This window comes from Triturus cristatus, chromosome 1_2 (assembly GCF_964204655.1).
Source record: "Triturus cristatus chromosome 1_2, aTriCri1.1, whole genome shotgun sequence".
Lineage (NCBI taxonomy): Eukaryota > Metazoa > Chordata > Amphibia > Caudata > Salamandridae > Triturus > Triturus cristatus.
The window spans coordinates 296,243,477-297,396,909 of record NC_140580.1 but is presented as its reverse complement, the minus strand read 5'-3'; the positions used below and the strand labels follow the sequence as shown (position 1 = coordinate 297,396,909).

At 44.2% G+C, this 1,153,433-nt stretch overlaps 1 protein-coding gene and 1 long non-coding RNA gene across 3 annotated transcripts; one reads left to right on the top strand and one right to left on the bottom strand.

The window, feature by feature from the left end:
* Positions 1 to 194,754: 194,754 nt before the first annotated feature.
* On the bottom strand, positions 194,755 to 197,883 carry LOC146867208 (uncharacterized). Its single transcript, XR_014966074.1, has 3 exons — positions 197,745 to 197,883; positions 197,140 to 197,214; positions 194,755 to 196,753 (listed from the first exon to the last, which is right to left on the bottom strand). It is a non-coding gene; the product is annotated as an uncharacterized LOC146867208 (long non-coding RNA).
* An 84,933-nt stretch (positions 197,884 to 282,816) lies between these two features.
* Positions 282,817 to 978,699, top strand: MCU (mitochondrial calcium uniporter). 2 transcript variants are annotated; one of them, XM_085603822.1, is made up of 9 exons: positions 282,818 to 282,995; positions 449,274 to 449,312; positions 692,720 to 692,789; positions 729,776 to 729,946; positions 811,473 to 811,577; positions 917,161 to 917,321; positions 935,099 to 935,302; positions 956,163 to 956,279; positions 976,998 to 978,699. In XM_085603822.1, exons 1-9 carry the CDS (start codon positions 282,858 to 282,860, stop codon positions 977,073 to 977,075), a joined length of 1,083 nt encoding a protein of 360 aa, XP_085459948.1. In that variant the 5' UTR covers positions 282,818 to 282,857; the 3' UTR covers positions 977,076 to 978,699. The 2 variants fall into 2 exon arrangements, with proteins under 2 accessions (XP_085459949.1, XP_085459948.1); XM_085603823.1 differs by lacking the exon at positions 449,274 to 449,312 and having other exon boundaries at positions 282,817 to 282,995; positions 976,998 to 977,222.
* The last annotated feature ends 174,734 nt before the right edge of the window (positions 978,700 to 1,153,433 follow it).

Below are 1,153,433 nucleotides of genomic sequence, written 5' to 3'. Positions count from 1 at the left end.
GTTTGTTCCACTAGGCTGTAGTGTGTTCTATTGCGACTGTACCGGTGTGTCACGTATTAGCTGGGGTTAGCTCGTTCTCCCCGTTTCTATCTGTGAAGCTCTTCCCTTATGACATATGTAATCCTCTATTCCGTTTAACCAGTGCATCGGTTTTTGAACTGCCGATGGAATTAACTATGAACTGTGGGGAGGAGAGGAAAAGCGGTGAAAAAGGAAGGAAAAAAATAAAAAAGGGGGGGAGAGAAATTAATAAGAGGAACATGAGGGAGGGAGAAGATGTATGGTGGACAAGGTTAAGCTGTCCTGGTGGGCGGTGTATCGACTGAGTGCAGGTACGTTGAAGGTGTCCTGAGGTGATCTGGGGAGAGGGTGGGCCGCTGGACGGGCAAGCGATAAAGTCGGGGGGTTTCGCCCAACTCTTCTGGTTGATTCTTCTACTTGTCTATTGTATCGCTATCGTTATCATTGGGTCCTGAGTGGCGGGGGAAGCGGAGGGAGTGTGAGGTGCGGGCTGTGTCATTTCCTGTGGTTCCCCTTCTGCTCGCTCCTGTTTGAAGTGGATTAGGAGCTGTGCCCATTCCATGGATATTGGATGTTTACGGGTGCCCCTCACCTCTTCATCCCGTAGTGTCTCCTCCTCTGCTGCACCCCATTTGAGTAGTGCTCCCGCCCAAGCTGCCTCCGAGGGCCCTGCAGGAGCTCTCCAATGCATAGCTATATTCCTTTTCGCTAAGAGAATGGCCAGGGATGCGAACCTCCGTTGTACTTTTGCGGTTTTCTTTTTCTGGGATATCCCCAGAGCGCATCTGTTATCTCATATGCTGATGATATACAAGTGATTTTTTTCACTCTATAAGAACTCTTCAAAAAATTAATAAAAACAAATCTTGTCTATTTCCTTTACAGTACGGAAGTTAGTCAGGCCAAACATGCCTTAACATATTAGCTCTGGAATAGAGAGAATGTACTTATTTACCAAGAACAAGAAGATTTGTTGGATGCAGCATACTCCAGAGCTGTTAGAGGAATGAAGAGCCTGATAACCTTTTGTGAGAAGCTTTTGCTCTGATTGGCAGGGTTAGGTTGGCAATCTCCAAAATGGTACTGCAACCCAGATTGCTTTATTATTTCCTTCCATCTTTATTGCTAGCTCTTGCCAAAGGGAAAAGGTCAAGTGCGGAAATATCAAAAACCTCCATTTCATCTTATCTCTCAGTGAACCATGACAATACCCTCAGCAAATGCCTGCGTACTGGGAGAGGAAGGTGGGAATGCTCTTTACTGTTTTGCTTTGGAGCAGACACAATAAAACACGTACTCTGCTTTCCTTTAGGTTTTCAGCACAATTTAGAATCCTCTCTTTGCCCATGTAATAATATTTTTAAACAGTCCATGCTTCATTTTTCTTTCTTCTGTGGTTTTTATCAGAAATATGCAAAAATGTTCTCAATGCCTTTTATTAAGTCCAGAAATTTGATCCACTGTACATAGTCATTACTTTTTCTGAAACAACTGCGCGATGATCAAACATGTTTTTATGTAAACCTATTTTTTTAAGGGCTGCTGTACGCTCGAGACACTCAGTGCACCTTGACTAAGTTGCTGTTGTTTTTTTTTATTTATACGGCAGGTTTTTATTCTGTAAGGGTGAACATCAGATTAATGTACTGTCTTAGTGTCCTAAAGCACATAGCACTTTAAGTAGGCCTGCTTATATTTGCTATAAGTAAGTAACCTTTATAACTGTATATGTATGAGTAGTTTTATGTTTGGTCTCCTGTTTTACATTGTTTCATTGTTTTTATTTTGTACTTTCATAGCTGGACGCAGCCGAATAAAGCTGATCTGATTGATCGATTAATATTTCGTCAATATGCCTGTATCCCTCTCTGCTGCAGTCTTCAAAGAAATACACGTGGCCTCATCACCTAAAAGTGCTATGTTAAGGTCCTGTCTCCATCATAGCTTCTGGCTTACTAGTAGCTTGAATAGTTGAAGAGCTGGAACAGCTCTATTTTATCACTTTAGACAGTGGTAAATGGTTCCTTGTCACATGAACGTTCTAGGCAGGTGCTGCTTTTGACTGGATGTACAGAGGCATATGTTGACATATCTAAAGTAAGCAAAAGACTATAGCACAATACCGTACCCAGCACCAAATATTAATGCAATTTAAGCAAACCAAAATAGTTAAAACAGAATGCAACACAACAATCAAATTACAAGACAACACAATTGCATTGCAATAATGCAGCACAAAAACATAGGAGCACCAAACAATACAGCACACATTACTACAACACCGTTCCACACAGCAAATGTGCACGAACATATTTGGTACATATTACCACCACCAGAATCCTTTTTTCATAATGTATGAAATTGGGCTTTTAATTGAGAGTGGTAAAGACCCTTCTCAAGCAACAACCACAGTCCTTATGAGGGTGAACCACAAGCGTCTCTGAAAGTTTTTATAAATAAAATGATGCCAAAATGACATATATTCAATCAATATAACTGGAGATACGCAGTTGCAAATGTTTGGCTAAGTGTAGTGCCTAAAAGCACAAAGCATCACTTGCAGTTATCTGGTCGGGCTCTACTGGGGGAAAGTCATCAGTTCAGGCCAACCCCGATGGAGCACTGGCCGGAAACTGGGACCAGGTTAGTCTGCTGAAAGAGTTACCTCGTCAAAGCTCGGCACGAAGAATCCAGCTTGCCACAAGGAGCAGGGAGAGCGTCATGGATGTCCGTTGATTAAGCTTGACATGTAGGACAGGCATCTCTTACGGGTGTCACTGTAGCACGAAGATCTGGTCAGGCATTGCAGATGATCTTTGCTGGAGTTGCACGTTGGTGGTCAATGTGGGCTGTCGATGCTGTAGAGCGTAGTGTAGATCTCATGTTGCCAGTCATCACTGGCAGTCACTGTACCCTGAAGAGTCGGGTTCACTGAAGCTTCACGTTGGTGGTCGTCGCTTGCGGCAGAGTCTTGGCGTGAACGGGCCCTTTAGCAGTCACAAGGAGACCAAAACTTCAGGATTTCTCCTTGCTTTACAAAGGAGTGCACTCTGATGCTTACCAAGGACCCAGGACCTGGAGAGGCACCTCTTGGGGCTCAGGGACTTACTCTAGCAGAGGTCAGCAGGGCTCAAGCAAGTTGATTTGCAGGTTCAGGCAGGTCAGCTGGGCAGTTGCAAGGAGACATCTGGAGCTTGTTGTATCCCTGTAGATCTGTAGAGGAGGTCAGTCAACGGACCATTGGAGCCACTCAGGTCTTCCTGGGAACAAAGAGATGGTCCTCTCACCTCAAATAGCAAGGTAGGCCCTCAAGTAGCAGGACAGTCCTCTAAAGAACAAGGCAGGCCTCAAGCAGCAAGGCAAGGCTCTGTTAGCAGAAGGAGAGTTATGTGAGAAGCAAGGCAGGCCTCAAGCAGCAGGAGAGTGCTCTGTGTACAAAGCAGGGCTTCTAAATTCTTCCACAGGTCCAGGAGTCTACGGAAGAGCTGGTCTAAGGGTCCAGTATACCCTGTGCCAGCCTTTAAAGTGGGAGAAACTTCTAGGTTTTCCCCCCCTATTTGGTTCTGATTATGTTCTTCCTTCATGTGTCCAGGCTCCATGAGGTCTAAGGTGACAAAGATCCGGTGTCAAGTTCTTTGTGAGTGTGCTGGAGGCACCCTTTGAAATATAATTGAGGCATGAAACCGCTCTGAGCCACCCTTCCAGGCAGGATGAGCCATCCTGCAAATACCTAATACCCCTTTGTCTCCCTGTGTGAGGGGAATACACAAAGGCCACCTGCCAACTATTCACTGTCATGTGACACAAGCTGCTGCACTAAATAGTTCAGATGAAAAAAAGTGGCATTTTCAGAATTGTGACTTAAAATCCAGCTTTACCATTAAAGAAGACTTTAAATTACAATTATTTTGAGACCAAACATGATATTTCGACCTGTTCCCAATCAAACGTTAGCGCTTATTAAATGTTATAAGGTACCCCATTATTAATCTATAGCAGGGTTAGGCCTCACAGTAGTGAAAAATGAATTTAGGGGTTTTTCACTAGTGGTACATGTCAAACTTAACAAGCATTTGCAATGCAATGGGTCTCGCATTTGCGAGAGTTTAAGCTATTGGCGTTGTAAATAACAATGCCTTTTATTTATGTTTTTAAAATCAAAACATAAATAAAAGGCAATGTCATTTACAATGGCAATAGCTCAAACTCTCATAAATGCGAGACCTATTGCATTGCAAGTAGTAAGGCTGGTGGTACCGCTGGCATGACTGAGCGGAGGGGCATACGCAGGCTGCGCTACGCTTTCCAACGAGGCGGTTTCAGCCGGGACATTAACAAGTCGAGAATAAGCACCAATTACATTCCCAGAACAACGCATGCACATTTTTGTCTAGTCGTTATCACAGTCCTTTATCATACACTATTTACCCTAACTCTCTATTAAGCCAGACCTAAAAAGTAGTTTTAGGGCAACACCAAACAGCCCTCTTCTGAAAACATTTAAATATGCATTCATAAAAGCTCCCTATGTTTTGTATGTATAAAGCTAGCAGCACAAATAAAGCTCATTTCAGCCAGACCTAAAAATAGTGCGTGAGGAGCCCAGAGTGACATGTGTAGGACAGTAGTGGCTGCCACTCGCCAAGCCCTGCCGTCCGTGCCAGAATTTTATGTAATGCTGTGAGCGTGATATTCTCTATATTTTAACAGTTACGTAATCTGCAGTATGATGTGTTTATTCATTTGAATCCATGACCCTATAACTGAGTTATTATGTACGCGCTGCCAGGGAGCTGGCATCAGCGTGCTGGAAAGATCACAAGACACACGGGCGAGGCGCTGCTGCTGCTATGTTCGGTATTAAACCACCTTAGAGACATGGAAAGACAATATTTACCAAACTAGCAAACACGAGATGAAAGGATGGCACTAAAAACACACTCCGGGGCCGGGAGGACTTGAAAAGGTCCAGCTTTAGTGCAGTCACCAATCGGTTACGAGTTCCCAATCCACATTACGGTGGTCGGCAGGACCCACAAGAAGGAAGACAGACAAGGGCGGAACAGCTGCAAAAGATGCTCGATTCTGGCTTGTGGTTTGCCTGGTGAAGAGTGCTGGTTGTGTTAGAGCTGTTAGTCTCTCGCTGCAGTTCTTCCTTTACTTATTAAATCTCTCTGATCCACGTTACGTTATCAGATGCAGCCAGACGATGAGTGCCTTGGGTATTGGCAGCGGTGCAGGTGGGAGTCTGCTACGGCCCCCACACATCTGTTAAAGTCTCTAAATCCTTACAGAAGAAAAATTTTACCAGACAGTTTCGAAGGCGGCAAATAACGCCAGACCAGCTACCAAAACAACCTCAGGCACTTAGAAAAACCCACAAAAAAGCAATTTTATGAGTGAGCAGTTAACATTTCTGAGCTAGTTACTACGGGTGATTTGGGTTTTAACTAGACTTCTGTCACGGTTGATCTGTGAGCTGAAACAAAAGGCTGCGGACTCCATTCCCACTCTGCAACTAGTGGCGAATGATGCCAGGGGATTCGCCCTCCTTCTTTGGCAGAAAAAGATTAGACTTTCCGGAACAATCATACTGGGTTTGATTCACAAAAACAAGTCCGATATTTATTCCTGCAGATTTTCACCTACGTCTGGAGTACATTTTAGACTTTTTGAAAATTCACTAAGATTACAGCAGGGCTCCCGAGATCCCTCAACTGTGGCTGCTGTGAACTGCATATATGAATTGGGACTTGTAAATCATTCCCTTTACAGATTGATGTTAATGACTTCCTTAATATAGGGGGTTTCAACATTAGCTCCCTTGTAGATTCTGCGCCATCAATTGCTGATCAATCATGAAGCAGCTAGGTCACTTCTTACTGTTGGAAGAATTAATTTACATTATGCAAGGACACTAGTCAAGGCTTATGCCTTATTTGGGTCCAGTGTGTACAGTCCTGTGCAAATCAATTGAAAATAATCAACGGAGGCCTCCAACACATAACATGCACTATGCTTGTCATTATGATTGAATTTATTGCAGGTGTTCATCATTCACCAATCAGGATACCCTCTAAGCCGTTCAACAGGATGAATATAAACCAGTGGTGCGCGCGCACCACAGAGGAGCAAGGCCGGGAATCGAAAGTAGTGGTGCGCGCGCACCACAGAGGAGCGGGGGGAGGGAGCGCGGCAGTTAGGCAAACGCGCGCTGCTGCGCGTGCTGGCCACTGACGGGAATGGGCGTTGCAAAGGCGGGACATGTGTCCGCCTTTGCCCATTTGCGTGCCTTTAAAAAAAAAACGTGAAAGCCAATGGCGGGCGGCGAAAGCCTGATCACGCGCACGAGCAGCTTTCAGAACCCCCTTACAAGAGGTCTCGCGCTGCGCGAACAGGGCTACGCACTGCAACGCTAGGCGCGAGACCTAAGATCACATGTCCTATCTTTTAAATGCAATGCACCCTACCCGTGGGCTGTTTAGAGTCTGCCATGGGAGCGACGTATATGTATTAAAAATGAAGGTTTAGGCATGGCAAAAGATGTATTTTGCCAGGTCAAATTTACAGTTTAAAACTGCACACAGGCTGCAATGGCAGTCCTGAGACATGTTTTAAAGGGATATTTAAGTGTGTGGCGCCTTAAGTGCTGCAGACCCGCTTGAGGCATTTAATTCTCAGGCCTTGGGTAATGCAGTATCACTTTACTAGGGACCTACAAATAAATCAGTTGTGCAAGTTGGATGTAAGCCGATTTGACCATGTTAACAAGAGAGAGAACAAGTACTTTAGCATTGGTTAGCAAGTGGTAAAGTGCACAGAGCCCTAAGACTAACAAAAATACATTTCAGCAAACAATAGGGGAGAAGGCAAAACGTTTGGGGAGGGAACCACACAAAGTGTGCCGAGCAAGCATGCCTTAACTTACCACCAAGAACATGAAATAACACTTATCAAAAATATTTTCTGATCTAGTTCATGATATTTAATGATCTGATATTTGTGGGGTGGGGGAGTAAATGTAGACCAGCTTTACAAAAAAGTACAACTTTCTGTAACACAACAAGGGTTTAATGCACTAAATGTTGAGCTATGGGTTGCTGAGTGGTTGAAAATCAAACTCCATGCTTAATCTTGATATGTACACAAGGGGCTGATCTGACGGAACATTGAACCTGTCTTGTCCGGTGCAACAAAGGAGAATGATACAATCCCTAAAATGTTATATGCAGGGCTTTGAGTGTGATGAAAAAGGGGATGGAGCCCACATTTAGTGTGATTTGAGAAGCCTTCACAGGAGCATCTGCCAATGCAATGAATACATGTGAAATAGCATCATGTGTTTGACAGATTCATCTATTGTGGCTCACTGAACATAACATAACTAAAATCAGCATGAAAATGTATTTAACGATTAGTATAGCACTTATATCCAGGCCCAAAACCAATAAAAAACCGTTACAAGGTAAGTTTTATAGTAAGTGACAATACATTAGTTATTCAGTTGAAACAAAACAATGTTTTAGGCCCTGGAACACCAATGGTAAACAACAGTAAACACTTGCCATTTAGTCCCTGTGTCATAAAAGGGGCTTCTGGTGACATTGCATTACAGCGCTAGCATGTAACAGGCAGAACGATACCATTTTTGTTAATTCAGCCAGTGAATGATAGATACAGAGGACCACATAAAGCCGGGGTTCGTGTCACCGTTTTGGCTTTGCCAGATCATTTATATATGGTCTCTTTCTGTTACTCTAAATGCTCAAATATCAAAACATCTCAATTGAAAATGGGAATGTAATCCCAGCAGTACAATGACGAAAAAATAACACGAACAGTGCCGAGGTTTAGGACTCCATGTTGTTTATTATTAAAATGTATTTAGGGGAGTTTACTTTTCCCTTCCGCTTAATTGTGATTAATCTGTTACATGACTTATTTGTTGGATCTAGATGCTTTGGGATACTGTCTAATATGATTCCTTGTCAATGATTGTGAATTGGAGTATATATTATAGTGTGGTAGAACCAATGAAAGATATACAAAAAGAAGCGAGACCCATCAATGTAAACCTACTCAATAACAAACGATAGACCGGACTACATATTGAAGACCGAAGAAATGAGCATGGAGTGTTTCTTTTAGTTAAATGTATAAAGACCAATCTGAAGAAGGTGCTGGCTGTTTGGTAATGTGTATGTGTGTTCCACCGTGAAAGAGAATTTTGTATTGTTTATCTATGCTTCTTTTTTATGGGGATTGGAGAACATATTGTGTTCACTGTCCTTCGAGCAATTTGTGAGTATATCCATATTATACATTTTAGTTTCACAATCTTTTTTTTTTTTGGTTTAAATTTATTTATTGGGATTTTGCATATCATTGTATAATTGAACGTCATATCATTATAATATATTTACATACATCTATTGTCAGTTGAGAGATCACTGTAGAGAATAGAGCTCATAGCTTAATTGCATATTTGACATTTTAAACAAGGTACAGTAGAACATTCTGGGAGATACCCACTTGCCTAGCGTCCAATTCTGTACTAGTATACTTACTAGACCCTGGCTGGGTACAGTTCCCGAGGTCATGGGTTTGTTATGTGCTCCCCTCGTTTACCGTTTTTGCGTTCTCTAGTACGTTTAGTGAATGCGTTCCCATCTGAAATGGCATCGGTTTCAGAACAGCCGATGTAGAGGTACCACTACTAACCTTGGGGGTGAACTGGGGAAGCTATTGGGGAACTGCCAGAATGTACTAATTGTGGGAGTGGTTGTGGTTCCGTTGCACTGTGTGACCTCGTGTGTGTGGGGGAAGAGCCGTGACGGGTCGACCTGACATAGTGGGTGGGGATCGCCTGGTGGGGTCCTATTACATTTCCAGCTCTAGGCTCCTGGGTTTATTCTTGCATTAACTTCCGCTGGTCCCATGGGGGGTAGGGGTGGCGTCTGAGATTGGGAGGCTGTCGGTGATTCCGCTTACGTCGTTTCGTGGGTGAATTGGTGCAATAATTGTGCCCATTCTAGAGATATGGGATGTTTGCGAGTTCCCCTCACTTCCTCATCCCTTAACACCTCTTCCTCCGCCACACCCCACTTCTTCATGGCTTCTATCCAGGCTGCTTCGGGGGGGGTCCCGCCGGGGCCCACCTATGCATGGCTATATCCCTGTTTGCTAAGAGAAAGGCAAGGGAGGTGAAGCAGCACTGTACCTTTTCGGTCTTCCGCCTGCGGAAGATTCCGAGGGCACAGGCTTCCCATGACACTATGTTTGTAATTTTGGTCATCTCTCGAAGTGTTCGGTGTACTCTGTCCCAGTATTGTTGTTTAGTGTGGTAGTTCCAAAACATGTGTTTGAACTCCGCCTCAGGAGTCCAACAGCGGGGGCAGGCGATGTGTGTGTCGGGATAAAAACGGTGGAGGCGGTGGGGGGTTAGGTACGCTCTATGGAGGATAATAAATTGAATGTTCCTGAAGCGTGCATTCCTGGAGACCTTTTTGGGATATTCTAGGGCCTTTTCCCACTCTTTATCATTAAATGCCCATCCCACCTCATCTACCCATGTTTGTCGCAGCGAGTCAAAAGGATGGAGGATCAGTTCCCGAACGGCTTTGTATAGCTAGGTAACTAAATGTCTACCCGCTCCCATATGTAAAATGGTGTGTATCACCGGGTGTGTCGGAGGTTCCCTTTCGTTTAGGTCCCAGTATGGTCGACTGCTGTCTAATAGTTGCCTGTATATTAGGAACTGGCCCGGTGGAAGTTCGTTGCGGGCAGCCATTTGGGCATACGTCCTTAGTTGTCCATCTTCAAACAGGGATTCCACCTCTGTGACCGAATGTTCAGTCCACACCTGAAGGGCACGGGTAGTATAGTATTTATCCTTTCGAGGGAACCCTACCAATGGTAGTAGAGGTGAGTACAGAGGTTTCCCTCTGGACATACGATGAATTTTCAGCATGCACGTACGGGCAATGGACACTTGTAGGGGGTAAGTACGTAGCGGCTTGGTACCTGGCATTAGTAGTCTCCTGACTGCTGGTAGGGGTACCCGACCTTCACCTGTGATTGTTTCTCCTATGTGACGCTCTGCTGTCCAGTGTGACAACCACTGGAGTTGAGCCGCTAAGAATTATGCTTCGAAGGATGGAGCTCCCAGTCCTCCCTGATTCATGGGTAAGTACAGTGTGGTTAAGGCTACTCTATGTCTACGTCCTCCCCAGATCAGCGCGGTCAGTAGCATGTCCAGCTCTCGGAAAAAGGGGCGTGGGTTATCACGGGAAGATTGGTGAAATGATAGAGAAGTCTGGGGACCATGATCATTTTTGCCACAGCTACCCGTCCAATGGGGGCGAGAGGCAGTGTCTTCCAGAAACCCACTGCCGCACGTATCTCCGCAAGTACCTTACGGTGGTTCCCTTTGTACAGGTCTTCAGGTGAATGGAACAGCCTCACCCCTAGATATGTAGGTGCCGCAGTGCTCCAGGCGAGTGTGTGAGCTCTGACAGATATGTCGTGTGGGGCTAAATGAGGGCTTAGTGGGTAAATCGTGGATTTGTCCCAATTGACTTTGAGGCCGGAGACCTCTGCAAACTCTTGGTGTCGTCCAAATTGGGGTGAGGTCACTTGTGACATCTCAGACATATATCAGGAGATCGTTTGCGTACAATGAAATGCAATGCTCCATGTCTGCTATTGGAATACCCCAGGTCTCGCCCTCCTGATGCAACCGTATTGCCAGGGGTTCTATTGCAAGGGCGAAAAGGAGGGGGGACAAGGGACACCCCTGCCTGGTCCCTCGTTCTACCAGGAAGGAAGCGGAAATGTATCTACCTATTCGTACCCGCAAGGTAAGGCCTTTATTGAGGAGTTGTGTATATGCCATCAGGGTAGGCCCAACGTTTATTCTACGGAGGACAGCAAATAAGTACGGCCATAGCAAAGTGTCAAAGGCTTTTTCGAGGTCCAGGATCAGCCAAGCCGCGTTGGGGGAAGTGCGTTCTCGCTTTGTCCTGGACATGGAACAACCTGCGGAGGTTCTGCGAGGTGCTACGCCTCGGAACAAATCCACATTGGTCGGGGTGGATCAACGGCGTGAAAATTTGTGCGTATCGGTCCGCTAGGATTTTGCCGGGGAGTGTTGGGTCTCTGCGTGGTTTGGTAAATGTAACCAAAATAGATTCCCTGAGCGAGCCTGGGAGTTCACCTCTGTCTAGCATGTCGTCGAACAGTTGGGCTGAGAAGGTACTGTAATATTCGAGTGGGAATCCGTCCATGCCCGGAGCTTTGTTACGTGCCAGTGTTCTAATTGCATGGGTGACGTCTGGGGATTTGATCGTAGCTTCTAATACTTTTTTATCTGTTGATGGGATGCGGGATATAGGCAAAGGGTGGAGAAACTGGGTAATCACACGTTAATCTCCCCGTGCAAAATATCTATTTGCGAGTGTCTGAGTTCCGGTCTTATCGAGTATTTCCGTAATCGGTTTCACGTCAGTGTCTTGCTTGGCTATCCAAGCCAGGAGTGTACCCACTTTATTACCCTCTCTATGCATCCTAGAGGCATAAGCCTGGAAGTTGTATTTGCGTAAGTCCCTCATTGCTTCTGCATGTACCATTTTAGCCGCTGCTAGTTCGTCGGGGGTGGCTCCATCGGCATCTTTTTGTTTCGTTAAGGCCGCTAGCGTCACCTCCGCATTTTGCAGTGACCTGTCAAGTGTTCTACGTACCCCTACTATGTGTTGTATGCATTGCCCCCTGGCTGCGACTTTAAAGGTGTCCCATTCTATTAGTCTGGAAGACGCCGTGCCGGCATTAGATGTGAAATGTTCTTGGATGTGATCCCCGTGTTCGTGGTGGAACACCTGGTCTGTAAAGGCATTTCCACTGTAGTTTCCAGGTGGGCACTGGGGGGTGGGGAGGTTTCCATCTGAGGGTCATTATGTGTGCGTCATGGTCCGAGAGTACCCTACCCAGATAATCCGCATGTTGTACTCCCGGGAGCAGTGTTGTGTAGCAGAGAAATCTGTCAAGCCGCACTCGCAGGTTATGTGGGATGAAGTGGAAGGAGTATATTTTAGTGTCTGGGTTCCGCTTCTGCCATGCGTCCACCAATGCCCAGTGTTTCACCCCGTTTCGATATTGTTCCATCTGCTTATGTGCCGGTGAGTGCGCCGGTGGGGGGTGGGATCTGTCGAGTCAGATGTCCAAGACACAGTTGTAATCGCCTCCCAAGAGCCAAGGGACCGAGGTGTATTGGGTTAATAGTCCAGTAAGCCACCTCCAAAAGTGGTCTACGTTAGGAGCGTAAATGCTCCCTAACAATATTGACTGACCCTCTAATAACAATTCCAGTAGAGAATATCGTCCCTTTTTATCTATGACATGTGACTGTTCCCTGAAGGGGATCCCTGGCCGAATCCTGATTAGGGCACCCCATGCGAATGCTGAGTATTTGGTGGCACAGATAATACCCGCCACTTCTTACGCAAGCGATCCACCTCGACCGCCGACAGGTACGTCTCTTGTAGGAGAACTATCTGTGCCTGCTGTCTCTTATATGCATAGACGGCGTATCGCTTATTTGCTGTGTGCATGCCCCTGACGTTTATCATAATGAGTTTTATATCTGTGTTAGGGATCTTAGTGGTCATGTCGTTTGGTGTCTAAGGAACGGTTGTGTATGTGTAATACCCATCTGCATTCTCCTATCTCCCCTCACCCGAATGTCAATCGCCCACACACATCTCACAAGTCTGCTAGTTTGCTCCATTGAGGGTAATTGGGGAACTTGAGGAAGGGGAAAACTAAAACTAGACAACGGGAAACATTCCCAACTTAGAGGACCTATCGTTGGGGACGATATGTCCAAACTACACTTCATGTACTGTCTTTAGTTCGTTGTTTGAGGAGAGTGGTTGCACAGCTTCTCCAGCCGCTGGCGCCTCGGCCACCCGCTTGGTGATGATGAGTCTGAGATGCCCAAGGATTTGCCCTCATCACTTTCCACCCGTAACGTTCCAGTCTGGCATGTTGGGTTGTAATGTTCTGGAAATCTTCCCGTGTATTCGTAGCAGTGTTCGCTGTCCAGGAACTGATGTCTGAGAGGGGAGGGCACTCTATGGTCTCCCCGCAGTCGATCGAACATTAGATCAGCGTGTCCGCCGTTTGGGGAGTGACTATTGGAGGTGTGACTGAGCCATCTCGGGAGGTGTGTGCATCACTGACTTCCTCCTCGGAAGTGAATAGATGCGGGCCTTTCTTTTCATCTGAGCTGTCCCTCGTCAATCGCACTACCGCTGCCGCATGCAGTGCCTTTCTGTGCTCCACTAGTATTTGCTCCAGGTCTGGAGAGTGGGTCGTGAGGGAGTCAGAGCGCGGTCTTAGTTGTGAGTTGTGTGAGGGTGATTCTTTTGTGTTGCCGCCATTGGCGGCCAGCGGGCCGAAGACTTTGTGTGTTTTGGTGGTCGTCCAGGCCCGACAATCGCTGCTCCACCCAGTCACTTGCCTCCGTAGGGTTGGTAAAGAAGTGTGCAGTTTTATCATGCAGGATTTTGAGACGGGCAGAGAAAAGACGTTCTTTTGGCGCAGGGTTCGCTTGACTGCCAAAATGGTTGCTCTTTGTTGCTGGACAGCACTGGAGTAATTCGGGAATAGCATAACTTGTTTATCTTCCACTCGAAGCGGACCTTTCTGTCTAGCAGCCCGGAGAATAGTGTCTATGTGTTGGTAGTGGGGTAGTTTCAGTAGGAACGGCCGAGGCGATGATCCCGGCATTGGTCTGCGGGCCGGGACCCGGTGGGCCCTCTCTATGGAAAAGAACAGGGTCAGGTCTTTTGTCTGGGTGAATGTTTTGATCCACGTCTCGATGTATCGAAGAGAGTTGGATCCTTCAGCCCCCTCCGGCAGATTCAGGATACGGATATTACTGTGGCGAGAGCGCCCTTCCAGGTCATCCGTCTTGTTTTCCAGGGTCTTTACCCTGGCTTGCAGGTCTTTCATTGCATCCTGGTGCATCTGCACTTTTGGTTCTATGGTCTGGAGCATTCTCTCTCCCTGTTTGACTTTGTCTGCCAGCTTCCTGTGATCATCCCGGAGGAGGTTAAGGTCAGTGGCTAATTCGCCGAATCTGTTTTCCATGGTCACTCTGGAATGTTCGATTGCCGCGAGGACCTTATCCAATTTGTCGAACATGGACTCTGCACAGAGGGCTCCCCTTCCTACTGGGTGTTTCGTGAGGTCTGGGGAGGTATGCCTCAGGTTCGTCAGTGCTTGCGATGTCCCTGTTATGCGTTGGCGTCCCATGTTGTTTTTATATCTGGTTGTTGTCTGCAGGGAGGTTGCCTCGTGAGTAACTGGCGGTGTGATCTTATATGCCGGCCTTCCAAGGTTTGTTGATGTCTGTTCTTGTTGATTGGAGCTCACTTGTCATGGACGTTGTTGTTGGTAAAGGTCTCCTGTCGCGGACTCTTATATGCTCCCTGTCAGGGTTCGTTGATGTCCTGCCCCGTTTGTTGGGGTTCGGCTGTCACAGGTGATATCTCTGGCACCGGGCATCTACTGCCTGCTGTTTGCCGCCCTACTGAGTATTTTGGGCAGATTTGTATCTTCAGCGGCGTGGGGCCTTCAACTGCGTCGGATTCTCCGAAGAGAGGAGAGGGTAAGACATATGTCGCTGTGCAACCCCGGCGATTTAGCTCGGCAGATCCTCTCAGTCTTCAGGGTGATTGCAGCCCGTCCGTGACGTGTCGCGGTATGGTCCCGCTGCTGTGCTGTGTCTGGTTGTGTCGGTGTGGGCCCCGGGCTGCGCCCCGAACGTCACCGTCCACTTGGTTTGGCCGATTAAGATGCGGTCTTTCCGGCTTGTTCGTTAGGCTCCTCGCGGCCTGGCGCCATGCGGACTGGGCCTTCCTGGTGGGTCAGAGCAGCCTTCCGCGATCAGGACCGACCCAGCCCCTTGTGCCTTCCTGCCGCACGCCTCGAGTCATGGCGCCATGCGTGGGGGAGGCCGCACCTCGGTGCGATGAGAGATGGGAGGCGTCAGATGAGCAGGATTCCCGCCTTCACCGATCTACCATGCACCGTACAATCTAGCGCCGTGCGCTGAGAGGCTTAAGGGCCTGCGGAGGAGGGGGGTGGTTGTGGGGGTCAGCAAACTCCTTAGTGATGTTTTCCCCACTCCAGTAAGGGGTCTAGCGCATTCCCCCACAGGGTGTATCTGAGTGCTGGTCCTGAAGGGGTCCGGAGTTTTACCCTCTCCTGGGCTGTTCTCGGGCGTCGGTGCTTGGGGGTGGGGGGCTGTTGGAGGCAGAAGGTGGCATTCGGGCGATCCCTTCCTAGCCTAGAACGGCACGCCCTGGTTGCAGGTCCCCGCCAGTTATGGTGCTGTACCGACGATGGTCTAGACTTGCGCGGGGTAGCGTGAGTGGTGGATGCGGCCTGTCGCAACCGGGTGACTCTCAGTCTGTCTCGACCTCCCGCCGTGCGCCTCGGGTCCCAGCGCTGTGCGCGGGGGAGAGGCCGCGGTGTTTAGCTGCTTTGGGGCACTGGGAGAAGCAATGCTGGACCGGGCCGCACCTCGCAACGGGGGCAGGCAGCGAATCCTCCAGACCCAACCCACTACGTGGTGGTTTTTCCGTGCCCGGTCTGCCAGAGGTTACGGCCGCTTCTCAGGGTCTCGCCGCCTGCAAGCTACGCTCTCACCTGCATTGTGAGGAGTCTCGAGGACATCGGGGCGGTTCCGTTCTGATGTGATGGTTATGGCCGGGAATCTTCCGGCCCTCCCTCCTCTTGTGTCACGGAGAGCCGTTAGTGCCAGGTGGGTGCCGCCATGTTGGCCTCTTCGCGAGGCGACTGTTTGGGTCCCTTGCACTGGGGACTTTAAAATGATCGTCGGGGATCTGTGGTGGCTCTGATGCTGGTTTCAGCGGAGTTTGGGGGTGATTACAGCATAGATGATTGTCGATTATGTGGGCTGCTGAGCGAAGCACGTCTGCCACGCCCCCCCTTAGTTTCAACATCTTGATGCAGCTGGCACAAGGTATGCAGTGGAGGCACCGTCACTGGCACGTTAAGTGAGCAAACCAGAAACAGAGGCATCATTTACAGCCGATGGCAATAATCTACTGCAGTCTCAGAAACTGGACCAACTCGACCAACTTGTCCCAGAGCCTACTAGAGGGAACAGTTTGATTTTTATCTTCATGAAAGGAGAGCAATGAAAAGCCTTCCAAATCAGGTGACTCTACCACCAGCCTAATCTTATAGCAACCTGGGCTGGGTAATCTGTTCACTTAGATCCTTTGTGCAATTAACAGTGCAAAATGTTACTTCCAACTTATCATTTCAAAATGTCACCTTCAATGGCATGTGTGTGGTAATCACTAAGTTTCAGACAAGGATCTGACATCGCTTATGCAATTGTAAATTGTAAATATATTTATATAATGCTTATGACCCCTGAAGTATGTGAGATATAACATTCTTTATGATGACTTGCTTAGGAGACAAATCTTGAATATCGAACAATTGATTCTGACTATCTCTTCTAAGGTACAATAAGAATATACCTCCCAAACAATTGATTTGAAGATCTTGTGTAAAGATTGATGTTGGTTGAACCCGGCCCTCTCTGCAGGGTCACCCCAAACGTTTTTTCTTCCTCCTCCTATATTTACTGAATTTGTTTTTGTCTGCCTTAGGACTCTGTGCTCTTCACCACTGCTAACCAGTGCTAAAGTGCTTGTGCTCTCTCCCATAAAAATGGTAGAATTGGCTTATAACCAATTAGCATATCTAGTTTACATAGAAGTCCTTAGCAAAGTGGCAAAACATGTGCCCAGGTTCTGTAAATCAAATGATACTAGTGGGTCTGCAGCACTGATTGTGCCACCTACTTAAGTAGCCCTTTAAACATGTCTCAAGCCTGCCATTGCAGCCTGTGTGTGTGCAGTTTTAAACTGCTATGTCGCCCTAGCAATGTTAACCTTTTACCAGACCCAAACCTTCCTTTTATTTTTTTTTAAAACATATTTTATTGCATTTTCAGTGTACCTCGTCAGTAAGTATCCGACATAGATCAGTTGCGCATAAGAGAATAGCACATTACACAAATTGAGACATGTGCAAGGTACATTTGGTAAACAAAACATTTGTAACAACCGAAACTTCACACTGACTGTTCCCGTTCCCCAATATAGGCACACATCTTTGACAACCTGTACACAAAAATAAAAAGGCTGGACAAAATAGCCAAGGAGATGGCCAATGACACCCAGTATATGCATGTTTTTAAGGGGATTGCGAAGGAAGCAGCGGAAGATTTATACCCCGGTAAGTAGCCCATCTTGACCAAATTTTCCTGTGTTTTTGTGGGCAACCCCGTGCCTGAAAAACTGCCATTTCTGCCCCCATGTAAGTATTAAGCGTCCCTCGCCACTTTCCCATCGTCGGCGGGGAAGTTCCTTTCCAGAATTGGGCGAAACCACGCTTGGCAATCGTGAGCGCTAGAAAAAGTAAATGTTGCTTTTACCTGTTACCCCCTAAATCCTCTGTACTGTGTAGAAGAAACAATCGGGGGTCTAGTGGGAGGGCCCCCAACAATACTTCCTTAAGACAGGTGTGAACCCTATACCAAAAGCGATGTATAGCAGGGCAGCCCCACACCGTGTGGAAAAATGACCCCTCATCCCGGTCACAGCGGAGGCACTGTGCAAACCTTCCTTTTTAATGCATATAAGTCACGGCTAAAGTAGGCCCTGAATAGCCCCAAGGGCAGGGTGCACTGTATTTAAAAAGTTGGATATGTCATTTTAAGTTTTACATTTCCTGGTAGTGAAAAACTCTTGCATTCGTTTTTCACTACTGCAAGGCCTATCTCTCCCATAGGATGACATTGGAGTTGTCTTATTACATTTTCTAAGTGTAGTTTACAAATGAGAAAAGATAACCGATTCATGTTTGGTGTCTTTTGAATTGGGGTGAAAAACCCTATTTAGTGGTGGTCAGGTTTTTTTTAACACAATTTAGAAAATACCACTTTTTTAGACAATTGGCATTTTTTATTCCAATAGCCCTTTTGTGTCTATAGCCTGGGTCACATGACTCAGTGTAACTGAAAGTTAGACTTTGTGAATTCCTCCCAGATGGTTACACAATAAAGTGAATAGGTGTGCCTGAGTGGGTCAACTGCTGGCAGGATGGGGAGGGTGGAGCTGAGCACAGCCCCACTTACACCTGAATAGCCCGTGCTCTGCCTTCATACAAAGGGACTAACAACCCTGCATTGTCACTCCAACCAGCTTGGGGCCAGGGGAAGCAGGAAATTACATGCACTTCAAAGCCACTGTCTAGAAGCTTCTCCACCTTCCATAGTCCGAGCACGAGGGTGTAAAAGAAGGACCTCAGACACAAACTCTTTAGTATACTTCTGGACCTGTGGATACTCTGCCACGAAGGAGAACTGTTGTGCCGCAGAAAGGACTGCCACATTGCCGGACTGCTACTCTGAAGGAGCTGCTGCCCTCATGTGCTGACTTGCTGCCTGTTGCCCTCTTGCCTGAGGAGGAAGAACTGGACCAGCAACCCATACTGAACACAGAACCAGAGAGTGACTCAAAGGGCTAGTCTGATGGCCTCCTGATTTGAGCCTCAGGGACATAAAAGGCTCCCAATATCTCCTGGATCCATCTTTAAGGGGTTCCTGACCCCCCAAGTTGTGCCTCTCAGGTCCTGTACCCTTGGTGGAGTTCTCTAGCTCTTGAAAGAAAACTTTTGGACTCTTTCCGATCGCACAAGGGCCTAGTCGCTCCAGAACCACACTGCCCACAACGAAAGTTAGTATAAGGCACTGACAGCCTGTCTCTTCATACAGCAGCATCAACAGCCTGCGTGGGACTGCCAACACGAACCTCCAGCCCGTCCTTCTGCCGTGCCCGGCCTGATATTCGCACAACGCTGACTGCCACCCAGGGCGCACTCCTTGCTCGTTGCGATCATCTCTAACTTGAACGGGACTCTTGTTACCAAACTTGAGAAGGTAAAACTTCAGTGGCACTTATCTGTGACTGTATCTGACCCACGCTCCATCGCGGTTGGCCTGTCCTTTTGACTTTGACCCAGTCCAGCAGGATCGGATATTCCCAGTTGGCGCTTTCTGCTTTTAGGCACTATTTGTCCTTTTATTCTTTGAAAATTCATAACTGCGGTTCTACTGATTTTTGTTGTTTTGTTGTGAAATAAGTTATTATAATTTACTCTATTTTTCTAAATTGGTTTGGGATTTCTTTCTGTCATGTTTTCACTTAATTGCTATTTGTGTGCTGCATAAATACTTTACACATTGCCTCTAAGTTAAGCCTAACTGCTATTTTGTGCCAAGCTACCAAGGGTTAGGCACAGGTTAATTTAGTGTGGTTCACCCTGCAAGGGATTGTGGCTATTGCCTAACCAGGGCTCACACCCCAGTCAACCAACAACCCAATTTCTCACAGTTGATACTATAGAAATGAAGCTTGTGTTCTATTCCCAGCTGCCGAACATGATTTAAAAAACATGACTGATGATGAAAAAGCAACAGTGACTCATAATTCTGGGGCTGAAAATAAAGTGAAAATGATTGAGCCACAGAAAACAAAAGCTTTCCTGCCGTTTAAGCTACAGGGCCTTTTGTCGAATTTGGTGGATTGGATTACAGCCCATGGCACTTTTAATATGCACTTGTATTCCCAAAGGTGCCAAAGGTGAAACTCCAATGGGGGAATAGTGGAACAAGTTAAATATTGGATCTCTCTGAAAGAAGAAACAGATTATCGGACTAACACTAAAGTACATTCAGCTCATTCCTCACCTGATCCTACATGTGGGTGTCACATGGCTACGTCGGTAGGAGATGGCCCATAGTGTATAAAAGAAGAGGGAAAGATCCAGCCCTCTCACTAAACTGATGGTAGGTGACCTGATTTTTATCACATTGAAACAGATCACTCAAGAAGGAAAACATAAAATACTGGTTGTTTTTTCCATGTATGACAAATCATAACCACATTTAATATCCTTATGTGGCCACTTTCTCACAAGTTTGTGTTAGTGTGCATGAAGGGAGCTGAGTAATTGCAACAGGCAGAACACAAGGCAAGCTACCTGTTCGGAGACCGAAGGGAAGTGGCATTCTTTCAGAAGAAGAAGGATGATGGTGGTAAAGTAACTGATTACTGGTTGAGTGATGGGTTCTGCGGCTCTCTGAATGGCTACATGTTTATGTGTGTCAGAATATATGCTGGTACTATCCAGCACGTTAGTCAGTTGAAAGCTAGTCTCTAAGGCGACAGGAGCCCCATTCATGAGCACTGTTTATGGTGCAGTGCTGTGGGTTCAACACTTTTCTAAGCACAGCAAGGGTGGAAAGAGAGAGCCATCATCCCTTGCTGGAGGAATCTTGGCTGACAGCGATTCCCCAATCAGGAGGAAGGGTCGGATACAAGGGGACCCAAGAGCTAAACAGACAGGCACTAAGCATTATAGAGCCTCTGGTGGCCAGATTCCCAGAGGCTGTCTGAATCAGCTGCCTGTACTTCAGAGATGCCCAGAGGGTGGGGAGGAGTTGTTGGTTCCAGACCCATTGAGTCCTTGGGTAGAAAATAAATGGGTGACATGGACATGGCATAACTAAGATCAACCAATCCTCTGGGCGAGTTCGGACAGCGGGTGGAATCTGAATTCTCCACACAGAGGGAGTAGCATCTATAGCATAACAGTTGCTTGGTGTAAGAATAAGTTCTTTACTTCCCTAATCTGGGGATGCCTCGAGAATTATGTTGCATGAGAACCTTCTTTTAGATAGATAGATAGATTGATAGATTGATAGATTGATAGCTCTGTAATATGGACTTTAATTGCCATTGAAGGGTTCTGGTGCCTCTATAAATCATGAGGCCGAAAGCAAAGTGGTTTGGAACTGTCACTAAAACCACAGGATGGCAATATGGAAACGTATGATGCCTTAACAGTTTATATATTTTTTTTAATTACTTGTTAATCTTGCTGCAACTAAATGGGGAGAGGAGTTGGCCTAACGGCTAGGGCGGTCGACCTCGATTCTGGGGAACTTTGGTTCGAGTCTCGGCAATGACGCTGAAAATTCTGGGGAAATCACTTAATCTCCCCGTGTGTCTTCATGTAATGCAACTGGTGCTATGTAAAGAGCTCTGATACCCGATTCGGGTCAAGTTCGCGCTATATAAAACTCTGTAAAAAAAAAAAAAAATGATATTCTTCATAAAGGGGGATGTTTATGGACAACAGTAAGTGAAATGATGGATTATACTATTTGATTGTAGAAAAAGAAAAATTATGTCATTAAGAATGGGTTTTTTCGAGAAAACAGAACTTTCTGAATGCAGAAGTCAGAGCTGTTTGTAGCTACTACTAGGAAAGTATTGATAACAATGAGCCCCAAGTGTTTTCCCTGATTTGCAGTGCTGGCCCTACTTATGAACACTGGGATGTGGTTCAGATGCTATTTCCAATCAGTGAGAGCCGTATAGCGCATTAGAACATTGGAATATTAAGAGCTTTCTGGGCTTACAATTGCTGGCATAAGCCCAGGGCACAACCATTGAAATGTTTTTTTCTCATGGGGAGGGGGCGTGGATAGCGCCCGATGGGGTGGTCACGTAGAAGCAGAGCTCCGAACACGAACGGCTTTTAACTTCTAAACTATCTTCTTGAGGAATGCTCCATCCTACAAATTTGCAGTCTCACTAATGGAGTGTGCTGTCACTAAGATGGGGTTAAAATTAAAGCCCTTTTCAAGCATTTTAACACCTTTTGGACAGAGGAGACGAGAGTAGATAAGGGAAGCGTTCTGAACAACCAGGATGGTGCCTGAACTTGTCGTGCAATGTGCAGCATATCTCCTCAGTGTAAGCAGCTTCTGAATAGCTGTGCCGGCTTGATAATCCAGAAGTAGGAGAACACAGTACTACTCCCCTGGATAAACGTTATGCCCCCACCTCTTCTGTAGGCTTTGTTAAGCCCTGCTACTTCAATAATGATTTCCCCCACAACCTCTAAGATGGTGCCTGTTCTCTAAGACGCCATGACAGACGACCTACATTATTTTCATGGCACCGTTGGGTGACTTGTGAAGGAACTAACGGAGGCAATACAAGCATTTATTTAAAGCGGTGCAATGGTTCATCAAACCGCCTCTACATGCAATGACTTTTTGACAATTTTAGTTGTATAGAGGGAGGAGACTTTCTCTTCATTTTGCCTCAGACATGGTTTATAAAATGGAGTCTAGTCTCATAGTGGTATGATCTGCTGCTTTGCCAATAAAGAGAACATGTTATCATAGAGCTTTAACACACTGCTACAATTCTTTACTGTGCCAGTTTGTTGTCGTCTATCCCGCTGTTTTTTCAGTTCTATTTGCCTCGCAGCATACAAGTGCGGTGCGCCCTTCCTTTCAAATTAATCCAATCCACCATATGTTATTCCAGGTGAGGGCTCTCTTTGCAGGAGGTTTGTGACATGGAGTCCGAGACAAAAGAGACTGGTGAATTATCCAATGAGAGAAGATAACTAAGAGCAGACATTGTATAACTTTCATGTGGTATTATATTTGTTGATGCTGTTGTTAATGTGATCGTCTAGGGGTGGTGTTTGGAATTAAAAGACAGATGTACTCAAAGGAAAGCAGTGCGCTGAAACAACTCTAAACAACCTTAGGATATAAATTGTTCTACAAAATGGCGGACAGGAAAGAGAAGAAGCTCAGGGAGAACATAAAGTCTCTAGAGATCAAAGGGAACAGAAACCTGGTCAAAAAAGTACCAAACAAGACCCTTGATCACCAAACTCCCCAATTAAAGGGAAACAAGATCTCTCTAATAACATTGAAACCATTCTCTTGAAACTCAATTTACTAAGCCATCTGACGAGGTCAACCAAAGTCAATACAGAGAGTCTATAGATCGAAATGGTCGGTCTTAGGCAGGATGTTCGGGTTTTAGCAAATCAAAAGAAGGAGGATGAATCAAGGATTAGCAAAGTTGAAGGCAATCAGAATTGTTTGATGAAAACCTCAGACTTAATGTCATGAAAAGTGTAGTAGTTGGAAAGAGAAATTTGTGCCCTAGAGGACAGAAATAGGAGAGGTAATTTGTGAATTTATGGTTTGCTGGAGAACACGAAAAATAGTGACAAATCTTGTGTAGCCTTTCTTGAGTCATTTCTTACACGTGTCCTGGGATTATCATTTGAAAGTAGCTTCGAGATGGAAAGGGCTCCTAGGGTTCCAACACATATGAACTCTTCTTCAGCTAATCACTCAAGGGCACTCATATTCCGACCATTGCAATATCAACACACAGAAATGATTCTGGATCGCATGAGACATAATAAAGCCATTGATTGGATGGGTCATAAAGTGGATATTTCACGTGACAATTCCAAGCCTACGGTAGATCGAAGAAAAAAGTTCCTTGCACTATGTAATGAGCTCCAATCCTTAAACATCACTCTCTGTTTTATAGGTCAAACAAAGTTTAAGATCACTGATGAAGGACATTCATATGATGAACCTAAAGATCCAGAGGCCTTTGCGAAACATTTGTTAGATTCCAGTATATACCACTAATTTTTTCCTTCATGATTCAGGTTTGCAGTTTTGCTATGCTCTATTCTCCCATCACCACAAATTGGATAATATCCTTTTTCATGAATTTTTCTGCTCAGTTTCTTGGTTCAGATGAGAAGGTATACGATAACACTTCACACTCATTGGAAAATATCCTTTTTCATGCCTTTTGTTTGCTATCCTGGTACAGATACATTTGTATAAGGTATTTTCATCATACTTTGGATAATATCCATTTTTATTAACTTTGTTTGTTACCTTGGTTCAGATAAGAATGTACAAGATAATTTCACTACACATTGGATATTATTCTTTCTCATGATCTATACTCCTTATCCTGGCTCAGATACCGAATGTATAAGGTAATTTCACTTCACATTGGATGATATCCTTTTTCATGATTTTTACTTATGATTATTATGGCTCAGATAAGTATGTATTAGGTATTTTTACCTCATATTGGATAATATCCTTTTTCATGAATTTTACTTGTTAACTTGATTCAGATAAGTATGTATAACATATCTTTTACCACTTATTGGATAATATCCATATTCACAAATTTTACTTGTTATCTTGGTTTGGATGAAAATTAAAAAGGTAGTTTTTTGATAGTCTGTCTACCTTTTACAAGGTTATAATGCACTTGAGATATTTTGTATTTAAAGTATTTCATACCAGCTCATTCACCCATGTGCTTATGTTCAGATATTTCCTTTACCCTGTCTAACTACTGTATGTTCCTGATATATTTTTGCAATATATCGTACCTTTCCTAATTAGAGCTGACATGTTTGTAGGGTGCTTTATTGATATTGTCAATAATTCTCTAGTTGGTATTTGTATACCCATTGTCCTGCTCGAGTCTGAAGTTTTTCTTTGTCTGGACCATGTTCCTGTTTCGCGGCATACATGGCTCCTTTTTCTGCTTTGGGGGTGGGGCAGGATCACAGGATTGGTTGAGGGTAGGGGTGGGGTGGTATGGGGTTGAATTTGCAGTTTAGATTTCTCCTCTGAAATGTTGTGCAATGATAATATTTGTTATGGTTTCATTGTCCTTTCCTTCTCTTTGCCTCTCCTTTTCCCTCTTTTGTTCATATTTTTTCTCTCTTTTACTCTTCTATGGAGGTTCTTCCTCGGCGCATACCATGTTGCTTTGGATAAGATTGTTGCATGAGGGTTTCAAAATTGCTTAAAATAATACTCTTAACACTAAATTACTCAATCAAACAGAAGAAGGTTTTATTGTCGGAAATTGAAGAGTGATATACTTCTTCAGGAGACCAGAGCTGGGCTCGTACTATGCACAACACATGGATTTCTGACTGTGTGTGATCTCTGACACTTATTAAGAAGGATGGCGTGTTCACTCTCATTTAAAAACAAAACAGGTACTCATACTATTGTACATGATGATCAGGGCAGATGGTTCCTGTCCAAAATCAACAAGGATGGCTTTTTCTTTTTTATTGCAAACATCTATGCTGTGGCATCGTATGACCCCTCCTTCTGGTCTTCTCTGAATCAAAAATTACATTAAATTAATCTGGATAATAAACTTATTTTGGCAGGTGATTGTGATCTCCCATTTGATACTACTGTCGACACGCTTTCTCAATGTCCTTATAGACTTAATCGCTCCCATACACAGCTCCATACACTAGAGAAGGATAATGAACTAATTGACATTTGGAGACTACACAACCCGACAGGTAGTTATTTTTACTTTTTATTCACACACTCACAATACTCTGTCTAGAATTGACTACTTTTTCATTAGCAAAAACTTGGTCTATTCAGCCAGTGCCCACACCCATTCTCATATAAGACCATGCATGTATCAAACTAACCTTAAACTTAGCTTTGCAACAGTCTAAATCCTGTTCATGGAAAATGAATGACGACATTCTCATTGATCCGACTTCAAACAACCAAATTGCCTAATCTTCAATCAGCTTCTTTAAAGAGAATGTCACCTTGGATGTGGATATTGAAACAACATGGGATGCCATGAAAGCAATTATTAGGGTTGAGATTATATGTTCTATGGGTATTTGTAAAGCGCACGGCTACTCTTACAAGTGCCCCAGCGCTGGCTTAACCCTTTTGACAGAACAGTTTGGGGTGGCTCCAGGACCTCCGCTCTCATTGAAACAACCAGGTTTTTAATTTTCTTCTGAAACTGAGGAGAACTTGTTCCTGTCTCAAGAGAGGCGGCAGGTAATTCCACAACTTAGTGGCGGTCACCTGGAACGAGCGCCTGCCCAGCCGAGAGTGTGCGAACTTTGGCATGACCGACAACTTCTGAGTTGAGGATCGCAGGGTTCTAACAGGCGTATGGCTGAATTCTACTCCTAATGTAGGGTGCTCCAACATTATGAAGGGCTTTAAAGACTAATACCAAAGCCTTAAAAACATCCTTTTTCGCACCGGAAGCCAGAGCAGGGACATCAGGAGGGGTGACATATGCATTCTAAGATCAACCAGCAAGACGGCCCTAGCTGCCTCATTCTGTAGCACCTGCAAGCGGCCTAATAGGTAGTCGGGGAGGCTAAGATACAGAACATTGGTGTAGTCCAGCCTAGATGTTATCAGAGCTTGGAACACAGTTTTTCTGTGAGGAACTGAGAGGAGAGGGAGAAAGTTCCTCATCATTTTCAATAGCCCGAAACAGGTAGCGCGGCCACAGATTGCACTTGTGCCTTCATGGACATGTCCACTTCCATTTTTACCCCAAGGTTTTATACAGTGGTAACTTGACAGATGGGGGGACATGTCCTGAGGCCACCAATTGCGCCGTTCCACATCAGGACTGTGGCCAAAGCAGATAATTTCGGACTTGTCCGAGTTACATTACAGTTGGTTTAGCCTGAACCAGGAAAACAACTTGGACAGGCAGTTGTTGTATCATCTCCACTCAATGTCACATTTTTCTCATAGGTAAAAAGCAGCTGTGTATCATTGGCGTAAGATATAACTTTAGCCATGTGATGCTCAGCCAGGAGTGCCAGCGGAGCCATATATAGATTGAACAAAGTTGGGCTCAGGACCGAACCCTGTGGCACTCCGACCCTAATCGAAGGAATAGGGGTGGTGAAAGGGGGGACCTTATAGTTTGCTGGCGGCTTTCGAGAAAGGAGACAAACCACTTGAAACCGTGCCCCAGATACCACAGTCCTGAAGCCTGTGCAAGAGTTGATCGTGGGGCACGGTATCAAAAGCCACTGAAAGGTCCAGCAGTATCAATACCGCTTTCCCACCGCTATCCAAATTGGCTTTAATAGTGTCAGAGACTTCCAATAACGCCGTCTCTGTACTATAATTAGCTCTAAATCCCGATTGGCTGGCGTGCAGAGCATGGGTGGTCTCAATAAAATCAGTGAACATCATGTTCACATACTTTTCCAAGGTCTTGGGGAAGTATGGCAGCAGCGTTATGGGTCTGTAATTGCTGACTGTCAAGGGGCCTGCCGAAGGTTTTTTAAGAAGTGGCAAGATTTGCCCGTGTTTCCAACACTCAGGCACCAAGCCCTCGGATAGAGACAAATTCAGGACCAGATTAACAGCTGGATTTATCACGTCCGCAATAGAGGCTAGCACTCTGGCCAGACAAGGATCCATAGGGGAACCGGATTTCTGTGCTTGCATTATTTTAAGCGACGTAGTCATAGAAATGGGGGGGAACTCCCAAAGAGTCTCATTTAAATCGGAGTAGGTAGAGTCTGGTGCAGCTAAACTATCCTCACTAGCTCGGCATCCAGTTTTAAAGCCATCCTGAATATTTTTTATTTTATTATAAAAGTATTGTGCCATACGGTTTGTCCATTCCTCTGTAGGAGTAAAAGGGTAAAAGGGGACTTAATTACTTTCGGGGAGGAGAAAGCCTTAACAATTTTGAACATTTCCAGACTTCTGTTCTCAGCTTGTTCTGTTTTAGAGGCTAGAAAGCTTTTTTTTTCCCTCTCGCACTTTGGCGAAATGGGTCTTCAAGGCTAGTTTATAAGTGGTTTTCTTTCAGGGGGCCAAAATTCTTTCTCCATAATCTTTCCAGACATTTGCATGAACTCTAGCTTTTCCTAAGTTCTTCCGTGAACCAAGGGGCCGAGGCACGGCCTGTTTTAGCTACCAACGTTCTCTGTGGTGCCAATTGCGCAACCCACTTCAAAAGCCAGTCTTCAAGTATGCCGACATCCTCCTCTAATTGGTCACTAAAAGGAATGGGATGTTGCCTCAGTATAGTAGCTACCGCCTCCGGGGTAAACTCAGCGTACGATCTAAAACTACTAGCCCTCGGTTTACATTGGAAACAGGGACTCCCTGATTCTTTACCTATACGAAAGGTGAGCAGGATGTGATCGGACCAGATGATAGGGAGGGGTGGGTCTATTATAATCTTAATTGACGAAAAAATCTGGTCCAGTATATGGCCTTTTTTGTGGGTAGGTATCGCGACATATGGAGTAATGTTCAAAAGGCTGAGAGATTCACATAACTTCATGGACTCATTGTCTGCCACTTGATCCATGTGTATGTTAAAATCTCCCAGAACCACGCAATGGTTATATTTAGCTGCGATAGGGGACAGAGCGGGTCCAAGAGACTCCAAAAATTGACCAGCTGGTCCCTGTGGTCGGTAAATTACTGCGCCCGCCATCGATTGCTGAGCAGACACCGTCAGGCGAAAACCAAGGCTCTCCGCCACCTCAATCTCTGCCATAGGTAGAGGTACGCATGAGAGAGAGTTTTTTTAAATAATGGCCACGCCTCCTCCCCTCCCGCTAACCCTATCCTTCCTAATTATCAAGTGATCAGAGGGAATCGCAATGATTAGGCATAATGTCAAATAAGAACAACCAAGAAGTTAAATGCAAGGTGGAATCTTTTAGAGAATCAAATCAGGATATAAAACCTTGATCCCTTAACCACATCTAAAATTAAACATCTTAAATATGCATATAACAAAATCTTAAGTGTCTGGGCCAATATATGGTATTCTAAATCTAAAGCTAAAGAATCTTTTGGAACGCAACAAAGTGGGCAGGCTTCTTGCATTGACTCTTACGGACACATAAAAATCGATTAAAATTTCTGTAATCAAAGATACTAATGGTTGTTTACAAGCAGAACAAGCTAAAATAGTGGAAGCCTTTCAGAGCTTTTATTCTGAGTTATATAACCCTCTTCAGTCTGGGAATACGTCCAATTTAGAAGTGCGCAAAGCTTTCCTGGAACACCATCAGCTACCCACTCTTTCTGAAAAAGATGTAGAATCGGTTAGTAGACCAATCACACAAGACAAAATTACTAAAGCTATTCAGTTTCTTGAACTGAAAAAGGCTCCAGATCTGGATGGATTCCCCACCTCTTTTTATCACCGTTTTCAATATATCCTATTACTCCACCTATCAGTTCTTTTTAACATTTTTGATTCACAAGGTGAACTCGCAGGCTCCGCTTCAGAGGCTCAAAAAGGAAGGTAAAGATCCATTAGAAAGGAAGATTTTCCACCCTATTTCTTTACTTAATACCGATTATAAGGTGTATGCTAAGCTATTGGCTCTTAAATTAGAAAAGGTTCTTCCATCTTTAATTCACCCCTCACAAACTGGTTTTGTTAAGGGAAATTTGGTGGCTGATAATATCTGAACTTTCTGCCATGTAACTGACAACGCCAAACAGATCCCTTCTCCCACCATGGCTATGGCCTTAGATGCGGAAAAGGTCTTTGATAAGGTTTCTTGGACCTTTTTAAAATCAGCACTAGAAAAGTTTAATTTGGGCACCCGCTTTATATGAATGGCCATTGCGGATTATCAGAAACCTTTGGCACGAATGAAAAGTAATGGCCAACTAGCGGATAAGTTCTGTTTGTTGCAGGGTATAAGACAAGGATGTCCTTCGTCCCCTCTCCTTTTTCTACTTTCAATTGAACCATTCTTACATTCCATTCGGATTAAAGATACAATCACAGGTATCCCTTTTTATAGTGGTATCCATAAATTGGGTGCATCTGCTGATGATGTGCTGATCTTCTCTACTGCTGCAGATAAGCTGCTCCAGAAATGTTAGTGTTATTGCAACGTTCGCAAATGTTTCAGGACACTCTTTGAACAAGGCTCAAATTTTCCCTTTGAAAATACTTTGTCTTCATCAGATAGGGGCCAATTTGAATTTGAAATGGAGACAGATTATATTAAAATATTTGAGTCTTGAATGTGCAGGCTCCATCAACGACATCAATGTTCATAAGTAAGAAACACTAATTGCCAAAATTAGAAAATTAACAGATGCTTGTTCACCAAAATTTGTTATATGGTGGGCCCGGTTGAATCGGTTAAAGTGATGCTTGGGCCACAAATCAATTTTTTCCTAAGCATGTTTCCAGCCAGCCTTCCCAATTCCTTTCATAACTCAGTCAATGCAATATTAGCATCTTTGATATGGAGGGGTAAGAGTGCCAGAATATTGTTCCGAAAGCTACAGACAAATAAATCTCAGGCGGCTTTATTTTTCCTAATTTAAAAAATGATCATATAGCTTATCTCGTCAGACAATCGATTTAGTGGCTTCACCCAACAGCGACCAATTGTCCCACATAGGTTGATATTGCATCAGATTTGGTGTATCATCTTTCACTCATTAACTCTTTAGAAATTAAACAACTTAAAGTGTCTTATTTCTACCAGATTCTTAAGAACTAAATTTCAGCCATTAAATAATTGGATAGATGTTTTCCTCATTAAATTTTGGGCTCAGAGTTCATCTTCTTGTGGTTCAATATTGCTATTAAATTAGATTCTGTCTCATCCTTCTGGAAACAGTGATCATCTAAGAGTATTTTCTATATTAGAGATATTATCCAACCAGCCAACATCATATCTTTTGCTATGTTATGTGAAATATTTAACCTTCAACCTTTGGACTTAACAATAAAAGTCACCTTGAGTGGCATTAGAATGTCGCATAAGACTGACTGACTGTCTATTCTTTCTTCAGAAACGTTTGTCCAAGAGTCATACATCATCAATAATCTAAAACTTCCAAGCCAGAGACAGTTCAGATTCAACTGGCAGGTGAAAATTCTTGTTCTAAATATAATACTGAACCCATTTCTTTCACATCGTGGGACAAAATATGGAGTTCTTTCCTGTGTTATAAAATCATCCCCCATTATTACAATGTACATTTTGGACATCTTATAGATCATACTGGACCCCTGAACATTTACACAAACAAGGGCTCTTTCACTCAGCTGCTTGTTAGGATTGCGATCATCCTCTGAGTGATCTAGATAATTTACTGTTTTACTATATACGTTCTTTCTGGAAAGATATTGAAGTCGGGCTGTCTAATATTTTTAATGTTACATTCTCCCTCACTCATGTGTTAGTCTCTTTGAGAATACATGCTTGTTATGATACACACCTAATAAACTCTTTAACCATCTGGGATTGTTTTCTTATTGACATGTTGCCATCTATAGATATTAAAAGATATTAAACAAGTGCAGATAATACGCTACACAATGTTTCTTTCAAAAATTTGGTTTTTGTTTGCTATGCGCATTATGGGTGATAAAAGGCGCGCCAAAGGCAAGCCTGTCTGTGTCCACCGCGATAGTTTAAACCTGTCTACACTCCCACTGGGTATTTCTCACATTGCAATTGGCACTCTATGTTAGCGTTGGATGTTGGATCCTCCACACTTAACTTGAAAGAAAGTGGCATGGCCCAGGGAATCGCCGGTCTTAAGGTGATCTCCTGTGCCTTGATTAATGCTCAGTCCATGGTCAAGCACAGCATTCAAATCCATGAGCTGATTTTGTCCCAGGACTTAAACTGCCTGTTTATTACTGAGACCTGGGCGAGAGAGGGCTCCGGTCCTGATCTTGTAGCAGTCTTACCCCCAGATCACGCTATTGCTAGATTAGATAGACCCCTGTGCAGAGGGAGAGGGCTGGCCATGATTTTTTAAAGATACTTTTAATTGCACTTTAGAGCCTACATGCTTGGTTCCATCTGATATTTATGGCAATTGGTGAACTCACCTACTCACAAGGCAGATTATACCTTAGATGCTATTTTTGTCAATCATGGGGCTTTGGGAGTGAAAGATCTAACCCTCTCTGTTGGACTGACCTCTTTTTAAAATTGCAATACAGAAGGCCAGAGTCAGTTGCAGAGTAATATCACCATGTTTAGGAGGTGGAATAAAATCTCTGCTGAAAACGTAGAGGTGGCATTGTGTGAATCCTTACAAAGGAATGATATTCAACTGGAATATACCGCAGAGGACTTTCACTCGTGGTTTGAGATCGCCATCAATCAAATTGCTCTTCCTGCTTCTAAGAAAGAGACTAGAACCAGAGCATCTGCTCCCTGGTTCTCAAATGCTCTTAAAGGGCTTGGACGTTTATGCAGAAGGAAAGAACAGAGGTGCATGATAACTCTCTCTATTGAAGAAAAAGATAAGCACAAAGAACTGATGTATAGCTACAAACGTGCTAACACATTAGCTAAGTCCTCCTACTTCACTATGAAAATAAGGTTGGACACTAATGCTCCTAAAGAACTCTTTAAATGGTCAAAAATCTTTCCACCTTGCCTGTTAAGTAAGCCTTTGAAAGGCCCCAAGGTTTCTGTAATAACGTTGCAGCTTCCTTTAAGGACAAGATTCTGAAGAGGGTTGCCTGTTTTATTTGAATGAGGATTGCCCCACCTCAAAGAAAGAAGAGGAAGTGAATAATCTTGCCCACACTGCTACTCTTCCCGTCTTCCCCCATTTCACTTAAGAACGTTAAGCTACTTCTTCTAAACTTGAGATCCTGTTCTCCAGAACATCTGTGTGCTCCCAGAATCTTGCAGTTAGTACCAGATCAGATTGCCCTTTTTCTTGAAAAAGGTCTCCAATCAAATTCTGTTAACATTTATTCTTCCCGGAGAAGGAGGCTATAGTTGTCCCCTTTAAAAAGAAGCCCAACAACGACCCTGAAGATGTGAGTAATCATTGCCCCATTTCTCTTTTACCTGCGCCAACTAAGCTATTGGAAATATATCCTAATCAGGAACTGGTAGCGTTTTTGGCCTTCCTGGATCTTCTGGATCCTTCACTGGATGGTTTTCGGAGTGGCCACAGCACAGAATCTACTCTGCTGGCAGCAACTGATGCCATTCGCTGTAAGGTTGATCAGGGAGAATCTGCCATCTTGGTGCTGGTGGTCCTTCTAGCTGCTTTTTATAGTGTGTCCCCTCCCGCCTGTTTCATAGACTGCACCAGGCAAGGGAGAGGGACACTGTCTTGGCCTTGATGGAGTCCTATTCCAACAGATTTTATAGTGAGAGTTGCGGTCATTTTAGGGTGGGCTCTTTCCAGTTACCCAGTGGGATGCCATAGGGCTCTTCTCGCATCCTGACGCTGTTTAATCTATATTTGGCCAAGCTGATTATGTTTTTCAGCTTCTAAGTAGTTTCCTATGCGGATGATACACAAATTATTGTATCAATATCCAATTACATCCTGGCCGTGGCTGAAAGGTTCAAATGCTGTATGATTGGTATAAGCAACTGGATGAAAAATAATTGGCTGAATGCTGACAAGACAGAGATCCTGATTTTTGGAGAGCAAACGTCGGTATGGTCTGAACTGTGTTGGCAAGAGTTATGTGGCCATGACCTCTTCCAGTCAATGATGCCAAAAATGTTGGCGTGTTTTTTGACACCTCCCTTTCCTTTGATACTCGGGTGAAGAGGATTGTGAGCTCTAGCTTCTACGTTATCAAAACTTTAAATAAGGTGGGTATCACGAGGGACCGCGGAACGCTTGTTAGAAGAGTCATACACTCACACCGGGCCAACACCCATTCCAGCGATCCGACGCATGCTGCAGCCAGGACCTAAGCCCACGTCATCCTATCCATTGCAGGCGGCAGTGGCGTGCCCCTGCATGAAACGAATACACCGGATGTCACGGACAACCCCACTTTATTCCCCCTTTCCTGCTGCTAATCGGTCTTCCCAGAGATCACGACCATTACACAACACTCGCCCTAATATTTTACTAACTTCCAGAGGCGGGATCGCTGTTCACAGACAGGCACTTGCTCTCATTTGCAGAACTGACAACCGATACTGGCCTTACCAGATGTCAATTCCTCATGTGTGGGTGGTAGGTGGCTGATCGTCGCCGAGCCTGGCATATGACCGACAACGAACCAGCAACACACCTAGCGCTCCATACTATCCTGCAAATGGGCCCAGGATGCCACATAGTTACATGGCTGTATAAAGCGATCCGAGAACTGAATGCAGTGCCACTCGCCCCTCTTCGGGGAAAATGGGAGGTAGAGCACCAGATGCCCCTCCATGACAAAGAATGGGAACTAGCGTTAGAATACCCCCAAAAAAGTATCTTGAAACTACAGATTAAAAAATGTACAGGTTTTTATCCTGCATTGTGCATATCTGACACCAGAAGATCTTCAATAATACTATCCCAACACCTCATTCTTATGCCTGAGATGTCAAGAATCTAGCGCTACTTTCCTCCACATGTTTCGGAGCTGCCTAACACTCCATACCTACTGGAATATAATACACACCACACTGCGCAGAGTAACGGGGCTCACAGATACTGCAACATGGGAAGCCAGTGCATCAGGTATATTCAAACGTCGCAAACAAAACAAAGTCAAGATAAGGGTTACATCTCCAGCTCTCCTACTGGCCAAACGGAACATTGCCAAGCACTGGAGAACTCCAGCAGCGGGCTGTCTGGCAGCCTGGAAGAGAATAGTCGCAAAATGGGAAATATCAGAGGAAGATGCACTACGCCTTGAGGATGTCTGTGGCATCCATTAATACCACATCTCCGTGCAGTGGGCAGCGCTCTTGCACACTTTCAAACATATAACAGAGCATGACGAGTCCCCCCAATCACCGACAAATCCCCCACAGACTTCTCCAGAGGAGCCCAATCCAGAGCGCGATCAAGATGACCATCCCTGCGCGCACAATGCACAGGCTGCGAATACAGAGCATGTATAAGTACCAAAGCTCACACCCCCTGACGCACGTCCCCTTGATAACCTCTCACCGTCACCACAACGAGAGCTCTCAGCAATGCACACCCACATCTAATACTTTGCATTTTTTACATACACAGTGTAGTCCTGACCCGGTACAGCCCCCCCAGTTCAGTTACAGTTGTACTCCCCCCCCCCCCTCCCACTAAAATAGATTCTTACACTTACTAGGGACAGAGGATAAGCATAGCAGCAAGAAACAAATTGAATTGAACGTATATCCACCACCTGGGAGTATAACATTAAGACAGAACCCTAGGCTGCATAAATATCAACAGTTAATATAGTAATGCATCCAACTGCGAATGCCAACTGTTAGTAGAGCTGTCCTCTCTATGTATGCAATAAAAATCAAATAAAAAGAATTTACAAAAAAATCAAAAAACCCTAAGTAAGATTCTTCCTCTCATTCCAGCCTAGCTCAAAGTTGCAGTGGTCCTCGCGCTCATTACATCGCAACTTGACTACTGCAATGCTCTGTACTTAAATATTAATAAAACCACCCTTAATAGAGTTCAGACTACTCAGAATGCAGCTGCCCATCTTGCCCTGGACATCCCTAAATGTCTGTCAGTCAGAGAGGGCATTCGCTCCATGCACTGGGTGCCGGTCAGGAAGCCCTCTGTCTAGTTCACACTGCTCTACAACCCAGTATCCCCCAAAAGACCGCTGATGTGTGCCTGTCTTCGGAAGGTGGAGGTATCGAGATTTTGAAAAGCCAGGTGGGGCGGGAGCCCCAGTCCACTCAGGCTGTTGCTGATAAGCTATGGAACACTCTGCCCACTTACATTGCAAGTCTGTCCTCCCATGCAGCTTTAAGCAAGAATTTAAAAACCTGACATTTCCCCCTTCCATGATGGATAGCTCTGGTCACCTCTCCTGTAGTTGCTCTTAGTTTTTGCCAGCGCTTTGACACCCTTGGGTATAATGCGCTCAATAAAAGTTCAACAATACAAAGAAAATGCAAATAACAAATCCTCTCGACTTTTATGGTTCATATCAGATCTTTATTTGCAAAAGATCGACCCTCTTTGTGCTAGAAATGCACTGATTTCAACAGTTCCCAAAAGCTCGCCTCTTCCTCTCCTTCTTTTCTCTTCTTTTCTTCTTTCCTGACTTCTCTGTTTCTTTCCCTCTTTCTATTCCACACAAGCTTGTACAGATATTATTTTGTAATACTTTCAAATCTACGTATCCGGTATCTGACCTTGTCCATATTGTCATGCGGATAACTTATTGTGTCAGTCATTATCATTGTACTGTATAATAATGAATTCATTTATAAAATGAAAATATATTGAAATGCTAAAAAGGTTAGTTTTCATGTTTCTCCCTTTTTTAATTTAGAACATTCTACCCTCAGTAGCTGGAATGTTCTAGTAGCTTTATAGCTCTTCCGATTTGGGCTATAACGGTTGTGAAAGGCACTCTCCCTTGTTATAGGCCCTCGCCTGCAGCTCAGGCCTCTAGCTCAGGTCTGTAACTCGGATTCAGGGTCTTTAACAACAAGTATTGCTCTAAGCAGCGGATTACAAAGCTATAAATGGTTCTCTGAGAACTATTATAGCAGTTAGAAGGGATTATGACATACCAACGGGGCGAGTCCAATTCTATGGCCAGCTAACTTGTGCAGCCAGACTAACATGGAAACTAGGTGTAGTAGAAGATACAGTAGATAACAACTTAGAAGCTGTGTTATCTTTAGGTTCTGGTCTAAAAGCTGTTTCACACCTTAATAGGTCTTAATTGCGGGGACTATATCCCAACCTCTGACCACGCATAGCGACAAGAGGGGGATGCATGCTGGTAGAGAAAAAGACAAACATGAATGAATTAATATTTACATCCCACGCCCTGTAAAAACAAGTTTGCGTTACCCATTCCTGCATCTCTAACTATAAAGATTACAGAATGTTGATGATGTCAGGTGGGGTTTTGCGATGTATTGGGACATTATTCACTGGATGGCCTTTTTAAGATTAAGGCATAAGTGCAGATGCATCTAGACATCCAACTCTCTAAATGGTACAGTTTTACTACTTACATCAAACTTACTTAATTTCCATCTAAATGACATAATATTTATGTCTCAATCATGAGAACACGCCCAGGTGTTCTGCTGCAGATGCTGAATTTCTCTATATGGTCTGAGTCTGTCCTTTACTAACCTCATATTGGGAAGTTGTGAATGATGATAAAAAGGCAACAACATAATTATACGCTCCCTTGAAATCTCCAGAGAGACATGCTGATTTGGACTGTTCGACCACCTAGAGCAAAGCAGCTACAGACAGAGAAGTGCTAACTTTGTTTTTTGGTAGTGAAACGTACAATTGCAATGGGATGGGAAGTGACATATGCCCTAGTCGGGAAACCACCTTTACGTCACAGTCATTAGACCGTGATGCCTTTACAACGCAGTCGTTAAAATGACCCCGTTTTTACAACGCAACGCCATTACTACGCTACTCATTACATCGACTTGCAGTAGATGGTGCTCTAGCATAAGGTATAGTATAGTTTACTATTCCAAAACCTTCCCTACTGTTACGTAGGCTGGAGTTGGAATAGTAAATTATACATTCCTAATGTTACGGTGCCATCTACTACAAGTCGATGTAATGACTTGTGTAGTAATGGCATCGCGTTGTAACAACGCGGTCGTTGTAACTACCGCGTATAAAAAGCACGTTGTAACGTGCTATATTCGCCCTAATCAATACATAATTGGAAAACTGATGTTATCAAACAGGCAGCTGTCTTTTGTATTGTCTATTTCTTTAAAAGTGGTAATGAAAGATCGAGTTGATACACGTTTCGGCCGTGTGTGTTTTCACAGCTAACCTGATACAAACGTAAGGTGTCATGCTAGGCATGCCCCTTGAGGAGAAAAAACTACCATAGTTACATCAAATGCACCAGCACTTTAAGACACAAGCTGTGATGGCGGCTTGTTGTCTATGAAAAAGAGAGATACCAATCTGTCTTTCCTATCAAGGATGGAGTAGTGAATGAGAGGATTGTGAACCATTTAAAATTCAGCACATGATGTTACACGCATTAATAGCATAGAGAAAGGCAATCTATGCCGAAACGTGTCTGCTAATGCCTGAGGGATAAAATGAAAGTCACCCATAAGTTCTCCATTGCCCTGTTGAATTTTGGTGAATAATATATATATATATTATCTACTGGCGGTCGCCAGTAGATAGTTATAGTTAGGACCTATTTTCCATAGGAAATCCGCAACATTCTATTCCCAATAAGTCTGGCGCCGGTTGATGAATCCTCGCGAAATTTTCCAAACTTTTGGCCAGCTCCGCTCCACTCCTACCCTGAAAGTTTTGTGGTGATTCGTCAACCGGGGGCCGAGAAAAAAAGGGGGTCCCAAAACTCGTTTTCCCCATGCAATTTCCCATAGGATCTGTTGTCACAGCTACAGCCCGAACCGCTGAACGGAATGACACCAAATTTGGCAAAGAGGTAGTCCTCAGTTCAGACTCGTGCCTTTTGCATAAATGGTGTGAATCCGTTCAGTAGTTCCTGAGAAAATTAGAGTTAAAAGTACATAAATATCTATACCCGCACCGTAAGCGCACCCTGCCCGAGCCAAGCGCACACCTTCCCGATCGCGCGCTGAATGCTAATTGGCTGTCGAGTGTCTGTCTACATTCGAAACCAGGAACTGTTGGCGGCCATTTTCTGCCTCGGTAGAAGCGAGGCTGAAGAAGCAAGGGGAATAAGTGTGTAAAACATATAAAGGGGGCAGAGTGGAAATACTCTGACCCTCTAGAGGTGCTTAGGGGATTTCCAGAAGGACCCCTTAGGGCCTCCTTTTTTAATTAAAAAAAAAAACGGCGAAATGCGGGCACGGTGCGCGCATCTTATCGCGTTGGATGCACGGATTCTCTCGCGTTGGGTTCGCGGATCCAAGGAAAAAAAAAATGAAATTGTTGGGAGATAAAGATCAAGGTTAAGTGTTTTCTTCTTGAGTGGCTCTAAAAAGAGCCGTTGTGTTCATTTAGAGTTTTTGGTACTTATAAGTAAGTACCTATACATAGTCTAAAGTTGTTGAGGAAGACTCTGTTTCCTTCATCAGTAAAGTGTACTCCATCTCTCCTATACATCTCTTGCATATGAAAGCGCAGATTGTTATTGTAAACGGACCCCATTCTGTAGTCTCGGAGAAAAGCAGAAACGGATTTATTCACATGTTTCCTAGCTTTCTCAATCTGTGGACAAAAATGATCGGACCAGTTCCATTTCTGTCTTTGGCATATGTTAGAATACACAAAGGCAGTTTTAGGGAAAAGTGAAATCAGTTCTGCAAAGGTGTCCTTCATAAGCATTTCCAGACCTACCCCAGTCAAAGTGTGTAGTAATCAGGTCCACTCAGTTGAGATGATTCAAAGAGGTTTATATCATGTTGGTAAAAGATCACAGGTAGATTATAAGTAGATTGGATCAAGTCTAGTTCAAGACTATATCAAGACCCCACCAGGAGCAGCCAGCAGGCAGCTCAGCCCAGTCAACTGTCCCTTCTCTGACAGACTCCCCAACGTTCTGATAGCATCATCACCTTAACATTCCAATTGTGGTAGAATAACATTGGATTAACTTTAACAGGATATAACATATCTCCTTTTCTTATACGGGAAACAAATAAACTATAAGCATAAGAGAAAAACCTGTAAAGTGAAATCAGAGTGATAATAGAAAAGCGAAAGAAACAACAATAAAAAAACATCCATCAAAAGAAGCACCGTGTGAGAACAAGCATAGAAATAAAAGCAACCAAGAGAGAAATCCAGAAACAGAGAAGAAAGAAATCCAACATAGAAACCATCCTCCCTTCTTACACAACAGCGAAGAAAAAAACAACAGCATTAGAGAAAGACAAGAAACAGAGAAGAAAGAAATCAAACATAGAAACCATCCTCCCTTCTACACAACAGCGAAGAGTAAACAACAACATTAGAGAAAGACAAGGAAGATGAGGAAAAAACAAATAAGGATAATCCTCACCTACAAGAAACACCATCATCAATAAAAAATGTAAAATACAATCTAAAGACAACAGTGTATAATAAAATTCTTAACTAGATGTAAATGTTTGAAAAACCCGCATTAATGCAACAGGACTGTAACCTTTGAATGGGTACACCCTGTAGACGGGTACATTTGAAACCGTAGCGGTAGAAAACCCACAAAATGACTAATGCGGAAAAACCTACGCATAGACACACAATGTAGACCGCTACATTAGAAAACATACGAGTATGAACCCGCAAATTGATTAATGCGAAAGGACTGTAACCTTTGCATAGACGCACCCTGTAGACAGGTACATTAGATAGCGTACGGGTAAGAACCCGCAAATTGATTCATGCGAAAGGACTGCAACCTTTGCATAGACGCACCCTGTAGGCAGGTACATTAGATAGCGTACGGGTAAGAACCCGCAAATTGATTCATGCGAAACGACTGTAACCTTTGCATAGTCGCACCTTGTAGACAGGTACATTAGATAGCGTACGGGTAAGAACCCGCAAATTGATTCATAGACGCACCCTGTAGTCAGGTACATTAGAAAGAGTATGTATAAAAACCCGAAAATTGATTTATGCGAAAAGACTGTAACCTTCACATAATTGCCCTAAAACAACACAATATAACATAACAAAGGGCAAAAATACTAAGATAAAGCATCAACAGCAACATAGCAGAATGCATAAAATTAGAAATTGAATATTAGAAATATTGTAAATAGAGTCAAAACAGACATTGAAACAAAAAACTCGTGCAATAGAGAACAGAAAAACACTGGCATTACAGTAAAATACAGCCATAGAACTTTGGGAAAAAAAACAACTCTGAGCAAATACACATGGGAACCTCCGATGAGCGACTCCTCACCAGAAATATCAACCAGCTGCCAAATATGCTTTCAGAGGCAAAAAAAAACACAGTGCACTATTATGAGGTCAGGGTGTTGGATTTGCATGAAGGATTTCACCAATGGCATCAATTGGTGCCACTTCAACCCTCTCTGTCCAATCCATTTAATGTCTATATTTGGCAAACCTAGGTCTTTGTGAATGCCTTTGTTTTCTGCATACCTTTGGCTCCAGAAAATGTAGCTGTGTCCCACAATCCACACTCTAAGCATCTTGTAAGGAGGTCTGGATGCACTCAGATGGTCTCTGTAAATGAAATGGCAGTTTGGAAAGTAAGATGTTTCTAAAATGGTGGCTAAGATGCAATTTTGAAACAAGACAAGAAATCATTGGTTGTTTGACAACCTTCTACACTGAAAGGTAGGGTGTATATTTCTGTTTTTTAAACGCATGAATGTTATTGGTTAACAAAAACCTATTGTAAGGAACATTATATATGATGAGCTGATATGTTGAAAAGTCAAGCACACTTGCTGTCTTGATTAGCAACATTGTGTGTGCTGAACTTGTGACCTGTGTGCTCAGTACAGTGTTCCATGACCTGTTTCTATGGTAACAGGTAGAAGGCAGATTGGGGTCATTTGGAAACGGTTGAAATGTTTAACCAATAGAAATGTGTGTTTGCTTTTGAATTTATGGGGGAAGGAATGTGATTTGATGTTTACATGTATATGTGGGGAAAATGAGAGGGAAACTTTGCCATTCTTTGGTTCTGGTAACAGGTGCACAGCGCAGAGATTCTGTATAAGAAAATCTGGTGTGTGACTGATATCTGGTGTGTGACTGATATACTTCTTAATCTACAAAACAACTTGAAAGGTGAGTTATTTAATTGTGAGGGGATGTATGTAGACTATTTTGATTTTAATCAGACTAATGTATTTCTCCTGTTAAAGTGTAGGGAGTACTTTTTTCTCTACAATCTTATTGACAGTGGGTGTGCATGTAGAAACCATTCTGTGATAAGCATTTGTGTTTTTCATGTGTTTGTAGACCGATAACTGTGCAGTTTTTATATTTTGGTAGAATTAGAAACCAGTCATTGTTTATGAATTTGTGAAATGAGTTATGTTTCTGCACTAAAATGTAGTACTCCTTGTAGATGAAGAAATGTGTTTTGGTATAGTGCAAGGGATAGTGTTGTTTGTCTAGAATCACACAGTGAGTCTGTGTGCATTTGGGAACCACTGTGAGAGAAGCATTTGGCAACATCGTGTATTTGCTGACAGATAACTGTTTTAACCCCTTCCATGCTCATGACGGAACGGTTCCGTCATGAGCATCGGTTGAGCTGTGCTCATGACGGAACCGTTCCGTCATGGCCCCGCCCGCGCTCGAACCCTTCAGCACCGCGGGGGAATCCGCGCAGCGCTGAAGGGGTTAAAACCTGTCATGTTGTCAAGTTTTAGTAGCATTAGAAGCCAGTCTTTGCTTATGCTTTGATAAAATGAGTCATACTTTGACACTAAAGTGCAGTACTTAAATATGTAGATTGTGTGTAGTCTCCTTATCCCTTGCACAGTAGTGAATGAGTTTTGGTAAGCTGCTAGGGATATTGTTGTTTGTCTAGAATCACACTGTGAGTCTGTGTGCATTTGGGAACCACTGTGAGAGAAGGATTGGGTAACATTGTTTATTTTCTGACAGATAACTCTTTTAAAACCGGTCATGTTGTCAAGTTTTAGTAGCATTAGAAGCTAGTCTTTACTTATGCATTGATAAAATGAGTCCGGGTTTGACACTAAGGTGCAGTACCATGTACTATTCTCTTCACTGTGCCAGAACTGAAAATTTAAAAGTTTTACCCAGGCACTGTCCTAGAAGTAGTCTGATGATTTAGTCAGTTTCTAAGTACTTATGTTGTGAACCATTCATACCAAATAGACTGCTTCAAATGTCTATGCAGTATGCATGTAGTCTTCTAACATACTATACACTTGTCTTTTACACCTTCAATTCCCTAGTCAGTATCCATACACTTCCAGGAAACACCCTGTCACTCCCTTTGCAGTCCTCTAGTGACCCATTCATCACCATGTACTAATCCATTCACTGTGCCAAAACCCAAACACTTATACATTTACCAATACACTCTCTTTGCAGTACTCTAATCATTCAGTCAGTGCCTAAGTATTTATGCACTGAGCCAGGCCTTAGCACATGGACTGCTTGAAACCCCTATCCAGTATGCATGCAGTCTTCTAACCACCTACATACTTGTCTTTCACACCTTCAATTCCCAAGTCAGTATCCATACAGTCCAGCAAACATCCTGTCACTCCCTTTGCACTCCTCTAGTGACCCATTCAGTACCAAGTACTAATCCATTCCCTGTGCCAAAAGCCTACCACTTATAAATTCACCCAGGCACTCTCCTTGCTGTACTCTAATCATTTAGTCAGTACCCAAGTACTCATGCAGTGAGCCAGGCCTTAGCACATGGACTGCTTTAAATGCCTATCCAGTATGCATGCAGCTCTCTAATCACCTACACAGTTGTCATTCACACCTTCAATTCCCCAGTTAGTATTCATAAACTTCTAGCAAACACCCTGTTACTCACCCAGTGTGTCTCCTTATAGTGCTGTAATCATTTAGTCTGTTAGCATGTAGGGTTTTAGTGAGGTAGGGTTTAGGGCATGAACTGCTTCAAAGTAGTATGCACTATGCATGTAGTGTTTTAATCATCGTCACAATTGTGGTTCAGGGCTATAGTTTCTTAATCAGTTTTTATATAAAATGTGTTTGTACAGTAATGGAATAGTATAAATTTGAAAGTTATTAATATACTTTTATTTGTGATTCTTTTTTACAGATACTGTTTTTCAACGTTAAAATAGAGAAATCATGCCAGAAAAAAAAGAAAAAGAACAGAGACAGGAGGATTATTTGAAGAAACATCAACCACAAGTATTGAATGTATAAGATAATGTGGCTAAAAGGAAAAAATCTTTTGGTAAGATCACAAAGCAATTTATTAAAAATGTTTGTAGGAGCAAACAGAATGTAGATAATGCTGGAATTACTGAGAATTTTTCAAGTAAGAAAAAAATTCAAAATAAGAGGAAAAGTAAAAAAGCAAATGGTCAGTCAAAGGCGATAAAGTATGGTAAAAGAAGGCAAAATCAGTATATGGAATTACGCAAAAAAATATTTTACAAGAGAGTAGTACATAATTTGCTGAAAGATGTGAAGAAATATAAAAAGAGAGCTCTATTTTATAAAAAGAAGAAACATATTGAAAACATTGTGGAAAAGGCTTTTGAAGTAAAAAGGAAACTGTTTATTTTAGTGTTAAAACAGAATTCGATCACTAGATAAACCAATATATGTAATGAAGGCCAAAAGTAGGAGGAAAAGAGTTATTAATAACAAGCATTTGCAATGCAATAGGTCTCGCATTTGTTGCAGTTGGAGCTACTGGCATTGTAAATGGCAGTGTTTTGTATCAATTTTTTTGTATGCAGTGGAGTGATTATTTAAAAATTCCACACTATACCATATTATAAGCTATTCTAGCAACTGTTCAGTAAAGCTATGGCTATTTTAACGTAAAGGAGTGTGAATGGATGAATAAAATTACAAAAAACAGGATCTAAAAATTTACGATGGAATGTATAGCAGGGGACAGGGACTACCGATCACAACAAATGTACTTGAAGTGATTGGGGCATCATATGCAATAAAAAAATCGGTAGTACGTGGTGTCAGCGACGCTTGTGCAAATGTTGTTCAGCTGGTGAATTGGTCAGCTCTGTTTGCAGATGCAAAGTGGTGAAAGGTGAAGTATTCAGCTCTGTTTGCAGGCACAAAGGGATGAATGGTGAAGTGGTCACTCTCTTCAGCGGTGAACATGCTCTTTACTGCTCCTCATGGGCATCAAGAGACTCTGCCAGGTCTAAGGCATTCCAGAGACCTTATATGATGGCTGGGTTTTGTAAATGAACCTACATTAAACACCACTAAGAGATGAAGCGATTTCTGCAACATCACATGATTTTTCTCCAAAATTTGTTTTTTCAGTTTTACTTTTGGGATTCCTGGGATCTCTGGCATAAGATTCCCGGTTCCACCATGATTCATTGGGTACAGTAAATAAACACAATAACCAAAAATACTCTCAAACTGCAGTTTAACGGAGATGTGGTTATCTGTGTAACAGACAAACGCCTGACCATGGTCCCAGCAGGGGCACGTGCCACCTAATCTAGAGACACTTCTCTCACAGGAGCTGTGCCAACTCACCTGCAGCCAAAGCTATGGGTCACGGGAAAATGGGATGGAGAGTAAGGGGGGTACAGGGAGAGAGAGAAAGGGGGCACAGGGAGAGAGAAATGGGGGCATGGAGAGAAATGGCGGACCGAGAGAGAACGGGGGAAGAGAGGCTGGAAGGGTGAAAACGAAAGGGAGAGAGGGCACTAGTGAGGGGGGTACCGGAAGGGGAAGGAGGTGGACAGGTGATATACATTTGAAAAAGCAGGTCTTTGGCAGTAGGTGATGACTGCTGACAAGGACCAACACCCGGAAAGGAGGTTTGACATCCAAGCCCCCACTATTATAATGTGAAACTATCATGCAACTACAATATCACAAAAAGGTGCTAGTTTTCCAAAGACACATGACCCGCCTGATGTACACACTACAAGATTCTTATAAGTCCCAAGAATATAAAGACAAATTCATCTGGCACATTGGAAAAAAATTATACTTTTCAAATAGCCCTCCGTATTAAATTTGCTCCATTTCTACGCTCGCTTAACAGATATAACTACTACCCAATCAATGGTATTCAATTGATCCACCTCGGAAGAATGAAGGCTGAGGCAGACTTGCCGGGAGTGTAACCGCTGCCCCTTACAAGTGTACGTCTCACTGAGCCCTTCTGCCAGTATTGTGTTGGACAGCTGGTTACAATTCGATCAGTTGAGCCCCTTATGTGTAGCCTTTAAACAGAAACACAGCAAAGCCCGCTTTTGTATTCGCCAGATAACTAGAAAAACCAGCTATACACGAGGCGCGAGCAGCAACCGGAGTCACAGAGGTAGAGAGACCAGCCTTGGCTCCGCCGATTATGAATAACTTAATATCCACGTACCTACCAAACATGAATGTGTCCTTCCATAATGTATGTGGTATACATGTAAAGTGCTCCAATACCCACGGATTGAGTTTGCGCTAAATAAAAAAACCTAAAAAATAAATACAAACACCTAACAGATCTGTTCCAGGTCAGGCAGCGGAGTCATAGTTCGCCGGACCCTTGTGAAGACAGAGCAGCCGTCCCTGAAAATCAGCAGGGCAAGGGCGAGGATGTGGTCCGTCGGCTAAACTGCCGACTTTGGTGCTGGAAACCAGAGTTTGAGCCCCGAGGTCGCATCAACATCCTGTGATTCTGGGCAAATCACTTAATCTCCCTGTGCCTGAATGTGTAATGTAAATACGGTGCTCGTGTAAAGCGCTCCAATAAACTTCGGGTCGAGTTCGTGCTATATATATATGCAAAAAAAAACAAGTGCAAAGGCAAGTAACAGTACAAGGACATGTCACCAGCTAGTCACATGCACTCATAACCACACCTACAGGCGACGCAACAGCACAGTGAACCCATCCGCCCAACACCGGACATTTTGCAACTTGCTTTTATATGGTGTACGCATAATTATACATTTGCCACACTTGCCTCATACCATCATCTCCTGCATATTTTTCCTTTTCTCGCATAATTTAGCCAACCCTGCCAGTTATACTATAATAAAGTAAACAAACTAAACAGTTCACAGAACTTACCCCAGTAAAACAAGCGTCTTCAAATAGGTCGTGTCTCCAATGAATGTCGCTGATTCGCCTTCTTTGAAAATGTTCAGTGCTGCACGTTTAAATAGAGCATTGGATGCACAAAAGATATCACTAATAGCACTAAGTAAACAAAGTAGTTGCTAAAAATGTCCTAAAACATGCCGCCCTAATTATCGCTTGCCATGCAGCTTTTATGACTAATGAAGGCGTGGCGGTGGCGCCAGTAATACGCCTGCTCCCGATCATAACACAGAAAGTGAGAATTATCACAGCATGAGACCCCACAGTAATCATTAGCACAGCATGTCGACAGGCGCCCCAGGCTGCTGGAGCACTCAACTATAATTAATGCGCAGCACGTCTTCCGGAGACGAGCACTCAACTGGAATTAACGCGCACAAGCTGTTCCACTGTGAAGCGCGTTCACAGACCAGAATCGGCTCGTGCCCAGACCAGAATCGGCACAGCACGTCTTCCGGAGACGAGCACTCAACTGGAATTAACGCGCACAAGCTGTTCCACTGTGAAGCGCGTTCACAGACCAGAATCGGCTCGTGCCCAGACCGGAATCGGCTCATGCCCAGGTCTATCTCCCTTGGGAGTAAACACGGCAACAATAGTCTCGTTGGCGGCAGCGCTTCGCGCTGCAACGCCAGCGAGACCTAAAAAAACAATTTGGGATTTTTTTTGGGAGAATGGAAACAGTTCTAGTTCAGAGCCTTTTTTTTAATGAAGAGAGTTATTCACTGAGCGAAAAATTATTGTATGCAGTTGAGACCAGTGGTAGATGTTATGAGGTTAGTGACGGTTGTCCAATGGAGAAAGAGAAAATGGTTGAAAGAAATGCAGAAGAAGTGATAGCTGATGAAGTTTTAGGGAGACGTGCTAAAAACCCTGTGTACACTTGGGATTGCAGTAGTGTTTGCAGTGTACGACAGGAATCTATTGAAAAATTATGTAGTTTTTTACGAGCCCTATACTAAAAAAAGTGTAAAACAAAAGATTAACAGCCTCATGCATCAAGCCCAAATCCAGTCGGTAAAATACCGAATCGCTAAAAATACCCGTTAGCGAATTAAAAATACCTATTTCCAATGCATGAACCCAAAATGTGAGCAAATAACGAATCGCAAAAAATAATCCGGTAAAATACCTAATCGCATTTAACCAAAATGCAAATTTACCGAATCGCTAAATACCGAATTAGCAGATACCGAAATCACTATTAGCTCCCGGGAAGTGCCAGTGGCAAATAACGAATCGCACCCCAATGCAACAACAGTCGCTAATACCGAAAATCCCAAAATTCGATATTTTGCATGAGCTAAATAAGGGGAATCAAAACCTGGAGGTAAAGTTAAAAAAATAAACATGTGAATGAAAAAAAAAAAATTCTACATGTGCAACTGATTGTGGCAATCACAAAGCCCTTAAATGTGGCCCAGGAGACCCTGTTGGCTCCCACAAAATGGCTGCCCTCTACGTGCTTGCAAGGAGGATGCATATCAATGCGGCAGGACAGCGCAGGAGAAGGGTCCAGGAGAGAGTCTTCAGACTGCGCATCACCTTGCTCGGGCAGAATGAGGACGAGGTGTACGAGAAGTATCGACTCAATCGTGCCATGATCATGCGCCTCATTGCAGACCTGGAACGATTACTGCAGCACCAGACACACCGGACCAATGCAATCCCTGCGCACGTTCAGGTCCTATGCAGCCTGCACCTACTGGCCTCAGGGAGTTTCCAGGGGGTAATTGCGGTGGCTCAAGGCGTATCGCAAAGCGCACTGTCAGGCTTCTTCAAGAAATTCCTAGATGCCATGCTGACAATGCTACACACCCACATCAGCTTCCCCACAACCCCACAGCAGTTGGACCGCAACAAACAGGCATTCTACCAGGTGGCACAATTCCCCCATGTAATTGGATGCATCGACTGTACGCATATCCCCATATGTCCACCCGCAGCAAATGAGTACATATTCCGGAACCGCAAGTCATACCACTCAATCAACGTGCAGGTTGTGTGCGATGCCAATCACATCATAACGGACCTAGTGGCACAATTCCCGGGAAGCACACACGACTCCTACATATTCCGCCACAGTGGAATCCACAGGCGTCTAATCAACGGAGAATTTGGAGAGGGACTCCTGCTTGGTACGTACAAATTACGCTTCCCCACACCAACACCACACATGTATGAACATTACCAATGCTAAGTCTTTGCTTCTATCTTCTAGGTGACAGTGCTTACGCCCTGCGTGAATATATACTCACCCCATACATCAATCCAGCAACCCCACAGGAACATCGCTACAACACAGCACACATAAGCACTAGGAATGTCATAGAGAGGACATTTGGGATTCTGAAGAGTCGCTTTAGAATCCTACATAAGACTGGCGGCGCCTTGCTATACAAACCTGAAACATGCTGCCGGATTATTGCTGTATGTGCAATGCTGCACAACATTGCGACCAGAAGGGGGATACCCATAGAGGTTGACAGGTATGACGACCACCGGGGTGACCAACCACCCGCACAACACCGACAGGCACACGTCCCTAACACAGCAGAGGGCCATAGGAGGCGGACATACATCATGCAACATCATTTCTGAATCAGGTGAGAATGAAACATAACAAGATTGTTTGGGGTGCTACTGTTTAATGCACAATAGCACTGAGGTATGTGCAACATAACTAGCAATGGAAATAATGCTCCAAATGCATAATGGAAAATTAAATGTGCGTTAAACTCACGCCTGTGCATACTCAGAAAGGGGAGGTCCATGGTTGCCCCACCATGGTCCTGTGTGCATGTTCAACTCTCTAGTGGCGCTTGCCACGTACCCCAAGCCTCCGCTCAGGTGTCTCCAATGCCTCACCATGGCCTGTCCCCGTGGATGCCCGCGAACTGCGGCGCCTGGTGCTGGCCTCTGCCAGTGACACGCTGCTGACACTGGAGGCAGCCTCACTGGCGTCATCCCCACCCAAAGCAGCAGCACTGCATGTGCTGCTCTGTAGGTGTTCTACAGCAGTGGTCACTTGCCCTAGTGCCTTTGCAACATCCTCGCAGAAGTGCCCAAGGTCCACCTGCAAGGACACAGTGCAGCGTGCCAACACTGCGGTACTGTTGCTGTGACGCGTGATCGCCTTTGTAGCGGCGGCGGAACGCAACAATTGCTGTCGGTGCCTCCTCTTCTGGCACTCATGGCCCTCCCTCATGGCACGGGTGAGCTCATGGATATCTTCCCTGAGGTGAGCATTGCCCTCTGCCACCTCAGTGGTCATGTCCCTAACCGCCGTGCCCATGTCCGTAACCGCGGCAGTCATGGCTCGCATTTCACGAGCAAGGCGCACGATATTGGTGCTAATGGTTGCCATGTGTCGGCTCTGCAGGCGCTGTACACACAGCATCCTCTACTCGATGGCAGAAGTGCGTGGGAGATCCAGGTTGCCTGAGGAGACCGAACGTTGCCGAGCCCTGCGCCGCTGTGTAAGTCTTGCGCGTTCAGGTGGTGCATCAGGTGGTGTGATGGCGCGCTGGACGTGTCCCAATTGTGTGGTGGGAGTTTCCATCACCGGCAAGGGCGCAACTTGGGACCTGCGCCTCGGCGCTTTGGTGGCTGTCGTAGCTGTAGCTGGTGTGGCTGGTGTGGCTGGTGCTGGTGGCGCTGGTGGGGTGGCAGGTGGAGGTGATGTAAGCGCATCCTGCGCTGTCTCCAGGTCTGAATCAACATTTGTTTCGGAGATTATGAGCTGGCCGCTGTCATCCGAATCCCCAGGAGATGCATCTGTGTGTGAAACAGTGCATGGTTAGTGGGATAGTTACACCTACGTAGTGTTGTACACATACATGTCCCTCTGTGATCCACTAAATATACTGTCTATACCCAGCTTCTACTGATGTGGTGATTGGTATTTGCATTTACGCCTGTACATGCACACTGGGCTGACTAGACTACAACTCCCATGATGCACTAGTGTTAGGAGTAAAGCTGTGTGTTGCAAAGCTGCATTCACACTCAGATCCTGATGGGGGCCTGGATTTGGATTTACGCTATGCTGGGTATGGGCACAGGCATGCATCTTACCTTGGGCACTTGTGGCTGCGCCGGACGTGTCCATCTGGGTCACTACCACGACGGCTTCACGCTCGATTGTTCCTTCCACCAGCTCCTCCAGGGCAGTGTTTGCTTGGACCGTGGAAGGGCCGCCTCCCGTTCTGCTTGCCTCCTGGATCCTCTCTGCAATCCTCTCCTTCGCACGCTTCCGCAGGTCATACCACCTTTTCTTGAGGTCGTCGATGCTGCGGGGCGTCACACCTACAGCATTCACCCTCTCCCGGATGCGCAGCCATATGCGGCGCTTCTCCGCCTCAGGCACCTTGAGGGACAGCTTGCCGAACAGGCGATGGTGCTTGCTAGAGACTCCCTCTATTAGGTGCTCCAGCTTCCTGTCGGAGAACTTGCGCTTGCGCTTGCATGCAGCCTCAGCGCTGGATGGTGCTTCCTTCTCCATGGATGTTCTCTTTTTCCAGATGGCACAGTCTGTGTGGCTTCACTCTGCACAGGCAGTCTTCAGTCACAGCACCTGTTTGCTCCTCTGTCGAGTCTATGTGGGTGGGGCTGCAGTATTTCCTGGTTGGTGATGTCATCTGCACGTTCCCGGTGAGACGCGGTCATTTGCGATTTCGCTAATACCGAATTCGCTATTTGCTATTTCAGTTTTACCAAACTCGCTATTAGCTAATCGGAGTTTGCATGCCCCGCTATTGAATAATCGGTAAAAATTGCAATTTTTAAGGAATCGCTAATTTTTACCGAATCTGTTGATGCATCCCCAAAAGCGATTCCTTAATAACGATTCCTTATTTCTCGCTATTAAGGAATCGCTTTTGGTTTGCTTGATGCATGTGCACCTATGCTGTTGCAAGGACTAGACCCTTGCAGAGTGAGAAAACATACTGGTTTGCAAGGTCATTCTCTGGCTTGTCTTTCTAGGAAAGTTTGTCAAAGTGTTTTTCAGCATTTCAGAATGCTGGCAGTACATCATACTCAAATGCGGAAGTTCGTGAGAAGGTTGTATTATGCAAAAAGTCCAGCACTAAAGTTAAGTGAGTTGAACAGTGCTCTTTTGCGTGGGTCAGTATCAGATGTGAAGCAGGTCTGTGATGATATTGAGTTTTGTTACTTTGGGCCTCAGCAAGAGAGTGAAGAAACTGACACATTAGTAGAACAAAATGTTGAAGACAGTGTAGAACCCGTAATTACAGAAAAATTTGAGGATGAAATCACAAAGTTTAAGCTAATTTCAGGTGAAAGACCAAATGTTTCTTGTATTTGTTGTCGGCGAAGTCACTATAAAAATCAGACTAGGGGTGTCAATCTGTAATAAAAAGTGAAATAGAAGATAATGACAAGTGGATGGAATTTGCAACTTATTTGTTGGTAGAGGATTGTTTTGATTTGGGATGTGAGCAGCGTATTTGCAAATATTGTTATAACAAATTAGATGAGAATAAAATGCCTGCTGGAGCTGTTCATAATAATCTAGAGTTGGTTGCTATTCCTCCAGAGCTGATAGATTTAAATACGTATGAGTCTATTCTCATACAATGTGTTCACCCGTTTCAGGCTATTGTTCGTATGGAGCCCAAAACAAGTAAATTACCTCCATCAGAGTTGCAAAGAGGATTGAAAGGAAGAGTTGTGTATTTACCATTAGATTTAAGGAAAAATATTGAAACTATTGGTGTAGACCATGCAGAAAATGAGCCACTAGTCATTCTAGTTAATGGTGTTCCTACTAAGAATAAGAAAATCTGGCAAGAGTTAGTGGATGTTAGAAAAGTGCAAAAGGCGTCATTGTATCTGTTAAAAAATAATGATTACTATAGAAATGTGTTTGTGTCAAGAATTCCTGTCATGCGAGGGGAGGAAAACGGTAACCAGCGAAAACGGACTACATCTCCCAGGATGCTTAGCGGTTGAGAGGTTATGTAAACAGGAGAGCTGTTACATAACTCAAGGAAAACACGCCCTTATGTAAACAGGAGAGCTGTTACATAACTCAAGGAAAACACGCCCTATAAAGGGAGGAACCGGGAGGTACAACGCTGTCGGATATTGTGTTTACACCGACGTACCTGCTTAGTGAAGAGCAGTGTTCCGGAGTGGTGCTCCAGTAAGGCAAGAACGGAGGTAGGTCGAGTCGTTACTCCCTGGGCCGTGTCTTGCCCCATCGTCACTTGTGAAGGACCCGGAAGCTCTACCGGATAACCATTGAGCTTCGCTTTTTGACTCGGCTGAGTCAAAGCGCAGTGGCGCTTTTGCTGGTTGGAGTCGTAACTCCCAGCCGGACCAGAGATACAGGGACTGCCAGCTGTAACGCACACCAGGAGGTGTTTGCCGCGTTACAGACTCGGAAGTCCACAGGATCGATCGAGCGGCTGCTCTCGGTTCAGTCTTCTTTGCTTGTGATTGGGGTATCGGTGACGCATCACCAGGAGGTGACTCCGCGTCCCGGTGCAGTCTGAGGAAGAGGTTGAGCGGCTGCTCACTTCAGGTAGAGACCCCGGCTGGGTGTTTCCCTGACTCCTCGATTCTCCCCAACACTCTTCGTGCCCCTCACAGCCTACCGATTGGCATTGTCGGCCATTTCATTTCTGCCCTCTGTTGGCATACGCCGGGATCGGCGTATATGCAGAGGACGGCTAGGACCATCCGTGCTGTGGGCTGGTAACGTACTTAGCCTGGAGGATTCCAGTGACTATAACCTTTGTTTATTCCTTGTATTATTTTTGCCTTCATTAAAATAACTAAACCTTCACAAGTGGTTGCGTTCTCATTATCGTGTCTGTTAAACGATCCTGAGACGTTCAGGGCGTTACAAAATATTCGACCTTAATAACACTAACTGTCTCCCGGTCGATAACCGACATGGCAACACTTGATGATGTGCTGGCTGCTTTAGCGACCGTGCAAATTGAATTGGCTGCCTCCAGGCAAGAAACAGCCGATGTAAAAGCCAGACTGGATGCTATCCAATTGGACCCGCTCACGCCCAGCACCTCCCTCACGAACCAGACCCCTGCGGTAGTAGTGGAAATGCCGGTAGCCATCCCCTTGGCAACACCAGAGAGGTACAGTGGGGATCCTAACACAGTGCAGGTATTCCTCACACAAGTGGCGCTACATTTATCGTGCAAACCAAGGGCGTTCCCCACGAGTCAGGCTCGTGTGGCTTTCCTTATATCCTATTTGGCTGGAAACGCGGCACAATGGGCCGTACCTCTGGTGAGCAGGGACGACCCCATCTTATGTGATTGGGGTGCTTTTCGCGAGGAATTCCTGAAAGTCTTCGACAGAAGGGCTGACTCGTACACGGCGGACCGTGAAATGCTTGAGTTGAGACAGGGATCCAACGACCTGGTGCAGTATCTCAACGCGTTCCGAAGGCTGGTTGCGGAAACCAAGTGGCCTGTTGCTAAACAGACGGCGCTCTTCCATCACGGGCTGTGCGATGAGCTCAAGGACGCCGTGGCTCATATTGACCCACAACCCAAGACATGTGAGGGCCTTATCAACCTGGTATTACGGCTGGAACATAGGCTAAGTGAAAGAAAGGGGGATCATGGGAGAAAAGGAAACTCCCTTCCATCCTATGTGACAGTGGGAAGTCCTGAAACTTCCACCGCATCCAAGGGAGAACCCATGGACATCGGCGCAATACGAGCGAGCCTCACAGCCACGGAGAAAGAGTCACGCCGTAAACAAGGAGTGTGCCTATATTGTGGCAAAAAAGGCCACTACGTACGTGAATGCCCTGCCAAACCGAAGACGTCACGTTATCGGGCCAACCGGTCGGTAACAGCCGTGGTGGACGTACCGGCGGAAAACTAGAGGACTCCCAGACCAAAGAAGGGGCATCTCGGAGTCACTCATCCATCCCTTCACTTTCCAACTCGGTCACTAAGGGACAACGACACCTGTTTCTCACGGTGCACGTGGGAGTGCATGACCAGTGGATACCCGTTGTGGCCATGGTGGATTCAGGGGCCACTGGCATGTTTATGGACCACAACGAGGCATGCAGGCTAGGGCTAGTGCTTCTTCCCAAAGCTGTACCCGAAGACGTCTATGCTGTAGACGGAAGGCGATTGGTGACGGGGCCCATCGGGCAGCACACGGGGGTCCTTCCGATGAGATGTGGGAGGAACCATTTGGAACAAATCGATTTTAACATCATCCGAGCGCCCCAATATGGCGTCATATTGGGATTGCCGTGGCTACAGAAACACAACCCCTCTGTGGATTGGCCAACACATCGCATCGAACTGACGTCACCGTATTGCATCCTGCATTGTGGAATAAGAACGGAATCCCTTGACGCAGATGAGAGCGGGAGTCAGACGGTGGCTACAGCGGCAGAAAAAGATGTGGCTCTCCCCCAGGCTTATCACAGTTTTGAGGATGTATTTGATGAGGTGAAGGCGGAAGTGCTACCACCACATAGACAGTTTGACTGCCAGATCGACCTGGTGCCAGGGGCCAGCGTTCCCAGCGGCAGGCTGTATGCCCTGACGGAGCCTGAAAACGTGCATCTCCGGGGGTACCTGGATAAACTCCTCAAGCTAGGATTCATCCGCCCGTCTAAGTCTCCGGCCGCCTCGCCACTCTTCTTCATCCCGAAGGCTAATGGGGAGCTGAGAGCCTGTGTGGACTTTAGGGCATTGAATGCGATAACCGTAAAGAATCGGTACCCCTTGCCTCTCATCAGTGTACTTCTGGAACAGGTCAAGAAAGCTCGTATCTACACCAAGTTGGATTTGAAAGGGGCATACCATCTGGTGCGCATGAGGGATGGAGACGAGTGGAAGACCGCCTTTAAGACCAGGTTCGGCCTTTTTGAGTACCTCGTCATGCCGTTCGGTCTGTGCAACGCCCCGGCAGCCTTTCAGTACTTTTTGAATGAGGTATTCAGAGAGGAGTTGGATATCTACGTGGTCGTATATATCGACGACATCCTCATCTATTCGTCCAGTGTGGAGGAGCACGTACACCACGTCAAAGCTGTGCTCCAAAAGCTGAGGGAAAACATGCTGTTTTGTAAACTCAGCAAGTGTGACTTCCACGTCACATCCGTGGAATTCCTCGGAGTGATGCTGAGTCCAGAGGGACAGGAGATGGCAGAACGAAAGATCAAGGCGGTGAAAGAATGGCCGGTGCCCCAAAGCGTGAAGGACGTCCAAAGTTTCATTGGCTTCGCCAACTTTTACAGGCGGTTTATAGATGGATTTTCAGGATTGGTGGCCCCAATCACACAGCTACTGAGGAAGTCCAAGGAGTTTGTCTGGTCCCCTGAAGCGAACAAAGCCTTTGAGGCCCTGAAAAGCGCCTTTGGTAAGGCGCCGGTGTTGGCTCACCCCGATCCGGATCTCCCCTACGTGGTGGAAGCGGATGCATCGGATGTGGCGCTGGGGGCTATCTTGTCCCAACGCAACCACGACACAGGGGTGCTTCATCCCGTTGCGTACATGTCCCGCAAACTCAACGACGCCGAACGCAACTACCATATTGCGGAGAAGGAGCTTCTCACAATCAAGGACGCCTTCACCGAATGGAGGCATTGGTTGATGGGGGCAAGACATGTGGTATCGGTGTACACGGACCATCGGAACCTACAGTTCATGACGGCCACAAGACACCTTTCTCCCAGACAGCTGCGGTGGATGATCTTCTTTGCGGGGTTCAACTTCCGCATCACATATCGGCCGGGGACGGAAAACCGGAAGGCGGACGCCCTGTCCCGTCAATCTGCAGTTAAGGAACTATTGCCTGCGACCGAGCATTCCATCATTTCCCCGAGGATGGTATTGGGGGTTATCCAACCGGATACTTTCCTGAGGGGAATAAAGAGAGGGATCAGGTCATTCGCATGGCGGAGGTGGCTCCTCAGTCACAGAGAATGGCAGCTGAAGGACGGGATACCCCTGAAGGGCAGGTGCCTATTGATACCCACGCCTAGGCTAAGGAAACAAGCATTCATCTGGTGCCATGACTCTCCATGCGCAGGTCATTTGGGCTTTGAAAAAACGGTGGCTAGCATGGGACGGCATTTCTGGTGGCCAACCATGAGAGTGGATGTCAGGAAGTGGGGACAGGAGTGTCCTACGTGTGCTACCATGAAGGCCGACCATGGCCGAACCCAAGGGCTCTTACATCCACTTCCGACCCCGGATAGACCATGGGATAGCATATCACTGGACTTCGTGGTGGGCCTACCGGTAGACCAGGGGATGACGGCAATACTGGTGGTGGTGGATTACTTGACGAAAATGGGGCACTTCATCCCCTGCAAGAGAGTCCCTACGGCCGGGGAATTGGCGTCACTACTCCTAAAGAATGTGGTACGACTGCATGGATTACCTGGGGTGATTGTGTCGGACCGGGGGTCGCAGTTTACTGCGCAATTCTGGAAGACTTGGTGCACTGCGCTGCATGTTAAGACCGCCCTGTCCACCAGCTACCACCCTCAAACGGACGGCCAAACCGAGCGCCTGAACCAAACGCTCAAACAGTATCTGCGATGTTTTGTGGACCAGGGCAGGGAAGAATGGGTCGACTTGCTATGGGTTGCAGAGATAGCCTATAACAACGCCACTCACAGCTCCACACAGGCATCTCCGTTCTATAGCAACTATGGCCAACATCCCAGGTTCTTGCCGTTTCTACATCCGTTCAGAGAGGACAGGATTCCTGCCACAGCGGACAGGGTGGCACACATAAAAGACACGTTGATGCGCTCAAGGGCTGTCCTAATAGAGGCCAAGAGAAGATACAAGGCTGCGGCAGACAGGAAGAGAAGGCCCGGGCCACTGTACCGCACTGGAGACTATGTCTGGATATCCACAAGAAACATGAGGTTTCGAAAGAACAGTGTGTTCCATCCCAAGTACATGGGCCCCTATCGAATTACCAAGTGTATGGGTCCCGTGAACGTGAAGGTGTGCTTGCCCCAGTCATTGCGGATACACCCTGTCTTTCATGTATCATTGCTCAAACCAGCGCCCTCCAAGCCGTCTGGGACACCTAGGCCGGTATGCGTGGAGTCGGAGGTGGAGTATGAAGTGTCGGGCATACGGGCGTCCAAATGGCGCAGGGGGAAGCTGTGGTACCTGGTTGCATGGAAAGGCTATGGCCCGGAGGAGCAGTCATGGGAACCGGCTGAAGGGGTTCATGCTCCGCGCTTGGTCTCCTTGTTCCATCGGCGTTTTCCTGCCAGCGCTGGACCCGTGGGGAGCCGCTGAGAGGGAGGATGTACTGTCAAGAATTCCTGTCATGCGAGGGGAGGAAAACGGTAACCAGCGAAAACGGACTACATCTCCCAGGATGCTTAGCGGTTGAGAGGTTATGTAAACAGGAGAGCTGTTACATAACTCAAGGAAAACACGCCCTTATGTAAACAGGAGAGCTGTTACATAACTCAAGGAAAACACGCCCTTATGTAAACAGGAGAGCTGTTACATAACTCAAGGAAAACACGCCCTATAAAGGGAGGAACCGGGAGGTACAACGCTGTCGGATATTGTGTTTACACCGACGTACCTGCTTAGTGAAGAGCAGTGTTCCGGAGTGGTGCTCCAGTAAGGCAAGAACGGAGGTAGGTCGAGTTGTTACTCCCTGGGCCGTGTCTTGCCCCATCGTCACCTGTGAAGGACCCGGAAGCTCTACCGGATAACCATTGAGCTTCGCTTTTTGACTCGGCTGAGTCAAAGCGCAGTGGCGCTTTTGCTGGTTGGAGTCGTAACTCCCAGCCCGACCAGAGATACAGGGACTGCCAGCTGTAACGCACACCAGGAGGTGTTTGCCGCGTTACAGACTCGGAAGTCCACAGGATCGATCGAGCGGCTGCTCTCGGTTCAGTCTTCTTTGCTTGTGATTGGGGTATCGGTGACGCATCACCAGGAGGTGACTCTGCGTCCCGGTGCAGTCTGAGGAAGAGGTTGAGCGGCTGCTCCCTTCAGGTAGAGACCCCGGCTGGGTGTTTCCCTGACTCCTCGATTCTCCCCAACACTCTTCGTGCCCCTCACAGCCTACCGATTGGCATTGTCGGCCATTTCATTTCTGCCCTCTGTTGGCATACGCCGGGATCGGCGTATATGCAGAGGACGGCTAGGACCATCCGTGCTGTGGGCTGGTAACGTACTTAGCCTGGAGGATTCCAGTGACTATAACCTTTGTTTATTCCTTGTATTATTTTTGCCTTCATTAAAATAACTAAACCTTCACAAGTGGTTGCATCTCATTATCGTGTCTGTTAAACGATCCTGAGACGTTCAGGGCGTTACAGTTTGTTGGAGAAGAAGAAATAGATTTAGCAGAAGATACTGAAACATTAAGTGGACAATTGAAAAAGTGGACATGTCCAGATGTGAAGAGATCTATGAACATTACAGTGTACATCCACTTTATTCCAAAGAGGTGATGGGGAATGCGATTGAGTTGTTTCAAATGAAAAAGCAACAGGAAGTCCCATGAGTGTATGGGAAGAGACCTTGGAAGCTCGTTGTTTCCCGCAGTTGTTTCCAACAGGAAAAGGTGGATGATATGATGAACGTCCTGTGCAGATTCCTGCATCTGAATATCGGACAACAAGATTATATGCAGAAGATCCAAGATTTCGTCAATGTATCCCTTATATGTTTCATCTTCTGTTTGAAAGTGACTTGTCTGGACTTTCATATGCAGTAAATCACATTTTAAAAACTGGAATGCATCTTCAAAATGTAACTGCAAAGGATTTTATGGAGAAAGTGCATCAGAGAGATGATTATTTAGAATCTCAGTTGATTAATCTGATGGCATGTCAGCGTGGGACTAATGAATATTGGTACCGTCGACATGGAGAACTGAAATGTATGCTACGGAACTTGGGAACTCCTACATGGTTCATTACACTAAGATGTGCTAAGTATGCTTGGGATGATTTACTTGAATTTCTTCGAGAGGCAAATTCCGATATAAAAAATATTGAATACAAGACACCTGGAGAATTGTGCTCTTTGGATCCTGTCAATGTATGCAGATATTTCAATCATAGATTTGAAGCTATGATGTCTTTCATCCGCAATAAAAAGAATCCTCCTCTTGGAGAAGTTGTGGATTTCTTTTGGAGAAAGGAGTATCAAGCAAAAGGTGCTCCTCACATACATATGTTGTTATGGGTCAGTGACGCCCCCAAATTTGGAACAGATTCAGATGAAACTGTTTTGTCTTTCATTGAAGATTATGCTACATGTGCTCTTCCCAATAGCAGAGAAGACAAAAACTTAAAACAACAAGTCTTACGATTTCAAAGCCACAGGTGTGGAAAATACTGTTGACGAAAGTACAAGTCAAAGGATAAGTTCTATACCAAATGTCGTTTTGGATTTCCACGTCCTGTATTATCCAAAGGAAGAGTGAACAGTTTTATGTGAGCTATACGACATACCATCACAAGAAAATCTCAGAAAAACACCTACACTTAAGAAGAAGCGAAGAATCAAAATACATAAATGACTACAATCCAGTTATTTTATCCATGTGGAACGCTAACATGGATATTCAGTATGTTGCGGACAATTCCATTGCTGTTGCTCGATATGTAACGTCTTACATTACTAAATCAGAAAAGACTGAATTGAAAGAAATGTGGGAGGATATTTCTCACGAGAAGACTCTAAGTAAGAAATTATACAGTTTCAGTTTGAAGATGTTATTGCATCGTGAAATTGGATCATATGAATGTTCAGATCAGTTATCATCTGCAAGTCTATATTCCAAAAGTAGAAGAATCATTTGGGTGAGTCTAGGTCTTGCAGGAATGCGAAATCGGGTACTGAGATCTGTTCAAGAAATTTAATATTTAGCAGAAAATGACCCTGAAAGTACAGATATTTTGAAAACCAATATGTTGGACACATACTATCCAAATAGAAGTCATCATCTTGAGAACATGTGTCTCTATGAAGTACTGCAAAACTACACTTTTAAACTGAATACTACAGCGAACATCAACGATGGAAAATATGGAGTGATTGGTTCCAAAGGATGTCTGGTGAAACAAAGGAAAGGAAATTTAATTAATCACAGAAAACTGAGTTGCGACACTGCTGACAAAAGGGAATTTTACTATTTAGCCCTTTTGCAAATGTTCAAACCATGGCGTTCAGAACTGGAATTACTTGGAGATTTTCCCAGCTATGAAGATTCATTTAATGCTTGTAAAGATAGCATACAATGCAGTGCTTTCGCAAATTATGTAAAAATGTTGAATGATGAAATTGATCAGGAAGCTATAATTGCAGCTGAGATTGCTAGAGACAGTTCTCAAGACAGTCAAAGTTCTGCTGCACTGAGTCAAGATCCACTAGGACAACCAATTGTTGAAAATGAAGCAGCGATTGCAATGAATGAGGTGGAAACAGCAATGTATCAAGCACAAGAAGATGCAATACAGTTAGGAAACTTGGAAGAGCAACTAAATGTTGAACAGAAACAAATATATCAGCAAGTGAAAGAGCAGATTGACCATGGATTACTTCATGAAAAGAAAGGGTGCTCATGTACATCATTTCAACCTATCCGAATGTATGTGAGTGGTCAAGCTGGAACAGGAAAAAGTTTCTTAATTAAAGTAATTACAAGTTATCTGCAAAAAAACAACTGAGTCGCATTTGTCTTGTGTTGTCACTGCTCCAACTGGGTTGGCAGCACATAACATTAAAGGAATTACTTTACATCGTTTACTAATGCTACCAGTAGAGCATGAGAACAAATTGGAATACCACAAGCTATCTGGAGAAGCTTGTTGTGAAGTTTCAAGAGTCCTGAAGAAAATGAAACTTCTCATTATTGATAAGGTGAGCATGGTTTCAAACTTGATGCTTGCCTTTGTGCATTTAAGAATGCAGCAAATTCTTAAAACAGAGTTTGACGTGTTATTTGGGTGAAAACACGTCATAGTTTTTGGAGATCTACTGCAACTGACTCCGGTAAAAGGACAACCGGTATTTAAAACACTTGCCCATGCAGATACCAGAAAGTCTCTTGACAGTGTTGGTAATGTGAACATTTGGAGTAATTTTGAATACAAAGAACTGACAACAAATATGTGACAGGCAAATGATGCTGAATATGGAAGTATTCTTCAAGATATAAGAATTGGAATTCTTTCAAAACAAGGGAAAGAAGCTTTGGAGAGTCGATTACTTTGGAATGTCTTTCCAAATGAAAATGCAGTTCCTGCAAAAGTGTACGTGGAAGTTGCTAAAAATAAGTCAGTAATTTGCTTAATGCCAACACTGCGTGAGTGTTCAATATTCAACGAAGAACTGTTGAAACTGGAAAATGAAGAAATTGTAAAAATGGAAGCCATCAATAAAATACTGCATGAAGGAATCACTATTATTTTGACGGGAATGTTGAGATCAAAACTGGATTGTTTAGAAGAAAAAAATCTAAAACTGCTGGTTTAGAAAAGACCATTTGGCCTCAAGGAATGGTATATTTTTGAATTATGGACTTTTTGGTGGTCATTCATTCGGTGATTATTTTAATGCAGCAACATTTACAGTTTTTATACGTTAGTTATAAAATGTTGTAATCTGTAAGTATTTCATATATGTGTGATTTGTATTTTCTGATATTTTACTGAGAATAGTATGTTGTTGTTTTTTTAACAATCTTTCTGATTGTTTTTTTTTTTGCCCGCTGTTAAGTGATGAGTACGATTGAAATCACTATTTCTAGTGAAATTCAATATATTCTGAGAACAGCAAAAAAGGCAAACAAATTACTTTGTGGAAATTATGCTGTGTTGTAAAAAATGTATTATTACATGTTATAATTTTTTTTTCCTTTTGTTTCACAGATCCAAATTTTAAAACAAGTAATTTATATGAATTTAGATTGCAATGAAAATATGAAAAAAATGTATACCATTTTTTATTCCTATTATTGTGAAGGTAAGTTTAACTAAGTCTCAATATGCAGAATGACGAGGTCTGCAAGAAGCTACAAAGTTGAAACACGTTTCTAAAAACACTCTGTTTATACCTATGTAGTTTTGAAATCTGACCATAATCAGATATCATATGACCTGCAAAAAAAGAGATTTGAGGGGTTCATAATATTTCCCATTGTACCTATTGAAGGACCGCAATCATTTCAATCATTCTTCTTCGAGCATCTTTGCAGACAAAACTCTGTGCTTACCTTCTATCATTCGCAAGGAATTTTAAAACCGATAAAATGTCACTTTTTGTAACATAGTTATTGCGCAAGACAGTCTTTTATATTTACAAAGAGAGGAAAAGGCACTCTGTGTACTTTTTCTACTCCATGTAAATACAACCTCATTATGCACAACACTTTGCGTTGAAAGGGTGTTCTATAAGTGTTGTTGTGCATGATTGCACTGAATACTCATAGAACAAGACACATGTCTAGATTTATCAGAAATCATAAATCTCGATATGTATGTGAATGCTGCACCATTCTAAAATTGGTGTAGGAAAGTACAATAAGGAAAATTATTTTTATTTCTCCACATTTTTATATCTTCAATGCATGCTAAAATGTTCAGCATACATTGAAGGAGAAAAATGCATTTTCTCATTGCTTTTGTGTGAGGAAGGTGTGTCTTCCTGCAGAAAAACAAACAGCACATGACACAGATATCCTTACACTATGGTGCAAGGGTGCCTAATGTCACCACATGGCTGCAGTTTAAGCAGCCGTGCAGAGAGAAGCATAGATTTGCAACATATTTATGTACATATGTTGCAACCCTGTGCTTGGGAAGTACTACAGCACACTGTAGTTAAAGAGGTTACTGTGTGATGCTGCAGCACTTCCTCATAGTTCTGCACTTATACATTTACCATACGCTACTAATGCATTCATTCACTCAATTACGTACTACACATACATTCATCTAAACTTTCACACACTACAAAGAAATTTAGCTCTTTTTTTAAACCAGGAAAGTTAGTTCTTACAAGAACTTTTTTTTTCTTCTTTCTTCTTTTATATTTTTTTCTTTTTGGTTTTTCTAACAATTTTGTGATTTTTTTTTTTTGTGGTTTTTCTGGAAAAAAACAAAAAACAAAACAGGAGGAACCAAACAATGAACTTCAGGGAACAAAAAAAAAAAAACTAGCAAATGTGACTTTCTTGCCGGCGGCAGATCAGATCGATCGACTGCTCACCATAGCACAAAGTCGCATTGCACTTAGTGCAGAGCACTTTTAAATATTGAAATTGAGGACGGATGTCCAAGTTTTGGGTTGATGGATGCACTCTTGAAGTGCTCGGCTGCGATGAGGTGGAAGGCGCAGGAGCAGGAGGGTTTCTCATCCGTCGGCACTCTTCTCGTGCAAGATTGTTCGGATGAAGGGTCCTCGGGTGCTTCATCATACTTGCCGTGCCGCACGAGTATTTCTTGTTAGGATCCCCTCGCGACAGCACTCTTTTGCAAATCTTTCACGTGACCAAGGTGGCATTGGTCTTATTCTGCCCCTCGGGAAAAGTAAAAATTTCCACACCACTGAAGAAAAACGTTCTTTGGGTGGTGCCTCCTCCAAAAATTCATCTTCAGATGTATGAGGAGATGCAGGTGATGCCTGCAGCCCTGAAGCCATTTTTAGTTGAAAAAAGTTAGAGCTAAGTGTAAACTTAGTCTAAAAAATCTTCTTCTCTGCAAAGAGATGCTCCTCCAAAGAAGGTCAAAGAAGAATGATTGAATTGGGTGGGGTCTTTCAATAGTTAGAACAGGAAGTGTAATGGACCAATCAAATCTCTTTTTTTGCAGGTCACATGGGATCCGCGCACCCTGCGCTTACGCAGCACGCACCCAGCACACATCCGTGAAATTTAATTAAAAAAAATTATAGGATTAGAAGTAAAAATATATTAGTTTTAAGACTAGTTTTGTCTTCAATTAATATTCACATGAAATACATATATATGTTTTTTTAAATGTTAAATATTTCGCGGGATCCGCGCACCTACCTTGTCATAGACGCAGATGACGCATCGCGGAAGCGCGTAAACGCCGCGTTACGTACAACGAACGTGTCACGTATAGGCTGGGAGTCGCGTACCAGTCGCATTGGAATCGCGCACTAAACACGTACCCGACGCATACCATGCGCAGATGCTATCGCGTAGGAATCGAGAACGGTGCGCTTAGGGTGCGCGGATCCAAAAACATTGAAGAAAAATATATAAAATAAAGTTTTGAACATATAGTTAAAAAAATATTTTGAAAAATATAAAAAAATGTTTGAAAAACCCATTATATTCAAATAATATTTTTTAATTTTTAAAAGAATTAATTGAAAAAATAAGTTTAAAAAATGGTGATAAAAAAGTATTTAAAAAAAAACATAATTAATGAAATTGATACACTGAATTTGAAAAATATACAAATCCAATCAAAATCATTAAACATGATATCTTCAGAGATAAGTTAAAGATAGGAATTAGCATTTAAAAAACCTTTGAAATTCACTGAAAAAACCATAGATTTCATGCACATTATAGTTAGGAATTGGCATTTAAAAAATCTTTGGAATTCACTGAAAAAACCAAATGTTTCAGGGGCATTATAGTTAGGAATTGGCATTTAAAAACCTTAGAAATTCACTGAAAAAACCATAGGTTTCAGGGGCATTATAGTTAGCTGGACATTTCCCTCGTACAAAACCCTAGAAATTCCCCTGTTATAGTTAGTTCAGCTAACTATAACTTGCGCCCCCGCAATGCACTGCTGATGACGTCACATATTACATCACTCATGACATGGTCAGTGACATCACTAATGACATCTCAAATGACATCACTGATTACATCACTGATGACATCATCTATGTGATAAATTAGTGCATCTTCTCACACCCTAATTTAACCTTTGATACACCGACTCAAAATTTCAGACGGCCATTTTGAAAACCATAGATACTCCAATACCAATAACTACATACCCACTCATTAACTCTTAGGTCTACATACACCTACACTCACTCACCTGTACAGTCACTCATACTTACAGTCACTCCGTACAAGACTATCATATGCATTTATACACCTATATAGACACTCACACACTGCCAATCAGCCATTGAGGTACTGACACACCTAGTCAGTCGTGAAAGTAATTAAACACAGTCGAATTTACTCACCTATACAGTTTAAACACACTCAAGTTCACTTACTCATAAAAATAGTACCACATTATTACGCTCTTATACAATCACTGATAAAAGAACACACTCATCCATACAGCCACTCTCACAATCACACACTCTCACATATACCCACTTATATACTCTTACACACATATATACTGCCTTTCACATATGTAGTTAGTCACACATGTACCACTGAGATATACATTCAACCCCTAACACACCCATACATACACTCACCCAACCATACAGTTCATCACAGATGCACTCTTAAAATCATGCACCCATAGAATCACCCACTCACACATCTATGCATAGATTCACACACACCCTACCCACACAAACACTCGGGCACCCTTACAGATACTCAGACAACCAATCAATAACCCATATAGACACTCATATAGGTATTCACAAAACCATGCAGCAACTTATACACCTACACACAGACAAATACAGACATTCACACAGTTTAGTCACTAGTCTGCAGTAAGATACATTTACTGACTCACTTATAGAGTCAGTTACGCACCTACTAAATCATCGATTCACACACTTGTACACCCACTCATTCTTCCATAGGCCTTTCCCTATATATATTAAACATATTTAAACTTTACAGAAACACACAGTCACTGGATGACGTCATCAGTGATGTCATTTGAGATGTCATCAGTGATGTCACTGACCATGTCATGAGTGATGTAATATGTGACGTCATCAACAGTGCATTGCAGGGGCGTAAGTTATAGTTAGCTGAACTAACTATAACAGGGGAATTTCTAGGGTTTTGTACGAGGGAAATGTCCAGCTAGCTATAACGCCCCTGAAACCTATGGTTTTTTCAGTGAATATATATATATCATGTGATCAAGGCCTCTGGGGAGGCTGAAACGCGTCATGCAGGCGGTGCTGTGAATTCAAATAAAGAAAATCTACTCACTCGCTATCAGGGTCGGTTTCCGTTTGTTCCCGCTCTCCTTCAGGATAGTTGGTGTGCAGGAGTGTTCCAGGCGGATTCTCGTCATATATATGTATGTATATATATATATATATATATATATTCCAGTTCCACCAAGTGTATCACATACACGTATGCACTCCTTCCCCAAAGATACACAAACAGCGTCTTTTGAAAGTTCCAAGATTTAATTAAGTGCATGAAAGCCAAATAAATACCTAAGCACTATGTTTGCTGCCAAGAAACGGATTTTGGAACATATGAGGGCAATCCAGAACAAGGACAAGCTATCCCCCATTGCCAGACACTTCGAAGAGTTCCATAAGAGCAATCGGAACCTGTTAAGATTTTTTGTTATTGACAGAATCCTACCTTCTAAGAGAGGTGGTGATAGAATTCGTAAGTTGCGTCAACTTGAATCCAGGTACATTATGGAACTAAATACGAAGATTCCAGCAGGGTTAAACTCTGAAGAAGAACTGTCGTGGCATTTGGGGGACTAAATTTATTACTTAGCATGCTCATTGAGCTTATCTTAGCTAATCATGCTTTCTCTCAAACGATCTCTGTTTCCAGCTTCTTTGTTAATGCTCTGAATCTTACTGTCATGTCTTTATTCCTTTCCTCGTTTTGCCATACCTTTTTATTATGCTAAAGTTAAAAATAACCTCATATATTTATGAGGAATTTAAGACATAAGTGGTTGCACGTATGGGTTGGCTCTGTTCTTTTCTCTTTGGGTGGATTCTGTCACGATCCTTTATTAACATCGGTGCTATGCAGTTATGATGTGGAAGCATTTTTATGGATTGACAGCTGTGTCTGTTTTGCTATTTCTATTTTGTGATGTCCAGGTGGTCCAAGAAGAAGATCGATTGAGAATACCATTACTTTAATTGTGAATATAGAAGGAGGAAAGAGGCTACTATCAAGTATAATGAGTCATGAATAGAAGCAATGAAATTTATTTAGGCCCACTGGGGCGTAGTATTTTTCCGAGATTTTGTTTGTTTATCATACTAATTTATCCTTTTATCATGTTTGGGATTAGAAATGTTCCTCTTTCCATTAATTCAATTAATTTTTTCATCAATCGTTTGAAAATATTTTTCACCCACTGGGGTTCAATTCTAAGAAAAGAGATTTAGTGTAATTTAACATTACAGTAATTTTTTGACTATGATACCCAATTTTTTCTCACTTGAGATTTATTAATGTGGTACCTAAGTGTGAGAAGAAGACATTCAAATAATGAAGAAACGTTTGTTGCAAAACTTTATCAAAAGTAAAAAATCTTTATAATTAGTAATGATTGTTGAGGAGCTGTCACAGTACAGCAACATTGATTATGTTTTGAATTTATGTACGTGCTCGAATTTGTTAAGCAACAAGCGTTTTCTTTGCTCTGTATGCATTACTCTATCGCATAATCAGATCAGGGCACCATTATGTTTGGTCTTCATTTACTGTTCTAAGATGGCCGCCATGTAGCTGGATAGTGATAGATTTAAACTGCTATCCGCTTTCGCTGTTGATGTTTTGAACGTAGCACCGATGTGTGTTTGTTTCTTTTGTTATGTATTTAAACTGTTGAATGGTAAACAGTCGGTTACCCGTGACCAAGACGATACGGTCGTCGAAACGCGTTGGGCATTTATTTGGCTTTCATGCACTTAATTAAATCTTGGACCTTTCAACAAGACGCTGTTTGTGTATCTTTGAGGAAGGAGTGCATACGTGTATGTGATACACTTGGTGGAACTGGAATCTATACAGGACTCCCTCGGATCCTGCTTTGCACCACCGCTTTGTGTCCCGGTACCCGAGGATGTGAAAATTATATATATATATATATATATATATATATATATATATATATATATATCCCAACATCAGGTAGCACCAAAAAGGAAAGCCACAGGAAGCTCTGTTCAGTTCTTTATTTGAAAATCGGCAACTTGCCAGCAGTCACCTCACCATAAATCAGGCATCAGGAATCTGTAGCCAGACGCGTTTCAGGAGTCTTAAATCCTTTCTTCAGTGGCAAAATAAAAGGAATGAGCAATCGCGCTGAAAACGTGCAGTTTTATTCCAAACACCTGCCCATGTGGGCGTGGCGCTCCCACAGCCTCATGGTGTTTGTAGTCCGTTTTAAGTAGTCCCAAGTGGGTGCGCTTCCATTCCTGAATTATCAAAACAAAATAAAACCCATGTGGGTTGATGCACTGTACTTGGCGCTGTGGCTGCCCTGCTTTGTAGAAGTCGATACGAACTTCGTGTAGGCTGCAGCCCTGAATTGCAACCTGCACATCTTCCTTCCGATAATTCTGGCTCCAGCCTGGAACCAGAACGGACCCGCTCCACAGCAGTGGGCCTTCCTTAGCGGCTGTGCAAAGCCGTTTACATCCCAACATCAGGTAGCACCAAAAAGGAAAGCCACAGGAAGCTCTGTTCAGTTCTTTATTTGAAAATCGGCAACTTGCCAGCAGTCACCTCACCATAAATCAGGCATCAGGAATCTGTAGCCAGACGCGTTTCAGGAGTCTTAAATCCTTTCTTCAGTGGCAAAATAAAAGGAATGAGCAATCGCGCTGAAAACGTGCAGTTTTATTCCAAACACCTGCCCATGTGGGCGTGGCGCTCCCACAGCCTCATGGTGTTTGTAGTCCGTTTTAAGTAGTCCCAAGTGGGTGCGCTTCCATTCCTGAATTATCAAAACAAAATAAAACCCATGTGGGTTGATGCACTGTACTTGGCGCTGTGGCTGCCCTGCTTTGTAGAAGTCGATACGAACTTCGTGTAGGCTGCAGCCCTGAATTGCAACCTGCACATCTTCCTTCCGATAATTCTGGCTCCAGCCTGGAACCAGAACGGACCCGCTCCACAGCAGTGGGCCTTCCTTAGCGGCTGTGCAAAGCTGTTTACATCCCAACATCAGGTAGCACCAAAAAGGAAAGCCACAGGAAGCTCTGTTCAGTTCTTTATTTGAAAATCGGCAACTTGCCAGCAGTCACCTCACCATAAATCAGGCATCAGGAATCTGTAGCCAGATGCGTTTCAGGAGTCTTAAATCCTTTCTTCAGTGGCAAAATAAAAGGAATGAGCAATCGCGCTGAAAACGTGCAGTTTTATTCCAAACACCTGCCCATGTGGGCGTGGCGCTCCCACAGCCTCATGGTGTTTGTAGTCCGTTTTAAGTAGTCCCAAGTGGGTGCGCTTCCATTCCTGAATTATCAAAACAAAATAAAACCCATGTGGGTTGATGCACTGTACTTGGCGCTGTGGCTGCCCTGCTTTGTAGAAGTCGATACGAACTTCGTGTAGGCTGCAGCCCTGAATTGCAACCTGCACATCTTCCTTCCGATAATTCTGGCTCCAGCCTGGAACCAGAACGGACCCGCTCCACAGCAGTGGGCCTTCCTTAGCGGCTGTGCAAAGCCGTTTACATCCCAACATCAGGTAGCACCAAAAAGGAAAGCCACAGGAAGCTCTGTTCAGTTCTTTATTTGAAAATCGGCAACTTGCCAGCAGTCACCTCACCATAAATCAGGCATCAGGAATCTGTAGCCAGACGCGTTTCAGGAGTCTTAAATCCTTTCTTCAGTGGCAAAATAAAAGGAATGAGCAATCGCGCTGAAAACGTGCAGTTTTATTCCAAACACCTGCCCATGTGGGCGTGGCGCTCCCACAGCCTCATGGTGTTTGTAGTCCGTTTTAAGTAGTCCCAAGTGGGTGCGCTTCCATTCCTGAATTATCAAAACAAAATAAAACCCATGTGGGTTGATGCACTGTACTTGGCGCTGTGGCTGCCCTGCTTTGTAGAAGTCGATACGAACTTCGTGTAGGCTGCAGCCCTGAATTGCAACCTGCACATCTTCCTTCCGATAATTCTGGCTCCAGCCTGGAACCAGAACGGACCCGCTCCACAGCAGTGGGCCTTCCTTAGCGGCTGTGCAAAGCCGTTTACATCCCAACATCAGGTAGCACCAAAAAGGAAAGCCACAGGAAGCTCTGTTCAGTTCTTTATTTGAAAATCGGCAACTTGCCAGCAGTCACCTCACCATAAATCAGGCATCAGGAATCTGTAGCCAGACGCGTTTCAGGAGTCTTAAATCCTTTCTTCAGTGGCAAAATAAAAGGAATGAGCAATCGCGCTGAAAACGTGCAGTTTTATTCCAAACACCTGCCCATGTGGGCGTGGCGCTCCCACAGCCTCATGGTGTTTGTAGTCCGTTTTAAGTAGTCCCAAGTGGGTGCGCTTCCATTCCTGAATTATCAAAACAAAATAAAACCCATGTGGGTTGATGCACTGTACTTGGCGCTGTGGCTGCCCTGCTTTGTAGAAGTCGATACGAACTTCGTGTAGGCTGCAGCCCTGAATTGCAACCTGCACATCTTCCTTCCGATAATTCTGGCTCCAGCCTGGAACCAGAACGGACCCGCTCCACAGCAGTGGGCCTTCCTTAGCGGCTGTGCAAAGCCGTTTACATCCCAACATCAGGTAGCACCAAAAAGGAAAGCCACAGGAAGCTCTGTTCAGTTCTTTATTTGAAAATCGGCAACTTGCCAGCAGTCACCTCACCATAAATCAGGCATCAGGAATCTGTAGCCAGACGCGTTTCAGGAGTCTTAAATCCTTTCTTCAGTGGCAAAATAAAAGGAATGAGCAATCGCGCTGAAAACGTTTCAGCCTGATTTATGGTGAGGTGACTGCTGGCAAGTTGCCGATTTTCAAATAAAGAACTGAACAGAGCTTCCTGTGGCTTTCCTTTTTGGTGCTACCTGATGTTGGGATATATATATATATATATATATATATATATATATACACTTAAATATAAGTATATGGAGAGAGAACACTCTTCCTCAAGTTTCTGCTCATTGGTACAGGTATATGACATGGCATTGTTCACTGTAAGCATCTGACATAGAATAATCCAACTTAATCTGCTTCTTTACTAGGCCCAACAAATGTAATGGTCAGCAAATTTATATATAACATGCACAATTCTGAGTGTAAATAGGTTTAGATTGAAATAAAATTAAATATTTAGGAACTGTTAGAAATGTATCCTTTCTGTAGGGTCATCCCAATTTCTTTTGCCGTTTGACTGATCTCTATTTTTGCTGGCTATTGGACTCTGCTAACCTGAGGTAAAGTGTCTGCATTTCCTTTTAACATGGTAAAATTGATATACTCTTGATTTACAGTGAGTCTCTAAAATATGATACCAAGGAACCAGGGCTTTAAGTTAAATGTCACATGTCAATGTGGACTGCAGCTCCCACTGTGTCATAAACTACAGTGACTATGTAAACCTGAATGCAGGCCTGCCACCAGTAGCTTGGTTGTGCAGATTTTAACAGCAAATGCCACCTGTCAAAATATGTTGTATGACAGAGGCACGCATGACTGAACCACGCGTGCCTCTACAACGCAGTCCCAACCACAAATGTGTCTTAACCACGCATTTGTTTACCACGCATGCCTTTACCACACATGCGTTTACAACGATATTCGTTGTGAAGGCATGATTGCTAAAGGAATTTGTGTGGTAAAATCAAAACTAGACAATCCCAGCTACTCGCCCATCCAAGCAGTTTTGCTCGGAACCACCTGGAACACCCTCTAATCGCACCCCGAAAATATGCAAAACCGCTCCTTTCCATAGGCCCCAATACAGGCATTTTGCCATTCAAAAACTAGGCCCAAAACCACACTTCCCGTGGAACAATTTTCTCCCAAAACTTCACCAGCACAGTAGACATCCCTAGCCATCAGCTATGGAAGCCATTTTCGTCTGAAGCAACTGGAACCTCCCCAAAAGCATTTATAGATAGCCCCCAAAATGTCCACTTTGGATAACATTGTCACTTGCACCTTCACAAACGGAACGGAACCGAAGAAAAAGAGGTGAAAACTCACCTTTTTTCGAGGTACCATCATCGAGCCTGTCTTCAACACTATGGTCCAGGTCCTTGCTCTGCTGCTGCTATTTGACTATGATGCTCAGCCACCCCATTATCACCGGATTCTAAGGTAGGCTTTTGTGGTGGGTGTGCGTGTACAGTCAATGGTGTGCGTATGTTTTTGGTGTGCATTATTATATGTAACAACAATGGCCAGTACACATTACTTACATGTACATATTGATACATACACAACATATATGTGTATTGAGATGATAATTAGTTGTACTTACCTGTCCCCACGCCACAATTGCCCCACTCCATCAGGACTCTACCACCGGGATCTAAATCAAGCCCTAAGTGTTTCAAATAACTCTTTCTTTTAATTTTGTTCGGACATTCCCATTTAAATGGGCTTTTGTGAGGCACATGTGTCCCACTGGTCCATATCTGCAGCAGTGGCCACTTGTTTGTTCTATTCTGATCCCATTCTCTATTCTAGTCCCACCTTTCACAACGTTCACCTGGGAAGTCCTAGACCTGAATTTAGGCCGCTGCATGCCTACCTATAATCTCAGGTGACGTTACACAACAGTACTTGGTTAGTCCTGGAGGTGCTTGTCAAGGAGTTGTGTGTCCTTCAGAGACTACGCGCCTTTTTTAGAGATTGGCAGCAAGGCATTCCGTGGCAGATGTTCCGTCTGCCATACTACAAGTTCCATTGACTCTGAGACATTTGTTATAAGGAAGACAGGTCAATCGTCACGTTTGTAACCGGAGTGCCCTGTCCGTCAAACTCTAAATAAGGCCCTTGAAATGTAAACAAGTTTTTTTCACTGTGAGTCCTTTTCTCCTATTGCCGGAAACTAATTATCAAATTTCTTAAAACTTTATTTCCGCTTTTAAACAGGTTGCCCATGCTGTTGGAATACATAGCAGGTGGAACATATATAGAATTAGAGAGAATTTGTAATCAAGATACTGAATTTCTCTGAGGATATTACCATTAAAGTTGGCAACTGACCCAGTTAAATAAAGCAGTAGAGTACCCCAGGTGCTGTAAAGTATGGACAAGAAAAACCACAATTAATGTAGCAAAAGATAATGTACTGTAATCTCTGCTGATGCCCCCGTTTGATCTCCCCTGCCTTTCCCCTCTGCGATACAGTTGTTGGTGCAGCTCACATACAAAATTGAAACGTGGTGCAGATGTTTTGTTTCATCACCAGGACCACTCAAGATGGCCGCCGTGAGTCATCCTTGTTCAATGTGATAATGTTATCTTATGCCCTGAAGATCGCCCGACCCTTGCCTGCAATTACTATGCCTAACTGTTACGTCACAAGTAGGATGAATCGCCAAAGCACAGGTCACGGCTCACTGCTCTCTGATGAAATGCTTGCCCTCAACACCAGAATTGCACAGTACAAACACCTGCCTTGATGGTCACTCGTTTCGAAGGTGCTGTTTGGACGGATTTTGTAGGTGGAAGAATTGAAGAACTGAACATCTCATTCGAGGAAACTGCACAGTCGTCTTGTCAGTAGAGACGCTCTGTACAAGCCTATTACCAAATTCAGATTAAAAAGTTATTCCGGACAACAAGGTAGAAAAACCCGAACGAACAACTTGTAGCACTTAAATACTCAAGATGTAACTGTCCTTTATTTCCCATTGCTCAGACACGCCTGTGCTGAGTGGCCTCCGTTCCTCGTTTCAGTTTTTTTGTGTTATTGACCGCCGATTTGTCCCCCATTCATTCGTTGGAACTCATGCAGTCCTTGCTCATTGAATGGACACTACCTACCTTCCCAAACATTCAAAGGAAGGGTTTATTTTGTCAACCTGTTCGGAGTTCAAAGACGCCTAAGGTTCCTTGCCATGAATAATTCTGCTGGATACTTCTGGATAATGACTCCTTAAAGAACAAGACTAAGTCTCTTCTCCTTCCCCAACCACCACCCTCCAACCTACGCCAAAGATAAACATTCGAACTTGATATCACAACCAGGAGCCCACCTATCAATGGCACAGCAGATTTAGCGGCAAGAAGCCGATAGGTCTGATTATTCTTGTATTTTACTGCCCAAACAGGAGTCAAGGTCTCTTTTCCTTGCTTGCACTAGGGCACCACTGGTCATAACTAGAGGCCCCACCCAAGTAACCCCATGGTCTCTTACAAACAGTTGTTGCCCACCTCAGGACATTGGTTTTGAAGGTCATCTGAACTATAGATTTTTTGTTGTCTTTCAACGGAAACTTTCCAGTCATCACTTTCAGGCTTATGCTGATTGTTTCTAAATTTATTAGATTCTCTCACTGTATACTTACTAATGAGTGAATTTATTTATGGTATAGCTGTGGAAACTAATAAGAATAAACAGCTTGTGTCAGTACACCTTTCACTCAGGGGCCCATGGGAGTCTCTCCAGACTGGATTATTTCCTTATGCCCGCGGCCCAGGCTACTCGGATTCGAGAGGTCAAACACCTGGCCAGGGGTATTTCTGATCATTCCCCACTGTGGTTGCTTTTTGACACCGGGTCGCGGTCTGCTGGGCGGATCGCTCCTATTAACCCTTGGTACCTGCGAGACCCCAAGATCCGTGATGGCCTGATTAAGTCGATTGATCAATATTTTTCTGAGAATGAGGGGTCGGTGTTGTCCTCGGTGTCCCTGTGGGAAGCTTTCAAAGCAGTGCTCCGCGGGCATGCCCTGTCCCAGATAGTGGAGGCCAAGAGGGTTAAGAGAGAGGCGGTTGTGACGCTGGAGACTGAAATATCGGGGCTGGAGGCAGCCTTGGAGGCGGGTGTCACCCCGGATGGGCTGCATGCCCTCAGCCTGAAGCAGTTTGAATATAAGTCTCTCGTCACTGATGCTGCCAGGACTATGTATAGGGAGCAGCAGGGTAGGTTGTATGACGCCGGAGACAAGGCGGGTAAGCTGATTGCCTGGTTGGACAAGAAGGAGAGAGTGAATCGTGTGGTCCCGGAGCTTCGGGTGTCGGATGGAGTGTGTGTGACTGAGCCTGGTGAGATTGTTGAGTGTTTTGCTGACCACCTCCGTGCAGTGTACTCCCCGGTGTCTGATAGAGATGAGGACGACTCTCGTCTTCTGCTTCGGGATATTGCCCTGCCCGGCTTATCCGTCGAGGACCGCGAGCTGATGGATGCCCCTTTGTCTGTCGAAGAGATAGCTACTGCGATTCGCTCCCTCCGCTCGGGCAAGGCTATGGGCCCCAACGGTCTGCCGATTGAACTATATAAGTTGCGCCCGGATAAAATCGCGCCTTTCCTCCGTCATATGTTTCAGGAATCGCTCGAGAGGGGTTCCCTTCCTGACGACCAGCGTCTGGCTACTATAGTGGTGATTCCCAAGGAGGGTAAGCCACGTGACCGCTGTGCCTCCTATAGGCCTATTTCCCTGCTGAATGCCGAACCCAAAATCCTTGCTAAGGTCCTCGTCAATCGCTTGCTGAGCGTTATATGTGACTTGATACATCCGGATCAATGTGGCTTCATCCCACATCGTAATACCGCTCTCAACTTACGGCGTCTGCACGGCGTCCTCGCTAGGGCTGAGTACTTCGCTGAACCGGCCATATTGGTTTCCCACTAGACGCCACAATGGCCTTTGATACCATTGAATGGCCATTTCTTTGGGCCGTCTTGGCGAAGTTTGGTTTTGGGGAGGGGTTCCTTAGCTGGGTGAAGCTCCTTTATGCTGGACCAATGGCTCAGGTGGTTGTTAATGGGCGGGTTTCTCGGCCTTTCGCTCTCGGGAGGTGAACTAGGCAGGGGTGCCCGTTGTCCCCGCTGCTCTTTGCTCTCGCCCTGGAACCGCTCGCTGCCTGGCTCCGTAGGGAGCCCTCAATTAGAGGGCTCCGGTGGGCCCCGGGCTTCGAGGATCGGGTTTCATTGTACGCGGATGATATTCTCTTGTATCTCACCTCACCGCGGAAGTCGCTCAATGTTCTCTTTGATGTCCTTACTTCCTTCGGAAAAAACTCGGGTCTGATAATCAACTGGTCCAAATCTTGTGTGTATCCTATCTCTGGTGGTCTTCCTCTCTTGCCGCCTCGGCTTCCGCTCCAAATATCTCAGTCCGGCTTTAAATACCTAGGGGTGTACGTTTCATTGGATCCGGCGGTCCGCTATGAGCAGAATCTCCTGTCTCCACTCCGGCGTTTGAGGGCAGATACGGCTCGGTGGTGTAAGCTGCCCTTGTCTCCGCTTGGTCGCGCGGCGCTGTTTAAAATGATGTCCCTTCCCAGATTCCTTTATGCACTCCAGAACTCCTTCGATGTCATTCCTGCGGCCTACTTTAGGGAGGTGGAGAGTTTGCAGCGGAGACTGGTTTGGGACGGGCGATCGCGTATCGCTTTGGCCAAGCTGACTCTTTCCTGGTATGACGGGGGCATCGCGCTTCCTGATATTAGACGGTACTATTGGGCCTCCCAGCTGTCTGCCATTAATCATGCTACGTACGCTCCTGGTTCGAACCCGGCATATGATATGGATAAATTCCTGCTCCCCGGCGGTAGCTATAACAGAGCGCTTTACTCGCGGTCTGCTGGTAGGGCCCTTACGGGCCCTACCAGGATTGCGGTCCGTGTATGGAAGGCGGCTAACGTTGCGATGGGCTGGAGTGAGCGTTTAACGTGCGCCACTCCTCTATTCGACTCAGACCGCTTGGGAAGCCTCTGGACAACGAAAGGCTTCGAGCGCTGGGATACGATCGGCATCAGCAGAGTGGGGGACCTGTGGGTTAAAGGTGCGGTTAAATCCTTTGCGGCCCTTCAGCGCGAGTATGAGCTTAGTGACAGAGAGTTCTTCCGTTATGCACAGGTTCGGCACGCCCTGCTTTCGGTCTTTGGGGAGGGGACCACGGTCCCTTCTTCTTCGCCTCTCGAGGACCGCATACTCGATGGTCACGTCCCCGACAGTACTATCTCCCTGATTTACAAAAAACTGATAAACAATCGGGCTGACCTCTTGGTGCGTCTTCGGGAGGCATGGACGGGAGATGGGGTGGAGCTGGACGATGAGGACTGGCAGACTGCACTGTCATCCCCTAAGGAGGTGGCCATCCCGGCCCGTCTCCGCCTGGTCCAGCTTAAGATTCTCCATCGTGTATATGTGACGGGCCCCCGCCTGGTCTCGATGGGGTTTTCAGACGACGGACTCTGTAAGCGTGGCTGCGGGCTCAGTGCTACCTTTCTCCATATCCTATGGGAATGCCGCGAGGTGGCGGAATACTGGCGCCGGGTGCATGATATTATGAGACGAGTCACCGGGGTCGCTCTGCTGCCGGAGGTGCGTCGTTGTGTGCTGAATGTATGGGAGCCCAATGACTGCAATGCGGCTCAGGCTCGGTGGGCGGCCTTGGGGAACATGATTGCAAGGAGAGATATTGCACAGCTTTGGGGTTCCCAGCGGCCTCCCACCGTGTCTGTCTGGAAGGAGAACATGGACTGGTGCATGTTCAGGGAGAAAACGGTGTATGAGGCTCGTGGTAAACCGGGGGCTTGGGGTAAAATTTGGGGGCAGTGGAACGCGTATCGTGGGTCTATCTGTGCTCCCCCTTTGGTGGATACGTCCGGGGTTGCCTCGTCCCCCTGATCCTTGAGGGTTCCTTGTGCATCTCGTACTTTGGAGTACAGATTTGGTTCTCTCGTGGCCCCCCCCTCCCTCTCAGGTCTTCTTTTATTGACCACCCTCGGGTGGTTGGTGTGTTGACTCCCCCGGCTGGTGTTCGCCGCCCTTCATAAGTCGTTTCGCCTTGTTTGTTGTATTTTTGTATTTTTCTTTTTTGTTGTTATTTATACTAAAAGTGTGTATTCTGATTTCCCTTATGTGCAGTCTGATCTACTGTGATAGTGCCGAGCCCCTGTGGGCCAGTCATTGTTTTCTGATATGCTGGAACACTTCGACTACTAGCGGCCGGCCCTGGTGGTTGTAGGCCCGTGTTTGTAACCCTTTTTATGCACAATAAAATCTTTTCAAAAAAAAAAAAAAAAAAGAATAAACAGCTTGGAGTCAGTTCACAAAAGCATGTATGAGTTTCGGAAGCAGTCCTACAGACGTACTTTATGTGCACTCTTATATGACTTCCATTTTATTAGCATTTTACATGTTTTGGTGAGAATGAAAAATGTGTTATCTTGAAGGCAAGTTTCAATTCTATTAAGGACATGGAAGCAAAGATTATGCTTTACTTTCTGTATTGTTTTCTTAAAGCAGCCAATTAAAAATTACAACTTTCATGAATGCATTAACATGACATGTGAAACATATGCCTACAACAACCAATGGCAGTATCCATAGTAGTATATGATACCAAGCAGAAGGACCTGCTTTAATGCATTGCAGTCTTTATCATGCAAATGGTCTTGCACCGGGGATAATAAATGCCCTGTCTGCGTCAAACAAGTAGAATGATATTCCCAAGAGCTCTTTGCCTGCCCTGCTTACGCGAGCCCGCGGAAAGTTTGACTGGCCCAGCTCTGTAAGAATCTGGGCACACGATTATACAAAGAAGCCTTATGTATTCTACGCTCCGACTCTTCCCCCAGGTATGCAATCCCTATGGCCAAGTTTTTGAGGTGGATGTGGCAGATCCGTTCTAAATTAGCTAAGACTAGCAATTACCCTAATTGAAACCACCTATTATCCAGCACGAATATGGGGGTAAACTAGGCTACGTTGGGTTCATTGAAGCTCAACCAGGCATATGAGATCGATTTCAATCAATGTGTTATTTTTAGCCTTGTTTTATATGTAATTCTTGAAAAGATGGCACTACTTTTTTGCACAAATGTATTAACTTAGATTTTAACTTTGAACTTAACTTTTGTATTCTGGAGCTATTTTTTATCTATTTGTTTTTATCTGTATGTTCTTTTATGACTTGCTCAGTCGAATAAAGCTATCTTGATGATGATCGCAATAGGACTTGTTTTAAATATATTTTAGGAGAACGGATGAAGACACTGTTGTGGCGGTTCTCAAAAATCAGTTCATGTGTGACCCCAATACTAAAGAAGGTGGATGTCCTGAACACACAGCAGCAAATGGACTACAAGAGGATTTTTACCTGGCTTTAGTGCTTTCACCTATAACAACCAAGGAGAGAATGATGTTGGCACCTGTAGAGCAAGAATAGAGGTGGGTCACAGGAAACGGATAAAAAAGGCATCTCTTTTGAGAACTTTAATACATTTATATGACACCGTACATAGAAATATCTCGTATCCTGCAAAAAGATTTTACAAGCACGCTGCAATGCTTATTCAAGTTATCTGGTTTTTATCATTTCAACAGACAATAGATCAGAGTCCATTGCACATTACTAACATAATTTCATCTGTATCAACCATTGTGCCAACAAATGTGTCCCAAACAAGCCGTGATACAACATAGAGAGTGCATAAAACCGAAGTGAACAAATGTGTGTACATGTATTTGTCTTCCCGAATTTTAAAAATGCAAGGGCTTTGAATCTACACAAATTGGGATTCAGAGCAACCAGTCCACTGTTTGCAGAAAGGTCCACGTTGGGGTAGAAGTTCAACATTGTTTTAATGCCTCACTATAAATATTATATGGTTGAAGGATGGCCCTAGTTAAACCAGGGGGAGCCTTCAATATATAGGGTGTGTCCCCTTGGAAAGTTGTTCTGTTATCTTTTGATCGATTTCCCTTGCTTCTCTAGTTGTTGACGCATTTCAAACTCTTGACCTTTTGAGGTCTCATCAGGACATAGGCTGGTGTGGAAGCTCTTTGAGTACTATGGAGAATTGTTAGAAATCACTCAAGGTCTTTGAGGATTATTTGAGAAGGAGGGAGGCTTACTTGATTATGTTCAAAGAGGGCCTAAATTACAAAATAGAAATACTGAAAAAAGAAAAGAGTTAAATAGGTTGTAAATCACAGTCATGGGGTGGGTCTTCATCCAACCCAAGTTCTGTGAAAAGCAGATTTGGAAAAGCATATGATATAAGCGTGGGTAGGATGTTGGTCTTTTGGTCTAGCAAAATAAGGAAAGATAGCTCTTAGATTTAATCAAGAATGTATGAATATTCATGGAGTTGGAACACAATTCATACAAGACATGCACATGTGGGGCACATGGATAGCACACCATATTACAAAATTGAAGTAGTATAAAAGCCACTAGAAATCTCACGTCGATGATGGGGTCCTAATTAGAAGCTGAGGGAGAATATTTAGTGCTGTTATTTGTGTTTATCATTGTGCATTTTAATCTGGGTTGTTGTGTTGGGTAAGGGTAGTGCCTGTTTATGTGTCAATTAAAATGATTTAAACATGAAAATGTTTTTTCTCAATTTCGGGCACATCGGTATTAACTGCCCTTCTGTCCATACATTAAAACAAGCATCGGCAAAGTTAACAGGTCAGGTGTTGGCTGTCACTCTTTTGTCTTTGTTAATGCTAATTTTGCTTAGTCATGGTTTCTCCAAACCTTTCTCTGTGGGGTTCCGCTTGACATCAAGAAAACAATGAGAGTCAAGTTCAAGTTGTCTATGAAGTCACTCAGAACCCCAAGGAGACAAACATCCCTAAACTTAACTTTTTACCCTACTTTAATTTTGCTATGCATGACCCCAAAAGCATCTGACCCTGCTTTAAACTGCTACATGGTGCAGAGAAGTAATGGGTGAGCCACCCATAACATGGCCTCTCCTCCCTGTCCCAAATGTAAAAAAAAAAATACCTAATTTCCTGCCACCCACCCCACTACTTACTCTCTCTCCCTTCCATTCATTCACACTTCTCCAGAAGGTGCTATCCTTCCGGCACGCCAGCGCTACTCGGGCACACTCTCAGAGAGCTTAGGAAAAGCAGCCTGGAATTCCTTTATGATGTAGCAAAAGTGAGTTAAAAGTTCTGTTATTCACTGTTGTGTTGTCGCAGCAGTGAATTACTGGATTTAGAACCCAGTCATTCACACTAATAACTCTCTATGAGAGCCATGCATAGCATATAGAATTCTACATGGGTAAACAGTTAATTACAGGGATGTTTGTTAGTGAGGGGTTCTGAGTGACCACAAATAAACAACAAGAGCGAAGCTTGAGTTGTCTATGATGTAACTCAGAACCGTGAGGTAAAAACATATCTGTAATTCACTTTTTACCCATTTGTAATTTCATATAATATATGGCAATTAAAATTATCTTTCCCTGCTGTCAACTGCTACACAGGGGCAGAGTAGTAATTGGGGAGATGTACATAACATGGCCTCTCCCCCTCGGCCCAAATATTTAAAAAATAACTTGTCCAGCCTCCACAATCTTCCCTACCATCCTTTCCCTCCTGCAGCTGTGCTTTCTGCTTCCAGGGAAAGCAGACGAGAGAGCCCTGTCAGCCTATCCTGGAAGGCCTTTATGCAACAATCGGTAACATGTTTTGCTATGAACTATTACTACGTCATAGCAGTGAGTTAACAGATTTAGAACCTGGTATAAATGATAGAGGCTTCCAACAGAAGCCATGACTGGCAAATAGAATTATAGATGGGTAACAGTGAATTTCAGGGGATATCTTTCACTCAGGGATTCTGAGTGACATGAAATAGGCAACAAAAGTGAAGCTCAAGTTGTCTATGATGTCACTTAGAACTTTGAGGTGAAAAACATCCCCTTAATTTGTTTATGACCCATCTATAATTGTATGTTATGTGTGTCCCCATCCCTATCATCTGCACCTGTTTCAACTGCTATGCTGGGGGCAGAGGAGTCATGGGGGAGCCATGCTATCTGTCCAAAATTAAAAAACAAATACCTGACCTCCTGTCACACACCCTCACCACTCTATGGACCCTCCCTTTCCTTCAGAAGCTGTGCTGTCAGCATTCCAGCTCTGCTCTGGTGGCCCCCCACTGAGCCCTACTAGAGCAGCCTGAAATTCTTTTATGACACAGCAACAGGGAGTTAAGAGATCTGTAACCCATGTCACAGCAGTGAATAATCAGTTTTGGAATCTGACTTTCACACCAAAGGCTCACAGTGACAGCCATGCATAACATATAGAGTTATAGATGAATGACAGTGAATTACACGCATGTTGTTCACCAACAGGTTGTGAGTGACATCAAATAGACAACTTTGTCTGGACCCCCATCTAAGACACTGATTATGAGTTAAGCATAGTGGTAATTAATTCATGCCAGGGAACAAAAGTGCATGACTTTTTAATGAATCGTCTCATCACAAGTTAAAAAATCCATTAGATATTTTGCACATATGCTAAATATTGCATGTTTATGGTCCAAGTGTTATATTTAATGCATGTGCTGTGTAACACATATGATATTTACCACATGCAAAAAATAACGCAAGTGAAAAATAACACCATGTATGAGCAGTTAGTAAAAACCAGTGGAAATGCCACTTTAAAATACCCCCTGTCATAAGCAGGTGGTAAAATTTTCAGAAATTTTAAGGATGAAAGAAAAGCTGTACAACAATACAAAAAGCTAAGACCAACACAAACATGCATACAATCAGAGTACATGCACTGTTTGAGCTGAAAAAGTGAAATCTACACAAGAACTACAAAAATAGTCATGGACAAAGTGGGCATTTATGTTACAGCAGGAGTTCCTAACATTCTAAAGTCAATTGACTGCAATCATGTGCACCTGATGGCCTCATGTAGACAGGAAAAAGTGTGTGGAAACAATTAAATGAAGCACACTATTTATGTGCAAAAGCTGTGTGATGTGGATCTGTGTATACTGAACTGTTGTATTAAGTGCTCTGGACGAAACCACAATGTCATGATCCTGACGTGAAGCAACATAATCATACTGTGGTAAAACATTACCCTCAAGGTATTGGGCAGACAAATCCTTCATCATTAAGATTACAATACATGGGGGGGAGGAGCCTAGCGCGCAACCAAGATGGCCGCGTAGGTGCGAGGCTCCCGAGGACCTCCGCGACCTCCTGAATTAATCCTGGCGATATCCTGTCCTTGTTGAGGGGACTGTGTCGGGGAACCCGAGCTGAGGCGCCACCCGTTTTTTGGGCTCGAATCGGACCCCGAACACCGGTGGGAGCATCGATCGAAGGTTGCGGCCTTCTCCTCGCCGGCCCCCCGGATTGGAGTAGTGGGGCGATCCGGGGACAAAGTGAATAACAGCGGCGAGCGGGGCTGGGCGACTCGCGTGCCCCGCACTTTCGCTTTCGCTTTTGCGCCCTCCTTGCTCTCAAGCGGGGTTGGGCTGCGGAGCGGGGTGCGGTGGTGCGGCCTTGTCCGGGTGCCCGGCTGACCCGCCGGCGGTGGGTTGACCCGCGGCTCGGTGGTCGCCCCCGCCCCCCCCCCTGACACCCGTGATTTGGTGTAGCGGCCCGTTTGGAGATCTTGGCACGACGGTGGAAGGGCCAGCATGTCCACCAAGCAAGATGGCGACCGGGCGAAGGTGAAGACAACCCGCCGTGGCACGGCGCACCAGGCCAACAGTATGGACCGCTACACGCTCCAGAAGGGTTCTCCGGAGACATCGCGGTCTTCCCCGGTGGGCCCGACGGAGGCATCTGCCCATCCGGTGGATCTGACCCTCCGGGACGTCATGGGCGCCATCGCAGAGATGAAGGCCTCAGTGGACCAGCGTTTCGACACCTTGGCGGCAAAAATTGACTCGGTCCTGGTGGATGTGGGCCTGGTGAGGGCAGACTTGTCCAAAACAAACGACCGAGTCGACTCCCTGGCCCACACCACAACGAGCCTTACGACGGACGTGGTGGCCCTCCAGAAGGAGGTGCGCCGGCTTGGCCAGGCGAGCGCCCTGATGGACCGGCGACTGGAGGATTCCGAGGGTCGGGCCCGGAGGAATAATGTCCGTATTATTGGTGTGCCGGAGGGACGAGAGGCGGAGGCGGCGGATCTCTTCGTGGAAGAATTGATCCTGACCCATCTCCAGCCCCGGGGGCTGAGTAAGCTTTTTGCGGTGGAGCGTGCCCACCGGGTCCCCGGGGGCCGCCCTAAGACCGGTGCCCCGCCGCGGCCTCTTATTGCCCGGATTTTTAATTTTCGGGACAGAGATGCCATCCTCCAGACCTCCAGGCAACAGGGACCGGTCAAGCTGGACAACATGGATGTACACTTCTACCCAGACTTTACTCCGGCGGTCCAGAAGCAGCGACAGAGCTTTCTTGGTGTTAAACGTCGCCTAAGGGACCTAAACCTCAAGTACTCAATGCTCTTTCCGGCTAAGCTGAGGGTGGAGGTGGATGGTCGTACGCACTTCTTCGACCGGCCCGAGGCGGCTGGGGACTGGTTGGACACTTTGCCTGGGGGTCTGGGCCGGGGGGGCGGGGGGGGCGCGGCTGGCGGGGAGGGCCCGCCGGATCAGAATTGAGGGGTGACTGTATAGGCCTTGCTCTGGATGTTGTTCCTTCACCATATATTGATTGCGTATGTTCCCCTCCCGTGGAGGTCGTGCGGGGTCTGCTGGGGGCTTCCCTCCTCCTCTGGGGGACTAGTTAGTACTTAGTTATGGGGCGACAGGCACACTGCACTTTGGGGGGGCTGTCTGGGCTCATGCAGGGGTGCAGGGAGGGGGGAGTTCTGTTGGGACCGGGGGGTGGGGGGGGTGTGTTGTTTGTTAGCACCGCAAGGCAAACCCGCTACTGTGTTGTTGTTTTTAAGATGCTCGGTGGGGGACGACCGATTGTTTCGACGTATGGTGGGGGGTAGGGATTTGACTGTGTTGTCATGGAATGTTAACGGCCTGGGGGATAGGATTAAGCGTGGTGTGGTCCTGCAGTACCTAAAACGTATTTCACCGGATGTTGTCTTCCTGCAGGAGACGCACCTTATAGGTAACACCTTTCATGCAATGAATCGGCGGGGATATCGTTTGGCGGCCCATTCCGGCTTCACCTCGGGCTCGCGGGGGGTGGGTATTATGATCAAGAACTCGCTCCCGTTGGAGATTGACGAGGTGCGCCATGATGAGAGGGGACGCTACACTGTTCTGGTGGGACGAATGGAGGGTAGAGTGTTTATCTTTATATCAGTGTACGTCCCGCCTGGGTTACAAGCCACCACATTTGCGGACCTGGGGCGCCTCCTTCTGGACCTTCGGAGTGGCCTGCTGGTGGTTGGAGGGGACTTTAATGCGGTGGCCTCTGGGTCTATGGATCGCCATCCCCCTAGGGACCTCCCCCGGGCACAGGCATGGCTGCCCGGCCTTTTGGACACGCTGGGCCTGGTGGATTGCTGGCGATTAAAGCATCCCGTATTGCAACAGTACACCTTCCACTCGGGTGCCCATGGTAGCCTCTCGCGGCTTGATTACATCCTTGTCCCGGCGGCCCATGCAGAGAGGGTGGGGGAGGTGCGCCATCTGGCGCGGGGTATCTCAGACCACTCCCCATTGTTGTTGCATTTCGATGTCTTCCCGAGGGGGGATGGTAGGGTGGCCCCGATCAATGCATGGTATTTGCGCGACCCCACCATTCGTGCCGATTTGATCAAATCCTTACAGCGATATTTCGATGAGAATGTGGGGTCGGTCCCGTCGGCCATCTCCCTGTGGGAGGCTTTCAAGGTAGTTCTTCGAGGGGAGGCCCTCTCCTTTATTTCCCATGCCCGGCGGCGCGAGCGGGAGGAGGTGACCCGGGTTGAGGCCGAGATTGCAGAACTGGAGGGTGACCTGGGGAGCGGGGTAACAGACGCCAAGTTGCATGTTCTACACCTAAAGCAGGCGGCCTATCGGGCCCTCGTCACGGAGGCGGCCAGGGGCCTCAGTAGAGAGCAGCAGGGGCGATTGTATGATGTGGGTGACAAGGCTGGCAAATTGATTGCGTGGTTGGATAAGAGGGAGAGAGCGAGCCGCGTGGTGCCTTTGATTGAGAGTGTGGATGGTGCGTGTGTCACTGAGCCGGAAGCCATTGTCTCCTGCTTCGCGGATTATTTCCGCGAAGTCTACTCCCCGGTTTCTCCCTGCTCGGAGGAAGATTCCCATGCCTTGCTTCGGGACATCGCACTGCCCTCCCTTACGGTGGAGGACAGGGACTCGCTGGACGCCCCTCCCACCTCGGACGAAATTGCCTTGGCTATTCGCTCGGTTGCATCCGGCAAGGCCATGGGCCCCAACGGTATTCCCATTGAGCTATACAAGCTACGCCCGGATGTGTTGGCGCCCCACCTGCGCGCGATGTTCCTGGCGGCCCACTCGCGGGGTTCCCTCCCGCCGGACCAGCGTCTGGCCACAATTGTGGTGATCCACAAGGAGGGGAAGCCCCGTGAACGGGTCACATCCTATAGGCCGATTTCGCTTTTGAACGCGGAGCCCAAAATCCTCGCCAAGGTGTTGGCCAACCGGTTGGTTGGCGTGGTGGGCGATTTGGTCCACCAAGACCAATCGGGCTTTATACCACACCGCAACACGGCGCTCAATTTGCGGCGCTTACACGGGGTGCTCGCGCGTGTCCCATTTGTGCGGGAGCCGGCCATCTTGGCGTCCTTGGACGCCACCATGGCGTTTGATACGCTTGAATGGCCATACATCTGGGCGATGCTGGCGAAGTTTGGGTTTGGCCCGGGTTTCATTAGCTGGGTCAAATTGCTATATTCGGGCCCGTTGGCGCAGGTGGTGGTGAATGGGCGAGTCTCGGCCCCATTCGCGCTGGGGCGGGGCACGCGACAGGGTTGCCCCCTGTCGCCTCTCCTGTTTGCCCTGGCCCTGGAGCCCCTGGCGGAGTGGCTGCGGTGGCACCCTTCTATCCGTGGTCTCCGCTGGACCCCCGAGCATGAGGACCGGGTGTCCCTCTATGCTGACGATATCCTTCTGTATCTCGCCTCCCCGCGTAAATCACTGATCGTCCTGGTTGATGTTTTGCGCTCATTCGGTCGCAACTCCGGCCTCGTCATCAACTGGGCGAAATCCTGTGTCTATGTGCTTTCCGGGGAGGCTCCGGTCCTACCACGGGACTGTCCGATCCAGATTGCCTCCCAAGGTTTTCGGTACCTGGGTATATATATCACTCTTGACCCGGAGGCCCGCTATGTGCCGAATTTGCTGCCCCCCCTTCAGCGTTTGAGGGAGGACGTGGTTCGCTGGCGGCGTCTGCCGCTTTCGCCGCTCGGTCGAGCGGCCTTGTTTAAAATGATGGCCCTGCCGCGCTTCCTCTACGCCCTCCAGAATACTATGGACTTGGTTCCGGCACGCTACTTCCGTGAGGTGGAGGGCCTCCAGCGGCGCCTGTTCTGGGACGGGAGGCCGCGTATTGCTCTGGCTAAATTGACGCTCCCGTGGTACGATGGAGGGGTCGCCCTCCCGGACATTAAACGGTATTACTGGGCCTCCCAACTAGCTGCAATTAATCATGGCCTTTACGGGCCCGCCTTGAACCCGGCATTTGAGATGGACAAGATGCTCCTGCCCGGTGGCGATTATAATCGAACGCTCTACTCTGGCGCGCCCGACTCCCGTTTGACGGGACCGACGCGTGTCATGGTGCGTGTCTGGCACGCGGCTAATGCAGCTATGGGGTGGAAGGACCGTTTGACCCGGGCGTCACCGCTGTATGCGTCTGAGAGGTTGGGCTCCCTGTGGACGTCGAAGGGCATTCGAGAAGTGGGACACGATCGGAATCAGCACGGTGGGAGATCTCTGGACGAGGGGGGGATTCAAAACTTTTGAGACGCTGCAGGCGGAGTTTCAGCTGCAGGGCAGTGAGTACTTTCGGTACCTACAAGTCCGCCATGCGCTGGGCTCCGTCTTCCCGGATGTCGCATCCATTCCGGAGTCTTCCCCCCTGGAGGACAGAGTGCTAGATGGCCATGTCCCGGACAGCACGATCTCCCTCATATACAAAAAACTGATCAACGATAGATCGTGCCTGCTGACTAGACTCCGCGAGGCTTGGGTTGCCGACGGGCTGGAGCTGGACGACGAGGATTGGATTTCTGCGGTGGCCTCTCCGAAAGAGGTGGCCATCCCGGCTCGCCTTCGTTTCGTCCAGCTCAAGATCCTTCACCGGGTTTACGTGACGGGGCCAAGGCTTTTGCGTATGGGTTTTGCTGGTGACGGAATGTGTAAGCGTGGCTGTGGTGCATTGGCGACTTTCATGCATATACTGTGGGAGTGCCCGAAGGTGGAGCGATTCTGGCGTGGTGTGCATGAGGTCCTGCGTGTGGTTACGCGTGTCGCGCTGCTGCCTGAAGCGAGGAGATGCTTGCTGAATGTATGGGAACCGAATGACTATTCGGTCCCGCAGACGCGGTGGGTGACTCTGGGATACATGATAGCTAAGCGTGATATTGCTCAATTGTGGGGATCCCAGAGGCCCCCTGCGGTGTCGGCCTGGAAAGAGCATATGGATTGGTGTATGTTTCGTGAAAAGGTGGTGTATGTGGCGAGGGGTAAGCCTGGGGCGTGGGTGAAACTCTGGGGCCCCTGGAACGCCTACCGCGGGGGTATTTGTGAGCCGCCACTGCTACCGGCTGCCTCGCCTGCTCCGTCTCCCTAGACGGCCCCCCTCCCTCGGCCGCGGGCACGCGGTCCCCCAGTCCCTGATCTATTCCCATTCCCCTCTTCAGAGTTTTTGCTGCTGGTTTTGATCCCCCACTTATGGAGCACGTGTTGTCATTTTGGATTGCGGGTTGCCTTGCGGGTGTGGTTTTTTGGTGTTGTTTTGTTTTAAGAAAATGGAACCGTACTGTGGGCATGGAGCCGTGTGGCCTGCACCATTGATTACTCCTGTTTTCCTACTCTGCACTGCTGAGAGACTTTTACTGTATGTACGCAATATGCTTTTGATACTCTAGCGGCCGGCCGGGTGGTTGTAGGCCCATACCTGTAACTTTTGCAAACTGCAATAAACGGTTTCAAAAAAAAAAAAAACAAAAAAAAAAAAGATTACAATACATGTAAACAGCACCCTTAGAAAGTTGTTCGCCCCTTTGACACCACATTCATGGAAGAATGGGAATATGTGTAACAAATTGTATTGTTCACACTCCACAATGATGAAGATTGTCAGCAAGTCAACTTTTTAACAACCTTATGTACTTCCATTACAACACTTATGTCTCTTAGCTTTGATTCTTAGGAGCTTGAAACTTGCTTTCATGTCTTACACTGCAGATATGTTGAGGATGGTCATAATTTTTTCTTTCCACACCTTAAGGTAGAGCTAGTTGCCCTACTTTAGTGCTTGTGCTTGGCGACTCACTTAAGTAGTTTGGAGCCGGATTTAATGCTCTGCTCTCAAAATCAAGTTGATATTCAGTATTGATTTCATCCATTGTCTCCTTACACAGGCATATCTTTGTATGTTTTTGGTGGCAGTTTCACCATGAGATGGCACATTAGACAGTCACTGTGCCTTACTACTCCCTTGACAGAGACATTCAGCTTAGGATCCATATACTTGCATTTCCTTTCCCTGCTTGGGTCCATGATGGCGTAGTCTGACAGCTGTCTGCTTGTGATGACTGAGCGATATCAGAGGATGGCAGTAGGTTCCGATTGTCTTTTTTCAAGGTGCTTCATTCACACAATATGAATGCCTGCACACTCTCACACAGGCAGAAGTTGGTGGTGTACTTTCAGTGTGTCCTAAGGTATTTTTGAGTGTTGCTCTGGCTGCTTCTCTTCTCCAGGAATTAATTTTTTTTCACTCCAGGAACTTCCAATGCCTGAAAATAGCCACTTCCTAATGTATTGTGCATGTGCTATTTATCAGGTGCAGTGTGTACCACATGTGCCGAATAACAGATTTGGTATTTAACACATGCGCTAAATAATGATTTCATGGTAAAAAATCATTACCAGTGTTATTTAGCACGTGCTGTTTACCAAACCCTGTAGAACCGGAATGTACCCCATCTACAAGTTTGGTAGTTTTAACCACCCAACTCGTAATCAAGGCCTAAGCCTAATGTTACACATGACCCTAAAATTATCGCCCCCACTTTCAACTGCTAAACAGTGACAGAGGAGTAATGGGGGAGCCAAACATAACATGGCCTCTCCTTCTTGTCCCTAATGTAAAATATAAAAATATATCTGGCCTCTGAGCACCCACTCACACCATTCTCTTTCCTTTCCCTTTCCTCTGCTCCAGAAATTGTGCTTTCTGCCTTCCAGTATGACGTGCCAACATGGGTTTTGCTACCCACTGTTGCTACTCATAGAAGTGAATTACTGGATTTAGATTTAGTCTCTATGAGAGCCATGCATGACAACAGTATAATCTTCTTGGCACAAGGTCTTATATAAATCCCTTTCTAGCGCGATAATCTCATCTTTTCAGAACGCTAATTCATATAGATGATTCTACTTCCTCTCACCATTTCTTTCCATAATTTTTTGCTGTTGCTGTGGAAAAGTGAGCCATTAAGTGTGAATTATGGTTAGCAGTGCTAGCATCATTTGTGCAGATTTATGTTAATATATCTTAATCCCTACAGAAGCATTGCAGATATGAGATCGTAAATTTCAGAACTCTTCCTCTCAAAATCTTGCTTTGGAGTCAGCTGAAGCAGTTAGAAATGTATTGTGCATTTCTGCAAACATCCTGAACGCGCTGCAAAATCATCGTCTTTGACACTTTCTAACTCGTATGATCACAATAAACATGCAACGCACATGCATCAGTCACGTATGCACTCAAATTTCTTATCAATGTCTCATCTACTCTTCATATATTATATTATTAGGCAGCTCATTGGTGAAAACATCCTTGTCCCTTTGTGTATGCTAGTTTTATTTGCAGTTATAGTGTGCTCCGAATAAATATCTGAAATCAGTCAAACAGAGAAAGCACACTTATAGTGAAACTTACAGTAAACAGTAGCAGTGACCAAGATGTTTCAAGAGCTCAAGAGCTCCCCACACCCACTTCAACACTATCTGATGGAGAATATTATGCACTACAAGCACCAAAATGCTGGGGGCTAGCACATGTTGCAGTTAAAGGCGTAGCAATGTGTTGATGGGTTTGCTGACAACCTACAACGCTTAACTAGTAGAATTGTGTTCCCTGTTCCCTCTGGATGGGCAATTTGTGCCTGGTATTAAACCGTTTTGGCTTTGTAAGTGCTTGTTTCGTCATTTATATACAAAGAAGACCAGCACCCACTATATGATATGTTATGTAAATATGATCTATCTGGTCAAATCTGGATCATTAATTACGACACAGGTTAGAACACTATTCCGTTGGCCAAGTTTACTTCTGTTTTTTTCAAGTTCATGAAACTGGCTTCAGACGTGTGTTGAAAAGTTCTTTATTATTTGCATAAAAACAGAATCGGAACACGGTAGCCAACGCGTTTCGGCTCGTTTAGCGGCGAAACGTCTCTCAAGGCATGTACTTGTTTTAGAACGCTCAGGAAAATCCTTGATTATTAAAATTGAAAATGTATATTTGAAGATAGAACAGTACAGTGTCAGGAATATTTTTTAGTTTTTTAGCCCATGTTGGCATTTGAACCGCGACATTAGTATTCGTGCATACACACTACCTCCGGGTTTGTACCAGGAATAGTGTTCAAACGTGTGTCGTAATTAATGATCCAGATTTGACCAGATAGATCATATTTACAAAACATATTATATAGTGGGTGCCGGTTTTCTATATAAGTGTGTGGATTTTATCCATCTGTGGGGACCCAGGAGGATGCCTTTCCCTGACCTGTGCACCACCTTTTTGAATTGTACCTTACATGCTTGATGAGTGCGGTATTGAAAGTCTAGGCCTCCTCTTGTAAATCCTTTGCTTGTTTCGTCATTGTGTTAAAAAATGAATTATTAGGGAAGATGCTGGGTACAGATCAATCTAAAAGAGCAAAAATGTTTCAAAAAGCAAACATTGCCATAATAGTCCTTGACACTTCAGAGAACTACTTTGTGCGTGGATGTGTTCTTTGTGGAAGGGCAGAATGCTGTCACTAGCCAGTGCTGTCTTGGACTTTTATTCCACATGTGCATTTCCAGATAGGCGAGAGCCCTTGGAGGACGGATTTTAAAGCCCAGGGCTGAACCTGGTGCCTCTGACACTTTTCCCAGCTCTCTGAGGATAACTGCAGCGGGCAAGGAGAGGCTCCATGAGAGAGAGAAACAGATGGAGGGAGGGAGAAGGTTGGCATAAAGCTCTCAATGAAGGAGAAGAAAGAAGAAGGGTGAGGATTGATAGAAAGAGAGATTTGGTGAGGAGACGAAGGGAGTGGGGCTGTTTTGAGCATTTTGCTACAGCTGCTTTTGGTTCCCCAGTCTGACCCTGCCAATAACCTGTGCCTTATACTGAAGTAGCAGATGAAAACTAGAATGATACAATAGACCAATGGACCAATGGGTTAAAAGTCACTATTATTAAGTATACTATACATATGATTTTAGTAAAATCAGAACGTCGGGGCTAATGTCAGAGCCAAAAAAAAAAAGTTGTGGCAACTCTCGAAGAGAAAGAAGACTCAGACCTAACTTCTATTGTGCAATATAGTACCACACATTGGTCAATTCACCAGAATTGTCTCAATGACCCTTTTTCAGATGCTGTATTTACGTTACCACAATCAGGCTATGTAGTATTGTTATATATTGAGACCATTACATTTTCATATTGTTTATTAAATAACGATCAATCCAGAAAGGAGCATTACATAAAACGTCACCAGTAAGCAATATCAAATGCCTCACAAATGTTTCCTTCTGGACTATATATTGCAACTCTGTTATACTCCCAAAGATCCTAAATTGGCTTTCACATTAACTATAAAAAAGCAAGACTACCCCACTCCCTTCTAGGGAGTAAAAGAGTAAAAGAATAGCAGAGCCGCTAAAAGTAACTAAACACTGCCCCCACCCTTATCAGCAGATAAGTTCCCCGTTGGCCTATTACACTGAGGTTAAACCTACCGCCACATGGGCGCACTCCAAAGCCCTCTCTACACCTCCAATCTGGGATCTTCAAGTTCAAAGTCATGCCCTGGTTATCTTAGAGGGCCCTCGCTGAGTCAACGCGTGAGCGGAAGAAACTCTTCAATTGACGTTCAACTTGCAGTCTCTCCAGTTAATCCACCATGCTGATATTCCTCTATAGTTTATTTCCCGTGAAATGGACATCAACGGATTTTTCCTAGCCAATTTCTGAGGATCAGGAAACAGTAATCTTCTAGACTCCTCCCACTTCACCATCTCCTTTTGCACTATTTCCTGCAAACTTAGGACTCTGTCAGGCTATGTGTCCTGCTTACCCCGACACCGAAGAGGAAGAGTGGACGATACTGTATTTGCCAGAACCTCTGTTTCGTTTCCAGCCCTCATATCTGAACGAAGAGGTGTTCTATACCGGAGATGACGACCCTGCCTTCGCCTGCTATGGGCCCTTTAAGCCGCCACGTCTTGACTATGGGAAAAGGATGAACCACACCCCCCAGGGCAGAACAAGGAAGAGCGCGTCAGGTCAAGAAAGCAAGGAACACGTTGGGGCAGAGTCCTGACACCCCGAGTGGAAGAAGTGGTGAGGAGCGCTGGAGATCAGGAGGCTCGGACCTCTGTCTGAGAGGCCTGGAACCTGCCACAGAGATTCCGAACCAAGCGCCAGGAGGCCAACAACCCAACGAGCCACCCAGCCGCGATCCAGGTGTAGCGTGGCTTGCCCAGGTGCGTGCCCAGTTCCTGGGGAGTGGGAGGCGCTGAGAGGAGCGGACTCGGTCCTTAAAAAACTGAGGGGGCACCTTGACTAAGACATCTGTACACAACTAACGGCTCTCAAAGGCTGCATTCTTCTTTGTGTTCTTTTGGGTGGCAAAACACAGGTGGAGGATTATCTTTATCTTTTCCTTCTTTTTACCAGCGCTTTGCCTGTCTACATGTCGGGTGTGTTTTCCCTCCACTCCCTTCCCTGTATAGACACCGATAGTCACGTTCAACGCTGACGTTTTCCATATCTTTTCTTTTTTTGCGGTTTCCTGTCCCGGATATTTGGATTGGAGAGAACACCACCCAGAGGAGCTGAATTCCCAGAAGGAGGCCTAAAGAGGATCTTTATGTTGTACTTTATTACATTTAATAAATGTATTCCAAATAAGGAGAGCAAAAGACAAAAGACAAATCTTACTTACCGCACTTCATGACAATCTCTCAATTCAATTAAACATCACTGCGCCACGGATACTCTCTTTAGGATGATTCAACTCTGGGGGAATCCAAAAGTCTTTACCACAAAAACCCTACGATAAGACTGGGCCCACTTATTAAGTAACACTTTACTCTAAGGCCTTTTTGTGCAACTTGAGGAGTAAGGAGAAAAACATCTTAGTCCAATATCCAATTACAGTGTAACCAACATGGTTACTCAATAACTCAGTTCGAAACCAAGTCTCAAGTAAGTAAATTTTATTTCAGATTAAAATTCAAAAACAGATTAACGTAAACCAGTCCAAGCATAATGGTATAAAAGTACAATGCAAATAGGATGAAGCCAAATCATCAGAAGAGGTTCACTCTATATAACAAAAAGAAAACCATTAGTTCAATAATTGCAATATAAATAGTAAGGAAAAAGATTTTTGTATCAGATTGCAATTATTTGTTGTTAAAAATAAGCATAGAGTCCCTGTCTGTCCCTTCTCTACCCTACCCAAAGTGGCAACCTTAAACTAAAGAAAGATTTAGCTAAGAAGGAATAGGAAAAGAAAAAAAGTTGTGAGCTTTTAGAGCAGAGGTCTTCAAACTGGGAGGCGGGTCCTCCTGGGGAAGGGGGGCCTTAAGTGATCTCAGGGGGGGGCGACAGTCTCTGGCTAAGAGAAGCATCTTGCTTTGTTTTATGGGTAAAAAACATGAGCAGCAGTAAGCCACCTTGTAATGGGCCACCACTAACAACTTTTTGTCATTATATGCTGACAGGAAGTATGTGTGAAAAAAGGGTAACTGAGCTTAACTGCAATGTTTAAATATGTTTAGACGTATTTCAACATTGCCAATTTAGCAGAATAATTGTGAAACAATTGGGGGGGGCAAGGATTTTCTTTTTATAGAGGTGGCGCAGCATTAAGAAGTTTGAAGACCACTGCATTAGAGGCTTCTGTAAAAGAAGCTCCAACATGGATCAAGTAACATAAAGCCACAGATGTCAAAGAGGTCTGTACCTCAAGGCACCCTAGGCCAGAATGCTAGCTTTCTCTCACTAAGTTGCATCTTACCATCAATTGCATCCAAAGTACGTCCCACAAATCCATTTGGTAATTTTCTATTCCACCATTACATATATACGTTTCTTCACACCCCCTTAATATTCTCATGAATCATCCTGGCCGTCCTTGGTCCCGCCTCCTTTTCCCATGAGAACTCTCCTCCTATCTTGTTATCGCTCTCCTTGTACCAGTTACCCCTTCACATGCCTCACTATCTGATGAGAACAAAATACCTTCTTCTTTCTGCTAACGAAGCCTTATTCACCTGCAATAGGAACACCACTTACATGCAACATTTCTACTGCCAAACTTCGAATGTTAAACTTAAACGTGAGCATGAATCCAAACGCAACTCCAGCCACCAAGTTAGGCTAAGTTAACAAGTGAAAGGGTTACATTTATGTGCACTCCCTTACACCCAAATGAATCTAAATGTCTCTGCACGTACCTCTAAAGTTAATACAGTAATAACATGATTCTTTAATTAGGTTTCAAAGCACATGAATGCCATTCAGCAAACGCAACACTATTTCTCTTGTCTATAAACTTGGGTACAGACATTTGCACGAGGAATCACAATTCTGTTAGTTAGGGTTCTAAACACGCATATACATTGTATTAAATTGCAGAGATCTCTTTATATATGCTGTACTTCCATTTCTACTATTGACATTAGTCACACAGAATATATGCAGGTGCGGACTACATTGGTTATAATGCACCCCTAACACGTCTTTCGGGGTGGAGTCAATTTCACACTCCACCAATAGACCCAACAAACAGTCAATACTTGTGTGGCTCCCCTCTCAAGGTTTAGAATTATAAACACATAAACAGGGAATAACCTGCAAAAATACAGTTTCTGCAAGTTTCACTGCATTTTTTTAGGCTCTTTCCATGCTATGATGCAGTATTACTGTAGTTACCAATGTGATAATTACACAAATGTTTAAATCAATGTAATGCCAATTTTCTGCCCAACCTAAATTAGGCTATAATGCAACTTTGATGCATCAGATGGGATAGATGCCATGTTTTTGACTCAGTATCCCATCCGCCAAACTCTAATTTAGGCCTATTGTATTTTTAACGGATGTACTGCATTTCTACAATTTCCTATTAGGTTAGACAGACATCATTTTTATGGTGACAGAAACGAGCTTGTACTATCCACTTTACTTCATACTTCAATTTCTTCTTTTACATTTTTTTTTTGAGATTTTTTTTTGAGGTTGCTGTGCATGGTCACCCACTTAATGGAGAGGACTGTTTTTAACTTGAAAAGAACAGGGCGGTTGACAAAGAGAGTGTGAAGCTCAGTTAAGGATGTGTTGTAATCAATCTAGGTTGTAATCTATATGAGGAGCACTTTGTAGTGAATGGGGAAAAAAGAATGTTATTATTCTAAATGGTGGCCATTGCATTATGTCATTTAGGAAGGTCTTTATACTGTGGGATTGTGTTTAATAAATATGTGCTTACCTCAAGAATTTCCAGTATTGATAGAGCTTCATGTTTAACAATTTGGTGATGATCATCCTGTACACCCCAGTGGGCTGGTGGATTGTCACTCACCCCAGAGCTTCCTTATGAACGTAGGAGTAGAGCGACCCATTGGTGTCTCACTCAACAAGATATTACTGGATGCACATGGCTGCAGGTAAAGTGTTCTTTAGAGGGGTTATATAATCAGGATGTGGTCGCAGGTAATACATTTATTTGGGGCATAGCAGAATCACAGGTGTTGAAGTTTTACGTTAACTTTAATTTTGAGCAGTCTGTGTCCTGGTAACTGTGAATGTCAGAACGGCATTACCTCTACATCCCCCATCCATGACGTCACTTTTGAGGTGTTAACAGAGCTTCGAACAAGACAGGAAAAAATACAGGAAATGTATGTCTAACCACACCCACCCTTAGCTGGGAATTATAAAAGCCTTGATTCTTCTCAACACTTCCTGTTTTTTGTTACCTGTCTATGACAAGACGAGGGAATGCTGAGGAGCTAACCGGGACTGCGCCTCCACCATGGAGCAAGGCTTTCCCTCTGCAAAGCTTGCGGTGAAAACTTGCTTCCAACAGGTGAGCAAGGGAATTAATTGAAAGGATTCCTGGCTCAAGTTATTTCTAAGTCGTTATTTCCCCAAGAAGGCGGCAAATATACTGACTGTATTTGGCAAAAGACGTATGCTTTTGATCCATGCATGTCTCCCATGCTGTTCTGATCAGTGACGGAATAGGGCATATGGGCATTGGCTTTCTCACCTCTGGTCTGCAGAGTAGCAGTCGAATTCTTATGGCGGGAATTTGACTGGCGGAAGCAGTTTGCCATGCATGCATGAGGTTCCAATATTGGGTAAAGCAATTTAAGTACAGCAGTCGGTGAGGAAAGGTGTGAGTTTGTGGGCTTAGCATTGGAAAGTATTGCAGTTTTGTGGTTAGAATATTGTGACGTGAATTTTGATGGTTTGTTCTTCATCATGGAGAAACATTCATTAGAGAAGAGGCATGTCCTTCCTCTTCTCCATCATCATTGTCTCCAAGGGTTTCCAGATCTTGTTCTTTTTCACATAAGAGATATTTTTCACAAAAGAGATCTAAGAAGAAGAGGAAGAGAAGTCTAGAGAAAAGGGCACTCTGGAACAGACAGATAAGATAAAACTTTGCCATCAGACCCAAAACAGAAAAAGGAGAACGTGTGTTTCTTAAAAATATTTTTTGCAAGAAGAGTGATGATTGTTTCTTTCCTAAATCATACTACGACGTGTTGGTGTACCTGATGTCCTTGTCCTATGTGTGGGTGCCTTTGTCTGAGTGGGGCCGTGAGGGTGCGGACCCCCCCAAATCCTGAAGTGACCACCTGACAGCACAGACTGGCACCGTTGCTGACATCCTTTGGCTGAATCAACCAGATGAACTTACCTAGCAAAGACGGTTTTTGAATGTGCTCTAATGCCAATGAACTGATACTCTTAAAATGAAGAACAATGTCAAAATATATCGATTCAAAGCAGGAGGGCTGTGCACCTTTCACACAGAAGGATATTTTTCATTTAATCCAGAGAGTTACAGATTAAGATTTTGAGATTCCTTTATTTTAAGCAAAGTGTATAAGTTTGGCTGCTTCAATAGTAGAAGTTCCAGAATTAGCCATTTATAACACTAGGAGCAATAATGAGTTAACGTTTGATTCTATTTGTGTATTCATTTTGTGTATTCATCATACATTTATTTCTGTTGCTGAGTTATCAGATATGCATGAGTTATTTTAGATGAAGTAATATGTTGCATGCTTTTATAATTTCACTGTTTTAATATGTGCTTCATTTTATATTTGTGCTTTCACTTAAGAAGTTGATTTTGTGATATATATTTTATGGTAGACAAAGGTCATGGGGTGGAATGTAGTGCTAGAGTCAATCCCATGTATTGAAAAAACATGATGAATTTTGACTACCATTATTTTAATTGACTTTTGGTGTTTTACCTTATCCTAGCTTGTATGTACGACATCATGTTTCCTGCATGTGCCTCTTTTCCTTGAAAATTTCTTTTGTGTCTTCTTGTAGCTGCTGTGGGGGAGAGCTTTCACAGAGTAGAACAGCCTTGCCAGGAACAGAACGTGTGGGATGTGCATTTGAAAGCATGAGAGAGAGAGGTGTGGAATGTACTTGTTGGTCTCGAAATGCAGTGTTATAGTTATAAGCAGTGGTGCTCAAATGTGCATTATGTTGTACATTGGGAGATGAAGTGTGCATTAATATAGGCAGTAGTGCATAAATGTGAATTGTGTTGTACATTGGGAAGTATTATGAAGTTCTTACTGTTGGCTTTGACATGCCCTCCTGCAATCTTGAATTCGGACTCTGTCTAGCTTGAGCTTTTTGCGCACACAGGCAGGCCCCAGACTACTCAAGTTGTTTAGGTTATTCACTGTCCTGTTGTGGTGCAGGTACGGATCAGGGTTTAAGTCTGGTAAACCACAGAAAACGGACACACACACTCACTACTGCTTGTGTGGACACCGAAACCCGAGGTACGGGTTCCGGTGCCTTTTATCCACATCATTACCAGGGACGGCCACTCCCAGTTCCGGCCAGTACCACCAAACATAACAATTCACGTTCTAGGTTGTTTGTAGCTGTACTTTTGGAGATTGTTGACTGCACTGCTGGAGACGTTCGTAAGCTTGGTTAAGATAAAGCTGGAACACGTGAGAGAGTGCAGAAGTAATGTGAGAACCCTTTTGCCTTTGGAATGCTTGCATGGAGAATGGCCAACTCCAGTAAGTTTCCTTGGTGCAGAGGAGGGCCTCTCGGAACCTTTTAGTGTGTTTGAGATTATAAAGCTGGGGTTTATTGATTAGAGGCTGGGATTTGTTTGGAGTCTGAACGTGGACGGGCGCATCTACTTCAGCAGCAGCTCCGGGTTTTGCTGAGTCTCTTGACCCCGGCTGTGAATCCCCCAGTCTGGAGTGGGCCAAGATAAAGTTTGCAGCCGGTGAGGGTGTGTGGCTAAGACTTCAAGCATGGCAGACATGTGAGTTCGGAGCTCCGTCCCAGCCCACCAGTAATCCTGTCCCAACCAGCAGCGTCCTCGAAATTGAGGCGCACAAACTGACCCCCCCCCATGACACAACCCCGCAGGGGGCATAGAAGTGGTTTGAAATCGCCGGAAGAGAGCACCGGAGAGAGAAATTGGAGAGGAGGCCGACATTAAGGGGCGAACGGCTAGAGATCAGCCCGAGATTCATGGAGCGAGAGGAAGACGACCGCTGCCCAGGAGCGACCCTGGCTCCTTAGCCGCAGCCACAAGTAAGACCTATCAGCCCAAGCCCAAGGGAAGCAGTGAAGCCCGCTCACAGTGACGGGACACAGGGGCGAGGTCACTGGGCCTGCTGTGCGCAGTGACTGCCTGGAGATTCCAGGGCCGATTGCGTGGGCTGAGAGGAAGTAAAGAAAAGCGAAGGCAGCCGGCGAGAGGACCCCACTGCAGACAGAGCTCGGGGAACCGCCTGAGAATCAGAATGTAGTGGAAACAGATGCTGCACAATTTAGCAACGCCCTACCTTGCATTGCCGCATAGCCACCACACAGAATACAGCAGACTCGACACGAGTGGGACAGTGGCCGGAGACGTGGAGGGCGGCCCATGGGCAGGATGGCTGGGGTCTCAGAGGTAGCCGACTTGCCCCAAATCCTGCTCCCCGGGAGGCGCGCCGCACCTGGGCGATGCCGGGAAAGGGAGATAGATGCAGCCCCGGAAAGAAGTAGGCCGCCCATTGCTCAGGTCCGGCCCCGGCTGCCGACAAGAATCGAGATGGAGCGGGGCGCGGCCCACGCCAACAAAGATCACAGGGCCCACGAAGGATAGTCGAGGCCAAGCACAAGGCCTTGAGAAAAGCCTGAACCTTACACTGTGAGAAAAATAAGGAGCACAACCGGACACTAGCCTGAGCGGGGGGGCCAGATGACCCCTCCTACCCAGCCGACCATGTCAAGGCCTGGAGCCCCAGATCCTCAGCCATGACGGCACAGTGTGGACCCTGAGCAAGCAGTGAAGGTCCCTGAGATACTTGGCCAGCTCCAGGATCTGACCCAGTGGCCCTCGCAAGTGGGCCTAATGTGGTAAAGAGAAGGATGGGAACTGGGTAACGTGGAGATCAATACTTGGATCCGGGCCCTGGGTTGAAATGAGACCGTAGGAAGCCTTGTAATCCTGAGGACCCATAGGTGGGATCCAATACACCAGACAATTTGAACACGCGGTCACGAACCTGTGCACACTTGGAGGGCCCAACAGGGAAGAGGTAAAGAACCGAGATCGAACCCCTGAGATGACTCCTTCTTTCGCTTATATCTCTCCTTAATGGCCTATAAGTAACATAAGATACAGAGCACTGCATATACAGAGCAGGGTGACAAATAGCAGCAGTTGTGAGGAGAGGGTTCCAATAAGCTTAAGTAATTTGGGTGGTCATTCCACACACCACCTCAATATGGTATCACTCAAGCCCTTCCTAATAGTGGGTGCTTGTCACCACTGTAGGTCCAACCACTAATCATAGGCAGTGTGCACGTAGGTGCACGCCAAGAATCAATAGATACACTCCTTCAACTCTCACTTGGTACACCACATACAGATTGCGGGGAGGCCTGCAGAACTTGGACTGAGACAAGATACCTAAACAGAAGCCAGGGGGAACCCAGCCAACCACTAGAGAGACAACTCAGCGCCGCGAGAGGTGCTACAAGAGGCGGGAGGAGGGTAGAGCACTGGAGCGGACAACTCTCTACATTTGCACTTGGACAGAGTACTGGCGGTGTAGCAGTTCGCCAAATGAAGCCCAAGAGAGACTGGTTTGAATGCTTGAATGAGGTGTTTTATTTTGATAAGAGAAACCAATTGGGGTTGTAACTTCTTCTGTAAGCTCCGTATTCCTTCAGACATACTCGTCACCGTCTTCAGTGATACGAGACTCCTGGGCAACCCAAAGAAAAAGAAATAAGCACTATCGTTAGTGCAAGAGCTGAGGTCAGTAACGCGGGGAAGGAGTGAGGGACACAACACCACCTAAGGCACAGCCTGTGGAATGGGATATCCGTCACCAGGGAGGAATGGGAAGAATATATCACACACCCGACTACTATGATTCGTACCCTGTTTCATACTATATATACTATAGATAGGTACGGACAGAACTCGGGGAATACAATCAATTGGCACAAATCAGTAAAATACAGCCCAGGTATTTCGACCACGTGTCCCACCCTCCCCAGGGACCTCCAGATAGCCCATGGTGGGTTTACCTACCTGGGAATCTACCTTACCACTGATAGACCTTTGCTATCGGAAAAACATTTAGCGCATTCTCACGAACTTCGCAGACAATGCACAGCGCTGGAAAGCGCACCCACTCACCATACTAGGCCAGGCCGCTATGTTCAAAATGATCACTTTGCCCCGATTCCTATATGCACTACAGAACACGTACTTCCCCCTCCCGCGAGAAAAATTCCGGGAAATAGACGGTGAGCTAAGCTCACTCCTGTGGCTGGGGAAACAACCTAGAATTGCACTTTGTACCTTACAACAAAACCAGTACAATGGAGGGATATCGCTCCCTGACATAGAGGCCTACTACTGGGCGGAACAACTTGCCCCAGTAAATGAATGGCTATATGCATCGGGAGACCACCCCACCTACAGATTGGAGAGGGAAACCATGGCCGGACGCATCTGCCTACACTATCTCTATGGTGACAGAGGTAAAGGAAGACTTGCCCCGGCCACCGAAGCCACAATAGAGGCGTGGGGGAGGGCAACGAAGGCAATGGGGTGGGACCGGAAACTCACTAAACAAACACCTCTTTGGCATTGCCCTTGGATAACAGAAATACAGAAGTTACGAGGCTTTAAAGGTTGGGATGATATAGGTATCTCCACCATAGGGGATATTATGGTTAAGGGCGAACTTAAAAGTTTCGGTACCCTTCAACGGGAATTTGCACTACAAACCTCCCAGTTCCTCAGGTATGCTCAAATCAGGCACGCAAGGCAAGCAGAGAACATAGGTGATTCCCCGCTGACTATGCACCATTGGAGGGGAGAGTGCTCCAGGAGCACAATCCTACCAGGGCAGTGTCACTTACATACCGGACCCTCAAGAATCATGCCCCGAACAGATTGGGTGAGCTACGATCTACCTGGGAGGGGAACTTGGGCACACTTGAAACCATAGCCTAGGAGGCAGCCTGAATGCACCCTAGGGAGGTAGCAATTAAATCACGCCTTCGGCTCATTCAATACAAAATACTCCAAAGAGCTTATTATGACCGAGCCAGATTACATAAAATAGGACGAGCAAGTGACCCTACCTGTCAGAGATGTGGACATGGGGAGGGCGACTTTTACCACAACATTTGGGACTGCACTATAATACAGGTCTATTGGGGGAGGTTATTGCAGGAACTGAGTAAAGTACTTGAGGTTGATATACCTTCGGACCCTAAATTTGTACCGTTGGGAATCCCGGGCGACGTAGACCTGAGCCGGCTGCAAATACTCTTTACTGCATTAGCACTTGTGGTGGCAAAGAGGGAAGTGGCAAGAACGTGGGGGGCCGTCAGTGCACCACTACACTGAGAGTGGAGAGCCGGGACGGACATGTATATGGCAGCAGAAAGGGTCACCTATAAGGCAAGGGGATACCCGAAGAAATTTCACAGGATATGAGGTAAATGGAGGAAATACTATGGCTTTGATGTCACAGTGGGCGACGACTATCCGAGTCCCAGACAGATATTCCTCTCGGGCTAACCGACCAGTAATGGCCCCTAGGCGCCTAAAGGACAGGGAGACCCCATGGAACCACGATACAACAGTATAGGGTTGGCACTGATGCCTTTTCAAATGGCCCGCTGTGGCTATAAAAGTGTACAATCTGATGTATGCATTACTAATGTACGATGCTGCATGACTGTACCTGATTTTGTTATGGTTTGTTTTTCTGTGTTTTTCAAAAAAAGCATAATAAAATATATATTTTTTAAAAACACTATATGAGCCGCAAACAGAGCTGCCAAGCGAACACATCGACAGATCCCTCAACACACTATACTTGAATAAAGTAGACCCTGACACGCAAAAAAATCTGGGGAAAGCAGTAGGTGCCCACGAGATCCGAGCAGCTATTAAAGACCTGGCTTGGGGGAAGACCCCGGACCCAGATGGGCTTCCAGCAGAGTTTTATTCCACCTTTAGTTCTCTATTAGCCCCCAATTGGAGGAGTTGTATGCCGACTCATTACGATCCGGTCGCTTACCAGCCTCAACAAGAGAGGCTCTGGTGGTCCCACTTCCCCAAACTAAGTCTGGGAATCCCCATGTCTCCGATTTTCGGCCGCTGTCCATGCGTAACATGGACTTTAAAATTTTAAGTAAAATATTAGCCACAAGAATACTCCCACATATGCGTACATTAGTCCACACTGACCAATATGGATTCATTCCAATCAGGTCAACATCTGGGAACCTTAGAAGACTATATTATTTACTGTACCATCACGACATTGCTGTAATGGAAGTGGACCTAGAAAAAGCCTTTGATTCCCTGCAGTGGGACTTTCTGATGCACGTAATGCAAAAGATGGTAGAGGGGTGGATCAAATGGGTGAGGTAGCTCTATACCTGCACCACAGCCAGGGTCAGAACAGGTGGAATAGTCTCAGCACCATATAATATTCATAGAGGAACTAACATTGTCCCCCCTCCTGTTTGCCTTAGCCATTGAACTGCTGGCAGAACGATTTAGGTAGGAGCGAAGGATACACGGTCTGCTACTAGATGGGAGGGAGTTTATAATATCCCTATATGCGGACGGCATACTCTTATACCTGTGTGCGGCAGTATAAGGTCTATGTGCGCTGCAACCAAGGCTATGTGCACCAGTTACCAGACCGCGTGTGTGGGTGCAACGCCAAATATCACTCCAAACTTTTGCCTCAAAAAGTGAAAAGACGATGCATTTCCTCACATACAGATCCACGTGAGCGGTGTTAGGGCAGGTTTGAAACTGTACCAAATAGCAAGTTGAAACCTTGGCAGCTATGTTGCTGCATTTCTTTTCTTAATAGAGCTGGGCTGCGGGGGATTGTGTGCATTTGTTTAAGTTTTGATGTTATTTCAACTCATGACGGGCGTTGCAATTAACATGAAAACTTTAACAAATGCTCTCTTTTTGCAGTTTCAGGGCTGGGTTAGGGGAGGGCTGCATCAGGCTTTCAACTAACGCATTTTAATGCTAGTGTCCGCATCACCGCATTAAAATGCATTAGTCACGCATTGTAGCGCCCCTCTGACAATACTGCAATTGAGGACACTGCCAATGAGGCAGCACCAGCATGCTAAAATTGTCTAACATAAGTCATCCATATTGAGAATAATAACAGCAAGTTGCCTCAGGCACAAGTCATATAATTAACAATATGCATCTTAACACATCCAATGAAATAACTAAGGTATAAAAGAAAGACAGGTAACATTTCATGGGGGGACAAAAATTCTCAGAGATACAGATAAAATATTTAGTTTGTCACTACCAATTCTGCTAAGATATGTACTAAGTGGTAACCATAATAAGTGCACATTATGAACAGATGAGTTTTGTGTGGCAGTTTTGACTCAAGGAAAGGTGGCGCAGAAGGCTAATTTGTCTGCTGCAAAGAACATGTACCATCCAGATCACAAAGTGCACATAATGTAAATGGGTCAGTGGGTTACTGCTTTTGTTAGTGAGATCCTTTTGGTACTTGCAGTTTATAAGTAAAAATCCTGACATAGAACAGTGAGCTGTCATCTAAGAGCTGCATGTGTTTCCCCAGCCTGATTATCCTAATGTTGCGAAAAGGGTTCATTTGAATAGAAATCAATTCTGGTTATTAAAGTGAACCCCCAATCATGGTATTACGTTCTAAATTCAGAGTTTACGTTCTAAATTCAATGTGTTTCTCCAGACCAATCACTATTAAACAATACTGCCTACGAGTATGGATGTCATGTGACTCCTACACTTTGTAGTCCTTTTGTTTTGTGTATTATTTCCTATACAGAGATTTACACACATATGATTAATTGTCTCTGTGTAATGAGTGTGATGTAAAGTGCTTTGACACCCTACGCTGGTATCAGTGGTGCTGTAAATCAAGTTAAATTCATCTGAGCAAGAGTGGAGACTTGAGGGGCACTGTTAAAGGTTGGTAGTCAGGGAATCAGTGGCGGAGGGAGCCATTGGGGGGGCACCAACAAACATTGTCGCACAGGGCTCCACCTGCGCTAAAGCCAGCCCTGCATTTGAGGCCAGGCTGCCTCACCCATTGGTCCCTCTGTTGGCCTGGTTTCAGCAGTAGTAGCTGTAACTCACCAGGGATCGGCAATGCAGGATTTGCAAGCACACAAAACTAAGTTAACAAACTTCACCATCTCTCTGCTTCATGCACAAGCACTTTTAACAAGTGCTGCCTGCTTTGGGACCACTGGAATTATGCAGCAATGGAGGACAAAATTATGCAGCAGTGTTGACTAAATTATGCTGCCACAAAAAAGACTGCAGCGTAATCAGTTTTCTGATACATTATTATTTTTACATTTTTTCACATGCTAACAGTCTCTGGAAATTCTTTGCCTTATTAATACCAGTGTAACATACAAATCCAGCAGTGACAAAGGTGATCAGTCAACCTTTGCAAAGGGCCATCCACTTTGCAGAAGCACAAGTCACATTTTTTAGTAACATTTGATCCGTTTGAGCTACAAACAATTTATGAGTTAAAATCGTCAAATTATGCAGCAGATGATGCATTATACAGTAAATATTGCAGAACTAGGATTATATAGCTTGCTGCTTTCCTCAGGCTGCATTTCGCTCTCGGCTGACAGTGACTCAGTGACTGGGCAGGCTCTACTCAATCCGAGCTCGGCCTTTTAGGTTCTTGCACATAACACGTGGACGTGGTCTCTTAGCACACTACGAATTGAGCCCCCGACCCATGCACACGTGACTGAGCAGTTTGTTAACTTTCAGTCAGCAACATTAATATTGTGAGGGGTGTTATAAAAAATAACATTTACTGCAGTGCTTGAATGGCGACCTGAAGCAGTCACTGAGGCTGTGGGCAGCACCTTCATTTTTCTTTGCTGGGCCTGCTGCCTCAGCCCCCAGAGCAGACAAGGGGCACCTCTCGTCATTGCCAGACCCATCTGTGTCTGCTGGTCTGTGCCGTTGAGCAGGTTGTACTTTCACACCATGATGGGGTCAGTGCTGCTCTGTGCTGTTGAGCAGGTTGTACTTTCACACCATGATGGGGTCAGTGCTGCTCTGTGCTGTTGAGCAGATTGTACTTCACACCATGACGGGGGTCTCACAGGGCCGGACTGGGAACCAAAACTGGCCCTGGCAAAGTGCTTGGCGGGCCCCCCGGGCTTGGGGGAGCTGCCGAGCTCTTTGCCAGAGCCGGTTTTTGGCCGATTTTGTTACAGGGCCGATTTTGCAAAAACGGCCCCCAAGGGCCCGAATCCGGCCCCCACCCGTGCGGCGCACCGGGGGATTGCCCGGTGCCCGCTACGGCCAGTCCGACCCTGGGGTCTAACACCAGCCACAGGAAGAGAACATTATCAGAATTGCGCAGTGCTGAGTGGTTGTTGTGCTTGTGGGTTGAGTGGAGCAGGTGTGACACACGGTTTCCACTCTCTCTATTTCCTTTCGTCCGAGCATCCTAGACATATAGCCAGCATGCTCAGTGTTAATGTTGCTGACTAAAAGTCAGCAAGCTGCAGTCACGTGTGCATGGGTTGGGACCTGTACTTAGGTCACACTTAAAAGCACCACGAACAGCCGGCTTCCCATAGTTATTATCCATGATGCCATCCGATCTGTGACTGGGACAATGCCTCTGTGCAGGATTTCGAGTCAGCCGCACATAAAACTAAATCAAGTTTATAGCAGCATTCCCCCAGAGTACGTTATACCAGAAGGCAGCTCAGAGTTAGTATCTGTATGGCATCTACAAACTACAAATTCCACGTTTTCAACTACTCATCAGATGCCAACTTGTGCGCTAACTAACATGCAGCTAAAATCATCCCTGAATAGAACTACAACACTTCCATCACAGGTAGGATTTATGGCTGCAGTCTTAAATTCATCAGGGAGAGACGTAGCAGTGCCGGCCTAACCGGTTATTTAACCATGTTTCAGTTCAAATTACATGTCAGAGTAGTGTAATTTGAATGAATTGAACATTTTGCATGGCTGGGCCGTTCAGGCGGGATATATATGTTAGCATGCTTTTCTTTGCACATTTTAGAACACGGCCTCTTTAGGTGTTTCTGACCCCAGAGCACATTATTTTAACCGGGTAGTGTTTGCATGGCTACAGCAGCCATGCCCATCGCTTGAACCACAGAGCCAAGCTGTGCAGTCACCTTCTCAGAGGAGAGCACACACTGAAAACAGCCTGCATTGCTGCATTTCGGGGAGCACCATCTAAACCAAGTGCAATCCTGCAATCAACCTCGCACATTACCAATAGCCCAATGATCCGCAGATGGCCCCTCTTTAAAGATGCTCTCTGCTGGCTCAGGTTGACAGTCACTTGTTTGCACAGTTGACTATCACACAGGATTGCCAACTGAGTGCATGGGGTTCAGTATCTGAGTGTGGGGGGATATGGGCAAAGATGTGCCTGAAAAAAGTTCAAAATATTCTTATTCTTTCACAATTTTAGTTGGGCACTTACCTTCAGGTAATGCATGTAAAATAACTCTACACACACCTTAAAAGGAAAGCTACATGAATAATAAATGGGACATGCACTCTTACATTATGAAGCCTCATTTGTTAATGCTATCTGGGCAACAGATGTTGGTGTGTGAGTAGCACCAGTGGGAAGTAGAACTGAATCGTTGTTGGTGTGGTGGAATACTGACTTCCAAAATACTTTGTGTACCTTTGTTAATGTTTTCATGTTAATGGTAGCGCCCCGTCATGAGCTGCAATTGACATGGAAACTTTAAAAAAGGCACACAATCACCCTGCAGCCCAGGTCTATTAAGAGAAGAAATGCGACAAGTTAACAAACACAGCGTGTGCCTTTAGGTGGTTTTAAAATCACACGCTGTGTTTGGTGCTGCATTTCTTTTGTTTTGTAGAGTGCGGCTGCGGGCAGATTGTGTGCTTTTGTTTAAAGCATTTGTGTTAATTACAGCTCGTGACGGGCTCTACAATTAACACGAATACTTAAACAAAAGCGCACAATGAGCCTGGCAGCACTGTAGAAAATAAAAGAAATTTAGCAAGTGCTCTGAGCACTTGCTAAATGCCTCTTCACTTCAACTTTGAAATTAGTGTTTTTCTCGGCGCAATGGGTGCCACACACACAGCACTGCGCGCTCGGGGGCACCGAGGTGCGCAGGTGCGCATGCGCGTGCCTTCAAGGGAACACTGGCTCAAGAGTGCTTTGATCATACTGAAGGAATATGCCACCCTGATGGGTCAGCGGGTCAACACATCTAAAACACATGTTTTTCCACTCACTCCCTCAACCCCCCGCCCATCAAATTTCCCATCAGACACCAACTGGGCTCCTCGCTCATTTAAATACTTGGGAATACAGGTATACCATGAGCAACAAGACCTTCTTGAAGGCAACCTGGGGCAAGCAATGTGCTCCCTTAAATCAAACATTTCATTCTGGTGCTCCCTTAAGTTCCCACTATGTCCAGGGTGGCTCTATCCAAAATGGTGGTATTGCCGAGACTGTTATATTCTTTTGTAAATCTTCTGATAGTGATCCCAAAGAAATGGTTTAGGGACCTATACACATTGCTAAGAGAGTTAATTTGGGATGGGGGCCATCATAGGGTGCCATTGGCTACTATGCAGAGATTCCCAACAGGAGGAGGACTGAGAGTACCAGACTTCAAAGCTTATTACTTTGCAGCTCAACTCCAGTGGTTGGCCCAATGGTTAGATGGGATAGGATTAGAGACTTTGGATATCTCGACACATACTGACCAGAAGGGGAGACTACTCGCAAAACGTCTGTATCCCAAGGTACAGATCCAACCCCAGGGCACCCTTTTAAAAGTAGCACTAAAATGTTGGTAGAGAGATATTCAGCGGGCAACGGGGTGCCATTATACGCACCTGTACTTCCTTTGGTGGGCCTCCCGCGTGGTGACACTTTCTCCTTCTTTACTGAATCCCACTTGAGAGAATGGACTGTTGCAGGTATCCAGGCAACCAGTGACTGCTACAGGAGGGAGAATGGATCCCAGTAGCTAACCTAATCACTCATTAGACCTGCCACCAGGCCAAATTTTGAATTACCATGGTTGACGGAAAGCTTTTAGTACACTTTAGGGGGTAGGTAACCAAGAACCAGGCACACACACACTGTTGCAAGCGATGGTAACATTGGGCTCGGAAAGACATCTGGTAAAATGGTTATGCAGGGCTATCAGGGAGATGTCCGAACAGCCGCTGCTTGCACTACATAGGAAATGGGGGGGAATCTGCTAGGTAGAGAAATTAAAGAGACAGAATGGAATACAGCACTGAGTTTGCCAAAGAAGATCTCTAGAAACTCCAACTTTAAATACACCCAGTTCTCAACATAATGCTAGGAACCACAGACAAGCAATGCCCAAGATGCGTGACCCTAGATGCCTTAGGCCTTGGGAATGCCCGGACCTGCAAGGATATTTCGTCAGATCACTGTGATATTACATGATACTCAGACACGCATCCTTCCCCTTACAGCAGAGGTCTGTTTGCTAGGCCTATTCCCAAGGCCTAAGGCCAAAAAAGTGGGTACTAGATTTATAGACCTAGCCTTAATATTGGCAAAAAGGCGAATAACTTTACGGTGGCAGTCTTCAATAGGCCCAAAAATATCTTATGGGAAAAAGATGCCACAGCCCGGGCAAGGGCGGAAGAGCGGGCACTGATTGTCTTCCTATCAGCGGGCGCTGATAGGAAGACAACAGAGGCATGAGACGCCGCCCTATAGCAGACCTGTGGTCGAAGGTGTTGCGGAAGTGGGATACCAGGGGAGCGTGCGGGGAGAGGGCCCTTCCGACGTCATGTAAACCACATAACAAGGATACTTACCCACACCTACCCGCATACAAGAACAACATGAGGAGAGGAACGCTCTCTCTGAAAGTGTCTCATCTCCCCTGGCTTGACTCTAGTGATTGACAGACCCCCATCCATAGTATAGAACACCCGCTATTACAAAGTGTTTAGCAGCAGCTCGGGAAATCTTATAACGAACCCCTGCGTTCTCCTGTTACTCAAAAGTTCTACGTGTAATTGTTGTTTAAAATGTTTAATTATAACATATTGAAATATCGAATTGAGGATATCATACAAAACTCCCTTAGACATTTGGTAGCAATTGGGCTCCGATGATATAACCATATTAATAATGTGATCTATTAGAATGTAACCTGACAGGCTGCTCGAACGAGAATTTGTAACGTCTGCTGAACAGTATGCCTACTGATCACTTGACACTGTATCAAGCTTCCTAACTGTATATGCATTTTTTGTAACAGAAAATATTAGTAAAAAGATATTTAAAAAAAAGAACTGGTAACCCTCACTGACGCACTGAGGTGATGGTGATCATGCATAGGGTGCCCACTAATGTAATCTTGAATGATTCAATCACTATTATAACACTAATAGTAGTAGCTCGGGATGATTTCATTAAGCATACGTTTCTATTACAGAATGGGCGGGAGACCCCTGCTCTAAATAATGACATAATTACTTGCTCACTAAGCTTACCATTCTAGTGAATTTGTATTTGTCACTGACTCCCAGGAGAGTTGTCCTTTATTACACAAAGATCTTAGCTGAAACTTAGTAAATCTATGTTTAGAAAGGGTAGGAAGAGAAACCTCAGGAGCACTCAATGGAGTCTTTGGGAATATGGCGCAAATGTAGTCCTTGGGCCTATAATCTAAGTAAATTATCACCTTTGCTAGAATTCACAGACACCTCCAGGGTCACTTGTGGAAAACTGCAACGGTCGCAAATTTCTAGGAGGAACTGCAAATCTCTGTAAATTCGAAGTTATTCAGAGCAAAAAGCATTTTCACTGTAAATTTGCCAGATACGTGCAAGTGCTACTCCTGCTTTTTAAAATCTTTGTTGCTGTAACTCTTTTGCCTATACTACCCCATACTCTCCCAACTCTGGAACTGTTTCCACCACATTCTCACCCACAATAGGTATTGGCTTAATTTCCAGGAAGAGCATAAAGATGACTGCTACAAATTTGTAGATACATAAAAACTCACAGGTAAGTGGATCCTCACTGACATTTGCTGGCATCCCACCAGAGGAATGCCCATAACTCTCCCCAAGAAGCAGATTTTCTCATATGTGACATTATGCCATACTGGTGACGCAGTGCAATTTTTTCTTTTGCAAACGAAACACGTTTTAACAAAAGTCCAATCTATCACGTTAACAATTTAATTTGTAGCAGGTAACCACACTTAGCTATTATAATTAAATACTCAAGTCAACATATCAAAATTAAATGAGATAGCTTACTAGTAATGCCATTTTTAATGTCAACTAAGGCCAAGAGTCCTGCTTTCATATGTACACAGTTGTTTTGCACAAGATGTGTTTATTTTCTTCATACTGCAGATGCTGTATTTTTCCAGAAGCTTTCTTATGTTAGCCACTGAATAGTTATTTTAGACAACTGGTAGTGAGGTTCTCATTGGAAAGCAGAGGAAGGTGCCAGGAAGAGCTGTCTGAACCACAATATTCTGTCCAATGGAAAAACTCAAAGATGTAGTTATGTTTGCACCATTATCATAGCTGAGAAATATGGAAGTTTACCTGCTCCCAGAGCTTGGTAGAGAATGATTGGTTCACTGGAGTGGGAACCAACTGAAATGTTGCAACACATTTTTTGTTGAAATATATTATTGTGTGTTGCTTAGACTAGGGAGGGAAAATACTCAGTCTCTCATTCAAGGAGTCCCCCTGCTTACTGCATCTTGCACTCATTGTGCTCACTGATTTTGAATCAAAAAATCTTTCTCACCTCTGCAAATTTCCATGACTAAGGTGCAAAAGTTACATGTTATTCTCTCATCAGAAACCTTCTTTTGGTTTTCTGAAGCTAACACCTTTATTCTTTTTGCTTAAACTGGATGCTTTTCTCAACTCAACTTACCTTAATTTAGAAAAGGGATTTACTTTATGGAACACACCTGCTGTATATCCTTGGTGGTCTCGCATTTGGACTACGGGAACACTCTTTTCCTGGGATCACCAAAATAGGTGGTAAGCAGACTGCAGGTGGTACAAAACGCAGCAGGCAGGCTACTTAGAAGCATATCCATGCATGAATCAGCGAAAGGTGCACTGAGACTTCTTCCCCTGCTACCGATTCAGGCCAGGGTCAAATTTAAAGTGTTATGTATAGAACATAAAGCTATGAAGGGCAAAGGACCGGCTCCTCTCAGAGCGCTCATCACCCCATACACACCCGGAAAGAGCTCTGAGATCCTCCTCAGATCGTCTCATGAAGAACACAAGGATAAAGCGATCTAGATGGGGAGGAAGATCATTCTCGCACCTAGTGCCAAAGCTCTGGAACTCCATGCCAAAAGGACTAAGACTACTCACGGACGAGATAAGCTTCAGAAAAAAACTGGAGACCTGGCTGTTCCCTGGATAACTCAATGCTCCACCTGTTAGCATCTGCTCCTCAGTGCTGGGAACCCCCTGGGCAGCTATGCGCTATATATAAACCATAAACATGAACATTCTGCATCCTATTTGTAATTCGTACTAATGCTCTATTTTAGCATATTTTGAAATATTGATTACTTGATTATCTAAATCTGTAATATTGATGTGAAATTTCAATACTTAATGACTAATGATCTGATTTGTGTTACATTTGTTAGGAAATCCCTATTTGACTTTAAGAAAAAAAAAATTGCAGCCGGTGATGTGTTTTATTTCTGATTATTGACATTGTGATGTGAGAGTGTCTGTGTGCACATTCAAGTACTTTCCTGGTGGTGTTTTGTTTTTATCGCTTCGTCGTGTTTAAGCCTCTGTGTGGGAGGGCGGTATTTTCTATTATTTGGGAGGGCGAAGAAATACAGGCACTTTTTCCAATTAAAAAAAAATATATAAGCATTTAATACTTTTTGGCTATTTTCTTGGTTCTCTCTGGTAATTCATAACCCTGTGTATCTTTAGAATCCACATCATTTGTGAAAACTAACTTTAGAAACCTCATATTTAGGGAAAAAGCATGCAAAGCTTTTATAGTGAAGGTTACGCCGAAACTACCCCAAATAAAAAAAAAAAAGGTTCCGCACTGAGGGGGAAAAGCATTAGAATTTAGGGGTTAGTCCCCATTTGTAGAGATAAACTACAGAACAGCTATAGGAATCTAATGTTTTTTCAAGCTACACAAATCTAACTATGGGCTGTGGGGAGTAGGAGACAGCATGGGAAGAAAGGAATGAGAAATATCTAAAAACATATATATTATGGTGAGATTTATTGGATTTCTCATGAGGATTTGGGATGGAAAAGTCGAAGAATTCAGATAGTAGTTTGATATGCTTAATAATAATGACTCGAATCTGCATTTTACATACAGAATAAGCAAAAAAGGGGTGATTTATTAAACACATAGATTTATATATAAAACAGATAATTACAGACATTGTATATGAAAAAACAGCCCCAAATAGATCATTTCATGCACACAGTTTTACTCAAACACATATGAAGTGAGGTACACCTTATGGGGAATTACTCAGGATAAGAAGAAATTGCCCACAAGAACATGAATTTCCAAAGCAAAGTATACAATCCAAAAGGATATTCATTGGAAGTAAAAATGTGGTCCAATTTGAATGGATGATCCAGACTCAAAGCTAATACAGAGTTTGGAGGATGGGATAATGTCCGTTGGGATGGTGTAGAACATTACATTCGCCATTTAGAGGGTACTCCATTCACCATATTTAGAGATGACCGCCAGCCCAGCAGTCATGTCTGTACATTGAATAGAACCACAGTCAAGGTGGTTCCTTTCAGTGTTCTGAAAGTCTGGTGTCGGTTTGGTGTTGGTTTTTACAGCTGCACACAAAATGTTTGACTTTTTTTGGTTTATCCGGAAGGGGTAGTTTGTTTTTGAAAAGTAAAAAATCTAACCACCCCCACATCCTGGGAGTTTCTGCTCAGGTTATTAGGGTCATTATGGTTTTTTTTTCCTACCCCTGACTCCTAGGTTTTTCCGTGGTGGTGACGGACAGGAAAAAGGCATTACACTTTCATGACTAAATAGGGCTGATTGTGTAATGTGCTTCCTCTGACAGCCCCTACTCCGTCGAGCCATCAGAGGAAGTATTCTGTCGCCAGAGTCAACAGGGGCTTCGTCGACGGAATTCTGAAGGTCTTCCTGTCTCTAATTCAACAGGTGGACTGAGGCTTTGGCGAGCTAAGTACTCCGCCACGTTTACCATGGAGTACAGTGTCCAACGTCAAAATCAGGGCCTTCGAAATGATGGTTTGAAACCATCCCAAAATAGCAGAATATAGAGAAGTCATCAATTGAAGACCAATTAGTGAAAAGTCGTTTTCAGATTACCAAATTCAGGAGACATGGCTGATGGAAAAACATATGGATTTCAATATGTGTTTGCACTGCAAAGCATGTAAACCTGCAGTAAATATGAAATAATATAAAACAAAGGATGACAGGATACAAAAGATCAAAAAGGTAATTAGATGCAATAGTAGAATTTTTGGTTATATTGTTGAACATCCATGCAGACTAAAATACATTGGATGAATAAGGCATGATTAGCAAGGACACTTACAATTGCAGTAACAAAACATTGGGAATTATATCATGAAAGTAAGTGGAATATTCTAAAGTACTATGAAATTGATACATAAAATAGGATTAAAATGCTACATCCAAAGGGACTTAATCAGGATGAAGAGATTCCTGTACACTTTGAATAAGAACAACAATGAATGAAAGAAAAATAATCAAAATTAAAGGCACATGAATAGTTTCCAATTAATTTCAGACAAGCTCACAAATGAAGAGTCAAAAATGAGGGCACTCAAACGAGTAGGACATAATTTGTAAAGCAACATCCATAAATCTCACTAGAAGGGAAGAGTCTCTCGCCTGAAATTTAAAGCTCTGAAGCTCTTTGACTAGCCGGCTCGTCAGCCGCTTGGGAGCAATAATGATGCTCAACCCTTTTTTTCTGCAACCCTCCCTCCCCTGTCCTGCCCCCCTACACCTACCGATGGGTCTCCCTCATGCGGTACTCTGAAACATTGTGCAGGACTAGGGGATCTCAGGGATGCCCGCCACCTGCATCAACTCTGAATGCGCTGTGACATCTGTACATTTTTGCCTGTGACAGTGATCATATGTCATGTTATTTGTGCACAAGGGATGCCATTTTGAACAAGTGTTTTGTATTGTTTTATGGAAAACCTATAATAAACAAATCACTAGCAATAACAAAAAATGAGAACAGCTGTGTGATATTATTATAAAGGTGCCATGGAGTCATATTAAGGAATGGGAATCTATGGTGACCATTACCAACCAGAAACCACTAGAGAGTAGGACTGGGTAAACTAACTTAGCAAATGCCTCTCTTGATTGTAAAATCAATGCAAAGCATGCAAACAGATTTGTGCGAGGAATATGAAGGCAAAAAAGTGAAGGACCAATTAAATTGACATAAAACTAGATTTAACTATTTTTTTCAGACGTCTATTAGATTTGAGCACTGTGGATTGTGATTTTCGGATTTTATAATACATAGTAACAAGAGACTGAAAAGGTGATTGTGAACAAGCCCGCACGGGCGAAATGCATTGAACGTTTGACGTGCGCAGTGGAGCGTCACTGGAAAAAACACAGGCAAAATTCAGTTATGGTTACAAAAAAAACAATAAACAACTAGGTTAAGTTCAGTTAAACTAACCATAATTCACGCCATACCGATGTACTGTGCATGATCCCAAATATGGCATCCCTGATTACATCGTCCATGATCATTCTGCGGACATTAGTTTTGATCTATTCAATTATTTGGAAGCCGATTTAGTAATATATATGATCGTTTATATAATTATTTTATATTATGAGCTGTTTAGATTTTTTAGTTTTTTCCAATAGTATTTTTAAAATATTGTTTAATAGATTTTTATCGGTTATCCATGGTAATTTGCAAAATGTAAATATATGTATATTATGATATAATCGTGGGGCTCTTGTTTTCGAAATAGTTATTTACTATTTATTGGTTATATAGCCACCAATTGCATTGTATATCATTATATATTGAAGCAGTGTCCCATTTTTTGTGGCAGGATGGCAGTATATATGCTATTCTGTGTTAGATGATGATTAAGTGTATCATGCCATATTTATTAATGATTTTTGACGTTCTAATGGGTATGCTTTATTTTTGTGGTAGTATTTCGTAGTGCATACAAGGTAATATGATATTTGTGGTGTGGTTATATTATATGGTTGTATGTCCAGGTAGGATAATAATTGTTACAGCATTTGTGTGGTACATTCTGGTTTCATGGTGAGATGGCTATGGTGAGGCAGTGAGAAATTGGGTGTATTTTATGTTTTTATATAGTGGTTTATACCTCTTGCTCCATAACTTAATAATGTTGTATCTGTTTTAATACACACAATTTAATCATATGATCGTGGGGCATTATTGTATGAAAAATAATTATATTTATGAATTAGCACTTGCATTATTCATGTATTCATAGGCAAATTAAGTGATTTAACAGTTCTGTAATGAACGCATGATTCATTAATATATCGTTATATATTGCCCTGAGCCATAAATATGAATGCTGGATTCTCAGGGACTGATTGCGAATTTGGCTGAAAGGCACCGCTATTGCTTTTTCGGCGGTCTTCCCGCTCACTGACATGGCGGTATGACTGCCCATCTGCAAACATTTTGTAAACTCAGCTACAAGACCGCCACTGAGACTCCAGCCACCACGTTGGCGGTGGGAAAGCCAGAGGCGGGTCCTGGAGGTAGTCTCACCAAAGCAGTGCTTAGTTTGTATAATATTAAGTGCCAGGGCTCTGACCAGGAGGCCACTGCAGCTTGCACCACCCATCGCCCTTGTCATTGCTGCCAAAACAACTACTAACCCTCTCTCTCGCATGTAAATGCGACAGTTCAGATTATTCCAGGTCCCCATAGGTAAAGGAATGGCTGGGGAGGCAGGTATTAGCAATTTTTTAATGTATATTGTTTTCCTAAACAACTGTTATACTGCTAAGCTCTAAATTACACTAGCAGAGCCACCTTGTGGCAGACTGCCCTAAGTGTGGTGTTGACCGAGCACTGGAAACCAATTAAGTGCCAGTGCTCAGCACTGGAAAGCACCGGCTAGAATTAAGCACTGCACTAAAGTTGCCATCTGGATTATGATCTACCTTTCCATCAAATGTTTCTTGGTGGGTACACCACCATGAGCAAGTCGGCAGAGAGGTACAAAAAGAGGTGAAAAACCACCTTTTTTGGGGGTCCCACTTTGGAATCTATGTCGGACACCATTATACAGGTCCCTCCTCTGCTGCTGCCGCCACCAGATCATGACACCCTGCAACCCCGTTGTCACTGAATTCGAAGGTATGCTTCACTGTCACTTCTCCTATGTAATGAATGGTAACAAAACATACAGTACAAATGACCTACATATACATTATGACACATACACAACTTATATATGTGATTCAGATATACACACGCTGTACTTACCTATCTTTCCAGCAGCAAAATGTCACTCCATCAGGACTCCGCCGCCCAGCGAGCACCAGCCCATCAGGAACATCGTAATACGGCCAGCGGGAGAACGCAAACGCAGCAGTGTACTCGAGGCCGCTGCTGCGGCGATATGGCAGTAAGGCCACCTAACTCGTAATCAGGCCCACAATCTAGTTATTTACAGGTATGACATGGCAACAGATGAAACAAAAGTACTTTCCTACTGTTATCTCATCATAAAGGAATTTCAGGCCACTCTAACAGTGCTCTCACAGAGCCAGTCAGCAAGTGTAGGAAAGTAGGATCTGCTTCTTATGGTTACCCCCACTTTTTGCTTCATGTGATACTGTTTTTGACTAGTCTGATTGGGATCTTGCTAATCAGGACCCCAGTCTATCTGCTTTCTCCTTAAACGGTTATGTCATGTACTTAGGTACACTCCAAATTGGATACTGGGGTACCCTTGTCAGTCCCTAGTATATGGTACCCATGTACCCAGGGCATAGGTACCCCAGAGGCCTCCCATGGGCAGAACATGTATTATGCCACGCATGAGAGGTTGTGCAAAATGGAACTGCAGGCCTGCCATTGCAGCTTGTGCAAGATGGTGCATGCACCACTTATTTTAGATATAGGTTTACTATGTCTAAGGGTCACTACGCTTAAAACCTATAAGTCACCCTTATAGCAGGCCTTGACAATCCTGAAGGCAGGGTGATTGGTTCTAAGTGAGAGGTTACCACTGCATGAGCAGGACACCCCTGCAGCCTACGGAGTCCATTCTCCCGGGTTCTTAGTGCTGCAGCCATTTACGTCATATAGAGTGGTCTTATGCGACCGTGTGATGACCAACTCTAAAAAGGCCAAAAGTAACCCTATCGTGTTTGGTGTTAAACATGGTGGAATCATATCCCCACACACCGACAGCCTTCTAGTCCCGGGCAGCCCAAAATGGTTGCTGCCGACCAGAGACACATTTCTGCCCTCCTGCTGCTGAGCCAAGCACAAGCAGGGGAAGGCAGAATAGGCATCCTGTCGCAGAGAGGTGTGACCACCTCCCAGACAAGATTATAGTGTATTAAGCCTGGATGGGTACGCTTGCCAGCGACTGAAAGTCTGCATGAGGGGTACATTTGGTGTCCCTGTGTATAGTCCAGTTCAAACCAGTCCTGGAAACCGTTGGCTCCTGCTCTGGCACAAAACTGGACAAAGGACATGGGAGTAACCTCCCCACTGTCCAGACCCTCCCCTGGGAGGGTCCCCTGAATCTGTCCAACCCTCTCCTGTGGGTGCAAAAGGGCTCACCTGGCTGTGGGACCCTACATTCAACGTGGACAAGATTCTGAACCAGAAACCACTAAACTTCGACCGCCTGGACACTCTGGACTTGGCTGGACTTCGTTTGGGCTCGACTTCGTCTCCCTCTCAGTCTGAATCATCGTCTGTGCTCGTGCACCATACAGGCTCCGTGCAGGACCTGTGGAGCATCAAGGACAACTGAAGATATCTCCCTTGGAGTGAAGGAGTCACTCCCCTCAAACCGCAGGCACCACATCACGACTGACCGGTGTGCTCTTCCTGAGCTCCTACGGACTCTGAAGGCCCCAGCAACACAAGAGGTGGGTTTCTACATCCCTCGAGGTCCGAGCTGCCCTCTCACCAAGTTTGAGGTCAGAATCCCTCGTGGGTGCTGCAATACCCATACCCCTGTGCACCGCATTCATTTGCAAGTGCATTTGCTTGTTGGTGTTTCCCGAACAAGTGCACAGGGCTCCAAGTAGCCCCAACCTGTGGCAGCATTTCCTACAAAAAAAACTCCGGCCTCCTTTTACCAAGGGCTCCGGGGGCTGTTGCTTTGTGAAAATTCTCGAGGTCCCCTTGTTACCCCTGTTCCTCTGGCAATTTGGTCCCCTTGAGGGTCAACTTTGCTTTTCTTGGGCTCCGCTGGTTGCTCCAGGGTTGCCCCCACTCCCCTGTGTTTGGTGAGTCTCCTGGATCTTGCTGGTCTGAACCGTAACCTTCTTTGACCTTCTGCATGGATTACCGTTGCCAAGGCTTGTTGGTGCTCCGCCCGGACACCGACCCCTCAGTACTCGACATCCTTTGTGGGACAGCTTGTATCTGGCTCCTGGTTGTCCTCGACATCTCCTGGTCCGGGTGGCTGCAGAGTCAGGAACCCCCTCAATGCACCTGAAGCACCCGACATCGGTGGGCATTCGTCTACCGAGCCCCTGGTCACTCCTGAGTGACCCAGACTCTGTCCCCTCTGCTTTCAGGTACTCTTTAACAAGTATCCACCCTTGGATTCCGACAGACACTTTTCTTCCTTCCAGCAGCGGCTCTTCTTCAAAGTCCTCCATTGAGTTCGACGGCGGTTTCCGACGCCACTTCAGACCCGTGCACCCAGCTTCCCTGGCATAGGTAACTCTGGTACTACGGTATCCATGAATGGGGTGGCTCTCCAACCTCCTAAGTTCCACGGGACTTCTTCGATGTGCACTGAGAAGGGTCCTTAAACTTTAAAACTTCAACTGTGTCAGGGGCTGTCCGGGACTATGTCAGGAACACAGTCAGGGACTTGGGCAAGAACTGTGAATGGGGTAGAAAACGTACACAGAGAGGAGTACAGCGCTGCCCAGGATCACACAGGAAGTCAGAGGAGGAAAAGGGATCCAAAGGGGAAGCCTGTACAAGTGAACAAGATGGCATAAGACTCAGAAAGGAAGGGCACTCACAAGGCAATTTAGCATTCAGGCTACCTACACCTAGGACGGACGTGCAAGACATATATATAATACAACATTAACAATAAAGGGGAGTGTGGGGTAAAGCACTCGGGAGCTCCACACGGTAAGACTGAAGCTCAGTAAGTTTCTCACCCACAATTGCTGTTACAGATACTGACTGCAAATACCCACATATAGGATATGCATGCAAAGGCAGTGTCTGTGGAGCGTATACCTATGGTAATGTTATAAATGCAACTCCAAGACAATACTCACAGTGAACAAGAAACACCACCTAGGAAGTAATTTGTGCCCACGGATCCTGGTGATCAAACAGGAGCACGCAAGGCAGTAACAGCAAGGGGGTAGAACTAAACACAACACAGTAGACAAGGAGTTAGCAAGGAGGAGTGCTTAACAGGAAAGGAAGGAAATCACAGGGCACACTTGGCAGAAAGCAAGTAACAAACATTTAAGGTAATAGAAACAAGACAGCAGAATAGAAAGACAGCAAACTAGGAACTGGAACCAAGGAAATGGGAAGAAAGTCAGGGACTCGAAAAGGATATACAGAAGGGGAGGCTACAAGGGTATACTAGAATAGTGCAGGTTCAGGAATCAAGAAAACAAAGTAGCATAGAAGGCAGTGCTGGGGGCAAGAACAAGAATTGAGCTACGGTTCAGAAGTCAAGATAGCACTGCAGGCAGTGCTGGTTCAGGAACAGGGAATTACTAAAGCTTCAGGAGTCAAGGTAGCCCTGCAGGCAATGCTAGTTCAGGAAATGGGAATTACTAAGGCTTCAGGAGTCAAGCTAGCACTGCAGGCAGTACAGGTTCAAGGAAACAGGAAAGATCTAAAGCTCAGGAAACAAGGAGTCAAGAGAGCACTGCAAGCTTTGCAAATCATGAACAAGAACTAGCTGAAGCCCAGGAACAGGAATAAAGAACAACTATAGCTCAGGAACTCAGGAAACAAGGTAGCACTGCAGGCAGTGCTAATTCGGGCACAAGGAATAGCTATAGCTCAGGAAACAAGGATTAACTATAGCTCAGGAATCAAGGAATAGCAAAAGCTCAGGGAGCACTGGAAACAAGGATCGGGTTCACCGGTACACAGCTACAATGACCAACCTTGGCCTGAACGGAGCTGGGGCTTAAAAGAGCTCACAGTAATTACATGCATCAGGTGTGAGCAGGCTAGCAGCAGTCAGCCACAGGTGCGCTGAATTCCACCCATCCTTGGCCTGCAGGGGTGGAGACGAAGCAGTGAGCAGGGAATTTTAGGTAATGGAGTTTCAGGCATGAGCAGAATGGCTTCCACAAAACGCGACATGGATTGGGAATGGATGTCAATTCCCAAATAGTGTCCAGATGGCTGGAAGTAAGTAAACACAAGAAGGGGAGGGTCTGGAAGCTTATTAGAACACTGGAGAGTCCCACAGTTCACTTCCCTGGTGGTGGACACGAGAATGCAGGGAGCAAGTCGTGACGAACTGCGACTCTCCTTTAGAATTGTACGGAGCACTCGGTTGTGTTCCCACACTGCGCCCGTCCTCCATGGGGTCCCTACCTACTCACCTTGGGTGGTTCCTTGGGACCCCAGCAATTTTATATCCTCTAGACACTGTCTTGACTCGAGTTGTGGTTCTTATACCACTAGTTTAGTAAATGGTTTGGTCTCCCCCTGGAGCCCACTGTGGATTAGTGCTACTGACTATTGTTTCTGTGCTACAGTATTGTGTGCTTTGTGATGATCTTCGTGTGGAAGATACTTTATCATACTAGAGAGTGTTATAATAATAAACACATATATTTATAACTACTGTGTGGTTCTCATTTCATTTAACCAATACTATAAGGTGGTATTCTGGTAAAACAAGCTGCTTAACATTCCTTCAAGACTATGCCTGAAGGCTGCTCTCCACAGATACCACTTGGATAGCTTTCTAAGGTTATCTTTGACCTCTTAAATCACCATAAGGGTTGTTTGGACTGGTACAGGTGCCCATTTTAATTAGTGGACAGGAAATACCAGGCCAACTTCTTACAGCAAGACTCTGGTTTTCTGCTCTGATGAAGAACAGAAAGTACATCATTGTGTGTTTTGAGAGGAGTCAAAGGCACTGAAGTTGGTTGGAGGGTAGCAGGAGACCAGGAGGGAAGAAATAATTTTTAAACATTTAGGCAGGGATTGGTAGATTGAAGGGAGGTGTACTGTGGGTGTGCTACAATACCAATTTTGTTTTTCAATTTAGGTGGAGCCTGAAGGGCAATGCATGGGGTGGCAGATATGGGTCGAAGAGAGCCAGTTCCCATTTATTTTAAATGTGAAAGGATGGAACTGGAGACAGGTGGTGTGGGTGGTTGGCAAGACACAAGGTTTTTCATTTGAGAGGGAGGCGGAAGGTTAAACACAGAGGCTGGTGTGGCTTGGTGGCAGGACATCAGGTGTTGTTATTGTTTGGGAGGGGGAAATTAGGGTTGTGCAGAATTTGGAATTAGAATTCCGCACAACTTTGCGGAATAGACTCAAAGGCATGTCTCTTATTGAGTACCCCTACTCGCCAATAAGTCCCCCGCCATATGTTTCTGCCCTCAGGACCCCAGGCTCCCCCACTGAGGCTTCAACCCTGCGGTGCCGCTCCTTATGCGGAAGGCACACCCAGGGAAGTCCCTGATAAATACTCTCTACTGCTTGTAGTCCAGGCTCCTGGTCCAAGGACACGAAAACGATCTCTAGGCACCTAGGGCCACGGCAGGAAATGCCTCTGATATGGCCTTGGGGGAAGGGACGGATTCGGTGGTGTGGTGGGGGTGACACAGACTCTGGGGCAGCCCACATATACTCGGGCTTACTCGGGATACAAGATCATACATAAAGGATGCTTCACAATATAGTGGCTGAGTGCAGTCATCCACGAGTGCTGGCTGCATGTTTATTTATACCTTCTGGTATGCCCGGCCCAGAAGGTTGCAGGTGGATGCATTATCCGGTAGAGGCCAGGTGGCTCACTACAGCCCTCCAAACCAATCATCAAAACAAAATAAAACTAAAATAATAATACATTAATAGCTAAAAGATGTGCTACCTAGATAGCCAAGTGTTCAACACTTAAAGTATTTTATCCTTTGGCTCGGCTGTGGATTGTCTCTCAGTCTGTACTGGTGTCCCCGTTAAGACGCCTTTTTGTTCGCCCCCTTTGGCGTGTTCAAATTTTGGCTAGTCCCTTATTTTTCTCAGTCTCCTCCAGGTTCTCCACTCGACTCTTCTTCGACCATCCCTGGTTTCTCTTTTTCCAATTCATTACTCAAGGTATCCGGTGAACATCTGTGCTCTACTTCATCTCTTCTCTTCTCCTCTGGAGGTGTGATTTTCTTGAACCAGGACACGTTCCTCGATAGTCTCCTCTCTCCTCTTTTCACCGTGACCATGGTCCCTCACACCTCCACTACTTACCAGGGTTCTCTCTCGAATGGTGTTCGGAACTTCCACCCCGGATGTCTGTCTCACACCACCACTCTATCGCCTGTGCCAAAATGCGCCGTCTGAGCTCTCCTACTTTGGCTGGCTCGATCGCTGTTTTTTTTCTCTTTTTTTTCGCCTGGGCAGTTTCGCTATCCAGTTCATAGGGGGCCCAGTGTTCGCTCACTGGTTCAACATATCCAACTGCCCTTTTCATCATCAGTTCGCTTGACGAACATCCAGTCATGCTGTGGGGCATTTGTCTATACGCTCACAGGAATTGGTGTAGACACTGTTCTAGGTCTTCTTGTTGATCGACCTCAATCCTCAGTGCTTTGTTAGTTGTGCGCATAAATCTTTCTACCTCCCCATTGGCTTGAGGCCATTGGGGGGTGTCTCTCTTCTATGTCAGATGTTACAGTGGTGCAAGTATTCTCTGAACACCTGGCCGTGGAAGGGTACCCCATTGTCTGTTCGAATTTCCTCCGGTGTTCCCAGCAAGGCAAACTTTTTTTTCCATTACAGGCTTGACACACTCAAACGCTGTGGATCTCATGACCTCGACAACAGGAAACTTTGAATGACTGTCCATCATGACTAACGTGACCGCCCCTCAGGGAGCTCCTGAAGTCCATACTTATTGCTGTCCACGGCTTTGTACTGTTGCCTCCGGTATCACCGGATGAGCTGGCTATTCCCCTCCTGTGATGATGCATGCGTGGCAATTCTTCACCAGTTCTTCGACCATCTGGTCCATCCCGGGAAACCACAATTTGGCTCTTAGACGTGCTTTGGTCTTCGTGAGGCATTGATGACCTTGGTGATCAAGTTCCACTGTCCTCTTCCACAAGCTGACTTGCATGATGTTCCTTTAGAACCAGCCCCTCACTGCTTTCACGGCTGTCGTCTCGACACCGCCAAATTCCTGTTCGGGCTTCCTTTTCCTCCTCTGTCAAGTTACTCACATCATCTAAGAAGTGTTCCCATCAGCGTTCACGCAGCGCATCTTTGACAGCCGTTAGGCAGGCATCTTTTCTTGTGGCCTCCACGATATCTTCCAGGGACAATGCTCGTGGGCAGGCAGACTCAGTGATCAGTTTGATGAAGCTCTCAGCTCCTTTGTCCACCTCTTGCTGATGGCTGGGCCCACTGCCATGGGATGGCGCGACAGGTAGTCAGCTGGATTGTTAACACCTGGCCAATATACTACTTCGAAGTTATAGTGTTGGAGCTTCACCGCCCATCTCTCAATGCGAGGGGGTCCATTTCTTGCTGTTCCTCCAAACAGTGGCCCTAAAGGCTTGTGGTCTGTGATAACTTTGAACTTGTGTTCACGGAGGTAGACATTGAAATGCTAGCATGCCCATCTAATGTCCAAATAGTTGATGGAATGCACTCCCTATTTAATTAAATGTCTTAGTTCTTTTACAAATGTTTAACTTGCACATGAAGACTCGGCGCGTGCCTTGCCCCAATGGCACGCGTTAGAAAATACGTCAGATGTAGAGCGCTGTTACGCCCCAGTCTCAGTCACACAGCAAATTCCATGTGTATTCAAAATACTCCATCTCAATTTGATCATCCATGTTTAACCTTTTTATTCCATTTCATCCAGAATTGTTACATATCTTTCACCATCCACATGTAAGGTTGCTTGCTTTCCTTTGCATCAAATGCTAAAGATATGCCCACCCAGGCCTTTTTCTAAAGCACGTTTTTTGGGGAAATGTCTCATTCAACCAAGGCAGTTTGCATCCACCCAATGCCTTTCTGGCTCAAATAGCCCTTCTTCAGGGATAACTATAAATTTAAAGAAACCAGCATTGCTTATTTTCGACACAATTAACATGTAAAATACTTTCATCACGTTGTAAACAATCTCTGCACCATGTATTACAAAGTACTGCCCTTCGTTTACCAGCACTTTTTAGATTTTAGTTGAAGCCCACAACTACTTAATTATTACCGAAATTTCACGGCCATCCAATGGCCAGCGCCTCTCTTTCAATTTGAGTGTACCATGTCTCCACGGCTGTTGCCGCTTGCTTGCATATGCTATTGGCACCCATTCCTCCTGTGCATTCTGCTGAAGGAGTACTGCCCTGAAGCCAACCGGGCTCGCATCCACCACGAGCTCTGTGGGGTTTCCTGGTTTGAAGTATGACACTGATGCACCTTGCAATAGCACTCCTTTCACTTCCTGAAATGCCCTCGCTGCTTCGCTAGTCCACTGCCATTTGGTATCCTTCTGCGTGAGGGTCCTCATCAGCTCTGAGATGGTTTCAAGGTGGGGTATGAAATGGCTGCAATAGTTTGCCATGCCCAAGAAGCTTCGCATCTCTGTCTGGTTTTGTGGAACGGTTGCAGCACGGCTAGCATCAACCTTCGCAGGATCAACCTGTAGACCGTTCTTGGAAAACTTGTAACCAAAGAATTCTACTTCATCGGTGTAGAATGTGCACTTGTCCCGGTTCAGCCCTGGTCCACTAGCCTTTGCAGCATCACCCGTAGTCGCTCGTGATGTTCCTCCAGTGTGTGAGAGAAGATCAGTACGCAGTGCTTAATTTGTAAAAGTGCAGGTGCTGAAATTTTTCGTAGGAGGCCACCGCCCACTTTCCTTGCTCCACCCCCATCGGCTCCACCCACTTCCAATATTCGTTCCAATGATATGTACCCCATGATGTGGCCTAGATAATGACTGATGGAGCAACTTAGGCTAAAAAGGCGAATACGTCACAAAGGCAAGACAGATTTTTGTGCAACGTACATCCTGAACTCATGTTTTTTGAAGGCGCTCTAAAAGTGAAAATGAACAAATAGGCTAGTAGCTCAGTTGAATAAAGTATTTGCCAATAATCACACCATTTGATCAAGCATTAAAGCCAGGATTGACCCCAGATTCTCCACTTTCACACTCTGCAATTCACCAATTATAATCATATTTAGATCTGTAATTATTTCTGGCATCAAAGTTTAACCCTTTGTCCTTAATCCATGGGGCATAAGATTAGTCCTGGGGTGAGGAGCAGAATCCACATTTTTTTGTTGCTGTTTTACATGGTGCAAACCCTGACGTGGACAGACAGAGAAGTGAGCACAAGGCAAACACAGACTATGTTACACTTTTTTTCCAGGCACATCCAGATTTTCCGGAATTCAAAGGGTGCTGCTGAGCCCACGGATTTGAACCTGCTTCCCTATGTCTCTCCCTTGCATTTGCCTCCCGTGCAAGCTCCTCAGACTTTCATTAGCTCACTCACCTCCATCACAACTACACACACACACACACACACACACACAATAAGCAGCAAGGGCCAAGCACCGACAATGGTCTCTATATTTGCCTAAGATCACAAAATTTGATTTAGCAGGAAAGCTGGGATTCATCCCCCGGATAATAACTTTTTTTTGCAGTGTGCAATTCATAATGATTAGATAGGCATACCTTTCTGACTTCAAGGGTTAGTGCTATGTCCTCAATTCATGGGGGATGAGATTTGACATTTAAAAGTGTTTGAGGGGTGCCATGTTGGAAATCCTGAATTGATGAGCTGATGACCTCTATTTAAAAATATTTTGTGCCAGTAGAGATTTCTTGCGTATAGTAATTCACGCAGACCTCAGCTCTTACCCTGGTTGCGCGCTACTATTGATCATTCTATACATTAGCAGCAGCAGCACAAAAGGGCCATATAAGGAGACACTGGAGTCAGAGCAGAAAAGTGATTTAAACGATAATACTGACCTAAATATGCTATACAAACTATGGCGTATCATATAACAATTTCAGATCCAGTGCGCAAAATTATCTAACATCAGGGAGCAATCATCTCATTTCCGGAATCATTTTATAAAGGTCTTCAAGTTTAAATAACGTTATCTCCATTTTAAAAGTAAGCACTCTATATGGGACTTAGACGCTCACACTTCACATAATAAAGCATAAAGAAGAGAGCACATAATATTGCCCCTGATGCAGGGATGAATAGATACCAGTTTAAGTAATTAGAGTAATTAATCCGTTAACAGAAGGGAAGAAAGTTTGAAGAGAACCTAACCCACCGCAAACACCCCCATAGACATGGGCAACTCTTTTGCAACCTCGATTTAATCAACTAATTAAATGTTATAGTTCAGACTTGAATTCAATTACTATCTCAGGTGCAGATACAGACCCAGATGAAGACTTAGACACAATTTCAGAGGACGCAGGCATATATGATTCTAGCCTGACACAGCCCTTGCCATCAAAAACTCTAGTACTTTTAATAAAACAATGTGTCTACACCAAATGACACATAAATAAATAAATACCACTAACTAAAATATCGGACAAACCGATTGAACAATCTGTCATCAGTCAATCCAACAGCATTAGCAAAAGAAATTTCTCTGAGCACGCAGATACGAAAGAAAAGGAAATCTATAAAGACAGTTGCTCCCTGTCTCATGCATGCACATGGCAAAAAGGGCTCAGCGCCGCCAATGCTTTCCTCCGCTTACCTGCTCCTGGAGGGGTTGATTCATTTACTTGTGCAGACCGGTGTATGGTGCTGGTGCCTTGTGCGTTTTGCTCAGCTGACCCAACCCCGTAATGTTGTGCTTGCTAAACTCGTGCAGCGGTAACATAGCACTAGAAATTCAGGTGCTGGCAGTTAAGTGCAGTACTGTAAAGCCTGTGCAGCACTTCAAATACAAAGTGGTACCACAGGAGTCGCTATTGGGCAACGTGCACACCAACAAAGGGGAATTACAGCCAGTGAGGCGGGCAAACGTTGCATACATACTTTCAGCTTGCTCTTCATTTGCCGCACAGGCCTTACTGAAAACGTCATCTTTGCACCTGCGTTGTCCCAGTATGACACACCGTAGTTCAAGTCTTCATGACAGGATGCTGTGCTGACATCACTAACGTGATGATGCATCGTGATGATCGTGCCTGGACCTTGGTGGGCCAATTTGTGAAACCGCATCAGGAGCCACCCGAAGGACAGGTACATTCATTTTTTAAATAATTATCAGGTCCACTGCACAGGAAGAAAAATGTAATAGCTCCGTCCCTGTCAAATAAGTGCTGGTGCTGAGCATCGGAACAAATTAAGCACTGTCAGTACGTCATCACTGACATTGATCACTCCCATCAACTCCGAAAGGGACTCACAGATCGCATCCTGAAATACCTCCGTTGCTGATGTTACTTCAAAACTAAGCCGTTTAACTCTCCACAACCCCAAGAATGTTGAGAAAGTTGTAATATAACTACTCGCCTCATCAAGCAGCTGCTGGTATCCAGAATTGAGGTCTACCTTTGAGAACCACTTCGCCCCGTTGATGTCAGCGACTATCTCATCTATGGTTGGGGTGATGTGCCTTTCTCTCCTTATCGCCTTATTAGGCGGTCGCATGTCTACACATAGACATATCACTCCTGGCTGTTTGGGAGCAATAACTAGTGGAGACACCCATGGGGTGGGACCCGACAACTTCTTGCTTACTCTGGCCTTTTCAAGCTTCTCCAATTCTGCCTCCACGGGCGGTCGCAAGTGGAATGGCACTCTCCTGTGGCTACCTCCACCTCAATGACCTCCTGTAGTGGAATGTACGTTTCGCCCCATACGTGAAAATATTCGCTTTTGTGGCCATCAGTTTTGGTATAGGGTTTAACTTTCTATAGTGTTCCACATCCAGGATGTTAACCGACGCTCCTGTGTCTATGAGGGCAGTTACCTGGTCATCCCCGATTCGGATCTGGAACATCGGTGGGAGTCGTCTCTTTTGATTCGCCCGTCCTGTGTACGAAATGATGAATACATAGTCATCCTCTATCAACCTCATCTGCTGGTACAGATTATCCACGTCCTTCGCAGCCTCGGCCACTCTGACCATCTGCCTAGATTGTCCAAATCTTCTGGTCTTGCCACTCGACATGGACGCTTTCGCTGCACTCATACACACTTTTGCGAAGTGTCCCACTTGGCAGGTGATTTTCCAGCCCACAGTTTCCACTTCCTCGCCCAGCCGGGCACACGTTGGCGGACCCTCTTTCTATTCCTGACCACTTCCTAATGGTCTCCACTCTCTCTTCCTTAATTGTGACTCAGTGGGTCGGCAGGGGTACCGTCGCTCTCCTTGCTAGCGCCAATTCCATTTCTCCTGCTTCGTATCCACCAGCTCATGGGACATTCCCAGCAGCAGAATTTCATCCAGTATGATGCCCAGCTGGTGCAGAATCAGTTTTCTCCAACTGCTTGTCAATCCTGGTGCAGGAGCTCGCCAACTTTTGGAACTTTGTGAAGAACATATCGAATGACTCTTACTCATTCTGCTTTGCATGTCAATTTGAAGTGCTCCTAATTGAGGTTCGCTTGAAGGTCGAAATACCGGTCTAAGGCTCTTACTGCTTTATCACATTCATTTACATCACCGGTATCGGGCAAATCTTGGAACAATTTACATAACTCATCACCACCGATGTGCAACATCATGGATCGCTTGACCGCCCTATTGGTCTTGCACGTCACAGGGAAATAGTTTTATAGCCGTCCTACTCACTTCCGCCACCTTTGCGCCGCTGTGGCTGGGTCGGCAAACTGGCTGAATGGTGGCAATGCTGCTAGCGTGTGCCGAGCGCCTTGCTCCACTGCGCCTTCTCCTGCAACATCGGCCTGAACTGACATATTGTCTGCTTCCTGCGCTATCATGTTCCTTCCCGGGATCTCTCACTTGGCTCTACATACTCCCACATGCTGATTCAGTTTTTTCCCCACTGGTTTGATGGGGATTTCTTGCTCATGAGCACCTCCCTGGGGGTCTTGCCCTGTCCTTCTGGTGCTTATTCCTATCTCTCTCTATTATATGTGTTTTTTTTTCTTCTTTTTTTTTTGAATGTGCTTCCTTTTATGCCTTCACAGTTTTCTTTTCTTTTGCAGCTGTTTGCTTCCTCTGACTCTGTCCCAGTCACTCCTGCCGTGCACACAGCTTTCTGCTCTCTTCACTCCTAGGCCAGAAGCCACGTGGTGAGCCACATGCTGCTTCTTGCCATTCACGGCCTCTCGCGTGGTGCTGCAGACACTCCTGCACACCTCCTGCTGTGGTCGCTGGGCCCGGGGAGAGGGTACGTGTCTCACAATGCCCTGAGGGCTCCGCTGCTGCCCACGCGCACTTGTATGCACTCACCTCCTCCCATAACATCTTCAGGTGGCCGCGTCGACACAGCGGCCTGCCTCTTCAGGTCCAACACTTGCTCTACGCACCTCTTCACTTCGGCGGCCACGGGACAGCAGTGCGCCTCCGCCTTGCGATCTTCAGTATTGCAACGTCCTCTCACAGCAGGCACACGCTACCGCTACGCCTCAGCTCCTGGCAGTGCACACAATGTGCTCGATCCCACTCATCGCCAATTTGGAGGGGTGACATGGTCTCAGGGGCAGCCCACATGTACTGAGGCCTACTTGGGATACGCTTGAGATACGGGATCATACATAAATGATGCTACACAATATAGTGGGTGGGCGCAATCAGCCACAAGCGCCGGCTGCACATTTATTTATACCTTCTGGTCTGTGCCCGGCCCAGAAGGTTGCAGGTAGATACATTGTCTGGTAGCGGCTGGTTGGCGCACTACATCGGGAACCAGGTATTTCACAGGGCGGCACACCTGGCACCACTCTCGACAGAGCCGAAGGAGGTTCAACAGGCACCTTTCCTTGCAGAAGCAACAGTTAACACGGCCTTCCAGTGTTAGGTTCGCAGGCCACTGGTGCTATAGCAGCATCTCCTGGATGGAATGCAGTAGTACAGGTGCATGTGACGTAAGGTGCTGGCCTTTTCTCTATTGGCAGAATGTCGATGTTAGAGGTCACAGTAATCCCATCGACTCAAACAGGTGGCTCACACCACAGCTTACATTAAAAAGAATGAGAATCTCACTACAAACTTTGAAGTACCAGGTACACTTTATCTGCACCAATGTATGGCCTGGCTATTCATTTCATTCTTGGCAGGTAAACAAATATATTGTGCGCAGCTGTTAAAGCCTGCTGACATACAAAATATAACTGTGGCTTAATATCACAAAAACACGCACACTCTCACTGAAACAGTGCTGTTTATGAACACTGGTACATTTTGGATGTGCACTACACCTCCAGTTAAGATGCGATAGCTCAGAAATGCTTTGATTGTGGTCATTATGAATGCACGCACACACAACTCACTTACAATAAAGAAGTTATCTCTATGAATGGTGTGGATTTTAATGTCTGTTGCACCTTTAATTATAATCCAGCAATTCTTGAATAATAGAATTGCAGTGGAATTAATAATATCAGTGCTGATTAATTACACCGGCAGAGTGGCAGAATTTGTTAGTAATACCATGTTACATGAGTAACATGTAATTACTAAATTTCTCTGATTCCGCCCACCCCTAGGGGAAATTAGGGTTGTGCTGAGGGTGTGTGGTAGGTTATCAAGAAAACAGGTACCATATTTAAAATTTGGTAGGTGATAGGGAGTGTCAGCAAGAGGGCAGTAACAGGACACCAGGTTTAAAAACCTCTCCTATACCAAAGTCACACAACTCATTCTCTCCCTTACAAAAAAGATGCCCAGTATCCAGGATCAAGTCTAATGCACGCATGGCTGAAATCGCCCGCTGTATGAAGACCAGCTGTCAGAAGCTGAACAATGACAAGATCAAAATTGTGATCCTCAGGAAGAGCACATCACTGTGGGACTCCTTCTGGTGGCCAACATAGCTAAGACCGACATCCACTTCCATTACTCACGCCAAGAACCTCAGAATCATCATCGACAGAAAACTCAACATGACAGTCCAAGTCATTTACAATGACCACCACATGCTTCTATACCCTGAAAATGCTGAGGAAGATTTTCAAATGGCTATCAATCAGCACCCAGAAAATTTGACACACACACCCTGGTTACATGCACGCTGGACTATGGGAACACCCTATATGCAAGGATCAACAAAAGATATCACTAGAAGGCTGCACCCAATTCAAAACTCGCAAACCAAAATCACTCTCAATGGCACACTGACATCACACTACACTTGAAGGAGCTTCACTGGCCCACACTTTCAAGACACTACATAACACAGGCCCAGCATACCTCAACAATCACATCTGCTTTCACAAACCTTCCAGACATCTCCTCTTGTCCAAACTTGTACTTGCACAAATCCCACACATATGGAAAATCAGATCCGGTGGTCCAGCCTTCTCCTACATGGCTCCTAAAGCATGGAACAACCTCCTGCTACACATAAGAGCCTCCTTCTCACTTCATCATCATCAATAAACTTTATTTGGTCATCAGACCATAAAAATACAGCCCAATAAAATGTGTTCTTTTTACTAAACAAAATTCTTATAAAACCATCTTTATACATAATAAAATTAGAAGGAATACTTTTGACAACACAGATCTTCCAAACGGTTTAAAAATGTACAACATTTGGCTTAAAAAAAAAAAGTTATCAGCTAGTCAATTCATGGGACCTACTGCAGAGATGCACTAAAAATGATCAGGCTATGACACTAAAATGATGGACATGAGACTGTTTCAATGGTGCTTCTTCTGGTGCAAGAACACATAGATAAGTACTCGATTGACTGCACTCCCTACTGATCAGACTAAGTTCCCCCACCAGCAGAATGTGACAGGAATTTGCCATGCTGTCGGCTTATTAAAGAAGGTGGCAGGGTCGACCTCTTGGCCTCACTTCTTATTGCCCACATGTGCCCCAGGAACTTTGCATTTGTTTACACAAATAGCGATCTTGTATCTGATTTTAGTATGTGCAGCGCAGCCCCAAACTTGAGGATTCCAAGCTGTTAACAAACGGGGGTTAGACATTTTTTCCTAGGGCTCGGTATACAGGACAGCCAAAGAAGACATGACCAATTGATTGAGTAGGGGCAGGGCAGCAAGGGCAGCCTTTAGTCGCGGCGGCGTAGCCCGCCCAAGGGCTTGTTAATACGTTCAGAGGTAGAGCGCCGTGCCTAAATTGTGTGTAGAGCTTTCTGCCAGCAGGCACCTGGATAAGATCAAAATATCCTTCCAAGGTGCATGTCGGTTTGAAATTCATAAATTCTTCAGCTAATCTACCCCACCTGCTGTCCCTGGTTTCGTTCTGCGCTACCCACTCCCAGTACAGTGATTTAATTTGTTTTTCTGGTGGGAAGTTCTGGGCTGCTGGTACTACTCCCCTGTACCTCGATGTTGCTAACGTGATTTCTGATGTTTCTAATCCAGCCTATGTTTTTTAGATGTATCTAGTATGCAAACTTCTGCATAAACCTACTGAGACAATTCTGGAGTGGTTGCTATCCTCTGCCAAAATAGAAGCGGGCGGAGTTTTACTACATTTTTGAAAAATTAATTCCCATGTTTAGTATGAGTGGGCAAAGTGGTGAACTTGTTGGGAGGGACATCATGTTCCTGAGGAACTTGTTCTCGGTCACTGTCAAATCGCTCACTTTCTCGAAGCTCCACAACTCAGCCCCATAAAGGGCGCTGCTTCCAGCCTTGCTTTTGTATACTTTTAGGGCAGGTGCAACCGGCTTTGTGTAGGAGCAGCAATGTTCCTTACTTAGAGCCCCTGTTACCTATGTGAACTTGAGGTAGGTGTTATTTAGATGCTGTCCCCAGACCATGCCTTCGGACAATGTAATGGTATAAGTAACAAGGGAACCCGGTATAGGTAACTAAGGACCACGGGTACAAGCTTATTTTGTTAACAATAGTCCCTAGCTTATTTTGAGTTAGGAAGTCAAAATTCTACATAGACTTCAATGAGACCTATGTGATTTCCTCCTGTGTCCAGCCGGACAGAGGAGCATTTAATCTTGGATATTTGAGAAAATATAAGCAAAAATTGAAAGAGCTGATGAAACAAGGGCACAGTCCTGTACCGAGTTTTCAACAGAGAGAAGAAAGAGAAAGGCCAAGAAGTTAGAGGCAATTAAAAATTGATAACAGGCAAACACATTTTGGAGCGGTCATGGGGGCTTACAATACAATGAGTGACTTCAGATAAGCTCTAACCAATAGTATCCACAGTACATTTAAACAATTGCCATAATGTGGAACTATTAAAACAAGTCAAAACTCGGTACAGGACTGTGCCCTTGTTTCATCAGCTCTTTCAATTTTTGCTTATATTTTCTCAAATATCCAAGATTAAATGCTCCTCTGTCCGGCTGGACACAGGAGGAAATCACATAGGTCTCATTGAAGTCTATGTAGAATTTTGACTTCCTAACTCAAAATAAGCTAGGGACTATTGTTATTCGGACAATGTAATGGCCAGGTAATCAGAATAACTCACTCTTTCCAAAGGTGTACTATCTAGAAATAAACGCCCGCTGAAAGTTTTGTGTGGGTTCAACATTATCAATCTCATTTTGGAGGTGTTTATTTCAAGGGCTCTCTCGTCACAAGAGGTCTTAAATCAATTAAGTAGAGTTTGGAGCCCCATTGGTGTTTTGGAGACAAGGAGGGTGTCCTCTGCAAAAAGTAGGGTTGAAATGTCCTCTTTCCCTACGGTGGGCACGTCCATTGGTGTTGCAGCTAAGAATCAACCACATGGTTAATGTAGAGGGAGAATAGTGGTTGGGCCAAAACACAGCCTTGTTGAACTACCCTACTGATTTTGATAGGATCAGTGACTTGGGCCTGACCAACCAATCTCACCCTGGCATAATTATCTTCATGAAGGCGTTCAGGTAACAACATTTCTAGGGGCATTCCAATCGCATTCAGCACCTGCCAAAGCTTGTTTCTAGGCACCAGATCCAACACGAACTTCAGATTTATAAACACTAGGTATAAACTCCCCTTGCCTAGTGTAACCACCTTCCAGTAAAGGAGAATGAACCGGAAGACCTGGTTGATTGTTTCCTTTTTTTGGCGAAACCCTGCTTGAAACGGGGACAAGATATGGTCGTCGGCTATCCAGTCCTGTATCCTCACTAGAAGGGAGCGGCAGAATACTTTTTGGATGCAGTCAATCAAACTAATGGGCCGGTAATTAGATGGATTGCTCCTGTCACTCTTTTTAAAGATGGGGATCACCTCTGCTCCTTTCCAAGAATCTGGAATTTGGGTTCCCCTGGCGATGTTGTTAGAAAGCGCTGTTATGTATATTGACCATTTGTCCTTGTCGAAGCGAAAGAGCTCTCCTGGGATCCCATCTAGCCCGGCCGCCTTGGCAGGTACAATGGCCCAGGGTCAGATTGAGAGCGATCATCCCCAAGTTCCCTCCACTTCCTTTCGTCCCAGTCACACTTAGCCCTTGCTAGGTATGATTTGTATAGCTTCCTTTGTTCGCTCACCAGTGGCATGGTTCTAAGTCTAATGGCTATGGCCAGACGTCTCCTTAATGACCTGCATTCACACGTGAACCATGGGTTCGCCTTGTTTGTTTCTCTCCGCTTAGACCTAGTATAATGGGGATGGGTGGAAAAGTTTCGGGCAAGCTGGTTGAAGAATTTTACGTGCAAGGCACTGAAATTCACCATTGAGCTCAGCTCATCTGATGGAGTTTGAATCACAGCCAAGTGTTCTTCGAGTTTCCGTTTTATATTGTTAAGTTTGGATTCATCCCCCATAACCATTGGCCACTTAAGGCGATGCTTGTCGTTCAAGGGTGTTACTTCTTTTGTGACCAATTTGTTGATTACTGCGCTCTCGTGTTTGTCCCATGGGTGCACCAACCTCAAGCTTAGCCGGTTATGATCACTATCACACTTGTTAGCTATGGTCATGTCAATTACAGTAGGCCTAGCCTAAGGTCCACAAAAAGGTAGTCAATACGACTGGCGCTAGTTGGGCCAATGAAGATTAATTCCCCTCTTCTGTCTGCGCATGTTCTCCCATTAGTTGCCCTCCCCCCATATTCTAGGGTCGGTGCATTCATTTGTAGTACTGAATGTGACCACTGCTTTATTGGTGGGAGGTCGAGAGATGGAACTGACATTGACTTATCCCCATCATTGACATCGTGAATGTCCTCCTTATCAAGGGGCTCAAAAGTCAAGTTGAAATCGCAACCTATTACTAATGGATGCTCTGGCCATCTCGAATCCAACAGCTCATGAAGGACTTGTAGGGTGGGGGATTTTCCCCAGTCTGGTGCCCCTTACTTGGGCATTGATAATGTCTATATTCTTGCCTGATCTACCCTTAGCCTCACTGCTAGGATATCTGGGCTGTTAGTAGGAAGCTTGCTGATGGCACAGTTTAGTGCAATGCTGATCGGGATCACAAGCCCCCTGATGGTTGGCCTTGTTTGGATGCGATTGTGGGCCTATGCAATGTCTCAAAACCTGGCACAAATGTGGTTGTGAGGCTCCATGTTTCCTGCAGTGTGCAGATGTCATGCGAGTTGGTGAGCTTGATCCACTGGGGCAAGCATAGCTTACTCCTTATGCCAGCCACATTCCATGAGACCATTTTGAGCTGATAATCTACGGGCTGTGGCAAGTCAGGGTGAACATGGACATCCTGGGTCTGTTCTCCCTGGGGCAGTGTATGGTTATAGATATCGATGTCTATGGTATGGTTTACAGCTCCCTCTCCTGGGTGAGACTGTGGTGTGGTATGGTTTGAGGGTTCCGACCCAGCCCAAAGATCTGTTGTCCGTGTTATCTCAGCTGGTGATGGAGCACTTGGGTTTATGGCAGTGCCGTGGTCTCTAGATTTGTCATGTGTGGATGAGAGGCCTAGATGTAGTCAGTCATTTTCAGCCAAGGGAGATGTTAAGGACTGCTTTGTGGGAACCATGTTAGAGGTAGACCGAGAGTTGTTGCATACCATCTGCCGCTTAAACGGAATATTGGAAGTTGGTGGAGGGCATGTTAGATTATGCACCATGCTTTCATCAGCTAATGAGAGTTCTATAACACCTACTGGACTGTTGGTCAGAATGCATCTCCTAGCACTCAGGATATCGGCCCTTATCACGAACCTGCACCCCATTACGTGCCTAATCCAGTGGATGGATTTATTCTTAAGGGAGTCCTCGTTCTCATATTTTGTAAAGTTGACACTTTGGGGTACATTTGTCATATAGATTAACTGGGGACGGGATATAGGCAGTTTGGGTTGGGATCTTAGCTGATTAGGTGTCTCACCCCCCCACCCCTCCCAGGGTGGGTGATTGATGTCCAGATGCCCTCACAAGTGGTGCATTTGGGTTTCTTGGATCACGGACTCTCCTCCCCCAACTCTCAGGGTGTTGTCTGCCCTGTCTGCCTCGGTCACTGCCCTGTCCTCCTGTCCCCTGAGTTATTGCTGGTGTCCATTGGGTCCAATGGGTCTGAAAGGGGTAGGAATCTGTAACTGCATGGAAAGTCAGCTGTAGTCATTGACGCAACGCTACTTGCATGTTTTTGGGTGACATAGCAGTGACCTCCGGTAACTATTTCCAAATAGTTGCCCTTTTACACATTCTCGGAATGCGCCCCAATTTTGAGGGGCTAGCAGGTGCAGGTGCCTGTGAGGTGGTGGGGTTGGGATTGGGTACTGTGTCGGTGGCAGTGGGCTCAAGGAGCTCCTCACATTCCGTCAGAAGATCATCAATGCGGTCAAACACGCCAGGCCCCACTACCAGGCTCAAGCTTTGAGCTTTCTTTTTAATTTTCTTCTTTTTGTGGGCTGCTCAGGTTCCAGATACGCCTGTCCTGAGTTTTGACAGTATTTCTGAAAAGTTTGACAACTCTTGTGGGTTCTGTAAACTCTGACCAGCTCGCCCTCCCTGTAGGAGCTCTGATTTTAACATGGTCCCCTACCCTGTAACGGATCTCTTTCACTGCATGAGCTTTATCAAACCTTCTCTTCCTATCCGCCATGACCTTCCGCTCTCTGTCCCTCCATAGTGTCTCTCGGATGGGAGTTGTCCACCCCTTGTACCATTTCATCCAACCTGGTACCAACCTAGAATTGGGTTTTCTAGCTCTCAATAGCTCAAATGGTGTCATGCCCGTGGTTTGATGGGGAGTTAACCTGTAAGCTTCTAGACGTTTGACCACCTCGTCTTTCCAACACAACCCGCTTGCCTTAGCTAACTGAATGCACTCTTTAATGGTCTTGTTGAATCTCTCAACCATCCCGTTGTTCTCCAGATGGTAGAGAGCACCCAACCTGTGCTTGATCCCATTACACTCTAGGAATTCCCTCATTTCTCTAGAGCAGAGCTGCTCTCCATTATCCGTCAGGATACTACTAGGTAACCCTTCGCGGAGGAACGCCTCCAGGAGAAACTCAATGACAGACTTGGTAGTTATTTCAGACACAAACTTCAGCTCAGGCCACTTGGCCATAAGTACCAGGATGTACGGGGTGTGGGTCTCTCCTGATAATGGTCCCACTATGTCTAAAGCTACATCAGCCCACGGGCCTTCCGCCAGAGTCCTGCAGTGCATGGGGGGGTGTTGTTTGAGTACCTTGTCGCTGGCCGAGCAAGATACACACTCCCTTATCCTCCTCTCTATTTCCATATCGATATTTGGCCACCAATAGTCTAGGCGTAACCTCTGCTTCGTTTTGGTGATGCCCAGGTGACCCTCATGAGCCAAATTAACCAGAACTTCTCTCAAATTCCGTGGCAGAACCAACTGGGTACCATGGAAGAGACAATTATTCGCAACAGATAGCTCATCTCTGACAACCCAGAATGGTTTGAGAGACTCTTCCCTCTTGTCAAAGTCAGACCAACCCCCCTTGGTCTTGGCACATTCTTTTTGAAGAAGCACATCACCCTCCAACTCCACCTTCCAGTGTTCTTCATCCACCACCCCTTGAGTGATGGCACACACGATCTCATTCTCCATCTCATAGTCCTCCTCACCTAGCCTGTTCTCATCCTCGATCCCTCCTGGGGTTTCCCCCACCAGCTGCGAAAGACAGTCAGTGGCTAAATTCTTCACGCCTGGTAAGTATTTTACCCCCAAGGTGTATTCTTGCAAACTCACTACCCACCTCCTTATCCTGCTCGAGATGGTGCCCAACCCTTTCTTGGTAAAGACTTCGACCAGGGGCTTATGGTCAGTCCTTATGTCGAACCTCGTTCCCCACACAAAATCTCTAAATTTGTTGGTGGCCCAATGTACCGCAAGTGCCTCTTTCTCGATAACCGAGTAGTTGTACTATGCCTGACATAGGGATCGAGATGCGAACGCTATGGTCTCTTCCCCCTTTTCTCCTTCCTGGGTCAGAACCTCACCCAACCCTTTAGTGCTTGCGTCCGTGGTCAGGAAAGTCCTCCTACCGGGAACAAAAGCTCTGAGATTAGGTGCCTCGGCTAGTGCTTTCTTGGTGTCATCAAATTCTTTTTGGCATGCCTCACTCCAGTCAAATGTTACCCCCTTCCTGAGAAGATTACAAATCTGGTAGGTACGTCTGGCAAAGTTCTAGACAAACTTGCTATAAAACTCAATCATACCCATGAAGGATTTGATCTCCTCTTTGCTTCTAGGAGGGGTCAGGTTGAGGATGGTGTTTTGCAACTCTGTTTTGGGAAGTATACCTTCTTCAGTTACCTTATGTCCCAGAAACTCCATCTCTGATCATCCAATTCTAAATGATTTCCTCCTTAACCGTTGGGCCTTGCTCTAAGAATCTCCCTAGGACTTGTCTGAGCCTACGTTTATGCTGAGTGTTATCTTCTCCAAAGATCAGAACATCATCCTGGTAGCATAGAACTCCTGGAATCCCTTTTAGAAGGTTGCTCATGATCCTTTGGAAAATGGCTGCAGCCGAGACAAGTCCAAAGGGCATACGCTTAAACCTGTAGGCCCCCATGGGTGTAACAAAAGCCGTGAGATCTTGTGACTCTGGGTGCATCCTGACCTGATAATAGATAATTAGATCTAATGGGAAACCTTGAGGGCCTGGGCAAAATCAATGAACGGGCAAAAGATGCCTTCAAGGGATTTATTTATGATGTTTAATTATATTACTTTTAGTATATATTCAGATGCAAGAATTATTTATAAACTTGCCAATGAATGTCTTTTAAAAACCTTTTTAAATAAATATTTTTTGTTCCTTACACAAAATAGGAACCAGTGACCTAATCACCACGGAATAATATCCAGAAAACATACATAAAACACGGGTGCATGTAAAAATTGATTTTATCTTTTAAAGTTCATCAAGGGTACTACACAGTTAAACACACAATGTAACAAGAGAAAAGCAAATGCAATTATACAGTCCTTCAATGTCACTATTGTAAACACTTCTACTATCACAGATTCTTTTCAGAAAAGAGTGTAAAAAGTTGACGGTTCGGTCTCCTATGCATTCGTCCATGAGACCATCTTCAGGACTATCATGTATAGAAGAGTTGACCCCTATTGGAACATGGAATAAACAATGATTACCATATGAGAATAGACTACACATTTTAACATATCAATTGTTACACCCGTGTTTATAAATTCTCATTCTAAATTAATTTTAAAAAAATCACATCAATGCATATATAACCAAAGAATGCATATATTATATATCTTCCTTTGGACTTACAAAGAGTTGTTTATATCTCTAATATCTGAAACATTGGTGCTTGTATGTCTAACTCATCAAAACAGTGACATTCGTTTGTTCATTCACATTAGACATTTCCTATTAATGTATAACCAATCATTTATATATCATACACATACAGGTCCAAGATAGATTGTATATAAAGCGAACCCATTCTTCAGTTACAGCATAGCACATTATTTTCTTTAGTCTATCTTAATTGAGTTTGTGCAACTTCATGGTATATTTTTCACTTTGTTTAATATAGTGATGATCATATTTTCATCATTTTTTAAAACAAGGCAGTACAAGAGGGGGCACATCTCTGACTCCCATATATACATATGGCTTGTAACTGTTTTCGATCGCTACTAGTGCATACTAATAATGCACAACAATATATAGAATACTGATCTTAGAAAAGGATAATTTTCACTAAGTATTTTTTATCGTTGTTGTCTTGTTCGTTTGTTTTTATGCAATGACTAGACTATTATGCTAAGTCCACTATTATTTAGGGCAGAGTTTTAGTCCCAGAACTTGGCTCCCTGACATGTAGACATGATTATGATGCCAAGTTAAACTCTACGATGTTAATCTACCGTTTCTATTGTATTATGGATGACTTATTTTGAAAAAAGATATCAAATACCTGAAAAGTACTTCAAGCGGTTCAATAGGTCAAATACAGTTTTTTGGCGACTTCTGTATATAGGCAAGATCAGTTGTTGCTCTGTAGTTCTATTGGTAAAAAAACAGTAAATTTAATTCAGTCTGCTTCTCATGTTTGTTATGTATATTGATCATGTAATTGATCCTCATACCTACTTTATTTAAAATAAGCAATCACCACAGATTAGGGGTATTCAAATTCTGGCGCTTCGCGGACTGTGTGACTCAATTTACTGTCCACGGAAACTTCTCTGTCAAAAAGATTTAATCTCTGGAAAAAAATAAATTGTTTATGCACTGCATCAGTATCTGATTTTATTTATTTAATTAGAAAAAGATTTAAATGTAGTTTGCCCAGTCTTTTTGTAGATCGTACCTGTTGTATCGTCGTGTTCAGCGAAAGTCAGCAATCATTCGTCGGATATGCATCAACCCGACCAAGGGCTGATCTCGTATTTCTACTCCGTTTGGAGCTCGACAGAGGACTTAGTTGATGCGTCTCTATGACGGTCCGTTTTATTATGACGGCCATCTTGAACTACTGGTTTGTTACTTTCTATAACGGTCTGATTAGTGACCTTCATGAGTAAAATGTCCAATAAATGGACTATTTTGATATAGGGAAATGTCACACAAATTACTGTCTCCATACTTCTACCAGATATTTAGAGTTATATCATCACATTCAACTCTCCCTACTCTGACATGTAGTACTTATACATATATAACACTCATGTGAATATAGACGCAGCATGTCTATCATATATAGATTTACTTTACGAGATAACAAATTTAGCGATTTTTCAATTACAGCCACTTGTTTCGCTAATCGTATATATACAAAGTTCCATAATTTAAATAATACATTTATTCTGACAATTCCAAGATTCTGGCCAATTGTATGCCCACTTATATATATAAAAAAACGCTCTCGAGATCAACAAGTTCGATGAATGCTTGTACAGACTTATCAATGGTAATTGATACATTTAGCCTTTGCAATTTCAATATACAAGATATCAGTATCAGTATAGTAGTTGAAATATATTTTCATATAGCAATGTGTGTTTTACTAAAACGGTATTGTATACACCAAAACAGAATTTTTTAATTCAGCCTAGTCGTGTAACCACACGTACATATATATAGTTCCACAACTGAAACAATTCCTGAACTAAATCATGTAAGCCAAACTACAGATTGTTTTATCACAACCCTAGCTGTGATTGTTGATGTTATTATTTTCAAGGCTCAGCTTTTAGTCATCGGATTAGACGAGTTAGTACAGAGATAATACTTCGTCTCAGTATTACAGAAATATAACACACTAAAATTCATTACAGTACAGTATTTTTCAATCAACATTGCAGACATGATGTATCTTCTATTTGCTTCAGAATCAAAATATTTTGCATATCGGAACTTTGTGGTGTTCATGGGCAAGTTCTCAATACAAAGGAACATTATCCAGGAAGACAAGGACATTCCTTTTTTCTTTCTGATGCCTCACGTCTGGTCCTACATTGTCTAGTGAATGTATAGATTGAACTATATTTCACTTTAGACATGCTAATGCATGCCATTCCGAGGCGGAATTGAGGCCTCTATTGACCAAATCAGTGCGACAGATCCATCTGCCTTCCTTTATTGACAATGTTTGCTCAACATTGTTTTGTCTCCTTGTACGTTTAATTACTTCAATTACCCACCAAAGCATTTCTTTTTCTGTATGTCCAATTCTCCGATAATGTTCTACCAATGGGGCATTTTCAACTCCACATCTAATGCGTGATTGGTGTTGCAGAATCCGTTTATTGACTGCGTGGATTGTTTTGTCAATATAGTGCAAACCACATGGACATTGAATACAATAAATAACATTGGATGTGTTGCAGTTAGAGAACATCTTCAATGTGATCGAGATGTCATTGATCACACATGTTTTCACAGTTTGAGTGGTATTGCATGCCAGGCACACATTACATCTATGATGTCCTATTAGAGGTATCAATTATCTCATATTGTCTACTGTATTCACTTTGATCTCACTATAAGCATGAACTAAACAATCTTGTAAATGTGTACCTCTTTTAAAAGAGAACATTTGTTTTTGTTCAAGTCCTGAGACATCCTTTAATAAACTCCAATGTTTATTCACAATCTTTCTGATGGAATTAGTATGGGTGCCAAATGTTGATACACACACCAATTGAGATTCTTTTGGGCGGTCTTTAACAGTTAACAGTGCCTCACGGTCATTATACCACGCACGTTTTGTTGATATTTTTAATAATTTGGATGGGTAGCCTCGTGCTTTGAGTTTGTCCTTTAATTTCTTAGCCTCTACAAAGTAGTCATCTTTGAAGGTACAATTCCTGCGGAGACGCAGGAACTGTCCAAATGGCAGTCCGTCTTTTCGTGCCTGCGGATGATGACTTTTATAATTTAACAGAGTGTTTCTAGATGTTGGTTTTGTATATAGTGTGGTATATAAATGATTGGTCACATCATTGCTGATTGTGATATCTAGAACGTTCATTTTATCTGCATCAGATTCCAATGTAAGCTGCAGATGTGGGCTTCTTGCGTTTAGCCACAGATGGAAAGCCTGTAGTTGTTCTTCAGAACCTCGCCATATAAGAAAGACGTCATCTATATATCTTAGCCATTGTGTGATATTGGCTGAGTAATGGTTAGATGCATGGAGAATGTGTTCATTTTCAAAGGCTGTCACATAAATATTAGCAATATCAGGAGCGTAAACTGCACCCATAGCAACTCCTTTCTGTTGCTGATTGTCAATGTCTATAACCGCACAGAAGCAGAACGACGATAATTTCCAATGCCCTTATTAAAACATTCCTGCAAGGTTTGAGTTTATCCTTTACAGGTAAGTTCCAAGGGGGAAAAGGGAATGGGGACAGAGACTCCAAGTTCACTGTCAGTTCTGCTTCGTCTTCTTCTTCTGGTAAACTTCTGACAGTGCTGTTAATATTATTTATGTTTAATCACTATACCAAAATTCTTGTAGACTTACTCTTTTTTTTTTTATTTAACAAACTAAAATCGCTTGCCTTACCAGAGTATGTCTTGGAGCCTACTTCTCTTCTTACTTCTCAGATTATACCTTAATGTAGTGTGAGAAGATGCCACTCAGTTCTTTCTCATCTTTTCTTTTACAGGGTCGACCTGCGTTCATTCCTGCTTCTGGTAATACACAAGAAAACACATGGTAAGTATTGATTTTAATTTTCCTAGTTGTGTGTAAGTGTAATCGCCAACCCACCTATATCCCTTACTGCTACTCACTGTGAGAGGTACTATAGTGGATACTTGTTGGGGTTCCAAATGTCTGTATTTCGATGCTTCTTTTCTAAGCTTAACATTTTTATACACTGGGCTCAATTTGGAAAAGAATGTTTATATTTTATCTTCAGTTTAGGATTTAATTTATTGCCTGAGGTGACGCTGCCGGAGGACTGAAATTAAGCTTGATCCTCTAACATTAAGGTCGAGAAATGGTTTTAGAATAATAGGCGTTTAAAGTTTAATGCGCAAGGAGTGTTTATTTGCCGGGTACTTCAAATTAATGGAAGAGCGCATTTATCTCCTCATGAATTTTGCCTTGGGAAAGAATATTCTGTTCCGTTTAATAGGGGGAACTTTATTATGAGCAAGAGGAGTTTAACTGTTAAGCTTCCAAGGTTTCAGAACAGTGTTTGAATGGAAAGTGAAACCTGGAAACAGTTTTACATTAATGCGAGTTTTACAACAGGAATTTTCCGCACTAGAGAGAGAGATTTACACTAACCTCAACTCAGGAACCTTGAACCCCGACGGTAACTAACCGCAAATTAATTTATTAACGCAACTACCCTGGCTAAGCTTCCACGACGCCAGAACTGCTCCTTCTCAGCTGGAATCTTCGGTGAAGTGCGCCTTAGAATGTTGGAGCGCTTCACCAGGCAGAGATTTGACAAAGAGAACTAGACCGCTAAACAGCGGTGTGCTGAAGCATGTTGGCGGCCATATTAGAATTCCGGCGGTGCCAACAAGCTCGCCAACTCAAAGCGTGATTTGCTTGAATGTAAGTTTGATGGGTTAGAAAGGGGTAAACACTAGCCAGTGTCAGATAGGAGGGAAGAAACCGCCCGTGAGCTCTGACAATACCCCCTCTCAACGGGGTTTCCTCCAATCGTGGTTTTAAAGGGAATTTGGCATGGAAGGCTCGGATCAAACGAGGAGCATGGACATCTGAACTTTATTCCCATCAATGCTCATCCGGTCCATAGCACTTCCAGTCAATGAGATAGAAAAGTTTGTTACAAACCTTCTTTGAATCTAAAATGCGTTTCACCTCGTACTCCACCTCACCACCAATGATTAAAGGATCAGGAGGGGAGATGCTGCGCAGACCTGGTTGAATTGGTTTTAGAAGTGAAACATGAAAGACTGGATGAATTTTAGTTGTGTTAGGTAGGGATAGTCGATAAGTTACTGGATTAATGATTTTTGCAATAGGATAGGGACCCATGAAACGAGGTTGAAATTTACGGGGACCCTTGAGTTTGAGATTCTTTGTACATAGCCACACCAAATCTCCTACGAGAAGATCAGGTTCTTTTTATTACGCTTGCAGTCAGCAAAGTGTTTGTAACGATCTTTAGCGATCTACAAATTCTGGGCTACAGAGCAATGAATCTTGGTTAAGTGTCTGGCTATTTCTTGGACTGCTGGGACTTCCATATCATCAAAATTAACATGTGAATTAGGATGTCTGCCTGAATTGACAAAGAAGGGGGAGTATCCAGATACATTGAGGGCATTATTATGAGCATACTCCGCTGTCCATAAATGGTCAGGCCAGTCACCCTCGTCATTCAACAAATAAAGGCGTAGGTACTGTTCTAATTCTTGGTTAATACGTTCTGTCTGACCATCAGTTTCTGGATGAACGCTGGTTGAGTAACGATGAGCAACATTAAGACCCTTGATATAATCCTTCCAAAACCGTGATAGAAATTGGGAGCCCCGACTGAGATCAGAACTTTAGGAATACCGTGTAGGCGAATTATGTGTTGATTAAAAAGTTGGGACAATTGTTTAGCAGTAGGCGTGCCCTTGAAGGGTACAAAATGCGCCATCTTGCTAAATGTGTCTACACATACAAGGATGGTATCGTAACCATGGGATGAGGGCCGATCTACAATCAGGTCCAGGGAGACCGTGTGCCAAGGATACGGTGGAGTTGGCATGGGCTGTAGGAGACCTTTAGGAGCCTGTCTGTCCGATTTTCCCCATGCACAAAGTTCACATTCCAAGACATATTGACGGATATCTTTACACATGTGTGGCCACCAGAAACGACGCTTGAGTAAATCTTCAGTCTTCAATATGCCCTTGTGTCCGGCCAGAGGGTTGTCATGACATTCTTGTATAGCCTTCATCTGAAGTTCTTTTGCTAGGTAAATACAAGGTGGTTCCTTGATAAGGTAGACCGTGTCAGATGAAACGTTGTGGATCATCGGTAGCCCAGTTTTCCATATCGAGAGTTGTCATTGCATTCCGAACGTGATTCTCAAAGGTCTCCAAAGAGATTGCTCCAATTAATTTGTCTTCAGGGATGATTTGCTGATTCTCAATAACAGAAGTTTGATTTTCAGTGTTAAGTCTGGAGAGAACATCAGCTTTTCCATTCTTAGAACCTGGGCGAAAGGTAATTACAAAATCGAAGTCCGCGAAGTATAGGGACCAACGCAGCTGGCGGGGTGTGAGTGTACGAGCAGATCGTAGGAATTTTAGATTACGGTGATCGGTAAACAATGTTACCGTGTGTTTGGCCCCCATTAAGTAATGCCTCCAATCCTTGAAGGCATCTTTAATAGCCAGGAGTTCCTTCTCGGTTATCGTGTAATTACATTCCGCAGGATTGAGTGTGCGGGTGCGATAAGCCACCGGGTGTAACTGCCCTGTGTCCTTGTGCCTCTGTGAGAGTATTACCCCGATGGCCAGATCCAAAGCATCCGTTTCCAAATAAAAAGGTTCGGAGGGGTCAGCATGAAGTAGAACGGGAGCAGTGGTGAAACTTTCCTTCATTAAGTTAAAAGCCTCTTCAGTTTCTTCAGACCACTGGAATGTTACTCCTTTTTTCAGTAAACAATTAAGGGGAGGATTTTTGGGGAAAAAACATGAATGACTCGTCTGTAAAAGTTGGAGAATCCGAATAAACTTTGAACTTCTTTTATAGAGGTTGGAGATTTCAAATCGGGTATTGCTTTTACCTTCTGTTCATCCATCTTCACTCCTTCAGGTGATAATACAAATCCTAAAAATTCCACGGTGTCGGTGTTGAAATGTAAACCACAATTAAATTACTCTAATTGACCATCCAGTGGTCGGTGAAGGTGCACTATAATGGGAAGTTGTGAAGAATGTAGTGTGGGGATAGATATGTGACTTCACCGCGAGGTGAGCAAGGAAACAATTCCTTTTTGTTTAGTTACCCTCACACACCCTAGTGGTGTCATGCTTCATCATCGGGTCACCCCGACGCCTATAAGTCGGGGTGGGCTCGACCACAGTGTTGGGAGCTCTTTGGAGAAGTTAAAGACCAGGGTGGGCTGAAAGATTAAAACACCTCAGACAGATCCCCAGTTTCCCTTTATTTTTGGGTCTGCCTGGGTTATTAAAAATACTTAAACGGGCCTAGTGGGAGTATTATGGTCCTAAGACCCTAGTGCCAACATGTTTCAGTCCGTAAGCGGCCGTAAAGGTCCTGGACTTTCTTCAGGGCAAAGGTCGGCCTCCCTGGGGGGCAGAGAGAGGGAAATCCCTATCCTGTCCATGAATCAAGGGCAGAGTAGCTGCTCCTTGTGTGTGTGACAGATAATTAATCTATCATGCGTAGTACTCCATCTGTAAAGAGAACAAAGAACAACAACATACAAATGTATGAGCACATAGTGGTACTTCCAAAATGCTGTTTCCCATATACGTGCTTTGGAAAATGACCGAGACCACATGTACCCAGTGACTCTGTGACATAGTGGTGTTCTACTCTTTCCAAACATGTGCCACTCCTATCTGTATCTGTACATAATATTGCTACGTGACAGATATATCGTGTGGTGGCGATTTTGCTCGCATACTGACACTAGGTTCATGCCAGATGGTGCGTGTTACCAAAGTAAAAGTCTCTGCATCTCGCTCTCATTCATCACTCATTCCGTATCCATAGTGAAGATTTTATATATAGCCATGTGTGATTGCCGTCACAAACACTCTTTTTTTGTACATACAATGCACACAAACATATGATCTTACCCAAACTTCGGAGAGTCACTGTATCTCGGAACCGTGAGGCTTGTAGGGGTAGCTCTGTAGTCAGAACCTATAGCTAGTCCCCCGTGGGGAGAGAGGAAGTTTGAAAATCTAATGTAAGGGAAATGCTCTAAGAGACGCCTCCAGTAGCGACGCTCCATATGAGGGGGAAAAAAGATGACAACCCGCATCCCTACGTTCTTGCCCAACACTTACTTCATCAAGAGACCTGCCCTGCCTGTTAACCTGCTTGGTTTCGGTTCCCGGCTTGTGCAAGACTATGTCGGAGATCTGAGTATTTGTACTTCCGCATCGTGCTCGAAATTGTTTGTTGATTCTCCATGACGCCTAACGTGTGACGTCATCGCGTCGTAGATGCGAAACTCACGTTACACTTGGCTCATGGGAAATGTAGTTTGTGTGTGTCTATGCCCGTAAATAATGGTAGTTCCTTATTAGAATTGTGATGTAGATGCGCTTTAAAAATAGTAAATCGATGTCAAGCGGCACTCATACCAAGGATCCCCGCCTCAATTCATTAGCAATGAGAGAGTAATTTATAGGAAAAGTTTGAGTAAGAATGCTAAAAAACCATTCGTCATATCTTGGAAATGTTAAGGAATACAATGATGCAATTGGTAGTAATGCCCAGCGTGTGATGTCATCGCGTTGTTGAGACGTAGCGTGGGAACCTATGAGGTCATGGGAGATGTAGATAGTGGTACAAATCGTGACCAATGGTAATCCAGTGTTTGTGTTGAATAAGAGGTTGTATTAAACAGGCAACACACCGTTTAGGGACTATATCTAATGCATATTATTTTTGGCAAGCGTGTGTGCCACTGGTATATAGGTACACATATCGATTAGGGCATGTATCTATAACAAAACAAGAGGATGTATTCATTAGAGGTCATGATAAATTGCAGGTGTAGTGGCATTAGTTATATTCACTGTAAAAGTAAATTATATCATTATCCGCCGTACTAGGTCTAGTTGTCATGAAGAAGCCCGGATGATTGAAGAGAACGGTCAATAGATGGTTCACCTATTTAGTTGACTCCAAGGTATGCAGTCATTGAGACCCCTCTCATGGGTCTTCAAATGATATACCCAACGCTGCTCTCATTCAAGGAGTTTGTGCTGTAGGTTACCACTGCTTTTGACCTTCTCTATTACAGTCCATTTGATTTCTGTGTCCTTGTGCATTTTCTCTTTATAATGTGCGGTGAGCTTAGTCGCTGTCACCGCGCGTTGTATCGTGCTCCTATGTTCGCTGATGCGGACTTTCACTTTACGACTGGTCATTCCAATATACATCAGATTGCACGGGCATTTGATAAGGTAGACCACTGCTTCAGAATTGCAGTTGGTGTGTGATCTTTGTTCCCAAGGTGAGTGTAAGCCTAGTTCTAACATCTTGGTGTGTTCTGTAAATGGGCATGCTACACAAGACCCGCAGGGGTAATGTCCCGTGACAGATGGAGTATTCCAAAGTGTCAGTTGATTAGTGGTTCTGGGTGTCAATGTATCAGTATGTACAAGTGAATCTCTCAGACTTGTGTTTTTCTTGAATGAGAACATAGGTTTCTCGTAAGATAGTTTGTTAGATGTTAGTATGGACCATTTTTTATTGATTATCTTTTTTAGGTCATTAGAAGATGAATTGTATGTGGTGACGCATATCAATTGATCAGTTTGTGTTTTCACATGTGTTTCTAAAAGGGCCTCTCTTGGAGTGTTGCGTGTCCTTTTATTTGCTTTCTCCATGATCCTGGTAGGATATTTCTTTTGTTTTAGTTTGGTGGTGAGAATTGCCGCTTCTTTTTTGTACGTCTGTAGATCTGAGCAATTTCTACGCACCCTCAAGAATTGGCCTACTGGCAGGTTTTCTCTCAGAGAGCGTGGGTGTGCGCTATCAAATCTTGGTAGGCTGTTTTTATCTGTGGGTTTTGTGTACAGAGAGCTTTCAAGGGTGCCTCCTGTGGCTGTAAAAGTGACATCCAGGAAAGAGATTTTCTCTTTGTGCATAGTCATAGTAAAATGAAGATGGGGGTTCAGATTGTTGATCCACATTTTGAAGTCATTGAGACTAGTCATATCTCCTTTCCAAATCATGAGGATATCATCAATATATCTATACCATTTGCATATATTGATGGTGAATGGATTGGGTGTCCATATATGTTGGTCTTCAAAAAAACTCACATACAAGCAGGCTAAGCTAGGGGCGAATGTACTGCCCATTGAAGTGCCGTGCACCTGGAGATATAGTTGGTTTTCAAATTTAAAAAAGTTTTCTGTAAGAGCCTATTTCAGTTTTCTTCTTTCCTTTTCCTCCTTGGATAGCGGTCCTCTGATGACTCCAATCTGCATGGGTTCAACTCCTGAAGATCCTTCTGCAGTCCATGTGTTTTCAGATCTGGAACGATCAAAGCGAGGAACACTGAGCCTGAACTCTCTCTTTCGTTCTCCTTTCGTTCATTTTGCCGATAATCGATTTCCAGAACTAGATCCACTAGTGCCGAAATTTCAGTAGGACGATTAGGAATTTGGGACACGGCATCCTTTAATTCATCAAGCAACCCTCTGTAAAATACTGCCGCTCTTTTATTTTCAGGCCAATTTGTCTCTACCACTAGTTTGTTAAACGGGGCTAAGTAAGCCACCAGTTCTCTATTGCCTTGTTTTAATTCTAACAGTTCGTTGTCTGAGGCCTGTGAAGCTGTCCTCCTATCAAAGATTCTGAGAAATTCTTTTTTGAAGTCTTCTAGATTGTATAGGACAGGATCATCTTTGGTTACAAGTGGCATTGACCATGATACGGCGTCCCCACTGAGGTAGGACAAGATGAATGCTACACGAGCTTGAGCAGCAGGGAAAATCGTTGGACGGCACATAAAGTGCAGAGAGCATTGCGTTAAAAACAATTGAGCTTTCTGCGGGTCTCCATTGAATCGCTCTGGAGGTGTGAGTGGAATTACAGGGGATAATGAATGAATGACTTGTGTGGGGGCCAAGGGTGAGGGACTTGTATTCGTTCTCTAGTTTTCAAAATAAGAAGCTCCTTGACTAGTTTCCGAGACAGCCCTTTCTGATTTCTGATTTAAAACTAACTATCTCTTGTCTTAAAATGTTATTTTCCTCCCGAACTGCCTCAAGGTCTCTTTGTATATTACCCAATATGTCTCCTAAACTTTTTAGATCTAGTCCCTAGACTGCTCGGGTGCTTGTACCAACGTGGGCACTTCACTCTGTCAAGGTCTATAACCGCACAGAAGCAGAACGACGATAATTTCCAATGCCCCTATTAAAGCGTTCCTGCAAGGTTTGAGTTTATCCTTTACAGGTAAGTTTCAAGGGGGAGAAAGGGAATGGGGACAGAGAAGAGAAACTCCAAGTTCACTGTCAGTTCTGCTTCGTCTTCTTCTTCTGTTAAACTTCTGACAGTGCTGTTAACAATATTATTTATGTGTAATCACCAAATTACCAAAATTCTTGTAGACTTACTCTTTTTTTTTTTTATTAAAAAAACTAAAATCGCTTGCCTTACCAGAGTATGTCTTGGAACCTACTACTCTTCTTACTTCTCAGATTATACCTTAATGTAGTGTGAGAAGATGCCACTTAGTTCTTTCTCATCTTTTCTTTTACAGGGTCGACCTGTGTTCATTCCTGCTTCTGGTAATTCACAAGAAAACACATGGAAAGTATTGATTTTAATGTTCCTAGTTGTGTGTAAGTGTAATCGCCAACCCACCTATATCCCTTACTGCTACTCACTGTGAGAGGAACTATAGTGGATACTTGTTGGGGTTCCAAATGTCTGTATTTCGATGCTTCTTTTCTAAGCTTAACATTTTTATACACTGGGCTCAATTTGGAAAAGGATGTTTATATTTTATCTTCAGTTTAGGATTTAATTTATTGCCTGAGGTGACGCTGCCGGAGGACTGAAATTAAGCTTGACCCTCTAACATTAAGGTCGAGAAATGGTTTTAGAATAATAGGCGTTTAAAGTTTAATGCGCAAGGAGTGTTTATTTGCCGGGTACTTCAAATTAATGGAAGAGCACATTTATCTCCTCATGAATTTTGCCTTGGGAAAGAATATTTTGTTCCGTTTAATAGGAGGAAATACTTTATTATGAGCAAGGGGAGTTTAACTGTTAAGCTTCCAAGGTTTCAGAACAGTGTTTGAATGGAAAGTGAAACCTGGAAACAGTTTTACATCAATGCGAGTTTTTCAACAGGAATTTTCCACACTAGAGAGAGAGATTTACACTAACCTCAACTCAGGAACCTTGAACACCGACGGTAACTAACCGCAAATTAATTTATTAACGCAACTACCCTGAATAAGCTTCCACGACGCCAGAACTGCTCCTTCTCAGCTGGAATCTTCGGTGAAGTGCCCCTTTGAATGTTGGAGCGCGCTTCACCAGGCAGAGATTTGACAAAGAGAACTAGACCGCTAAACAGCGGTGTGCTGAAGCATGTTGGCGGCCATATTGGAATTCCGGCGGTGACAACAAGCTCGCCAACTCAAAGGGTGATTTGCTTGCATGTAAGTTTGATGGGTTAGAAAGGGGGAAACACTAGCCAGTGTCAGATAGGAGGGAGGAACCCGCCCGTGAGCTCTGTCACTGATAGAAATCGCTTTCAAACAGAAAGAAGTTTTCGCATAGAGAAAACCGTACACATTCCACAATAAAGTCACTCGGTACTCTATTTGGTCTAGGTCTTGTTTCTAAAAGAGTGTTAAGAATTAGAAGGACTACTTGTTGGGGGATGTTTGTGTACAGGCTTTCTATGTCCATGGAGACAAGTAATTCAATGGTTGGATCAAAGTCCTGACCTTCTATCCTGTTAATGACCGCCATGGTGTCTCTAATGTATGTAGGTTTGTTGATCGCAAATGGTCATATGAGGTAATCTGCATATTGTGCCAAGGGTTTAAGTATAGAGTTACATCCTGACACAATAGGCCGCCCCGGTGGTAGAATGGGATCCTTATGCATCTTTGGTAGCATATAGATCACCGGTACTATAGGTGCCTTGTTGATAAGAAAAGCTGCCTCTTTTTCATCAAGCCAGCCTCCATCAAACCTAGTTTACTCAAAGCAGCAATCTCCTTAGTAAGCCTGGCTGTGGGGTTGATTGGCAATCTTTTATAATGTGCAGTCACCAAAAGTTGTTTCAACATTTCGGGATTGTATTTTTCTTTTTCCCATAGAACAATACCACCACCCTTCTCTGCTGGTATATTAAAATGATCAATGAAACGTGCATGGTATAATGACCGTGAGGCACTGTTAAAGACCGCCCAAAAGAATCTCAATTGGTGTGTGTATCAACATTCGGCACCCATACTGATTCCATCAAAAAGAATGTGAATAAACATTGGAGTTTATTAAAGGGTGTCTCAGGACTTGAACAAAAACCAATGTTCTCTTTTAAAAGAGGTACAAATTTACAATATCGTTTAGTTCATGCCTATAGTGAGAACAAAGAGAATACAATAGACAATATGAGACAATTGATACCTCTAATAGGACATCATAGATGTAATATGTGCCTGGCGTGCAATACCACTCAAATTGTGAAAACATGTGTGATCAATGACATCACATTGAGGATGTTCTCTAACTGCAACACATCCAATGTTATTTATTGTATTCAATGTCCATGTGGTTTGCACTATATTGGCAAAACAATCCACGCAGTCAAAAAACGGATTCTGTAACAACAGTCAGGCATTAGATGTGGAGTTGAAAATTCCCAATTGGTAGAACATTATTGGAGAATTGGACATACAGAAAAAGAAATGCTTTAGTGGGTAATTTAAGTAATTAAACCTACAAGGAGACAAAACAATGTTGAGCAAACATTGGCAATAAAGTTAGGCAGATGGATCTGTCGCACTGATTTGGTCAATAGAGGCCTCAATTCCGCCTCAGAATGTCATGCATTAGCATGTTTAATGTGAAATATATTTCAATCTATACATTCACTAGACAATGTAGGACCAGACGTGAGGCATCAGAAAGAGAAAAGGAATGTCCTTGTCTTCCTGGATAATGTTCCTTTAAAAAACCGACATTATATCCCCCTTTCTGTGACAAATAATGTTTGTATTTCAATATATGTAACATATTGAGAACTTGCCTATGAACACCACAAAGTTCCGATATGCAAAATATTTTGGTTCTGAAATAGAAGCAAATAGAAGATACATCATGTCTGCAATGTTGATTGAAAAATACCGGACTGTAATTAATTTTAGTGTGTTATATTTCTGTAATATTGAGACGAAGTATTATCCCTGTACTAACTCATCTAATCTGATGACTAAAAGCTGAGCCTTGAAAAACATCAACAATCACAGTTGGGGTTGTGATGAAACAACCTGTAGTTTGGCTTACATGATTTAGTTCAGGAATTGTCTCAATTGTGGAACTATATATATGTACGTGCGGTTACAAGACTAGTCTGAATTAAAAAATTCTGCTTTGCTGTATACAATAAATTTTTAGTAAAACACACACTGTTATATGAAAATATATTTCAACTACATTGATATTGTGTATATTGAAATTGCAAAGGCTAAATGTATCAATTACCATTGATAACTCTTTACAAGCATTCATCGAACTTGTTGAACTGGAGAGCGTTTTTTTTTAATATATAAGTGGGCATACAATTGGCCAGAATCTTGGAATTGTCAGAATAAATGTATTATCTAAATTATAGAACTTTGTATATATATGATTAGCGAAACGAGTGGCTATAATTGAAAAATCGCTGAATTTGTTATCTCGTAAAGTAAATCTATATATGATAGACATGCTGCGTCTATGTTCACATGAGTGTTATATACGTATAAGTACTACATGTCAGAGTAGGGAGAGTTGAATGTGATGATATAACTCTAAATATCTGGTAGAAGTATGGAGACAGTAATTTGTGTGGCATTTCCCTATATCAAAATAGTCCATTTATTGGACATTTTACTCATGAAGGTCACTAATCAGACCGTTATAGAAAGTAACAAAGAAGTAGTTCAAGATGGCCGCCATAATAAAATGGGCTGTCATAGAGACGCATCAACTAAGTCCACTTTTGCGTTCCAAACGGGGTAGAAATACGAGATCAGCCCTTGATGCAAATCCGAAGAATGATTGCTAACATTCGCTGAACACGACGATACAACAGGTACGATCTAGAAAGACTGGGCAAACTAAATTTAAATCTTTTTCGAATTAAATAAATAAATCAGATACTGATGCAGCGCATACGCAATTTATTTTTTTCTATAGATTAAATCCTTTTGACAGAGAAGTTTCCGTGGACAGCAAATTGAGTCACGTGCCCATGACATCATAGCGTGCCAGGAAACCTGGGATACTTTTTCTAATTTTTGGCTAGACGGCTTTATTACCTTTGCTATCCCAGCTGTCCCTAGTATGTCTGGTAGGGCCAAGGGCGGTCTTATGTCCCTCTTTTCTCTGTATCTGAAAGGTACATTTAGGCAGGTTCAAAGTGGTTCATCAAACCTTTTAATTGTAGAATGGGCAGTTTCACCCGACTGCAACGTTCTCATAATTAATTTTTACAATTCCTGGGATAGAGATACGAAAACAGACCACTTAGATTGTTTGGACAATTTCCTCTCTATGTTCAGTCAAAGCAATCACACAAACTTTGAGCTGGTTCTATTAGGTGATTTTAATGTTCATCCATGTAGTGACCTGTGCGTGGTAGGAGATCAGGCGGATATGATGGCTATACAGACATCCCATTTCGAGCATTCTAAGGGGGGAGAAGCCCTTGAGGAGCTGCTCGCTAATTATAACTTGTATGAAGCCGACATTTCGGAGAGCGGGGCAAGAACCGCCACTTATAAAGGATCAATCCCCGGTTCCATACTTGACTATATCTTCCTGACCCCAGGCTTTTTATCCAGAGTTGTGTCCTATAACGCAATAGTTTCAATCCACAGTGACCACAATCCTGTTTTGCTTGTGGTCTTGTGGGGTGAACGGCCTTATGCCCTACAGATGAAGGGAGAAGGCTCAAATGGGCAAATGTGGTGCCCGAGAATTTTATGCAGGAATTACTCCCTAAAATAGAGGGGCTAATGGGGATCTGCCAGGAGGAGGGTGCCCCAGCACACGAAGTCAAGGGGGCGTTTGAAGGTATTTGTGCGCAAATTTCCGAAGCCCTAATGGTTAAATGCACCCGGGGGGTGGAAAAACAACATAGGTAGTTTGATGTAAAGTGCTCCAAAGCCCATAAGGCGTTAATGACGGCCCTGAAAAGCAATCCGAGAGATAGGACTGAGATCGTTAAAGCAAGAAAGGTGTATAAGGCCACCATTATGGGGAGAAAGCAAGTTATAAAACAAGCGGCGTGGGAGAAACTAATGTCAAGCGACGTTTTGCGTGACAGTTCTCAGTTTTGGGCCACCGTGAACCAATCCTTTTTCTCAGATGTGGATAATAAGGTAATGGTTTGTGTTATCCCGGATGAAAAATGGCTTAACCACTTTAGAATAGTTTATGGTGCTAGTGACTTGGGTACTCTTAATAATCGGTGGGAGCCCCTAGAGTGTGCACCGTTAGTTTTTACTCCAGCTGAGGTGGAGAGGGCAATTTTGGAGACATCCAAAAAGAAAGCCCCTGGGCCGGATGGGGTCCTGGGTGACTTTTAGATGTACTCCCCAAAACTCTGGGCAGGGGTCTTAAGCCGTGTTTTCACAGTTGCTAACAGTAATATCTTTCCTAGTAGCTGGGCCACATCAGTCATCGTGCCAATTTTTAAGAAGGGCCAGCGCGATGACCCGGGGTGTTACATGCCCATTTCCCTCCTAGACTCTGCTATTAAGATCCTAGGCAGAGTCTTACTCTACCAACTTAGAGAAAATATCGAGAGGAGGGGAGGACTGTCAAATGTACAGTATGGCTTTAGGGAAAAGAGAGGCACTGTGGACCAGGGCTTAAATCTCCATATGCTAATATCTAAATACACATTTGCCAAGGAGGGGTCCTTGTTCTTGGCGTTCATGGACCTCTCCTCGGCATTTGACTTAGTGAACAGGTCAAAACTGTGGGTTGCCCTATTAGAGCTGGGGGTTGATAAGTCACTTGTGAACTTCATGGCATCACTCCACCAGGAACTTTTTGCAAAAGTAAGGGTTACAAAAGAGGGAAGGTGCACTAGTCACTTCAAATCGGAGAGAGGAGTACGGCAGGGCTGCATCTTGGCCCCCCTCCTCTTTACCATCTATATAAACGGCCTTGGTAAACATCTTGAGGCCGTGGAGGGGTATGTGCCGTGTGTAGGAGAGATAAGAATACCTGCTTTCCTATACGCGGACGATGCAGTCCTGTTAGCACACACCGGGGTGGCCCTCCAGCATTTGTTGGATTCATTTGGGGCATTCGTGGACCAGTTAGATCTGAAAATTAATGCCAATAAGTCCCATACCATGGTGGTGGCCCGTCACAGTAAGAAGGGTAAAAATATTTCATTTTTTTGTAAGGGCGAGGTAGTGTCCAGGGTTACATCTTTTCCCTACCTGGGGGTAACATTCGATGAGAAGGGTACCTGGGGACCCCAGATCAAGATAAAGAACCTTTCAATGGTGAGAGCCACATCGGCCCTTATGGGGTTCGCAAGTAGGCTGGGGGCAAGGCCCATGGAGGCCCTCTTAAAAATATATAATGCTAAGTGCATCTCCATAGCCATATACGGTTCGACACTATGGGGGTATGTTACCCAGGAAACCTTACAACGAGCAGAAAACAAGTTTCTAAGACATCTCCTCTCCGTTCCCCAGTCTACCCCTACCTTCTCGATCCATGAGGAGGTGGGTCTAGACTATGTAACAGATAAGCGCAGATTGGCCCCCTTAACATGCTGGCTGAAGACATGGCTAAATAACGAATTATCCCTTAACCATGCCATCCTGCAGGATGTCATGTCTCTCGATCATATGAAGAGAATTCCCTGGTTGGAGTACGTGAGACACACTTTTGTACAGTTAGGACGCCCCAATTTATTTAATTTGCCGTCTTCTATTAGGAAAGAGGATATTAATTGGATTAAAACACACTTCATGGGGGGGAGGAGCCAAGATGGCGACCGGAGCAGACGCTTGAGCGCCCGGCTCCGTCGGTCCGTGGCCTCGGACTACTATCCTGATGCCCATCCTCGCCGATTCTCGAGGTGCACCGTGTGCGAAGACGCGCTGACCGCGCTGCTGTTTTCCCGGAGTCTCAACCCGCCCGGATGCCCGAGTTCTGGGTGCTTTTGTCCTCGGCACTGAAACCCTGCGCCCTTACGGCCCTTGCCGGCCTCCTGGAAGCTCCGCAGTTACCGGACCAGCTAGCGCTAACCTGAGCCCCGCGGCCCCGATCTCGCCTCGCACCATGGATCATTTCCGGATGAGCCCGGGGAGAGACGGCCGGACACCTTCTGCACCCTGTGCCTGACGGGCTGGAGCTGTGGGGTGGGCCCCGGTGCGGTGAGTCTCCTGCCCCGCTCTGAGGACCGGGCTGCGGGGGGCTGCTGCCCCCTTTTGCCCATTGCCTAGCCAGCGGCGAGGGGGACCGGCGAGAAGATAAGCGACTGTCGACCTTTCCTGTTGCGGCGTAGCCTTGAGGGGAATTGACCCCTTGCCACGACCCCCCCCCCCTGGCCATTGCACCGTATAGCGGCAAAACATGGCGTTGAGTGCCTGCTCGCGGCTGGGGGGTGATACTTCGGTCTCGCCCGCTGCCCACTTCGCCCTCCCTCTTCCGGACACCAGCTCTACAGTGCCGTCCCGGATTGCTGCCGATGTTGGGGCCCAGCTTCCGCTGACATGCGGCTCCGTTCTGGCTGTCCTGCGGGACTTTCAACTACAGATGTGCGCTGGCCTGCAGGCGCTGAGTGAGAGGTTTGACCCCATACTGTCGGCTGAGGGCCGTGAGCTCACTGTTTGTCATCCACAGGGCGTGGGTCTCCCGGTGCTCTTGTCCTCTTGCGGGGACGCAGCGGCGGGGTATGATTGTGCTACACTGGTGCCTTCACCTAGCGCTCCCGGCACCCAGGGTCCACCGCTCTCCACCTCAACTGCGGATACTTTGTCCCCCTGGTCATGGCTTCCTGCTTCATTGTCCCCTGCATCACCGCGTCCGCGAGGCTATCCTGCTGAGCGCTACCTAACAGCTTCGAGGGACCGTCCGCGGTGGCCCACTGCTGCCTGTTTGTGGAACTCCTGTACCTTACTTGCCAGGTTTGGATTTTATGTGGTGCAACGAGGGACTTCAATCGGTGGTCGGCGGCCATTTCGTGATCCCACTTCACCATCCTTTCACAAGCGGCCATCTTGTCTTTGTCTGCTCGGGACACGGGGCCTTCACGCAGGAGCTGGTTTAATCCCAAGCCCGCGATCGGGCCAGGGCTAGACTGACTTCTATCGTTATGGTTTATGGACGGGCTGGCCTGGGTCTGGGACTGTATGTATGTTTTGCGCGCACTCATCGCGACTTGTATCCCTTGCTTAAACTGTGGTGCCATGGTATCTTTGCATGCCGTTTTTTGGCGTAGAGGGCTCTCAGTGTGTGGGGGCCATAACGGGCTGATGGTTCGGGGCGCTCTGGTGTCCAGTGGGCTCCTCCCCACCTTCTTTTCTGTTTTCTTCCCTTCTTTACTCTGTTCCTACTTTCTCTCTTCTCTATATTTCGGGTTCATTGGGCGACAGGCACTATGCTGGGGGGGGGGTAGGCCGTAGCCTCCGCATTGGTGTAGGGTGGGGGGGTAATACTCTGTTTCCAATTAGTTCTATGGGCCTTTTTTCTTTTATGTCTCTGTGCTCTACTTTCTTCGATTCGGGGTCCGGGTGTGGGGTGGGTCTAGTGGGGGCGGCTCTGGAGGGGCGCATACTTGCTCATGTGACTATCCTGATATATCCTTGCACCGCCTCACTGATTGAGATTTTACTCCCAGTGTGGTTCTTACTGATGTTGCTGCTCGCCCGTGTGGTGAAGCTATCTTGCGGACTCGAATCTACTTTGCTCTTATCCTTCATTGACTTTTTTCTCCGATAAAATTATCAAAAACTTAAAATTAACCTTCACCTCTCCTTCCCCGGGTTTCAAAGTTATCTCCAGTATGTAACTCATAACCTGTTGTTAATCCTGACCGTTGATGCACGGGGGCTGTAATGTGTGTATCAGTGCTCTACTGTATCGTGGCCGGCCTGACGGTTGTAGGCCCGTATTTGTTCTTTTAAGATGCACGAATAAAGGTTTTTAAAAAAAAAAAAAAAAAAAAAAAAAACACACTTCATGGGAAAGGCGAGACTGGCTCGCGAGGAGCACGAACTGACAAAAACAACAGTCAGATCACATTATATGTTGATATCTTCCCCGTCCTAAGAGCCCTATCTTAGTCTTGTAACAAAGCCCTTCCACGGACATTTGTTAATTAAATTTAGATTTAATTTAATCCCACACATTCTAGGCTGTTATCAGTCTTGGAGCAAACCGGAAAGGGGCCCGCCGTGCAAATGCGACTAATTTTCCACTCAGGACACTATGCACTTTATGATGTTTTGCAGTTTATATAGGGTTTCCAGGAACAAATACCTGTTACCTATTTTAAAAGAAGCAGGGTTTGTCCAAGTAAGGCCAGCCCTAGTTTATTTACAGTCTCTCTGCAGTATTCGTATTATATACTCTGTGGCTAGTTTTTTAGTGGCAGCTCATAGAACTAAAACAAGGACTCTGCCCGCTACTGATGCGGTATAAACTGGGAAAACTGTGAAGTGTGACCACATAATTTTGTTTTGTATTGCCCACTTGCATTTTTGTATATAATGACTGTGCCTTGACCTGTAAATTTAAGAGTTATGTATTTTAAACTGTATATATTGCTGTTTTATGGCTTTTATGATTTTAAAAATCAAATAAAGTGTATTTTGATTGATTGATTGAGTCACACCGTCCGCGAAGCGCCAGAATTTGAATACCCCTACTCTGTGGCAATTGTTTATTTTAAATAAAGTAGGTATGAGGATCAATTACATGATCAATATACATAACGAACATGATAAGCAGACTGAATTACTTTTACTGTTTTTACCAATAGAACTACAGTGGAACAACTGATTTTGCCTATATACAGAAGTTGCCAAAAACCTGTATTTGACCTATTGAACTGCTTGAAGTACTTTTCAGGTATTTGATATATTTTTTCAAAATAAGTCATCCATAATACAATAGAAACGGTAGATGAACATCGTAGAGTTTAACTTGGCATCATAATCATGTCTGCATGTGAGGGAGCCGAGTTCTGGGACTAAAAATCTGCCCTAAATAATAGTGGACTTCGCAAAATAGTCTAGTCATTGCATAAAAACAAACGAACAAGACAACAACAATAAAAAATACTTAGTGAAAATTATCCTTTTCTAAGATCAGTATTCTATATATTTTTGTGCATGATTAGTATGCACTAGTAGCGATCGAAAAAAGTTACAAGCCATATATATATATATATATATATTCCCCCGTTATAGTTAGTGCAGGCAACTATAACTCACGCGACCGCAATCCTCTGCTGATGCTAATACTGCATTTAGACACTTATTTGCCCATGTCTTCTTCCATACATTTTTAGCTATAAATATATTACAAATATTTTTTTTTCATAAAGACACATATGTCATCAGCAGAAGATTGCGGTCGCGTGAGTTATAGTTGCCTGCACTAACTATAACGGGGGAATTTCATTGGTTTTTTATCAGTAAAATTTCCGCTAACTATAACATGTGTGAAACCTATGGTTTTTTCAGTGAATTTGCAAGGTTTTTTAAATGCTAATTCCTAACTATAACGTGTGTGAAACCTATGGTTTTTTCAGTGAATTTGTACGTTTTTTTAAATGCTAAGTTACTTTACGCCATTCGTGGCGTGCGCGCCCACTTAACGCAGTTCGTTCCGTGCGCGCACGGTGCGCTTCGCGCACCGTGCGCGCACAGTGAGCACGCGGTGCGCTTCGCGCACCGCGCGCCCACTTTACGCAGTTAGTGCCGTGCACGCACGGTGGGCACGCGGTGCGATGACAAAGCAAGAAAGCACGTCAACAAATCTGTTTCTGCTTTCCTCCGTGACTATGGTATGGGTGCCATTTACCACAACAACTTGCGTTATGACATGCAAGACATTTATAGAGGAGATGGTGTGCACTTCAATGATGAAGGGAACAGAGTCTTCCTCTTGAACCTTAGACTCTGCATCGGTACTTACTTGTAGGTACCACTAAAAAATCATTTCATAAACACAACGGCTCTTTTTAGAGCCCCCTAATATCTAAACACTTAAATCTGATTTTCATTTTTTTGTTTTTTTTTTCCTACCGTACGCTTACCGTAAGCTTACCGTACGCGTACCCCGTGATTTTTTTTAAAATCAATAAATGTTTTCTTTGTACTTTTCTGTCCTTCTTTGACCCCCTTACAAATGTTAGGGGGTCTGTAACTCTCCTCATTGCCCCCTTTCCTTGTTTTCACTCTTTTTTTTCAGAGTGAAATACACAAAATGGCGGCCGCCGCTTCCTGGTTTCGGCCGATTCGAATGTTTACTAAGATCTAAGAGCCAATCAGAATCGTGCTCGCGCACGCCACCGTACGCTTACCGTAAGCGTACGGTAAGCGTACCGTAAGCGGGCTCAGATATATATATTGATTTAAAGGTTATTTTCTCAGAATCTACTGAACAGATTTACACCAAACCTACAAAAGGCACTTCCTTGACCTAGGGACTACCTCTCTGCCAAATTTTGAGTAATTCTGTTCAGCCGTTCGGGCTGTAGCTCGTTCTAAAGGTCCTATGGAAAAATGCATGGGAAAAACGCGTTTTGGGACCCCCCTTTTATCTCAGCCCCCGCTTGACGGATCCCCCCGAGACTTTCAGGGTAGGAGCGGAGCGTAGCGCCCCACCTATTTTGAGAAATTCGCGAGGATTCGTCGACCGGCGCCAAAGTTATTCAAAATAGAATGTTGAGGATTTCCTATGGAAACGTGGTCCTAACTATAACTACCTACTGGCGACCGCCAGTAGGTAATATATATATATATATATATATATATATATATATATATATATAATAGTCCTTTCCGCTCTTCTCTCGGCGGAAATGTAGGCACGGACCTCTCGCCTCCCAAAATTAGTCAATCCACAAGCAAAAGGTGGGTGAAGCAAAAGAGTTTAATACCCAAAGTTTTTAAAACGAAGAAATATTCGGACCAGTGTCCTCCATGACGCGTTTCGCTCCACACAGGGAGCTTGATCACATGATGCGTCGCCGTGTAATGAGCTCATAAATAGAGAGACACTGTGCACCAATCAGAAAAAATAGAAGACAGACTGAAGAATGGAACCTTTGTATATAGTCGAATCCTAATGGGCATGATCAAAACAAATACTATGTCATGTGCAAATACGCACTTACTAGCAGCAGGGTTCAATATAAAATTACAAAACAGACAATAATTGACAACACTGTATAAATATTTATAAATATATATAAAAATACAAACATATAATCGGAAAGACGCCATATAGGGTGGTATTCAAATTAATGCATAGTGCATATGATCCACCTTAAAAGCAGCCTAAATAAATCTATATTGTCAAAAAAACGAGCTGTCAAATTTAAGAAAAATGATCAGTGTCAAGTAGACATGAACCCAGAAAATATAAAACAAAACTAAATGCGTACAGTGTAAGACAAAAATACGTATAAAATGATCAAAATAGCAGCATATATAGATAAAACCAGTCAAAAGAGACAAGATCTATAAATATACTATAAAAGCCATAAAAAGATTGTTAATATGTATCAAATTCATTTTATACAAAAAGATCAGTGGCCAAGGAAAGAACTAAAACTCCATAAAGGACAGCAGTCTGAAATAAAAAATATTATTAAAAAAATGCCAAAAAGACATTGTGCAAAAAGTGCAAGGACCTAATTAGCAAAAGAGTTAAGTAGAAGAGAACACACATAATTACCAAACATTGAATAAGGGCCTAACAATGCTTAAAATATAACAAAAAGACACAGCTAAGATGCAGAAAACAATTCATAGCAGCAGCAAGAAACAGGCAATCATAGAAAGTTATGAAGATCCTCATTAATATTCAGACCATTTGGGGCTCTAGTATCTAAGGCTAGAATAAAATGTGACTCTCTCTGTCTCAATAGTTTATCACGGTTGCCACCCCGTCCGGGGTTGGCAACTGATCCTATAACAGTGTACTCAAAGTCTTTTAACTTGTTGTCATGAATGGCTTTGAAGTGTCTTGCCACTGGATAATTAGAGTCAGAATTCACTATTGCCCTAATATGCTGCAGGACTCGTTTGTGAACAGGAAGTTTGGTACTTCCTATATACTCTAGATTACACGTGCAATGAATTTTGTAAATTGCATATTCAGTGCGGCACGTTAAATGTCCTAGAATTGCAATTTCTTTGCTGTTGAATGCTGTTCTATAATGTGTACTATTGGTGGCAAAGGTACACGACCGGCAAGAGTTACACTTAAAAAAAACCGTTTTATTAAGCCAAGTGCCTTTGATGTTGACTAGAGGCATAGTTCTCACAAGGGCATCCCTCATAGAAGGCGCTTTCCTAAAGGTAATAGAGGGTAATTTAGGAAGGATGGGGCCCAAAATATTGTCCGTTAAAACAATAGGCCATTCAGAGTAAATGATTTTACGAATAGCATTCTCCTGAGAACTAAACGTAGTTATTAGGCGAATGGACTTCAGGTCTGATTCAGGAGTTAACATGATATTCTTGCTGCTAGGTTGAAGAAGAATAACCCTGGATATAGCATTGGCTTTGTTGAGGGCATGTGTTAAAAGATCTTCTTTGTAACCCCTGTCAAGAAATCTTTTAAAGGCTGCCTTCTGACAATCAATTGAGACAGTATCAGAGCTACAGATACGTTGAATGCGAATGAATTCGCCGTAAGGTATACTATTGATCAGATGGCGTGGGTGCGCACTGTCTGCAAATAAAATCGAGTTACCTGCGGTTGTCTTCCTATGCAGTTTAGTGCAGAGTGTATTGCTATCAATGTATACCAGAACATCCAGAAACTCAACAGAGCAGTTGTCAATGGAAGCAGTGAACTTTAGGTTCAAATCATTAACGTTAATATCATCAACAAATCTACTAGCATCATCCTTTGAACCGTTCCAAATTAGAAATATATCATCTATATAGCGCCAGTAATGGACCACATGGCTCCACCAGTGCTGGTGGGTGGTCCTGAGGACATGCTCCTCCCACCAGCCCACATGCAAACATGAGTAGCTGGGGGAGAAGCATGCCCCCATCGCCACACCACGCACTTGATGGTAAATCACATTTTCAAACAGGAAAAAATTAGTGGATAAGCAAAGTTCAATCATCTCTAAGATCATGTTGTTGTGATCTTTCATATTAATGTCCCTGTTAGCTAAAAAATACTTGGTAGCAGTCAAACCATGAACATGTTTAATGCTAGTGTAAAGGGATTCTATGTCCATAACTACCAGCAGGTAGTTGGAACACCATGGAATGTCCTTAATCTTATTCAGGAAATCCGTAGTATCTTTAATGTAGGATGGCAATGAAGTCATGTGTGGCTGCAGAAAAAAATCAACATATTTTGATAGATTCTCATTCATGCTGTTCTGGGCAGAGATAATGGGACGCCCAGGTACTGGAGTTACTTTTTTGTGTACCTTTGGTAGGAAATATAAAATAGGTGTAACTGGATGTTCAATATTAAGAAAGTTCATTTCATCTTTAGTTAACAAACCAGTTTTCTTCCATAGGTAGATCTTTTAACGTGTTTTTTCCTCCGCGGATCTCATTTTGAATTTCGTTGTTTGTTTATAACAAGACCCATCAGACAAATGACGATCAGCCTCTGCCAGATAATCTATCCGAGACCACAGTACTGTATTACCTCCTTTATCTGATTTCCTGATAATAAGGTTAGGATTATTCTGCAATTTCAAAATTAAAGCATGGTATTGTTTGTTGCGATAATCCCTCTGTCATGATGCAAACGGAACTGTTCTATTGAGAGTCTTAAGTTCAGTAATTACTCGATCACTGAAAACATCCACCGCATCTTTCGGCATCAAAGGAAGAAAGGTGGAGGTAGGGCGGAAGGGGCTGAGAGCTGTCGTATTGGAGCAGCTAAATTGACTGGCCGAAGAAGGATCCCCATCTTCAGTCACATGTGCCAAGTCAAAAAGTAGCTGTAAATTAGAAATGTCCTTAACTTGCAAAGAGCTTCCAATATTAGTTGTATTAGTTGTATTCACAGGATTCTTGACAGGTGATGTATTAAGTTGAAAATATTTAATCAATTTAATTTTCCTTATGAATTTAAACACGTCAATCCTGGATTGGTTATAAGAAAAACGGTGCTTTGGACAAAAAGAGAGGCCCAGAGATAGTAATTGTGTCTCCGCTGTTGACAATAACGCGTCTGTCAAATTGATGACTGTGTTTTGTGTCATATTTATTGCTTTTTCCAAACCCTCCTTGCATTCCCTCTTGATGTATTTTTGGCGGTGCCTGAGCCTCCTCTCCCTCCTGCGTTGGTTGGCTGATCTCCTTGCACCGCTTGAGGATTGCGGGGGCGCAAGGCGTACCTCCGGTCCACGCTCACAAAATTTAGTTCCTCTACTAAAGAAAAACTCGGAGCAGCAGACGTTGAAGGTAAGGATATACCCGATCGGTCATCGTCGGAATCGTTAGAGGTGAGGGACACTATGTCAGAATCACCCTCGCTAATTTGAGCCTCATTATTCACAGGGATTTGTTTGCCACGTATAGTGCCCCCGGACAGTGCTTGTCTCTTGTAATTGTCGTACTTGCGTGCAAACGTAAAAATTCTACCAGTGGCATAATGATTCTGGTCGCGTGCAAATTTGAAAATCTTTCTCTCTTTGATCACATCCTCATATTTCTTTAAACGTATATCGATGTCGTGTTTCCCTTTGTTGATACTGTCACTTTGACCAGTAGCATCAAGTAGTCCATTTATACGTTCTATTTCCACCAAAAGAGCATTGCGGTCGATTTCTGCATACTTAATGAGAATATTGATCATATTCATTGAGGCTTGCAAGTTGTTTTCAGCCCACTCTTGTAACATTTGTGGATTTGGATTTTCAAAAGTAGGAGCAATAAGCACACGTAGTCCTCTGGGAACACGATTGGCATCTCTATATTTTTCGAGTGACTTTTTCTCCCACCACTTCGATAGTTCATTTTTCAATAATTTTTCTAAAGTCTTAAGCAGTGTCTTAACATCGTTGTTGGCTGTGTCATTCTTGGAACTACTAGGTTCCTCTCTTGCTGTAGGTATATTAAGGAATAGGGCATCCGCCGCTGACTCCCTATCACGGATGGCATCACTGGAAAACATATTGATTTTGATACTTCAATAGGTTTTGCTTCAACTAAGATGAAAATACTGGAGGAAATTCTGCAACCCGTTAGATACCCAATCGAGAAAACCACACCAGAACCGAGGAACTCCTTACCCGAAATGAAGAGTGCAGCTCTACCGGTCCTCCGACCGAGCGAACTCCGCAACCTCACGTTGTCGGGAGAAACACCGCGTTCAGTGGATCACTTCAAGGGTTAATCCGGGGGGCACAGCAACGGCGATTCTCTTCCGAGCAAAAACAGGAGATGCGCCGAAATGCAGATGGCTGTATAAACGCTGTGCCTCACAATGCAGAAGGGTCCGAGAAGCCGGAAACAGCCCGCTCCGGTAAGATTAGAGATAGAAATAGTCCTTTCCGCTCTTCTCTCGGCGGAAATGTAGGCACGGACCTCTCGCCTCCCAAAATTAGTCAATCCACAAGCAAAAGGTGGGTGAAGCAAAAGAGTTTAATACCCAAAGTTTTTAAAACGAAGAAATATTCGGACCAGTGTCCTCCATGACGCGTTTCGCTCCACACAGGGAGCTTGATCACATGATGCGTCGCCGTGTAATGAGCTCATAAATAGAGAGACACTGTGCACCAATCAGAAAAAATAGAAGACAGACTGAAGAATGGAACCTTTGTATATAGTCGAATCCTAATGGGCATGATCAAAACAAATACTATGTCATATATATATGGGAGTTATAGATGTGCCCCCCTTTTGTACTGCCTTGTTTTAAAATATGATGAAAATATGATCATCACTATATTAAGCAAAGACAAAAATATACTATGAAGTTGCATAAACTCAATTAAGATAGACTAAAGAAAATAATGTGCCATGCTGCAACTGAAGAATGTGTTCGCTTTATATACAATCTATCTTGGACCAGTATGTGTTTGATATATAAATGATTGGTTACACGTTATTAGGAAATGTCTAATGTGAATGAACAAACAAATGTCACTGTTTTGATGAGTTAGACATACAAGCACCAATGTTTCAGATATTAGAGATATAAACAACTCTTTGTAAGTCTAAAGGAAGATATATAATATATGCATTCTTTGGTTTTATATGCATTGATGTGAAAAATAATTATTAATTTAGAATGAGAATTTATAAACAAGGGGTGTAACAATTGATATGTTAAAATGTGTAATCTATTCACATATGGTAATCATTGTTTATTCCATGTTCCAATAGGGGTCAACTGTTTTATATATGATAGTCCTGAAGATGGTCTCATGGACGAATGCATAGAGACCGAAACGTCGACTTTTTACACTTTTTTCTGAAAAATAATCTGTGATAGAAGAAGTGTTTACAATAGTGACATTGAAGGACTGTATAATTGCATTTGCTTTCCTCTTGTTACATTGTGTGTTTAACTGTGTAGTACCCTTGATGAACTCTAAAAGATAAAATCCCTTTTTGCATACACCCGTGTTTTATGTATGTTTTCTGGATATTTTTCTGTCGTGATTAGGTCACTGGTTCCTATTTTGTGTAAGAAACAAAACAAAATGTATTTAAAAAGGTTTTTCAAAAGAAATTCATTGGCAAGTTTATAAGTATTTGTTGCATCTGAATATATACTATAAGTGATATAATTAAATATCATAAATAAATCCCTTGAAGGCATCTTTTACCCGTTCATTGACCTGATAATAGGCTGATGTGAGGTCCAGAGTGGAAAAGACCTTGGTACCACCAAGCCTGCTCATCATTTGGAAGATGATGGGGAGGGGGAACTTGTCCACTATCACTTCCTTGTTAAGCGCCCTTAGGTCTATACATAAGCGCACAGCTCCATCCCCTTTCCTCGCTGCTACAATGGGTGCTAGGCACTCCGTGGCCTCCACTGGTTCAATCACTCCCAAACAACACAGTTTCTCCAATTCTTCTCTCACAGGTTCTTGCATGGAAATTGGCAAATTTCTGACCTTGGCTGATACTGGTTTCGCATTCTCTTTTAGTCTGATCCTGTGCACATAGTTCTTAAGACAGCCCAACTTTTCTGAGAACACCCCTTTGAACTCATCTTCAATTCTGACACCTATTTTGTCCACCTCTTGTGTCACAATTTGCGGGTTCTTATTTGGATTAAGATAGATACCCAGGTCTTTTTGCACTTGCCACCCCAGTATGTTGTCCCCTTTACTTGATACATAGACCTTCGTTAGTGCAACTCTGCCCTTATAGCCAAGTGTTCCCTAAAAGAAACCTCTTATGTGTATTGGTTGACCACCATAGCCACCCGGCCTGACATCCATTCTTTGGAGTTTCATCTTGCTTTTTGACACCTTCTCAAAAGCCTCTGCAGAAACAATGGTCTGTTTTGAGCAGGAGTCGAACATGGCTTCAACCTCTGTCTCTTCAACAGTTATGTAGTCTTTCGGGTTACTCACAGCCCCACTCTCAACATGCAGTACAATTTCCTCACAGACTTGTGTTGTGTCCTTTCTACTGTTTCTTCTGTAGTTAGTACTGCTCTTGCAGCAGGTTCTAAAATGACCTCTCCTTCCGCACTTGTTGCAGGTTACTTTGAGCGCCGGGCACTCCCGACTGTTAGCCCAATGGCCTACTTTTCCACACCTGTAGCAATTCCCTTCAGAATTCCAAACACCTTTGTTTTCCTTCTGATCGCTTTTTGCACCTTTAACCACTAGAACGCTTTCATTCTCACTCATGACTTCATTAATCTTAGTCTTTCCTTCACAATCTTGCTTAATTTCACTGACGCACTTCATCATGTGCTCCACCTGTTTGGCAACTATTAACACCTCCCCCAAGGGTGGTTCATCTTTCAGACAGAGCTCTTCAGATATTCTTTCTATCTTGCACGTCAAAAGGAACTGATTTCTTATTCTTTCCTCACAAGCCCCCCCAAACTACAACTTGCAGCCAGTTTTCTTAGCTCTGACACAAATTCTTCCACTGTCTCTCCTTCTTTCTGTCCTCTTCTTCCAAAATGGTAGCGTTCCATGATGGTGCTAATCTTAGGCAAGAAATGTAGGTCTAATTTTTTCAAACTTATTTCATATTCATTTAAACCTCTGGCATCATTAGCACTCAAGTCAGGTAGGTGTTCTAGAATCTCTTGACCTTCAGCTCCTAAGTAGTGTAATAGTAATACTACCTTTCTTTCCACACCTAGATTAGGACCACAAACCACAGCATAATTCTGAAATACTTTTTTTCCACTTGTTCCATTACAGAGTAGGATCCCCTGGTGTGCCCCCAAAAAATGGGGGTGAAGTAACATTCTGCATGGTTTGCATGAAAGTAGGACTATCCTCCCTTTGAAACAAAATTAAAAACGTATTGTCCACTGTGTCCCCCCAACCCCCGGCCACCAGTGCCCTCACCCCCAGAAGAGAAACACAAAGAAGTTACAACTTTAAATCCCGAGCTGACCACAGGACTGTATCAAAGCAGTGAGATAGAATTTAAAAAATCCATCCACTAGATGGTGCAGTTTGCTCCTTTACTGCTTTAACAAAACGTAGCTAGGGTTCACAGACCTTAGGGGCCATGCCAGGACCCACAAACCCTGCCATAGGGTTATCAAACGCCGCAGAAAAGTTTTGATTTTTTTTAACGTATGGAAAGTCCCTTTGGATGCTCTATTTGGGCCTGTTTTTTTAAAAACAAATTGTGTCCATGCAGGGCTGTGAAACCTTCGCAGGCTAACAGTCTCTTTGTTTTTCAACCCTTTCATTTTCCTCATTCTAAAAGAAAACTACTGAATTACTCGAAACACTAAATCAACCAAAGATACTTTCTTGACTAAAGCTCTGCTTTCATGCCAGGTTTGGTGCATGCCTCCGTTCAGCTTTTTTCTATGTATCAGAGAGTAAATAATCCTATGGTGGTTAAATGTGAAATGTCATTTTTTTACACCTCCCTTTACTGACCACTGCTTGACAGTCCTTTATCAGATTTTGAGAAACCGAATACAAACTGGGATTACTTTATAGTAAAGTTCTTGCAAATTTGTAGAATGGCACCAAAGTTATTACTTAATCAAAAATATACCTTTCCAATGGAAACTCTGATCTAAACATAATTATGAAATGCCTATCTCAAGGATTCACAGTTAAGAGCGATGGAGGTCATAAAAATAGTTACTTTACAAATAATTTTGACACCATTTCATGAATCCCCGCAACATTTTGGAAACCTCTAGCATGTTTTGTTTTCTGGTGCTATGCCAAATGTTATATAGACTAATTAAAGGAGAGCAGATTTATTGAGAAAAGGAAGAGAGAAAATCTTCGATTTGCTAATGTGTTTGCTGCCTTAGCACAGATCTGCACAAAATGTGGCAGACCCTTAACAGGTTTACCCAGACACATATTGGTCTTACTTGTGACATATTGAATTTCAAGCATACCCTAAAAGGAGAAACAGAGGTAAATAGGAAGAAGGGTTAGAAATTAGACATGAATATCAATGACAACAGATATATAGACCTATCTATACTCACCATTGCAGGCAATCGTAGGGCTTCATCAACTAATTAGGATCCACAGGGGGAATTGTCGTGGGAGAGAATACAGCTAAATGAAAAAAATCAGTAAGGCCCAGTGGGCAACATCTAAGGAAAACAAAAAAGCTGAGACACAAGGAAGGCCTGTCACGATTTGCTCCCTGTGCTCTCATATTCACCACCAGGGAGCCTACCTGTGGGACTTTAAATATGCTTCTGGAGCTATACTCAAATACTGACCATATGCTTAATTCCAGTCTCTTGGACACTATTCTGAATTTCCTATTCATTCCAGATCCATGTCGGGTTTTGGTAAACTTTAACATTAGATCCCTTTTCTCCCCCAAACTCAAGGAATTCAAAAGAGCTTATAGAAGTGTAGAAAGGTATGGAGGAGCAGCTATGCCCTAGATGAAAGATACAAATTAAGGAAGCTTTTGGCAACTTATAAAACAGAAATAAAGTCTGAAATAATTAATATTTTTACCGAAAAGATTACATGAGCATGCAATTCCTCTAAAGAATCATTTAAAACAGGACAGCTGCTCTCTCATCCACCTAACAGTAATAATAATTTGGCAAACTTCTTCAAAAACAAAGTTGAAATAGAACATAAAGTTTTAAGGTAGGAATGGGATTTGCTCCCCAGTTAGTACCACGAGTTCTATTGGTAGGATTCCTCCTCTAAGTATTTTTCCATCTCTTACAATGGAGGAAGTGGCCCTGTCAATATTGAAGATCAAGTCTGGGCCCCCTGGAGACCCTTGTCCGGTTGACATTTTTCATGGGCTGACTCATATTGTGGCTTCCCCACTCACAACTGTGCTAATTGAGATCATGGAAACAGGGATTTTCCCTACCGAATGGAATAGAGCATCAACCCTTCTGCAACAAAAAAAAACACTCTAGATTCAACCATTTATTTATTTATTATTATTTTTGTTTTGTTTTACATAGCGTGAACTAGACACGAAGATATTAGGTATCAGAGCACTTTACATGAGCACCATCTTATCTTCAGAAGACTATTCAAGTGTTGGCTCTTACCTACATAACCATCATACTCAAACACTAATGTACAACATATCCCAGTGTTCGCAAACATTTATAATTTGATTATATGTATCTAGATATGTGTATTTCTTTGTACAAATGTGTTAGAAATGGGGATCTCTAGTAGGCAATGGTTTTAGAGAAGAATTACCGTCCTATCTCTAGTCTCCTATTGCCAACAAAAATCTTGAAGAGGCACTTGAATGTGATGCTCTCGAATTTTCTGGAGTTGAACAAAATCTTAGATGCTGCTCAGTTTGGTGTCAGAAAATGACACAGCACTGAATCTGCTCTGTTAGTGACAACTGAGGAGAACAGAGATATTTTGGACAATGGGTAAAAGGCTGCGGTGGTCCTTTTGTACCTTTCTGTGCCTTTGACACTGTGAGCTATCAGGTCTTAATTCAACGGTTAAGGGAGATTCGACTTAAAGGCTCTGCTCTTAACCTTCCATCTTATTTTTGTATGCTAGAACTCAGCCACTTACTGTTGGAGATTTTACTTCCAGCATGTTTGTCTTACCGCGTGGGGTCCTGCATGGGTCTTCTTTAAGCCCCACACTGTTTAATATTCACGTGGCTTCCCTTGCTGCTCTTATTAGATCTTATGGTTTTAGCACAATATGTTATGCTGACGACTCACAAATTGTCGTCTCTATCCATTCCAGTGTTGAAGGGGTTGCTAACAAATTTAACAGCTGTATGGCTGCCATAGGCAACTGGATGGACAGTCATTGTTTAAAATTAAACTCTGATGAGACGGAGGGGCTTTTTTTTGGATCGAATCTGTCTTGCTGGAATTCCTCTTGTTGGTCTTCTAGATTCGCCCGCTTCCATCATCGGTCCCCAAGGTAAAAAATCTTGGACTGATTTTTGATTCTAAGCTTATTTTCAAAGATTAAATAAATCACTTGACCTCATCTTATTTCTACTTTTGAAAACTTAAAAAACAATTGCCATTTATTCCCATTGATCTTCAAGTTTGTGCCTGGATTCCTGTAATGCCATCTATTTAGCCACCACAGAGCCAGCAAGCTTACCCAAGTCCATTGGTATGACAAAATATCTTGAACAACAGTATCATGAGGAACAGAATATTGTGTCAAAAATATTGTCAACAAAAAATATCAGGTGTATATACTTTGTATGTAATCTATTAAAGTACCATGTCTACCGTACCAAATATCGTGTTACAAACTATTACCCCCAAAAAGTAGGTATGTCGAAATTGTAATATATATATAGCAATAGAAGTAATTTATGTAAAATATTAAACAGTAAAATAATAATACAGTTGATACAAAGAGGTTTTAAGAAGTAATGTAAGTAAAATAAATACAAACATATGTATACTTACAAACTACAAAGTAATAATAAAACAATATTTACAATACATTAAATTAAATATATTAACAATAACCTGAAAATGAAATAACTAAGATGTACATAACGAAAACATACATGTAACCTAATTTAAAAAATAATTAAATTTAAAAAACAGCTTTAATTAAAACTGTGAACTAAAATATAGAAATAAATATCATTTAAAAAATAAAATGCAAATATTTAAACAATTTTACAAATTACATTTATAATATTCATAATAACTTCAGGAATCAAAATTAATAAAAAATATATTGCCAATCGCATATACCACAATTAATTAAAAAAAAAAAAATATTAAAAACGCAAAGCTTTTTTTAAAAACTTTAAAAAATATATATTATAAATATTTTAAAAAGCACAATATAAAAAAACAACACTAAGAAAAGAGTTGGACTTGAAAGGTGTCAGACTAAGTGCTTTGTTGATATATTTGCAGATGGGCTTTGGTTCCACCAGTGCGATGGAGTAAATTACTCCATCTCCCTGGTGGAGGGACTGCCTGTCAGATTCTTACTCACGTTTCCGCAGGAACGCCATGAAAAGATGGACGGTCCCAACTTCCCTTGGTCACTGGAGTACCCAAAAAAGTCAAAGCAACAACAGAAACCCTGGGTAAGAAGGGAAAACAGGGAAGGGAAAAAATATGTCCCACGACGACATAGCCTCAATCTCGTAATCAGGTTCATCATCAGTTATCACTGGGGCCAGGTGTGTAGGTACAATCGTCCCAGACACTACAGGTTTCAATAAGGAGACATGGAAGACAGGATATATCTTCATTGAAGGTGGGAGGTCTAGTTTCACTGCAACAGGATTGATGATTTTATAGATTTGGTAGGGACCAATGAAACGAGGTTTGAGTTTACAGGATCACTTCATGGCAATGTTTCTGGTAGATAACCATACCTCATCTCCCAATATATAAGTAGGTTCCACTCGTCGATGGAGATCCGACTTTTCCTAATATACTGCCTTAACTCTCTCTAAGTTCTCTGCAGCTACCTTCTTGAATGTTATGCAGACTCCTTACAAAGTCGAGAGCAGCAGGAGTAGAATGAGAGAGAGGAACAGGTGACAACAAGGACTGGGGGTGAAAACCATAGTTGCAATAGAAGGGAGAGTAATTTGTGGAGGAGTGACAACTGTTATTATAAGAAAACCCAGCTACCTATATGAATGTGTCCCAATCTGTTGTGGAATGCAGAAGTTGACATCGTAAATACTGTTCTAAACACTGATTTACTCTTTCAGTCTGACCATCAGTTTGTGGGTGATGACTAGGAGAGAACCTGACATCAATCTGTAATAAGGCAGCCATCCCTTTCAAAAAAGTTAAAAATAAATTGAGAACTCCGGTCTGACACCATAACAGAGGGGAGGCCATGTAACCGCACTATATGTTGTACAAGCAAGGAAGCAAGGAGTTTGGACATAGGGATCGCCTTCAATGGAATAAAATGGGACATTTTAGTCAATGGATCCACAACAATGAGGAGGGTCGTATTACCTCGTGAGGCCTTGGGTAGGTCAACAATGAAATCCATAGAAATTGTATGCCATGGGCTAGGGGGAGTGGGTAATAGATGCAGTAATCCTATAGGAGCCTGATGAGCGGGTTTCCCCTGTGGACACACAGACATACTTGGTGGTAAGGATACTCCGTAGTTTGTAACTTCCCATCCTATTTCTCAGCAAACTAAATGACCCATTACTGAATTATAAATTACCAATTAAATGCAAAACAAAATTGAAATCACACATTAAAAATTACAAGCTATACTCAATTTTTTTGAACCATTTACATTAATAATATTACCACTTATGTTTAATATAACTAGTATCTATTAAATGAAATAAAAATTAGTATTAAACACAACTATATTATAGTAAATTATATTATATAGAACACTATTATTAAATACAATAAACAATGATATTCTTACCTTCTATAATTTGTCACTCGATATGTTTGTAGTGACAATATTTTTGACACAATATTCTCCTTACAGACTTATACATTGACTCTTTCCAGACGTCTTGGACTAAAATCCTGACAATATGTTAACTTTTAACCCTTTCAAGCCCACCAACACATTTTAATGCTATTTTTTCAAAAAGATCTGACAAGCAGGGCAAAGGTCAAGGGATGGACAAAGATAAAGAGGCCATGCGCAGATAAGTTAAGTGCAGGGTTGTCCTTGTGGCCAGGCCCTTCGCTCAATACCTGTTTCTTACAGCTTTAGGCAATCCGAAGTGGGGTTTGGACTTGGGGACTGCCCTGTGGTCTGACCCTGCATATTTTACAGTTTTGTATGGGTTGGTGAACCCTGATTTAGGGCTCTGGCCCAAATTTCGTGCGATGGACTCAAAATTGATGACAAAAACTAAAATCTCCCTAGTCTAATAGGGAGGTGGAGAATTATATTTTTAAATATAGGATAAACATGCTATATTCGTACAAATTCGGCAAGCAGGCTAATGTTGTGTGGGCAAATCAAAACTACACCTTTCTACTTGTAAAGAGAGCTCTATTTTTGTAACCCTTTCATGCCCATCCCCCAAAAATTGTTTTAAACACTACAGGGCCCTAATTACGATGGTGGTTGATCGGACCACCAACCACCATCGGGCAGGTTACCACCCATCAATGAGTCAGTGGTCCCACCCGCCCTATGTCCACCAGTACGGCGGTCGGAAAGTGCTTTTTTTACTGCAGCTTGTGCTGCAGCCCAGGAAAATGGCAGCAGTAGAAAAACCACTTTGGGCACATCCATGCACTGTCTCCCATGTGGTGCCTGGAAAACGGTGCATGGATGTGTGGGGGGGGCACTACATGTGCCCCCATGGCCACTTAGCAGTGGCACACAGGGGCCCTGCTTGGGGCCTCCAAAGTCTGGCCCGTCTACCATTTCCTGGCGGTGAGATAGCTATTAAAAGGCAGTCGGAAAGGGACATCTTAACCATTACAATGGTGCCTGGGCAGGCACCGCCTCCATTGTAGGGGTAGGATTCCAACTGCCACCCCAACGGAATCTTGGATCCTGTTGGAGGCAGCAGTCTTTCCCTCCAACCTCTGCGCTCCGACCGCATGCATCAAAATGCCTGTCGGTGGTGGTCTGCCCGACATTGTAATGAGGCCCTATTTTCTAAAAAAAATCCTGAACTAATATACACCAAACCAAATAGAAGCCCTGAATCAAATTCTATTTTCATGCCACATTTGTTGTAATTATGTGCATTTGTTTTGTCTCATCTTTAGCTGTATGTAGGCAAAGCTTATTGTGAATCATACCAAAAACATATACCTGCCTATTGTTTACCGTCAATTCCCTTTATTATCAGTGTCACATGCTTGCTTCTTATCCGATGACTTGCCTTCACCTTCTAGTCTTTGACCAAACCCTGGAACGTAGTCCCTTTACCATCTTTTTGATTGGCAAACTTGTATTTTTCCACTGCTCTCATTTAGGGAACTCACTATTTCCTTTTTTATTAAGCACTACATGTGTTGCTTTCCCTCGCGTCTGCTGCTTACCACCTCGACACCTATACCAGCCTGTTGCTTTACCTGCCCTCACCCGCTCCTCCATTGTTACCCCACACCATCTCAGACCTTTGAAAAAAATGTTAAGGATGATATTTTTTCTTATTTACTGATCTAAATGGCACATGCACTTTTAGATAAGTAAATAAAAACAAATCTCCTTGTGTCCCAAGCCGTTTGACTACCTATTTTTATTAGTCTGTGAATTTTGGGGTTTATTCACATAAAATGCGATGTACCTTAGAATAGCAATGCTGTAGAAATATAACATATTGTTGGCAATTCTGAAAAGGGCAGGGATATATTCCTTTCATATTTCATAATTTCACAGGCATATTATTATCATTATTAGTCCTACTTCTGTGTATTGTCTGCCTAGGGCAAAATCTGGAATCTTACATTTAGCGAAAACCTACAATAAATATATTTTATTCTATGCTTAACATATATATAGGTCACAACATAGTTTTAATATAGGTTATTTGATCAAATGCTTATGGATCCCTGCTTTATCTATCACAATATGTTTATATTATCATAACTATTTTATCTACAAGTCCTTCACTATTAAAATATTGAGGAAAATATGAAATTGAAATTAAATTCAAAATAAATAGTTATAAAAATACACACAAATATTTGCTTCAAGTACAGCAACACTTGAAAGTCTGAGTTTATACAATACGATTTTAAATATCAATATATTATCTTCCTTATACATGTATACCCTTTGTATGGAGTTACGTATCTATATATTTATTACTTTACTCCTACTGAAGAAGAAAAAAAAACTATGACTCTCTCCAATGCACTACTCTATGTCTCACCTTATACCTCACTCAATATATCCTCTACATCCCCTCTCTGACTCATCCCAAACCTCATTCTACTAATATGATCTCCAAAATAACACTTCCAAGACTGCCCCCTCATGTGGGTCCCCTTGGCTCACCCCAAACCAAATGTTCCTACTGTGATCTCTCAAACTACCCTTTCAAATTTCTTCCTTCATAGATCCGTCCCTTGACTCGCCCCAAACCTCATTTTACTTCTATGACCTCCTGTATCCCTTTCTAGAGACTTTTCTCTACTCCATCTCTCCTTTTAATCATCCCAAACCTCATCTTACTACTATGATCCCCCAAATAATATATCTAGACTCTTCTCTCTTCTATCACCCCATTATCCTATTCAATTCAACTAACAGACTTCCATGCCCACCCCTCAAATTAACTCATATTTCCATATGTTAATTTACCACTGATCCTTTTTGAGTTCTGGAGTAGCATTACTTGCCGAAAAGTGCTTCAGTGCCTCTTCGGGGGTACCAAGTGCTATTCAAATACAATTACAATACTGGTGATGAGCACATGATGGTGCACATATGTGTGTATAAGTCATCATACATGCACGTGCCAATGCATGAGCTTGACCTCCGCCCCAGTGCTCTATCCTGCCATACCTCCTGCATTTAAAAGTCCCATACTCTATAATGCAATGACTTCCAGAACGGTTCTTAGAAGGCAGCCTTTTAATTATGTTGTTTATAGTTTTTATCTTGAAAAGGTTTAATTTGTTGGGGTATCTGCTTTTATCCTTTCTCTTTCCCTCTGGCACAAGTCCCTCGTCGGCCTGGTGTACTGGCCACTGATGTCAGGAATCGTCGAGTGGGCGCCTGCATAGAACTACACATCTCAGAAAGCCCGGTCCAGCGGAGAGAGGCGGAGCTACGCCCATAAAGCAGGACGGCACGCACTAGGGGGCGTGCATAATTTTGAACAGCGAACCCGTTACATCTGTGATACACGCTACTCTTCGTAGCGTCTTGTCTCGCCCCGTCCTATCGTTTCTGAGGACATCGGGCGTTTTCCCAGTCTTGGCGACCTCTCCGAAGGAAGTCTGGTTTCCGGCAGCCGTTGCTGCGCCTAAGGAGAAGACCGCGCCGGCTAACACACACCGGCGCTCGGAAAAGAGGAGCCGTGGTCGGCGGTTCAAAGTAGGGTTCCCGCCTTGACCTCTCCGTCGCCCTCCCTTCCCGAGGAGGTTCTGCAAAGACCGCGGAGCCGAATAGAGCTATTAATCCCCATCACAAGCGCTGAAGGTAAGCGCGTTGGCGAACTAGTCAAAAGACGAAGGAGCGCCATACTTCATTCAGGGTAGCTCCTTCCACAGGAGCGGATCGCATTGCTATTGCCCCTCGTAGACTTGGTACTTCTTTGGGGGGGGCCCAGGATCACATATTCACGGACACATTAGAGGAATCATGCTCGTTCCCACAGTCAGTGGATAGTGGGGCGTTTTTAGTTCCGTTCATTAAAAGACGGCCTGGAGATATACTTACGAGACTCTCACCGCCATGGAGTTGCTGCATCTAAGCAGGTCCTGAGAGGGTGAAAGAATAACTATTGGGTCCTACTATTGCATGGTCAAGCGGCCTGTTGCTTCTACTAGAAAAGTGTGTTTTGGGTATGAGGAAATACCAAGCGTATGCACATTAGGGGGGAAGCAGCCGGTGGTTGTTGGTGTGGCCAGATAGAAATAGGCTAGCGAGAATGCATTGAGTGTAGTAGAATATTGTTTATGTATTGTCTCCATTGCTCTGTATTTTGTGATACAGGTTCTATTCCCTGCTGTTCCCTTCCCCTTCCTTTCCCTTACTTGATCGCCCTAAAACTGTGCAATTATTGTAGGAGTTGAGGATGTCAAGGAGTGGAACCCCTATGGCGACGCACGAATCCTGAGGAGCATCCGTTTTCAAGTGGGATCGTGACAACTGAAGACTGTTTTCAATATTTGTAATTCCCAAGAAGATCAGACAAGGGTGGCCTTAATGCTATAGGAAATGTTATTATGTAGCACTGGCATATTTTTCTCTCCCTCACTTTTCACTTGGTTACACTCCTCTCTCTCTGCGGGCGACTAAGCAATCTGGAGAGATATGTAGGTCTGCTGATCGAGGGGACGTTAGGAGAGATAGTCACTCAATGAAAAATGTGTATGTTGTAACGCATTGTAATATGATCTGCAATAGTCTGAGTGGTTTACCCGCAACAAGACTGAAGCAAAAATGCAATGTATATTTGGAAACACTGCTCTTATTTAATTTCTGTTTTCTGACGCTCTGTTATGTTATGTACCATGAGCAAATGGGGACATTTTTTGAAAAGACCAATAAAGATATTTAAACAAAAAAATGCATGCACGTGCCAACAGAATGGTAGGTACAGCTTGCGGCAGTGGCTGCATCATTTTTGTTGCCTATGCTGCACACCATTGGTAGAAAACGTTGCCAAAATAAAGTTATTTTAAAGGATACTGACCCACCTATAGACTCATAGACAATGGTAAACCAAGAAGCATCATGAGCATATCATAAAACCTATGAATCATTTCGCCAATTACATGCTTTCAATAAATAGCAGTAGTACCCACACCAAAAACACTAAGACACCATTTCCAATTACATTCTTTTACCCCTCATCATGACTGAATAATTTAAAGTTTTACACACATCAACACACTCACTCAGTCTTGATTGCCATATGCTTGCCACTTTTGTAATAATGACAACAGGCTTTTGGATAGGGAGCACGCTGCATTTATTACTAGCTTCCGAACCGTCTCCACACTTTGTGGCCCATTACGATGTCAGGATGACTTACATCTGCCCAATACCATCTCAGAAACGGGACCGACCAACCTCCTGTCGGCGGTCCCGACCACCTCCTTATGATGCAACTAAACACTGGGCCTGATTTTGATGTTGGTGGGTCCGACACAGACGGCTCGTCTGTGTCGGATCTACCAACATCTGCCCCTGTGGTCCACCCGCCTCATTAAGATGTGGCAGGCAGAGGCATCTGGCAGCGGGACCATCCGCTATGCTTCCAACGGTCTTAAGGAGCCAACCTCCCAACTGCCAAACCAACCATCAACATTCTAAAGCAGCCTGTGAGGCGCCTGCATGCATAGAGGAGGTGGAGGGTAGGAAATGGGAAAGAGCACAAGGTAGTGAAACAATCAAACAATGTACCTATATATTATTTCAACAGTTCCACATATAACATCTTCTCCCTCTTTTGGAAAAAGACAGTCTAAAAAATAATCGCTGAGCTTGAATGGCATACCCATATTACGCAAAGTTACCTTCCCTCATCCCTTTTAGCCCTCAGAAGGAGTAATAGAAGAGTCACTCAAACCTTCGTGGGGCAAAGTCATACCATGTGTTGATGGAGTGGTTGTAACAGGATTTTAAATGTTGAAGATCCTATAGAATTACTTCTTATGGGCACCCAGGCAGTGACTCCTGTAGCTGGTGGGGAAGTCTTTTGATAGGGTTAAAGCCATACACTTGTGACATGTTTCATCAGCATCCATTATCAAGCATAAAGGCAGAATCAGAGATTTTGATAATCCGCATGGATTCCTGAATGAATGAATCATCTATATAGCACACAGCTCACTGAGAGACGTCCTGGTGCTACTTAGGCTGAAGAAAAGGAGGGGAAGAGAGCAATGCTACTTACTAGGACTGAAATAACCAGGTTTTCAGTTGTGGTTTTAAAAGGTCTGTTCATTGGTGGAGGCTCAAATTTTAAGTTGAAGGACCTTCCATAGTTTAGGGGCCAAAAGGAAAAGGTCGGCACCCCAAGCGAGCGCTTGTAGGCACCATCTTCAACACCTGACCAGAAGATCTGAGAGATTTTGCAGGGTGATATACTCGGATTTTGTCCCTCAAAAATACTGGGCCTCTGTTATGAATTGCCCTGATAAACATAAGAAAGCAATTAAATTGTATACGTTGTCACACCAGAAACCAATATAGGTTCCTCGGGTGGCTCTAGATAGATTCCGGTCTGGGGATGTACAATAGGAGCCTAGCATCAGCATTTTGAATCAGCTACAAGCAACCAAGTAGATAGTCTGGAAGATACAGAACGTGGGCATAGTCAAAACAAGAGGCAACCAGAGGATGTATAATGGTCTTCCTAGTAACTTCAGGATGTAACCAGAGAATATTTTACGGCTTTTTAGTATGTACTTGAGCGCAGAGGGCAGCTCCGTATTGAACTTGACTGCAAGATTCCTTATCTCCGCCACTTGAAGGGGGGAGAGTCAATTTCTGAAGGCCACAGTGCATTGGGCCAGATTGAAGGGGAGCAACAAAAGACCAGTGCTTTGATTTTGGTTCAATCTACTTTTAAACACCTGCTGTTCATCTAGACAGCCACTCTAACAAGGGAAGATTGAAAAAATTGCTGTCATCGGGGGGCGTGGCCAAGTAAGATGGCTGACTGGTAGTGCACCGAGTCAGCTCCGGCCCCACGGACTCCTGTGAGCGGCTAAACGGGGGCTCTGGACTGGCGCTCTTGGGGGAAAACACTCGCGGGACACCTGTGGAGGCGAATGGACCGGCGGCGAGGATGAGGCGGCTCCGGAGCGGCTAGGAAACGAGCACTGACCCGGGAGCGGTGATCAAGCAAAATGGCGGCGGAAGGCCACGATCGCTGGCCGAACGGCGGTTCCCCGGACTCAGGAGAGTGACCGGAGGCTGGTCGCTGTGACCGCGCAACGGGAGGGACCGCCGCGGCTGGAGAGAGGCTGAACCGGATTCTGCCGGCGCCGGTGAGCGGGACAACACAAGGGGACACCTCACCGTGGGACGCGCATGAGGAGGCGGAGATTGCGGCCATCACGGAGCCCATGAGGAAGGGCGGAGGGCCAACAGGAGATAAGTGGTCCGCCCGGACGGAGACCGAGACAGGCTGGAGGGAGCAGGGGCACAGGGGGCAATCACCGCGCGCCCGGGAGAGAGACGATGCCTGACTCCAAGATGGCGGCCAAGAAAGACACCTGCCGGCGCCGGGACCGGGGGAGCCTCCGCAGCACTGGTTCTCTGGCACGCTAGATGGGAAGGACGCTGTGGAATATAGGTGCAGGTTGGCGCTGGTGAGGACTCTCTGAGGCACAGCACGTGGGCTTGGCTGAGTACCTGAGGCGGCGAGCGGAGCCGAGTCGGTCCCTACTCTGATTTCCGGGGTCCCAGTGGCTGAGCGGTGGTGGTCGGACGCGACAAGACCATAGAACCGGTGGAGGCGACGTCGTGTGGCACGGAGGGGACGGTCTGATGGGGAGGTCGTCCCGTGCGCCCCCGACGAAAAAGGCGCCGAAGCCTCAGGAAAACCGCGTGGCGAAGTACTTCCAGGCGCTCTCCAGCACTGCGGACGAGGGAGGTCCAGGCGGAGGGGAAAGCATGGCCTTGACGAAGGATGACCTGGTGGCTACGCTCCGGGACTTCAAGAGGGATTTATGTGGTGAACTTAAAAGGGACCTCCACGCCAGCCTGGACCAATTGCGTGGGGACCTGACGGAGAAGCTTGGTGATCTGCGCAGTGATGTGGACGCCGTGGGGTCGCGAATCCTGGAGGTGGAGGAGAAGGTGCAATCCCTGGAGAGTACAGCTCAGGCTTCCCGTTCGGAGTGCGCGGAGCTTCGCGCTCAGCTGGCGCAATCTGCTCTGAAGCTGGAGGACTTGGAGGATCGTTCCCGGAGGGAGAATATACGGGTGAGAGACTTGGAAGAAGGCGCAGAGGGTCCGGACCTGGAGGCGTTTATTATAGGCCTCTTTGGAGAGGTGGTGAATAAGCCAGACCTAAAAATAAAAGTGGACCGGGTGCACAGGGTCGGACCACCGGTTCACGGCGAACGCCGGAGACCTAGGGATGTCCTAGCAAAGCTACACGCCTTCCCAGTCAAGGAGGCCATCCTGGAAGCGGCCAGGAAGAAGAAGGAAGTCTCGTTCCAGGGTCACAGTTGCTCTCTTTACCAGGACTTGTCGCAGGCCACCCTTGTTCGGAGGCAGCAGCTCTGCCCAGTGACCAGCAAACTCAGAGAGGACAATGTGCGCTATCGTTGGACCTACCCCTTTGGGCTCAGCTTCGAATGGCAAAATAAACGACACCACATCACAGACTTGGGAGATGGGCTGCGTATCCTGGGCCTCCCGACGGAACCGGAGGAAGGAGGCGGCCCGGGGCCATCCGGAACAGTGGCAGTCGGCTCTCAGGGGGAGCAGTGGCGCAGGGCGCAACGCCAGCGAGGAGGGCCTCACCGTGAGTAGTGGTCGCGAGCTGGAAGAACGGGATTCTCCGGGATGCAGTTCAAGAACGACCGCGGGTGGTCCTCCGGCCGGGAGGGACCCGGGAGCCCGAGCGGCGAAGCCAGGTGGCTGGCGATGAGTCTGTGAAGGCCCAGCGGAGGGATGCGGCAGTCTCCACAGAGACACTGAGGTTCCATGGACACTGAGGTTTTTGTTTTTCTCTATGAGCCCTTTGTCTGGCTCACATGTTGTTGATGCTCTGCCGGTTGCGGAGCAAGTTGATGAGGTTAGGAGTTCGATGGGGCGGGGTCTTGGTTACTTTCCCTGGAACTACCCCAGGCATGAGGGGTTCCATGGCTGGGTGCTTGTGGTGGGGGGGTGCGGGGGGGGGGGGGAGATGTGGGGGGGTCTGGGCGGGGGGGAGGGTGACAGGGGTAGGCTGCAACGAAGACATGGAGAGGGACCGGGGAGGGACAGCGAGATATTAGAAGGGGGACCCGGGAGGGGGAGGAGGACAGGCGCTGAGGTCTGGCATCGGCGGATCCCACAAAACGGGGCGGAGAGGGGGGTCTACACTCACTTAAGATGGTGACATGGGCTACATGGAACGTGAAGGGCCTGAACTCGCCCCAGAAGAGACAGCAGGTCCTGAAGTACATTGTGGATAGGCAGGTCAAGGTAGTTGCTCTGCAGGAAACACACCTTACAAGGGAGGATGTGGGTAGGCTCAAGCATAGGGCATTCCCGCAGATTTTTCACTCAGCGGCCACCACCAAACATAATGGAGTGGCGATATTGTTCCACAGCTCGATGCCCTTCCAAGTAGTGGATTCACAGAGAGACAAAGAGGGGAGGTGGCTCATGCTCAAGGGGCGGCTTCAGGGCCAACTATGCACCATTGCGGTCGTGTATGCTCCGAACACGGGCCAGGCGGTGTTCACAGCCCGCATGTTGGGGTCCCTGGGTGGATTCGCGGAGGGCCCCATCATTCTGCTGGGGGACTTTAACTGCCTGTGGGATGGTGTCCTGGACGGCTCTCACGTTGCGGGGGCCAGATCATCAGTGTTTTCCAAGCGAGTCAAGGACCGCTTCGATTCCCTTGGTCTGCGGGATGGGTGGCGGGCTCTCCACGAGACGGCAAAAGACTACACTTTCTATTCCCATGTTCACCGGACTTACACTCGAATAGATTACATCTTCATTAGTCAGGCATTAGTGGGGAAGGCGACAGGGGCGCAGATTCTCCCCATTTCGGTCTCAGACCACGGGATGGTCCTATTGGAGCTTCAGTGGGGGGCGCGGGGTCGTGGCAGATGGTACTTTCCGGGGGCCCTCCTGCGAGACCAAGTACGGAGGGTGGAGCTGACCGAGGCCATAGGGGAGTATTTCCAGGACAACCCGCCTGAAGACACCTCACATCAGAATACGTGGGACGCATTCAAGGCGGTGATGAGAGGCAAATGCATCCAACTACAGGCGTCGCTGCGGCGACAACAAGCATTGGAACGGGAGACACTGGAGGAGGAACTTAGGGGGTTAGAGGGCAGACATAAAGATAAACCCACTCGCGACCTGCAACGACAACTCACGGCGGTGAGGGGTAAATTGCGGGCGATTTATAGCGCCAGGGCGGAGTATACCTTGCTGAGGCTGCGCCGCGCGGGGTATGAACAGGGGGACAAGGTGGGTTCTCAGTTGGCTCGAAAGCTTCGCATTCAGCGGGCAAAATCCTATGTGGAAGGCATTCGGGTAGGGCCAGACCGAGTCACACACGAGGAGGCAGCGAAGACCAGAGCCTTTAGGGATTTCTATGGTGAGCTGTATGAGGGGAGCACGCTGGCGCACGATGCGCAAACGGCATATCTCGATGGGGTGGAGTGCCCCCAGCTATCAGCGCTGGACCGGGAACGGCTGGACGAACCTATTTCCGTGGAGGAAGTGCGGAATGCCATAAAGCGTCTCAAGCTCCACAAGGCACCTGGGCCCGACGGCTATACCGCCCACTTTTATAAACACTTTGTAGACGAGCTCGCCCCGCATCTGACGGCTCTGTTTCGGGCGGTGGCGAAGGAGGCGAGAGTGTCCAAGTCAATGGCAGAGGCGGTGATTACGGTCCTGCCCAAACTGGGCAAGGACCCGCTGGTGTGTGCATCATACCGCCCCATAGCACTTCTGAACCTAGATGCCAAGCTCTACTCCATGATCCTAGCTAGCCGCCTGGATGACCTGCTGCCTCGACTGATCCACCCAGACCAATCGGGCTTCATTAAAGGGCGCTAGACGCACGATAATATACGGCGTACCATCCACCTTATCGAGAAATCATCCAGATTTAAGATTCCAGCGGTGCTAGTCGGATTGGACGCTGAAAAAGCGTTCGACCACGTGGATTGGCCCTTCCTCTTCTTGACCTTGCAAAAATTTGGGTTCGGGGATGCCTTCATGGAGATGGTGCGAGCTAACTACAGCCATCCCTCCGCGAGAGTGGTGGTCAACGGGACACCTTCCGAGCCCTTCCAGCTGACTAGAGGTACTAGACAGGGGTGCCCGTTGTCCCCTCTGCTTTTCGCCCTCAGCATTGAGCCACTGGCCATTCGGGTGAGGGAGAATGCTTCCATTAAAGGGATCCGATTTGGAGGGGAAGACCACAAAATCTCCCTCTTCGCGGATGATATTCTGCTGACTCTGGGGGAGCCACATGTCTCACTGCCCGCGGTGCAGGGGGAATTGAGGGACTTTGAGAGAGTGGCAGGGTTCAAGGTCAACATGACCAAATCCTACATACTCAATCTCACACTCTCGAGAGCGGAGGTGGCCTTGCTCAAATCCCAGACGACGCTCTCATGGGCCCAACACTCGCTACAATATCTAGGGGTGCAGCTGACATCGACGGTTTCGGGACTGTATGGGGCCAACTACACCACAGTTTTGCCACACTTGCGGCAGGAGTTACGGCGGTGGACGCCCTTGTACATATCTTGGTTGGGGCGAATCAATGCGGTGAAGATGATGGTGCTGCCCCGGGTCCTTTACTTGTTTCAGGCCTTGCCGATCCCGCTGGAGAAGGCATTTCTGCCGCAGCTGAAGACGTTGATCACTCAGTTTATCTGGCAAGGAGGGAGGGCCCGGCTCCCCTTCACGGTGCTTCGGAAACACAGGGCGGATGGAAGGATGGGGCTGCCGGACTTTGAGCTATACTATCAAGCGGCCCAATTGCGGGTCGTGTTGGAATGGACGGTACGGGAATCAGAGAAGCATTGGCTTCATATGGACCGCGCGATAGCCGGCAGATCCATCTGGGATCTGCTGTGGAAGCCGAGGAGAGATAGACCGCCGAATGCATATCTTAGCACGCCAACGCGCATGACATTGGAGGTTTGGGATAGGGTCACGCGGAGGGAGGGGTGGACGACATTCCCTTCACCATACACCCCGATACACTTTAATCCGGCCTTCGCCCCAGCCAGAGAGGAGGGTCCCTTTGATGGGTGGCGAGAGGGAGGGTGTCTAAAGCTGGCGGACCTATTCAACAAGGGGGCGTTCCGCTCGTTTCAGAACTGTAAGAGTGAATTTGGGGTCCCCAACAGTGAGCAGTTCCATTATTTGCAGCTCAAACACTGGGCCACGGCGCCACCGTTCAGGGAGGCGGGCTGCCGGAGCCTTACGGATATGGAGAAACTGGTTTTGTCGCGGGCGGGCTCGATGAAGGGGGCAATCTCGTCTCTCTATGGGATGCTGCTGACTACACTACACACACCCAGGCCCAGGCATATGGAATTCTGGGAGCAACTCCTGGGGAGAGAGGTAACTGAAGCTGAGTGGAGGGGCTTGTGGCGGGACATTCCCAGGCATAACTTGTCGGTAGGTTTACGGGAGGCTCACTATAAGACCATCTTTGATTGGTACCTATACCCCACAAAATTGGCTAGGATCTTCCCGGGGACTTCTGCACTCTGCTGGCGGGGATGTGGTCTCCTCGGGGATTTCAAACATATCTGGTGGGACTGCCCTAGTATTCAACCTTTCTGGGCAGAAATTTTAGCGCAGATTAAAGAGATTTTGGGCTTTGAACCCCCCGGGGACCTTGCTCATGTCATCCTGGGTCTTCGGGGAGAGGACTAGGAGGGGGTGTCCAGAGGGGATAAAGCTATATGGTGGCTCTGCGTGGGGGCAGCTAAGCTCACGGTGGCAGCGGCGTGGAAGAAACAGGCTGCTCCCGCTATGTCACTGTGGCACGCCCGCCTGTGGCGCCTGCTCTCGATGGAGCGCTTGGCGATCTGCTTTAGGGATGATCCCACACCCTTTGAGGAGTCTTGGGGCTCGTTGCTGACCTACTTATCTAGGGGCCTCCCGGCAGCCGTCTTCCCGCCCGCGTGGAGGACGATGCGTATCTTCAGGACCTGGCACTCCACAGACTGAAACTGTTTCCCCTTTTTTTTTTTTTTTTTTCGGACGCTTTGCAGCTGCCTCTGGGGGGGGGTGGTGGGAGGGGGGTAGTGGGGGGGGGTGGGGGGGGGGTACCAGAGGAGTCTGAGAAGGGGTTCCCCTGGACCGCACATGGAGCATCTGAACCACCTATGGGGCATTCAGTGGATACCTATGGCCGGGGGACGCCCGGCAGTTACTTGTTATTGTATGACTACACATGTGCAATGATACTCTTGTTCTGAAAATCAATAAAAATGATTGCTATAAAAAAAAAATTGCTGTCATCCAATGTTAATCTCTGAAAAAGAAAACAGAAGCTGTGTATCATATTCACCGCCTTGAATTCAACTAGCTAGATGATCCCTGCAGGGAAGGCCATATAAGCGTTATACAACATAGGACTAAGGGTCAAACCCTGAGGGACTTTTTATTTCAATAGCTTAGGAGAGGATGTAAAAGGAGGCAAAGGGACAGTTGGTACTGGTCAGATAGAAAAGACCTTAGCCATAGTAGAGCCAGCCTGCAAATGCCACTCTTCGCTAAAGGATGTAACAATATCTGATGTAAGACAGGGTCAAAACCTGCAAAGAGATCTCATAATATCACTGTAGCTGCGTGGCCCTGATCAAGACAATAATGCTTAATTTTGCCTTGGTTTATTTTCACTTTATCACTCATGACTTCCTGATCACTACTCTGAGCCATAGCTTCAATGGAAACCATCTTTCCCCCCATTTTCAAACCAATAAGGCTGAAATTAAATGGATGTGAGTCTGCCCCTCAAACTTTCATATGGGACTCTGCCTGTCATGCCATGGGGTGTAGTTTGATACATCCAGAAGCGAGTTCTCAAGGCATTTCAGATAAGGAGTTTGCCCTTCAAGGCTAATTGTATGGTCGCTTTGATCAATTTGATCATAACTTTGAGGATGCTAAAAGGGTGCTTTATGGTGTGTAAATCCACAAGAACTAAGAAATTCAGACATTTCAGAGTAAAGGAACTGCGTGCCATTGTCACTTACTATTCCCAAAGGGCACCCTTGCAAAGAAAATATGTCTTTGAAGAGTCTGAGTATGTTACTATGAATCTAGGAAATCCAGATCTATCCACTTACTATAATAGTCAATCATGATCTTGGCGTAATGCAAAGAGGGTGATAACTTATTCATAGGTCCGATTAAATCCACACCCAATTTCTGCAAAGGACTCCCAGGAAGGGGAAAAGGTGAGAGGGGACTTGCACATACCTTCAATGTTTTGTCAGCATCTTCACACCACAGGCACTCTTGTTTATAAATGTAGATGTCACGGTCCATAGGTGACCATTAGCAGTTGATTCTTAGTTTCCCTTATGTACCAGTCATACCTAGATGCCCCACGTTTGCTAAAGCAATAAGATGAGGTCTTAAGAGAATGGGAACTACTAGCATGTCATTCCTCACAATGACCTCAACCTTGACCGTCAATTCATACCTTACTTTCTAGTATGATCTAAGGTTTATAGCCAATCCCCTCGTCTTTGGTCAAGCATTCACAAGAGCAGATACTTTAGAATACTTGGAATCTTCAGCAATTGCTGCCATCCACTTAGGTCTAATCAAGGAATGCTCACACAAGGAATCAACCAACAGATGTGCGACAGTCACATCCTCACTCTCATCATTGTTAGAAGAATCCATCTCATATGGGAAGCGAGATAAATAGTTAGCAGCAACATTGGTTTTACCTGGAATATGCTCAATGTTGAATACCTATTTTTGCAACTTACATACCGGACTTGTAATGCAGTGGGACACCCTTACTGAATATGCTCACTAATGGTATGTGATGAGTCCTGATGAGCAAAAGTCTGTTCCATATGAAACTTTTGAACTTACCCACAGGCCATGCACATGCCAACAGTTCATTTCCAATAGCAAAGTATTTTGTCTCAGAACACTTCAACTTCCACAAAGCAAAGGCAATAAGGTGATCCTCATCCTGGCTAAAAATAGCTCCCATACTCAGATGACTGGTGTCAACTGCCACCAGAGAAAGTAATGTCTCATCAAAGGATTTCAAGGATAGTGCTTTTTGTAGCTCTTCTTTCAATATAAGCATTCCTCGTTCTATGTGAAGTCAACATCATTTTTAGTCAATGTCTGCATAGGTTCTACCTTTTGTGTGTTTTCTGTATTTGAAGTAGAATGTGTATTATCCCACACAATTAGCACTGATGACATAACCCAAGTACTCCACCTTGTCTTACAGAAATGTACACTTTTCTTTTTTCAGGGTCAAGCCGCTTTCTTGGGTTTGCTTGAGACCTTCTCATAAATTTCTAGATGGCTTTTGTGGTTGTTGTAAAATACCAGTACATTATCCTGCATTGCCCAGATCCGTTTCATTCCATGGAACAGTTTGCTCATTATTTTCTGAAAGACAGAGGATGCAGAATTAAGACCAAAGCGAACACAACATAATCTGAATGCCCTGGTTAGTGTGATTAATGAAGTGAGATCACGGAAGTCCTCATGCAGTACAACTTGATGGTACGCGGCAATACAGTCCAGTGTGGAGAACACCTTTTCATTACCCAAATTAGCTACCATTTTATGTATGTTAGGTAGAGGATGATTTTCAACCATCACTTGTTGGTTCAATTGTTATAGATCTATACAAAGTCTAAATTCACATTTCTCTTTTTGACAGATACAACAAGTAATAGCCATAAGGACACTGAGATAGGTTCAATTACACCCTCTTTATGCCTATTATGTAATAGTTTTTCAACATACTTTTATGCAGAAAGTGGAATATTGGGTACTTTATGCTTAATTGGCACATCCTGTGCCTTTAATTTGATGACATGTTGGTACCTTTCTAGTTGACCTAAGCCTTTTACGAAAATAGCTCCATAGTTATTCAAAGGATCACTGAGATTGGCATCAGAAAAGCTGAAAACATAGTGCAGTATGCATAGATTAATCTGCAGGCGAAGACTCTATTGCTCAGACCACCACAAGATGTTGATACCCCGGTTAACCACATATATTTTTCCAGAAGTAGATTTCCTTCAAATGCTAGATCAGCTTCAAACACAAGTTTAATTCTGTGTCTCCTGTAAGCATCAGATGTGATATGGCTTGGTTGCAACATGTTCTCAGTTGGTAAATTGTTGCATTCTTCCTTGGATATAATCGTGATCCATAAACCAGTGTAGACCAATGATATGATGTTGTGGTGATTCACCTGTATAGTGCATTTGAGTTGATCGTTTGCATCCCAATTATCAAGGATTGCCACCGGGAGAACATGATCTTATCATTCCTCGATGTCTGTTACGTCATCGTCATCATGCTTGATTGCAAAGACCCTCTTAGGACAGGTAGCAGCAGGTCAAACCTTGGCAAAATAGTCTCTTTTTCCACATTTACAGCTTTCCTTTCTGAGTGCAGGACAGTGTTTATAAGGTGCCCTGCCTTTGGTAGAACTACAACGATAACTTTCACCACGATGAGATTAATCTGGTCTCTTCTTTGGTTTTGCTCTTTTGTGTTGCAGTTGTACATTGACTTGTTTAAGATTCACTTTTGTGATTTCTTAAGAATTTTCAAAGCTAATGCAGAATGCTCACTGTGCTTGATGGAGATGATAACCTTGTCGCGGCATAGGTTTTTGTGGTATAGTAACCTTTCCTTTCGCTTGGTACAAGTTGTGTGCATTACCACTTGGATACAAATCATTTTATCCACGTTGCCAATCACATAGGTTGATGCGAGAATGTGTAAAACAGCAGCATATGCTTCTATTGTTTTACCAGTGCCTTGGTATCTGTAATAAAAGCTATGTAGATTTTATTTCTGTAGTCTTTTCGACTTGTTCAATGCTCTTTTTAAGTATTTATTGATGGATTTTAATAATTGTATTGGGCACCAGATGTAATGTCTTGTTCTATGTTTGTGTCTTTTATGATCTTTCAAAATCGAATAAAGACTTATGATGATGGTAATAAAAGCTTTGATGTTCCATTATGATACTGATATTGGTATTAAAATGTTCTTCCATTCTTTTTTTGGGCTTTTATGTATGGGTCCCAATCTCTGTCCCCTTATGGTTTTTGCAACTGGTGCTATATTATCAAGCAGTTGCCTGCCTTTGGCACCTAGGCAGTTATAAAAATGAGCTTGTTTTCTCTGGGCACTATATTCTAGTCCATTAATAGCTTCGAAGTACATTTCGAAGCTCTTGGCACACCAGTTCCACTGTTTTCTGGGTTGCACACGTATTTGCAGAAAGGCTTGCCAGCATGGACACTGTATTCATTGAACCTGCAGCCATGTTGAGACAAAAGGCAAAGTTCTGTGGACAACTTGCACTGTTTCATTTGAATTATAATGATAGCCCATGCAAGCACAGTTCACCAGGGGTCTGTGTAAGGGATCAAGAGGGATAGTGAAATAGAATGCAATGTTCAAACTGGATTTCACCTGGCAAGTGTGAAAGAAGGAACTCCTCAGGATCCAAACGATGCTCAAATGGGACCACCGCTCGATACCCCCAATTCAAATATGTGAAGCAGAATATTAGGGTGATCAAGCGGGCGAAGGGATAGGAAGGGAACAGCTTGGAAGAGGAGAAACCTAAAAGAAGAGCGAGAGAAAGGATGGAAAAAACTACTCTCAGTAATTCTTGCTAGTAAGGGAACCCCACATACCTCAGCCAAGATTACGATGTTCTCTCACTTCTTTCACACCGCAATGCAAGTGCCCCAATACTACGTACTCTATCCCTGAAACCAGAAAACAAGAAGAGTCATTAGTCACCACACATATACTACCATAAACCATTTAAGCGTTTGAATCATACTTGGTTTCATGCATACCCCTCAAACAATAATCAAAGGAATCAAAAAAGATCTGCAGAGTCCTTCTTCAAACATAAAATGAGTAATCAAAACAAATGTGCATATAGCTGAGAAGGAGCAGCAAGGTTGTGATACGAGCCTTAAAGACAACCACTCCACAGTTACTTCTTTCCCCTAAGGAATAAAAGAACATCCACTGTCAATGTGTTCAAGTAGCAAGGAAACGTAAGTAAAGAGAAATGTCTCTAAATCCAAGTATTGCGCATAGCATCCTTTTGCCCAACCTCAATTCATACAACACTGTTCTTTGCCTCCTGAACACTGGGCTTGACCAAAAGGCAACTCGTATGCAGTTACTTCACCGCATTCGCAAGTCACCTCAGCCAGAGACAGCATAAAGGTTGCCTTCTCATGTCACTGCCGCTAAGAACAACAAGCTCAGACAATTTCCTCACCTCCTCCGAACTCTGATAGGCAGGCGCGGACAAGAAAGGAACGGAATCAGCTTCCTCAGCCCTCCGCAACCTGTCAACAAAACAATAGACATCCACGAGTAGAAGCTAGAACCAAAGTCTTTCGTGGAAGCAAAGTATCTCTTCAAAATTACGCAAGTCAACCGACGTGCCTCGTCCCTATTTAACGGCCTTGGATTGGTTGTCCTTAAAACTACAAAATCACCCATTGCCTCATGGGAGAAGTAGTTTTCCATGTCAATGTCTGAAACGGCCTGATTTGTGCATGATCGTATTTCACTATTGAACGGTCCCACTAACTTACTGCAGACCCCATGTGCCAGAGTCCTGACACGTACCTTGGAAGTGTAAATGGCAACTGGACATGGTATAAATCCATTAGTAAGGCCAGAGGCATTACTGGGTAAAAAGGCTCCACCAGGGGCATGGCTGAAACAATCCAGGAAGGAGCACTGGAAGTAGAAGAAGTGGGCCTCACAGGTGGGAGAGGCAATGTAGATGACACACGGGGTGGTCATAGAGATAAAGCAACGCTACGCTGAAGATGTGGGGAAAAGCCAAGGCAGCCTGGTGTAGATTGTAGACTAGCTGCAGGACCAGAGAAGTAGGATGGAGCTTACCACTCACCAGCATATGTGGGACAGGACTATCCTGTTACTTGTTGCCAAAAATGAACCTGTAATAGAAACAGCAGGCTAAGAGAAGGCAGCACAACAGGTTTATTACTAACCCCTGAGCTGTTTCCACATAGAATGCCCAACCGCTCCCCCAACCACTAAACCAGTGTTCAAAGGGCCCATGCGCACAGACACAAGAAGAGGTAATGGCTAGTAAATGGAAAAGACCACAAGAGAGTAAAAACAATCAAAGCCAAATATAAAATTAATGTAGCTATATATTGCTTCAACAGTTTCACATAACACAACCCGATTTAACACCTTTCAAATGAAAGCTGGGAAATAAAGTTAACATAATTCTTAAACTTGTGTAGTTTTGTCTTTTAAAGTTTTGTGCTGCAGGTACTGTTCACCAGCTTTGACCCTAACTAAACCGTATTATTTTCCAGTGAATATATAATATAATATATTAACTGAAGAAAATGTAGAGACCCAACATTCTAACTTACTTGGGGTTTACCCTGCTCCCTATTCAATTAATATATGGACTAAAATACACCTCTATACATGTGAAACAAATTGGTGACAACTGAATTATGTAAAAACTTAAGGTCTGTTGCACTTGTGTAGGTACTGGCCACCATATTTAGAAATGTCCTTCGAGTCAACTGACATTTCTAGCATTCACAGGAACCGCTTTAACAGTAGTTCCTGTGAATGCTAGAAATGCCTTTGAATGTTGCCCTACAGCTCTGTCAAGTCAAACATGACGGAAACGTATGGCAAACTTTCTAAAGTTATTTTTATTTTCAAAAGTTTGAAATTAAAAAACTAGATTGTGCCTACAAAGCGCATGCGCTGTCTCTGAAAGTCTTTTGCTTACATACAGTGAGCTGTAAACCCACCCATAACTTACTATTTGTTAGCTTCAGCGTCATTTGTTTCACTCCATGTGAGTGCTTGTGTTTTCAGTCCGTCTCCCCTATCCCCATCCATGTAGCTTCTAGATACCCTTCCATGTTGCTTCCTTTCCTACCTGCCCGACCCAGTACTCTATTCAACTGCTCTCTACGCCACTGCACTCTACTCTGTTCCACTATACTCTACACCACCGCACTCTAAGCCGCTGTACTCTGCACTCTATGCCACTCTACACCATTATTTTCTTCACTACTGCACTCTATGCCACTGCACTCTACACCACTGCACTCTGTACTGCACCACTCTACTGTACACCACTCTACTCTATTCTGCACACTTACTGTATGCCACTGCACTCTACACCACTCTATTCTTGACTGCACCACTCTACTCTATGCCACTCTACTTTGCAGCACTCTACGCCACCACAATTCATGCCACTCTACTCTACTCTGCAAGACTACTTTGTGACACTGCATTATGCACCACTGCACTCTACGCCACTATAATCTTCTGTGCACCACTCTACTCTACGTCACTGCACACTATGCCACTGTACTTTATGCCACTGCACTCTGACACTGCTCTCTATTTTACTCTACTCTGCGGTTCAGTAACAAAATATCGAAACCACATAGATGGTTGGACATAAATATTGTATCAAAAAGATCGAGCACAAAAATATTGTTATCCTATACTTATAATGTAAATAACGAAAACATCGAAAACAACTATCGTTATCCACTAATATTGAACACAAAAATATTGTTTTTTAATATAAACATAGTTAAATGTAATAAACATTAAGTATATTAACATTAAAAATTAATATAATGTAAATTAAATATATTTAAATAATTTAAAATTATATATAAATGTTATGCTTATTTTAAAAAAAAACTCATATATATGTGAAGCCCGATACCGCTTCAGAGACAGGAGCAGGAGCCTACAGGCCCCAGAATTGCTTGTGGCCGTCGCCGCCACATGTCATCCTTGTGTCCGGAGGCGCTTTATCTGCAGCTTGGGGCTCCCGCAGCATGGGACGTGCGCGGGCTCTTCCGGGCCAAGGGGCGGGCCTGTCTGTGCCCGTCCGTGGCCGACTGAGGCCGGGCCTTTTCTCTTGGCTGGTGTTGACCAGAGTTGGTGTTTTGGATGTGCCACACCATTTTTCATTGGGGTAAGGAATTTACATCACCATTGGAGGGTAGTGAAGACATTGCATCAACAACTGTCTCACAGTGAGTACTGTTTTCACAGCGCTCTGCTTGCCTTTGTATTAGTGGCTTGACTTTTTGTACTTTATGCATTTGGAGGATTCTCGCTAGCTGATCACCATGGGGAAAGGAAGGCAGCGCACACTGATAATATTCCCCATTGCAACAAGAAAGCCACTATTGACTCCTTCTTGTCGAAGGCGGTGGGGGCTATCTCAAAGGAGATAGACAGAGCGGAGAAGAGATTATCTTTGGGACCCGCTGGCCCCTCATTATCCCCTTCTGGTGAAACCTCAGTCATTGAAATCGTAAACTCTCAAACTTCAAACCTTCCGTGAAAATCAGGAATGGAATCTGTTGCAGGTGTTTTATTACCTTCATTAACTGCTGCAATAGTTGTGAGCCCTAGTACTCCCTCCTCCACCAGCCCTATTGGTAACGGGAGAAGTGCGACCATAGCCCCCAAACAAGGAGTGAACCCGCGGGGCTACCCAGCACCCAAGATGCTACGAAGAACCATGAAGCAAAATGAGCCCCAATGAGGAGGGGAGGAACCCGTAACAACAAATAACTGGACAGATATGGGGGAATTTGGGTACTTTTTAAAGCAAAAAATCATAGAGGTGCTGACGGGTCTGTGGTTCTAGTGGTGGGACAAATTGAATAAGGTACTATTGGACTCTCAAGATACACTTGTTAGAGTGGAAAGAATGTTGGACACTATTAATAAAGTCCCCCCACCCCTCCTCAGATCCCCTGGTACAGGCAGTATGATCTGGAACTCCCCCATTAACCAACCTAAAATCTATACCACTACCTAATAACCACTTGAGGGGGGAAGGAGTTTTAATACATGAAACGGACCTGGGGATAGCTCAATGTTCTTCTAACCCCCAGGCTAGCAGTGGGAATGGGGGCTATGGTAATAGGGGCTATGGTGACCATCGCCCATTGCTATGTGTGCCTGAGCCATCTGAAGAAATCAAATTTATTACAAATAGCCCTGGCTTACCAGTTATTGATCTCCTGCCAGCCTGCTGCCCCTAAACTGTGGTTTTGACTTGGGTACCATGTCTGGACACTCACAGTGACGAATCCACGGGCAAATTAATTAATAAAGTGACGCACTAGTTAGGCAAACATAATAGATTCAAGGTGGCAGATCATAGCCAAATATTGGTGGCCAGGAGGGTCTCTTGAATTTGCCGATCCAAGAAAACAATCGAGGGAGATAGTGTGTCTCATTCAGATTCCCAGAGCTTGCACGAAACATACTGAGACATTCCTTCCAGTCTCATTTTTATGCTTCTGACATTAAGCCACTCCCATTGGTTTTTTTTATAGACCTACTCCCAACTCTGTCAAAAACAGCCATGTTTCAGGTCTGGGTGGGAGAGTCTGTGTCTTGGGGGGAGTAGAGGCCACACCTAACCCCTTTGCCCCCCTGTCGTATCTTAATGACTTAGATTGACAAATTGAGGGTGACTGTAATAGTATAGCGCAGGGCACACCCGATGATCTACTAACACAGGAAAGTAAGCCTAGTGAGTCCGGGTCCGGCGTAAAACGAAGGGCATCATTCTAGCTGCCCTGATTCAATCAGCCCAATAGACTCCCATGCAGAACCCACAAAACAATATACATCCTTCAAGTTGAAATACGGGTAAGATTTAAATCTCATCTCCTGGAATGTGGCAGGCTTAACCTCCAAATTTGAAGACGTCAGGTGGATTCAATTTATAAGATCGTTTAATATTATCTGTATTCAGGAGACCTGGGAGGTGGTAAATAAATTCTTCATTGAAAGATATAAGACATTCTTTCTTCCAGCAGAGGGTTCCACTTCAGGCAGAGCGAGGGGAGGTTTAGTTATTTTTATAGCCCTTGCGCTTGGCGGTTTTGTGAAGCAGGTGAATTGGGACTCTAAAGTGGCACAAGGCCGTAAACTATTAGTAGGGAGAGCGCTGAGGCTAACATTCATGAATTTTTACAACGTCAAAAGAAAAAAGCAGGGCCGCTCTAGTCTGTCGGAGTTAAGCGGCCTCATGGAAACGCTACAGGGCGACGATCTCTCTAACGAGCATCTTATGTTACTAGGAGACTTTAATTGTAACTTATGCCCAAACATTGGTCAGTTCTCACGAGACCTTCCCATACGCAGGGTCATAGAGGATCTGCACATGGAGCATTCACCAGATGGCCATGAACTAAATGCACTTTTAAATACACATGGTCTAATATTCACGCTAGATAGGTTACCTAAACTCTCAAACTGTGACCAGCCACCAACTTATAAAGGGAGGGGATGTGCTACAACCATTGACTTTATTTTTATTTCTCCACCTGTGGGTCCTCTCATATCTCTTTTTAAAACTTTACATAGTCCCTTTAGTGACCACAATCCTCTGAATCTGGTACTTGCGATTGAGGCATCCTGATAGCGCCGGGCGGTAGGAATGTGGGCATACTATCAGCAACTGATCAGGGGAGGCGCTTACGGTGATCATAGGTGGATACAAATGTTTTTAATCACTCTCTTTCTGAATTTCAGCAACAGGAGAAAGTAACGCGTTTAGATATGTCATCCTCAGCAGAAGAAATAGTTAGCTCATTCACTGTTATGGGTCAGTCAGTTGCAAGTTTGCTAACCGCCCCTGTAGCTTTTACCTGCTCAGAAAACCCGAGATGGTTTGACAGTGAGTGCTCCAAGGGCACAGGAGCCTTAAATTGGCCATGAAACAGATTCCACGTAACAGATCCTGCATGGCTAGTTGTCGGAGTGATTATAAAAGGGCCATTAAGGAACGGAGGAGCCTGTTACAAAAACAGGCTTGGGATGATTTGCTACAAGCAAGCGATCTAAAAGATAGCACTCTTTTCTGGAAGGTCATTAACAGTCCCTGTTTTTCTGAACCAGACAAGCCGAATTTATGTCATCATATTACCTTTGACCAATGGAAGGCTCACTTCAAGGCTGTTTACAACTATGGTCATGAAGAGGGAGTCATTAATGATTTACAGCCCTTGCCCTGTGAGGTGCCTATTAACTTACTCCTTGATGAGGGAAGGATAGGAATTGAGGGACTGTCCTGGAACAAGGCCCCAGGACCCGATGGGATCCCTCCGGATTTGTTCCTGAACAATACTGAGGTGTGGGCCCAGGTTCTGACCCAGGTATTAAATGCTTCATCATCGGCAGCTATGCCACTTTCATGGTCCACTGCCACTATTGTCCTGATCTTCAAAAAGGGAGATAGTGATAATCCTTCAGGCTATCTCCCCATTTCCCTTATTAATTCCACGGTTAAGGTTCTGGGTCGGTTTTTATCAAACAGGCTTTCTGTGTGGGCAGATAATAACCAAATTATTTCAGAGGTGGAAAATGGCTTTCGTATAGGCAAATCTAAAGTGTACCAGTGCCTGAATCTTTTTCTTTTAATTTCCTAATATACGATCGCCAAAGAGGGATCCCTTCTCCTGGGTTTTATGGACCTTACTGCAGCATTCAATCGAGTAAATCATAACAAATTGTGGTTGATACTTGGTGAGTTAGGAGTTGGGCCTGCAATCATAAATGTTTTAATGACTCTCTACGCCCACACCCACAGCTGCAGTCAGGTTCACTAAAGAAGGAGGACTTACTGATAATTTTAATTGCTCTAGAGGGGTGCACCAAAGGTGTATTCTTGCCCCTTTTCTTTTTACGTTATATATCAACTGTTTAGAATCTGCTCTGACATCATTACAAACCGATACACCGAGAATAGGCAGGAGACCAGTGCCTGTCCTGTTGTACGCAGATGACGCTGTCATTATAGCGCGTATACCTTTGACGCTGCAAGTCCTAATAGATGGGTTTGTCTCTTATATATATGGGTTGGACCTGTCCCCTAATTTCACTAAATCATTTGTGATGGAGTTAGGTAGTGGAGGGACTAGACTAAAAACCTACAAGACAGGTACACATAGTCTAGCTAAGGTTCCAGCTTTTTCATACCTTGGCATTTTCTTCGATGCTAAATTAAATTGGAAAACCATGAAGGAGGGGAAGCTAAGGGATATGAAACAATCTATGGGTGCAAGTGCTAATTATGCACACAGAATAGGCACATGGTCCCCAGGGGTGATTTTAACATTATAGTAGTCTTTTTGGTCCTGTATGGCAGTGAGGTTTGGGGGTACATGGGAGCAGACAAATTACAGACGGCACAAAACTAATTTCTAAGACGGTTGCTGAAAGTCCCCAGGGTACACCTGCTTATTCTGTACATGAAGAACAAGGCATTAAGTACATAAAGGACCTAGTCGCTGTTCAGCCCTTGTTGTGCTGGGTGAATGTTTGGTCTAATGAGGAGGCATCTTTTAATCGAGCAGTAATGGTGGATTGCCTCTCACATGACCAAGCTTTTAAAATCCTGTGGCTAAGGTATATTAAGGAAACTTTCTTAGCCTTGGGAAGAGAAGACATTTTTACGAGATAATGACAAAGTGAGGCAACAGGACAAAAATTTGGTCAAAGACCTTTTTTTAAAAAATGCCATGGCAAATCGAGAGGGCATGGAATTTAGTAAACCCACGGCAAGAGGATTTGTCCTAGTTAAATCAGAACAGGGCATGGAGACTTATCTCTCCATGTTAACCAGTGCCCATGATAGATTTTTAATTACCCATTTAAGATTAAATATGTTTCACTATTTAGTGGCCTAGAGTAGAGCAATGCAGAGTAGAGTGGCTTAGAGTGCAGAGTAGAGTGCTGAAGACTGCAGGGGCCTGGAGTAGAGTGGCATAGAGTGCAGTGTCATAGAGTGCAGTACTCTAGGCCACGGCACTTTATGCCACTGTACTATAATTCACTTTAGAGTAAAGTGATTTAGAATACAGTGGCATAAAGTGCTGTGGCCTAGAGTGGAGCGATGTAGAGTAGAGTGCCATAGAGTGCAGTGGCATAGAGTAGAGTGGCATAGAGTGCAGTGTCATAGAGTGCAGAGGCATAAAGTACAGTGGCGTAGTGTGCAGTGACAGAGTAGAGTGGTGCAGAGCAGATTACAGTGACAGAGTGCAGTGGTGCAAGGTGCAATGGCATAAAGTAGAGTACTGTAGAGTAGAGTGGCAAAAAGTACAATGACTTAGATGGTGTAGGGTAGAGTGTCGTGGTGTAAAGTGGTGCAGAGAAGAGCAGAGTGGCATAGAGTGCAGTGGCAGAGAGTAAAATGTGCAGAATAGAGCTGAGTGGAGTAGAGTGGTGCAGAGCAGAGTGCAGTGGTGTAAAGTACAGTACCATAGAGTGCAGTGGCATAGACGAAATTGGTGTAGAGTAGAGTTGCGTAGAGTGCAGTGGTGTGGAGTGGTGCAGAGTAGAGTACAGTGGCATAAAGTGCAGTGGTATAGAATACAGTGGTGCAGAGTAGAGTGCAGTGGTGTGGAGTGCAGTGCAGTGGCAGAGTAGAGTGGTGCAGAAAAGAATGACGTAGAGTGCAGTGGTGCAGAGTAGAGTGGCATAAAGTGCAGTGGCGTAGAGTGGTGCTGGGTAGAGTGCAGTGTCGTAGAGTGCAGTTGCATAGAGTGCATTAGTAAAGAGGAGAGTGGTGCAGAGTAGAGTGGCGTAGAGTGATGTGGCGTAGAGTAGAGTGGAGTGACGTGCAGTGGCGTAGTGCGGAGGGGTTCAAAGTAGAGCATAGTGGCGTAGAGTGGTGCACAGTAGAGTGCAGTGGCATAGAGTGCTGTGGCATAGATTGTAGTGGCATAGAGTGCAGTGGCGTTAAGTAGTGTGGTGCAGATTAGAGTAAAGTGCATTGGAGTAGACTAGTGTTATAGAGTGGAGTGGTGCAAAGCAGTACTTAATTTGTAAAAAAAAAAAATACGGTCCATGGCTCCCGTGAGGCCACTGCAGCTTGCACCACACATTGCCCCTGCCACCTTTCCCATGATAGTAAAAACACAACTACTAACCATCACATTCCCACAAGTGTGACAATTGGGACTATTTCAGGCCTCCAAAGCTATAAGAATGACTTGGGCAGGAAGTAAAAATTATTTTTTTTAATTTATTTATTTATTACTCCACAGTATTAGAACAATATAATACACTGTGTTTCAAACATTCATATGCTCATAAAACGCCCCCCAAATAAAAATACCAGTCTTTCGTTTCCTTGAGCCTTTTGCTGAGTACAAACTAAATTCTAAATTGAATATATTATACATTTTGGCTCGCCACCTTTCAAAAGCGGGGGCCTCAGACTGAAGCCAAACAGCAGCAATACAGAGACGAGCAACAAACATAGCCATAAAAATTAAATAACGATATTTGAACATGGGTTTCCCACTTTTTAAATCCTGTCCGATACCTAATAACATCATGACTGCAGTAATTTTAATAGATGTTCCAGTAATCTCTGACAAAAACTTTTCGATATCCAAAATATAGCTGGATAGTTTACTACAAGAATAAAAAACATGTGCATTATCAGCATTGTCCCTCCCACACCGAAAAAATTTACCATCATGCCTCCCCCCCCCCCCCATTTCAGCTTCTTTGCAGGAGTATAATATAAATTGAAAGCAGTTTTAAAAAAATTGAGCCTTTAGGTTTGCCGATAGTAGGGTTTGACTAGACATTATAATGGCTTTCTCTAAGGATATCTCATGCTCTCCCAATGCATTAGCCCATTAAATATTATGTTTCTCCAGGTCTACCCTAGAGGATAAAAGAATTTTATATAGCACCCATATTTTCTCCTGACACGTTATACTTTCAATAAATTTGTGCGGTGCTTATACTAGCTTTTTCCTACCAAGAAAGTCCCGAATTTGGAGAAATTTTAAAAACTGTGTCTTGGGTAGATTGTATTGCCTTGCAAAGTCCAAGAAAGAAGGGAAAAGCCCCACAGTCTCATAAAAGTCTCCAATTTGCAAGATACCTTTATTTCTCCAACTTAGCGCAACATGATCCCAAAAAATGGGTGGGAGGATCTTTGAGGCATTTGTAGGTGTATAATATGTTAACCCTTCCAAAGAGAAAAGTTTCCGTATCCCTTTCCACACCTTGAAGGCAGCCTCTATGACTTTAAAGCGTGTTCTCTTATAGTAGCTATTTGTGGAACCACGCACACGTGCGTGGTTCCACAAATAGTTCTACTTTTTTCGCTAAACCATTACCACAGCACCCACATCAAAATGGCTTATCAGGATATCACGAACTTAACAGATAAACGCGCTGATACATTCGCCTATGGCGAGGATGAAGTACAAAGGATTTATTCACTCATAGGAGAGATTGAAACGACCACTTCTGGGACCGGCACTGCACAGAGTAACATTAAACAACTCCTCTATCTCACTAAACGTGAAATTAATCAAAGATTACACGCCAGCACTCTTATACAGTATCACCGTGCACAACGCATCCCCAGAGGGTTAAGAATTTCTTTGAAACCGTCATTCTACTTTCATAGAGAGGTGGTATGGCATATTGAACAAATGTTCATTGGACCTTATTCTTCTAATAATTGAGGAATTATCTAATATATTGGAGGAATTAAACAAAGAAATTGGTCAACTAAAACAAGAATTGTCCACCAAAATGTTGCCTGAAGAACTTACACAAACATTATCAGATATCAATGAACAACTCAAAAGACATACACAAGAAATCAATTAAAGAAAACTTCGCAAGTTTCGCAGGGACACCATAGACTACAAACTAGGTGAGGTCTATAATTGGGCTGAAGTTTATGCGCGCAGACGCCAAAGTAGACCCTTCGGGAAACCATCGGATACTGATACTTCACCAGCCAGCAGTGATTCAGACAACACCAGCAACAGACCTAAACCCAGCACTCAAATGGAGAAGACATCTACAGAAATGACACAAATGTCTGATCTACCATCCACCTCCACCTCCACTTCAATCTCAACAACCGCGGTTCCTTTTTTAGGGACAGGTCACCCAGACAACGCAGACCCAGGAGGGGCAAGAAACGGAAGAACGACCACAACTTCCATGGACAAGAGAGTGACAAGAAGTCAACGATAACAGACTCGGACAATCTAGTTATCAACATTTCTTCAGTTCCTTTAGATCAGTTACAAGTCAAACTTCTTCAAAAAGGTTCGTCTTTTGTCCCTACCTATTCCTCCAACCATTTGGAGGCTGAAGTTAGCTTTCACCGATTTATGCGATCTCTAAGACTCAGACACTTCTTTGATAATGTTTTGTCTGACCCTCAGCCACAACCTGAAAACACCCTGGCTGGCTTGAAATCCAAAAGCACCTACATGGCTCCAGTTAGCCATAAAGTTCTTGATACTTTTGAAACACTTGTAAAACGCGACTTACAGAGGATCTTTAAACAACATAAAATATCTCAACGGAACTTGACAATCAAAGATAAAGCACTTCTTAAAAAGCTGGCAGACAATCCAGATCTTGTGTTTCTTAATGCTGACAAAGGGGGTGCTCTAGTCATAATGGACTCTTCTCTTTACAAATTGAAATTGGAAGAACATGTGCAAGATCTTACAACCTATGCCTTACTCGACTCAGACCCTACATCTCAAATACAATTGACACTACACAACATCGTGGACAAAGCTGTCCGTTTGGGCACCATTGGAGAGAAAGAACAAAGATTCTTCACTCAAAATTTTCCGATCTGTCCTACTTTAAAAATGTTGCCGAAGATCCACAAAAATCTTACTGATCCACCCATGAGACCGATTGTTTCCACCCGGGGTTCTCTCCATGAGCCCGTAGGCAAATATCTCGATAGACACCTCCAACCATTGGTACAGAAAATGTCCACCTACGTCAGGGATACCACTCATTTTTTCAATATTATCCATGAATGCAACATCAAATGGGACATAGATATTCATTTCTGCACCATCGATGTGACATCATTGTATACCTCTATCCCACACAATCTCGGCATGGAAGCCATTGAGTTTTTTCTTTTACAGTCATCAACACCTGAGGATCACAAAATACTCTTACTTGAATTACTCCATTTTACTTTATATCACAGTTATTTTTGTTATGACAACCGGTTTTACTTGCAACTTAATGGTACATCTATGGGCAATTGTGCAGCTCCCAGCTACGCACAATTGTTCATGCACAAGTTTGAACTTGATCACATCATCAATATGGAGCATGGAAATCACACTTGCTGTTATTTTTACGTTACATTGATGATATCTTTTTGATTTGGAAAGGTCCTGAACAACTGTTAATTGAAGCAATCGATCTACTCAATAGAATTGATGAACCTCTGAAGTTTACCTTTAACATTCACAAAACTGAAATTAACTACTTGGATGTACTGTTGTATATCAAGGACGATCGGATTGAAACAACTCTATACAGGAAAAATACAGACAGAAACAATTTACTACATTTCTCTAGCTTCCATCAGCCATCTCTTAAAAATCACCTACTGTACTCACAATTCTTAAGAATCAAAAGAATCATTTCAGAACCTTCTCAATTGGCACAACAAGTTTCTATTATGGAGAACCGCTTCACTGACCGTGGATATCCTAAAGACATACTGGCAACCTCTATTAAACGAGTTACGGTCAAATCCAGATTACAATTGTTGAACTCCAGTACCAGCAGGAAATCAACATCCAGATCTGTTATGGTCACCAAATTCTCCACTGAAAGCTTTAGCATCAAGAAAGCTGTTTTGAGACACTGGCCCATGTTACAGGTTGAACCTGATTTTAAAGACACTTTTGTGGAAATACCACTTTTTGCATATGAAAGAAGTAAGAACTTAATGGAATTATTGAGGTTCACCCCTTCTTGCGATTCTGTTCTACCATACAAAGGTACTGTACCCTGCCACAATTGTGGAAATTGCAACAATATCATTAAAGGTAACTTTACTCAACATCCAACACATGGGTTCAAAATCAAGCTACATGTTACGGCCACCTGCGATTCTAAAAATTTGATATACATGCTCAAATGCCCGTGTGGCCTTGTCTATATTGGCAAAACTGAGAGAAAAATCAAGGTTCGTCTTACCGAACATAAGAGTAACATTCGTAACAAGAATCTGAAATCTACTGTAGCTGCTCATTTTCAAGCCAAAAATCATAACATCAGCCAATTGAGATTTTTGATATGCGAAATCGTACCAATAAAAGATGGCAGAGACAATCGGAAATTCTTACTCCAGAGAGAGACGGCATGGATTTACAAAATTAACTCATTGGTGCCAAACGGACTCAATGACGGCGTTGAACTCAGTTGCTTTCTGTAATTATTGTTCTTTGTGCCCTGTTCCTGTTTACTTTATTCTTATTTACATTCGATTTTCCAATTCTGAATATTCCTCTAACACTTTTCTTTGTTCTGACCTACATTACATCTCACTTATGGCTCTTACTTTTTCTCCAAACTCTCGTTTCGTTTCATCTTTCGTTTCGTTTCATTTCCCACAGTCTATCTCAACTTTAGGCTTAGCTTCTTCTTCATATCTTTATCCTCATTTTAACATTTTCGTTTCCTGATTTCTCAGTTTTTTGTATGTAATTACACACTCGTTGTATCCTCTATTTGTGATTTTTACACGATTGCTCACATTTGTTTGACTGTTTTGATTGTTTTGCACATTGCCATTATTTCCCCAGTCCAATATGGCCGCCGTATCAGTCTTCTATATCAGTAATTCCTTCTTTACTCTCAATTACCACAACCAATCACACCTTTCGAGGCTCGTTTCACGGAGACACGCTGATTGCTCCTGTTCGCGGGGAAACGCTGATCGTTTTCGTTAACTTTTCACTGAGGTATGCCGTATTACGGGGTGTCAACACAACGCTTTCATGTGTTATACGTAGATTTATTTCTAGTCACAGAGTATCTTTAATTCGCACTCTTTTTAAGTAATCTTGTGCATGTAAATCCCGGCACGTTAGATGTCGATTTATTTTTAACTCCGCACACCTTTCGATTAATCCTGTGCACGTTATCCTGGTACGTTCCCTATGGTTTACACATTTCTTTTGGAATATCGTTTTCAAACTCCTGGCATTCTATTTCACACTCTTTTCACTTGACTGCCCCACATCTTCGCGCCACCACGGGCTTCACGATTCTTCTGGTTACTGTTGCTAACACTCGTTGATTCTGTTTTCAGGTGTTTTAAGCACAGACACCTTCATCACTTGTGTTTGACTTTTATATTTAGTTGAACAGGTCAGTACATCTCTCCTTTCTATCATATCTTTACAGAACTCCTCCTGATGAAGGGTAAAACTATACCCAAAATGCATTGAAGATTATACCACACATCCTTGGTTCTAGTGAATTATCCTTTTTCTTGCAAATGGTGAATCTCATGATTAAAATGAAGATTGAAATACAGATGAATCATCAACAATAAACATTTGAGTTTAAAACGACGACTTTAATATTGATCACATTTTTGCAACTTTGTTGCCCACACTGGCTGTGCTACAAGGGGGACACCACTCAACGTTGATTGGTGCATCTGCTGCTCTTATAGTAGCTACCATCAACTTCTTTGAAGAGACAGTTTTTTACCTCCGCCACAATCAACAATTGAAAAATTGACGGAGCTTTCGCTATATTACTAACCTCTTCTCCAGTCAACATTACCCGCATTTTTAACAAAAAACATGCATAATAATAACATGTAAAGTCGGGTATTGACCAGCCCCCCTTTTCTCTTGGAAGAGTCATAAACCTTGTAGCTCGTCTGGGTTTACCCGGTGCCCATAAAAACTTAGCACATACAGATTGCAATTGTTGAAGTTGAGCCCGCGTCACTTCTAAAGGGATAGATCTAAATAAATATAAAACCCTAGGCAATATATTCATTTTTAAGATGTTACCTCTACCCACCAATGTAAAATGCAGCCTCCCCATCTTTCTAAAGATTCTTTAATCCTAGTCATTCTATCCAACCAGTTGACTTCAACCAATTCTTTCATAGATGCACAAATTTTAATACCTAAATACGTTACTTCTTTGACAATTCTTAAATCATTTAATATAATACTATTTGTACATAATATTTGCGTTTTTGTTGTATTGAGCTTATAGCCTGATATCTGTAATGCCTGCATAAACCGGTGTCCAAATCCTGCACGATACATGATGCCCCATAAATAGTCCCAGGCAATGCGATCAAATGCTTTTTCAACACCTAACAGTATTAACCCCAGGTCCCGCCCTTCGGCCTGAGCAATATCAAATAACGTCACAACCTTATTAACATGAGCCACCGTCCCTCTACCAGGTATAAACCCATGTTGATTCAGAGACACTAACGGGAAAATAACCTTTGCCAGCCGATTGCCCAATATTTTAGCATACATTTTTCTGTTGCAATTTACCAAAGAAATCGGTCGATAAAATCCAGGTATTTCTGATGGTTTCCCCTTCTTCTTAAAAACCACTATTGTGTCCTCATCCCACGATTTGGGTGCATGCCCATTTTGTGAAGCTCGAATAGTAGCTAATAGCTCATTCTTAATGTCATGAAAAAAGTCCCTATAAACCTCCCCTGGGAGTTTGTCCGTCCCACCAGCTTTCCCAATTGTCAAATTGTTGATAGCCATTTCTAATTCCTCCATTGTGATTGGACTGTCTAATACCTCTGCGTCTTCTGGATCTATCTGTAATATATCCCCTATAATAGATAAATTATTTTCTATATCCTGCTGAGTAAATAAATCGGTGTAGAACTGATGAAAAATAGCCAGTATCCCTTGAGGATCGTGAATAATTACCCCTAAGTTATCTCCAAGACCCACAATTCTCTGGGAAGCTTCCTTCATCCGTAATCGTAACACTTAACAGCGACCTACCGCCTCACCATACTCATGACATTGTCTTTCATTAATCAGATATTTTCTAGCATTTTCTTTGTTCCAAAGAGTATTGATATTTGCATGACATCTTGCAGCATTAATTTCAAGATCTATTACGTCTTTTCGTTGTGCAATTCCCTGTGTCAATTTTCACTCAGCTAATCTCAGAGTAGAATATAATTCATGCAACTCCAATTTAGCTTTCTTTTGATAGTGTATGCCAAAGCAAAGTACTTCACCTCTAAAGCAAGCTTTAAATGTGTCCAATACAACCTCTATATGAGCTGATTGTCTATTATAATAAAACAAATCCTTGATCCATCTACACAAATGTTCTTTAAAATTGTCATCAAGGCATAGCTTCCTATCAAATGAGAAAGTTCTTGGTATACAGCTAACAGAGAGTGCAGGTATTTTTAAGACTACGGGAGCAGGGTCAGAGGTGATCCTAGGAAATGTATGTACCAACGCCCCCGTAAGATATAAAACAATAATCAAGACGTACCAATTTCTGGTGAGGGAAGGAATAAAAAGTATAACCAGGCGCTTTTGGTTGAAGATTATCCCATGCATCCAATAAACCATGGTAATTTATCAGATTATATAAAGCTCCGAATACCCTGGGTTTCCGACTCGCGTAACCTTGTTCCCAAATTTGTAATTCTTTCTTTACTAAGTTAATATTAAAGTCTCTGCAGATTATTAAGGGGATCGGCCAAGATGCAAGTTCTATATTTAATTCTTAGAGGACTGCCGATTCATCAAAATTAGAACCATAAATAGTACAAAGTGTAAATGTACTACTACCCATAAGATATTACACAATAGCCCACCGTCCCAAATTATCCGCTAAAAAATGACCTGTAGTTTGTATAGCCGGTTTAGCAAGTATTGCAACCCCAGTGTCACTGACGATTGTTGTGAGGCAACAAGAAGTGAAAGCCCTAAATCTGTCAACATATTGCGTTTCCCCCAAGGAATATGTGTCTCTTTTTTTTTTTTTTTTTTGTGTTGAAATTTTTTATTGAATTTTATAAGACAAATACATTAGAGCATATGCAATAATAAATAAAAGAAAATAAATTCATGTTAGAAGGAATCATGGAATAAGATATTAATAAATACATACGTTTAAATATGCGTTTAAATAGATAAATACTAATTAATGCAACGATGAGATCAAAACCCAGAATGACATGTAATAAGAGTGAGCTATAGGGAAAAGAGAGAGGAGAAAGACATAGTAGAATAAAGAGTGCTGGAAATATAAAGAAATAAAACAAAGGAAAGGTAATTAAATAAAAGCAGAAGAATACCACAACGGAGGAAGCAAAGGATTGGGGGGGAACAAAGAGAAGAGAAAAAACAAAGGACAGAAAAGTGAAAGCTGATTAGTGTGTTTGAGTAGAAGTGGAGGCCGGAGAATCAGCAGCATTTGATTTAAGAAATGGAGACCATATTCGAAGAAAAGTGTCGGTTTGATCCTGAAGGTTATAGATTGTACGTTCATGGGAGGCAGTTTGCATCATTGCCACCAACCAGTCCTCCTGTGAGGGAGGCAAAGTTGATTTCCAATGACGCAGTATACATATTTTGGCAGTAGCAATTGAAGTATGAAAAAGACGGAGTTGTGGCTTCGTGAGCTTTGGGGAATGACGTAAGTCATGCAGGAGAATGTTAGTAGATGTAAGTGGCAATTTTAGGGGCATAGTTGATTTCAAGGTAACACCGATAAAAGTCCAATAGGATTGGATACTAGAACATTCACAAATGATATGAGTAATATCACAACCTGAATTGGAGCATCTCCAACAGTTAGAATGAGAGAGAAGACCAGCTTGGTGTAATTTGACAGGAGACCAGTGCCAATCATGCAGAATTTTAAAAAGACAAAATTTGAGCCTTGATTCACGGGCTCCCTTATTTAAATTCTCTAGAATCAAATCCCACTCAGTATCGGAAAAGGAAATTGAGAGACGAGATTGCCATTTACGCTGGAGATCATGTGAAAGAGATTTAGAAAAAAGATGAGATGAAAAATTTTTGTATATACCAGAAGTAACACCCTTAAGTTTCCCCCAAATGTGCAAATAGGATAATATAGGGGAATCTTGCAGGAGCCATGGTGATGTTCCCATATGGGTCTTCAAACATTGTTGGAGTTGAAGATATTTGGAAGAATGATGAAGGGGAAGATCAAATTCTACCCTGAGCTGAGAGAATGACTTAAAATCCCCATCATGCAGAAGTTGATCCGGATAGAGAATACCTGCAGCTCGCCATTCAGGCCAGGATAACATACGACCATTAATACGGATCCCCGAATTATTCCACAGGGGAGCCTTAGCATGGATTCTTGAGTTTGAGCCTAATAATCTATGACTTCTCTGCCAGGATTTATGCATGGCAGATAGTATCGGGTTTTTTGGGTCAAAACGACTAGAGCCAGTACCATACAGAGGAGAAAGGTTTGATTCTGAGGATAGGAGATGTCTTTCTATTTGAACCCATTGTGGTAAATCTTTGATGCCAGGTAAAAAATATGAGATTTGGGAAATATGTAACGCCAAAGAGTAGTGTTCAATAGATGGAAGGCCAATTCCGCCAGATAACTGGTGAGCCTTCAACTTAGTGATAGCAAGGCAAGGCTTCATAGTACCCCAGATGAAAGTTTTAATCTGGGCATCTACTGATCGAAGTAAAGATAAAGGGATCTGCAAAGGAAGCATACCTAGAATGTATATAAATCTCGGAAGGGTAACCATTTTAACCGCCTGAGTTCTGCCCCAAAGAGAAAGACCCAAAGCCTTCCATTTGTCAAAATCCCGTTGCATTTGGGATATAAGAGGAGATAAATTATCTGCAACCATGTCTTGCAATCCTTTATTAACGACGACACCCAAGTATTTAAGGCGTGAAGGCTGCCAATGAAAAGGGAATCCAAAAATGGCTGCTTTTGTGGCACCGTTAGAGATGGGTAAAGCCTCACTCTTGTCCCAATTAATCTTATAACCTGAAAAAGAGGAGAAATCATTAATAATGTGAAGAAGAGAAGGAATCGACCGGGGAAGACGAGTAAGGGTGAGTAGGATATCATCAGCATATAAGTATATTTTAGAATGTCCAATTGGAAGGGGGACACCAGAGACCTCATCAGATTGACGAATGGTGGCGGCCAAAGGCTCGGAATATGTGTCTCTTGAATGCATAATAAATGTGGTTGTATCATGCGTAGTTCTGCAGCCACCCTTTTTCTCTTGTTATAATTATTGAGGCCACATACATTTAAGGAACATATTTTAACCCCCTGCTAGCCATTAAGAGCAAATACAAAAAGAAAAACACGTCTCAAACCAGTCATTAATGCAGTTTTACAAAATGTACCATATCTTCGGTATCCAAACATTTTTTTCCAATTGATACTGTGGAGTTTTTTTTTGCTTTAACCCCAGTAATACACCCATATCACTACCTGTCCATCACCCATGCCTCCTCAACCACCCACACTCCCCCGGCCCTTCCCCAACCCCCCCCCTCTTTAGCAAGGCTTTAGGACCAATGGTCCTGTAGATGACAAGCTTTGAGTCATCCAATCCAGCTGCTCGAAAACCCCATCCCAGTCATGTAGAAAGGGAGTGATCTACCCTCTCATGGCTAGGCAGGGAACAAATAAACATGTAACATAATAAAGAGAAAATGGGAAAAAAGAGAAAGAAAAAAAAGACCAAAATGGACCAATAAATCAGCGTAACATTCAGGGCAAGGTGTGCCTGTTTAGTTGAAGAAAATCCTCCTTCGATTAATTAGTGTTAACCCATCCCGCCATCTATACTACAACTCGACAAAACAATACTACAAGGACTTTAAGTACTCTTTAGCAGAGGCTTCAGTGGAGAAAAATCGAGTACGGTCCTTAAAGATCACTTTGGGTTTAGCTGGGTTCATCAAAAATACTTGTGCCCCCTTAGCTTGAAACAGTGGGATAAGCTGACGTACTTGCCAGCGATTCTCTACAGTAAAATGACAAAAGTCTGGCCTTACAAAGAACTCAAAATCCTTCCCTGCTCTTTTTTTGACTGGCCTAGATAACTGAAAGACATCTTCCCTAGCTAAAAAGCTGTTGAAAGAGACTAAAAAAGCCCTAGGTCTGTTAGGCGATTGACCTACTTTCGTACGAATATTAAATGGGAAGCGATGTGCTCTTTCAATCTCTCTATTCCAATCCCATCTAGTAAGCTCGGGAAAAGCATCTGTACACAAGTCAACTATAAATTTACGAGAATCCTGCCCTTCCTGCCCCTCCGAAATCTGTAACACTCTGAGATTAGTTCTTCGTGCACGGTTTTCTAAATCGGCCAGCTTCCACTGTGTGTCCTCCTTAATAGTGCGCAGGGATTCAGTCAGGGCCTTTTGGGCCACAAGTTCATCTTCTAAATCTGAAATACGAGCCTCCGCTTCATTGAATCTTGAGGTAAAATCCGAACAGGATTTAGCGACTCGGCGTACTGAGTTTTGTAGTTTCCGGCAAAGATTTTGTACTCTCTGACTTTCCAATCTTGTTTCTTCCCGATTAGACATTGATGCAGCGTGGGATTTCAAATCCTCCCTTCGTCACAGACCAAATATCACACTAACGTTTCACTCAGTACATTCATTGGTGGGGCCCATAACACCAACACTTACACTTCATTGGTCTGCTCTTACGGGAGAGATAAGTGTTCCAAACGCTAATGTGAAAAGAATATCTTATAACCTAAAGGAATTTTATTTACATAAACATACACTAAATATCCTTAATCCAGCACATCTTAATCCTGAACCTTGAGATATTCCTTCCACTTAGTCGATGGATCAAATTAGTTGAGTTGGAAAAGTGATTTTAATCCTCTTTCATTTATATTCAAATCTTAATCTATTCCTTCTCAATAAATAACCCAATAATGTTAATGAATAATATGGTTTATCTAATTAGTGCAAATTTTAATAAAACATTAATCAAACCACAGAACACCATATTTACCTAATCTGGCTATTTGTCGTCCTCTAAGTCAATCAAGTTGTCATGCAGCACGCTACAGTCCCAAAATTGGGTCTGGACCATAAGCGTGTATGCATCAATCAATGCCCATCAGTTTGAGAGTCCTCAGTTCATCAGGAATATGGGCAGCAATTTAGTCTGTCAAAGATTCAGGGAAACAGCTGTCCTGCAGTGTCACCGTCCTCTCCGTCAGCATAACGTCAGGAAAAAGGAAAAGGTCCGTGCAACTCACTATTCTACCATCTTTTTATAATGAAAGTAACAACAAAATGTAACGAAAGTCAGTTTTGGGCACTTCTGATTGGTTGGTTAAGATCATCCGTTTCGGTCTCCCAAAGTCTATGATGTCACTCCGTCAGACATGATCCATCCGGTTGTCAAAAGTTGTCCATTGTTAAAGTTCTTGGCAAAAGTCAAGTCGTGACTTTGTTTGGGTACAGGCTGTGTAGGTCATCTTGAGGCCACTTGTTCAGGAGCCTGGGACATGCGCACTTGGTCTGAAGCCTCGTGGAATGGTAGCTGTCTCGTCGTGTACGTTGGTCGGCCATTTTGTCATGGGCCCAATCGGTCAACTTAAGTGAAACAAACACAAAAAGTAATTAAAACATGGAAATAACAAATAAAATGTTTAACCCTCACTAATTCCCCTATGTGTGTTTAATTATCTAGCATAATGGCGACATTTAAAGCGTTTATATTTACCCAATGATATCATCTGGTGCAACTTACAATTACGTCACAAAAGCAAAATATATCATGCAATATTCTATTTTTCTAGTATTAGTATGCGTTCGTATATTAGTTTACAAATTATTTTAGCCATGCAAAATACAAATCAAAACACATTAATATTATTACAATTAATAGATTATTCTAATTAGTATGAACATGCAGAAATGGGGGAGGCATACAAACTTTTGTACTACCCGCTCCATCAATCCCCCCTTTGGTGATTATATCACCACACCATCAAAATGTTGTACTTCTTTTATGGAGTTTCAAAGTGATTTCTTATTTTTATTCATAATTCAGTTTCCCCTGTCTCTTCTCTTTTCTCTGACTTATACATACTCTCCTTAACTTCCTCTAATTCTATTTCTTCAAATTCTCTCTCTTGTTTCTTACCTTTTCTCCTTAAATTTTCTCCTTTTAACTTTTTCTGACTTTTATTACCTTTACGACAGATACACCCTAATCTTATTATTAATACTATGAAAATTCACACAGGTTAATGGAAATAAGATTTTACCTAAAAAAGTACTACCTAAGTTTACTAAGAAATCTTTAATAGCTAATATTTTCTTTCCAATCTTTTCCCAAACCCCTTCAACCTCCAGTGGTGCAATTTTGTCATGCAGTTCAGTTATATTTTTAATATAAATTTTCAAATCTTTAATTTCGTCTGGAATGTAAGTACAACAATGTTGAACTTTCAGCATTCCACAGACTCCACCCTCCTTTGCCAATAATATATCAAGGGCAAGTCGATTTTGCATTACCATGGCACACATGGCAACCATTTCAGTGTTCACCAATAAAAATCCTCCAGAGGTGCTTGTTGACAAGCGATCCACTACTGTTGAAAGTCTTCTAATTTTGTTTGCATTCAGAGATATTCCCATTGCTGGTATCAATGCTCCTTTTCGCTGCTCATCAGTCTTGTTACGGGACGCCGCTTACGGAGACGGCTTCGGATAGCCTATTTGGATGTGGCTAATACCACCATTCAATCAGACTTCATACAGATATTGAACGATTATTCTTGGTTCATTGAGCCTCATTTTCATCATACTTTAGTTTGATAGATCTGATGTCCTTTTTGCTTGCTGCTCATTTTGTCAAAATGTATATCCTACACTCATAATAATTCTGCCCTGAAGAAGCCCATGTTTGGACTAAACGCGTTGGCTGGCTGTTTTTACGAAGTACAACAAGAATAATAAAAGACAGAAGATACAATACATCTTTATGCGATCTGTTTTGTGTTGTACCTGACTCATCTGTGTTATCATATTGCCTCTCATTCAATCCATTTCTAAATGCTCCAAAGATGTCACCCACAATTTCTGACCAAGATTCTCTCTTACTACGTGCTAAATAACTACCTATCTCCTCTATCCATATGAAAAATCTTCTGGAAAACCAGGCCTACATAACATGTGCCATACCAATGGTCAGGCAAACGATAATATGCCTTGCTCCCGCAAATGAAATATTATCCAGGAAAAACTGGATCTTTTCCACCTTTAAATCCCCATCCACCCATGATTCGGTATGTATCATGGCACTCACTATTACCTACAAAATAATTATCATATGCAGTTTGATTCCTTCTAATACACAATTTCCCTTTCTGAGGCCAATCTAAAGCCATAGTTGGCCTAGCTTCACCTTTCAAGTGTTTTCCCTTTCTACATCCCAGACTGTCTTCTCCACCTTTCCTTCAGATGCCTTTCTTTGCACTTTCAGTCTCCTTCCTTCAACCATATCTAAAAATGTATTTTCCTCATTCTTTAAACTGCAAGTCAAATTGTTTTTAATTATATATTCTAATGTTAGTTCTTTAGTCTGTAAGAAAAATGCACCTAATACTTTTGCAGGTTTTACCTTGTTTAGCTTGTTAATTTATGGTACTTGTGAAAATATGTTATCTACATCTGAAAAATAATACTCTAATTTCCCTGTTTGATAAAATAAACTAGCTATTGCACTACATGTTATTCCAAAAGTTACTGTAAGGTGATGATAAGTCACTCCCTCCGATACAGAGGCAGGTAACTGCATACAAACGTAGCAGTCCTTTACGTCCATTGTCTTTACATATTCATACAACAATTTCGAAAACACATTATTAAAAAAAACGGTTATAGACCTGTCTTTATGTAAATAGTTTTTATCTATTCTATTCGGAACTACCTTTTGAATATCTTCTATATTAGTTTTGTTTTCACTATATCCTTCTATTGTACCTATAGTAACCTTAAATGAGATCAGGAGAGCAAGTATGCTCCACAGAAGCATTAGTAATCCTGTACAACAACACATTTTACACCATCTTTGCAAAAATATACATCTACCATTTCTACTATCTGTGTTTGCCATTTTTGTTAAACTGGACAGTGTCTTTTCACTTAGCCTCTTCTATTTCACAACTAGTTTGTCTAACCCAAGGCTCTAAGCACCTACTTGGTTCTACCAGTTTTTGTCTTTTTCCGTATTTTGTTATCTTTCCATTAGCAGCTTTCTGGTCTCATTCAGTTTGGCATCTCATCATCTTTCGCCTTTTCCTCGTGATCTGAATACAGAATGTCCTGAACATACGCTTCTTCTCCAATATTGGACAAGATAACACTCAGTATTTCCGATTCTTCGTCCTCCTCAACCACTTATGGCACAATCACCTCTGAATTTCCTAGGCTTTCCGCCTCTTCTTTCACTTCAGGCAGGGCCACACACGTCCATTCTGGTGACTTGTACTTCTGGTTAGGTTTTCTTATTCTTTTGCTTTCTTTGATTACAATGGTTTCCTCGTCGTTTAATTTCTCCTGACTCGTCACTTCATTCACCTGTTCAGCCCTTGGTGAATTTGCTCGTGTCAGTCGATATCTCAGTCTTTTTATTTTATTCGGCCAAACGTCGTCTTTTACTGCTCTTTTCAATTTTCTTCCTTTATCATTCTTTTCAGTTCTCCAAGCTCTCTTTCTTAGAACTCGACCTTCAGGTACTTCATCTTCGCTTTCCTCTGACTCTGTTTCAACTTGCTTTTTACTCTCAACAGCTTCTTTTTCCACCACTTCTTTTGTTTTTCCTACTTCTGTCCCTCCTCGTATCTCCGGCACGCAATCTTCCTGCTGACTTCTTGTCCCTACTTCTGACTGAATGTTGGAGTTCCCTACACCTCCTCGGGGTTCTTCCACAGTAATCTTTCCCTCTCTCTCTGTATCTAGCACCTGACCATCTAAATGTATTATTTCAGGTGGAATCTCTCTCAATCTTTCCTCTGGAACTTCTCTTTCAGTAATTTCTTTTATTGTTTCTTCACTGTCTTTTTCTTTGTCTTTTTCTTGTCTTTTCTTAGAACATTGAGTTCCTTGTTCAGTCTCTGAGTCTGAGCTGGTATCAGAAATCTGTAACCTTCTTCTCAAGGAAATACTTCTGGGGACACATGTTAGACTTGGTTCTGATTCCCCCATTTCAGGGTTTTCTTTTGTTTTTGGCTCTCCGTCATCTGATTCAGTACTGGATTCTGATTTGTCAAAATAGTCCTTTTCTGTGCTATCCACTGGATTTGGAATTCTCAATGTATGACTTGCATGAATCAAATTTTTCAGTCCAGCACACTTCACAGCTGTTGTTGTGGTCAAGATGACTTGTCGTGGTTTTCCTCACCTTGGAACCAAACAGTTTCTTCTGTGTACTTTTATTCTCACCCAGTCTCCTGGGCTCAGATCATGGGCTTGCTTCTTTTCAATGGTGGTGGCATCCGCTCCAACCTGATGAAACACAGAATGAACTGCGTCAGCCAGGCTTTTACAGTAATCCAACACCATGTCATCAGTTATAGGCAACAGCTTGTTGACTGGTATGAACACATGCCGCATCGCTCTACCCATGATGATTTCATGGGGGCTCAATCCTGTGGTTCTGTCTGGAATTGATCTAATAGTCATGAGTACCAGAGGCAAGACATTAGGCCATTTCATACCAGTGGCTAAACACATTTTCCCTATTCTGTTTTTGATAGTACCATTCATTTGTTCCACCACACCAGAAGCCTCTGAGCGATAGGCACAATGTAGTTGTTGCTGTACATTCAATGCTTCACAAATCAATTTTATGATCTCATTATGGAAATGTCCTCCTCGGTCTGATTCAATTGTTACTGGGAATCCAAATCTAGGGATAAATTCCCTCAAAAGTAATTTTGCCACTGTCATTCCATCATTTCTTCTTGTTGGGAATGCTTCTACCCATCTAGAAAACAGACAGACCATTACTAGAACATACCTCAACCTGTTACAGGGAGGCATCTCAATGAAATCCACTTGCATTCTAGTAAGAGGCCCTCCTTCTCGACCTATTGTTCCTAGGCTCACTACTGTCTTTCTTCCAGGATTGTATTGCTGACATATTAGGCATCTCTGACAAAGGCTTTCTGCTACAAGTCTGAATTTTGCATTGTACCAGGTCTGCTTAAATGACCTGATCATAGCATCTCTCCCTATGTGTCCCTGACCATGATACATCTGTGCCATGGCAGACATCATGCTATCAGGCATAACTGGTCTTCCATCCAGTAGACCCACACATGATCCTTCTCTCTTGGTGCACATCCTGCTTTTACCCACTGCTTCATTTCCTCATCTCCTGCTTCTTCCTGTGTTTGTCCCACTTCTTCCCAGGTACCCACAATGTTAGTAAACATCAAAGAACAAGAAATCACTCTTTCTCCTTGGCCCTGTTAATGGAATTCTGATTACATGCACAGTATTGAGCTAATGTCGTTGGCATATTTATTGCCAGTGGCGATGTAATCACCACTTTGACTGTGGTCAGCACACTTCACAACAGCTAATTGCCTAGGCAGCTGTATCGCCTCAAGCAATTTTCCAACCACTTCAGCATTCTTAATGGGAGTTCCACTCGAAAAACCCTCTCTGCAGCCATATTTGACCGAGGTCATGTACGACTCCGAAGCCATACTGGCTGTCAGTTATCACATTTTCAAAACGGGGTACGGAGTTCCTCAGATACAGGAAGGAAGAGATGAGGACCAAGAAGGAGACCAGAATCAGTCACCAATTGGTTATAAGGAAGTATTGAGGGGAGGGCCAGGGAAGTGCCCTTTGCGGAACTAGAGCTCTCACACACACAGCAAGCTAGGTGTCATGCTTCATCATATGAGCACTGCCCCTCATTAAGTCGGCGCTGCAATCCTTGACGGGCTCCCGAAACCGGGGCTCTTTATCGGGGATCTTTTGTTCCTGCCGATATGTGCTTGGGGGTGATGGGCCTAGTGTAATGGATGTAGCAGGAAATGGAAGTTTAAAAAAGGTTAGTCAGTCCTAATAATGTTTTTATTCTGAAGGTAGACTACCCTATTAAAATTGGTGTAGAGTGGCAAAGTCATAGAATTAAGGTGTCTAGACGTGAAGCTCTACTCTAAAGGATCAACATGTTTCTTGCCAAAAATGTCTGGAGGATCAGGGCAATTCATCAGGATCAAAAGCTGTCTACATAAAAGTGGTAATGTGAACTCTACATACCACGTCCTAGGTTGCTGCCCTGTAAAGATAAAGTGACAACATGAAGAAATAAAAACATCATCTCTTTATCTAGTACATTATATGTCAGGAATGGCGTTATAAAAATCACCGTGCAAGACATGTATAAAACAAAGTAATAATAGCTGCACCTATTATTACTTTGTTTTATACACGTCTTGCACGGTGATTTTTATAACGCCATTCCTGACATATAATGTCCCTCCAAAAAGCCGCCCCAGAATCAGGGGTTACAATACCCGCGGAACGAAGAACGCCTGTTCCTCACCCTACCGGCCTTGCACTTCAGAAAAATGTTACTGGAGAAGATCCCGATGCGTTCTTGACCAATTTTGAAAGAGCAGCAAGGGCGTGTGGCTGGCCAGAATACAAATGGCCATTTCTCTTAGCACCCCTATTATCAACCAGAAGTTATACGTCCCAAACCAGGCAGAATGGACCTATCGTCTACACGAGGACCGCAATGTTACGAATGCGGCGAATGGGGACACATTGCCCGTCTTTGCCCCAGGAAAAGGACAGAGGAGCCAATGGAAGTTGGATATTTACCACAGACAGTACTATATTCCGCTGAATTGGGTACCTCCTACTACGTACGTGTAAGGATGAACGGGACAGTGGTAAAGGCCTTATTAGATTCAGGGTGCAGGCAATCAGTAGTGAGGAAAACCTTAGTACGGCCCCAACAGTACCTCGCAAACAAAACCGTTCACATTAGGTGTATACATGGGGACGTAAAGCCTTATCCCCTGGCCCTTGTCCCGATAACTCCCCTCAACAGACCCACACACGCTGTAAGACTAGGGGTAGTAGATACCTTACCAGAAGAAGTGATTCTAGGGGTAGATAACCCAGGCTTCTTGTCACTGTTTATGGACGAATTAAGGGAGAATAAGCAGGAGACCAACACACCAGCCTCAGCTCTGGTCAGTCCCGACCCATGGATCATAGACCGTAGCTTTCGGTTCGCCCAATCCAATGACCGTACGTTGTTTAACGCATGGGAACAGGCCCACCAGAACCAAAATAGAGTAGGAGAGGTATACCCCCGGTTCCTCATCAAAAACGAATTATTATATAGAGAGGGAGGCAAGGGGAAACCCCTACAGTTACTGGTCCCTCAACCCTTCAGAGATCAGGTCCTGTTTTTCTCCCACACACATTTGACTGCAGGGCATAGAGTAAAGGAGAAAACTACCAATAGCGTATTAAGGTGTTTTTATTGGCCAGGAATTTATCGCGACATAGAAAGGTATTGCCATACCTGTGAGACCTGCCAAAAGAAAAACGCCTACAGACCCCGTCCCGCCCCCCTAAAACCAATGCCTATAATAGGAATACCTTTTGAAAGAGTAGGCATGGACCTCATAGGGCCCCTTCCCCGTACCCGAAAAGGACACTTGCACGTCCTAGTAATAGTGGACTATGCCACCCGTTTTGTAGAGACCTTCCCGCTCCAAACCCCCACCACCAAGAATCTGGCGGAAAAACGGATAGAACTTTTTTCTCGAGTCGGATTTCCCAAGGAGGTGGTGTTCTGCTTGGGTTTTCGGATCAGATAGAACCCGCTCATCAGAGCCTCACTAACCCAGCCAGAACGTTACCCCCTCCCTAGGACCTATTTACAATAGTGCAACCACATATATCTACCACCTAAGGACAGGGAATTCCTACTATACATACCAAGACCTCTTATAATCGGCGGCCTGGCGATCCCATACGGATCCAGACCTCTCTGCCCATACGACAGTATCACAAGTGGCGGCCTCGCGATCCCATACGAATCCAGACCTCTCTACCCAGACGGCAGTCTCAGCACAATCGGCGGCCTCGCGATCCCATACGAATCCAGACCTCTCTGCCCATACGACAGTATCACAAGTGGTGGCCTCGCGATCCCATACGAATCCAGACCTCTCTGCCCATACGATAGTATCACAAGTGGCGGCCTCGCGATCCCATACGAATCCAGACCTCTCTACCCAGACGGCAGTCTCAGCACAATCGGCGGCCTCGCGATCCCATACGAATCCAGACCTCTCTGCCCCTACGACAGTATCACAAGTGGCGGCCTCGCGATCCCATACGAATCCAGACCTCTCTTCCCAGACGGCAGTCTCAGCACAATCGGCGGCCTCGCGATCCCATACGAATCCAGACCTCTCTGCCCATACGACAGTATCACAAGTGGCGGCCTCGCGATCCCATACGAATCCAGACCTCTCTACCCAGACGGCAGTCTCATACGACAGTTCATCCTATGATCACCATAACATACAAAAAGGGAATCAGTCTCACTATTCATCAGATCACACAAGGACTGCCAGTTCGAGCATAGCCTGTTCTCCGGTTCGAGGGGCTCCTCTTTCCCTTATTCAGTTACCACTTACCTGATCAGGGTTAACATCTGTTCATGTAGCCGCAGCTGACTAGAAGAATAGGCTACCCTCTCATACAAGAACACGCAGCACATGTTGGTTCACTACAAACTGGGTACTTTATTACTCATTACATACGCAATCACATAACATTACAATATAACACATAACCTGCAAAGAAAAGTGAAAGATTAAGTTGTACACTCTAATAAGAAAGGGTCGACATCACCTTAGTAGTATGTAGCCTGCACTCAGTGGTCATCTAGGTTCCCTTCTCGTCTGTGCCTCGGCTCGCCTGGAAGTCACACCTCCGCAGTCACGGATCACCCTTCTCTGAGTCACTGGGACCTCTTCCTTATCGGCTACTCTCTCCTCTCTGGCTATTCTGCTAGGAGAGTATCTGTCTCTCGGTTTTTCTCCGCCTTCAAGATGGCGTCTGTCTTCCCTGGAATAAGTAGTAGCTTTACTGCTAACGGCTAGATGCCGCCTACGGACTGAACATGTAACTGCCTCAGACTTTCACTAATATAGAGGTGCGTTTCCTCATGGAAAATTCCGGCCCGTAACCTGCCGCCCACCAAATTCTTGTACCTCCCCGTACCAAGGACACGTTCCCAGCCGGCCGGCCTGATGTAGTGTCTTCGGCATGAAGAAAAATACAATCCTTCGATAAGGGCCGGCCTGAACCGGTTCGCTCCAAGCGAATAACACCTCATAACTAAAACATTACATTTGACCTAGAAGCATCCCAAGCTGCCGGAGCAGAAAGAAAGATGGAGTCTCTCCCGTTTGAGGCCTACCAGGCCTGAATTCAGCACGGCTCCATGAAATACCCTCACTACAGGACAGGTTATCCCTAATACTAACAAATCTATCCCCTAGGCTATGTGTGCAAGCCCTGATCTATGGGGAAGAGCACAGAATCATATCGAAGTGCCTAGTAAATAGGCTCCATTCACTACTCTAACCCTTAGGCTTGAATGGTAAGAGACTGAAGTCACATTCAATCACTTTTTAACACAAGAAGGCCGGGAAAATCGAGCAGAACAGGTGGTAACGGACCAAGGTACTCCTTTTACCTCGCGCTTAATGAAAGAAGTCTGACGCACCCTGGACATCCAACAATTGCGCACATCAGTGTACCACCCCCAGACGGATGGACATGTTGAAAGGTACAATCGTACCCTAAAGAGCACGTTAAAAAAAATGCTGGCAGTCGAAGGAAGAGAGTGGGACCGATTGCTTATATGTACTGCGCTCCCCAGTCCAGAGCAGTTTAGGCTGCTCTGCGTTTGAGTTGTTGTATGGAAGACAGCCACGATCGCTGCTGGAGATGACTAAGGACGCATGGGAAACGGAAGAAAGACAGGACCACTGCGCCTTACTGGATTACACCAACCAATTGAAATCCAAGATAGGCAAGCTGAGGGTTCTGGCCTACTCGAATCTCGAAAGAAGCCAAGAAAAACAGAAGAAGTACTACGACAAAGGAATGAAATTAAGACGACTACAGGCGGGGGACTGGGCACTAGTCCTTCTTCCCTCCTCCAACAGCAAATTCAAGAGTGAGTGGCAGGGCCCGTATCAAGTGAGGGAAACGATAGGCGAGACAACCTATAGAATACAAATGTCTCCCACCAAAGTACAGTGCTATCATATCAATTTGTTAAAAAAATGGCTCGGTCCTCTACCCAAAACTGCACACTTTCTGGTCCCCACAGGTAACCAACCTGATTCCACGGTAGGAGAATTGGTTGTGAACCCAGAGCTCACGGAGACCCAGAGACAAGAATTAAATGAGACCCTGACGCCCTTCGCACAGCTGTTCTCAAATACACCAGGCAGGACTCATCTAATAGAACATGGGATACAGACGGTCCCAGGGAAGATTATCCGGCGAAAACCCTACAGGATCCCCGCTGCCAGGAGGGAGGCGATCCGAAGGGAAGTAGGAGAGATGTTACAACTAGGAGTGATACGACCCTCCTCGAGCGAATGGATGTCCCCCATCGTGATGATACCGAAGCCGGATGGGTCCACGCGCTTCTGTATGGACTTCAGGGCCTTGAACGAGATTTCCACGTTTGATGCGTACCCTATACCGAGGGTCGATGAACTCATAGAGAAAATAGGAGATGCCAGCTACATCACAATCTTCGACCTAACAAAAGGTTACTGGCAAGTACCCTTAAGAGAAGCCGACCGTAAGAAGACAGCCTTTTCCACGGATCAAGGATTATTCGAATTTACGGTATTGCCCTTCGGACTCCACGGGGCACCTACTACCTTTCAGCGTCTGATGAACACCATCCTACAGTCCTATCCCTCCTTTAGATCCGCATACCTAGACGACATCGTGGTATACAGTCCAACCTGGGCGGAACATCTAAAACACGTGACGATCATCCTAAGTGCCCTTCAACAAGAAGGACTGCATATTAATGCAAAGAAATCAAAAGCCGCCTTTCAAAGGGTAAAATACCTGGGGTATATACTGGGAGACGGCGTCATCGCACCCCAGACCGAAAAAATCAAGGCCATCGCAGTGACACCTTTCCCTACCACCAAAAGAGAGCTTAGGGTTTTTTTGGGACTAATCGGTATTACCGTAGGTTTATTCCTCAGTTTGCAGAGGTAGCCACCCCCTTAACAGACCTTCTACGAAAAGACAGCCCAAACCTTCAGTTAAGATTCCCCACCAAAGAGGCAGTACAGGCTTTCCAGAACCTGAAATCGGTGATCACCACCAAGCCAGTACTGATCTCTCCCGATTTTGACAAGCCCTTCCTAGTAGCCACCGATGCCTCAGAAACAGGGATAGGGGCGGTATTGTCTCAAGTAGGGGTGGACAGGCTAGAACATCCCATATTGTATGTGAGCCGAAAGTTATTTCCCAGAGAAATCAAATATCCCACCATAGAGAGGGAATGCCTGGCCATTAAGTGGGCAATTGAAAAGCTTAGGTACTACCTAGAAGGCAAGCCTTTTATACTCTACACTGACCATGCCCCCCTGACGTGGATGTACAAAAACAAAAGTCAGAATCCACGTGTTCTCCGATGGTTTTTGTCCCTACAGCCTTTTGCCTTTGAGGTGCAGCACAGGAAGGGGAGAGACAATGGCAATGCGGACTTTCTGTCACGGTCCTTTCCTCTCCCCGAACGGGAGAAGCCAGGGGGGGAGGTGTGTGACAGGACGAGCGGAGCAAAGAGAAATTAAGGACTGGTGGACACACGTACCGTCTCACCCCCTCTTGTCCCCCTACAGCAAGAAGAATGGCTTCCCTCGCCTGAGAGTACAGTGCGGAGCCAACAGGAAGGAGTGGAGCCCTTTAACTGGATAAACTACGTGTCTTCGGAAACACCCCTGTGTGACGTCACGGCGCAGGGGACGTTAAATGGAGGCGAGACCCGACAGTGGACGGACGGCGATTCCCGGAGGAGTGGAGGCGAAGAGTGGAGTGCAGGAGAAGAGTCGAGTGACGGAGCAGGAGGAGCGGCGAGGAACGAGTGCGAGGAGAAGCGAGGAGGCAGCGGAGAGACTGACACCGGACGGCCAGGAGGCCCGGGATCCCGCGAAGCGCCCCACCACATTCCCAGGGGAGGAGCGTGGCTAGGACAGGTATGGGACCGCGTAGTGGGCTGGATAGCGAGAGGGGAGAAGCCGACTCCTTAACACTAGTGCCTGTACTGTTGTTTCTGTTCCCTTGTTTCCCACCCCATATTGCACACTTCACAAATTACAGAGAATTCTTACGGGGTGAATCACTGCAGCACAATTAGGGTGTCTCCTCACTCCCGGTCCCGGTCTTAGGTTGAACCCTGAAGGAAATGTACCCTGACACTGTCCTTTGTTTGTTTTCTTTCTTCTGGGCCCATACGCTTCCCGGGGAGAACCATCCTGCACATCTCCCGTGGTCCAAGGAACGCGACGACCAAGAACCATTACAAACGAAAGACCCAACCCGATAGAAAACACGGATCCGGCCGTATGGGTGAGGGAAAGACGGACTAGTAGCTTAAGAAAACGATATATTTCAATAAAACCACGATTTCAAAGAACCAGTGTCCAGTCTGTCCCTGACCAACCGTCACAGACATATAACAACCATATGTGGATCTCCTCTCGGTTCAGACACTCATTAAACACCTTGACCACTCACAATGTGCCTGGAGGTTGATGTCCTGAAGGTACTGGCTTCTCAATCCCTTTCAACATCGCCTCTATGCCAGTTACCAGAAGTCCAAAGAGACCAGTTGACAAGACAGCAGCTGCAGCACCAGAAAGTACCATAAAACTATTCCGCCTGGCTGTTTTCACCACATCCCGCGTGTAATTAAGTATTCCCCACTGCTTGTTTTACAAGGTCACGACAAGCAGGGAATGATACTCATACAAATCATACAAAACCCCAGGGAGGCAATACAAATGTGAGTGCTACGGCGTTTTCATGCCTTATGTATCGTCTCGACCCCGGCAGCGCGTTAGTACCTGGGGCGCTGACACAGGACTCACACCATGCACATGTTACCTGCGCACAGCGAGGTAATCCAGCACGTCCTCCGCAGGTATTACTCTCATAGGGTCCTCGAGAGCACAGGGGTTGTAGTCGCATACCCCGAGGCGGGAAGGAAAGCGTCCGCCCTCAGAGCACCATAAACATGCCGAGGCGGGAAGGAAAGCGTCCGCCCTCAGAGCACCATAAACACTCCGAGGCGGGAAGGAAAGCGTCCGCCCTCAGAACTCCGTAGAGGCTACTTCCGCCTCTTCAGCGAAAAAGAGCGGATCCACGCTCGGCAGAAGCATCAGCCGACTCAGGGGTTTTCCCGTCTCTTTAGTGGGAAAGAAAGCATCCGCGCATCGCGGAAGCGTCAGGGAGTTTGGAGTTGCCCGCGAGAGCGGGACGGAAAGCGTCCGCTCGCGGCTCGTAACTTCAAATGATTGTCAAGCACCCTCCCATTGCGGAGGTGGTGCTTATGTAGGGATTGGTTCATCCGATAGCCATGTTGGTGTTGGCCAGGCCCCACTGCCTTATGGGAGTTGTAGTGCAGCCGGCTTCTTGACTGCCTACGCCAGCGCCCATGTATACAGGTGGACTTACGGGGGTGAGAGAGGCCCGGGGCATGCGTGATAGCTGAGAATCGTTACACTCTGCTACCTTTACTTGTGCCCACATATTCTTTTCTTTTAATTTTCCCTGTTTTGCTTCAATCTCATCACTGAAATATTTTGCATGCCTCAATACTTCGTCTATTTTCTTATTTTGCCAGTCTACAGTATGTTGTTTTATCATTTCACTAATCTCTGGACGTAGACCATATACAAATCTGTATACAAAATGACTTAAATCCTTTTCACTCAAATTTTCATCACCACTAAACTGTTTGAAGGCCAAAATCAGCCTTTCGTAATATGCATGTACTGACTCTTTGCTTTCCTGATGTGTTCTGTCAATTTTCACCCAATCTGTCTCTTTAGGAGGTACTTTGTTTTTCAGAAAGGCAATAACCTGTTCATATTTCTTCATTACCTTGGGATCAGGAGTTCCAGTTTTTGGATCTCTAGGGTATTCCTGAGTTGGCCAATTGATCATTAATTTGCACTCTGTCCATAAATCTGCTGGTACTATTATGTCAAATAGACTATTCAGATCAATCCATAGTACTTTGGACAACTTTACAAATCTGTCTTCTTGCCTATACCACTCGACAGGCTTTTCGCGTAGTTGAGGGAAATCATTTGTAAAAGACAAAATATCCTGTCTTGTCCATGGAACATGTACATATCCTCCTCCTGGAATTTCTCTCATGGAGAATTCTGTGACTACCCTTTCTTTTTCTCTTACAGAAAATGCTGCAAACGTTTTATCTAGGGCATCATTTTGTTTTCGGTACCACCTGCTTCTCAATTTATCCACATCTCCCCATTTTCTCAGCAAGATAATTATTTCCTTAATCTGACTCATCCGTCCTATGGTGTTCAAATTTCCAATATCTTTTTCAGTGAAATCTATTCGATATGGTTTTTGTAAGGCCTTTACCTTTTCAATATCTATACCCATTTCATTTGCTACTTCTTCTAGTCTTTCGTGCAGATTTTTCGCTCTCCATGTTACACTTTTGCACAAAAATAGTAATTCCTCATCTTGATAAGTTTTTAATTTCTCTGTGGGGATAGTTCCTACTATTAACTCTTCCAGTACCATTCGTAGTTTGGCCACATCTATTGATTGGGATTCTTTGTCTTTTCTCTGCAAGCTTCCCAAACATTCACTTAATTCTTCCGTAGATGGACCTACTGGTTTTTCTACATTACCTCGTTCTGAATTCATTTGTGTTTCTAATATTGATTCCACTGTCATTGCATGTCTTTCCGCTAAATTTTGGCCTATAAAAGGCTTAATCGAAACATTTGGTTCGATCATACTCATTGTCTGTCTCCATGGATTTTCATTCTAGCTCTGCTTTGGCTTCTCAGCCTGTTTATTGTTATTATAAGGAACTGTTAAACAATGTTCGCTATCTTTCTGTTTATCAAAAATAGGCATCACAGGGCCTATCGTCACTGGAACAGTCACAGCTTCTAGATTTTTAGTCAATTCTTGTATCTTTTCAGTTAATTCTAAGGTTGTTTTTGCTAATTCTGCAGAACTTTCACCTTTTACCCTACTCTCTGATTTTCTCTCTACCTCTCTATTGGAATTATTTTTCTCTCAATCTTGGGACACTGGTTCTGACTTAATGATTTGTAAAGTTTCTGTCATTGGGGCACTTGGTGTTAACATTTCTGATTCCGGTTGATACGGAGGTGGATTTTTATAAAACATGTCATCAAGAACATCATCCTCCGACTCATTCACTCCATACCCTCTTGATTCAACATTATGTCTTTTTTCTGTGCATTTTCTACCTCCAATTTCTTCAGCAGTTCTTACGGGAAACAGACCTTCAGTCATACTCGCATTCCGCCACCTTCGCATTCTCTCATCATGAGTGTCATGCCCATATCTACCAAACATATACTTATATCTTCCGCCACACCTCTGTTTCTCTCTGTCATGCATTTCATCTTCCCATTCGGTCAATGCTCCAAACTGTGTCGGTCTTGGTCTTGGTTCTAAATTCATCATCTTTTCTCTCAAATTTCTCAAAACTGCTAAATTAAATGAACCATGCTCTGGAAATGCCAAGACTCCGTCATCTCTAGTGTATTTTACCCAATTGTCTAACCAAATACAAGTATGATATCTGTATTTCGCAACCATAAAGGATGCAGGGGTTTTCGGTGGAGGAAGTAATTGTCCTTCCCTAGTCACAATCGATTTGTCTTTTTTGAACCACTTCTTAATTTTCCCAAACCAAGACTTTTTCTCCTTTTCTGGTGGATCGTAATACATGTTTTCTGTCTTCTGTGTATCGCTAGTCTCTCCTTATAACTGTACCGCTATTCTGACTATCCTAGCGCGACTCACACTAACGCACCAATCCGGAGCGTCTACGTCACCTTTGCAATTCTACACTCCTTGCGCGGCGTATACTAACACACCAATCAGGAGTGTCTACTTTTCTAACTGACTGGCCAATCCCAGCGCGGTCTTTCTGACGTCAGCAGCCGCTGCCGCAGCTCCTGCTCCTGTTGACCCCTCCTTTACAAAAATCTCTCGGTAAGCTTTTTACGTTTTTCAAATCTACAAAACTGTTAGTAACAACATGAAAACACCACCATTGTCCGCTTCGCTAACCAAAGAACAGCAAAAGACCTTTTTTCACAAGAATTCAGTTTTTCCCGAGAGCAGCGCTTACCTCTGCTCTACTACGGAATCGTTACTTCCATTGATAAAGTAGCACATCCCTCTACCTTACCCTTCTAACAAGCATCAGCTAACCGTTTCTCCAGGATTAAGACACCTTGTTGGAGACCCAATGCTCCTGAGAAATAAAACCAGAGTTTCACAATTAACCGGAATGCTACTTCATTCACGCACTTTCATACGGAAAAATGTAGTACATTCACACAGAATTCTGTCTTTCCCGAGAACAGCGAACAATCTGTCCTACTACAGAATTATGATATTCGTTAACAAAGTAGCACTTCCCTCTACTTTATCCTTCTAGCAAGCTTAGGGAACACCTATTACCTTTCCAGTGATAAGCGTTATCAGAGTACCTTCTGGACTCCTGGTACCTAAGGCCAAAATATCACAGGTGACCTTCGCTACCATACACTTCTTTCATACAGGAGATATTTCTAATGGCAACACACAACGATGTTACCGAACCCAGACAATGCGTCATGCAGCTTCAATCATTACACGTTTCCCTTGTGTACCTACAGGGCAACAACAATTCCGTCTTTCCCGAGAGCAGCGCTTACCTCTGCTCTACTACGGAACTGTTACAAACTTCCGACTTCCTACATCCCAGAAGCCGTGCCAACAACATAGAACTCAACGCGACTCAACATAGAGTGTTAATACATAACCCAATACTTTCCGATAATCAATAAGCTATTTACAGGCAATAATCACCAAACCAAAACAATAAAAACCATAACTCTGCTACCAGAAAAACTGATGCAGTGTGGGATTTCAAATCCTCCCTTCGTCACAGACCAAATATCACACTAACGTTTCACTCAGTACATTCATTGGTGGGGCCCATAACACCAACACTTACACTTCATTGGAATATCTTATAACCTTAAGGAATTTTATTTACATAAACATACGCTAAATATCCTTAATCCAGTAGATACTCCTGAAACGCCGCCGGTCCTCCGGGATGTCGGCTAAATGGCCGTGTAAGCGAAAACTGCACCTTTCCACTTCCCCCCCCCCCTGCAGATTAGGGGGGGTAACACATGGCTACGTGACTTTCTGCTGCACTGACCTGTATGTTTACTTTTTGCCAATAAAGGTTTTTGAAAACTAAAAAAAAAAATATCCTTAATCCAGCACATCTTAATCCTGAACCTCGAGATATTCCTTCCACTTAGTCGATGGATCAAATTAGTTGAGTTGGAAAAGTGATTTTAATCCTCTTTCATTTATATTCAAATCTTAATCTATTCCTTCTCAATAAATAACCTAACACATTTGCTTGTTAATCAATAATATTGTTTATCTAATTAATGCAAATTTTAATAGAGCATTAATCAAACCACAGATCACCATATTTACCTAATCTGGCTATTAGTCGTCCTCTAAGTCAATCAAGTCGTCATGCAGCACGCTACAGTCCCAAAATTTGGTCTGGACCATAAGCGTGTACGCATCAATCAATGCCCATCAGTTTGAGAGTCCTCAGTTCATCAGGAAAATGGGCAGCAATTTAGTCTGTCAAAGATTCAGGTAAACAGCTGTCCTGCAGTGTCACCGTCCTCTCCGTCAGCATAACATCAGGAAAAAGGAAAAGGTCCGTGCAACTCACTATTCTACCATCTTTTTATAATGAAAGTAACGACAAAATGTAACGAAAGTCAGTTTTAGGCACTTCTGATTGGTTGGTTAAGATCATCCATTTCGGTCTCCCAAAGTCTATGATGTAACTCCGTCAGACAAGATCCATCCGGTTGTCAAAAGTTGTCCATTGTTAAAGCTCTTGGCAAAAGTCCAGTCGTGACCTTGTTTGGGTACAGGCTGTGTAGGTCATTTTGAGGCCACTTGTTCAGGAGCCTGGGACATGCGCACTTGGTCTGAAACCTCGTGGAATGGTAGCTGTCTCGTCGTGTACGTTGGTCGGCCATTTTGACACAAAAAGTAATTAAAACATGGAAATAACGAATAAAATGTTTACCCCTCACTAATTCCCCTGTGTGTGTGTAATTATCTAGCATAATGGCGACATTTAAAGCGTTTATATTCACCCAATGATGTCATCAACATATATCATGCAATATTCTATTTTTCTAGTATTAGTATGCGTTCGTATATTGGTTTACAAATTATTTTAGCCATGCAAAATGCAAACCCCACGTGTAATTCATACATTAGTAAGGTTGGTTGGGTACCACTCAAAACACATTAATATTATTACAATTAATAGATTATTCTAATTAGTATGAACATGCAGAAATGGGGGAGGTATACAAAATATTGTACTACCCGCTCCATCAACATAATTGATTGATAAATTAAAGTCAGAGATATGTTTTCTGAAACTTGAGTTGTGTCCGTTTGTAGTCCACCCAGCTGCTTTTCAGACTCAGAAATGGCAGTTTTTTGCTACACTCTCTTACGAACAGTATGGGGGCTACCTTCCATGAATTCGCCAGAGTCTTCCCGATACACACTACTGCGGTCACTGCCACCGACCTCATTCACCTGTGTGGAAAACATTGCCGCCAAGTCCTCGCATGATGAAGTGGATTGATCAGACAAAAAGAAAAAGCACCGGATTCAGCATCTTGTACTTGTGTTTGGATATCGCCATTTTCATCTAAGTGTTAAGGTCCCTCATATTGCTTGGCGTTATAGATTTAGAGGTAGCATTGCGCTCAAAAATATCATCCATCTGTATCACACCTGGGGTACTGGGCGGAATATGAGAGCCCAAGTCGTCTTGCATAGAGCGCTGATCCTTGTCCTTATCCTTTTGACTCACAGGTATATCATCACTAAGGGAGGGAGTTAAAGAGAGACTGACTTAAAGGATAATAGCTACGTTTTCCCCCCAGCCTTGTGTCCTCATTAGGTTCCAAATTTTCAACCATACCATCTTCTTCCCTCATTTCATCTGATGCAGCGCAAGAACCCTAGCAACGGGAAACAACCCGTACTGGTATCCTCCCCGCGTCACAGACCCAAATAAAACTAAACTCATTCACACATGCAGTCATTGGTGGGGCCCATAACACCAACACTCACACGTCACTTCCACACCGGTCTGCACACACAGGAGGGATGAGTGGTTCAAGCGCCAGACATGTGAGGGGAACACCTTATAACCTATAGGGAAGGAAAAGTCATTTACAAATATACATTAACGCCCTTTCTCCTATAGATTCTCAATCCTAAAACATCAAGGCACTCCTCCCACTTCGGTCGATCGAACCAAATTAGTTGGATTGGTTGATGGTGATTTAGAACCAGCTAAAACACATTTTAAGACTTCAGAATCTATCTCTTAAATGAAACTCACAACTCATAATTTCTTGTTAATCAATAATTTGTTTATCTAAAATTGTCATTGAATTCGTATTTGTCTCATCAAAGTTTAAAAAGTTTATCAAAATTTTAGTAAATCGCAGAACGTCATATTTACCTAATTTGGCTATTTGGGGTCCTCTAATTCATTGGCTCTGCATAATCAAATTTGCAGTCAATCGTCCAAAAGCAGGCCAAATCTCAAAGTTCTCTGCTCAGCACGCTATAGTCCCAAAGATCAGCAAAGGACCAAAATCGTGCAAGCATCTATCACTTTTCATAGATTTAAGAAGGGTTTACAGTCATCAAATGGTCGAACAGCATCCGGACCCTCCAAGATACGGGAAAAGCAGCGGAGATCCCTCCCTATTCTGCCACGTATTTTTATAATAAAATGAAGCAAAGATGATACAAATTAAATATTTTAAGTCGGTCTGGATTGGCTGGTTTTGATCGTCCGATGTCAGATATTAGGATTTCAGTTCAGTTCGAGGGGTGAGGTCATGGGTTCGTGTAAAAGTCAGTCTGTTCTGGTTTTTTGTAAAGTCGATTGTTTTCTGTCTTGGCCGTCTTCCCACTGTGTCCTTGCTTGAGTACATGGCGACCACAGGTCATGTCGAGTTTTGGGAGAAATCTTTACGCAAGCGCAGTTCACTCCGCGCCTCGTGGGACAGTGGCCACTTCGTCATGTAGTGTCAGCGGCCATCTTTGTTTTAGGCCAAAACGCCAACCTAAGCGAAACAAACACAAAAGTGTAATTAATACATAGAAATAATACATCTAATGTTAACCCCTTACTAATCCCTCTATGTGCTTGTATTTATCGAGCATATAGCAACATTTAAAGCAATTATATTCACCGTTTTGGTCCTCTTCTCGGGCAACATTACAAGACATTACAAAAGCAACATATATCATGCAGTATTCTAATTACTACACATACTACTTGTTAGTATGCGTACGGATTTTAGTCATAAAGGTTATTTAGCCATGCAAAATGCAAATCCCACGTTTAATTCGAATAGTAATAATGTTGATTAATAAACATGCAAACTCATTTAATAATATTATAGTTAATGGATTATTTCATTAATAATTTTGATGCAGAATGGGGGAGGTATACAAAATGTTGTACTACCCGCTCCATCAATCCCCCCTTTGGTGATTTTATCACCACACCATTAAAATTTTGTATCAATTTGTGAAGAAAGCGAATTCTTTTAGATTAATTCAGAATTCTGTTTCCCCAATTTCTTCTCTTCTTGCTGTTCTATACATACTGTCTTTCATTTCTTCTAATTCTACCTCTTCAAACTCTCTCTCTTGTTTCTTATTCTGTCTTCTTTTCAAATTTTCTCTTTTTAACTTTTTCTGTATTTTCTTTCTTTTATGACATAAACATCCTAATCTTAAGATTAATACTATAAAAATCACACGTTAATGGAAATAGTATTCTACCTATAAATGTACCACCTAAGTTTAACAGGAAATCTTTAATAGAAGAAAGTTTCTTCCCAATCTTTTCCCAAACACTTTCAACCTCCAGTGGTGTAATTTCCTCATGCAATTCAGTTATATTTCTAATGTAGATTTTTAGATCTTTACTTTCGTCAGGAATGTAAGTACAACAATGTTGAACTTTCAGCATTCCACAGACTCCACCCTCTTTTGCCAATATTATATCAAGGGCAAGTCGAGTTTGCATTACCATGGCACGCATGGCAACCATTTCAGTATTTACCAATAAAAATCCTCCAGCGGGGCATGTTGACAAGCGATCCACTACTGTTGATAACTTTCTGATTTTGTGTGCATTCAGAGATATTCCCACTGCTGGTATCAATGCTCCAAAAATGTCTTCTACAATTTCTGACCAAGATTCTCTTTTTCTACATGTTAGTAGACTATCTAACTTATGTACACCATCTTCTCCTCTATCCATATGAAAAATCTTCGGGAAAACCAGACCTACATAACATGTGCCGTACCAATGGTCTGGCAATTGATAATATGCCCTGTTCCCGCAGATAAAATATAACCCAGGAAAAACTGGATCATTTCCTCCTTTAAATCCCCATCCACCCATGATTCGGTATGTATCATGGCACTCACTGTTACCTACAAAGTAATTATCATATGCAGTTTGATTCCTTCTAATGCACAACTTTCCTTTCTGAGGCCAATCTAAAGCCATAGTTGGACTAGCTTCTCCCTTCAAGTGTTTTTCCATTTCAACATCCCAGACTGTCTTTTCTTCTTTTCCCTCAGATGCGTTCTTTTGCATTTTCAATCTCCTTTCTTCAACCATATCCAAGAACGTCTTATCCTCTTTCTTTAAACTGCAAGTCAAATTATTTCTAATTATATATTCTAATGTTAATTCTTTAGTTTCTAAGAAAAATTCACCTAACACCCTTGCAGGCTTTACTTTCAATTTGTTAACTGCAGGTACTTGTGAAAATATTTTATCTACATCTGGAAAATAATATTCTAATTTCCCTATTTTATAAAACAAACTAGCTATTACACTACATGTTATTCCATAGGTTACTGGAAGGTGATGGTAGGTCACTCCCTCCGATACAGATACAGGTAGCTGCATGCAAACGTAGCAGTCTCTCACATCCATTGTCTTTACATAGTCATACAATAGTTTCGAAAACACATTGTTAGAGAAATCGTTTATTGTCCTGTATTTATGAAGATATTCCAGTCTATTTTAGTCGGATATACTTTTTGAATCTTTTCTATATTAGTTTTATTCTCATTATGTCCTTCTATTGTTTCTAGCGTAACTTTAAATGATATCATCAAAGCTAATACACTCCACAGAAGCGTTAGTAATCCTGTACAACAACAACACATTTTAAACCATCGCTTTAGAAATACACATTTAGCTTTTCTACTTTCTGTGTTTGCCATTTTCGCAAAATGATCAGTGTCTTTTGACTTAGCCTCTTCTACTTCACAACTAGTTTTGTCTAACCCAAGGCTCTAAGCACCTACTTGATTCTATCGGTTATGTCTTTTCCAGTATTCTATTTTCTTTCCATTAGCAGCATTTATGTCTTATTCAGTTTGGCATTTGATCGTCTTTTACTTTTCTCTCATAATCCTGATACAGAACTTCCTGAACATTAGTTTCTTCTTCAATATCGGACAAGATAACTCTCAGGATTTCCGATTCTTCGTCTTCCTCAACCACTTCCGGTACAGTCACCTCTGGATTTTCTTGGCTTTCCGCCTCTTCGTTTATTTCAGGCAGGGCCACCTACGACCATTCTGGCGACTTATACTTCTGATTAGGCTTTCTCGTTCTTTTGTTTTCCTCTGCTGTAGTTATTTTCTCATTATTCGATTTTTCTTGACTTGATACTTCAGTCACCTGCTCTGCTCTTGGTGAATTCACTTGTGTCAGTCGATATCTTAATCTCTTTATCTTGTTTGGCCAGATTTCATCTCTTGCTGGTCTTTTTGAATTATTTCCTTTATCATTCTTTTCCGCTCTCCATGCTCTTTTGCTCAAAACTCGACCTTCTGGTATTTCTTCATCACTTTCCTCTGATTCTGTTTCAACATGCTTTTTGCTTTCAGCTGTTCTTTCCACCACTTCTTTTATTTTCCCTACTTCTGTCCCTCCTCGTGGTTCTTGCACACAATCTTCCTGCTGACTAATTGTCCCTTCCTCTAACTGGATGTTCGAATTCCCTACAATTCCTCGGGGTTCTTCCGCGAGGATCTTTCCCTCTCTTTCTGTATCTTGCACCTGTTCATCTACTTTTGTTATTTCAGGTGGAATTTCTCTCAGCTTTCCATCAGGAACTTCCTTATCAACAATTTCTTTGATTGTCTCTACACTGCTTTTCTCTTTTCTCCAATGTACCTGTGCTTGTTCGGTCTCTGAATCTGAGCTGGTACCTGAAATCTGTAATTTTCTTCTCAAGGGAATATTTTCTGGAGCAACGATCAAACTTGGTTCCGACTCACCCCTTTCAGGATTTTCTCCTGTTCTTGTTTCTTCAGCATCCGATTCAGAACTAGTTTCTGACTCAAAATATCCCCTTCTTTGTTATCCACTGGATTTGGGATTCTCAGTGTGTGGCTAGCATGAATCCAGTTCTTGATCCCAGCACACTTCACAGCTGTTGTTGTAGTCAAAATCACTTGATGTGGTTTTCCCCAACGTGGGACCAGACAGTTCCTTCTTCTGTGTACTTTAATTCTCACCCAGTCTCCTGGGCTAAGATCATGAGCTTGCTGCTTTTCAAGGGTGGTGGCATCCGATCCAACCTGATGAAACACAGAATTAACTGCGTCAGCCAGCCACTTACAGTAATCAAACACCAAGTCATCAGTTATAGGCAACAGCTTGTTGACTAGTATGAATACATGATGCATTGCTCTTCCCATGATAATTTCATGAGGGCTCAAACCCGTGTTCCTATCTGGAATAGATCTAATAGTCATGAGTACCAGAGGCAAGACATCAGGCCATTTCAAACCTGTGGCTAAACACATTTTTCCCAAATGGTTTTTAATGGTGCCATTCATTTGTTCCACCACACCAGAAGCCTCTGGGCGATAGGCACAATGTAGTTTCTGTTGTACATTCAATGCTTCACAAATCAATTTCATGATCTCATTATGGAAATGCTTTCCTCTATCTGATTCAATTGTGACTGGGAACCCGAATCTAGGGATGAATTCCCTCAAAAGCAGTTTTGCTACTGTTATTCCATCCCTCCTTCTTGTGGGATATGCTTCTACCCATCTAGAAAACAAACAGACCATTACTAGAACATACCTCAACCAGTTACAGGGAGGCATTTCAATGAAATCAATCTGCATTCTGGTGAAAGGCACTCCTTCTCGACCTATCGTTCCTAGACTTACCACTGTTTTCCTTCCAGGATTGAACTGCTGACATATAGGGCATCTTTGACAAAGGCTCTCAGCTACAAGTCTGAATTTTGCATTGTACCAAGTTTGCTTAAAGGACCTAATCATCGCATCTCTCCCTATGTGTCCCTGTCCATGATACATCCGTGCCATGGCAGACACCATGCTATCAGGCATGACTGGTCTTCCATCTCGATAAACCCACACATGATCTGTTTCTCTTGGTGCTCATCCTGCTTTTACCCACTGTCTCATTTCTTCATCTCCTGCTTCTTCCTGCAATTGCCTCACTTCCTCCCAAGTACTCACAACGTTAGTAAACAGTAGGGGGCAAGAATTCATCTTGCTTTCTTTAGCCCTGTTGATTGAGTTTTGATTACGAGCACAATATTGAGCCATATCTTTGGCATATTTATTACCAACTGTGACATAATCTCCTGTCTGATATAGCAAACCCTAAGCGAAGGGTGTGTCCCCTGGGCACTGGCAAATAGCAATGATTTTCTGTGATTTTCAATAAAGTTACACTGTTTTCAATGAAGTTGAACGTTCGTTTATTTCATCACGACGTTTTAAAGTTCATCTTTTAAAGCGAAGATGCGGTGATTAACAAGTTCTACGTGTCTCACATATCCCAATGCATTTCGGCTTCAAGTGCAGCCTTCGTCAGGGGTTTATCTAGAAAGAATAAACAAAATGTGTTCCTGGTGCGATATGTACTATTGATCTAAAAAACATGGTAAACTAACAATCTATATACGCTTTCTCCTTGTCTAAATAATGTGTAAAGTACATGTGATGTTTAGTTGCTTATCATGATGCTAGATATGTCTATACCTCCTCCTATTATTGTCGATTCCTTACGTGTTCCGATGTTTTGAGATTGTGCACATTATTTAGACAAGGAGAAAGCGTATATAGATTGTTAGTTTACCATGTTTTTTAGATCAATAGTACATATCGCACCAGGAACACATTTTGTTTATTCTTTCTAGATGAACCCCTGACGAAGGCTGCACTTGAAGCCGAAATGCATTGGGATATGTGAGACACGTAGAACTTGTTAATCACCGCATCTTCGCTTTAAAAGATGAACTTTAAAACGTCGTGATGAAATAAACGAACGTTCAACTTCATTGAAAACAGTGTAACTTTATTGGAAATCACAGAAAATCATTGCTATTTGCCAGTGCCCAGGGGACACACCCTTCGCTTAGGGTTTGCTATATCAGGATTCAATTCGATGCACTCATATCAGAGGAGTGACGCCCTAGGAGCACGGAAAAAAAACGCTCAAAAATAAAATAACATCCACCCCTTAAACCTTTTCAGAAGAAGCAGTGCACGCGTCAAACAACCTTGTGATAATCTCCTGTCTGAACATGGGTAGCACACTTCACAACGGGCAATTGCTTAGGCAGCTGTATCGCCTCAAGCAACTTCCCAACCACTTCAGCATTTTTTATAGGAGTTCCACTTGAAGTCAGAAATCCTCTCTGCAGCCATATCTGGCCGAAATCATGCACAACACCAAAGCCATACTGACTATCAGTTATCACAGTCACTCTCACATTGTTTCCCAACTTGCATGCTCTAGTTAAGGCTATAAGTTCAGCAACCTGGGCTGATTTTACTCCCTTCGGGTAAGATGCTTCCATTACTGCTGCAACCGTACATACTGCATAAGCTGCACTTAGAATGCCTTCGTCTGTTCTCAAGCATGATCCGTTCACAAACATCACAAAGTCACTTTCTGACAATGGTACATCTTTTATATCAGGACGTGGTTTGGTACAGAAATCGAGTACATCCAAACAATCATGATCCACTTCGTCTCTGACTTCTACATTCTCAGCTTCAGGCAGTAACGTGGAAGGATTCACATTCAAACATCTCACAAGGCTCACATTTGTTGCACCTAATATGACCTTCTCATATTTAGTCAGCCGACTATATATCATGAACGGAGTACGGCTCCTTGTTAAAAGGATTGCCACATCATGAGGTACAAACACTCGCACAGGATATCCCATCACAATTCCTTCACTGTGTTCCAGACTCTTACAGGTAGCAGCTACTGCTTTCAAACAACCTGGCAACGCTACAGCTACAGGGTCTAATATAGCTGAAAAATATGCAATTGGTCTTCTCAATTTTCCATGTTTCTGTGTTAGTGCCGAGAGTGCACATCCATTCCTCTCACTTCAGTACAGCTCGGACTCTTTCTCATAATCAGGCATTCCTAATGCTGGCGCGTCACACAAACTGTCTCTCAACTTTTTGAAAGCTGCTAGTTCTTCCCTATTTAAGTCAATGGGGTCTTTTACATCACTTCTCGTCAGGCGTACCAAAGGTTCTGCAATCAGGGAAAAGTTACTTATCCACTGACGACAATATCCAACCATCCCAAGAAACATTCTCACCTCTCTTTGTGTCATTGGAACTCTCATTCCTTTTATTATCCTGATCCTGTCTGTAGTTATCTTTCTCAGTCCTTTCTCAATTTTGTGACCTAAATATTGTACTTCTTTCTGACAAAATTGCAATTTCGATGGGGATACTTTAAGTCCTCCATCTGCCAAATGATTTAGCAATGCTATGGTGTCCATTACACAAGCTTCTCGAGTCTTTGACGCCACAAGTAGGTCGTCAATATATTGGACTAATACTGAATTCTCAGGCATTTCTAGGTCTTCTAAGGACCTTTTCAATACCTGATTGAATATCGAGGGGCTCTCTGTATACCCCTGTGGGATTCGGCACCAAGCCAAAATACGTTCGCCAAAACAGAACGCAAAAATTTGCTGGCTATCATGGTGCAACGGAATAGAAAAGAAGGCATGGCATAGATCAATCACTGTATGCCATTCTGCATCATGTGGAATCTGATACAAAATCACAGATGGATTCGGTACAATAGGACAACATGACACAACAATTTTGTTTATCTGTCTCAAATCTTGCACTATTCTGAATTTTCCATTAGGCTTTTTCAGTCCCATAATTGGTGAATTGCACGGACTATTAATTATTTCTCTCAAAATACCTTGTTTAACCATTTTCTCCAATATAGGAGTAACTCCTTCAACTATCTCGGGTGTCAATTTATATTGAGGAACATTTGGATAGCTTATTCCTTCCTTCACTGTTATTTTTACAGGATCCACATTTTTCATTAATCCTACATCTTCTCCTGTGAAATCCCAGACTTCTGCTTTTACTGTCTGTTTCAATTCTATTGGTAGTTCGTCAGGGTTGAATACAGCAAAGGCTTCAGTTATCTCAGTTTCCATATTAGCCATAGTCATTTTATACAGTACGTCTTCATCTGGGATCTCAAATGCTATACCATCAGGGGTACAAAATATGGTGCAATTCATCTTGCACAGTAAGTCTCTACCTAACAAATTATAGGACTTGAATCACACACGACAAAGCGGTGCATTTCAGAAATTTTCCCAATATTGACTTTTACTGGTTCTGTGAGATACGTTTTAATCTGTCTGTTGGATACTCCAACCACTTGGATTGTTTCGTCCGAGAGAGGAAGATTCTTAACATCAGCTGACCTAACAGTTGATCGAGTAGCACCAGTATCTATTAGGAAAGTAATATTTTCATAATTTACCTTTCCATCCACAAAAGGGCCTGTCTGGTCTACTTCTAGATTTGCGCTAAGTACGCACTCTTCTTCCTCGGTTCAGCACCGTCAATAACCTTCTTCTGATTCACTTTCATCGCGTTGTAGCCAATACTGCGAAACAGTGCTAGCGCGTGGCAGCTTAGTTACCTGTTATTCATTGTAGAATCCTGTCTCATTACTGTATTTCTGTGAATTTATGCTCTGTGGAAAAGGCGGTTTTGGATCCTGATTCTGTTGGGTAGCAACCTGCTGCTGTCGCTGCGGTTGACCACTCACCTCTTTCTGCACCTGCGGATTCAATGATGCATTATCATTATTAGTATTAGGGGAAATTTACACTCGGATTTCCAGTGCCCTATTCTTCCGCAATTATGACATGACCACTGTTCCCACTAACGTGCGCGCGTGCACTTCTCTACCTTCGAGCGCGCAGTGCCATGTGTGCAGCGTGCACAGATGGCACTTCCCACGAGAGAATTCGCGCCGCCGCCTCTTTTAAAAGGCGCGCGGCGCGAAAAACGGGCATTTCCAGACTGAGGACGGCGGCGGAAGTGACCACTTTGCAGTCGGAAGCAGAGGTAAGCGTAATGCGGCCAATTCCTTTTGTTGGGGCTTCTGTATTGCCCTGATTGCTGTATTCTTTGATCAGTAGAGCGAGGCTGCGGGGGAGATTGTGTGCCCTTATTTAAGTATTTATGTTAATTGCAGCCCCTTCACGAGCTGCGATTAACATGAATACTTAAATAAAATCAACGCAATCTCCCCCGCAGCCTCGCTTTACTATTAGAACAATACAGCAAGTTTAAAACGACGGCGTGTGCTTTGTAGGGTAATCGGCCTTGTTTTCAAACTTCCTGTATTGTTTTGATAGTAAAGAGAGGCTGCGGGCAGCTTGAATGCTTTTGTTTAAGTGTCCATGTTAATTGCAGCTAGTGAAGGGGCTGAGATTAACATGGATACTTAAATAAAAGCATTCAATCTGCCCGCAGCCTCGCTTTACTATCAAAACAATACAGCAAGTCTGAAAACCATGCCGATTACCCCTACAAAGCACACGCCGTGGTTTTAAACTTGCTGTATTGTTTTGGAGCATAGGGTGACCAACCGTACGTAATTTCGGCCGTCTACCTGTTGTCCATGAAGGATTCTGTAACGGACGCCATTTGTCAGTAACCGTGCACCCCTCGCACCACCCTAAACCCGGCACAGCTTCCACCCACCTGAGAATCCTCTTCATGTTTAGGCACCATCACCTTTGCATTTCTTTGCGTGTGTTTGTGGTGGATGTCTGAGATAATGGCCCTGCTAACATTTGTACTTGCTCACTCGTCATTGCTTGCTTGTAAACACAATCTTAATCAGCATTTCGAGTGGGGATGGGGTGAAAAGAAAAATAGCAGATCCTTGTTGATTGTGCCTGGCAAACAAAATTGTACAATTATCTTGGAAGTGTGTTTAACTGAAAACCTTGTTCTGCCACCGCAGTGCTGTTAATGAATGGGCCCAGTGTTGGCATAATTGTAGTCTCTGTTCTCATTCCTAATTAGGCAATTATAAGGTCTACAGATACTTATGAATTCCTTTTTTCATAGCCTTGAATTGAATTGCAATTTTATGCAAATTATTTTAAAGGTGCAGTCCAGAAAGTTAGAAATGAAGCAGATAATTGATAAGTTGTATGGCTGGATTTTCTTTCATTGATAATACCAACCTGTTTGGGTGTACTGTGGAAATGCTAAATTGAGGAGACTGGTAATTTGCAAATCGTATTTGGTCTGAGTTTCACTGCCACTGGGGGCTTCTCATCCTGGCTCTTCCACATTTGCGTTTGCAGGCAATAAATCTGCAAGATTTAATTGGATTGATACATCAAAGTTAACCGAAGCCTTTCCTGCTTTAGCTTCTTAAAGTGTACTCTGCATTTTAGGTGTTTGTCCTGGATGGTGACACTAGGAAAAACAACCATAAAGCAAGCACAAGTCAACAGAAAACACATATCCTAACTACACTTACTGTGGTAGGAGAAACTTGATTGCTTGCTGGCGCTGGGACTTCATTCTGAACCGCAATGGGTCTCTGATCCTGTTCCCCCTCCTGTAATGGCTCCTGCACCCCCCCCCGGAATGGCTCCTGCCCCCCCCCCGTGGTGAATCCCGTCTCTGCCCTGGGTGGCTTCTGTCCCAGTCCTGGAATGGCTCCTGCAGCGAGGGTGAAGTTCTTGATGGGCATCTTCTCAAAAAGGCTCCGCTCGAAATTAATATGAAAAGTTGGGCGAGGAAGTAAGTGAAGGGATGGCTGGATGAATTAGTGAAAGGGTGAATGGATGAATGAAAGATTGAATAGATGGATAATGAGAGAGGATTGATGAGTGAGTGAAAGGATGGATAAGAGAAAAGGTAAATAGCTGAATGTATGGGTGGAAGAGTAGCTGGGTGGGTAAAAGGGTGGAGGGATGAGTGAAAGGATGGCTGAGTGAAAAGGTGGATGGTGAGTGGGTGGATGGATTGATGAATTGATAAGTGCAAGGGTGAATGGATGGACAGATGAGTGAAAGGGTGGATGTAAGGATGGATGAGTGAGTGAAAGGGAGGGTAGATGGACAAAAGGATGAATAGATGAGTGAACAAGTGAAAGGATAGATGGATGAGAGGATGGATGCGTGATAGGGTCAATGGATGGATGGATTCATGAGTGGGTGAGTGGATGGGTGGGTGGATGGATGGACGGAAGGATGGCTAAGTGAAAGGGTCGATGGAGAGAGAAAGGGAGGATGGATGGATGACTGAAAGGGTGGATGGGTGGAAGGATGAGTGACTGGATGGATGAGTAAGTGAAAGGATGGCTGGATGGGTGAAAGGTGAAATGGCTGGATGGATGAGTGAATGGATGGGTAGAAGAGTGGATGGATAGGGTGAAAGGGTGGATGGATGGATAATGGATCGATGAGTGAAAGAACGGATGAAGGGATGGATGAGTAAAATGATAGATGGAAGGATAGTTGATAGGTTTGCAAATGGTTGAATATGTTTGGATATGGCTGGGCTTACTTGTATACTATTGCACGACCTCCCCTGATGTGTCTGTAAAACTTACCTATTGTCCTGAAGTTTTGTCCTGAATTTTGACCTCCTGTCCTGAATTTGTGTCCTGAATTTTGACCCCTTGTCCTGAATTTTTACACTCACCGTCCTGAATTTGTCCCATTTGAGCAGGCAGCCTCGAACACTTACTGCTCCCGGGTGAAGGATGCATCCCGGCTCAGTGTTCCTTGTGCTTCGTGTCCTGCTCTCCCCAAGCGATGAGGAGTGGCTGAGAGCCTGTGACTACCAGGGCTGATTTAGGCTGCCAGTCTGGCCCTGCATAAGAGCTCCTCTGTGCCCACTTTTGATTCCCTGTAGGGTGACCAACCTTCCCTTAAGTTATTTTAGTATGATGTCTATAAGGCGTACGTAATTTGGGGTCCCCAATTACGGACGCCTTTCAGACGTCCTACTAAAATCAAATTAGGCTTATTCCACTGTTATTTGGTAGTGGCTGTAGTCGTGTTGACTAAATGTCCGCATTTGCCAATTCAGTGGCGCTGATTAGATCAGATGCGCCCCAAAGCACAGAGCTAGTGAAACAGCACTTTCGGATGAGCTTCAAGTTGTGTGAGAAATGAGCCAGCCCCCTTGGTGTGCGCGGATTTCGTTGATTCTGCACCTAAGACATTAAAGCCCCTGAATCACGCCTCCCACTCAGACATATGTGTGATCTTGATCCTACATCGCCAGCCCAGAGTCCTCAAATGACACGTTCATTTTTAAGGTAGCCTGGTGACATGAAACAGAATTGTAGATGCCGAAAGTACTGTTGTTCTGACAACCAGAGACGTACAACACAGAAACAGCCATTCTAGGATTCATATTTATAAATCCACCTGATGCTTGTGAGAACTCCCTTGGGCCTTATTACGCATAAGATGCAAATTTCCTGTTTGCACCAAGGTGCACCTTTAAATAGGTGTGCCATGAGCACACAGAGAACGTGCACCCTATTACAGTAAATGCACTGCTCTCAGGGCAGTCATGGACTAGGGCTGTTTCAAAGTTACTGTTTCACTGTGGCGGTGGCGCCCACCATCACTTTAGAGAAGGATTAGAGATACCTTTGCAGGAGGGTGCAGTGACTGACTGCACCCCCCTGCAAGCGGATGTCTGGGGAGTCCATGGGACCTTCTTTCCCCCCTCCAGACAGCTGCCATCAGGGGGGATACTGATAGTTCACCACTTTTTTGTGTTCCACTTTAGTCTGACTCCTGACAACTTCTTTAGCTTGGCGCCTGCGTCCATATTACAGCACGGCACAGAGGCTAAGAGATTCCCTCATTTCCACTGGCCTTGCCTTCATGAAAATGAGGGAATGCCCTCTTGAGAGAGAGCTGGTACTACATATGCGCAAGCGCTATTCGTATTACAGAAGGGTTTGCCCATGTAAACCGAAGGTACATTTCAGACCAAAGACAGATTGACAAGGCAGTGGATTTATATAGAATTCATGAAGTTTTAGATAGGATGGACTGTTCCCATGAGGAGCAGAGTCAAAATTAATTTGCATATGGTTGTGTCCAAACTGGTCTTTACATCTTGGTCTTATCTTGTCACATTTGCAGTGCATTCCAATGTCAAGCTCTTGCTTCAGAGGGGGTTTGGTGTTTACTTTTCTTTCTCTAACTTCAAAGTGAGAGAATGAATGCGGCAATCCTGCTGAGCATCCATGTAAGAGGAGAGGGTGTAGGATTTGTTTTGCACTTTGTGATCTGCATGGTTCACCTGCTTTGCATCAAGCATTTTGACCTCCTCCGCTACTTTATAATGAGTCAAAACTTCCACTAGACAAAAAACAGATCTCTCTGCAGCTGGTTCATCAATCTCCAGAATTATGCGGCCAAAGTGAAGCGGAGAAGCCAGTATTGATCCCAAGTTCTCTGGTACCACATTGTTCAGCCACTAAATGTACATACTACTCAAAGTCCACCGTAACCCCTCCCAAGTCCCTGACCACTACCCTGCATGAATCAGTGCGGCCCTCTGTGGCTGGATTGTATCAAGAGTAAATTGAGGAATAGACTGGAGCACAAGCATTTGGATATGCTGATGATGACAAAGGCCTACCTCCTGAATGGGAAAGTTGACCTTGATAGAGTTTACCAGCACTGGAAAAATGGCAAGGATCGCCGTGAGAAGCAACCCTGTCACCCATCTAGTGATGCCACTTGACATGTCTGAACAGCCCTCTCCCACAGTCCATGTTTGCCTGGATGTCAAAGTTTTACAAACTATCTCTGGTGGGATAGCCCAACATAGCTTTCACATCAAATTGTAAATATGTTATGTAATTTTGTAACTTATTGTGTATATGTGATATTGTATAGGCTCGCAACATTTACCCACCCAATGAACAGTGCTCCAGTTAAGAATATTTAGTAAAATCTTATGATGGTACCCCCGTTGGAATCTTGTGCTTTTCTAAACCTGAAGTGTACTTGCCTGTGTAACCAATTATGTCATGGCGTGTTTATCCAGTTTGCAAACCGGCCTTAAGACCCTTAACGTGGTGCTGTATGTGTGTAAATGCACCATCTTTTCACTTTTAAGTAAATGCTTGGATTGACATTTGGCACTGCACACGCGCACGGTCTGGTTCGTGGCGCACATAGCTATGGTTGCAGCACACAGAGACCCTCCACTGCCGCACACAGAGGAAAAAAATTAGAGGGAACATTGGACATGACCATTTCTTTTTGGCTTCTTCTATATTGAGGTGTCCCTTTCGTTTTCCAGCATTAAATTTAGATTTTGATCCTGCACTACTTGCTTGTTCAATCAACTGAGCTTCCTGTCTTTCTGCCACTTTTACTTGTGCCCACATAGCCTTTTCTTTTAATTTTCGCTGCTTGGCCTCAATTTCATCACTACAATATTTTGCATGTGTTAGTCTTCTTCTTCAATCCACTTTATTCGATTAATTAAAATCATAAAAGTACAATGCACAACAATACACAGACAAAACAGACATTTAAATATAATATACAAAAAACACTATTACTTATGAGGTCACCATGTGCAAATTTTCTAAATTTAAAATTTTCCATGAACCTAATTTAAGCAGAATTCATCATAAGGTTCCTGTTTTTCTTAAACCTCATAAAAGTACAATACACAACAATACACAGACAAAACAGACATTTAAATATAATATATAAAAACATTATCACTTAAGAGGTCATCCTGTGCAAATTTTCAAAATTTAAAATTTCCGTATGTCTAATCTAAACGGTATTCATCATAAGGTTCCTGCTTTTCTTAAGCCTCACGGCAGCAACTAAAAAACAACCAATATAAAATATATCCCCTGGGTTACTCAACAATTGTAAGTAAACTAACGATGTTCTAACCTGTAAAAAACCCTTACCTCTCAGAATGGGTAACAAAAATTTCATGCGGATGTCACTATAAAAAAGACAAAACATAATAAAATGTTGGGTATCCTGAGGTGAGAAGTTGTCACAATGGCAAGGTTCTGCATCCTCAGGCTTACACCACTCCGGAAAATCCCCCAGTGAAAAATGAATCAAATTAAAACGGAACCTAGTTAGGAGCCAGCGTTGGAAAGGCTTATTCACCGGTACCAAGTATGGTTCAATGTGAATAGTGTTTTTTGTCAAAAAATGAGTTCTAACCAAAGGTTTGCTTAGCTCCTGATCTTCCCGCTCCAACATCAATAAATTCTTTAAATTCAATTTCACCCACAGCACGTCTTCCTTCCGGATCTTATCTGGTGTTTCATATAGATCAGGCCGCCCTATTTTAGATAACATACATTTAACATAGGACAGCCACTTAATTTTATAAGACTTATCTAAATTGACACAATCCCTTAGGATCTGATGATTCAGGGATAAATCGGGATTTAGCCATGTTTTTAACCAGCAGAGCAACGGAGCTGTACTCAAAATATCAGAGACATAACCTAAACCCAATTCCTGATGTATAGCAAAAGTTGGGGTAGATTGTGGTAGGGACATGAGACATCGTAAATAATTTTTTTCAGCTATATGAATCCCAGTCTGCTCTTTAAATCCCCATATAGAGGCACAATAGGTTGCAATGGCCAAACATTTTGCTCTATAAATCTTTAAAATAGCCTCTATAGGTCTGGCCCCCAAACGCTTTACAAACCCCAATAGACCTAAGGAGGATCGGATAACTGCATTTATTTTAATTTTTCGTTGAGGTATCCAGGAGGACCTATCATCAAATAAAACCCCTAGGTAGGTAAAAGAGGACACCGAAGAGACTTCCAGTCTGTTACAATAAAACGATTTAACTTTTCTAGATCTAATACCTGTAGACATAACATGTGACTTTCCGATATTCACTACGAAGTCCAAAGACTGCATATAGGCTCCAAAAGCATCTAGCAGCCGCTGTAGCCCTATCGCGGTACGGGCTAAGAGGACAGCATCATCCGTGTATAGGAGAACCGGGATTGAGCAGTCTCCTACACGCGGAATATTCAAGGATGCCTCAAGTAAGGACTTATCCAGGTCATTAATGTAAAGGGTAAAGAGCAGGGGCGCCAGAATGCATCCCTGGCGAACACCTCTGCTTGATTTAAAAGGTCTTGTACAATTACCAGCCTGGGAAATCCTGACCGAGGCTTTAAGATCTTGATGAAGGTTGGACAGAAAATATACTAAACAGGGGTCAAGACCCTTATCCAGCAAAATATTCCATAGCTTGGACCTGTTAACCAGGTCAAACGCAGAGGATAGATCCATAAATGCCATCCTCAGACATCCTTCTTTAGCCATGGTATATTTGCTGATCAATAAATATAAATTAAGGCACTGATCCATGGTTCTACGACCCTGCCTAAACCCATACTGTAGGTTAGACAAGATCTTCCTCTCACTAGCCCAATCTGTGATTTTGGTTAGGATCACCTTGCCTAATATTTTTACAGAGGAGTCAATCAGGGATATGGGTCTGTAGCACCGCGGATCCCCTCTCTGGCCCTTTTTAAAAACAGGGATAATAATCGATCGGGACCAAGAAACAGGAAACCCTTGAGAGCCAGAAGCATTAAAAACATTGGCCAAAATTTTGGCCCAGTATTTGGGTTCACTTTTATAAAGATCGGCAGGAACACAATCTGGGCCTGGAGCCTTATTACTGGAGGTATCTCTAATGGCTTTCTCAACTTCCTCCTCATTAAAAACAAGCGGCGCTGTAATGAAAAAGTGAGGTCCTGGTAATACTGTCCAGTACCTCATTAGATTCATAGATAGCTACAAAATGAGACAACCACTGGGCCTCTGTGATATTGTTTCCCAAAATCTCATTATCCTCACCACGAAAAAAGGGGTGTTAATGATTGCCCAAAATCTTGAGCTATCCTTTAACACATCAGCGGATAGTAACGCATTCCACGCTTCTGCCTTGATCTCGGCTTTCCGGCATGCAATGCTATCTTGTACTGCTTCCGCAGTCTAGCAATTAAAGTCCTATCCCGAGGTAATTTTTTCAAGGCGAAGACTAAGGAGCGATGAGCTCGGGAACAATTATCATCAAACCATCTTAGACCATAAGTGATTCTTGATTTGGTCTTAACGGTTAAGTCACATGCTATCTATCTACAGATACCCTCAAAGGCTCTGAGAACCTGCATGTGTTAGTACTTCATCTATTTTCTTATTTTGCCAATCCACTGTATGCTGTTTTATCATCTCACTAATGTCAGGACGTAGACCATATACAAATCTGTATACAAAATGACTCAAATTTTCATCACCACTAAACTGTTTAAAGGCAAGGATTAACCTTTCGTAATACGCATGCACTGACTCCTTAGTTTCCTGATGAGTTCGGTCTATTTTTACCCAATCAGTGTCTTTAGGGGGTACCTTGTTTTTCAGGAAAACAATTACTTGTTCATATTTCTTCATAACCTCTGGGTCAGGGGCTCCCGTTTTTGGATCCCAAGGGTATTCCTGTGTAGGCCAATTTATCATCGGCTTACACTCTGTCCATAGATCTGCTGGTACTATTATGTCAAATAGACTATTTAGATCAATCCACAAAACTTTTGATAATTTTACAAACCTGTCCACTTGCCTATACCACTCGACTGGCTTTTCGCGTAGCCGAGGGAAATCATTTGTAAATGACAAAATATCTTGCCTAATCCAGGGAACATGTACATAGCCTCCTCCTGGAATTTCTCTCATGAGACATTCTGTCACTACCTTTTCCTTTTCTCTTACGGGGAAAGCTGCAAATGTTTTATCTGAGGCATCATCTCGTTTTCTAAACCACCTACTTTTCCATTGATTTACATCTCCCCGTTTTCTCAACAAAATGATTGTCTTTAATCTGAGTTATTCTTCCTGTGGTGTTCACATTTTCAATATCTTTTTCAGAAAAATCTACTCTGTAGGGCTTTTGTAAGGCTTTTACTCTTTCCATGTCTATCGCCATTTCATTTGCCACTTTTTCTAGTCTTTCATGTAGACTCTTTGCTCTCTATGTTATGCTTTTACATAGAAATAGTATTTCTTCATCCTGATCATTTTTTTGCTTTTCCGTGGGGATTGTCCCTACTATTAATTCTTCCAAAACCATCCTTAGCTTGGCCACATCTATAGATTTAGATTCTCTGTCTTTTCTCTGTAAACTTCTAAACCATTAGCTTAATTCGTCTGAAGTAGGACCTACTGGTTTCTCCTCCTTACCTCGTTTGGGCCTCTTGGAGTTTCTGATACAAAATCTGTAGTCATTATCAGTCTTTCCTCTAAACTTGAATTTACTGTCAAATTTTTAGGCGTACTCTGTTCTGATGTACTTACTGTTTGTCTCCATGGGTTCTCGTCTGAATTTATCCTTGGCCTCTCTGTCTGTTTAGTACTGTTATAAGGGACTGTCAGACAATGCTCATTATCCTTTTGTTTATCGAAAATAGGCATTACAGGACCTATAGTTACGGGAACAGTCACAGCTTCTAAGTTCTTAGTCAATTCCCTAATCTTTTCAATTAACTCTAAAGGGGTTTTTGCTAATTCTGTTGAATTTTCATTACTCATTTTACCATTCTGTTTCCTCTCTATCTCTCTAAAAGAATTATTTCTCCCTATATCTTGTGGTACTGGTTCAATCTTAATGTTTCGCAAAGTCTCTCTCATTGGGGCACTTGGTGTCAACATATCAGAATCTGGTTGATACGGGGGTGGATTTTTATAAAACATATCGTCAAGAATATCATCCTCCGATTCATGCACTCCATACCCTCCCGATACTATATTATGTCTCTTTTCTGTACATTTTCTCCCGCTAACTTCTTCAGCATGTCTCACAGGAAACAAACCATCAGTCATATTTGCACTTCGCCATCTCCTCATTCTGTCATCATGATTCTCCTGTCCATGTGATCTACCAAACATGTATCTATACCTTCCGCCACTCATCTGTCGTTCCCTGTCATGCATCTCATCTTCTCATTCAGTCAATGCTTCGAACTGTGTTGGTCTTGGTCTCGGTTCTAGATTCATCATTCTCTCTCTCAAATTTCTTAAAACCGCTAGATTAAATGAACTATGTTCTGGAAATGCCAAAACTCCATCATCTTTTGTAAACTTTGCCCAATTGTCCAACCAAATACGAGTATGATATCCGTATTTCGCAACCATAAAGGATGCAGGTGATTTCGGTGGAGGAAGCAACTGTCCCTCTCTAGTCTTAATCGGTGTGTCCTTTTTAAATAAACTCTTGATCTTTCCAAACCAGGACTTTTTCTCTTTTTCTGGTGGATCGTAATACATAATTTTATCTTCCGTGTATCGCTAGTTTTTCCCTACGACTATTCTGTTGCCATAACCAATCGTAGTGCGACCCACACTAACGCACCAATCCGGAGCGTCTATGTCACTTCTATGTTTCTCCAATCCCAGCGCGACTCACACTAACGCACCAATCAGCAGCGTTTACGTCACCCTGCAATTCTTCACTCCTAGCGAGGTATACACTAACGCACCAATCAGGAGCGTCTATGTTTCTTACTGACTAACCAATCCCAGCGCGGTCTTTCTGATGTCAGCTTTTTCTCGCTACTCCTGCTTCTGCTGACCCCTCCTTTACAAATAATTTCGGTAAGCTCTTTACATTCACCTTTTACAAAACTTCTGTTAGTAACGACATGAAAACGCCACCATTATCTGTTTCGCTAACAAAAGAATAGTTAATGACCTTTCTTACAAGAATTCCGTCTTTCCCGAGAGCTGGGCTTACCTCTGCCCTACTATGGAATCGTTACTTCCGTTGATGAAGTAGCACATCCCTCTACTTCACCCTTCTAGCAAGCAAGAGCTAACTGTTTCTCCAGAATTAAGACACCTAATTGGAGACGCAATGCTCCTGAGAAATAAAACCAGAGTTTCACAATTAACTTGAATGCTATTTCATTCACAAACTCTCATACGGAAAATGTAGTTCATTCACACAGAATTCTGTCTTTCCTGAGAACAGCGAACAGTCTGTCCTACTACAGAATTATGACACACGTTAATAAAGTAGCACTTCCCTCTACTTTATCCTTCTAGCAAGCTTAGGGAACACCTATTACCTTTCCAGTGATAAGTGTAATCAGAGTGCCTTTTGGACTCCTGGTACCTAAGACCAAAATTTCACAGGTGACCTTCGCTACCATACACTCCTCTTCATACAGAAAATGTCCCTAAATGGCAACACACGACGATGCTACTGAATCGAACCCAGACAATGCGTCGTGCAACTCCAATCGTCACACGTGTTCCCCGTGTACCTACAGGGCAACAACAACAATTCCGTCTTTCCCGAGAGCAGCGCTTACCTCTGCTCTACTATGGAACCGTTACAAACTTCCGACTTCCTACATCCCAGAAGCCGTCAAACAACATAGAACTCGACGCGACTCAACATAGAGTATTAATACATAAACCAATACTTATCCACAGTCAATAATCAATAAGCAATTTACAAGCAATAATCACCAAACCAAAACAATAAAAACCATAACTCTGCTACCAGAAAAACTGATGTAGCGCAAAAACCATAGCAACGGGAAACAACCCGTACTGGTATCTTCCCCGCGTCACAGACCCAAAATCAAACTAAACTCATTCACACATGTAGTCATGGGTGGGGCCATAACACCAACACTCACACGTCACTTCCACACCAGTCTGCACACACAGGAGGGATGAGTGGTTCAAGCACCAGACATATGCGGGGAACACCTTATAACCTATAGGGAAGGAAAAGTAATTTACAAATATACATTAAAGCCCTTTCCCCTACAGATTCTCAATCCTAAAACGTCAAGGCACTCCTCCCACTTCGGTCGATCGGACCAAATTAGTTGGATTGGTTGATGGTGATTTAGAACCAGCTAAAACACATTTTAAGACTTCAGAATCTATCTCTTAAATGAAACTCACAACTCATAATTATTCGTTAATCAATAATTTATTCATCTAAAATTTTCATTGAATTCGTATTTGTCTCATCAAAGTTTAAAAAGTTTATCAAAATTTTAGTAAATCGCAGAACGTCATATTTACCTAATCTGGCTATTTGGGGTCCTCTAATTCATTGGCTCTGCATAATCAAATTTGCAGTCAAAGTTCTCTGCTCAGCACGCTATAGTCCCAAAGATCAGCAAAGGACCAAAATCGTGAAAGCATCTATCATTGTTCATAGATTTAAGAAGGGTTTGCAGTCATCAAATGGTCGAACAGCATCCGGACCCTCCAAGATTCGGGAAAAGCAGCGGAGATCCCTCCCTATTCTACCACTTATTTTTATAATAAAATAAAGCAAAGATGATACAAATTAAATATTTTAAGTCGGTCGGGATTGGCTGGTTGAGATCATCCGATGTCAGATATTAGGATTTCAGTTCAGTTTGAGGGATGAGGTCATGGGTTCGTGTAAAAGTCAGTCTGTTCCGGTTTTTTGTAAAGTCGATTGTTTTCTGTCTTGGCCGTCTTCCCACTGTGTCATTGCTTGAGTACATGGCGTCCACAGGTCATGTCGAGTTTTTGGAGAAATCTTTGCGCAAGCGCAGTTCACTCCGCGCCCCGTGGGACAGTGGCCACTTCGTCGTGTAGCGTCAGCGGCCATCTTTGTTATAGGTCAAAACGCCAACTTCAGCGAAACAAACACAAAAGTGTAATTAATACATAGAAATAATACATCTAATGTTAATCCCTTACTAATCCCTCTATGTGCTTGTATTTATCTAGCATATAGCAACATTTAAGCAATTATATTCACCCTTTTGGTCCTCTTCTCGGGCAACATTACAAGACATTACAAAAGCAACATATATCATGCAGTATTCTAATTACTACATATACTACTTGTTAGTATGCATACAGATTTTAGTCATAAAGGTTATTTAGCCATGCAAAATGCAAATCCCACGTATAATTCGAATATTAATAATGCTGATTAATAAACATGCAAACTCATTTAATAATATTATAGTTAATGGATTATTTAATAAAAAAAATTCATGCAGAATGGGGGAGGTATACAAAATTTTGTACTACCCGCTCCATCACATCCATTCCCTCGGTTTGTGTATGGCCCATCTTTTTACTCTTTTTTTTATCTTTACTAACTGAGAAAAGTGCCGGAATAGTTTTAGTTGAGAGGATATCCTCTTTAGCCCCAGCAGTATTTATATCCGTTTTTGTGCTTTTAGAAAGATTACCTGTCGTTTTATTTACAGTACCAGCGTTTCCTTCAGTATACACATCTTCCTGTGGTCACAGTCTCCCAAGCGTTCCTTTAAGAGGCATTGCCGTAAGCTGTAAAGATTTCCCTCCGATGGTTCAAAATCGCCTCCAGGTAGAGTCAGTAGCCCAACAGCGGAGTCTGTACGATGTAACCGTCCAGCGGCTCCGGCGGAATCTACCCAGTCTTGCTACGAGCACCGCGGAAACAATCAGCATTACATCACATATTGCAGGTGAGGTCCAAGGTGAAGTCCAAATGAGCGTTTTTCTGGCATTACACCACGTCAGTGCTTTTTCCTCCACACGATCCTCAACAGTGTCCTCCAGGCTACCGATTCATCTATAGCGCGTTTGTTTCCCTTTTCCCCCGACTAGCGTTTTGCGAGCAGCAGTATCAGGAGCGGTCAGCTTACCCCTCTGCGCTCGCGGACGCCATCTTGCCTCTGTCCCAGTAAAAATAATTTCTAATATATATTAAATTAATCATTACTTGTTGTTGCGGTCATCTCTAAATGATCCAGACAGCGCCACCTTGTGGCAGACTGTCATAAGCGCCTGTGTTGTAAGTGCTGGTGAAGAGCACCCGAAACCACCAGGTTAAATTAAGCATTGGTGCAGAGTAGAGAAGAGCGGCGTAGAGTGCAGTGGTGTACAGAGCAGTAGCATTGAGTACAGTAGCATAGAGTAGAGTGGTGCAGAGTAGAGTGCAGTGTTGTAGAGTGCAGTTGCATAGAGTGCAGTGGCGCAGAGTATAGTACAGTGGCGTAGAGTAGAATTGTGCAGGTTAGAGTGGCATAGAGAGCAGAGGCAAAGAGTAGAATTGTGCAGAGTAGAGTGGCATGGAGTGCAGTCATGCAGAGTAGAGTGCAGTGGTGTGAAGTAGACTGATGCAGAGTAGAGTGCAGTGGTGTAGAGTAGAGGGTTGCAGAGTAGAGTAGATAAGCATAGAGTGCAGTGGTGTAGAGTGCAGTGGTGTAGAGTACAATGACTTAGAGAAGAGTGGTGCAGAGTAGAGTGCAGTGGTATAGCATATAGCGGTGCAAAGTAGATTAAAGTGGCATAGAATGCAGTGGTGTAAAGTGGTGTAGAGTAGAGGTGCGTAGAGTGCAGTGGCATAGAGTGCAATTGTGCAGAGTAGAGTGCTGTGATATAGGATGCAGTGCTGTAGAGTACAGTGGCATGGAGTATAGTGGTGCAGAGTAGAGAAGAGTGCATAGAGTGCACTGGCATAGAGTAAAGTGGTGTAGAGCACTCTATGCCACTGCACTCTACTTTGCTCCACTCTGCTCTACATCATTGCGCTCTATGCTACTGAACTGTACTCTGTACTACTCTACGCCACTCTACTCTACTCTGCACCAGTGGACTTTATGCCAAAGCACTCAATGCCACTTTACTCTACCCTGCACAACTCTACTATACGCCACTGCCCCCACACCACTCTACTCTGCTATGCACCACTCTATTATAAGCCACTGCATTCTATGCCACTCTACTCTGCGTCGCTGCTCTCTTCCCCACTGCACTCTAGTCTGCACCAGTCTACTCTGTGCCACTGCACTCTATGCCAATCTACTCTACTCTGTGCCCCTCTACACTATTGCACTGTACACCATTCATCTTATGACACTCAACTTAATTCTGTGCCACTCTACTCTACTCTGCACAACTCTACTGTGAGTCACTGCATTGTATGCCACTGTAATCTATGCTACTTATTCTAATCTGAGCCACTCCACTCTATGCCACTCCACTTAAATGTACGCCACTCCACTGTATGCCACTCTACTTTATGCAACGCCACTCCACACAGTGCCACTCTACACCATTCTACTCCACACACTGTCACTCTACTCTACGCCACTCGACGCTGCGCCACTCTAAGCCATTCTACTCCACTCTACGCCATTCTACTCCACTTCACTGTATGCCACTCCAATCCAAGGCACTCTAGTCCACCCCACTCTATTCTACTCACCTCTACACCTCTATTCTACTCTATATCTCTCAACTCTAGGCCACTACACTCTTCGCCACTCTATTCTCTGCCAGTCAACTCCACTCAACTCTACTTCACTCTGCACCTCTCCACACCGATCTACGCCATGCCACTCAACGTCACTCCACTCTAATCCACTCCACTCAATGCTGCTGTACAACATGGCTAAAAGACACTAGCATAGCCAATACCTCTCGCATAGGCAAAATCTATTGGCTTTGCCAATGCCTGTTTTTTTTAACTGCCCCTTACTGCCAGGGTTTGCCTGGCAGTGATGAGCAGTAACAAATGGCCATATGTCCAACCATCCTAATTGGGCATACAGACATACAAATTAAGCACTGCTCTGCACAACTCTACTCTAAGACACTGGTTTACTCCACTGTACTCTACTCTATTCTGCACCACACTACTTTACGCCACTGCACTCTACACCACTACAATCTATGCCACAGCACTCTATGCCACTGCACTCTACTGTGCACCACTCTACGCCACTGTCCTCTACTTTGCACCCCTTTGCTCTACGACACTGCACGTCTCTCCACTCTACTCTGTGCCTCATCACTCTACGCCACTCTACTCTGCACCATGCTATGCCACTGCACTTTATGCCACTCTACTCTACTCTGCACCACTGCACTTTACGCCATTCTATTCTGCACCACTCTACGCTATGCCATTGCTCTCCATACCACTGCACTCTACTCTGTACCGCTGTATTCTACACCACTGCACTCTATGCCACTGTACTCTACACCAGTTTTTGGTTCACCTCTGCACTCTATGGTACTGCCTTTACACCACTGCACTCTGCTCTGCAGCACTCTACTCAACTCAGCTCTATTCTACACACTTTACTTAATGCCACTGCACTCTACTCTTCTCTGCACCACCCTACACTACAACACTCTACTCTACACCATCTAATTCACTGCACTTTATGCCACTCTACTCTACAGCACTCTACTCTATGCCATTGCACCCTGCACCACTGCACTCTATGCCACTATAATCTACTCTGCACCACTCTACTCTACGTCACTGCACACTACGCCACTGTACTTTATGCCACTGCACTCTATGACCCTGCACTTCATGCCCCCCCCCCTTCTCTGCGCCACTCTACTCTAGGCCACGACACTTAATGCCACTGTACTCTATACCACTTTACTCTACACCACTTTCTTTACTCTTTGCCAGTGCACTCTATGCCACTGCACTCTACTTTGCACCACTCTGCTCTACGTCACTCTACACCACTGTACTCTACACCACTACAATCTACACTACTGCAATGTATGACACTGAACTGTACTCTGCACCACTCTGTGCCACTGCACTCTATGCCACTCTTCTCTGCATCATTAGACTCTATGTCACTGCATTCTACGCCTCTCAACTCTTCACCACTGCACCCTGCACCACTATACTCTATGCCACTGCACTCTACGCCACTCTACTCTATGCCACTACAGTCTACGCTACTGCACTCTACTGTGCAACATTCTATTCTATGGCACTGCACTCTACGCCATTCTACTCTACTCTGTACCACTCTACGCCATTGCATTGTACACCATATATCTTATGCCACTCTACTCTGTACCACTCTACTCTACGCCACTGCACGCTACGCTACTGCACTGTATGCCACTCTATGCTACTCTGCATCACTCTAATCCACTGCATGCTACTCCACTCGGCTCCACTGCACTATATGTCACTCTACTCTACTTTACACCACTCTACTCTACATCACTGCACTCTGCACTACTGCACTCTACTCTGCTCTGGACCACTTAACAGCACTCTAAACCACTGTACTATACCTGCGCCACTGCACTTTACATCACTGCAATCTACTCAACTGCACTTTACGACACTGAACTCTACTCTGTACTACTCTACGCTACTCTACTCAGCACCACTGCAATGTATGCCACTGCACTCTATGCCACTCTACTCTGCACAACAGCCCCCACGCCACTCTACTCTACTATGCACCACTCTATTATAAGCCACTGCACTCTATGCCACTCTACTCTGCACCACTGTTCTCTTCACCACTGCACTCTACACCACTCTACTCTGTGCCACTGCACTCTACTCTGTGCCACTCTACACTATTGCACTGTACACATGTATATTATGCTACTCTATTTTACTCTGTGCCACTCTACTTTTCGCCACTTCATGCTATGCCACTGTATTCTAAGACACTCTACTCTACTCTGCACAACTCTACTGTACGTCACTGAAATCTACGCCAGTTTACTCTAATCTGATCCACTTCACTCTATGCCACTCCACTAAATTGTACACCACTCCACTTTATGCCACTCTACTGTACCCCACTCTACTGTATGCCGCGCCACACAGTGCCACTCTACACCACTCTACCCCACTCCACATAATGCCATTCTATGCCGCTCTACTCTACGCCAATTCACTCTATGCCACACCACTCCAAGCCACTCTACTCCACTCTTTGCCATTCTACTCCACTCCACTCTATGCCACTCCAATCCAAGACACTCTAGTCTACAGCACTCCACTCTATGCCACTCTACTCTACTCTATCACTCGACTCTAGGCCACTGCACTCCTCACCACTCTACTCTATGCCAGTCAACTCCACTCCACTCCACTCTACTCTACTCCACGCCACTCTACTCGACTCTGCACCTCTCCACACCGATCTACACCATGCCACTCAACGTCACTCCACTCAAATCCGCTCCACTCCACACTGCTGCACAACATGCTAAAATACATTAGCATAGCCAATAGTCTCACATAGGCAAAATCTATTGCCTTTGCCAATGCCTGTTTTATTTAAATGTCCCTTACCGCCAAAGTTTGCCTGGCAGTGATGGGCAGCAAAAATGGCCATATTTCCACCCATCCTAATTGGGCGTACAGACATGTCGCCAATTCTTTGATGGCCATTAATCCGTCAAGCTGTCGGAGAAGTTTGGCCACGGCAGAGACGGAGAAGACGGAGTACTCTGCACTGTGGTCTAACTATGGTCCGTCTGCTTTTAAATGCACTAGTTGAACCATCATATTGGCGGTATCTGTTGCCTTTGCAATGGTGTATGCTTACAGCCAACATTTAAATCAGCCCTTGGTTTTCACTAGTAGGTTTCGCTTCTGGTGAAGAGTTGTCCTATAATTAGAAAATTAAATGAAGATTTTCATAGGATAAGTACACATATTTTTTATATGCATGATTTGAATCATTATAGGTCATTTAAGTGCAACTTCAGAGCATTATTATTATATTTATATTTAGGTTTGTAAAGCGCTCAGCTACCCGTAGGTTTCCCGGCGCTAAAAACCAAATGAGAGGGGGAGAGTCAGAAAGGAAGGCTGTTACATATTGAATAACCAATTTTTTACCTGTCTGCGAAACTTGAGGTAGTAGGGTTCAGTTCGCAACCGAAGAGGAAGGGAATTCCAGAGTGAGGGGGCCAGCCAGGTGAAGGAGCGGCCACCCATTCTGGATCTATTGATTCTGGGAACCGAGAACAAATGCTGATTAGATGATCGCAGAGTGCTGTGGGGACAGTAGTGCTGTACCAAGGATTTAAGATAGGGTGGGGCCAGGCCAGCATTTATTCTGTACATGAAGCAAAGGGCCTTAAATTTTGTACGGCTTTCAATGCGGAGCCAGTGCAGAGTGCATAGAGAGTTGGAGGTAGGGGATGTATTGGGGAGTTTACAGAGCAGTCGCGCTGCCATATTTTGGACTGTCTGTAATTTACGAATCACCTCTTTGCAAGCTCCCAGGAGAAGGATGTTCCCGTAGTCCAGTCTAGAGGTGATTAAGGCCTGGACCACGGTTTTCTGAGTATCCTGGGGGAGCATCCAGATGATCTTACGCAACCACTTAATGATAGTGATGCAAGTGGAGGAAGTCTTAACCACGTGGTTTTTCATAGATAACTGGTCGTCAAAAATGACGCCGAGGTTGCGTGCTGTTTTAGATGGAATAGGTAGAGTGCCCATTTGAGAGGGCCAGTGTTGGGGTCCCCATAAGGTGGTATTATGGCAAAACAGAAGAAGCTCTGTTTTCCCCCCGTTCAGTTTCAGTTTGTTATCATACATCCAAGCTGCGATGTTACTGAGTCCTGTGCAGAGGGAAGAGGGGGAGGAGTGAGAACCCGTAGAAAAAGAGCAGATGACCTGGGTATCATCGGCGTACGAGTAAATAGTGAGCCCAGCTTGCTCCGCAATAGTAGCCAAAGGTCTGACATACAAATTAAAGAGCAAGGGGCTCAAGATGGAACCTTGCGGAACACCGTACGCCGATTTATAGGTTTGGGAAGCTGATGAGGAAGAGAAGACTTGGAAGGTACGGTCTGATAAAAAACTAACAAACCAGTTGAGGGCTGAGCCGGTGATGCCAGATGATCTAAGGGCATTGATAAGAATGGGGTGGGAAACCGTGTCAAATGCGGCACTCAAATCAAGCAAAATGAGTGCCACGGTTTCCCCCCTATCCACTCGGCATCGTATGTTTTCAGAGACCCCCAATAGAGTAGATTCCGTTGAGAAACCTGACCTAAAACCTGATTGGGATGGATGTAAAATTCCCCTGGATTCAACATGGGAAGAGAGTTGAGAGTTGATGTGCTTTTCCATAAGTTTTGAGAAAACTGGGAGAAGTGAAATAGGACGGAAGTTAGATGGAATGCTAGGGTCAGCATTGGCCTTTTTTAGCAGAGGCACTATCATCGCATGTTTCCATGCAGAGGGTACTGTAGCTTCTCTAAGGGAGGAGTTAAGAAGATCCATAATGAGTTCAAGGGACGAATTGTCCAGCATTTTTAATATTTGAGGGGAAAAGGGTCCAATGGGGAGCCGGATTTGATTTTACTGATAATATCAGAGAGAGTATTGATGTTAAGAGGAGCCCATGTGTCGATCAACTGTGAAGCAGGAGGACAGGTATCCCGTGGGACCCCTGAATCACAGGAGGTCGTAAGGTTAGATACTGTGGGGGGGGGGATCTTCTGTGCGGGGGTAAGGGACCTATCCTCTAAAGTCACTCGATCAGAAGATGTGATTGGGGCTGGTAGGTGAGACAGAGAAGGAGGAGGGGCAAGTTTTTCAAAATCAGAATAAATGGTATCAATTTTGGCGATAAAAAATTCAGCCAGAGAGTTGCACTGTGCAGTATCTAGACAAGGTGGTTTGGGCTGACACCGTGCACCCGAGAGTTTTTGTACTACCTTAAAAAGTGCTTTAGGACGATTTTGTGCCTCAAGGATAGTTAGGTTGACATGTTCAACTTTTGCAGTTTTGCATAGAGAGTGATATTTAGTTAAGGCAGCTTTGTAAATTTGCTTGGAACACAGATCATATTTTATGCGCCATTTGCGCTCTAGGTTTTTGCAGATGGTTTTTTCGCTTCTGGTGAAGAATTGTCCTATAATTAGAAAATTAAATGAAGATTTTCATAGGATAAGTACACATATTTTTTATATGCATGATTTGAATCATTATAGGTCATTTAAGTGCAACTTCAGAGCATAGACAGAGGGAAAAACAAGTGTGCCCTTGATACAGTTAATCTTCCAATAATATATGCACACTCTCTTTGAATGGTTACAGTTATACAGTGCTAAACCCATAAATCTGTCTCTAGGTAGCAAATCAAAAGTAGTGGCAGGGTAAAAGCTGCTCAAAACAGTGTATTACAGTGTAAGTGTATTTGTGATGGTGCTCCAATGACCTGAAGGAGCCACAAAACCATTCCCACATTTGAGAGAACACCTTCAAAACTAGTCAAATTCCAGTTCTGAGCACTCAATATTAAATCAAATGTTGGTAGTCCACACGATATTGTCGTTATAGTAGTTCTTTCTTTTATTTGTTGCTGTTTTCAAAATCGCATGTCAATCAATCAATCAATCAAAGACATTTATAGAGCGCACTACATACCCGTAGGGTCTCAAGGCGCTGGGGGTGGGGGGGGTGCCGCTACTGCTCGAACAGCCAGGTCTTCAGCTTCTTCCTGAAGGAGAGGTGGTCTTGGGTCAGGCGCAGGTCGGTCGGGAGGGAGTTCCAGGTCTTGGCGGCCAGGTAGGAGAAGGACCTTCCTCCTGTAGTCGCTCTTCGGATGCGGGGGACGGCGGCGAGGGCGTGGTTGGCTGATCGGAGGTGGCGTTTGGGAGCGTAGAAGTTGATTCGGCTGTTGAGGTAGCTCGGGCCTTGGTCGTGTAGTGCTTTGTGTGCGTGGGTGAGGAGGCGGAAGGTGATTCTTTTGTTGACGGGGAGCCAGTGTAGGTCTCTCAGATGTCCGGAGATGTGGCTGGTTCGTGGGATGTCGAGGATGAGTCTGGCTGAGGCGTTCTGGATCCGCTGGAGTCTCTTCTGGAGCTTGGCGGTGGTACCGGCGTAGAGGGCGTTGCCGTAGTCCAGTCGACTGGTGACGAGGGCCTGGGTGACGGTCTTCCTGGTCTCGGTGGGGATCCACCAGAAGATCTTCCGTAGCATGCGTAGGATGTTGAAGCACGCCGAGGAGACGTTGTTGACTTGCCTGGTCATGGAGAGGGAGGAGTCCAGGATGAAGCCCAGGTTGCGTGCATGGTCTGTCGGTTTGGGTGCGGTGCCCAGGGCGGGAGGCCACCAGGAGTCGTCCCAGGCGGAGGGTGAAGAGCCCAGGATGAGGACCTCCGTCTTGTCTGAGTTCAGTTTCAGGCGGCTAGTCGTCATCCACTCGGCTACCTCTTTCATCCCTTCGTGCAGGTTGGCTCTGGCGGCGGCGGGGTCGTTGGTCAGGGAGAGGATCAGCTGGGTGTCGTCGGCGTAGGAGATTATGCTGAGGTTGTGTTGGCGTGCGATGGCCGCGAGGGGGCTCATGTAGACGTTGAAGAGAGTAGGGCTCAGCGAGGATCCTTGAGGGACGCCGCAGATGACTTCGGTGGCCTCTGACTTGTACGGAGGTAGGCGGACTCTCTGTGTTCTTCCGTCGAGGAAGGAGATGATCCATTCCAGCGCCTTGTCCTGGATTCCGATGTTGCTGAGGCGCTGTACTAGGGTGCGGTGGCAGACAGTGTCGAATGCCGCGGAGAGGTCTAGGAGGATGAGGGCCGCTGTTTCTCCGTTGTCCATCAGGGCTCGGATGTCATCGGTGGAGGCGATGAGGGCAGTCTCGGTGCTTTGGTTGGCTTGGAAGCCAGACTGTGAGGGGTCGAGGGATCCATTCGTCTCGAGGAAGGCGGCCATCTGCTTGTTGACGGTCTTTTCGATGACTTTGGCTGGAAACGGGAGGAGCGAGATGGGGCGGTAATTCTTGAGTTCGGTGGGGTCCGCTGTGGGTTTCTTGAGTAGAGCGCTGAGTTCGGCGTGCTTCCAGCTCTCAGGGAAGGTGGCGGTGTTGAAGGATGTGTTGATGATGTCTCGTAGGTGGGGTGCGATGACAGCGTCGGCCTTGTTGAAGACGTGGTGAGGGCAGGGGTCGGTCGGCGATCCGGAGTGGATGGAGTTCATCGTGCGGATGGTGTCTTCGGTGCTGATCGGGGTCCAGGCGTGGAGGGTGGTGGTGGGGGGTGGTTGTTCGGTCGTGGTGTGCGTTGGTTGGTTGTTGAAGCTGTTGTGTATGTCCGCGATCTTGTTGTGGAAGTATGAGGCGAGGGAGTTGCAGAGGTCTTGCGATGGGGTGATGTCGTTGTTTCCTGCGCTGGGGTTGGATAGCTCTTTCACGATGTTGAAGAGTTCCTTGAAGTTGTGTGCGTTGTTGTCCAGCCGGTCCTTGAATGCAGTTTTCTTGGCGGCGCGGATCAGCTGGTGGTGCTTCCGGGTGGCCAGCATGTAGCAGAAATCACAAACTTGGTGCTTTATTTACAATTCATATGTATCCAACGAAAGCTCACACTTGTGGCCAACACACGTTTCGTCATATAACAATTTCAAAAAGCTTTATTTCGACAGTTTGTCATAAAAGCACAACAATACAACACATGTCACACAAATAAATAACACATAATACAATATAGTTACAGGGTAAAAGATTATTAAATTCCATATACTTTCAAATGTCCAAAAACCTTTAAGAACAATTAAAAGAGAAGAGACAGCACGATAAGCAAATCATAATTAAAAAGTAATCTTAGGAGAAAATAACAGCAGTATTTTTGTTTAAAGTGCGAGTGCGTATAATCCAAAACCAGCCCAGGAATTTGGCAACTGCTATAGCTATGCTAGGCCTGCAGTCAGACCCTAAAATTCTCAGTGCAACAACACAACTCCGAACGCCCAACAGGCTACAGATCGGCCTCAGCCATCTCCGCCGTGGGGCCGCATATAGCGGACAGACAAAAAGGACATGGGGAATGATCTCTGCCGTTGTCAAACAGTAGTGGCATTTGTCATCAGTTCTAGAGGCCCATTTACAGGTATAGGTCTTGATAGGCAAGCTACCTATCCTGAACTGGAAATAGAGTTTTCGGTCAATGGGCCTCTCGATCAGATCCCAATAGGCCTCACACACTGGCCACGATTTATAAAATCCAAAAAGCGACCAGTTAGGCTAGTTGGAATGCTGGAGTGACCTACAGATACGTAAACCATTTCCCAGTATTTCTGCTTCAATTGCACCTTTGATGGAAAGACTGCCGTCTCGGGATTGTCCCAAAGTGTCTCTAAATCCAATTTAATGAGTAGGGACCTAATCTCTTTTAGCCAACCTATTCTATGGAAGCAGTCCCGCAAGATCACATCCTTAAGACCCAAAGCATATTGCACAACTTCAGGAGTGACCCATAGACGCCTCCAGTAGAGGAGTGGCCGGAGCTTTGCTAGGTCCGCTATATTTTTTCTCCCTAAATCTAAATGGAGCGGGATCGTAGGAGTGCTTTGGGGAACACTTGCAAGATTACGCAGCAACTTATTTTCTAATCTTGCTAGCTGTTTTATATCGTTAAGTCCCCAGAGCTCAGCTCCATAAAGGGCCGAGCTCACTGCTTTAGCATTATAGATTTCTAATGCAGGAGTGACTGGTTTGGTGAAAGAGGATTTAAATTTCTTAGTTAAGCACCCTATATGCTGATGTAATTTAAGAGCTGTAAGATTCAAGTGGTGGTTCCAGCCCATGTCCTTTTGAAGAGAAATACCCAGGTACGTAAACGCACTCACCTGTTCTAGGGGCTCATTATTTAATAAAATACTGCCTCTAAAAGATTTATGCTGATTAAAAGCCATAAACTTGGAGGAGCCTAGCGCTTGACCAAGATGGCCGCGTGAGCTTAGGGCTCCCGAGACCCTCGCGCCCTCCGTCGACTATCCTGTCTCTAATCCTGTCTGCATGCATGGCATCGTGTAGATGATTGGTCAGGGAGCCGATTGATGCTACCCGCGGTCGGATCGTCCACCGGGAACCGGACTTACACCTGGCGGAAGACTGCGGCCTATCTCCCGGGGAAGCCAGGGGCTAGAGTTGGCTGGATGCCCGACTCCTAGTTGAACAACAACGGCCAGGCGAGGTGTGAACTGCCGGATGGAGGTCCCCGCACTTTCACTTTCGATTTTGCTCCCTTTGTCAGCCCTGCTACTGGAGAGCTCTGGATGGCTTTATTACCCCGGGGACGCTCTGTAGGCTACTCTGGCGGTCCACGGTAGAACTGATCACTCCTTATTCCTCTCCTTGAGAGGGACCCGTCTTAACTGAACCGACCTGCTTGGAGTCAACCATGTCGGGCAAAGCAGAAGGGGATCGGCAGAAGCCTAAGTCTACCAGGCCGGGAACCTACACCCAAGTCAACAGCATGGACCGATATGCTCTGCAAAAGGGATCACCGAGTGGATCGAGCCAGGTGCCGGATGCCCAGAAGGAGGACTCGCCTGTGGCCCCGGAGCTCTCCCTGCAGGATGTCATGGGCGCGCTCGAGGGGATGCAGACTTCGATTGGGAGGCAGTTTGAGGCCCTGGCGCATAAGGTGGATGCCATTTTGGTGGATGTCAACCTGATCCGTGCGGACTTGGGCAAAACGAATGAACGGGTTAAGAACTTGGACCTCAAGACCGCGGGCCTCACTGATGATGTTACGGAACTGCAGACCGAGGTTCGTAAGCTGAGGTCCGAGAGTGATCTCGTCGCCGGCCGGCTGGAGGACTTTGAGAGCCGGGCCAGGCGCAACAATGTGCGCGTTATCGGGGTCCCGGAGTCCTCGGATGAGGCTTCGGTTGACCTGCTTGTTGAAGACCTGGTCCTCAACCATCTGAAGCCCAAGGGCCTTGGGAAGTTCTTTGCGGTGGAAAGGGCCCATAGAGTGCCGGGCGGGAGGCCTAAAGCGGGTGCCCCGCCGAGGCCGATCGTGGCCCGGCTCTTTCACTTTCGAGATCGGGACGCTATTCTGCAAGCATCGAGGGTGACGGGCCCGGTCCCCTTCCAGAACGCGTCGGTGAATTTCTATCCGGACTTCACCCAGCAGGTGCAGAGGCAGAGACAGGGCTTTCTGGGGGTGAAGCGGCGGCTCTGGGAAAGAGACCTGAAGTATGCCATGCTCTTCCCTGCCAGACTGCTGGTGGTGCACGACGATCGGACATTCTTTTTTGACTCTCCTGTTATGGCCGATGAATGGCTGGACGCTTTGCCCCGGCGACGGACGGGGGACGACACAGCCGAGGATGGAGACAGTGGCCGGGATGGGCAGGGCTGACATCTCGGGGCCGGTCTGACTTGATTTGACTATACTTGAAGACTTGCATAGAGTGCAGTAACTGTGGAGGGTTGCGGGAGGACGAGGGTTGCTCTTTTCCTCCCTTAGGGTACTTTTTGTAGACTTTTTGTTTTTGTAGGGCGACAGGCACACTGCAAGTTGGGGGGGCTTTGTAAGCTGCAGCAGGGGTGCAGGGTGGGGGGAGTTTTAGGGATTTTGGGGTTGTTGTTGGGGGGTTTCTTTCTGCAAGGCATGATGCTTATATCCAGGGCTGTTCCATGGTGGCTCCTCGGGTGTGGGGTGGGCCTCTTTTCGTTTGAGGATGGGGGGTAGGGGCTTAAGTGTTATAAGCTGGAATGTTAATGGGTTGGGGGATCGCATTAAGCGGGGGATTGTTTTGCAATTTTTGAAACGATCAATGCCGGATGTTGCCCTGCTGCAGGAGACGCATCTTATAGGAAATACGTGCTATGCCCTGAATAGGAAGGGGTATAAATTCATTGCACATTCAGGATTCTCATCTGGGTCCAGGGGTGTGGGCATCCTAGTTAGAGCTTCGTTGCCATTTGAGGTGGACTCCACCATTGTTGATGATAGGGGGAGGTTTGTGGCGGTGGCGGGGCGGTGGGAAGGACGGACTGTGGTTTTAGTTTCGGTTTATGTCCCGCCTGCCCTGCAGGCCTCCACTTTTGCAGATCTGGGTAGGGCCCTGCTGGATCTCCCGGGGGGAATGCTTGTGGTGGGAGGGGATTTCAACGCTGTTTGCTCCGGCCTGCTGGATAGACACCCGCCCAGAGACACAGGGGGGGCTCAGAAATGGCTTCCAGACTTCCTAGACACGCTTGGTTTGATAGACTGCTGGCGGCTCCGGCACCCCACACAGAGCCAGTACACGTTCCACTCCGGGGCACATGGTAGCCTCTCCAGGATTGATTACTTGCTCACTCTGGCCGCGCATGCCTCGTTGGTATCCGAGGCGAGGCACATGGCGCGCGGTATATCTGACCACTCGCCAGTGTGGATCCGGCTGGATCTAGGTCGGGAGGGAGGAGGAAGGGTGGCCCCTATTAACCCTTGGTATTTCCGAGACCCCAAGATGCGCAGCGCCCTGGTAAAGAAGGTAGAAAAATTTTTCAAGGACAATCAGGGAACCGTTGACTCGGCAGTGTCGCTGTGGGAAGCTTTTAAGACCGTGCTTCGGGGGGAGGCCCTCTCCCTAGTAGTGGCTGCAAAGAGGCGTAGAGATGGTGAGATTCTGCAGGTGGAGGAGGAGATCGCGGCTCTGGAGGGAGCGATGGAGGAGGAGGTTACAGAGTCCTCACTGCATGAGCTTTGTTTGAAGCAAACTGAGTATAAAGACCTGGTGACGAACGCCGCTAAGACCCTCAGTAGGGAACAGCAGGGCCGACTGTATGATGTTGGTGATAAGGCAGGGAAACTCCTGGCGTGGCTGGACAAAAAAGAACGGGTCAATAGAGTGGTGCCAGAGTTGACGGGAGAGAGGGGAGAGGCGATTGTGGAACCTGAGGGGATTGTAAAGAGCTTCTCGGACTATTTCTGTAAGGTTTATGCCTCTGCGTCGGATAGGCCAACCGAGGACTCGTGTGACCTCCTCCGTGATATCGAGTTGCCATGCCTCTCTGCTATAGATAGAGATGATCTGGATGGTGACATAACGGTCGATGAGGTGGCGGGGGCTATCCGCGCGTTAAACTCGGGTAAGGCTTCGGGACCGAACGGCTTGCCGATCGACCTGTACAAGCTGTTCCCGGATAGGGTCGCCCCTCACCTGCGCGCCATGTTTTTGGAGGCGCGGGGGGGTGGGGCCCTCCCGTTGGATCAGCGACTGGCGTCGATTGTGGTCATACACAAAGAGGGTAAACCCCGCGATAAGTGCGCCTCATATCGGCCTATTTCACTTCTTAACGCGGATCCGAAAATTCTGGCTAAACTCCTGGCGACCCGTTTGATTAGGGTACTTGGCGACTTAGTCCACCCGGATCAATCCGGCTTCATCCCGCACCGAAACACAGCGCTGAATCTTAGGCGTCTTCATGGCGTAATCGCCAGGGCGGGCACGTTGCGTGAACCGGCTATTGTAGCGTCTCTTGATGCCACGATGGCCTTTGACACGGTGGAGTGGGCATACTTGTGGGCCGTGCTGGCCAAGTTCGGTTTTGGCAGCGGTTTTGTGAGCTGGGTGAGGTTGCTGTACGAGGGGCCGCTAGCTAGTGTTGTGGTGAATGGTCGGGCGTCGACTCCATTTCAGCTCGGAAGGGGTACTCGGCAGGGTTGCCCCCTGTCGCCTCTGTTGTTCGCCCTCGCCCTTGAGCCGCTGGCTGCGTGGATACGTTGGCACCCGGATATACGGGGCCTTCGGTGGTCGCCTGAACACGAGGACCGTATTTCGCTCTATGCCGATGATATCCTGTTGTACCTTGCCTCACCCAAGAAGTCACTTATAGTGGTCTGTGACGTACTCACATCTTTTGGTAGGAACTCGGGTCTCGTCATCAATTGGAGCAAATCGTACTTGTATGTTCTTAGTGGCGAGGTTCCACCGATCCCTAGAACATGTTCGATACAGATCGCCCAGCAGGGTTTCGTGTACTTGGGGATCTTTATCTCCATGGACTCGGCTGTGCGCTATGAGAAGAATCTGCTCCCCCCCCTGGCACGCCTGAGGCGCGATGTTGAAGGTTGGCGGAGGCTGCCGCTCTCCCTCGTTGGGCGTGCGGCCCTGTTCAAAATGATGTCTCTCCCCCGCTTTCTCTACGCCTTACAGAATACCTTGGATTGGGTGCCGGCCAAATACTTTCGGGAGGTCGAAGGCCTCCAACGGACGTTGCTGTGGGATGGGCGGCCGCGAATTGCTATTGCAAAGCTGACGCTTCCATGGTACGACGGGGGCATTGCGCTCCCAGATATCCGTCGGTACTATTGGGCCACACAGCTGAGCGCGATCAATCATGGGCTTTATGGCCCTGCTCTCAGCCCTGGGTATGCCATGGACAGGTGGTTGCTGCGTGGTGGTAACTATTACAGGGCGTTGTACTCGCGATCCCTAGACTCGTCCCTCACGGGGCCCACCGCTGTGGCAGTGCGGGTGTGGAAGATGGCAACTGACTCGCTGGGCTGGAAGGATAAGCTCACCCTCGCTACCCCGTTGTTTGAATCGGAGAGATTGGGAAGGCTTTGGCATTCAAAAGGTTTTGATAAGTGGGACCTGATTGGCATCTCCAGGGTGGGTGATGTGCTGCATAAGGGGAGGGTGAAGTCCTTTGAGGAGTTGCAGACTGAGTATGAGCTGGGGCCCTCCGAGTATTTCAGATACATTCAGATGCGCCACGCCCTCCGATCAGTCCTCGTGGAGGGTGAGAAGGTGCCTGAGTCCTCTCCCTTGGAGGACCGGGTCCTTGATGGCCACATGCCCGAAAGCACGATCTCGCTCATATATAAGAAACTTATAAACGTCCGGGCGGACATGCTTCTGGGGCTGAGGGACCAGTGGACTAGTGATGGCCTCGAGTTAGATGATGAGGATTGGCAGTCAGCTGTTTCTTCCCCTAAGGAGGTCGCGATCCCGTCGCGCCTGAGGCTGGTGCAGCTTAAAATACTGCACCGAGTGTATGTGACGGGGCCAAGGCTGGTCCACATGGGGTTCTCGGAGGATGGCCTGTGCAGGAGGGGGTGTGGTATGGTGGGTACTTTCCTGCACATCATTTGGGAGTGCGGTGTCATTGTGGAATTCTGGAGGGGAGTCCATGCAGTAATGGGGGAGGTGACAGGCATTGCTCTGCAGCCGGAGGCGCGGTGCTGTCTCCTGAATATCTGGGGGCCCACTGACCTCGATGAAGCGCGGACCCAATGGGTGACACTGGGTAACATGGTCGCTAAGAGGGATATCGCGCGATTGTGGGGCTCCTCGGGGCCCCCCACACTGACTGCGTGGAAAGAGAACATGGACTGGAGCATGTTTAGGGAGAAGACAGTCTACTGCTCTAGAGGCCGCCCCCGGAAGTGGCACGCCATCTGGGGGCGGTGGAATCAATACAGGGGGGGAATATGTCTTGCCCCTGATCTGGAACCGCCCGAGGAACAGCTTTCCCCCTGAGCTTCTTTCCAGCACAGACTGATTTGTGAATTATTTGGGCCTCTGCTGTCCCCCCTCTTCCTCCTTACACTATCTTGTAACTGGTAGATGAGTGGGGTCTGGCCTCCCCTCGGGGCTCTCACCATGGTTTTTTAGTGTTCTTGCCTTGCTGGGGTTTGCTGTGCTTTTTATGTTTGTTTAAAATTGAACCTTTGCACTTCTCTTTGTACTTTACTGGGGACGCATCACTGTTTCTAATCATCGATGCTGCCGAACCTCCGGGTTGTCGGCTGAATAGCTGTGTCCTGATTTTTAAATAAAGGTTTTTCAACAAAAAAACAAAAAAAAAAAAAGCCATAAACTTGGTTTTTGAGGTATTTATTTCCAGCCCTCTTAAAGTACAAAATTCTACAAATGCATTAATGGCCTTTTGGAGACCGCTCGGAGTCCTGGAGATGAGCAAAGTATCGTCCGCAAACATGAGGACAGGGACATGGTTGCCAGCCAGAAGGGGAGCATCGGTGGGGGCCGCCGAGAGATACTCAACTACCCCGTTGATGTACAAGGAGAACAGGGTAGGAGCCAACACACACCCCTGTCGGACACCCCGCCCAACAGGGAAGGAGTCAGTAGCCTCCCCTTGTGCCCCCCACCTAACTTTTGCAAAATTGCCCTCATGTAAGCGGGCGAGAAGTGTTAACAGTTCCGGAGCCATCCCCAGGTCACCAAGCACACCCCACAATTTCCACCGAGGGACCAAATCAAACGCTGATTTAAGGTCTACAAAAACAGCATAGAGTGACCCCTCATTCAGGAGCACATTCCTCCAGTAAATAGTTATAAACCGAAAAATTTGGTCTATAGTACTGGTACAGGAGCGAAACCCCGCTTGGAATGGGGACAGAATGTTAGCATCCTCTACCCAGGTCTGTACTTTTCCTAGAACTAAACGACCCATAACCTTTTGTATTGAGTCGATAAGACTTATGGGCCTGTAATTACTGGGGAGGGATGTGTCTCCTTTCTTAAAAACAGGAATTATCTCAGCACCTTTCCAAGATGGAGGCACTGGAGCTCCGTTAGCCACTGCATTAGCAAGAAGGACTATATACTGACACCAAGTTGGCTTATCACTTAAAAATATGTCGGCCGGAATTCCATCCATACCTGGAGCTCTTCCCCTTGCCACACAGTCAAGTGCTATCTCAACATCCTTAATACAAAACACTGTACCAGAATAGAATTTTTCAAAATGTGGTGGTAAAACCTCTTCACTGGTTGCTCTACTAGCGTACTGAGGTCCAAAAAATTCAACCCATTGTGCCTGAGGAACATTATTCTGGGGGGGCTCCGGACGACCACCCCTGTCCCAGTTGACAATGCTCCAAAAAGTTCTCGAATCCTTTGCTGCACAGGCACTTCTTAAGTCCTGCCACCATGATTCGTCCCAGGATTTTTTAGCTTTTTTTTTTACCTCCCTATAATGATCCCTTGCACCCCTAACCCCCGATTGGTCTCTTGATCTTAGAGCTTCACTCAGCTTCTGGCGAGCCACTCTACATGAAGTATTAAACCAGCTAGCATCATTAGTTTTCAGAGCCTGTCTCCCTGGCTTAACATCCTTTAAGAAATAAGTTTTCAAGTTATCAAATAGACTAGTATGGGCTTCTAGCACAATTTGTGGGAAATCATCACTATTGACTCTTGACATAAGGAAGTTGGTACTCTTGACTACTTCAGCTTTAAGGGCTTCCAACTTTTCTGGATGATCAACTATTTTGTTCCATTTTACATGGCGTTTATAATTTGCGATCACTAAATCCGAGGTAATAGTTCCCTCAATTTGTGTCACTGTTCTCTTCCTGATAGTTGCCCACAAATCAATACATAGAGGGTTGTGATCACTTTCAAGCCGCCATGTTACCTTCATGTCATCAAGTCTATGCCATATCCTAAGATCAATCAATATATAGTCAATACGGCTAGTGGAACGCCCATTATCAAAAGTAATTTCTCCTTTCAAGTCTGATCTGGTACGCCCATTTGCAGCCCTAAGGCCTCTTTCAAGACACAGCGCTTTAAGTTGAATTGCAGCATTTGACCATCTTTTAACAGGGGGTAAGTCAAGCCTTTGGATTCCCCATCTAAGGTCTTGCTCTGATGATAGCTCCTGTACCTCATTACCCAATGGTTCAAATGTAGTGTTGAAATCCCCTGCTACAATAGGAATAATGTGAATGGGAAGGTTTTCTAATTGTGAGTCCAGAGATGTTATAGTCTCAGAGCTGAGTCCTCCCCTCTGACCCCTAGCATACACATTGAAGATGGCAAGGGTACTCTCATTAGCCCTACTGAGTTTCAACACTAGAATATCTTTATCAGGAGATTTCAACAATTCTACACTGTAGTCTAGGTTTTGCCGAACCCAGGGCACAAGGCCACCTGCAGGACGCCCTTTAGGGTTTTTTTTTTGCAGGAATATAAAAATTTAGATATCCATCCCCAAACACAGGATCGACAGCCCAAGACTCCTGAAATAGGCAAATATCATATTTGTCAATAAAGTTGCCCCAATCAGGAGACAACATTTTCTGTGCAATACCTGCTATGTTCCATGATATCATGGATATTTTGCAACCACTATTGGGAGTATTTTGTGGGGACCTACACCTTTCGCTTGCCAAGGAATTAATTACTATGTTGCCCGAAGGGATCACTTGTTCAAATGGGCTATTACAAACAGATACCACTATTTGGTGGTTATTCGTAAGGGTGTGCGTGACAGCTCGAGTGCCGGTACAGGCAGCTATTTCATCCAGAGTTTTGTCACTGATCAGCGTATTTACTTTGGGATGCGTTTGAGTAGGGTAGTTATCACTCCCCCTATGTCAATCGCATTCCTCCAGATCGGTCAAAGCATTAAATCTATTTTCTAGCCTAAGATCACTAGAAAAACTTAAAAGTGCCCTCCTACCAGTAGCTACGTTTGGGCCATTAAATAATATTGGCATCACATTGGGTCTTAGGGATCTGGGATTACCAATAAAAAAATCCAATGTGAGTGGAATTATATCGGAATCCCTTTTCTGAGGTGGCAATAGATTGACAAGAACATTGGGTAAAACATACATAGTGGCAAAATTTATAACAACACAGTCACCCCCAAATTTTTTCGCGTTGTTACCAAGCCATGGAACACGTCTGGCCATTATAATTTCTCTTGCCAGTTGTTGTTGGCCACCCACTCCTCCAAAGTTCATATTCCTACTAAGCCAATGTAAAGCTTTGTCCATCAGCGCAGTTGTTGTCTCTGCTTGGCCTGGTCTTAGATGGGGAACATTGGCAAGGACGAGAACCAGAGGGATGGCCTCTCTAACAAACGGGAGACCTTTTCCTGCATAGGATTTGTTCACATTCATAGTAGGGGTAGGGTCGATAGGAGGAGGTTTGTTGTTATAAGCATTATCAATCTGGGGGTTTTGGGTAGGCGTAGCTGATGTTGGAATCAGTCTGTAAGTGGAAGAGCCTCCCGCCGCTGGGGGGGGCAAATGGGCAGCATTTGTAGGAGCTTCATTCGTTAGCACAGGCACAGAGCACTGAACTTGGTCATGATTCCTTGCTTCCAACAACTCCAGGGTAGAATGTTGCGTGATTGTTGGCATGGCGCTAAGCTTCACTTCCAATGAAGAAAATCTGGCCTCAATTGATGTCAGTCTGTCAGTAATGGGGGCCAATATACCATCCAGTTTTTTCTTAATTGCTGCCCAGAGTTTATTAGGTAAAGCCTCCACTTGAGGCTGGGGACCCAAGCCTGTTTTAGCAGATCGGCCCACAGGCTGTTTCTTTAGGCGCCCAACTGGTGCCAGACCCCCCGCTCTAGTGCGTCTTGTCTGAATTGAGACCGGGGGGGAAGGGGAGACCTCTACAACTGGGGGCTCTTGAGTATGGGTTGAAGAGGTGGACACACAATGATCAATAGTGTATGGTGGAGACGGCATGTGTTCTAGCTGATCTGCTAGATCCCTGGGAATACCTGGTGATTGCTGCTGTGTGTTTAGGACTGGGGTGTCAGGGTTGTCGTGGATGATGGCTGATGTCTTATTCCCAACCCCCATCGACAAGCGCCTTTCCGTTCTTTCTATTTCCTCGGTCAAAACACTAGCAGCTCTGACCAGATATGAGTCCAGGGTTGCTCCTACTACCCCATTTGATTTGATTCCAGTGGACTTCTTTTTCACCATGATTATATCTAACAAAATGACACTAAACACAGTACCTTGTCTTGATGTCAATCGCAGATAGTATGCCCAGCCCGGCCTCTTCCGGCCCCGGACGGCCACAGACGGCCCGCCCTCTGCCCGGGCTCAGCCCGGCGACGCCCGCGCGCGTCCCGCGAAGCGGAGGAAGCTGTCGCCTTTCTAGCGCCTCCGGACGCGCTGGCGGCGGAAGTGACGTCGGAGGAGGAGCAGGGGCTGCTGGGATTCGTAGTCTCCTCTCGCGGCTGCAGGTGAGATGGACCGCCAGCGAGGGAAACACCCTGCAGGAATGCCCCAGTCAACTGCCCCCCCAGGAATAGCACCGCTGGTCTCCAAATCCTGGCACAGGCACGAGCGTTCAACTGTTCCCTCCGCTCCGCCGAGGAAGCTGTCGCCTTTCTAGCGCCTTTCGTCATATAGATATCCACTTACGATAGGCAATAATAGTATATATTTTTGCTCCACTGACTCTAGGTACTTAGGGTATACTACAAATTAACATAAAATAATTCTGTGAAAGCACATACTAATAAAAATATTGACTTTATTACAAAAATGAGATTAAAACGTTGTATGTTAATATCAACGCCTCGCCAGGGGTAGTAAGCGCTATACAAATATAATTACAAATACAATTATAATATCACACATGATCTCAAAGTAAATATGCTTCAAATAGTAAATATGCTTCAAAAAGGGAAATTACCATTTAACAATTTTCATTTATGTAGTTCGTACTTAACAATTTAAGAAATTGTCCTGCAATGTTTTTAATCATAAAGACTAATGTATTTTTCTCTTGCTTGGTGTCACTATTCCCCGTGCTGTAACGTGAGCAGCACCATGACGTGACTGTAACGCCGGTATTTTATTATGAATGACAGTGAAGGCTTCTGCTGCGTGTTATATAGTAGACGGGGACACCCTACCCTGACAGGCAGACAAGGGGCAGGGATGCCTTAGACATTGGGACCGGTACAGTCCTGCTGAGCACTGCAGAAAACTCAACCTTGGAAGCTCTCAGCTCCTCGGGCTTGAGCCTGCCCATAATATACTGTAACGGGCGTGACAAGCGAGCATACTGGAGAACAAGCACCTCCCTCTTGGGTTCCGCCCTTCCATCTTCCCATCGACCCAAGACGCCAACTCGACCACGCCTCTACAGCCCTCAGATTGGCCACCACATAGTTTGAGCGGCGTGTCCTGGCCACGCCCTCCCATTAACCCCGCTGCGCCGCGTTGCTTGACTGGGCGAGCGCTTCCAGTTGAGAGATGGCGGCTGCTGCAGGTAGATCGCGGCTCCTACTGCTCACCGGCAGGAGCCACACACATGGGGGCTGCGGCGGCGGGGCAGCGCTGGTGGCGGCCGGCTTTCCAGGGCTGGGCGTCAGGCAGCGGCAGCACAGGACGGTGAGTGAGGCCAAGAAAGCCTGCAGGCACAGGGTCTGCTGTGGGGAGGGAGTTGACAGAAACCCTGGCCCCACCCCTGGATGTTCAAGCGGTAAAAGCCTCCAGGTACTCACGAATCGCCGGGGTCTTAAGGTTGGACCTGCCTGAGGTCCACCGAGTGCTCCCTCCCTGCAAAGAAAAGAAGAATAAAAATCCCCCCAAGTTTATGTTATGTCAACAAATCTTTTTCACTGTCGTTTCGCTTGCGTTCTTAAAATACTGAATTTAATATTGTCGATCTGCATTGGTTTGTTATACAAAATGCCTTATAACTGAGTTCTATGATATTGACGTAATTGATTGTTTTTACAAGTTCAGAAAATTAAAAAAGGTTAGTTTTTTATCTTTTCCATACTGGGTTAAACGAATACCATTATTTAGAATTTCAGTAACACGTTGGCCGAGCTCAGTAGACAACAGATCACTGACGTGCTAGTTTATTGGTCTTAATGTTTATAATAGGCTTTTTTTTTTTTGCTTATGGCCTTTTGGGATTCCCACAGGAAATCTAAGTGGCCCAGAGACTGGCGAAGAAGTCAAGACTGCCACTCGCCTGCACCACAGGCCGGCAGGAGCTCCCAGGAGGGGTGTGTGGAGCGTGTCAGAGTCTTCCTGTAGGGGAGGGACAGAGGGGAGTGGTGATTCCAGTGTGTAAAGCGTACTACAAGGCCCCGCCCGTGTAATGTCAATAATTATAATTGTGAGCCTGCTTTCTGGGGCCGCCCCGATGAGGAAACCTGAGCCATTGACGGTTGACTGGTTGTTGATTAACATCTCAAACGGGAATGCTGTATAGAGCTTTGACCGAGAGTACGTGATTCCCTTCTCTGGTGAGCTCTAACGGGGCTGCCTTTTTTTTGGTTGACCTTGACTGGATGAAAGGGTGGGATGGTCGTGCCTGGATTTGAACCCGTGACATTCATATCATCACTATGAACGATTCTGGGTCTAGCCTAAAGAGTCAGTGCTTAGAATGTCAACGCAATGCGTGTAAAGCGACCGCCCTCATTTAAAATGTTGCCACAATCCTACCCTTAATTTTGCAACCCAGCCCTGTCGCACATTTCACTACATAACGAGTAACAGATGAGGTGCTGCCCGCTGTGGTTAAAAGTTCCTGCGTTAAGCTCCGGCGGCATGTGGTGATGCAGTCGGCCACTGCCGCACATTTCAAATACTGTTCCATTGGACTTGATGGTAAAACGCTCCTAGAGAACAGACTGCATTACTAGTCCTTTAGTAACCCGTAAGCAAGAGTTGATGGATCCTTTAGTAGGCTCAACATCCTGCGGTTTCGGGCAAATTACCTAATCTCCCAGTGCATACCAAAAATGAATGTATCCTTGTGCTCGTGTAAAGTGCTCCATTACCTTCGAGTCGAGTTCGCGCTATATACAACTGCAACAAAACAAAAAAACTCCAGCAGGAGCCTTCGTATACGACCAGACCTTTCCCAAGTGCCTCTCGTGGCTCCAAGCCTATCGTGTGTCTGACGGGAAGAGAGCGATGGGCGGGCGGGCGATCGCAGCGTTCTCTCCGCATGCCAGCCTCTTTCAAGGTGTCGTAAGGGTTAATGTTTCTATGGTGCATTTTTTTCAGAAAGGGATTCCACTCGGGGCAGGCGGGGTAGGCGATCCGTGTTTTCTTATTCAGCGTAAGAGGTGCGCGTGCACTCCCTGGCATTCCAAGCTCCATGTGTGCTGTCCCCGCAGTCCAGCATCTTAGAGAGGGTGGGGTTACATCCGAGTTTCTCTGGGGGCTTCACAGGGCGGTGTGAGACAGGGGCAAGCGTAGCATCCAGTATGTTAAAGGAGTACTACTGTGCACTGGCAGGGTAAGCGTGTGCAACCCCTAGCTCTAGTGAGAAACAGATGCAAACATAGATAGAAATGAGGAAGTCGCAGTACTATTTCTGTGCGGGTGGGAGCGCATAGGCAGTTTAAGAGAGATTACTAACTGGAAACTGATATGTATTGTAGCGATGGAGCAGTGCCTCTGTAACTCATAATAACCGGGGGCGTTTTCAGTTTATAGCAGCAGTCCGGGAAAATGGGAATTACCTTTTTCATGGTTGTTATTTTGACGCAGGATTTTACATTGTCAAGCAGTATTTCCACAACCAGTAGCAGTAATACTTTCGGATTTAATATTATTGAGTGGTTCCCAATAAAGGTGATTTTAGACCACATTTCTTACCTACTTTAATAAAAGATGTTAAGGAAGGTCTTTCAACTACCTTCACAGCTTGCATCGTTGTTGTTTCTTTTAGCCCAGTTATTGGTTTATTGTATTGACTCATTAACCTCGTTAGGTTTGTGTATAGTTTTTTAATTCTTTTTCCTTCCGCCGTGGCCAGGTTTTGAAATCTTCTACCGTGATATTCTTCTTTACAGTGAAACTGTAAAATTGAGCATCACACACATCGCCTATCTGCCACACACAGATCGCTAAATGTAGTCTTAATTGACTGTTCGATCTGAGCAAAACAACATAAATGAACATAGAAGCTATCGTTTGCAATTCAGCAACGTCCCCTAGCCGTAAGCTTGAGTATACATACTTTCATGAACTTGTAATCGCACTGTAAATTCTTGGTTCACCTCAGTTTTTCACTGTTGAACACCCAAAAGTGCAACTTCCTTTTTTGTGTGGTCCTGTTCCTTGAGACGTTAAGCTTGTTGATAAAGCATATTTTCTCCTAGAAACCATGGGGTAAAAAAACATACAGAGTAACGTACCCTGCACTCCAAGCTAGTTCCCATCATGGGATTACTCATTAACTTAAGTGCAGGGAATTCTCAGATAATGTCAACACTTAAGGATTGAGACAGATGTATATACTTCTGCCCCAAAGTCTTTCTATATACTTTACAATATATGGTCTGTTGTTGCCTCAGTCGGGGTCACATTTGAAATTTTGTATTGAAATCGGTAGCATACAGAAATCAGCAAGGGCCCAGTAATACAGTTGCAATACCATGTATTGTACGCTGGAAGTAAAATTTTGGAATGCGTGCTGTTGAAGCTGCTGCCTTAGTCTAACTGTCCATATAGAGTTTACATTTTAACAAGGGAGTCCCAAGGATCACTAGGGACCTGGGGTAATAACTATATAAAGAAAAATACACTGTTCCCTATTAACAGTACTTTAGATGCAAAGAACCAAATTGTGAATGCAATTTATTCTAAGGAGTTTATGAAAACAATTTCAAGATGCATAGCTGCACTGTGGTTATTGGTGCCCAATAAACGTGCTCGGTGATTTCTTTAGAGGTGATACACTCAAAAGATAAATAGTGCTCAACAAGTGTATCAAACACGAGCTGCACAGCCCTGTAGAGCAAATTCTCAGAAATCATATAGGGTACGTGGTTTTAAAGAGGACGGCGTTTCGATCTCAATAAAAATAAATGCATTTTATTTGCTATTTGATTCTTTGCCACTAAAGCATTGTTACTAGGGACCAGTGTCTTTTTTTTTTTTTGTACATATAGATTTAAAGGCAAAGGGTGGACCAATTTAGGGTTGATATATTTAATGCAGCACTTTTGCAATTAATAATTTGTCTCTAGGACACGGCCATTGTAGTTCACTGGTATTAAATATGTAATTCTTTAAGTTTCTGACAGTCACCAGAGGAAGAGACGACTAGTGATGCCTTAGTGTGATTCCTGGCATTATGCCTAGAGGGATTGAGGGGTCCTTGGCAGAAGTTGCGGTTCTGGCACAAGCAGGGATAAACGGGAGAGTTACCATATGTTCTCTCCCCAGCAATAGTCTTCCCCCCCCCCCCCCCCCCGGTGCTCTGAATAAGAAGGCAACCACAGTCACCTGACAGTCAGAGGGATGCGCCAAGACCTCACGGATTGGGATAATAGTTTACAAGATGAAGGCCAGTACCAATCAAGCTCAGTGGATTACCACAGTTCTCAGCCAAAATAAATTACACAAGTGGCATCAATACCACTAATTCCAAACAGTCTGTTGTGGTGCATGATCCTGCAGCCACCAACGTGCCAAAACGTATCAGCGCAGATCTCGCAGCATCATACAAAGCGCCACTAGTTGCAGTTATGGGCTGTATGTTTTATCAGTCTATTTCGGGATGCTAGTACAATCACATGTATCAGAAACACTAATCCCATAAACTGGTAAATAAACGTGAAGCTTAGTGTACACACTTTTCCACTTCTCACCTTCCAAAATTAGAAACGGAACTTCCGGATATACTGACAAGGGACTGATCTCATCTTGTGAGTTATTTTAAACACCAAGATGCTGCTAAACCCTGGTGTGGCGAGAAGACCTATTCTTAGCAGAAAATATTATCCATTTAACTATAGGAACAGCAAGCTTCGTATTTACAGAACAGTAGTGCATAAGGAGCAAGATTTAGTAATGTTGTATGCTTTCTGTTAGGTTATATTTGTAGAGTAACCATGTCTTCTAGAGCTGGTGTCAACTGCATCGCTCTTTGCTGAATGGCTAACACGTCTTCTGGCATTCTTACTTGCCAGCAAAGAGCCTAAATAGAACGGCAGCTGGTTCAGGCACCCCTCCATTCGGGTTAAGTGGCAGGGATCTAGAACAGCCAATTTGTAGAGGGTGGTTTGTATTTATCTAATGGAACGGAATGAACTGTGTAATGCCTTTCCTTAATGATGCAGTACCTCATGGTTGAATGTATCAAGAGATATTTCATGGGTTCGGCAAAACCGTGAGTCGGGCCTTCCCCCGAAATGGGCATTTGTTTTCAACACCTGTAAGGTTTGTATCTCATTTAACCTGAAGCTGCATTATTACAAGTGAAGTAAGTAGTTTTTGACAGCATGCTCTTGAAGTTGTGTTGATTATTTTTGAGGTTTGCAAACAGTTTATTCCTAGAGTTCTCTTCTCTGATAAAGGAGTGAAATTTGACCTTTTTGGGAGATGGGCTTTTTTCTTGGGTGAAAGAGGCGTTCAGGGTTTTCAGGTGGATGTTAGCTAAAGAAGCATCACTGTTCTATGTTTTCTGCCATGCATGCATTCTCAATAAGGGACAATGGTTTATGGGATAACCTTGTCAAAGGAAGATGATACAGTAATAGAAGATGTAATTGGATGACGCATGAATATTCAAAAATGAAATACGACCTGCTTATAGCTTTGAAGCGGAAGCCCAACACATTTTGACGAGGCGGGTGCTTGCTAGAGACACTCAACATGATATAGAACAGGGGTCTCCACAGTAACTCGTGAGCTACTTTAGCTCGCCATCCACCTCTTAGTAGATCACCTATGTGCAGCCCCGCTTATTAAATTAGAAAGCTTATGCTTGGTTGAATAATTATACATATAAAAAATTGAAATTATACAGCACTAATGATATTAGTAGCTGTCAATGCGTTTCATTGAACATAAGTAGCTCTCAGTACAGAAAAGGTTGGAAACCCCCTGACAACAGAAGGTGGTTCAGCAAGTTGAAGATGTTGTTGCCTACAGTTAAAGTATGAACCGTCTCAAGGCCAGATCAGCCTTTATTTTTGCCAGCTGATAAAGTATCTTTACATTTCATACAATACGCTTAAAGGAGTCCTGAAACAAAACTATTGCATGGGACACTGTATACAGTATTATGATTGATTTATTGTAAGCAAGAGATGCAGAAATTTAATTAATTTTGTTAATCGTAAGCTGAAAGAGTTTGCTAAGAGGTACCGAAGAATCCGGACAATTCCCCATAGAAGTGGTGGGTGCTATGAGCATGAAGGAAAAATCGGTTATGTTTCGAAGTGGGTTTTGTGGCTCCTCAGAACCCTGAGGAGATGTGATAGCCCCTCAAAGGAATAGCCGGAAAATGTTATTACTAAAAGAAACCAGAGTACCCAAATCATTTTCTTGCTGTTGGGTGTCTGTGTCAATAAAGATATTATTTTCTAGGTTGCTTAACTTATTTAGGCGAGCGTCCTAGACCAGCATTGAGAGAGAAGATTATTAAAATTTTGTGTTGGACTTCAACTATCAACACATCATTTTGAGCTTCTGTCACTAGTAATATCAATGAACCTGGACACCGGTAACATTTGTTTACCAGAACTCATAACATTTCTGATTAAATCGATCTAAAATGTAGCAGTCCATGTGGCTAGACAAAAGCAACTCCCACATTTACTCCCATTTTGAAGCTACACTAGTCCTCCATTGAAAGACCAGTATTAAGGAATTTGTGTTTATTCCACAATCAGATATTGACCCTTCTTTCCTACTTCAAAATGGAAGCTGTTGGTTCAGATAACATGCAAATGGGTTTTTTAACATAATATATCTCCATTCGTTCACCTTACAAGTTAGTCAGTTCGCTTTATTCAATACTTATATTATAAAATCATAAAAGTACAGATAAACACAATTAAAACCAAAACATCCGTACAAAAAAGTTATTTACAGAACCAGTTAAAAATGGTAAAAAGGTTTGTAGCATTCATAGTTAAGAAACAGTTAATAAAAACCCAGCTGATGGAAACAAAGGTTTGAAATTCATGCTTGGATATTATGCAATTACCTGATCTTTCGTGATTGAATTAAAAAGACGCCACAGAAAAACAAACCATGGGGTTAGGCAAAGATTGTAGAAAGTACATTGCTACACAACATTGTTTAAATAGGTATTTACACATCAGTGGCAATAAAAATCTTTTGCGGGGTTCCATACAAAATTTGCAAAACAGAAAAATGTGTAAATGTGATTGTACAGAAACACCATCACAAGGACAAAATGGTAATCATTTTAAGGAATAAATTCCAGCTGGATGGGCCAACACAAGGGATTAAATTCAGTCGAAATCTGATTAAAAAGAATCTATGACATGAGTTTGTCACAGTGAATAAGTATAAAGATGCCCCTTCCTGTGCCATTGGTCCCTCTAAATATAATTTGGCCGATACTTTTGTGGAGTTTGTCTTCAATCTTACATTGGCCCTTTGTTTAAGGAAGTGGGATTTTCTATCCCTTTCAAGATGTTGGAGCAGTCACTGGGGGAAACAAATAGACACTCTAGGACTAGATTTAATGTAAGAGATCCACAGGATCCTATGGGCATTTTCCAGAGATAGGCAATCTTCTACTAGCTTTTGGGTGGCATGAATCGATTCCCTTCTCCAGATAGTGCCACAAGATGATTGGAGCCAGGTTAATTGTATCGATAACATATGGGACATCTGATTCTGTATGGGCAATTAAATTGGAGCAGCTTACGGGAAGGCCTTCTAATGTTTTCCAAAAGGTGTCCTCTATGGTTTGGAGGGTTGAGGGGCTAGTAAAACCCCATATGACTACCCCTGTGGGTGGTTACAGTAGAAGAGTGTATTTATACAGAATATTATATTTTTGCCTTATTCATTCTTGCCTGTGAGAAACGCACACCTACACTGCTTTCTGCTCTACTTCCACCAGTAGCTATTATTGTCCCACTGAGCTCCATCTAAACCAATCCACCTCACGTGGAGAAGTTAAGTGTACCCTTGTGTCAACATTACAATTTAAGTTTACTTAAAACAGAACCTCACGTTTGTACCAAGTATGGAGTCAGGAGCCTTGATTTAAAGCCTGCAAAACAAATTGGCACACACAATTACATGAATATTTACAGTGAAAGCACAACAGTGTAATTTTGTTTCAGCTACAGCTTTCCATTTGCACTTACAATACTACAGCAACAGATTATGCTGGGCCACCGAACTAAAGTGGAAATTTCGAAAAGAAATCACTGGCAAGAATTAAGATAGTTAAATATCACCTGTTGTGTTGTATAGTTTTGTTCACTTCGCATGCTGCACCTTGCATAACATGTTGTTTGTGCACAACGTCTACCCCTGACCTAACCTACCAAGGTCTTTCTTACTTGACAGACACAATGGTTACTTTACTTTGTTTGAAATTATAGTTTACTCATTCATTCCAGTTGAAAATGATAACTGGGATTCAACAATCGCATTAGGTTTCCGACCAAGAATTCCCCGCCTTATCACAAATTTCTGTAAACAGCTTGGTACACTGTCTACTGGTGGCAACATGACAGGTGAAAATGCACTTGTCGAAAGTTCTTTTCTGGACTACCTGTTATCTTGGAGTTTTTTTCCCCTCAAATTGAGGTAGTCTGTGTTGTGACTGAACTGTGGCAAGCTTTGTTCTTTTTGCAATCAATGCGACCACCTGCCGGGTGTTGCACTCATTTTAAGCATTACAGTTCAAGAGTGGGGCTCGCTATTCATTTTTTTTAAGACTGGGTACGAGATAGGCAGATAAAGTAGGATTCTAAAAACAGTGCTTTTATTGTATAACAATCATAGGCATGGTTATTTTGTTCCCATTCTATATTTGTCTGAGAACGATGTAGATTTCCCACGAGCAAGGTCATTAAAATGTCTCCTTGCTAAATGTAGTTGGTGTTCCTTGCTAGTTTTCTGTGGAGGCACAGCTCTTGACTGCCCATTGTGTTCAAGCATAGAATGCACCGAGGGTGATTGCTGCAAACGCTTAGAATCCGCACGGGTAACTTTACGCAGTTTGTTTCGAAGTCTAAGTTGGAATCGAAAAGAACCAGTGATTAAATTGAGGCTGGATTAGAATAGAAAAACTTCATGAATGCTTAGCATGCAGTCTGTTGTTGGATTTCGGAAATCAAGCCTTGCATTATCACTAGAGCGTTTGGTTGGTTGGTTTAGCATGAGAAATTTGCCCTGTAGCAGGCCCATGAGACCTCTAATAGTGTAGTGTTGCCCAAAAACTCTGGTTAAAAAAATCTTTATTTAGACTTTAAAGAGTAGGTACACACGTATGTTAGGCCTCATCTTTTTAAACCCAGTTTTTTAACAACTGAGCCATTATAGGTGATTAAGGCATGTGCCTAAATATTAACCGTATATGCCGATACATTTAATAATCCTGACTTTGTAATGAATTAAATATGTCAAGCTTGCTTTTTTTACAACTATTAATTTTTATAAATCAGGGCATTTGTTTGGAAAAACTGCAATGGTGATGTAATTTGAAATCAAAAGGTGGACACCAACATTCGTTTTTTTGGAGCTGGTTTTGCATATATTAGTTGCGAACTATGCAGGAAAGTAATGTACAACATTTTTTTTAATTCACTTTTTTAAATGTATCACTTTCACGACTCTCATCAGATGTTCTTCCTTTTTACAGAATTGTCTTTTTGAATAAGGGGAGTAGTATTTCAAGAAAGTATTTGTCATTTTGCAGGGTCTTTCTAAAATCCTCCAAGGTCACCATAGACCAGGTGCTTTTGGGGCATTGGGTAACCTTCTTTGACAATCAAGATAGCAAAACGCAGCCCGGAAAGTGTACTGAATCTGCTGCCTAGCTACTTGCTTCACAGAAAGTTAGCAACGGGTACCTTTTTACACTTTCAGAGTACCTAGTTTCACAGGTTTTAACTTGTAGGACATGCAATGCACCATGTATTTTAAATATTGCCTTGAATTTATAAACATTATGAATCTTTCCCTTGAGATTCAATACCATTGACCATGGAGTGCTTCTTATCTTCCTGTAGCCATTGATTGAGGTGACGTTTAGGGTCTGGGTCTAGCTGAGTTAGTGTGTCCGTTAAGGCCACACCAAGTCAGAGCATGCCCTTCATTTCGCTGGACAAGTGGATTTATTGTGGAATAGCTTGAAATGAGTCACCACGATTTCACCCCCTCTTCAGTATCGATCTTGAACCAATACATTGCATCATTGTACACACTGTCAGGACTTCGACATGTATGCTAAAGACACCGTGTTGGTGGTCAGTCTGGTTAGCAAAGTACTGTGGTTGGGAATCGTTCACAAGACACCACTATTGCTTTTTCAAGCACCTCCAGAAATATGCAAATGAATCCACTTACTGACCTAAATGTGGAAATAGTTAATGTGCTATTTACTGACCCATTGCCATCCACTCAGTTGCTTTGCTGGGCATCCTCCTTATGTGCTGCTTATATTCTGAGAAAAGTCGTTTGTAACCCCGGTACGCTTGCAGCTTTGGTGACAGTTTTATTGTATAATGCTTTTTGATACTGCTTCTATTTCTGCAGACCTCCTTTTGAAACAGCCATGCGCCAAAATTTGAGGTATGATTGGGATTTCCTTTGCTTGTGGTAATTGTTTCTTAAGTTAGTTGTATTATTAGTATTGTACTAATTGAGTTCTGTAACTTCCCATTAAGCACTAGGGTTGTTAGACAACCCTAGAGTTGTCTAGTCAGTGGAGAATAAATTAGATATGTAAAGCTCTGGTGGAAGAAGCTTTTTAATTTTTTTTTTTTTTTAAAGGGATCTTCTCTTGGCTTGATGTTTCTCGACGCACGCCATCTGTTATGAACTACATTTTAGAGCTTGTGCTAAAACGGGAATATTCTTGTGGCACATAATTGCATTTTAAAGTTTGTAATGACCTGGGTGAATAATCTGTATGAACAACGGTTCATACTTAGAACATGTCTGGTAATCTTGTTCGAAAGGAGTTTGGTCAAACTTCATGAGTAGCTCCGTGAACAACTGTCAAGCTCTTGAGTGCTTTTTTTTGGTTGTTTTCTTTTTACGGTCAGTGATGGAAGTGGTGTGCTGATTGGCTGCAATTTGGTTTGAGAGTGCATGCTTGCACAGAGTTAATTTTGACACCACGTGTGGGTCTATAGATCAATATAAGATGGTGGAATCTGAAGCAATCCTTGGTTTCAGTGTAGCTCTTTATGTTCTTATTGTGTCTGGGTAACAAGTATTTTCTAAAAATTCCAGGTAGAGGTTCACTGCAAGCATACACAGGCTTTTGATGGTGAGAACTGGGTTCCGATGTCCCAGAGTATTTTTGTTTGGCTGTAGTAATACTTAATGTCTTTCTTAGTTCAGATTCTTGGATGTTTTTCTCTTCTGCAGTGCAAGAGCAGAAGAGGGCCCACAAAGACACACAACTTTCTATACCATTAGTGTTATATGGTTATTGTGAGGACACATTTGGGTTATAACTTTTATTGTACATACCTTGAAAATATAATAGTTGCCTAAATAATCTAAATGAAGCTTTTCACTTTATTGATTTATACATTGTTAAAATGCTTTGCACAAGTGGTATGTGAATCTGTCTCTTTTAAGATGCTACGTGTTAACTACCAAAAAATCTAAAAATAAATTATTAATGCAAAACACTTCTGTACACAAATATGACTCCTTATTTGTAGGTTTGTCTACACCAAATTTTCTGCTGATTGCAGCATCAAGTCTGTAGTTGAAAGTGTTTTTAATTTATTTCCAGTGAGATGAAAGCAGATTTGTTGTTTGTAGCAGCATTACATTGCAGAAATCTCTGTATCTGGTCCCACTACCTTCCTGATCAACCATGACTGCTGGTGTTGCAGGACATATCGGTTAGTCTTGTCGTCAATGAACACACAAATTGTAATTTCGTGACTTTTACTTAATTAAAATCTATCTTTTCATTAATGTACAACATCCTTAATGGTAATGTTCTAAAATGCAGATCCATGAATTACAAAAAAAGATGGTCATCTTCGGGCCCTGTGATCACACTGTAGAGTAACTAGTTGCACATTATTTTGAACATGTACAGTTAGTTCAGGGGGCTCGAACCTTTTCTCTAATAAGCGCTACTTTTGTTCAGTGAATAGAATTGTGAGCTTCTACTATTAGTTTTGTAATAGGGGCCACATCACACAAGATTACCATAATGGCCACCCTATGCAAGATTACCAGCAGTGATCATCACTGTGCATCAGGAGGGTTGTCAGCAGTAATGAAAAAAAAACGCTTTGTCAATTTAGAATGCCTTTACATGGGTAATGCATAACAGCCAAAGCTGCAATGCCAGATCATCACAATAATATTGTTAGTAGTAAGTTCCTGACTGCCACATGATTTCACTCAAATATCAGCTTTAAATATATTTTGCAAACTCATCTATTTTCCTCCAAATATCAACTTTTTTGTTCTGAAAATACATTTTCAACGCAAATACACACTTAAACTTTGGTTTCCAAATAATCAACCAAGCAAAATTTTTAAATTTAGCGGACGGGACTGCACTAAGGAGGGGTACATTAGGTTACCTGGAGTGCTACCAGTAGCTCACGAGCTACTCGTCGGAGAAGCCTGTTGCTTTAGAAGAGGCAGTTTTGTGCAGTGATGGAAGTATGGATTACGGCTGCCACAATTTACACTGCATGGAAATCCACCCTCTTCCAAAGACTTGGAGGCATCTTTTACTTTGCACATTGGTCGCCAAAAGATCTCATGGGGGATTTTTTTTCATTTTGAAGTTTTACATTTTAGGTCGAGCCTGGGCAGCGCATGTGCTGCTTTGCGAAGCATGCTGTATTATGGTATGGACTTGAAGCTCCGCCCATCTTTTCAGTTGGCTCCTGTTACTGTCCTTTCTAAGTGATTGCTTTTGATTCATTAATAGGCTTAGTAGTCCCTCCTTAGTACCCCATTGTACTCTTGTGAAACCTCCCATGAGTACTGTCCCTTTTACTTTAGTTGGTACTCAGTATGCTTTATTTAGTCTATGAGCACTATTTTCTTGAATGATTTCTCCTATTCCACCCACGGCATACTTTTCTGTAACGCAGCAAGGCGCCTGCTTTTATATATTTTGTTTTTAGTAATGGCGGACGCGTCACATTTACAAAACAATCTTGTTTAGTAATGGCGAACGTGTCCTATTTAAAAAAACTGCTTGCACCTTTTCATCGACATTTTAATTTTATGGCAGTGCAGTCTGCTTTAACTATCGAAGCTGCACTCTTTTCTCTCTTTGTGTTGCCAGCGCATTCTGCTTTGGCTATAGCAGCTGCACTCTTTTATTTATTTACATTGCCAGCGAGTTCTGCTTTAACTATAGCGGCCGCCATCTTTTCTTTTTATCGGAGTACTAGCCATTGGCGGCCGCACACCTGAGGTGGGGAGGCGCGCATCATGCTCATGAACGTGTTTTTCCGCCAGGTGTTTTGCCGTACTATACAGAGAAGTCATTGAGCCGTTTCATTGCACAAGGTAACATTCTTTTTTTAAATCCGCTTGCCCATAGCTCATCTCCCCAATCTCCCGTGCCCAGCACCATCTCACCCATTCCACTTGCCCCCCCACCACCCCTCCGAGGTCGAGACCTCTTTCCGCTGTATATTGATTTCCCACGCCTTTTTTCCCCCAGCTTTAATAAAAAGCGATCTCCACTGCTTTACATAAGCACTGGTTTCATTACACACCGTAACATTCTTTTTATTTTTTGTCAGCTTGCCCATAAAAATGGAAATACCGCTGTGCAAATTTCATCATAACAAACATTTGCAATGTAATAGGTCTCACATTTGTGAGAGTTTGAGCTATTTACATTGTAAATGACAATGTCTTTTATTTGTTAGCTTTCAAAGCAGATGAATAAAAGACATTGTCATTTACAATGCCAATAGCTTAAACTCTCGCAAATGCGAGACCTATTGCATTACAAATGCATGTTTTGTAATCATTCTGTGTACAGTCATTGAACACTCATTCATAAAGTGATGTATTACAGTTAGGTTGTTTAGGGTTGCGGGAAAAAACGAAGGGGAATTTGTACCATTCCACGGTTCCATGTAAAAAGAAAAGAACGGTAAAAAACTGACTGTATGCATCGCCTAGTACGAAAACCCTGATCTGTTTTCAATGTTTAAACACACCCTAACTTGTTCATGCTTATTGTATGACCGAGCTAATTTCTTATTTTAACTGGTCAGTGAAGGAGATGAAGGCACGAGAATAACTGTGAGGCTCAGGGAGTTAGTAAAGGAGGCCTTTATCAGAAGTCCTCGTGATGAGGCGGTAGTAGTAGAAACAGTTATGTATTTAACTTGAGAAACGCGAAACGTGGGCGTCTCCTAAAGCTCCAGTCAGGGTCTGGCAGGGAATAAGAAGGACCGCGCTGATGCAGTATGCAAGGGAATGGGAGGGGGAGAGAGGATTCAAGAAAGATTTTGGATGCAGCAGGCGGCTGCGCACAGCTCTTGCTTCCTTCTCGTTCAACCAATTATGGTCATGATTTTTGCCGAGCCTGAAACGTGATCGCTTGCCAATTCTGCACATCCGGTTTTGCATTGTGCGCTCTTGTCCGCAAATCCAGTGATTCTGTGAAAGCAAGGCATTCCCTCGCAGCAGTAGTGAAGGGAAGATTCTTTCAAGAAGTCCTAGGCCCAAGAATTCCATGCCCTGTCCTGTTTTTCCTTCTGCGTTTCAGTTAAGGTACCTGCAGTCCTACGTGAATCCTTCAATTGAAAATAGTAATAAAGGAGGGCCTTTGGTGTCCCCAACCACAATTCTACAGTGCTACCAGGCGCTAATTCTCCGGCATGTCTTGTTTATGTTGTACGGGGAGTTCTTTGCATTACTCGTTTGTTTAAAAAACAAACAGAAAAACTCTTCCACGAATTAAAGGAATTTTATTCATATAAATGCTTTGAAAGTGTTTTTGAGTTGCTGGGTAAAAGCTCCAACATCGTCAGTCTGTCCCATTCAAAAGTCACAATGTAGTTCCAAATGCAATCCCAATCTCCGAGGTAAAGGTCGATGTTCTGCCTGTGTACATTGTTCCCACCATCAGGAAGTTATTGGCATTCCTTCAACCGTATGTGGTTTCTGCCTGTACAACAGGGCGTAGTCTTAAATGTCCATTATCTTCTGTTGCCAGTCTTAGCATTTCACGTCTGCACCCAATGCAGTGATGACTTGCTTATTTAATTTTAAATCTATAGAAAGCATTGTAGCATGCCCCACCCTAACCATACACTGGATCTGTTTCCATGGCACTATACTGCATGTTAAATCCTGTGGAAAGCTGTCAGCAGCATGAAGTGTTGTGTGATTTTAGGAGGAGTCTTAAAATGGTTGTTGGAGACATTTTAACATGTTATAGCGCCATGTTTTGCTATATTTTCTTAAAGTGGAAACCATGTTCTGCCAGAAAGCGAATATTTTGGACTTTGGCAAGAACAGAGCAGTTCGCTGGCTTTGCACAAAGGAAATGCTGATAAGTAATTAAAAAAGATGTTACCTATGGGCTGCTACACGCAGTACTTAATGCTGAAGGCTGCTGCACACCATGTCCCTCAAGTGCGTCTGCAGCACAAGCAAAGGTGCGTGTCTGGCTGAAGGCTCCATGCGCTTAGCTGAATCGATTTGCTGATCTGCTCAGAGGGCTGGTTCTAGTTGTGGCGACCTAATTTGCTTACTGATCCCCCAACTTTCATTGTGCTTTTTCCTCAATTGGTTTGATGTCTATACTGTTTTCCAGACAAGGGAGTAGGTGCCCTAACACCCGCAACAGTAATTATAACCATATTCCTTTCTTAAGGATTCTTTTCTTTGGTTTTCATACTCGAGTACACCTCATTATTTAGAAGGGCCTATAAAGCTTTTACTTTAAAGATGACGCTCTTTAAATCATACAGCAAGAAAATTTGGATATGAATTTCCTCTAAAGCAAAGTGAACAGCAAGGACGAGATACAAATGGTTGAATCAAATGGGCAACATTGTCCCACGGTATAAATGATAAGGGGGGAATTCCTCCCTTCGGAACTAGGGCTCTCACACACCTAGCGAGCTGGATGTCATGCTTCATCATATGAGCCTGCCCCTCGTCAGGTCGGCGCTTCAATGCCCGACGGGAACCCAGTATGGGGCTCATTAACGGGGTTCTTTTGTTCCTGCCGTTGGGTGCAGTGGGGGTAAGGGGCCTAGTGTGTGTAGATGTGAGAAAAAGTGAATTAAAACAGGTCAGTCCTAGAAGTTATTTTATTCAAGTAGGTAAACTGCCTGATTAAAAATGGAGAGTGGCGGAGAACTAGAGGCTATGTATCTAGCTAAGTACGCCCTACTCGGTCCATCAACATGTTTCGTGCCATGGATGTCAGGACGATCAAGGCACTTCTCTAGGACCAGAAACACGCTATCTACACAACGTGGTAAGGGGAAAGCTACCTACCACGTGTTTAGGTAATAACCATAACTGTTGTGTAAGGTTTGCTTCAACAGTGTCCGGCGGTCGTAAAGGACACCAATTTGTGTCCAGCGCTAACTGAACGCTCCTCTTTTGACCTACCCTGCCGCCGGCTCTTTAAATCATCCCCTTCACAACCTTTCAAAGTATGTAAAGGCTACATCTGCGATTACTTGTGCCGTTTAATACATGTATTTAGGAAAGAGCCATTTGCATGCAGTTTCAGACATACATGACAGATAATCCCAGTTGCATCCTTTAAAGCTATTTTATTTTTTGTTAAACAATTTAGATCTTAAACAAGATTCTGATGCATGTTTCTACCATCCGATTCCTCACCTACAGATCTCTCTAGGTGACATACAGGATCCAGAAAATTTGAAATAGTTTTCCAGCCTGCAATGAGTGGCTCCACCTTGATGCTAGTATCTCCCAAGATGTAATGTCACAAAGCCCTATACGATGCTATTCTGACACTTGGATGTTTAATTTGTTTTTCATGCACTTCAACACCGAACTAGAGTCTTTATCAATTTGAATTCAGCTGAAAGCAATTTTTTGCTTCTCCTTTACAGCAGTGTCACTGAAGAAGAGGTAAGACTGCCATAAATGCTAATGTTCCTGTTCTTGAGGTCACATACGAGGACCCGTGATGATTTATAATTGGAGTTCAGGTTTTGCACAGGCCTGCTTCTGCTTCTGGTTATGGCTTATTGCTATTGACGTCTGTTGAGGACTGTCAGGGAACTTCTTTCAGTTCTGTTGGCCGAGATGAGTAGCAGAATCAATGCTATGTTGGGTATTTCTAATTTTTTTCGTCAAATGGCGCCATCAGGGCAGGATTTTCTGGCAATGCAAAATTACAACTTTTCTTTCTTTTTCTTTAAAGCACTCTGGAAATGTTTAATTTTCCCCTAATTTTTCCATGACTGGTAGTTACAATAGTAAATCACTCTTCCGGACTGAAAGTCACTCTTTAACCAAATATTCTAAGACTGGACTTACGATAGTAAATTTGCCTTCCCAACCATGAATTCCTCTCTTGCCCTGAGAGTGCAACTGAAGGCAAGAAACTCACAAATGTCCCTCTCTATTCTGGGAGAGCCTGCTTTGTTGCAGAGAGAAGTCTTCATGTTCAGGACCTGTTGAGATGAAAACTAGTCCTACGTTCAACATCACTCCCAGTCATGCAACATATCTTCTTGATTGGCAGGCATTTTCCCTGACCCAAACCTCTTCAGAACTGTTTTGATAGACATGAGTCTGACCAGTGCCCAGCTCCATTCTGGCTCCATGTCTGGCACTGCTGGATCTTCTTCTTGCTTTTCTATCCCCTGGCGCTGATCGACAGAAGTGGTGGCATTCATCCAAACCTTGCTGACTATGCTTTGGTGTCCTCTGGCTCCCTCTTTTGCGCCTTGTGCCCACAAGGCACACTGTGGGACTTACAACCATGACTCTATCTGTGGTCTTTCCTCTGGTGTTGGTCAATCATATGGACACTTTTGACACCCTTTTGATGGCAGCCCTTATTTTGCTATTAGAGGCTGTTTCTGAGACGATTCAACATCATCTATGACTCCTGCTCCTTTTTTTTTTTTTTGAAGTGCATGGAGACAGCTTTGGGCTCAGTGGAACAGACAGGAAAAGTCTATTGCGGGTCTCCTATGAGTCTTGCTCATTTAATGACTTACTTGTTCAAAATGTCTGTAGAGAGGACCCCTGCTTCATTGTTATTCAGACTGTCGAGGGCTCCTTTATATGTTTGCAAAGTCCCAGTGACGTCAGTGTTCCTTCTGAGGTGGTCCCTGATTATCCCTCGGCTGTCCATTTGGAGGGTTTTCTATCTTTTAAGACAGTCTTGGGCAATGCAGCAGAGGCCTTAGACTTGTCTTTGCCAGTTGCAGATATTAAGGTAAACCTTTTGACTGATACCCTTCCGAAGGGCTTTTCCATATCCGAGTGCATGTAGCCTTTTAATGAGGCAGTGTTGAACAGTTATTTCTGCGTGTGTTAGGCAGCGTCTGGGCAGACCATCCACTATCAAGTTGCCTGTTGTCATCACCCAGCTCAAGACAATCCAACATTTCAGTTCTCTTGTCCATCATTCGAGGGGCCTGGGCTGCAGGCAATGTAATAAGAAAAGTCTCATTGTCCGATTACAAGTGTCTTCCCATTGCTTACCATTGGTTGGCTTTAATGTTAGTGGAGATTTTCTTGCTTTTAAATTGTTAGCGTGTGAAGGCTTTCCTTCCTCTTCTTGTTTGTCCCTCCCCTGATATGCGACCTCCTTACTTATATTCTCCCACTGGCTTTTTTTCAAGCAATGCTTTTTTCCTTTTTGGTTATACACTTCATAAGAGTGCATGTGTTTTCTAGCTGTCTCCTTCATGTACTTCGGTTCCCCATCTCTGCTTTCTGTGCTGCTCTCTCACCTCCCTCTAAGTTGAGCTTGCCCTCGTGTGCTTCATCTCCAAACTCTACATTGCTCCCATTTGCTTCTATTCTCTCACTGTTGCTCTCTCTACGTATCGTCTTGCTTCCTTGAACTCACACACTCTATGCTTTTCGGCCTACTCACTCCGTCTGTTACTTCTGCACCCTACCCTACATGCTGCTTCCTGCCACTGCACTCAGCGTTGCTTCTACCTCCCATTAAAAAATAAAACGCTTTCTCACTGCCATTTCTTCTACTTACCGATCCAACTCGGATTGTTAGTTTAAAAAATAAAACATCTGCATCATTTTGTAGACGCACACATGGTGGTTCGTGCACACCCATAATATGAAGCAGCCGGCAGTATTTTAGCCTTTCTTGTTCTTTAACTCCTTAGCCATGTTACACAGCCTCTGGAATGCTGTAGAGCATCGTTGAAGACTATTGGCAAAGCCAATAGCTCCCCAAAGCGAGACCTGTTGACTTGTAGATGGCAACCACCTAGTAACAAATTGTAGTTTTCTAAATTGCTGTTTTGAAGTTTTATCTTCAACAAGGAAAACACTTCTATTAAACTAGTCCATGCCTGCTGTGGTCCCTGCCCACTCATTTTCGTTTGTAACTCTTAAGTAACAATCTTGAGCAGAGTGGTGTGGCCCATGTTTTTTAAAGTGTAAAATTACCCAAAAATTGCTTGGGAAAATTCAAAATGTAATTGCTATCATTACATGATAACACATTTCGTACAGCAAAGGAGTCGCAGGATGGTAGATGGGGCATTTAACAGCAGTCTGCTTCTTCATAATGCCACCAAGTGCAAAGATACTGAATTGTGCTGAGAAAGAAGCTCCACTCCACCCTTCTATCAGTTCCTTCAAACTAATATTATTTTGCCACCTATACTGGTTCGTTTCTGCTAGAACATTAGGCAAGAAGGCGAGTAGAGTAAAAAATATAAATAAACTATTGTACTTAATTTGTTAAACTCAGTCAAAAGTGTCAACAACCCGCACTGGGATTTAAAGAAGTACCCAATTAATTATATGCAGTTTTCTGCATTTACCCACTAAACAGTCTTATCAGCACAAATACAGTACACACATGAATACACTTTTATATTAACTCAGTAGTGGTGTTTAATATTTATTCTCTAAATATGGAACAGCTAGCAAGACTCTGTTTAGATTAATCGTTTTTTAAATTTTATTTTTAATTTTTTTACACAGTACCATATGTCACTAAATCACAACTGAAATGCGAACGTTTCCTAACTTTTTCATGGAAAATCCTATGCCTTCTTAGAAAGTCTTTGTTTCTTTCTTTTTTCTGCATGGTTCTCTAAATTTTGTAGGACTTATTCAGGTCAGCGCCTTTCTTGTAGTTCACACCCATTTAAAAATATATAGTAGAATTATTATTCCTTCAAGAACAATCACCAGCAGGGGGTGTTCATTTACCAACTATACTTCGTCTCTGTAGGGTACAGCACACGTCAAAGCCTATTTATCACAAACTCTTGTATGTGCAAATTAGAATATTGAATCCATTCAGTTTTCGCTACATTTATATTCTGTATGAATTTATCCGACCATTTCCCGGATATTCTCTCAAACTCTAAAAACTTGAGTGTTCAATCTTCTTAAAATAGTCCTGAATTCTTAAATATAATTTTTTTAAAAATGTGTTTGGGTAATGAGAACTCCTTTTGTAAATCACAGAAAGATTACATTGGTCAACCTCCAATTAAATGTCCCACTAGCACAGTGGTTCCCAAACTGTGTGCCATGGCTCCCTGGGGAGCCGCCAAACCTAGCCAGGGGAGCTGTGCACCAAGCACTTCAATGCATTTAATGTTGAAGGGTCTGTTGGCTTTAGGTAAACTAATTAGACTTAAACGCATGATGCCGATTATTTGTAAGTGACATGCCTAAAGCTGTAAACTTAGTGCTTAGTTGATAGCATGTCGAGGGAGAAGACCTCCATATTTCGCTGGATACCCACGTTCCAACACTCCCAAAGTAAGCTAAAGATGCCTGATTTATTTAGTTAGACTTGTTAATAGTTTCGTTTTTTCCCCAATGCATTTTACACCAATGCAAGTTATCAGGAAAGTACAGTTGTCCTGTCAATTAAACACACTAAGTATTATTGAGTATTGACATTTGTACTTGAATGATAGTTACTTCCCGTACACATTTCTTTCAGTACACACACATTTATAGACCGGCCTGGTCTCTCCTGGAGCACAGGGAAGTACAACACCATACATGGTATAATGACAACATTTGGAATCAAGAAAAAGGGAAGTTAAAAAAAAATAAGAGGAATTTACTTGCATTGATTTGGAGGCAATTTTAGGGAGGAGACAGCACAAATAAAGCTGTATGTGGTTTACAAAATCTTGAGCCACCCTGCTGAAACAGGTATGGTGGCACGTATGACATGGGTAGAAATGAAAGTGTATGCAAATATTCTTCAAGCGCAGAAACACTTTGGCAATGGGGCCTGCATGCATAGGGGTGCTATCCAGCACTGTAAGTGGTATAAAAAAGTTTGAGAGGGTACTCTAAAAAAGACATGGGCAAAGAAGTGTAACTAGTAATATTTTAGTAGAGGCGCCGCCTTAGTAATACGAAACGCCCTGCATATATGATTATATTACCTTCATCGGCTTCATCCCACTCATTTTCAGGGAGAAAAATGCAAGTACTCCAGAGGCCGGGCTTACCCCACCCCCCCCCCTCCAAAAAAAACCCCAAAACAGTGGGGAGCCATGGGCACTGGCCAATGAGCCGCGGGTCAAACGTCGAGAACCCCTGCACTAGCATAACGACATGCCAAGCCCATATATCGCAATAAGAATCTTAAAACATTCCAGGAAATGAATTCTCACATGTGTAAAATAATATGGGTGGATCTGATATTTGATTTTAAGAGCACTTTTTTTTATAGATTGTGCAGCTATGCAACCATCCATACTAGATTGTTTGCTGTAGTATTACTGCTCCTTACAAATCTATCTTAGGAAACTAACTTCATTTATAGCCTCAGTTTCAAATTCCTTCACATATACAATAATGCTTGAAAACATTTTCAATTTTACCTTTTGCTTTTTATTGTATATATACTTAACTTGTCTGCTAATATTAGATTTTCTAAACAACCGCAGACCCCCAGGGGCCTGTAGACCACAGATTTAGAACCACTGCTTTAACATGCAGTGTGAAGTCACATTGTAGACATTTCATACCCTTTCTCGTGTGTAGCCTGTTATGTCTTTGATGCAAACCTTTTGCTGGCTGCTAAGAGTGCTTTGCTATTTCTGGCGCAGTGATTCACGTCCCAGTATGCTGCAGATTTGTATTCCCGGTCCTGTCTATAGTAAAACTGTTGAAGGATTGTCGGGTATGATATCCAACACCATTTACAGACATTTTAATGAACAATTTCTCGCTATGTTTTAAGTAAACCAGTTTTTGAGTCCTTGATTATTAGCCAGGACACTTTGATTTTACTAACGTTATATTTATAATATACTTAATTATAATGCCTTTCAGCCAGTCGTCTTCCTCCATTGATCTTTTGTACTGTCATTCACATTTTGTTTCATCCACTACAGAGTTTGTTATACGGCAGTGTCAGTCCACGTACCCTTTGGGTAACAACTGTGAGTGGTGGAATCTGCCCTTGCAAAAGTGCACATCCTTACAAAAAGAAGTCCTCTTTACTGCCAGAGACGACAGAAGCAAAGCCATGTCCAATAGAAGGCCGTATTTGAATTGTTTCACACAAGTAAATACATTCAAAGATCGCCATCTATGTGTGAGCAGGCAAGCACACACATAGGTGCCCATATATAAATGTGTTTTGTAATACTTTATTACAAAAAGAATTTCAAGATGGCAGCCGATCTGCATGCCTGGGTGGCAATTTGTGTAATGGTTTTTGTAGTAAAGGTTCACAAAACCATTACCAAAGAAAACAAGGTCTTATTTAAAAGTAACCAACACCAGTCTCATTGAATTTGCCAATGCTTGTTATTTTCTGGTGCCAAAAAGCCCAAAATGTTGTGGTTTCAGACGTTTGAAGCAACAATTAAAATAACTGCGTATTCGGCTTAACATTTGAGTAGTTTAAAACGTATTTCATGCTTTTACCCCCAACATAGCAGCAGCAACGGGAGAAAGAAAAGGTGAATTTTTGGATGTAAATTGGCCTCCAGTTTCCATTGATGTCTTCCGTAATATGGAAACATGCTGAAAATAACTTCTAGTATTAAACTTGGTGACACAAGAGTTTGAAGGGTTTGTCGTAAGTACATATAAATAAAAGGCAGCCTAACCAAATTAGTAATTTTTCATCAGAGTTGAGCTAAGTCGAACTGTCTGTAATTAACTGATTGGGTTATTTTTAGGACGTGCCTGCAGTATGTTGGGGTTTAAGAGGGGGTGGCAATTGTTTTTAGGTCTTGCCTGAGCCAGCGCATGCGCTACTCTGCAAGACATTTAGTTAGTGGCTTTCAAAATGCTACCATAGGCTTTTGCTGGCCTCAAGCTTGCGGCTACGCACGCGTTTTCGAGCTCATCTGCCATCTGTCTTTCCTCCGCCATCTGTCTTTCCTCCGTCATGGCTCATAAAGCCTTACAGCGCTCTCCCAAATGCCTTGCTCTGTCCCTCCCTCACCACAGGGCACGCCCCTGCGATCACTTTCGTGGCCGCGCAGCCCGTTACTTTCACGGCCGCGCGGCCAATGCTTGTGAACTTGCAGCGCAAACGTGTTCCGGCCGCTGCAATCGCCGATCACTGCTGTGATGTGAAGCTGTAGCCAACACCAGGCGGATGACTCCAGTGGTCACATGTCTCTCCTGGCTCATGCCCATTAACGGCATTCGTACAGCATACTCTCCACCTAACAGCCTGGCTTTGTAGCCTGCCAGCTGTCTGGTGCCGCGTTATTCTCTCACTTCCCCCACCTTTCCCCATCTATCATATCTCGATGTCCTGTGTTCATATTCCCCATTCTGACATCCCATGATAATATTTCCCATGGCGTACAGTCCTCGCGTTTCCCATGTCGGCGACACACTGCCCATGTCTAGCGCGATCCATTTCCGCACTCACATCGTACATTGCCTCGCTTTACTCCCAATGCTCACAGCTCCCTCATGTCTCGTGCTTGTAACTTCCACTGAACTCTCACCCCACTCTACCGGCGGATCTCTGACTGAACTCCGCGCTTTACTCTTATACAGAGACAGAGACACTGTATAATCCCACATGATGAGCCACCTGAAGAGATAGGGTTAGAGCTATTTATAAACACATGTGTTAGCACAAGATGTAATGCTTCGGAAGAGAAAGGTAACTGAAATCAATGGACGTGGGCAATTTCTGTGGAGAGGGTTTGTAAGGAAAGTTAGTGATCCTACTAAAATCAACGGGAGTCGCCTTGCTACTTAAAAAGGTGAAGTCCTAGAAAGTCTAATACAATACAAATATGAGCCAATGCACGGCAACCAGATTATGTCCAGCCACACTGCTCCATGTCCAAGTCTCGTACCGGCATAGCTCTCCTTCCATATACCGCGTTCATCTCTACCCTCACACAAATCTTCCCCTATCTTGTAGATAGACATCCCCCTGGTTCACATTCATAATTCTCAGAACCCTTGCCCAGTGGCTCACCTTGCGGCGTACTGTCTATCCAGGCTGGCGCTCCTCTTCAGCAGCGGTGTTAACGGTTAGGAGGCTTAGGCTCCCTTCCCCTTCCGGCTTCCAGTACTAGCCTGTCTCCAGCTGTCACCTCCGCTGAAGTCAGCTTTCTATTTCCATGGCTCTAGCTGTGTTGCTCAACCAGGAATCCCAAACAAGCGCTAGCTCCCTCGCAAAGCAGCAGCAAACAAAAGCCCGTTCTACTAAAAGAAGCCCAAACAGAATCCGACCCACTCTTAATCTAAAACAAACACGCAGTGGCAAAGCCTAGAGATCTCGCCTTTATAATTGGAGTATAGTGTTTTTGCTTTACCAGTGTTTGTTTGAAAAGCATTGCTTGCTTTATATGGATATAGAGATATCAGCTTTATAATTGGGAGTGTCGGGTTGTTGCTTTACCAATGTTTGTTGTAAAACATTGTTTGCAAACAGTTAAAGAAACAAGCATTGGCTTAGCCAATAGGTCCCGCCTTTGGGACCGTAGAAGTGTTTAGCCATGCAACACTTGATGTTGCACCAAGGATATTGTGCTGGATAACTAAACACTTATAAGGTCCCAAAGGTGAGACCTATTGGCTATGCCAATGCTTGTTATGTCCTTGAAACAGATTGAAGCAGTCCATCTCACTAGGGACAATGAACACATTTGTAAAACTAGCATTCATTTACGGATATAGTGTTTTTATATTTTTACAAATAAATATTTTGTTCCTTCCGGAAATATAGTTTAAGAAGGATTTCCGTTCCACATCAACAAAAGCTAGTTACAAAGTTTTATTTTTAGGAACTTAAGGAAGAATTTATAGCGGCGATCTTATTGCGCAATGTGGTGGATAGACTTGAAGCTGTGCATCGATGTAAACTTTACAATAGCATTGATACAACCGAGGCAAAAGCATGGCAGGGTAAATCCTGGTTGACTAGTTGCATTAAAGACTTTGGGGCTAATTCATTGTGGTTTTAGGGCCAGTCCTTTTTAGTTTAAGCTAATTCAGACCTTGTCTCTTAAGAAGTGGAGTACTTTTAATTTGAGAGAACTGGCACTATTCGTAAGCAAGCAAGTACTCTAGTATAAGGTACCTGCATATTTCAAAGACTAGTCATGTGTAAATGCTGAATAATACCCTATATAAAAACTATGTAGTGGAACAAAACAGAGATGCTATCTTCCTTTTTTCTCAAAATACTCAATTGTTCCTATCCAAAGTCAGCTGTGTATTTAGATAGGTACATCTGTCAACTGATAGTGTGCTAACACAAAAAAAGCATAAGTCTGCTTAAAACGTCTAATATAGTTTTATTTCTATGATATCGGTTTCCTTTTTGGCATGAATTGTTGGCACTTGGAGGGCTGGAAATGCCTTTAGTGTGCAGTCTTTTCCTGGAACTGAATCTTTCGTCCCCTCCAAGGGAGGGGGAGCAAGTTAAGTGCTTGTTTCTACCCCTGTCTAGTGATTTTCAAGAACTTCAATTTATCCAGACGCAGGTTTCAAGACTTTATACTGCTTCGCACATCTACTATGACTCTGACTCGATATCTCGATAAGTTACTGTTATGCTTTCTTCAATTACAGATTGAGACGCTGATGGAAATTTTCCTATTCCAACTAAAACAAGCATTTGCAATGCAATAGGTCTCGCATTTGCTGGAGTTTAAGCTATTGGCATTGTAAATGACCATGCCGTTTATTTATCTGTCTTGTTAATTAACACATAAATAAATGGCGTTGTCACTTACAATGCCAGTAACTCAAACTCTTGTAAATGCGAGACCTATTCAAAGAAGCGTCAGCAATCGTCCCGGGCTGCTTGGAAACTTAAAATGCGCATGGCGCGCTGAAAGTTGCAGGAAAGCATGTTGTGCTTGCAGTAGGAGAAACTCATTAAAGAAAATAGTGCTTACAGACTTAAAAAGACGTACCGTGTAACAACCGAAGTAAAAGGGCGAGTCCTCATGGAAGGTTACAAATGAAGACAAGGCAGTACTAAAGAGGTACTAACAAGCCTTTTAATGAATCCGAAACCAGCATTTACGAAGGGCAATGACACCAGCCAATGACAAATATGAACGGAGAGTAAGTGGGGCTTTAATTCCATACTCAAATACTGCATGCCGCAGAGCAGTGCTTGCGCTGCCCAGGCTTGACCTAAAAACACAAGTAAAAAGTACAAAAGTCTATGGGCCTGATTTAGATCTTGGCGGTCTTACTGCTGTTCTGCTGTGGTGGCAGACTCAAGTATCCGTCAATTTGACGATGGCCTCCCAAAGAGCTCTTTGAAACTCTTCCCTCTTATCTCTGTTATCCTATTCATCCAACAGGCGCACATGGCCACTACTCCCAATAACAATTTACATTTTGCTTCTAATAATTCACTTCTAAACACAAGCTCCACCCCTACTCCCCAAGAAGAAATCCTCTCCACCCCCCTTTAATAAAAAAATAAAAAAATTAATCAACTAACTAAAAAAACTCGAACTTTGGGTTCCAACGTTATGTGCTACTCGCCGAAAATGGTTGTATGATGTTGCAACACATGTCTTTACCACGCATGTGTTACAACGAGAATGCCATTAGTACACATAACCTTTACCAGGCATGCTTTTACAACGTTTTGCGTTGTTAAACCATGCATGTTAATGGCATGTTCTTGCTAAAGGTGATCTCCGATCCCTTCCCCATTTCCATATACTGATCCGATTCCCATCCACTAACCCTTTTATGAAATACTCCTCCATTTAACCCTTATATTTTACCCCTTCTCTACACCACCCCCTCTTCCCCTTTTTTGTTTTTTTTAAATACTAATATCCCCCTTATCTCTCCAAGCTCTCCTCTCCAAGCCCTTCCGATGTCATGTCGCACGTTGTAAAGAGGAACCGGAAGTGTCTTTCCGGTTCCTCTAACGACACAGATTGCCTTCACATACCATCTTCAACTGGTGAGTTTTTGGGGGGGAAGAGACCCCCCCTCTAACCCCCCTTTTTTTTGCCCATTAAATTTTTTTGGGGGGGGGGGGGGGAGAGACCCTCCAAGCCCCCTTACCTTTACCACATATGCCTTGATTACGTATCTCGTAGTAAACGTGCTAAAGGCTATTCGTTGTAACCACGCATGCGTTGTAATGCATGCGTGGTTAATGTAATGCGTGGAAACGGCTGCGTTGTAGTGGCTGTTTCCCCCGAAAATCACTTCAACATCTTGTCAGTGGTAGTAAATGCTATACAAATACAAATTACAATAAGGTAAAGAAAAGTATTTTTCACCATCTTGCAGTTGGATTATTTAGGCCCACACAGTAAAAACTGGAGGTCTTCCTCGGAAGCCACCCCACCCCTTTAACCTCTCAGAAGGTTAATATGCCTGATGGAGAACCCATGATGTTGTAAATAGCAGTTCATTTGCTAGTATGCAATTAAGGTAGATAAAAGGGTTGATGATTTTTATTGCGTGGATCCCTGAATAATCTGCAGGTCAGACCTTTCAACCCTGATAAAAATAGGTTTGCAGGTTATACACCCACTGAAAACAGCATCATGAAACTTACGAAGGCAGATGTGCGAGTCTTTGTAAGTTTTAAATAGAATGTGCATCTTCGACCTGGGCATCAATTAGCACCAGTTCAGCGGCAAAAAAAGTTTTTATCTTCAGTATAGATAGTCATTTTTTTTGTTATGTTGTGTACCTTGCATACAGATCTTGAGATTTAAAATGCTTTATCTGCTTTATTTCTGGATCTGCTTTGAAGTGGCACGCATAGTATCCAATTGTTTCTCCTGAGGACCATCTGAGCATAATGCAAGGTGACGCAGCATCCAGCTGGGTTGCATTTGACTGTCAGCACCTGTCCCTACTTAAGACGTATCTCTGACATGATGAATCCAATAGGTACTTGGTGCATGGTCTGCTGGTGGTGGAAAATGAGCCTCTAACCACCTACACTCTTGAAGCACTGGGTGGCACAAGAAAACTAGAATGTTGGAGGATCAACTGATTCTTGACCCCATGCCCAAAAAGGCCATATCCCTCACATATAAAAAGCTAATAAATAATCGTCCGGACCCTTTGATGCGCCTACGACAAAGTTGGTAGGCGGACCTAGGGTGCTTCCCAGATTCCGACTGTATCGGAAAATTTACTTCTGTGCTGCAGACTTCATTACTATGGCAATACTGCTTTGTTTTTCTTTGCTTTTTCCTTTATCAATAAAAATGTTTAATAAAAAAAAAGAAAACTAGACTGTATGTGGACGATACTTCATGCATGCACAGGTGTCAGTACACTGCACCAAAGCACAGTCTAGATAATTCACTGGAATTGGTCTTGGACCATGCCTGGTATAAGAATAGCGAGCGGGTCCAGAACCCATTGATCTCATCCAGCACTGTACCCTTTGAAGCAGTAATGTGGAAACCTATATATTTCAGCCCACTAGAGTTCACATGGTGAATGGTATATTAAATACATCTGGAGCTTGCAAGTTGTAGAAGAGCCTGTGTAAACCAGTTTGACTCTGTGGGCACAGGCCAAAAAATGTAGCAGAACCATAGTCTGCCGAATCGAGGAGAAGTCTTGAAAGTGGCCAGAATTTAATGCTGTTTCTTGGTCTCCATTATAGGTCCTCCCAAGTGCCTCCAAGTTCATATTTTTCCCCAAGTTTTTTAAAAATGGTATGGGTGACACCATCTTCTCCACACCATCATCATACCTGAATAAGTGTGAGCTTGTTAAAAATCCCTCAGTTTCTTGAATTTAGTGTTACAAAGGTGTAACAAGCATTGCCCTACCATGTCCAACTATTTTCACTCATACCATACATATACAGGCTCCTGTAATTCTTAAGCCGTTAACTCCTTTTCTAGCCGCAACACCTTGAGCGACCTTAAAATTCTGGTTATTATACCACATGAGGGCCTTTTCTCAGAATTTCAGACATTTACACTTCGAAGGCTTATAAAAAGAAAGTTCAGATGGCCTGCTGCAACTCCAGTTACCTTAATGCACAGAGGATGGCTACACCTGCAATTTTACTGAACCTTTGACATATATATTCACTGTTGTTGTAATGAACCTTGCTGCTTCACTGTATCTTCTACTACATCTTTTCCTGTCTCCCCTCAAAGCCACATTCTTCAGTGTGGCAATCTGCGCCTCTGATGGTTCTCGATCCACCCACAGTCTGGACACCATAAGACTTGATTTGAAGTAGTTTGATAATGAACAAAATGGACACTCTTTGGCCGTCTGTGCACTTGGAATCTCAAACTTGTTCACATCACTAAATCATGCTGCAGTAAGTAGGTTTTTATTGTTTTCAGTTATTTAAAACCATAACTATTTACCAATCAATGTAAAAACAGTATAAAATGTCATATTTTCGCTATTTTATATCCGCATACATCATAAAATAGCCTGTTTAATAATATAAATGATTAATTTAAGCCTAATAAATTCCTGCATTGTTTTCTCGCATCAATATACTGGTATATTGATATATCCCTTTCCACCCAATTGTAGCTATATAAAGTGCTATTCCCCAACATTCACAAAGTGCATTGAATTCTAAGAACCTGATCAACATTCAAAATCAATTAGAGCCAACTGTGTAACTTGCAGTATGCATTAAAGAATAATATTCTTAAATTAACAATAAAAGTAAGAAAATTGCAACTTTTTCCAGGAATAGTACACTTTTTTAAAAAAAATGTATTTTTATTTTTTGTTTTATGCAGAAAATCAATAAAAAAAAGACATTGATGCACAACAGGCGCCAATGTCAGTGAATACATAAAATAGGCAAACAGAATATTTTGTATAATACGCAATACTGTCACTCGGGCACAGAGAACCCAAAAAAAACCACCTAGAGACTGGCCTGAACCAGGAATAGCACTCTTGTTAATGAACTTAAAGCTATTCTTCAAAGACTTCACAATCCTAGATGTTAACTGTACATTGTCCCCACTAAAGTATAGTTATTGCTAACCACGTGATCGGCCGACAGCGACAATTAGAGCCAGCTTGGTAAAGTGCAATATGCATTAAGTAAAAACATTATTAAAATACCGTTAAATACTAGATATTGCATCTTTACAACTGTACATTTTTATCGCTGTTTTACAATGCTTTATTTCTAATTGGAGAAATACTGGTTTTAGCAAGTGGTGTAGCAAGCACATTACATGCAACTACGATTCTTGCTTATAGTCAGTCTGCAATTAACAGCAGACCATTTTAGAAGCCCATATTTATAGGCTTTCAAAGATATTCGCCATCTCAACCTCATTAGTTCTTTTTTTCTGGTCAAAGCTCATATGGCTGGCTAAATATGAGGCCTTCCTAATGGATTGATAAAAGGCTGCACACAGATCCGTCCGTATATGCCTTCTGTGACGGTCGTCTTAGACCGATTTTAACTTTTGCATTTTTTACGAGATTTTTGTCACACAGTTTTGGTGGCAGGTTTAAGTCCAGTATATCCCGGGAACCTAAAAAGTCCATTGAGTCTTTAACATAGGACTCCCATCGGAACTTTTGGTCCTGCATGTTTAGGCATATCAATCCCCTAAAAGATCCAGTCAGGGCATCCTTGAGCTTGACATAGTAGCCTAGGAACTTTGCTTTTGACATGATCGATTGCCTGCATAATCCAAATTCAGGTCAGATTTGGGACGATGGAGTGTCTTCAGGCAACTGAAATAGTCCTCTGTAGCATCGGCATTGAGCTTTGTCCACCCAAGTAGCTAGGCTGTGCTTAGTGCGAGCCATGCTGATTAAAATGTATACCTGGATACTTCATACTTTGTACTTGCTCTAGTTTCACCTGATCCATATGGAATTTGACTTTGTTGGTAATTTTGTTTCCGCAGACCGTTATTTTTGATTTTGTGGAATTAAGATTTTATTTTTATAACAATAAATTGTCAGAGCGTCCAGGGATCGTTGTAAACCAACGGAGATGTGGTCCAATTTAATGGTGACGTCAGCAACTTGTGAACACTGGAAATGGGCGCCTGCGAAATTAGGCGGAATTGCTGTCTTAAGTCTTCTCTAACCCAGCTACTCCTCCAATCACTTGTTAACTGTATGCTTACTCGTGATCCAAAACCGTTATCTGCCTTTGGATTTGGCTTGCCTTTGACCGATACCTTATATGCCACATCAGGCAGCCGAACACCCTTGCAGTTTGAGTGATGGATCATTTGGTGTTCTAGGAGCTGTGCTTTTGAAACGGGTGCCTGCTTTGAAACGGGATCCTGCTTTGTATAATAATGATCCAGACACTATAAAGAAAGGTCCAGTCACTACAAGAACTTTCTTTATTAGTGCATACTTTATTGGAGGGGGTCACACTGCTTAGACTGCTGTAATATCTACAGGTGCGTGGATATGAATTAAGGTATGCATTTTCAGAGAGCATTTCGCTTCCCTGGCAGATGTTGATGTATTTAGTTCTCATTGTGTAAGTTCTTGCTCCGATTCTCCTTGCTTGATAGCATGTTTGCAACAGGTTGGCACGGTAAAGACTAAACCCTTAATAGGTGTTCCCTTTTGAGCATCGTCTTGGGTTGTTCTGCCTATTCCGTGAGCGTCTAAGTTGCCCTATAACTGTAATGCATAGTAATAATTGTAATGTTTTTAGAAATCTTGTAGCTTCCCCAAATGGGACAAGAATCGGCCCCGATTGTGTGTATATTCTGCACTGTAATTGCGCAGTGCAGCTTTGTCCATAATTACTTGAATATGCCAAGCAGCACGCATTTAAGAAGTCATTTTGTTTACACTGCGTTGCATACTGACCTGGGGACACAGCGCAGGGGACAGCAGTGCGCTCTGTCTGGGTTTCTTTTTCCGTCAGCATAAACTCACTTGTGCTTGTATGGAGGATGGATGACGAGAAGGAGTTGTTCTAGTATTTCCTGACCACGGATTTGCCCTTTGTGCACGTCATGTGGATAATGAACGTAGTTTTACACTCGTAAAAATGGAATATAGGTAAATGATTGTGGCACTCAGTTTGCTATTTTTGCTGCATTGTTCTCTTTGCCCGGTCACTGAGGAGCCTTTACCCGGTCACAGTGGAGCCCATCCTGTGTTCTAATTTACTACTTTGTAACTATAACCAGGCTGCTACTACTTTCTTGCTTCTAACGGGATTGAGTCTGAAGGACCGGTCGCCGCCTCTGTAGAAGGCTTACGCCACGCTGAGGGAATGTCATTATTACTTTAGTATGCCCAACACCATAACAATCTGTGCTGCTATCTCTGGTCCCTGGATACCCCAAAGCAGCCCCTTGAATCCTCTCTGCTGCTCTACTGTCGGACATATAGCAGGGAGAGAAGTTTCCCCTGATCTGTAACAACAAAGTTGTGATCAGTTTTCTTTCATCCCCTTTGTACCAGACCCGGAAATGCCCTCATTGATTTTCCATTTGGTGAACTCTTGTGAACACCATTGTTTGGAATCTAACGAACTGTACACTAGGATGCTTTCACCTGGATGGATAGGCTTAGTCCTCCATCTTGTGGAACCTATGCTTCTCCTTTGGTGTGGTTGTTCATCTGAGTCATTAACCCTTTATGCTTTTGGCATCTTTGCTTGCTAGCTGTGGAGGATGTTCTGCATAGCATTATGACATTGTGAGGTTTCTTTTAGTCACATTGAAGGGTTGCACCATGCAGATGCCAATGTACGCATCCTACAGTTATCTTTTTCCACGCTGTTTACTCGGATCCCTTTTCTATTAATGCTTTGCAGTCTTTAAGTCACACTTTATCCTTTTGGGTGAGAGATACTCTGACTTGGCAGGAGTATTCTTATACTCCTATTCAGGTGTGCATCAGCTCTTACTCCATTTTTAGGTCTCGCCTGACCCAGCGCATGCGCTGGTCAGGCGAGACTTATTGAGAGGGCTCCAAAAAGTGCTACCAGGCCAGCCTAGAGCTACAGTGCATGTGTGCGAGCGAGCGTGCCGCGCTTTACCGCAATTACTTTCACGGCCGCTTTGATGTTTGATCGTGATCGCGATCACTTTCGCGGCCGCACGACCGCACGACCGCTTTGCATAGCCAATAGGTCTCGCTTTTGGAACCTTGTAAGTATTTAGTTATGCAACTGTTGCATAGCTAAACACTTATAAGGTCCCAGAGGCGAAAGACCTATTGGCTATGCCAATGCTTGTTAATTTTGTTTTTAGGTCGAGCCTGGGCAGTGCATGCGATGTTCTGTGAGGCACCCTGTATAAGAGAATGGACTTGAAGCCCGCCCATTCTCTGCCCTTATTTGTCATTGGCTTGTGTAATTGTCCTTCCTAAATGCTGACTTCTGATTCGTTAATAGGCTTGTTAGTCCCTCTTTATTACGGCCTTTTCTTCATTTGTAACCTCCCATGAGGACTGGCCCTCTTACTTCTTATGTTACGTGGTATGTTTTATTTAGTCTGTAAGCACTATTTTTAATGAGCTTCTCCTACTGCAGTTACGGCATTCTTTCCTACAACATTCAGCGCGCCATGCGAGCTTTGACTTTCCAAACAACCCAGGACAATGGCGGCTACTTTTTTTAAATGCAATAGGTCTTGCATTTTCAAGAGTTTGAGGTATTGGCATTGTAAATGACAATGCCTTTTCTTGGTGTTAATTATCAAAACAGATAAATAAAACGCAATGTAATGTACAATGCCATTAGCTTAAACTTTCGCAAATGCGAGACCTGTTGCATTGTAAATGCTTGTTTTGTCTGATGGCCGGTACTTGTCTGGGAAGACTGCTTAATAGAAAAACTTGTTTTCTGCTCAACAGGTGTGATACCTGCAGTGCCATAGGCAGTGGTTGTTTCTCTGAAATGCTACTTTCATGCTGCCTTTTTATGGTTCAAAGTAAGCCACATTTTGTCTGGTAGATTCAAGATTACATGTAATTTCAGGAATTTAGTTTGAGTAGCTCTATCACTGGATACTTATGTTTTTTTGCAGGACATGTTAAAGTCTTAAAATGCTGATTTGCCACGTGATACTTTGACACAAACTGTAGTTTGTAAACGACCCCCCACAGTTTCTTGTGAAAAGTAGCAGTGTGACGTTTTTTACGCAAACAAATTATTGCATAGATTGCTTAATATAGCAATAGAGTCCAAAAACAAGGATTTTCTTTTCCTTTGTGCATGTTCTTTTCCGCAGCGGCAGGCTCACATCAAGTGGCTAAAGAGGCATTGCAATAGGATACCCAAATTTTTCAAGTAACTGGAATGTGTGGGTACTGTTGCTGTATTGCCTGTGTACAAGTTGTTCCAGTGCATCTTTCCTGGCCTGTCCAAAAGCTGCAGAACTTCAGGGCAGGCTTTTCAGTGTTATTAAAACAAATAAAGCTCCTGATCTAAGAGATGCTCCATTTCCTGTGTGTTTTTTTGCAGCTGCTAAAAAGCTTGAAGCAATTTTTGGGCTCTGTGAGCTAACCCAGTGCGCATCTGATCATCATGAAAGCAATAACTGTACTGTTCACCTTTTCATCTTTCTTGGATTCCCACTTGAGAGCTGAGATATCAGTTTTATTTTATTATAACTTTGCACTATTTATTGACTGTGCAAGTAGATCCGTCTGCTAGTTTTAAACTATGGGCATATTGTCACACCGGCATTGACTAAACAGCTCGTCCATAGTTCGAGTTTTTCCCCTCTCGTTCACTAGTGAAAATTCATAAGTTGCCTGTGACGGTGATATAAAATAAATAACTGAGGCTAATTTATCCTTTTGAAGAGGCTTTAATCTAGTAAACAGGGCTCACAGGAGTGGGACTTGATCTTTGAAGATCCAATTGCAACTGTCTCAATGGAGTTGCGTACTGATCTCCAACGGAGAGACTCGTCCGCACAAGCAAACAAATCAAATGCAAACATGTTTACTTATCGTTCTATGATGACGTGCACACGCCATCATAGAACGAGAGCACCTGTTACAAAGGGCCAATAAGAAATACATAGTACATAGAGGAAATGCATAGTACACTACAGTGCCCTAAAGGAGAAGTCTATCTCGCATGGAGGGAGCACAGAACCGGTATTCGCATGCATAAATATATATCTGTAATGGCAGCCCAAATGGCTGTCTAAGCAGAGAGCAAGCTTGGCTTTTGTGAATCGACCTTTCATCCTGACCCCTATGATTTATATTGATTGATATTTTAAAAAGCGTGCATTTATAGTTGCACACTCCGCAGTTTACTTAAGAAATAAACTTGAAGTATAGCTAAAAATACATGAAACATAAAATGAAAAATGGCACACCAATGAAGAAATTTGGGTGAAGGCATCTAAAGTTACCAAGAAAACAAAAGTCTCATAGGAAACTACATCTATCTACTCAAACGACAAGTGTGTCACACTATACCGTCTTTCTCCATACAGCAATCAGCTGAAGTGATGATACCACACTGTAGGACAACGTGATAATTAAAAGGCAAATTATCTAGACTAACAGTTAATATTGTGCAACGATTAATGAAAAATTAAAAGCTGAAATGACACACATTTAAAATGTTCAAACTGCAATAAACAGTCATAGCTATGTGTTTGGGCCATAACTAGAAGTGAACCTAATTTTGCTGAAAAGTACACAAATAGTATTTTTGCAAAAAGTTTCTTCTTTTTAGCATAGTTCATGGTGTACACATTGAAGCAAGTTAATTTAGAATGCCAGTCTACAATCAACGCTTATGGGAATGGAGGTTTAGGTTTCTAGAACTTAACTACATAAAAATGTCTGTAGCTAACTTGTGATAAGGCTTTGCAATCCATATGTATGTTGTGGGAAAGGAAGAGGAACAACCCTTCTACAATGTCTGCAGCATGTATTAATGTCTTTTAGATTATTGCGTGATCCTAGTTAATTTTTAATGCTGTTTCAACGCTCCTCTGGATGCTTCCCCTAACCTATATCTTTGTCCTAGGCTGACAGTTGTAGCTACTGCTGCTCCTATTCATCTAGTTAACTTTTGAAGCTTTATTTTTTACAGATTTGTTACTGCAACTGTAGGATCAATTTCTTGAATACTGAGACTCAGCAGAGTTTCATGAACTACTCTTTATGGGGAGTTCTGCTGCTTGAATATGACTTTAAGCTTCATGATCCTTAAATCTCACTCTCACTCTTTTTCTTTGATCTTGAACTCTTCATAATATTAACCGAGACTGAAAAAGCTGATTCGAACTTTAGAATAGGGTATATTCCTTTATGGAACGTGCTTGATGGATCATTTGTCTGATTCTAATCAAGCCTTTTTATGAGATTCTGTAACTTTAAAGATTTATTGACTAATAAGAAAAATTAAAGAATAAAAGAAAATTGCTTATCTGTCAATGAGCATAAAGCTTTTTGAAACTTATCCAAAACTCTCGTCATTGAATGAATTGGGAATCGCAATTGAAATTTGTTATTGCTTGCTGAAATATCTTTGAATCATAATCCGGTGACCAAGATCTGTCGCCTAGGAGAAGAGACGGGCGCAGGGACGGGGCTTAACCCTGTAAGGGAAGGTAATCGAAACGGTGAACCATATTGTTTCAATTTGGCCCCAATCCGCACTATCAATGAAAGGGGAACCCTTGCAGAGGGTGGGGGTTCCAGCTACTTACTTAGTGGACACTCTGCACAGTTGATATCCATGGTGGGGTTAGCAAACTACCCAGACTTCAGCAGCAGTCTCAAACTGTGTTCCCCCCCCCTGGCCTCAGAAAGGCAAGGAGACTCTCTCTGGCAGTACATAGCATGAGGTCATGCCCCCTAGCCATGGCTTGCCCCCTTTCCATGGCGCATCTCCTCCAAAGACCCAACATGACCAGTAAAACAGTAACCTGCTCAATGTCATACCATCTTTCTAGACCCTGTTTCTCAAAGGGCCCTCTACCACCTCTCACAGTTAGAATTTGGATTTCTTTCAATAGTGGCAGGTCTGGAAAAGGACAGCAGAATAGCATTGTCACCCTCCGTTTAATTGAAAAAAGTGAAAACATTGGTATTCTCCATGCAACAGTTTTTCCTCAGAGCTGAACGTTTTCCTTCAAGAACAGGCACCAAGCAGTACTGGATTGATTGAAAGCCCTTTCATATTCAGGGCTGGGTTCTGACTCCTGTCCGTGGTTTCCACTTGCAGTGGCTTTTTACAACTCTGCTTTAAAGTTTGCATGAAAATATCCTTCTCTAACTGTTGTACTAGAATTTGCCACAGCAGTTAACATCTTCCTTTGACCACAGGGCGTTCTATGCAAGCCAATTCCAGATGGAAATGTTATACAGAGGAAAGCAAGGGAAATACTCCATTTTAACTGTTACCTTGGAATTCTTTCAGTAATATTCTATGCAGACCACTGCAGAACATAAAATCCCATATGTTTATTAAACATTGTAACAACTTGCATTGCTGTTACTGATGTAACTTACTAGGGTAGTTGAAGGGTGGCCGGGGACATTACCTGGCAAAATTTGGGACCTGTTTCAACTCATTACATACCTTGTTGATAAGATGCCTGCCTCTAACCACACTCTGTCCCTTCACCTTTTTTTTGAAGATATTAAACTTCCCTGTCCTTGCTCCCCTTTACTCTGCAGTAGAGTTAGTGGCTGCTGTTCCAGCATCTTGTGGCGGTTAGGGCTATAGTGGGGGCCAAACAGTGTTCCCTCACCTAGGCAGCCTGCTCCTGCAATGGAGATCTTTGTAGGCGAGGTGGCTTTACAGAATCCAGTGCAGTGCTCTTTAATTATTGTGAAGTGAGTGATCCAATCATGGCACACCCATTCACCCTCTTCACCTTTTTAGTACAATTTTGTTAAACACTACAGAATCTATATTATTCTGACGTGCTTGATTGTGTCTGCAAAGTTATCTCATTAACTAATGCTTAACACTCATACTTTATGAACAAGATTTTAGCACATTGCTCAGGAGCAGTAATTGATGATCATGATTCACGATAAACCTTATTATTGAAACTCCAAAAACAGGATTGTGCCTAAGCGCCTAAAAGAAAGGTGCAATTATTAGCAAACTGAGTGGTTACGGACCAATTTTTTGACACCTGCAGAATGAAAGGCCGTAGGAGTACTTATTGAGCGTGTGCCTGTGACCTATTTGTATTTGAGTTGCAGTAAACTAGCTTTACTTTTCTCTTCAAATAGAAACATGTTTTACCTTGGGCGTGTTGGTATTGTTAGAACATTTAATTTGGTATCATTGTGATTTGAAAAGAAGTGAGAGATTTTATTTACCAATATCAGAGTAAAGGAATCCATTCTTGTTATCCCTCACTCTCTTTTCCAAACGGTTGGCCATTGCTAGAACTTGTAGACATAGCTGAATGCAAGCTCTTCAAAAGCGTAGTTGCTGCTGCTGGGCATTCTTGCCATTGTAATTTTACTCTTTTTGTAACTCGACTTTCAGTGATGACGGGCAGTTGATCCTCTGATATTGTCTTATGAATTAAGTTGTGTGTTTGGCTTTGTTGTGTTAGCGAGGAGCACAATGGCAATGAGTCGATTTGCAGCTCATTTGGCTAGTTTGGGGCCACAGTTAACTGTCAATTGCTGGATGCGCCATTGACAAAGTCTTGATACTGCCACTGTCAGAAGTTTTTCATAGATGGAAGATTTGAAGAGATAACTAACTATGCTTTGCTCTTGATGATTCTGTGAAGTTTCAGAATTGTTTGAGTTGGCAGCTCCTTGCACACTATTAATCTTTGGTATTTCCTTGTTGTCTGGGTCCTTGAGGTTGTGTAATTTCAGATAGTGGCTTGCACTTCTGCTAATTGGAAGTATTGTTGGACACACAATCTGTTTGGGAAATATAACCATTTTTTTAAGTGTAGATCTGTAGTATTCTGTGTCTCCCTATGTCTGAGCTGGTGTCTAGATTGCTGCAAGTGGATGATGTACTGAAATGTTGGTGTGCTGTAGAGCAGGGGCTACAAGATGGAGTCAGTTGAAGGGTGGACCAGAGCTACTTGCTATTGCTGTAATCTTTTGGCCTAACATGAAGTAAATAATTTACCTTCTACCTGAGTGGTGGGTCTTTGATGAAGACCCTACCATTTACTTTTTGGACCATAGCAGAGAATATGCCATAAAAATAGATGGACACCTACAATCAAAACAGGTGCAAAGAGACGCTGGGAAGCTGTTCTACGAGACAGTGAATGTGCTTTATGAGAGCTTGTGGGAATTAGTAAGAAAGGCAAGCCACTTTTGACAGTGCATTATTAAACTACATGCAGAGAATGGGTTTACTCTGCAATTTATATGTATATACTGATATGGTGCTATCTGAAAAAGACCTCTAGCCGCAGATTCCTTACCTTTGAATTTCCAGGTGTCGGGCTGGTTTCGGAAGATTCTTCTTAGCAGCACCCTTGCGCACCAGTCGGTGGTGTTAGTTGACTCTGCGTGCCAGCTTAGTGTTCATCGTCCTGATGAGCGCATCGTCAATACAATTGCCAATCCGGCCAGCGCCGATCTGTTGAAGAGTGCTACCCACTGTCAATCTTTGACAGATTTGTTTTTAACTTTTTGTCGACTTCTTTTGGTGTGTAGGGATGTCCAGCGGGAAGACCTTGGGGTTCAAGCCATATGGCTCCTGTCACCGCTCCATGTTGGTCATGGACCCCCACTTAGTGTGTCTCTGGTGCCTGGAGCGCGACCACGACTTGAAGTCGTACTCCAAATGCTGGGCCATGGCGCTGGTGGCTTTGAGGGAGCGGTCCCTAAAGCTGCTGGCGGCCTGACACCGTGGAGGTTGCCTTGTCGGTCTCGATCCCAGTCCAGGTCTTGGTTGAGAGGAAGGTCCGATCACCGCTCTGGTGAAGTGAAGTCCTCCTCGTCGAAGTTTGGTAAGAGACCTCAAAAACCACAAGAAGTCAAAGCGGAGGAACCTCTGAGTTCGAGGCCCTGCAGAGCGGGTGCCTGGGTCGGCTCCACGTTTCCCTGTCTTTCCGGATCCGGGAGCGACCCCTGTCCAGCTTAGGGACTTCTAAGAATCCATGTGCGCCATATTTGAGTGGTCTGACCCTGCCGGCGCACCTTTGGGCCCCACAGGCTTGGATGATGGAGGGGTCCCTGTGGGCCCGACACTTGCAGCTCTGGCCCTGGTGCCACAGCTGCCGATTAAACCCGTTCCCGAACCAGCGCTGCTCGCATCTCTGTAGAGACCTTCCCCCAGTGCTGGGCCCAGCGCCGAGATCCTCGCTGGCGCCGCCTTCCTGATCCTCATTCACGACGACACAGAGCTGGTCGGGAGTCGTCCGATGCCGAAACCGGCGCTGACTGAGCCGTACGGCTCCATGCAGCTCAAATTGCCCTATTCTGAGGGGTTAGGGCTGGATGAAGAGGATTGGCAGGGGGACCAGGATCCCTTAGAAATCCCTCACCCACAAGATATGGACTGGTATGAGGAACTGGGTGATGCCAGTGGTTTGGACACCTCCCCAGACTGGCATGCTGTCTCCACGTACCCTGGCGACAGAGGAGGGGGCATAATTTGCTATGGTGGTGCGTAGGGTTGCGAAGGTCCTGGACCTGCAGCTCCCTACGGTGGCAGTCGAGACTAACGTCTTGACCGAGATCCTGCAGCCTAGGTCTCCAACTTGTAACCCTTACTGCCTTTTAATGAGGCCTTAACGAACGTCCTTCCGGGCACTTGGTCGAAACCCAGCACAGGGGCTTCTGTGAATAGGAAGGTTTCCTGCTACCATCGCCCTGTACCGGGTGACCCAGTTTTCCTCACCATTCACCCCACAAAGCTTGGTGGTCCAGGCTTCCACCTCCTGCGGCGTGTTCCCTTCCACACCTCCAGACAGGGAATCCAGGAGACTGGAGAGTTTTGGAAAGAACGTTTTTTTTCTTCCACCAGTCTGAAATTGCGGTCGGTGAACACTGCATGCCTTTTGGGCTTTTATTTCCATTTGATATGGGACACTGTTACGCAAGTGCTGCCCAGGGTCTCGGAAGAGGACTGGGCCCTACTCTCCCAACCTATTTCAGACGGGAGAGATTCAGCAAAATTCGCCATCAAATAAGGCTTGAACATGACTCGCTGGGCAGAGCGATTTTTGGAACAGTGGCCGTACGTCGCCACGTCTGGCTGAGAACGTCTGATTTTTCAGGGGATGTTCAAGCTAACCTCAAGAACACGCCCTTTGATGGCTCCCATTTCTTCGGAGACAGAGCAGATGCTGCGCTTGAGCATTTCAAGGACTCGCGGGCCACAGCCAAGTCCTTGAGCCTCACCACAACTTCTTGGCTGGCGTCTGCTTTTTGCTCCTTTCGTGGCTACGGAAGGGGTTACCAACCGCGCCAACCCTATTCCAGCCAGGAGACGCTGCAAGCTCAGCAGCCTCTGTGGGGCCGTGAACATGGTTCACCCTGTCCCCATGGGTCGGGAGGCCAGAAATCGAGCCAAGCCACAATCCCCTCCTCCACCGCAAAATCTTTCTAGTCCGATTCCACAGGATCATTTGTGGCCAGTCTGTGGCAGAGTACGCTATCATCTTCACCACTGGCAGAACATCAGACAGGTGGGTGTTGCAAATAGTCCGAAGGGGCTACCCCCTCCCCTTCAAGACTACCCCTCCATCTATGCCTCCAGTGTACGATTGGCTGACTGCGGATCACCTTGCCCAGCTCCGCGAGCAAGTCAAGACTCTTTGCCAAGGGTGCTATATATCTCAACCAGATAAGCCGTTACCGAAGGTAAGAACTTTTCAATTTGAAACATATTTGCTGTGTCTTATTAAGATGCCTTTTCCTGGCTAGGCCTCAGTTGGGTCTTGACACCATCTTGTTCCAAATGCATGTCTCCTCCTCCTCCATGCTCACTGTTTATTATTACTGCAGCACACTCAAGTAGCATCATGATTGTTAAATTCCATTTATGTAGTTCTTGCTGTTCTCAAAGAGGAACTGTCAACATGTACACAGTAATATTGCAAATAACGAAGGCACTTCCGTTAGCTCACTGTAGTGCATTCATTCACAATAGTTCACTGTTGTGTTTCTGTAATTAATTTGTCCTGTCAATTCCAGAAGACATTATCTTTGAGTTGACAGAATCAACATTCATGTCTTGGGATAGTGCTTAGTTGGTAAGGCATTATGATGTTTAATAGAACCATGCTCTTGTATGCTAAATTTGGAGTTCTTCTGTTCACTTCATGATGATTTTGCAGAAGTTAATGCATTTCTATGATAGAAAACTGTCTTTATAAACCCTCGAGTTTGGCGGCATGCCAAAACTTTCCTGATGATTTCTTGATACTACTAGGGATGCTATCTGATTTCTTATTGATTTTGCTGCTCATTTGGAACTTAGATGTTTCCTGATTTTGCTCTTTATTCTGTATTGACCAGTCTCTGAACCTTCATGGCAGTGGCTTTATGCATTTGCAATGTCTGTACTGCACCTTTTGAATGTATGTATTTAATCTTAAATCTAATTCTGCCCTAGAACTCACTTATAGAGTCTGTCCTTGCTAAATTAACTGTGTTTTTGATATGCTGTTGGGTGCCTTATCTCTGGGACTCATTGCCTCATGAAATCGAGTTTTAACAGTCTCCTATTCTTCCACCGTTGGGCGTGTTGCTGAGTTGTTATTTTTGAGGTGTGCAATTTAGGGATTTCCAGCGCCCCCAACAGTTAGTATATTGTTGATCAATTCGTAGGGCAGCTTGTTAAAGTAACATTTGGCACCTTTCAAACCACTGCTGCTCTGACTAGAGAAACTTCAAAAAATATATATATATTTTTTAGAAAATCATCCTATCCTCCCCATTGCAGTCAATTGGGTTGCCAGGTAGGCAGCACAGGAACTGTTAGTTGACAGCGGACTTTGGTAGTTAGGGAGCTTTATTCAGTACAATTGCATGGGTACAAGCATGTATTTCACACCCCATCAGGAGTAGATGTTGGTAGCTCAGTCGAGCTTAAACTGCCCACAAGAGTCAATCTCCAACAAATAATCTTCTATGATGCTATTGGAAAGAACGGAAGCAGTTCACTACATGATCCACCACCCCACATGTGCTCAGTTTTTGGTGTGCCTCAGGATATATATATATATATATATATATATATATATATATATATATATATATATATATATATATATATATATATATATATATATATATATATATATATATATATATATTTATTTTACTTCATTTTTCTTGATAATTTGTTAGAAATCTTTCATAGCCCTGTTGTAAATCAACATGTAGTGAATAGTTTGTGCTTGCAATTTCAGGTGGTGAATAGTGGCACTCGTTTTTATGTACTGCCACCTATTTATTTCGATATCAGATCTCGACTCTGCATCTGAGAGAGGGAGGCCAAAATTGAAGACCGAAAAAGAAAGCAAAAGATAGGAAAACTGCGACAGAAGAAGAAAACTGGGATGGAAAAGAACCCACGAGAAAGAGTTAATGAGACTGGACGTTCTTGGGTGGTTGAAGTTAGAGGCTGGAGTCTAAATGAATTGGCTATTCGGCGGACTTGGTATTAGACTTCCCCAGCAGTCTGCACTTACTATTATTAGTTTAACACATTTTCAATGTGCAGTGTACGCATCCATATGTAGCAACTTGTGCACTTTTACTCTGATCAGATATTTCTTGTCCAATCAATTTTAAATGTATGAAACGGAGCGGTAGGTCCTATGAATATGGCAGTCTGTCACAGAGAACAGAGCTAAACCACCAAAGGTTCGCGAGAAACGCTTAAAATCTGACTGAGCTTTACTCTGTTTAACCAAAGGAAGACAATATTAAGACTCCATTTCTGTTACTGTTTTTAGCTGCAAGACCCATTGTCTGCAATTTCTTTTCAAATGTCATTGCTGCAAAGTAAAATAATGGTAAACCCATACAAATTGTGGTGGTGGTGGAGGGTCTAAGATGTTGACAGAGAAGTTAATTGGTGAGATACTTTGTGCCATAGGGGCATTGGTTGCACCGCTGCCAACATTTGTTGTGGAGCTTGCCTGAATGTACTTGTGTATCTAATTCAATATGTCACATCTTACTATGAAGGTCTTGGAAGGTGTATTAGAAAACAACTTAAATTAGACTTCCTGTGTGTAGCAATCTTCCTCTGGCTGCAAATGTGAATGGAAACTTAGCAGGAGATATTGTAGTGCATCGACATGCACTGGTGATGTCGGGAAACTGTAAGGAAGCCTTATCTAGTGACAAATTGTGATCTTGCAGTGTCGTATATTTGTCACTTGTGATGTTGAAATGTGAATTTGAAGGAGCGTTGCGAGTACAGTAAATACCCATTGAAGATGTGAGTTTGGAGAGATTTGTTTTCAAATTGGTAATTTCAGTAGACTATCTTTTGATACATTGTCGCTGTCCGCCTTCTTGTGCATTTCTATTTTCTCGCGCTAATCATATACTGAGCTGCAAATTGCGGTTTGGTGAAAAATCTCAATCCTTCACTTCCAGCAATGATATTGTCGCAGTTCATTGAAATATTGTTTATCAGGAACCAGTGAGAGCCCTATGTGTGTATGATGAATTAAAAGAAAAACCAAAAGATATTGGTGCCCGGTGACTTAGTTGAATCAAAGGACATAGAAAATCTGAATAAACCCAACCGATGACATCTGCAGTGCTACATATCCATGTTAGGTTTCAGTTTGGATGCGGTCGTGCAGTTGTGTAGAGTAATTATGCAAGAGGATGGTTTGCTCTGTGTCTATGCAGACGTTGTCCTTGAACAGGAGAATAGCTGCTGCTCTAGCCTGGCCGGGCATCACCTATATAAGCGTTCCGTGTATTTCATTGGTGTAATGGTCTTGTTATTGCTTTGCACATCAATTGACAGAGAAACTCTGGTTGCCAGGAGAACGGGCATTTTGGCTGATATGTGCAATACAGACATTTCATTTCGTAGCTTATTTTTGTGAGAAACTTTATTTAAGAGATTGATACATTATTTTCTTAAAAATGCATTGCATTTTAAACCATCATTATTTGCATTTTGAAACGAGCAGATCACAAGTTTACAGTGCTGACAGATAATGGCAGCTATTCAAACATAGCTGAGCATAACATGTTTTACTAATGTCAGGCCAGATTATAGTTTGTCATTGCTGATCTTGAGTTTGGTGTGTCGATGCAAGTAATGCTCATAAATTGAACTGAACCAAAAGCACATATAAATAAACGCCAATACAGGTAAGGGAATGCAGGAGTCCGGTAATGACAGTGAGGTGCGCAGTTACACGGTAAGCATAATGTGATGCACCTCCCAACTTGCAGGCTGTGGCGCACCTGGTAATAACTACAAGTTCGTTGTAACAATGAAGTAATAGTTGTATAAGACAGATATCTGATTAGCAGTGTCGAATACCCTGCATTGGGGTAAGGTTGAATACGCTACCCAACCCTCTCGCAAGGAGCCCCCTTTGTTGGAATTTTTGGCAGGCACATAAGATACGAAAATATTATTAGAGTTTGGGCACGGCAGCGGCTATATAAAAGCTGCTGGGACGGGTTCTGACTTAACTTTGCTTTTGAGACCAGGCTTCTCTTAGAGGATGTTGTAACTTATCCTCTGTGGCTGCCGTGTCCTATACTGTGGCCAGTTTTGATGTTAATGATTCAGAGTATGTCTAGTAAAATTCCATTAGGAATCAGTCCAGTCCTGCTGTTTTGCTTTGGGCCTGGCTGCTACTACTGACTTGTTGATTTCTTAAGCATCTATAGTTGCCTATATTTCATTTCTCAATCCGGAGGGTCAAGGTGTAGTTGTAGTTCAACCAGGAACTTCTTTAGTGCGGTGTCAGGGCTGGGGTTGATAGTGCTGAATAATATGTAATAGCACTTGTGAAAGACCACATAAATTTCGGATTGGGTGTGTACAGTGACATCTAGCGCTACCTAGAGAGAGGTGATTGGGGGTGTACTTGTTCCAGGTCAATGAGCCATGCCAGTAGTCTGCCCACTCTGTCACTTTCCACCTGTGCTGTAGCAAAATACGCACTTTAATCAAGGTGGTGAAGTCTCCCAAGTAGAGCTGAATGCTTCATATTTGCTGCCCTAAGCGTGTCCTTGCGGGTAGGAGCTAGCATCTTCTGGTCTAATTGGAGCAGGGAGTCCTCTATCTCTTGCAGCTCCTTATCAATAATTCCACAAGCTCCAGTTACACAATCAATGCACTTGCCTTGCTCACACCTTGAATGCTTTCTATTCAACTGCTAAAGAAGAGGCACTTCCTGTTGTTATTTAAGCAATTCGACATATTCTTCTTCTCAATCTTTATTTCGACTGCAGTCATAAAAGTACAGTATTCGACATATTCAATGCTACCTTAGTCCAGCCACATTTTGACGTTATTTGATCCAGTGTCCCTCAAAGGTTTTGGTACTTTTTTTCCTCTTCACCCCTCCCCTTCTATGTACTCTAGCCTGGATTTATGTCTTTGGGAAAAAATGGCAAAATGTACTAATGGTCTCTGTGGTTACTGAATGGCAGTTATTAAGGAAAGAGTCGATAGTGATAAATACTTCTGTGCTTTTTTTAAAGTCTGGCTTGGGAACGCTTCTCTTGACGTATTACCATTTCTTTAAAATTTAAATTGAGTAGACTTTGGCTCCACTAAGAGGTATGCCACTCTGTCACTAAATGATATTGGCCACTTGGGGCATCATTCTGCCATTTAGGAAGTGCTTCAATTCGAATGCGGAAGGGACTATTTTGCATTTGAAAAGTGCACTCAATCATGTGACTACAGTTTGTGTTGCACATTGTGTATGTTAGAAATATTCTATTTTGTACCCCCACTTCCTCGTCAGTTTCTTCCAACAGCTCTACTGAGCAACTTGCAATAAAAAGTGAAATTGGGATTATTTGGTACAAGTTGAATATCGCCGAGTTGAAAATAAGAACTACAAGTTTTAAAAAAAAGAATACCCCCTTGACATGTTAAAAATGAATGAATCATATTTTACTTATCTGGGGAAAGAGGCAGCTGTTCACACTAAGCCACCATCTTTTTGCCATCTGCAGAATCTGTCGCAAGTGTTGCGACCATGGCGGCATTGTGCCAGTGCCACAGACACTGTTCTGCTGCAGAAATGCTAAAGGAGGAGGCCACTGTATTTCTTATTATTTTTTTTTTTTAACACACTTAGTTTTTTTATTTTGTCGAGCCTTGTATAGTCATGAACACATTTAGTACATTGTTGTGTTAGAAGGCAGTTTATCATGCATTTATAAGTACCAATACTTTACAGCTGGTAATCTATACTGAGCTTGTATAGTTTTAGCTATGTATTAACACGTCCGAGATCATCTTTTAATACAATCAAAAATAAACCTTGAGGATTTATTCACCTTAAATTGATTATTTCAACAGTCACAATCGTGATCATGATTTCTAGGAACTCAAACAAACTCAAAATGGAAGAAAACTTTCAAAATGACCCAAGTTCATTTTTTATATTTTATCAGAAAATTATTTTGTATATTTCAATATTTTCATTTGGTAAAGTATGAAACAATCCACTTAACATTTCATGAATGGCAACCTAACACTACTGTCTCATTTCAAATCACATAAGCAGTAGTCAATGACACTTTTTACAAACAGATACGAGCCATATACATTTGGCCCTATGTTGAAATCAATCATTTCAAACAAATGTAATTTCTAACGGCATCAAATGCGCATTAGTTGTGTGAAAGAAGTGTCGTTGCGTCGACGTTTCGGTCTCACTATTGAGAGGTCAATCACCGAGACCATCCTCAGGACCAAAGTTGCACCATGAATTTCATCGTGAAGTCGAAACTTTAAGCCTGTTTTGTTTATTTATTTATTTTCGAGATTTTTATTGCGCAAACAAATACCCGAAGGTGTCTCGGCGCATGTGGCGGATAGAGAGACCGAGCAGCAGGCTTACTGGTTGAACAACCATGTCTTTAAGAGCCTACGAAAGCTCATCAGATTGGGGGCAGTTTTTATGGTGAGTGGCAGAAGGTTCCAAAGTTTGGGTGTGGCAACCAAGAAGCGCCTGTCTCCCCAGGTTGCCGTTCTCGTGCGAGGTACCGGAAGCAGGCAGGTGTTGGCGGATCTCAGCTGTCTCTTGGGGCTATACAACTGATTATTAGATTATAAGATTATTGGAACTGCATTAAATACTGGGAATAAACTCACTGTGGTAACAGGAAACAATGATAAATGGGGCAAAATCCTCAACCTTAAAGAAATTAATCAGAACTGAGCTACATGCCGAGTTCTTAATTGAATATCTAAAATCAGGGGTAATCCCGATTGGATTGCAGGTGAGGAATGAGCCTGGTCTATTTGTAGATAATAAAAGATTCCTTGAGGTTTGGACGCACATTGCCAATAGATGCAGCCGCGACTGGATCATTCTGATCATCGAGACTGCCCAGGAAATGATAATCATCGAGAAAAAAGAAATAGATGAATTAGAAAAACTCCTATTTGAAAACACGGCATTGGAAGACGCCAAAAAGAGACTTGATGAACTCAACTTAGATATAAATGGGTACAAGGATTACCTTATTAACAAAAAGACTATCAAATTGAAAAAAGATGTCAATAAATTTAGTCTAGAGTTGGTCTATCCTTATACCACCAAGGATTATTATTCACAAACGAAGGAACAAAGAGGATATAGACCATATGAAACAAGACCGATATACTCGAGGGGTGGCAAAAAAGCGGTCACTTTTTCGGATACCTCTGGGTCAAGCAGTGAGGAAGAATCTTCCTCCAATGCTGAACAAACTAACAATCATGTCTCTCACAGCAATTACAGTGATTTTTTTAGAGCATCGCCCGAGGAGGGGAGCAAGGAACAACCCGGGACAGGGGATGGGTCAATACCAACGGAATCCCCCCCAGGAATATCTCAAAACCCGCAACCAGCGATATTGGCGCTAAACAATGAAGTTAACAATAAATTTCCTATCATTAATTTGTCAGATAGGGCCCTAACTAACGAGGAGATAGAAGTCCTTAGCAGAGGCTTTACCTTTGCACCTACGTCTAATGTTAACAAATTTACTTTAGAAAAAGATCTCAGAGCATTTTTTAGAAAAATCAGACTCGCCAGATTTTTTGAAAACAGAGAATATGTTACGCCAACAAACATCTCGGGCCTTAAGGGTAGGTCTACGTTTACACCACCGATACACTCAGTAGACAAAAGTGTGGAAATATTTGAACATACCATTGACGCAAAAATTAAGGGCATACTCAAAAATGCCTACCCTGACAACAACAATATGGCCAAAAATCTGAGAACAGCCCTTAAAAATCTAAAGGCGGATTTAAACCTGACAATCAAACCGGCTGATAAGGGCGGGGGAGTAGTGGTCTTTAATACAAGAGACTATGACCAAAAAATGTTAACACTACTAGGAGTCCAGGACCACTATACCAAAGTTCCACATTCCAAACTGGTGGATTTGAACAAACGTGTTAGGGACATCTTGCAGGAAGCCGAATCAAATAACCTGATATGTGATGCTGAATTGAATTTCCTTAAGAATGAGAATGCTTTAACTCCCGCAATTTATGGACTTCCAAAGATTCATAAAAGTCAAACCAACCCCCCTATGCGACCAATTGTAAGTGGCATTGGTTCTCTTCTAGAACCTTTTAGCCAATACGCTGACTCATTTCTTAAACCCGTGGTAACTAAACAAAAATCCTATGTCAGAGACTCAGCACACATAATGTCGATGCTCGAGGGCACCAGTTTCCATGACGAGAAACAATTGCTGGTGACCCTCGACATCGAAGCCCTATACACTAATATCCCCCAGGGCGACACCATCAGGGTTGTCAGTCAACTGTTAACACCGGAAGCCACTAGGGGTGCTGATAAAGATTTTATAATTGAATGCATCACCTTGGTCTTCAAGAACAACATGTTTCTTTTTAAGGAAGACCTCTATCTCCAGCGCAAAGGTACCAGCATGGGGGCTACCTGTGCACCGAGCCTGGCTTGCCTTTATGTAGGCAGTTTTGAGGATAAACATATCTATAATGAGGCGGCGCCATTCTATGAAAACATCTTGATGTGGCGCCGCTTCATAGATGACATCTTCTTCATCTGGGAAGGTGAAGAGGCTGTCCTCCTAGATTTCCTCGAGTGGCTCAACCTGGGCGACGTCAATCTTAAATTCACGGCCCAATATGACAATAACTCTGTCAACTTCTTGGATATTACAATAAAAAACAACGAAGGTACTCTCAATGTTGAATTATTCACAAAGCCGACGCATAAAAACACATTGTTGCATTACAAGAGTTATCATCCCAAGGCGCAGAGAGACAACATACCCTTTGGTCAATTTCTCCGTCTACGGAGAAATTGCACATCCCTTGAGGATTTTTACAAACACTCTGAATCCCTGAAGAGCAAACTAATGGATCGTGGATATCCAAAAAAGTTGATTAAACAATCTTTTAAGCGAGCGAGATTTTTCAATCGGGAGAGTATATTTGAACAGAACTATCCAAAACAGAAACCAAAGGACCCTGACAAACGTTTGGTGTTTGTCACACAATTCTCCAATATCAGCAACAAACTAAAGAATGTGGTCAATTCGAATTGGCATATCCTGAATGAGGGTATGGAAATTGTGCTCCCCAAACCCCTTTTTGCATTTAAACGAAATGACAACATTCGTAAAGGTTTGGTCACTACATACAGGACTAACAAGCCCCAAGTACAATCTACACTTACAATGCAGAAAGTTATCGGTAGCTACCCTTGTGGCACATGTAGCATTTGCGAACATTGCCATACCGCGAAATCCGTCACCTATAACGGCTTCACAATGCTATCCAAAGACATGAGCAACTGCAGAAGCTGTAATGTAGTCTCTCTCTTATTGTGTCCTTGTGGTTTAGCATATGTAGGCGAAACCGGAAGAGAACTTAGATTACGACTACTGGAACACAGATCAGCACTTAAGACCAAGAAACAAAACGCGCCCCTTGTTGAACATTACGATCTCTTGAAACACAAACACACTGAGTTTAAGTGGTTTGTGTTAGAAAAAATCTCAGGAAACCCCAGAGGGGGTAACCTGGAAATGCAAAGAAAAAACAGAGAACAGTGGTATATTTCCATCCTTAATACCATCAATAAAGGGCTCAACACCAGGGAAGATTGGATGAAACTGATTATATAGAATATTCAGATTAATATTACATTCTGTCAAATCAATTGTGATCCAACGATGGCCATAGAATTTGTCTGTTATCTCAGTAGTTTTTCCTTGAGACAAAGTAACAAGAAACCCAGTTTGTCTTCCATTCTCTTAGTTCCATATGTCTCTTTAGTGCTTTCTTTATCTCCAACAGGGATCATGAATAGGATCGCATATATCACTCTGATGGGTTCTTTGGCCTTGAGGTGCCATGAGACTAGCCTACCTTGAATGCAACGATAAACACAGTACTGGCCATTTTGCCAAATATAGTGTCAATAAACTAGCCTACCTTGAATGCAACGATAAACACAGCACTGTGCATTTGGTCAAAAAGAGTTTTTATTTAGAAAAAAATCTTTTTTATATAGCTCCCAACAAACAGCCCACTGTATACATTTTACGAACATTCATCCGTACCTAGCGGATGTATGAATAAAGATGTAGGACACATTGGACAGAAGAAGGTAGACATGGCATAAATGCACAAGGGTATGCCGAGGTCTTTCAAACCACTCCAAAATGGAGCGTGTTGTAACACTGGGATCCTATCTCTTTTTTTTGAGGTCCCTTCTCACTTTCATTGCCCACTTCCGACATCATGTGATCGGATATGCAGTAGTTAAAGGAGGCTGGTATGAGCAGGTCTTGTCACAAGCGGTGAGAAGCCAGCGACGTTTGTTTTAACGCGCACATCGAGGAACGGAGGTAAGGACATACGGAGGCTTTTTCCTGGCCGTTTTTCGTTGGTGATTTCACCGTCCTCACCTTTTTCTATTAGATTACATACAGGTTTAGCTCGTTAGACCCACTTAGTACCTATCGGTTTTAGAACAGTTTACATCCATCAGTTAAAACTTAAAGTGCGCGTTAACCAGAGGTCGCCTTTCACCTGCGTAATCTTCGTTTATATATAGAACGTATCATTGATATCATCATACGGTGGATAAGCACCCATACTGGTGGCGCTTCAATGGATTGATGGAGTATAGAAAACTAGCCTAACCTTGTGCCTAATACGTAATATAGTTGGTGATCGGACCATCATCGACACTATAAACTCTAGAACAATGTAGGGTCATTTCTTCACCATTTTAGTAAGGGAGAATTATGTTCCGAATATACCCTAGAACGAACAGGGTCTGTACTAAGGACAATGCGGCTGTCTAACTACCCGCCGCGTATAATTTATTTAACTTTAGCATTCATTTGACTTTCATTTTTTAGCCGTACCCAGAATTCCGGGCGGATCAGAAAACTACGCTCTCGCCCCAATAGGACGGCCCACATAAAGGATGTATTGATACCTCAACAACTAACTTACTAAAGTATCCATATACAGGGTAAGTGTTACAGTCAATAGGCTAAGTATGAACCTGACTTTTGACTAACATGTATAAGGCAAATGGGTCTCATTAGATCTCGATTATCATCCATCCCTATAGATCGTACCATCTGAAGTGCTATCGAACACACTGGAGACACTCCTTTTTAATAAACGCCTTGGAATACCAAAACAATGAATATGACCTCGTAGATGAAGTGAGGCCCTATCTTACTGATCCAAGGTGAGACAATACAGCTAAAAAACACTCTGGTCACTTTTATTAACAATGAGTGAAAATAAGATTAACAATGAGTCTAATCTAGTTTCAAAAATGAAGCACGATATGATTTATTCCTTTTCCATCTCTTCTAGATCAAGTGATTCATCACTAGTAGGCTTCTCCGTATCCTTAAAGCCACTTGTCATCAATTTTTATTGGGACAGAAATGTAGGTATTCTTTTACCTCCCTATATATAATTAGATTAAGACAATTGATGGCATACCCACGTAATAATAATAAATTGGGTACCTGGACCAAGAAGTAATGTACGCCTATATGGGTGACACTCACAAAAAATTGTTCTCATTATAAAATGTGTTAAATTTGCCAAAGTAACTGGTGGTGTGAATGAGGAATGAAAGTTTTTTTCCCCCCTTGTTTTTGTGTAAAATGTGGTGCTCCCAGTGGGATGTTGGAAATTTTCAGGTCATAGTATATAGAATGATGTTGTTTATAGAATGTACACAGGGTACTGTTGACTATTCAATGAAATAAAGCATTCCCTGCTGAGTAAAGAAAAAAATGTATATGTATGTTAGATCGTGCACTTTTCCCTTTCCTAATCTCCGTATTATGTTTTATATCTAGGGATTATTGTTAGAGTTATGCTGTGGAGGATTTAATTTGTCAGTCCTGAGGTAGGTGGTTTTTATCACGGCATACCACCGAAACGCGTCGACGCATAGGTTGTGGGGTGGAATTTGTTACGGAACAGAACTCCAAGTAACAAGGGTGCACTGTCACCAGACTTTTTCTGTTTACTGTAATCACGAATTCACACATCCAAGACATAATTTTGTTGTCTGCTACTATTCCTCCTACCATACAAGTGTATATATGTTTTATTGTCTTTTTAATTTGTACCAAAAGTGATAATTCATTATTGTGTTGTGCCTTTAGATATAACGTACATACATTGTCTCTTTATTCTCATCTTTGAGGTTTGATTTTTAGCCACTTGTCTGTGACTATTTTATTGAATGTAATTTGAAAATGAGCTTTTTTTAACTTGTCAATAAATCTCAACAAATGTTTTTTACTAAATAGACTTTCTTTATCGATTTTCTCCAACATTACATTTGGGGGCGTTCGTTATTTTGTGTGAGAGTGCATAAGTGAGTGAACGTTATCAGATTTGTATACATGACATTATCCTCCATTCTAGCCCAAAGGGAAAAATTCTGTTAGCTATACAACTGGAACGCTTCAATCAGAAACTTTGGACCGACGCCATGCACTGCCTTATAGGCGATGCAGAGGGCCTTGAATTTAATACGGCCCTCTACTCTTAGCCAATGCAGGTGACGAATGGCTGGAGTGGTTGGCTGGCGGCGGGGGATGTCAAGAAGAATTCTTGCAGCCGCATTCTGTATGGACTGCAACTTAGATAGAACGAGTTTCTGAGTATTAAGGAAGAGGGCATTCCCGTAGTCGATTTTGGAAAACACTAGGGTGGAGACCAGGGTCTTCCCAGCTGAGGTGGGGAGGTAAGGCAGTATTTTCCTAATTTTCTTTAGAATAAAGAACGCAGATGTCACAACCTTGTTGACTTGAAGGTTAAATGACAGCTTGCAGTCAAAAAGGACTCCCAGGTTTCTAGCTTTTTCAACTGGGACAGGTGGAGAGCCCAGCTGGTTAGGCCACCACGTGGAAGACCAGTCCGGGGAGAGTTTACCAAAGGTCATGACCTCGGTTTTGTCTGAGTTAAGCCTCAGACAATTGGAGGACATCCAGGTACTGACAGCAAGCATGGCCCTTTGAAAATTAACTGCCACCGCTGGGCCGTCCTTGTGGATCGCCAGAACCAGTTGGGTGTCGTCTGCGTAAGATGTAAGTCGCACCCCATGGGCCTTTATTACCCTCGCTAAGTCTGCTACATAGATAGCGTTGGACTTAGCGAGGAACCCTGTGGGACTCCACAGGGGAGTGCGGAGACAGGAGAATAGAAGTTACCCAACTTCACTGTCTGGGTACGGTTGGCCAGAAAAGATGAAATAAGATCTCTAGCCGTACCGTTTATCCCCAGGGCTGTGACACGGTCGACCAGAATAGCATGGTCGACCGTGTCAAAGGCTGCGGACAAGTCCAGAAGGATCAGGACAGCCGCACCTCCCTGGTCCATAATGGCTCTGATCTCGTCTGAGGCCTTTATTAAAGCGGTCTCAGTTCCATGCCCTTTCCTAAAGCCAAACTGCGTTTCGTCGAGAAGTTGGTAAGTATCGACGAACTCTGAGAGTTGTTTGTTCATCAGAGATTCGCATATTTTGGCAGGAAAGGGGAGACACGCTATTGGTCTATAGCTGGCCAGAGCTGTGGGGTCCAAGGAGGGTTTCTTCAGAAGAGGTTTGATCACGGCCTTCTTCCAAGGATCTGGATAGCGACCAGTTTGGAATGCGGTGTTACAAATTTTCATGAGTGGATGAGAGATCACCTCGCTGAGGTTAGCCATCACTGAGGGAGAACAGGGGTCTAAGGGGGAGCCAGACTTGGTAGTAGAGATGAGTCTGCTGATTTGATCTTGCGTAATGGGAGCAAAGGAAGAGAAGGGATCATGGTCAGTGGCTGGTTCTTCACCACTGCAGACTCTAGATCTTGTCCCTACGTTCCCTGCAAAGGATGAGTATAAATCTGCCACCTTAGTAGTGAAAAAGCTGGACAGAGCATTACAAAGAGACTGAGAGGGTTCAACCCCAGGTCCCGTAGAGGGGGTGGACAGAGTAGTGACCACTGAAAACAATTCTCTAGCAGAGTTCCTGGCATTCTCGATTTGAGCCGAGAAAAATGCACTTTTTCGGGCAATGATAGCCTTTTTGTATATTGTCAGGGCGTCTTTGTAGGAATGCTTGGCTATGGGGCAGTAAAGTTTCCTCCAGCGCCTTTCTAAGTTCCTGCAGTGTTGTCGGTGGAGCCTAAGCTCTTCGGTATACCAAGCCGCCGATGGGGATATTCTGTTAGGTCGCATAAGCTTCTCCGGGGCCACCTGATCAGCAGCGTTCCGAATCCATTCTTGGAAGTCGGAGGCTGATAAAGCGGGATTGGCTATCCCCATAGGAGAGGATAGTGTCAGGATATCTACCATCTGATGGATATCCGCATTTTTCCAAGCACGGGTCCCTAACCTAATTCGTGGCCTGGAAGGGGGAGGATTAGCGTGCCGGGTATGGATCCCAAAGATAATGGCCCTGTGATCTGACCACGTAAGAGGAAGAATATCCAGTACAGAGATGTCTGAGTTGTTGGTGAACAGACCATCTAGAGTGTGCCCCGCCTGTTGTGTAGTTCCCTTCACCAATTGTTGAAGTCCTAAGGTTAGAAAATCAGCAGTGAGTTGAGTGGTTTCGTAGTTGCCCTGTTCTTCCAGAGGGAAGTTAAAATCTCCTATTATCATGTATTCCAGCGAACTTATGATGTGATCATTAAAATCAGAAAGTGTGGCAAGAAAAGAATTTCGGGGCCCGGGAGGTCGATATAGCAAAATTCCCTTGAGGGCTTGTTTATAATTAATATTAATAGCAAAGGTGGCTGCTTCACAGTTAGGGGACTGTATAGGATCGAGTGTAGTGCGGTACAGATTCTTATAAATAATGGCAAGTTCGCCACCTCTTCCTATATGTCTGTCATGCCTAGCGACACTATAGCCCTCAGGGGTTGCCAAGCAGAAGTCCGGTCCTGAACCAGCATCTCCCCAGGTTTCGGTGGCAAAAAGGAAGTCAAGATCATGGGCGAGAATAAATTCGCTGATCTGTAAGCTGTGACATGGAAGGGAGCGCGTATTAATGAGCGCTGCTCGACAACCATGGGGTTGAGTGATATGCAATTCATGAGAAAGTGTATTGCTAGGGGGGTCTGAGGCTGAAGAGCCAGGCAAACGAGGTTGCGGAAGTTGGTATTGACACCCAGGGCAAGGAATGGGGGTAACGCCCACTGCAGTGGAGAGAGGCCGAATGATACAATGTCGGTGTGAGTGGCTAGGGTTCAACTGTCTTAGTTGCAGGGAAGAATAACGCACTAAAGGGCCAGGGGTTATGGCCCTGGGCCCAGTCCGGTCGCGGACGGGCGCAGACGGGCTTGGCTTAGGCGCGGCTTCGGCGCGCATCCGGCGCGCCCGCTGCGCCAGCCCGCTGCGCCGTCTGGCCATGCTGCAGATTATATAGGGTGCGAGGAGGGTGGGAGGCCGGTGCGACTAGAGTGCACCCCCCAGCCACACCAAAGATGGCACCCACCGCTGCCTACACCGGATCAAACGACCGGCTGGGCGAGGCAGGGAAATGAGATAATAGCGTGTGGAGGGGTGTCAGTGTTCCTGATCAATATTCCCACTGAAATAAACAATTTAGAGCCCCCAAACAATAAAAATATTTTTCGATCTAAAAGCTCCTTAAAAACGCATTACACAGCGTGTTCTTGCCAGCAGGTGATAGTATCGGTCAGACTAGCTCGCAGCCCTAGTTACTCTCGCTAGGGAGAGCTCTAATTAGGGAATTAACAGCGTTCTTCAATAAGGGGAGCAAGATCAGGCGGCAAAACTCGTCTGCCCCTCTATACTCTGTGAAAAAATTTAATTAGTTCTGATTCTGGCAGCTTGACTTTCCCGTGCCTCACTCGGCTCGATCTATTTGGCGAGTGAGGCACGGGAAAGTCAAGCAGCCAGAATCAGAACTAATTACATTTTTTCATAGAGTATAGAGGGACAGATGAGTTTTTGGTAATAGGTCCTCCCCCTGCACCATGCTATAGCACCTTAACCTACCCTGGGAGGAGAGTGAATGGGATGTACCGGAACACTCCCTGCATAGAACGAAAAGTATTGGAGAAAGACTGCCAGAGTTGGGCAGAGATGCTCCCCTACCTGCTGTGTCCCAGTCTACAGCAGTCTTTTTCATGCAGACCCTGCTTTGAAGTTTTTGGTCCCAGGTTCTGCCTCCAGGAAGCTTATTGTGCCGTTGTAGAGCAGGAGAGTGGGAATGAGAACACCTCTATCTTAACCACTTTCCTTTTATTGACAGTGTGTGACAGAGCAGGGTCAATAAAAGGAGAGTCAAATAAGCATCAAAGTTTTTATTTTTTTACTTTTGCGGGCGCGTTTGTAAAAAAAACTTTTTTGCAAATCGTGAGATTGCACAATCCTGAAGGGGCTTCTCAGTGTCTGCATCATCATCTCCTGCTAGTTTTACACGAATTGTGTATGCCACTCTGCGTATTTAGAAGTGCTTTGTAATGGTCTCTAGACACAATGTCATTAGTATTCCTCAAAAGCTTTGTTCTGAAGACTTCTGTTGCACGTGGGGGTCGACTATAATTCACCATTGACCTCTTTTCAGTTAAACGCTAAAGCCAACATACAAGCAGAAAAGCTGGCAATGTTGGCAGCTTGTACGTCGGCTCTAGCTTTAAACACGGCGATCACCCGCCTTTCTTTCTTATTTACTTTTGTAGCATTCGAGCTGCGCTTTTATCTTCAAATGTTTAAAGCGTGGTGTGCCGCAAATGCCACAAAAGTAAATAAATAGTAATGAAAGGCAGCTGGCTGCCATGTTTAAAGCTAAGCCCTACATACAAGATGCAAAGCTCGCAATGATGTAGCACGCTTTGCTTTTTCTTTAAACATGTGAAGCTAAAGCATGGCGTACTGCGAGTGCTGCATAAGTAAATAAATAGAAAAGGAAGGCGGGCGGCTGCCATGTTTAAACCCAAAGCCAGCGTATAAGCTGCAAAGAGTGCACAAACCCAAAGGACAAACCATCAGAGAAAGGATACCATAATCCGCTAATACTGCAGGACATGAGAAGGTGGGTCGTATACCCACAAGAAACCAAGGAGAAGAAAGCTTTTTGGAAGGACACCCACTTTAACCAATCAGCAGCGAGGGCATGGCCAAAGCCCGTAGAAGTGGTTTCAGCATGCCTAGCAGAGCAGTCCATGTGCGCTGCTATACTCAACCTAAAAAACAAACATGACTTGCTTTGAATATATGTAGCGGAAATAATAAATAGTGAATGTGACACATTGAGACATTCATTTTAAACAAGATGGCATTGAGGCATAACTGAGGCCTAGTTAGCATAAGCCAAATTCCATAGCCTTAGGTCATTAGTAAAATCTTTTCAAAGGCAATAGCATCGTATATGTATACACATTTTAATTCAAGCGTAGATTACTACCCTGCATGTTGGTAATAATGCACAATTCTATTAATGCTCAAAAAAAAGTCAGGAATGATCAACGGGTGTATCCAATTGAGAGACCTTAGTTAACTGGTGACTACAGGGCCTTTATAGCATGAGGTACCAACCAAAGTAATTCGCTTCCTTTTAGTATTTTGAAAATACTGCTGAGTAAAAACATGACACGCGGTCTCGGTTCCACACTTGAGGGAGAGGCCGAAGGCCCTAAAATTACAGTCAAGCAGCACACGCGCTGTTATGCTTCATAGGAGAACTGGCAGAAAGCAAACCTTAATATTGCGGATTGTCCAAAATACTGGGTATTGTTGAATAACTGCCTTTTGAAACCACTTATTCCCGCCTACAAGACCGCTGTAGAGTGCTTTATTTTCACTCTACATATTTCTCCTGTTGAGTTAGTGGCGTTTTGCTGCAGAACCTCTTTATTTTGTTTTATTTTAGAAAAGCAGGAAGTTTCTTGCAGTCAGATTAAATAAATGTGGATGAAAGGAAATGAGTGCAGCACAAATGTGCTGCTGAGCATGGTCTTGCATGTGGCGGAAAGTTGATTTCTAGCTTACACAGTAAATATATGTAGCATAAATATAACATTACGTGTTAAGTACTCATCGTTGCTCAGTGCAAAAGTTTGTTTGTGGGCGCTTTCTCCCCCTCACTGGTACTCTTATCTTGTGGTCTGTATTTGAAAGACTGAGGCATCTATACAGCAATAAAGGAATTGGAACCTGTGCCCTGCAGAATACAGCAGCAGACAATTAAAACCCTGGCTTTACCCTTATGACTTATCCTATTTGCAGTCTTTTTTATGGATTTTCTGTTATCTGCTTCGAACCTAGGACAGAGAAACTTTATTTTAAATGTATTTTTAGTGGCATTTCAGTTTCATGAAACACATAATCATAGATTTTACAAAACGCACAATACAGACATTTCACCAGTAGTCCTGCTTTGGTGCTTGTGGAGTCGTAGCACAGTCTGACATAGCAGCTGCCGCAAGTGTTTGTATGTCACTGCCGGGTTGTGTATCACTTTGGAGTGTGACTGTCTAATTTTCTGGTGAGCCTTGGAATGAGTTTAGCACCGTGTATATGGTGTGACAGTCTGTAGTCCACGTCTTGCAAGCCATGTCGGTCTAAGATGGTTCTTTCTAACTGTAGGAGTCTTTTCCCTTCTGTGCAGCACAGATTTCTGCCTCCTTCCCATCTAATGAGATTTCCTGTCGGGAGCACTACCAGTGGTGCCATGTTGATGCTGTGGCTAGTTTGCTATCTCCCGGATCAAGCCTGCAAGTGTGCACTTGGACTTGACTGTTTTGTTTTTGGTTAGTCATCAGGTCTAGCACACGGGCAATGGTTATAGAGTGACTTCTTACCCATTAGACTTGGTTTCGTCCGAGTAATGCTTGTACACAATTGCAATATTGCTGTGCAATTCCAGAAAATATGAATCCTGTCCGAGTTCTCCGAGTGACTCCCGAGGCAAGCTTCTGGTACAGTTGGGAATATTTTGTGCAGCGAGTTGAATGTCTGGCAGGCGCAGTACAGTGTATTAAATTGGAGCTGTTTGCGTCTTCTGTATCTTGTCACCATTTGAGATATGTGGGCTAAAGTACCTCTGCCATACATTATAAGGCTATCGGAAGTTACAGAGGAGTTTCATGACTAACTAGAGGAACGAGACCAAAGGCAGAGCTCCTTTATAAGGCTATGGAACTCCTAGCTGACATTCAGTATCCTTATAATATGGTAGGGGGTACTTCATCCCATATATACCACATTCCTTATAATACATGGTCACACCGTAACCCTTCCTACAAATTCCTAAAATCCTTGGTGTGGCGCTCTTTCATAGGAAAGCGATAGGATGTTTGTGAACATGAAGATTACAATTAGACTAGTGCCAAATGAAAGAACTCAAAAAGCATTTGGATATTTATTGCAATAAGATATTAAAATCTATGGAAACATGCAGAGACAATTCAGTCTTTCTTATAATTACATAAAGTGTAGCAAAAATACATGTTACAATAGCTATCTCCTATCGTATCACTGTTCTAGAAATACAGAGCAGTAGGAGGTAAAGCCACGTTTCATTTTAGTTTTTATAGGTATGCTTTAATTACGCTTTTGACCTTACTACCCCTTCCTGACCCACATTCCATCCCTGGCTCCAGCAGCAGGCATTGCGACATTAGACCCCAACTAGAACAAGTTATTACAGTTGAACAGCTATGCTATTTCATTGTTTTAAGTGAGTTGGATCATCCCAAGTCACCGGTAATAAGGAAATTAGAGACTGGTCTTTTTACAAGGATTGCAAACTCCTGTGTATTAAAACCCATTATCGATCACCAGTCTAAGTCTGTCATGTTATTGGTCATTTTTCCTAGGTATTTTGTTGTCCATAGGGTTATAGCTGACATGTCCATCTGGGACGAGTGCCCTTGCGTTACCACTTTCCTACCCTCGTGCAGTTTCAGCATTGTGCCCAGGATAGTTTGTGTATGTGACGCAGTCATTCTTCATACCCATTTCTTTTGCACAGTCCTGATCAGGGTTTTAAAGGAGAATAATTGACCTGTCAGGACAAGGTGTGTTTTGTGCTTATTCTGAAGCATGTAGTACTTTCCTGTCAAATCAGTTCGACAGGGTAACCATTCCAGCCTTGGTTCCTTCACCGACTTTTGCTGCTTTCGCTAACTTGGCATAGGCAGGTGTACTCCACAACGGTAGTGCTGGGGCACAGCCTGCTGTGATAGCTGTTTTTATAAGATGCCTGTTCTGGTAGTACTTTGCTGCCACCACGGCAGGCAGGGATAAAATCACATGCCTTGACAGTAACGATGACCACAACTGCCTAGGTAAACCAGAAAACCTTCTAATCAAGGAAGGGCCTGCTGCTTTATCATATCACTTGAAACTATGGAAAGTCACTATCCTATCGGAGAACCCCTTGAAAAACATGGGGACCCCGCAATTCACAATGGAAAATGATAATTACAAGCATTTTGAAGATGTCAAATCTGGAACCCATCAGGCGTAAACGTGCAATTCACTCCCTCAGATGCAACCCACAAGCCATTGCTGGGTGTTGCCATTGCCCAAAACACAGGTACAAGTCACCAATATGGACACAAGATTCTAATCTATCCTCCATATGCATCAAGAGGAGCTTACAATATCCAAAACGGAGGAAATATCCTGTAGCTACTTGGAAGTCACGCATCTGTGGCACATTTAACCACTGCTGACATAGTCAAAAGTGTTCCTCCCGCTAAGAGGCACGCAACTAAAGAAACGAGCTCGAATTACAATATTTACGCCGAAACAACTGACTGAAGTGTGGTTTGAAAAGGACCATTTTGAGAGCTGGGGCATTACGTTAACAATATATGGGACTGAAGCGTATCCAGTACAGCTCTGCAGCTCAGTTAGGATAATCAAGCCATAGCAGAGGTTGCCCAAACGAAACCTTCTCTATCTTGAGTCATGCATCAGACAGTGGTAGCTAGTCTACAAAAACAACAATCAGGTTGGAAGGTATAGACTGTAGGGAAGACAGGCCATCCCAATTCAGCAATATGGAAACTGACTGGTTGTGGCTGCCAATGGCTTTAACTAACTGAAGTTGAAAATGATCTCCTGCCACACATACGTCCGGTCTTTCTGGTTCCTTGACCAGTCTAAAGATATGTCTTTGGAACATCAGAGGGTTGAGCAACCTGGTTGACGATGTAGAAGTGGTCCCGTACTGGCAAAAACATAATGTAATTATGCTGCAGGAAACTTGAAGCACTATCTGGGTATTTGGAGTTCTGCTCCCCGGCAACATAAACTAATGCCAAAGGCAGACCTAAAGGCAGCCTGACCATTTACGTTGTCTGAGATTTGGATGTGGATATAGAAGATATCACTCTACATGAACCGTGGATCATGGCTGTACTAGTTTACAACTGAGCAGGTGATGTCAAGGCAACTCTTATTTAAATATGTATATGTATATCTATTCACTCGCATCCACACTCGATACAAGAGAATATACCAAAGCCGGAGTCATTAATAACAGACCTGAGCCAAAAGTACGGTGGGGCGCACATGATCCTAACCCGCGATTTTAACTCCAATCTATTTAACAGCTCGGGATATGAAACCAGATTGCTACAAGATCTTTTCTGGCACATCCCGCGTCAAGTGCTACCATTGATTAAAAGACGTGACCATATTGGGGAGAATATTCTGGGTGTATGCTTGTAACTCTGTTTTAGAGCATCATTGAATGGAAGAGCAATAGAGGACCATCCTCTGACTGCAACGCACACTGCCCCGGAATCATGCAACGCACACTGCCCCGGAATCATGCAACGCACACTGCCCCGGAATCATGCAACGCACACTGCCCCGGAATCATGCAACGCACACTGCCCCGGAATCATGCAACGCACACTGCCCCGGAATCATGCAACGCACACTGCCCCGAAATCGTGCTACGCACACTGCCCCGAAATCGTGCTACGCACACTGCCCCGAAATCGTGCTACGCACACTGCCCCGAAATCATGCTACGCACACTGCCCCGAAATCATGCAACGCACACTGCCCCGAAATCATGCTCTATACTAGATTACACTCTCATGAGCATTTCTCTGTTAGGATATTTGGAGACTTTCAAGATAGATGTTAGCTTAGAAAGCAATCCTAATCCTCAAACTTTTCAACAAAGCAACAAATGCCCCCTACTTTCAAAAAGCCTAGTCTCTGCTCAGTATCACCAACTACTAGCTTAAAGAGACTAAAGTGGAAAGGTGCCACAGCAAATCCTTGCCATATTTATGCTTCGTGAACTTCAAAGCGGCTTTTGACTCAGTTCAACACCACATTTTATTTCGGAAGCTAGCAACAAAGAATATTCCGCCCCAGTTACTGAAAAACATTTGTCACCCTGTACTCAAGCACCTTGCTTCAAGTAAATGTAAATGTTGTAGACTTGTAAAGCGCACAGCTGCCCCAGCAACGGGGCGTCCCGGCGCTGTAGACTGCTGGGGAACCCGTCCTGGCTATCCCTGTGAGATGGTCCCTTTCTGGGTATCTCCAAGGTGAAACCAGGCATCCCTGGCGTCTGTGGGGGGCCGTTGTAGAGATGAGGCAAGCTTAATGCCCAGAGTTGCCGAGTGTGTTCCTGGTTAGAGTAGGTACCGAGGCGAGAATTATCGAGTCCGTTTTGACCCTGGTCCACGACCCTGCCGCGTCGGGAATTGAACCCTGGTCCCTGGCCGATTCTCTGCTTACGGGTCTGCCACCTCTAACCAGTGAGCCACACCTCTCCACGAGTAAAGCTGGGTGATGGCATATCTCAGACACAGAGAATACAGACATCAAACAAATCGGCGTGCTTGCTCCTCTGCTTTTGAACATATCCTTGGCGGATCTCTTGGCAGCACTGGTGGAAGTAAATGCACATGCCCCAAAGCTGGGAGGCAAATCCACCTGCTGCCTCCTTTATGCAGACAATGCTCTACATATATCCGGGCAGAGAGTGGGGCTGCAGTGGCCCTTAGACGTTCTATACTCTTACACAAAGCAAAACGGGCTTACCATCAACCCGGAGAAAGTAAGCATAATGATTGTGGGCAGAAAAAAATAAACCGGGCCTGTGGCTTTTGCATGGTCACACTGTTAATACTACTGTGATATATATGTACCAGGGCGTGATTATGAATAACCATGGAACTTTCCGATCTCAGAGGGAGGTCAAAAAGTCCAAAGCAGCCACCAGACTACATGCTTTTATAAAGCTTTCCAAAAAGCTTTGCAGACCCTCTTCCACCCCATTAATGAAGGTGATAAGTGCTAAGTTGCTGCCCACTCTAGCTTACGGATCAGAGGTCATGTATGGAAGCGCTTCCCACTTACTGGCTAGGATTTTTTGCTTTCCAAAACACACTTCCCCAGCACAAATCCGGCTAGAATTGGACCTTTACAATGAAGTTCCGGAAATACCAGCTGCCTTTTTAAAACCATATTTCAAGCTACACACCACAGGTGCTGACTCATTGGAAAACCAACTCTGGCTAGAGAAATCCAAAGCAGACAGCCACTCTGCGGCCAGGGCCTTTCTGGATCAATCTGTCCAGAATCTACAGGTAGCCGCTCTGTGGGAAACTCATAACACCTTCGTTGAATTCAAAATGATAGTAATCAAAGTGGCACACCAGATATCATGGCTAGCGGATAAACAAAAATTGGCTCCTACTTACACCGCTGGTCGGTCTTAAGCAACCACGTCTAACTGGGACCGCAACCAATCACAAAAGTTTGAATGTCAAAACATGTTGAGCACAAACGAATCCGATACAGACTAGAAGGTCTGCAGATTTAGGACAGCATTCCTGCAAATAGAAGGGAAAGCGTCTGCCAATTTTATAGGGAAACAATTATGCACATTGTCTGCATCTGCTCTGCTTTGTTGAAACAAAGGGCAGGCCAGAAGGCCACTGCATGCGCTGCCAGTGACAGAACCAACACAACTACTAACGATTGCACTCCTACATTGGTAACAGTTAAGGCAATTCCAGCCACCAAAAGCTGTAAGAATGGTTTGGGTGGCAGGTCTTAGTAATATTGAATGTGCATTCAGTTAATAAACCATTGTTGTTGTGCTCACCTGTAAGTTAGGTTGACAGCGCCATGTTGCAGACTGTCATGAGTGCTGGTGTTGACAAATAGGTGCCGTCGCCAAGCCCGGGAAACCATTGGCTCAAATTAATCTTAAAGGTAGAAACCTTGATAGCACTTTATTAATTTCTTGCACTTTCCCCTCCCCATTTTTTCCCCTTTTTAGTGAGGTACGTGGTTAGACTTACTTGTCTTGGTCTGAGATCAGCTTTTAACTTAAAGTAAGGGTAATATTAAATCGCAGTTTCTTGCAACGCAGCTGTGACCTGAGGTCTATCAACTGAGAGGCATGTTTTAACTGGATTGAGATCAGCTTTTTTGTCAACATGTGTACGGCAAGAATAAGAAAGTACGAACTAGAAGTATTCTGATAGCACTTTATATTTTCCACATTTCCTGCCCTACAACAGTTTGAAATGAGTTGCTAGTATCTTTGTGTATTTTTACCAATGTATTGAATGAATTATGAGGAAGTGTTAGAATGTTTTGTCATGCTGCTATTATCTATTCTTTGATGTAGCTTTTAAGCCTCATTCAGTGAATAATGTTGAAGTTGTAGAATACCCCGCCATTTTGCCTTTTGTTGGATGTGTAGAGTGCTAGTGTACTTTTATCTTGTTTGCATGTGAATATAGTGAAATTTTGTAATGGTTTTTATTAATCTCATAAAAAAACAGAAAACCTGGCCGTGGCCAAGGAGTAGTACCCTAGGGGAGAGAAAATTACTTTTGTTTTTAAAGGTGACACTGTAGATTGTGTCATTGGTAATTGACTTAAGTAATGCAGCTTTTTTTGCATTGTAAATAAGTGGTGACTTCATATCTCCCTGGAAATGCGGGATGCAGAGGTATGATGCAGCATGATTTAAACAATTATAACACACAACGCGTTTATTCACAGAAGACACGAAGTTGAACGTACACGTTGCATATGACACATGAAACCGAAACAGTAGTAGAAGCTCCGTAAAAGCGTGCTTTAAAACGCAAGATGAAAAAACCACAGATATAATAGTAATACTAATACATATAAACAAAGTTCACTAATAACTTTCTATTGCACATGTTGCTTATTAACGTATACTGATACATTTTGATCTGAAGTGCCTTAGTGTTTTTCATGCTCTTTCCTGAGAATGCACCAGTTAGAAAATGTGGTGCACAAATGTTTAGAAATGAAGTACAAGCTTGAAATTTCGCAGTTTAGTACTAGAGACTCTATAGTTTAGGAAACCACTAAAACACATTTTGTAGTAGGAAATTAGAAAAACATGCAACAATATGAATGTTGTGAACAAATTGTGGTAGTAGGGCATTTCCAATATTAGCTATTTTCATTTAGTAATGATTTGAGAAAGTTCTATTTACACTTTGGTTTAATTTCATTATATTTAAAGTGAGGTGAGAGCTCCTTTTCTTTAAACGTGTGATGCCAACTTTAGGGACTTTTTTAAATGCTTTTTCTCCAGTGCTGACTTTTCCCCTGATTTAATACAATGGGTCGTTCTCTACAAGTGAAATGTTGCTCATTTGTCCCGTACATGTCTACACCCTGACATTCCTGAATGTGCACCGTCAAATCTTCATGTGGGAATAGCATTTCCGCTATTTCTATGGACAGACTACGTTCTATCTTTTTATTTATTTTGATATTATGTAGTGTGGACTCAGTTTCCCATGCTAGTCATGAGAAATGAAAAAGTATCTCAATGTTTCAAGTGTCTTAGGTGACACTATGAGAGTCTCAGACGTGATATTATTTCGATGGTGGTGTGATGCCACCTCACTGGGACAATCTTAAAAATCTTTGACTGAATGCCATTCTGATTTTTAGGTCTGCTCTGCGAGCCATGCTGTATTGATTTATGAATTTGAAGCTCCGCCCATATTTTTGATCGGCTTGTGTCGTCGTCCTTTGTAAATGCTGGCTTCTGATTCCTTAATCGCCTTGATAGTTCCTCCTTAGTACCGCTTTGTCTTCATTTGAAATCTCCCAAGAGGAAGGGGCCTTTTACTTCTGTTGCTGCATGGTATGTTTTATTTCATCTGTAAGCACTATTTTCTTTAATGGCTTTTGCCATACTGCAGGCAGGATGTGCTTTCCTTACATTCAGCACGCCATGCGGGCTTTCACTTTTCTAGCAGCCCGGGACAATGGCGGCCGTTTCTTTGAAATGTAATAGGTCTTGTATTGTAAATGCCAACAGCTTAAACTCTTGCAAATGCAAAACCTGCTGCATTGCAAATATTTTTTGGAGTCTGCTGTTAGCCAGTTTGGATGAATTTCAGCAAACAAATCGCTTTGATTAAAGGAGTTGCAGGAAAGGCACTGTGACCTGCATTGCATTCCAGTTGCGGGGACGTCATTACATTTGTGTGCATCTTAACACAGACTTTTTTGCTTTTCCATCACTGGCTGTGGTTGTTTCTTCTCTTGCACATGAGAAGAGGAGTCTAGTGCTTATTATCGGTTGAGGACCCAGACATTTCAGTTTTTGTGCTCTCACTTGACCAAAATGGTGTGATCTTTGGCTCATCGTTTGTTTTCCTCAGTTCCATTAATGCACAAAATAAGTGCAAAAAACCAGAGATGTACAGCTGAATAATAATATTTTTTTTTTGAAAAAAACAATTCCCATTATCCCCCCATACCCTTCAAGTTGACGTCAATTATGTATTGAGGTTAGTGTGAACCTTTTTTCCACCATCAGAAATGACCCATTATGACGTTATAGACACAACTTGCCACTAGGAACCAGTTCTGCACATCTTTCAGCGGACCAGGAGTCCTCTGGTATTGGTGTGGCCAGAACTTCATACCGAGTAGTAGAACAGAAGATGAACTTGCCAGGGAATCTTCAAACTAAAGCTAACAAAAAGTACATGTTTTATCTGATAACCTGGACCTCCATCAGATAATATAGTATCTTGTGTTCCTCCTATGTACCGGTCCTGCCAGGCCCTAATTGCGGGAAGTCTTTTGACACTTCGTGGCAGAGCCGTTAATTATGCAATTACGATGTAAAAAGTGCAAGCCCAAAGAGCGTGCAACAAGTCCCAGGCCAAATGTCTGTTGTTCTTCCTAGTATGCATCAAGTTTACATCCTTCCCGCTCATGTCCCCATAATAAAGGACCCTCTGGGTACAAGCTGCCCAGACTAAATGCCTATCCGTATTCCTGGAACAGTCTGAATATCTTGATCCCCATCCGGCAGGGTTCTGCCCAGCACATTCTACTGATGCCATCATACTGTCTGTATTGGATACTCTTCTGATGGAGGCCGACAGGGGCTCCTGGCAGGCCCTAATATTGCTTGATCTCTCTGCTGCTTTTTAAAAAAAAATATTTTTTAACGTTTTTATGATCATTTTTCGTTAATTGGTACATATTACTGCATACTGAGATAGAGAAATACTGCATGGCATTACAATTGATCTTGTAGAAATTAAATACATCTACACATTCTTCAGCACAGTTTCCCCCTACGTTCACAGTATCATTGTGATGTGAATTAGTGAAGACAGCATAACACCCCCGGTCTGTAAAATTATTCGCTGACATCAGACACTGACTCAACTATAGGCGGGTCACAAATGTTGCCCCTGAATGCATTTCACTCTCCCCATACCTGTGTCCATTTCTTGGGGCACCCCCTATGCATATATACCACTTTCTCCGCGATCATTGCGCCATCCATGTCACAGCACCACTGATGGTATGTGGAAATGAGTCTCTCCCCCATTGTTGGGCTATGTTCCGTTTTGCTATCGTCATGCCTAACGTCACCCAATCTTGGGCCATTTGATTGAGGTCTGTCGGCTCCCAGATATTTAGAAGACCTCTCTTGGGTTCCGGTTCAACGGTAGCTCTGCCCACCCGCGAGATGATGCGCATGACTGCTTCCCAATATGGTTTGATCTCCGGGTAATCCCACAGTATACGATAAGTTACCCAGCCCCCCACATTGCCGCAGACAGAATGGTGTGTTAGCGTGTCCCATGAGGTGCATAGTAGTTTGTGTGTAGTAGTTTAGATGGAGAATTTTGAGTTGCACTAACTTTAATTTAGAGGGGATGGCTTCCTCTCGCGGGGACGCGCTTGCTTCCTGCTAGTCTGTCTCGTCCAGTTCCCCTATGTCGGTCTGCCATCTGTCCCTGAGGGTTTTTGTGGGGTCCGGTTGGTTATTTATAATTTTGCGGTATGTTTGAGAAATCGATTTTTTTCGTCATGTGGTTCGTCAGTAATCTATTCTCTTGTGGTGAGGCCTCTGGGAGCTCAGTTCCTGGTGGGGATGAGTTTTGTAAGCGTGTGGCTAATCTGCATCTAATGGAAAGTTTCAGTCGATGCCATCCCATATGTTTCCTGGAGCTGGGTGAATGGAATGATCTTACCCCTCTCCCACAAATCCCCAACCCGGGAGATATCAATTAGGTCCCATTGTTTAAATCCCTTGGTTTTTCGTAATTTGCCTAAACATCGGGTTTCCCAAAACGGTGTAGCTTGTGTCATTACTCCCTCCCAGGAAAGCTCGTGGAGTGCAGTGAACCATATTAGTATGGTGTGTGCTACTGGCCCTATGAGGTTAGGTCCCCAATGTTTATTGTAAAGCGCTCCCATGACGTCCCCCACACCGAGGACATACCTGTCCATACGGAATGCCGGTTCCTCTTGCGGAGCATGGAGCCATTGGTTTATCCCAGTGAGCTGTGATGCCCAATAGTATACTTTTATGTTTGGAAGGGCAATTCCTCCATCATACCAGCTCTTTACCAATTTATGCATTGCTATTCGGGGGGGGGGGGAGGTTGGGGGCTTCCCATCCCAAAGAAAATTGCTAACTTTGGTTTCAATGGCTTTAAAATAGTTGGGGGGCTCTCTGCTGCTTTTGACACGATCGACAATGGTATATTGGTCGGTCGTGTCGAGGATTCAGGGATTAGCCCTAGACTGGAGAAGTTCCTTCTTGGAAAACCGCTCTGTCGGTTCGCGTTGCTCAGCTCACTGCTCCAAAGATGAGGACTACGTGTGGAGTTTATCAGCGAGTGGATGAACTGCAATCACTTAAAACTCAACCCGGATAAAACGTAGCTAGTCCTAATCGGGGGCAGCTGCCATCCTGGGAGCCCACACTTTTGGCCAAGAGAATGGGGTCAATACCCCTCTCCATCTGCCTCAGCAAAAGTCTTGGAGTTACAATGAATTGTGATCTCACCATGAAGTCCCAAATAGGATCAGTGATCTCAACTTGCTTTTATCAGCTGAGGAAAATGAGAAAGATCAGGAGATTTCTCTCTCAGGAAGCCCTTATTCAGGTGGTTCTTGCCATGGTTATGTCCCATATTGATTGTCAATTCCCTATACTCTGCATCCCACTCTACTTGGTCAAACAACTGCAACTGGTTCAGAACCAGGCTGCAAGACTGATTTTTTTAGCAACCTAGGCAACATGTTACCCCCCTCATGAGGAAGCTGCACTGGCTCCCCATCACCGAGCGATGTGCCTTTAAGGTATGCTGCCTCATCTTAAACTCTCTGAACGGAAGGAGCCCTAAATTAGTCGATAGCCTTAGCCAAAAGCACTTACCCTTGCACAATTTGCGCTCAGCCCACAAGCACCTTTTGTCCACTCCCTCTTTAAACTGAAACGCCTGGGCGGCGCTAGGTTTGCCGTCTTAGCTCCAAGATATTGGAACTCTCTTCCCTTTTGAAATCCGATCCTGCACTGATCTCATGAGTTTCAGGAAGCTTCTTAAGACCTGGTTGTTTACTCAAGCCTACGATTAAATCCCCTGGGCTTCGGCACCCCTCAGAGTAGTGCCACAAAACCAATCCGGTGCACGTGTGCTTTATACATTTTAAATTTTTTTTTTTTTTTTTAAACATAACATGAACAAGCTTACCTGGCTACAGTTGCATGTCCCACTAAGCTGGAAAGGTGTGCACACCAACAGTTCAAAAGCCACTGATTCTGGGAAGCGGTGACCTGCACTAGTTAAGCTGCCTCGGAATGTTTTGAGGACTCCTCTCTCATATGGCAGTGCTGTTATCAAGTCCTTCCCTGGTCCTTGCCTGGAAAATACTTGAGTCTCCATTTCGGTCCTCCAATGATCTAATGATCTTGCTGAGCCTTTCTTGAATCTCCCTAATACTTATTGCCCAATCGCAGAGAATGGTTCAGTTCTTTCCTCCTCCATTTTCTAAGAGCAGTATAAAAAAACAAAAGTTTGCAGAAACGTTTTCCTTCTCCTGAAATCATAAATTGACTGTGCACTCTGCCACCCTAAGGCATGTGGCTCTCTGTCTCTTTGTATTGTATTGTAATTGCACTTATATAGCGCTTACTACCCCTGAAGAGGCATCAAATCGCTTTTTCGGCGCATGGCACTCTACTCCAGAACCCTTAGAGGAGTATTGGTGAATTTGTATGGTAAAATATGAAAGTGATGGATATGTTATTCTGTTACTTGGATTGAGAAGGATAGTGGAGGGATAGAAGAGGGGAAAAAGGTTTGCATTTCTATAGCGCTTGCTACCCTTGATGGGGTGTTGAGGTGCTTGTTCGAATTGTAGCATGCTACTCTGGAACCCATTCAGTGTTCGTGGTGAACTAGTATAGTGAAATATGAAAGCAATTTGAGTGGTGGATATGTTATTCTGTTATTTGAATTGAAAAGGATAGTGGAGGGATAGAAGAGGGAGGGATTTAGAATCTTTGTTTTGGAGGTCATAGCAGTAGGAGGAGGCTTGGGATGCGTTAAAGGGAGGTGTAGGGGGATGAATAAAAGGGAGGTGTAGGGGGAAGAGTCGCAGGGAGTGTTTAGAAATGCTTGATTTGGGGAATCTGAATAGTAAGAGGTATGAGATGATGCAAGGAGGAGTAGAGTAGGGAAGAGTCTAGAAAGTTATTTTGGGTATCATTGTAGTGGTATGGGGTTTGGTATGAATAGGAGAGTGGAGGTTGAGGATATATTGAAAGAGGTATATAGTGAAAAATAGGGTAGTGCATTGGAAAGAGTAGTCGAAAGAGGTTTGAGAAGAGTCAGAGTTTAGGTAGTGGATATATTGAGTGGTATAGGGTGAAAAATAGGGAAGTGCAGTGGATATACTGCATTAGAAGACAAGTAATAAATTAATATAAGTAATAAATATATAGATCCAAAATTAATACATATATAGATCCATAAGTACATGGAAGGTATGTAGGTACATAACGGAAGGTAGTATATGTATGGCTTTCAAGTGTTGCACTTTAAATTAATTTTATTTATACATATATATTTTTTTGTAGCTTAATAGTGAAGCAATTGTAGATAGTTATGATAAAAGGATTCTTATTTGTGCAGTCACCTATATACATGTTAAAAACAGAATAATGTAACTATCAGTAATATGTACATTAGTTAAGCAGAACTAATGGATATATATATATATATATATATTTTAAACCTAATTCTACACGTTTATACAAAGCAATACACATATAGGCATCTATCTATAGTACAAATAAATGCTTATATACAGAAATGCTGTATATTTCTATTTGTTTACATATGGTGGTTATGTGGGCAAGAGCCAATTCTTGAGTCCTTTTCTGAAGATAAGGTGGTGTTCCGTGGATCTTATGGGGGGTGGGGTAAAGAGTTCCATAGTTTGGCTGTTTGAACAGAGAATAATGTGCCACCCATTGTTTTTTTTTCTTGTATCTTGAGGCGTGGTGCCACTCTAGAGCAGAGGTTCCTTTTTGGAATGTGTTTGACGAAAAGCGGTCAAATTCCATGTATCGCTTTGTGGGTGATACAAAAGAGCTTGAACATGGATTTTCTGGCAACTGGTTACCAATGCAGGGCTTTCAAGGCAGGGGAGATGTGGTCTTGTGGCTTTATATGTAAAAGTAGGCTGGAAGTAGAGTTCTGAATCCGTTTTAGTCTTTTCATGGCCCTTAAAGGTGACCCGTGGTAGAGGCTATTGGTGTAATCGAGTTTGGACTAAGCAAGGGATATGGTAGCCTAGACCTTGTGTGTAAATCCCAAATGAGGGTAGATTAGTCGCAGAGTTTTTATAGTAACAAAGCTTGATCTTACTAGTTTGTCCACTTGGGAATTCATCGATAGCTTTGAGTCCATGGTCATTCCAAGGTTTGTTACTGCCTTAGATTGTTTTAGGCGGTGTTCCCAGATCATCAGGCCTTGTAGCAAGCGGGTCATCATGTTTCCAATTGCCACGCGTGAATAACTATGGCTCCAAGACATGGAAGCAGTGTTAGTCTCTGCTAACCAGTATTAGAATTTCTCTCCTGCATGACACCATTGAGGTGTTTATCATTGAATTGAAAACTTCCAGATTGTTTGGACTACTAAACACTGCGATTCCCACTTGTGCATTGCTCGAAATGCAGCGAACACCATTTGTTAAATACTACTTCAAACTGAGACGCTTCAGTTTTGTATTAAAGCTTTCAAATAATGTGCAGCGCATAAACATCAGTATTAGGATTTATAAAGAGCAAAGCTGCCAACAGGTGTCCTGCTTTCCCCCCCCAAGTCCCCCCCCAAGGAGTATTTCGGGCACAGGAGTCCATGCTTCAAAGTAAAGTCCAAGCATTTACTGCGGGGTCCTGGGAAGTCTGTGGAACCAAGTGCACCTCTAAGCTAGAGCAGGTAGAGTGTAATGTTCCTGCCACAGTGATTTTATGGCTATACAAAGTCCTGTATATGAAGATGCTTTTATTTTCCATTCTTGGCCGAATTTATCATGAGTGTCTGATAACATTAGCACTACCTAAGAAGTATTCCAAATTATTCTTGATCGCAAGAACAAATGTGATGACATGTCGAGGGTTTCTTGCTTCTATTAAGCAACACCATTTGAGTTTGTTTTCTTGTTGGACAATTGCAGGGGTGGTATGTAAGGAGTTAAAGGCTACATTTATTAAAGCCATTTTTAAACTCCATTGTTTTTGTATAGATCACTCATAGCCATTTCCTAGTGGCCATTTGTCTCCTTGTTAAGCGTTGTTTGGTCGGTCCTAGGCAGCGCATGCACTGCTCTGCGGGCCATGCTGTATTCAGGTATGGACTTGAAGCTCTGCCCATTTCTGCTAATCTTTTCAATTGACTCCTGTTATTGTCCTTTCAAAATCGATGCCTTTGATTAATTAATAGGCTTAGCAGTCCCTCCTTAGTACTGCCTTGTCTGCAATTGTAACCTCTCATGAAGACTAGAGTGTTTACTTGTTACACAGTCTGTTTTATCTAGTCTTCGCACTATTTTCTATAATGACTTTCTCCTATTCTACCTATGATGTGCTTTCCTGCAAGGGTGCCCGCTTTGCCTCCAGGCACCATGCTACGATTTCAGCACGGTGCCCGTTGTTACTTTTTTATTACAAATAAGGGCAACTTGCACCTTTTCATGTACGTTATTTTTTTATTTGGCAGTGCGGTCCGCTTTTACTATAGCATCCGCACAACTTTATTTTCTTTGGACTTGCCCCTTATTATATGCATTGTTATTTTGCAAGTGTGGTACGCTTTTAGTATTCGTGCAGTGAGCCTTTATTTTCCCCTCAACTTCCCCTTTTTAAGTCTCGCCTGAGATGCTCTGCGAGGCTTCTAGTAAGGACTTTCAACTTTGAGCACACGCTCGTGCTTTTTTTCTTTGCGTGCGTCTTTCTAAGAAAGACAGCACGCAATTGCCCAAATGCGGGTGTATGTTCTGCCTTCTCGCTCCCCTGGCCTAGGAAGCTCGGGAGCGAGCAGCAGCGTGGCCGGGTGCCAGCTGCATACCTCACATTCCTAGCGTGGCCGCGCTTGATTTGTAAACTTTGAAAGGGATGACGATCTAGATTCGCACTACTAGAGTGAGCTGCGACTTGGCGCTTAACCGGTGGCAGTGAACAGACGGGCTTATTTAGGTCTTACTAATAAAACTTTACTTTTTATGTAATGACTTTGTAGACTACTTTCTTGGAATCGTAATTTACCAGTAACTGGGATGGAGTTCCCATTCAGTTTGTTAACCCCAGTGTGGGATTAGGACCCACAAAACACTTCTGACGCCACAGAACGTGGTACGCCTTGTTGTCAGACTGGTTTACTGGAACACTCTAGACCGCTAACTGATAAGCTTTAAGCTCCGTGACAGAATGGAGTCTCAGAAGTGTAGGAGACCCGCATGTCCTCTCAGCTGCGGTCCCTCCCTTGCTAGGTCCTCTCCACGCCTCTAGCCCTTACACCCAGTTCTACGTCACTTCCGCCGTAAACCGACGTGTCTCTGCGTGGAACAGGGAGGGAGGTTGTTGTCGTCTAGTTTGGCGTTGTGATGGTGGCTTGAGGGATCAGCAGGTACTCTGTGGCCATGCACTTGGATGTGAGCGATGCGCGTGGATGTGAGTGATGCGCCGAGTTTATGACTCCGCTTGGTGTGATTTTTCAAGATCATTGGGCATGTCTGAGGCGGGGAGTATAACGCTCCTCTGGGCTAGCGGGGCAATATTGCTTTCCCTTCTCACATGGACTGATCACGGGTTGCCCTGTATGCTTTCCTTTGATACTCTGCAGGACATGGTTGCCTTTGAGTAACCGAATAAAGTTTAATTTGAATTTTCTACTCTGCAGGACATGCTACTCTTAAGAGAATATATCACTATTTTGGTGCAATGGAGGGAGGCAGGCTTCCAGCAGCTAGAACCCAGAGGTGATGAGCTCCGAAGGAATTTCAAAGGAGAATGTAAACTGAGAAAACCTTGCAGCATGATTTAATGTGATTATGAGTCAGACTAAAACTGTGTATTTTTCTGAATGAGCTGATCAGTACAACGTATTTTATGCTCCTCAGCCCTGTCAACCACTGCCTAAATGAACTTCTTAGCGTTCAAGCTAAGCCAACACTGGCGACTCCGCAACTGAAGGGAATTCATCAGATTAAATATATATATTATGACGGAAAACATGCACTAATCCGGTACCCCTAGAGATATTCTATTTGTCTGTGCTCGCTGGGCTTCTTCCAGGGATCGCAGCCCTCTCTGCCAGTGGTCACTTCGTTGATAACTTAATTTCATCACTTGTGTGCCTTCAGCAAACCGTTGTATTTTTTTCCCTCCGAGGGGTACCTCCTGAGAATACACCTCTGGTTTTCTAAGGATTTCCTCTTTATCATTCTTAGCGACAGCATCCTCCTCTTCTTGGATATCCTGCATTCTCTATTTATTTTCCAGTTGCTAGACTACGTATCTGGTTCTATATAAAGCGCTCTAATACCGATCAGTGTTGAATACATTTTCAGTTACACTCTCACCAATGACGCTCTTCTCTGTGATTTCATTAGAAAAGCCTTCTCCCTTAATTTTGTACCAAGGCATGTTCTGTTTTTGTGTTTTCCTTCTGGGATGCTGCCTTGTTCTGCACTTCTGTTCATGAATGCCTTATCCTGCAATTTCTTATGTCATATTTTACCCATGCTTACCTTCAGAGATGCTCTTTTCATACTCAACCCTTTGTGGAGGCCCACTTCTCCCTTCTATTTACATTATGGAGGCACACCTTTTCTTGCACTTTTCTTTTTAAATTCACTTTTATTTAATTTGCTCGAGACATACCCCCTTCAATAATCGTGATCCTTCATAGATGTTCGCTTCGTCTTGTTCCTGTTCTTGCAATTTGGAATTGTTTTCTCTGATTGTGTTTGCCTTTAAAGATTACCCCTTCGTAGCCTCTTATAAAGGTGCTCGTAAAACAGTTAAGCCTTACACGCATTTGATTAATATCAACAAAGAAACACTATAAGAAAAAAATCCCGGCGAAAAACACCAGCACTGTGGAGGTCACTGCTAATTTCTCTTTATTTTGGACAAAATTCTATTAACTCCTTCTCTTCTAGTCCTAACCCCCGTACTAATTCTTTTTTTGGGCTATTTGGGTTAGTTTGTGCTTAGGCCCCCATAACCTTTTGTCAACAAAGTATCCATGCCAAATTTGCGTCCTTTTTTCCAGCATCTTCCCAGCTTTCAGGAAAAGGCAGACTTTTGCCAGAAAACCAAATTTTCCTATACAGTTCCTGCATTTTACTTGGACATAGCCTATATTTCCTATTTTTTGTGCTTTCAATCTCCTTCCAGTTAGAGGTAGAAAGGGGTGTGAAACCAACAATGGATCTCGGAAAGCTATACATTTCTGAAAAGTAGATAACATTCTGAATTCAGCAAGGGGTCACTTGTGTAGGTCCTTCAACATTTTACTATAGAAAGTAACAGTTGAAATACAAATTCATATTGAGGTGAAAAAAACAGCCATTTGTGGCTACGTTTTCACCTGTAACTTCTAAGTATGGCAGATTTTTTTAAAGCAATATACTGTTAAGTTCGCGGGGCCCTTCTGGTTGCGGGGATATAAAGGACTTGTAGGTTCACCAAGAACCCGAGGTATCCAGAGCCGGTAACTGGGCTGCGCCTTGCAATGGTTTTTCATTGTGTAAATACATCAGTTCAATTGGTAAAATATAAAGAGTGAAATAGTTATCAAGGAAACCTATGTATTTCCAAAATGGCAACAACAAATGGAGTTTAGGAAGCGGTTGTTATTTGTACATCTCAAATTTGTGGGTACCCATGCTAGCATGTGAATTAAAGAGCATATTTCAAAATGACTTTTTTTTACACACTGTCTTACATTTGGAAGGCAGAAATGCAGAGAAAGTCAATTGGTAACACTGTTCTACTATTTTGTGTTCCCCTAAGTCTCCCGATAAAAATGGTACCTCACTTGTGTGGTTAGGCCTATTGCCCACGTTGGGAAACGGCTATAAACCCAACGTGGATACATCACATCTTTCCACTGAAAATGGACAATTTTTTTGCAATGTCCTAGTGGTGGATTTTGGACCCTAGCTCAGCCGGCACCTAGGGAAACCTAGCAAACCTGTACATTTTTTAAAACTAGACACCCAGGGGAATCCAGGATGGGGTGACTTGTGTGGCTCCCACCAGGTTCTGCTACTCTGAATCCCTTGCAAATTTCAAACTGTGTAAAAAAACACATTTTCCTCACATTTCTGTGATGGAAAGTTCTGGAAGCTGCAGGGAGCCACAAACTTCCACCCACCCAGCATTTCCCGATAAAAATGGTACCTCACTTATGTGGGTAGGCCTAGTGCTCCCAACAGTAAATGGCACAAAACGCAACATAGACACATCACATTTTTCCACCGAAAACGGACCCTTTTTAGGTCGAGCGTAGCGCGCATTCACTGCTCTATGGGAGGCTACTTGTAACTGCTCTAAACTACTCTGTGGGGGCCTGACTTCCCCCACGCATAGGATTGCCTTGTGCGTGTCTTTCAAGAATGAAAGCACGCAAATGGCTAAAGGCGGGTGCATGTCCTACCTCTTTTTGTAATGTTGACTCCCACAGCGTTTTGCTCTCGGGAGCGAGCAGCGGTGCGCAGGGCGTCAGCTGCTTTCCTGTGCCTGCCCCCACCACTTCTCTTGAGCTGCTTGTTTTCATTTGCAGCCTGCGCTCCATGTTTGCACCCCCTCCCACTCTTCTTTGTTTATTTGTAGCGCGGTCCTCTTTCACTTTGGGTATCGCGCTTGCTGAAAGTGAGATTTATTAAATTGCAGAAAAACCACCACGAATGCTAAAATTTAGGCAAGTCAATCCTAAATGTATTTTTCAATCAGACAGTGCATGCTGTGAGACCTTGTGACACCATCTGAAACTCAGTAACTCGTATGTGAGACAGTCACAAAGTATGAATCTGTAAATGCTTAGATGGTAGCAAAACCTTAAAAACATTACCAAAATCTCAGGCTAAACACTTATAAGGTCCCTAAGGCGAGACCTATTTGCTATGCCAATGCTTGTTTATATGTACTGTATTTATTTTACAAGAGGGGCTCTCTTTAACTGTAGCGGCTGCGCACGTTTTTGGTCCCCTTGGGAGAAGGCATCTCCGTGGCAACCAACCGCTGCGAACACTCGCGTTCGGAGTCAGATTTCACTTCTCTGGGTAAGCGCTCTCTCGCTATGTAACACATGGCAGCCGATTTGCATTATCCAAACTTTGACCTATTGCCATTGTAAATGACAGTGGCTTTTATTTATGTGCTCTTTGTACTTGTAGTCATTGCTTGCAGGTTTTCAAACCACATAATTTGAAGCCATTGACATTTACAATGCCAATAGCTCAAAATCTTGCAAATGCAAGGCCTATTGCATTGCAATTTTTTATTCTTACTTGAGACCTAGATTCTATGCAGACCTATTTTTGATAAACTCTTCTCTTACTTTGGATTGTTTGGTCGATGCTACAATGTGGTCGATGCTAGCTGATTTACTAAATCTTTTTACCGAACCATTTTCCGTTTCCCTGGTTTCTTTGTTCAAGCTAATGGACTCGCCCTTAACGGACTTTAATTCGGAATCCCTTTTTCCATCCTCTTAGGACCTTAGCTGTTAGACAATGGACTATCCTTCTGCCTTAATGGTGGTAGGACTCTGTATTTTGATTGATTTTATATAATTCCTGGTACGATGTGCAATTCCTGGTACGATGTGCAATTCCTGGTACGATGTGCAATTCCTGGTACGATGTGCAATTCCTGGTACGATGTGCAATTCCTGGTACGATGTGCAATTCCTGGTACGATGTGCAATTCCTGGTACGATGTGCAATTCCTGGTACGATGTGCAATTCCTGGTACGATGTGCAATTCCTGGTACGATGTGCAATTCCTGGTACGATGTGCAATTCCTGGTACGATGTGCAATTCCTGGTACGATGTGCAATTCCTGGTACGATGTGCAATTCCTGGTACGATGTGCAATTCCTGGTACGATGTGCAATTCCTGGTACGATGTGCAATTCCTGGTACGATGTGCAATTCCTGGTACGATGTGCAATTCCTGGTACGATGTGCAATTCCTGGTACGATGTGCAATTCCTGGTACGATGTGCAATTCCTGGTACGATGTGCAATTCCTGGTACGATGTGCAATTCCTGGTACGATGTGCAATTCCTGGTACGATGTGCAATTCCTGGTACGATGTGCAATTCCTGGTACGATGTGCAATTCCTGGTACGATGTGCAATTCCTGGTACGATGTGCAATTCCTGGTACGATGTGCAATTCCTGGTACGATGTGCAATTCCTGGTACGATGTGCAATTCCTGGTACGATGTGCAATTCCTGGTACGATGTGCAATTCCTGGTACGATGTGCAATTCCTGGTACGATGTGCAATTCCTGGTACGATGTGCAATTCCTGGTACGATGTGCAATTCCTGGTACGATGTGCAATTCCTGGTACGATGTGCAATTCCTGGTACGATGTGCAATTCCTGGTACGATGTGCAATTCCTGGTACGATGTGCAATTCCTGGTACGATGTGCAATTCCTGGTACGATGTGCAATTCCTGGTACGATGTGCAATTCCTGGTACGATGTGCAATTCCTGGTACGATGTGCAATTCCTGGTACGATGTGCAATTCCTGGTACGATGTGCAATTCCTGGTACGATGTGCAATTCCTGGTACGATGTGCAATTCCTGGTACGATGTGCAATTCCTGGTACGATGTGCAATTCCTGGTACGATGTGCAATTCCTGGTACGATGTGCAATTCCTGGTACGATGTGCAATTCCTGGTACGATGTGCAATTCCTGGTACGATGTGCAATTCCTGGTACGATGTGCAATTCCTGGTACGATGTGCAATTCCTGGTACGATGTGCAATTCCTGGTACGATGTGCAATTCCTGGTACGATGTGCAATTCCTGGTACGATGTGCAATTCCTGGTACGATGTGCAATTCCTGGTACGATGTGCAATTCCTGGTACGATGTGCAATTCCTGGTACGATGTGCAATTCCTGGTACGATGTGCAATTCCTGGTACGATGTGCAATTCCTGGTACGATGTGCAATTCCTGGTACGATGTGCAATTCCTGGTACGATGTGCAATTCCTGGTACGATGTGCAATTCCTGGTACGATGTGCAATTCCTGGTACGATGTGCAATTCCTGGTACGATGTGCAATTCCTGGTACGATGTGCAATTCCTGGTACGATGTGCAATTCCTGGTACGATGTGCAATTCCTGGTACGATGTGCAATTCCTGGTACGATGTGCAATTCCTGGTACGATGTGCAATTCCTGGTACGATGTGCAATTCCTGGTACGATGTGCAATTCCTGGTACGATGTGCAATTCCTGGTACGATGTGCAATTCCTGGTACGATGTGCAATTCCTGGTACGATGTGCAATTCCTGGTACGATGTGCAATTCCTGGTACGATGTGCAATTCCTGGTACGATGTGCAATTCCTGGTACGATGTGCAATTCCTGGTACGATGTGCAATTCCTGGTACGATGTGCAATTCCTGGTACGATGTGCAATTCCTGGTACGATGTGCAATTCCTGGTACGATGTGCAATTCCTGGTACGATGTGCAATTCCTGGTACGATGTGCAATTCCTGGTACGATGTGCAATTCCTGGTACGATGTGCAATTCCTGGTACGATGTGCAATTCCTGGTACGATGTGCAATTCCTGGTACGATGTGCAATTCCTGGTACGATGTGCAATTCCTGGTACGATGTGCAATTCCTGGTACGATGTGCAATTCCTGGTACGATGTGCAATTCCTGGTACGATGTGCAATTCCTGGTACGATGTGCAATTCCTGGTACGATGTGCAATTCCTGGTACGATGTGCAATTCCTGGTACGATGTGCAATTCCTGGTACGATGTGCAATTCCTGGTACGATGTGCAATTCCTGGTACGATGTGCAATTCCTGGTACGATGTGCAATTCCTGGTACGATGTGCAATTCCTGGTACGATGTGCAATTCCTGGTACGATGTGCAATTCCTGGTACGATGTGCAATTCCTGGTACGATGTGCAATTCCTGGTACGATGTGCAATTCCTGGTACGATGTGCAATTCCTGGTACGATGTGCAATTCCTGGTACGATGTGCAATTCCTGGTACGATGTGCAATTCCTGGTACGATGTGCAATTCCTGGTACGATGTGCAATTCCTGGTACGATGTGCAATTCCTGGTACGATGTGCAATTCCTGGTACGATGTGCAATTCCTGGTACGATGTGCAATTCCTGGTACGATGTGCAATTCCTGGTACGATGTGCAATTCCTGGTACGATGTGCAATTCCTGGTACGATGTGCAATTCCTGGTACGATGTGCAATTCCTGGTACGATGTGCAATTCCTGGTACGATGTGCAATTCCTGGTACGATGTGCAATTCCTGGTACGATGTGCAATTCCTGGTACGATGTGCAATTCCTGGTACGATGTGCAATTCCTGGTACGATGTGCAATTCCTGGTACGATGTGCAATTCCTGGTACGATGTGCAATTCCTGGTACGATGTGCAATTCCTGGTACGATGTGCAATTCCTGGTACGATGTGCAATTCCTGGTACGATGTGCAATTCCTGGTACGATGTGCAATTCCTGGTACGATGTGCAATTCCTGGTACGATGTGCAATTCCTGGTACGATGTGCAATTCCTGGTACGATGTGCAATTCCTGGTACGATGTGCAATTCCTGGTACGATGTGCAATTCCTGGTACGATGTGCAATTCCTGGTACGATGTGCAATTCCTGGTACGATGTGCAATTCCTGGTACGATGTGCAATTCCTGGTACGATGTGCAATTCCTGGTACGATGTGCAATTCCTGGTACGATGTGCAATTCCTGGTACGATGTGCAATTCCTGGTACGATGTGCAATTCCTGGTACGATGTGCAATTCCTGGTACGATGTGCAATTCCTGGTACGATGTGCAATTCCTGGTACGATGTGCAATTCCTGGTACGATGTGCAATTCCTGGTACGATGTGCAATTCCTGGTACGATGTGCAATTCCTGGTACGATGTGCAATTCCTGGTACGATGTGCAATTCCTGGTACGATGTGCAATTCCTGGTACGATGTGCAATTCCTGGTACGATGTGCAATTCCTGGTACGATGTGCAATTCCTGGTACGATGTGCAATTCCTGGTACGATGTGCAATTCCTGGTACGATGTGCAATTCCTGGTACGATGTGCAATTCCTGGTACGATGTGCAATTCCTGGTACGATGTGCAATTCCTGGTACGATGTGCAATTCCTGGTACGATGTGCAATTCCTGGTACGATGTGCAATTCCTGGTACGATGTGCAATTCCTGGTACGATGTGCAATTCCTGGTACGATGTGCAATTCCTGGTACGATGTGCAATTCCTGGTACGATGTGCAATTCCTGGTACGATGTGCAATTCCTGGTACGATGTGCAATTCCTGGTACGATGTGCAATTCCTGGTACGATGTGCAATTCCTGGTACGATGTGCAATTCCTGGTACGATGTGCAATTCCTGGTACGATGTGCAATTCCTGGTACGATGTGCAATTCCTGGTACGATGTGCAATTCCTGGTACGATGTGCAATTCCTGGTACGATGTGCAATTCCTGGTACGATGTGCAATTCCTGGTACGATGTGCAATTCCTGGTACGATGTGCAATTCCTGGTACGATGTGCAATTCCTGGTACGATGTGCAATTCCTGGTACGATGTGCAATTCCTGGTACGATGTGCAATTCCTGGTACGATGTGCAATTCCTGGTACGATGTGCAATTCCTGGTACGATGTGCAATTCCTGGTACGATGTGCAATTCCTGGTACGATGTGCAATTCCTGGTACGATGTGCAATTCCTGGTACGATGTGCAATTCCTGGTACGATGTGCAATTCCTGGTACGATGTGCAATTCCTGGTACGATGTGCAATTCCTGGTACGATGTGCAATTCCTGGTACGATGTGCAATTCCTGGTACGATGTGCAATTCCTGGTACGATGTGCAATTCCTGGTACGATGTGCAATTCCTGGTACGATGTGCAATTCCTGGTACGATGTGCAATTCCTGGTACGATGTGCAATTCCTGGTACGATGTGCAATTCCTGGTACGATGTGCAATTCCTGGTACGATGTGCAATTCCTGGTACGATGTGCAATTCCTGGTACGATGTGCAATTCCTGGTACGATGTGCAATTCCTGGTACGATGTGCAATTCCTGGTACGATGTGCAATTCCTGGTACGATGTGCAATTCCTGGTACGATGTGCAATTCCTGGTACGATGTGCAATTCCTGGTACGATGTGCAATTCCTGGTACGATGTGCAATTCCTGGTACGATGTGCAATTCCTGGTACGATGTGCAATTCCTGGTACGATGTGCAATTCCTGGTACGATGTGCAATTCCTGGTACGATGTGCAATTCCTGGTACGATGTGCAATTCCTGGTACGATGTGCAATTCCTGGTACGATGTGCAATTCCTGGTACGATGTGCAATTCCTGGTACGATGTGCAATTCCTGGTACGATGTGCAATTCCTGGTACGATGTGCAATTCCTGGTACGATGTGCAATTCCTGGTACGATGTGCAATTCCTGGTACGATGTGCAATTCCTGGTACGATGTGCAATTCCTGGTACGATGTGCAATTCCTGGTACGATGTGCAATTCCTGGTACGATGTGCAATTCCTGGTACGATGTGCAATTCCTGGTACGATGTGCAATTCCTGGTACGATGTGCAATTCCTGGTACGATGTGCAATTCCTGGTACGATGTGCAATTCCTGGTACGATGTGCAATTCCTGGTACGATGTGCAATTCCTGGTACGATGTGCAATTCCTGGTACGATGTGCAATTCCTGGTACGATGTGCAATTCCTGGTACGATGTGCAATTCCTGGTACGATGTGCAATTCCTGGTACGATGTGCAATTCCTGGTACGATGTGCAATTCCTGGTACGATGTGCAATTCCTGGTACGATGTGCAATTCCTGGTACGATGTGCAATTCCTGGTACGATGTGCAATTCCTGGTACGATGTGCAATTCCTGGTACGATGTGCAATTCCTGGTACGATGTGCAATTCCTGGTACGATGTGCAATTCCTGGTACGATGTGCAATTCCTGGTACGATGTGCAATTCCTGGTACGATGTGCAATTCCTGGTACGATGTGCAATTCCTGGTACGATGTGCAATTCCTGGTACGATGTGCAATTCCTGGTACGATGTGCAATTCCTGGTACGATGTGCAATTCCTGGTACGATGTGCAATTCCTGGTACGATGTGCAATTCCTGGTACGATGTGCAATTCCTGGTACGATGTGCAATTCCTGGTACGATGTGCAATTCCTGGTACGATGTGCAATTCCTGGTACGATGTGCAATTCCTGGTACGATGTGCAATTCCTGGTACGATGTGCAATTCCTGGTACGATGTGCAATTCCTGGTACGATGTGCAATTCCTGGTACGATGTGCAATTCCTGGTACGATGTGCAATTCCTGGTACGATGTGCAATTCCTGGTACGATGTGCAATTCCTGGTACGATGTGCAATTCCTGGTACGATGTGCAATTCCTGGTACGATGTGCAATTCCTGGTACGATGTGCAATTCCTGGTACGATGTGCAATTCCTGGTACGATGTGCAATTCCTGGTACGATGTGCAATTCCTGGTACGATGTGCAATTCCTGGTACGATGTGCAATTCCTGGTACGATGTGCAATTCCTGGTACGATGTGCAATTCCTGGTACGATGTGCAATTCCTGGTACGATGTGCAATTCCTGGTACGATGTGCAATTCCTGGTACGATGTGCAATTCCTGGTACGATGTGCAATTCCTGGTACGATGTGCAATTCCTGGTACGATGTGCAATTCCTGGTACGATGTGCAATTCCTGGTACGATGTGCAATTCCTGGTACGATGTGCAATTCCTGGTACGATGTGCAATTCCTGGTACGATGTGCAATTCCTGGTACGATGTGCAATTCCTGGTACGATGTGCAATTCCTGGTACGATGTGCAATTCCTGGTACGATGTGCAATTCCTGGTACGATGTGCAATTCCTGGTACGATGTGCAATTCCTGGTACGATGTGCAATTCCTGGTACGATGTGCAATTCCTGGTACGATGTGCAATTCCTGGTACGATGTGCAATTCCTGGTACGATGTGCAATTCCTGGTACGATGTGCAATTCCTGGTACGATGTGCAATTCCTGGTACGATGTGCAATTCCTGGTACGATGTGCAATTCCTGGTACGATGTGCAATTCCTGGTACGATGTGCAATTCCTGGTACGATGTGCAATTCCTGGTACGATGTGCAATTCCTGGTACGATGTGCAATTCCTGGTACGATGTGCAATTCCTGGTACGATGTGCAATTCCTGGTACGATGTGCAATTCCTGGTACGATGTGCAATTCCTGGTACGATGTGCAATTCCTGGTACGATGTGCAATTCCTGGTACGATGTGCGCTGTAGACAGACCCATAAAGCTTTGTTAACAGCTATTAAATCTAGGTTACCAGTAACCATTAGGAGTTGTAGAGTTGCATACAAAACTGCCCAAACAAAAGCAAAGAAAAACTGTAATGAAACTCGTTGGAGGGAGCTATACGAGGCGTGTGAGGGTAGAAATATGTGCCAATTTTGGCACCTCCTTAAATGGGGCAGGTACCCGCAGGATATGACCTCGGCTACTTATGTTGAACCCGAACAGTGGGTTAGCTTTTTTGAAAATCAGTTTAAGTCTAGGGACAGGTTAGAAGCAGTAACTTGGTCATTTAGTGGTGAAGAAGTTCTACAGTTTGCTCCCAGTGAGGTAAAGGCAATTTTGAAATCTCTTCCGAGTGGTAAAGCTCCGGGACCTGATTGTATTCCCGCAAATTTTATTTAAGCAGGAGCAGGACCTATGGGTCCCCTATTTAACCATCCTAGCTAATGCCCTGGCCAGTGGAGCATCGGTTCTGGATTCTTGGTTCGGGGCAGAGATATTGCCGATCTATAAGAAAGGTGATCGCTCTGCCCCGGCCAACTATCGCCCGATTAGGCTTATAGATGCAGTTCAAAAAATTATAGCTCGTTTGCTATTGGGTCGTATTCAGTGTTGGATGTCCGAAACTGATATACTAACGTTATTACAGGCGGGTTTTCGGACGCATGTCGGAACCCCCGACCAAGCGTTCAGGTTCATTCTCTTATATTTGAAGGAAGTATATCTTGGGGGTGGCATGCTTTTTGCAGCCTTTGTGGACCTAAGGTCTGCATTCGATTTTGTGCCAAGGCCCAAACTGTGGGAAGTCCTCCAGGAGATGGCTATGCCGCCAGAACTGTTGAGGCTGTTGATTAACCTGCATGAACATACATACGCCCAGGTTCGCTGGGGAAAACCAGGGGAGGTGACAACAAGATTTAAGGTGTCCAAAGGGGTAAGACAAGGGTGTGTACTGGCCCCCACCTTGTTTTCCTTGTTCATTAACGGGGTTATAAATTATTTTTTAAACTTCCCGACAGATGCACCCTCCATAGCTGGTATGAAAGTCCCCTTGCTCATGTTCGCGGATGACAATCTTTTAATTTCTAAGACGCGACAGGGGCTACAGTTAGCTCTGTCCCGTTTTGAGTTGTTTTGCCGCGAACATGAGCTTGAGGTAAATGTGGGGAAGACCAAGTTTATGGTCCTTCGTGGTGCTAGACCAGTAAAAGCAAGGGTTGAAATGGGAGGAGCCACTCTGGAACAGACATCTACTTTTACCTATCTGGGGGTCACCTTTAGTGACAATCTAAGCTGGAAGTCCCAGATTGACCTCTTCACCCTAAAGCATATACAACTAGGTGGAGCCTTGCTCAAAGAACATAGGCACTCCATAACTAAACCTATGGCCCCCCTGATTGAAATTTATGGGTCTAAAATTCTTCCAGCGGTAATGTATGGTGCTGAACTATGGGGGTTTAGCAATTTGGATTCCCTGAGGGTGGCACAAAACAAATTTCTCCGGTCTGCAGTAGGGTTACCACAATCATCCCCAAGCATACCTCTTATATGACCTAGGTTGTCAGCCTGTTGAGGACATGGTGCGGTATAGGCCGCTGGCGTTTTGGCGGCGCCTGTGGATTACCCCAGAACTGTCCCTGTATGCCAAGGCACTACTAGAAGTTAAAGCTCTAGGGGGCTCTCATAGGATCAGCTGGCTGTCTGAAATTAAAACTATCTTGATTGATATGGGGATGGGTGAGTTATGGACCAACCCCGAGACGGCTGTTTTCCCCTGAAAAAGATCTTTAGGGACACCTATTGGCAATGGATTAAAGTTAAGCGTCCTGCATCCCTGACTGGTAGTTCTTTGACTATAACATATCTGGCTGTCAAGGATGATTCCTTTCTTGAAGAGTATTGGGACATAATAACAAAGCTGCATGATCGAAAACTTTACCACCAGTTTAGACTCTGCTCCCTACCGCTACGTTGTTTTACAAAAAGCTGGAATACATCTGGTAGTGATAAATGTCCCCTATGTAAGGATAAGATCGAAACAGTCTATCATTTTCTCTTTGTCTGCCCAGAGTGTCTCCAACCAAGACGGTTGTGGTTACGCCCTGTATGCCGTGAACTGGGCGTTAGATCTGCGCAGGCAGCTAGCAGAATATTGAAGTCTGATACATCAAAATTTGTGGTTATTGGTGTGGCTAAATTTATTAGTTGGGCATGGCTCTTACGGTACCGGAGGATTAGTCCCTAATTATCTGGCCCCTAAATAATGCTGAGACAAATGTGGTATAGGCTTTACTTGATTTTAAGGTCAAGGCAGGAGGATTTCTACTATTTGTTTTATTATAACCAATTTTATCAACTGTCAAGTCGTTTGCAAAATTGTATATTTCATATTTTCTTATTACTGATTTTAGTATGTTACTTATTTATTGTGTTAATCTATATTCTTACTATTTTTAATTAATTGCATATTATGAAATGTTTGTGTGTCTTTTATGATGAAATATTCGCATTAAAGACTCTTTTGACTTGACTTGATTATAACCATCCAAGAAAGCCTGCTTAAATATTTGCCATTTTTATGCAAGCTGTGGTGATCTTAAAGGACCGTCTCAAACAACTGCTTATGGCAATGAATTTTGGATCTTTAATACAATGACCTAATTAATCAATACTCTGTCTGAATCCATTATTGAGCCCTGTTTGTTTCTTCCATTCAGACTGTGCTGTGTCCTGATAATTTAAATGTGTTGTAGGGAGAATCATCGAGCTCTGACAGAACACCAAATGTGCTTTTGTTTTGTTTTCCGTGGCAGTTGCAGAGATTTTGGTTTGCATAATCCTCACTCAACTTAACTTCTTTAGGAGGTTGGGTTTTCTTGTTGCTATCCTTTATTTCTACAGCATGGACTTGAATGGTGTACCTAAATCCTGATCTTCAATTTGCTAGTTGACTCTCAATTACTAGTCCTTATTGGACAGCTAACGTGGAGTATGGGCATGCTAACTTCCACACCTCCTATCGGTGAAGAAAGATTCATCAGAGGATTATTGCCTCTGTGGTAGATGAAAGCGTTGCTGTTGCCTAATCGTAAAAGATCCAGCATGCATGGTAAGAGGAGTACATGAGAGTAAGCACATAAGTTTACGCATGCTTCGCTCTGCGATAGGCCGTCCCCTGCATTTAAACCTTGAGGGGCCCCATTCTTCACAAATGAATATATGTTTGGTATCAGACTCTGGGGGAGGGGGGGGGGGCAGGACCTTAATGATATTCTTCAGGGGACTGTATCTTTTTGCGTTACACCTCTATCAGAATGTTATGTAGTTTAGAAAAATGGTCTTGCCACTTAGCTGCAAGAAGCTTTATTGTAGCAACTCAACCCAGTGTAAATACCTTTCTCATGAATAGAGTTCGCATAACTCATTCATGGTGCTGGGCATGATTTTAGATCTATGTAAAGACTGCACCCTTTTTTTTTTTTTAACCTACTTGGCACATGTGTGAAAGAATGCTCATGTTAAATAATAACTGATGTTCAACACTGGTTTGCGTGATATTGCAGCCTACATTTAGGAGCTTTTTATCCTATGTACATGCTGCTACAGCCAATATTCGTGAGCTGGCTTACTTTAATCTATACTCTGTATTGCTATTTCCTGTATTAATAATTAGTATATTTTATTCCGCTCATCAATAAAAATCTTATATTATCATACACTCCAATTCCACCCTCCTGTTTTTCATTTCTCTTCCTCTCCTTTTGTGGTGACCTTAGGGTGGATTTCGGTGCTGTACAAAAACTCAGCATAATGATTTTGGTAGAATAATCTTGCCCTTTCCACTCAAGCTTGAAACTTGGGGCAACCAGCGCTCCATCCTTCCCTTCTCCATAACGGTATACTAATGGTACCTTTCTTCTGTATGATATTGTGATTTTCAGAACCTACGTTTACATTCCTTTCCGGACTAGTCCAGTACTGATCAGGTTTTGGGGACCTCAAGCACAGGTTAAAATATGGTGACTTCACATTGCATCTCTTTCGTTCTGGTAGTTTGTGATCAAAGAGTTTGTCTGCATTGTGTTCCTCCTAGTCTCCTCAATGTGTCTGCATGACTGGTCTACTTACACATCTCAAGTGTATTTTCCTGTCTTTACCCTCTCACATTTTAAAGGTAAGGGTTGACCCCATGTGACATTGACATTATTGTGCCAGAAAGAAATGTAAGGCAGGCCTTTGTTATCTAAAATTGGGTACGTGCAGCTTGCCCAGTACTGGATTTAATTGTCTTTTTGGTACCTGCACTTTTCATAGTCTTACAAGGACAGGACTACAGACACCACACTACAAAAGGAGAAAATTGCCTAAGAACCGTGGCTACCGTGTTTTGTTAACTTAGAAAATATCAGCACTGGTAGATGGTGGCCTCAATTCTGCAGGACCATGTCCACTGGAATAGTTTTCTTGTGCATATTTTTAGACCAGGGCCAGGCCTCTTATCTCAGCCCAAAACAAAACCGATTAAATGTATATTGCCGGACCGACTTGTGATAAGATTGAGCAGTGTTTGCGCTCAGTGATTCAACCAATGTAAGTCGTGCACCTAACCATTTGGTTTTTCCCCCGGAGTTTTATATAGTTCGAACTTGACCCGAAGGTATCCGGTATCAAAGCGCTTTACATTCGCACTTGAACCTGGTTCCCCAGATTTGAGATCTCTTACTGTATTCCTTGCCTCATTTTGTTAGCTTTACCAAAATCTAAGTTTTGTGTAGTTGGCAAAAGAAAGTTTTTGCGGTGGTTGTCCTCTTTGTTGCTAATGCCACAACTGATTATGTATGCATTAGTTATAATTATTCTGTCGCTTGCTCTAGCTCCGAATCGCCATTCAATTTTATTTTGAAACATTCAGTGCTCATTCTCACCTATACGTGGGTATCTATGAGCACTGGAAATAAAAGCTGCAAATTTAAGCAACCGCTCTGATACTGTTAAGAATAGTTTCTTGGTAAAGGTCACTTCTGGGCTCACACAGAATATTGCCTTTTAAGATGTTGAAAGCTAGATCAGAGATTTTCCAGGAAGCCCTCTGGCTCTGATGCTTATTGAACTGCTTTCTTTCATAAAATATATTCTATTATCCTATTTTTTAAAGCTGGGGTTTGGCTTTGGGCCTTACATCTTAAAACTGATTTGAAAACATTCAGAGTAGAAATTCCTGTGGTCATTACGTCTGTTTTTTTTTTGTAGTCTAGTGTGGTCTTTTTGTGGTGGCAACCTTAAATGAACAGTTTAAGAACAAGCCTTTGTAAGACTTTTATAGTGCATAGAATAACTAAAAGTAGATGCAGCAAAAATATTGACTTTCAATCTTTGTGTACACCTGTCTAATTAAAATAAAATGCTTTTTTTCAATGCTTACATTAACAAAATATTGTCAACATATAATCCGCAGATAATAACCTAAACTATTTAAACCATGCTACCGCAACTAAAGCTACACATATAAAAATGTTTTTGAAAATTGCTTGTCATAGTTGACTGCTGTGGTTTGTTTTCCGGCAGTGGGTGATATTACATTGATGGAGTTTATGATTTCCTCTGCTGGCAGATCTGTTTATTCTAGGTTGAGCAACATTTCATATATTCTGGAGAACTTGTGTCAGACATGCTCATGGAGGAAACAGACATGTAAAAGTCTAGATTGGTGTATTTCATTTTGAACCTCGTATTCAGTTTGTTGTCTGCTTTGGGAATGGGATTGTTTCTTATAGGTAGGTAGGTAGAAGTGGCACTTATATTTTCAGTGCCCGATCTTTGTTTATTCTGATAATTGGTCAGAGATGTCCTGGCTAGGTCTTCATAGAGTCAAATTTATAGAACCAATGCCACAAGCTGTCATCTCAATAGAGCTGCGAGGAAGTCATGAGCTCTGTCCATGAGGTGACAAAGAGCACAATTAAAGTCCCAAACCAAAGTCACTGGCCACATCGCACTCGTGTGAAGATAGAATATGATGGTAAACTATGACGTGATAGGAAGGTAGAACTGTGCTCTTCTGAAGAATAACTTTTAACATTTGTGAGTTAGCTACACTGAAGCTCTTTACATGTCTACACAGGTACTCTGACACAATTTCTTGAATCTGCTTAATTCGTGCAGTCTGATAGCAGCGTTTCTTTTTATGTGCCATATTAATCTAAAAAGGCTGATATTATGCCTTTCCATTTTCCCTTGAATCCTATTGTGAATGGCAAACCATCTTTTTAAGTGAAGTAGAGTAAAATATTGGGAAAACCTATCATATGTGAAACACATAATTAATATCAAGATAAATTCTGTTAAAAACTTTTGGGAAATCCTTCTATCTTGTCCAATTGTTACAACAGGTGATGTATTTGTAGTATAATGCAGTACCAGAAGTGAGAAATCTGTTTTCTTGTGTTAAGAGCTTGAAAAGGTGATATTGCAGATGTTGAGTACTGGATTCTAGCGTTAATGAAGTCCATTACCTGTGGATTGTGTCAACATATTACATTTTTCTACATCGTAAGCACAAATGCAAAGTTTCATGTCTTTAATTCTCTTTACATATAAAGAAAGAGATGATAATGAAATCGGAGCTTCTTACCTTTTTAGGTTGAGCGTAGAATTCGCTTGCACTGTCAGGATGATCTGTTGTATGTACATAGTGGGATTTGACTCTTCCAATTGCTTTCGATTTGTATACTTGCTTGTCTTTTAAAATTCCTTGCTTGCCAGTGGGTCATTTGTCTTCCCTCCTTTTTGTAACTTGTTCACTCCCCTGGAAAATTGCTCCATGACTTGTCTGCTTCCACTTTTTCTATTGCTGTTTCTGGCTTAGGGCCTTTTTTTCCTTTACTTTGTGGGTTTCCCTTGATTAGCTCTGCACGCCATGCTTTATCCTTTGATCATGCGGCACGTGGTGCTTTATCTTTAAACATGGGGGCGACCCCCCCCCCCTTTCTTTTCTATTTATTTACTTTGAAAAACCTGTGCGGCACATGGCAGTGTTTTACTTTATGCGCATGTGTTTTGCTTGTGGTGGGTCAGGCTCTAGTTTTCTATGGGGGCATGCCCAACAAGTAGTTACAGCGTGGAAGACTTGAAGTCCGGTTCTTTACTTTCTGCACAATAAATAGTTTTAAAGTATTACACGGCTTTGCCAGGGCAGATAGGGCTATGTACAGTGTGTGCCATGGCAGATAGAGGTTAGTTCCTTCTGTCAAACAGTGGTTGTAATCAATAGTCCTTGTGGTGCTAGCCATGCACGTTCTGCAGTGCATAGATAGGCAGCAAAGCTAAGTACAGTGTCCGCAATTAATCAATCAGCACTTACATAGTATTTGGACGCTGTGAATGCCACGTCAGAATAAAGGTCAGAAAAGAGCAGGTAGAGGCAAAATACAGGTTAGAAACTAGGAGCAAGAGGCAGAATAAAGGTCCGAAATGAGCATGAAATGGCAAAATAAAGGCTGTAAGTGAGCGGAAAGGGGCAAAAAAAAGGTCGGAAAGAGGCAAAATACAGGTCGGATATGAGCAGAAAGAGGCAAAATAAAGGTCTGAAAGGCAGAATAAAGGGCAGAAAGAGGCAAAATAGAGGGCGGGAGTGGGCAGAGAAGAGGCAGAAAAATGAGCAAAGGAGATGCAAAATGTAAGGCAGCAGAGGGTAGTGGACTACGGGCGAACTGGACTGGACCGTTGCAGGGGAAGCTAGCATGAGGAGCTGCTAGGGAGAGTAAATGGAGGGAATGCAGAGTCGACTGTGACTGCGTCATGATGTTGTGTGCTCTAAAGACTATTCTTCAGCATTTCCCTATATTGGAGCATTGTTGAGACATGTTCACATTGTCTTTAGGGGCAAAAGTATGTTCTGCAGTGTAATTGAGGTCCACAGTGATGCCAGACAGGGTCAAGGGTTGGGGGGGGGGGGGGGGTGTTTGGGAATAAAACCATGCAGGAGAAAATGAGTTTTGAAACACGTTTTTGGCCTTTCATTACGTATCCGCTTGCTGTAGATTAGGTCCCTGGTCTCTAGTCATGGGGTTTATCCAGCCTTACTGTCCTAATTTCAGTCCCTTTCTTACCAGCTGCAGTTGGACTTCAATTTGAAATTAGAAGACAGAAGCGGACATCAGCCAAACAGTGGAGGGCGTCCTGTCTGCCTTATTAAGAGTGTATTGATGTCAGCAGCACTACTTTACATTCGTCCCTCGCCCTTCCTTCTATGGTCATCTCATTTTCCCCCTTCCAAATCGATTGCCAGTTGTTATGGGAGCTCATTCCTGGAGTGCTGCATGTTCGCTACTATTCATAGCCCTATGGGCTGGGCTAACTTCACACCCATTACCCACGGCAGTCGCTGTTCTTGTGTAAATGCAGCGCCTAGTGTTGGGGGGGCACACAAAGAGAAGCAGATCTTTTGCTGAACAAAAACATGTAAAGAAAACCGACTTTGACGAAGGGCTGCCGCTCGCCTTACTACAGCCAGTGCAATACCTTAAATGGACTGGATTACTGACTGGGTGCCCCAGCTCATTACACGTATCTGACGGAGAGTTGGACTGGTGAAGGAGGGCTAAAGCACTTTCACCCGTTTGTTGCTGTGCACCTGATTGACAGTACAGGGTCTGTCTAGAGCCCTGTCCTGTTAAACACAGCGTGACACAAGCCCCCACAAACCCCTGCAATTTTGGTACATTGAAATGGGCGCTACTTCACGGCTCGGGTACTTACAAGCTCCTCAGAAACAGAGTGGCATCTGCCCTGCGCTGGGGGAGAAACCTAACTTGCTGTGCCGTCGATCAGGGTACTGGTACTCTCTGGCTACAGAGAAGTGTCGGTACTGAAGACCAGAAAATGACAGTACTCCGTACCAGTAAGTACCGGCCCTTTAAAGCACTGGTGTGGAGCATCTGAAATATACTCCCCTCCATCAAACTCGAAATAAGGCAGAGGGTTTGAAATCTCAGTCTCCCTTTGTGACCAATTTGTGTGCTCTTGGGTGATCACTTTTTGAACATATTCCTTTTAGCCCCAAGGATTAGACATATTTAAGATTGGGTTAACCATTGCTAATAAGTATGTGGTAAAACAACTGTACTGGAACCCTTTGTTACTCCCGATAAAGTGCCCCAGTTAAAAATTGGGAGTGGTAGACCGGGTAACCATATCTGAAAACAAAAAACAGAGACACTGAATTGTTTACGGCATGAATCCGTAAACAATTTTAGATCTGATTTAAAGTTTGCTGTTAACTCCATTACACTCCTAAAACTAGAATGATTTGTGTTTATTTATTTTGAAAAGGAATTCCTCTCAATTATATGTAGAATATTTGGACGTACAAGTGAAATGTACTGGATCAATTTCGGGCCCGTTTTTCATAAGCGCAATTGTAGCTAGAGGGAATTTGGCAAGCTCCCCTCTGCCTCCTGAAATGCCAGTACGTGCTACTTTAAGCAGACATTGATAAATGCTGTATTAACAGGCTGGATTGTCCCATACTTCATAAAAATTGTGTTCTTGGGAGTGGGAAGCAGATCCAGTTCATGCCACTGCATCTTACAGGGATGGAGAATGTTTAGTCAGACGTCCGAGTCCCCCGCAGGCTTGCTCTGAGTCTTTTGCACTGTGGTCTTTTTGGATAACTTGTTGACCATGTGAGGGAGACACTCTAGTTCTAATGTAGTATGTGGCACTTGCTTACGAACAGCCGGGTTTAGAGCAAACCACTTTACCATCTTGTCTCAGAATATTAGCGGTTGTGAAGTGGTTGATTGGGTAAATAATTCAGAACAGACGCGTGCTTACAACTTTACAATGGCCCAGTTATATTTTACAGTCCATACCCACACCACCCTTCACTCGGGCAACATTGTGATTTATACAGGGTGTGGAGATAAGTGTTTTATTTCAAATACTAGAAATAATTAAAATATATATTTCTTGCTAGCTGCAGATTTGCTGGTTAAGCACCCAATTGCCAGACAAGACCGATAGGTCAGCCCCTCGGAGAACTAGAATCACAGCAGATCTATCCTTTCTGCACCATCCTCAAAAACACTTTGATGGGCAAATGTCTAAGCATTGCCATCATGCCCGTGTTCAACAGAAGTAAACAACCTAACAAACCACCTGCCTGGGACATCAGGGAATGACCTTTAGTGCTCCGGTCTCAACTCTCCAGTTGTGGACAAGGGTGATGGATGTCAGAGGTCTTGGAGGAGAAGGCAATTTGAAACCCATAGGTGGGGGAGCCCAGGTGCTCAAAGAGATGAGCCGATGTCTCTTTGATGGTTAAATATGATGCCAAGATGTACTTGGATAAATTGGAATGATCAAGGTTATCTTGGAACGATTTACTCTAGGTTTTAAAGATTCTGTTAAATGCCTTTCCTCATTAAATAGGTCAGAAATGTGACACACCAAGTTCTAGTCTTGTGGAAAGCCTCTGCTTCAGATACACAGCTCTGGTTCACAGAATTCTGGTTCTAGAATGATTACATTAGACTAAATGTTCTGATCTTAATCAAGACTGCTTTACCTCTGGATTTGTTCTCCAAAAGCATAAAATTGGAAGAGAACAGTTGGTAGGCTATTGGCATGCATGTGTTGAAGCATCCACTTCCAGATTATAAAGGGCAGCTTTGCTTTTCGAGCTACTTCCCCAAATAGCTATCTCCGTAGATCATTCTGCTAAGTGGAGAACATGTGATTTGATTTTCCTTAACCCTCGCTTTTTATTGTGGCTTAGAAACGGCTCTAGATCTCTGGCCAGCCTTGTGTAGTTAAAAACGTGTGTGTGTGTGTCAGTGTGTGTGTGTGTCTGAGTGTGTCAGTCAGTCACAAAATGTGGTTTGGGTCGGTACTCTTTATTCACTGGTCTGCTCAGTTGTCATTTACACTTTGCTTCAACCCTTGACGACACATTATAAATGTTCAGTCCACTTCAACCATTGACGCCTTGAGAGATGCACAACAGCTTAAAAAGAAGTGCACTAATGTGCAAGGGCTGGTGGGCTAATAATTTATATTGCCAGTGGTTTTTTTTGTTTCAATTTTTTATCCTATTTTTTATTTGTATTTTAGTCATTTTTTATGTTTGGACTAAGCCCTCAGGTTACAGTAATTCAAAGCTAGTAATTATTCATGCCAGTTACCAGCATATTTTCCGGTGATGTGCATTAAAGCTAAAAAAGTTTTTGGCATAGCTGCTCTAAGTACATACACATGCTATAAAGTACCCTTGATGTGCTATTATATACAATAGTAATTTACTTTACTTTTTAACACATTTTTATTGATTTTCCAAGGTACCAAATGGGCAAAGCCCAGCAAAGATAATACACATAATGTGCCTGGCATATAGTATGTTGGTACATCAAACAAAACCTGTATAGTCTGCAGAACAGCAGACCAAAAATACCTTAAATACCGAACACACCTAGAGATCATTACATGTACGGTATATACAAATTTCCAGCCACAGATAATCAAAGTCGATGGAATAAACAGGTGAAGTGCTAACCAAAAATCGTTCAATTGGGTCATGGGAGGCTGACTGCGACATTGGGGGCAGATCTATACCTCTGTGGGCGGCCCAGCAGATCCAGATCTTCCTGTGCTTCTGTGGGAACCCTCATGCCTGAAAGACCACAATTTTGGCAGTCATATATCTGTCAATTGCCTTTTTCCATCCAGTCACGCTGGGCGGGGACGAGGCCTTCCAGTGCTGTGGTATATCTCTCTTAGCTAGAGTGAGACCCAGAAATAAAAGATGCTGCTTGTAACGGTTCCCCCGATGTCGTCTGCTATGTAGAAGCACCAGTCTGGGGTCAAGTGGGACTGTCCACGCCAGGACCTGGCCCAGGCAGGACGTCACGCTGGTACAGAATGGTTGAAACACCATGCAACTCCACACCGTATGCAGAAAGGAACCATCATCAGCGCGGCAACGGAGGCACATAGAAGAATGGATAGCACCCATTTTCCACAACCTGTGGCGAGTGTAATACACCCAATAAAGGTACTTTAACTCGATGAGTCTGTATCTGGAGGACACCTCCGCCTACCGAGGGCTAGCCAAGGCGGAGGTCCAGTCATCGTCTGTGAGGGACGGCAGATCAGCTTCCCATGCCACTCTGGGTTTGTGAATGGTGGTCTTAGTGTGTGCATTAAGAAGTGTCTGATAGATTTGCCGGATTTTGTGATCCCCGATGTCCCCCATCAGTAAGTGACCTTCTAGCAGGTGGAACTCAGGCAATTGACGAATCTGGGGGTCTAATGCATGTCTAAGCTGCAAATAACGATGGAACTGAGATTTATGTTCATCATAGTCCAATTGCAGCAGTTGAAAAGATTTAAGGGTAGTGCCCTGCATGACATCCCCCAGCGAGGAAATCCCAATAAGGTCCCATTTACGGAACAAACGTAGCGCAGAAACAGGCCGTAGATAGGTGCCCTGCCAGGAGTGAAGCCGGTTAATCTGCCCCACCATCCTATGGACTGAACCGTACGCCTCCAGATCTGTATGACTGTCCGGCATGCCGGAGGAAGAGTGTATAGGGATGCATTGCTATATAGGAGGTGCAGCAAGGGGGTGCTGGCCATGGCCATCCGCTCGACCGCGTAGGCGGGGTCTGACTGGGACCTATACCACCATTCGTTAATCACCAAAAGGTGTGAGGCGGAGTAATACGCGTGGACATCCGCCGCTGCAATTCCCCCGCAGTATGTGGATTGTGTACATGTGGGAAGCGCAACCCGAATTGCACCCCCCTGCTACAGGAATCTATTCAGGAGCGTGTTGAGTTGTGTAAACCACGTTGGAGGGATAGGGTGTGGAAAGTTTTGAAGCCGATATAGTAGGCGCGGTAAGGACACCATATTAAAGATAGCGGACCGTCCATATAAGGACAGGGACAGCTGGGACCAAATCGTTGTCTCATCAGCCGGAAGCAGTCGGGCAATATTATGCATCAAGGAGACCGTGGGGCACGGCGATATAAACCCCCTCAGGTACTTAAAGCCAGTATCATCAATGAATAATTCTGAGGCCCAGGCCTGACTAATCTGCACCCTGTGAATAGGGAAAAGTGTGGATTTGGATGGATTGGTGCTCAACCCTGTGGTTTCGCCGAAGATTAGAAGGATTTGGAGAATGCGGGGCACTGAAAACCACGGGTCTGACATGAAGAAAAGAGCATCATCAGCATAGAGCGCGATTCTATCGGAGTATTCCTGTGTCCAGTCCAGCCCCCGAATCAGTGGTTCCCATGCACCCATGCCGCCAGGGGTTCTGTAGCCAAGGCAAACAGGAGGGGGTACAGGGGGCATCCCTGCCTCGTACCCCGACGGATGGGAAAGGGGGCCGATCGATAACTCGCCATGCAAACTGATGCATAGAGATCTGTATAGAGCAGCGGAGTATAAGCTATGAACCGAGGACCCAGGTTTATGGAACCCAGGAGCTTGAAGAGGCAAGTCCAGCTCAGGTAATCTAATGCCTTATCTATGTCCGCAAGTAAGACAGCCGCTGGGCGACCCAGGCTGTGCGCTCCCGCAATGGCATTGTGAACTCGCCGGCTATTGTGTCTGGTGGAGCGCTGTGGCATAAAGCCAGACTGTTCGGGGTGTATGAGATCTTGGATGCAAGAACGGAGGCGATCCGCCAGGACTCTCCCCGGGAGCTTGGGCTCAAAATTGAGCAATGAGATAAGACGATATGATGCTGGGTTCTCCGAAGGACAGCCAGACTTGAGGAACACCACCATCTCTGCATGTCGCCAATCCGTGGGCAGAATACGCTGCTCTAGAGCTTCGTCCAAGGTCTCCATATGTGGACGCATAAAGTCACTGGGAAAACCATTCGGGCCCGGGCCTTACCTGGATTAATGTTTGCTAACGCCGCCTGTAGGTAATCTATCGTTATGGGACTATCCAGCAGGTCCCGTACTTCATCGGAAAGCCTACCGGGGCAATATCCGAAAGAAATTTGTCAATTAGGGGCTCCGCTATCAACTCCCGTTCTCTGTAAAGATCGGAATCAAAGGATGCAAAAGCTTGGACCACTGCTTCGGGGGAGGTGCATAATGTGTCATCTGGGGCCCTCAGGAGAGTACCTGTACCGGGGTTGACTTAGCCTGGCATAGCCGATGAAGTATTTGGCTGGACTGATCGCCCCATTGGTAAATCCTGTGCTGGGTCGCCAGCCACGCCTCCTTGGCCTCATCGGTAAGGAGCTGCTGAATTTGCTGTTGGACATGTAAAAGATTGCGCTGAGAACTGGGGTCCGACCCTTCTAACATTTGTGACTCTAACTGGCTTTGGAGGTCTTCCAATTCCAACACCTGTGTTAGGCGCCTGCGTTTCTTGCCTGTACGGAAGCTTATGTTGGCCCCCCTAATTGTCGGCTTAAGAGCCTCCCATAGTGTTATATGCGATGGGGATGTATCTACATTAAACCTGAGAGATTCCGCAACGGCGAGTCGTAAAGTCTCCTGATATTTAGCGTCCCGAAGGCGTCAAGGGGGCATATGCCACCTGCAAGGGGTCTGTTGGACCTGTAGGTGCAGCCTAATTTGAACGTGTGAGTGGTCGGAGATGCCTCTGGGCAGTATGGAGGTACGCGCTAATCTGTGTACATAACTGTGCGGAAGAAATATGTAGTCTAGTCGCGAAAGTGTATGATGCACGGCTGATGTGTATGAAAACCCCAACTCCATGTCTGACCATCCTATTGTATGTGCAAGTACATTCGGCTTGGAAGTAGTGGGCGGTGCTGTGAGGCTGCACTGCGCGCCACCTATCTTGGGGAGCCATGGTATTGTTCCAGTCACCACCCAGGATTGTCAAACCACCAGGAAGGTCGCCCGAGAGCTGTGTAATTTTGTCCACGAAAGTTTGACCCGGCGGGGCGGTGGGGCGGTGGTGGTGGGGGGGGGAGGCATAAATACTCCCTATCGTCAATGTGCCCGAGACTATGGTGAAGCGCCCGCCAGGGTCCAGCCAGTGTTTAGAGACCTGGATCGGCACGCGGCAGTCAATGTGGATCGCCGTGCACCCCGTGTAAATTCGGAATGGTATATAGTGGCGTAGCCAAAACTATTAAGGCAGTGAGTTTTGTTGCCCAGGAGATGGGTCTCCTGCAGCAGAAGGACATCGCCGTTATAGTGCTTTGCCAAACGGAGTACTGCCCCTTGCTTGATTTTGTTCAGCAGCCCCCGTACATTCCATGATATTATGTTTAGTTCTCCCAATGGAGTGTTACCCGTATGTTGCGTCATCCAGCCGTGTCATAGTCCGTAAGCGTATCATCAGTGGCATGAGGTGACAGTGTGTTCGGTGCGAGAAACGTTCATAACAATAAGAAACCCGTAACACCCCGCCCACCTCTCCCCACCCCCATACATCCAGAAACAAGAAGTATCTGTCTTGGTGGAAACATAACTCAGGCCACAAACGTGAAGACCTAAGCAGTCCCTCCAAAAGAACCCACTCATCCCAACATTGCGTGACATAACCCAAAATGTCCAGGGGCGTGGACTGTCCGTCTATTACCTAGAGCCGGCATGTTTGACCCCAGTACGTTTATCTTCCAATTCCCAATTGTAAGGGCCAGCAGGCGCAGCATAAAACCATGGGACTGGCGGGGCCAAAATCACGCAGTGACTTCGAACTGATCGTGGGCTCTCAAGTTGGAGCGGGATCTATGCCGCTGTCTCGATGTGCCTCTGTTTTGTCGACTTTTGTGGGAGCCCTGTGAGGAGTCGGAATCCGGCAGTGGCGGCATATGTGGTTTAAGATGAGGCCTCTCGTCTGTCCAGGCAAATACCTCCTCGGGAGAGTAAAAAGAGCGTCTTGGCATTAAAAATTACCTTCATTCTGGCGGGGAACAACAGCGCAAAGGACAGATTTAGTTCCAGAAGTCTGCGTTTTGCCGCCACAAAGGATTGGTGCTGCTGCTGCACTAATCTGGTATAGTCGGTGAACACCATGATTGGGTGGGAGTAATAGAACATTTTTTTTTGGTGTTCGGACAAATCTAAGGATGGCGTCTCGGTCAGCATAATTGAGGAGCCTGGCAATCGCGGGCCTTGAGCGTTCTCCAGAAGGTGGCTTCTTGGCCAGGGTGCGGTGGGCCCTCTCGATCACAAAGCAAGGAGACATTGCGTCGGACGGCAGCAGGGATTTGGGCCAACCAGTTAGAAAGTTGTCCAAGGACGTGCCCTCGCATCCCTCCGGAAAACCCACCAGGCGGATGTTGATGCGCCTTCAGCGTCCTCGACTTTTGTTACGACTGTAAGTTTGTTAACCTTCTTCTGAAGAGTTGTCACTGTCCTCCACTGTGGAGACCCTGGTTTCCGCTGCTGTGATCCTGTCCACAGCCTTGCGGAGGTCTTGGCGGAGGAATAATAGCTCTGATCCGAACGCCCTGATCTAGGCTTTGAGCGCTGTCCGTGATTGATTAAGGACCGCGAGTTTGTCTGGGGACGAACCTCCGGCGCCCTCTTTTCCTGAACTTGTAGTGGTATAATGGTCCTTAGAGCTTTGTCTGGAGGCAGCCGCACCTTGTCTGTCCTTGCCCATTGTTGCAGGAGGAGGCAGTAATTTTACTTTTTAATGGAAAATTTCTAGTGCATGAATGTAATACAAATATATAAATATTACCACAGTATTTGAGTGATATACATCTTTTGTAGCATATTCTTCCAGAACAAAAATAACAATATTCCAAGGCCAGCATTGTTGTATTTGCTACTGCCTTTTTTAGTTACTTGCATTCTATGGGCTTTTTATGTGCATTTGCGCAGGCATTGTGGTTAAACTATTTTTTTTTTTTTTTTTTTACAAATATATATTTTTTTTACTATATAATTTCCTATTAAACCTGTTACAAGTTGGCATGCTAAGAACCTCAAGATTCAAAGAAAATGTAGCATAATCTTACGAAAGTCTTACAAAGGTGACGTACCAAAAGGTTGCATGAAGTTGGAATCCCTTTTCAACGGTGCATGCCAATGTGTCACATAACCGTATACATCTACTGGTGATAGCAATGCAGGCATAATCTGCTTATAAAACCAACGGCAGGATTCGGCTTTCGTGCAGACAGACATTTGGGAAGAATAAATATCGCCCCCCCCCCCCCCCCCCCTAATATATGGTTTCCTATTACTGACACCTTATTAAGTAAACTCGTAAAATGTTTTTTCCGATTCATAGCCAAAGTAAATGTCTTCACAGGTCAGTGACTGATTTGATAGAATTATGTGATTTATTTACTCAACCATGTTCCCAAACGACTGAAAACTAGCTAGCCATTTCCATAAATCAAACCAGCAGCCTTGGTCTTTCCTGAGCAGCAATTTCTAAGACCATAGACTTTTCTCTAGTAAATGCATGCTAAATGTGAGAGGTGGTGGTGTGATTAAAGAAATTAAATGAAAAATGTAACGAACAAGGGAAGGCAAAGCTGAAAATTTCAGAGCACTGGTAATGGTTTTTCTTGTATTAATGAGTTCAAATAATGTCATGACATTCCTTCCACCCCTTTGCATTAAAACATAATGGCTCATATCAAACATTGTACTTTTTTTTTCTTTTTCAAAAATCCTGCAGGTTATATTTTAAAACTCCTCTTCGTTTATTTCAAATGCTAATCAATGCATTTTTTATGAAGGAACATCATTATAAATAGTTCAGTGTTTGAAAACTGCCTATTAGGCAATTTCTTAAAAGGGCTACCAGCAAATGGCATATTGCACTGAGCGGGAGCCAGTGGCTCGAACAAGCTCGGAGACAGGGAATGGCGTTGCTTTTTTTCTGCTGAGTTATTGATTTTTCTTTTCTAGGACCAATCTTTTAAAAGCAAGACAGATAATAGAAGGGAGAAAGACTGTTTAAAGTACGCATCGAGTCTATACATTTAAGGGGTTAGTATTTGTACAGCTGATTGAATTGTAAAGGGTACTTTTCATGCTTTATGTTTAAATGCACTATAAAAAGGTCTTTTGTAGAACTGCAGGTGCTTCCACTAAACCTCTTCATCGTAATAGCTTATTCTATCATTAAAAACATTCATAAGAGAGCACAATAAATATATATGTACAATAAACCACAGACCATCCAACAGTGCAGGCTATCCCAATGTGTCATTCATTAATAAATGATATGTAAGCGCTTTCCTGTGACACAGGCAGATTTTAAAACTAAACAAACACTAAGCTACCTAAGGGGAGCAAAGTTTTTGAAGAAAAAATAAGGTGGGCTTTACGCTTAACAAGACCACCCCTCCAAGAAACCAGAATGAAGTCTTTTGTATGAACACAATTTGTACAAAAAAAGTAAAATGCAATAGGTTTTGTACAGAGTGTTCATTGCAATGGCATATCCTAATAGTTGACTGATCGAACTGACCCAGGAAAAAACAAATGACTTCTAATGGACTCAAACCTAAATCGGCCAGCTAAGATCCTATCCCTGGTATTAAACACCATACAAATATGGCTCCACACCCATGATTGTATATATCCTAAGGTAGTTGCTGTTTCTTGCCTTGGTTAATTCCACATCTTCCCTTTCCTGACACTTTCGGGCTATACAATTCGTTTTCAATCTCCCTTTCTCTTAAACATTTAATTCCCTGGGATTAGACATCCTCGAAAATCTACCTAGCATAGTACAGATCTGTTTAATATAGGAAAGCCATGAGGCTGACTTCCCCCAGTCAGAGGAAAAGCAGTCATCCGTAACCTCCCTGTTAAAGCTAGCCTGCGGGTTACACCAGATCGAACACCATAACAGAGGAGATAAATTGATGTAATCCTCAACAAACGCAAGACCCAACCACTCATGAATCGCGTAAGCAGATCTATTGGCTGGGAGGCCTAAAATACGGCTACAGATCTGGTTTTTCTTATGTAGTCCCCTGACATTCTTATAGCCCCACATTCATGTGCCATAGATTAGGACTGGTAGGCACTTTATTTTATATTTTTCTAAAAGTGGGCTAACTGGTTTCTTTCCAATTCAGAATGCCAAATTTAACTAAAACCCAGCAGCATTTGAGAATCTCTGTATACTATTTCTCAGACACAGTGCCCAACAGCCCTGTGAGTCAAGTGTTAAACCCAAATAGGGAAATGTATGAGCTTTAGCAATGGGATTGCCCTGAATGGCCAGGCAAGGTGACTTAATGTTTCTAGGCCCACAAGCTATAACGAAAGTTTAGGTTAAATTAGTTTCAAGGTTTAACTGGGCCCTACAATCAACCAGGTCATCTGACAAAAGTTTAAGTCCATTTGATTTTCTTGCCAACAACAGTAGCATCTGCTTATAATAATATGGGCACATCGGACGTTGCCCGGAAGTGTGTGCAACGTATCCACCGCATGGCACCGCGCTGCCCTCCATACACGCCATTACTACCGCTGGTCGGCTGACCCAGAAATGATGGTTTTTTCACACCCGCCATGCTTCGGGAGTGGACGGCGAGGGACATTGTCGAAGTGGAAATGCTATTTGACGAGGGACAACTCAAGCCATACCGACAGCTCATGGAGGAATACGATCTGCCCCCAGGCCAGTTCCTGCTTCACCGTCAACTCCTCAGCCACTTTCGACCATATTCTGACCTCACGCAAGGGGAGCCTCCCACACACCCAGTCCTTCACACACTCTTACAACTGGGACGGGGTCGACACCTTATTACATGGTTGACTAAATCAATTAGGGACCTAACACCCCCACTGCTGGTGCCTCTCCGAGCCCTATGGGAGGAGGAGACGGGACGACCATTTCACGACAGCGAATGGGACAGAGCGATAGAATTCCCCAAAAAAGTATCCAGGAATGCCCGTTTTAAAAATATACAATTTCACATACTCCATAGGGCCTATTTGACGCCAGCGCGCCTGCAACGTTTTTATCCCGACACTACATTTCTATGCCCTCGCTGTCAGGCGCAGGATGCTGCCTTCCTTCACATGTTCTGGACCTGTCCGGGCATTCAGCACTATTGGACTTCGATCCACTCAACACTCAGGGATCTCACTGGGCTGACCCATTTGACTACCTGGGAGGGATGCGCACTGGGTATCCTGGGGCGGAGAAAACGACACAAGGTTTCGATGCGCTTCGTCTTCCTGGCCCACCTACTGGCCAAACGCTGTATAGCAATGCACTGGCGATCCCCCACTGGTCCTCCACTGGCAGCTTGGGTGGGGGCTGTTCTTAAATGGGCTGCTGCGGAGGAAGATGCAATACGAGAGGAGGAAGCCAAAGGTACCCGTAAAACCCCTATCTCTTTAGAATGGGCGCTCCTACTACACCAATTCAGACAATCTCAGACCCCACCTGCACCGGTAGCTGACAGGAATACCCCCGACGCCGCACCGCCTAACGCGCTCCGGGTCTCCACGGCGAGGGATCCCCCCCCCCAATGTCCCCCCGCACCACCCCCGGGCCAGCGGAGTTCCCCCCCCCCCCCCCCTGCTCACCTGATGCACCCCATGGCTCCTCATCCCGGACTGTGCACACGCCCACCCCCCCCTAGATGGGAGGCAGGAATATAGCTGAATAGGCAATGGCAGATTTGGGACATAGCCTAGACCTCGTCCCTCAGAACTCCATGGCATCCCCCAGTTTGGTTCTCCTCCCCAGTTTTTTTTATACAGGCAATGATCTGCTACCATACAGACCACTTCCACCCAGACCTAGACATATACGCACTCTCTATATGGATGTTGGTCTATTTGTTCACTCTTGTAGCGTACCCATTTTCGCGAAAAATGATGTATGTATACTTCTATTCTTAAATGCCAATAAAAAGTATTTTCAAAAAAAAAAATAATAATAATATGGGCACATCCTTGTTCTTAATCAGCATATCCTTGCCCTTCTTAATTAATGCTGCTTCAACCCCATTAACGTACATTAGAAACCGCACTTGGGTGAGCAAGCAACACTTGCTAATCAGCCCCCACCAGTCCGTGTAAACAACTCTGTATATTCGCCATTCAACCCAAATCGAACTGATGCTTCAAGGTCATAGTGAAGCGACAGTAAGAAGGTAACAATGTCCTTATGTACCCTGAGATTTCCGCAACTTTGATCTCACAGCACTATTAAAGGCTTAGGAGAGATCCAAGAAGGCCAGGTAGATGGAACTATGCTTAGGGATCGTGAATCTCTTGAAAGTCGAAGTTGGCGAAGGTAACCACAATGGCTCCCTAATGTAGTAAAATAGCTCCCATACACATTGACTTCTACTGTGCATGATAACCAGGTACCAGCAAGGAAGATCAACAAAAGGGACAACAAACCAAAACTCCTGTTTTCAAAATTGATTTGGTATTAGTTTTATGTTGAGGATTAGAAATTTGCTAATGTTATAAGTGCATTTAGAGTCGGAGATAATAATTTGATTACAGTAATGTTACAAATGGAGCCGTTGAGTCGAACAAGTACTTCTAAACTGTTGTGATCTTTACACATCAGAGATGTATCCTGTCAGAGTCATCATTTAGGAGATTTTGTGACATAAAGGAATACAAAAGTGCTATGCTACCCCCAGATTGCACCAGTGAATTATATTGAAGTTGCAGATGTTGTAACCAAAAAACAAAACCCTACTCCTCCCCCTGCATTCCAATGGCTCTCAAGTCATTGTTTCACTAATCTCCTAGATTTTATCGATGAGTCACAAATTCTCTTCCCAAAAGCAACCACAGTTCTTAATCTGCCTAAGAACTGTTGCCTCAAGGTTGGATGCTGCCTTTCACCAACTAAGAGAACTCGAGCAATTCGGTTTCAGAGTCAGATTAGTGTCCAATACATACCACTTCACAAACATTACTTTTACTAGCTGAACGTGACTGTGCCATGATGTATGACACGGGTAAAGCCCTTGATCAGCTAGAGTGGCCAGTATAATTGTGTGTGCTATTAAGGCGATCTTGACTATAGTTTCACATCCTTGTTTAAAACATTATTTTTTGCTTGAAAAGCAACTAAATCCAAAAATGGATTGGCCTCACCTCTTTATTTTTATATCGGTGAGACATGTTTAATGTTTTCCCGTTGCTACTTACCTTTGTAAATGATTGGTGCAATGAATCTCATAAAAAAATATCAGATTAAAGTTGAAGGCCATGGTGACAGCCCACTCAGGTGACTTGATTTTCGTATTAGAGCTGGCCACATCAATTGTGAACTTTGGTCTTCCAGGCTATAAATTTAGCATTGGCCAGGCCAGATTCTTATTACCTCAGTCTTTTATGTTCACTAGAAGCTACATGTAATGTTTTGAATTATTTGCGGGGGGACTTTCCACTTTAAGAAATAATCGCACCCATTTTCAGGATGGCTCAAAGCCACTAATTTAACCTAAGCCCAACCCCCTGGTAGCTATGGTACAACGCAAACAGGCTTAACTTTGCGAAATGTGTAAAGTATTTATGAAGTACCAAAACCGTAATGAAGCCAAAAAGCAAAACATTGAAAACCTAACTCAAATTAGAAAAATAAAGTACATTTCAATAAACAAAATGACACCAAAATAGCCATAACTGGTGATATGATTTTTTAAAAGTTTTAAATAGGAATAGCATCAGAAGTACAAAGTACAAAAAAAGTGATGCGAGGCAACACACAAAATTAACAGGTTATAGTGTACAAAGTATAAAGTGTAGTCTTCAGGTGTTGATTGCAAGTCTTTTATTTTTCAAAGGTCCTTTTTGTACATATGGAGAATAGCCAACGTGTTTGACCCTTCAGAAGGGCTTCTTCAGGGCAACATATGGTAGCCAAAATCACAAATCCATATGTGGGTACCAGCAATGAATAAAGTCACAGGAGGTTCCTGTAGAAGGGTGTATAGTCCATAGTTGAGGCCTATGGTCTAGAGCCAGTGCCTTAAAGTCCTCGGTCCAGATAAAGGAGAAAAGGTAAAAAAAAAGGTAACTTAAAGTTCCTTTTCTTAATATTCGAATATCTGACTTCACCATTGAGTTGGATTTTTAATAACAAACCTAGTTTAAAATTATTTTTATAGCTTTTCCTTAGGTACAGTATTAGGATTTTCATCTGTACTACTACAGCTTTCTACATATGGCAGTTAGGCTTGACAGTGGAAAAACTCTTGGGTGCTAGTCATTGTCGGGAGACGTTAACCTTGAATATCCACATGTCCTCAGAACAAATCAAATCAGGTGTTTGTTAAGCGCGACTACTCACCCGTAAGGGTTTCAAGGCGCTGGGGGTGTTGGGGGGGGGGGGGGGGCTCGCAGGTTCCAGTCCATCAAGGAGGTGGTCTGTCGAAGAGCCAGGTTTTGAGGTTTCTTGCGAAGATGGGGAGCGATGTTATCTGTCGGAGGTGGAGCGGAAGGTCGTTCCATGCTATGGCCGTGAGGAAGGAGAATGAGCGGCCTCCCGATCTGGTCTTTTTGGTGCGGGTGACCACTGCGTAGGAGAGCTGGGCTGATCGTAGGGTCCTTTGGGGTGCATGGAATTTGAGTCGGCTGTTCAGGTATGCTGGTCCGGTGTCGTGGATGGCCTTGTGAGCATGGGTTAGCATCTTGAAGGTGACTCTAGCTTCGATGGGGAGTCAGTGGAGTGTTCGCAGGTGCTGGGAGATGTGGCAGTGTCTTGGCAGGTTTAAGGACCAGTCTTGCGGCGGCGTTTTGGATGTTCAGTAGCTTGCGGGTGAGGTTTTTTGTTTATTTCGGCATAGAGTGCATTGCCATAGTCGAACCTGCTGGTGACACCCTCACACCTGCCCAGCGTGGTCAACTTATTGCCTCTGCATCCTCCTCCCTGCCCTCAACCATCAGTCTGTGCTCCTGACCTCTGCTTCCCCACAGTACTCTAATGAACATAGATGCTAACAATCAATATCAAAAAAGTGTCCTGATGTAATCAAAACTGTAATACCTAAAGCATTTCCTTTAGAAATTATAACAATGTCTTATTCCCATAGAAATGATGGTTAGTGCTTTAATAAACTAAAATGAGGGCATATTTTCTGAGTTTACAAATAGCAACACTGCACTTTTACATTATTTGCGATCTTGATGTTTTTTTATCCAGTTGATCAATTGATTGTGTTCCAGTTAGGGGAGAGAAGGTGGCATTACGGCTAGAGCTGCAGGCTTTGCAGCTGGGGAACCAGGTTCGAGTTTTGACGTCAACTCGACATCCTGTGATTCTGGTCAAATCACTTAATCTCCCTATGCCTAAAACCAAAATGAATGCGTCTTTGTGTGATGTAACTGATGCTCATGTAAAGCACTCCAGTACCTTCGGCTCAAGTCAGGACTGTATAAAACTGCAAAACATAGAAAATGTTTTGCACACATCTGTGATTGGACTATACTTTGGCTACATTTGGCTGATATTTATGCTACATTTGGGCTCTTTTTTTTCTTTGGTGGCCATCTTGGGCTACTTACTTGTTATGAAGCTCCTTAATATTATCATTTACTGCAGTATCCTCAGTAGAAAATGCTGTCAGTTTTCCTCTTCAATTCCATCAAGATGGTGTTCAGATGTTCCACACTTCTGGCATACATTCAGAATGTTAGCACTCTAGTTTATCATTAGAACACTGTAGTAAAGCTGGTGATTACTAGCGAGTTAACTGGCAGTCCGCTGCTGGTGCTAAAAATGCATGTTTCAGTCTGCATGTCAAAAATTTCAATGAAAATAGGAGAGGAAGATATTTAAGAACTCACTTAATGTTGGCTAATTTTTCTTTCTACAGCACTAACCCTAATTTCTATGACAAAAGGAACCCACTCAATTTGTTCCTTCTAAATTAAATGTTTTAAGCTTTACCAATTTGATTCAATCAAGATGGCTTGAGGTGTGCCACACTTTTGTCATAAGTAAGTCTGTCAGCGCTCTTGTTCTTTAGAAAACTCTGTGAGGCTGCAGTGGAACACAAGGGAATCTACTGACATGTTGCTCCTGTTGGAATTACATGCTTTACGTCAGACTTCATTCTCATGGCGAGAGGAGTGTATGGATTTACAGAAAATATACTCCCATTTTAGCTTTTGGAGCACCTTCCATAACCTCTATGGGAAAATTATGAGAACTGTTTACTCTCAAACATAATTCATGAAATCCCAGCAGAAGGCTTTTTCACAGGGTAGAATCACCTTTGAATACTCCACAATTCCTAGATTTAGTATGGTACCATCAACAAATGATTTATATTGTGACTAAAATCTGTTATTGCCCTTTATGCGTTCTCCTCTTTGTGACCCTCAAAACCTGCCATTCACTACAGTGCATTTCCATGGGGACCATGCCTCAGTCCTGTTGTCCATGTGGGTTGAGAAGAAAAGCAGGGATCCATTTAGGACCCCCACATATGGCCTTTTGGGTCTGGATATGATCACCCTTCCCACTTGCATATTTCTTTTAAATCATTTTAAGGACACAGGTCTTGTAATAGCTGCCAAAGCACATTGTTCAGGTTGTCACCAACCAGTTGGGATCGACTAGGTTCCTTTAAATTGGCCAATCAGAGCATATATGAACACCAACTGTCTGGCTACAGATTTTTTTTTCCCTTTAATATCTAAAAAAAACTACTACTGTCCCAAAAACTACTGAACAGATTTATACCAAATAACAAAAATGGTTCTTTCTGGCCCAAGAAATAAATTCCTGCCAAATTTGATGTCATTTTGTCTTGCTGTTCGAGCTGCAGTCGTGTCAAAAATCTCTATGGGAATTAACATGGGAAACACACTCCCCTGCCCCCCCTTTTACCCCTGCCCCAGCTTGGTGTATCCCCCTGAAACTTTCCTTTCGAATAAGATCCATGGCACCCTTTTTTTGCCAAATTTCTTGAAGATTAGTCAATAGGCGCCAAAGATATAGGCAAGTCAGAAATGGTTTTACTAGGAAGGGGGGGGGGGGGGGAGAGGGAGAAAATATGAATATATATCAAACCAAATCCCGTAGCTCAGACAAAAGTCAAACCCGGGCACAGACTCCAATTTTACACAGTGCAGGGATAGAGGACTCTGTGAATTAGCTAAAATGTGCGTTTTATAGTTTCAACAATAGAGCCTTGTTCTTCCTAAATTTGCTAGAATGTGGATTGTTTTGTGGCCAGTGTTTTTTAAAATTCTACTTTGTTTTAGCTGAAGGAGCACCCTCAGAATATAGATTTTTTTAAATGTATTTTTTTATGTTCTATTCACTTGTAGAGCACGGCTATTCTCAGTGAGAGTATTCAGGCGCTGAGGCGCTCAGTGGCTTGCAGCTTACTTGCATGCAAGGGACGATCCGAGATGCTTCCTTTTTAGTCGGCGCATAGTGGGAAGCCAATAATTTCTATCTGACATTTGGCACGTGGGCTTCCACGTGGTTGGGTAAAATTAGACACATGCGTGGTTTTGAACTTGTTACAAATTGCACTTATATTTTGTGGGTAGTCGGATTAGCTGACCATTACAGTACTCTAGTCATGACATTGTGATGTCCTGAGAGAGTATTTTAGTAAGTGAAAGTTGGCTGACCTTAATAGCTCTTGGCATTTCTTGACATTTATTATGATTCTTTAATTTGGATATGGTGACTTCGTATCAGAGAGAGCCTGATATTGGTCGAATGTATTTCTCTTCTCATTGGTTATATAACCATTCTGCTGGTCTGTACCATTTCCATGACAATCTCAAAAGAGGATGATAACAAGCAATATTGCCCAAGAGTTAGTGCATGTTTGAAACGTGTTTAATGATGTTTGGACCTCCTCGATGCGTTACGGCACAGTAACAACCACAGTTAAAAAGGTAGCAATGTATCTTGCTGCTAGAAGAGCGTGTCAATTGCTCCTTTTTCAAAACTTTGTTTTCATTTAACCACACAAGCTTCCATAGAAACCAATGTGACCTGATTAAAAGTGTGCGTTTGGTTGCCTTGGAAATCGGGAACATTCATTTCTGTTAAAATGCGTTCGGGCTTAGGCAATGGACTATATTTGTTGAATATTCGACGACAGATTTTTTTTGTTGCAACTTGTCCGGAGAAATCCCAGTTGGCCATTAGAAAAGGGATTTTTGCTTGGCAAATAAAACAAAGTTGGTGCGATCTGTTAATGTATCATGCCTTTATGATTTACACCATCTTTAAATCCACCAAATACTGCGTTTTGAATGCCATTTTCTAAATCTTCTAGACCCAAAAATTCTTTAATTTCGTTTGGAACTCTGGTGAATTAATACATCGACAGTACCTACCTATTCTGGTATTTGTGCGGGGTCTTTTATTGTTCATATCTTATCTATGCAGTGCTCAAAGGTAACTTTTGGTCGACAGTGCTTAATATTCATGCAGAAACTATGCTAAATTCTTCTTCGTAGCCTGTGTACACTGGTTCATATGTCCGTCAGTTGTGGAACACCAAGCAGGTGGTACACGTCAGTACAAACCCAGGCTTTCGGAGCACAGTAAGACTTGTACTGGTTAATAGTTGGGCTGCTTACTGTAGACTTCTTCCACCTAGACATGGGCAGCGGTTTAGCAGCCTGCTTGTGATTTTCTAAGAATGATTTCGAGACCAAGAAGTTAATATCTATAAACAACAGTTTTGTTAATGTACATGTTAGATTTCATCTTGTTTTTGAATAATGTTTGCCATTAATTAATGTGCAACTCATACTTTGCCCTGCTCTGTGGGCGATTCATGTGCACCTCACTATGTGAAGCAAAAGAAATCTAGAGAAGGTGGTACTTGGATGATAACTATTTAGCAATCTCACTGTATGTGTGTAGCCTACATATAATGCTAAAATACATTGTATGCTGTCTTTGAAATATGAAGGAAAGAAGCGTTTACCACCTCCTTCCTTCACCTTTGTTATTTTATTCATCCTCTATTGCACCAAACGGGAATCTTACTTTACCTTAAAGGGTTTCTTGGGTGTTTTTGTCAGGGTCCCCTCAATGATACTGCCGTGAATCACACTACTAACCCCATATTTCATTTCATTTTCATCATGATCACAAATTGGCCTGGACACATGTTGGGTAAAGATTTGGAGCAGTGGGGTAGAATATAGTTATGGCTGTTGTATATGACCCTGCACTCCCAAACAGTTTATGTAGTGTCAATGAAGTGACGCGTTTCTGCTTTTAAGCTGGTTTATAAAGAAGAGAACCAATCTGGCATCCCAACCTAAAGGGTCTAACATGCCTATCGATCCTTGTCCAGCTCTGGAAGTGCTCCACTGGTTTCTAGTGGATGCAAGGGTCAGAGCCAATGCATTTGCAATCATCCACAATACTTCTGAGATACATACCCAACACACTTATAAAGCTGCCCCAACCCCCATTCTCTCCCCCCCCCCACCCCCCCCAAGGAACGTCTGATGAGCAACTTTACAGTTGATTCCTCAGTGCTGCTTCTACTTGCAAAAACACATATGGCGATGTTGCAGAACGTTGTGGCTAGAAATCAGTAATGCCTTGGATCCCCGACTTAGAATTGACTCAAAATATCTTACAATCTGGGTCCTGGGATTCCTGCAAAAGCCTTTCCCTATGAAAACACTAAGGGCCTGATTACGATGGCAGTCGGACATTGCCGCTGGAATGGAACTGCCAGACATGTAGTTTGCAGTTTTACCAGTCAAATTATGATGTGACCACCATGTAAGCGGTCAGAAAAGTTCCTTTTTCTATTGCAGTTTGTACTGCAATCTGGAAAAGGACCACAGCACAAGCCGCAATGGAGAAAGGCATTTTGCAAATATCCATGCACCGTGTGCCAGGCACCATGTGGTGTCTGGCACACCGTGCATGGATGTCTGGGGGGCACCACATGTGCCCCCCTTTCAGACCCCACCGCGGAGGCCCACAAGGGACCTGCAAGGGGCCCCCAAATTCCATTTCCGTCTGCTTTTACTTGGTCGGACTGCCATGTAAAGGCAGAGGGAAAGGGACATCGTAAGCCCTACGGCGGTGCCTCTGCATTCACTGCCCCATAGCAGGATTTTACGGTCCGACCAATGCCCTGACAGGCTCCCTAAGCGTGTCGAAGAGGCCAGTCAGTTCCTCCGACCGACTGCATCATAATGCGATGGTTGGAGCGCTAACTCATCTGTTGAGTGACCACCACCAACAAGTCAGATATCCTAATCGGGTCCTTAGTCCGTGATCAAATGTTTGATGTTCTAGTCTTTTTCTGATCCTATCACAGCAGCTAGATCACTACCTCTATTGTATCACATGTATATATTTTCCTTACTTTTCTGCAACAGCATTTCTAAGTTATTGCAACTAAAGCTTTCTAAAACACCAAAATATCCATTTGCTCATTAAACTGCCCTGATATAATTGCAGACAACTGCATTTCAGATAATAATGATCCTATTTACACTTACAGCTCTGGGTCTTGATACGATTGATTATTGAGCAATATATCATTAAATAAATCAAGCAGGAGGACTGCATGCATAGTATCATACAGAAAGTGTTTTAACCTGTGCACGCAGTGCTGCCTTATATTCTTACGCACACAGAGATTAGTGTAAAAGTATGCCACTTTGTCAACCAACAGCTGTTGGAGGTTTTTGGTATCCTACTCCTTTTTAGGTCTCGCTGAGCCCAGCGAATGCGCTGGCTCGGAGAGACATTTTGTATGTGCGATTTTCAAAGTGCTGCTGGCTGGCCTAATGCTTGCATTCACGCGATCGTGTACGCGCGCAGCCGGCCGCCAGCAGCACTTTGAAAACTCGTGCGTCATCGCGATCACTTTCGCTTTCAGAGCGATCGCGATCACGATAACGCACGCGCACACAACACCCGCTTCTCCCCCTCCCCCACCACATATTGCGTCTCCGGCCGCTCGCGCGCGGCCAACGCTTGTTCACATTTCACTTCAGGTTGTTTCTGTTTCAGAGGAATCAACCAGTGCTGTCTCGGACGCCGCTCGTGTGCCCCTTTAGTCATGCACTGCTCACCTGCTTTATCTTGGTACCTCGAGTACCCCCTCTCTGCCGAGAGTGTGTTGGCAGCAACACCATTTCAATGTAGTACAGCTTAAAAATAGGCCGAACTCTTCTGAGCACAGCAGGAAAGCTAATATTACCCGTTCATGTCGTCTCTGGTTAATTCACCCCCTGGCCCTGTCCCATACCACCCCCACTCATCAATTTCTGCTAGGCCCGAGTTTCCAAAGTAATGCAGTGTGATTCCCAACCCACTAAGTTAGGCTGAAATAACTATTCCTTGATCCATCCAGTGATGAAGTAAAAACAGATTTGCAAGACATTAAGGAATGTCTGGTACTCTACACACGAGAACCTAAACTCGCAGTTCCAGGGCAGAAAGGAACACCTTTTCACCACAGGGTTTGGGGAAATTCATGTGTAGTGCATTGTGGGTAGCACCTCTTACAACATGTGTTTGATTCATGAATCACGCTTCCTAGTATTAAAAATTGTCCGCTCCCTCTGCATCCTATTGTTTTGCACAAATTGTGCTTGTCACAAAACAAAATGCCTCAGTCACTTTCATGGTGAGGTTGAGTGCAAATCACCCATTCAGGGAGACATGGGTACCATTCACAAGACACACAGAGCCACAATCCTTGTTTCTTCAAACCTTACGTGCCACTTGTGGTCCACTCAGCACCCACCCCAGCCAAACACTAGATCCAAGGCCGGTACCAACGCTTGGAGCCCTGAAGGAGTGCTCTAAAAGCCCTCACTCCTGAACACCAACAGTCGCATCCTGCACCTCACAAGAACAGCTAGGCACCCTGCTTTACTCTATGAACGGCTAGCAATTCCTCCTAAACTCAATTGAGAGTTGTGTGTACAGAGGGAATATATTTTTATCCAATTGTGGAGCAATAGTCCAAAGCCTCCGAGACACCAGTGGCAAACAGCACCTACTATTTATTTGTTTTATTTAGCCTTTTTCTATCGTGCGAACTTGGCCTAAGGGCTTTAGACCACATTATGAACGAACCCACAAACAAACATGAATATTTAAGAAAAGCAAAGAAACAAGTCAATAAGTAAATGAATAGAGACGTCATATGTAAGGTCAAAATACAAGTAGGTTGCAATACAAGGTGAATAAAGACAAAAGTAAGATCGCGCCAACTAAAAAAGCAAACTACAGCTGTATATGGTAGCCTGAGAGGTTGGCAAATGGGAGCAGAGTGAAGTATCAGTCACCAACCACATCTCACAACAGGTGACCTCTGTCCATCTCAGGATCAAGTGAAAAAATCCTACATGTGGGTGATCACATGATTTTGCGGAATTTTAACTATGTGCATCTCGACTTCCTAATGGGACCCATAAAATGTTCTGACCCAACCAAATGATCCTAAGAAAGAAAAAAACGAAAATGTTTCCAACTTATTCACCTAACTTTGCAGATATAGCCAAGTTGTGTTTTAATCCTTGTGAGTAACTGAGTAATTGAAATAAGTTCTGCACACACAGGGCCAGATGTATGTAGGTAATCATTTTGGATTACCAAATAGCACATTTTTGCGACTTGCTATTTGGTAATCGCAAACTTTCATGTATGAATGTGTGGTTTACACATTTTTAAATTCCCAGCAAATAGTCTAACCTTATAAATATAAACACAGTAGGTCTCGGCTTGTGACCCATTGGAAATTGCAAACATCACCGAGATGGTGGCCTGCTGTGGTCAGCAGACCACTATGCCTGTGATTGCTTTTAAGTAAAGCAATCTTTTAACAAGCATTTGCAATGCAATAGGTCTCGCAGTTACACGAGTTTAAGCTATTGGCATTATAAATGACAATGCCTTTTATTTATGTTTTTAAAATGAAAACAAAATTAAAAGGCATTGTTATTTGCAATGTCAATAGCTCAAACTCGCGTAAATGCGAGACCTATTGCATTGCAAATGCTTGTTTCCAAATTGCTTGGATCTTTGGGCTACTCTTGTAATATGAGCTGCTGGGAATCATATTGGATTAAAGGGCTTACTATCTTGTGCCATTGAAGTGGTGGTTCATGCAGCGGGATTTTTTTGTTTAAACTCTATTGCAGAACTATGTTTGCGGAGTGCTATGTCAGTGTAAGGAATTGATAAATGGTACCTTTGGGGAATTCTACCCCCAATAATTAATTTTTGCATCCAATTATTTATTGTGCTTTTGACTCTAAGTTTTGTGAAAATGTATACATCAAATGGACCCAAGTTCTCCTGATATTCAACATAATCATGTGGGAGCAAAACAGTACCACAAAACTTAGACACCACAAAAATTGAACGCCGCTGACATTTTACCTCCTACTGTTATCCCACAGATTGAATTGGGCATCAAGGCATTTCTCCAAGCATCAATTACCAGTTTTCTCTTAAGTAATGGGGTCAAGACAACAATTGAGTTCTAGATAAATAAGTTAGTTTTATTGCAAAATTGAAAAATAAAGGGTGTCAATTGCCATGAATGCTCTTAGTTGCAGAGTTATACGGAGTATGTAAAAATCAAAAACAGCTTCTATGTCTCAAAGAGCAGCAAATTCATAAGAAAATTGGGCAGCACGGTATCGCTCAGGAACATCTCAAAATCGACCCCAAGGAATCAAGGGGTTCTTGTACACAATTCTAGCATAGCAAATTAGAAAAACTGCAAAATCATCATGGTGTGAGCAAATATGGTGACCAAGTGGCATGTGTGCAAATTCAGGACGGTAAGTGTTAACAGTCAGGACAAAGGGTCAAAATTCAGGACAAAACATGGGGACAAAAGGTAAGTTTTAAAGACACATAAGTGCCATTGTGAGATGTAAAGTGGCACGCATAGGATGTAGCTAATTAGGACCTGCAGTGCTGGACTCGAGTGCAGTCCTAAGAGTGGCCAGCCTTGTGTCAGATTGCTTCAAGCATTCCATTTCTGTTCAGCCGGTGATGACTTGCATAAGGGTTGGTACTGTACTGAGTAATGGATAATGTCCATAGTGGACAGGTTTGTGTGAGGTTAAGAGCATTAAGCAGGAAGAGGGAGTTATTAACCAGCCTGCATGAGCTATAATTGGCTGTAGACTGCCAAGTGTTATGGTATTATTGTGGGTCAGTCGTTAGGAGTTGACATTACTATATAATGACTTGGCTAGTGACAAGCCGTATATCAGCCCTCCTTATTTTACCTGTATAGTGGAAAAAATATACTGATTGGGCTGTTTGATTTCTGTGAGCTGTAAACTGCGAGTCTCATTGATGTACAGAAGTGTGCTACAGACTAGAAACTGTATACACTGTTAAGGCATCATTGTAGGGCCGAAGGAGGCACGGTCTTGTACATACAGAAAATGTTCTATTGAATGGAAGCAAAATGCCATCATTCAGTTTTACTGATAAAACTATATAGCGCACAAATACTTGTGTGGAAATGTGGTTTCGGCAAATATGTATCATTTGAACATCATCAAGTAAAGTGTCTTGATTGTTTTTATCCTATTAAAACTCTGTTTCCAGCACACTTCTGAATTACAAACAGGTGGTCCATTTGTGGTTTCCTAACTGCAGATCTGTTTCGAAACATTTGCACAGTTCATTTGCAGTTATTAAAAGTTGTGCATTACAAACAAACTCACAGCTTATCACCTTTGTTTTCCCAAGCCCAAGAAAATTTGGGAAAACATGGTGCATTCTACAACACATATGTCATTGTATATCAATTGTATTAGCTTCTAAAACATAGTAAGTGATTACTTTACTGTGCACCAGGATACGACTATCTTTGATGGGGCTCTTCAATGATTTCCTCACTAGCTCCAACAGTGCCGCACTCTTGCATGTATTTCATTTGTTTTATAGCACCTCTCATATCATTGTAGGGTGCCAGAGCACTTTACATCTCACACACACATACAGAGACAATAAATCATACATGTGTAAATCAGTGTATACATTTTTTTTACATAAGGCAACGGGGACTGCAAAGTGTAGGATGCAAGTCACCCATACTGGTAGGCATTTTGTCTGCATGCATTGTCTGAAGAAGCTCAAATTCAGGATGCAGAACATTACACAGTAGTTAGCATTGACTTTAATGACAAAAATGTATTACTACCTAAACAAACCTTTTTGAGCAACATCAGGATAATGAAAAACTGGAAGTAAACCTAACTTTCAAACCTGTACCATGCAGCTTGGATGCAGCTCTTTGATGGCAGTTCATAGCCCACTGTGCTTGATTACATATGTAACTTATGAACTGCACAGTAACAAAATAATCTCAGTGACAAAAGAAGTAACCAACTGATCTCTGCACATAAAATATTGTTCTTTGATAGGCATGCTACACATGCTTTGCATCAGGCATATTAACCCTCTGTGCTATCTTAGATCATTCAAAACTAAACAGACCTCCCATCTCTCTCTAGCAGGTACATTAGTCAGCAGAGTTATTGTGACACTTATATTGTTGCCTGAAAACTACTGGATATACAAGGAACTTTGCAGTGCCAGCCCCAGTAACAAAACCGCCCTCCGCCTACCCTTCCTGCCTCCCAGGGAAACGGGACGGTCAGTCCGGTCTTGCTTCCACCCTCCAATGGTGCCACTCTCTCATGCGTATTCAATTTTTTTTTATAGTGCTACTCATCCGAAGTATGTACTGCAGGTTGTCGGAGTGTGATACATCACACACCTATATAGACACAATGACTCATAAATGTGAAAGTCGATGTATAGGAAATGCTACTTAAGACATTGAGGGCTACCAGGTGTAAGAGTCAGATGTCATCCATGCTGGTAGGCAGTGGCATAGCTTGGGCAGGACCACAGGGGCGGTTGCCTCGGGTGCAATAGTCTCCCCAAAGGGCGTGTCCGATGTAATTAAGGGTGTGGCTTAAAACACGGTAGCTAAACACGGTAGCTAAAAATCTGTGCTTAGCATAATTGTATTGTATTGTATATGCTCTTATATAGCGCACTATCACCCTACGGGTATCCTGGCGCTTGACAAAACAGTTGATGAAATTAAGCTGAGAGGAATAGGCAACGACGTAGGCAATCAGGCTACTGGAAAGAGCCAGGTCTTAAGACTCTTTCTGAATTCCATTAAGGAGTCTAGCTGCCTGATCCTCGGAGGGAGCTCGTTCCATATCCGAGCACCAGCCACGCTAAATGCCCTCCCCCCCCCAGCCTGACACGTTTGAATCTGGGTTGTGACAGCAAATTAGCGTTGGAAGAACGCAGCTGTCTCGGGGGGAGATAGCGTGAGAATCTCTCCTGCAGGGGAATTGGACCCCTCCCATGTGCTGCTTTGTGAATCAGACAGAGAGATTTAAAAAGGATCCTTTCTCTGACTGGCAGCCAGTGGAGCTCGCGCAGCGCCTGAGTGGAAGAGGCGTCGCGTCTGCGATTTAGCGCCAACTTTGCTGCAGCCGACTGTACTCTCTGTAATCCCAGCAGAATATACTGGGGGGCATAATGTGCTGCCCAACTGGTATTCTGCTACTTCTGTTATTGCATCCATATATATAATACATTACAACTACAACAAACCAGGGCTATTGGCTTTGTCAATGGTTGTTAGTTGCATAAAATAAAAAAGCAGCAACTAGAGCTCTGTTGTATATAATATTGAAAATGCTTCAGTTCTAAAATGATGAGACTGAAAGAACTATAATCCCTTCTTTTTAACTTCTTTCGCTGGCTTCTTTTAATTGACTGGATTCTCTACATTTCCTCCATCTAGTGAGGTGCAACATTTTTCTTTGTGCTTTTAAAACCGAATGCGCTGCCCAAGACCAAGGTTTCATGAGGCCCACCACATGTTTTAACAGCCCAGAGTGACCTATTGTCATTCTGTATGTAACAATCAGCCGGAATACAGAATGACAATGAACAGGGGGGGTTGCTCTTGGGCTCAGAGGATGAGTGCGAAGCGGCCCATCAGGGGATTGAGGCTTCTCGCAGGGGAACAGTGCTGTTCCCCAGTGACCAAAATTACGGACATTTCTTTCACACCTCAAGGTATTAACTTACTTGTACGCCCACCTTCAGACTTAAACTTGGTTACACATTTTCCTCCATCTCTATGCACTTCCTAAATAATATTTATTCTGTTTATGCTTTATAACTCGCACTATTTGTATAGACCACGGTACAATTTTCTCACCATCCCTTAAGAATGGGATTTTCTTTAGAGTCCATAGACACATAACTTAAATACTATCTACCATAAATCTTTTTGTACAATGAAAAGGCATACATTGATCGTTTGTCCCACATTCTTACATGATCAGAAATGATCTTGTGGTTAATGTAATGTCTACATTCACAGACCTGTTTCCACATGTTTGCTAATAGTGTCCTAAATCTCTATTTATTGCCGACAGATTAAAATATTTTATATATTCACGTCTATTTCACCAGTGATCAATCAAAACTGCTTTTTGTCTTACTCAGTGGACTTTTTTTAACTAGATATACTTGAAGAATTACAACCAATTGCCCTTCATTGAAATTAGTTTGTCAAAACCTTATTTTAATGCTATTTTCAACATTGAATTCCATTCTTTACAAATTATTTATGCAATTTATTTCTAATATCATTTCTCAGTGCAATTATTCATTTTGATATGGTTGTTTATAACTTGCTCATCCATTTGCTAAATCATATTTCAATAGATTAACAACTTGCAATTTGCATCTCAAGCGTAATGTGTAATCTAACTTTTAACTTTAATGTGATGATCTTTGCTTTCTACTAAATCTCTTGATCCTTACATATCTGCCCAAATTCCATTAGCTAATCATTGCAGTTTTGTCCTAGTCAAAGTTTGCAATTTTCCTCTAAAGTTAACTGGTGCCATGTCAGTCTTCGTTATAAGTTGTGTGGATTCATTTTTAAACCGGAAGTATACAAAAAGCGATGGATGGAATTCTTGAATTCATCTCCGCCACTAGTAATTACTCAAGGTGGATCCCTGTCCACCCTACTAATAAGAGTGAAACTGATCTTTGGTTGCTTGTGTCCCCGTTCAAGAAGGACTTAGTCTGGAAGTTCAGGCAGGACTATTCTATTAGAGCATGTTCAAGACTGACTTGCGGATTGCTCGGTCCAAACTGAAGTGGCACGGTGTGCAAAATTACTATGAACTGGGATGCAGCACCAAGTAATTATCAGTGGCAGAGATTAATTTAAGCCTTCCATCGATCATCCTTGTTGTTGCAGTTGATGTCCTAAGTGTGATGCGTATACCCAGACGTGGGTCCCTTGCTCGCTGTGCCCCTGGTACCACTCTATACCCAACTGATGAGCCCTAGTAAGGCTGCATCGGTCGTGGATTGCTTATATTCTGGTTATGGAGGACCTTGCTGGCAGTTCAGGATGGAGTGTTCCATTGGAGCCCGGTCAACACTGATTTGCATATGGCTGTGTTCAAACTAAGGTGGCATTTAAGATTACAGAACCAGTTACATGATAATCTAGGGATAGTATTAGGCTACACAAGCTGCTTAATTCCTTTTTGTTTGTGCACAAAGAATTTCATACACCTCAGGACAAATATTAGAATAAAAAGACAAGATTCTAGGAGGTAAATTTATTTTTCTCTCTTGATTCTTCCAGTGATTGTTCCTGTAATTGGCATATGGACTTTGTCTATCTCAAGCCTGGAATTTTCATATTCTGACAAGTTTAAGTGTGCACATATCTGTTCCCTGCTACTTCAGACTCTGTCTGATCTTAGCCCTTAATGTCTACAGGTTATTACTTTCCATAATATCGTTTTGACTAACCATTTCCACTAATCGATTAAGAGAGAGGACAAGTAAGCTTGTATTCATATTTTGGAAAGTTCAGCAGCCACAGATATCACAGTGGTGCTTTATAGAAGGTAAGCTGTCAAATGAAATGGCATTCTGTTTTGTTATTCTAATACTCCAGAATTGACTATACGGGTCATTAAAGACCCCTCCTCATTAATGCTTTTTGCCAAAAGCGAGGACCAGGAACATGGTAACAGGACTGGATAACATAGTAACAGGACTTGAATGGTTGGTATATGCGGCTATTACCGCATTCTGGCCTATAGTAGCAGCACATCCTAATTTAAAAAAATCTCTCTGAGGACACTGGGTGAAAAAGAAGCAACTGGCTTGCAATCAATCAATTCTTTATTCGATCTGTTAAAAGAAGTTACAGATCATAAAAGTACAAGAATATAAAATGCAAATAAAAAACCCATATTACAAAGACAGTTATGTTCAGATACGTCTTAAAAACAGAGCAAATAAGAAACACAACTTTCTACCCTAATCCATGAGGCCCGTTTAATCCCATAAATAGCATTAAAAAACTTATAGAAGGGTATGAACGATAATTACAAAAATGGAGAATCAGCAGCATCAGTCACACATATACATACATACATACATACATACATGTTTGGAAAAACAAAATACAGTTTTTGGGACTAAAAGAGCTTCCTTTACTTTTTTCAAGAGCACTGATGACATTTCTTCTCCTTAAGCAAGGTAATAAAAAGGAGGCTATCGCAAAGCAAGTGAATGGATCATGAAGTTTCAAGTGGGTGACATTTCCTGATTTTAACTTTATTTACAATTGGGATTATAAATCTTGTTCGTTCTTTCACATAAGCACAAAAAAAGAATATATGAAGGTCAGACTGCTCCGATCTCTTGTCTCAGGGGCAAGGCGAAAGGTCAGTATTTCTATACCTCTTCGCAAGGAAACCTATCATCAGCGGAATTAAATTTAGTCGAAATCCCAGCAGAATATATCTATGTTGGCCATTTCCTACACTCTGTAAATAATAGTAGTCCCCCCTCTAGTATCGGTGGTGACAGTTGGTACAACATCACTGTTTTCTTTAAGCAATTTTCTCTCTGGCGCTCATAGTCCGCCTTTGAAAAGAAGATGGACTTCAGCTTATGCTTCGAGATTGATTTACGCATATTGGGGGTAATAAATAATTCCTCCAGCCCCAAAGCAGCCAGGTTTATCCTCGCATACTGGAGCCAGGGAATTTTCCGTGTTATTTCCATGGCTAGGCCGTTTTTAATAATAATCTGAGTTAGGTTTAATGTAGTCCTACGCCGTACAGAATGCCACAAGAGTAACTGGGCGATTTTAATAGTATCTGTTATATAAGGTAATCCTGATTCAAGATGGCAAATATAATTTGAGCACGATCTATGAATTGTGAGTACTTTCTTATAAAATCTGCCCTCCAAACTTTGTAATTGTGTTACCGAGACCATACCCCAGATGCCTGCCCCATAAGTTGCTATTGGAAGTGACTTTGCCTGCTATATTTTTTTTTAGTGGTAAGGGGTTTTAACCTTAACCTTTTAACAGAAACCATTATAGCTTCCATACTTCTCTCCATCATCAGTGCTCTATTATTCACTATACTTGCCCAGGTCTGTTTTTTTTCAAAATGGACCCCTAAGTACGAAAAAGAGTCTACCACCTCTAGTCTCTTTTGTCCTATCTCAAAATGTTGCACTCTCTTTACCACAGGCATCCCTCCTCTAAGGACAAAGGACTTATCTTCATTTACCATAGACACAGTGAAGACGTGAAGGAGGCATAGGCATTTATTAATCGTTGAAGGGCCACCCCTGTTCGTGCAACTAATACTGCTTCATCGGCATATGCCAGTATCTGTACAGTTAGAGATTAAAAAACCGGGACGTCTGTTACTCCAAGGAGTGCGATTTCAACACCATTAGTATATAAAGAGAACAAAAATGGAGCAAGCACACACACACCTGTCTGACACCCCTTTGGATCTTAAATATGCGAGTGCATTCCCCATTTTTCCCATATCTTACACTGGCTGTGGCATCAGAATAGAGTTGCTGAATAAAACGGATTATTGCAGGATCCACCACCATCTCCACCATTATATTCCAAAGTTAGGAGTGGATCACACAGTCAAATGCTGCGCTTAGATCCATAAAGGCCAAAACAATCTGATCTGTTTTGGCTCTGGTATATTTATCAATGATCATGGTTTAATTGAGGCACTGGTATATAGTGCCTCTACCACTCTGAAAACCATATTGCACCTTCTTCAAAATACTCTTCTTGTTTGCCCAATCTTCCAGCCTATTTAAAAGTTGCTCCCCCATTAACTTTGCCGTGGTATCCAGCAGTGAGATGGGTCTGTAATTCTGGGATTTTTCTTGATCACCCTTTTGTATATAGGAACGATAATACTAGTTTCCATGAGGCCAGTGGGGTAGATTTAACAATGTCATTAAAAACATTTAGTTAATAACGGGGCCCATAAACCTTGATTTTTCAATGGAAAAATCTATAGGGACCCCATCGGGGCCCGGTGTCTTTCCACTAGAGCACTTTTCCAATCCCCTACTAACCTCCTGGATTGAAAACATCATAGTTTCGCTTGGTGATGATTCTAAAATTGAGCGTTCAGTTCCAGAGGTTTTATTTGAATCAAAGATATGTTCAAAGTGGGCCACCCATTGGGCTTCACTAGCATGAGTGTCTAGAGAGGGGTCATTGTGCTTTTAAAGAAGGGAGCATTAATCACCTTCCAAAAATCTTTACAATTCTTGGAGGCTGCTGCTATCTTTAGGTTTGCCCATGCTTCTTCTCTTAAGGCCTTTTCCTATCCTTCCTAGCTACCACATACTTTGCGGAGCATTTTTTAATCTGGTCCCTATCTCTAGGTTGTTCTTTTAAAGTCCTATGCAAGTTCCATAAGGCTTCATAACAAGCTTGATCAAACCATCGTTTCACTGGGAGTTTTGATGGGACTTTCGGACACATCAAGGCCGCTTTCACTTCCTTGAGTAGACTCAAAAGAAGAAGTCAATAAATATTACCCTCAAATTCTAGGCATTTTAAGACCAGCCTCATATTCCCAGCTAGGAATTGTGACCAATTTCACCTGATCGATTTGGGATCATTTTGGCTGGTAGACAGTTTTTTCTAGCCAAGATGGGTTGCTCCATATTTTACACTAGTATAATCCTTTTTGTCTCTACCAATAATGCAGTTAAAAGAATAGCGTGGTCGCTAAAAGCTGTGATTTGTCGGTCTATTTGAGCAGTCTGTCCCTGAAAAGAGCCTGACATTATTAGATAATCAATAGTGGAATCATAGTTGTTTCTAGTGAATGTCTTGTGAAGTTCACCATTTCTTGTGACCACCTTATTTACAATTTCCAAAACTCTTGCATAGGGCAGTCTATTCTTACTATTTCCATATTCATGGTGTGTAAAATGCTGAACCGGCTAACCCTGTGTATCTACTAAACAACACATTTTGTTCAATTTATATTTGCACGGCTGAACGTTAAAAGCGCCCATCCAGACTGTCAATGGCTTTCTTTCCTTTTGCTTTGATAATTTTTCTTCACTTTCTAAGGAACCCACCACCGATTGTAGGTCTCTGAAATTATTCTTATAAAAATGTATTAATAACCAATCCCAGTAAAAAATGTAATTCTGAACTTGGTCGCAATTTTTTTAAATTTTGTTAGGCAGCGTATTCAACATTAATTTTAGGAGACCACCTCTTGCTGTACCTGCAAGAGATGGAACTGCCTTTGTTTGGTATGAGCGGAACCCATCTATATAAATGTTTTCAGGCGACCAAGTCTCCTGAAGGCATACAGTGTCTTGGTTTTCCCACACTGCTAGCCACAGGGGATTGTTCCATTTTGTACATATACCTGCCAGATTCCAAGAAGCTAATTTCAAGGTGGGGCTAGAAACCTCACCCCGGGGTGTAGGGTTATTAGCTCTTTCTTGCTTAGGTGACAGCGGTACCTTCAATAATTCCACGTATACAGTTTGGTTTAGACCTGTGGAAGGTAGTCAATCGCAGTCCTCAAGGTCTGTAAGCGGTGCAAATCTATTGCCCACCGTTACTCTTGGCCCACATAACTCAGCCATGTTTGTCAAATTTGTTAGACATGGGTTAACACAAGATCTTATAGTAGGGGCTCTAGCCGAAGGTTTCATATAGGGTGATATGTGATTATAGAAAAGCTCCAGAGAAGAAGCAAAGATCTGTGACCTTAGTGGTGACAATTCATTCAACTGAACCAACAGGTTCTGGGTACCGCTTTGTTGTTAAATACAACACAATCACCCGGATAACCTATATGTGAGGGACCCCCCCACCATAAAAATGTGATTGTACAGACCATCCGTATTTCTGTCATAATACCCAAGGTTGCTAGTTAGCCAATGGAGGGATTTTTCCATCAACTGTATGGTTGACTCCCATTTCCCCTCCCTTAAGACCCACTGTGTGATAACACATTTCATACCGCTAGGATGTGACTACAGCTTAAGTGGAAGGTCCGATCTTTGACCCATCTTAAACTGGTGTTGAAGAATGTCACTGCGCTGGTCCTTACGCACAGCCTGCTGATCTGGATGTGTCTCCAAGACTCCTTGCTCAGTAATCCCCTGATTTAGCTGAGCCCCCCCCTTGTCAAAGGTCCTTCTGAACTGGGCTCAAAACGATCATTATTCCTCCAAATAGATAGGCGCTCTTCAGTTTTATCTAATTTAAGCAGTATAGGCTGTAATAATCTAGCCAACATCTTCTCTAGTTTTTGCCAAACAGTGACCTTACAACTTATGCAAACAAATGTCAGGGCAGGTTTCCCTCAATGATTGTGGCAGTTCAGTGACTTTGACTGGTCCCCTTGTAACCTTTGTAGGTTTTTGCCTCAAATTTCTCCGTCCTGTTTTCCTTTTGGCCACAGTCTGAATACTTGAGGTAGGTGAGGGCGAGGAGGTAGATTCAATTAAAGTCACAGGTCGGCTACTTGTGGGAAAGGGGGGGGGGGCACTTTCTCGGACTCAACAAGTAATTCAGCAGTTGGACCAAGCAAGGATAGAGTATTTTCAGAGCGTTGTCTTTCTCCCTCCAAAGAGTCGCTGCTCAGTGAGTTCAATCTCCTCCGACAGCACGTTTGCCGCTCTTGGTAAGAAAGTGTCCAATGTGTTGATTCCTCCCCCCACAAACCCCCCCCCCCCCCCTCCTCCCCGGTTTGATCAATACCTGTTTTCCTCTTGCCCATCTTTCAGCTCCCACATGAATCCTCAGGGCGGGGGGGTGGGGGAAGAGAGGGGGGGGGGTTGTTTTTGAAGGACGCATTTTCAGTGATGGTATCAAAGCTATGCTATGAGCCTTCTGATTTGCTTACCTCATGTGGGGTTGGGTGTGTATCGTGGTCAAGAAGCGATTTGACTTGAGTATCAAAGAATTGTACAAATTCTTCTGCTTTCTTGAGTGGGTTGTCAAATTTGATGGTTGGGGGAGGTGGGGGTTGCTGGTGGTTTTGAATAGGTTAAAGTTTCTTTTGCTTGTTCTTAGCGGAATTAAGGAGGTATCTAAAGTGATTCGATTTTTCGCTAAAGATAGGTTTGTGGTAGCGTGATCTTGCAGTTCAGAGATGGAAAAGATTAATGACAGATGGTGACTATCTCCACTTTTCCTCCAGTATTCTTAGATCTGTCCTTTCTTCTTAGTGGGATATGTTGCACCATAGGACAGAAGGCGTGGGTCTTTTCTTTTTGCTTTGTAGAGGAGCAACATTGTCTAACAAGATACATAGACTAGTGAAGCAGCTAGTAGTCGGGTTGATGATGTCTGAGTTGGGGCTGATGTCATGTAGTACTACTTTTGTGCTGTAGCTGAGATTGTTGAAGTTTATGTTCTTGGTGGTGCAAAACCAGGTAGTTGCCCTTTTTGCTTGGCCTATGTTTGCCACATGACACAGGTGAAATGAGGGGATGAGGGAATGGTCAGACCAGTCTACTGGAATAGGATCAGCAACTGTGAGCAGGTCGTCTTTGGAAATAAGTTCCAGAGGGAGCCTCAGGAGTGTGTTGGTTTAGAGTTGTTGTGTGAGATCATTACCGGAGAGAAATATAGCAAGCTGGTTGGCAGCAGAGTCTTCCAAGGAAAACCAGTGAGGGTTAAAATCTCCCAGAAGAATCAGTTTATCACTTTGTGAAGATTGGTCACTTGCAAAGTCAAATAATTCCTCAGTAAAGATAGTTGTCACGAGGTCGGTGATGGATAATAAAAATAATCCACATTTGTAAAGCGCGAACTATCACCCGTATGGGTCTCTAGGCGTTGGGGTTGTCTGGAAGATTAAGCAAGCTATTGCCCAGAGTCACATGGTGCTGGGCTAATCTGCCGCCGGGGATCGAACCGTGATCCCCAGATTCCAGAGTCAGTCGCCCTGGCCGTGGCGCCACACCTCCTCCCGGATAGCATTAGTCCTGATGATGGAGAAGTTGTGCTGGACTTGGAGTTCCAAAGTCAGGCATTTGAATGTAGAAAAGGAGCTATTAGGAAGTGCCTTCCACTGAAGTGTGTTTCTGAAGATTGCGGCAACTCCTCTGACTCTACCTAGCCTATCCATCTTGATAGTGGAAAAATTAAGGGGGAGCGGAAGATTCAAAATTGTGTGAGAAATGTCATTGAACCAGGTCTCAGATTAGACCTGCAAAGAGAGGAAAAGAAAGTGGACTGTGACAGTCTAGTTGATGTCTGAACTTAGAAAATCACAAAAGAGTGGATTAAAGGTAAAATAACAATGGGAAAGGTGTTGCCATGCCTGACACCCACCCTCCATCACAGCAGAGAAAGGGGTCCCTCAACCAGCAAACTGCCCCATGAGATGCCTCTGACGGGTCCCACCAGGCTGAGATTGCTTTCTGCGCTTACACATCTGGCATCAGAGCTATAGAAGGCGTGGCGGTGCGGCAACTTTAATAAATGTAGACACACACTGTTAACTAGTAGTGACCTCTAAACTGACCATGCCCTTTTTGAAGGAGCTGTTTACTTCCATTCTGACGTTGGATTCAGATCAAGCCAACACTGTGCACGATTTCTGGGTAGTGTACCAACATCCCCCTCCCTCGGGCGTCCTACGTGGTGTTGTCTAGAACATTGCAACACTACAGGACCGTGATGGAAGAAACCCCTAGCTTCGACAGCCTCTCTGTTGTAATCCGAAGTGTGGAATTGATCCTGTGACCAGGAGGTCAACCGAGGCCCCCACAGTGGATGCATTAGTCCACTAATCCACCAGACCCAGTGTCATTCCACATGATTAGTGCTTTCTTTGAAGTTACCTGACCCACTGCACAGGGCTCCAGGCTTGCCCTCAATGCCTTGCAGATAATTTTTTTAAGGCCGTAAATTAGACTCCAGATCAGTAGGGCGAGCCACTGTTTCTTGGAAAGGTACGAGGTTTGGAGAGGTTCCACTGCCTCATGTGTTTTATTTAAGATTTAATTTTTGCTTGAAAGGTCCGTTGTGACCTTTAATCTCTGGCGGTGCAGATTTTGGGTGCTTCGAGATGGAGTTTAATTTCTTTTATGGTTTTCCTTTTGTAATAGAAGGGTTGTGTGAAGTAAATATGGCATGCCTGCTTGAGTTGAGATCTTTTATTTATTTAACACGTACGAACATAACAAGGCCGCGACCCGCCTTTCAGGTTTTGTTTAAGCGAGCTCTTAATTACCATTGTTTGTTCCGTGACTCTTTGAAAAGGAATTTGCCGTCAGAGCTTTGAAATACTTGATTTGCAGCAGCAGCCAGACAAACCAGTTCATTGGAGGCAGGCTTCGAAGTGCCACCGATTACTGTCTGAATATGCAGTTGCACGCACGGTTTGGGCTTGCACAATTTCGTTTTTTGTTACTTTGTGTAAAAAATTAGGAGCTACCTATAAGTTCTTAAGCGGACCTTGGGCAAGCCAGCTTTGTGTTGGTCGGACAATTTGGAATGTGTGATAAAACTGCTACGGGCTGCACAACGGGTTAATTAATATTTTGCATCACATAGTTTAAGGAGTTGTACACTACAGTTTGTGATCGTGATTGACAGCTCTGTTAATGGTCTTTGCACGAGAATGAAAGCTTGAAGCCAATGATGTATACCAGCACTTTGATCACCCTTATGCTGCGTGTAAAGTCTGGACGTCACCACTACTAAGGCCTGGTACCTCTGGCGCAGGGAAATCATTAAATCAACTTGCGGGGCATTTATTAACAATGACGCAACTCCTGCCCAAACTTGGTTTTGTTTGGGTAGTCCCATCGATAGCGTTTTGCTCTTTAGGCACCAGCTCCACATACAAAAACATATTTGTGTGCCCTTCAGTAAGTGATTAGACAGCTGTGCTAAATTAAGATTTTTCTGAATGGAGCATATTGCTGCTTGGTTTTGTTATATGCCGAGATTTTCCCAGGACTATCTGGGTTGCTGCTGTGAATATTCTGTAACCAAATGTGCTTTGATTGCCAAACTTGCTGTGTGGGTTCCATTAATAAAACGTTAGCTACCCTCTGAAAGTGAACACGTCTCATGTTCTCCAAGACTCAAAAGTTAGTTTAGGTTTTGTGTCTCAGACCGTGAAACATTTCTGCAGATAAATGAGATTATCATTTTGTTCTACTGCATCTCTTTGATACTTGTAAAATTTGTTGGCAAATCACGCCATCTTCCAGAAACATTCAAACAAATGCACTCCTTTCCTCCACATCTTAAATGTATGAAGTGTAAATTCTTGGATCGATCAATGCTCAGTTTTACCTTTTCGTTTTTTCACTCTTTGTGTGCAGTTTTACACCAATGTTGACAGAATTATTTCTCCGCGATTGAGTACAGTATTGTTACACTAATAACTTTTTTTGTATCATGGTCATGCCTAAAAAGACCAGTTACCTTGAAATGCAAAGTATTCCACCCGATTTGGTTACCAGGCCGAGACCTAACCGTCGACAGATTATTTTTGTCTTTAATTGTGTTCTCATGTTTCAAAGCCCTGCGGTGGGGCTGGCTTCTGGAGAAGACGACGATGAGTGTATTTACTGGGCTGGGTGTTGTAGCACTGGGCAGTCTTCTCTACCAGGAAGTCAGTTAAAATGTGGGACAATCGGATTTCTCAAGAAATTGGCTTCAGTAACATGCTAAATAGAGGTTAGCTGCAACGCAAACCTGATGATTACATTTGTGTTTGCCTAAAATAACTTTCAACTCTGCCACTCGTCTCTTTTGCCCTCCCTTCAGCATTTCTCCAGACAGGTACAGCAGGCCTTACCATAGATAATTGGTGGTGTATACTGCACATATGTTGATATTATCTTAAGTTACTTCCTTTATTAGGTGTTCTTTTTTTAAGGTGATCATGCAGAACTTTCTTTACCCTCAATTGGCTACATTAACCTTGTTGGACTAAATTGACTTGCACATTCAGTAGGTACAACTTCGCACAACTAGTGTTTAATTGTCTGGATCACAGACTTGTTAAACGTTTGTTAGAACGGTTAAAAAAGAGGGTATTAGCCTTTCATTTGAATTGTGTCCCAATCGCTGGATTTCCTTGTTTTTCACTTGAAGACTAGCTAATCAATTATTTTATTATAGTTTTGCATGTCTGTGAAGGTTCGGGTGCCTTTTTCCGCCCTTGCCAAACGTTGCCTTAGTGAAAACCCTGTTCACCACAGGCATAGGTGGGCATCAGTCAATCAATCGGGGGTTTATAGAGCATGGCTACTCACCCATGAGGGTCTCAAGGCACTGAGGGGGGGGGGGGAAGAGTGGCAGACTGCTGATCCGTCGGGGCGCTGGGGTCGAGTCGAAGAGCCAGGTCTTGAGATCCTTCCTGAATTGTGTTAGAGACTGGGATTGCCGTAGGTCGAGAGGCAGGGCGGTCCAGCATAGAGCCATACAGGAGGGGAAGGAGAGAGAAGGGAGTAAAGATGGAGAACAAAGGGACCTGAAACTCAGCAAAATGTTTGAAAGAGACTACATAAGTTTACAATGATTAGGATGGTTGTTGGTACCGTCATGGAGTAAGGACAGTTGTAGAAAATGCTTCCACCTAATCTCTGCTCCGAGCTAGGCTACTGCAATTCATGCTAGAGGGTGACTCCTATCCAGAGGTGGTACTGTGCATTTGCAGCAGTGGCACACATGCTGCAATTATCCTGCCTTCAGCATGCCAGCTGTGTCGGGATCCCCCCCCCCCCTCCGCCCCACCCCGGATCAGCTCAAATATACAGCTGAACTAGAGTGCAACCTCACCTTGATCAGAAATGAGTGCTTCACAGATCACTTCTGTATACTTCTGTCTTGCCACCTCTATTTATAAGATATAACTGTCAAACATGATGTATGTCGATTCACCGAAGCTAAAATGTACCACACCCTTAAATAGGTTATAAGCTGGGACGAATGTAAAAATAATTGTCTACATCTTAAATCAAAATGGAGGACTTTGCTTATGTGCCCCAGCAAAATGTTTGTGGTTTTTTCTCATATATACTTGGGGAATGTAAGGGAAGGCTTGAGAGCATGGCTGTTTGTAAAGAGGTTCCAGTTTTCTAAAGCAGGTCAATAAATGCCAAGTATGGCGTGTGATTCGTTTGTATGTTGCAGCAAAGATGGAATAATAATGTTTCACATTCCTGTAACCAGAGTTTGTTTCCCTGCAAGACTTTTGCATCCCCATGTCTCTTGGCCACTTGACACAGTGCTAAGGATCTCACCAACGGACAACTCCACATTTATACCCCATCATAGCTTGTGTTAATGTATATTCAACGTGTACTGAAGAAAATACATTTTCCTTTTTAGGCACTTAAAAACCCTTTATGGAAGATGAATGTTACAAATAAAGTAATGATGCTGTCTCGTCAGTGCTTCTCTTTAGGCATGACATAACCAAACAAGACAGGAGTACACTCCAGGAGATTATCACCAGGCGAACACATTGAACAGAGTCCGGTGGATTGCTTATGCGATCAAGATGTGGGATTTTGTATTCAGGAAGTTGTGTAACGAGTCATGCACGTGTGTTTTTCCTGTTTCATGTGAGAAGGTAATGAACGTGTTGGGATATAAAAGCAGAAGTGTTCGGTGCCAGTGTAACCTGCGCTGAGTGTGTTTTATCACAGAGAGAGCAGAACATACTTTTTACGTCCTCTTAATTAGAGTGGAACAGAGAAGTTGGCTGCGTTTTAACAATACTGTTGCTGCACTCACTCGTTTCTCAGAGTTTTAATGACTATAAATATTTGGACTTTCCATTACCGCATCTTTCCTCTATTTTAGTACGTGGTTCCATAGCAAAGGAGGAATTGGATGCTTTAATACTTTTATTTTAAAACCCTTTTACATAAGAATTATGATTTTTACACGACGTACTCGTGCGATTTTTCCCATCTCTTTCTCCGTGCACTGTTTATACCCTTTTATATTACATCACTTATAGGATACGAAATCATATTATTTATAACACTTAAAACGTCTCAATTCACATCATTTGTTAGAACACTGTGCGAGGTACAGTGGCAAGTTATAGTTGTGTTTAGCAAGCTGAAAACGGTGTGCATGGATGTGCTCTAATTATAATAATGTGAAGGTAGTGCATACATTATAAATTTAAGACAAAACTAGCTTTACAATTTATAATGTTTGTGTAGTTTGGTTAGTATACAAATAAAGAATAAAGTTATAGTGATTTAAAGGTGGTGAGTAAATTAAAATTTAAGGTGTATCTATAACTTTAGAATTTTTAATGTTTGTGTAGTTTGTTTGGTATAGAAAACATCAGTAGTTTCCCTAACTAGAACAAAGATTTTTTTTACCAGAAGTAAAAGTTTGCATGCCAGTTCTGAAATCTGTATCCTGAATATGAGACATGGTTGCAATTTTGTACCTTTGCCATATTGTAAACCCCCCCCCCCCCCCATATATGTGAGACACACTGTTAACCGAGAAAGCCATCCAAGCATCACCAAGTATCTTGACCACATACTGTTACTGTATGGTGTTAATGGGGCAAACAATCGTAGGACAGTCTCTTTAAGCAGGCCACCACACATGAAAAAACTCTAAACCACATCTGAGAAGCCAAAAAATACCATTCAACAGAGTTCTTTTGCACCCCAATTTATTGCTGTGATCAAAGGCATCCCTTACATAGATCATAGTTGCCCATTCTCCTGAAAATCATTATTTTCCTCCAAAATGACTGTCTGGTAGTGCCGGCCAGGTCCTTGGTGGTGGAGTGTGTGAAATACTGCTATATAATCCACATCAGACAAACCAAGGAGATTGGTATGCTGAAAGAATGTTTCTAGGCTTATGGAAATGTGTGTATTTTTCTTTAATTATTCAACAGATAAATGTATGTTCTAAACCCAAGCCGTGGAATATTTAAACAAAGATCAGAAGTAAAATGAAAGTTTGTACATCTTGGGGTGAATGTATCTACTTTACAAATTTCCAGCCACTGAAAACTTTCAAGCGTATGTCCAGTTGCAGCTACACTAGAGTATGCAGATCTGTGCCCATAATTCTTCTTAAGAATGGTATTCAAACTCCCATTGGGCAGCATGTCTGACCTTTCAGAGTCTATAAAAACAGCAAATTATTTATATTTTTAGTATGAGGTTTTTCCAAAATGGGCTGTGTGTAATAAGAACAATTACAATAGTGAGTGCAGTGTTTTTCTTACTAAAGTTGCTATTTTTCATATCGACCACTGAAAGTACAGATCCTGGAACTGGGCAAATTAGTGCCAACTGCAGCGCTTTCATTTGTCCATCTGTTTTTAAAGTCTAAAAAATAAAAAAGTCCATGGATGTTGTTGCCTCTTGATTTTGGGTTGCTTGTGTTCCTGTTACGAGAAGACCTGGATTGGCAGTTTGAGCTGGACTGCTCCACTAGAGCCAGTGCGTAATTTGAGCCTGTGGTTTCTGGTGCTCTGCACTGGGACTTATGACAGTCTGTCACATGGTGGTGCTGTTTGTCCATTTTAAAGTTGAGCACACTAACTGCTGTGTACTGCTTCAATATACATTGTAAATGACTAATACTTCCTCCCAAGCAATTTTTTTAGGTTTGGGGGCCTGGAATAGTCAGAATTGTCACACTTGTAGGAGTATGCAGGTTAGTAGTTGTGTTGATTTGGTCATTGGCAGGGGCACTGGGCGGTGCAACCAGCAGGAGTGGCCTCCTGATGAGGGCCCTGGTGTATGTGTATGTATGTGTGTGTGTGTGTGTGTGTGTGTGTGTGTGTGTGTATGTATATATGTATATGTGTGTGTGTGTGTGTATATATATGTGTATTATATATATATATATATATATATATATATATATATATATATATATATATATATATATATATATTCATCTGAGGTGGCATGGTAGGCAAAAAAAAAAAAGGAACTGGGATGCAGCCCCAGTAATTTATCAGTGGCTGAAATTAATTGATACATTCCATTCATCCCCTTTATATATTTTTCATTCGACGCCCCAAGTGTAGTTGTAATGACCAAACGTGGGATTTGCTTCTGATTGTGCCACTGGAGCCAAGCTGCACCTGACTGAGGCCGGAACTAGTCTTGGGTCGCTTGTTTTCCGATTTAGAGAGGACCTGGCTTGGCAGGTTGGGCTGGACTGTTCCCACTGGAGTAGGACCAAGGCGGATTTGCATAAGGCTGGATCATCTGGAGGTAGCATGGTAGGCAATAAAAACGATGTACTTGGATGCGAATTTAATAATTATCAGTGGCAGAGATTAATTCAGGCATTACACCCTTCACTTTTTGTATTTTTCGGAATTTTATGCATTACAGGAGCAACATAAATTAATGTTTTCAGATGGATTCAGCATTAATGTAGTTTCAGAAGCAGTTCCGAATTCCATGGCCATTCTAGTGTCCTAGGAATTCAACCAAATTATTTATGAAAAGAGAACAATCTGCTAAAAGGATACTTTGTCTCCTCTCTTTATTTGGAGATCTTTATTTGGAGATAGAGACCAGGGATACCTTGAAGTTGTTTCTGTGGTATTTTCAACGTAGAGCCTCTGCAGCCAATGGAAGACAGAAAGCGTTATATGTATGTATCAGTAGAAGAGGAATGGAATTCCAAGCAAACATACCTCTGCTTAACTGGATTCCATGAAACGCTATAGGTTTATCCATGATTCCCTATTTTCTTATGCATTCATTGTTGGTGCATACTTATCTGAGCTTTTCCAGCACTGTTATCATATCCCCGTTTCTTCAGATGGTTCACCCAACTTTGAAGAGGAATCTATTGTGCCAAATGCTTGGTTATAAGTGTGGCTGTCAGAGCTAGAACAAACAGTAATTTCATACTTCTGGCTGTGTTCTAGAGTAAAGTAAAAGCTTGGAGAAAGTTCTTCAAAGAGCACTATTAAGCAAGAAGTAAAAACAATGCTTTGTCAAACTATGGTGTACAGTTGTGAATAAACTGACTTGTCCACTTGCTGCTATCCATGATTGGATATGTCCAGTGAAACCTACCAGAAGAAAACATAATCTCTAACCCCCTGACTGTCTTCAAGCCCACAGGTAACAGTTTCCTAGTTGGCGTTAAACTTTGATCTAGATGCCAAAATCCATCACTTTTCTTTCATTGTGAACCACTTGAAGTTAAATAATCATGATTTACCGCCTTTGCTACTGCACCAACGTAACTTTTTGAAAGCCATACTAGACGATATAGATTACCATAAAGCAGTGTCCAATTTGAAAAAAATAAAACATTCAATGCATCCGAAATAAGGAGCTTACACTGTGTACATTGTTACCATGGAAACATGCTCGTTAGTGATTCAGTGCCACTAATGGTCACACCCTTGGCGTCTGAAAACTGCAAGAAATGTGTCACTGGTACCTTTAAGGAAACTCATTCAAGCAGTTAAAAATATTTAGACCCATTAAATAAGACTGTATTTGTACGAGAAAATGAGGGATAACCACAGGACAGGCTAAGTAAGAGAATGTTAGACTTCCACTGAGATCCGGGCATCATTTCGGAATCTGTTGTAACCATTTCAGAAGGAATCATTTTAAACTTGATTCTTTCTTTCAATTATGTATGCCGGTTTCCTATAGAAGGTTGCGCCATCAGTCCGAATAAGAACATCTGTTGTGGTGCTTCTGTTGCCAATTATCCAAGTTACTTGCACAGATCCTTGTTTAAAGCAGTGCGACGACCAGCGACGTAGACAATGGATCCAGAATGAAATACAAATATCTCTTAAAGGCACGGCACGAAACTAAAGTACACGAGGCTAGACGCCGTCTACCCACTATTTTCAGAGGGTGGACATATCAACCCTCTCTGCTACTTCTATTCAAAACTTGGGCATTTACATTTAGATAAAAGGGAGATCTTTCCAGCAAATGGTGTAACCTTCAGCAGTCTTTCTCGATTATTATACCCTGTCATTTTCTGAGCACATAAAGATCTCTACAGCAGGTGCCTTAATCCCATACAATATTTTAAAATGCTGACTTTGCAAACAATTGAGCAGAATAGATGTAATGCCATGTTTCTCATTGATGGCACATTTTTTTGCGGCAGAGTTTAAAAAAAAATTATAAGTTGAGGTCATGATTTTGCCTCTCAGTTGCATTACTTTTCTGACACAACCCTAACGCTAAATCGAATGTGTTAAATCTCGTAAAGCGCGCAAACATACTCATGATAGGACTGCTAAACGTATGGGTCTAGTCTTAAGATATGATGCCACTTTTTATGATGTCACTTTCTGTGACGTCATGGGTTGTGATGCCACTTACTGTGATGTCACATCCTGTAATGTCACATCCTGTGAAGCCATGTGCAGTGTCATGTCATTTGCACACTGCCTACCTTGGTTAGTCCCCCACTTTTTAGGTCTCGCCTGACCCAGCGCATGCGCTGGTCTGGCGAGACTTATTGAGAGGGCTCCAAAAAGTGCTACCAGGCCAGCCTAGAGCTACAGTGCATGTGCGCGGGCGCGAGCGAGCCCCGCTTGATCGCGATCCCTTTCGCGGCCGCAAGACCGCTTGGCATAGCCAATAGGTCTCGCTTTTGGGACCTTATAAGTATTTAGTTATGCAACTCTTGCATGGCTAAACACTTATAAGGTCCCAAAGGCGAAACCTATTGGCTATGCCAATGCTTGTTTTTAAAGCACTTGTACACTACCTAATGCCAAGCATGTGGACTTAATTTCTCAAGATAACAGGGCTTCATCCAGGCAGGTAGAAATAAAGATATGGTATTCTAGTGTGACATATACAACCACCCTAGGGAGAAACATCCGCTATCTGCTACGGATGGAATTATTTTATCCATGCATCTCTTGGTTATTCAGTACAACACATCCCTCCCTTCCCAAGCATATAAGATCAATGAAACTCTAAAAATATATTTTAAACTATATACAAGAGTGAAAAAATGCTTCATAAAAACAGCAACTTTGTGAGGTCATAACTACAAGAAATCAGAACAGCAATTAAACAATAGCTAAGAGCAATTCTTAATAAACAATTTCTGCTTAGGAGGCATGTGTGCCCCAGGACATCCTTATTCTATATAGTTCCTTAACTTTATGGCCAAAATCACTTGATGTGTACTTCGAGGAAAAAACAGATCTGAAATCAGTTACCTTATTCATCCTCTCTCGCTCCTTCTTCAGGTCTACATCGCCTCACTTCTTCATATTCCGTTTATTGTTTTACTCAATCCAACTGTATACTACCCAGCCTTCTGCACAGATCTAGGTAAAGATCATTTTCATTCACCCTTCTTTATTTCTGCAGCTAATCTCACTCCAACTTAATCACCAACCTTGAAATCATGATCCTTCCCCCAACTTATTAAAACGTCCCCATACTTCAGCTGATTTACATGTACATTTTTAACGCTGGCATGCTTTGTTTACAATTCGCACACTCTTCTGATTCTTCCATTCCGGAACAGAATCTTTCAGTAAAGCAAAAGTTGACTTCCGCTGTAGAGTGAGTAGTGGTTCTGTTATAATTTTCTTAATCTCTTCCCTCCAGTCATGGCCATTCTGCACTGGCATTTGTACGCTATCCCCAATACACTCCACTAAACCATTTTTGCTTGGATGATGCATTGCTGTTCTACAATGTTTCACTCCATGGTGCACTATCCTACATTTCACTTCACTTCGCTAAACTTACTTTAGGCAATTTTGAATAATAGTCTGTACAGAGTACAGCATATAAAAAGGACCACACACATCTGTCACCACTGTGGGCCTTCACGGTCGGGGAAGTCTATGGAACAACTGGAGTTTCCTTAACCACATGAGATTTATTGATGCAAACCACCACCCTTTCTCAAGCCTTTCCATTGCTCGATCCATTTCAGGACACTGAGAATCGGAGTGCCTTTCTCTTCGTGGAGGATATTTCCCCATTCCCTTCAATCTAGGTCTAATGGTACCAACAACCTGTCTCCACATCTCAAAATGCGGTCGAAATATGACCGTTCTGGCCATACAAATTTAAAATTATAGTTCTGTGATTTTATCAAAACCTGGTATCCATCGCTTTAGCAGTAAGTTGATACCCTTCAGCAACACTTCATCTCTAGCCAATACCGGACTACTTCTCCAACAATACTTGCTCATCCTATTTATGCCACCAACCAGTCACTTTCCTCTTCACCTCCCTGTTTATACACTAGGAACTGAGAAACGCGGTCTGCATTGACATTCTTTGCACCAGGAACATATTTGATAAATGTAATTTCCTATCACCTGTATAACAACTTCACAATCCGTGGCGTTGCCTTACCTGCACCTTTCATGATAAGCATATCAATTAGAGGCTTATGATCCGTCCCCAATTTAAATTATCCCACACAATTCCCCCAAGTGTTGAGTACCGCACCAGTAGGCTAATGTTTCCTTTTTATAGTGATATACCTTGCCTTTGCCCTTCTTAATATTCTGGAATTGAAAGTCACCCCTCTGTCCTCTACCGGATTGCATCAACACAGCATCTAGGCAATGCATCTAGGCAATGCATGCTGATATTAGTCACTATTGTGGAACAATCCTTCAAATCATATTGTTTCTGCTCAACAGTCTTTATTATGCACCCTTTAATTACCTTAAACTTACTTTGACACTTCAGTTCACTCATTTTTGATACTTTCTTATTAATATTGTCATAACTTGCACTCTGTCTGAAAAATGATTCACACATTTGGTGTGCTACTCTGCCAATCAAAGGAAAGCTTGCAGTTGATCTGTGTCCTGGGTACATCAAGCATTGGCAGTTGTGTCCATCAATTAGAATGTTGGCTTTGTTCTATCACTAGACAATGTATGCCATCGATATTCCACTTTCTCAACAGCAAATCTACATTTGTCAGTTTCCACTGAAAGTCCAGCCATTTTCAATATCTTAAGTGCCTTCCTCAATAATTCATCATCACTTTCTTTACCAGGATCCCAGAAACTAACATAATCTGATTGATACTTCTAACTGCAGATTCCTCACCTTGTGACTATTTCCCATACATAAGACCAGGTCTGGACACTCTAAAGCAGTTCTCATACTAGTCTGTAATTTGTGCATATGGCTCTGTGCAGACATTCCGCTCCATAAGTGATGAGTAGAGCCTCATACAGACGTGACCCATGAGCGCCGATTTTAGTCCCTTTCTTTGTCAATCCTTCAGATGTAGAACTGGAGTGCTCGCTCTAGTCATTGACGTGTCCTTTTTCCAATATATTTTTTTTATAATCTGTGTGCAGCGGTAATATCTCTTCTTAAAACAAATGGTTTAAATCTTGGAGGGACTATCGCAAACAATTGTCTGTATCAGACCACCATGATACAATATGCCCTTGGTGCCTGGTGTTCTCCAGGACTTTTAATGATTGCACCCAGATGAACCAAAGATTGGTGAACTCTGCACCGCGACTGGTCGAAATGGAAAGGAAGAGCCTGTTCTGCGATCGTCTTTGTAGTTGAAGTCTCTGGGTAAGTCTTAGAACAAGAAAAAGTTCATGGATGATTCAAATCGGTTTGCCACACTCGTACTCCAGAGAGGTCACAGAGGCATCAACGTGCCACTCTGTCTCGCTCCCTATTTCCATTCGAGATGATCCTGAGTCTGGTCCCGACGCACCACGTATTTCTGGGTCCATCGGTCGTTCGAGGCCTTCGGGAAGTCCAAGCTCCTCATTTTCAGTACTTTGCTTGTTCCCTCTGGTGCATCTTCAGCACCCAATGATCTGCAGGGACCTTCAATCAGGCTTCCACTGGGGGTGGTGCCCTCAGCACTATCTGTGCCCATTGAACCCCCTTCTGGTTCAGCACTGGGTCCGGTTCAGACTTCAGTTCCAGCACCAGGCTCTGCGTCTGTAGCCTTTGCATCGGCGCTGGAGGAGAATTTGCAGCATAATTTACTCTGACTCCAAATACACCACGACCTTCACCGAGACCATGTTCGACAACCACCGGTGCACAACCAACAGAATTCCTCCGATTCTGGCACCTTGCCCTTACCACTAGGTAAAGCCCACGCTTTGCTCACTCTTTTCTCACTGTCTCAGACAATAATAACTTTGACGAAGGGGATGATTGTTCTCAATATGATGAGGAAAACTGGTGTGAATAAGTACCAGATGCCAGCGGCCAGGATACTTCTGCAGATACTGTCCTTCTCTTGGAGGTGAAGGCTGTTGACGCTCTAATCAAGCGGGTCGTTAGATGGGAACTGGAGTATCTAAGTGTCTCATAGACATACTCCAAGACTAATAATAAAACTGCTCATGACCAATTTTCTTGTGGATTTATTCAAAGTTTAGTTTCATTACAGAAAGAAAAATTAAATTTACCAGCAGGCTGACAAAAGGTCGGTCTTCTAAAGAAAAGCTCAAAGAGCTCTATCTGTCCGCAATACAAGTGTTGTGTTTGGGTGCCACATCTGGATACAGCCTATGGGCTTCTCCGGGGATATCCAATCATCCCTAATGGACATGATATCCTTCCTTTTGGTGACGACGTTGTAGTGGCTTAAGAAAAGCAGAGCCACAGCATGTTTCTGGGTAATTTTGTCACTAGCTGACAGTTCCACTAACTATTTCGCCCTCTCCTTGGCCATAGTCAGGGTTTTCAGTTTTGACAGTGCCAGACCCTTCCATCAGCCCAGTAGGGCGTTCAGCCCTTTCGGGGCTGAGGCTGCAGTTCACAAAGACCATGCCTAGGACAGCAGAAACAACTTGCGGCTCAGCCCCCTGCCACTCTTGGGTCCGCAGTCACAAAACTGCTTTAGTGTGACCCTTGCTGCACACCACCACTCTTTTTGGAGGCAGGATTCAATATTTCCAAGCCATAACTTCAGACAAATGGCTCCTCCAAATTATAAATCAGGGCTATGCCTTCCTATTTGTCTCCAGTCCACTGCTCCTCCCACCAGCATCAGGTCGGCTGAATGAGGATCACCTGTCCATATTGTAGCATTAAGTTCAGTCCCTTTTGGCCATTGAGCGGGTTCTGACCTCTGAAGTAGAGACTAGGTGTTAGTCCTGCTAATTCCTTGTGCCAAAAAAGGGTGGAGGCCTTTGTCCTATTTTAGATATTCGTCCTCCCAATGCCCTACTGTGGAAGGTCAAATTCAAGATTCTCATGCGAACCTTGGCCCTTCTGCCATAGGTATCAGAGATTTGATGGTGGCATTGTATGTGCAGGATGCTTATTTCCATGTCCACACCCTGCAGTCCCACAGGTGCCACCTGCTATTCAGTGAACCAGGAGCATTTTCAGTTTCCACTGCTAATTTTAGGCCTCGCCTGTTCCTGTCTGGAACATCACACCTTCGTATGTCAAGGATACCACTCATCCCCTACCTCTAACTGACTACTGAAAGCAAGCTCACCCTAGGAAGTCTGCAACCACCTCCAGACAACTGCAAACCTCCTAACATACTTAAAGTGTACTATAAACGTGCTGAAGTCACATTCTTTACAGACGCTCCCGTACAATACCATTTTGTGCCTTTTCCCCCAGAGCAGAGAGTCTAGGATATTGGGGTTATTATCCCAGTTTTTCAGCCTCTGTCCTGTATCTCAGTGTAGATGATTCTGAGGCTGTTGAGACTGTAGGCCTCTTGCGTTGCGCTTGTCGAACATACCAGATGGCACATGCGGGCTCTGCAGTGGGAGTCTAGTCCCTGTGGGCGTAGTAACTGGGGAATGTGTTGGATTGTATCCAGTTTTGGAGGAGACTGCAAAAGATGTGCAGGGGTGGCTACAAGATTGCAGTTGACCCACCCAGATTTATGTGACAGTGATTATGGATTTGAAAGTGGTGATGGATGCATCATTCTGGGTTGGCAAGGCCATCTGGGAAAGGTGGAGATCAGAGGCCTCTAGTCTCTAGCGGAGTCTCAACTCCACATCAATTTATTCTAGTTGAAGCTGATTTGCTTGCATGCTAGTCCTTCCTGACCTTCATGAGAGGAAGGCTGGTGCAGGCACTCATGGACAACACCACCGCCATGTGGTACTGCAAAAATCAGGCCTGGGTGGGAGTCTTGGTTACTGTGTCATGAGGCTCTGTTCCTCTGGAAGTTGGTGGACTGCCAGGGAATTTCTCTAGTGGTGAAGCAGTTGGCGGGATCTGTAAATGCCAGGCTGGACAAATTCAGCTGATGCTTAACGGATCACAAATGGAAGTTGCATCTAGATGTGGCGCAGGGCATCTTCCGCCAAGAATGTGCAATTTAGCATCCTAGTGGGACCTGATTCAGACAGTGTGTGGTCACTGGAACTCTTGGGAATTCGCATTTGTCTCCCTTTCGAAGCGGCAGCTTATTCAGATCCTATGTCCCAGCAGCAGAGCAGGGTACTGGACCTGACCCTGAACATTTTGAATCTTCTTTCTTGGAGATTGAATGGCTGCAGTTGACCTCTTTCGAACCTGCCTCCTGAGGTCACTTATGTCATCTTAATGTCGAGGCATCCGTCCACAAATTTGATGTACTCCAGTCGTTAGGATAAATGTGTGGCTTGGTGTGGCACCTGACAAATTGACCCACTGCAAGCTAAGTTTTGTTGTTTGTTTGGTCCCTGGCCCAGCAACAACTAGCCTGATCAGTCTACCTTATTTAAATCACCTGTTGTGATATTTTTGAAAGATATGCCAACACCCTTTATGATGCACCATTGGGACTTGAACTTGGTCCTCACTTTTTTGATGTGCACCCCCTTTGACCCTCTGCACAGTTGCCCGTTAAGGCTCTTGACATTGAAAATGGGCTTTCTCAGGGCCCTGACTTCGGCAAGATTAGTGAGCGTGCTACAGGCTTTCTTTCTATCCACCATATACAGATTTCTTCCCAGATAAGTTATTGAAGCTTCCTTTCTGCCAAAAGGGGTCACTCCATTTCATGTCAAGCAGGCTATCATTCTTCCTGCATCATTCTTTGCCCCACGTCATCCCTCCAAGGAGGAAGAGAGACTTAATCGTTGGGATTCCAAGAGGGCACTAAGATTTTACATTGGCCGTAGCAAGGAACATTAGATGGACCATCAGCTCTTTTGGGGTATCTCTGGGGCAAAGAAGGGGAAACCCATGCAAAAGCTGACCTTCTCCCAATGGATTGTTTTCTGCATAACGATCTGCTACGTGCTGGAGAAGAAGCAGTCGCCAGAGAGCTTATGGCTCATATAACCAGATCTTTTTTTTAAAATACTTTTTATTGAACATATGCTCATCTGCACAGGAACAGCAGTTCATTTGAAAATGATCAACAGTAGGTACAGAACATTGGCATATCATTCTGCCATTTTTTTTTGGCAGCTACAACTTAGCCACAAAATGGATGGAAGAGGCACTCATTACTAATAGAAACTTCTGCGTTCTGAGTATTCGTATTTTTGAAAAAGCGTGCTGCAGAGAAGGCATAAAACAGTCAGAAATGCCAAACTTTACACAACATATTACAGGTCAATGGGACCCTATCTCTGCGCACAGTTGCTCAAGGGTAGGAGAATGTCCCTTCAATTTTCAAAACTCAATCTTATCTCAATTCAATAACTCTTGAACTTCAAATTCATAACTGATGTAGAATACAAAACGATATTCTGTTGATTGGTTCATCACAATTTTATTCATTGGATGTCCATAATGTTTGTTCTTATTATTTAAATGAAAGAACTCTTTTCTGATCAATGCATTTGTTAAGTTGCCCAATGCATTTCGAGCCCGCTCGGCTCTTCTTCAGGGGCTTGAATTTCTAAAGCATAAACAACAAATAATCAATCAACTTGTATCATGAAGATGCAATAAATAACGCGTCATATCTATCAAGGTCATGTCCTGAATTATACTAAAATGATGTACTCATCAATAAGTCATGCAGTAATATGATTGGATGTGCATCAGAAATACCTCCACCAAGAAATTGGAATGAGTGGTGAACAGAAAGTGAGTGACGACAGAAAAAACCGTACTAATTCCCAAGCGAAAAAGGAAACAGCTGCATACCTAATGCTGACCAGAAGAGAAAAATGGTGGGCTTTATCTGGAAAAGAAAATGTAAATAAGAAAATGTCTGGAGAATATTTTCGCGAAAAGAATCAAAGGTCACGATGACAGTGGACTTACAAAGAACGTACAGGAAGGCTTCAAATTCTTTCATCGGCAGTCGATCCGGGTGCATGGGAAAAGTTCTGGACGAAGATCTTCGTCGGACGGTAATGGCTCAAACGGAAAGGCAAGTTAAAACGCTTCCGGAGAGACAAACGAGAGCAAGAAAGCCTCGCGATATCAAAAAATGAAACCGTGAACTCCTGCGTAAAATGAGAAGGGAACTGAGCAGCCATCACTGAGTGGCTTCAACAGAGGGGAACGCATGAAAAGAACTCTACAAAAGATGGGACATGGAGGAAACTATCGGAAAAGGAGAAATGGACTCTTCAAAAAGATGTGAAGAAACGAGATCAATATACATGAGGGACGTGGAGGAAACTAACGGAAAAAATATCAAAGGAAGAATAAACTCAATAGAAGGGGGTGGGAAAATAAGGCGACCATCTTGGAGTGGCTGAGAGGAACGTGGGAAATGGTGAAAAAATGTACATAGGTGTAGGAAAGGAAGACAACCATGTGGTGTAAACTAAGTTGTGACAAGGAAACAAACTACAGCGTGCATGCGTAACTTTCCATAGTCAGATGCAAAAAAATACAATATTTATAAATAACAAGCAAAATCGATTTTATCATTCATTCCCTTATTAATTAAAGTATCGAGACGCTTGATCCAATATGTCTCTCGTTGGAGAAGGCTTCTGGTGAGATCAGTATCGAGATGTTGTACCACTGTTTCAAGTACGGAGAACTTAAGTTGGGCAATGTTGTGTTTCTCCTCATTCCAATGAGTGGCTAGGCTGCTGTTTTTGTTCTGTGTTCTTATTGTACTCTTGTGTTCAGAAATCCTTACTTTTATCTTTCGCTCTGTCTTTCCAACGTATAATTTACCACATGGACATTTGACATAATAAATGAGTTTAGATGAGTTACAATCACAATTGTGGTAAAGATTGATCTTTTCTCCTGTAAGTGGGTGATGTAAAATGTTCCCAACAATTACATTATTACATTGGACGCAGTTTAGGCATTTTGTCATTCCTTTATAGTTAGTGTGATGTTGCTTACTTGGTGTGTTGATTATTTCTTTGATATTTTTCGATCGTTGATATGAAAACATAGGTGGATCTTTGAAGATGTTGTTGAAATCTGGTTCGTTTTGTAACATTTCCCAACGTTTGTTGATTATTTTTTTCATTTTGCTCGAAGCGGTTGAAAATTTAGTAACAAAAACTTGTCTGGATGTCTGTTTGCGTGGCTGTGTTTTCAATAAACTTTCTCTAGTGTGTTTAGTTGAGCGTTGTTTCGCATGTTCGACCACTTCCTCAGGATATCCCCTTTTCAGGTACATCTCTTGTTGTTGTGCAGAATGTCTCTCCGTGTCTTCTGGCTTGGAACAGATCCTTTTAATCCTCAAAAATTGAGAGAGTGGTAGGTTTTGTTTTAAACTGTTGGGGTGAAAGCTTTGAAAATGTAACGCACTGTTGACATCTGTTTCTTTTTTGTACACTCCAGTTATAATCTTTCTTCCTTCTTTTGTGAGAGTCACATCAAGGTAAGACATCTTAGAGTAATTGATTAGATGTGTGAATTGGATGTGTTCATCTATCGGATTCAGATCTCTGATTTTTTTCTCCAGAAGATCCTGAGTATTTGTCCATAAGATGAATATATCATCTATAAACCTGCAATAAAGCAGTGAGTTGTAAGTCCATTCATTGTCATTGTAAATGTGATCTGATTCGAATTTAGCCATGTAAGTATTGGCGTACGCCGGAGCCCCGGCAAAGCCCATGGATGTTCCTTGTTGCTGCAAAAAGAAATTGTCATTCCAGAAAAAATAACTATGATATAAGCAGAAATGTAAGAGTTCTAGGATAAAAACTTTATCTGCTCTTAGTGAGGATTGGCGCAGCAGTGCCCATTCTACCGACTCCATGCCTGTTATATGTGGAATTGAAGTGTACAGTGATTTGACATCAATAGTACAAAACAACATTTCTTCTGTCGGAATTACCATCTCTAGTTTCTGTAAAAAATCTTTGGTATCTTTGATGTATGAGTGCCATCCTTGAACAAAAGGCTGCAAGAAAGGGTCAATGTAATGACCAAGGGGTTCATCCCGGGACATCCCGTCACGATCGGTCGCATTGGAGGGTTGGATAAATTCTTATGAATCTTCAGTAGCATATATAAAATAGGTTTCAATGCTGTCGAAGAACATGTGGCTGATACCCAAACATACTTGCGACTTGACAAAGATCCCATAAGTGATCTCAAAATTACTTTAGGAAGTATTTTAGAATATGCTTTAGAGATGGGATGGATCAGCATGGCTACTAAACAATTCCTCACAGTGGAATATCCTCGGAAACCTATTTGGCACCATTTTCGAACCCCTTGGTCATTATATTGACCATTTCTTGCAGCCTTTTGTTCAAGGATGGCACTCACACATCAAAGATACCAAAGATTTTTTACAGAAACTAGAGATGGTAATTCCGACAGAAGAAATGTTGTTTTGTACTATTGATGTCAAATCACTGTACACTTCAATTCCACATATAACAGGCATGGAGTCGGTAGAATGGGCACTGCTGCGCCAATCCTCACTAAGAGCAGATAAAGTTTTTATCCTAGAACTCTTACATTTCTGCTTATATCATAGTTATTTTTTCTGGAATGACAATTTCTTTTTGCAGCAACAAGGAACATCCATGGGCTTTGCCGGGGCTCCGGCGTACGCCAATACTTACATGGCTAAATTCGAATCAGATCACATTTACAATGACAATGAATGGACTTACAACTCACTGCTTTATTGCAGGTTTATAGATGATATATTCATCTTATGGACAAATACTCAGGATCTTCTGGAGAAAAAAATCAGAGATCTGAATCTGATAGATGAACACATCCAATTCACACATCTAATCAATTACTCTAAGATGTCTTACCTTGATGTGACTCTCACAAAAGAAGGAAGAAAGATTATAACTGAAGTGTACAAAAAAGAAACAGATGTCAACAGTGCGTTACATTTTCAAAGCTTTCACCCCAACAGTTTAAAACAAAACCTACCACTCTCTCAATTTTTGAGGATTAAAAGGATCTGTTCCAAGCCAGAAGACACGGAGAGACATTCTGCACAACAAGAGATGTACCTGAAAAGGGGATATCCTGAGGAAGTGGTCGAACATGCGAAACAACGCTCAACTAAACGCACTAGAGAAAGTTTATTGAAAACACAGCCACGCAAACAGACATCCAGACAAGTTTTTGTTACTAAATTTTCAACCGCTTCGAGCAAAATGAAAAAAATAATCAACAAACGTTGGGAAATGTTACAAAACGAACCAGATTTCAACAACATCTTCAAAGATCCACCTATGTTTTCATATCAACGATCGAAAAATATCAAAGAAATAATCAACACACCAAGTAAGCAACATCACACTAACTATAAAGGAATGACAAAATGCCTAAACTGCGTCCAATGTAATAATGTAATTGTTGGGAACATTTTACATCACCCACTTACAGGAGAAAAGATCAATCTTTACCACAATTGTGATTGTAACTCATCTAAACTCATTTATTATGTCAAATGTCCATGTGGTAAATTATACGTTGGAAAGACAGAGCGAAAGATAAAAGTAAGGATTTCTGAACACAAGAGTACAATAAGAACACAGAACAAAAACAGCAGCCTAGCCACTCATTGGAATGAGGAGAAACACAACATTGCCCAACTTAAGTTCTCCGTACTTGAAACAGTGGTACAACATCTCGATACTGATCTCACCAGAAGCCTTCTCCAACGAGAGACATATTGGATCAAGCGTCTCGATACTTTAATTAATAAGGGAATGAATGATAAAATCGATTTTGCTTGTTATTTATAAATATTGTATTTTTTTGCATCTGACTATGGAAAGTTACGCATGCACGCTGTAGTTTGTTTCCTTGTCACAACTTAGTTTACACCACATGGTTGTCTTCCTTTCCTACACCTATGTACATTTTTTCACCATTTCCCACGTTCCTCTCAGCCACTCCAAGATGGTCGCCTTATTTTCCCACCCCCTTCTATTGAGTTTATTCTTCCTTTGATATTTTTTCCGTTAGTTTCCTCCACGTCCCTCATGTATATTGATATTGTTTCTTCACATCTTTTTGAAGAGTCCATTTCTCCTTTTCCGATAGTTTCCTCCATGTCCCCTCTTTTGTAGAGTTCTTTTCATGCGTTCCCCTCTGTTGAAGCCACTCAGTGATGGCTGCTCAGTTCCCTTCTCATTTTACGCGGGAGTTCACGGTTTCATTTTTTGATATCGCGAGGCTTTCTTGCTCTCGTTTGTCTATCCGGAAGCGTTTTAACTTGCCTTTCCGTTTGAGCCATTACCGTCCGACGAAGATCTTCGTCCAGAACTTTTTCCATGCACCCGGATCGACTGCCGATGAAAGAATTTGAAGCCTTCCTGTACGTTCTTTGTAAGTCCACTGTCATCGTGACCTTTGATTCTTTTCGCGAAAATATTCTCCAGACATTTTCTTATTTACATTTTCTTTTCCAGATAAAGCCCACCATTTTTCTCTTCTGGTCAGCATTAGGTATGCAGCGGTTTCCTTTTTCGCTTGGGAATTAGTACGTTTTTTTCTGTCGTCACTCACTTTCTGTTCACCACTCATTCCAATTTCTTGGTGGAGGTATTTCTGATGCACATCCAATCATATTACTGTATGACTTATTGATGAGTACATCATTTTAGTATAATTCAGGACATGACCTTGATAGATATGACGCGTTATTTATTGCATCTTCATGATATAAGTTGATTGATTATTTGTTTATGCTTTAGAAATTCAAGCCCCTGAAGAAGAGCCGAGCGGGCTCGAAATGCATTGAGCAACTTAACAAATGCATTGATCAGAAAAGAGTTCTTTCATTTAAATAATAAGAACGAACATTATGGACATCCAATGAATAAAATTGTGATGAACCAATCAACAGAATATCGTTTTGTATTCTACATCAGTTATGAATTTGAAGTTCAAGAGTTATTGAATTGAGATAAGATTGAGTTTTGAAAATTGAAGGGACATTCTCATACCCTTGAGCAACTGTGCGCAGAGATAGGGTCCCATTGACCTGTAATATGTTAGCTACAACTTAGCCAACACGAGGAGTAACTGACATTTGCCAGGCGGTTCCATGTGCATTGGTACATATGTTAACAAAGCACTACTGCCTTCATAGTCAGGTCAGTCGAGAGGGTCATTTTGCCCGTTTGCTCCTGCAGGACCTTTCGGCTTTAGCCAGTTCACAGACCCACCACCTTGGGAGGTACTGCTCCATCTATTCTCAAGATGAGGAATCCACGGTTAGTAGTATCCATCAGAAGAACAAATTACTTTACCTTTGCTAACACTATTTCTCGTTGATACTCTAAGTGCAGATTACTCACTGGCACTCCTGCCTTCCAGTTCTGTGAAATGGCCTTTTCTTCCATCTAAAAAGTTCCTTATCTAGATACCTGCACATGGTCATGCCAATCTGCTGATACGCTCTGATTTTGAGGGCGTGGGAAACCTAAGAAAGCAACTGACTGTGGCATGTATGGGTGGCATCTGCATGTGGAAAGGTTGTCACTTCTGAAGTGGAATCCCTGCTTAATGTGTAAAAAAAGAAAGTGCCAGCACCCTAGTCAGGAGGCCACTGCAGCATGCAACACACATTGCCCCTGCCAACGCTGCTAAAGGCAGCACCAACTAAATTACTAATCCTAACACTCTTGCAAGTGTGACAATTCAGCCTACTCTAGGCTTCCAAAGCTATAAGAATGGCTTGGGTGGCAGTCAGTCATTTATAGCAGCCCCGCCATGTGGCAGACTGGTACAAGCCTCGGTGTTGACAATTAAGTGCCGGTGCTGAGCACCTGAAACCTCCGGCTCAAATGAAGCACGGAGTAGAATGATGTCTGCGCGGAGCCACATAAACGCCACCTACTAACACGCTGGAGTACTGCTTTAAAGTTTGCTGATCCTGTCTTATGCCAGGGTAATATTCACCAGGTGAGGAATATGAGGTTAGACAAATGAGAATAAATATTTGGAGTCAGGACGCAGCAATATTTCATGATAGACACTTATAAATCTATGGTTTAGTAGTACTGTCCTCCTGTTGCACAGGCCAACATCTCGTCTGTATTTGATAAATGATAGCGATCCACCCATATATTTCTATTGAGAGACCGAAGATCAGTGCACATCCTCATCTTACCAGTGGCCTTCCTTGCCATCTCTAACTATTGGACTTAACCATTCTGAAGATTCTGTTGGTCCAATTATATTACTCACACAACCTCACCAGCTCTTCCTTTAAAAGATTTATTCTATGAGTAAATTGTTTTAAACATTCAAGTTCTTTTCTAAATCACTTTGGTAATTCCTGTACCCATATCTCTGTTTCGCCTTGAACTGCTGCCAAACCTTGCTCCATGTTATTAATATCCAACGCAACTCACAGCGCATGTTACGGTCTCAAACCCAACAAGCTTTTTTCCTTTATCAATGACGTATATTCTTCCAGGGGCACACCTAGTCTTAAACGATAACATTGTTTGGAAGTATTTTTGTTCGTTCAATACATAATGATCCACCAACAAAATACTTATAAAATGTCGTCTTACTTATAATATTATACAGAATTAATAATTAAGATCTTTTAAACTACAAATTATTTAATCTTTCGCATAAAAACATTTGTGGAGTAGTATAGTGCATTCAAGAATTAAGAGGAAATCTCAATGCTTTGATTCTCAGGTACCAGGCAGCTTGCACAAATCTTAGAATAGCAAATACTACAAGGGTGCCAGTGTCATATTTTCAAATTCTTATAGCGTTCTGTTGATGTGTTATTCCTAGAAGCAAGCACGGATATTTAATCTGTTTTAATCTACATTTCTTGCAAATTCGACAAAATAGAAAATGCCCCTCTGTGTCTTCTGACTTTTGGAAACTAGAGCACATATTGCTTTCCGTTTCAGGAGCAACCCACTCACTTGTAAAGAGTGCAAGTGGAAGAGTCCCACAACCTAAACTTTATACCAGAGTTCTACTCTGAGGGAGTCTAGTGTTGACCAGGTATTCTTCAAAACTATAATTGACTAATTGCTTTTTAGATCTGAAATGCAATCTATCCATCGTCGTTGATTTAATGTCATTCTCTAGAGCACATACCGAAAACGTCTTTCACAATGCGATCGGCTTTTGGAACAATAGGCTTTGTATATAACCAATGTTTACCTATCCCATGATCAGATAGGGTCTTTTTGACATATTTCAGTCAGGGAATTTAAATAGCTTGCGACCTGCTTGTAAAAACAAGTAGGCTTTCTTTGTATGGTATCAGCTTTTTTGGCGACCTAATTCTAATCCCAGTGCAGGATGGACCTCAACTTGGGGATACTCCATTATTGGTTTAAAGCCAGATCTAAATGTAACATCAGAAGTGGTGTGCTCTGAAGGAGCCTTAGCAGCGAGTTAATAAAATTGTTCTCAAATTTACGAAGATGGTCACACCAGAGTGCCCTATACCCCTGTGCCATAGCGGACATAACGAAGTATCTGGGCTCTGTAAATCTTAAGTGCTGAGGATATGTGGTAAGTTGATGCCTGTTGTGCATATTTGACTATTGCTGAAGATCTATATTTGTTTTAATTTATTCATACCCAAATAGCGTCGCATAGAAGAATACATACCGATAGATCATGAAAAATAGAAACAGTTCTGATAACGTTGTGCAAGTATTTCAATAAAAGTGTGCTTTTTAAAATATGCTTTTGCCATAAACGGGAGTGCGATCTCCTCAGACCATGATAATCAAGCTTTGTCACCCCATCTAATGCATTATCTCCAAGTTTTATCTGCTAAAATGTTTTGGAGGACTGAATCTCATGAATTTCGTTTTTTCATCGTTAACTTCTCGTCCATGGTAAAGGAGTATCTGAAGCTCCTTCTGCATCTTGAAAAATAGAAGGATATCTGGGAAATTTGGTGCGGTCTTTCTGGGTAGCTAATACAGGCAAATCTTTCCTTTGTTAAGGATGATCTGCAACCAGTCCCTGACGACGGGATCTGTCCCAGACTGCTGGAAATTGGCAGTTGTCACCCCTCTGATAAAAAAACCGAATTTGAACCCTTCGGTGCCAGCTAACTTCAGGCCCATCTCTCTTTTGCCTTACCCGGTGAAAATACTTGAAAAAACTGTTAGCAAGACTCTGTCCCAGTTTTTGGAGGAGAACTCCTTGCTTGATAGGGACCAGTTCGGATTCCGTCCTGGCCACGGAACTGAAACAACTCTTACTACCATGCTGGACCACCTTCGTCTGCGAGCAGACAACGGGAATGCCATGATTTTAGTGCTTCTCGATATGTCGGCAGCTTTTGACACGGTGAGCCACCCGGTCCTGTTGGAAAGGCTGAGGCAAATAGGAGTTAAAGGTATAGTGCTGCAGTGGTTTCAATCCTACCTTGAAGGTAGGCAACAGGTAGTCACTATGGCGCCCTTCTCCTCCTGCAGGTCCCAAGTTGCGCACGGGGTGCCACAGGGATCTGCAATAAGCCCTATTCTTTTTAACATGTACCTGCGTCCCCTGTTCCCGTTAATTAAATCTTTCGGCGTCAGCTTGGTGAACTACGCTGACGACACACAGCTGGCCTTCTCTCTAGAAGGGGATGAAGCACTCCCCATGGACCATTTCCATCAATGCATGCGTCAGACTTCGGAGTGGCTTAGAAGGAACTCCCTCCAGTTTAACAGCGGTAAAACTGAGGTGGTCTTCTGTTCACCATTTAGGATTCTCAAACATCTGCCCTCCGAATTCTGCCTTGCACCGGAGGAAGCACCGATTGCACCGGTCAGGAAGGTTCGCAATCTTGGGGTGATTATCGATGATGACCTCCAGATGGTATCTCAGGCTAGTAAGACCGTCAATGTCTGCTTTGCCCTGTTGCGGCTGCTTCGTGGTATTCTACCTCTACTCCCTAGGGAGTCACGAGCTACAGTGGTACGCAACACGGTATTAAGCAGGCTTGACTACTGCAATTCCCTTTATCTGGGGGCCCCGCAGTATATCCTCCAAGGACTGCAGAGGATTCAGTCAGCCGCAGCCAAATTAGTGCTTGACAGGCGGCGATGTGCCTCGGCCACCAAAGCACTGCGGGATCTGCACTGGCTTCCAATGACGGAAAGGGTCGTCTTCAAGTCCCTTTGCATAACTTTCAGAGCAGTACACGGACTGGGACCTGTCCCCTTGCAGGATAAGTTTGTACGCCACCTACCAAGCAGGCAACTCTGCTCTTCAACAGCTGGTCTACTAATGGTTCCGAGATTCAGGCGCGCCAGGGTAGGAGGAAGAGCCTTCAGCATAGTAGTACCTGGCATGTGGAACAAGCTCCCTGCAAACTTGAGACACTGTAATTCCCTATTGGAATTTCGCAAGGGACTTAAGACATGGCTATATCCTACAGTTTGACCCAGGCTGGCCCCATGATTCTCTTCTGTCACCTTTTTATCGCTGATCTCTAGTCATAAGCGCCAGGATGCCCGTAGGGCGACAGCCGCGCTATACAAGTTTCACATCAATCACATCAATCAGTTGACCATTGGCACACCATTAATAAAAAGTATGTTAGGGCGGGCAATTTGATGCCACAGTATCCTTAGGGCTCAACCTCAGTTTACATCAAGTTCATCCCTCCAAATTTACCCCTATTACTTAATCAATCAGTGTGTAAGGTGAACACGAATCTGCCCACATCTCACTTCTCACACCACATGTCTCAAACATTTTTGCAGTCGATATGTTTTAAAAACGGCGTTTATCCATACTTGAGACGTTACCACATCATCACATACAATCAACACTTCAACATCCTTATCTGTATCAGATTATTTTCGGCATGCCATCCCCTTTCCAACAATCAAATCATACGTATTTACTGTAGTCTTTGAGATGGCACTTTCACACTTAGAGTGCCTTCATATTTTACATTTATAACCTCTTGCATTGGCAGCAGGACAATTATTGGATGTTAGTACATGTTTAATACTGACACACCTGTAACATGTTCTCTTGTCACCTCCGCAGTGACCTTCTCCTAGCCTCCTCCATTGACCTTCCACTTCTCAGATGCCTGCCCTATATGTTACAAGCCCACAATGTCTCTTGATCACTTTTAGTAATGCGATGATGCAGGTTAGTAGCATGAACGCACTCAACAGTGGTGCACATGTAGACCACAATAGCCACTCTTCCTGTGGACTTTACACGCAAGGATGCTTGTGTCCAACCCAAAAGCATGCAAGCGATACATGTATATGACCCGATGGTGCAGCCACTTACTCATTAAGCTGGAGATGAATATAGTTTCAAAATGTAGCGGGGCTATCGTTTTAAGGATACTCTCCCCTTTAACTTCCAACATATTGATGTACACTTGCAAGTGGATGTGATGTACAGTTTGCCTCATAAACAACGTTGATTGCCAATCAAGCAATTGTTTAGGACTGACTGACGGGTTCAATAACTCGTCGTCAATGTGGAGTTATCTTCCAATGATAACCGGGCTCCAGGCAAGTAGAAACAAAGATAATTTATTCCACAATGACCTGTATGACTAGCCCGGTTGGAGATATCCCCTAACTGCCACAGGTAGAATTAATTTCATTCCATGCACATTTTAACATTACAAGCCCCTAGTTATAAACCTCACTTGGTTCCTAGATGCAACAAATTCACTACATTGACAATCGGAATTGGTGCTGGAATCTTGAGTGGATAAGGTAAACAGAAGCATGCCACCTCAGAAACCCCATGCTTGTATTTTTGAGAAAATATATAAAATATATTTTTTTTGGGGGGGGGGGGGGAATCTCCATTTGTCCTATGTAATTAACTGCTTTTGTTTCGAAAAATCAATAAAGTATTTTAAAAATATGATACATCTAACGGTGCAAACTGAATTTCCTCTTGAAGTTAAGTTCACACACGTTCTAAAGGCACCCCACTTGTATTGAAATTTCCTTTCTTGTTAAATTTTTTTTAAAAAGGCTTCTTTTGAGGCTCTTACCTAATGTGCATGTTTTTTCACTTTAGATGTTGCTTCCTTCGTCGAGGAGAATCTGTGCTTCAGGCTCTCTGTTAATCACAATAAGTCTGTCCTTTGTTCACGAATTGATTGTTCCTATGAATATTTGGTAGATTCTTTCCTTTGGCATCAAACTGTGTCGGGTAATTTCCCACTGTCTGAACATTTTCCAGGCACTTCTTTCATGATGGCAAAGCTATAATCTTATCATCTTGCTGTACTTTGTGTAAACATTGCATTGATTCCAATCTGAGAGCCAAATTCGATTTTTGTTCTTTATTTTTTAAATATGTTTTGGACTGCTTACATGAACCCTGCCCCCTTGCCTTGGGCCTGCCTTTTTTGTTTGGTGCCTCTTGATATGGTCTGGCTTGAGAGAGCTGCTGTCGCCAGACAATTATGTTTGAATCACCAGATAGGGGCTTTGGTTCTGCCCATATGCTAGCAGCCAGGAGTACATGAGCAGAAGTTGAGTGCTTGAACAAAAATGTGCTTGCCCTCCACATACCTGTGATCATTTTGTTCAGCTGCCTGCATTTAAATTTTCAGGGCCACACACATGACATTGCAATGCTATTAAAGTGTCTTAGATAACTAGATCATTTCTGTAGTTTTTCTCTGGCAGCAGCACTGCAGTCATACACCTACATGGATTTTTCGGTTTGGCTTGACAGTGGCTCTGATCTCTAGACATTTTAACCTATTACAATATTACTATGCATGTTTTGCTTCCACACAGATACATATCCATTCCCCTGCTATTTACTTTTTTATGCTTCACATTACCATATAACATTTTATTAAAGACCGATCTATTGGCATTGCCAAAGCTTGATTTCTATTTTAGGCCAAGCTTGTCAAACCTGCTAAATCTTCACAGCCTGGTTTGAATGTATGTAAGTGGAAGTAGAAGGACTCATTACACCGCTAAGCTTAAATATTTGATTTGGCTCCTATAAGAACGTTGAGTGGCTGCCAACACCGTATTTGGTGCAGAGCGCAGTCTTTCCGGTAGCTGGTAAATCCATTAACGAGAAAAGGCAGGTACTTGAAAACTAAGACCATTCTACTGTCTTCCATGCGGATCCCCAAATTAAACTTGCCTCTAATGAAACGGTAATTTTCAGCTCCACAGTGTTCCTTAGTTTCAATAAACTATGAATATTCATTAAAACTAATAATTGTACGCATAGCAACAATGAGCAGAGTTAAAGCCACCAGAGCAGTGCAAACCAGGGATATACAGAGAAATCAGGATACATTGTGATACAACTGAAATCATAAAGAATCTTATCTTTTTGTGCTACCATATACATCCAGCATAGTTAAAAACGAGGCCATTCAGGTAAGTATTTGAACTTCTGGAGGGCAGTAAGTAAGCGGGTTCATGTAGGGGCAGTGTTTTGTGAACTTTAATGTTATATCAATATTAAGGGAACTTTCAGATTCAATTAAATTAACGTTCTCCCATTATCTTATCGCAGGAAGGATATAGTTGCATCACTGGATCTGGTTAACATGTTTGTATATTTTCGAGGAACTCTGAATGGAACTAATTTACAGAGTGTGTAGTTATCCTGAAATCCTTGCTGATTCTGCCTAGACATCCTCTTAGATTTGCATTGGACACCTGGGTTGTGTATTCATGTAATTGAAGCTGCTCATAATCTTCTTGGACTCGTAGAGGGATTGGTCGGTCATGCATTACAATAGTCGCCACTGTGTACATTTTGTTTGTGTTCCCGTTATGACATGATGAACTCAATGATTTCCTTCCACAGTTTTCATCCTTTTATACTTAGAATGAGCATTTGGAGATGTAAATAGTGTCTTTCACTTTGAAAAGTTCCCCTGTACATAAAGAATTCCTCTTTAGGAAATACAGTACAAATACCGGTAGTTAAATGAGTTGGTAGATATGCAGTATCTTGATTGCGCTTTTTGTCACTTTTTAAACTCCATTCATTAGGTCGAGCCTAGAACAGAGCATGTGCGCGTGAACTCGCGCAGGCGCCATATGTCTCCCTCACGGGTACTGTACTTCATGAAGGCGCTTTTGCTATAATCGGGCACCGGCGCTTTACTTTTAGTGTTAAAAATAAAGCGCCGGTGCCGCGATTATAGCAAAAGTAAAGTACATAAATAATATCCCTTCGGTTGCCCGATCTTATGCTTTTTATAAACCGATGAGTGAGTTTCCCTAGGAAATTCTCAAGTGGGTAGGAAAGGGAATATGATTTGGATGCGATTTCAGTGTCCATTTTCCTTTGTGAACGAATTGTAGTGGTTTGTACTCCCGATATTGCCATACTGATGAAATACATGATTTATCCAATTATTGTAAAGGTTGGACCCAACCAATTATTGTGCTTAAATCGGAGTAAAAAAAAAATACAAACATTCCAATGCTCTCTTCTCGTGCACGCATGTTTCTCAAAGCGTGTGTCCGGAGCAGATTACTGCTTGTTTTGTTCTTCTCTTCACATTTGCCACCCGATACCCCGGACCTCAAACACATTAAGAAAGTGTGACCAATGGTTGGAATTAGATGATTGAGAGCAACAGTAAAAGATCAAATGCGAGCACATCAGTGCGCCGGAATTTCACAAATAAATATTTACACATTGAGAAAAATTACAAAAGTGCAGAAAATGCTAAATTTGGGTAACGACATTAAATATCAATATCCAGTGTTTGGAAAAAAAAGTAATTTCAGTAAATAAATTGGGGGTGAATTTATAATGTATTTATTCTATTACCTGCAAAGCTGAAATGTTCAGATAGCAACTCAACTAAAAGTATATTTCGGAAGCTTCCCAAAAGTCATACTTTCAGTTGAGTTGTTATCTGAACATTTCAGCTTTGCAGAGTTCCCGGAATTCTAACTACTTTGAAGAGTTTAGCATTTCGCACCCTTTATTCGCAGTGACATGCCTTGGTGATTTATTTTTTTATATAATGCAGATTTATATAGCTTGAACTCCACCCGTAGGTATAGGAGCGGTTTACATGAGCACCGGTTACGTTACACAAGGACAGTTTCAGTGATTTACCCAGAATCACAGAATGTGGACGCAACCCCGAGGCTCGAACCCTGGTTTCCAGCACCAAAGTCGGCAGTCTAGCCACCAGACCACACCCTCTCCCACTCCTATCTTAAGGCCAGGTTTGTTTAGCATCGATGCGAGGTGGTTTATCCGAACGAAACGCATGGCCGGGGTGCAGTGGGTGACATCTTTGATACTTATTATTCAACTGTGTTTACTTGGGAAATATTCAAGCGCTTGTATTAGTGTACGTCATCACGCCGGATACCCTCTCAGAGTGTTTGCACATTTTTAGATTCGCGGTTTTGTCGGTGCCACTTGTCATCCATCAGTTACTATGCTACAGGCACGTTTTATCATCATACAAAAGAAAATTATTATGTATTTATAGTAAATATTTCACAATATAAAAGTTATAAAATGTCTAGACCACTTGCCCATGTGTTTTGCGTAAACAATGCGTCTTCAGGCAATAAAGAAACCAGTTACAAAATCTATACAATTTTTCCTTTCAAATCATCAATGCCACTTAGTTAGAAGACACCAACTTACACTTTTTATTTCATGTGCAATTGAGTAAATCATATATAAATCAGACCGCTCTAAAACACGTTTCACACCCTCCATTCAATTGTGTAAAACCACTCCATCCATTTACTGATTAATTAGACAAATCGCTTTTTTTGTTAAACCCCGCTTTAAGTACCTGAAAATTGTTGATGTCTTTTACGACACCATTTTAACAGGTATATGGGGCCTTTGTTCTAGCACAACAACATTCTGAGCAGTTAGGTCTCATGAAGTAAAACAAGTTTCTGTCTTGAATAGGCCCTACCCATAATGATAAATTAAGTGAGGTAAGACTCACTTAATATTATACAAGCACAGTCTCATTATTGGTGTCTGACTGACTCCTTTGCGTCCCAGTCTGAATGAGCAGGGACACTCACTACAAATGTTGATGTGTCTCCAGAGTTCTGATTTAATGGTGGCGCATCACAAACAAATGCTTGCTAAATACTGGTTCTAACCTATTGGCCTAACTGTTCGTTAATAGGCATAAAGTGTATTTGTAAAGTGTTCGTCTACCCAGAAGAGAATCTTGGTGCTAATTAACAGATGTTTATTGGTACCCAACACAATGGTACTCTTTTTATCATCCTCAAAAGGGTGAAATGCGGAGTAGACCCGCCAGGATTTGAGCCTGTGACCAGGAGGTCGAACATAGGGACCTACAGTGGAGATATTAGGTAACTAAGCCACCAGACCTGGCATAGAAATAATATGCTTTCATGATTGAATGACACTTTAAAACTGCCCAAAATGTGATCATGTTCATTAATTTGAATCACATAAAGTCAAAAACATGGGCATGCACTTAGTCACATTGAAGAGGGCAATATGCCTCGCTGTCACCTGCAATGTGTGACAGATTCATCATGATCATTACCAAACACTTGCTTTTGGCAATCACAACTTGTTGAACAAACCAGGAGGTTTCATAAATCCGGAGGCATTGTGAGCAAAGCAGCACACACTAAAGGCAATCCTAAACTCCTTCGGAAACTAGTGGAGAGCTTTCAAGGCAAATTTTATGAGGTTGTCCTTCTGCAGATTTATTGGCATCCTGACAGCATAGCTTTGAAATCTCTGCAAAATGTCTGTAAGCTTCTTAGGTAGCCTTTATAAATCACATGACAATAATCTAGGCACCACAAAACCAAGCACTTTCTCAGCTCCATTCACAGAGAGCAGGTCACACTAGCTGGCGTATTTTAAGTGGCACATAGCGGTGCACGTTGATAACCTTTGACGATTGCTTTGATTTGAGGCTCTTGTTGATTGACTTTGACCATAACATTGATTTAACAGGTAAGGTTTGTATCAGATATGAATCCCAGGGTCTTCACTTTTTAGGTCGAGCCTAGAACAGCGCTGTTACTCGAATTTTTGTAAGGGAATTTTCAAAGTGCTGCAGCCGCTGGCCTAAAGCCTGCGTGCATGTGCGCGTGAACGCGCGCACCCGCCATATGTCTCTGTCACGGGTACTGTACTTCATGAAGGCGATTTTGCTATAATCGGGCACCGGCGCTTTACTTTTAGTGTTAAAAGTAAAGCGCGGGTGCCGCGATTATAGCGAAAGTAAAGAAATAGATGCTTGTTTTTATTTCTTTACCTTTGGTATAATCGGACACCGGCGCTTTACTTTTAATGTTAAAAATAAAGCGCCGGTGCCGCGATTATAGCGAAAGTAAAGAAATAGATGCTTGTTTTTATTTCTTTACCTTTGGTATAATCGGGCACCGGCGCTTTACTTTTAATGTTAAAAATAAAGCGCCGGTGCCGAGATTATAGCGAAAGTAAAGAAATAGATGCTTGTTTCTATTTCTTTACTTTTGGTATAATCGCAGCTCCGGCGCTTTACTTTTAATGTTAAAAATAAATCGCCGGTGCCGCGATTATAGCAAAAGTAAAGAAATAGATGCTTGTTTCTATTTCTTTACCTTTGGTATAATCGCGGCACCGGCGCTTTACTTTTAATGTTAAAAATAAAGCGCTGGTGTCGCGATTATAGCAAAAGTAAAGAAATAAAAACAAGCATCTATTTCTTTACAAACAACAAGCATTGGCATAGCCAATAGGTCTCGCTTTTGGGACCTTATAAGCATTTATTTATGCAGCACAATTTCTTTGGTGCAACAACAACTGTTGCATGGCTAAACACTTACAAGGTCCAAAAGGCGAGACCTATTGGCTATGCCAATGCTTGTTTTTATTTTCTTACCTTGCATTTTTTGATGTCTAAACAGTGGCTATGCTTGCCTCCCTCTTTCAAACTCACTTTAAGCTGAGTGGTTCCGTTGTTAAACCAAAGGCCTGCAGTCTGTTACTGCTTCAGGTAGATTCCGGCTCCCATTTGAGAGGAGTTTGGACATGTCAAGCTGATGAGTTGCTCCTATTAAGTGGATGGTGGATCTCTTCCTGACATTGTAAATTTCGATTTAAGAGCTAATCTGAGAAGCCACTTGGGTGAGTTTTCCACTCTTCATTTAGGGTGGGGGCCTTAAACCTCATTATTTACACTGCACAATGGCGAGGCTGTCAACCTCCATCTACTTTCTAGCAGTGTTTAATCCGTTTCTACTAATTACAACTCTTTCTCCTTAGTCAATTCGGGTTAAACTGAAAGTCAGGAGCTTGAAGGTGCACATTACTCATCTTCTAAAATTATAACCACTAATTGTTTCTCATTTCCTGTTTTTTCCAGAACATTACACCGAAGAGAACAAATGCCATCCTGTCAGAGGTGAAGTTGGGGTTACTATGTAAAGAGGTGGTGTGGGGAGGAGGAGATATGGGAGGATGGAGGCTGCTGGTAAAATGGTGGGGTGTAAAATTATTTTACTGCATGAACCCCTGTACATTGCTTAGAAGGGCTTGGACCAATTTTCTTCCCACTCTCCTTATTTATCATTCATTCATTGTGATTGTCATAAAAATATTGGTGTACATGGGCAAATAAATTAGCAATAGTTTAAGATAAAAAGTAACATACATTATACTTGCCAGAACTTTCTTTACAAATATACTTGGACACGGGAATATTTATAGGTGGGGATTGTGATGAGATAATCTGGAAAGGTTTTAGGGGTAGCTGAGCGCAGTCAATATCTGAGGCATTGTGATCGTTTAAGCTTGACCCAATGTTAAGGTTTAAAATCGGATGTAAAGTCATAAATAACAGCAGAAAAAATCTCTGGTTATCAATATAGAAAAACTAACGTGAGTACTGTGCTTTATGCCTGTCATGACAAAATATTGCTTTCTATTTCTTGTTCAGCGCCTCAAATGGCTGATAGGCACTGTTTAACTATATGGTATACTCTGCTCCTCAACATTCCGATATATAGTATAAGAAGGTTGGACTTCCTTATGGAAGGCCAATATAATTTGCAACCTTCTTGATATAAAGTACACTAAAACAAAAAAAACAGTTGCGCTTCCTGCCCCTCACCACTTCAACAGTTTTTGGGCTCACGTTGTTTCTTCTAATGGTCCGGCTGTCTCTTCCTTTTGCCCTTTACCATCTTGCTATGTTCATCTTCATAACTTTGAAAATCTAATCTAGGGGTTCCTTTTTCAGAAAGCGCGCTAGACTGTTTACAGTTAAATAAATATTTCTCCTTTTTTGGTTAAGCGGATCTTCACTTGGCTTCCTCTATAATTTTAATTTTTTTTTATTTGTAGCTTTCTAAAGGAAGTGATTTTTGGTACTTCAGTGCTTCCTGGTAAATCATAACTAAACTGGGATCTTTTTTCTTAACTTTTTTGCATAATGTATTTATTCATTTCAACATTGAGATGATAGCAGTAACCATTACAAAGTGGAAGGCAATTAAGGATGAGATACAAGAAGCATCGCAAAGTTCTCACATATGAGGTACTCCAGTACAAAGACCAGTCTCGTCACCAACCCTACTGCCGTCAATAAAACGAGATTATAATGGTGGGAAGAAAAGGGAATGTTAGTTAAGGAAGAGAGGAGAAGAGTACATGATGACATAAAATCGGTAGATCATCAACAACCCAGTGTTCTCTGGCAAAACACAAAGTCAGTAAAATACCAGTTGGTCATTGTATCGTTGTGTAAGACCGGCTTGACTAAGTCGAATAAATTATTATTCTGTTAATCTAACAAGTGATTTTATCAATTTTCCTGAATGTCTATTCCTCCGCAATTAAACTTTATAGAGGATGTAGGACCCATTTAACATACATATTTCATCTCCCCTTTTTGACATATAGAACATATCTTTGTACATTAGCCCACAACCAACCCTTTAGTTGTAAATACTTGGGAAAGTTCCCCAGCAGTGAGATCGAAGTGTGTTCATATTTGGGATTTCCATCCAAGATATCTTCAAAATGGGAGATGCTGCAATTTTTGCAGCAGCTGACTTCCTTCTTCAATTTCTGTATTGATATTTGGATTCTCCCAAAAAGGAGTAAGCTCATGCAGAAAGGGTATGTTCAAAGTAATAGAAATGAACTTGAATGAGTAAACATATCCGATTTAAATCTGATTTGGCCGGCTGCGGTTTGGTAACCATGCTCTTTTCTTTCCCGCTATGCGTGTTTATGCAAGTTGTGGAGAAAGTAATACGGCTATGGACAATCTCATGTGTACAGAATTGTGATAATGGACATGAAGTTATCATCCGTTATTGCGAATAATGTTTGTACCTTATGTGTAAATTCTAATGAAGAAATAAAAAAAAAAAATGATTTAAACCTGATTTTATTTAAGAACTTGGGGTGCCCATATTTTAATAAGAACCCATTTAACCCTGCTGAGCCGGTCATCTCCTTCATGATACTGTTATGCATACTGTGTTAGGAACCAGCAATAGTTAAATGCTTTTAGGTACTCTAATGAGGCAACAATATAATTTCCCATAATGGGTAGTGCCCATCCCTCCTTCAGAATAGATTGACAAAACACTGTCAGTTTGTCGAACCAAATGTTTAGGTCACCAAAAATCTGCAGGTTAGTGTGTTTGGATATATATTGTAAGGCATCTAGGCGTACACTTGTGAAAACTCCATTGCCTGGTGGTGATCCCTACTAGGTGCAGATGAAAGCAGAATTCAGTGTGCATCTTAATACCATTAAATCACACCCTGGTACTTTTGTACATTAGAATTTGAAGGTTAAGAGCATTTCTTTTAATATTAGTACTAAGCCTCCTCCAGCTTTTCTATAGTGATTTTACATATGGATTCGAAATTATTATAGTATTGCTTTTTCAAGTATTAGTGATTAAAATTAGGTCCAGTTTTGTGTTGGTTATTAGATCTCAAAATATTAAGTATATTCTTTCTTATTGATCATGCGTGATGTGGCGCGAAGGGGAGACACGAAGGTGAAGGCAGCCCGACACATACTCCTGTTCCTTTGTCTACCCGGCCAGTTCACCTGACACTCGCTTGAGGCGAGGCTGAAGCCGGCGCGCTGGTGAGTCTGGGTGTGCTGCGCAGGGGCGCGGGCAATTGACTTTCTGCTGTGGATGGGTGTGAGTGGGCGTCAGTCCACCTGATTCCAGTTAGAGAGAAAAATCTCTGCTGTCCAATGGACCTTAACCTCCAGCTGCCCCACTATCTTTTTAGACTTTTTAGAAGATATTTAGGAACTTTTATAGAACTTAGAGCGGGTCGAGTACTACACGCCTCATACTGCCGCTTCAACCGCGGAGTAAACCAATTCAGGAGGCGCATACAACTGCACTGGGGCTCCTGTGGGTCGTGTGTGGGCTGACCGGTTGAGGCTGGGCTCTACCTTTCAGCTAGAGTGCCTATAGAGTACCTGTACAGTGAACAAGCACTCTGCAGGGTGAGTGACTCCATTTATTCTGACCTGGAGAGCTCAGTAGAGCTTGTGATTGACAAAGGACCTGTCAAGAAAAGACCCAGCCACCTGTGATGTCTCCTAAGCCCACCTCCATTGACAGAATGTTGCAAACAGCTACAGGTGTAGTGGCTATGGAAATGGAATTAAATGAAAGATTGCTGTCTCTGTCCTCTGATCTGCAAGGTGCCTCGATTGGTCTGCAGCATGTTTAAGCAGCAAGCCCCCACCTGTTTGCCCACAGGAGCCAACTAGTACAGGTCAAACTAGAATATCAAGAAGGCTCGAAGGAATCAAACTAGTGATTGTCCACAAACCGAGAAGCCTGCTAAACCTGTTGCCAAATCCACTGCAGCTGTTGGCAAATCTACTGCGGCTGTCAAACAGAAAACCTCCCAACGTCGCACTCTAAAGTCCAGCAAAGGCACCAACAACCATATCAACAGTACCCTTTGCATTACTTACGATATGACTTTAACTAATGTCATAATGATAGTGGGGAGGTTGTTCAACCTCCATGAGGTGTAAGTTTTATAAGCATTGTTCAAGAAGAATTGAGCCCACTTACTGCCCGTCTCAAAAATGTAAGCCTCTTGTGTGGGGAGATCAATAACAGGGTGCATGTGGGGCCAAATGGTAGGGTGGATGCACAATGCCAGATTGACCCGGCTGTACAGACTGTGCCAGACCAGCCCTTAAGGGCCAACATAGCCAACTATAATGAAAGGGACAAGAGTATCTCCGGCAAGGAGGCCTTTAAGGGGGAGGAGAAAGAGGCACGAGTCATAAGGGTTCTTTGTCAGCAGGCTGTGCAAATAAGGGGGGGGACAAGGGAGGGAGGGAGAGATCGGACAGAGGCCAATAAGGTAGATGATGCGTAATCTCCCACCATCAGTCTACCCCCCTCGTTGCCCCTATGTAGTAATCCTTGCAGGGGTTCCAGAGCTAAAACCCAACCAGAGAGAATCCCATTAGGATCCAACCAATAAATGCCTGCATTGGCTCTCCGGACACAGGCACTACCCTCACAACTGAGCAAATTAAATACTTCTAACATGGAGGGTTAACTGGATCGGGAAGGGCCCAAAAGATAAGACTGATATTGTCAGTAATTTTATAATCTTATATTAGGTGACTTATCAACACAGTATTGGAGATTTGCAGTTGAGATCCTTCCGCTTGGTTATATTTGCAAACCAGCCAGAGATGAACACAGACACCACCCACATCTTTTACACTAATTTAGTCTGCCACTTTTACCAGACACAAGGCCCACACTTTTATGCTATCCCAGTAGCTCATAGAAGTTTGGTCATTGAGGGTAGATTGACTTACTGGGCCCACTTAGACAACATTTCCAATGCCATCTGCCGGGGGGGGGGGGGGGGGGGGTCTGTCAGGCTGATGGGGCAAAGGAAAAAGGAAACTGTACCTCCCAAATTTTGACTCCTAAACAAAAAACGCCACGCTCTACCACGTTCCTTCCCTATGATGGCCTAGAGTTGGAAGGAACATCAGAGGGAGGTGGGTTGGCTTTACCAGATGGGAATTATAGGAACCATAACATTTACCAAGCAGACCCATTCCATCAACATCTACTGCAAGAACTTCTCCTTCTTGGCTGAAAGGGGGGGAGCTGAAACAAACAGGGAGGGGTGGGAACAGGGAGTAGTAGAAATTGGATGCACTGCAACAGGTTTGGTTCTAGGAAGGCAGGCACGTGATTACATACCAGAAGGTAACCCGATAAGATTCTACAGGGTGTCAGAAAAACCTCGAAAGTAATCAGGATGGCTTCCTGGAATACTGCAGGTCTGAAATGTAAGTTGGACTGCAGTGAATGGGGGCCTTTTTTTAGACCAGTATGATGTAATACTGTTCCAGGAAACTTCGATTAGGGAGGAAGCACGACGTCTGGGCTTTCCAGCATTTACTAACTTAGCCACCACAGGTGGGAGGGACAGACTATCCTGGGGGCTAACTCTATGGGTGACCATCTATTTGGAATGTATTATCAAGGAGGTTGCAACAGGGTCGGACTATATTTTGTACGTTGAGTTGATGTTTACCCCTGAAGTGGTTATAGCTTTGAATAATGTGTACTCAAGGCCTACGCCTACTGACCAGGAATCTTCTCTTCTGTCCTCTATTCCGGGGAGCTCTTTTAGAGTTGTTGGGGGAGACTTCAACTGTCGAATTGAATCCTTGGGCAATGTTGAAGACGTCACCCAAAGTGATGAAGATAGGTTGTGGTCTATCCCAGTTTTGACCATTCCCCCGCCGATCAAAAAATGGTCTTCATTGGCCCTCCAAATCAATGCTCTAGCATTGAATCACTCTATACGGGCCTGTAATGGGCAGACATTCAATCGGGTAGGGTCAGCGCCCCTAATAGATTACATTTTAATGGATTCAGAGCAGTGGTCTGCAGTTCCATATTTTGCTATTTTACCCAGGTTTGACAGTGACCACAATGTCCTGCCTTTCGACCTGGCTCTTTAAGACGAGAGCAATAGAGTAATGCGTTCTGACTCAATGATGACACTTTATCATCAGGACGCCGAATTCATTGGACCACCTTGCAGCAGTCTCTTGACTTAATTAGTGCTCTGTATGAGGCTGTATTGCCATGACGGATTTAAGTAATTCTCTCAAACCTGATGGGAAAAATCAGTTCCATAGACATTGTGGCCGAGTCTTGTGCAGCGTTAACAGATACCATTAAAGGATCTATTTTTTGCTGAAGTGCAGACAAGGGGCCTTAGGCGAAACGTTCCCACGTGGTATAATAGACAATGCAGGAATGTTAAAGCTGCTCTAATATTAGCAATCAAAGACCGGGCAGGGATCCAAAGTGCGAGAGCCTTACATCGGAATATTATCAAACTAGCCACAAAAGAATGGGACTAGGCCAAATCGGACCCGCTCCTTTAGCCCCAAAACAAAAGAATCCACAAGCCTTTTGGAATAAAGTCACCTTTGGGACTAAGGAGGTTTGATCTTGAGACCAACATTGCAGCCGAAGTGTGGAGCTGGCACTTCTGGTCCCTTAATGATGCTCAAGAGAGCCAGGAGGAAAGGGTGGGCACTACCCCGAATATTTCACTAAGTGTGATTCGAAGGACTTTCCTTCCTTAACTTTCACAAGTAAATAGCACCATTAGTAAAATAGAACCCCATAAGGTGTCTGGCATCGACAAAATACCCGGAGCTTTATACCTCTCCGAACCAGGTGTCAGTGGCTCCCACCTGTGAGGGATATTTAACGCTATAATGGGGAAAGCCCATTCCAAATTCCTGTGATGGAGCTGAAATAATTCATGTGTACAAAAAAAGCTCCCCTTTGCTACCAGAGAATTATAGACCCATCAGTTTGATGACTTGATGCAAAAAGTCTTCTGAAGGGTAGTATTGGAACGATTACAGGAGTGGATAACAGTGTACTTAGCCCACTATAAGCTGGCTTTCGGGAGCAAACATCTACTGTCGACCAGGTCTTCAGGCTCCAGCTCCTATCCTGGAAAACAGTCGTACTGGAGGGTTGTAGCCTATATTTAATATTTGTTTGCCTCAAGTCAGCCTTCGATCTAATTCAGAGAGCCAAACTTTGATGTGCAGTGACTGATATGGGGGTTCCCTCCTCTCTATGTCAAATGATCAATTACAGGAGAACATTTTTGCTCAAGTGCGCTGTGGGAAACGGGGGAGCTTTCAAAACCTTTCCCTGTGAGCAGGAGAGTATGCCAGGGTTGCGTGCTGGCTCTCACTTTATTCTGCTTATATATAAATTGCCTGGTGGAGTAACTTAATAGTGTCGGCAAGAACGATGTTTCTAAGATCATCACGACTAAAGCTCCAGCATTGATGTTTCCTGAAGACACCCTTCTCTAAATCTTCCATGGATATGCAAAGGATTTTAGACAGGTTCAGCTCATTTCGTAAGAGGATGGGGCTAGAAATAAATGTTGTCGAGACAAAATTTATGGTGTTCAGCCCATCTTACTTCTCATGGCCCAATCCTTGCCTGAATGGAATTTCCCTCGAGAGGGCTTCTACCTTTGACTACTTAGGGCTTACTCTCAATGGACATATGGACTGGTCTTTCCATATTGGCAAACAAAGGCTGAAACTTGACAAGATCACAGGTAGACTTGCTATGGTCCACAAGGGCTCCATTTTCAAGCCCATAAGCCCCTCTGTAGAGATCTATAAAACACAAATCTTAGGGGCCATTATCTATGGGGCGGAGCTTTGAAGCACAAACCTGTGAAAGAGTGTTGGCTAAAAATAAATGTATTGGGCAGCTAGTGAGACTTCCATCTATTACTCAATTAGTCCCACTTTGCCTTGATGTAGTAATTGGTCCCATTTCTGAGGGAATCTGCTTGAGTCTCATCCTCTTTTGGAGGAGAATCTGGGTCACCCTAGAGATAACACCATATAGACTTGCACTGGAAGAGATCTATTAGAACTACTTGGGCCCAAACAATTGCCATGGATTTCTTACATTAGGGACACTCTGACTAGAATTGGCCTTGCGAACCTATGGTCCGATCCTGCGTGGCCCCCTTGTCTGCTAAGATCTAGAAAGGATCTTGTGAATCGCTATAAAGGGTATAAGCTTTACTTCTTGTTGACGAATACTACTCTGCGCACCTTGACAGAAAGATTCATCGGTATCTAAGATGTCTGTAGTCCTGAAGCCTTTATAGATGAGATTCAGCTTGCATTGGCCAGAAAGCTGTACATACAATTCAGACATGGATTCTTCCCTTTACGCTCGTTTACCAACACCCGGAGAGAAGATTCAACTTTGAAGTGTCCGTCACGTGGTGCAGCTGAAGAAACTGAGGTTCATGCTCTTTAATTGCTCAGCCTGCAAAAAATATAGATCTAAATAGATAATGAAGATTTGTAGGAACCTAGGGACCTCTAGCGGTCACATGGCCATTAAAATCATAAAGTAGGCAACTAATCAGCGTATAGTTTTTGCTGTTTTAATGTATTTATTTGCCATCTGGTGCTCATGGGGAGGCTTACGTGAACCACTGTTTAAGATCCAGAGTGACTAGAGTTACCGGCTGGTTGCTCTCTCATATAGTGTTACAGGGTTGTTGTGCCTGGTACCTGGGTTGTAAGCCGCTTAGGTGCTGTGTCTGGCCCAATCCTTTCACCATGTTGCGAATTGTTACCTCCTGGTTTTTGGTCTACCTGTTTCAGCTCCATCAATATCGTGTCCCAGCATTGTGCAATGGGGTATTTGTGTAAGCCGGCTACCTCTTCCCTGTGCATAGCAGTACTTTCTGCATGCGCCCATACCACCAGTGAGCCTTTCCAGTTGTTGAGGGCGGGGGGGTGCCTGTTCTTCTGTTTGGTGATTAGTATTTTAGCAACAACGAGCCATAGATCTGTGAATCTAGTAGTGACTGTGTTTCTTGGGTCTGGGGAATAATCCCAGTATGCACTCTTTCCATGTATGTAAATGGAGTGCATCAGTGTAGATTGCCAGTGCCACTGTTGCATCCTGCCAGTATAGTTGTAGCATATGGCAAGACCAAATCATGTGCAGGAAGTCGGCGCCCACCTGTGTGCAACAAGGGCATACTGAGTTAGCTGAAAATATTTGTTCAGGTTGTCTGGAGACAGGTATGCCCTGTGTGTAATGTATGTCTGTATAACTTGAAATTTGGCGTTTCATAGTATCTGCGTGGGGCTGGCCAGAATTGTCTCATTCCCTGTCTGTCCATGGAGTTCCCCCGATCTCCCTCCCATTGCGTGCGCAGGGATGTCCGGGGCTGTAGTGTGTTAGTAAAGCTTCTGTCAGCCCAATGTATAATGTGGCTTCCATTGATTCCGTATATTAAATCAGCAGGTGCATTTCTGGTTCCGTGTTTACATCCCCCCATGCCGATGTAAGTGATCTTATGATTAAGTTATGTAGTAGGAATTAACCTGCCGGCAAGTCCTACTCGCAAGCCAGTCTATTGAAAGGTATCTGAGTACTGTCAGCGTATATGTATCTCGGCAGCATGCAAATGTGTGAGTGCATTATTTAGGGTGCCCTTTTTGCCTCTCGGAGTCCCCAAGAGGGGCAGCGCTGGGGCATATGGGATTGTGCTCCTTGTGAGGTGTAAGCTGCGTTTGTGACAACGATAAGCTAAGGCTAGGTTGCTCGGCGACAGGGTGGGGGATCGAGCCATTGGGTGAAACAAATGGTAAATCTGGGATTATGACCATGATTGTTGTGAGATAGCCGTGTCAGCTAGATTAAGTCCAACGAACCACTTCGTCATCCCCTGCAGCTGTACTGCCCAGTAATAGATATCCATGTTTGGGACAGCTAGCCTTCCCTTGTTTGAGAGTGCATACAGTTTCTGGAGTGCTAGTCTGTGGCCGCCTGAGTTTCCGATAAAGCCCTGAATCAGTTGTTCCAGCTCCCGAAATGTTTTGGTCGGGACATAGATGGGGAGGTTGGGAAAAATAGTACAGTAGCTTTGGCAATAATACCATTTTGCTCAAAGCAATTCTGCCCATCACACTTGGTGGTAGTGTTTTCCAGAATTTTACATGTGATCTGATGGAGGATATGGCTCTGGTCAGGTTACCTTCCAAAATGTCAGTGGGATTACAGTAGATAAAAATGCCAAGGTATCTGAAGGTGAAGGTCTGCCAGTTAAGTAGCGAGTTATTTATCAGAAGTGTCTCCCAACCCAAATCCGCGTAGTACTGCGAAGACATAAGGCCATTCGAGCGAGTTGAAGGCCTTCTCCAGATCCAGGACCATGCAGCCTGAGTTGGGCCAGATGCTTGTGGCATATTCCTGAATTCTGAAGAATCTACGTATGTTCAGTGAAGTGTTCCAGGTGGGGACAAAACCGTTTTGGTCAGGATGCGCAAAAATTTTCACCAAGGGTGCCAATCTCGCGGCAACAATGGATGCTAAGCTTTTATAGTCTATATTAAGTAGTGACAATGGTCTGTAGGATCCTTATAAAGCCGGATCTCTGCCTGGCTTGGGGAGAGAGACCAGCAATGCCTCCCTTTGTGTGTCCGTGAGCGTGAAATCTGCTAGTGCAGCATCAAATACTCTTTTGAGTTGAGGCTCTAGTATCTCGGCGTAAGCTTTGTAAAATTCAGATGGCAATCTATCTGAACCTGAGGTTTTCCCTGTAGCTAAGGAGCTCATACTTGCCAGGATTTCTTCCATGTTTATTGGGGCGTCAAACTCTAGCCTCTGCTCTGGGTTCTTTTTAGGGGGGGGGATTAATCAGAGATGTTTGTGGTATGCAGATCTGGTGGAGAGTGATCAAGCGTGGTGCGGCGACTGGTGGTCTTTGGCATATTGTTTGCTAAAAGCCTGGGCATCTGCGGGGGGGGGGGGAACTCTAAGAGCTGTGCCCTACCGTTAACCTCGACTAATGGTCGGGCCGGGTAGAGCAGCCATACTTCAGGCCCAGTTACTACAGGCCCAGTTTCCTGAGCATGGATTTGGTGTCCATGAGCTTGCACTGTCTCTCCTGTGCCGCTAATGTAAAGTCAGGTTAGAGGGAGAGCTTGGTTCCCTAGCACTGCACCTGCCCAGCCTCACACGCTAATCAAAGAGCAATGTTATGAATCTTAAAATGTAAGAGCCGAGCAATGATGGGGCGAGGTTAAGTGTTGGGCGAGTCAGTCGCAGGCCCAGCAAGCGGTAGGTGAGCTCCACTACAAAGGTAGAAGTGAAATGTTCACTGCCCGAAAAGTCAGTCAGGAGGCGTTTCACAAAAAGATTAATCTTACCAGTGTATGACTCCGCGACTCCCACTATACGCAGGTTAAATCAGCCCGATCTGGCTACTAAGTCCTCATTTTTATAGCAGCTGTTTTGGGGAGTTGTTCTAATTTGCCCAGTCGCTTCGAGGTCTTTGCCTCACCCTCCACCAAGCTTGTGAGATGTTCTTCAGCACCATCCAAGCTGACCTGATGTTGATGTAGGTGCTCACCCATGCCATTAAGCCTGCTAGTAAGGTTGTTAAATTAGGCGTCCATGGCACGAAAGCCAGAGCAGATCTCTGCCAGAAGGGCATCAGTGCTGCTCGATCTATCAGGGGCCCCAATTGCCCAATCAGCCATGTCCGTCGCTGTCTTGGATCTTTCCTGATCCCTGGTGTGTTTGAAAGGTAGCTTTCTTTGCTTTGGGTCACCGTGACCCATTCTGTGTTAGCCCAAGAGGTAGGCGCAGAGGGCCAAAAGTTGATGCATGAGGCCTAAGCCCTTTTGGAGGGCAGTTTTCCGGTGAGAGACGGCCACAGGCGTTTAGGTCACCAAAGTTACCATTTGGCAGTCTGTAGGGCACAGCAGTGCAGCGTGCCCGGATGTCAAACATGCAGGGGAGTCTGACTACAAACAGTTATGAAGAGCGGACAGCAGATGGCTGAAGCCAGCCCCTCGGAATCTCCCCCCAGTCGGCAGCCCGGCATGCAGCCTGAAATGACACCACCGCAGGGCAGTAGCCTCCCAGCTAAGGTATGCTGCAATGAGTGAAGAAAGGCTGAGATCCTAGGCCAGGCTGTAGGTGGGCTCCTGAATGCGCAGCTAGGCTTCTGCTATGACCCTGGCCTGAACAGTGGGGTCAGTGGGAGCAGGGAGGACGAGGATCTGTTGGAACTCTGGTGGCAGCAGTGAAGAAGTGTCAGCAGGGGCACTCAAGCGCAGTGAGTAGACTGCTTCTGGCCCAAGAGGTCACCACGCCTCCCGCCAACCCCAGATGGCCGCAGCCATGCACGGGAGCCACACAGGCAGCCCCGAGGCGGCGTGGACTGCTGTACAATCTGCTGGCAGTAAGTGCTGAACCACAGTGTTGGTCAGGGGACCTTCAGTTTAGATATCCTCACACAGATGCAATACAAGACGGTCCCAAGTGCACACAACATCTAGTGGTTTTAGGTAACTTATTTAAAACCATCTAATTTAAATATTTTTTTGTATGGTGGGAGAGCTGTTTTTGTAATTTCACAAACATCCTGTTCTTGAAGAGGACCAACGAAGCCCACAGCATGTGTTTTCTATTTGAAATGGTAGTGTGGCCTAGCAGTTCAATTTAGATCAGACATCTTGTAGGTTGGTTTAGGAGTAATGTAGGTAACATTGATCCCCCCTTCTTTAGTGGCACAGAGAACGTAAATTAATGTAAACATGCAGCCTTGTGCTATTTTCAGTGGTTTAGCAGCGTTACTTCAATGAGTTTAATTAGATTTGGTGTTTTTCTTGACTCCGTCAGTGATTTGGGTATTTTAAGACACACATTGTCTGCCCTACCTAGAAACTACAAATAAACGCCACTGGCTGTCCATTGAGATTGAAGTACATCTGGGTTTGTGCGTTTTGTTGTGGTGGGAGAATTTGACTGCTTCTTTAAAAGGAGTGTTGGTCTTATGTGTAACATTTCTTTCAGCAGTGACCCAGAAGTTAGGAAGTGACAGAAAAACCTCTCTGGGGATTCACAATCCTTTACCACGATTCTTTCAGGCTCATCATATTTTGTGTGATGTGACTAGTTGTCACCATGACTATCATACTGCGGCATGGTACATGATCAACCGAAACGTTGTACATGCAGGTAGCATTTACAGTATATTTTTGGATACAAGGTGGGGGTTGAAAAATGAAGACGTTGGCTTGGCATGTAGACAGTTTGACACACATTAGAAACTGGAGCAGGGAGAAAATCCAACAACCCTGGTGGACATTGGATAGTCTTCACTATCGGGCTATGGACGCTTTCCTTTGACACTATTGCCTATTATAGCAGCAGGATTACCTATCTCAGATCACTTCCTGTTGGAAACTCCTAGCTCTTTTGTTCGTCTGGCATGATCACACTGAGATGTCAGTTCCTTCTCATGGGTGCCTACCCTATGAATATATATTTTTAATTTCTATTGGAGCTTGAGAGTATGCCAGTGTAGTAGCAGCTCTACCACTTTCATGAATGGTGAAATAGATTTTGAAATTATCTGACGCACTCCCCGTGACCTATTAATGATCATTTTTAGGAAATCACACATTAAATAATATTTTTCAAGTGGCATTCTTAGTCATACTTAGGCTTTTTTAAAGATAGTCATTCATTTTCTGTTCAGGCCCTATATATCCGTAGCTGGGAACAATGACAAGTAGCAACATGACGAATTGCCGTTGCTGTGTAGAGCGTCCATTCTTTGAAAAATGTGATCATTTAATAATTTGCTGATTATTAAATTGGTATTAAAGTCTCCTTGACTGAGTCTGTGTAGGTTCTGGCATGCAGCAAAGGCAGCCATGGTATGTGGGAACCTTCATGCATCTGTTGTAATGCGGAGCTTTTCTGCCAAAATAGGTGCAGGTGAACAATGTTGAATTTTCACATTGTTTGGATACAAGCCATCTTGAAAACCTCAGTTTTTTTGCTAGTTAGCATGATAAGTTAATATAACACTGTTTCTACTGATAATTGAAAGGTTTGGCATTGTCTTGGCAGCTGCTGAAACTTTAGATGATATTCAAACTTAAACTGTCTGTCGTTTAGCTCATTACAAACCACAACATGGAGTGATTTGGAGAACACTTCCTGGTTGTGAGTCGCGCTTGTGCATAAGTAGGGTATCCACTAATCGCGGCGATTACGTTTCTATACATAGACCATGTAGCTGGCTTGCCTGTGGCGCAACCTCCTGGGTCCTCATGAGCCCATTAAACAATGGTTTAGATGTCATCAAAATGGATGCAACTCAAACGAAACTGGCAGCAATTATGAAAAAATGTCTTCCCGCACTTTCTTTACGCTCTGGATTGTGTGGTAAAGAATTCAGAGTGTAGCTAAAAGGAGGTGGTGTGCAGGTTGAGTCTAGGTATACTGTTCAACGCAGCTGTCACAATCGCAATAAAAAAAAAACTTAGGTTTATTTTATATGAAAAATATATATCGTAACAGTTTTCAAAAGATCAGAATAAATAACATCAAGGAAAGAAATGTGGTTGTCACATTAGGCATTTGCACAAAATGCGCTTTGTGTAGGATCAGTGATTGTTCGTGAATGCTGTTGTGATCATAAAACCAGAAAACCAGAAAATCACTGAGGATTGTTACCATTTCAGAAAACTACAGTACATGTTTCAACATTCAAAGTTTGTGAACCTTTGGTGAATAGTGAAAATCTTCAAGATCATAGATTGTAAATGGTGCATCCTATAATAAATAAATAAAATAAAAAAACCTCATTAAAACACAGTTGAATCAACAACCCGTGCACAGGTGGGAGATTGTAACTTAAAGATATTCTTGTCTCTGAGTTGAAGAGAGGCTATCATGACATGGGGTTCTATTGTCCACAGCACAATGGCTACAGTTTGGTAGGACGTCTCTTTGTACTTATGAGGAGTATATTTCCATCTGATCTAAAGAGCAACTGGTATGCCTGTCACAGGTAAAAGGTCAAAGACCACACAGACCCTCTTCAAGTTCTCTTTTTCTGAGTAGCACAGATGTCAACGTGGTGCCTTGCCTCTGCACTGCATGGTGAGGGCTGCATATCATGACTTGGGGACATGTCGTTTGGCTCCCATGAGTGTGACTTATTTGGGGCATGTGAAGGGAGAAGGGGGGGGTTAAAACCAAAACCGTCCTTAAGAAATGCTGGGGCCCTGGCTCCTACTTCTAAGGATGAGGTAAGGTAATTCCTAGGTATGGCAGAGTATTATGCATAATGTATTCCTAATTTTGCAGAAAAGGTGTATAACATTAGGCAGTTCCTCAAGAAACGTGAAATTGGAGTGTTATTTATCGACTGAAACCAGCAATAATGGCTTAGGGGACAGTGTTGACACAGATGGATCCTGAGGAAAATGAAAGCATCATTCTTTTTTTTTTTTTTTGTCCGCAGCTGAAGTGAGCTATCCTATAATAGAAAAGGAGGCACTTACTTGCGCATGGGCGTTGTAACATTTTTCGTGCTTTTGTAGGGGGTTGACCTACTCCCATTCGGTGCGATCACAAATCATTTGTTAAGTTATTGATCACGGAGGGGCGTTTTACAGCATCTGCCAGGATTACGAGGTTGTGGATGAGGATGAAGAATTACATTTACAACATTGTGTATGTTCCAAGGAAACACAATCTAGCAGCAGTTTGCTTGTCCAGAATGCCGGGTCCTTTAGAAGTGTCAGGTTGACCCTTGGAACGATTTTAAAGTTGCATTGGCACTTGATTCAGGGTCACCAGCTATCAAAATGAGGATTGGGAGGAAAAACAGAAGGATACAATTTTGCAAATGAATTTGAAGAACATGTCAAATGGTTGGCCAAAAAAAAGAGCATTTATCTGAAAGTTGTAGACTGTTTTGGGAGATCAGACCAGAGCTTTCTGTGGACAGGGAGTTTGTTTTTCAGGGGTGTAAGATTATTGCTCCACATGGGGTGCGAGGCACGATTTTGGATCTTTGTCATTTTGGTATAGTAAGGACCAAATCAGTAGTAAAAGATGTTTTGGTGGCCAGGAGTAGACAAAGCAGTGGAAAGGTTTATCCGGAAGTGTGGAATATTTTCATAATCGGACAAAACTTTGAGTACTTGAAGACCACCCATGAGCGAATGGTTGATCTCTAAACAACCTTGGGACGGTGTTTCAGTGGATTTGTTTCGTCTGGTTGTGGAGGCGCAGGAGTACCTAATTGTGTTGATAGATCTTTTCACTAAGTGGCCTGTGGTGGATATAGTGGAGAGAGTGGATGCTACTATAGTGTTAGTTTTTGGATTAGACTTTTGGGTTTAAAGGTGTTCCTGCTTTGCTTTTGCGCGATAACAGAGTGAAGTTTGTTTCAAATACAGCTAAAACGTATTTTGAGAGGGTAGGTGTGAAGGGTAGACCACTGCCCTCTATAATCCAAGTGGCAGTAGTACAGTGGAAAGATTCAACTGTGTTATCAAGGGTGCGTTTGGTAAGAGGAGTGATTGAAGAATTGCTGTTAAAGCTGTGTGGGCTTATAGGATGACTAAGAATGTTTCTACTGGTATGTCACTGTTTGTGATAAGAGGAAGGAACCCTAGGTGTAAGTTCACACCATAGTGGATGTGTGATAGTGCGGGTCAGCAATGGTCTCCAGAGTTGGTAAAACATGTGTTTGTAAGTGGAGCACTTAGAAGGTGAAAGGCAAGGGATTTCATGAGTGAATAAAAATTGTGTAGAGCCCACCTATTCACACTAGGTGACATGGGTGTGGGTCCAATGATGAAGCAGGCTACAAGTGGTACCTATGGGTTAGGACCCAACTAATGTAGCTAAGAATTGTGGCGAGAGCACTAACCTGGGTGCTTACAGCTCACTCGCTTGAGATATTGGAAAGGTCACACATACAACCCAGTACAAGAATGGGTTTAAGAGAGTTGGGCCAACCCTCCTCTTTGTATTTTCTAGTAAATGGCATAAACAGACTAACCTTTACTATCTTAATGCAAATCTTGAATTTACATACCTTGACACAATAGGCTGTATTTTATTTAAGTTTCTGCTTATTTTTATAGAGTAAGGTGCAGTTTTAGATAATGTGTGGGCCCAAAAGTATAGTCCTTTCATGCCCAAATCAGAAGTAACCTCTACAACACTCTTTATTTCAGTGTAGAGAAAAAACATAATTAAAGTGCAGCTACTTTACAACCTCAGAAAATTTGCAGTATGTCTTGCTTTTCATAAAATCCTAATTTGGTTTTGGATGGACTACTTTATTGTGAAATGGAATTCTTGTTACATGTCTGCTCCACATGCCATAGGTTCTTGACTGTATACTGAAGTATTCCTAGCATACAAATGGGAAGAAAAAGTTTTCTGATGGTGATTTCTTCCTGCAGATTGCTCCCCTTTTGATTATTCCCCAAGTGCATTACCTCTGCGCGCCATGCGACTGCGCACTGACACTGTTCTGCTCAAGGAAGTGACATGCAGGGCCTATATAGGCACCACCCCTGCACGTATACCTCAGTTTCTTTCTTTCTGTCTCCAGACACAGATCTTCTCTATTTTCGATTTTGTTTTTCATCAAATTTCTACAGTGTGCAAAAGATTTTGACTCGTAAGAGGAAAGGTTTTCAACTCTGTAAGGACTGTCTCACGCAGATGTTTTGGACAGACCCCCCCCCCCCCCCCCCCCAACCACCTTCCCCGAGGTATGTCTGAGGTTGAGCCACAACTCCAGGACCTATGGCGACTGCACGTAAATGAACCTAAATGCCATCCGGCAACCCGAGCGAAACTTTGTCGCCAAGCATAAAAAGGCGCAGAGCCAAAACTCCAAGTCTTGCTCCAAGTCTTGCTCCAAGTCTTGCTCCAAGTCTTGCTCCAAGTCTTGCTCCAAGTCTTGCTCCAAGTCTTGCTCCAAGTCTTGCTCCAAGTCTTGCTCCAAGTCTTGCTCCAAGTCTTGCTCCAAGTCTTGCTCCAAGTCTTGCTCCAAGTCTTGCTCCAAGTCTTGCTCCAAGTCTTGCTCCAAGTCTTGCTCCAAGTCTTGCTCCAAGTCTTGCTCCAAGTCTTGCTCCAAGTCTTGCTCCAATCCAAGTCTAAATCTCAATGACGTTTCCAGAGTTGACAGATCTGCTTTAGAGGCCGGTCTTCGTCCCCCTCCAAGTCCTCTGGTAAGCACAAAATGAAATAGAAATCGTACAGGAGTTCCGCTCCTACACACCAATCCCACTCACCTGATGAAGTGCGTCAGCGGCACCAACCCTCCAGTTCCCACACCTAAAGTTGCCTGACTTTGGAGCCGATTATGCAGCTGGTTCTGCCACCACCTCTGCTTCCTGGGGCATTAGCCACGCTGCGTCAGGGGTTCAGCATAGTTAAGCTCTAGCTATTTAGTTCTCTGCTGACTCCCTCGGGCACGCCTTCAGGGCCCCAAGGAGAGGAGAGGCTTCCCACCTGGTTTTCTGCCAGTAGATTCGCCTTCGGCACCAGCTTGTCCCTCTGCACCAATTCTGCATTTGGCTCCAGTCCAGACGCTCACTGCCATACCAGGCCCGGCTACATCTGCTCCTATGTCGATCTCACTGCCTGAAGAGGGTGACCCTCGATTGTTCGCTCTTAGACCCACATCGCAACCAAATCCAATAGAAGTTTCTGCAGAACTTGCATTACCACAAGGCAGGCAGCATTCTTTGCATTACCTTTTTGGGACGGACTCTGATAACAATTACGACCAGGGTGATGAGTTCACTCAGCCCTATGCTGAAGACAATTGGTATGACTACTTTCAAGAGGCTAGTGGGCTTGATACTTCCCCTAAGACAGTCCTTTTCTCTCCTGCTGGCCTGGCACGGAAGATTCTGCCTCCTACGTCATGGCTTTGCGTATGACGGCTGAAGTCCTTGATCGCCATCTTCCCACCATGGAGTTAAAGACAAACTTCTTTACCGCAGTCCTTCAGCCTGGCCAGACTGCTTGTGAGCCTCTCCTTCCTCAATGAAGCCTTGATATAAACTCTCCTAGGGGCTAGAGCTAAGCCTTGTTCCCGTCCTCCAGTTAACTGGCTGATTGGCAAGTGCCACTGTCCTGCTCCAGGTGACTTGGCCTTTTTGTCACAGCACTCCTTTCCGTAGGGACTTGTGGTGCAGGTTTCCGCAAGCCAAAGCAACCCCAACAATTTCTCTACCACTCCCCCTGAAAGGTAATCAAAGTGTGTGGACATTTTCAGGAAAAGCGTACTCTCCTCAGCCTCTTTGGCCCTGCGATCAGCAATGCCTCCGGTTTGTTGGACCGCTATTCTCATGCTCTTTGGGATCAATGGTACAAGTCCTTTCTGGTATTCTTAAAGACGTTCACCCTGTTCTTTCACAGCAATTGAGGACGGTCGTGATGCGGCTAAGTTCAGAATTTGTTGCGGCTTGGACACTACCAACTCAATCGAGCAAGCTATAGGCACCTGTGTTGCCATTTGTGGCTGTGATCAACTGTGATCTTGGGCGACCTTCAGTACTCCCTGATGGACATGCTGTTCAGTAGCACTTGCTTGTTTGGGGACAAGGCTGATTCTGCCCTTTAACGTTAGGAAAGTAGGGCTACTGCTCGCTCTCTGGGCCTCTCCACCCAGCTTTGCAAGCATCCATTCTAGAGTTGCTTTGATGGCTTTGGATGAGGCATTATCCACTTCCAGCCTTTATAACACCAGCACGGAAACCAGTTTTGCAGGAGCGGCAAAAGTGCTCACCGCCCCCGCAGCCTAGTTCAAACTGCCGCGAAGTCCCACCCCACCTACCATACCTCTTTAGAGTAGCCTTACAGAGTCAGTCATCCTGTGGGAGGCAGAATCTACCTACATCTGGGTTGGCAATCACATCAGACAAATGGGTTCTACAGATTGTCTGCTAGGGTTATACATTTTCCTTTCTTTCTTCCTTGCTGCACTTTTCACTGCCAACCCTGACGGATCACATCTCTATTTTCCAGCAGGAAGTGCAAACCCTTTCGGTCCTGGGGGCTGTGTAGAGGGTGCCAAGGCCAGAAATAGTGTGGTACTTATTCATTGTACTTTCTGGTGTCCAGGAAGGATGTAGGACTTTGGCCTATTCTAGATCTGCGTCCTCTCAATGCCCTCCACTGCAGAAAGTCCAAAGTGTTCACCCTGGCTTGGATCTTGTCTGTCCCGACCATGAGACTAGATGACCGCATTGGACCTGCAGGACTCCTGTTTCCATATTACTGACCTCCAGGCCCATCGGCACTACCTGCGGTTTGTGATCGGAGAGGTGCATTTTTAGTTTGCTATGCTTCTCAGTGCTCTCTCCAGTGCCCCTCAGCTGTTCAAAAAAGTGATGGCAGTGTTTCTTCAAAGGTCAGGGTTGCCAGTCTTCCCCTACCTCAACGACTTGCTGTTGAAGGCGGGCTTGTCCCCAGGCAGTCAGTTGTCTACCACCTCCAAATTATGGCACACCTCCTGCCATCTTTGGGGCTCACTATCAACAAACTAAAGTCACACCTTACTCCGTCTATGATGCTCACCTTCATCTGAGCCATTCTGGACATGGTTTGGTCCATGTCTTACCCCCTGGAAAGAAACCAGGACATTCAGGCTATGATCCTGATCTTGGATTTCAGTGAGTTTGGCTTTGAGGCTGCTGGAACTGATGTCCTCCTGAAACCTGATCTTCTAGCACACCAGGTGGGATATGCAGACTCTGCTGAAGAAAGACCTTAATTACGATACAACACACCTTTGGGATTAGGTACACGCTCTTGTGTATCGGTGCAGGAATGGGTCAATACTGACCATACATTGCTTGGGGAGCTGTCCGCTTAGTGCATGCCTGCCTTGAAACCTCTTAGGCTGAGGACAACTCGAGACTTACGAAATGAAGGCCTTTCTTTGCACTTTGAGGACCGTGATGTATCGACCTCGATCTTAATAGGGAGCCTAAGAAAATTACGTCTACAAATACAGAAATAGACTTGCATACATAGCGATACAGAAGAGAGATTTGATTTTATCTGTTGTCGTAAAGAAGAAAGGATACTCAGTGGAACAGATACATGGATTGAGGAGCCCTGAAGAAGTCCTTCAAAAGGAAGAAACGCGTTGGCTACTGCGAAGTATAATAAGAAAATAAGGATTGAAGGAATATACATCAGTGTGAATCATCATTGATTGAACGGACTGTTTTTCATGTGTGCGGACCACAAATATTTTTGTAATTGTCTGTTGTGGAAGGTTCTTTCACAACAAAGAGAATCAAAAGGGTCTGGTTCTCTGTTGGTCAACGCACTAAATGGGAGTATATTTCCCAGCAGCTAGATAAGTGCGGTTCTATATCCTAGATCCTTTTGTGTAAATCGAATGACCCACTGCCACCTGCAAAGCAGCATCTTGAAGCGTCAAAAGCAAATCCGTACCTTACAATTATGACAATTGCGAGTCCGTGCCTACATAGCATAACATGTTTATTAGTAAAGCGCACATTTATTAACCCCTGGGCATCTTGGCGCTGAATAACAGATGTTTATTGTTACCCAACTCAATGGTACTCATTTTAGTGACCTCAGAAGGATGAAAGGCTGAGTGGACCTTCTGGGATTTGAACCTCTGACCATGAGGTCAGACAGACCCCTACAGTGGACGCATTAGTCCACTAAGCCACCAGACATGACCTTACAAATCCGACATCACAGCACAAACTCATGATTTAAGATGTGTGCTCGTCGCATATCTCTCTCAAGTAACGTGCATGTAATTTTCTTGAAAAGACAAATGATCCTGCACAGTACTTTTGAAAACAAATGCCTGTAGTGTGGTAGAAATGCCTATATTACGGTGTCCACTGCAGTGTTGCTTGGAATTTAAGTGGCAGCACAGGGACATTAAAGGCAGCCTGCACTTGCAGATCCCTGTATTTTATGACCTCTGTAAAAATTAGATACTGCTAAAGACTAATTAATCCAAACAAAGTGATGAATTAATCATGTAAGAAGATTACCTCATCTATAGCAACAATCCTAGCAGAATCAGATCCACAAATAGGACAATATACTAGCGACCAATAACAAAAGCTACAAACTCGTGGGGGCAAGGCTTGTAGATTTGAATACTAATAACCAGCAAGTAGTTAGATTTCTGCCAGTAATTCCCCTTTATTTTAAGCTTGAAAGTGATTGCTTTTTGTTGGGGAAGCTTTCTGTTCAAGGTGGCTTGTGCATTCACCAAATACTCCATGCCAGCTTCTGCTACTGCTCCTGAAAACAATTTGCCTCTCACATTGTGATGGAAATACTCTGTAGGAGGAGGAATACTACACCAAATAGCTAATAGCATGATGAAGATGGTGGTAAGGGAGGAATACATATCTGAAACCTCTGTATATATGTAGGAAAGAGATGACAAAAGACAGGCAACACAACTAAAACTGACAGTAGCCAGACCTGAAAACAGTTGAGCAAAGCATCCTTTAATGCCAAATTTAAAAGTATGTTATAAAGTCGACGATACCTTTGTGAAAAAGTGCACCAGGGAAGACAAAAGCAGCATTTTTTCATTTGAAAAAATGCAAAATGATCCATTCACCAAGCAGTTCTAGTTCGCAAGTTCCAACCTCTTAAGTAGTGTTTGGGGGGGGGGGGGGCAGCTGCATCTGTTTCAACCTCTCAAAAACCACAGTTCGTTGGAGTCTGCCTAGGCCCCTGCTTGTTAAAGCATTTCATGTAGGGTGCAGAGGCAACCCTTCCTTTTTCTTGTGTTTCGTGACTGCCCTCAAAGAGCATGCCTACCTTCTAGTTTGCAGCATTGAGTAAAATATCTCCGGTGTTCTGGTCCTCTAGCTGGATAATCAGAGTTGAACACCATTTGGTGTGAGGGAAGATTATATAGATCCTTCTGTATACATTGTTTCTTTGCCTATTGAAAGGCCTAGGTGGTATCTGCTTATGTCTGTAGATGGTTTTTCCAACGTTTCTAGTAGACTTTCCCTTGCCTTGTTATCTTTCATAATTGCATTCATCTGTGGCTGCATGTCTAAGAAACGTATGTTTTTATATTAAGGTCTTCTCTTGTTTCATAGCTTTAGCATTATATTTTCAATGAAAGTGTTAGGCTTTTGAGAAAGATGCCCAATTTGGAAATATGCTGTTTGTGTTACTCAATTACTATTGAGTCCCCATTGAGAAGTTTTCATATCTCTCAGATTAGTAGTTAAAAAAGAAAACAAGGCTGCCCTGCCACTATTTCCCTCTTCATGACAGTCCATTCAGGTCCTAAAGCAGCTCGCAGACTACGTTGAAATGGCAGATTGGGCAGTCTGGCCCTGATCAGACCACATATAAAACTAGCTTTGTGCTTTCTCCAATCACTCCACACAGAACGGGGTAGCTTTCAAGATGCTATGTGTGATCCGCCAGTTGCACTTACCCTAAGGGCTCCCAGGTACATGGGCAAAGAGGTCCACCACAGCTCCCAATTCACAACAGGATTCTGATAATATTTTAAACAAAAAAGGCTGAGGTGGAAAAACCATATGGGCAATATAATCAAATACAAGACTGAAGTTAGCCTACGGGTTATAGGCAAAAAAGAGATAGTTGGAGAATACTACGTTGGGCGGCACTATCCTGCAAAGTGGTGACTGCAATGAGACTACACAATGTTTTGGAAGTATTTGATTGTTCCCTTGTTTTGTTACTATGCTCTACTGCCTCTTAACCCTTGTCTTGCTATGGTGGACCCTGAAGTGAATTGTGAATAGCATGCAATGTCTGAAATACATAGGCTGTCCTGTTTTGAGTGTTGGTCTTTTTTTTATTTCAGTGGTGTTTTTTTCAGTGGTTTCCAAACCTTCTGAAATCAGTGTTTATTCAGCTTCCTAAACCTCAAACTAGACAAACCAGTGTTTACAAAACATGCTATATTTTGCAGTGATTGTCATAAAGCACACGTTTAATTTAAAGGAGAAGCAACTCGGGGTATGTAGGGTCTTCAGTTTGTCAGTGTGTCCAATGGACATGTTAGACTGTTTCAAGTGTAGAAAGTCTGTATTGCACTTTCACTCACTCGCATCTCATTAAGCTTGTATATTGCATTACCGCTCACACTAGTAATGCCATCAGGACTCTTGTTTACAGTACAATTAATGTAATAAATTAATGGAAAAAGTAAGTTATATATTCAAATGTTTTAATAAAAAATTCCTGAACACATTTGTCTGCTCTTAGTAAATCTTATAACATAGAGGTGGTCAACCTTCTATATAGCATAGAACCTTGTGAAACTGTTAACATTTTCAATTACACAAGCTTAATTTGAAGCCCTGCATTTTAAGACACCTGAAACTTTGTGCTTTAAGCATGCTTGTCACTACATTTTTTCACTCTTTGCCTGGCTGCATTAAGGTGGTGCTGCTGTTGTGTGGACATTCATAACAGCTAAGTATCCCCATGGAAAATGTCTCACTTTGTCAGTCTTGAAATTTTAACCGATATCTCATTGTATTCTGGAACTTAAGATTGTGGTGTTAACATTGTAACCATGGGCTCAAAAACCCTAGCAGTAAAGTGCAGTTGCGTTAAAGATCCGGATTAGCTGAAAGCATTGCACATAATGGGTCACCTTGTAGCTATGAATTTCGTCGTTATGCTTGTTTACAGCACTCTTTTCACAGTAGCCTGTCCTTAAACCGTGCATTAAATGCTTAAATCCTGGAGCGTTTGGCTGTTCACCAGCTAACAATACTGATTTGATAGAAAAGGGTGCTGGTGTTTCAAAGGCCTCTACCCATTCTGTGCTTTTGTCTAAATGTGATATAACATATGAGCCAAGATTATTATGAGCCAGCCATTTCACCAGTCAGTGAAACAGTTATACACAGTTGAAAGATCAAATCTGATTCTCTACTGTGTATAAAATCATTAGACCAGCCCTAAAACTTGCTACTTAACCCTGTTCCTTTAATAAAAGCACACAAAACCTGCAGAAACAAAAGGAAGGGCCGTAGTAACACTGCTAGTTCGACTTTGCCATTTAATCTAATGGCAAAGCCCCTACTTCCCTTAGCAATATATGTAAGCCTCCCCTATAGGAAGGCCTATCAATCCCTAAGGCAGGGAGCTGTATATTAGTACATATTTTTTTTTATATGTCTTAACAGCAATACTTCCAAATTGTCCTATTGCTGTGGAAGGGCTAGTAGCCTAACTGGCTACCACAGGGTTACCAGCTGACCCCTCAGCCTGGATAACTTACGAATGGGACTACTTAGCTGGGTATTACAAGGTATCAAATTAATTGTGACATTTAACCCAACTTGATGCCCAGGTCAAATTTAATGTCACTATTAAAGAATTGCAACATTTAGCATGTTGCCTCTCTGTGAACTAGTTTGTCCATTGGCCTCTTAAGGTCACTGGCCAACAGACTGCATTCTGTCCACCTAGGGACTAGTGTAAACTACTCACAGGCTTACGAACTATAGCAGCCTGCTGTTGTGTGAGGTGTTACCTCCCCTTCACGTTAGTCCAAATGGCAAGCTTCAAAGGCAAAGCTGCCTTTTGTGGACAAATTGGATTCACACTCCTGAGGAGCTGCCCTTTGTGCAGGTAGACAGGCTGGAGACCGGAGCAAAGAAGGAAGACCAGTGTTTCAACCGATTTTCACTTGGGTGTGTAGCCCACAGGTAGTCACACGTCTAGAGTGGGCTACCAAGCTCCTGACATCCGTGTAGGGATCCTACCGACATCGTGAGAGGGGACAGAATAGTGAAGTCTGGGATTTCTAGATGCCACACATAGCTGGAAAGCCCATAGGCTAGTGAGCGCATCATACTCCCAGGGCATTTTCTGGCAATAAATGTGGCACCCTACAAGTCCGATCACGTCGGAACTGGAACAAAGACTGCAGAACTGCCCTGCTGCCCCCGGACTGCACAGGGGCTGCACCGTCTGCTGGAATGCACCTGATGCACCTTAGGCTAGCGAAGAGGGGACTGCGTCTGTGGCTCCTTGCTTGGGGAAATGTTGTGCTCCAGTTCCAGACCAAGGGAGTGACTCAGTGACAGTGGCCTGACCCCCTGGAACCTGCTCTAAGGTCAGCACAGCTAAAGTAGAACATATCGGCAAGTTGTTAGCCAAGCTAGAAGATTCACTACTAGCTGCTGCTTGGCTCCCCAAGAGACTCTTCCTCGATGGCCAAAAGTTGCACCCGGGGTCAGCCGGATCCAGGAGTGCCATCTGAGTCCAGATTGATTGCTCAAGAGGGACACCAATACCCACCAAAGAATCTCGCTGGGACTGCTTTGCAAGGAGACCGGTAATAAGTCGCAGCTGGCCTTCTATGGTCTCAAAGAGGACTTTGAGGGACATCGACCTTTGTGGTCAAAGTCACCCCACCTGACCCGTGGACTGAGGAATAACCACAAAGACACCCACAGCATCAGGACCACTCCATTGAAATCTATGGCAGTCATGCTGTCAAGTCTGGAACTGGACTGGAAAATGCTCCGGTGTCCATGTAACTGTCTAAATCTACCCCCATTGGCAGGGCCAGAGTAGCCAAACTACCTTTCACAAACTCTTCAAAAGCTTTCAAACTTTACAGTTGCCGATGCTTGTTTGCAGTTAGACTAAGAATTAAGATTTCTTTAAAAATCTGTATCTCTATAACCTTCAGGTGGATTTTGCTAATTTTGGACTCTAAAAATTAATTAAAATATAATCTACTTTTTTAAATTAGTGTTGCCTTTCTTTTGTTTTTTTGCATGGCTTATTTATTTCGTCGTTTGATGCTGTTAAATGCTTTACACTAGTTACTCTGTTCAAGTTATGCTGCACAAGCCAGGGTTGAGCTTGGTAAGGCAGGTATTTGGGCAATGGCCGAGGGGCCAATAACGGAGTTCCAGCTGTGGGCCGCTTATGGTGTGGCTTGTATGGTGAATTTTCCTCTTTGATGTAGTTAGGGTAATATGAAAAATTGCTGAAAACTAGAATAGCAGTAATTTGTCTGCCACTTATCTTTATAATAGTAATCATGAAGTGATTGGGGAGGTGGGTAAATGATGGCAGTGATGAGCATGTAACTAGAGTTCGAAATCTCTTCAAAAACCGTAGATAAGGCATTTGGCAAAACAAGAGCAGTTTGATTCAATTAAACATTACGGCTGGGGAACAGTTTCAGACCTGAGGTCTGATGACTGTCCAATTTGCAATCAGTATATGTGCTTCTTTTATACAAAACATGATGGGTTATAAAAGTTTCCGGCGTACCATATATGTATGGTGAGGAATGTTGGTTGCTGCCTTCGGAGATACAAATTAATTGTCTAAGGTACCCCAGATCGGTCTCGACCTCACGTGGACACAGTGTGGCCAGTGTATACCTTTTCTGGATGTCTGGCATAGGGAGCGCTTAATCACTGCATGTGCTTGGTTCTGATTGGCCAAACTTTTTTGGACCCCCCCAATGCTGTCTAATAGTCCTTTCTAATCTGATACAATTATTAGGGAGGGGGGAGGGGATGATGGTTGTCTTTATCATCCGAGAACTACTGGGGTTAGATTGCTGGAATTATAACCTATCTTCATTTTCTGGAGGGAGTGTCTATTTTGCTGTGAATTGTGGCTCTGTGGTTGCAAGGAGGTACTACCTCCCCACACTGTTATCCCTCCTTGCTGGAGTTGTAGCCCTGGTCCTTGTTGTCCAGGGTTCCCTATCTATGGTTGCTGCTGCCAAGTGCTCGCCTAATTATTTGATCCCTGCTGCGGTTGTGTGGCGAGCAGCGAACCTTCCTGCGACCGAGTGTATGATATGTCCTGGTTACTCAATGCATGGTACTGAGGAAGGAGATTAACCATATCCTGTGGCATGTGGTTTTGTGGTGGCTCGCCAGTATTCTCTAACCTCTGTTGTTTTTCCTGCCATGGTATACTTTCTAAGGCATCCCTCTACCAGGTGACCCAGCCTACGGCAATAGAAGCACTCTGTCTGGTTGCAGCAAGCCTCACTGGCCTCTACTACAGTAACCTGTTCCTGCACTACCTGTTTGGAACCCTCTAAAGTATTGCGGTGCAACCCCCATTGTGATTGGTGCCATCTGCATGGCTGTGACCATTGCTGCTCCCTCGAGGGAAGTCGTTCAACTTATGCTGCACTCATTTTGCTTGTCTTTGTGTCTGCTCCTCCCTATCCTTTGTTTGCTTTTTCTTATGGTAGTGGAGTATGAGCTTGTATTTCCTGACAGGGTTTGGTATCTAAACCAACTATGCTGTCCAGCTCGCTCTGTATCTCGTTGGGTGACCCTTTCTTCAAAATATTATAGTAAAATGTGACTTGTAGCCCCATACCTCACATTTGTCCAGTTTCCTGTCCCTTTCTTTGCCTCATTATATATAGGAAATCGTTAATGCTTTCCTCTGGCTTCATGGTCTCTGCCATTAGCCCTCCTACATCTATGCGGTCAGGGAATATTTCTCTGAGCGGTCCATATCTAGTGCCTCTGCATATTAAATGGGGTCCTGTCTTGCTGGGTATTTGTTAGCGTAATTACTGGAATGCAAACTTGGGTGAACATAGTGTTGGTATGCTCCCCAGTTTAGCCGCTTAGCAGGCTTAGTGTCACCTATCGCTAGGTCGATACCTGCAGTGTTTTTCTCGAAGCATGTAATCCATTTCCCTGCCCCATCCAGCAATAACGGTAACTTTGTTCTCAACTCCTCTTTGTTCATCTGGGCCCATGGCACATATACAATCCCTGCCGCGCCCTTCTGTAGTAACTGGTACATTCTCATTCTAGGTGATTCATCGGGTTTCTCCTCAAAATAGCGCTCCCATCTTGCAAGGCATTGATGCATGTAGAGGAAGTTCCAACTTGGGGTTTCCTTCTTCATGCCTGATGCAATCCTCCGCTTCTGCCATGTCTTCTGGCTCAAGCGATCCTTCCCTCGGCCAAGACCTGTCATATTTGTCCCTCTTCTCAGTCCAATGTGCTAATACAAACTTATTACCTTCCTTTTTGGCTATCCTCTCCTTTGGGGTTAGTTTTTTGGTCTTGCACCCATGCAGAGCAGTGCGTATCCTCGTTGCTGCTTCGTTTGTGTGGACGCACAGGTGCCATTTTGTTTTTCCTTTTCCAGGCTGCCATGTTCCCTTATTTCTTGGTCAGCCCCTCTCCTGTGTTAACCACATGGTTTGGCTCTAAGCCCTGCTAGTGGCCTTTCATCTACACCGACTCTTCCCAGCACTATTCGATGTACTCTGCTTCACTTCCCTCATGTAAAGAGCAGGCTGTCCTGTTCTCTAGCTCTAACTCCCTGTTCTGTGCCCTTTCTCTCGAGCATCCGCTCATGCCTTTCTTCCTTGCGCCGTCTTGCCTGTCTTTTTTTGCTGTGAGCTACACGCTGCTTTCATTTGCCTGGCTTTACCTTCAAATTCACTCTCCGTTCCCTCTTCTGCTACCTGGGCAGTCCCTCTAACCCCACCCTCGTCATCGGTTCCTTGGGGACTGGAACTTCCTTCGTATCCTGAGCTCTGTGTCGCTATTTAGAACCGCCCAGACCTTTCTGACACTCGTGTACACTCGCCTGAACCGGTGGGAGTGTGTTTTATTAGCCTTTGAGGTGTCATGTGTTGTGTGGTGGTTGGCGAAGTCAAGCTTTTGGTTACCTTCCCTAGGGATTTGGGCTGTGCTGGAGGCATCTGGGCTCGCTTGCTTTTGGTATTCCCAGGTTTCGGCCAAATTGTCCTTTTTTCGGTGGGGGGCCAGCCTGCTTCTACTGTTGTTGGTTTTGAATATCCTAATGCAGGGTGAGCTGGTGCGAGTACATTCATCCATGCATATGGTGGGTGAGTTGCTGACACCTTGCTCGCTATCAGCATTGTGGGACTATCTGTTTTAGCTTCTTCAAAGATCACCCATAATTCTAACAGACTTTTTTTTGTCCTGCATATTTAGTCTTTATATGTGTTTTAGTATGTTCAATTATATTTGTTAAATCTTCCCTCCTTAGGCCAGGGGAATGTTTGTGACTTTCTGTGTACATGCCACTCTTGGCAAAACTTATTAATTCTCTTTATCTGTTTGGGGAACCTATTTTCCTTATACTCCAATGGGGAACAAGTCACTTTTGGTAATTTGGATAAATACAACTCAAATGACGTTTAGTGTTTTAGGTTATCTAATCGTATGTGGTGCACTCTTACAAATTACGTTCCAGGAGCTCCGCTCTTTTACAGTATTTGCATCATTTTGACTGAACATTTCAATAAAAATAAGATAAAAATGCATATGTAGTATTACAACATGGATTGAATATACGATACGTTAGAATTTTCATGATCTTTTTTTTCACACAATTCAGTTTGCAGTCAAATCAATACAACATCACATACAGAGTACAGTTTAAAAATGGTTGACAGAAAAAATTACTGTAAAAAAATCAGTACGCTCTCAGCACGTTATCCTCTGAAAAGAGAAGGCTTGCGTGGAACACATTCCTAAGTAATCTGGATAGTCTGCCAATATTTGCTCCTAGACAATGGTGTTAATCATAGAAACCATATCGTAATAACTCTGCAATCACCAGACCCTTTTGGCTACACACGGGTTATGCACAGTTTCCTAGGTCCACTTTTATTTTCCCAATGCCCAGAATTCAACCCTGTTAAATGCCCAGGGTCTAAGCTAGATACTGGGAGTGTTAAGAAACCTCTTAGCACTGGGAAATCATTGACCTAATGGGCGAAGTCGAGACCGAGGTATCGACTTTGCCCATTCAGGACAGTTACAAAAATCAACATCCTGGGAGTTATCCAGGGCTATCCTCACCATAACTAGCGTACTAAGCTGACGAAAAAAGATGACTTCCTCAGGAACGCCTCAAGGCCGCCTTATATCTGATTCAGTTAAGACATATAACATACGTAATATGTCAGACCCTGTCAGTGGCATAAGCACTTAGGTTATCTTTTTATGCTTCTTCCTAGTTTACCATACGACAGGTGCATTAGACTATGTTTTAGGTTCAGATGTTTTCTGTATCCTCCGACTTCTGCTTCTGGTCGGAGCTCTGCCCCAGGGATTAAGCAGAGTTTCCAGTCAATTGTGGTGCCTGCCCACCTTTCTTGTTGCGCAATAATGAATTCGTCCAGGCAGGGTCTCCTTCCTTAGGCTGCAGTCTGGTATGAAGCCCAATCCCTCCTATGTGGCTCACCAAAATGCAACTTGAGTTCGAAATCCCTTAAAAACCAGAAGACAAGAGGTGTTTGGCATAACAGGAACAGTTTGTTTAATTAAACATTACTGCCTGTTTAATTAAACATTACGCTAGGAGAACCGTTACAGGCACAAAATTGAAGGACTGTCTCCGTTTACAATCAGTATGTGTCCTCCTTTTATACAAAACATGATAGGTTATAAATGTTTCTGGCGTACCATATATGGTGAGAAATGCTGGTTGCTTCCTTCGGAGTAATAAATGAATTGCCTACGGGTTACCAAGGGTGGGTCTTGACCTCGCGTGGCACAATATGTCCAGTGGATATCGTGTACAGATGTCCAGCTTGGGGATCGAATGATCACTGCTTGTGCTAGGTCCTGATTGGCTATGTGTTGCTAACTCATGTGGCATCTGAATTTTTATGGTGTTTTAGGAGCTCGCATGCCCCCTCCGGCCATGTGCGATTTATTGGGGCAATCTCGCTTGACCATTGTAATGTCGCTGCCCGTATCTGTAGGATTGATCAAGAGTTTCCTGATCAGCGTTTGCCTGCCATCTACGCACCCTCCGACCTATGACCTATCAATCAGCAATCCCGGGCCTGGGTCTCAGGGCCTACTTGACTACATATTTGTGAGTCGAGGTTGATGTGGAGTTCACAGCGGGCGATTACAAATATAAGGACGAGATTTGATTTTCATCGATGAATGCATTGATTTCCATAGTAACACGCAGAATAGTTAGTAAGGAAGAACTGTTGTATGTTGGCCTGGGTTGGCGATTGTACAGCCACGTTTATGTTCAGTACATATGAGTACCTCAGATTAAAGATGTTACTACACTTACTGTCTCTCTTTCAAATATTTGTGTAAATTGATACCATCACTGTCATTTATGATGCACCCTCCAAAATGGTGTATATGCAACAATGTTTCAATGTGACGTGTATTTAGAAAGTTATCAATGAATCCAGAGAATTTAAATTACAGAGTAATCGTAGCTAAGCGATCGATTCTGCAATTTAAGGTAACTGGATGTAGATATTTTCTTAAATATTTAGCAGTGAGATGTAATTTTCAGCAGATCAAAGAGAGCTATCCATGTGGTATGGCACATCTGGGAAATCACCTCTGGAAAACAATGGGGTATAATTCGCTCAGTTTGTGGTTAGGGCACTGAATACTCTATTTTTTTTTTTTTTTTTTTTTTATTTATTGAGCTTGATCTGTTTCATTCAAACAAACAATAAAAAGAATAGATTCTTAATACAGCAAAAAGTACACCAGATAAAAAGAACAAAATCATTACAGCACAATACGAATGCACAATTAATATAAAATGTAGAAGATACAAAGTAGATCTCTACATGTTTTACATCAACAGATCATATCAACCCTTCTCTTTACAGGGGGGAGATTATACATTGGAGTACCAATTGGAAATTGGGGCCCAGATCTGGGTACCCCGGACTCTAGTTTTCCTGCCTCTTGTGCTATATATAGCTGTCTCCTGCTTATATATGGCAAGAAATCGGCTAAGCCACATCTGATAGGTAGGTACATTGGGATCTTTCCAACAAGCAGCCAAAATGATACGAAAGACGGCCGTGCCCAGGAAGACAATCCTCTGTTCCTCCAAGCTGTACCCCAAGGATTCGTCATAACCTAAAAGAAATAGGGTAGCGGAGGATCTAAGAATCCGCCCGAATATTTGAGTCCAAAATCCTCCAATCAATGTTTGTAAATTATCCAATTTTGGACATTCGGCAAACATATGAATTAAATTTGCCTGTCCCTGTCTACATCTAGGGCAGCAGTCATCTACTCGCATTCCCCAGGTAAAAAGTTTAGCCGGGGTAAAATAAAGGTTGTAAATAGTTTTGAAATATTGTGCTTTGAGATTAGGTGCTAAAAATAATGTTGTGTAGAGAGTTAGGGAGTAGTCAATATCTACATCTGGGTTTCCAAGCTTTTGTGCCCAGGATCTCTCCACACGATCTAAATCATCTTTAGAGGATTGAGAGAATATATCATATAAAGTGCCTATCCTAGTGGCTCGTTTCTCAATAATAGAAAAAAAATGAAAGCTATCTAAATTGATATTGAGTTTAGATTTCCGAATATTAGTAAAGACTTGAAAATATTTTAAATAATCTGTTGATGGTACATCAAATCTCTGTTGTAATCCCTCAAAAGATGGAATAAAATTCTGTCCAAAAAGATGACCTAATGTATATATGCCTAAATTCTCCCATCTCCTAGAGACATTATCTATCAGAGATGATGGAATGATCTTGCTATGCCACAGAGATGTATATCTTGTTATTTTGGGTATACCTAATTGTTTTGAGGCAAGTTTCCAGGTTTTCCATGCGTCTCCAATCACCTTAAACTTAGTCTTTTTGTAATAGGACACTTCCAGTTGTCTCAAAAATAGCCCTTGACATTTATCACCCAATCCCAGTTCAAAAATAGAAGGAATATAGGAGTCTATGTTGGGTAGATTAGCCGGTTTAACTTTAAAGAGAGGGCCCATTTGTTGGAGTAATGTCGCCCAGAGATAAAATGTCAGGTTCGGGATGCCAAGGCCACCTCTATGTAAGGGGAGAGTTAATAATGGTAATGCTCTCCTTATTTTACCGTAGTTCCATATAAATTTAGATATCATGGAGTCAAAAATTTTAATAATACTACCGTCTGCAATCAATGGAATAGCCCGGAACAAATAAAGTATTCTGGGAAATATACTCATTTTGATATAATTCGCTCTCCCTATTATTGAGAGATGTAGGTTATCTACCCTCTTAAGATCGGTTTTTACTACCTTAATCAAAGGATCATAGTTAAGTCGATTAATTTCTTTTACCTCAGGAGAAATAATTACACCAAGATAAGTTGCGTTTTTAACTTTGTAAGGACTTTCATATATAATATTGTTTGTACATAACACCATGGTTTTGTCTCTATTAAGTAAGTAGCCAGAATATACTCCAAAAGCCTGAGTTATTTGTTCTATTTCTGCTACTGCCTCGTCTGGATTCCTTGTAAGCACGGCAATGTCATCGGCATATGCCAATATTTTAGTAGAATATGAGCCCACCATAACTGGTTGTATTTGGGGGGAGTTAAGAAGCTTTAAAATTAAAGGATTAATCACTAGGGCAAATAATATCGGGGAACAAGGACAGCCCTGCCTAGTGCCTCTTTTTACCTCTATAAACTCTGACTCAAAGCCATCAATAATTAGTTTAGCCCTAGGGCTGATATACAGAGCTTTTAAGGCTTTGATAAAGCCTGGGCCGAAGTTATTATATTCCATTATTTCCCATAAGAACCGCCAAGACACTCGATCAAATGCCTTTTCGGCATCGAGTAAGACCATTGACATCTCTCCCCCCATGACGCCCATGATGTCAAATAAAGCAATGACTCTACGGGTATGGTCAGTTGTTCCTCTCCCCGGGATAAAACCGTGTTGCCATGGGGATACAAGATGTTCAATGATCCCCCTCATTCGGTTTGCAAGTATCTTGGAATACAGCTTTGAGTCAGAGTTTATAAGTGAGATAGGTCGATATGAAGATGGAAGCTGGGGGGGTTTCCCCTTTTTTGGAAATATTGCTACGTTGGTATGTTTCCAAGACTCTGGCGTAGCTGAGTGATATTGTATTCCTAGAAACAGGTCAAGTAAATAGGGGAGTATCTGTTTGCCCAGCACCTTATATAACTCTAAAGGGATCTTGTCAGGACCAGCCGCTTTCCCATTGGCTAGATCCGACAAAGCAATTTCTAGCTCTACCATTGTGATTTCTTTCTCTAGTTCTTCTCTACCTCCTTGATCGAGTACTCTAGATAGCTCTGGTTCCGGCAACCACTCGCTAAGAAAGGTTTTCATGTCTCTTGTAGATAGATGCTCGTTATCATTTTGATATAGTTTTTGGTAGTATTTTCGAAAGACATCTACAATATCTTGAGGGGAGGTATACTGTTGGCCCTCATATTCTATATTCTTTATTCTGTTATATGTCTCTTTTTGTCTAGTTTTGAGAGCTAATTGCCTCCCTACTTTTTCCCCTGCTTCATAGATTCTGTTTCTATTGGCTTGATATATTTCCGCTGCTTTTTGCGTTAACGAGCTATTAATTTCAGTTTTTAAAATCAGTAATTTTTGCAGTATATCAGAAGTTGGTATTCCTTGCTGGATTTGTTTGGCATGTACTATTTCCAAGTTAATAAGTTCCTCCTTATGTTGCTTATTAATATTATCCTGAATTTTCTTACATTTAGCTACATACGATATAGTCTCTCCTCTGATTACTGCCTTAAAGCAGTCCCATACGCTGAATCTGGATGCACTATTTTGATTACAATCAAAAAAAGATTGAGTAACTGATATAATATAGTTGATATAATCTGGATTCAAAAAAAGCTTCCGGTCAAATGACCATTGAATATTAGATCTATTAAAACTATCCAATTCAAAAATTAATGTGAGTGCATTGTGGTCAGAAATAGTTTTGGGATCTTTAATTATATCAATTAGGGCAGTCCTATGTATTGATGTCATAATATAATCTAATCGAGCATACTTATTATGGGGGTAGGAATAATAGGTAAAGCCGTTATCGTTCTGCCTCAAAGTGTCCCAAGTATCCCTTAAATCATGACTATCCATCAGACAAGATATTGCCCTATAGACTTTAGGTTTCCGGCCACTGTAGTTCTGTGGGAGTCTGTTGTTTACTAATTTTCCTATATTTATGTTAAAATCACCACACAAGATAAGTGGACCGGCCCAAGAAGCCAGTTCTAATTCAAGTTCAATAAAGAGTTGTGGGTCATCCAGATTAGAGCCGTAAAGTGAGCAGATGGTTATATCCGATTCCAGTTGAACCACAACCCACCTACCATATTTGTCAACAAGTCGACGTCTAGGACTCCCCAAACCGGGTTTTGCCAAAATAGCAACCCCCCGTGTTTTAGATGTTTGAGATGTTGCTGCCATCAAGTTATATCCAGGAAATTTTAATAAATTTTTATCACATCCAGCTATGTGCGTCTCCTGTATACACAGAATATCAGCAGGGTCCTGACGTAACAGTTGAAACAGTTGGGCCCTCTTTCTCCCATCGTTGAGACCCGCTACATTCCAACATCGCAGTTTTACTCTCCCCATTCAAAACTATTCCACATTGGACCGATACCATCAATGCTAAATAATTTGCGCCACCACCAGCCGACTTTGCATTCGATATTTACTCCATTCTGATCGATCAAAATAGTTGATGTAAAACTCCAGTCACTTACAAAGATTAGAATAACAAAAAAGCCTTTGAAGGTTCCTACACTACAGATCAAGCTCTTTTCTGCATTTTTCCCCCCCAGTATCCCCTCCCCCTCCCCCTCCCTACAACCCCCTGCACCCGACCCTCCACCCTCCCCACCCATAATGTGAGGCAATTAGACTCTATAAGAGTCTTTAGTGATGGAGAGATGCTCCCAAGCCAAACTTTAAGCTAAAAAAAATAACATTGAAGACAAAACAAAAAAAAAAAGGGGGGGAAAAAAAACCCCAAAAATAATAAGGAAGATATAGAGAGGCATATAGAAGCATATAAAGACTAGTAAATCTAATGTATCTTTATATCATTCTATCATTCTACCTTTATAAACTCTTAATGATATCCAATACACTCTCTATTCTCCTCTCCCTTTTCATCAAGTCTTATTTCCAAAATTCTGTATATATCAGTATTTCAGTGTAACAGGTTTCTTCCCATTCTCAATTTCGCTAATAGACCATTAAGTGATACTATCTAAAAATTATTTGGCTTTTACTTCCGAAGTAAAAAATTTGGTCTGGCCATTGTATACAACTTTCAACTTAGCTGGGTTATTAAGATAAACTAGAGCTTTCTTCTCCATAAAGGGTTTATTAAGTTGTCGCAGACGCCATCTCCTCTCCACCGTCGTGTGGCAAAAATCCGGTCTTACAAAATAGGAAATGGAGTCCCTAGTCCGTCGAGCTTCTGGCCTGGCTCTATCCGAAATGGCTTGTCGAAGAAGAAAGTTCCCAAAAAACACAAGAACTGCTCGTGGATAATTTTCTTGCTTCCACGTGGGTCTCGTAGTGATTTGAGTTCTATGGGCCCGTTGCACCTCGTGCTCCCAATTCCATGAAGAAAGCTCAGGAAGTGTATCTTTGAAAAGTTGGATGATGAAGGCTCGAATATCAGTACCTTCAATATTTTCAGGTATTCCGAGAACGCATAGGTTGTTACGTCGTAAGCGATTCTCCATGTCCTCGAGCTTCCATCTTACATCACTCAATTCTGCTTCATGTAATCCCACTTGTTTCTGTGTGGCTGCAGCCTCTGCCTCATTAGTAACTATACGGTCTTCCATTTCTGTCATTCGGGTGTTAAAAGTAGTAACCGATCTTGATAGTTTACGCACTACGCCCTGAACCTTATGCAGAGCAAGTTGTGCTTTGCGTCCATCCCTTGATGTCTCTTCTCGATGAGAGGCGATAGCAAGGAGGACTGTATCCATCACCGTGGAGAGAGTAGCATCCTGTGGATTTGGAGAGCACCGCTGCGTCGGTTGGGAGCTGGTGGCATGTTCTTGAGACCCCAGTGCGATAGGAGGGGAATAATCCCAAGTTAGTCCCTGGGCCCTTTTCTTCTGTATGGTAGCTCTTTTATTTTCCCTGGATTCTGCTGTTCGCGCCTCTTGGTCACTCTCCGTCTCTGAGCCAGTGTTAGTTTCAATGCCCAATTCAGAGTCATCTGACCATCTCGCGTCTTCCATCCCTTCCGATATTGAATAAAAGTCTGAAGGATCCCTGTCGGTGTCCGTTGGATCGGGAGTTATCTCATCCCCGTCAGCTTTCTCCTCGCCGTCAGGAACCTCCAGTAAAACTCCCAAATTTTTTTTTGCAGTGGCGCCAAGATCTGCAATCTCATGATCATTCTCTGGCATATTGCAAATCGGTTGATGTTGCAATACTTGCTCTTCCTGCACAGCCATAGCCACAGTAATTGGGGTTATAGTGACCGTTGGAGTAATTTCCAGTACTGTTACTGGTGCAGGTGCTGACGTAAGTAAGCCTGCTGAGGTGGTCTGTATCAATGATGTTAAAGAGGCTAAAGCGACAGTAGACAAAGCAGGAGTATCACACAAGGAAAGATTCTCTGTATCTTGTATTCCAGCATTAGGGTCTATCCCAGCCTTTAGATCTTTCATTCCTGCCAATGCAACTGTAGGCTCCTTGTAAAGCATAGGGCGATCCACTCCTATACTTATAACAGCATTCACATTGGTATTCACTATTTCCTTGTCCTTGATTAAGCCGTTCTGAGTTTGTCCACAAGGTGCCGCTATAGACCCAGAAATACCTCTCGAGTCACCCGCGGTTAGAGAAGCAGTTGGTTTCTCTGATGGGAAAAGCTGAACCTGAGCCGAAGAAGACACTGGGGCGGGAGTCCTCCGGAGCAGCTCAATCACGGATGGCTCAGCTACGGCTACAGGCATACCCAGCTGCTGTCTTGGGGCCCCCGCTGATTTTCCAGCTCCCGCGCCGAGATCTGCAACGCCACCGCTGCCCTCCTGACGTGTGCCGCCTCGCTTCACCGCAAACTCTTTATCACGAAGAGCCTGCTTCGCTGCTCTAGTCTTGGCTGCAGCTGCGGCTATCGTAGCGGCGTTTTTCGGCGCCATGCCAGAGGATACACGGGAGAGACTCCGGAAAGGCAAAATGCAACTTGAGTTCGAAATCCCTTAAAAACCAGAAGACAAGAGGTGTTTGGCATAACAGGAACAGTTTGTTTAATTAAACATTACTGCCTGTTTAATTAAACATTACGCTAGGAGAACCGTTACAGGCACAAAATTGAAGGACTGTCTCCGTTTACAATCAGTATGTGTCCTCCTTTTATACAAAACATGATAGGTTATAAATGTTTCTGGCGTACCATATATGGTGAGAAATGCTGGTTGCTTCCTTCGGAGTAATAAATGAATTGCCTACGGGTTACCAAGGGTGGGTCTTGACCTCGCGTGGCACAATATGTCCAGTGGATATCGTGTACAGATGTCCAGCTTGGGGATCGAATGATCACTGCTTGTGCTAGGTCCTGATTGGCTATGTGTTGCTAACTCATGTGGCATCTGAATTTTTATGGTGTTTTAGGAGCTCGCATGCCCCCTCCGGCCATGTGCGATTTATTAGGGCAATCTCGCTTGACCATTGTAATGTCGCTGCCCGTATCTGTAGGATTGATCAAGAGTTTCCTGATCAGCGTTTGCCTGCCATCTACGCACCCTCCGACCTATGACCTATCAATCAGCAATCCCGGGCCTGGGTCTCAGGGCCTACTTGACTACATATTTGTGAGTCGAGGTTGATGTGGAGTTCACAGCGGGCGATTACAAATATAAGGTTGAGATTTGATTTTCATCGATGAATGCATTGATTTCCATATTAACACGCAGAATAGTTAGTAAGGAAGAACTGTTGCATGTTGGCCTGGGTTGGCGATTGTACAGCCACGTTTATGTTCAGTACATATGAGTACCTCAGATTAAAGATGTTACTACACTTACTGTCTCTCTTTCAAATATTTGTGTAAATTGATACCATCACTGTCATTTATGATGCACCCTCCAAAATGGTGTATATGCAACAATGTTTCAATGTGACGTGTATTTAGAAAGTTATCAATGAATCCAGAGAATTTAAATTACAGAGTAATCGTAGCTAAGCGATCGATTCTGCAATTTAAGGTAACTGGATGTAGATATTTTCTTAAATATTTAGCAGTGAGATGTAATTTTCAGCAGATCAAAGAGAGCTATCCATGTGGTATGGCACATCTGGGAAATCACCTCTGGAAAACAATGGGGTATAATTCGCTCAGTTTGTGGTTAGGGCACTGAATACTCTAAATGAATTGTTTTAATGTTTGAGAGAAACCACTACATGTTTGAAAACCATGGCTAGGCTGGCGATGTGTATTACTTGCTTGGCTATGTGGCCAAGGCAGTTATTTCAGATTTGATTGTAGACTCGAATGTTTTGAATGCTAGGTATGAAACGTCCCGTACCAAGGTAATCTTGAGAATGTACTTGCTAGGTAGCTAGGGGATAAAAAGTGGCAATATAGCTCCTAAGGGTTTTAAATTAAGGAATTCTGACAGTAATGCACTGATCGGTCTCCGCGTTGCATTTAGTAATGAAGCATCCATGTAGGCATACGCTGAGGAGATAAAAATATGAGGGCTGCAAGGGAGCCCATGTTACAAGTACTTTGCTAGAAGGATGTGATCATTTTTAGGTCTCGCCTAGGCAGCGCTTGGGCAGTGTCTTCAAGACGTGCTGTATTCAGGATATGGACATTAAGCTCCGCCCATGTTTTTTTATTGCCTCCTTTTAGTGTCTTTTAGAACTCTGTTGATTTCATTGGTTTATTTGTTTAGTAGTCCCTCCTTGTCCCTTTTCAGTACCTCCTTCTCTTCACTTGTAACCTCCTATATGGAGAACCCCTCTTGCATGTGTCCTTACTCTGTATGTTTCAATGACTGTTATTGAGCACTATTTAGTTAATTTATGTTTGTAGTTGCTTTAGGAGGCGCGGCATGCTCTCCCGCTTTTGCAACCCGCCCTGGTCTCACTGCATTGTGACTTCCCCCTTAGTGCGCAGCTCAGTAAGAGTGCCTGGAGTTAAACATTGTATATTTTATTTTTGCAGTGCGGTACACTGCGCTTCATCTTTAACATGGTGTGCGCATTTTTGGTTTTTTTGCACTGCTCGCCCAACTCAACTTTTTAAACCTTTTTGGTATGTTTTGTAGCACCAGGCTTGTTCATTTTTACCAGCGTACCATGCTGCGCTTTCACCTTGATAATAGCAGCCACATGCCTTGCTTCTGGGCACACTGCGCTTGATCTTTAAAATGGCAGTCATGTTTTTATTTTCGCCCAAATCAGCTTTTCCAAAATGTAATTTTTACTAGCACGCCATGCCATGATTTTACTTTCATAAGAGTGGCCATGCGCCTTGTTTTTGGGCACACCGCACTTGTTCTTTAAAATGGCTAGACACCCTACACAGTCCCTGAGCTACAAACCCTTGTTTCCTCAATCAGCTGTTCTCTATTCTACAAGCCTCTGACAGACTTCTTAAGGCGATACCCACGTGATCACTTCAGGTCCTCTAATTGCTTTCACGACTTGAGCTGGGCACTGTTATAATTTATATAGCAGCTTCTTTATAAGGAATATTTTAAGAAGACAAATCCTTAGTTGCAATGTTACCAGATTTTACCACGCATGACAAATGCCCTCCCTTTACAGAGACATGGAAAAGCTTTTTCTTTCTTCCAAAGTCTCTCTAAGTTAGTCTCTCGTGTGTTGTTTTTTGACATTGTGGTGATATTTAGAATATGTAATACAGTAGTCCCTTTTCACATTCTGAATTTAAAAAAAAACTTCTGCCTGAGTAATCAAGTGAGAAATTCTACTCCGCCCCTACAAGAAGAATAAAACATGAAAAACAAAAAATTATAATTTACAATGTCAATAGCTCTAGCTTTCAAAAGGCGAGACCGATTTCATTAAAAATGCTTGTTTTTTTAATCCTGTAATTAAGCAGCTACAATATTATATGTTGAAAGGGTCTATTGGAAATTGATTTAAAGGCTGTCGGAAAGTGCATTTTAAAGGATTGTGTACATATTAAACTGCATGTATGTGAGCTGAAACTAAACATTAGAGTATTGCATGTAAATACAGCCACTGTTGCATTCTACAATGAACAGTAAATACAATACACCACACAATTTCAGCTCAAGGACTTATCAGGATGTCAGGTTAAGTGGACATGATATTGTTCCATTACTCAAGTCTATGTAAACTATTCTCGGTGGTATTACTTTATCCATTTACACTTACATTTGTTACAAACCTGTGGCAGGACAGTGCCTCATTGTTTTGTTTTTTAATACCTACTGTAAGTTGCCAGCAGATATAATTTTCAGAATGATTTGCTGCCAAAAAGTGTGAAAACAGTAGTGCAGTGGGTACCCTGCACCAGAGCCTGCTCTTACGCGGACTAATCCTTGCATTCATTTTCTGCATAGTCTGGCTAAGATAGACCAGAACACATGAACACTATACTGCACTGGAAGAGTTACAACTGGATATTTGTCTTTGAGAATGCGTTATTCCATTCAGAATAATGTTTATTTTTTTTTTGCAATATAACATGCCGTTCAATCACCACACCGAAGTCGGCAAAATTTTGAGGGTGCCCCAGATACCTGCAATATTATGAACATGGCTCTTTGTTTGGTATCATGCATAATGTTGGTCTTTGGAACAGCCTTTTTTCCACAAAAGCATGGGCTACTCCTTTGTCAAATCACTCTTTCTCAAAATGGACAAGTGTTTTTTAAATTATCATCTTTACAAGTTTGTCTCCAACTGGACCAAAGGTAGTGATGTATAACATTCTGTGGATTTATGTTTTTTAGGCTTGAGTGTTATGTTTTTCTATAGCCAATTTGGGCCTTAGTTACAGCCTTTCTTGAGTAAAAATACTCTTTTGTTAAATGGCTCGTTCTCAAGATGGACACATTTTGTTTTATCTTTACAATGTTGTCTCCAGCTGGGCCAAAGGTAGTGACGCATACCATTCTGTGGGTTTATTTTTTGTGGCTGTAGTTTTATTAGGTTTTCCTATAGCCAAGAGTACGAATTTTTGAGGGTGCATTTCACCAATTTCCTGTGGTAGCCCCTTGTGGGAGTTTATTACTTAAAATATTTACCTCTCTGGTATTGTAATTTTCCCATGTTTAGTTTATCCAGATCTAGAGGCCATCCCACGTGTGCTCTAGGGTGATAACTGTAATATTGTAGCAGAGTGATCTGCTCTGTTGGCTTCCTATATCACATAGTGCCTAGCACACATTCAGAGGGTTTATGTTCAGATCAAGAACGCCTTGTCTTAACTGTGGTTGTGGAAAAGTGCAAGTCAGAATGTACCGAATTTAATCCATTTAAGGAAGTTTGAAAAATAAGTGTGCATTGCCTCCCGTATCGTGAATATATACTCTAAAAATTGTTTAAGTGAATGTCATAATGGACAGAGTTATTTCTAGGCCTGCGCGGGAAGTTCCGTTCGCGGAATTTTCGGTATTTGGGTAATTTCGCGTTCCGCGAAATTGCCCCAAATTCTGCGTTACGCGGCTTTGCGGAATTTTTTTGCTTGTTCGCGTTCTCAAAATGCATGTTCGAGATATTCCCCCCCCCCCCCCCCCAAGCACGCAAACCGCGTTCGCGAACAGTAAAAAGGCATCTCGAACAAGCAATTCCGCGTGTTCGCGGAATTTCTGCATGCTCGCTGAGATTTTTTTACCGTTTCAAGGAGCTTTGCGTAGCGCGACTACGCAAGTTCCGCCCACCCCTAGTTATTTCTAACACCGTAGATAATATCACGCTAAACGTTGTCTACATAAAACATAGCAAAATTTGGCGCAAAGCAAGCACCCATTGAAGTACCTATTTGCAAATAGTAAGTACTATCAAGCTCAAAACAATTCAAAGTAAGAAAATTATCCGATAACCGCATTATAACGTTGGTTAGCACTTTTGTGGAAGCTTAACGCTATTCAAAAGGCCCTCTGACACCCTGGTTACTTTTTCTGGAGGAATGTTGGTGTAGAAGGGCTCAGTGTACTAGCAAACCAAATAATCTAAATTGACTGTTTTCTTTGCGTATAATTTCTCATGTGTGGCACTTCATGCCTCTTTTTGATATAGTTTACTATCTCCAACAATACTTAAACATCCAGGTTATGTGTAAAGCATACTGCCATGCAACATTTTTCCTCTAAAACAACTATCTACACTTGTGACATTAAAACAATCAATTACATTTTTTCCGAAATTCTGATCTGAATACTCCCAATCCTGATGATGAACTATATATAGTGGGAGACTCATTGCCTAAAATTAGATTAATTGGATGTCCACAGTATCTTGTAAGCTGTCACTTTGTCTCTGATTGGTCTTGACTCCTTTATGCATATGCATATGCAAATGCTCTGTTACTTTTCTCATGGTATCACTGTTAGAGTATTCACACTTTCTTAACCATAATTATTTAATATCAAGACTGAGAAGGAATCCATGAGGGGGCGAATACCACTTTCACTAATGCAAGGTTTAAGCTACTTCAGTATAATGAGGTGCACCAGATCTATTTTGCCTAAGCTATGCTACATATCCAGCGCAGCCCTCCTTGTTCCCCCGCTGCATGAGACAGGGAGTAGACTTCGTCACATATTTTGGGTGTGTCCAAAGCTAGACGAATACCGAGAGGCGTTTTTACAGGCCCACAATGAGACCACTGGGTGGTCAATCGCCAGAGATGTAGGGCAGTGTCTGTTGGGACGAATCCAGATTTGAAGAAAAAATAGAAACTAATTTGGAAATTCCTCCTCCTGGGTCTCGTGCTAGCCTAGCGTAGAATAGCCATATGATGGTTGTCCCCATTTGCACCAAAGTTAATTTGGAGACATGCCCGAATGGGCGAACTCTGAAAGTGCCATATGTGCAACAAGTGTACGGAAAATAAACTCGCTGACTATCTACAGGCCTGGGCAGCGATGCTCACCGAACTGTTTGCTCCCCCAGAAACATTGCACTTAGATAAGTATGCTGCTGAAGGATGGTGGGTTTGCATTGACCGGTTGAAAACTGGTAGATATGCTCTATTAAATGTATCTGATTATATATTCAGTTTTCTACTTCTTATCTTTCACAGTGAGCCAAGATCGTTATACAAAGTGGTTTTGTTAGAAACTGAAAGGGAGCAGGAGGGAGGGGTTTCATTTGAATCTCTTCGATTTAACAACATTGTGTTCTGTTAATATGCAAGTATCGAACTGTTGATTATGAAAATGTTAATGAAAACGTATACATGAAATAGTTATTGAAGAAATTGCTGAGAATAACAGTAATTTACCTAATTATGAAAATCTATGCATGGATTAACATTTATTGCAAAAGACATGATTTAATGCCTAATTACGATTAAAGGGTAACATGATTTCTATGGATTAATTGACAACTTTCTATATTCATGCAACAGTGAACTATTGCTGCTTATACAAATGTGTGATTAATAAAACTCAGTATGCTGTCCTTCTTTGGAACCTATAACTGGGGCTGTTTTTTTTTTTTTAAAACATGTTTTTATTACATCTTTTCTTGACAATAAATCCAATATAGTAGTAGTACAAAATTGGAATCCCATTAAAATGTGTACATCAGAGTCCAATAGGAGCCATCAAAATATGATAATGATTACATTAAGCAAAAAAACAATACTAAGCATCTTGTGTGATCACATACGGCGATGCATCAGAAGTGATGACCATGAGGTAACTAGGCAGGACATAAAGATGCAAAAAAAAGAGTAGATGCACACGCTATTGAAATAAATGCATAGTTCAAAACAATCAAATGCAGCACAATGCTTCCGTTCTTCTCAATTTATTAGCGAAATTCTTCCACTCCCCAACGCGTTTCGTCGTTTTGAGGGAATTATCCCATACGACTTCCTCAGGGCTGGAAGTGATACAAATGACATATGTATAGAGAAATGGCAGCAGAAAAAAAGACACAAAACATTTTTTACAACACACAATAACTGAAATCTTTTGATTAACTACATTAGACTCACATGGGTTGGTGAGTAGTTTCTATTAGGATTTTTTCACTGACGCTTACTTTTATTTCGTGTTCTGTTAGGAGGTATTGTTTAGACAAGTGCTATATATCGTTACTTTAGAATATGTACTATTTCTGTCATATAACTTTGCCTGTCTTTTGAACCGTCTGTCTCTTTACTTTTTGTTTCAGTTATTGTGTGTTGTAAAAAATGTTTTGTGTCTTTTTTTCTGCTGCCATTTCTCTATACATATGTCATTTGTATCACTTCCAGCCCTTCCAGCCCTGAGGAAGTCGTATGGGATAATTCCCTCAAAACGACGAAACGCGTTGGGGAGTGGAAGAATTTCGCTAATAAATTGAGAAGAACGGAAGCATTGTGCTGCATTTGATTGTTTTGAACTATGCATTTATTTCAATAGCGTGTGCATCTACTCTTTTTTTTGCATCTTTATCAATCTTGTATTGAGCCTTGTGGGTTTTGGGTGTTGTTCCCACTGTTGTTTGCACCGCTGGGAATTTGATTTTCATATATTGGATTCTGTGCAATTTTTGTTGATAGCGCCATTTGCCTTTCACACCCTGCGAATTGTTTGTAGGCAGGACATAAAGCATGCAAACCAGCGCCAGCCGGGACAGTCATTAACATAAGTGTTTACAATCTAGGCCCGAGCATCATTGGCTGTACCCCATCTGACCGCCTAAACATTGGCACCCATTCGGAACAGATCCGATGCATAGCAAAAGGAAGGAATCCGGGAGGTGGCAGGAGGGACCGGCGTCTCCATCCCCCGCCTCCCCAAAACCCTCAACATGCACTAATGTATATGGATTCTCCAGCCCTCACCCCCCTGTGTCGTATGGAACCGGAGATTAACGTATTCGCTAATCAGTGACTTCAGGGTGTAATAGCAGATATGAGCGAAGAGGTTGCTATATATTCTTTGGCCTGGAGGCGTGCGACAGTAATGAAGCATAGGTGTCACTGGTTGTAGCACAATAATTGAGATCTTTCAGCCAAGCCTTTACCGTCGGAGTCATGGTGCCGCCCCAGGATCTAAATGCTTGTCTCTTCACCAGCAATAGCGCAATGGCCACGAAGCGTCATATTCCAACGTCGGTCTCCGTCATGGAAGTAAGGTAGCTGAATACTTCTGCCCCGTAGGTCTGAATCGTTGGACAGTGACATGCCAGAGTTCTAAAATCGATACCAAAGGTGATGATGGACGGAGCGTTTGAGCAAATCAAACACCCCCCCCCCCCCCCCCAGTCAACTGATCTGGGTTTAATCCATCATTCTTTAGCTCACTCCACCACCCCAGTTCAGACATGGCCATATGCAAATGAGTCTGACCCTGTGCCTCATGGGAACAGTCCAGCCCAAACTGCCAATCCATGCCTTCCCTGGACCGGAAACAAGCATCCTGGGACCGGTTTCGGGTTCATAACCCTCATCATCCAGGCTATCTTGAATCCAGTGGCAAAGTGAGCAAGGGACCCACGTCTGGGCCTACCCTGCCAACTTAGGACGAACAAAGCGATACTGTGCTTGAGCAACCATGTAATATAAATAGAAGTCCGGTACCCCGAATCCCCCTCATTGAAAGGGCATTATTCACGTCTGCCATCTTATCCGTGCCTGCTCGACGATCCATATTAGCCTGGTAACTAGGCTCTGCAATGTGTCAAAAAATATAACAGTGAGCGGAATTGGGACAGTGAGAAGAGATATAAAAAGCTAGGTAGTATCACCATTTTAACAATAGCCATCCTGCAACCATCGACAATGGCAGCTTTATCCATCTTTTGACTTGAGCAGACAGTCTGTCCACAGCTGGACCGTATTTCAGGTGGATGACCTCTGAGAGGGAGAGATGCTGCAAGACCCCCAGATATCGAGGGGTGTTGCACCGCCGAAGAGAGATGTCCAATTGCATTGGCAGGGTGGCCTCCGTCAAGAGGAATATTTCTGATTTGCCCCAGTTTATAACCAGTCCGGAAAAAACACCAAACCGAACCAACTCTCTCAAGAACGTAGGGAGATTTACACCCAGCTCCTGGACAAATAGTAACCTGTCGTCCGCGTATAATGCCTCCAGCAATGGGCCTCAGTGAAGACTGAGTCCCCTCTGTAGGTATCGCTCCTGTAGGTGTCGCACAAGAGTCCATTACGATAATAAACAGGAGTGGCAAGAGTGGACATCCTTGTCTGGTACCCCTCGACAGCGTGAATGGATCAGTAAGTGCTCCATTAATTTGGAGTTTGGCTCCTGGCTGGGTGTATAAGAGAAACACAAGATTCCGAAAAGATGAAAGCCCAGTTAGCTAAGTGTGGCATATAGGAAAGGCCATTCTTGAGAATTGAATGCCTTCTCAGCATCCAGTAGGATTGCAGCGCTGCGGGAGAGTTGGCTCTATTTGATTGAGACTGCAAAGATCGTGCGAAGTTTGACCGCTGTAGACCGATTAGGGACAAATCCTGTTTGAAAAGGAGATATGATCTGGTCAACCAGAAGAGAAATACGGGTAGCTAGTATTTTAGCTAATATTTTATAATCCTGATTAAGCACCGACAGCGGCCTCTATGATACACACCTGTTGGGCGGTTTGCCTGGTTTTAGAATCGGAGACATTGCAGCCTCCCGCATAGTAGAGGGCAATACCCGGCCTCCTGGGCCTCCGCGTATACCTCGAGGAGGTGAGGAATCCATTTTGCTTTATATGTTTCATAAAATATACCTGTGAGCCCGTCTGCGCCGTTCAGATCCTCAATAGCTTGCGCTGCTTCATCTGCAGATATGGGCTCAGTGGTGGATTGTCCATAGGGGCTTTGGAGCGGTGCCTCCCCATATTTTGTGAGCTGCATTTGGTGCACTGGAAGCTCAATAGGAGCCTGCCTGCAAAAGTGGTGCATAATATGGTCCTTGTATTGTCTTTTAAAAATCAAACTCACTGTGCGCCAGTAAGTGCTAAGCCTGTTGAACTGCAGGGAGAGCAGTGTCTTTAAATGCTTTCGCATTACGGAGTAAATAGACGTCACTCTGTCGATCTTCATTGGATTGTGCATGTGAGGGTGTAATTTAGAAATGTCCCTTCACATAGGCACAATCCATTTTCAATAGCAGACTGCACTGCGCATGCCTACAACAGCACACAACGTGCGCTACATAGGAATGTCAATGGCCGGGTGTAAAAAAAAAAAAAGCCCCTGTTACCAATTAAAATCAGTGTAGAAAGGGGGTGGGATGATCAGATCACTTCCTGCTAGTTATAGGAGTTAAACTTCCACCCTTTCCTTGTCAAAGAATGAGATGATGTCTGAGGCAGGCAGACCTCTTATTGTGTGGCAGGTCATTCATTCTCTTGAATACGTAGCATTAATGCTTTGATGCAGCATGGACGAAACGGAAGGGAGAAACAAAACAGGTGAGAGAGGGAGTAGGAGGCAGGGTGAGGGAGAGAAAAAGACGAGAGAAATAGGGTGCTAGAGAGCATAATAGGGTTAGATAGAGACATGGTGAGTGTGTGCATGAACGAGATGGAAATAGTTGACTATTGGCAGTGGAATAGATTTGTTACAGACACCTGACGGTCTCAAAAAACGCTTTTAAAAATACTGCTTTTTTTTAGGTCGAGCCTAGCGCAGCGCGCATGCGCTGCTCTATGGGAGGGTTCTTGTGAGCACTCTAAACTTCTCCGTGTGGGTCTGACTCCTCCCACGCATTGGATTGGCCTTTGCATGTGTCTTTCAAAAATAAAAGCAGGCAAATGGCCAGAGGCGGGTGCATGTCCCACCTCTTCTCCAAAGGTTCACTCCCACAGAGTTTTGCTCTTGGTAGTGAGCAGCCGCGCGTTGTGTGGCAGCTTCACGCAGTGTGGCAGCTGCATTCCTGGTGGGTCAGGTTACGCGCAACGCGACGTGCTTTCGCTTGTTTATAAAGTGCTAACTCGAACGTAAGGCATCAGAGCCCATTAAGTGAGCACCAGTTTCTTTATAAGCGGAACCATTCATTTTTAGGCACAGGGAGAAGCATGATTTACCCAGAATCTCAGGATGTTTGAGCATTGATGCCGAGACTCGAACTGGCTTTCCCAGCTTCGAAGTCCGACGCTCTAACCGATTTGCTGTGTTGCTGTAGGTACGTTAACCCTCTATGCGCCAAACTGTGACTGGACAAAATACAGAAAACTCCACTAACTGTATTAACCAGCAGTTATCTTACCACTATTCTAATCGCCTAAAAATTGCTGAGCAGACCAAGATCTCTGCAGCAGATATCTTAACCCCGATAAAATATTTTAAAATGCAACCTCTTTGTGCACATTTAAGTAAGATACACAAAATGTGCTGGTATACTTGTTGGCAATTTGTTTGCAGCGGATTTCTTTTTTTTAAATAAATGTAAAAGTTGACTGTCGCACTAAAGTCCTGCCCCCTTTCCTATGCCCTATTGTATCGGTCCCTGGAGTCAATGCTTGCTAAATAAGCATGGGTGGGGAGTAGTTGTGGGATGACTGAGGCCACGGGAACACAGTCCCTGTCACAATCTATTTTAACTTCTGCCGTCACCACGGCCCTTCACATTCAATTCTCCTTGGCACATCACACCCTCACTCTCACCAGTCAACAGGTGTTGGTGGTCGTGAACCTCTGCTGACTTCTGAGCACTCGCCCTCTCTCCACCTGTTGTCTTCAGAGGGGCCTGTCCTGAATCCGTGGCAGGAAGCGCCTGCACTGAGGCCGGGGTAGTAGGCGTTCAGCAGAAGGGTTCCTCGCAGATTCACAGACTCTACTGAAAGCATGATTCTAGCGAGCTGTGCATCTCTCGTCCGGTGTGCCCTGCAGGTGTTATACCACCATCTGATAACTGTCCAATCATATACTGCGGGCTGAAAAACTTGCAGCAGAATGCTCTAAGCCAGAGGAACAAGAGCGATGTTAATACAGCAGGCTGCGATGCCGATTCTAAAATGCTTTTGTGAAGAGTTATCTGCTACCACCTGCTGGCAAAGCTGAGAAATGCTCACCATAAAGCTAATGTCGTTTGCATTTTCTACTACTACTCTGTACTTTCAACTTCTGACTTTGCTTCAGCCCTCACAGCGAATTCACATTTCCTCCCTTCACCTTGTTCCCTTGCCATAAACGTTGCCACCTTCAACCCATCTCCAAATCAATGCACTAAAGTTACTAAACATCAACTCCTACCCTACCCTAAATTCAGTTTAATTACAGGATAACAATGATTTAAAATAAATTACCTTGTTATAACAATAAACCTAAACACGGCCTTAAGTGATATTCATTTAACAAATGTTTATTATAATAATGTAATGTGAACACCAACACCCAACTGTTATATATTATTGTAACCATCAACGCTGTGGTTGTTCCCCCCCATAACAAAAAAAAGCTATAGCAAACAAGCATTAGAACAGACAGGAAGAATTTTACAGCATTGCAAGAACAAAACAACTAGAAGACATTTGTTCTGTTAATTTTTTTTTAATAGGGTCGTTCAGTTCTACATAATATTTCTTGGTTTTATGTAAAATAAAAACAAATACAACGCTTTATTATAACTTTACAACATGCTGCACAGCAGCCACACTGCTCTACACCATATGTTAAAGACCTTGGCAAAGCCAATAGCTCTGGCTAAACACTTATAAGGTCCCAAAGGCGAGACCTATTGCTATGCCAATGCTTGTTCTGAACTTATGGTTTATTTGTGGCTACGCCCGGACCCTTATATCTGCTTGGAGTGAATGCTACGCTTACAGATATGTGAAGCAAAGTTAGTCGTAACACAGTAGGTATTAAAACACAGTTTGTTGTTTAATGAGCTGTCCCCTGAAAAAACGTTTGGTGTTACTTCAGTTTTTAAAGTTTTAAAAGATTAAATACAATGGCCATTGTTTTTGCTTTTTGCACCACTGTACGGATGCCTTTATTACGGTTTACATGAAGAAGCAAGTGAGAATATGATGTGACAGGGCTTTGGATGGACAATATTGTAATTTATGGTGATACTAAAGAATAAGCAGTACTTCATTTCTGTGCATATAGTCACAAAATGTTAGCACTAATTGGCCATTTTTTCACACTTATGATTTTCTTTGTGATGTAACTGACCATTTAACCTTTCAGTGAGGCATATGGACAACTAAAAACCCTATTTAACTCTCCCTTTGATATATTGGTACTCGAAAGTTCCCACAAAAAAATACAGATGAAATGCAAAGTTGGATAGTGAAGTGGTACACTGCCTTAGTATATGGTATTGCACCTGTAAGTTATTATTGCTGAGGAGACCTAGCAGATGATGGATGCAGTGACGGGAGCCAGGCTATTTAAAAAAAAGGTAGTGACAGGCACACAAACTCTATAGAGGGAAATCCTGTAAATGGTTAAAGAGCAAAACTATTCCATTCAGAGAAGGCGTGTGTTAGTGAGTGTGCAAAAACAGTCTACTGACAGAAACTGGACACATTGGAGCTTTTCCTGGCACATAACTGGGCATATAGAGTATATGGTCTGCCACAGCCAATCAGTATGCATGCAGTATGACCTGAACAGTGAAGGACTGCAACATACATTTGCAGGCTTAAAGTTAAAATCACTAATATTTAAAGAAACACCCTGTGACCAATAATGTGACACCTCTATGGTCTTAATTACACAGAACTGTCACCTATTAAGTTGGGTTACTTTTTCCATCTTGAAACATGCACTAAGGACTTGTACTAAAGATAATATCCCCCATTCTGCTTTAGCATTAATATGTGCTGACCCCTAGTTCATGCGCTATTGTAGAACCTATTGGCTTTTTCTGTGATAACTGTACTGGAAAATGCATGATTTTGCCTTATGTTTTTTAAAGAAGAAAAATTACCGATGGAAAACTGCCGTCACACCACTCTGGAGTATGTCGATGAAATTCAGGCCAGGTATCACGCCCAACCTTTTTCAGAGATCACCAGCCGCCACTGTATGGGTTCAGCTAAAAACTGGATATACCCCACCCCCCATTCACACCATTGCCACCTCCGCCAAGTAGTCGGTGAGGGCTGTATCAGTCGGGAGGAAACGGGTTGCGTATAAGTTGGAATAATAGGCCCCAACAGTAGCGACACCTAACAGGGGCTAGGTAATGACCTATTATGTTTTGTCACTTTTAAACGTCTGCTGCTTTCTCTCGTCTGAGATTTTTAAAATCTATGTATATGTTGTGCTGAAGGTATGAAATGTTTCGGTTTCGACTGCACCTCTCTATCTTAGCTATAGTCTAGAAGAGAGGGAGTCCTTTTGTTTCTCTTTGAGAAGCAGTGCTGTGCGTCAGTGTTCAGAAAATAAGCATCTCTACAGAAACAGGATTCATTTCCCTGTTTCTTTGACTGTGATCATTCCGGTTAGAATCCTGTTTGGCTTTCGAGCAGCAGTTGCATCCAACACACGGATGCCTAAATCAATGCAGTGTCGGTTTCCCGCCTGGCCGCGGTGACGGTTGACTTATCTGGTTTCATATACTGTGGTCGGGGTTGGATATTCACAGCTGTTCTCTTACACGTGAGTACCATATAGTCTTTCATAGACCGATTGACAGAAGGCAAGTGTGAAATGTTTGAAATGTTTCCACGCGGTATATTATTTTGGGTACGCACTCGTAACTCCAGAACAGCTGCTGTCTGTGTTTCAATACATGCAAGTAATGACAGTTTAATATAATATGTGCGGGCATATTGCACTCTAAGGCACCCATTGTGCGGCACAGGGTGCCACGAGGGAATCGTGGCCAGATGACCGACCCTTCAAAGCATCCGATTACAGCGAAATACGTGTGGCAAAATGGCATTTGCCTAGAGTGGCTAAAATCCCTACACTGCCCTCAATATTAGATATAATTTGTTTTGCATACTTTTACCTAGAACCCTGTTGCTGAAATACTTCACTACATGTATGTTTATATTGGCGTGCTGTGTTTTTGGGCTGTAGGCTTAAGCTCTCTCCTTTATGCATAGTCGAAGTGATTAGAATTATATTGTCACTAGTTTTTCTCCATAAACGACTTTGCCAACCATACTACTGAATTCGCAACTTGCTAAATAATGTTCTGATTTTATTTTTAAAAAGCACTGCAAATGGGGTGGAAAATGCACCGGACACTTAACATAAACCAACTAGCCACCATTCAGCTGTTGATAGTTCTATATAGATGGATTTATACATATATATGTGGTAATTTTACCTCGTCGTAGCTGTCCACCCCGATGGATAATTCACAGGTTTCCTATATGGCACTATCATGGTGCCTTTCGGCGCTGCAGAATTCTGAGAAAAATTGCGAGCGTCAGACTTTGCCAAACGAAGCAGTATTCAGACAAGTCAAAGCTAGCAGAGTAAGCATTGTGCCTTAAGTGATGTATTCCTGGAGATGCTGTTTTGCAACCGGTTTCAAGAACCCTTGCTTCAAAAACCCTTTCTCTGGTTTTATTACAGCAGACTGAATGGTGAATTATTTTTTGTGAAAACTTTTGTTGAGGGAGGGTAGAAAGCAACATGTCTTTTTAAAAAACATGTTTTAATTGATTATCTATTTCGTTTTTGTGGTGAGGTATTTGTTTATTTAACCTCTCTTGGAATGGTGTTTGTATGGGTGGAGGGCTTAGTTATGCACTTGACCTCCGTTCTACATATCACTTCACTTGTTCCCCCCGCCCCCCACCCCCTTATGTGATGGAGTCAACACAGCGTTTACTGCAGAAGTAATCCAGTTGAGGCATCCCCTCATCCCTTTTATGCGCAATTAATCATTTTTAAAAGGACACAGGTTGAGAATTATTGTGAGAAATGTAAGCTGTTTGACCATTAAGATTTATTTTAATAAGTGACTCATAGGGTTGTCTTAAATTAGAATACTGCTGACATGGAAAATGTGCCTCGCTGTTTTAGAAAGTTCCTCCCCTGATCCATTGCAAAGTCAGTCCAGCTCACCTGGGAATACAGTTAATATGCTGATGAGACAGTGCTACTGGAATGCACCCCGGTGAGACTGCAGCCCTTAATCGATACTGTGGATAGATATAACAAAGCAAATTATTTTTAGGCAAATCTCATAGTCAGACAATGGCCCACAGAACAATGAAAATGGTACCTTGTTGGAAATTAGATGCCAACCTCAAACAAAATCTTACCGTGTGAGGGGGACTTAGAAGCAGGGATCGGAGCCTAGGGAGTGGTCGGGACCTTGAAGCTATTGCCCCAGGGGCACAAACTGCTTAGGAGGGGGCGGGGCTTTGTGCATGCCGCTGTTCATGACCCACTGTGAACCTTGACCCCCCCCCAAGCCTCCAGTGATTCTGTTGCATTGTAATGTGGGGGGGAGGGGTTATTGGATACTGACCTCCTAGAATGAGCTTGGGATGGCAGCATTATGATTTTATAAGCTACGTGTTCAAGCCCTCACTTGACTGTTGAATGCCCAGTGCCTTGCTTGGGCCAGTGCATTTGCTTGAGCTGGTAGGCATTCAAGAACCTCACTTGGAAAGCTAAACGTCCACTGAGCTCACTTGTGCTGGCAGCTATCCAATGGAACTACTTGAAAGGCTGATGGCCAATAACCTCACTTTGGCTGGCGCGCGGATGTCTACGGTCCTCACTTTGTCCCCTGACGTCATCTAGAATGAAAGAACCATCATGGCAGTTTCCCTGTTGGTTTTCTTGTAGCCATGGGAAATCACCCACAGTGACCTGGATGTCTGACAGACAGGGCGGATGAGCATTCTTGAAAGCAGAATGGTTTCATGTTCGGATTTACAGTAATCCAAGTGACTCTTGCAGTGCATGCACTACGTGGAATGGAAAAAAGGGGGGGTGGGCTGAGTGCTACATTCATCTCAATTTACAATTAATTTCTAAGGAAGGTTTAATGCATTCCTAATACTTGAAACCCGATCAACAATTTACGCACATTTACAGAGGGGGTGGGGGCTGTGTGTGTCAATATCCAATTATTTTATCTCCGTGGTCGGCATGTTTAATTAGCTTGACTGCTGCACTGCCCCAGTGCGTGAAGCCTTGAAATCCAGGCTAGACCACTTTTGAGCACAACTGCCCATTCGCTGCTGTGTGAAAGCTTTGTCTCACCTTGTGTTTTCGCTGAATCTTACCACATGAAATTGTTCAGTCTTGAAATCGCACTCGTTCTCTCTGTTATCAGGTGAGGGAGTTTTAAGTTCTATTTTAAAACCATGAGGAGTGAGAACATGGACACTGTTACTTTTAATTTAGCTTTTACCAGTGCTTAATTTCTAGCATTCCGTCCATGAGGGAGAGCCACAGTAATTCCTTTATTTTTATTAATGTTTGTGGAAAGAGAAGAGGGCTGCCTATACAAAAAATGGTGAAGAATAACTGTTGGCTGTGCTATGTCAGTAAAGTACCTTGGATATGAAAAAAAACGTATCTTGTGTTCTGCTGCTGATCAGCGAATTAACGCAGCTGCACACCACGACAAAATGGAATATGGGAAAGAGTTTAGCTATCTAGTATTATGTGGCTGTGGTACGCACCAGCACCAAGTAAGTGCTTGGAATCTATTTTCCACAATATTGTTTTGCCTTTTGAGTCCTGCTGTGCTCCAAAGGAACACGCATGGAGTAAGAACATATTACATGTAACCCAACATTGGCCCTTAGTTGTCTTTTCTAATGTTTCTGTAAGGTTTACTCTATTTAGACCCCATCCCAATAACGTTTCGTTTTGTGGTATTGTACTTCTCTACGATTTCCCCAGATTAAACACACGTGTTCTTGCTGTACATGAAGAAAGATGTTTCCTCTTTCTCTACAGTGCATATTTTTGTCATTAATCTGGAGATATAATACACCCAATATTATCTGTATTATCTAGCTGTATTCTGATCAAGATCAGGATTGGCTGGGAGACGTAGGCATGTGAGTAATGCAAGCACTCTGTGCCTGGCTGCAGAATAGTCACAACATGGACGTTTGTGATGCCTCAAAGATTGGGTGGGAAGATTTCTGATTCGGAGTGGCCCGTGCCACAGGAGAGCGAGGGAAAGGATACACAACAACATTACCTTGTACCAAAGTTCTGGACACCATACTGAACCTGGCAGGTGGTTAGCAAAGAGTAAACTTTTACTGGAGGTGAAGGCCATGAGATAAAACTTTAAAACGCCGGGGAAGGGTCAAAATAATGAGCAATTGTATCCATTGAAACTATTTTTTTTTTTTTAGCTCGGAGAGGAATTCAGTTAAGGCATCTTGGTAAGGGAGGGTTGTGATACCTTTTGTTACACGCATAATTCACTTTTTCTCCAAGTGGTAAAGTATCCTCATCGATGGTTAGGTCTGGCTTGACACCACTGCTCTCATTGTCCTTATGTGACCGACAGAAAAGAGCTTTGAGAAGCACTATAGAGAAAGGGGCTTTAGCTCTGAACTCCTCCATGCAAACTTTGATGAGACCTTATGTGCTTCCACTAAACAAGAGTGCTTGTATTGAGTTGGGTTAAGGTGGCAAACTAGTGATTAGTGCTGGGGCCCGAGTGGTTAAAATGGGAACATATGTCACATCTAGGTAAGGTATAAGGGGTATTCAGTTCCTAGTAAAGTGTGTATGTCTGTTAAGGTCCATGTCGGTTCAACAGAATACGCTGCGAGTGTGACTCCGCAGGTACAAATGCCCTCACGCACCTGTCTGTGTCATGCTTCATCATTGGGCGTTTGCTACACGTCGGGAGATACAGTTTATTGTATGGAAGGCAGCTTGACCACCAGATACCTGCAACATTTATTGCACGGTGACCGTTATTGCCTCCAAGTTTTTTTTCACTCTACCGCTTTTGACACCTTGAATCACACAGCACTGACACAACATATTTCAACTCTTGTCTCTGAAGGCTGTGGCAGCTAAAACTGCGTAACTCTAGAATCCTTCACCAGTCAGTTTACGGGTGTCTTTTTTTTAGCTGTTGGATGCAAATCACAAGACTTTCTCATGGCCCTTGCGATGTTCGATCCAAGTCGGGGTAGCGATGTTCGATCCAAGTCGGGGTGCAAGAACTGAACTTCTCATAAACGCTATAACCGTGACAGTTGGAAATTATCAGTTTTATATAACATCTTTTCAATTTCTGATATCAAGACACTGCAAGTGACCCCCCCCCCCCCCCCCCCCCCGCATGTCACAGATCTCCTTGCTTTTGCTCCTGGCACATAAATGCAATGACTATGATGTTGAATGTACGAAAACCAATAAAATCTGTTTACAGAAAAAAAACTGCAAGAGCCTTTCAATTGAGGCAAAATCATTTAATTATAATTTGAAGCTTTTAAGACCGATTCACAACTTTGTGTCAGAGGACCGAAGAGCACTAACTCTGGGCTGTTTTGTGGGGCCAAAATTGACTGAGTTTTTCTTTCATCAACCCCCCAAATAATGGAGCGATAACCTTGTAAGCATTGAAAACACCAATTAATAGCAGTGTGCCCAGGATCAAAGTGCTTAGCTGCCCCAATTAGTTTCTAGCACTTTTGAAAAAGTTTGAATTGAAAAAATATTGATTTTCAGCTGAAGGTGATCCCATTCCTCCTAGTCTTCACTAGGTTTTACACGGTCTAGGATTAATTTGATAAATTAGTTTAATGGTAAATGAATATTTTCATGAAGCAGGCAATTAAAAAGTTTGTCTGCAGAATTCAGAGTTTCTCGTTTCAGAATGCTCAAGCAAAAGTTCTTTCTGCTATTCATTACAAATTTTACCGGACAATGTGGTAGCTAGGGGTCTTATTGTGTGATGTTTGTATTCTAGCTAGGTCACAGTTTATTGGAACAAGCTCGCTTTCTGACCTGGTAACTTGATTATGTTGCTTTTGTGACTCTTGTGGGTAGACTGATGGCTTTAAATAAGCTTTCACTTGTGTGGCTTACGCAGAGTATAAACGCACAAGGTTCATTCCTGATATGGCACAGCACTATCTTCCAGGAAGACTCCTTGATAAGTAGCTGATCTTATATCTTTTGCATATAGTAACGGCGTATAAGAGGGAATCTCCATCTTTGTCCCCTATTTGATAATCGGAGTTTAGCATTAAAGGAAGTGGAGCTCAAATCCATTATCGCCTCATCCCATGTAACCTTTTGTCACATCCACTCCCTGATACGTATGTTTGTTAAGCGAGGTGGGATAGGACATCCAATGTTGGTACATTTGTATTTGGAATGGCTCAGAGAGCTGATCAACCAGCTTATTGTCGCTCCACATCAACTTAAAGTATTGTGATAAGACATGTTTGGTACCTCTCATGGTCCAATGAGGTCTGGATGTACAGTCATTTCCTGGGGGTCAACTTTTCCAAAATTAAGTTTTTCCTTTCCTCCAGGTAAGACAGGCTCTGTTCAATTTTATTTGTGTTGCATTGTGGTGATAGCTTAATCATCATTGGGGTTCTTATTGAAAACAAAAGTTCCTCCTGCTCTTGATGTACAAATCTTTTTACATTGTGTTGCTCATTCTTCATCATATGTATCCTGTATTACACATTGAGAACACTTGCAGGGTGGCTCAACCTATTCTATTGTGTAGCTCTGGCAATGCTTTGCTTGCGGGTATTCTCAACCACGTTAATGTCACTGTAGGCTGTACTGCATCAGCAGCCAAGCTGGTGTTTGATCCCAGGAAATTTGACTCTCGTCACTTATGTCCCAACGCATTAAACAAATATATAAATATATGCGATTTAAAAAAAAAAAAAAAATCTCCCAGTAAGTTAAAATCTGTATGGGAAACCTAAAAAGATTTCTGGAAATGTATGTTAATGTTTAACAATAATTAAACAGACTACAGCAAGCTACACTCACCCACTGCTTACCTCCTGTTGTGATAAATTAGTAACTCAGTCAGTGCCAGCGGTGTTGGAAGTTTAGGGTGACGAGATTGTGAAAACTAAAAATATGAACATTGCACAAACATAGAAGTAGGACTACAATGTTGCAATAAGTGGGGCACACTTGGACTCAATTGGTGGTACTCATCAACATAGAAAATATTGGACATTGAGCACAGAGAAGAATTAAATGCAATGTTTTAACACAGTATCATGTGTGTTAACTCTGTTGCTTTATGCTAGTGGCTGCTAATTCGTTCTCCACTGGGCACGTGAAAACTTGTCTCGCTCTATAAATTGGCCCACTCTATAATCTGGCAAGTTCCTGAAATTTTCTTGGATAGATGGTGGAAAATCAGGACCTCTGGTCGCCCTATGAGAGCTTATTTTAACCTCTGTCTAATCGTTTTATTTTTATTTTTTTACTAATGCATTTTCTAGCTGCTTCGAAATTGTCATACATGTAAATAACTGCAGTTAGTTTCCAAAGCATGCGAAATCTTTAGAATATTTACGAAATGTTGCGAAAATATATGAAGTCTGTGAGAAATGCATTTTTTCCCCCCGAAAAATGTGCACAACGGATTTGGGCGTTTGCTACGTCGCAGAGTTGTATTGGGTGGAACCTGTGTCATGAATGCAGGCAGACTATATGCCCTGCCTAGCTGATATTTGCCCTTGGTTCTCCTACTGATAGGGCTACCTTACAACGATTTGTGCTACTGAGTTTACTATACATGTGAATGTGCTCAATTCATGCAATCTAAAAGGATTGTGTTCTGGCAACACATCCGGCTCTCTTTGTATGGTTGGGATTACCCTAACAACTTGGTGCTAGGGAAGGTTCAGGAAAGTATGGGCTCTTCTTCGTTTCTTGTATCATACTTGAATCATACTTGAAACGTTCATGTCCTTGAGGCTTTCAGGCATTCATATTATTGCAGCATTGGATTGTTTTTGCTTGTAAAGTGTCTTGATGGCCAGGGGCTTGGTTAGCTCGCTCTCTCTAGGCTGTAACATAATAGAACAATCTGACACTCGGGTAGCAAAAACACCTCAGCAGTTTGCCAGAAGCAGAAGCCTGTGTTTATAGGTCAAAAATAAATGGCCTACTCATATTTAAACTTTACTTGGTATGCATCGTCAGAACAGCTTTGAGTGTATGCTGTAGGCCAATAATATAGTCGCCATTAGATACTAAATTGTATTTCAAAGTGCCAAAACACTTAGGAATCAGTTCCTTCGTCTGCTGAATTTGGTTTGCAGCTATTTTTTCCTGTGGTCTTGTGGGATTCCAAGCATTTTTTTAAGGCGCTTTAATTTAAAAATAATAATAATTGAATCAAAGCTGCAAATATATGGTCACTTATGTACAGGTCTGAGTACTGTTTTATTGTTCCCGAATCGCATGACACATTGATAATTTTTACTGTTTCTGCATGCTGTGAATAATATGTTAACCGGGAAACCTGGCCATTATCAAGAAAAGCTTTTCAGAATACTTGGGACACTGTATGTAGGCATCTTTGTAGTAAACTACTAATGACACATTGGATTGAAATCAAATTATTCTTTTAGGTCTCGCCTCTTAAAGACATGCTTTATCTAGAATATGGCGGTACAAAAGAGGGTGGTGATGGACGGAGCATCAGAACCAATCAAACACTCACACCCAGTCAACAGATCTGGGTTTGATCCATCACCGTTCTTTAGCCCACTCTGCCACCCCAGTTCAGACATGGCCATACGCAAATCAGTCTGACCCTGTGCCTCATGGGAACAGTCCAGCCCGAACTGCCAAGCCATGCCTTCCCTGGACTGGAAACAAGCTTCCTAGGACCGGTTTCTGGCATTTCAGCTGTCTTCAGCCTGGCTTGCTTGAATCCAGTGGCAAAGTGAGCAAGGGACTCACGTCTGAGCATACCCTGCCAACTTATGGCGAACAAAGCGGTACAAAAGGTACAGGAAGGCATGGCTTGGCAGTTCGGGCTGGACTGTTCCCATGAGGCACAGGGTCAGACTGATTTGCATATGGCCATGTCTGAACTGGGTTGGCAGAGTGGGCTAAAGAACGGTGATGGATCAAACCCAGATCTGTTGACTGGGTGTGAGTGTTTGATTGGTTCTGATGCTCCGTCCATCACCACCCGCTTTTGTACCGCTTTGTTCGCCATAAGTTTGCAGGGTATGCTCAGACGTGAGTCCCTTGCTCACTTTGCCACTTGATTCAAGCAAGCCTGGCTGAAGACTGCTGAAATGCCAGAAACCGGTCCTAGGAAGCTTGTTTCCGGTCCAGGGAAGGCATGGCTTGGCAGTTCGGGCTGGACTGTTCCCATGAGGCACAGGGTCAGACTGATTTGCATATGGCCATGTCTGAACTGGGGTGGCAGAGTGGGCTAAAGAACGGTGATGGATCAAACCCAGATCTGTTGACTGGGTGTGAGTGTTTTATTGGTTCTGATGCTCTGTCCATCACCACCCCCTTTTGTACCGCTTTATCTAGAATATGGGCTTGAAGCACCGCCCATCTTTTTAATTGGTTCCTCTTTCTGTCCTTTGGAAATGCCAGCGTTTGTATGGTGAATACGCTTAATAGTCTCTCCTTTTAAACTGATGTATCCTCCCACGAGGACTGCCCCTGTTACATGGGCTCTTACATGTCCGGTTGTTTCAAGAGCTTTCAGAGCGCACTTTTTTTTTTTTACATGCCTCTGCTCGTTCAGTGCTTTGTTTACTTCCATCGGCAGCTTCATTTGCCCTGCCGTTATTTAATCTCCCTATACCATCTCCCTCACCTTCTCATCCCTCCCACAACACTGCTTGCCTGCCCACACCACCCCTCTGAGGTCGCTGCTCCTTTTACTTTAAGTTTATTTTACATTATTGCTTCTCACACTTAATCTCCCTATGCCGTCTCTCCCCGCCCACCCCCCCCCCCCCCTCCCACAACACTGATTGCCCGCCCCTACCAACCCTCTGAGAACGCTGCTTTTTAAAACCAAACCTTTGTAGACTTGTATAACACGGGCATGGGAGGAGTTGAGTGAATTGCCCATATTCACAGGCTATTGAGCCGAGGCTCGAACACGGGTGCCCAGCTTCCAAGTCGGTAACTCTGATGCACTTTGACCACTAAATAGGACTCTGTGCAGGGCACCGAGTCACAAGACTGGTAATATTTTTCTGGGTTCTATATTACCCCTTCTTATATATTTTATTGGAGGCTGTGTTTCTCTATGAAACTATTATTGCTTATTGAAATCCCGATCGATTCTACTATGTGGCTAGACTACAGTGAAGTTCTGACCTTCCTTATGGTGTATCTCTGCTGTTCCCACTGGAGGGTTTTGGCGCATTCCTCGAGGCACACACTCGGAGGAGGTTGGCTGCTGTCATGTTTATGGCTGGGAGGCATGCTCTATTTAATTCGCACATCTTCCCTAAACACCGCATTTTTCCCCAGAAACGCCGGCGCTTGTGGCTGTGTTGTTCTGGGTGGGCTTGCGCATGTTTCGTTTACAGTGTCTCTCCGGGGACCATTATTGTCAGATTTTTTGTGCATCTCCTTGGGAGTGGCTTCGCTGTTCAAACAGCTGATTGTATTTTGTGGTGTTCCGAGGAGGGGTGTGTGTGGATGCATCGTCATGTAGTCCTCACTATGGAGCATAGGAAGGACTCCTCCAACTGCCATCATTCTTCTGGGGTTCAGGATGCCGATGAAAAAAGGCACAGATGTGATGCTTCCCCTTCGGACTTTTCTGCTAGTGGGTTTCAGATCTCTGAAAGACAAATACAGTATTTGATTGTTCCCTCAACTCTCCCACAGCACTGTTTGCCCGCCCCCACCACCCCTCTGATAGCTCCCCCATTTTTCCATCTTGTTCCCTGCTATTTATATCAAAAGATGGCTCCACAAAAAAACAGAAGTAAAACACATTGTCGTTTACAACATCCATAACTAAGTTTCACAATTGCAAGACCGATTGCATTGCAAATGCTTGTTTATACTTGGAACCCGTATTTACATTTTGAAAAACATAATTGCACTCCATTCTCCTGACCACTTGACGAGAGTGAATGATGCCTATCCTCTGCTAACGAAAAGTGGCTTGACACTAGCTGGATTTTGGGTCAAAGATGTGATTCCTGCATAATAAAAAGATGAAATCTCTAGTTTTTATGTGCTGATGGTATGCCTTTGTGAAACAATTGGATTTCGCTTGAATTTCAGATGAGCTTAATATTGGATTTTTGCTTGCTTTGTTGGTAAAGCTGTAAATAGAATAAGACAACTCATTCTTTACAAATGTGTTTAAAGTAAGTGATTAAAACGCATCTTAGTTTGTCAAGGGGCAAACTTTGAATTCAGTGCCTATTAAATCAAAAAATAATGTACTCCTACTTGAGATACTCGTAGTAAATTTGTAATTAGCAGGTCATGGAAAATGCAACTGAATGATGATTCAGTGTTAAATATCTGGCCAATCTTCACTGAATAGGCCGCTAACAGAACAGAGAGCAACACCTTCGTGATTATTGAAGAGACAAGGTTCCTGCAAAGACAGTCTCATGAGAAGCAATAGGTTGAGATTGAAAAAAGGATATAGCTCTTATAATTTGTGGGAGGACATAACTCGTAGTGTTCCAGAAAAAATGGTAAATGGCATTGGATTCAATGGCTATATTGAGCGTCCCCTCTCCATGCGGTTCAGATGGCGAGAGATCATGTTAAAGGAAGCTGGTGCAGTGTCTAAAGTACGCACTTTGAATAGGTAAACAGATTAATCAATATTCCCTTTATTGTGTACGTTTTGTAGGACTCAGCACAAGGTGATAGAGGGTCACTGCCATGCGGCACGGAGAAGAAAAACCTAGTGATAGAATATGTTGAAACTGCATTTGCACACATATGGGAATATGGTGGCACTGTTGATAGTATCTGGCACTCTCAATGTAAGAATGCCCCCTAGTGAAAGGGGCACTTGGAGTAGAAAATGCCTGAAGCCCAACGGCGCATGATTATATACATTTCATTCACCCTAAGATGAACACACAGGGCAAACTTATAGTCCTATTACCCCAGCCTAACTTCATGTCTAAGTGTAAAGGGCACTTTTTAGCATGTCATATGTTGAGATATGAATGGGGTTAGAGCTACACTACTTTCAACAGTTCATTCAAACGTGGGTGACTGTTTGCTTCCAAAATATCTTGTATGAGCTGCTTAGCCTTATAATGTACATATAAGGATCATTTAGCTTCATCATAATCTTTGTGTAAATAGTTTAGATCAGTTTGGATGCGTTGACGAGGATTTCTTGTCTCTCTGTATCAGTGAACTATTAAAAACAGTGACGCAAAGATCTTTTGAAGTAAGATGGCAAAGAGAACAAGAGTTCAGTGGGGCCTATCCTACGCTCTGTTTTTTTGGGAGTGTTCTGCTGGGAGGGAAACAATCAATAGCTACTGTAGAAGGCAGATCATTCAAGTATACAAGATGGATGTTCTCAAAACCTCCCATAAAGTGTGGATTGCTTTCTGTATTGGAGATTGGGATTATCTAAATTCTTTTCGGGGAGAATAGAGAAGTGGGTAGTTGATAAAGGTCTACAACAAAATGGACTTTCTCAGTGGATTTTCAACAACAGATCATTGCATCACTGTAAATTAGATAACTGAAAACACGCTGTAATTAGCAGGCAGCACTTATATATTGCTTTCATTGATTTTCATGCAGTGCCCTTAACAGAACACAGAGAGAAGCTATAAGAAGCCGCTGTGGATGCAGCTCTCCTTAAGATAAGCTATCTATTATCGTCTTCCACTCATGTGATGGAGATAGGAAAACAGGTCATATGAACTAGTCTCATTTGGATTCCAGCACATAACCGATCAAAGCTTGAGCTGCATCCTGGCTTGCATGAGTATTATCTTCATTGTGTTGTCTTTGTCAGACCTGTTATGAGCAGCAGCATCTAATCCCCCTGAGGACTGGTTGTTAACCAGTTATTTTGTTGCAATATACAGACAATATTATAATTTGGGTTAAAATGCTAGTAGGTTTACAAAAAGACCTTGAGGACCACAGATTATCTAGTAAAGTTTGGGTTAGTTGTGCCAATACAGCTTCCTCGTTTTTGGCAAACATGAAGCAAATTGTACTTAGTTAATCAGCCATGGAGGAAGTTGCACCTTAAGTTTCACAAGCTGTGCCAATAAGCTACACTTGAACATCTTTAAGAGTTTTTCTAAAAAGCTTGTAGTACATGTTGAGAATTTGAGATTCAACACTCTACAAGGTGACTAACACGTCTCTTTTTGTTTCCCTTTGGTGCAATTGAAATCTAGGATACTAAAGGACTGTCATTTGTGGGTATGTGGTGATGGAGCCCTAAATAACTCTCTATTACTGTGCCCATTGTTTGTAAAGATTATGTTTAAGGTAAATGCGACCGTGTGTATTAAAAGAATATAATGATTTTAAAAAAAAGTTAAAGCCTTACAGTGCTTGAATGAGGAACATTTGGCTGTACTAGGAGTGGTGTTACGTTGTTTCTTTTTTAGAAGCCTATTATTGTGATGTGAAGACTAAGATTAATATTTAAATACTGATGAGGCCTGCAAGTTACTTTTTCTAGATTTGTACATAAAAATATGGATTTTTGTTTGTTTTGTAATTTTCTTGTTTGTGTATTACCGTAAAATGTCAGTGTAACCACCCCAATTCCTGACAATTCCTGAAGTCTCCGCTCCATCCTTTTCCATACTATTCCCTAAATCACTGCTCCTATCTAGCTTTCTTGCTCCCCCCTGCTAGCTCCATCCAGCTTCCTTACCCTCTCCACTGGAAATCGTTGTCCCTGATGCTGTATCCCAGTTTTCCCTCAACCTCATTTCTGCATTACCTACGGCAAAACGCCCATTGTGTAGAACAATTATTGCTTTGTTACAGGTAAGCGCTGTGTACATTACATACATGGTTTTCATTAACCAAACTAGTGAATGCTTTCAATTTGAATTATTCAGAATGTACAATAAAAATTCTAACCTTAATAAAATCAATATATTTCAGTCTCCTTAAAAGGAGTTAACCTGAAACCTAGATGATTTTGCTAATGAATTTGCTCACAATGATAATTTAATTGTTTCCAAATATTGACCAGCTACTACCTAGTCGTTATTTAAAATGGAGACTTGCACTGTTTTCTCTGAATACCTTGAAAAACAGAATACATAATTCGGTCAACTCAATATTATTACTTTGGCGGGTGTTGTGTATTGGCATTTTTTAGCATTTATGGATCAGCACAAACTCTTCAACACAAATCAACGGCATAATTTTAGGAGCAAATGTAACGTGTAGGCCTTTTTCCCATCTGTTGTATTGTGTTTTTATATAGTTCAAAATGTAACCAAACCAGAGTGCAGACTCTACGGCCTTGTGAAATGAAAAAAACATGTATGGGGCTAAAAGGAACACAGTTTTCTGAGTACTATTGTACGAGCAAAACCTGGTTTGCAACATGTGAACAGGTTGCATTACTTCCTAATAGGTTAATACATTTATTTGACTATCCCATTACATTTGCTTCAGATAACGAGCAAAATTGTTGTCGAAAAGAGGAGTGGGTGTGGCTTAATGGCCAGGGTGAACGACTTTGAAGCAGGTGAACCAATTTCTTGTCACACGGGAGGCTCAAACATTCTGCGATTCTGGGCAAATCACTTAATCTCCCTGTGCCTAAAAATGATTGTGCCCGTTTGTAATGCAACTGGTGCACATGTAAAGCGCTCTGATACCTTTGGGCCAAATTTGCAAAATATAAAACTCAGCAAATACAGAAAAAATAAATATATGTTAAATCAACATTGCCTTGACATGGGTCACTCTGAACACCTCAGATTAAGCCTAAATGTTAAGTTATTCATTCTCTAGCAAATGGCGACCACTCTTCTGAGTTTGATTGTTGCCGAAGTGGAGACTATATTAGTTTTCAGCCTCTATGTTGGTTACTAATGTGAGATATATATTCATTAATTACCTGGGGAAAACAAACCTGAAGGTTAAAGTAACGTTACAGTTAGGTGTGATTAAAAAAAAAAAAAATTGTTTTTGTCTGAGTGGAAAAAAAACTTTGAAAACTAAATGAAAAAAATTAAAGTTTGAAGTAACGTTATAGTTAGGTGAATATGTCTGTGACATTAACATTTTGAATAAAAAAACACAAATTCACTAGTTTTAGTTAGCAATTCTAACTATAACTTGCGCCTCCGCCTTTCACGGTTTATTACCTCTCACATTACATCACTCATGACATGTTCTATGACATTATTTATGACCTAAAAACTGACATTGCTTACTTCACTGATGCCATCATCCAAATTTCTTTTGCACACTTTGCTGTATAAACGTGTATGGCATTAGAGGCCTGAAAGTAAGTACAAAATAGCTCAGAATAATATGAAGCATCATTAATATCATCATAGATACAACTCCCTTTGGTGTAGCAAGCATGGGTTATGTGCAACACTGACCCTATACCTTATACCTCACAGGTAGACTAGTTCACATTAACAATCAATCACTGCTATATGGGAAACCCTGATTGCACACTGTGCTCTATCTGTATAGAACTGTTCTCAGAAAGCCAAGTTCCTCAAAATATTCAACATCTGTTCCAAAATGAATGCCCTACAATGGACATCTTTAATCTGTATCAAACTCCTCAGTCACTGAACCTACATTGAGAAATGAAGTTGCTATGAGTAGAAAACTGGGTTCTGTAAACAGTGTTTACTCTATGTAGTACTCTGTACTACACTGTTTGCGGACACAGAAACTCTCATAAGAAACACACCACAGGGTATTAAAAGAATCTACTAAGAATATTGAGGACACTATGCAATACTTGTCAATAAGGGCACTATTTGCTTAAAATAACCACGGTCTGAAAGTGCTAAAGATTATACTACATGCAGCCTTCATACTGTAGTGAAAACTTTACAGACAGCCCACCTTCTGAAGCAAAAGAAACCCATGTACATGGGTTATTACGTGGTGCACAGTCTTCTACTTTATGTAGAAATTGTTATACTAAGACAATTCTGTCTAATAACTCAAACCGGCTTACAGTACTTGGTATCTACTATGTAGAATCATTGGCCTGTTGGGAACTGTTTCTGCAGAACCAAAAAACTTGTATGGCACATACTAGACACAAGTGGTCATCTGTCATCGCCACACAGAGTTACTGATCAGTACAAAGAAAGGGTTCATTACTTATGCACACCTATGACGCATAGGCAGCAAATGCATTTTGTAAACACTCACACCCATCAGCTGGGCATAGGCGATACAAAATTAGGTAGTGAAGTAGTATGGTAGTTACCCTCCACTATATAAACTATAAAATAAACTAGCACGCTTATTGGAAAATGTCATCAGTGATATAAATGTAAATGTGGGTGTACTTGTAAAGCGCACTGTGACTCCATGGAGTATCCTGGCGCTGAAGACCGCTGGGGAACCCATCCTGGTTTTCCCTGTAAGATGGTCCCTTTCTGGGTATCTCCAAGGTGAAACCAGGCATCCCTGGCGTCTGTGGGGGGCCGTTGTAGAGATGAGGCAAGCTTAATGCCCAGAGTTGCCGAGTGTGTTCCTGATTAGAGTAGGTACCGAGGCGAGAATTATCGAGTCCGTTTTGACCCTGGTCCACAACCCTGCCGCGTCGGGAATTGAACCCTGGTCCCTGGCCGATTCTCTGCTTACGGGTCTGCCGCCTCTAACCAGTGAGCCACACCTCTCCACGTCATTAGCGATGTAATAAATGTGAACATAAGCAGTGCCTGGCGAGGACGCAAGTTATAGTTAGCTCAGCTACCTATAACTGGTGAATCGGTTTTGTTTTTTTGTTCAACACATTAAGTTGGTCACTGATATCTTCACCTCATGCAATATTCCAACTAATATCAGCATAGCATAGACCCCTGCCACTGGACTGCTTGTGCCCTGTGGGCTCTTAGCCTATAAATTCCACTAATACAGGACTTCAGTGGAGTTAAGGGGGATGAATTCGGTCAATCATTGCTGTCTAGCCTACTCAAGGGCTCAAATCTATTCGTAAGGGGGATCAACCTAAAGTGTTCGTCACCCTGCATTTCTGGCCATGCGCTCTGCAGAGCAGTGTTCAGCCTTCTATGATGCGAGAATTTTGGCGGGTAGAAGAAAGACAGGGGGACGAGCCTCATCTCTGTAAAAGATTTGTGACTGTGTTCTATTTTGCACTAAATCACTTGTAAACCTCGGATGCCTCAGGTTGATCACCACACAGCCCCCTTTGATACTTTTCTCTTTATACCCGACCCATCCCACTCTTATGGCCATAATTATGTGGGGGATATGGCATCACATTATCAGTCCAAAATTTGACTTTGCGCATTAACTTTGGGGTTGACTCAATCATGCTCTCCTTCAAGGGTGGAACTCCCATTAAAATGGCCACTTGATCTGAGACCTGACTGGCAGATTTGCGACATTCCAATTATGACCAATTTGCTAACTGCAAATTAACTGTATCGTTCCACTGCATATATTTTTTATTTTCATTCAGAACTCCATGGGAGTGCGTGCATTTTCTTGTTCTCTGCACCATGTGCTGCATGAACCACTTGCATCCTCTTCCCAGCTCATCCTCCCTTAGTCTACTCCTCATCCCTGTCATATATTGATTATAACTAGAGGATTAAAAGCTTATTTAAAATGCACATTATTAGAACTTAATTATATTGATGAATAGTTTTCCTCACATATTACACATGTGAAATCTTGCCATCTTAATGTGATGGTCAGTTAACGATGTTCTAAGAACCCCCAGGGTTTGGGAAATTTGCAATATCCATATCTGCTATTGAGCTTGTAGCGTGGTGCCTTCCGCTGATAGTGATCTAAGAATTTTATAAACCATTGCCAGAAAGACAGCAGACTAGTACTGAGCCATCCTTCTGCAATATATAGTCGTGCAGCCATAACTGTGATAAACTGTAGTGTAGAAGCTTCATTAAGCATGTTTGGTTCTGGCCCAAGGATGATGATTGTACTTGTAGGTGTAAGTTCTTAATGTATGATGAGGAGCCCTAATTACTGAAATATGCGAACTCAAGACTGATTTTTTCAGCAACAAACGTCATTAAACCTAAAAGGCCTGTTCAGTTAATGCCTTTCAAAGATGAGACCTGTTTGGCTTTGCTAATGCTTGTGTGTAAATTAGGAGCTCTTAAAGACCAATTGTTATGTGAATATGTGATTTTGTTCCATCGATTAAAACTTTCCACATGGTCTGGTGTCTGCTCTGGCATGATGCTGCACTTCCCTCGAAATTCAGGTCATACTCTCCTTACACTTAAAGTGAAAAAATTGTTCTGGACAACCAGTTTGATTACCTTAGTTAGGGTGCAGTTGATATAGCACATTTTCCGTTACCTCCAGCAATTTCACTGGTTGAGTTTTTTTTAAACAAGCACTACTACACTCACCCACCCGACAAAGGGGTAGGCTAGAAAGAAAACTCTGCAATTTCTCCCCCCTCTGTCAACAACCCATCCCTCCAGCAATCACCAGCCGCTCGAAACAAGTGACCCTACTAAAAATAGGCAAGCATTAGATATGCAATAGGTCTCGCATTTTTTTGAGTTTGAGCTAATGACGTTGTAAATGGCAATCTATTTTACGCTTGTTTTATAGAGTATATGTATGTGGTTTGAGTGGAATTAAGTGGGTTGGATTGAAATTGTTGCGTAATTGTGTGGTGTGGAGTGGATTTGTGTAGTGTAAATATGTGTCATGGTGTGCAGTGGAAATATATGTATAGTAATTATGTGATGTAGAGCGCAGTGGTGTAGAGTAAAGTTGTTTTTTGCATAGTGGCATAGAGTGGTGCTGCGTATATTGCAGTGGAATAGTGTGGAGTGACACAGATTGTAAAAGAGTGGCTTGGAGTGGTGTTAGAGTGTAGGGGTGTATAGTAGATTGGTTTAGAGTGAAGTGGTATAGAGTGAAGTGATAAAGAGCAGAGTGATAGAGTAGAGTGTAGTGCCCTAGAGTGCAGATTTACAAGGTAGAGTTGCATGGAGTGGCATAGAATGAGGTGGTGCAAAGTACAGTGTAGTGCAGGGGTGGTTCCTCTGCTATGATTGAGGAGTGTCACCCCACTGCTTTTAAGCAGTGAGAAACATAAAATGACAATAACTTAGAGTTATTGTCATTTGTTTCCTGTCCTGCTGCTTTGCGGCAGGCGGGTGGGGCTGCTCTGCTCTTCGAGCAGGGCACGGGTGGAGTGGTTTGCCCACCCCAAAGTGCACAATGACTGTTTGGCCAGCCCTCTCGGGCTGCCCAAACCAGTCATGCGCACTTCCCTGTTCTCCATGCAGGCTGCATTACAGCCTGCATGGAGAACATGCCCACCCCTCCAGCACCTGGTTGAGCGCTGTGTCATTATATTTTAGAGCTCACTCACATTCACTTGTAGACTTCACAACCTTGACTCCCTCCTCCAATTTGCAACCTCGACTCAAATATGTTCTCTCCTAAACAAGTGAAGGAAGACCTAAAGGATACCATGCTGTTTATTAGCTCACTTGCTGATTTCTGATGTCCAACGCTGTAAAATCCGCTTACTTACAGAAACTCTTAAACTTCCAAAACTTGCACTCAAAAGGGTTTGTGCAAACAGTAATATCTACTTGTTCCCAAGGACAACCATTCCTCTGTCCTAGTTATGGCCTCAACTTTGCCTCATAATTCTCCAATATCACTACCATTCACCCTCACCTTATTGCTTGCTGACCCACTCCCTTTTACCTTATCCATATTTAATTATTTCCTCTGTGATGCCCATGCTCATAACTACCAAGTGTTCTAATGTACCTTCTAGTGCCTCCCCCAGCAGTGATACTTTGACCTAACTCACATGAGTTGGCACAGGGTTAACCTTCACATTTATCTTCCCTGCTTCAAAACTTACCAAGTCAGCTCTTCTTCACGAGTCAAATTTGATTACCTTCTCTTGTCATAGCTCCTTATCCACTCTTCTCATCCTGGAAGACTTCTTTGATGTATTTGGTTCTGTTCATCAACCAACGCTGCGATAATCACGCTTGATGGAGCATCACTGCCATGGCTGTACCCTGATTAAGTACAGTATATGTGCTTGTTTGTAGCTGGTATTTCAAGTATGGAGATGGGCCCTCTGTTGGTATAAACCTATGTGTTTTACAAGGCGCCCTGTCTGTGTGAGAACAGAAGACTTTGCAGCCACATAGATAATGATATGTTGGGAGGCTCCCCTTCATGAATATCACTTATTCTCTTATAGGCAAGAGATTGTATGTGGATACGTTTTTTTTTTTTATATAGTCACCAAAACATGTATGCTTCAAATGTATGCTTTCTGTCTGTTCTTACCACTTAAAATACCCGTTAGCCAGAAAAGGAAGAACATTGGTTCACACAGCTTCTCTTGAGACATCGAATAATGTTCCTCTTTCTCAACGGTAACCAGTGTTTATTTCACAAGTAGTGAAGTGAAGGGACATGTATTACGACATTGTCAGCTGCCCATTTTTTTCCCTCCAGGATCAACATTAAACGCAGCCCCGTTCATCCCTTCCGTCATTTGAAAAAGAACCTCCGCCAAATCAAATCATTGCTTAACGTTCACATAGGTAAAGGATGGCCACAAAGTTGTCTGAAAATCGTGGATATTTTATTAAATTTGGTTGGGAATGAAATTTCCATGTCATCTCGTCTCTTGCGATTCCCTTCAATATTAGTTTAGTCCGAGGTTCCGTGTGAAATAAGTTGCTTGTAGGTTATCCACGGTGCCGGAGTACTGCAGACGTGCGCCCACTCCTCCCCTCCCCCTCTCTGCAGAGGAGCCTCACCATCTACTAGAGCCTCGTTATTTTACTTTACTATTCCTGCCGTGGGGAGCTCCCCTATATCAGGTCTGAGGCATTTCCTTGGCTGGCCCTCTCCACTCCTGGGAGTTGGCGGGAAGGAAAAAACGGCATCAAATAAGCCCCATTCATCTTAATCAGTGGCGCTTTATTGGAATTGAAATGCAGCGCGCGCAGAATCCTGCGGCGTCAGGAGAGTCGGGATTCCGGAGCCACGCGGAGGTTTTCCCGCGTTTAGCATGCAGGGAGCGTCTCATGATGCAGTCAGAGTAGCTTCCCTGACTCCCACATACATCAAAGCGCAGGGATGGCAGAGCCGGCCGGCCGGCGCTGCAGCTGCCTGCACAGCTCGTACAGTAGTAACCTTGCAGGCTCCCCTCCAAGGTTACCTGCAGGCGGCAGCTTCGTGTCCTGGAGCATGTTCGATCCAAGCTTTTCCTTCATTTTCATGAAAGCGTTTGTTATGTAGGCAAACAATTCAAAGTGTTTGGTGCAGTGAAGGAGAAATGCCGTGATTTCCTTGTGCCGGGTAGGTTGGTGCGGTTATAGTCTGCAGATCTGTAAAGTGCCCTTAGCTGTACATCTCTTGACGGTGAGGTATCTGCCCGAAAATATCCACCGTTTTTTAGGTCTCGGCTAGCGAAGGCTGCGCTTGCGCAGTCTCGCTCGCGAGAGATAATGACTTGGGAGAAGAGGGGCTTGAACCCGCCCCTCTTCTCCCCTGTTCTCCATTGGCTGGCCTCGTAAATGCTGGCCAGCCATTGGAGAAGAGGTCCTGTCACTCCAATCATGCCCGTCCTTTTCGGATCGGGGGGCGTGTTTTTTGCGAAAAGTCTCAGGGAGGAGACAACAGCAAAACACGCCCCCGAATCCGAAAACGACGCTCCCTTTCTCCGAGGCATTTCTGCTGCCTCGGAGAAAGGCGGTGGTGTGCCTTTTGCTCTGCCTTGTTGCTCCTGTAAGGCCAAGGAAGCCCTCTCTCGTGCAGTTAAGCATGTTCTGATATTAGGCTGCGCTCCAATTTATTTACCAAAATGATCTAGAGTTGTGTACTGTCAGTACATGTGGCTGTAAATGCTGCGCCAGCACGTGACACAAAGGACGCATCTACCAATTAAACAGTGGTATGGGCAGAGCAGTGCCTCGGGGCACAGTACAGTGACAGACAATATTGTCATTGTGTAAACTGGGGTCCGCTGGTCCATGGTTAAAACCCGATGCTTGGGACACCCAGAGCTTTCACTGGTTGCCCACGACGCACGCGGTGACCTCGCCTTACCCCGGGACATTGCCACTTTAAGTCGAACCCGTCCTGTTGACCTGTGGGCCCTTCTTCTGCCCGAGGAGCGCCCCAGAGATAAATCTCGGGTCCAAGCAACATCTGCCAGGCTAACATCTGCCACCGACAGCAGCGTTCCTGCCCTGCCGGACCTCCCATGAAGGGCTCCAGCGACTCTTTATCCAGCTGCCGCCCCTCTGGTGGGGTCTGCAGCTCCCACCCCGCGGACCCTCGAGGCCATCCCCTGCTTTACAGCCAGGGTGAAACCAAGGTGGGGCGGGAGGGGGGACAATACGAATGACCCGTTCAACACAACAGGAATGCTCTCGAGTGTGCCATGAAATTACAAAGAACAACATTGACTCTGCGCTGACCACACTGGACTGCTTGATATCGGCGCTAGGGACGCTACCACTTCACGCAGCATTGTCCCGCGCAGATAACGCAACGGTTTATCTCTCGAACAGAAAGGCCGTCTTGAGAGGCCTGTCAGCCAGCAAAGGGCACAATTGTCTCAAAGGCGAAATGTCTGGTCACCGCCTATTGTCCCGGAGGGGCTGCATAAGGCACTGTGACAAGAAGCAGCAAGGATAACGCGCCGAGTGTGGGGGCGCGTGCGTGCGTGTGTGTGGGGGGGGGCGGGCGGGAAGGGTGTGTGTGTGTGCCCCGTCTCGCTCCCACTTTTGTTGTGTGAAGAGTTTCTATCAAAACTGAAGGTACACCGCGAACTGCACACCGTGACTTAATGCACGTACATACGCTATAAAATATGCTGGCATTAATTTCTGGAGGGAAGAAACTCATTACCTGTACATTAAAAAAGAGGCACGTTTTTATCTCCTTGCTGTTCCCACCCATGCGGTGCCCCGGGACACTCGCTTCCCGCCGGTGTAGGCTGACACATTCAGCACGTACTTGCTACTGCAAGCTGATAGCATTGTAAATCAGGGCAACACAGTTGCTGCTGCAGCCCCAGCAGTGTGGGAACATTAGCCCCAAGACTGGTGTGGGAACCATTTCCATGTGCGCCTGGTTATGCTAAAATCCCTTGTTAATGCTCGGAGAAAAGTAAGAAAGAAAATAATCTAGCGCTTCGTACTGTATTTGTACGCCACAACTAAAACACGTGTTAAAAGGCTTAGTTTGAACTGCCATTTACCAACAGCAAGCCTTTAACTCACTGAGCCATGTCCGTGATGTCACTTTAAAACAGGAACCTCCAAAAGGTCGATCGCGAGCGACCCGTAGCTCCCAGACTGCCTCGGACTCGCTCCCCTGCTTTGTCAGGTTAGTTTACAATGTATAACTGCGGGCCTAGAAAGAGGACTTGAAAGTCCTGCCGCTTGAAAGAAGCCTTAAAAAAACAATTGCCTCACATCAGATCAAACCGCCTGAAAAAATATATGTATCCAATTGAGATGTATTTCCTTAAAGTCAATGGCAGTGATATATTTGGAAGAGAGATGCATTACATTTAATACTTAGTTTCTTTCACTTTCACAACGCTAACAACAAAAACTATTGTTTCCTGCTCCAGTTTGCACAGACTTGAACAACGTGGGTATTATTACCAATAGGCATGCTTCCTAAATCACTTTACCCGGCGGCCTGCAGTATGTAGCCACGGCATCCGCAAGGGGAGGCCGAGTGACTCGCAAACCCCTCAGCAGGCCAGTCTGTGGCTGCCACGAAAAGCGCCCATACGGCCCTTAAATGAACGTCTGCAGGACATGCCTGGGCATGTTATGGACTCGGCAACCTCGATTCAGGGGGTGTAGTGCTGAGAGAACTCCCGCGATCCGGAAAGGAGGCAGTGCCCAGCTGCCTACGGACACCACCATGAAAAGGCGGGCGGCGACAAAGGCGAGGTTGAGGTGAGCATTGGCCTGGGTCATGCGCAGAAGGTAACGGGGGAGCATAGGGTGCTAGTGTGATGTCGCTCCATAATGAGTTTTTTCCAACTCGCCTTCCTTCCCTTTTAACTATCTCCCGCCCTCCCTTTCTTGCATTTTATCCCCTGGCTGCCGTCCCTTTCTTACCGTTTATCCCTTGACCGCCCTCCCTTCCTTCTGTAATTGAGTGTACCCAGACCTACCAGCCTTTTATGGATAGCAATACATATTTTATTGAAGTGTGTGTATTTTTGGTCCAAATGCGGTCGCTTTCACTTTCGCGTGCTGTGCTTGTTTACATTTCTGTTGCTTTGCTCCCACCCCCACCCACTGTCTGTTCACAAAGCTCCCACCCCCCCTTCCGTTGGATGGAAGCTGCAGGCTAGTTGGGGGCTAAATGAGTGATTGTTGCACACGCGGGGGCAGGGGATCGTCTGTCGAGCTTGGAGCAGAAAGGCTGAGGCATTTGTAAAAGGCATTTCAATGTGATACATGTGCTTCGGTAAGGTAGATGGTTTAAGAGTGTGGTTATGGCGTCGGGGGTGGGGCGAGTTGCACTCGAGTTCATTAAAGTATATTATATTGTAATCGATGAGCCACACACACTCTCTCTATCTCACTACCTCACTCTTTCTATCTCACTAACTCACTTTCACTCTCTCTTTCACCACCTCTCTCTCTATCTCACTACATCACAACATCACTCTATGCTTATATATCACTACCTCACAACATCCCTCTCCCTCACTACCTCACTCTTTCACTACCTCACTCTCTCTATCTCACTACCTCACTCTCTATCTACCTCACTCTCTATCTCACTACCTCACTCTCTATCTGCCTCACTCTCTCTCACTACCTCACTCTCTATTTCAATACCTCACTCTCTCTCTATCTCACTACCTCACTCTCTCTCTGCTAATGCAATAGGTATCACATATGCAACAAAAAAGCTAATGCCAATAGAAATGACAATGCCATTTATTTAGGGATACAAACATGATAAAAAAATAATGAGCAATACCAATAGCTCTACCTATAATATTGCCGAGACCATTGCATTGTAAATGGAAAAAGGGCCAGATGCGCTTCTAGGAGGGGGTGGTGGTGGGGTGATTTCAAACCTGAGACAGACTCCTTTGGTCATGCTTCGTGTTTCATGCAGACTTTGTCTAGACGAGTGCAGAAAACAGGTTTGTCTCTCACACCACAGCCACATGTGCACACCGACCAGGCAAAACATTTTGTGTGGCTTCCTTCACAACTCAGGCAGCCAGTGAAACAGAAATCCGCAAAATAGGGTGCATCTTTAGTGGCAGCAACTACACTCCATTTTTGGTATCTCAGGCAGCCTTCTTTACTTGTGCTTATAGGACGTGGCTTAGATGTCAAGGTGTTAACTTAACCCAATGGTCGAAGTGGGGGGGAAAAAGTAGGGGAACTGTAGGCGGAGAATCAGAGGGCGGGAATAACCCAAGGATCGGATCAGTGGGCGGAGCAAGAGGTGTGGCCGGAATGCGCAAACATCCCAATTGTTTGTATTTGTTTGACATTTCACTGCCCAGTTTAATCAACCAATGGATACACATGATTATTTAAGGTTATAATGAGTTATTGACATTAAAATATACTCACAAAGTGGGATATGTTTCTAATCACAGAATGTTCAAAATACGATACAATGTGGAAGCACAAGCCAATTGTCTCTGAGTCATGGAGTTTCTGTCATCAGCACTTCTCCCTTTTTCCACAACAGCAGTTCAAACATGAATGGCAAAATATCCTACATTGCAAATGTTTTGTATGAGAGAGATTAAGCTATTGACATTGTAAATAACAATGCCGTTTCTCTAAATGTTTTAAAAACAAAAACATAAACAAAAATAATGTCATGAGCAATGCCAATAGCTCTAACTTTACCAATGCCGAGACCATTGCATTGTAAATGCTTGTTTTTTTATGAATTGGCTTCAGTTTTTGTTCAGTACCTTCATGTGTGTGTTACGCAGAAACCCGATACCCTCATCCTTCACACCCTGACGTGCTGCCACAAAGCCTTGGACATAGTGTAATATTTTGGATCCTCCATCCTGGTACTCTGCTAGTCTAATAAAATATAGATGTAATGGCCTAGCATGTCACATTTCAGCACCATGCAAGTCTGGGCTGCTCACTGGTCACATTTCTGTGAATGGGAAGTGTTTGGAGATCTCTTCCCTTCTTGAAAACTCATTTCCCACCTACGTTGAAACCATTTGTTTCCTTTTTGGGAAAAAAAAATGTTTAGCCCCTGCTGCACATCTTCCAAATGGTCCTGTGTCTTGTGTAATACAGTTAGCCGTTTTTTTGTATTTTTTTTAGATTTTTAAGTAAAAGTTATTTTTAAAGAACTTATAATTTTGATTTTAGCTTTGTATGTGTGGGCTGAAAAATCCCATTTTACAAAGCGTTGTTTACTAAAATACCTGGGCTTTACTGAAGATAGGTAGTCAGCTCCTTCAAGAAGGATGTTGCAGCAGTCAGGGGAAACGTCAGCATTAGAGAAAAGCATTTCGAAAAGGCCTTTAAGTTAGCATCACACCTTTTAAAGGAATTGAACTGTAAATCAATATCCCATATAGTGAAATTAATATCAATTTACGAAAGGATTATATAGAATGTTTACCTTTAATTATTAAATGAAAATAGTTAACATTAGAAATTAACTACTGCCACAATTTTTCTCCACATTCATATAAGTGCATATTTTTCTAAACTCTTATTACAAAAATAATTTTTATATTTTCATAAACTATAGAAGTTCTAATATACCCATGTGAAGTTTCAAGCTTGTACTTCATTTCTATACGTTTTTGCACCAACTTTTCTAACTGGTACATTCTCAGCCGAAAGCATTTGAAACATTAGGCCACTTGAAATCAAAATTCCATCAATCTAGATAAATGTGCATTAGAAATTTATTAGTGCGACTAGTTTAAGTTTTAATATGGTCTGGTATATATGTTTTCTTCCTCTTCACATTTTACAGCGCTTCTAATACATTTGTCTTATTTTAATGTGTCGCTGTCTCACATGTGCCAGGTGAAATCCTGTAGTACAAATATGTTGTGAATTATTATTTTTGTAAATCTTGCCCCATCAAGGGTCTCAAGATTTTCCTGTTAGGCATATTGAGCGGATCCCCCCCACACCTTAATTTCTGTACTTACTCTGGCATCTTTGCCGTTATGTAACATCTCCTGTGCCACAGCTCTAACTACAGTTGAACACTGCTCAATGTGCCCTGTCGCCCATGTTTTTGCAGTAAACAACCAAAATAAATTCAATTTGGAAAAAATGCCAGACATTAAGTCTAGTTGTTGATGAAATGTTAAGTCTCATAAAATATTTCTGAAGTGTGAAGGTAGGCCCTGTATAAAATATAAGAAAACACAAGTGATTTATTTGTTAAGGTCATTAATAAACCAAAAATACTTACCCATAACTTTCCGATTGATTGAAAAAACTGTTCTAAATGACGTGGCACTTGGCAGCTATATTACGCGAGACAGACAAGGAGACATGTTAGCTAGTAACGTCTGTGTAGGAGATACTTCAGATTTTGAGAAATTTACATTCCCCATAATTTCTTAACTCTCCCTCCTCATGCAGTCACTGAACAAGGAATTGAAAGCATATTTTGCAAAAAAAAGTCCTACACCAAACCTGATTGCCCTCATTGAGCAAGCCAGACTCTGCCACTACTGGTAGCACGCAGCAGGGAGGATTGTATATATGTGGTTTTCAGAACGAGTCAACGTGGGATTGGAAGGGTCGCAGAATTCTAAGAGAGAAATTGGACTTTTAATGTATCGTATTTCTTTTGTTCTTCAAAGAGATGTACAGGGTTGGGTCTTTGCTACCCTGAGACAAGAGCATAAAATGTGAACTTGACCCAGTTTCCAGAGCCATAGTAGGACTGGTCACAGGACATCCGTAATAAAGAACGCCCAACAGCTACTGCTGTGGGCCATTAACCCCTGTTTGCCCTGACAAGATTTGAACAAAAAAAAATACATGCTGCATATTGCGACTTCAGATATTAAAATTTACCACGCTCAAGGTTGGGGCCCTTATAAATTTTGGTGTATCTCACAATTATATTTTTGAAGGTGCTTGCCAGTTATTTGGCTGTAATAAATAAAGGGTGGCTTTCATATCTACCATTTTCATTCAGTTGGATAATTGTGTCATTGATTTTTCTGGCTTGGTAGGTAGAATAAAAGTCTTGAGATTTATTCTGGTACGCCCAGAAACCTGATATTTCTTAGAGATGTGCAAACTGCTGAGGTTTGCGAAAAAGGATTGTTCTTTTTCTCCTCCCTGACTAAAAGTTTGTCTTTTCAATAGACTTTGTGACTGAGACCCATTTTCTCAATCTTGATTAGACTCTTTCTCGAATTACTAGGCTGTCTTTATGATCCCACTTCTGTGGATAAAGGCATTTTTATTCAAGACCATGTTTCCAGATGTATAACAGGAGGTGAGATGGACGGGCTCATACTCTTCTGGGTGGCAAGGCCAGAATCTGATGGGTGGCAGCATGCTACAGGATTGAATAAGGACCTGTTTGGGAATTGCATGTGGTTTTGGTTTCCGACCTGTTTTAAATAACTTAATGTGACCTTCAGTAAAGGAACAGAAGGGGCACCTAACCTTACTTGGTAAGAAGTTTGCATTGTTGAAAATGCAATCAACAGTAGTTTAGTGCAAAATGATGGGGCCCGATCAGAATGTGATAAGGCCCGCGTCTTCCACATCTCACTGACATTTATTGGTCTTGGGCTGACAAGAGGCCTCATGCACAGCAGGGGCTGTGGGGGCTTTTGGGCCTGTGAATTAAAGTACTCTTTCCCTTTAGGGGTGACATTTCCTGGTGACCTATTGAGATTGTTTGAAAATTGCCAGACCAGTTGTCAATCTCTTCCCTGAAAAAAAACTGGGACACATACTACGAGTGCTTGCCATGAAATCAATATAATTAAATTGTAAGGTGACATATTGGCCTTGAGTTCTGCAGAGTTGGAATACCGCTGCAGCTCAGAAAAGCAGGTATTGATGATATGGAAGTACAGATTAGAAGGAGCTTATTGCCATTAAGTTTCATAGTTTCAACAATAGAGATTAATCTATGTATGGCGTATTTACTTCCCTGTGCCATGAAATTGACAATCGTAATTTGCATTGAGCATGCGAAGTCTTATTTACCCTCTAATAGCTAGAAATATCCAGCAAACAACCTGTTATTCTTTGTGGAACAATAGTAGGTAGTTATAGTTGGGACCGTGGTTTCATAGGACGAATCTTAATGAAATTTCCCCCCAAAAAGTTCCCCAGTGATTTTTGTTGTTCATGGAAAGTTTTGAAGCGATCCGTCAAGCTGGAACCGAGAAAGGGGGTGGGAGGGGCAAAATAAGTGTTTTTCCCATGTTAATTGTCACAGTGGCGGCTGGAAGGGAACGGGGGTGGGCGGGGTGGTGCGAGGTGTTGAGACAAAAAAAAACTATATAAAAAAACACTTACCTGCACAGAGTTGCTTCTCTTCCTGGCTAGTCCCAGAACGAGGAAGCACACAGGCTCCCCTAAGGCAATCACTGCACTGCCTGCAGCGATATTAGTCTGAGCATCATGGTCCGGCGCTCAGACTGGGATACAGAGCCTGTGCATGTTCCCCACCAGGCTGTGCATTACAGCTTGGTGGGGAGCATTTAAAGTGTGCATGACTGTTAGGCTGGCCCAAGACAGCCGGGCAAACCACTCCTCCCAGGCTTGGACACCAGCCCCGTCCCGCAGAAACCCAGCCACGAAAGATAACGATGCTATCATATTATTTTTGATTTTTTCACTGTTCTAAAAGCAGTGGGGCGACGCTCCTCTGCCGTAGCGAGGAGTCCCCCTGAATTCTGTGTAAATCTGTTTTAGTTTTTGAGATGGTTAAAAAAAAAAAAGTGTATACAGGGACGCAGATCCTCCAAGCATCTCAGTCCCTGTGCCGAAATCGGATTGGCTGCCAACACTTCAACCAGGAAGTGTTGGCAGCCGTCATGGGACTCCAAGAAAAAAGGAAACTAGCGTAGGCTCCTGCGCTTGTTTTTCATGAAGCCCCTGTGTGTGCCAGATTCTGGGGGCATTAATAAAAGAAAAGAGTGTGTAGATGCCCCCCTCCTAAGGTTCATAGAGCCTCAGGAAGCACCACCTTCGCTGGGCTTTAATAAAATAATGGAGGGGGGCCCTTGTGCCCCCCCTCCTCAGGTTCTATTCTGGGAAAGCAAACACTGTGAGGGGTGGGTGCGCAGACCCCCCTGGGGACCACCTCTCCAAGCTAAATAACACAGAAGCGGGGTCCGCTTATCCCCAGACCCCAGGGACCACCCAGGGGCAAAATATTGTGTTAAAAAATGGGAGAGGGGCCACGCTGTTGGCAGCAAAACTGTAGAAAGAGCTCCCATTTGATCTGAGAAAGATCAACTCTGAAGACCTTTTCAAAAAAGGATTGAAAACCTTTCTCTTCGGGTAGATGCTGGTTTAAAGCTGTAACCATTTGCTGGTTAGCACCAGGACACCTCTTCGGAAGGAGCTGTCGTGCTGAACAAATTGCAGTCAATTCAAATGAGGCAAGGACATCAGCATAGAGACAAACAAACCCACAACTGGCACAACTTTAACAGCTGCCGCAAGAGGAGCTACCAAAGCAGTAATACCTGCAGCCGCCACCATAGCAGAGACAACAATTGCAACATTAACTGTAGAGACAATGGCAGCAACTGCGGTTGTAAAAACAACAAAAAAATGAGGAGTAGATGCTTTAATTAATCTCAGCTGGTATGCTGTCTTTCTGCTGCGCACACAGTTGCACAAGACTTGTTGCTGGCTATAATGTTACACCGCAGTGCAAGAGAATATGGTCACGAGGGGGGCACCTCCCCACTCACAAAGAGCAGGGATAAGGGGTGGGAGGGCACCTCCCTTAGAGAAAAAAAAGGAGGGGCATGGAAGGGGTGGACATGCCGCCGCAAAAAGAAATGAAAAAATAAAGCAGACCACGTAAGCCCAATTTCACACCCGGGTCAATGTCCACCTTAAAAAAAAATATATAAATTAAAGAAGCTGCTCTTCTAGGGGGAACAGCGAAGGGGGCATTCCCCCAAAAATATATACCTAGAAATTGCCTGAAGCGAAGGAGTATTGTAGATCCGTGAGGAGGAACCCGAAAACACGGAACCGGTGATCGGAGGATCACGGGAATAAGGGAGCAAGGGAGACTGCTCACGGCGAACTCCGGTAAGCGAGGCAAACTGAGGGAAGTAACGGGAGTCGGGCTCGAGAGTGGCGATCTAATAAGTGGAAACTATTAGTTTATAAACGCCATAACTCCGGTGAGAGGGAGGACTTTGAAATTAAAATATGAGTGATGAAGAGTGTGCAGCGAGGCAACAGGAAGCCTTAAAACTCTTCGAGGAAGTATCTGTGCCAGTACTGCATGACAGAGGGGTAGCGACTCCTACGGGATTGAATGATTTGGGCAAGTTATTATATGAATATGAGAAGCTAAAAAAACGAGAGATCTCACGATGGTGGGAAGTGGCATCATTGCACTAGTACCTACAGGTGGGGAGAGTCCCACGAGGGCTACGTATAATGATTACCCCCACCTATGAGAATTCGAAATCTGAGATGCTATGTGAATGGGCAGAAAATAGTGCCACAAGTTCCACGAAGATGATTCATATTTTAGTACAATACGCAGAAGTGGAAAGACAGGAAGTAATATTAAGAATAAAGGAACTGGTTGCAATTTTTGAGAAAAGTGATGAGCAGGCTAAAGTGAACAAGTTTAAGAGCGAAATGAAAACCAGACTGAAGAAATACGAAAAACGTATTAAAGACAGAAAAGCTACTAAATTCTTACGCGACCGCCTTGACTATTAATCGGGGCGGATTTATACTTTTTGCTAAGAAATTTGACTCTTGTTAGAAGAGAGTAAATCCAGAGTGGTGTAATGGAACAACAAATAGTCTCACAAAGCGAACTGAGCTCAGATACAGGTTCAGAGCAAGAACAAGATGACCCAAGAGACAGAAGTAACAGGGATGTAAGACTTGGGGTGACAGACGAGTACCGTTTTATGCAACTAGAGCAACAAACCGATCATCGCACAAGGGGCAGGGGAAGAGGGAAAAGCCGAGGAAGAGGAAGCCGAGAAGAGGAGGAGAAGACTATAGAAGGAGCATCAGGATGGCAAGTAAACAGATCCATGCGCTCCCAAATAAAGAAGCCGGTAAAGAAATAAATGATGGAAAAACAGTTATTAACTTAAGTACAATGATCCTAACTAAAGATGAACAATCGGTGTTAGAATTAGGGCTAAGCTACTGTGATGAGAACAACTTTGACTATCCAAACAGTAGAATGGACCTATACCGATTTGTTAGGAAGTTAAAACTGTCAAAATTACATCTAAATCAAAATCTACGCAATCCATCTAAAACGACAACACGACCAAATATATCAAGTGACCCCAATGGCCTAGTTGTAAGTGATGCACCTGTCTTGGAAGATCTTTTGGCACTATCGAATATTGAAGTACGGAGTACTAATGAAGCATTAGGAGATGACGTTCCAATTGGACCTCAAACTGAGACTCTAGAAAAGGGAGATCATACCCAATTCCGACCACCTTCGAGATTTATACCACAAAGTGCACGTGATAATTTGGACATCTTTGGGGAGAATGTAACAAAGGAGAACTATATTATAAAACTATCCAAAAGAAGAAAAGTTTAATCCGGAAAAATCGATGTTGCACAAAACAGTGGCTAAAATACAGAAAGATGAAGGGGTAATAGTAAAACCATCGGAAAAAGGCGGAAACGTTGTATTGTGGGGACGTGAACTATACAAAAAGGAAGCACTCAGTCAATTGAACAATTGTGAATGTTACTCAGGGATCACCATGAGGGATTATGAAAAAATTAAATAACAATTCTTTTTGAGACTGGATGCCTGGAAAGAAGAGGAATTACTCAGTTGGTATGAATTTAAATTCATTAAACAAGAGAAACCGGTCTTACCAGTTTTTTATATGCTCCCTAAAGTGCATAAGAGCACCACAAATCCACCAGGAAGACCCATAATCTCCTCTTGTGGTAGTCTCTTTGAGAATGCTTCAAAATACATAGACTATTTTTTAAATCCCATTGTAAGGACATTAACATCATTTATTAAGGAATCCACAGACTTTTTAAAATGTATATATGATATACGTTGGAATGCTAATAACATGGTACTATTAACCCTCGATGTTGCTACTTTATACACCAGCATAAGGTATAGGGATGGCCTAAAAGCGACAATACTTTTTAAACAGAAGACCCATAAGATTTGTGAAACGGAATCTAATGATTTTGGAATTAATGGAGTGGTGCTTAACCAGAAATATATTTCTATTTGGTGATGAATTATTTCAGCAGGAACAAGGGACGGTGATGGGCACCTGCTTCGCCCCCAGTTATGCCAATTTACATCTAGGCTGGTGGGAGGTGCAGGTGCTCGGGGCCCCCCCCCCCCCTTGAACTTTGGTCAAACCATATATTATTATGGGTCAGATTTATAGACGACGTTTTTGTGCTGTGGCAGGGCACAGAAAGTGAAATAGAACTGTTTGTAAATGATCTGAACCATAATAACCTTAATTTGAAGTTCGAAGGATATCATAGTCTAACTACTATAGACTTCCTGGATGTTAGAGTAACATCGCAAGGGGATAAATTGGTGACCACAGTATTCAGAAAGCCTACAGCTGGTAACACTATTCTTCACGCGCATAGCTCACACCCCGCACCTTTAATTAGGAGTATACCGTTCGGGGAATTTTATAGAGCGAGAAGGGCTTGCATCGATGTAACTGAGTACTTAAAAATTGAGCAAGAAATGACAGAGAGATTCATTCAAAGGGGTTATGCACCACACATTATTGATGGGGAAGCAGCAAACGCAAGGAAGTTGGAAAGACAGAGGGTGTTATTCGAGCCATCTAAGACCCAGCTAAAAAAATGTGAGAAGGGATTGGACTGTCAGAGATTTATAACAACGTTCAATTCCAAACATAAGGAAATAAGATCAATCTTGAATAAACATTGGTATTTGGTAAGAAATGATCCGATCCTAGGCCCCAAAATAAAAAAGCATCCGGATATTACCTATAAGAAATCCAAATCATTGAAAGATCTGATGGTAAAAAGTGAATTAAAGGAAAGGAAGAACTATTACCTGGTTACAACAACAAAAAATGGGTTTTAAAAAATGCCTAAAGTGTAAGGCGTGCCAACATGGACTGAATCGCACTCACTTTACGACATTTTTTAATAAAACAGTGACTGTCAAAGGTTTCCTAACGTGTAGATCGAGTTTTGTAGTTTATATTCTGCAATGCCCATGCTCGAAAATGTATATAGGAAGTATACCTGTATACCAACGAATTATACAACATCGGAGAGCAATTATCAATAAGGATAGAACTTATCCTATTGCGAGACATTTTGAATCATATCATGAGAGCAACCCCTTGAGTCTACAGTACAGTTGTGTAGCAGAAATCCCAAAGCAAAAGAGAGGGGGAGACAGGGAGAGAGAACTCGGGAAGCTTGAAACTTATTTTATTCTAGAGTTCAATAGTAAGGAGCCTTATGAGTTAAATATTGATGAAGACCTTTACACCTTTCTGAAATGAATAATAAAATAAAACCGCAAGCTGAAGAGTAATGCTGCACACAAGGAGACCAAGATTTGTTATAAGACATTTCTGACATTTTTTTGATAGACACGGAATAATTAAGTTGGAGATGGAGGGTTGTTGAAATTTTAATTTGATGTTATAACAGTATAAAAATGTTGGTATAAAAACTATGGTGGTTATATTCGATAAATGGAACAAAAGTATATTAGTTGAAATTGACTGCATGTAATATAGCTAAAGCATTTGCACTTTTTTGGGTTGTAAACAAATTGACCTGAAGATTGAAAGCACTAGCACTTTTGTTTTAGATTTGTACTGTAAGAATGTGCACTTTGAATCAGGGCTGAAATTAAGTTAGGGATGAAAGCAAAAGCACTTTATTTTTTGATATCTCGTACTGTAATAAATATGCACTCGCACTTTTTTTGAATAACCAGTACTGTATACATTTCTACTCCAATTCAGTGAAGAAACTGAGTTTAAGATGAATGGAAACTTGCACTGGCACTTTCAATTTGAACGTCAAAAATTAATTTTCGGCATTTACCCTCCAATTAAATTGCATTGGACTATTTATGATTTCAATTGTAATAGAAATAAGGATATAAAGCTTTTATGAGTGTGATATTGGTTTTTGTTAATGGAATAATGACAGAAATGAGTAAGAAATTAATTTTTCTATTAAATGTTTCATTTTCCATGTGAAAAAGGCATAACAAACATACTCTTTCTATATATATTGAATGAATTTTTTGGTATACTGTTTATGAAAACTGGCCTGTTTAAATGTTCAAAGATGGCCACTAAATTCACAGTGAATATACCATGTCGTGAAATTTAGTCCATTGTTGAGGTCTACCATTTGGAATGTCTATCTTAATTGTAAGTGAATGGTGTTTCCACATCGTGAACAAGGCGGCGTTCAGCCGTCGAAACGCGTAGATGTAACATCACTAGAAATAAAATCAAAGAACCTTTACCTCTTGGAGTGCTGGAAATTTTCTGCTCAACGCGATTTTCTATGTGTGTATATATATGTATGTATATATATATATATATATATATATATATATATATATATATATATATATATATATATATATATATATATATATATATATATATATTGGTATGTGGGTAAATGAGGAAGTGAAGCAGAAAGGATAATTGAAGAGCAGATTTCGGTGCCGGCCATTCGCCAGCGGAGAGAGTGCGTCAGTGTGAATCCTGCGGCGAAATGTCACAATCATCTCAGCCACTGGTAATTACTCGAGGCCACATTCAAAACCAGGGTTTTATTTTGCCCAGTGTGCCAATACACACAGCAACCTACATTATTATCCTTGGTTCTGTTAAACTATGTTCCCATTGAATGTACAAACAACCCCAGATCAGTTTAGTTTGTTGGACCTCATCAATGAGATATAGCTCAAGTCCTATGGTACAGCGAGGACCAGACCCATGCCAGCGTGTATATATACCCTTTGCAATTAGGACATCTGAGAGAAATAAACAAGTATCATCAAAGACAATAGGCATGGCATTCAGCCGGTTACATTGTGACCAGGCATGAACAGTCTAAGTGGCTTTGCACATGTCTGTTTTCATGCATTAGCACATTAAAACAGACCAATTGACATCGACATTTAAATATTATTTAATCTTCTAGAGGCAAAACTCAAAGATAAAGTTTAAAGTACATTCACAGATAAGTAAAATGAAGTTGGTAAGCTTTAACCATTTGCCATCTAGCACATTGAGGGGAAAAAGAAAATTAGTAAATGTTAAAGGGACCATCTGTTTTGGAAGAAAAAAGGTTTTCACAGTCCAGTCCCTCATCTTTAACAATCAAATTTGCATTCTAGAATGTTTGTTTGATGTTAGCTGTAGTTTTGAGACCAATTGTATCATTCATCGGCTTCAAGCAGAGTCACAAGATGGCTTTCTCCCTAATTTGGTGTAATTCCCTTCAGTGGTTCGGGCTGTAGGCTAGTTCAAAAAATGAAAAATCCCCATGGGAAAATGTGTTTTGCTCCCCCCCCCCCACCACACTTATCTCGCCCCGCTTGACGGATCACCCCGATACTTTTTACACATCAGCTGAACCAAATAGGGGAAAGTTTTTGAACATTTTGTCAAGCGACACCAAACTTATTGACATTCATTTTTATTTATATATATATATATATATATATATATATATATATATATATATATATATATATATATATTATGTGTAAATAATCAAGATGAGTCTGAGGGTCGATTCTTGAGGGATCCTAATTCCTTAGATGGAGGAATAAAGGTGGGGTAGGGGGATAGATGCATGACCTGCGCAAAATCACTTAAAGATTTTAACTGTTATCTGGCCAGGCCAGCCACTCTGTACCCTCTTCAAGCATTCCAGCAAAATAGGGTGGGACATTGTCATATGCCACGAATAGATCTAACATGATTACCACTGATTTATTCCCCTGGTCTTAGTTTTTATGAACTCTGAGACCTCCAGTAAGGCAGCCTTAGTACTGAACCCTAGACAGCAGCCTGTTTGAGTTGCGTTATGTAATTTGCTATCCTCGATAATACGGGACAGCTGTTTGTTAACCAGTTTGTCCAACATTTTCATTATGGCTGGCAAAAATGTGAAAGGCCTATTACTGCTGGTAATCGAGGAGTCTGGTGTTATTGCTGCGATCATAGTGGTTGCTCTTTTTTGTGGATGTCATGGCGGTTGCTGTGGTCATTGCTTGGTACTTGCTGTGGTTGTTGCACTTGTGACATCTATGGTGACTGCTGTTGTGGCAGTTGGCTTGCACTGTTGTCTCAGCTGTTGTATTTGTTGTTCTAGCTGTGGTCTTTGTTGTCCCTGCTGTGGTAGGCAACCTTGCTGTTGTAGCAGTCCCCTCTGAAGTTACAGCTTTAATTGCTGCTGTCTGTGCTGTTGTGGCCGGTGTGGTCCCTGCTCTACTGATAACTGTTTTTGCTGTTATTATTCTGCTGTAGTTAATGCAGCTGTTGTCTCTGTGGTGATGACAGCTGCTGCAGTGCAGTTGGTACTGCTGTGATCCTTGATGTTGTCCGGGCTGTAGTTAGATGTGGTTGAAGCTGTGGTCACTTTTGTGATTCCTACTATGCTTTCTATTCCTACTTTGATGGTGGCAGTCGTCACAGCAGTTATCATTGAGTGCTCCTTGCTGTATCCGAAGCTGTTGTCACTGCTATTTTGTTACTGAAGGGCCAGCTCTCGTTTATGTATTTGTTCCTGTAGTGATTACAGGTGTGGTCAATTCAGGTCATTGCATGGTGGCATATGTAGTTCCTGCTGTTATCACTGCTGTGGTCTCTGCTATTCTTGTAGCTGTTTTTACTGCTATGACTGCTTTTGTTGCTGATGGTGGTGACTGGATTGGCAGCAGCTGTGACTACTTTGACAGCTCTTGCAGCTTGTGTGAGGATGGCTGGTGTGGCACCTTTTTATGCTGTTTCTACTGTATACCATGCTGTAGTCACAGCTGTTTGCTTCTGTTGTCTTTGTAATATGGGCAGATGTTGCTTCGATCGGTCAACACATGGTGGCAGCTATGGTCCCTACCGTTGCTAAAGCAAGGGTGCCTACTCTTGTCCCATCAGTGCTGGCAGCTGCTATTGTTTTGGGCCCTGCCAGGGTGGTACTGTGGTGATTGTTGTTGCAGAACTTTTGGTTGCTGCTATGGTCCCTGTTGTGGTGGTAGATGTGACTGTTGCTTTAGGCCCTACTGGCTGTGTGATGGCACCATCTCTGGGAGCTCTGGGTGACATATTTGTCAGAGAAGCTCTATAATATGATTAGGGAGAGGAGCTACTTTTTTTTTTAAAAACCCTGACCAATGGAAGAATACAGTTCAAAATGTTTAACTGCTGAACTCAACACTGAAAAGACCCTCTCTGTTGTCTTTTATTTTTTTGCTGCCACATACGTTCTAGTAGACCGCTAAAGCAGCCTCTAACTAGAACAAAAGAGGAGCTTTTTTTCTTGCTGAAGGAAACTTGAATAAAGTAGGGGTGTCCAAAATTAATGAAATTTGCTTTTGCGTAATTACGTGAAATCTCAGGAAAATTACATACAATTTTGTGTATTAACGCAAAATGTGACTGCCATTTAGCACTATAACATAGAGAAAAATGTGTCCTTGTGTTGATTTTTGATGCAAGGATGGATTTCAGGTAATAAAAAAAGAGATATATATATATATATTTTATGGCAAAAGACGCGGCACTCACGACTTGACTTTTTAACTTTTTAATGTCGCATTAACTGCTCAGACCAACGTGTTTCAGCCGACTCGGCTTTGTTCACGGTAAGTGAGACATCGTTTGTTTCTACTATTTTTCCCATTTTTTCCTCAATGTGGCATTATGGGAATTGTAGTGCAAAATTATACTTATAAAATAAAATAATGACTAATAATTGTATGTTTAACTATTTGCCACGTATTTACATCATTGTTAGCATATTGGCTTTAAACGTAGTGAATATTTCTTGCGTGATATTGTCCTTTTGAACAGTTCTGTGGTATAGTACCAATTATTCGCGCCTTTCTCTGCATTTTTCATGCATCCTCTATTTATGGTTCATTGATATAGTATCTGTTGAACTAAGCACAGAGGTTACTTGAATGCATGCATTAACTATGTTTAAAACATAATTCATTTCAATTAAAATATAGTAGAAACAAACGATGTCTCACTTACCGTGAACAAACCCGAGAGTCGGCTGAAACGCGTTGGTCTGAGCAGTCAATGCGACATTAAAAAGTCAAGTCTTGAGTGCCACGTCTTTTGCCATAAAATTGAAGAAAATTGGGCCAGGATCCGGCCCCTACGCTGAGCACCCGTTTTTTGAGCGCATGGAAGTGAAGGATCACATTGCTGCCATATATATATCTATATCTATATATCTATATATATATCTATATATATATATCTATATATATATATATATATATATATATATATATATATATATATATATATATATATATATATATATATATATATATATATATATATATATATATATATATATATATATATATCCATATCCTACTGGCGGTCGCCAGTAGGTAGTTATAGTTGGGACCTATTTTCCATAGGAAATCCGCAACATTCTATTCCCAATAACTTTGGCGCCGGTTGACTAATCTTCGCGAAATTTTCAAAACTCGTGGGGCGCTCCGGTCCGCTCCTTTCCTGAAAGTTTCACGGTGATTCGTCAAGCGGGGGCCGAGAAAATTGGGGTCCCAAAACGTGTTTTCCCCATGCAATTTCCCATAGGAGACTCTAGCTGCAGCTCGAACTGCTGAACGGAATAAGCCAAATTTGGCAAGAGGTAGCCCTTGGTTCAGAGTCGTGCCTTTTTGTTAAATGGTGTAAATCCGTTCAGAGGTGTGTGTGTGTGTGTGTGTGTGTGTGTGTGTGTGTGTGTGTGTGTGTGTGTGTGTGTGTGTGGAGGGGGGGGGTGGGGGTGTGTGGGATTGGAAAAACCACCAGCGGCACAAGCAACAGCTTGTTGCTTTCTGGCTGCTCGCTTTATTTATGGGTGCTTGTGGTAAAACTGTACCCCAGATGAGTAATTGCACGATGTGGAGTAATGTCTGGAATTTCGCGTAATGAAAAATTCCCCAAGTTACACCAGTGTAATATTACATTCTTCCAAAGTTAGTATAAAATGCGGGGCCGTCTGAGAGAAGGAGACCATTTTACTGTTGATGCGGATCACGAGGCAACTAGTAGTGATTAAGTTCTCGGTCACTCTGAACCACCAGAGACCACTTCTTAACACCAGTATCCGGGTTTTCTAGAGGCCAGCACTAAAATCTCTTTTTAGGAGAAAGATGCATGTTCCTTGTAGATAGTTGAGGAATTCCAAAGCTAAATGACGACTGATTTAGTGCCCTTTTTGCACTTCGTGATTGTTTTGAGATTATTTCTCTTTCTCTTCTATCCATTAAAAAGCTTTAGCTTTGGGAGTGGCTCTTTATATACGCTCACTTAGTAATTTTGATTTTCATTCATTCACGGTCATCTCTTTAATTACTTTGCTTTTTAGCCTAAGTATGTGTCCTCAGCCCTCACAACCTTCGAAACTTCTTCGTGATTGTGACAAATTGCGGACCCATCACTTTCATAGGCTAGAAGACTACTTACACAATTTTGCGGTAGAGGTGGACGTGGCAACAAATTAACAGGGAGAGCAGAGCTCTAAAAGTCTATGTATAAGCTGGCCATTACAATCTATTGCATGTAAATGGTGCAACAAACATTATGTAAAAATGAGTATCTTTCAGATTCAAAAAGTCATTTTGTTTTGTACATTTTTGTACATGCTGAAGCATTTCACCTTCATACATGAGAATATATCACTGCCCTGAGAAGCATTTATTTAAAGGAATAGTATTTAAACATGAACTTGGAAACATTCATTCCAACTTGCTCTCGGGTGAATTCCTGGCTTTACCAGCTTCACATTTATGGTTCTGATTCTCAGACATTTTGAGGACTTAATCGGTCATTAAAACATACGTTTCATCGACCTCACAAAGCACTCTTTGCTTACGCAGCTTCCTATGACGCTCAGGATACAATTCAAAAAGTGTGTAACATGCACAGAGCTCAGTGGAGTAGAGAACCATGGTACTTGCCAAACCTCCTGCAGCTCTCACCTGCCTGGACTGTGCAAATTCCCATATCAATCACCCTGCCAAAATTCTGAACTTCGAAGCACAGTTAGTAATTTGTAGTCCCTAAGTTCGCCAATGGCTCAAACCCAACGTTGATAGCAGACCCCGCGCCCCCCCTGAGCTTTAGGAATACCGTGAATACTGAACTTTATAGACAAGCCTTTGACGAAGGTCTGTTTTAGTAAAACTTGACTACTTCTATCCCTAAAATCAAGACCATAGCAGACTGACTGACTACCTCAGTCCAGAGAACGGCTGAACTAGGTGCATTGACTTACCAACTCTGGGTCCTACAAGACAAGAACGCCACTGCTGGAGAAATCTTACACAAGGTATGTTTGATTTCAGTGTTTGGTAGACATGAAAGAAGGCCTTCCCTGTTATTGAAATTGCAGTCTGCTGCCTGCAATGCACAACATAGAGCTTTCCTCCTCTTCGTCCCTGCTTAATTGCCCCTTGCTGCATTTACCCTGATGTTAAAGAAGCAGCTTTGTACATGAAGTATGCGCACTTATGACCCGGCCTAAACTACTAACAAGTTATTCCATTGTCAAGCAACGTGGTGGGTGTTTTGTGTGTGCGAAGAGGCAAGGCGGGTGACATGTAATTTCTCCAAATAGTCCTATGAATAAACACCTTTTACCTAGGTGAAGAATATTTTTCTGTTTTCTCATTGGCCATAATTAATTGTATATTCTTGCTATTCTAACAATTCATTGATGATGGTAGCGTTTGTGTTCAAGTAGTGTTAATGGTTCGTCTCCGAAGATGAACGAATATGAAAAATGGGTAATTGGTTTCAATCATTTAAAATGATTTTTCTGCCCTGAAGCTTAAATTAAGAGTGCTTCTAACTACTTCATAATATTCAATTGCATTTTTCTAATGGGATTACATTGCTTACTGAAATGGGTTTGCTTCTGGCAGGCAGCTCTAAGTAAATGATCAATCCTCCAGCCCCGGGGTCATGTCCGCTGCAAAGGCCATGAGTGGAAGGGGTCCCCAAGGTCACTCGCCAGCTCTGCACCGAGTAGGAGCCGGTCTTTACCTCCACTGTCCCTGCTCGATGAGCAAGATTGGTTTCTTCGAGGTGGAGGAGGATGGGTATAGTGAAACCTGAGAATTACAGCTGGAGCTTGTGTTAGCTGCAGACACTATTTGAAACAAAATTCCCACTAAAAGGTTGTAAATTCTCTTGATATGTGGACATCATGCTGTCTACTCCAATAGCTTTCACACACCTTACTATTTGTATTAACTCTTGGCACACTACAATCTCATGTCTTTTAGTATAAATCCTCACGCTGATGTGTAACCTTACTGAGCCTCCCCCTCCTGTAAACCTACCCCAGACCGTGGCATCATTCTGAATTTAAAATACAAGCTAACATTAAAGTTTAAACCCACCACTATGCCCAACACTTAACCGAAGACTCCCTCTAACCCTAAACCTACTCTATACCCTAATATTAAAAATAATTCTTCCTTTTCCCCCAGACACTAAAAACAACCTTTTCCATAAGACTACACCTAAGCCTATTCCAAGGCTAAAGGCTAAACTAAGCTCTGAATTTACCCTACTCTTAACAACAACCCTAACCATAATTGGAATCTTAACATTAACTTTTGCCTTCCTCGAACATTTCTATTACCTTGTAACGTGTTAATTTATTGGTTTGTTGATCTGTGGGTAGTCCGTATATTGGTATGAGACAGTGTAACACAGTTATAAATTAATGGACTGGTTTGCATGTACCCCTGTCAGTGTCTCCTATTTACGTTTGTTGCTTCCCCTTTCAAACAACGTTATTTAATCGTTTTGGCATGTTTTTTAGTTGGCCACTATTTGGGAGTTTATTCACAAAGCTCTGATATGTCAAATATCGGATTGTGTGAACCTTAAACCTGTATATTTACTCATGAAAATATTACGCAAACAGGGAAAAGGCACCATATTACCATGTATGCGCTGCCCCCGGGTGGCAAGAACTTGTGCTATCCTGGGGCAATGCATTCAAGAGAAATACAGAACAGCTGCTTCAAAACTGCACCATATTTCGTAGTGTGGGTGGCAACCCCCCTGCACTTTAAAGCGGGGACAGTGATCCCCTTCGAGGCTTGTGCAGTGAGTGACCACACCTGCCTGCAAGGGGTTATCTTGGGGTTTCATGGGACCCCAATGCCCTTTCTCTCCTCCAGAGGGCTGCCTTTAGGAGGTGCACTGAAAGTGCACAACCTTTTTGTGGTACACTTTCAGTGTGCCTTATAAAGGCAATTTTGCCTCAGCGCCCTCATCCATAATACGGCGTGGGTGCAGAGGCAGTGATTCTCTCATTTGCATGGGGCCATGCCCCCATCAAAATGAGGTAGTCCCCTCTAATGATAACGCTGTCGCTACATGTGACCAGCGCTATCATTATTACAGCAGGGACTGTGCAAAGTGTCTGTGGCCTCCTTCTGTAATACCAAAGTGTCTCTGGGGCACACAAAGCGGGCACTCGTGGCTGTTGAACCCCCCCCCCCCCCCCCCTCCGGACCACACGGTGTAATAGGGCCCCTTCTATTTTATTTTTAATCAGTTTTTCAACTTGCCCTACATCGGTCTTAGTGAATTATAAAACTTATTTTATGCTGACATGGACTGGTCTAGTGTGAAAATATCCTCTTCCTTGTCCATCGATCCTTTTTCTATTGTCCGATACAATTTTTGTTCACATCCTGATGATGTTTGAAACAACTCGCTCTGTAGATAGGACAGGTTTTCTGTACCGTAGTCACATGCAACGTATGGCCTCTTTTGGGAGCTTTAGGCATTAGCGCGGTGCTTACTGCTTTAGAAATGGCTGTGAGCTAATCCTGTGTCTCACCAGCCCATTGATTTCAAAAAGTCTTTCTAAAAGTGGTTCTTACCCACTTGACTTGTGTCCCCCACTAAATCCCTGCTGAAGTCAGGAACCCTGACCTAAACATTTTGTACGATTTCAACCTCAAAACAATGCACAAAAATACAGTAACAAGTATACAACCAACACATACATTATCAATTGTTATTTAATTCACAAAACCAAAAACTATTTAAAAATGTAAATTTTAATTTTAAGGACAGTTGGAGTTTTTCAAAATGTGGTTTTATTTATCGAATACACATGATATGCGAGCTTCCAACATACTACTTTGTCTTTTTTGCTCCTCATGAATGCTCTTTTTCAGTGTCAGTGTTTCAATTGATCGTCTATACTAGATTGTTTGCTGTACTTCTGCTCCTACGAGACGAGCAAAGGTTGCCAATTTTATTTTTAGCTTCAAATATCACATTTCTTTACATCCCACAAAACATTTTAAAATTTCAATTTTACTTTATTCTATATACAGTTTATGAATCTATTTATATTAATGAATTTTTTAAACAGTAGCACCCTCCTAATGATCAGCGGACTACAGGTTAAGAACTGTTGTCTTAATTGACCTTGGCAGTGTTGTGTGTCTACAATACTTCACAGTATTCATTCTATAACCACTATTAGGCATTTTTTCCCCACAATTTGAATTCTACTCCAGGTATAGAAAATATGATGGTGTTGTAGATGGCCACAGATAAACCACCTAATGTTTTTTTCCCCACAGTGGCTGCTATAAGTTTCCTGATGTAACTTGTGTGTAGTACACATTGTTTATTTTTCTGAGTGTGAATATTAATTGTGCTTGCATAAGACGAGCCCCAGTAATAACATTTGTATGTTTTTTTAATTTGCCCTGCATGTTTTGGTGGTTTGTTCCTGAACTGCTAGACTGACTAATATTTGTAAAAGCAGGCCTTACAGCAGAATAATGCATCTTAAATCACAGGTGCGATTGGAATGGTAAACCAGTTGCTGAAGGGCCAATGTTGGTTACTATGTTATACAGTTTCTGAAGTTGGCCAACTTTTCAGTGGGCAAACAGGATACGAATGTATTGGTTCCATTTCATCAAAAAAGTAGGTAGTAGACTAAACGTGTATAGAAAGGTTTTTACTGTTTCTTGATGAGCTCCTCATTTAGGAAGACTTAATCTGGTCTTCTTAAAAGAATGGGATTTGAGCAGAGATGCAGATTCTTGAGTTACTGCATTTTAGTGGGTGTAGTGATGAGCTACAAACACAACTAAGTTATTAACACTGTAGAATGAATAGCAGGAAAACTACTATAACCAAAGAGCGGTTTAATGAAAGTGTTAAGTTAAAGGAAATCTTGTTTTTGAAATTATCTAAATAGATGGTCATAAATATGAAATGTAGACTACTAATGTTCCAATTTATTTTTGAAAATGTTTCTCCATCTTGCTAATTTTATAAATATTCTGTTGCAAAGATCTTGTGCTGGATAATGTTTCATTTGTGCTCATCTGCCTTTTGTTTTGTTTACTTAACCCCTTGCATGCTTTGGACGGCCCCTGGCCGTCATACGTCACGGTGGGCGTGTGTGGAGAACGGCCGGAGGCCGTCCTATTCCCGCCCACTATTTAAATCGCCCGCACATCACGAAAATGCGCGCTCCATGCAAGGGTTTAATATTGGCGCAGAGTAAATAAAAACACTGTGCAGTTTATCTTGCCCAAGCCAGGCCTACACTGCCCTGGGCAAAAACTGTTTCACAGGGAAACCACTGAAGCCAAAGGCCTTCCGATGAAGTTTGCTCAGCTAAGTTAGGAGATGATTAACTCTTCTCCAAAATCTCAAAAGCTTCGACAAAGGGTGGTGTCTATCGCCATGGGAGGTTTTTTCCCTTAAATTCCTTGTAGGTGTTTTACTAGGACATTCTTAGAAAAAAACATTGTTGTTCCTCTTCTGATCTGTCTCATCGTGTAATTTGAAACTAAATTGCACATTCAACATAGTAGTAGATTTCTCTGCAAGAAGTTGCTTTGCTGGGTTGAGCAAGGTTGTAATAATTTCTGAAAAGTTTAAACTTAAACAAAGTGTGATTCATGGGCAGATTTTCTTCTTGATCGATGTACATGGGGCAGAAAGGTATGCAGAGGAAGTTTTTCCCTGAAACTCCTGAACTCTAATATACATGGAGAGCGTGGACCAATAGGAATGTTCTAGTCCATCAATGTGCACATTGAATATTATAGAAAGCTTTAGACTTTAGTGTGGATTTTTTGACATGCGTCTACCACTTGTTGTCCAGTTGTTGTACATGATGTCTTCATTGTCTTCGCAAGAATGAAGCACTTTTACAGTTGAGATCAGTAATGTCCAGTTTTGTTGTCGACACAATTCCACTGAGCAGCTGCAGCCTAGTAGTGTGCATTGTGTGGTGTTAATATCGGAGACTGCAGTTTCCCTTCTGTTACGGTGGTCTCTTACTGACCTGACACACTGGCAAATAAAACAAATGACTGAATAATACATCAGTTGGTTCGCCCAGTTACCTTGCCATCTCAGTAAAGCTTGCTTTTAAGAAGCCGATGAATTCATATTGATTTGTCTGCATTTAGGGCAGGCTGTGATGTTCATACCTCGATTGTACACAGAAGGGGTTGGTTGGCAAGCTTCTCAATTTTTTTTATTGACTATTTGCTGCAGTGGTCTCAAGGTTGGGCGAAGAATGCAGCTGATCCCCTTACTCTTGAGTATATGGCTTTCTACTGCAGTCAGCAGATCGCATGCTGGATGTGGAGCGCAGAAGCTTATTACCAGTTTCAGCTGCTCGAGGAACAGACTAGTTATAAATTAAGAATAAGTCTGAAGGTCCTGAGTGCTTTCACACACGCATCCTCCCACTGGAGGTCTCGAAGATGCGGGCGGGAAAGGCTGCAAATGGACTGCAGCAGAAGCTGTGCTGTATTGCTTTTTACTGCAGCACCATACATTAGCAGAAGACGCCAGATTGCATTCACATTATGCAGACCGTGTACATTCTAATGTAAAATGCTATATTTAAAGATCTGTATTAAAAAGCGATTTATTTGTTGATAAAACCCATATATTTCATGCACTTTGATTTGTAAAAGAATTAATGTAAAAAAAAAAAAATATATAAATGCACGTGACTTCATTCTGTGCTATTCTTGGAACATCATTCTTAATGTTACTGAACATTTAAAATGTATTCGTGTGATTCAGTTTTGTAGCCAGAGTCATGCAATATCTGCCTATATGTTCTCGAAGAGCATCTGCAGACAATGCTGGTGCATTGCTTAGCCTTGCTGCAGAGGAGGACTGCAAGGCGTAAGTGATATGATTAATTATGTACAACCAGCGAAGAGAATCAGACACTGCTGAAAACCTCCCAGACGGAAAGGATATGAAAATGTGTTGAATTTAAAGCCAAAGTGCTAACCAATATCCTGTCATATTAACAGGTTTCCCAAATCATTCACCAAACTTCAGCACTTTGAATATTTCTTGCATTCATTTACACTTGTACTTCTACACTCTGCCAAATAGAGTGCATCAATCAGTGTGTCTGCTTTGAGCTACTCCCTAACCTGACCAATGCTGCTTTCAAACCACCCACAGCCACACTTAACTACAGCATTCATTTAAGGACCTCACTTTTCGATCACATTGTTCTGCCTCAATTCTCATTCCACCGCACTTAAGTGAAAAGGAAGAATTATGACGTCTGAAAATGTATTTTATAGGCATGCATTTTAGGATATCGTTACTCCTTTTCCTAGCTTCTCAGTCGTCCTTCATTATTCTTCAGGGATCGAGTGATCACGACAAACAGATGTCCTAATCTGGATGCCATACTGTGTAGTTTAGGATATATACATTGACCCACCTGAAGGTGGGAGGGGTTATATCCTAAACTGGCTGATCTATTAAATTAGTTAATTAATTTTACTTTTTTGTACTAGACTTGCCCAATAAATTTTGCTGATGCTGCCTATTCTGGAAGTGCTTCCTATCATCACGTAGCCAAGCTGCAGAAAAGGACTTGGTTCAAATTTATAATAATGGTAGTCCGTGCCTGACTTCTGCCATTCAGATTGATGTCAGATAGTCGCACTTTACAGGCCACAATACCTATTGAAAATAATGGTGTCTCCCACTTCCTATGTCCCAAAACGTCCATGTACTTTCTCTTGGTTCTGCTCATCTGCATTACAAGCTCCCTACTTTTAAAATGGACTTTCTCTAATGCTCGGGTCTCAAAACTCCCTCAATATCTTCAAGGCATTCCTCTGATCTTAAATTCTCTTATTCGGGAGTGACTCCGGACTTCCTTCAGAACCGGGTTTAAAGACCTCAATAGAGATTTTGCTCAAGTTTTCACTTTCTAGCAGAAAGTTAATGCTTGTAGTTCCTTCACTATTACTGTACCAGAGACCACTGTTGTGTACTTGTTACTGCTGTGTACCTCTGTTTGGCTTGTGCTTGGAATCTATGGAACGTTTTTCTGGTAAATGGTGTTGCCAATACAAACCACATTATATCTTCTAGCGCTGTAAGTAACATGTTCTGTGGTCTTAATAGTTTTTATTTTATCAATATCAGAAAATCCAAAGGTCTGTCAGCACCTCCAAGATTTAGGTAGGTTTCTGCAGCAAATGCATTGAGAAATCTTTTAACATGTTACCCCTTAAAAACTGTGGGTTGGCTGGCAATCTGAAATTATCCGTTTTTATTGCTGCAGTGTCTTTTAATCATGTCCTTTTGATTGAACAGTGTAATAGGATTTCATGCAGTGTTTGATCCTCGTTACCACACTGGTGGAGGGCTGGACTGCTTGGAGCACAATGAATGCCTGTTAAACCACATCCTTTCTTAATGGGATGCTACTCCATATGTTCCAACAAGTATGTTCCAACTGTGAACTTTTGTTAAACACGCTATAAAATTGTGTTTTTTATGTTAAAGTTGTCCGTTTCAGACCGACATTGGTATTTGGAGCACTTTTTTTTTTTTTAAATAGGGAGGTTTGGCCCTGGTTTTATTTATTCAAAGTCCCTATAGTACATTTATGATTGTCCAATTTTTCCATTAGGTTTCAGAAATTATAGCAGTGGATTCCAGAATGCCGTAATGTACTACTTGGTTGCTTGCATGTCCAACTTACCCTATTGGATATTGCAGTTAGGAAAGTATCTATTAGGTTGATGTTGGAGTGGTAGTGAGAAGTAACATAGAATGTGCTGGTGCTTGGCGGGGTCCAGCATCATAGGTGATCCTTGTTTGCCTTGTGCAGTTGTCAAGTTAAATTCAATATTAAAAGTCTGAAATTGCACAGTCATTTCTGGAACTGTTGCTCATGTAAATGGGGAGCCCTGTATACTTAGCAACCTGGTCGTTGACACTCTTCTGAAAAAGGAACTAATTCACCCCAAAGTGCTAGGCCACAGCATTGTAAATCAGTGTGCTAGCACTCCACCCCAAAACAGCATTAATATAATCGAATGAAAAACATCTAGGCAGTTTCTGAAGACACTTTAATTGTAGTGCCACCCTATGGGTCATTAACCTGCACGTTAATTAATACTCTGATCTATACATTTGCATACAAATTATGTTAAATAAAACATGCCTCTGTTGTACTGTAGATTTTAAAATTATTCCAATCTAATCTGGGTAATTTGAGAAACTACCAAATAGGTGAACCAATATTGTGCCCAGTCTATATCTGTCTGTTTTTCGGTTTTCAGCTGTTACTTGTGTGATGAGATATGGCCATGTCTTAGAAGCGATCAAGGTTTCCCGCACTTGAAAGCAGGCTGGGAGTTACAGAATAAATGCCTGTGATCATGGTAACATGTCCATCGCTGCCTTTATCTGCTATTTTAGGTCCGGGTGATGCATGCGCTATGGTTAACAGCATTTTTTATTTCAAATGTGATCTTAGTTTGTGGTTGGGTTTGTTGTAGTGTTGACGTGTGTTAGAGATGAAGGTATTCAATGGGGCCAATAAATGAACCATGATCTTATTTGTGAGGTATCAGTTGTACCTTTTTTCCTGTGAACAATAAGTCTACTTGATGTGTTTATTTAGGATCGTCAACTCGACTTGGTTAGTCCTCTGCTTTCTGTGTACAATTCCAGTAAGATATATTTGTATAGCTGATTGGGCTGAGATGCGGCTATAATCCTGCCAAAGAAGAGTTAAAAACACCTCAGTGGCCATCCAACATGGTATCCCTTTTTAAAGGCGGTAATATGACTATCGGTGGGTTGAGTATTACAAAAAATCTATGGTTATAGATGTCGTTCCTTTTGTGATGCGAGCTATATAGCTATGAATATTTTCTGTGCAAGGCTGTCCTAATGCTCGATATATTTCCAGATGAACACAGGGAATGAATGAGGAGATCCATTTTGTAACCTATTCAGAACAAATCTTTTTGTGTTGCATTGCAGTTTCTACTGAATAGAGAACTCCGGCTGCTGGTTTCTCCACATTTTATTGAAGTCTTTAAAAGTGGTGATCTTAGGCTGATCTTCCGAATGAAAAAGATGAAAGTTTGACACACAAAGCCTCTTTTTTGAGGTGAGGGCCCTTTGCAGGGTAAAGAGGATATTTATTCTAATTGAAGCATGGCAATAATTATTTGCTATGCTTTGATGACTTGGGTGTGTGCAGATCTTAAAAAAAAAAATTAAAAAAAATTGTTAGGTGAATTCTTATTTCTTTTCTCGGTATCATGAGAGGCAAAGCACCCGCTGGACCAGGGCGAGATGTAACTCACTGTGTTGTGTTCAGCTGTGCCATTTTAAATGTTTTTTTTTTTTTCCTCAATCTGTGTATTGAATTTCAAAAATAGGAAGTACATGTACCAGCCATCCATATAACAGTGTTTACAGAGTCATTCGCATAAGGAGCTTTTGCAGATGGACCACAGTACAGCACAGTAGACGTAAACAAGCATTTGCATGCAGTAGGTCTCGCATTTACGAGAGTTTAAGCTATTGGGATTGTAAACAAGAATGCCGTTTGTTTATCTGTTTTGATAATTAACACATAAATAAAGGGCATTGTCATTTACAATGCCATTAGCTCAAACTCCTGTAAATGCAAGATCCATTTCAAAGAAGCGTCCGCCATTGTCCTGGCTGCTTGGAAAGTGAAAGCGCGCATGGCACGCGGAATGTTGCAGGAAAGCATGTCCTGACTGCAGTAGGAGAACCTCATTAAAGAAAATAGTGCTTACAGACTAAATAAGACATACCCTGTAACAACGGAAGTAAAAAGGACAGTCCTCATGGGAGGTCAAAAATAAAGACAACGCGGTACTAAGGAGGGACTAACAAGTCTATTATCAAATCAGGAGCCAGCATTTACAAAGGACAATGACACAAGCTAATTAAAAAAAATGAGTGGAGAGTGGGCAGAGCTTCAAGTCCATACTCCAATAAAGCATGCCTCGCAGCGCATGCGCTGCCCAGGCTCGACCTAAAAAGAGGGGCACAAAGGAAATGGCCATTACAAGAAGTCAAGGGCAAAGAGTCAATACAATCCAAACATGTCATTTAAGCGAAATCAGTTTAAACCATTGAAGTCTCATCATATATCAACATTAAAAAGGTGAAGCAGAACATGGTTTCCCCATGATGAGAACATCTGGAAGTAGAAACCTCTGTTTTAAAATATGTCTAGAAAGCAGTTCAGTGGTAAACTGAGTCATGTGTAAGTAACTGTGTCCATGTTGGTTCTGTGATAGTGCTCTAGATTGGTACTGTCCCAAAAATGAAGTTACTACAAATGCAACAAAGAACCGAGAAGGGGGGATACTCCGCTGTTGCTGAATCTAGGGAGAGGATCTCGCAGCCAGTTGTGCAAAAAATCAGAGGAAAAAGTAGGTACGGGGAGCAGGGACAAAAGTAAAGAGGGGCTATAATGTGGGGACATCAGGGACAGTGATGGAGGTCTCTGTCAATGTTAGGGCGGAAAGTAAGAGGTAGGAGCGACTACAGACCAGAGGATCAGTCAAAGATTTGAGGAGCGTGCAGCTTAGATGGTTGAAAGCAAAGGGGCTTTACTCATGAGACCTATTCAAGGAGGGGTTGCCCTTGTTGCATGAATTTCTTATCTGTGAAGGGGAGCCTATGCAATATTTGCTCCAGTGCCATCGTTTGCCCAAGTCTAGTGAACCAGGAAACAATAGGAGGGGGAACAGGGGACTGCCAGAGCAAGCAGTCGCTTGACTGCACCAGTCATATGATGGATTAGCACCTCAAGTGTGGGGTGTAGGCCCAATATAATCGTGCATTAGTCTGCCGGAATTTGAAACTCAAAGGTGTTTTTGATATTGCTTAAGACTTCTTTCCAGAAAGGAATGAGTTGTGTGCACGTCCACCAAATGTGTTTAAAGGTACCATATTGTGCTGTGCATCTCCAGCAAGTAGTAGAACTTGTGGGGAACATTGAATGCAGGACGACTGGAGTGTAATACCACTGGAACATTAGCTTGTAGGCGGATTCCTGGTGTTGGATGCTACAATACGTCTTGGGGATTTCCTTCCATAAAAGCTCCAACAGTTTCTGCATGATGTCTGTCACCCTCCAGCTCCCATCTCGTCTAATATGGGTACCTTGGCAGCAGGTGAGATTATTGGAGTACACTATAAGTCCTAGAAACCAGACCCCTAGAGCCCGCAAAGTGGCTGACTGGGTTCTTGCATGGCGCATCGCTTCCTCCATGTTAAGGCTATGAATTGCCCAATGGCAGAGTTGGTATTGATGCCTAAGTTTATCGGGTACATTTATATTAGAGTTGCATTGTTCAAATGATTTAATTTGTGGGCCCTGGAATAGATTCTGCAGTGTCCTACAGTTCGCATCCTCCAGGCAGGGTGGGATCCCGGGAACAACTCCAGCGTGAGCTCTGTGTTGCATGCAATGGGGGTGTTTGGAGAGGGAAACGAGATAAGGCAATAGGTAAGCACAGTTCTATCCCATATCTCCAGCACTGTTCTAGTCTGGGTTGCTAGGTAGGCGCTATGAGGGCGATGGAATTTTGCCAACCAAGTTAAGTTCCAAAGTGGCCAGCACACCACCGCACGATCCATATGTAGCCAGTGTTTTTCGCTTTCTCTAAACACCCATTTGGAAATAAACCTGATGTGTGCCACTCTGTATTAATCAAGAAAGTTGGGGCAAACTAGACCTCCGCGGTTTCTAGGTAACGTATGTTATTGGAAATGCAGGGATGTTTCCCATTCCAAACGAAGGCACAAACAACCTTCTGTAGCTAGCGGATATTTTCCACTGGAATAGAAGTCTGGAGGGCATGGAACAGATGGAGTATGCGAGGCAGAATATTCATTTTGACTACATCGATCCGTCCCAACTGCAAGATATATAACAGTTTACATCTGTGCAGGTCTTCTAAAATTGCCCTACGATAATTGGTCCAGTTAGAGCGGGTCCAGGTCTGCAGGGAGTTTGTGATGTTAAGCCCCAGGTAGCGAATAGACTCCATAGCCCATTGAAAAGGAACCAAGTCCTGTAGAGCCGGGAGGAGTTGTGGTGGTATAGCGAGATTCAGGGCCTGCGATTTGGACATGTTGATTTTTATATCCTGAGGCAAGATCAAACTTTTGCAGCTTCTGCACAACGGCAGGGAGGATCGACATAGGTTTAGTCAGAGTAAATAAAAGATCATCTGCATAGAGCAGACGTTTATGGTCCTGTGATGTCCGGAGTCTGGAAAAGGTGAATTGCCAGGGGTTCTGCAACCAGTGCAAAAAGAAGGGGGAACCAGGGGCAACCCTGGCGAGTACCGCACTGTATCTGGATGGAGGCAGTAAAATGGCCGTTCACTCGGATGGTAGCCATGATTTGCTAATGAGGACAACCCAGGAGGACAGCACATAAGTCCCAGCTGACCGTCAAAGGCCTTCTCTTCATCTAGGGACAGGAGAAGGGCAGGAATGTTATGCACATGGGCCTTTTCTATCAGGTGGGCAAGGCGCCTGCTGCTGTCAGGGCCTTGTCGGTGTTGTATAAAGCCCACCTGATTAGGGTCCATCAAACCTGGCAGAAGGGACTCCAAGCGATTGGCCAGTGTTTTGCTAAAGTGTTGAAAAGGTCTATAGGCCTGTAGGAGGAGCATTTAGCGGGGCCCTTGCCAGGCTTAAGACTGAGTGATATTTCGGTTGCCAACTTCGTAGGTGTAAGGCCAGTAGTGTGGGTGAATGTTAAAAAGTGCAAGCAGGTGTTTCTTCATAGATGGGAAGAAAATCCTAAAGGATACTGGCAGGCCGTCCGGGTCCTGGGTCTTCCCTACTGACAGTCCCCCAAAATCTTTTTTAAGAACGGACTTCGTGAAAGGTGTTTCGAAGTCTCAAGCGAGCTGGGAATCCAATAGCGTCCACGGGCACCCCTTTAGATAAGCTTGCACAGCCACTGGATTACCCGCCGGTATAGAGGGCACGATAATAGTCGCTCAAAGCCTCCTGCTTGGCAGGTTCTCTAACTGCGTAACCTGAGTGCGCTGTGTGAAGTTTAGCAATGCGAGAGCGCATATTGGTGTCGGAGGCGGTGGGCCAGTAGGGTACCAACCTTATCCCCCCCCCCCCATCATAATACTGTTGCTCAAGAGCTAAAAGGGAAAGTTCCACCTTATTAACTCTGTGCCCGTAGCTAGCTGTCTTCGTAACAGCTTGAGTTGCCCTTTAGTATGCCATGAAGGTGTCAACTTGTCTGTAACTTCCAGGGTTCTGATTTCATCCGTTAGCCTACTCTCGAAGAGGCGTGCCTCATGGGAGCGTGCTATTGCTATCGAGGTAATGATGCCCCGAATTGACACTTTAAACCCATCCCAGCATGTGAGGAGGGGTGCCGGGTAAAGCATTGAATTTGAAGTATTCTTTGATCGAGTTTTTGATAGTAACTATGTATACTGGATCGCACAGTATATGAGGTGGGAGTCTCTACCGAGGACATCCGAACCATTTCTAATTGGCAAAGGAGGGAACATTTGATAAATACATAGTTGATGCAAGTGTATGATTGATGTACATTCGGATTAAAATAGTAGTCCTGTTCGCCAGTGTGTAAGTAGCACCAAATATCTATGAAACAGGAGTCTGTGATTTCCCTCTTGATTTGAGCCGACGTGACCCCCATACCCTGGAAATGGGCAGAGCTCCTATTGAGTACAGGATCCCTTACCAATGTAAGAGATAAAGGATAAAGAGCAATTGAAATCACAATATAATTCTATCAAAATATTTTGACTTCACAGTCAAAAATACTACAACAAGTAGCACATGAAAGTCCGGCTCCGATGCTGCAGGCCCAGCAAAGGAAAAAAGGTAATAAAAGAAAACGTAATACAGTGCTCCGGGTGGCATGTACAGGTTTGATATGGCCTAGTTAGGCAACAGTCAGGTGTCTGGGCCTGCCTGTTTAAGATCCTGCTTTATATTCTGTAGGTGGGAGATGTCGTCTTTTGCCTCTCGTAGGGCCTTCGCCCAGACGATCTCTAACTCATGTGCGCAACGTATTCCAAGTCTGGCGCCATCTATCTCCATCCTCCGAGGGTGCAGATTGGGATCCCTGATCCAGTGATCCCTCCGGTAGGCCCAGTAGGTGCTTGGCTTCCATTAATGACCGAACTTGATGCGGTTTGCCATTCAACTGGAAGAGTAGACAAATAGCGTGGGTCCCCTGGTATTTGATGACAAATAGCGTGGGTCCTCTGGTATTTGATGCTCATCTCCCAGTGTTTCTCTGTTATCGGCCTGAAGTCCCTTTGTTTTTTAGGCGTTACTGGCCAGATGACTTGAAAGATCTGCAGAGTATGGCCTCTGAAGACCAAATCAACCTTGCTCCGTCGAGCCTCTCATGACTGCCTCCTTGTCTTGAAAAAAATGCACTCTTGTTAAGATGTCCGGGGTGGCATCAGGTCTGCTTGTCATGGCAGAGACGCAATGAGCTCGGTCTAGAATCAGTGGCCGGTCCCCTTCACCCCTTCGGATAGTGTGAAACAGGTCTCCCGTGAAGGCCATGATATCTTCCCCCACTGCACCCCTGGGGACACCCCAGAAACAAATATTTATATGGCTGCGATTATCCAGGTCTTCTTGTTTAGCTTGGAGCTTAATCTGTTGGTCTCCCTGGGCAATGACACGGCGTGTTGTAATTTCTTGGTCTTCCGTGCGAGAGTCCATCTTGCGCTCTAGATCGACCCATGTACCCACCTCCACTACATCCCTGCGAAGGTCTTGAAATCTGCATTTAAGTGACCAATTTCTTGCTTGATGTCCTTGAGGAATTGGACCATGTAGTCCTAAGTGATCAGTGCCGTTGCAGAGGACTTAGTGGTTTGGAAGGAGGTCGCCTTTGTTGGGCATGCTCATTGACAAAGACTTTGACCACAAGGAGGCTACGGAGCTGTCTCTAGAAGATTTACATCTTGGCATAATATTGTGAGGCCAGACGGATGATGATTGCCACATGAAGGCTCAAGAATCCGCTACTGAGCAAGTGACCACAGCCAAGGCAGGTCCAGAGGAGACTGCGTAGAGGGTTGTCTTAAGTGTTCGAGGAGACCTATAAAGTGTTGCAGTTCAACATCTGAGTCAGATAAGAGCACCACTGCGCCTTGAGGAAGAGGCCATGCCACAAGTGGGAGGATGGGATCTACGGCAATTCGAGGTATGGCGAGCGGAAGGCAGCGTGGGAGGATAGCCAGGCCCAGGGGCCTCGCTGGGTGTGCTCCCAGATCACAGCAGCTCAAGCAGCGCAGAGATGGTGCGGGGAGCAGTGGTCACCAGTAGTCCAGTACAAAACACACCATTCACACTGTTCAGATCAGAAGTATCTCTTCTAACCAGTCTCCTTCTCACATGCAGGCTGTTTCATTAGTCAGTCCGCAATGCAACACTCCGCTGGGCCCCAGGATCTCATCAAGACCTTTACGGTTAATGCAGGGAACCCATCACCATGGTGGGGAGCTGCCTGTATTTAAGGTGCCCCAGGGGTGGTAGACCAATGCCGAGTCACTCTATGGCGAGCTGAGGTAGGGGCCCTAATCCCCTATAACAGGGTATGCAACAGTAGAAATGCACACTCACTTGTGGGAGGTCAGCGCTGATCCCATAGGCCCGGCAGCGCAGGTAGTCATGACCTGATGCCCTGTGGTCCGTAGTTCAGTTTGTCAGGTTCAGACGAATGGTAGCAGGCTCAGAAGGGGCCACAGGGGCGCAGAGGCAGCACTGTCGGGCTGCGTCCTGGGGTATGGTGCTGGACATGCCGTTGGAGCAGTCACATCCAGTAGAGAAGAAGGCAGCATAGGAAGCCGCATCTCAGTCTGGAGATCGGGCCTGGTGCTTTCCCATTGATCGCACCGCTCCCCAGCCCGTGCGACACTGGAGACACCAGCCTCCAATGTGAATCAGGCTCTGATCCCGGAGCATGCCATAGAGTAGGGCTCGGCGCCTTTGCATTGCCCAGTGTAAGATGGCAGGCGATCCCCAGTTGCAGCAGCAAGGCCGATAATCTCCGCTTCAGTGTGAAAACCGGGTCCAGGGGTACCTTCAAGTGAGCATTAAGTATGGAATTGCCAAGGGGGTCGACCCGGGCAGATCGGGGCGAAGCTAGAGCCACAATGCAGGCGGATTGATGCTTAACGGCCTGCGGTAGCCCAGAGCGAGGACAAGCTATGTCCTACTACATTCCCTGCTAAGCCACGCCCCCTGCAAAACGTTTTCTAACCTACAATCATAATTTGTGTATTTTATTTTATAGCGCAGTTCCATATTTTTAAAACTTTTTGGTATTATCTGAATGGGTTTGTACATCTGTATTTAAATTGAGTGATTTGTGCTGAAGAGTTTTCTAACACGTTTTAGCTTCAGGTAACCTTATTTGTGCAAAACTGTATAACATTAACAAGCTTACATTTCTAAAATTATAAATGTACTTCAAAAGTTAGAAAATAAATGCTTATCATAGTTTGTATACAAAGCAAGATATCCACCATCGCATCACAAGTCTGCCTCCTCAATCTATTGGTCTCGGTCTGTTGCAGACATCAGGCCACCTATTAAATGTGGCCAACCTATTTACTGGTCTTATATTTTTATATTTTGCCAGCCATCATCCATGTAATATACTGGTAATGTTACTTTGGCCACCGTACCAGTGGGAAACTATCTGCTGAATCGTCATCTGGTAGGGCTATAGACCATGAAAACTAGGAGTATATTTTATGATTGGGCATATTAAATGGGCCAATCAAGATAGTTGGTCACAGAGTTCAACAACACGTCTTTACCACCTTGCGTATAAGGGAGTTGCACTTGGAGATAGACATGCAGTGATTGATAAGCAGGTGATTGCCTTTAAGTGGAGTGCATATGCAAAATAATTAATGCCCCACTCAAGAAGGGAACATGAGTTAGATCACTGAAGTTCTGAAACAACGTTGTCATTGCATGAGGCTTTAGCTCCCAATGATTGAGCTCAGTCTTTCTTCGTGGACAGTTGTCTGAGCCAAGGGCTGCACCGAGGAGACATCATGCTTTAAAGGTTCTTTAGCAAAAATCAAGAATCTGATGTGTCCACGTTGACTTTAGAATGTTATGGACTCTATAATGGGAAGTTATGGGAGAGGCTTACTATTAAATTTCTTCGTTTTTTGACTTGGCTTTCTAGTGTCCTAGCCTGCGATATAACGCAGACCCCAGGAAAAGAAATACTTAGGAGTACTAATGTTATTGTGTGATTAGCTCCCTACCTCTGCTTTTTGTTTTGTTTTTCCTGATTGACTTCCGAGTAGCAAAGCCATATGTGGTGAATTTGCAAAGGTCAGTTTAACAGGATCCTTTGTTTTTAACCATAAGTTTATTATCCTTCCCTTTCTTCTACCTCCACAGACTAAAAATGATTACATAAGTTTGTATAAACTTTCCTCATACTGGCTATAAATACTCTCAACAGGCCTGTTGCATCTTGTAGCACTGTGTTCTTCTCCGTCTCCTCCAACTCTATTTAGGTTTCTCAAATACCCCTTTAAATTGTGTTTGATCCTTTCCAGAAAATGTAATGAAGCAAAGCTTGTACTTAAAGATTTCTACTCCTGAGGGTATAGAGAGAGAGATTTAAGTTCCTCCTGCTTGGTTAGCAAAGTCATCTGTCGCTTGCTCCATACATTTTGTGTTTGGATTCTCGGAGGGCCATCTTTACATTTCACCTTTACAAAACCTATACATTGATTACCATCAAATGTAATAATAGTAAGATCGTTTAATTACAATACTACAAAACTGCATCCGGGAGCACTAAGTACGAATAAAAGCCATCAACGTGGTTGTGGTCTCCCTTGATACTCGACGAAGCATTAGAAAACGTCTTTTAATCTGAACCCAAAGGGTGTCATCAGTCAGGGGGTTCATCTTTTCGTATGACTGATACTACCACTGCCATTTTGCTAAAAAGACATCCATGACCAAAGTGTTTCTTTGTAGGAAGGAAGATGGCTTCGTGCCAAAGCCGCCTTTGCTTGGGTGTCACAGTACTTTACCCCTTCCTTTAGTATCATAGGTAAAGTGTGATGACAGTGACGAAGGATCACATCGCCCAGGGCATGCAGATCCTGCACTGTACACTGTAGTGTACTAACAAAGTACAGAATCTGGCACCAGGTTAGGTGCCCTTAATCGACAGTCTATGCACCCTAACAAATTATTGAGCCAAACGCAAAAGGGGCAGCCACGGAGCACATTCGGATAAAGTCAATCTAGACCAGGCATCTCCAATGAGTAGCTCCTGAGCTACTGGTAGCGCTCTAACTACCCGTAAGTAGCCCTCCTGTTTGCAGACCAGGATAATAAATTAGAAGCTTTTGTTCGGTTGAATTAGTGTATGTATACATTACCAAAATTGGCAATTCGATACGAAAATGTGTGCATTTTCAGAACTCATGATCTGATGTTTGGGGAGGCTTATTACGTTATCTTGGTGCCAAGGGCATTTCATGGTTATGTATTACCCATGTAGAGGCATTGATTGATTAATGTACTCCACAACTTTAAAATTCTTATTGCTGTTTATATTTAAAGCAAAATAACCCTCTTCTCAACACCGGTTTCATGTCACTCCCACCCTGAAATGAAATATTCACTCCTCGCTGTTAACTCTCATAACAATCTTCCTCTGTGTAAATCTTTTTATGAGTGTAAAATCATCTTTTGTGAATATCAAAAGTGATTTTTTTATCAAAAGGCGATTAGCCTCTAAGCAGAACTGAAAAATTCAAATCCGTTTGTGACTCGGGGCCCTGTGTGTTGTGAGTGGTAGAAATTGGAGACAACAAAGGCACATCTTCAGCCTGTGAGGCTCATCCTTGGGCGCACATGTACGCAGTCCACATTTCATGGTCCATATTAACATTCGAGTTAAAATATGTAAGGAATGCTGCGTGGGCAGTTAATGTAATTACAAATATATCGATCCTCCCTCGCCCCGAGGGGGCGGTTTTGAATGACATTTCAGTCACTTAATCACTGGCTGACACCCAGTGGCTGATGTGACACGCGCACGTTTGAGCGCAGTCATCAGTTCTTCCCCCTTCAGCCGTTGGAGCAGCTCTGAAGCAGTGGACGGAAATCAATCCCTTCTCTGCCATTGCCCGGGGGAGGTCAGCGGCAGGGCAGTCACCCCTTGGGGTCCTACCACGTGTTTATGGCTTTATCATGATGAGCACAGCTGTTGGTTAAGTTTTCTGACATATTTTAATTTGTTTGAGCTCTCATCCTGTAAAAACACAAGGTAAATAAATACTCTCTCATAAAAGGGTCGACATAAATGAAACTTTTGATTTATATATCTAGAAATACAATGTTTCAACAAAAGTTTCTTTATGCAAGAGAATGAAATATTGCGGATAGCAGGTACTTAAATGTTTTTGTCAATGCACAATAAATGTATACGTTTACGGCCGTTGGTAGTCCAGTAGTACATCCAGTATACTGGCAATTGATAAAATTGGAGCACTGTTTGTATCAGTGAACATAAACACATTTATTCATGAAGTTATTATATGAAGTTGATCCTTTTAATATTACATTTCGTTAACCGTTAGGATATACATTAGTGACCGACTGTAAATGATTTGCATATTTAGATACGCAAGTCCTGTTACTAAGCTTCAGACACATCTGTAATGCAATAATTCTTCTTGCGGTCCATGTCCAACTACTAGTCAACTCAAAAACTTTATTTCGGCACGATCAGTTTAGGCCAATAAAGTACATAAAGTAAGCCAGCAAAATGTCATTCAATAAATTCAACACACGGTTAAAAACAATCATTCCCAACCCCGTACTTTCTCTGTTATGGTAAATAAACAATAAGGCAACCCATTTGGAGGCAATTAATTAAAGGACGCCCCATATACATGCAAAGACATCAGACTTAGCGCATCCTCTTCCTGATACAAATTGCTGTGCAGATAAACGAGGCAACCCTGAAAAAAACAGCTGGGAATTTCATAGCGCACAAAAGGTGCTTTGCAGCTTTATGGTCCCAAAATTGTGTACAATAAATACAGGTGTTAAAAATTGCTTCTTAAATTAGCATAAAACAGACAGAAAAGCATAAAATATAAAGTGCGTTATTTGCAATTTCCATCACACGGGCACAGAGTAGCTGTTCAATCCCATTGCTTTATTTTAGGGAAAGAAACAAGATAGTGCACCGTACTCAGCCGTAGTCTAGTCAGGGCGTAACGGTGTTGATCATTTGTCACCCAGGATAAATAAGGTTGGAATCCTATAGGTAGGGTATGTCATGTATGTTCCTGTTTGTTTCTCTCTATTGAAAGAGGCTCTATTTCTTGCCCTTGCATCTAGCAAGCAAAAGACACACAATTGATGGACAGAATGCAGAACAAATCAAAACATTCACCCCCAGTCAAGAGATCTGGGTTAAATCCATCATTCTTTTGCTCACCATGCCAGCCCAGTTTAGACCTGGCCATATGCAAATCAGCCTTGACCCTGTGCCTCATGGGAACAGTCCAGCCCGAACTTCCAAGCCAGGTCCTCCCTGGACCGGAAACAAGCATCCTAGGACCGGTTTTAGGGTTTCACCCCTCTTCAGCCAGGATAGCTTGATTCCAGTGGCACAGTGAGCCCGGGACCCACGTCTGGGCATACCCAGCGCCCTTAGGACGAGATAGCAAAAAAACACACAATTGATGAATGGAATGCAGAATAAATCAAAACATTCACCACCAGTCAAGAGATCTGGGTTAAATCCATCATTCTTTTGCTCACCATGCCACCCCAGTTTAGACCTGGCCATTTGCAAATCAGTCTTGACCCTGTGCCTCATGGGAACAGTCCAGCCCGAACTGCCAAGCCAGATCCTCCCTGGACCAGAAACCCGCATCCTAGGACCGGTTTCGGGGTCACCCCTCTTCAACCAGGATAGCTTGATTCCAGTGGCACGGTGAGCCCAATTTATTCAGCATTCCGTCCATCATTTGTTTGCATAGCACTTTTCACCTTAAGTGGGATGGGTATGCCCAGACGTGGGTCCCTTGCTCACTATGCCACTGGATTCTTAGTCGGACATAATAGCTTTATTCGACAAGTTGTCATAAAAGTAAGAATACAATACAAAATTTATGACCAATATAATTAGAACTTTAAAAACTCCCATTAAGATAAAAGTCCTCAAAACGTTAAAGCAACGTGAAACTTTTAAACTCTTCTCGATGTTATATACATAAATACAAAACTGGATTCAAGCTAGACTGGCTGATGAAGAGTAATACCCAGAAACCGGTCCCCGGATGCCTGTTTCCAGTCCAGGAAGGACCTGGCTTGGCAGTTCGGTCTGGACTGTTCCCATGAGGCACAGGGTCAAGACTGATTTGCATATGGCTGTGTCTAAACTGAGGTGGCATGGTGATCCAAAGAACAATGGATTTCACCCAGATCTGTTGACTGGGGTGAATGTATGATTTATTTAGCATTCTGTTCATCATTTGTTTGCGTAGCACTTGCATCTAGCAAGGCAGCCTTCATTGCCGACTTCTCTAACATTACAATCTACTCTGGTTCTTAAAGTCCAGGGAAGCCAAATATAATTCTGAGAGTGTTATTAATAAAGGACAGCCACTGTATTTTAAAAGCAGGTTCCAAGGTTAGACAGTCCTGTATAATAGAATTCATAAGTTCATATAGAGTGCCACAAGGAGATTGGGTTAGATGACAAAATGTCATCCAGGTGGTTCAGCCCTACTTCCCTATGCATAATGGTGGATGGTGCCGAGATGGGGTGGCGGGTGCTCAGTAGACAACTTGAAAAGTTGTTTTCCTCTACTTGTAAAGAGTTACTAGTGGTGTAACCCCATACACCTCCTCCATAGGTTGCAGCAGATAAATCTTGGCTTTATAAATGATAACCTTCTTTTTAATGGGTCGGCTATCCAGGTTACTAGAAAATCTGAACACCCCCTCTCAAGCTCTTTTCATGTTGAGCCTCGTGTTACACATATGATCAGCCCACCTGCCATTTGCAGAGAACATCATGCTTAGATAAGTGAATGATTTAACCTTTACTATCTGACACCCTCAGTCCCTCCACTAATTGCTGCATCACGAGTGCACACTTTGAGGCGAGCAAGAGTGTGAGCAACGGATCAATGTATTTACTCTGTGTGTAGCTTTGTACATCACATCTAAGTTCCATGCGTATAAAATACACCACCACTCCTTTTCCGATGCAAAAACATTTCTAGCAAATAAAAGCTGCCATAAACAGAAACACTTCCACCCCATCTCCTTTCCCCTAACCCCTGCCCCTTCTCTTGATTCCCGTTGTTAATGTCTTCGTTCAGCTCTCGCTCAGTCTGTGTTGTTCCAGCTGTATACATATAGAGACATCCCCTTTGACCTCCTCCACACAGTGAGCCTTTGAGAGTTTACAAATGTCTACCCTTTACTGGGACAATCTTAATTTCCCTGCATCTCATACCTTATGACATCATATTCGTATCCTAGCACACATCCTACTTTCGAACTGTGTATTCTTAATCTTAGCTTGTAGTTCTTCCTTATACAATGCAGATGTATCCCTTTTCTCACTAACCACCGTAGATGTTTGTGATAGCTCAAAGAACAAGAAACTGGTGAATGAAAATACTTGAGCCAATGCTTCTCCGTTTAGAATTCCTTTGCTCGGTCTTGCATTCCATAGTTTTTTGTTTTTTTGCCTCTTAATTGTTTTAGGGGGAGACTAAACCAATGCAATCAGGCCATTGTTCTTCACACCTCCTAAATGGACAGCACGTACTGGTCCCTAGTACTGTGCTTCCCAAACTTTGTAGAACCATGCCCCACTTTTTAGAATAACAAACTTTTGCCACCCACCTTTTAAGGTCAGGGGGCAATCAGTTTTTTAATGCAACTAAAGCATTGTGTGGTATGCACTGTCATTTCACAGGCAGCACATTTTCAATTGAAATGAACAATAAATTTGCACAGACGTCCAGTATTACTAACTAAACTATATTGCACACAAATGATGATGTGTGGCAATCCGGTTTGGAGTGAATATTTTCCATTTGTGCATCATCAAGTAAGGTATCTTGATTTGTGTTGAGCCTAATAAAATCTTTGATTCCATCACGCTTAAAAATTGCAAACAATGTGCTTCATTTGGTCTGCTCTTCTAACTGCTGAATGTTCGTTTTAGGTGTTTTTGCACTACATTACATTTTGTTGCAAAAGACATCCCCCAGCCTTTCCTTTCACACTGGTGTACCCAGCAAGATTGTCAATTAGTTCACTTTGCTTTCTCTGACTGCAATGTGAGAAGAGTTTGTAAACGCCAATCACCATGTTAAAGAACACAGGCCATTTGTCAGAAGCCACAACCCGAAGTGACCTCTCTTTCAAGCACAGCAAATGTGACGAAATCAATACCGAATTTAAAGGCATCTTTATTATTTGACTTTCATAACCCACCAGTGGATCACGACCCACAGTTTGTGGAACAGTACCTCAAGTAGCATTGTATCTTTCTAAATTGTTTTCTCCAGATTAGGATCAACATTCTGGCAGACAGTCGGATGCTGCCAAAGAACTTACCACAGCTGTTCAGTGCCCTAACCAGCTGTGCTGTTCAGTGCCCTAACCAGCTGTGCTGTTCAGTGCCCTAACCAGCTGTGCTGTTCAGTGCCCTAACCAGCTGTGCTGTTCAGTGCCCTAACCAGCTGTGCTGTTCAGTGCCCTAACCAGCTGTGCTGTTCAGTACCTTAACCAGCTGTGCTGTTCAGTACCTTAACCAGCTGTGCTGTTCAGTGCCCTAACCAGCTGTGCTGTTCAGTGCCCTAACCAGCTGTGCTGTTCAGTGCCCTAACCAGCTGTGCTGTTCAGTGCCCTAACCAGCTGTGCTGTTCAGTGCCCTAACCAGCTGTGCTGTTCAGTGCCCTAACCAGCTGTTCTGTTCAGTGCCCTAACCAGCTGTGCTGTTCAGTGCCCTAACCAGCTGTGCTGTTCAGTGCCCTAACCAGCTTTACTGGTCAGTGACCTAGCCAGCTGTGCCGTGCCCTAGCCAGCTGTGCTGTTCATTTAATTTCAAGACATTTGGTTTGTCTGCTGTTCCTATAGTACATACCAATGCACTCTGGTGTTAGTAATCCGTTTTTTTTGCAGGTCGCCTGTAAACTAAATTGCCTACTATACTATACTCACGTTTACCCTGGTAGTGTGCTGTAATGTTTATGCAGCTTAATGCACAGTAGCTGCAGAAGCCCAATCCTAGGGATACGCTACCACCCGTCTGAGATACTGCTAATGACCTTAAAGTATCTCCTTATGTCCATGACCCACATGCTGTGTTCTTATGTAAATTTGATGAAACGAAAGCAAAAATAACTGAACTGTGAACGAAATGTGTTCAGTGCTTTTGTGACACCAGAGAAGAGATGATGTTACTTACCCATCAGGTGCTGCTTCACAGCGGTGTTTGGATTTCTGTGGGAGTTAACCATGATTTGTTCTCCAAAGTGCTATAATATTTGTTAACATTACCAAAAACAATGATGAGACTTGGGCATGCTATTGGATCACCCTTCTGTTCTTCTGCCTCACTTGTTTGATAGCAGCAATGTTTGTTTTGGTGCAGGAAGTAGAATGTATTCTGTGACGTCGGACTACGTTTGAGGTGTGGTTGTCCATAAATCCACTTTACATGTGCATACTCCTTTGTCTGAACTCTACGGCATAAGATTTGAACCTAGAGTGTATTTTTTCTTGGTCTCTTAAAAGCAGAGACTTGTGATTCGCTGGCAGAGCAGAATGGCTGAAGTTGCGCTGCGTCTTTCCCGTTGTAGCTTTTTTTTGCTGATGGACATCATCTTATTTCTTAAACAGACAGAATGGACTTCAATTACCATTTAATTGTGGCCTCTCTGACACGCACTAAAATTCACTTGCCTTGTCCAATTCTTTGGATGATGCTCTTGCATTACTGTGCCCATATGCAGCTGTGTTTAGGTTCTTTTCTAATGTATGGTCTCGGTGGTTTATGAGGTTTTACACATTCACAACTTGAGCTGTTTGCTGTCATAGAGCGATTATTAAAATATATGAAATGGGCTTTGAGTGTGCTCTTGATTGAATCGCTTTCCTGTGCAAGTCCGTGCCCATTCGTAGCCCTCTACCACTATGAATATTGCACTCAGTGCGTCCCTCCTAGTCTAACAAAACTGCATTACCATGAGACAGGCCTAGGTCATGGCCCACATGCATGATCCCTACGCGCCCATGACCAAAACAAAAGTACAAGGGATCCCGATATCGATGAAGTCGGGGACTCGGGGAAGGTGTGCATGTTGGTCACCATGTAGGGAACATTTTGTCCCAACAGTCGCTCAAATGTGTTCATGCCTTGTGAAGCACTAGCTCCATTTTGGTACTTTTTCAAACCATGGGAGCAAGTATTGGCAGAGCCAGTAGCTCTTGTTTCCTTTGTGAAGGAAAGACCTATTAGAATTGCCAAGGTTGTATGTGCTCTATGCAGAGGCGCAACTAGAGCCAAATTTCGGGGGGGGGGGGGGGGGCTGAACTTTAAGCAATAGGCAGAGTGGAGCTGCAGGGGCTCTTAGAAGGGGTGAAACAACAGCAAGGCCTCATTAACATGCAAATGGTCTTTTAAAGACCTGTAAAGTGCTCGGGTGCGGCTGCTTTTTTGCCCGGGAAGGTGTCTCATCCCGGGCTGCCACACACGACGGGGGGGTGGGGGGGGGACTGAAGCCCTTTGAGTCCAATGCGTTTTGCGCGCATGGCTCTATGCATTTTATAGTTTAGTACGGTGCTAAATTGTACAAGTCTCGAAACACATGAATTGCTCATGAGACTTTGATAGCATGGCTGAATTTGGAACCAAGACCAGGCATGGGAAAAAAGTATGCAAGTTCTAAATTGCAATATGCAAGATATGAGGTAATAGTATTATTGCTCGATCCATCATGAGCCAAACAAAATCAAAAGCTCAGAGCAAATAGTGCAGACTTTTCAAATATACATGGAAGTTCTTAAGAAGAACGAATTATCTTTCATTATTATTGCTCTTTCAAGTGATGTTGTGCCACAGAGATGTTGCACCGAACACACCGTGGCCCACTTAACTACATGGCAGCAGAAAATTTTGTTCCTGAACAATAATGCGTGTTTTGAATCCTGTGCCAGTAGGTCATGCCCACCTTGGCTCCTGTGCCACTTAATAGCCCAGCATGTGTGTGCCAGAAAATAAATAGGTCAGATTTGATATAAATACTTGGTAGGGCTCTTCTGAAGCATGAGTAAGCAGTCTCAAATGTTACTGGGAGATTACCATTATATTTCGGAATTGTGGTATGATAGTCTCTGGTTGGGCTAGTAATGGGGTGCTTAATGTGTTAACCTCCCAGGAGTACTCTTCAATTGTTATAGAACTGTACTCAAAAATTCAGTGCGTCAGTGATGATCACTAGTGCTCCAATTGACCAGGGCTGCACCTTTTTACTAAGAACCGACTTAGTTCCCAGGATGCTGGGGCTGACACTCTGTGTCTGTTAGTACTCATGCAAACTACCTGCCCTCAGCATGCTAATATTAGTATATGTAGCTAGTAAATCGTTTGTCAACATTCTGACAGAAATATTGCCCCATATCATTTAAAACATACAATGCCTTCCCTCTTCCTACCCATCAACTACATCATGAATGACATTATCCAAACTGAAAGGTATGTGAAGTTACGTTGACATGATCACCACCCCACGCAGTATATAAAGGACCAAAGCAGTGCGTGTTTGAGTTATCCTATTCCTTTTCCACTTCTCTTGCACTTTCTCCTTTCTCCCTTCTTCCCCTATGAAGAAGCCTACCAGACTGCACAGCTGACTGGTTGCAAAGATATATTGGGCACTTGCTGAAAGCTTCCCTAGGATTGCATTTCACCCCTTGCTTACCATTGGCTTTGTGTTTTGTAACTCCCATTTTCTTGCTATGTATTTGCTGGCTTTCTTTTTGGCTGTCCCACATGTCTTTGTCCCTCTCATGGAGCATGGCCTGTTAACACCTCTCTGACTTCCTGGTTCCTTGTATTCTCCCACAAGTTCTCACTTTCTCAGCCATTCCACAAGAGTACATGGGTTTTCAGTTGTCTCCCACGTATGCTTGTTTACTTCAGTAAACCTGCTGTATTTCTTTGAAAAGGTTTCCTGCCTCCTATTTTCCTGCTTGACTGAGCATACACTGTTATTTGTAATTCACATATCAACAAAACATAGTTTATTAGCATCAGCTGAAAACTGTACAGGGACACATTCAGAGGAGTTTTCACAAGTATCTAAAACTACACAGTTATATCATCAATAGTAATAAAGGAAGATTGTACACAGTAATAACAAACAACTGGTAGAAGAACGACTCAATATGCTCCTTTTATCAGCAACACATAGTGCAAGTTTCGACAAAGTGGGTGGGGGGGGGGGGGGTCTGTAAGAGTTTTAATAGTACTTGATACTTTAGTGAAGCCTATTACTAAGCATGCCTAATGTTTACAGATGAGAGACCCAAGGAATAAAGTGATTGTGAGGCCCAAGATTCTATGTCATTCAAATTCAATGAACAAGTTAACTTCCTTTGGACACTTGATACCCTAAAGGCTGTGAAAGCAAGCAGAAAGAAAGGCTAACCCTGGGGCAAGGTAAAGGGACAGCAAGTCAGATACAGCATAGCACAATATTGTCAAATCTGTGTCTCATCTAGAGACTCTGGCCATAATTTAGAGGGCAGTACGGGATGAAAAGCTTGGCAGTATGGAATCAAAAGCTCAAAGTAACTACATTACTGACAGTCCACATCATGTTCATCCTCCCCCCCCCCCCCCCCCACCCACCCACCTTACAGCCACTGGTCCCCTGACCCCTACCCTGCTAGCATCAAAGCCGCCCTCGTCCGCACCACAGACCATACTTTTTGACCCCTGGGAAAACATTTTGAGAGTACCCATGGTGTACAGCATCAGTAAAACCAGTGGCAAAGCCAGTAGGTCCCCAAGGCGAGACCAATTGGCTTTGTCAATGCTTGTTCTGCCTGGTGATGTGTGATCAGTAACAAGAAATGCGAAAAAAGCAGGTTATGGCAGAAGATTTTGAATACTTAAGTTATGAGTCCTTTACCTTTGCTTTCGCCTCCATTCCTGATTGTTAAATATTAAATCAGTTGCTACACCCTGCTCTTTACTCCAGACAAGCTCATTTAGGGCAGCAAAGGGACAGGGGGTGTTACTGTGGCATAAACTACATAGTGATAGTTTTGAATTATTTAAGCAACCTGCCTGGTTAGAGGCCTTGCTTTCTCTCCCCCAGTTTGCTCCAGCAACTTGTAATGCATGCAAATCACCCGCATAACTTTAGGCTCCGGGGAGATAATTCTTGGTTGTGTGTATGGCCCATCCAGCTGTGTGTGTGTGTGGTAGAGTAGCCTCTCTTATGAAAAAACAGACGTACCATTTCCGAGACCTATGTCTGAGTAATGGAATGATTAAGGTGTTTGGGAATTGCTGTTTCACCTGGATTGATTGATTGAATGGATGGATGAGTTTAAGACAGGGATTTGTATTGTAATACAATACAATTGTTCGAATCTTAAATGCCTTCTTCCAGCTCCAAGGAAGTAAGCCTATTCCATTGGCACCCAGTTGGTGGCAGGCAGTCCATAATATAAGACGGGTGGGTTTTGCAGATTGTCCGAAGGGGGTTACTCCCTCCCCTTCAAGACTACCCCATGGCAACCATCTCATGACCTCCTGATCTGTCCCTTCTCTGTGAGGAGTTAATTGCTCCCTTGGACAAGGGAACTATAAAGAGGGTTTTGGTGCCAGAAGTAGGCTGTGGTTGCTATTCCTGCTACTATCTGGTTCCCAAAAAGGGCAAAGGCCTTCATCCTATTCTAAATCTACGAGCCCTCAATCTCTTCCTCAAGAAGGAGAAAATCAATGCTTACGTTGATTCTGGTCTTGCCCTGGACCCCTGAGACCTATGTTCACATTCCCGTCCAACCTGCCCACCGGCGCGCTCAGTGATTTAAGTTAGGCTATCAGCACTTCCAGTTCACCGTGTTCCCCTTTGACCTTACCAATGCTCCTCTGATGTTCACCAAGGTGATGGATTGGTTGCAGCTCATCCGCGGAGATCAGAGGTGCCAGTCTTCCCCTATCTCGATGACTGGCTGCTGAACGTGGGCTCGCCCGAGGCTGTTGTCTCCCTCCTCCAGACTACGGCAAACCTCCTGCACTTACTGGGGTTCTCTATCACCATGCCGAAGTCACACCTGACTAACCTCTCAGATGCCCCCTTTCATCGGACTGTTCAGGACACAGTGCTGTTTTGGGTTTATCCTCATGAGCAGCGAGTCCAGAATATTCAGGCTAGGATGCACTGATGATTCAGCCTCTATCCTGGGTTTCGGTGAGGCTGACTGAGGCTCCTGGTACTCCTTGCCTCCCACATGATGCTGGTGACACCTGCACGATGACCTATGCGGGCTGCAGTGGGACCTCACGTTCCAGTGTACACAGCATCAGGGGAATCTCTTTAAAATGGTCCAAATCTCGGAGGGAACTGCGAAAGATCTGCAGTGGTAGTTAACCAACCGTGATTGGGTCAGCGACAGATCCCTTCCCCAATCAGTTCTCACAGTAGTGACAGATGCTTCGCTCCTGGGATGCGGTGGCCATTTGGGAGAGGTGGAGGTCAGAGGACTCTGATCTGAAGCATAATCCAGATTCCACATCAACCCGTTGAAGCTTGAGCGATCCAGTTGGCATTGAAAGCCTTTCTACTCTCCATCAGGGGACGGCTAGTGCAGGCATTCACGAACAACTCCACTACCATGTGGTAACTGCAACAAACAGGACAGTGTGGGGTCGTGGACGCTCTGTCAAGAGGCCCTGCGCCTCTTAACATGGTTTGAACAGTAGAGCATATCCCTGGTGCTTTAACACCTGGCAGGATCTCTGAATGTCAGGGCTGCTTGACTTAGCCGAAAATGCCCTAATGTACCAAGAATGGCATCTCCACCAGGAGGTGGCGCAAGGTCTCTTTCAGCAGTGGGGAGAGCCTTGGCTAGATCTGTTTGCCTCCGTCGAGAACATCAATGCTAGCAGTTTTGCGCGCTGGAGTTTCCAAGGCAGCTCTCGCTCGGAGAAGCTTTTCAACTCGAGTAGGGCTCCAGCATCCTTGTTTTCCCTTTCTGCCTATACCACTCCTTCCCAGAGTTTTCAAGATGATCAGGAACGACCGGGCCCAAGTCTTTCTTGTGGCTCCGGACTGGGCATGGAGAGTCTGGTATCCCGAGCTACTGAGCATGGCCATCGATTCTCCGATCAGGGTTTCCCTTCAGGAGGATCTACTTTCGGAGCAGCAGGGAGGGTTCTTCACCCAAACCTGTCCACTCTCCGCCTTCTTGCGTGGAGACTGAGTGGACCGCTTTTAACCTTCCTCCCGAAGTCTGTAACGTCATCTTGGCAGCAAGTGTCCCTCCACTATGACAGTGTGCTCCTGTCGTTGGGAAAATTAGTGGCTTAGTGTTCAGAAAAAAGTCCCTCTTTCAGAAGTCTTACTCTTCATTCTTTCCCTTGTCTAGCAGGGCTCTGCTCTGGGCACTCTTCAGGGCTATCTCACTGCCTTTTCTGCCTTCTTACGGCTGCCTGACAAACCTTTGTTGTTTGTCCCCTCAAAGGTCTTTCCCATACCTTCCCTCCTTCACCATTAATTATGCCTCAATGGGCCCTTAATTTGGTGACAACTTTTTTTAGGTGCGCTCCTTTTGAGCCTCTGCATAATTGTCCCCTCAGACTTCTGATACTGAAAACAGCCTTCCTTATGGCAATCACATTTACCCATAGAGTGAGTGAGCTGCAGGCCTGATTATCTAAGCTGTCTAACCTCTCCGTATATGTGGACAAACTGGTGCTTCACACAAGAGCCTAATTTCTGCCAAAAGTGGTCACACCCTTTTCATGTAGGACAATGGATCACCCTGCCTACTTTCTATGCATTGCACACCCCTCAAAAGAAGATGAGAGGCTCCACCGCCTGGACCCAAAACGATTGCTGTCATTCTACCTTGACCGCACACGAGTTCTGGATGGATGACCAACTCTTCATGGGGTATGTGGGTTCGAAGAAAGATCAGGCTGTGCAGAAGCGAACCATCTCTCATTGGGACATACTCTGCATCAAAGTCTGCTACGTACTGGTCAAGCAGCAATCTCCTGAAGGTTAGCGAGCTCATTTAACCAGAGCTAAAGTTGCAACCACTGCGTTAGCACATGGAGTTCTGGACCTGGACATCGTCAGGCAGCAACATGGGCTTCCCTGCACACTTTCTCCAAACATTACTGTGTGGACAGTGAAGGCTATAGGGATGGGCACTTACCCCATTTGGTTCTGAGGACTTGTTTGAAATTGGTTTTCACAGACCCTCCTCCTGGGATGGTATTGCTTAGGAATCTTTTCAAAGGTAAGGAATTTGCGGCTAGAAGTCTCTATCAAATGAACAAGTTACCCACCTTTAACGCCTTATCTGGTAGAGACTATCCAGCCATAGATTCCTCTCCGACTCGCCCATCATCCCTGCTCTGCAAATGGATTTCTATGGACGGGGAGGACCCTTTCAGGCCTCAGTTTTTGCACACCAGTGATCAGGGTCCTTCATGGCTTGGTGCTTCTGGCGTGGAAAGTCGTGAAAAGAAACTGACGCCTGCGCACCTATCGACGCGCAGGGGTAGTGCTCACTAAAAATCTTCCAGAACCTGTCTGGCACCTGTGGAAGTGCAAAAGCAAGGAATCTGTGGCTAGATATAGTCTCTACCAGAAAAGGCGTTACCGAAAGTAAGTAACTTGTTCATTAATGCTCCACTACACATCATGTTAAACTTGTGACAATTGGTTCAAAACAAAGTCTTCATTTTTGTCTGCTTTCATACACATTCTGACAAAGAATTTCTCACCATAAATTGTTGCATTGTATATTCTTGTATGACAATTAGTCTGAGAGCTTCTTTGCATTCCAATGGGAAACTCTGTGTCCAAAATATTATTTCTTAAAGAATACTTCAGTCATTAGGTTGAGTGTACTAGACAACTCATGCACTTTCTATTGTGAGACATAATGTGGGCTCACGAAAAACATACAGCGACTTGGAGCCCGTCCATTGCTTACCATTGGTTAACTTTCATGCACTCATTTGTCTGCTTCTTATTCAGGTCTCAGATTTCTCCATCTTGTTTGTCTCTCTCATGGATCACAGCCATGTAACTATCTCTTATGATTGTCTACTGTGCTTCAATTTCTTGCTTTTCAAGCTCAGTTTTTTTACTTCTGGGTTAAGCACCCCATGGGATTGCATGTGTTTTTCAGGTGTCTCCCTTGTGTACTTCTCTCCCCCTGCACTCCATTTTGCTGTTTGTCGCCCATATGCTGCTCCCTCCACCATCCATATTGTGCTCACCCTAGTTTACTTCCCACATTACTTTCATGCCCTTAGGTTTTCCCCCACCTACTTAATGCACCTTGTCCTCTTACCCGTTGCTTCTCCTTTCCACCCCCTCGATCCATGTTGCTCCCCCACCCACGCTGTCCTCTCACCTGTTGCTTCTTCTCCCCATCCTTCCTGTTGCTTCACACACCTACACCCTCCTTCTGTCTTGCCTGCTGTGTCTTCTCCCTACCCCTGCCCTACATGTTCCTTCTGTTTTGCTTCCCACAACCTGTGCCCTCCGTTTTGCCTCCTCAACGTGATTCTCTGTGTTGCTTCCTTCCACCCTGACCCCCTCTTTATTTGCTTCCCCCACCAGCACGAGTTTCATTTGTCTGAAAGGAACCGCAAGAGCTTCGATTATTCTTTATTATTAAGAACACAAGATGATTGCCTTTTTCTTAAGTAATTTTTTCATTTAGATAGCTTGGGCTATCTGTCCTCTCTTGCACGATCCAATATCTATGCCGATTCTGGGATTGTGTGGTTAAGTACTGTACTTTTTGAAATATGCGAATTACTTTCGGCTTGAAGTGGTAAACGCAGTGGTGTTCCAAAAGCAAAAAGGCTGGGGATTTTTCCTGTTTTGGAGAGCTTTATTTACATTTGATGTTAAAAAGGGCCTGGTCCTTAAGGCCCGGGACCTCTTCTAGAGTCACAATCTGATGGTTCTTTTTAGCAGCATGAAAAGCGTAGAGGGTAGAAAATGTAACCAAGAACGCGCCTGACAGTGGAACCCTCTATTCGACAGCACCTGAACTGCTATCCCTCTACTATTTTAACCCCTCTGTACTTACTGGGGTCTGTGTGCACACGGGATCGCACCCACTGTCACAATGCAAGCCCCGAGGGACCGAACAATTTAAAACATAAGCACAGGTGCACCACACATTAATATCAAGGAAGAGCAATTATAAAGTCTATTTCCAACACAAATGTTCTTCCAAATTTCCTTTTATTCCAAAATCAATGGCTTTTTAAAACAAAGTCATAAGCATCACTGTTCACAGGCACAGCCGACGCGTTTCGTCATTGAAGCGGACTTCTTCAGAGCGCTGAGTATTTAGAGAAAAAATCATTCTCATGAGAAAAGGAGCCAGTCGATAACCAGATCCGTGATGTATAAGTCGTTCCCCATCTAAAAAGGGGTTATTTCATATCAAGGATACACACCGGCTTCCTCTTAATGATGGGGAAGCAAGAAGATGTGAATTTGTAGGATATTAAGAAATAGTCCAATGAGGATTCTTCGCTCTCCGACTGTGACGTCCTGCATCTCGAGGATACTGTGCTAGCCTTATATCAGTTGCAGCTTTGAATTTGGGCATGTAACCTAAGAGACGTTGAAGGTATACGGATGGTTTGACCGTTAAAACCACAGTGACCCATGATACTGCCCTTTATATTATCCTATATGGCGAAAAACTTCTTTTGATGTAGAAGTACCACACTTTGTGACCTATTTAAGCCGTGGGATCTTCCATATATATTTCTATTGCCCTTCATGATAAGTAACCTGTACATCCCGGCTAATATCTAATTTATAATATGGATCATCCCGGACGAAAGTCTCTATATACATCCTTACAGCCAATTGTGAATCCTCATTGGACTATTTCTTAATACCCTACAAATTCACATCTTCTTGCTTCCCCATCATTAAGACGAAGCCGGTGTGTATCCTTGATATGAAATAACCCCTTTTTAGATGGGGAACGACTTATACATCACGGATCTGTTTATCGACTGGCTCCTTTTCTCACAAGTGATCTTTTTCTCTAAATACTCAGCGTCCTGAAGAAGTCCGCTTCAAGGACGAAACGCGTCGGCTGTGCCGTTGTGAACAGTGATGCTCATGACTTTGTTTTAAAAAGCCATTGATTTTGGAATAAAAGGAAATTTGGAAGAACATTAGTGTTGGAAATAGACTTCATAATTGCGCTTCCTTGATATTAATGTGTGGTGCACCTGTGCTTATGTTTTAAAAGGGTAGAAAATGTGTTATTATTGTCAATCAAATCATCGAGAAATCCTTTGGACACCTAATAACCACAAACATCTCTAAGGTTAGTTAATTTGCCACAATGCCAGAAACACCTGAATTTAAAGACACCGCAAAATGAGTGTATAGAAATACATTGGAATCCAATTGAGGCAATGCAACATAAACAAGACCATTAGCTCAAGAAACAGGATGCAGAGGATCAGAAAGCATGAGTCTAAATTCCCCTGCATAGAGGGTTGGTGAGTAAAAAGCATTAATCTGGTCCTACTCCAACGCTAACTGACATCCCTACTTCAGCATCTTTAGGAAGGAAAGTTAAAAGGTTTCAGTCTGTGGAATCTCCCTAAGAAGTCTCTCCACAGTTAATGGGTCATGTAGCATAAAGCTACTGAGACAGAGCTTGCTCTAAGATGCTCTCTCTCCGAAGGCAGAAAGAGAAGTAGGCACTTTCCCTATCAACTCAAGTTTACGATGTAACTTCTCTCCTTGCTTTACTAATAAATTAAAGACATAATTCTAGCTAACAAGGGCACTTCTTTCACTTGCAACACAAAATGTGAGAAATAACAAATTCCACTGCACAAATGAAATTTAGCTATAATTCTATAGCAAGAGTTTCCAGGAAAATGTATTTCAGGCCTACAAGATTCAGCTAACATAAGAAACCAGCGTTGGAGCTTTACGAATTTGCATAGGAATAAAATAAGGCCCATTTAAGTAACACACTTACCTACTTGTAAAACGTCACGATTAATAAACCATTTTAGTACATGAATAAATGTCATTATCAAAACACAAGCTCTTCACGTTAATGTTTTCTGCTAGTTACATTCACTTTCTACGATAATTCTCCATGTTAACTTTCCAATGACCTAAGCACATCACGTTTCGAGTTAAAACATTTTCAAATTCGAATACCTCATGTTAATCCGACAAAGGATTATGTGCCGCGTGCCCTACACGTGTGATTATAATGCACCCCTATGATAAAAACGCTTTTCCGCTACATCAACGTCCAGAGCGCATTAAAATATTACCTGCAGGCTTAAAACGGTTGGATTTCCCGATTTTCCTTTTGCCAAGGCAGCAATTTAGCAAGCATTGGCAAATCAAAATATTGGGTTAGTGCCAGATAGCAAAGCAGCGGTGGAGAGAGGGTCTGGGGCCGGACATCAAAGGCTCCATGCTGCACTGTGGAAATTATGGGAATTCCTAAGAACTGATAAAAATAAATTTACAATTACAAGAATTAAAGCTGATGCATGTGCTTATATCTGCGAAAGGCCATGGGCTGAAACAAACCCTGATGGACAATCCTGTTATGCAATCGCCCAAGCCAGTTAAACAATAGTAACCAATGACTGAAGGTTGATGTTCAAAAGCCCCTTTCAGCATCTGTATGTATGTTTTGTTACGATATGAGCTATCCCCAGACAGCTAAACCTGTGCTTTGGGGATACCGGAAAATGATGGTTACTTTATTTAAATTCTAATCATACATTAATAGTTTCCAAACATGGTAATTTTCTGGGGCAAACACTTGGGCATCTGCTCGGGCGTTTGGGTGACTTTTGGGCTTCCTGTATGAGATGAGACTCCTTATTTGTGTTTTTGATCTTTGTATTGTCAACAGGCTGTGTGCTATATATGACTGCCATAGCTGCATCAATCTGTCAGGCTGAAAAGCAGGAGGCCCATGTCAAACGGCTTCTTGGCTTGGGACTTGTGACTTCGTCAGTTACTATGGCTCGGTTATTTCTGCAGTTTTGTCACAAGCATGGATACAATTTGCAAATATTCCCTGAACACTGAAGAAATGCCGCAGTGATTGCATCATAGCAAAGCTCAGTGATCAAATGGTAAGTCTTTACCTTCTCGCTTCGCTCGTCACTTGAACAGAGATTTGGTCCTTTGTCACAATGCTCCACACGGTTCTCGTACACCACCGTGTATCAGGATTCATAGGAAAAACTGGAAACGCTGGGAGTAGGTTAGGTTTCCTGAGATTGGGGGAATGAGGTAGTATCACCAATCATGGTTTCCCCAGAACTCGTTCATCTTAATTTAAATGCATCCTACCCCTGTACATTTCTTAAAATCCACAGAAAATTATAAATTTCCACATTTAACTATTCAGTGGCGTGTTTTTTTACTTTACTTTCACATCAACAATAATCTTGGCCTTTCAGCACGGTTGTTATAGAGAAGCTCCTTGAGCTTTTCATCCAAACACGCTTCACTACAACCCCTGCCAAAGGTAATGTTATGATTACATCTCAATTCGCGTTGCATTATGCATGATCTGTTGTGTCTTAGTTTACCTCCTGGGACACAGGTGCCATTAACCAGATCAATCTCGCGACGTTCACGGTTTCTTTTATTTAAAATGGAGTGAAATTAGTTCCAACATAAATATGGAGCCGTGCATGCCTCCCTCGGGGTATTCACTTTTGACATACTACAGCTGCTAACGGGACCGTAAACTAAGCCACTGGTACAAAATGTAGTTCGATAACATTTTTGTTAAAGAACTGTTGGGTTTTGGATGTGGTATTATTTCAAACCGCCCTTAAATTTCCCCTGGACCTTTCCGTGGCCATCTCTAAATACACCATGCTGCTTAGCCAGTATCACAATGGTTAGGTGGTGCTGCACCTTTACATTTTTACATAACTTTTGGTGCTAAGTTTGTTTTACGTGTTCCTGCGCAATAGCTCACAGTCCATTAATGTGCTTGTGGGATCTGCTTTTCACGAGTTGGAAATCTGGTAAAGCCTACTTAGCACTCCATCTTTCGGAGGCCAGTAGATGGACTACCATTATCCTGAGTAGAAAAAAACATTATTATTCACTTTTCTTGGAGATGGTAAAAGTGCAACATGGAAGGCTAGATAAACAACAAATGTTGTTGAGCAGCATACAGTAGTGTATAGTTTCTCTCAACATAAGACTATTACATTGCTGCTTAGTTTGCTTTCCTTTCCATCTTTTTGCGGTGTCGCAACAGGCTTTTTTTCTGTCCATTGCAATCGGTATTGCATTGCTTTCTTTCCCATGTGCTCTAGGATCTTTTCATGGATAGCTTTCTTGTTGCTAGTCTGTTTTAATGTTCTGCTTTGAATTCATTGCTTCACTCCCTAGTATGTGTTTATCCCACCTCTGGAGCATAGTTCTCTCACTATGCTTTTTGTTTCGGTGTGATGCATCCCAACACAACCGACATCAGGGGACTATTTTATCCTCTTTGCACCTTCACAAATCATTTTTCTTTTAGCACTGTTTAGCATGGCTGCTGTCCTTTTCTTCTGACCCTTCTGACTTTTTTTTCCTCTTCCTTTATTTGTTCCGTATTCCTACTTGTTCTTTCATTTTCCCTTTTATGCCCATTGCTCCCGGTCCCTGCTTGCTCTGTTGTCTTGATATCTTTCTCCTCTTCTCCCCTCTATTGCACCATGTTTATAGCCAATATTACCCTTGTCAATGCTGAGGCTTTTGAATTCTGCTGCCATTGCACATTCAAAGGATAAAAAATATTGTTTTCTATACTTTCAAGATGGCCACTGTGTGATGCAGCCTGTGTTGCATCGGTATATTACATCAACCATAGTAATGACCACCTAGAACGAATAGAAAACAACTAGTTATACTTGAAACGTAGCGGCTTGGGCATTAACAAAGCCAATCACTCATGCTTGCTCCGCATTTGCAAAGTGATAACAATTGGCCAGCCATGCCAATGCTTGTTTTTTCTCTGCCTTTCAGACCATGAAAATAATGTATGCACTCCCATCTCTTGAGACATGTGGTTTCTTCACAGAAAAGGCCGAGCACGCAGTGACTTCCATCTTACCCTGTGTCTGTGATAAATCTGAGAGAAAGGTGTGCTGATTATGGCAAGCTCTAGACCGAACTGGCAGTAGAGGCTAATCCTCACCTTTTCCCAGAAGGACCAGGAAAATTTAATTTGGGATCAGAAACTCGTTCATTCTAAATGGCAATATATGGTGGGGTAGAACGAGAAAAGGAGATGTCTGGCTCATCACGATGACAGAATAATAATCTTTAGCTGGTTAGTGCTCTTCAGGACACGTATTCACAGGCCATTTTAGTCACGCATGAAGCTGAATTAAAAACTTAGAAACACGGGTTACAAATCTGGAACTTTACTCTAGATGGGAGCAGAATGTATAGCATGAGGATTTGTAATTAAACCGCTGCAAAAAGATGGCTAAAGAGAAGTTACATTTTTGACGTCATTAATTGTTGATGGGGTATTAAATTCTTCTCACTCTTAGTACTTTTCCCTCTCAAAGGCCTGAATTGGAAGAGAATGTTGTCTAACGACTAGGGCGGTCGATCTCAAATCTGAGGAACCGGGTTTGAGTCTCAACAATGACGCTCAGCATCCTGTGATTCTGGGCAAATCACTTAATCTTACCGTGGCTACCAAAAATGAATGTTTCCTTGTGTAACGCAACTGGTGCTAAGATAAAGCACTCTAATACCTTCGGGTCAAATTCGTTCTATACAAAACTACAGGAAAACAAATGCATGGACTACTTTTGGGGGGGAGAGGGGTTGTCAAAGATAGTGATTCGCCACCAACAAAACTGAGACGAAAGTGTGACATTGCCAAGTTAAACTAATTGTATATTAGAACACCTTACATACCTTATGCCATAAGGTCTTCAAACTGTGGGATGGGTTCCCAGGGGGGCGCAAAGGCCTCTGCAAGGACATGTAAATGAAGACGCCTGGAAGTGCAGCGATGTTTATTTGCTGCATTTCCAGGCTGTCTTCATTTACTCAGAAGCCCTCAGAGTGCCGTGGGGCCAGAGGTCAGTGGGTGTGCTGCTGGGGGCTCGGCTGGGCAGTGTCTGGAGTCTTATTAAGACTCCAGCATGCCCGAGTTTTTCACAGGTCTTTAAAGACGATTTGCATACCTTTGGAAACTGGTTACGGAGGCTTAGTTTTATACTTTTTCCAGTACCCCTGGGCCCCGACTCTGCCTATTCCTTACATTTATATTTTACATTTACTGCTGTAGTGTGAAAATGCATTTCATGAAAAGGAATATAAAAAAGGGTTGCCAATAGAAAAAATGCCAGCCATGGATGTTTGAAGAGCCTGCAAAGACCTTGCTTTGATACTAAATAGGGTCTTAAAAAAGGAAGTATGTATTCATTTGTAATTTGACTTTCTGTCTGTTCCTTTTATTTTCAGTCATGAAACATTCAGGCAGCCCTAGAACATATTTAAAAGTACTTTATACGCACAGCTAAGTTCTGAAAATAGGGCTTTAGGTGACTGTTTGTTTATTTTTGTACCGTCTGCAACATCAAAGTAATGAGCTGGCAACTCTAATCATAAGACTAGAAGTTTGTTGCAGGATCAGCACATTATTTATTTCCTTCACCCTCGATTTCCCGGATTAATTCCATAATAGCAATAGTTTAACTTGTATCTGAAACTCTATGCCCCGTCAATAACATGCTGATTAACTTGAAGTGTCTGGGAATTCACCCTGCATTCAGACAACTCACTCCTCATTCTCTCCCTTCACTTTCACGCTCACCCTACACTCACAGCGCATAGTTAGGGTTTTTCCGCATTTGCCACATAATCTATCGTCTGCTGCATAATTTGCAGATTAAAAAATGCAGCAACACATGTTACCTCACAGTGGAAGGCCCTTTCTAAAGGTTGACTGGTCACCTTTCTGTTGCTTATTGCTATATATTGGGTGTTAATGTGATACTTATGAGGGGCAATAAAGGCCAGGACAATGTTAACAAGTGTAAAAATAGCAAACTAGTGCAGTAATGCTATCACAAAATATGCAGCATAATTCGCCTTTGCTTGCTGCAGAATTTAGTCAACCATGCTGCATAATTTGGCCTTCTCCTGCCTCATGATTCCAATGGCCCTGTTTCTAGTGCTATGAGGTCCCAGCCTGTGGCAGAAAGCACTGTGAATATATCATTATTTTAAAACAGTATTTACATACTCTAAGCTAGGCCGCTGCAAAAGGATGCAGTGATTGAGATAAAACAAGTTCTTACAAAACATACTTTTTAGTAATAAGTAATCAAACTGTATCTAATGCAGACATTTTTGTAAGTGTCTCCACTAGTCCAGATCCCAGCTGATTACTCCATTACATTAAATCTTAAAAAGAATAGATCTTTGCCACCATAAATCTGTAAGCAGATCCACTGGAATTATTCAGCTGAAGAGGACAACATTATGCGGCAGGTTTGACTAAATTATGCAGCAAGAAAAGGTAAATTATGCGGCACAATGCGCCACTTTTTGTGGTTAGCATTACTTCATTATTTTGTCATTTTAACTCACGGTAACGCTGTCAGGGGAAATATTTCACCTCATTAGTACCAGTGTAGCACCCAAATACAGCAGTAAGCAACTACAAGATTACCAGTCAATCTTTGCAAAGGGCCTCCCACTGCTCCGGAACACTTTGTCACGCTTTAAGTAACTTTTGTTCCGTTTGAGCTAGAATCAAGATTTTTTTTGTTGAAATCTGCAGATTATGTAGCAAATGCAGTAAACTGATAATTATGTGGAAAACTCTGCTGCTGTTGCAGAAACTCATAATTCCATGGTTTCTTTTTTTAACTTTGTGCACTACCACCCACACTTCGATTTTAGGCAGAGGCATCTCAAAGTCAGTATTCTTATATATATATAGATTTTTTTTGGTTCTCATTTTTCGCCCTTGGTTACCATATAGAGGCGCAAGAAGCAAGACGTACTGTCGCAGAGAAACTGGTAGAGTCGCAAACCTGTTTGTAGGATATCGCGTCTCAGTATTGTCTCATTACTTCCATAGCACCTCCCCAAGACAACCAATGAGAAAGAAGGGGTTATATTGCTGCAGTCAAATACCCATTGCTATTATCGAGAACGCCCTGATGGCTATACAGCACATAGAGTTCCCGAAGCAGCTTAATCATTGGACCATGGGGGAAAGAAAAAAAAAAACACCGCCGGATGTACCAATTACGCCCAGCTCAACAGAAGCCAAAACTTCTCTTGTTGGGATTACCATCACTTATTAAATCAACTTTAGAGGTTTGTAGAACTGAAGTGCGCCAGTCCAGCAAGGTAGGTGGAGTCGGGTCCTTCCATTTTCTACAAATTTCTCTTCTAGCCAACAATATGCAGTAGAAGAGAAGATTTTTCGCCGGACCCCGAACCTCAGGTGAGACTCCAACAATTACGAGAGGAGAGGTTATCAGGACTTCAAAACCCAAAGCAGTTGAAAGTGATAAACTTATCGCATTTCAATAGGGGGACAGAAGGGAACACTCAAAGAACATATGTATATCTGAGGAAACTAACAGCCCACATTTAGGGCATGCCACTAACGAGTCCTTAGAAAATTTTGAAAGTCTCTGTGGCGAATAGTAGGCCCTATGTAGGGTAAAAAGATGGTTCCTACGAAGCCAAGCAGGTTTCACTATATCCCACATGATCTTAAAAAATGTAAACCACAGATTCTCGATGTTCTGGTCAGTAATGGTGGGAGCCCACAACAACTCTGGCAGTTGGAATTCGCCATCCATCTCTTCTAGTAGTAGTTCATACCATAGTGAAACCTCCTTTCTGGCTGGTGGCTTATCCAATAACTGCGTCACTAGATTACTATCTCCTCCTAACACGCATCTGCCCCTAGCGGAGATCTGTGAGTGTGCCCAACTTGCAATCTGAAGGAACTTAAACCAGGAGAATCACGGCCCTATTTTAGATAGCAGAGCCTCCCATGGAAGCAAACAACCTTCAACAAATAAATCCCCCCAGACCTCCAAACCTGCCTCTCTCAATGGTATTGCAAGACTATCCAAAAGCCAATCTGGGCTACCCGGTGAGTTCCACAGTGGTGACCTACTTGTAAAATAACCAATCTTTAAAGGACACCCAAGTTTACCCCATGTTCTTGCCATGTCTCGCAACACCTTCAATTTCACTTTTTTAAAAAATTTCGGATCTCCAAATTTAAACAAAAAACCCTGCTGGGTCACACCCTCTCCACTAAGTAATGCTGCAAACATAAATCCAATTCCAGAATTTGTGGGCATTTTTAGCAGCATCCTGATATGGGAGAGTTGAAATGCCCATGCATATAATTGTATATCGGGCGCCGCTAAGCCCCCCTTCTCTCTACGCCGCCTAAGTTTTTTCCAGGCAATCCTGGGTGTATGGTCATTCCAAATGAAAGAACTAATATCACTCTGAAGTTTAGTTATCAAAGAGGGTTCAAAAAAATAGGGGAATGGTGTTAAACAAAAAGATATTTTGGGCAAAATAGAAATTTTTATTAAGTTTACTCTGCCCAAAATTGATGTTGTCTTCGACATTCCTTGGCAACATTGGAAAAATTTGATAATACAATTTTATTTATATCCTTGACAATATTAAGGCCTAGATACCGCAAACTAGAGCTCAACTGAGCCCCTGCCACAGGTTCAGGATCATTCCAAACCATGATGTCAGTTTTGGAGGCATTAATCTCATAACCTGATACTTTACCAAAATCAAGAGCCAAAGCAATCACTGAGGGGAAAGCCGTATATAGCTCTGAGGAAAAGACGGGAATGTCATCCGCGTAGAGGGCTACCTTCTTTCCCCACCCCCCATAAGTGAAGGGCTTAATATTACGCTCATCTCTCAGCCGTTGAGCGAAGGGTTCAATATATAAATCGAATAGGAGAGGGGAAAGAGGGCAGCCCTGACGCGTACCACGCGAAATGTTAAATATGGCATGGACAACTCTCCGTTTACCAACAAAGAAGCTGAAGGATTCTGATATAGGAGTCTCACAGCTCGCCGGAATCTCTCCCCGATGTTAAACCTACCCAGGACCCTCGACTGGTACACCCAATTCACCCTATCGAAGGCCTTGGTGGCGTCCAATGTAAGTACAGCCCGTGGGAGAGACTCTATAGTTGCCATATCAATGGCTGCTATAAGATCATATGTCAACTCATGCAGCTGTTGGCCCCTCACAAAACCTTTCTGATCTGGATGTAAGACCCCCGTTACTACTGCTCCCAGCCTATCTGCCAAAACTGACGTAAAGATTTTATAGTCAGAATTTAAGATGGAAATCGGTCTATATGAACCGCAACAGGTAGCTGGCTTTCCTGGTTTCAATATGAGGGTTATGGAAGCTTTATTCCATGAAATAGGAGGAGACAAACCTTCCCGAAGAATCTTATTGAACAAAGCTGTAAGAAAAGGGAGGATTATTGTCTCCAGGGCAATATAGATTTCAGATGGCAAGCCATCTGGGCCGGTTGCCTTACCCTTCTTGCAGTTTAAGATAGCACGCCTAACTTCTTCCTGCGAAATCTCACGATCCAGAAAGATACTCTGTTCAGACGTCAGTTCAGGAAGGGATATATCCTTCAGCCAGTCTTCCACTTGCACTTCCTCAATAACTTTGTCTTCGTGATATATGTTGCTAAAGAAATCCCGAAATGCTCCTCTAATATCTTCATCGGAAGAGTATGTTACACCCCCAGAAGTAACTGAATCTATATTGTTTCTAACCTGGTCGGTTTTTGCTTCTCAAGCTAACAACTTCCCTGCCCCCTCTTCATATTGGAAGTGAGCTAACTTGCTCGCCTCCCACCTCTCAAGGACCCGTGAATTCAAGACTGAACCCAGTTCCCCCCTCAGGATAACTAACTTGTTCTGCCACTCCTGTAGAGTGTTAGCAGGGACGTCCGGGTGTAACACTATTTCTGCTTGCACTCTAACATCTCAGCTTCCAATGAGGCTACTAATTCTCTATAGATCTTTTCTTGTATGTGGCCTTGTTCGTTATCAGGCCCCTTAAGAACGCTTTAAATGCATCCCAAACCCACTCAGGGGAGGCTGAACCAATGTTGTTATCCATAAAATTCTGGACTTCAATTTTAAGAGTTAATAACCTCTAACGACACTACACTTGCCCTGATGCCCCCTTATCTTTCCCCATAATCATCAGTAGCTCGTCTGCTGCCAGTACCGATGTAATATTATGCATTTTATTTTTATACATAATTTTCAATGCAGCAGGAAAAACTAATTGGGCCACTGCACCATAGCCTCTGAAAGCTTCTAGCCTTCTTCCGAACTCCCATTGTTTATCTAGGTTGGTCCTGGAAAGATCAGACAGGATCTGAAAATTATATCCCTTCCCACTCACAGATTTCTGCTTAAGGGCCAGATTGAGAATAGCCTCCTTAAGAGAGTATGTATGAAAATTCACCAAGATCTTCCTTGGCTTGGTTCTTTGGGGATTTTTTTACCTCCAACGACGAAAGCAAAGAGCGATCAAAAGTCCAGCTTCTCGTGGGGCTTTTAAAAAAGCCCCCCAATTCTAAATAAACTGCCGCGTGGTCCGAAAGATGAAATGGGAGATAAGATAGTTTGCGTCGAGTTAACCAATTTTTGACTGATCAAGATATAGTCAATTCTCGACTGATGATGGTACTTATAGTTACGAAATGAAACAGCTCTTTGTTGCCCAAATTTTACCCTCCAGATGTCTACATAACCTAACTGTTTCATGTTATCAAGCAAAAAGGACCTGGTTTTAGACAAAGCTATAGCTCTACTGGTCGGGGACTTATCCAATATAGGATCTAAAACAATATTAAAGTCTCCTGCTATGATGGTTGGCTCTGGGAACAAAAGCAAGTGGGAAAAGATAGTTTTCAGGACTGAAGGGTCATCGCAATTAGGGCCATAATATCCTACTATAGTAATAGGAGATCCAGCTATAATTACAGATACGATAACCCATCTACCCCCTGAATCCACCATCTTAGAAACTAATCTCACGTTTACAGATTTCTTAAAAAGAATTGCTACACCCCGAATGTGTGCTGTTTGCGATGTCATTACACAGAGGTCGATCCATCTATTCTTTTTAACCACTGAGAGCAACTCACATTCCATTAGATGAGTCTCCTGGAGTATAATCACCTGTGCGTCAGTCGGAAGATATTGCATTATCTTATTTTTCCTGGGGCTAGTGCGCAGGCCATTAATATTCCAAGAGATAATCTTCAGCTTACTCATAACAAAGAAATCCTCCCACCATCACCATCAACATCACCATCCTCATACCAGATACCCAACAATCCAAAAGCAAAAACAAAACAGACCCAGTAGCTTTCTTAATTAGAAAATAGGAAGGTAACCCTTCAACACTACAACAATAGCAACTCTTCAGAACATAAACTAAAACGAGGACGAAAATGAGGAATTTTTTTGTTTTTACCCAATGCAACCCTTCCCTGTGCCCTACCCTACCCCTCAACCTCCCATGGGAAACCCTTACCCAATCTATCTGGAAATTCCAGAAGGTAGTACCCCCTCACTGAGTTCCCGTCCGTCAACCCACTATACAAAGTAGCCAACTGCTTATTGCGTACTACCAATAGTGCGCCCGTACATATATAACCATGTATTACTAAGTGTCTATTCTCGGAATAGTTTCTCATACATTCTCGGAATAGTTACAATGACACTACGCTTGCCCTGATGCCCCCTTGTCTTTCCCCATAATCATCAGTAGCTCGTCTGCTGCCAGTACCGATGTAATATTATGCATTTTATTTGTATACATAATTTTCAATGCAGCAGGAAAAACTAATTGGGCCACTGCACCATAGCCTCTGAAAGCTTCTAGCCTTCTTCCGAACTCCCATTGTTTATCTAGGGTGGTCCTGGAAAGATCAGACCGGATCTGAAAATTATATCCCTTCCCACTCACAGATTTCTGCTTAAGGGCCAGATTGAGAATAGCCTCCTTAAGAGTATGTATGAAAATTCACCAAGATCTTCCTTGGCTTGGTTCTTTGGGGATTTTTCCTAAAAGGATCTCTATGAATGCGTTGAATGTCTAAGGTTAGCTCTTCTACTGATTGATCTAATCTTAAAGACTCTTTCAGCAGTGAGATGATATATTCCTTAATATCTGAGCCTTCGCTATCTTCCGGGACATTCAGAATACGGAGGTTGTTGCGTCGAGCATGATTTTCTAATGTCTCCATCCTCTCGGCCAACATCAGATCCTCTTTTTTAAGCTTAACAATGTCTGCCTTAGCTTCATCTAAATACAGAGACAGTTCTGTTACAGTACTTTCCAATACTTCTGTTCTTGTAGACAGACCGCTGATTTTACTATCGAGGGACTCGCAGAAGCTTCTTATTTCAGACTGGTTCGCTGCTGATGTTTCGAACCCTTTTTTAATGTCTGCAGACAAAGATGTAAACATACCCTGTAGGGAGTTAATTAATGATGCACTATCATAACCCTCGGCTAGAGGGCCAGAGAGAGCAGACCTGCAATCTTGCAAAACTTCATGCTGTAATGCCCCACTACCAGATGACCCCAATAAGGAGTTAGGAGGAACCGCTAAAGGTGACGGTTCTAAATCTACAGCGGGAGGGGGAAGAGGATACAAAGGCTCTGGATTTTCTGGGGTGCAAGTAGGAGACACACATGCTTTTAAAACTCCATCTGCCCTTACGTCCCCCCCCCCCTCCTACCGTCTGACCTACTTCATCCAAAGTAACCCCATCTACGGTGACTGTGCTAGTTTCCAAAACCGCTAACATGCTGCCAGATATAATCACAGAATTCACGGGAGTCACCTTATTGGGGTCTAATGATGCCATGGAAATCAGCGCGTTTCCTGAATACTCTTTCCCAGGCTACTGCTCCGCAAGATGTAAAACCTGTGGAACTACTTTAAAATAGGATCGAAGGGACGGGGTTGTCTTTGACCCAGCGTTGTTAATGAGTTTAGGATTTTTAGAGGCTCTGCCTGTTTTGTTTGTATATGCTCTCTTAGCTTTAACCTGCCCAGTCAAAAAAGATGAAACTTTCTTTTTGTTCGATGGACATGTTGAGTTTAACTCAGGAAGAGATTGCTCGGGCTCTTTATTTAAATCTGAACCAGGGTCGTTCTTACTTTTTGCAGCTTCTCTATTTTTTTTCTTCCTAGTCCCCTTACAAGTTAGTCCACGTTTGCCCTTTACTTGCCCTGGGTCTTCCACTAGAGCTCCGTAACCCACAGGTTCGAGACAAGCCACAGCGGCTTTGTCAACTCCCCTGGAACGTCCTACCAGCGTAGTTGCCGCGCTAGTGATCTCTCTCACCCCGTTCGATGCACTAATGCGGGCGCTTGCAGCTACACCGCGGGAATCTCGGATGAGGCTGCGGGTCTTTCGCCCCCGTCGCAGCTCCAGGGCGGCTAGACTCCAGCACCGCAGGCTTGTGACAGCCCGCAGCGGCTCCGAAGAAAACGAAGAAGGCTGTGGGAGACACTGTGGGAGACGCGGCGAAGAAACTCGATCTGCCGTTTCAGAAGAACCGAGACACGCCCCGTCCACACACATGGGGCTCAGCACAGGAATACAAGGTAGACAAAAAAAGGGAAAAAATATCCACAATATCCGAAAATGCAAAACCTCAAGAAAAATACCTAAAACTTCCAAAAAAAGCGGGCCGACTTCAATTCAATTCATGCAGACGACTGTATTTAGCAGAAAAAGAACGCTGGACGGGAGCCCATGAGCGGAGCACCGCAGCAGCTCAGCTCACCACCGCCATGTTTCCCCGCGCATGGAAAACTCTCAGTCAGTATTAACCATTCAGGGGCAGTTTTTTTGTGTGAAAGCTGGGTCCATGGGGTGGCAGGTAGAAGGCCAGCAGGGTTGCATTCAGATGCATAGCCCTAATCTTCTCGATCCCTGGGGCCTCACAGTAATGATCTAGGAGACAGAGGAAAGGAGCGCGATTCATAAATATAAGAAAAGGCCAAGAATAGGGAGCACTGTATGCAGACTCATTTTTATGTTTACAAATTGTCAGAGACCCCTTCAGAGAGATACCCCAAAGAAGGGGACAATATAAGTGGTTTTTTTTTTTTTTTTTTAAAGGACAGTCATTAGTGAAGCTGGTACTGCTGCCAAGTGTATAAGTGGCCACTGCTGGTTATCATAAAGGAGCAGATGCAGCAGGACTAGGGCCCAGGACTTTGGGGGGCCCACTGCATCACAATTATGACTGTCTACCTTTAAAAAAAAAAAGGGGCATCAGAGCTTATTGTCCTTTCAAGCATTAGGACAGAGGTGTTCATCCATCCTGGAGGGGAAGTGGTAAGAAAGGCAAAGGAGATAGCCTGATACTCAGGATTGCAGTTATCATCAGTGCAGCAGGTATAGTTGCATTGGAGTCAGAGTGTGAGGGGCTAACAACACCCCAATTATGTGGAGCAGTTTGTTTAGGATATCAGTTTTTGTTTGATGCTTTTGCTGTTTTATAAGTCTCATATTTGGTGCAATTCATAAGCTATAGAAAAAATATTCCTGAAATCATCTCATAAGCCCTGCTCCTTGCACGCAGCCATGTCCCTCCCGCTCCCTCAATCCTTGTCATAAAGTTTTGGAGTGGGGCCCGACCTCAAAACATTTTGCTTAGGGGGGACCCAGAGTAAAAAAGTTTGAAGACCTCTGCCTTATGGTTTAGTGTCCATGAATCTAAGGTCTCTGCTTTTACATCAAATAAACGGCTTCTACTGGAATCTTCATGGCAGTTGATAGGTGGCATATCTAGTTCGGCTGGAGCATCCTAGAGTGGTTTGCTCTGAAGCTGTAAGACTTGTGGAATGTCTGACGCACTTGTTATGAGATAGTCCTGCAGCAGGTATTACCTAATGAGCCAGTCAGTAGATCGTTTACAACTCTTTATTATTGTGTAAATTCATTGTTCAGCTTTAGTGCCATAGCAAATTAAATTGCTTTAGTCATCACCCATGCTAAGAAGGAAATTAATCTACTTCAGCTACAATACATTCTTTTTCCCATTTCTTACTCCATCTTCCCGGACCATCGGTGTTCTATCAAAAAGGAGTAAAAGAGTTGAGGCCATATGTGGCTCCATATAGGCAGATGACCAAGAAGACGAATCATTTCATTTGAAGTATGAGTTCATTAAACAAATGGCACTAATTTAAAGAAGTGCATTAAAGTAATATGCATTTTTAGGTGGGGTCGATATTACCTTTAAAATTGCGAAAATATTTTCATATAAGAAATGACTGGTATAGTTGACCCCTGCATTTCATATGAGGTTATGATGCATGTGTACCGCAAAACAGAACATGGCTGCCTTGTGTAAGAAACTGTTTCTTCCAGTATGGTGTTTATGTACCAATGGATGAAACCATTTGTGTGGAAGGGAATTATGGAGTATTCTGAAGTGTGCAGATGCCCTCGGTGAAAAATAGAAAGGCAAGCGTAGACCTTTCAAAGCAAATCTGTTCTCAATTTCTACTCAGATTCAAAAGGCACACTTGTGACTACAGTGGACCACCTGGTACGTGCATTGTTCATCACATTTTTCATAAATGGCAAGATGTCCAACAAGTTCTGTTGACAAAGGCCCTTTTTTCTAGTAGCCTCCACGTAAAGCTTTCTAATGCACAGATGATAGTCTGCCCAACATTGTCAGATGTGCTTTCATGTCGCTAGGTTTGTTAGAACATGCCTGCACCAGAAATGAAGAGTTGCATTTAGACGCCCCCTTGAGAGCTTCCATTAATAAGCATTCTAGCCAGAGGTATTTTTTTGGAAACCCCCCCTAGTTGAACTTTGTTTTGGGATAATTGCTTTATTTGCTAATGTAACCAATCATCTATTAAAGAACTTGAGGAGTTTAGCACATAGAGAAAGACCCCTTCGAAATTTGTTTCTGTGACGACACCCAGCAAATAAGCAAGCTTGCTTATGATAGTGCCTAATTTGTTTCCAGTCCAGGGTTGTCTGATGATTCCTTTGCCAAAAAGCCTGTTTGAATTTCCTTGTTTATTTAAACTGTCTGAGCAAGGGTTAATTTGGGAGCAGTTGTATTATAAAGGAAGAGTCTAAGTCATTGGAATCTGTTTTTACTATCAAGATTTTATGAAAAACCACAACTCATTAACTTTCAGAAGCACCCCTAGAAGGTGATGAAATCATATTCAATTTCTTGGGCTTTCACTGTGCACTGGTTCCCATCGGTTAGTATGTTTTTAAAGATTTTTAACCTTTCAGGTCCCTTTTATTATTTCCATCGAATTTAAAAGGGGGATAACTTATCTTTTTAATTTGGGGATTTTTGCGAATATGTATAAATCGGTGTGGGGGTGAGCAGGCTTGAAGAAGTGGAAAATATTTTAATTGTGATTCAGTGGTTTCCCATAAATTTCCCCCAAAAAATAACTTCTCCTTTTTTAGGTTGAGTCTAGACAGCGATTATGCCGTCTCTTCGAGGCATGTTGCATATACTTTGTGGGCTTACTGCCCACCCATTGCTTTTCATTTGTTTCTTTCAGTGTCCTTTTAAAAATGCTTGCTTCCAAGTGGTTAATCTTTCCTATTTGTTACTCATTTTCGTCGGTTGTTGACTCCCACAGAGCAGCGCCCTATTACTTGTACCCTTCCACTTGCCTTTTAGCTACTGCCTCATGAACAATTTTTTTTAATTCGGAAAGAGCACTTCACACAAGCGCTTTCTGTTAACAGGGCTGATAATCTTGGTCTTATCTTGTCACATTTGCTGTTCATTTAAAGACCATGATCAAATGTGAGAGACGTTCCGTGAGTGCGCCTGTTTCCTTTTGACTATCTTTTGACCATCTGCCGTATGTTGGTAAAGGTTTTGCATCTTCTCACATATGGTGTTGTGCTGTATTAGCATTGGCAATTTTTCCCATGTTCCTGCTGTTTTTTTATGATCAAGATGTTACATGTTTTGAAAGTGCAACAACTGGTAAACTGCGCTTGCCTAAATGCACGACCATGCGTACTGCTAACAAGTTATTGGTAGTTTGTGTAGCTTCTGAAAATGATTTCAACATCATAGCAGTGTTTTGGTGCTCTGCTTGTTAATTATTGACGGCTCCATCTCCAATCCATTTAAAATCAAAAATGTGAAATCCTTCAGTTTTTTTTCCACTTAGTAGCATTTATGATAAATTATTTCAAGCGATGGCTATATAAAGACTCTCATCCAAATCAACTTCACACAGCTCCAGTAAAGGAAATGTGAAAACACTGATGCACACAAAACAGACATACAAGCAGCCAACACGTGTGCGTGCCCGCGCGCATGTAGACACACTGGGTACTGCTTTCGAAGAAAGGAGAGTGGGCAATATGATTCAAATGTTGATAATGCTCGCGTTCTGCAGGGTTTGCTTCCATGACATTTTATAGATTAATGCTCTGCTTAACCTATGATTTGCCTTTTTTCAAACTGTTGAACAAATTTCCATGTGAGCAGTTGACACAAGCACAAGTGTTTTCACTCGCTGTGAGCTCTTTTATAAACAGTCCTGTATTCTTGTTCTTATCTCGTCGCCTTTGCTGTTCTTTCAAAGACTGAGATTAAATGTCAGACGCTGTTTCCCTGAGGGCGCCTGTTTCCTTTGGACTATCTTTTGACCATCTGCCTCAGTGTAATTTCAGCATGTGATGTCAGGGGTTTTCATCGCACCAAACATTTTAAATGTAACATACATGGTTAAAGGTTTTGCATGATCTATCTAATGGTGTTTTGCTGCATTAGCATTGGCAATTTTTACCTTGTTTCTGTTCCCTTTTTAGGTCTTGCCTGACCCAGCGCATGCGCTGGTGTGGCGAGACTTTTTGTGAGGGCTCAAAAAAGTGCTACCACTGTAGCCTAAAGCTACAGTGCATGTGCGCAGGCGCGCGTGCCTCACTTTCGCGGCCCGCACGGCCGCTTTGATGTTTGATCGCGATTGCGATCACTTTCACTTTCGCGGCCACTTTGATGTTCTCCGTGAGCCCGTTTTTTTTTTCTCCTGTTTATTACTTCTATGTAGTAATGGTGGCACCCGTGCGCCATCATTACTACAGAGCAGTAATAAACAGAAACCTGCATTGGCATAGCCAATAGGTCTCGCTTTTGGGACCTTATAAATATTTAGTTATGCAACTGTTGCATGGCTAAACACTTATAAGGTCCCAAAAGCGAGACCTATTGGCTATGCCAATGCTTGTTTTTATTGTTAAAGATGTTACATGTTTTGAAAGTGTCAACTGGTCAGGTATGTGCTTGCCTAAATGCAAGCCTGTGGCATACTGTTAGCAGGTTACAGGTTGTATGCGTCACTTCTGAAAATGATTTTAACATTCTACCACTGGAATGAAAATGTATTGTTTTGGATATGTTCTATTAGGCGTGCACACTTATCATTAATTAATCCACCCTCCTGTTCACCAGCCCCCACGCGCCCTCCTGTTCACCAGCCCCCACGCGCCGTCCTGTTCACCAGCCCCCACGCGCCGTCCTGTTCACCAGCCCCCACGCGCCGTCCTGTTCACCAGCCCCCACGCGCCGTCCTGTTCACCAGCCCCCACGCGCCGTCCTGTTCACCAGCCCCCATGCGCCGTCCTGTTCACCAGCCCCCACGCGCCGTCCTGTTCACCAGCCCCCACGCGCCGTCCTGTTCACCAGCCCCCACGCGCCGTCCTGTTCACCAGCCCCACGTGCCCTCCTGTTCACCACCCCCCACACGCCCTCCTGTTCACCACCCCCCACGCGCCCTCCTGTTCACCACCCCCACGCGCCCTCCTGTTCACCACCCCCCACGCGCCCTCCTGTTCACCACCCCCACGCGCCGTCCTGTTCACCAGCCCCCACGCGCCCTCCTGTTCACCAGCCCCCACGCGCCCTCCTGTTCACCACCCCCCACGCGCCCTCCTGTTCACCACCCCCCACGCGCCCTCCTGTTCACCACCCCCCACGCGCCCTCCTGTTCACCACCCCCCACGCGCCCTCCTGTTCACCACCCCCCACGCGCCCACCCCCCACGCGCCCTCCTGTTCACCACCCCCCACGCGCCCTCCTGTTCACCACCCCCCACGCGCCCTCCTGTTCACCACCCCCCACGCGCCCTCCTGTTCATGCCCACACGATTGCCAAAGACAATAGCTCACCTACAGGTGAGACCTATTAACTTTGCCAGTGCTGATTTTGTATGCAGCATAGGTTTCAGCTCATGCAGCAACAGAGGCTTTCCACACTATTTTAGCAACCCTCCAATTTCAGTAAATATAACACACAAATACTATAGTTTAAGCTCATATTAATTTGTAATTTCCTGTTTTGCAGAAAGGGTATCTCGTGCTAATCTAGGCAGCAAACACTGTACCTTTTGAATAAGGATAGGTTGTCTGCCTTGGGTAACTTCAGTATGCCTGAAAATGCATCGCAGTTCTGCAGAATCGTGCTTTACATATTATTTATTTATTTGCTTTGGTGACTTGTAAGAAGCCACGTTCAGCTGTGAAAATAGTAGCAATTGGTTTACACGTAGCTGCTTCAACAGGTGCCTCCCTGGAAGGGCTCACTCAGTTTCAGTTCTCTGGCCGGTAAACCTGAGGCCACTGCCTCTAAAATGTTTTTGTAGTTGTAAAGTAACATTTTACTTGTTGTTTGGAGTGTAGCTGGTAACCGGTTTATGAGTAGCGGTTTATGAGTAGCTGGGGCTTATTGACAAGCTTTACTTATTTTTCAGATTACATTTAAATGCTTCTTTACTCTCTTGGTAGCCAATCCAGTATTTTTTATAATTTTGTTTCCTCCTTTAGTTGAGAGTTGTAGAGTGATGTAGTGTTGTGTTTGAGTTACGTTTACTCATTGTCTTCTTTAAAGACTTTGAGAACGATGTCGACAGTTTTGGCATAAAAGCCTTTCTAAAGGCTGTCTGGTTCGTAAGCACTAATGAGTAAAGAGGTCATTGTGATCTCTTATGTACCTAGATTTGCTTTTCTTTGTAGATAGACTGTTGGAAACTGAGTTATTCAGACCAGTGTTGGACTATGCATCTGCCTCATCAACTGGAGCAGCGAAAAAATGCTGGATGTAGGTGGTCACATCCTTCTGGAGTTAACCCTCTTTCATTATTTTCGTTTTAAATCTGTATGGTTGCTTCCAGTGCTCCGAAATAAACAAGGTGACGTGGTGCTGTATAAAACTCAAGCTGCAAAATTAATTTTGTCTCCGAAAAGGAGTCCATAACATTTCCACTTATGTTTTTTAATATAAATAGTAGGTAGATGCCCACATCTGTATTAAAAACACTGACCATATTTTTAGTCTGGTAGGGTGTGTGGCATTCATGTAATTTGCTGTTGCATAATTATGCAAAATGTTAGCTAAATTAAATGAAATAACCCACAATTCAGTTCAGTCACTTTGCACTATATTTTAGCGCGATATTTCTCCTTGCCTCTGTGTTTGGAGGATACATATCATGCAAAAACAATAGTGCAAACAAAAGTAGTGCGCACAACCCAGGTTTTATTGTTCCTAAGCTGTCACAGTACTGTTTACAGTGAATTGCGCATGATTATACAAAGTTGGGTAATTGCATAATTTCAGGAGTTAGACGTAACGAGGGTAAAAAACAATTTCTAAAATTACACGAATTAAGGTGCCGTACTATTTATTTCTCCCAGACCTACTTTAAAATAGAGACCAACATCTTCGTTAAAGCTGAATGCGGAACACCAGCCGTCTTAACTTCGCTTTATGAAGCAAGGAAAGCAACCATACCCTTTTGCATTTAAGTGTAAGCAGCCATGATTCCCCGTGTAGCTGAAAAAGCATATGCCTTTAAACCACAAGTAAAAGGGTTTTTAAACATTGAGACGTTGCTTTTATTTCAGGCTTCTGAAAATGATCTGCTTGATACATTTTTGGCAGTTTGAATACTTTTGAACAAAAGCATCTTTTATCCTGCTGCGTTTGTGAAAGCCATATCCATATAATTTACAAACCTAATTCACAAAGTGTGCTCCCGACACAAATGTTTGTGCCGTAATTACAATGCTTTTATCTCATTTCACTGGAGTTAGCCAAACCTGGTGCAATATTTTTTGGAGAATGAATATTTCACTGTTGATGCCACTTAATAGTTATAACAAGCCAAGCCATCCAACCAATAAAGAAAATATTGAAAATTCAAAAGGCCAGCTAAGGTCTTGGTGTGAGACATTCTTCCTGATGCGGAGCCAGTGCCTTATTTGATGGATAGGCCTGGAGAGGGAGATGTTTTCAAGGGGTATGTGGATAGTTATGAAGGCGATCCAGTTGAGGAGGACAACTGGTATGAGGAACTTGGTGAGGCCAGAAGGTTGGGACACCTCACCTGACAACGGCCTGGTTTCCCCTTCTGTTATGGCTACGGAGGAGAGAGCCTCTTTTGTAAAGGTGGTGCGCAGGGCGGCTGAAGTCCTGGACTTTAACCTGCCCTCAGTGGCAGTCAAGAATAATGTCTTGATGAAGGTGCATCAGCTGAGTCACCTGGTTAAAACCCCTACTCTCATTCATTAAAGCCCTTATGTATGTCCTTGGGGCCTGGTCCAAGCCCTGCAGAGAGGCTCCTGTGAATAGGACAATTGCCTGCCGCCATTGCCCTGGTCCTGGGTAGGAGGAAGGAGGGGGGTCCCAGTTTCACCCAGCACCCCACCCGGAGAGCTTGGTGGTCCAAGCCTCCTCATCCCGCATTAATTCTGGTGGATTTCCTACCACCTCTCCATATAGGGAATCCAACAGGCTGGACACCTTCGGCAAGAGAATGTTTTCTTCCAACAGCCTGGCACAGCGGTCACTGACACAGCATGTCTATTGGGCAATTATTCTCATACATTATGGTATTCAGTTGCGCAAGTGCTGCCTTTGGTCCCAGAAGAGGCCTGGGCCATGCTCTCTCAGGCTGTTGCAGACGGAAGAGATTGGCTAAGTTCTCCATCAGGTGTGAACTTGACATGACAAACTGGCTACGCAGATCAATTTTTATTGTTTATGGCCTTATGGCACCATGCCTGGCTGAGAACATGTTGTTTTTTTTCCAGAGGGGGTCCAGACTTTCCTTATGGACATGCCCTTTAATGACTCTCTGCTCATTGGAGACAAAGCCAATTCAGCGCTGGAGCACTTCAAGGATGGCTGGGCTATTTTGTGCCTATTGAAGGGTTCTCCAAAAGCGCCCTTACCCTCCCAGCCACCACGGCCAGCAAGTTTCCCACCCTTGTCACGGCTGAGGGTGTGGGACCCAGAAACCAGGCGGAACAGGCATCCAGTAAGGGAGGGAGGGGATGAATCCAAGCCTCTTTAGTCTGCCATAAGACCATCATGGCCAGGGTACGCCATTATCTTCCCCACTGGCAGTCAATAACTTCCGACCTTTAGGTACTACAGTAAGTCCAAAGGGCTACTCTCTTTCCTTTGTGACACGTCCTCCACCCATGCCATCCATTTACGATCGGCTGACGGAGGACCATCGATGTCAAGAAGTGTGAGCTCTCCTGTCCAGTTGAGCCATAGAGAGGGTGTCTGCATCAGAAGTATGTTGTACTTGCTATTCCCACTACGTTCTGGTGCCTAAGAAGCACGGAAGACTCTGTCCTATTCTAGATGTGTGCCTTCTTGAAGAAGGAGAAATTCAGAATTTTCATGCTCGCTCAAGTTTAGTCTACCCTGTATTCGGAAGACTGGATGGTAGCATTGGACTTGCAGGACGCTTATTTCCATATCCCCATCCTGCCGGCCCACACTCAATCTGCCGTTCACGGTGGGCCACAAGCACTTTCAGTTTGCTGTGATACCTTTCGGCCTTACTAGTGCCCCGTGGGTGTTAACCGAGGTTATGATGGTGGTTGCAGCTCCACTGCAGAGGTTGGGGATTTTAGTTTTCCCCTACCTCGACAACTGGTTGTTGAACGCAAACTTGCCTCAGTCAGTCATTGCGTACCTTCAGACTAAAGCGAACCGCCTGCAGTCGCTGGGGTTCACTATCAACATGCCAAAGTCACACCTGACTCCCTCCAAAGTGCCCTCTTTCTTCAAAGCTTTTATGGACCCAGTGAAGTTTCAGGCCTTTCCTCCGGAGTAGCGAGTCGATGATATTCAGGCTATGATTACGATGTTTTACCCTTTATCCTGGATTTTGATGAGACTGACTCAGAGGCTCTTGGGCCTCATATCCTGCTGGTGACGAATGCCTGCTGAACTGAATGCTGGCTCTGCAGTTGGACCTAAAGGGCTAGTGGACACAGCATCCGGGAAATCTCTCCGACATGGTCCAGATCATGGAGGCATCTGCAAAAGGCCTGCATTGTTGGCCAATGAACAGCGATTGGGTCAGCGGCATTGATGAAGGTGCATCAGCTGAGTCATCTGGTTAAAACCCCTGCTCTCATTCAATAAAGCCCTTATGGATGTCCTTGGGCCCTGGTCCAAGCCCTGCAGAGAGGTTCCTGTGAATAGAACAATTGCCTGCTGCTATCGCACGGGACCTGGGGGGGGGGGGTCCCAGTTTCACCCAGCACCCCAACCGGAGAGCTTGGTGGTCCAAGCCTCCTCATCCTGCATTAACTCTGGTGGATTTCCTACCACCCCTCCATATAGGGAAAGCCAGAGTTGACTGTAGTGACCGAGGCGTCACTTCTGGGCTGGGGTAGCTATCTTGGAAAGGTGAAGGTCAGAAGTCTCTTGTCTCCGATGGAGTCCAAGCCTCACATAAACCTGTTGGAGCTTTGGGCGATATTCTTGGCATTAAAAACCTTTCTTCCTTCGATTGAGTAAGGTGGTGCAGTTGTTGATCGACAACACCACCGCCATGTGGTGCTGCAACAGGCAGGGCGGATGAAATTTTGGACCTTGTGTCAAGAGGCTCTGCACTACTGGATATGGTTGGACGTCAGGGCATTTCTCAAGTTGTACAGCATCTGGCGGACTGTCTGCCAGAGTGGACAAACGTAACCGAAGATGTGTAGCGGATCATGAATGACCGCTGCACTCTGAGGTGGTGCAAGAGATCTTTCAGTGATGGAGAGAGCCTTGGTTAGATCTGTTGACCACCATCGAGAATGTGCAATGTTAGCAGTTATGTGCGCTAGAGTTTCCATGGCAAGTCTTTGCTCAGACGCTTTTAATCTAGAGTGAAGCCCTGGTCTCCTTAACGCCAATATCACTCCAGCCCACAGTTCTCAAGACTATCAGGAACGACCAGTCCCAAATGGTTGTTGTGGCTCCAGATTGGGCACGGAATGTCTGGTATCTCGAGCTGCTGAGCATTACCGTAGTTCCTCCACTCAAGCTGCCTTTTCAGGAGGATCTTTCGTCACAGCAACAGAGCAGGGTTCTGCACCCGAACCTGCATGCATGGAGATTGAGCGGCTACAGATGACAGTTTTCGACCTTCCTCCTGCAGTCTGATGTTATTCTGGCAGCCAGACGTCCCTGTTTGTGCAAAACAATCAACAAAGTGCAACTTGCCTGGTAGGAATCCTCTTATTATCCCAATGCTAAATATTAGTCATGTCTTACACTCCTAATGAGTACATTCAATCATTTACACAATGAATTATAAAAGCAGAAATCTATGATTTTTGCATATCAGCTTGGTTATCCATGGTAAGTAAGCGAGTAAGTAAATAATAATTTTATGTTCCATTAATACAAGACTTCTAGTATACCACATTCCAAGCTTAAAATCTCCTAGTAACAAAGTCATAAAATGCACTTTTAAACTGGTTCAAAGTTTAAAAAGAAGAGATAATTCCATTATTTACCCTGCCTGTATCTGTTTCGCCCACTTTCTTCATTAAGGATCTTAAAGTGCTGTGTGCCAATTTTATAAATATCACTAGAATTCTTTACATCAGAAAACTTAGAAAACCAAACGTTTTTTGCTCATGAATCCAACCACTCGAGTAAATATATGACCGAAAACCCTTACTATCTGTGAGTCTCGTTCCTTTCAATATGAGCGTGGGTAAATAGCATAATAGATATTGTAAATCATTATTATACGCATTTAGCTAGTTTACCCTCTGCAACCTCCATGAACTTTAAAAATATACCAGTAAATGGTAAATCTTCTCCCAGGAAGCCAACTATTACTGCTTGACAACATATGTGAATGGCATATTCTTTAAAACCCTCTCTTAGCAGGGTTCTGTTTTCTCCCGAGGAAGCTGGACAACTGCAAACTATGTGACAGACGTCTTCTCTGCAATAATTAGAGGCGAGATGACGTTGAATTGCCCAACCTTTTCCAAACTGGTAAATCTCTACGGAATTGAAAATTGCCTAACCGGAGTCTCATAAGCTTTAGCTTTGCTTTTAGACCGTTCACCTATTGTGGCTAGGTGCCTTAAAGGCCTGCAACAAATGTTTCAACCTACGCCCTTCAACATGCCTCAGTGGGACCTCAGCTGTGTCCTCTCCTTTCTCATGTGTGCACCATTCGAGCCAGTGCACAAATTCTGCCTTAGGCTATTGACCACCAAAACTTCCTTTTAAGTGGCCATAATATTGGCCAGGGTGGTCAGCGAACTGCAAGAGCGCTCTGAACACTCTCCTTATACCACTCTTTACCCATACAGGCTGGTTCTCTGGATGCGTACCTCCTGCTACCAAAGGTTTTGACTCCATTTCATGTAGGCCAGATCATTACCCTGCCTACATTGTTTGCTCAACTTCATTCCTCCAAAGAAGAGAAGAGACTCCACCATCTGGACCCAAAAAGAGCATTGTTGTTTTACCTTGACTGCACAAGAGTTCCAGGTGGATGATCAACTCTTCGTGGACTATGTAGGAGCAGAAAAAAAGGGAAAGATTTACATAAGAGCCATCTCATGATAAAGTGTCCTGTTTATTAAGATCTGCTACGCATTGTTAAGTAGAAATTACTGATGAACAAACGCACTAGAAATAAGATTTTTTTTCAGTTTAAAATTGATTGCTTTTGGATTGACATTCGTTCTGTAAATTCTAAAGTGGCCTGTGTACTAGTAGCAGTTTGCAAATGCATGATTTGTTCCAATTATTAAGGTATCGGTTCTATCCTGTGTACCAGCGCCAGGACACCTGTTGGTAATCGTGCGCTATATAAATTACGATAACATACCGACAAACCCTATTCAAATACAACTATATTGGATACTAGTACCAACTGTTTTGTTACAGGCTTTAGAAACGGAAAAACTGCAGTAAGGAGCGCTATATGGAAAAAAGGGTATAGTTATAGTGTTATTTGTATTGTACAGGGAAAACCTCTTGCTCAGAATGTTAAACAACCAGCTAGTTTGTAAGACTTCCTGCCTTGACCATTGGAAGCGCACGTCGTGTGATACATTTTACTTTTCTTTCATTTCTCTCACTGGGTGAGTGCCGTTGGGGGTGTCACGAGGGGTGTGGCCCAATTGTATGGGCTTGGTGCCACCTGCGCACAGAGAAAGGTGTCCGTATGTCACTAAACAGACCATGGGAATCTTAGTTTAGGAAAGTGTCACTGCAGGATAGTGAGGAGGCTGTATAGTTTTTAAGGAAATGTAGTTGAGAAAAAAAAAATTTTGTTTGGAAAAGTAGTTCCTTGAGGACGTTGATGCCCACTGGGAAAAACACGGGGGGTGAGGCTGTCAGATTTGTAGATCATTGGAATGTGTGGCTAAACTGGCAAATTCGATATTGCGCAGTTGTACTAGTTAAGTCCGTTATTAATGCGGTTGCACCTGAGAATGAGTAGTTTAGCTCTTTGTTTTGTAGATCTTCTATGATATCATCCAGAACCGTCCATTTAAGCTGGTTCTCAATGTGTGAGCGGTCCACCTAGTGTTTCACAAGGGGAGCTGTCATCTTTTCAGTTCTTATCCTGGGTTCCTAATGCTATTTGTTTATTCCATTGTCTGGTTGGGGGTTTCATGTAAAGTTTCTTGCTTGGGAATAGTATTCCGTAGCTGCATTTGTTTGTTTTGCAGTTTGAGAGCTTTTTGTGTGCAGTCTTCATGCGACCATAAAAACACGTGGTGTGCTGCATTTCCCAGGAATCGTCCTCCTTAAAACTGAGTCACAAGAGGGTATAAATCCTCTTTTAAATCCAGTCTGAAAATATTGATTTGTAGACCTCACTTTAAAGAAAAGTGGTATATAATCGAGTTTTTAAAACGATCGACGGTGCAGTTATTACATTTTGTGAAAAATAAGTGAGAAGCTAAACTGCCTTCTTGAGGAGAAATCTGAAATTAAGCCTGAGTACTTTCCGCGCGTCTAGAAAGTGGGGAGCGTTGTGTTAACAGTTAATGTTTTTGTAGGATGTGAAAATGAATGTACACATGTCTGTTATTTGAAACAGGTGCTTGTTAATGCTTATGTAAACAGGCCTACGTTTCGGGGAAATATTTCTGCCAAACAAAGGTAGTTTTGTGAGAGGTTGGAATAACCAGAAAAAATTGAATTCATCTGCTTTGAATGGATACATTATATGAATAGGTAAGGAGGATTCAGAAGTATAGAAGAGCAAAATGTGAATGGTTATTCTGCGTACATTTGCTAGACGTTGAAGCCATATAGCTGTTATTTCTATCAAGGTTGAAGTACACAAGGCCACAATGATGTCTTACTGCCCACAAAAGTTTGATTGGGGTCTTTAATCCCCCTTTTCATAAACAGTAAAACATTTTTGCACATACTATATACCGTCGTCCAACGAGAGCGTTTAGTGCTTGATACTGTTGTTGGATAAAATCACACTGTACAAAAGCTTCTTTTCGTTCATTCATTTATTCAAATAGTGCTTGCATGATCGAAGAGAATTCCTGCAGCGGGATTGGCCATTGCCTTAAATGACACTTAACCAGTGTTGTCCCCATATTAGTTTGCTACACTGCCTTTTAAGTATTGCTTACTTGAAGACGGTAGCGTAACAATAGCCCCCAAAGCCCCAGAAGGGGCCTCTGGCCTGGAAAGCTCCTGACTGGGTCTGGAGTATTGGGTGGCCCCCTCTGTGAACTTTGCAGGGGGTGGGGCCTCAAGTTTCCATACGCCACTGCTTCAAGAAAGATTATTTGTTGTATGCAAATATATTTGGTATCTAGATGTAGCGTAAACTTGGGTGAGGAACCACAGAGCATTAAACACGGAGGAGAGGAGACCCAGTGATAGGATGCAGGATATTTTATAAGGCGAGTGAAAAGTTGGTGCTTATTGTGTGAGGTGGTTTTGCGTTTTGAAGCAGAAATTTCTTTCTGAGGTTGATGTGTATGTGGTCCCAGATAATGTGTGTGTGTGTAGAGGAGGCTTGCCCTCTGGTTCTGTTCTTTTTTCTTTTCTCTGACCCAAGTCTCACGTTGTCATGAATCCTGGGTGGCGCTCTCCATCTTATCTTATTGGTTTCTTTTTCAGGTGTGGAAGGGCGTTGTTTTGGTTGGTCTTGTAGGGTAAGCAGCTTGGCTTGAGGATGATGTACGCCTTGTAGTGAACCAGTAAAGTTTAGGCGATATGAAAATGTCGTCAGACTTGCTCAGGCCCCTGATGCGATGCGATGTGCTGTGTTGTGCAGGATGCCTTCCATGGGTTCCATTATGGTGTTGGCTGGGCTGCCAAGCAAAATGTTGCCGCTATTTAGGTGTGAGACGGCCAGGGTATGCACGGTGGTGCTGGAGTCTTGGGGTAGGAAGTTTCACTTTATTCTAGGACTAGAGCGAGCCCCAGTTTGGGTATTGTGGATTGCAATTTTGTAGTGCTTATGGGTGTCATTGCTGTGTCCTATTCCGTTTTATAAAGAGTACATAATCTCTAGTGTAACAAATGGCATTTTGTTTCCTCAAGAACTTAAAGGCGGATTTGATTTAATGGGATCCCGAATGTTAGTGTGTTTATGCTCCTGAAATCATAAATGACAAATCTACTCAACTATTCAAGCTATCTGTTATTGGTGTAACCGTGGTATTAGAGAATTCACTAATTGCTTTTTTTTGTCCTGCTCTGACTAAAAACACACTTGATTATGTAAAAAAAAAAAGAAACATTCTAGAACTGCTTAGATATTCAAAAGTTGAGAAAAGACCATGCAGGGATATCATTGAAATGCTGGTGTATCCATGCCTGTTTGTGCTGTAAGATCTGCTCTCTACCAATTTGAGGAGGCCCAGCTGCAGCAGTCAATTGTTCGGGCGGTTTAGGAAGTTTCAATCAGAAAGAACCCACATGGAATAAGAAAAGGTTAGTTTGCCTAAATAAAGCATATTTGGTTCCTCAAAGGCGCGAGTCTTTGTCCTCTAACCTGGGATACGGAAAGTTGTGGGCATGTCATTGGAGATTCTTTTGTTTATACGTCTTTTTTGATTATGTGCAGCTTTTATTTAAACTCAGACGATGTTCTGCCTTCAGTTTATAAGGCCACACTAACTAACTGCTGTTTGTTTCTTGCTTTCATATTCAATTTGGTGCTGAACACGGATACATAATTTACACCTAGCTTAATCTCAGATCACCAATGACAGAGTGGAAAATTGATGCCCTATGCTGATAATGACCCTTAAGTGACCTGGCCACTGTGCTTACTAGTGCTACAAAAATGACTCCATGCGCGTGCATTAGAGAGACACACTGGCGCGCTGTGGAGTGAAATTAGCTTGTGCTCTCCTAGGCCTACGACTTGGGCTTGAATGATGAAAAGGGGGTCTTGTTTGTGATCCGTGTGCTAGCTTTGTTCCTGAGTTTACTTTGTCTTGCAGTTGACACGGTCCGTTGAATCCTATTTGGTGTGTGTATGCTCTGATATGATGGTTTGGGTCATTCTAGTACAGTACTGAAAGTTACCTTGAAACTTTTCTGGCACATCACAATGACTACAAGTCATAAACAAGCACTGGCAAACCAGTACTTCTGGGTATATTGTGGTAACACATGCAAGCACAGTGTAAATTTTAGAATCATGCAAGTCATTGAAAGCACCCTGCGTTCAATACAGTCCTGTGTTTTTCTGTGTCAAACGTTGGATGGTAGGAGAGCCTTCATTTGAGCTATCTTTTCCTTTGTATGGCAGAACGAAAGGGCTATAATGAACACTCCCTTGCCGCCTAACCTTCATTTGACACAGAACCAAAAAGACGACTGTATTGAAGGATCTGGAGCCTCCTATATGCACGGGCTGTAGTTTCTAAGAAAATAGAAAAGATATTCTCAGCCCTGGTGGCACAGGTGAAAAGCGTCTGGGAGCTTCATTAGGCATACAGGAGCAAGAGGCATTGAGTGGATGAAAGGAGTAGGAGTGGCGGGCATGAGGGATGAATGACATAAAAGTGAACTAAAATGGTGGACACTTGAGTGGGCAGTTGAAGGGGTGCAAATGAACATACAGGAGTAAACAGGGAGAGGCTGATAGATGTATAAAGTCCCTCGTGCTTTACAGTGCAAGCAGTTGAAATGAAGTGGAAGGATGCACCCAAAGGAACTGGGTGAAAGAGATGTACTCTAGTGAACTGAGCAAAGATATGATTGCCTATGTCTAAAGACAGTGGCTGATCCAAAAAAGCCAATGGTAGAAATGAGTTGACCCAAGCCCACTGTAAGCATGTTGCAAGCAATAGTTCAATATTAACAGCTGCAATTTAACACTTTGACCTTAAAAGAGCCATTATAAGAACAAAACGAGTGAACAATCCAGTGAATTTTTCATACTGGTGGTTAACGAAAGAAAATGTTTGTTAGTTTCAAGAAGACATGCTGCTTTATTCAGAGGAGATTATGAAAGAATGCATTTATTCTTCCAGCAGGTGCGAGTCCCTTTTAGTTCAGCCATGTCTCCCCAGATTGATGGTGGGAAAGTAAGACCCGCAAAATCTCTATCCCCGAAATATTTTGTGTGAAGTCACTGTAAAAATGTCATTGCTTGTAATATTTGCTCTTCCATCAGACGTTTTGATAGGCTTTCTGGTTTAGAGACCATTTTAGACAAAAGATTGTCCGGCATCACATAACCTGCCGTGCAGTACTTTCTCTGGAATGATTGTTTTTATTCACTACTGATTTTGCCTCGTTTCAGACATCCGAGAGGGATATCTGTGCCCTGGCTTGAATAGAAGCTAAATTCTGTGAAATAAAAGCATGTTAGTTGCAGGAAGATTGCGATATGAAATTCGTTTGATGGCCTACCAAATAACAGACAAAAAAGCCCAGCGATTCAAAACTTTTCAAGCAGTCTTTTCCATTGTATACATTTCATTCATCTGGGCGTTAAGAACACCAAAGCTACTAGCTATTAAATCTGTGTTTCAAGCACTTTAGCAATTTGGACTTGGCAGATCATGATATATGCAAGTGGAGCAAGAGTTTGGCCTTGTCCACTTATTATGGATGAATGTAGACTGCTAATGCATGATTTATTGTTGCCATCTGTGTTTTTGTGCAGTAAATATTAACGCTGTCATGTATTCAAATGATTTGGCAGCTCTGGAAACTGTATAGTAACTTGATGAGCTCTGGTTTTCACCAAAGATCATAAAGTCCTTTATAGGTCAGGCTAGAAAAAGATTTGCTGTTGGTCTTGGAGTCAATACAATCCATATTGGGGAGAAGAGGAAATTTAGAGGAACTCTGCATCCACTTCTCGGGTATTAGTGACTGCATGCTTCATTATTATATTGATAATCCCTCATTCAGATGCAATTGGTTGATATAAGTGTTATTTGTGATTTATAGAGTTTTTCTCTGTGCTACCCTACAAATGCGATCACCAAAGGAGTGCTTCCACTGCAGTACATGAATGATGAAGTGGTTGTTTGTTCCATTGGAAGGCATTGTTAGCCTCGTGTGCAAGAGTTGACTGGGACCAAAGCGGCTGCTCTGGGAGCAGGTCTAGTTTGAGATGAAGCCACTAGCCACTTGCCCTCTAAACAATGCAGAGCTTAAGCAAGCTGGCTGGACATGAAGAGGCAGTACCATGCAAAGCTGTGGGACTCAAGTGAGTTTGAGGTGAGCTCGCTGACCCTTTTACTGGTAAACATCATTCAACACATTATAGAAGAACTATTGCATAAAGGTGATTATCTCTTGTCTTATGGGGTACTGTACGAGATGCGTACTGGTAATATTGCACTCAAAATTCAGGAGTCCTATGAAACGCAATTAACGCTCAAATGGAATATTCAGTAAAAAAATAAACGTACGCTTTAAAAAGCAGCTTTGAATGCTCTGCCTAATCTATAGTTATGTAGGGTTCGAAAAGAAATAGTTAAGATCTGCAGCATTGTGCCATTGTTGCTGCATTCTGTGAGCAACGAAACTAATTGGCTTTGACAAAGCTTTATTGGATCCGAAGATCTTATAACTGAGTCTCTGTTCATGATCAAATCTTTACTCGTATACTGACTGTGAATGATGCATAATAACATATGGAAGGCATAAAATCTGCTACCCTAAAGTGGAGAGAGTGGTTAACTAAGTGGACCGGGCCCAAATTCCACAAGAATAACAACTTATCTGTAATTAGCAGTGTTTTGAAGTAAATTATTATTGTAATAGAATTATTTTACCAATGGATGCGTATATTTATAGCTCAGTGCATGTCCATAGGAGACCTTGGCAATGGTTAGTTGTGACTCGAATTACCACTAGATGGTTAGTTTTGGCTGACAAGCTGTAAAAGCACCCAGAGGAGAGAGGCACCTTTTCAGGACAGCCTTGTCTTTATCATGTTGGTTCAAAATCCAAAGTTCATCTCTATTGTGGTAGCAATTTACTTGTCTTTGGACAACTATTCTAGTGGCAGAGTCCCTTAATCAGCAGGCCTGCAAGCTTTTTTTTTTTTTTTTTAATTAAGCTAATAGACATTTGTTCAGAGAATGTTAAAATAGGTAATTATGCATTTGGTGCATATACGAAGATTAAAAGGCACTCCATGTCCAAAACTGTTTATAGGTAGTATTCCAATTGAGAATCTGACACTCCTTAGTTCCTAACTCCAAATCACTAGAAGCCTGAATGCTTATGTTGCTAAACGGACAGAAAATGTTCTTACTGAGGAAACAAAAAGCCTTTACTCTTCCCATCGACTTCATGACAATATTGGGAGCCTTGGTGACCTTATCCCTAAGGAATGACAAATCAATTATTGACTCCTTGAGTCCAATTTAGCCGAACTCCGTCATTCTTCACATGGTAGATTAACTCTTCTCAGGAGCTAAGAAATCAGATCACATCACCTCCATCTTGGAGCCAGAGTGGTCTTAAAATAGCTTGCATCACATGCATCTGTTAATCTTGGGCTACATGCCTAACAAAAGGTTAATCCACGACTAAGAGGAGGGAAATGAATCACCAGAGGCAACCAGACACTTCTGCTAGGAATCTCAATTGCAAAAAGACTATCGCATCTAATATCAAGTCTGTTAAATAGTGTAACTGAGCACACAAATCTACTCTTTTCAGAAAAAAATGAAGGACATTCTACTTCAAACTTGACCTCATATGATTCAAACTGACCTACTTCAAACTACCCAAAAGACGACATTGTTCTTCTTTTTTCTACAAGCTGAGAGTTCAATTGTTCTCCTACTTTACAATGTGTTTAACTTGGGCCATGGTCTATTGTAGTGAAACACCGATTATAGATAAATAACGTGTGATTTTCAAGGCCACCTCTATATTTATTACAACTTCCAAATGAAGAACTTCCATCTATAGGTGTTTATAAAGTGTACATCTGGAAAGAAATAAAAGTAGGGCAACTTTCAGGATTATGTATGAATAAATAAAAAAAAGAGCATTAATTTTCGCCTTGTGAAAATGGGAGGTTTTAGGTCCAGAATTATTGACTGGGGAAAGTGAACTATTAAGCCCTGATGGATGAGGTTCTAAACAACGACGTTAAGTTTGAGGTCTTCAAGGACAGGAGTCGGGAGGCATGTCTGATGTGAAATAGGGATACTTACCCCCAAAAATGTCTTAGCTGTATAAAAGCTTGTCCCTTGATTTTTCTTTTTCAGAGTTATACCCTGCATGGCATTGCCTTGTGTTGTGCTGCACAACTTTTCTAGCTCTGCACAGTTATTTAGTCTGTTAAGGCCTTGTAGGAGATACAGCAGCTTTTGAAGGTGATCTAGGCTTGCAGCAGAAATAATAATAGCTAGATCCCTCAGGTTGGGAATGATAGGGACATAAACAGTCTTTGAAATGAGAAGCAGCCTGCAAAACTGTCGAGAGTAGATATTGTTGATTCAGAGAGGTCTGTGAGTAGTGCATTGACACATGTAAGTGAAAGAGAACAGGGGTATGGAGAATAGTCCTGAAGTTTGATTCTGTGTTTGTGAATTTAGTCTTTGGTGGGAAGTGGTAGCTAATAAAATGGTGTGTGGGTATTCTTCGAGGTAGTTCATTTCGATGATGAATGCAAGAGAGGATACTTGTGAAGGATTTTTCTTCCTTGACCCTAACAGGACTAAACCATACTTGATGTATGGTATGCTTGTTGGCTTCCACCCTTTGTTGAAGTTGCAGGTCATAAACGCACAAAGTTACTTTGAGAAAAAGATGGAGGTATACGATGTCTTTGTCAAAACGGAGGTTGGAGTTCTCTTCTAACAGGCCTTTTTGGATGTCTCTTGGTAGGAGCCCCTGGTGGTTTTTGTAAATGTCCCAATTAGGATTCGTTTCTTAAAAGACCCACTTGCCCATGCCTTTCTACAGACCTCTCCATTAGAAAGTTGAATGTCGTGTGTGTGGTATATGTGCAATCTGTTCCAAGTTGTTCACAAGTGTATCCTTAAATATTAGTTGGTAAATCTTTAGTTACAGCTAGTTCCTCGTACAAATACATAGTCAAAATAATCTTTCCCCATTGATGAGTTATTTTCAGGTTATATACTGATAACCTTGACAATAGTTGCAACATAAAATGTGTCCTGTTTTGAAGCCTTTCATTTTCAGTATTTTACTAAAAGTTTACATTCTAGATTCAATTAGCTCTTGATGCCACTTGTGTGGAATGTATACCTTTACAAATTAGAGTAGTTGATTTTGGATTACATTTCCAATGTTCAAGAAATCTTGTCCTTTACTGGACTATTTGCCAGCTGCTGATTCCATACGTAGAATTCTAGTTTCAAAAGTCTTTTGTGCTTCTCTTCTGTTAGGCCCAGGGCTCATTCTTGCATTATGGTTGGGCAATAATTGTATGATATTCAAAGCAGCGTTTGGAAGGCACTATAAGTATAATTACGGGTTTAGTTCATATATTAGAATTAGTTTCCAATTTGGTCTGTGCATGCTCATACACTACATACGTTTTAAATGTTCATGCTAGTGTGCTATGTCTAGTACTCTACTATTCAAACGCCGGGATCCAGCACTAGTCAGTCAAAACAACTTTATTCGGAAAAATGCCATAGAAGTTGCATTAAAACACAATATTTCAGGTCCAAATACAATAGACGTGTGCATACAAAAATAGTTCATCCAATACTCATAGCTCAAGCAAAATATTTAAAATCCGGTCAACTCACATTTCAAGTCCGATGATATCTAGATAAATAAAATAAAAACTTCCAAATGTTAATCCTTGAACTAAGCAAACTCTGAAATAGACTGTTTGATCTAAGCGATCCAAGGGATCTTTAGTGAGTTATTCAGCTCAAGGCAATCTCTGAATAATAGTCTCGATAATGTTGCCTCTGGTCAGAGCCAAATTTTAATCCATAGTAGTAACGGTGGTATTGTATAGTATCTGATAATATAGTTTTACCCCTAATTCGGTGAGACAAATGTTGTTCACAGTGCTCGTAGGTACCAAAAGGAGTCTACGTATAAAAGCATTTTCTGCTCTTCGAAGAGCACCAGAATTAGCGTGACCCCATATAACTGAAACGTGTAGAGCTACTGGAATACATTTGCTACTATACAGCTGTAGCGTCATCCTCGTGGGTTTATGTCAGAGCTTATTTGCAGTGAAAGATCACCTTAGTCACCCTTGCAAATTGCTGCGATCTAATGTTTATCAGATTCCCCCACTGCAGCCAAGTGTCATGGATAATTCCCAAGTAATTAAATGTGGTGACTTTAGTGACCCCTGCCTCCCCAGTAAAATGGTGCTTGGTTATCGTATTTCTTGGTCGACTCGTCATAATAGAAGATTTGATCAAATGTATCTTTAATCCAGATCACTCACAAAAATCATTAAAAGCATTTCAAAATTCTGGAGGGCGACTAAATAGACCATTGCTTTATGTTCTGGTGAATCACTTCTATTGCATGTTGAGTTCAGATTATTTGTAATGATTCACTGTTTGAGTCATCTCATGAAGCTTTTTTCAATTTTCTTATTTAGTACACGTGTTTCTTTTGATTGTACTGCTTATAAAGTTTCTTTTATTATTTTTATTTAATGAACTGGCTTATGCCTCATTTGCCCCTTCTTCGAATAGTGCATTGCCTTTTCTTAAGCAGATTCTTGATGCTGTTACTCATGGAGCTTGTATCTTCGTTTGGGAGAACTGGCACTTGAAGAGCAGTAGCTCTGTGTCTATCAAAAGAAGAATATTACTCCAGGAATCATTATCAGTAAAAACAAGAAATGAAGTCAAAATTAAGAGGAGGCAATAGGTCTCCCTTTCCAGAAGATGCCCATTGATTGTATGGACTCTGTGTGCATTTCAGGTATTTTTGTGTAGTCCAAAGGCGACAATTTTATCAAAATGTTGGGTCTGTTTGGGTGTGCCTTAGCATCCATACAATGTATGCCTTTTTTACAAAGCTTTAGGGACTTGAAGAGAGGGGGGCACCTTGGCAATCGAAGCAGTTAAGGAAAGGGGATCAGCAATATGGGGAAGCAGGTTATCTGTGCTAAGTAGGAAGTGAGAAGTAGTGTGGGTGAAGAATGAATATGCAAGGGAGCAGTGAGTGTGAGTTAACTAGTCATTGGTTCAGAGTGATAAGAGCAAAACGAACTATTGATGGACAGAATATAGAACAATGTCATACATTCACCCCAGTACAGAGATGTGGGCCTAAATCCATCGTTTTTTTGCTCACCATGCCATTCCAGTTTGGACCCAGCCATATGCTAATCAGTCTTGACCCTGTGCCCTATGGGAACAGTCCAGCCCGAACTGCCAAGCCAGGTCCTCCCTGGACTGGAAACAAGCATCCTAGGACCGGTTTCGGGGTTTCACCCCTCTTCGGCCAGGATAGCTTGATTCCAGTGGCATGGAGAGTACGGGACTCACGTCTGAGCATACCCGTCCCACACGGGGTGACCAATGCAAAAAGAACTATCTGAAACCCAGATCTGTGACTGGGGGTGAATGTTTTGCCAATGTGCAACATTCCGTCCATCATCTTGTGTGTTTTGCTGTTCGCCCTATGTTGCAAGGGTATGCCCAGACGTGGGTCCCGTGCTCACTACGCCACTGGAGTCAAGCTATCCTGGCTGAAGAGGGGTGAAACCCCAAAACCGGTCCTAGGATGCTTGATTCTGGTCCAGGGAAGATGTGGCTTGGCAGTTTGGGCTGGACTGTTCCCATGAGGCACAGGGTCAAGACTGATTTGCATATGGCCATGTCTGAACTGTTGTGGCATGGTGAGCAAAATAACAATGGATTAAACCCAGATCTGTGACTGGGGGTGAAGGTTTTGCCAATGTGCAACATTCCGTCCATCATCTTGTGTGTTTTGCTGTCAGTGATAAGACCCATGAGGTGGATGATAGGAACAGAAGCAGCGAAAAAGCCTGACACAAGGGACTTTCTTGCTTGGCAGCACAAAGGGAGGACATACATGTTTTATTAGGGAAGGGGGATTGAACTCATACCGAAAGTTGTGAAAGTAGATTAAGGGGAAGCAGAAAGCTATTTCAGATGAGCATTTTTGGTTAGATGGGGGAAATCATTCATGCAGTAAGGCACCAAGGGAGAAAGGGTAACCTGGCTATACAAAAGGAGTGCTAAAGATCTAACAATGCACCGTTCTGGAACAAATATTCTAGAAAGAGACCCAGCTTTAGAAGTAAGAGTGAAGAGTAACAAAAGGTGCAAGAGCCAGAGCCTGGAGAGTTTCAAGGCGAATAAAGATCATGGCTGCTTAGATAGTGAATGCAAATTTGCGTTAGGGACCTGCGAGGATTAAAGCTTGGAAGAGTGAATGAGTATCTGGTGGATGTGCACTTAAACTCTATTTCCAGCATTGCAGTGCCACGTAAGCTGAATGCTGTGATCCAGCGTCTTAGTTGGAAGAGTGGAAGGCACAGTTTGACTGCTGTCCATTTCCCATTGATGGGAACAAATATGGCAGGGCCAGACCGTGTTGAGCTCGTCATTTCACACACAGTTTATTCCTAGTTTTTAGTAGATGATCAACGTGTATAAACCTTCCTAGAAAACTATTTAAACCCATTTTTGTCATTTGATATGAATGGAGGAGCCACAGAAGTGTGCATTATGGATGAGACTGGAGTCCATGTTCCTTGTGGAGTTTATATCATGATTTCCTCCTCCTGTTTAGGGACCAGTTGTCAGGAGGCATTTTGTCTAGGCAAAGATCTTCTGATTCTAATAGACTATTCTTGGCCCTAGTAACTCTAGTATTCTGATGTTTTGAATTTGGTTTTGGACTGGTTCCTCTTTTGTCGTTAGGGCTATACCAACTCTAATAAATGTGCACAGATCCTCTAGCCACCACTCCCAATCCATTGGTGAAGCTAGAGCTCTATCCTTTTACAATATAATTTATGCAGACTCCTACGTAATTCAGCATATCCCACTCCCTAAAGGGGGCTCTTAGTTGTAAGGGAAAGTAAGACATATGTTTAAGTTTCCATCTGTGCTACAAGCACAGTGACAGTTAAGTACATCCATGCCGCCATTCACTTTCACCCATTATTCCCAAAATTCCACACGGTAGCCAAAATTCTAAGATTTTATACCCCTTCCACCACTGAGCCTTTTTAGTGGAGGGCCCGTGTTTTTATTCTCTACTTTAACATGGCTAGAATTGGTCACTCTTCCTACAGCTATTCTGTCTCATCTCTGTGCATATATTGACAAATAGCCGCAAGGAGTGCACTTGAGGCAAGGCAATGTTTTACTGTGGCTTTTGTGCTCGCTACCCCCTCATTGTTCTTATTTTAGTGTTTACATACGGCTAATAAGATTGCTATACAGTAACAAGCATTTATTGCCATTTTTTTGGCTTTGGTGTCACAGAACTCCATGGCTCATGCCACAGCTGCCTAGGATTATTTAATAAAACCATTTGGAGTCGTTTTTTTTTTTCTTCAATTGCTGCTAGATGAGCTCAAATCTCTGCCTCAAAAGATCAAAGAAAACCGGTCACAGAGGCTGCCGTCACTGGGTCCCGCTGTCCAGCTTTGAGGTTTACTGTTGGTCACCAACGGAATATGTATATTGGGGGAAAGGTCTTGATGAGTGGCTTCGGATTAAAAAGAAAAAATGCCTATGTATAATCTTCTACTATAGTCTTCTCTTCTTACGCCACCACCCTCCCCCATCTGCAGCGGTTGTTCTTATAGCCTCAGTCTAGTATTTCCATGCTGTCGAACCATTGAGTGCAGTTAGGTACCTGTATTCAACACATTATACCAAATATAGTAGAAAAAGGCAAAGCTCTAAGATGTTTTCTGCCATAACAGGAGGAAGGATATCTTTGCTGCCTTCGTCATATTGACGTGTCACATTTTATCACATGATGTGTGTTCCTAGTACAGCAGCCATGCTACACTCTGGTAGACCCCAATGGGAAATGTGAATTCAGATTTAATTACTCTAGCAAACACTTGTCCCTCAACATGTACAGAGCTGTTTTCAGCCTTCCAGTAAGTGATGGCCAGTGATGTACAGAGTTTAAAGTGAGAAATGCAGTCCTCTTTTTAAATGTTGTTTATTTTCCATTTTTATATAGTGCAGCATAACCAAAGTGGTGCTAGCTTGCTTTACAGGTAACCCGACTGCTGAGATGGATATCTTATATAAAACAAGGGAATATAATTAGGAAGAAGAGCAGGCATGAACTCCGGAGCAACTATGTATATTCTTAGTGAAGAACGTAAAACGCGAAATTTGGAGAAGTGTAGAGTGTTGGGAGAAGATGGTTTAGGAAAATCAGGAGACTAGGTCAATGATTGACAAAAGGCAGCAATAGTCCGGAGATTCCCAGAGTTCTAGGAATCAGGGAGAAGTGTTAAAGACTTTAGAGAGGAAAATGAGAGGCACTGAGAACAGAGACGTTGAGTGAAAAATAGAAGAATTTATGCAGTATGATGGACTGAGTGAGCGAAGACATGAATCTTAGTAAGGGATAAGAGCATTTCGTTTCTTTAGAATCATTTTTATTTAGTTTAGTGGCAAAGAGGAGAAAGATTTGTATTCGGTAATAAACAATATAAACGAGAAGTGCAGCAGAAGATAAAGGATCCTGGGTGTAACTGGAAACGTGATTGGTTAACGAATGTGTTGTAAATGAGAGACTTAGGCCTTCACGTAGTGCTGAAATGGATGCATTTTTTTGTTCTTTTCGGAATTGAAAACAAGTCCAGTAGTACACTTTCTTCTGGTAGGGAATTCCAAAGGGTTGTGGCAGCACTGGAGAAAGACTGGTTAGCAGGATAATGATTTAAAACATGTTTTGATTCTAGTCCGAGTGTCTTTGCTCCTCGGACTTTTAGTGAGTTTTTTAAAAGTATTCTGGTTGTTTTTCATGAAGTGCTTTGAAAATAATGCAGTTAGTTGTTAACTTAATCCTCTCCACGAAGGAAAGTCAATGTAGGTATTTTAGGACTGGAGAGATGTGGTGAAATGTTTTTAAACCAGCATGGTTGTGGAGTTGGCTTTAGACACTACAGTCAGAGCTGAGTTTCCATAATCAATATGAGAAATCACAAGAGCATGCACAAGGAGCCTGCAGTCCTCCAGTGGTCAGAAATAAGGCTTTAACATGTTTAGGTACTGTAGCGCTGATCTTGGAGCTTGAACTGTGTGCCGCCACCACATGTTAAGGCATAGGAGGCTGGTTATCCAGCCAGATGTCAAAGGATTTTGCCACAGTGTCCGGTGCTGATGAGCGTGCACTTGAGTTCACTTGAGTCCATTAGTGAGTTTGGCTGCCGCTGAATGTCCTTAGATCCGTGCAAGAAAATAAATTAACCATTTTTCCAGGATTGAGTCTCAATACATTTGGGGCATCCATTCTTGTAGTGTTGATAGGCAGAACTTCAGAGTGCCGATATCTTGAAACAACTATTTTTTCTGTTACAATTGAGTGTCCTCTATATATTGATGAATTGTTATGTCATCCTATTTGAATAACATGGAGTGGTGGCAGGTAAGTTTGGGGGCTGAGATGGAACCTCGAGGGGGGCCCACATGTCGGATTATTGGCGGAGCTCAAGTTGCCAATTCTCGCTAGGCTTTTTCCGTTCGAGAGGTAATATGAGAACTTGGTTTGTATTGTGCAGGTTAGAATTAACCAGTTTGGTTTTTTAGATTTCTAGTGACATCAGCAGCTCTTTCTCCATCTGATGTTTTTTGCCTATAGCTGCGACTTACAATTAAACGCTTCACTTCTCTGAACGTTACAGGCAGAACAAACATTCTCTCAAATGTGAAAGCATCGAAGCATTCAGTTAAGTCTTCGATTTCTAAATCGTTGGCCATGGTGTAAAAAGAACATTAACTTTCTTTTATTGCTTGACAATCGGTTATAAAGTAATGCGTTTTTGGAGCTGTGCATCAGTATAAAGTGTAAACCACATGCGCGTCTGCCTCGTTAAACCGCGCCTACTGCAGATCTCAGAAAATGTGCCATAAATCATGCTGCGAAATTGCATATTCAAAACAGTAAAGCAAAATTGAATGACAGTAATGCAGCTAAACAGAAATGAGAAATGTGTACATTCTGATTCGAGGAGCAAAGCCCTGCCAAGACGTTAATGCTCCCTCTCTGCTGGCTACCACCTACAGTCATAAATTGAACGCTGTGCATAGTTTCGATGAAATTTCCGCACCGTTTATTTCCTTTCACTGCAAAATGAAAGGCTCCCCGTGCTTCCCAAGTTGTTGTTCACCGCCCGGCAGGAGAGCATTTCAGCTGTGGGTCTTACTTGCCAGCAAAGCATCGGTCACAGGAGATGACGTGGGCAGGGCATCGGGGTAGTAATGACACCATGAGCTAAATGTAATAAGATTCTCTCTGCACAGATATAGCCTCTTCTGCTGGGCATTAACGAGTACCGACTGCATCTGCACGTCAGCGAGGTGCAGTGCAGCTGTTTTGGTGCAAAGTGTGCACTAAATTCTGCCCTAATGGCGGAGTCGGACTGCAGTTACTGGGTGACACTTTTTAGTAATCCACACCTGTGTGAAAACATACATATTCAGTACTTCAAGAGATAAAAGGGACCTGCACATTAATTTACGAAAATGCCATTGGTAGGGCGAGTGACATCACTCACAGGTTGAACCCCAAAGTCTTCACAAAGTTGACTCTTTTCAACTCCCCTACTTTTCTACAGCCTTTTATTTTCTGTTGAGGAGTGGGGCTAGGGATGTGGAGTGCACATAAATACCATCCTGTAATAACGAGGTCTCCTTAGCACGAGATGTGTTGAAGGCATTTTTTGGGCAATAATCAGAAGTACAAGTGACGAAGACAGGGACCCAGGCTTAACAGACAAAACGCCCTAGAGCTTTTAGTATATCTACATTGTAGTGTGCTACATACCCAACCAACCCTGTCCCAAAGATATAGTGTCTGGTGATATCACACAGCATTAATATCACTGAACACAGCTTACCCTCTGTTCCTGCTGCAGCCCTATGACCAACCTCTGAGAGCAGGGGTAGCGAAGACATTGCAAATAGTACCAAAGACAAGATGAAAGCAGGAGTTGCAACCTCTAGTGACCCCCATTTGGCGTTTAGGACAATTATAAGCATGTGCAGTGAACTGTGCTCTTTCAGATGGTGGAGTATTGGGTTCATTTTTCCTGTGACTGTCGGGTAGGGTTGGATGCACAGAACTGTATTCCCAAGTTGATGTCCAAACATTTTGTTATAGAAAGTCTTTGACGTGACCTGAATATCATAAATACAATATTCACTAGAGAGAACAGTCATTCGTTCCAACGCCTAGGCAGAGGGAGCAGCCTTCCTCATTATCTACTGTATTTATTGTAGTGGTCTTCCTTCTGATCTTCACTTTTTGTATCTGTTTAGCTGTTTTATGTTTTAGGTGGTTATGGATTACAGCTGCACCGTGAATGAAAATATATCCTGGTTTTTCCAAACTTCCAGTTTTAATTTGAAAATTATGGGTGAAATGGGTTTATCCAAATGAAAATCTGTGCGTGTCAAGCATCTAAGCTTAGGCATAGAAGAAATGTCAGGATTCTTTCAGCAACTAAGTTAAGGTGCCGTGTGTTCGTGGTCTGATCAGAAAATGTGCCTCTTACTGCCAGTGTAGATATCACAGTGCTTGTGGTCATTGATAGTTTAGTCCTCTGCTAAGTACCTTGAAATGGATAACTTTCCTGTAGTTTGTAAAGTATTCTTTATATATATATATATATATATATATATATATATATATATATATATATATATATATATATATATATATATATATTACCTACTGGCGATAGCCAGTAGGTAGTTATAGTTAGGACCACGTTTCCATAGGAAAACCTCAACATTCTATTTTGAATAACTTTGGCGCCGGTCGACGAATCCTCGCGAATTTCTCAAAATAGGTGGGGCGCTACGCTCCGCTCCTACCCTGAAAGTCTCGGGGGGATTCGTCAAGCGGGGGCTGAGATAAAAGGGGGGGTCCCAAAACGCGTTTTTCCCATGCATTTTTCCATAGGACCTTTAGAACGAGCTACAGCCCGAATGGCTGAACAGAATTACTCAAAATTTGGCAGAGAGGTAGTCCCTAGGTCAAGGAAGTGCCTTTTGTAGGTTTGGTGTAAATCTGTTCAGTAGATTCTGAGAAAATAGCCTTTAAATCAATATATATATCTGAGCCAGCTTACGGTACGCTTACCGTACGCTTACGGTAAGCGTACGGTGGCGTGCGCGAGCGCGATTCTGATTGGCTCTTAGATCTTAGTAAACATTCGAATCGGCCGAAACCAGGAAGCGGCGGCCGCCATTTTGTCTCTCGCACTGAGAGAGATTTTTAAAATCGGAAGCCCAAAAACATGTAAAGGGGCTGTTTTGACAACTCCCTCCCACATAGTCATGTTGAGGGAGTCCCCAAACATCCCCCAAGTGCAAAAACGGTTTTATTTTTTTTTCGGCAATTTCGCGGGGTACGCTTACCGTACGCTTACGGTAAGCGTACGGTAAAAAAATAAAAATAAAAAAAACACTATCCACACTTACCCCACCCCCTGTGCTTTTGGTGGCCGAAGGCCACCAAATGTGCTGGGCTTATTACAATGGAAAAAAACACTATCCACACTTACCCCACCCCCTGTGCTTTTGGTGGCCGTAGGCCACCAAATGTACAGGGCTTATTATAAGGGAAAAAAACTTAGCATTTAAAAAACCGTACTAATTCACTGAAAAAACCATAGGTTTCACACACGTTATAGTTAGGAATTAGCATTTAAAAAACCTTGCAAATTCACTGAAAAAACCATAGGTTTCACACATGTTATAGTTAGTGGAAATTTTACTGATAAAAAACCAATGAAATTGCCCCTTTATAGTTAGCGCAGGCAACTATAACTCACGCGACCGCAATCCTCTGCTGATGACATATGTGTCTTTATGAAAAAAAAATATTTGTAATATATGTATAGCTAAAAATGTATGGAAGAAGGCATGGGCAAATAAGTGTCTAAATACAGTATTAGCATCAGCAGAGGATTGCGGTCGCGTGAGTTATAGTTGCCTGCGCTAACTATAACGGGGCAATTTCATTGGTTTTTTATCAGTAAAATTTCCACTAACTATAACATGTGTGAAACCTATGGTTTTTTCAGTGAATATATATATAGATATATATATATATATAAATATATATATATAGAGATATATATATATATATATATATATATATATATATATATATATATATATAATATTACCTACTGGCGATCGCCAGTAGTTAGTTAGTTATAGTTAGGACCTATTTTCCACAGGAAATCCGCAACATTCTATTTGGAATAACTTTGGCGCCTGTTGACGAATCTTCGCGAAATTTTCAAAACTTTTGGCCAGCTCCGGTCCACTCCTATCCTGAAAGTCTGGGGATGATTCATATAGCGGGGGATGAGAAAAAAGGGGGGTCCCAAAACATGTTTTCCCCATGCAATTTCCCATAGGACCTTTAGCCGCAGCTACAGCCCGAACTGCTGAACGGAATTACACCAAATTTGGCAGAAGGGTAGACCTTGGTTCAGAGTCGTGCCTTCTGCATAAATGGTGTAAATCCGTTCAGTAGTTCCTGAGAAAATCAAAATCGCATATATATCTGGGCGGAGCCTAACCACACAATTCATTGTGAGATCTGATTGGCTGTCAGTACTTCATCCAAGAAGTGTTGGCAGCCATCTTGGGACCAATATACACGATAGCACCTCATTAAAAAGCATTGCAGTTAATAGAAGGTTTTAAGACTTTAGTTACATTATAAATCATTTGTTGATGGTACCATACTCATTTTAGGAATTGTGGTGTGTTCTAAGGTGATTTTTCCATGTGAAAAAGCCTTCTGCTGTGATATCATGAATCATGTTTGAGAAAAAACTATTTTCTCATGCTTTTCCCACAGAGGTTTGGAAGGTGATCTATAAGCTAAACTGAGCGCATATTTTCTTTAAATTCACATTATCTTTCTCAGTCATGTGAGAATGAAATCTGACATTCTCAGTAAAACATGTACATTCAACAAGGGCAGAGACTGTCAGTTGATTCCTTTGTGTTCTACTGGAGCTTCCCAGAGTGTTCTAAAGAACAACTAGAGCGCTAACAGTCCTACTTATGACAAACCTATTGCACACCTGAAGCCATCTTGATTGGAATAAAGTGGTAAATCTTAAAACATTTAATTTAAAAAGGAACAAAATGAGGGGGTTCATTTTGCCATAGAAAGTATGATTAGTGCTGCAAAAAGAAAAATTGGGGCACATTTTGAGTGACTTCTCAAATCCTCTTCCATTTCATTAAAAAATTCTGACATGCAGACTGAAACATGCACTTTAAATACCAGCAGCAGACTTCCCTGGTGAGCAGTAGCTTTACTACAGTGATCTAATGAGCAACTAGAGTGCTAACATTCTGAATTTATCGCCAATGTGTGACACATCTGAATGCCTTCTTGATGGATTCAAAGTAAAAAACTGAAAGTATTTCCTACTGAGGAGACTGTAGTAAATGAGGAAATTAGGAAACTTCATAACAAATAAGTCTCCCAAGATGGCCACCAGAGACAAAAGAGCCCAAATATCACCCAGATGTAGCCCAAATATAGCCTAATGACAGAATGTCCCAGAGTGGTCTTAAGAACAACTAGAGCACTTACTGTCTTACTTATGACAAAAGTATGGCACACCTGAAGCCATCTTGATTGGAATAAACTGGTAACACTTAAAACATTTAATTTTAAAAGGAACACAATGAGGGGGTTCATTGTGCCATAGAAATTATGATTAGTGCTGAAGAAAGAAAAATGAGGGCACATTTTGAGTGACTTCTCAAATCCTCATCTATTTCATGAAAAAATTCTGACATGCAGACTGAAACATGCACTTTTAATACCAGCAGCAGACTTCCGTGGTGAGCAGTAGCTTAACTACAGTGATCTAATGAGCAACTAGAGTGCTAACATTCAGAATTTATGGCAAATGTGTGACATATCTGAATACCTTCTTGATGTAATGATAGTAAAAAACTGAAAGCATTTCCTACTGAGGCGACTGCAGGAAATGATGAAACTTCATAACAAATCTCCCAAGATGTCCACTAGAGACAAGAGCCCAAATGCAGCTCAAATATCACCCAGATGTAGCCCACATGTAGCCCAATGACAGAAGTGTGCAAAACACTTATTGTTTGTGTTTTTGCAGTTTTATATAGTGCAGACTTGTCAGGTATTGGAGTGTTTTACATGAGCATTGGCTACATCACACAAGATCAAATTCATTTTGGTTGTAGACATGGGGAGATTCAGTGATTTGACCAGAATCACAGAATGTTTAGCTGAAGCTCCAACCTAGTTCCCCAGTTGCAAAGTCTGCAGCTCTGGAAGTAACACCACATCCTCTCCCCTAAGTGCAACATTTAATCAAGTGGTCAACTCGATAAAAAAACAAAGATAACAAATAATTTAAAAGTGCTTTGTCGCTATTTGAAAACTCAGAAAATAATGTCCTCATTTTAGTTTTTTAGAGCACTAACCATAATTTTAATGCAAATAAGACCCTCTCATATATGTAATTTCTAAAGGAAATGCTCTAGGTATTACAGTTTTGTATACATCAAGATGACGTCAGGCGTTCCACACTTTTGTAATAAATATAGAAAGTTAGCAATCTTGTTGTTCATTAGGATACTGTTGAGAGGCAGAGGCCAGGGGCACAGACTCTAAAAATTAAAGGCAGGTAGGAGGGTGCAGAGGCAACAATTTGACCACACTGGGCAGGCAGGCAGGAAGGGCAGTGGCAGCACAACAGACTATGTAGGGCAGTGGAAAGGGTGCAGGGGTAACAAACCAACAATACAGGACTGGCAAGAGAGGCTGTGGCAATATAATAGACCATTGTGGGCAGAAGGAATAGGCAGTGGTAGTACAACCATACATGCCAACAGACCCGATTCAGCTAGGAAATGTCCAATGTTTTTAAGCTCAAATGGGCTTTAATTGATCTGTCTCCTGTCTACAATCTCCTCTTTTTCAATGTAACTCAAAGGGGAAAATCAATACCCCCGTTTTTTTTTCAAAATCTCCCTCTTACCAAGTTCAAAATGTTCGTAAGTATGGTACATTGCATCATGGAAGCAGGAGGCATTGGGGTAGGGACATGGACTTGGATAACAGAGGACAGGAGGGACATGGAGAGGTGCACCAAACTGACCCTACAGGGCAGGCATCCGGGTTCGCAGCAGCACAATACACCACACAGGGCATGCGGGACGGGAGTGCAGCACAACAATCCATAGAAAGCAACAGGAAGGGGACAAGACCATGCACATGGACAACAGAGAACAGAGGGGAAAGAGGCAATGGTAGCTAGCTGACCATAATGGACAGACAGGAGAGAAAGCTGCAGCATAACAGACCATTAAGGGCAGGAGGGATGGATCAGGGGCATTACAATGGAACAGACAAGCCGGGAGGGAATAGGGGTCTGCACATGGAAACAGAGGGCTGGGGGCAAGGGGGCAGGGCAGGAGCAGCAAGATGACCATGGAGGTCAGGCAGGATGGGCACTAGAAACAAGACACACCATGGAGAGCAACAGTGAGACTATGATGGCATACACACAGACCATGGAGGGAAGGTGGGAGGGGGTCAGGGGCAGCTAGCTGACCACACAGGGAAGGTGGGATGGCCGTGACAGCACAGAAGACCATGCATGGCAAGCGGGAGGGTTAGTGGCAGCACAATGGCTATGATGGGCAAGAAGGAGGGTGCAGGGGCATGCACAAAGGACCATGGAGGATAGAAGGGAGGGTCAGGACCTGGGCACAGACAAGAGAGTTCAGGGGAAGGGGGCCTCACAACAGACCGAGCGGGGCAGGCAGGAGGAGCAGTTGCAGCACAACAGACCAGGGAGGGCAGAAGGGTGTGGCAGTAAAATGGACCATGGAGGACAGGAGGAAGGGGATGGGGGCATGGCATGTGGACAGGCAGGGTGGAGGTGGCAGGGACAGGTTACAGTCATCTGACAATGCTAGGCAGGTGGGAGGGGAGTGGCAGCTCAACAGAACATTCAGAGTAGATAGGAGTGGCAGGTCCATGGAACATGGTGGGCAAAAAGGATGGAGCAGGGGCATGCACAAAGACATCGGAGGGCAGGGGGAAGGAGAATAGGGACAGCAAGCTAAGCACAGAGGCTAAGCAGGAGGTCAATTATGGGGCATAGAATTGGGCAGGAGGAGTGGACTGGTACATCATGCTATATGGAAAGTAGTTGCAGCACATCAGACCATGCATGGCAGGAGGGAGAAGGCTAGTACATGGATTCAGACAGAGGATAGGGAGGAGGTGGATGGGGCAGCAAACTAACTGTTCAGAGAAGGTGGGTATTAGGAACTTTGTTTTTAAAATGTGTGTCTGTGCAACATTGTTAAAATATGAACAAGTATGCAGTATAATCTCACTTTTATTCAGGAAGAAGAGGACGTTTGTGGCTGTGACTCCGGGCTCACTTGGCAGAAACACCCCCTGACCCTCCACCCCCCATCGCAAAATGTAATGCCCGTGAAAAGGGTAGGTGAATGCAGTGTTATATAGAACATAGTCCTGAGAGCACGATTGAAAATGAAAACTAGATATAGTGTATGGTATAAACTCTGCACCAAAAAGTGTGATATAAGATGGACCGGGGCGTGAAATATAATATGCAATACATTGTGCGCAATGACAGATTAATTGGAGAGCGCGAGATAGCACAGGCACTAGCGCTTGCTATGCGATATGCGCCTTGGAGTGTAATATGCACAGGGCAGTGTTGTGTAACCTAACTAGTCTCTAAAGTTGTAATATAAAATATGTGCTGGGGAGTGTAACGTTGCATATGCACTGTGACAAAGATATGGATCCCAGATTGTAATATGTATGGCATAGCGCTGTGCGTTATAACATAGGCATCGAGGAAGGCACATTAGATGGAGCAATATAACCCGTGCGAAGGCAAGTGTGGCATGACATATTCACGGGGTGGTGTTACAGTGCACATGGGCTAGAGAGTGTCATAGCATACGCACTAGCTGGTGGAATACCACACAGAGGTGCATGGCACTCGGCGGGCACTGGTGGGTGTAACACAGCATTGGGCTCAGCCAGGAGCGCGCTGTGACTCTCGTGAGGTTTGTCTCCTTTCCAGAGAGTAAAATAAAACGTATTACACATCCGGCAGTGGGTGTGTGTTTTATTAACCGTGAGGGGGGTTTCTTGCATAGTTTTTGTCGAATTTTTGTCGAATCCCCTTTGAATGGCTTGGTTTGCGTGTGTATTAAATGTGCCCGTCAATTGCTACCCATGTATGTATAAATAAATGACAAGGGTGTCTACTTGGAGAGTACCCACCGGCGGGGGCGCCGGGATTAGGCACGGTAGGGTGTCAGACACGTCAGAGCTTCACTAGCGGTGTAAATGCATTCGACGTGGATTCATTGTACGCATAGTCGCCTTTTAATGAATATCACGCAAATTGTCATGGTGATCGGTACGTACGGTTTGTCCAGCATGTCCTAGGTGTTTCTATAAATATATATTTTTTTTAAAATAATAAAAAACTAAGGCCGGCCCCGGGGGATGGGATCCCCGGGGCCATAAGTGGCCTGAGGAGGGGGGCAACACAGCCCCCCTCCTAAAGAATAAAAAAAAAAAGGCCATGCCCTGGGGGTTGGGGTCCCCGGGGCTGATTAAGGCCTTGGGATGGGGGCCACGTGGCTCCCTTCCAATTTTTTCTTTTTTCCCCCCCAAAAATTAGGGGGCAGGCCCTGGGTGATGGGGTCCCCAGGGCCAATAAATCAGAAAAAGAAGGGGGCCACAGAGCCCCCCTTCTTAAAAAAATTAAATAAATAAAAGACCGGCATCGTGCTGGAGGCCACGCCCCCTCCTTGCAGCACTCTGCAAACGCGCCCCCTGGCCAGTTCTAAGTTGGGGAATTAATCCCCCTTCAATACTGAGGGTCCCTGAGGGCCAACTAGCCCAACAGGTATCTCCAATATGCGCCAGGGAGCAGTGTTGCAGACAGGTGTTCTGAGGCCACGCCCCTTTTTACACCTCTCCGCAACGCAGCTCTGTGGCACTTACTGGAGGTACCTAGTGGGCTAGTTTGACCCTAGGGACCCTTAGGATTCAAGGGGACTTAATCTCAACTTAGAATGGCCACAGGGCGCGTTTACACAGTGGTGAAGGAAGGAGACGGGGGTCTGAGGTGACGAGTGCAAACACGCCCTGTGGCGCGTATTAAGTTAGGGAAATAATTCCCTTTCAATCCTGAGGAACCCTGGGGGCCAACTAGCCCACCAGGTGCTTCCAGTAAGCGCCACTGCTCTGCGTTGCAGAGAGGTGGTGCAGGCCGTACCCCTTTTTACACCTCTCTGCAATGGCGCTTACTGGATGTACCTAGTGGGCTATTTTGCCCCTAGGGACCCTCCGGATTCAAGGGGACTTAATCTCCCAACTTAAAACGGCCACAGGGCGTGTTTACACAGTTGGAAAGGGAGGGGACGGGGCCTGAACGGACGTGTGCAAACACGCCCTGTGGCGCGTTTTAAGAGGTAGTTTTAATCCCCCTGCCCTATTATATACTAAGGGCTTACAGAGGAGGTCATTCTAATCACAGGGGGATCGCAACGCATAGTGTTCCCTAGTGTATGTAGGTGTTTTCACTGTATTCTGAGTGTCTTTTAACATAGCACTGGCTCTAGGACTGGTTAGTCAGACTCAGTTACCACCAGTATCCGTCTGAAAAAGTTGAGGGTACAGGAAGATTTTGCAACAAGGCTTCTTTCTGCTCTTCTGTTTGTTCTTTCTGCACGGTATCCTGCTTCCTGCACTTTTCTTCGTCTTTGAGGACTTCTGTTGCTTCTTTCTACATTTCTTTTTTTTCTTTCTGTACATTTTTTCTTCTTTCTTTACATGTCCTATCTCTGTAGGCATAGTGAGAAATTAGCATTTAAAAAAACCTTTGAAATTCACTGAAAAAACCATAGGTTTCAGGCACGTTATAGTTAGGAAATAGCATTTAGAAAACCTTCGAAATTCACTGAAAAAACCATAGGTTTCAGGGGCGTTCTAGTTAGCTGGACATTTCACTCGTACAAAACCATTTAAATTCCACCGTTATAGTTAGTTCAGCTAACTATAACTCGCACACCCGCAATGCACTGCTGATGACGTCACATATTACTCATGACATGATCAGTGACATCACTCATGACATCACTGATGACATCATCCTTGTGATAGAGTGGCAGACCTCCTCTCACCGTAATATAATCTTTGATACACACATTCAAAAATAGAAACAAAAATGTTCAAAACAATGGACTTACCAATACCAGTTACAACAACCAATTCAGTAATTCTAAGATCCACATACACATCCACTCATTCACCAACAGTCCTATACAGTCACTCATACATGTACTCACTCATCATATGTACTCATACACCTATACATCCTGTTGCACAACGCCACTCATCCATAGTTACTCACACACATAGTCACTCATGCTAATAAAGAATCAAACATCAATTTACTTGCATATACAGTTATACACACACCACCACACTTACTTCTACAGAAACTTACACAATCACTTATAGAAACATACTTATTCATACAGGAACTCTTCCAATCTCTCACTCTCACATATACTCACTTATATACACCAATAGTCACATATACTAGTTTAAAACATATGTAGTTACTCATAAAGACACTATTGAGACAGTCATTCACTCACTAACACACCTATGCACACACTCATCCACCCATACAGTCCTGCACACATGCTGTCTTCAACACATACAAACAGGGAGTCACTCATTCATGCACCTATGCATTAAGTAATACCCCCCACCGAACCATACAGACACTCATACTTGTACTCAAAAAACCAACTAACAACCTATATAGACACTCATGTAGCTACTCACCAACCCATGCAGCCACTTATACACAAAGTGAGAGACTGATACAGATATTTACATATTTAAACATTACTCACTAAGCCATGTATTCACTAAGATGCACTTAATCAGTCAGTTATACAATCAATTTTTGAAAAACAAATCATCCATTTAGACACTTATATACCCATTTATTCTTCCATCGACCTTGAGATATACATATATGAAACATATTTAATTTTCAGAAAAACACACATTCACTGGATAATGTCATCAGTGATATCATTTGAGATGTCATCAGTGATGTCATGAGTGATGTCACTGACCATGTCATGAGTGATGTAATATGTGACGACATCAGCAGTGCATTGCGGGTGCGCGAGTTATAGTTAGCTGAACTAACTATAACGGGGGAATTTCAATGGTTTTGTACGAGTGAAAAGTCCAGCTAACTATAACGCCCCTGAAACCTATGGTTTTTTTCAGTGAATATATATATATATATATAGATAGATATAGATAGATAGATAGAGATATAGATAGATAGAGATATAGATAGATAGAGATATAGATAGAGATAGAGATAGATAGAGATAGATAGAGATATAGATAGATAGAGATAGATAGAGATATAGATAGATAGAGATATAGATGGATAGAGATATAGATAGAGATATAGATATAGAGATAGATAGATATAGATATATAGATAGATATAGATATAGAGATAGATAGATATAGATATAGAGATAGATAGATAGATAGAGATATAGATATAGATATATAGATATATATATTGTGTGTACTTTTGTTGGATAGGTGGGGTAGATGTTGACTTTTAAATAAGTATGACCAACAATTTCCATAAAAATAGTCCAATAGGGAAGGAATAGAACCTTGCACTCACTTCATAATCTTAGGAGTTCTCAACTTTCATCTCGGCTACCCCAAGGACACCAACTTCACGGACTTTCTCCAAAGTTTTCAAAATATCTGGCTCGTACAAGGCCCTACACGCATCGCCGGACCCCATCTTCTCCTCCAGTGACAAGGTTAAAGTCTGCCACATCACCCTACTCCATTGTCCACTTCCACATAACAGGGCCACCAACCACCGCTATGGAGTCTAGCAACACCCTAAGCTGCTGCTGGATGAAAGTAAAAAAAAAAATAGAATTGCTCAACTCTCCAACTACACCACCCAGACCCCACCAACAACCTCATTATTGACACAATCCACTTCAACAACTGGATCACCACCTGTACCAATACTCTAGCACCCCTGAAAAACACCAAATCCTAAAAATTTAAAAGACATGCTAACTGGTACAATGCTGACCTCAGAGGTTCCAAGAACGTTTGCTAACAACTCAAAGGAAAATAGAAAACCAACTGAGCGATCACCGCAAGAAACACCTACAAGTCTGCACTTGGCCACTTTCCCCATCAAGTGAAAGAGACCAGAAAAAGCCCCCCACTCTGAGAATCAAATCGAGCTCCAACAACTGCAAGGAACTTTTCGCCATCGTCGAGGAATTCTCCAACCCTTTGATGCAACCAACACCATAATCCCTGCATAAGAACTCTGCAAAAACTTTTCCAACTTCTTCCACTGAATCTCCAACATCTAGAGCAACTTTGAGCCCCAGCCACCCCCCTTCAACCTTTACAGCCTGCTAACCTCATCAACCAAAGACTACCAACAGACAGCATGAAACCCTCTAGACAGTCCACTTATGGGCGCCCACAGACCCCTGCTCCCATCCTATTTACAGCCTGGGAAGAGCCACAATCGGCACCATCATCAACAATTCCCAAAGACATGCATCTTCCCAGATAACTGGAAACACATTGCAGTCACTGCCCTCCTCAAAAAACCCTCCGCCGACCCAGAAGTACTCAGCAACTACCGACCTATCACACTGCTCTCCTTCCAGCCAAAGTCATCAAGACCATCAACAGACAACTCTCTGACCACCTAGATCGCTACATACCCTGGGATGACTTGCAGTAGTTCCACATCCTCTGCATGCTACATAAAATCTTCAAGCGGCTCCCACCGGACCCCAGACGTACCATCATGCAGGCCCTAATCACAAGCAGATTGGACTGAAGAAACGCAATCTATGCTGACATCCCAACCCATCTTCACCAAAGTCAAACCATCGGAAATGCAGTCAGACTCGTCCTCTAACTCCAATTCCGATCGCACACCACACCGCTCCTCAGAAAAGTCCACTGACTCCCTATCCAAAAGCACTGCCAGTTCAAACTTCCCACGCTCATTTAAGTCACTACACATGTGACCTGCATACCTTCATCACCGGCTGTACTTCCACCAACCCACCAGACAAATATGCTTAGCAACACACACCTACCTCGCATCCACAGTAGCATAACGGGAGGACGATTATTCTCCTACCAAGTTGCCAAATCCTGGAACGACCTACTCATCAGGGCCTCCTCCTCACTGCTTGAGGTCCGCAAGAAGCTGAAGACTTGGCCTTTTAACCCCTTCAGTGCCCATGACGAGATAGTCTCGTCATGGAGCACGGTTGCGCTGTGCCCATGACGAGACTATCTCGTCATGAACCCCACCCACTAGTGCAACGCCCGGCACAGGAGGGGGGAAAGGGCGTGGCACTGAAGGGGTTAATTACTCTTCTTATGGGACCATAGAAATGCCTGTACTTGGGCCCAGCCTCACCACACACCTACTCTCACCTACTCAGTGCCTGGATACCCTCATGGGTGACCAGCAGTGCTTTTTAGATCCACCTTACATTATATTACATTAACAGAGATTATTGTTAGTGTTAAACGCTAGTGTCATTTTAGACAGAAGAAATGTACATGTTTATTTGTTAAGTTGTTGTAGCATGCTTTCTGTCACCATTGATCAGTCGGGATACTGATTTGAACTGTAATGCAGAATTGAGTAATTTCTGGCTATTGCTACTTCCACAGAAGCCTCCAATTTCACCTTATTTCCTGATCAGATACCCAAGACCCTCTTCTATCATCCTGTATGTCGTTAGCCTGAGTACGAATGTTAAACGCTGTCCACCAAAGCCTTGCCATCCTAAAATGCAATAATGAGTGGTCTTATGGAATAGACAGAATTCATGCATCTGTATCTGGTCCATTTCCACACCAGATGCCTCTAAGAGTGTCTAGTGCTCCTGCATTCACTTCCAGTTGTTGCGCTGGTAGTATTTCAACAACATCATTAGACATCAACAGCTGTTGTCCTATGTAACACCTTTGAATCAGTAGGAATTCACCTATCATATTTAAGTACTGTTTACTCGGCAGCTACGCAACCCACTCATCTGAACTCCACTTTAGGTATCCCCGATTTTTATTTTTTTAAATCTTTTTTCTCAAACCATATTAACCACAGATGCATGGTCGTTTTCTGTTTGTTCTGACAGTCTAATAAATACATCCTGTTAGAAGGTTGTGATAACTGTAAGAATCATCACGTCTGTGTTATGAATGAATGTTCTTTCTTACTCTCCAGTAACTTCCCCAGTCCTCTGAGCACTGTCACTGGATTGTTTGGATGGTAACATCAACTGTGCCCTTGTCTTAGGATTCAGGAGGTTGTGTTTTGCATGTTCCCTCTTTAATCTCTCACACATCTTCCAAGACATCACATTGCATTCTGCCTGTTCAGGAATGCCCTAACTTTGCCATTGTTGCTTCTGCGTATTCCTTTCAGGTTTAAGGTCACATACATTTAATGAATTGACTTGCCAAGTGAAAGTTGTTGTTCTCTCCCTAATTGTAAATCGGGATCCGGGTGTTTCTCTTTTCTTTACCAGCTGTTATTGAAGCACTGGATCAAAGGTTTGAGAAGCATGTTATGGAAAGACAACTATTCAGCAGATCTTGCCATGTAGACACTGTATTTGTTAGTTTATTCATAGCTAATGCACCTCATCCTTTTGAATTGTTCGTGTACTCGTGTACAAAAATGACTTCCTTTTTTATGACCGTGTGACAGACGTTTTATTTAGCTTAGGCTTATATTAGTATTCATAGTGATTTAAGAACTAGCTAGACATAGCAGAAGAGAGACACGGCGTGATTTCTTTTCCACAATCTAAATCTGAGCTGTGAAACTGTAGCTAATTAAATTATCTGAAAGAAGTTTAGTTTGCATTTACAATACAGCACAGAAGATAATCTATTGGCTGTTATTACTTTTATTGCGGGTTACAGCTTCGCAACTTAAAAGTTAACAATTCTTTAGCAAGAGATTGTGTTGAGTTGCGCAGATTTAATATAGAAACAGAGCTTGGTCCTTGGGGTGTATGTACTAGTGATGGACCCTGGTACCGTCCTTCTCAGCTGTCCAGTTGACTGGGCGACCTTACCGCAATGACTGTTAACCACAGTAGATTTAACTGGACACTAGCCTGTATTTTTTCTTTCAAAAAACGACTTCCCTTTTTTAAGTTTGCAACCAAATATGCCCAAGGCGATAAAAACCAAAGGATACATGTTTTTCAAGCCACGCCTGGGGACTATACCTTTTTGATATCTTTAAACCAGCGTTGCTAGTGCACAAAAACATAATTAAACAGGGCTACAACTTTGCTTGCAGTTGTAAAAACATATGCTTGAACCCTATATGTTAATGTATTTCAAACATTTTCCTTTTAACCTGGCCCGGTGTTCACTGCTTTAGCCTGCTAGTTGCACATGTTGGAGAGGCTGCAGTGAGGGGCTGATTCTTATAGTGACCTCGGATAAGAGGTTGGGAGTGGAAGAGAGAAAGGAAGGACTTTCGGTTTTCTTGTTATTGTGTAGTGTATCTCTAGTTTAACCAAGCTTGAGAACCGGGGCTGCAATAATTTTGGTGTTGTGGTTTAGCACCAAAAGGGTATTTATGTTTGAGGAGTGACAGACAGGAAGCCGCAGTACATTCTTACATTTTCTGGCTCTGCTTAACGGTCCCTTCCTCTGCATCATTCTGCCGTCCGTATTCTATCTGTGGTGCACAGATATTGTTTAATTTCAATTTTAAATAGACTACAGATTCTCAAAAGGCTCCTAATATGGAGTGTGCCAGAGTTGAAATGCAGTCCACTTTCAATCTGCTGTCCCCTTAGGCTCTCTTGCCTCGGATTCGACAGACCAGCTGAATGTCCTTAATCATAATGGTGACCCACTTGGCATGAATGGCGTACAGACCGGTGTCTTCAAAGAGCCTGACCAGGTAGGCCTTGCTGGCCTCTTGAATGGCCATGACTGCAGAGCTCTGGAAACGCAGATCGGTCTTGAATTCCTGCGAGATCTCCCGCACCAAGTGCTGGAAGATCAGTTTGTGGATTAGCAGACCAGTGGATTTCTGGAAGCAGCAGATATTTCAGAGAGTCACGGTCCTGGGCCAGAAATGGCGAGGCTTCTTGACTGCGCTGGTTTCAGGAGCGCTCTTTCGGGGGTAGCTTTGGTAGCTGGCGGTTTGTGAGGCGATTTCCCTCTGGTGGACTTGGTTTCGGTCTGCTTGGTACAGGCTAGAGCGTGAGCTGTCTCTGTACAACATATAAGATAGAATCACTGATAAAATAGAATCGGAATCAGCAGCAGCAGTATGTAGCTTTTTTCTGGAGGTCCAAAAAAATCTAAATAAGCTTGTAGCATTATAAGCTTTCCACTGGTCAAGCAAAGGGGATCTTTCTTTCCCATACTTCACACTGCATTATTGGACCCTCCTGCATGCCTGATGATCAATTATTTATTTTGCAGTAAGGAGCTCAATCACCCTTCCTTTCATTGCTTGCAAGTGAAAGATGTAAGCTGTAGCAATTTAGTGCTCAAGAGGATAAATGGCTAAAGAAAGTGAAATTCAAAAGCCTGGGGACATATACTAGGACGTGAACAGATAGTTCTTGCTGCTGTGGTTCCCTGTGAATTAATCTGGTCTGCCCCGTATGGAAACAACTGGAATCTGTAAGTGACATTTTCAATGCCAAATGTGTGGGAAGTAGTGAATGTTCATCTGTCTCTCCAACTAGTAGTGAGTGGGGTGATGACATCTTTAAAGTGGTGAAATTTATCCCCCAGTGATTTTTTTTCAATATCTTAATCTACGGTATTTTGTTATTAAATTCAATGGACTTTTAAATATAAAAAAACAGGGTTCAGAAAGTTTGCTTAAAGTTCCCCTTGCGTTGCCTTGGATTCTCCATAGGTGGCCTGTAGATTGGTGCTCGTGAGAGGAACATGAATTAACTTCTGCTGCCATTCGAGTCTTCATTCAATCTCAACTACAAGTTTATTTGCTTCTAATTTGTGAGTGACAATAAGGCTTAAAGCAGCATCCAACTCAGTACTGCCCTGCCAGTGCCTAGGCTGAAGTACGAATCTGCATAGATTTAAAGGTGCAAACAAGTTTTTAGTCAAACATCATTTGAGTTTCAGAATGAAAACCGGTACATTGAGTGGTTTGTAATTAGGGCTCCCGGTTTTATGGTATTTATTTTTGGGGGATTTCCGTCTGTTTTTACCCATGTTTATTTTTTGCCAATGTTATTTGTATTTATCCATTTTTATTTGCGATTTTGTGAATAAATTACTTTGATGCTAGTATTTTTAGCATGTATGTAACTGATAAATGTGCATTCATTTTTGAACGTCAGATAGGTTCCAGTGATAGGAACACCCACAGATGATAAATCAATGCACTTATAAGAAAACATGAACATTTTAGTATCAAGGTTGTGCATATCTATTGGTGTTCAAGCCTCTTTACTAAAATTCTATTTTTTAACGCCTTACCTGTCAATCAGCACAGCTATTGGCCTAGCAGTCAAGACTGCCAGCATTTAGAATCTCAAACAAGCCAATTTCCGTTTTTACCCACATCTAAAAATAAATACAGACACGAAAATAAATGGTTTTCTGGTTTTCTGTGTGTAATTATCTGTAAAAATGAGTAAAAACAGGGAGCCTTATTTGTAATTAGCGTTGAGAAGGAGGAAAAAAGGGGCTTTACAAGTATCCTTTGCTGACAAAAACTCTTCTATAATGCCCCCTACCTTAAGCAAACCAGTCCGCTGCACATGGACCCCTGCCCCCCCACAAACGATTGCTACAGAACTACACATTGCCCTCCTTTTAAGTTTGCTGTTAATTGCACTCTCGTTTGTCACCGTGATTGGCTTTTATACTTTTTCTTTTGAACCCACCCATTTTCATCTTCTCTACCAAGAATAGAAGGGAAGATTGCTCTGCGTTTGTTGGATATGTTCTGTGTTAAGGAAGCTTGAAAGATTTCTTGCTTTAAAAGTGAAATGTGTTAGATTCGTCAATGTTTTTTTTTTTCTGTGCAGCAAGAGATAAGGGTAAAAAGTAAAAATTATGAGGTACTTTTTTAATGCGCCTATTTCTCTGCTGCCTTTTGACACGTTTCCTACGAGTTTCAAGGCCAAGTGAGAGTTGCATCGTTCCTGGTTGAAAAGTATAGATTTGGTGCCATCTTGCTCATTTGTTATTAATCATTCTACCTTACGAACAGTAGTTACCTGCTACCAGAAATCTTTAAAGCGTTAATCGTACTAGATTTTACTCGAAGAGCAAACCTTGTTTTCCAGATTGGTGCTGTTGGGACCAAGGGTTGTCTTCAGTTTATTATATGCTGTGATAGTGACAGATTTCAACTGCCTGGCTTAGTCTTTTCAAACTGTGAACGTTTCTTTTGGTGCATGTGGAAATGCAGAACAAATATATTATCAAGTAGACCGGGGTTGTTCAAAAGGTTTTACGCTTGAGAGCCATTAGTTCTGCTCACATTCCTTGTAAGATTGAGAATGCAGAACCGTATTTTCCAAGTCCATCGGCATCTCCGAGTTAAAGGTGTATATATATATGACCCTCCCTCTGCACTAGGAAGAAAGACATTACTGCTTCAGAGGGACGTGGTCTGACACAGATAAGGCAGACGCCATTGGGTGACATGACTTCATAGAGCCGGGGATATTGGAAAGTCAATAGTTAAGTTTGCACTACATGGAAGCAGTTGAGGGAAATGGGACAACAGCTAAAAGCCGAGCTGGCAGCTTGTTCCGGCAATCCCCTGCAATATTTTGGGTTACCTGGTTAAGTATAAAGCAGCCCAGCAGCTGCTTTGTGTTCACTTACCTCAAACCAAGCTACTGTACTGTTCTCAAAAGACTGGAAGCTGTTTAATGGGCAAGGCTTAGTCTCTAACTTCACACCTTCACTGGCTTTGTGATCGAGTTTAGCCTGACAGTGATGTTTGATTCCTGCTGTAGATTGGGGCCTTGTGACACCCGGGGGTTGAAATGTTGATCCGCTCTTAAAATGATCTGTTGTCTGTGCGCGTGCTCACGTGACACTCCTAGAAGAGGTAATATGGGGTTGTAGAGGAGCTTTCAAAGTGGGCATGGTACTAGGTGCGGCGAGGGGAGATGGCGGCATAGCCAGTTCAGCCTGCGGTTCTGATGTTGGACATAGGGTAGACAATCTTGCTGTAGTCACAGGCAGGGTTGCAGTTGACGTTACTCTATTCTTCACAAACGAATCAGTACATGGCAACTATGTTCGCTGTAATATGAAACCAGCATTGGCAAAGCCAAGAGGTTTCACCTATGTAAGAGCTATTTGCCTTTGCCAAAATGTTTTAGCCACGTTGTACACCAACGTGGCTGATATTCAACATGGCTAAAAGGTAGTGGCATAAAGTGGAGTGGAGCGGCGTTGAGCTGAGTGGAATAGTGTAGTGACGTACTGTTGTGGAGAGAGTAGAGTAAATTATAGTGGAAGGGTGTAGAGTGTCATAGAATTGAGTGGCGTAGAGTATCAGAGTGTTGTAGAGTGGCATGGAATTCCATAGAGTACAGTGCCATAGATGGTGTTGTGCGTAGTGGAGTAGAATGTTGTAGAATGGGGTGGTTAAGAGCGGGGTAGATTGTTGTAGAGCGGCACAGTGTGTCAGAGTGGAGTAGTGTGTCGTAAAACAGAGTGGAGTAAAGTGGTGTAGAGGGCGTTGCCTAGCGGGTTGTAGAGTTGAGTAGCATGGCCTAGAGTGAGGTGGTGTAAAGTACAGAGTAGATTGACATAGCGTATAGTTACATAGAGTTTTGAGTAAAGTGGTGTAGAGCACATTGGCGTGGAGTGGTGAGGTGCAGAGTGCAGTGGTATAGGGTGGAAATGAATAGCGTAGTTTGTTTCAATGTAGAGTGAAGTGGCGTAGAGTGGACTGGTGCAGAGTAGAGTGCAGTAGTGTGGTGTAGAGTGCAATGGTTATGAGTAAAGTGCAGTGGTGCAGTGTTGTGGTTTTGAGTAGAGTGGCGTAGAGTAGAATGGTGCATAGAATGCAGTGGTGCAGCGTGGGTAGAGTGATGTAGAATGGATTGTTTCAGAGTAGAATGAAATGGCGTGGAGTGGTGCAGAGTAGAGTGCAGTGCCGTAGAGTGTACAGGCATGGAGTGGTACAGAGTAGAGTGCAATGTCATCGAGTACAGTTTTGCAGAGTAAGTGTGGGTGACAATTTCCGTTCCGCTCGCGGAAATTGCGAAAAATCGTCATTTTCGCGTTCCGCGCGAAACGCGAACATGTTGAAACTTCCGCCAGGGAACGGAAATTGTCGCCTAGGCAGGTGTGCTTTCTCCCCATATCTACTACTTGCTGTCATCCTTGATGAAGCTCTGTGCATCCATGAGTTTCTGTGCATCCATGAGTTTCTCGAGCGAAATTCCCGTGTCGTTCCAGACACCAGGAGGTTCTGTCTCCTCATCTGCTGCTCTGATCCGTCTCTGGCCCTTTATAAACAAGAGGCATGTGAACTGCATGGAAGCTCCTCCTGTTTGGCCCCACACACCCCACCCCAGCGGTGTGCATCGTCTTCCCTCCCTTTCCCCCACTATGATGGACAGCTCACTCGAGGGACCCCGGCGCCCGTCGGCGCTGTGGCAACGTTACAGACCCACATGGTCGCTGTAGACAACTCTTCTGGCTATTTACGCAGCTGTAGTGTAGGAAAAGCACTATACATTTACCCAACGAGGTAGCACTTACTGATTAGCCAGTAGAATCCTTGATGGAGCTCTGTGCATCCATGAGTTTCTCGAGCGCAATCCCGGTGTAGTTCCTGACACCAGGAGGTTCTGTCTCCTCATCTGCTGCTCTGATCCGTCTCTGGCCCTTTATGAACAAGAGGCATGTGAACTGCATGGAAGCCCCTCCCGTTTGCCCCCCCCTCCACCTCAGTGGTGTGCATAGTCTTCCCGCCCTTTCCCCCACTATGATGGACAGCTCACTCGAGGGCCCCAGCGCCCGTCGGCGCTGTGGCAACGTTACATTACAGGTAGACTACTCTTCTGGCCCTTTACGCAGCTGTAGTGTAGGAAAAGCACTATACATTTACCCAACGAGGTAGCACTTACTAATTAGCCAGTAGAAAGTACTCCAGTAGAGTAGAGGTATTGCACAAAACGGTGGCATCTTCTTGGGTAAATATGCAGGACAGGATTCATTCTGGCACGAAGCTCCTGTCACAAAAAGGAATCCCCAACAGGAAGCACTTGTATTTGACATTCAACTCTGGCACCTGCTTTATTTATTTATATCTGTAAGTCTTACAGATATGAATAAAGCAGGTGCCAGAGTTAAAGGTCAAATTCAGTAACACATTAATCAGCACACAAAAATCTCCGCCATCACGCGAAATTTCGCCTGATCCCCGAGATTTTTTGCCGTTTCGCGATATTTTGCGAACGGCACTTTCGCAAATTCCACCCACCCTTATTGCAGAGTAGAATGACAGAGTGGATTGGCCTGCTCTGGAGGGAAGTAGAGTTCAGTCACGAAAGGTGCAGTGGTGCATAGTAGAGTGGGGTCAAGTGCATTGGCATAGTAGAGTGTCTTAGAGTTCAGTGGTATGCAGTACAGTGGTGCAGAGTAGAATAGAGTGGCATAGAGTACAATGGTGTAGAGTAGTGTTGCAGAGTAGAGTGCAATGGTGCAGAGTAGATTGGAGTAGATAGTGCAGTGGTTTAGAGTGCATTTGTTTTTAGTAAAGTGGTGTTGAGTGCATTGCGTGGTGCGCACTGGTGTAGAGTGTAGTGGTTAGAGTACAGTGACAGTCAAGTGGTGCAGAGTAGTCAAGTGGCGTAGAGTGGTGCAGCGTGCATTGCAGTGACGTTGAGTGGTGCAGAGCACATCGTTTCAGAGTAGAGTGAAGTGATGTGGAGTGATGCAGAGTGGAATGTATTGGCATAAAGTGAATGGTATTGAGTGGAGTTGTGGCATAGAGTGCACTAGCATGGAGTGGTACAGAGTAGAGTGCAGTGGCGCAGAGTGGATTGCGGTAAAGTGGATTATGCATGGTGTGGTAGCACAATGCCATTACAGAAAACACATCTTCAATGTCACCAATACATTTTCACAGACATACAGTTTAACTGATAAAAGTATACAGCACACAATAATGTGTGCCACTATCACCTATTGTTATTGTATTATTGTAACCCCAGTCACGAGCATGATTGTCACATAAATCCTCTCACTTGGAAATCAGAGAAAGAAAAGTAAACACCAAGCTCAGTCACAGAAGATGGAGCCTGACATTTGAACTTTCTTTCAAAGCATTGCAAATGTGACAAGATAAGGACAAGATTTAAAGGCAACTTTACAGAAATCGAGCATAGTGGAAGGATGCTGTAAATTGAATTTTGGGCTAGGTGATGGACTATCTCAAGCTGGACAACCTAAAACAAATAAAGCCAGCAAATGGAAGCCAAGCAATGTGTGTTGCAAACCATGGTGCCAAATGGTAAGCAATGGGCAGAATGTAATTTTCAGGGAAGCTTCCATCTCCAAGATGTTAGCAAACCAGGTAGCTGCGCTGTCTGGTAGGCTTCGACCTATTAAACATGGTTTCTAAGGAACTACCTACAGTAATGACCCAGTTTATGAGAAATACATTGTTTATATAAGATTCAAAGTGTGCGGTTACTGGTCCCTATATTTGCGTGAAAATATTGACTTTGCAATAATTAATGCCCCTAAAGGTTAACTTAAGGAGAAGTTTTCAACATATATTTGCTGTTTTTCATTAAAAAAACTGGAAAAAGATGAACTTGCAGGAAAATTGCATGTAATCTTTTTCATCTTGTCTCAGTTTGATTAAAATTATCTCGAGACCCATAGCGGCGCTTCGGCTGAAAACTGCGCAGAGATTGTGAAGTTTAAAACATTGGGAGCTTTCCTGGAGTGAGAAAGACACCTCTTTAAAATATACTTAATGGCTGCGCTCGTCCCAGTATTCTGAACATTACGGTTTATTTGGCGTCAATAGTTCTGTAACAGCGGCTTTGAATGGGTTGCGACGGTAGGTTAGAGATTGCTTTGTTGGCACACTCGGAAAAACCGATTATAGGCGAGCACCGTGGCTCTCCGACTCGCACTTTCAGACTCGCACTAACGCTGTAAGTCTCGAGTCTAGTCCGAGTGCCCGTCCCTGTCACAGGTGGAGCGTTTTAAGAGCATGCTCTCGCGCTTTGAATGGTGCGCGCTCCGTCAAAGCCCCATTCTTGGAGTTGCTTTCTTAAGATGTACTCCTCGCTCACCAATTCATAAATGCTTTTCTAATGTAGGAATCCGTTGAGCAGTGGACCCGGATGCTGTCAGAGGGCTAGACCTCTAGGGGTTTGCTTCGCATAAGATTAAGAAGTCTGTTGCTGGCTGATAACTGGAGAGCCAAGGACATCGAGGGCTCTGCCAAGGGAGGGGCTTGGGAGAATTATACAGAAGCACTAACTGGATAAAAGCCGCGCGCTCGCGGCCCCTGTGGCGGGAATATAGCAAGCATGCATGCAAGGGCTGCCGCGTTGCAATAAAGGCACGTGCGTCGCTGTGGCATTTATTTCTCGGGATTGTCACCAAGTACAGCCGAAGCCTGGAATAAGGAGCAATAATTCACCATCCATCTGTTTCACTCGGTTTAACTTCCTTTTTATGATCGTGTTGTGAAAGCTGCCTCTTGGGCCACCTGTCAACCCCTTACTCACATGCTCTGTGGATTTCTGGTATTGTCGTCATTTGAAATAATATCACGTTTCTGTCTTTTACTCCCTGGAAACGTGAAGCCTGGTACTGGCTCTGCAGTGCCTTTGTACTTGGTTGAATGTGCTGCAGTAGTAAATGCATACGGAGAAAATGGTAAATGTATTACGAAAAAAACATTTGTTTTCTGTTCCTTGCTTTGTTGGTTTCATACACGTGACTGTAACAAGATGGTAGACACCCAGATATCGTTGGTTTGGCAATAACATTTTTCTGCAATAAATATATGGCATGTGTGACACATGCATATATGATTTATTTGATCCACCTCATATGGGACTCTTCAGAACACACTCCTGCCCACTGACCCCACTAGGGCTGTGATTGCAATGTTGTCCCAAAACACATCCTGTCTGTAGAAGTGAGATACTGTTGACGGTGTTATTCTCAAGGTGCATCCAACAATGGGCATATCTTGTAATTAGAATGTGTAGGTTTTGGTTACCTTTCCAGAATAAAATGTTGCTACAACACTGGCCAGGGCCAGTAGACCTAAGCAGTACACCTGGTCTCTGGATATTTACCCTATCCCGTAAAGTTACCATTCTTGCAACACAATCTACAGAATAATTTGCATAACAGTGCAGAAACAAATGAAAAAACATAAAGAGGAACAACATGGAATATATAATGCCATGGCAGAAACCATATTTACAGATGAATAGACAATAATAGGCTGTTACCATTGTTGAGGGAGAGGAACAATATCCTGGCCCCAAAACGTTTCTCCTCTTGTGTCATGGCTCCTCCACACTCTCCACAATGGTAATAAATTGTATATCACACTCTGCACATCTGCCTATATTACTTATAAAATTTTATATATATATATTTTTAAACCACCACTTTTTTGTTAGATACCTGATATTTTAAGATTCACTCAAATAGCCAGCCAAGTATAAAAGCCCCAAAAATATTGATTGATTTCCTGGATGTCCTAAGACTATATTCCCAATGTCAATGGGATTCTGAAAATTCCTGATAAGCCTACCTCTTGAAAAAACATTTAATGAAGTAGTAAATATGAGTCCCAGACTCCACTTTCATCTCCATGCACTATGGCAATACCACATTCTGCTCCTGGCATTTTAAATTGCTTAGTTTCTGGTATCGAGATCTGTTGTGTGTTAAATGGTCCAGTGGCCTCTTATTAAAAATACCCAAATAAGTAAATTTAAGGGAATGATTCTAATCCTGAGATTTCATTATATGGGAAAATATATATATATATTCGACTCCTGGAACATTTTTCTAGACTATTCCAATTTTGTTAGTGGATGTACAAACTAAAAAAAGAATGTTGTGAGAAATGGCCAGTACTCAATGAAATGAACAGATGAGCCGGGACAAAAATATTGCTCTGCTTTGCTCAGTAGAGTCCTCGCATGCCATTACTCTCCACTGCAAGAGGAGACGGCGCTGCGCGTGCCGAGTCTGGAATGCTGCCGGCCTCAGCGAATTCAGTCACGCTGGAACATGAGACGCAACTGCTTTGGTAATGAAAGGGAATTCCGCCCAGTTAATGACGAACATTGGATAGAACTGGAAGAATGAATATTCATGCACTAGTTCACAGCGTGAACGTGGCAGGGCCTCTGACTTCCACCTAGTGCTTTGATTGTAATTGTACCTTTCAATATTTCATTTTGGCTAGGTGTAGATAAATGCATTTTAGTGGAATTCCGTGACTATGTCCTTCTTTTAGGTCATTGAATCGGGCCGTTTTCAGTTTTTTGCTAAGATACTTGCTGTTCAGCTTTGAATGTAGTTTGTACTGGATTTTCAGTGGAAACTCTGCTAAGCACCTAGTCGTTCTTTGTCTGTACATGTTTGACAGCGTGTTTGCAAGCAGTGGTTAAATCTCTGAATGGGGGCATTAAATGCTTTAGATAAAGTTTGACGTACTAAGTATGACAAGGGGATTAGAGATGTAGTGAGCTGAGCCGGAGAAGAGAAGTTGTGGTGATTGTGTGTTCTTCCTTGGGCTTTTAAAATGTCATTTTGTTTTAGGTTTCTAAAAAATGTTTTGATTGTCTACAAAAGGTATACTTACAAGGTTCGTACTTCGTGTGGGTCACATGAAAAACACGAACCTTGCAGTGGCACACTAAATTGGTCTCCGATTTACTATCGGACCTGATGTAAATTTGAGTTCTTTGCATCAGACCTACCAGGGCAATTTTTTCTCCTTTTCCTTTGTTTTCCTCCTTCCTTTTGCTCTGCATCTTTTCCTGCTTCTCTTTCCCTTCCTCCTCCAAACTACAGTCGGATGTCTGGCTTCAACTGACTTGCAATAAGCACTTGAGTTAGTACTAGATTTGTACAAACCTTTTTGCATAGCACATACACTGCTTCCTGTCTGAATCAGAATACTACAGGTTAACTCATGTAATGCAGTCCCTATCGGCAGAAGATAGCATGGTTATACACCCGCCAAAGAACGCCCCTCGTTTTCGCAATGAGGCCATCGAAGACTCCAATGCAGTAGTCCGTTCATCAGGTAACAACTGCAGGAACTAATGTACTCTGGTGAGTTAGTGCCTAAGACTGTTTTAGTCTTGTTTTTAGGTCGAGCCTTGCCAGCGCATGTGCTGCGAGGCATGCTGTATTTAGGTAGGGACTTGAAGCTTTGCCCACTCACCGCCCATATTTTTCATTGGCTTTTGTCATTGTCCACTGTAAACTGTGGCTGTTCATTGGTCAAAAGGCTTAGTATTCCCTACTTAGTACCGCCTTGTCTTATTTTGTAACTTCCCATGATGACACCCCCTGTTACATGTTACTCTATAGGCTTTAGTTACAGCATCGGAGCACTATTTAGTCATATAGCTTTGTCCTGCCTGCTGTTGCAGGCAGGACATGCTCTGTCCTAACACTTTTAATAACCCAAACGCATTTGCAATAGGTCTTGCATTTGCGAGAGTTCAAGCTATTGACATTGTAAATTACAATGCCTTTTATTTATCTGTTTTAAAAACAGCACATAAGTAAAAGGCATTGTCATTCACAATGCCAATTGCTCAAACTCTCATACATGCAAGATCTATTAAATTGCAAATGCTGGGTTAATTTAGGTGAAAAGCATCCTCCTCAAAAGCAACTCCCAGGTTATGTACGTTAGGTGAATGACCTGGGACTTTCAGACACTTGGGTGCAATAGTATTTTGAATTCAGTGCTGACTTGCATGAATAAGTCTATTGCCTGACATCGGTTCCTAGGATTGTCGGTAAGCTAGGTATTAAGAAGAATTTCGGCATGTATACGATACATATGTTGTGGTTTTCAAGAGCATGTGTGAGGCAGACCACATATTCCTTGAACAGGTGTTCAGGACCGTGTAGACTTTTTGAGGCACGATGTAGGAAAAAGGTGGTCTCCAAAGGTAGAGTCCCACTCCCACCTCCCTGTTGTACTGTGACAGAAAGGACTTGCAGTACTGTACTTTATATACTACAGATACTCTGAATGCACCAAGGGAGTATATTCTGAAGAGCAGTTTACAGTTCACACTGAAGATCAAAATCAAGGTTTTGCTATACGCCGAAGGCAAAATCCCGGCTGGAAATGGAGAACTAATTTCTGGTACACTAATGGTTTGATGAAGGCTCCTAAAGACAAATCACACAATCTTGTCTACAAGAGAAGTATGCCGATAGGTGGGTGGCTAACCTACTTGATTTTAAGGTATCCCTAGACATTGCAGTGGAGGCTTAACTTCAAGGTTTGTCTGCTGTTCAGCAGGCATAAACATTAAAACTTTTCTTAAAAGAGCACTCCTGGAGGAGTGACTTAGAAGATGTGTGTAAGAGACATAACTTGTGTAATTTAAAGGAGTCTAGGGATGTGGGCATATTCAGCCTTACCTGGGGGATATAAAAAGTGCTTGTAGAAGGAGGTGGGCCTTGAAGTTTAGGCTGGGGTAGGCACCAGCTTTCATACAATAAAAGCTGTCCAGACAGATAGGGTCACATATAGTTAAATGCCCTTTCTGCCAAAACGTATTATTAACCTTTTTGTACTTGCTCATAGCCTGCACTTGGTTTGATGTTAGCAGAAGAATTTGCTGTTGTTGGCCTTTAGAATGACACAGGTCCATCATACAAAGGATTTAATGCTACTAATTCTAAGATGTGATAATATATCATTGTGTTATGCGGTAGGGAAATACATTCTTGTCCGTTGTTTTCGATCAGTTAGTTGAGCAGAATGATCTACCGCATTAGCGATACAGCACGAGTGTACTAAGGTCATTTTGTGATAGTCTAACTCTTAATAATAGAATGGTTAGTATGTATGAAGTTAATACTTAACTTGCCTAATAGTACTAGGTGTAATAGTGAACGTATTTTGCACTACTGTCGTTCTGTTTTGCATGTAATAAATTGCATTTTGCATAATAATTACTTAAATTGTATGGATAAGCCTAATGCCAGTCTTGACTAAGTGTGTACGGTATAAATACAATAGTAGAATTATAATTGTATTTTGTACTACTGTCTCCTTATTTTAAAACAGAAATTGCTCTTTGCTCATTGTGAATTGTTTACTTGAGTCTATCTCGCTTAATTGATCATGGAATAAAAATAATTGTACCTATAATACTACTGCTGCACTTTGCACATAGGTAAATTGTATTTTGCACATTGGTAATGCTTACCCTGTTTAGAAATATGATTGATGATACTTGATAATGGATTTAATGCAGTATTCCCTATCACGGACATGAAGCAGGAGTGGTTTTAATGTTGTACAAATTGATTGAATAGTGAGAAACTAGTACTTGCCGATTTCTTTCTTTTTTTTTTTGTATGTTAGTTAATGTATGTGTTTTAAGATGACCAGCGTTTGTTTGTTTGGTAGTATGTCTGTATACAAATTGTTTGTATTGCCTTGTTGGCATGATGACAAACTGTAGAAAACTAGCCAAACTTTTCGTGTCTTATGTGAATAAGCATGTCATGTATTATTATATTTTAAATCGTACTGCATCAGTTTCCTTAGTTAACATTATTTTGTGCCAGTTAACTATCAAACTAAAAGAGAATACCATTGTACCTCGGTAAATGTATCATTAAAAATATTTCCCCTTGACATATCTAATCTATTATTCTTTTGAAAACTCTGTATCATCAACCACTGTAGACATTCAGACAGCCTACCTTCTGGTGGAGGTTATGATGACACTCAAGTGACAAACCATATGATGACTCTAGCCACCGAACCACACTAAGCTGAGATTATATACACACCAGACTGTGGACGTGTGTTTGAGAGTCTCTGAGACACTATGGTATTGTTACCTCTGTGGTTTCATCCCCCCCCCCTGTTTTGATTGATGACACATCACTTAGAAGCCGAATGAATCTCTGCTTCTGTCTCTCTCCATTTTTTTTTTAATTGAACTATTCTGTTTCTCAGACAAGCCTCAAAATAGATGTTTAGAGAGCAGAGATGTTGTATGATAATGATCTGACTACTGATTCTGAACTTCTTGGGATTTACTGTCAAAGATTTGGGTAAACCAGGCAGTATGCCGTCCCTCTATTGTTAAATTCACTCTTTTTGTGATTAGCTTAACAATTGTAAAGTTTCATCAAGACGTTTGGTACCTGCTTTAACTATATTTTTAACATTATTGACAAAATGTACTGTTGCAAAATAATTAGACCCCCCCCCCCCCCAATTTCTTAAGTACCAATTCCAAAGGTAGTCTGCTTATTGGCCGACCTATTGGCATAGCAGTACGCAGCGCAGATATTCCATAGCCAGTTGCAAATCGCAATGAATAAATATATAGAAGGTAAAGTCTACAAATGGCTGAGAAACGCCAGTTTTGTTTTGGAGACGTTATGTTGAAGGCTTATTTGGTAAAGTAAGGGTTAATTTACGGGTGATCCAAGAGTAGCCAGTGACGATAGGATTAAGCTGGCTGCCCGCCTCATTAGCCAATGACGACAAGGCATACACAATATCTGGTTCCCAACTTTTAGTGGTTTACCCCACATCTGGTCCCAATAGTGAAGGAAAATAACTCCTACCCAGAGGTGGAGCATTACCAAGCATGCCCCCAGTTGCTCAGGCTTACAACTGCCTGTGGGAATAATGAGACGCTGTTCTTTTTATTCCAGGGCCCTTCTGTAAGGACTATTGGGGTATTGGAATAAAGCCACCTTGGACTTTTCTTGTAGTTGTTTTATACACCATAGTCTTTTGGATCACTCTGTAACTGCCCCTGCAATGCAGAACAGAAGACAAATAAAAACAAGCTTTTGCAATGCAATCTGTCTCACCTTTGGGACCTTATATGTATTTAGCCATGCAGCACATTAGCCTGGGTGCTGAAACATCTATTAAAAAAAAAAAAATTGAGGGAAAGTAAGCACCAAACTGCGTGACACACTAGGTATGGGAACACATGGAGAGAAATATTGCCTTTCAGCGGGAAATGGTATAGTCCAAAGCTCTGTTTTTAATATAAAATCAGGGCCTTTGGTGGTCATATCACTGAAAATACAAGATTTGAAAAGAATATTGTCTACCGGTGCTCGTGGAAGACAATTTCAATGGACTGGAATCTAGAGAATGCTAAAGTGATTCTGGTATTTTACTGATCTCTGCTGGTCGTTTTCTATCAACAAAGTTAAATAGAGGCAGTTGCCAGACAAATAGAAAAAATTAAGTCTCTCAGCAGAAATACATTTTGGTATTTTACTGACCTCTGCTGGTCGTTTTCTACCAAGACAGTAAAATAGAGGCAGATGAACAGAAAAAAAAAATCCCTAAGCGGAAGCAGACAAATCCTAGGGCTGATCTCCAGAGCCCACCAAATACATGCACACAAGTATATACTAAAGTATATAAGTATATTCTAAAGTATATACAAGAGGTCTCGAATGCTCTACCTAATCACAACATTCGCATTAGTTAAGTGATCACAAACTTGTCAATAAGTGGTAGGGTGGGTTTTGCAGTACCGAATCGCCCTAAGACAACGACCCCTGGAGCTGTGCTCTATATAAAGGGGAACTCCTACCCCGAAAGGGACATATCTGCATGGATTTGGTCTTCCTCTCCTAATGTGACCTCCCCCCCCCCCCCCCCCCCAATACCCAGATACACCTCCCCCCCCCCCCCCCCATCCACTTTCCAACACCCCCAAGTCCGGATAAGGTGGATAGAAGGATGTGCAGTCTGGCATGGGAATGCTGCCTATCAAAATTCTCCCCCTTCATGCTACACAGAGAGCCACAGATTACTGGTGCTCACTAAAACTAAGAAAATTAAGATGCCAATGGACCTGGTTGCCAAATTGGCTCTGGTCCTGGCTGAAATGTTTGAACCACTTACATTTAGAGAGGAGACTCTCTGATTCTTATTAATCCTTTGATCAGGGTGAGTTACTATTTAGTTGCGGCATCACTGTTCATCTAATAAGAAAATAGCATTAGGGAGCTAATGGTAGAATGAGGAACGTGATCTCCAGATTGTTGGAATGTTGACTAGCTGTAAGGACGGATAATGTGAAAGCATAAAACAAACATGGACAATAGATTAAAAAGCCTCAGTCTCCATAATGGGAGCGTGAAGATTTGCAGAGCATCAACTATATGACAAGTAGAGTGTTAAGAGGTCACCCCCTACGCCTTTCATGGATCCATAATGTATTTCATAGAGGACAATACGTGAGACTACAATTGTATAATGAGCAATTCTGCAAATAGGAATAAGTCTGCGAGGAGCCATTATGCTAAAAGGAAAATTTGGGGTTGCTGCTGAATTCCAATGTGGCACTTTTTGATTGGGCGTATATTCCTATTTACCAATTGTCCATTAGTCACATGATGTAAGTATAGGGAATTTCTGCCACAATCACCAAACTTGTCTTAGTACACTTTTATTAGCATCAAAATATACTAGAATTTGGCAGTTTTCAGTTGAATACCTGCGTAATCCTGGTAAATTGCAAAACATTTAACATCTTGCAGCAGAGAAATGTAGTCCTGAAAAACTAAAGTAAAAGGACTCCTAGGAATTTAATAACTTCAATTCCTTGGAGTGGTTTTACCAAACAATTGCCCACAATTGTTGGCTCGTCACACTGCCCCACAGTGTTCGTTCCTCAGACTGCCACACCGTGCCAGCTCCTCACACTGAGAAAATTAAACCAGCATTGGCATAATATTAAATATTGTTTTATATATGAATTTACTTTTTAATCTCTATCATATGATCCTTACCCTTATTACTTGTATTTGAGTTTTCTTGTTTTTGTTTAATGATTCTGAAATGCTAATAAAAAATTTCAACAACAAAAAAAAACAAAAAAAAACAGCATTGGCAAAGTAAGTGGTCTCGCCTCTGGTATCTATGGCTTCTCGTGATGCTGTACATAACTGGGGGGGGGGGGGTGTAATGGTAGGGGGAGAAGGAATCAAAATGCTTTATCTCAATGCTGTGCAACATTGGTTAGAAGAGAATGGAAATAAAGGTGCAATGATGCAACCGTTAGTGTATTCTGAGTGCTGGCAGAAATGATGAAGGTACCTTTATTTACCTAACCAAAAGTACATCTCTACTCGGATTCGTGAATAAAAAATAAAAAAAGATTGTATGCAAATTCGAGATCAGCACGGGGAGACACACACAAGACAAAAACATGGTGTGCGGGGGGCATTTAAGGGAGCACATGAGGAAGACCAGGACCACTGGAAAACACATGCACTATAATAGATTGCTCATTAAAACAAGTGGAAGAGCATAAGTCAGTCAGATAAAGAGGATATCAAAGAGGCTATGCTAAAGGGGAGAAACATACACATGATGAAACAATATGGAACTAAATGGACAAAGCTTGCAATCGAATAGGAAGCGAGGAAATGAATGACAATAAAGCCAACCGATGGTAAGCAATTGCCAGTGTTTTAAGTCCGATATAAGTTCTTGGGCAGCCTGAAAAGTCTTTTTTCAACCAGACAGCTGCTGCTGTGTGGTAAACTCGACCTAAAAACTGATGAAAGGAATGTTTGGATTAATCGCTGTAGGCTGCATTCAACGCCTTAGTTTTGTGCTTGCTAGTTTGTTACAGATGGCACCCAGGCATATGCAGATCAACAGTCCAACCCAAAATTCTAGGCCTTGTCTCTTCTTAAAGAGAACACCAAACGCCCCCCGTGCCAAATGTGGTTTATAAATGAGACTTCTTCCATCCTAAATGTTAACCTAACCCGACGAATATATTTTAGTGGAAAGTATTCGACGAACCACACTTACTATAAACAAACAACTAAACTCCTCGCTAGTGGAAATTCCGATATTTTTACTGTGATAACCATGTAATTATTGGCTTTGTCGCGGTTTTGTTTTGTGCTATACTTTATTGATTCTCGAAGTCCCATTTCCTGTCTGATTTTCATTTTTTAATTTATTTTATTTTCCCTCTCTTGCGTCAGTTCACGCAACCCACCCAAGCTTCTTCCTGCTTTTCTATAATACCGTTTTTTAACTCACTATTTCAGAGTCCAGCCCTTGAGAGAACGCTCGGGTTCTATCTGATCAAACGGAGAGGAGCTCAGTTTCTCATAACCTTCCTCTGTCCCTGGTGATCTGCTGGCTTGGAATATATTCAGCACACATTCTGTCTGCAGAGCTCTGTCGGAATGCATGTCTGTCATTTGGCAGCAGGTCGAAAAAGCTGAAATGCCTCAAGATGAATGTCAGCTGGATGAATTCTCTTCCTGTGGGAGAAAGCGAGACTTCCTTGTGGTTTGTTCATGTATTAGTTCCTGTTGTGTTTGGCTTTGTACAATAAGTAAACGTGATACACATTTATATTTATCTCCCTTTATTAATCGGCGATCTTAAATGAGTTTATTTAAATTTCTTGCCGTCTAATGCACACTATTATGTTTCCTGACGTCCGCATGAGAAAACAATTAAAAAAAAAACACCGTTCACCTCAGACCGTTGAAAGTATTGAGCACTGTTCGTTTTTCAACGACCGTAGGACATTGTTTCGCGTGCAGTCATGGGAATAATTCTAATGCTTCCAAATAAGGCCACGCTCATACTGAATGGCGCAGTAATATGAAGACCGAAACAAATGTCATGTGTGAATGGATACGTGTTTCAAGCAAAACAAGTTAAAGCCTGATAAAAGCCATGAAGCTGCGTTTTGGGGGGCTTTAGGTCTCAGAAGCTTGTTGATTTGTTTGTAGTGCTGAAATGCGTTTCCCGGATGAGTAACTTGCATCACTCTGTGACTGCCAACTGTTCAATTCACCAAGCTCTGCACTACAGACGTTGTGTATTGTTGTCTGCGCCATCTACAATAGTCAAACGACTTTGTAAATGGAATAATTCCAGATACATATTGACACTACCTTGTAAGCTAAGGTTAGACGCCTGGCATTAGACATGTTATTTTAATTTCATTTTTAAAGATATTCTAAAGCGTGAAAAAGCTCCCAAAGGTTTTAAACGTGTTTTTTAAAAAGAAAATGAATCTCAAAAACATAGTTTCGTGCAAAATTACTTATTTTATTTGAAACAGCTAGCCATTACGTGTTCAAGCCAGAGACTGCCTTGATCACGTGTGTGTATATATATATATATATATATATATATATCAATAAATAATTATCTGTGGCTTGAAATGCCAGTTGTTTCAATGGAAATGTATTACATATACAAGCGTTACATATAGTGTTTAGATTTTATCCCTGTATTTTGCTAATGTATTGATTATCAGTATGAAATACCAATACAAGCAGTAAAAAGTAATCATTGCCATTTTGACAGGGTGCCTGAGATATTAAGATATCTGGGAATGGCTTTACTTCTTGAGGATGGAAGGACAGATTTCGCCTAGAACCAGAATCTGTTGGGGGCATGGCATATTTCTTGTGCTAGACCAGGCGTGAGATTGTACTGGCCTCCATTCTCCCTTTTCCAACAATGACAAGGCGTTTTATCCAAAGGGCCCATCCAAAAATCCAAAAGGCTCTTCATGATTTCCGTAGACTCTAAAAGTGTTCTTTTTGAACCCATGGCACGTTCCTCTTTGTGAGTTAACCATTCGCAAAATCTTGCTCGGTGAGGTCAGAGAAAGTATTGGGCTGCTACTTAAGGCCACTTTTACCCATCCAATATTTTTGTCTGGATCATACAATGAAAACTTCTTAATATTTGTCAGGAATCTGTAAAGGTTTTAAGATATGCAATGCTTTTCACTACCATCATAAACTGCAAAAGATTCCCAGTGGTTCAGATTTGGTTCATTTTAAATAGTGAATATCATTTAAACATTTATGAGGAGGCTGTTTCCCACTTTTTATATGTTGGCGCATCTTGGTCATTTAGTTCTGCATAGATTTGAACTAAGTAAAATGTTCATCCATCACAACTTAATCTGCAAGGTCTAATCTGTTTTCTTTAACAGGGTGCAAAAATTCATGACTTCCTTTGCAGGTCTCAAAGGAACATTCCCTTAAGAAAACACCAAGCTGTGACTTGGAAATGTAAATTATACCTAAGCTTGTGGAATGACGTTTTAAACCCATGTCTCATTGTGATTTAACTTGTTTATTCTGAAGAGTAGCCTCTTGCCTTTATTATTCTCTATACCGAACTCAGTGAAATGTATGTCATGTCCATCGACTAGCCATTTTCAGAGGCTCAAATTAAACTGGCACCACTTTTGCTCATGTTGACTAAATCCTGAGGCAAGCTTGACAAGATAGTGTATATCGAATAGTTTTTACTTTCAAAATATGTTTAAAATACCTTGGCTGGCATATCTTGAAACATGCTTTGCTAATCTAGGCCTCCAGAAAATGTTCAATGTTCCATCTGTAATTAATGACCTTGCAAAAGACTGCGAAATTGCATTTTCATGAATTTTGTCAACGAAAGATTATGTAAGATGTTGAATATGAAGACAGTGGAAGCTCATATACTGATTGTGTCAGTTAAAGGCCTTGAACCATATTTATGTTTGATTGATAACCCTTTCAATTGTTTGCTTGTAACACTTTTTAGACTTAATCTTATACATTTTAAAGTGGCTTTCTACACTCAATGTAACTGGAGCTTTGATCTGCCACCATGTCCTTGTAATCCAGTAACTAGACAATGCACATTTCACTTTATCCAGGTTTTGCCCCTGTATGCTTCAAGTCCTAGATCGCTTTTCTTAAAACCTTTACTTTGACAAGCTGGTTTTAAAAACTATTTGCCCACAATGGAATTTTCACAAAGGCTACATTCGGTCAAAATATGTATTGGCAATCTGAATTTTATTAAGGACCCCATGAAAATAAGAATCGGCTATGAACAGTGAAACTTTATAAAAGAGATAATTTTAGTTTCACAACCCGGACTCTATAGCCCCGATTTGAATGAGATGTAGTTTCAAATGATTTTGATATTTTAATGAATTTGTTTTGTTTGCCCGTATTTTATTAATATATACTTTTATGACTTTTCTAAATGTCAAAAAAAGATTTTTGATTGATTGACTAGCAAGTTATATGATAATAATTTTCCTCCTGTTGTAATTTCTGTTTACATTTTCCTTCTTCATCTCCTTTTAAGTAGCCTTTCTTATATGTCATAATAAAAGGAAAGTTGTCGCTCATTTTGTAGAATGGGTGCATCTTGGGGTCGATGCATCCCTTTAATTCCGGGAACATGCTACAGAAGCAGGTCTGTTGCTAAAAGCAGTATATCCAAGTTGCATAATTTTTCCTACAACTTGTGTTATCTAAATATCCTCTGCCTATTTGAGAATGCTCACATAGTTGGTTCTACAAAACATTGTCGAAATGAATTCAGTCGTGTACGGTATTCCTCTCGCTGAAATGTGACAACAACCTACTGTTAGGGTTCTGCTTTCAGTAAACACTGGTGCTTGGATACTAACACTAGAGTTGATGTTCAGGTTGGTTAATCTGCCCTGAAGAATCAATTAAGACAAAGGCTTATAGGTGTGTATACCTCCCCTGTTGAAAGTTCACTGATTGAATCTCTTGCCAAGACAGAAAAACTGATCTGTCATTATTGTGTAGTGCTGTTTTGCCCCAGCTTCAAAAGGAGCTTACTGGTTTTCCATTTATATCATTTGCAGCTCTATGTGGGCCTAAACAAAATTTGTGCAGACTATTTTTTAATCAAGATTAAAGTGTTGTAAGCTTTTCTAACACTGAATGATTTTCAAATTGTGTAGATCTATGAAAACTTCATGTGCTTGCAGAGTTGCTACAAATAAAGTAACTTTGGAAAATGTTTGCTAGATGATTCCTCTGCACTTCTTTGAATATACAAACTTGTCATCATAATTGTAGTGTCTTCATCAAGGGCATATGCCATACTGTGTTGTGTTGATTTGTATAGTGCACTAATTACCTGAAAGGGTATCCAGGTGGTTGGATAGATGTGTAGGTTTGTAGTCCCTAAGGTGCATATACGAAGAGCAACTTTTTTTATCTTCTTGTGGAACTCAAAAAATGAGGAAGGTGATCTGATGTGTTGATGGAGGGTGTTCCATGTCTTTGGTGCTGTGTAGAAGAATGAATGAACTCCAGTTTTGCTTTTGAGTGCTGTGTGCGCGAGTGAGTGTGGCAGAGCATCTGTTTGGTGGGTTGGTGAAAGTGTTTGCAGCTGTTCGGGTATTCTGGTCCTGTGCTGTTTAGGGTTTTTTTTAGTATGCGTGAGAAGTTTGAATTGACTGCATTTGTGAATGGGGAGCCAGTGAAGCTTCCTGAGGTGTGGTGCGGTTTGATGTGGGTGTAGTGTGGGAGGTCAAGCAGGAGTCTTGTGGTGGTGTTTTGAATGTTCCAGAGTCTGTGTAAAAGTTGTTTAAAGATTTCAGCATGGAGCGTGCTGCCGCATTCTCGCCTGCTTTTGAAAAGTGCTTGCGTGATGGTCTGTCTTGTCAGTCTGTCTTGTGTTCTGAGCAACCATTTGAAGATGTTTTTCAGCATTTGTAGGATGTGGAAGCAGAGTTGCTCACTGCGTTGACTTGAGCCATGATGTTGAGCTTATCCTCTAGGATGATCCCTAGATTTCTTGCTTGGTCTCTGGGTCTTGGCTACAACGGCCACAAGGTGGAGTCCCACGGCGAGGTCTTGTTCCCAAAGATCAGTACTTCAATCTTGTCGGAGTTGAGCTTCAGGCAGTTGGTTCGCATCCAGTCTGCTTCCATGGTCATGCAGTTGGTTCTGGTAGTTGTCTTGTCTGTGAGGGAGAGGATGAGTTGGGTGCCATCAGTGTAGGAGATGACTGATGTTTTGTGATTTGATGCTGGCGAGCTTAATCGTGGATATGTTAAAAAGGGTGGGCCTGAGGGATGATCCCTGTGGGACTCCACGTATCAGATTCTGGATCTCTGGTATAAAGGGTGGTAGCCTGACTGTTGGGTTATTACTGTAAGGAAGGAATAAATCCATTTGAGAGCGGATCCTTTAATGCCAATTTGTTGGAGTCTTCTGAGGAGAGTGCTGTGGCAGACCGTGTTGAAGGCCGTGTAGAGGTCGAGCAGGATGAGGGTCTCTGTTTCTGCTTGGCCCAGGCTGATTAGAATGTCGTTGAGGGTTGGGATGACTGCTGTTTCTATGCTGTCGGTATTTTTGAATCCCGATTGAGGGTTGTCTAGAAGGTGGTGAAGTTTGAGGTGGGTTGTGAGTTGCTTGTTGAAGGCATTCTCAATCACTAGCTGAATAGGAGAGCAGGGAGATGGATCAGAAGTTGCTCAGTTGATTCAGGTCGGCTGTAGGATTCTTGAGGTGTCTATTTCTGCATGTTTCCATTCATCTGGGAAAGCGGCGGACGTGATGGAGGTGTTGATGATGTGGGTTGGTGTTGTGCTGATTGATGATAATCACAGGTTGTAGAAGTGGTGGGGACATGGGTCCATTCAAGCCCCTGCGTGGATAGTCCGATTGCTGCTATGCCGTATCTAGTGACGTTTCTCCATTCGGTCAGGTGGCCATCTTGCTTGGTGGTGGGTAGGTTAACAATGAGTTCTCTGGGCTTGGGTTGGTATGCAATGTTGCTCTAGATGTTTGTGATTTTGGGGTCGACTAAGATGGATAGGCTGCCACAAAGTTGTTGGGCAGCAGCAATGTTTCTGGCAGTGGCTCAGGGCTTGGTGAAATCCTTGACGATCGAGAAGATTTCCTTGCAGCTGTTGGAGCTTCCTTCGATGCGGTCCACTAGGGCTTTTTTCTTGGTCTCTAATTTTCTAGCGATAACATCCGAGTGCAGCCTTGTAGGTATTTCTGTCTGTGGTGTTGAAGCTGGCTCTTCATTTACTTTCTAGCTGCTTATAGTGTCAGTTGGTGTCTCTGAGGTCTTCTGTGTACCAGCTGGCTTGTTTTGCTTGCTATGCTTGTTGGGTTTGATGGGTGCGAGGGAATCTGCCAGTTCTTGTTTCAGTTGTTGTTGTGATGTCTTTGTCGAGGTGGTCTATGGAGCTAGGTTGATCTGTGCTGAGGACGTTGAGCAGTCTTCTTCTGAGATTTTTCCCCAACTGCGGCTTGATATGCTGAACCTGGTAGGGGTCGTCATTTGAGGTGTGTTGATTTGGAACTGGATGATGGAGGGATCAGTCCATGTGAACGGTGTGCAGTGCTGTGGAACGCTGTAGAGCAAGGATCGTTTCTGTATTCCAGGTGAAAGTTGCGGTCAGGAGGCCATTGTAGGCCTTGGAGTCAATGGTGAGAGGAACGATGAAGAAGGAGATGAGGTGGCTCATGGTCCAGGTGGTTGGTAGGTGAGGGTTCCATTCAAGGTAAAGTTTACAAGGATTTGCTGCTTGAAGTGCAGGTGTTTGATGATTTGGGTAGCTTTCTCTGTGGAAGTTGTGCATTTGAAGGATTTTTGTAGATGGTAATAAGCCCTCCACCTGGCTCAAGGCAGTCCTGTGGAGCAATATTGTAGGCCGCTGGGATTGCCAGGGGGATATCGGGAGCCGATAAGGGGTAGAGCCAGGTCTCTGTGATAAAGAGGATGTCTGGTGCATCGCTGCTCAGCTGATCTCATATTTTGGTTGTGTTGAGAAGCATGCATGCAAGTGGGTGTTGACATGAGTTTGCTGTGGCATGAGGTCTACGTTGGGGGGTGCGTAGGTGTTGTTGATGCTTGTGTGGCTTGTGTTGGGAGCGGGTGTTGATGTTTGTGTGGGTGGGTGGCTGCTGGAGAACTGGTAGTGGATGCAGGTGAAAGCTCCTGCCATAGTGTGAGGTGCAGCAGCATTTTGGGGGGGGGGGGGGGGGACAGCGCCAGGGGTAGCGACCTACAGTTTGCTTATTTTTGTGAATTATGTTAATTTTGAGAGGTCAGTCGTTAAACAGTGAAAACGAGACCCGGTTATTGCTTTAAAGTTGTGTAAGATTCTAATTGTCCAGTAGTGATGAACATATGTGTAATATGCCAATAATTGCAGAAAATGTAATTCATCTGTGAATGTTGAGCACAATTTCTCATGACTGGAGGAAAGGTGGCTAATCCGAAGTTTAGTGCATGTCTATGCAATGGTCAAAGCAGGAGTCAGTCTCTTGGGAGTGTGTCACTGATATAGTGAGGAGGAGTAGCATTCAATTCGGGTTTGATAGTGAATGAATTGAACTTAGAACCAGTGAGTAGCTGATTAGCTGCATATTTTAAACATTTCAACTGAGACGCACCCTTACCAATTGTATCAACAAATCGGAGCACAATTCCTTTGAAATTGAAATGTCAGAGCTGCGAAGTGCATTGAGTTCATGTTGAGGAGTAACAAAGTGGTACCACAAATGGTAAAATAGCCTGAATGGTTGGCACTAATTGTAAATTAAAATTATATAGCGTGTACTACCCCTGACAGGCATTTAAGCGTTTTGTGGTGGATAGTACACTACTCTGGAACCCAAGATTAGAGTTAAATAGTAGATTAGTAATATGCGCTTCATTTTTTCTGTGTGGGTTAATTGTGGTAAGTTTGTGCTCTCGGGTTCCCATGCTTTTAGTAGTGTTTTAAGTAGGAATAGCATGATGGGAGTGGATTAGAAAAGAAAAGCTGTAAGTTATTATTGGGATGTTGGGAAGTTCACAGTAGTAGGCAGGGTTTGAGATGAGTCCGAGCGAGCAGGGGTAGGACAAGGATTGAAGGGAATATGTTTTTAAACAAATAACTGAATTTAACATATGCATGTGTACAAGCATTACCACACATCTAAATATGTAGTGATCTGCAAGCATACATATACAAATGACTCTTAAAAAAGTTTTAATAGGATGCATGAACCCAAATAGATCTATGTATGATGGGTATATACATACTCTATATACATTATTTGTCTCATTTTTTTTTTAATTCAAAGTATATTGTTATATACTAAGATTATTTTTCCCCATGGTCATATTTACATATTCTACTCGTTTGTCAGTGGAGGCCTATATGTAGACACTCTTACATATATATTTTCTATATACAATGAATGTAATGTAGTAGCATAAATGTCTTGTTATATATGGAGCACTTTAATTTTTTTTTTTACAAATATATTTTGACATAGAAAACGTACATACATTTAGATGCGTGTCCACATACAGATAAGTGTCATCCCTATACGAGGTATAGATACCTATATTTGCATATATGTAGAAACCCATAATCATATCTCTATATTTAAGTATCTGCATGTGAGTGCAAAGGTGTAAACATGTATGCATATTGCACACCCTTATATATACACAGAGAAACAAAATGTGCAAAGCTTCTTATAACTTACTTTATTATGTTTTTCTCTTGCAGTACCATTTTAAGTTATTCTTCCTCTGAAATACCGATAAACCAAACAAAAACAGGAAAGCATTAAGACGCGAAAACAACAATGCCTATTGTTCGCTTTTTTCCACAGTATTTTAGATGATTCCAACAGTGAGAGGGATCTACCCCAATCATACTGTTGCTTTATCTGTTTCCTTTGTGTAGTGCACACTTACACCTGTGTGTTGAAATCCTGCATATGATCTCCAGCAGAGTTTTGGAAGATGTTTTCCAGCTTTCTAATATACTTTGGCTGCAGCACAGCGATTCATTTCAAACCAAATAAGTTTTGTAGGTTTTCAAAAATGCGCTATTCTGCCACAAGATGTCTTCACCGGTGGCAAATAAAGCGACCCATCTATACAGAATTCCTCTCCGTAATCTCTCCTGTATGGAACATGATAAACTCATTCCATAATAATTGATGCTTGGCCACCACCCTGGTGATTTCTATCCATCCGTTTCCACAAAGACCCCATTCAATTCTAGAATTGAATCCGAGTTGATAACACTGTTGTCCGTTGTTACATTTGACGGCTTGATTCGTGAAGAGCAAGCACATGGATGTGGAAACTTTCTGGTGCAGAATTGATGTTATGCAAACAATGAACATTTATGCTCATCTGCCATAAATGTAGAATTAATCCGTGCACAACCAATTTATCCTGTATAATTAGATCCCTGTATCTGTAAAAGGGGCTTTTATTTCATATTTAACATTCTCCATGTCCACTAGATTCCAAATCCATGGCGACCAAACTGTGCGTGCTTAATTGGGACAATATTGCATGCACCCTCTAGAATGAATTTATGTAAAATTTAAAAGCACAAAACTAGCTACAGTGGAATGCAGCACTGTATTGAGGGGGAATGGAGGTGATAACTTGGGTTGTACAAATGCTACTGAAGTACGTGGGGCAAGGAGTCTAGTGACTGTATATGTAGTTAAATGTTACATGCCCAGTTTACAATAGCCAGTGGTGATGTGAATGAGCCCACATGATTGCTTAGTCTTGAACTTGATTGGTTCTGTGCTTTTTTAAAGCATGGTTGAAAAAAAAGCTGTAGTACCTATTTCTAAAGTGTTAAAAGGTTAGAAATAACAAGTGGCAGGTACGTAGGTTTTTTTCAATGGAGCCTCAATGTACTCTGGATAACAGAAGTAATTACTACCCATTTCTACAGTACTCCTTGTGTCAATCTTGGACGGATGAGATGCTGAGTGCAACCTCTGATTCAAACCTGTAATCTTCATACTACACAAAGCCCTTTGCTGTGAAGGTAGTATTTTAATGAGCCACTATATTAAGCTAAATGTAGACATCTGCTCAAGTAGTTTTTTTGCCTTCAGTTTTGACAGATTTTCATTTTTATTGAAAAGTAAATTTCCGATCAATACTCCCATCTGCAGATTTCTCACCTTAGAATACTCCCCAGGTGGCAGACTGAATCTGGAAACTTTTCTTCAGCAATGCTAGTGCTTGCAGCTACATGGCAGAGCAGCTGTGCATTGACTCTGTAAGCCCCAGAAATGACACATCGATGCCGCATATAAGCGCCACCACCCCTGTGCTCTGATTTGCCCCTCTATTTCTTCTCCCTTTAATGGGGATTCGGAGATCTGCTCCTAATCTTGTAAGTTTTCAACAGCTTCTAGAGCTAAATGTCCACAACCAAAATGGCAGGTTTCAAACCATACCACGATTACAAAAAACGGATGTCTGTCACAGACAAACATGAAGTGTATATCTGAGCTCAGGCCACAGCTTGAAGTTGTGTGATAAAGGTGCCATGCATCTGAAGGCTATCCAGGTCTGGGAGGTAAAGCTGTACGTGGCCAAGCACATAAAGTAGTTGTGTCTGATCCATCGAAAAGGGCCTAGCTGATAGAGCTCACCACAGATGAAACGGGCAAAATATACAGGCAAGAGGAAATAAATCAACACTATTACCAGTTCTATACTATCTTGTATGCCATACTGGAGGAGATAGAACAGCTTGGTGGTGACATCACTTTACCTGAAATACGAGAGGCGATTAAAGGTCTAGCCTGTGGCAAGACGCCAGAGACGGACAGACTCCCCTTCGAGTTCTATGCCACATATATGGATATCTTAGCCCCCAAACTAGTGGATCTGTTCAAAACAGAGCAGGACATGGGTCGCCTGCCAAGCATGGCGCATGAGGCACTGGTAGTATCTTTGTTTTAAGCCGAGTAGACGGCACATGACCACAAAACGAACTTCTTCCATCCTGAACCGGAAACAATCGCCCTGGGACCAGTTTCTGAGTATTACCCCTCATCAGCCAGGCTAGCTTGAATCCAGTGGCACCGCAAGCAAGGGATCCATGACTGGGCATATATGCTTGGCCACTCAGGACGAACATAGCAGACACAACAATATGATGGACAGAGTGCTGAAACATTTCAACCACTCTCTCCCAGTCAAAGATCTGGATTTAATCCATCGTTCTTTTGCTCACTACGCTGCCCCAGTTGACAGCGTATGCCCAGACGTGAGTCCCTTGCTCACTTTGCCACTGGATTCAAATTAGCCTGTCTTAGGGGTGTTACACAGAAACCGGTCTCAGGATGCTTGTTTCTGGTCCAGGGAAGACTAGGGCATGGCAGTTCGGGCTGGACTGTTCCCATTAGGAACAGTGTCAAGAATGATTTGCATATGGTTGGCTCTGAACTGAGGTGGCGAAGTGAGCTAAAGAACGATGATGTATTCAACCCAGATCTGTGACTGTGAGTGAGTGTTTGAAAAGTTTCAGCACTCCGTCCATCATCTCCTTGTGTTTCCACTGTATCAAATATGACAGTTGCACCCCCTTTTTTCGCTGGCTTGATCATAATAAAGTAGTATTGCACTTTCCAGTTCTGCTTTAGAGAGATTGAAAAAGGGGTGTAAAACCTGTGATTTTCGAGTATTAAAGTCCTTAAATACTGCCTTCTGAAAAGTCAGGACCTCTGGAGGTAAAATATTTGACAGTGGATTAAAAGAAGTCTTCTTTTTCAGGCCTGTATTCTCATCCATGAGTTTGCTAGAAACTGCCCCAGCAGCATGCGAGTTCTGTACGAATCATAAAGCAATCTTCCTTAAAGGTAGGGCCACACCCTAAACCTTTATTCAACAGGTTGTTTTCTTCTTGAGTGAGTTTCCTGCTACTGATATTGACTATAAGTTAATGTCATTGCTGATGCTTGGTTGTTCGTCTCTGGTCATGCTCGTCTATCGCAGTGACTTTGGAGGGTTCCAATGGACACGTGTTGTGGTTGCTGCCCACCTTTGGAGGTCAGGGATGCCAGTCTTCCCTTACCTCAGTGACTAGCTGTTGAAAGAGGGCTCGTCATAGTCAGTCGTAGGTCACTTCCAGACAGCGAACATGCTGTCAAACATTGGGGTTCATAATCAACGAGCCATAGTTGCACTTGACCCATTTGCAGAGCGTTCCATTCATTGGAGCTTCATGGACACTGTGTACTTCAGGGCCGTCTTTCTGTTGTCCAGTCATTTGGGCTGTGATATTTCAGCATCGATCCAGGTGGCACATGCGGACTCTTCAATGTAATTTGAGGTTCCAGCATCAAGGAAATCAGACAGAGGTCATTCAGATCCCAAAGGAGATTGCTTACAATCTGCAGTGATGGCTGCTTAAAAGTAATTGGTCAAGAGCAAGCCACTTTCCCTTCCCAATCCAAGAGCTGACTGTTGTGACAAATGTGCCCCTGCTAGGGACATATGAGGGAGTTGGAGATCGAAACATTCCGGTTTCCGACAGAAGCTTGACTCCGCAATAATCGTTCGGAGTTTCAGCCCAGTTGTTTGGCTTTGAAAACCTTCTTTCTGCCTGTCAATGAGGCTGGTGCAGGTTCCCACGTTTCACACCACCACCATATGTTATTGCATCAAGCAGGGCAGAGTGAGGTCCTGGGAGGTGTGCCAAGAGGGTCCGCGCCTCTGGGGTTGGTTAGAGTGCCAGGGGATTTCCCTGATCGCAAACCACATGGCAGAGTCCCTGAATGCCTGATTAAACAAGCGGAGCAGACTGCATCTGGCAGATAACAAGTGGCATCTCCATCCCGAGGTGGCATAGGGCATCTTCCAACAGTGGGGCGAAAACTGGCTAGATATTTTTGCCACTGTCAAGAACGTGCAATGTCGCAAGTTTGTGCGTTGGCATTTCAACCAGAACACTCATTAGGTGATGCATTCTCGATGGTATAGTATGCCTTCCTGCCCTTGCCTCTTCTGTTGCAAGTTCTGAAAAAGAAAAAGAACTACTGTGCTGAAGTCATCCCTGTGGCTGTAAATTGGACAAGGAGAATATATTGCCCAGAACGTTTGGGCATGAACATATGTCCTTCGATCAGGATACCACTTTTTGATGATCTTTTGTTGCAGCAACAGTACATGGTCCACCCAAATCTATGCAATTTATACTTGCATTCGTGAAGAATAAGTGACGGCAAATTACTGCATTTGACCTACCACCTGAGATGGTGGGTATCGTTCTTGTTGACAGGTGCCCGTCCAGACATCCATTGGCACTGGGACATATTAGTGGCTTTGTGTGGCACTCATATGAATGATTTCTTACAAGGAAAGCTTTGACATCCTTTTTTTTTTTTTTGGTCTAGCAAAACTGCAGTGAGCACTACTAAAGGTATTTTTATTGGCCCTTTCGACCTTTCTATGTTTACTGCACCAACCTTCCTTCTTTAAATCCCCTATTGTGATGAGATTTATTAAAGGTTTGACACACATTCCCTCCCAAGTCATTTGTGACGCCACAGTGGGATCTTAATTTGGTCTTGACATTTCTCATGTGTGCGCCCTTCGAGCTGAGAGATAGTTGTTGTATCGAAATTCTGCCAGTGCAGTGTATGTTGTGCTGCAAACGTCTGCGGCTTGCTTGTGCCAAGCATAGCCCAGAATAGATCTGTTGAGGAGGGCCATGATCAATCCCTGTGCTGACAGTCATCCCTTGTCTTAGAAAGTTTTCCCTTTCTACATAAAGGAAAATCACTGTTATAGTTGTTTGCCTCTCTATTTTGGATGTACATCAATATCCACCTTGAGAAAGTCAAGTAGACTAAACAAGTTTCGACTGCCTATGATCCTTTTTGTGTACCAGTTTACTTACATTGTGAGGATTGGATGGATGTCAGGAAGAATTCACTATTAAACAGTCTTGGATTATTTAATCAACACTGAACGTTCCTTGACTCTATTTGTAATGTTTGGACTATATTTTACTGAGTCCTTCGGTAAAAGCTATTACAAAACATGTAGCACTAGGATCTGGATTCAAGGATTATCACCTCACCCTTGGATGGCGGGGTGTATTTACCATGTGATCACCAACAAACGCAAAATATATTTCATGTATTACTAGACCCCTTTCTGTTAAGTTGATACAGATGTGTGAACGCAGGCCATAGCCACCATTCTCTATAGATCTGCTGCATACATTAGACAAAATGCAGTTGGGTAAAGAGATGGACATGGAGGGAACATTGCTCGGTGCGACAGTCAGACACAAGAGGTAAAACATGGCATGAAAGGGAGTGTATAACCTAGTGGATCAGGTGAGGACAGGGAGAAAGGCATGAGACTGAGTGGAATTGCAGTTGTTGGAGGTTTTCCTAGTACAAGGAAGATAAATTGAAAATTGTTGCAAATGTACCAAGAATAATTGATGCCATCAAAACAGATGGCCCTGGTCTTGCTACCACATAACATCCCAGATATTTAAAATGACTAACTTTGTTTTTGACAATCTTTACTCTCAAACCTGCACACCGATTGAAAACACAGCAGAAGCCATTCCAAAGTGCTGTTTTCGAGATACCTGTGCAATCAAAACAATTTGTGGTTATCCCGTGACCACACGCATTTTCTCGCCCCACCCCTTATTAGGTCATTGGATTAGCTCACCCTTCTCCAAGCTTTAAAATTAGGCCTAGGTGAAATTTAAATTTCGTCAGAATAATTTGTTTAATTTTGGCAATTTTGCATTACATTTGTTACGGGAAATTCCTTAAATTACTTCTCTTTGCATAATTAAATGCCATTTTACTGCAAAATGAGCCATTCACAGTTAATAAATGTGAATGGACAAAACAGAAAGCGATCCTTAAAGATTGACAAAACATTTCATACTAAAATATAGTGCAAAATGATAAATTTGAATTTTGCTGAAATTTTACATAATTACTCAAAAGCAAATGTTGAGCACTACCATTTAAAATGCTGTTGCCAGCACTGGAATTTGTTTTGTAATTTTATTAGGTAAAAAGTTTTTCAAACAGGTGCTAACAGCTTTCAGACATACTGTGCATGCATTGTCCTATTGGTGTGTATTTAAAATATTGCAGTGGAAGGGAGTGTGAACGACCGATGACAACGGTAAAGAGAAGGTTGGACGTGGCCATTAGTTTCCGGCAGTTTGTTTATTATAAAGGAAGTACATTTCTGGTTTAGCAAGCAGCTCGGAAACGAGGCTCAAGTACTCTTGCTTTCTGTTTTTTAAATATTGCTGACGTAAGGGTATCAGTCCACGTTTTTTGTGGCTAAAAATGATCCCTAAGAGCAAGATGGAATTTACAAGCATGCCGGGGTGGGATGGTGTGTCTGTGTGTACCCCTAGTTGGTGATGGTATTGGTTTAATTTATTCATTTTATTTTCTGGATTTGTTTTAACTACTCTGGCCTAGTGCTGTTTATTCATTGAAATTAATAAGGAGATTTAGAATTTTGGAGACACCGTTGTATACATAAGCCCTCTTCCAGTGTATATGTAAATATATCCACTTTGTAATCTTTTTCTTTGATTGCTTTTCTTTCATTTTCAGCTCCATCTATTATGTCTTTCGCACAAGTTGCACTTCCAGACCTGCGTACCTGTACATAAATATCACAGCGGGAGGAGGGGGCAGCTCCTTGGAAGGGGTGGGGCCTTGTGGTGAGACTTCCCTAAGAGGCATTTGCCTTTTACAAAGCCCCTCGCCCGCCCCCCAAAAAACAGGGCGCAAGCTTGTTCCCCATGTCATGGGCTGTTTTCGCATCCCATAATGGACATTGGCTGCTGATTGCCTCCAGAGACTAGCTGGAAAGCCATTGTGTGAAGTGGTTTCCAGCACGTCTTAACTGCCGCCATCTGGATCCAGCTCCTCCCCGGTTACCATGTGAAGGGAGCCAACATCGTGTCACATGGGGCGCCCTGTGTGTTGGCAGTTTGCACTTCTGTTAGTCATTGTAAAAAAAACAGAGGGAAAATGACCAGCCTTGAATTAGCAGTCTTATGCGTTCCATTAACCCAAACCTCAATCGTTGCAATCACCTTTGGTGGACATAAGCTTCGTTTTTATAATGTCCGCATCAACTGCCACAATGTACAGAGAAAGTTGCATCAACTGAGAATTTGTGGTTACACTGAGGTGGGTAGGGGTGATACAGAAATGGTGAATGGTCAGAGTTGTTACCAACTTTAGAAGTGAAGTTGGAAACCAGTGCTGCGTGGCATATCTGTGCTGCAAATACATTACCACTGGTAAGCTAGAAAAGCACTTCCGATGAACTTCATGCTCAGTGAATACGTGTTGGTAGTTGTGTTTTGTGTTTATAGGGTTTATAACATGTAAACAATGCATGAGCACAACTAGCTTCAAGGTGCCCAGGTTGGAGTTGTTTAGCTCTTGTTATCATTTGGTTGGCACTTGCATGGTTATTGGTAATGGGATAGAAAATACTTTTTACCCAGACCTTCAGTAGTGGAAGCCTGGCATAATCTTGAGCACATATATTATGATCCTCTGCATAGGCTTTTTCAGTTTAGATGCGTTATTGTATCACAACCTTTCCTTTGCCAGTCCACGTTTGCAGACATAACTGGTCTTGAATTTTAGTACTTGTCTGGAGTTGCCCTCTTCTGCCAAATCCATCACTGTTATGCCTGTCCTTTTCCGTGTGCAAGCCTTCTTCTCCCTTCAACATTCCCGCCCCACGCTGCCTGTTATCTGTAAAGCAGGCGTCAGGGAAGATCAGAGAAGATATTTATAGCAACCTCCTCCTTCAAGTTTTTCACAAGCTTCACGGTAGAGCACAGCTTCCAGGAAGGAGAACCTTATGACTTGTTCGTGCTGTCACAGCCTTTGAAAATGTGCAAACATTTTTCAAGAATGTAGTCGTCTCAAACAGAATATTCGTAGCCTATCCCAGTAATTTAAAATTCACTCCACATTAGTTTGATATATGGCATTTAAAGCGAATGTGGATACATATTTGTGTTCCAGCTTAATTTATGCTGGGGCATTTTGACCATCTTTGTTTTCTAGATCACATTTGACAACTGTGATGTATGTCACAAGAATATATTCTTCTAAAATTTGAGGAGTAGAAGCGTAACTGTTAAAGCTGGTGTTAAATGAATTTTCTGCCAAATTAGCTTTTTTTATTTTTTATTAAAGAATGGTATTCTTTACTATTCTGCCATCGTACTTTCAGGGTTTTTTATTATTCTCCAGTGCACACACAGCATTGTTAAAGAAATTATAAACCGGAAAAAGAAATGGTATATGTTGCATACTCTTATGAAAGTGATCCAGCGCATTCCGCTTTTACAGGTGCATTCGCGATCAGCCCATCCATTCCAGTTTCTAGATTTGTGTTCTGTTACTTGTAATCTTGTCTACGCCGTTTGACTTTTTAGAGTGGCAAGTATCAGAAAAAACCTTCACTGGATTTGCTACTAAAATATATAACCAGACGCACTTTAGGGCTGTTTAGGCCTTGTTACAAGGCATGCTCTGCCGTGTTGGTAAGATTCTTTTAGTTGTTAAAATAACTCCTGAATGCCATCAAAGCTGACAGAATTGTTATAGCTTAACTATTCACATCTGTATCCTCTTTACCATAGTATTTTTTTATATTAGGTGGAGGTTACAGGATGCTATGTATGTTTAAAAAAAGAATTAAGAGATGAATGCCAGATTCCGGAACAGTCAACTATTAGGTTATTCCAGATGCAAAGGTGAGGGATAAAAGATGATAATGCACTGAATTTGTGTCGGATGAGCTTGAGCAGTATCTTAAAGCCTATTATATTGACATAGTTGAGTGTATATATATTCACTGACTAAACCACAGTTAGTGATGTTATGGTTCATTTGAAAACATTTATAAAGTAACTGACAAACACCAGTTGTAGCACACTACGAGAACCATAACTTGCATCTGAGCTATTCACTGCCCATGACATCATATGACATCTCAAATTACTCCATTGATGACATTACCAATGATACCACGCATGTGAAACAAATGTCTCAAAATGTTCTATTCATAAGATGGTTGGTGCATGTCTGTATGTTGGCGGTTATCTGGCTATATGATGGTTTGTGTCTGATTGATGCTTGGTTGTGTGATGGTGGGTGCGTGGACATATGTTGGTATTGTGCTTGTGTAAGATATTGTGTATGTGATGATGACGTCCCATTAATTAGTATTTCTGTTGGTGTATGATGGTAGTGTGCGGGTGGCTGTGACCATTTGATTTGAATGTGTTTAACCATATAATGAGGTTGTTTAATCATTTAATGATGGGTGTATGTTTGACTATGGATGTATGGTAATGTTATGATGTATGTGTGAGGGCATGTTATTGGTTGTTTGTTCTTTAATATGATAGTGGGTTTGAGATTGTGATTGTGTGGCAGTGGATGTGATGCCATTTGACTGAGCATGCTGCTGCTTGTGTGGTCTTATAACGGTGTGCGTTGCTGTATGCCGGTTGTGTTTTTGTATAAGATGGGAAATATGTTGTGTGATTGTGTGTCTTTGGTTACGGCAGTGAATGTTAGATGTTTTTTTTCCCCATGGTGGTCGTGTGACCATATAATCACTGGTGTGGGGCCTTCTGATGGTGGATGTGTGATCATGTGTCAACTGATGGATCAGCAGATCTTGTTGCTGATATATGTATAGTATGCGGTGAGTGTGTGAAAATAGCTGTATGAATGTGTGTATGGTTATATGATGTATTTTGAGGGGTCATCAGTGATGTCATGTGCGACTTCATGAGCAGAGCATGATGAGGGTGCAACTTATGATCCTTGTAGCATTCCATAACTGATGCATTGCCAGGATTTTACAAGGTTTTGAAATTAACCAAGACGAACTGTGGTTTTGTCAGTGAATTTGTTTGGCTTTTGCCATACAATAAAAAGGGAATACACTACGCAAGCCATAACCAAATTTTAATAGTTTTGTTAAGTGAAATTTTTAAAAACATCGTAATTAGTTTATTTCATGTTGGCTGTTTGGATGCCTCATAATGGGTGTGTGGGCGCATAAGAGTGCATCTGGGGCTGCCTGCAGCACGCGCAGCCACCTTGACAGGCAGAGACCTAGTGCCACATCACCATGCGCCACAAGCCGCTGCCCTCCCCAAGACCATCTGGTTTTAGCGGGTTGCAGGCAGCAAGTTACCACTAGCACATCTCTGGGGTCAAGGTGGGCTCTTCCATGGCAGGCACATCTTACGGCTGTGTTTTTCCAAACTGAATGTCCCGACCCACTAGTAAGTCGGGAGCTGATGTTTTTTGGGTCGCCAAAGTCCAGACAATAAATAAAGATGCCTTGAAATTCTATATTTATCGTTGTCACATATGCTGTGTTTCAAAGACAGAGGCCAATTGTCAGACTACATCTTCTGCTGCATTTTGTTTTATACAGAGACTGGTGTTTACGAACTCCTCTCACGTTGCAATCAGAGAAAGTAAAATAAAGTGAATTATGTGACAATCCTACTATGGTAGATCAAGTGTAAAAAGAAAGCTGGACAAAATGTAAATACCTGTAAATTAACTATACACATTCAGCAGTTGGAAAGCAAAATTAAATAATTTTTTTTGTAATTCTGAAGTATGATGGAAACTAAGATTTAGTAGGATCAAAACAAATCAAGATACTTTACTTGGTATTGCACATTTAACTATTCACTGAAACTGTATGTCTGCAAGTTTAGTGACTATTTCAGTGGAAAATTAGCTTTTCTGCAAATAATAATACATACCACACCGAAAATCGCCCGTCTTATATCTATTAAAGCTTGGTGGGTTGCAAATTTTTGTTATACGAAAAAGTGGGTCATAGTTCCAAAACGTTTGGGAAGCACTGCCCAGGTGTTTGTGTGTACATGATCTGCCTTTCAACTTTATCAACCTATCACACGCTTTCTTGGGTTACAATGCTCGAGTACTGGTAAGATGGGGTTTTGCAAAGCAACAGGCCTTAAAGGGGCAGTGGGGCTTAGGCAACCCAGTTCTACAACATGCAAAGCCCAACAGTTAAAGCCCTAGAACTGGTTGATACAGTTACTGTACCATGTATACGCAAAAGAACCAAAGCAGTTGGCCTTATGTGAAAGAAGCTTAATGTAGTAGGTGTTCAATTGACATTTGACACATTCTCTGGCCCAGGTGAGCAGTGCCACCAACAATAGGCACATGGGTTCACAATCTTCCCTGGTGAATGAAAGGTGCAGATTCACTAGTCTGTTCAATCCACAGCGGGGGTCTCTAACTTTTTCTGTGATGAGAGCTATTTCAGCTAAAGGAAAATCATCTGCATCCACTAATACATTGTATCGATGTACAATATCGCCCACATGCCCTAACACTAAAGACATTACAACAGTAATAAGTCTATCCAGTGCAGTTTGAGTTACTATTCAGCTATTAGCTTTCAATATATTTGGAAATGCAACCGTTTTGTCTGTATCAGCATATCAGGTTGTGAAGATTAACACATTTCATTCAGATACCACTTCCATTCTGGCCCGCTATAAGGCGACACTGGTCCGACTCCAGCTCTTGGTCTGACAGAGCAAAGTTTTGTTGATACATTTGGTCATGCACGGCCATGTAGTGTTTGAGCCTTGTCATGAGGGCCTTTAATTGGTTCAGCTGGCTTCTACGCTAAGGGTCCCAATATGAACAATGCTGCCTTCTTTAATGTACATGAACCCTCTGACTAAGACAGGGCGGAGATTCAGTTTGGAGAGCAACTCCATGGGTGTTCACAAGCTACCAGTAGCCCACACATTACCCGTTTGAGACCTGTGATCTAGATACACATGCCCTTCATAAACTTGAGACCAGCGCGGGAATATGGGAAATGTAAAATATGCAGGTTCCATATTCTGTTGTTGCAATTAGTAAGATATGCTGCAGTATCAGAGCGCTACGTTGACAAGGCCACAATCGGGGGCGGGGGGGGGGAAGGGGGCTCACTTGGGGTCTACAGGATAAGGTCCCACACTAACAACTGCAGGATCAAGTTTCCGGTGCAGACCATCATCATGGAACAGCTTTCCTTTAAGGGGCCTGGTGTTTCCTTGGGCATAGTTCAGGGAAGGCTCAAATTCATTGCATACAGAGCAATTATTCCTCACTAATTTGCTCCCCAATTAATTATGTCTCAAGGAGTTTTCCATCAAATATATACCGCAGTGCGTACCAAGCAGAATAAGGGGCATAATCATAATCGCTCATGTTGCTTGCTGCGGTAGACACCTCACCCTTCATGTAGAATGATCAGTTAATGCACACTTGGCATCCATGAAAGGACATGACACAGCCTTAACCCTTGGGGACATGTTAACAAACAGCCAGGGATGGCGAGGGGTGGCGGTGCTAGACCTTCCACCCCTAGCCCAAGCAATGCAGTGGCACGATCTGGGATAATATTCCACGCTTCCCAAGTCACAAAAAGTCATTAACCTCCTCAAGGGGTCATATGTTATGCCGGTGCCATTCTCCCTTACAAACCGAAGTAAGTGGAAAAAGATAGTTAAATTGTGTTGACCTCAAACAATAACTTATTAACAAATATACTCATGACCTGGGAAGCGATCACCAAAATGCATCAAACTAGCGGGGAGTGGGTCCCCATTTCCACACTTTAGTAATTCGCCTGGGTGGTATGCTAGTGCGGCATATGGTTACCCGTGAACCCTGAACCTGGGGCCTGGTCAGTGTGGTGTAAACCAAGAGCATAGCAAACTCCTAATCAGAAAGGCACAGATTTGCACACAGTGCGCCATAGATCATATCACACAGAGTGTGAGTCATCGGTGACTCCTTTGTCTTAAGGGCGGCACAGCGAGCCAAGTAATGGAACTGGAGCCAGGGCTTTCTCCGCACCGCCATAACATGGATGGGTTTCCCAGGCATGCGCTGGGCAAACCTCATAACTAGACTGTGCCACGTACTAGCTAGGGCCCCCAGGGGCCCCAAGAGGCCCATAATCCACCTGTGAGGCAACAATGTGACCACAATGGGCATGCAACCCTTAGTACAGGCCATAAAGGAGGCATTGGTGAACAGTCGGCAAATGCATGGGGCTCTGCGAAATTGTGTGGTCTCAGATCATTCCACGTAGGTTCTGGAGGGGGGCACAATCTGGGGGCGGCTGTTGAGGCATCATGCAGATGGACCAACAGCTCCATCCGGAAGTTCACGGAACAAAGGAAATGGGGTTTCATAAGGCACAGTCTCCTCAGTGTGCAAACCAAAGGTTTCTTTGCAGAGGACAGAGTCCACCTTTTGAACACAGGCACAGATATGTTCTGTCTGGACTTGCGGGAAGTCCTGGAGAGAGCAGAATGCAGGTAGGTTGGCAAGGCAGCATTGGGGGGTGTGAGGGGGAGCAGGGTCGACTATAGCCTCCCTTGTGGGCTTGGCCTAGTTACGGGGGGATCCAAGGGTTTCTGGTGCAGAATGCAACCAAATAGGGGAGCACAGAGGGTGTGCTCCTGGCCAACTACCCTCAAGGCCTAATTGCAGGGCCCTGGAGAAAAATGCGACGGCACCCCGGTAGTCCCACGAGCTGTTGTAAACCTGAGCAATTGGGGGCTTGCCCGGTACCACTCCGCCACATGGCACGAGTTCAGTGTTGGGGGTCCCAGGGTGAGGATCCCAAGAGCTATAGCGCCCGTTGGTATGTAGTCTAGGCACAATTTGGCTAATCAGATGAGCAGCCTGTATAGGTTGCTCATCCACTGGCTGTCCTGGATGGTCTGTAAGCTAATCCAATTTCGTCTTGCCTTATGTTCAAAATTTAACAAGTTTCCTACAACAAAAATCTTGTGTCCTAGTCTTTTGTTTGGGTCGCTCATTTCATGTGTCAATTGCATGCAGGGGTGGAGGGGGCTATGGGGTATTGGCACTATGGTTTATGGTGGTTGTGAGTAAATTATTTGTTAGTATTTGGCTGTTTGAAGGTATGGTGTGTGGTTGTTTGATGGTGGCAAAAAACACAACATGCCCACACTAGGATTAACTTGGTAACTGCCTGCTCAGTTCATGCAGATTTATCAGCCCCCCCCCCCCCCTTTAAACTTAAAAGATCTGACAGAGTTTGTGAAGTATTTTCAAATGGTACGAAAATCATTATTTTGACTCCCTTTAAGTTGTACCCTTATCCTATCTTCATGCAACTCAGTATGCAAAAAGCAAGATAAACATGCTGACAAATGTCAGGCTGGCCCCTTAAACAATTCCAGTATTAATAGAAAATCCAATCATTTTTAACCCTCTCTTGTAACTGTTCTCCACATATTGGGTCTGCAGGAAAACTAGAAATACCCTCATTGGGTTTAACTCCATAACTGCCTGCCACATTCAGGCAGAGTCATGAAACAGCGCCAACGTTATTAGCATATATACATGTTATAAACTCTCCCTGGATGGATTGGCACAAAACTTGGTCGCAAATTGAATAAATGTCCATTTAAATTTTGCCATAGTTTGTGCTAAATCTGTCGAACAGCGCCAAAGTTAATAGCAAATGAACAATTTTGGACCTCCCTTTTAATCTGACCCCCCCCCCCCCCCCCCCCCAACCCCCATTAATTCATAGGCATAAATTTGAAATTTTTCAGAATATCCAAAATTTACTATCTATCAATCATATAACTTTATTCAGTAGGTAACGATATGACCAAAAAAGCACATAAAATAAAAATATGCCAATTGTGCAGGTTAAAAACCGATCAAACGTTAGTAAAAAGAAAAAGGCAATAAGATGCAGATAAATATTATTTAAAATTAAAATAATGGTCCTATAATACAAAAGAAAATAGAACCAAAGTAGGATGAGCTTAAGCTACACCTACGAATAGGGACTGCCACCAGTTATCGTATAAGGGGGGCAGATCTTTCTCCTTCCTTCCTCCTTATGTGCTCATTGGAAATGCTACCAAGTGATGAAAGATGGAAAAACTGAGTCTTGTCAGTAAAAACCTGTGATGTGAATTGGGAACCCATCCCAGGTAGTTCTGAAGCCCGTGGGGGTTAAGGTATGATATGTATAACGCAACTGTCGGTGGGATCTCCTCCACAGTTGTAGTAGCTTGCTGTAATCTTTCCTTGATCATTTGTTTCTGAGCATTTTTGGAGAATAGTATTATGTCCCCAGGGGTTCCCACACATTCAGATCCTATCCTATGATTAGGAGGGACTTTTTGATTTAAGAGAGAGTCACAGTATCGTGTATACTTGGTCTAACGACCTACAATCCCTAATGATATCCTGGGTTAGTTCAGCTACACCTTTCGACCAGATTGAATGCCAAAGCAATAGATGTCTCGCTGCTGCGGTCACCGCTATGGGCTGTAGGCAGAGTTTAAGATGGATGATGGTACTGGAAGTTGAATTTGGGACCGCTAACATCGTTCCTAGATAAAAACAGGAGGGCCAGAATTGTTAATTGCCATTAACCTGACCCTCCCGCCCCAATTAACTCGTTTGTATGAATTTGAAAATGTTCAGAATATGCTAACCTTACTATCCATCAAACAGAATGCATATTCATAAAATAGGAGAAAATGGCTTCTCAAGTATTCACTCTCACGCCCATTGGGGACCTTTTTTTTTTTTTTTTTATAAAACTCATCTTTTAAACTACTGAATGAGCATACCAAAACCGGAAAAGCATGGATTCTAAGTAAAAGTCTGCATTAATGCCAAGTTTAGTGTAAATCCTGTCAGGGTGTTTCCACTGTAAGCTTCTGATTCAAAAGCTCCTATTCCAACAAACTGACTTTAGGAGCGACTCACTTTTGTCTTTAATACAAAATGTCAGTTTTTCATTAGAAATCTGTTGTTAGAATGCAGTTGATTACTAGTGAGTTAGCTGAAAGGCTGCTTGTGGTGTTGGAAATACATATTGGACTTTGCATGTCAGGATGTTTTACTAACATTGAGGAAGGTATTTGAGAACTCCTAAAAAACAAAGTGTCCTCATGTTTGCTTTGTAGAGCATTAACCATAATTTCTATGACAAAAATAGACCCCTCGTTTTGTTCATTTCTCAAGGAATTCTTTGTTTTCAGCTTTGGCTTCATCAAAATGACTTCAGGAGTGCCACACTTTTTTCATGAATACAGATTTAGTGCTCTAGTTTTTCCCCCTCATTATGTTGATTTATAAAGGAAATGTTTAAGGTTTAACAGCTTTTATTACATCGAGTATTTCAGGGGTTCCATACTGTTCTCAAAAATGCAGATTGTTAGAACTCTAGTTATTCTTTAGAACACTGTGGGAAGCTGCAGAAGATCACTATGCAATCAAATGACAGACTAAGGATGGTGTTGCCAAGTACGTTTTACTCAGAATATCAGACTTAAGTCTCGCATGGCTGAGGAAGATAATGTGAGTTTATTGAAAAATAAATTGCTCCTTATAACTTCCCCTTACATAACCTATAAGAGAAAATCATCAGAGGAACCCTTTTCTCTCAAGCATGGCTCATCAAATCCCATCAGAGGATCAGCATTTTTTGCAGGGTAAAATCACCTTATTACACATCACAATTACTAAAATGAGTATGGTATCACCAATAAATAATTTATATTGTTCTTAAAATGCGTTTTTACTCCTTACATGTGCGCCTTTAGGTGAAGTCTTTCATTATATGCATTTCAATGGGGACCATGTCCCAGAGTCCAGTAATGGCTGCCACAACATGTTGCCAATGTTGTGTGCTAACCAATCACTGCAGGGTTGCTTTGCAACCTTCTCCTCTTGCCCCTTTGAGTCAGGGTGTGCTCTTCCTTTAACTTTATTCTTTATTAATTTAGAGGACATAGGGACGTTATCCTCGATCTATAATGGCTACCAACATATTTTTGTGGTGAGCAAATCGGGATTGGCAAGTCCCCTTAAACATGGCCAATCAGAGCATATCTAGATATAAACCATAAAAATATGCCTTTTTTAACAAATGTTCGAAAGGATTTACACCAAATCACAAAAAACACATTTTCCCAGTAAAGTTGGAACTTTTTGCCAAATGTGGTGTCATTCAAATCAGCCCTTTTTCTGTAGCTTCAACAGACGTTTCCTGTAGGAATTAACATGAGAAATTGTTTTGGAGCCCTCTTTTTGTTGGTCCTTGCTTGATTGATAACTGTAAATTTCCAGGAAGAAGCAAAGGTTGAGCTTTTTTGGGGGTAAAGTTTTGTGAAGATTAGTCAAGATGCCAAAAGTATTAATGAAACAAACACTCTTTTCAAATGGAAACTCTGGCCTAACTATAACTACAAAGTGGTGAGGGCCACTGTGTCAAGTGTGTGTCTGTGTGTATAAAAAAATATATATATATCTACTACGGGCGGTCGCCAGTAGGTATTTATAGTTGGGACCTATTTTTCATAGGAAATCCGCAACATTCTATTCCCAATAAGTCTGGCGCCGGCTGACGAATCTTCGCAAAATTTTCCAAACTTTTGGCCAGCTCCGGTCCGCTCCTATCCTGAAAGTCTCGGGGTGATTCGTCAAGCGGGGGCCGAGAAAAAAGGGGGTCCCAAAACGCGTTTTCCCCATGCATTTTCCCATAGGACCTTTAGCCGCAGCTACAGCCCGAACTGCTGAACTAAATTACACCGAATTTGGCAAAGAGGTAGTCCTCAGTTCAGACTCGTGCCTTTTGCTTCAATGGTGTTAATCTGTTGAGTAGTTTCTGAGAAAATTACAGTTAAATGTACATATATATCTATGGCCTCGGAAGATCCGTGCACCCTACGCGCACCCTCCCGATCACGCGCTGAATGCTAATTGGCTGTCAACATTCGAAACCAGGAACTGTGGGCAGCCATTTTGTGCCTCGGTAGAAGCGAGGCTGAAGAAGTAAGGGAAATAAGTGTGTAAAACATATAAAGGGGGCAGGGTAGAAATACTCTGACCCTCTACACTTGCTTAGGGGGTCCCAGAAGGACTCCCAGGACCCCTTTTTTTATTTTATAAAAAAGGCAAAATGCGCGCAGGGTGCGCGGATCCGACCGTAAAAAAAAAAACAAAAAAAAAAGCGCGGGCTTTCGCGGTTCCTTAATACTTATCAACCGGGGGTGGGCAAATCCCGGGGGCAAACACCGTAACATTTATTGGGGGGCCCAGGGGCCCCTCAGCCCTGGGGACTGCTACCCCCGGGGCTAGAAAATAAATGGGTGGGGGGGGCTGAATGGCCCCCCCAAGCCCCGGGGACCACCACCCCCCGGGGCTTTATTTTTTGAGTGAGGGGGGCTGTGTGGCCCCCCCCTCGAGCCCTCGAGGACCCAAGGGGACCGCCAACCCCCAGGGCCTGCTCCTGCAGTGTCCTGGGGTGCACACCCCCAGGACACTGTTGTGTGCTATGAGAGGCCGGGAGTCTCCCGCCCTCCCATAGCAAACTTTGTTTCAAAATCCAAACCATATTGCTTTTCTACACTGGGAGCTGCATGTCAGCAGCTCCCCATGTGGAAAAGCAATGCCGTCTCCCGAAGGACGCTGGGAGAAGGCTGGGACCGTGGGGGCGTTGGGGGCCCCTGCCCCACGGTCCCCAATGTTTTTTTATAAGCCCCGGGGGATGGGGTCCCCGGGGATAATAAAAATTTGTGATGGGGGGGCTATTTTTGTTTACGATAAAATTAGGAGTGGACGGCTCTCAGCGTGCCTCCCTGGTGTGCACGCGTTGGATTCGTGCACCCACCGCGTCAACCACGCACATCATGTTTCGCAGAAGCGCGCGGGCGTCACGTTGCGTAGTTCGTACGTGTCGCATATGTGCTTGGAGTCGTGTACCGGTCGCATGCAATCGTGCACGAAAATACGTACCCAACGCACACCGTACGCGGCTCCTACACTACAATCGTAAAATGGCGACTATGTTCCGTGCGGGGATTGAGAAAGGTACGCTCTGGTTGCGCGAATCCAAAAAATAATTGAAAAGAAAATAATAAAGTATTAAAAATATAGTTTCAAAAAGATACAAAAATTATAAAAAATAGTTTTAAAAAATTTACAATTTTTTTTAAAAAATTTCATTACAAAGAATATTAATTTTTTTAAGAAATAAGTGGAAAAAACCTTTAAAAAATGGTGAAAAACAATGTAAAAAACATAAATAAATGAATTGATACGCTGAAAAATAAAGATTTAGAAATCCTATGAAAATCATTAAAAATCATAGGTTAGAGATAAGTTATACCTAGGAATTAGCATTTAAAAAACCTTTGAAATTCACTGAAAAAACCATAGGTTTCAGGCACGTTATAGTTAGGAATTAGCATTTAAAAAACCTTTGAAATTCACTGAAAAAACCATGTCATTTGAGATGTCATCAGTGATGTCACTGACCATGTCATGAGTGATGTTATATGTGACGTCATCAGCAGTGCATTGCGGGGGCACGTGTTATAGTTAGCTGAACTAACTATAACAGGGGAATTTCAATGGTTTTGTACGAGGGAAATGTCCAGCTAACTATAACGCCCCTGAAACCTATGGTTTTTTCAGTGAAAATATATATATATATATATATAATCTACTGGCGGTCGCCAGTAGATAGTTATAGTTAGGACCGAGTTTCCATAGGAAATCTCAAAATTCTATTTTGAATAATTTTTGCGCCAATTGACGAATCTTCGCGAAATTTTCAAAACTAATGGGGCGCTCCGCTCCTACCCTGAAAGTCTCGGGGTGATTCGTCAAGCGGGGGCCGAGAAAAAGGGGGGGTCCCAAAACACGTTTTCCCCATGGATTTTTCCATAGGGACTTTAGTCGCAGCTACAGCCTGAACGGCTGAACAGAATTACGTGAAATTTGGCAGAGAGGTAGCCATAAGGTCCGTTTGGTGCCTTTTGCAGGTTTGGTGTAAATCTGTTCAGTATTTTCTGAGAAAATAGCATTTAAATTAATATATATATCTATACGCGCGCAGCGTGCGCGCAGGGTGCGCGCACTCGGCCGTCCGCGAGCGCACTTCTGATTGGTTGTTACATCTTAGTAAACATTCGAATCGGTCGAAACCAGGAAGTGTCGGCCGCCATTTTGTCTCTCGCACTGAGAGGGGGGTGAAACACAAAGGAGAAAAACATGTAAAGGGGGCACGCTGGACAGTTCCTGACCCCCTAGCAGGGGTCAAGGGGTCCCAGGAGGTCCCCCAAGGGCAATTATAAAAAAAAATAAAAATTCGGTAAATCGGCGAGTGCGCAAAGCGTGCGCGCACTATAGGAAAGGAAAAAATTCCGCGAGGTTCGCGCAGCGTGCACGCACGTTGTAAATGCTTTTAAAAAAAACTTCAATGTCAATCCCCCCGTGTGGGGACACTGCGCGCAGCGCAGTGTCCGTGCATGCCTTATAACAGAAGAACAGTGTATGCCTTAACCCTTAACAACAAAGCGTATCATGTGTCCTCCTTGTGCGGACGGTGCGCGAAGCGCACCGTGCGTACATGGCCCATTAAGCGTAACGTGGGCGCGCGGTGCGCGTAGCGCACTGCGTGCCCACCGTGCGTGCACGGTGCGCAAAGTGCACCGTGCGTGCACAGCACTAACTGCGTAAAGTGGGCGTGCGGTGCGCAAAGCGCACCGCGTGCTCACCGTGCGCACACGGAACGAACTGCATGAAGTGGGTGCGCAAAGCGCACCGCGTGCCCACCGTGCACGCACCGTGCGCAAAGCGCACCCTGCGCGCACGGCACGAACGGCGTAAAGTAACTTAGCATTTAAAAAACCGTACAAATTCACTGAAAAAACCATAGGTTTCACACACGTTATAGTTAGGAATTAGCATTTAAAAAACCTTGCAAATTCACTTAAAAAACCATAGGTTTCACACATGTTATAGTTAGCTGGGCATTTTCCTCGTGAAAAACCAATGAAATTCCCCCGTTATAGTTAGTGCAGGCAACTATAACTCACGCGACCGTAATCCGCTGCCGATGACGTCAGATATTACATCACTGATGACATATGTGTCTTTCTGAAAAAAATAAAATAAATATATGTATAGCTAAAAAAAAAAAGGAAGAAGACATGGGTATATAAATGTGTAAATACAGTGATGTAATATCTGACGTCATCAGCAGCGGATTACGGTCGCGTGAGTTATAGTTGCCTGCACTAACTATAACGGGGGAATTTCATTGGTTTTTCACGAGGAAAATGCCCAGCTAACTATAACATGTGTGAAACCTATGGTTTTTTAAGTGAATATATATATATATATATATATATATATATGTGTATATATATATGTGTATCTATTCATTACTCCGTCACCAAACTCCTTTCGAAAGACGAAGATAGACCCGGAAATCGGTGCACATTAGAAGTTTATTGTTAGAACGCCCTACACCACCGCCATTACGCGTTTCAGCCTTGCAGAGGCCTTGATCACATGATACGCCAATGGAGAGTTTTTCGACCTTTTTAAAGTGCTAGTGCTCCAAAATACGTGAAAAGACACTCCCACAAGAGTTCATAGACATAGAAAACACATTATCCTTAGAATGTAATGTATCTCAGTGCAAGTGCAAATCATAACGCAGTACAGTACAATGATGAGTATCACAGTGCAAATAGCGCTAAACCCAAGAAATATATAAATGAATATTTATGAGTACAAAATATAGCATTAATAAAATCTAATAAAAAATGCTAAAATCCAAAGCTAAAACCTTACAACATTAAAACCAGTAAAACTGATCAAATGGATTTAGAAGCATATTTGCATATCCAATTCTAACTGTCAGAATACACGGTGATGGTTGATGCATAGGTAGCTCTGTCATCTGCGGCTCAATACAGGCCACAATGCCGATTGATACTGCTAGCAGCCTGAAATATTGACCTAGTTGTTCCAATGCAAAAGGATATATGTCATAAAAATATATTCAGAGGATATATATATATATGTGTGTGTGTGTGTGTGTGTGTGTGTATATATTCACTAAAAAAAAAAGGTTAAAGTGATGTTCTAGTTTGTAGTTGTAGTAATAAATGGCTTTACATTTTACAAAATGCCATAGAAATTCACAGAAAAAACAGATTAAAGTGACTTTATAGGTAGTTGAATATGTCAGTCAAAAAAATCAATTTTAAGCTCACAAAAAATACTGAAATTCATGAGTTAATTATCTCAAGTACTAGAACATATGCTCGAAAGTAACTATAGCTCACTCCCCACCATGCACATTATCAGTTACATCATTTCAGATGTTATCAATGCAGTCATTGAACATGATATGAGTGATGTAATATCTGGGGGTATAAGCAGTGCATCTCTAGGACATGAGTTAGGTATTTTACTGAATGAGTTATAATTATTTGAGATAAATAACTAGTTAGCTTGTTGTCTTTTTAATTTCAAATGTATTTTTATCTGACATTTTAATCTAACTATAACTTTACTTAAACCGTTTTTTCCCTAGTACATTTTGTATGTTTTCTTTTTACAGAGAAGTAAGGTTTCCATTTCTTTGCTTGCCGTGGGGTTGCGCTCAAGCCCCCACAGGGGCCCATCTCCACTTTTTAATTTTTTTTAAAATTCAGGTACACGGGACATCCGCTACTTATTTTATTTTTGAGGACCACGACGCGAGTCCCATGGCCCGTGCGGCCCAGCTGGAACCCTGCATGCAGCACCTGTCTAATAGGAGAGGAGGGGGGCACGCGCACGAGGTCACGCGAGAGCCAGTATACTGTTAAATAATACATGTGGTTTGACCCAGGGACCTTGCTACCCTAGGAGGAATTATTTATTAAAAAAATATATATATTTTTTTTTTACGCCGCAACCCAGTGAAAGAACCGGGGCATTGCGGCAATATATTTTCTTTTTTCTTTTTTTTTTACTTTTAGTCTCATTGGGTGTCCCTCTAGGTAGGACCCCACCCCACAAAGTCTAGAGAGGTAGGGAATCCCTACCCCACTCACTTTTATTATTATTATGCCGCCGTATCATATCCTTTCTTGTTGCAGCCAGCCCATCCGAGAGCTCGTTCTGAAAAAGCCCGCTCACTCAATCAGAAGACCTATATTTTTAAATTCATCCCAAAGGGTTCCGGTATAGATACATGTTTAGTTAGAACCAAAACACAGAAGCACGGTTTCTGAGTAAAGATCTAGCATTTTGCCAAATTTGGTGTATTTCAGTTCAGCAATTTGGGCTGTAACTCTGTTTAAAATTCCTGTGGAAATTGCATGGTAAATTACGTTTTGAGACCACCCCTTTTCTTCTAGGCCCCTGCTTGATGAATCACCCTAAAACTTTTATAGAAGGAGCCTAGGTGGGCAAACTTCTTTTGGGGAAGTATTGTGACGATTCATCAAACTGTGTCAATGTTGATAGCAGAACAAAAAATGCCCTTTCTGTTGTAACTTGGTCCTAACTATAACTACTATTTACAATTGTTGAAGCGCACGCATCTTGCAATAAAGTAAAATACCGTAATGTATCAGAAAATAGAGCAATAATAAATTGGGCTTTTGTTTCTTCTTTTATCTCCAAATGTTAAATAATGCGTGGGAAATTTTTAGTATTGCTAGCTTTTTAATTGCTGCAGTCAGAATAAAGAAGAAAGTAGGGTATGATCATAACTTGCGCACACTGATAGTTGATGAGATTTCTTTTAACGTGTATATTGATGAATTGGATTGTATTTTATATTTCTTGGATATTTTTATTGTATATTGATAGTATGCTTTTATAGTTCTAACTAACCGAATAAAGTGAATTTGACTGACTGATATACACTATAATATATATATATATATATAAATATCAGACAAAAGCAAGAAGTCCAGGGGCTCATTGCTCATTGCTCGTCGCTTGAGTGAACTAATTAAGATGCGTTTAGCGAACCTGTCAGACATTTTGCAGCAAAGTTAGTGTATAGGGAAGTCAGGTGAAGAATTGGAAATACATTTTTTTAAGGAAGAAAGCTTTGTGTTCCTCCATTTTTTTCCCATACGTCTGCACTCCGTGTTTCATAATAACACGCTTTTAGATTAGCGTAGACAAGGAGATGTTTGTTATCTCCAGGTTCGATCCGATCTGTTTCAGAAAATGTCTGCTTCTATAAAAGCAGATATCAAAGAGCTGAATAAAGCAAAGGTTGATATGAGCTTGTATGAAGTCTATGCTAGTGTGTAGACTATTTCCCTTAAGCCCATCCCATAGGCCTAATTAAAAGACCTGTTCTCCATGCACATTTCGGTTCCATTCACCCTACCCTACACCACAAATGGCATTAATCCTTTGGATTTTTTTGTTTTTATCTTTTTTGTGTGTGCGTGCATTTGAGTGCAGCGTTTGTAATTTTTAGCTCCAGGACACTCTTCGGAGTAACTGCGCTATACAAATGGCCATTCATTCATTCCCTCATATTATCCTACAGACTGGATCAAGATTTGACTGTGAGATGGCATTTAAAATCAGGCAGTGCCCTGGTAGCTCAACAAATTAAATAGGTGCACTACTGAGGAGAAACCAGCACTGCAAAGGCAGATGATGAGCACAGCAGCAGACTGTTGACCCTTGTACTGACAGTAATCAGTTAATGACCTGGGGCTACATTACAATAGGCGTTTGCACCCGCTTTGCACGCCCCCGGTGCACTTTGGTATTACAGAAGGGGGTTCACCCTTCTGTGATAGCGCTGGCGAACTTAAAGCACCAGCGCTACCTTCAGGGGGCGTCCCCTCATTTGCATAGAGGCGTGCCCTGTGCAAATGAGGGAATTCCTTGGCCTCAGCGCCTGCGGCATATTACAAATGGGAGTGCAGAGGCAAAGATGCTCTCAGGTGACGCACTGTCAATGCGCTCCCTTAGAGCAGCCCTCTGGAGGGAAGAAAGGGGGTCCCATGGACCCTCCAGACAGCCCCTTGCAGGTGGGTGCATTCACGGACTGCACCTGCCTGCACAGGGACCTCTAATCCCCTTTGAAAGTGCAGGCGGGTTGCCGCCTGCACTGTGAAAACACAGAGCGGTTGCAAGCAGCTCGCTCTGCACTGCCCTGGGGGCAGCGTGAGTTGGGCCGGGTGTAAACAATGACAGCGCGTAATACAGCCCCACCTTGAACCCTACTGCCGTCTTCAGGCAACATGCCCCACACTTGCAGCTGAAGCAGAACACACGCACTGGGCCAGATTGGAGAACCAAAAGCCGCTGTAGCAAAGATACTCCAGCAATCCCACTCCTTTCGTCTCCTTGTGCTATATATGGTTTTCCATCCATCCGTTTACACTTTTTTCTTGCTCTCTTCTCCATCTGATTGTGTTCTCTCTACCTTCCTAATCCCTCCTTCTCCTTTGAAGCCTCACTGTGCCTGCTGCTGTTAACCTCGAGTCACTTGGAAAAGTGACAAAGGCACCAGAGGCGGCCCAGTGCTTTTAAAATCGGCATCCAAGATCCCTAGCCCACCTGGGAAATGCCCAGTGGAGTAAAAGGCCTGGCCAGCCCTGTACAAGCTCCGATGGTAGCGCTGCCAGTAATTCCTAGACTGTGTGTGATTTAAGCAGGACGGGTCCCACCGGGTCTTAAAACTCTACAGTAATTAACAAGCATTTGCAATGCAATAGGTCTCGCATTTATAAGAGTTTGAGCTATTGGCATTGTAAAATTACAATGACTTTTATTTATGTTTTGGTTTTATTACAAATAAAAGGCACTGTCATTTACAATGTCAGTAGCGTAAACTTGTGTAAAAGCAGTGTGCGGTGTGCAGCAGTGTACGGCGTGCAGCAGTGTGCGGCGTGCAGCAGTGTGCGGCATGCAGCAGTGTGTGGCATGCAGCAGTGTTTTGTGTAGCAGTGTGAGGCATGCAGCACTGTGTGGCGTGGAGCGGCGTGCAGCAGTGTGCGGCGTGTATCAGTGTGTGGCGTGCAGCAGTGTCGTGTCGCATGCAGCAGTGAGTAATGCAGTAGTGTGCAGCAGTGTGTGGCGTGCAGCAGTGTGTGGCGTGCAGCACTGTGTCCCGTGCAGCAGTGTGTCCCGTGCAGCAGTGTGTGGCGTGCAGCAGTGTGTGGCGTGCAGCAGTGTGTGGCGTGCAGCAGTGTGTGGCGTGCAGCAGTGTGTGGCGTGCAGCAGTGTGCGGCGTGCAGCAGTGTGTGGCGTGCAGCAGTGTTTCGTGTAGCAGTGTGAGGCATGCAGTACTGTGTGCCGTGCAGTGGCGTGCAGCAGTGTCCGGTGTGCAGCAGTGTGCGTCGTGCAGCAGTGTGCTGCGTGCATCAGTGTCGTGCAGCATGCAGCCGTGAGTAATGCAGCAGTGTGCAGCAGTGTGTGGCGTGTAGCAGTGTGCGGCGTACAGTAGTGTGTGGCGTGCAGCAGTGTGTGGCGTGCAGCAGTGTTTTGTGTAGCATTGTGCGGCGTGCACCAGTGTGCATGCCAAGCAATCACAGAGTGCTTCTAAGTCGCGTAAAGAGACATTTCTGCAAAATGTCGAAAATGTGTGTGTGGCACTTAGTCTTTAATGGAACCTGTTGGGCACTAATCCATTGTGTGAAATATGCCGTGAAATAAAATAAAAATACATCAGACCTCCATACTTTGGCCGTGCCATGCACATTCCAGTAATAACTTCACAGACATCCAACTCCAAAATCTTCACCTCAGGTAGGTGTGTGACAGCAAACAATCCTCTACCCAAATATAAGAGCGGAAGGCAACCAAGAGCAAAACAGTGCACGGCTCAGAGACAATCCCAAACATTTCACAGAACAAACAATGGCAGGAAAGGCTGTGTATCCCAAGCTCCTGAAAGACCCCCTTCCTGTCCGTTTGCAGCGGTCCGCTAAAAGCCAATCTGATTTCCTGGTCATTACAATGTACACCGCGAACAGAGCTAAAGGGGGACAAAAAAAATAAATATGTAAGGGGCTTAATACCCACAAAACTAGGAGGGGTAAATTGTCAGCCTAGTTACTTCAATGCCTGGGGTTTTCAATGAAAATCTACGGGCGTTGTCGAAATTGGTATCTTGCTGGAAGGAAAAACGTATATAAAATGCACTGTGCAACAAGACTACAACTATAAAACAACTAAAGACTGCTCTGAGTTATAATACAAATTAACAACTAAAGACTGCTCTGAGTTATAATCAAAATACAACTCCGATTTAAATTAATTTGAGCTGTTGGCATTGTAAAATTACAATGCCTTTTATTTATGTTTTGGTTTTAATACAAATAAAACGCATTGTCATTTACAATGTCAGTAGCGTAAACTACCACCCCACGAGCCTTCAATGTTTGTTTCACGTGCTTTCTACAGACACATAACTGCACGCAATTTTAAATGTCTTTGTGTCTTTGCATGGACACAGGAGGCTGTGCTGTTAATCAACTCGCTGATCCTTAATGTCACTCAGGAAAATGAACACATAGTGTGTAAAATATGGGATGGGCATATAAAACCTTGTATTAATAGTTCAATGAAGTGTTCCTTTTGTTACAAAAGTGCCTCCAATCCAAAGTGCTTTTGTATGGACTTTTTAAACGGCAAACAGTGAGCACTCTATGTAGTGCTCCATGAAAAATGTTCACTGCTCTAGTGATATATATTTTTAATTAAAGGCTTCAATCTGCCCACTGTATCCTGTGTTATAAGCAGAACAGGACACGGCTTAGCACCTACAAATCGTAAGGATGTGTGGCATTGTTTTCTCCTGGCGCCCGCGTTGTCTCTAATTGTAACACTTGCGAATGGGCCATTAACCAAGGCAGAAGGCTCTGTCTGGTTTCGATCTTAGGGGCGCCTGTTGTCTGTTGTCTGTTAGAACTTTTCCGTACTGTAAGGGAGGGTTAGGAGCGTGTGAGAGAGAGGGGGGAGGAAACACTGCCATGCGATGCCAGCTTTCGAACCCTAAACCAAACCTTACAAGTTTGCGCATCAAATGACTTCTGACGTTAAATGTATTTTTTAAACGGCAAACAGTGAGCACTCTATGTAGTGCTCCATGAAAAATGTTCACTCACCCCCCAACGACCCTGCTGGACGCCACCGCGTCTGACTCTAATCCATGCAACCAGAGAGCTTTCTACAGGATGTCCGTCCTGGGGGGCTGGTGGGTGCACTGGGGGCAAGAGGAGAGGTCGAGAGTACCGTGCAGTGGTAGAAGGGAAGTGAGAGAGGCTCAGAGAGCAGTGGCGCATAGGAAGAGAGAGTGCAAGGAGTGAACAGAGAAGTGCAGTGCACTGAGGAAGAGAGAACGCAGTGACAGAGAAAGGAGTGTGCAGTGAGTGAAAAGAGGAAGAGAGAGTGCACGTGGCACAGGGGTAGAGAGAGTGCAGTGAGTGAACAGAAGAAGGTAGAGTGCAGTGCACTGAGGAAGAGAGAATGCAGTGACAGAGAACGGAGCGTGCAGTGAGTGAAAAGAGGAATGGAGAGCGCAGTGATACAGGGGAAGGGAAAGAGCAGTGAAGCAGAGGAAGAGAGAGTGCAGCGAGTGAACAAATGAACAGAGGAAGAGAGAACGCAGTGCACAGATAAAGAAGCGTGCAGTGAGTGAAAACAGGAAGAGAGAGTGCAGTGCACAGACAAAGGAGCGTGCAGTGAGTGGAAACAGGAAGAGCGAGTGCAGTGATACAGGGGAAGGGAAAGGGCAGTGGCTCTAAAAATCGGCATGACTTCAATTAGGCTCCGGGAAGCGGGGTCCTGTTTACATTCTTTGGAACACTACAGAGTGTGATAAAAGAGAGGATAAGGGAGGGGGTAGGGGAGAGAGGCAATGCAGGCTGGCAAATGGTGAGCACTTTTCGCGGGCGGCCGTGCGGCCGCGAAAGTGAAAGAAAACGAATGCTTTCAGGCTGCCAAATGGTGCGCGCGCCCGGAGCACATGCACTGTAGTTGGCGGCCTGAAAGCACTCGTTTCCACTTCCAAAAGTGCCTACTATAAGTCTCGCCAGAACAGCGCTAAAGCGCTGTCTCAGGCGAGACCTAAAAACTGAGATTGTGACTTGTCCCTATCGGCCCTATAGTCATGTCCTTCATGCTACAGGCAAAAACACGGATTGATCTCTAAAGGCTAGTAACCTTTCCACAGACCTTAAGACCTTAGTAGTGTTTAATTCACTGCCTCATATTTTCAGAATTGTAACTTTATAAATTCTAATTAATCACAACTAAATCTGTTACTCATTTACCTGACCCTGCTAACAAGCAAAGGCAAAGGGTTTGACTATTTTAGGTACTTGTTCGTTACTGTGTGGTGTATATATATCTGAATGCAATAACGCAAAGCTCAGAGGCAACTATATGCGGGTCGGGTGGGAGCTATGGGAAGCACAAGTTCACATGATCCAATGCTCTATAAGCCATGCCTCTTGGAAAGAAACCCTAGTTATACTTCATAGAACGCACCCTTTTTGGGGAGACGGCTCCCCATGCACACTTTTTCCATCCTTCTTAAAACCCTGGTGACTTGTTTCGACGAAGAAGAGAACAAGTGTGACTCCTGTGTGACGTCCAAAGCGCAGTTTGAGCTGGACGCGAGGTTTCGCGTTGTCATTTTTGCTGCCCCCCTGGTTTTTGTGCAGGTCTTGTCTGATGCTTTGAGTGGAGTGCGCGTGGGAGTAGGACGAGGCTGAGCAGCGTTCAGCACTCTGCTTATTCAGACTCAGAGGCTGGCATGGCTCCATTACCTTGCTGCGGTCGGGTTCTGTTACCACCTACTTGTATACTTGACTAGCCGGTATGAGCAGGGCTCGAGTCGGGGTACACGCAGGTACATGTCGTCCCCCCACTTAACTTGAGTTGACAGCGTTAGTAAAATGTATCTCGTGGATGTCCAGTATAACTAGTTGCATCCTGGTTGTTGAAGCTTAATTGTGTTTAAGTACTTAGCAATCCACGTGCTATACCAATGTGGTGGCGGTTCTCTTGGGAGTAATTACTTATTTAACTTTTCGACTTTTATAGCAAGGTGTTGTGTATAATAGGTCACTGTTCAGTAGAGTGCTACAGTCACGATTTTGCCGTGGGCATTGTTAAAAGAAAAACGTGCAGCTGCCCGACAGTGGAGGCCCCTTGCATTTAAACGAGGCGGATGTCACTACCGCTACCCCGGCGGTGTTGCTGTTGTGCTAAACCCCAGTCCATTCGCAGTTAAGTGTGAATCAGGGCTGTTGCCCTGAAGCTTTACACAAATTCTCGTTGTCGCGTTGCCGCCGCTCTAGTGTAGACATGTATGCTTTAGGACGTTTATCCTCAGACGTTTGCATTATTTGTAAAAAAAGATGGAACACTGACATCAGATGAATGCGGAATATTTTCAGTGAGATTCAATCGTTTTGTAAAAACTTCACACAAAGCTGCGGGTGTTATATTTAATTATAGATCGAGGCTTCACCTTAAAGTGGGATGGGGAAAAGAGGGAGGGGGGTCTGAGAGGCACCTGTGTCCCTCTTGCTAAATATTCTAACTTTTTCTACTTCATTTTGTAGGTGCATCAGAGGCTTCCCGCATGGCACAGCCAGAGAGTGGTATTTTGTAGTACGGCGGTGCCCTCTGATGGTGAGTATTATATTGTTTCTTTTTCAAATTCTGCCTTGTGGTCTTATTTTTTTTTTTATCATCAATGTCACTGGACCGCAATGATTTCTACCCAGTATATTTAATTATTCGACCATGTTTGACTCCATAACCCTCTTCGAACCCCAGTAGCAATGTAACGTCCTCCTGCTGTATGTCGTAGGCCATGACACGAATAAGCACCAACACTAATCCTGTTTGGGTTCCGGAGTAGCGTGCTGCTCGCCGAAAAGCGTTTCGACGCCTCGCCAATGGTTGTAAGCGCTATATAAATACAATTGCAATACAACACAATGCAGTCTTAATTAGCGGAAGACACGGGTAGTCCAACTATCACAATAGAAATCAATTTCAATGTTTACGTTTATTTTTCTTCATTAACTCGTAACCACACACACATGCATTTTATGGGCAAGTCTAAATACCGAGATAGGTCAAGTTCTCAACTATAACAAACACTGGCAATGTCAATATTGGCTTGTCAATATGTTTTTAGCCATGTTGTACACCAGCGTAGCTGCTGTTTAAACATGGCTAATGTTAGTGGCGTAGAGTCGTGTGTGGTGGGTTGGGGTAGAATTGAGTGGGGTAGATTGGGTGCATAAGAGTGGGGTTGATTGGGTGCAATAGAGGGGTAGATTGGGGTGGAGTGAGGTGGGGTATAGTGGGGTAGATTGGATTGGGGTAGAGCAGAATGTGGTGGAGTAGAGTGGGGTGGAGTAGAGTGTGGTAGATTGGAGTAGGCTATTTTATTTAGTTATCTGGAAAGTTTTATAGAGCGCGAACAAGATCTGGCAGGGTATCGGAGCGCTGTACAACGAAGCCAGCTGGTTAACCTGGAACAGGAAAACATAATAGATAACTAAACTTATGCAGGAGAAGTACATTGGACATAAAAATAGACATATAAACAGTTAACAAGATGTAGATTGCATAGTAGATAGGGGATGGCAGGGTTGTAAGGTCATTTGCATTAGTTTGTAAGACTACAGTATTATTGTCGCTTATAACTATTCAAGAAGCAAACTTTTGATTTCTTTTTTAAATGCAGAGATCAAGGGGTTCATTCTGATTTTGGGTGGGAGAGCCTTACAAATTCCTGGAGAGAGACCGAGAAGGCACAGCTGTAGGTTTTCTTCTTTTTGGACTTTGGTGGTTTCAGCAGTAGTGTTTGAACTTCTTAGTGTGGGATTCCCACCCGAAAGTTACATTTTATTTGCCAGGTAAGTGGGTGTGTTCGGATGGAGCGCTTTGTGCGCCAAGCAGGGCATCTTATACCTGATCCTTGTATCGATGGAGAGCCAGTTGAGTTGGATTAGGTCTGGTGTGATGTGGTCACACTTTCTTGAGCCCTTGATGAGTCTGACGGCTGAGTTCAGAGTGGTCCTTAACCCCTTCGCTGCTGCGGACATTCCGCTGCAGCGCTGGGGGGGGCAGGGGGGCAGCGCGGTGGGCCTGTGCTCATGACGGAGCCGTTCCGTCATGAGCCACAGTTGAGCTGTGCTCATGACGGAACGGTTCCATCATGACTCCGCCCATTTGCGTTGTCGCCTCGCACAGGCGGGGAAACAGCGCCGCGCAGGCGGAGCAGCCGCCAACGGGAGTGTCATGACGGAACCGTTCCGTCATGAGCACACGGCAACCGTGGCTCATGACGGAACGGTTCCGTCATGAGCGGGGAAGGGGTTAAAGGGGCCAGTTTAGCTTTGGGTAGCCCTGCCAAGGTTCCAATTCTGTAGTCTAAATGGGAGATAACTAGGGATTGGACAGCTTATTTCATTCCAGTAGGCGATAGGAACGTTATGATTTTCCTTAATGTGCAGAGTTGGTGATTTGCTCCTCTTGATGCACTGATGTGATCTTGCATTTGTCCAGGATAAGGTCTAATGATGTAGTGGAGCTCATAACATGTGGGGTGCAATTGAGGGCTGTTAGTTGTTTGAGCCAGGCCTGAATGGATGCAGTATGATTGTGGGGGGCAAGCAAGAGGAATTCAGTTTTGAATGTATTTAGCATTAGATGAGATAACCACTGTTTAGTTATCAAAAGAGCATAGTTGAGAGTAGTGAAGTCGTCCTGGAAGAAATGTTCATGTGTGTCAACCGCGTACATGTGATATTGTATGTTAGCCCTTTTCAGAATTTCGGTGAGCGGTTCCAAGAAGTGGCTGAAAAGAGTGGGTGTGAGTACGGATCCTTGTGAAGCTCCAATTGAAGACCGGCTTACTGTTAGAAAGGTCATTGTTGACTTTGATTCTTTGAGTTCTATTTTAAAGGAACGAGGCAAACCAATTTAGGCCTGGACCTGATACCCCTTCCTTGTTTCTAAAAGGTCCATTCATATGTTGTGTTTGACCGTGTCAAACGCTGAGGAAAGATTAAGCAGTATAAGTAGGCAAGATTCGTTCTGTTCAAGTAGTCTTAAGGCATCGTCCACTTTGTATGTTAACGCGGTTTCGGTACTGTGTCCAGATCTGAAGCCAGATCGGTATTTGTCAAGTCGCTGAAAATGTTCAATATGATTGCCGAGTTGTGCATGAACGTATTTCTCAAGTAGTTTGGATAAAGTCATGATGTTAGAAATTGGTTGGAAGTTGTTGGGATCAGATAAGTCTGCCTTAGGTTTCTTTGGGATGGGGGTGACTTGTCCAGTCTTGAGGCAATCTGGAATCAAGCCTTGCATTAGAGATTCATGTACAATCTTCAACCAGAGAGGGAAAATGGACTAGATAAGCTATTTAAAGAATTTGGTGGGCTTTGGATCATTGAAGTGATTTGACTGTTTTAATGTAGCTATGATGTTAAGCAGCTCAGCATCACCCGGTAGTCTGAAGGTATTCCAAGACGCATACTTTTTTTTGGAGTTTAGGCAACAGATTCAAACAGAGGAGAGAGCTCGTCCAAGGTGGCCCTGAAGCAGGGGCGGAGTGTGCCTGATTCTGTGAGTCTGGTAAGGAAAGTTGCAAATCTAATTCGATCATTCTTGTTTTTTCAATGAAGTGGGCTGAAAATTCCTTGCTCCTTAAGATTGAGTCCTTGAGTGCCACAAGTTGGTTAGAGGAGTGGGTCACTTGTTGATTGATTTCAAGGAGATTTTTTTGTCTGTTTTTGTCCTTGTCAAGCTATGATCTTAAGTGATAAGATTTGGAGATGCGTATGTTTGTTATACCTATTTCTTATCTTTCTTAGTTGTTTGAGGTTATCTAGGGAGGAAGAATTTCTTCACGTTCTTTCATCAAGCCTACGTTTGACGTTCCTCATTAAGGGAGCCGTCGAACCAAAGTTTTGAACACTTTAGGGATTCTTTGAGTTGTAAAGGAGCAAGTGCGTCAAAAATATCAGTCATGAAGTGAGTGTAATAATCTGTGAGTTCCTCCAGATTTGTCATGTTTGGGGGTGGGGGGGAGCAAAAGATTACTGCTCATGATGGTAAGCTCATCTAAATTTCTGTTTCTCAGATTTCATGCCCATTGTTTATTTTTACGAGGTTGTCTATGTCTAATCAACACCTTTTCCATGATGCTAAAGGAGTTTAGGAGGTGATCTGACCAGTTGCAAGATAATGTCATCCATTTGTATGATATCATTGGCTATGATAAGATCTAGGAGTGTAGGCTTGTTGCAAGACTGGGTGAGGGTCATGTCAGCTAGGAAAGTCTTGAAGGTGCATACTAATGGATTATTTTCATTGGTCCAATGTAAGTTGAAATCCCCAAGAAAGATATTATTGTGGGATTGGTCAGCGTTAACTGATATGGTCTCCATTATTTGTTAGATGAACAGAGGATTATCTAAGGGGGTGGTAGATCACGTGGAGTGTCCAAATTGTCTTGTCATTGTTTGATTTCGAGTTCCAGGTGTTAAGAGAACATTGGTGTCGAGTGTATCCGGTTCACATAGAGATTAGATCGATGATGCAGGCAGTGGGGCGGGGTGGGTGGATTGAGGTGCAATGGGATGGGGTGGATTGGGGTGGGATGGAGTGGGGTGGGGTGGATTGGGGTGGGGTGGGGTGGAGTGGGGTGGGGTGGAGTGGGGTGGGGTGGATTGGGGTGTGGTGGGGTGGAGTTCATTGGGGTGGAGTTCATTGGGGTGGGGTGGGGTGGAGTTCATTGGGGTGGGTCAGGGTGGGGTGGAGTGGGTGGGATGGGGTAGAGTGGATTGCGCTGGATTGGAGTGGGGTGGAGTGGGGTACACTGGTATGTTGAAGTGTGGGTAGATTGAATTGGAGTAGTCTGGGTTAGGTTGGGGTAGGCTAGACAGGTGGATTGGGGTAGATTGAAGTGGGGTACACTGGAGTGGGGTAGATTGGAGTGGTACAGAGTGGAGTGGCATAGAATTGTAATTGTGTATATATATATATATATATATATATATATATATATATATATATATATATATATATATATATATATATATATATATATATATATATATATATATATATATATATATATATATATATATAGCGATTATGGAGTGCCATGCAATAGTGGTTTAGTGTGTATTTTGCATGGGGTGCTAGCACTCTTCCATTACAGACAACACATTTTCAATTAAAATGAGCGTTATATTTGCATTGACTTAAAGTTTTACTGCACCAAACTGTGTGGAAATGTCATCACCTAGTGTATTGATGTGTTTTGATCGTATTCAAATATTTGTTTCCATCACACCTCAGAAGGACAAAAATATGCTTCTTTTGTACTTACCTAAGTATGATCTATTCTGAAACATCAGCACAGTTCTTTTTTGTTGTGTGCTAGAAAAACATCCTGAAGCCTCTCCTCTCGCATGGTCACCCACCAGGCAGAATTGCAACATAAATTCTATCATTTTGAAGCCAGAGAAAGTAAAGTACAGGCCAAGTTCCCTTGGAAGCTAGAGACTGAGATTTTACCTCTTTCTTTGAGCGCACCTTAAGTGTGACAAGATAAGAACAAGATTTAAAGGCCTGTTAACAGAAACTGGGTACTCTGAAAGATACATTAAACAAGGGGTGCCCATGGGAGGAATGAGCTCAAGCTGGACAGCCTAAAACAATAAAGCCACCAAATAGAAAGCAAGCAACCGAGTAACAAACCACAAAGCCAATAGTAAGTAATGGACGAAATGCATTCCCAGGGAAGCTTTCAGAATGCCTACAAGAAGTCATCAGAAACCTAATCAAGCTGAGCTGTCTGGTAGGCTTCGACCTAAACACTTGTCAGCAACCCCTTCACAATTTAACAGCTCTCAGAGGTTTTGGTTTTAGAATTTGATCTTATTCAGCGCCTAGCCTACATTTAGTCTTGCTGTACACTTTTGTCAGTATTACTTTATAGGCTACCAGTAAACAAATGATTGCGATTTGGTGTCGTCAATGTTAGCACAGTTGTGCAAATATTTTTTTTTGCCTCCTACAACCTTTCGTTGATTAACCTACCCATGGCCATCGACTTCGCAAAATCATCCTACTTCCACCGCACAGCTGTCTCCCTATGTTCCCATCCTATAACTGTCGAAACCAGTGCCGGTAAGCAGGGAGAACCTGCAGGATTCTGGCAGCTACTCCCCCAGAAAATCATGACCCGGTCACTCCACTCCACACGGCCCCCGTGTGCCCAGATTCTGCTGCTGCTGCCTTCTTGGCCTCTGTTGCTGCCGCCTCTCCTTAAGGCCCCTGCTCTCCAGGCTTGCCCAGGCTTGCCCTCGCTCTCTCGCTCCGTCTTTCCGCTCTTTCCACCCCCCCCTTCCGCTCCCCGCCGCTGCTCTCCTGCGGCCCGCCCCCTTCTCTTGGCACCCGCTCCCCATTCGCCGCCCCGCTCCCGCCTCCCAGCTGCTCCTCCCTCCCACTTCGCCATATATGGCAGGGACCACGCGGCAGTGAGCAGTGACCCTTGACCCGGTCACTCCACTCCGCACGGCCCCCGTGTGCCCAGATTCTGCTGCTGCTGCCTTCTTGGCCTCTCTTGCTGCTGCCTCTCCTTAAGGCCCCTGCTCTCCAGGCTTGCCCTCGCTCTCCTGCTCTTTCCACCCCCCCTTCCGCTCCCCGCCGCTGCTCTCCTGCGGCCCCGCCCCCTTCTCTTGGCACCCACTCCCCATTCGCCGCCCCGCTCCCAGCTGCTCCTCCCTCCCACTTCGCCATATATGGCGGGGACCGCGCGTACGCGCAGCGGCCACACGCAGCGGGTGCGCCGATTGCGCGCCAAAGGCAAGCCCGTCTACGCCCGTCCATGCCTGGACCGCGCCCGGCGCCAGAACCCCTGGACCCCGCCGGAGCCAGCCAACCCGACAGATACGACACGGCCACCCTCCACGCACTCAACACCGGCCGACAGCCAGCCTGCTACCAAGCCAACCCGAAACGCACCCACGGAGTATTCAACTGCCACGCCTGCAACTTCACCTGCACCCGATCCTGCACCGCACCCACCAAGCCAGGCTCCAGCAACGACCACCTCAAGTGCATCTTGCTCAACACCCGCTCCATCCACAGGCACGCCGTCGAACTCTGGAACCTTCTCAACACAACATCACCAGACGTCGCCTTCCTCACAGAAACATGGATGAACGCCTCCTCAGCTCCCGACATCGCCATAGCCATCCCGGATGGCTACAAGATCGCCCGGAAGGACCGCGTCAACCAAGCCGGAGGAGGCATCGCTATCGCCCACAGAAACACCATCCGAATCACGACCAACTCCGACGACACCCTCACCGCCGCCGAACACCTTCACTTCCAGATACACACCGACCCCAAGACCACCCTCAGAGGCACCCTCGTCTACAGACCCCCGGGACCACGCACACAATTCAGCGAAGCCATCGCAGACTTTGTCAGCCCGCATGCCCTTACCTCCTCAGACTACATCCTCCTAGGAGACCTCAACTTCCACCTGGAGAACAATAATGACAGCAACACCGCCACCCTGCTGGACAACCTCGCCTACCTCGGACTCAAGCAACTGGTGAACACCCCCACCCACATCGCCGGCCACACGCTTGACCCCATCTTCTCCTCCAGCAAGCACATCTCCTTCAGCCACTCCACCGGACTGCACTGGACAGACCACAGCTGCGTCCACTTCAACTTCAGGAGAACCACGACCCACAACCACCCTCAACAGGTTCCCCGCAGAAGCTGGAGCAAGATCACCGCCGACCAGCTCACCACCTCCCTCAGCTAGAACCCCCCCACCAACACGACGGACCCCAACGAAGCAGCCCGCAACCTCACACAGTGGCTCACCAACTGCGCCGATGACCTCGCACCACTGAAGAACCCCCCCAGCAGACACGGCAGCAAGAAAGCCTCCTGGTTCACCAACGACCTCAAAAACTCCAAGAAAACCTGCCGCACCCTCGAGAAAGCCTGGCACCACGACCAGACTACAGAAAACATGACAGCCCTCAAGAACGCCACCCGCTAACACCACCAACTGCTCCGCACCACCAAAAGGACCACATTCAAAGAACGACTGGACAACAACAGCAAGGAACTCTTCAGCATCGTCAAACAGCTCTCCAGTCCCAGCGCCTGCAACGACGACATCACACCCTCGCAGGACCTCTGCGACTCACTCGCCTCGTTCTTTCACCGCAAGATTGCCGACATACACAACAGTTTCGGCGCACAGACCGTGCACCCTACCACTGATCCGGCGCCCCCCACCACCACCCTCCGCACCTGGACGACGGTCAGCACCGAAGATACCACCCACACGATGAACACCATCCACTCCGGCTCCCCAGCCGACTCCTGCCCACACCACATCTTCAACAAAGCCGACTCCATCATCGCACCCCAACTCCGGAACATCATCAACAGCTCCTTCGCATCCGCCACCTTCCCAGAGAGCTGGAAACACGCCGAGCTCAGCGCCCTCCTGAAGAAACCCACCGCGGACCCCACGGACCTCAAGAACTTCCGCCCCATCTTGCTCCTCCCCTTTCCGGCCAAAGTCATCGAGAAGATCGTCAACAAACAACTCTCCGCCTTCCTCGAGACCAACGGATCCCTCGACCCCTCGCAGTCCGGCTTCCGAGCAAACCACAGCACCGAGACCGCCCTCATCGCAGCCACCGACGACATCAGGTCCCTGCTCGACTACGGGGAAACAGCTGCCCTCATCCTCCTGGACCTCTCGGCAGCCTTCGACACCGTATGCCACCGCACCCTGATACAGCGCCTCAGCAACATCGGAATCCAAGGAAAGGCCTTGGAATGGATCATCTTGTTTCTCGCCGGCAGAACCCAGAGAGTCCGACTTCACCCGTTCCGGTCCGTGGCCACCGAAGTCATCTGCGGCGTCCCGCAAGGATCCTCGCTCAGCCCCCCCTCTTCAACTTCTACATGAGCCCCCTCGCAGCCATCGCACGCCAACACAACCTCAACATCATCTCCTACGCCGACGACACCCAGCTGATCCTCTCCCTCACCAACGACCCCGCCACAGCCAGAGCCAACCTCCAGGAAGGAATGAAAGACGTCGCGGAATGGATGAAGCTCAGCCGGCTGAAACTGAACTCAGATAAGACGGAAGTCCTCATCCTGGGAACATCCCCCTCCGTCTGGGACGACTCCTGGTGGCCCCCTGCCCTGGGCTCCGCTCCAAAGCCAACGGACCATGCTCGCAACCTGGGCTTCATCCTGGACTCCTCCCTCACGATGACCAAGCAAGTCAACGCCGTCTCGTCATCGTGCTTCAACACCCTGCGTATGCTCTGAAAGATCTTCCGGTGGATCCCCACCGAGACCAGGAAGACGGTCACCCAGGCCGACTGGACTACGGAAACACCCTCTACGCTGGAACCACAGCCAAACCACAGAAAAGACTCCAGCGCATACAGAACGCCTCTGCACGACTTATCCTGGACACCCCCTGCTTCAGCCACATCTCTCCCCAGCTGAGAGACCTGCACTGGCTCCCCATCAGCAAGAGGATCACGTTCAGACTCCTCACCCACGCACACAAGGCTCTACACGACATGAGACCCACATACCTCAACAACCGCCTCACATTCTACCCACCCACCCGCCACCTCCGCTCCGCCAGCCTCGCCCTCGCCACCGTCCCGCGCATCCGCAAGACCACCGCCGGAGGAAGATCCTTCTCCTACCTGGCGGCCAAGACATGGAACTCCCTCCCTCCCCACCCACCTACGACTGACCCAGAGCCATCACTCCTTCAGGAAACAGCTCAAAACCTGGCTCTTCGAGCAGTAGCGGATCCCCCTCCCCCCAGCGCCTTGAGACCCTACGGGTGAGTAGCGCGCTAAACAAATTCATTGATTGATTGATTGGTTGATTGATGCTGAATTTGTCCTGGTCTTATTTTCTGACACCAAAACATACTTCAGCAGCGCCCACACATTGTCTGCATTCAGTTCGGTGCAGAAAACGTGCTGGCAGGGAGGGGCGCTTTCTTGTTTTAACATCAAGCTGGGAGCAGAACAAAGGCAGTCGGCCCTCCTGCAGCATCATACTGGTTAGGAGCCATCTGGAGCTTAACACTACTGTAATGTAATGGAAGGAAACAAATGCACATAGCTTATCACATCGCAAGTATTTAAGACAAACTACTGGAGGCAGGTTTTCAACTTGTTTCAACTCCTGGGTAAGAGACGTGCTTGCACTCTAAGAATTCCTGATTTATCGGTCTGTATGCGTAATTACATTAAAACATATTTAAATTTCACCTACTTTTTTATTTTATTGAATCCTTGTTATAGCGCTACTCATCCCATTGTAGGGTGCCTGAGCCTTTACATCACACACAGGCACAATAAACTCTTCAAGTGTGTAAATCAATTTATAGGAAATGTTACATAGACCGGGTCAGAAGGCGTAGGCAGGGCTTTAAGAGGGCTGGGTCTCACCGGTGCTGAGCACCAGCAGTTTTTTTAAAGGGAGCCTCGAAACGGGTCTCTATCTGGCTCTGTTTTGTGCCCTGGCACAGATGGTCCGTTTTGTTTCGGGACTGCAGTGACGGCAGGCACATCGATGTGCACATGCTAACACTGCTCACCACTCAGAAGTGGAGAAGTTGCGGCATGACGTCATGCCAGGTGAGCGTTGTAGGGGAAGGGAAATCCTTTATAGAGTCATTTTCTCTCTGGATTTTCCTTCTCTTTTTGAAACTCAGGAGCAGCAACATTATCATGGTGTCACCATACACCATATACAAGCCATTGTTGCTGCTTATTTATATTCTGCAACTAACCACCATTGACAAAGCCAATCGTCCTGACTTGTTGTAGGTACTTGTTGTATCATATCTGGATGTAATGACATAAACAGCAAAATACAAGTTGGGCGGCACACTATGGTAAGATTTCTAGCTTATGTGTTCTTAAGCCACGCCCTTAATTACATTGGCCACGCCCCTTTGAGAGAATCCCCAGTTATTTCATCCCACTTAAAGCCCTGGGCGTAGGAATCATCAATACTTGTAGACATTATATGTTCAGAGTAAATGGTCCAGAGAAACACAAAATCAAGATATAAAACATAGTGTGTAGTGACTGTGGTTGTCTGTACTAACAACATTTACTATTTCCAAAAGGAATCCAGGATTAGAGTAACAACATATTGAGAAAAAACAATAAAGATCTAAACTCTGTCAAAAGCAGTAGCCCAATTATTTATCTAAATAAAATATAAATCTGTGATTTGCATGTTACAAGATGTGCTTTGCAGCAGGCAGCCCTCTGTCCTGCTTTGAGTCAAACTGTGAATGGACAAATCCCAGATCTCTCCTAGAACTGTGTTAACAACTAGAGTTACCTCAAAATTGCTGGGCACACAATGTCCTCTGCAGGTGTCTTAACCCTACAATATATTTTAAAATACAGCCTCTTTGTGACCAATTGAGTAATCTAGAATATGTTTACTGTAACCTGTGTCCTCCGTTGTCAATTTCTATCAGTAGATTTAAAAAAAGAACAAATGTATAAGTTGATTGTCAACTCTGTTTTCCGAGCTACACCCTTGTGACTCCATGTTTCCTCGGTGCATAGTATAAATAAGACTCGACACGGGGAATAGCCTGCACACAAGGAACTGCAATTTAATAGAAAAAGTCTTGCCTAGTATGCAACTACTCTGCACATACGTCACCTTCAGTATCGAGCCATCACTGTGCACTCTTTAGGTCTTGCCTAGCGTTGCAGCGCGAATGCCCTGCCATCGCTTTGCGAGGCATGCAGTATATACTGTAGTGTGGAAGCTCCGCCCACTCTCTGCCCATTGGCTGTTGTCTTAAATGCTGCCTTCCGATTGGTTTGAGGCTTGTTAGTCCCTTCTCTTTCATCATTTGTATCCTTCCACGGCTATTGGCCCCTTTACTTCTGACACTATTTTCTTTTAGGTCTCGCCTAGTGTTGCAGCGCGAATGCACTGCCATCGCTTTGCGAGGCATGCTGTATATACTGTAGTGTGGAAGCTTCGTGGAAGCTCCGCCCACTCTCTGCCCATTGGCTGTTGTCTTAAATGCTGCCTTCCGATTGGTTTGAGGCTTGTTAGTCCCTTCTCTTTCATCATTTGTATCCTTCCACGGCTATTGGCCCCTTTACTTCTGACACTATTTTCTTTTAGGTCTCGCCTAGTGTTGCAGCGCGAATGCACTGCCATCGCTTTGCGAGGCATGCTGTATATACTGTAGTGTGGAAGCTTCGTGGAAGCTCCGCCCACTCTCTGCCCATTGGCTGTTGTCTTAAATGCTGCCTTCCGATTGGTTTGAGGCTTGTTAGTCCCTCCTCATTCATCATTTGTATCCTTCCACGGCTATTGGCCCCTTTACTCCTAACCCTATTTTCCACTCTGTCTCCCCACCGCCCCCTCCCTCAGTATGTGACTTCTCACCCTCCCCACCCCACTCCCGTTTGTGTTTTGTTGCCTGCCGGCACATCCGTTTTCATCTTTATTATTGCCACCTTGAAGTATGCGAGTTCAAGATGCGTGTTGTACAAAAACTTATCGTGTTTAATGAACTAGATTTTAATTTTACTCTAAGTATAATAAGACTCTAGGCAACATTCGGGGTATGCATGACAACTGATGCCTCTTAGTTGACAAATGGCATTGTTGGGCGGGAAGAGTGGCAGTGTTTTAACTCCTGCTTAAAACAAGCACTTTTAATAACTTCCTCTCAATTCAGTGCTATGATCTTGTGTACTGAGGTGACGCACTAAAGAAATGCACTTTTTTGCATTCTGAAGAGACATTATCGCACATTTACATCATGTTTACTGTATGATTAACGTGCCAATCAATTTCACGGCTCGCCCACTGGCTCGTATACGCTTGGCTCATCTCGGGCTGGCTCTACCTGTTAATTAATATATTGGCTTGCGCACCTCTAACAAAGAGAGATGAATGGATACGTGCCAGTGAGCCCGGTAGATGGTAGAGAATAGAATGGTGCAGACAAACTGACAAAGTCAGTCTCCATTGCCTCACGTCAGAATCATCACTTTCAATAACCTGGAAATCATGCCCAAACCTCACCCCCCTCACCTATTCTTAGCAGAAGCGGCAGTTTCTGAGCTGTGCCCTTCTGGTGCAGAGGAGCACGGCAGAGTCTGTAGAAGCGCTGGGATCCCTAGCCTCTCTGGGCGGGCACCTAAGCCTTCCGGGTGCCTTCACACTCAGGATAAATGAATGCATTTTGTTCTGTGCTTTAGTCGCCCCTCTGTGAGCACCGACTGGTAGATGAAGCTCTGTGTTAATAAACACATTCAGAGAGGTGGTTGTGTACAAACAAAAATCCACAATACCGTACATTTTGAACGTGTAGTTAAATACGTGCTCATCGAGTACCTCTTTGGTGATCATTCCATGGCACTACCAAAATTACATTTGGATACATTTTCTCAACTGTAAAACACTCCCTTCTAAGGGTCATTTAACAACTCTGGGTTTTGGGGTTAGGTAACCTACTTTGGATGCTGTGTAAAAGAGTAAATACAAAGATTTATGCAATGAAACTAAGCAACCAGTACGGTCTAAAACACTGTGCAAACTGACACACATTCTGGCATTTTGTTTAGTTAATGTCGATTTTCCCATAGATGGGAGTAAAGTACTCTTAATATCTTAATGAAATCTGCACACTTTTAACTCCTAGCACCGGGCGACCTTTGCCAACTAGGCAATGAATACATTTTCATGTACCCCCGAAGCCCCTCTGCTCCACGCACCCTTGGCAAACTTCATTGCCTCCCAGTGTTTGGGGGATAACCAAGACGCAGGAGAGTGAGTCAAATAGTCTGGAAAGTGAAAGAGAAGCCGCGATTCGCTCCGATCGCGTTGGTTAGTCTGTAAGCACTACTTTTATTAATGAGTTTCGCATTAGTAAAGCACCATGGTGTGCGGCGACACTTCACCCATGAGGTACGTGCCAAGCAATTGTTGACACAATCCACACTTTGCGTCTTTTTAAATATATTTATTTGCGAAGTGCAGGACCTTTCCAAGGGATTTTGCACACTACATACATTCACTCCAAAAATAAAACGTGTAGGTAAAAAACATTGCCATTTACAATGTCAATAGCTCTAACTCAAAAATGCAAGACCTATTTGCATTGCAAATGCTTGTTTTTTTACTCTGAATATCTCATTACTCTGTACATTAGCAATTTTAATCCATCCTGCAACTTCATTGTATTGTATGTGCATTCATATCAATGCATTGTGGATCAGTCACAATTCTGCACACACAATTTCTTAAATCTATTTTGTAATGTTATTCTTAAGATTTCATTCTTTCATTGAACTGCAGAACTATTTTACATGTCGGCGTAATGTTGCTGTTAAATGATGCAAAGGTTTTAATTAACAGTGCAAATAAATGTAGTATTTTTTTATTTATTTGAAGGTTTTGTATAGTGAGAACAAGACCCTTGAGGGTATCAGAACGCTTTACATGTCAGATGTAGAACACGAGAATAGATATAGAAGAAACACAGTTATAGGTGATTCAGATATACAATACTCAAATAGATATAGAACTAGCGATTTAAAATACGAAGCTCAATAAAACAGACTGGTAATTAAAATACAGTAATGAGTCAGTAAGTTCATGTGAGTTTAGCCATGAGAATCGCTTTCACTTCTTTTTTGAAGGAGGCAGTGGAAGGATTCAGTCTTGTGTCTGTGGGCAAAGCGTTCCAGATCCTGGGAGCCATTCCAGAGAAGGATCATTTGTAGGTTTTTTTCTTGGCAAAACGTTGTGGTTTCAGTAGACGAATCTTGGCACTCCTGGAGGCTCTATTACCAGCAGAGAGTTGTGGTGTAAGGCCTTGTGCGTCATGCATGCGATTTTCAGATGAATGAAATTAATAAGTAAAACTTTCCTTCCACACCTTGACTGCCAATTTAGGGGTTCCTGGAGAAAATGTTTTCCAATTCCAGCACTTGTCAAAATACCACAATCTGTTCTTTAACCCTGCTTGTGTCACATAACTCAATCCCTTAGGACTTGATTTGTTCTTTGCTGTTAAAATCACTAACATCTGCACGTTCATGGCGTTCTATCAGTCCACTTACTTCTGCCATGCCCCTCTAACCCTCTGAGCACTCAAATGAGGAAGCCATTCTCCTTAGGCCACTTTACCACATTAATGCACTCTAGAGAAATCGCTACTTACCATTACTTTCCTGGAGTGATTTCAAACTGCCGGGAGCACACCCCATGTACAAACTTGTTCTTCCAAGCAGGGTGGAGCAATAGTAGGCCACTCCAGTAGTTAATGCTTCCAACTGGCAGGTGGAATAGTGAAGGGGTGAAGAAATATCACTCTTCAATAATGTTTCCTCTTAGAGTTCTTTTTGTCAGTTAGTTTACACATACCTTCCCACCGTTGTCTAAGTGTTAATTCGTCAGAAGGCAATTGTGTGCATAGCAGTTTTTATTAGCTATTTTCTGCTGGATAGCAGGTATTTGGCCAAATCACAAAATGATTTTGATTGAGTTGTGGGATTAGGGACCTGGAGTGAGGAATAGATTAGCCATGTGAAAACAGACTACAAAAATGTAGTTTGCAGAAAAAGAAAACTATTTTAAACCATGGACTTGCAGAATCTCCACCTTAAATAAACTGCAACCCACTAACGTATTGACCTGCAGATAAACCTACCACCAAGCCCTTGTTTAAAAATAGTCTAGGACTGGAGTTAGAATACTCTGACTGCACACCTAAAATGTGTGTAATGTGAGTTGAGCTAGATTTAGAAATTAAATTTGGGGCACATTTTTGCAAGGAGATAATTATGTAATGTCGAAATATGGACAATTTATTTTGGGAGACTATTTTTGCAATTGTGAACAGTATTAATATGCTTATTTTCTAGAGAAGCTAAAGAATCATGAACTGAAAAGACATTAGAAACCTGGATAGCAAATTAAACTGCAAATTTTAGCAAATTCCTGGACATCACAAACTGAGGAGTCACTTGATCTGTTAATCTAGGATCGATTTACAGATATATTTAAAAACAATCTAAACTTCGCAAAAACCAAAGGAAATGATGGACGGAGTGTTGAACATTGCAAGCACTCACCCCCAGTCAACTGATCTGGGTTTAATCCATCACCGTTCTTTAGCCCACTCTGCCACCCCAGTTCAGACATGGCCATATGCAAATCAGTCTGACCCTGTGCCTCATGGGAACAGTCCAGCCCGAACTGCCAAGCCATGTCTTCCCTGGACCGGACCGGACCGGTTGAGGCCCTTTGTCAACATGTGAGGGGCTGTTGTGACACCAGTGGGCTGGGAAAGAAGACTACGATTGCCCTCCCTATCTATAGCATAGCGGTACCCCACAAATGATACAATGACAGCCACCATTCTTGCATTAGATAATGCCCATATTCTCTGCCCGTATTTATTGCACTTCATAAACAAGACATCAAACTTAAGCAGTTGTCTTCATGTTGAAAGACCTTTTCATTATATACAAAATTGGTACAGTCTCTTGACGAATAGAAACAATCTCCTACCAACATATTCTCACATTCAAATAGGAGTCATGATTGACCACCCCTCCGTTCCTAGGGCATCGCTTAAATCAATTGACTTGGGCCCTGGTAATTTCTGGGTCCCTCAACAGATTTACAAGGTTTACTCTCTGCTCACTCAAGATAGAGGAAGCTAGGGTCAGCAAAGCAACTGGCCCCTCCAAAATAAACATGCCAGAGCAATCCAATAAAGGGAAAACTCCTGGCACCCAGTCAGGAGGGTGTGCCTGGGCAACCAATGCCATAACTTGGTCCTCTGGCGCAGCCATCATCTCCTCCTACATCCCAAGGAGCATATAAAGGAGTACCCATATAGAGTTATGGATAATTGCGGTATCTGATTTCCCCAGCCCTGCACTAGTGACTGTGGCACCCCTGCCCTGGGTTATTCTAAAAATAAAAAAAAATATGAAAAAGCAATTTTAGTAAAGAATTAGACTAACCAACCTGCTCTTGTAATACTCCCTAGCAAGTTATAAAAATTCCATTTTACAAGATCTAAAAATGGTTTTGCTGTGGGAGCTAGAGTTGTTTGACAACTTCAAGCTTCACCCGAGTAATTACATTACTCACAACTCCCATGAAATGTATCTTTCGATTTTCAGAAACCGGGTCCACTCTTTGGTATACAAGGAAACTGACTCAAAGTACAACTCCACCATGCCACATCCATACCATGGGAACTTCAGCGCCATTACTTTAGTCTGCATTTTGGGTTCATCGGCTTAGGAGATGTCAAGCAGCTGTGGAAATATAAATAATAGATTGCTAAATACCTCTGTTGCAATTCATGAAAAGAGAACAAAGCACATATATGTTGCTGCCCTGCCTTCCTTATCGGACGCGAAATGCTTGTAGCACCAGCACTATTAAAAATTGGCATAGGTACTTGCAAAGATGCACTTTAGAAGTGTTTTAACACTATGTAAGGCAGTTTGAAAAATAATTTTGTGAAATATTGGGTAGTTAGTATGAAAAGGCTAATATTTTATCAAATTTGATCAATTTGTTTTCTTTATTTACTATACGACTTTATATATTGTACACACTTAACTAACAAATTCCATTTGAAATATTAACTGTATAAGGTCTTTATCTAAACTAAAGCGATTAAACCGCACATTCCTTATACCCACATGCAATCTGCTTTGCTTGGATTTGTTTTGTGGTGAAATTTATATTCTCCAATTATTTCACCCAAAACCTGGACCAACTTTGCTGACTGTGTTGGCCACCTTCATCATTCGTTTTTTCAGTCTGCCTATTCCTTGTCTGTGTATGATAGCATTTGGTATTTCCACTCGACTCCTCACATTCCTGTGAAACCAAAGTATTGCATCCTGTCTATTTTAGAGCTTGTTAAATGGTGTTACATAGTTTGGATCCCCTGTGCTTCTACCATTTCCCTTTAAATGAGGACCGTCAACCACTTAGTGCCAAAATTGCAAGAGTGCATCCCCGTAATACTAATAAAACTGGCCGAAACCAGATAATGCAGGAAAGTACAATAGTGAGCGTACACGTAATGCCTAGATTCCAGTGGTGGTTATTATCTTACCATCTTTAAGGTTTTTCTATAGTTGTTGTATAGTTGGATTTATGTTCACCAAAATGCAAATAAGGCAGCTTTGCCGCCTCTCAGTCGGTCTCCATCATGCAAAAATGCTCTTAACAGTAATTAAGTTTGGTTGGCCAAGAGGAAGAATAACTATGGTGCAGAAAGACTGACTTTCAGCTCTAAGATGTACCCCATGCCCCAGTCTAGTCTCCTCAAGAAAAACATAGCAAAAAGAAAACAACTGAATTATTTAGTTTTTGTGTTAAAAACATTTTCTTAATATTTACTTGAATTATCTGTTTCTCTACAGTATTTGTACCATTTCTGAACCTCCGCGACGTCCGCTGCATTGCAGTACTCCTTTAGGCAATTGTGGACTTTCTTTCGGCTAGGTATGACTAGCCCACATGCCCGCTTTGTAAGTCAAGATTTTGCAGGACTTTGGCTTTCAAGAAATGTTATACTCTAAACAGACACTGCTTATATGATGACCCTAAAGGGGTAATGCCATGCTGTCTAGCAATTAGTTTCATTTTGTGAAGCAGAAATGTACTTTGCTTTAGCCTCAATGGCTTTTTCTTGCATTTTTGTTCTACATCCGTAGACCAACTCAGCTGTATAAAATACTTACATTTCTTTTGTGGACAGTTAGACTTATAGAATGTTTAATTTCAGAGCCAGTGATAAACTCCTCGAATTTATTTTAGAAATGAACATGAAATATGCCATAATAAATTTGACACTAAACAAACAACAAGTCAGAGTTTGACTATACCTATTTGTTTCTTTTTCTCATTACTTAGCAATTTAGTGTTTGCTATTCCTAGCTCCTGAATGAATGGTTTGGAGAGCCATTAACACTTATTCACCATTGTACCCGAAGAGACCTTTTGACATTCAAACACAATTGTGTACATGAGATTTCCAGCAAACTTGTTTTATGGGATAACACTCAGCTCAATAGCTGTGATTTCAGATTGCATTTGACTCTGACGTAGGTGGAATATAGACTAATCCACAATAGTTATGTGCGTCAAAATGTAATTTGAATATATATAACCTCTTTTGACATCTAATCAATCTCACTTTTCAAATGGCAAAAGTTTGCTCTCATCAAGAGAAAGGATGATCCAGCGTGAGTAGGCAACCATGAAAAATGGTGAATGATGAGGTGCCTTAATGATTTTCCTTAGCATGTTCTCAACTTTGAGCCAATAGGAAAACTATACCCAAGAGTCCCCAGAAAACATTGTTAAACCATTTTTTTTAATCGCGTACACTGAATCCAGCGGCTTCTGAATAGCTCTGACAGATGAACAGATTGGTGTTTTTGTTTGGAAATGTCTGCTTTACGATCTAAATATGTTATTTTTATTCTGTAGTTTGTACTAGGGTGTATGAATATATTGGTGATCACCTCTGTCAGTAACTCTGTTTCTAAATTCATATCAAAACAGAATTGCAAAGATGATGCAAATATATCCAAAAAAGTCTTCTAAGTGAATGAGTGAGTAAATTATCAAGTTAGTCATACACCCAAAAACTTGATGGTGCTAGGACTGAATGGGAAGACAACAATAGCTTTAGGCTTATGATGCTAATTAGGTGCAAGTGCTTTATGATAACGTCCATGATACGTGATAACAGCAGGGGTCTCCAACTTTTCCTGTAACACGAGCTACCCAAGTTCACTGAATGATCCCGAGCTACTAATACTAGTATTATTACTGTTCTAATAGTGAGCACCTCAGCAAGATTACATTAGTGGTCATCCTATGAAACATTACAAACAATGATCAACTCTGTACATCAAGAAGGCTTGCCAGTAGTAATGTAAAACAAGCCTTTACAATCTGGAATGCCTTTACGCAGGTTACATATGCAATTCCTATGGCACTAAAGTAATACTATTAGTAATAGGTTTCTCCAGTGCCACATGATTCATCATTCAAATATTAGCTTTACAAATACTTTGGAAATTCAAGTGTTTTTCTCCAAGCATCATTGTATGAGTTCTGACATACACCAATTTTTGTCTCAAATACACACTTTTCAATTTTGTTAAAAATCTATTCAGCTACGTAAAAGCATCTAATTAATTAGGATGGGCTACACACAGGAGAACTACTTAGTGGTATCTGGAGAGCTACCAGTAGCTCACGAACTACTGGTTTGAGAAGCCGGGCTTAGACAAACTAAGTGAAGCAGACTGTTCAAGTTGGAGCGACATGGACAGAAACAGCTAGCCACCACTCCTTGATCACTTAAGCCATGGAATCGTGAAGAGCGAGAGGGAGCTAGATCCAAGATGACAGAAATGTCGCAACCAAACAAGTACATTTAGGCCACTGGCCATAAAAGGCCTGCTAAATTAAGCATATGGCCTTACAAATGATAATTTATTCGCAGGTAGCCTGTGGAGGGAAAGTTGGGCGCCAGAAACATGGGCAAATTTGCAAAAATGTTAAACTAGTCCAGCCACCTTATTCTAAATTATCGGAATCCTCACTGTTGTCCCAAATGGAAGAGCCATATAATAATGCAGATTTGAATAGTCTAGCCTCAGTAGAATAGCAGTCCAAAAACAGGAGCACACTGTTGTGGAACAAAAAACAGGACCCTCACCACTAGTCTTGTGGTAAAAAAACAAGTCATACTATTAATTTGTTGCTTAAAGGACAGCAACTCTGCAAAGCAGAATCAACAATTCTTGACCTTGACACTTTAGAAATAGGGCAGCCTTTGTTAAGGGGCAACAAAGTGTGCGCTTACAGGCTGTCCTAGCTGATCAGTTTTGCGGATATTGAGCTTTAGCTTATTAATTTGCATTGGAGCCTGGGCGGCTGATAGGTAGGAATAAAGTGTGGGCTGAAGCTCCAATGGATGTTGCTTGAAGTGCAGGTCAAGATTGGTATCATCAGTGTAAGAAACTGAGCCCATGTCAAAATATCTAAATTGGCCACAATGGGAGCCTGTTCATTAAATAAAATGAGGGAGAGAGAAGTGCCTGATGGAACCCATGGAACAGCCGAAATGGCCTGAAGCCAAATGAGGGAAGAACCTGTACTAGGTTTCGGCCAAAGGAGGAGAGTCAGGTTAATGCCACCCTTGGAAGAGCTACCCAAGCCAATCAGTGGGTCAAGTTGGATTCATTGATCGTATCAAAAGTACTTGAAATATCTAAGAGAATGAGACCAGCTATGTGACAGTGGTCCAAATATGTTCTCAGGTCATCCAGAACTTCTGTCCAGGAGGTTTCTGTCCTCATTTCTTGGTATAAGACCAGCTGGATGAACTCTAGTATGTCTGCTCCCCCAGATGGTTAGTCAGCCATTTATTCTTTCACATATCTTGGATATTGCAGGGAGTAATCGAGTAGGTCAATAATTAGGTTCTAGACTCTACTTGAAACAAGGGCGCAACCACCACCTGCTTTGAACTATGTGGGATAACTGCAGCAGGGAAAGGTATCCAGAAAAAAGGAGGTAATGGCTGGAACCGCTGAGAGCCCACAGGATTGTAATACTGACACTGGGCATGCATAATCTGGTAAGCAGGACCTTATTGTGTATAGCAAGACCATCACTTGGATCTCAGACATAACTAGGAGGACTTCCTAGAATGGAATCTCAAAAGTATGAGAGCCCTCAACAGAGAATATTTCTAAGGAAAAGTTCCCAGTTTTCATGTTCTCATATATGCTTTGAAATTTATCATAGGAGTGGAAAGCCAATTTTTCACACAGCAGTTGTGAATGAAGGATGAGGTGGCCCAGATAAGTAGTAGTAAGGTCTTTCACCACTCTGAATAGTGTCCTAGTGATGTTAGAAGCTTGCCCTTTTACTTTTGTTTGCTTTACAAGGTCCATATTCAGGCATGTTATACTGTCTCTGTTGCTGATGGTGCTCATAATTTGATTCTTCTGAGTATGTGGATATGTAAGACTACATTAGCGTTTGACTCGCCTTTTAACTTGAAATTCCGAGAGTATTAATGATTGGAAGGAGTGGTGGAGAGTATTCCCTTCCAAGATAAATGTGTACTGTGTGAACAGACTCCCTGAGACAGTCGTTAGAAACCTGTGGCAAGTTCAGGAGAATACTAGCCGGTGCCGTCCAAAATTTGACACTGGCCTTATCCATACGCCTCTTATTAAGTGGCACTTCCAGGCATAATGTCAAAAGGAATCAGACCATGATCACCCAAATCTGGGGATCAATACAGTGTACATAATCAAAGTCCTAAGGGTCGACCATTAAATCTAAAATATGATCTGCAGAGTGAGCTGTCTTCCACCAACAAAGATAGTTGTAGAGACTGGCAAAACTGAGTAACCACTCCCCCTTCACCCAAAAGAGGAGACTTGTGTGGAAACACAAAAGGCAATAATTATAGAGAATGTGATGAGATTACCCAGAACCAACATGAGGTTATCTTACGAGGTGTGTGGAGTGGAAAGACCTAGGTATGCCAGAACGAAACCAGTGATATGAAAGTGGAATCCTACAGCAGTGCTGCTGTTGGCCAATGGACGATGCCTCCATTACCTCCCCATTGCATCCATCGGACATTGGCTGACACTGAGAAGGTCTTCAGAGGACCCTCTGGTGCTTGTTTATCTCCTATCTTCCTGCTAGACACACAAGAGCATGACGCTCTGCAGTGTTATGTTTTTTGGGGGGATGAGCTGGATCCAGAAAATTCCTACCACACAGCGGTCCTCCACTTGTCCTGATAAAAACATTGCCCCACTTACGTTGCTAGGCCTAGTGCCTGCAACAGGAACGGATCAAACTGGGGTCAATGGTAGTTCTTGCAGGGGACTCTCATTGACCTTGGTTTGATCTTAAGGTACAGGTCAGTTGTCGGCTCTGGGTACCATGGGTTCTTGGACAACTTACGAACTCTATACATCTCCTCAACCGGTAGGGTCTAGCGGATGTGATCGTGCATTACTTTTGTAAATCGGCCATTGTTACAGTTACAGATGAAAACGTTGTCACACGTGGCCATTTTTTCCTAATTTTTTATATTTTTTATATTTCAACAGTTAATTTATTTGGGAAAACCTTTAGAGATCTGCACAAATGACCACTTGCGGAACTCACCAAAAACTGCAAGTAGGATGAAGGCACAAAAATTAGAAAAAAAATGTGCCACCTGTTAGAAAAATGCCAACACTGTGGTAAAACATTGTTTTTTTTAAATTCAGCTCTGCAAGTTTATGAAAGCTGTGAAGATAGTGATTTTAGCATAGCAAACCTTATGTTGATGCCATTTTTAGAAAAAACTGATACTTTTTTTTGCAGAGCACTTTTTCCTATTCTTCCCCCAAAACTCAAAATGTAGATATATTTTGGCTATTTTCTCTGTCCCCCTCAAGGGGAATCCTCAAATCCTGGGTACCTTTTACTTCTCGAATGTTGCAAAAAAGGATGCAAATTTGCATTGATACATTATGCGCAAAAAAAAGGTGTTGAAGCCTAAGCATGAAGTACCCCAAATGCCCAAATAAAGAGCTGCACTGGGATGAAAAAGCCCCCACAGTTAACGAGTTAAACATTTTAAAAGAAAGCATCACCACCTTTTAGAGCGCAGTCCCTAGCCAACAATTGTTTTGCTGTTATTCAAGCAAGTTTAATTAATCTCCAGAATTGTGCTGAGTGGCATACCGGAATATATGAGACATCTCAAGCTTCACTGGTTACTGTTTGACACATTCTTCCCTGATGGGCTATATTTTGCTTGAGTTTCGTACACGAATTAGGTAGGTGAGAATAAAACAACGCAAAATGATTTCGCTGACAGAGAAGAGTGGCGCGCATACAACAATGTTAGCAGAATGCTGGTTTTGTGTTATGAGCTTGGAGGGGATCAGCAGCAAAAGTGAAATCAGTCAATACTATAATCTTTACTAGGGCATATTTAGTATAGTTAAGTAATGTCACGTTCTATAAGTAATTGTTGCAACTTGTATAACAGGCTTGAAATATGTAATTTTGTGGAAAATAGATTGCACCAACAAAAGCTTTCAGGCCAAATATTTTGCTAAGATTCACACAATTGATTGTGCTAGTCTGGGCCACAATCTAAGTTTGACCGGTTTGTACATTAGTGGATCCATGTGAACGCTCGCCTTTTCCTTAGGAGCGCTTCACTGTGGGTTTGAGCAATTTCTGAGGGGTTGTCCACAGATGGCCATATGTATTTGGCATAAGCAATTAAAATGTAAGATCAGCTTTGGGCAAACAATGTTGCACATTTTCCAATGTAGTGATGATCTATCTGTTCTTCTAGTCTTGCCCTCTGACATGACGCTTCTCCTTTTTAGGTCTCGCCTCGGCAGCGCTTGCGCTGTCTCTTCGAGACATGCTGTATCTCTGATATATAGAAAGCTACAGTGTCTCTGTGTGGGAGAACCAATTACATCGCTATTAAGGACAGTCCTTATTGAACATCTTATTGGGATTCTCTACGTGGTCAATATGCAAAAAAGTACCACAAATGGGATAAATCGCAGCGCGCAACAAAGCCAATTTAGGACCACAACAATATGGAGCAAGGACTCCCGCTTGCTTGCAAAGATTATTATTTCTGTGTTTTTGAATTTATATAAAACATTTCAGAAACACTTTTTTTCAAGGGCTGCCAAGGTGAGGTGCGTTTTTCAAGTGACAAGTGTATCAAAGTGACAATGGGTGCTCAGTGCTCGTAGTACAGTGCATATATACAGGAGTGAAGCTATGTACAGGAATATACAAATTAAAGGATGGTCAGAACAAACACGGAAACAATATCTCTTGTGGTTGCAAGACCACTCAATAGTATAAACAAGAGATTTTCTATGGCTGAGCCATATATTAGCGTTGGCGTTTCGACCCTGACAATGCGTTAGTGATCGGTCATACCGGGTCTTCTTCAGTACAAAAGGACAGCCTGAAATGGAGGAGAGAGAGTATCCGTGTGTGTTCCAGTATTGAGAGGAAAAGATGGGGTGGGCGTGGTGATTACCATTACTCCCCCAACGAGTGGGAATTATCCCTTGGCGTCTGTGTGTGGGGGCTGCCAGAATGATCTAAAAATTAGATCAAATAATTAGAACCAGGCACATTGACTGTGGGGGACAGAGGTAAGTGGGCACGCAGACAACACATCTTACCTGTACTTGTCAGGAAGACTCAGAGGTAGAATCTAAAATTAAATATGCATATGTCAGGTCAAAGTACTAATTAGGTAGCTGGTATAAAACGTGAAGGATTGCCAGATGCTTGGCTTACCTTGAATGAGAAGGCAGAGGGAATATTCATATTGGAACAACACCGTAGTGTTGAACAGACCAGGCGTGTGTCCTGGAAACAAAGCGCAAGGGGGTTAATGCGCAGTATAATAAAAAAACGAGAATAAATCACTATTAGAGAAACATGCGCTGTGTGCTTAGAATTATGTAAGCCACACACAAAAGTACAGCTGAAAGTAATCTTACCTGGAGCTAGTAGAATGATTCGTAGGTTATTTATGTATTCAAATATACGCATCCAGGCAAAAGTCCTGGAAAACAAAGTGCAGCAACGTTAGGCTGTCAGACTAACCATTGTAATGATGGATTTTTTCTTTTTTTAAAGATTTGAGCACGCGAGGGCGCTTACCTTGGATACGAGCGCATCTTTGGAATGCAGTCTTGAAACTTACTGCCGAGCCCGTTGTTTTAACAGAGTCGAGCCGAGTGTGCACGTTGAAGAGTAACGCGGGCAGCAGCTGGATGATGCTCAGCGGGTCACCAGTTGCGCAATACCGGTGCCGCTGACAGCAGCTAAATGCTGTGCCTAAAATTTTTTACTCAGGGCATTATGGCGGGAGTACTCCACCCTCACAACATTTCTTGTTTTTTTTTTTGTAGTTGTAGTGCAAACCCGACCAGACTGTATTGGAGCACTTTACATAAGCTCCTGTTCCAAAGTGGCAGCTCACCGCTTTAACATTTTCCAACGAGGACATTTGTATTATAATCTGCACAACTGCTCTGTGCACCAATATGAAGCAGTGTTTAATTTCACTTTGCAATTAGGCGTTCGTGCACAGTTGGGAGCGCTTCAGTGTCTACGCATACTAACCGAAGCATCGCTTTCCGGTTGTTATTTCTTTAGAGTTGTAGTGCAAACCCGAGCAGTAGCTATTAGAGCGCTTTACGTAAGCACCAGTTCTCCAGTTCCAAAGTGGCAGTTCACCGCGCTAACATTTTCCAGCGAGAATATTTGTATTATAATCAGCACGACTGCTCTTTGCACTAATATGAAGCATGTTTAATTTCACTTTGCAATTAGGCACACACAGTTGAGAGGGATTCGGTGTCTATGCACACCAATGGAGGTACAGTTTTCATGATATTTGTTTTGCAGCTGTAGCACGAACCCGACCGGAAGGTATTGGAACGCTTTATGTGAGCACCAGTTCTCCAGTTCCAAAATGGCAGCTCGCCACGCAACCATTTTCAACGACATCGGATGGCATTGGGTTTGCTCCTCTGCTCAATTGCTGAAAACCTTGACTTTAGCAAACTGATCTTACCCTCTGTCCTCCCCTTGATTTGTCCTCCTATGAAATTGATCCAAAAAAGAAAGAAACACTTTGACTGCAAATGTCGTCTTTTTCTATAATTTTTCTATTCCAAAGTGCCGCTTCGGAAACTGAGAGGAAAAAAAATGTTAAAAATACAAAAAGTGGCCAGATTGATTTTATTCACAACCAAACACGTTAGAGCCACTTTACAAAGTTTGCCAATGAATCGCTACTTCCATTTTCTCTTTTCTCTGAGCAAGTGTTCACTTCTCCTGCTCTGCTGCTGCGCTTCCCCCTCTCTCTTTATTCCTCTTCTTCTTATTTCATCTTTCTGTCTCTCTCCTCCTCACTTGCTGAAAACTAGGACTTCAACAAATGGCTCTTACCCTCATTCCTCTCCTTTCCTTTATTTGTTCTCCTGTGGAATGGATCCAAAAACACAAACTGCAAATGTCCTCTTTTTCAAACATTTTTCTATTCAAAAGTGCAGCCTTTGGACAGAGAGAGAAAAAAAGTTTAAAAATACGAAAAATAAAAAATAAACTCTAAATAAAGCAAGACAGTGTTGGCAAAGTGGCCAGATAGGTTTTATTCACAACCACACACATTAGCGCCACTTTACAGAGTTTGCCAGTGTAGAGCTACTTTCAATTTTGACGATTTCTTTGAACAACATTGTTTTCCCGGGTGGGGAAGTACACCATTCCTGGAGGTACTGCAATACCTGGTTGATGCGTAAAGTGGTAAATGTTTAATGTAATCCTTATCAGTGGTTTTCCTTGTTTGAGTTTATAAAATGTGTACTGTGGCTCTATATTCGGGGATGTGATCTTTTTAAACTGTATTAGTTACGTTTTATAAGAATATAAGCAATGGACATTGAAACGGGGCCCTTCCAGCCCTGTAGTCCTGTTCCTAACTTTTCAGGCAAAAACACTCCATGTTTTCTGAATAATAAATGTAAAAGCGTTAAGATAGCTATGTTTTTGCTGCTTACATTGTACATGCTTTATCTTGCATTCCCTTAAAGTGTTTGCTATTTCCAAAATGTTGTTACTTTTTTGTTTCCAGCCAGCATATTACTCTCGTCTCCCCTCCCTCATAACCCATTTCCTTTTTCTGGTTCTCCAGCCCTGCGAGGTAATACGAATGGCAGTAGCGCTATGCAAATATCACTCCACTGCATACAAAAAAAAAAGTAAAAAACATTGTCATTTTCAACGCCGAGAGCGAACTTTCACAAATGCAATACAGATTGCATTGCAAATGCTTTTTATTACATCTACTCCACTTCAAACCAAAACACATGGGTAAAAGACATTGTCATTTACAATGCCAGTAGCTCGAACTCTCGCGAATGCAAGACCTATTGAATTTCTAATGCTTGTTTACAATTGGAATTAGTACTGCATTCTTGTAGCAGGCACCTCAGTGTAAACCACCTCCTGAGACCGGTCCCTCCTTTTCATTCTATATATGTATTTTGCAGCATCCAGTTTGAGATTGTGCCTGTATTAATATCATGTTAACTTTTAACCTTATTATCTTACTATTAACAGAGCAGATTTTCTTTTAGTTTAACATTCTCTCAGCTAGGATGACTGTAAAGGTAGGTTCAAGGAGACTCTTTGAGTAGCCATAGTAGTGTTATACCAATGGAGAAACAGTACATCACTTGACAATTTGAATAGATTTTTTTTTTGGTCAAGTTTATTCGCATCAGTTTCCACATTTGAATCCCATTTCACAAGAAACCTTAAGCTCTTCATTTCTGTCTTTCTAGTGTAGCGCTGTATAGTAGTTAACATATTACCTTGTCAGGCATTCAAGTGCTGTGCTAGCTGAGAATCCCAGGGAACCTACATGTCAGCCATAACACTGAAAAAGATTGAGATTGACTGGGATAACAAGAAAGAAGAATTTAGTAGCCTAAAAGCCGTGCAAGATGCTCTTTCAGCTTATAAAAGACCTTGTTCACTAGTTTACCTTAAAGATTTCGACAAACAAGTCACCAATGTTTTGTACTCCAAACACGAGTGTTTAGCTATTTGCTTACTTTGAGTTTTTAATCTACGTTTCTTGCTGTCGGTAGATTCGTCCTCTAGAGCAGTGGTTGTAAACCTGTGGTCTGTGGACCCCTGGCGTCTGCAACTTCTACTCGGAGGGTCTGCAACTGTTTAGGAAATGTGAAAAATACGTTATTGTGAAGGAATTTAAAAATCTGATTGAGACATCTAGCCGCAGATTCCTTAACTTAGAATATCCTCAGGTGTCAGACTGGATCCGGAAAATTCTTTGCAGCAGCACCTCTGCGTGCCGGAGGACGGCGCCCCACTACCCCACCCTGACGTCGTCCACGTATATGACGTCAGTGAGGTCATATAAGTCCCTCCCGGCGTGCTGACATCAGTTTCTTTCATTTCCGCGTGCAACGCGGATCCGGAGTAAGCGGTTCCTCTGACCTATTTTCAGGCCCCTTTTGAAGCTTCGCGTCTGGAACAGTGTGCGATGCCTTCGGGCTTTAAAACGTGTACCTCCTGTTTGTGGCAAATGTCCGCGACGGATCCACATCTTATCTGTATGTGGTGTTTGAGCGAACATCACGACTCGACGGATTGCGACGCCTGCCAACACCTCAAGCCGAAGTCCCGGCGGGAGCGCTGGATGAAACTCCTTTCGGTTCGCCTGTCCCGGTCAGAGTCGTCTCGTCCTCCGGCCTCTTCATCGCCGGCAGGCCCCTCTGGTTTCCGGTTGCCGCGTCGGCCGCCCTCTGGGGCCCGGAGACGTCGTTCGCCCCTTATGGGTAAGTCGCGGCGCATGTCGCCAAGGTCCTCGACCTCACTTCCATCTGTTGTCGGGGGCACTAGTTCCCGGAGCCCTCCGGACGTGTGCCCCCGGGAGTCGCCCCTCCCCTATCCGGGCACGGGAGCGACTCGGACCCAAATGGAGGCCTATGCCGCGGCTCTGCAGGCCTCCCGTCCTCCCTTGGGTCCTCTCCTGTCCCTGGGGTGTCCTCGGGGCCTCCGCTACTTACAGGGTCCCCGACGAACTTGCCGGTGGGTTTGCCCCCAGCGCCAAATAAGCCCTTGCCCTCCAGGGACAAAGGAGATATGCTGTTGTCAGGGTGCAGCCCGGCTGGGGTCCCCCTCTACGACCCATAGCACCCCTGACGCGCCGCATAGTCCCGTGGGGCTCCCTGTGGCGTCGCAGGTGGTTGCTAGTGTTCCAAGCCTTGCTTCGAGCACACCTCGGCCTTCGCCGGGTTCGGTGCCGTTCCGGCGCCGTACACTCACCTCCCCGGCTCCGACTCCGCTTCTTACTTCGGAGTTGAAGCCTGATGTGGTTGAGGCTGAGCCGGCACGGCGCCGGAGGCTTGCCTCCCTGGCTCCGGCGCCATCCCCTTCTTCGGAAGCGGATCTTGTCATGGAACCGGCTCCCAATGGGGCTGACTCGGCGCCGGACGTAGCCGAGTCGGTGCTGGACGAGGCAGGGTCGGCGCCAACCGAAGTCATTTTGGCGCCGCATCGATGCCGGGTTGTTGACTCTTCTCCGGAAGCTTCTAGAGAGAGTTTGGCGTCGCCTTCACGTCTGGCGACGCCGGATCTATACTTGCTTGTGCCCCCCTTAGAATTTGTGTACCCAGCAGGATCCCCGACGCCTCAGGAGCCCCATCAAGACCCCCATTCGTCAATGGGGCTCCCTTCCTTTGGGCTTTGGTCACACCCTCAGTGTCTTGGATGACTTAGTTTACAGCCCTCACCTACAGATGAGTTGCTGTCCCCTCCTCGGAGGGCTACTGAGGCCGGTGCGGCGTTTCTTAGAGTAGTCTACTTAGCCACTCGTGTTCTAAATATGCAGCCCCCTTCGGTCCCCTTGCCTGTGGACCCTCTGCTTGATGTCCTTCACCATGGGTCGGGGAATGTGGAGCCGCTTCTGCCCTTTGAAGCTTCTCTTTATGACACCCTTTTGGGCTCCTGGGCTCGGCCAGCTTCCGGTGATCCGGTTGCTCGTTCTGTCTTGCACCACCACCGTCCTGCTCAACATGATCCAGTTTGATTATTTGTTCACCCAGACGTGCAGGGGTTTGTCTTGCAAACTGCCTTCCCTTCCTTGCCTCAGTTAATGCTTCCTCCCTCCCGGGAGTCCAGATGGCTTGTGTCGTTGGGTCGTAACATCTTTGCCTCCACTATTGCTGTCCTTCATTCACTGAATACAGTGTGTGTTTTGGCTCAGGCTACTCTGCCCTGTGGGACTCTGCAGAGTCTCTTCTTTTGGCCACCTCTGAAGGCGCTCGTGTTGACATCTTCTCCGGGAGGGCCGTGACTTTGCTGAATTCACGATCCGCTCGGCCTTGTATGCTGCCGATTCCTTAGGCCGCGTTATGGCTGCTTCAGTTGCCTTGCGGCACCATGCTTGGTTGCGGGACAGCGGCTTCCTGGAGAAATCTGAGAGCGACTTGTTGATGGGGTTCTATTGTTTGATGCTCACACTGAATCAGCTGTTCAGCGCCTCCTTGCGGGCTTGCGCCCTCCCCCTTAAGCCTATATTTCCCAGGTCTTCTTTTCGTATGTTCTGGGTTGGTTACCCTTTCATTTGGCATCCTTTCGATGCATTATGTGTTTTGCACTGGCAGTAAACCTACTGTGGTGGTGTTCCACAGATTGTTGTATCTGGCCCTCTGAGTGTGGTTTGCCCTAAGAGGTGTTCCCCAATATTTGGGGTGTCCATACTACAAGTGGGGTACTTGTATGCTATTATATAGCTCTGCTTTATGTTAAGTGGGCCTAGAGATCCTTTAGGCTCTATGCGTCCCCTGGTGCTCGTATCTTGCCGTTGTACGGTGTTCGATGTTGTGACTTGGTGCTATCTTCTATATGTCATGGGTCGTCATATATATATATATATATATATATATATATATATCTCCAAACAGTCCTGCTCCCAAAGAAGAAGACACGTACACGAAAGCTGCTGGAATAAGGCACTTTTATTATCCTGGGTCTCCCTCGACCCCGAGCTCAAGGAGACGCGTTTTGGCTTCGCAGAAACCTTTGTCAGTCCATATATATATATATACACACACACACACACACATGCCATGGGTACTCTTCTTCCTACTTCTCCACCTCTCTTCGCTGCTGCGAGGTCTGGTCCTATGTCGCCATGGGTCAGAGAGCTTTTCAGGGCTGCACTTGGGATTGCCCTTGGTCTACACGACAGGGTGTCTTTCAGTACACTTAGGTGCACTTTGTTGCTTTTACTGCATCTTCGGCAATAGGGTCCCTTTTGCTTCCCACTACCTGGGGTGGTTCCCAGGCTTTACACTGCTCTCTTCTTGGTGTTCAGATAATGAACGATATCTCTCTTTTTCTGGACGAGGGTTAATTTTTTCTCCCAGTCGGAGGATCTGGTCTAGAATTCTGAAATTCTTTCCTACATATATACACCTATTGGTACTATGGTGCCTCTGCTGCCACTCCCTTCGGATGTGCCACTTTCATTAGGTATCACCCTATACTATGTCGGCTGTGCCTGCGGGTCATCTCTTCTGATGTCAGTCGTCCTAGGATCTGCACCCTGCATATCTGTATTTAATGAGTTAGTTCTCACCTTAGTCTTCAAGCTGCCTCATTGGGCAGTCCTATGCTTCTTTTAGCTACGCCACCTTGTTGTCTCTGTGGCTGTCAGCTCTGTGCATGTCTCAGTGGTGCCCGCATCAGCATGCTTCAGATTGTTACTGTTCGCCCCTGTCCTCCCTTTGGTGCCTGGGTGTGCACTTGGCGTGTTTGTTGCAGCCTTTCCTTCTAGGACATTGCTCAGTTTCTACCTCTTGCCCTTTGGTTCCTGGCTGTAGCTTTGCCATCCTTCCTTCCGTGGGCTAGCCTGGTAGGCTCTGGTTGCATCCCTTCATGTTTTCCCCAACCTTTGGTTGGTGTGCTCATTGTGTGCCGAGAGTGGTCCTCCTTCGTTTGGGACTCTCTCTCTCTCTTTTCTGGTATATAGCTGGTGCCGTTTCTACATCTCATACTTATATGGGTATGGTGTAGCACCATTCTGGCATTTCTTTGGGATGCCTTGCCTCCCGTTATCTTTTGCTCTTCCAAGCTAATTGGGTTGCTGTCTGGCTATCCCACCACAGCCTTCCCCATTGTCTGTCACTCTGTTGCCGGTTCAGTGCTTGGGCACTTTCTGTTGTTCTGTCGCAGACCCACCACCCCCCTGGGGTATGGCTGTGGTATCTATTCTAAGTTAAGGAATCTGCGGCTAGATGTCTCTATCAGATGTACGAGTTACTTACCTTCGGTAACGATATATCTGGTAGAGACGTTGTCTAGCTGCAGATTCCTTAACGCCCACCCATCCTCCCTGTTCTGCGAGAACCTTGCCAGGTGGGCTTCTCCTCTTGCCTACTTTCAGTTGCCATTGGTTTTCTTTCAAGGGTGCTCACATAGCTGCGCCCCTTTCGGAATTGCCATGTGGGGCTGCCTCCCTCCAATGGGCTTTTTCCTGGAGATGGTGCCTTTTCATTCACTGTCATCAGGAGATTCTCCTTCTCCTCCGTCTCCTCCTCCTCCTCCTCCTCCTCCTCCTCCTCCTCCTCCTTCTCCTCTTCCTCCTCCTCCTCCTTCTCCTCCTCCTCTTTCCCCCTTCCTCTTTCCCCCTTCCCCTTTTCCCCTTTTCCCCTTTTCCCCTTCCTCCTTTCCTCCCTTCCCCTTTTCCCTTTCCTCCTTCCCCCTTCCCCTTCCTCCCTTCCCCTTTTCCCCTTCCCCTGCCCCCTTTCCCCTTCCTCCCTTCCCCTTTCCCTTTTCCCTTTCCCCCTTTTCCCCTTCCCCTTTTCCCCTTCCTCCCTTCCCCTGCCTCCCTTCCCCTGCCTCCCTTTTCCTTTTCCCCCTTCCCCTTCCTCCCTTCCCCTTTTCCCCTTCCCCTGCCCCCTTTCCCCTTCCTCCCTTCCCCTTTCCCTTTTCCCTTTCCCCCTTCCTCCCTTCCCCCTTTCCCCTTCCCCTTTTCCCCTTCCCCTTTTCCCCTTCCCCTTTTCCCCTTCCTCCCTTCCCCTGCCTCCCTTCCCCTGCCTCCCTTTTCCTTTTCCCCTTTCCCCCTTCCTCCCTTCCCCTTTTCCCCTTCCCTCCCTTCCTCTTTTACCCTTCCTTCCCTCCCTTCCTCCATTCCCCTTTTCCCCTTTTCCCCTTCCTCCCTTTCCCTTTCCCTTCCCCTTTTCCCCTTCCCCTTTTCCCCTTCCTCCCTTTCCCTTTCTCTTTACCCCTTCCTCCCTTTCCCTTTCTCTTTTCCCCTTCCTCCCTTTCCCTTTTCCCCTTCCTCCCTTTCCCTTCCCCTTTTCCCCTTCCTCCCTTTCCCTTCCCCTTTTCCCCTTCCTCCCTCCCCCCCCCCCCCTTCCCACCTTCCTCCCTTCCCGCCTTCTCCACGCTCTGTTTCACACTTCCATTATTATACGGGAAGTGCCAGTCTTTTCATACCTTCGTGAAGTAAATTGCTGTTCTTTCTGTGCTCCGTCCTTGTTGGACGATACGGTTCTACATGGTAATAAGTCTATTTTTGTCTGAGCTATTCTTCCCTTGTTGCTCGCACTTTGGGAAGGGTCTACGCTTCGCTTTGCGAGGTTCTTTCTCACAGCTTTGTTCCACTTTTGCTTTTTCACTTATATGTAGACAGTGTCTGATACTGTCTTTTATGAGGGTGTTTTACACCATCCGCATTCTTTGTTTTGTGGATTTTTCATCCTTCGCACACTGTTCCCATATTTTCACAGTTTTGTTGGTGGATCCGCTTTGTGCTGCGGAAAAGTTTAACTGAAGAAAACTGACGTCAGTGCGCCTGGAGGGACTTGTATGACCTCGCTGACGTCACCTACTTGGACGACGTCAGGGCGGGGTCGTGTGGCGCCGTCCCCGGCGCGCAGAGGTGCTGCTGCAAAGAATTTTCCAGATCCCGTCTGACGCCTGGGGATATTCTAAATTAAGGCATCTGCGGCTAGACAACGTCTCTACCAGATACATCGTTACCGAAGGAAAGTAACTCGTACATTAGAAGCTCAAAATAAAGTTGGTATCTTTTTAGCTTGATTCGTGGGAGCAGTGCAATCAAAACAATCATTATATAGTAAAGACGATGTACTGCCTCAACTGAAAGACTAAAAGAGAGCAAACATTTGAGAACAAAATTAGAATGACAAGCTAGAGTCTAGCATATCACTTCAACGTTTTAAATTAAGCTGTGAATTTAGAAAAGGTCCAACCTTCCCATCAAAATTTCAACTTTTCTGTACTGTTTATGAATTAAAATATTTAATCATTTGTGAATTTGTTTGAAGTATACTTGTTTTTGTATTTTTGTGCATTGTTTTGTGGTTCAAATCCTAGAATTTGTGTGGGCCCAGGTATCCTGGTTTTTAATGATTCAGTGGTGGTCCAAACAAGTCAAATGGTTAAGAACTGTTGCTTTAGCTCTCTCATTAATAGCTTAATCGTTGTAAATAAGTCAAGTAGGGCAACTTGTGTTTTCCATGCTTCATATTGATGGGATTTGTTGTGCCTTTATGTTCCTGGTGATTTCTGATAACAAAGCATATATAAGGCCATATGAGCTCCCTAGGTAGACAAGAGCACCCTTACCCTCCTGCACACCTCGCCAGACATAGCACAAAGGGAAGCTTGGCTTTTATAGGCACTGCCTTCAAAGTCTGTCGCACTGTATAGTATGGTGTAGTATCCTGGTTCTAATATGGTTCATGCTATGCCAGTGGAATTCTCTATGCCAGTGGAACTCTCCCTGACTGATGTAAGATAGAATGTTGTGAGTGAGAACCTACAGTTGGAGAAGGGCTGAGCAGCATGCTGGCTGCTCCTGGTGGGGCTGAACTACTGGAATTGTAACTGCTACAATAAATATTCCTGAAACATTACAATCTGTTTGGACCAAGTTACTACAATTTTATGGCAACGATTTTACTCAAGAACCTTAGTCTGCTACCTCTCAAGATCAAGTGGGAGTAGCTGGTAACCTACTATCAAAGAAGTAACGTCTGCATCTACAGCTGCATATCCACTTACTGGCACACCTGAGCCCCACCAGTGACCCCACATCGGTCGCCCTCTACGCATCAGTGCCAGCTCCTGTCTCAACTGCAGCTCTAGTCTATGCATGCTGTCCCTACAACGTCTCAAGAACTCAGTTCCTGCTGTCACTACAGCATCTCCACAAGCAAAGTAATTGGACTGCCTTGAGGTGTTCCTGTTTTCAGTGTCAAACACCACGGGCCAATTTTTGATTCGCACAGTAGCAGTTTGTGGTTGTTTTGACCAGTGCCACAAGAATGCCGACCCCGTGTTCAAGATACGGAAACACATGGACTTTATTTTATTGCAACAGTGTACAACGTTCCTACCTGCACATGAGGTGTGTTCCATGGGCTATCTTTCTTTTTCTACAGTGCGCAATATTTGTTGTTCCTTTTGTACAGTGCACAATATTTATGGTACCTATTGCTACAGTGCACAACTTTTGACCTTTCGAGGTGTCTCACTGTCTCTTATCTTCATTACATGGTGCACGTTTTACAGTGTGGGTGTTTCTTTATTGCATCAGTGCACAACATCTTACCTTCTCTCGAGCTTACCCCTGCACAAACAAGTTGTTACCCTTTTTGGGTGTATGGTTTGAGTTCCAGTCCCATTTCCATAGTGCATGGTCTACGTTACACTGGGTGTTTTTTTATTAGGTTTCATGTTTTGTCAACACTATAGCCCAGTGCTGTTCTCTATTTTATTCGGTCTTCTATATGTGATGGAGAAGAATGAGTACTCATTTGTATTTCTCTTCTTCTCTGTCTTCCTGTTTTTTCCTGCTGACTTGCCTCCTCGCATACCTTTCTGGCCAGTAGGTGTGCAGGTGGTAGTCATTGATGGTTTCTCCTTCCACTCTTTCTTTTCTTTGGTTATATAAAGAAGGGAGGATGGGTATTGGATTATGTTTATCTGTTTTCATATTTCCATTGTCTCTCACTGCTCTTCTCTGTCTGGTTCTCTTTTTCGTTCATCTAGCTTCTGCACCTTGTTTCTGCTTTTCTCTTTTTTCTGTTCATCTGTTACACTGTTCTTTTCTGTTTTCTTTTTGGAAGAAAGGAGGATATGTAGTATCCTGGTTCTAATATAGTTCATGCTATGCCAGTGGAATTCTCTATACCAGTGGAATTCTCCCTGAATGATGTAAGATAGAATGTTGTGAGTGAGAACCTACAGTTGGAGAAGGGCTGAGCAGCATGCTGGCTGCTCCTGGTGGGGCTGAACTACTGAAATTGTAACTACTACAATAAATATTCCTGAAACAGTACAATCTGTCTGGACCAAGTTACTACATATGGCTCATGTTTTTCTGCTGTTTTTTAATTGATGTACAAGTGCAAGCAAGTGTGAGCTTATCTAAATGAATTTTGTGTAGCCTCACTCAAGTCTGCTTTACAGGAGCGCATTCTTTGAGTGTTGTAGACATTTCTGTTCAGGTTTGTTACTTCTCTGCATCATTAAAGCATTGATTTGTTGCTTGATTTTATCGTTTTTTTTCATTGAAATAATTCATATTGCTTTTGTATGTGCTTTTAGATCACACTTTAATGTTTTCTAATTTCTAACTTTTTATAACGGACATAAATAATAATTCTACTAGTTAATCATATGTGATTGTTGTGATAGAGAAATACATTGCAAACGTATTCAGGCACTGTAACATTTCTAGTCTTGATCCTTACAATATAGAAATACTTATGCTCTGATTTATTGTGCAACAATATATTTTAAACCTGGGTTTACTGTTATTATTTTTTGTTTTTCTTCCTTTGCAGAAGTAACTGTGGTTTACCAAAATGGCCTACCTGTTATCTCTGTTAGCTTACCATCTCGACGGGAGCGATGCCAGTTTACACTAAAACCTATCTCAGACTCAGTAGGCGTATTTCTGCAACAGCTTCAAGCAGAAGACCGGGGAATTGACCGAGTTGCGATCTACTCATCAGGTACCTTTCTTTTGTTTTTTAAACTTATTTTTTAAACTTAAAAGCACTTTTTAGGTCTTGCCTACAGACAGCTGTAACTGTTAGTTGTAGACTTCGTTACCAGTACTCTACTACATATATGCAATATACACATACAGTGTAGAAAGAGTGGACTTCTGTTCATCCCTCTTCCACCATTGGCTGTCACTATTTTTTTTTAACCCCATCTAATCGAATCTTGTACCGCCAACTCATTTGGTGCCTACCCATGCGGACTGGGCAGATGAATGCCCAGAAACAGCCCGAGAGGTCGTCGGAACTGGCGGTGGGCTGGAGGGAGTATAGCGGACGCCGCCAGCTGAGGCCGATCGGGAGGAGTACTGCGGTAGCTCACCCTCTCCCTGCATACTGGTGTGATATACCACCTGCTCCACCATGTCCTCCTAGCGCAGCACTAAGAAAGACCCTTACTCAAAGGATTTCTTTGCCAAGAACTCGGCGAAGAAGGCAGAACAGGCGCCTGAGGTGATCGCGTTGGCATCACCCACTGAAGGTACTCGGGTGGACAAGACGACCTCTGGGGATGCCCCTATAATAAAAGCATTTCTGGAGCAGCTTTTTGGGACTCTTGGAAATGAATTTCTGGGCCCCCAACAGGACATTGCCACAGAGATTAAAGATGTCTGGTGTGATGTGGAGGAGCTGGGCCAGAGGGTGAACTTGCTAGAGCAGAGACAGTACTCCTGTGAGGAGGAGCTGGATGGCCACCATCGTGAACTATTGGAGCTGCAGGACCAGAACCAGGAGCTACACTATCAGCTTGAGGATCTTGAAGATAAGTCCCGGTGATAGAATATACAGATTAAGGGTGTTCTTTTGCAGGCAGTTTTTGGTAACCGCGTTGAATTTGAATTTGTCACCTGTCTCTTCAGAAAAGTAGCACCTTCACTTGACCACACTCACCGTGCTGGACGCCTGGCGAACGCACCAGGTCAGCCCCAGGACTCTACACTACTATCACCAGAAGGATGCCATTGTGACCGTAGCGTAAGAAAAGGAAGCTTATGAATTTGTGGGTCATAGGTTGTGGCTCTACCAAGACCTGTCTATGCTTACCTTACAACAGCAGTAGACCCTCCGACCTTTGACAAACCTTCTACGGGAGAAGAAAATCAGATACACATGGGGTCACCCTTTCCACCTTCAATTTGTTTGGCGGGACGAGGTTCGTATTGCACCACTCTTGAGGATGCCTGGGGCTTCCCAGATATGCCCACTTTTCGGTGTGATTCGTTCGCAGTCCTGTCACCAGGTAGCTGCTGATTCAGACTCTCTGCTCCACCTGTCGCAGGAAGAAACCTGTGAGCAAGCCCTCCGAGGTAGATAGTCACAGGGAACGTGCCCAGCTACTCAGCAACTGCAGTGTGGGGACATTGTCACAGAAGTGGACAATGATCATTGACTTTTACTAGGGCATGCACCTGTTTAACTCTCATTGGAAGAACCCTCCCACTTATTTGTGAGGCTTGCAATGACTTCCCCTTGTTCAAAGGCTACAATTTTTAACAGCAGAGCTCCACCACTCTATGGAGCAATAGATCGAACAGTGTTCTCTCCCACGACATGGACCATCATTTACTAGTTATTCTTGTCCCATACAGGAACACCTTTGATTTATTGTTTTTCACCTCTACTCTGTCTCCTCCCTCCTTTTTCTGTCTTAACCTCTATTCTGTCCAAGATACCTTTTACTGCATGTGTCACTCCATCTGGCTAAATTTTGTCTCATCAATAGTGATATCTATACTTAGCCTTAATATTAGAGGCCTTAATGCACCGATAAAACGCCTGGCCCTCCTCTCATTCCACAAAGACACCAAATGTGATATATGTCTGCTGCAGGAGACTCGCTTGCTTCAGGTGGATAAGTGTCGGACGCGCTCCCGCTGGTTTGACCGCCAGTATTTCTCATCTGGGATGATCAAGAAGGCTGGGGGTGCAATTCTTATAGCTGTGCATTTACCGGGACGGGTGGTACAGGTTTACACCGAGATACATGGCAGGTTTTTGGCCTTGCGTATAGACGTGAAAGGGATTGGGTTCACTTTGGCTGGGTCAGAGGTTAGCTATGTCGGATATGAATGTTATTGTGGGCGGAGATTTAATATAATATAATATAGTAATGAATGCACAGAGGGATAGGTCAACACCACGGATGGGTCACGTTGGAGGCCTTACATTGGCTGCTAGACAGTGGGTGAGGCAAGCCTGTCTCAGATATATAGAGGTGCACTCACCCTACGACCACTGAATACGCTTTCTTCTCCTCTGCACCCCAAACATATCAATTACTTACCTCTCCGTGTATAAGGCAGGAGTCTGTTTCTGTAGATATTGGTTTTGCGGTACTCTCTGATCACTCTCCCATAATACTAAGATATGCACCATGTAGAGATTCACAAGTCCCCAAGCTCTAGCGGCTCAACATGAAACTCCTCACCTATGACCACATACTCACAAACACCTCGACAGCCATACCTTCATTCTTAAAGACTAACAATACACTAGGAACATCTGTCTCGATCCTGTGGGAAACCGCAAAGGTGGTTATGCGTGGCAACTTTATTGCGATAGCCACGGGCTACAATAGGGACAGGTGCAATAAGCAGCTCCAGCTAGAAAACCAAGTCATGGAGTTCGAAATCTCACACACCCATTCCAGCTCATTAGCAGTTTGTCAGCTGACGGCTGTGAGGAAACGACTGGGAGCACTGGAAATGGGTAAGGCACAATACACACTCCTCGGGGTAAAACAGAAATATTATGCTGGGGGGGTAATATGGCAGGTTGTATGCTGGTGCACCGCCTCCGAGCAGAAGCAATGGACCAGAGTATCACTGAACTGTGGGGGCCTGACTGTTCCCCACGGTCTCGAGACGAGGACATTGTGCATAATTTTGAGACCTTCTACGCCACCCTATATGCGATGGACACCTTATCGGAGTCTGACACAGTAGCTTATCTGTCGAGAATGTCCCTTCCCACGATCCGGAGGGCCCTCCTTGATGGATATTACCACACAGGAGGTCCTGGTGGTTATCCAGCATTTGAAACCAGGTAAGGTTCTAGGGCAGATGGCTATGGTGCTGAATTTTATAAGGATTTTGGTACACAGTTAGCACCTCTATTAGCATGTCTCCTCAACACACTTAGCACCTGCGGGTCGCTGCCAGAATCGATGTGCCTAGCCGCTATCACTGTGATGCCCAAGGTGGCCAAGGACCCTAAGCACTGTGCATCGTATCGTCCGATTACACTCTTGAATGTTTACACAAACCTTTTTGCAAGCATTCTGGCACACAGACTGGCTCCTTGCTTTCAGGGGTTGGTAAATCCCGAACAAACTGGCTTTGTCCCAGAGCGTGATGTAGCTACCATACAAAACAGGTGTGTCACTTATTGGCTTAGGTGCAACGGTCACAGGTGCTTGCTCTCTTTTTGTCAATCGATGCCGAAAAGGCTTTTGACCAGGTTCTCTGGCCCTACTTTTATATGGTCCCACGATTGGTCATTGGGTCCATTGCTGCTACAATTCCCCTAGGGCTATGGTGCGGGTGAATGAGTTGCTGCCTGCACCCTTCGCCATCACTCGTGGAACTAAGCAGGGCAGTCCCCTTCTGCTGTTTGCTCTATATTTGGTGTCTTTTGCAAAACAGATCCACGGCACCACCCAGATTTCAGGCATTTGAAGGGGAGCTAGAGAGCATAAACGTAGGTTATATGCGGACGACATCCTTCACTGGGGGCAGTAATGGCTGAGCTAGAAGCATTTGGTGGAGTGTCTGTTTTTTGGTTTTAAAAACAATGTTTATTGGGTTTTATACAAAACAAACACGAGACTCCGTACTGCAATTTGACAATAGCAAGGACACACAGTATACAAAAAGTGTTACCACGAAGTGTCAAGCGAGAACTGATTTTGCCATGGTAATCATATTAACATTCCTCACTCCCCATTCCACCTACGTGCGACTCCACCCGGCACAGTCCTGACACTGTACAAGTATGTAGTGTATCGTCAGTATGCCCCCTTCTCTACACCCCAGCCTAGGGCGGGTTCTGGTCAGCTGCCTGCGCGACTCCTCCAGCATCAACCTCCCTTCCCCTCCCCCCACCGCCCACCCTAGTTGTAAGGTAAGTTTTGTACCGTTCCCAAAAGTTTTCGGTCTGCTCTGTGGCGGAAGAAGGTCACTAAAGGCTTCAGTTTGAGTGCTACAATATAACATGTCCCGGGACCACTGGGGTTATTGTGGGATGCGGACCTCTAGACCAGCTGATCGCTACCCTTAGTTTGGCCAGTAGCAAACCCATATCAACCAAACGTCTTACACCTCTAGGTATCTGTTTAGATTTCCCCAGCAGTGCAAGAGCAGTCTCAGAAGTTAGAGATCCCCAGGCAAGACCAGGCAAGGTGGAGGAAGTCAGCTGCCTGCGCCTTACACCAGTCACAAGTCATGTAGTCTCGCAATCCATACCTATGTAAGTGTTCTGGGGTATAGTAAACCCTATTGAGAAACTTAAAATGGATCAATCTGTGCCTCCCGTTCAAGGAGATGCGTTTCGTGCTAGTGCAGCACTATGACTACATTGCGTCGTCTATGTCCCGTAGCTGATCACGCTGCCGAGCTAATTGCGCTTTAGTATAGTGATTTTTCCTTTCAGACATAGAGAGCTGAGAGAGATTTTGGACACTATTCGGAAAGGCGACTTTGCTGTTATAACGTAGGACAAGGCTGGAAGGTCTGGGGGTTCTAGCAGTTCATCTCCCAGTATATTCAGTAGCGCGTGTCCAATTCTGTGGAATTGAAATTGTGTAAGGGTAGTAGGTATATCACCTCCTGACTCCATGTCACCCAAGCTCTTAGCAACTTACAAAGAGATCCCCTATCGTCTGCGCCCCCAGCATACCAAGTGCACGTGTGACCCCTTTGTCCCTACACGGGGGCAGCCAGCGACACCAGTCTAGCCGCGTAGAGGGTGAGTAAAGAATGGCGCCTGCCTGTAACTGCAGTAAATAGTGCTAAGCATGTGCTGTCGCTTTGATTGAGTCAAAGATCCCTGTCCGTCGGTCAGGGGGTGTGAACAGCAGAGCCATCAGTGAGAGTGGGGCTGCTACTACAGTTTCTATACGAAGGTGTTGGATGTCCGGGGAACCGTACAGCCAGTAGTATGCATGAGCGCACTGCACAGCTCTGTAATATGTCAAAGTCTGGTGCGCCTAGCCCACCCATAGAATACGGTAGTGTAAGAACCTGCCGTTTGACACTCGCCTGTTTGCCTGCCCAGGCTAATTTTACCATCAGCGATGTAAGGCGACAGAAGAGCCCCGAGGTAGAACTGTGGGGATATTGGAGAAGAGGAACAGGAGTCGGGGCAGTACCGCCATTTTCATAATGGAGACTCTGCCTAACAGAAATAAAGGCAATTTGATCCAATTGGCCACATGATCTTCTAACTTACTAATTGCTACTCCATAATTTTCTCAGAACACAACATCTGAATCAGTGTGCACCTTACTACCTAAATATCGCACCGCCACAGTGGACCACTGCAACGGGTAGTCTGGCTCAAACGCTTCCATGGCAGGTGTTACTGGAAGTATAATAGATTTCGGCCAGTTAACTCGCAGACCAGATACTGCCCCAAAATGTACCACTTCACGTAGAACCTGAGAGAGGTTACTTTCCGGATTTCTAACATACAGTAGTGTCATCTGCATAGGTAGAGACTATTAACTCCTAGCCCGGGAACCGAATGCCTTTGTGTCTTTGATATTCCCTAAGCGCACAGGCCAGGGGTTCAGCCACCAGAGCATATAAAATGGGAGACAGAGGGCAACCCTGTCTCGTACCTCTGGAGATGTGAATCGGGTCGGTCACCAAGTTGCCTATTTTGATCATGGCTGTGGGAGCATTGTATAGAACACCTACTAATTGGAGAAAGACCATTCTAGTGAGGACATGTCTCATAAAGGGCCATTCAACGGATTGTAAGTCGGGTTTCTGCCTGGCACAAACCCCACCTGCTCCGGCGCTACCAAGGTCGGCACTAGGGAAATCGAACGGTTAACCAGAATCTTCGCAAATATTTTCGTATCAACATTCAGCAGAGAGAGTGGGCGGTATGATGCGCATTCTTCCTAAGGCTTACCCGGTTTAAGAATAGTGACAATAATTGCTTCTCTCATTGAGTGTGGCATTGTGCCCAAAAAACACATCATCGAAAAGCACAGCTAGCTGTGGCATCAGTATATCTAGAAATGTCTTATAGAAGGCTACCATCAGTCCATCAGCCCAGGGTGCGCTCCCTGTTTTCATATTTGAGAGAGCTAGAAGTATTTCCTCCCTCTCAATGGGTCTCATGAGGAACTCACGATGTGTGTTGGTGAGCCATGGCAGTTTTATATGTGTGAGGTAGTCTAGAATTTGCTCCTCCGAACTTCCACTTTGAGTAGTATAGAGATCAGAGTAATATTGTCGGAACCTACATGCTACTTCCGCCTCTTCCATTAGGGCGTCTCCCTCAGCTGATCTAATCTCTGCCACAACAGTTTTAACCTAGCGCTTTTTGAGTAGTTGGGCTAATACTGCCCCCGGACGCTCACTCTCTCCGTATGCCCGTGCCGTGGCATACTTGCCGAGGTGTTTGACTTTGGTATCAACCGCCTCATGATACTCTTTCAGCGTGTGTTTGATCTCCTGTGTTACTATCTCATCTGGTCTAACCTGTTGGGTTTTTTCTAGGGCCACCAGCTTCTGTTCTAGATCCGAAAGGCGCTTGCAGATCGACCCAAGAACACCCGAATGCTTGGACATAGCGACGACACGTATATATACCTTAAACGTTTCCCAAACAACCTGGAAGCTCTCCACCGACCCCACATTAGTCTCGAAATACATTTCGATTGTTTCAGCTAGTTCTTCCTTAAAGGCCACATCGAGCAATGAATATGGTGGGAATCTCCAGGTGAAAGGTGGGATAGGTTTCCTGGGGGAGTCAAATCGCCAGTAGCAGCGGGGAGTGGTGAAAAAATGTGCGAGGGAAGCACCTTACATATACGTGTACTTTTATTTAACTGTCTAGCTGCCAGCCAATAATCTATTCGAGTGTGTAAATCATGGTAGGCTGAGTAGTGCGTAAACCCACCACTATTCGGGTATTTGTGGCACCACACATCGCATAGGTCAAACCGTACTATAGCGCCCTCCTCTGGCTGCAGCCGTAATGCTTCTCTCCGGGCCCCCCGACCTGTCCACTCTCGGGTCTCTGACTAGATTGAGATACCCACCACAAAGGAGCTGACCACCTGTTCGCAAGCTCACCTTGTCAGTCAGCGCTCTATAAAAGTCAGGGTTATCATAATTTGGGGCCATAGACGTTGACTTGAAGGAGGTCCATACCTTCCCCCCACACCTGGTAATAACAAATCTACCTTCTCTGTCTGTTTCTAAAGGTTCCAGTGTTCGTGCCAATCTAGGATTCACCCAGGTCAATACCCCGCATGCATGTGTGGTATACCCTGCTGCATGTATGTTACCATGTAGCCCTCTGTTGCGTAACATAGGGCTGTCAAGAGGAAGGTGCATCTCCTGCAGCAGTGCAACATCAATGTCGTGTCTCGTCATGTAATTCAGGATTTTACAAATTGTCCTGTGATCGTTGAGTCCTCTAACATTCCACGTGAGTGCACTTATTGTGTCTAATAGTATGTCCCGGCGAGACTTACTGGTATCTGTCATGGGGTGTGTCCTGTCTATTTCGCCGGGCTGACCGGTATATCGTATAGGGCGTATGGTGTCTGTGTGTCGTCACAAGATACATAAAAGAGAAAATAAAGCATTGCAAGTCTCACTTCCCTCCCTCCCTCCCCCCACCCACACCAGGCCATTCCCAACTGTGCCTCGACAATAATCTCCCTCATACCCCCCCACCCCCAACGTTCAAATTATGCAAGAATTCAAAACTGGGTAGCCAGAACTCAGGATCCCCTTCCTCGCCCCCCCCCCCTCCCCCATCCCCCCAAACAATACTCAGTGTGATTCACTCGTGGGCGGATGTTGCTTGCCAAGCATGATTATATGTGCTAACTAATCCCTCCATGTACTCCTCCCTGCCGCCTTCAGCAGAAGTGTGTCTGCTATTTAGAACAAATCTACCGGCTATATCTTAGAACCTGATTAACCATTGAGTACACATTCATACTCCCATCTCTGAGTATCGTTATCAATATGTAGACTGCATCACGGCCCCTTCATACAATGTAAGACATTCCCGCAACAGATTGTCCCATTGAACCAAGCCCCCAGGAGCATCTGCAAGACAGGACAGGCAGCGCCGGGTTTCCTGAAACTGAAATAGTGCAGGTATAAAATCAGTCCTGCTCGTCTAGTCGGCCTCCGACTGCTCCCTCTAAGGTACCATGCTCTGGGCTAGCTCGCTGCTCCTTGGCCCACTCCTTGAGGGCTTTCTGCAAGGTCTTAGGGTCTGTGAAGATGCGCAAATGGCCATTCCGGTTCACGCGTAGTCTGGCCGGATAGAGCATGGCGTAATGTATGTGTTGGTCCCTCAGCGGCGCAAACTGTCTGCGCACCTCCTGGACACGTGCCGTGAAATCCGGATACAGGAGTGGCACCGGGAACAGGGCGTGGTCCCAGGGACCAATGCGCCCTTTCCACCACAAACAGGGGAAAAAGTTTCACTGCCCAGGAGGGAGACCAAAAGCTTCTCAACAAACTTTTCCATGTTGCCTGTCGGAGTCGATTATGGAATGCATGTAATTCTCAAGTTATTGCGTCGAACGCGCTTCCAAATCCTCAGTTTTATCCTGCAACACCTGCAGCATTCTTCCCATCTGCTTATGGTCCGTATCCATTGATGTCTGCACTTCCTCTACCTATGTTACTCTGCGTTCTGCCATGTCGAGCCGTTCGGCATGTTTATCCAGTCTCTCAGACATCCTGCCCATTCGATACGAAAGCAAGTCAATTTTTGTGCCCAACACTGCGAGGCTACCCTGTAAGCCCTTTACCATAGCTACCAACATGGAGCAGATGTCACCCTCCACCTCTTCCAGCGGCGGGTCTGGCGTTGTTTCACCATCATCAGTTGCATTTTCTCGCCCCTCCGTTTTCCTGTGGTCGAACGTAAGTTTGGATTGGGTTTTGTCCACTCTGCCCATCTTGCTTGGACCACTTCCACGACCAGCCAGCGCAAACCAAACCCCGGATTAGTAATGTTCAGCAAGCACCCCTCCGGGCATCCGTCCCTTACGATCACCGCAACCACCTTCAGTTCGCAGGGTCCAACTGCGCCACCCCAGCAAGGCCAAGTCCTTCCACCAGGTTCTGTTCGGGGGGGTCCCTCTACTAAGCGATCCAGTGCCACTCCCTTTCGTTGTACAGCAGGGCTACTATAGTGATGACTGATCGATCGTCCCTTAGGCGCCGCTATGCAGGGGGTTATCCTGGTAGTAGTAGTAGTTCTTGATGAGCGCTACCCCATCTGGAGAGTGAGTGCAGCGAATAGTAGGCTGATATCCAAGCAGACAACTGGCATCAGTCCAAGCCAGAGGTCTGGAGGGAGAACCACCACGCTTTTAAGCTGAGAGAGGTCTTATAGTATCTTTATACGGCCGCCCCCCGGGCTTCACAGACTATCAACGGTCAAACACAGCTGCTGCAGCCGACAAAATGGCCGACACCCCAGTCACGAACTCCTCGCAACCATCCAGCTCCACAAGGTACTCGCTGCGCACCCGACGTCAATGTGGACCAGTCTTCGCGTTGGTGCGCTGCCTAGGGGTCGCTGCCCACCCTTGAGCGCCTGATTGTCCTCCAGAGGGAAATTGCCAGCCAGTCAGGGCTCCGGTTCAGCAATTTCGCTGGGCTCCCCGGCCGCGCGTCTGAGTCGTCGGCGCGGCTCTAGCACCCTGGTCTCAGCGGCAGGCTGATGCGCTCCCGTCGGACCGCGTCTGGTTCTGCGCAGTCAGTCCCCGCTTCGCCTCCGGTCGTCCGCTACCACAATCACGGCGAGGGGAATCGTCTGCAGTCACTCGGCCACAGAGCCGTGACCCGCCTCCTTTGTGTCACCCTAGTCCGGGGCTCCAGGCCTCAGCAGCTCGCCTCCAATTTTCCTGCACAGTGGGGGAGTGGGGAAGTCAGCGGCAGCTCTATTTGCTCCCAGTCCCTTCCGACAGTCTGACGGGTAATGTGGCAGTAGTACAGAGCACCTCCCCCCCCCCCCCCCCCCCCCCCCCCACCGAATGTCTGTTTTAGAACCAACTTACAGATATGCTACATTATTTTACCTGACCATCCCGGCTACAGTGCAGGCTCTTCTTGCCTCCCACTTTCCCCTTAGATGGTCAGACCAGTGACTATCATATCAAGGCTTGCAGAAATATTCCACATCTGAAAGCACTGCTCCTCCTGGCGACTGAGATCGGATCTGACTAGGTGGAAGTGCCCTGGCCTATCTTTGCTAAGATGTCTAGCGGCAGCCAATATTACACTTCTGCCCAAAATCCTTTATATAATGCAAATGCTTCCCCTACAACCCCCCCAACGAATATTGGATAAGTTACAATCCCTTATGTAAGACTTTATTTGGAAGAGCAACAGAGTTCGGATGTCCAAGGCACCCACGCATTTTCCACAATCTGCTGGTGGTCCCAAACCCTCCATGCTATTGTCAGGCTGCACAGCTTCAGTATATGGTGGAATGGTCCTGATCCTGCACTTAAAAATATTGGTGCTTCATTGACCAGGCTGTCGCTGGCATCCCCATTTGGAAGGTGCCCTGGCTGCCAAAGCCCCACAGACCAGTGGGAGTATATATCTCCCTAGTGTTGTGAGCCACAGTGGAGTTTGGGATAGGGTACAATTGAAACATGACTTTTATACCCCTCTGTCCCCACAAACACTGATAATAGACAATTCAGACTTCCCCCCGGCATAAAAGGTGAATGCAGTCACAGATTGAAGGAGCCCAACTAAGTGAGTGGGAGTCCTTTTTTGCTGTGGATGGTTTTATGGACTTTCCAATGCTCCATTCACCATTTGGTCTCCCCGCCATGGCTCATTGGCAATATATGGCAGTTTGTCACTGGATGATGCAGCCTTGGCTTCGTCCCCATCCTAGCCGTGTGCTTACGCCATTTCAGAAATGGCTTCCAACTTGCCTCTCTGATAAGAGGATTCTATCTGATAAATACACTTTTCTTCTCACTCCTCGACTCCATTGAACTTGTACTTTTACGGTCAAAGAGTGGAATGACACTTTGCACTGTGCCCGTACCTCTGCCCTTAACACCACCAGTAAGAAGAATTTTCTGAAGATTGCCCACAAACTGTATTTCCTCCAGCTAGGATCATCCTTTGGTATCCAAACAAGGATGGAAATTGCTGGTGCCAGTGTGGGCAGCAGGGCACCCTTACACACTTGTTATGGCAGTGTCCAAACTGCAAACCTTTTGGGATGGGGTACTAGAGGCAGTGAATACTATATTCAATACTGACATCCCTAAATTTCCCAGTTATGTGCGCCTGGGCCTCCTCAACCATCTAACGTATCCATTAAAATCGTGTGGAGTCAAGGTGATCACCTTGGCTCTGGGTGCCACGTAACAGGTTCTGCTTTCTAAATGGGGTACCGAGATCATACCAGTACCTTTAGATTGGCTACATAAATTATGGGAGATACTGGGAAAGTTAGCGGCAGTTGCCACGCACATCCTTCTGCTATTTGACCAGATGTGGCAACAATGTATTCAAGTCAAAAGAATATCACGAGATGTCTTGTCCGCTCTATCTGCGGAATTTCCCCTACCTTTCCCGAGTACACATTATTATTTCATCTGTCTCAGTTTTGCACTACCGTACTTTATTGATACACACGCATTATAGTTAAGTGATCACCACCAGCCAGTGAATTTAGGCGGGCTGTTGATGTATCTTATGTTTTTTCTGTAAAACACACGTCTGAAAGTTCCACACTCAAGACTTGGGGGAACTGAGATTTAAGGTAAGCCTTGGGAAAGATATTTCTGTGTGAGTAGGACTGAAGGAAACTACCATGTTTTGCAGAAAAAACGTTGAAAATATGACCTATCTTGTTCAGTGCACTTTTCCAGCCAGCCATTTTGGGTGAGGGTGGTCTTGCATCCAGTGGTAGAAACCTTATGATGCTTAGCTATAAAAAATACATGACATGTTTCCTTGCAGCCCAACGTTATCTGTGACCAAAAGGCAGGTAGGCTAAATCAGCACTTTGCTTTGTGTTGCTTCCCAAATTTGCTAAATGCACTGAATACAGTTTATCGCCTTTGGGCACCATGAACACATACAAAACCAATATTTGTATTGTACCCCAATACTCAGGAAGCCCTTAGGAAGAAAGCGGGGGGGGGGTCAAAACTTGGGAAGGATACATTTGTACAGGAGAGAGACTGGGAAGAACTAGTATACTTTGTAACAAAAATACTAAGAAAATCGACAATGTCCTATTCAGCGTTTCTCTAGTATTGGATCGTTCATAGATTTCCATGCTTGAATCATTCCCCGTCGTCTAAGTGGGAGTCACACAGTACCATAATAAAGCAGTATGTACCACTATAATAGGTTACAATGGTAATGAACAATCACTTACATAGCCTATCTGTCTTTTACAGAAAAGGGCCAAACTTCAAACCTTACCCAATCAGGCGATACCATCCTCTAGAACACACCCAAGAGAAGCAGATTCTCTCGTATTTTTACCGCACATTGTGTGTGAAGGGAGTTTCCCTGAGCTCTGCTCAATTTGTCCAGATTTTGGAAAGCTACTTCTCCTACAATGTCTGATACCGCGCAGAAAGCCCTTTTCAGACCATGTATGACCTGCAAAAAGAAACGGGTACACGTAGGTGACCCACGTAAAGACGGTCTCCACTCCCACCATAAAGTTTCCCTGAGCTCTGCTCAATTTTTCCAGATTTTGGAAAGCTACTTCTCCTACAATGTCTGATACCGCGCAGAAAGCCCTTTTCAGACCATGTAAGACCTGCAAAAAGAAACGGGTACACGTAGGTGACCCACGTAAAGACGGTCTCCACTCCCACCATAAGATAAAGGAATGTAAAATTTGTCTTCCTTTTTCCTCCAAAACCTTGAATATCAGAGGGGGGAGGCTTCTTCTGTGAGAAGTCAAAAATTCAGAGAAAATCTGAGGACAGTGATACCCAAGCAAGGTCTCAAAAAAATCCAGGTTTTAAGACCAAGGGACCGCTGAAGGAAAGCCGAAAGGCCCTTAAGTTGTCCCACCACAGAGAATCTTTGAAAAAGGAGAAGCACAAAACTAATCTCCTCAGAGGCAGCTTTATCTGGGCCCAGTACTCGCTCAGCAAGGGCTGTGGCTCGCCCACATAAATCCTCTTCTGAAACAGCGTCACACAAAACTTAGCTCAATGCCTCTTTGACAGTCTCCGTCAGCAATATCGTCCGGTACGACACGACGACCATCACTACCGTTTTGTCGTTGAGACCATCAACGGTGAAAACAACAGCGACCTCATCCATTGACGCACCGATCTCGTCAACAAGACTTTTACTTGTTGCGAAGACCTATCGTCGACATTGACACCGACACAATCGTTAATGACATAATTGACGACGACCCCGTCGACTTGAAGTGTATCGATGATGCCAAAAGCCGCTAAGTCAATCGGCGGCATTGCCCATGACCATTCCCCCGACAACGTATTTATCGATGACTATAAGAATTACAAGGATCATGAAAACGTCCTTGCGACTTGGTTACCTCCCCCAGCTAAGTTCCCCCCCCCCCCCCCCCCCTCTCCAAAAAAGTCATCTGTTGGACCTTTTGAACCATCTCATAGATCATCAGAGCTCCAGGTAAAATACCAGGATGAGGACATGGGAGAGCAACAATAGTAATATGAACATTATTATTCTCAGCTAAAGCAAAGGCATTATGAGCAGTATTATGCTGAACCACAGAGGGAAGTTCAAGTGCCTACATCACTTTTTCAAGATTTACAGGCCATGTTGCAGGACTATTGCAAGAGGTTTCTGGAACTTGCGCAGGAACAACCATCGGTTCCACCTTAACCTACTTCTGCAACCCCAAGGCTCCTTCCTTCACAAATCACGCCTAGCATGATGATCAAGAGGAAGGTGAAATTCCAGACCTTCAGCCTCCCTGTGATGAATGGGACGATTATCTAGCCTGCACTCATCACCTCCACCGCCACATCCAGTGGACTCTTCTCAGGACGACATTGGAGGCTTTCACAACTGGATCGCACTGCCACAAGATTTCCCCTAGCAGTCCGACTGCTTTCTGTATGATTTCAAAGAGCAAAAGAGAAAATCCGTCGGAGCCATCCCCAGCATAAATTTTATATGGGACCAAGGCATCATAATAATGAAATATAAGACTGCAGAGGATTCTCCCTCCTGCCTCAGGACATCCCAGACCAGGCTCAGTCATATCTCAGGCAGTGCAACACCGCTCTAAGAATCCTTCAATTCCTACATCTACACCACCAGATAAAGAGGGCAGGTGGTTAGACAACATAAGTAAGAGGTTCTCGTCCATGTCTGCCATCCCAGTTCGTGCGACCAGTTCGCTAGCAATCCTGTGCCGCTACGATAGGCAGATATGGTCCGACATGGGGTGCTTCATTGGCCTAGTGCCTGAAGATAGAAAGTCAGAGGCAAGGAAAATACTACAAAAGGGTGAGCTCACGTCAGCCGATATCATAGACTGAGAACTGGACGTATCATCCACTGGTTTTCGCCAACTCACCGGTGCAGCATTCTTAAGGTGACAGGGCCGGCTAAAAGCAACCATGTTTAGACCAGAGGTCCAGTCAAAAATACTTGATATGGCCTATTATGGAATAGTCGCTATTGGGAAGCACATAGATGATGCTATATTGGCCATCAAAATGGGCATAGACACTGCCAGGTCATTTGGTACACTGCAATTCAGGAAGATGCCCTTTCGAGGGGCACATGGAAGAGTTTTTTCAACCTACTGAGGAGGATACCTATACTCAACAGTATCCGCTCTTTCACTCTCAAGACAGAGCTCCTTGTCAAACGCAGCCATACTGCCCAGCACCCAAGACCGCATGTACAAAACAAGGACCTTGACGGAAGAACACCCCGAGAGTTGAGACACATGTCGTAAACGGTGACCTAAATCAGGGACCGGCTACTTCCTTTTAAAAAAAAAAAAAAAAATCTTTATTTAGACATCCAGCACATACATATACTTACAATAATAGTTACTCGATATACATTTCAAGCCGTGTGTACAGGGTGTCAATTATTTATCTAAGAACCCTCCCCACCTTCTTGACTGCACCCCCCCCCCCCCACACCCCCTGGTCAAATCCCCCCCCCACCCTCACCCCAAAACCAATGGAAAGCCATTTTAAATCAAACCTATATATGCTCTGACTTTGAAGTTTAATATATAACAAAACTCACTTTAGATACTGACTTACGTTTCTCAGCTTTAGCTTAACTTACATAAATTAAGTCAAGTCGTAGCCTCATTGGTCCAGTTAGTTATTGGAGACCATATTTCGACTCTCCTTTTCTTAGCTCTCGAACCTCTTGGCTAGCAGGTTCCCCAGCCAGTAGTGTACTGGGGCAGGTTCTTTGTCTAGCCAGACAGTAGCCAAACATAGCCTATATACTGCCTTAGTAGTGAAAAGCAGGATCCGATTTGAGTCAGTCATTGCTTGATTGCTTACTCCCAGCATAAATACTTGCGGCAAAAGATCCACCTCAAATCCCAGCATATGCTTGATATAATTACCCACCTCACCCACTAAAACTTAAAGTTGAGGGCAGGTTGCGAGCATATGTACACTGTTTGCGGCAAAACAACAGCAGTGAGAGCAGTGTATGCCTGTGGAGCCTCCCCATTTAGAGATCCGTGCAGGAGTGATATATAAATTCAACCAGGTTTTAAAATATTGAACTTTTATATTTGCGGAGAAAAATGCAGTCTGGCTTAATAGTAGAGAATCCTCGCATTCACCCACACCTGCTTGCACCAGGTCCTGTCAACGATCAGTGTTCTTAATAAGATCGTCCTCCATTGTGTTACTAAGTAATTTGCAAATTTTGGAAATTGGTGATTGAGCCCCTAGTGCTAACTCCAGTAAGGGGACTCTGTGGCCCTGGATTACTTTCTTAGATAGATAATCCCTCACTTGTAAAAATTTTAAGAAATGATTATTTCCAATCCCGAATTTCCTCTTAATTGTATCAAACGAGTGTATTGTGGTATACACCATAAGATCACCAATATGCCTAATGCCTTTATCTATCCAAATTTTCATATACCCATCTCGAAAACTTTCCGGCAATAATTCATTATCTTTCAGCGGGGTATATCTATGTAGCCTATTTATTTTGAGTTTATTCCTAATGGCTGTCCAAATCTTAAATGCTCCCAGCATGTTCTTAAACTTTACTCTTTTAAAATACGCGAAATCAATATGTTTCATTAGACAGCCATGGGCCTCTGCCCCTAGTACTAACCTATAAATTGAGATCTAGGATGCTTCCTCAGTAACTGCCATCTCTTTTCCAAGCAAAATGCTGCCCAATAATAAATCTGGAGATTGGGAACAGACCACCCTCCCCGATCTTAGGTAGGGTCATATATCTTAGTGCTCTACGGGGGCGTTTACCGGCCCACAGGAATTTCAAAATTAATTGATTAAAAGCAGAAAACCAGGCTTTGTTTATTTCTATTAGCGTAGCTCTAAAAAAGTATAAAATACTGGGCAAAAATAGCATTTTAATAACATTGCAACTTCCTAGGAGTCTGAGGTGTAAACAATTCAGTCTATTAAAATCAGCTTTTGTCTTGTGTAACAGCGGCTCAAAGTTTATTTGCACAATTTCATCCACATTGGCAGAGATCTCGACCCCTAAGTATCTGGCATTTCCAACAACCCGTGTGTCGTTCAGGCCTGTCCTAGAGGTTTGTAACACTCATAGTCTTATTCTCATTGAGAGAATATCCTGACATTTTGCCAAAAATGTTGGCCTCCCTTTCTGCCTCCCTAATAGCCTCCAGTGGGTTAGCTGTTGTTATAGCAAGGTCATCTGCGTATGCTAGTACCTTTGTATCTCCACCGATAGTTTGAATGGCTTGTATCTTACTATTCTCCGCAATTTTCCTGATTAGATGATCTATGTACAGTGCAAATAATAGCGGGGAGCAGGGGCACCCTTGCCGTGTACCACGAGTAACTTTAATTACATCAGATGTAGCACTCATCGATGCAATCCTAGCCACGGGTTCCTAGTACACCTAATAGCACCAATAATACCTTTACCCAGACCTTGCCGTTCCATAATCGCCCATAAAAAGGGCCAGGAGACCCTATTGAGCGCTTTTTCAGCGTGAAGTATTGCCGCCATAGGGTCTCCTGAAACCTTTGTATAGTCAAAAAGTGTGATTATACACCGGATATGCTCAGTCGTGCCCCTTCCAGGTACAAACCCATGTTGAAAAGGGGAAACTAGCTTCTTAATGACTGCAGCTAACCTGTTAGCCAGAATTTTAGAGTACATTTTAACGTTGCTGTTAACCAACATAATTGGCCGGTACGATCCCAATTCCATAACAGATTTGCCTTTTTTTTTTTTTTTTAGGAAAGACTATAATGTTGGCACTTTTCCAGGAGTCCGGGGCAGACAGATCTAGTTGTGCTCTTTTAAAAACCTCCAACATAAGTGCCGAAAGCTGAATCTTGAACTTTTTATAGAATTCTCCTGGAATTAGATCGGTTCCCACTGCTTTACCAGATGGAAGGGAGTCTATAGCTTCAGTTAGTTCGTCTATAGTAATTGGTTCATCTAATCTATCTCTCTCCTCATTCGATAACTGAGCCAAAGTTAACCCCATTAAATAATCCTCAATTTCGTGGTTCCCGACCTGGACATCTTCCGTATATAAACTTTGATAAAATTTTTTAAATACAATGAGGATCGCCTCTGTCTCTCTCGCTTACCATACCAACATTAGCATCCCTAATTTCCCTAATCCGAGTTTGTACCGTTTTCTCCCTTGTACGCACAGCTAGAAGGTGCCCCACTCTCTCACTGTTCTCTTATACCCTGCTCCTCCAGGCCAAATATTTACCAGCCGCCTTCTTGAGAGAGATTTCCGTAATGGCAGATCTGGCAATAGTAATCTTTAACTGGGCTGCCTCCGGGTCTGCCCCAGCGAACAATACCTCTCAGTTTGGCCTCAGCCTTACCCAAATCCTCATACAAGGATTGCAGCAGGGTTTTATCCTGTCTTTACGCCTCCCAACCATACCTGGTAGTTTCTCCTCTAATCCCTGCTTTTAATGTGTCCCACACTATACATAATTAGCACTCCCTAGATTCTCTTCAATAAACCTAGGGATCCATTCCTCCAGTTGCTGTATATACCCCTCTTCGCTTAATAGGGCACTATTAAATGTCCACCGTGTCTGAAAGGATGAATACCGAATATCAAACTCGATCACCAAAGGGTTGTGATCCGACATAACTTTGGGCAATTTGCTTATCATATTTCCTTGTAAAAGTTCATGCGACACGAGGAAATAGTCCAGTCTTGCATGAACTTGATGTGGTGCAGAAAAATACGTTAAACCAGGATCAAACTCCTTTTGTGCCGCCCACACATCCTCTAACCCTTGCAGTGATTTAAGTTGGGATAATGATTTTAAAACTTTAGGTTTACGGCCTTGGTACGAATCCTTATGGGTGGCAACTTGACAGCTCATACTAATATTCAAATCTCCACAGAAAATCAGAGGAAGAGACCACCCCACAAGCTCAACCTTTAACCAATCAAAAAGCGCAGGATCGCCCAACACTGAACCGTACACTGAGCAAAGAGTAAACATTTTGTTATCAAGACATACTTGCAAAATAACCCATCTTCCCATTTTATCTACAAGTGAGGAAAACTACCCATACCCTTTCAGGCCAGTATCGCCACCCCTCTTGTCTGAGTTTCTTGTGTTGTATTAGCAATAAGTTGGTACCCAGCCATCTCTAAAAGCCCTTTCCTACAGCCTTCAATATGAGCCTCTTGGAGGCATAAGATATCTGCCTTCAAAAATTGAACATCGAGGCTAATCCTCCTTCTTTTTTCGGGATCATTCAGCCAACATATATTAATGGATGCAATTCTAATTCTCCTCATTGCAAGAAAAAAAGGAAAAACAAAGGTTCCAAAGCATGTGACAACACAGACCAAAATATACCAAACTAAAATACCAGGTGTTCATCCCCGTGCAAACATTCTTCCCTGCCTTCCTATGGTTTCGGCCCTCCCTCCCCGCCCCCTTCAAAAAGGCAAAAAAGGTCCATGGACCCTTGTGATGCCTCCTGCATGTAGTTGTGCCCCTAGCCGCCTCCTACTTAAGGCCAAAAAGTGTAAAGAGAAAATAAAGAAGAAAAAAGAAAAAAGCCCATAAGAGAAGAAACAATCAGCTACTTATGTTTGCATTTCCATATCTCGAATCCTAGCTTATCACTTAGCTCCTGTAGGTACTCCTGAGCTTGAATCTCTGATGAGAATACCCTAGTTGTGCCCTTATATATAACTTTAAGTCTAGCAGGGTTCATTAAAAAAACTTCACAGCCCAACTTCTGAAATGGTGTAATTAGCAAGCGGAGTCTTCATCTGCTCTCCACTGTGGCATGACAAAAGTCAGGCCGAGCAAAGAAAGAATGCCCCGCTGCGGCCCTCCTTGCATCGGGCCTGGCCTTTTCAAATATGGATTGCGAAGGAGAAAGGTGCCAAAAAATATCAGGATAACTCTCGGTTTTTCATCTTGTCCTGGCCTTTTATTAAGCATCAGGGGGTATCGATGTACCCTTTGTACCTCGACTTCTCAGTTCCAATGAGCTAATTCGGGGAAAGCCTCCTTGAGGAGCCTCCGTACAAAGCCACAAATGTCATCACCCTCTGCTTTTTCTGCAATCCCAAGTAGGCGAAGATTGTTCCGTCGCTGTCTATTTTCAAAGTCCTCCAGTTTCCAAAAGACGTTGGTCATTCTGCTCTCGTTAGAGGTGGACTGCTTGTTCGAAGTTTCCACACTGGCCTCTAGCTGCACAATGCGCTCTTCCAGTGCATTAGTGCGTTCTGAGATTTCTGTGCAGGCCTTGTTAATTTTCCGCACCGCGCCCTGTAGTTTTTTTAGTTGCCAGATGGGCCCTCTTATGTTCTTGGCGAGCCTCTGTCTGCATTTGTTTGTGTTGCATATATTAGTTCCATTGAAGGTTGCGAATCCTGGGCCCCTGTGGTGTTGCAAATTCCAACCACAGCTTCTGAAGTTTCGGTTTGGGCTCGGAGTTTGTTCTCCATTCCTCCCTCAAACTGAGAAGCAGAGTAATCCCATTTAAGCTGGCTTGACTGGCTGTAGTCTGAAGTGAAGCCCTTATCCTTATCTGATCCCCTTGTACTCTTTTTCTTTGTGCGGATTGGGATGCATTTGAGTGTCCATTTTTGTGGGAGGGCTGCCACTGTCCTCCTCAGTAAGGTCTTCATCTGTTCTATCCTTGCCGCTGTTGTCAGATAAATCTGATTAGTCTGTCAATTAATAAAAAGGTTCCCAGTCTGATGTCACTACAGAACTACCATCTGCCTGGGTGAAAAATCTGTGTCTCCCTTTTGACGCAGGCGTACAAAGAGATTCAGTTGAAGCTAACAAAATGTTATTGATAACCCCTTGCTGTAAAATGCTCTCATCACGCGGCGCCTCTTCATCACAAACCTGTTGAATGCTTTCAGACTCCTTGTTAGAAATGATGGCAAGTTCGGCAGCTGATCTGTCTAAGTCTTCAGTCTCTGGGTGAGTCTCAGCTGTTCTAACAGGCATGTTACAGGACACCCTGCCCATCACAGTCTTAGTTTTAGAACTGTCCTTAATCGTTTTTAGAGTACCGTCGCTTTTACCTTTTGTTGTAATCTTCTCCCCCGAAGAGGTTGAGAATTTTTCTGGCGAACATCCCAGGTACAATTGGCGCTTTGGGTCTGGTAACCCTCTCTGCCCTTTGTTCTCCGGCTTCATTCTCCCCCAGTTTTTCCTTAGGCAAACCATCCTGGCTCAGGCCGGCCTGTTGAATGTCCAAACCGGGATTAAGGTATTTCCCCTCCATTGCAGCACGTCGATTCAGGGATGAACCTTTGGCTCCTCTGGTCATGCTGGTGTCTTTCCCCAGCGGTTTCGCTTTCGGCGGCTTGTCAGCAGCTGCAGCAACAGTGTAGCGCTTGCCCGCGGTCAGTACAATCAATCCTTTGGATACAATGTATCGGCGAGGCCCTCTCAGCTCCTGAAGCTCCTTGCGTTTGGCAGCGATCACCGGTGAGAGAAACGCTCTCAAAGCCCGTGTTGTCAAGGTAGCAACCTCCGTAAGCAGCCTCATCAGCCTCGCACCCCAAGCTGAAGATTTTAATTGGGTGAGATCCGTGACCCGTGCTCCGTAGATTACAGTATTCTTCCTCTTCTTAGACACTTACTATATTACAGTGGTAGGGAAAGGTGGATTCCCACAACGCTCACGCAGCCGCCATCTTGCCTCACCCTCTCTTGTCGCTGCTTGACAACTGAGATGCAGGGTCCGGCTACTTCCACTTCCTTTCATCCCGTGAGTGTGAATATTACCAACTACCTCCAACATTGGTGGCAAATCACATCAAACAGATGGGTATTGGACCTTGTCACCTATGGCTGACCCTGGAGTTAATCAAAAGACCACCCAACAATCCGCCAAGAAGAGCTCACCCAACTTGTCTTCCCTTACTCAAGAAAGAAGCCCTCATCGTGTTGTCCAAGGGAGCAATTGAAAAAGTTCCTTTCATCTAGAAAGGTATGGGTATAGGTTTTTTTTCCTGTTTTTTCTTAATAAAAAAATCGGGGGATTGGAGACCCATTCTAAACCTCAGCAAGGTGAACAAATTCTTCCAGAAACAATCATTCCGTATGGTCACTCTCTCCGACATTCTACATCTCCTAAACCATGGAGAGTATATGACAACTATGGACTTACTTACTGGATGCATACTTCTGTATTCCAATACATCGCAAATATCTGTTTTACTGTAGCCATCCAGTACCAGTTCAGAGTCCTCACATTCGGCCTGAAGTCACCTCCCCGCATTTTTACCAAATGCCTTGCTCCAGTAGCAGCCACACTCAGAAAGCAAGGCCATCAGGTATTTCCCTATCTGGACGACTGGCTGCTAAAAGCTCCACCACCATTGCAGGTGTCCACAGCCACAAAACTTTGACTCACACTTTCGAAAGCTGGGTCTCTGTCAACCATCAAAAGTCAACAACTACTCTGAAACATAGGATACTGTTTCTAGGCTCCAACATCAATTCAACCCAAAACAAAGCTTTTCTCTTGCAGAACAGACTAGCACATTTGGCAGTCACACTTTCCCGAAGAAAGTCAGTTTCAGCACGCTTGTACAAGTCGCTGATGGAAATGTTCTCCTCTGCAACAACTGGTCCCGCTTGCATGCCTGAAAATGAGACATTTACAAGAGGAACTTCAAACAGTGGATCCAGACAGAAGGGTCCTTCCACCTAATCAATATCACCCCAATGATGGTGGAGACATTAGCGTGGTGGTCTCAGAGCTCCAATCTCTCCAAGTGCCTTACGTTTTTGCTGCAGATACCCGACTCCATCATAACTATAGATGCCTCCATGGACGGCAGGAGCAGTCCTCTCCAAGACCTATAAATCCAAGGAAAGTTGTTGGCACTTCAGAAAACAATGCATATCAATTGCCTAAAACTGAAAGCCATCTTTCTCACCTTGCAAGCATTCCTACTACAAATAGCAGGGTCATCTGTGCTGGTACGCACAGACATTATGACCAGCATGCATTATATCAAGAAGCAAGGGGGCACAAGATCACTAGCTCTCTCCCGGAAAGCCCAGCAGATCTGGAGCTGTATGTCAACTCACAACATTTCTCGGGGAGCCGAGCATGCATCTGGCACAAGCAACACCTTGGCAGACACACTCAGCAGAGCCAAGGACGGATATCACAAGTGGGTATTGAATCAATCGGAACCAAACAAAATATTCTCATTATAGGGGCAGCCACCACTGGATCTCTTCGCTACCGAGAACACCAAATGCCAATTCTACACCAGTTTAGCAGTTCCCAGGGTCTTTGGGAATGCCCTTTTGATTAGATGGTCGGGGATCTATGCATATGCTTTACCCCCTTCCCACTCATACCGAAGGTTCTCAACAAAATGAAAGTGGAATGGTGTTGCCTCATCCTGATTGCTCCCACGTGGCCCAGACAACACTGGTTCACGGATCTGCTCCTGCTGTCTGAGTCCAATCCTATTCGACTACGGACAACGCCAGCTCTTTTGACAATGAACCAGGGCCAAGTTTTGCATCCGGACCCAGCCTCTCTCCACTTATGTGCATGGCTCCTGAATTCAATGTCAATTCACTATCCCTCAGGACTGCTGGGATATTCTAGCAAAAGCAAGAGCAGAAGCCACCATCCAAACTTAAATTTAAATAGAAACAGTTCTAGCTATAGTGTCATTAAGTCAATCTGCATCCTTTAGAGGCAGATTCTGCCTTATCTCCTTTCGCTTGCTCGATCAGGTTTGGTTCATGCCTCCACCAAGGTACATCTCGCGGCGATATCAAGATAAAGACTCTCTTACCACTCTATCTTTCTGCAAGACTCTTCAAACAATCCATGAAGAGATTCAGAGCTTTCCCTCCGGTACGAGCTTCTCCCCCAGAATGGCATCTCAATGTAGTACTCTTTCAGCTAATGAAACCTCCATTTAAACTTATTCACAGAGCGGATTTCAGATTTCTCACATGTAAGGTAGATTTGCTGTTGGTGCTCACTTAAGCTAGAAGAGTAATCGAAATACAGGCTTTCACAACACAGGATCCCTTCTTACGTTTCACTAATGACTGTTCTCTTCAGAACAAATCCAAAATTCATTTCCAAAGTTCCCTCTCAACAAACGTATTATACTAAAAGTTTTTTGCCAAATCCGACATCACCGGCAGAAAGATCTCCATATGCTTGACATTAAAAAATGCCTAAAGTTTTACTTGCATGGTACTAAACACCTTTGGAAAATTGACCAACTGTTAATATCTTATGGGCAAATTCAACAGGGCATTTCGGTGACAGTCATCCATCGCAAGGTGGATCTCTACCACCATCTACTTTTACCACTGCAAGGCTGGCACTCCACTCAAGGCAAAGGAAAACTCGACAAGGTCAGTGTCCACATCAGCTGCCCTGTTAGCAGCACGCCATATTTTCTTCAGCGAACGCCTGCAATGTGGAAGTCCACCCATACGCAGCAATACTCCTTAGAATCAGCACAGCACAGTGCTCGAGGATCGACTGCCTTGCCTGCACTTACTCGTAAGGTCAGCCACAGCCATGTCATTGAAGGCTGGCACCACTAAACTTTTAAACTGTACCGTTGTACCATATTTTTAGAGAACAAATTTTAAACTCCACCGTATGTTGAATTTGAATTTTGTTTTAAACCGTTAAAATCCTCACCTTTGCTATTATCACTTGCTGCTCAAACAGTTAAAAAAGTTTAAAAAGCGCCGCATATCCTGTCACAAATCTGCCAAAGATTATTGAAAATGAACAAAGTTGTAACTATTGGACACAGCTTAGGACAAAGCGCACTCACCAAAAGGGCAGGGAAACAGGAAACTGACACGCAGCTCCCAGCGCGAAAAACCGAAGTCACTGGGGGTAGCGCTGAGGGAGGAGCCACATCACTATACAAAAACGGGGCTGATGCGCAGACGCGCAGCAGATGCGCACAGCGGGCGCACCACTGGTGCGCCTAAGGCAAGCCCGTCCGCGCCCTACCGGGCCCAGGGGCCAGAACCCCTGGTCCAGTCACTCCAACAACATCAATACTCAAGAGATAGGCTCCTTGAGCTGGCAATAAAGGATATAACCATGTGCCATAATAAACTATCTCCAAATGTGATGGAGGGACCTCTCAATTGCCCTAAATACAAATGGGAATGTGGCGTTGTTCAGCCCACTATTAATAAAACAGTAACCCACCACAAACCTGATAACCAAGCCTTGAATTGTATCTATTTCAATTTCCGATCACTCCCAAAACACAGCATTGAAGTATGGGCAACTTTAAATGAGCTAAACCCAGATTTGGCATTCATCACAGAAACATGGCTTGATGACAACAACACTCCTGACATTGTCACTGCCCTACCACCCAATTACAAAATTTATAAACAGAATAGAGAGGGCAGGAAAGGCGGAGGTACAGCTTTCTTATATAAAAAACACCTCTCCTGCATCACCACCTCCATCCCTCAAGTAGATACGCTTGAAGCCCTAGATTTCTCAATATTTGAAAGAGAACACTTATTACTGGGAGGGGCAGTTATCTATAACCCCTCCGGTTTCTATCCTGCACTTAGCACAAACCTACTTTCCCAACTTCTCCCCCATAGCCTAAACCAGAATAATTTTCTAATTAGTGGAGATTTCAACCTCCATTATGAAACTATTTCAAACCCCGGGGTCAAACATCTGAATGACGACATGGCAATACTATAACTCGCCCAGTTAATCTCTGAACCTACTCACATAGCCGGACACACTCTGGACCTTATGTTCATTAACATAAGAGACACTAACATTCTTGAGATTAAACCATTGCCCTGGACAGATCACGCCTTGATCTCCTTCTCAATCAGCCTCCCAAGCAAGTACCCAAAAATTGAACCAACATACCAGACATCTAAAAGAGCCTGGAATTCAGTCACTCTGGAATCTTTCTCCAATCAGTTTACTCACTATGAAGACATACAGCACCATAAATCGGTCAACCCATCCGTACTGCACCTACAACAAGAAATAGAAAAATCACTAAATCATAGTGCCCCCAAACGTGCTAGCAACACAACAAATAAAACCCTTTCGGAAAAATGGTATACACCAGACTTAGTCACAAAAAAGTAAATGCAGATCTCTGGAACACAAATGGAGGCTTTCCAAAAACAGCGATGATAGACTAAACTACCTAGCGAATCTCAGAAATTACCATGCGGCACTGATAAAAGCAAAAACTAACTATTTCACAAAAAGAATCGAAGACAATTGCAGTTCCACTAAAGAGATATATGAGGTCGTTCGCGAACTTTGCAATCCCACCAACTTAACACAAACCATGGAACCCACGTTCGAGAACTGTGAATTGATCAACTTTTTTATCGATAAAGTGTCTAATATTTACACATCCTTCGACATTGCATCTGAAGATAGCGATATAGATGGGGAAAATCTAGCACCCAACCCCCTGACCCAAGCCCAACTAGGCACTTTGACCCCTTTCACGGAAGAAGAGGTAGCCAAAGCAATGTCGGAGGTCAGAGCAGGATCACCGCTGGACCCTGCCCACACTACACATTTTCAAAAATAGGATCGATCTTATGCCCTTATATCACCAGAATCCTTAACGAAAGCATAGAAACAGACAGTTTCCCAGACATATGGAAGAAAACAGTGGTTTCCCCATTATTAAAAAAAGCAGGCCTTAAAATTCATGACCCAGCGAACTACTGCCTCATATCCCAGTTGCCTTACCTTTCCAAGGTCTTGGAGCGCTTAGTAAACAAACAACTGACTACCTTCCTGGGAACTATTTGCTGGACCCCTCACAGACGGGTTTCAGGACTAACAACAGCACTGAGGCCACCTTGTTAGCCATATCAGACGACATCAGATCACTTGTTGATGCGGGAAAGCCGTAGCTCTGAGCCTATTGGACCTCAGTGCAGCTTTCGACACCGTCTCCCACTCTCATCTACTTAGAATTCTGCACAAAAAAGGGATCTGTCATAAAGCCCTAGCTTGGTTTGCATCATTCTTAAAAGACCGAACACAAACAATACAAATGGGACCTTGCTCTTCCAATCCAAAAGACGTTAAGTATGGGGTTCCCCAGGGAGCCACCCTCGGCCCCACCCTCTTTAATGCTTATGTCTCATCTCTGGCGGACATCAGCAGAAAATGGGGATTTGAAATCTGCTCATATGCTGACGACACCCAATTGGTGATTCCCCTAACAAATCGGCTGACAAACACCGATACTAAGAATAACCTCAAACTGTTTATCAGAACTTGCAGGTTGGATGTCCAAACACTGCCTAAAATTAAACGCTGATAAATCAGAGGTCTTGCTCTTCGGGGAGCCCGTACAATCTGGGATGATAGCTGGTGGCCCCAGGCCTTGGGCACCGCCCCTGTACCGAAGCAGTATGCAAGACATCTTGGCATCATCTTTGACGATGCCCTATCCATGCAAAAACAAGTCCATATGTTTTGCGGAAAAGGTTTTACCACCATAAAACTTTTAAGAAGACTTTTCCCATGGATTCCTCTAAAATACAAAAAACTAGTGACTCAAGCGCTGTTCTTGAACAGGCTGGACTACGGAAATGCTCTATATGTGGGCATGGCTGATCACTTGTTCACCCATCTTCAGATGGTCCAAAACGCCGCTGCTAAGCTAATTTGCAATAAAAAGAAATTCAGCTCAGCTACAAACTGCCTAAAAGAACTCCATTGGCTACCAGTAAGACAGTCAGCTTCAAGATCTTATCTTTTGCACATAAAACATTGCATAAAACAGGCCCCAAAATCCTACAAGATAGGCTAAAATTCCACGCTCCTTCACGGAACCTAAGATCCCACTGCAAAGCCTTCGCCTTAGTCAAATGCACATACAGGGTCAGAATGGATGACCAATCCTTCTCCAAAGTAGCAGCGATCCTATGGAACAACCCACCACTTGACTTGCGCCTCACAGAGGACCATTGACTCTTTAGAAAGAAACTGAAAAGCACTCTTTTCCCCAGATACTGAAGTTACCATAAAACATATTAAGAGTAAGCAATTTAGCACAGGCATTCTTTCCTAGCGCCGGGATGTCCCTCTGGATGATTGATGCGCTTTACAAGTACCATAAAATACAAAATACAAATACAGTGATGCAGCAGTGGGACAGGCAGTGTTATAACACCTGTTCGAATAAGGTGACCCTCTGTTCTTGTATGTACTTATATATATGTATATATATATATTTATGTGGACTTGTAAATGTCTCGTACAAACTGCCAGAAACCGGAAGTGCCAGCCCGTGAACAAGGAGCAAGCAGCTACGAAACGCGTAGGGCTTTTCTTACAAGCTTTGAAAATGAATGCTGGTTCGTAATTGAAATAAAGGGACTTTGTTACGAATGACGGGGTCCTGCTTTGGTCATTGAGTGCGTCTCCAAGCAAGGGGCAACTCTTTGTTTGATTATTAAAATGGCCAGCCCAGGTCGTGGAGTCCGCACCGCCATGGAAAACATATGGTCTGCTGCAAGATACTGGAATCTACGCAAATAGCGGAATGATGAGGTTCAGTAGTATTTGGAACCTGATTCCTTTTTGAAGACCCACTGGAGGGTAAAAACAATTGCTCACCAATTAACTGGGGATGGCAGAGCCCAACGAAGGGTGCAGGAGTATGGCGAGCACTACAAGTCCCAGGATGCCTGGTTATGATATTTATGTGGACTTGTAAATGTCACGTACAAACTGCCAGAAACCGGAAGTGCCAGCCCGTGAACAAGGAGCAAGCAGCTCCGAAACGCGTAGGGCTTTTCTTACAAGCTTTGAAAATGAATGCTGGTTCGTAATTGAAATGAAGGGACTTTGTTACAAATGACGGGGTCCTGCTTTGGTCATTGAGTGCGTCTCCAAGCAAGGGGCAACTCTTTGTTTGATTGATATATATATATATATATGTATACACACACGCGCACACACATACACATTCTAGTCTACAGCATGTTTATTTTATCATACATAGTGTTGATCTATTTATATGTTAAACTGTTACCCACCATCCTCAATGGGTATTTATCTTACAAAGGTTTACCTACAAAAATGTTAACTATTCTGAGTCAAGCATGTGAATTTATGAAAGACCCAATACTGGAGAAGAAAATGAGCTACCTGTAACTGCATGTCTCCAGTATTGGTATCTTTCCTAGATTCACATGCGACCCACCCTCCTCCCCTGAGAGGCTCCCCTTATAGCTCTGGATTATTTATTCCTACTTGTGTTTGAAAGTCTGAGAGAATCAGCCTCCCTTCGGAGTGTTCCTGAGGGTGCTATCACCTGATTGGTTAAGGTTTTAAGTTTGGTCCTTTTTAAAAAAAGGACTTAGGCTATCTAAGTGATTGTTCATTATCATTGTAGTGATACACACTGTTTTATTATGGTACCATGAGACACTTCGACGACTGGAAATGATTCAAGCATGTAAATCTCTGAAAGATACCAATACTGGAGAACTGCAGGTACAGGTAAGTAACTCATTTTCTTTCTACCTGCCAGCTAGTTGGGGCAAAGTAGGTCTGGCTTTCAGCAGTGGATTTTTTTAACGTATAGAATAAAAAAAAATGTAGTTATGTTTTTCATATAGTCCTTATTTTGATAACTGATTCTGCCACCTTTTTGTGATCAGCGGAAATTTGTCATAATTGAATGTGCACACTACATTCCATAGGAAAATTCACTCATTTGGTATTGTTGGACTCCAGATACATACAGCAGTTTTTCTGTGGTGCTTTGAGATTTGTCGTTTTGAGCAATGCAACAAAATACTGAGATAATTTGTTTAAAAAATGAAAATGCTTCCTCAGTTTTCATTATAGCCTAAGACTGCAATGAGATATTTATTCAGAGTTTGCACCACTACTTGACTGAGAATGTGCTGGAAAAGCGTTTGTAGGAGTGCACAGAGACCAAAGAGGTACACGTGCTTGAACATCCAACTGCCAATTTTGTTTTTAAAAAGCTCTGGTGCAGAGATGTATAAACACCCCGACAATAAAAGGCTTAAGAGTTGGTCATCAGTCTGTTGGCGTGTAATTAAAAGCCTTGGCAGTGCATGGACGTTACATGGCTTTGCCATTATATTTTGGATTCGATTTTGTGATTGGACTGGGCGTTATGTAGCCCCCTGTGGTAATCTCTCCTATGATTCCCCGCCCCTCCCTTTTTTCATCTGTGTCCCCCTCTCACCTTGCAGTGTGCATAACTGCCACCAATGTTTCTTGATTTACCTATCAGACACTGGCAAAGCCAAAACTGCTGTCCAGCCCACAAAAATTTCATATGACAACTGTGCATGTTAGTCACCTTGTGTTAACTTTTCATAGAGCATTTGAAAACGATTACAAAACAGCTGCTGTGCATGCATGTTCCATGCTCTGTCTCCATCAGGGTGGGAAAAGGAACCCCATGGCAAACGTAACGGGTTATTGTCAGGTATTTAAAGGCTTTGCCTATGCTGGTTTCATCAATGATGTGAAAGGTTCCACTCATTTTGCCTTGCATCACATATTGTTATAATACATATTTGCTTGCTTTTCATAAGTTGGCAATAAAATCTGGAGCCTTCCTAAGTAGTGCAGTTTGACCTTTTTCTTTTTTGTAACATTTAATAATTTTGTCTGTAAATCCTTTATGTCCTCTATCTATGCCATATTTCCCCCGAAACCATCGAGCACTTTTTTTTTCTGTTGTTCCTTTTATGCTGAACTTAGGAAAACTTGGCTGGCCCCTGTATGTCGTATTTTATCTTTTAATTGTCCACTGGAACCAATACGTATACTTAAATCAGATACTACAAGCTGGCTAGTATTTGCTGTCTCGAGGTTTTTAATGTTTGCATGGTGGAAAAGCCAAAATGAGCAAACATGTTCTTGTGCCATAACTTTAATTAGGTTAAGTGGTATTTCTCAGACGCATGTACATTGATTTAAAATAAACAAAAAACAAAAATCTAGTAGCCTGTTTTACTGTATTGTAAACATTTTTAATGGTTTTTATATTGATGCACATTTTATTATTGTTCTTAATGACAATGTACTGTATTTGAAATGTGAATGATCATATTTTTGATCAATTGAATAAATAATAATTTAATAATGCATCAGTAAAAATGTTTCATTTATTTTGGTAAAAGTAAATGTAGAAAGATAACTAGCTTTTCATCCCTAGTAAGAGGGCATCCATGTAAAAGCTTTAGATGGCGGTCCAAGGCAAAAGCATCCTGCATAGTCTCCTTTGTAAGGGAACCTAAAGAACTTCCAGGACCCTTTACTGTTTTTGTTTTTTTTTACAAACAAGCGAGAAATATTCTGCAGCATACATATCTTAATTCTTTCATTGAGGTTTACGGCAGCTGAAATCCCAGTCTGCTCTTCGAAACGTGGTGTGAAGGTCATGCGGAAAGAAATGTTGTGGCAGGCAATAGGCGAAATATAAATGAAAAGGAAAGGGATGGTTGGATACAGGTGGTCAAGAATCGCACATAGGATCACACAAAAATCGCACATAGCAGGCCTTCTGGTCATTTAGAGACCTCGTTGTTAGGTCTCACTGTGCTGTTATCATTATTTTGAGTTTTATATTGCGCTAGCTAGACCCAAAGTTATCAGAGCACTTTACATGTTATGTGATGACGTTTACAAGAGGCACATTAGGGGATTCTTAAGAGTTCTAGTCGAACAATAAAGCGTAAGTGGTTATAAAGTCCCACAAGTATAACACAAGGGCTCATTGAGGAATGGCATCGGGGACAGAATAGGAGACTGAAAGAGTCAATTGTACGTTTTGAAGGAACGAGTCTAAGAGGGAAACGTAGAACAGCTTGTGAGCATGTTGAAGTAGTTGTTGAGGAGTAGAAATTTAAGGTACTTTGGACATCGCCTGTTCAAAAGCAGCAAGAATATAACAGACCGGTATCTTCGCAGCATTCAGCAAGCGCATTCTGGCATGGACTAGGTTTACACTACAAACACTTTTTTAAACCAAAATGTTTTGCAAACATTTTGTCAGCCTTGAAGAACCTTCTTCCATGCCCAATCTCCCATTCTTACTCATAAGTGTCTTAGACTTTCTGAAACTGTCATGTCCTGTCAGTGTTTTGGAATCATCATGTGAAACTGTGCTAGGCGCGGGGCTCCTGTGGATCCATACTCTGCCACGGCTCTCGTGAGTCTTTGGCCCAAAGCAGGGTAAAGGAAGAGGTCACATGGCTTGAGATGAAGGTTTTTTCTGTCCGACCACCTTACATGGGACTTGCGGGGCTGGTGCATGGAAAAAGTCAGTTCAATATGCGTGTCACCATTCACCTTGTCGTCTTGGGAGCAGGTATTAAGGGTGGAACCTTCTTGAGCATCCCTGTTTGCTCCAGTGACCACAGGACCAGGAAGAACTGGGAAGGGTGCCTCCTCTGCTTGTACCCAAACCTTAAGAGATGGTGCAGTCATGTCATTGATTCGGTTCAGTTGGAGGAAGGGAGGGGATCCATAAAAGGCAACCTCCTGGACCTGCGCACCCAGACTTAGGGGAGCATGGACTCTGGCTGATATGATAAGGGAGTGGAGAGTAGTTAGTAGAAGGACGCTCTGTGTCCCACTGCAGAAAGGAGAGGACCCCATTTTGGAAAAGCCAGCATATAATGTTCTCCCCAGTGTGGAGCACACTTCCAACCACCAAACCGTCTCACTCTGAAAACCTCACAAGTTATCAAAACCTTTTTCCAAAAAGGACTATTTAGGTCAAATAGCTCAGATGCAAAGGAGATAATTGGACCATAACACAAGCAGATGATGTGCTTGGGAGTCATTTTCCAATCAAATGAGACCTTGAGTTATTTACCATCCCTTCCCAGAACTGAGGGTTTTATGTACATGAAGAGCAGTAGCCGAAACTGATTTGCAACCAAGAACCTTGTACCAACCGAGATTGCCTTGAACTATCCTGTCCTGTTAACACTGTGTTCCCAACCCCCTTAAACCCATTTTACTGCACATTCAAACCACACATCAGCCTAACTAAATCCTTATGAAAGCCTTGCCGTCCTAACACTGTCCCTTCAGATCCCTTCTGTTCAACACACACTTACAATAAAATACTCAGGAGCCTTGTCTGACTCCTACTGAACCGGAGCCTCTGCCAGTCTCATACTACCATCTCCCCAGCGTCAAGGAAAACAGCACAATTCACACAGTGTACAAATGCTACTCATCCCAAGCAGTGCAGACAACACAACCCCAAGAGTGCCAGGCTCTCCGATTCCACCTCTACGCTCTGTATGAAACTAATGGTCTGACCCGGATAGCCCCAATGTGGTGCTCTCCACCAAACTCTCGCCCATTCTTGAGCCAGTAAATGCCTGGAGTGGGATTGCTGACAGATGGGCATTGGAACTTGATGGTGTAACCAGCGGGAACTGCATATAGCTTCTTGTCCATGCGCTGCGACTGGCTCCAGAAGGTTTCCAAGTAAGAAGCAATTGTATCCTGTATCTAAGCTCAGCTGTTTATCCAAGCACTGTATCTTGCAGACTCTGGTAGACAGTGGAGAATTCCCGTGGACTTTTCACAGTCCCTGTTGCGAGTACTTTTGAGTTTTACTCCCATGTCTGTCTCATGTTCGGGACCAAGCAGGTAAGCAGTTCAGCTCACTACTCCCAGAGATGCCTAACCACACTTTTAAAAGGTTAAAACATATCCAGTTTTCTGAAACTGAGCAAAATTATTTTGACTACTGCTGAGACCCAATATCCACAGTGAAATGATATACAGCTTTGTATATTCAACCTTGTAAGCGGCTCCATCTTTAAAGTGCCGCCTTTAATACATTTCTCATTAACTACTAGTCTTGTGAGACTGACCTGCCCCACGAAATAAAACAGAATGATCACTTTAACATCAAGAAAACTACAGCTTCCTGGACTCGTATCTCAATGTTCTCCGAGACGATATTACGAAACAACCTTTGTTTATAGGTGCATAGAGCTCAACAATTTCCAAATTGGCTTTTAAAAGTTAGTTGAAATTGTTTAAGGTTCTGTGCAGCAGTGGGCCCTATTTAACACATGGCCCTTTTAAGAACACCTCTGTTTAAGTCATTACTGGTCTTTCGCTAAGAAAAGAGTTTATTTCTGCTGTCCTTTGAACATGGAGAAGAACAGACTCCACTTTTGGATTGAATAAAGATTTGCATGTTTAAGATCTTATACTGGAAAGCGAGCTAACAACTTGATACCTTAAACATTGTAGGGTTCTCTGTCTTCCACTTCCAAAGGATGAACAGAGTTATGTAAAAGTGTTTTCTGTCACAGTTTAGAAATGTTGCATATTTTCTTTTGTAGGAAATCTTCGCAATTCTTCTCCACCGGGAAGTGTATAAACTGCCAGTACTAGTTCACATTTACAGATCCCATTGAAGCAACACCTTCTGATTGTTCCAACACATATATTGAGCCTTTATTTCTTCTTTGGTATAATGATAGCCCCGGCTTCTTTCTAATATAGTATCTGTTTCAGCTTAATTCTACTTTGTGTTTAACGAATGTGGCTCATGCAGATTTGTTTTTACCTCGCTCCCTTTTTCTTTCACGAGCATATGTTTTTGGTGTCTGTTATTGTTCCCATGCAAGACATTAATCATTGAAGTTTGGCTGGCACTTGCTGCAATAAACTGACCATCAGTAAGCCCTAACTATCTAATTTCCACATCACAATTCTAGGGATGGTAATATTCTTACAGAAGGTAATAAATGTCTCTCAATGTTCCTTATTGTTTCATTACAGTGGTTCGGTCTTTATCAAAGATCAATGCTTTCAGTCATGCATCCTCCCCCTTGTCTTTTCACACTCTCTAGATTGCATTCTATTCTCTGTCCGCCCTTTTTTAGGGCTCGCGCCCTGCGTTGCACTGCACAGCAGTGCTCGCGCAGGCAAGAGTCCTTTGTCCGAGGTTCCGAAATGGACCCTGGAATTGTACACGCTCGTGCGTGTGTTTTTAGTGTTTTCTTCTTTTATTGAGCTTTGAGTGCGTGCGTTTTTTTAACAGAGCGGGCGCATTGCTCCGCCCACAGCCTATTGGTGTCTGTTACGCGCACCAAAGCCCATGTGGTTTCAATTATCGTAGAAAAACAATGGGAGAGGAAGGGTTTCTGTATTAGGGGTACTCCTAGTCCCCTAGAACAAATTTTAACAAACAATGGAAGGAGTACACCCTCAAAGGTAATTCAATACCTCAGACATATAGAGAGATGCACTGAAAGGAGAAATTATAACCTTTCTTATAGAAGACCCCTCACTCACCAACCTGGTTGGTGACATGCTTCATCATCGGGGTCCCACCCGGAGAGCCGAGTGCCATCCGGGTGTGCTACGACACCTGACTACAGTGGAGCTGGTATTTTTTTGTGTATGGTGCAAGTGTTATAAGTGGGTTAAAAATTGGTCAAATTTAACTCTCTATCAAAAAGATTTTTTAATCATTGAGCAATTGAACAATATTACAATGGATTGGGGATACCATATAGGGTTAAATTGACCTGCGGTATCGAAAAATATGTGAAGTGAAATGAAAAGTGAAGTAGGTCTACATGTTTCAACCTTAAGGGAAAAATCTCCAGGTTTTCTTCATGAACAGTGGTGCTAACCAGGGCGGTCTACACACGCTAAGGTGTATCCTACCCTTGGTTAGATTAAAAAAATCCCTTCCTGTGTTTACAGTGGGGATGTACCTGTGGAAGAAAAAAGAAAGGACAAACGATATATACACAACTTATTATGTAAGCAGCTGTCGATTCAGGCTCCTCTCAATCGTCAATCAATGATACTTATGGCGTGATTGTGAGTGACTAACTCAACAGTCATTCTACATAGCCAACTTGAGTGGATGTGCTTTGTTGTGAATTACAACACGCAAACAGAACGGGCTTCCATTCACCCGTTTATCACTCCATCTATCCACAAAGCAACAGACAGGTGATGAAGTGCACTCACAAGGAAGGTACCGGGGTGCATCTTTATAAGCGACGAGTGGTCATGTGACTAGCACGGTTGCCATTCGTCCCAAAAACACGCCTATGCCAATAATTAATTCGTACCGGCGTGTGCCTTTTTTAAATTACAACTAACTGAAATAAACAACAAAATGGCACTCTCAAATCAATCGTGCGTGAGCGAAAACTGCAGTGAAATAGAAAAAAACATAAGGACCAGCCTTACTATCAATGCGGGAAGAAGGTGCCTCGAGGATGCCGAGGTCACGTAATTGAGTTACACCACAATCTGTAAATAAACGAAATGTGGTGTGTAAATACATGAGGCGGCGTCAAAAACAAAAAGCTCTGTGGTGCCCATCCACACAGAAACGGCGTTAACTTACTTTGTGGAAACTTGGGATAAGCTCTTATGCCTACAACCGTGACCCGCAACCGCGTCTCGAAAGTGATCGAGATCGAATGAGTGCCGGTGCGGGAAACAAATATTTCCTGGTTGAAGGTGATAGGACAACGGTGAGCCAATCGGGATGCGAGTGCTCCCAGAGGGGAACCAATAGCGAACGATCACCCTGAAAGGAAAGGCATCTCGCGCATTAAAGGGAGCGTGATTGGTGTCTGGGGACGCTCAGGGTTGCAAAGCGAGAGGAGGAACGCCCATCTCGCGCTAAGTTTGTTAAGCAAATAGAATGCCCATCTCACAGTGGCGTGAGAGAAAAAATGGGGAGATAAAGGTGCGCGCATGGTAAACAGCCGGCCCAATAAAACGTGAGGTCCCAGTAATGAGGATCCGAAAGTCAAAGGGCCAACAGGTCCATAGAGGCACTGTAGGGTCAGCCCAATGGGAAGCTAGGGGGATCCCAATAGCAATGATAATTGCACAAATTATCCCAAACTGAGCCGGTATAATAATCGGAAAGGGATTTAAGACCAAAGGTCAGAACACGACAACATGATACTCGTACTGGGACACCAAAGCACACAGACAGTCAGACCAGTCATTCTCATGCCATGATAGAGGGAAAAAAAGGCAATATTTTAGTCAGCAATGCATCAGATAAGTGCTCATCTATTTGGGAAGGACAGAGTTCAATGGGATGTTATCATTCAGCCTGTTTTTGTGAGTGGAAAGTCTATACACCCAACGTTGTTCCTTTTCAAACAGTCGTTCTTGCATTTTCTCTCCTGCCTTGACTTGCTCAATGATAGTCCATTTCAAATCATTGGTAGTCTGGCCATTAGCTAGGAAATGTTCAGTGAGCTTAGTCATTGATTTTCTGCACCTGATGGTGCTGCGGTGCTCGCAGATTTGTTGTTTTATTTTTCTGCTTGTCATGCCCACATACTGAAGTTTGCAGGGGCAAATGATTCTGTAAACTACATTAGTAATGTTGCAGTTAGTATGTGTTCTTAAGGTCCATACTTTACCAGTTTCTAGTTCCAAAGTTTTTGTGTTTTCTGTCAGGTGACAGACACTGCCATTGCCACATTTGTAGTGTCCAGTAATGTCTGGAAGACCCCATGCGTTGAGGACAGTAGTTTGTTGTGCTTGAACTACTATTTTGGGACGTGTATTCACTAAAGTGTCTTTTAAGCTTCTAGATTTTTTATAAGAGAACAATGGTTTCAATTATCGTGCCCAGACACGGGTGCGATAATTGAAACCATATGGCTGGCTGTGGCGCGCGCACCTCTCGCCGGTGTTTTTTTTTTTTTTTACAACCGCGTTCGCGATCACTTTCAGTGACGCTTGTTTGTCTTACCAAGGATTTCCGAATGAACCCTTGCTTCATTGAGGAGGCAGGTGTGTGTCTGTGTCTTCTCCGTGGTTCCTTAGAGTGACCGCCACATGGGTTTAAAGCCTACTTACTGGTCTCCCCGGCATCAGCAATTCAGAGGGAAGGTGCACAAGAAGCACAAAAAGTGGCTTATGCTGCATCTAGAAGTCCTGAAAACGCAAAGCATCTTCTTTTAGCACCATTTCATGATTGCTAAGTTACTCCCATTTCTGCCATTGTTTTCCTCGCTGTTAGCCCTTACCTGAAGCCACCACCTCTGTGCTTGCAAGCCGTGGCACAAATATAATCAGAAGCATCTGGGATGCTATGCTGAATTCTTGAATCCACATGTTGTTTCCAGTTTGGGTGAAAGGGGAGTGGGAGGCACTGCACCAGCAAAGATAATTACTGGGGGGGGTGTAAAAGAGATGGCACACTGGCAACCAAAATGATGGATGTTTTTTAAACTGAGCATGCTACCAAAAGGAGGCTAAAAAAATCTATCCATTAAGCGGAAGAAAAGGCTGGCAAATGAACGAGGAATTCTTTAAGAGACCGGAATTAATTATTGTTAATAAATTGAGTGGATTGTGATGTGACATTGTTTACTCTGTACTCGTTTTGGTTTTATTATAACTTGCAAAGAGACTCTTAAAGACCATTATCTGTAGGAAATATTTCTTGGAAGAGAAATTCCTAATTTATAGGTTCTAATACATGATTGGTTGGAGAGTGAGTGATAAATAATTTAAGAAAATATTTTCTGAGAACTTTCTATGGCTAGTGGTGACACAACAACTGTTATCCTCTGAGTGCTTTACGATACCACTGCATGCTTGAGAGGTGCCTGTTTGTTAGTACCTCTGGATTGCTCTGTAGCATTTTGATACTATTGATCATGGGACCAGATCTGAACAGATTTAGGTAATGCAGTGTGGTGATAGGCCAGCTAAGATCTCTCACTCTTTAAAGGCAGTGCTACATACCCTAGCCAGGCTGATTGCCCGAGCTAGGAAGTATGGTTCCTTTTAACTTCTACTCTAGCGCTGGATTCACTCCTATTTGAAGCCAGGTTAAAGTTTAAAATGGTTAGTAGTGGCACGTAATGTGGTTTGTCCGAAAACTCCATCATGGTCAACAGATAAGGTAAAAATTTCAACAGGAGGTGGAGCACAAGTAGTGGTTGTTTTTCAGGACTGGAGATTTCGAGATTTAAATTATCTAAAACTAGTGGCCAGCTTCTGTGAGAAGAAATGTGCGATTTATGTGTTTTTGCCAATGGACGCATTCCCTGATCATTTCCCCAGCTGAAATGGAAACCACTTATCTTCTGTTTTTGTTGTTGTTGTAGTTTTCAAATTGTGGAGGGTCTAGCAACATTTTCGTTATATATATCTCGTTGGTATTCGTTTTTAGGCAACTTTTTTCTTGTGTTCCCCTTATTATTTGATTCTACAGCACAACAATGGCTTTACAGTGATATTCTGCTTTAAGCCGCGCAGCAGATGTAGTTGTTGCAAACAGTAGCTGAATGATCAACAACTTGATCCCACCTGAGTCAGCAAGAATAAATATGGAGACCAAATAGGATCTCTGTCGAGCAAAACAGGCAAAGAAAATCGACTTGTGGGTGATACTGAAGGTCCGTTTGTTGATCACATTCTATACTCGTTTCTACGTAACCATAATGTAAACACACATTCTGGCAAGTATATGCACAGTGAAGTCATGACATTGCCAAAAAAAACTAGTTATGTTCGTTTGTGGTAGATTATCACCTTCCCACAGCGGTTGCATGTTTTTATAAATAGCTTATTCGGTGACTCGGCAACAATGCTTATGCACCCTGGATTACCCAGAATATGAATTGGACATTGGCTAAGTGGCTCCTGTCTGGCAACTTTTTACAAACTATTAGGTCAACTAAGTAGGTTGAGTACCTGCCGGAGAAACTCAGTGTTGTGCCAGCGCCAGACTGGAATCCCGGCAAGGCCAGCTTTGCTTTTCTTCTGAGTACTGAGACCTAGATCTGTAAAACGCATTAACTACTCCTAAAGCCTTTTCCCACATTGGCATTCTGGAGAACCTTTCATAAGAACGCCTAGTTTAACAAATCAAATACATTAGCAATGTCCAGGGCATATATCACTAATAGTATCTCGCAGGCCACTGGAAGGTCAGTTGAGCCTAAATGAAGAGGAGTTGCTAATGCAGGCATTGCCGTGGCATGAAGTCTTTCTGAACCTCGAACAGTGTTGCCCACTCTTTTATGTGCAACACAGAAGAACCTGGGTTTCTAGTATTCTAATCCCCTGCTCTTAGGCAATCAACTGGGAAGCTATTTTGGTAGTGGTCAAAGAACCTGAATGTCTACGGTGAGCCCTTTCAGCCATTAAAGAAAACAAGTGAAGACGTTTTTGTCAGGTCTCCTGTCCACAGATGCAGCCAGTTGAGCAGCATTGTCCACCTTCTGTAGGGGGCACCCTGAATTAAGTGTCACGGGGATTGAATGTAACAAAACATTGTAGTGCTATGGAGCAAAATGGTCCTGTTGGCCCACCACATTCACTAGAGCATAACAAACAAGCATTTGCAATGCAATAGGTCTCGCATTATTAAAGTTTGAGCTATTGGTGTTGCATTATTTAGCAATGCCAATAGCTCAAACTTTAATAATGCGAGACCTATTGCATTGCAAATGCTTGTTTTATTTGAAGCTGCAATCAAAATTTTTAAAAAAAACACCTAGATAATGGTTTGTAAAGGGAAGGCTGTGAGAGTTGAAGACAGCACTATTATCCAATTGTGGTCTGAATGATAGACAGGTTGCCCATCTCCTAAATTTGCTGACCATAGTATCTCACTCCTCCAAAAGAAGTTGGTGATAGATTCTAATTTCAAGTTTCTCACTTACAAAACCTTTAACTTTTCACGAAGGATGGGGCAATGCTAGAATGCAGCAATACAAAGTAAGACCACCGGTACTAAAGTGCTGAATAGATTAAGAAAAACCTACCAGGTTTCTAAAGATATGTATCTCCTGTGCACCAAATGTATATTGCACCACATTTGTTCAAGTAAGGCTCCAAGGAGGAATGTAATTATTAAATATTTTGGTTCCATAACTTTATCAGACCATGTTCCAGTATGGTGCCGGTAAATGTGAGTCCAGTTCCAGTATGAGAAAAAACATACAAGAATACTATGGCTCCTCCGATTCTGGTGTGAAGGACAATCGCCTCCCAGATAATCAAAAAAAACTCTACATAAGCAAAGTGGCTAACTCCTCATGACAATCTTGAAGTGATTACCTACAGGGGTGCTCAAGGACGGGTTTCTAGCTCTCTGCTAATATGTCCCAAATGAAACAAATTCAGTAAGACCTACTTCAAAAGGGAGCGAAAACAGTTGGGAGCAAAACATAAATGTAGTGGTTTCCATACTACAGCAAGTAAGTTTTATTTGCAGATTAATTAAAATCATTACAAATGTGAGCCATACAGGACGATAAATGAGTTATTACTAAAAGAAACGTGGATTAAAGAGGAATTCATTAAAAGCATCATACAGTACAAAAACGATGATCTGAAACATTATGACCAATAATTCAGTAAAGTGCTCCGTGCCCAGGTATTTACAGTTGAATTTATACCAACTTCTGCTTGAGGAGCAGTTGCAAAAAACATGAATTAAAAGGAGTTCAATGTTGGAGCATCATGCTATGCCAACGGTGTGTCCTCGTACATTACAACCAGTAGTCCATAAAGTGGTCCATGCTCGGATGCTCCCATGAGGATTTTCTAATTTCTGCTTGGGGAACCTCCCAACGGTTTGCAAGCTAGGTGAAGGTAGATTTGTCCTGGCTGGGTTAGGCTTTGGGGCCTCCTAATTGGCTATATTTTAAGTGGTGATGGAATGTAAGCGCCCAGGTCAACTAACAAGTTCCAGTTACTTTGTCTAAAGTGTCCCTGCCCAGCGACAACCATTTTTTAACTAACATAACCGGCTTTACTATTAATCATTTGTTTGCTTGTAATAAGAACTTGACAGCCCTACAATAAAGCTTAATTGATTTGCTGTTCAATGATGTCCGCACTACACAACGGCATGATCTTAACTTAAGAGCCCGAAAGGCAGGGCAGAGTAGTTTCTGTCTTAATTGGATAACGGCTGGGCAAATACACAAGAAATGTAATAGGCTTTCATCAAATTGACCACATGTACGGCAAAGAGAGTTCAGCCATCTTTGTTTCCAGGGCAGAACCTGGTCCTTTGAAGGAAAGGATCCCATTTGTATTATCAAAAAGAAATGCTGGGTAGTTTGAGAGATGTGGCACGCGAGATATTATTGGGGCCCCCCGGGCAACTCACCTCCTTATCTCAGTTCACTGAAATATAATTCAGTGCTTACGTGACTACAGCAGTCCAATTCAATTCAAAGAATCTTTATTCGAATTATAACAATTCATAAAAGCACATCATATATTCACATCAAAGAAAAAACAAGTTCCCCAATAATACATGTGAGTTAAAATACATCATTATTTACATTTCCATAGTTCTGCGCGCATAGACAGCTGTTTTTAAAAAACTACAAACACGGAAGATTATTTCCTCGTTTCCAAGTGCTAACAATACCTCATAAGATTTGGTTAAACTAATTGGTCTAAGTTTTTTAAAATAAGGGATTAAGAACCGCTTTGTATACATTAAGTAAAAATTACAGAGAAAAAAGAAGTGCAAATCGCTTTGTTTACTTTGCCCATTACAGGGACAGCTCGTCATAAGTGCAGTTTCTTGGTACCCCAAAGGGAAATTTAAAAGATACCTAATAGTCCCAGCCCTCAGACGACATAGAAGACTTCTTTCCCAGTTTGTCAATTGTATAGTAAGATATAATGGGAAGGGATTTCTGGTGGCTGCTATTTCCAAATACCTTATGACTGTTGGTTTCTCTTTTTTCCTCCTAAGTCTTTTTTGGCAGAACAGTGCGCTTAGTGCCTCTTTTAATTCAGATTTTTTAATTTTACTGGCATGTGTAGGATTAATAAAAATATTATCCATGCCTATTTCTCGCAGGTTTGTGTTTATGTAAGATATCCACGGGATCTTCAGCCCCCTATCACAATTTAAACAATCAGTTATTATCTCTTGTGTGAGTAGCGCGGATTTGTTTGTCCAGACCGAGTGCCAAAATAGTACTGGTCGGGAGCTAACAAAATCTGAGATAAAATTTAAATCTAATTCATTATGTGTGATAAGATTGGATGTGAAAATTGGCACATTTAATAATCTCCTGCAAAACCGGTTCTCTACCCGCTGGATGGAGATGCTGTTCCCGATGCCCCAGACTTCAGCTCCATAAGTTGCCACTGGCGCACATTGGAGTTTGAAGATCTTAGCAATTGCCTTTGTTACTCCCGACTTCTTAGGTTTCGGGATGCTTAAAATTGAGTTTGCGGCCTTTGAGAATTTGCTCGTGGCCTGGGCCAAATGCCCAGACCACGAGCCATTCGCAGCAAAGGTCACACCCAAATACGGGAAAGTATTGGTTGCGATAAGTTTTTCTCCCCCGACTTGTATGGGGCTCAGTCGCCGTTTCCCTGGCCCACATGCCATTATGAAAGATTTTTTAAAATTGACTCTTAAGTCCAAATTATCCATAAATACAGTAAAATTAAGAACCAGAGAACGGAGCGAGTTCGGTGTGCGGCCCATTAACACCGCATCGTCTGCGTACAGAAGAGTAGGTATTACTTTGCCATTTATTAGGGGTACGTCTGGTTTGGACTTTGCAAGGTAGTTACTAAGCCTGTTTATGTAAATAATAAAAAGCAGGGGTGCTAAAACGCACCCCTGTCTAACTCCTCTTCCAATTTCAATGGGTCCAGACAATTCCCCGCCTGCGCCTATTCTCACTCTAGATTTTAGGTCCGTATGTAAAAAAGCTAAAAAGTGGACCAGGGACGTGTCCATCCCATACTCTAATAAAATAGTCCAGAGTTTAGACCGATTGACCAAATCAAAGGCGGATGACAAATCCATAAAAGCTAAATAAATAGGGACAGAGCGGGCAATATTATATTTGTCAATAATTAGTTTTAGGTTGAGGCATTGTTCCACTGTGCCAACCCTTGATCTAAATCCTAGTTGGCAGGGGGATAATATCCCAGTTTCCTCTGACCATGTAATCAATCTATTGTAGATGACACGACCTAATATCTTCAGTGTGTTATCTAACAATGAGATTGGTCTGTAGTTTACAGGATCCGACCTATCCCCTTTCTTATAAATTGGGACTATTATACTAGTACTCCATGTTTCATGCATTGGGGATTCAGGAAGACTGTTAAAAACATTCACTAGTATGGGTGCCCAAAGATCAGGTTGCCATTTAATAAGATCTATTGGGAGACCATCTGGGCCGGGGGCCTTGTTACCAAGGCTCTGTGCAATTGCCTCCTCTACTTCTCCTTTGGTTATTTTTAAATTAACAGATGTTTCAGGAATATTGATAAGTGGGTCTTTTCCCGGGGCAGCATAAATTTTTGCAAAGTGTAGTTCCCAGGAACTAGCAGAGATAGTACAGCTGATTGGTGTAAGTTGTTGGCCCATATTCCGGAGTTCTTTTACTGCTGGCCAAAATAGATTGCTCAATTTACTTCCTGCGGTCAGAGCCAGGGCTTCCCAGCGTTCGCCCAGGAGCATAGATTTCCTTTTCTCTAGGGCTAATTTATAAATCTTCCTTGCTTCACTAACTTTTGCCCTGACTCTAGGAATTTCTGTGAGGGTCTTACGTAGGTTCCTATTTGCAGTTGAGCAACTATGATCAAACCACCTGGGGTCTTTAGGGCTCTGAGGGGCCTGGACCATCAGCAAAGACCTGACTGAGGCACATATTTTGCTAAAATGTGTTATGATTAACTGGCCACCAGTTGTTTGGTCTAGGCAAAGATCTATGCTCTGCTGATTATCCCCTAACAAAGATGCCATAATTTTTGCTCTATCTATGCCTCTCCATTTTAGCCGCAATTTATCAGTGGATACGCTTAGATCCTTTGCTCCCTGCGTCGATCTATAAACCGGTTTGGGGGCTAATTTAAGTGTTACAGTTACGGGGTTGTGATCCCCAAAGTCAGTATCCACCGTGTCGGTTTCTACTATGCAATCAGCCATACCAGGGGAGACAAAAATAAAATCAATAGTGGAGGTACTAGCTAGTCCTCTATGTGTAGGTACCTGATCCTGCGTTAATTTTAATCCATGATCCTTTGTGTTGCTAAGAATGTGGTCATCTAGGAGAGCTCTCAATTCCCGACCCCTTTGATTAGCAAGATATCCATTTTGCTCTTCCACCGATGAAATTATTGGGAGCTGCGCATTAAAGTCCCCAGCCACGACAATTTCAGGCCCACCAATTTCTCCCTGTCTATCTACTAACTTGGAAATAAAATCAGACAGTGCTGTAAAATTCTTGTTTGGAACTGATAAAAAATCATTATTGTAAAAATTTATCAGAACAAAAGGATTTTTTTTTTGCTTATACTCAATAGCCTGTATATTGACATTATCAGTCTTAATGGCCCTGTGGTTTCCCCCGGCCATTATACTGAGGCCAACGAACAACCCACCAACAGCCCGACCATGTAGCGATTTATGCGCTGGGGTGTTATAACAATGAAACCCATCAATATGCAGATTATGTGGTGCCCAAGTTTCTTGGAACATAATTATGTCGTACCTTGTAATTAACTCCACCCAGTCATTATTTTTTAATCTGGGTTCAAGGCCTGCGACGTTCCAGCTGAGTATTTTTAGGTCATATACTTTATTCTGACCTAGTTTTGGGGGTTTTATAAGATTACTCTTAAAAGAGGGCAAGGCTGTAAGTGGTTTTTTAGTGGTCAATGGTTCGCTAAAGACCACCAACTGCTCTGGATTAACATTAGTCTTACCCTGGTTCCCAAAGGTATTTACAAAAAATGAGTTAGGGCTGACTGAGTTAGGGCTGACTGAGTTAGGGCTGACTGACTACAGCAGTCTGTTAAGATGCTGGCCCATTGTGTCCGTGCCAAGCTAAATAAATCATTTGTTGAGACATCTGAAAAGAATACAAGGACTATGCTGTACACGGACATCAAAAATGTAAAATATTCCAAAAAAGATCCTATAGGCTTGAGCTCTTGCGCTTGAAAAGCCTTTAAGTGTTCATCATTCTCCACTCATTTGATTTAAGTGTCCCATACTCTGTTCTGCCACTGCAACGGGAATCCGTACTATGACTATCCAGTAATGACTGATTATGTTTATTGTATGCCACATTCTTGCTCATGTGGAAAAGGCTGTGCTCTATAAATACCCAGGTATGTTTATGTGGTGACTGTTTGACAGAAACATCTTGCGTATTGTGAAAAAGTTAACTCTTCTACCTTCCCAAAAATAAATGGAGAGCCTGAAAAGGAGCAAGAACAACCTGCTTGTAAAGAGGCAGTTCTAAAAACTGTTGGCTGTCTCAAAACTAACAAGACACCAGGCCTAGATGAGCGAGAGGCATCTTTTTACAGCAGCTTGCCTGCAGACTTATCTTTGTCAAGGACGGATTTTTCTTGTAATGTGGTTGGTTACAGATTCTTTGTCAGTACTGATTTTCCCAGATCCTCAAGCCTTGGATGAATCCTAAACAGTGGGATTCATATTAGCACATGCCTCTCTGTAGCATTTTTTGTCTTCAAGTGTCTGGCCAACAGGTTCAACAAACCTTGTCCGCTGTGGTTATTTTGTGACCTGGACAAATGTAGTAAAGCTTGCATACTGTTCTGTCTGGAGCTGCTGAAAAGGTGTGTCATTCTTGCCAGAAAGCTCGTAATATGAGACTCTGTACCATCTATTTATGCTAATTAGATAACATTTTTACGGAATGTAGGAGGTAACGCAAGGTAGGGCTGATGTAATCTCAACCATCCTGTATCTGATTTTCTTTGTGCATTTTGAAGATTTTTTAAATAGTTGCCTGTTAAAGGTGCTAGACCATGCATCACTAATCAGTCAAATTAATACATTTGTGAAGGAGACTAAATATAATTTGAGAATGGACAGGGCTGGTCCCCAATATGAAATTTGATAGCAGTTTTCTATTTAAATTTAAAAAAATGCCATCTGAAGTTTGCAGGGAGCATCATGTCAGTAGCTGTGTCAATAAAGAGTTGACCGGTGCAGCGACTGGAACCAGAATTGAAGTTGGCACTGGAGTTTGACTGGAACTAGAGGCTGCTTCGAAGGGCTTAGACGGTGCAGCTGCTCTCCTTCAACTTGGAGCGGAAGTGGGTCTTACTCGATGTGCGTGACTTATTTCTATGTTCGGCGATATCAATTTTTGCTTCACAGGTCCTTTTCATATTTGGGTTCTCGACGGCGCACACTTTGCACAACTTGGAGTCCTGCACAGAGCCCAGACTACAAAGGCACGCGTACTACGGGTCTGCTACCGACATTTGTTTTCAGCAATTCTGGCATAGTTGGAACCCTGTAGTTTTAGGTGGCGACATTGTTCCCTTGCACATCAGATTCAATTTGAAAGCTTGTCAAACGAGAGTGGAGCTCTGCATTCAAAAGTGCAGAAAGAAAGGAACTTGTGTTGGCGTGCAGCGGTGACACTTGTATGTGGCTCTGTTCTGTCACTTTCAAGCCGGAGCAAAGCCAAAACTGAGCTGCATGGCGCCACTGAGCAGCGCGGGGAAGCACTGCTGAGGGAAATTTCCAGATCCAGTATGGCACCTGGGAGTATTATAAAGGTGAGGAATCTGCAATTAAATACAGGATCCATCATTCAGAAAGAGTGCTCACAAAGGTAATCACAATCGATTTGACAATTTAGAATTTTTGAAACGGATTTCATCTAGTAAGCAATGTCTCTCTTGTGTTTAAAAAGAAATGATGTAAAGCTTTACCTTGTGCAGTACTTTGCGTTGGCTTGCTCAGTGATGCAAGCCTGAGCTCTAGCTAATAGAAATTTGTGTTTAAATTGTGTTCTTGAATTTTTTGCGTCCCAATGCAGTCTCAACTGTCATATCCGAAATTATATGGCAATCTAACTCTGATTACTGTGAAGATTTGTTGTTAATATCCTTAGGCATGAACTGTTCTTTTATCCTGAAGTTAGCAAAATTGCCTGATATTTTTCAGCGACATTTTGAATCAGTCTGTATGGGGACTCGCATAATTGTAAGATCTTTGGAAAATTCAGGAAAGACGTACCTTTTAATCAGCTATCCATTCGAAGGAGCTGCACCTAGACCATTTTCTTGCTCAGAAATCCCAATGAAATTTAGATTAGAGCATTTTGATTGAACTTTCTGGTTCTTCTTGTGTCTTTTTTAGCTGTATTTTATTTTGCAGAGTTTCATATAGCGCGAACTTGACCAGAATCCAATCAGGTATCGGAGCGCTTTACATAGCACCAGTTACGTTACATTAGGACACACATTCATTCTTTGTTCGGCACGCGGAGATTAAGTGATTTGCCCAGAATCACAGGATGTTCAGCGTCATTACCGAGACTCAAACCCAGTTCCCCAGGTATGAGGTCGAGCGCCCTAGCCGTTAGGCCAACTTCTCTCCCCTAACTTCGTCAAGATGTATAGAGGGCTGGTGAAGCTTAAAGTTGAACTGGAGCAATATGCTTCAGATCTCGAGGATCAACAAATGGTTTATATTGTGCAAAAAAGTTTCTTCCAGTCTATCCGACTGGTCTTTTAATTATATAGCTGTCGCCAATATTTGTATGAGATTCACTTCTTTCATTTCCCTCAAAATAGTATTTAGCATCATTATGGTCTTCACCTGATTGGCTGGAGTTGCTTGAGTAAACTGGTCAGCACCTCTGTGCTTTTATTACCCAAGCCTGTATTGCAGATGTTAACTGATTGCTGGATATCTATTTTATCCTGGCATGCTTTATTTGTTGGGGGAGTTTGTAGGGCTTCTTTTAAAGCAGCTGAGACTACTGCCGATTAAATTTACTCTTAAATTATCCATACTTGTCTCGAAGTCAAAGTAACAACATTGGTGAGCATGGATGAAGAGGGCATCATGGTGGTTTAATTGAATTTATAGCTGATCCGCCATTAGATTCAGCTGTGATGGAGCACTTGCGGTTTTGAAATAATGGATGTGGCTCAAGAACAATCTGTCTTGGCTCTGTGATTGCGCTTAAAGGTGGACATTTCAATTATTTCGATAACAGGGTCATCCCTTAAAATACCTAACTCAGACCGAATTCGTATCCGAATCTTCTATTTAATTTGTTTATTTATAAAGTTTTATATAGCGCGAACAAGATCCCGAGGGATAATAGAGCGCTTTACAGTATGATGAAAGGAAGGACAAAAGCAATATCTATAACAATATCCATAAGAAGGGAGAGAAAGAAATACAGTGAAAAATACAACTAGGAGGGTTATACAATAAATAGGTGTAGGCGGGCTGCAAGGGTGAGACAGTGTTTAATGAGGGGGAGCTCTATCAAATGTAGGAACAAGGGCGGTAGGAGCAATGTCAACGGGCCCATGAGTCTAAACCTTTTAGGTTAGGAATTTGTTCATTAGGAATCTTTTTGCTTCCACTTTGAACGCCGTCGATGAGGAGATTCTGTGAACTTACGGTGGAAGAGAGTTCCAAATCTTAGGGGCCGCTCCGAAAAGGCTCGGTGACAACTTCTCTTTTTATTAAGAGTGAGTGGTTTCAGGAGGAGGGTAGAGGCGCTTCTTAAAGCTCTTACGCCACAGGATAGTTTACGTTTTTGCGCAAGGTATGTAGGGGTGTTAAGGTGAAAGACTTTGTGTGTAAGAACAGCAATCTTTGAATGAATTCGTGCTTCGAAGGGCAACCAATTGAGGGATTTTAGGACTGAGGATACATGATCTTTTCGCTTGGTATCTGTTACCAGTCTAGCATCCGCGTTAAGTGAAGCCCTTAGAGGAGCCAGGGCGTATTTGGGAAGGCCACAGAGGGTAGCACCACCGTAGTCTAACCTCAGCAAGACAAGCGCTTGGACCATTTGCTTGAAATCATTTATGGGAAGGAAAGGTTTGATATTTCTGAGTGATCTCATCAAGAGGTTAGCTCCTTTGCATACATTGCTGATATGACCTTTCATGTTCAAGTGCTGTTCCATGGTGATACTGAGAGACTTGGCTGCATCTACGATGAGAGGAGTACAGTTGAAAGCAGTGAGGTGACTCAGCCAGAGGTCTAGCTTGGGGATGAGGTTCGGAGGGGAGATGAGCAGGAATTCCGTTTTAGAAGTGTTGAGCAGGAGATGGTTCTCCGTTAACCAGTTTTGAGTAAACATTAGGATAGTATTGAGTGAGCTGATGTTTGAGCAGGAATTCCGTTTTAGAAGTGTTGAGCAGGAGATGGGTCTCCCGTTAACCAGTTTTGAGTAAACATTAGGGTAGTATTAAGTGAGCTGATGTTTTCCGAGGATGAGATTTTCAGATATAGTTGCGTGCCATCCGCATACATGTGGAAGAGAATGTCCATGGAATTTGGAGAATGTGCAAGAGGTTCCAAGAAAAGGTTGAAGAGGGTAGGAGATAAAGCGGATCCTTGGGGTTCCCCCATGAGTACGGGAGAGGGCTGGGAGAGAGAGTGGTTTGCCTCGACTCTTTGAGTTCTGTGATGAAGGATGAGAACCATTGTAACACCTGATCAGAAAAACCCTTTCTATTTTGTGGGATTGTTAAATGGTAGCGGCAGTTTCAGTTGGTAACCTTTCAAGTATTTGCCCGGCGGTAATCGCCTCTCATACCACTCGATAATTTACCAATAAAAGAGGCAGGCGCCGGAGACTGGAAGGCAGGAAACAAAGTTTTATTCCGTCGGAGCAGAACACATCAGATCAGACAGCAAGGTATCGTCACGAGGTGCTCTAACCGCATCTCTGAGACCTGGTCTCTTATACACCGGTTTATTGCTTTATTACATATAGTACATTCTTGAGATTCTCTTGATACCTGAAAGAACATCCCCTGAAGCCCCGGCTCAGATCCGATCCCACACATGGTTACAGTAGAGGTTCCCACCCTACCCGCAGTGGGAGATGGCTATCACGCAGCAGGGAATTCCGCTAATTCCCGGGGGTGTGTGCAACCGGCCGGGTCTCAGGGGGTAGGGGCTTTGATCTACTGTAATCCCTTTGATGCGGGGTGTTTCCCTTACAGTAGGGGCAATAAACTGCATCCGCAGGGCTAGGTGATGGCCTGGGACCAGTTCGGACAATGGGGCGCAGAGGAAGGGGGTTATCAAAGGAGAGGCATGACCATGTATGGGTTGTCGGTCGGAAGTGGTCCCGTAGCAGGGTCGCGCAGAAGGAGAGGGTTTATGGCCTGTATGAGAGAGCGGGGGTGGCCGGCGCGCGGGGGATGCTCGCAGCGCCGGGGGAAAGCGCTGGCGATCGAGAGTGAGCGGGGAGAGAGAGTGGGGTGCCTAAAATGGCGACCGTGCATTTGCTATGCGTGGCGCTGGGGAGAGGCAAGATGGCGCAGATAATGTTCAGTTTGCAAGCTAAATTTCCACAGTCCTCCCTTTTAACATATCTCGCCAGCTTGTCCGGCCAATATTCACCTTTGTTAGCCTTTCAGTTACAGTATCGTCAATGTTCGTCATACATTTAAAGATACAGAGTCTTTAGGGTAGGCAGGAGTAATCTGACACATTTGTACATTGTCTCATACAGTTTGATAAAGTAGGCGAGGAGGAAGTACATTCAAAGTTTCAGTATAGTCGTGTACATGGCTGGTGTTGTATGAATGTTACTATACAAAGTTACATTTTCTTAACTTCTCAGTGTACAGTCGGAAGTGATTGATGCAACATCATGAAGAAGATAGTTAATATAATAAGGTGGTTGGGAGAGGATTTTCAACTCTGACATGGGTCCTTCTTTCCAGTGTCCTTGTTTTATAAAGAGCTATCACTGGTAAGCTCTCATTGTTGTTCTTCTTTCGTTGGCACTGTTGAGCACCGGCGGTGGAGCTAAGGTCCAGCTCAAATCCGATTTCTCACGTGGCAGGGTGTGACCACTCACTGTTCTTCGATCACAGTCCTGTTCCTTAACACAGTTCACCACAGGTACTTTGAGACAGTGTGCCGGCCTTTTGTTCCTCGGTAGTAGGTCAAAGTCATAGTCCAAATGAAAGAGGAAGAGAGAATGGGGTGGCGTGGGATCGGATCAAAAATGCGGACCAAGAAGAGCAGAATCTTTCAGCACTGGGCCCATCAATCGGGCCCGACGGGTTGAGACTTCAGGCACGCTGGTCAGTGGGCAGGGGCCTCGATGTAGCCCTCCGCGCTTATCGTTCTGATAATGGTGTCTCGTCTCACACCCTTTTTGCTTCGTCGCTTCCCCCTTGGTCGATGTCATAGATGCTTTATGATCCGCAGCCAGACTGTGCGTCACGTCCGACCCCTCTCTTCCGATGGCTGCAGGTTATCCTTGAATAGGTTATAAGAAACGAAAGTCTTAGGGATTTTGGCAGGGAAGACATTTACATACTTCATTCTCTCTCCCAACCACTGAGTAGTTGCGGAAATGCTCTTATCTGTTACTATATGATTGGTGTCTATTAACTCTGGTGTTAAGGTGCGTGTTACTAATCTATTAATTACTGCTGTGGTGCAGGGTTCTGTGGGTGTCCCTGTCCATCGTCTGGCCTTCTAGGTGTCAGTTTCTGCGCCCTATAATACAAGGTTTGGTAATACCCGTAAGTGTGAGGTGCTACGGTCATGCGTTCACGAGTATCCTTTTCATACAGTAGGTGACCCTTTATCAGTTTAAAACAGGGCCATCAGCTGTTTCGTTCGGGATACTCTGAGACGGCTAGTATAGGGCTGGAGTTATCTTTGGGAGAACAGGGTGCTTTAGACATTCTATTTCGGGCTAATTGGTCAGGGGTAATTCTGGGCGGTGGAGATGGTGTCCCTTAAGAACAAAAACCACTGACATATAGTCCCCGTGTTGAGGGTCAGATTGGGAGACATCAGTCGTCTTACCTGTCCTTTCCTTCTCAGCCGATTAGGCTTAACGTTTGTAAAAAGGAGAGGTAGTAACGTGGTAAAGTATGGTCGTTTTTGTTTCTGTCAATTAGTTCGAACACCACTGTGTTCAGGCCAATTATACACTTACCAAAGAGGTGTATGTCGTTAATTTATTCAAGAAGAAAAGAGGGCAAGAAAGAGCCTTTTGCGAGGGAGAGAGAGAGAGAGAGAGAGAGAGAGAGAGAGAGAGAGACGTGTGCATCAAGTAGGCTATTTTGGCATACATACGACACAAAACGAGAGAGAGAGGGATGGGTAAGATAATAGGCCACTTGGTGCACACACAACATGGAGTAGCATGGGTCTGTTCCATGTAAGAAAACACAAGCGGGGAAAAGACATAAATTCGGTGATCACGTACACACAAATGCCAGATAGGGTGTGACAGTACATGCATCAAGACGGAGACTCAGGGCTGCGTCGAGCACGGGGACCTCTCCTTTCCTGTCCTCTATTCCTATGCATGCTGCGTACCTTTAGTATTTTGTAGTTTATCTTATGGGTTGTCTGACCCTTTATTCTCCTCCCTTTGATCGGTGTTCGCGCACTTCAATCATACAATGACGCTCTCTTCAAGTGACCCGAACATGAAATGCATACACATTCATATCGTATAATCGTAGTACACACGCACAATCATATCATACAGTTTTTCATGTTCCCAATGGTGGTCTGTAATTTTACGCACTATCTCACAACGTTTGTCTATGTTTTCCCTGATATTGAACTTGGTGCGGTCCATGTCCACTCCACTCTTCAGTCGGAACTTCGTCGTGACCTATAGAGGGGAAAATAAGAGGGGAGGGGAGGTGCAGTATTCAAAATACCCCAGCGCGCGCAGACACGAAAAGTTCTACCTACCATGTACCAGGCTAGCCGCAGGGGTGGGTAATACCACGGACCTATTATTCTTTAGTTCGAGGCAAAGATGTTCTAGTTCATTCTTCTCCTAAATTTGGGTTCCCTGGTCGTGCATGTATTTCTCAATTGGTCGTGTATTATGGTGCAGGATACCATACCTTGCGTGCGACATATACCTTAAGTTATAGTTCATTATTGATTTGACAATTCTTGGAAAAAGGGGGGCAGGCGTGATGGGTACAAATTCCGTTAAACAAAAATATTTTAGGCAAATTGAGTCCGTATTATCTGTATGCTTTCGCTTAGGAGTGACAATCTTTTATTTAAAAGAGAAACCTTCAACAACCCAGATGATTAGTCATGACACTGATTCCGTAATTCCCTTTTAAGAAGCCCTTTATTTAAAACAATGTCAGTGTAGAAGTACGGGCCTACAGCCGCTATAGGCCGGCCACGGTGCGAGAGGCGTCGAGCAACATGAGCAACACTGGATTAACATAAAAATCGGTTCCCCCCCCCCCCCTCTCCCCCACCATCATGTGTGAAAGCATCGCATACATATATTTATATATCTCTTTTTAACACAAATGTCACGTGGCTGGAACGCCACAAGGAGTTGTAGGCCACTCCTACATCAGCGCCATCTTGGGGCGGGGTCGGGCCAGTGCACAGTCTAAGTCTTTCCATGAATTAGCTGTTGAACCAGAATTCCTTTCGGTAGTTCGAGAACTTTCGTTAGCGTCAACTTTGCGTCGGCATGGCGTCACTGCAACCTTGTTGCAATGCCACGGTTTGTTCTTAGGGCGGGGCAGCAGGCGGGTTCTTCCGCCGACGCTCTACTGTCTCACTGCACCAAGCGGAGGCAAGGTGGCTGCCGCCCGGGGGCAAAAAGAGCAATGGTGGTGGTTTTGTCCTTACCGGAAGTCCGCAGGAGTCGAATGTCAAATGACTCCAACCAATTCTGCAAGGCTGAGGGGAGCGTTCTGTCAAGGGTGGGGCCCATGCCCTAGCAAACAAGCTTTCGAGTCCAGAATAGTCTCACGGTGGGCCAGGCCTGGAACCGGAGGGGTCAACCGCCGGAGTTCAAGGGCAGCAGTAGCAGCAGCTCTTCGGTACAGTCACCGGAGAGGAGCCAGCAGCAGTAACAGCGGCAGTTCGGATGGTACTGCCACCGGGGTGATTCCAGTAGCAGTGACGACAGCAGTTTGGATGGTATCACCACCGGAGTGGGTCCCCGATTACCTTGCTGCGGGGGCCCACTCCTCACGTCGGGTGCTAGCGGCAGTCCTGGTGAACCCGGTGCTTGGGTGGTTGCCTGGCGGCCGCGTGCAGGGGTGCCGGCTCAGCCGAACGGCGAATGAAGTGGCAGGGCGCAACTCAGCTGGCTGACGTGTGAAAGATGCGGTTGGGGTGCCCTCATCTGCTGGCGAGCCTCCACCTGGGGAGGTGGGGGAGGCCCGTCCGCGTCGCCTCCCCCCGCCAGGGCACCCTCCGTTATTGAAGGAAGAAGTGACTGGGAAGATCCGCACAGCGTGCCAGGGTGAAATTCAGCAGGCCGATGAAAAAGATGGCTGGGTGCAGCTTAGCTGGCCGGCGAGTCAAAGACGGTTGGGGTGCCCGGCGAGCCTCCACCTGGGGAGGTGGGGGAGGCCCGTCCGCGTCGCCTCCCCCCGCCAGGGCACCAGCCCTCATTAAAGAAAGAAGAAGAGAAAGCGGAAAGGCCCGCACAGCGTGGCGGGCTCCGCCTTGGTGTTGCCAGAACTTCGGCGCTTCGTATAGCCTCCGGCCTATTCGCACAATCGCCCGCCACTGATGTCAAGGGATTTTTGCATGGCTTTTATAGCCCAAAGTCAACTAAGAGGGACCGCCCAAAACAGGCCAATGTTGCAATTCTGAGGAAGGAGAGGCGAGGACGGTGTCACGTGGACGTTAAGGCTTTGGGATGGAGGTTGCAGCAGACTGTCATGTAAATAGTTGTTTTAAAACGTGTTTTAACCTGTTTACCCTGTTGGTGTGTTTGTTATATCCTATAAGTTATTAAAATGTTATAACTACATTACTTCGTTGGAGTGTTTGTACATATTTGTAGTCTGATGACGAGCACAAGGAGGTTACTGTGCAATCGGAAAAATAACATAGCCCAATTGTGCGCGATCTAGCCCTAGTTTGGTGACGTCGATGGTGGGTGTCAGCAGGCTTCCGTTTGTGCGGGATTTTGTCATGCTTATTGGGCGGGGTGGGCAGTAGGGCAGACATGTTTAGGTAGCGAGAGTAATGGAGTCGGGCTACCTCGCGGTCGTCTCGACCGTGAGCTTGACTCCTTCCCTTGGTTTCATATGTCCCACAAAGGGCTAACTCCTAGCGTTATTTTAGTTTTTGTAAGGTCAAAAAGGATCCTACCAGTGCCTTTACTATCTTGTCGATTCCTGTTCGTTCATCCTTAGTTAATCGATTCATTCTGGTGGACTCTTTCTTTCCTATCTCATGGTCGTCTAGCGTTGTAGTCGACGTTGGGTTCGGCACAAGAGGCTCAGCCGGCGTGGAGGCCGTGAGGGCCGAGGCCCCTGTACTGCTTTCGCTCGTGTTCGGGGGTTGTGGGTGTTGCACTATCGATTGGGAGGGTGCATACGGAGGGGGCATGTAAATGATCGGGGGACCTAACAGTAACTCGTCATTCGTTCGCTGCTTGGAGGACAACTCAGGGTAGAGCAAAGAAGGGGTCCTAACAGCGTACTGGCCTGAGGTTTCGGGCTCCTGTCTTAGTTTAGTTTCCCTTCTCTCCTTTATGTCTTCTTCTAATTTTCTAGCGGCAAGGTGAGCTGCCTTTCGTAATTCCTTTTCTGCTTTTACTTCTTCCCTCTTTTTCCGTTGCGTCGCTTCTTTGCGCCACATGCCGATACTGTCAAGCATAGTAGGCGTCGTCTTATTGCTACGCAGAGCTATTTCTAGCGCCTCTATCTTATGGTCGTCAAAGGATCCCATCAGTGGCCACTGACTCTCGGGGTCCTTCTTTGTATATTTATGCCATAGCTTGGTATAAGCTACGGCGACTAGTCCATATTTAGTGAACATGTCCTTATTAGGGGTGCCCTCCAGTGGAGCCGGATGGTTCACCTCTAATAAGCGGTCCGGGCAGAACCAACTACCAATCAGTGGGGAGAAGATAGGCATGACGGGTTTCAACGGGGACAAAAGTCAGCACTACCTATCTTTTCACTGCTTGCAAAGACTAGACAGAATATCTCTATTCTTCGTTATTTGCAAGCAGAGAATACCTCCAAAGAACCAATATCTAACAACTAGTGTTCGGACAATCAATCAATCAATGGGAGATAAAGATAGGCATGACGGGTTTCAACGGGGACAAAAGTCAGCATTACCTACCCTTCACTATTTGCAAAGACTAGACAGAATATTCCTATTCTACGTTATTTGCAAACAGAGAATATCTCAAAAAGCACTATTCTCCAAAACAATCAATGTTCGGACAATCAATCAATGGGGAGATAAAGATAGGCACGACGGGTTTCAACGGGGACAAAAGTCTGCGTTACCTACCCTTCTCTATCTGCAAAGGGAGAGAGAGAGAGTATTTCTACTCCTCCCCGTTTGTAGACAGCGAATATCTCAAAGAGAACAATCAATGAGCACAATCAATGAGCAATACTAGTATTTCCAAAGCATCAAACAATCAATCAATTATTTCTCAATTTGTCGTGTATCACGACCTTACCCGGACCGCGTGGACAGTTTCTCGTCTTCCGCCTCCAGCGCCCGATCGTCCTCTACTCTCCGTATTTGCCGCGGCACTCCTGATGGTTCCCAGTCAGGACCGTAGATCACTCGAGAGAGGTCTGCTCGGAACCAGTGAAGTTCGGATGATCGGCTGCCAGACGAGGGTCTATTGGGCAGGAGCTCTCCCGATCGTTGCAGTCGTTCACTCTGTCGTCGGGACCTCTCCCACTTGATCCACGTGTCGCTGATGGGCCCCACGTTTGGGACGCCAATTGTTAAATGGTAGCGGCAGTTTAAGTTGGTAACCTTTCAAGTATTTGCCCGGCGGTAATCGCCTCTCATACCACTCGATAATTTACCAATAAAAGAGGCAGGCGCCGGAGACTGGAAGGCAGGAAACAAAGTTTTATTCCGTCAGAGCAGAACACATCAGATCAGACAGCAAGGTATCGTCACGAGGTGCTCTAACCGCATCTCTGAGACCTGGTCTCTTATACACCGGTTTATTGCTTTATTACATATAGTACATTCTTGAGATTCTCTTGATACCTGAAAGAACATCCCCTGAAGCCCCGGCTCAGATCCGATCCCACACATGGTTACAGTAGAGGTTCCCACCCTACCCGCAGTGGGAGATGGCTATCACGCAGCAGGGAATTCCGCTAATTCCCGGGGGTGTGTGCAACCGGCCGGGTCTCAGGGGGTAGGGGCTTTGATCTACTGTAATCCCTTTGATGCGGGGTGTTTCCCTTACAGTAGGGGCAATAAACTGCATCCGCAGGGCTAGGTGATGGCCTGGGACCAGTTCGGACAATGGGGCGCAGAGGAAGGGGGTTATCAAAGGAGAGGCATGACCATGTATGGGTTGTCGGTCGGAAGTGGTCCCGTAGCAGGGTCGCGCAGAAGGAGAGGGTTTATGGCCTGTATGATAGAGCGGGGGTGGCCGGCGCGCGGGGGATGCTCGCAGCGCCGGGGGAAAGCGCTGGCGATCGAGAGTGAGCGGGGAGAGAGAGTGGGGTGCCTAAAATGGCGACCGTGCATTTGCTATGCGTGGCGCTGGGGAGAGGCAAGATTGCGCAGATAATGTTCAGTTTGCAAGCTAAATTTCCACAGGATGGATAGGAGGTTGTCATAATTAACCGTGTCTAATGCGGAGGAAAGGTCGAGGAGGATCAGGAGGCAGGATTCATTTTGGTCGAGCATTATTAAAATGTCATCAAAAACGTGAGTGAGTGCCGATTCGGTGCTGTGCCCCTTCCTAAAGCCCAATTGATGCTGGTCTAGGAGTTGGTAATTCTCTATGTGAGCACAGAGTTGGGATTGCACACATTTGTCTAGTAGTTTCGCTAATTTGGGGATGTTGGAAATGGGGCGGAAGTTATTGAGATCAGATTTGTCAGCGTTAGGTTTTTTAGTATGGGTGTTACCTGAGCTGCTGTTAGGCATTCTGGGATCATGCCTTGTGATAGGGAAGCATTTACAATCCTAGTCCATGTGGGGATCAATGCATTCTTGATTTCTTTGAAGATAGAAGGGGGCAGTGGGTAGCTGAAGTGGTTGAAGGGTTGATATTCTGAAGAATCTTGAAGATATATTCACTAAATGTGGTAAAGGTGTCCCATGATGCATTGTTCTTGGAGCTCGTGGGGGTCGATTTACGCATTACAGAGGAGTCAATGGGTGAGGCAGCAATGAAAGAAGGTAGTAGAGCCTTCTTAGAGGCGAGGTCAAAGGAAATTCTACTTGATTTCTCCTTGAAGAAGGCGGCAAGATCATCACAAGAGGGTGGGTTGCCACCAAGATCAGATTCGTTAGACCCAACGATTGATTATTGTTTGACCAATTCGAAGAGTTTCTTGGGGCGGTTTGCCACTTGAACCAGTTGGTGTCTGAAGTAGGTCGCCTTTGCCCTCTTGATTTGTTTGTTGTAGCGGCTCCTGGCATCCCTAAGGAGTTTTAGTTGGTCCGAGGAGGGATTGACTCGCCAGGAACGCTCAAATGCCCTACGGTTGCGTCGTTCTGAGTTTAAGTTTTCGTTATACCAAGGTTTGGATTTTTTTGTTGAAGCATTTTTTTGTTGGCGTGGAGCAATATTGTCCATGATGTTGGAGATGGTCGAATTGTAGGCGTCGGTGAGTAACTGCACCTCAACCATGTCAGCTTGGAAGGAGAGGGCAGAATTACAATGGGCAGCTAGTTCGTCAGAGTTTATTGCTCTTAGGTCCCTTTTCCAAATCTTAGATTTTAGTGGTTGAGCCTTCCTCATCAATACCTCCCTGCTGATGTAAAAGAGGATGCAGTGGTGGTCGGACCAGTCACAGGGGGTAATGGAATCTATGGAGATAGACTGCTCTTTAGAAATAATGAGGTCTAACGTTTCTCCTTTGATATGAGTTGGTTGGTCACAGCGATGAGTCAGTTCTAGATCAATTAAAAAAGATTTAAAGCAAGATACAGCGGGGTAATTGGGGTTAGACCAATGAAGGTTGAAATCACCAAGGAAGATTTGGGGCACTGCTGAGTCGACATTGCTAGAGATGATTTCCATTAGCTACTCAGTGAAAGGGAGATTGTCACTCGGGGGGGGGGGGGGGTGGGGGGGAGAGATGGAGGGGTGGTGGTGGTAAAAGGTGTGAAGTTTGCAAACCGGTAGGTTCGTACTTGAAATAGTGAGACAGAGGTATTCACAGGAGGTGGGCGTCGAGGAATCTGAGTGAGAAACAGTGTGTGTTTCTGTGAATACAAGCTAGTCACCCGCCCAGCTTCAAAACTCTGTCAAGCCTAATTATGTCACGAGTGGGGGGTACTAGGAGGTCTAAGATAGGAGTGGAAGCCGGATTTAGACAAGTTTCAGTGAGGATGATAATGTCTAAATCATTGTGTTGGATGAGGTCAAAGATATCGGCGGCGTGTTTACTGGCTGACCTGCAATTAAGTAGTGATGACACTAGAGCAGAAACTGTGTGCAGAGAGGTGCCAATTAATCCAGTTAAATTTAGAGCTGTTAGTCTTTAATTAGGTCACTATTTCCTAAGCAAAATGAGTCTGAGAGTATAATCTCGGTAGATATAGATTCCACTCTTGACCAGGTTGCATGCACACTATTCTGCCTTTTGTCTGTTTTTAAAGAGCAGATTTCTGAATTTAAATGTCATTGGTTCCATAGAGTTGTGATAATCTCCTTCAGTGTTTTGTTAAGTTACTAATTCTTTGTCGAGGTGGGATCCTTGCTTCATTGCCTCTCGGTCCGTATGGCTTCATAGGCTAGGATTGCCTCTGGGAACTCCAGGCGTCAACCAAAAATACTTTCTGGTTGATCTTGAGTCAGATTGAAACAGGTTAAACCAGCAAGGAAAAGTGAATGAGGTTAAGCACCCGCTAGTAACTGCAATCCTCACCTGGGAATTATCACACATCAAGTTGTCTGTCACTCGTTTTTTGGGACTATGTGAGTTTTGCTGCACTTTCCTAAGGTCCGCAGTTCACCTATTTTGCTTCGAGCATTACCCTAACTAGTTCCACTGTCTGGAGGTGTTTTGATTTCTAGTGAATATTACACCACTCCAAAGCCAAAAAGGTCTGTAAAGGCATCCGTGGGCCGCACTGAAGGGGAAGTGTACTGGAGGGTTAAACCACCAAGGGCAAAAGCAGTGCATTTTTTGGGTTCAGATAAGCCAGTATGTAGTCACTGCTGTACTGGATAGGTTGGAGAGCTGGAATCTGATAGAACAACAAGGCGTGGTATGATATTGAAGCAGATGGGGGTTGTTGACTTGAACTGGTGGAGGCTCGGGTGATGTGCAGTGAGCTGCATCATCTCGCCCAACAGAGTGAAGGAACACTTGATGGACATTGTCAGGCCTGTGAGGGAGAACTAGACTTGGGTGTCCACTCTTCCTACATCTTTGCAGGCACTGCTCTCTCCACCTCTTTGTATCTCATGTTATGTTACGCATCTACACCTATGGGTGTTTTACTTTTTTACAAAACATAGCTACACCATGGGTGTTTTAGCACCAGAATAAGAACTCTATTTACAGCAAGCAATTTGAACAGAATGGTTTTCAAACTTTTTCTGAGAAAGATGTAAGTTTGATGACAAACAGAGCCTTTCATGGCAGAACAGGCTGTTCTTCTGGCATCCAGCTTAAGAAAGGGAAGAATAGGCGTGATTTTGTGCTTTTGATAGGTCAGAAGGAAATTATACTAGAAGACTTGTAGCTTTTTGTTTAAGTGTCTAATTAAGCTCCTAAACGTTTTTAACGGAGCTGAATGCAGTGGGAAAATGACCCCACAAGCTGGCCAGATTCGAGGTAACCATAACAAAGGTTCTCCACCTTCTACCGGAATGTAATTTATTTTAGATTGATCTTGAGGCGGTTCAAGGTTATCCATTCTTTGATGTTGCAGAAAGACGCTGGGATGGAGGCACAGAAATAACCCTTTTTAAAGGACCTATTTTAAAGTGAATTACACAAAACCAAACCTTAATCTGATGTTACTAAAGGACAGGATGTTACTAAAGCTCTTTAGAAGTATAACCTTGAGTTAATATCTGCAGGCTATAAATGTGAAATGCAGATTGAAACTATCCTGTTCTGTGAGGATTTATGCATCATTTTTTTAAATGATGTTTATGAATTGTATGTGGCCCATTAAAATATCTAGCGCTTTCAAACTAATGCTCACTTCTCAGAAGGGAGGCCCGGTGCTGCATTTTCTTTTACTAAATGTGATATTTCATTCAAGTTTGGCTGTGTATCCTGAACAATTGGTCTAAGAAGTCCTTCAACACTCACTGTTGGGACTTGCACCAGTTATTGACTACCTCCTGTACATTTCAAATCAGCGAGCTGTCCAAATCCTCTAGATCACTGTCATTCTGAATTGGCCTTGTTGCCTAATAGGATTGATTGCTGTGCTGTGTGTTTGACCATCTTCAACATTGCTTGCATTAAGCAGCTTCCCAATAGAGGTGGTTGAACCACAAATACACTAAAGAAAAAACAATCTGTGGCATTTGGTGTGCCAGTGTTACTCAAAAGGTAGTGATAAAACTGGGAACCATGATGTGTCTGTATTGCGAAGCCAAAGAACTGGGTGTGCTTATTCCAAAAAGAAAAAGCTAGAAAGGGAGGAATGCTTTATAGGAGAACAAATTTCTCTACAGCAAGTTGAAAGTGACTTGAGCTCATTTTCTGCTTCTGGACGTATCGAGCAGGACTGGAGGAGCGAAGCAAGCTTGGCTCCTGGGGCATGTAAACTGTAGGGGGTGGCATAGCCCGCTCCTTTGTAATTTGCCACTCTCCATTGTCCGTTGCACTTATCACGGATGACGACCACGATTTCCACTGCTGCCCATCGAGGCGTCCTGGGATCCTCAGACGGTGAGCAGGAAGGCGTGAGGTGCTCTAGGAGCGGCGGTCGTGAGCAGTTAACGGAGGTGGCTGGCTTTAGGTCAGTGCAGCTTGTCTGCTGCGTGACTTGACTTCCCCCACCCCACTCGTGGACAATCCCCTGATCCAGCTGAGAGTGAAGGTATAACAGCCTGAGCACAAATTCCCTGTAATCCGGCCATTTTTTACCAAATTCTTAAGGAGATTGTGGCTACTATTGAGAACTTTTACAAAGCAGGGGCCCAATACAGGAGATCTCCAGGCTATAGGGGCATTGTGGGACAGCGCAAATCCCTACTTGTGCATGCTTGAGCCCACCTCCCAAATAGCTAACTAGCTAGCAATTCGAGGGACGGGTGAGGCGGCGCATTTTGAAATTTAATTCCAATTTGTCGAAAGGTCTGTGGAACTGTCTTTGTGACACCCAACACCCCCATACATGGGTCTGAGACGGAGATGACTTACCTTGGCTCTTGTGATAGGCAAGAGTCTTTTGGAAAACAGTCCCCAGGTGGCTGGGATGCGTTGGGCAGGTGCAGAAGCAGCCAATTATCTTGAGTGGCCTGCTCCTCTCCTACCATCCAGCTATCTCATAGTGCAACTGGCACCCCTATCAAGTGTGTATCTGCACCTACATATAGTACTGGGACTTGTTGTGACGAACAGAAAAGATACTTACAAGCACAGCTAGGATCACATCTAAGACATCGAACTACCCTGCAGAATTTTGACTATGCTATCCTGCAAGTCGAGGGGGGGGGGGGGGGGGGGGGTCTGTGGTGGCTCAAAGGAAGCAGAGGAAGAGGGTAGGCCATTTGGCGCTTCCAGCTGTAGTAGAGCAGATACTTCAGATTACTCCATCTACACCAATAACGGGTTGTCAGCCTGACTCAACATCATATACAAACATAACTTACAACTCTGAAGGAGTAGTAAACACTGCCTGTGCTTCCAACCAAAAAACACTTTCAAATTCAACTTTTTAAAGGCTGCTGGGGAAGTCATTTTTTTCCAGCAACACAGACTTTAAAGAGCTGCCCGTTCCGCTGAGCTCCACCATGATAATTTGAGAGGGGGCACTCCCGAGGTGACTCAACTGAAAGCAAACGCAGGAACTGATAGGGCCTACAGCAGTCCTACAGCCCCAAAGGACCTCTCCCTCAAAGAATGCGCCCATGTGGCTGCTGCTGCCTTAGGCAGGGAAAAGGAACAGTCTGTACTTGGTGCAAAATTCCTTCCCAACATTTGGTTTCAAGCTGATAAAGAGAACCCAGAGAAAATGCATGGGGATGCCTCTTTTAAAACACAGACGGAAAGGGGGGCTCAGTGCAGTCATCCTTTAACTCTTTACTGGAAGGGGAAGACTTGTCACATTTAATTACCGAGATAGAGTTGAAGAAACGGGCAGCTCCTGGGCATGAGGCACAACTTGCTTCAATAACCTTAATGACATCTGGACAATTACAGGGTGCCTCATCACCGCTGAACATTTTGCCCCCTAACGACTGCAAAAAGTCACAGGAAAATTAATCAAACCAACTGGTCGACACTGAGGAAGACACACAGCCCCTTGTAAAAGATGCATCTTATCTTCACTCCAAAGAGTGGAAAAACATGCTGACCTCGTATGGTAATTAAGCTCCTAAAAATTCAACCCCACCGGTGTTTGTAAAGAAGAATCTCTAGGGTCTCACAATTCACTTTGGACTAGTGCACTTTGCATCCTGCAGAGACTGTGGCGGCAATGTCCTTTCAAGCTAATAAAATGGACATACAGATTAGCCTCTTGAATACATTAGGAGTGTATGTGGCCAGATTGACGAACAAATGTCAAACCTAAAAAAAGAGCGTGGTGGAGGCAGACTAGTTCCGCCAGGGTTGCAACTGCCCCCCAATTCTTGACAAGCTACATACACTACCTTAGATGATGACAAAGTTAGTGGGAGACTTGAAGGATGCAATTAGTGAGAATTCCAAAAAGAACAAAGGTTGGGTGAAAAAGGAAGATGATGCAAAAACCGTAAATGGAAACCTGGCCAGTCAAAAAGGCAGCAAATACACAGCCACGCCAGTTGAGGATGGGATCTTATGACATGCAATCTCAAGACACAGCGTAAATGAAGGCAACAGTCTGAGCATACCAACTAAGGGCATTACTCCTGGGGACATAACTGCCTTCTTAGCTGAACCTAGCAATCCTATTAAGGAACACCTGACCGTAGTTGGTGCGCCAAAACACAAAAGATTTTAAAAAAAGGAAGGGCCGAAATAAAAATCTATCCACGATTTATAATATGATGCCCTATCCAATCTTTCATACTAGCAGGAGCTCAGCTCCTTCTGCCCAGGCTAAAGAACAAATCTAGCCCAAAGTTTTGGATGAGAGGGGTCTGAAACAGCTGACTCAAACTCCGAACCCATCCTGCATCATTAAAGACCAACACTACGGAATCTCCTGAAGCAATTTCCTTACAAGATGCTGCTGAATTAGACACGGCAGAGAAAAGAGATCCCCTCACTACATTTGTACCATCAACCACACCAGGCCTGTCCAACTTGGTAAGGGGTCCTAGTGTCTGGCTGAACAACCCGTACGGCAATAACAATGGGATGACCAAACAATAAAAGACCAATGTTGTGGACACTAACCCAGTACGTGTTATCCATAATGTTAACGTACCAGCCACGAAAAGCCCAGTGGAGGTTCAGACACTTTCCCAGTCCCTGAGTCCTGATCGTAATTCCCTTGTAGGGGCCTGCACTCATCTATCAGTGTGCCCTGAAACAAAAGCATGGCAACAGTCCCCTTCCGTGGTTTCAGGGTAAGATCCCACGATTCGTATGCCCCACTCGCCTCTGTCAAAACTAACCCTGTAGCTGTTGGCCATTCGGACAGGGTGGTAAGATCACCCACTAAACCACATGCTGCCAGCCTAGATTCTACGCAAGCTCAAACTACTATACTTGTATACCTGGAATATAAATCCAGAGGTTCATTTGACATTTTAAATTGTGGTAACATTCTCAAGCTACTTCAATCAATGGGCACCCTTGGAGTTGTTGCATCACAAGATATCACCTTAAGTGATTTTATTGCTCTAGGGTCCAGCCAGATTAATGAAACGACAAAAATAACCTGGAGATCTACCAAGTTGGACCTGAAAGTCTTGAGTCATACTCAACTCTTCAAACAGTGGGGGATTACCATCACACCATCAAAGGAACCAGGATATCCGTATGTCCTTGAAATTCTTCCCAAAGAGGCAAAAACATCTATCCAGCCCAGATTGGTCTATTCAGTTCTTGGATGTGCCATATGCAAAACTCCTACCCCTGAAATTGAGCAAATCAGTGGCTTCCATGAAAAACCAGAAGAACAAGATTACTACGTTGACAAAATAGCCCCCCCCCCCCCCCCCCCAACAGTTCCCTTGAATCAGGCACTCAGAATATGTTCCTGGAATACCAATGGATTTAAACTGGGGGACTTGGAAACCCTCTATATCTCTGTTCCTTTCGAATTGTTCTGCCACAAGAGACATGGGCTCAGAAGGCTTACTATCTGGATGGCTACATAAATCATTTTATACCCGCACTCAAACAACAAAGGCATGGGTGAAGCAGGGGCCGTCTGGCTATACATATCGACTAATAGTGCAATTGAGTCTTGGGAACATGACAGTAACAACGCAGGGTTACAAGTAGTAGATCTATCGCACAAAACTCCTAATGGCCAAACTAAAAGAATTACCCTGGTAAATGTTTACATCCACCCAAACTCCAGCTCAGGGACAGAGGTTTCAGATAAGTTGATCGACATTACTTAAGGCCTAAGATCGAGAATTTTAACATGTGGTCAATGAGTGAGCTACCTGCAAATGAGATCAGAGGCACAGGATGCAGACTGGGCAACACCAGCTCAAGATTCTCCCCTTCTCCTCCCCCCCTCCCCACCCCCCGGTGGCTTAACGATGACAAAAGAGGACGGACCCTACAAAGGAGTCTGGACATCTTGGATTTAGAGCCTTAAATGGCCGAATATTACCCTGATAAACCGCCAGGACTCTTATTTAACCAGCATTGGGGCGTCCTTAATTGACTATACTTTTGTCAGTCTTCCCTTACTGTATACCATCACCTCCTTTGGCTTCAGAGAAAAAATGGATAGTGATCACGAACCTCAAGAGATAACCCTCAATATCGCGTTGGACGCATATGATCATGCAGTAGACCTTGGTTCTGAAGGCCATACAGTCCATCTTAAGCGCATCAAGTACACTGCCCACTCTATATATAAAGCCTTGCCGTTAAAGCTACTAGCAGCCACTCGGAAGTTGGACGAAGACCCTTTGATTGGCTGGCTAAGGTGCAACGAAAAGCTTGCAAGCAAACATGCAAAGCCTTTCCCTGGGGAGAAAAAAAGAACTTTAATATCCAAACGCTGACCTCGTCACAAGGAGGGGAAAACATTTCCTGATGAGCGCCAAAAGAAGGATTAATCGACTGGAGAAGCTTCACAAGATCGCCAATGGACCCAATAATAATAATACACAAATTAAGGTTGGCAAGAAGAAACCTAGTAGTGGAAAAAAGAATAATCAAAGGGAGAAGTGGAACATCTTTTAGACAAAACTATTACATGATATTAGGTCAAACAACTCAGCGAACTATAAATGTAGTGGGCAGAACTTTCCTGCTTAATCACTTTAATCGCGGTAGAAGAACGATGGTTCTGGTGTGGCCAAAAAGGTCCAATTATAAAGTGATCCTAGGGAGAGCACTATGACTAAAGAAATGAAAAATAATTATCTTTAAAGGAGCAAAAACAATGTACATAGGGACATAAGGCAGTTCATGTGAAACATTTATTTCCACAATAATAGTATGCAGGTGCTCACACAATAAGTGAAAAAAGCGTGACGTGCAGAGTGACAGTGAAGTTTAAAATTACGGCATCGCATTGACAACAATTGTAGAAAACTCTTCAAAAAACTTTTAATACAATAGGAAGAGTTTATGTTGTAAGGGGTCAACTGCGTTTCGATCTCAATTGTTCGAGATCATCATCAGGACATATAAGGTGAGCAAGCTGAATTGGTACAGTAATCCGTGAGGCGAAAAGCTGGCATAAGAATTGTAGTAAAGGACTGTCGCACTCAACGCAGACAGCCAGAGCAGCGAGACGCGCTGAGCTCTTCGTCCCTGATTTTCTAAATAATGAACCGGGTCTGAACTTAACTATATTAACTCCGGCAGTGAGTCGTACGCCCAACTAATACAGCTGTCCCTGCTTTCAAAGCCTACTAATACGTGACCAGTCTCATGAGCGATTCCTTAACGCTTTAACCCGGGTGATTTTGTCTACCCTCAGCTGCTAATTGAAGCCCTTTACTACAATTCTTATGCCAGCTTTTCTCTTCACGGATTACTGTACCAATTCAGCTTGCTCACCTTATATGTCCTGATGATGATCTCGAACAATTGAGATCGAAACGCCGTTAACCCCTTACAACATAAACTCTTCCTATTGTATAAACAGTTTTTTGAAGAGTTTTCTACAATTGTTGTTAATGCGATGCCGTAATTTTAAACTTCACTATCACTCTGCACGTCACGCTTTTTTCACTTATTTTGTGAGCACCTGAATACTATTATTGTGAAAACAAATGTTTCACATGAACTGCCTTATGTCCCTATGTACATTGTTTTTGCTCCTTTAAAGATAATTATTTTTCATTTCTTTAGTCATATTGCTCTCCCTAGGATCACTTTATAATTGGACCTTTTTGGCCACACCAGAACCATTGTTCTTCTACCGCATTATTCGCCCCAGGTTCACATATTGGGGTACCATTGTTTTTTTCAAAACTAATCACTTTAATCAGCAGGCCCAATTGGCCTGACTCCCGGTACAGGGGAAGGGGCTGGAAGTCAGGCCAACTTAGGAATCCGTCACTAAGAGCAGCGATTTGGAAACATCTTGGTGCCCTATTACTGAAGCTTTAGTCCAGAAGAAAATTGGGAAGGGTTGCAGAGAGGGATCGCCAGGCCCTGGCAGAATACCTTCAGCCATCTACAAGGAAGATTCAACATTCTGGACTACTCAATTGTCCCAGCTCTTCCAGTCCATACTGCAGCAAAATTGTATCCCCCCCCCAATCATGGCGTGGCTCAACACTTGCTCAAATATTCAAGGGAATTAGCATTTGATTGCGCAAATTGACAGTGGTGCAAAATATTTTCCAGGTGTGGTACTGGATGCGCTGCAGTTGTGGTCCAAGACAAATAAATCATCCCGCCAAATCAAACTGGGTTTACCAAGTGCACAGGGACCTCTGTGAATCTATTATGCTCTCTGTTTTTAATTGACCAGGCTGAATCTAACAACCAACGCATTTTTTGTGACTTTATTGACTATAAATCCGCTTTTGCCAGAGTTGATGAGGGGAAGCTGTGGCAGAAATTCTTAACTCAACATCCCGGGTGGCCCGCTTAGGGTTTTGCAAATGTTGCACCAAGAGACATGGGTCAGATAAAAATTGGTGACTGGTCGCGCTTGTCTAGGCCAATTGACACATCACAAGGCCTCAAGCAGGGCTGTGTCCTTGCACCAACACTATTTAATCTGTTTTTATATTACCTGATCCCGGCTCTGAACTCAGTCAACTCTTATCTGCCCAAGCTGTCAAACCTGCTTTACGCTGATGATCTAGTTCTTACAAGTAAAACCAGGGTCTGCCTGCAATGCCTCCTGGATGCCACCGCAGCATTCTCATACAGGAGTGGCCTGATGATCAACCAAAACGAAACTAAGATGCTCGTCGTCGCAGACACAAATGTCAGTTTCTGGATCAAGCACAGCTAGATTCAACTAAGTGCTTCAAGTACCTCGGAGTTCACTTTAACAACAATGGGAGATACAGTGACCAGTTGAACGAAATCAGGAAGAAGGGCATTGCTCTATCCTCTGCCCTTAGAGCTCTTCACACAAAGCTAAATGACCCTACGTTTATGCCCTTTCTTCAGGTGGCCCAAGCAAAGATACTTCCAACTTTAGCTTATGGAAGCGAGCCCCTCAAAGGACAGGACTTTGCAATTTTGGATAGGATGCTCCTTCAGATATGCAGAAAAAGCTTTCAACTTCCTTCCTATATCTCACTACCTCAGGTTAGGCTGTAGAATAGAATCGCCTGCCAGGCTCTGGCACAGAAGGTAGTCTTCGCTGTCAGAACCTTAGATCAGTAAGTAAATACTCACTGGCCCGCTGCCTCTGGTTAGAATTAAAAACGAAGCCAAAGTCTCAAGCAAGGTCCTACCTGTCCCAGGTCGGAGCACATTTGGGTTATCGAATGCCTGGGATTCAAGCATCAGCCTTCAGGAATTAAAAAGGATGGCAATAATTAGCACCAAACAGCTCTCCCTTCTAGAGGACAAGGCCGGTCTCTGTGTAAACATTGCTGGTTGACTCTGCACTCCCACAAATTTGGGAACCCGCAGTTCTATCTAAGCAAACTTTACGGCGGCTAGCTAAAAGCACAGTTTGGGGGTTAATTCCGGTTCCAACATACTAACCAGCTTGGTCGAGAGGTGGGGAACAGGCATGGTGTCGACTATGGAACAAATTAAGGAAGACATAATTCATTTATTGTGCCTGTGCCCCTCCCTTATGAAAGATAGGAGAGCGCTGCTACGAAGAGGATAGATTGACTGGGCTCAGGGTCCTGCCAGGAGGCAGTGCTGGCCTGCTTTGATCCATTGAACACTAGACTAAATTGCGCACTGGTCACATTTTTCCATCGCTTCTCAAAAAAGGTGGAGGCCTTCGCTCTGGTAGCTGAAGGACGGCATGTGATTAGACAACTATCTTCCGAGTCCTGGTCCCCTTCATACATACCTCTTTGATCAATTTTAAGGCCCTCTCCTGCTAAAGTCAATCAGGTGCATGTAGACTAATTACCTGGCCACAACCTACAGACATTTAGATCCAGCATAAACTTTGGACCTAGTACCAAAAGTTAAGAGTTTAAAATATTTTAGTTAAATCACCTTTGCACCTACTGCTCTGATGTTGTTATCCTAAGTTTGTCCCAATTTCTTAGTGTAGCTCTGTTGTATGCTATTCTACTGCTTAGGTCCAGTAATTAGTTATGGCTCCAGTCGTCTGGACCTTCTGGTGTATGTATTTCAGTTTATTTCTTTTTTTCTGATCTGATTGGCTCACCCGTTTCTTAGGCTCCTTATAACTAGCTATCCTGATGAATGTGCAGTGCTTAGCGGTGGGAGGAGTTTAACAAGGAACATGGTCGTTCTCACTGACTGATTTTAACGTCTTTTAATATGAATTATTTTATACTCGATACTGTATTTAATAATGTGCTGCAATGGTTTTATAATTAAGCAATTAAGTACTTCGACTCCAAGAGAAGAAAAGTCAGGAATGTCAAATGGAAAATATATTGAAAGAGTTAAAAACATATTGAAGGAGAGATATTTTACTAATGATGGTGCAGCTCCATGAGGAAATGCAAGGCTGTTAAAGGTTAACATCCTTCAATGGAAGGATCTGCCCAATTCAAAGCACAGGGCAGTGTAGCGCAGTTGTCAGGAATGACTGCTGCATGGAGATGCACGTTAATTGCAAGATTTGAAAGAGAAAAGCTGAGATTTTAAAGAGGATGCGAGAGAAGAAAATGTAGACCTAGTCATTTAAAGGTTTCAGCAAAAGATCACAAAAGAGAACGTGGCAGGTATTAAATTAGAAAGTGTCTCTTAATGAAAGATTATGAGGAATGTTAAAAAAAAAAAGTTGAATTTCTTGAAAGGGAAAGGTTAGTATATTTGAAAAGATAAGATTGCAGGCATTTAATATTTAAGTGGGAGGTCATGAAAAAGATGAGTGCAGAGTTTGAAATACTGGCCTGTCTCGCTCAGGGTTTCTGTCAATTTTTAGACCGTTGGCATTGTGAGTAACCGGTTGGCTAAAAGAAGCCCCTTTGTGACTGGCCCTTTCGGGGGTTATGTATCCTTAAGGAGGGCGTGAGTTTAAGTTCAAATTTAAGTTGTCAGAGGAATCTAGTCTCTCCCAACCTTTGTTGCACCTTTTGATGCATTTCATTTTTTCCATGTTTCATTTGGTCCTGACTTGACAGCATCACTGTTTCAAAACGTGTACAACGTATTCAGAAATGTGCTTGGAGTTCATATGAAGTTCAGAATATTTGAATTCATACTGGAGCGGTTGAGTAACACAACAGAATTTTGGACGGTGTCCTTGACATTTAACAAGAGCATGGTATGACATTACAGAAGGATAAGGGCATGTTTCTCACAAATAGTCTGTAATACTTGGGTCATTTACTGACTGCTGAGGGAATTAAACCCAGGGTGGACCATGCAAAAGCAGTTCTCAATGCACCACAATCAAATGACATTGATCAACTTAAAACATTTCTGGGTTATGCGAGTTCTATTCACGGTTTGTGAATGGGATTCCAATCACTGAACCTCTAACAATACTTAGGAAGGGTGCTAAGTTTGAACAGACTGAGGATGAACAAAATGCATGTGAGATAACTAAGCGCATGATTGTTTAGGCCCCTGTATTATCACCATATGTAGAAGGACATTCGGGCATCATAACTGTGGACTCAAGTCCACAAGATTTTGGTGCTATGTTTAATAAAATGAATATGGACCTAGTCAGAATGGTACCTTTCACTTCTAGTTGCTGATGTAAGACTTAGAAGAATTACATTCTTATAGAGATGGAGGATGTGGCATGTGTATGGGAAGGTGAGCATCTTTGCACATACTTCCGGGACACAAAATTCAGATTGTGCATGGGTCAAAAACCATAGGTGTTTAATGGGTGAAAATGGGATGGGCAGAGCTTTACCTAGATCTGTCAAATTGCTGTCTGGAATGTATCAATTACATTTTGAGATCTAGAGTGTTGCAGCGAATGAAAATCTGAGAGCTCACTTTCTGTCCAGGTTTACTATAAATGACACTGATATGAGGAAAATAGGTTTCCAAAGTGGAATGTGCTGTGGATTTGAAAAATTTGTTTGAAGAACATGGTAAAGCAAACAGTCGGGAGGAACCGTCCAAAGAGTTTGATGACCTGGTTTTACAAGAAGTAAAATGTATTGTGCGAGGTTGGCCAACGGAAAGGTGTTATCATGGTGAATTACAGACCTTTTCCGAAGTCTAGGCTGTGTTAAGTATTGAATGATTTATTACAAAAAGTTAGCAGGTGGTTGTTCCTATTAATGTGCAGTTGTCCTATGAAAGACATGATGGGCTACAAATAGAAGGCTAAAACAACATTATTGGTGGACAGATTTGGAAACTGATATGGAATTGCATTTTAGTTTGTTAGTCGTGTCTTCACTCTAACAAAAACTTGACAACATTTAGCATATCTTTGATTCCTGTGGACGACCCTGAAAGAGGCATGGGAAAAAGTGGAAATTTATTTTATTGAACCCATAACTGAGTTGACGAATGGAATGTGCCCCATCATAGTGTTCGTCGATTACCATTCAAAGTGGAGTCACTATGATTCCATTTGTAATCCCAACATGGGTAGTGTGATTACATTTTTGGAGCATGTGTGCACGAACAAAGTTTACCCAAGACAAATTTTCGCAAACAGTGATATTCAGTTCACCGCTCAAGAGATGAAGGAATATATGAACAGTACAGGTATTGAGAATATCATAATAGCTGCATATTCTTCACAAGTAATGGTGTTGTTGAATGTGTTAATAGTGGTCAAAGAGACCATTGAACTTGGTTGATTTCTAGTTTGAATATTGAAAAGAGATTTTGGAGATATCACTCATACCTCATTTTACAACTGGAATAAGCCCTTTCCGGTTATTAAGACTGAAGAAACCTGTGGCAAAACTAGTACCAGATTACATTGGACATTCTGCACTTAACTCAGTCTATGTGGATTTGTCCAAGGTGAAGGAGAGGGTGATTACCTCACAAAATTAAAGTAGTAAGTGATACAATGCTGAACGTCATACTAAAGAGAAAACTTGTTTCGTTAGTTGAATGGGTCGGTATGCATAGGCCTAACCATGATTCAAAATGTGAGTCTACGTTTTTTTCAACCAGCACATAAAACACATCAGCAAAGGTTCGGTCAGGATCAAAGATGTTAGATGGTGGAACAAAAGCTAGATTGTTTAAACCAAGACATGGAGTGCTAGTCATGTAAGTGAGTTACAGTAATTTGTATTTGCAGAAGTCTAGTAGCGGCGTAAGAAATGTGTGTAATGCATCTGATCTTGTTTGGTCAAGATTTGAATGTTCAGGCGAGTGACCAGATTTGTGGAGGGAAATTCTGGTATGAAATGTCCCAGGACACTAATCTAGTCAGAAACAACCTGGGGCATGAAACTCTTTCTGATGTCTCATAGTGTGGCTGTTGCCCTTTGCCAGGTGGAGTTGGCTGTGACGGTCTCAGAGCTCAAAATGCAGGCAGTTGAAGCTTGGAGGCAGCTAGTGTTTGCTCGGCGCTCCTACTAATTTGTTAAATATTTCAAATCCGTATCTGCAGATCTCCTGCTCCCGTTATAACAGTAGTATTGCATTTTATTGTGTCTTGTCTTCGTCAATACAGAAGGTGGTCTGCCATATAATTCCTGCTACAGCCCCCAAACGGAAAGTGGAGCCGGAGTTCTTGGGTCACGACATGGAGAGACAGCACTGGAACATCAGGACTGTCTCAACACTTATCCATTTTAGGAAAGAGCTGAAAAGTGATTTAATAGATATTTATATAGCATAAACATAAATCTTGAAGCTTCATGGCACTGAAGAATTCCACAAGTCCTATAACCCAGTCAGTCTTCTCAACAGAAGAGATGGATTTTAAGATGTTTCCTAAAAACCATCCAGATTGTGCTTTGAATTAAGCAAGTTCAGCAGAGCATTCCACAACAGTGGATCTAAAACAGAGAATTCTGCACCTTCTATTCTTGCTTTTGAAATAAGTGGCACTGATGAAAAGAATCAATGCTCTGATCTCAGAGACATATTACATTATTTTGGGAGTAGTCTGACGGAGCTAAGAGTTCATGTGAAAGGTCTTGTAGCAGTAGCACACATCCTTGAACTTGATAGGTCTGTTGACCGAAAGTCAATGAAGGCATCCGTGGGTGTCGGAGACAAAATCAGATTTTGCAAGATTTAATAAAGCCTTTACTGCAAAGTTCTCCATAAACTAATGCTTGCTTAAAGCTCTTGTTAGGGAGATTTCAACAGCAAGCATTTGCATAGTTCAGCCGTGAATCCGCCAGCACTGCTGTTGAAAAAAGAACAATTGATGGACAGAATGCAGAACAATGTCATACTCACTTTGCCACTGGATTCAAGCTAGCCTGGCTGAAGAGGGCTGTTAGCCCGAAAAAGGTCCCAGGATGCTTGTTTCTGGTCCAGACATGGCTTGGCAGTTCGAGCTGGACTGTTCCCATGAGGCACAGGGTCAAGACTGATTTGCATATAGCTGTCTCTGAACTGGGGTGTCAAAGTGAGCTAAAGAATGATGATGGATTCAACCCAGATCTGTGACTGGGGGTGACTGTTTGAAACGTTTCAGCACTCAGTCCATCATCGCCTTGTGTTTGCTTAGCACTGCAGTCGAGTTCTTTGCAATGAAAAAACGTTTATTAACAAAACCTGTGGGTACTACTGTATTATTCTGATGGATAATGCAGAACTCCTTATCCAATGTAATCCCAAGTTCTTAACCTTTCGGTGACCGCAAGCGGCAATCCAAGCAATTAAGACCGCAAGGCGGAGATCCACTGATTATTTTTGATAATGGCAACCACCTGTCTTTCAACCATCCAATCTTTAAACAAAAAAAAACTACAGTTACCTAATTAAAGAGCACTGTCACAATGACTTAACAGTCCACCTCCACTGTCAGACTTTAGCTTCCTCTCAAATCACTCATTGACTGTATCTCTGCTTTTGATCCTGTACAGCACACCACAACCTATAAGCTAGGTCCCCACTACACAAACAGCACATAAATAAATTCACGTATGAGATGAGGTGTATTTGTGCCTGGGGGGTCCCCAACCGTTTCAGTAATAAGAGCCACTTAAGATCAATGAAAATCATCCGGTGCTACCAATAGTATTAATATTGTAATTAGGATCACATGAAACTAAGTTACATTAGCAGCCACACCATTCAGGATTATTAGCCATGATCATCTCCATGCATCAGGTAGAGTAGCCAGCAGTAACATTAAGAAGGCTTTGTCGTATTGGACAGGCTTTACATATGTAAGGCATAATATCTACAGCTTGAATGCATCAGACACCAAGTTAGTATTAGTAAGCTTTAAAATATTTTGGGAATTCAATCATTTTGCTATAACCATCAGCTTATGAGTTCTGAAAATACAAATTTTCTTCTTGAATATACATTATCAATGTTGGTATACATATATTCTGTAGGCTGGGCTTGACATAGGAGAGCTACTTACAGGTAGTTGTTGCTTAGAGGTAGATGGAGAACTACTTGGACCGCAAACTACTTGTCGAAGAGGCCGGATTTAATCATTGCTTGGCTTCATTGATCAGGTGAATTTGGAGCCCATATGACAGCAAGCAAGGGGCCTGTTCTCAACACAACCTTCCCACACCCGAATAGCCTGCTGTGTCACCGATATTTCTATGCTCTGCTGTGGATCCTATAGTCATTTTGCCAAGGGAGGGAGACCACCTCACAATGAAGCCACGAAAGGCTTATACTCCACTGAAGTTCTTTGTTAATCTTCCAATAAAACTTGGCCTAGTATTTCAGACTGAATTGCTTCTTCCAGGGTTCATGAAAAGAAGATTATATGTAATCGGTGCTCTCCTCCGACAACAAAGATGAAAAGAGGTAATTAAATTCTATCCTGACTTTCTAGAGGTTCATAATAATTTGTTTCCCATCCACTGCCTTGAATTTTCTTTTATTATAATCTAGAGCTATTTAATATTTAGCTGTTTTAATTTCTACCTATTATAGTCATGTCTCTCTTCCTTTTTAAATTATGTATTTTTTAGTCTAGCCTATAGATTGCTTTAGCAATATTGCAGCCTCACAAACTCAAAATTAATAAACGAAAATGGATATATTTGTATACGTTCATATGTACCTGAGCTTTAGGTCAGCCCTCTGCTTCTATTTGTCTGTTTATCTTTCACTCGCACTTTGCTTCTGCCCACCATAATATGGAGCATGTGGCAATGGTTCAGATCAATTCAACCATTGGCTCTCTTGCACTGTAAGAACTGTATGCATTGCGGTGTATTTCCTGTTCACATGTGCACATTAACTCTTAAAAAAAAAAAAAAAAATCATTTAAAAAAAAAGTGCATTTCCGTGACAGAGCTTGTCAGTCAATTCTTAAATTGCTAATTACTTTTTTCCATTCTTTCTTTTGTTTTAGTTGTCCTTTTGTGTTTAAGCTGTGTAATCACTTATAGTACTTCAAAGCCTATAATAATTTTTGTTTGTACCAATATGTTCACCTCCGTTACATGCAAAGGGTAATTTTAAAGTTAAATTGAGCATTTTTATTGTCAGCCTTTGGTTGCCACGTCTAGGCAGAGTAGTTTTTCTTTTTGGGGCTTACGCTTTCAATACAAATGAAAAAAATCGTACCAGCTTGTTTGTAATCAGATTACAGTTTGCCTAAAGGGAGTGCTTCATAAAGTCTAACATCTGAAAATCTGGTTTAAAGACAGAATAACGTAATTGACATACTTTGACCAATATTTGCTCCGCAGTTTTAGGAGTCTTGCGATACATGTGGACCTCCTAACGTCTTAGAATTCTCTAACCGTATTAATGAACAGGTAGATATGAAACAAGGGTTTTATGTCTGTCCAAAATATTTACATTTGCTTCCAGATCAAGAAAAGATTTCTAGAGCCTATTGTGTAAAGGTGTTGTAGTTTGAGAATCCCATTGAAAAAATTATCCATAGGTGGGTGGCTAGTCTCAAATCTCTGACATTTCCACAATCGTTGTTAGCTTATTACTAACACAAACAACACTTTTCTTTGCTTCGTTTCAAAATGTTTTTAGTGTACAACTATGATGTACCATATATTCCTATATTCTCTTCAGAACAAAAAGACCTCGAGCTAATTTATTACCACAGGTGAGCTCTGATTAAAAAAAAAAAAGAAAAAAGAAAGAAAAAAAATCCACATTCCAAAGGAAATATTTGTAATTAAAATAGTTCTTGCTGATGCCTCTGCTGCTTCGTCAGTGACTCGTGCCCATTACCTTTTATTCTCTTCAAAGTCCAGTTTTAAATCCTATTTGCTTCCTATAGCATATTTCACTACCTATATCAGGATATCGAAGTTGGGTTTAGCGTTTTGTTATTCTGCTACTTTTTGAAAAGGCATTTTTCCAATCATCTTAAAGAAACGTCTTCCTACGATAACTATGCAAACACGTCTGCTGAGATACTGCGTAGTTTCTCTTAACACTCATATGTCTAGTCAGATGTTACCTGCGGTCAGTAGAAATGTTGAAGCAATGAGGGTGTGTTTCCTTTGTACGTGATTATTAATGTTATGCTGCTAGTTTTTGCTACATAAAGTAAACGTTATAGGTTTCCACTTTTTGCAGTAGTTCATGTTTAAGCCGGTTTAGTTTTTCTAAGCACCTTGTCCTTCCTGTAATTTCCTAAATTTTCTGTGAAGCTTCTTCAACCTACTTTCTACACGTTTTTGCCACTTGTATGTCATCTGTATATACTTGTGTTGTACATTACTTTTTTGTTTTAATAATGTTTTTCTTGTTCTTGGAGACATGTACTTATTCGTGGAGATTTTTTGGCTTTATTGTTTTAATAAAATGAGTGCCTGAGGTGTTGATGGTTAGATATTTTTCGTCGATCTAGCTACCAAAAAGCACTTACAAACAGTTGTGATACTCACGGTTAGTTACCAAAATAAAGGTTATTCAGAAACCTAATGCAACAGTGAAGGCTTTCTTTTAATAAAGGGGATAAGGCACAGACTGCTGCCCTTTGAACGTATAATAAATCTACATAGCATCATGGTCCTGGTGCTCAACAATATAAATGCTCACATTTGAACTTGAGTGCCTTATGAAAGCATTGTTTAGAACTTGAGGTCAGAGTTTGTGGTTTTTATTTTTTTGCACAGGAATCTACCAGTGATACCCCATTTTGTCCAATAGATTGAGCCGTCTAATTTGACCTTGTTCATATATTTATAACTTGTGGAGCTAATTTTGCACTTCTCCGAAGGGCATTTCAATAGATTTTGCTATCTCACCAAAGTTTCAAGAAGTAAACTGTTTTCACTGAGAATTTGCTCCAGTTTTGATGGTACCCTATCATGACTCCTGACCAAAGGCCATTTAAGAGCAATCTTGTGTATTGGACCTGAATTGTGGCTAGCTATTACGACCTTTTCTCTTTAACCTTCTTGTTTTTACTGCTTTTGAGCATTCTACTTAATGGTAGTGAACATTCAATCAAGTAAATATATAAACTTTTGATTGACTAACCTTGTTTTCTGATATTTGAAATGTCTACCTACGTTTGAAACTTCTCTTTTCTCAAGCATCTTCTGCTTGTATAATTTGGTAATTCAGTTGGCAATTCGGTTATTGTGGGTGGATGGAACCGTCAAAGGCTAACTCTCACCAGCAGATCCCAAAACAAAATTGTCTCTAAGCACTCAAATGTATAACAGAAATGTCATACAATGCTTTTTGTAAATGGGAATAATGCCTTTCTGGCACATTGCTTTACTCGTTCATACAAATGTTTTTCACTTGTTTATTTGACCCTTGCTATATCCTGGTTGTATATTTGTTTGAGTACCTGTGTCTCGAACAGAAGAGGTAGTTTTGATGAAATGTATCTATTCAGGTCCTCCAATTTCCTAAAGTGACTAGGGAAAACCATGTAAGTGAATGGATTCAATGGTCCAAGCTAAAGCAGCATTAGGAGTCAAGGTGTTTTTGGTTTTCCAGCAATGTTTTAGGAGACCGCAACATTCAGAAACCTGCATTATTTTGGTCCAAAAACGTGTCTTCTGTTCCTCACCCATGCTCTGCACACACTCCTCCATGCACTTCACAGCTGTAGCCTTGTTGACACACCTTCTCCCTCACACCTAATATCCTCACCCATGATCTGTATAGTGGAGGGAGAACATTTCTGCACATAGATTGGTGGAGAAATTGAACACACCCCTTAAGTTTTGGGGAAAAAAACAGCCTCACGTAAGAAGGGGGAGTTCTTGTTTAAGGGAGCTGTAAAAGGAGATCACAAAGAGAATAAAACACTGAACCTCCTTTTTGACTCATGACAAATGTCTGTTGGCAGATGAAATCTCTAGCCTGCTTTAAATCACAATTACTCCCTTTGCAAACATTGTTCAAGGGAGGAACCACAAGATTTGATGGCCAACACACATCCACAAAAGCCATGTCATTATTGTCCGCAACTTCTTTCAACTTCAGGATCTGAAAAATGCAAGAGCATTGTGGAATGTCTGCAGAGACCCAGCAAAGAGCGCAACTAGAAATCAAGAAGCTGGGGCACCAGGACTTCTAATTTCCAACACTCACTACTAATAAGTAACAAACCACAGAAACCCCTAAATAACCACATGAGTGTAGATCATATGCTAGCTGGATGTGTGTTAAAGGAAGTTCCTTGGATCTAGAGGCGGGATCAGGAGGTTAGATTATACAGCTCCCTAGTGGTTAGATCAACTCTTATGGTGTTTGATCAGATGAGTGCATGGCTTGGGTTATCATTGTTTGTACCCTTCACATTACTATTGGGATAATCCAGACTTTTTACCAGGAATTGAGAGAAATTGAAGGGGTATGGGGTGAGGTGCCTCACAATAAAGGATGTGTTCACAGGAGGGATTGTGAAGACTTGCGAGCAAGCGAATAAATATTTCCATGTCCATAAAAACAATCAATTACGATATCTCCAGATCACAAGTTGTTTCTAAAACTTCTTTTAAAGGAAAGGGCTGCTAAGAAAGTCAACTTCTTCATAAAGCTGCCCCTAGAAAAGGATGATGAAAAGAATTTAGAACTCACACACAAAAAATGCTCACTTTACGGTCTGAATACTCGAGGTGTTTGTCAAAGTGTGGGTCAAAGAATTAGAAATAGTTTTGGTGAAGTTATGCATTGCTAAGAAGGACCAGTTTAAAAACCTGTATAGGTGGCACTGTATCTTCCAAAAATTGCACATAATTGAGATCAGGGTCAAAATAGATAATGAGACAACAGGTTGGGACAGGGAGATGTGACTGGAATAACAGTATAATCTGAAGGATAGTATGATGAATGGCTTTGTGGAAGGTAAAATGTGGATATGAGATTGAAGGTGTGTTGAAATGTTGTAAGACATGTTAATGTCTTGTATATGCTACTGAAAATGTAATAATATTGATATTCGAACAGTCATATGATTCTTTCAGGTACTTTACAGCTCTAACATGGTACTACATAGCACTTTACTAATGCTTGATCTGTGTTTTTGTAAAGTTCATTGTGCGCAAATTCACTTGAAATCATCCCCTCATTATTATTATTATTCAATTTTTCAGACGGAACACGGATAGCCTCCTCAACGGGTATCGACATCCTCCTACTAGATGACTTCAAATTATCCATTAATGACTCCACCTACCATGTGCGCCCACCAATGAGAGGTACATCTTACTGTTAGATGGATGACCAGTGTAACCTTGGTATTACATCTCAGTGACAGCTATCTTTACTGATACATCTGTTATTATAATGTATTGCAACAAAATAGAATTTATATTCTTTCTGGCACATAGTAAGCACAGGGATCAAAAAAAGCTTTAAGTGGCAATCCTTTAAAGCAATATGTTCATCACTATGCTGAAAGGATGATATGTGGAATAACATTGTGTTTATGTAATTTGTGCTATAAGTACAAACACATACTAAACTGGTGAATCAACGATTTTCATGTGAAACGAATTGGCATCAGTTGCTTAATTCTATAGTGAATATGAACATTTGAATCATGTTAAGAATGAGACCTTTGATTCTCAGTAAAAATATCATGGGTTTAAATAAAATCTGAAAGATACAAACTTTAACTTAACTGCTGTAGCCAGGAATGATCAGATTCATGAAAAACCCGCTTAAACATGGAAATTGCAATGACTTTTCGTTTGTTTTTATGTAACTTGTGAAAATAATAGTTTGATGTGCGGCTAAGCATGGAATTCCTTTTCCATACAGGAGAAAACAAATAAGTGAGTTAGGATGCTCAACAGTAGTTACTGACCAAACATTTCTACAGTAAAGAAACTGACATCAATTCAGCCCTTAATTACTGATTTTGGTATGTGCTCTTGTTCCCCTGTTTAGAAATATTTACATTTCGGAGTATTTCTTAGTGGGCCTTTTTGTTTCCGGTTCTCTTTTCCATTTGTATGCTTCTACTTCATTCTCTTTTGAATAAACTGAAATAGGACTTGTTTAGAGTGTAAGCTGCTGCAGGCTACTTGCAATCTCCTAGCAGGGTATTTATTTTTGTTTTTAAAGTGCTGTTTTTCTTAATTTGGTCTTTTTAGAAAGCTGAAAAGACTTGCAGATGAAAGGTCAACTTTGGTTGATGAAAAGAGTAGTTAGCCTTATTGGTGCAGTAGATACTAGTCTGTTTTCATCCATTACTCTTTAGACTCCTTAGACAAGTTTGAAAAGTGCTGTTTTTTTAAACCATGTGGTTTGATTCAACTCTCTTGTGTGGACTGAGGTAATTTCAAAGCCTGGGACCTTGAACTCGCATATCTGGCTCATTGAAACCTGTTTGAAGAATCTTTAAGAGATTAGGTAAGGTGTAGTTGACTAGGGATTCCTAGTTGGTGAACAATTGATGCCAATGTTTGTAAATGTTGCTGACCTTTCCTAAGGAGGTTTTTTGATTCTGATGGGACTTTAACGTTAATCCTTGCTTCTACCGGCAGCACATAAAAACAATTTCATGCTGGTTATTTTTCAAGACGGGTTCATAATTTGTAAATGGGCTTCAGTCAGAATCTATTCAAGTTTGTTTTGCCTACTTTCCCCACTGTATACACGCCAGAGTTCCTAGAGACTTAGTTTCCTAGAACTGATGTGCCTTCCTTACTTCGCAGGCAGTTCTGCTCACTTCTGAGTGGATCTACACTGACATGAGCTTAGACAAACTGAGCATTTGTCAATTTCATTAGTCTAGTACTGAAAGTTGATCATCAACCCTTTTTATTACTTCGTAAGGGAGTAGTGGCAGTTGAAGTAGTGCATGATTGAGTAAGAAGCATTTGAGTAATGTGCAATGAAGTCAGTTTTATAGGATAATAGAATCAGTGGTGTAGAATCCCACATTTCATCACTATCCATAGGCTTAATGGGGTCCTCCCTGCATAGCAGGGGTATGCGTTACGCCTCTGAATGGAAGAGCTAGTAAATGACCTTTCTGAGGATGCAGATTGCCTTTCTTGGCAATTTGATATTTCTTGCTTACTGTTGCTTTCCTTCCAACGCCCACGAATGTATTTTCCAAATTTCTTTACTCTTTCTGATGTGTGCAGCAGCCAAATTGGTCGATGTTCGTTTTTGGCATGCGTTATTGCCACGTTTCTTCTGCATTATATTCTTCAGGGTCTGTGATAATCTCAATTGAGCCATCTCATTTGCATGTTTCGGCAAAATGTATTTTTTTTGGCATTTTGGTCTCTGAAAAGCTTTATTTCATACATACACATTTCCAACAAGCATATGTATTTTTATCTGGCTTGCGTTTTTGTAATACAACTAACATGCGTTGGTTTAGCTAAGTATCAATTTGTATGACCGGTACACAATTTGTCCCCACATTTTTTTAGGTTGCGCAGTCATTTTCAATTTTAAGCACAAGCGCATGGTTAAGTCCCCTCTTTCAAGAGAAATGTCTGCATCAAGTCCTAGCCAGACAGCCAACACAACTTGAAGCCTGAGATTTTCGCTTAAATCCTTCATCCATCTCGGCTAAGCACTGCTTCTGCAGATCAGATAAGAACATCTCTCTGGTGTCTCAGGAATGGCACCAAAACCCTTCCTGCATAGGATCACAACTAAGAAAGACCACACACTATATCAATGTCCCCATCAGAGATAGTACTATGAGTGATAAAGCCATGCAGAGAAATTTTAAACACCTAAGGAATTTGAATTAATTCAATTGGTCCAAATATAGGATACGATGCCTTGCCCCAAACAATTTCATGAGGAAATGAAACAGCAGAAATCTTTACCTGGGAAAGGTCTCTTTTCACTTTGGGTAATGACGAATGGGGTGTTAAAAGCAAGCTCACCAGTTCAGGAGCAGTGTGTTCTGGAAGCTAGTTTCTGATTAGGATCAAGAAAGACTGGCACAAAACAAATCCAAATGAAGAGGAAAAGTAACAAAATTGTAATTCAAATATGTACCTGAAAAGAGATAAAGTATGTCTTTTTCAGCCAAATGTATAATTCACGCAGTCTACCTCAGGCGGTTTTGGGTCATATGAGTCTGAACTGAAATCATCATTGTTAATGAAGTAGCCATTAGCTGTTTGATTTAGATTTGACAACTCGTGAGGCTGTGTAGAACTGGGAGTAGTCCCAAATGGTGATTAGTTTCTGTAGATGCCATCTTTGTCTGTTTGCCGAATAGAAATCTATGTTTGTGTATTATGATTGTAAGTAGTTTGTTGATGTAACAGAAAGTAGTTGTTAGCTGTCCCCTGGAGGGGAGAGGAGGCTTCATAGTTGATCAAAGCTTCCATAGAGACTTCCTGTAGGGTAGTGAAAGGAGGCAGGTAACTCCCTAGGAGCCCTCTTTGCCTACTGTGTCGAACCAGTCACATAGTTTGGGTTGACAAGATCTGTTGATACAAGTTTCCAGCAAGGCGCGGTAGAAGTACAGCTCCTGTATCTTCAAAGGCTAGAATAGGTACAGGCGCTCTGCAAGATGGTCCGAATTCCTTCTTGTTCACAATCTTCTCCCAGACTAGTTTGCCAATCAGGTGTTGCTGGGGCTTCCTTCACTTCTCCAGTGGTGTAACAGTTCTCCTGGATGTTGCACTGAGCTACTCGAAAGTTGTTCAGATCCTGTAAAATATCCAAACATTCATTGATGCCAAATGGTGTTTCTGCCATCACTATACCGGGACTGTCTAAGTCTGGAACCCACATCATTACTCTAAACAGGACTTCATAGGTAGCTCGACCACCCAGGGATTTTTTAAGCAGATTGTTTAGGGCTCTCTGTACCCCATATAGGTGATGGACTCAACTGCAACCTGAACCCAATACCCTCTCTGTTTAAGACTACTTTAAGTCCCGGCTCTTCCTCTCCACTACGGCATTTCCCTCTTGATGATTGCAGAAGGAGTACCACACAGTCACGCCCAATTTTCCCATGGTGTCTCTGTAAGCCTTTGAGGCAAATGCCAGACCCTGGTCTGAATGGAATGTGGCTACTGTGTATGTCCCGATAAAGATGTGCCACTCTTTTATAACAGTTCGGGTGTCAGCGGATCGCTGTGGACAAACCCATAGTAATCGAGATCTGGAATCTACTGCTACCAAGATGTACTTGTAAGCCCTGTCTGATCGTAAAGGGCCGCAGTGGTCCAGGTAAACACAAGTCAGAGGCTTGTCTGAGATCAGTAGAGAATGTCTGTGGTGGTCGTGATATGGTGGAATCCTTCATCTGCTGGCAGATCTCACATTTATGGACAAAATACTTAGTCGGTTTGTATACACCCGGCCACCAGTAGTGTTGCTGCAATAATTAAATTATAGCTGCCACCCCTGCGAGAGCAGATGCTAGATCCTCATGTGCTGCTAGGATTAAACCTAACCTGTGATCTGAGTTAGTTCTCACTCGATCCCCCACCCTAGGAATTTGAGCAAATGGAATGTTTTGCCCACTTATCTGGTAGGAGTATTTTGCGGTAAAGCCTTTTGGCAGGTGGGTGCTGTTAAGCACAGTATTGATAGCCACCATAATGGCTCGATCTATCCTCGTACTTGAACAAGTAATTGCAGCGACTGCAGCAGTTTGCACTGTTGTCTTTGCTTCGTCGTCAGCCATGGATTCCCTGCAACGTGTATTCCCACATATTGATGACTCAGTATGTGTATTACATATGTGTATGGCAAGCACCCTTTGAGTTTTGGCACCTGTCCCCAAAGCATTTTGTGCTTTATAGTGTGCCCTTTGGAATCTCTGAATCCATTTTGGCTCCAGGATTTTTGGAAGTACTCTTTATAAGACTAAACACATTAATACGAATCACACACACTAAGTGTGGGGAACCTAGGATCCATATTCTCCAGTGCCAGAACTAGAGATTTTAGTTCTGCCAACTGTGATGTGCAATCACCTAGTGACTGCATGCAAGGCTTGTATAAATTAGATTTATTTGCAGTTGATACAGTGTTACCTTCATTGAATGCAACATAGTTGTTACCCTGATGCACTGGCAATTATATGAATCTCCAGGTTGGTGGTGTTTACGCGTATAAGTGTTTGGAAGCTAGCCCTTCTGCTTGTGCTGAACATAGTATTTGTGTGTTCATTTGTCCAATGTGTGCTTAAAAAGTCTGACATAGCAAGTCTTAGAATGGTTGTACCCACTCTGGAATGTATATTCTGCCAAAATTCAGGGCACCCAATATTGACTGGAGTTTCTTCAAGGTGTGTGGTATTTGTAGAAGCACACACGTTTCGAGGAAATGTGTCTCTAGGCTTTTACCTTCACTTGGCAACTTGTAAAAATAGGATCTTTAGGTATGCTATTTTTGATCTTTTGAGATTGAATTTATAGCCCATGTGAGCAAATCCCAACACTATTCAATCTACTCTGGCCAAATGAGCTGAAGGTCATCATCCATCAAGTATCTCATCAACATAGGACAATGCATGGTCATCATACTCTTGCAAAAATTCTGTAACATGGACTGAAAACAACCCTGGGCTGTTCTTATACTCCTGGGGTAATCAACAGAACTGCTTTTGAGACCCAAATTCCGTGAAGTACCTGCTTTCAGGCGCTATGTTTTGGCAGAAAAATCTATTCGAAATGTTCAAAGTGGTTTTGATTTTCCGCACTGTTATTCAGTAGTGCAACACTGTGCACGTTCCTTAGAGCAAATGTGCATGTAGCTGTGTTTAGATGTCTGTAATCTAATACTAGACAATATAAATGGTCAGGTTTGATTACTGAAAACAAAGGAATATTCATAGGGGAGGTGCAACTTTCAATTACACCTTGGTATTCAAGTTGAGTGAATATCTCTCTAACGTTTTTTTGGCCTAATTTTTAATAGGGTATTGTCTTTGAGGTTATGGGGTTGACCTCACTGGTATAACATTATAAGGGAAACAGTCATCCCACCCCTATATGGCTGCATTATTACACAGGAGCTAGCGCTGAAGCCTACTCCCTGGGACATGAATTTTTAAATGCATCTAGGACGAAGTCAGAAAAGCCAGGTAAAATTACCAATCCATCACAAATTATGGTGGCCAATTCTTTCTGGCTAAGAGAATATCGTAGCTGAATGACAAGTTCTCCCAAAAGTGAGCATTAATGTTTCTTTGTATGTCCCTCTCCAGTTGGAGTTGTATTTCATATAATCGATGCAGGGCATTCACTCTTGTGTCCGGTGTTTCCACCTGGACATGGTCACACAACGCTGCTGCTGCCAGACAATTCATCAGACTCCCTGTGAACTATTGTGACTTCTGATGTGCTGTCCAGTATGGTCAGAGCCCACTCCCCACTCAGAAGCAGTGTTTTCAACATCCGTGGCATGCTTTACTTTAATATCAGCCACCTACTTTTTGAATTGAGGCTTGGAATGTTTGTTTATCTTCCTTTTTTATTACGTACTCCACTAATCTGTGCTCTCCTCGTCCACCTCTCTCCAGTTGTTTTTCAGATGACTCCTGAATGGAACAAGATGAACGTGTATCAGTATTCTGATACCTGTCAGATGTTTTAATATTAGTTATGCAGATTATAGCACGTTTCTGTGGTGGTCTATTGAGGAGATCAACTCTGTCATTTAGTCTTTTCTTTGTTCATTTTGTCTGCACCGTTTTCATTTTGCATCTGTTTAAGCACCTCTGGCAAAACAGCTAATAAGGGTGCACCGTGTGTTCCGGTATATGCTGCAGCAAAGACTTTACCCCAAGTGGTGCAGTCTTCCACTGGGGGATGCCATCCCCATTGGCAGACATATGGTGATGCCCCATATAAGGAAATACTGCTTTAAGCTAGTTTATTTTTTGTGCAATTAAGAACAGAATTTCCTCTCATCTAATTGGAATTTTACCCATGACTGCATTGATGGTTTGTGGATTAATTCCAGGTGCAGCTAATTGTGGTTGTGCAGCTTGAGCAGCCATTGCAGGATGTATTGTCCTTGTTCGCATGACTAATTGCGTTAAACATCTATATATTTTACCCAGATCTGTATATAGCATACATAGCTCTGGAGCTGTCAGATTGTCTATTTCTAGATATGGTGTCTAACTGGCTAAGACTGGCCATGTTGCTCTGTCATTGTTATGGGGACCAAGTCTAGCATTATTTCTTGTATGTGGTAGGCGCTCTCAAACCAATTTTGATGTTCTTGGTAAGTTAGTGGTATTTCTAGTACTTCATAAGCTGTGTAGTTGTAAGGAACTGTATCTGCAGTGTATGTTTGAAATAGGTTTGTAGTTTTATTAGCTGCTGGGAATGTAATCCATGATTAGGATACCTCTATCGTGAATGCTTCATGGGCCTCTACCAGTAAGGTGACGTCTCAGCCTGTCTGGGGCAGACCACGTTGTAACTACATTTGTGTAATGGCATGTCTGTAGTTAGCTGTCATGTTTATTGCTAGTGCGTCCTCTGAATTCACATATTCAAATGTCTGAGAGGGTATCTCTATGGGGAGATCCTTTGAGAGGTTCAAGCTTGAACAACCTACAGCCAATACATAGGGTTTACCTACTCCGCTGAGGAGCAGATTCTCCTCAACACCAATGACGTCTCCTGTTTGTAGGTGAATAGGAGTCTTTGGGTGTACAAAAGAAAACTACTCAGGCAATTCTTTAAATAAGATCCCTAACTAGAATGTTGGTGGGGCCGTGTCATACGGCTTATACTTTCTCAAGTAAAACTGTGCGTTTGTTGGACAACATAACCATCAGAAATGTATGAGACTGATTCCCTGCATTCCTTCTGGATATGTTGGCCAAACTCCTATTAGCTCACAGTGCACCATCTGTACCCTTAACCTGACAGGGTAACAAATGGATTGTGCAACCTCAGAACATGACAACCCTGACTCCCAAAGGAAATCATATTTACCCATCTACAGCCCTGTTGCATAGTTACTTATGCAGCCCCAAAGGGGTACACAAGAAATACACAGTAAAGAATTTCAATATTTATTGAAGGATTGCGATTTCTTGAGTAAAATACTTGTGCCGGAATATATTCAATAGAAGAAAACAAAAATGTGATTAGCATTGCGAGAATGGTTAAAAATATGAAATGCTCAACCATTTTGCTTATTACAGAGAATACTTACTGGCATGCAAGTGCTGTAATATATTGTACTCCTACCTAGCGCATCCTAATTTATCATGTCCAGGGTGAGTGAATCAGCCAAATACTTGTGGGGTGATCTTGCGCCCGTTACCTGTGGGGTATGTGTCCTCGAGCTACTCATCTTGGTGTAGAGCTGGACAGACCCCCCCTCCCCCCCCCCCCAACCTGCCGATGTAAACTGGAATCAGTGGAGCTGATATTCCGGCATGGATCGACCGCTCCGTGCCAGCTAAACAAAGGCTTGAAAACACACACACGCACACCCCCACTGTGATAGCTCTGTCACAGAGCGGCTAAAACAAGTAACCTCTTGCATGATGAACTTGTACAGAATGTTTAAAGTGTTTTGATAGTGCCTACAAAGTGTTAATGTAGACAAAACCGAGTTTGAAGAATTTATCCTGCATATGCACGCACATTAATGTATGTCAAATGTCATCGTGTTTAGGGAAGGAAGGCAGCTTAAGAATGTGAAATGGTGTTTCTTAACTGGCTCTCGTGTACCCGCGTGACATCATGCCTAGCAGCTTTTTTTTAAAGCCATCTATATTGACATTTTAATTACCATATAAACAGTTCACATATGAAAGTGATCTAATAGTATACCGTTTACTTAGTAGGACTAACTGAAATAACAGTAAATCAGATATTGCATGCGTTGCTAGCAATATAGGCCTTTACCATAAAAGAGGGACATCGGATAATCTTAGCATGGGCTGGCTGCACAAGTCTGTCTGAACAGAGTTAGTCTCTGAATACTACAGTTCTACTCCAATTACAGCAACTGTATGTGGTATTATCTGAAAGAGACATGTTAGTGATAGATTCCTTACCTTAGAATACCCCCAGGCTTCAGACTGGATCCGGAAATTTTTCGTCAGCAGTACCCCTGCGCGTCGGTAGGCATAGTCGTGCGGCTCCACGTACGTCGCTGGCGTCGTAGCCGCCGAGATGACGTCGTCAGAGCTACTTAGAAGCACCCACATGCGCTGATGTCAGTTATTTATTTTTCCGCGCCAGCAAGCGCAGATCCGAGAGAGAGCGTTACCCCTAGTTAATATTTTAACTTGGTTTCTGAGAGCTCGTTTCTCTTATCTTGTCGAGTATTCGACTCCTGGTGCAGTAGGGATGCCCGGGTTTAAGTCCTGTAGGACCTGCCGTCGGAACATGTCGGTAGCGGACCCGCACGACGTCTCTCTTCTGCATGGGGCAAGCCCATGACCCCGAGGCGTGCCCTGATTGTCGGGCCATGGCGCCGAAAGCTTTGCGGGAGCATTCCCGAAAGTTATTGGAGGTCCGGCGATCGGTTCCATGCCGATCGAGGTCCCGCTCACGTGGGAGGTAGAAGGCCCGGTCGCGGAGCCGTCACCATCGCTCGTCGGACTCGTGGACAGGTAAGTCACGGCGCCATAAGAAGTCAAAGAAGCGATGTCGCTCTTGGTCTACCCCTCACCGGTCGCGGGACGCGGTGGAGGGGGTGGGCTGTCACTCCCCCATGGCTCCGATGGAGCCTCAGTTGTTGCCTGCGGCCTACCCACCCTTTCCAAGCCCGCACGTGTCTCCGGACGAAATACAGGCTTTCGTGTCGGCCATGAGCTGTTTTTGGCCCATCAGGTCCCTCTGGAGAGCCTTCGGGCCCCGCGGACCATTTGGGTGGTTCTGCCCCGTGCCGCCACTTTTGGCCCCGGCTACGCAGGCACAATACCCTACGGCGCCTCCGGCTCCAGCGCTGCCCCCGGGTGCAGCGCCGCCGCTGGCTCCGGGTGCAGCGCCGGATGCGTCGCCAGACGGCGCAGAACCGGGGTTGGTCCATTACCCCCCGGTTCCGTTTCTGGGTGGTTTATCCCATTCCCCCGGGCACCTCGTCCCTACTGGCCTCTTCAACAACCGGTGAACGAAGGGGAGTACTGGGAGGGGTCTGAAGACCCTCACGCAGCTCAATGCGAGGATGAGCCAGAATGGGAAGGTGAGACGGAAGGTCCTGTGGACCTGGATTTCTCTCCACATCCTGGTACACTGTCCCTCTCTTCAGTGGCTACACAGAAGGTTGGGACTTTTTCTGTAGTGTTGTGTAGGGCCGCTGAGGCTCTTCACCTCGAGCTCCCTTCTGTGCCTATCAAGACCAATCTCCTGACTGAAGTACTGCAGCCAGCGCCCTCCTCTGCGGAGCCGCTGCTGCCCTTCAACGACGCCCTTACTGACGTCCTGTTGAGCACCTGGAACAAACCCAACACAGGGGCTCCTGTGGATAAGGGTGTGGCGTGCCGGCGCCGGGCGACCCCAGCTTTCTCACACAACACCTGACGCCTCAGAGCCTGGTTGTCCAGGCCTCTGGTTCACCGAGCGCATTCCCATCTGCCCCTCCAGACAAGGAATCTAAGAAACTGGAGCAGTTTGGGATTTTTTTTTCCAATTCTGCCAGTTCAGGGTTGTGGGCGGTGAATACTGCGTGCCTGTTGGGCCGCTATTCACATTCTGTGTGGGACACGGTTTCACAGGTGCTGCCTCAGTGCCCTGTGGACGCTCGAGCGGTGCTCTCCTAGGCCATTACAGAGAGGAGAGATGCCGCTAAATTCACAATCCGTTGTGAACTTGACACGGCCGATTCACTCGGCAGGGCACTTTGCTCAATGGTGGCGCTCCGCCGTTACGCTTGGCTCAGAACTGGCTTCTCCGGGGATGTTCAGAACACTTTGTTGGACATGCCCTTTGATGGCACACGCCTCTTTGGTGACCAGGCGGATAGTACCCTGGAACGCTTTAAGGACTCCCGGGCTACGACCCAGTCCTTGGGTCTCGCCACCACGCACACTCCCTCGGGCCTGCTTTTCGCTCCTTTCGAGGTCAGGGTCGAGGTGCCCAATCGTGTTCCTTTCACTACCGCTCCTGCTGCTGCCGCCTCAAAACCTTCCTAGTCCAGTGTTTCAGACCCACCGGATGCCAGTGGGCGGCAGGATTCGCCATCACCTTCCCTACTGGCGCACCATCACTTCCCTACTGGCGCACCATCACTTCGGGCAGGTGGGTTCTGCAAATAGTCTGAAGGGACTACTTCCTCCTGTTCGAGTCTACACCTCCAGTCATGCCACCTCAGTACCACCACAGGTCAGGGGATCACCAGGCACTACTCCAGCAGGAAGTTGCGACCCTCTTGGCCAAGGGGGCCATTGAGCGCGTTCTGATGCCAGAAGTAGGTTGTGGTTGTTACTCCCACTACATCTTGGTTCCAAAGAAGGACAAAGCTCTGCGCCCTATCTTAGAACTCCGGAACGTCAATTGCTTCTTCCGGAAGGAGAAGTTCAAGATGCTCACGCTTGCTCAGGTCTTGTCTGCCCTAGACCTGCAAGACTGGCTGGTAGCGTTGGACTTGCAGGATGCTTATTTTCATATCCCCATCCTGCCAGCCCACTAGCATTACCTATGGTTCACGGTGGGCCACGAGCACTTTCAGTTCACCGTGCTCCCTTTAAGCCTTACAAGCGCTCCTCGGGTGTTCCCGAAAGTGATGGCGGTGGTCGCAGCTCATCTGCGAAGATCAGGGGATTCAGTCTTCCCCTATCTCGACGACTGGCTGTTGAAGGCAGGCTCGCCCCAGGCAGTCGCCTCCCACCTCCAGACTACGGCCGACCTCCTGCATTTGCTGGGGTTTTCCATCAAGGTGCCGAAGTCGCACCTGATTCCCTCTCAGAAGCTCCTCTTCATCAGAGCGGTTCTGGATACGGCGCAGTTTCGGGTTTATCCTCCCGAACAGCGAGCCTAGGACATTCAGGCTAAGATTCCGATCTTTCGGCCCTGGTCCTGGGTTTCGGTCAGGAAGACCCTGAGGCCGCTGGGCCTTATGACCTCCTGCATCCTGCTGATCTATCATGCTAGATGGCATATGCGGGCTCTGCAGTGGGACCTGAAGTTCCAGTGGACTCAGCATCGGGGAAACCTGTCTAACTACGTCCAGATCTCGGAAGGCACTGCACTGGACTTGCAGTGGTGGCTAACGAACCAGCGTTGGGTCAGCAGCAGATCCCTCTCCCTTCCCCAACCGGAGCACACAGTAGTGACGGACGCGTCCCTTCTGGGATGGGGTGGCCACATGGGAGAGGCGGATATCAGAGGATTCTGGTCTCCGGCGGAATCCAAGCTCCATATCAACCATTTGGCGCTCAGGGCGATCCTACTTGCACTAAAAGCATTCTTTTCCTCTGTCAAGGGGAGAGTAGTGCAGGAATTCACGGACAACAACACTGCCATGTGGTACTGCAACAAGCAGGGCGGGGTGGGGTCATGGACCCTTTGTCAGGAGGCTCTACGTCTCTGGACGTGGCTGGAACGTCAAGGCATTTCCATGGTGGTTCAACAACCAGGGCAGACTAACTCAGCCGCAGGTGCATGTTGGATCACGAATGGCGTCTTCACTCAGAGGTGGCACAAGGTCTCTTTCAGCACTGGGGAGAACCTTGGTTAGATCTATTCGCCACCAAAGAAAACGTGCAATGTCAGCAGTTCTGTGCGTTGGAATTTCCAAGGCGGCACTCGCTAGGCGACGCTTTTTGTTGAGAGTGGAGTTGCGGTCTGTTGTACGCCTTTCCGCCTATACCACTTCTACCCAGAGTGCTAAAGAAGATCAGACGCAACCGGGCCCAAGTCATTCTTGTGGCATCGGACTGGGCTCGAAGAGTTTGTTATCCCGAGCTACTCGGTATGAGCGTGGATCCCCCGATCAGACTGCCTCTTCGGGAGGATCTCCTGTCACAGCAGCAGGGGACGGTCCTCCACCCGAACCTGTCCAGCGTCCACCTTCTTGCGTGGAGATTGAGCGGTGACAGCTGATTCAATTTGACTTGCCTCCTGAGGTCTGTAAGGTGATTCTGGCTGCCAGGCGTCCCTCCACTAAAACGGTATACGCCTGTCGGTGGAAAAAATTTGTGGCATGGTGCACAGCGAAAGCGGTTGATCCTCTTTCTGCCCCTCTTTCTGAGGTCCTATTGTTCCTTCTGTCTCTTGCCCAGCAGGGCTCTGCTCTAGGCACTATCAAGGGCTACCTTTCTGCTCTTTCAGCCTTTCTTAGGCTGCCTGATCAGCCCTCTCTTTTCAAGTCCCCAGTTGTCAATAGATTTCTCAAAGGCATTACTCACCTTTTCCCTCTTATTCCTTTTGTGATGCCTCAATGTGACTTGAACCTGGTTTCCACATACTTCATGTGTGCTCCCTTTGAGCCTCTTCATAACTGTCCTTTGCGGTTATTAACTTTGAAAACTGTCTTCCTGGTGGCCATCACCTCCGCTCGGCGGGTGAGTGAGCTCCAGGCTCTTTCCTGTAAACCTCCTTTCCTGGCGATTCATCCGGACAAGCTTGTGCTTCGACCACGCCCCTCCTTTCTTCCAAAAGTAGTGTCTGCCTTTTATCTCGGGCAAACTGCCACTCTGCCCACTTTCTTTCCGCCTCCGCACCCTTCAAGAGAAGAGGAGAGGCTCCACCGTCTGGACCCAAAACGTGCGCTTTCGTTCTATCCCAACCGCACACAACAGTTCCGGGTGGATGATCAGCTCTTTGTTGGCTATTTGCGCGCCAAGAAAGGCTGGGCTGTACACAAGCGAACTATCTCCCCATGGGTTGTCTTGTGCATTAAAGCCTGTTACTCTGGCTAAAAAGGAACCTCCGGTTGGGCTGCGCGCCCATTCTACCAGGGCGACAGCAGCTACTACAGCATTGGAATGCGGTGTCCCCCTGCAAGACATCTGTCAGGCGGCCACTTGGGCTTCGTCGCATACTTTCACTAAGCATTATTCCCTTGACAGTCCGGTCCGGAGAGACGGCTTCTTTGGCCGTTCGGTTCTTCATGACTTTCTGGTGTAATGTCACTTTGCAGACCCACCACCTGGTTTGGGATTGCTTGGGTATGTATTTTAAGGTAAGGAATCTATCACTAACGTGTCTCTTTCAGATGCAAAAGTTACTTGTGTAACGATATATCTGTAAGAGACATTAGTGATAGATTCCTTACCGCCCGCCCATCCTCCCCGTTTTGCGAACTGTTCTCTAGGGTTCAGGTCATCCCTTTTAGGGCCCTAGCTCTATTGCACCAGTAGTCTGTCTCTGGCATGGCTCTGCGCTCCTGACGTGGAAAAGTTGTGTACAGAACTGACGTCAGCGCGCGACTAAGTAGCTCCGTCAACGTTATCTCGGGGGCTACGACGCCAGCGATGTACGCGGAGCCGCACGACGCCGCCTACCGACGCACAGGGGTACTGCTGACGAAAACTTTCCGGATCCAGTCTGACACCTGGGGATATTCTAAGGTAAGGAGTCTATCACTAACTAATGTCTCTTACAGATATATCGATACCAAAGTAAGTAATTTATGCATTAAAACCCACTAACGAAATCTGGGATGGAGCACGGAGATATCAAAAGCAGTGCAAGAATTAAGGCAACAGGGTGAAAACAAAGGCTGTGATTTTTCGGAATGGGGCGGTGTGTGGTGTCAGATACAGAAGCTTTGGCTTGAGCTTTCTTTTGTCAGGGCCCAGGACCAAGCACCTAAGAAAAGTCTATAGTGGAAGTGTTATATTTGAGTTATTCTGTTAGGCTCAAAAAGCCATCCCAATCTCTGGCAATTGTTTTTTCTGCAGGCCTCCAGCCTCTTTTCTATGCACTACCTTGTTTTCTGTCTCCGCTTACTTTAAGGTGGCTTGACACCACATGGGAGGAGCCACTGCTTTCCATTTTATAGCTCTTTTCTTGCTGATAGCCAAGAAGTCAGTCACTAAGAAGCACATTGTTACCATATTATTTTTGTATCACTTATATAATCCTAAGGCGTAAACCTTCTAAGAATTCAAGTTGAGTAGCCCAGCGATGTTGGTCAGTTGTCCCATTACTTCAGAAAAGTAGGCCACCAAAGACAGACCATACTACAATGTATAATGTGGAAATTAGCTTCCCTGCACCGGAGAAATTGGCGTCTGGGCCAATTTTGTGGATTTTTAAAGGTATATATTGGACCTGTGTTAAACTGTATGAATTTCAATTTAGCGTTACGTGAAAATGTGTGAATATGCTGCCTGCATAGCTCGCTCCTTATCAAGGACTGCCCTGATAATTAGGACTCCAAAGTGTCTTCAGGGGCTGCAACAAGGTGTGTGTGTGTGTGTGTGGTACTGAACAGCTTTGTACAATTGGCGCTTTTGTGTCAAGCATCACCCATCACAAACAAGATGTAAATGAGGAGTGAGCATTGGCTTCTGTATCAACACTAGACCATCTGGTCTGAATAATTTGAATCAGGAGTCCATGTATCAGATATTGTCCCATGTGCATGTCAAACTGGTTCTTTATCGAGTTGAAGAGCAGGTGCTTTCGTGCCGAAAAAGGTCTGTCTGGATCATACCTGTATCCTCCTAATGTTGTAGGTCGTAGGCAGTGAAGCTCTTCCGATGTTAGGCAAGCCAAGCAGGGGTGTGATGGGGGGCATACGGGATAGCATTGGTAGTGATAATTAAGCTTCTAGCATAGTAGCAAATCACTTTATTCACCAAACGAGCGTGGCCTTGTCTGAGCTTGGTTCCTGAAGCTAAACCTCATGTATTTCTTCACGGCACATGGGCCAACTTTCAGCGCAGGTCTCCTTCAGTGATAGGCCCGATTACCAGTGGCAAAGCCGTAGGAGTTGAGCCACCGAATAAGTTCAACCTTTGGGCCATCCAACTCCTGCTCAACCTAAAGATAGTTTGGCTAGTGTGACCCTGTGCTGGCTATTGTGCCATATGATCTCCCCCAGAATTTTGTCTCCCTCATGGAAGAAATTTCTTGTGAGAAAGATTGGGATATTGGTGAAATAGGAGAGGTGGTGGAATATCATTATTTGGGGTTAGCTGCACACTCCATAGCTGAGGGGGAAAAAACCTGTGCCTTAAGGGAAGTCATTGTTTTGGTGGTTTCAATCGGCATGGTATAGTCTGATGCCTGCTTAACCGAAAGAAGTACCCTTCCACTTAACGGAGTGCACCCTCCTTCCACTCCCCTCACAACTTCACGAAGGAAAGCCAAACAGGTCAAAGTTGTATTAAGCATACAGGGAACAAGCAAGACTTTGCCCAATTGATGTGCAACCCAGAAGTGGCGCTAAACTTTTTAAGGGTCTGAGGGACGCTAGTATCATCTTCTTCTAGGTTTTTAATATGAATCATGTCCGCGCACAGAGACACTGAGTCCGGTCAGTTAGGTGATGCCACGTATCCCTCCCATTTCAGTCTAATGTCCAATGGCCCCATGGCTAGCTCAAAGAATAGAGGGAGGAGGGGCACCCTTTCTGGGTTCCACAACCAATTGTAAAGGTGCTGAAATGTTTTTGCCTAATTGGACTGTAGCAATTGAGTATTTATAAAGCAACTTGATTAGGTGTAAGTTGCGCATCACAAAAAAGGATTGTGATGAGTCGCTGAAGAGGTGTTCCTACACCAGAGTATTAAATGCCTTTTCCAGGGCAAAGACCAGGCAAGAAGAACAGGGCCATGTTAGCGGGGCTGCTTCTCATTTTGTATAGCTTCCTTAAGTTCAGGGACGTTCCTCCCACAGATAAAACCATTGTGATCAGAGTGAATGAGCTTTGTGAGAACCCGGAGTATACGGCTTGCCCAGATTTTCCTAATGAGTTTATAATCGGAATGCAACACCACTATTGGGCTGTATGGGTTCCCTCTCTCGTACATGAGGTCCAATTTGGGGACTGAGACATCTGTGTAAGTTATATGAAGTTCCACTGGAAGCCCATCAGTGCCTGGTGTCTTTCTGGAAGATGAATCAGTATGGTCGCCTTAATGTTCTGTCCTGTAAAGGGGTGCCTCGCTCATCTCAAACTCAGGGGGCACCCAATGTAGGGACAGGTTGCTGAGGAAGTCACCTACTCTACTACTGTACTAGTCCTCGAAGGTCCATGCCCAAAAGACCTGCAGTCGAAATCATAAAAAGGCATGGGGATTTTTTTGGAAGTATACAAGGGTCCCTTGCACAGTTTGAACGAATGTAAAGGGTGAATGCATATTTTCCCGGTTAGCAATCTATACCAATAACCTGCTGCCCTGTCCTCTTCTGCGTTCGTTCGATCAGTATAAGGAGAATGGACTATGCTTCATAGCTTTTCCACTACACTGGCTTCCTCCTCACACCCCATACTAAGAGAGCCCTGAAAGGTCACGTTGCTTACTAATTGCCTTTCCGTTTGGATTCTTATGCGTGCCAACCACAGTGTGTATGCAGTGTCCACACGTGATCGCCTTGAAAACCTCATTTCATTGATGGAGAGGAGGCTTAACGAGCAATGTTATTTAAAAGAAAAATCCTGTTTCTCCCTGTGAGAGTATCACAGATAGCCGTATCCTCTAAGATGGAGCTTTGTAGGCAACACGGGGGGATGGGAGGGAGACCCTTGCCCCAGGTTAAGCTGAGCAGTAAAAGATGGTGATCAGATACTCTCTACCTAGATAATCGGAGGAAGGTATCAGTGGACATAGTGGGGCAGAACAGACAACCCAATCCAACTGCACATACAAGTCATATGGGAGAGTAAAATGGGTAGCCTAATGTCAGGATTTGCTGAGTCACCTAACTTCTGTGGAGGACTACTGCTTAAGTCAAAGCAACAACACCCTGGCTGCAATGGTGAAACAGATATGCCTGATGTTACACAGGTAAAGTCATCCCCTAGGATCAATGGGATATGTGCCCACCTCACTAACTGTTCCAAGAGCTGACTGAAGAAGGTCTGTGTTGTACTCTTCCTCCAATAGTCACTGGAGTCTTCTCTATTCAACACGCTCCAAGTTTATTGGCAGAAAGGAAAACATGTGTCCCATGAGCCAGACACCAACAGCTCGTTTGCCATGTCCCAACCAACCGCCTTGGAACATCCCTATGTCAAAAGGCCCCACACATTTGAACCCTCTTAAAAACACTGCAGACTTGAAAATAGTGCTCAACAGAACCTACATTGTATAAAAGTCTGTTGATCTGTGTTTGGAGCATAAATACTACCAATTACTACTGGGTTTCCACCCAGCTTGCCCTCAACCAGACCAATCTGTCTTCTCAGTCTATTTTTGTGTGTGTCTTAAACGGGACTCCTGCTCTTGCCCTGATTAGGAGCCCCTTGGCCTAGGCAGAGAAATTAGTGGCAAAGACCAGACCATGAAAGAAAACGGAACGCATGTGGAGATTTCTTAAGCCCGACACTTGGGCAAAACATATTGAACCCATGCTGAAAAAATGTTTCTTGCATCAATAATACACCAAGATATTGATGCGCACTATTTAGCCATTTTGAAGAAACAGTGTATGATTATACTTCCAAGAATACAACTGTTGGGTGGTTGATAGACTGATTTTAACCTGTCAATAATGGATGCCTCCCCACGCATGATTTAATCGCCAATGCAGAGTCCATGAACATTCTTTGACATATATAAATTGTCCCTACATCTGATTATATTATAGTGGAGACATGTCCCCTATACATTTTCAGTAGTTGTATACCTCTGAAAAACAGCATCAGGAGGAGAATACTTCCTGTGAAGATAGCCCACCTGTCTAAATCCTGAGAAAAGTGCTGGGAGAAATGTTTAGTAAAGCCTGAAGGAGGAGTTTGGACCTGTACATACCTCCGAAGCGCGTTGCTTCTTGGTCTACTTGCTAATCAAGTTTTTTCTGTAAATCATATGGATTTATTAGGCAAAATACAAAAAGGATAAAAAACAAGATTTGTTGATCTGTTGTCTAGAATTGTGCTTTTTTGTCTTTTATGTATTAACTTGCACTTTTTGTTACACATGAGATTTGATAAAGATTTTCATATTGAAGTTTTAGGCTACTGTGATATTGACCCAGTGATAGTGGCATGTGTTTTATGGTGTGATATTGTTATGGCATGCAACTAAACTATCCCAAAGGGAGTTTATTTTAGACCTAGTTCCATTTGGTGTCCTGTCACTTTGGTGAAGCGGGACCCCTCTCTCTTATTTAGAGAAAGACCAGACCATGCCAGGAGTTTAGCACCCTCAGTGAGCACGATATGGTACTTCTAGAGCCAGGCTATATGAACCCCCACCCCCTTACTCAGTGCTTAAGAAATTAATGGATTCTGTTTCATTTGTTCTAACTGTGTATCCCCCTGATGTTCCATGTTCAGAAATAGAAACTACTTGGAAGTACCATAGGTATGGTAATAAAGTGTGCCTAAACCCAGAGGAATGCAAAAACAAAAATTGATGGACAGAATGCAGAACAAGGTCATACATTCACCCCAGTACAGAGATCTGGGCCTAAATCCATAGTTTTTTTGCTCACCTTGCCATTCCAGTTTGAACCCAGCCATATGCAAATCAGTCTTGACCCTGTGCCCAATGAGAACAGTCCAGCCCGAACTGCCTGGCCAGGTCCTCCCTGGACTGGAAACAAGCATCCTAGGACCGGTATCGGGGTTTCACCCCTCTTCAGCCGAGATAGCTTGAATCCAGTGGCATGGAGAGCACAGGACCCACGTCTGGGCATACCCATCTCACTTGGGCTGACAAATGCAAAACAACAAATGATGGCCAGAATGCAGAAGAATGTCATACATTCACGCCAGTGCGGAGATCTGGGCCTAAATCCATCGTTTTTTTGCTCGCCATTCCAGTTTGAACCCAGCCATATGCAAATCAGTCTTGACCCTGTGCCCAATGGGAGCAGTCCAGCCCAAACTGCCAGGCCAGGTTCTCCCTGGACTGGAAACAAGCATCCTAGGACGGGATTCGGGTTTTCACCCCTCTTCAGCCAGGATAGCTTGACTCCAGTGGCATGGAGAGCACGGGACCCATGTCTGGGCATACCCGTCCCACTTGTGGTAACAATTGCAAAAACCGGTCACAGGATGCTTGTTTTCGGTCCAGGGAAGACCTGGCTTGGCAGTTCGGGCTGGACTGTTCCCATGAGGCACAGAGTCGAGACTGATTTGCATATAGCTGTCTGAACTGGGGTGGCAAAGTGAGCTAAAGAACGATGATGGATTCAACCCAGATCTGTGACTGGGGGTGAGTGTCTGAAAAGATCCAGCACTGCGTCCATCTCCTTGTGTTTGCTTTGTTTGCCCTAAGCTGGCAGGGTATGTCCAGACTTGGGTCCCTTGCTCACTTTGGCACTGGATTCAAGCTAGCCTGGCTGATGAGGGCTGTTAGCCTGAAACCGGTCCCAGAATGTTTTTTTCGGTCCAGGGAAGACATGGCTTGGCAGTTCGGGCTGGACTGTTCCCATGAGGTACAGGGTCCAGACTGATTTGCATATAGCTCTGTCTGAACTGGGGTGGCGAAGTGAGCTAAAGAACGATGATGGAGTCAACCCAGATCTGTGACTGGGGGTGAGTGTCTGAAAAGTTTCAGCACCCCGTCCATCATCTCCTTGTGTTTGCCCTAAACCCTGAGGAGCCATACCGTCAAAATAACACTATTTGCAGAAGTATGACTTCTTCCTGCCCAAGACATCCATGAAAACATTATTTAAATCTACACAGCCTCCAACCAAAGCTCTATAGCTTCCAGAATCGTGTGCAGGTTGTCTGGTTCTGGGAGGGTCTGTTGCTGGGGTGGTTGTGCCTATTTGACGGCTTGGTACCAAGTTTAGCTAGCTTTTGACTGCCTAAGATGCAAGAGACCATTATGGGTATCTTACAAGCTGGGACTTAAAGGGTGCAGCTCCTGACAGTCCGAGACCATTCCACAATATTGCCAAGTCACCAGGCCGCAAAGCTGCAGTCAGAGTGATCCGTGTCTGCCCTGCAACGATGTAAACTTGTCTCTAGACCGCAAAGGTGTGACCTTTGGTGCCCCAGTCCACTGCACCTTGAGTAGAACCTGGCCACAAGGTACTCTTAATGTCGATCTCTGCCCCAATTGAGCATCTGTCCAGTTTGCCCCCATTGTGGCTAATCCCTCTCTGCTAGAGTCTCACCACTGCTCATGTCCACACAAGCATCGGAGATGTAGACGACTAAGGGTGAGATGGTTTGCAGGAGACTTGGGCGCCTGATTAAAATGTTATCCGTGCCCTCACTCGTAGTTTAAACATATTGGTATTTATAGGGATGCCCAAAGTACAATTGTCTACATTTGCTTGTGCTCTCTGTCCTGTGGATGTTAGCACAATGAATTGAATTGAATTGAATTTTTATTGACTGTTCAAATAATTAAAATCATTACAGTAAAAGCAGACACTATAAAAAGAATCTTATTGTATTTAGTAAAAATGTCACCCTCCTTTCCCCGGCGACCTCCTGTTCAACTAGAACCTGAATTTATAATGATCATGTGCCCTTAAACAACTTTGTGCAGCCCCCCAATTTTCTGTAGCAGTCAACAAAAAAACAAAGCACAATCTTAAAAGGGCTGATAAAAAAAAAAAAAGGAGACGCACTCCTCAGTACTTATCGGGGACCAGTTTGCTTGCTTCCGCAGGGTTTGGCCTACCAGTCGGCAGAATTAGATTGCGTTAATTCGAGGCCTATAAGGCAACCCTGGTCAAATGCGTGAATTTCCCCAGTCTTGCTTAAATCATAGTTTTTGTTTTGGAAAAGCACAAGGCTGACGCTTCACTGCAGGTCTTTACTCCGTTAACAATACAAATCGGGCGCAGGAGTCACCAACGCTCATTGTGAAGGTTGGGGCAGCAGCATAGGAGGTGCAACCAGGATTCCCTTGTGTAGGAGCACAGCCTACATTTTGTGCTCTCCCCCTTGCGGGCCCATGCAGGATTAAAATCAGCGATACCTAATGTGATTAGTCTCATAACAAATATTTTGCTTGGGGTTTTAGGGCTTAGCTTAGGTAGGGTTGGGCTTTTTCTGGCGTGTAAGATTTATTCAATGGATCAAGATGAGAGCTTGAGCGGAGAGACTTAGTGTCTTGAGCAAAAGATATTTCACGCACTTGTCTATTTATCGCTTTTTTCCTAGCATCGAGTGGAATTTCCAGTGACTGTAGGCTTGCTTACTCTATCTTCAGAATATTGATGGCATTACCATGGCCGGTGTGCCAGACCGAACGGGTCCCCTCGAAAATGGATCTCAGTTGGTGTCTTAAGGAGTCGGCTGGAGCCCTCAAAATCCTTAGGTGTAACTTTGAGCTCCCTCATGCACGTTAGATCAGGCTCCGCGAGACCTAGCTCCAATCTCCGCCTTCATTTTCTAGCTGACCTTGGGATAAAAAGCACTGATTTATATGCTTTAGCTTGTGCTGAATTTAAGAAGGCATCCAGCGACCCTGGGAAGGCCAAGTGGCCGTAGCTGATGGCTGGAATCAGTTTCGCTTTTAGGACGGTCAGTATTGGTCCGGCAGAAGGAACATTATTGGCCTTGGAGGTCAAATGTTTCTGATGGATGTTCGCCTTGGCCCGTTCTGAGAACCAAACCCCCAGATACTTGTATGAAGCCACTGTGCTGATTTGCATATCTCCCAGTAATCACTGTGCTTTCCTTTTGAGATGGTAGCTCCCAAAGAGGATTACCTTGCTCTTCCCCTGGTTGACTGTCAGGATGTTATCATTGTTGAAGCGATTCAGTGCATTTAGGGCTCTTTGTAAGCCCACTTTAATGTGGTCCATTATACCTGTCATCAGCGTATTGTAGTACCGGCAGCCTCACACTTCCTATCCTGGGTGCCACTAAATTAGCAGCTTTCAGAGCATCCCTCAAGTCCGCAGTGTACAGATTAAAAAAGATGGGGGCCAGCACACAGCCCTGATTGAGCCCGTTATTCATTGCCATTTTTGAAGACACTGTGCCAGCTCCTGTTTTAACCCGCTCCAGGTGTCTTCATATAAGGATCTGATTGCCTTCAGAAGTGTAGATGGAATTTCACAGTTGTCTAATTTCCACCATAGCCTTCTGCGGCCCGCTTTATTGAATGCTGTGCTGTAATCGATGAAACAGCAGAACAGTGGGGGTTTCGAAAGCCAGCACATTGTCCAGGGTTGATGACTGTGACCTGAAGCCTGACTGATAAAAGGGAATAATACCTTTTTCTTCGGCCCAAGACTCCAGATCCTTCAAAAGGAGGCAAGCATAGGCCTTTGCTTCAAGATCAAGAAGGGCGATGAGTCTATAATTTGATGGCTTTGAACGATCACCTTTCTTAAAGATGGGAACCAATATAGAGCCCCTCCAAGAGTCTGGTGTCTTGGCTGTCTAGAGGATATAGTTCTAAAGAGGAGATAGAATTACTGCCCAAACATCTGGGGCAGTTTTGAAAATGGGTGCCGGTATCCCGTTAGGCCCTGGAGCGCCATCGTTTCTCATAGTCTTGAGGGTCTTGATGACCATAACAGGATTTATCAGGCCTGGCGACATACGATGCTCCTCTACCCGGGTGCTCTGTTCAGTAGGGGGGTTGCCAGGGGTGGCATTCACTTCTCCAGACTTTATTGTTTAGCTGGTTTTCTCCCTCCCCACAGGTGGTTTCTTCTGAGCAGCCTTTATTTGAAGGAGTGTGTGTATATAATTGCTTCACATAATTTAGCCAGTCTTGCTCCGCCTCTCCATTTTCTCTTGTTGCCCCTCGACTGCTCAGCTGATTGATATGCCTCCATAGTCCAGATAGGTTATTTTCCTTAAGCTGAGAGAAGACTTTAAACAATTCCCTCTCTGTGTGATCTGTTTTTGTGTTTCCACAATTTCTTTCTTAAGGCAGACCTCAGTGTTGCGACCGATGGTCCCTCCATTACTCTGCTCCCTCTCTTTTTTTTCTTTTTTGCTTGGCCTTTCGAATGGCACGTTTGCTTTAGAGTATGTCTTTCATTATGCATTTACTTCCTACTGTTAGTGGCGCTTTAGAGCTGGAGCATTGTGGCTGAGGGTTTTCCAGCTTCGATTGGAGGTCTTCTACAATATTCTCCCTGTCCTTTATAGATGATAGATGCATTGTTGGAGTACCTTCCTGTTTCTGATCCAACCAAATTTGCCACTTCTTGCCTATCTTTTCTGACCATTTAATCCTCCTCAAGACATTGTTTTTCTTCCCCTCTCGACTCTCCGATAGCTTGAAAGATGGTGGCTGTCAGTACTTCCAACTGAATCACCACTCTTAATGGCCTATGGTTGCTTTCCATTCTGTCTTCGACTTCAAAGTCTTTCAATCTGGCCGCGATTGCTTCGCTGACCATGATATAGTCAATTCTTGAGATATCCCAGAAGGTTGGTTGTGGCTGCCAGGATGTAATTCGTGCTTCTTTCAATGCATGAGTTGTGGACAACTTATGATTTTTGAGGAGAATATAGAGGGGTTCTACGCCTCCCGTCCCCCAAAGAAGGGGATTTAACTTTATCAAGATCCTTCAAGTTGAAGTCCACAACTAGGATTACCGGATAGAATTTATATTTATTTAAAAGATCTAGTTTCCGTGACAGTGCCTCCATTAAGTCTTTTATAATGGGCTGTGCTGGATTAATTTAACAATGTATTATCAGAAGGCGGAGTGGATGTGAGTGAAGATTCAGGCCTCTAATCTGTAGTGCTTGTAGCCCAGATGTGCATCCCTCAGCTACCACGAGCATACATCCTGTGACTCCTCTTTCCCGGAAGCTCCTGATCCAACCTCACCGCAGGATCCAGCACCCAAGGCATTGCCGCACCCAATTACGGCACTCTCGGCACGCATCTCCGCTCCTTTGTTTACCCACACGTCTACCCTCCACTATTGCTCGCAGAGGCCTCACTTCCAGCCCGTTCACCGGGCCCGGCGCGGATCGCCGTAATCCTTGCCCTGCATCTACGATCGCGCCAACCCGCTGCGGAGATCGGACCTTCCGCTCCTCTTTGTGCTTATACCGCCGCTCCTGTAGCTTCCTGGCCCTTCCTCATTTTTGCCAATAAGCTACTTCCCAGGCACCGCTACCATCGCCTTGTCCTGAAGAGATCCCACTATTCGTATGGGGATCGAAACGTCGTCGACCTTAGTCTCTAAACTCAATACTTTATTGTATATCTGTTGTTTGAGTATGATCTGACTTTTACGTACTTTCACTGTTTATTAAAAAGTCACCTTTTTAAGTCACCAGCCTGGGTTAAGGAAATCAGCTGATTTCCCTTCTAACCTCCTCACGGCTAGTTCACTCACTGAATTGTTTATTATGTCTTCCTAATTATTACTATAAATATTTTTCTTTCATAACTTGCATTGATCACTCTTTTGTACTCCAGTTTCTCATTGTAGTAATTGTGATAACTATTCTGACTACTCTTGAATGGGACCACTGTTCCTTAAAAATAATGTAGCCCAGATGTGAGCAGTTTGATATCTGAGGCCACAAGGCCACTGGCGTGTTTTATGAAAATTGATAGACCACCACAATGAAACTGCTGATACTGTTGAGTACGTAGTTGACTTTAGTGTTATTGACAATTGTGTATTTTATCAAACACTGGAGACAGTAGCTAAAATGATGTGGATGATAGAGTATTTTCTTGGCTACGAACCCTTTTGGCAGCTAGTTAACAACCCATTCTACTTTTCTATTGAGTCTTTTTTTTATTTGGGTCCCAAGGCCACCACATGTCCCTCTATTTTTTCAGTGCGTATGCTGTTGAGGCAGGGTGTCCAATCTTATAAAGTCTACTACTGTCATTTGTTTTTTATCAGAACATGTCCATTGATCAAACAGTCAGTGCTAAATGTGAACATCCCATTCCACAAGTTGTGGACCCCCCTAGCTGCACGATTTGCTAGGTTTATGTCCTATTCTGGCTTCAATATGTCATTTCATTTGATAATTGAAGAGCTGTAGGGTTAGCTACAATGAAACTGAGATGGCATGTGGATCTGTAAGAGTGAGGGAGATAGAAAGCACATATGTATTCATGTGTGTAGTCAAAAAAGGTCACGTACAGCTTTCGCTTCAGAAATGTGTTGCTATACTCACCAGTGGAATGCTTATTGCCAGTAAGCTGTTGCCAGAATGGATCATCCACCTAGCAGAATGTCATCTGCTCAAAGTAAAGTTTTTCCTCTATGACAAAGGACAACCAGGCCAAAGAATTGTTAAATGCTGCCCTGTGCTAAAACCTCTGGCCATACCAACTGTGTTGGGGTGTCACACCAAAAGAGTAATGTAGAAGAGTGGATGGCGAGTTAAATAACACAGCCAGTGGTAAAAAAATATAGCTTCTAATGCAAAAGAATTATTCTGCATTTATAGGTCCTTGTCCGAAACCATAAATAACATAGCGTGTTCTCATCTCGGCAGTTTAGTGCAGTAGAGGTTAGCCAATGGAGTGAGAGCTAAATTAGTGCACCTAACAGGAATGATTATCTGGGGATGACCATGATGCAACAGGAGTGTTGATCTTTGAAAATCGGCTAGATGCCCTTCTCACACAGGTGTATGCATATCTCCATCTTTTTTATTTTCCACTGCTAGAGGTGATACTCTGTTATTGTATTGGACCTTGAATTCTTGTATGGTGTTGCACTGCCCCTTAATGGTCAAGTAGCGGTCACTTCTGGTACTTGTTTTCATACGTAGAGTATTCTACGTAGAGTATTCAGCCTTCTTCCTCTATCTGTACGTAGGACCCTGATTCAAGCCTAGGTAATTAGTCGCCTCGACTATTGTAAAGCCCTTCTAGCAGCCGCAAATGAATCCTGGCTGAATAGGCTGCAGGTGGTCCAGAACACGGCAGCCCGTTTGGCTCTTAATATGCCCCCAGAACAGCCTCCCTTACTTTGTTGCGACATCTTCATTGGTTACCTATCCGCCAAAAAATAAAGTTCAAGATCTGCTGTTTTGTACATAAAGCACTTAATGGCAGGAGTCCAAGCTACCTTATTGTCACCACCCCACCCCCCCCAAACCTTTTTCCTACTTCGCTCCACGGTACTGCAACTCATTACCTGCACACCTTCGTAAGTGCTCGGATCGCCTCGTTTTCAGGAAACTACTGAAAACAGAACTCTATAGTAATTGATCTCCCTGGCCGTGCATTTCTTCTCCTCTACGCAGAGATACCCCTCTGGGGGTGTTACTGGCGCTTTACAAATTCAGTCGTTCATTCATTCTCTCCCAGGCCAGTTAAGTCACTTTAAAACAACAGTAAAATAGATCAACTCTCCTACTCTGCTGTCCCTCAGGGGAGGATATTGTGTCACCATCTCCTGATCTTCCAGTGGCCTCATAGGCGCCTCCTTGTGAAACCAGTTTGATATCTTAGACGGGCACTGTTGCTCATTTCAATCCAGATGCCATCCAAAACACATTAGTAAGACAAAAATACTTCAGATGCTGGATGACACTGTGAAATTATGAATAATTATACTTTTTTACTGATCTTGCCAGACTTTAGGCGGTTGACTTTCTCATGGACAAGGGCTGTTATTTAGAACAGTGCCTTGCGCAGTGCTTCATTTGAGCCGGTGGCTTCATATGCTCCGCACCAGCACTTAATTGTCAACACCGGCACTTAAGACAGTCTGCCACATGGTGGCGCTGTTTGTCTAAATTAGAGATGAACACAACAGTTGTTTCTTACTTAAAAATGACTACTACCTGCTTCCCGAGCCATTCCTATAGCTTTGGAGGCCTGGAATAATCCGACTTGTCACACATGTAGGGAATGATGGCCTGTAGTTGCGTTGGTAGTGTCACTGGCAGCCCTGGCAGGGGGGGTGCAAGCTGCAGTGGTATCCTGATAAGGGCCCTGTCACTTTTTTCCTTTTTACAAATTAAGCATTGCGTATATTGCACCACAATCATTGCACTTTACTTGAGGCACCTCTCTGATGGTTGAAAAGTCCATGTCCACAAGTAATACCTTATGCACGGTTCATCTCTATAAAGATATGTTTGCAAACTGAGGATTCACTTTGAAAAACCACAAGATCATTTCTACGCAGCAATGCTAATCTAGCATCTCAGACCCTGAAAGAGAGGGGTTTGTATATCAAAAAAATGGCAATAAATCCAGATTCATGCAGGAAAATATTGAGTGAGAATGTTTAAAAAAAAACTTATAAAAATGTTACCTATCATTTTCAAGCAATATACAATTTGACATTTAAGCCAGATAAGTGAGTGGAAATGTTACATTTACGAGGGGCTATGGAGGTATTAGAAGTTGTAGATTAGTGTAGGACCAACAAGACAACCAGTGCAAAGGTTTTTGGGACGTGCTGACTAGAAGCATTGAATACTAAAACTTGCTCGTCATTTAGAGTTGATGTAAATTAGCGTAGCTAGATCAAGAGCAGCCCTCTTTAAATTGAGGGGTCAAGGATTGGGGATGTGAACGTCCTTTAAAATTACCACTCTGAATAGCAGCGGATGAATGGTGGAGGGAGAGACATTGGTTAATGCCAGACGCAGGCACCAAGACATGCAACAATAAAGAAGACGAAACCGCAATCCGTTAAAAGTGTTTCTGGGAGATAGAAATGGCGTTTCGGTGCTGTGCACCTCAGACTAACCACCGTTGCGAGTGGTGGACCCTGCCTTTTGGCGTCAGTAACATCCCCTCTAAGTTAATGCTACAAGGAAACTGAGGGACCATTGGGTGGATGCATCACAGTGACGATAAGGAGTGGAGCAAAGGTCCAGAACATACTCAACAGCTATGGCTGTTTTTTAAACCATACCTAGCTAGCACTGGCTCACTGACCTGTATTGGGGCTGCAAATTGATGGGCAAGGGCGTCCCGACTAACAGAGCAGATCTGAATGAGGAGAGCAGAAGGCGAGGGAGTAATAGAGGCTTGATACGATAGTAGCCTTGGTAGTTACTGAAAAAAGCACACAACCCACTGGCTTAAATTGTGACGCAATGGGCAAGAGTCAACCCTCAGAGACTAACTGCAAATATGACTGCGAGTGTGGCCTTATTGACAGTATTTTCACCAACTTGGAATTTGCATGAGGCGAACGCCACTAATGGACCAGGGTCGTGCCTGGAAATTGGAGTGGGGTTGGATGGCCTAAATGCAGCAGAGGCAAGAGAATGGAGTAGGGCAAACGGCACAGGAGTCACATCGTGCGGCTATGAAAAAAGCACGGGAAAATAACTGATCTGATAGAGAATTCTAACCGCAGATTCCTTACCCTAAAATTATTCCCAGGTGTCAGATTGGATCTGGAAGTTTTTTCGTGAGCAGTACCCCTGTGTGCTGGTAGGTGGTGTCGGTCAGCTCTGCTTGGTATTGTTGGCTTCGTCTGCACCAGAAGTGACGTTCTCAGTGCTTATATAGGTCCACCTAGGCACTCTGTCAGTTCTTTTCATTCTGTGCCAGTCAGCACAGAACCGGGAAAAACTACCTCTAAGTCACTTTTTGACTAAGCTTTTTTCGATGTTTTGACACAGTATTTTCTTAGGTCAAACCTCCTGGTTTGGTAGAAATGTCATCAAAGGCAGGCAGGCTTCAAGCACAGCGGCGCCTGTCACTGACAGATGTTGGTGACGGACCCGCACCTTGTTTGCCTCTGGTGCCTCAAACAAGACCTTGACCCGAAGTCCTGTCCAGATTGCTGCGCCATGCATCAAAAGGCCTTACGGCAGTGATCCCTCAAGCTCCTGGCAGCTCGACGTGTGACACTCGAGGTCCTGGTCAAGTGGAAGGTACCGGGAGAAGTTGCGAAGTCCGAGGCCGGTGCCATTCAGGTGAGTCTCAGTCCCACAAAAATAAGTAGTCAAAGTGTGCTTTGACTTCACCTTGTCCGTCAGCAGACGAGGGTGTATCACTCGAGGCCTGGCTCCACGGTGGAGCTGTTGCCTTGGCTGACCCCGCGCTTCCAGGTACTGGAGCGACCCTCGCACAACTTGGAGGTTTATGAGGCCATGTGCCTCATATTTGAGCTGCCTGTTCCCTCTGGCATGCCTTTGGACCACACCAGTTCCGCAGGAGTCTCTACTGGTTTTACGCTGGCAGCTCTGGCACCAGTTAGTCCCCAGTGATTCCCAGATCGGCGCTGGTTGTGCTATGTTGGCCTTTCCAGGTGCCGGTCTCAAGGCCTTTGCGCGCAGTGCCTACCGACAGTGCCATCTCCATTTACATTCTGACTCTAAAACAGAGCTGGAGGGGCCGACGCCAACTGGAGCCATACCTTCCAGACCAGAGTCTGAGCCCTATTCCTATGGGCTAGGACTCTGGTCAATTGGAAGTGATCGCTGGACCCTGAAGAATAGTGTGAGGAAGTGAAGCCAGAGGACTAGGCACTTCTCAAGATACTGGTATACTTTCTTCCCCTACCATGGCTATGGTGAAGGGAGCCTCCTTCGCAAGGGTGTCGTAGGGGGCAGATGAGGTCCAGGAACTTAGTTTGCCTCAGTGGCAGTCAAGACTAATGTCTTTACAGAAGTGTTTCAATCTGTAGTGTCCACTTCCAAACTGCTTTTCCATTCTACAATGCACTTCTGCTTGGGACCTGGTCAAAGCCCAACCTGGGTTCCTGTGAACAGGATAATTGCCCGACGACACCGCCGTGCTCCTGGGGACCCAAAATTCCTCATGAAACCCCCTACCCCAGAGAGATTAGTAGTCCAATCCTCCACTTCACATGTATATCCTTTTCGCATTCCCAACCACTTCACATGATTGGGAATCCAAGAGCCTGAACAATTTAGGCACAAAAGTGTTTTCTTTAGTCAGCCTGGCAATGCTGTCAGTAATCACTGCTTGCCTTTTGGACCACTATTCCCACGCTCTGTGGGTTATGGTTGCGCCTGTACTGCTAATGGTCACTGAGGAGGCTCGGGCCGTGTTCTCCCAGGTTGTTGCAGATGGGTGGGATGCAGCGAAGTTCACCATTGGATGTAGACTGGATACCACCAACTCTTTAGTCAGAGCGGTTTCGTCGACAGTGGCCCTGTGACGCCACGCCTGGTTGAGGACTACTGCCTTTTCTGGGGATGTCCAGACATCATTCATGGACATGCCCTTTGATGGCTCCCATCCTCTGAGACGAGGCGGATTTGGCGCTGGAGCACTTTAAAGACAGCAGGGCTATGGTCCGGTTCTTGGGCCTTTCCTTTGTTCCTCGTCGCACACAATCTTCCTTTCGTTCCTTTTGTGGACACGAAAGGGGTATACAGCTGCATCCTCTCCCACCTAGCCACCACGGTACAAACATTTTCCAGTGTCTGTGTGGCCGTGAAGGTAATACCTTCTGGTCCCATGAGTCAGGTGGCCAGCGGTCGTTTCATTTCACTACCTCAGCAGCCGCAGCCTCCAAACCCTCCTAGTCTGCCTGGGTACCATCATGGGCACCCAGTGGGCGTCCGGAATCTCCATCACTTTTCCCACTGGCAGTCCATTACATTGGGTAGGTGGGTTTTGCAGATTGTCTGAAGGTGCCACTCACTCTCCTTCGTGACCACACGTCCCTTCTTGCCACCTACTAACGACAGGCTGACAGAAGACCACCTATCTCTACTCTGCCAGGAAGTGACTGCTCTTTTGGCCAATGGAGCTATAGAGAGTGAGTTGTGGTTGTTGTTCTCGCTACTTTCTGGTGCCAAGAAGGACAGAGGCCTTTGTCCTATCCTTAACCTGCGCTCTTAACTTCTTGCTTAAGTAGAAGCTCAATACTCACTCTTGCTCAGGTCATATCTACCCTGGTGTTAACCTGCAATTCACAGTGGGCCACAAGCACGTTCATTTCACGGTGCTCCCTTTTGGCCTTACCAGCGACCCTAGGGTGTTCACCAAGGTGATGGCGGTGGTCGCAGGTCCTTTGCAGAGATTAAGGGTACCAGGCTTCCCTATCTGGATGACTAGCTGTTAAAGGTGGGCTCACCTCAGGCTGTCCTCTCCCACCTCCAGACTACGGCTAACCTCCTGCATTCGCTGGGGTTCAGTATCAACGTGCCGAAGTCACACCTGACTCCCTCTCAGACGCTCCCTTTTAACTGAGCCTGTCTGGACACAGTGCAGTTTCGTGCCTATCCTCCCGAGCAGCGAGTCTAAGATATTCAGGCTCTGATACTGATGTTTCAGCCTCTATTCTTGATTTCTGTGAGACAGGCTCTGAGGCTGCTGGGCCTCATGGCCTCCTGTATCCTGCTAGTGACACATGCCAGATGGCATATGCGAGCTCTGCAGTTGGACCTGAAGTTCCAGTAGCACCACATCTGGAGAATCTATCCTGCATTATCCAGATCTCGGAGGGAACTGCACAAGACCTGCAGTGGTGGCTGACGAACCGCAATTGGGTCAGAAGCAGACCCCTCTCTCTTCCCGACCAGATCTCACAGTAGTGACATATGCATTACTTCTGGGATGGCCATCTGGGAGAGGTGAAATCAGAAGACTCTGGTCTTCGGTGGAATTCGGACTCCACATCAGCATGCTGGAGCTCCAAGCGATCTGATTGGCATTAAAAGCCTTTCTATCCTCAATCAAAGGAAGGCTAATTAAAGTGTTCACAGACAACACCACCGCCATGTGGTACTGCAACAAACTGGGCGGAGTGGGGTCGTGGTCTATTTGTCAAGAAGCTCTGTGTCTCTGGACATGGCTGGCAGGGTCCCTAAATGCTAGAGCAAACACTCAGCCGTCGATGCCTAGCGGATCACGAGTGGTGTCTCCATTTGGAGGGGGCACAGGATCTCTTTCAGCTTTGCGTAGAGCCTTAGTTAGATATGGTCGCCTCCACAGGGGACACGCAATGTCAGCAGTTTTGCGCACTGGAGTTTCCAAGGTGGGTCTTGCTCAGATACGCATTTTCGTCTTGAGCCGAGCTCAGGCCTCCTGTACGCTTTCCCGTCCATACTAGTCCTGCCCAGAGTTCTCAAGAAAATCAGGGAAGACCGGGCCCAAATCATCCTTGTGGCTCTGCACTGAACACGGAGAGTCTGGTTTACTAAGCTTCTAAAAATGAGCATCGATCCTCCGATCAGGCTGCCACTTCGGGGGGATCTTCTGAGGCAGCAGAGAGTTCTCCACCCGAACCTGTCAACTCTATGCCTTCTTGGGTGGAGATTGAGTGGTGGCAGTTGATGGCTTTCGACCTTCCTCCTGAAGTTTGTAATGTTATTCTGGCAGCCAGGTGTCCCTCCTCTAAAAAGGTATGCACCTGCCGGTGGAAGAAATTTGTAATATATTGTCAGAAGAAGTCTATCGACCATCTTTCTGCTTCCCTTTCCTCTTTTATTACTTTTTATTTTGACCCGTGCTCAGCAGGGCTCTGCTCTGGGCACCCAGAAAGGGTATTTGTCTGCTTTGTCTGCTTTCCTGAGGCTACCAGACCAACCCCCTTTATTTAAGCCACCCATTGTAGATAGATTCCAAAAAGGCCTTGTACATATGTTTCTACCTTCCCCCCCCCTTCATTATGCCTCAGGTGGGACCTTAATTTGGTTCTCACCTTTCTCATGTGTGCTACTTTTGAGCCCCTGCACAACTGCCCCCTCCGGCTGCCCGCTATGAAAACAGCCTTTTTAGTGGCAATCACATCTGCCAGGAGGGTGAGCAAGCTGCAGGCTCTATCGTCCAAGTCTCCTTTTTTGACACTGTTACCTAACAAGTGGTGCTTCGCATTAGAGCCTCTTTGCTCCCTAAAGTGGTAGCACCTTTCCATGTGAGACAATCTGTCACCTTGCCCACTTTCTACGCTCCTCCACATCCCTTTAAGTAAGAGGAGCGACTCCGTCTGGACCCAAAAAGAGCATTTTCCTTTTACCTTGACCACACAAAAGAGTTCTGGGTGGATAACCAACGCTTCTTGGGGTATGTTGGTGCGAAGAAAGGTCGGGCGGTGCAGAAAGGGACCATCTCACAATGGGTCGTTCCCTGCATCAAGATCTGCTACGCTTTGGCAAAGAAGCAGCCTCTTGGAGGCTTAAGAGCTCATTCCACCAGTGCTAAAGCTGCTACCACTGTGTTAGCACGTCGAGTCCCAGTCCAGAAAATCGGTCAGGCAGCAACGCGGTCCTCCCTGCACATATTTACCAAGCATTACTTCCTGGACAGTCTGGTCCGCAGGGACGGTCATTTTGCCTGTTCGGTCCTGCAGGACATTCTAGTCTGAAACATGTCTGCAGCCCCTCCTCTGGGGATGGTATTGCTTGGGTAACTGTACAAAGATAAGGAACCTATGGCTAGATGTCTTTCAGATGGAAGTGTCTTACCTTCAGTAACGCCTTATCTAATAGAGACAGTATTAGACTAACCCCCGATTCCTTAACCATCCTCCCCGCCCTGCAGACATGTTTCTGGGATCAAGGTTGTTCCCTTTTAGGGCCCTAGTTTTTAAACACACCAATGTGAGTACTCTTCATGGCTCCGTGTTTCTGGCATGTAAAGTCGTGAAAAGTAACTTACTTCAGCGCATCGAAGTGGTGCCTATTGCTTGGTGTAAAATCTTCCTTATCCAGTCTGACTCCTGGTAAATTCAAAGGTAAGGAATCTGCGGCTTCGTAATATCTCTACCAGATAAGGCGTTACTGAAGGTAAGTAACTTGTCCATTCAAGTAGGCCAATCCATCACTCTGCCTACTTTTTACACTTCGCCTCATCTCTTCTTTGGGAGAAGCGAATTCACCGTCTGGACCCAAAAAGAGTGTTGTCGTTCTACCATGATCGCACACGAGACTTCTGAATGAACAACCAACTCTTTGTACGGTATGTCCGAGTGAAGAAGGATCGGGTTGTACAGAAGAGGGCTGTCTCACAATGGGTCAGGCTCTGTATCAAAATCTGCTAAGCATCGTGTAAGAAGCATCCCCTGGAGGGGTTGTGTACTCATTGTACCAGAGCTAAAAAGCTGCAACCACTGTGTTAGCATGCGGAGTTCCGGTCCTAAACATCTGCCAGGCGGCAACGTGAGCTTCCTTGCACACGTTTACCAAACACTACTGCTTGGACAGTCAGGACTGTAGGGATACGTATCTTGCCTCTTCGGTCCTGCAGGACTTTCTCATGTGAAATTGGTCTGCAGACCCACCTCTAGGGAGCTTTTGCTTGGGTATCTAGTCTAAGGTAAGGTATCTGCAGCTAGAAGTCTCTATCTTCGGTAATGCCATATCTGGTAGAGACTCTAGCTGCAGATTCCTTTCCGACCTACCCATCCACCCTGCTCTGCAAATGGATTTCTAGGGACAGGGCCCTAGGTTTCCACACCAGTGGTCAGTGTACTGTGTGGCTCTGTGCTTCTGGTGTGAAAAGCCGAGATTAGTAACTGACGGCAGCACGCCAAGGTGGCGCCTATATAGGCACCACGGATTACACCATGCGAAGCCAAATAGCGCCACCTAACAGCGCAGAGGGTGTACTCACGAAAATAATTCTGAGTCCAGTCTGACTGTGGATAATTCTAAGGTAAAGAGTCTGAGGCTAGGTACTCTCAGAATGACGCGTTCCCGAAAGTATGTGACTTTCATCAATGTACACAGCCGACTGACGCTTACTGCAGGGCACAATGGTCAATAACTTATTGGAGGGTAGGTCAACAAATCATCCCACATATCCAAGCAGCATATTTGGCATATGCCTGCCAGTATACCCAAAGAGGTAAGATTTGTACATGTCTCCTCTAAAGGCTCAAAAACAATTTATTTTCTCTGAAGCATTAGCTGGATCGAGGAAGAAAAGCACAATGCAAGTGCCAGGTTTGTCTGAAGCTTCTGACATAACTATCAGTACGCTGATTGGCGAGCTAACCATGAACACAAGAAACACTTCTCGGGTACTGGGGAAGCAAGAGAACACTGCGCTAGCAGCTATAGAAATTAAACTTTTTCAAAAGAGGCTGTTTGCAACAGACTGAATCTGACAGAGGTAGAACAATAATTGGACCATTTTAATAATGGATCTGAGTGGGGTTAAGGACTTTGGCACCTTATTTAACAAGCATTTGCAATGCAGTAGGTCTCGCATTACTAAAAGTTTGAGTTATTGGTGTTGCATAATTATTTGCAAAGCCAATAGCTCAAACTTTCAGTAATGCGAGACTTATTGCATTGCAAATGCTTTACCTTTGGTATAATTGCGGCACCCGTGCTTAACTTTTAATGTTATAAGTATAGCGCGGGTGCCGCGATTATACCAAAAGTAAAGAAATAGATATTTTTTTCTATCCCTTTTCTTTTGGTATAATCGCGGCACCCGCGCTTTACTTATAACATTTAAAGGAAAGCGTGGGTTGTGAGACCTAAAAAGTGGTGAGGTTGGAAGGTAGAAATCGCTTTAACAATGTAGGCATTATTAGTGTTCATGATGGTATTGAAAAACGGTTTGTGCTTACATTATTGCCTATATTTTTGCTTTAATTCCTAAAATGTGATTTCTATCCTCTTGTGGATTTTCAGAGGGCACACAGGAACACAAACATCTGAAACCAAATACCAGAATACACCTAGGCCTATCATTGTCCGTTTGGTTCACTATCAACAGGCGCACGACAGTTGACTGGTCCAGCTAAACAACAAGGTTTCTCTTTCAAGTTTCAGGGACAGGGTATCTCAATTGCGGCGGATTTCTCAGCTGACAAGTCTGCAATATGCAGGAAATGTCTGCCCATCAGCCCAAACCTAACAAAATATAAAATATGGACTTCTAGAACCTTCTTTCATGTTATTCACTATTAATAGTCAAAACCGAGAATTTATGAAACCTAAAGATCTAGAGAAATTTTATAGAATCTTTGGAAGATTGTAACATGAAAGAAGTGACCACCAAGTCTAACTCTAGTGACAGACAATTCTAGAGTCAGTGGGTGGATGGAAAGGGATGCATTGAAAGCGAGATAAGATAAGGAAGAAAAGAAAACCTAACTCTTATATTTCTAGGTGATCTGTAGAGTACACCTTCACATAGCAATGGCCAAAACTTTGGTCATCCTTTCAATAAATGTAAATGGCATGACACATTACATAAAAAGGCATAAACAAAACGTAAACTTATCGAGCATTCAAAGTACCCCGAAATAGTACTGCTACAAGAAACACATCTATCCCTGTTGGAAGCAGCCAAACTTGGATAATATTGGGTTGGTGGAGTGATTGCTGCGTGGAATATTGGAGGCGGGTCTCTAGGGAAGAATGGAGGACGTCCTACAAAAAGAGTGGTGTAGAAGTACTTCTCCATAAAACTCTTTATCGTGTATTAAAAATGTGGAGGGATCAAGAAACAAGATGTTCATTGGTCAAATTTAACATTGAGAAATACATTTAAGAGTGGGGTCGCTGTATGTCCTAAATGGAAGCAAGACTATTTTCCTCTATAGGCTGTCTAGACAGAATGTGGCAGAATCAAGCTTATTCTTGGTGGGAACTCAAACCTCAGGGTAGATCTAGAGCACAATAGATCTCATAACCCAGACTATGGCTCAGGAGGAGGCAGAGGACAATTAACTGATGTGTTGTCCGACCCCTCGTTAGTGGATGTGTGGCTACTTTTACATTCTCGAGACAGACTATACCTTCATACATGGCGTTCATGGGACAAGCACATGCATTGCATAAATTATTTCTTTGTATCCTATAGCCTACTGAAAAGGTCCATACAAATTATATACTGCAAGTGGGAGTTTGGACCATGTACCTGTGCAGTTCTACTTTGATTTAGGATTGATTACCTCAACTTAAAAAAATTGGTATATGGTTACGAGTAGATACAAACTTCCTGTGGAAAAGAGACCACTACAAAACCTCCAGTCTGAATACATAACGAATAATAAGGATACAGTTGGTCCTGTTCAAGCGCTTTGGGCGGAGAGGTAAGGCTGTGGAAATGTGCCTAAAAGCGAGCACACTGGTGCAGGGTCACCCTCTTGTCCACGGGTCCATAGACCAACAAAATAAAGATCAGCACTGGAGTTGGAAGTTTATTAATCACTCACGAGTGGGACCACATCTATACAACACTCTCAAGTGCTGCATGAGGTAGTACACTGAATTCACAAACCGTGTCCCTTTTATACCGGTTTTCTGCAATGTTAGCCTGTGAACAGAAATAGGAAGAACAAGTTTTAGAAATAGTTATCAGCAAACAAGGGCAGATAAATAACTACATGGTCAGCAAAGTGGTAGGGGGAGCAGGAATGCCTGTGGCAGCAATAAATGGTCGACAGTTAACATCTGAGACCGGGTGCACTGGCAGCTACAAACCCTTAGCACGTACATTGCTTTTAGCTGAGTCAGGAAGTCAACTAAAATAGAAAACTCAAGCAGAGTGAAAAGATGAGCAGCAGAGGACGAGAAAATTATGAAGGAAACGAAATTGACACCACAGCCAAAATGGCTTGTCGATTATGCTAAGTAAAATATTACACATTTCCACAGGGGTACGATAAACATCATGTATATCAATTAGCAGCATATCGCTGACTTCTCGGTCTATTGCTAAACGGGCATTTACATTTTGGACATTCGTTTTAGATGGTAGATAAGTAGTACAAGTGGAAATACAGAGGGAACAAAGCATTGGCTACATAAACAACAAGAGAAGAGAATTGCAATAATTATGAACAAGGCCGATAATATTTTTAAACCCCATACAGAAAATACGCTCCAGAACCATCCAGCCCAAGTCCATGTTCCTGAATCTTGATGTATCTCAGTGGCTATTTTATGCATTTTGGAAATACACAACTACTACTACGGATAATGCAACATGCTCCACCACGATCAGCTAGAATTACGTCTAGCACCACCGGTTTTGTAAAGTCACAATTCTCGTAATTTGGAGCTCTTCCGTAATATTTCCGAGCGCCATTGCTGTTTGATTAGTTACAGCCTCTACTACAAGGGTTAAGAGTCTGGTTTTCCTGCAATTCAAAGCCGCACCAACAAAGAAAGAGTCCTAAATTAAAGTCAACATATTGCTGTAATGCAGTGTCAGTTTGATCCACTTCATCATTATTTATAGTCTTTTGAATCGGTTCAAGGAAATGTCATTAAACAGTTTTTGATCTTTATGATAAGATGCAGGTGCTAGGAACACAGGAGGAAGCAAGGAGGACACATAACATGTTCCAGACCATCCATTTTGTAGAAGATGGTAGCATTTACTCCCACAAATGAAAAGTGTTGTGCGAGGATAGAAAACTGCTATTGTTCGTTCCAGTAATGTTCAATACTGTGGTACAGTCACTTTTTCCCTCTGGGATACTACCAAAACTGCTCACACAAAGATTTGCTCGGGCTCTAGTAACAGCAATAACAAAAGGCCCGTTACCCTTGGCCGTTCGAGTGTTGGGGAAAACATAACGTGTAGAGGAATTTCCTTTTCGATACTCCTCCATTTCCCATACTGTTCCTTTGGGTGTGGGTCCCTTTCCTCATCGGGGTTACAAATGTATTAAGTTTTGCATTAAGTCCTCCTACATCAGCTAGAGTAATAATTCCAATTTCAGAGGCCCACAACAGTGCGAACCAGGCTCTACTGGAGCCATTATGCGAGAATGGCAAAGGAATGAAAGGCGTTCCTCCCTTCTTCTGATGAGCTAGCATCATTACACATACCCAGCAGTTGCTAATGTTCGTAGAATTAGGAGTATAATGCAACATTTGTATGAAAGTGTTGTTAAGATATGACATTCGGTGCTTCTTTTCATGATAGGGAAGAGTAAAATAATGTTCGGTGGGGACAGGAGTAGTAACAGTCAATAAGTTTCGAGCCGGAGCTACTTCCTCTACAACCCACATTATTACAGCAATGATGACAACAGTCAAAGTTAGTCCAATAGCGAGCATCATATTTTTACTACAGACTTTTGCAGTGTTCGATTTCTTCTCCTCTGGCATGTTCATTTTGTCTGTAAACAACAAGACAGATAGTGCCCTAAGGTCCTGGGCAGGCGTTGGTTTCTTCACTAACGTTGAAACGAGTAGTCACTAATAGGCTATCCCCCTTTGTAGTCCGTCTTTAACTACCCAGGACATCGGCTCAAACAGTCTCTTTCTGCGATAAAATGTCTTTCTTCCTGGATCGATGCATATATCTAGTTGTACCAGGGATCGTGTGATCCTGGAAGACTTCCTCAGGTCTTTCAGGTGACACTGCTCGTCCTTTCTCGGTGACCAGGATGTCGCGGTGATCTGTCAACGCAGCTGGGCTCACAAGGGCATGCAGGACTTTTTGACAAAGGGTGGCATGCACCCAATTCTTCCGGTTTGTCACTCGTACTGCAGTTCTGGTAGCCAGGAGGACTTGTTCCGGTCCGCACCAACCAGGTGCCAGGGAATTGGTCCGTTGAAACGTACAAAATCTCCAGGCCGCAGATCATGGCCATCACCCTGCGACCGGTCTGGAAGGGCTTCCCGTAGCTGCTGATAAATGAAAGACAAGCTGTCAGTTAACTGGGACAAATAGTCACTCCTCAACACATGCGGTACATCATGTATAGGGCGAGGCTTAGGGATTCCCCAAATATTCATGGGCCTGCCAAACACAACCTCATATGGCGTAAGGCCAGATCGTGTATGTGGTATTGATCTGATAGAAAGTAGTGCCAGGGGCAGGGCATCCGGCCATTTCAAAGACGTGGAAGCCTGTATTTTAGCCAATTTCTGGGTGGAGTTGTAACGCTCCACCAAGCCTGCTGATTGTGGGTGAAAAGCGGCATGACATTTCTGCTTCATCCCTAACCCTTTCATGACATATTCGACAACTTGCCCAATGAAATGAGGTCCGTTGTCACTCCATAAGACACGACAAATGCTGAATCGAGGAAAGAACTCCTTTAGGAGTACTTACGCTGTCGTGAGGGCTGTATTATCCTTCGTAGCATACGCCTCTACCCATTTACTGAAGGCACAAACCACTACTAGGACATATTTTAGGTTATTACAGTGCTCAAACTGAATGTATTCCATTTGCAGGACCTCAAAAGGTGCAGTTGGTGCAAACCCTCCTGTTGGAGTTCGCATTCCCTTTACAGGGTTATACTGGAGACAGACCATACAAGACTGGACTATCTTTTTAGCAGTGCCGGCACTATCCGGATGATCCCAAACTTGCATAACTTGTTTTGCCATTGAGGATGCACCAACATGTGCCGGCCCATGTGCCATGTGAATCATGGGGTATAAGTAAGCTGTGGGTAACTTCCATTTGGTCCTATCTTTATTCCTCCAGCAGCCCTCATCTAGTGTTCCCTCCTTATACCATTGGTCTAGTTCATCAGTGGAGGCAGATTGTTGCATGTCCAGCACCTCTTGCTTGGCATCATGCCAATGTTCAGCTTGTGACTTCACTACATACATAGATGGGGTACTTCCCTGTATTGTGGTTTCACGTGCAGTGAGATATGCAAAGGCATTACCTGCTCCTATTTTATCAGTCACTTTCTTGTGTGCACTACACTTAACAATTGCCACTTTCTTAGGATAGGTTAGGGCAGTAAGAAGATTATGCACTAATTCTCCATGCACTATCTGTGTCCCATGTGAGGTGAGAAATCCCCTTTCTTTCCACAAAGGACAAATTGTGTGCCACCCCGAAAGCGTACAGGCTGTAGGTAAAAATTTTAACAAATACGTTTGTACTAAGCTCACATGCTCTCGTCAGTGCAATCAGCCCGGCTGCTTGGGCCGACTTCTGTGGGATGCGAGCTGTTTCAACTACTGTCTGAAGTGTTGTAATCGCATAGGCAGCAAATGTAGTGCCATCAGGCAATTTTAGACACGGGCCGTCAACCTATAGCTCCCCAGCAACACTAGGGAGAGGTGTATCCTGCAGGTCAACGTGGCCTTTTGTTTGCTCTTCAGTAAGGAATATACAATCATGTAACTCTTGCGACTGAGACAGAGTAGCTGGAAATGGCAATAGTGTAGCTGGGTTTAGGGTCAGACATCTTTTCAGCGTAATACGAGGGGCCAAAAGTGTCCATTCATATCCTGTCAAGCGAGCACTAGTCAAATGCTGTGTTTTCGTTTGATTTAACAAAGCATCAACAGAATGGGGTACTAACACAAGCAGTTTATGTGACAAAACTATTCCTTCACTCTGACGTATTGATACAGCCATTGCCGCCACTGCTTGGAAACATTCAGGCAGCGCACGGATGTCTGCGTCAAGGACAGCTGAGAAATATACACAAGGACGTTGCTCATCACCGTGTGTCTGTGTTAAAACTGAGAGGGCACAACCTTCCCTTTCGTGGACATAGAGTGTGAAAGTCTTAGTGTAGTCTGGAGTTCCTAATACTGGTGCAGAGCAAAGAGCTTGGCGTAACTGTTTAAAGGCATTCTGGCATTCAGTAGTCCATGGGAGGGGCATCGGAGTGTCTTTAGTTAAAAGGGCCAACAAAGGTTTAATAATGTGTGAAAAACTAGGGATCCACTGCCTACAAAAAGAAGTGAGGCCAATCAGTGCACGGACATCCTTCTGGGTACGGGGCACGGGAGTATCTAGAATAGTCTGAATGCGGTGTGGTGTAAGTGCACGTCCCTCCTTAGACAAGAGGTGACCTAAATAGGTAACCTGCTGTCTACAAAATTGCAATTTCTTTCGCGAGACTTTGTGATTGTGATAGGCAAGAAAGGATAACAATAACAGTGTTCCTTCTTCACACTGCTCAGGGGTATCTGTAGCCAACTAGATGTCATTGACGTACTGGATAAGAGCCACCCCTGTTTGTACAGGAAAGGAATTAAGCTGTCTCTTTAATGCCTGACTGTAAATACTAGGACTTTCTGTATAGCCCTGTGGAGCTCTCCAGAACCGGAATGATCTATTTTTCAACGTAAATCCGAAAAGATAGCGGCTTTCAGGGTGAATGGGTATCGAGAAGAAAGCATTTTTCAAATCGATCACCGAAAATGTAGTGGCAGTAGGAGGGACCATAGTGAGAAGTGTAGTGATATCAGAAACTACCGGATTTTGGGGCACTACAATTTTATTAACTACTTGTACATCAATAATGAATCTGTAGATTTTAGTGTTGGTGTCTTTTTTTCAAAATAGGTAGGATAGGGCTATTGCAAGTGTTATAGGGGACTTCTTCCACTACCCATACTTTAATCAAATCCTGAACAATATGTGCTAATGCTTCTTCACCTTCTCTGGATATTTTGTATTGGGGCAGTCGAGGCAATGAAACACCCTCCTTTACTTGAATATGTATAGGTGGAATAACCATTTGACCCACATCAGTATCTGATTTGGCACACAAAGTACTGGATAAGGATGCCAGAGCGACATCCTCATTGATAAGAAAAGATCTCTCAACCATTGGATAATTGTCATTCAAAATAACATGCACACCTTCCGGAGAACAAAGTATTGTGGCACGAAAATATTAAAGCATATCGATACCCACAATGTTGTCCAGTGTGGTAGGGAATGCAAAAATGGACATGCTGCAGTGAATTTATCAAGTCTGCATTCAAGTGGCTGTGAAAGTGGGCTAGGTGTAGGTGTCCCATCGAATCCTATCGATGTTATCATTGTGCCGGACAGGGGAGCCCTAGGAACCAATATTTTAGACAGAGCACTACAGGTAGCCCCTGAATCAACCAGAAACCGATCAATAAATCCCAAGACGTTTGAGTCAACATAAGGACCCATTTGATCTATTTGCACCTTAACTGGTTCCTTACCCCATCCTAGGCATCGTTATGCATAATCCGAATCTGCAAGGGCATCAGCAGAATAATCAGACATTTGATAATGATTTTGTCTATCAAAAGTATTAGAGTAATTTGGTCCTTGCTCAACTGCTTCAAATCTGGGGTGAGCTCCTGTACCTCCCCTGTTTCCTGAATTCCCTGGGCGTCCTCTCATACTTCCCCCTTCCCCGCTGGTACTGCTGACCTCGCAAAAGAGGACACTCAGAATGCCAATGCCCTGTCTCTTTACAATAAGCACACTGATCAGGGGACACATTTTCTCGAGGGAGCGGGGGCACTCTAGGTGTATACAGTGCACGTCCGCCTCTTCCACCTCCCCTAAATGGTGGACCATATACTTTAGCCAACATAACTTTTGTCTTTAATTCTTTAACCTTCTTATCCTCCCTGCCTTTCGCTTCCTGTTCCTGCCGCTCATAATATTGGGCCTTAGTCAAAAGGGAAACTGGGGAAGACGTGGTCCAAGAACTCTCGCTGGCCTTTAAGCAACTAGCTATTTCCGATAACATATTAGCGACAAATTTATCGATAAACAAATGCTTACCCGTATCATCGGCCAATGACTGACAACTAAAATCATGGAATGTTTCCTCAAACCTTGGAAAAAATCAGAAACTGACTCATCCGTTTTCTGTTTACAGGACGCTAACGTAGTCCAATCTATTTTCTTAGGGGCTCTGAGAGTTTTTAACTTAGCCACAAAAGCTTTAGGAAGATCTAATATCTCCTTCGGAGGTTTCTGCGCAGGCTCCCTTTCCGCATCTATTTGTTCCAAATGTTCCCAGGTATCACCATATGCTACATTGTCATCTATTTTACGTATCGTTCTCCACAGATCAGGAGGCAAAATAAGCTAGAGGAACATATCAATATCTGGCAAGGTCATAGTGCGGGAGCTAATGGCTCCTTCCACCTCCTCATAGAAGGCGGCAGGATTTTTCCGGGGGTCGGGCAAAGCAGCTTTAAGAGCCATCACGTCAGCTCTATCCCAGGCAGTGTAAACCCAATTATATATCAAATATCCCTTTGCATCATCCGAAGTTTTATCATCATTGGTTCCTGCACCCTTCGGAGAAACATAAAGGGAAGCAGCTTCACACATAGTTTTTATAGCAACAGTAGTACTACTGGGTGCAACCTCTTCCACCGGAGCATCTACGTCCTGTGCTTGAGTTTGAACTGCTTCTATACCGCTCTGTTTTCTAGCTAATCCTTGCTCCTTTCGTAAACGTAATGTTGCGTCTCATATTTTAACCACTCGTCTAATCGTATCAGATAAGTCAGAAAAAGGGAAAGTCCCCTCTGTTAATAGTTTATAATCAGTTTTTATATCAGCTGGCTCTAGTTCCTGAGAACTTTGTCTATAATCAAATATTACCACCCAAGCACATTTTTTTACAAAATAAAATTGCTCCATATTGTGCTACTGTTGAACCATAGCTACGATGACAGATGCAGTGTGAGGCCGATAAGCCTCCTCTTTAACTGCAGTTTTTAATTGATCTTTTTCTGCTTTAGTCAGAGTTCCTGAATTTTAACTTAAAGGAAAACAAAATAACAGACTCAGCCGATTTGCGCTGAGAAAAAGAAAATCCTTACACTGCTGCTCCACCTGAAATAATGTCCTCTACCAGAACTGTTTACTCACAGAACGGTAGGCTTAATTCACTTTCTATCCTCAGAACACACTCTGCGCCCTGAAAACTGTAGCATTGAAGAAGGTGATTCCCTGCGCGCTGACGAGAAAATGCAAACTGCTGCCCAAGTCGTACTGAAGACTAGCAGCGCGCTGGACATAGGAAGCTCAGAAGTCTTTAATTGTTCAGTAAATAATACGCTGGGAAAGCGGGCGTTTAGCACTGGTCTGGACTTACTTCTGTGAGAGAGGATACTCCCACGCACTCGAACTCACCAGACCAGGACCTCATGAAGATTACGAGGCAGCTGCTCACCAGTCGGTAAGCACAGGAACAACTCCCACGACGCTTCACTGCGATGCCGAAGCGAAGAAGGAAGGAGATCAGCTGGAACAGCTATCCCTGACTATGAGAACTAAGATGAGGGAATGAGCGGAAAAGGAACGCTCCTTTCTCCTCAGAACTTCAGTTGAAGTGTGCCGTGCGATTAGCGCACGAGCGCGAACACCTGGTCCCTACTCTAACTCCCCAAAACACTAGACTGCCAAATCAGTAGGAAAAAAAAACACCCCACAACGGCCGCCATATTGGAGACACCGTGGAAGCCAGAAAACTGCTAGGAAGAGAATCGACAAAGCCGATTCCATGGATAATTCAAAATCTACCTGCACCTGAGACTTATCTGGGAGGGGAATGGGTAATAAAATCGGCCGATCCAGACACCAAGTATCCAATCTGGGATGTACCCAAGTACAGAACACAACAGTTTAGGGAGAAAGCAGATAGACTGGGGTCCTGATTAGAAGGATCCCAGTCAACTACACTGAGCACCATGCAAAAAGTGGGGGTAACCACAGAAGCAGATCCTACTTTACTACAGCCATGTTAGTGTTAGACTCTTTACACAGTTTGTGTTTTTATTCCCTTATCTGAGCTTTGCATCAGGTCAGCTGATCATATTTACTCAGGAGTCAAAGAACCAGATGGCTGTTTCAAACTTCAAATTAGTGTGTTTAGCTATATTTTCACTGGTAACGTCACTTCCCCAGGAGTTTATTTTAGAGGGTCTTTAGTTCATCATGTAGTAAAAGATTAAGTTTTGACAAAAAGAATGTGTGAAGCAATCTGTTTTAAATGGGGCCCCTCTCTGGACATTAGGTTAACAAAGGGAAATTCTTGATGGCAGGTTGGAGTTGATACAATGATATAGATCATGCAGTCTAAATAAAGTGCATGAGTTATTTCATTATTAAGTGCATTATTAATTTTGCCAAAGAAGCAAAATAAGATTCCGAATAGGAGACCCGTTAATGACTCTTGGCAGCATTCTGGGTCCGCAGAAACGATTATTAGCCAGAGGACTGCACAGAATTAAAGTTCACTAACACCAAAGAAGGATCTCAGAGTTATAATAGCTTACAGTTTTTGTATAAAAAGCCCATATAGTCAACGAGGCAAATAGCTCATGAAAAGCAGTGGATAGAGCTTGAATATATTTGTATCAAGAGATTCCATGATGGTTTAGGCCTTTAATAACAACTTAGTTGACTAAGATGCAGAAAACTAAGGGCAAAAGTGGACCAGCAGAACAGGTTTGTAGGGATCGCACAACAGTAATAAAACTTATGAAATGGCCTCTCCTCAAGCCAGTTGGCAAAATCCATGAAATTATTAAGAAAGAAAAAAATGCCGTTGACCAGGTTCAAATAGCCTACTCGCTGATTCTTTTAGCTCCTTCCATGCGTAGGACGGCTATGAACGGTGCTCGTTGGACTGCTCACGGCCGTCTGCTCACATGGCACTGGAAATCCCTCTGGTGCGGGCACCAGCGGAATTTCCCTTTTTCCAAAACAGCCTCAAAACCTCGGTAATCGCCTCCTCAGCTGTTTTTTCAGTGAAATGAGCCGATCGGCATATTTTACTTTCACCGCTCATATGCCCGTGGAGCTATCTCAAGCTCCCTCGCCCGAGCACATAGGCAGACGGGAGAGGTATCATTTGAAAGGGGAGAATCACTCTCCCTAGTGCATCCCTGCTTGGAGATTGCCACCAGAGGGCCATCCCCAAGCAGGGATCCACCACTAGTCAGTAGGGAGGGGGGAGCTGCCCCTTGGGCAAGGGCTTTTGCTCCCCTGTTATATTTTGTGCAAATTTAGTCTTTCTGCCCCCCCCCCCCCTCCCTTCCTGGGGGGGGGGGGGGGTGGCAGAAATCCCACTAGGCACCAGGAATTGTTTCCTATTTTATACATAGGGGTGGGGGCTTCCCAAAAGAGGCATGCCAATGCCTTCACCCCCCCCCAAAAACTGATTGGACTGTCTTTTTGGGCCCCTGGGGGGCAGATGTAGTCAATAGCCCCTGATCTCCAAACCACGCCCAACCCTCCAGAGGGAGAAGGGGCAGAAAGCCCACTAGGCAGCAGGGATTATGTATTTTTTTTTTATATATACTTAGTGGTTTGGGCACCCCAAAATGGACATGCCCATGCTCTCACCCCACCAGTCTTTCTGCCCCTCTTGGGGGCCAAATGAGGGTTATTACCCCTGATCTGCCCGACATGTGTTCAGGGAGGTGTGGCTTGACTGGATCCCCCAACATTTTCTTACCCAAAATCCCCTGCAAACCTCAAATTTAGCTTTAAAAAAATTCAATCTAATTTTCCTCACTTTTCTGTGTAAGATGTTGTGGGATCACCGGGCTGACACAAATTTCCTACCATCCAGCGTTCCCCCAGGTCTCCCAATAAAAGTGGTACCTCCCTCACTTGTGTGGGTAAGCCTCGTTCCCCAGACGGGAAATGGGCCAAAACGTATTGTAGAGACTTCAAAATTATCGATCACAAAACTACCTGGGTTTGTGAGCGAGTCACCTGTGCTTTTGGTCCCGGGCTCGCCGGCCATCTAGGAAAACCTACCAAACCCAGACAGTTCTGAAAACTAGATACCGGGGGAATCCAGGGAGGTGTGGCTTGTGTAGATCCTCCAATGTTTTCTTACCCAGAATCCCCAGCAAACCTCACATTTAGCTTTAAAAAAAAATCTAATTTTTCTCACATTTCTGTGTGGGATCACTGCACCGGCACAACTTTCCTACCACCCAGCGTTCCTTTTGGTTTCCCGAGTAAAATGATACCTCACTTGTGCGAGTGGGCCAAGAGCCTGCAACTGGGAAGAGCCAAAAACATAGAGATTGAGAGGGTAGCACAGCAAGCTCTAAGGGGTATATTTGAGATATATATATATTTATTTATACTTTTTAGGCTGACTTTGCATTGGACACCCACATAAGTGAGGTATCATTTTTATCAGGAGACCAATGGGAACGCTGGGTAGTAGGAAATTTGTGCCGGCAAATGTTTACTACCCTGTTAATCAATCTGCACTAACACTGGAATCATTAAGGGGGCGTGGCCAGCGGGCTAAGATGGTGGACACATTTGTTTGAAGCTCCGTATGCCTGACCTTTCATCCAGCATAAATCCTGGCCTGCAGGCAAACTAAGGCACCATCCTGCTGACCGAGCAACACCTCGACCACCCCAAAACCCCTTCTGAATGTCTGATGTCAGGGGTGGCGCGCAATTGCTCCCGCCAGGGCCTGAAAGCATCAGACCGGGGCCTGCGCTGCATAGGGGTGCCGTGGTACGGCAGATGACGGGGGAGTGCCCATTATTGTATATCGGCGGCAAGGATGGTCCACGGCCAGTGTATGCAGCGGCACTGTCAGGTCATGCAGGGACAGATGCAGATCTAGAAGCTCGAGCACTACTCAGCAAGAGTGCATGCAGTGTTGCTGAGGGGCCTGGAACTGGACATTGGGCCGCACATCAACCGGACATAGTAACAAACAAGCACTGACCTGGTGGTGCTGCACAGGAGGGATCGGCTGTCTACAAGCCGGTGCAAGCTACGAACAATAGGTGGGTAAATAAATATCCCCCTCCAACAACCTGTTACCGTCCGTACCCCAACCCCCCCCCCCCCCACCCCCCTGAGTGACTGCTGCTGCTAAGTGGACCCGGGGGCCGGATATCCGGCCCAGGGCACAAGGCACAGTGGCGGGGGAGCTAGGATAACCATCCGCCATCCTGAGGCTGCAAGGGGGGAGGGGGAGGGGGGGGGAGGCAGGAGGCCCAAAACCCAAGACCCTAGCGGAGCCAGATTTGATTGTGTCCTTACACTTGCCATCTAAAAGACCAACAGAGCGTCACAAAAGGTCTCTGCCTAGCACCATTTGTCGTTGCCAGCCTATTTGAACACTGGGGCCTTGGCCTTACTTTGCGGGCAAACGCTTGTGTTCTGGGTGCGCTGCAGCTCGACACAAAGGTGGAGCGGACTGACTCCAGCACTACGGTATTCCATGGCATCAGCAAGAAACATACAATACTGGCACGTGTGGGCTAAACTGAGCCTAAAGGAGGCCCAGTGAAGGGCCCACCCAGCGACATCCTGGTCCTGGAAGGGCAAACAGGGTAGAGACGCAGCACCTTTTCTCACCTTCCCATCACTGCAAACCCAGCGCTAGGCCGGGCCTAGACAGCGTTCGTAGACATGGAAACTGGGGTGTGTGCATCATCAATCTTGAAAAAAAACAGTGTACACACCAGGTGTCAAAGCGAACAGAAATAGCAGCTGGAAGTCAGACGCTGATGAGTAGTGAAGTGGCGGATGTGGAGGGATGGGGGGAAACGAAAGAGAGGTCATTTTGAACTGCTGCAACTGAAACCGCCACATTGAACTCTGCTTCAATGAAAATAAGTGTTCTATAGATCAGTCATTCCTGTGTGGAGGAGGCACAGACTGTTGGCTTTTGAGTGAAAAGATCAGAAGCAGCATTTGCAGCGGGGTGGAGCGGGTCATTGAAAACTAACTGGGGTGTGACAAACAGAAGTAAGCTATGTGAATTTATTTATCGCCCTTTTGGTCTCCCTTTAGCAGCCCTGTCCAACACCCTTCCCGCCCGCACCTCGTTGCCGAACACGAACACCAGGGAGACACTGAGGGTCAACTCCCCCCCCCTGGTGCGCATTGGTCAAATAGTGGAATGGGACTGGGGCGGGCGCCTTTGTGTAACTAGTGAAGGCACCTGCTGCCCGCCTCTGTCCAACACTGTCCTCCAGCCATGCCCCACTGTCAGACACAGGTACTGTGGAGACACATCGCGGATCAACTTTTCCCCCTGGGACACATTGGAGATGTAGTGGGGTGGGACTGGGAGTGGGCGTCCCCATGTAGCTGGGGAAAAATACTTACTGCCCGAAAAGCCTAGTATATAACCCCACTAAGACAGCAGACCAAGTAGTGGACACACCGTGCTGCATCAGAACCTCTGGCATCGGAACGCCGGACTCGGCCGCCTCGTATTGCATCGCGGACACGATCACTGAGAGGCCCCTATAGCTCGACAGATGCCCACAGCCCAACAACTAGTTATGGGATGCCTTCACTCTGATCTCCCACCCACTCCGACAAGGCCGGCCCTCTCGACGGGGAAGCATCCAGAGAGTGACACAGAGGCGGGAACAACGCACACTTACATGGCGCTAAATGACGAACTAGATAATGTCTTAATTGCAGTGGAGACAATGGGCGCAGCCCTAGAAAACATGAGGACATCGCTTGAAAGCAAAATAGACAAAATAACCATAGACTTTAATCAACTGCGCGCTGACAAGCGTAAACTCGCGGATAAACAGCGCACAACTAAACTACAGTTGGAAGAATTGCAGCCAGTCACTCAAGAAAATACTTCTATGTTGCAAAAGCTCCTGGGTAGCGTGTCAGCTTTACAAGACAGAGTGGAAGACGCAACAACGTATGTGTGATTTGACTGCCAGAGAGATGGAGGTACAAGGCGCTGTGACGTACACTGAGAACTGGCTTCGAGAGTGGATGCCTCAAACAGAGCTCACCCCAATTTGTGATTGTGCGTGCTCACCGGGTGCCATCAGGGAGGCCATCACCGGGGACCAAACCCAGACTGTTTCTGTTCTGACTACTTAACTATAGGGACCACGACACTGTACTCTGAGAAGCGCGTCGACGGCAGGAGATCAAAGTAAACACTGTATTAATGTTGTTTCCAGACTACACAATGACTGTTCAGAAACACCAACACTCCTTTCTGGCTGTTAAACAGCACCTATGTGAGTAGAACATATGTTAATCGCCGCTCTTCCCTGCATGCCTTAGAGTGGTGGACAATGGTAATACCGGTTTCTTTGATACCACAGAATCCGCATGGGATTGTATGGAATCAGTGGATCACGCGACAGCAGCTACGAGGCCCACCACAACTGAGAAAACTGGGCCATCGGTGGCAGTTCCCAACTTAGAACAAATGATATCAGGTCGGAGGAGTGCCCTACAGACAGCGGCGGTGCTGCACCCAGAGTCCCACGCCTCAGATCCAGATAATGATCCAGCAAAATCCACTAGCGAAGATGACTCCATAATTAGACGCTCATCCGAGTTGGACACGCCGACACCACCGGAGATGACACCGCTAACAGCCGACCTCATCATATAATCTGGTAAGACACCCTACCACATGTACTCCTTGGTCACAGATAACCCACATACCGTATAACACAGTTCCTGTCAGTAACAACTCCAGAGAACACCTCCACAGACCAAATGAACCATATGATAAACGTAAGGTGGCGTTGAGGTGGAAACTCACCTTAGAATTGAATCACTGCCTAAGAAAAATTGACACTTTAGGTGCCAAACATGTACAGAAAAATGCGCACAGGAAATTTGGAGATCTACCCCCTCATCCGCATAGGTTATGTAAACCAGGCCCACCACGTACGGGGGAATGCACTTGTTGCCAAAGATTGGCATACTAGTTTGGGGGGGATCCCTGTTCCATATCTGCTCTGTCATTGTTATGCAAGTTATGTTTAAATAGTTGTTGTTATAACCACTTTGTTAAAGAGCAATTCTATCCATCATTGCCCCCGATGTAAAGGGAGATGAGGCGGACTTCATTCATATGCTGTGGTCCTGTCCTCACAAGCTTTCTGGACTGGAATACGACATTCCCTTGAGGAATCCACACATGTTACAGTTCAGGATAATGTCTTAGACTGCCTCCTGGGTCTCCGTAAACGCACTAAAGCCTTAAAAGTACAACAGCGATTTTTGGATCTCGCTCTCATACTCGTGGTGCGATCCCCCACTAAAAGATGGAAATCCCCCAGATGCCCCACGCTAGCCGATTGGCAGGAAGATGTGATACACTGGGGGGGGATGCAGAGAGCGCGGCGCTCAGATGTGAAGAGGCGAGAGGGCTGCGCAAACAACCTATGTCGATGGAGTGGAACATTATGATGGAGGACCTTAAGCGTATAGATTTAGTACCCACACAGAGCAATATAGCACAATAGGCTAACACCACACCCGCATGATAAGAGCTCACACTGACAAGGACGTCAGCCGCCAGTCCTTGGGTCACAGACAGCATAGGACTAATAGGAACACATGAATAACCTTGATAGATAATAATGTAAACAGGTAAACGCAGGCCATTAGGGGGGGAGGCGAGAGGGGGGGTAAAGTTTGGACTGTTTTGTTTCCTTTTTTTCTCTCTTTTTCAAACTTGTTTGAACACCAACAGGCTTCATATTCCTGATGTTTGACATGTCCAAACATTCTGTGAATAGGACCCTACTGTTCTCGTAGACGAGATTACGCAATTTAAATGTATGCACTCCACTGTTTACGCAGATCGGAATGTAAATAATGTATATGCTTGAAAAACCGACAAATGAAAAATGACCGTATGTATACTCATTGACAATGTACGTTGCTAAACGGTTCTCAAAGTGTTAAAAAAAAAAAAAAGAGCAATTCTATCATACACTCTGCGCAGACTCCCCCACACACAATACATGTAAGGGTGCAAGTGACTATCGCACGGAAAGGCTAAATAGTGCAAGCCATACATTACTGCAACGACAATGGCCCACACAAACATAATAACATAGAATGTGAGGGGCATGCATAAGCCTACGCATCGCTATTCCATCTACTCCTTCCTAAAGCGTAGATCCACCCACATAGCTCTTCTACAGGAAACCCACTACCCCGGAAACCAACCACCCTCGCCGCCTTTGATGTGGGCAGGTCTTTGCTGCTGGTTAATCATCTTACGTGAAAGGGGTGCTGATTTGGGTGCGGGCAGGCACTTTTGTGGCAGAAGAGGTCAAAATGGACCCAAATGGGAGATTTTTGTTTATAAAAGCACAGCTGAATGGCTTGCAGTTGATATTGGGAATAATATTTGCTCCCAACGTGGAGTAGGCACCACTCCTTCGATCCCTCTCTCCTGTCTTAGCGGGATTGAGTGTACACCCATGGTTGATAGGTGGAGACTACAACGCTTTTATTGACTCAACACTACATTGCTCCTTCCCTCCATTGTCCAGCACACATTCCCTGACTAATTCCCGAACACTGAGGGACTGGCTGAGCCCACTGGTAGACCTGTGTCAGACACAGAACCCTAGTTCACGAACGTACTCCTACTACTCAGCACCAAACAGACTTCATGTACGCATCGACCGAATAGTGGGCACACCAACATTGCACTCAATGGTCGACCATATAGAATATCTCAGTCGAGCGCAGTCCGACCACAACCCACTGCTCCTACGACTGAAATGGGGGACACTTCACCCAGTGATAGCCACTTTGCGGCTCCAGCCATTGACCTTGGAGGACATATTTCGTGAGGCAGTGGGTTCTGTCACAGCCAAATATTTTGAACTTAATGAGAGGTCGGTAGGGAACAAATCCGCAGACATCTTGATGAGGCTGTGGGGAGGATGGAGAGTGAACTCATGCAATTATAGGCGAATTGGGTGGCCCATCCAGACGACGTGACGCTCCTAAAGGCGAAACGTGGCAAACTGGCAGACCTATTGGAATGCCTCAGATGTGTAAACTATGCAGCGCACTCTGCCAGAGTGCATGCACACACTGACCGTGTGGGCCGCCTCCTGGCATGGCTCATACGACAAAATCAGATGTCATACTCCATACTTGCCCTTAGAAATTAGGCTGGTCATCTGATATGCCTGCAAGCTGAAATACACACGAAATTGACTTGCTACTATAGGGCCCTGTATACATCAAAAACCACATACCGAGATGCACAGTTTGCCGCCCTTCTCTCCGAAAACATACTTCCGGTGCTGGAACAGGCTCAATAACTAGAACTGGAGGAACCCATCACCCTTGTTGAAATCAGGGCATCGATATGGGCCTTAGCCACAGGCCAAACTCCGGGTACGGTTGCCCTCCCCTCTGATTATTACAAAACATATGCACATACAGTAACACAGCACCTACAGCTGTTGTATAACGCAGCACTTGACACTGGCTCCTTTCCTGCTTCGATGTGGGAGTCACTGCTTATCTCCCTGCCTAAGCCTGACAAAGACCTGACCGAACCTGGATCATATCGCCCGTTGGCTCTACTAAACACAGATTACAAAATCCTAGCCAAGGTGTTAGCTGAACGCCTGGCCCTGCTGGTGCCAGCACTGGTGGGTCCAGATCAGAATGGCTTTGTCCCATCCCGCAACACGTCACTGAATCTCCGACGCTTCTTCAGGGCTTCCACTTCCTCCCCCCAGCAATGGCCACACTGTGGGTGCCTGGTCTTAGACTTGGAAAAGGCCTTCGATTCCTTTGAATGGGCCTACCTTTTTGCGGTTCTTATCAAATATGGAATTGCGAATCTATTCCTCCAGTTGGTCCAGCTATTATACACACAGCTGACAGCGAAGACGGGCTGTTATATCTCTTGAGTCCATACCGATCTGCCGAGGCACCCGGCAGGGGAGCCCACTATCCCCACGGCAGTTTGCACTAGCAGTGGAGCCACTAGCTGCAGTGCTCAGAGAACACAGCATAGAATAGGGGATCCCCCTGGTAGACTGTATACACGTAGTGTTCCTATAAGCTGACAATATTTTGGTATACCTTAAAGACATGCCCTCACTCCTGTCTACACTAACCCATACACTCACGGCATTTGCAGTCCTATCTGGGCTGCGAGTCTACTGGAGCAAATCCTGCCTATATCCCTTTGGCCATGGACACCCGGACCCGGCACTCCTGTATCGAGGAGCGCATTAACTGGCAACCTGACACCTTCCGCTACCTAGGAATCTGACTCTACCACCAACAAGAGGACCTTCTGGAGGGTAACTTAGAGAGAGTGACCACTGCCTTGCACTCACGAATGGACTTCGTACGCACACGCCCCTTGTCAGTTGCGGGCTGTATAGCCCTATTAAAGATGGTGGCACTCCCCAGGATACTGTATTTTACAAATCTTCCCATTTACATTGCGCCATCTCACTCCCAAAGATTTGAGCGTGCCCGAGGGAATGGGCCCGCACATTCCGAGATTTTAATAAGGCAGAGACAGTGGGTTAGGCTCAAGGGGTGTTTTTATTAATGCACTCAGTCCTTCTGGGTTTGCAACCAAAATAAGTGTTCCTTTCCCCGTTCGTCAGCTCGCCTCTGGCCGGGTCCGGGTTATGTCTTAGATCCCCTGGGTTTCACGGTCGTCTTTGTTCTTCTATCCGGGTTACAGCACTCGGGAGGACCAATGAGAAGGGGGGAGAGAAAAAAAGAGAATAAAAGTTCTTCATGCAACTGCCCCTTTACAAAAGAAATGGGGAAAGGGGTTTGTGTACCACCACCAGTGACCCTATCAGTGTGGTGCCTAAGTGAGGAATGTCAAGGTGCTGAGGTCTGTGCCGCCCCTAGTCCTGCCCACCAGCCCCTTAATGAAAACTGACGCGCAGTTCTCACTTGCCTGGATCCACGACCCTCCGGGGCCGTGGTATGGTGAGAACCCATCTCTCCTCAGGCTCACAGTAAACGGGAAGTCTTCTCTTCCGGGATTCTGGTTCGCTCCGCCTCGCTGTCTTCGTCCTCTGGGTCGCTCTGCCTTCTCGGCTCCATTTCTGGCCTCGATGGGCAAGGTCTCACCGCAGCGAGACATAGAGACTAGACTGCCCGTGCTGCTTCCGGTTGAGGGTAGTCCAGCGGCCATCTTGGAGTAGTCTGTGTCCCTTTGCTCGCAAACGGGTAGCTCCTCGGGGAGCCCATCACCCTGCCTTCCCTCAAGGAAATGGACTTGTGGGCCATTCGGTCACAGGGCACCTCGATAGGAAATCCACATTGGTCTGTATCTTTCCAGGAACGTGTATGGTGCTGAACGAGAAGGGCTGTAGGGCAAGAAACTACCGGAGAACCTTAGGGTTTGAATCCTTATAAAGAGACCACCATGTTAGAGGTGCATGGTCGGTGAGTAAGATAAAGTGGCGACCTAGGAGGTAATATTGAAGGGCTTCTACTGCCCATTTAATGGCTAAGCACTCCTTTTCTATGGTAGCGTAACCCATCTCTCTTGAAAACAATTTACGGCTGAGGTATAGGATGGGGTGTAGATCACCGAGGTCGTTGGGTTGGGAAAGGATGGCCCCTAGGCCCTGCCCGATGCGTCGGTTTGTAATATGAACGTGTTAAAGTTTGGGCAGGCAAGTTCCGGATCGTGGCAAAGGGATTCCCTGAGTGTACGGAAGCTCTGCTCGTGTGCCTCGGTCCACTGAAACCCAATACTGGATTGTGCCTTAATGAGGAGGTCAGTTAGGGGACTGGCTATGTCGGAACAACCAGGGGTAAATCGTCTGTAGTATCCCACCTGCCCCAGGAAGGAGCGAACCTCCTTTTGTTAGGTGAGTCTGGGTACCTGGGAGATGGCTTCTACCTTGCTCACTTGGGGCCTGATTTGTCCTGCCGTAATGTCATATCCTAAGTACTCTATGTGGTCGGCTCCAAATGTCGTTTTTTTGGGATTGATTGGGAGTCCTGTTTGCTGTAGTGTGTTTAGGATATTATCCAGGTGTATTAGATGGGTTTCCCAATTTGGGCTGTGTACCACAATGTCATCAAGGTATGCCATGGCGTAGGCTTGGTGGCAAGATAGGACTACGTCCCTGAGCCTTTGAAACGTAGCTGGGGCTCCGTGTAGACCAAAGGTGAGTACTTTAAATTGGAACAAACCAAAGGGTGTAGAGAAGGCGGTCTTATTCCTGATGTCGGGTTTCAGCGGTATCTACCAATACCCTTTTGTGAGGTCTATAGTGGACATTAATTTGGCGTCTCCGAGTTTTTCGATAAGTTCATCCAGCCATGGCATAGGATATGCATCGAATTTAGATACCGCATTCAATCTGCGGAAGTCGATGCAGAATCGTATGCTCCCATCAAGATTGGGAACTAGAACAATCTGGGATGACCAGGCACTGTGTGAGGGCTCTATTATGTCTGCCTCTAGCATTGCTTTTACCTCTTGTTCTATGGCTCTTCTTCAGGTAGCGGAGATATGGTAGGGATGTTGTTTGATCGGTTGGGACGTAGTGGGGATAATGTCATGCTCGACTAAGGTGGTCCTTCCGGGTACTCTGGACAAGACAGACGGGTAGGACACACACAGGGTCTTCATTTGGTTTTTCTGCTCTTCTGTGGTTTGGGAGCCCAGTTAGGGTGGGGTTGGTCTATCGTGTTTTGGGGAAACAGGGACACCTCTAGGGGTTTGTTTAGGGCGACGTGTTGTATGCGGGTATTCGTACACCAGGACACCGGGATGGGTCCCTCCCAAGCCTTCAATAAGTTGACATCATATATTTGGCTTGTCTTGTTTTTGTGTGGGATGGCTACGCGATGGGTGACCGGAGTAACCTTACTCAGAATAGGGAAGGGACCCTGCCAAGTGGCCAACAGCTTTTTGTCAGTGGTGGGCAGTAGGATTAGAACTTGGTCGCCTATTGCGAACTCCCTCAATTTGGTGTTTGTCGTACCAGCGTTTCTGTTGGCTTTGGGTTTTTTCTAGGTTTCTGTGTGCTTCATCCCAGAGGGACGTCAGGGTGTCCTTAAGGGAATTCGCTGTACCGTAGTAACGGTTTTTCCTCATCCTCGGTCCACTGTTCTACCGCCATGTCCAGGCGCGTACGCGGCCTTCGTCCAAACAGTGAAAACCCTGTAGACTTCTGTTCATGTGTCCTTATAGCAAAAAGGACCAGCGGTAATTGTCTGTCCCAGTCCCTACCAGCTCGGTCTATACTCTTCCTCAACATCATTTTTATGGTCTTGTTATATCTTTCGACAAAATCATCTGTTTGTGGATGATATACCGCTGTCCTTATTTGTTTGGTTTGTAACAGATCGCATACCCGTTTCATCAAACGGGACATAAAGGGGGTCCCTTGATCGGTCAGAAGTTCGTGTGGGAATTCGACACGTGAGAACAAAGTGATCATGGCTTGCGCTACAGCCTTTGTGGTGGCAGTCGTCCGGGTAAACTCTTCGGGATACCGGGTGATGTAATCCACAATTACGAGTATGTATCTGTGGCAGAAGGCACAAGGGGGCCTACCAAGTCCATCCCTACTCTTCAAAAGGGGACATCAATGATCGGAAGGGGCTGGAGGGGAGCACGTGGTAATAAGGGTATGTTAATTAACTGGAATCTCTTACATGAGGCACATAACCTTGCCACCTCCTGGTATACACCAGGCCAATAGAACTTTACCAGCAAATATTTGAGGGTGTTTTCCTTCTCATAATGACCTCCCCCAGTCTGGCTATAGGCTAGAGACGAAACCTGTTCGCGAAAAGCTTTTGTGGACTAACACTTGCTCCTTCCTACGGTTGTTTTCATGTGTGATTCTATATAGAAGAGCCTTTTTTACAGAAAAATAGGGACCTACCTTTCCTTTTTGTTCGCCTTGGGCTTGTCCCCAGGCATGTTGTAGGGTAGCATCGTCTCTCTGGGCCACCCGGAAGCTTCTAGTTGGTACTTGAGGTGTCTCTGAGGAAGTAAGGATAGAAATGGGTATACCATTCTTGGTCTGACTGTATAACGCCCTCTCTCCTCTCTTTTCTCTACGTTTTTGTGTTCTTTTGGTAACAGATGCCTGTATGTCATTGTTGGAGAAGGGGGCGCTTTCTAACCAATCCGCTAGCGGGGTTGGTGAACTCCAGGAATGTAGGTATTCGTGGAACCTGGGTAGGTCGGTTCCTAAGAGAGCCATCTCCGGTAATGAGGGAACAACCCCAACTTTCCTCAACTGGGGTTCTCCATTGATATCTAAGACTACCTCAGATATTGATTCTTTTCCCCATGAACGCATGTAACTTGGACATATTCTCCTGTCAATATTTGAGAGTCGGGTACAAGCTCTCCCGAAACTATGGTGTGGTGACAACCAGTGTCAATCAATCCAATCAAGCTTTATTCGATTAAAAGGATAATCATAAAAGCACATTCGAAATTCAGTACAGTCAAGGGCAAAAACACATATATCTAATGAATAAAAGAGGACTGACCTCGAAGTTATAAATTCATTTTTACAGTACAGTTTCTTACATAAAAATGGTCTTCCTACATTTAAAAACAGACTTTAGAAACAATGTGACTGATAACGTTATGAGCTCTTCCCCCAGAGATTGCATGACTAAAAAAGCTGGGCGACATTGTTTCAGACCTAATGTTCTGAGCACCGGGAATATCCACCGTTTCCTCTGGTAAATATAAAATTTACAGAAAAATAAGACGTGCATGGTAGATTGTGCGGACACACCATCGCAAGGGCAATTGGACAATTTCCTGGACCAGTCATTAATTGTAGGGAAGCTGAATAGCCTATGCACAATAGACATCCTAAAGCATGTTAATAGGAATCTATCAAAATCCAGGGGTACATATGTTAAATACGGCTGTATCTTGAAAGTAATGAGGATATCTTGGTGTGCCAGAACTGAGATTTTGTGGAGCTCTGTTTAGTCTTATATTTTCGAGATAGTGTAGACAACTAAGTTTCAGAGCTTTCCTGTTTAGTTTAGTGAAGCTACTGGGGTTATCAAAATATTCCTGGTGACCCAATTTGCGCGAAAAATCTTTAATATGCATAAGCCATCCTATATGGGAGACCCCGTCTAACGCGCAGCAATCTCTGATCACTTGGCGGTTTAAGCTGGTCTGCTCTGTGGTCCAGATATGATGCCAGAGGAGAAATGGTTGAATACCAATGACATCTTATATATGCGATAGGCCCAGTGGCGTCACTAGGGTTGGTGTCACCCGGTGCGGGTAACTCATGGTGTCACCCCCTCACGACTTACCGCATGGACCTCCTCCGCTCCGAGTCCGCCAGTGGACACAGTTGGCAAATAACGGGACCATACAAAATCCTTAGTAACGTTTGTAAATGTAGGTCCTATATTTACAAAGGCCATAGAAGAAAAATTGAATTCAACAAGGTCGGAGGTAAAATACTGTAATAAGTTAAGAACTAAGAACTACATAGAAAATATGTTACTTTTTCAACATTAAACTTTACATTTTACTGTTACAGGAGATAAGGTTGTAACCGTTCTGTATTGGGTTTGCACAATCAGCAACTGCCAGAATAGTATGCAACAGTACAAATTACAATGTCACATTAAATCTCGACTAATCAGAACTTTCCTTTCCTGGCCTTTAAAGCTGCAAACTTGTTAATTACTTCATCAAAATCCAACATCTTTCGCCAAATCACTTTCAATTGATAATATTGCAAGATCAGAAAGCCTGGACTGTCCCATAGTAGATCGCAAATAGTTCTTTATAAACTTTAGCTTTGAAAAACTCCTCTCACATGAAGCTACAGACACACAGATTGTAAGAAATAATTGTAGGCTCAATGAGAGATATGGGAGAGATTCTAGGAAGCCCCATTCAACTATGAATTTTAAAATGTCAAATACTGACCAGTCTTTGGCTTCTTCGACTTCAATCTCTGCTGCCTTCAGGTGCCTTCTCAGCCTTGGTATTTCTAATAAAAGCTCTCCCTCGGATAACTCATCATAGAAATTGGACAATTTTGGAATGGACACCAGTAACTGTTCTTCAGTGGCAGATATCAAACTCTTGGCTTGAACAGCCTCAAACATGGCTGCTACTTCCTTGATGGCTCTTGATCTGATCTGGAGTTCAGAATGGAAACGATCAATACACTCAAGCATCGCCCTCTTGTTTTCTTCTTGCAGAGTTAGTCCAGCATCTCTTGCCTTCTCACCCGTCATCCTCTTCTTGAACCTGGGTCTGCTCTCTACTGAAATTCCATATTGGTCTGATTTTAAAAGCGCCTGTTCAATTGCCTGCTCCACTAGATGATTGCGCTGCTCGTCGTACAGAAATAGTGTTAGCTTTGTCACCACCTTGTCAAGAGTTAAGCCCTTAGTCTGAAGGTACAGCTGTGTAAGATTAACTTCAAGTACATCACACCAAAAGTAGAGGTAGCACAGAAACGTGAAATTGCAGACAGCAGGCATAAGACCATGGGCTGTACCTCTTGTGTCTAAATTTTCATCTGGATCACATAGAGCTTCAATTGCCGCCACACATTCATCAAATTTTTCTTTCACTGCCTTTACTGCAGCATGATGAGCACTCCAGCGTGTTGTTGATAGTCTTTTCACTGAGACTCCAGTGTGCTCCATTAAAACATCCCATCGGTGAGTAGAAGCAGCAAAGAAGGAAAACATTGTCTCAAGAGTTCCAAAAAAAGTCACACATGAAGCATTTTCAGCAAAAGAGTGTTGGCCGCACAGGTTAAGCGAATGATCCACACATCCATTAAAAATAGCTTTCTTGTTCTTTCTTTTCAAAATGGCTTTTACACCCCCATGCATTCCAGCCATAGTGGCAGCATTATCGTAACCTTGAGCGCGGCACATCATAAAGTCGAGTCCATCACGTTTCAGATTTTGAAGAATATCAGAACTGAGGTCAACAGCTTTTTTCCCCTTTAAAGGGAAAAATCCCAGAAACACTTCTTTAACTTCAACTTTCCTAATTTGTATTTTCACATATCTGATCACTTCGGACATTTGGTCAGTGTGTGATGTGTCAGGTGTGCTATCGAACATGATCCCAAAATACCTGGCAGATTTTATATCCAAGACAAGCTTCTCCTTCACATGATTTGCTAGGACATGTATAAACTCATTCTGAGTTTTTGGTGCAAGATAAGATACTGATGCTTTGAGTTTACATGTGCTTCGCTTTAATCTCATTAGGTGCTCTTTCAGCACTGGGTCATATTTAGAAAGCATCTCAACCATTTCAAGAAAGTTTCCTTTATTCAAGGAAGATTCATCTTCCTTGAGGCCCCGGAATGCCAGATTCTGCTTGGCAAGAAATAATGTGATATCGAGCAACCTGTGCAAGATGTCTCTCCACTTTTTCTTCTCTATGTCCATCAAAGCAACACTTTCGGCGTCAATTGTTTTGTGCAGTCTAAGTCCTGCTGCCAATGTTTTCCACTTTTCAAGGCAATGTAAGTGCTCTTCGGATGTTTCAGGATTTTGCACTTTCGGGCTCAGTTTCCACCACTTCTGAAACCCAGTCACAAATTTGGATGTTGTGTCTGTAGCATGACTAGCGGCAAAGAGTCGGCAGCAAAAACAATATAATTTCTCACTGACGAGTGAGTAAACCATCCATGACCGCAAGACTTTCTCGCCATTTGGCATCACCTTGTAAAACCACTCTTTTGATAGCTGGCGAACATCTCCTTTTGCTTTTGGATCTTGCCTGGTGGCAATTCCGAAAGGGCCATCTTTGTTCTGGAAAGAAGCACTTCCTCTTTTGATGATTGCAACCCGCAAATGATCTGGAACAGGTATTTTCCAAAAAGAAGCATCATCTAAAATATTCAAATTTTCCCCAATAACCTCAGTCCTCATCTCATTTACAGTATCCTGGTTAGAGTCACTTTCAGAACTCTCTTCTGCTTCAAATTCATCCATTTGAATTTCCATTTCCTTTCCTTGTTTTTCTGCTTCATTTTCTTCTATTTCAACTCCTTCCTCTTCTGCAGTATGCATACTAGCATCAGGATCAGCGTTATCAATTGGTGGCCGAGGAACTGTGTCTTTTGATGAACCCATACCCTGGCCATCATCTGGTTTCTTGACATATTGAAGCATGGATCCACGTAGTGTTGAGAGTGATTCATTTTTTACCTTTTTTGCTTTTCTTTGCTGGCATCCACTTGGCCTCTTTGATGTATGTTTTCCATGTGGCATGATTGATATAATATATCCTTGAACTATTATATCCAAAAAATGCGACTTTAAAAACACCAACAACAGCAACGCGTGTTTTTAAGCACGTGTAGTGGGCGTGGCCTGTTGAAACGGCGGGTCCAGTCAAATGTAGGATGTCAGTGTCACCTCTAGTACAAGTGGCTTGTTACTGTACAAATAATTTGGGAGGTTTTCATCTTGGTTGTTTTGTCAGTCGCCCTGTGCCGCTGTTCATGTTTTTTGTTTTCATACTTGCCGCCTATTTTATCGATGGTAATAAGCCTGTAAAAGACAGAAGCCGGGATTGACTATCACTCGCTGGGCAAACATGCTCATTATTGCATTTTCTCAATAAGCATGATTAACAAACATGTTAAATTATACAGTAAAACGGTTTAATAATAAAGACAGGCACTGCAAATGAAAATATAGAATTCAGCAGAATGATTATTTCTGCTTTACTAACCACAGTGGGGAATCATGGCATTATTGTAAGCCTCTTGTAAAGTGGCCCTGCTGCATACCCTGTAGATTGTAGCAAAAATAAAATTCTGTCTTTAGGTGAAGCAAATCAAAAGTTAATAAATGTGTGAGAAGTGCTCCAGTGCTGTTTAAGGCCCTCCGTAGAGGTGGACTGGTCATCATTCAGTCCTACCCTATTATGACACATCACGTAATAACGCACTGTTCGACATAAAAAAATTACAGAGAATGCCCATTGCACAGGAACAACGCGAATGACAGAGCAAGCGGCTGTTTGAGGTGCTTGTGTTTTTTTTGTACTTTTTTAGCGCAAAATGCATTCTCACATTCGAAGCGGACACAAGTCTGAATTTCTTGCTAAAGTACAATGGGGTCATCACATCTTCATAGCCCCTTCTTACATTTATTCTTTAATTTCTGTTATGGTGCTACTCATCCCAAGTGGGGTGTCAGACCACACTACTTGACACACACATGTATGATGCTGAGACAATGATTTATACATGTGTAAATCAATGTATAGGAAATGTTGCATAAGACAATAAGAGATACGAGGTGTTGTAGTCACATGTAATCCGTACTGGTAGACTTTGTATGCTATGAATGCTGAGTGTGGAAAAAGACAAAATTCAGGTTTCACAACGTGACAAAGTGGTTGGGGTTGTGTATACTAATAAGACTGTATCACTACCCAAAAGAACAGTATTTAGTACCTTAGAATGAGAAAAGATTGAGGGGAAAAATAACTTTCTAAACTCACGCCTTGCAGTTTGCGTGCAGTGGTTCGTAACTCACTGTGTTCTATTCCAAGGATTGTAACTTAGGAACTGCTAGTTACCAAATGTTTCTCTATGACAAAACCCACTAACCTATCTACAAATAAATCCAAATCTGTGGTAGGCATGTTACACTTTGTGGTTTGCGGAAGGCACCTTAACTGACTATGCTACTTTATGATGAGTGAAAACTGTCACTAGACAAGGCTCGGTAATCTGCCCGGCTCCACACATCTCTCAGCTGGGTCGTTGGCATCCCTGCACTTCCTGCATGCAGCATTGTGGGTCGTTGGCGTCCCTGCTGTGCCTGCATGCAGCATTGTGGGTCGTTGGCATCCCTGCGGTGCCTGCTTGCAGCATTGTCAGTCGTTGGCGTTCCTGCAGTGCCGTTTCTTGGGAGCAGTGTGGTGCACTGTATGCTAGGTGAGAGTTCACGTGGGTTTGTCGGGATGCTGTGGTTCCCTCGACTGTGTCGCACAGGCCCCTTGGTAGGAGGGTGGTCTGCATTTGTCGGGTGTCATATAGTTTGCATTGAAAGCCACTACCATAACCACACAGGGGAAGAAACTGCAGGCGTGGAGGGGAGTACAGGCCCAAGAAGCATTCTGTGGTCCCTTAATGTCCTTGAAGCGCTCAAGACTTGACTCTGCCTTCTCGATAAAAACGCAAAAACCATCAAAGGGCATGTTCATCAAAGTACCCTGGACATCAACTCTGGTGCTGTTTGCCTGGCAAAGGGAATCTGTAGTATCCAGCCCACAGTGGATTATAAACTTTGTCACATTGAATGGATTGCATATGGGTGGGCAGTATATCATCCAACACAGCATGGAGCACCTGAACAATTGAGTGCCAAAGGGCTTGTGTGTAGCTCCACAACAGGTAGCTAGCATTAACTGAATGTAATGCCAAGCTGGTGGAAGACAACATGAGCTTACAAATGTTTCTAAATGCTTAGATTCTCTATCCAGCAGTGTGGTAGGGAAGGTATAGGGGTTTAGTCGGTTTGAGGATGCCTGTACGACAAAGCTTTCTGGTGTTGGGTGCTGCGTCAGGAAGGCTGGGTAGCCAATGGCTGGGCAATGGTTTTATGCTTTCTGCCTGCTGACTTTACTAAACAGCAGAAGAGGTTAAGCACTAGTTTGCCCTGGCTGAAGCATCTCAGTGAGGACATTTGTTTTCACCTCCATATTAAGCGACTGCTGGTCAGAACACTCAGCTGTCCTTCTCATCACCACTGCAACTGAGGCACTGTATGCTGAGGTAGTCCCAGATGGAGAAACAAGCTCAGTGTCTGGTGGAGTGTCCAGGCCACTGGCATCCTGTAAATCCTCATAAAATTTGCCATCATTACAGGGTTGTGCCAATTCATCCCCTGCATCAAAACATCTTTATCCAAGTCTGTGGCAAACAAATTATGAATGACTTGGGTCCTTCCATGAGGCAGGAGCAATGTATTGGAGTAGGAATGGTTGCTGAAGTGCTGTGGATCAGGGCGTGGCCTTGGTCAAGGTTGAAATGGTGCAGTGCAAACCCTCAAATTCCAACAGGCCAGGCTTCAACACAAGTACTTCCAGGCCCGATTATCCACTTTTCTACCATCCCACTCCTGTGCACCTTATCTCACAGCTGACTTTGGGTCCCAGCCCCATATCAGGCCACCATCCAGCTCCACTTTCATTATTCCCGTAAAAAACATTAGTAGTATCACCTTCAAACTTAAAACATTGACTGTCGCAGTAAATATAATTAGCGCACACTTTAAAATATGTTCCACAATTTCCCTAATTACCTGACTGCTAATTAAATAAAAACAGAAAGGCCATGACAGGGCCAGCTTTAGCACTAGTGCGAAAGTCTCTTTTGGTGCCCTACCACTGACCTCTTTCTCTGCAGATACCATTACTACCACCCACCAACAGTGCCCCTCATCACTCCGTAGCCTCTCCCCTCAGACTCCCTCACTACCACTCTCATCCATCCATAGCAACCCCAACCCATGACCTCCTCCTTGGATTCCCTCATTGCCACCCTCCACCAGCACCCCTCATCTCTCCGTAGCCACTTTCATATGCATTTCATTTGTTGTCTAGCGCTACTCAAATCAGTGTAGGGTGCCACAGTACTTTACATCACGCACATATTATACTGAGACAAGGAATCGTACAAGTATGTAAATCAGTCTATAGGGAATGTCAATAAGCCAATGAGGATTACAAAGTGTAGGAATTACCTCATCCATAAGGGTGGCCAGTATATTTTAACAGGGTTTGGGCTGGGGAAGCAGAAACTCAGGATTTAAAACATACCCCAGTGGGTAGTAGGGGTTGGCTTTACTAATAAAAATGTATATTGGCCCAAACTCTATTTAGCAAAATTAAAATAATGAAAGACTGGGAAAGTTCTAAATATATAACACAGAACAAAGTGAAGTTCTAACTATACCATTCATGTTTGTATGCAGCTCTATGATGACAGTTCATAGGTCACTGTCCTATGTTAGGAGCATAACTTCTGAACTGCAAGTAAGACAAGAATCTCTGTGACAACGGCAGTAACCCACTGAGCTATCCACATAAAATACAGTTTATCTGCATTTCAAAACTACCAAGAATAAGATTGATATCTAGCAGGATCATTATAATCACCAGTTACCTTGCCATTTTTATTGTTTTCTTGCATCCCTGATAAAAACGATTTAAATGAAGCATACCAAAGTATGTGCCTTGCTGGGCCTGTGCAGATTTTAAAAATAGAAAACGGGTAGTATACTTTAAAACGTCCCTCCGAACGGTGTGTTTCTTCCTGTTCTGGGAGTTACGGGATTGGGGATGGCTGTGAGAAAAAGCCCAGACCCAATCACGTAACTCCTTTGAGAAAGGTGGGCTTTGTACTGCAGGTACAATACGGGCATGGCAAGGGGAACAATTCTTTATTTGGCACAGAGTAACATTTGCCTACCGTCCTGCTGCTGTGAGGATATTTCCTTTTCTATTTCAACACTGGAGAACAGAAGTTTGTTTATTCTGTTTCACCTTTACTGACCCCTGAAGCTGCTAATCAGACTCTCCCCTCTTTTCCCCTCTGCGCCGGATCCAGTGAGGCTGAGACTGAGTGCAGGGTGCTGGTGAATGGTGGCCACTGTTTCCTGCTGCTCGCCAGAGGCACCTGCTTTCAGTTTCACCCTCGTCTGCGTCTCGGTTCACTGTTGTCAGCTGACACCGTCCTTACCGATGATCATGGAATCGCGAATAGGCAATTGTAGGCCTGGCCACTCACCTGCTGAGTTGCAGACAGGGGGGGGGACTACCTCGGTCGGCCTTCCTTGAAAATTAAATTATAGTGGCAGTGTGGGCTGGCGACGGGCCGACGGCGACCTGAGACCTCCTCACCTCCTCGTCGTGATGCCAAGTCACGCGCATGCGGGAACCCCTCTAGTGACGACGTGACGTCACTGCCAAGGCGCGCAGACACGGCGGAGGAGGAGACAGTGCGCGCTGCGCACAGGCACCTCCTGTGAATAGAAGAACAAGGTTAGGTTGCACTGGCGCGTCGTCGTTGCGTTTTCTTTGGACTGCTGGCATTGCATTGCATTGTGCACCCACGGTTGCAGTGCACGCACCACAGACAGTGACACATCACCGACCGGACCGGCCCTTTGGTGTCACCCCCCGTGAGGGTGTCACCCGTTGCGGTCCGCACCCCCCTAGTGACGCCACTGGATAGGCCCAACTCCATGTGACAATTAAAAGTAGAAACGCTTGCTGGAAAAGCAAGCAGATGTCTAAGAAATCTGTTTTCAGTCTTTTGTATAGAAGTCACATCTACGTATCCCCAGATACCCGCTCCATAGGTCGCTATTGATACACATTTTGCTTTGTAAATGTGGAGTAGTTCAATGGGGGTATGTCTGCCTAATTTTTTACTAAAATTGCTCAGAGCTGTCAGGTCCTTATGAAACAACATTCTTCGTAAATTTACAGCCTTTGACCATAAACCAGTGCGGTCGAAAGGAACCCCCAGATATGAAAAAGTATTAGCACAGGTTAAGCTATTCTCCTCAAGGAAGAAAGTGCGGCTCCTATTACTCCCCTGACCACATTTTAGTATAAATGTTTTAGATGAATCGACTGTGAGTCCCAAATTAGACATAAAATTTACAAAGCTATTTAAAACCGTCTGGAGACTATTTGGGGTGCGGGCCATGAGCACCGCATCGTCAGCATACATTGACAACCAGTGTCAAGCAGAGCTGTTACTGCCTTCCCGTTTACCTGGATCTTCACCTTGTATTGCATGGGGTTGTCTCCTGTGATCAATCCCCTCCCACGTTTGTACCCTACCTCCTTGGGTTCTGGGGTTGGGGTGCGTGTAGGGCAGTGTCTAGCTACATGTCCCCACTCCGCAGAGTGGAAGCTTTGTGGTCCTTGTGTCGGAACCGTGACGAGAGATGGTCTCAGGGGGGCCTTCGGGAAAAGGGACCCTTTGATTCTAACTGATGTGTGGGTGTCCTAGTCAGGGGTTTCGGGGAAGAGAGAGAGGGGCGGTTTGATGGAGGTCTGAAATCAGGCGAGTGGTGGTATGCACAAACCAAGTCTACCGCTTCGGTTACGGAGAGGTTGGGATACTGTTTGATCCACTCTCAGGTGTTACAGGAAAGGGAATCAAGGTATTGTTCTAGGTAGATCTTCTGTTATTTTATCTGGGTATGAAACTGTGGCTTGCAGCCAACGGTTTCCGAGATCCCGGATACGATAGTACAGTGCACGGGGGGTTATCCCCTATACTCCACTTCTCCTTTCTGAACCGGCTGCGATAGCACTCCTGGTCGCATCCCAGCCGCTCTCTTATGGCCTTCTTAATATCAAGCTAACTGGTCATTCCTGCAGGGTTGGCTGCCTGGTAGGCGCCTTGCAGTTACCCGGAAAGCAGGGGAGCTATGTATTGGCCGCATCTCTCTGGGGGGCATGAGGCTGTTGCAACCCGCTCAAAATTAACAAAAAAAAGTCTGGATCGTCACCGCTTTGGAATTTTTGTAGAACCGATCCAGGCACGTTGGGATGCACCCTCGCACTCTAGATGGCATCAGTGAGTCGCAGGATAGCAGTGTCCTTTACCTGCTGGTTGGTGGACATGAGAGAGGCTTGATCTTTGATTGCTGTGTGTAGTTCGTCCTGGTCTTTTTGGGCCTGTTTAGTCTGCTGTTCCATAACCAGTTGCAGGTGGCGCTGTCCTTCGGCCAGCTGGGTAATGATGGCCTCCATTGTGACAGGTTGGGTCATTGTATCATGACCAGTTATCCCACTTCTGACACCACTGTCGTAGCGTGCCCCGAGGGAATGGGCACCGCACACTCCGGGATTTGAATGAGGCAGAGACAGTGGGTTAGGCTCAAGGGGTGTTTTTATTAATGCACTCAGTCCTTCTGGGTTTGCAACCAAAATTAAGTGTTCCTTTCCCCGTTCGTCAGCTCACCTCTGGCCGGGTCATGTCTTAGATCCCCTGGGTTTCAAGGTCTTCTTTGCTCTTCTATCCGGGTTACAGCACTCAGGAGGACCAATGAGAAGTGGGGAGAGAAGAAAAGAAAAGTTCTTCAGGCAACTGCCTCTTTACAAAAGAAATGGGGAAAGGGGTTTGTGTACCACCACCAGTGACCCTATCGGTGTGTTGCCTAAGTGAGGGATGTCAAGGTGCTGAGGTCGGTGTGGCCCTTAGTCCTGCCCACCAGCCCCATAACGAAAACTGATGCGCAGTTGTCACTTTCCTGGATCCATGACCCTCCGGGGCCGTGGTATGGTGAGAACTCATCTCTCCTCAGAGGGCCGGTCAGGCTCACGGTAAACGGGAAGTCGTCTCCCGGGATCCTGGGTCGCTCCGCCTCGCTGTCTTCATCCTCTGGGTTGCTCTGCCTTCGCTCGCCTCCACCAGCCGCAACGTTATTCTCCCAGTCTTGCTCTGTCTCGCTGCTCTTCGTCTGGTCTCACTCTCTGGCTTCTGCGTTCCAGGCTCCTTTTCCGGCCTCGATGTGGCGTTGTCTCACCGCGGCTAGACGTAGAGACTAGACTGCCCGTGCTGCTTCCGGTTGAGGGTAGCCCAGCGGGCATCTTGGAGTGGTCTGTGTCCCTTTGCTTGCAAAGGGCTAGCTCCTCGGGGAGCCCATCACAGCGTGATGAGAGAATTCATCTGGAGTTAATCCCGATGTCACGTAGCCCTTAGAAAACTTTACCTCCCTACAAATAAGGGTGGCTTAGCGGTTCCTAACATAGAACAATACTACTGAGCATCGCAACTACAATGGGTAGCAAAGTGGATGGCAGGGCTGCAACTGTCTGACACCACCACAGATGGCCCGCCCTGGTCCCTGGCAGATGTCCTTTGAACATTCCACCCATGTGCCAGGAGCAAACAGCCTGAACAACTACTCCTTGAAGTAGCACACAAAGCTTACCATGGACGTCTGTATATTACGTGCACAGTACCCCCGTATGCACGGACATTGCCACTGCAGGGTATTCCTTGTAGAGGCGCCGCAGTGACTGCTACAGAGATGATGACCTGGCTGGCGGCTGGAGTGCAAACAATGGTAGACCTTTACCAGAAAGGGGCACTTTTACCATATGAAGTGTTAGTGGATCTTAACGACCTACCGCCTGGTCAGTTTTACAATATCACTCTCTCCTAGTGGTCCTTAGACACAAATTGGGCGAAATGACTACTGAACAGCCCACGTACCTAACCATACAATACCTGCACGTTATGGGCAGGGGTAGACACCTCACTAAATGGTTTGCTTACTCACTGCGCCTTCACACAGCGGTGTCACTGACATACATTAGACAGCGGTGGGAGGCTGACAGGGGGCACCCTTTCGAGGACAGGGAGTGGACAGAGAGACTGAACAGCCCTATATATGCCCTGCGAAACTCACGCTTTAGACTCATCCAACTTAACATAATCCAGAGGGCTTATCTCACAACAGCGAAAATTAATAAATTCTATATTAGGACAGACGTGACATTCCCCAGATGTCAGCAACTAGATGCCGACCTGCTACACTTGTGGGCCTGCCCATCATTGTGTACCTACTGGCACCAAGTTAGTACCGCCTTGGCAGTATCCACGGGCCGCAATCTGGAGTGTACATTGGAGGAATGCATAATGCACCTTTAGCCCAGAGGTAAGTACCTAAAGTTCACTTCCCGCTTCCTAGACTTAGGCAAGCTGACAGCTAAACAAATGATGACAAAAAGATGGAAGAAATCTGATCCCCCTGCGCTGCTGTTTCTTAGACGATTACTCCTAGTATGGGCCAGGGTGGAGGGGATAGCACTCCGAACTGAAGATATCTGGGGTCTCCACAAAGGTCACAACACACTGGGAGGCTATAATGCAAGAGTTTCAGGGGACAGAGACCGACAGCACATGGCCCCCTCTCCGTCCTCCCCTGGCGTACCTAATAGTTGAGGCGGGAAGTTGCGAACTGAGAAATTATACCACTTAAAGGGCAGCTTACTTGGCTAATTTTTCCTCTGCCCACCCTGCAGATGCATCTCACACTCTCCTGCTGCGGGGGAGCCACCGAACCTGCTCATGAACCGTAGAAGGCACTCATAACATGCTGAGTCCAGTATAAATTTGTGTAGTATAGATGTTGATTTGGCTGTCAGTTCTCAATCAAGCATAGTTATCATGCATTCCTCACCTCAAGCCACAGTTTTCTTGGAAGACTCCATCTTACTGATAAACATGCGCACCATGATGACGCATGCGGTGCCTACTCCGCTCGTATAACACTCCGTAACTCGGAAGCACACAATATAGATCTCCCATAATGTGTAAGGAAATGTGGAGTGAGATGGATAACTGAAAGGAAGCCATTACCAAGTGCTCAGAAGTAACTGTTTGTTAATAGCCGTTGTAACAGGCATCTGTTTAGTGGCTTAAATATGTGCAAACAACCAATTTCCTTTTAAATATAGGCAATGTCTGCTTACTGGTATACCAAAATATCAAGAATAATGAAGCAGTTGAAATAATGTTAGTCTACTATATCACTTTTGGAAAATGCACCCAATATTGATTGTAACCGTAACAAAAATCAACAATTAATAAACAGATGTGTCTAAAAATAAAATAAAAAAAACACTAGAATCATTGAAGGGCTCCACCCTTTCCCTAGTACACAAAAGAGAAGTGACTAAATTAGCCAATCAACTGCAGACATCTGGTTATGGAGGCAAAGTACTATTCATAATAATAATAGTTATAATTATTATTATTATTATTAAAGGACCTTCTAATTGGGGCTAATGAGGTGGATCACCTGCCTGTATACCAGACTGGCTTTATAAAAAATTGTCTAAAAACCACTTCTGAACTTTAGATCTCTCTGGAATCCCTACAACTCTGCTTCCATAATCCAGTAGTCTTGGCTTCAACTTTGATCAAAATCTCAATATGCCCGAACATATCTTTAAACTAAGTTAAACTGCCTCATTTCAGCTGCTGAGAAGTCTGAAACCTTACACATCGCCATGGGACATAAAGATAGCATTATAACCGGTCTCATCTAGACAGAGGAAATGCAGTATTTGTGGTTCTTAACAGACCATATCACCCCAAAAAATTCTCTACTTTTATGCTGGCCTCCTTTCTTCATCTAAAATATAGGTTAGAACATTTTCAAGAGGCCTGAAATGAGCAAAGAGTAAGACTTACTTAGTACAGGAAATTCTCTTCGCAATGAAAACTAAAACCGCAAAACAAGCATTTGCCGTATTGGCTATTAGAACGACGATACTGAAACATATCAGGCAGAACCCACCCTCCTGGCATTCAGATGGGATTTATCAACCAACTCTTTCAGACTCTGCTTCTTAGACGCCACTCCTCCAGATTCTTGACTCGTTCATGATTTCAGTTGTGCTGCTCCAGTGGTATCTGCTGTTACTTTCTTTTGTTAACCATGTAATTGTAGACTGCTCTGCTTCCCATGTGGCTAAGTTTGACTGTATGAGTAAAATTATGTAAATAATAAATACTAAGTTGTAACAAATCCAGATGGGGCTACTAGTGATTTGTAACTTCCTAAGCAGCTTGGCCGTATTCCCATGACTGCGTCATTAAATTTTTTAATTCAAGTACTCAATTGACTGGGCACTTTGGCCCAAAAGAGGGACCATACCCTTACTTCCAAACACAGTTTTGAATGTGATTGCTAGGTGAATTAACATTAATAGTAAGCAGTTCACTGAGATGATTTGGAGTCTCAGAGGGATAATCCTCTGCTTCGGGCCTCGTCACCCTTAATGTTACCCTTCCAGGTGCAGTTTATTCTTCTCTACATCCATGCTTACCTCAGAAATACGCTTCTTGCTGTGACAAGGAAGTGATGAGTGACACTGCTCTTTTCACTACTTCTACTCTTTGAATTGCCATTTCCTCAGTTTCCTTCATCTGACCAGATCTACTTTTCTCAGATAGTTATCTCAGATACTGGGTTGTGTTGCATCACTGTATATCTCAATTATGATAAAATATTGCCAGAGTAGTCCACTCCAATCACATGGCAGTATTTCACTCCTTGGACAACATTTATTCACTGGGTATCACAAAGCAACCCACTTTTTGAACCTGGCCTAGCTTTTACACAAAACTGTCTTACACAAAACATGCAATACATTGAGACATTTTTCCCCTTTTCATCTTTTACGTCTCATGCACACCTTTGTTCGCTTTCAAGATGCAAAATATTCAGAATCTTGGAAAACAACCATGTTTGTTGAAATACTTTGCAACCTCCCACGAAATCAGTTACCCTATGCCTGTCATTGACTGGTTCAAGTATTGACTTCTTCAATTATTGGCTCACTGAAGCCATCAATAACGTGCCACCACTCCCATTATGCTATTTTAACTTTATTGATCATTGCAAAGAGAGAATCTGTAATTTAGAAACAGTTTGGCTAGAATCCACTTTACTAAATTGGAAGTTCACCAAAGTTGACTAAACTTGCTAATCATCGCAATTAAAGAAATTCTACTATACAAAGATTCTTTTTAGAGCCAATAAAGAGAAGCTGTTGATGCTCAGGATGTGTTCAGAACCTCTGCTACTGTTTCTACGCTTGGAACTTCTTTTATGAACATGTGTGAGGAATTGTCCAATGAACTGGCACTGAGGTGATTTCTTTCACAGATAATGACCATGCCATCAATGACTGCTATCAAAACCCCCTTCAGCCGCTCAGTACTCCAGTGTTGGGTATAATACTTTTCTAGCTTGCGGCTCTTATTTGGGAATAATTCTGCATCACAATTGTTAAGGGCCACTTAGTGCCTCTCTTCTAGATCCCTGCATTGAAGGAACAGCTTAACGGATTAACACCCACTTAACCCATATAAGGGCACCCGTATTTCTTATTGTTCTCTTGCTCCCCTCAGGTCTTCTACCTACATCACTAAAATATATTTTGTCCCATCTTCTCAAGGAACATTTGCTCGATCTCTCTCCGGTCCACCTACATTCAATTCTCATTTACTCAAGCTGACATGCTGCCACAAAACAATTCTTAGTTCAAGGTTTCCTGGCATTCTTGACCCCTCTCACATGTGCGTACGTACAACTTTTTCTAGTTACTGCATCAGTCAGTCATTTTAGTCTAGCTGCATTTTTGATAGTGTACATCTTTAACTTTTTGCGTTGTCCACAATAGTGTATTGAGATGTTGCTTTACTGTAACATTTTCTATCCACCGACAATCATTTTCCCTTTCTCTTCGCAACTAAAATGTTGCTTTTGATTCTGTTTCTGCACCTTGTGTTTTACATTTTTCTTCTGTTTGTGACATGCATGTTACCACTACTATCAATGAATAAGGAACAACGGAAATTGCTAGTGACTTCCATTCACTTTTTTCTCATTTACTGTGTCTTAAATAAATATCAAAGGATTACCAGCAGCAGGCAAAAGCATGATCCCCTCGAAGGCTGGAGTTAGAATTTATGCCTTTGGTTGGGGGGATTTGGAATTGGCATGGCTGACTACTGATCCAGCATCACAGATCAAGATGGTGATGAGAACAGAATTCTTTTTTGCATGTGAATTACCTGGATCTGAAGTTATCCTCATGACATTCTCATACCAGTGAGATTCCCAAGGAGACCAGGTACAATGCGTCCTAAATTGCCAGTTACACAATGTAAGTTATACCTTGAAATGAGTGGGTCTCTACTTACATAGTGTGTATGATGAGAATTAGGGTCTCCCGACCTGCTCAGCAGTGCGTCTGAAATGCAAATCATGGGTGGTTGTCCAGTAGAGACTTCCCTCTCAGTTTCTTGATCTTTGGTTGATTCTTAAAAAGTCCTGATAACCAGGGGGTCATTTAAGGACCCCAGAAACTATGAAAGTAGTAGATCGGGTCAATGGGGGAGCTGAAATGGCAGATGGTGGCTAGGAAGTGGCATGCTTTATGCCAGCCAGAATGTCTGTTTTCTGTTTTTTCACTTGATAAAAATAATCCTGCGACCAAGGGTAATTTCAGTTCCTATGAGAAAGGGTATTGCTTCCCAAGATATAGTGGCAGTACCCTTGATCTGCACTCCTCTCAAATGGTGCTCCTCCAAAAAGTACTACAGAATTGTAACCAAATCGTAATCTAGGAGCAGGAATAGCTTTCAGGATGGTGTTTGTACCTATCACAGAGAGATTCATCCCAGCCATAGGGCACACTATAAATAAATATGTGATTCAGGTGGGAGAGCAATCTACTTTAGTCCATCACTGGTGTGGACACCAGTGAATTGTACCAGTCCTGATACATTTGCACTAGACATTCACCCTTTTGTGTCAGATCATTATTTAATAAGTCAAGTCTTGGTGGGCTATTTTGGGAGGAGGGCGTTGGTTTGGACCGGAGTGGTTTCTGTACAGAGACATAGAAACAGTGTAACAAGTTGCAACTTGCAACCATTTGAAGAAGTGCATAATATCCTAGTCTGGTAAAACACACAGTTTCCTATTAATTAACTGGGATATTTGTAAAGCACCAAGGTCAGCAAGCGCACTTTGGTTTAGGTAGAGGTGGGTGTACGAATGGTATGGCGATCGGTGGCTAGTTTAGTAGCAGGACATCGGCAGGCTCAGAAGGCTGCAGCACAGAAGGTTAGCGATTTATGATTAATTGAAAAGGTAAGGTTTTAGCAGTCTTCAAATCTAATGAAATTTGGCTATGAAAAATCCTGCCTTCAAATTTCAGTAAAGTCGAATGGGAAGTATATTGCAGTTTGATTATCTTCGACTTATGGACAGGAGAAAAGTGAGCAGCAGCTTGTATAAGTGGTCTGGTAATCCATTTGCAATGCTTTGTGAATGAAACAAAAGGATTGAACTTTATATATTTCCTTCTTTGGGAGCAAGTGGAGGAAGGGAGTGTAGCACTGGTCAGATGTGGTTGTACCGATTCACACCAAACAGAAGACAGGGAACATGTTTCTAGACCAGTTGGAGACTAGATATCGACTTATGGGGAGTCCGACATAGAGGCTGATGCAATAGTTAATGTGGGGAATATCACCACTTCAGAAATCGTCTGTTTTTTGGTGGTTTCAAGGAGTTGAAGGACATCTTGAAGGGGAATGCAATTGCTACCAGAGCGGGTACTTCTGTACAATGTTAAGTGAAGAACTGAGCTAGCGTATTGTGCTTTTGAATATCTAATTCCAGTAGACTTCTGCTCCTCTGGGAGGCTAGTCATGGTAAGGTGAGAGGTTGTCACTCCCCTCGCCCTCTTATCACATATGAGCTGACCAGGTGAGGTAAAGCTTGTGAACAATTGTGGTCCTGGGGGTAGGCGACCTGTTAGCTGTAGAAAGTTCTCCCCTAATCTTATCTGGTACTCCAGTGGTTGGAAGCAGCATAAAGCTTTCTTGGGATTCCTGTGAACTTCTGCATCTTTGCAGAAATGCAGCAGCAATAGACTCCAACATGATTAATTTATGTTGCCATACAAATGTTGTGTATCTGTAAGGGGTGGTCCTACTTGGGTAGCAGAAGTGCTTCCACTAAATAACCATTAGGGACCGTATCACCAGAAAGCTTCTACCCTGGTACCACGATGTGGGGACATGTTCTCAACTACAGAGGTATTGCTGATGACCTGATCTCTATGTCCTTTGTACTATGGGGTTTTACATTTACTTTTAATCAAGGCATTGGTTTAAATCTTTAAGAAGGAAAATGGATGGGGTTTTACATTTACTTTTAATGAAGGCATTGGTTTAATTCTTTAAGAAGGAAAATGGATTTCCATACTCCTTGATGCCTATGTAAAGTGGTAGATAAGAAGACCTCAAGCGACTGCCTCCAGGACCAGTTTATATCGAGCCTGCCTTGTACTGCCTCCAATCCCTATTCCTGATCAAAGGGGCTTACTAGGAGGGGTCTGAGGACCTTCTTGCAGCTCGCTGTGAGGATGATCTAAACTAGATTGACAATATGGAGAATCCCAGCAAGCTGGAATTCTCTCTACACCCTAATACACTGTCCCCCTCCTCTGTAGCTACAGAGGTGGTGGGTATATTATGTGATATGGCGTAGGGGAGGCTCCTAACCTCAAATTCCCTACAGTGCCTATCAGGACAATCTCCTCACTGCAGTGCTTCAGCAGCGGCCTCCTCTACAGAACCGCTGCTACTCTTCAATAACTCACTTTAAACGTAACACAGGGGCGCCTGTGCATACAAGGCATCCCCAGTTTCATCGCACAGCACCTACCGCCACAGTGTCTAGTGGTCCAGGGCTCTGCTTCTCCAAGGGACTTTTGGCCCTCTATTCCAACTGTGTGGGGGACACAGTGGCGCAGGTGCTGCCACAGTGTTTAGCGGAGGCTTGGTAGGTGCTCTCCCAAGCAATTGCCAAGGGCAAAGATGCAGTGGGATTACCTGCATCCTCCATAGGCAGAGCAATTTGCATAACAGCAGGGTGGGTCCCAGGGCTAGCGGGCAGATCAGTCCACCCCTACCACCGCTGCCTCAAGACCTTCCTAGTCTGCTGTTTCAGTCCACTGTTTCAGGCCCACCACACGCCAGTGGGCGGCAGGATTCGCCATCACCTCCCCCACTGGCGCCCCATCACGTTGGACTGGTGGGTTCTGCAAACAGGTCGAAGGGGCTACGCCTCCCCTTCAAGACTACTCATCCTGCTATGCCACGTCAGTACCACCGCTATCGGGGGATCACTTGACGCTTTGCAAACAGGAAGTTGAGGCACCCTTGGCGTAGGGGGCCATCAAGCGTGTTTTAGACATTCGGAACTTCAATCGTTTCCTAGACCCGAAAGGCTGAGCGTAGCGTTTCACTTGCAGGACGCCTACTTCCACGTCCTGCCAGCCCACCGGCGTTACCTGCGGTTCACGGTTACTCACTTCAATTTTCAGTTCACCGGGATCCCCCTTTGGGCCTTACCAGTGCCCCCGGGTGTTCACTAAAGTGATGGCGGTGGTCGCAGTTAGTCTGCGTAGATCAGGGGTATGTCTTTCCCTATCTCGATGACTGGTTGTTGAAGGCGGGCTCGTCCAAGGCAGTCGTCTCCCACCTCTAGATTACGGCCGACCTCCTGCATTTGCTGGGGCTCTCCGTCATCGTGCCGAAGTCGCATCTGGTTCCCTCTCATAAACTCCTCTTCATCAGAGCGGCTCTGGACAAGACGCAATTTTGGGTTTGTCCTCACAAACAGCGAGTCCGGCACATTCAGGCTATGATTCCGATCTTTCAGCCCTTGTCCTGGGTTTCGGTCAGGAAGACACTGAGGCTGCAGGGCCTCATGGCCTCCTGCATCCTGTTGATCAATCATGCCAGATGGCATATGCAAGCTCTTTCAGTGGGACCTGAAGTTCCAGTGGACTCCGCATCAGGGACACCTGTCCGACTACGTCCAGATCTCGTAGGGCACTGCACAAGACTTGCAGTGGTGGTTCACTGACCAGCGTTGGGTCAGCGGCAGATCCCTCTCCCTTCCTCAACCGGAGCACACAGTAGTGACGGACACATCCTTCCTGGGGATGGAGCGGCCACATGGGAGAGGCAGAGATCAGAGGTCTCTGGTCTGAGGTGGAGTCCAAGCTCCATATCAATCTTTTGCAGCTCAGGGCGATCCTACTGCCACTGAGTAGTGCAGGTGTTCACAGACAACACCACCGCAATGTGGTACTGCAACAAGCAAGGCGGGGTGGGGTCGTGGACCCTTGGTCAGGAGGCTCTGCACTTCTGGACATGGCTGGAACGCCAGGGCATTCTCCTGGTGGTTTAACACTTGGCAGGTTCTTTGAACGCCAGGGCGGACGCACTCAGCCGTCTGTGCATGATGGATCACGAATGGCGTCTTCACTCGGAGGTGGCGCAAGGTCTCTTTCAACAGTGGGGAGGACCTTGGTTAGATCTATTTGCCCGAGAAGAGACCGTGCAATACCGCAGTTCTGCACGTTGGAGTTTCCAAGGTGACACTCGCTCGGCGGAGTTGCAGTCTGTTGTACGCCTTTCAGCCTATACCACTTCTACACAGAGTGCTGACGAAGATCAGACACGTTTGGGCCCAAGGCATTCTTGTGGCACCGACCTGGGCTCGAGGAGTTTGGTATCCCGAGCTACTCCGAATGGGCGTAGGTTCCCCCGATACGGCTGCCTCTTCGGGAGGATCTTCTGTCGCAGCAGCAGGGGACGGTCCTCTACCCGAACCTGTCCAGCCTCCACCTCCTTGCGTGGAGATTGTGCAGCGACAGTTGATTCCATTTGACTTGCCTCCGGAAGTCTGTGATGTGCTTCTGGCAGCCAGGCATCCCTCAACTAAGACTGTATATGCCTGCAGACGGAACAAATTTGTGGCATGGTGCACAGCGAAAGCTGTAAATCCCCTTTCTGCCCCTCTTTTTGAGGTCCTATTGTTCCTTCTCTCTTTGGCCCAGCAGGGCTCTGCTCTAGGCACTATTCAGGGCTACCTTTCTGCTCTTTCAGCCTTTCTTCGGCTGCCTGATCAGCCCTCTCTTTTCAAGTCCCCTGTGGTCAATAGATTTCTCAAAGGCATTACTCACCTTTTCCCTCCTATTCCTTTTGTGATGCCTCAGTGGTGAACCTGGTTCTCACATACTTAATGTGCGCTCCCTTATTAACTTTGCACACTGTCTTCCTGGTGGCTATCTCCTCCGCTAGGCGTGGGAGTGAGCTCCAGGCTCTTTCATGTAAACCTCCTTTCCTGGGGTTCATCTGGACAAGGTTGTGCTTAGGACACGTCCCTCCTTTCTACCAAAAGTAGTCCCTGCCTTTCATCTAGGGCAGACTGTCACTATGCCCACTTTCCTTCTGCCTCCGCACCCTTTCAGAAAGGGAGAGGCTCCACCGTCTGGACCCTAAACGTGCGCTTTCATTCTACCTCAACCGCACACAACCGTTCCGGGTGGATGACCTGCTTTTTGTTGGCTACGTGGGCGCTAAGAAAGTCCGGGCTGTGCACAAGAGAACTATCTCCCGCTGGGTTGTCTTGTGTATTCCAGCCTGTTTCTCTTTGGCAAAAAAGGAGCCTCCGGTAGGGTTGCACACCCATCCGACCAGGGCGACGGCGGCTACTACAGCATTGGGACGCGGTGTCCCAATGCAAGACATCTGTCAGGCGGCCATGTAGGCCTCGCTGCACACGTTCACTAAGCACTATTGCCTTGACTGTCAAGTCCGGAGAGACGGCTTCTTTGGCCGTTCGGTTCTCCGTGACTTTCTAGTGTAATCTCACTTTGCAGACCCACCACCGGGGTTGGTATTGCTTGGGTATGTATTCTAAGGTAAGGAATCTATCACTAACCTGTCTCTTTCAGATGCACAAGTTACTTACTTGTGTAACGATATATCTGCAAGAGACATTAGTTAGTGATAGATTCCTTACCTACCGCCCGCCCATCCTCCCCGTTCTGCGAACTGTTCTCTAGGGTTCAGGTCATCCCTTTCAGGGCCCTAATTCTATTGCACCAGTAGTCGGTCTCTGGCATGGCTCTGCGTTCGTCTAAGTAGCTCTGACGGCGTCATCTCGGCGGCGACGATGTCAGCGACGCACTCTGGGCCGCATGACGACACCTACCGCCGCTTAGGGGTACTGCTGACGAAAACTTTCCGGATCCAGTCTGACGCCTGGGGTTATTCTAAGGTAAGGAATCTATCACTAACTAATGTCTCTTACAGATATATTGTTACACAAGTAAGTAACTTGTGCTTATGGAAGTTGAAATATGGCTTAGGTAGGTGAGGTGGATAGGGGGCAGGCGCCATTGTATTTGTTAATTTGTTTATGCGTACACCTCCTCTGTGTGCTCGATCCACGGATACACCAGCCTTGTTTAGCCCAAAAGGTATCCGTATGAATGACACATGGTGACCACAGTAACCTCTGTATTCCATAATCCCATGTGATCCATGTAGGAGCATTTGCATCTCACTAAAGCATAGACCAAACACCACTCTCACCCGTACAGGAACACAATCGTCACAGAAACGCATACACTCAAATATACATTTTGCACACACTTGCATGCAGTTTCCCACACGGACACACATGTAAAGATATATGATTACTCAGTTGTACATGTTGTTTTGATACATGTATCAAACAACTTGTACAGAGTTCAATGGTCTGAATAAATGAAGGATATTATAAATTAGGTAGCAATGTGTAATGCTGAGGGATATATTTGAATTATGTAAATCCTGAACTGCCTGTTGTGAGAGAGGAGTGTATTATGTTGAAATCAGTATAGATGTATAAAAGAACATTAGAATGGTGACAGCCTAAACATTTCGATTTGTGCCTCCTCTGACCACTGTTCTCTGATTAGCAGGATGTTGTTGGTCCTCACCGATTAACTGTGTTGCACTTCATCAAGTTAAAAACGGTCTGTTAATCAACATTGTAGCTATACAATCAACTAAAAACACATGCCTTCTTCCGACATGTTACTGGGAAATATTGCTATACTTGTCTTTACCTTTGTTTTTAAATCAACCGTTGAATATCCACTAATGGTTATGAGTAATTGGGACCTTTTTCCCTTATAGCTTTGATCTCTCTACAGGCCATACTGTCCCCCAATGGTCTTCTATTCCCTAGATTCTCTTCTTTCTCGGACTATCTTCTGATCCCCAAACACATTTTGTTCCTCTTTCCCACTGTGTCACCATAACCTATCTCTCCACTGTGCTCCTATTTCTCCCTACCTCTGAGCCTGTGTCCCTCCCTCAACTGAGTCTTGTTCCTTTAACTAGTCACTTTTCTTTCTCTGTCCCTCCTCTGTACCCCTCGCCCTTGTGCATCATCCCTCAACTGAGCCATTTTCCTCCCCTGCCCGTCCACAAACCTTCATTATAAATTCTATTTCTCACATCCAGTACCGTAACCCGTTCATTAACACCCATGACCCTAACCTTTGTCCTGTGCTCCTCTCGACTGACATTCCTGTTTCCTGAACCCTTCATATCTGGGTATTCACCTTTTGCTTGACCCAGAGTCTCTTGACCAGTACTCTGAGCTCTGTATTTTAAACACTAACATCTCACTCATCCTCTCAGCCCCAAATCCCTTCATCCTCTGAACTCTACATTCCATGATCTTAAATCTAGACCTTCACACACGCCTGCCCCCACATCAACTTCTTCATTCTCTCTTCCCCATCCATGTTCCCAGGTGCCACCGTCTCGGGGCTTTCAATCCCCCTAACCCCTTGCCTGCCAAGATCACCTCCAATTCCTCAAAATGTCTCCCCATAGTCTCCGTTCCCTAATTCCCTGTATTTCTCTCAACTGTTTACCTCATACCCCTTAAATTTTTGACTGAATGCTCACTTCCTCTTGACCGCCAGTGGCTAATGACCCAACTTCCTCCTGCCCCCCCTCACTTAACCCTTGACCTGCACTCTCCCTGTCTGACCTCAGATCTGATGTCCCTCTACTCTGACCCCTGATTGTCCCTCTCCCTGGCCTAACCTCTGATAGATTGTCTCCCCTTGCAGGACCGCTGATCGGACAGCCTCTTCCAATCTGACCTCTCATCATCCCTGGGCCCAGAGTCTGACATCTTATCACCAACTGGTATGACATTTATTCAAATCATTTGACACTTTCTCGATCATCTCCAGGCCCTACGACCCACTTTCACCTCCAGCCTAGTTTTCCCACAACTGTAGAGGCCACCTTTGTGCCCAAAATGCCCCCCTCCAAAAGATGTCCTTACATAAATCTTTCTCCTGTTTTGTACCGTATCCACTGACAGTCAATTCTGATCCCCTCTGAGGCTCTCTGCCCTGACTCCCCTCTGACTCCCCTGCCTCCTAATCCTCTCTGGCTCCCTTCGATCCACTGATTCTGCACCGGATAACTGACTCTGGTTCTATACTAGATCAGGAAACGTTGAAACAACTCTTGTGCCATTAGATTGTGCCACAGTGCCAACTAGATTTATGTGCCTCACCAGATGCCAAGTCACAAAGCCATATATGGCACCATCCCCTGTGCCCTCATATCCAACTCAGATCTGTAGTTCCTCTCTACCTTTCGGGAATGTCTCCTGCGGAAAAGATCAGGTTCTCAAAAACATCCTTCCTGTTTTTCTCACTGGTCCTTTGTGGACCACCCACCCCTATCCCATGACTGCCCTTAGAGCTTTGTTTCCAAGCAGGTCGTCCGCGTTCCTTATTTAAGAAGTTAGAGCAGGAGGACTGATGTTCTTCAGGATATGCTCATCGTGGTCACAGGACAGGTCGTCTAGTCAGCTCAACTGTTCCCCAGATGCCCTCATTGGAATCTCCACAGTTCTGCAAGGCATGTGCCCTGCCCTCTCTCTTTTCTGTCTATCTTGTGCAGTTGGAACTGTAGTACAACACAGTATCTTCTACACAAGGATACTCACAAAGCACACAATACTGTACCACAGAATCAATAGTAAATAGCAGTAATACACAGTGGGCCCCGGGGGGGGAACCAAACCATTGAGTAAAATAGTGGTTTAACCTCTTCGCTGGGGCTCAAATTCAACCTCAGCGTGCTGAACATTCCAATCGTGGGCGTGGTCATGACGGCTCCCGGCCGTCGTGCGCACACGCCCACCGTGACTCATGACGGCCGGGAGCCGTCATGAGCATGGAAGAGGATAAAAACCACGACTCGAGTCAAGACAGTGTCTAGAGTACGTAGAATCGCTGGGACCCCAAGGAACCACCCAAGGAGAGTATGTAGGGACCCCCACGGAGGACGGGTGCAGTGTGGGAACACGACCGCGTGCTCTGTACAATTCTATTGGGAAGTCGCAATTGAAGTTTTAACCCCTTCGCTGCTAGGCCTTTCCCCCCCCCCCCCCCCCCGCCCCCCACCCCCCCTGTGCTAAGCCTTTTTTGGGCTATTTGGGGTAGTGCGCGTTTAGGCCCCTGTAACTTTTTTACCACATAAGGTATCCACGCCAAATTTGTGTCCTTTTCTTCCAACATCATGGGGATTCTAAAGGTACCCAGGGTTTGTGGATTCCCCTGGAGGGGTCCCAGAAATTAGCCAAAATACAGAAAATGTTTTTTTTTTGTGAAAAATGGGAAAAACGGGCTGCAAATGAAAGCGTCTGGGTTTTTCTCTGCAAATGGTATCAAAAAAGGGTTTGTGGGGCTGAAATTACCAATTTCCCAACTTTTAGGGAATGACAGACTTTTGTCAGAAAACCAACATTTTTTACAGTTTTGCCATTTTTCTGGGACATAGCCTATTTTTGCTATTTTTTGTGCTTTCAACCTCCTTCCAGTTAATGGTAGAAATGGGTGTGAAAGCAATAATGGATCCTGGAAAGCTATACATTTTAGAAAAGTAGACAAAATTCTGAATTCAGCAAGGGGTCATTTGTGTAGGTCCATCAAGGTTTCTTTATAGAAACTACAGTTAAATATAGGAAAAATTGAAAATTAGTTGAAAAAAACAGCCTTTTGTGTCAACGTTTTCACCTGTAACTCCTTCTAATTATGACAGCTCTTTGAAAGCAATACACCGTTACATCCGCTGGACCTTACTGGTTGTGGGGATATATAGGACTTGTAGGTTCACCAAGAACCCGACGAACCCAGAGTGAAAAACTGAGCAGTAATTTGCAATGGTTTTTTATTATGTTTCGGGTAAATTATTGTGGGAAAATGTATACATGGAAAAATCGGTATGAAAGACAACTATGTATTTCTGAAATGGGAACAAATATTGGAGTTTAGAAACAGTACTTATTTGCACATTTTCGAAATTGGGAATACTCATACTAGCATGAGAATTATCGGTCATTTTTCAAAATGACTTTTTTTTTTACACAATGTCTTTCATTTGGAAGGCAGAAATGCATCAAAAGTCAAGTCAAAATTGCTTTATTTCGATAGCCAATATCTTAAAAGCATTTCCAAACTTACAACTTTCAATTTATATAAACCATAAAAATATTTTAATATGAGACAATTAAAAAAAAAGAAAGAAAATCAGATAAAACATTAAATCATTAAGTTCACCAATTTCTAATTGCCCTGAGAATTATAAAAGATGATTGTAGCAAAGTGAACTTGGGTAAATAATATATAAGAATTCGTTGCAAGCCCTTCTTCACATAAAACCCCTCCCCCCTCCACCCCCCCCAATTGGGTTGTTCTTAGTCCAGATATAGGAGAATAAAGTGTCAGTGCATGTGTAAACCATCAAGGCGAAAATATAGATGCATAGTCCATTAAAAAACTCCATGCAAAATTTTAAACCTTACAATCCAGGCACAACCAAGATATCTGGCTACACCACAAGCAAAGAGAGTCCGCGTGTCGGCCTTTAAAATACGTAAAGCAGTGCGATATTCCCGCGTGCTTGATTCTCTGCAAATGGGTTTAAGCAATCTGGTTCTTACGCTTTTGTAGGCAGGGCAGGCAAACATAAAATGGGCTATGGTCTCTACCGGTGTTTTACAACAGGGGCACCCTGATGGTGTCTGGTATGGGGTGCTCCATTTCGCAGTTAACTCTCTAACCGGCAATGAGCCTACCCTAAATGGAAATATAGAGTGCTCTGTCCCGTGGTATTTGGATGAAATCTAAATACGGTTCTAAAAATGTATATTGCTTGTGGAGATAAAACTCCTCCGTCAGTCTGCCTACTCCTGAATTATTGAGCTCTTGGGCATTAACCCAAGCCCAATAACACCTTTTGAGGTCGGCCTTACTAGGAGGGGTTTGTGTATCCCATGCTTCCTTTAGGCCTAATGCGACAAGAGATTTTTTTAAATTGTGTACCGAGCTAATTCTTTGGTTGACATCTAAAGCCATGACTTCTGTTAGCGCGACGGGATAGCTAGTTAATTCTGGGGTTAGACATAAGCGAGCCCAGAATAGCAAGGGTCGTAATCTAGCTATATCTTTAAAGGAATGCCTACCCATATCTTTCAGCAACGGTTTTAATGGCACACTGCATGGGAGCATCACTAAAATTCTTACATTTATTTTCGGACCTGCAAAGGCTTTCGGTATTCTCGAAACCCCACAGTTCAGCTCCATAAAGAGCTGAACTGACTGCTTTTGCTGCATAGATTGTAAGGGCGGGAGCCACAGGTCTGCTGTGCGAGGAGCAGTGTTCTTTAGTTAGAGTGCCTGTGACACGTTTGTGGTTTAAAAGCATTTTATCAATATGATGCCTCCATCGCATTTTATCATCTAGTCTTATTCCCAAATAATCGAACATTGAGACTTTTTCCAAGCGTATGCCATCTAGGTTAAAATTGTCTCTATATGGCTTGTAAGGGTTAAACGTCATAAGCTTAGTCTTAGAAGTATTCACAATCAAACCCCTAGACTCACAAAAAGTATTAAATCTGTCTAGGAGCTTTTGGAGCCCTGCTGGCGTTTTAGAGATAAGCAGCGTGTCATCTGCAAAAAGTAAAGTGGGGACCCTATCTCCTGCCAGGGCTGGTGCATCAGATGGAAACTCCTGCAGATAGCTCACCACACCGTTCATATATAAAGAGAACAGGGTGGGAGCCAAAAAACAGCCCTGGCGTACCCCTCTGTTTACTGGGATCCTGTTTGTTTTTTGTCCCTGGGACCCCCACCTCACTTGGGCATAATTGCCCTCATGTAGGCGAGTCAAGATGTTCAGTATTAGTGGTGGCATCCCCATTTCTTCCAATAGATGCCACAGCCGATCGCGAGGGACTAGGTCAAAGGCGGTCTTTAAATCAATAAATGCCAAATAAAGGCTACCTTTGCCAATCAGGACCACCTTCCAGTAGATTAAAAACAACCTAAATACTTGGTCCATCGTCCCTGTACATGCCCTAAATCCAGCTTGGTATTGGGAAAGGATGTTTTCTTCATCTATCCATTGGAGGATTCTCTGCAATACCACCCTGCCAACTACTTTCTGCATTGCATCAATCAAACTGATTGGTTGGTAGTTGGCAGGGTCCTCCCTTGATCCTCTTTTAAAAATGGGTACCACCTCAACCCCTTTCCATGATTCTGGTACTGCACTCCCTCTTGCAATTGAGTTAATTAAGAGCATAACATAGTTTGCCCAGTTGCTAGGGTCTGCAAGAAAAAGATCTCCGGGGAGGCCATCTGGTCCTGAGGCTTTAGCTGGAACTATTTTCTTTATGGCCATCTCAACTTCTCCAAGTGTGAAGAGATCTGTAGGATTTAGAATAATATGGGAATTAATTGCTCTTGTATCCCCCCTCGGTGGGAAGAGTCTAATGCAGAGTAGAGGTTCTCAAAATGATTATACCAGTCCTGACATGTAATATGATTTGAAATTACGTCAGAATCTTCATTACCAAACCGCCTAACCTTGTTCCAGAAAAGGTTAGGGTCTCTAGCTGTGCTAGCATTTTTTAAATCTTGCCAGAATGACTCGTCCCAGTCCAATTTCGCACGATAGATTGAGGTTTTATAGCTCTTTCTAGCTTCTCTAATTAGAAGGGGGTTTTTACTTTTTATTGCCAAGATTAGGACTTTCTTTTTTTGTCTGCAGTCCCCATTATACCATTTTTATAGCACTTTTTAACTCTTCCTGTTGGTTTTCCTGTGTTAACTACTATAAAATATGCTCCTATCTGGGCTGTCAAGTTGTCATACAAATCCGGGATTTTTAATAGTCCCCCTGGGACCTCTGATGCCTCTAGAAGTAGCTGAGTGTTTTCGCTCAAAGCATGGCTAATGCCAGATGTCCATGCTTCTTGGGCGAGAACTTTAGGCCATTTAAGGGTCCTTCTAGAGTTTGAAGGTACTAGCTCTTTGGTAATCATAAGGGGCTCTAAGATCTGATTACAGGGATGGGGAGGAGCCCAGGGACTATCTATGGTCCTGCTTAGTGTATTGTAGTCGCTATCAGAGGATTGGAGGACTTCCATGTCCAGTATCTTTTTCCATAACCTCACGTCAACTAATATGTAGTCAATTCGTGAGGGGCAGTTGGCTCTATTGAATGTGTTGGCTCCTGTAGCATCTGAAGAAGTTCTACCGTTAACGGCCCTTAACCCAAATTCTAGTGTAAGTGCCGTAATCTGGATTGCAATTTGAGACCATTTCTTAATGGGCGGTATATTTAATGTTGGAACACCCCATTTAGTATCTTCTGCTTCTAGCCCCATCAGGTCCTCAGAATCTAATGGCTCAAAAGTGCAATTAAAATCCCCTCCAATCATAGCACATGAGTTTGGTAGGCAGTTAGCTAGCTCCTGTTCTAAGGACAATACAATGTTTGACGGTTTGCCCCCAGGTGTACCTCTTATGTATACATTAAACAATTCCACAGTTTTGCCACATCTATGTCCCTTGATCGAAAGCCGCATAATGTCTGGATTCACAATGCTGTTCAATAATTTGGCAACCCATTTCGATCTTAATCCAGACAATGAGGCCTCCTGAAGGCCTTCCCCTCCCCTTAGAAACAGCAGATTTGAGAAAACAACTATAACCAGATTTGTATAGTGGGACTAGACTCAATGTTTCTTGGAACATGCAGATATGATGTTCCTCGATCAGGTTGTTCCAGTCAGGTAGCGACATTTTTCTGAAAAGACCTGCAATGTTCCATGAGAGAATCTTGAGCTGAGATGTTGAAGTTTGATTACAAATAAAGTTTTGGCTTGTCGATTGTAGTGGAACCGATAATTGGGCAAAGATGTTAGTTGAAATTACCATCCCTTGGTCTCTTGGTCAAATTATTACTATAGATGTTAGGTTCATGCAAGGTTGAGAAATTATCAAGAATGGCATTTACTCCAAAAATACGAGTGACGTTTAAAGTATTAGTAGTTATGGCAGATTGTGATTCCTGCCTAAGCTGTTTGGGCTGCTGTAGTCAATCCACAGCCTCAAGTGGAGACCCACTGGAGGTAGATGGTAACTGCACACCATCGTTGAACCTGGCCCTGGTAAATACGGGGAAACGCCTAACCTGAATAGATGAAAAATCAGGAGAACAAGTTCTATACTCCAATGCCAAGAGATTTTCTGCTAAGTCCGGATTGATCAAGGTAAGCTCGATACAATCCAACGATTGGCTATTAAAAGTACGTCTCTTCGCTCTGACTGTCTTCCCTGATCAACGAACGGCAACCCCTGACATGGCGCAGCCAGTGTAAGGACTTGTTTATCAGAGACAACGTTCTACTTTTTCGTGCCTATTTTGGGGACATTGACCATAAAAACTGTCTAAGTGTGGCTAGTAGAGCGGGGTGGTTCCGTGTGTTGTTGGGAAAATATGTTTCCACCCGAAGGGGGAGTAAATGGAACATTGACTGACCTTCTACAATTAGCGACTGCTTGTGAATAAAGTTGTTTTTGCAAAGTTAGGGAGGGGGGATTCCAGATAGGCCTAAAGACTTGATAGATTGAGCCTTAGCGAGTCGCTGTAAGGAAACAGCGGAGGCCAGCGGCGAAGCGCTGTCTTTTTGGTCTCCTAGTGTTGGTGTACAGTGCGAGTTATGTGAAACGCAGATGGCTGGAGTATGCGCTACATTATTAGAAACTAGGAGTTTAACAGTAGCCACTAACTCCTCAATTGTTGTTTTCAGGAACCCAACCTCCTCCCTAAGGAGTTTAACCGTGTGGAAAAGAGACTGTGGGGGTATAAAAACTGCATCGTCTCTCATTTTGGCTCTTCTTCGAAGTTATAATGGGGTGTAAAGGATGTGCTTCCTCGTGGGGATCAGCCAGAACTGCAAATCGGTTTGTACAAACAATTAAAGGATCTACATGGCATGCTATATCCTGGGCAGGAAGAATAGGCAGTTCAAGAGAGGAGTCAGGTATCTGAAGAACAGATCCTGACTGTATTGTCTCATGGCAATCAGCTATTTCCTTACGTTGTAATTTCTGGAACAATGGTGGGGTGTGAGGAAGTAGGGTCTTTTAGGGGTGTTGATTTGGCAGCATCGATGGGAACCGGAAGATCAACACACACTATCCCTTCACACTCTGTAATAAGATTATCAATTCTGTCCATGACACATCTGTTATTCTTGGCTACTTTCTTAGCAAGTTTCCTAGCCTTTTTCTCTTTCCCGCCCCACCAGAAGAACCACTTCCCCCCCCCCTCCCCCCCCCCATGCGCTCCATTGTTTTTCTTTTACCCATTAAAAGACCAAGGTAATTTGACGCTCTATATGTAAGAGAAGTAAATATATCGGTTAAAGTGCAGATATAGGGCAATAATAATGCAGTGGCCAAATCGAGTTCCCAAACATAAATACTTTACAGCAGGCCCTAATATACTGCTACTCTGTCCTTAGTCAATACAGTACAGTACCTTGAGCAGCTTCGAGAAATCAATAGGTAATAACAGTTGCTTTACAAATCTGAATTACCCCAAGTCTCCTGATAAAAATGGTACCTCACTTGTGTGGGTAGGCATAGTGCCCACGACAGGAAATGGCTCAATACCCAACGTGAACACACCACATTTTCACAATGAAAATGTACCCTTTTTTTGCGAAGTGTCTAGCTGTAGTTTTTTAACACTAGCTCTGCCGGCACCTAGGGAAACCTAGCAAACCTATACATTTTTTAAAACTAGACACCCCGGGGAATCCAGGATGGGGTGACTTGATTGCCTCCCACCAGGTTCTGTTACCCAGACTCCCTTGCAAACCTAAAAAATTGTCCAAAAAAACACATTTTCCCCACATTTCTGTGGTGGAAAGTTCTGGAATCTGCGTGGATCCACAAATTTCCACCCACCCCGCGTTCCTCAAAGTCTTCCGAGAAAAATGGTACCTCACTTATGTGGGTCGGCTTAGTGCCCGCGACAGGAAACGGTGCAAAACACAACAATGTCACACCTCAATTTCACAAGTGAGGCACCATTTTTATCTGGAGACCTGGGGGAACGCTGGGTGGTGGGAAATTTTAGTTACTTTCCGCCGTGTGAAAATATGGGCAAAATAATGCAAGGAAAATGTCACTGTCACATTTTGAGGTTTGCAGGACATTGTGGGTAAGATAACTTGTTGGGATCCACAGGAGACATCACCATGCACTCCCATGGGTGTTTAGTTTACGACAAAAACTACAGTTGTTAGGTTATTCTTAAATTAAATGTACAGCTTGGCAGAGAGACAAAACAGACAAGGATTACTGCACAGCCATCTATTCCTCAAGCACACACACATACTGGTTGGATTTGGCACGAGGGCGAGTGATGGTTCAGTATATAAAATTTTATTAACAAGAGATTTCACAAAAATGAAATGCACTGTCAATAATTGAAAGGACAAAAAACTGAACCAATGACTCTCAGCTCGTGAGCTGTAAAGCCACGTCAAGACACCAACCGCTTTACAGGCCAGTCGCACACCTTTCATACATGATACACACAAGACCGTTCACACCACCAGGCACAAAACCAACACATTACAATATTCACAAAAAGGGACACCGGACACCCTGCTTGACAAAAACAGAATAGAATTTTTTTTCTACACAACCATCTATTCCTGAAGCACACATACATACTGGTTGGATTTGGCAGAAGGGTGACCGATGGTGTATATATAGTTGTATTAACCAGAGATTTCACAAAAAAGAAATGCACTGTTAATAATTGAAAGTACGAGAAACTGAACCATTGACTCACAGCTCGTGAGCTGTAAAGCCACGACAAGGCACCAACCTCTTTACAGGCCATTCATACACCTTTCATACGTGTGACACATACAAAACCATTCACACCGCCAGCCGCGGGCCCAGCACATTACAACACTCACACCAGCAGACAGCGCCATTCAAGGGCCCATCACTTTCACACGCTCACATTCCTGACACAGCAACCACACCAGCTCATGGATTGCCTGGAGTGGCGTTTGGCTAGCAGTGTGTGTCGTGACCAGCAGCTATTCACTACTCGCACACTGCCAGCCAAGCGCCAGTCCACGCACACTGCCAGCCAAGCGCCAGTCCACGCACACTGCCAGCCAAGCGCCAGTCCACGCACACTGCCAGCCAAGCGCCAGTCCACGCACACTGCCAGCCAAGCGCCAGTCCACGCACACTGCCAGCCAAGCGCCAGTCCACGCACACTGCCAGCCAAGCGCCAGTCCACTCACCGCCAGCCAAGCGCCAGTCAACGCACTCCGCCAGCCAAGCACCAGTCCACGCACACCGCCAGCCTACCGCCAATCCACGCACACCGTCATAAATGTTTTTTAAACAAGAAAGAAAACACAAAGCAATTGGAACTAGATACCAAACTATAACTACAAAAACAACAGCAGAAACTAAAGACCTCATTCTATTGCCAAACGTGAAACTGAAAAACTATATGAAACCATACAGACCAGGCAGTACACTATTAGACTCGCGTTGCTCCCAAAAACTTTTTAGTGTGATACAATCTGAAACATGAGCGCGCACACAGCCCAGGATTAGAAGGACAATCGGCACAGTGCATACGACTCTCCTTCCGCACACCTCTTCGCAAGCAGACTCTACATCACTTACAGGGATTGATTTTTTTGGGCGTGGGAGGAATTTAATCAGGAAAATGGTGATCTTTCAAATTAGCCACATCCTCCACCACTCCAACTTTAGGAACACTTGCCTGTTCCACAACAACAAGGCTTCCTATCACAGACTGCTGAAACTGAACAAAAGTCAACTTTGACTCAGGAGAACACTCCTTGTACACAACAAAAGCATTGAAAGTTGCTAAATTGAAGAGAAGGATGGCCAACTTTTTGTACCAAATGTACGCCAAAAATACATCATCCATAAACAACTGAAAGAACTGTATAGGCAAAAAAAATCACAATCCACTCTACACCCTGCATCCACACTAAAGGCAGGCAACACCGGCTGCACCATGTTTGGATCAACCCAGAGTCCAGCACTTCCAGTAGGAAGCCTTGCAGCCTCAGGCTGCAATACCGATGTCTCTTGCTGCACCATCGGCACATCAGTGTCCCCCTTTAAAACAGGCACTTCATCCACACTGGGGGTACCTTCATCCGCACTGAGTATCTTCATCATCCGGTGATTCCATGTGGAGAGAAAACTCACTGCCTGAATCTTCCCCTCCCTCCCCTCCCTCCTCTCCCTCAGACGCACTGTCAGTCTCATAATCCTGCTCAGAGGAAGACTCAAGCAGCATGCCAACAACTTGCTGAGCAGTCACGGCTAGCCATAATCCTTACTAATAAAGGTAACTTGCCAAACAAGTCGACAACAAACACTTTGAAAAATAAGTAATGAACAAAATGCCTCTATCCGAAAGACCTATATACTCCAAAACGATACCACTCACTTGCCAGAAGCAGCTAGACTCGCCACCACCTACTCTGCACAGACACAGTAAGGATCAACAATATCGCACTAAAAAATAAAAATAAAATTACACATAAGACCATGCAAAACACATCGTAAAGAATTACATGCTCAAAACACTAACAAAATATGCTGCCAATATGAAATCACTTACAAAAAAATTCATTAATTCATGACGATAATACTCATTTGGAGTAAATGCAACAAAAAAATCTTTTCTTACCAAAAAAAGTCAACTACGCAAAACTGCAGAACAACCACTGCCGAAACCGCAAACAGGAATCAAAAGCTTTACACTGGAATAAAAAGGAGAAATAAAACATTACAATCACATATGCAAATAATGCACTAGTCCACAAACTAACCACCAGCCAAGCAAAGGAGGTAGGTGGGCCTAAAAGCATAAGGCCGATCTGCCCCCACAGGGAGCAGAAACAGCCCAAAAATTCACCCTCAAAGGGGGAGCAACCTTTGCCCAACATTTAAAAAGCCCTGGTGTCTACTGGCTTCTGCCCCCCGAGGGGACAGATGGGCCTGAAAACATATGGCCGATTGGCCCCGAAAGGGGAAGAAACAACCACAATAAATACCCCATAAAGGGGAGCGACCCTTGCTCCCAACAACAAAAAAACAAATACATTGTTTAATCTGCCCTTCCAGGGGGTCTGAAACGGCCCAAATAAATGCTCCCCCCAAGGACCGTTTTTTTTTTTAAATAACACGGATCTGCCCCCCCCCCCAGGGGGGCAGACCCAGCTACACAATTTTTCCCCCAAAGGGGAGCGACCCTTGCCCAAGGGGCCGCTCCCTGACACAAATTTGGGCCCCAGACGCGATCGTGCAGCAGGAATGCATTTTTCAAAAGACATCAGAGGAAAGGAAAACCCTTGGGAAACCAAGGGAAACCTCCAATGACATTAGTGCGCCTCGCGCGCTGACGTCATTGATGATGTGGAGGGGCGGCGGGGGAGGCAGGAGAAGGGCTTCCCCTGCCTTCCCTGGTGCAGGCATCAAGATCGATGTCCCACGGGGGAGCGCTAGCGCTTCCCCCGTGGGTGGTTGTCACGACGACTGGGAGCCATCATGAGCACACGCCCACTGTGTGCCATGACGGCTCCCAGCCATCGTGAGCACCAAAGGGGTTAAAGTTAAAGGACCCTTCCCAGTGGACTTCGAAGAAACCCCGTGGAAGTTAGGAGGTTGGAGAGCCACCTCACCCGTGGATACTGTAGTATCGGAGTTACCTATCCCAGGGGAGCCGGGTGCATATGTCTGAAGTGGCGTTGGAAACCGCCATCAAACCCAGTGGAGGACTTCGAAGAAAAGCCGCTGCTGGAAGGAAGAAAAGTGTCAGTTGAAATCCAAAGGTGGATTCTTGTTGAAGAGTACCTGAAAGCAAAGGGGACAAAGTCTGGGTCACTCAGGAGTGCGTTGAGGAAGTTCTTGACTCTGCAGCCACAGGGACCAGGAGACGTCGAGGACGACCAGGAGACGGATATGAGCTCTTCCAAGAAGGATGTCGAGTGCATAGGGGTTGGTGTCCGGCAGGAGCCCCAACAAGCCTTGGCAACGGCAACCCACGCTGAAGGTCAAAGAAGGTTACTGTTTGGACCATCAAGGTCCAGTATACTCACCAAACACAGGGAGTCAGGGCAAGCATGGAGCAACCAGGGGTGCCCAGGAAAAGCAAAGTTGACCCTCAAGTGGACTCACGGGCCGGAGGCACAGGAGTCGCGAGAGGACTTCGAGCGATTTTACCAAGCAGCATCCTACGGAGGACTCTGTGCGAGGAGGGCGGAGTTCTTGGTAGGAAATGGTGCCGGAAATGGTGGCTACTCAGAGCCCAATGCACTTGCTCGGGAAACGCCAACAAGCATATGCACTTGCAAGCTAACACGGTGCACAGGGGTACGGGTATTGCAGCCCCCACGAGGGATTCTGGCCTCAAACTTGGTAAGAGGGCAGCTCGGGCCTCGAGGGACATAGGAACCCACCTCCTGTGTTGCTGGAGCCTTCGGAGTTCGTAGGAGCTCAGGAGCAGCAGACTGGTCAATCTTGATGTGGTGCCTGCAAATCCAGGGGGGTGACTCCTTCACTCTAAGGGAGATATCTTCGGTTGACCTTCATGCTCCACAGGTCCTGCACGGACCCTGTATGGTGCACGGGCACAGATGCTTCAAACTGAGAGGGAGATGAAATCGGGCCCAAACGAAGTCCAGACAGTCAAAGGTCACTGGTTTCTTGTTCAGAATCTTGTCCACGTCGAATCTAGGGTCCTGCAGCCAGGTAAGCCCTTTCGTACCCACGGGAGAGGGTTGGACTGATTCATGGGGAGGGTCTGGAAAGTGGGGAGGTTATTCCCATGTCCTTTGTCCAGTTTCGGCCCAGAGCAGAAGCCAAGAGCTCCCAGGACTTGTTTGAACTGGAGTATGCACAGAGACACCAAATGTGCCCCTCATGCAGACTTTCGGTCGCTGGCCAGCGCACCCACCCACCCAGCCCTAATACACTTAATCCTGTCTGGGAAGTGGTCACACCTCCCTGTGACAGGATGCCTATTGTTCTGCCTTCCCCTGCTCGAGCTTGGCTCAGCAACAGGAGGGCAGAAATGTGTCTCTGGTCGGCAGCAATCATTTTGTGCTGTCCAAGACTAGAAGGCTGATACCGGGAACATCAGGGACCCAACGAAGCTCGCTTCTGAGGGGTGGAATCATACCTCCCACACTGGTTACCGGTGTGGGGTATGATTCCACAATGTTTGACACCAAACACGATAGGGTTACTTTCAGCCGTTTTAGAATTGGTCATCATGCGGTCGCATAATGCCACTATATGTCGTAAATGGCTGCTTCACTAAAATCCCGGGAGAATGGACTCCGTAGGCTGCAGGTGTGTCCTGCTCATGCAGTGGCACCCGCTCAATTACAACCAAGCACCCTGCCTTCAGGATTGTTATGGTCTGCTATAGGGTGACTTATAGGTTTTAAGTTTAGTGACCCTTAGATATAGTAAACATATATCTTAAGTAAGTGGTGCATGCACCAACTTACACAGGCTGCAATGGCAGACCTGTAGTTATTTTACGTTGTGGTTATAAAATTTATTGAGCGCATGAATACCTGGAGGTGTCTTGCATGGTCTCTCATGGGTGGCATAATACATGCTTCAGCTCATGGGAGGCCTCTGGAGAACCTATGCCCTGGGTTCATGGGTACCATATGTACTAGGGACTGACAAGGGTACCTCAGTATCCAATCTAGAGTGTACCTAAGTACATGACATAACAGTTTAGGGAGAAAGCAGATAGACTGGCGTCCTGATTAGCAGGATCCCAGTCAGACTAGTCAAAAACAGTATCCCATTTAGCAAAAAGTGGGGGTAACCATAAGAAGCAGATCCTACTTTCCTACAACCCACCTTCCACGTATGTACTGCATAGGTGTTGATTCTTTACATGTGGATTCCGCTAGTAGAAGTGTCCATCAGAAGAATAAGTTACTCGCCTTTGGTAACAAAGTTTTCAGTGGATACTCTACCTGCAAATTCCTCACGACCTCCCCCGCCTCCCCATTTTCAGGAGTATTCTTATTTGTTTAATAAGGCCCTAAATCAGTTTTCTGCTATCCATTCTTGACAATTTCATCATTCCTATCCCTGTCTCTAAGGGTATGGAAGAAAGGATGGAAACTGTCAGAGCTCGGGGGTTGAGCTTTATATGGCTCCATGTTTTTACATCTGGTGAGCCACCAGTCATGTTGAAGCTGTGGTGCCGCTGACCAGCCCAGTAAAGAAATTTCAAGTATGCCACTTCCAGGTTGGTGCCTTAGGCAGGTTCATGAGGTGAAGAATCTGCAGGTAGAAAGAGTATCCACCAGAAATGTTGGTACTGAACGTAAGTAAATATTCTTCTCCCCTAATGATTCACCCTCTGCCCCCCTCCTGGCTCACCCCTGCCCCCTCCTGGCTCACCCCTTCCTCATTCGTCTCTTTCACCTTTCATATTCCCTACTTTCACTTCCCAAATGCCTCCTGCCCTCTTATTTCTACTCATTCCCCTCCTGATCCTTCTGGGTCGCGATATGACTCTCTCTGTGCTGCTGATTCACCTCTACTGTGCTGCTGATCACAATCTACCCCCTTCCTGAATCCCTCCATGCCAATCTTGAAACCCTTTGCTGCCCCTTCTCCCTCCTCCGAGTCTCTTGACATTTTCACCTGTTTCCCCCTCCCCCCTGATTATCTCCTGACCCTATAAATCTTTCCCCTCACAGTATTCTTTCCCTACATATGTCAAGGCCACCACAGTGTGTAAGATGTCCTTCATCCAAAAGATCTCCTTCCATATACCTGTCTCCTACCCTGTATCACATTTTTTGACCTTCACTTATTTTCCTTCCTTATCACATCTGCCTTCTCAGACCTCTTCTGGCCCAGGTCCTCGTCGTTTTTTGCCCTTCACTTTGATCCCTTCTTATCTATCTCTTGATCCCCTCTGGTGTCCCCCAATCTTAAGCCGTTTGGACCAATTTTGTCCACACCCCTTCTGTTCCCTTCCCATGTCCATTGGACTCGCTATAGTTCCTTAAGCCCTCATTGCTTAAATTCTGACCCAATTGTCCCATTCACCTACATCCCACCGATGTATAATGGCCTCTGCTCCTTGATTCTACCTCTTCTTGATTTCACACTGTACCTCCTCTGGTTTCCATACTGACCCATCTGTTAAACTTACCCCACGCATTTTCCAACCACCATGTCCCCAGCCTCTATTTTGAATGTCTTCCATACCATTTACATGTCCTTTTACCACTATGTATGCTGGCCTCACATTCGCTACTCAATAGCCCCATCGCACTTACTCTGCATCACTCTTGAGTATTTACATAATACCTCACGTATTACCCGTGCTTTCTTACCACATTTTCCTAAACTTACTTGTCCCTCGACCCATCCTGCTGCCCCTTTCTCTTTCTACTGATTGCCCCTTTCCATGAATTCCTTAGTCTTGTTTCCCTGATTATGATTAGTTTTATTATTTTCCCTCATGCCGCCCAAGTATTTGTATTGCCTTTTCCAACCCTGTGCCCCCTGACTGTCCAAATTTGACAACCATGACACGTCTCTTGCACTATTACTCTCCTACATTTCACCTGACCCCCTCACCTTCCCTTGACCTTCTGTCCTTCGAACCTTTGACCCTTGCTAGGCATTCCACGTGTCTCCTTATCCGAGGTCCATTAACAGTGCAACCTGATCCCATTTCACCTACCTTACGTTTCTTGTTATCCTCACACTGCTGCATCCATAAACCTGCTGAAAGTTGACCCCATCCCCATAGATACCTTAAGTTACATTACCTGACTATACATATCCTAGCTAGGTATCAGGACCCGTTTGTCTTGGCTGCAGCTACCCTGATCACTCATTCTTTTATTGAGGCATACCCTGATGTCCCCTCTCATTGTGTTCCCCAAATCTCATAGCCTGAGCTCCATACCTTGACTGTGCTCTCTTGTGTTCCCATTTTATGTGCCACTACTCACAGTATGTCTACCTTCTCCTCCCCACATTACTTGGCGCGCCCATTTCCAAATATTTGTCTGTTGAAAACAGCTTACCAATTTACATTACTCTTCACAGACAGCTGGAAACCAGAGGCCTCTCTACTGTTGCTGCCAGTCAGGGCCCCTGGCACCGCTGAATTTCAGGTTGGTTGCTGTATCTGTCCACACCCTCCATTCTCTGACCCCCCCTTCCTCTCTCCAGCCCCTGAACATTTGTCTGGTGCATACATCTTAGCACTCTACGTCACTCCTCACAGGTCACTGGCCGACTTAGAACTTACCCCCTGAAAAGCCCTGCTTATGCATTTCTGCTAGGCAGACGCCCTAGCACAGCCGAGGTTCAGGCTGGATTGCCTGACCGCTAACAACAGATAGTGCTCCCTCACGAATCTACCCACGGGGGTCAAACATTCCTATATACCTGTCCTCGCAGCCATTTGTAATTCGAACGTACACGTTGCTTGCTAAGGGCCAAGAAACAATCTGCAAGGTAGATCACGAATTCCTAAAAGCAACCTGTCGCTAGTTCGCCTTGGCCTGTCTGAGGAAAGCACTGAAGGAAGTCTGAAGTCACGTTGCTAGCCACAGCTCTTTTTGCTCAGCTTGCCCATGTGCAATAGTGCTTATGCCTTTTATTCGTTCTCACTTCCCAACATGCCTTCCTAACACCTCTTGTTATGTTCCCCATGTGACCAGCTCAGAGGACTGAAACCTCCTCTGTACAAAGTTCTTTGCTGCCACTCTAATCTGCAACTTGTACCCTTATTTCCACACTTCCCCACAAATGGCTCTTACCCAATTTAAATCATTATACATACGAGATATAATGTCCAGTTTGGAGATTCTGTCAAGCCTGTCCCCACCCTAGGAACATCTTTTCCTTCACACCTATGCCAACCCTGTCACTACACATCACCCCTCGCAGCTCCCAGTATATCCGTGCTTCTCAGAGCCAGAAGCATCTACTGCCAGCAGATGAACTGCCAAATAAATCCATATTCTTCTTTCAGAGGACACTGCTGTGTTTTTTTTCTCTCCAGCACCTACACTCTTCTCCAGCCTCTAGAATATTGCTGCACGTTTCCCAGCAGTGTACCTCCGACATGCCTCTGCCCTTCTCTGTTAATGGTGCTATGTTTATTTTAATCGGTAATTGTGTTTAGAGTGCTCTGATGCAGAACAAAGTCAGAAGTGTGAATAATAAATACTTGGTGAGTGACTTGATCTACTTTATCGGTAGCTCGCTGCAGTTGTTGAGGGAAAGGTTAGGAATATTAAGCATTTATTTCACAAATCCTTTTAGAGGTAATGCGAAAACATTGAATTATGGAGTGGTGCGGGTAATAGCTGACTTTACAGCTGGTTGATCTGCCCATATGTTTCAAGAATGGAATCTTGCTTCATTACTACTTTCTCAGAGCAGCATTTGTTGTTCTCGTTGGTATGGTGCTGGTGGAAAAATGTAACTTTTGACAGTAACCATTCCAAGAAGTGACATTGGTTATCTACGGTTTTTAATGCCACTTCCCGGATGCTGATTTTGCAGGCTCTGGCAATTAGAAATAGTTTGTGGATGGATAGCCGTTAAAGTCGTAGTCGTTTCCATCAAATGGGTTCTAATACACATCAAATAGACAGTAGTTGTCTATGATGTCATTTGAGAGCTCCTGGGTGGGGCGGGGGGTGACAGCAGATGTGTGACGACCTATCCTAGCTACATTATTATATTGTGTGTGCCCACCGAATTCCCTTCCCATGTTTCTCTGATCCACTGAATTAGCAGTACAAGGTTAGAGGATTCATGCCCAATTTAACCTTACCTCCCACAGCCCCCTGTTTGTACGTTCAGTTAATGTATACCTGGATTCCTGCCGCCCATCCCTCCCTCCCTCCTTCCTTCATCACATTCCTCTTGCTCAGATATTTGCTCTCATGTGCTATTTACATGAATATTAATGCTGCTGCATACATTTCAGTACTCTACCATATCTCCAAAGTTGATCACAAACATGTCCACTACACTCCACTGACAGCAGCTGAATTGATTCACCTTCCTGAAAGGTCTCAAACTAGGAATAGAACCAGACGACCTCTACTCTACCACATCTGCTGTGGTGCACCTAGAAATGCTAGCTTAATCATGTGACTAAATTCATGAACAGCAGCTCCCAGGAATGGTAGGCCTTCGGCACCCACAGGCAGTCCAACATCAAGCCCTTAGCAAAAATAAATAAAGAAGTCCCTACAGACCCAAACAGCTGCTGCCATATTGCAGGCCACCCTTGAAACCCAAAAATATATATATGTATATCTTTTTTTTTTTCTTTTAAAGTGCCCCACCAACACCAATGACACATCACAAAGCATTCCCAAAATGCACCATTACAGGTTCAGACCCAAACACTGGACAGAAACAGTCTTATAGTGTTTGGGACAATGTATTTGAAGTTTGGCTAAGAGATCACGCATGGTGTGTATATGACTGTCATCGCTCAGCTGCATTCGACGCATGAGACCACAACATCCTGCTGCAGACTACAATTGGAAGCCAACATCTCTAATAATTTCTAGCAGGCGGTTAAAATAAATCGTTCCTTGAAGAAATTATCTTAACACATGAGAATGGGGAAAACAGTTTCCCGCCCATAAGGTCATACGCGAAGCTCCACAGGATACCATCTTTTAACAGCGACATAAACACACTGCTGGGCTTGATCTGTTTTCACCACCTACATGGGGGACATACAGAAATACCGTGAAGTCGCAGAATATTCCAATCAACTTGCAATTATAAGCAGTAGCCACAGAAACATCGAGATGGGATATCCATGGGGGACAACAACCACAAACTAAATGGCTCACCTTCAGAAATCTTAGCTTTGATCCCACCACACCACTTCGAAAATATTACTTGTACCCCACCTAGATTTGTGGTGATGTACCCATCTAAACTAAAGTTAGAAACCTAAGAGAATTGTAGAACTCAGCCCTCTGCCTGAGCTCACATGTGTAAGCCATAGTGAAATCTTTCTTCCACCAAATATAAATTCGAAGAAAGGCCCACCCACTAATCTGACTACCACCCCCGTCACTTCCCATGGTAAAGGGGCATTAGTTACCTAGACTATCGAAAATAGGAGCGCTTTGTACTAAGGGCGGTCAGCCTACTAAATGACGACTAAAAAATGTAACTGGTAGACATATTGTTGCCCTGAAAAAAGTATGAACCAGTAGCAGCTCACATCAAGTTTTCCATGGCTTCTTTAAAAGGCATGCGCACATTTAGTATTCTCTGTCTCACAAAGAAATGCATCGAATGCAGAGCCTGCGAACACCTTCAAAAATAAATTCTAATCTCCACCCCCATTCAATATATGTTCAGCACCAGAATGTCTCCAGAGCACCTCGGAATCAAACTCAAATACAGAGGTGTTGCTTCTTTGTCACTGTCTCCCCCCGCCCCCCTCCTCTGGCGCTACCTGCTCAGGCAAATCCAGTACTCCCAATATTCCTATGTCTCATGCAGTTCAAGTCACAGCACACTTCCTCCAACACCATGATTTAGTAGCATTTCAGCGTTGGCTGCATCCTTTATCATGCCCCGCTTGTATAGTATGGCTGCTTATGAAATCCAGTTATTGTACCTCTTGCCTGTCCAGCCATGGAACCCTTTATATATACCCTGACCTATGTAACCACTATTTACCCTATTTTACTATCTTTAAGCCAAATCTATGTAACCCAAGTTAATTATGCATATGTATTTTTATAATAAGCCCTAATCTGTGTAACCCCCTCTGACTCCCTCTTAACATGTGAATGTCTTTATTTCCTTTTCTATTCATTGCAGTGTATTCCATTTCAGCCTCTGTGCCTGGAGCAATTAAGTTATGCATTGTTTTTGTTAGCAAAGCCAAATAAACACAAGTATAACTTTTGTTTGCCACCAAGGGGTTCCATGTGACCTCAAATGAACGAGAATGGTGCTGAAGTTGTCTGTGAGATCCTCTGATACACCAAGTCGGTGACCACCACTTCAGTAAAAGCTGACATCTGCAGTTGTATGTTTGGCATCCCCAGTCCCTCCTCCAGCACAGCTGATACCATGAATGGGCTGCCCAGGGGTTGTGAAGTCACGGAGAAGACATGGACCACATCTCTCTGGCTAGATGTACCTTGCCAGTCCCCCACCTTTAAAAAAAACTCTAATACCTGGTGTTCTTCCGCCCTTCCTTATCTCCCTTTATACCTAATGTATCCAGTACCCTAAGTAATAGTTCTACGCTGTTAGTGCGAGAGCAGAGTGCCAGCACCAAGCCGACAGCAGGTCTGAAAGCCACCCCGCCATCATGGCGGCACCATGGACTCTTCTCCTGTCTGCCTTCGTGGTCTGTTCAGATTTGCGGACAACAGGAAAGATGGTGGTTGGTTATGCCTGGGCCTTCCTCAGGTCTGCATAGATCTGGGAGAGGTTGAAGAAGCCAAGTGAGCCGCAAGATTGTTCACATTTCACTGGTTCTCTTGGGTCTCTGGAGACGTAGGCAGATTGGGAGACGACTGGATAAGCACGGGCTTCCCCTACTGACATTACGTGAGTGAAAAACATCTTTTGTTTTTCATTGCTGTGACGTAATGAATAATTCCTGTGTTGTGGCAGACTGCTGAAACTGCTCTTTAAGGCCCACAGTTTTCGTCTAAATGACTGACACCCAAAGAAGTGTTGAAGCGTAAAAATGTTAAACAACATTATGAAGAGTATAGTTTTTATTTTATTTTGCAGCCATCTACCCATGCCTGCCTAGTGACACACATTATGTGCGGCACCTTCAGAAGATTATAGGGTTTTACTAAATATAAATTTGTATTTTGGAGTTTAAAGACTTTCTTTTACGATTAAAAGGGAAGATTTCAATTCGAGCATTCAAAATGCTGTTGACCACAAGCGCTGGGCTGGCTGAATTTGTAACACAACACATGGGCCACATAGAAGCGCTCCTCATATGGTGCATCACCTTGTGCCTTCCTAATGCATAAGAACACTGTGCCCCTGAACTGAACACGGTTTACCGTTCCCATGATGCACAACACTTTGTCCTCACCTCAGACACACCAGGATGTTCTCCCCTGAGGTGCAGCACCCTGTGCTCCGTGTGACCGGATAGTGCATACCACTTTGTGACCTGGTAATGTACTGTACCCTGTGCATTGCTAATGTGCCTGTGCCATCCAGCTGCACAGGGTTTAGATAGTTGTTGATCTGTGTTATTTGTTGTTGTTCTATGTTTGTGTGCATGGGTGCCTGCATGTATGTTGTGTGAGAATTAGTGTCCAAGTAGAGTCAGAATGCATTCACTCGTGCATCCATTGTCTGGGGAAAAAAGTCTGAGATGGATTGGTTCTTATGTAAAGTGATTAATCCAGGTCGTCAGTGCAGTGCAAATCGTTGTAACGTTTTTGTCTACATCCATACAACTATGAATTTAGTTCCGTACGTTTGTGCGCTTGGGTGCTTGTTTGGACTGTGTTAGAATGTGAATATGTACGCTTATGCAAGTTGTATACCTATAAGATTGTACATTGTGACGTAGCAATAATGCAGCCTTCTTTTATTTCAGACCTCTTGAGCCATGAAGATGCAACAACATTGAATGACTTGAAGACTCTTGTGCAGCAGTTGTATAGTACCCTGCGCATCGATGAGCACCAGCTGTGCAAGGAGAGGGAACTAATAGGGCGGCTAGAAGAGCTGAAGGGACAGCTTGAACCTCTAGAAAAGGTATTACAAGTGAGAACATGCTGTAAAGGCCTGAGAACTGAGTTTTTTTTTTTTTCAATGAATTTACCATAAAGGCAGTATGGACTAGAGGAAATCATTAGTCTTGTTAGTTTTTCCTTGCAGCCAATTTACCCCTTAAGCAGTACATCAGATGATTAAGAACTCTAGTGATTGGGTATAATAAAATTCGAGCTTTTGCTGCGTAAGAATTGTAGATAATTTACAACACTAAGCGACAGAGAACAACACAGGTACTGATTCCTGAGAACCGGAATCATCCATCCAGCGACAGGAGGGTAGTTTTGTATTTCTGGCTTGGGTAAAGTCAGAAAAAAGTATACAATCGGATGGTGCTGACAGAAATGCAGGGATGGTTTGGTCCTCCTGTCCACTGGTATCTATTTACAAAAAAATAAGACTGCTCCAGGAAAAAGACTAATGCTTCATGGGTGAACATTTGAATGTCAAGCTTCTGAGCCCTCTTTGTCTGGCAGGGTAAAGAGGTTAGCGATATATATCATGGCCTATTAAGGGGAATTGCTTTGTAGGTTAAACATTACTAGTTTGAACTTTATTTTAGCCTCTTTGGCAAGCATACATTGTTGAGAATGTTGCTAATATGATGGCATTTCCTGCTGAATTACTCTAAGTTGGTAGAAAGCAGGATATTGCGGCCCCATTAGAAGAGCATTTCGTAAGTCCAAACTTTACAATATTAGGGCATTGGCTGCCATATTAAGTCGAGTGGATGTATAAAGCAGTTTGATTTTTGGAGTGCTAGTATGAGAGTTTGACCTGCATTAGTGACTTTATAAGTGGAACTATTGAGAGAGAGAGGGGTCAAGACCAAATGCACAGTAGTGGATAGGGAAGACGAAATACACCAATTTTCAGTTCATTGAGCAGAGCTGGACCAAAATTATTTTTAGGCATTGGGTTAAGAAGTGAAAACGAAGTCTTTTGGGGGTAGAGTTTCAGGAAGTTCTCAATAATCCATAATTTGAGTTTGAGAAGAACTGATCATAGAATGGTCATGTCATAAAATGAGGAGGTAGCCATGTACGATTGTGGGCCATCAGCTTACAGATGGATTGCAGCACTGGTATCACAAACTGCGGTCAGTGCTTTGAGGTATAATTCCTAACCACCTATTTCAAAACCCTCTGTTATTGGTATTGGTCTCCTCTCAAATTATATAAGGCTCGTCTTGTTCCTAATGCGGCATGCTGGAGATGTGAAGATGTTCCGTTTGATTTGTACCATGTAATCTGATCATGTCCTGCACTGGATATTTATCAGCGTTGTATTTGAATGATGCTTCGCTCTACTAATTGTTTTTTTTTTTACTTTTGGAGAATCGGACAAGCTTGCTTTGTTGCATGATTTTGTTGCTTTGGATAGTACAACTTATCATTGGCGTAGATGGATGTCGACCGGTCTTTTAGTGGTTAAGATCTGTATATTACCGCATTGGTGTACAGCACAGGCGCCCACACATCAAGAATGGCTCGTTGAACTTTATAGATTAGCCACATATGAACGTAGGATTTAGAAGTTCAAGATCAAATCCAGGTATTCGATGATGTTTGGGGTCCATTTTTTGAACCTATGTAAATACTAATTATCTTTCTCGTGAATGGGGTATAATAGTCTTATCTGTGCAATTGTGATGGTGATTGGACCGTTTCCATCAATGATTTAAATCTGGGACGGAATGAGGCTGGTGACTTAAATCATTTGATCTGAAAGAAACATGTTAGTTAGATTCCTCACCTTAGAATATCCCCAGGCGTCAGACTGGATCCGGAAGATTTTTCGTCAGCAATACCCCTTGCGTGTCGCTAGGCGTCGTCTGCGGCTCCGCGTCCGTCGTCGGCGTCGTGCGCCGGAATGACGTCGTCGGAGTACTTAGACGCCGCCCTCGCGCGCTGACGTCTGTTCTTCTTTTTTCCGCGCCAGTAAGCGCAGATCCGGGAGAGCTACCCCTTTTAGACTTTTTTGACTACGTTTTTTTATCCTTTTTGATCTTGTCTCGACTCCGGTGCCGGTAGGATGCCTGGTTTCAAAGCCTGTGCTGACTGCAACCGCTTGATGTCGGTTACGGATCATCACCGCCGGTGCCTTTACTGTTTGGGCCTCGATCACGACGCGAAGTCGTGTTCGGACTGCAAGGCCCTGACCTCGAAGGCTAGACGGGAGCGGTCCCGTAAGCTCCTCGAGCTTCGCCACTCGGCTCCGCGTCCCTCTCGATCCCGGTCCAGGAGGAGGTCCAAGGATCGGTCGCGGAGCCGCAGCCGACGTCATCATCGCTCGTCTGGCTCCAAGTCTTCGGGTAAGTCGAAGCACTCCAAGAAGTCCAAGAGGCGACACCGCTCTTCGGACTCCCCTCGTGCGACTCGGCCGAGGGTCAGGGTGGTGCCACCCCCGCGGCTCCAGCGGAGCCGCAGCCGCCGCGCAAGTCCCCATACCCGCCGGTCCCTGGGACTGACGCGACGCCGGCGGAAGTCAGTGCCTTCCTCTCGGCCATGAGGAGCCTGGATCCGCCGTCGACGCCCGCTGACACGCCTTCGGGCCCCGCGGACCCGACTGGGCAACCTTGCATGCCGGCGGCGCCGGCTCTGGCCCCGGCGCCGCAGGTTCCCGAGGGACTCGTCCCCGCCGACGCCGGTCGACCTCGTCACGCCTCCTCCGCCGGCGTCGACACCGGTTCCACCTCCGACGCCGGCTCCGCTCGGCGTCGAGCCCCAGTTCAGCCCCGCTCCGTATCCGGCGCCATTACGGCGTCCATCCTTCCTCCTGTTTACCAGGAATCGGATGACGGGGGCAAATGGGAGGGGTCCGAGGATCCTATGGCCGTTCAGGCTCAGCTGTCACAGGACTGGGCGGATGAACTGGGGGAGGCCAGTGGTCTGGATACCTCACCAGACACTGGATTCATCTCTCCTCCGACTGTGGCTTCGGAGGAGAGTGCTGCTTTCTCTGTGGTGCTGCGCAAGGCGGCCGCAGCCCTTGGGCTCGAGCTGCCTGCCGTGGCTGTGAGGACTAACGTCCTCACTGAGGTGCTTCAGTCTGCAGCAAGCTCCACTGAGCCTCTGCTGCAATTCAATGAGGCCCTCATTGACGTTCTGCAGGGCACCTGGTCCAAGCCCTCCACAGTTCCTCCTGTGGACAGGAACGTCGCCAGGCGCCACCGCCCTGCTCCGGGCGACCCCAGTTTTCTGTCCCAACACCCCACCCCCGAGAGCCTGGTTATCCAGGCTTCTACCTCCCAATCCTCCTTCCCGACCGCTCCGCCGGACCGGGATTCCAAGAGACTGGAACAGTTTGGCAAAAAGCTGTTCTCCTCCCTTAGTTTGGGTCTGCGGTCCTTGAACACCGCCTGTCTTTTGGACCGTTATTCCCACTCTCTGTGGGATACGGTGGAGGACGTGCTGCCCCTGTGCCCGGAGGAGGCCCAGACACGACTTACCCAGGCTCTGGCCGATGGGAGGGATGCAGCACGACATGCAATCAGATGTGGGCTTGACACTACGGACTCGCTGGGTAGGGCGATTTCTACCACGGTGGCGCTTAGACGGCACGCCTGGCTACGGTCCACGTCCTTTTCGGGTGATGTCCAGAGCACTCTCATGGACATGCCCTTTGATGGCACTCGCCTTTTTGGTGAGAAAGCGGACAGTGCGCTGAATCGCTTTAAGGACTCCCGGGCTACGGCCAAGTCCTTGGGCCTCTCGGCCCCGTGGTCGCAAACTTCCGCCTTTCGCCCCTTTCGTGGCCAAGGAAGGGGTGCCTCCTCACGTCCGCCTAGCCACCAGCCGCAGAACCAACCTGCGCGCGGTTGCGGACGTGGTTTCCGCCGAGGCGGTTCTGGAGGCCGACGCGGTCAGCCCACATCCACCCCGGCAGCATCCGCCTCAAAGCCTTCCTAGTCCGAGCTTTCAGGCCCATTCCACGCCAGTGGGCGGCAGAGTTCGCCATCACCTGCTCCACTGGCGGTCCATCACATCGGACAGGTGGGTGCTGCAAATCGTCCGAAGGGGCTACTCCCTCCCCTTCGAGAAGACCCCTCCAGCCATGCCACCGCAGCACCACCGTATCTCGGGGGATCATTTGAATCTTCTCCACGAGGAAGTTTCGGCCCTCTTGGCCAAGGGGGCCGCCGAGCGCGTTCCGAGCCCAGAAGTAGGTCGTGGTTGTTATTCCAACTACTTTCTGGTTCCCAAGAAGGGCAAAGGGGGGCCTATGCCCTATCTTGGACCTCCGGAACGTCAATACCTTCCTCCGGAAGGAAAGGTTCAAAATGTTAACTTTGGCTCAGGTTCTAGCTGCCCTAGACCCTGGAGACTGGATGGTAGCGTTGGACTTGCAGGATGCATATTTCCACATCCCCGTCCTGCCGGCCCACCGGCGTTACCTGCTGTTCACGGTGGGTCAAGAGCACTTTCAGTTTACTGTGCTCCCCTTCGGCCTTACCAGTGCCCCTCGGGTGTTCACGAAAGTGATGGCGGTGGTCGCAGCTCATCTGCGCAGATCAGGGGTTCCAGTCTTTCCCTATCTCGACGACTGGTTGTTGAAAGCGGGCTCGCCCCAGGCAGTCGTCTCCCACCTCCAGACTACGGCGGATCTCCTGCATTTGCTGGGGTTTTCCATCAACGTGCCGAAGTCACACCTGAGTCCCTCTCAGAAGCTCCTCTTCATCGGAGCGGTTCTCGATTCGGCGCAGTTCCGGGTCTATCCGCCGGAACAGCGGGTCCGGGATATTCAGGCCCTGATTCCCATCTTTCGGCCTCTATCCTGGGTTTCGGTCAGGCTAGTGTTGCGGCTTCTGGGGCTGATGGCCTCCTGCATCCTCCTAGTGCATCACGCCAGGCGGCGCATGCGGGCTCTGCAGTGGGACCTGAAGTTTCAGTGGGCCCAGCATCACGGCAACCTGTCCGACCATGTCTTGATCTCGGAGGGCACTGCACAGTAGTTGCAGTGGTGGCTCACGAACCGCGATTGGGTCACGGGCAAGAGCCTCTCCCTTCCCCAACCGGAGCATGTCGTAGTGACGGATGCGTCCCTCCTGGGATGGGGTGGCCATATGGGAGAGGCGGAGATCAGAGGCCTCTGGTCTCCGGCGGAGTCTCGTCTCCACATCAACCTGTTGGAGTTGAGAGCGATCCGACTTGCACTGAAAGCCTTCCTTCCCTCTGTCAGGGGAAGTGTCGTGCAGGTGTTCACGGACAACACCACCGCCATGTGGTATTGCAACAAACAGGGCGGGGTGGGGTCGTGGACCCTTTGTCAGGAGGCTCTGCACCTCTGGACGTGGCTGGAACACCAGGGCGTCACCCTAGTGGTTCAACATCTGGCGGGCTCTCTGAACGCCAGAGCAGACTAACTCAGCCGCCGGTGCATGATGGATCACGAATGGCGTCTGAACTCCGAAGTGGCGCAAGGTCTCTTTCAGCAGTGGGGAGAGCCTTGGTTAGATCTATTCGCCACCGAAGAGAACGCGCAATGTCAGCAGTTCTGCGCGTTGGAATTTCCAAGGCGGCACTCGCTCGGCGACGCTTTTCGTCATGAGTGGAGTTGCGGTCTGTTGTACGCCTTTCCGCCTATACCACTTCTGCTCAGAGTGCTGAAGAAGATCAGGCACGACCGGGCCCAAGTCATCTTGGTGTCTCCGGATTGGGCACGAAGGTACTGGTATCCCGAGCTACTCAGTATGTTGACCGATCCTCCGATACGTCTGCCCCTTCGGGAGGATCTTCTGTCGCAGCAGCAGGGGACGGTCCTCCACCCGAACCTGTCCAGCCTCCACCTCCATGCGTGGAGATTGAGCGGCGGCAGTTGATGGCATTTGACTTGCCTCCTGAAGTCTGTGATATCATTCTGGCAGCCAGGCGTCCCTCCACAAAGACGGTATACGCCTGCCGGTGGAACAAATTTGTGGCATGGTGCACAGCAAAGGCTGTGGATCCCCTTTCCGCCCCTCTTTCTGAGGTTCTCCTCTTTCTTCTTTCTTTGGCCCGGCAGGGCTCTGCCCTGGGCACCTTGAAAGGTTATCTTGCTGCCATCTCTGCCTTCTTGCGACTTCCTGATCAGCATTCTCTTTTCAAGTCCCCTGTAGTTACACGCTTTCTAAAAGGCATTACTCACACGTTCCCTCCTGTCCCTTTTGTAATGCCTCAGTGGGACTTGAATCTCGTTCTCACATTTCTAATGTGTGCTCCCTTTGAGCCTCTTCATAATTGTCCTCTTCGTCTGCTGACGCTTAAGACTGCTTTTCTGGTAGCCATCACCTCGGCTAGACGGGTGAGTGAGCTCCAGGCTTTATCATCAAAGCCTCCTTTTCTCTCTGTTCATCCGGACAAGGTTGTCCTTCGGCCTCGTCCCTCCTTTCTTCCGAAAGTGGTGACCCCCTTTCATCTTGGGCAGTCTGTCACCTTGCCCACCTTCTTTCCGCCTCCACATCCTTCCAAAGAGGAAGAGAGGCTCCACCGTCTGGACCCAAAACGTGTGCTCTCCTTTTATCTGGACCGCACAAAGCAGTTCCGGGTGGACGACCAACCTTTCGTTGGATACGTGGGTGCTAAGAAGGGGAAAGCTGTGCACAAACGGACCATCTCTCGGTGGGTCGTTTTGTGCATCAAAATTTGTTATTCCTTGGCAAAACAGGACCCTCCTGTTGGGCTGCGAGCCCATTCTACTCGGGCCACGGCGGCTACTACTGCTTTGGGGCGGGGAGTCCCTTTGCAGGACATCTGTCAGGCGGCGACGTGGGCTTCACTACACACGTTTGCCAGGCATTATTGCCTTGACAGCCAAGTCCGGAGGGATGGCTTCTGTGGCCGTTCTGTCCTCCAGAACTTTCTGGTGTGATCTTGGTTCGCAGACCCACCACTGGGGATGGTATTGCTTGGGTATCTATTCTAAGGTGAGGAATCTAACTAACGTGTTTCTTTCAGATGAACAAGTTACTTACCTTCGGTAACGATGTATCTGTAAGAAACATTAGTTAGATTCCTCACCGACCCACCCATCCTCCCCGTTCTGCGAACTGACATCTAGGGTTAAGGTTATCCTTTTTAGGCCCCTAGATTTTATTTTTGGCACCAGTGTCGGTCTTTTGCATGGCTCTGCGTTCCTGGCGCGGAAAGCTATGTACAAGAATTGACGTCAGCGCGTGAGGGCGGCGTCTAAGTACTCCCGACGACTTCATCCCGACGCCGACTATGGACGCGGAGCCGCAGACGACGCCTAGCGACGCGCAAGGGGTATTGCTGACGAAAAATCTTCCGGATCCAGTCTGACGCCTGGGGATATTCTAAGGTGAGGAATCTAACTAACTAATGTTTCTTACAGATACATCGTTACCGAAGGTAAGTAACTTGTTCTTTATGGGGTGTGTCTTGTGTAGGCAAAGGTTACCTTAAGCATTGCTTAAACTGTATTGTTAAACAAGAAGGCTCCTTTGTCCCTTATTGGAATTTATTTTTCTATTTTCATTGATACTTTCTAAAGTTCTTTTGTCCCTTCTTGGGACCTCATTTAAAATTATATTTATGTTGAATTGCTGTACTATATGGTGTTCTCTGTAGTGTATTGCCTTACAATTTCCATGTATAATGAAAATTTCAAAAAAGAAATGTATAATAAAAAAAAAGGCTTCATGTAAGCCTGAAAAGCTTTCTAAATATAGAAATCTCCTATGTTTTTATTTTTTACAATTACGTGTATAGGAATAAATTCAAGGTGTTCGAGGGTCACTATGTGATCACAGCAGAGGAGAAATGCTCCAACTGAGTCATCACTGAACACTGAAGAAATACAATTGAAAAGCAAAACTCGAAGCCAACAAACAGCCCAGTTTCTGCCTCCTTTAAGAGAACTGTGTTAGCTGTATCTGCAGGAAGCCCACTGTACTGAGAGGAATTTGTATTGCACTTTGCACTACACAGTTGTATTATGTCAGACACCAACGGTTTGTTAAAATAAGCATAGAATATATGGCTCCCATTTCTGGATGTAGCAGTGGAAGAGGAAAGGCCCCATGCCATGCTTCAGGGCATGAAGAACAACCCATACCCATCAACTGTGAAGACTGATAAACTCCCTAAGGACATACTTTGTTAAGTACTCTAGATGGTCTTCGCACTTGAGGTTCCCCGATACAATCGAAGTGTACATAATCAACACCTCCTCTTCAGAAATTCTGAAACCAAAATTAGAGAGTGTACTTTGCATTTCCACGATCCTTCCACGTGTTAAAGATTGAGAGGTTTCCTTAGTTCCTAAATAGGGTATTAAAAACTACTTGGAAATGGTTGGCGTTTAGAATGGCTGCTTCACTTGCTCAGTGGCCGTAAGCAAACGATAATGTGTAATGCTTCTTATGAATTTTAAAGAAGGTCATTCAGATAGTGCAAAAGAAGGCTGTGAGGACTTAGTCCTTGAAATTGATGGGTTTTCAATGATGTTTAAACCAGATCTATTCTATCATCAACCTTTCAATATTCAGTGTTCCTTAGCACATTAACCCAGCCCCAGTCGTATTTTGAAATGACATTCAGCTAACACAAGACCTGATGAAAACATGTGTCTTGCACATTAGGGAATGACAAAAAGTAAATTAGGCAGGAAAAATTTGCAAAATTACCTACTGTCACTTTACATGCAATTTGCAGGAATTGTCAATTTTACATTCTGCAGTGGCATATAATCTTTACGTGTGGGAGAGAAGTTTGTGGGTAAAAAAGTGTTTCGGACAGACATTTTCTGCTAAAACCAATCTCATGTTGGTATCTTGTGCGACTTTCTTTTGAGTTTGGTATTCTCTTTCCTTAGAAGCTAAAAGAACAGAATGTTCGCCTGGTATGACAATCAGGAACCAGTAGCAGCAAAAAAAAACTCTGGTTCACTCTGAGCTTCCTCAAGTACTATTGCCAAGTCTATGTATGTTTGATCCATACAAAATAAGTTAATTACCGTATACTAGCTTCTGACCAATACTTCTGTGTAAGACACATATACTTAAATAAATTGAGACATATATTCAGTTAATGACTTAATGAGAACAGAGTGCTCAAAAAGTAAAAGGTAATTGTTAGAAATTGGGTTTCTGGTTGGCAGAGGTATGAACCACAATCCTAGTCAGGGTAAGTAACAATTCACCCTAAATTATCCTGTGCTCACCCTCTGGTCACTTAGCACAAAGCAGTCTAGCTTAACTTAAGAGGCAATGTGTAAAGTATTTGTGCAACACTTCAAACAGCAACATACTGAAAACACCACAAAAAGACTCCAAACCAGGTTAGGAAAATAAAGAATAATTGTATAAATAAAACCAGACCAAAACGACAAAACTCCAACAAGTAGAAGGTTCGATATGAATTTCTGAAGAATAAGCTTAAAATGGCACGTAGAACCAATATGCGCTTAAAGGAGATAACTGGTCGCACTGGACCGGGGCAATGTCAAAAGTTCAGGCTGACCGCAATGGAGCGCAGGCCTGCTGAACCAAGTTCCTTGATCTGGGTTGCAACAACGAAAATGCAGCGTGCAGCTGAGGCATTGCCTCTGTGTCGAGCCACGCAGTGGATGAGATGCATTGATTTTCTCCATGCTACTGCAGCAATGCGACAGTTCAAAGTATGAGGTGTTGGTTTCGAATGCGATGCACGGCTGCTTCTCCCACAGTAGGCGAAGGGTCAATTCTGAAGGCGATGCACCAGGTCTGCTCCACGCTACTACAAGGATGCACTGGTTCTGACTCACGTAAAGGTGAAGATGCACTGGTTCCAATAAGGAGGTGTCCGTTCTAGTTGCAGCAGCACTTTCAAGGGCCCAGGAATGAATTGGCACCACTTGGCAGGGCCAGACTTGCAGCAAGCAAAGTCCAGGTGCTGTAGCAGTAGGAGTTGAAGTCTTTGATGTCCCTGAGACGTAGAACAGGAGGCAAGCCCTTGGAGTCACTATGAGTTCAACTGATGCAGGTCCAGTCCTTCTCACCCAGGCAGGAGATCAGCAGGGCAGCTCAGCAAGGCAAGCACACAGCAGGGCAAAAGTCCAGCAAAGCAGCAGTTCAGCAGAGTGGCAGTCTTTCAGCAGCACAGTAGTTCTTCTTCCTGGCAGTCTTCACAGGTCCAGAAGTGTACTGAAGTAATGGTGTCAGAGGTCCAGTACTTGTACCCAGTTGTGCCTTTGAAGTGGGGGGAGACTTCAAAGAAAGTCATGAGGTCCCCCTTCCTACCCTGGCTCCAGACTTGCCATGTGGAGTGGGGGGTATGTAACCCTTTGTGTGTGGAAAGGACACAGCGGGAAACAGCCTTCACAACACAGTCGTTACATCGCGTTACCTTTACAATGCGGTCGTTACAACGACCGCGTTGTTACAACGCAATGCCTTTACATAGAAAGTCATTAGATCGACTTGCTCTAGATGGCACTCCTACCTAATGAATAGTATAATTTACTATTCCAACACCTTCCCTACTGTTGCGCAGGCTGGAGTTGAAAAAGTAAATTATACTATTCCTAAGGTTGGAGCGCCATCCAGAGCAAGTCGATCTAATGACTCGCGTTGTAAAGGTATCTTGTTCTAAAAACGCGGTCGTTGTAATGACCGAGTTGTAATGGAACGCGATGTAATAGCATGCGTTGTGACATGCTATATTCGACACAGCTTATGCAGGTGTGTGAGGCTGTGTCCAACTCCTCCCATCTTTGTGTGTGGCTGTCTAGAGGGAATACCCGAAGCCCAGCTGTCACTCACCCCAAATTGAACAGAGACAGGCAGCAGAGACCAAATGGCTAAAGCAAGCAAATGGTAATGTTACGTGGCATTTGGTAAACTGTAATTTAAAATCCAACTTTGTCATATGTAGTGATGTTAAATTGTGAGCCCAGTGACACCAAACTTGAAAAACCTATTTCTACACAATTGTGGAATTAAACTTAAAAGATGTAATAAGGTAATCCCAATGTTATCCTATGGGAGCGATAGGCCTTGAAGTAGTGTAAAATGAAATTGGGAGTTTTTCACTACCAAGACATCTAAAACTTAAAAGTACATGTCCTGCTTTTAAATACATTGCACCCTGCCCTGTGGGTCATACAGGCCTACTGTAGGGGTGACTTATATGTATAAAAGGGGAAGGTTTAGGCCTGGCCAGAGGTATAGCTTGCCAGGTCGAAGTGGCAGTGTAAACTGCACCTACAGGCTCTGCAATGGCAGGCCTGAGCCATGGCTAAAAGGCTAATACGGTCTACAGCCCTGTAATGTACAGGCACAAGGCGCACATAGTGCACTTTATTAGCGACTTGCAAGTAAAATAAATATGCAATTTGGGGCTAAGCCAATGTTACCTTCTTTAGGGGCGAGAGCACAAGCACTTTAGCACTGGTCAGCAGTGGTAAAGGGTGCAGAGTCCTAAAAACATCAAAAACATGGTCAGAAAATGGAGGGAGGCAGACAAGAAGTTGGGGGGGGGGGGGGGGAGATCACCCTAAGGCTGTCAGGTCGTACACTATTCACACAGTGTAATAATCACAAAGAAATGGCATTTTTGGATATAGGTGAGCATCTCACTCCTGACTCAACAAAGTGTGCAGGAAAACATGGTCAATGAGCCTAGATGTATTCAAGTAAATGGTGTTTTGACCTCTCACTTAAGGTAAAGGTCATCATCGGGACTAAACTCAGTTTAGAACACTCAGATTTATAAGACAAAAATAAAAGATGGTCAAGGAAGTGGGCAAGGCGTGAGGTGAGGTAATGAAATGAGTTAGAAAATAGTGACTTATAACATGTCAGCTGGTCCCAAGGACGGAAAACTGTAAGTAAGCCGGATGTGTCATCAGAAAGTATTTGCAGGGGAAAGATGGAAAAAGGGAAGTTTAGGCGGAAGGGGGACGGTATTGAATAAATGCAATAGATAAGCTGTACTGTGTGCAGCCGAATATTGGAAACTCAGTACCAATATAGGCAGGAGAAAGTCTGTAAGCATTATGAATTGGTGAATTTTTTTTTTGTTATTATTATAATCAATATAGTGAAAATGGTGGAATATAAGCCATTTGACACGCATGATTGCACACACTAACTGGTGGATCGTGTTCTAAAGTACAGTGAGATCAACACTCGTAAGAGGCACGTTCAACCTGTGATCAGCTGAGCATATAAGCTGCATTAAAGTTTACTCAGGTATGCGTGACTTAGATACCTAGTTGTAGTTGTCTTAAAGGGACTGCAAGTATAGACCCTCCAGTGTGCTGCATTTTCAGGTAGCAGACAGTGGTGCCAGTATATTGGATAGGAACAAATCCATGAAAGAGAGATCTGTTACCATGCTGTGTGCCAGTCAACAGTCAGGTAAAATACATCCAAGGTTGCATTGAAATAAAACAAAATGTGTGAGAGAAATTGGGTTGTTCGTTGATGGTGTTGTGAGCCCTTCTCAAGCAACAGCCACACTCCTGGTCAGGCTATTCACAAAAGTAAGTAAATTAACCTGTGCTTAACCCTCTGATAGCTTGGCACAAAAGCAGTCAGCCTTAACTTAGAGGCAATGTGTAAAGTATTCATGCAGCACACGAACAGCAATAAATTAAAAATCAAGAAAAATTCCATACCAATTAAAAAATAAATATACAATTTAATAAATTATTTTACACCAAAACGATACAAATCCAGTCAGAAGCAGAGATATGCAGTTTCAAAGATTAAAGGCAAGTATAACACCTAAAAGCACAAAGCACCACTCGTGGTTATCTTGCTGTAGGAAACCTGGGTGAAAATCACAAGTGCAGGCCGACTGTAATGGAGCGCGGGTCGAATACAGGGACCGAGTTAGTCCCACTGAAAAGGTTACCTTTTCAAAGTCCAGTGCGAAGAGTCCAGTTTGCTATGCCTCCCTGTCCTGTCTGCAGTCACAATAGGCTAGTATGAAGTTCTTTCTGTGTGAGCTGAGGCAGTGTATTTGAAGTACAGGTGCACAGCTCTGCGCCCCCCCCCCCCCCCCCCCATCCTGCCTTGAGTGGTCCATCCTGCCAACACCCACGTCCTCTCTTGTGTAGCAGTCTGGGAGAAATTCACAAATGCTTTTTACCAGCTACTCCTAGTCATGTAACACTGGAAACAGGCTGCAGGCACAAAATAGGACAAGAAAATGGCAACTATCAAATTGTGACTTAAAATCCGACTTTACCATTAAAGATGGTTGTAAATTACAATTCTTCAGACACCAAACATGACAGTCCTACCTAAACAAGTTATCATGAATTAAATGTAAAAATGTACCACAATGTTGTCCTGTCGGAGTGGTAGGGCTTGCAATAGTAAAAGAAAAAATACGGATTTGAGAGTTTTTCACTACCAGTACATGTACAACTTAAAAGCACATGTTCAACTTTTAAAGTACAACGCACCCTACCCTCTAGGCTGTTTAGGGCCTACCCTAGGGTGGTGATCTCTATGCAATACAAAGGAAGGCTTAAGCCTGGCAAAAGGTTCATTTTGCCTAGTTTAACTGGCAGTTTTAAACTCGCACACAGGCTGCAATGGCAGGCCTGAGACATGTCTTTAAATGGCTACCTAAGTGGGTGGCCCAATAAGTGCTGTACGTCCAGTAGTCTCATTTAGTATACTAGCCCTGGGTACATGTAGTACCACTTTTCTGGGACTAACAAGTAAATTAAATGTGCCACTTTTACCACTTTTGGAAGAGAGCAAAAGTTTTTGGGCACTGGCTAGCAGTGGTGAAGAGCATGGTCGTAAAGCCAACAGAACTGTATTCAGCAAAACAGGAGTGATGGCAAAAAAGTTTGGGGGTGACCCTGCAGAAGGCATGGTCCAACATCACCTTCCTCCAGCCAATCCAGGGTAGACTAATCAATACCTTGATGTGTTTCCCTGATTAGCCAATAAAACATGGACACTTGAAATCTACTGCAGAGGCCCTTGCCAGTTCTATGTCCCTCTGAACTCGGTTGGCCACCCCAATAGAGTACCCACCTGTGGGGGATATCTTAAACCACCTTGGGTGGTTTAAGATACCCCCCTGTGTTTGTCCTAACTGGCAACACTCAGAGCACCAAAGTTGGAAATGGAGAGCCCTGGGCAAACGCTCACCAGAACCTTTCCTTGTTTCTCAGAAGGGGCATAGAGTCCTATCTGTCTCTCCTGGGACCTCCCCATCACTCTGTTGTAGGTAGCCTGAACCACCCTTCTGGGGGTCAGGCACAGTTAGCTTCTTATGGACCCTGGTGCAGAGCCAGGGGGACACCTCCTTAGCAATCTCTCTGAGGCCAGTGAGCTTACCATCTACTAGATGCTGGCGCAGCTCTGGAAAACAATTGCTAAACATGTGCTCCTTGGCAATTAAATTGTACAGCCATTGGTAATGGTCACCCAACTATCTAGTGCCCCACAAAAGTAATCCACATAATTCAACAAGCACTGTTGGGGCAAATTATGGCTGCCCCTAAACATCTGCCAATTCATTTTCAGTAGTGAGACCATATTTTCTGGTAAGTGTGTCATTTGAGTAGATACTTAATCCTGTCCCCTTTCCTTAGGGCTAACAGTGCATCCCTCCCTTCAATGGGAATGTGCCTCCAGAGACACTCCCCCCAATCCTCCTCGTGGACCCTGTGTATATCTAGGGCAACCTCATGGGTTTCAAATAATTTATCTATATCATCCTCCACAGTAAAGGTGTGGGCTCCCCAGGACACAGCATGTGACCCGGCCCCAAGGGATGGCCTCCATCCATTTAAATTAGTTTTGTGGCCTGGGGGAATAGGCCGCCACTCAAAAAACACAGTGGGTCCCTGGGGCAGAATATAGCCCGAGGAATATTGGACTCCGGGAACACCATCCCCGGGGCCCTATTTATTAATATGGGGAGGAGGGTGTATGGCCCCTCTCCATGAGTTGGATTTGGCTCCTGGGAGCCCATAACCCGTGGCCAAAGTATTGATTAAGGGAATTGAGCCACAATCCTCTAAAATGTTCTAGGGACCCCATCCCCTACGGCATCAGTTTTACAAAAAAAAGGGGAAGGTGGCTGCGCAGCCATCCTACCTGAGCTTTTATTGGCCCCGGGGTCCTCAACCCCCCGAGCCAGCTCACTTGCTGTGTCCCGGAGAGCCCACCCTGGGACACAGTGGTTACCCTGCCCACACCGATGTGGGCAGGGAAACTGATGTTTTCTCCCACTTGGTGGGAGCATTTTTTAATCTACCACCATGCTGGATCAAACGCAAAGGCTAAAAAAAAATGCTCCCGCCGGCTGGGACCAGACTTGTATTGTGTTTACCTCCCGCACTGATGGGGGCAGGGAAACAGAACAAGATATTGCTTCCACCCGAATGGAGCAGCATAAATAGCTGGTCCCTCTGGCCAGTAGCAATGCCGGCTCCCGCAGCATGCGTAGAGTCTGTGGGAGATGCAGGGGTCCTAGGGCTCTCCCCACAGCCGCCAGTGTGTTTGTGGGTGCCCCAGGTAGGCACCTGGGCACCCCAGGTGGGCACCTGGGCACTCACGTATATTAAAGTGCAGCCTCCCTCCCCTTTAAAATATATACGCCCTTGGCAGATGGAGTCCAAAGCGCCTAATGAAGCTCAGGTACGGGAGGCATCTGGCCCCCTCACCTTTCAAATAAAAAAGACCATAGGGGCTGGGGTCCACAGGTCCTAAATAGGCTCTGGGACGGGCCACACTGCCGCCTTCCCATTTCAGATTTATACAGCCCTGAGGGATTGGATCCCCAGGGCATAAGGAACCTCGGGAGGGGGGGCAAAAAAATTGGAAATTCACTGAAAAAACAGGTTAAAGTAACCTTATAGTTAGGTGAATGTCAGTAACCGCATTAACGTTTAGAACTCAAGAAAACACAGAAATTCACTGGTTAACGTTAGCAGAGCTAACTATAACTTGGGCCCCCACAATGCACTGCTTGTGACCTCACATTACATCACTCATGACATGTTCTGTGACCTCATTTATGACATCACTAATGACGTCTCAAATGGCTTTCTGATTTTAGATGCATTGAAGGCAATGGAGCTGGAGTTTATTGAGACCAGGATAAACAGAATTACAGCAGTCTGCTCTTGCTCCCATTAGGGCTGTTTATATCAAAGACCAAATAAGTGTTTGAGTTGCCTCAGTCCTCTCTCCCTCTGAAAGGCAAAGATAGGGAGAGGAATGATAAATGATGGAGTTATGCTCCCGATCAAATGTGGAAAGATGTCTTTAAACATGGTGGTTACCCTCACCAAGTGGCATGCTTCATCATCGGGTACCTCCTTGCTACCAAAGATTTAGATAAGTAGCTGGCTCCCTAGGGAACACTTTGCTAGGTAGATGCTTTTTTATATTGTTTGTTTGTGAAGGAATAAAGGTACAAGAGCACATCACAAGGTATTACTTTATACACTTGGTGTGTGCTGTTGGTGATAGCAGCAAACACATTTGTTTTGTAGGTAGGGCCCAACACACAAAGTCCCCCTCTAAGTAGGTACAGTCCATCTCTGCACCCTCCTGCTGGTGGAAATCTGTCATCCTTTGTAAAGCAGGCAAAGTTGCTGCCTGCACTATGACAGACGGAGCAGCTGCTTCAAACAACCAGTGTGCCTTCCACTGATGCACAACCCCTGGGCAGACACAAATTCACAGCTGTCCAATCGGGACCGCACACTGTATCAGGACACACCTCCCTAGCAGTATATAGTAATATAAACAGAATATTAAAAAGCCTCCACTCATTGCTATCAAGAGAGCACGCCACTCACCTATATCATTGGCAGTAGTGAGGAGGTACCCCATAATAAATCATGCCACTGGAAGTGGGTAACCGTCCTTTTTAAAGAAATACCTTTCCATCAGGTTTGGACCAGAACTACGACCATAAGACTTGTCACCACCCACACACTTTGTTGGTTCCCTGAAGTCTTTGTTGTAATATATGAATAATGGAGGGCAGTATTAGATGATGCTCTCACGTTCCCCCTCTTTAAATAGTGTCAGGCCATTCTTCGCTGGGCGCAATGCCTCCATGGTAAGTAGATGTGGAAGCTGCAGGCATGTGCTGTCGCAGACACTTCTGCAGTACTGTCTAGTAGATCTACAAGGAGGTTGACCAAGGTCTGTGTCCCCGAAGTTGCGTGGACCACACTAGAGGACTTCTGACTCCTACCGCAAGTTCTGCCTTGTTTGAGCTGAGCTTACACCAACTGTGGTCCAGTGCCCTTGGAGTCCTTCTCCTGCTGACACCCTGAAGTTTTGAAATTTTGAAAGCGCAAGAGATCTAGACATTAGAGTAAGCAGTAGTTGTTCACCTAGATTGCCTTTGGTATTGGTCCAATGGACTCTGTTGTTAATACTCCTTGTGTATTCTGGCCGACTCTATCCTGGCCACATTCAGTCAGGCGATTGAATCTGAACAGACCTGCGAGTAGAACTAGAGATGTTGGCGACGAAGGACTAAGTCACTGAAGGATTCTTTGGTACAACTAACTGGCCACATTTGCCTTCTTTTCATACTGAATTAGTAAGCAATATCAAGCCGTTTATAGGATGGAGAGAGTTGCAGCAGTTCTAGTTCAGAAATAGGCTGGATAAATGGAGAGAACGGGGCAGAGCGAGAATGGAAACCTTCTTTGTAGAAGGCCTGGTGTATAGTACGCAGAATTATTGGTTTGAATATAGGTAATGTTGTTCATACTTTATGAAAGTATCTTGCTGTGAAGTGATTTGCTACTGTGACTGAGCATTGATTCTTTTGCAGGTAAAGGGAGACCTTGGCAGGAGAGCGGAGAAGCGCACTACATGGGTCCTTTGGGGTGGCCTGGCGTACATGGCGACCCAGTTCGGCATCCTGGCCCGTCTTACATGGTGGGAATACTCCTGGGATATTATGGAACCAGTTACCTACTTCATTACGTATGGCAGTGCCATGGCGATGTATGCCTACTTTGTACTAACACGTCAGGTAAGACGCACAAACTGCCGTGGGAAGGCAACATTTAGGGCACTTTTTTCTCACCGTCTGGAACCCAGACGGTGAGTGAATGACACAGCTCCCCTTCCTAGGACTCTGTAATGGTGCAAGCATTGGTAGTTCTCGTTTATCAAGTTTTCAGGTGCACTGTATTTGTCATACTGCGTAGCCCACTCTAAATTGTGGACCCTGCTGAATGTTCAAAGCTAAAATAAAGCTCCGATATTTGTTTCTGCCACGGGCATTCTCTCCCCCCCCCCCCCCCCCCCTGAAATTCAAAGTCAAAGATTGTTTATTTCACATACACTTTATTCTTACAAACGCATCGTGGATGTTTCATAATGAAAACTACTGCAGTAACCTCCCTTCACGTCCTAATAATAGTACAAACATCTTGTATTCCATATGCTTGTCCTGTATTAAATATAATTAGACCAGCCTTATTTCCTCCCGTAAAGCACGGAATATATGCGCCAATGTGGATTATTCAAGGTTGCCTTGAAGGATCTCTTGAGCGCACTGAACATTGTCCGAACTCTGAAGGATAATGAGAACGTAGTTAAACAGTCCTGAACAGTTGATATATATATATATATATATATATATATATATATATATATATATATATATATTTTTTTTTTTTTTTTAATACTTCACGCCTGTTTAAGGCCGAATAGATATAATATTTTGAAACCGAGTATAACTAAACTGCTATAAGGAAACTCATGGCTTTTGCATCTTCGAAAATACTGGAAAAAGTCACTATCTCCTGGCTTGCTTATTCAAAGGTCAAAACAAAAGAAAGGACATTTGTTTCCCTCATTACCGGGCACAAGCCAGTGACCACATTTCTACCTTACCCTCCTTGATTTCTTCTGTTCTGTGAATGACTTCTAAACTCGATTGTGGGAAGTGTTATTCTGTCTAGGTACAGTTTGCCTCCTCCCTCACCTGCTTACATTTTAGATCAGGTGTCTCCAACCAGTCGATCGTGAACTGCCAGTAGCTTCCAGATACCTTCAGAGTAACTCTCAGCCTTTAGTTCATTTTTAAATAAGCTCAAGGTCATGTTTTCCTTTGAAAGTTAAGGGAAGGCTGTGCTCATTTTACAATATCATCATTAGGCTGCAGATTATAGGGCCAAATAATGAGCAGTGCTCAGTGAGATTGATAAACATGGCTGGGTGGACATAGATGAACAACTGAAGCACTGCTGTATTTAACTCTTAATTAAAGGTTTGTGTCAACTCAATATTGGAGCTGTGAACAAAATGATGTTTCTGAAAGCTTTTAAACTGAAAAACATTGAAGTTGAATGTTACGTTAATGATTAAGTTAGATCTTCATTTCAATGTTCTCCCATTTTAAAGTGTTGCATTTACAAACAGCAGGCTCCTTACTCCCAGTGGCCAGTAGACACTGTTGCATAAGTATAACGGAGAAATACAGCAATTTGTTTTTAAAATTAGAGAAATTTTAAAGTGCACACAAATGTTCCATATTATGTACTTGTTTGCAGATTATTTTTCTGCACTTTAAATTTATCCCATTAAAAAAATATTTGTTTGTGTTATACAGGTAACGGTGCCACATATGGTGAAAGGTACTGTACTGCAAATACATACGTCACAGGCTCTCAGTCCCCCGTAGAAATATATCCCATTCAAATCAAATATAACTTTATTCGATTGTTAAAAACAACCATAAAAGCATACATTAAAAAATCATTGCGTTTAAAAAAGTCACAACAGTTCATTTAGCGATAACTCAATGGCTTAAACACCAGAATTAATACAAATCATTCAAGGACTTGATAAAGTGCATTATATTATACTTTTCCTAGTGCAAATCACTTTTTTTAAAAACAATGTAATTGTGGCAACACAAAAATGATTATCCAAATGTAGGATATCTAACATAGCCAAACGACATTGCCGATGACCCACCTCTCTCAAAAATGGCAGTAAAACTGTGTGCCTAATATAACTGTAAAATTTGCAATATAAAACAACATGGATAGTACTTTGATGGGAAACATCATCACAAGGACAGGGCAATAATTTGTGCGTCGTATCATTTGTTATAGGAAAACTAACCAATCTGTGGAAGATTCCAAATCTGAAACGTGATAGTAGGAATCTATCATAGTTACCAGGGACACACAGCAAATGGGGTTGAATATTAAAAGTTGTTAAAATTAATTGGTGTTGCAGGAAAGTAGGTTTTAGGCTTTCCACAGAAATTCTCGCAGAATCCACAAAAGCAAGGCCCTCCTTCTTCAAGTCCTTACGCAATATGGCTGAGATAGTAAGAGGATTTAAAAAATAATCCAGCTTTCCCATGTCAGCTAAAAATTTACGTACATATCTCAGCCATGGTATCCTCATCACTCCTTCCAATTCCAAGATATCTATCAGTATATCTCTATTAAACTTGGTTTCATCTTTAGTCCACTTCCTGTGCCATAGTAGCACTGGTTCAAGTTTAATAAGATCAGATATAAAAGGAAGACCCAATTCTGCATGACAATTATAGTTAGGGGAACTCTTGGGTACTGTGAGGATACATTTCAAGAAGGAGTTTTCAACTGCCTGAATGGGAGCAGAGTCAGCAAAGCCCCAAACCCCACTACCGTACATTGAACCAGACACGCATTTAGCTTTATAAATCTTAATTAATTCTACCGGCGGTCTGGTACCTAGTTTCATGGAGAAGGATTTAAGGGCCGCAGTCGAGCGAACCAATGCAAGTTTTTTCGCTGCCACTGCCGGACCCCAAGAGTCATTCTGGTTGAACAAGATACCCAAATAAGAAAATTGTTTAGTGGAATCAAGCTTCTGTCCTGCTATAAAAATGGCCTTTTTAATTTTGGGATTTCGACCATAGCGCATGATGAAAGTTTTCGAGATGTTCACTCTAAGTCCCAACTCGTTCATAAAGAGGGCAAAACTATCCACCACGCGCTGTAATCCCACTAGGGTACGGGACTTTAGCACAGCATCGTCCGCGTATATCAACGCCGGGATTGGACGACCAGCAGCGTATGGGGGGTCGAGTTTACTATTGCACAGGGCTTTCTCCAAACCATTTATATACAAATTAAAAAGGAATGGGGCGAGGACACAGCCCTGTCTGACACCACTCCTGATTGGGATTTTGCCCGTGCATTGCCCCCTAAGGCCATAGCGGACGCGAGCTGAAGCGTCACTATAAAATCGTTTAAGAAAAAAATAATATTGGATTCAACCCCAAGTTGTCCCAGCACAGTTCATAAAGTGGAATGGTCAACACAATCAAATGCGGCCGAGAGGTCCACAAAGGCCAGGAACAAACTCCCTTTCCTGGCCCTCGTGTACTTACCGGTCAGCATTAAAAGATTTAAGCTCTGTTCCACTGTTCCTAAGCCGGAGCGGAAACCATATTGTAAGTCCGATAAAATAGAATTATCCTCAGCCCAAAGCAAAAGGCGGTCCAAAATTATTCGACCCGCTATTTTAGTAAAGGAATCTAAAAGGGAAATGGGTCTGTAACAACCCGGGTCGTGTCTATCCCCTTTTTTATAGATGGGCACAATTATGGACTCCACCCAAGTGGGCAATAATTCTGTAATACAACTAGCGTTAAGCACCTGGACCAGAAGGGGACCCCACAAAGGAACAAGTGCCTTAAAAATATCTATAGGGACACCGTCCGGACCTAGTGCCTTCCCGCCCTGACTCACACGTAAGGCTAGTTCAACCTCTTCCAGGGTGAACATTAAGTTTCTTGAGATGGGATAAGCAGAGGGATTCAAAAGAGGGCTAGACTTACCTAGTCCTTCGTATACTTTAGTAAAATGATTAATCCAATCTGTTTCAGCAATTGCTATCTCTAGAGTTGGGCCAGTAGCATCGCTAAGGAAAGAAGTTCTAATGATCTTCCAGAAGCCCGCACTATCCTTCCTTACCGCAGCGTCGTGCAATGCTTCCCAAGATTCTAGTTTTAGCTCGTTCTTTCTATCATTTAGGGCGAGCTTATACTCAATCCTAAGTCTACTCACTTCCTTTGCACACCTAGGTGATTTATGCAGTTCTTTCTTTGAGAGAATAAGCTCCTGTGCACCTAGAATTAAACCAGCCTCTGTTTTGTTTGTTTTTAGTTTTACATTGCCTAATAAGGGAGGACCTGATTTCATTACAAATAGATAGGAAGGATGCAAGAATCTCTTCAGATGTAGACTCCTCCCTCAAACAAGTCACTACCTCAGACATACTTTTAACAATTACTGTTTTAAGTGTTTCTACTTGATCCACCTTATCCCATCTTAGCGTGTAGCCATTCATACTACCAGTGCTCAAATTTTCACGCAATCTGTCCGCATCTGTTATCTTTTGGGACAGAATTCCTTGGAATCAGAATGGTTACACAAAGAGGAAAGTGGTCACTTAACGCAATATCTGAGACCTTGAAAGAATATTTGCTACCAGCATGCTTAATAGTTACTAGAGCAAAATCAATTGTGGAAGTACAACCCCTCCCAGTAAATGTAGGAGGTAAGATGAAAGGGTTGCACAAACTTCATTTACAAATCCCAAATCAAGTTTGCCTATTAGTTCGTTAAATTGTTCACCCAAAAGGGAATGATTAAAATGTGACTGACACAAGCCATCTTCCTGGGTGATTCCGCACCTATTGTCTCCCCTCATGGTGCACAAAGTACAATTAAAATCATCGAGGAGAAGGGTTATCATATTATATCCACAAAATTTACCTTGTAGAAAGAGTGCATTAGCCAACTTTTTAAAAACATTAAGTACATCACCAGGGGGAATGTTATTATACAAATTAATCGGGGCAATCTGAGTGTCTGAGTCCAAAACGAGTAACAGAAATTGGAAATAAGTATCTTTGACAGGCTCCGTTATCTTTAAGATGTTTAACTTATTTGACAAATAAATCATCAGTCCACCCTTAGCTCTACCGTGGGTAACGTCCACGGCTGGTGTGTGAAAGGTCTTAAAACCATTTATATGGACCGGATCCCTACTTCATGTTTCTTGTAGACAAATCCGATCGCAAGTCTGAATAAAGGCCTGCCACAATGGGTTACCAATCTTAGATTTGATACCAGCAATGTTCCAAGAACAAACATTACATAAAGGAGGACCCAAAGGGGGGGGAGATGGAAGAGTCCACACTCAGACCGACGGGTAGAGATACAGAACCACACTCACTCCGCTTCTCTAACACACCAACCAGAGCCTCCGGCCCCCCTGTGAGACCCTCAGACGTTGAAGGACTAAGATCTAACCCCTTGCCTTCCTTGCTGTTTTCCCTTAAAGTAATAACAGGCATAAGATCCGTGACTATCTCTGGGGAGTTATGAAGGGAATAGAGTTGTGGTCAATCATTTGTGTCCAAACCGCTAAGGGTATCAAAGGGATTAAACGTCAGGATACCATATCTCCCTCCCATGGACCCCCCCTGACTTAATGTTTGGCAACGGGGACCTGAAAACCTATCCAGGCGTTTGGGAGAGTAGAAAAAGCCAAGGGGGGAGAATGTTAACAAAATCAGAACTAACTGACCCAGTACAACCCCTCTCAATTATACTCCGAACCAATGGTGGTGACCGAAATGTTAAAATTACACAATCACCACTCAGAGATTTAGTCGACGGGCCTAGCCAACTAACTCTTCTAACCATCTTGAACTCAGGAAACAAGGAACTATTAGGTCCAAGCTTGGTAGAAAGGAAATGAAGTGCTTTATTCCTGAGAGTCGACCAGTGTTCGTTAACATTGGGGGGGAGAGGAGGAACATTTGCTAACACCACTGTATATGGAATAGCCTCAAGGGGCAAATTAAGAGTTGGTAAAATTGATATCGAATCCGCCTCCCTAATATCTTCAACTCTTCTCATAACAGTCTTAGAGTTGTTAGTTAGCACTTGAGGGGGACCGGATATACCTGCTACGCAAGGTTCTAAACCCCTGGGTTTATTAAACTCCAAACGTCCCAATTCCACATTGGTTTTAAGTTGAACATGTTTTTCCAAGGCCCCCGTTGTTTTTTTGGGGTTGCTATTTGCTTCAGGCGGAGTCACTTGGGGTAAGATAAGGGGTAATTTAACCTGCGTAGACTGCAGATTTCCGGTAAGCTGTTTCTCCATATTAATTACCCTGGATTCTATATTCGATACTTTAATACGAATAGGTTCTAGGAGAGTTGATATCAATATCTCCATTTTCCCCCAAAAACATTCCCCAACTACTGGTTCACCTGTACTAATCAAGGGAAAGGCAATCTCTGTCTGCCTACTACCCTTATTACCTTTCGTTTCATTTATTATTGCAGTAGATTTACGTTGCTTATGGGTAATCTTCCCTTTGGCAGTCAATACATTTGGTCCTTCCTTATTAATATGATTTTGTTTAAGCTTTGCCTTCTGCCCTCTAGTTGTTACTCGAGGACTGTGACTATCTAAACTAACAATTGATGCCGAAACCAAGGGCGAACTTAAACACTAGTCAGACCCTCCTTTCTCTATTGAATCCATAGGCAAGGGTGTGATCTCAGAGGATACATTTGCTGGAGGAATTGTTGGTGTTAAAGATAACCTGGTAATAATAGGCATAGAGGGAGATGACAAGTTAGGCAAGATAGAAACAAAGTCCTGGGCAGAATGTGTCGATCGAACACCAGGGAGGCCAGCAAAAGAAGGCACTAATATCGAGTCCTGGGAGTTTATTGTAAGAATCGAAACATTTGTAGCAGGCAAGGGAGGAAGTGTGCCAACTGGAAGAGAGTCGCCTTTCTGTGCTTTCAATAGCAGAAGCAACTACCCCAATAGTTTGCTGCAGCAGTCGATCAATCGCTGTCAAGCTAGGGAGGGGAGTATTAGGAACTACTTTTTGCTTAGTAGCAGTACACGTCCCCCCCCCCCCCCCCCCCCCCCACCCGTTCAACACGACCTCGTGACCTGCACACCGAGCCAGCCGCAGGCCCGCAGCTGCTGCAACAACCACCGGTGTTAAGCGCGACTTGCAGCTGGGAGGGAGAATGTCCACAAATGTAGGACCACACACCGCCCACAGGCGGCACAGCAGTCCAAAATCGTAGCCCCTCCGCTAATGGCTGCTTCACGCCTCCACGATGAGAGGTCTTACCTCTCGGCACCGTCCAAGACCCGCACGGGACCTCCTCGCCTCAATGGATGCCTGGGCAGGGGGGGTTGGCTGCAGCTCCCCTACTCAAGCTGCCTCCTTCACCGTGAGTCGCATGGCAATTAGGGTGTAAGGTCGCTCTGTTCCTCCTTCCTCTCTGTATGCACACATGTTCATACATCCCCAAAGACCGCGCTCTTACCGACACACATGGCAGCCCTTTCGTAGTGCCTTCAGTCATATTATTTTGTTCAAACCATAGCATCTGGCTCTATGGACATTAATTTGGCTTAATGTCAATGAAGCTGAATGTGGGGATGTTTGGCAGCAATGCACAAGATGTTTAGCCTTCAGTAGCTCACAATGATTTTCCCTGATAAGAAGTAGTTCTCACTACAGAAATTGTTGGAGGCCCGTTTTAGATAGACCCCATAGATGTTCCCTGATTTGAAAGTTAGCCACCTCATCCGAGTCCCAAAATTGTACCTAAAACTCAGTTTTCTGCTTTAGAAGTGCAGTCCACTGCGTGCAAAAGGTGCAGAACCTTCAAACAATAGAAAAGGTCCTGAATGTGAAAACAACATGGAAGAATAGCTGCTCCGAATCTACTACTGAACTCCTGGGCTGAGCCTCAATACAATCAACAAAAGTGGAGGTTTGACCCTATTCAAGAAAATGGGGGGTACATTAAATGAGACTAATGAAAAAGTAACCTTCATCCACCATAAACTACTACAGTTACCGAAAAATTAATGGCATGCAGACCTTTTTCATCATGTCAAATCTGGTTTCTTTAATGAAAGTTCTTTGAGGCTTTTAAGTGTTTATGCCTATTTGTTTGTTCCCACTATACAGTTCATTCAAACCAAATATCTACCAACATAAATACAATACAAACATAAGCCATTTTACAAATTTGAGCACTTTTACCCAATTTTATTTAACACAAATGAACAAAGCACAAATTTCATTTAAATGGCTTCACATAGTTTTGAATTCTTAATTGTGCTTCCAAAGTTGGTTGCATCCCCATGGGCACTCCGGTATTCCTGATATCGGGACTTAAAGAAAGTTTCACAACAGGAAATTGATTTTTCACGTATTTCTTTATTTCTACTTACGTTCTCACTTCATTGAAATTCTCTTCATTTCAATTCATTTATGAAGCTCCCTAAATTTTTATTATTACATCTTTGTAGCTCCTATGCATTTCGGGCTACTCGCCCTTCTTCAGGGAGCATCACTACAAAAAATCATAGCACACATACTTTTCGTGAGATATTATGCATTCTGTTATTCCAGTTATATATACTTCAATCAGCAGCCATGATATAGTCACATTATATTTATATACACTGTTAAATTTAATCTAAATTCATAAACAATCTATTTCACAGTTACTCACCCCGTGGTATACCCGTGAATATTGCTTCTGTCGACCTATAGTGTAATATGGTGCATGTTACGTTATTGTGTTGATATGTGGATTTGTCAAGAGTATCCGCGTGTTCACTTGTTTCCAAATCCCATGAGCTTAAATGGTTTACTCACGATACTGAGTGTTCAACATGTTGCGCTGTCCTAAAATGGAAGTGACCGTGATTAGAATTCTGGGAGTAATCTAAACACGTTATACCAAGCTTATATAATCACCGAAAAATCAGCGTACTAGTTTTCTAGTCAGATACCGGCGTCTCCTTCGTAGCGTTCGCACGAAGTATTAGACCCCCGCATTTCCGTGTTTGGAGAACCCATACATCTGATTGGTTCTTATACCAAATCAGATATCTGCACGTCATTCGCGGTTGCCAAGGTTTCAGTGAAGCTTGGCAAATGTGAAAAACAAACTGTTCTAATTTCTACTCGCTGCTCGCGGTTCAACGAGTTCATGCAAGGTGTAATTACTATTGAAAACGGACTACTCTAGTGTGTAATGTCCTGACCTACTAGGCATAGATGATGGACTATTATATGGCGGCCATGTATACGTGTTCAAGTGTAGTAAAGCAATACTATTATCTCATGAAATCAAGCGGGACTGTTTTTAGATTGTTCAATCAACATATAAAGGTACCAGCAAACAGAACTCAGGAGGACATGAAATGTCCTTTCTACATTAAAGATAACATGCATATTCAATACGATCATTGAGCCCATATGGCTTGTATGATTGCAGCTTCATTATCCAGAAGTTTTCTAGTCGCAAAAGATATTTGTCTCTTCCTTCCATCTTTTGGACGGTTTCCAATATTAGGAATTTTAATTGCGATATATTGTGCTGTTGTTCCATGAAATGCGTAGCAACCACTGATTTCATGTTCTTTGTTCTTATGTTAGATTTATGTTCATTTATCCGCGTCTTTCCCACATAAACTTTGCCACATGGGCATTTTAAAAGGTATATGACGTTAGTTGTATCACATGTGGCAAGGGTGCGTAGTTTGATGTTGTATCCCTTCATCGGGTGTGGTATACTGGTTCCTTTTATGATGTTATTACAATTATTACAGTTCACATAGTTTTGACTATTGAAAACGTCAAAAATGTTTTCCAGTAAACCATCCCTGGTTTAAAACTATAGATCTCAACATCCCAAACAAATTACACGGTGTCAAAGAATGTCCAATTTATTATTTTAATTGTAACATGTCTCCCTGCATGTGTTCTTATTGGTGTCGTAAGGTTCACCAGTATCATTTCAGTTCTTTGTGTATGGCAACCTAGTACTCCACTGCAATGCCTACACATTTCGATCTCTGTGGGGGTAAATTACGAGATCCAAATACAAGAGAGCCCCTGTAAAATCAATAATAGGAGAAGACAACACCAGGAGAAAATAGCAATCAAAGCACCTAAAAATCAATGCTTCTCCACATACTTTCAGATGGGTATAACTCATTGAGTTATCTGAAAGTAAGTGGAGAAGCATTGATTTTTATGTGCCTTGATTGCTAAATTAGGAGATCTTCCTTGGGTGTAGAACAGTCTCTTAAAAGATGATAGGGTTGATAAGTTTCTCTATACTTTTGAAATTCTGCTGTTGGAAGAATGTCTTAGTTTTTTTGTGACAGTTTGTAAGTGTGGGTTCTCCAAAGGTCCCATGTCATTAATTGTGAAGTAACAGTAGTAATATATTGTGAATGAGGGTTACTTTTTCTTGTCTCAATACAAGGCATTGTTGGGATTGGTCCGGTTTAGAACCTATAATACCACGGTCTCAGAGATGCATGATGGTCTGTCCTCTGTATCCCAACTTGACCTGCACTGAAAGATTTCAGGTTGTGCACAGTAGACACAGTGGTTTTCGACTGTTTGAAGTGAGCAAGATGGGTGGGCTCAATGCACTTAGTCTATAGTAAAGCAAGTTAGGACCTGGCAGACAAATTTTAAATCCCTGACAATCCCTCGTTTTTAGTTTAAGTGCTCCGCATAAAAGTGTGTTGAGCCCACCCACTCATACTAGGTGCAGTGGATGAGGATTCGAAGATGAAGCATGCCACAGGTGGTACTTGTGGGAGAGGATTCTACAAATATCCAAGAGATGCCAGGATCACACTAATTTACCGGGGTGCGGATCCAACACTTTCTAGAGATAAGACCACACAACTGATCACTCTATCTGACGAGATCAAAGAAAGATAGGTCAACCCTCCATAGTGTAGTTGCGTTTAATAGTCTGGGAGGTTAAGGGTTTAACCTTGTCATACCTTCTCACTTACTCTTCTGGTGAAATACATTGACATTCCTGACCTTCAGGCACCAGACGGTGCTCAGGCTGAAGCAGCGGAAGACTAGCTTGTGGATGTCCTCTGCACTTTAGCTAAATCCACATAGTTGATTCCTAGTCTACACAAAAAGCACAAAGCAAAATAGAACTGAACTGGTGCTGTGAAGAGCTGACCCGCGTCCCCATTGCGTGGGAGTGGAAGATAGACTGCTGTGAGGAAGCTGCATGGATGAAGACTGATAAGGGCACACTGCGACAGCTTTGAGAACAATTGTGATGGTTCCCCTTTAGATGCAGCAGGAGTATTTTATTTCTGCTGAACCCTTTTATGGATATCCCAACGATCATGCACAAAACTCTGATCGGAAGATGACGTAACCAGTATCTCCTCATAACTTTCCTTCCCTCTCCAGATATTTTGTGTTATATTGTTTGGATCTGTCTTCAATAGGACAAAGGGCTGCAGAGCTAACCTGATTCTCTAGTGAGGTACTCCACATTTGGCAAAACAGAACTAAATTCACAGAGGTTGGTCAGCTTGCAAAGATATCCCCTGTCAAGGCAGGGAGCCAAGTGGCTGCAACCCAGAGACCTATGGATGCCCTGTTGTAGTGCCCTATGCAGGGGAAACAAAAAAAACCAAAAGAACCTTCATTACCAACTGTTGGTGATTTGATTCATGTGGAAAGGGCATGTGTGAGATTTTGGCATGGATGTTACTCCTTATGGTAAGCACCCACAAGCACTTCACCTGATAGTCACTGAGTAGTGTCCAGTGTTTAGTCTGGGTGCGGTGCAAGGACAAAGGAATTTGTTAAAGCAAGATTAACATATATCAATCAGTGACCTGCTTTGCATCTCTGGAGATACATCTAGTATAATGGGGTAACCCAGTGCCCCTCAGAACCTGGCTGTGAAGATATGGGGTAATGTTAGTTCTGTCAGGTACACAATTGCTTTTCTTACTTAATAAATGAAGAACATTTAGACAAGATGAACACTTATTCAAACATTTGTGTCATTACAGTTAAATGGCAAAAAGGAAAACAAAGGACCACACCAATCATGAGTAAATCAAAGGAATGTATTGAAACAGATTTTTTTTTCTCACTTTTTTATTTTTACATTTTGTGTGCAGATGACATTATGAGGCTGCCACAAGAAATTAACAAAACTGTGCAAGTGTTAAGGTGACTAGGTGCAAAAAAGTGCTGGTTGTGAAAAGGATATATACAGTGATTCATTGCTGGTTAAAAATTATCATTCAGATGACATCCATCCCAAGGTACATAAATCTCCGCTTGTGATTTGAGTTTCCTGTTGGCATGGAGCAGAGAGAATAGGGTCAGGATTATGGCAAGCGCGTCTGCCAAAATCTTCTGGCTCATCATATATACTGTAGGAGTGAAGGTGGAGGGTGGTTTGAAGCCAGTGGTAGTTTTTTGCTTGACAGTTGGGTCGTGGTTCCGGAAATAATGCTTCAGTCGAATCTTTCTGAAGATTTGTTGTAACTCCAGTTTCGTGTTGAAGGGATCAAGTGGTGTAGTCTGTATGAACGAGAGACCTTTCGTCAGAATTGAGCCTTCTGCAGGAGATTAAGTACGGCTCGAAATATTGATGATAGGGTTGGATTGATCAAAGTTAGATACAAGGCTGGTTGTGTTGTTGATGGGCAATTGTCCGGCATTTTGGTTGCCCACATTGTCATCTTGCAACCAGGTTTGGTTGTTTTAATCATTCTCAACCAAGCCTGCGATGTTGTTAATCGTGGTATGATTAAGTTCCTTTGGGCGATTTGTTTCCAGCATTTGGGCCTCAGCGGGTGAGTGTTCTAACACCTGTAGGTCTGTCTTCTTGTATGAATCAACCTGTGGCTCTCTTGAGGGTAGAAGTTGACCCTGTTGTTGCCCCCTCTGTTCCATCTCTTCGGTCTGTCCCGTCCAGTTTCTTGATTCCGGCCCCTGTTGGGTGACCATGGTCTGTTTTCTAAAAAAGAGTTGGAGGAAGCAGAAGAGAGACCACTGTATGTGTCCTCGTATCTCTGGCCCTGGTTGTATTGGTGGGGTCCTCCTCTGGAGGGCAAGCATCTAGAGACCACAGTCCCTTTTGAAACATGTAATGGATAAAGGTGAAGGCCGCCATTTGTTAGTGAAACCTATGTGCATTTCTTGCCAAATACATTGAAGAGTGGAAGTAGGACTTTAAAACAAAGTTGAAGGTGGTGAATAAAATTTGGGGCACCACTAACAAGATCTCAGCCTACTGGGAGATATAGTCCAGGCACATTAATTTTTTTTAAAGACTTGATGGGTTTGTTCTCTATAAGGCTACATAGAGCTGCAGCAGAATCAAAAAAAGGGACCGTCACCTGAAGAATTTAAGAACACAGCCAGAAGGTACAATGTTAGAATGAAAGAAAGGTGGCCAAAACCAATTTTTTGTGGAAGTTTTGCAGATAACGTTCGCACAAGTTCAAGGTGTTACAGAGGGAGATGAAGCCGGCATCAAGGAAGTCCATAGAACAGGTCAAAGAATAACAGAAAGAACTAGAGGTGAAGAGATGATCTTCCTGATAAGAAAGGTCTTTAAAAACATTAGATACCTTGAATAAGAGGGAAAAGGATATAGATAGACCTTTATCTCCCCACTAAAAGGTTTCAATGTCTTCAATCACTCTATATAGACAGAGGGAGGAAGATCCAAGACTCAACAGATCACTTAATCTACTGTACGGTTTACTACCAGAATATCAAGATATAAATACTGATCTGTTAAAATATTACCACTAAAATATCTACCAGAAGTTCGTCAAGATAAATACATATTCGTAAATATAGATTTTCTGGACTTGACTCCATATATACCTTCATGGTACATTAGTGTGAAGGTAAAAAGAGTAAATCTCTTTTTATGTATTCACGATAGTCTGGCAGTCGTCATTTTGACAAGTCCGTATTGTTGTCCTCAATATTCTGACACACAACTCCACTGGACTGCAAATGCAGACAAGAACAAACACAGTGATTAAAGTGTGGACCAGCATGTGGGTGCCAAGGAGACTGAATGCCAAGAGCCTTGAATTAACAATAAAATGTGTAAATTAGATATAATAGAAATGTGTTCTAATAAGCCATAGAGCATAAATAAGTTTTGTTTCCTACTGAGAAAAATGTAGTTTTACATTTGGAATGAAAATTCCCCAGCATAGGGAAGCCATGGGAATGCAAAATATTCATTCCTTTACATGGGTTTGATGTGCAGACAGAATCGGGACCTCTGTGACGAAATGTATTGTCCACAAGATAGGAATGGTGAGCAGGAAAGCTGTTACAGTATACAAGGAAAATCAGAGGAGGCATAAAAAGGAAATAATAGTGAGGGGAACCACAGTCTTTTAGATTTAAATATTTGCTTAGTCACAAGATTAAAACCGGTAAAGCCGTTGCATATTCTTCATCTTCAAACATACAGTGATATAGGGAGATTTCAGCACCTAAATTCACTTGTGGTGAAAAAGAGCTTGTAAATTTAGCATATTACTGGCATTTAAAAAAGCTAGACACACCACTCATCAAGAATATCTGCAGGAAGATTTGGGGGAGTTAAGAGAGTAAAAGAAAAGAGGTACTCAGTTTTCCAAACTACACTGCAACAGAACAATTATATAACCAACATCTGTGTATCAAAACAAATTAAGCATTTGTCTTGCACCCTCTGTGACCTACATGGGGAATATGACATCAGATAGGATCTTAGATTCCCTAGAAATTGTCTCAAAATGGGCAACCCCCAAAGTTGCCTCAATAACCAAGTGTGGCAGGTCCTGCCTATGCCCCAAAGTATCAAGGCGGAGCCCGGTCTGAGGAGGAAATGTGAATTCTAGTGCCATCCAACTTAATCTTCCCTCTCTTGGCTGCCATTCCGGTGACCAATTCATGCTGATCAGAATTCACTAGTTCAGCCAACATTCTCCCCACTTATGATCCCTTGCCTCTGTTCTCCTGGTAGGTAAACATGAATCTTTATCCACCAAGACTGTGTTTTTTTATCCCATCCGGGTGATCATGTCTCAGGAAAGGCTGTACACAATCATTTTTCATTCCACATAGTCTTTTAGCCAAGGGAAGCCAAGAATTTAAAGTTATCCAGCATTGAATCTTTCGTAGATTCACATGCATGAATCATTCCCTGTCTTCGAAGTGGGAGTTCCATGGTACCACAATAAAAGCAGTATGTATAACCATCTATAGGCTTTAATGGCATTAGGCCATCGGGTTTAATGACCAGGCTGGATTTTTTTTAAAAGAAGGACCATACTTGAACTATGAACAATCTGGTGCTAGTACCCTCTGGAACACTCCCAAGAGAGGCTTAGTTCCTCAGAATGTTCACTGCATGACGTGTGTGAAGGAATTCTCCTGAGCTCTGCTCATTTTTGTTCTTCAAGAAGGATATTGAAAGCTTTTTCTACTGCTACAATGTCTGACATTATTCGTCCCTGCAAGAGCTGTGGAAAAAAAATGTTACATGCACCCTTTTGCCAACCTTAGTTGATGGGCATTGCCCGGATTGACATTGCTTGTTGAAATCAAAGGAAACAGTTGGACTATTTAACTGAGGACATCAGAGGTTTATAGTCCTGCCACGTATTGATAAGTACAGGGCCTGTTTCACAAAGCAAGGCCCCTGCATAAGGCCACCATTTCAGAGCAGGGAGACAGGTCGCAAACAAAGACCGCAACCAGGTACCAGCTACACCACATGCGTTTCAACCCATAGGTGCAAATATCTTCAATTACCTCTATCATTAGGAAAGCATCACCTCCGACAGATGGGGTGTGGAGCTAGTCACCTATGGCCATACCCTGACGTTTACTGAAAGACCCCAAAATACTTCGCCAGGGGGAGCGCTCACCCCTCGTCTTCACTTATTATGAAGGAACCTCTCATAATGCTTGCCAAAGAAGCAATAGAGAAAGTTCTGGTTGCTCAAAAAGGAAGAAAGTTCTACTTCCTCGTATGCAGCAAATCATGGGAATGGAGACCCATCCCAGACCTCGAAAATGAACAAATCCCTTCCCAAGCAATCCTTTCAGATGATTATTCTCTCCGACATCCTTCACCTCCGGAACAGCAGAAACTAAATGACGTCTCTAGACCTGGAAGATGCATATTTTCATATCTCAATTCATCCCAAACACCGCAAATATCCTCGCTTCACTGTAGCTGGTATCCATTACCTATTCAGAGTACTCCCATTCAGCCTTATGTCAGCCCCCTCGCATATTCACCAAGTTATTGGCCCCAGTAGCAGCTGATCTCAGGAAACAATATCCGGTATTCCCCTACCTAGACAATTGGCTGCTAAAAGCTTCAACTCCAAGGCAGGCTGGCAGAGCTATGAAAGCCTGCCTGCCACTCTTTCTCAAGCTGGGTGTCACTGTGAATCAGCGAAAATCCTCAACTACTCCCAGTCAAACTGATGTTTCTAGGAGCTGACCTTGATACAACTCAACTAAGCCTTCCTCTCCCAGGAAAGACAAAGGAGGCTATTAGACTTGGCTCACAAAATATCAGGAAAAAAGTATTTTTCAGTGAGGCTGTTCAAGGCGCTACTGGGCATGATCCCTTTCGCAATCAACCTAGCCCTGTTGGCACTCCTCAAGATTAGACTATTGCAGGAAGAACTGCAGCGCCAATGGATTCAATCAGAAGGGTCCTTCGAGGTCTTGATGGCCATAATCCCAAGGATGATAGACACAATAAACGTGGTGGTCTCACAGATCCCATCTATCACAAGGCCTCACATTTCTGCCATTGGTACTCTATTTTTTCCATCACCATGGATGCTTTACTGGAAGGCTGGGGAAGCCACTTGCAGGACCTACAGATCCAAGCAAAGTGGTCTGCACGTCAAAACACTATGCACATCAACAGCATGGAACTGAAAGCCATCTTTCTCACCCTGCAGGCTTTTCTCCCAAGAATAACAAGATCCTCGATGCTGCTCTGAACGGACAATATGACCAGCATGTATTAACAACAAGCAAAGAGGTACCAAATCTCAAACCCTCTCTCACGAAGCCCAAGAGCTTTGGAGTTGGGGCACAGCCCACAAGATATCCTTGCAGGCCAAACACGTGTACAAAACACCCTAGCGGACACACTCAGCTGGGCCAAAGACAGTTGCCATGAGTGGGAACTGGACCAACTACAGCTGGATAAAACATTCTTACTGTGAGGGAAACCAGCACTGGATCTCTCTGCGACAAACGGCAACACCAAATGCCAGTTCTATGCCAGTCGATACCCCCTTCCAGGGTCGTGGGGGAATGTCCTTTCGATGTGATGGTACGGAATTTATACATACGCTTTTCCCATCTTCCCCCTAATTCACATGCAACCCACCCTCCTTCCCTGAGAGGCTCTACTTATGGCAAGAGATATTATTCCCACCTGTGATTGAAAATCTAAGGGACTCTGCTTCTCTTGGGAGTGTTCTAGAGGGTGCTAGCACCAGTTTGGTCCCTTTAAAAAAAAAAACATAGATAGATAGATAGATAGATAGATAGATAGATAGATAGATAGATAGATATTTTTACAAATCCCGGTTCAAGGTACGTAAAACAGGCGCTGACTCCGTGGGTATTATCGTCAAAGAAAATACTTTATTCCTTCATTGATGGCTAGACTCGTTTTGGCGGTCTTGGCGCCTTGGTCACTACAACAGGTACGCTGCCATGTTCGTTAAATTTAAACACACCTAAACAAATTATTGACTTTGTTGTCATGACAAATAATTGCTCCTCATAGACATAGACGAAATCCTGTTACGACAGTACATCTAAATGATTAAATCACAATTCCATGTATTCAAATTGTAACCGAAAACAAAACATGATAAATACATCTTTTTGTATATCCCAAGACCGTGAAGAGCATGATTATTTAAACACAGATTACAAATTTGCATTTGACTTCCTGGTGTTTTTACACACCCTGATCGGTATATTTTGTCAAGTGACTTTGTTGGTGTGTATGCAGAGCTAATTTAGTGAATTCCCAAGTGGGTATCGTTTAATATCTGCACGTTTTCTAATCTGTTTAACAAAATAATTATGTGAACTAGTCATGTTATCGTTTCGGTGAAGAACAAAAATAAAAAATAATAGAAATTATGTAGTAAACGTAGCCTGTTTCTGGAAAAGATAAAAAATTTGGGACAAGTAGCTGGTCATTGTAAGTGTACACTTAAGGCCTCATCAGCATTCATTCCATTGGGAATTTTGCTGTCCAGTAATATAATATGAGATATATATATATATATATATATATATATATATATATATATATATATATATATATATATATATATATATATATACACTCTATTAAACTGATGGCCTATTGCTATTCTAGCCTATGATGGTTATACTTTTGGTACCCTGGGACTGGGAATGATTCAAGCATGTGAATCTATTAAAACATGCCAATACTGGATAACAGCAGTTAAAGATAAGTAATTTTTTTTCGGGATCCTGCAAAAATTCAATTTTTGTCTCAAAAGTCACAATGGAAACAAACATAGGCTCTTAAATTTGAGTTTACTTCATTCTATTTCCCTCTGATGTTCCTAGTCTTTTCCACACTGTTCAGACATTATTTCAAGGAATCACTTCTCTTTCCACTAAACTAATGCATATCTTAATTTCCTCCATATTGCGCTATAGAGAGGCACTGGTCCTCCATCGATTCTTTGCTTGGTTCTCTGCAAGTATTTCAGGGTGGTTTCCTCTGTGGAAGGGTTACTCCCGAGAACTCAGCCAGTTCCATTTCATTATCCTAAAAGGCTCTACCATGATGGACCCTCAGCCTGATTTCCTTCTTTTTTTGATATATCACTGTTTATTTTCTTCAAGTGTCATTGCTCTCAGAAAATTATTCGCCATACCCAGTAGGAAGCCAGGCATTCATGGACTCGTGCACAAGAAATCTTTTTCTCTTTCTCTCTATGAACTCTGTGATGCCACATCACACCTTAGAGTCCCCACAGTATCTGTTTTGCCAGTAGGGTCTCAGTGCACTGCTGCAGCTTGTCTCAATCAGCTACACTTTTAAGCACTGATAGGTCCTGACTCTTGAAACTTCTCAATTCTTCTGATGCATTATTCTAACTTGAGTCCTCACTTTTTCAACTCACCCAGATACCAGGATGAATCAAATAACTTTTTCTAGCAATTGCTCCTGAGTGCTTATAGGTGGTGCCATCAGACTCGGAAGCAGCCTCATCCTGTTAAAGTTAGTTTGTGGATTTATATAGTGCGGCTTATCACCTGTGAGGGTACCCAGGCAATGTCCATGGGCATGGGGAGATTAAGTGATTTGCCCAGAATCACAGGATGTTGCGCTGAAGCTGAGACTCTAACCCGGATCCCCAGCTCCTGAGTCGGCAACTCTGGCTGCTGTGCCACATCCTCTCCTCACTGCACCCAGAAATGACAGCACAGAACTCAGTATATGCACCACTCCTACACATTGTCAGTTCCTTTTTTCTATACCCATCAACATGGATCTGGAGTTCCATTCCCAAACTTTGTTGGTTCTTCACTAATTTCAAAATGTTTTATTTGGTGAAAGTGTGCTAGGGATATCTCTCCCCAAAGACGTCATACTTCAAGCCATGCCACATCTGCAGGCAGCAAATGTCGCTCATGGACCCTTATGATGTCGGTTTTTGATGTCTTGGATACAATCATGATTTGAAGTTCCATGACATGCTCCCTGATGCACTTGACTACCATCAAGGAGTAAGAGGAAAAGGTGTTCATCCCCAAGACCAAGAATTGAGGCCAGTTGCACTCCAATGTGTGGATCTGGTTCCTGTCTCTGTCCTGGCCAGGTCTTTGTCCTTGGGTAAGTTCAAGTTGAAGTCTAAGAACACATTTAAGTTCAAATACAAGCAGTCCAGAAGGATGTCCTCTTCACTCCGGCTCCAGGGAGAGATTGTGCAACAGCTGCACCAGTTGTCTGACTTCGACCCCCATTCCACAATTAGTCAAGCCATCCTAAACTCCATATTGGGTCATTCAAGGAGGGTAATGCTGCAGCTTTTCTGAATAATTCCAGGTCACCTTTGAGCCTCTTTGGGCCCTGTGGATCTACCATCCTCAGTCGAATTTCTGCTGGTAGGGCTTCCCTGGTACCAACTTACCCCATTAAATCAAACAATGGGATGACCCTCTGTCCCTCAGAACCTGGGTATGTATGAAAGAAAAAACAATGGTTTTGTCGGGTATGCGTAGCTAATTTCTTGTACAAGTAATTCAATTATCTTATTTCTTATATATAATCCTCACATGTAACACTATAACAATTTTATCCGTAAGGAACACACGAAAGAGAACAGTTGGATGGGTAATGAGTTGTTTTATATAAATTGCATCATTTATAAGTTACCCATACTTGAATAAACGGCTGACAACAAGGTGAAGTTTAAAGGTGAAAAGTGATCAAGTCACATATCGTGCTCAGTGATAGTTGAGTGTGTGTTATGTACAAGGTGATTAAAATATGTACAAGGGAAGGCAAGGCCAGACTGAGGACAATGACTGCTGCTAATCCAATTTTAATTTTTCATGCAGAGCCTTGATCTGGACCGAGAAGTAGCGTTGATGTTTCAACTCAATCTAAGCACTATTGAGTGGTCATTGCAGGTCTTCATTAGGACAATGTGATGGGGCCATGACTACGCAGACCTGAGCCCAATTGTTCAACCACCCAGAATTCACTCTGGTTGCACTAGGCTGTCATCCCTCCCCTCCCCCCCTATTGTCCCTCGATATAATACATATTTTAATGGATTTACTTGAGTTTGAGTTGTAAATTGTTGGATACTAGCACACCATTAACATCAGCAGTAATCTGCTCAAAACCTTAAATGTTACTTCATTCTAATTTTACCGACGTTGCTTCATTGCAGGAGTACATCTATCCAGATGCAAGGGACAGACAGTACTTACTTTTCTTCCATAAAGGAGCCAAAAAGACCCGTTTTGACCTAGAAAAATACAATGAACTCAAGGATGCAATTGCTCAGGTAATAGAAAAGTGCAATATCATAAATTTGTTTTTCGTGTGCCTCATGTTGCTTTATAATAATTTCATAGGTCCTCTAACAGATATTAAACTGTGATCAAATATCACGAGTCTGAAGACTAGTAACACTTTGCAGCTTGAATTCTCATGACTACGCACTCTAAGTATTAGACACAGTTGTGGTGTGCAGTTCATAAGCGGTTGGCATTGAGAGTCTTTACTGTTGAATTGTGTGTTGGAAATTGGGTTGTAGAATCACTTCAACCAGTGGATATTTGGTTCTCCAGTATTGGGGTGTCTTTCATAGATTCACATGCTTGAATATTCCCCGTCGTCTAAGTCCCACGGTACATAACCTAGCAATGTAGTAATAACATAAGCCTAATAGGCATAAAAGAAAGTAAAACCATAGTTTTTATGGACAGACAACTTGTCACATCTATAACATATTACTCTCATTATGTTTTAGCCCAAAATCCAGCCAATCCAGCATCCGCACCCACTAGAACCTTCTCCCCAGAGGCTCAGGCCCTCAGATTTTCTACTGCACGTCGTGTGAAGGGAGTCTCCCTGAGCTTGCTCAGTTTTTCTTCTCATATCTCCTCAGAAGATTACCTCTATGATGTCTACTTCCAAGAAATCCCTCTTCAGACCTTGTGGAAGTTGTGGTAAACTGAGGCTTCATTCTGAAGACCCTCACAAAAAATTTATTTATTGCTTATATCCTGAACATCAGGTAAAAGATTGTAAAATTTGTAGGACCTTCTCTCAGAAGACTTTAAAAGACAGAGAAGGCCGTCCCCTTCTGTGGCTACAGAAGTTGAAGACTTCAGAGAATCCTCTTTCAGATGTGGAGAGTGTGTCTTCAATCAAAACTGCTCCCTCCTTGAAGAGAACAAGTGACTCTCAGAAGGTTTCTCCAAGACCTAAAGTGGTGAAGAAACATCATGTTGATAAGCCCACTACCCAACCTTCAACTTCAAAAGAGGTGATTTCCCCCCCCCCCGGAGCCTATCTGAATCCTTTACGCCCCCGAGATCTGATTCTCAGGCGTCAAAGACTCCATCTGCGCAGTTTTTACCTCAGAAACTGCCTCTCTCGTCGACGAGCTCATCAACGCTTCCCCCGTCGACGAGAGCTGCCGTCATCGCATCTACGTCGACGACTTCGACTTCTAGGTCTATGAAGCCGGCTATGATCCTGTCGTCGGCATCTTCACTGTTGACATTGGTATCTGTTAAGGTGAGACCCATTTCGTCTACAGTGCCTTTAACTTCGTCGACGATGGCAAGCAAACATAGAAAAAAGCATACGTCGTCGACGGTGGCTTCGTCGTCGACGGTGGCTTCGTCGTCGACGGTCGCTCAACGACTAATTTTATCGTCAGCAACAACGGCTACGACTCCATCTATAGATCTGATACCACTAAAGGCTTCAAGCTCTTTGCTTCAACGACGACATTCCTCTTTGGATATCCTAATGCCAATTAAAGCTCCTTCTCAGCCTCCAGAGGTGCTATTTACATCTGACGATGAGGAATCCGAGAATGACAGATTTCGGGCTGCTCGCAGTCCCTCTAAACTTCTAATAAAGTGTCAGGAATCTGATGATGATGACGACGACTTACAAGAGGACAATTTCTCTACTTGTGACACGCACCCGGCGCAAGAACTTCCTATGGCACAACTGCCTTTAAGTCTTATTTCCAACCTCCAATATATGTTGGATGATTACAACCGCCGTTTTCCACGTTCTGTGCAGACTTCTCCAATGCCGCAGGTACCTCCACAGCCTGTTTCAAATAAGGAATCAGTGGCCACACCTACGTCGGCGACAAGAGTTCAACATCTTGCAGTTCCTCAAATCATAGAGGAAGACTTTGTCGACGAGCAGGATGATGACAGTGACAAAGAAGGTGAGCTGGATGACGGATCCCTTCTTTCAGAATGGGACAACTATCAAATACAAACGCCATCTCCTGCTGATCCAGCTCCTTTGGATTCTCCACCGGTCGACATCGGTGGTTTTCATTTGCTCATGGAAAGAGCGGTGAAGAGATTCCACCTTACTATGACCACCAGGGAGGAAGTTTGTTTACTATATGATTTTAAGGATCAACCTCAAAAACAAGTCCGTTGTATTCCAATTATCGATTTTATCTGGCAAGAAGGCCTCAAGCTGATGCAAACTCCTAACTCCATTCCAGCTATCCTTCCTAGGATAGATAAAAAATACAAAGCCCCTCCAAATTCTCCTGCTTGTTTAATTTCGCAAACAAAGCCTGATTCCATCATTACTCAGGCAGCTCAGCGTCGATCCAGAAACCCATCGTCTCCATTGTCTGCACCGCCAGATCGAGAGGGTCGACGCCTGGATGGTATAGGAAATAAATTTTCCACTATGGCTGCAACTACAGTACGTGCGGCCAATTCTTTAGCGATCTTGGGCCGTTACGACCGACAAATGTGGTCAGACATTTCATCTCTTATAGACCTTATCCCTGAAGTGTCTAGGCCAGAGGCATTAAAGATTTTCCAAGAGGGAGAAAGAATTTCCTCGGAAATTATCAATTGCGCTGTTGATGTATCCTCCACTGGTTTGTCTTTTGGCTGGTGCAGCAGTCCTCAGGCGTCGGGACTGGTTACGGGTCACGTCTTTCCGTCAGGAGATACAGACAAAAATACTGGACATGCCTTACGACGGTGAATCATTGTTTGGCCAGCATATAGATGCCCTTCAAACAATTAAAAAGGACACTGACAAGGCTCGTGCTCTTGGGTCTTTACAGTTCAAAAAGCAGCCTTTTCGAGGCGCAAGAGGTAGTGGCTCCTCTTCTTCCTTTCGAGGAAATTCTGGTCAGTACAGACAAGGTCAAAACCGCTACTCCTCCCAGAATCAGCAGTCATATAGGCAACAGCATTCTTCCACCTACAGGAAAGGATTCCTCCAAGAAACAATGACTCTCACCACACGCCGTCGCAAAATCCTCCCGCTTTTTCAAAACTTGGAGGTCGAATCTCCCACTTCTACTCCAAATGGTCACAAATTACTACCGATCAATGGTTTCTGGATATTGTGCGCAGGGGACAAGCATTGGAATTCGTAAAGATTCTTCCCAATACTCCACCAAGAGGTCCCCCTCCTGCTCACCTAAAATAACTTTTGAATCAACTGAAAATGTTGTCAAGAAAGGGCGCGATCGAAGTGGTGCCAAAACTACAGAAGGGCAGGGGGTTCTATTCAAAGTTATTCCTCATACAGAAAAAGTTGGGAGAATGGTGCCCCATTTTGGATCTACGGGCCCTGAACAAATATATCAAAAAACAAACTTTTTGCATGTTGTCCCGTCAAGAAGTACTTCCTTTTCTATCCCAAGGAGAGTATACGACAACTTTGGATCATCAAGATGCTTATTTTCATCTTCCCATACTGCCGAGACACAGAAAATTTCTCAGATTCAGAGTGGCCGGGAAGGACCTCCAATTCAAGGTTCTTCCATTCGGCCTTCGTTCCGCTCCCCGAGTGTTTACAAAAGTACTTGCACTGGTGGCAGCTTACCTTAGTCTACAAGGAGTGCAAATTTTTCCATACTTAGACGACTGCCTACTAGAGGCAAAGTCGTTCGAACTGGCATCCAAACAAACTCTTTTCTGCAGGTCCCTCTTCCAATCTCTGGGCCTCACACTAAACATGGAAAAATCTCAGTTTCTCCCAGCTCAAAACAGACTGTTCTTGGGAGCCATTCTAGATACCAAGCAAGGGAAAGCTTTTGTGTCGCACGAAAGACGTCAACGTCTTCGCAATCTAGCGACTTCTATCCATCTAAAAGAGTCAGTTTCTGTCCGACAGTTGAAATCCGAGGATGTTGTCCTCGTGCATTCCTCTAGTCCCTCACTGCTGCCTGAAAATGAGACCTGTCCAGGAGGAATTGGACAAACAATGGGCTCAAGTCTCAGGGACTTTCAACGATTTAGTCAGTCACACATCGACTAAAGAGAGCTCTTTTATGGTGGACTCACGAAGGAAATATCTCCTCAGGGCGTCCGTTTTTGGCGGACACTCCACATTTCACCCTCACAACCGATGCATCTCTCGAGGGATGGAGCGCCCACTTACAAGGGCTGACTGTGAAAGGCAAGTGGACCGCTCAACAAAAAACAAGACACATCAACCTTTTAGAGTTACTGGCCATTTTTCTAGCTCTGAAAGCTTTCCGAACCATCATTCAAGGAAGCCCGGTATTGATCCGTACGGACAACACAACGTGCATATGCACTACATCAACAAACAGGAAGGCACAAGGTCTGTCTTGTTGTCCCTTCAGGCTCAAAAAATTTGGAATTGGGCGATTCAACATCACATCGTCCTCACAGCAGTTCATGTTCCGGGAGCGTCAAACAATCTTGCGGATTCCCTAAGCAGATCGTGCACGACCAATCACGAATGGGAATTGCACCAACCCATTCTAGACCACATATTTCAACTATGGGGTCCCCCAAATCTGGATCTGTTCGCAACATATCTGAACCTCAAATGCCTGTTCTACGCAAGTTGGCTTCCACAACCAAAGTCATGCGGGAATGCCTTTTTGATGAACTGGCCAAAATTCATGCTTGCGCTTTACCACCAATACCTCTAGTCCCCAAGGTTCTGCGGAAAATGAGGAAAGAACCCTGTCACATTATTCTTATAGCCCGCGGTGGCCTCGACAAATCTGGTTCATGGAACTCCTGCTCCTGTCTCAGTGCGACCCGATGATTCTTCGTCCTCTTCCAAATCTTCTGACCATGGAACACGGCCAAATTTGTCATCCCGATCCAGCATCTCTACGTTTAGCGGCTTGGAACCTGAGCACTAAGAATTTGTAAATTTGGTCATTCCTTTAGATTGTAGAGAGACTAGAGCACCTTCCACTGTGAAAACATATAAACTCAAATGGAAACTATTGTCTATGGTGCAATGAAGCTCAAGTACATCCTATACATTCCAGGCCAGAACAACTTTTGCCTTTCTTTTTGCACCTAGCAAAATCAGGCCTCTTGTACTCTACCCATAAGGTTTTCCTAGCAGCAATCTCATGATTCCGTCAAGATGGCTCTCACTCATTTCACTCGTCAAGAGTAATCCAACAATTTTTCAAGGGTCTTTTTCGAATGTTTCCTCCGATACGTCGGCCACCTCCGCATTGGCGTCTAAACATTGTATTGGCACAGCTCATGAAACCACCATTTTAGCCAATCCATAAGGTCAGTCTCAAACATGTTACTTGGAAGACTTCTCTACTCCTGGCTCTTACATCCTCACACCGGGTCAGTGACTTGCAGGTGTTTACCACTAAACCACCTTTTCTTCAATTTACTAAAGACTGTCCTGATCCGCAGCAATCCGGCTTTATCCCCAAGGTGCCATCAGATTTCCACCTCAATGAGCCAGTTTTAAAACATTTATTCCAAATCCTCAAACTCCTGCAGAGAAAACGCTTCATTCTTTTGATGTCAAGAGATGTCTCAAATTTTACCTTCAGAGAACAGCCACTATTCGTAAGAATGACCAACTCTTTGTGGCCTACGGACGGATGCGACAGGGTCACCCGGTCACCAAACAAACTATAGCACGCTGGATATCTTCTACTATTGCCTTTTGTCATCAACAAGCTGGAAAACCACTTGCATCTACCGTTCTTGCGCATTCCACCAGGAAGGTTTCTTCTTCTACTGCGCTATTTGCTGGGGTGCCTCTTCAATACATCTGCAGAGCTGCAACATGGTCCAGCAGACATACCTTTACTACTGTCTGGATGCTGCAGACAACATGGCCATGGCTGTGGGACAGGCAGTCCTTCGTAATCTTTTTAAATAAGGTGAGCCTCTGATGCTTCCCTCCTCCTGTATACAAGGTACATTTATTGTTTATTTATTTATACATTATATTTTATATGCCTATAGTCTTTTGCACTGGGTATTGCTATTGCTTTGATTCTTATGTACCTTGTATTATTCTGATATCACTGCCCACTACTCTTATTCAAGCATGTGAATCTATGAAAGACACCCCAATACTGGAGAAGAACAAAAGTTACTTACCTGTAAACTGTGGTTCTCCAGTATTGGTGTCTTTCATAAATTCACATGCGACCCACCCACCTCCCCTCAGAGGCTCCAATCATGTATTTGACTATTATGTCACTCCTGTGCTACGAAAATCTGAGGGCCTGAGCCACTGGGGAGAAGGTTATAGTGGGTGCAGGCCCCTGATTGGCTGGATTTTGGACTAAAACATAATGAGAGTAATATGTTATAGATGTGACAAGTTGTCTGTCCATAAAAACTCTATGGTTTTACTTTCTTTTATGCCTATTAGGCTTATGTTATTACTACATTGTTATGTTATGTACCGTGGGACTCCCACTTCAACAACGGGGAATATTCAAGCATGTGAATCGATGAAAGACACCAATACTGGAGAACCACAGTTTACAGGTAAGTAACTTTTGTTCTTACTGTGCTCCTGTCTGAGTTAACTCCAATGACAAACACCCTTTGACTGTTACAGGCCAGTTTCCAACCCAGATTTGTTCTGCCCAAGTTTTGTTGTGATGCACTGCACCAGTAAAGTTTGTTTGAAATGGAAATGGTCACAAATCTGTTAATATTTGTATTTTTGGTGATCCAGTATTGAATCTTCCCCATCGTCATGGTTGGAGTCCCACGGTAACATAAGAAAAGCAGTAATACAACATCACCATAGACCTCTATAGAACAGAAAACTCACTTAAGTAACTTTTCAGCCTCATTTTAAAACATCCAAACTTCAGCCAATCACAGCTGAGACCTCAGAGTTCCCTTGCCCACAGAGCCACCATACCTCAGATTTCTTACTGCATGTCGTGTCGTAGGGAGTCTCCCTGAGCTCTGCTCGGTTACAGTATTTTCTTCTCAACTTTTGACCTCCATTCTCAGGTTCAGCTACTTTCAAGTTATTTCTTGGACATTATATTTTTGACGTTCCTGCTTTCGAGATGACCGAGCCTAAAAAAGGGCTGTTTAGGCCCTGTAAGACCTGTGGGATGTGTTGACTATTCTCCTGAGACCCTCACAAACAGTGCCTATATTGCCTCTACCCTGACCACAAACCCAGGGAATGCAAGTATTGCCGCACTTTTTCAGCTAACACCCTCAAAGATAGGGAGGGTAGGCAGTTACTCTGGCTACAGAAGAGAGAGGCTGCTTCAGATTCAGAGTCTGAACCTGAGGAAACAGGCCCATTCTTCGTCCAAAGAAAAAAAAGGAGGGCAGTCCCTCTTCAAATCATTGGGGGTATAAGAGATCTAAGTCCCAGGATAAATCTGAGCTTAAACACCACAAGAAACCTCAGTCAGAGGTGTCAAAACCTCTTCAGCTCCTGAATCTGCTTCTGACTCCTCTCCGAGACCAATTTTCTCAACCATCGACGTCGTCCAGTATTTCACTCTCCTCAATAAAACGAGAGGTTCCTGTACCATCAACAGCTTTGGCGACGACAACTGTCAAGGCGTAGATGGCAGCAACGGCGACGGGAGCTTCGACGACGGTAACAACGTTGTCATCGACAAGGCCTTCACCTTTGACAAGCATTTCATGGTCGACCACTGGTTCGTCGACAGTTCCAGCGACGACGTCCCTACAGATGAAGACCGTCAACTGTACCACTGGTGATTACATCGGCGGTTGCACCATCATCGAGCCCATCGACGGAGGGGAAAAATCAATCTCCTTCAGCCCAGGCAAATTCAAGATTTCTCCAAAATATCTCCTTTACCTCCTACTCACTTTCTGGACATCCAAGAATCAGAGGATGAAGGTATGTTTGGCCCTGCATACAGTATATCACAGTTAAGGGTGAAGTGCCAAGATTCTGATGATGAGGACATTGAGGGCAATGATCCATCTTCTTATCTGCCCGGGGAATTTTCTTATGCGGAAAGAAACACATCTGCCATGCAGAGTCAGGATTCCTTCCAGGAACGGTATCCTTACAATGACAGAGAGGAGGAGCGTCAGTTCAGGGAACCATCAATGAACGTTCAAATGTCTCAGGTGTCTGATCTCCGTCACATGCTTAACAATTCTTACAAGCGTTTTCCGGATGCAAATGCTCCTCAGAGGCCTTTACCTCCCCAAGAGGTACCCACTATTCTTCCGGGCCAAAGTACTCCCAAATCCACAAGGGAGAAGACCCTTCCTCCTCCTCCTCCTCCTCCTCCTCCTCCTCCTCCTCCTCCTCCTCCTCCTCCTCCTCCTCCTCCTCCTCCTCCTCCTCCTCCTCCTCCTCCTCCTCCTCCTCCTCCTCCTATAGTCATCATGGAGGACACTCCGGATGCACAGATAGAAGAAGATGAGATACAAACATACACAGATGCCCATGATGAATGGGATGACCACATAGCCCCTGAAGAGGGGTGAAACCCCGAAACCGGTCCTAGGATGCTTGTTTCCGGTTCAGGGAAGACCTGGCTTGGCAGTTCGGGCTGGACTGTTCCATGAGGCACAGGATCAAGACTGATTTGCATATGGTCAGGTCTAAACTGGGGTGGCATTGTGAGCAAAAGAATGATGGATTTAACCCAGATCTCTTTACTGGGGGTGAATGTTTTGATTTGTTCTGCATTCCATCCTTCAATTGTGTGTCTTTTGCTTTCTCATCCTAAGTGCACCAGGTATGCCCAGACGTGGGTCCCGGGCTCACTGTGCCACTGGAATCAAGATATCCTGGCTGAAGAGGGGTGAAACCACGAAACCGGTCCTAGAATGCTTGTTTCCGGTCCAGGAGGACCTGGCTTGGCAGTTCTTGCTGGACTGTTCCCATGAGGCACAGGTTCAAGGCTGATTTGCATATGGCCAGGTCTAAACTGGGGTGGCATGGTGAATACAAGAATGATGGATGTTCGAGGCATATGAGCTGCAGATCACACACTGAGGATAAGATCGCCATCTGGTGTTGGGCTCGGATGATTGCAGGTTGTTGTTGTCTTCGGAGAAGTCTTTGGTCACGAGGTTGGTGACTCCTCCCCTGGACAACAGTGCGCATGGGCATCCACTCCATCGGCAGATTGTTTTTTTCCGCCATTGGGTTCGGATGAACTTTTTTCCGCTCCAGCAGAAAACTTCCAGCAATCAATTTAACTCTTTAATCTTCATTTCATCGACGTCGACATCAACTCGGACCGGTTCCGGAAGCGGCTGATGGACAGGACACCCTTCAAAAAATGCCCCCAGTGTGGAGCGAAGTTCCCCCACAGTGACCACCACGAGGTTTGCAACCTCTGTCTGTCGCCGGAACACAACGAGTCCACCTGTCCAGCTTGTTCCGCTTTCCGTTCGAAGAAGACCCTCCGGGACCGAAGAGCTCGACGCCATATTATGGCCAAACCAGCTCCAGAACCGGAGGACATCTTTGCTCAAGATGTTCCCGAAGACGACACCGAAAATCTCGAGATCGTGTCCGAAGCCGACGATTCCGATGACCTCATCACTCCAGGGCAGCGTGTGAGTACCACCCCCCCTGCCCCTGCCCCATCCAAAAAAGCATTGGTCAAGACTCCGCCAGTTGGGCCCAGTCGCGACCGGAAATCCTCTTCAGAAGCCCCGCCCTCGGGCCCGGCTCCGAAGACATCTAAGCCTGTGGGTGGCTCGGGCTCGAGCAAACCTCACCTAATTGTGCCTTTAACACCCTCGGCACCCAAACACCCATTGTCGGCACCGAAACAGGCTCCAAGACCGAAATCTCCTTCGGCACAGAAACGTTCCTCGGCACCGAAGTCTCCACCGGCACCGAAACGTTCTTCAACATCGATGCCTCAAAGTCCATCGGCACCGAAACCTCAGTCGGCACCGAAACCTCAGTCGGCACCGAAACCTCAGTCGGCACCGAAACCTCAGTCGGCACCGAAACCTCAGTCGGCACCGAAAAATCAGTCGGCACCGAAAAATCAGTCGGCACCGAAAAATCAGTCGGCACCGAAAAATCAGTCGGCACCGAAAAATCAGTCGGCACCGAAAAATCAGTCGGCACCGAAAAATCAGTCGGCACCGAAAAATCAGTCGGCACCGAAAAATCAGTCGGCACCGAAAAATCAGTCGGCACCGAAAAATCAGTCGGCACCGAAAAATCAGTCGGCACCGAAAAATCAGTCGGCACCGAAAAATCAGTCGGCACCGAAAAATCAGTCGGCACCGAAAAATCAGTCGGCACCGAAAAATCAGTCGGCACCGAAAAATCAGTCGGCACCGAAAAATCAGTCGGCACCGAAAAATCAGTCGGCACCGAAAAATCAGTCGGCACCGAAAAATCAGTCGGCACCGAAAAATCAGTCGGCACCGAAAAATCAGTCGACACCGAAAAATCAGTCGACACCGAAAAATCAGTCGACACCGAAAAATCAGTCGACACCGAAAAATCAGTCGACACCGAAAAATCAGTCGACACCGAAAAATCAGTCGACACCGAAAAATCAGTCGACACCGAAAAATCAGTCGACACCGAAAAATCAGTCGACACCGAAAAATCAGTCGACACCGGACCCGAAAAAATCATCGGAGCCGAAAACTGCGTCCCCGCCGAAACAAGCTCATAAAGACCCGAAGCGGACGTCACAGACACCACCTTCGGAGCCAGATGATCTTTTTCGACCAGATCCTACTCAGAAGCGGATCTATATCAATCCTAAAACGGGACATGTGACTGCCATCCCATATAAAAAGCGGAAGCTGGACACTACACCTCCCCCAGCTCCCATACGGAAAAAGGACTGTGCTACTTCACCACTTCGTCCTTCCTCTCCTGTTTTACCTCCTAACCCGTCCCCCCCTCCTCCTCCTGATTCTCCTTTACCTTTTCCTTTACCTTTACCATCTCCCTATCATTCACCTCCTCCACAGGATGATAATGATGACTTAGGGGGAGGGGCGGACCCTGATTTATTTGATGATCCTGTTGACCCAAACGACCCTTTTACGTTCCCAGACCCAGCACCCATGGATGACTGGTCTTATCCTATACCTGACATGCCTGACCCCACTACCTACCCTTCCAAGCCCTCCCCTCCTGATGACCACCTAGGGTACGGCCAACTTATAAATAGGGCAGCAACATTCCACGGCGTTACTATGCACACAGACGCCATTGAAGAGGACTTCCTCCTGGATACCTTTGAGCAGTCACAAAAGACTGTTCACATACTGCCCATGATCAAAGGGGTCATAAAGCATGCTACTGAAGTCTTTAAGGACCCTGTTCGAGCTAGGGTTCTCAACCCACGCATCGAAAAAAAGTACCGACCAGCCCCGCAAGACCCTGCATACATTAAGGCCCAGCTCCCTTTAGACTCCCTAGTCGTATCAAATGCCAGGAAGCGCGCTAACTCACAGACAACTGGAGAAACGCCTCCCCCAGACAAGGAGTCTAAGCTTTTAGAAGCCTCGGGCAAACGGGTCGCCGCGCAGGCGGCTAACCATTGGCGTATTGCGAATACCCAGGCCCTGTTAGCCAGGTATGATAGAGCGCATTATGACCAACTTGAGGACCTTATGCAACATCTGCCTGAACCTTTTAAGTCCCAGGCCTCTGACCTCATCCAAGAAGGCAAATTAATATCTAATGCCTCCATTAAATGCGCCTTAGATGCAGCAGACACTGCTTCTAGAGCGGTCAATACTGGCGTCTTACTCAGACGACATGCCTGGCTCCGTATTTCCGGTTTCAAACCGGAGGTTCAAACCGCAATTCTAGCTCAACCTTTCAACCAAGAGCAGCTATTTGGCCCTGCAGTGGATACTGCATTAGAAAAAATGAAAAAGGATAATGAAACTGCCAAGTCTATGGGAGCACTGCAGTCTCATCAAAACCGGGGTTCCTTTCGTCGCTCCTTTTATAGAGGAGGCTCCAAAAACACATCAACTGAGACCACGTCCACCTTTAAAAATTCTGGACAAACATCCCCTAACAGAGGTTACTTCCGGGGAGGTTATAGGGGAAACAATAACAAAGGTCGAGGACGGGGCAACAACAACAACACCCGCACCTCACCAGCCACCAAACAGTGACTTGCCACCACTCCCCCCAGACCATTCCACTCCGGTCGGGGGGCGACTCCAACAATTCCTGCCTGTCTGGACTTCCATCACCACAGACAGGTGGGTAAGACAAATTATCCAGTCTGGCTACTGCCTCGAACTCATACAATCCCCCCCAAACATACCGCCCAAACAACGTCCAATGTCCTCGCATCATCTCTCTCTCCTCAAACAAGAAGTTCAATCCCTGTTACAAAAACATGCGATAGAACCAGTCCCCCTTCAACATCAGGGAAAAGGGGTATATTCTCTATACTTCCTCATTCCCAAAAAGGACAAAACACTAAGGCCCATACTGGATCTCAGACTACTAAACCAGTATATACATTCGGATCATTTTCACATGACCACTCTCCAACAAGTCCTCCCACTTTTACAACAGGGAGACTTCCTCGCCACATTGGACCTCAAGGACGCATACTTTCACATCCCTATGCATCCCGCTCACAGAAAATATCTACGATTTGTGGTAGATGGGCAACACTATCAATTTACAGTTCTCCCATTCGGAGTAACAACAGCACCCAGAGTGTTCACCAAGTGCCTAGCAGTCGTGGCAGCGCATCTCAGAAGACAACAGATCCATGTCTTCCCCTATCTGGACGATTGGCTCATAAAAGCCAATACATACCAAAAATGCGTTCTCCACACTCATCGCACGATTCAAACTCTCCACGATTTGGGATTCACTATCAACTACCCCAAATCCCACCTACAACCTTCCCACTTACATCAGTATCTAGGAGCAACCATAGATACATCCAAAGCCATTGCCTATCCCAGCACAGCCAGGATAGCCAATATACAAAATCTCATCTCTCAATTTCAAACTCATCCATCTCTTCCAGCAAGAGTGTTCATGCAGCTCCTAGGCATGATGGCGTCGTGCATCTCCATAGTCCCACACGCACGACTTCAAATGCGTCCCTTACAAGAATGCTTAGCACAACAGTGGAACCAAGCTCACGGACAACTTACCGATCTGGTGTTGGTGGACAGTCGCTCACTTCGATCACTGAAATGGTGGAACACCATCAACCTGTCCAAAGGGAGACCGTTCTTAGAGCCTCTTCCACAAGTTGTGCTAACTACAGACGCATCTCTCACGGGGTGGGGAGCCCACCTCCTTCACCATACCACTCAGGGCAGATGGACCAGTCAACAAAAACTGCTCCACATCAACCACCTGGAACTCTTAGCAGTGTTCCTAGCACTAAAATCCTTTCAAATTCACCTAAAGAACAAAACTGTCCTCATACGCACAGACAACATGACGACAATGTATTATATACAGAAACAGGGAGGGACACACTCTCTCCAACTGTCCCAACTGGCACAGCAAATCTGGAGATGGGCAATTCCCCAAAACATCTACCTGTTAGCAGAACATCTCCCAGGGATCCACAATCAAGTGGCCGACCTCCTAAGTCGCCACACACAACAGATCCACGAATGGGAACTACACCCCAAGGTTCTACTCCCCTTCTTCCAAAAGTGGGGACAACCAGACATAGACCTGTTCGCCACTCCCGAAAACACAAAATGCCCAACCTTCGCCGCCAGGTTTCCACACCCACAGTCGAAGGGCAATGCCCTATGGATGAACTGGTCAGGCAGATTTGCGTACGCCTTTCCGCCTCTCCCACTAGTTCCATTTGTGGTACGCAAACTGAAACAACAGTCACTAACACTAATACTAGTGGCTCCCACTTGGGCACGTCAACCGTGGTTCACCACACTTCTGGAACTATCTTTAGTTCCACATCAAAAGCTACGCCTCTCCCCGGATCTGTTAACCCAGAACCATGGAGAAATCAGACACCCAGATCCTCAAACACTGAACCTAGCGATCTGGCTCCTGAGGTCTTAGAGTTCGGTTACCTCAATCTCCCTCCAGACTGTATGAATATCATAAAAGAAGCCAGACGCCCTACTACTAGAGCGTGTTATGCCGCTAAATGGAAACGATTTGCCATCTACTGCGCTAATAATGACATACATCCATTGGATGCTTCCATCCAAAACATCATTTGCTATCTACTACACTTGCAAAGATGCAATCTAGCGTATTCCTCTATACGATTACACCTAGCAGCCTTGGCAGCCTACTTGCAAAATAGGCAACACCTGTCCCTTTTTAAGGTACCAGCCATCAAAGCGTTTATGGAAGGTCTCAAAAGGATTCTTCCCCCAAGATTGCCACCTGCCCCAGTGTGGAATCTCAATGTGGTTCTAACAAGACTCATGGGCCCCCCATTTGAACCTATGCACAAATGTGAATTGCAATTCCTAACATGGAAGGTAGCCTTCCTTATCGCAATCACTTCCCTGCGCAGAGTAAGTGAAATACAAGCCCTTACACTTGAAGAACCTTTCTTACAACTACACCGTAACAAAGTGGTTCTTAGGACAAACCCTAAATTTCTTCCAAAAGTGATTTCCCCTTTCCACCTTAACCAATCAGTAGAACTACCGGTCTTTTTCCCAAATCCAGACTCGGTAGCTGAAAGGGCCCTACATACCCTAGATGTTAAAAGAGCATTGCTTTATTACATCAACAGAACAAAACCTTTTCGAAAGACAAAACAACTCTTTGTTGCTTTCGCGCCACCACACAAAGGCAACCCGATCTCCAAATCAGGAATAGCCAGGTGGATAGTTAAATGCATCCAAATATGCTACCTCAAGGCTAAACGTACACTCACAGTTCCCCCTAGGGCGCACTCCACGCGTAAAATAGGGGCTTCTATGGCCTTCTTAGGCAATATTCCCTTAGAAGACATTTGCAAGGCAGCCACATGGTCTACCACGCATACCTTCACTAAACACTATTGTGTTGACGTGCAGGCCAAACAACAGGCCTCCGTGGGCCAGGCTGTCCTAAAAACTTTATTTCAAACTGCTGCAACGGATACAGGCGACCACCGCTAAGGGGAGCACTGCTGTATAATCTATCCTCAGTGTGTGATCTGCAGCTCATATGCCTCGAACGGAATATGCTACTTACCAGTATGCATCTGTTCTTGGCATGTAGAGCTGCAGAGTCACACACGCCCGCCCGCCTCCCCGGGACCTGTATCTGTTCCAGCATCCGTCTTACTTAGACATTACACATGGACATCCTTTCTTTCTTTTCTATATACTCCATCTTTTCCCATCATGGCGAAAAACAATCTGCCGATGGAGTGGATGCCCATGCGCACTGTTGTCCAGGGGAGGAGTCACCAACCTCGTGACCAAAGACTTCTCCGAAGACAACAACAACCTGCAATCATCCGAGCCCAACACCAGATGGCGATCTTATCCTCAGTGTGTGACTCTGCAGCTCTACATGCCAAGAACAGATGCATACTGGTAAGTAGCATATTCCTTAACCCAGATCTCTTGACGGGGGTGAATGTTTTGATTTGTTCTGCATACCGTCCATCAATTGTGTCTTTTTTGCACATAGCCCCTATGCCACCATCTCCTAACCCTCCTGCTGCGGATTCCCCTCCGGCAGATATTGGGGATTTCATGAACTTCTAGAGCATGCTTCCAAACGTTTTGATTTGCCAATGCCAACCAAACAGACTGAGTGTTTTCTATATGATTTTAAACCAGGCACCCAATGTTCAGCGAGAGCAATTCCTATAATTGACTTTCTATGGCAAGAAGGGCTAAAGTTATTAAAAACACCTGTCTCCTTTCCAGCTGTTATTCCAAAACTGGACAAAAAATATAAGGCTTCTGATGACTCGCCTTCATGCCTCATTGGTCACTCAAGGCCGGACTCTGTGATCATGCAAGCAGCACGGAGAAGAGCCAAGAATCCAGCATCTCCCTGCACTGCCCCACCGGACAAGGAGGGTCGTCGCCTCGACAATATTCTCGGCTTTGGTGGCTACCTCCATTGGAGCCTCTAATGCCATGGCCATTTTGGGGAGATATGACTGGCAGATGTGGCCGGACATCTCTACTCTGTTGGAGTATCTCCCAGAGGATAAAAAGAAAGCGGCAAAAGATATTCTTTTAGAGGGAGAAAGAGCGTCTTCGGAGCTCATTGAGATAACTATGGACGTTTCATCCACTGCATTTCGACAGATCGCAGGAGTGGCGGCCCTGCGTCACCAGGGATGGCTAAAATCAACCACCTTTCGTCCAGAGGTCCAAGACAAGGTTTTAGATATGTCTTTGATGGGGAGTGCTTTTTTGGTAAGCCAATAGACTAGGAGCTACAAACTATCAAGAAGGATTCGGATACAGTCAAAGCCTTAGGCAATCTCCAGCAGCGCCGCTTTCAGTCCTTTCGGGCTAGAGGTCGGCAGCAATTCTTATCCTGTCTGCAATTTCAGCAGCGGTGCCAACCATATCTTATTTTTAAGATCCTTTGTCTGACCCATGAAGTCTTTTATGATTCTGGTCCAGAGTGTATAAAGTTGATTGTCTGTCATTATGCCCCCGCTAGGTCTCTTCGGTCTGTGGACAAAAACCTTCTTGTTGTGCCTAGGTTTAAGAAGGCTAAATGGGGCGGCAGAGCCTTTTCCTCCATGGCGCCCAAACTGTGGAATTCCCTGCCTTTGAACATCTCTGGGGAGACCTTGCGACCTTTATTCTGTAAGGCCCTAAAGACCTGGCTTTTTCGTAGTCTGTCAGTATGAGCATGTTCCATTTCTCTCGTCCTCTGATGGTTTGCATCTAGCGCCTTGACGCCCTTGGGCTAAGTTCGCGCTTTTATAAATTCAATTCCATTCATTCATATCCACAGACTACCTCCCAGCTTTACAACCGGTTCTTCCATTCCAACACCGCTCAGACTTATTCAAGACCGGCAGGACACAAGTGGCAGCAATCTTCTGGAAAGTCCCAAGACTCCAATAGGAGACCATCAGGCCCCTGCTACCATAGTCACACACCACGATCACATCTTCTCTGCATCCTTTCAGAAATGGAATTATTTTTCTTCAGACGGATGGATTCTAGACATCTTCCAACATGGCCACACCCTAGAATTCATTCAGCATCATCCAAATGTTCCGACACGCAAAGTTCTGCTCCGTCACCTTCCAGATCTCAAGAAGGAAATACATTTGCTTCTTCCTCATCAAAAAGAAAAATGGGAAATGGAGGCAGGTCATGGACCACGGAATGCTGAACAAGTTAATCAAGAGTCAATCTTTCAGGATGCTCTCTCTTTAGGAAATTCTTCTTCTAATGGAAGAAGAGGTTTTTCTGGCTTCTCTCATTCTCTTAGAAGCCTATTTTCATATTCCCGTTCACCCTCAACATCGAAAATTTCTCAGGTTCAAGGTGACAAAGCTCCATAACCAATTCAAAGTGCTCCCTTTTGGTTTAAAGTCCCCTCCCAGGGTGTTCACAAAGTGTATGGCACAGATAGCAGCCTTCTTAAGAGATTTAGGTCACAAGGTGTTCCCATACCTGGATGATTGGCTCATAAAGGCTCCGTCTTTTCAAGCGGCAGAAATTTTAACGAGAGCCTGTTGGATTCTCTTCCAGACTCTCTGTCTTTGCAACAATCTGGAAAATCGTCCATTATCCCAACCAAATCGTTCGTCTTTCTGGGTGCTCATCTCGACACAGAGCTGGGCAAAGCCTTTCCAATTCAGGAAAGAATAATGCAGATTTTGGATACGACAAACCTTCTTTCAACAAGAGGGTTCGTTTCTGCGAGGCAATACAAGTCCATGCTGTGGATGATGTCCTCTTGCTTCTCGTTCATTCCCAGTTGCCGACTTTGCATGCGACCGCTGCAGGAACAGCTTGATGCGCAGTGGGTTCAGTGTCAAGGCTCATTCAACGACAAAGTTCGCATTTCAGCATCAATGACGGCCGCTATGGCCTGGTGGATGGTCAAGGACAGCCTGTCGCAAGATCTCTCTCATTCACTCTGTACCCTAACTGGTGATGACCTTGGATGAACGGATGGGGGCTCACCTTCAAGAATTACAGGTTCACAGCAAGTGGTCCAAACAGGAATCGGCGTGTCATGTAAACATTTTGGAGCTCAAAGCAGTGTTTTTAGGTCTGAAGGCCTTCCTGCCTCGGACCAAAGGTGTCGGTGCTCTTCAGGATGGACAACACTACGACAATGTTTACCTCCAAAAGCAAGGCGTAACGAGATTTCAAGCACTTTCCCTTCTTGCTCAACAGAATGGCTCCTTGTCAGCCACATCTCCCTTGCGAGTGGAGGACGTGCCAGGGATTCACAACGAGAAGGCCGACTCTCTCAGCAGGGCCTACCAAACAGTGCCACGAATGGGAACTCAGCGACCACCTTTTGAAGGAGGTTTTTTAATCCTGGGGTTACCCAACATTAGATCTGTTCGCTACTTTCCTCAGCAAAGTGTCCTTTTTTTGCAAGCAGACAGCCTCATCAAAATTCATGGGGAGACACCTTGCAGTTTCCTTGGACGGGGATGTTCGCCTATGCTTTTCCCCCTGTTTCCACTCTTTCCTCGAGTACTTCAAAAAATGAAGTGAGACCCTTGTTTGATCATTCTCATTGCTCCAGGTTGGGCAAGACCGTTCCGGTACACCCAGCTGCATTGCCTATCAGAGTGTGTTTTGATTCTCTTCTTCCAAAGTAGGATCTTCCCTACATGAACCAGGGCCAAGTGGTTCATCCACAAATTCCCTCTCTTCATTTGTCGGTTTGGCTCCTAACCGCGCTGAATTTGGGGGATTTGAGGCTTTCCAAGGAGTGTACTAAGATACTATTGAAGTCTCGAGCCCTGTCTACGTTGAAATGTTATGCAGCTAAATGGAAGAGATTCTGTGCTTGGTGTATCTCGCAAGCTTTGCATCCGTTCTCCATCTATGGAGCAGGTGCCTCCTTATCTCTTGCACTCAAGCCAAATCAGGACTTTCTCTCTCTTCCATAAGAGTTTATCTTGCTTCAATTTCTAGGTATAGATAACGTTCAAATAACACTTATCTGTGGTCTAACCAACTCGTCAAAGAATTTATAAAGTGACTTTTTAGAGCTTTTCCACCTGTTAAGCCTCCTACAGTTTTGTGGCAATTAAACACCGTTCTGTCACAACTGATGCATTCTCCCTTTGAGCTAATACACAAATGCAAATTTAATTTTCTCTCCTGGAAAGTGGCTTTTCTCTTGGCCATTGCGTCACCCAGACGTATCTGTGAAATCCAAGCTCTCACTATAAAAGAACCGTATCTGCAGTTTTTGCCAGACAGGGTTATCCTAAGCACTAACCTTTTTTTTTTTTTTTTTTTATGCCTAAGATGCCTTCAACTTACCACCTCAGTGAGCTGATTGTTTTACCAACGTTCTTTCCTAATCCATCCTCAGCAGCGTAAAGGGCGTTGCATTCTCTAGACATTAAATGCTTAAAGTTTTATCTGCAAAGAATGGAGACCTTCCGTAAATCCTCTTAGATACTTATCTCTTTCTCGGCACCCAGGAAAGGACAGGCCTTGACACTGGCCAGCACACTCTTTGCTTAAGGTAGGCGGCTTTTAGACTTCCATATTCTTTATAAGCTGTTTGTAAATTTGTATGCTTATTATTCTGATGCTACAAGTTTACGTCATGGTGGGATGGTTCACCTGCCCACCACCTTTCTTTTCACTTATTTTGTTTTTTACTGCTTACTAGTTGGATTCAAGCATGTGAATCTATGATAGATTCAATACTGGAGAAAAAGCAAGTTACCTGTACACTGCTTCTCCAGTATTTATATATTTGACAGATTCACATGGGACCCTCCCTCCTCCCCGATTAGGCTCACCAATTACCTCAGAGTTTTTGTGTGCTCGAAATCTGAGGTATGGTGGCTCTGTGGAGAAGGAGACTCTGGGTCTCAGCTGTGATTGGCTGAAGATTGGAAGTTGTAAAATGAGGCTGAAAAGCTACTTAAGTGAGTTTTCTGTTCTATGGAGGTCTATGGTGATGTTGTAATACTGCTATTTCTTATGTTACTGGTGGACTCCCACCATGACGACGGGAAAATTCAAGCCTGTGAATCTATAAAAGATCTAGATATTAATAGAGAATCACAGTGTACAGGTAAGTAAGTAGTTTTTTTTCCCTAGTGCATAAAAACAAATACATTCAGTTTTTGCCTGTAGGCAGGCAATTTAGTTGAGTCACCGAAAACAAATATTTGCAGAAGATGGGGAAAATGTAATGAAAGAATAATTGTGAATCTCCAACACTGAGGTTTGTTTCCGTAAAGCCGTGCCCTTGGCTCTTTGCCTCGATCTAGAAATGTTTGCCATTTTATTTTGGGCGAAAGACACTAAAGGATGTTCTTGTGTGTACCATGTGAGCAGAACACTAATAGTAATGTCATAGGTTTTGTTAGGAACAAACCTTGGTTGCCATCACTGTGTGAAATTCAGAATGGGATCACAAATGTTTGAGAGAAACGTTTTATAGGAATATGTTTGGGTTGGGATTGCACAGCAGGCAATAGTTATAATAGGTCACCAAAGTTGAAATTTGCCACAGGCCTCGAAACCGACTCAGTGATTCCAGAACTTTATATTAATTAACACTTAGTAAAAATGTTTAAATGTGTAACAGTCTTGTGCGCTACTGATGTAGGCCGCTACTTACAAACATTTCATTTTCTTTTTCCATGCAGACGGAGTTAGATCTTAAAAGGCTGCGTGACCCTCTGCAGGTGAACCTCCCTATCCAGCAGATCAGCGATAAAGATTGATAAAAAGAGACCTACTGTATGACCCGGCAAAACCTGTGGAAAACTCTTGCCTTTGAATGAAACATTGCAGGTGGTGGCTGGGAGGTGGTTTGGGGTAGAATGTTTATTTTTAGCATTAATAAAATAAGAGAGGATTATAAAATGAACTAAAATCTGAAGAATGGGTTTACGAATTGAAAGTCTCTCAGTAAAGGGCTTGGGGAAAATTGTCTTAATACATGTCTTTTTTTTCCCTCTCTGGATGAAAATTCAGTGGGTTTTAAAATGTACGGTAGAGGGTTCAAAACTGAGTTAACTGTGCTATGTTCTTTTTTTTTTTTTTTTTTTTTTGGTTGAGGGTTGACTTGGCCTGCAAAACTGTAACATGCCTGCCTTTTGGTCAGGCTTGGTAGATCAGGCGTGGCAGTTGCATGCACAATAAAAGCCATTGGGAGTGGAACCTCAGACTGGGCCACATCCCTTACTACAGGTTGGATTCATGCCTGGCTGTGGCAGGAGATTGTTCTAAGAGAACATTTTGACAGTGGGCCATGGAAAGACCCTAAGATGTATTTTGTCTAGAATCATCTAACCATGCACAAACCCAAATGTCTTTACACTTTCCACCACCCCTCACTTATTGGCCTATTCTATTTGCATCAAAGATCACATTTCTCTTGACACCAAACAGACGTTTTGTGGAGAACGTCAGGTAAATGGCACGTTGTAATCTCCGAACACTTAAAGTTCCTCTCTTTCTTAGCACCTTTGACTTTCAGTCTGTGGGCTTAATGCATGATAGGTTTTATATGTATTATTTATCGCGTTGGAGGGAGGGCTTTCCCCCACCGCCCTTGACTAGAGCACAGCTAGTTTGGGCTAGTGAGTGAATAGTCATTTCTGAGGTTTTTCGCAGAACCAGGACTGAGACCTGCATGGAAGTGCAGTGTGTGCGCCAAAGTCTAAAGCAATGATAATTTGCATTTTTGTAATGAATATGCACAACATTGCACCAATCGTGATCTTCCTGGATGTATTTTTTGTTAACTAGCAAAGGCTGACTGTAGAGGATAGATGCTGAAATCTATCTGGGATTTATTGGAACTGTCCTAAAATTAAGTTGCCATACATCCAGTTGGTCTAGTTTCTGATGCTCTGTTCCTCCTTTTCTTGGATGTGAAAAGTACACTAGATGTACAATGGATACATTATTTTCTTTTCTACTCACCTCCAGGATGTCAAAAATGCAGTTTCTTCCCTCTAGCTGAAAACATTGTTGGACTATTGGGGCATGGCATGATGGGGGTAGGGCAGGGGGGTATATGTTTAACGTCGGGGAGGGCGTTTTTTAGTTCTCCCCACAGAAAGATTCAAGATATCAAAACTCTTACAGAGAAAAGGTAAAAACAGATGTCAGGTGCCTTTTGAAGTTGAAACAGATGTCAGATTGCCATCTCTTGAAAGGTATGGCAGATCTCTTGTGCAATCTGTTCCCAACACTACTTGTTGAGGTTTCAGCAGGCAGACCAAACAGTCGCTGCCACACCAGCCAGTGGCAAGGACAAATGAATGTGTGGTCGCCACCTCATCCTGCTAGGAATGATGGACGGAGTGGATGTTTACTTCCCTTCCAGCCCTTCTTTTTTCCCTCCTTAACATTTTCTTTTTTTATATATATATATATATAAATATATTATTGAATGGTCTGAGTTATTTTTTAATAGTTTTATCCTACGTGTGTGCAAAGTTTTAAAGAGAAGAAACAAAGAAACACTTAACACAAGGTCTGTCACCCAACTGTTGCTGGGCGTTTGTGTATGTGGGGTGGGCGGGGCATGAAGAAATGTCCTTTAAAAACTAGGCAAATTATTGAAGGTGTGTAAAATCATGTATCATTTATGAAATATGTATAAAAGAGAAATGTAATTCTGAAACAATAAATATACTTATTCAATTTTTGAAAGGAAGTGTCAAGCTCTTTCTTTGAAAAATGTTCTTCAAAGACTGTTTTGACTGTGTCCAAGTTAAACTGTTACAACTCAGCAATTCACAGTATAATCAATGGATGATCTAAAATGAAATTTCCTCTCCTCAAAATGTTGCCCTATTAAGAAGTCTTCAAATAATGTTAGCTAAAAACGCCTATTTAAGTTCACCATAGTTTAGTCTCTTGCCACTAAGTTTCTGTTTATTTTCCTAAACCATATTTTATTGTTTTCATAAACTTTAATAATAAAGTGGAATAAAAGGATTGTTGTGATACACAGTTCTTTAAATTTAGCATATTGTCGAGGGATACAAAAGTGCGCGACGATCATAATACATAACGAATGCCGTAATGCTCACACAACTTCCCCCAAATCATATTGTGCTTACGGGGACAGCCTCTCACCTTCTAGAAAGGTTCCTCTAATTTCACACTCCTATCCATCGCTCTCAGTCAGTACATGAATGGGGGCACTGTTGCGGACTGCGAATATCTGGTAATATCTCTTTTTGCTACAACACTGCCTCTGTCCTCCTGCATACACTCGGATGAGCCCTGACTCTTAAGGGTAAATGCAAGAAATTCCTCTTTAATGGTGCTTCATTGATTTCATTTTTAGAATTCAGGTAATTGAACACATTAATCCCATTAATCGAATCCAGGACATGAGTGAATGACGCATGTTCTTTATGATTTCTTCAGAACCAAGAAGAGTCCATATTAATTGCACCATTTTTGCTCCAGTGAGTTGCCTTAATTGTCCGACTAAATAAGTGCTATTTATATCTCCACCATTCGACACACCATACTTGGGTGTAATACATTTTTACCCATTTAGGCTGTTAGCAGGACACTTAATATTCCTGAGGAAGACCATGATGTTTCTCAATTAACGCATACATCCAGGATCGAAACGTCGACGCTTAGCAACATCACGTCCTAAGTCACTACACCCTTGCAATCATTGTTAAGGATAACACAGGGTGTAGATTGAACTATATGTGTAATGATCGGACCGCTTTTCCAAATAACTTTCTGTTGTCTCGATTTGTGTATTAGTTATTTGTTATAAATATATATTACTCTGCCACATTATATGCTGTATTATTCCGATCTGATTTTTGTCCTGTGATGTAACTGTACAACAGTACTAATAAACAAGAGAGGGAGTGAAGAGGTGAAAACAGAAGGTGGACTCGTCCTCCTCCTATACGTCATGAAAAACCAAAAAGAATCCACCTTGAACACAACAAATAATATCCTTTCAAAGTATATTTACCACTGTTCATGAAATGTGTGTTCCCTATCAATGTGTAGGGAAACACAATGTGTTGTTAAAATAGCCCTCACCCACCCAAAGGTCCCTTGCTGGCGTGCTTCATCATTGGGTTCTTTCTGCCCCTGCGGGACGGGGCGTGCTACAACCAACGAAGACGCGGGAGCACTTAGGAGTGAATATACTATGTGTAATGTAATAGTGGAAGGGTCAGAGTGAGAATAGTGAAGTTAAAAAATACTAATATTTGATACCCTTTCTAGCTGGTATTGTTAAAAAAGGTGAGTGGAGGTTGTTTGCTGTGATGGGCTACCACCTCTTTAGTCTACATGTTTCGAAGCCATCCCCTTGACTTCTCATCAGGACCAAAGGAATGATCCATACACCTCTAAGAATAAAACCATAATGTGTGCTATATCAATCAAGTAGGAATAATGCATACAAATAACATGCATTCAATACTGTACCCTGATAGGTATTGTTGATTAAATTAATCTGGAAGGATATAAAAAAAGATTGTTGAATGCAGTACATTAATAATTACGGGACCACATCACTGTATAAGTGGAAGGTTTTACAGGAGTGATATATTTTTCACTTAGTGCCCTCCAATTTCTATGTTTAGTGGGTGCTGTGCTGCCCATGAAATTGACATACAATCCAGTACTTAACATCACAACATAAAACACACACTCTATAAATTCGTATGTTGGTCCATATCCTAGATTCAGGCAACCACTGCCATGATCGTAAAATGGCGGTGAAATGCATTGTGATACCCTTACAATTAAAATGTAGAAAAACAAGTTTAACATACACTATTATTACTACTCTATAGCCCCATGAGCTATTGTCAAAGGAGGGAAAGAGCGCTTGTAGTCACACACTGCAGGAAATGGAAAAGTAGTTATTGCAATCTTTATTGTATCTGAAGAGGAAATATCTCGAGAAAAAAGCTTGTTGTCTAAGGGGGGCAGCTATGCCGTATTTACTACGTCAAAGCTGCTCGCTTGCGCTGGACATTACCTCTCCGTGGCTCAGATGAACAAGGAGTGAATGTTTGGAGCCGGTTTAAGTATCGCCTTGCTTCCGCGTGCAAAGGAAAAAAAGAGCTAGAATGTCAACATAACCCAAAATGGCCACCCGTGAAGGCACAACCTTCCTATGGAATCGGCTTCTTCCGTCTTATTGCAATGTGACTGCCCGTGCTTCTGCTAGAATGTAAACTTGCACAGAATGGCCACCGGTGATCGAAAACCAGAATCTCTGAAACGCGGAAGCTTCTGCGTCAAATATTTATTAATCATCATCGGTGTGTGAGTTTATCAATCGCATTGGACCCTCACTAAATTCAACGTTACATGTGATCACAAAATGGTGATGTTTTTGTGTGGAATAGAGCTGTTAAAAATTAGTTGCTCCACCGACCTGTAATAACGCAGACCTGAATGTATTAGTATCCCTAGGGAAAACGTCACAAAGTTTGTACACTGAAGGAGCACAAATAAATAACGCTTGCCCCAAGGTATGTAAATGTGGCATCTTAAATGCCAATCAGGGGTCCTAGTGTGGTGGCAGATATGTTTGTCAAAAGATGGTTATCCAAAAATGGCTTGCTGTGATTGCAAATAAAACCAGGTCTAGGACGGGATCCTACATGAGTTGTCCCCAGGGGATATCATCATTTAGTCCTCCGATATGCTTCCCAAACGGAACACCCAGCGTTGTTCCTTTTCAAAAAGTGCTTCCACGTTTTTCACCTGTTCGATGACTGTCCAATGTATGTCCTCAGTAGTGTGATTGACCTCTAAGAAATGGGATGCCATTATTTTTGTTGTTTTTTTGCATTTGATATTGCTCTTATGTTCACCTATGCGCGTTTTAACTGGGCGCGTTGTCATTCCAATGTACTGCATTTGGCATGGGCAAGTGATCATGTATATTACATTCTTACTATTACAGTTGGTAAAGCAGCATTGTTCCCACTCTGTGCAGTTGGTAAATTTGATATCTTTGCTTTTTTTGGTCAAATGGCATACACTGCAAAGACCGCAAGGGTGGTGACCCCTTACTGGCAGGAACATGGTGCTCGTAACCTCAGTTCGTGCGGGTTCACGTGGTCTCGTGTGGACTACCATGTCTCGGAAATTCTTTCCTCTCTTGTAGGAGAAAATTAGTTTGGGTAGGTTCAGATGGCCGCAGTTCAGTAAGCGCCAGTGTTTGACAATCTTGGTGACTTGATTGGAGCCAATGTTAAAAGTAGTGATGCATATTGATCTCTCTTCTTGTTGTTTCCTGGGTGCTGGTTCCAACAATGCGTCCCTGTTGTTGTTCCTTGCTCGTTTGAAGGCTTTTTCCACTATTTTAGGTGGATAGGTCCGTTTCTCTAGTTTCTTTCGTAGGTCTGCCGCTTGTTCCTTGAAGTCACTGACCTCGGTGCAGTTTCTCCTTGGGTGTAAGAATTGTCCATATGGGAGATTATCCCGCTGATGAAAGCTATCGTAGAGTAGAAGACAATTTTTTGAAGTGGTTTTAAAATGCGTTGTGGTTCTTAGTGTACCCTCATTAGGGAAAATGTTCTAGTCCAAAAACACCAGTTCTGTGTTTGAGATGGTGCTTGTAAACTTGAGGTAATCATTTTGACAGCTAAGCCAGGTCATGAATCTGTTGGCAGTTGCTGCGTCTCCCTTCCATATGACTAGCACGTCATCTATGTTCCATTTCCATACCTTGATGTGTTCTTGGAAAGGGTTGCTCGCATGTAGTATTTTGTGTGTTTCAAACAGCGAGCGGTAAGAACCCAATAATGAAGCATGCCACCAAGGGACCTTTGGTGGGTGAGGGTTATTTTAACAACACATTGTGTTTCCGTGCACATTGGTAGGGAACACACATTTCATGAACAGTGGTAAATATACTTTGGAAGGATATTATCATTTGTTGTGTTCAAGGTGGATTCTGTTTGGGTTTTCGTAAATGTACAACAGCCATTCAACAATTAATGGATATATAAATTCTAACATACTATGTTCTCTTGTCTGGTGTGTCCCAAACTGATATGGGGAATTTACAAGCTTTAAGTGATTAATCGTTATTATTTTCCTTGACACTAAACAATTGTTTGACCCAACAGAACACATTGTAGCAATTAGCATATGTACCCATGTTCTGAGGGACACTGGGTTGCCCCATTATATTTAACCTCATTATAAGTGGGTTGGATACATTTATTGAATGCAATACATAGGAGTTTTCCTGCTCATAGAGAGGAGCGCTTTCTGGTCTGAAAGTCTGCAATTTAAACCTGGTAGATTTCTAGGGGTATATTTTAAAATGCTTAGAGTAGTTTTGTCAAAATTAAAGAAGGCTACCCTACCCAGTACATTCAAGGATAGATTTGCCCAGCCATCCATATATTTCTTTGTGCTGGGTATCAGTGAAGTCAGGTTAAGACTGCGCTTGAGGTTAGAATCCAGAACTATATGCACTCCAAGAGATTTGAAACTTTGGGTACTAGCGTATAGCTGACACATATAGGACCAGGATTGACTTAGCCTGTTTCACTTTCAGGCTGGAGACCACGACATACAATTCAAGCATTTTTATTAACCTACGTAAAGTATCCTGGAGATGACATTTAAGGCATAAAGGGCAATGAGGTCTTCATTATTCCTACCCAGTAAAGTAGCTCTGTCGCCATAACAAAGAGCAGGGGAACCATGGGCACCTCTGCATGGTACAGTGATGAATCAGAAATGACGGCGACAGGACTCCAATTTCTTAGACCTATGCATTAGAACTGCCATATAGTGCTCTAATGTAAAACTAAAAACATGGCCCAAATCCCATCCGTGTTAACACCCAAAACAGAAAGGGCTCATACCAGTGTACTGAGTGAGTTCTCAAAATGTATCGGTATGAGCACACAGGGATTTCTACATGCATCTCTGCCAGGGCTACACGAACCCTACAAATAAAGTGTTGCATACTGCGGTTGTGGGTTAACCCACATTGCTCATGATGCACAAGAGAGAGGAAACCCCATCTACCAATCTCCGCTCCTTGCCAACAATCTTTTTTTTCCCCGCAGTTTTATATAACGCAAACTTGACCCGAAGGTATCCGGTATCAGAGCGCTTTACATAAGCACCAGTTGTGTTGCACATTCATTAGGTCGAGCTTAGAGTCCGCGCGCATTCGCTGCTCTGCGAGGCATGCCGTATTGGAGTGTGCATTTGAAGCCCCGCCCACTCCGCCCATATTTTCCATTGGTTTGTCATTGCCCTTCATAAATGCTGGCTTCTGATTCGTAAATAGGCTTGTTAGTCCCTCATGGAGACTGGCACGTTTACATCGCTTGTTACACGGTGTGCGTTATAAGTAGGTGAGCACCATTTAGTCTATTGCTGACTAATGGGGACAATGGCGGCTGCTTTTTGTTGTATTTGCAGAGCGCCCACACAGGACAATGGTGGCCGCTTTTGTATTGAGCGCTATACCGGTCTAACTTTAAAAGTGCCTGCCCCCTACCGCAACAGTTCAATGGCGACACTATATTTTTTAAGAACGTGGTGTCTGCTTCAGGGACACTGCGCTTTGTTTACTTTTTTTCTATTTTTTACTTTACTGTTGATTACGGCACCCGCTTCAGGGACACTGCGCTTCGCTTCCTTTTAAAAAAACAAACAAAAAAAAAACATTTTTAACTTTAAATGTGAGTGCGACGCCTGATTAACAGACACCGTACTCTGCAATACAATAGGTCTCACTTTTGGCGAAGTTTGACCTATTGGTATTGTAAATGACAATGCCTTTTAATATTATAAAAGGCATTGCCATTTACAATGCCAATTGCTCAAAATCTCTTAATTGGGAGATCTATTGCATTGTAAATGCTTGTTTTTGTTAGGCACGAGGAGAGGAAGTGATTTGTCCAGAATAGCAGGATGTTAAACGTCATTGTCGAGACTTGAACTCTGTTCCCCAGATTTGAGATAGACCGCCCTAGCCGCTAGGCCACATCCTCTCCCCCTTAGTCTCTGTATTTGCAAACCTCATGTGTGACACTATCACAAATAGTTCTAAAAGGAAAATGTGTACTGCACAAATAGCTGAAGGCCTGATTTGTATTATTTCAACTAACGTGTTTACGTAGCACTTCATACAGCAGGTTTGCGATTTGTGAGAGTTGCACGTAACAGGTGTTGATATTACTCAAGTCAATTTACCATCTAATTTACTGAAGGGTGGAAGGCTGATTTGGCTTTTGTGGGTTTCACACTTACACTCTTTAGATAGTTAATGATAGTGAGTGTTTCACTGATTTATTTGTCTAGATTGAGCCTTTTATAATCTTGGTGTTTAATGCACAATCTATCTGGAGCTACACGTTTCATTGTTATATACCTCAGTATCAAATCCACAGGATGTCTGTCTTTTGAGACTGTCTTGATTATATTGTAACAGTTAGGACTACATGTCCCAGAATTCAAAGAAAACACTGAAGGGGATGCGTTAGTCCTGGATGGAACTGTGATAGATTAGAGGGCCATTTCATATTCAGTAAATTTGCTATCAAAGTCATTGAATTAAGTGTGTTGGTTGATAAAACAAGCACTGGCAAAGCTAATAGGTCTCACCAATGCAAGAGTTTTTAGCTTTGCCAATATGTTTTAGCAATGTTGTACACCAGTGTAGCTGCTGTTCTGCATGGCTAAACGTTAGTGCGGTAAAGGAGAGTGATGTAGAGTGGAGTGTTATGGAGTGGCGTATAGTAGAGTTGAAAGGCATGGAGAGGAAGGGAGCATCATGGAGTAACGTACAGTGTTGTGGAGGAAGTAGAGTGTCTTCGAGTGGATTAGGTGTCAGAGTTGAGTAGAGTGTTGTGGAGTGGCATAGTGTCGTTTTGGGGTGTAGAGTTGAGTGGCATAGACTGTTGTAGAGTGGCATAGAGTAGAATAGATTGTGAGAGTAGAATACTTTGTCAGAATAAAGTGGAGTGGAGTAAAGTGGCATCGAGGGAGTTGCGTAGAGCATCATAGAGTGGAGTAGAATGGCATAAAGTGCAATGGAGTAGTGTTAGTGGATCAGAGTTTAATGAAGTAGAGCACCATAAAGTTGAGTGTCATAGAGGGAAGTGGCATAAAGTACAGTGGTGCAGAGTAGATTGGCGTAGAGTGCATTGGTTTTTAGTAAAGTGGTGTAAAGTGCAGTGACACAGTAGCGTAGAGCGTGGTGGCACAAAGTAGAGCGGTGCAGAGTAGATTGCAGTGGCGTAGAGTGTAATAGTAAAGAGTAGAGTGAAGTGGCATAGAGTGGAGTGTTGCAGGGTAGATTGGTGCAGTGGCATAGAATGCAGTCATAGAGTGTCAGTGCAGGGTCAGAGAGTGATGCAGAGAGCAGTGACATAGAGTACAATGGCGCAGAGTAGAATAGAGTGGTGTAGAGTGCAGAAGCATTGAGTAGAAAGTACTGGAGTTTAATGGTGTAAAGTGCAGTGGTGCACGTAGTTGTCATAGGTACTGTGGCATAGAGTGCTTTGGTTTTGAGTAACGTGGTGAAGAGTGCATTGGCGTAGAGTGCAGTGATTTAGAGTATGGTGGCATAGCATAGTGGGCAGAGGCATAGAGTGCAGTGGAGTAGAGCTGATTGTTTCGGAGTGGAGTGGTGCTAAAACGGAGTATAGTGTTAAAGGGTAGAGCACATTGGCATAGAGTTGAGTGTTGCAGCGTTGATTGCAGTGGAATAGAGTGGAGTGGCCTAGAGTACATGGTTTCAGAGTAGAGTGAAGTGGTGCAGAGTGGAGTGGTAAAGAGTAGTGGCATAGAGTGCAGTGTTGTGGCGTGGGTGTGGCCTAGACTGAAGTGGTGCCTAGTAGAGTGAGGTAGAGTGCACTGACATGGAGTAGAGTGGTGCAGAGTAGAGTCGTAGAGTGCAGTGCCAAAGTGAAGTGGCACACAATAGATTAGAGTGGCATAGAGTGATGCAGAGTAGATTGCTGTGGCATAGATTAAAGTGGTGCAGAGTAGAGTGGCAACGAGTTCAGTGCTGCAGAGTAGACTGCAGTGGTGTACAGTATAGTGGCGTACAGTGCAGTGGTGCAGAGTAGATTGGCATAGTGCAGTGGCATAGTGTATTGGGTTTGAGTAAAGTGGTGTAGAGAGCATTGGTCTAAAGTGCAGGGGCATGGAGTGCAGCTCTGTAGACGAGTGGCATAGAGTGGAGTAGCTCAGAGGAATTGAGTGGCTTAGACTATAGTGGCATGGAGTAGATTGTCTCAGAGTAGAGTGAAGTGGCGGAAAGCGCAGTGGTGCAGAGTAAAATACAGTGGCGTAGAGTGAAGCAATGCGGCATAGAGTGAAGCAATGCAGAGTAGAGGAGTGGTGCAGGGTAGAGTGCAGTGGCATAGAGTGGATTTGTGTAGAGTGTTGGCATAAAGTGCAGTGGCATAGTGATGCTGTGGCGTAGGGTGCAGTGGTGAGTAGTGCAGAGTAGAGGGGTGTAGAGAGCAGTGACGTAGAGTACAGTTGTGCAGAGTAGAATAGAGTGGCGTAGTTGGCAATGGTTTAGAATGACGTAGAGTGCAGTGGCTTAGAGTAGAATGTTGTAGAGTATAGTCACGTCAAGTGCAGTGGTGCAGGGTAGTCATAGGTACAGTTGCGTAGGGTACAATGGTTTGGAGTAAAGTGATGTAGAGTGCAGTGGCTTGGAGTAGAGTAAAGTGGTGTGGAGTAGAGTGGCATAGAGTGCAGTTGCGCAGAGTTGTTTCAGAGTAGACTATAGTGGTGCAGGGTAGAGTGTAGTGGCATAGAGTAGAGTGGCGCAAAGTGCAGTGGCATAGAGTAGTGGCACAAAGTTGCATAGAGTGGCGTAGACTGCAGTGGCACAGAGTAGATTGTTTCAGAGTAGAGTGAAGTAGCGTAGAGTGCAGTGGCATATAGTAGAATGTCGTAGAGTGCAGTAGTGCAGAGTAGATTACAGTGGAGCGATGCACAGTGCAGTGGTGAGTGATAGAGTTCAGTTGCAAAGGAGTGGCAGAGAGTGCTGTTACAGAGTAGAATAGAGTGGCATATAGTTCATTGGTTTTGAGTAAAGTGGTGTAGTGGTGGAGAGTAGAGTAGAGTAAAAAGTGACGCAAAAGTGGCGCAATGGGCTTGTAAATCTGCCCCTAAATTGTGAAATGGCCAGCGCTCAGATGGGCGTGGTGGAGCAACAGGGAATGCACAAGGCAAGATGTGGTTATTAAACCAACATTCCCTCCTAAGTATTTGCTCCAGAAGTGCCCCTCTCACTTGCTTTGCAGGACTGATCTTGAAAGTTGGTCGAAAACATGGAGAATGCTCCTTTTTGGGTCTCGCGTTTGACAGCGTTCACAGTGCGAGTCACGGAGACGTTTGCCTTGAAAGTATGAACTGTGCCCGCGTCCTATTCTAGTGATGGGCAATGACTGTGAGCAATCACATTTCTGGGGCACCTCATAGAGAGAATTCCAGCAAAGCATAAACTCTTTAGCTTTTCATCTTAACCAGTGCTTAGTTAGCGATTGTTTTTTTTTTTTTGGTGTGCTAGTGCCCCTGTGCGTATGTCTAAGTAATATGAAAAACTGGCACCACGCCAAAAGCAGAAATTAACATGGAGCTGTGCTGAACAGGACTGAACATTTGTTATGTCTAAGGTTGGCCTGTCTGTCTTATTTGTCGTACAGTTTACATAAATTCAAAATAAAAAGTCTGGTTGCGTGTATTCAGAAGCTTTAGAGATAAACAGGTACGGGTAATCCACAGTGCATGTTCCAACCACTGCCCAAAGCATCTTGGTTTGAAAGTGCAAGGGTGCTTTGAGAGTCCCGTTGAGTCACTCTCACTAGATCTAGTCAGCGACCTGGGTCGGTTCCAGTAAGTTTTAGAATAACTACAAGCTCGCCTTTTACCTTCTTGACTATTCTACTCTTTAGAGGTAAATGTCATGTAAAATTAATTGCAGCCGTAGTATATGCTCAGGGGCTAATTACCCCTTGTTGCATTGGCTCATAAATATATCCATAAAACTACTAATGAAGTCAATCTGATTTATATTGCAGCTGTAGGTCAGAATTTAGTCATGGCACTTCCATAGTACTGATCGACTGTCGGTCTCATTCCCAATGCCCATTTAGGCTGATTTAGAAACACACCACACAAATCGTTCCTGTTCAAAGGAGTTTCTTGGCTCATGAAAGGGTTGTTACAAGTTCCGTTAACTTCTTTAAAAGAGGCCAACATATTTGGGCACTGTCTGCAGGCAGGCTGTCAGTTCTTCAATTTTCCTGTATAAATTGCATTGTGGTAATTGACTCTGTTGCAGCAATAACAGTTGCTTTTGTTGAAGTGAAAAAGTCTTTGGACTTGGGGAAACCATTTCAGTAGATTCTAGGGGAGTGCCACCACTTTGATTGCAGCCTATGAGGAGGAACAATATGACATTCAATCCACGAAATGTGGAGAAAAAGAAAATCTCATGTGTCAAGAGGTTCGTCTGGCAAATCAGGAGGGACTGTTTCCGTGAAGAGAAGGGTCGGTACTGATTTGCATAATGTGGGTATTTGTCTGGAGTGGCGCAGTGGGTGAAAAACGATGGGTAGAAATGGCACCACAAGTAATTGCCATTGGTTAGACTTTGTTGAAAGCACACCTCCCATCACTTTTTGTGTGAATAATGTTATGTGCTAAGCTGTCAAGGGTATGCCCAGACGTGGGTCACTTGATCACTGTGCCATAAGATCGAAGATATGCCTCACTGACGTGGCCTTAAAAGGCGGGAAACAGTCTGGGGTTGCTTGTGCTCCCTTATGGAGGGGGCCTTATAATTTGAGCTGGACTGTTCTCCTGAGAAGCAGGATCAGTACTTATTTGTAGAGGGGGGTGACTTTGTCTCAGGTGGCATAGTGGATGAAAAACAATGGTTGTAATGCTACCCTGAGAGATTGCCAGTGGTTACACATTTTGCAAGCGTTCCTTCCATTACCTTTTGTTTGACTGATATTTAGTTGTGGCATTCCATGACTACTTAAGTTAAACAAGCATTAAAAATGCAACAGATCTCGCCTTTGATTAAGTTAAAGCCATTTGCTTTGCTATACAATACCATTAGCAAAGCAAATGGCTTTAACTTAATCAAAGGCGAGACCTGTTGCATTTTCAATGCTTGTTTGTTTACTCTAGTATATCGCGTGAGGCAGGCTGCAGCACACAGCAAGCCAAAGTTCACCTGGACTCCTTTTAAGTATCCCTGCAGCACCTCATCACACATTCATGAAGTTGGATGATCTGTGATGCATGACTAATGCGTTTTAGTGTGGAGATGCGGTCATCTGCACTAAAAATGCATTTGTCTAACCCATGATTCGTGGTACTTGGCATGGCTGTGTGCCTGTGAATGCACCAATCCTGTGTTGAGTGCAAAGTATGATTTCAGCTCAGTCTTTAAAAAACAGGTAAATTGGGCCTTCATAAAGAACCAAGCATTAGTTATATTGTTTCCCATCCATTCTACCCATTATATTAATGTTGCTGCCCTGATGGTCCGACATTACTTGCGTAATTGTCAGAGAGGCTAAATGTGTATTTTAAATGGCTACACCTCTGGAGCCCTGATACATCCTGCATGGGACACCTGTTCATATCCAACCCATCCTAATAAACATTTGGACCTAGGTAAATGAGTTGCCCACCCCCTGAATCCTCAGTTCAGGCAATTAAAGTTCCAGGGATGGTCAATTGTAGGTTGTGACATAACTTGCATAGTAAAACAAGTATGTACTGTAGTGTACCACTGCATGTAAGGACGTTATTCTTGAGTAACCCTATAGTAAAATAAACAGAACAATACAAATCCAATTACCTAACACACCCTCACACCATACTTCCTCAAATGAAGCATGTGTCACCCCAATTAACAGCATACAAAATGAGGTGCAACTGTAAGGTTGTTGAAGGTAACCCCATATTAAGGACTATATTTTGCCAACTACCTAGAAAATCTACAAAGATCTGCTGGTGACCCGTGTGTATTGTAGAAAACGGACTTCTTTTGAGGTTAGGTCTTATTAGCCCTCCTATCCAAGCTCACTCCCAGCCTGCCGCAAGATGGGAGGACAAGTCACCAAGGACACTATTTCCACCATACGATGTCACGAGTAATCCTCTTCAATGTCCGGACACACAAGTCTGCCACGTTCTCCAGTCCTTTCCAGATCATCTCTTTGTGGAACACTGCCTCCCAGCAGTTTCACCCCCGCCTGCCTTATGAACCGTATCCCACCTTGGTTGAGTAAGATGCTGTTTTAAGTATTTTTATTCTCTGCCATTCAATTCCAGTCTGCCTCCTGTGTGTCAAAGAAGATAGTCTGAGATTTATGAATAATCTGGAGTCCGGTGGGGAAGAGGAGCATGTACTTGATGTTCATTGTCCTCGGTTTGCGTTGATCTATGTCAAAGGGTTTTCTGTTTCTGCATTTGGCGGGTATAGTCGGAGAACACTAGTATCTTTGAGCATTGGAATGCCTAACATTTCAGTGCCACTGGCAGCCCTATAGATTGCTTTCTGGTCTCTGTAATTTAGGACTCGGGCAATGAGATGGTGGGAAGGAGCTCCCGGTGATGGTAGCTGTGACAGAGCTATGTGCACCCTTTCCAGGATAAAGAATGGTGAGAATCTGTCACTAGCATTCATCAGACAATTAATTGCTCTAGCAATTTCACGGGTTTAGACCTTCCATCTCCTCAGGGAATCCCATGAAGTGAAGATGGTTTCTTCTCAACCTGCCTGCTGTATCGTCTTCCAGGATCTTAGATTGCGCCGAGAGATTGGTTGCTTTGATGTTGAGATCTTTGTGTCCTCCACCTCTGCTATACGTCCCTCTGCCATCCTGTCAACCACATTGAGTAGGTCCTGTCGGAGCAGCACTACATTCACCCCAGCGTGCCTATCTTGGATTCTTCTGTACTATAGACCTGAAGGATAGCTTACGTTGAATAGACCTTTGGATCGCTGTATGGGTTGTCCTCTCAGCATCTTAGTTTGCACTACTTCACCATGCTGGTGAGCAGTTCGTGCAGAGGTTAATTGATGAGGGGGCCTTATGCTGCCTGTAGGCACTCTAACAGGGAGAAGGGAAGCCAGCTGCCACAATCTTGGGGTAGAAAAAACTTACAGACCATGCATTTGTTACAGGACGCCAGGGAGGACGCTTATATGCTTTGGAAGTTTCACTCAGGTTTGATCAAAAGAAAGGTGCATATTAATTGTGTTGTTCGAAAAATGAGTCTCGGCGGGGGCATGACCCTCCTCAGAACTAAGGCAGCACACGCAATGTAAAGACTACCCCACCTCTTTACAAGTGCCCAAGCCAAGCAGACAGGATGGCTAGGATAATACGAAGGCCAATAGTCCCAAGTTTTCCTCTGCCCTCGAGTGACTTCCCAAGACCAAATGTCAAAGACCCAGCTAGCTTAAGTCTCTTGAGGCTCTCTTGCACTGTGATATCTTCTCCTCACCTTGTGTCAGCTGGTCAACTTCTCCTGTCACGAAAGAGATTGCTCATGCTTACAGCAGGACTAGCAGCAGATGCCGCCAAGACCTGCCTTGGGCCTCAGACTCAAGGGAGCACTCCATTCCAGTAATTCATCTGCTAGATTCCAAGGGTCTTTCGCTCCCAGGTCAGTGGCCCGACACCCAGCAACTTCACCAGAAGGCTTGCGAGCCCTCTGCATCCTTGTTTACATGCACTCCATCCCTTATCCATTCCCATCAGGAAAGCACCACCTCAGACCCACTCTAGCAGCCAGCAGTAGGTAAGGCTTGCTGTCCCGGAAAACAGGTTGCATGCGGACCATCAGCGCTTCTAGATCCCACCCTGCCTAGGGCACCGGGGCCACAGCATCCTGCCCGAGGCGTACCCTATGCTCACTGGTCCCGTTCTCCAGCCGAACCCCCAGCTCCCATTTTGAAGTCATGCGGTGTGGCTGGGTTGGGCTGCTACAGATTTACCTAACAACGACCAAGCACTCAAAAAAGTCCCAAATTGAACACTGCCGTGGATGGGGTTGCACTGCTACAGTGGCACAGGATAAGTGCAGGTGGTACATCTAAAGGGGGCTGCTAAAATGCATCTGCCATGTTGGCCTTCCAATCCTCGCTCTCCAAGTTTCTTTAATTTAATAAAGGATGTCCTTTCTAGCATGTCAGTCATAAAAAAAAACACCAGAATTAGCAGCCTAACTCTCCCTACATGAGATATCTCCTCTCTCTCTGCTCTGGTTCCTGTTCCTTGTCTCCCTCTGTTTTCTGTGACCCATACGAGTACAGTGGGTGGGTGGCAGCCAAAATAGGCAAACTGTACCATACCTAACACAGCCAGCGCGGGCTGTCCTGTAACAACAAGTGATGCGAGTGCACGTTTTTATGTTATATGTAGGTGCTATGTTTTATGTTAAATGTCTTTTGTATGTGACAAAATAATAAAAATTCTATTGAAATTTAAAAAATGATTCCTGAAATGATTTTCCTGTGCAATAAAATCGTACATCATGGGACAGTGAGTTAAAATTCACCATCTGCTGTTATCTGCATGGCCATCTAAGCTTTCCATCATACTTAAAGTGAATGACATTAAATAGTGTTATTTTAGTTGTTATAAAGTGCAGAAATGTGCATCAAGCACCATGTAAACACAAGTAATTTATAAAAAGAATCCATATCTCCAAGATAAATGAAAGTGTTTAACGGCTTACTGTTTGTAGGGTCAGATCATGCTTGAGTGTAAATATATTACCAGATTCTGTGCTCAAGTACTGTATTACAGGTATAAATAGATTATTTTCTATCTAGTTATATTGGCCTAAAAAAGAGGGGCACATTGCAATGGCAAACATACAGATATGCACTTGGAAGACAGGCCATAGCCACCTTGCTTAATCTTACTTGTCAAAATCCTTACTAGTCGAGGGGAGTCCTTACAATAACTATAGGCAAGGTCATTGCGCCTAATGCAAGGCATCCTTTTCCCCTCCCATTTCAAAAGGAGATAGATTAACCTTCCCACAAATGTTCTTTCTTCCCGAGATCTTTTTCTTTTCATAAATTGGCCAAGTCTCTTCCCATACATATTTTTTTCTATCTTCATCCAGAGACGAGCTTCTCAGTAAGCAGAAGTTACAATAGTGTGGTTTATTTCTCTTGAAATGTATATTTTCAGATGGCTGCCTCTAACCGCAGATTACTTATAATTTGAATATTTGACAGACTTGAGACAGGATCCATACATTTTACAGCAGTGGCTTTGTGTGGCTCTGCGCTGACGGTTCTGCTCTGGAAGGGGCGCTCAGAACCACCTATTGGTACCACTGATATGTTGACATTAGATCATTTCTTTCCATGCCCCAGGATCCAGAGCTACCTCTTGTTCTTTTCACAAGACCCTTCTCTTATACAAGTTGCTTGAAAATACCAATGTTCAAGGAAAATGTCACCATCAAAGACTACAAGGTTTAAAAGTTGTAGGGACTGTTGTAAGCAGATGTCTATAACAGATCACTATCAAGTTTGCCTGTGCTGCCTGGGATCAAAACATAACTCTAAAGGCCTGCTGTGACTGCACCTTGATGAATTCCAGGCTATACAAGACTTTGAGGTGAAGCTCTGTTGACAAGCACCGACACATTCTACACCACGGCCAGTCTAAATCAAATGGAAGGTCCCGTTCCTTTGGTCTGTTATAGTTGCAGTCGAAGTCTTCATGTAAGTTGAGGAAAAAACAAATTGTCCATGTGGGTTTTGGGCCCCTTCCTGCCACTCTCCAATTCCAGAGAGGACATCAATGTGCCTCTCGGTCTCTCTCCCGAAGTTGTGTCGATTGAGACTCTTGTCACAAAGCAACCTCCGTTTCTAGAGCTGTCTGCAACACCGCAGCAAATCAGATTATTCCATGAAGCTAAGCTGCAGCTCTTTGGCACATTACTGTCTCCTTCTGGAGTGCTTTTGAGCCTTAAGGAATTGCATGGGCCTCCACCTGGGAATCTGCTGGCAAGTCGACACTCTGTTCCAGCTATGGGCTCTGCACTGGCTTCCTTGCTGACTGGTTCTGGCACTATGACCCATGCCAGACCATGGAGCATGAATGGCACCTGTAAATAAATGCACCCTATTGTGATTTCTGAGTCACCTAGGTGGCCACCTAGATCAAGGCAACGCCCTCATCACCTTGGGCCGCAGCCTGGGGGCAACCCATCAAACTCCGGTAATCTGCCCTTGCCTCAAGGAACGGCTCCAGCTCTACATAGTTATACAGTTGACAATTGGTATGAGGACGTTTAGGATGCTAGTGGCCTTCACACTTCACCACACAATGGGCTATTTTTCGCTTCCGGGCCCTGCCATGGAAGATAGTGCCTACTTTGCAATGGTTATGCAAAGTACGGCTGAGGTTCTCAATCACCAGTAGCCAACTATGGAGATGAAGACTAATGTCCTTATGGAGGTTCTTCAGCCTGGGCAAACAAATAGTGAACCATAGCTACCGTTAATGGTGCCCTCAAAGACACCCTTCATGGGCTTGGGTACAAATTCTGCTCTGGACAGACAGCGCTAGACAATCATCAAAGCCCTGGGTGATCCGGCCTTGCCGACTCTGCATCCCATGCCTGAGAGCCTAGTTGTGCAGGCCTAAAACAGCAGGGCCAACCCTAATTCTTTCCCTACCACTCCTCTGGATAGGGAGTCGGTGTGCATTGAAACCTTTGGGAAGTTCATATTTCCTTTCACATGATTGGGACTACGTTCTGTTAAAGGCAGCTGCCTCCTAGGGTTTTATGCTAATGCCCTTTGGGACTCCATTGCACAGGTCTAACCCAGTGCTCCTGACGACTTCGGTCCTGTCCTCACACAGCCTATCCAAGATGGCATGATGCAGCTAAATTTTCCATCCGCTGTGGAATGGACACCACAGATTGCCTAGGCAGGCAAATGCCACCAACGTAGCTACCAGACAGTACGCCCGGTTGAGATCCCTGAGCTTCTGAGTCGAAGTTTAGTCCAAGTTAATGGACAAACCTTTCGGTGACTCACCTTTTTGATGAGAATGCAGATTCCGCCCTTGAGCACTTTAAGGACAGCAGGGCATTAGTGCTTTCTTTCCTATCCATCCCGTATATCAGCTGCACCAACCGTTTCACTTCTTCCATGGCTATGGAGGAGCTTCCAAAATTGCCATCAAGTTCAGCTTGTCCAGCAAATCCAACACTCTTTTGGTGACCGAGGCTGCGGTATCCACAAACCACTTGACAACAGTGGCAGCCTGCAACACAATCCTCCTCCTGTGGCCCCAGCCTCAAAACCTCTTTAGCACATCTTTTGAGACATACAGCGACCATGTCGGAGGCAGGATATGTTATTTTCTGCCAGGCGATAACTTCGTATAAGAGGGTCCTCCGGGTTGACCGACTAAGTGACTCCCTACCATTTCTTTTCCCCGCTGCACCTTCCATCATCCACAGTCGCTGGTGGAGGTACATCTGTCACTCTTGCAGGAGGAAGTGCAGGTCCTTCTGGCCAAAGCGGCCACAGAGCGAGTGCTGGCACAAGACATGGGCTTTGATTGTCACTCCATCTACTTTCTGGTGCTGGAGGAGAACAGAGGCCGTTGCGTTATTGGAAACCCCATCCTCTCAATGCTTTCTTGCGGAAGGACCAATTAAAAATGCTCACCTTTGCCGAGTCTGGTCTGCCCTCGAGACTGAATTGTATCAGTCGAACTACAGGATGCTTATTTTCACATCTCTATCCTTCGGACCCACAGGTGCTATATATATGCTATATATATTGGTCATGTTGGGGCTGGGGCGTTTCCAGTTTGCTGTGCTTCTTTGTCCTCACCAATGCCACGTGGGAGTTAACAAAAGGGATGGCGGAGGTTATCGTACATCTTAGGAGATCACGGGATCCAGTCTCACGTTACCTCGATGACTGATTGTTGATAACTGGCTCACCCATGAGTCGTCGCCCACCTCCAGAATATGACGAACCTCATTTTGTTGAGATTCTCTGTAAATGTGTGTGAAGTCCTCCCTTTCATCGGAGCCATTCTGGCCACAGTGAAGTTTTGTGTCTTCCTCCCTCAGAACGGTAGTCCAAAACATTCAGGCCCTGATCCTGGTGTTTCAACCTCAATTCTAGATCTCGATGAGGATGTCTCTGATGACTGATGCTGCTGGGACTGATCCTCCTGCATCCTGTTGGTCAAGCACGCCAGATTGCATATGCGGGCTCTGAGTGTGATCGGAAGTCCCATTGGGCACAGCATCAGTGGGACCTCTCCCATTATGTCCAGATTTAAGAGAAGACTGCAAAATATCTGCAGTGGTGTTCACTGGTCTATGATTCGGTCAGCAGCAGACCCCTCATCTTACCCCACCCAGAGCTGACAGTGGTGACAGATGCATTGCTTCTGGGTTGGCTATATCATGGGAGAGGTGAAGATCAGAGGAATCTGATCTCCAGTGGAGTCCCAGCTCCACATCAACCTTTTGCAGCTGCAGGCTATCCACTTGGCCTGGAAGAGCTTCATATCGTCCATCAAAGGGAGGCTTGTTCAGGTGCTCACAGACAACACCACAGCCATGTGGTATGTTGAGGTATGTTATGTTATAACAATTTGTATAGCGCACTTCTTCCCATAGGTGTCTAGGTGCCTACGGTCTGCATACTGTGAGAGGGACCCTAGTTTTTAAAAAGCCATGTCTTAAGGTGATTCCTGAATTCAAGCAGGGATGTGATCTTCCTAAGAGAAAGTGGAAGAGTGTTCCATATCCTAATGGTACTATGTTTAAAACTCCTGCCCCCCCCAGTTCACTGTTTTAACTCTGGAGCTGAGCATTAGAAACGCATTGGCCGAACGTAATGATCTGCTAGGGGAGTACCAGCTAAAAACGTGGCAAAGAAATTGTGGGCCATCTCCGTAAAGTGCCTTATGTGCGATACAAAGTGCCTTGAATTTCACGCGCTGGCCGACTGGGAGCCAATGCAGATCTTGAATCCCAGCCCTAATGGACTGGTGTTTAGGGACATCCAGAACTAATCTAGCGGCGGCATTCTTTACCGATTGTAATCTGAGTTGATTAGACTGTAAGTTAATATACAAGGCATTACAGTAGTCCAGCTTAGATAAAACCAGGGAGGTTACAACTGTTTTTCTGGCTTTTCTAGGAATGTAAGGAAGGATTTTGTGCACAGTTCTAATAGTAAAAAATGCAGAAGACACCACCTTTGAAATCTGGGATTTAAAATGAAGCTTCTCGTCTTATGACCCCCACGTTTTTAGCTTTCACTACCGGTGTAGGTAGGGGACCTAAGATGCTTGACCACCAAGCTGGTGACCATAGAGGAGAAAGCTTTCCAAATAGCACCACCTCGGTTTTACTCGAATTTAACTTCAAGCAGTGCCTACTCATCCACTTATTTAAGGAGACCATACAATCATGAAGTTTAGAGGTGTAGTTAACATCCTTGTCTATGGCTGAAATAACCAATTTGGTGTTGTCGGCATACGAGGTCGGGATTAAATCAAAACTTCTAATCAAAGGTGCTAATTCGGACACGTAAATATTAAAAAGCGTAGGGCTCAAAGAAGAGCCCTCCAGTACCCCACAAGGCAGGATAAAAAGTGCCGATTTAAAATCGCCCAACTGCACTGTCTGTGTTCTATCTGCTAAAAAAGATGTTAAAAGCAGGAGGGCCTTTCCTCCCAGACCTATGGTCTTTAGACATTCTGTCAGCAAGGTATGGTCCACGGTATCAAATGCCGCGGACAGGTCGAGGAGGATGAGAGCCGCCGACCCTCCGCCTTCTAATGCGGTTCGGATTTCCTCTGTGGTCTTTATCAGAGCTGTCTCGGTTCTGTGACATGACCTAAAACCAAACTGACTGTGATCTAAAATGTTATTTTCTAAAACATGCTTGGAGAGTTTTATGTTTCCAATTTTCTACTGAATTTTTGCAGGAAGCGGGAGCCTCGCAATGGGTCGATAGTTTGCCGGATCAGTTATATCTAAATTGTTTTGTTTTTTTAACGACGGTAGGATGCAGGCCTGTTTCTACATTGTTGGAAATATTCCTTGTGATTGGTATTGCAACAAATAAAGTGGGGTGAGGTCTACACCTCTGGAAATGGCTGGAACTCCAGGGGATTTTCCTGGTGGTACACCACCTGGTGGGATATCTAAATGCCATTGTGGACAAACTCAGCCCCCCATGCCTAGAGAATCACGAATGGCAGTTACATCAGGAGGTGGTGCAAGATCTCTTCCTCAGATGGGGAGAAACTTGCCTTTATTTTTTTTTGCCGCTGCCGAGAGCACAAAATTTCAACGCGATTTCAGACTGGAGTTTCCAAGGAATCTCTCTACTGGAGATGTATTTCACTTAGAATGGAACTTGCCACTCCTGTATGTCTTCCCGCCGATAACTCAAATTCCTCATGCCCAAGTTCTGAAAAAGACCTGGAAAGAGCAGGCCAAAGTCCGCTTTCGCAGCCGCGGATGTGTCTCCCACAAGACTCATGGGACACATAGGAAGAGGTCTACAAAGTCCACCACAAATTCAGGGTGCTCACATTGGCTCATCCTATTCTGCCTGCCCACATGCGTTACCTGCTGTTCATGGTGAGCCACAAACATTTTCAGTTTGCTTTGCTCACCTTTGAGCTCACCAATGCCCCTCGGGTGTTCACCAGGTTGATGACGGTGGCCACAGTCCATTTGCAGAGGTCAGTGATTCCAGTCTTCCCCTACCTCCATGACTGGCTGTTTAAAGCGGGCTCGCCACAAAGTCGTCACCCACCTTCAGACTTTGACAAACCTCATGCATTAGCTGGGTTTCAATATCAGTGTGCCAAAGTCGCACCTGCCACCCTCTCAGATGCTCCCTTTCATCGGAGCCATTCTGGACAAAGAGCATGTTCCGACCTATCCACCGGAGCGGCGATTCCAGAATATTCAGGCAATGTTTCCAGTGTTTCAACCTCTGTCTTGGGTTTCGGTGAGACTGATTCTGAGACTGCTCGGCCTCATAGTCTACATCCTACTGGCATAACACATTGCCTATGGCATATGCCAGCTCTGCAGTGGCACCTGTGGTCCCAGTGTGTGCAGCATCATCTAAATTTCTCCAACCTGGTGCAGATATTGCAAATGATCTGCAGTGATGGCTGTCCAACCATGATTGAGTCAGTGGCAGACCCCTCTCCCACCCAGAACTGACTGGTGACAGATGCATCACTCCTGGGGTGAGGTGGCCATCTGGGAGAGGGGGAGATCAGAGCACTTTGGTTTCCGGCGGAGTGTCGGCTCCACATCAAGCTGTTGGAGTTGAGTGATTCGTCTGGCATTGAAAGTCTTTCTTCCTTCTGTCAAGGAAAGGCTGCTTCAGGTGTTCATGGACACACCATCGCCTTGTGGTATTGCAACAAACAGAGCAGAGTGGGGTCGTTGACACTGTGTCAAGAGGCCCACGTCTCTGGACATGGCTGGAACGTCAGGACATATTGGTGGGGAACACCTGTGGGTTCTATGAACATCAGAGCAGAATAACTCAGCCGTCTGTGCCTAGTGGATCTCGAATGGTGTCTCCATGCGGAGGTGGTGCCGGTCTCTTCAGCGATTGGTAAGAACCTTGGTTAGACCTATTTACCACTGCCGAGAACATGCAATGTCAACTCTGGGCTCTGGAGTTTCCAAGGCGACTCTCGCTCTGAGACGCTTTTCGTCTTGGTGGAGCTCAAACCTCCTGTACGCCTTTCAACTGATACCACTCCTGCCCCAGGTTCTCTAGAAGATCAGGAACAACTAGACCAAAGCCATTCTTGTGGCTCTGGATTGGGCAAGGAGAGTATGGTATCTGGAACTCCTGAGTATGAACATCTGTTCAGGGTGTCCCATCAGGAGGATCTACTGGCACAGCAACTGCGCAGAGTCCTGCATCCAAATCTGTGCATGCTTCACCTTCATGCATGGAGCTTGAGTGGCAGCAGTTGGCAGTTTTGACCTCTCTGCAGAAGTCTGTTATTCTATCAGCCAGACGTCTCTCAACATAATCGGTGTATGCCTGCCGTTGGGAATACTTAGTGGCTTGGTGTGCTACCAAAACAGTTGATCCCCTCTCTGCACCTTTGTCCGAGGTTTTGTTATTTGGTCTCTTGTTAGCCTGCTAAGGCTTTTGGCACTGTTAAAGGGTATCTTTTGGCCGTATTGGCATTCTTGTGGTCGCTGGATCAGTTTGTGGTCCATGTTTAGATTCATCTGTTGTGACTCGTTTTCTAAAAGAGCCACAACATATTTTCCCTCCACAACCATTTATCATGCCCCAAAGGGCCTTTTTTTTTTTTTTTTGTTATTGAAGTCCGAAAGCAAATTACCTTACACATCCGATACATTAAGAAATAAAGATATCAAACATGGTCAATAAATTCAAAACACATTGCATATACAAGAAGTAAAAGACATCCAGATCTAAGAAAGAATCACTAAAACCAGGGCTCAGCCACCAATAAAATCCCCCTTGTATATATGTCCATGTCCCTAAAACTGGATCCAATCCTACCTCCAAACTCACTGGACCTTGAGTCACCGATTTTATAAGGATAATAATAATGATGGATCCCAAAACATTTTAGTCAAAATAGGAAGACCATATTTTCGTGAATTTTTGAGACCCCTATTCTCATAGCGTATATGCGTTCGCGTCGCTTAACCGCCCACATCTTATTGACCCATTCCATTTGTAAGGGGACTAAATCTGTTTGTCATTTCTGTAATAAAAGGGATCTAGCTACTGCCATTGCGATGTATACGAGTTTGACCATCTGGTCTGGGAGTAGAAGGTCTGGGTCATAACCAATAAGAATCAGTTTATCATATCTTGAGCATTGTAAATCACATTCAATTGCAAGAAAACAAAAGACATCTTCCCAAAATGTTTGAATTTTTTAGCATTGTAACATAGTAGGAGTCCAGTTAGCCACCGGGTGACTTCTACATCTGAAACAATGAGCTGAATAATTAGGGTACATCTTCTGTAAAACAGAAGGTGTACGATATACTAGCCATTTACTGAAAAAAAGCATCCTGCGCCAATTTGCACCTCTAAGTGTGTTAAAATTTAGTCTATTAATCGTCATCCAAGCATTCATAGACATTTCCACATCCTCCTGATCAGACCATTTTTTGATTACTTTCTGTGCAAGATCCAAACTTTTAACCGAGGTTAAGCATTGTTTCCATTCACAGGTTTCCTGTCGGATGCTACTAATAGTAAATCATTAACTAACTGGCTTGACCTATTCAATTGGGAAATATCTAAATTTGAGAAGAATTTGTATAAAATGTTATAAGATCCCAATAGAATAAAATCATTCGGAGCTCGTTGTGACATTTCATGCTTAGATAACCATTGACCATTTTGCAAAAAATCACCTACTTGGCGGAATCCTATCATAGCCCATTTTAGCGTAAGTTCAGTAGAGGATGCAATCCCTACTAAAGAGAATATCCCAGCCAAAAGAATACCTGAATTAATGGCCGGGATAGAATATCTCTTAAACAGTGCTTGTCGTTTTTTGAATACCCAATGGAGGCACGTATACCTAACCAGTTTAGGGGATTTAAACATTACAAGCGGTGATTGGATCTGGTTTTCTTTGAGCATTAGATCCATAAAACTATTGATAAAAAAATGTACTTGTGGAGGGGGCTTAAATCTTGATAAATGCTGTGCAAAATATGCATAATAGTAATCCCTGAGATTTGGAAGCGCTAGTCCTCCTTGTTCCTCCTTCTCGTATAAAGTGCTTAGTGCAATGCGTGAAGATTTCTTTGCCCATAGAAAGGTGGTAAACATTGACTCTATTTTAGTCAAAAACAAACTTGATAAAGTACATGGAATAGTCGAAAATAGGAAATTAAAAAGAGGTAGGACTGACCTTTTAATAAGTGCAACTCTCCCTAAAATAGAAATGGGAAGAGAGCTCCAGCGCAACAGCAGAGCTTGAGTTTTCCGAATTAATGGCACATAATTCAGATGGTACAAGTCCTAGACTAAATTTGAAAAATACACCCGAGATATATTTTCAGGTTAGGATTAATACAGGATTGAATATCTATGTATAGCTCACTGGTCACCCCACCACATTGAATAATTTCGGTTTTATTTTTGTTAATACGATATCCCCCTAATGTCTCAAAGGCCTCAAACAATTGAAAAACTTTAGTTTGGGTTTCCATTTCTGGCTTAATCAAGAGCATTATGTCATCAGCATAAAGCTTAAGTTATGACATTGATGGAATTGGGGGACAAATTACTGGGCAGTTCCTTATTGCAGCCACCAAAGGCTCGATAAAAAATGCAAAAAGAACTGGCGACAAGGGACATCCCTGTCGCGTGCCACGTTTCACTTTAACCTGACCAGCAATTGAGGTGTTAATAATTATATTGGCTTCCGCATTACCATATAGTCGCCGGATCAGCGATGTGATTTTGCTGGGGATGCCGAAATGGTCTAAAATCATAAATAAAGTCTCCCATACCACTAAATCGAAAGCCTTTTTGGCATCTAATAACATCACCAAAGCAGGTATTTTATGTATCTCAAAATAATCAAGAGCCTCCGCAAGATAGTGCGTATTGGTGGCTAATTGTCTCCCTGTGGTGACTCTTTGGTGCTCCCCCTCCTGTCAGGACGCTACGCTGTTGAACGGGGGCAGGCTGCTGACACCTATTTCCACGGGACTGCGAGGACCACGGAGCACTGCGCTCCCTTGATTGTGCTTACCTGGCTCCTCTTCCCGCCTTGGTCTCCACCTCAAACGCTGCGCCTCGCGGCCCCCGCTGCGCGGGAGCCGCTCGCTGGCTTGAACCTTTAAAACCCGGCTGGTGCTCATCGTGTGTGTGACTCTTTGGTGCTCCCCCTCCTGTCAGGACGCTACGCTGTTGAACGGGGGCAGGCTGCTGACACCTATTTCCACGGGACTGCGAGAACCACGGAGCACTGCGCTCCCTTGATTGTGCTCACCTGGCTCCTCTTCCCGCCTTGGTCTCCACCTCAAACGCTGCGCCTCGTGGCCCCCGCTGCGCGGGAGCCGCTCGCTGGCTTGAACCTTTAAAACCCGGCTGGTGCTCATCGTGTGTGCGACTCTTTGGTGCTCCCCCTCCTGTCATGACGCTACGCTGTTGAACGGGGGCAGGCTGCTGACACCTATTTCCACGGGACTGCGAGGACCACGGAGCACTGCGCTCCCTTGATTGTGCTCACCTGGCTCCTCTTCCCGCCTTGGTCTCCACCTCAAACGCTGCGCCTCGCGGCCCCCGCTGCGCGGGAGCCGCTCGCTGGCTTGAACCTTTAAAACCCGGCTGGTGCGCATCGTGTGTGTGACTCTTTGGTGCTCCCCCTCCTGTCAGGACGCTACGCTGTTGAACGGGGGCAGGCTGCTGACACCTATTTCCACGGGACTGCGAGGACCACGGAGCACTGCGCTCCCTTGATTGTGCTCACCTGGCTCCTCTTCCCGCCTTGGTCTCCACCTCAAACGCTGCGCCTCGCGGCCCCCGCTGCGCGGGAGCCGCTCGCTGGCTTGAACCTTTAAAACCCGGCTGGTGCTCATCGTGTGTGTGACTCTTTGGTGCTCCCCCTCCTGTCAGGACGCTACGCTGTTGAACGGGGGCAGGCTGCTGACACCTATTTCCACGGGACTGCGAGGACCACGGAGCACTGCGCTCCCTTGATTGTGCTCACCTGGCTCCTCTTCCCGCTCACGCCCCTGTCTCCGCCCCTAGCTTATAACCACACTGGGTCCAGCGCGCTAGCGGTACGCGTGCGGTACGAGGCCCGGGGCGAAGACCGGGCTAAGAGCGGCCCGTTTGTGGCCGTTCGTGGACGGAAGTAGACGGGACGGGCCAGTACCCTTTATTGTGGCTCCTGTTCATATTCTTTACCATTTGAGTTCAATCCTAGTTTACCTGTTTCAGAACCAACACCCACTTTCCACCTGTTGTATACAGTGATGTCGTCCCTGAGGTCAGGTAGGAAGTTAGCACGGAGTAGCACTGGGGGTTGTGTCTCGGGGACCTTAGATAATTTTATCACTAGAGCTGCCCGGATTCTTGAACGTGAAATAGATATAACAGAAAAAAGACTGTCCCTTGATTTGTCTTCTAAAAGATCATCTTTGGGCAGCCTTATGACAGTCTCTTCTCCTGTCTCTAGGCCCCCACAACCCATCTCTGACCTTTCCGATCATAATGAGCTTGGTTCAGATACTTGCCCAGTAACAGGTTTATTGGTTAATCCTCCAGTTACAACATCTGGCTCTTCCCCCCCTTGGTTTGCCCTCTACTGCTCTAGATATTCATTTACAGCCCCTCACTGATTTGCCTGGTTCCACAATCTCGACATTGGGTGTCCTGTCACAGTCAACTCAGGGGACGAACACACGCAGGGAAGTGCATTTTAAGGGCAATCCTGTTAACAATATTAAAGTGCCCACAATCCCTAATCCCTGTCCTGCCTCTAACCCCCTGGCGCCACACGTTACCTCTGCCGCTGACGTGAGTCCCGTGCCTATTTCTCGTTCTGTACCCTTGTTCACTACATCCTCTTCGTCAGTCGACCACGCTGAGCTCATGGAGCAGTTGTTCAAGTCTTTCTTTACACCACTATATGAGAAAGTTAATCGACTCTCTCATTCTGTTGAAAAACTAGAGGCTATGATGTATGCCAACCTGGTAATAACTGAGAAGCTCTCAGCATCTCTACCGTCATCTGGGACCGTAACATCTTCTGATTTAACTGCTGTGGTCGAGGTCGCCCCCAATGATTGGAGCTCCCTCTGACCCCCCAGCCCCCAACGTCCTCCCCATAAACACTCCTCACCAGCCATCTTGTACCACTCCCCATCATGCTTCAGATAGTAACACAAACACTAATAGAAACCATCCTACCAATAGGCACTCTCTTGTCGAGGGTGCTTGTTTACTACCCGAACTTCCTCGTATTAACCTCCCGCCTGAGTCTCATCCTTATACTGCCATTCTGGTGGGCGTTCCAAGTCTTTCGCAGGATAAGGCTGAGTCCCACAGCGAGTTAAAAAATAAGGTTATCCACTGGTTAAATCGTAATAGGCCACTGCCCGCTTCATCTTGCGCAGAAATTTTGATTGTTCGCAGGGTGTGTTGGCTGGGCAGTGGGGTCAAGAGAGTAGAGGGGGATTGTGTGCTTGTTAATTTCCGAGACCCTAGGGTGGTGAGTTATCTATGTTCCCATCCTAACACCTCGGGTGCCTCTGGAATTTTTGTTACAGATTTGTCATATTTTTATCCCCCCCGCACTTTTTCCACAGCCGAATGCCGGGTCATTCGGTTGGGAGAGGGTTACTAGGGGTCCTCGTAGAGTGCAGGGCTTGGACTTCCACCTCCCTCTATTTAACCCATATGCCCCGCTGAGTAATTTGGAGGGGGTTGATTGGCCATTTTGTAACCGTAGCCCCGTGTCTCATAGGCCCAGCGGCCGGGGCATGCCTGGACGATTTTACACGGACCAGAGGCTCTCACTCCCTGGTTTTCCCCGTGTCTCCCAGCATGTTCACCTTTATAAGCCCCACGTTCCATCTGTAGATCTGGAGAGTTCCCATTTACCCCTGTCATGCGCTCCCAATTTCACCACCCTTATATGCACTGATGTGGTCTCTGATGTTGGTGGGTTGCTCCTAGTTCCTCCTCCTCCTGCACATACTGCTTCTTGTATTCCTGTGATCAAGACTATGGTTTCCGATAGTGCTGAATTCCCTCCTGTGTCTCCTATTTCACCATGCACTCCAATTCCCTTGGCTTCCCCCAGTTCCCCTGACCTCACTTTGGCTTCATGGAACATTGCGGGACTCCGTAGCAAAATAATTAACGAGGATTGGTCCGCCTGGGTCTCCACCCATGACATCCTGGCTTTCCAGGAAACATGGGCTGTTGACCCTATTTGTTATCCTGGGTACGTGAACTTTTTCAAGGGGGCAATTAGTAACCCTAGGGGTCGTCCCTCTGGTGGTCTCTGTTTCTGGGTTAGGCAAACCCTGAAGTGCAGCCTAACCGAACTGCCTATTGATAACCCTGACCTTTTGATCATTTCCTTACAGAGCACCGATGAACCCCTAACACTGTTAATAAATGTTTACAATCGGGGCCTTCCAGGAGGTCGTGGAACCAACACATTCCTACAATTGGATGAGTTCCTGGAGACAGTTGACCCTAGTACCAACGTTATAATTATAGGCGATCTCAACTGCTGTTTCGAGCCACTGTACTCCGAATGCGACTCTTTGACCACGGAAGTTGATATTATCTGGAATATACCTCTTCTCGCCCTCACTCCTATCAAACGATGGAGTGAATCCGCTGTTCAGTGGACGAGTTTATGCTTGGAACGCGGTTTCAGGGCAGCCAATGGACGAACCCCCTCGGATTCGTCTGGCAAAGTGACCTTCTCCGATGGTCGAGGCCGTAGTAGTCGAATCGATTATGCTCTAATAAAAGTGGAGTACTGGCACACCCTGGGTGACATGACGATCTGTGAGCGAATTGAGAGTGACCATAACCCCTTGGTTCTGACACTCCTGCTCAGTCCCCAGTTCAGAAACGCCCAATCTGAGATATCGACTGCTAATGCCCTTTTAACTAACAATCACCGTAGAGTGCGATGGGAAAAGGTTGCTCTTGATAGTGCTATACTCTCTGAGATTGGCGATAAAGTCTCCTCAGCGACGGCAGCTTTACAGTCCCTTAGGCCCGACAATGGTGACATTGTCGATGCTACAAATATACACATCAATCTGTTCTTGGACTTAAAATCCATCTTTTCAAAACCCTGCAAGGCCATGTCTTCTAAGATCCCTAAACAAAGCTCCTGGTCTAATAAGAACTGCCGAGATTCATATAATGCTTTGAAAGCAGCTATTGCTACTAAGGACCAGGCCACTATTAGAGCCGCGAGAAAATTCTACACTAGGGCCAAAGTTCAGGCGAAGCGTGACTGGGATAACGATCACTGGAGTGACCTACTGGCAGCCAGTAAACTAAGGAACTTAACTTTGTTCTGGCATACCTTGAAGTGGGGTAATACATCAAACTCACAGGTTCCCTCCAATAATGTCTCTCCGGACAACTGGGTATCCCATTATGAATCCCAGTTTTCTGATGTTGATATGGCTGTTATACCCTCTGAACCAACAAGCCGGGACTCGATTACACCCTCTAACCTTGAGTTTGATATCGAAGAGGTCAAGATGGCATTATCGAGGGTTCCTAGTGGTAAGGCTCCAGGTATTGATTGTGTCCCTGCGGACCTTTTTAAATCCGATCCTGGTAACTGGGCCCCTTACATCGCCCTTTTGGCCAACACACTAGTTAAGGGGGCCCCTATCCCCGACTCATGGAAGGGCGCAGAGATCTTGCCCATCTTTAAAAAAGGCGACCGCTCGTGCCCGGGCAATTATCGCCCTATTAGTCTCATTGACTCTGTCCAAAAAATTGTAGCAAGAATGATTTTGGTAAGGATCCAGCTTTGGGCTGAGCAGTACGACATCATCTCGCCCTTACAGGCAGGTTTCAGATCGTGCATTAGTACCATTGACCAGGCTTTGAAATTCCAACTTATTGTCTGGAAAACGGTTTATCTTTGCACTGGTACAATCTATGCAGCTTTTGTAGACCTTCGGTCTGCGTTTGATTTGGTCAACAGGACTAAACTTTGGGGCGAATTAGCGGAGCTTGGGCTGTCTCCGGACCTTTTAAACATCATAATCAGGTTACATGACAACAAGTTCGCTGGGGTAATCAAGGGCAGGTCACCGATAAATTAAATGTCCACAGAGGCGTCCAACAAGGGTGTGTCCTTGTACCTACATTATTTTTATTATTCATCAATAGAGTTGTCCAATATTTTTCCAACAAATCTACGGATGCCCCCATGTTAGGAGGGTCCAAAGTACCGCTGCTCATGTTTACGGACGACACCTTACTCCTCTCGCAAACTTTGTCCGGGCTGCAGTCGGCTCTGAATTTATTTTCCTCTTTCTGCTCTGACTGCGACCTGTCAGTTAACATTTCTAAAACCAAATATATGGTTTTTAACAAAGGGAAACCTGTGAGGGGTCTGGTGTCCATGGATAGCGGTGTTCTGGAACGTACAAATGTTATGACCTACTTGGGCGTAATGTTTGAAAATAAGTTGAACTGGGGACCTCAAATTGACGTTCTTTCTCTTAAATTTGCCCAACTATCGGGCTGTCTGATCAAGGAACAAAAACAATCCCAGTCAAAAATGATAGGTCCTCCTATCAAAATATTCGAAGCCAGGATCAACTCAGCAATTTTATATGGTGCTGAACTATGGGGTTATACAGATCTTTCTTCCCTGGTTAAAGCCCAAAGCAAATTTTTTAGAAAGTTAACGGGACTCCCCAGCTCAACTCAAGTGAAACCACTTTTATTGGACCTTGGATGTTACTCGTTTGATGATATTGCCAGGTTTAAACCTCTGGCTTACTGGAGGAGGCTATGGACAGTCTCTGAATTGGGCCCCTTTGCTAAAGCTTTTATGGATGTTCGCTGTATCTTGGGGGCGGGCGACCTCCCCTGGTGTAAACATGTTAGTTCCTTATTGGACTCTATGGGTTTAGGTACTCTGTGGTCTGACCCAGCTAACAACTCTTTCCCCCCGAAAAAAAGCTTTAAGACCCTTTATTGGTCTATGATTTCCCAAAAGCACATTTTATCTGCTTCCCCCGAGTCCCTGACTGGCAAGTTCTTTGGATTCAAACAAACCCCTGTTCTTGAAGAATATTGGGATACCATCACCAGGCCTAGTGATAGGAAACTATACCACCAATTCAGGGTAGGTTCCTTACCCACCAATTCATTCACCAAAAAATGGAAGGGTGGCTTTCGTGATACCTGTAGGTGGTGCTCGGATTGTGTCGATTCTGTCGGTCACATATTCTTTGCCTGCCCGGCATACGTTGCACCTCGGGCTAAATGGCTTAAACCTCTATGCCAAAATATGGGCACCCGGCAGGGCTTTGTAGCTCTTAACATTCTGCGTTTCGACACGAGTGAATGTGTTGTAATCGCTGTGACTAAATTCCTAGGATGGGTATGGATCATCCGTAACAGGACTTAATAGTTGACTGGTGTGATGTTGTGATTTCCCACTCCCTCTCCAGTGTTTTAAGTTTTATGTTTTTTCCTGTTTTTTTAGGATATTGTATTTTTAACTTTATGATTGTAAAATGTCTTTCCTGATGAAATTTTATCGAAATAAAGACTATATGAAATTAAATGAAACTATTTTGGTCACTATGTATCAAATTCGCTGCATGTTTATTAAATCAAAGTCACAAAAGCTTGGTCAAAATCTTGTAATCCGAGTTAAGTAATGTTTTTTTTTTTTTTTTTTTTTTTTTTTTTTTTTAAAAACCTTTATTCGTGCATCTTAAAAGAACAAATACGGGCCTACAACCGTCAGGCCGGCCACGATACAGTAAAGCACTGATACCCACATTACAGCCCCCGTGCATCAACGGTCAGGATTAACAACAGGTTATGAGTCACATACTGGAGATATCTTTGAAACCCGGGGAAGGAGAAGTGAAGGTTAATTTTAAGTTTTTTGATAATTTTATCAGAGAAAAAAGTCAATGAAGGATAAGAGCAAAGTAGATTCGAGTCCGCAAGATAGCTTCACCACACGGGCGAGCAGCAACATCAGTAAGAACAACAATGGGAGTAAAGTCTCAATCAGTGAGGCGGTGCAGAGATATATCAGGATAGTCACATGAGCAAGTACGCGCCCCTCCAGAGCCGCCCCCACTCGATCCACCCCACACCCGGACCCCGAATCGAAGAAAGTAGAGCACAGAGACATAAAAGAAGAAAGGCCCATAGAACTAATTGAGAACAGAGTATTACCCCCCCCACCCTACACCAATGCGGAGGCTACGGCCTACCCCCCCCCCCAGCATAGTGCCTGTCGCCCAAGGAACCCGAAATATAGAGAAGAGAGAAAGTAGGAACAGAGTAAAGAAGGGAAGAAAACAGAAAAGAAGGTGGGGAGGAGCCCACTGGACACCAGAGCGCCCCGAACCATCAGCCAGTTATGGCCCCCACACACTGAGAGCCCTCTACGCCAAAAAACGGCATGCAAAGATACCATGGCACCACAGTTTAAGCAAGGGATACAAGTCGCGACGAGTGCGCGCAAAACATACATACAGTCCCAGTCCCAGGCCAGCCCGTCCATAAACCATAGCGATAGAAGTCAGTCTAGCCCTGGCCCGATCGCGGGCTTGGGATTAAACCAGCTCCTGCGTGAAGGCCCCGTGTCCCGAGCAGACAAAGACAAGATGGCCGCTTGTGAGAGGATGGTGAAGTAGGATCACGAAATGGCCGCCGACCATCGATTGAGGTCCCTCGTTGCACCACATAAAATCCAAACCTGGCAAGTAAGGTACAGGAGTTCCACAAAAAGGCAGCAGTGGGCCACCGCGGACGGTCCCTCGAAGCCGTTAGGTATCGCTCAGCAGGATAGCCTCGCGGACGCGGTGAGGCAGGGAACAATGAAGCAGGCAGCCATGACCAGGGGGACAAAGTATCCGCAGTTGAGGTGGAGAGCGGTGGACCCTGGGCGCCGGGAGCGCTAGATGAAGGCACCAGTGTAGCACAATCATACACCGCCGCTGCGTCCCCGCAAGAGGACAAGAGCACCGGAGGACCCACGCCCTGTGGATGACAAACAGTGCGCTCACGGCCCGCAGCCGACAGTATGGGGTCAAACCTCTCACTCAGCGCCTGCAGGCCAGCGCACATCTGTAGTTGAAAGTCCCGCAGGACAGCCAGAACGGAGCCGCATGTCAGCGGAAGCTGGGCCCCAACATCGGCAGCAATCCGGGACGGCACTGTGGAGCTGGTGTCCGGAAGAGGGAGGGCGAAGTGGGCAGCGGGCGAGACCGGAGTATCACCCCCCAGCCGCGAGCAGGCACTCAACGCCATGTTTTGCCGCTATACGGTGCAATGGCCAGGGGGGGGGGTCGTGGCAAGGGGTCAATTCCCCTCAGGTCTACGCCGCAACAGGAAAGGCCGACAGTCGCTTATCTTCTCGCCGGTCCCCCTCGCCGCTGGCTAGGCAATAGGCAAAGGGGGCAGCAGCCCCCCACAGCTCGGTCCTCAGAGCGGGGCAGGAGACTCACCGCACCGGGGCCCACCCCACAGCTCCAGCCCGTCAGGCACAGGGTGCAGAAGGTGTCCGGCCGTCTCTCCCCGGGCTCATCCGGCAACGATCCATGGTGCGAGGCGAGATCGGGACCGCGGGGCTCAGGTTAGCGCTAGCTGGTCCGGTAACTGCGGAGCTTCCAGGAGGCCGGCAAAGGCCGTAAGGGCGCAGGGTTTCAGTGCCGAGGACAAAAGCACCCAGAACTCGGGCATCCGGGCGGGTTGAGACTCCGGGAAAGCAGCAGCGCGGTCAGCGCGTCTTCGCACACGGTGCACCTCGAGAATCGGCGAGGATGGGCATCAGGATAGTAGTCCGAGGCCACGGACCGACGGAGCCGGGCGCTCAAGCGTCTGCTCCGGTCGCCATCTTGGCTCCTCCCCCGAGTTAAGTAATGTTATTGGCCTATAGGAGTTTGGATCCTCAATATTTTTCCCTTTCTTTGGAAAACTCACTATATTCCCCTGACGGAAGGATTCTGGCACCTCGACACCTTCTAGCATAGAATTTAATAATTGAAGAAAAAAACTCTGCAAATGAACTTAAAAAAACCTTATAAAATTCGGATGGAAGTCCATCCGGGCCACAGGCCTTTCAATTTGGCAGATTTTTAATTACGCCTTCTAATTCTTCCATCGTAAAGGATCCTTCCATGCCGAGATTTTCAGTCTCAGGAAGTTTTGGTAGATCATTCTCAAGTAGATGGGCCTTGAACCTAATCACTACCTTCCTGATGTGCTCTCCCTTCAAGCTGATGCGTAATTGCTCTCTATGCCTTCTGACCATCAAACCTGCTTTTCTAGTAGCCATTACGACTGAGGAGGATTAGTGAACTGCAGGCACACTGTCAGGGCTCACGGGAGAAGGGTCCGAGGAACACTGACGACACGCGCGAGCGCAAACGAATGGACGGAAACTTCAATCCCCAGGAGCATTCGCGGGTGGCAGGTGGCAGTGACGTCATGACGCCAGGGGGTGGAAGCGGACATAGGGCTTCCGGGACGCCTTCACGGTGCCGATTACTCCATGCCGGGAGCTGAGCCGAGATCGACCAGGAGGCTGGTAAGGGTGCTGTAAGCACCGCGCTTCCTATTCAGCGGACCTATGCACAGCCCAGGTATCGTGGCCAGTCCCTCGTTGTTGCCCCGTTGCTTCGTTGGCAGTTTCCCAAACCGGGTTCCATGCGAAGCAACCCCGAGTCCCTCGTTGTTGCCCCGTTGCTTCGTTGGCGTTTTCCCAAACTGGGTTCCATGCGAAGCAACCCCGAGTCCCTCGTGGTTGCCCCGTTGCTTCGTTGGCGGAAGCCCACTTCGGGTTCCATGCGAAGCAACTTCAAGTAAACTCAGTGGGAACACTTTGTTCTTAACCCTCGAATACCAAACCTATCCGTTGTAAGGAATCAGATGGTTACGATTCCTCAGTCACGTTGGGCAGTGATCTCAATGCGCCTTTGTCCCGCGTTGGCGAACCGGTACTTCCACGGTTCATGCGGGGAGAGAAAGGGCGCGGTTTAAGTGGTAAGAGCGAGAACCACTCCATGTTCACAACCTGCTGATCACACCCCGGCAGTTGACCCTCCTTATAGCAGGAAACTTTGTGTTAGTTGTGCCCATACCGGAAAGGGCGTGTTCCATTGTCCTGCATCAAGGGAGGTTATCAGTTCTTGCAAGAAATGCTGTGGTTAATTATGAAATGCTGTCCTTTGAACGCTGGTTCTGTCTAGACATGTCCTCATGATGTAATGCTGATGTGTACTCTTATGAACCGTGTGTGATACCTGAGATTGTGGGTATTCTTCAGGCCAAGAGGCTTACTATTTTCTTTCTTATCATTCGCAGCAGGGGTTTTGTGAGTGAGCTGGAGGACCGCTCTTCTGCGCCCCTGTGTTACCTTAAGACTCTGAGTATATGGTATGTTCCTACCCCACTCCCATTAACAGAGTAGTGCACTTGAGGCGCAAGGGTGGTCGATTGCTCGTATAACGCTTCATATCTTTACTCTAGATCTCAGGAAGTGCTTCCCTACGTCTTGTAGGTTCCAGCCTGAGCAGCGCGTTATTTTCCTTTACAGGTAGGGCCTGGGCACTAGGAGTGGGAAGGGGCAGGGATTGAGCAGAATGGCAGCTAGGGTAGGGGTGTACTGATCTCTCTCTTTCTTTCTCGTTACAGGTCTCCCTCCCTGCTGTCCCCATCCTTTCCTTCTCCCCACTGGACCACCTCATTAAGTTTGTGAATATCTATTTCAGACCTTGAGGGTGTCGAGAGGTGGACCCCTATAGAGCAACGCACGATCCTGAAGATTCCTGGCCGCGACAGACCCTCCGTACAGAACTTTTTCCCCAGACAAACTGGTTCTGAGCACACATGCCTCTTTCCTGCCGAAAGTGGTGGCCCCTTTTCACGTAGGCCAGACCATGATACTGCCTATTTTGTTTGCTCAGCCTCACCCTTCCAAAGAGGAGGAGTGTCAAGAATTCCTGTCATGCGAGGGGAGGAAAACGGTAACCAGCGAAAACGGACTACATCTCCCAGGATGCTTAGCGGTTGAGAGGTTATGTAAACAGGAGAGCTGTTACATAACTCAAGGAAAACACGCCCTTATGTAAACAGGAGAGCTGTTACATAACTCAAGGAAAACACGCCCTTATGTAAACAGGAGAGCTGTTACATAACTCAAGGAAAACACGCCCTATAAAGGGAGGAACCGGGAGGTACAACGGTGTCGGATATTGTGTTTACACCGACGTACCTGCTTAGTGAAGAAGCAGTGTTCCGGAGTGGTGCTCCAGTAAGGCAAGAACGGAGGTAGGTCGAGTCGTTACTCCCTGGGCCGTGTCTTGCCCCATCGTCACCTGTGAAGGACCCGGAAGCTCTACCGGATAACCATTGAGCTTCGCTTTTTGACTCGGCTGAGTCAAAGCGCAGTGGCGCTTTTGCTGGTTGGAGTCGTAACTCCCAGCCCGACCAGAGATACAGGGACTGCCAGCTGTAACGCACACCAGGAGGTGTTTGCCGCGTTACAGACTCGGAAGTCCACAGGATCGATCGAGCGGCTGCTCTCGGTTCAGTCTTCTTTGCTTGTGATTGGGGTATCGGTGACGCATCACCAGGAGGTGACTCCGCGTCCCGGTGCAGTCTGAGGAAGAGGTTGAGCGGCTGCTCCCTTCAGGTAGAGACCCCGGCTGGGTGTTTCCCTGACTCCTCGATTCTCCCCAACACTCTTCGTGCCCCTCACAGCCTACCGATTGGCATTGTCGGCCATTTCATTTCTGCCCTCTGTTGGCATACGCTGGGATCGGCGTATATGCAGAGGACGGTTAGGACCATCCGTGCTGTGGGCTGGTAACGTACTTAGCCTGGAGGATTCCAGTGACTATAACCTTTGTTTATTCCTTGTATTATTTTTGCCTTCATTAAAATAACTAAACCTTCACAAGTGGTTGCGTTCTCATTATCGTGTCTGTTAAACGATCCTGAGACGTTCAGGGCGTTACAAAATATCCGACCTTAAAAACACTAACTGTCTCCCGGTCGATAACAGACATGGCAACACTTGATGATGTGCTGGCTGCTTTCGCGACCGTGCAAATTGAATTGGCTGCCTCCAGGCAAGAAACAGCCGATGTAAAAGCCAGACTGGATGCTATCCAATTGGACCCGCTCACGCCCAGCACCTCCCTCACGAACCAGACCCCTGCGGTAGTAGTGGAAATGCCGGTAGCCGTCCCCTTGGCAACACCAGAGAGGTACAGTGGGGATCCTAACACAGTGCAGGTATTCCTCACACAAGTGGCGCTACATTTATCATGCAAACCAAGGGCGTTCCCCACGAGTCAGGCTCGTGTGGCTTTCCTTATATCCTATTTGGCTGGAAACGCGGCACAATGGGCCGTACCTCTGGTGAGCAGGGACGACCCCATCTTATGTGATTGGGGTGCTTTTCGCGAGGAATTCCTGAAAGTCTTCGACAGAAGGGCTGACTCGTACACGGCGGACCGTGAAATGCTTGAGTTGAGACAGGGATCCAACGACCTGGTGCAGTATCTCAACGCGTTCCGAAGGCTGGTTGCGGAAACCAAGTGGCCTGTTGCTAAACAGACGGCGCTCTTCCATCACGGGCTGTGCGAGGAGCTCAAGGACGCGTGGCTCATATTGACCCACAACCCAAGACATGTGAGGGCCTTATCAACCTGGTATTACGGCTGGAACATAGGCTAAGTGAAAGAAAGGGGGATCATGGGAGAAAAGGAAAATCCCTTCCATCCTATGTGACAGTGGGAAGTCCTGAAACTTCCACCGCATCCAAGAGAGAACCCATGGACATCGGCGCAATACGAGCGAGCCTCACAGCCACGGAGAAAGAGTCACGCCGTAAACAAGGATTGTGCCTATATTGTGGCAAAAAAGGCCACTACGTACGTGAATGCCCTGCCAAACCGAAGACGTCACGTTATCGGGCCAACCGGTCGGTAACAGCCGTGGTGGACGTACCGGCGGAAAACTAGAGGACTCCCAGACCAAAGAAGGGGCATCTCGGAGTCACTCATCCATCCCTTCACTTTCCAACTCGGTCACTAAGGGACAACGACACCTGTTTCTCACGGTGCACGTGGGAGTGCATGACCAGTGGATACCCGTTGTGGCCATGGTGGATTCAGGGGCCACTGGCATGTTTATGGACCACAACGAGGCATGCAGGCTAGGGCTATTGCTTCTTCCCAAAGCTGTACCCGAAGACGTCTATGCTGTAGACGGAAGGCGATTGGTGACGGGGCCCATCGGGCAGCACACGGGGGTCCTTCCGATGAGATGTGGGAGGAACCATTTGGAACAAATCGATTTTAACATCATCCGAGCGCCCCAATATGGCGTCATATTGGGATTGCCGTGGCTACAGAAACACAACCCCTCTGTGGATTGGCCAACACATCGCATCGAACTGACGTCACCGTATTGCATCCTGCATTGTGGAATAAGAACGGAATCCCTTGACGCAGATGAGAGCGGGAGTCAGACGGTGGCTACAGCGGCAGAAAAAGATGTGGCTCTCCCCCAGGCTTGAGGATGTATTTGATGAGGTGAAGGCGGAAGTGCTACCACCACATAGACAGTTTGACTGCCAGATCGACCTGGTGCCAGGGGCCAGCGTTCCCAGCGGCAGGCTGTATGCCCTGACGGAGCCTGAAAACGTGCATCTCCGGGGGTACCTGGATAAACTCCTCAAGCTAGGATTCATCCGCCCGTCCAAGTCTCCGGCCGCCTCGCCACTCTTCTTCATCCCGAAGGCTAATGGGGAGCTGAGAGCCTGTGTGGACTTTAGGGCATTGAATGCGATAACCGTAAAGAATCGGTACCCCTTGCCTCTCATCAGTGTACTTCTGGAACAGGTCAAGAAAGCTCGTATCTACACCAAGTTGGATTTGAAAGGGGCATACCATCTGGTGCGCATGAGGAACGGAGACGAGTGGAAGACCGCCTTTAACCCCTTCCCCGCTCATGACGGAACCGTTCCGTCATGAGCCACGGTTGGCGTGTGCTCATGACGGAACGGTTCCGTCATGACAATCCTGTTGGCGGCCGCTCCGCCTGCGCGGCGCTGTTTCCCCGCCTGTGCGGGGCGACAACGCAAATGGGCGGAGTCATGACGGAACCGTTCCGTCATGAGCACAGCTCAACTGTGGCTCATGACGGAGCGGCTCCGTCATGAGCACAGGCCCACCGCGCTGCCCCCCTGCCCCCCCCAGCGCTGCAGCGGAATGTCCGCAGCAGCGAAGGGGTTAAGACCAGGTTCGGCCTTTTTGAGTACCTCGTCATGCCGTTCGGTCTGTGCAACGCCCCGGCAGCCTTTCAGTACTTTTTGAATGAGGTATTCAGAGAGGAGTTGGATATCTACGTGGTCGTATATATCGACGACATCCTCATCTATTCGTCCAGTGTGGAGGAGCACGTACACCACGTCAAAGCTGTGCTCCAAAAGCTGAGGGAAAACATGCTGTTTTGTAAACTCAGCAAGTGTGACTTCCACGTCACATCCGTGGAATTCCTCGGAGTGATGCTGAGTCCAGAGGGACAGGAGATGGCAGAACGAAAGATCAAGGCGGTGAAAGAATGGCCGGTGCCCCAAAGCGTGAAGGACGTCCAAAGTTTCATTGGCTTCGCCAACTTTTACAGGCGGTTTATAGATGGATTTTCAGGATTGGTGGCCCCAATCACACAGCTACTGAGGAAGTCCAAGGAGTTTGTCTGGTCCCCTGAAGCGAACAAAGCCTTTGAGGCCCTGAAAAGCGCCTTTGGTAAGGCGCCGGTGTTGGCTCACCCCGATCCGGATCTCCCCTACGTGGTGGAAGCGGACGCATCGGATGTGGCGCTGGGGGCTATCTTGTCCCAACGCAACCACGACACAGGGGTGCTTCATCCCGTTGCGTACATGTCCCGCAAACTCAACGACGCCGAACGCAACTACCATATTGCGGAGAAGGAGCTTCTCGCTATCAAGGACGCCTTCACCGAATGGAGGCATTGGTTGATGGGGGCAAGACATGTGGTATCGGTGTACACGGACCATCGGAACCTACAGTTCATGACGGCCACAAGACACCTTTCTCCCAGACAGCTGCGGTGGATGATCTTCTTTGCGGGGTTCAACTTCCGCATCACATATCGGCCGGGGACGGAAAACCGGAAGGCGGACGCCCTGTCCCGTCAATCTGCAGTTAAGGAACCATTGCCTGCGACCGAGCATTCCATCATTTCCCCGAGGATGGTATTGGGGGTTATCCAACCGGATACTTTTCTGAGGGGAATAAAGAGAGGGATCAGGTCATTCGCATGGCGGAGGTGGCTCCTCAGTCACAGAGAATGGCAGCTGAAGGACGGGATACCCCTGAAGGGCAGGTGCCTATTGATACCCACGCCTAGGCTAAGGAAACAAGCATTCATCTGGTGCCATGACTCTCCATGCGCAGGTCATTTGGGCTTTGAAAAAACGGTGGCTAGCATGGGACGGCATTTCTGGTGGCCAACCATGAGAGTGGATGTCAGGAGGTGGGGACAGGAGTGTCCTACGTGTGCTACCATGAAGGCCGACCATGGCCGAACCCAAGGGCTCTTACATCCACTTCCGACCCCGGATAGACCATGGGATAGCATATCACTGGACTTCGTGGTGGGCCTACCGGTAGACCAGGGGATGACGGCAATACTGGTGGTGGTGGATTACTTGACGAAAATGGGGCACTTCATCCCCTGCAAGAGAGTCCCTACGGCCGGGGAATTGGCGTCACTACTCCTAAAGAATGTGGTACGACTGCATGGATTACCTGGGGTGATCGTGTCGGACCGGGGGTCGCAGTTTACTGCGCAATTCTGGAAGACTTGGTGCACTGCGCTGCATGTTAAGACCGCCCTGTCCACCAGCTACCACCCTCAAACGGACGGCCAAACCGAGCGCCTGAACCAAACGCTCAAACAGTATCTGCGATGTTTTGTGGACCAGGGCAGGGAAGAATGGGTCGACTTGCTATGGGTTGCAGAGATAGCCTATAACAACGCCACTCACAGCTCCACACAGTCATCTCCGTTCTATAGCAACTATGGCCAACATCCCAGGTTCTTGCCATTTCTACATCCGTTCAGAGAGGACAGGATTCCCGCCACAGCGGACAGGGTGGCACACATAAAAGACACGTTGATGCGCTCAAGGGCTGTCCTAATAGAGGCCAAGAGAAGATACAAGGCTGCGGCAGACAGGAAGAGAAGGCCCGGGCCACTGTACCGCACTGGAGACTACGTCTGGATATCCACAAGAAACATGAGGTTTCGAAAGAACAGTGTGTTCCATCCCAAGTACATGGGCCCCTATCGAATTACCAAGTGTATGGGTCCCGTGAACGTGAAGGTGTGCTTGCCCCAGTCATTGCGGATACACCCTGTCTTTCATGTATCATTGCTCAAACCAGCACCCTCCAAGCCGTCTGGGACACCTAGGCCGGTATGCGTGGAGTCGGAGGTGGAGTATGAAGTGTCGGGCATACGGGCGTCCAAATGGCGCAGGGGGAAGCTGTGGTACCTGGTTGCGTGGAAAGGCTATGGCCCGGAGGAGCAGTCATGGGAACCGGCTGAAGGGGTTTATGCTCCGCGCTTGGTCTCCTTGTTCCATCGGCGTTTTCCTGCCAGCGCTGGACCCGTGGGGAGCCGCTGAGAGGGAGGATGTACTGTCTTGAATTCCTGTCATGCGAGGGGAGGAAAACGGTAACCAGCGAAAACGGACTACATCTCCCAGGATGCTTAGCGGTTGAGAGGTTATGTAAACAGGAGAGCTGTTACATAACTCAAGGAAAACACGCCCTTATGTAAACAGGAGAGCTGTTACATAACTCAAGGAAAACACGCCCTTATGTAAACAGGAGAGCTGTTACATAACTCAAGGAAAACACGCCCTTATGTAAACAGGAGAGCTGTTACATAACTCAAGGAAAACACGCCCTATAAAGGGAGGAACCGGGAGGTACAACGCTGTCGGATATTGTGTTTACACCGACGTACCTGCTTAGTGAAGAAGCAGTGTTCCGGAGTGGTGCTCCAGTAAGGCAAGAACGGAGGTAGGTCGAGTCGTTACTCCCTGGGCCGTGTCTTGCCCCATCGTCACCTGTGAAGGACCCGGAAGCTCTACCGGATAACCATTGAGCTTCGCTTTTTGACTCGGCTGAGTCAAAGCGCAGTGGCGCTTTTGCTGGTTGGCGTCGTAACTCCCAGCCCGACCAGAGATACAGGGACTGCCAGCTGTAACGCACACCAGGAGGTGTTTGCCGCGTTACAGACTCGGAAGTCCACAGGATCGATCGAGCGGCTGCTCTCGGTTCAGTCTTCTTTGCTTGTGATTGGGGTATCGGTGACGCATCACCAGGAGGTGACTCCGCGTCCCGGTGCAGTCTGAGGAAGAGGTTGAGCGGCTGCTCCCTTCAGGTAGAGACCCCGGCTGGGTGTTTCCCTGACTCCTCGATTCTCCCCAACACTCTTCGTGCCCATCACAGCCTACCGATTGGCATTGTCGGCCATTTCATTTCTGCCCTCTGTTGGCATACGCTGGGATCGGCGTATATGCAGAGGACGGTTAGGACCATCCGTGCTGTGGGCTGGTAACGTACTTAGCCTGGAGGATTCCAGTGACTATAACCTTTGTTTATTCCTTGTATTATTTTTGCCTTCATTAAAATAACTAAACCTTCACAAGTGGTTGCGTTCTCATTATCGTGTCTGTTAAACGATCCTGAGACGTTCAGGGCGTTACAAAATATCCGACCTTAATAACACTAACTGTCTCCCGGTCGATAACAGACATGGCAACACTTGATGATGTGCTGGCTGCTTTAGCGACCGTGCAAATTGAATTGGCTGCCTCCAGGCAAGAAACAGCCGATGTAAAAGCCAGACTGGATGCTATCCAATTGGACCCGCTCACGCCCAGCACCTCCCTCACGAACCAGACCCCTGCGGTAGTAGTGGAAATGCCGGTAGCCGTCCCCTTGGCAACACCAGAGAGGTACAGTGGGGATCCTAACACAGTGCAGGTATTCCTCACACAAGTGGCGCTACATTTATCATGCAAACCAAGGGCGTTCCCCACGAGTCAGGCTCGTGTGGCTTTCCTTATATCCTATTTGGCTGGAAACGCGGCACAATGGGCCGTACCTCTGGTGAGCAGGGACGACCCCATCTTATGTGATTGGGGTGCTTTTCGCGAGGCATTCCTGAAAGTCTTCGACAGAAGGGCTGACTCGTACACGGCGGACCGTGAAATGCTTGAGTTGAGACAGGGATCCAACGACCTGGTGCAGTATCTCAACGTGTTCTGAAGGCTGGTTGCGGAAACCAAGTGGCCTGTTGCTAAACAGACGGCGCTCTTCCATCACGGGCTGTGCGAGGAGCTCAAGGACGCCGTGGCTCATATTGACCCACAACCCAAGACATGTGGGTGTTTCCCTGACTCCTCGATTCTCCCCAACACTCTTCGTGCCCCTCACAGCCTACCGATTGGCATTGTCGGCCATTTCATTTCTGCCCTCTGCTGGCATACGCCGGGATCGGCGTATATGCAGAGGACGGTTAGGACCATCCGTGCTGTGGGCTGGTAACGTACTTAGCCTGGAGGATTCCAGTGACTATAACCTTTGTTTATTCCTTGTATTATTTTTGCCTTCATTAAAATAACTAAACCTTCACAAGTGGTTGCGTTCTCATTATCGTGTCTGTTAAACGATCCTGAGACGTTCAGGGCGTTACAAGGAGAGCATTCACTGCTTGGACCCAAAAAGAGAATTAACGCTCTACATTGATCATACCGAATAGTTCCGGCAAGACGATCAATGCTTCATTGGATTCATCAAGCAAAGTAAGGAAAAACTGTGCAGAAACAGCCACCTCAAGGAAGACTGTGCTCTGCATTAAAATCTGTTACACACTGCCCAAGAAGCAACCTCCTGAAGACTTGCGTGCTCATTCCAACTGAGCCAAAGCTGCAACTACTGCGTTAGCTTGCAGTCTCTTCCCTAGACAGCTGTCAGACTACCACGTGGCCATCTTTGCACATTTATCAAGCACTACTTTCTGGACTGTCGGGTCTGTCATGATGGGCACTTTGCCTGTTTTGTCCTCTAGGACTTCCTGGTCTAAATCTGTTCACATACCATTGTCCTGGGAGATATTGCTTGTATATCTATTCTAACCGCTTCGCCGCGGCGCACATTCCCCCGCTGTGCGGGCGAATTCCACGCGTGCGCAAATCAGATGGCCCCCGGCCATCCTACGCACACGCCCACTGTGACGTCGGACAGCCGGGGGCCATCCGATGCATGGAAGAGGCTAAAGCTAAGGAATTTGCAGCTAGAAGTCTCTATCAGATGAACAAGTTACTTGTCTTCGGTAACACTTTATCTAGTAAAGATTCTCCCATACTCCCCACTCTGCAAAGTTTTTCTCTACATAGGGTAACCCTTTGAGGTTCTTAGTGACTGGACCCTGGTCCATCAGCATTCTGCCATGGCTCTGCTTCTGGTGTGGAAATCTTACAGAAAGAAATTGATGTCCGAGCCCTCTTGTGGCGCCTGCATAGGCGCCGTGCACGTCAATTCCAATGTCGATGCTAAGTTGAACGACGACACCTACCGGAGTGCAAAGGTACGCTCAAAAATGTTGGGATCAGTCTTGCACCTTGGAAAAGTTGATAAGAAATCTGTGGCTAAGTAGAGTCTCTACCATAAAAAGCATTACCATAGGAAAGTAACTTGCTCTTCTAGCTGACATGCCATTTAAAAATCTCCATGGAGCAACTGCTTCAGTGGGAATTGTAGTCTCAAGCAGACTTCATTTTGGTAATGGCTGTGGCTTATGGATTCTGCTTTAAGACACCCATTAACCAACTTCCATCTTTAGTCCACAGTTCTTTGAGCCACAACTGGATTAACTACTAAAGCAGCCAGCACAAACATTCTCCATTCCATCATTTGTCCAACAGCTACATCACTATCCTTCTTGTTGCATCATCCACTGCATTCCCAACCCGCGTGTTGGCCAGTATGTTCTGGCTTTGCTCGCAAGCCACAGCCAACCGCATGCATCAATCAGTGCCCCCCTAAACCTTTGTAAGCCCCAGGAGGATCCTGTGAGAGGCTGCTTGCAATTGATGGACCACAGAAATCCAAGACCAGAGATCAGGGCAGATGTTTTGTGTGGAGTTCATTAAAACCTTTCTTTATTCAGACACTACCTTTCAAATTGGAAACACATGACACTCTCTAGAAGGGGTATTTGTTCTTTTGTAGAAAAGAGCAAATGTTCTGTTCATGAGCCACCACATCAGCAGGTCAAAGAGCAGTCTAATCAATGTTATTGGTATACAAACCTTCAGCAGGCTTCGAACCAGTACTACACTTTAAGAAAGAAAACAAATTTGTCTTATATCCACCCTTCAAAATGCCGGCTTCCCAAGCAGTAATTCCTATGTGCAAGCCAGGAGGTTTTTAACAAACACAATTTTGTTATTGTTTTTGTTATGCAGCAGTCAAGGGATCACTATACCCACTTAAGCTTCCCTGAGATGTCTGTAGCTTGTTGTGAGCCCAACATACTACACGTTCTCAGTGCCTATGTTCTGCATGCCTTTCTCCCCAACTATCTTCACAGAGATATTCGAAATGATGGTGATACTTCTTCAGGAGTAGAGGGAAAATTTATGTCTATATTTAGTTGTGGTTAAATTGTGCACATTGGTTTTTAAAACATCAGAAATACTTTGAGATGACCTGCAACACTCTTTAAGCATTGATATTCCCCATATATTTGGGAAAGTCCCCCCTGACTAATGACCAGAATCAGCTCTTAGTCGGGTCTTATCCAGATTCAGAGTACACCAGCAAGAAGTTGCCTTTGAGTTGACGGACTACTTACAGATCCAAGGGTGATTGGTCCACTATGTACATACTCTTAAGGCTCTGGTTGGTCATCTATTTACCTGGTGGGGACCAGTGAGTCAGTATTACAAGCCTGTGAATCCAGTTGCTCTATTGTCTTAGAATTAAGACCCAAGTCATTTAATTTCGAATTTTTTATGATTGTGTTCAACAGCATTATTTTCATAAACCTTAGACCTCTGGCACTTATCTGCCACACTCCATATCAGACCCAGAGGTGCGGGATTTAAGTTTGGAACTACAAAAGTAATACTCTGGGAAAGACTGAAACTCGGTTAATCAAAGAGGATTTCAAATATTCTTAACAAAATGTTTCTATTGGCAGCATGCAGTGAAATGCAAGCTTGTCTACAGGGTTGTCGAGAGTCAAAGATTAAGTGAATTCAATTAAAGGAATCCAAGCTTGGCTCGCCTTCTCATTTCCTCTTTAGCTCAATTTAGCTATCATCTGTGGACATCCATCTCTTCTATGGGTTTTGAGTCCTCTTCTGCGTCTCCCACTACCAGTAAAAAAAAAGTCTTAGCCCCTCCCTCATTATACCGCCCATAAGTATTTGGTCTATAAGAATTTTTCTTCTCGCTTGAACGTGGCTTTCCACATGTTTACTGGAATGGTGCTGCCTGTTACCACATCCCCCCTCTGTGAGATGTAAGCTCCATCTACACCTGATATTTAACCCTTGTTTCTTCTGCTGCCAGCAACCTGATCGCGCAGTCACCTACTAGTCATTGTATGACCCCTCGTACCAATGCCCAGCAACACTCTATTCTCTTGGCCAGTTTTGCAGTGTGTCATACAAAACTATTTTGCCCTTTACACAATCGCCAACACACTTCCTTCCTGTCCTTTTAACTTCTCCCGTCTTATTGCACCCACCAGCTCCACAGGAGTAAGCAAGTCAAGTACTAAGCACCTCAGTCAGAATAAAATATGAGCAATGTTTGTTGGGACGTCTGCTATTTCCTTTACAAAAGCCTTTTTAGACAATAACTTGTCGGACACTGAGAATCGTGTCATGAAATGTGAAACTATTGGGAATAAAAGTTGAAACCCCAACAGTGAGGTGTCTACTAGCAGATATTACGGAATTACAGGAACCCTAGGCAAAAAATGTTTTCTCTCCATGGCTTTACTTCTTACTGTTTGGTACACCACTAGAAACTTGAGTAAGTAATTTGGGCAAGCTTCATATATGTATAAGAGCAGATTGATCACCGTAGACAAGGTGGATTCCGGGTACCCAGCAATGCAAATCATCGATCTGAAATTGCCCAACAAATCCCTGTACACGTTTAACATCTATGCTCATAATCGAACCACCTCTGCCCTTTGCTGAAGTTTTGAATCTATTCCAAAGTTTCAGAACAAATATGAGAACCTAATGCACCTAAAAACGGGAGTTAAAGGGCAAATGGGCAGCCTGGAGTCAAGTAGATAATATGCATGGAAGTAAGGAGGACACTTGGGTGATGATGATGAATTTCACACAGAGTAGAGAGAAAAAAGTCAATAACTGATTGTCTTTATGCTTCAGTGAGGGTCTTGTCTCAGCTAGCCCCACTGTTGCACAAGATGGCAATAGGCAAACTCATTTCGTAATCTTAGACCACCATAAGGATAACCTGTTTATGGTGAAAATATGGCACCAGGTAACTAAACCGAAATTGGTATCTACTCCACTAAGACCTGTACCAGAACTTGCTTAATTTGAATTGGACACTGACTTCTTAACGAGTGGTTAGTGGAAAATAAGAATTTACTCAAAGGATAAAACCATTGTTGTTGCATTGTCCAGTCAACATGAGGAGGGTGATTACCTGATATAAGAAGTGGCCTTGAGAGTCATGAGCCACAGTGAACATTCAATGTACCTTGCCAGTTGCAGTAGAAACAAAAGGTCATCAAGGTGTACTAAACGAACAAAAGTCCTAAAGAACAGTTAGAATAAGACCAATATGATTTCCAGATTAAGTCTTCCAGGCTGGGTCTGGTCGCTTAGTTGACTATTGCTTCCACTGTAGAGGTATTAGGTTCGACCACATGGTCATAGGTTTAAACCTAGACCGGTCCACTCAGCCTTTCATCTTTCTGAGGTCGATAAAATGAGTACCATTGAGTTTGGAACAATAAACATCTTTTAATCTGAAAGAGACACGTCAGTGATAGATTCCTTACCTTAGAATATCCCCAGGCATCAGACTGGATCTGGAAAGTTTTCGTCAGCAGTACCCCTGCGCATCGGTAGGGGTCGTTGTGCGGCTCCGCATACGTCGCTGGCATCGTAGCTGCTGAGATGATGTCGTCGGAGCTACTTAGACGCGCCCTGATGTCAGTTCTTTCTTTATCCGCGCCAGCAAGCGCAGATCCGAGAGAGAGCGGTACTCCTAGGTATTACTTTAACTTTGTTTCTGAGAACTTGTTTCTCTTGTTTTGTCGAGAACTCGACTTCTGGTGCAGTAGGGATGCCTGGGTTTAAGTCCTGTAGGGCCTGGCGTCGGAACATGTCGGTGGCAGACCAGCACGAAGTGTGTCTCTTCAGCTTGGGGCACGCCCATGACCACTAGGCGTGCCCCGATTGTCGGGCCATGGCGCTGAAAGCTTTGCGGGAGCGGTCCCGAAAGTTGTTGGAGGCCCAGCAATTCGTTTCGTGCCGATCGAGGTCCCACTTCCGTGGGAGGTCGGGGACCGGTCGCGGAGCCGGCACAATCGCTCGTCGGACTCGGGGACAGGTTAGTTGGGGCGCAATAAAAAGTCGAAGAAGCAACGTCGCTCTTCGTCTACCCCTCACCGATCGCAGGACACTGTGGAGGGGGCGGGTGGTCACTCTCCCACGGCTCCGGTGGAGCCTCCGTCGTTTCCTGCGGCCTACCCACCTTTCCCGGGCCTGCACGCGATGCAGGAAGACATACATGTATTCCTGTCAGCCATGTGCCGTTTGTTACCCACGTCGGATCCCTCCGGAGCGCCTTCGGACAGCGTGTACCCGTGGGGTGGTTCTGCCCCCGTGCCACCACCTTTTGCCCCAGCTACGCTGGCACGATACCCTGCGGTGCCGCTGGCTCCAGCCTCGGCGTCAGAGATGGCACCGGATACAACGCCGGACTGCGTCGAACCTGGATTGGTCTATTAACCACCGATTCCAGGTGGGGAGTTTATCCCATTTCCCTGGGCACCTCATCCTTACCGGCCTCTTCAACAGCCTGTGGACGAAGGGCAGTACTGGGAGGGGTCTGAGGACCATCTCGCAGCTCAATGTGAGAATGAGCCGTAGTGGGAGGGTGATATGGAAGGTCCAGGCGATCTGGATTTCTCTCCACACCCTGATACACTGTCCCCTTCTTCCGTGGCTACGGAGGAGGTTGGGGCTGTGGTGTTGCATAGGGCGGCTGAAGCTCTTAACCTCGAGCTCCCTTCTGTGCCTATCAGGACCAATCTCCTGACTGAGGTGCTGCAGTCAGCGTCCTCCTCCGCGGAGCTGCTGCTGCCCTTCAACAACGCACTTACTGACATCCTGTTGAGCACCTGGAACAAACCTAACACAGGGGTTCCTGTGGATAAGGGTGTGGCACGCCGCCATCGCCCAGCGCCCCCAGCTTTCTCACACAACACCCAACGCCTCAGAGTCTGGTTGTTCAGGCCTCTGCCTCACCGAGTGCATTCCCATCTGCTCCTCCGGACAAGGAATCTAAGAAACTTGAGCAGTTTGGGAAAAAGATTTTCACTTCTGCCAGTTCTGGGTTGCGGGTGGTGAATACTGCGTGCCTGTTGGGCCGCTTTTCACATTCTGTGTGCGACACCATGCCACAGGTGCTTCCTCAGTGCCATGTGGAGGCTCGGGCGGTGTCTCCCAGGTCATTACCGAGGGGAGAGATGCTGCTAAATTCACTATCCGTTGTGGACTTGACACAGCCGATTCCCTCAGCAGGGCACTCTCCACAACGGTGGCGCTCCGCAGTTACGCGTGGCTCAGAACTACTGGCTTCTCCGGGTATGTCCAGAACACTTTGTTGGACATGCCCTTTGATGGCACACGCCTCTTTGGTAACAAGGCGGATAGCACCCTGGAACGCTTTAAGGACTCTCGGGCTATGGCCCAGTCCTTGGGACTCACCACCACGCGCTATCCCTCGGGGTCTGCTTTTCGCTCCTTTCGAGGTCAGGGTCGAGGCACCCAAGCACGTTCCTTTCAGAACCGTCGGCCAGCGCAGCCACAGTCTCAGCGCAGCCACGGTCATGGGGACGCCGTGGTGGGTCCCGGGGCCAGCGGGCGGGTCAATCTACTACCGCCCCTGCCACCTCCGCCTCAAAACCTTCCTAGTCTGGTGTCTCCGGCCCACCAGACGCCAGTGGGTGGCAGGATTCGCCATCACCTCCCCACTGGTGCAACATCACTAAGGACAGGTGGGTTCTACAGATAGTCCGAAGGGGCTACACCCTCCCCTTCGAGTCTATCACTCCAGCCATGCCACCTCAGTGCCACCGCATGTCGGGGATCACTTGGCACTTCTCCAGCAGGAAGTTGTGGCCCTCTTGGCCAAGAGGGCCATCGAGCGCGTTCCGAGGCCAGAAGTAGGTTGTGGTTGTTACTCCCACTACTTCTTGGTTCCAAAGAAGGACAAAGGCCTGCGTCCTATCTTAGACCTCCGAAACGTCAATCGCTTTCTCCGGAAGGAGAAGTTCAAGATGCTCACGCTTGCTCAGGTCTTGTCTGCCCTAGACCCGCAAGACTGGCTGGTAGTGTTGGACTTGCAGGATGCTTATTTTCATATCCCCATCCTGCCAGCCCACCGGCGTTACCTACGGTTCACGGTGGGCTACAAGCACTTTCAGTTCACCGTGCTCCCTTTCGGCCTTACCAGCGCCCCTCGGGTGTTCGCAAAAGTGATGGCGGTGGTCGCAGCTCATCTGCGCAGGTACAGGGTTTCAGTCTTCCCCTATCTCGACGACTGGCTGTTGAAGGCGGGCTCGCCCCCGGCAGTCGTCTCCCACCTCCAGACTACGTCCGTCGTCCTGCATTTGCTGGGGTTTCCCATCAACGTGCCAAAGTCGCACCTGATTCCCTCTCAGAAGCTCCTCTTCATCGGAGCAGTTCTGGATATGGCTCAGTTTCAGGTTTATCCTCCCGAACAGCGAGTCCAGGACATTCGGGCTATGATTCTGATCTTTCGGCCCTGGTCCTGGGTCTCGGTCAGGAAGACCCTGACGTTCCTGGACCTCATGGCCTCCTGCATCCTGCTGATCTATCATGCCAGATGGCATATGCGGGCTCTGCAGTGGGATCTGAATTTCCAGTGGATGAATCGGGGAAACCTGTCCGACTACGTCCAGATCTCAGAGGGCACTGCGCAGGACTTGCAGTGGTGGCTCATGGACCAGCGTTGGGTCAGTGGCAGATCCCTCTCCCTTTCCCAACCGGAGCACACAGTGGTGATGGATGCGTCCCTCCTGGGATAAGGCGGCAACATGGAAGAGGTGGAGATCAGAGGCCTCTGGTCTCCAGCGGAGTCCAAGCTCCATATCAACCTTTTGGAGCTCAGGGCGATCCTCCTTGCACTAAAAGCATTCCTTCCGTCTGTCAAGGGGAGAGTAGTGCAGGTGTACACGGACAACACCACCGCCATGTGGTACTGCAATAAGCAGGGCGGGTGGGGTCGTGGACCCTATGTCAGGAGGCTCTACGTCTCTGGACGTGGCTGGAACGTCAAGGCATTTCCTTGATGGTTCAACACCTGCCAGGTACCCTGAACGCCAGGGCGGACGAACTCAGCCGCAGATGCATGTTGGATCACGAATGGCATCTTCACTCAGAGGTGGCGCAAGGTCTCTTTCAGCAGTGGGGAGAACCTTGGTTAGATCTATTCGCCACCGAAGAGAACACGCAATGTCAGCAGTTCTGCGTGTTGGAGTTTCCAAGGTGGCACTCGCTCAGAGACGCTTTTCGTTGCGAGTGGAGTTGCGGTCTGTTGTACGCCTTTCCGCCTCTACCACTTCTACCCAGAGTGCTAAAGAAGATCAGACGCAACCGGGCCCAAGTCATTCTTGTGGCACCGGACTGGGCTCGAAGAGTTTGGTATCCCAAGCTACTCAGTATGAGCGTGGATCCCCCCCAATCAGACTGCCTCTTCGGGAGGATCTCCTGTCGCAGCAACAGGGGACGGTCCTCCATCCGAACCTGTCCAGCCTCCACCTCCTTGCGTGGAGATTGAGCGGCGACAGCTGATTCCATTCGACTTGCCTCCTGAAGTCTGTAATGCGATTCTGGCAGCCAGGCATCCCTCCACTAAAACTGTATACGCCTGTCGGTGGAAAAAACTTGTGGCATGGTGCACAGCGAAAGCTGTAGATCCTCTTTCTGCCCCTCTTTCTGAGGTCCTTTTGTTCCTTCTCTCTTTGGCCCAGCAGGGCTCTGCTCTGAGCACTATCAAGGGCTATCTTTCTGCTCTTTCAGCCTTTCTTAGGCTGCCTGGTCAGCCCTCTCTTTTCAAGTCCCCGGTTGTCAATAGATTTCTTAAAGGTATTACTCACCTTTTCACTCCTATTCCATTTGTGATGCCTCAATGGGACTTGAACCTGGTTCTCACATACTTGATGTGCGCACCCTTTGAGCCTCTTCATAACTGGCCTTTGCGGTTATTGACTTATAAAACTGTCTTTCTGGTGGCAATCACCTCCGCTCGGCGGGTGACTGAGCTCCACGCTCTTTCCTGTAAACCTCCTTTCCAGGTGATTCATCTGGACAAGGTTGTGCTTCGACCGCTTCCCTCCTTTCTACCAAAATTAGTCTCTGCCTTTCATCTCGGGCAAAGTGTCACTCTGCCCACTTTCTTTCCACCTCCGCACCCTTCAAGAGAAGAAGAGAGGCTCCACCGTCTGGACCCAAAACCTGCGCTTTCGTTCTATCTCAACCGCACACAACAATTCCGGGTGGATGACCAGCTCTTTGTTGGCTACGTTGGCGCCAAGAAAGGCCAGGCTGTGCACAAGCGGACTATCTCCCGTTGGGTTGTCCTGTGCATTAAAGCCTATTACTCTTTGGCTAAAAAGGAACCTCCGGTGGGACTGCACAACCATTCTACCAGGGCGACAGCAGCTACTACAGCATTGGGACGCGGTGTCCCCCTGCAAGACATCTGTCCGGCAGCTACGTGGGCCTCGCTGCATACTTTCACTAAGCACAATTGCCTTGACAGTCGGGTCCGGAGAGACGGCTTCTATCGCCGGTCGGTTCTCTGTGACTTTCTGGTGTGATTTCACTTCGCAGGCCCACCACCGGGGTTGGTATTGCTTGGGTATGTATTCTAAGGTAAGGAATCTATCACTAACGTGTCTCTTTCAGATGCACAAGTTACTTACTTGTGTAACAATATATCTGTAAGAGACTGTTAGTGATAGATTCCTCACTGCCCGCCCATCCTCCCGGTTCTGCTAACTGTCTATAGGGTTCAGGTTATTCCTTTCAGGGCCCTAGTTCTATTGCACCAGTACTCGGTCTCTGGCATGGCTCTGCTTTCCTGTCGCGGAAAAGTTGTGTACAGAATGACCGTCCGCACGCGTCTTAGTAGCTCCGACGTCATCTCGGCGGCTACGACGCCAGCGACGTACGCAGAGCCGCACGACGACTCCTACCGACGCGCAGGGGTACTGCTGACGAAAGCTTTCTGGATACAGCCTGACACCTGGGGATATTCTAAGATAAGCAATCTATCACTAACTAATGTCTCTTACAGATATATCGTTACACAAGTAAGTAACTTGTGCTTCAGCGCCAAGATACCCTCAGGTGAACATGCGCTTTACAAATACACGTTATGTTCCACTATGCAGATAGCTGGCAAACGGCATGGAAACATAGCTCAAAAACAACACGGAAAGAACTCCACCTGGCATCCAAGATAAAGGTACCAAAGCGTTCAGGAAAATGGTTACCAGAGGTGCATGAAGAAAGTAAGATGGGTATTGCCACACCTGGGCGGTCTGCTGCACTCATTAAGGATAAATGTTCAAAGTGGGTAGTCGAACATCTGACTCACAACTCAGCACCATAACAATCCCCAGGAGAAGAACAGCTCAGACTGTCTTCTCGCAACACTCAAGAACAAGTATATTGGTAGGAAGGAACATCCGCATCTTGAGAGTAGTTGATCTCCTTTCAAATAAGAAAGTACCAGGATCTGATGCATTTCTTAATGAAGTCTGTGAGCAGTTAAAGGAATGTTGGGTATGATCTCGACATACACGTTCTTTTCGATAGCATTACTCTTAAGTTCCCTAGGTTCCATTTAAACTCCATCATTGCCCCTTTCTATAAGAGCTAAAAGATCACATTTACAAGGCCGTACCGACCCATACATCTAATTGTTGTAGAAGCCAAATTCTTTATAAAGATCATCTTAGCCAGATCGCCGGGCTGTCTTGAAAACAAGAGGGTAATCTCACACTCTGGGTCAAGGAGTCTCCTATCGCGATCTACCTATCAATCACTAGGTTCACCTTCTAGGTCATCAACACACAAAGTCCAGGGCTAAGTTTGTTTCTTGAGTGGACTACTCCTCAGCCTTATTAATAATAGAGACAAAGTCTTGGCATAGCTAAAGGTCATCTCAATCAATCCTCACCTGGCCAAACTGATAAAACAAGGTCATTCTTGCACTAAAGCACAGGGCGATATATCCCCCAAGCTCAGGGTTAAAAGAAATATAATAACTGGTCATAAAGGACCGACCTGCCTTGTGATGCCTTTATAAAAATCTCTATTCTCAGGCTGAGAAAATTACAACTGAGGCCCTTATTTAGAGAAAACTGGAAAGTCTTTTTGCGCCCCCCCCCCCCCCCAGAACTTACAACCTCACACAATGTGAATCTTAACACCATTAACTGCTTACAAACATACACCACAAAAAATTAAGACAGGAATGCGCCCACTTGTGTAAAATACAGAAGGCGAACATAATCATGGGTCACTTTTCTTCATACTCTTTCCTGCTATGCTCCTACCTACCCCTTTCTCCTAAAATAAACGTGATTTTAATTAATAGACTTTTAAAGTTTGTTATATATTTTAATTTCTGTAAACAAAAGCCATAACCTGAATGCAATGGGGAAAAAACACAAATATTTTAATAGTGAAAACAAGGGCTGTGTAAACCTCTTACATAGAACTCGTTTTCGTATGCTCCTCGTAGTAAGTGTAAGCCATGCCTCGAGATTGCAGATGATTTTTTTTTTGATTTTTTTTTAGATTTTTTTTTACACAGCCTTTGACCCAACAAATGTCTGCAGATTAGTCATGGAAGAGGGAAAGCAAGTCTGGGGTGTTCCCTGGGTACAGGAGACGGCTTTCAAGTACTGTATACATATGGGCCACCAGTTCGCCCATCTATCCTTAACACATGATCTGCTCTCATGCAACTGCAGAACTAAATCAGATTCTCCCAGACACCATATTTTTTAGTTCGCATAAGAATATCATAGATTATATAATGGTAGATCTCCGTAGCTGGCATCTTATTCTTGATATATCATAGTGGAAAGCCCAGAAAGCTATCACCACCCTCTAGCTGTCCATCTGTTGTCGCAAGCAGTCATCTCATTCCCCCGAAGTCCTTAGCCGCAGTATTCATACTTATGTAACAAGCAACAGGAAAAATTAAATAGGGACCATTTTTAATTTTAATCTATTAAACTAATTAATGATTTGGGAGCTCAAGTCTTGGACATGACATACCTGCCATTGCTTGATCTTCCTGTAAGCATCAACCTGCAGATATCCATATTCAATAGTATATCCAATCAACTTACTAAACCCATTGTTAACCATTCTTTCATCACACATAGTCGGCATCCTTAGTTTTAAAAGGAAGAAGGTAGCATTACTCGCGCCCTTAAAATGCAGCCTAAAAGCTGAGATTAAAGACAGTAGAACATATTACCAGTCCCTGCTAAAAAGCAAAAGAAGGCAATAGGATTTCTCCAAATGCCAAGATCTTAGAAAGGCGGATTCACAAACGTTTTGGAAGATCATAGCACATGGTGACAAGTGCAAGTTGCCAAAACCCGAAGTACACATAACCGAAGATCACTGGTTCAGGCACTTTTTGACCTTGACCCCACTGATTTGGCAGAACATGTTCCAGACCCTCTTGATGCCACTGAGTGGTTAGCAAAAGTGGAGTCCTTCACACTAACTGAAATTCTTACATATTTTAACAAATACAAATTGGGGGACACTTGCCAAAGTCCCAGTCGCTCTGTACAAATTGGATCCCGTTCTTTAGGGGCGCTATGCCTATTTTATGTGTAATGTTATACTAAGTGGTGGCTCTATACCACACTCAAGGTATGGAGCAAAAATAGCACCAGTATATAAGAAGAAAGACTGATGTGAACCTACAAATTATCACCCTGTTAATCTCTCGCACTTTCTCCAATAAATTTCTCTTCTGTAATACTTTCCTGGCTTGAGGCCTATGTTATCCAATTCTGCCTATAAATCAGTCTTGGCTCAAGAAAAAGATAGGCACAGTAGACTAGGTCTTTCAGATTCCATATAATCTTGAAAATGTTTGTCAAGCTGAAAAAAGCTTTGTTGTATTTGTGTGCATTTGGTCTGCTTTCAATAAGTTCCATGGGCTTTATTGTGGAACTCTCTACATGAGATGGGTATCCCTTCAGATCTTTTAAAGATTGGGATCCGACTCCATGACAGGAACCTGGCTGACGTTAGATGGGATACTGCTGGAGAAACACAATCCTTCTTCGTGAACAGAGGTGTCCACCAGGCTGCTCTTTAGTTCCACTTCTGTTTTCACTGTATATAAACCAGGTGGTCAAGGAGGAAACCCACTGTACCAATGACATCACCTTTTTAGGAGGAAGAAAGAACACTATTATTTGCCTACAAAACTTTTGGTTTCCAAAAGTCCAACAGGTCTACGGCTTATATTAGACAAGTTTGCCTGTTTTTTTAGAAACCGGTCTTATCGTTAATGTACACAAACCAAATTTATGATGTTAAACCCACACAATGGCGTGATAATTTCTCCTTGGTTAACTCAAGCCTCGAGCAAGTGGAATAGTTGCATTATCTGGGCATCAGTTTGTCTTCTTTCATTTCTGGGAGGCCACACATTGCAAGAATGAAGAACGTCGTGGCACTGAGGACATATGCACATCTAAAACCAGAGAGTGGATGTGAGAGAAAAGGGCAAAAGACTACCCTCTCTTTGGCAGTTTTTCTCCCAAATACTGTTTGTATGTTTTTATTTTTGAATTTCTATTTTAATCTGTTTAGTAATTCACCATGAGTTGGTAGATGATATCCTGTACTTCTAATTTTTTAATGTAATATATGATTGATCGAATTGTTCACTTTTATGACATTAAGTTGTCGAATAAAGTATTTGATTGATTGATTGATTGACTACCCTCTCAGCTATAAAGCACAACCTAAACTCTTCTAGGTCCCAAAGCTACTGATAATGCAGTAGAAAGTATAAACTAAATTATTAATCATGTTAACACATTTATCATTGATTTCTCAAGAAAATATTCCAAACAATCTAATGCCTTATAATGCAAAAAAGTAATTTTAACAAATGTAATTCATTAGCAATGCAATAATATAATTGTGAAAAACGAATAATCCCAAGAAAAAGCCCACACAGAAACATTACAGGTTATGCTAAACCCATTTAGTCCATCTGAAGTTTAAAATCAGTCCTGTTGTATGCCACAAGTCCCAAAAAAAACTAAGAAATCAATCACATTTCCAATTCTTCTTTTCGGTCGGAAAACATTGAACGATTAAAAACGTTCATACTTGTTTCAGTGCATCATTGCTGATGCGTCTTCCATCGTCATCAGGACCAATAATTAACTAAATGGTAAAAAAACAGACATTTTGAATCCCCCAGAGAAAGGATGTGATGGCCAAAAGGATACCGCGAAAAACATCCAAAGGAACTCTGTTAAAGAGATCCAGTTACAATGCAGTCATAATCTCATAAGCAACATGTAAATCAAAAGCTTGTACAGAACAGCCACGGTGCATGATCATGCAGAAATGTTTTCACAGACTGGAAGAAAACTGACAGATTGCAAGTAGGGGCAGAGATATTACATTTTAGAGAACACCATGTGATACCTTCAAATGCTGTCTCACCATGAGAGAAGCCATGAAAAAAGGTATAACTGTATAATGGTTATCCTAGGGTATAGTTATTGCAGAATGTGACACAGCTCAGACGATAGAAAACCAGCTAATTGATAGTTCACTTCAATTACCACAGGGAGTCAAGGATCTACCTCCAGAAGGACTCGCAATGGATACGTGTGCGCCCGAGAAAGATGATCCTTGGTAACCACCTTCAATTCAAAGGCAATCCTCACATAGGATAACAAAGCTCTATCTCAAAACGTCTTCCCTTGGTGTGGCCAAAGGAGCCCTAACCAAACTACTGCTGTTTGGTGTATTTGTGGACATCCAGTCAGCTTTCGATAACCTTCCAAGGCATTTATTGTGGCGCTCTCTACATGAGATGGGGGAATCCTCTCAGATCTTCTAAACTGCTGGAGAAACAAACTATACAATCCTTCTCCAGGAGCAAAGGTGTCCGCCAGGACTGCTCTTTAGGGCCACTTCTGTTTTCACTGTATATAAACGTGGTGGTCAAGGAGGTTACCCACTGTACCAATGACGCCCACTGTTTAGGCGGAAGAAAGAACACATTTATTTGCTGACAACACTCTTGGTTTCCATGACTCCTAAGGGTCTACAGCTTCTATTGGAGAAATGTGCCTGATTTTTGTTAAGACACGGGTCTTCTCATATACGGATAAAGCCAAACGTTTGATTTTCAGCCTACATAATGGCGAGATAAATCATTTCACCTTGGTTAATTCGCATCTCAAGCAAGTGGAAGCATTGCCTCACCTGGCATCTGATTGTCTTCCTGCTTCTTCTGGAAGCCACACATTGAAGAATGACAAATGTCCTGGAACAGAGGGCATATGTGACAGCTCGCTTTGCCGTAGAAAATGAGGACATCTTGTGTCTCCAGCCTGGGAGGTATGCAAAGCCCAGAGCCCTTCTCTTTGGGGTGCTGAATTTGGGGGCATTCTGATTTCACCCATATGACAATCTGTGAAAGAGGGTTTTTATTATGACTGCTGAGACCGCTTTCTGGCCTCTGTATTTAAACTTTGTGATCACCAACATTAGCTCAAATAAAAAGCCCTTGAGCCCAGTGGGCGTTCTGCGCCTGACTCTGGGTGAATTTGATAGAGTTTTCAAATTGTGACATTGTATTGACTTTCTTCGCAGCCCCTCTCTTCAGTGCGTACCTTTTCTGTATTTTTCTCCAGGCCACGCGCGGCTTCTGTATGCTGAGAAGGTATCACTTGTTTGTACCTCAACAAGTAATCTCGTCACCAATTCCCGACAGGGTTATGTTATTCGTTTCCGGGAAGGGTCGGCTCACTCTGCCCCGGACATCTTATTTCCTGTTTTTGATTTGTATATGTCTTGCATACGTAAGCATGTAACTCCAGCAGCTTAGAAAGTTGTTTTTTTTCTAGTTAAATACCGTAAGGAAAGCGTGGAATAGTTTGAGTGCGTCAATGCGTTGTACTGACTGATCAAAAACAGTCATCTGATATAAACACAAAGATGTGCTGAAAGCGGGCGAGTGGAACTCAGTTTATTACATTAAAACCTAAGCATTACTACTAAGATGATTATCTTTTATTAGGTGCGTCAGTAACGTCTGGTTTGTCTGACAGGAGATATGGAGTTCCACTGAAGAGTGAGGAATCAGCTGGTGAATATTACAATTCCTCCAATAGTTTTCCACGATTCTTGGGCTGTGTTGAACAGCTGAGTGCTCTGGGGGAAGCCAGACAGGTCCGTGGTATTTCTGCTTACCTCATAATTCCAGGGTCCCGTTAACGTATGTTACTGAGCCCATCAGAATTAACGGGCTACTTGTAATTAGGGCCTAAATCGTAACTTTGGATTGGACTTTTATGATCCTCGTTTCATGTGTTGTAAAAATGTTTTGTCAGTCAAAATAGGAGCATCATGTAAAATACTCGGGGTCAAGCAGAAAAGTAATTTACGAAGAACACCAAAATACCTACGAACTGGTGTAACTTGACAATTCATTCAGGACTCAGACGAGGAAACACCTACAGAGGAGGAGCGCGATCAGAAATGTTTGTTTCATAATTCCTGTCCTGTCCTATTACTCGACTTGCCTTCACTGGGCGCTTTAAAAATATACTGGTGTGGAAGACGTGAACCTTTAACATTTATGCCAGAAGTACAGGCCTCAGTGAGAGGGGCCGCGCTGCTTCCACGTTTAGTCAGCGTGCACTCCTGAGTTACAAATCTAGAGACCCACGCTGGGTAAGGCACTCACAGACTCACACTGCTGTGTCCCGTCTATTCAGGTCTCTACTGCTCATGAGATGCCACAAGTTTATCTCTCCCTTTGGTCCTCACCACATTACCACTACTGATGAGGTGGCACAGACACTGCTCTGTCCACACTACTGGTATGTAGTTCACAAAGGAAGCTGCACACGAGTGCCTTGTCCTGGTACTGACAAAGCATGCACACAATTGAATATTCCTATGTTGAGGCCTCTGACCTCTGGATGAGATGTGTATTTGTGGAGTGCATATCACGTGATAGTGTGAAATGAGACTGGAGTAGCATAATTTAGTGCCCACCCCTTTTATATGCAACATATAAACATATGTGTTTCATTGAATTATTAGGAGTGTATTTTATGAATCAGTTGCTATATACTCCTTTTAATGAGCCGCTCGTATATTTAGCCGAATTATAAATGTAATCACTATAAAAGGAATGTATGCTTTCTTTAAAATTGTATTTGATATAATCACTTATGCTTGCTGTATTCATTTAGAACCTGTTTAAATCTAGTGTTGGCCTAATCTGTAACCAGGTCTCAGTGCACATGTTACATTTTCTAAAATGTTATGCAAGTATCTTGTTTTTGCCTTTCTTTGCAGATGTGTTATCTACTCCCTCGTTAGTTTGGAATAGGTTCATTGTATTGAGTTAGCAGACCACTGATCCTTTCATTAACTTTTGGCTTTAGATATGGAGACTGAGACAGTGGGAGATACCAGCCTGTTCCAGGCAGACCAGTCTCGTGTTACATCCAAGGTCGTACATAAGATTGCTTCTTTGATGGAAGCCGGAAAAGTTAGGGAGTCTCCCTGCTCCCTTAGAACACTGTCTTGTGATTGGTTTGTTCAGTAGATGATAAGGAGAAGCCTTCTGGAAACTTCTTTCATGCTTTAATTGTGTGTTCTTTTACAATAGTAGAGCAGACCCATTCCTGACTCTGCTGAAAGAAGACTTCTTCTTGACTGCTTATTTCACTTGCCCAGAGTGTTAAGCCTCATGCTTGAATACTCAACTCTTTTCATTAAACCTTAAATCTCATTCAACTGATGATGGCACCTTTCTCTTAGAATTTCCCCTCGCTGCTTTCGATCCTTAATTTAGACTACTGAAGTTCCTTTATGGAACCTGCTCGGTTCATATTTTGTCCGTTGTATGTTATTTTGTTTTGCATATTTGTTTTGATTATATATAAATTTAGACTGCTTGAACATTTGAATATGTATGTTCTTACTTAATTTTTCTATCAATTTTTCTGATTGATTTAATTTGTAACTTGAATTAAATTTGGTAATAAAATGGGTTTTAACACTTTTTTCGATATAGTGGTTCCTAGTGACATATCGGCTGAGTGCAAAGTGTCGATACAATGGCCAAATGTTGAACCTTAGAGAGTCGCTGGGAGGAATGCACCATTGCCTATGGTAATGCAGAAGTACAGACAAGTGATTAACTTCTTGAAAAGGAAAGTCCCAGAGAAGGAGACTGGTTGGAAATGAACTGAACTACTCAGGAGGCTAAGGAGTCAGTACATGCTTACTACAAGCGCTTGTTGCAGGTGTTCAGACAACATAGCAGTGTGGAGAACCCAGAAAGAGGTGACATGAGTAACTTCTTCTAGCAGTTTGTTTTTGGATTGTGCCCAGAGATTAGCCTGCATATTCAACAGAATGTGATTTGTTGGCACATTAAAACTTTGTATAAGATATGCAAAGTATTGCAGTGATGAACAAGAGTTAAAACAGAAAAGAGTTAAAGAGAAGTTCATGTTGGCCAAGAGTAAACTGGCGCAGATTTTTAGAATGGTCCATATGTGGGAAATGTTCTTAGAATGCAAGTTGCTAAAAAGTAAAGTGTAGGACAGATGATGCAGGGTGGAAGTGGGCTTCCGCAAAGTAGAGGTCGTGGAGTTCCAAATTGATCCGAGTTCAGGTTGGCAACATTGAAGCAGTCAATCAATCAGGGAATTGTAAGCGGAATACTCACCCGTGAGGGACTCAAGGCGCTGGGGGGGAGGGTTAGGTAGCTCTGCTCAGTCAAAGAGCCAGGTCTCGAGTGTCTACTTGAAGATGTTCAGGCAGGGGGCGCATCTGATGTAGATCTGAAGTTTGTTCCAGGTTTTGGCCGCGATGTGGGAGAAGGCTTTTCCACCTGTTCTGGCTCTTCGGATGCATGGGGTTTCGGCGAGGGAGAGGTCGGTGGATCGGAGGTTTCTTTGGGTGCGTGGAAGGAGATTCTCTCGTTGAGGTATTGAGGTCCGGTGTTGTGCAGGCATTTGTAGGCGTGGGTGAGTATCTTGAAAGTGACACTGTTGGGTGATGTGTTTGTGTCGAGGGATGTCGAGGACAAGTCTGGCTGCGGTGTTCTGTATGGTCTGGCGTCCGCAGAGCAGGGATTTGTTGATTCCTGCGTAGAGGGCATTTCCGTAGTCCAGTCTGATGGTTATGAGTGTGTGGCTGACCGTCTTCCTTGATTCGGGGGGCATCCATTTGAAGGTCTTTCGGAGGATGCAGAGGATGTTGAAGCAGCTGAAGGCGATGGCGTTGACATGTCAGGTCTTGGAGAGAGAGGAGTCGAGTAGGATGCTGAGGTTTCAGGCGTGGCCCATGGTGGTGGGGAGGCTGCGGGGGGCCACCAGGTGTGGTTCCCCCTTGATTTTTAGCTTTTTATCAGTTTCACTGTAAACGCTATGGGGCTTTTTAAGAGGGAGAAGCTCGATGTGGCTCAAAAGGTGTACTTGAAATAAAAGAAGGCAGAAAGAAAACAAATGCGTGTTGTTTTCTTTTCTTTCCTTTCCTTGGCGGGAGTCCAAGGCCCTTTTTAAGTGGAGGGGGGACAAAACTCTGGTTTACAACCCACTTCCTCGACCCGCTACCCGGCCTTCTCCCTTTTACCCAGTGTCATGTACCGCCTTATGCCGCAACTCTCCAGAGTTGCGGCGGCTCCTGCACTTCCTCCGGGGACCACCACTCTTTGGACCAAACGTCAGTAATCTCCCTGGCTTCAGCGTCTTTGGTGGGAGTGTCGTCCTCTGCAACATCTCTGCTGGTGGTTTCCTTCTTAGCCACCAAGTCTCCAATGGAAACCTCCTTAACGGCGTTCGCCTCCTTGTCAGCATCTCCTTCCTTGTCGGCGCTCTCAACGGCGTCCTCCTTCTTGCCAGCGTCCTCTTCCTGGTTGTCCCTCGTCTGTGTTTCCATCTCCTTTTCTCCCTCCTCGCTTGTGTCTGATTGGCCCTGTGTATCACACCTTTGCTGCGTGGTTGGTCCGACCGCTGAATTGCGGCATCTCCGCCCTGTGGGATTGAACAATAGTCTTTTTTATTGTCTGCTTCTTTTCCCAGCCCTCGTCATCTGGTTTCATAAAGCATGGAAACCACGGAAGCGGCGCTGGAGGTAAGTCAAGGGTTCCAGAGGAAGATTGGCTTGTTTTCTCACACTGAGGTACAATGTGAACCAGATTCTGAGAGTAAATCAGAATCCCTTCCCAAATCAAATTACCTTTAAAAAAAAATCACAGTTTTTGATGCTCTGATAGTTACGGTTTTGACCAATCACAATGATGGCACCTGGCGGGGGAGGATGATTGCATACTTGGTGCAGTCTAGGAGGTAGACCAGTGGCATTCAGGACGGAGGAGGAGTTTGGACTCGAAAGCGAAAGCCCGCGAAAAAAACTCGGAGCTCAGTGAACGGAGTACGGAGTATGGAGCTTGAGCTTGAGCTCGAGCAGGACTAGGCAATACTAACGTTGCTGCTTTGCTCGCTCGCTCCCGTTTGCCCACCAGCTCCCTTCCTTTCTCCTCAGCCGTGAAAAATCGGCGCGCTGCGGCTCAAGGCGGACTCCCAGGGACTTGGCGGCGGGACTCAGCGGGTCCCGGGGAGTGGACCGCAACCCAGCGAAGAGACTGCGACTGAGCCAGCGAGCAGCAGAGGAGGCATCACAGCAGCGGGTGCAGAACGGTGAGAAGCGGCGGGTGCGGGTACGTGGTGAGAGGGGCCCCTGATTCCTCCCCCGCAGCTCGCCTATGCGCCGCTAAGCATAATTTATTATTCCAACACTACTGTGGTAAAGTAACTTATTAGGACTGTAGGACAGTCGTCAGTTGAGGCACGCAGCTGAGCACGAGGCGCGAGGAGGCAAGGACACCGCACCGTTCCTCGCTGCTCCGCTCTGCTGCTGTACTAGCCGGCAGATTACCGGTACTGGTACCAGCACCATACCAGCACCATACCTTTACTCAACTCAGAAGGCGGCAGGAACCGCTCGAATTCTTCCAATCACTGAGCAGGAGTGGTGCGGGCTGGGCAGAGGGGAAGCACCCCTGAGTCACCATAACGCCATAACAGCCACTTAACAGTGCCCACCCTGCGATCTTGTAGCGAAGCTAACTCTGGCAGAGTTATTTACACTAAGGCACTTCCGGATATAAGAAAGGGGGTAGCAGATGGTGGTTTACACCAGCACCATCCAGCGGTAGCATCAGCGCCCACAGGGCATAAAGGTGGGAGGTGCCAGCACCAGCGGCCGAACTTGGCGCTACTTGGCGATATCCGCGTCTCTCCTGGCGCCGTAGGAGCAAGCGGCAATAACTGAAAAAAAAAAAAACAACTCTCTATAAGGACCCCCAATAAGTGCGTACCCATTTCCCTATCTCCATTTCCCTGTCTCCGGAGTGAGACTAGACCTTTCGGCCACATACCGCATTAGCATCTTGCTATTTTGCAATCTCCCTGACGGCAGTTGTTCCGATTGAGGACACAGACAAGCTTGGGAGGTGGAGTGGGAAGCAGAGGGGAAACAGTAAGGGAAAAATAAAAAAATAGGGAATGAGGTCGGGGAGAACACGAACAAACCCACCCAGGAATGCAAGGAGAAAAGCTAAAGCTAAGACCAAATCCCCCGCTAGCCCAGCTAAGGGAAGTTCATCTGCTCCATTAATCTCGCCGGTATATCCAATTTTCAGTAACATGAACCACACTGGTAGATATGCCTTTTTGAAAGACCCAGCAACGGCAGTATACGCAATGGAAAATACGCCAACAGGATTACAAAAACCAATGTCACCTAAAACAATTGAAGTAAGGCCAGCAGGATCAACCGCACCAAGAACTCCTCGGAGTGCCCAAAACATGAATGTCGATAGGGCAAACGGAACAGAGGAGACACATAAGCGCACGAATGCCACCCTTGTGAAAAACATTTTTCAATTTCAAGTCCAGGTGCACAAGGATAATAAAAAGGATTATAAAAAGTATGACATTACTCCAGGGCAAGGACAGGAGAAGTCATTAACAACTCTTACAGGACTTATTAAGACCACGGAATGCCAGTATGAAGGACACAAAATAAGCAGTTCCCCCAACAACAAAGAGAATAAAGGCGACAAAATTATATCAACACCAGTATTATCAACCAACGTCATACACCAAGAGCAAATAATAATGGGAAGCCATTCGGCCCAACCCAGCAACGAAGTCTCCTGCAATTCGAACACAAGCATGTACGAATCGGCACACAAGGTGCCTCCATATTCCCACTCAACCCCTAGACTGGACCAACGCATGAACCCAGTATTGGACAAATCTATAGAGAGGATGAAGACAAAAGGTTTAAACCCCTGTTGGGTGCCCCAAGTACCTAGCCATAATAAAGGAAGAGCCAAGACACAAGAAGTTCGTGCGGACAACCACACAATTGAAAGCTCTCAGGAGGGAGCGACAATCCGTATTAAATCAATCACCTCCGAAAATGAGGCCCAGGAAATAGCTGGAAGTAACTCAGAGGGACAAAAAAACCCTAACAAAGAAATCAATATCGAAAGGATGAATCAAGGAGCAACGGCAAACGGTTGGGGTTCAAAAACTTCTCCATCACATGAGTCGCTAAGCAAAAACATAGTTGATACATCCAGTGGAATGAACCAAGATGTGGATATTATTGAACTAACAGACTCACCACACGTGACTTACATTGGTGCTCAAACAGAACCCTCAATCATAGAGATCTCAAGTGTTTCAGCTGCCCCAGAAGTGGTATCAACAAAAAGTCTCGATACATGTCGTGAAATAAGACAAAAAACCAAAATGCAGCACGATGACTTAACATCCATAAAGCAAGCTCCACATGGACCCCAACCTGGCTGCAACGCAGGAGACCGACATCGGCAAAAAAGTGGAAATAACATCAGCGATAACTTGGAATCCATCATCACATTGCACAGTGCACTAGGGTGCATATTGGAAACCTCAATTAAAACCCTTAATATGCAGTCGGATAAACTTGATATTCAGATACACCTTATGACCACAATGGCGGAATATATCGCTAACATAAACAAAAAGCTAGACGACATGGCCAGTACTTTTGACATCATCAAGGATCAGACCCGACCGTGGGCTACATCCCAGTCTTGCACCTGCCACCCAATATTGGATAAATTAAAGAATTTACCGTCAATACTTAAAGATATATTGCAGGAATGCAAATACGTTAATTACAGTGACAACCACACCCCAACTAGATGCAATCTCATTTCTTTTGAGAATTGCAAGAGTATACAAAACGAACACGCAGACCAACAAAATGGATCAGTAAGGCAAATAACAGCGGGAAAAACCTCAGAGCACAATCTGTCAACGAAACCTGACGATATAATAGAGGAACCGAAAACAATTGGCGCAATATCCCTCATCGCACAAAACAACGGTCACAAACTACTAGGACTAGAATCACCTAGCCGAGACGGGGCAAAAAATCAAAATGACCAGAAACACCTAACCAAGAGGCAAAAAAAATGGGCAAGGAAAACCAGAAATCACCTGTCAAACTGCCCACCCGCCAATAAACAGACGCTGGCCGCTTATACTATTTTTAGTCAGGTAAAAACGAAACCAAAACTTGAATCCAATGTTACAGAGGGGAAACATATTCCATCACTTAAGATAGAAACGGAACACAAAAACTGGAAAGATCGAGAAGATAGTCAAACACGATTATGGATATGCCCAAGGGCCATACCACAAGTAAAAACATCAAAAAAGTCGTCACAAACAGCGGGGGTTGCCCCCGCAAAAAACTTAGAAGCAGGGAACTCTAATAATACTGAACCATTGAGTTCAACAACCGCCGCAAGCATTCCTGGCTGTAGCATGGACCAAGGGCTCAGCGTCATTATTCAACTAAACAAAACTTCAGATAACCTGCTGGATGAACCCCAAAAAACTGAGTCGGCCCCAAATCAAATAGGGCGCACACTTTTTGAAAATAAAAGCCACTGCATAAAGAGATCCGAGCAAATAAACAGCTATGAACTAAGCAATCTGAGACCCCATAGGGCCGTACTCAAAGACACGAATATAAATCAAAAAAAGGTCCCCGCAACTTGTGTTACACTACCAAGCACTAACGCAACCACAGGGAAAAGTGTCATCACATCGTCTGACCTTCAAAATACTCATAAGCAAATAAGAACAAAGGCAGATAGACATATGGATGATCAACTGCAATTCACGATATACACTGATACATATGGCATGCAAGCAACTAAAGAGAATACAAATGTTGAAAGGACAGGACTACCCCCAGGACCAGTGATTACAACAAGTGGGAACCACCGTGAACAGGCAGGACCCAACAGAATAGGCCGGGAGGTAAAAGCCACGACAACCACGCCTCCAGCACCAACTCCGAATGATGCGTATAATCAAATAGCGCAATATCTCCACCTCAAGGCAGAGGGTCATGATGGTCAGAAATCTGATAATAATGTAAATGCCCAGATCAGTAGCAAAACAACTTCTGAGATGCAAATAGCTACAGCAGGGAAGATACTTTTTATTCCCCACTACGAGCCTCAAGGCACTCAAGACTACCTAAACCAAGGGAACATTCTCCACCTCACATCAACCATCCCAAGCTTAAGCCACTAAACATCCGGGGACCTACTATCAATTGAATCTGTCACATTAGGAGACAATGTGCCCAGAGAAGGCACACTTGCCACCTGGAGGAATTTAAAAGTGGCAAAACGCATCCTCACAGAAGTGAATAAATTTGAAGAGTGGGGAATTTCTCTGAAAGAACAAACAAAAAAGGGATACCTGTCACCTCTGCTAAGAAGATGTAGGAAAAGAGAAGATCATACAACCCCGACCACTCGCTCAATATTACACGGTGCCAGGGGGGCCGAAACCACAATTAATAGTCACCAGAGACAGTTATTGGGCATTAATGGTAATTGAACCTAACGCGAGGCAGGCAAAATTGAAGAAAACTTAATAAAACTGCTCTCCTGGAACATCGCAGTAGCAAAACACATCCTAAACCACCATAGAAAGACAGAAGCCTGGGACCAATATGACATCATAGCGCTGCAGGAAACTTGGTCAATGGAGCCAATTGATATACCAGGAAGATTATGTTTCCATGAAAGCGCGATGCGCACCCGGCGCTATGGCCGCGCAAGGGGGAGTTTATCTATTTTCGTATCCACTGCATTAAAGATAAACGCCTCGCATATGCCTATATCAACACCGGATATGCAAATTATTAAGCTGGAGAGTATAATAAAACGCGTGGCAAGAACAATGGTCTTAATCAACATATACGCCCACCCGAAAAAACAGCAAAAAAAAGAACTATTCCAACGTGTCGTTAACGTTGTAACTTCCATCCGTCTTGACCACCCAAGTTGGGAGATAATTGCTACGGGTGACTTTAATTCCAACCTTCTACATCAATCGGAGGAAGAGGATAATATCTTTGTGGCAAATGAAATGTGGAACGTTGAATCCCAGGAGGTCATACCGGCCTTGAAGAGGGACAAACTGGGCATGCAATTGGTGTGGGACCTGGAACGACTCGGTTTACGGGTAATAAATGGAAGATGTATGCATGATAAACCCCCCGCTGCCACATATATAGGTCACAACGCAATCTCCATCCTGGATTACACATTAGTAACTTTGCCCCTGCTGAGTCTAGTCAAAAAATTCCAAATAATCAGCTCTCTGGACAGCGATCACTCAATGCAACACATTGAGATGAAACTAAGTTCCCCCAGGTATGCAAATGCTCCAGCCATACCAGGCCAACTCTCAACAATCAATTTGAAGCGGTTACAGTGGACAAGTATCACATTACCCCAAATAGCATTGGACGCTAAGAAATTATTACAAACAGTCACGGCAGAGAAGGATCTATGTTCAAAAACTTGGGCTAATTTCCTGGAAACATTACCAAGATCAAGCAGCAAGGCTAAGAGGCAGAGCAGTCCTACGACCAAAACTAAACTCTCAGTAACAACGCTAGCTATGAAGAAACATCTTCAACAGCTCACAAGACGGATACAAGGTTCAAGGACAAACCAAAGCGTCTGGCAAGAAGTTCGGTCGATAAGGAAACAATATAAAAAGCTAGTATGGATGGAAAAAAGGAATAAAACCAATGACTTTTGGGCCAAATTGGTATATAATACAAAAAAAGCAGACTCCAGGGCGTTCTGGGTACAAGTCAACTCCATCAATAGACCAGTACAACCCATAAGTATGACATGCATCCCTGAAAATGTTTGGGCCCAGCACATAGTCGATACATTTTCGGTAAAGCCAGTGGAGCACCAGGTCACGATGGCTACAACGGTATTCGAATCTCCAAGAAACATGGTACAGGAAAACAAGCCTGTTCTCAGCCATAATGACATGCCCAACTGCCAGGAGAGCCTGGATCAATCAATGTGGTCAGCTGACGTTCAACGAATATCATCTATAATTAAGAAAGGCAAGCAAGAGAGTGCACCAGGGCCAAATGGCATCCCGCAGGCGATCTATAAAGAAGACCCCAAGTTCTGGGCATGCAAATTCAACCTCCTGTTCCAGACAATCAGTAACTCAGGTCGGGTCCCGGAAAGTTGGAGAGGTGCCATCATTAATCCCATCTATAAAGGTGGAGATCGCAAAAATCCAACAAACTACCGCTTAATAGCCCTGATCGATGCAGAGGCAAAATACTATGCATCCCTGGTGCTAGCTGATTTAGCACAATGGTCGGACACGAACAGCAAGATCCCGCTAAATCAGACAGGGTTTCGTCGCGGAACCGGTACAATGGCTAATGCAATGGCACTGTGCTTGATTGGCGAAAACAGTCTGGATAATCATCGGCCTACCGGACTCAATCCTAATGCCAATTATCGACCTGTATAGTAACACCTGGATGCAGGTAAAAATCAACAATGGGCAAAGGCTAACTAGGAAGATCCACACCTTTGACGGATTAAAACAAGGCTGTGTGTTAGCTCCCCATCTTTTTAACTTGTTCATGACCGACCTAACAGCAAGCCTTGACCTTATCAACGCACCCCTCCCCGGCTGGGCACGCTTCGTATAACACACCTATCCTATGCCGACAATGTGGTCCTGCTAAGCCAGACAAGAATAGGCCTGCAACACCTTCTACAGGAGCTGACCCGCTACACAAAACAGAACATGCTAGAAATAAATAGCACGAAAACAAAAACAATGGTCATAACCCGACGCCACAAACCATCACTAAACTTCTTAATAGATAATGTCAAACTGGAAGCGGTTGGAAGTTACAAGTATCTTGGGATACTGTTGGACAAGCGTCTTAATTTCCAGGTACAATTCACTAGCATGGAAAAGAAGGGCATGGCCCTAATGCACGCCTTCATGAGTTTAGCAACTGAACACAAAGGTCCTTTGGTTTCGCCTCTGCTAACAATAATGAAAGCTAAATTAATTCCAACGATAGCTTATGGGAGCGTACTGAATCATGGCAAGAGTGCACAACTTTTGGACAAAGTGCAAATGAAAATCTATAAACATGTCTTTGGGCTACCAAGTAACGCATCACCGGCCCAAGTAAGACTGGAATTCGGCCTTAAATCCCAAGTGCTGCTGAGAAAGTACGAGACCATAAAATTCTGGTATTATGTCTGGATGAACCAAGAGATCATGCTCTATCGAGCTATGTGGGAAACTATCACCAAAAATCCAAACTTAAATCACGCCAAGTATTTCAAAACGTCAATAGAGTCAACAAATCTGGCTGGCCTCTGGGAATCTAAGCTCCCAGTACCTTCATTCAAACAGTCAAGGCAGCCATGAGACACTCATTGCTGGACGACAAAACAGCTTTTAGCCGCCGGTCACATGCCTGGATGACAATCCATTCCTACAAAAAACTAGTCCCGGCGCTCTTCTTGGACCTTGCATTTTCGCCTTTTATCAAACGCAAATACTTTAATATAAGGTTGGGTATTCTGCCAACTAATGCTGAGCATCCAAAGTGGAAGTCCCAAGAAAGTGAAGGGTGCGGGTTATGTGGCGCAGCAAGACAAGATTTCATCCACCTGATTTGTATATGCCCGGCTCTTATACAGGAACGTCGGAATTGGTTGAAAAACAAATTCAAGGAGTATGGAACACGTACATGTCGGTCCGCTGTCATACAAACCCTATGTACAGTAGACCCACAATTCATCTGCAGGACAATCAAATTCATTGAACACTTTGAGAAAAAGCAAAAAACATTAGCAAATTGCTGAACTTGGAAAATGTTACTTCTACAGTAGAAAGACATCTGTTTTTATCTTCTTGTTTTTAGCTTTTATCATATGCACGGTAGTGTAAATTCTTTGTGTTTTAACATATTGTCATATTTATATTTTGTAATGGTTTTTATTAACTATACAATAAAGCATTTACTTACTTAATATTTGCAGAAGGTTAGGTGAATGGCCACATAGTGTCCTTTTTGATAGTCACCAGTGTTGCCCATTCCAATGTGAGAACAGCGGATGTCACAAACATACCCCTCGTGGGGAAACAGATCCAAGTTGTAGGCAGGGTCAGACTGGCCATAGTGGGCACAGGGCGTTTCCCTGGTTGGCCGCTGAGGTGGGGGTTGGTTTTGGGCCCCTAGGAAGTGTTTTTTGTTACCCGGGGCTGGAAATATCGGCCCCCTGTAACAAAAACGGCCAAAACCGGCCCTAGCAAACAGCTCGGCCGCACCGCCCTGCCCCACAGGGGGTGCCAGCCGAGCGTTTTGCCAGGGCCGATTTTGGTTCCCAGTCCGGCCCTGGTTGTAGGGTTGCAAATAAACAGATTGTTAACCCTGTGTCAGAGAAAGTTCCAGGTAAGATATATTCCTTTGAAGAAAATCAGTAATTTGTGATATGCGATTCTAGTCCAGTCAATTTGTTAGGGTGCGATCTGCTGTGCAAGTTAAACTGCAACATATTTTGTAAACCGGATGGTGTTGAGTTTCAAACACGATTAGGATGTTGATTTTAAATAAACAAGTATCATCTGTTGTCTTCTTTCCTTTGATGACTGTGAAAGACTCGCCTGCTCGTCTTAAAGACACTGTGAATTTTTCTTGTAAAGATATTGGATTTATTAACAGTGTAGAACCTTTCCAAATTACTGTCAAAACTTACACTGAATATCCTTAGACACTACAGTATAACTTTACAACAGAAACAAAAGCTGGGATTGCCCAAGATATTGACTCCACGATAAAACAAGGAATATAAAAGGAAATCATGGGGAGCCCATGTAATTTACCTAGTATGTTTCTGCAGAAACTGAGCATTAAGTACCGCATTGTGCAGGACTGTTAGAAATGGGATTTTTGGCAGGCTAGGGCGTGGGCCAAAACCACCACTCTAGTCAGGATAAGGGAGTTACACTTCTAAAATAACCCCTGCTCACCCCCTTGGTAGCTTGGCACGAGCAGCCAGGCTTATCTTAGAGGCAGTGTGTAAAGCATTTGCACAAAACCAACAGTAATACAGTGTACACACTACAAAAGGACACCACACCAGTTTAGAAAAATATCCAATATTTTTATATAATTAAGACAAGACCAAAAATGATGAAAATCCACAATACTATACTTAAAAGTTCACTGTTCCAAAAATACACTGATTAAAAAGAGTTTCTTGTGTGAATAGCTCCGTCCGGGCTACCACGGTGTTGTGAACAACAAAACCCAACAGTTCTGGCTGGTCGCGGGCCAGCTACAGTGTCGGGAAGACCCGCAAAGCAGTACCTGTGAGAAATGCAGGGCGTGAACGCCCTTGAAGTCACTCACGTTGCAGGTCGAGCTCCTCTCTGGTGGAATCGGGAGCACTGGCACTGGTAGGCATCGGGTGCTGTGGTGTGAAGTGCAGCAGTGCGGTGCCCCCAGGTCGCGGTGCGAGACAGCGGCTTGGTGACAGCGTCAGTTGGCATCGTCGGTGAGACCAGGGTCGCGGTGCGAGATGAAGGCGGTGCTCGCCACAGTGGTAGCAGGTCACGGTGCAAGCAGCGGCATCGCCGTTGCTGAAGCGCTGTTAGCTGATGAACTGGAGTCGATGGTGCTGGCAGGCCAAGGCTGCGGTGCGGGATGAGGGCGGTGCATCGTGTGACTTATGAGCGGTGCCCTCGAACCACGGTGCAAGCAGCGGCATCTATTTCGGCAGGAATGGCGGCGTCAGGCAGGCCAAGATGCCCTCGTGAAGCAAGGTGGTGCGGAGTGCGGTGCCCACAGGTCGCGGTGCAAGCAGCGGCTCGGTGGCGGCATCAACAGGCGTCGTCAGTGAGACCAGGGTTGCGGTGCGGCATTGCGACGGTGCTCCTTGCGGTGCCAAAGCTTCGGCGTGAAGCGAGGCGGTGCGGAGTGCGGTGCCCATAGCTCGCGGTGCGAGCAGCGGCTCGGTGGAGGCGTCAACAGGCATCGTCGGTGAGACCAGGGTTGCGGTGCGAGATGAAGGCGGTGCTCGCCACAGTGGTAGCAGGTCACGGTGCAAGCAGCGGCATCGCCGTTGCTGAAGCGCTGTTAGCTGATGAACTGGAGTCGATGGTGCTGGCAGGCCAAGGCTGCGGTGCGGGATGAGGGCGGTGCATCGTGTGACTTATGAGCGGTGCCCTCGAACCACGGTGCAAGCAGCGGCATCTATTTCGGCGGGAATGGCGGCGTCCGGCAGGCCAAGATGCCCTCGTGAAGCAAGGTGGTGCGGAGTGCGGTGCCCACAGGTCGCGGTGCAAGCAGCGGCTCGGTGGCGGCATCAACAGGCGTCGTCAGTGAGACCAGGGTTGCGGTGCGGCATTGCGACGGTGCTCCTTGCGGTGCCAAAGCGAGGCGTGAAGCGAGGCGGTGCGGAGTGCGGTGCCCATAGGTCGCGGTGCGAGCAGCGGCTCGGTGGAGGCATCGTCGGTGAGACCAGGGTTGCGGTGCGGCGTTGTGGTGGTGCCCACTGCGGTGCCTTCAGGACACGGAGTCGGCAGTGGCGTCGTAGACGTCGTTAAAGTGGTGTTCTTTGGGTTGTAGCATAAAACAAACAGGCCCCAGTGCTGCGGGTCGAAGAACCTGAAGTCTTTGCTGTTCCTGAGACTTCGTGAACAGGGGGCAAGCTTTACCTCAAGCCCTTGGAGAGATTCATAAATTAGGTTGCAGAAAGTCCAGTCCAGGCCTTTCACTGCCCAAGACAGAAGCAACCACTGCATGTCAGACCAGCAAAGCACCCAGCAAAGCAGTCGTTCCTTTTCACAGCTTCTCCGGCTCTTCTTCTTGGCAGTCTTCTTGTTACAGATGAGTTCTAAAGTTCAGGGGTCTGGGACCCAGTATTTATGTCCAAAAATCCTTTGATCTTTCAGGCAGAGGGTGTCTGTGCCCGGCCAGAACCAGTTGTGCCTTCTCTGGTGTGAATTCCTGGCAGGAGGTGGAACGGCATTTGTCAGAGGCAGACCAGGCCCTTTGAAGTGCAAGAAATCCCCTCCCCCTTCCCCCATCGCAACCCAGGTCTATTCAGCCCTTTCCTGACCTACCTAAACTATCTGGAGCCCCTCCGGCCCCCCAGCCTTCTGTCATCCAAAACCCAGACAAGCAATCCACATTCCAGTAGAGGCACATGGGATGACTGAGTAAGAAAATACCCACTTTCTAAAAGTGGTATTTTTAAACGTAGAATGTAAAAATCACCTTCACTAAAAGATGCATCTTTAGATTTTGAGTTCAGGCATACTATATTTTATTTTCTTACCAAATTCCCTGGGCCAGTAATGTTTATAAGATGTTATAAACAAACCTCCTATTCTATCAGATGGGGAACTGGTAGCCTTGCAATAGTGAAAAGCGAAAATGGCTGTAATTCACTATTATGACATGCCACATACACCAGGGCATGTCCTACCTTTCACATACATTGCACCCTGCCCACAGGGGTACCTTGGGCCTACCTGAGGGATGTCTGACATGTAAGGGAAGGTTAGGGACCGGCCAGTGTGTGCACTGGCCTAGTCGACATGGCAGTTACAAACTGCGTGCAGACTGCAATGGCAGGTCTGAGTTACCGTTTTCAGGGCTACTCACGGGGGTGGCACAACCAGTGCTGCAGGCCCCCGGGTAGCATTTGATTCACTGGCCCTGGCACACGCAGTGCACTTTACTAGGGGCTAACAGGTAAATCAAATATCCAATCATGGAAACACCAATCCATAGCACAATTTACACAGAGAGCATATGCACTTTAGCACTGATTAGCAGTGGTAAAGTGCCCATAGTCTTAAAACCAACACAAACAGGTCAGGGAACAATAGGAGGAAAAAGCAAAATGTTTGGGGATAACCCTGCAAAAAGGGCCATTTCCAACAAGTGTCTACAAAAAAATATTAATATTGGTGTTCCATGTTGTCCTGTGGTACTGAATCCTGCTGTGATATTATTACAGGTACCCTGTGAAGCCAAGTGGTTCACAGTGATTGATTTGTGTAAAGCATTCTTTTCCATCCCACTGCTTTTCAGTTCCTAAATAGAATTTTGGCATGGTGCAGAGTTTGACTGGTGTATACGAAAAATCCTTCAATCTTTAACCACATCCTGAAAAGGAATTTGGAGGCCTTGAAGTTACCCTGTCATTCAGTCCTTGTTCAGTACATTGATAACCAATTGGTTGTGTCAATGTCGAAAGAGGCTTACAGACAAGACACCATTGCCCTATTAAATCGTTAGTTTGAGAATGGACACAAAGGGCCTGATTTAGATCTTGTTGCAAGGGTTACTCCATCACAATGGTAAAGAATATCCCGTCTGCCGAAATATAAATCCTATTATAACGTATTGGATTTATATTTTGGCGGACGGGATATCCGTCACTGTTGTGACAGAGAAACCCGTCCGCCAAGATCTTAATCGGCTCAAAAATGTCCCTGAGTAAACTACAGTACTGGCAGAAAGGAGCCCTGTACCTAAGATATCATATTGAAAAAGGAGCAAGGAGAGTATCGCAAGAGAGAATCTCTGCCATTTCAAAAATGAACACTCCAACTACACAGAGAGAAGTCAGGATGTTCCTGGGAATAGTGGGCTACTGTTGTCAGTGGATATCCAACTTTTTCCAAGTGGCATAAACTCTACAGAGGTTGACACACAAGGATGTGTCTGATCCAATACCATGGGACAATTATAGGATGATTGCCTTCCTAAAACTGAGAGAAAATCTCTGTTGCGCCCTGGCTCAGGAAATGCCAGATTACACTAAAGGGTTTATCTTATTTTGTAGTGAGAGTGAGGGCTGTGCTTTCTCAGTGCCTACTCAAATGCATGGATAGTCTCAAATACTTGTTGCAGATTTCTCTACTGTACTTCACTGTGTAGCCGCAGGTCTACATTGCTGCCTTAAAGAGGTAGCAGCTGTAGGTCTCACCATCAAACAGAGTGAGAACATAGTTATGGCTAACCTCTTATCGTGATGGCCCTTCACTCTGTAGAGATATTGCCTACTTGTACCAAAACCCAACACTTGACTAGCAGTAGACTCTCTAAGCATGAGCAGATTATTCTTGCTGCTGAGAACATTATATTAAAGTGCTGCAATAGCCTACATCCTGCTACACTGTTGCCCCCACTAAAGTCTGAGGTTGAGGGGGATGCTGAGCATGAGTGTCTCGATGCTGTGGAATTATGCACCAAACCAAGACCTGATATTAAAGACGAACCTTGCAGAGACTGATTATGTATTATTTGTTAATGGCTCCTGCTTAAGAGATGACGAGGGAACTTTAAGGACTGCTTATGCTTTCTGTACTGTTCAAGGCATGGTGAAAGCCTCCTGGCTCCGCTGTCTAATGTCTGCCCAAGTGGCTGCATTGGTCACTCTTACTAGAGCTTGCTATGTTTCAAACCAATTGCTTGCTACCATTTTTACTGGTAGTCAATATGACTTTGGTGTTGTCCATGACTTCGGAGAGTTGTGGTTACAAAGGGGATTCATGATGTCATCTGGAACTTCCATAAGAAATGGGGACTATGGCATGAGATTGCTTGAAGTGTTGCAGATGCCCTGAGAGATTGCATTGGTTAGATGCACAGCACACAGGAGTGGAAATGATTATGTGACTGCTGGTAACCAGTATGCCAATGAAGGTCCAGAGTACCACACTTATTGGTCCTGTGCATTTAACAGGGAATACGCAGATGAGTCTGAAAATGTGACTGACTTTAATCTTTTGTTGACTGTAGCTGATACTTAGGAGAAACTGAAGAGATTGCAGGTGGAAGACCAGAAACTGAACAGCAAGGCTGGCTTAGAGCAGGATTTATGAAGAATGAGGGTGAGATTTGGGTTTCAGGAGATGGAAGGCCTGTGTTGCCTGATAGTTTATCACTGTTTGCTAGACACTTTCATGATCCCGCACACACAGGGATGGACATAATGATGAGGTTGTTCAGAAAAAAATGGTATAACCCCCCCCCCCCCATAAATATAATGGCTGAAAATTTGTGTCATAGGTGCATTGTCTGTCAGCAGATAAATGTAGGGAGAAGAACTCTTGTCAACGTGAGTCATATTGGGATATCAGGAGGTCGCTTCAACTGGATGCAGTTGGATTCCATTGAAATGCCTGTGTGTAATGGGCTGAGATATGCCCTGGTTATAGTGTGCAATTCCTACCATTGGGTTAAAGCATATCCGACTAGGAAGAATGGTAGTCTCACTGTAGCCGAACGGTTGTTGGGTAAACTCTTACCCAGGTTTAGGTTCCTGATTTCTCTGGAGTTAGACCAAGGGACTCATTTTAACAATTAAGTCCTGAGAATGCTGTGTGTGGCTTTGTAGGTGAAACAGAGATTGCATTGCAGTTACTGAGCCAAAGCTTCTGGCATTGTGGAACAGATAATTGTGCTGTTGAAGTCCTGTTTGGCTAAAGTGTGTGCTTGCACCTCATTGAAGTGGACAGATGCTTTGTCTTTGGTGTTGGTGAGTCTCCGAACTGCTTTTCATTGGCCAACATGGCTGTCACCCTACAAGATTATCATGGAGAGGTGGGGAGGGCCATGAGATTGCCTGTTGTGCCTGCTAATGCACTTGTGAATATCACAGATGAAATGGTCCTCAACTACTGTAAAGGAATGCCTGATGTGGTGCATTCTGTCTCTTACCAGGTTGAAGCTACCACTGTACTTCTTCAGCAAGGACAATGCCACGACCACAGTCCGGAGACTGGGTCCTGGTCAAGAAATATATCCAGTAGTCATGTCTGGAGCCCAGTTGGAAGGACCCTTATCAGGTCATTTTCGTGTCCAACACAGCTGTTAAGTCTGTTGGACCTCCGAATTGGATACATGCCTCTCATACCCAGTGACTGGGAAACCCAGACGAAGAGGTGATAACAACAACTGCTGCTGAATTTCAAATCCCATATTGTGAATACACTGAAAGAGTGGTGGGGTTGAGTTGAACATCCAAGAACCTCAAAGTTAACCTGTGGTTCAAGTTCCAGTAATGCAAAGCCCAGTTGAGGCAAGTTCTGAGTCTGCGGTGTGTGAATCTGGAGTAACCACAGTGAGTCAGCCTCATGTGCAGGTGGTTGGTGATGCAGATCTTGGTGAACGGCTGAGCAATGAGATCAGAAGTGATAAACGGAGAGAAGAGTGGCCAAGGAATTGAGAGAGACTAAGATCGTGTCTATCTGTTGAACGCATTCTACAAGCTGTCATTGAAGAGACCGAGCGAAGTAGATTGAGTGACAGCGAGTACAAACAACCATTACTCAAGAGATTAAAAGAAGTGAGGGTGCCTTGCAAAAGGTACTTTGCCCCTGAGTGGACTTATCCCATTGACAGTGAACTTGATCCAATTACCTATGATCTGGGTGAGCAGAGAAATCTCCCAACTGAGCCTCCATGACGTGCCCACACAGCAACAGCATTTAATGTTTTTTTGGCTGATCTTCTTCATTGTAACAAATTGTGCCTATGAATTTGAATCCCATTGAACTTTGTTGAACTAAACTTTGATGAACTTTGCATTTATTGAATTACGAAGATCCCCTAGGGCCAAGGCTCCAGTAGAAGAGTAGGGTTATCATTTTAGAAGAATGTGGAGTAGGGCTAGGGAAGACTCTCTAAAACCTCTGTATATATAACTAATTTCATTGTGGAATTACACAAAGATTGGCCATTTGCACAAGTAGAAACTTTGCAGAATTCATATGCCTGCTTGATGCTATTCTACTCAAAGTTCTGACTGTAGAGAAAATATGGGTATCCTTATTAAAGATCAGCATAGGTTAGTTATAGCTGGAGTGTTAATAGCTGTTAATATATGGGTGTCTTATTAATAGTGTTAAGCTCTTCTGCTGATGATAGTCCTGTTAGGCTACACCTAAGGCTACTATGAATAGACATTCCATTGAAGATTAATATAATTTTGAAGGAGTTTTACACAAAGATGCTTCAGAATGAGACTATTCTACTAACGTCTTTCCTAGACTGCTGTATGAGTACATTTGCACCAGGGAAGCAAATGTTTGCTATGTATGCGTCCATTTGCAAGTTTCATTAGCAGAGGGAGTTGTATACCATTAGATTCCTATTTCTTTTCTTTTTTTTTTATAATAAATATTTTTATTGAAACTTTTTGTACTTAGCAAAACACATCAATTGCACATTTGGTACAGATATGATCAACAGGCAATACACATTTCTCAATCGGTGACAGAAAATACTCCTTTCCTGCAGCCTTGATATATTACTGCTTATGGACACGGGGTTGGATTTACACTGGGTCCTGCTCCTGTCTTCCCCATAGGTGACTGTTCGGTAAGGCCTCCCTTATCCCAGGTAGTTACTACGTTTTGTGAGCCCCCCCTGTGTGTCCTGAAGCTCAAGCCCATAATACCGGATCCAAGGACGTGAGATCTTGAAGAATTTCTGCGGATAGCCCCTCATTCTCTGTCACCTGCTCCGCCCCCAGGTACATGTCCATCCCAGATTTCCACTCTCTCAAGGTCGGGACCTCTGGCGCTCCCCATTTTTTGGCTATATCTCTTTTTGCCACTATCATCCCTAAATTACACAGGCTAAGACTCCGTCTGGGTAAGCCTATTTCGGAGGGTATGCCCAGCAACGCATATTTGGTATCCATTGGTAGCTGAGCCCCCAATATTTCACTTATTTCCCTCACTATTCTGGCCCAGTATCTTTGTATACGTGTGAACTCCTTTAAGGTGTGTTTAAATGTGCCTCTGTCTGTCTGGCAGCTGAGGCACCCGGGGGATTCTGCCCTTCCCATTTTGTGAAGACGGGACCTGGTTACGTATGTTCTATGTAATATTTTGAGTTCAATTAAACCCAGTCTCAGTCTGATTGCCACCTCCCTCGGGTACATAAGGGCCGCCTCCCAGTCTATGTCCTCCAGATCTCCCAGGGTATCCTCCCATTTCCCCCTCAGAGCCACTAGGTTATCTGGGACATTATTAAGGAGGGTCTTGTAGGTCCAGGATATGGCAATCTCCGGAATCTTACCCTGCAAGAGTCTACCCTCTAGCGGCGCCAATTCGGGGATGCCTGCCGCTTCAATTCCCTCTGCATCCCACTCGTGTTTCATTTGCATATATTTGTACCTTTGTCTATCCCCCATCTGGAATTCGTGCTGCAAGGCAGCAAACGAGATCAAAGAGCCTCCCTTTATTGGATCCCTAATCGTGGAGATTCCTTTCAAGTCCCAGTCCTTGAACCCCTTCAGTTTCCCTACTTCTGGAAGACGCCTTCCTTCCCATACTGGGGCCCGCCTCTTTACTTGCATATGCAAACCCATTTGTTTCTCAGCGCCCTTCCAGGCCTCCAGAGCCCTTTGAGTTGCCAGCAGCAAGTGTCTAACCCCTTTCCCCCCATATACATAGTGTAGGTGTGAGTGTACTTCAAATTGGTCACATTCCAGCGCATAAGTCGGGTGTGATCTCGGCATTTGTGTCCCCACTCATTTACTGCTATCAGATGTGCTGCCTTCTTTCTTATGGCATTACTTGTTGTATTTTGCTTAGTCTTTTACATAGACAGGTACGCTTTGAGTATTATTATTCAAATTATGATTCAATACGTTCTGTAGTTCCTCTTAATAAACAATTGACCTCACATTCAGAGGCAGAGGATGTAGATACAGTTTGGTATTTCTTTCAACTTCCTAATAATATTGACACTAATCGTGCCCCTGAATTTAATCTGACATACGCCATGACTCCTGTAGAGAAAGGGTTTATTCAAAAGTTATAAGCCAGAAGGGTTCAGATGTACCTTCGATCAATGGGAGGAGAGGATGTTTTAAAGAATGTGTGGAAAAAGAAGGAAGATGTATTTCAGGCGAAGAGATTTTATCCTAAATTGAAATTAGACTGGCTACATAAAGGGAAGTTGTGCATTTACAAATTGCCTAGTGAAGAAAGAAACAGATGCATACGGGTGAACACGTTTGAACATAAATATGAACCTTTAGGCGGCTCTGCTAAAATACTTACAGGGGAAGATAAAGTGATTCCTGGAGTTTATTTTGTGCAGGCACAGTGTACCTATTTTTAGTTACATAGAAATTGGGCACATACTTTGCTCTAGTGTTCCCAAAAATCAACCATGCAAAGAATCTAGACATGCCTATAAAGGGATCATTTAGTAGACATAAACATAGTGGTAGTAGTGTTTTACAGATAGTAGGTGACATTTTTGGAGCTATGATTCCTTTGGTAGGCGTGGTTAATGATTTGAAAATTAGAAAACTTTCTATGATTGTAGACAAACCTGCTACCAGTACAGCCCCATGCATTATTGGCTGTAGGTACAAAGCTAGTAGCTATAACGTCCATGGTTTTGCAAAACATACTTAGATTGGACATTTTTCTGGCAAAAGAGGGTGCAGTGTGTGAGATACTAAAGGTTCATCAATGTTGTGCCTTTATTCCTGATAACAGCAAGGTGATAAGAGGATTTGTGAAGAATATCATAGGGTTGAAAACCAACTTGAAGGAATTAGAAGCAAATTGTGCTTGGGAAGCAGTCAGAAAAGGATTTGCTGCTGTAGGTAGTTGGTTTAGTGATCTTGGTAATGGACTTTTTAGTACTATATTGAGGACTATTTAGCTTATTTGCATTTGCTGGGGATGTGCTGTAGTCCCAAATTGTCCGACTCGCCAATGCTGGTAATCTGCCAAAGTGCAGGGCCATTGATCTGTGTTTTATGTGCGCTGTTCAGCAGATGCCTAGATATGCCACTGGTTTCAGGGCGCCATAACTTTTAATCACCATCCAGGCACGAGATGGAGCACTGAGTTTATTTTTGTCTTTCAGGCTCGATTGCAGTTTTACAGCATTGTTTGTCACCCGTTTAAAAAATATTGCATGATGGATTCATGTCCCATAATTCAATCAAGTACAGCTGTTTGATGGAATTTTCGAAGTATTTACGATAGGCCGACTGGTCATTTAGCAGGGCCGCCCATAGTGCTCTGTTTAGTGGGGCATCTAGTGTTTGCTGTATCTTGAATCAGCATTTTATTGTGGTTGATCTTCTATCTAGGTCTTGCTTTTTGAGTCCAAACTCATGGTGGATTTGTGCCAGGGATGATGTCTGAGGCAGGGAGAATGCTCGCCTATTAGCACCAGTTGCGTTACATTAGGACACATTCATTTTTGTTAGGCACGGGGAGATTAAGTGATTGCAGTGATTACTGCTAAATGCGGCTGAAAGGAGGGGCCATCGAGTTTTATCGCTAACATACTGAAGGCGTGGGTTAGGGCATTCCCTTTCTTTGCCATATATTGTTTTTGGTGGAAAAAGTTGCCCTTTGAGTCCAAGTAATTGTAGCTGCCTACCACTTCCAAGGGAGTGTTTTCAGGAAGATCGTGGCAGCCTCCCTGGTTGGTTGGAGAAGGACATTGTTTTTGTTTTGTTTTACCTCTAGATGGTTGATATTGCCATATGTGGCCAATGCATTTACTAATCTTTGAAAAGCCCACTTTTGTCATGCTGAACGGCATAATGTCGTCTGCGTAAGACAGATAAGAGAGGCAGAGCAGACCCAGCTGGGACGGGTGAGAATTTACCTGATTCAGGTCTGAGAAGAGATCTGCTATGAATAGATTAAAATGATGAGGCACCAACACACATCCCTGCTTAAGTCGTTGGTTGGTATTTACCTGAATATTCTTAAGCCATCACCGATTTTCATTTGAATACAAGTTTCTGAAGAGAGCTGTTCTATTGCTCGATGCAAAAACAATTGATGGACAGAATGCAGAACGATGTCATACATTCACCCCAGTACAGAGATCTGGGCCTAAATCCATCGTTTTTTTGCTCACCATGCCATTCCAGTTTGAACCCAGCCATATGCAAATCAGTCTTGACCCTGCGCCTCATGGGAACAGTCCAGCCCGAACTGCCAAGCCAGGTCCTCCCTGGACTGGAAACAAGCATCCTAGGACCGGTTTCGGGGTTTCACCCCTCTTCAGCCAGGATAGCTTGATTCCAGTGGCATGGAGAGCACGGGACTCACGTCTGAGCATACCCGTCCCACTTGGGGTGACAAATGCAAAAACAATTGATGGACAGAATGCAGAACAATGTCATACATTCACCCCAGTACAGAGATCTGGGCCTAAATCCATCGTTTTTTTGCTCACCATGCCATTCCAGTTTGAACCCAGCCATATGCAAATCAGTCTTGACCCTGTGCCTCATGGGAACAGTCCAGCTTGAACTGCCAAGCCAGGTCCTCCCTGGACTGGAAACAAGCATCCTAGGACCGGTTTCGGGGTTTCACCCCTCTTCAGCCAGGATAGCTTGATTCCAGTGGCATGGAGAGCACGGGACTCACGTCTGAGCATACCCGTCCCACTCGGGGTGACAAATGCAAAAACAATTGATGGACAGAATGCAGAACAATGTCATACATTCACCCCAGTACAGAGATCTGGGCCTAAATCCATCGTTTTTTTGCTCACCATGCCATTCCAGTTTGAACCCAGCCATATGCAAATCAGTCTTGACCCTGTGCCTCATGGGAACAGTCCAGCTTGAACTGCCAAGCCAGGTCCTCCCTGGACTGGAAACAAGCATCCTAGGACCGGTTTCGGGGTTTCACCCCTCTTCAGCCAGGATAGCTTGATTCCAGTGGCATGGAGAGCACGGGACTCACGTCTGAGCATACCCGTCCCACTCGGGGTGACAAATGCAAAAACAATTGATGGACAGAATGCAGAACAATGTCATACATTCACCCCAGTACAGAGACCTGGGCCTAAATCCATCGTTTTTTTGCTCACCATGCCATTCCAGTTTGAACCCAGCCATATGCAAATCAGTCTTGACCCTGTGCCTCATGGGAACAGTCCAGCCCGAACTGCCAAGCCAGGTCCTCCCTGGACTGGAAACAAGCATCCTAGGACCGGTTTCGGGGTTTCACCCCTCTACAGCCAGGATAGCTTGATTCCAGTGGCATGGAGAGCACGGGACTCACGTCTGAGCATACCCGTCCCACTCGGGGTGACAAATGCAAAAACAATTGATGGACAGAATGCAGAACAATGTCATACATTCACCCCAGTACAGAGATCTGGGCCTAAATCCATCGTTTTTTTGCTCACCATGCCATTCCAGTTTGAATCCAGCCATATGCAAATCAGTCTTGACCCTGTGCCTCATGGGAACAGTCCAGCCCGAACTGCCAAGCCAGGTCCTCCCTGGACTGGAAACAAGCATCCTAGGACCGGTTTCGGGGTTTCACCCCTCTACAGCCAGGATAGCTTGATTCCAGTGGCATGGAGAGCACGGGACTCACGTCTGAGCATACCCGTCCCACTCGGGGTGACAAATGCAAAAACAATTGATGGACAGAATGCAGAACAATGTCATACATTCACCCCAGTACAGAGATCTGGGCCTAAATCCATCGTTTTTTTGCTCACCATGCCATTCCAGTTTGAATCCAGCCATATGCAAATCAGTCTTGACCCTGTGCCTCATGGGAACAGTCCAGCCCGAACTGCCAAGCCAGGTCCTCCCTGGACTGGAAACAAGCATCCTAGGACCGGTTTCGGGGTTTCACCCCTCTTCAGCTAGGATAGCTTGATTCCAGTGGCATGGAGAGCACGGGACTCACGTCTGAGCATACCCGTCCCACTCGGGGTGACAAATGCAAAAACAATTGATGGACAGAATGCAGAACAATGTCATACATTCACCCCAGTACAGAGATCTGGGCCTAAATCCATCGTTTTTTTGCTCACCATGCTATTCCAGTTTGAACCCAACCATATGCAAATCAGTCTTGACCCTGTGCCTCATGGGAACAGTCCAGCCCGAACTGCCAAGCCAGGTCCTCCCTGGACTGGAAACAAGCATCCTAGGACCGGTTTCGGGGTTTCACCCCTCTTCAGCCAGGATAGCTTGATTCCAGTGGCATGGAGAGCACGGGACTCGCGTCTGAGCATACCCGTCCCACTCGGGGTGACAAATGCAAAAACAATTGATGGACAGAATGCAGAACAATGTCATACATTCACCCCAGTACAGAGATCTGGGCCTAAATCCATCGTTTTTTTGCTCACCATGCCATTCCAGTTTGAACCCAGCCATATGCAAATCAGTCTTGACCCTGTGCCTCATGGGAACAGTCCAGCCCGAACTGCCAAGCCAGGTCCTCCCTGGACTGGAAACAAGCATCCTAGGACCGGTTTCGGGGTTTCACCCCTCTTCAGGCAGGATAGCTTGATTCCAGTGGCATGGAGAGCACGGGACTCACGTCTGAGCATACCCGTCCCACTCGGGGTGACAAATGCAAAAACAATTGATGGACAGAATGCAGAACAATGTCATACATTCACCCCAGTACAGAGATCTGGGCCTAAATCCATCGTTTTTTTGCTCACCATGCCATTCCAGTTTGAACCCAGCCATATGCAAATCAGTCTTGACCCTGTGCCTCATGGGAACAGTCCAGCTTGAACTGCCAAGCCAGGTCCTCCCTGGACTGGAAACAAGCATCCTAGGACCGGTTTCGGGGTTTCACCCCTCTTCACCCAGGATAGCTTGATTCCAGTGGCATGGAGAGCACGGGACTCACGTCTGAGCATACCCGTCCCACTCGGGGTGACAAATGCAAAAACAATTGATGGACAGAATGCAGAACAATGTCATACATTCACCCCCGTACAGAGACCTGGGCCTAAATCCATCGTTTTTTTGCTCACCATGCCATTCCAGTTTGAACCCAGCCATATGCAAATCAGTCTTGACCCTGTGCCTCATGGGAACAGTCCAGCCCGAACTGCCAAGCCAGGTCCTCCCTGGACTGGAAACAAGCATCCTAGGACCGGTTTCGGGGGTTTCACCCCTCTTCAGCCAGGATAGCTTGATTCCAGTGGCATGGAGAGCACGGGACTCACGTCTGAGCATACCCGTCCCACTCGGGGTGACAAATGCAAAAACAATTGATGGACAGAATGCAGAACAATGTCATACATTCACCCCAGTACAGAGATCTGGCCCTAAATCCATCGTTTTTTTGCTCACCATGCCATTCCAGTTTGAACCCAGCCATATGCAAATCAGTCTTGACCCTGTGCCTCATGGGAACAGTCCAGCCCGAACTGCCAAGCCAGGTCCTCCCTGGACTGGAAACAAGCATCCTAGGACCGGTTTCGGGGTTTCACCCCTCTACAGCCAGGATAGCTTGATTCCAGTGGCATGGAGAGCACGGGACTCACGTCTGAGCATACCCGTCCCACTCGGGGTGACAAATGCAAAAACAATTGATGGACAGAATGCAGAACAATGTCATACATTCACCCCAGTACAGAGATCTGGGCCTAAATCCATCGTTTTTTTGCTCACCATGCCATTCCAGTTTGAACCCAGCCATATGCAAATCAGTCTTGACCCTGTGCCTCATGGGAACAGTCCAGCCCGAACTGCCAAGCCAGGATCTCCCTGGACTGGAAACAAGCATCCTAGGACCGGTTTCGGGGTTTCACCCCGCTTCAGCTAGGATAGCTTCATTCCAGTGGCATGGAGAGCACGGGACTCAGGTCTGAGCATACCCGTCCCACTCGGGGTGACAAATGCAAAAACAATTGATGGACAGAATGCAGAACAATGTCATACATTCACCCCAGGACAGAGATCTGGGCCTAAATCCATCGTTTTTTTGCTCACCATGTGTAGGAGAGTAGGGTCTGCTATCCTATGGTCACCCCAAATTTTTGCTTTTTGCTTCACTGGTTTTTGACGTATTGAGGATGTGGGCCTGCTAATCAGACCCCCAGCCTGCTGTTCTCTCTGCTAAATTGACACTATGCACTTTAGGTGCATAACCCATTGGAACTGGATCACCCTGTGAGCCCCTGTAGTAGTGTACCCTAGGTACCCAGGGCATTGGTGTATCTGAGGCCTACCAGGGGCTGAAGCATGTATTGTGCCACCCCTGGCCTGGCCTAGCGATTTGACACAACTGGCTGATCACTCAGCTGGGGTAAGTTGGTGTATCCACCTCTTACTTAGGTGTAGTATGCCTATACCTAACCTTAAATGGGACACATGTTAACCTATAAGTCACTCCTATGGCAGGCCTTAACAATCCTGAAGGCAGAGTGCTTGGTTTCATGTGAGATGGTGCTCTGGCATGAGCTGAGCCTGTCTGCAGTTGTCGGAACAACTTCCTTCCACCATTTCCAGATATCAAGACTTCAAACCTAGACATTAGAGATGTTACTCTACACTTGTGCACCGGAGTGCCAGCTTTACCTCACCCACAGGAAGCGGGTGCATAGGGCTCGAAGTGCGCCGCCATACTATATACTCTTAAGTGCATTATGAACCTTGCGGTTAAATGCTATCTTTGGTTTGGCTTTATCAAAACATGTCGAGTAAGGTGTCATACAAATTGGAATACTAACCCCTCGCCAATTCTGGCGACGGGGTTAGCATTCTACCCTCCTAGAGGGACACGACATGTACAGAACCTGAAACCCGGGTACAATCAGACATAGCCTCAGCTCCACAAAATGGACGCTGCCACCACAGACACAAGTCTGCCCTCCTGCTGCTGGGAGTCCTTCCAGCTTGGGAGACGTGGACAAAGGGTTTCCTGCCAGGGGAGGTGCGAGCACCACCCCAGACAGGATTTTGTGTATTGGTCAGGTAGGGCTTGAAAAGAAACAGACATGCCTGAGGCTCACAAGGAGCCTCGGTGTATATGCCAGTTCAAACCAGTCCTGGGGCACACCAGCCCCAGACCTGGGTCGAGCTGGACAAAGGATTGGGGGTGTAACCACCGCCTGTCCTGGTCCCACCCTTAGGGAGGGACCTAGCAGGTAGTCCGGCCCCTAGAATCCGCTTAAAGGTAGGAGCTGTGTCCTAAGACTTTAGACATCCTGGAATCAACTTACAACTAAGAAGAAGACGGGAACTTCGACGTTCTGCTGCACAGAAGACTGAAGGAAATCTCCCCTATGGTCAGGGAGTGACCATCTTGCTAAAGCAAGCACCATCCAGCGAATCGACGTCTGCTTTGCCGCCACCTCCCGCCGGAGCCCGAGCCCAGAGACCGATAAGAACTGGACCTCCAGACCTCTCACCGCCCGATCCACAGTCCCTGCAAAGAAGGAACCCGTGGAGGCACCGAGACCCGTGGAGACAGCCATCTTGGAAGACACTCGACTAGCTGAAAGCGCGACAACAGAGGTTCCCTCCAAGTTGTGCTTTGGGTCCTGAGAAGCCCAACATCCAAGCAGCATCTGCATCAAAGGTGAGCCCTCCAGCATCTCCACGATCTGCGTGGGGCCCCTCTGCACTTCACGACTCGACGCGCCTAACCGGTTACTGGTCCGTTGACTAGTGGCCATCTTGGCGACCATCTTGAAAAACTACGATGCTGGTCTGGTTGCCCCAGACTGGCCCCTGCTTCCCTCCAAAGGAGCAGCCCCCCTGACCTTGCTGGTCAGAGCTAACAGCTTTCTTTGATTCCTGCGACTCCTGCTTTTGCCAAGGCTTGTTTGCTTCTTCTGAGTCGCCGACACCGCCGACAGCGAGAGCCTGCGTGGGACAGCTCGTGAACCGACTCCTGGACGTCGTCGACCTTCAGGGACCACGTGGCTGCAGAGACAAGCAACACCTCTTCACCTGTTTGCACCCGACATCGCCTGGTACCTACCTGGTGCCACGCCGGTCACTGGCTAGTGTCTGTGAACACTGTCCCCTCTGCTTACAGGTCTTCTACACTTCCGATCCATCCTTGGATCCACCGCATCTCTTCTGGACCGACCGCCTGCAGCATCTTTGTCATCAGGCTCCATTGAACAGATAGACGAAACCCGACGCACTTCGAGCCCTATGCACCCGCTTCCTGTGGGTGAGGTAAAGCTGGCACTCCGGTCCACAAGTGTAGAGTAACATCTCTAATGTCTAGGTTTGAAGTCTTGAATTCGTAGTCCAACCAGAAGACTCTTATAGCAGTAACTTTTGAACATTTACGCACCCATTGAAAACCTATGGGCGCCCGCGTGTAACTTTCCTCACTGCACACGCGACCTGTGGACCTCCTGGTCACTAACTAAAGTTAGCTCCTTGTAGGCCCAGCGATTCTAGAGGCCCTAGGCCTTCTCCCTTTCCTGTTCGTGGTACTTATACCACTATTTTAGTATATGGTTTGAGTGGCCACCAGGGCCTATCCATATAAAGTGCAACTTTCGTATATTGTGATACTTTCTTGTTTTACGATTTGTGCTCCTGTGCTCATAAAGAGTCTAGGGGATACTTTGAGTAATAAATACGTATATATTTTGAATATATATCTGTGTGGTGTCCTTTCATTGGTATAAAGGGGGGTTACATATGGTAAAACAGCTTGCTTAACACGCCTAAACGAGTTTAGCCTCAAAGACTGCTTAGCCTACGCTACCACTAGGGCAGCTGGTCCGAAAAGGTTGACTTACAACCACACCATAAGGGTTGCTTGGCATGGTACAGGGTGGTCACTTTAACTAGTGAGCATCATATACCAGGCCAACTTCTCACACCATGCCATTCCAGTTTGAACCCAGCCATATGCAAATCAGTCTTGACCCTGTGCCTCATGGGAACAGTCCAGCCCGAACTGCCAAGCCAGGTCCTCCCTGGACTGGAAACAAGCATCCTAGGACCGGTTTCGGGGTTTCACCCCTCTTCAGCCAGGATAGCTTGATTCCAGTGGCATGGAGAGCACGGGACTCACGTCTGAGCATACCCGTCCCACTCGGGGTGACAAATGCAAAAACAATTGATGGACAGAATGCAGAACAATGTCATACATTCACCCCAGTACAGAGATCTGGGCCTAAATCCATCGTTTTTTTGCTCACCATGCCATTCCAGTTTGAATCCAGCCATATGCAAATCAGTCTTGACCCTGTGCCTCATGGGAACAGTCCAGCCCGAACTGCCAAGCCAGGTCCTCCCTGGACTGGAAACAAGCATCCTAGGACCGGTTTCGGGGTTTCACCCCTCTTCAGCTAGGATAGCTTGATTCCAGTGGCATGGAGAGCACGGGACTCACGTCTGAGCATACCCGTCCCACTCGGGGTGACAAATGCAAAAACAATTGATGGACAGAATGCAGAACAATGTCATACATTCACCCCAGTACAGAGATCTGGGCCTAAATCCATCGTTTTTTTGCTCACCATGCTATTCCAGTTTGAACCCAACCATATGCAAATCAGTCTTGACCCTGTGCCTCATGGGAACAGTCCAGCCCGAACTGCCAAGCCAGGTCCTCCCTGGACTGGAAACAAGCATCCTAGGACCGGTTTCGGGGTTTCACCCCTCTTCAGCCAGGATAGCTTGATTCCAGTGGCATGGAGAGCACGGGACTCGCGTCTGAGCATACCCGTCCCACTCGGGGTGACAAATGCAAAAACAATTGATGGACAGAATGCAGAACAATGTCATACATTCACCCCAGTACAGAGATCTGGGCCTAAATCCATCGTTTTTTTGCTCACCATGCCATTCCAGTTTGAACCCAGCCATATGCAAATCAGTCTTGACCCTGTGCCTCATGGGAACAGTCCAGCCCGAACTGCCAAGCCAGGTCCTCCCTGGACTGGAAACAAGCATCCTAGGACCGGTTTCGGGGTTTCACCCCTCTTCAGGCAGGATAGCTTGATTCCAGTGGCATGGAGAGCACGGGACTCACGTCTGAGCATACCCGTCCCACTCGGGGTGACAAATGCAAAAACAATTGATGGACAGAACGCAGAACAATGTCATACATTCACCCCAGTACAGAGATCTGGGCCTAAATCCATCGTTTTTTTGCTCACCATGCCATTCCAGTTTGAACCCAGCCATATGCAAATCAGTCTTGACCCTGTGCCTCATGGGAACAGTCCAGCTTGAACTGCCAAGCCAGGTCCTCCCTGGACTGGAAACAAGCATCCTAGGACCGGTTTCGGGGTTTCACCCCTCTTCACCCAGGATAGCTTGATTCCAGTGGCATGGAGAGCACGGGACTCACGTCTGAGCATACCCGTCCCACTCGGGGTGACAAATGCAAAAACAATTGATGGACAGAATGCAGAACAATGTCATACATTCACCCCCGTACAGAGACCTGGGCCTAAATCCATCGTTTTTTTGCTCACCATGCCATTCCAGTTTGAACCCAGCCATATGCAAATCAGTCTTGACCCTGTGCCTCATGGGAACAGTCCAGCCCGAACTGCCAAGCCAGGTCCTCCCTGGACTGGAAACAAGCATCCTAGGACCGGTTTCGGGGGTTTCACCCCTCTTCAGCCAGGATAGCTTGATTCCAGTGGCATGGAGAGCACGGGACTCACGTCTGAGCATACCCGTCCCACTCGGGGTGACAAATGCAAAAACAATTGATGGACAGAATGCAGAACAATGTCATACATTCACCCCAGTACAGAGATCTGGCCCTAAATCCATCGTTTTTTTGCTCACCATGCCATTCCAGTTTGAACCCAGCCATATGCAAATCAGTCTTGACCCTGTGCCTCATGGGAACAGTCCAGCCCGAACTGCCAAGCCAGGTCCTCCCTCGACTGGAAACAAGCATCCTAGGACCGGTTTCGGGGTTTCACCCCTCTACAGCCAGGATAGCTTGATTCCAGTGGCATGGAGAGCACGGGACTCACGTCTGAGCATACCCGTCCCACTCGGGGTGACAAATGCAAAAACAATTGATGGACAGAATGCAGAACAATGTCATACATTCACCCCAGTACAGAGATCTGGGCCTAAATCCATCGTTTTTTTGCTCACCATGCCATTCCAGTTTGAACCCAGCCATATGCAAATCAGTCTTGACCCTGTGCCTCATGGGAACAGTCCAGCCCGAACTGCCAAGCCAGGATCTCCCTGGACTGGAAACAAGCATCCTAGGACCGGTTTCGGGGTTTCACCCCGCTTCAGCTAGGATAGCTTCATTCCAGTGGCATGGAGAGCACGGGACTCAGGTCTGAGCATACCCGTCCCACTCGGGGTGACAAATGCAAAAACAATTGATGGACAGAATGCAGAACAATGTCATACATTCACCCCAGGACAGAGATCTGGGCCTAAATCCATCGTTTTTTTGCTCACCATGTGTAGGAGAGTAGGGTCTGCTATCCTATGGTCACCCCAAATTTTTGCTTTTTGCTTCACTGGTTTTTGACGTATTGAGGATGTGGGCCTGCTAATCAGACCCCCAGCCTGCTGTTCTCTCTGCTAAATTGACACTATGCACTTTAGGTGCATAACCCATTGGAACTGGATCACCCTGTGAGCCCCTGTAGTAGTGTACCCTAGGTACCCAGGGCATTGGTGTATCTGAGGCCTACCAGGGGCTGAAGCATGTATTGTGCCACCCCTGGCCTGGCCTAGCGATTTGACACAACTGGCTGATCACTCAGCTGGGGTAAGTTGGTGTATCCACCTCTTACTTAGGTGTAGTATGCCTATACCTAACCTTAAATGGGACACATGTTAACCTATAAGTCACTCCTATGGCAGGCCTTAACAATCCTGAAGGCAGAGTGCTTGGTTTTATGTGAGATGGTGCTCTGGCATGAGCTGAGCCTGTCTGCAGTTGTCGGAACAACTTCCTTCCACCATTTCCAGATATCAAGACTTCAAACCTAGACATTAGAGATGTTACTCTACACTTGTGCACCGGAGTGCCAGCTTTACCTCACCCACAGGAAGCGGGTGCATAGGGCTCGAAGTGCGCCGCCATACTATATACTCTTAAGTGCATTATGAACCTTGCGGTTAAATGCTATCTTTGGTTTGGCTTTATCAAAACATGTCGAGTAAGGTGTCATACAAATTGGAATACTAACCCCTCGCCAATTCTGGCGACGGGGTTAGCATTCTACCCTCCTAGAGGGACACGACATGTACAGAACCTGAAACCCGGGTACAATCAGACATAGCCTCAGCTCCACAAAATGGACGCTGCCACCACAGACACAAGTCTGCCCTCCTGCTGCTGGGAGTCCTTCCAGCTTGGGAGACGTGGACAAAGGGTTTCCTGCCAGGGGAGGTGCGAGCACCACCCCAGACAGGATTTTGTGTATTGGTCAGGTAGGGCTTGAAAAGAAACAGACATGCCTGAGGCTCACAAGGAGCCTCGGTGTATATGCCAGTTCAAACCAGTCCTGGGGCACACCAGCCCCAGACCTGGGTCGAGCTGGACAAAGGATTGGGGGTGTAACCACCCCCCGTCCTGGTCCCACCCTTAGGGAGGGACCTAGCAGGTAGTCCGGCCCCTAGAATCCGCTTAAAGGTAGGAGCTGTGTCCTAAGACTTTAGACATCCTGGAATCAACTTACAACTAAGAAGAAGACGGGAACTTCGACGTTCTGCTGCACAGAAGACTGAAGGAAATCTCCCCTATGGTCAGGGAGTGACCATCTTGCTAACGCAAGCACCATCCAGCGAATCGACGTCTGCTTTGCCGCCACCTCCCGCCGGAGCCCGAGCCCAGAGACCGATAAGAACTGGACCTCCAGACCTCTCACCGCCCGATCCACAGTCCCTGCAAAGAAGGAACCCGTGGAGGCACCGAGACCCGTGGAGACAGCCATCTTGGAAGACACTCGACTAGCTGAAAGCGCGACAACAGAGGTTCCCTCCAAGTTGTGCTTTGGGTCCTGAGAAGCCCAACATCCAAGCAGCATCTGCATCAAAGGTGAGCCCTCCAGCATCTCCACGATCTGCGTGGGGCCCCTCTGCACTTCACGACTCGACGCGCCTAACCGGTTACTGGTCCGTTGACTAGTGGCCATCTTGGCGACCATCTTGAAAAACTACGATGCTGGTCTGGTTGCCCCAGACTGGCCCCTGCTTCCCTCCAAAGGAGCAGCCCCCCTGACCTTGCTGGTCAGAGCTAACAGCTTTCTTTGATTCCTGCGACTCCTGCTTTTGCCAAGGCTTGTTTGCTTCTTCTGAGTCGCCGACACCGCCGACAGCGAGAGCCTGCGTGGGACAGCTCGTGAACCGACTCCTGGACGTCGTCGACCTTCAGGGACCACGTGGCTGCAGTGACAAGCAACACCTCTTCACCTGTTTGCACCCGACATCGCCTGGTACCTACCTGGTGCCACGCCGGTCACTGGCTAGTGTCTGTGAACACTGTCCCCTCTGCTTACAGGTCTTCTACACTTCCGATCCATCCTTGGATCCACCGCATCTCTTCTGGACCGACCGCCTGCAGCATCTTTGTCATCAGGCTCCATTGAACAGATAGACGAAACCCGACGCACTTCGAGCCCTATGCACCCGCTTCCTGTGGGTGAGGTAAAGCTGGCACTCCGGTCCACAAGTGTAGAGTAACATCTCTAATGTCTAGGTTTGAAGTCTTGAATTCGTAGTCCAACCAGAAGACTCTTATAGCAGTAACTTTTGAACATTTACGCACCCATTGAAAACCTATGGGCGCCCGCGTGTAACTTTCCTCACTGCACACGCGACCTGTGGACCTCCTGGTCACTAACTAAAGTTAGCTCCTTGTAGGCCCAGCGATTCTAGAGGCCCTAGGCCTTCTCCCTTTCCTGTTCGTGGTACTTATACCACTATTTTAGTATATGGTTTGAGTGGCCACCAGGGCCTATCCATATAAAGTGCAACTTTCGTATATTGTGATACTTTCTTGTTTTACGATTTGTGCTCCTGTGCTCATAAAGAGTCTAGGGGATACTTTGAGTAATAAATACGTATATATTTTGAATATATATCTGTGTGGTGTCCTTTCATTGGTATAAAGGGGGGTTACATATGGTAAAACAGCTTGCTTAACACGCCTAAACGAGTTTAGCCTCAAAGACTGCTTAGCCTACGCTACCACTAGGGCAGCTGGTCCGAAAAGGTTGACTTACAACCACACCATAAGGGTTGCTTGGCATGGTACAGGGTGGTCACTTTAACTAGTGAGCATCATATACCAGGCCAACTTCTCACACCATGCCATTCCAGTTTGAACCCAGCCATATGCAAATCAGTCTTGACCCTGTGCCTCATGGGAACAGTCCAGCCCGAACTGCCAAGCCAGGTCCTCCCTGGACTGGAAACAAGCATCCTAGGACCGGTTTCGGGGTTTCACCCCTCTTCAGCCAGGATAGCTTGATTCCAGTGGCATGGAGAGCACGGGACTCACGTCTGAGCATACCCGTCCCACTCGGGGTGACAAATGGAAAAACAATTGATGGACAGAATGCAGAACAATGTCATACATTCACCCCAGTACAGAGATCTGGGCCTAAATCCATCGTTTTTTTGCTCACCATGTGTAGGAGAGTAGGGTCTGCTATCCTATGGTCACCCCAAATTTTTGCTTTTTGCTTCACTGGTTTTTGACGTATTGAGGCTGTGGGCCTGCTAATCAGACCCCCAGCCTGCTGTTCTCTCTGCTAAATTGACACTATGCACTTTAGGTGCATAACCCATTGGAACTAGATCACCCTGTGAGCCCCTGTAGTAGTGTACCCTAGGTACCCAGGGCATTGGTGTATCTGAGGCCTACCAGGGGCTGAAGCATGTATTGTGCCACCCCTGGCCTGGCCTAGCAATTTGACACAACTGGCTGATCACTCAGCTGGGGTAAGTTGGTGTATCCACCTCTTACTTAGGTGTAGTATGCCTATACCTAACCTTAAATGGGACACATGTTAACCTATAAGTCACTCCTATGGCAGGCCTTAACAATCCTGAAGGCAGAGTGCTTGGTTTCATGTGAGATGGTGCTCTGGCATGAGCTGAGCCTGTCTGCAGTTGTCGGAACAACTTCCTTCCACCATTGCCAGATATCGCCATACCATATACTCTTAAGTGCATTATGAACCTCGCGGTTATATGCTATCTTTGGTTTGGCTTTATCAAAACATGTCGAGTAAGGTGTCATACGAATTGGAATACTAACCCCTCGCCAATTCTGGCGACGGGGTTAGCATTCCACCCTCCTAGATGGACACTACATGTACAGAACCAGAAACCCGGGTACAATCAGACATAGCCTCAGCTCCACAAAATGGACGCTGCCACCACAGACACAAGTCTGCCCTCCTGCTGCTGGGAGTCCTTCCAGCTTGGGAGACGTGGACAAAGGGTTTCCTGCCAGGGGAGGTGCGAGCACCACCGTAGACAGGATTTTGTGTATTGGTCAGTTAGGGCTTGAAAAGAAACAGACATGCCTGAGGCTCACAAGGAGCCTCGGTGCATATGCCAGTTCAAACCAGTCCTGGGGCACACCAGCCCCAGACCTGGGGCGAGCTGGACAAAGGATTGGGGGTGTAACCACCCCCCGTCCTGGTCCCACCCTTAGGGAGGGACCTAGCAGGTAGTGCGGCCCCTAGAATCCGCTTAAAGGTAGGAGCTGTGTCCTAAGACTTTAGACATCCTGGAATCAACTTACAACTAAGAAGAAGACGGGAACTTCGACGTTCTGCTGCACAGAAGACTGAAGGAAATCTCCCCTATGGTCAGGGAGTGACCATCTTGCTAACGCAAGCACCATCCAGCGAATCGACGTCTGCTTTGCCGCCGCCTCCCGCCGGAGCCCGAGCCCAGAGATCGACAAGAACTGGACCTCCAGACCTCTCACCGCCCGATCCACAGTCCCTGCAAAGAAGGAACCCGTGGAGGCACCGAGACCCGTGGAGCCAGCCATCTTGGAAGACACTCGACTAGCTGAAAGCGCGACAACAGAGGTTCCCTCCAAGTTGTGCTTTGGGTCCTGAGAAGCCCAACATCCAAGCAGCATCTGCATCAAAGGTGAGCCCTCCAGCATCTCCACGATCTGCGTGGGGCCCCTCTGCACTTCACGACTCGACGCGCCTAACCGGTTACTGGTCCGTTGACTAGTGGCCATCTTGGCGACCATCTTGAAAAACTACGATGCTGGTCTGGTTGCCCCAGACTGGCCCCTGCTTCCCTCCAAAGGAGCAGCCCCCCTGACCTTGCTGGTCAGAGCTAACAGCTTTCTTTGATTCCTGCGACTCCTGCTTTTGCCGAGGCTTGTTTGCTTCTTCTGAGTCGCCGACACCGCCGACAGCGAGAGCCTGCGTGGGACAGCTCGTGAACCGACTCCTGGACGTCGTCGACCTTCAGGGACCACGTGGCTGTAGAGACAAGCTACACCTCTTCACCTGTTTGCACCCGACATCGCCTGGTACCTACCTGGTGCCACGCCGGTCACTGGCTAGTGTCTGTGAACACTGTCCCCTCTGCTTACAGGTCTTCTACATTTCCAATCCATCCTTGGATCCACCGCATCTCTTCTGGACCGACCGCCTGCAGCATCTTTGTCATCAGGCTCCATTGAACAGATAGACGAAACCCGACGCACTTCGAGCCCTATGCACCCGCTTCCTGTGGGTGAGGTAAAGCTGGCACTCCGGTGCACAAGTGTAGAGTAACATCTCTAATGTCTAGGTTTGAAGTCTTGAATTCGTAGTCCAACCAGAAGACCCTTCTAGCAGTAACTTTTGAACATTTACGCACCCATTGAAAACCTATGGACGCCCGCGTGTAACTTTCCTCACTGCACACGCGACCTGTGGACCTCCTGGTCACTAACTAAAGTTAGCTCCTTGTAGGCCCAGTGATTCTAGAGGCCCTAGGCCTTCTCCCTTTCCTGTTCGTGGTACTTATACCACTATTTTAGTATGTGGTTTGAGTGGCCACCAGGGCCTATCCATATAAAGTGCAACTTTCGTATATTGTGATACTTTCTTGTTTTACGATTTGTGCTCCTGTGCCCATAAAGACTCTAGGGGATACTTTGAGTAATAAATACATATATATTTTGAATATATATCTGTGTGGTGTCCTTTCATTGGTATAAAGGGGGGTTACATATGGTAAAACAGCTTGCTTAACACGCCTAAACGAGTTTAGCCTCAAAGACTGCTTAGCCTACGCTACCACTAGGGCAGCTGGTCCGAAAAGGTTGACTTACAACCACACCATAAGGGTTGCTTGGCATGGTACAGGGTGGTCACTTTAACTAGTGAGCATCATATACCAGGCCAACCTGTGTTAACCTATAAGTCACTCCTATGGCAGGCCTTAACAATCCTGAAGGCAGAGTGCTTGGTTTCATGTGAGATGGTGCTCTGGCATGAGCTGAGCCTGTCTGCAGTTGTCGGAACAACTTCCTTCCACCATTGCCAGATATCGCCATACCATATACTCTTAAGTGCATTATGAACCTCGCGGTTAAATGCTATCTTTGGTTTGGCTTTATCAAAACATGTCGAGTAAGGTGTCATACGAATTGGAATACTAACCCCTCGCCAATTCTGGCGACGGGGTTAGCATTCCACCCTCCTAGATGGACACTACATGTACAGAACCAGAAACCCGGGTACAATCAGACATAGCCTCAGCTCCACAAAATGGACGCTGCCACCACAGACACAAGTCTGCCCTCCTGCTGCTGGGAGTCCTTCCAGCTTGGGAGACGTGGACAAAGGGTTTCCTGCCAGGGGAGGTGCGAGCACCACCGTAGACAGGATTTTGTGGTGTCCTTTCATTGGTATAAAGGGGGGTTACATATGGTAAAACAGCTTGCTTAACACGCCTAAACGAGTTTAGCCTCAAAGACTGCTTAGCCTACGCTACCACTAGGGCAGCTGGTCCGAAAAGGTTGACTTACAACCACACCATAAGGGTTGCTTGGCATGGTACAGGGTGGTCACTTTAACTAGTGAGCATCATATACCAGGCCAACTTCTCACACCATGCCATTCCAGTTTGAACCCAGCCATATGCAAATCAGTCTTGACCCTGTGCCTCATGGGAACAGTCCAGCCCGAACTGCCAAGCCAGGTCCTCCCTGGACTGGAAACAAGCATCCTAGGACCGGTTTCGGGGTTTCACCCCTCTTCAGCCAGGATAGCTTGATTCCAGTGGCATGGAGAGCACGGGACTCACGTCTGAGCATACCCGTCCCACTCGGGGTGACAAATGCAAAAACAATTGATGGACAGAATGCAGAACAATGTCATACATTCACCCCAGTACAGAGATCTGGGCCTAAATCCATCGTTTTTTTGCTCACCATGCCATTCCAGTTTGAACCCAGCCATATGCAAATCAGTCTTGACCCTGTGCCGGATGGGAACAGTCCAGCCCGAACTGCCAAGCCAGGTCCTCCCTGGACTGGAAACAAGCATCCTAGGACCGTTTTCGGGGTTTCACCCCTCTTCAGCCAGGATAGCTTGATTCCAGTGGCATGGAGAGCACGGGACTCATGTCTGAGCATACCCGTTCCACTCGGGGTGACAAATGCAAAAACAATTGATGGACAGAATGCAGAACAATGTCATACATTCACCCCAGTACAGAGATCTGGGCCTAAATCCATCGTTTTTTTGCTCACCATGCCATTCCAGTTTGAACCCAGCCATATGCAAATCAGTCTTGACCCTGTGCCTCATGGGAACAGTCCAGCCCGAACTGCCAAGCCAGGTCCTCCCTGGACTGGAAACAAGCATCCTAGGACCGGTTTCAGGGTTTCACCCCTCTTCAGCCAGGATAGCTTGATTCCAGTGGCATGGAGAGCACAGTACTCACGTCTGAGCATACCCGTCCCACTCGGCATAATGTCGTCTGCGTAAGACAGACAAAGAGAGGCAGAGCAGACCCAGCTGGGACGGGTGAGAATTTACCTGATTCAGGTCTGAGAAGAGATCTGCTATGAATAGATTAAAATTATGAGGCACCAACACACATCCCTGCTTAAGTCGTTGGTTGGTATTTACCTGAATATTCTTAAGCCATCACCGATTTTCATTTGAATACAAGTTTCTGAAGAGAGCTGTTCTATTGCTCGAAGCAGCTTATGGGAATTCCCCATTTTCTTAATTTGTTCTTGAGTGACCCCCTACTGACACCGTTGAAAGCTGCTTTAAGATCAACAAAGCTGAGATGTAATTTCTTTTTTGATCTTTTTGCTTTGTTCAATTATGAAGGTAATTGCTAGGATATTTGTTATTGTACCTAAGCCTTTCATAAAACCTGATTGGTTTAACAGGATTATATTGACATTATATTATATTATTATTATATGGATTATTATAATATATTAGTACTTTGATTCAGAATACAGGAGTGCGATTAGCCTATAATTGGCAGGGTTAGCCCTGTTTCATCCATTAAAAAACAGACTTATGATGGAGCCGCACCAGCTCTCTTGTATGGCACCGCTTTTCTGAATTTCTTTATTTTGTTGAGATAACGCCCCTGACCAGTACTCAGGATCTTCTTTATAGATGAACTGTGGTATGCCATTTGGGCCTGACCATCACCGCGTCCGGCAAGTATATCTTTTTTAATCTTCAGCGGCTGAATGTTGTATACCATTGTCAGAGATCAAGTGACCTTCTTTCTTTTTGAATGGGACTTCTAAAATTGTAAGCATACTGATGGATGTTCTCTTGCGCCGCAGAGTGTTTGTCGAAAGACGAAAAAATTGACAAGATGAGAGACCCATTGTGGCCCTGGTATATTGGAGTTGCTTATCGCAGGTCTATGAAGGCCATTAATTGTTTCCCAGATGTCTTATTGGAAGCTCTCCCGACCTCTCAAAATAGTTTTTTGTACTGTTTCTATAGGACTTTTGCTTTTAACCTTAGGGAAAACTGCTGTACTCCTGTTCTCGGATGTCTGATTGTTGGTTTTCTGTAGGTCTTTTCCTAGAGTGGTGCACTTGGCCGAGAGAATAGCTGGCTGACGGTGCCCTGTGGGTAGATCAACTTTCCTGGGTTCAACTTGTGTTAATAATTCAACGCTAAACTTTGACCATGCATATATTTGGGTGTTGCTTGTGTTTATGCTATTACATAAGGCTTCTCAGCATGTTAGCAAGGTCTACTTTCGATTTACTGTTCCTTCTCTGACACTTTAGATTGGTCAAGTATAAAAGGCCTGATTCCGCTGCTGTGAATAGATGACTTTGAGGCAGTAGCCATAGCAATCGCGTCTGATATGAATGAGCACTTTCTGTGTAGGATAGGATTTTGTATTGCTGAATCAGTGGAATTATTGACAATAAAACAAATGTATAGTTGATGATTGATCTTGAATTTGGACCAAAATAATTATTATTGGGGCAGGTATCTTCAAGGAGCCTTCCATTTAGCACCCTCAGACCTCTGAATTCCAGGGTTGTCACACATTTTTCCCCAGTTAGGTCCTGTTGTTTGGTGACATGCTTTGTCTGTGCTGGAGCTTGCCAGAAACAGTTCTCTGCAACCAGCATGTCGTCTTCATCAGGAGAATAGATTATTGTGTTTTAGGTCCCCTGTTAGGATTATGTCCCATGTTAGGTTTGCTTGTTTGTAGTCAGCTATATTTGAGGATGTTATTTCCAGAAGCTCTTTCTTTCTTGCTGAATTGGTGTGAACATAAACATTGAATAACAGTAATGGTGGCCTGTTGTCTTTGGCTCATTTAGTAAACGTAATTATTTGTAGACCTGGATCTGCCGAGGGTAGTTCTTTGGTGCAGATGTCTAAACTGAGAGATATGTATGCTGTGAGTCCCACTTCAGGCCTACCATAGTGTTATGATTGGGTATCCAGAGTGTGATGATAGTGTGTGAAACCTACTGCTGGGCGGACTACAATTGACCATGTCTCTAGCAGGGCAATGATGTCGAAGTCTTTCCAATTTTCTGGCAGGGAGACATCTTGTAGTGAGATTTTGGCCCTGGCTGTATTCCATGGCATTAAGCACAGGACTGTGCTCCCTGATCTAGATTCTCCTAATTTGCTGGTTCATTGGCTCTTTGCTGTGTTTAGCACTGTGGGGATCCAGTCCCAATGTGCTGCAGTTGTGTCTCTTGTTCGCCCCTCTTGACTCTGCCCCTCTTGACTCTGTCCCTCTGCTCTATGGATCGAGTTGCTTCGTGCACCCAGCAAGACAGAGTGAAGAGGGACAATTTCTACAGAGGTTTGGGTTTTCTTTTTGTGTGACAAGGGGGATGGGCACCTGGGGGCGCTATGTCTCCTTACTGCTATTCTTCATTCTTCAAAAGAGTTGGCAAAGGCTAAAATTGATGTCGCTATTTCCCCTGTACTCCATGTTGCTAGTGTAAGTTCTGTTAACAGGGGGTTATTTGCCACAAATTCCTCTGATTATAAGTCTGGATAATGTCAGCTCTGGAATCTCTGCCAGTAACCGCAGTATATTTCCTCTGTTGAGGATGTCGTATGAACTTTGTGAGGTATATTCAGGTTCTAATTTAAGTTGGCTATTGCAGGACTCTTGTCGTAAACTGCCATTCGTATTGCTAAGAGATTCAGAGGAGGCAAATTCGTGTTGTACTGTTCTCGAGTGCAACGGCATTGTCTGAGGTTTGCTGAGGCTGATTTAATGCCGCTGTTTGGACGGAGTGGTTGATGTTCTTTTTAGTCGCTTGGTGTGTGTGTAGCATGATTCTCCGATCTTGGCTTTATTGCTGATAATCATAATTTGTGGCACCTCATGATCTGCTGGTTCAGGGTTCGTGTATGCTCTTGTTCGCGCTGGTACTTGCCTGCTGTGGTCTTGGGGAGAGAGGGTCTTGTTTGACGACGTTGTGCCCTGCTAAGGTACTGTGGTGATAGAGGCACTCTTGTGGTTTGAGACCCTGTGATGACCTTCGACTACCATCATTTTAACTGACTTTAGTGAGTTATTTTACCCTAGCCTTAATGTAGGACGATCCTGCATATGCCTGCTTCTCTTCTTTCTTGTAATCTTGCTGTCTTTCAGTGGGAGCAGTCACAGAGTAGAATAGTCTTGCCAAGAATAGAAGGTGTGGGATGTGCATTTTTAAGCGTGAGAGGGAGAGAGAGGTGTGGAGTGTACTTTTTGGTCTTGAAGTGCAGTGGTGTGAGCGGTGGTGCACACATGTCCTTGGTGTTGTATATTGAGAGATAAAGTATGTGATGCTGTAGGACATTGGGAGATAAATTATGTGATGATATAAGCAGTTGTGCAGAAATGTGCATTGTGTTGTACTTTGGTGAGAATTATGAAGGTCTTACTATTGGCTTTGACATGGCCTCATGTCATCTTATTTTCTGGCTTTGCCTTGCTTCATCTTTTCTGCGTGCACAACAGTGCTTGCAAGTTGTTTGGGTTATGGGAATTATGAAGTGTTTACTATTGGCTTTGACATGGCCTCCAGTCATCCTTTGTTCCTGGCTTTGCCTTGCTGCAGTTTTCTGCGTGCACAGCAGTGCTTGCAAGTTGTTTGGGTTATTCACATTCAAGGTCTTTCTGTTTTTCTGAGCGATTGCTTTTGTTTAATGTACTCTGGAAGGCCTTGTGGGAGCTTTGTCAAGATAGAGGCTGGAAGATGTGAGAATGTACAACTCTGTCTAGGAGGCAACATTTTCTAAACATGAAGTTAAAACAAAATGCAAGAAGGCTGTGTGTCTTTCACACAGAAGGACTGTTTGTTTAAAAGAAAAAGAACGACAAAAATGTGCTGCAATTGAAGAATTATTTTTGGGAGTTGGTGACAAAAAAAAGAAAACGTTGATGTTGCTTTTTATTTTTTAGCACAAAATATATGTTTGGCTGCTTCAACAGTAGAAGTTCCAGTATTAGCCATTAGAGACATTAGGAGCATTACCGAGTTCAAAAGCTTGATTCAGTCAGTCAGTCAGGCAGTAAATAAAACTTTATTCGTTTTTTTACAACCGTAAAAGTATACAATAAGCAGCATCTCATTCAATTAAATATAAACAAGTCAATATCATAAAATATGTAATGCATCTTCTGCAAGCCTATAAAACAAATTTTCTTTAAAATAGGAGATAAATATCGTCTTAAAATATGTTAAAACCAACTATTCCATTCTTAAGGCACATAAACCTTCAGGTATGTCTCGCCCAATACTTCTATCCTTTAATAACTCATTCTCCTGATAGCTTAAAAGATCTAGATTTCATCAGTACTCTTTACATTTGAGGAACACTTTAACTTTCTTTATATATTTCCCAATGGCACAGGCTATATCCAAGTTCATCATTCCCACTAAGAGATTTACAGCTTGCTTCCTGTTTTTAATATCGTATTTTTTAAAAATCGGATCTAAAATCTCTGTTCGTATATCTAAAATCTTCAAGCAATCTAAAAAATATGTAAAATATCACAGGAAGTCCCCAAAGTGCAAGTGCATTTTCCATTGCTATCTATCATTAAGTTTTTAACCCCTTTAGTCGCGTATCGGGTTTATCCCAATTCTCAATCTTAGCACTTCACGCCGTAACATACAATTAGGTAATCTGTCTATATAAGCGTAGTGTAAATCATTTTCCCACGCCGAGGCCATATGGGAAACTGAGTTTTTCCGTAAGAGATACGCCTGATCATGTGTTCGAGACACTTCCATTCCCAGTGGCCTAAGTTCTTTCTTATCTATCTTTAAATGGGGAGACTGAGGGCACAACTTTAGCTTTAACACACCATACGCTTCGTTTATTGAGGGTCTTGTCTCTTTTGCCCAGGTCAACTCACTGTTGGATATTTCCTTTTTACACCACTGTGAAATTTGTTGGTCCTCACCTGATCCTAAACGCTGCCAGAAGCGTAATAAAGCCATGCAAGCTGTTATAGCCCAAGAGGTGATTCCCAATTCTAGTCTTGCTGCTTGTACCATAGATGATCTAGGCAGCGAGAACAAACTTTTAAGGATATTTCCCTCCTCTTTGTCCCATCCATTTTTGCCACTTAAATAGAGGACCTCTGCACCATACAGGAATTGTGGAGGAACCATTGCTAGATAGGCCTTTAGAACCGGCCTATCGGACATTTCTCCATATGCATTATTAAATCTTTTTAGACCCTTCACGGAAGCCGATGCCCTTATTTTTAATGCATCAAGGTGAGTATACCATTGCAGGCTACTCTCAAACCACATCCCCAGATATCTATATTCTTTTACTTTTTCCAGCGTCTCTGTGCCCAGATACCAGGAGAACTTTGTTTTTCTTCTTCCAAAGCAAAGGATTTTGTTTTTCTCCATGTTCACAACTAATTTTTTAATTTGACAATATTCATTAAACAGGTTTAATTTTCTTTGTAGACCAATTTCCGTCTGGTCCATAATTACCAGATCATCTGCATATAATAAACAGGAGATATGGTTTCCTCCTAGTTTCGGGCTGTCCCCTCTAACCTTTCTTAATTTTGAGGGCAGGTCAGCTATAAACAGGGAAAAAAGCAAGGGGGCAAGTACGCACCCTTGTCTCAGCCCATTACCGATCTCGATCCTCCCAGACAATCCTCCATCCTCATCCAAGATTATCTGGGCCCAGTTTCCTGTATGCAGGGCTTGGATCAAGGCCAATAAATCGCCTTGGATATTATACCCTACCAAAGTTGACCACAGCTGCTCCCTGCTCACAAGATCGAATGCTGAGCGGAAGTCCACAAAGCAGCAGAACAGATTGCCCCTCTGCTCGATCGACTTCCGCGCGATGGACCAGAGAGCAAAACAGTGATCAACCGTTGAGTGTCCCTCTTTAAACCCTTCCTGTTCTGGGGGGACTATCTGTGTTCCATCTGTCCAATCCTTGAGTAATCCCAGAATTACTTTAGCAAATACTTTTCACCTATGTCCAAGAGATTTATTAAACGATAGTTTTTAGGGGAATTTACATCACCTTTTTTATGTATTGGTCTTACAATTGCCCCTTTCCAACTGTCTGGCATGACCCCTGTGTCAAGTATTCCCTGGAACATATTAAAAAAAACCTCTGACCACCACTCAGGATTCGTTTTTATAATAACAGCCGGCAAGTTATCTGGGCCAGCGGCTCGAGTTAAGTTTAGCCTGGCTATTATACTTCTAATGTGACTAGGGGAGAAGTGCTCTTTTACTTCTTCCCTTATGCCTGGCCATATGATGGTGTTTATTTCCACCATCCTTGGCCACTTCCCATAAATTTCCTCTAGATAATCGACCCACTTATCCTCTGGTACAGAGCACTGCAAGGACCCTACAACTTTACCAGTGCTTTCTTGTATTAGTTTCCAAAAGCCTTTCACATTTTGTTCTTCAATTGCCTCTAGTAACTTCACCCAGCATCTATATTTATAGGTTCTTTTTTTATCTCTAATGATTGTTTTATATTTTGACCTTAGTTCCTGAAGGTTAAGTAGCAATTCATCATTGTATCTCCCTCTCAGACTTCTTTCCTTTTGCTGAATGCTGGCTTTTGCTTTGCGACAATCCTCGTCAAACCATGGCTTATTATTACTTTGTAATTTTTCCTTACTTGCTAACTCAAGTTTACCACATTTAATTTTTATCCTGAGGCATTCGACCAATTGCCTTATCTCTTCATACCAGGTAATATCCTCCTCTGGTAATACATTTTTTAATGTGAATGTCAGCTGGAATGCACTTAGTTTTTTTTATATATTCTTCTGTAATACGAGTTGTAAATCGCTTTGGATAATCTACCTGTACTAGTAAGGCTCTTTGTCTCTGAGGAACCCTTTTTACATAAAGTTTCGTCAGCAATGGGTAGTGGTCACTACCTTCAACCCTTACTACTTCAAAATGTTTGATTAGATCAAAACTCCAAGCCTGTATAAACACATAATCTATCGGACACATTTGCTGCCCTATTGTAAAGGTGCGCTTTGCAGGCCGATCTGCATCCTTTCTTCCATTTACGCAGACCAGGCCCATAGAACCCAACAATTGTCCAAGCGCCACATCTTGGGGTGAGGTGTCACAGCTGGGGAACTTAGCAATCTCTATATTGTAGGCCCTTAACAAGTCTCTACACCATAAATCAATTTTTAAAGGGTTTAATCTATGATTGAAATCGCCCAATATCAATAGCACATCTCTGGGGTAGATATCACATAAGCCCTCCAGATCCTTTTTTAAGCATTCCAGGTCCACCTTATAGTCGTTTCCTTTTACTTTCTGAATATATACATTGGCAATACATATACCTTCATAACCTAAGTTGTTATTCAACGTCAACACTCTACTACCTAGCACCCAATTACATTTAAATTCAAGGGATTCTATATTCCTAGCAATCTTTGTGGAAACCAGCGTTAGTTGTCCACCTGATGGTCTGCCTAATATATTCTTTCTTGCTGGCTTTACATGATGGGTAAAGCTTGATTCATTAATTTTGTGTATCCATCAAACATTTATTCTTGCTGAATATCTAGATATGCTTGAGTTGTTTCTACATGCTTTGAAATGATTATTACATGCTTTTATGATTTCACAGTATTATACTTGTATTTTCAGTTCAGCACATGAGATTCTGCTTCAACATGTTCTTTAAACACGGTTGTGCTTTCAGTTAAGAAATGCAGTTTTCCAACCATAGTTGTGTCTTTGTTAAGAGGTTTAGTTTTTGATATGTGTACATGATGATAGTCAAAGGTCATGAGGTGGAATGTAGTGATAGATGTACTCTTGTAGTTTGAGACCCTGTGATGACCTTCGACCACCATCATTTAAACTGACTTTAGTGTGTTATTTTACCCTAGCCTTAATGTAGGACGGTCCTGCATATGCCTGCTTCTCTTCTTTCTTGTAATCTTGCTGTCTTTCAGTGGGAGCTGTCACGGAGTAGAATAGTCTTGCCAAGAATAGAAGATGTGGGATGTGCCTTTGAAAGCATGAGAGGGAGAGAGAGGTGTGGAATGTACTTTTTGGTCTCAAAGTGTAGTGTTGTGAGCGGTGGTGCACACATGTGCTTGGTTTTGTATATTGAGAGATAAAGTATGTGATGCTATAGGACATTTAGAGATAAAGTATGTGATGCTATAAGCAGTTGTGCAGAAATGTGCATTGTGTTATACATTGGTGAGAATTATGAAGGTCTTACTATTGACTTTGACATGGCCTTATGTCATCTTGTTTTCTGGCTTTGCCTTGCTTTAGCTTTCCTGTGTGCACAACAGTGCTTGCAAGTTGTTTGGGTTATGGGAATTATGAAGTGTTTACTATTGTATAGGCTTTGACATGGCCTCATGTCATCCTTTTTTCCTGGCTTTGCCTTTGCTGCAGCTTTTCTGCGTGCACAGCAGTGCTTGCAAGTTGTTTGGGTTATTCACATTCAAGGTCTTTCTGTTTTTCGGATCGATTGCTTTTGTTTAATGTACTCCGGAAGGCCTTGTGGGAGCTTCGTCAAGATAGGCGGGAAGATGTGAGAATGTACAACTCTGTCTCGGAGTCAAAATACGGGAGCTTGGCTAGCCTCCGTCTTGGCCTTGACGCAGACTAGTACAGCCAGCTAGGTTTTTTCTAATGAGAAGGGGGCAAGGTTTTCTAGAAGCTTCGCCTCACATTTAGTAATGGTATTTAAGCTGGGATCCTTCGGGGGCCAGATGGAAGTTCACTACAGAATAGACGTATTGCTGTGGAGGTGACGGAACTTGAGTCCTGATTGAACTCCTTCCTGGGCTGTTTAAGGGCTTCCCCAGATTGAGTTGGCAAGGATGATGCAAATTCAATTGGTGAGGTGTTCCTAACCATTTTGTATATTTTTTCTACTCTTTGCTACTTGTATATACTGCATTGTATTTAAATTGTACATTTTAGTCACTTGACATTTGGGAATCTGCATTTACTGATTTGGCCTACCGTTCTAAAATGTTGCATTAATAAACTTGTGTGTGTTATTTTAAATGCACCTGGATTTGTTTTCTTGCCTCGCCTAAAGGGAGTGCTGCAACTTTTCCTCGTCTTTACGGAGTGCTGCTCAAAGTGTATTGTTTAAAGGTGCAGTGGTATATTTGCCTCCAAAGTGGGAGTGCAGGGTTTGGGTGTGGCTTATTGGTGAGCAGTCACATTCATTACAGGTACAGCATTGAATTTGTGTGAATTGATAACCAGCTCGTGCGGGACGGCCTGATTTAAATTCCCTGCACTTTTATGGCTACTGATTGCGAGGCTTCTGATGGAAAGCGTTCTTTATTTTCAATGTTTTACAGCTATGATTGTCAATTTTCGCTGGTTTGTGGGGTTGCCTTTGATTCTCAGGACTTTTTTATTGCTTTATCCGACAATGGTGACTGGTATTGCAGAATCCATGGTTAACATTACGTCATTACAGGAGTCTAAAGTATTACTTATGGGGTGCCTTTAACTATAGTTTTGTTTTGTCTCAAATATTGGATGAATCCCCTTTGGTTCGGCCTCCCGATGTTTCTGTACCTTATTCCTTGCTTTTCTAGCACGTTTTTGTTGTCTTTTGGTGGGTTTAGCCGAGGGAGTATGTTCCTCTCTCGCTGGGGATGGTATCTCCAGTGGGAGATTTGTGGTTGCCCTTCTTCATGCTTCTTTTTGTTGATGGTGTTTGTACCATCCTCCTGACAGGTGCTTGAATGCGCGATTTCGAGGTAGCTTGTCCTGTCTTGGTCCTGTTCTTGCCAGTTTAAGACCCTTGAAAAGGTACCTGTGGGTTGCTTACTTGCATGAGTTCGTTGTTTTGTTTCCAGGAGGCTGTGTAGGACTTCTGGAAGGGTGGACAGTTTATATATTATCGGTCCACAGGAACACTTACTTTGAAACGGAGAGTAAACTACCTAAACCCTTGTTATTAGGCCTGTCAATTTTTCAGTTTTGGGTTTATTCCAGAAATGTGTGAGGCCACTAGATACATTAGATCGATCTGGACATCGAGTCTGTCTGACTGCAAGTTCAGGGCTTCTATTGAAAATTGTAACATCGTTAAGAGTGAATCCCATCAGTCCGGGATTTTGTCCGATTGTGTGCCCTGATTTTTTATGCCTCCTGTTATATGCGGGTCGTTTGGTCTTCTGTTGGAAAGTGTTTCACCATTACCTTCTGGTACCTAGGGAGTACTGAACTTTGAATTTATGATTTGATGCATTTCCTCAGGTGGTCCTCTGCTGATGTTTTTACTCCCGTATTTGCAATTGCGTTCGTTTTTTATGTTGCTTTTGGTGCTTGTTCTGGGATGACTCCACTGTCTTTTTTTCCCTCAACCATTCTTGCATTATGTTATTCCTTACTGTTGCTTCAGTTGTAAGGTACTCAAGATTGTCAGAGATTAATGTCCTGACTTCTAGTGCCTGGACTAAGTCTATATTGTTTTAGATGGAGATTGAATGTGACCAGGAGTTATTCTTTGCTTCTTCATCGACCTCGTCATCGACCGTGTCTTTGTGGTTGTTAATCCATGATTTAAGTTGATCCAGATGTTTTCCAATGTCTGTAGGTTGGGTGGAGTGTGGTTGGTCTGATACATGAACCTTAGCTTCCACCAACAGAAACAGGCTCCTGTGTAGAGGACTTTCCGACAATACACACAGGCTTTTGGTTGGGTTTTATAAAGTACTTTATTCAGTACTAAGACAATAAAAGTGCAGCAACAGTAATAAATACATACACATGATATGAATAAGTAGGTAACTAAAAACACAATCATGATAATATCGTCATAGATTAGATGGTACAAAACATTAATCCTGGTAAGTAGCTACAACGTAAAAAGATAAAATCAGTCACAAGTAGGACATAGCAGCAATATGGGAGCTTATAAAGGACACATAATTGGGTACTCAGAAGCAGCACAACATCAAATAAAAGGGCCCCCTTCCTGTACACAACAAAGAGTCAAAAAAGGGAGTGGCAGCTCAGATTTTAAGTTATTAGGGCCATCAGCCCATGTCATTGCTTAAAACAGTGGTTTTGATTCAGGGAAATCAGCATTGGTAACTAATGGGGAATTCGTGGAAATCACATCATTGCTTTGGCACTGATGCTCCAACACCAGTGAAGGGATTTGGTGACGGCACAGACAATAGATTCTTTAATCTCTACTTCCAAAATCCCCAGAGCCACCAGACATTGCCTAACCCCCAGCTGTCTACAAATTGGGAAAATCCAACTTGAGCCAGGACAAAAGAAGAAAACATTTTGTAGCTTCTCTTCGGATTACAGGCATACTGGACAAGCTATTTTTCGAGTCTGCTTTGGGTTTCCATTTAGCACAAAAGGACTGAAGACGTAATGTGCTGTGTCGAAACCTAACATACAGGAAAGAGTCTTGCAATAGGAACCAGAATGTAATCTAGAAAGGGTTCACGCACTCAGTAGGTTTTTAGGTCCAGAAAAGCTGTGGCAAGGGTTTCTTGTTTCCATTGCGCACCTCCAGGGCCCAAAAGGCTTCCTGGAGAGTATCCCTGGAGATACTTAGTAAACAAATGTGGTCTCTCCAGTGATCCTCAAGGCCAATCTGATGCAAAACGTGCTTGGTGGAGCGTACCCAATGTATCCTGCAATTCTTCAAGATCAACTATTTCTTTAAGAGACTTGTGATACTCTGCTGGGGCCGGCGTAAACTTCAGCCTCCGCCTGAACAGGACAGGTCTTAACTGTGATTTTTGGGTAATCGGTTTGGCACCCAGATCCCACCATAAAGGTAGCAAGGGTGTACTTTTCGGGAGGCTTATCATGGATCTTAGGAAGCTGTTTTCTGCTATGCCCAGACTAGACAGCCATGCGTAGCCCACAGCTCTGCTCAATAGAGGGTGCTAGCTTCAGCCTTGCTGCTGTATACCCAAGTGCTGATTAAATCTGCCTAGTTTTTGATGCCCAATACATTCTCTGTATCCCAGACGCCTGGTTAGATTAAATCATACTACTCTTCTTGACCAGGGACAACATAGTATATTACTGGTGAGCCGGATGCCAAGATGGTCAAATTCTGCTATTCTGTCTGTTTCTTCCTCCAAGGGTGATGAATCCCCTAAAAGACTTTATGAGGGTTGATGGTCATAAATTTAGTTTTTGCATGGTTTATAATCAGCCCTCTTTCTACACAGAAGGCCGCAAAATGATCAACCAAAGTCTGCAGGCCCATCGAAGTCTTAGACATCATCAAGGTGTTGTCTGCAAACTTGAGCAGGGCAATCTTCCTGCCCGCAATCCTTGGGGTGTCACCCTCACAGTCCTACAAGTAGGCCACCACATCATTGAGATACAGCGAAAATAAAGTTAGGGTGAATACACAACCCTGTTGCATCCCTTTATGTATCTCTATACGTCTTGTTAGATCACCCAGAGAGCCCCAGTGAACTTGTGCATTTGTATCTTCGTGTAAAGGCATCAAAACGCTCAATAGGTTAAGGGGAACCCTAATATGTTTAAAACCTCCCAGAGATTGTTGCAAGGGACCAAGTCAAAGGTAGATTTAAGGTTCACAAAGACGAAATATAAATGTGATTTCTGGAGGACTAACATTTTCTAGTAAATTGACATGAATCTGAAGACCTGCTGAATAGTACTAAGGTCTCTCTGGAAGCCTGCTGTAAGAATCGATAGGGCCTCATGCTCATCTATCCAATTGTTTAGCTTGTTTAGGATTTGTCTGCAGAAAACCTTCAGAATAACATCTATTAGACCTATTGGTCTGTAGGTTAGGGGTGAATCCCTGGAGCCCTTTTTGTAAACTGGGAGAATTTAAGCTGCCTTCCAGCTAGGTGGGATCTCTACGCCCTTAGTTAGTACATTCAACAGTTATTTAATATATGTGGCCCAGTTCTCTGGGTCTGAACGGAAGAGATCTCCCGGGACCCCATCCGGCCCACTGCTTATCCCAGCTCTGAAATACGAACTGGACATTGCCGAGATGTGTGCGACAACCAGAGGGACTTGATACGATGCAAGGGGACTGTATTGGAAGTAGGGATTATACCGAAATGTACTGTAAAGTTTTACTATGCATTGTATGTTTGATAAATAAAAAGATAAAAACAAAAAAAAAGATGGTGAGCTCGGATGACACCCAGGATCTACCAGGACACATCCCTCTGAAGCCAGACCCGGGGAAGAGTCAAATAGGTCCTAGAGATGCTTATGCCACAGCTCAGAGGAGATAGTTAGTCAGCTAGTCTCTAGTATTCTGGCCCCCTTTAGCTACCAGCCGCCAAGATCTCTTCATATCCCTAGATTTACTTGCCTCATTTAGCTCCTCCCAAATCCAGGAATCCCAACTACTACGTGCTTTTGCCCGAGTCTGTTTGTATTGCTTCCTAATTCATCTAATACACACAGCATTCCCATACTTCAAAGCTAGGCAAAGCTCGTGCTTTACATTCGTACAATCTTTGTCATACCATGTAGGGGCTACATTCCGGGGTTGTTTGGCCCCTGAGCACTCCTTTATGAAGCACTCCCCCTGTGTTTTAAAAACGTGCCATGAATTCTTGTGATGTCCTGAATTGGAGGCTGTGGAACTGGGAAACTATTTCCGGTCTCTGTGGTGTCTAGTAGGGCATTATTCATGGCCATTAAAACGTCTGGTCTGGTTATTATGTTGGCCCATTTGAGTCGGCGCCTATCATTTGATGAGATCAGGTCAGAGGGGTGTGTTAGTGGGATGTGCACTAGGTGGTTAATCAAATTGGTCAATGCGCATTGGACCGCATTGTTGTCACTATCATTCCTATCTATAATCTTGCTGTTCACTACAAAACTATAGCGCAAGAGAGAAAGCAGTATATAATTAATCCTGCTGGTATGATTAGTATGGTTAAAAGTATAATGTGCATCAGGTTTGGTACGCCCCTTGCATGCCCTTTGGCCATAAAAAAATGTAAATTAAAGCAATTGGTATGCCGTGTCAGTCCATTGCTTCACAGGAGCAATGTCTAGTGCTGGGAACCCCCCCCCTCACTCCCCATCTTCAAAGCAAGTGCCCAACATTTTCTAGAGGTTCAATGGTGGTGCTAAAGTCACCCGCAACATTTAAAAGGTAGTATGTATCAAATTGTTCCCTGTGCGCTCTAAGCTGTTTCAAAGTCGGAGTTTCTCCACCCCCTCTGACCCCGCGATTGCACACATAGTACAAATAAATAGCAGGGCTGTTCTCCTCAGTAATTGTAATGCCTTTGATGTTCTGGATGGAATAGATATAAGACTCAATGAGGCATTCAAAGAAGTGTCCAGACAAGAAGGGGCGGCCCTTCCCATTCGAAGTGGTATGAACAAAGAAATGTACATATCCTTATGTGTGGGTTCCAAGCTCCAGGTCTCTTGGAACAGACAAATATCAAATTGGTCCTCGTAGGAACCCCATGCAGGGTCTCCTTACTTGGAACACAAGCCTGCAACGTTCCATGAGAAAATATTTACATTAGCTTCTTAGTTTGGATAGCATTTGAAAACATAAATGACTCTTCCAGATGTATGTGGTGTGCTAGGGCTTTTAACCAAAGGCTCTTCCTCTCTTGTTGGTACGGATTGACACCTAACTTTGTGATTATTTACCTTTAATTTTATTTTGAACAAAAATCGCAGCAATTGTGCTTTTACAGAGGTTGTCGGTATGTGGTTGTCCATACTAGATAATACAATTACAATAGCAATGGAGCAGCAAAGAACAGTGGATTTGGTTGCAAGGGTAAAAACATGCCTTTCACTTTTCGCTTTTCACTCCCCCTCCCCTTCGGTCGTACTCCTGCTAGTGTCTGACTCATGTAGGTCACTCACATCCAGTTTTGAGTTCAAGACGGCATTACACAATTGACGCCATTCACTAAGATCCTCCTGCAGTTTGTTCATCTCTTTTGGTTGAGCAAATCCGGTGCTCACAGGAGGTTGCTGGCTGCTGGACTCAGGTCCTAGGTGGGACTGGCAGGTAGGGCTGTGGCCAAGGCAGTTGATTTCCTCTTCTCTTTTCTGGGTCAGAACTGCTCTTCGGTCCTTCTTCTTTCTTCCTCGAATCTGAGTAGGCAAGGTTCAGGGTTGCCTCAAAATGCTAAATGAATTGGTGTTAAAGGGGTGTGCAGGTTGGGACCAATGGTGCCCTTCCTTGGGGTGGGTACACCCCCTATTATGCCACCCTCCAGTGGGAGGGGGCATGAGCCTCTTCCTAATTGGTTGAGTCCCCTCATCTTCAAGATGGAGGGGACTGAGATGTGTGCTTTACCTCAGCTCCCCCACCTGAGGGGAGGGGTTGGCAAAGGTCGGCACACCTCTCTTCCTAGCTTGGATTTCCCACCAATTCTCCCGCGCAAAGTGGGAGTCCGAACTGGTGGGAGCCAATTGCTGTGGGAAGCAAAAAGCAGGGACAGCATCCAAAGGTGGCAGGCCTTTGAAGATTCCCCTTTTGTGGACCCAGCCCATCCTGGGGGACGAGGCATGACATCTCTGCCCAGGATGGGCTTTGTTTCTGGACCCGGAGAGCAGAGGCTGTCTACCCAGGGGTCCAGAAACCTGTCTGGTGGTGGCAAATGGCAGGCAGCCATTCAGGGACCACTCCAGGGCTGGTCGGTTTTCATGGGGCACTAAGATGCACTCTGAGTGCTGTTTGCATTAAATCACACCCTGGCATCAGTGTGGGTTTAATGTGCTGAGAAGTCTGCTACCAAACTTCCCAATCTTTAGTAAAGCCATTATGGAGCTTTGGAGTTCGTAATGACCAACTTCCAGACCATATACTTGTTATGGCTTTACTACACTTACAATGTCTAAGAATGGACTTAGACACTGTAAGGGTACAGGGCTCACACCCCTGTACCCTTGCCTTAGGGCTAGTGCATCCTGCTAGAGGAGTGAATTACCTAGGCCTTAGGCAGTGGATTGCAGGCATGGCACACAGGAATGTGTGCCATGTCGACTCTTCACTTTTCTCTGCACCAAAACACGCAGCCTGCAGTGCCAGTATGTGAGTGTTAAGGTGCAGGGCCCCTAAGGGTGGCACAATAGGTGCTGCAGCCCTTACAGGTCTTCCCTGGTCACAGTGCCCTTAGTACTCAAGGTGCTTACCTGTGGCCAGGGATGTGCCAATTGTGGATACTAAGGTACAGTCTTGGGAAAGAACACAGGCCAGTGGCGTAACAAAACCTGAGGGGCCCCCCTGCAAAGTACATGGAGGGGGCCCTCTATTCTCCGCGTCAGTCAAGATCTCTCAGGCCAGCGACCCGCCATACTGAAGGGGCTCACCGCAGCCATAAAAAAAGGATTCTGGTTCCTCCATTGGTCACATCCACCCTTTCATCGGGCGATTTACATACATCAGTAAATACTGCTGCTGCACCCGCCAGCAAAGTAACATAACACTGCCTCCAGCTGGCCCATCAAACACATCCTCCTACTTGATGACCCACCTTCAAGCGAAGCCCGCTCAGTTGACCACCTCCAACCACAGACCACTGCATTCGTGCCTGCTACTAACACATCCTCTACTCTCACCCCTACAAAACCCGCAGTTATGCTTTTCCGCCCACCTTTAAAACCACCCCTCGGGTGTCACTGTGAGCCCGTGACCGCTGCCCACTGCTCCCCTATCCACCACCGACAGAAAGACTGATGGATGGTCCCCATCTAACCACTGCCTACCAGTAAAGACAGAGCCTCTCAGCTTCTGCTCTCCCCAATGCCACTGTAGTAGTTTAAAACATGTTAAACACTCTCACTGACCACCCCAAAACAGTTCTGCCTGCTAGCCTCTATGGCATCAAAGCAGTTCCTTCTACTTTTCATCCTCTGCATGATGCCCATAATAATATTAAATGTACAAAGGGTCCGATTTTTGTTTCCTCACACCAACATTAATTTAAACTATGTGCCCCACTTAACCATACCTCCTGTCAAAGGCAATCCTGATCCCATGTGTAGCACCAGTCAGCAAGTACCCCAAGGACAAACACCGGAGAGAATGTGCTATTCATGTAATTAAAACTACAGGGACAACGTAGCATTTCCCAACCCACTGTCAGCCCAGCGATGTCTGCAACCGCACAGTAGCCTTCAATAACGGCAATGTTTAAAGCGCACTTCCACCTCCTTTTATTGGCAGCTCATGATACATATACCAATGCCTTCTGGGCAGCATCTACCACAGACCACAGCATTCTTTGTCTCCCTAAGACTAATCGAATACTGTCGGAGGTTACTTCTCCTCCCCCTTTCTTACTAATAACCAATGGAGGATGACGGGAAAAATATATAGTATTTTCTTATGCAAATAGCGTATCAAGCACTTGCTGCCCACAGTCCTCACCAGATCCACACGTATCAATATTCTGCTATTGCACCATTCTGTCAACCCTAATATTATCTGGAGATGTTTTTTTTTTATCCCTTCCGTGAACTGGGAAAAGCAATACCTTGCACTAAAACAAATTCCTTTAAAACCTTTGCTGCTTATACAGGCTCACAAAGCACTTATTTGTTTTACTAAATGTTGTTGTAAAGCAAACAGATAACAGTAATTCTAGGATTGGAATTACTACTTAGAAGTGTGGAACTAAATACTGAGATGTAGGATGATTTTTTGCTTGTCTGCCAGACACTCATTCTTCCCTGCATGCGTACACAATGCAACAATACAATTTAGCTTAACAAATTGTTCAGAAACGTACCGGAAGGTAAAGAACCAGCCCATATTATTTCTACAAAGAAAAATAGACAAACATCCATTTTATACCCCATGACATAAAAGCCTTAGCGTGCACAGCTTGTCCAAATCCACGCCACCTAATTCAGCCCTGCCAAGTACCACGCATCTAGCATTTCAGTGTGGTGATCCGCATCACCGCACTGAAATGCAAAATCACGCATAACAGGCATCGCGCCTTCTCGGGTACCCGTGCTGCTAATCAAAGCTGGTGTAGTATTATTTCCATGTGACCTCCGTCTGTTTTTTGGTGCTTCACCTGTCTCCTAAACACGATTCAGTAACTTTCGTTATTCAGTACAGCTGCCTTTGTGGTAGTCCTGTAATGAATTTCCCTTTTCTGTGCCCACAACATTTTGTTGTATTTCAAAAGTGTGTCCATAAAGTTAGGTATCGTGAGGAATTGTTTCAGACGCGCCCTCGCCATGCACCGGTAGCCCTACGATGTCAGCCGCTTCGAGTGCGACATCTGCAAGGACTGGTTCCTGATGGGAGCTAGGGGCTTGAGAAGGGCACCGGAGCTCTGGAGTGGGTGATGTGACCCGGGATAACCTCCGCCTCCCTGTGGGGAGCTTTGTGCAAAAATGGCCGCTCTGGAAGGAGGAGCCGGGATGTAAGATTCCTAACGATGAAACCAAGCGCTGAAGTGCCCAATTTCATTGCTGTTTTGTTGTTGGGGGATCGGAAATAACAATGAGTAAGTATTAAAGGAATAGCATGCAGGAGTCTGTTTCCAGGCTGATTCCTACTTGTTTTCTTCGAAACTTTCACATGCGGTAATAGCTACTTTCAGCAGCAGACATACCGGAATTAAAAACAAAAACGTTAATTGTGAAGGTCCCGTAACTCCTGTGACCTACGTGTATTGGTAACTCTTACCTGAGTTAGAGCATTGATTTCTTAAGATGCAAGTTAGATATATAGCTGCACTGATTAGGGGTGTTACATTGAGTAATTGCTAAATGCGTGACAATGGTTTCCGAAAGCATTACTGTACCCAGGTGACATTGTATTGATACCGCATATTACACTCTCGGAGTGCATAGACATAAACTCCCCTCCCCTTAATGCCATGAATTATTGCTCCTCAGAGGGTTAACGCCTCCAGTCATCTCTCGTAGTTCCACCTGTAACTGTGGTCAGCCACCTCTCAGCCATCCAACCCCTGTTGGCCGTCCCGCGGTCCTCAATGCTCCTCTATTGACTAGAGTCCATCAAGAGGCATGCTCTGATAATCTACTATATTGCCTCATCCAGCCTCTCAAGTTCGGGGCTTTGCCTGCTGGTCTGAGGCCCAATTTACACACACACAGAAGAGGCCTGAGGTCCCCCTCCGACCAGCAGGTGTTGTATTAATGCACCTACAGACCTTGCTCCGCAGACAAGCTGATTGCGCCGAGGGTCTAGGTGCCTACCGTGGCTCAGGGAGCTGTGGCCTAACTCTAGTCTGGGAGCATCAGAGGCACCACTGCACATACTGTTTAAGGCTCGGATCTCCCTTCCTCTCACACTCCTGGCTAAATGGACGAAACACTTCAGCCCAGGGCAGTCTAGACCACATGTTAGATCCCAGTTGCACCCTACCTCAGACAGAAGATCACTGAGGAGGCACTAGTGGGTAGGTCACTGGGTCTTACTGTGATTTTAGCATCCCATAAACGGACTGATTACTCATAGAGTAAAGCAGCTCTTTTCGGGAGGTTTAATCTGACCACAGATTAGCATTTAAAAAAAACCTTGCAGCATTTCTTCGCAGAGTGACCAGACATTATGGGAGGCCTGATTGGACCTTGAATGAACTGCCACTTTTAAAGTACTGGAGTAAGTGTAAACTGGCGCATGTAAACATCTGTTTCTGCAGAGAACATCCTATGTATTCATTTTGTGGAGTTACATTAACATGTAGCTGATGGAAAACTGCTTGGCGCTTGCAAATTTGCAAAGACACCTGGTAGGCTGGTCAACATGAGGGTGCAGAGGAATACACCTCAATTAGAGCACATTTTCACACTGTTTCACTCATAGATGCCAAGGTTTCAGATTGGTAAGTGTGACATTTTCATAATTTAACTGTAATACTGGGTGACATTCAGGCAGTCTGACTCTGCTCAGTTTTCAGTAGACTGCTATTAGTGCACTTTAGTTCAGTGACTATCTTAGAGTTTCTAGTTGCTCAAATAGGTGTAATTTCTGATATTTATATGTTTCCCTCCTCTTCATTGCTTGATTTTGCTCACTAGAAAGTGTCACTCATAGTTTTTGAAATGTCACTCATAATTACACTGAAATTATGAAAATGTCACACATAGCAATCTGAAACCTTGACAGCTATGCTCATTCTACCACACAGAGCACATTTGAACATCTCATAATTCCATGCCACACAATTCAACTATAAATAATTTAACCCTACAACATTCCATATCGCATAATTATAATCCAATTTGATTTCATTTATTTATTTATTGTTCAGTTAGTTAAAACCATAACAATATTACAAACACTAATTATAAAAAAGAGCAAATCGCATAAAAGTTACATGTCTCTAAAAACATTTTAAAATTTATGTATTTATAAAATACACTTCATGTTTTATCATTGCTCAGATTTAGATTTCAGTTCTTGTTTGTGAGTACGTAAAAATGTAATCAGTTTACAGTTCATTTGGGGGTCTGTAGAGTCCAGTCCTCTTATGAAAGCTGTTCTGCACGACTTTATGCCTCTGTCCAGAAATGCTCGCCGTAATATTGTGGTTCGTGCTGGTTGCAGTATCTTGCAGTGGCATACAAGATTAATCAGATCTTCCTTTTTATAGCCACAATGCCGGCAATTTTCATTTTCCTTATATTTCCAATGATGGGCATCCGCAAGAGTGGGGAACTGCCCAAACCTTAATGTTATTAATTTTCTCTTTACGTAAATGGAGTAAGTGGAGTCCAAATAGGCCGCTTGTTTCAGTGTTTTATAAGTGTTGATCACTGTCCATGAATGACTTCTTGCAGACAAAAGGTCTTTATCAACCAGCAGCGAATGGAACTTTGCAGGCTTGTTTAGTGTTAATTTGAATGTTTGGTACGACATTTGTTTATCCCACAGCTCACTTGTGCAGGTAACCTTTAATTCATGTTCCAAAAATGTGTATGCTGGCGAATGTTTATCTTGTTCCATTTCCTGCCATAAAGATTCATTAAGACTGTTTTTCTCTACGTTTTGTTTTATTTGGTACCATACTTTTATGTATGTGTAAAGCCTGCCCAGTGTTTCGTTCCTAAAAATTAAAAAACACATATTTCCACTTCACTCCATACCACACCACATAATTCCACATCACATAATAACATTCAACACAACTTAATACCACTCCAAACCACATAATTCCACTCCACACAACACAATTCAACTGCACATAATTCCACTTGAACCTATATAATTATACTTCACACAACATATTTACACTCCACTCCAAAACACATAATTACCCTCCACAAAATAGAACTCTGCAACATGTGGTGCATAATTCTACTTCGCACAATTATACACCACACCATGCCACATAATTCCACACGTCACACAATTCCACAATTCATCCCCACACAATTCATCACACACCATAATTACACCCCACATAATACCACTCAGCACCACATAATTTACCTCCACATAATTATGCTCTACTCCATATTGCATAAAAACACTCCACATAAATCCAGTCTATGCCACATAGCAAAATTCCACATAACTACACTTCACACCATGCCTCATAATACTACTTGACACAATTTTCACACAACAGCGCACACTTTCACGTCACACAAATTCAACTCTACACATTTCCATTCCACACCACATAATTCAACAACAAACTACATAATTCAAACCAACAACAAAATTACACAACACTTCACATACATCCAATCTACACCACAAAATTCCACATCATGCTACAATATTTAACAGCACACCATATAAGTAAACTCCAATACATAGCACTCCACAACACAAAATACCATTCCAGATAATCTCACTCCAAAACACACAATCCCACGCCATGACACACAATCCCACTCCACTTAATTCCAGCACACTCAATACCACACAATTACTATCCTTTCAAGGCATCGGTACAAGGCCACTTCCCCCTCCTGAGGCTGCTTCAGCAGACGCTACTCCCGGGGTGCCTATACTTATGAGGGGGGTGAAGCCCTCTACAACAGGGTCTGTAAATGCCGGCACCCCTTCCTCCTGCTCAGGGGAGTGCCGCCGTTAGGTTTTTGGACCAAGGGCAGGCCCGGGTTTGGCCCAGGCGCATCCTGCATTGCAGGATTGCAGGGTAACCTTTCAAAGCAACAATACTGGGCCCTGCCCCTCTTCAGCCTGCTTCAGCAGATGCATCTCCTGGTGCCTAGAATGATTGGGGGTGAAGTCCCCTACAACAAGGGAGGTCTATAGATGTGGTGCACCCCTATCTCCAGCTCAGGTGAGTCCAGCGCTGTAAAATTGCAGGGTAGCCTTTCATGGTGTCGGTACTAGGCCCACCCACTCCTGAGGCCGCTTCAGCAGCCTTTCCTCCTGGTGCCTTGAATGATAGGTAGGGAGGTCTGTAGATCCCGGGCACCCCTTCCCCCAGCTCAGGTGAGTCCTGTGCTGCGGGATGGCAGGGTAGCTTTTCAAGGAGTCAGTACTAGGCCCTGCCCCTTCTGAGGCTGCTTCATCAGACGTGCCTCCTGGCGCCTAGAATGATGGCGGCTGAAGTCCCCAACAACAAGGGATGTCCATAGATGCTGGGCATTCCTCCCTCCAACTCATTTGAGTTCCGCAGTTGGGTTTTTGTACTTGACTTAGATAAGAGGGCACTGTTTGGCTTACTTTCCATGTTGTGCCAATTGAGCCTCCTTCTAGCCTTTGGTCCTTGAAACTTTTATCCATTTTTTGTGGGGTTAGGGAGCATGGCAGGCCTGGTGTTTCCTCAGATGTTGTGTATGTAGCTGTGATGGCGTCTTTAAGAAACTTAAATTTATAGTTTAGGTTGGCTTTCCCCAAAAAAGTAATTAGTGGTGATGTTAGGAGAATGTGCTCTGAGGAAACTCCTACCTCAGAAGATTTGGTTATTTTATTCCTTGAAGATTTATTACCCTGCGTTGGATCCATCTGATTCAGGTGTTTCCTAGTTTGTGGCATGGTTTGCTGGGCTTCTCCTGACATCATTCTGCACCTTTAGAGCTCGTATCCCTGAACTGCATTTGAATTTAAGGCTCAATGAATGCTGTGATGATATGCTACTTGATGTAGTTTGATGTGGCTTCTGCTCCGCCTTCTCTCTGTCTATGGATGTACACCGAGATGTACAACCATGGATGGCCTAGGTGGGAATTCAAATCGAGTATTTAGAAGAAAACCTGCCCTTGGGTAATTGGATAGGATACAGCAAGAGTTTGTTATAATCCAATGTCTAGAAAAAATTCTTTTTTTCAAGAGGGCCCACACCCACCAGGGTTGCTTCTAGGTGGCATGCTTTATCATTGGGGTTCCTCTCAATCCTCTACGGATTGAGGCGTGCTGCGACTTGCGAATTACGTACGAGCAGTTTTCATTGTAGACTGTGTAGTGCAGTGATGTGGAGTGGAAAGGGAAAGAATATCTAAAAATACCTAACTAGTTGGCCACTCTCTCATTCCCGCCCCTAGTTAGTATGGTTAAAAATCAGGGGTCATTTACTGAGAAGAAACCTGACCTTAATGAGTCTGGTTGTCTCAGTAATGTGTTTTTGTCAACATGTTTCGAGCTGTTCCGCTAAAAGCTCTTCATCAAGACTCCACGGGGTCCATCCCCGTGTGTACCACTCCTAGTGAATCCTGTAATAAGGACACAAACCATGCACACCTAATGCGCACTGTATACATACAGTTCTTGAGATTAATCTGTGTCTGTAATTAGAAAGCAAAAAGATATATTAAAAACAGTGACCTGTCAGCAGTACTGGCACGTCGCATTAGCATGATTGTATATGCAACTATCAAAATATTGCACCCGTATATTGTGGGTGCTCATATGGACTATCCCATGTGTTCATATTGTGTGTCATGAACATGCCACACACTGTAATGGGCGACACCAACTGTAAAATAGCACTTGTGAAACAAGACAACACGTGACAGTACAACATAAAACATAGAAAAGATAATCCATGTGACATACTTCTGTAGATGCTATATTATTGCATCATAGTCAAAGCCAGTATTAGAGGGGGTTGTAGTCACACTCTAAAAAAGGGGGGAGGAGGAAAAAAACAAGTCTATATATCATGTACTCTTGTTGCTGCTTAACAGGTGGGTAGCGTACTCCATCTGTAGGAAAAAGGAGAAGCCCCCCACCTTTTCTAAAGCCCTTTCCTAACCTGTGGCGGGAAAAAAATGCACTGTCATTCTGCTTCGTAGTACTAGACTGCTTGTTTAGTTAAAAATGGCCACCGTTGCCCGAGTAGTGGCAGCGCCATGTTGGGAGAATTCCAATCCTGAAAAACATTGAGTTACTGGAAATTTATGAGGAAAGGAGTTGATATTAAAATGTTTCATGTAATGCAGAACGGAATTGAGCCATATGCAGACAAAAACATTGGGAAATACACAGGAATAGTATTTCGCTATTTCCCTGCCCAGACAAGTCCTTCCGAGAATATCGATCCGATAATGGGGCATCTCAGCAGTTGAAAAGAACCCAAGAAGCAGCCATTAGTGTAAATGTGTATAGTAAAATACTGACTGCTGTGTCCACGGGTACATGCATGCAGTAATAAGAATAAAACTATCATAAGTGGAAAGCATCCGCTCTACATTATAAGCGAGTAGCTTGGTTGAAGTAATATCACACTTGGGTAGTAGCATCTAACCACCTCGAGTAAGACTTGTCCTCCGGGCAGGAAAACGGCGCAATACTATTCCTGTGTGTATTTCCCAATGTTTTTGTCTGCATATCGCTCACTTCCGTTCTACATTACGCAAAACATTTTATTATCAACTCCTTTCCTCATACATTTCCAGTAACTTAATGGTTTTCAGGATTGGAATTCTCCCAACATGGCGCTGCATCTACTCCAGCAACGGTGGCCATTTTTAACTAACCGAGCGGTCTAGTGCTACGAAGCAGAATGACAGGGCATTTTTTTCCCGCCACAGGTTAGGAAAGGGCTTTATAAACGGCGGGGGGATTCTCCTTTTTCCTACAGATGGAGTACGCTACCCACCTGTTAAGCAGCAACAAGAGTACATGATATATAGACTTGTTTTTTTCCTCCTCCTCCCTTTTTTAGAGTGTGACTACAAGCCCCTCTAACACTGGCTTTGACCATGATGCAATAATATAGCATCTACAGAAGTTCGTCACATGGATTATCTTTTGTATGTTTTATGTTGTACTGTCACGTGGTGTCTTGTTTCACGAGTGCTATTTTACCAGTGGTGTCACCCATTACAGTGTGTGGCATGTTCATGACACACTGTATGAGCACATAGGATAGTGCGATATTTTGATAGTTGCATGCACAATCATACTAATGCGACCGGTCAGCACGGCTGACAGGTCACTGTTTTTAATATATCTATTTGCTTTCTTATTACAGACACAGATTAATCACTAGAACCGTATGTATACAGTGCGCATTAGGTGTGCATGGTTTGTGTCCTTATTACGGGATTCACTAGTAGTGGTACACACGGGGCTGGACCCTGTGGAGTATTGATAAAGAGCTATTAGGGGAACAGCTCGAAACATGTTGACAAAAACACATTACTGAGACAACCAGACTCATTAAGGTCCGGTTTCTTCTCAGTAAACGACCCCTGTCTTTTAACCATACCAACTAGGGGCAGGAATAAAAGAGTGGCCAACTAGTTAGGTATTTTTAGATTTTCTTTCCCTTTCCACTCCACATCACTGCACTGCACATAGTCTACAATAAAAAGTGCTCTTACGTAATTCGCAAGTCGCAGCACGCCTCAATCCGTAGAGGATTGAGAGGAACCCCAATGATGAAGCAAGCCACCTAGGGGCAACCCTGATGGATGAGGGGTCTCTTGAAAAAAAGTATTTTTTCTAGACAAGCGATTACAACAAATTTTTGCTGTATCCTATCCAATTCCCTACGGGCAGGTTTTCTTCGATATGCGCGATTTTTGTCTAACTATGTAACTGTCAGTAGGATAAACCTAGCCTTTACCTCTGCCCCCTCTCTACTTTAGTAACTAGGTGGGGATTCGCCTGGTTAGGGTTGAGAGGGCATGAGCACAGCTAGCTATCACCTCTTTCCAGGTTTCCTTGATCCTGTCTTAGTCCTTTTCCTCGTTGGCTTTTCGCTCTGAGAGGGAAAGCAGTGGGTGACTGGTGTTTTCAGGGGCTGGGCTTCACACTCCTTCACACACCTTAGGGCACCTGTGAAGTAAGAAGCCTGAGCGGGGTCAAATGGGGCACAACCCTACCGACCACTAAGTCGGCTGCTTCCACACCCCCAATGTCATACCACGTGGTAGCTCGTGTAAGGCAGCGGTCTTGCTCCTTTAGCCCGACTGCCCGGATACCTGCTTGCCTCAGAACTGCCTTCTCTCCTGCGAATTGGCTTCCCCCACTGTTGCTTTTCTCTGTCTATTGAATCTGTCCTTTCTGCAGGCCCTCTTTCCTCTTGCCCACTTTCGTCTTACCGGTTGTGGGCTAGCAGTTCAGGGGTTGCAGACACCCTTTCGTAGTTGGGGAGAAGGTGCAGGCTCACCAAACCATCATTCCCTCTATGCTGCTGGGATCCTGGTAGCAGTTGACTGCCGATTTACCACCCTCTCTTAAAGCACTAATGGGTCCTGGATCTGGTCACCCCCATCACTTCTTTGCTTCCTCCTCAACGCTGTGTAAATGCAGGGGGTGCAAGGAATGCGACTACTTGACAGTTGAATTGGTGCCCCACACTGCTCGACCAGAACCGTTGGCCCCTGCCTGCCAACCAGTTTGAATCACCTTGCACACTTCACCAAACTGGGCCGGTAGACAGGCCGGAGGGGAGTGAGCTGCTCAGGAGTACGCTGTGGGAGCTAAAAACGGAGCAGAGAACAGCGAGCTGGAAGCAAGATGGCTGCTCACGTCTTGCGGTAGATTTGATGATAGAAAAGATTTATGTGTTCATTGAATTAGGTTTGCAGAGCACTGATCCTTTAATTAACTTTGACCTCGGATATGGAGACTGAGACAGTGGGAGATAATCCTGTACCTGGCAGACTGGACCGATCTTACGTCCAAGGTCGTTCAAATGATTGCTTCGTTGATGGAAGCTGAGAATGTTAGGGAGTTTACCTGCTCCCCCGAGAACACTGTCTCTTGATTGGTTTGTTTGGTGGAAGATGATAAATAGAAGTCTTTGGGGCACTTCTTTCATGCTTTAAATGTGTGTAATTTTAGAACAGTGGATCAGAACCTATCCAGACGATAAGAGAAGACTTCTTCTTGACTCTGCTGATCTCCCTTGCCCAGAGTGTTAAGCTTCATGCTTGAATACTCAAATCTTTTCATTGAACCTTAAAACTGGTTCATGTGATGCTGGCTCCTTCCCCTTAGAATTTTCCCTTGCTATTTTCGATCCTTGGTTTAGAATAGGAAAGTTTCTTTACGGAACTGGCTTGAGGCATATTTTGTTTCCTGTATGTTATTTTGTTTTGCATACTCTTTTTGCTTATATATATAATTTAGAATGCATGAACATGTGAATATGTACATTCTTACTAAAATATTCTATCAATGTTTTTGATTGATTTAATTTGTAAATGGAATTAAACATGTTCATAAAGCCCTTGAGGTTTTGACAGCATCCTCTGTCGTTTCTGTGGAGACGTATTGGTTTCATTGTATTTGCAATGTATTTCTGATGTTAACTCGTTTATTACACTTCATGTCGACAATCAAAGGTCCATACGAACAGTGGGGGATTTTGTTATATGCTTCACTAAGAGGCTGAGATTTAAGAAACCCCGCTCTATCAACACCAACTGAGCAGTGACACAAAGGGCAGAAATAGTCTTGCAGCCAGGCCAATGGAGGCCACCTTCTCAGTCGTGTCAGACATTGAAGAATTGGTGCAGGGGCTTAGCTTTGGGTTTTTTGAGGGTGTCCTACCCCCTAATAAATTCATTTATTCATTCTCAATCTCATGTTTAAAGTCTGGTCATGCCCCCCCATTCGAGCTTGCCACTGGGAAGCGGATGTTATAGCAGACTTTGCCAAAGAAAGTGCAAGGTTGATCTCGGAAATCTTACATGACTGCAGGGGCAGCTCCTCCTGAATGGCGGAGGGGAGTCACCCCACCTGCTGCGAGCATAGCAGACAAACACTAATAAATAAAATGGCATAATAATGCCATTTTATCTTGCCACAGATTGTGCCAGCGCGAGCGTGAAGTAAGGTGGCGGGCTGAATCCTGCTATTGCAGGATTACTGCTGCCCCTTAAGTGCGCATGTCGAGGTGACGGCTGGCTACCTACGGCAAACCCGACATGCACACTGTACACCCAGCAATCCCCGGGCTGTGAAACAAATGGGGGAGTTCTGGCACAGGCCCGAGCCTCAAAATGAGCGTTGGGTTATCCTGCTCCCACCAATCCTGGAGCTGCTCTCATGCTGAGAGCAGCTCCAGGATTGGTCAGGATTCACATTTCACTGGGCAGGAAGGGAAGCCCTTCTCTTTCCTACTCGTGGACATCACCACCATCGCTGGGGGTACCACGCCTTGTGGGAGGATCATTTTGGTGAGTTTGGCGCATCACGCCCGATGTATTTTTATATCGCCAGCCGCCACTGCAGAAAGCTGACAAATCACTTAAATTAATTGGTAATTGAATCATTCAGATTCTTTATTTATTAAAATGATAGCATAGTAGCCTCTCTTCATTGGGTAATGGCATGACATATAACGTCATTCTCACGAGAGCAAAGTTGCATATCTCTGATTAAATGAACCATTTCATCTTCAGGGATCTCTTTGCTCTTCTGTATATTAAGGCGGTAAGGGCTGGCAAAGCAAATTATCACTTTAATTTCCTTAATCTTGGTCTATTCTCCTATATGAATGATGACTCGGGCCATACAGTGAGTCAAGCACAAGATTACGGGCAGGGAATAAAGCAGGAATTAGGGGCAGCCCTAAATCGGATTAAGTGGGAGAAAGCCCTAGCTGTAAAGAAAATCTGGTGTTTATGTGTGGGTGTGGGGTTGGGAGGGTCGTATGCTGGGCGACGGCAGGAGGTGTGAGGAAGATGGGAGGAGATTAGGAGGTTGATGGGATGCTGACAATTACATTGAGGTACATTAAGGGCTGATTACAAAGAGGTATATTTATGAAATTTGTGACGGAGGGCAGCGCAGCAAGTCACCTTGCTGCGTTGCCCTGCATCACAGGGAAAGGGCAGGAATGAGCCATATTTATCCAATACTGTGCATTTCTGCAATGCTTATTTTCAGCCGATGGTTTCTGGTGCTCAGCACCGTGCTTAATTGTCAACACCGGGGCCTTTGCCAGTCTGGCACTGTTAAAAATGACTAGTGACTGCCACCCAGGCATTTCTTATAGCTTTGGGATCAAAGAGTAGGCTGATTTGTCACACTTTTAAGAGTGTGATGATTAGTACTTGTGTTGATACTGCCATTGGTGGCGCTGGCTGGGACAATGTGTGGTACAAGATGCAGGGGCCTCCTAACCAGGGTACTGGCACTACTTTTTTTTTTTTTATACAAATTAATCACTGCATTTATTACCTTTCCCCTTGCACTGGCACCGTTTTGGCAGCCTAGTGCCAATGCATGTGCCCTTGCACCATGGTGCATGGGTGCCCGTGTCGTAGGCAGGATTATTTTTGTGCAGGAAGGGGCATCTTCCTGCACAAAAACAATCCTGAGAGGCTTTTTCCTCTTTCTATGTTTGCTGCAGGATGCAGCACAAATAGAAAGCGGACTAACGAGGAGAAATAAAGATATTTCTCCCCGCTACGCCTGTCCTAGTAACGCGTTTCTTATTGGCGCATTCCCAGATTTACCAGGTTTGGTAAATCTGGAAATGCATCAAAAACCATGGGAGTTGCGTAGGAACACCCACCGCAACGCCCATGGAACGCCTTCCTGGTGCAGAGTAATGCAACGCAGGGATTAGTGCTGCATTGCATTACTCCAGATTTATCAAGCCATTTAAAGCCATGCAAAGTGGCTTTGCGTAGCATCAAAAATCTGACTTAGAGGTTTTTCACGCATGTACCACGTTCCGTGGTGCAAGCATGGCTCAAACCTCTCATAAATATGTCCCAAAGTCTTTAACGGGACCCGATTGAGACCAAGTGGGATGGAGAACTGCTGTTTGCATGACATTAAGTCAGGCAGCTACCTGCTGCTCCTCCCTATATTTGGTGGCCCGGACCTGGCCCAGCTCACCCATGCCCAAGGCCGGCCCTGGCAGGAATGATGTTCACATGCACTGGGTCCTTTATTTCAGGCAGAATCGCATGTGGGCAGTGGTCCCCTTTATTGACCCCCATATGGTGCCGCAGAGAACTGCATGATGCACTAATCGAGAATAGCGTGGCCCCTCTTATGGCCCCAAACTATCTGCTCCTTTTCCGACACCCCTTCCTTGCCAGAAAGAACAATCAACAAGTGTGTGCCGTTTGTGTGGAGGGCAGGGCTTAGTTCCACAGTACTTCCGGTCGGGGAGGCGGGACTCGATACCCCTCCTCAAAAGACCACTGTGCACGCGAACGCGCACAGCGGGCGTGCCCAAGGCGCGCCAAAGGCAAGCCCGTCTGCACCCGTCCGTGCACCGGCAGCGCACAGCGCCAGAAATGCTGCCGGTTTATGCAAAGGGGTGCCAGACAACAATAGTTGTAGATACTCCAGGGAACAATTATATGAGATGGGCAAATGTGTAAGCGTGCTATGTAAACCGGCATTAGATAATGCTACAGAACGGCGCTTGGTTTACTGAAAAATTACGGATTACATTGTGGTCTGCTTAATGTAAGATCACTTCCTAAGCACTCCACCGAGATACAGCTACTGCTAGAGACACACAATCTCAATGCTCTTTTCATGACAGAGACATGGACCACGGCAGGGCTGGAGTTAGAGCTGGAACCGGCCTGCCCAGTGGGATATAAGGCTTTCCATAAACCAAGATTCAGGGGTCGGGGGGGGTGGGGGTGGGATCGGAATTATTTTTAAAGAGGCACTGAATATTGGCCCGCTGGACATTGATGAAATCTCCTGCGCGGAAATATTAGGCTTCTCTGTTAAGGATCAAAAGGGACACTCTCTCACGGGCATGGTCTGTTATAGGCCACCGGGGGCAGCCAACGCACAACAACAGCAGGAATTGATTGATGCAATTAATAATATGGCCCTTACCCACAACAGGCTTTTAGTTTTGGGAGACTTCAATCTGTGGGCTAATGGAAGAATGGACACAGCATTTAATAACCTCATTCAGTCCTGCACAAACCTGAGCCTGACACAATGGGTGACAGAGCCAAAGCATATAGGAGGCCACACCCTAGATATGATAATCTGCTGAGGAAGACCTCATTACTATGGGGAAAATGCTGCCGGTGGGGTGGTCGGACCACTATTTGGCCAATTTCAGTGTATGAGTAGGATGAGGCCCTTGAAAAGGCAAGAAAGGACCTATCGTGGTAGGGACTGGAAAGGCTAATTAAGAAAAGCAAAGACGGGCCCCCTATTTCAGACAGGGACCCTGTTCAACCCTGAGAAACAGGTAACAGAGAACTACACAGCCCTCTGCGAGCACTTAACTAGGACGATCAACCAGTTTGCCCCTTTAAAAGATATTAGGAAAAGAGGCAGACCCTCAGCTCCATGGTACACAGAGACATAGAGGGATCTTAAGCTGATCTGCAAAATGGCAGAAAGACAGTGGAGAAAGGATTACTCGGAAAACGATAAAGCTAGTTGGAGGCTTACTCTAATAAAATACAAAAGAGAAATAGCAACTGCTAAAGCAAAATACTTTGCCTCCACTATTCTCAAATCTTCCAATAAATCTAGGGACATCTTCAGGATAGTTAGAGACATGACCCACCCTGACTGTATAAACAGTAAAATCCAACCCACCCACCCAGGAGTTGTGTGATGGGCTAGCTCTCTCCTTCCAAGAAAAAATTAATAAGATCATGGAAGGCCTGAAAGATGTGACCCTATCAGGTCTTTTAGACCAGGGAAAGGGGGAAACATCTAAGAATAACCTTAACCGGGATAACAATTCTAATCCAGCTATCCCCAAGCCCACCTTGGATGTATTTCAGATGCCCTCGGAAGAGGAGTTTACCCGAGTGGCCCTAGGAATCTCCTCAGGATCACCCTTGGATCCTATCCCTCATAAGATAGTGAAAGAACTCGGAATAGAGATCTTTCTTATCCTACGTCAGCTGTGCTACCAGTCCCTTAATGACGGAGTGGTGCCATCCAGCTGGAAGCAGGCTATCATTAATCCGCTCCTGAAAAAACCCACATTGGACCCAGGTTGCCATAAGAACTATAGGCCAATTTCGCTCTTACCATATCCAGTTAAGATCTTGGAATGTTTGGTAAGTAGGGCGCTGTCCCTCTTCCTGGTGACAAATAATAAATTGGAAGATGAGCAATTTGGGTTCAGGCCTGGTCACGGAACAGAGACAGCCTTGGTTGACCGTCTTAGATAACCTCAGAATGCGGGCGGACAGGGTACAATCTGCAACGTTAATATTGCTAGACCTGTCTGCCGCATTCGATACGGTCAATCACGCTATTCTCCTCTCGAGGCTAGAAACCCTGGGAATGAAAGGTGTGGCATTGAGATGGATGCACTCTTACCTATCTGACAGATGGCAAGCAGTAGCACTGCCACTGTATCAATTGGAGTTTGTAAAAAATTAACATGGGGTACCTCAGGGGTCCTCAATCAGCCCCATTCTGTTCAATGCAAATATGCGACCACTGTTGGAGATTGTAAAAACGCATAACATCAGTGTGGTCAACTACGCCGATGACACCCAGCTTATGGTGTCTCTGGACGGCGACCACACGGACTCCCAGGAAAGTTTTCACGCATGTATGTTTGAAATGGTGAAATGGCTGAGGGACAACTCGCTTCAATTCAATAGCGAGAAAACAGAGATTCTACACTGCAAGGTGGGTGGGATCCCTCGAGGACTACCAGATGATTTTTGGCCAATAACCTCAGATGGCCCTCTGACACCAGTGAGTACAGTACGCAATCTCGGGGTCAGTTTAAATGAAAAGTTGACTCTGGAGTCCCATGTTAATAAACTGGTAGGAGGTTGTTATACTCTCATCCGAGGACTCCGGAAAGTGCTACCATTCTTGCCAGTTTAGGCAAGAACTACGATTGTAAGGAGCATTATACTGAGCCGCCTGGATTACTGTAATGCCCTGCTCTTAGAGTCCCCAGGCTATCTGATCACTAGACTCCAGAGTATCCAGGCGGCAGCAGCAAAGCTGGCTCTGACTCGAGCACGCCGCTCCTCGATGACACAAGCGCTGGCGGAGCTGCACTGGCTTCCAGTGACTCAAAGGATTCTGTTCAAATCCTTATGTATTGTGTTCAAGGCACTTCATGGACAGGGGCCTAAATTACTCCAAGGCAGATTCCAATGGTATAAACCTATACGCAACCTTCGCTCATCCTCTGCTAGTCTTGCTAACAATCCTAGGATAAAGAAAGCAACCCTGGGGGGGAAGAGCTTTTGGCGTAGCTGCTGCCCGCCTTTGGAACCGTCTTCCTCTGGAAATTAGGAGTATACAGAACCTAATGCTGTTCCGTAAGAGAGTCAAGACGTGGCTCTTCCCCAAAGTATGATCCTCTGATCTAGCCATGTAATACTTCACATCAGCTTTCTCCCTCTATGTCTCAGCGCCAGGATGCCCGCAGGGTTGCAGTGCGCTCTATAAGTGTTAAATAAATAAAAAAATAAATACGTGCCAATACACATGATAGACGATCCAAGTTGAGGCTCACACCACATAAAGGTTGATTTAAATCCATGCTCAAATGCAATTTACACCTGTGTTACACTAGTGCCCAATACATGAGAGCCAATCGAGTTCCCCAGGTATAGACTGGCACCTACACCAGGTTATGACTGGTGGCAAAAACCTGTTAGCAAAAGTTAATATGCGAGTAAACCGACACAAAGACCGTTTGTGCATAGTATCCCCCTTTTACAGATAGGTGTAAATATGCCATGCAGCCTGATGCAAATGTTGTATATGTCCTCCTGGGGACAGACCCAATCGTTTCCCTACCTGGAAGAAACCCTGGGTGTCAGTCTCAAATGGTTTCAAAACTCCTGACCATAGGTACCAAGCAATAGCAAGTCAGTGTAGTGTTGTAAAGTGGCAGAGGCCCCAACAGCGGCCCTGGGACTTACAAAACCCCTGCAAATGCTCCAGGCCACCGGACAAATGCCTGAAGACATACAAAGCTAGTTGAGCCTTGACTGCGGGTCCATTGTCAAGTATTTTCTACCTTCTAGTCCTCTTGAAATCCACACATTCTGCATAAAAAGATACCACAGCCAACTTTGGTTATCATAGTGCGCCTCACTCCAGTGACTCGCAGCAGGTGTCTATATTTGATCAGGTAACCATCTTCAATGTCACTGGTTGTAGCACCCCTGCTTTGGCTCAGCTGTTCACTGTACTTGTTCTAGGCAACCGTAATCTGCTCCAGATCCAGATGTGGGGGTATCCATGGCTAAGGAGTTTCCTCATTTCAGCATACACCTGCAGAAGCCTGTAGGTGGCCCGTTTAAAAGTGATATTTTGCACTGAACTGATCAAGGTGACCTTTTTCAGGGTTTGCATGAACCTCTACTTCGTCAATGGCCATGGATGATTGAATGGCAAATTGTTGGCGCCGGGATACCCAAGAATACTATGTATAGTTAATATCACAACTTTAACTAGGGGACGATTGCTTTTGTGTTTTTTTTTTAGATCCTTCTGGCGATTCATTTTTCTGGCATGACTGCTTCTGTGGAGAATGTGGTCACCAGTAACACTCCTGGTCTACAACCACCAATGTCTGGTAGCCATTGGGCATGCTGGAAGCCATGCTTTAGCATTTCCCTCATGGCTGCACTGGGTTCCTCTCAGACAATGGGGGCGGTGTGTCTGATGGCACATATGTTTGGCATATAATCAAGGGATATACTTTCTCTTCTACTTGCAGATCTGTGCCTGGGCTACAACACCCTTTCTTGAATGAGTGCTTAGGTATTGATTGCCCCTGTTTCCCAAAGTGTGCCTTCTGAATGCCAGAGGAGTTGTGGGCTTGTGATATGACAATGTGCATATTTATCAAAAAGTCACACAGTGCAGCCCAGCAAGCTACCTTGCTGCACTACATGACAGGTGAAGGCCAGGAATGTATCATATTTAACATCATACGGCGCATTCCTGTCTTTTCCATGCGCTGGCTCACAATGTGCTGACTAGTGCCAACACAGGCACCCTTCACCATGCTGCAAGGGTGCCTGCTTTGTAAGCAGGATTGTTTTTTGTGCCGGAAGGGACACCTTCCTGCACAAAAACAATCCCTTGAGGCATTTTCCTCTATCTATGTGTGCTGCAGAATGAATGCAGCAATTATAGAGTGAGGGAAAAAACGAGAATAAAGATATTTCTCCTAGTTACTCCTCCCCTGGGGATGCGTAGTATTTTGACACATTCCCAGGTCTACCAGTAATGGTAAATCTGGGAATGTGCCAAAATACATGGGTGGATGCATGGGAACACACGCACACACCCATTAAACACCTCCCTGGGGCAGAGTAACGCAACACAGTGATTTGCGCTGCATTAGGTTACTCTAGATTTATCAAGCCACTTAGGTGCCCCTTCGTGGCTTGATTAATCTTACTCAGGGCCACTGGAACTGTTGTGCGGCGATTTTTGCATAGTTGTAAGTTTGTTCCATTTGTTGCATTTTCCGTCATCTGTCGCATAATCTGCAGATTTTAACAAAATAAATGTGTTTCTAGCTCCAATGGTTCATAAGTTAGTAAAAACGCATTGACACGTGTTGCTGCGCAGTGAAAGTACCTTTGGAAAGGTTGACTGGTCACCTTTCTGTAGCTCATTGCTATATTTTGGTGTTAAACTGGTACTAACGAGGTACAACTAATGCCCAGACAGTGTTAATAAGTTTAAAAAATGACAAAATAATGCTGCATATTTTGGCTTTTCTTACCGCATAATTCTTTCAACCCTGCCGCATAACTTTACCCTCTCCTGCCGTATAATTCCAGTGGCCCTGATCCTACTTATGAGTTGCGTCATTCTTGCTCCCCGTTGTGTGGCACAAGGGTGACACAACTCTTTGATAAATATGCCCCGAGCTCCTTTGCTAGACACAGCTAGTTTGTGGCGTACATGAGTTTTTTTACAGTATTTCTTCATACAGATTGCTTGTTCTCTGGGTATGTGAAGCATGCACCCAGTTTGGCACTCCATCACACTTAACAACTATATTTGTGATTAGGATCACCTGATAGGGGCCTTTCACTTTGGCTCTGTACAGGACTTTCTCACATGCTTCTTTATGAGTTAGCCAGTCCCTAGGGTTCAAGTCGTGGCACTGATCTTGATGTGGATTTGCAGTAGCAGTAACAGCCTTAGCCTGTCGAGAAGCAGAATGCACCACATCAGCCAATCCTTTGCAGTAGACGAGTACCATATCATCTGTTATGTTCACAAGCACATTTGCTGGTTCAACCCGCAGTCTCATTGCTCTTCCCATCAATATCACATGGGGGATCACCCCGTCTTCCTGTCAGGCGTACTTCGAAGACTCATCAACACCAAGGATAAAGCAACAGACCATTTCAGTGAAGTGGATGCACAGACTTTTGCCAGCCGAGACTTTATGGTCCAATTCAACTGCTCCATTATTCCAAAAGCTTGTGGTCCATACCTGCAATGCAACTACTGTGCGACTTGTAATGCTGCACACACCATCTTAAGGATCCTCATTCTGACTTAAGAGAAACCGTCATTTTGTGGGACTAGGTCTCTCAAAAGCAATTTAGCCACAGTGAGACTGTCATTTCTCTGTGAGGGGCAGGCTTCCACCCATCGGGAGAAAACGCACACTATAACTAGGACATACCTCAGCCCATTACAAACAGGCATCTAGATAAAATCCATTTGCATCCTGTTGAAATGGCTGCCCGATCTACCTATGTGACTGGTGTTTGTTTCCCTACATTTATCTGTTGACATGTTACACAATGGTGACATAGATCCTCTGCAAGCATCCTAAATCTGGGGTTAAGCCAGTTATGGCAGAATGACCTGGTGTGAGAGGATGTCAAAAGAAAGGTTTTTGCACATATGATGCTTCTATCTATAGACTTTATTAGGACTTCAATCGTGTTTAATGTCCACTTCAGTATTATCCTGGTTTCCTTTTTGTCTCCGCAGGGTCTTCGGATTCAGTCTCCTTGAAGATTCATCCTGGCCAACGTCGTCCCTGAGAAAGCCACGTCCCTCTGGGGCCGTGGCGGGGTGCTTCTGTTCTGCTCTGCGGTGCCTGGTTGTCAACTCCTTTCACTCCCGCTTCGCTACTGGACTCGGCCGCGCCTCCTCCAGGACAGCTGTAGCCTTCTTTGGGTTTGGGTACGCCTCTGGTTCTGGTTGTCACCTCTCCCTCGGGTCTTCGGTCGCCCAGACTCAGTCTCCTCTCTCTGTCTTCCTCGCTCCTCTTCAGGCGTTCTCATTTCACATTTCGCATCCACGTAGGTCATGGGAACCGTGACGTCGGCGGTCTCGGGTTCTTTTGCGCTCTGGTTAAAGGGACCGACATCTGCTTCCGGGGAATAGGTGTCGTCCCATCGCACCAAGGGGGGCTGTAAACAAAGGAGGGGAAACAAGTATGAAGGAATCGTATCTCCGCATTCCTTCTCATTCATTTCCTCAGTGGAGACAGGGGTTTCCTGACACCTGGCCATAGCGTCCCTTCCTAAATGAATAGGACTATGGAAGTGTCGTGTCATCTGTGGTAACAAGCTGTCTGGTAGCACTTGTCTGCCATCTGCTGAAATACAAATGTCATCTGTATTCTTTCCACATACTGCTCTGTTCCAGCCCTGCTGTTCTGCCTCTGTGAAATTATCTTCCAAAATCTTAAGTTATTGTTATGTGCCAGCTATAGATATCAACGTTGAAAAGAAAGCGTCTTCTTGAGATTCACATGTGAATGTTCCGTTAATGTACCGGCCACTATGGCACAATAACGTGCTACTTCATCAGCGTATCTATTGCTAACTGTGACATAGCCATTGTCACTTTGTTGAGCTGCACACTTAACTACAGCAATTTCCGTGTGGAGTTGTAATGCCTGCAGAAACTTTTTGACATGGTCACCATTTCATATTGGTGAGCCAGACGATGCCATAAATCCTCTTTGTGACCATAACTACCAAAAGTCATGGGCACCACCAAAGCCATACTGACTATCTGTAAATATAGTCACTCTTAGTTGGGCTGTTAAATGACATGCTCTGGTAAGGACAATCAATTCTGCAACTTGTACTGAGTTTATACTCTGAAGCCAGAAAGCTTCAACAATTTCTTGGAGTGTGCAGGCAGCAAATGCCTCTCAGGAAACTTTTTTTTGTTCTCAATCACGAGCCATACACAAACAGCATATAGTTGAGTGTTATTAGAGGGTCATCTTTAATATCAGGTCTTGACTTGGTGCAAAACTCTGTGATATCTAGACATTCATGTACAAACTCGTCAGAATTTTCTGGTAGAGGCATCAAAGTACTGGGGTTCTAAATCTGACACCTTTTCAGTTGTACATTATCTGAGGTCAGAATTTGTTGCTCATTTCTTGTCAACCTCGAGTTGGTCATGTAGTGGGTTTTAGCTGTTGTAAACAAGATCTGCACTGAATGGGCACCATGACAATTAAAGGATGCCCCATCACTGTGCTGTCACACCCCTCTAGGCTGAGGCTCGCAGCAGCTACCGATTTCAGACAACCAGGCAGCCCTGCAGCTGCAGGGTCAAGGGTAATAGAAAAGTAGGCCCTGGACCTTTTGCTTCACCGTGCATTTGGGTACGCACTGAGAGAGTGCAGCCCTCCCCCTCACTTCAAAACAAAGTAAATCTCTTGGGATAATCTGGCATTCCTAGTGCTGGGTCACAACAGAAGCTTTCTCTCAGCTCTAGGAAAGATTTCATGCTTTTGTTGTCCCATAGAAGTGGATCAGGCATATCCCTGTACGGCAGCCTTAGAAAAGGCTGTGCCACCAAGGAATAATTGAGTATCCACTGTTTACAGTTGCCAACCATTCCCAAAAACATTTTGACATATTTTTGTGTTTTACTGGATCCATTTTTTATATTGCCTCCACTCTTTTTTGTGACTCATTTCTCGCTCCTTTTCCAATGATATGTCCCAGGTATTGGACTTCTTTTTGACAGTATTGCAATTTACTCAGAGACACTTTATGTCCATTTTCAGCAAGATGATTTAAAAGAGCAATTGTATCTTGTTTACAGGCTTCTTTTATTTCTGATGCCACAAGTAGGTCGTCGATGTAGTGAACAAGAACTGAAGCACAAGGCATTTATAATGTCACCACATTCTTCTTTAGTATCTCATTGAAAATTGATGGACTCTTAGTGTACCCTTGTGGGCCTCAACAATATTCCAAAGCTCTCTCTCAAAACACAAATGAAAGCAGAAGCTGGTTGTATTCATGGAAGGGAATCAAGAAGAAAGCTTGATAAAGATGTCTATTCTTTTGCGCGCGGAGTCTGGTATAGTATGGTAGCAGGACAACCAGGGATTACAATTTCATAAATTCTTCTCAAATCCTGACCTATTCTGAGCTTTCCATTCGGTTTCTGTAATCCCAAAATTAGTGACTTGCACTGACTGTCGATTATTTCTCACAAAATCCCTTTTGTAACATGTCGTTTATTAATGGTGTTATTCCTGCTTCTGTTTCTGGTGTCATGATAAGGTGGTGATGTCAGAAAAATTGCATTGGGTTTGACTGATTCAGACTGGTTCAACACATTCAATTACAGCAATGTAATTTCCTGTAAGATCCCACGCTTCTGGATTTACAGTATCTTTTAAATTTGGGAGCCTTCAATGGTTCTCAACGTGTAAAGCTCTACAGCATGTTGTTGTGTCAGTTTAAATTCTATGTCCTCTTCTGATATTTGGAGCTCAACTCCCTTTGGGGTACAGAGAATTGTGCAATTTAACTTGCACAATAAATCACGTCCTAATCAGACCCCCCAGAATATTGCGGCATTGATTGACAAATTTAGCAGCACAAATATTGAAATTTAGCGACACAAATATGGAAATATAGCGGCATTTTTGCGGCACTTTATTTTACTCATAATCATTCATTTTCAGCCTGAAATCATAGGAAACTGTCTTAGCAGAGTATTCCACTTGTAATAGGCATGTTTAAAGTATCTGCAGTCTACGGAAGCACAGCTCCAGTCCTAACCTTGTGGGAGTGTGCTGTATTTCTCCCTGGGATGTTCTAGTGCTCATGTATGCATCGTGTCTGGGCACCTCTGGATCTGAGAGGTAGTACACCTCTTCCTCGGGCACCCTCTTTTGCTATTTTTTTAACTAGTGCTATGGGGTCCCTCAACCATGAGATCAGTAATGTTGAGGAAAGCCTAGGTGCCACCAAAACAGGTTTTACTGGAAGATAAGCAGGCTCTACCAGCGTCGGAAGTCGCCGGCCCCAGTACTGAATCAAGTAACCTGAGTTGATTAAATACATCTGGGTCCTCCTGATAGAGGAGAGTTAATCCTTGTATTACACATGGACTTGTAACTATTGATTCAGATCCAGTTAATGCTGTGAAGCCTTTGACTGATTTTTCTCAGCTCCCACCCAGGGAAAAGTAAAAAAGGACTCTTTGCGTACTGTGCACCGTAAGGATAAAGTGCTGCCCAATCCAGTTGGCAATCCAGTGTATGTCACTACTGCTGTAGTGAATTTGGAGGTAAGGTCAGTTTCAACAGCACAAACGATGTACATACCCGGCACTCATGAGACCATTTGACTCATTCATGGGTAGATTAAAAGCAATTGAGTGTGCCATTTTGACTTGCCCACCTCTGATCACCTACCCACGTCAATTCGAAGAATTGAGGGTGCCACTGATGCCCCCCAATCTTGTGGGACCATACAGCGCCTTGATTCAGATAGCTGTATTTCAAAAGAAAATAGTACTGTAACATTTGTCCCTCAAGCTAATTCTGCTAGTCTTCCTGTACTGTCTTTCTGACTCTGGATGCACAGAGTGCACTGTCACCGTGGGCTGTTCCCATCCGAAAAGGCTGCTGCAAATTTGGAACCGTTTTATTAATTCATCTCTGGAGCATGTCAAAGAAGCAACATTAATTTTGAATATAACCTACCCCCAGATCCACAAGTACTTGCTAACAAGAGCCTGCGCGGCAATGTAACGCAGCTCCGTGTTTACTGAGAGTCACGCTTCCTGCTTCGAATGCTCGATGGCTTCTGAATGAATCACAGCTCACAACCCCCTCAGCTGAGACTCGTCTGGCCGGCCCTCTTGAAAGTGGTGTAAAGGACTCAACCATATCACGGATGCCTTTTTGCAGACACATGCCATAAATAACAATGGCAAATGCACACACCAATGATGTGCAAAACAAGAGAACGTGCCCCTGGGCATGCTGCACATCAGGCCTGTAGTAATTGGTTTGCATTCAAGCCTGTTGTGCTTGAAACCGGCTATTAAAAGATTCCTTCCATTTTGCATTCACCAGGGCAGCAATGGTTTTATTGAGCCAGTCAGCAAAAATACGTGTATTTCGGACCTATCAATCCACTGAACGTGGAGTGTGCGTGTAAATGAAGAATTTTATGCCTGCTTCGGCGTGTTCGTGCCACTGTGCAGAGGTGCAACTAAAGCCAAATTTCGGGGGGGGGAGGGGGGGCTAATTCCTACGGCAATAGGCAGAATGGAGGTGCAGGGGGCTCTAAGAAGGGCTGAAAACAGAACAAAGCCTAGTTAACAAGTGAATGGTCTCTTTTAAAGACCTGTGAAATACTCGGGTGCGGCTGCCTTAAGACTGTCGCCAGCTCGGGAGGCTGTCTCAGCCCGGTCTGACACACACTACGGGGGAGGGAGGGAGGCTGAAGCCCTTAGAACCTGCCACTGTGGGTAAAACATACATGTCTGCCCCCGCATCCATGTATCGACTGCTTTTCAGTGTCTCTCGGGATTCACCTTCAGTATTTTGGCGCATTTTCTAAATTTCGCGAGCAGTTTTGTAAAAATCGCGGCATTTTTACTAAACTGCCGATTTCGCAATTTTTTTGCAAATCGGGAAATCGCGGAGGGTCTGCCTAATAAGTTTACAGAACTTGAATCATATACGACAAACTGGTGGTTTTCTTCAAATGAACTTATCTTTACAGGCACTTCACCCGAAATAGAATTTGTAACTTGCTTGTTTATGACTCCTACAACTTGGATCTTCTTTCCCGAAAGGGGTAGGTCTGGGACTTGTGCTGTTCTAACAGTGGAACGTGCAACACTAGTGTCTATGAGAAACAACATTTGGTGGCCAGTTACCTCACCTTCTACAAATGGTCCACTCTGGTCTACCTCTAGGATTGCGCCAAGCATGCAATCTGCCTCCCCCCTCAGGTGCCACATTGTCTCAAATTTGCATCAAAACCCTCATTTACAATCAAACTAATTTCAAATGCCTAAATCCTAATTCTACAAATATCTCTAGTTTTGACACGCCCTCTCCCCTAGTCTGGGGGGCCTGGAGTCACTGGCAGAGTTCAGCCCTTGTGGAAGCCAAGGTATTTATGGGGGATCTTCAGGACCACAAAATATCTAAGATTTATCAGTCCCTGGTAACTCACAGCTCCCCCACATTGCAGAAGCTTAGAGAGGCCTGGAAGGGGGATGTCGGCTCGCTTAATGAGGAAGACTGGACGGAGGCCCTGGCCTCCCCGCGGGGACGGCCAAAGCGGTACGCCTACGTCTTGTCCAGTTTAAATATCTTCATTGGGTTTATTTTACGTGAGTCCAGTTGTGAAGGGCGGGTCTGGTGGCCTCCCCGGTATGCCTTAGATGTGAGCCGAAGGAGGGGACCCTGATGCATACGGTCTGGCACTGTCTTTTCTTGGCACGGTTCTGGAGAGGGGTGGTGACCTGCCTGTCAGAGGTGTTGGGCTGGGATCTGCCCCAGTCACAGAAGTTCGTGCTAGTACATGTCATGGAAGGGATTGGGGGCAATATTTATAAACGACACCTTATGTTGTTGGGGTTCACATTGGCGAAGAGAGACATCGCCAAGGCATGGAAGGCGCCGACGCCACCTTTGGTATCAGTATGGAAGAGGGGCCTAGACTTCTATATGGGCTTAGAGCTTCCTATCTTCACGGCAAGAGGGTGCCCGCAGAAGCATTTTAAAATTTGGAAGCAGTGGGAAGATTATTGGGGCTTGCTGTTGGAGCCGGTCGCTGCAGGGGAGGCCCTTAATCCAGTTTAATGTCACCCTGCTGGTGCAAAATGTAATCTATGGCATGTATGTGTACTGTTGCGAGTGGTTGTGGGGCAAGGCCACAACCGAGTTGTGTCTAGGAGGCTGTTAGTGCGACGGGGGGTGGGGGGTTGTTGGGTAGGGTTTTTCTAAGGTTTCTTTCATCTGTATCGCTCTTTCTTTATCCTCGTTCTTTCTATTGAAAAGTCAGTCATGTTGCCTTGTACTTATTGTGCAGATGTCTCGGGGTTACAGAGCCCTGCTCTTTATTTGTCATTTGATGAATAAAATCAGTTTTAAAAAAAAAACTAATTTACAATCATAGGGAACTGCTGATATGCATTCTGATTTTGAGTCTGGAATGTATTTCTGTTTACTCTGGTCTTCTGATCAAAATACATTTTTGTGTTACCCATGTTCTGTTGAACCATAGGGGCTTGTGGGGCTGACATTCTTGGAATCTGTGCTTGCATGGGCACTTTCATTTGCCGGACAGGAGTATTTTACATTTGGACTGAATTCCTCACTGTGTTTGATTAACAACATTCATTCAGTCTGGATTAAGACTACAGTCATGTTTCTAATGCCCGATTTTGTTACAAAGATGACATGGAGGGAGGAGGAGCCTAGCGCGCAACCAAGATGGCCGCGTAGGCTTGTGGCTCCCGAGGGCCTCCGCAACCTCCCACGTCTATCCTGTCATAATCCTGATTTTTTCGACGGGCTTTTGTTTATGATCTTGCGCTAAGGTGCCACTCGTTTTCCGAATCGAAATTGGACTCCGGGAACCGGGTTTTTTGGCGATCTGAAGTTTGCGGCCTTTTCCGGCCTTGGTCCCGGACTCGGGTTGGTGAGGTGCCCGGCTGCGAAGTGAACAACAGCGGCATGCCAGGCTGGGCCTGCCCCGGACCCCGCACTTTCACTTTCGGTTTCGAGTTGGTCTACTGACACTGATGAGGAGACATTGGGAGAGCTGCGCCGAGTACTGAGTGCAAAGCCTAGTCTTGACCTGTAAACGTGCCTTCTTTAGCTAGCGGCCCGGATCTCCTAGCCTTCCTCCGGGTGCTGGAGGGTGCTGACCTTGCTGATCGCTGACGATGACGACAAGAGTGGATGGCGACAAACTGAAACCAAAATCTACCCGGAGGGGAGCCTATTCCCAGGCCAACAATATGGACCGCTATGCGCAGCCAAAGGGATCCCCTAGTGGATCACGTAAATCGCCTGAGCCGCCCAAGGAGGCCTCGGGCGCATCACCCGAATTGACTCTGCTGGATGTCATGGGGGCCATTGAGGAGATGAAGGTGACTGTGAACCAACAACTGGATACTCTGGCCAACAAATTGGACTCAGTGCTGATTGATGTCACCTTGGTCAGAGCGGACCTGTCGAAAACCAATGACCGGGTCGACTCGTTGGCCCAAGCGTCGTCGAGCCTAACGGTAGATGTGGCCGCTTTGCAGACGACGGTGCGGAGGTTACAGCTCACTAGTGACCTGACTGAGCGTCGCCTCGAGGACTCTGAAGGTAGGGCCAGGCGGAACAACGTCCGCATTATCGGCGTGCCCGAACGATCGGAGGAGTCTGCTGTGGATCTCTTTGTGGAGGATCTAGTGGTGACTCATCTAGCACCCAAAGGGCTGAGCAAGTTCTTCGCTGTTGAACGGGCCCACAGGGTTCCAGGGGGTGCGCCTAAGGTGGGGGCCCCCCCGCGGCCGATCATTGCCCGACTTTTTAATTTTCGGGATAGAGACGTTATCCTGCAGGTGTCGAGAGTGGCTGGGCCATTACGATTTGAGAACTCTAATGTTAGCTTTTACCCAGACTTTACGCAAGCGGTTCAAAAGCAACGGATGGGTTTCTCGGCCATCAAACGGCGCTTGAGAGACATGGACTTCAAGTATGCGATGCTATTCCCGGCTAGGCTGCGGGTCGAGCTAGATGGTCGCTCACACTTCTTCGACCGGCCGGAGGCGGTGGGAGAGTGGCTGGATGCCCTGCCCAAGAGTCGGGAGCCGGAGGGTCGGATGACGGAGAGCGGAGAGGGTCTGACGGAGTAGGAATGGAACAGTGATTTTGGCGCTGGACTGCACTGGTAACGTTTTGCACCTGTGGCTGCACTGGACTCCAGTTTGTGACACTTTGCCCCGTGGTGTTTGGAGGTTGCGGGGGGCTTGCTGGGGCCCTTTCCTCCTTCTGGGGGTTCTTTTTTTGTCCTTTCTGTAGTGAATTTTATATTGGGGCGACAGGCACACTGCAGGTTGGGGGGGCTGTTCGGGCTCACGCAGGGGTGCAGGGAGGGGGGAGTTTTGTTGGGGTTGATGGGGTGGGGTTGGGGGTTGTTTGTTTGTTTCACAAGGCGGGGTAATATTTCATGTTGTGCTACTATGATTGTGCTCCCCGGGAGAGGGAGGTTTTGTGTTGGGAGGGATGGGGGGTAGGGGGCTGAAACTTCTTTCCTGGAATGTGAATGGGCTGGGGGACAGGATAAAGCGGGGGGTAGTCCTGCAGTTCTTGAAACGTATTTCGCCTGACATTGTGTTCCTGCAGGAAACGCACCTCATAGGGAACTCTTTCCATGCCATGAACAGACGAGGGTATCGCCTTCTGGCCCATTCTGGTTTCACCTCTGGCTCGAGGGGAGTGGGCATTTTAGTCAGGACCTCTCTCCCGTTGGTGGTGGATGAGGTGCTCCACGACGACAGAGGGCGCTACACTGCGCTGGCGGGGAGGTGGGAGGGTAGGTTGATTACGCTGGTCACGGTCTATGTGCCGCCGGGCCTGCAGACGGCCACCTATGCCGATTTGGGACGCCTGCTGCTTGGGCTTCCGGGGGGGGGTGTTGGTCCTGGGGGGGGACTTTAACGCTGTGGTTTCCGGAGTTGAGGATCGATACCCCCCTAGGGACCTCCCTCGGGCCCAGAACTGGCTGGGGGGCTTTCTGGATACCCTGGGACTGATAGATTGCTGGCGGTTGAAACACCCTGGACAGGCGCAGTATACCTTCCATTCCGGGGCCCATGGTAGTCTTTCGAGGCTTGACTATATGCTAGTGCCTGCGGCCCAAGCTGGGATGATCGGGGAGGTGCGACATTTGGCACGCGGTATATCAGATCACTCCCCCCTCTTGTTACACCTAGATATCGCCCTGGGGGCGGAGGGGAGGGTGGCGCCGATCAACCCCTAGTACCTACGAAACCCCATGATTCGTGCAGACTTGGTTAAGTCTCTGGAACACTACTTTAATGACAACGTGGGGTCGGTGTCTTCCGCCATCTCCCTTTGGGAGGCCTTTAAGACGGTGCTCCGGGGCCAGGCCCTATCTCTCATTTCCTACACCAAAAAATGCGCTGCGCAGGAGGTTGTTCGGCTAGAAGATGAGATCACTGAGTTGGAGAGTGGTTTGGAGCAAGGTGTTACGGATGATAGATTGCATGTGTTGGAGCTTAAGCAGGCCGACTATAAGGCGCTGGTTACTGAATCTGCTAGGAGTATGAGCAGGGAGCAACAGGGGCGTTTGTATGAGATGGGTGATAAGGCCGGGAAGTTGATTGCTTGGTTGGATAAGAAGGAGAGAGCGAGTCGAGTGGTACCGGAGGTTGAGAGGGTGGACGGTGTGTGTGTGACGGACCCCGGTGATATAGTTGATTGCTTCGCGGAGTATTTTCACGGGGTCTACTCTCCGGTCTCAGAGCGCTCGGAGGAAGACTCCCGACTGCTGCTTCGAGAAATTACTCTGCCTTCCCTATCTGATGAGGATAAAGTATTGATGGATGCGGCCCTGTCGCCAGATGAGATTGCTTTGGCCATTCGCTCTATTGCCTCGGGTAAGGCCATGGGTCCTAACGGACTTCCCATCGAATTATACAAGTTGCGCCCAGATGTGATTGCGCCTTATCTCCGAGACATGTTCCTTGAGGCTAAGGCGGCGGGCTCCCTCCCCCCTGACCAACGTCTTGCTACTATTGTGGTTATCCATAAGGAGGGGAAGCCGCGGGATCGGTGTACTTCTTACAGGCCCATCTCCTTGTTAAACGCGGAGCCCAAAATCCTCGCCAAGGTACTGGCCAATCGTCTGATCCGGGTTGTGGGCGACCTGATTCATCAGGATCAATCCGGCTTTATACCCCATCGCAATACCGCTTTGAACCTGCGGCGATTGCATGGCGTCCTGGCTCGCGCTCCATTCATTCGTGAGCCGGCCATTTTGGCGTCCTTGGACGCTACCATGGCGTTTGATACCTTGGAATGGCCGTACATCTGGGCAGCATTGGCGAAGTTTGGTTTTGGCCCGGGTTTTATCGGTTGGGTGAAATTGCTTTATGACAATCCACTGGCACAGGTGGTGGTCAACGGACGTGTGTCGGCTCCCTTTGTTTTGGGTAGGGGCACCCGACAGGGATGTCCACTGTCGCCTCTTCTTTTTGCGCTTTGTCTTGAGCCCCTTGCGGAGTGGTTGCGGTGGGAACCCTCGATGCGTGGCCTTAGATGGACGCCGGAATACGAGGATCGGGTCTCCCTATACGCGGACGATATCCTTTTGTATCTTGCATCACCGCGCAAATCGCTCATTGTGTTGGTGGATGTTTTGAGCTCCTTTGGTCGCAATTCCGGATTGGTCATCAACTGGGCTAAGTCCTGTGTATACGTTCTTTCCGGGGAGGCCCCCCCCCTTCCGCGGGGGTGCCCTATCCAGATTGCGCCGTCGGGATTTACGTATTTGGGAATTTTTATAACACTGGACCCGGTGGCCCGCTGCGAACGGAATCTTCTCCCCCCCCTTCAGCGCCTAAGGGCGGATGTGGCGGGTTGGCGGCGGTTGCCGCTCTCACCACTTGGCCGGGCAGCACTGTTCAAAATGATGTCGCTGCCACGCTTTTTGTACGCCCTGCAGAACACCATGGACGTAGTGCCGGCCCGTTATTTTCGGGAGGTGGAGTGTCTCCAGCGTCGATTGTTTTGGGATAGGCGGCCGCGGATTGCTCTTGCCAAACTAACTCTACCGTGGTATGATGGGGGGGTTGCCCTCCCTGACATTAAGCGATACTACTGGGCCTCCCAGTTGGCTGCCGTCAATCACGGGATGTATGGCCCTGCTTTGAACCCGGCTTTTGAGATGGACAAATTGCTATTGCCGGGCGGAGACTATAATCGAGCGCTATACTCGGGGTCCCTTGATGCGCGGTTGACGGGCCCGACGCGGGTCGCGGTACAGGTGTGGCATGCAGCAAATGCGGCGCTGGGGTGGAGGGATCGTTTGACTCGGGCTACGCCATTGTATGCGTCCCAGCGTTTGGGTTATCTGTATACTACGAAAGGCTTTGATAAGTGGGATACGATTGGTATCAGCACGGTAGGGGATCTCTGGACGAAAGGGAAATTTAAGACGTTCGACATGCTGAAAACTGAATACCAGTTGAATGATAGGGAATACTATCGGTATGCTCAGGTCCATCATGCCTTGTGTTCCGTGTTTTCATACGTGGCGGCTATTCCGGAGCATTCCCCGTTGGAGGACAGGATATTGGACGGCTATGTGCCGGATAGCACCATTTCGCTGATTTATAAGAAGCTTATTAATGATCGGATGGGTTTGCTGGCTTCATTGCGGGAGACATGGATTGCCGACGGTTTAGAACTGGACGACGAGGATTGGGTGTCGGCGGTGGCCTCCCCGAAAGAGGTGGCTATCCCGGCCCGGTTGCGGTTCGTCCAGCTTAAAATACTCCATAGAGTGTACGTCACGGGGCCTGCTCTGATGCGTATGGGGTATTCAGTGGATGGTTTGTGTAAGCGCGGCTGTGGACTCCTGGGGAGTTTCCTCCATATCCTGTGGGAGTGTCCGGAGGTGACTCGGTTTTGGTGCAGAGTGAATGCGGTGTTAGAAGAAGTCACGCATGTTGCCTTGTTGCCGTAGGCACGAAGATGTTTGCTGAATGTCTGGGAGCCGACTGATTACAATGTGACGCAGACGCAATGGGTGACTCTGGGCTATATGGTAGCGAAGCGCGACATTGCACAATTGTGGGGCTCCCAGAGGCCACCCACGGTCTCCGAGTGGAAAGAACACATGGACTGGTGTATGTTCAGAGAGAAAACGGTGTATGTGGCGAGAGGCAAGCCTGGGAAGTGGATTAAGGTGTGGGGTCCCTGGAACTCCTATCGTGGAGGTATATGCGCCCCGCCTCAGATGCGTGAGATAGATGCCGCTCTGTCTCCCTAGCCCGCGCATTCCTGTATGCTCCTGCGACATGCGAATTTGGTTTCTTCGGCCTTGCCCCCCCCCCTCTGTCTACCCGGGTTGGATTACTCCCTCGATACGAGGGGCACATGCTACTGCTATTCATTTCCTCTGCCTTGTGTGTTTGCTGTTTTTCGTTTCTTAAAAATATGAAACCTTTCTTGTTTGTTTATGGACTGCGGCTGCGGCCGACTGCGATGATTAACTCTCCAGTGACCCCTTTTTTGTTGCTTCATCGATGTGAATGTTCAGCTGTGCCTAGGGTTACACTGCATCTTAGCGGCCGGCCTGTTGGTTGTAGGCCCATACTTGTATTTCTCTGAAATTGTAATAAAGGTTTTAAAAAAAAAAAAGATGACATGGAGCCATTTTCTTCAACGTTGCAATATCTACACCTGTCCCTGGATTAATTGGAACTCCTCGACCTCTTCCCTCAACCCTGACTATACCTCCATGTACACCTTGGTGACCAACACCCTGTATCTCATTCTAGAAACTGACATTCTGCATTGCACCAACATTTCCTGTTAGACTGATTTTGAAAATCTTTCTGTGCAAACTTCAGTTGTGTGAACATGAATTGCTCTTTACTTTTCCTCTGCTTCATCTCTTGTTCATCACGGTACTTCACATACTTCAGGAATTGATCTAACGACGTAGTCTGCCAACAAATCACATTCTGTTGTATGTGCTGACTGATCGCTTGTCTCAAACCAAGCAAAAACTATAAAATAAAGAATCCCATATCAGTAGGTTCCAGATGCAGCTGACCTGTGTGCTCCTGAAAATGCCTTTAACCATCTTTCATACTAATCATGCACTGATATTTTCACTTCCTGCTGAATTCTATTCATTCTTACATAATACAAATCTTTTGGAGGCACTCTGCCCTTCAGAAAAGTAATCACATCATTGTACTTATTCATCACAACTGGTGATGGTGCATTCGTACGAGATTCTCTCAGTGGCTCTGCGTCTGGCCAATATACAGCAATTTTACATTCTGCCTACAAATCGTTTGATACTACAATGTCAAATAATGTATTGAAATCAACCCACAGCACCTTTGAAATCTTGACAAACCTTTTAACCTGTGTATACCATTGCATGGAACTTTCTAGAAATTTTGGAAAATTGTTGAGAAATGTTGCATGGTCTTCTGCATACACTTGGTTTTTCTCTTAATGGGAAAGCTGAGGCTCTTTCATCATCCTGGGGACCAGACGCTGGCCTTTGCTTAGCCACAGCTTTGTCTGCCTGACTCTTTTTCTTGTCTTTTTTTTTTGCCATTTATTTTCAACTTTTTCAATTTCACTCCATTCTCTAACACTATTTACTAATTTAACAATGTGCAGTCACATTCCTGAAGAATGCATTGTCTCAATTGATTCATCATTTAGCTGCACTCTAAAACATTTTTGCAAAGGGACACTTTTTCAACGAACGTGTCATGATTCGGGCGAAGCGCCTACCCAGCCTACAATCCCCAGATTCCCCGGGAATGGCGGGGGCGGTGCCGCGATTAGAAAAGGGACGAGACGCACGCAGGACGCTGTGCGTAATTCCAAGATGGCGGGTTCGTCGTTTGTTTGTTCCGCGAGTTCCAGAGACTTGGAGAATTCATAGACCGGAGACCCGATATTCCTGAGTCCGATTCCGGGGTCTATGATAGCGAGGACTAGCGCCGACCGTGTGCCCTTCTAAGGTGCTGTAACCTAACAGGGGGACTCGTGCAGAGGCTGACGAACAGAATCCACGCTCCGGGTTCGGAGCAAGACTCACAGGTATTTCTCGGCCCCAGTCCCGCAAAAGGACCGGAGGGGCCTGCCGATACCGCAATCAGCCACGAACATTGGTGGTGTCAGGTCACGGGAGTGCGGGTGCTTCACAAGATACCCAAGGGGTATTCCGCTCTCCTTTTCAACCTTCAAGGGGGGGAGCTATCCACCGATCTTACCCACGAGGGGTGAGACTCGAAGAATTAGTTGCTCAGGAGGACCGTAAGGCCTGGCACATGAGGCAAGGTAGCAGAAAGCACCTTCCAGCTTCTAGACAATCGAGCACAAGAGCGTTCAGGCTCTATTCTCATGACTACATTAACGAGGATCCTGAGAGATCTTCCAGGTGGCAAGATCGGAACTGGTAGAGTTCTCCGCCAAGGGCTCCGAGAGGGGTCATAGATTGGCTTGTGGTTGCGATACCAGGGGCATTCAAAGATATCGCATATGTGTCTGAAGCCAGTGGCCACTTGGTACTGTGTAGGGGTATTGGATGAGGTTGAGTGTTTGTATGTGTATGATGTAATAATGCTAACGACACAAAGGCCTTACAAATATCCGCCGAACTCTCTCTCATAGAATGTGGTTGCACTAGCGAGAATTCATGAGAGTAGCCATTGTGTTATAACCTGGTATATTGTTTGTATGTTTATTTCCTTTACAGGTTCTACTCCCCGCTGTTCCCATCCTTCCCTTCCCTCGCTTGCTTGCTCCAACCTTCCGTGCCTTTAGTGCAGGAGTTGGGGACGTCGAGAGGTGGACCCCCTATAGCTTCGCCTGAATCCTGAGGAGAGACAAGTCTGAGACGGATCGTCACAGAATTACGCACCCACGTATTGAGACTCCTCCCGGTTCAGGGGGCGCTGTAGGAACGCATGTCGAGAAATCCTTTTGACGCGAGTGCCGGGGCGCTTCCAATCCAGGTTACAGTGCCTCCAGCTATTCCACTAGCTAACCCGGAAAGATATACCGGGGACCCCCAGAAAATACGGGTTTTCATCACCCAAATATTGATGCATTTTTCCTGTAGGCCTTCCTCCTTCCCGAATAACCATTCTAGAGTGGCTTTGCCATCTCCTATTTAGCTGGAGATGCCGCAAATTGGGCTGTGCCCTTAGTACGAAACAACGACCCGGTGTTATCCGATTGGGATGAGTTTCGGGCCGCGTTGGAAGGGGTATTCGACAGACGAAACACCACCTTTAGTGCAGACAGAGAGCTTCTAGAGCTCAAATAGGGGAAAACCAATTTGGTGACTTATTTGATCTCGTTTAATCGACTGGTAGCAGAGGCAGCCTGGCCAGAAGAGAAGAGGATGTCCCTGTTCTACCAGGGCCTCTGCGATGAATTAAAGGATGTCATCGCCCGCATAGACCCACAACCTCGCACCTGCACCGCTCTGGTGAGTCTAGCCTTACGGTTGGATGGGCGCATCACAGACCGAGGGGGTGACAGGTTTAGAGGGGAGAGGAGCAGGAAAGACACTAACTGTGGAGATACACCCCCAGAGCCCATGGAAGTAGGAGCTGTGAGGGCTCCATTGTCTAGGGCGGAAAGGGAAACCCGGAGAATACAGGGGTTGTGTATGTATTGTGGGAAGAAGGGACACTATGTCCGAGAGTGTCCCTCTCGACCAAAAAGGATAGGGGGATATAACAAGACTAGAAAAACACTAGCCACAGTGGCTAGCAACGACTCAGACCCGGGGTCGTTGGGTAGTTCAGTAGAGGAGAAGTCGCCAACGTGGAGAATCCCCTCTTTGGCTACTGCTCAACTGCAGGACACCGAACGACATATAAAGTTGGTAATGTGGCTAGTAAAGGGAACCCACTCTTATCAGATTAGAGCCATGTTGGACTCGGGAGCCACAGGTAATTTCATCCATAGAGGATTGGTGGACAGGTTATCCCTAAGGAAGGTGTCGAGGGACATACCCAAAGAAGTGTTGGCGGTCGATGGCAAACCACTGACATCGGGGCTTCTCATCGACCAAACAGAGAATCTACGGTTAGAAACTAGAACAGGGGACATGAGACACATAGAAACACTGGCTTTGAATATCAGAGGCCCCCCAGTACGAAGTGATCTTGGGAATGCCATGGTTTAGTCTCCTTAATCCCACCATAGATTGGAGGGAAAGAACCGTTCAGTTTTTGTCTGTGGCATGTCAGGAGCACTTGGTTCTAGTGGGGGATCCCCGGGTGGAGGCATTGGCATGCTCTTTCAGAGTCGCGACGGCTGCCGAAAAAGAGGTCAGTCTACCCCAACAATACTCCTCTTTTGCTGATGTATTCAGTAAAACAAGGGCAGAGTCGCTTCCTCCTCACAGGTCATACGACTGCCAGACCGATTTGGTGGACGGAGCGAACCTTCCTATGTGTAGGGTTTATGCGCGCTCAGAGCCAGAGACCAAACACCTCCGGGAATATCTGGACCATTTCCGAAAACTAGGATTTATCCGTCCTTCTAGATCCCCAGCGCGTCCCCTTTGTTTTACTATAGCAAAAGCCAATGGAGAGCTAAGAGCATGTTGCGACTATAGGAAGCTGAACAAAAACACCGTTCGCAACCGATACCCGCTGTCTCTTATACCCGTCTTGTTGGACCAGGTTAGGGAGGCCACAGTCTATACGAAGCTAGACCTAAGGGGAGCGTACCATTTGGTACGCATACGCAAAGGGGACGAATGGAAAACCGCTTTCAAAACCCGCTATGGGCTTTTCGAATATCTGGTAATGCCGTTCGGGTTGTGCAACGCCCCGGCGGCATTCCAGTATTTCTTGAATGACGTACTAAAGGAGTACATGGATAGAACGGTGGTCGTGTATATTGACGACATTTTGGTCTATTCAGATTCCATGAGCAATCACACAGAACACGTGCTTCAGGTATTGCGGGCATTACAAAAGCATAGCTTATATTGTAAACTGAGCAAATGCGAGTTTGGGGTGTCTGAGGTGGAATTCTTGGGGGTGATCCTCCGTCCAGATGGGTTATGTATGGCAGAGCGTAAAATACAGGCAGTGCTGGAGTGGCCGACCCCTCGCAATGTCCGAGAAGTACAATGCTTCCTGGGCTTTGCCAACTATTATAGGAGATTCATCCAAGGGTTTACTCAGAAGGCTGTTCCTATCACGCGACTTCTCCGGAAGGGCGTATCGTTCGAATGGACCCCTGAAGCGGATAGGGCTTTCGGATATCTAAAGAAGGCCTTTACCACGGCACCGGTGTTGCGACACCCACAGCTTGATGCACCTTTTATGGTGGAGGCAGACTCCTCCAACGAGGCTATTGAAGCAATCTTGTCACAAAGGGATAGGGACACTGGGCAGCTCCACCCAGTGGCATATCTTTCCAAAAAACTTCTCCCAGCGGAACGGAACTATAACATAGCTGAGAAGGAACTGCTGTCCATAAAAAAGGCCTTTCAGGAGTGGCGTCCATACTTGTGGGGGGCTAAGTTCCCCGTTACGGTCTACTCTGACCATAGGAATTTGATGTATCTAAAGACGGCCCGCAGGCTTTCCCCCAGACAAATGAGATGGATGCTCTTCTTCGAGGAGTACGATTTCATCATTACCTTTAGGCCAGGCACCGACAATCGCAAGGCGGATTCACTGTCCCGGGTGCTGGCCACGGAAACGGACACAGAAGTGGTGGAAGAGGAGATCATCCCTTCCTCCAAAGTAGTTTGTGCGTTACAGGCAGAGGACTATATGACTAGCATCAGGAAAAGCAAGAGTCCACCAGCCTGGAGCCGGTGGGCTGAGAAGGAGCCGGAGAGAACGATAAGGCAGGGGTTGCCTTTTAGGAACCAGAGACTCTATCTGCCTACTAAAGCACTGAGACAAAAGGCATTTACATGGTGTCACGAATCACCGTTAGCGGGACATCCGGGCATACAGAAAACCACCTTATTAGTGTAAAGATACTTTTGGTGGGCCTCCTTAGTCGTGGATGTAAGGACTTGGGTATCCAAATGCGAGGATTGCGCAAGGGGAAAATCAGACAACTCACCGAAGAGGGGATTGCTCCTTCCCTTGCCCACGCCGATGACGCCGTGGCTTAGCATCAGCTTGGATTTCGTAACGGGTCTTCCGCTGGATCAGGGGTGTTCCGCTATTTTGGTGGTGATAGACAGCCTCACAAAGATGGGACATTTCATCCCGTGTAAAACGCTACCCACGGCAGGACAGACAGCCCAGTTATTGCTCCAACATGTGGTGAGGATCCACGGCATCCCGCAAGTCATCGTTTCAGACAGGGGCCCCCAATTCATAGCTCGCTTCTGGAAAGGATGGTGCAGGTCCCTGCGTATTGAATCAGCTGTATCGTCAAGCTTTCACCCACAGACCGACGGTCAAACCGAACGGTTAAACCAAACCGTGAAAAAGTACTTGCGGTGCTATGCTGAAGAGGCTCAAGAATCTTGGGTGGCCATGCTTTGGATGGCTGAATTGGCCTATAACAACGCCACACATAGTTCCATCGGGGTCTCTCCCTTTTCTGCCAACTATGGTTACAACGCCCGGGTTCTGCCAATTAGCATACCCAGACGACTCACCGCTCAACCATCGGTGCAAGCTCACATGAGAGAGTTGCGCCAAGGGCACGCTAGGGCGCGGAGGCTTCTGGCCAAGGCGAAACTGACCTATAAACGCTGGGCTGATCGACACCGAGTAGAGGGTCTCCAGTAAAAGCAAGGGGATAGAGTGTGGCTGTCAACAAAGAACATACACTTCAAATTACGTAGCGTGTTCCACCCGCGGTATATAGGTCCCTATCGGGTACTGAAAAAGATACATCCGGTGGCCTATAAATTGAGGCTTCCAGACTCTCTACGGATCCACCCTGTCTTCCACTGTAGCCTGTTGAAGCCTGCCCTAGGCAGGGTGAGGAAGCCAACCCCCGCCTTGGTCACCGAAGAGGGACCAGAGTACGAAGTACGGCGAGTGGTAGATGCCAAGTATCGAGGGAACAGATTATGGTATCTGATATCCTGGACAGGGTATACCTCCGAAGAGGATTCTTGGGTACCCTGTGATAACGTGCACGCCCTAGCCAAGATCAGAGCGTTCTATCGCCGCCACCCAGACAAACCTGGGTCTAGGAGGCGCCGGGACGGGGACCTACTGTCATGATTCGGGCGAAGCGCCTACCCAGCCTACAATCCCTAGATTCCCCGGGAATGGCGGGGGTGGTGCCGCGATTAGAAAAGGGACGAGACGCACGCAGGACGCTGTGCGTAATTCTAAGATGGCGGGTTCGTCGTTTGTTTGTTCCGCGAGTTCCAGAGACTTGGAGAATTCATAGACCGGAGACCCGATATTCCTGAGTCCGATTCTGGGGTCTATGATAGCGAGGACTAGCGCCGACCGTGTGCCCTTCTAAGGTGCTGTAACCTAACAGGGGGACTTGTGCAGAGGATGACGAACAGAATCCACGCTCCGGGTTCGGAGTAAGACTCACAGGTATTTCTCGGTCCCAGTCCCGCAAAAGGACCGGAGGGCCCTGCCGATCCCGCAATCAGCCACGAACATTGGTGGTGTCAGGTCACGGGAGTGCGGGTGCTTCACAAGATACCCAAGGGGTATTCCGCTCTCCTTTTAAACCTTCAAGGGGGGGAGCTATCCTCCGATCTTACCCACGAGGGGTGAGACTTGAAGAATTAGTTGCTCAGGAGGACCGTAAGGCCTGGCACATGAGGCAAGGTAGCAGAAAGCACCTTCCAGCTTCTAGACAATCGAGCACAAGAGCGTTCAGGCTCTATTCTCATGACTACATTAACGAGGGTCCTGAGAGATCTTCCAGGTGGCAAGATCGGAACTGGTAGAGTTCTCCGCCAAGGGCTCCGAGAGGGGTCATAGATTGGCGTGTGGTTGCGATACCAGGGGCATTCAAAGATATCGCATATTTGTCTGAAGCCAGTGGCCACTTGGTACTGTGTAGGGGTATTGGATGAGGTTGAGTGTTTGTATGTGTATGATGTAATAATGCTAACGACACAAAGGCCTTACAAATATCCGCTGAACTCTCTCTCATAGAATGTGGTTGCACTAGCGAGAATTCATGAGAGTAGCTATTGTGTTATAACCTGGTATACTGTTTGTTTGTTTATTTCCTTTACAGGTTCTACTCCCCGCTGTTCCCATCCTTCCCTTCCCTCGCTTGATTGCTCCAACCTTCCGTGCCTTTAGTGCAGGAGTTGGGGACATCGAGAGGTGGACCCCCTATAGCTTCGCCTGAATCCTGAGGAGAGACAAGTCTGAGACGGATCGTCACAGAACGACTTCATATTTGTTTTTCAATTCAGGCAGTTTTTCATGTACAGTACCTGCTCTCCTACTTGTTTCTTTGCACAAATAAATCAGTTATTTTTCTTGATATTGGTTACTGTGATCTGGAACCAAACATTCTCTAATTATCTCCTCTAATTCTATTTTTAATTTTAGGACATTTAAGGGTCTCTCTCCACGTTTTGACTAACTTCAGAACCTCCAGTACATTCTGTCTTGGTGCTAGCTCTGGCAGCTCCCTCAAACAATGGGGGAAAAATCTCATCCTTAAATTACTTTGTCTCACCCTGTGTCAATTTTGCTGTAAAGACTAATCTCCGTCCTTCTCCTATTGATTGAATAGTCTGTGGGGGTGTCTAGACTTCAATCTGTGAATTTTGTGAAGTCTGGATTAACCGTGTCACTGGCGTTCCTCCAACAGCTCCTTGAACTGAGGTATTTGGGATAAACTTTATCGGGGCATTCGGTATGCACATTTCTCTTGGCTGTGCAGTGATTACCCTAGTAAATGGGTGCTGCTGCACTTACCATGGAAGTAGTAACACCCATAGGCATTACAATCTGAACAGTCCCTACTTGAACTGATACATTATTTGTTATGACTGGATGTACAACAGGGTGTCTCACAACAGGCTCCGTCATTACAGGTTGTGCTACAACAGGCTGGGTCATTGGCTATGGTCTATCAATTTGATATGCATTAGTATCAGCAGGGGCTGTAGCCACTGCCATATCACTAGTTGTCGATCTTTCAGAATCAGTCACAGGACCTACATAACATGTCATTTCCTGAATCAGTGTCAGAAATCAGATTGTATTTCCTCTTTTGTCTCCTTTTCCCCTTTTGCTTTAGCCTTTTTGGGTTTCTCAGGTTTTTTCTTTATTTTCATTTTTTAATAACAGGATACAATCAGTCTCATTCCACTCATTTCTCCATCGGATCAGTCTTTCTTCCCATACAGCGCCTGCAAACATTTTCACAGCTCTCTTTGTTTGTCTCTGCTATTTCTCTCTATCTCTATGTAGAACCATTTTCTCCTAAGTACTTAAGGCTTCAAATTGTGTAGGTCTAGGAGGGGGCTTCATTTCACAAAGTGTCTCTCTCAATCTGTCAATAATTCTAAGTTTGAATGTTCCCCATCTTGGAAAACTCAATGCACTCTCTTTCTCAGTGATCTTGCACCATGTGTGTAACACTTCCTCAATCATCATATGGTAAGCAGCCATACCCTCAGGAGGTGCCTCTTCACCTTCCCGAACAGTAATAGTCACATCACCTCTTATCATACCTTTAATTGTTTAGAACATCTTCATGATTTCACATTTAATTCAACAATTGATAAAGCACAAATCATAAACCTTCAATGTTTTGATTCTGTTCCGTATATGTCAGATTTTGAAAAGCCCTTCACCCAATGGCAGAGTGACTCTGTAAGCCACTCAACCAATACCAGAGCGTCTCTTCACACACCTCAAATAATCTCAGCACAGCATTTCTCGGCGACTGACTAATACCAGCGCAGCACAATATGACATCACAACCCGCTCCTTGCAGCGACTCGCCCTCCTTTACAATGTTTTCACAGACACACAACTTTAATGCAATAATTTTATGCAGTATAAAATAAGTCTTTGTTTTCTTCTTCTAAAGCAATCAATTGAACTGAAATTTTAGATTTTTACACCCTCTGACTTTCCACAAACGAAAAAGAGTTTGAAGCACACCAATGAATTCTCAACCAGCCGGAAATCACCTAATCAATGTAGTATCACCTTTGTGCATCAGGGTGCAATAATACTGATCAAAATTAGTACAATCACAACAATCTGTTGCAGTCCCTATCACAATTGTACAATCTACGACGTCTCATGACCTGCACCTCAACTCATCAGCAGATAAGAATATCAAAATCAGCTCTTTGTTTAATTCATAACCCTATTAATACACACACCTTCAATTCAGCATCTGCAACCGTCTCGTAACAATAGCACTCTGTCAACCTTTAAACTCTGGCTTCGGGCATATGTACAATGGGCTATTATCTATCTTGGGCACTTTTTACATTTTGCACCTCCTATTTCTCACTATGTAAACCGTCCTCTGCCACCAGCTTTGATGGAACAAGGACCTTAATAAATATTTGGTTTACGATGCAGTAATTGAGTCTCAGCATACCTGAAAATAATGTCCCTGCTCTTACTTGGCCAATAGGTTCTGGACATTGGACGCAGGTAAGAATTAATCAGAAGTTGCAATTAGACGTTATAATTACTCACCACAGTTAGATAATGACTTATTGGGAGTTAATAATGAGATTTTGGTGAGAGTTTGAAGGGTTTTACTCAATATCTTTTTGTGAGTATTTCTTTATTAATCATAAATGCTTTCTGCTCAATAACAATATAGAACCTAAGTGGGTTCCATATAAGTAAATCTCTATTCTAAATCGTAAGACGGGAAACGTATCTTGAGCCCATAAAGACTTTGCAATCGAGAGGTGAAAGCGTAAAGCTTTAAACAATTCAAGTAGCACTTCTCATGAAGAGAAGTTCACAAAGTTCTGTGGAGTCTCATAATTATAGATAAATTCTTGCAAGGGAAAGTGAATGGGTCTCAGCAAATTACCTAGCACAGAGCATAGAAAGGTCTGCTCAGAACGTCGAGCTTCAGAGAGTCTGGGTGTCTGTGTGAAGGAAAAGACATTCCACTAGTCAAGGAACATGCACTAATATAGCATTCTGATATCTATAACTCATACAATTGTTGCAGTAGTCCAGCTTCTTCCACCAATGGGGACATGATTTCTTCATGGGAACAGAAAGTATCCACCATCTATGTTGTCTTGAAGAAAAAAAACTTACAAATAATTCAGCATTAAATGCAACATTTCTGCCAATATTGTGCAAGTTCTGATTTGGTTCCCATTGACTCCTACTATACAAAGCAAAACAGTTCATGGTTAGGTCTGTCATTCTACAATTAAATCATCCCTTTTCTCACATATTCTCACTTACGAATCTTATTTATGAAGAAACATTTGTATAAAATGTTAACAACATCATTTAATACACTATTGTATTCTATGAGAAATATCTCTATGGGAAGGTTGAAAACTATCTTTTTCTACTAAATCATTTTGGTTCAGCGCATTTTATCATTGCACTCTTCACATCTTCACGTTTCTTAGAATGTTGACCTAAGGTCAGTAATAATTAAAAAGAAAACTACATTGAGAAGCATTTCTAACTTAACATACCTTGCTATTGAAGCCTAGTGCTCCCATTTACCTTTTAAAAAATGTGGCTTCTTGTTTTAGGCCTACATGTTATTTCTACACATTAATTGCATTAGTTTGCGTTTATTAAACATGCTCTATCACCTTTTAAAGACAGACACAGTTCAAAACAAATTTGGTTTGATTATTTTCAAAGGTGACCCAAAGCAACATGGGTAAGTGTGTGAATTGAAGGGAGAAACAATTTAACACTGTAGCATAGTAGAGCTAAGCTCTAGTGAATATAATTGGAATTACATATGCATGTCAAACAAGAATGTTAGCATAAGCAATGAGTGGTGTTTGTTCTTTAGCGCTTGCAAACTTGCTAGTTGATGAACTTGACAGGTAGTCACAAGCTCACAGATGGCTGAATGCAGGTACAATGAGGTCAAAGGAAGAATCAAGCAATCATTTTGATACAAAGATACAAAAGAATTAAGGAGCTCTAGAGATCAAGAAGGATGGATGAGTTAAGAAAAATGGTGTGAATTGTCACTCCATTTTGCTTGGGTTAGCGGTGTAGCTGCTATAGACAAGCTCCAAAGCACTTACTTAAGGAGACCCATACCTCAGCAGGTGCACCAAAGGCAAGCACCAGCCATGCTGCCTATTTCTCTACCCGCCCCCTGGTTTGCCCCCTTACTAGAGAAGCTCTGCCTTGCCTTCAGTTGTGGTCTGTGCCACTCTACCTTGCTTTATGACCCTGCTATTGAGAGTAATCCTGATTTTATGGACTTTTAGGTGGGTTCCCCCTAAAGGCATCATCTATGCCAGGGGAGGACGTTTCTTCAACCAACATGACATCGAATAAATAGGTCAGCATTAGACCCTGCATTATTAACAGTAGGTCCCTACCCAAACATTCCTCTGATTTATGGCTTGGACTATTTAACAATACCTGGTATCTCATGTTGCTCACTGAAACGTGGCTCAAGGATGTCTCTAATCCAGATCTTCTCTTGGCCATTACCCCGGGCTATCAGATCCTGTGTGCCAACCAGGATGGAGATAGGTTGGGAGGAGGTATAGTTATTATTTGTAGACATACTTTGGAGGTTTCGTCATCTGGGATGGGCTAAATTGGGAATATTGAGGGTCTCACCTTCTGCATCAAACTTACCCCCACTTTTTCCTTCGCCGGCTTGCTGATCCATAATCTCTCGGACTGTCCTAAAATCTGCGTCCCTCAATTATGTGTTGTTATTGGCCAACTAGCCATACAAAACGCCAACTTCACTGTTCTGGGAGACTTTAGCATTCATGGCGATGTCCAGAACTGTTCTCAGGCCTCTAAGTTGACCCAGACCCTGGCAGGCCTTAATTTAATCCAGCATGTCTCTGCCCCCACCCATATTTCAGGCCACATTTTGGACTTAATTTTTTCCAACATAACTTGTCTCCAAGTCTTTGCCCATGCGCATGGTATGGAAGGACAATTTACATATCCCGTTTATTTTTATGGCTCATGCAACCAGATGGAGGCCAGGACAGCACCTGAAAGGAGGAGAAACTGGCGGAATGTTACGAAGGAGTCCTTTGAGCTCTTTCTCTCTTCAATCTACCCTTCCTCCTTTCACAGGCAATCCCAACAGTGACTCAAGCCTATTAAATCTATGGATCTTTAATGCGTTCAATACTCTTGCACCCTTAAAATGACTTATGGCCAAAAGATCCAAGCCGTCTGCTCCTTGGGTTCCCCAGCCCTTAGAGCAGAGAAAAGCCTTTGTAAAAAGCTGGAGTGCAGCTGGAGAAGGTCTTATGACCCTGTAGCAAAGCACACCTACAAGGTGGCTCTCCAAAAATTCCCCAAACTTACACGGCAAGCTCAGAGAGCATTTCCCGTTGCACATCGTGAATGTAGCCAACTCTTCTAGGGAAGTCTTCAATATTGTAAACATTTTTTATCTCCCCTCAAGTGGTTAAAAGTACCTGTCATCTTTCACCTTCCCTCTGCACAAGCCTCTCGGACTTCTTTGATGAAAAAATTCAAAAACATTATTCAACTTTCCCGAGAGAAGCTGGTTCAGCAGACTTACTTATGCCCCCAACGCAGTCCAACATCTGTTCTTTTGGAATTTTCCCCAATATCTGAAGAAAACTCCCTCATAGAGTTACCAAAATGCAAATCTGACTACCCAGAGGACCCATGCCCCATATTTCTCAGACTGGTTGCTCCCACTGTAAATACCTTCCTCAACAGGATTTGGAATGCCTCCTTGAAATCAAGTATCTTTCCTGCTATCTGGAAACAGGCATTCCTGCTTACGCTGCTAAAGAGGCCTATTGCAGATCCCAGGGTGCTCAGTAATTTTAGGCCCATCAAATTGTTGCTTACACTGGCAAAGATCTTGGAAAAGCTGATATATCGCCAACTTTCATCCTTCGTGAAAGCTAGCGATCTGCTTCACAACACTCAATCTGGCTCCCGTGAGGATTAGAGCATGGAGAATGCCTTATTGGAAGAGTCAGAGACCGTCACAGGAATGCTGGACGGTGATGCTTCTGCCATGGTGGTGCTGTTAGATCTATCTACAGCGTTCGACATGGTGGCACACTCCATCTTGCTTAATAGATTAAGCCTTTTTGGCTTTCAGGGTACTGTGCAATCTTGGATTAGTTCACTTTTAGAGGAATGCTCTCAGCGGGTTTTCCTTCTCCTATTTTCATCTTCTCCCAAACCTCTGGTTTGTGGGGTGCCTCAGGGCTCTGCCCTCAGTCCGCTGCTCTTCAACCTTTATTTGGCCCCCCCTTACTGAGACATGGGGAGTGAAGGTTGTATCCTACATGGATGATACACAACTTCTGTTCTCATTTTTTAGAACATTCAGAAGCATCCTTTTTCAATTTTAGAGAGTGCTTAAAAGGCATTGCCAATTGGATGAACGTCAACTTTCTAAAAATGAATGCAGACAAAACTGTGGTGCTCTTTTTTAGCCAGATGGCTCCTCCTCTCCTGAGCTTCTGGTGGCCCGCCAAACTGAACCCACCTCCGGTACCATCCGCATCGGCTAGAAATTTAGTGATCATGCTTGATTCCGACCTCTCCTTCGCTATCTCATTCAGGCAGATCTCATCATCCTGCTGAAGTTAAGATCAGTCAGGAAGCTACTGCCTCTGTTTCTGGAAGAGACCCGAAAATATTTAATACATGCTCTTGTGACATCGCGTTTGAATTACGCCAAAAGTCTATATCTGGGTCTTCATGCTTTCTTGATCGATAAACTTCAAATCATACAGAATGGGGCTGCCAGGCTGATATGATGAGTTCTCTTCTGCCAACACATCTCACCTCACTTGAAGCAGATTAATTGGCTTTGTGTTGCTAAAAGGGTTGAGTTCAAAGCCCTGACATTGGCGTTCTGAGCCACTGGGGGCAAAGGCCCTCAATACCTGAGAAACAGACTCAGCCGGTACCAATAGGAGAGATCCTTGAGATATAATCATTTTCGACTCATACACATTCCGAGGTTTGCCAAAGTTTGCCGGGCTGGGATGTCTTTTTAGGTCTCGCTGAGCCCAGCGCATGCGCTGGCTCGGAAAGATATTTTGTATGTGGGAGTTTTCAAAGTGCTGCTGGCTGGCCTAGCGCTTGCGTTCACACGACCGTGCACTCGCGAACCGCTAGCCTTCAGCAGCACTTTGAAAACTCGTGCGTCATCGCGATCGTGATCACTTTTGCTTTCAGAGCGATCGCGATGACGCACGCTTTCAATGCTTGTTTTCCTTGCGATCCCGGAAGCTGGCGCCAACTTTAAAAAAAAAATGTATTTACTTTTCTTTTATAATGACGGCACCCGCGCTTAGACTTTAAACATCTTGAGCTAAAGCGCGGGTGTCGCAATAGCTTTAAAGGTAAAGAAATTGAAAAAATCTTTACATTTACAGCAATTGCGTTCCAAGCGTAAGCGCGGGTGCCGTCATTGTAATAGAAAAGTAAAATCCTACGAAGCAGACTCGCACCCCTGGACCCCCACGGCTCCTCGTTTCTCAGTCCTTCCCCCTGCCCCCTCGCAGTTTTTGGCTGCTGCACATTCACAGAAATGGTCAGTTGAGATGTCATAGCTTCTCCTGGCACGCATGCGCTGTGGCTGAGTCCTGCCCGTACGGTTTGGAGACCCCTCACTTGAGCAGGAAGCGGCACGCGCCAGCCGTTTCAGTTATTAACACTGTCCCCCCCCCCACTCCCCCCTCCGTAATCCACAAAAGTCTCCTCGCTTAAAGTATTCACTTACTTCTCAAAACACTTTATGGTTGTGTGCCTGGGAAAGGGGCGCTGAAGACAATAGTGTTTGTCGAGCAAGGGCAACGCTGGACACCAGGACGCCCATTTCCTTTCTTGTATTGAATCAAAACTCGGGAACGGTCGGGTCTTGTCCTCTTTGCCGCCCAACAATTTTTAATTCTGTGATAGCATTTTGTACTTTTAGCTACAGCTTCAATGTCACTTCCAGCCTATACACAAGCATTGGCATAGCCAATAGGTCTCGCCTTTGGGACCTTATAAGTGTTAAGCATGCAACAGTTAATGTTGTTGCACCAAGGATATTGTGCTGCATATCTAAATACTTATAAGGTCCCAAAAGCGAGACCTATTGGCTATGCCAATGCTTGTTTAGTATTGACAGTTAAGCTCTGGAGCATATTGCCTATCAAACTCCATATGGCTGAGTCCGAGCACTGCTTCAGGAAAGGTCTCAAAACCTGGTTCTTTAAGCAAGTGTAGATATAAGTGTTTGGTCTTGTTCTTCAGTCAGTACTTTTGGGCGCTGGGACTCCTCATTTGAGGCAGCTGTGTGCTTTACAAACTGCATTTGATTGATTGATTAATAAGACAAGACACGTACTGATGTAGGCAATGGGTCTGGCTTTGTTATGTACATGTGCACAAGGAAACTTAGACATGCTCAATCAAAACTACAGATGCATCTGGGAACACAAACCACACACTTCCACGCATACAAACGCACAGGGAGACAACATGTACACACAAATACACAGAGTGCAAACCGGCATATGTGTGCACCCAAGGAGCACATGTTGATAACTTACCACACACATAAAGTCACATACTGGCAACACAAGCAAGCATGCATGCACACCACATGTACAGTCTAGGAGTGTGCAAAATATGGCAGTACCACTAAAAAAGTGCCTTGTTTTCTAGAACATGCTGAGCAGATACTGGGGAAGAGGGCCATGAGGAAGATCGGGAGCAGGACCAAGTGGCTACTGGAAAATGTGGTTAAGTCAGGGACCAACTCCCTTAGTAAAAACGGCTGCATTTGCTGCATTTTGTCAAGGTATTCTTTTCCTTCTTTGCTCTTCCCTAAGCCGGCCCCCAAATTCTTTTTAAGTAATTCACTGCCCTCGGTTTCTGTCTCTGCCCCTCGGCCATTTTAAGTAATGAAAGACAAAGGGGTGTGTTCATGTTGCCCTTGCCTTGTGCCCAATGCATACCCATACCATACATATCACTGTGCATCCCGTCCAATTCCCAACAATTGCCACAAATTCTCCATTAACTACTTTCTACGTTTCTTCCTTATATGCCATCTCTAAAACAGGGCTGTCTTCCACCTTGCATTAACCACCCAACCTGTCCATACCCCAAGATAAACCTAGGCCAACCCTGACCTAAAACACCAGCATTACCCAACACTCTCTTGCTCCCTACCCAAGAATAATAGTTGTAGTACTGGTAAAGATGTAGGTGGGAGGTTGTAGTATGGGCCGCCTCACTTGGGGCAGGACTCAGGAGTACGGATGAGCAGGGCCACTAGAATTATTGTTCTGTGCCATTGTTAAATGTTATTGTCCAAAAATCATGCCGCCAAACCAGGTTAGTTCTATGAATGTTGTCTGATATAGTAACATTAATTGTGCAGCATAAATGTAAAGCAACAGAGTTTACAATGATAATGTATATACCTTTGAGGTCTAGTCATTTTTTTAAACACGGTTTACTTAAGTGTCGGGCGAAAGAATGTCAACTCAAGAAATCACTTATTTAAACGTTTCTATCTTCTTTTCTGATCTCTTTGAGCACATTTTTAAATTATGCAGGTACTTGTGATTTTTTTCATTTAAGTTTTTATTATTATTCAGATGTTTCACAGTACATAACATGCTACAAGCCAAGCTTACAGAACGTCACATGTCTCATGGAGGGATTACTGAGGCCTTTATATATTAGAGATATGCCACTTGGCAAAGCATTAGAAGTAATAACTCCGCAGAGACATGGTATATTTAATTGAATTTAAAGGATGTATAGAGCGCGCAGCTACCCAAAAGGGTCTCCCGGCGCTAGAGCAAGACAGCCACAGGGTGCATAACCCCGAAGCAAATCCATTAAGCCTATTAAGAGCAGTTGAAGAGCAAAGTCTTCAAATTCTTACAGAATTAGAGTAGAGAGTGGCAGTTCCTAAGAGCCAAAGGAAGGGAATTTCAGAGTTTAGGGCCTAAATATGCAAAGGAGCGACCCTTCATGCGGGCCAAGCGAAACCTGGGCATGGTGCATAGGGCAAGTTTAGCTGATCTCAGCGGCCGGGTGGGGACATAAGGTAACACCAGACCTTGGATGTATGTAGGGGCGAGGTCATACCGGAAAATGTATACGTTCATTGGCCTTGTGCCAGTGAAGATTATGGAGCAAGGGAGAGACAGAGGTATGTCTAGGCAGCCGAAAGAGAAGGCGGACAGATGCATTCTGGATGATCTGTAAACGGCAGATCACTGATTTATCTGCACTGAGGTATGGAACATTCCCATAGTCCAATCTGGACGTTTTCAAGGCCTGTAAAACCGTTCTTTGGGTATCAAAGGAATCATCCAGAGAATGTTCTTGAGCCACTTGAGAGTGGAAAAACAAGAGGCTGTGAGTTTGGAGACCAGCGGCTTAAGTGAAAGGTTGTTATCAATAATAAAGCCAAGATTCTTGACTCAGCCGGCTTGGGTAATGTTCCAAGGGAGGTCGGCCAGTGTTTAACTCCCCAGAGTTGGGTATTGTTGCCCAGAATCATTACTTCGGTTTTATTGCCATTAAGCTTTAAGGCATTTCTGTTCATCCAGCGGGCGATATTAGTCAGGCCTTGCCTAAGTGGGAAAGAATCTACGTTCTGTGCATTTGAAAGTGAGAAAATATTCTGGGAATCATCAGCATACGAAAACAGAGTGAGACCAGACTCTTCAATCACGTCCATCAGAGGGTGGAGGTAAATGTTAAAAAGCAGGGGACTCAAAATGGAGCCCTGCGGAACCCCCGAGGGCAGCGAGAGGATCTTGGATGGGTTATCCTTGATGAGACCTGAAAAGTATATTTCAAGAAAGAGGACATCCATTTTAGTGCCAAGTCCACAATGCCTGGCCCCTCCAATATGTCTAGTAGAATAGAATGTATAACTGTGTCAAAAGCAGCACTTCAATCCAAAAGGATAATGACGGCAGTCCCACCGGAATCCAGTTCTTGCAGAAGGAGCTCTGGGACTCCCTGTAAGGCAGATTCCATACTATGAAGCAACAACAAGGACTTCCTACACCTATATACTTCCGTTTAAGGCTGTACGTCCATATGAATAAGATATTGCCCACAGACAAGGTGTACAAAAAGTATGACTAGTTCATTTATTATTTTTTTTTCATTTTTTGTGAGAGACAATTATTTGTCCATTTTAAATTGAAAATAAATTGCAACATTTAGGCAAAATCATCATGTCAACAACAGAGCACACCATAATGACATAAATAAATAACATCAAAAACACCATACACGGCTAACAGAAATAAAGAAAAAATTCATGTGATACAGTACAGTTTTTTCTTAAAAAGACAATACATCATAAAAATACAACAAAATACAAACGCTAAGACAAGCGCCAACGCGCGTTTCGGAGCTATACAATATATACAGGCTCCTTCCTCAGGGCGTATAGGGTAGGTCTTTCAAGCGACAACACGAACTGAACACATTTTCTTGACCAACGTCAAATGGTGAAGGAGTTGACAGAGATTCAAAATTTACACCCGAAGGTCTGTGGGCAAAAAAAAGGGATAAGTACATATACTAAGAATTTATAAAGGTATGAGGCTGGAATACAAGGAGAATAAAGATAATAAAAAAATAATAATAATAATAAGCAAAAAGTGACCCAAGATGAGGGGAAGTTATATAAAAAAATATAATTATACACCGAAAGAATTAAAGGTGCACGACACAGAAAAAATGTAAAAGAATAAAGATAAAAAGGAAAATCATAAAGATAATCATAATAAGAATAGTAAGAGTACCCATCACCTCTGTGCGCCATTTAAATAAGTAGACCACCTACTTGAGACGTTATTTGTATTCCCGCAAAGGCATCCAAGCTGAGATAGCTAATACAATTTACTTTATACAACTAGAAAGAAAGGATTGAGACATAAGTGAAACAGACTAAAGAATAAACGATCGTTCGTTGTATTAATCAACAATTTAAGTACGACTAAACAAACTAATGCGAAATGTTATATGTGGATAGAGACAAAGGAAGTGGTAAAAGGTTAATGAATTACATGGAGTTCAAGGAGTGTAAACCTATGGAGTATAAACTTTAATATCCATACATATTGAGGAAAAATAAAGCGTTCACCTGAATGAATATCCTAGTAGTCTCAAAAGGGACCTGAAGAAATTTACACAGGAATGCCGTCCTTAGGTTCCAAGGTATAGGCTCCTTATTTAAAATTGATCAACAACCAGTCGTTAGGTGCGAAATAAAGTCTTTTCTAGGAAGGCAGAAGAAAAAACATCTATGACTCAAGGACATAGGAAAAAATGTCGCTAACTGCATAAATGTTTACACTAAAAATAGCGCGAATAAGATAACAACGTGAGCTGAGGGAACTATTATGTAGTCATTTTAGAGAACTGAATATGCTAGCTTACGTGCAATTCTGAAGAATTAGGGTTCTACTATTTAGATATTCCGGAGCTTCCACAAGTTGGGAACATCAACGATGGGTTATAGATGAACAGACAATCAATTTCTGGTGCTCCCCTGGTTTCACACTGGGTTGAAAAGAAACACACTATTCCTGATCTTCGTTGGATGATTTTAGAACACATTCGACCCCCCAGGGATGGTAACATCGACGCTTTTAGACGCAAAAGAGAAGTGTTCTGGATATTTGCTTTGCAAACTTATGAAAGGGGTCTAAATGAGCACCTCCCATGGGAAAATGCTATTATATAAGCCATTGATATTTTTGTGTCACATTATTGATGTGGCTTTAATTCTACCTGCTATCTGCGTACTCGCCCCAATAGGAACAGCTTTAAACTTTTTTTGCTAGTGTCACTAATACTTCCTAATCTCATATTCCATCTAGCTATTCCCTTGTGAGATACACAATAATGTGTCGTTAGCCTCTAATAATGCAGACTTCATTTCATTATTGGGTTCAATTTATGGTCCTCATTTAGTTGACCTTTGGCTTTTAACTACATTTTTATTATCTTGGTCTAAATAGCTAAATTCTGTGTGTTATCTCGCGTTTTATTTAAAAGCTTATTTGTTTGTGGGATTATTGGTGTGCTTAATAAGTACTAACCAACTCCCGTTTTAATATGGCCTCCAAATTCGTGGCTTCGAAGCTGACAATTGGACAATAGTTCTTTTAGTCCCTTCTCTATTTCGTTACATCCATCAGTAACGTTCATTGGACTTTCTATAGTCCTCTCTTTATCTTCGTTGAATATTTGCATAGCCGCTGTGCCTAACTCCATTTAAGGAAGACGCTCAGATCGTTCCCGATTATTGCCGTATTATTGACGCTGCTGGTTCCGTAGACTATAATTACCTTCTACTTCAGGTAAGCGATTATTTGTCCGTTAGCACTTATAAAAAAAATGTTTGGGCCCATGTAGCATATCGGGGACATTTGTAATTAACTATTTGGTCTCCCTGTGTGCTCAACGTTTATACCCCTTTAGAAACTTCGCCGATATCTGTTTACAAAGGAGATTCTTGGCATTTCCGGTCTTATTACGGGTTGGTCATGCTGCTCTTTTTCTAGGCTACATCTTACCTTTACTAGCGGTAAGCGTACCCTTGGAACCTAATTCCAAACTAACCTTTCTCTGTTTTCTAACTTTGCTGGATGGATTCTTCCGCACTTCTACTCACTATATAAATATTCACCTCCCTACAGAAATTGATTGGCTGTTCATCTATAACCCATCGTTGATGTTCCCAACTTGTGGAAGCTCCGGAATATCTAAATAGTAGAACCCTAATTCTTCAGAATTGCACGTAAGCTAGCATATTCAGTTCTCTAAAATGACTACATAATAGTTCCCTCAGCTCACGTTGTTATCTTATTCGCGCTATTTTTAGTGTAAACATTTATGCAGTTAGCGACATTTTTTCCTATGTCCTTGAGTCATAGATGTTTTTTCTTCTGCCTTCCTAGAAAAGACTTTATTTCGCACCTAACGACTGGTTGTTGATCATTTTTAAATAAGGAGCCTATATCTTGGAACCTAAGGACGGCATTCCTGTGTAAATTTCTTCAGGTCCCTTTTGAGACTACTAGGATATTCATTCAGGTGAACGCTTTATTTTTCCTCAATATGTATGGATATTAAAGTTTATACTCCATGGGTTTACACTCCTTGAACTCCATGTAATTCATTAACCTTTTACCACTTCCTTTGTCTCTATCCACATATAAAATTTCGCATTAGTTTGTTTAGTCTTACTTAAATTGTTGATTAATACAACGAACGATCGTTTATTCTTTAGTTTGTTTCACTTATGTCTCAATCCTTTCTTTCTAGTTGTATAAAGTAAATTGTATTAGCTATCTCAGCTTGGATGCCTTTGCGGGAATACAAATAACGTCTCAAGTAGGTGGTCTACTTATTTAAATGGCACACAGAGGTGATGGGTACTCTTACTATTGTTATTATGATTATCTTTATGATTTTCCTTTTTATCTTTATTCTTTTACATTTTTTCAGTGTCGTGCACCTTTAATTCTTTCGGTGTATAATTATATTTTTTTGTTCAAACAAAGTGCCCAGAAGCTCAGGAATGCACTCAACAAAAAGCCCACCATCCGGTTTGTACTTTCAGCTTGCACGTTTATTCCAGTTAATTCATATTGATGCCTGACGCGTTTCGTAGCTTGCTGCCACTTAATCATAGGCTGCTTCTTTAGACAAACACCTCACTGGCAACTTCCCTTTGTAATGTTTCCGGCATGCTTAATTAATTAGCGGCCCCTCGTGGGCCTCGCTGAGTGCGTCATGGTTCCAAGCATGCTGGGACTTGTGGTCCCGGGAAGAAAGTTCGTTATTACCCACAGTGGGTTCCTGGTGAAATTGTCCTATTTACAAGCAATTTTTTGTACCTGTGTGAGGTCTGGAATGAAGGTGCAGGTTCATTCTGCTGTGACTCTTTGTGCTCGAGTTTGGAAAAGTTCCATTGCTCAGCCTCTCTGCATCTGAGATGGTGCATTCCCCACGGCAGGACGGCCGCGTAGATAAGTGTTCAAACAAAGTGCCCAGAAGCTCAGGAATGCACTCAACAAAAAGCCCACCATCCGGTTTGTACTTTCAGCTTGCACGTTTATTCCAGTTAATTCATATTGATGCCTGACGCGTTTCGTAGCTTGCTGCCACTTAATCATAGGCTGCTTCTTTAGACAAACACCTCACTGGCAACTTCCCTTTGTAATGTTTCCGGCATGCTTAATTAATTAGCGGCCCCTCGTGGGCCTCGCTGAGTGCGTCATGGTTCCAAGCATGCTGGGACTTGTGGTCCCGGGAAGAAAGTTCGTTATTACCCACAGTGGGTTCCTGGTGAAATTGTCCTATTTACAAGCAATTTTTTGTACCTGTGTGAGGTCTGGAATGAAGGTGCAGGTTCATTCTGCTGTGACTCTTTGTGCTCGAGTTTGGAAAAGTTCCATTGCTCAGCCTCTCTGCATCTGAGATGGTGCATTCCCCACGGCAGGACGGCCGCGTAGATAAGTGTTCAAACAAAGTGCCCAGAAGCTCAGGAATGCACTCAACAAAAAGCCCACCATCCGGTTTGTACTTTCAGCTTGCACGTTTATTCCAGTTAATTCATATTGATGCCTGACGCGTTACGTAGCTTGCTGCCACTTAATCATAGGCTGCTTCTTTAGACAAACACCTCACTGGCAACTTCCCTTTGTAATGTTTCCGGCATGCTTAATTAATTAGCGGCCCCTCGTGGGCCTCGCTGAGTGCGTCATGGTTCCAAGCATGCTGGGACTTGTGGTCCCGGGAAGAAAGTTCGTTATTACCCACAGTGGGTTCCTGGTGAAATTGTCCTATTTACAAGCAATTTTTTGTACCTGTGTGAGGTCTGGAATGAAGGTGCAGGTTCATTCTGCTGTGACTCTTTGTGCTCGAGTTTGGAAAAGTTCCATTGCTCAGCCTCTCTGC

What these genes read in the sequence shown, in the direction of transcription:
- MCU (XM_085603822.1), top strand. Translation starts at nt 282,858, where the DNA reads ATGGCGGCTGCTGCAGGTAGATCGCGGCTCCTACTGCTCACCGGCAGG. An exon ending in TACGGCGGTGCCCTCTGATG is followed by an intron (nt 692,790 to 729,775) that starts GTGAGTATTATA and finishes CTTCCTTTGCAG; the next exon opens with AAGTAACTGTGGTTTACCAA. An exon ending in AGCTTGAACCTCTAGAAAAG is followed by an intron (nt 917,322 to 935,098) that starts GTATTACAAGTG and finishes ATTCTTTTGCAG; the next exon opens with GTAAAGGGAGACCTTGGCAG.